This window comes from Ambystoma mexicanum, chromosome 1p (genome assembly GCF_040938575.1).
Source record: "Ambystoma mexicanum isolate Mex_15411 chromosome 1p, UKY_AmexF1_1, whole genome shotgun sequence".
Lineage (NCBI taxonomy): Eukaryota > Metazoa > Chordata > Amphibia > Caudata > Ambystomatidae > Ambystoma > Ambystoma mexicanum.
The window spans coordinates 827,482,512-828,635,944 of NC_090921.1; the positions used below are offsets into that span (position 1 = coordinate 827,482,512).

The following is a 1,153,433-nucleotide window of genomic DNA, read 5'->3' on the forward strand; positions in this document are numbered from 1 at the left end:
ACATGGGTACTAGAATTTCCTATCCTTTAGAAAACACGCAACACATTTCCTTCTGTGTACTGCTGAAATGTCTGACTTGGTCTTTGAAATTTGCTGCTTTGTTCATCACCCGCAAGGAGTGATGCTTCCACCCATACCCTTCTCCGGCTCCTGTGCTTGCATCCAATGCTAGTTGATAGAGCACTGTAAAAAGTGAGTGATTGTAGCATTAAGCACTCACTGGGATATTTGCAGACCCACAATACTCTGCAAGCAAGGCATATTTAAATGCCTCAACATATGATGTGCATTTTAAGAATGTCAAGACTCTGCATGTACAAAATTATTTTGCAGTGCATACAAGATTGTTTGCAACATACCCCACCCTTATATCATTGTGTAGGATTACACAAGTGCTCAGTGAAACTGCTTTTGTATAGAAGCGTGTTACCATATAATGTGTGAAGGTCTATGCCCAAAGGAACTCTGAACACTTGGAAATGATGCAGATTGTGTGAAAAGCATTCTCCTGTCTGAATATCCAGTGCCCTGATACAATGGATGAGTAATCCCAGGCATAGTCCATACCCATTATCCCTTGTAGGCTAAGTAAATTATATGGCAATGTTGCTCACTACTTATAGGGTAATGTTATTAATGTTAAAGTAGGAGACGCTGAACATCACGTTTGTCTTTTCAAAATCTTTAGAGGGCAAATTAATATTTGAGTTTCATAATGCGTTAACTTACAAGTGGGCCGCTTTAAAGCACTTGAGTGACATATGTACAAAGAAGAGGAAGTATGGGATTTGGTTACACATCCAAGTAGCCTGCTTACTTTCAGCTCAAATATCGGATACTGACAGTTAGATTATATAGTGTGGTTGACGCTTTTGGTAAGGCACAATGAGTAACAGAAATTCTGGCGCATAAATGTTATTCAAGTTACAACAAACATAAAATAAGTGGATGTAGGTACACGTCTGCTAACCTTTCACAGAGCCAAGAGAGGAAGAGTCGAGATTGTCCGGTAGTATCTTAATGTACTCTCAGGCAGAAGATAGAGTCATATGGTGAAAGTGTGGTAGACTCAGGTTTAGGAGTCATGGGTGGGGAAGGGAAATTGTTGGTTAATGTGTGCAGGCATATCATGGTTACATTGTTTTGTTCATGGAGCCAGTTTTTCATATTATTTTTTAACCTCTTGTGTTGTATTTTGCTCTTAGGGATTTTAGGTGCATAGTAGTGTAATGCAAATTAGCAGAATATCAAGACTAGGTGCTTATTTTAAGAGAAAGAACATTTCAGGTAATTGCTGTGGCTTGTGCCTTATTAAATCTTTTTTGAATAGGTGAGAATTGTCTGTGTGCGCTGCTAAAAATCTTATGAGCGGCTCCCAGAACGAAGCTGGGCAAGCGCACATGCGCACAGCTTAGAGGGAACATTGGTAGGCACACTATTATCTTAACTACAGACTTCATGAATAGCCCTTGTTTGTGAGCTCTTCGTCACGTGTTAAAACATCATGAATTTGTCCATATCGGTAGTGCATTTAACACGATTTCATTCAATTATGTAGGGTGCAGTTGCTACTCATGGCATTTAGATACTTGCTTACTCTATCCTATATAAACTTCATACCCTTTTAATTGTCCAATATTGGGCATCCGTAAATGTTCTTTATCCTCCTAATCTTTGTGAAATATGTCCTTGAACATGGTCTGCTCGTTAGACTCCCTTTGCATCCACACCCCCTCCTCCCCCATCTTTCAAAATAACTTCCTTGGTTCAGAGCCAATGTACTCCTCTATTGTGCAAGGGAAAACAACTTCCTCATCTTTCCACTTTAAGATCCTGGGCTTGTATTTTGAGGTAACTGGGTTGATTGACATAAGCCATAGTCTATCTTCTTCTAATGGTCGTCCTAAATGTTGAATATATACCTCTCATAAGCAAGCTTTATGTATACTTTCTACCTTGCATTTCAGCATATTTACAGTTATTGACCAATGAGTTACTTCATTCTTCTTTGTGAGCGTAAGTAATGCATCATGAAGTACATGTTTCTCTTAGTGCTTCAGTTACATCATCATTCTTAAGTATTTTCTTATCGTTTCAACATACGTTCTTATATCTTCTTTATGACATTCTTTTGTTGTTGTCGGACTTTGTTTTAAATGCACATCCATTCTGTTCATGGCTGCATTTTGACAGCTTGGCAAAGTACATCCTTCTTGGTAACTTTCCTCCACTATTTCAGCTTGCGGGTACACTCTGAAGGGTTGTCTGAGTGCATATCGTCTCATATACTTCACAAGATGCAGGATTATTGCAAGGATTCGGGCATGGGTTTCCCATCATGGCTCTTCGTCTGTCATCACAATATGATGGTGCAAACGGGTGGGGACTACAGAGAAGACAGGTACCTTCTCCTCAACATTCCCCCCCCCCCATGGTCGAGTTCTCGACTAAACTCTTCTCTTCTTCTTCTTCTTCTTCTTCTTCTTCTGCCACTCCTGCTATGTCGTCTTCTACCATTTTATCATATTTACTTTTCTTTGGAACCCATATTTTCTTCACCCCCCACCCCCTCAGGTTACCAGCATTTTTGATATGTTCATCCAGACTCCAGGTCATGAATCGGAAATCTCCTGTTGGTGAACAGAATATCCATCATCCCACATACTTCGTCCGATCCTTGGGACAATTGTACTTAGTTCCTGGAGGTGCAAGGGTACTTTTCTTTATGTGCTCTCGGGTGTTGTCTTCAGTTTGCTCAATTGTTCCAGCGTTAATATCAACATTTATCTTCATTCCAATAGCTTTCTTAGCTGTCTTCTTGCAAAGTCCCACAATGATCATTATTAGACAGAATCTTAGCAATACGAACACTAGTATTGCTCCAAGCATCTTGAAAGCGTTTGCTAGCCAGGTTGGAATCCATGAAAACAGATATAAACCAATCATCTTCTATTTCATCTAATTCCTTCACCATCTTCGTGTGCAGATGCATTAATATAATTATCATTTCACTTAAGGTTCCATTTTCTGCATCATGAGAAGGTGTGTACGTACAGCAAGAAGGTCTGACCTTGGTACACGCTCCTCCTCCCATTGCTGTAATCAAATCCAGGGCATACCCAATTCTGGAGAGTCAATAACTGAATGGCTCTCAATTCATCTCTAATTGCATTGAATACTTTTATTGTTGAGTTGATTGCCTGCAACAGCTCATATCTTGTAATTTGGAGCCATTTAGCATTACTGCAGTTTGAAGTCCTGGCAAGAAAATAGATGTCATTATCATTGTTGTCTTGCTGAACAATGTATGCTCAACTGGAATATTGTCATAAGACTCCATTGATTTTATTGAAAAGTAATTGCTTGTCCTCAAACAACAAAATTCAGGTGATCTCCATGAAGGGACAATATCGATCCATTAACACTGCCGTTCCTCCATCCATTCCTGGGACTTCAATTATATGTGTACATCCTTTATTTGTCCCAACCAGGATCAGACAATTCTTCCTGAAGCACGTTGTTGCATTTCTTAGCAGTATTATAGAAACTGGTGTTGCTTCATTTTCGACCCATGTGAGTAACTGAGTACTTAGCCCATGATTCCAGACATTTGTCACTCACAATCTTCATTATACTGGCTGATTCTTCCTTCAATAGATGTGCAGGGCACGTCAACAGCCCTTCTTCCCATCCAGTACTAGTGAGAACACGGCCATATACCACCAGCTCTGGTCTTTCTCCACAACTTGGCTCTCTGGGTTTTTCCAATGGTGTCTAAGCAATTCAACTCATCAATCTGGACAACTCTAATTCGTTCTATCTGGGATGGATACATGAGCTTCTTGGTTGTACATTATAATCCATTTTCCATCTTTCTTGTTTTCACATAGGTATCTTCATATGGGAATGCCGCTTTTGTTTGCCATCGTAACTTCGCCATTTTCCTCCAAATTGTCCTCTGGTTGTGCATGCTGCTAGATGAGGCATTTGGCATCATATGGTGAAATTTCTCTTTGCAATAAAAGATCTTGTCGCACTTATGGTGTACGGCAGGGTTGTCCAACATACAGCCCTCCAAGCCATTTTATGTGGCCCGCGAGGCAGATTTATTTATTTATGCATGACCCAGTCCGTGGCTTCCGGGAGGGCTGGGTCACTCCCTGCCTTCTCAACCTCACTTAGCAGGGCTTCCAGAACAGGCCCAACCCCTGCCATCTTGCTTGCAACTCATGCTTACCTGGCAGGGGAGAATCTGTGATCAGAAAGGCAGATCTTTGAGGGTGAGGCTCATCCATTGCACATCGGATTTGCTAACCCCTGCGATGTCCCCAAATGCAGGATACTCAACTGCATTATTTGTGGTAGTGGGGTACTGCATTCACACTTTCCCCTGATTTATTGGTGAAAGAAAGAAAAAGTTAAGTGTGCGAGTCAGGTTGTTTGCACACTGAGAGCCCCTGGTTTTGTAGCAGAGTTTCTTTTGATACAGTCAAGAGGGCCAGCCCTGAGCAGCTCAGGGGTCCACAACTCTGATGTATTGGTGAAAGAAAGAAAAAGTCATGTGTGTGAGTAGGTTGTTTGCACACAGAGCACCTGGTCTTGTAGCAGAATGTTGCTGCAGTCAAGAGGGCCAGCATTCACTAGAGGGGTGAAGTGCACAGGCGCCTAACCCGAGACTTATGCGCCCCATGGTTTCAGGTGCCACTGTTGTTCTTGAAGCCACCCTGCCCAGGCTCTGTTTTCGTGCCCAGGCCCTCCAACTTTAAGAAGGCCCAGCCAGCTCCTGAGGGTGGGGGGCTTGAGGGGGCCTGGGCTGGCTACCAGCTGCCGCCGCCTGCCCCGTCCGAGCACCGATCGGGCACGATCGTGCCTTGCCTTCACAGCGTTGCTGTGTCCTGCTGGGGGGCACCCCACCTGAGACGCTCTTGTTAAGCAGGGTGACCTGTCTGCTCAGGAGGACCATGGGCCCGTCTGGGGCCGATAGGCCAGTGGGCACACTGCACCAGGCCTGCTCACTATCCGACTGGGCCTGCTGGCTGGCGGCCAGGCCCGAATGATGCAAATCTCCGGCTGAGCAGGGCCTGATGGGAGAAAGGAACTGTGCTACAATGTGCCTCTTCTGCTGGGCTCTGCCTGTCGAAGCTTCCCCCTACACGTGGGACAGGCAGCTCTGAAGACACTCAGCGCTTCTGGGAGGGCTGGGGCTGGTTCAGGGCCTGCCTTCTCACCCACGCTTAGCAGGGCTTCCAGAAAAGGCCCAACCCCTGCCCTCATGCTTGCAACTCATACGTACCTAGCAGGGGAGAGTCTGATCAGAAAGGCAGATTTCCCAGGGTGAGGCTCATCCATTGCACATCGGATTTGCTTTCTCCTGCGATGTCCCCAAATGCGGGATACTCGACTGCATTATTTCTGGTAGTGGGGGACTGCGTTCGCGCTTTCCCCTGATTTATTGGTGAAAGAAAAAAAAAAAAGTTGTGTACGAGTCAGGTTATTTGCAAACAGAGCCCCTGGTCTTGTAGCAGAGTTTCTTTTGTTGCAGTCAAGAGGGCCAGCCCTCAGCAGCTCAGGAGTCCACAGCCCTGGACAGCCCTGGTGTATTGGTGAAAGAAAGAAAAAGTCATGTGTGTGAGTAGGTTGGTTGCACACAGAGCCCCTGGTCTTGTGGCAGAATGTATTTTGCTGCAGTCAAGAGGGCCAGCTCTGAGCAGCTCGGGCGCCCACAGGCAACATTTATTGGTGAAAGAAAAGGTAAAGTGTGCACTAGGCCTGCTAGGTTGGTTGCACACAGAGCCCTTAGTCTTGTGGCAGAATGTATTTTGCTGCAGCCTCCTGTTCCTCCCCTCCTTTGGCCTCCTCCTACTTCTGTTCCTAAACTGCTCTTTTCACCTCACATTTTGCCCCCGCTTTCTCCTCCTCTTCTCTTCCTATCTGCTCCACGTCACAGCCTCCATCCTCATCTCTTCTACCAGCCTCTCCTTTCTTCAACTATCACTCCTACTCGTTCTCGAAACTCCTGCACCCTCTGCTTTTCCTGTGTCAGGTTTTACACTCCAATGTCCCCTTCTCCTGGAAAGGTCATGCAGTGAGGGTCCACGAACCGATTAATATTTATTTATGCAATGATTGACGGATACCTGTATCCCATAAACATTGCATGGATAAATATATATACAGGTATCCGTCAAACAATGCATGAATAAATAAATACCTCTATTAACATCACACACATGCACCCACCCAACTGCTTCAGAGGTGAGCTGCAGGAGCTGTATTGGGTGTTGTTCACAAGAAAACATTGCTTATGGTGAACAGAAATCACCCGGTTTGAAGAGTACCCAAGGGGGAGCTTTTTTTTTTAGTAAAATGGAATGCAAATTGTGCATTTTAATGAATATTTACTCTGCAACACTGGTCAAAACTATTATCTGCATAGTGAAGTAACTCAATTAGGTTCACCTTTGGGTGATCGCTTTTCCACATTTTATCTGTTGAATTGGATTATGCTTCTTTCATTACCACAGAAGTAACGAATGTGTATTACAGAGATAAGCTGCCATATGTATTGGGCACAACACTGCACAGGCAGCATCAATCATTAACACAGAAGTAATTAATGTGTATTACAGAGATAAACTGGCATATTTATTGGGCACACTGCACATGCTCAGGTAGCATCAATCATGCTTTGTACAGGACAATGCTGGCCTAAATTGGGAACAGCCAGCATAGACCTGTTGCTACAGAGGCATATTTTGGGCACAACCAGCATGACAACGTGTTACATCAGTGACAGTGCTGTCTTACACTTTGGACACATTGTTCATTAACATGTGTTGTGTTGTAAAATGTTCTTGTCTGCTGTTGGTGACATGGAATGTTCATGTTCCCCTTTAGAACTGATTGTAAACCCTCACTAGATCCGTATAGCTCCCTTGGTACGCTCGGTCGCCCCCACTATTTCTGAAAAATATGAACACATACTTTAGAACTGATTGTAAACTTATGGCTTTTTGGTCACTTTTTCTGCTGTAAAATGCACCATTTCAAACCCATATTTGAAAGAAAATTCTTGGGGGGAACCCCCAAAACCCTCCCTAGATCCTTATAGCTCCCTTTCTATGCTTGATCGCCCCCACTATTTCAGAAAATTTGTAACACATACACTTTAGAACCAATTGTAAACCTATGGCTTTTTGGTCACTCTTTCTGCTGTAAAATGCACCATTTCAACCCCATATTTGAAAAATAATTCTTGGGGGTGGCTGAACACCCCCCAAACCTTCGCTGGATCCTTATAGCTTTTTCTGAAAAATATTAACACATATACACTGAAAGAAATCACGAGCAACTAACCTTTGATCACTGCCCCCGACACCAAAAGCTATTTTTGGGACTGCATGGCTACCACTGCCTGTGATGCTATTGTGTCAAAGGTCACACACTATCACTTTTTAGCATGCTGCTTTGGGTGAGGTTGTTGACCTTTGGCTCACCGGCCCACTGGGTGAAAAAAAGTTAATGCTACGGCCTCACATTCAAAAAGGTTGAACAAGCCTGGTGTACGGGACCAAGGAACATACATAGCAATTCTCGTTTGGCGTCCTCCTTCCCACTTCTTTCATGTGCTGGTACCATAGGTTATTCTTTAAGTGTACCCCATTATCTAAATAGAAGTTTATAGTTTCATAATCCTCCCCACTCTCTTATTTCCAAACAGGTGCATTTTTATATTCTTAAAACTGACCATTATCTTTGGCAGAGACAACAGTAGATGTTTCTGTATCATTCATTATGCCGTCATCTTTAATAACATTTCTACATGCCATTATAATAAGGACGAAAACACAGATCATGATACTGATGGAGATTACAATTGATATTACATGAAAGCCTATCGATTTCTTGGAGGGCAATGAATCTCTAATCTGCTGAAGCATCTCCGTTGTATGACTTTGCAAATGTATCATCTCTTTTTTAATCAGTTCTATATCAGAAATTGAGACATAGTTTTGATGATCAATCTCCCAACAAGCCAACTATTTTGCGGTTCTCCAAACATGCAACAATGTTTGTTTCTTCGGATCAAAGCTGGATATGTTTCAGAAATGTGAGCCAAAAGAATAACTAAGAATCTATATACCAATGAAATAACAGGTGGTATAGATGAAAATTAGATGTATGAGATCGAACTTTTCTCACATTGTTCCTCGACTCCCATTGTAGGGAAAATGTTCCACGGTTACTGAAAATGAATTAGTCCATTAATCAACTCTAATCCAAAAATGTTTTGCTTTCTTCATCCCGGTTTTTGGCCATCAATTGCGTTGTCATCCTTTGTTGCTCTTCTCTTGCTTCACTGTGGGCACTTGCTACAGGAGAGGTCAATGCTTTACCTTTATAGGGCTTGATATCATGCAGATGGATCCAAGCCCGTTGGCACTTCAGCTTCGCGGCAGTAGGGCTTACTTTTTACACTTCGAAATGTCTGTTGAATCGCAGGATATTCCAAGTGCGCACAAAATGACATACTAGCATCTGGTCCCCTGGGTATAATATCAGAGGTTTTAATGAGTCTTTCAAACTACTAAGCAAATTGTTCGTTTCATTCACTTTTGACCCCTCCTGTTGGTTTTTGACCTGTTGAGAAAAAAAAAATGCTTTGAGTCATCGTTTTCAAATCATTCATCTCATCGCCTAATACCCTCGCTACACTGTAGGAGTCTGTATTTGCCCTCATTAGGGGGGTGAGAGGAGTTGTAATTCGGCATCCAGTCACCAACTCATGGGGCGCTAAATGGCAATATGAACCAGGTTGATTGCGTAATGCATATAATGCAAGGGGTAGACAATGCAGCCACCCCTTCTTCAATTTTATTTTAAGCTTTGCGATTCTCTCTTTCAGAAGACCATTTAATTTCTCACACATCCCATTGACTTGCGGGTGATAGGTCTAAGCAAACTTATGCTTGATGCCTAAAGTGAGACTACATTTTCAAAATGTTCATTTACAAAAGGCTGTTCATTATTGGATTGCAAAACATTGCACACCCCTCATCTTGGAAAAACCTCACAGACAAAAAACTTTGCAGCGCATGCAGCATCAGGATGCGTGCACACACCTGCTTCAATCCATCTGGAAAAAGGACAACTACAACTATGTATCGATAACCATTACATGTTTGCAACATATCCACATACTCTATATACAGATGCTGGAAGGGGCCATTAGGTCTGAGATTACTCCTCACCAGTTGCAGGGTGTGCCCCACCGTACATTTTTGGCACACAATACAATTTACAATCAACGGTGCCACATGTTCACTGAGGTTTGGTACGAACCAGTCTTCTGCTATTGTAGCACCAAGACTCTATTGCGTCACATGCGCTGGGTAATGGAGCTGCTCCAATGCTACTCTCAAAAATACAAAATCAAATCTTTTAACCCATCTTCACACATGGTTGAATAACATGCGGCACGTTTGGTCTCCCAAGTCTGCAGCTTCGTTCCCGCGAGATGAAGTCTGATCTTTTTGAATGTGCTGCTCATTTCATGATGGTTATGGTTGATGGAAAACTTGAAGCTTCAATGAGGTTGTCAAATAGCCCTGCATGTTGCACTGGAGTGCCATCTGCGCGGAGGAAGCCCCTCCTCTTCCAACATGCTAGGCCTGCATGCACTGTTGATGTCACATAGGCGAAGTCAAAGTACACGTCACTTTCTCATCCTCAAAACTTTGTAGTGCATCAATATGCGCAGCTAATTCTGCAGCCTGTGCTAAATAGGTTGATGGCAATAGTCTGCATATCAATATTTCAAAGGTTCCCTCTCGAGTCACCCTAACAACTGCAGACCGTGATTGTCTGACACCAGTTTTTTGATCGATTTTAGAAGAACCATCAACAAAAACAACTTTCCCTCTTCCTAAAGCATTCTTTCGAACGTGGGGAATATCATAACACTCTGTATATGTAACAAAGTCATGCACATCATCTTCTCCCACTGGTTTAGCTATGAAGGTTGCTGGATTCACTATGCTACACCTTACAATTTTTGATCGCAGAGTTTGAGATTACTTCATACCCTGATGCTCTTTGAGTGGTCGAAAAACCTGTTGGGTTTTTCTATGGCAAATGCAGCAGGGTAGTGTCCTTTCATAATTGGGACTAGAATCCCACTGTAATAAGCTAATGGTTTGATGTCCTAATGTCGTTTTCTGTATAAAGACTGCTGTCATGCCTTGTCCATTTGAATGGGAAAATAAGTAACATTCTTCATTGTCATTTGGGATCCCTAATACAGGAGCTGTACTAATCACATTTTTAGTCATTAAAACCTTCAATTTAGTTTTAACCACCTGTGCCCATTTAAGCGCTGACAAGTGGTTGAATATATGTACTGTAGTAAAAGACCTAGGCCCTGCAATAATCGCATAGACCTAAAAATTGCTGCATTTCTCTCACTGTGTTTGGCTGTACGGTTCTCATAATGGCTTCTGCTCTTTCATGTGTCACTTTTCTTCCTTAATGCAAAATTAGCTGTCAGATGTATATTTCTTGACAATACTGTAATTTTTCTTCGTCTACTTTGTACCCTTTTTCTGCAGTTATCGTCAAAAGTGTGACAGTCTTCTCTACATTGCTCTTCTGTCTCACTGCACACTAAAATGTCACCCACATATTGAATTATGGTGCTTTCGAGCTCAACATTTTCCAAGTCCATTTGAAGGACTCTTTAAAAATAGAAGGGGACTCACACTACCCCTGAGGCAAACGAGTACATTTCAGGCGAATCTTTCTATATGAAAAGGAAGTCAAATTCTGCGAGTCTTCGTGTAAGGGAATTGAGAAAAATGCATTTTTCAAATCGACAACAGTAAAATACCTGGCTGTTGATGGGATATTGCACAATATTGTCACAGGGTTTGGAACTAAAGGAAACTCTGCTTCGACTATATGGTTTAGCGGGCAAAGGTCCTGGATAAATCTCCAAAACCCCCCTCTTGATTTTTTGACAGGGTACACAGCTGTGTTGCATGGAGAATCTGATGGTACTAGAATGCCTTGTTTCATTAGTGCGGATATAGTTTCGAATACCCCCGCAGCCACTCCTCTGGACATCAGGCACTGTTTTGCACGTGGCAAAATAGCTCCTCGTTTAAACTTAATTTTCACTGCTCCTACTCCTTTCAATAGGCCCACGTCATATGGATATGTAGCTTCATTTTTACCAACGCCATTCTCTGTGGTTCCTCTATGCTCTCAACTTTAATCCAACAAATGAGACTTTTAAAGAATACTAATTTGTCATCTGAATAGTCATCCCTAAATAATTCCTCATCTGTAGTCTATATCCTTCATTGAGGACTATCACCATTCTCCATCCCCTTCCCTCAGCATCTGTCCCATGAAACATCACCCTTTCTTCTCTTACCACTGTTGCTTCTAATGCCAAAGGAATAACTTGCCCTTCCTCATCATCCATGGGAATTTCTGGCTTGAACAAAAATGTATAAGGCATTCTTATTATTTTACCTGCCAATTTAGGTAACCATGATAATAAAATGGTCACTCCATACAAGAACACTTCCTCGTCCAGAGGGACTCCGCTTAAGACTTTCTTTCCTGCAAAGGCCAATATAAATTCCCCCACATTTATATAATGTATCCCCAGAGTTGAACACACTTTACATTCGTCAGTAAATGATAATGTCATGTTACGTTTTGGAGGCTGAGGGTGATGTCGATCGCGCCCTGTCTGCCGTGGGAAACGCTTCCGCTGTGACCCCAGTGGACCCGCAATTGCGGTACTTGGCCTTATTTTTGGTCCCCACAGATGAGGTGCCCTCACAGGACTTAGAAGCCCGCTCCTCAGAATGACCCGTCTGGGGTGAAGCATGCCCCTGCTCGGAGCAGAGGCCTTGGCGTTCAGCTACGCCGCGGTCTACTGTGCCTTTCCTTTGTCGTCTTCTTGGAGAATCCTCTGCATATCTCGCAATCCTCTTCCTTGTGGTCCATATTGCAGGTATTTTGTCCTCCACTAACACATTTTCGGAGCCCGCACTTGGTGCAGGACTTGAAGAGGGACCTTCCTTCCTTCTTTCTTCTCCTCCTCCGTCATGGTCGTAGGGTGCGAAGTAGGCCCGATGACCTTCTGGAAACTTCAAAGATCTTCGCCCTTGAGGAGCGCTGAACTTCACTGACAACGGACTCCGCTGTTGGCAGATGAGAGAAGCAAACACAGGCTCCTTTGGAACAAAAATAGAACCTTTTTCTACGAAGAAACATAGAAGTAGCTCGCAGGGAAAACTTGAGGACTACCATCACTGAAGCGTGCAGTAAAAATCTGAAGATGGCTGCCAGAGGAGAGTCATAGGGAGAGGACAGTCATTGGATGGGGGCAGTATGGCCCAGAGGACAGTGATTGGTTTAAAGGAGAAATACAGTTTGCAAATGAATGTGAAACTGTTTTTCTTTTACCAAGGATTCTCAGCCCGACGGGAAATATTCATGAGCATGTGAATCCATGCGAGACCCCATGCTGGAGAAATGTTGTGTTCCCCTATATAAATGGGTAATTCATCTGTAAATGGAACTAAACTTGTCACTCCAGAAAATCCACGAGCATTCATGGCAATGCCCGACATTGAATATTATCTCTCACAGACACAGGAACGAGTAGCTCCAGTGTCTACAAGAAATTAATGTCTTGCCTCCTTATCGTCAACTTGGTTCCTATTGGGGGTCTGGTGTTACAGATAGTACTGAACACATCAGGTCATCCTCTGGGCCATCCTATTTTGGGTATAAATTCATCCCTGTGCCTGTGAAAGTATTCCCTCCCACCACAGTCACACTCCCTAATTTGGGTTTTGCTATTTGTGTAGCTCCCGTGTCCATTTGTCAATGTGATACACCTGTTTGTTGTGTTGCGATATATTGTATTTGCTTAGTGGATGCCCGTTGCATTTGCATAAGTGTTTGCTATTGTTGCCCCTGTAATGACTGACTGCTTTGGTGCTTGTTAGAATCGCTGTGGTTGTGGCAATTGTGTCTGTATTGACACTTGCTGAAACTGCTGTGGTGCATATGCCTGATTCTGTGTGTGATCTTGGTCATAATATCCTTGTAAATCTGTATTATATTTTGGAACATATCCTGTCCCCGTTCTTGGAGATTGCCAATTCTGTTATTGCATGCCTCCTCTACTTCTACATATTCCAGCCACATGTCTTTTTTTTCCACAATTCCAACATGTCAAGGGCTGTCTGCCATTAAATCCTCCTCTTCCTTTAGGGTTTTGAAATCCTCCTCGTCATCCTCCTTGAGGCCGATTGCCTCTGCCTCTTGGCATATAATTATAACCATTCTGATCTTGGACACCAATTACATTATCTTGCTGTGGGAACTGCATCACTTGCGCCATGCTTCCCTCATTACTTGTCAACAGTGCTCCTTCTATGGCGAACTTTGATAATTTGTCTGCACCAACTTAGCCTCTTCTTGATTTCTACCCTCAACTTCCCTGTCTTTCTCTTTTAGCATTCTGCAATTATGCACGATTGCCAATTATATCTCTAGCCATGGTTTTGCTTCCATTCCCACCGGTTTCTTTAACTGCCTCTGTACTGGATTCTGACAGTCCCTGGCATAATATGTGATAAAATAACGCTACAGTTTTATCCCACCGTTCGTGCGTCTCCACACTCCATCTATCCTGAATAAAAGCAATGGGGTCTTCATCCTCCCTCATCTTCCTAGTTATTTCGCCCCAATATCCGATGCATCTGGATATTTTAGTATAAGCGCTCACCATAGGTCTCCTCTACAGTTATTAAATGGCACCCCATCGTGCACTGTGTTTTGGATACCCTGCTATCTTCCAAATGTTATAAGATCACTCCCCCAGGATAGCTGATAATAGGCCTTTTTTACCCCCTATAGCTAATGTCATTCCCGATGTCCTTTTTTCCAATTCCTTAATCCATTTTCCCACACCAGAAGTCAAACTTGACAGTAACCATTTAAAATTATCCTTATGCATCTGGGGCCATGGTATATATTGCGCTCAGCCCCCTCCTTTCTCTAATAGTGGGAACTGTAAAAACCCTGATCCTTTGCCATACCTACCCACACTCCTCGTCTTCCAGGCAGCATTACCATTGCCTGCTTGTTTTCTCAGCGGCAATGCCCTTAGTCTGCTTACATAGGGCTAGGATGCATCCCCTGTACTGTGTGATCATACTTGTGGTTGTTCAGTGTATGGTATTGGTTCTGGTGTTTTTCTCATAGGGTCCTCTAGACCTAACCATTTTAACCCTTTATCTACGCTGGATTATCTTGAAAATTCATATGCATCTTCTCACGTCTTATTTTGTTTCCTTTCCTCGTCTGACATTATTATGCCCCAACTCGTACGACTACTGTCCTCTTCCAAGTCCTAACCCACTTAAGGACAGGGTTCTATGATCGTCTACTCAGACGTCAACCAAGCTTCCTCCTGTTCCTCTGAAGGATGCTCCTTGTTTGCCCTCTTTCGATACTGTGCCTTACCCCTCATTTGTCTATATAATTTCCCCATTCTTGTTCCTATGGTCTCTGTATCTTTTTCTGCATGTTGGCATATCAAATGGTCCTCCCCACCCTCCATTGGATGGTTGTGACCCTCTTTTCTTTGGTGCACTCTTGCGTTTCTATGCATATCATGCTTCTACAGCATACATATTCAATCTCATTAAATCCTCTACTTCTATTCATTTCTTCCTCCATTATCCTCATTTCCCCTTAATTTCTCTTCCTCTCGTCTTCTTTGTAACCTCTGTGCTTTCAATATTTGGGTTTCTATTTCTTCTTGTTTCTCTTCTTCTAGCCTCTCCTCCCTTTTTGTTTTGTTTTCTTTGTTCTTCCCTTCGGTTACATTCCTAGTCTCTTTCTTGTTTGTATAGCTTCTCTTCTTCCTTCTCGTTTTATTTCTCATCTTGTTCTTCCCTTTCTTTCTCGAACTCCACCAATACCTTTGTTATCTAGTTTGAGCAATATTTGTCCTCCTCTCCATTAGTTTTGTATTATTGTTGTATCCTTAGTTATATCTGTTATTCTTCTTTATTTAACTGCCTCTTACTTTTCTCCATCCTTTTGTTCAGTCTATCTTTTTTCTCATGCTGCTTACTTTAGTTGCGTGTCTGTATATATTTACGTTCTCTACTTTTGCTCTCTTCTTCTCTCTCTTCACTAGTATAGGCAGGGGGGTTTGTATGGTGGGTTAACATTCCCCACTGCTGCGTTCAGTTCCTTTACAGGGTAAAATGCCTTCTCTTTATCTTCTACGTCTTGTTTCTTGGGAGGGGAAAGAAGAGCTGAAAGGTGTTACATCTTCCCCTTTATGCCGACTAAGCATCCACTCCCAATAGACCGTCTACTGGCAATCATTCCTCTAGCTTCTTTCCCTTATGCGTGGCATGTAAATATGTCGCCAAATAACGTAATACCGTATTTGACAACGAGGCTCCTGTAGGCCAGGGCATAACTGTCTTATTGGTCGTGCCCTTAAGCCATTCAGAATGGTGCTGTATATCTTGGCAGTGTTCTGCATAGGTGTGTGAGGTGTTTCTTCCATTACGACAAGCCAATATTCAGACTGTCAATGCTTACAGGTTTCTCTTAATTCCAAATTAAATATATTGTTTCAATAGATTTGATTAGGCACCATCAATCGCCACTCGTATTCCAGCAGATCAGAATATTTTCCCTACCTTCGTTTATTTTGATTTTTTAAAAAGAAAATGTGACACTTTCTAGCTCCCTTCGTTTACACTTTCCATAAATTATTTTTATATCTTTATTGTTTTTTTTTTAGTATCTTCAAACTGTCTTTACTTCTATTTTGATTTAGTCTAATTCTAGCTTTTTGATCGAGGTCGATCCTTTGTCAAAGAAGTGTAAGGAACAATCATTTTTATTTGCTCTAATATATATATTATATAGTGCCCTTTACGTATGTCTTTCTCCACTGCCTTAGTGGATGTATTCTTTCTTTTTATTACCCCCCGCCCCTGGGAGTTTGATACACACTCTTCAAATAGACTCTGCCTTTAGGAATCCTTAATTCTCCGATATGGAACTATAGCGTGTACCCTTTCAGTCTCTCTTGAGCCTGTGAATTCGAGGTATCCTTATCTCTTTTCCTTTTATAATCCCCAAAAATCCAGTTATTTTTTATTTCTCTTTTATGTACAACCTAACAATTACAATCCCCCCCCCCCCTTATGTTTTTACCAACTGCAATGGTCTACTTACATCTGGCACTCAGCTCAAGTCCCCCGGAATCAACTCTCCCACAATCGACCAGTTCACCTTTTGCCCGTGGAGCCCCTGGGGGGACCAGACAGGAATTTCTTCAAAGGAGGACCGGTCGACCATATATTGATCACGTGATACTCTTGCACACTGCAAGAAACTCAGCACTCCTCTGGCTTGTGGCGGGAGCCGTCGAGTATCCAGGAATCTTGGTCTGGGCTCTAGGTCGATAAGACCCGCACCATCCTCTGCTACCAAATGTGCTCTTGCACTTTGAAGCATCTGTGTGTTAGATGGTATTACCAATAAAATAACTCAGACCAAATAATCGGACACGCTCAAAGGAGATGGTAAAATACTGCTTTAATCTCAAAGTAAAGCAGGGAGAATAAACACTCAAGTCGATTCATGCAGGATCACACTGTCTTTTTGATTATACTCAGTTTATATAATCCTAGATGCGCCATCTATGACGTCATCCTACTTGGCAAACTGCAAAACCTATCGAGGGATGGGATTGGATTAGGGTTACATGTCTACATATAGAAAATATGCATGTTTGTCCCTCATTGGTGGTCTCTTATCTGTGAGACACACCCTGAGCTACTTCTATACATGTGGTGTAATATACTCTTCAAAGCAGAGAATATGGCAGCGGGATAATACTCTGCAACATTGTATGTGAACGTGCATGGCAGGCTTTTCTGATTGGTTGGCAACCCAAATCCAACCTTGGACATTCGGCTCGCTAGCATCATGTACATAGAAACGAAGCACAGGTGCTTGGAAATATGTCAGCTCTCCTCTTGTTTTCCCAATTAGTCTACCCTCTCTCATCGGCAGCCCTCATGCCAGTGTCTTGTTTGAAGGCTGACCTTACCGGTCTGCACTGTCTCGGGACATTCGAGGGAGTGCAGGCACACCATTATCTTAACTTCAGAATGAATGAATAGCCCTTGTTTGTGAACTTTGTCACCTATTATAAGACATGGCTTGGTCCATATCGGTAGTGCCTTTAACACCATTTGATTCAAATTATGCAGGGTGCAATTGCTACTCATGGCCTTTAAATACTTGCTCACTCTATCCCATATAAACGTCATGCTCTTAATTGTCCAATATTTGGCATCTGTAAATGTTCTTGTTCCTCCTAATCTTTGGGAAATATATCCTTGCACACATGGTCTGCCTGTTAGACTCTATTTGTGCTTTTCCTACATCTCTCGAAATAGCATCCTTGGTTCTAAGCCAATGTACTCCTCTATTTTACAAGGTAAAACAACTTCATCATCTTTCCACTTTAAGATCATGGGCTTGTATTTTGAGGTAGCTGGGTTGGTTGACATAAGCCGTCATCCATCTTCTATTGGTCATCCTAAACACTGAATATATACCTCTCATAAGCAAGCTTCTATGTATTCTTTCTACCTTGCATTTCAGTGCATTTACAGTTCTGGACCAGCGAGTCATTTCATTCTTCTTTGTGTTCGTAAGTACTGCATCTTGGAGTACATGTTTCTCTTAGTGCTTGTTACATAGTCATTCTTAAGTATTTTCATATTGTTTCAGTATAGGTTCTTATATCTTCTTTATGACATTTGTTTGCCATCAGACTTTGTTTTCACGGACATCCATTCTGTTCATGGCTGCATTTTGACAGCTTGGCCAAGGACATCCTTCTTGGTTACTTTCCTCCAATATGTCAGCTTGCGGGTACACTTCGAGGGTTGTCTGAGTACATATATTCTCTCATATACTCACTGAGGTGCAGGATTATTGCAAGGATTCAGGCATGGGGTCCCCATCATGGCTCTTCATCAGTCACCCCAATATGATGGTGGCAAGGGTGCAGGGACTAGGGAGAATACTGGTACATTCCCCTCTACATTTACCAATAGGGTATACTCACCTAGAATAGCTGTTGCCATTCTAAAAGTGTACTGTTGGGTTGTGCTTACTGTGAGACACCACAGGGCGTCTCACCCGCTAGTCCCCAGGGAGAGGTTTAGATAGATATATATATCTCAGCACAGCCATCGCCTTTGGATCCAGAGCCTGTGGGTGGACCAGTGCAGGAGGATCATCTGGGTGAGGGGCCTTTGGGGAGTGGGGGTAAGATAACCGATGGTGAGATGCAATATTCCTAACAAAACACAAGGTAACACTTGCACACCAATTTTCAATTAGGATTCCACGAAACATGGGTAATTGTTATTCAAAAAGTAGGTTAGTAATATTTAAGGTACAGGGGAGAATGGCTCAGCCTTGGTATCTAGGCTGGGATACAAATATAGAACAAAAGAAATCCAAATTATGGATAACTCCGTCCCCTGCACACTTTCAATCAGGCATATGGCCTAAATGGATTAAACGAAAAAAGAGATTTTTTTTAAGAATCAGTCAATAATACAATTTAATATCTCTTTAAGATTCAGAGTTCCAATATGTAGAGATTCCAAAAGAGGAAAAATTCCAGGAGTCGTTTTCTTTAGAGAAAGATGGTCTTCTCTGATTTATTGATTTTTTTCCAGTTGCCCAACACGTTTCGAGATAACATTCTCTCTTCATCAGGGGCTTAAGTTTCAAAATCACAAGCATCTACAAAAAACATATATAGAAAATGATTCAGTCTTGTCCAAAAGATTTCATACCTTAATAGTAAAAGAACTCATATTGCCCCAAGTCACTTCACTTGTCCAGGTAGAGCTTAATTTAAACAAAACAGTGTTTCATTTTTCTAAACCTAGTGTTAATCTCGGATGGATAACATGTCCTTTCTGTTGTAGGTTGTCTAAAGATACCATCTATTAATCAAACACATCATTTTTTTTGAAAAAAGGTGTATTAAACCAGAGCCCGTCTTGATAAACGAAAGGATAGCAGGTTAAAGTTTAAAATTAACAATCTCACTTAGGCTGTGTGAGCCTAAAGGTCTTTTTTTCGAAAGGAGTAAAAGAGGAGGACTCACCCTTCTTCCACAGTCTGGGAAAGAGAAGATAGGTGCCAGGGCTGGGAGCTGGTAATCTCCCAGGTGTAATCAGTACCGTGGAAACAGCCATGTCTCAAGTGATGAAAGGTCAGAATCTGACTCCTAAAGGAGTTGAGAAAGTGCATGTCAAAGATTAAGATAGTAGAGTGGAGTGTGTGATGAAAAAAAAGGGGGGCGCATCCATATTACCTAATTTCTGTAGGCGGCTGTAACGGAGAAGCAGTCAGGAAGCGGAGCTTTCCGACTGCCTCTGTTGCACCTCTGTTCATATATGAAGCGTGGGTCCTATGACGTCACCCGTGCATGCGCGAGCGGCATCAGAAGTGATGACGTCACCCACGCATGCGCGGGCAGCGTCAGAGATGATGTTATGTGGGTCCTATGACGTCACTCGCGCATGCGCGGGCGGCATCAGAGATGATGACGTCACTCGCGCATGCGCGGGCGGCGTCAGTGATATTCATTAGCTGATAGAAAGTAAACAGGATATGTCAAGAATTATAAAAAAATGCGTTCATGTACCAGTGGCCAAAGAGATATTGGCGCCACCCGTGAATCTGATACCCATCTGCTAGGGTATGAAGAATATACTTGAATGACGTCATTTTCAGATGTGTGTAGGTACTGCGGATTAGTAAGGGCTAGATAAATGAGAGCTAGGAGTATGTGGGAAAGAATAGGAGTTACTGGATATAATTCATCCTGTATGAGAAAGGTGAAAAGCCTGTGAAGACTGGGTGCTAAAGAAACAGAGAAGTTAATTTAAAAATCATGATAAATGAAGTCACATGGAAGTAGAATCACAAAGAATTGTTTTGCATTAAAAGAAGTAGAATGGAAATGGAATAAGTCATTTTCCAATGTAGTCTAACCCCAAGACTTATGGGTGTACAATCTTGTGTCCATCACAATCGGCATCTGAAACATTCAAAACTTAAAGTGCTCTAATCAGAACATACATTACAAAGTCAGTTTCTAATATTGTCTTACCCCAAGGCACATGGGTGTACAGTCTTGTGTTGATCACAATAGGCATCTGAATCATTCCAAACACGATGTTCTATATTTAGAACATACATATAAAAGTCATCGACATTAAGTGGTTGATTCAAGAGATTAAATAAAGTATAGACCTTGTACGTGCAATATGTTTGCATGCGCGAGTGACGTCATAGGACCCACATATCTCTGACGCCGCCCGCGCATGCGTGTGTGACACCATCACTTCTGACGCCGCTCGCGCATGCGCGGGTGACGTCATAGGACCCACACTTCATATATAAACAGAGGCGCAACAGAGGCAGTCGGAAAGCTCTGCTTCCCGACTGCTTCTCTGTTACAGGCGCCTACAGAAATTAGGTAATATGGATGCCCCCCCCTTTTTTTTCATCACACACTCCAATCTACTTTCTTAATCTTTGACATGCACTTTCTCATCTCCTTTAGGAGTCGGATTCTGACCTTTCATCACTTGAGACTTGGCTGTCTCCACTGTAATGATTACACCTAGGAGATTACCAGGTCCCAGCCCTGGCACCTATCTTCTCTTTCCCAGACTGTGGAAGAAGGGTGAGTCCTTCTCTTTTACTCCTTTCGAAAAAAAGACCTTTAGACTCTGTGAGGATACACCCCCGGAGTCACCTAATTTGAACAGTGGCGGGACATCTAGCCCACTCACCAACATAAAGTTAACAGAACACCCTGTACCTGCAGTCATGGACGGTGAAAACATGCCGCACATAATGAAAAAACCCACTCTGCCAGGAGATTCCAAAATAAAATCTACAGAGACTACATGTCAGAAAACTACTTCTCCCACAATGCACTATGCTGAATCACGAAGAAAAGCTGCCAAATCACTTAGTTCCAAAATGCATAGTGACCTTCACCTACCTTATTACCTCAGCAGAAGAAAGGCATTCAGAACGGACAGAATATCAGGAGGGCGGGTGGAATCCAATAATAACCAGGGAGGTCAGGTGGGAGAGCCCAGAGAGAAAAGCGAGGAAAGGGTGGGGTTGATTCATGAGAGCACGGAAAGATTGAACACACCTGGACTTGGGAGGGGAGGGGAGGACAGGACAGCATTTTTTACGCATGCGTGGATTCAGAGAGGCTGTCTGTTCTTTCTTTATCCAGGGAGAAGGCGAGTGCAAGGAGGAATGGAAGGAGGAGGCAGCAGGTTTTAACTGGGCATACTGATTGCCAGAGCCACAGGCATGCAAGAAGTCCGTATGCGCGAACTCTCGCCGCAGAAAAACGCAGAGTCCCTCTGACAGGGGCTTACTTGAAAAGCACCATTTGGCCGGGATAAATGCTGGCTGTTAGACGACACGGGCATTGATTTATGGACTGTTTACTTTAACCCACGGAACCAAGGAAAGAAAAGGTTACCGGAATGGACATCTCTTTTTTTTTTTATTGAACTTCAGATAGGAAGTCTGAAGCAACGCTTAGTGAGTGCCTTAGGAGGAAAAAGAAGCCCACAATAAAAGGCAAGGACATTTAAAAGACTTCTGTTTTTTTTTCTTTCTTCACATTAATTTGGCCTTAACCCGTGTCACAGCACCAACCCTGATTTAAGGCCTTGTTCAGGAAAGTGAAAGAAGTGCTTTCTTGAAAAAACGAAAATCGTGCTGGTGTTGAAAACTGCATTTAAAGTTTTTTTTTTTTGTTTGTTCTGAATAAAAGGATTTGGTGCATCCTCAAATACGCCTCCCGCCTGCTGATTAACAGACTCACACAGCCTAAGTGAGATTGTTCATTTTAAACTTTAACCCGCTATCCTTTTGTTTATCAAGATGGGCTCTGGTTTAATACACCTTTTTTAAAAAAAAATGATGTGTTTGATTAATAGATGGTTTAGATTAAGGTATCTTTAGACAACCTACAACAGAAAGGACATGTTATCCATCCGAGATTAACCCTAGGTTTAGAAAAATGAAACACTGTTTTGTTTAAATTAAGCTCTACCTGGACAAGTGAAGTGACTTGGGGCAATAGGAGTTCTTTTACTATTAAGGTATGAAATCTTTTGGACAAGACTGAATCATTTTCTATATATGTTTTTAGTAGATGCTTGTGATTTTGAAACTTAAGCCCCTGATGAAGAGAGAATGTTATCTCGAAACGCGTTGGGCAACTAGAAAAAAAAAAAAATCAATAAATCAGAGAAGACCATCTTTCTCTAAAGAAAACGACTCCTGGAATTTTTCCTCTTTTGGAATCTCTAGATATTGGAACTCTGAATCTTAGAGAGATATTAAATTGTATTTTTGACTGATTCTTAAAAAATCTCTTTTTTCGTTTAATCCATTTAGGCCATATGCCTGATTGAAAGTGTGCAGGGGACGCAGTTATCCATAATTTGGATTTCTTTTGTTGTAGAGATGCAATATTCCCCCCTTTTTTGTTCTTCTACCCCCATCCTATTTTTTTAGGATTTTCCAAAGTCCTAACTCCCACCCCCCGTTTTTACACAAACACTGGGCAGAGGAAGAGGGTGACTGAGAAACCAGACTAACTCTCTCACATCGCACTGGACATGTTCTGTTAATCGGGCCAGGCAAAGCAAGGCACTTTACCCTAAGTCCATACACCCGATACCAATTACCTCCCCTTACATGAATAAAAGGCAACACCTAAAGAGACACTGTGCCAGGTGAAACACGAGAACAAGCAGAACTTCTGGGACGAAGGCACACCTACTAGAGCAGAGCAAGGGACAAAGGGACGAGAGCAGCGGGCAGAAAACCCCAAGGCTTCCCTACTGGTGGTCATTGCTTCTGACAGACTGCGAAAGACACGTGGCTAATGCCAGATCCCACAAGTGAAGATTACATTGTGTTCCAAGGATGCCAGCGACCTTCCTGGGTGAAGGGCAGAGTTGGGGAGGCGAGGTCAAGCCTGTGGTACTAACTTTGACTAGAAAATCGGAAAACGCAAAAAAAGAAAGCAGCGCACACAGACAGTGAGTTGGCAAGGGACCTGAGAGAGCGGTGTTTGGTGAGACTCGAAGAAAGGCAGACCCTTGAATGAACTTTAAAGTAAAATACAGCTGCAAGATCAGTGATACCAAGTAACGGAGTGGTCCGGTGAATGGAAGTAGCCCATTCTAAAGTAAATAATGAAAGTTGAGTCGAAGTGGTCCAGCGGTGGTCTGTAACAAAAGCCACACATTCAAAATACCAGGTCCAACTGGGGTCCTTCCTATCCTCCTCCTCCTTTCTCTCTACCTGTGGGGTTCCCCAGGGGTCTAACCTCTCACTCTGGCTCTTCAACCAATACCCGGCAACTCTCACCCACAGCATTGACATTTTCGGCTCAAATTTCCAGTGCTACGCTGATTAAATCAACTCATTTTCCGGCTGCCCTTGGCCACCTCCTCTCCCTCTCTCATCTCGGACTGCCTAACTGCCATTCAAGAGTGGTGTGCCGCCAATGATCTTTGTCTGAATACCAGCAAGACTGAGATCCTCCTCATCGGCACACCATCTCCATCCTTTCCCCTCACTCTCTGGCCGGCCTCACTGGGCACGAAGAACCTCAGGGTCATCTTTGACTGCACACTTTCCTTGTCCGCCCATATCCTCTGAAGACTCTAAAAAAAGTCCAACTTCCTACTGCACCTCCTTAGAGGTACTCTCTGCCTTTCCTCTCCTTCTCTCAGAAGCTCACTGTCTCCCAAGCTCTGGTTCTCTCTAGGTTGGACTATTGTAACAGCCTCTTTCTAAATCTACCTGCCTCTACTCTCCCCCCTCTGCAACCTATCCAGAACAGGACTGTGAGACTTGCCCTTGGCCTCAAGCCCTGGGATCGTATCTCGCCAGCTCTGAATGAAATTCAAAACCCTCTGCATTGTCCACAAGGCTTTCTGGGGCCTGGGTCCAAAATACCTTCACCTATCCCTCCGCAAATACCTCCCCTCTCGAGTTCTTCGCTCCTCTACCTCCAACTCCCTCCCGGTCAATACTTTTTCAAAGAAACAAGCTGGGGGTAGATCTCCATCTTCGGTTGGTGCCTCCCTCTGGAACAGCCCCCCTGCCATTCTAAAACTTGCAGAACCATCTCTGGTTCCGGAAGCACCTCAAGACCTTCCTCTTTGCATCTGCCTTCGCTCCCCCTCTCCCCTGCTGATCTGCTCTCTCTTGGAACTGTGCACTGCCCCACCCTCTGTCCCCTGGGCCCAGGTACCTACTCACCCTGCCACCCTCCTGCACTGCCTCCTGGCCACCCCTTGCACTGGGGATTGTATCTGTACCCATACAGCCCCCCTTTTTTGTTCCTTCTTTTTCTGCACTTATCAGACTTACCCAGTCTGCTGCCTTAAACACAGCACTACCCAGCTGCACTACCACTGTTTATTTCCTCCATTTTCTATTTATTTTATTTGTGATTATGTATCTGCTCTCCTCTGCTCCTTACTTTCCACTCTCCCCCTTCCATGCACCTTTTCCCTTTTCCCTGCTAGAGTTCCTACTTAACCTAGAATTGAATTGTGTCCCACTCTTCTGAAAAGTATCATTGGTATAACTGCCTATTCCTGTAATAGAAATAGTGTTGGAGTTTGTGACCAATAGGGCTTTACTTACCTTGAACAGCTGCTCCCATTCCAACACTGGGACATTGGTTATGATTACCTTGAATTGCTTAATGCAATTCTAAAGCACGCTTACTGAGTTCTTACTTATCCACGATTAGGTGGCTGCCCCTTTGAAAAGTATGTACGTTATTTTACTTCCCTTTGAACTGTGTTTTAAAAAGTGAATAGTGGTGTAACTGTGTCCATTCCTAACAGAATAATAAGTTACGAATGTTGCAAGGTGTATGCTTGTAACAGTGTTGGTTTATCTAGGTGATTCGTGTAACTGAATAACACTGTAGGTTAGTATCATGGTCTGCCTCTTTTGAATTACTTTACTGTATTCTAAAAGTCTAACTAATATGCTTTAACTCCCCAAGAATAGCTTACTGCCATTCTAAATGTGTTGCATTAGGTTTGACTCCCCTTGAACCGCATATTGTTATTCTGAATAAGATTATACTTTGGTTTGCATAAAGTATTGTGTTGATTTTTAGAAGTGGGTTTATGAATTATGATATAGTACTTACCTTTCAAAAGATGTATCTTTGCCTACATGTATATAACTAAAGCATTATTTTGACAATACATAAGTGTATCAGTGTTTCTTTGGACCATGTGCATACTATAGGTTCTTTGTACCCATCTACAGCCCTCTCTTCCTCCTAAATAAACCTGACTACTCGGTCATCGCTACCAAATATCTCAGGTGGTACAGCCTTCTACCAAGAGTGGAGATTCTGTATTGCCTCAGGTATAGTTTGAGAAAGCCCTTCGGTGGACTTGAAAAACTATCCCAACACAACCCCTCTAACATGATTTTTGGGCATGGGACTAGCTTCAAGATTCTCCATCTTTTGCTGGCAAGCCCTCTTACAGGCCATGTAACAACAATGTGTCAGTTTAACAGGGGTTCAAATGCGCAACATGGGCACTACCCAGTAACACATCTCGAGAGATGGACCAGAACACAAGCAGAAAGTACACAGTAGTGGTAGACAGACTACACCAAGTGAGAAGCCCAGAGACCGAGAACCAGTGTACTGACACACATGCACCCTAGAAAGATGGATGTTGTAACCCGTTAACTGGATCACAGACATTGAACACAGCTTGCAACATGGCCCATAGTTAAACATCCAGCGCACGGACCAGAAAAGTTTTCCCCACTCCAGATCTTAATTTTAATGGAAAAGGCAATTAAAATAATTATGCAACTGACTACACACTATAAAACGGACACAATCAAAGCTAGAGCAATAACCTTCTACACACACAAACAATTTTACATAACAAAGTTGTTCATGCTCAGGGCAAAACATTTTCGTTTTGAATTATGTTCCTAGTAGCAGACATTTTAGGATCAGTCCGATGTCATTTTGTAACTCTAAATCAGGGGTGGCTTGTCTAATATGTGAGGATGGGTGCCTAACCATACCACCCATTACGGGGAAGCCAGCTGGCCAAACCAGAAACAGGTAGAGCAGTAAGAAGGATCACCCTCAACCATCAGGAACCCCGAGCTTCTGTGCATACCCGAGGTGTACAGCTCTCCCAGCCGGGTATGGCCAATTCAGAATGGTGGCTGGTTCATGCAAGGAGTAGGGGGCGCTCTCCTGAATCTCCCCTTTGCAGTGCGGCCATTGACAGCATTGGAGATGGTATGATTTTAGAGTACAACACATGCCCAATGTCTGCACGCACAGGACTTCAATCTTGAGGCTCCCAGCACTCCTAGTTTCCCTCTTGGCAGTATCGCACACAGAATCTAAGAGGAAGCAGGAGCTAAGGAACAGGGAAAAGGCAGGCAAGTAAAAAAAAAAGTACAACTCGAGAAAGAAACAAAAGGCTGCGTGTGTGTAGAGTGAGAAAGGAAGAGTGTCGGCGAATGTGCACACCCGTTTATATGCACAAATATATATATATTGTGGGCCAGGGCATAATGAAAATGTGCTATACAGGGCAATCTTAGTAATGTGGGCACAAGCATCATGAAAGTGTGCTGTAAAATGCGCCTGTGTACTGTACTGTTAGTGACCTGGAAAAGACTGGATTTTGTTTTTCATGTGTTACCATAAAGAACAGATTGTGCATTTTAGGGTTTTGACAATTCTTTAGAATTGTGCGCTGTAAAAGGCCCATTTTTAATTGAACAATGATCTTCGGGGGCATTAGAACACCACGTACTTGGGGCCAGGCCCACTCTTTACGAACAATTCAGGGAAAATATTTACACTCCACCACTTCTTGAAGTAGAGAAAGCTGAAAAATTGAGGACTACATATATAGGGCCTTATGAGCATTGTCTCAATAATGACCTTCAAACCAGTCTTAATATGGTACCCTTCTTCATTTCCCCTCACTCTACAACTCTTCTTGCTGCTCCAGTCCCAATTGGAATGCAGTACTCCTTTATGCCCCCCCTCAAAGCCCCCCATCTTGCTAACACCTACACATTTACAATTATAGGGAAGGCCAATGTATATACCGATACCTCTACCCCCTGCTACATAATGGACATGGGCTGGTCACAATTTTCGCACCGTCCACTGCTTCCCTGCAATTGAACACATCCTCCTACAACCCTCAGTAGCTTAGTCTCAACCCTGCAGTCCTCAATCTACCAAATGTTCTCTATCCTTCATTAAAAAGATCATCCTTATTCCAGTGAAAGCTTATGTTCGAAACTTAGAACACCTTATTTATATAATAAGTTTATTTAGAAATCTGTGCTATGTTCAATTCTCAAAGAATGTTGAAGAGTGAACACTATCGTTATTTTCCTGGGATCACAAAAGTTGGGCTGTTGCATCAGACTAAGGGGTCGATTCATTGAAATAATGTGCGCCGAAAATTCCTGCGCAGAGGTGCCAAAACGTGCGAATTGCAGGAAAAGTGCAAAAATCGCAGTGCAAGTGCGAAAATCGCATGGAAACCAGCGCACAGCGATTCATAGAAGTCCGTGCGCGAGAAAAACATTGGATGTGCACTAAAAATGTGCGCCGCGCACGCCGGCGCACAGGTCATCCAACAGCGTGCGCCACGGCCACTGCGAAATCGCACATAGCGCGGCGCACACATCACAAAAGTAGGCGGAACACGGGGCGTAACACTCGGAATGGGGAACAACGCGTGAAAATATGGGCGTCACGGGGGAAGTACAGGAGGCAAGTGCGCGGAACGCCCACACGCTCGCCTGCAACCCGTATTCATGGAATCAAATAGGGCAAACCAGCGCACGGTCAAAGACGCGCACAGGGCCAAACAAGTACGCCACAAGAAAGCAGGCGGTAGCGTCCCTGCGCGTGAAAAAAATGTGCGCCAAAATGTGCAATAACAAAAAGCACCCATATACAGCCATGATGAATGGTCCATGCAGTGGCCTTCTAGGGCAAATGAGGTGCAAAGGGGTACCGACAAACACGGACACACGCTGTGTGAAAAATAGCGTGTGCATGTGTACCTGTGTGCGCGGGAAGTCCCACACGCAATTGGCCTGGGTACGTGTACTTCGGGGTGCGCGGGAAGTTCCACACGCGATTGGCCTGGGTACGTGTACTTCTGGGTGCGCGGGAAGTTCCACACGCGATTGGCCTGGGTACGTGTACTTCGGGGTGCGCGGGAAGTTCCACACGCAATTGGCATGGGTACGTGTACTTTGGGATGTGCGGGAAGTTCCACACGCGATTGGCCTGGGTACATGTACTTCGGGGTGCGCAGGAAGTCCCACACGCGATTAGCCTGAGTATGTGTGTTTCGGGGTGCGTGGGAAGATTCACATGCGATTTCAGCAGGGTACGTGTATTTAGGTGGTGCCGGGGAATGCTACACGTGATTTGGCCGTGTGGGTCCTCCCAGGTGTTCCCTCTACACCCTCCACGGCCCCTGCAGGCAGCCCACACCACAGGGGACTACCCTGCACCCCTGCTCATGTCCCACAGGCAACCCATCCACCATGGCCATGCCCCCCAGCCAACCCACATGTCACCTTGCACTACTGATCACCAACACATGTTTCCCAGCACCCCCCAGCATCCAGGGGGAGCCTCCACCAGGCCACCACTAATGTCCCCCTGCACCCCCACCCCCCAGCAGTGCAGGGGCAGCCTCCACCAGGCCCCCACTCATGTCTCCCACCACCCCCACCCCCCAGCAGTGCAGGGGCAGCCTCCACCAGGTCCCCACTCATGTCTCCCTGCACCCCCCAGCCACCAGGGGCAGCCTCCACCAGGCCCCCACTCATGTCTACCACCACCACCCCACCCCCCAGCAGTGCAGGGGCAGCCTCCACCAGGCCCCCAATCATGTCCCCCTGCACCCCCACCCCCCAGCAGTGCAGGGGCAGCCTCCACCAGGCCCCCACTCATGTCTACCACCAACCCCAGCCCCCAGGGGCAGCCTCCACCAGGCCCCCACCCATGTCTCCCTGCACCCCCACCCCCAAGCCACCAGGGGCAGCCTCCACCAGGCCCCCACCCATGTCTCCCACCACCTCCGCCCCCCAGCAGTGCAGGGGCAGCCTCCACCAGGCCCCCACTCATGTCTCCCATCACCCCCACCCCCCAGACACCAGGGGCAGCCTCCACCAGGCCCCCACTCATGTCTCCCATCACCCCCACCCCCCAGGGGCAGCCTCCACCAGGCCCCCACTCATGTCTCCCTGCACCCCAACCCCCCAGCAGTGCAGGGGCAGCCTCCACCAGGCCCCCACTCATGTCTACCACCACCCCCCAGCCACCAGGGGCAGCCTCCACCAGGCCCCCACTCATGTCTCCCTGCACCACCACCCCCAGCAGTGCAGGGGCAGCCTCCACCACCCCCACCCCCAGCAGTGCAGGGGCAGCCTCCACCAGGCCCTCACTCATGTCTCCCTGCACCCCCACCCCCCAGGGGCAGCCTCCACCAGGCCCCCACCCATGTCTACCACCACCCCCACCCCCCAGCAGTGCAGGGGCAGCCTCCACCAGGCCCCCACTCATGTCTCCCACCACCAACACCCCCACCCCCACCCCCACAGCAGTGCAGGGGCAGCCTACACCAGGCCCCCACCCCCCAGCAGTGCAGGGGCAGCCTCCACCAGGCCCCCACTCAAGTCTCCCACCACCCCCACCCCCACCCCCACCCCCACCCCCACCCCTACCCCTACCACCCAGTAGTGCAGGGGCAGCTGTCATGATGCCTGCCCCCAGAGCACCGGGACAGGCCCAGCACCCCCGGAAGCAGGCATCATGCCCTCGGGAAAAAAAACCCAGCGGTCCCTAATAGGGGCTCTTTGGACTTTGTCCTGGCGCCAGGCTCATATTGGACATCAGTCCTGGCGCCAAAGGCGCCAGGCTCATAAAAGAAGGTGTTTGGTGCACTTACGTGACACAGACCATGCTGCATAAAGCCTCAAGGGACTACTTTATTAAAGGAACTATTTTACTTGGGTGGGGACCGTGGAAGAATACTTACCTGGGACTTCTTCCAAGGCTATTTAAACCATGCCCGGACTGCCACACGTGCTTCGCGTTGTTCTGCATCTAGCAGCTGGACGCTCACCGTGTCTGCTCCTGCATCCTGACTTCTGCCACGCCTGCCAGCATCCTGAATCACCTGCAAAGGAAGGGAACAAGAGAACAGAAGAAGGAAAAAGCCTTACCTGCTAAATCTGCATCCCAGAGACATTTCTCCGACGATCCTGAAAAGGAAGACATTTATTTTTAAAAGCACATCGCATCGATCGCTGCAGCACCTCATTTTACTCACCTTACAGGGCGCTTCCATGTTCTGCAGCGACCATCCGGATCCACAGTCGCGCCCCAGCGCCTAGGAGAAAAAGACAATAACGAAGGTGAGAGAAATAAGGGAAAAGGGAAGCTAAATCTCCATGTTAAGACTTACCTGCTGGGTCATTCCCTTTTCATTTCGGGTCCGCACCGCATCCAGGCATTTTCGGACCCCGGCCCCTAAGGGGAAAAAGACATCAGCGTTAATGAGCGAATGAAAAGACATTACCAAGACGCTCATTAAAGACTTACCTGATTTCCACAAGGATTTCACCTCTCATCTCGGGTCGGTGCCTGTTCCCCGGCATTCCGTACCCCGGCCCTTATGGGGAAAAAGACACTAGCATTAGAACATTAGTGCATGGACACAAGGGGAACCACTTATCAAAAACTTACCTGGAAGCCAAGCAAGTTTGGTTCTCACCAATCCGAAAATCCAGTGAAGTAACTGGATACCAACGCGCCCCTGCATCAGAAACCACCAATCCGAAAATCCAGTGAAGTAACTGGATACCAACGCGCCCCTGCATCAGAAGCAGGATGGAGAGCTCGTCCTTCCAGACCCTAAGATGAGACGCCACCGGGAAGCACAGAAGGGTTTTGAGGAGGGTGAGAGGGGTAAGTGGGAGGCCGACGCATTACCCCGCAGACAGCTAATCCCCTATTTCCACCTACAGAAGGATACTTCTGCGAGCCAGACAAGCAAGATTTAGGGGTCCGGTCCAGTCTGTCTTCCGAGTCCTGCACATCACTTTAGAAGAGGTCACAGCAGCTCAAACCAGGCCGGCGCCTCTGTGGGAGTCAGGTGAGCGTTACACAGCCTCCACCAGGCCCCCACTCATCTCTCCCTGCACCCCCACCCCCCAGCCACCAGGGGCAGCCTCCACCAGGCCCCCACCCATGTCTACCACCACCCCCACCCCCCAGCAGTGCAGGGGCAGCCTCCACCAGGCCCCCACTCATGTCTCCCTGCAACCCCACCCCCCAGGGGCAGCCTCCACCAGGCCCCCACCCATGTCTACCACCGCCCCCACCCATGTCTACCACCCCCCCCACCCCCAGCAGTGCAGGGGCAGCCTCCACCAGGCCCCCACCCATGTCTCCCACCACCCCCACCCCCCAGCAGTGCAGGGGCAGCATCCACCAGGCCCCCACTCATGTCTCCCACCACCCCCACTCCCCAGCCACCAGGGGCAGCCTCCACCAGGCCCCCACCCATGTCTCCCACCACCCCCACCCCCCAGCAGTGCAGGGGCAGCATCCACCAGGCCCCCACTCATGTCTCCCACCACCCCCACTCCCCAGCCACCAGGGGCAGCCTCCACCAGGCCCCCACCCATGTCTCCTATCACCCCCACCCACCAGCCACCAGGGGCAGCCTCCACCAGGGCCCCACTCATGTCCCCCCGCCAACATGTCACCACAGTGTAGATCCCTGGCCCTTATGGTCAGCCTCCAAATGCCAAACACCCACCCGAGTATTGCATCCACCCACTTAGAAATGGCAAAAACATGATAGAAGCCCAATTGCAAGTTTGAAATGAACACATGTCCCTCACATACACCCAATGGGTGTCAGTGAATGTCAAAACCCATATCATGATATGCATGAAACCAATGAGATGATACTACACATTGAACTTTGAAGAAAAAATATGTATTAAAAGCAACATAAATTGAATCAAAAATAAACAAACAATAGAAATTTTAAAAAAAAGAAACCAGCAGGTCCGTGAAATAATGCAAAACCACAAATCATAATGCAAAGGAAAGGTGTCCAAAGTCACAGTCCACAAAAGTAAATCCAATGGAAAATTAAAATCGAAAACCATTGCTCCATGGCGAAATCATAATAAAAATTGAAAATCCAAAAGTCAACTATGTACAGATAAACAATCCAGGGTCCATGATCCCAACCAAAGAAATGAAACCCATCTAATAACACTACCTAAAAAAAATAACTATATAGAAAAATGTGGCCCATTGTCCAAAAGGTCCAAAAAAAATGCTAAACCAAAAGGAAACCTAACACTAACTATAGAACTATTTACAAGGGCAGTGGGCTAGTCCGACTGCTCACTTCGGGATGTTCCGGGCCAGGGGATCATCGAACTCCTGCTCAATGTCCCGGAGGCGCTCCTCCTCCATGGCCCCGAGGGTCCACAGGGCCGTCCACATGTTCCCCCCAAACTCCCTGCGGATTGCCTCGAGGCACTCGGCACGCCTCAGCGCCCTCCGCATGGAGTTCTCCGCCCTGACCATCGTGAGCCGTGCCACTTCTGCCCGCTGCCGCTCCGCATCTATGGCGTGGCCCAACCGCTGCCACACGGAAGACACTTCCCGTCCTGGGTCCTCCGGCCGATGCCTGCCCCTCCGATGTGGAAGGCCCCGAGCCATCATGGCTCCCACCACGTTGCTGCTGCTGCTGCGCCTCTGCCCGTGCACTGCCTCCTGCTGCCTGCACATCCTCCGCTGGCTGGGGTGCAGTCGTTGATGTGGCCACCCCTGCTGGACATCCGACTCACGACTGTGGCAGGGATGCCTCCTCCACCAGCCTGGCCGCACCGTCAGCGGCAGCTCCACAGGGCACCCAGGTGACAGATGGGTGGGAAGATGGCACGGAGGACGACTGGCGCATAGGGGGTTCAGTTGAGGAGGGGGTCGTAGCAAGCCCCATCAAACGGAGGAATCCAGCATGGGTGACCTATCCCAGTAGGCCGACGCGGTCAACGAGCCAGAGATGACGTGCAGGCTCCTCATGAAAAGACTGCAGGTCACCTCGCATGGCCCGTTGATGCAACGCCACACCAGTCGGGACAGGCTCAACCCGGACCCAGATAGCCACGTCCGCAGGCAGAGGAAGGCCAGTTGTCGTGAGCTCATCCCCTGCCTGAAAACGGGTCTGGACGTAGGCATCCCTGCTGGTGCAAGATGATGCAGTGACAGGGACAGGATTGCACACAGGCACCTCCGCGGCGACCTGTGCTGCCTCCTGTCCCTGGTCCTGCACTGCACCACTAGCACCAGTGGAATCCCCACCTCCAGACCCCGTCTCTGTTGCTTGCACGGCCTCCTCCTCCACCAAACCCCTCACCAACCTGGATGACTCCGTGCCATCTTCCCCGTTGGGCCCTGTGGGGTCCCAGCTGCCCCTTCTGCTGCCGAGGAGTCCAACTCCGACCTCCGCCTCTTGGACCTCCCCCCGGCAGCTGCGGCCTGGGACGCGGCACCCGACTCCTCACTCCCCGACGAGATCACAACCTGGGAGGGGAGCCGGGCCTTGCGTCTCCGGCTGGCGGTGCGATCCCCGCCGCTGTGCTCCACAGCACCTTCTCCGCCCTCTTCATCAGTTGACGCTGCAGACAGGGAGAAATGAAACACAGGCATCAGGGCACTGTACAATGGACACACACATGACAGTTGCACATGAGTGGCATTGGCAAATCTCAGACATGGCATCACAATCGGCAACACACATGTCATTTCAACTTGCACATATGAGCCATACCACAGCCACATCGCAACTGCCAGCACCATCCATACACATACAACAGCATGAGCAGGCAAAGGTGAGCCAGACATATGCAACACAGGGAGTGCACTACACATGCACGCGCACACCACCACACTTGCATGCATGTGTACACCTCAGCCAACTGTCGCAGTGTTCCGATGGGCAGCCATGTCACATCTGCCAATCAGGCTTCCACATCCCGCTGTCACATGCATCCATGTTGCATCACTGTTGCACCCTTGTCAAATACACACACATGCACATGTACACAGTGCCGATACATGCAGCTGAAAACAACATACATGACGACACGACCATGCCTACTTACATACACATTCATCCAAACATGTGTGCCCATGCAACTGCATTTGGCATGCAAGCCTACACACACAAGCACCATCCATGTCTCACACGACAGCCCTCGCATGTGTTAGCCGCACGGCCCTGTACACCCCCACCCATACTCGGCCCCATACAAACATATGTGCAACCGGCACACTACTGGCACATCACCACACGCACAGCTCACAATCATGATGCATGTACACTTACCACTCGACTCCAGACGGGTCTGCCTCTCAAGGACCTGGACGTGGAGCGCTGGGGATATGCGTTCCAGGACCCTCATCTGATCTTCCGACAAGTGGCTTGTTCAGGGTCCTGTGTGCGGCTAACACATGCGAGGGCTGTCATGTGTGAGACATGGATGGTGCTTGTGTGTGTAGGCTTGCATGCCAAATGGTTGCGTGGGCACACATGTTTGGATGAATGTGTATGTAAGTAGACATGGTCGTGATGTCACGCATGTATGCTGTTTTCAGCTGCATGTATCAGCACTGTGTACATGTGCATGTGTGTATTTGACAAGGGTGCAACAGTGATGCAACATGGATGCATGTGACAGCGGGATGTGGAAGCCTGATTGGCAGATGTGACATAGATGCCCATCGGAACACTGCGACAGTTGGCTGAGGTGTACACATGCATGCAAGTGTGGTGGTGTGCGTGCATGTGTAGTGCACTCCCTGTGTTGCATGTGATGTCTGGCTCACCTTTGCCTGCTCATGCTGTTGTATGTGTATGGATGGTGCTGGCAGTTGCGATGTGGCTGTGGTATGGCTCATGTGTGCATGTAGAAATGACATGTGTGTTGCCGATTGTGATGCCATGTCTGAGGTTTGCCAATGCCACTCATGTGCAACTGTCATGTGTGTATGTGTCCATTGTACAGTGCCCTGATGCCTGTGTTTCATTTCTCCCTGTCTGCAGCGTCAACTGATGAAGAGGGCAGAGAAGGTGCTGTGGAGCACAGCGGCGGGGATCGCACCGCCAGCCGGAGACGCAAGGCCCGGCTCCCCTCCCAGGTTGTGATCTCGTCGGGGAGTGAGGAGTCCGGTGCCGCGTCCCAGGCCGCAGCTGCCAGGGGGGAGGTCCAAGATGCGGAGGTCGAGTTGGACTCCTCGGCAGCAGAAGGGGCAGCTGGGACCCCACAGGGCCCAAAGGGGGAAGATGGCACGGAGTCATCCAGGTTGGTGGGGGGTTTGGTGGAGGAGGAGGCCGTGCAAGCAACAGAGACGGGGTCTGGAGGTGGGGATTCCACTGGCGCTAGTGGTGCAGTGCAGGACCAGGGACAGGAGGCAGCACAGGTCGCCACGGAGGTGCCTGTGTGCAATCCTGTCCCTGATCCTGTCACTGCATCTTGCACCAGCAGGGATGCCTACGTCCAGACCCGTTTTCAGGCAGGGGATGAGCTCACGACAACTGGCCTTCCTCTGCCTGCGGACGTGGCTATCCGGGTCCGGGTTGAGCCTGTCCTGACTGGTGTGGCGTTGCGTCAACGGGCCATGCGAGGTGACCTGCAGTCTTTTCATGAGGAGCCTGCACGTCATCTCGAATGGCTCGTTGACCGCGTCGGCCTACTGGGACAGGTCACCCAGGCCGGATTCCTCCGTTTGATGGGGCTTGCTACGACCCCCTCCTCAACTGAACCCCCTATGCGCCAGTCGTCCTCCGTGTCATCTTCCCACCCATCAGTCACCTGGGTGCCCTGTGGAGCTGTCTCTGACGGTGCGGCCAGGCTGGTGGAGGAGGCATCCCTGCCACAGTCGGGAGTCGGACATCCAGCAGGGGTGGCCACATCAACGACTGCACCCCAGCCAGCAGAGGATGTGCAGGCAGCAGGAGGCAGTGCACGGGCAGAGGCGCAGCAGCAACGTGGTGGGAGCAATGATGGCTCGGGGCCTTTGACATCGGAGGGGCAGGCATCGGCAGGAGGACCCAGGACGGGAAGTGTCTTCCGTGTGGCAGCGGTTGGGCCACGCCATAGATGCGGAGCGGCAGCGGGCGGAAGAGGCACGGCTCACAATGGTCAGGGCAGAGAACTCCATGCGGAGGGCCCTGAGGCGTGCAGAGTGCCTCGAGGCAACCCGCAGGGAGTTTGGGGGGGTGAGGGGGGGACATGTGGCCAGCCCTGCGGACCCTCGGGGCCACGGAGGAGGAGCGCCTCCGGGACATTGAGCAGGAGTTCGATGATGCCCTGGCCCGGAACATCCCGAAGTGAGCAATCGGACTAGCCCGCTGCCCTTGTAAATAGATCTGTAGTTAGTGTTAGGTTTCCTTTGGTTTAGCATTTTTTTTGGACCTTTTGGACAATGGCCCACATTTTTGTATATAGTTTATTTTTTTAGGTAGTGTTATTAGATAGGTTTAATTTATTCGGTTGGGATCATGGACCCTGGATTGTTTATCTGTACATAGTTGACTTTTGGATTTTCAATTTTTATTACGATTTCGCCATGGAGCAATGGTTTTCGATTTTAATTTTCCATTGGATTTACTTTTGTGGACTGTGACTTTGGACACCTTTCCTTTGCATTATGATTTGTGGTTTTGCATTATTTCACGGACCTGCTGGTTTCTTTTTTTTTAAATTTCTATTATTGTTTGTTTATTTTTGATTCAATTTATGTTGCTTTTAATACATATTTTTTCTTCGAAGTTCAATGTGTAGTATCATCTCATTGGTTTCATGCATATCATGATATGGGTTTTGACATTCACTGACACCCATTGGGTGTATGTGAGGGACATGTGTTCATTTCCAAACTTGCAATTGGGGTTCTATCATGTTTTTGCCATTTCTAAGTGGGTGGATGCAATACTCGGGTGGGTGTTTGGCATTTGGAGGTTGACCATAAGGGCCAGGGATCTAGATTGTGGGGGCCTGGTGGAGGCTGCCCCAGCACTGCTGGGGGGTGGGGGTGGTGGGAGACATGAGTGGGGGCCTGGTGGAGGCTGCCCCTGCACTGCTGGGGGGGGGGTGGCGGTGGTGGTAGACATGGGTGGGGGCCTGGTGGAGGCTGTCCATGGTGGCTGGGGGTGGCAGGAGACATGAGTGGGGGCCTGATGGAGGCTGCCCCTGCACTGCTGGGGGGTGGGGGTGCAGGGAGACATGAGTTGGACATGAGTGGGGGCCTGGTGGAGGCTGCCCCTGCACTGCTGGGGGGTGGGGGTGGTGGTAGACATGGGTGGGGGCCTGGTGGAGGCTGCCCATGGGGGGTGGGAGACATGAGTGGGGGCCAGGTGGAGGCTGCCCCTGCACTGCTGGGGGGTGGGGGGTGATAAGGGACATGAGTGGGGGCCTGGTGGAGGCTGCCCCTGGTGGCTGGGGGGTGATAGGGGACATGAGTGGGGGCCTGGTGGAGGCTGCCCCTGCACTGCTGGGGGGTGGCGGGGTGGGAGACATGAGTGGGGGGCCTGGTGGAGGCTGCCCCTGCACTGGTGGGGGGTGGGGGTGCAGGGAGACATGAGTTGGACATGAGTGGGGGCCTGGTGGAGGCTGCCCCAGCACTGTTGGGGGGTGGGGGTAGTGGTAGACATGGGTGGGGGCCAGGTGGAGGCTGCCCATGGTGGCTGGGGGTGGGGGTGATAGGGGACATGAGTGGGGGCCTGGTGGAGGCTGTCCCTGCACTGCTGGGGGGTGGGGTGGTGGTAGACATGATTGGGGGCCTGGTGGAGGCTGCCCCTGGTGGCTGGGGGTGGTGGGAGACATGAGTGGGGGGCCTGGTGGAGGCTGCCCCTGCACTGCTGGGGGGGTGGGGTGGTGGTAGACATGAGTGGGGGCCTGGTGGAGGCTGCCCCTGGTGGCTGGGGGTGGTGGTAGACATGAGTGGGGGCCTGGTGGAGGCTGCCCCTGGTGGCTGGGGATGATGGGGGACATGGGTGGGGGCCTGGTGGAGGCTGCCCCTGCACTGCTGGGGGGTGGGGTGGTGGTAGACATGGGTGGGGGCCTGGTTGAGGCTGCCCATGGTGGCTGGGGGTGGTGGTAGACATAAGTGGGGGCCTGGTGGAGGCTGCCCCTGGTGGCTGGGGGGTGGGGATGATGGGGGACATGGGTGGGGGCCTGGTGGAGGCTGCCCCTGCACTGCTGCGGGGGTGGGGGTGGTGGTAGACATGAGTGGGGGCCTGGTGGAGGCTGCCCCTGGTGGCTGGGGGGTGGGGATGATGGGGGACATGAGTGGGGGCCTGGTGGAGGCTGCCCCTGGTGGCTGGGGGATGGGGTGATAGGGGACATGAGTGGGGGCCTGGTGGAGGCTGCCCCTGCACTGCTGGGGGGTGGGGGTGATAGGGGACATGAGTGGGGGCCTGGTGGAGGCTGCCCCTGGTGGCTGGGGGTGGTGGTAGACATGAGTGGGGGCCTGGTGGAGGCTGCCCCTGGTGGCTGGGGGTGATAGGGGACATGAGTGGGGGCCTGGTGGAGGCTGTGGCTGGGGGTGCAGGGGGGCATGAGTGGGGGCCTGGTGGAGGCTGCCCCTGGTGGCTGGGGGTGATAGGGGACATGAGTGGGGGCCTGGTGGAGGCTGCCCCTGGTGGCTGGGGGTGCAGGGGGACATGAGTGGGGGCCTGGTGGAGGCTGCCCCTGGTGGCTGGGGGTGATAGGGGACATGAGTGGGGGCCTGGTGGAGGCTGCCCCTGCACTGCTGTGGGGTGGGGGTGGTGGTAGACATGAGTGGGGGCCTGGTGGAGGCTGCCCCTGCACTGGTGGGGGGTGGGGGTGCAGGGAGACATGAGTTGGACATGAGTGGGGGCCTGGTGGAGGCTGCCCCAGCACTGTTGGGGGGTGGGGGTGGTGGTAGACATGGGTGGGGGCCAGGTGGAGGCTGCCCATGGTGGCTGGGGGTGGGGGTGATAGGGGACATGAGTGGGGGCCTGGTGGAGGCTGTCCCTGCACTGCTGGGGGGTGGGGTGGTGGTAGACATGATTGCGGGCCTGGTGGAGGCTGCCCCTGGTGGCTGGGGGTGGTGGTAGACATGAGTGGGGGCCTGGTGGAGGCTGCCCCTGGTGGCTGGGGGTGGTGGGAGACATGAGTGGGGGGCCTGGTGGAGGCTGCCCCTGCACTGCTGGGGGGGTGGGGTGGTGGTAGACATGAGTGGGGGCCTGGTGGAGGCTGCCCCTGGTGGCTGGGGGTGGTGGTAGACATGAGTGGGGGCCTGGTGGAGGCTGCCCCTGGTGGCTGGGGGGTGGGGATGATGGGGGACATGGGTGGGGGCCTGGTGGAGGCTGCCCCTGCACTGCTGGGGGGTGGGGTGGTGGTAGACATGGGTGGGGGCCTGGTTGAGGCTGCCCATGGTGGCTGGGGGTGGTGGTAGACATGAGTGGGGGCCTGGTGGAGGCTGCCCCTGGTGGCTGGGGGGTGGGGATGATGGGGGACATGGGTGGGGGCCTGGTGGAGGCTGCCCCTGCACTGCTGCAGGGGTGGGGGTGGTGGTAGACATGAGTGGGGGCCTGGTGGAGGCTGCCCCTGGTGGCTGGGGGGTGGGGATGATGGGGGACATGAGTGGGGGCCTGGTGGAGGCTGCCCCTGGTGGCTGGGGGATGGGGTGATAGGGGACATGAGTGGGGGCCTGGTGGAGGCTGCCCCTGCACTGCTGGGGGGTGGGGGTGATAGGGGACATGAGTGGGGGCCTGGTGGAGGCTGCCCCTGGTGGCTGGGGGTGATAGGGGACATGAGTGGGGGCCTGGTGGAGGCTGTGGCTGGGGGTGCAGGGGGGCATGAGTGGGGGCCTGGTGGAGGCTGCCCCTGGTGGCTGGGGGTGATAGGGGACATGAGTGGGGGCCTGGTGGAGGCTGCCCCTGGTGGCTGGGGGTGCAGGGGGACATGAGTGGGGGCCTGGTGGAGGCTGCCCCTGGTGGCTGGGGGTGATAGGGGACATGAGTGGGGGCCTGGTGGAGGCTGCCCCTGCACTGCTGTGGGGTGGGGGTGGTGGTAGACATGAGTGGGGGCCTGGTGGAGGCTGCCCCTGGTGGCTGGGGGTGATGGGAGACATGAGTGGGGGCCTGGTGGAGGCTGCCCCTGGTGGCAGGGGGGGTGGGGTGGTGGTAGACATGGGTGGGGGCCCGGTCGGGGCTGCCCCTGCACTGCTGGGGGGTGGGGGTGGTGGGAGACATGAGTGGGGGCCTGGTGGAGGCTGCCCCTGGTGGCTGGGGGTGGTGGTAGACATGAGTGGGGGCCTGGTGGAGGCTGCCCCTGGTGGCTGGGGGGTGGGGGTGCAGGGAGACATGAGTGGGGGCCTGGTGGAGGCTGCCCCTGGTGGCCGGGGGGTGGGGGTGGTGGGAGACATGAGTGGGGGCCTGGTGGAGGCTGCCCCCCTGCACTGCTGGGGGGTGGGGTTGGTGGGAGACATGAGTGGGGGCCTGGTGGAGGCTGCCCCTGCACTGCTGGGGTGTGGGGGTGCAGGGAGACATGAGTGGGGGCCTGGTGGAGGCTGCCCCTGCACTGCTGGGGGGGGGGTGATAGGGGACATGAGTGGGGGCCTGGTGGAGGCTGCCCCTGGTGGCTGAGGGGTGATAGGGGACATGAGTGGGGGCCTGGTGGAGGATGCCCCTGCACTGCTGGGGCGTGGGGGTGGTGGGCGACATGAGTGGGGGCCTGGTGGAGGCTGCCCCTGCACTGCTGGGGGTGGGGGTGCAGGGAGACATGAGTTGGACATGAGTGGGGGCCTGGTGGAGGCTGTCCATGGTGGCTGGGGTGGTGGGAGACATGAGTGGGGGCCTGGTGGAGGCTGCCCCTGCACTGCTGGGGGGTGGGGGTGGTGAGAGACATGAGTGGGGGCCTGGTGGAGGCTGTCCCTGGTGGCTGGGGGCGATAGGGGACATGAGTGGGGGCCTGGTGGAGGCTGCCCCTGCACTGATGGGGGTGGGGGTGGTGGGAGACGAGTGGGGGCCTGGTGGAGGCTGCCCCTGCACTGCTGGGGGGTGGGGAGGTGGTAGACATGGGTGGGGGCCTGGTGGAGGCTGCCCATGGGGGGTGGGAGACATGAGTGGGGGCCAGGTGGAGGCTGCCCCTGCACTGCTGGGGGGTGGGGGTGATAAGGGACATGAGTGGGGGCCTGGTGGAGGCTGCCCCTGGTGGCTGGGGGGTGATAGGGGACATGAGTGGGGGCCTGGTGGAGGCTGCCCCTGCACTGCTGGGGGGTGGCGGGGTGGGAGACATGAGTAGGGGGCCTGGTGGAGGCTGCCCCTGCACTGATGGGGGTGGGGGTGGTGGGAGACGAGTGGGGGCCTGGTGGAGGCTGCCCCTGCACTGCTGGGGGGTGGGGGTGATAAGGGACATGAGTGGGGGCCTGGTGGAGGCTGCCCCTGGTGGCTGGGGGGCGATAGGGGACATGAGTGGGGGCCTGGTGGAGGCTGCCCCTGCACTGCTGGGGGGTGGCGGGGTGGGAGACATGAGTGGGGGGCCTGGTGGAGGCTGCCCCTGCACTGCTGGGGGGTGGGGGTGCAGGGAGACATGAGTTGGACATGAGTGGGGGCCTGGTGGAGGCTGCCCCTGCACTGTTGGGGGGTGGGGGTGGTGGTAGACATGGGTGGGGGCCTGGTGGAGGCTGCCCATGGTGGCTGGGGGTGGGGGTGGTGGGAGACATGAGTGGGGGCCTGGTGGAGGCTGCCCCTGCACTCCTGGGGGGTGGGGGTGATAGGGGACATGAGTGGGGGCCTGGTGGAGGCTGCCCCTGCACTGCTGGGGGGTGGGGGTGATAGGGGACATGATTGGGGGCCTGGTAGAGGCTGCCCCTGGTAGCTGGGGGTGGTGGTAGACATGAGTGGGGGCCTGGTGGAGGCTGCCCCTAGTGGCTGGGGGTGGTGGTAGACATGAGTGGGGGCCTGGTGGAGGCTGCCCCTGGTGGGTGGGGGGTGGGGATGATGGGGGACATGGGTGGGGGCCTGGTGGAGGCTGCCCCTGCACTGCTGGGGGGTGGGGTGGTGGTAGACATGGGTGGGGGCCTGGTTGAGGCTGCCCCTGGTGGCTGGGGGTGGTGGTAGACATGAGTGGGGGCCTGGTGGAGGCTGCCCCTGGTGGGTGGGGGGTGGGGATGATGGGGGACATGGGTGGGGGCCTGGTGGAGGCTGCCCCTGCACTGCTGGGGGGTGGGGTGGTGGTAGACATGGGTGGGGGCCTGGTTGAGGCTGCCCATGGTGGCTGGGGGTGGTGGTAGACATGAGTGGGGGCCTGATGGAGGCTGCCCCTGGTGGCTGGGGGATGGGGTGATAGGGGACATGAGTGGGGGCCTGGTGGAGGCTGCCCCTGCACTGCTGGGGGGTGGGGGTGATAGGGGACATGAGTGGGGGCCTGGTGGAGGCTGCTCCTGGTGGCTGGGGGTGGTGGTAGACATGAGTGGGGGCCTGGTGGAGGCTGCCCCTGGTGGCTGGGGGTGATAGGGGACATGAGTGGGGGCCTGGTGGAGGCTGTGGCTGGGGGTGCAGGGGGACATGAGTGGGGGCCTGGTGGAGGCTGCCCCTGGTGGCTGGGGGTGATAGGGGACATGAGTGGGGGCCTGGTGGAGGCTGCCCCTGGTGGCTGGGGGTGCAGGGGGACATGAGTGGGGGCCTGGTGGAGGCTGCCCCTGGTGGCTGGGGGTGATAGGGGACATGAGTGGGGGCCTGGTGGAGGCTGCCCCTGCACTGCTGTGGGGTGGGGGTGGTGGGAGACCTGAGTGGGGGCCTGGTGGAGGCTGCCCCTGGTGGCTGGGGGTGATGGGAGACATGAGTGGGGGCCTGGTGGAGGCTGCCCCTGGTGGCGGGGGGGTGGTGGTAGACATGGGCGGGGGCCCGGTGGGGGCTGCCCCTGCACTGTTGGGGGGTGGGGGTGGTGGGAGACATGAGTGGGGGCCTGGTGGAGGCTGCCCCTGGTGGCTGGGGGGTGGGGGTGGTGGGAGACATGAGTGGGGGCCTGGTGGAGGCTGCTCCTGCACTGCTGGGGTGTGGGGGTGCAGGGAGACATGAGTGGGGGCCTGGTGGAGGCTGCCCCTGCACTGCTGGGGGGGGTGATAGGGGACATGAGTGGGGGCCTGGTGGAGGCTGCCCCTGGTGGCTGAGGGGTGATAGGGGACATGAGTGGGGGACATGAGTGGGGGCCTGGTGGAGGCTGTCCATGGTGGCTGGGGTGGTGGGAGACATGAGTGGGGGCCTGGTGGAGGCTGCCCCTGCACTGCTGGGGGGTGGGGGTGGTGAGAGACATGAGTGGGGGCCTGGTGGAGGCTGCCCCTGGTGGCTGGGGGCGATAGGGGACATGAGTGGGGGCCTGGTGGAGGCTGCCCCTGCACTGATGGGGGTGGGGGTGGTGGGAGACGAGTGGGGGCCTGGTGGAGGCTGCCCCTGGTGGCTGTGGGTGCAGGGGGACATGAGTGGGGGCCTGGTGGAGGCTACCCCTTCACTGTTGGAGGGGTGGGGGTGGTGGTAGACATGGGTGGGGGCCTGGTGGAGGCTGCCCCTGGTGGCTGGGGGTGATAGGGGACATGAGTGGGGGCCTGGTGGAGGCTGCCCCTGCACTGCTGGGGGGTGGGAGTGGTGGTAGACAGGGGTGGGGGCCTGGTGGAGGCTGCCCATGGTGGCTGGGGGGTGAGGGTGGTGGGAAACATGAGTGGGGGCCTGGTGGAGGCTGCCCCTGCACTGCTGGGGGGTGTGGGCGATAGGGGACATGAGTGGGGGCCTGGTGGAGGCTGCCCCTGGTGGCTGGGGGTGATAGGGGACATGAGTGGGGGCCTGGTGGAGGCTGCCCCTGGTGGCTGGGGTGCAGGGGGACATGCGTTGGTGGGCAGTAGTGCAAGGTGACATGTGGGTTGGCTGGGGGGCATGGCCATGGTGGATGGGGTGCCTGCAGGACATGTGCAGGGTAGGCCCCTGTGGTTTGGGCCACCTGCAGGGGCCGTGGAGGGTGTAGAGGGAACACCTGGGAGGACCCACACGTGCAATTCACGTGTGGTGCTCCCCGCGCACCCCTGTAATACACGTACCCTGATGGAATTGCGTGTGATACTTCCCACGCATACCCTGCTGATTTTGCATGTGATACTTCCCGCACACCCCTGAAATACACGTACCCTGCTGCTTTTGCGTGTGATACTTCCCATGCACCCCTGGAATACACGTACCCTGATGGAATTGCGTGTGATACTTCCCACACACCCCTGAGATACACGTACCCTGCTGCTTTTGCGTGTAATACTTCCCGCGCACCCCTGAAATACACATACCCTGCTGCTTTTGCGTGTGTTACTTCCCACGCACCCCTGATGCACACGTACACAGGACAATCGCGTGTGGAACGTCCTGCGAACCACTGAAATACACGTTCCCCGCTTGGCGTTTGCCGTTTGCCAGCCCTGTGAACTGGTCCAGGGTTAGCGCAGCCCTTTACGATTATTTGGGGATTTTGAAGGCTTTTCTTTGTGCAAGGGCGTTATTGGGGGCGTAACTGGCGCTGCTGCAGGGTCGCTGCGCCACGGCTGGTTTTGGATGCGGAAATCCATGAATACGCTGTGCGCGGAAATCGATTTCAGCGCACGCGGCTGGCGCAGACATTCGCACGGGCACGCTGTGCGCCAGCCGCGTGCGCCACTTTTGTGCGAATTTCTATGAATTACCCTGTAAATCAGGTGGGAAGGACTCAGATCTCTACCCTGTTTGGTGTACCTCCTCACTTTCTGGAGTGCTCCTTGAAGCCATTTCTGTGCCTTAAACGGCAGCACCTGAGGTGCCACATCCAAAACCACATAGCATTTTTCTGCAAAATCACAAACATTTGTTATCAGGGAGTAGATTGAACTTCATGTCATTTTCATGAAAGATCTTGTAGCAGCCCAAAATCGGTTTATGAAGGGTCTGGGTGATGTGCAAGACATTATTGTCTTTACACCAAAGGCCAATGTTAAAGCAGTGGCAAGAAAACAAATTTGACTCCAAATACAGCCCTTTTACACAGGGCACGAGAACTCCCTCTTAAAGAAGTAGTAACGATGTGTTAACTAACCATTCCATCTTACCAAAGAGTACAGAACAATTAAATGCCAGTAGTTGAACGTTGCCATTTTCCTAGACCCGATGTTTAGGGTTAGGAAAATCGATTCACACATAGGTTTCCGGATGTCTCTGTATATGCCCGACTCTCCTATGGGTAGACATGGCAGGACATTCAAGGCTATACTGCACTAAATTGACAAACAGCATTGCAACTTGCGGAATGGTGACCCAGTAGAAAATTGGAGGGTTGGAAATCACATTGAAGCCTGCCATAGGCTAAAGCCAAAGGAGGCAAAACCTAGCAGGTCGGTTACATTAACATTAGTCTGAAGCGTGCACAAGGTGAGGAGACATTCCTGCAGGTCACTAATGAAGGTTCCCATTGAGCAAGAATAAGGGGGTATTCATGAGTTCTTGCCACAGTAGGAGAGCACTGAATCTACAACACCAGAGCCCTGGAGGGTGGCTCATTATGGAGCTACTGCCAAAGCCAGAAAATAGCTGAATGCATGCTGGGGCACTTTAAATTCCCTGAGACGGAGTGACCTCAAAAACACTTCTAAAATGTGAGAAGCCTAAGATATTAAGAGTAGGGCATTGGACTAGGGTGTTGGGTCTCTCCACGGTTTGGACTACAACTCCCATGATTCCTTACCTTCTACTATGCTAGCTAGAGATGATGGGAATTGTAGTCCAAAACATCTGGAAAGCCAACGGTTTCAGACCCGAGTCTTAGAATATACTTGTGCACCTAGTTTAGTTACTTAGTTCCGACTCTGGCATTCTTTCGTTTTAATTGATAGACACCTAGGCCTCTGTACGAATTTCGCTCACCATGACCTGCAGGCTCCAGGTTGAAGTTAACCCCAGGGAACACATTTAGAATTCCAGCCAGAGAAAGCCACCAACCAAGGGGGTCGGAGAAGACCTTATTTTTGTTACCTTTCTCGAAATTACGATTTGCTGCCGAAGTGGCTATTTTCCAGCCAAAGCAAGAATGTCTGCCCTCGCAGTCAGTGTGCGCTTCTGACGCGGATGATCGTGACTTTTTTTGTAGTGTGGGGACTATCCTGAAATGTTACATTTCCTCAATTCTAAAATTTACATGCCTTAAAGTTGCAGGAGAGAGTCAGGTGTGTTTAAAGTGTTTCTTTTAACCTGAATATTTGATTTGTAAGTAACATAGCTTATAGAATGTTATAGGTGATAAATGGGAAGTAGGGTGATGGCGCAAGAATTACATTAGTATCACATGACAGGTGACAACATACATTATTACTATGACGTTTGCAAGAGAACAGCATCAAATGTACCTGCTAGGAGAGAAATTGAGAGCAGAAGATAATCCTAGCAAAAACATTGAATGAAGTGGTATAAGAGGATAAATAGTAGTTGAGAATTCAAAAGAAGATAGGTCACATTGCATTTGTTTGTTTTATTTGTATGCTGCACCAAAACCAAGGATACCAAGGGTATCTGGGCACAAGAGATACAAGTTTACGTTAGGCTTATGTTACAAAGTACAGGGTAATAAAATAGGTTTGAAGAAGACAAGGATGAAAGTGGCAAAGTGAATGATACATACAAAAATGGTGAGTACAGAACATTATGCATAGGATAACTGTACAGTGAAGGATATTCGCTAAAGATCGTATTGGATTCAGTTTCATTGTTCTTTATTCTACCATGTGGACTTTGCATTGCGGCAAAGTCACACACTTGACAAAGTCGGCTGTCAACTCTCAAATTGCTTTTGGACAGCCATGATTTTTGGACAGGTTTTTTGGACAGCAAGGCCTTTTGTCACCAACGCCTTTTGGTGTTGAGAAAAGGAAGCGCGTGCAGTTAAGTCATTGAACAATAGTTTTCAATGACAATTTGGCATCAGTGTTTAGGGTCATCTAGTTTTAGAAAGTGAAATAACAGGTGTCTGAGTGATACAATGGGGCAGTTGCATCTCCAACAGCGTTTATCTGTTTCTTGACCTGCTCCATTTTGGGTATGGTTTGTGGTACCTTTTTGGGGTCATTCAGTGTTTCAGCTAAGAAATTTGTTGTCTGCCTCCTGCAGATTAAGCATTAATGCATCTGTCACTGTAATGAGAGCAAATTTCGTCTGTCATTGGGTGAAGATTATGGTGGTTGCAGGTCATCTGGAGACTCCATTATGTAGTTATCCAAAATGCTTTCACTGTCATCATGAAAACTATCTTCCTCCGGGAAGTGCCCTCTTCCTCATGTGTAAGGTGTACAGTTTTAACATATACCTCAGGTATTTTTAAAAGGTGCTAAAGATTGGTCATCACCTACTCCTTTTTCTCCAAGCTAATCATTCCTTCTTTAACACGTATACACATCCTTTGATACTTCCAAGTACTTAAGCATGTCTTGTCCTGTGGTGCCTCTACTTTATTGTTGAAGTCAATAAAAAAACCTCAGTCCAAATCCATGCGAATTGGAGACCCGACAAATTCCTCTTTGGAGGCTTTCATTAGGAACTGCAACATGCAACTTTTCAGAGCCATGATACACTTCAGTGCATGTTAAATGAAGTCATACAGACTTTCCACTCTATTCATAGTTTCAGTGATTGTAGTTCACCTCCGTTTGGGAATTGCTCTGTTCTATGCCATGTTTGTGTGCGTTACACGAATACCTTTTCTCAGCCAGTGATGAGGTTACTGTTTTGGTGTTGAAGTCACCATTCCTGGCTTGCCTCCAGCTGTGTGTTTTGTTTAACGCAATGCTTATTATCACAGAATGTATGGATGTTATTATATGGTGAATCTTCACTGGAGCACAGTGGGAAACATCTTGTGTGGGGCCAGTGGACCCCACCAAAAGTGCACTAGGATTCCCACTACCTTCTTTGGAGGTCTTTGAAGACTCATCTCAGAGAGTCTCTACTGCAATTTCAGCCTCTAGCTCCTCCACTCTGAGAGTTGCTTGGACTCATTAAGATCTCTGATCCATCCCCTACGTAGCCTGGTTGCCCAGCATTTTTTCTTATATCTTTTTAGCGTCATGGCTTTAAACTTTCATCATGATGGGCACTTGCGCTTCTTCTGGTCTCATGGAAGACACTGAATATAGACCATGCGGTTACAGAACTTGGAGTCTGAGCCTCGGCACAATTTAAATGGAGACTTTTCCATAAATCAAGACAATGGAAATGGCGAGTCGAAAGTGTCAAAACAAATAACATTAATTATTTATACAATTTGCCTCAACAGTCTCCAAAAAAAACCGGCAAACGCAGTGCAGAAAGGTCCCGATGGTGGAAAGAAAAGGAAAATCTGTGAAGAGAGTGAACTAGAAAGAGCATTGCGAGTAGCATGTACATGCCATTACATGATTGCTATTTCTAAGTCACTGTCAACACCTAAAGTTCTAGCAAACAAAGTGCAGTACATTAGTCCAACTACTAGACAGCAAACTATGTAAAGCATGTGAATCTAAAAACAGACCCATAAACTGAAAATTGATTGGCTCGTCATTCCTGAAAGTTACACACACGACCTTGACATTTACTTTCCTTAGTACATTAGCAAAAAGTACCTGTTCTCCAAACGGGTTTTATGGACAGACATGACAGCACACTCATACATCCTTCAAAGTCAATGATCCTGTAGGTCGCTGTTCCGATTTGCTTATCTCTTAATGTGCTTTGCACCATGAAGTAAACTGCACTGAGAATGGGCATGTGCGGCTGCTGACATACCCCAGAGCAGACGTTGGGGTGAGGCGACAGTTGCTGTGCTGCTGCATACTGGGACCTACTGTGCTCCCTCGCCACTTGTTGCCTCACCCTGGCGTTGTGCATTTCATTGCGGTGCAAATGTCCCAGAAACTCTGCATTCTAGGGCCAAGGACCGGTTCTTCTACAATCACATTGATATTTTGCCGATTTCAGGCAACTGTGAAGGTGCTGAAATCCAGGGAAAGGGGTGCGGTGTCCAAATGTTATCAAGCCAGCAATGTCCGTAGGGTCCTAAAAGGTGAATATGCAAAATGTGGTGCAGAGTGGTGCAACGGTGTGGAATTGTAGAAGGAACAACACTTCACCATGACACAAACCACAAATGTTCACTTTTATAAATACAGATAGTTTAGCTTGGTGCAGCATGACATTTTTTATAAAACCGAAAAATCATTATTGATAGTGAGAAGTTAAATGTACTATTTAGGATGACTAGTTAAAAAAAGTTCTACTAAAGTTAATCAGTAGGTCGAATTGATGAGGTGGGCAACATGGCTGTCTTGCCTTGATACATCTCTTAATTTAAGAATGGACTATGACCACTATTATTGCAATAAATTTCACAAAATTCCAACTGAATGTCACTACAAATACAAAAGAAAGCTTCAAGAACTGGAGGTTAAATCAAATGCTCTGCAGCATCTGGTCGTTTGTGTCCCAAGGTCCCAGTCAATGACAGGTTGGAACTGCATGCAGATATACAACATCTATCCCCATCCACCTTTCTAGTCTGCTACTAAACTAAATTGCCATTTACCAAATATTTTTTTATAGTGTCCCCACTTATTTTCAAAGAGCAGACTGGCCATCTAGAAGGCTTTTTGTAATATGGAGATTTTTATGATTTGCAAAGAAGTTCACATTTTCTCTTTATACACAGATAACCCCCTCCATATTTCAAGTACGCACTTTAGGAGCAGGTTCTTCACCTCTGCTGGCACTTATTCGTGAATATATAAACTGTAGCTTGGGCTCCTCATCACATACACAGACATCAAAACCAATGTTTTAAACTTATTGGATGCAAAACTAGAATAGAAAAATCATGTTGGTTTGAAATTATTTTTATTGTGCATTTTTGTACATACCTAGAAAAAAAATATCTAGAAAAAATACAAAATCCTTGCATTTAATGAGATTAGAGATGGGTAAAAAAAAGGCATACTTATTAATCAATGTACTACAGAAAAGCTTAAGTTCACGTCATCAAAAAAATTCCCCCATTACATGTAAAACCTTAATTTCTACAAGTAAAACCAACTGCAATGCGAAAAAGGAAATCGCATTGGCAGAGTCTAATCTTGGAAAATGTTGGACCACGCGGGTGGTTTTGGGTTACTGGAGTGGGTCCTGCCCACAGAAATAGGTTATGGTTTCCTTTAGAAAAAGTAGTATTGCTGGCATTATCTAGGAAACAAACAACAGGTCATAGAGGAATGCTTCTTTGCAAGTTGCCTTTCAATTGGGTATAAACATTCTCATATAAGAGTTCATATTCAATAAGCCACAATAATGGTTCCTTTTCAAGAACATTCATTTGAAAAAGGTGTTACACATAGGACACAATAATAATTCACAAAAAGACCATAGATTGTATATGACAAGCCCTTACTAATTATTAAAAACTGGTATATATGAATATAACATTATTTTAAAAGCTAAAAATAATGACCTAGTTGTATTCAATGAAGATTACAGTTCTAAAGTGTCTCAGAATCAACACATACAACAGAAAGATAAGGGTTAGTAGGTTGTTTATGGTTGAACCATTGAAGAGGATTGCCTTAAGAGAAGAAAGGCAAGGGTGTATTTCACAGAGAAATAAACAGGCACTCTAGTATAGAAAAGGGAAACTGGTGTTTTCTGTTAGTAAGCATATGTCAGGGTTTCACCTAAAGATGTTAGGATGAGGTATTTTTCAATATCTAAACTTAATTGTCTGTCAAAGAAAGACAGTTTCTCTTCCCTACCTGGAAAAAAAGGACTTTGTTTTGTGGAATTACTTCGATTTCACCAATCCTATTTTTTGAAGTGAATGCCAGAAAGACCAATTTATGTAGACCGCTTGTGCTAGGCTTTCTCATGTAAAACATTGTAAGAACCAGTAAGGCCAATAAAAGGCGCTCTGCTCCACTTTGCAGATGTCAGATCAAGAAAACAGAACTGATTTTAAACTGACCTTTCCGACCAAAATGCCCATCTAAAAAGCCATAGAAACATGTCATTCGACATTAAAACAGATGAACTGGCAAAAATGTAGTGAAAACTTCATTAGCATTCCTTGATATCGATACATTAAACGCTCAGAAAACATGAAGATACATTTTATTGTAACGCTTTTGTCAAACATGCCATTCTGAATTCTGGCATTCATAATTTGTTCTCATCCTTCACTAATCGTCAAATAGGTGGCAGATCATAAAATAAGTAATTGAGAAGTGTAGCGCCACCATTTTTTAGAAAAGGATTATAAAAGTTTCCAAGAGAAAAAAACGAAAGTTGCCAAATTCATCAATACTAAATTCCAAAAAATAAAAGTGAAACCGATGTGCTTTTTAAAGGATGTAGATATATTTTTTATCGTTTTTAATACCACAAAACATTTCAATTTTTTAGTTCTACAAAGGGCTGTTGCACTCGCAATGTAAGGATAGTGGAGCTAGAAAAGTTCGGAGTGCTAATACATGAATCAATCTTCTGTGTTTAAAATGTTTTGGATACAGGCGACCGCTCTGCAAAGGCTGCATGAACCCAATGAAACATCTCATCAGAAAAGTAGCTTTTAGACGGTTGCAAATTTAAAAAGAAAAAAAGTTAACTGCTATAATCCAGGAGCTTAACAAATCGATAGATAGATTTGCATACATACCACAAAAGCAAAATAGCACTACATGGTAAAGTGGAGTATTCATTACTCTTGTAAAGCGATTAATTCCAGGCTTTCGTTGGATAAAGACACATTGAATGTTAAAAACACTAAAAATAAGGGGGTTTGTTTCTTGTTGAGCCTCAAAGTATATGAAGGCTACCATTTGTCATTTAACAGCAACTGTTTTGGTGGACTCTGATAAGCTAGCGCTATCCATATACAGGTATATAGGATATACTATGAAAGGTGCATGGGGAGTTGCTACTAAGTACTTTCTAAACAATAAAATACACTTCCACCAAATACTACAAATATTCTGCAGCCTTTGCTAAAAACGGTATGAAAATAAACCCTGTGGAAAACTATAGTGCAGAGGAAGCTTTTTAGCTGGACAAACAGCACAGGTAGTTTGAGAAGACATAACATCTTCACAGAGGGCTGCCTGTGCCTTATATAAAGGATTGGCTGGAGACATGATCTAACTTGAAAAGCAAGAAGTATGTAGTGTAGAGCCCTTGTTTCATCAAAAGTGGTGGAATTGGTTATGTTGCCCATTTTCCTAACCTCAATGTTTCCAAAGAGATTTGGCAAATATTTGCAGTTGTGGTATAAAACTGACCTGGGTCAAACTGATGGTCAGGAGCATGCACTCGTTGGTAATGGTCTCATCTGGGTATGACTAAATATTATCACTCCTGCAACGGTGCCAGACTACAGCATAAAAGAGGGAAGATAAGCAGAGAAGACTTCAATGGATTGCCTTTCTCCCACAGAGACCTCATCTGATAGATCTACCTTTCAGCTCCGTTGCTTCGGAATATTTCCGACAGGGGGCAAAGTGGACCTCAACCTGCAGTCGACCCAGTCTTAATCCACATCTGGTCGTCGGCTCCGGACGGGACGTCATGCGTCGCATAAATACCACGTCACTACGCCCCAATCTCAGTTCCTTTTTTCTGCATACTACCATGCTGCTTGGAAACAGTCGACTCACTCGATGTTTTCATCATAAAACTTTGTACATCTTTTCAATCATCGATGCAAGATGTCGGTCTGGTATTTGGTTTCAAGCAGTGTTCCGATTGTGGCACCAAGATGTCCATCACTGGCCCACACGAGTTGCGTCTCAGGTGCCTCAGCACGGGTCACAGGACTGACGGGTGTCTGTCGTGTGCCAAACTGCAACCCAAATCCCTACAAGTTTGAGCTGCAAAATTTGCACTGGGTCGACCACACTGAAAATCACTGGCGCGATACACGGTTTCGGTCTTCGGAGGCCGAAACTGAGGGGCACACCCCAGAGAAAGAACATGGGAGGAAGAAGAAATGGTCCTACTCGTGGAGCCACCTTTCCTCGTCCTGAAAGAAAAGGCCTCACCGCCATCATCGGGTCTCCAGGTCGACGGATAAAGGTAAGCCATCGGCTGGGCCTACCACCAGCCAAGAGTGGGAGGATTTCAAATCCTCCATGCTTGACATGTTCAGAAAGCATGCCGCAGTCAGCGTGGCTAACCCCCAGTCCCCCACGCAGCAGGCTTCGGAGCCAAGAGCAGCGCTCGGTATACATGAGCGCTCTAGTGCCCTGGTACTGATAATGTTGACGCCCATAAATCTTTCGAAAGAGATACAATGGAGGCAGTGCATCCAAGGATGTCAACCCTACAGTGTCTCTATCCCAATTGACACCGACATCCACCATATCAGCGCCGAGACACAAACCGTTGACGGGTGTTGAGAAAACATTCACCCCACAATCCCGGTCCACATTTTTAAATACCTTGTTGTCGGGTATCTTCCGCGTTAATGACCCCGATGATCAGGGGGATCTCAACCCTATTTACTTGGGTTCAGGAGGGGGGTCAATATTTTGACAACCATAATCCGCTTTTGCAACTGGCTCAAGGCCTCCAAGATGCCAGCGGTCTTGACACCTCTCCAGTCCTCAAATTTCGGCAATCCCAGCCCTATCTTCAGAATACATTGAAATTCAGGGCTTTGGTAAAAAGGGTTATTGACACCCTGGGATTGTATTCATCAGTGCGCCTGTACAGGGTTATGACCTTACTGACATTTTAGAGTAAGGCCTCACCACAGAACATACTATTCATTCAAACCTTGCCATTGCCGATCCTTTAACAATTACGTGGCAAAAGCCTTGTTCCATTTCTCCCGTCCGCTGCACCATTTCCAGGAAATACAGGCCAGCTAGAGGAGACCCTTCATACCTCTCCTCTCACCCTTACCCAGAGGGGCTCGTTATAGACCTGCCTCGCAACAAAGAAGCAAAAAAAGTAGATGCCTTGGCAAAGAAAACATTTACTTCAGGTAGCATGGCTCTAAAAGCTACACATGTGGCAAGCACGTTTGCCAAGTAATCCTTTGGTCTATGGACAACAGTTGAAAATGCTGCTCAGTATGTCCCAAAAGGAGAAATGCATGAGGGCTTCCTACAGCTAACGGAGTATGGGAAAGAGGTGGCCAGACAGTTGCTGTGAACGGGCCTGGACATCGCCGACTGTGTGGGCCGATCTACGGTGTCAGCCACAACACCAAGAAGACGGACGTTAGGTGAAAAACCAGAGGGTTTTCTTATATGCCCAAGTCAAGCTTCTGGACATGCCCTTCGAGAACGATCTTCTATTCAGCCAGATAGCCGACGATTCCTTAGAAAAATGTACGGAATCCAAAATCGCTGCCAAGTCCTTTGGCCTAGCTGCGCAGTCGGACAAACCTGCATTTAGCTTGGCCTCTAGGGCACAGGGCTACAGGAAATATGCTCCTTATGGCAGGCGAGCGTAGCTCTCATCGGCCACGCAAGGGCAGAAGCGTTTCTCGTGCTCTGGAAGGGGCAGAGGGGCTTCTAATGGTCCACAGGCAGCGGTGGAGATGACCCAGCCTCCAAAGCTGCTTTGATGTTGCCCTCTCACAGTGGACCGGTTTGAGGGCGGTTGACGGAGCATTTGCCACATGGCAGGGAATTACGTCCGATGCCTGGGCTCTTCAGCTCATTCAGTGGGGTTATTGTCTGCCATTCGTAAGCAAACAACTGGACAGACTGCCCTGACACACAATCCAACCGGGACAGGAGCTCCAGAAAGAACTGAGAGCCCTGTTGTTGAAGGGTGCTGTGGAAGAGGCAACTCCCGAGCAGAGAGGATTGGGTTGGTATTCCCGGTATTTCCTGGTACCCAAGAAGGGAGGAGGTCTCCGTCCCATTCTGGACCTCAGGGTCTTGAACAAGTTGTTGAGGAAAGAAATTCAGGATGTGACGTTGAGATTCTCCACACTCTCGAACTACAGGACTGGCTGGTGTTGAGACCGATAGGACACTTATTTCCTTGTGTCAATCCATCAAAAGCACTGGAAGTTTAAGGTTCACCATAGGAGATATGCACCATCAGTTCAAAGTGCTTCCCTTTGGTCTAACCTCTGCCCCAAGGGTCTTCACCAAGCTCATGGCGGCAGTTGCAGCTCACCTCAGGAGATCCGGGGTCCTCGTATTTCCATATCTGAACAACTGGCTGATCCAAGGGAAGTCTGCAGTGCAGGTCTTGTCCCATTTAGAGGACACCTACATGCTGCTGCACAACCTGGCTTCTCCCTAAATGTAAAGAAGTCCCACATGACACTACTCCAGAGGCTCCAGATTATCGGAGCAGTCCTAGACACCCAGGTGGGGGGAAGGCCTCCCTGCCCCCGCCACCCTCCCGAGGAGATAGTAGTCAGCTTCACACAAATGGTCGACTTGTTCCGGAACAATAGCGGCTTCCTTTCTCTACCTCCTAAGCTTCATAGCCTCCTGCATTTTTCTAGTGTCTAGAGGCCAGGTTGCACATAGGATCCCTACAATGGCTCCTGAGGGACTCAGTGGTCTCAGTACCTCGGATCTCCTCCGGGTGTCTGCATCAATGGTCAACGACCTGTCCTGGTTGGCGGACCACAACAGTCTCTTAGCGGGGGTACCATTCTGGCCTCCTACCAGAGTGGTAACGGATACGTCTCTGAAGGGTTGCAGTGCTCACTGCAGGGATTTGCAGGTGAGCGGCCTCTGGTCAACAACGGAAGCCAGGTGGCACATCAACAGGCTGGAGTTGCAAGCTATCAGGCTTGACCTGAAAGCAATCGCCCCATCTTTGCAGGGGAAGCATGTCCTCGTTCTGACAGACAACACAGTGGCAATGCACTATCTCAACAAGCAAGAGGGTGTGCACTCCCGCCCCCTCTGCACGGAGGCAATGCTGCTTTGGTTCTGGTTGCTGGAGAACAGGATCCCGGTCTTGTCAGTTCATCTGGCGGGCACAGAGAGCTTGGCAGATGATATGATATGATATGGTATTTGTAACGCGCCTATACACAAGTGTTTCAAGGCGCGACGAGGCAGGGAGGGGGGGGACAAGGGGAGACAGACAACGATCCTACTAGGCCAGGTGTCATTCAGATCGCGCAAGTGCAGGGGTAGGGGAGGGGGAAAAAGTGCAAGGGGAAGGGGAGGGGGAAAAGTGCAGTACAAGGTAAGTGGCGTACGTAATAAATAAATAAATAGGGCCAGCTGGTGGCAAGTGTGAGGTAAGTGCAGAACAAGTGCTGGGGGAGCATGGTCCTGCACGAACGAGTGGGAAGTGTGCCAGGAAGTCCTAGAGGAGGTCTTTGCTCTCTGGGGTACCCCGGCAGTGGATCTGTTCGCAACGGAGTCCAACAGGAAATGTGAACAGTTTTGCTCAAAGGAATTCCCAGCAAACGGTGCACTGGGGAACGAGTTTCTGGTGGACGGGACCGTCCCGCTCCTTCATGCGTTCCCTCTGATTAACATCGTTTCATGGGTTCTCACGGAGGTTGAAGAGGTTTCGAGCGACCATGATCTTGATTGCCCCAGACTGGGCGAGGAGAACGTGGTACTCCGACCTCTTGCATCTGTCCATCTCACCGGCCGGATCTCCTAACCCAGTTGGAAAGTTGGATACTCCATCCAAACCCAGAATCCCTCAACCTACATGCGTGGCTCTTGAGAGGATGAGATATGACTGGGACCTCTGAGGACGTACTTGGTGTTGCTGGCTGCACGCAGATCATCTACAAGATCTTTGCACGTGTGTAGATGGAGAAGATTTGCGGCGTGGTGCAGGGAACGCAAGATTGACCCCATTTCTTGCCCTACCACTACAGTGATTGAGTTCCTTCTGTCACTGGCCTCAGCAGGCCTTCAGGTCACCACAGTCAAAGGATATTTGGCGGCCTTGTCTGTGTTTAAAAGGTCCCCGGATCAAGGCTCATTTTTTACGATCCCAGTAATGGCACAATTCTTGAAAGGCCGTGTAAATAGGTTTCCGCCAACTCCCTGTGTTGTCCCGGATTGGGACCTTAATCTGGTTCTGACATTTCTGATGGTGGCTCCCTTTGAGCCTATGCACTCTTTTCCCTTATGGCTTTTCTCTTTTAAAACAGCCTTCTTAGTGGCTATTACATCCACTAGGCAGGTGAGTGAACTGCAGGCCTTCTGCTGTAAGCCATCCTTTCCTGCGTTTTTTCCGGGACAAAGTTTCACTCAGGGTAAGGCCTGACTTCTCCTCCCCAAGGTTGTCTCAGAATTTCACCTGTCTCAATCCATCGACCTTCCGTTCTTCTACCCTTCTCTGCACCCTCCTAAGCTGGAGGAACGGTACATCACCTAGACCCGAAGAGGGCATTCAGTTATTATATAGCGAGGACAGCTGATTTCAGGAGAGTCGACCAGTTCTTCGTGGCCTTTTCCGTAGCCTGTAAGGGTCTGCCCATAACCAAGCAGACTTTATCCCGCTGGATAATTTTCAGCATAGCTGAATGCTACCAGTCCGCTGGGAAGGAATTACCAGCAGGCATCAGGGCCCATTCGACAAGGGGATTCTCAGCATCAACAGCTTTGCAATGGGGAGTCTATGTCCGGGAGATTTGTTGCGCTGCAGCATGGTCATCCCTTCATACCTTTGCTAAGCACTATAATCTCGATGTGGCTCGTACACAGCTGATGCGCATTTTGGCAGGGAAGTACTGAAAAATGTCTTGGTATAAATGTTTGCCCGCCTTCTTCATTTACTGCTTTGGGATTCTATCAGATGAGGAATCTTCGGGAGAAAGGCAATCCATTGAAGGAGAAATTACTTACCGTAATGTTCTTTCTATGGATTCTTCGCCCGTAGATTCCTCATCTCCCCTCTAATCCATCCCCGCTCAGAAAATCTGTGGTTGGCGTGCATCTTCTCCATCACGTTGACTTGGTGATGGTCCTCGGTGTCTGTTTCCTGTCTTCCTGTCACAGGTTTAAAAAAATATATAAGATTTTTCTAATGCTACTAAGTGTTTATTCAATTGTTTCTCCTTCGGAGTTCAATGTTTACTCTTTTTTTTTAAGGTCTCATTAGTCCGTTTTGTTCTCTCTGCTTTCCTATGCAGTGTGTGGTGCTCGGGGAAAAAAACAGGGGGAACTTAGGTTGGGACGTAGTGACATGGTATTTATAAGACGCCTGAAGTCACGTCGGAGCCGACGACCAGACACCGAGCAAGACAGATCGACGGTCGGGGTCCACTTCGCCCCCCGTCGAAAAATGTCCAAAGCAGCGAAGCTGGAGAGTATCAGATGAGGAATCTGCGGGAGAAGAATCCATAGACAGAACATTACGGTAAGTAATTTCTCCTTTCGCGTTACTCCAGGTCAGCTAATTTGTTGTTCTACTTTTTTGTTGACTGTCAAGATCAATTTTGTAATTTTGTGTGATGTGGCTTCTCTTGCAAGTCCTTTGCTGAACGTTTGGTATGCCGTCCTTTTACTTGTGGCTGCCTTCATTTTCCTAGAGTGCAGGGCAAGAGTTAGAAGAAAGCTGGACATTTACCAAACAGGACCCTTGACTATCACTACAGACCGTACTCTCCTGGTTACCCCTTAGTGCCATGGGCTAAATGGGGCAGTCACTGCTTTTCATTCCTTGCTTCTACTATTTGGAATTCCTAACGTATCTCCTGAAAAGTAGATAATCAAAACTTGTGAAACTGCTTCCATTTCAAGTATCAAGAAGATCTAAAAATGCATGAAATGAAACACCCAGCACCAACTTGCGCTTCAGGGCCTAAGTTACTCTCTAAAAAGAACAAACTTAACAGAGTAAACGTCAATAGAGTCAAACCAAAGGACATTGGGGCAGAAGCCATGGAAGTTTCAGCTTGCTTATTTCTCGATGGAAAGTAATGTAGCTTGAATAACCAATCCTTCAGAAGAAGGGTTTCCCAAATTGCCACTGCATTTGGAAGCCGTGATGAATGAGTTAATTCAAATGTTATGGTACAGCAATTAGGACCCCCCAAAGGATGAAGAATAGTTTTCATTTCTTTTTCAGAGGAAGAATTTAGATGGGACAACTATCCTAACCCCCACACACATTGGCACCCAGAATTTTACAAGAACGCTTTAGGAGGTTTCATAACCAGCCAAAAGCCACAAAATTAATCAAACTCATCAGTACTTGCCATCAGCCTTATCCCCCCTTGGATTGCAAAGTATTGAAGTAAATTAAAACTATGAAAAGAAGCAGAAGCAAAAATAGCAGAGAGTCACAGTTAAGGAAGGCAACAGTCTCTAAGAAGACAATTATTCAGGATCTTGAGGAAAAAGGGCAACATGAAGAAAAATAACCAGGTTACTCACCGTAGTGACCACCTTATTCCTAGTTCATAGTCCCCTTGCCTCCATACTTATGGGACATTACTCCGTCCTGTGGGACAGGACCGGAGAACTTTGTAAAAGCATCAAACATTTTCAAAAATGTTGTCCTTCCTCTCTTTTACGCGGGGTACCACACGCAGCCGTAACCCCGCCCATCTTTGCTCCGCTCCGCGCATCGCCCATCAGTCCGTTTCTATCGCCAGGTCAGAGTCCTTTAAGCAATAATAGAGGAACCTTATTAGAGGGGACGGCGGGCGGGCGTATGGAGGAAAGGGGACTATGGACTAGGAGTAAGGTGGTTACTATGGTGAGTAACCTGGTTATACTCCTACGTCCTGTCCCCTTTCCTCCATACTTCTGGGAGATTCCCAAGCACTCCTCACAGGAACTACGGGTGGATGGAAAACCCCCTACTGAAAAAGGTTCTTCAGCACAGCCTGGCTGAACTGAGCATCGGATCTGGAGCTCAGGTCCAAACAGTAATGTTTGCACAACGCCGATGGGGAGGCCCAGGTAACTGCTTTTGCGATGGTCTCCCAGGGGACATTTCTGAAAGGCAACTGCCTTGCCCTGTACCAGGTGTGCCTGAATCCCCTTGGGAGGCTGTAGCCCCTGGACAGTGTAAGACAGGCAACGATCCATCTGGAGATAGTCGCCTTGGAGGCCTGCTTACCCTGTGGGTTACCAAAAGTCACCAATAGTTGAGAAGAACCCCTAAATTCAGATGTTCCATCTAGATAGAACTTAAGAGCCCTTCTAACATCCAAGCAATGCAAAACCCTCGCTTCTGAAGCTGGGTTTGGAAAGAAGACAGGCAGTGATTTTGACTGATTCAGATGGAAATCAGACAACCTTTGGCAGGAAAGAAGGATTTGTCCGAAGGACCACCTTATCCTTGTGGAAAACCAAGAAGGGATGCTCCACCGACAGAGCTTGGAGCTCACTCACACGCCTTGCTGAAGTAACAGCGACCAAAAAAGACACCTTCCACGAAAGGTGCTTAAGATCCACTGTGGCCATTGGTTCGAACGGCTTATGGCACAACACAGTAAGGACCACATTCAGATCCCACGTCGGGTGCGGCTTGCGAACTGGAGAGTAAAGACGCAGCAGACCCGCTAAGTGCCTCTTAATCATTGGATTCGACAGAATAAGAGCAATGGTCTGTGGATAGGTAGGCGGCCACAGCAGAAAGATAAGTTCTACATGAATGTCGAACTCTGCTAGGTGAGACACGAAAGACAACCGTGTCAATCGTAGCCACCCGGGCATCGAGCTGCTTGTCTAAGCACCAATGACAGAACCAAAGCCATTTGCTCCTATACTGAGACCTTGTCAAGGGCTTCCTGGATAATGCACATGTCAGCGGACAGATTGAGATGCTCTAAAGATCTGAACTCCGGCACCATGCCGCCAAGCTGAACGATTGTGGGGAGGGTTGCCACAGCTGTCGATCCCTCTGGTGAAGCAGATCGGGAACCGACGGGAGCCTGATCGGTGCGCCCACCGAAAGGTGTTGAAGCTCTGAAAACTAGAATCTGGCCACCACAGGGCTATGAGCAGAAGAGAACAGTTAACCGTGTTTCTCAGCTTGCAAATCGTCCCATGAATCAGAGGCAGTGGCGGGAAAGCATAGGCCTTCATGTTGTGCCACGGAATCCCGAGAGCATCCCCCAGAGAGGAGGCTCCCAGCCAGTTTCTGGAGGCATACAGAGGAAGTTTCTTGTTTGCCGATGTTGCGAAGAGGTCCACCTCCGGAGTGCCCCAACACAGGAATATCTGTGAAAGGATCTCCGCCTTCAGTTCCCACTTGTAGCCGACGATTGTCCGCCGACTGAGGGCATCTGCCATGACATTTAACTGACCCGGGATGTGTACCGCTACCAGCCAGATACCATGCCGGACTTCCCATTCCCAAATCTGAATGTCCAGCTCCACAATGGGAGGAGACTTGGTTCGCCCCCACTTGTTGATGTAAAACATTGACACCACATTGTCCGTGCAGACACAAACCACTTTGTTGGCAATAACCGGCCTGAATGCCTTGAACGCTAGGAAAATCGCCAGAAGCACCAGATTTATGTGAAGGAGCTTGTCTTGGGGCGACCAAAGGTCCGAGACCTGAAGAAGATCCAACGTCACACCCCACCCCAGAAGGGAGGAGTCCGTTGTGATCGTCACCATCGCAGCAGGGTCCTGAGAGCCCACGCCCACCGACAGGTTGCTGAGAGACGACCACCACGCCAGGTCCGCTCTCATGAAAGCCGGAATCCACACCATCTTGGAGTCGGGATTCACAGCTTGACGCCAAGCACTCTGAAGAGCCATTTGCGTCTGCCTCATCTTGAGCAGAGGAAGAGCCAGTACGCAAGAGGCCATGAGCCCCAGAAGCCTCTGGAACCACTAGGCCGACATACTCTCCGACTGCACAAACATCTGGTACGTGGCCAACAGATCCACCATTCTGTCCCCGGTCAGGTAAACTCTGCAGTCGAACATGTTCCAACGAAAACCCAGGAAACTCAAGTCCTGAGAGACCATCATGGACGATTTACGCCAGTTCACCGACAGCCCAAGGTGAAACGGGAGCTGGAGGAGAGACGGAAGATTGCGCGCGGCTTTCAGCGGGCAAGGGCTGCGTAACAATCGTCCAAATTTGGCTATACATGGATATCCTGAAGACGAAGATAAGCTGCGATCATCGACATCTTCGTAAAGACACGCGGTGCCGAGCTGAGGCCAAAACGGAGCACTCGGAACTGCAAATGCTCCTCCCCCCTAGAGAAACGCGGGTATATCTGGTGTGGATTCCAGATCAGGATATGCATATACACATCCTGAAGGTCCACCACACTGAGCCAATCGTCCTTCTGTAGCGAGGACTTTATCTGACCAGGCGTGATCATCTTGAATTTCACTTGGGGTAGGAAAAGATTGAACTGGGAAAGGTCTAGAATGGTGCGCAGGCCAGCCTGGTTGGATTTGGGCACCGTAAACAGCCGGGAGTAGAAGCCCTCCCCTCGTTCCCCTAGAGGAACGGGTTCCACCACCCTGAGATCCAGTAACTTCTGAATCTCGGCTCTGAGGGAGGCCGGCCCCGACTGCTGGAAGGGAGGCTTGATGGGTGGGGTAGGGGAAAGGGGTAAGCTGAAGCCCGCCTGAGCGAATGTCAAGACTCACCGGTCCTCGGTGATGGTCTGCCACGCCTCGCAATGAGACGCAATGAGTCCTCCCACCGGGGTCTTGTGCGAGCGCAGAAAACCCTCATTTAGCTGGTTTCTCGGTGGCGGCACCACCTAAACCTGAGGAGGAGGCTGAGGAGAGGGAGAAAAAGCAGACTCCATAGCTGTCTTCAGCGGGAATTTCCCAAAGGGGTGTCAACCCTGCGGGATCTCTGATCCAGTAAACCCCTGAAACCAGAGGAGGGCCAGGGTTGCGACAACAGTCTCTGTGTCCTAAAAGGTGGCTTTACCAGGACAGACCAGGACTTGGCGGTCTGAGTGCTGTCCTTCGTTTTGGTCAGCTTCACATCCGTTGAGGAATGAAAGAGCTCCTTGCCGTCAAAGGGCAGCTCCAAAACCTTATCCGAGAAGTATCCATGCAAAGCATAAGGCCCCAGGCCAAAGTTTTGACATGATGCGCCGCAGCCTCCAGCAGATCTTGAGCCAGGACCCTGGCATCAGACAATCCAGCCTTGGAATCCTCGTTCTTTTCAGCGGGGATAAACTCCTCAAACTCTGACAGACTTTTCCACATTTGCATATTCGCCCCCGCTAACACCAGTTCTGCATTGGCCTGACGCAATTGCAGGGCTGAGTTAGCAAAAATCTTCCTCCCTAGGGAGTCAAGAAGCTTATCCTCTTTGCCCAGGACCTGTGTAGCCGTCGTAAAAGAGGATGCCGCAGGCCTGGATTGCAAAGTGGCCACAGCCACTACCGTTGAGGAGGGGGGGCAGACATGATGCTAAGGCCACCTCTTCCGAAGAATGAAGCCTGTAGCGCACGTCAATTTTCTTGTTGACAAACAGCCCAGAGTGTGGTTTCTCCCAGACTCTACGGATCTCGGCGAAAACGTCCTGCAAGAACAAGCTGGTACGCTCCAAAGGAGACAAGGTGAACGCGCCCGAAAGCACGCCCTCCTGCGGAGCAGGTGCCTCGGGCACTGGAACATCCAACTGACATGTCCAGCACCCAGTCGTGAAATGCTCCGATAGCGCAGGCTGGTCTTCGCTGTCCTGATTGCCCTGCAAGTCGTCCGATAGGTCCGGATGAGGCTGAACCGTATCGGGCACCACAATGATCTTGTCCACCGGGGACAATGGAGGCAAAGGTGGAAGAGCAGGGGGAGGTCCTGCAGGCGAGGCGGCGTCGGCGGAACCACCAGAACCGCAGGTGGAACCGACGGTGCGAGCGGGCATATCTCCCTGAACAAGCCTCGAAAGTACTCCTTCATGGGGTTGAAACACATACGTTTTTGAAACTTGCCGAAGAAGGCGTCCTCCACTGACAATTTCGGAGCGACCGAGACATTGTGCGGAAGGGGCATCCGAGTGTTCCAGTCAAACTGGACGGAAAGGATGTGCACAAGGAAACGGATGTTCACCTACCAAACCAACCCCTACACCTAAGGCCGATGGCGTAGTTGTAAGGGATGTATCCAAAATAGCCGCTATGGTCTTGGTGGGAATGGCCGCCATTTTGTCAGCACCTGAGGAGAACTGTGACACGTGTGGAAGTGAGGCAGGGGTCCCCACAGGCAGGATGGGCTCTTCATTTTAGCCTTAACACAAGGAACCTCGGCCAAGCCGGTACTGTGTGGCCTAGGATGTTTTTGTGACATGCTAATAGCCAAACTAGCCTTCTCAGGAAGGACCTCGGCACTGCCGGTAAAGCAGAAATTACAGTTCGAAACCTCACTCCTTGCCCCCTCAACCGTTCTGGAGTCACTGCAAGAGCGGGAACTATGAGGAACACCTTTCACCAACAAGGCCTTAACAGGCCTCTCAGAACTGTTGGTCACCTTAGCCTCTGAACGAGGGACCTTGGACCCAAGTCCTGTAAAAGCCTCTTCACGCCGGGCCTCGAACTTTCGTTCGGTATCGACAACCTCAACCAAGCCCTCAGGGCGCACCCCCATGCTTTTATGGGAAGCTCCAATCAAGGAGGCATCGGGGCGAGCTCCGGTACCCCACGACTCAGTAGAACTGGGTCTACAAACAGCCCCCACAGGAGGAGCCTCGGAATGTAATCCGGTGTGAACAGGCCCCTTACGGAGACCCTCGGAGAAAAACTTTGGTACACTTTTTAGGCCCAGACGGCACCTCAGGGCAAGCCCCGGCAATAGAGCTCTTGACGCTCCTCCCAAACCGGGAAGACCCTGGAAAGAAGTCCCCCGGTCGGGATGCCCTAAAAAGTAAAGAACTCACCGGGCGTTTCTTCTTCTCGTCGATGAAGGATTGGAAATGCGTAGGGGGGAGTGTGCTGAAACACCTCCTCCCACCGCTCTAACCGACGATGAAGCGCCCAGACCGAAAGGGAATCGCAATAAAAACACGAGTCCCACCGGTGGTCAGGACCCAAACACTAAGCAAAGAGGATGGGGATCCGCCCTAGTGAAGAGTCGCTGAAAGGAAGAACAATTCGGGAAGTCTAGCTAGCTGAAACGGCATAGACAGACTATCACGTGATCGCCAGCGAGAGCCAGAGGAGGAAACCGGAGGAAAAAACCTTCCACAGATGCAAGTGCATCCAGTCTCGAACGAGCGGAGAAAAGGACTGATGGGCGATGCGCAGGGTGGAGCTAAGATGGGCGGGGTTACGGCCGCGTGCAGTACCCCGCGTAAAAGAGAGGAAGGACAATTTTTGAAAAATATTTGATGCTTTTACAAAGTGCTCCGGTCCCATCCCACAGGACAGAGGAATGTCCTATAAGTATGGAGGAAAGGTGACGGGACGTAGGAGTACACTGCAGAAAACAAACGTCTGAGAAAAACATAAAAAAAAATCTGAGGGGAAAGAGTAAGCCACAATTAATAAATGCCCCTTTGTTGCAGAAAACAAGTAAACTTGGAATCGTGGTGCTCTTCTGCAGAACTGCACCGATCACAAGGCCCAAACCAAATTGCTGGCGCTACAGAACTCAAAAGTTAGTTTACTGAGATCGTGTCACTCTCTGGAGGAGAATACTGCAAGCATGTCACTGCCCAGAAGAACCCTCTATATTGAATTTCGTCCCTTCCCACTGTAATGGTACAATGCTACAGGCATGCAAAAGCAAATTACTCACTCCTCTTGCTTATACCACGACTGACTACGATGTTACTTGCAAAACATTCACAAACCCACTCTTTCTAATAATACATTAACGTGTGCTGGCCTTTTTGGACACAATACAGAACATTCCATTCATGGATTAGAACATTACATTCATGGATTAGAATAAATCATCTTTTTGTGTACTGCTATTTTGTCATAACCTTCAAAAACATTTCAGTGGCAATCGGCACTTCCTAAAAAGAAAGCATTAATGTAGAAAGGCTTGGAAAGAGATCACTCGACATCACATACATATCCTAACACCTTGCTTGGTACTTGACCATAAGTATTATGTTGATAATACCAAAGTGTAGGGTTCAAAAGGTCATAAAGAATTGAAAAACAGAATATCTACTTAATAGGAAGCTAAATAGATCTACGTATTCAAATGTAGTGTGAAAATATAAAAAAATCTGTACAGAATATTTCTTTTAAAAAACTTACAAAATGTGCAAAAGGGTCACAAATCTGTAATGACAGCAAGTTACCCAGTCTAGTCATAAAACAACCGCTGCAGTCTACTAAGAGTAGAAAGTGTGTTAGTACAATTGGTTGGCGCAGTAAGTGGACAGGTTTGCACAGTCTAACAGTTGGCAGAATGCATGGTGCCCAGCTGGCCAGCTGCCAGCATCAAGATATCTTTTTTCTCTTTGTGGAAGCGTAGCTCTTTTCCAGCAAGTCTGGCATCATCCAATTCACGCTCCGTCGAGGACAGCTCACGTGTGAGGGTGCCTGGAATGTCCTGCTCCCGGTTCACCCAATCCATTGCCATCTGGTTTCTCATATCGTCATCCAGTGCCCGGTGGGAATAATGGGCTAGGACTTCCTGAAAATAAGGAACAGCAGTGGAGCTCATTAATGTGTACTCCAAACCAGAGCATTTACCTAAAGCACCAGAGCTAAAACATGGCGTTCGTTTTACCCAATTAGAACAAGATTGGAAAACCTCAGAAAACAGAAATGTAGAGTTGAACGGGATAACACTCACAAGCACGATGGGCGCTTGGAATTAATGCTCTGGGCAACTTTCACTATCAGTCTTTAATCTGCTGTGAAAGTACAGTACTGGAGAAACTATCTAGAAAACAGAACTGGTCCCATCACAAACTCTTAAGCCTCATACCTTCTGCAAAGGCCCTCAAGGAATTCCTGATGCTTTTTGGTCTTGTACTTCTGAATGATCAAAGCTTTTCCTCAATCAATTTTTGGTGTCGCCCCTTCCAACCATTCACGTATGATTGATTTGACTTTTTTTTTGTTGAAAATGTTATTTTAGATTATAGTATTTACAACTACAAACATCTAAAAGGAAAACAGTTCTCAAAATAACTAGCTCACAATGTGTATCCTGTACATATTTACAACCCCCCCCACCCTGCACCCACTCCCTGGATTCACAGCAACACAGAGTAATAATTGGTACATTTTGAGGAATTTCCCCCCATATTTTCTCAAATAGAGTAAGCTTTCTGTGTCTCCGAAAAAAAATTACTCTCTCCATCTCTGCCAAGCCATGCATTTCATCCATCCACATCTCAATAAAAACTTGGTTCACCATCTTCCAACTTCTCAATATAATCATTTTACCCACCATCGCACCCGGATAGATCCATTTTTTCTCACACTGAGAAATCCTCCAAAAGAACATTGCTACCAAGTATTAAGGTCTTAAAATCAAAGGATATTTTTTAATATAATACAACATCACAGATCATACCAAATTCAAACCAAAAGCCCTGCGCTCTGGTGCAAGTCCATAACATATGTTCAACTGTGCCAGTGTCATGAACACAAGCCCAACAATCAGAGCCGTCAGTCAAACCTCCATTAAATAGCCTTTCCGGAGTTCATAGAACCCATTGATGATTTTAATCTGATGGGACCTCTCCGTTAAACTCAAGGAGCAAAGCCTTATGTTTGCACACATACGTGACCAGTGATCTTCGTCAATAGTACTCCCAATCCTTCTACCCCACTCAACATTGCCTTTAAATTCTCCTACAATCAATCCATAAACACGATTTACCAGGCCACATCCACACACTTTTGGTTTTTGCCAAAGTATGTTAACATTTAGGCATCTCTTCAAATCAATATCACCAACAGCTTTCCGAATTTTTCGATAATCACCCACACTGAAATTTGAAATACTAAATTTAGATTGCAATCCTCTTGCACTCAACCAACTTCCATTGTCAAAAAGGTTGTTCAACCATTGCACGCCCGCCAGAAACCACTCTGACCAAAACAAGGTCTTCCCTTCACATTTAATACCCGGATTCAACCAGATAGAGGCGTTAGGATCCTTCAATGCATCATATCCCAAACAATTATTCAAACTCGTCCAGGAGTTGAATAGACATCTAGTCAAATGGTCATTAACACCCGTTGTTTCTGTACAGTCGTTAATAAAGCCCTAGGTAGTAAAGGACCAAAATGACTTATCTCTGCAAATACCCATTTATTAGGATTTGTCCCCACAAATTCCATTAAGTGTTGGGACATAAAAGCCAAATGGTATGCCCTATAATTAGGCATACCCAAACCACCTTTTTCCAGGGACACTGTAGTTTACCAATCTTCAGTCTTGGTGGCTTTTGATCCCACAAAAAACCTTGAGTAAGTCTATCCAATTCCAGCCAAAAATTATTTCCAATAGCCATCGGAATCATGCTAAGCACATCATTAATTCTAGGCATGGAAACCATTTTCAGTGCATTCACTTTCCCCATAAGGACAAATGTTATACACTCCATCTCTCTAAATCCAACTTGTAAACAGTACAGACCATAGTAATGTTCTCTTTTACAAAATCACTAATATTCGGTAAAATCCACACTCCCAAATACAACCGCTTTCTTGTACACCATTTAAAACCCCATCGTGTAATGAAATTCTTATCACAGAACGGTACCAAGGGTAGAACCTCTGACTTGGCCAAATTTACTTTATAGCCTGACAATCGAGTAAAGTTTGTTAAAATATCCATAAGAGTGGGAATCGAAAGCCTAAGAGTCTTTAGAACTAACAAATCATCGGCATATAACCACACCTTTTGTTGCATGCCCCAACAACTCTCACCCTGCAGACTCCTTTCTAACCTTAGTGCCACCACCAGAGGTTCTATACCAATGACAAAAAGCAATGGGGACAAGGGACATCCCTGACTTGTTCTTCTCTTCAATTCCAACATTTCAGATCTCAGACTATTGGTATTCACATCAGCCGTTGGTTTGGTATAGAGCAGGTTGATCCATGAAATGTATTTAGAACCAATTACCATTTTCTCCAGGACCCTGAACAAGAATTGCCAATTTACCCTGTAAAAGACCTTTTCAGCATCTAAAGAAAATACTGCCGAGTCCTCCATTGATTCAGTAGCCACAGAAATGGTACGCAATAGTTACTGGAGGTACTTCTCTCCTTTACAAAACTGATTGATCAGGGTGAACCAATTTTGGTAACAGATTTTCTAGTCTTAAAGCAAGTATTTTGGCCAGTATTTTGTTATGAACATTGAGTAGACTAATTGGTCTGTAACTTGAAGCTAAAGTCTCATCTTTTCCTTTTTTCAAGAACACCGATAACATAGCATGTCGTGTTGTAGTGGGGAGTACACTCTCCGAATGAGACGATTTAAACATGTTCAGCAAGAGAGTAATGCAGAGTTGGGTAAACATTTGTAAAAATCGACTGGAAGCCCATCTGGTCCAGGAGATCTTCCTGTATTTAGTTTTCCAATCGCTCTCCTCACCTCATCCATCGTTATATCTTTATCCAAAGTAACTGATTCCACCTCCGTAATTTTAGGAAGTGGCAAATCTTCCAGGAAACCACCATCATCTGTAGTAATATAAGTTTCATTTTTGTATAGATCTGAGTAGAAAGTCTGGAAAACCTTATTAATTTCTTTTGGTTTGAAAGTAATTAGATTATCCTGCCCTCGGATGGAAGTAATAGTTCTTTCTGACTCTTTTCCTCAGCCCAAAAGCCAGCCATCAATCGCATTTTTCCCCCCCATCTCAAGGTATGTACATCTCTGTTGAAAGAACATCTTATCCGCTCTATCCGAAAACAGATTTTTCAATTCCAGTCTCAATTGCTTAAGTTTTTGAATTAAAACGGAGTTTGCTGAACTAAACATCAGATCCCTACTGATAACTTTAATATTTGACTCCAATTCCTAATATCTACCGTCAGATCTTTTCTTCAAACCACTTGCCAAACTGATAAGCATACCACAAACCGTGCACTTGAATGCTTCCCAAACTATGCCAGGTCTGACTTCCCTCTGTGCAATTTCCTTTTACAAAATAGTCTATTTCTGTGGCAATTTCATCCATTTCTTTTTCATTGTCTAGTACCCTAGTATTAAGCCTCCATTTAGAATGTTTGTTCAAAGCAAAGTCCAATTTCACATCCATGATCACATGAGCATGATCAGTTAAAACTATATTTCCAATTTTGGTTGTCAAATAGTTTTCGGAAATTCTTCCTGACGTTAGTAACATGTCTAACCTCGAGTATGCCATGTGTGCCCCTGAATAGAAGGTATATTCTCTGGTCCCTGGATGCTCCATCCTCCATCCATCCATCCCTCAAATTGTGTTCCTCCAAAAGATCTTTCAAAGTTCTGGAGAGCATGTCAGCAAGTCTGCCACATCTACAACCAGACCCATCTATATCCTGGTCAAGAACCGTATTAAAATCCCCACCCAAAATAATGTTCTTTGACCCCAAATTCTGAACAATTTAAAGGGATACTCTAGTAAAAAATTTTATTTCAAAAATAGATAGGCCACATTAAAAAAAAAAAATACTAGCATCCTCCGTTTTAAAACTTCCTAAGTAAAATTTTGAGCTATTCAAGCTCAAAATTCGAAAAAGCAAGCACAGGGGGGCCGCCATTTTGTGAAGTGGAGGCCCTCCTGTGCTGGCTTTTGCGGCACTAATGAAGGAAAAGCCAGCCAGCTGTAGTAAACAAAGTCTACCGCTGGGTGGCTTTCCCTTCATTAGTGCCGGGACTCGGAGGACGCGGACCGGAGACCAGAGCAGGAAAGTTGCAGCTGAATCTCGGTAAGTGCTATTTATTTTTTTTACAAGCACTAGCTGCGGTTTTTTTTCTAAGTTTTCCGGGCTGGAGGAGCCCGGAAAACTTAGAAATAAAACCGCAGCTTTAAAAACGCTTTTGAAGCGACCGCAAACATAAATAGGCTCGGAGGAGCCTGAGAAACTTGGAAAACGCTGCGGTTTTTCGTTCCAACACAACCGCGTGTGTTTCTGCCTGCTGTGGCTATCACTTTGGGTCTCCGGTGCTCCCAGGAGCACCGGAGACCCAAAGTGAAAGCCACAGCAGGCAGAAACACACGCGGTTAGGTTTACATGCCGCGTAGTGTTTCTACCTGCAGCTGATTTCCCATTTGGGGCTCTCGGGCTCCCCGTGGGGAGCCAGAGAGCCCCAAATGGAAAAGCAGATTCAGACAGACAACGCGGTTGTTTTCTGCAATGCCGCGTTGTGTCTGCCTGAATCTGCTTTTCCATTTGGGGCTCCCCGTGGGGAGCCCGAGAGCCCCAAGTGGGAAATGCTGCGTTGTCTGCCTGAATCTTCTTTTCCATTTGGGGCTCTCGGGCTCCCCGAGAGCCCCAAATGGAAAAGCAGATTCAGGCAGACACAACGCGGTTGTTTTCTGCAATGCCGCGTTGTGTCTGCCTGAATCTGCTTTTCCATTTGGGGCTCTCGGGCTCCGGGAGCCCGAGAGCCCCAAATGGAAAAGCAGATTCAGGCAGACACAACACGGTTGTGTTGGAAAACGCTGCGGTTTTAAAACCGCAGCATTTTCCAACACAACGTTGTATTTATGTTTGCGGTCGCTTCAAAAGCGACCGCAAACATAAATACAACGTTTTTAAAGCTGCAGTTTTATTTCTAAGTTTTCCGGGCTCCTCCAGCCCGGAAAACTTAGAAAAAAAACCGCAGCTAGTGCTTTTTTTTGTAAAAAAAATAAATAGCAATTACCGAGATTCAGCTGCAGCTTTCCTGCTCTGGTCTCCGGTCCGCGTCCTCCGAGTCCCGGCACTAATGAAGGGAAAGCCACCCAGCGGTAGACTTTGTTTACTACAGCTGGCTGGCTTTTCCTTCATTAGTGCCAGCACAGGAGGGCCTCCATTTCACAAAATGGCAGCGCCCTTGTGCTTGCTTTTGAGCTTAAATATCTCAAAATTTTACATAGGAAGTTTTAAAACTGAGGATGCTAGTATTTTTTTTTTTTAATGTGGCCTATCTATTTTTGAAATACATTTTTTTACTAGAGTATCCCTTTAAGCAACCTTCCTGAAAAAAGAACCATCATCTACTGTAGGCGTATATAGATTACAGAAAATTACTTCCGTGCCTTGAATATTTGTCAGAATGGCAACAAATCTACCTTCAATATCATTAATTTATTTTATAATTTTGATAGGGGCATTTTTCTAATCAAGATCGCCACACCCCTAGATCTCGAGTTAAACTTTGACCCATACACTCTTCCAACCTATCCTTTCTTCAAAACATTATGTTCTTCTTTAATGAGGTGCGTCTCCTGAAGAAGATGTACATCACCCCTGCGATTATTTAAATAAAACATGACTTGACTTTTTACATTGCACGGCACTTTATTAAAGATCTGTGCAAATAAACAATCATCCGAACTGGCGACTCTTTGTAGTACATATTACTGAATTTCAAACAAACGTAATGACAAAACAAAGATTTTCTTTCATCCTCCTGGTGACATTCTTTAATGACGCATGCAGTGCATTCTTTACAACTGAAGTGGCAGAAGCCAATGCATTTCGGAATTCCCGTTAATCAGGGCTAACTATGGGCAATACAAAGATATGGGTTTACAGTTTTACTGTGTGAAAACCGTCACACTTTACAAGTTCTGTATAGCCAACTCTTTGTCCGTACCATTCTAATGAAGTGCATGTGTCACCAGCGGATGATACCCATCAACAATAAAGTGGAGTTTGACACAGATCGATACTCTGTTCAGTCATTTGGAACAGATTACACAGCTTTTGTAGGAATATTCTGTCTCACATAACAGTACATGTAGCAGCATTACGTAGCAGTCTACATTAGTGCTGGAATGGTTATGGTGCTGTAGATAGGACTGTTGCCATAATGGTATTATGTGATGTCACAAGCACGGCCATTTTACCCACAAACACACAAATAGTCATTACAATCTGTATTGTGCTCATCTTGCATGCTAGATGCTCTTTGTCTTCTTTTGGAGAAGGTGAGCCCAGGACAAATATTTTTACAATATGCTTCAATGGTCTAGCTCCTAAATGAGGATATACTTCCAATACTTCTTTAATAACTAGGTGCCTTATTTTTTTAGATTATCTTTGCACCGAGTACTCCAAACACGGTAGAGAAGAACAAGTTACTTCTTACCTGGTAACGTTCTTTCGATGGCATGTTCCTCCGACGTATTCCTTATCTTTGATAGATCATCTCCCAGCTTGCTGGCCAAGGAAAACGTTTCAGTAGAGGGCGCTGCGCGTCGATGTCCCTCAAGCCGATGTCCCTCGATAGCCTCCGTATTGGCGCCAACGTCATCACGCGTATAAATAGACTCGCGCAGCGTCCGTTGCTCAGTTCCGTTTTGACGTTAACAGTCGTTTTACATGAATTGGTTATTGACCTTGAAGGAGCGTAAGCTGCAACCACAAGGGAAGTATTACTGCAGGGATGGATGGGAGGGGCAATAAGGAATACGTCGGAGGGAACGTCCCATCGAAAGAATGTTACCAGGTAAGAAGTAACTTGTTCTTCGAAGGGATTGTGTCCTCCGATGTATTCCTTATCTTTGATAGACTCCCATAGCAGTGCTGTCTACTTGGAGGTGGGAGTAAAACACCATGTTTCCTTTTAGGAATGTAATACGGCTTTGCCAAACCTAGTCTCTTGACTAGAGGAGGAATCCAGGTTGTAAAATCTTGTGAACGTATGTGCGGACGACCATATGGCAGCTGCACATATGTCTCGAACCGGAACCCCTTTTTGGAGGGCAGAGGAGGCTGCGATACCCCTGGTTGAATGACCCCTAAGATTTTGAGGAGGCTCTTTCCCTGCTAGTTTGTAAAATTCCAGAATGGCCAAAATAATCCATCTGGAAATGGTTTGTTTTGTTATTGGCAGTCCCAATTTGTGCCCTGAGTAACCTACGAACAGTTGGTCTGCTTGCCTAATCCTAGCAAGTCTGCTGATGTAAAAGCTTAAAGCCCATCTTGGGTCCAGCCTATGTAGCCTTTCTTCCTCTTTTTCCGGATGGGGAGGCGAATAGAATGAAGGTAAGGTAATGCTCTGAGTGATGTGGAATTCAGAAACCACCTTTGGGAGGAAATTAGGCTTCACCTGTAGGACAACCTTGTCTTTATGAACAATTGTATGAGGGGGGTTTACAAGATAGAGCTTGTAATTCACTCGCCCTTCTAGCAGATGTTAAAGCCACTAATAAGACAAGACAGTTTTAAGGGTAAGAAATCTTAGCGAACAAGAGTGGAGTGGTTTGAAAGGAGTACCCATTTGGAAATTTAAGACTAAATTTAAAGTCCCATAAAGGAACCTGGAATGGTCTTGGAGGATAGACATTAGTTAATCCTTTTAGAAATTGTACTACTAAGGGTAATTTGAAATATGATGGTTCCTCTGCAGTGCGCTTGAAGATCGATAGCGCTGTCAGATAGCCCTTGATAGTGCCAACTTGAAGGCCTGAATTTGCCAAGTAGAGTAGAAAAGATAACACCGTTGGTGTACCACATGAAAAGGGGTCGATATTCTCTTCTCTACACCAGCTGCAAAATTTGTTCCAATGGCAGCGGTATAAAGACTTAGTTGCTGGCCTTCTGGCCGAAAGCAACACCTCCATGATGTCATCAGGGATGTCCCAATCCTTGTATCTCAACCTTTCATAAACCAAGCGTGAAGATTGAGGGTTCTGATGTCTGGATGGAGAACCTGACCTCCCTTCTGCGAGAGAAGATTCTCCTTGAGTGGAAGACGAATTGGAGGGCAGATGGACATGTCCAGAAGGTCTGGGTACCACGCTCTCCTGGCCCAGTCCGGGGCAATTAGGATCATGGCTTTCCGGAACCTTCTCAACCTCCTGATCATTTGAGGAATGACAGGGACTGGAGGAAACGCGTATAGAAGTGGAAACTCCCAGTCCACGACAAACGCGTCCCCTAGAGCTCCTCTCGGGAGAAATTCCCTTGAACAAAACAGATCCACTTGAGGGGTTCCCCAAAGGGTGAAGATCTGTTGAAGGACTTCCTGAGCTAGTTCCCACTCGTGGGAGACTGTACTCTGCCTGATCAGAGCGTCCGCTGTCAAGTTCTTCTCTCCGGCTAAGTGAACTGCCGACAGAGAGATTCCTTCTTGGATTGTCCAAAACCAGAGCTGCATCATCTCTCTGCACAGCGGCAATGATCCTACGCCTCCTTTTGTTGAGGTAGTGCATGGCCACTGTGTTGTCTGTCATTATCAGGACGTTTTTCCCCTGTACAGATGGCAGAAAAGCCTTCAGCGCTAGTCTGATGGCTCTCAGCTCCAACAGGTTGATGTGTAGTCTGAACTCTGATGGAGACCAACGACCGCTGATGGTCAAGTCGTTGGTATGGGCTCCCCACCCCGTGAGTGAGGCCTCTGTGACTACTGTTATCTCTGGCCACGGTTGCCAAAACAGTTCTCCCTTCAAGATGTTTTCCTGGCAGGCCCACCACTGAAGGTCTCAAGCCACCTTGTCCGGAACCTGAAGGAGGTCCGTCATTCTCCCTGAGAATTGCAGCCACCGAGTTCAGTGCCCACTGAAGAGATCTCATTCTCAGGCGAGCCTCTGGCACAAGGAATATGCAGGATGCCATGAGGCCTAGCAACCTCAAAAAGTCGAAGGCCGGGAGACGTTGGGCATTTTGAAACTTGGTGACCATCTGCACAATATTTTGAGCCCTCACCTCTGGTGGCGAGGCTTTTCCCAGGGCAGTGTCCAGGACCGCTCCAATGAACTAGAGTCTCTGTGATGGTATCATCTGTGACTTCAAGTTGAGGGAAAAGCCCAGTTTATGAAGGAAGTGGCATACCTAATCTAACTGGATCTGTGCTTGCTCCGGAGATACTGCTCTGATCAGCCAGTCGTCCAGGTAGGGGTAGACGTGAATCCCTTCCCTCCTTAGACTTGCAGCCACTACCAACATTAGCTTGGTGAAGACCCTCGGGGCGGAGGTCAGCCCAAATGGCAGAACTCGAAATTGATAATGAGAGTTGCCAATTGCAAACCTCAGGTATTTCCTGTGTTTGAGATGGATTGGCACATGGAAATAAGCATCCTGAAGGTCAAGAGATACCAGCCAGTCCTGGAGCTGGAGGGCCTGAAGGATCTGAGAAAGAGTTACCATCTTGAACTTGTCCTTCCTGAGGAACTTGTTCAATTCTCATAAGTCCAAGATAGGTCTCAGTCCCCTGTCCTTCTTCGGTATTAGGAAGTAGGGGGGGGGGGGGGGGGGGGGGAGTACCAGCCCTTGTTCCTCTCCGCTACAGGTACCGGTTCTATGGCACCTTTCTCCAGCAGGTCTACAATTTCCTGCAGGAGGAGCGGATCTGGAACTTTCCGAGAGCTGTTCCCCGGTGGATGACTGAGGAATGCGTAGAAAAGGCAGGCAGTAACCTTGGGCAACTGTCTCCAATGCTCAAGCATCTGACGTAATAGCCTGCCATTCCGTCACATGTTGAGTTAACCTGCCCCCTACTGGTGTCTTGTGAAGAGAGTCCTCAGAGAGATTTAGAGGCGGCTCATGCAGGTGCCGATGGTAAAGAGGTACCTGCTGCTGCTGCGGCTCTTGTATTCTTACCCCGTCCACCTCGGGTAAATCTTTTTTGACCTTTGAACCGACTGTCCTCTGCCTTTTCCTAATGGGGAATAAAAGCGAAAGGACTTACCTCTCAAAGAGGCTCCTGAGGGGCGAAATGGCGTTTGGCGGATTGCAGCTCCCAGGGATTTTGCTGCTGCCTTTGATGTTTGTAGCTTTTCTAAACTGTCATCCGCCTTCTTACCAAACAAAGAAGAGCCGTCAAAGGGCATATTCAAGAGTCTGCTTTGCACATCTGGAGCAAAACAAGACTTACACAACCAAGCAAATCTCCGGGTTGTCGTACTTGCCGCCATGGCCCTGCTGATGCGGTCAGCAGAATCAATGCCAGTTTTAAGGGATTCGCACATAGCGTCTTTACAATCCTTGATGTTGTTTAGGAACGCTTCCCTTTCTTCTCCCTCTGGGAGGCAGTCAGCCGCTGATGAAGCACACTCCCAAAGTGTGTGGCTGAACCTTGCGAGCGTACAAGTAGCATTGATGGATTTCAACGCCATGCTACATGCAGAAAATACTTTTTTAGCCATAGTGTCATATCTCTCATCATCCCTGTCCTGTGGAACGGTAGGATAAGCCGATTTACTACCCGATGAAGTAGCTGCCTGAACAACCAGATTCTCCGGAGTTGGGTGTTTGGATAAATATTCCGAGTCAGTAGAAGACACCCTATATTTTGCTGATAAATTTTTGTTAACCGCTGGGATTACCTCAGGTGTTTCCCAGTTTGCCAATATTCTCCTTTGTAATGCCGCATGAAATGGCACCACAGGATCCTCCTGTGGACCTTTGACCAAGATGTTTGTGAGGTCATCTTGCTGAAAAGCAGGTGAGGGTGTGGACCACCCCATAAAATCTATTATCCTTGCCATCAAGGTTCTATAAGGGGTTTCGGCATGTTCCCCTGGGCCTGGTTTGGCAAAATCCACTTCTGGGGAAGTGTCTAACCCCACTTGCTTCCTGTAAGGATGCTTGGAGGTCTTTCAACCTACCTTCCTCAGAGGTAAATTCCTCTGCTACAGGAGTTGCAGATTCCTGCAAATCAAAATGTCTTTCCTGATCCAAATGCTCCCTTTCTTCATAAATAGAAAGGACTCGAGTGATCAGGTCTTGAAAATGGTATAAATACCATTTCCAGGGCAGAAGGGGCCAAATTCGTTATGATTGGCTGAGAAGACGGCGACGTGGACGTTAAAGGCTTCGAAAACATCGAAAAAGGCGTTGAGAAAGGTGGAAGAGGCCTCGATGAACTCGAGAGTATCGGAATTCTACTCGAGGTTGTCGATTACATTGTCGTGATCGAGGCTCTGGGTATGGCCAATGGCTGTGAGGTGGCCGTGGGTTTGTTTTACCTCGGCGTCGAATCGACTGACCTGTGTGTCGAAGAACCCTTCGATAATGGCGTCGAAGACACATATCTATGCGTCGAAGGGATCTTTGACGACGGCGAAGACGTGCCTTTACTCGAGGGTTCGTGACGCTCGAGTAACCTTTTTCCCCGGGTGCTGCGACTCATAGCGTTTTGATTTTTCGGGTCTTTCACCCAGGGTATCACCCTCAGCAGTCTTCGAGGGGGTCGAGGCCGCTTTCTCGAAGACGCTAAGCATCTTTTTCCTGAATTCTTCCCACTCAGCCTGAGAACTATGTTTTGTGGGGCAGGTGACCCTTTTTGGGGAAACGGAAGACGACAAGGAAGGGGATCTTCAACGTCTCTTTTTTGAATGCTTAGATCTCGAAGAGTGATGGGAACTGCTTCGAGACCTAGAACGAGAATGACTTGTGACGGCGAGGAGACGAATGTCTCGACTCTGCCGAGGAAACTTTTGAAGTTTTAACTGCCTTACCTCCATCGAGCTTCCCCTTACGCTCCTTCAAGGCTTTTGCCGTCATGGACATGCAGTCCTTGCACTCCGAACAATGGTGCTCGACTCCCAGGCACCACAAACAGATCCTATGAGGATCCGTCAACGACATTTTCTTTCCACAGTATCGACATTTTTTGAAGCCGGACCCTGGAGTCGTCTGTTTGGATGAGGAAGCCATCGAGTACGAGTCGGTATTCACGAGGAATAATGAGGTATATTTTACTGAAGAACTGAGCAACGATATTCCGAGGCCCCACGAAGCGCGGAAAAATGGAACTAAGCAACGGACGCTGCGCGAGTCTATTTATACACGTGATGACGTCGGCGCCGATACGGAGGCTGTCGAGGGACTGAAAAAAGTTTTCCGAGGCCAGCAAGCTGGGAGATCTATCAAAGATAAGGAATACGTCGGAGGACACAATCCCTTCGAAGGCATTTTTCTATTTCTTCTGATTTTTTCTTGATGCTTTTTAATTGAGATTGTGTACACTATACTATTCATGGAACACAAATAGGCATCATTTCCACTTTTTTGTTCATGGGTATTATCCACTGGTGAGACACGTGCCTCGGCAGACCGGTAGGAACAAAGAGGTAGTTATACAGAACTTGTAAAAATATGACAGCTTTCACACAGTAAAACTGTAAACATTTTTGTATTGCCCATAGAGTTAGCCCTGATGGAGGGGAGTACAAAATGCATTGGCTTCTGATTCTGTTACTCCAGTTGTAAAGAAGGCACGACATGAGTCATTAAAGAATGTCACCAAGAAGATGAAAGAAAATCTCTTTATTTTGTTACTACTTTATTAAAAATGTAGTATATACAACAAAAGGAGTCACTAGTTCTGATGATGAGTTTATTTTCACAGTTCTAGTTCCTGGAACAGTGCATTTCTGGTAGACTCCATATACCGGCTAAGTTGTACACAACAGTTTTTTTTTTCATATACAGTGGTGCCCTCTCAACCAATTTAATTTATTAAAAGGTCACCTCAAAAGATCTTAGGAAGAAGTCTGTTACTTACCTGTAACAATAGTGCATCAGTTTCCTCCAGATCCACAGTCTTAGTATAGGCTACCACTACCAATTTGAACATCAAAATGGAGGGCAAAGACATATGGAGGACACAGAGACCTGTATTTTGAGAAGTACTTAAAATTAAATGGGTGCGTGAAAATAAGAGAACAATCGGACAGCAGGGTTTCACTTGTAGAGGAGAAGACGTGCACTTCACTGATAAATCCCATTGCCTCAGCTCTGATCTATTGGATGAATAACATGAAGTCACTGTGCATGACACCTGGTATAATTCCAATACCGCATCAAGTGTATGAGAGACGTTATGCACTCAGACAACCGTACCAAATGTACCCTCGAACTGAAGTGGTTGCAGGATATTTGCAACCACCAATGAATATCGAGGAACTGTAAAGAGAACCCGGACAGGTGCCAAGTGATGTCATAAGGAGAAGATACAATGATGCATCAAAACAATATGAGAATATTTAGAGAATGAAGATGTATGTATGCTTACTCTTGTTTCTTCAATTACAAGTGAGAAGAAACCATATATACACATAGAAAAGTAACCAGATGAGTAGTGAATGTATATACGCAGAAATGCAATGTAGATGAGTCGCAAAGAAGCTTGCTGCAGTAGAAAACAACATCGGTGAAGTGGCCACATTGAAAAGATGGATGGCTGCTTCTAATAGAAGTAAGCGAAAGACTCGAAGGGGAGAGACCAGGGCTGCAGAGTTGACCTACTGTAGCAAAACGAAAAGGTGATGGCTGGAAGGTTTTGAATAAATCATAAACACGGGCAAAGCTCTGGGCAACCCTCCAGACCATCGATTTTCAGTGTGCCAAGCGCGTTACTGTGTATAGACGCATTACAAATGCCATACCATATATTACAGAAGGGGAAAAACCATATGCAAATCAGGCTTGGTCCTACCCCAAAAGGGGCAGTCCAGCCCGAACTACCAGGTCACATCTCTTCTGCACGAGCCCACAAGCATCCCCAGACTTGTTTCAGCCTTGTTGGGCGTCAGTGAGGAGTAGCCTTTTGTAATGGCTTGGCAGGCGAAGAACGATGGTCTGGAGGGTTGCCCAGAGCAATGCCAGAGGTTAAGATTCATTCTAAACCTTCCAGCCATGACCTCTGTTTTTGCTTTGTCACCCCGAGTGGGACGGGTATGCCCAGACGTGGGTCCCGTGCCTGCTGGGCCTAGAGACCCAAGCTACTCCTCACTGATGAGGCCCAACAAGGCTGAAACATTTTTGGGGATGCTTGTGGTCTCGTGCAGAAGGGATGTGACCTAGCAGTTCAGACTGGACTGCCCCTTTTGGGGTGGGACCAAGCCTGATTTGCATATGGTCTTTCCTCTTCTGTAATGGCTTGGCAGGCGAAGAACCATGGTCTGGAGGGTTGCCCAGAGCAATGCCAGAGGTTAAGATTAATTCTAAACCTTCCAGCCATCACCTCTTTGTTTTTGAGTTGACATACTGGAAATACTAATTTGTGCATGAACAAAGAATAGCTGTTAGCAAGAGATCGAGGATGTCACAGCGAGAAGCTACTGAAGGGTGCAAGGGGAGTCCATGAGGATAAGCAATGTACGAAGGAGATTTCTCTTACACTAAGTAAATGAGCGAACATTTGTGAATGCTAATTATTGACTGTTAAAGATGCAGAAAAGGATATGTGAGATGGAACACCTCATCTCCAGAGGCCGAAGAGGGTAATGACACCCAGGATAATGGAATCAAATAGCACTAAATAAAAAGCGAAATGGACAAATCGTACTCTTCAAATGTGGTGCAAGACCAGAAAACAGGGCCTATTCATGAGCTTCAGGCGAAGATATCGATGTAACTTAACTCCCTTAAAGTATTAGGGACGAGAACATCCAGCAAGGTCAAATACAAAAGGAGAAGCAGTGGCTGACGGCTTGGCCCATCAGCGATGCTAGACTTATTGGGCAAGTGGGCAGTAGTCTGACGTTCTCTGCACCTGGGTTTCATTTTGCCTCCGTGCTGCTAATGATCCGACTGTCCAAGTTTGGGAGAGAATGCCAACCAAAGGGCCTATACAATGGTGAGCATACATTGTTGCAGAATCCAATCTGCTGCTGTTATGCACTCTATTGCACCGCTACAACTAAGAAAAAGTAAACCAAAAAAGCACCTCAACCACTGGTTCTCCACTCACCTTAAAGCCCTTAGATTGAAAAACGCAAAAAATGACAAATCTGGAGACAATCTCCCACAGACTATAACAAGTTGATGCTCAGCAAAATAACGTCCAACTACAAAAAAGAAATCATAGCTGCTAAACAAGAGTCCTACAACCAGAGAATAGCACAATCTAACGCCAGCACTAAAGAACTGTTTACGATCATTAAAGAGCTAGAAACACCTGTGCAAATTCCAGATACTTGTGTGAAAGACAAACAATGGTGCACCAGTGTCCAAAATGCACTAACCAGTCACAGGCCTACAAACTAAAATGAAAAACAAGAAAGAATCCATAACTAAAGTAACTCCTCCAACACTGCCCCGCTGCCCACACCCCAACACCTTCTAGCCCAACCCACTCACTCACTTGCTTGCTTCAACTTCTCCAAAGTCTCCACTCTTGAAGTGGAAAAAATCATTCTCATTCTCAGCCTCAAACCATCTAACTGTCAGGGTGATCTTTGTCCCTCACAAATTATTAAAGATGCGGCAAGAGATCTCTCACCATTCATTACCAGACTCATTAATGCCTCGTTTTCTTCAGGGACCATCCCCAGCAACCTTAAAGAGTCCTGGGTCCTCCCCCTTCTTAAAAAACCTTCTCTTGACCCCTCTATTCCCACCAACTACAGACCCATTGCCACCGTCCCATTCCTGCTCAAGATACTAGACAAGACAGCCTACCAACAAATACAAAAATAACTTGAAATAAACCATCTCCTGGGCATCCGGCAATCAGGCTTCAGACCCCAACATGGGACAGAAGAACGTTACCAGGTAAGAAAGTAACTTGTTCTTCGAAGGGGATTGGGTCCTCCGATGTATTCCATATCTCCGACATACTCCCAAAGCAGTACCAAGCAAGGAGGTGGGAAAGAATTTAGAATACAAATTTAGCAAGCCCAATTAAATTGCGGAATAGAGAACTGCCTTGCCAAAGGCCAGATCTTGCCCTCTGATGGAATCGAGGGAGTAGTGACGTACAAAAGTATGTACTGAAGCCCAGGTGGCTGCATCACAGATGTGACGAATATGAACTCCCCTCTGCAGGGCAATAGACGCAGCCACTCCCCTGGTAGAATGGGCCAGCAAGCCAGCCGGAGGATCCTTACCCGCCAAGCGGTAACACTCGGAGATAGCTGAAATAATCCGAGAGACAAAGTGTTTCGTCACAACTTGTCCCAAACGCTTTCCAGCATAACCAATGAAAAGTTGATCGTCCACTCCGACCCGGGACATGCGCGAAATATAAACGCTCAATGCTCTCCTAGGATCAAGCCCATGGAGCCTCTCCTCTTCCTTACCAGGATGTGGAGGAGGATAGAACGCCGGAAGAACAACCTTCTGGCTCAAATGAAATTTCGAAACCACCTTCGGAAGAAAAGGACAAACTCTAAGGACAACCCTGTCCTTACGAAACACACTGAAGGGTGGCTTAACTGAAAGTGCCTGTAACTCACTCACTCTGCGAGCGGAAGTAACTGCAACCAAAAACACAGTTTTCAGAGTTAACAGCCTCAAAGGGCAAGAATGTAAAGGCTCAAACGGAGCACCCATAAGAAACTTAAGAACAAGGTTCAAATCCCAACCTGGCACCAAAAAAGGTGACGGAGGGAACACATTAGTGAGCCCTTTCAAAAACTGCGAAATTAAAGGAATCTTAAAATAGGAACACTTCAGACGAGCGCTTAAATATGGACAGCGCCGCCAGGTAACCTTTAATGGTCCCCACTTGCAAGCCCCTGTGGGCCAAGGAAAGCAAAAAAAGACAGAACCATGGGAATGTCACATTCAAAAGGATCCACATTCTTAACTCTGCGTAGTCGCAGAACTTTCTCCAACGGCAACGGTACAGAGACTTTGTTGCCGGCCGCCTGGCCGAGAGCAACAATCATGTCTTCAGGGAGGTCCCAATCCTTATACCTCAACCTTTCAGAAGCCAAGCGTGAAGATTGAGGGATCTGACCTCTGGATGGAGAACCTGACCCCCCCCCCACCCCCCCTCCCATGAGAGCAGATCGTCTCGGTAGGGAAGACGACGTGGAGGGCAGATGGACAAGTCTAGAAGGTCCGGGTACCACGCCGGAGCAATGAGGATCATCCGGCAACCGAACCTCCGCAGCACTTGCGGGATGACGGGGACTGGAGGAAACGCGTACAGCAGTGGGAATGACCACTCCACCACGAACATGTCTCCTAAGGCTCCTTTTGGAGGAAATTCCTGCGAGCAAAACCTTTCGCACTTCCGGTTGACACTGGAGGCGAAGAGATCCACTTGAGGGGTCCCCCAAAGGGCGAAGATCTCCAGGAGAATCTCCTGAGCCAGCTCCCACTCGTGAGAGATTGTGCTCTGCCTGCTCAGAGCGTCCGCTGTCTCGTTGTCGTCTCCGGCCAGATGAACCACTGAGATCGAAACTTCCTGCTGGATGGCCCAGAACTCGAGCTGCATCGCCTCCCTGCACAGCAGAAGTGACCATGCCCCCCCACCCCCTTTTTGTTGAGGTAGTGCATGGCCACCGTGTTGTCCGTTAGAATCAGGACACTTTCCACGCACAGTCGGCAGAAAAGCCTTCAGGGCTAGCCTGACGGCCCTCAGCTCCAACAGATTGATATGGAGTCTGCACTCCGATGGAGACCAACGACCGCTGACTGTCAACCCGTTGGCAAGAGCTCCCTATCCCGTGAGGGATGCGTCCGTCACAATCGTCACCTCCGGCCAGGGCAGCCAAAATGGGCCCCCCCCCCCCTTCATCAGATTGCCCTCGACGGCCCACCACAGAAGGTCCTGGGCTACCGAGGGCGGCACCTGAAAAGGGTCCAACAGCCTGCCGGAGGACTGAGACCACTGGAGCTTGTGTGCCCACTGCAAAGATCTCATCCGCAGACGAGACGAGCCTCTGGCACCAGAAGAATGCAGGATGCCATAAGGCCGAGCAGTCTCAAGAAGATCCTGGGCAAATTGAAACTTGTTCACCATCTGCTGAATGTGAAGAGCCCTCACCTGAGGAGGACAACACTGCCCCAGGGACGTCTCGAGCACTGCTCCGATGTACTGGAGCCGCTGCGTTGGTGTCAAATGGGACTTCTTCAAATTGAGGGAGAAGCCCAGCCTGTGAAGGGAGTGGCAGGTGACGGACAGATGATCCAGGACTTGCTCGGGAGAGCTCCCCCTGATCAACCAATCGTCCAGGTAGGGGTAGACGTGAATCCCCCCTTCCTGAGATGCGCTGCCACCACCACCACCACCACCATGAGCTTGGTGAAAACCCTCGGGCGGAGGTCAATCCGAACGGCAGGACCCGAAACTGAAAGTGCGAGTCGCCAACCGCGAACCTCCGGTACTTCTTGTGCTTGAGATGGATCGGAACATGGAAGGAAGCATCCTTGAGGTCGAGAGACACCAACCAGTCCTGAAGCTGAAGGGCCTGGAGGACTTGAGAAAGTCACCATCTTGAACTCGTCCTTCCTAAGGAGTTGGTTCAAACCGCGCAAGTCCATGATGGGTCTCAATCCCCCCAGTCTTTCTTCGAAATCAAAAAATAAGGGGAATACCATCCCTTGTTCCTCTCCGCTACAGGCACCAGTTCTATGGCGCCTTTCTCCAGCAGGGCTTGAATTTCCTGCGCAGGGACCGGATCCAGACACTTCAAAGAGGTTCCCTGGTGGATTGTCGTGAGGTCTCTGCCGAAAAGGAAGACAGTAACCGTGGGTTATGATCTGCAGAACCCACACATCCGAAGTAATGGCTTGCCACTCTACAAGATGCTGCGCCAGCCTTCCCCCAACCGGCGAACCATGGGACCTGGCCTCATGACTGAGTGGTAGCGGCAGCGGCGTTGCCTGATGGCAAAGAGGCAACTGCCCGAGCGGCCTTGGCACCTCGAGTACCTTTGTTTCCACCTCTGGCACTCTTACGATGGCCTCTTTGACCGCTAGCTCCCGTCGCTTTACTGAAGGACGAGTAATAGCGAAAGGAACCTCCGCTCCATTGCTGTCCCCTAGGACGAAAAGGCGGAGGTTGGCGAACTGCAGCGCCCAACGACTTCGCTGCAGCTTTGGAGGTCTGCAACCTCTCAAGGCTCTCAAGGCTCTCGTCAGCCTTGCTGCCAAAAAGGTGTTCACCGTCAAAGGGCATGTTGAGGAGCCGGGACTGCACGTTAGGAGCGAACCCAGACTTCCGCAACCACGCAAACCTGCGCATTACGGTGCTCGCCGCCATGGACCGGCTGACACTATCTGCCAAGTCCAAACCCGACTGAACGGCCTCACACATGGCATCCTTGCCATCCTGAACCATAGCAAGGAAACCATCCCGTTCGTCCCCCTCGGGAATATGTTCAGCCGCTAATGCAACACAGTTCCACAGAGTGTGTGTGAAACGAGGCAAAAAACATATGGAGTTGGCCGTCTGAAGCGCCATACCCCCTGAAGAAAACACTTTCTTCGCCCAGCCGTCAAAACGTTTGTCGTCCCTATCCGGAGGGATGGTAGGATACGACGCCTGCTTTGCCGGGGCTGTAGCCGCCTGTACCACCAAACTCTCCAGAGTGGGGTGCCTGGACAAGTAGCAGGGGTCGCTACTGGCTGGACGGTATTTTCGCGACAAAGACTTGCCCACTGCCGGGAGACCCTCCGGAGCAGTCCAAGCCGCTGCCACCCTTTTCTGCACAGCCATATGAAATGGCAAAACCGGGTCAGTGGGGGACCGAGATCAAGGATGTCCGTGAGATCATCCTGAACGAACTCCCCTGGGGGAGCTGACCAACCCAAATACTCGGTGACCCGAGACATATGGCGCCGATACGAAGAATCGGCATGAGTGCCAGGCTCCGGCCTACAAAACTCCACCTCTGGAGAGGTGTCCAGTCCACTGGCATCATGCAGTGACTGCCTCAGGTCATCAAACTGGCTATGGCCCGAGTGAAACTCATCTGGAACCATAACCGGAACCAAGCCGTCAGAGCCTTCATCACCCTCTGAAATGTACTCCAGGCGGGTAGAGAAAGACCTCTGGGGATCAAAGCAGCGCCTGACCTTAGCCAGAGCCTTTCTAGGGGCAAACCCTGTGCCACGGGGCCCCTCTGACATCACCGCCTCGAAAGGCGTCGGGGGCGCCGAACGAGTCGGCGTCGACAGAAAAGGCGGCGAGCGAATCGGCATCGACGTCAGCTGCAGCGCCGCCAGCATCGACGGCGTCGACACAGGCCTCCAAGCGTGTCTCTAGGACCTAGCCGCCGACGACCCCCTCGGAGGCGGAGCCTCGAGAGAAATCTTCGACGACCTCGGCGCCACAGGCGTCAACGTCTTCTTCGAAGACGGCACAGGATCACACCGTCTCGAGCGTGTCGAGGACCGGGACCTGGAACGGGCATGGCGAGAACGGCTACCCTCTCCCGCGAGCCGTGCCGACCACCCGAGCCCGAAGGCGTACGAGCGGTGTATCTCGACCGGTGCCGACCGACCCCACTCGGAGGCGCGGACAGACCGGTGCCCTGCGATTCAAGAATCGCTAGCATCTGCTTCCGAAGGAAGCCCATTCCTCCGGTGTCGCTTGCATGGAGCGATAAGTGACCCGCCGACAGGCGGAGTCCTCGGTAGAGGACGGGGAAGGCGACCGATGCCGGCGCTTCCGGGAATGCCTCGAAGAGGCAGAGGAGTGGCAAGACCGACTCCTGGAAGGAGACCCACTGGACTTCTGACGATGACGCGGAGAGTCGCCCCTCGAGTCATCCGTCGAAAGCCCCGCAGACCTCGACTTCCGGGGCTTAAACACCCAGCCTACCGACAGCTTCTTCTTGCGTTCCCGCAAGGCCTTTGCCGTGAGCGACTGGCAGTCGACACAGTCGTCCGTATCGTGGGCCTCCCCGAGGCACCAGAGGCAGGTGTCGTGCGAGTCCGTGACCGACATCTTGGACCCATAGTCCCCGCATTTCTTGAAGCCCGGACGCGGGGTTGAAGACGAACTAGACATCGCCACGAACAGGTCTTCACAAAAAACCAAACAGGATCAACGAACCGAGACTTCAAAATCAGCAAACTCCAACGAGTCGAGGCGTACCGAGATTCACGAAGCAAACACATTCACGGAAAAAACAGAACTGAGGCTATGGGCGTCGTGCGTCCTACTGATCACATTGGGAGGCGTCGGCCGTGGGAGGAGGTCCTCGGGGACGGCGCATCGACGCAGGAGCCAAAGATTTTCCGAAGCAGCACAGCTGTGGACATTACCTGTCATAGATATGGAATACGTCGGGGGACCCAATCCCCTCGAAACAGCCCTTATCGATCTGAAAGCTCAAATTGACACCCTGAGAGACAACGGGAAAACTGCTTTATTGCTCCTCCTAGACCTCTCAGCAGCATTCGATCTAGTAGATCACAAAATCTTATGCAACCACCTGGATTCAGCTGCCCACTTCTCCCAAGAAGACATCAGCTGGATCGAGTCATTCCTCAGCAATAGATCCATGCGTGTCTTCTCCACCACAGCTGCCGCCGAGCCCATCACATGTGGAGTCCCCCCAAGGATCATGCGTCTCCCCTACACTGTACAACGTATTCACAAAGCCCTTGTTTGATGATCTTGATGGCCTGGGTATCCCCTACACTAATTATTCCGATGTTATCCAGATCCTCATCCCGTTGATGGGAGATTACAACCAGGATTTGGCCTTGGTGAACAGGGTGTACCTCATCATCCAGGCATGGATGGCTTCTCACAGTCTATGCCTGAATGATGACAAGACTGACCTCATCATCCTTGGTTCCACCTCTAACCTAACCAAATTAGGCCACAACTACACCAGCTTCATTATAGACGGGAACCTGATCAAGGTAGCCAATGAAGTGAAAACTCTAGGAATTTACATTGACTCCTCCCTCTCCTTTCACAAACACGGCCTACACATGTAAGCTTATAAGAGCAGCCAAACCCTTCCTATCCACCCAGAGTTGCATTACCCTAGCTAGAGCACTTGTACTATCAAAACTGGACTACTGTAATTCCCTCTACGTAGGAGCCAACAAACAAGTTACTAACAAAATACAGACGCTACAAAACAATGCTCTTAGAGAAGCGCTCAGCATCCCCAAGAGAACACATATCCAACATTAGGAGAACCCACAATTGGCTCAACACCACAGATAAAATCCTGCTCAAAGTAGCCTCACTAACGCACAAATGCCTCAACAACGCTGCCCCCGCTACTTAATCGAAAGAATAAGTAAATACACTTCGAATAGACCTATTCGAACTGCCAACGCAAATCTGCTCACAGTTCCCAGGTTTAAAAGGAACCAAAATGGGCGGCAACAGCTTCCAGGTGAAAGCAGCCCAACATTGGAATTCCTTACCACCCTCCTTAAGGACACCCTAAACTCACACACACTTTAGACGCAACTACATCCAATGGATAAAGAATAATGACCGTTAATTGACTATTCAACCCACCTTACCTATGTAAATATGTATACATGTAAATTTGCAAATTTCTGCCTTTATCGTGACTGTTTCAACTAATGTACCCACTGTAAATACTGTAAAGCATTGTAACTTGTAACCAAGCTGAGAATAACCCTGTTGCTCCTGCGCCCTCGTACCCTCGGGTCTGGTGCGCAATACAAATGAATAAACTAAACTAATGCTGCATAATCTGTATTATACGTAGTTAGAAATTCAAGGCATGCCTACCAGATAAGGGGCAGCCAATGATGTTACCAACACCTAAATAAGCTATAGGCATTTATATTCCCCTACCAATCCCCCCCATCCAATAGGTTTTATTTGCCACATAAAATGACATTATAGCTAACGCACAACGATGTATAAAGCCTTGGTGTACGTGAAATGTAACAGAGTGTGGACTACAATTCATTTCCCTACTTCAATGAACTGATAATAAAGTAGTACTTTGCCATATTCTTTGAGTCTGTCTGGTTATTTGTGTCTACGATTATTTGTTATAGTAGGAGCAAGTTACTTACTTGTAACTTTTTTTTTATTTTTTTTTTTTTAATTCAAACCGTTGTTTATAGTTTGATTACCAAACTTTTACAACATAATTATTCTCACATTCCACAATTTTCATGCCATCATCATATGCATTTTTAACTTGTACAATTTTTCCATTAAAAGGGTTCGAGTTATTCCCATTCGGCAACCAATCTTAAAAAGGAAACACTCTAGTTTTCCACAATATAAGGAAGTATCAATTCCCCACTCATAACCCTTAGTTTTAGACACTTAGACAATGCAACATAAAATCTGTACTACCAATCATATGGATCTATTAGCAGGTTATCTATTTTGCATAATCTTTATCATTAACAGTTTTTATTTTGGAACTGCACTGTTTGATTGAATTAGCTGTAATTTTTCTAGTTGGTCATTTACTAGAGTAACAAAACACGTAGTTCTCAATATAGCTTTCGTTGTAAATCCCCACATACATGCCATCCACAGCCATTCTCTGCTTTCGGTTTTATCATGCTCATATTTGGTTTCAAATATTTCATTTCGTTGTAGTTCAAAATAAGAACAGTGAATGGTCAAGTGTTTAAGTGTTTCATAAGAGTCTAACCTTTTACATAGTCTGCATGTGCCACCATATGCAGTTTCCTCTGAGTTTGTCCAATTTTTTGTTCTTTCTAATGTCGGCAGTTGATTTAATTTAAATCTTAAGTAGATGCCTCTAGCTATTGGACAAGGAAATTGTTGAAGATAAGTCTTGCGCAGACAGCGCGCCGTTATAAATTTACCGGCTTCTTTATATGACTGATATTTTTCCATAGCGTTAATGGTTTTACACCAATCGTGGGCATATAGTCGGTTTTTGATGTGTGCTTGGCGATATTCTAAATCAGCTGAAGTAAGTGCCATTTCATTCAAAAGAGCTTCCATTTTTTTGTGATATTTTACAATGGACGGTGGATTGCGATTTTTAATCATCATCCCCAAATCTTCATATAAAGAATTAATGGGGGGAAAAAGCATTTTTGCGTAGTTTGTGAGTTGTCGCCAGTTGTATCGGGCAGATAATGATATCATTCCTAGTTCTTGTCTTAGAACTGCATTGGGGAGTGAGTTAGCAAGACGCAACACATCTTTCCAAATGCGACCTTGTAACTGGTCTAGAAATGGATTTATTTTAGCCAAGCACATATCAAGGGCATATAGTAGGATTGCCTCGACTTTAAGAGTATAAAACTCAAATAATGGAGCCAGTGAAAACTTGCAGTATTTCGCTAGAATCATACGCATTTGAGTCGTTAATATTTTTGCTTTTTGATTCAAAGTGTTTTTTCACATTGCTAGCGCAGCTGAGTCAGAAATGGAATAGCCCAAGTATCGAATATTGGCCGTCCGTGGAATAGGAGTCAGTCCAATAGTCCAATTTCTGGGGCATATCTTTTTCTTTAGATTATTGAACAAAAAAATATTTGATTTGTCTGCATTAAATTGCAGATTATGAGATAAACAGTAATCAGCAAACAATGAAAGCTTCGTTTGGAGGCCCGACGGAGTTCGATCAAAGATTACTATATCATCCGCAAAGGCTAGCCAGTGGATTTTTAGTTCGCCCAGTCGTGCTGGATAGCTAATTTTTTGTGTCCATATTTCGTTGATGCTGCAGAGATAAAGATTAAACAGGGTGGCAGCCAAATTGCAGCCCTGTTTGACCCCTAAAGTGGTCGGAATAGGTCCCGTGGCAGCTCCAGCCATATTGACTCTAATAAAGTATACTGTGTTGGTATGCAGTTTGGCAATTAAGTAGACAAGATGATCAGGAATACCCATTGACCGCATTTTTTGCCATAGTAAACCACGTAATACGTTGTCAAAGGCTGCAGTTAAATCCACTGAAGCTATATATATTGGCCCTGTGTTCATAATCTTTGATTTCGCAAGTATGTGCGCCATCAATGTTGCGTTTAGGGAAGTTCCCATCTGTGCTCTGAAGCCGATCTGAAATCGGGATAAGATTTTATTAGTTTTCATGAATACTTGGAGTTCCCATAATAGTAAGATAGCAAATACTTTGGCAGACGCATCTATCAATGCAATTGGCCTATAATTCGCGGGATTACTCCTATCCCCCTTTTTGTGAATGGGAACAATAATAGAACCTAGCCATGAGGCCGGAATTACTAAGGACACTAATATTTTGTCAAATTGGTGTTTCAATATATGAGCCCAGAGTAGTGGTTGTCGCTTCAGAACACAGGGAGGGATCCCATCCGGGCCAGCTGCCTTAGAATAGTTCAGCGCGTTGATGGCACATTCAATATCTTGGAGTGACCAGGGAGTTAGTGGCAGTTTTGGGGTCGGAGGAGTAATAGCGTTTATAGTTGAAAAACATGTGGGTACTGCATATTTTTTCTCATAGTATTTCTCCCAAGTTGCAGCAGATATCATAGAGGCTTGGCTCTTGTCAAGTTTGCAAGCATCCGATCGCAAGATTGCCCACGTGGATCTCCGATCATTACGACATAGTGCACTAATTATCTGTTGATTAGCCAACTTATGTTTGTGACATTTGATATTTTTACATTTGTTACGATAAGTGGTACAGATTGAAGTTTTCATCTGGATGTATTCGTCTGCCGTGCAAATATGTATATTTTTTTTTAAGATACGTAATTCTGCATTTTTTTTCCGTTTTGCTACTATGATATCTGAACATCTGTTAAGTGGGATTGTACTATTCGTATTACTGTTTGCGCTATGTGTTCTAGCCAGTAGTTGCATTAACGTCTGCAAATAATTTACTGGATCTTTATAGTTTAATTGCAACATTCCATAACTGTCCAGCGAGCCCTCAAGCCATTTGTCCATATGAGCGTTAACCCTATCGCATAAGCGATTGTTCCATCTTAGTGAGAGTTGTGGTCTATCGCTTTCCAATAGTCCCTGATTAGGGTCCTGAGCCAATTCGGTCACTTTTGTAAATAGGGTGAATGAGATAAGCATATGATCTCCAAATCCAGGGTCTGTTATGAGAGTATCAGAACAATATTCTAGAAGATTTGCGGAAATAGCAAAATAGTCTATGCTGGATCTAAGTATGCCTCTCTTCCAGGTATAGTCAAGCCGTGTGTTTTGGAAGGGAAGAAATGTTATATCCCATGATTCTAAATGCAAATTCCACCTTTCTCCCCTTCCATCTGGTGTTTGAGATGGTTCGTAGGGTTTGCTATGAACCAATTTCTTCTGACATTGAGCATTAAAGTCGCCGCCAATAATTATCCTGCATGCCGTATATTTGGTAAGTACTTTGTCTAAGAGCGTGTCTAACTGGTCAAGAGCATTATTAATATGAACACTGTTTGGGTTATGATATAGGGAAACACATAAAAATAAATCCTCTGGGGATGATTGAAAAGATATAACAGCTATATACAATGGTGATTCATACACTTCCTGAATATGAAAGTGTAATTGAGTGTTAATACAAATTGCAGTACCACCATATGGACGACCACTAGGACCTCGTACAGCCTTTTTTTGCAATACTAAAAAACCAGACAGTGCGATATTATATGTTGCCATAGTTTCTTGACAGAGCAATATATCACAGTTTGTCATTGGATTTATTATTAAACCAAGAAAAGAGATTAGTAAAACCACATGGGTTCCATGAAATTATGGTAAGTCTGTAAGGCTTAGTGATTGGGAGTATTATCCATTGCAGGATTTAGTGAGTTAGCCAATGAGGTAAGCCATGACCAATCCTTGCTAGCACTTGATAAGGCAACCAGTTGGCTAATTACTTCTGGATGAATGCCGCCCTGATCTTTGTGGGCTATTTTGTTCCTAGGAGGTGGAGAGGGTTCTCTCAAGGGTGTTTCATTAAACACTATTGCCTCATCAAGGATTTCAAATGGTGTTAGTTGAAGTCCGATCGTGGTGAGTTCAATTCTGTGTTGCCATATCAGGTTCGAGATGATGGTGGATTGTACCTTACATACCATCCTAAAATTTTGAATTTGGGGCAGGGTGATCCATTCTATATCATCAGAATGCAGCGTCCTAAGTGCTGGAATTTATTTAAATATTTTCAGCAAGGCAGTACGATTTAGACGCTTATTTCCGTATATGTTTGGATCAGTTTCCCATCCGAGAATGGTGGGTACCAATGTGTTGGTATCAGTCCTATACTTTAGGGCATCTGTGCCATCAGAAGGTAACTCACCCGCGATTGGACCTTCCTTGTGCGAATCATTATATATGTTTAACTGCTCGTGCTCCTCAGAATTCAACTCCCTTCCCATGGGGTGAGTAGAGTGAGAATGATCATTTTTTTCGTCACACTCTATGATTTGTATTTCTGATACACCGTGAGTGGAGGTGAGCTGGTGTGATTTATTACCTACCAGTGGTGCTTTGGTCGGAATAGGCTTAAAAAAAGCTGATAGTTGCGTTTGAGCAGTATTTATTGGCTTAAGTTGGGGCACAGGAGGTCCACATAGAATACTCCCTTTTGGTTCTTTACGATTGCACACATCTTTTCTTCCTTTATTACTTATAGATGGCGTACCCGTCTCTCTGCTTTTGGAGGGGGACTGTGATACTTCGTTTAGTGTGTCTGTGAAGGCATATTCGAGAGTACCTAAATCGTTTACACAAGGTTGTTTGGCTTCCTGTGTGGGAGTAGCACTTTGTACTGTTCCCATATTTTTATTTTGATTATTATCATTTTTCTTTTGTTTATTTTTGGGATAAGGAGTTTTTCCTCGGCCAACAAAGACTGCCTTCCTTCCTTTCTCTTTAGAGCTCTAAGAAATAGGCGCTTTTCTTTACGTGAGGTGAAGAATTGTCCGGCGCTGGCTGAATCACCAATCTTAGCCTTGCTTTTTCCATTTGGGGCCATTAAATCGGTGACAGACTCCATAAAGAGGTTGGTCAAGGCCGAAGGGCTATCCGGATGAAAAATTGGATCTACCTCTAGTTCCTTTTGCGTCTCTTTTTCTCCCATTTCACTTTCAACTGGGTTGTTTTGAACAAAGAAAAGTAATTGTTCAATTTTTTCAGAATTCTTGCTGACCATTTGACATAACTGGGCAAGAGTGAAGATGGGGCAATGCATCGGAGCCGGAGAGGTGGCAACAGTTTGGGCAAAAGATTGCGAAAATGAGTATGTGGGCAATCGATTTGGGGGCATAGTGGCTACAACTTCCCCTTGTTCATTCATTTCGGTTTGCGTAGCTATGCTTTCAGTTTTTACCTTTGTTAAGGTGTCAGTTTTTACAGGTAATTGTGCAACATTACTAGGATATATGCCCTCATTTCGAAGAGATTCAGCAAAAATGTAGCCCTCTAATTTGTTAAGTTTAAATAGTATTTGGTTCAACGATGACTTGCAATCCCTTAGCTCGTAATGTGTAATCATGACCTTTATCCAGTAAGTTCAAAATGCGTGTTAATACTGGATAAGAGGCCTCTAGGGATTGCAAGTCATCTGAGGGCTCCAAGAGATCAAAACCAAGTGGAGGTATAGGAGGCTTCAAGGTAGGAGAAGAGGATGCTGCCGCAGCCGTTTGAGCCAAATCTGAAAACAACGGGGGTAACTCCGTGGGTGCTTCTATTTTGATTGCGGGATTACTGGACCTAGCACTGCAGGGGATGATATTAGGTGTATTTGCTTTACAATGCAAGTGAACATCAGCTCTCTTGTAAGTCTGTAAAGTGGCCGGCGAAGAAGGACCATCGGACAGGCGGACCCGTTTTTCGAGAGCCGCAAGAACTGCCGGGGCAAGAATGGAATTATCAGATGGTGAGATGATCCCTACGTCATTCGGTTCATCCCCCATACTTGATGGTTCGTCCATTCGCATAAAACTCTTCCTAGAAGAGTACAAATGACCCGGACCACCCTCCTCAATGTCATTTAACTATTTCGACATAACTGGCGCTTCTGCGTCCCCCGTGCACTGTGATCGTGCGTGAGCTAGTGCCACTTCGTGGAAAATTGTATCATTTGTCACTTCAAGTGACCGGCCAGATGGATTACTTGATGCGACCTGGTTTTGGTCCATAATAGCCGTCTCAACAATTGGAGCCAAGTCGCTTAAGACTATTATTTTTTTTTGTTTTTTTAAGTATTTTTTATTGTCCGCAGTTTTACAAGGGGGGCATCCACTGCGTAAAGAATAAAACATAGGGACTCTGCTGTGAATATGCCACTGCCCTTTAGATAAGGTTAAGCTTTAAAAAAACTTACGTTTGTATTGCAGAACCGCTGTGACTTAGGTGAAAGGGGATAATTTTGTCAACATCCAAGAAGCCCAGAAAACAACCTTGATTTTATATTATGACGATAAACTTGAGCAATTATCAGCACTCAGAACTTGTTGCGCATATAACGCCCCGCGCACCGCAACCCGTGAACAGTCAAAAGTACTTCCACGGTGCGCGCGCGGGTGCGCTGGATGCGCGTTCTTTATGCAGGCCAAGGGGTGTGCCCACTACAGGGGGCGGAGAACGCCACGAGGACACACCTTCAAGAAACAGAAAAGGGAAAAGAAATGAGTGTTTTCAGTTAGCTATCGTGACGTTGCATTATAACTCAATCACGTCTATCAGATGCAGAGGCGTGTCTTAACCAAGTGGCTGATCACCCTCAAACTGTCCCCCCTCCCACCAATACAACGTAATTACAACGTAATTCAAGCGCACAAAACGTTCAGGCGTAATTGCAACGCAATGCAAAGTCCGTGCTCGTCACGTAGAAAGTCACTGCGAGCCTCACGCCTCATTCAAATAAGCCAACTGAAAGTCACCTTTTTTTTTTCCCCTTTTCCTTCCTTTAGTCAGGCAGAGTGTGTGCAACCAGTAAAGACTTCCTGTCAGTTCCAGCCACCACGGGCTCACACGGCTTCCACACACCAATTCGGCAGCACCCTGCAACAGTCAACAGTACTTCCACGGTGTAACTTTTGTTCTCCAGCATGGGTCTGGCATGGATTCACATGCTCATGAATATTCCCCGTCAGGCTGGGAATCCTCGGTAAAGAAAAAATCAGTTTCGTTTCTGAATATCTTTCTACTAATAACCAATAACTGGTCTCTGGGTCATACTGCCCCCAGCCAATGACTGCCCTCTACCCAAGCCCCTCCTCTGGCAGCCATCTTCAGATTTGGTAGCACATAAAGTGGCAGTAGGACCAAGAGAAGAGCCGCAGAGGGGTTGGAGGGAGGTTTCGCATGTGAATCCATGCCAGACCCATGCTGGAGAATAACAGTTACAGGTAAGTAACTTGTTCCTTCTCCAACATGGGGTCTGGCATGGATTCACAGGCTCATGAATACAAGAATACATAGCAGTGCACACATGCACAACCACGGGAGATGGCAAGGCTCAACATTAAGCCTTTCAACAACTCAACATTAAGCATCTCTTACCTCCTCACCAGGCTCACCTTCAAGCGTACAGGTTGCGCAGCACTGCCTGGCCGACCCTTGACTCCTCCCTGGAATCCCGGTCGACGCAGTAGAATCTCGTGAAGGTGTGCGTCAACCTCCACATCGCAGCCCTGCAGATGTCCAGCAGGGGAACACCAGACAGGAATGTCGTAGTAGCAGCGATCGCTCTGGTTGAATGGGCTCTCGGACGGCCGGGCAACGGTCGGTTTGCCAACCGGTGCCAGTGCATGATGCAGCCGAAGAGCCATCTGGAAATGGAAGCCTTCGAGAGGGCCTTCCCTTGGTACACAGGACCAAAGTTCACAAACAACTGTGATGTCTAACGAAAACCCTTTTTGCGGTCCACGTAGAACCTCAGCGCTTCAGCCACATCCAGCGAGTGCAAAGTCCTCTCAGCCGGCGACGGGAAGAAAACAGGTAACACCAAGGGCTTGTTAAGATGGAAGTCCAACGGCACCTTGGGCATGAATGAGGGGGGTGTGTCCTCAGCACTAGGATCGTCTTGTGGAATGTCTAATATGGAGGTTTACAAGAGAGGGCCTGGATCTCTCCCACTCGTCGTGCGGAGGTGATGGCCACAAGAAACACTGTCTTCCACGACAGGAACTTGAACGGTGGCGAATGCAGAGGCTCGAATGGTGGGCCCATGAGCCTGGTCAACACACCACGTTGAGCTCCCACGCCGGGGCCGGAGCCTTCACCGGCGGGAACGATCGGAACAATCCTTTTATGAACTCCTTCACCAGGCGATGAGACCCCCAGAGATGACCGACCCAGAGTTCTGGTGTAGCGGGAGATAGCCGCCAGATGGATTTTGATGGAGGCATGTGCCAGTGCAGCAAGTACGGCAGCACTTGAGGGGCCGTAATCGGCAGAGGGTTAATCTTCTGTGCACGGCACCACACAGAGAACCTCTTCAATTTGTGTCCTTAGCACTAGAGTCGAGGATGCCCTGGCTTTTGCAAGCACCTCCTTGCAGTCCGCTGGGATATCGTACCTTCCGAACTCTAGTGCTGCAGGAGCCAGGCCTGCAGGTTCAGCGATCCTGGGTCGTGATGGAGGATGGCGCCTCCTTCCCTGGCGAGAAGATTCGCGTCCGTCGGCAGTTTGACTGGGGTGGGACGCTGACATGTCCAGAAAGTCCAGGAACCAGATCTGCCTCGGCCACGCCGAGGATCATCCTGCACTAGGACCATCTGTGTTGATGGATGAGTCGCAGCAACAGCGGGAACGCATACAGGAACAGGCCGTCCCAGGGCGATGAGAATGCGTCGCCCATGCACCCCGGCTGGAGGAACCTGCTGGCGAACCTCCGGCACTTGGTGTACGTCTCCGTCGCAAATAGACCGATCTGGGGATTGCCCCATTGTCGGAATAGGAGATCCACTTGATCCTGCTGAAGCTCCCACTCGTGGCAAGAGCGCCGCTCCCTGCTGATTGAGTCGGCGATGGTGTTCTTTATTCCAGCCAGATGGAAGGGTACCAGGAACTTACCCTGGGCAACGATCCAGTGCCACAGATCCTGCGCTTCCTTGGATGGGGCTGGGGATCTGCTGCCCCCTTGCTTGTGTGGAGATCGCCGGTGTGCGCTCCCCATCCTTCCAGGGAGGCGTCCGACATCACCATTTCCTGATGTGCCAGGGTCTGGAAGTCCATACCCCGCCGCTAGATGTGCGCGGTTGCCCCACCACCGGATCGCTTGGCGGAACATCTCGTCGAGGGAGATCTCGTCTTCGAAGCTGCCCGCTGCTTGCATCCAACGGGCGTCGAGGAAATCCTGCAGTGGCCGCATCCGCAACCTGCATAGGTGCACGAGGTAGACGCACAATGACATCATGCCGAGTAGGGACTTGATGGACCTCATCTTGGCTTTTTCCACGGTCAACAGCCGGTGTACCTTCTCCAGGATGGCCTTCGTCCTTTCCTCCGACGGAGAAGCCAATTGCGCCACAGTGTCGAGTCTGGCTCCCAGGAACAGGGCATCTTGTGACGGTACCAAATGGGATTTCGCAAAGTTGATCGAGAATCCCAGATCCGTGAGGAGTCGGACGGTCTTCGCTGTGTGATCGACAGAGTTCTCTTGACTCACTTAGGGGTATACATGGATCCCTTGCAGGCGCAGCCGCGCCGCCACCATGCACTTGAAGACCCTTGGCGCTGACTTCAAACCGAAGGGTAGGGCCTTGAACTGATGGTGTCTCCCTTGGACCACGAAGCGTAGGAACTTTCGATGTACTTTAGGAATGGGGATGTGGAAGTAGGCATCATCCAAGTACAGCGACGATAGAAAGTCACCCTCCTCCAGCTGTCCGAGCACTTGCTGAAGGGCGACCATCCGGAAGTTCTGGGGCTTGATTCATTTGTTGAGGCGGCGAAGGTCCAGGATGGCTCGCCAACCGCCAGTCTTCTTTCGGACAAGGAAGTACCGCGAGTATACGGAGCCACGGAGCCTCCTCGGGACGAGTTCTATCGCGTCCTTTTTTAGCATTGCTCGTACCTCTAGAAGTAGCTGCGGCACGTGGTTTTCCTTCCTGGCCATAGGTGGTAGACGGGGAAGACACCTTTGGAACTCCAGAGTGTGCTCGTGGGCCAGAGCATCCAGCAAACAACGGTCAGTGGAGATGGACTCCCACACGCTGACGAATCTCGCCAGTCGGCCTCCCACCGGGGTGCTTGGGTGGGGGCCAGACGTCACGGCCGGTTCAATCTTGCTTCACTGAGGCCTTGCCGACGACGCCGTCCTCCGGCCTTGCTGCGGCCTCTGTAGGCCTCCTGCGATGATTAGCGGGCAGCTTGGTGGTACGACGCAGAACTGCCGACGAATTCTTAGGAGGCACCTTGAGACTTGCCTCCGGGGGTCCGAAAGGACAGTCATCGTTGATGGAGAGAACCCAAGGCCCGGGCCATCTCGGTGTCCGCCTTGATGGGCTGCAGGGACTCGTCCACTGCCTTGCCGAACATGTTGTTCCTGTCGAAGGGCATGTCCAGTACCCTGGTCTGCACATCCTGACGGAAATCGGTGGCCTTGAGCCAACCGTGCCAAAGGAAAATGCCGTTGCCCATCTGGCGAAAGCCGGTGGGCATCGTGATGGCGTGGTCCGAAGCCACCTCGCCTTCCTGCAGGATTTCAAGGGCTTCCACCCTCTTGTCATCTGGGAGGAAGTCCAGGAGGGGAGCGATCTTGAACCACAGCTACCTGTCGTAGCGTGTCCCAATCGCGAGGGCGTTGGTCGCTTTGATGGTTGTCGCTGCCGACGAGATTACCCGTCCCATGGCGTCCAGCTTCTTCCCCTCGCCGTCCGGTGGGGAAGTGGAAGTTGATGCCGTTGCCCCTGCCGATTTCTTCTTGGCTGCCGCGGAGACCACCGAATCCAGGGACGGCTGTGCTCTGAGGCACACAGGGGCGGAGTCTGGGACCCGGTACTACTACTTGTACTAGTCCCTCTTCGCAGGAGCCGTGGACGGGTTCTTCAGCAGTGCCAGTCCTTCGTCCCAGATGTCGTCCAGTAACGGGACTGAGAGGACAGTCTTCCTCTTGGCCTCCCGTCGCTTGTAGAGGAAACCTTCCTTCTTCTGCTCTTCGGGGCACAGCTGGAAAAGCTCCGATGCCCTGGCGATCATGGCGTGAAAGGAGCCAATTTCGTCGTGGGGCCTGGGCAGGAGGTGATGGGAGATCCATCCCATCGTCACCGTCGTCATCCATCCCCGCCGTCTCCGTTCCAGTCTCATCCCTCGGAGGTGAAGGTCAAGTGGCACAGCGAGTAGAGCGCTCGCTTTGACATCAGTGCAGAGCCTGCCGACGCAGGTTCGAATCCCGGCAGGGCCAAACTCAGCCTTTCATCCTTCCGAGGTCGATAAATGAGCACCACACACCGTGGGTAATAAGCAGCGCTCAGATACCTGAGGGTTCGTAGCGCTATATAAAAATGCGAAATTATTATTATTATTATTAATGGAAGGGAATGGAAGGGAGGGAGGAGGGCTCCCCAACTGTCCAGACGCGGCTAGATCGTCCACTAGGGGTAAGGGAAACCTTTGTCCTCATCTCCGTACACAGGGTCTGCAAAGCCATCAAGATTGCACCTGAATTGTCCTGTTGTATAGATTGCGATGGGAGCGATGGTTGGGGCATGTGTTCCTCCACGGGCTGCGACTCCTAGTCGCTCCACCGTCGCTCTCCACGTCAGCCTCGTCGGGATCCCTCCCGTAGGACCAGACTTCCTCGAACTTCTTGTCCAGGATCTTTCTGACGTCAGCCAGCTCATCCTCAGAGGTGGTATCTGTGTCCGTTATGGCTACCGTGCCCCCCCCCTCTTTCTCCTTCCGGGGTTTCACGGGGGTCTTCTTGATAGGTTGGAAAGATCATTCCCTCCGGGGTGGCAGGGAAACTCTAGGCCCGGATGTCGTCTCCACTGGGGTAGCCTCTGCAGGCTTCGCCAGGGCCGCCACAACTCCTTTGATCGAGGCCTTCACCGGGTGAATCAGGGCCCTCACGACCTTGGGCGCGTTTGTGGCCTTCACCTTAGGGGAGGGTCACTGCCTCGCGCCCCCCCCTTGGCTTTCTCCGTCGGGAACGTCCGGGGCTTCTCCCGAAGCTTACCCGGGTTCTCCGATTTCCTTTGCTCCGTGCCAGAGCGTTGGCTCATGGATGATGGCGTCTGTGAAGTGGCACCCTGCTTGGCTGCCTAGGAGCCCGAACCAATGACGCTCCCGGTGCCCGCAGACTTGCGGTGCTTTGCCTTTTGTTGGGCCCCCGTCGCCAGAGCACCCTCAAAGGTCTTAGAAGGCCGCTCTGACTTTCTTCTCACCTGCTGCTGGGCTCTTCCCCTCCAGCCAGTTGGTGAGCCAGTGTCCGGCTGGACATGTTCTTACAGAACGCACAGTCCTCCTCCACGTGCTACTTGTCGGCGTGAAAGCAGTAGAGGCACCGGGAATGCTCATCTTCCTTGAAGACATTCTGTAGTCCACATCCTGGGCAGTTCCTGAAAAGTTTGGATCCAGTAGGTGTCGAATCTCCTTTGTCCTGGGCCATGTCCGAACGGGGTAGGCCCCAAAGGTCTTCCGGAATCCTCCAAGAAGTGTAATTTGTCGAAAATCCACCCTTGAGGTGCGTAGAAGAATTCCAAAATGGGTCCCCATTGATCGGAAGAAGAATCGGCGGAGCTTGAGGCTCGAATAACAAAATAAGGGTAAACTCTTTGAAAAAACGCAATATGCAGTAAAAGCTTGAGAGCTACAGCACGAGGACTCCCAACACTTGAACGTGCGGTAAAAATCTGAAGATTGCTGCCGGAGGAGGGGCTTAGGAAGAGGGCAGTCATTGGCTGTGGGCAGTGTGACCCAGAGACCAGTGATTGGTTATTAGTAGAAAGACAGTTCAGAAACAAAACTGATTTTTTCTTTACCGAGGCTTCCCAGCCCGACGGGGAATATTCATGAGCATGTGAATCCATGCCAGACCCCATGCTGGAGAAATTCCATTGTGCGCATAGACATGCCCGAAAAAACTGCACATTTGGTAGCAGAGGATGGTTCAGATCCAGATCCTCTACATCTTCTGCCATTAGCTGGAAGACCGCAAAGAGTTTCCTGCGGAGAGCATTGACCAGAGATAGTTGGCAGGCGCTCCTTTGAAGAAATTCCCGTCAGGTCCCTGCAGGCACCGTGGACTGAAGGCAGATTGGTCGATTGGCAAAGAGTCAATACCAAAGGTCTCAAGCTGAATAACAGATGTAAGTAGAAACATCGAAAGTGGCACATAAAAGGGTAGGGGTGTGGGTGCGTGGGGGTGGTGTGTGGTGTGTGGTATGTGGTGTGTGTGTGGTGTGTGACACATTACTCACCGTAATTGTTTTTCTGATGCTTCTATCCACTTCGATTTGCATGCCATGCATAGGCCAACATCTAGTCGTAGCTGCAGAGTATTACATTTTTTGTTTTCAAAACTCAAAAAAGTGAAGTCAAGTGTGCCAGAAATACTATCCCCAGTGTGACATCTACTGTACCCATGGCTTTCACGCGTCGAGGTCCCTCAGATGGTTTTGTTTCTAACATGAGGTAGCATGGAGTGAGCACGAGTACAGATGTAATAAAGCAGATAAGAGTAGATAAAGCTAGAGAACATCTATGCACCTTTTACTCTGCAGGAGTGGAAGGGTGGGCGCATGTGAATCTAAGCAGATACAAGCATCAGAAATACAATTACGGTGAGACATGCATCCCTTCTGAGGCTTGTGGATCATCACATACTATGCATAGATTACCAAGCAGTGCTTGGAGGAGGTGGTGGGCTTTGAGAAGGTACGGCAGCAAAAAAATGTTTCAGCATCACCTGTCCCACCTGTGAATCTGCTTTAGAATGTGTGTCAATGCAGTAATGCCGAGTAAAAGTATGTATGGAACTCCATGTAGCGGCTTTGCAAATGACGTCCGGCAGAACGTTTGCAATAAAAACCAAAGTAGCTCATGTACACCTGGTAGACTGAGCTCTTGGTGTGAAAGGCAGAGTTTTGTTTGATAGGGAGTAGCAGAGCTGTATGTATTTCACTATCCATCTGGAGATTGCGTTCTTTGAAACATGATCACCTTCCCTGCCATGTGCTATGGAGACAAACAGTTGGTCTGTTTTTCTTAGCGGTTTTGTCTTGTTTACATAGTAAAGAACCGATCCTTCCGAGGTCGATAAATGAGTACCAATTTCGGTTGGGTGATATTGTATGTAAATATGTGCTCTGTAAAGCGCTTTGGATTAAGGCGCTATATAAATAACACATTATCTACTGTATGAGGGTGGGGGGGGGGGGCAGGGAAGAAGCGTCAGCAAATTTCCCTGACCAGCTCATACACAGGGCGTTCCCCTTGGATCTGGGTTGGAGAAACCTGTATGCGAAGACTGGGCATTGTGCGTTTAGGCTTGTGGTGAACTAGTCTAAAGGGAGGATAGCTAGGCACTAGGAACATGTTCTGCTTGAGTGCCCACTTCCAAATGTTTTGGGCTAGCCTGGATAGGCTTGGAGTGTGTACCTCCCTGCTCGTTTATGTAAAACAGGACAGTGCTGCTGTCTGCTAGGACTTTTAGTGTTTGGCCCGTTAGATGCAATTGAAACGCCTGTAGGGCTTTGATCACTGCTAGCAGCTCCAAAAGGTTTATGTTATTCTGGGCTGTTAACTGTGTCCACAGGCCATGCGCTATCTAATGAAGGCAATGGGCTCCTCATCCAGAGTGTGGTATCCTGCTGTAACCATCGCTTGTACTGTAGGACTGTTAAAGGGTTTCCCCTCATTTTCCTTTGTGTCCACCAGCGTAGCGCTTGAACTAGGGTTAGCGAAACAACCACTAGATCGTTCCACTGACCGCTTGCCTGAGACCACTGTTTCGCTAACCACTCTTGCATTGGGCGCATGGACAACGTGCGCGCGGAACCAGCTAAATGCATGAAGCCATCATCCCAAGCAAGCGCATTGCTTTGCGTACCGTTACTTGGCGACCGGCTAGATACTGATGTATTTGCAGCAGTAGGTTTAGTACTCTTTCATTTGAGGGGAAGACTAGCCCCTCTTCCATCTTTATGATCGCTCCTACAAACTGTTTGGTTTGGCTCGGAGCGAGACTTGATTTTTTCTCGTTGATTAAGAATTCCATTTGAAACAGAAGATTGATTGTCCTTTGGGTATTTGCTTGCAAATTTAAGGTGATTCCCCTGTTATTAGCCAGTCGTTCAGATGAGGGTACACTGGGATTGATTCTCTGTGTAGGTGTGCCACCACTACCACTAATACCCTGGTGAATACCCTTGAAGGGTAGTGTTGATTTGCTATTTTGAAAAACAGGTATTTTCTGTGCGCTGGGAACATTGAAATATGAAAGTATGCATCTTTCATGTCCTAGGTTGCCATGTCACCCCCCTGTTTCAGCAGTGGGATTACTTCTTGTAGCGTTGTCATGTTGAATTTCTGAGGCTTGACATACCTGTTCACAGTGCGCAGGTCTAGGACAGGGCCTATTGGCAGGTCTTTCTTTGGCACAAGGAAGTACATTGAAGAGATAGCCTTGTTTACCTGGTTTGCCGGGATGATTTCTATGGTGTCCTTTACCAGCAGTGCTTTGGCCTCTTCCAGCAGGATGCGCGGTTCCTCCTGCGTAATTTTCCTTTGTCTTGGCGGGTGGTTCAGTGGCGTTTGTATGAGTTCTATGCAATAGCCTCCCGCCACAGTGCAAAGTACCCACTTGTCCGATGTGATCCCCCTCCCATGCGTGGGTAAAATGAGAAATGCAGCCTCCTACTGGAGAGGCATGGGAGGGGACCTGTAGCAGGTGGTCACTGCTTTGGTGGGGTGGAGCCTCCTCTGGAGGAGGAGGAGGAGGATCTGCCTCTACTTCTGGACCTTCTGTGGCCCCTTTGAAACTGATGCTGGGAGGACTGCCCTTGCGACGAACACCAGGGTGAATTCTGCCCTCCCTGGTTGTAGTTGGAGGACCGCTGGGAGTTTTGTCCTCTACAAGGGCGTGTATTAAAACCACCTCTCTGCAAATGTTTGTTTGGGAGTGGTCCCAGGGATTTGAGGATGTCATATTCCTCCTTAGCATTATTCTGTGCGTCCTGGACCGCTACCAAATAAGGAGTTGGGCTAAATTGGCATATTCAAAAGGGTGGCTTGGGTTTCCAGCTTGAGACCTGATTGACGTAGCCATGCATGGCGTTTGATGAGGGTACCCTCGCAAACAATCCGTCCTGCAGGGTCTGCTGCGTCCAGATTATTTTTTAGGAAGCACCTTGCCACCCGTTTACCTTCAGCTACTGTTTGTAAAAGCTATCTCTTTAGGGGCTCTGGGGCAGAGTGCATCTGTTTAGAGATCTCGTCCCACTTGTGGCAATTATAACTCGCCAATAGCATAGTGTCGTTGGCCATCCTCACTCGGTAAGCAGCCGAGTAAGCTACTTTCCTGCCTAGGGTGTAAATCTTTTTGCTCTCCTTGTCAGGAGGGGCTTCGGCAGAGGCTAAAGGTGTGTCTGCTTGCTTCCTTGTGGTGGTCACTACTAGAGAGTCAGGCTTTAGATGCCCCCTGATGTACAATGGGTCTGATGGGGCTAGTCTAAACATCTTCTCAATGCGAGGGTCGACTGCCTTTGTCAGATTGGGGGCAAGTAAAGAAGGCTGAATGCGCCTTTGGACAGATTGGAGCAGTGTAATGAACTGTGCTGCAGATCTCTTATCCCTGAGGATGTCCTCTATAAAGTCTTTATCGACTTGTGCATCCTGGGTATCCATTTTAAAGTGTTCTGCAGCTTTTAAAAGAAGATTGTTATACTGCAGCTGGTTATCCACAGGGGAAATCAGCCACTGGTTGGTCAATATGGTCTGGAGAGGTAAATTGATCTGGGAGTTGATCAAAAGAATGAACAAAACTAGACATTCTCTTCATAACCCTAACAAACTGCACCGGGGTCCATTGGGAGGAGCTTGGCAACACTGTGGGAGCAGGTGCAGGCAAAGGCTCTGGAGCACGGGACAGTTTGTGGTGCATTGCAACTGAGAGGGTGTCCTTAGGGGCAGTGTTCCTTATCCTTTGAAACCTGTGATTTTGAGGATGGAGGCGAAGATTTTATGTTTTTCAACATCTTTGCTTTGAGGAGAGTGTCTGAGACGTGTTTATTAATTAGCTCACATTTTTTTATTTTTAGAAGGCGCTGTCAATGCGTCTTTCAACGCATGTTTGCAGGAACCGGAGGACCTTCCTGATTTTGCTTGCGGTGTCGGAAACCGACATCTGTGTCTGTTTCGGGGGACCTGTCATTTGGCGAACGCAATGGCAAAGAGGACAGGGATTTTTCAGACCTTCCCTTCGACACCACCTATGGCTTATGGGTCTACGACACAGTCGACTTTCTGCCATGGGGGGCGTGTTAAGTGTGGTGTGCAGTGAGAGTGCCCGAGTCGCTGGTTGTCGTTTCCAAAACAGAACCGTTGGCCTGCCTGTTTGAGTTGGGGGCTCGCACGCGGGAATCCATCGGGTCCCGATCACCCTCGGCGTCACTTAGGACTCTGATGCTGCCATTGTTGGAGGCTCCGTCAACGTCCATGGCAGCCTCCGCCAGCATGGCATGGTAGGCCCAACGTTTAGTTTTCCGGTCCTCTAAAGTTTTTGGCCAAAATAGTCTGCAGGACTTGCACTGTTTTTCGGATTGATCCCTAGGAAGGAAGAGGTTACACACCTTGTGTAAATCATTCCAGGGAAAGGAACAAGTTATTTACCTGTTACTACTGTTCTCCAGCATGGGTCTGGCATGGATTCAAATGCTCATGAATATTCCCCGTCTTCAGGCTGGGAATCCTCAGTAAAAGAAAAAAAAAATCTGTTTCATTTCTGAATTGTCTTTCTCCTAACAACCAATCACTGAGCTCAGGGTCATCCTGCCCCCAGCCAATGACTGCCCCCACCTAAGCCCCTCCTCTGGCAGCCATCTTCATATCTGGTAGCACGTAAAGTGGCAGTAGGACCAAGATAAGAGTCGCAGAGGGGTAGACGGGAGGGTTTGCATGTGAATCCATGCCAGACCCGTGTTGAGAACAACAGTTACAGGTAAGTAACTTTTTCTTTCTCCAGCATGGGGTCTGGCATGGATTCACATGATCATGACTAATGAATACATAACAGTACACTCCTGCACAACCACAGGAAGTGGCAAGGCTCAACATAAGCATCTCTTACCTCTTCAGCAGGCTCACCTTCAAGCAAACAAGTTGTGCAGCACTGCTTGGCCGACTCTGGACTCCTTCCCTGGAATCCCTGTCGACGCAGTAGAATCTCATGCATGTATGCATAGACCTCCACATAGTAGCCCTGCAAATGTCCAGCAGGGGCACACCAGACAGGAACGCCGTAGTAGCAGCGATCGCTCTGCTACAGTGGGCTCTCGGATGGCCAGGCAATGGTCGGTTTGCCAAACGGTGACAGTTGGTGACACAGCCGGAGAGCCACCTGGAAAAGGAAGCCTTGGACAGAGCCTTCCCATGGTTCACAGCACCAAAGTTCACAAAAAGTTGAGAGGTTTTCCAGAAACGCTTTGTGCGGGCCACGTAAAACTTCAGCGCTAGAGCCACATCCAGCGAGTGCAAAGTTCTTTCAGCCGGCGACGTCGGAAAAACACCAAGGGTTTGTTGAGGTGGAACTCCGACGGAACTTTGTGCATGAAGGATGGGTGCGTCCGCAGCACCTCCCTCGTTTTGTGGAAAGTCAAGTACGGTGGTTTACAGGAGAGGGCCTGGATCTCCCCCACTCATCATGCAGAGGTGATGGCCACAAGAAACGCCATTTTCCATGACAAAAACTTGAGTGGCATAGAATCCATAGGCTCGAACGGAGGTCCCAAAAGCCTAGTAAGCACCACATTGAGCTCCCACGCCAGGATCAGAGCCTTCACCGGCAGGAACGAGCGGAATAGTCCCTTGACTAATTACTTGACCAAATCGGTTTAACCACAAGGATGGTCGTCCTGGTGTAGCGGGAGATAGCCGCCAGATGAACCTTAATGGAGGCGTGGGCCAATCCCGATTTGGCCAACGACAGCAAATCTGGAAGTACCCGAGGAGCTTTGACCCTCAGTGGGTCGATCTTCTGGGAATGATACCAAATAGAAAATCTCTTCCACTTAAGTCGGTAGCATTTCAATGCTCTAGCCTTGGCGAGAACTTCCGTGAAGTCAGCCGGGAGGTCGTAGCCACCGAATTCTAGCACTGCAGGAGCCAGGCCTTCAGGTTAACAGACCCTGGATGTAACGCTCACCTGATTCCCGCAGAGGCGCCGGTCTTGACTGGGTGAATGCCGTATCTTCAAAGGTGATGTGTAACACACGGTTGGCTCTTTGGGCTGGACCTCTGTGCACTGTATGTCTGACTCGAAGAGTAAGATGTCTGCAGATAGAAAATATGGGATTAATGAACTGGGGTTATTGGGTGCCTCTCTCCTCTTCCCTTTCTCTTCTCCTGTAGAACCCCAAAGGTTAACGCCCTCACCTTAGGTAAGTGAACGCCGAGCTCTCCATCTGCCTCGGGGCAGGGTGCCGTAACCAGTTTCTTCACTGAATAAGGGTGCAGGCCTCTTGACCTCAGAGGACTGCTGTCCGTCGTTAACTGCACGAACGGTAAGTTCTGGGCACTTCAAATGTCTTAAAAGTCTTTTGTAATGATATCTCTTGTTTTGCAGGGTTCCGGCGATGGCGGATGGCGGGCTGATGAGAGTTGAGGATCGAACCCGCGTGAGGAATAGAAGCGCCTGGAAGCACGTAAGTAAGCGCTTGTAGCCTGCTTCACGATGCGCACTAACTGTCCCTTTTATCTTGCAGGTACAAGTTCGGAGCTTTAGAGAAGCTGAAGGGTGCTGGAATACCCACTGGATTCGGCGTGGGAAGGAGTAATGGCACGTGAGTAATAAAGTTGCCCAATGTCTTTAAACGCACCTTCTTTTGTCTTTCAGATGCGGGATACAGCGCCAAAGGCCTCCGGAGCGTGCGAAGAGCTGGTAAGCTTTTGTCTTTCAGATGCCGGAATGCAGTGCGAAGACCTCCGGAGCATGCGAAGAGTAGGTAAGCCTTTGTCTTTCAGATGCCGGAATGCAGTGCGAAGACCTCCGGAGCATGCGAAGAGTAGGTAAGCCTTTGTCTTTCAGATTAAATGCAGCGCGAGGCGTTGGTGACAGCCGATGGACCAGGTAAGAGATGCGCTGCCACTGAAGACCGTAGTGCTAACCTGTTCTTTCTTTGTCTTTACAGGTGCTGCTGAAGACTGGATTCCAGGATGGTAAGCCTTTGTTCCCTTAGGCCCAGGATCAGAAGCAGAAGACACGATGAGCGTTCTGCTGCAGAGAATGCAGAATAACACAAAGCAAGATTCATCCATCGGGTGTGGTTTAAATAGCCTCCTGTAGTGCTTAGGTGTCTCCTTCCACAGCCATGCCTAGGTAAGAAAAGAGTTCCTGCTTTCCAGAAGAGTTCCAGTGTTCTGAACCTAGGGAGTGGCTCCTGCCCCACCCAACAGGAAAAGTAGTCCCAAACAGAAGAGGATCAGGGGTTCAACTGGCAGGTAAGTAAGCAGCATGGTCTGCTGCAGGTAAGTCCACCCAAGCATTATGAGCCCGGCGCTTCCAGCGCTGGGACTGGGCATCTTTATGAGCCTGGTGCCACTGGCGCCAGGACAGGGTCCAAAAGGTCCCAATTGGGACTGGCTGGCACTCGGAACCGGGGTTATGGGTCTGCTTCCAAGGGAGTCGGGCAAGTCCTGATCTTTTGGAAGCAGAGATCATGACACTGGATTGTGGTGAAGAATGGCACCTCCTTCCCGGGCGAAAAGAACTGTGACCACTGGCAGCTTGATTGGTGTGGTCGTCGACTTGCTGAGAAGGTCTGGGTACCAGATATGCCTCGGCTATGGCGGTGCGACGAGGATCATCCGGCAAAGACACTGAGTAGATTGATGACTCGAAGTAACAACAGTAACGGAGGAAACGCATACAGAAAGAGGCCTTCCCAAGGGAATGAATGCATCCCCAATGCTCCCCTGCTGCGGAAACCTGCTGGCAAACCTCCAGCACTTGGTGTTCATCGCCGCCACAAACAAGTCGATCTGGGGATTGCCCCATTTGCAGAACAGATTTTCCACTAGTTCCTGCCGAAGCTCCACTCATGGCACGAGCCAAGTTCCCTGCTCAAAGAGACGGCGATCGTGTTCTCGACTCTTGCCAGATGAAACGGGATGAGGAACATCCACTGAGCGACGGCCCAATGCCATAAATCCTGCACTTCTTTGGAGAGCGCTGCAGACCTGGTGCCCCCCTGCTTTTTGATGTAAAACATTGTGGTGGTATTGTCTGAAGACCTGCACCACCTTGCCCTTGAGGGACGGCAGGAACTATTTGAGGGCCGAAAACACTGCCTGTAGCTCCAGAACGTTGATGTGCAACGTCTTTTCCTCCGGCAGCCACAGACCTCTGGCGTGAAGATTTCCGGTGTGAGTGCCTCATCCCTCCAGGGAGGCGTCCATCGTTGTCTCCTGATGTGGTGGGGTCTGGAAATCCGCGCTTCCGGTCAGATGAGAGCGCACGCCCCACCATCTTATCTCCCGACGGAACCCATCGTCGAGAGCGAGCAGCCGGTGCACATTGCCCAGGATGACTGCGACACTCTCCCTCCGACGGTAATGCCAGGCATTACACTGTTGATCCGGGATCCCAGGAACAGTGCGTCCTGCGATGGAGTCAAGCAGGACTTTGCATAATTCACTTAACCCCAGATCCGTCAGTAGTCAGACGATCCTCGCCGTGTGGTTGATGGCGATGCTCCTTGAGCTGGCCCGGATGAGCCAGTCATCCACGTAAGGGTAGACGTGGATCCCTTGCAGTCGATGTGCTGCCACCAGCACCAGGCACTTTGGCAAGACCCTTGGCGCTGACTTCAATCTGAAGGAAAGGGCCTTGAATTGGTAATGCTTCCCTTGAACAACAAAGCGCAGAAACTTGCGGTGTCCCTTGTGGATTGGGATGTGGAAGTACGCATCCTCCAGGTCCAACGACGACAAAGTCTCCCTCTTCTAGCTGTCCGAGCACGTGTTGAGAGTGACCATTCGAAACTTCTGGGACTTAATGCATCTGTTCAGTCGAATTGTTTGTCAAAGGGAATGTCCAAAACCCTTGTCTGGACGTCCTGTCGAAAGTGGGTGGCCTTGAGCCAGCCACGATGGTGAAGGCAAACGCCATTGCCCCTCTGTGGCCACCGTGGTCCGACGCCACTTCGCCTTCTTGCACAATTTCCAATGTCTCCGGCGTCTTGTCGTCGGGGAGATAGTCGAGGATGGGAACGATCTTTAACCACAGCTCCCAGTCGTAGCTCGCTACGCTAGCGAGTGCATTGGCGGCCTTGATGGTCATCGCCACAGAGTTGATAACAAGTCGTCCCATGGCATCTAACTTCTTCCCCTCGTTGTCCGGAAGGGTGGACGCTGCCGAGGATGAAGAACCTGACTACTTCTTGACCGCTGCCGAGACCGAGTCCGGTGACGGTTTGGCCCGCAAGCACTTGGGCGCAGAGTCCAGCACCCTGTACTTCTCCTCAAGGCGATCCCTCTTCGCCTGAGCCATAGAAGGGTTCTTCATGAGACAGGCTTTTGTCCCAAATGCCATTCAAGAGTGGGACTGAAAGGATGGTCTTTCTCTTCGCCTCATAGCACTGGTACAAGAAGCCCTCCTCCTCTGGAGCGAGCTGGAAGAGCTCCAAAGCTCTGTAGATCATCGCATGAAAAGAGCCAATCTCGTCTGGCGGGGAGGATATGGGAGGCTGCGACGGGAGGTCCCCCATCCAAACGGCGTCCATGCCCGTCGTCGTCATTGCCGTGCCCGCCTCATCCCTCGGGGGAGGGTGGAAGAGGGGTGGGGGAGGGTGGAATAGGGGTGGGGGAGGGGGGCAGGGCGGCGAGGGCTGGCAAGGAGGCAGTGGGTGCCTCTTCTTGGCCGGGGTCAGCCCATCGCCAGAGTGTCGGCCGTCACTGGCACTGCAGGAGGGGCCACCGGCGCAATAGGCATCCTCATCTGTATCTCGGAGACCAGAGTATATAGCATAGAGAGAATGTCCACAGAGAGGTCTCTAGGCGGTGGCGGAGGTGGAATAGGAAGCTGGGGCACAGGCAGAAAGCCCAGGCCCTCGTCATCCTGCGGCTCTCCGTCGCCTTCGACGGTGTCATCGTCTGCGCCCTCGTCATAGGGCCTGATCCCGACGTTCTCCTCCTCCTGGATGGTCTGAAGGTAGACTAGCTCCTCCTCCGAGGAGATATCCGTGCCCTAGAGGACCTCCGCGCCCACCCTTCTTCACGTCCAGAGGGGACGGTCTCGGGGAGATGACCGGCATCTTCTCTATGGCTGGAATGAAGACGCCCTCCTGGCAGGGAGGGACACTCTTGCCTTCGGGCCCGCCTCCGTAGCCTTCGGGGGGATGGGGGGGGGGGCGCCACCACCACCACCTCGATGGAAGGCGGGGCCTTCGACGGGTGTACCTGGGCCTTCTCCGGCCGGTTGGTTTCTCCTTGGCCGTCTCCGGGGCCACCTTGAGATTGCCCGGATGGACCAACTTCCTCTTGGACGATGATCCTGAGCGCTGACTGGTGACTGTAGTCGATGGAGACGGATGCATCCTGCCCGCAGAGCAGCCCGGTGCAACAGCGCTCCCGGTGGCTGTGGACTCGCAGTGCTTAGCCTTTTGTTGGACCACCGCGAGAGGGGGCCCTCAAAGGACTTAGAAGCCCGCTCAGCATTCCCGGATCCGGGAGAGGCATGCTTCTGGGACCCACCCACTGCAGAGGCCTTGGCAAGTAGCCATTCCTTGAGTCGTCTACGCCGAACCTTCATCGGGCGAGGCCAGAGCTCACAACAAATCTTCCTCCCTGTGCGTCGGGTACAGGCAGTAAAGGCATTGGGAATGTTTATTGTCCATATAAACATTCCACAGACTGCAATCGGTACAAAACTTGAAAAGAGGGGGATTCCTTCTTCTCGGCCGCCATTAATCAAGGCGGTGTAGGCCTTGAAGAATCTTCTGTAAGCCTCCACAAAGAAACTCAACAAAATTTGCCCACAAGGGACGCTGAAAAATCTGAAAAACGGGTCCCTGTTAATCAGAAGGTTGATCGATGGAGCACAGGTGCTCAATTGACCGAAAAATAGAGTAAAACTCTTCCAAAAAGCAGAAAAAATCTCAAAAGCTAAACACAAGGATTCCCAACACTTGAACGTGAGGTACAAATATGAGGGTGGCTGCCAGAGTAGGGGCTTGGGTAGAGGGCAGTCATTGGCTGGGGGCAGTCTGACCCAGAGCTTAGTGATTGGTTGTTAGGAGAAAGACAGTTCAGAAATTAAACTGATTTTTTCTTTTACCGAGGATTCCCAGCCTGACGACAGGGAATATCCATGAGCATGTGAATACATGCCAGACCCCATGCTGGAGAACTTCCTGTTATAGTAAGGACAGAATTTAAATGGTGCGTTTTCCATAGTGTGAAAAGTTGGCAGCCTGGTGAGAAAAAAGGAAGCATTGTGGAATAGGCATTCTCTAAATGCGATAAATTATGACCTCCCCCACTATGCCTACTGTATAGGGACAAGGCCCGTTGGGGCCTATGTAGGCCGCAGAAAGTTTGTTGAGACTGGAGTCGTCGTCAACGAATGGTCTTGTCCTCGAAAGCCGTCGCTGGAGATCTTGCAGTGTACGGTCATCGAAAGGACAGAAAGAAAGCCAAAATCTTAAACTTTGTGAAAGTAATGGCTTTAGCCAGAAGAAGCAACTCTGCAACTTGTGTCCAACTATGATGGTGGAAAAAAAGCAATCTGAGGAACCCATGTGTCAGTGAAGTCTGACGTCTAAAATGAAAGCCCATAAAACATAAAATCACATTTAAACTGTTACCTTTTCACATTTTTGCAAAGTCCTGGGGCAAAGATAAAAGTCTTACAAGTGGTATTTATAAAATAGTCTTTGGGAACAAATGTTCAGTATTGTTTCCCATATACGGGCATAGCTTCCAAGTTACCCCTCAATCCAGGGTTGTCACAGATTTCCTTTGAAGCTTTCTGTAGAAGTCACAAGTAGGTGTGATTTTTCACTTCGCACATCCATGTCCTAGAAGTTCCATTGTAAGATAGCTCAGCCCCGACCCAAGTCTGATTAGTATGTGAAGTTTTTGTCTTGGTCAGTCAAAGTTTTCCAACCTACCAATTATCACTTTCGTGTCCTGGAAGTTTATGGTGGTTCCCTTTGGGGGGAAGCCTTAGCTCTGCCACCCGGAATAACCTGTTTTGGGAGCTTGCAAAATCCAGCCCTTGCAGTTTAACAGTTATTTTTCTTTTATTTTGTCCTGAATCAAAACAAGCCTGTTGAATAAAACAGCCCATATACGTTTCCCCAGAAACAAGCCCCTTTACATTTCTAGGCATTTTTTTCCTCTGGATTGTAAAAGCCCATTCTGACACATGTGGTTAAAGCTGGCATATTCCTTTCAAATTCGGTTTTGCTCTTCCATCTGGATTCCCACATGGTTTTGTAGCTGTAGTCCGCTTGTTTTACACAACAGTCTGTACAAGGCAAGAGTCTTCGGGAAATTGACAAGTGCACAGAAAGCTATGATTTTCTTTTCAAGCAGCGATTTTTGACATTTTGTAGCAACATTTAAGCGTTTCCCTTGTAGCTAAAGGAAAGCTTTTGTTGATTTTCTCAAGTTTGGCTGGCACAGCTTGTCTTTCAGGAATAAGGCTCTTTTCTGATGGAGCACAATATGAATATGGCTGGGCATGACAGGGTCTTTTTAAGAAAGGTAGTGTGATGAAGGACAGGGGATAATAGCATCAGAGTGGCCTTGCAGCAAAACAGCGATGCTTTTTCAATGCATTTCTTTAAGACAAACAAGAACACACCCTAATAGCCTTTCTCGGGGTGCTCTCTGTTCCATCTTGCCCAATGGTGCTTGGCAAAACAGTGCAGCCATCCTTTTGTCGCTGCAAAACGCAGTTTGGGTGCAATGGTGCTCACAGGAGCCAGCGCAGCCATTTTGCTGCTACTGCTGAAATGAAGGTTGGCGATATGGGGGGGGGGGGGGGGGTGAGTACTGCCGAGTGGGTAAATATATCCCACAGGACTATGGACTAAGTACGTTAGTCACTATGGTGAGTAACCTATAATTACTCTTACATCCCGTCCCCTTTCCTCCATACTGCATGGGCGATTACTACTGAGTGAAGCCCCAGGGTGGAGAGGAGACCCTCCCTAAACAAACAGGTTCTTAAGAACCACCTGTCGGAAAGCCGCGTCTGCTCTAGAGCCGGAATCCAAACAGTAGTGCTTGCAGAAAGCCGAATGGGTGGCCCGTGTGGCCTCCCTGCTTATGACTTGCCAGGGGACATGCCGCTGGAAAGTGATGGCCGTTGCCTTTGCTATGACTGCGAGGGCATGCATGTTGGCCTGAAGTGGCTTGTGCTGTCCCTCGTAGGCTTCTTTGATAGCCAAGACCATCGAACGGGCTATGGAGGCCCGCTACTCCGGTCTTGATCCTCCAAAGGCAACAAAAAGAGCGTCCGACCTGTGGAAGCCCATGGTCCTGTCCAGGTAGAATTTCAGGGTACGCCTGACGAAGGCAGTGCAGAACTCTGTGCCTCGTCTTTAGGCTCAGCAAAAACATGGGCAGCACAATTTCTTTGTTTAGATGGAATGCGGACGGCACCTTAGGTAAGAATGCCGGGTGCGTCCGTAGGACTACCTTGTCTTTGTGAAACATAGTGTATGGCTCTGAGGCGACCAGCGCCTGGATTTCACTGATTCTGCGATCCGAGGTGAGGCCGATTAACAAAGCCGTCTTAATGGTGACCAGCCGGATGTCCATGGACGCCATTGGTTCGATTGGTTTGTGCACCAGGGGACCCAAGACTATGTTGAGGTCCCACACGGGGTGTGGCTTCTTAATGGGCGGGTAGAACCTGGCGAGACCCCTCAAATGTCCCTTGAAAATTGCGCTAGAAGAGGAAAAATTCTCCTCCGAGTTTCTGTGTGCCCCAATGGCAGTCAGGTAGGTCCGGCAAGTGTCCACCTGCATGCCTGAATGTTCGAGATGCGGAGAGCACATCGTCCAGGGAACATGTCAGAGGGTCAGAGCCCTTAGAGTCTGCCCAGAAGCAGAACCTGGTCCACTTGCTTTCATACTGGGCCCTGGTAGATTTGCTCCTAGCGCCCTGTATGATCTACAAATTAGCCTGAGAGAGGCTGAGATGTCCTAGCGTGACCTAATCGGGAGCCACGCTGTGAGGGATAATTTCTCTGGTGCGGGGTGGATGACCCTGCCCCCTTGCTGTGCCAGAAGAGGTGCGGGGCCCGTTGGCAGGCGAGTGGGAGGCCTCTCCGTGAACAGCTCCGAAAACCATGGCCTAGCTAGCCACCATGGGGTTATTAGGATGATGCCGAGGAGGCGAGACTCCTTGATCTTGCATATCACCCTGTGAATCAGGGGAGTGGGCGGAAAGGCGTATGCGGTCATTCCATCCCATCTGATCTGAAAGGCATCGCCCCAGGGAGCCCGGGCCCTGACCCTGCCAGGAGGTGAACAGTTGGAACTTGTTGTTGCCCCGGGAGGCAAAGAGGTCCAACAGAGAGTGGCCCCATTCGCGAAAAATCTCCTGCAGCACTAGGTCGTTCAACTGCCACTCGTAGTTGTCCGCTTCCAGTGTGCTGAGCCGGTCTGCCTCCAAGTTGGATTCCCCCGGCAGGTGGACCGCCCTGAGGTAGATTATGTTCTCCAGGGCCCATTCCCACATGCTGACTGCCAACCTGCACAGTGAGGGGAAAGGGGGGAATCTGGTACCTCCCTGCTCGTTGACGTAGAACATGCTGGTCGAGTTGTACGTCTGAATGAGGACGACCTTGCCCTCGATAACCGGAAGGAAAGCCCTGAGCGCCAGCCAGATGGACTTCAATTCCAGCCAATTTATGTGGTACTCCTACTCCTGCTGGGTCCAGGTGCCATGGACGCAGTGGTTGTCCAGAATGGCCCCCAACCCTCGAGATAGGAATCTGTGGCGATGGTGACCAGTGGTGTAGTATACCAGAAAGGCCTGCCCGTCCACAGGTTGCAGTCCCTGGACCACCATGTGAGGTCTGGGTGAAGCGACAGAGGAACGTTCATCTCTGACTGATGTCCCCGTTCCTGGTTCCAGGATGCTGCAAAATGCAGCTGTATCCTCCTCATCCTGAGTCTTGTGTGGGGGACAGCCAAGAGGACCGTTGCCATGAGATCCAGTAGGTGTTGGTACCACCAAGCCGAGGTCACTTCCCTGCTGAGGAAGTACACCGTGGCCCTCTTGATGGCTGTGATCTTGTCCTCCGAGGGGAAAAACTTTCTCGGAGCATGTGTCCCAAATGAGGCCCAAGGTGGTCAGTCTGCGTGGGATGCAGCTGCGACTTCCTGAGGTTGAGTGAAAAGCCCAGCTTGTGGAGTGTGGGAAGTATGGTGCACTGCCTCCGGAGATGTAGCCCTGACGAGCCAGTCGTCGAGGTACGGGTAGATGTGGTGGCTCTGAACCCCGATGAGGGCCGCCACAGAATTCATCTGCCTGGTAGAGACCCTGGGGGTCGGGTTGAGGCCGAAAGGAAGCACCTTGTATTGGAAATGGAATCCCATGTTTCTGAATCATAGGAAGGAACGATGAGGCAGGCAGATCGGTACGCGTCCTTCAGATCCAGGGAGCACATCCAGTCTCCCCTGCACAATGTCTCCGCTATCAAAGCTGGCATAAACATCTTGAATTTTTGTAGAGGTAGGGAGAGGTTGAGGGTGGAGAGGTCCAGCAAGACTCTCAGGCCCCACCTGGCTCTTCTGAATGCCGAAAATCCTGGAGTAAAAGCCCAAGCCTCGCTGGGAGGCTGGGACTTCCTCCACTGCCTGGCTCTTGATGAGCGACCAAATCTCCACCAAAAGAGTTGCTGGAGGGGAGGAGGTACCCCGTGGAGACAAGAGGTTCCAGGGGTCCGCGAAATTCTGGCACCAGAAATGTATGTGAAGAGCAAGCCTGGCCCCCCACCCCCCACTGTGACATGTGGACCCGGAGGGGTGCGTCATGCCTTCTTTCCCTCCGAGGCTGTTGCAGAGGAGGGGGGACTGGAAAAAGCCCTTACTCTTCCCCCCCCCCCCCTCACTCCCTCCCTCCCCACTTGTTGTTTGCGCCGATGCTGGGACGGCGAACGGTCAGGCTGCCTGGACCTCTGCTCTTAGAAGCCGCAGAACCAGCCATACATACACCCCTTCTCAGAGCGCTACTGTGACTGGGTGTACGGTTGGGGCGTGGTCTTTGTAAGGATGGATAAAGACTTGGCCGTTTGAGAGCGGTTTCTCTTCTTATCCAGCTCCTTGTCCATTGTGGAGTGGAAGAGGTCACCCCCTTCGAATGGAAGATCTAGTATGTGTTCCTGGACATCCGGGTTGAATTTCGAAGCACAGAGCCAGGCCATTATTCTCATGTCTGTGGAAATACAGATGGCACGCCCAGAGGTGTCAATGTGGGCCACGGAGGACTCCATGATATCCTGCCCCACAATCTTGGCCTCCATTAATCCTGCCTTGAATCGTGATTGGCTCTGCGCTGGAAGCTCTGGGAGGAAATCTGCAATTTCCCGCCAAAGCCTCTGGTTAACGACTGCCAGCATGGCATTCACGTTGGCTTGATGCAGGTGCAAGGACGTGTTGGAATACAGCTTCTTCCTGCACGCCTCCAAGATATTCTCCTTGCCTAGCAGCGCCGCAGAGGAGGAGGCTGAGGACGACTGAGGCTTGGAGAACAGTGATCGGCAGCGATCACCGAGGGGTGTGACTGAGGATGGGCTGATCGCAAGAGTGTATCCCCCTCTTTCTGCCTGTACTTGGCATCCAGGCGTTTATTTACTGGCTGGGCTGAGTGAGGCTTCAGTCAGCCTTTCTTGGCCAGGGCAACTACGTCCTTCTGCATCGGGATCCCCATTCTGGCCACAGGACGTAGCGTGAGGACTTCTGTGAGGATCCCCTCTGCTGGTTGCTCAACCTCGGGCTGAGGGAGGCCCAAGTACTCTGCCAGACGTTTGTGGAAGGCATTGGCTGAGTTGGCGTGTTAGGGTCCTCCTCCTCCTCTGTGTCCACCTGCAGGTCAGGAGGGTCCGGCATCGGAAGGGGGGTGCTAGGAGCTGCCGGCTGAGGTGCTTGGACCAGTGGCTGCAGCGGGGGCTGGTATGGAACCGCCTGCCCAGTCGTTCGGGGGGCCAGAGCGGGCTGCTGAGGCTGAATAGGAACTGGAGCAGCCTGTACTGGGGCCTGCGGCACCTGAGCCATTTGGATGACCCATCTGTGAAGATTTCGTGAGCCCGAGGAACTTTTCAAAGAACCTGCCCTCGCAGGCTGGATTAGTGGTAGGGGGTACTGACTGGGTAGCGGGCGGCTCTTGGAGCAGTTGCGTGCCCTGCCCGTATGGACACAGCAGGAACCTGCCTTGCGCAAAGCAATGGTAAGCTGTAGGCCACATACCTGGTTGACACCAGTCTCACCTTGACACACGGTGTTCCACCTGTCTTCCTTGGAGGGGCGTTGGCCAGATGCCTGGATTTTCTGGCGTGGTGGCCATTTTGTCGAGCTGCCTTCCATGTACCTGTGTCGTGTTGCTCGGCTCACTGGGCCGGGCCCCATCCAGGACGCTTGAGTGTGGATCATGGGGCCTACCCAGTTCCTCAGGCCGAGGTCTGGTAGGTGTTTCGCCCTCGGCGAATCTGCCGGTAGAACTGTGTAAAGGCACCCCCTCGGACATGATGCCGGTACTAGGGCAAAGCCCCTCGGGTGAAGACCCGGTAAAAGAACCTTTCCGGTCCCTCAGCACCGTCACCAGGAGGATCCACTGATCCCTCGGCCTGTCGGCCAGTAGCTGATTCAGCCTCGGTACTTGTGCTGGTACAAGGACCTGAGCGGTCCCTCCCGTGCGGGCGAGTCCTTGGGAACGAGTCTCCCTTAGAGGTGCACTCAAAAAGAGCACCCCTATCTGGGGCCTGGATCGATGATAAATGAAGTCCTTTAGGTCCTTTGGAGGCGACCTCTGAAAGAGCTCCTTCCACCTGGCTAGTCTGTTCTTCAGCGACCTCGAGGAAAGCGCGTTGTACGCGGTACAAGCTTGCCAGCTGTGGTCTGGGCCAAGGCACCGTAGGCAGAAGGCGTGGGGGTATTTAGTCAGGAAGAGCCCGTCACAGGATGGACACCTGTAGAAGTCGGCATGCGCCTGGGGGGGGGCGGGGGGAGGCATGACGCCCGAGGACGAGTACCTGTATGATAAAAAGACAAAGAAGAGGTATCCGCGCGTGGAATTACATGGCCAAAGCCAACCCAGGAGCGCTGGTGAATTCAGCCCGCTCCTGTCGATGCGGAAAAAAGGGACTGAGGTGTGGCGCGGGAGTCAGGGCAGCACATGCTCCTAGGGCCGCACCCCCACGCGCCTAAAAGGTGAAGAAGGTTTTTGTTTCTGGTGAAAAAGGTTCCGTCTCCTGTCCCTCGCGAGGGACGCCCATGCAGTTTGGAGGAATGGGGACAGAGGAATGGGGACAGGACATAAGAGTAAAGGTCAATTTCATTACAAAACAATAAAACATCAGGGTCACATATGTGAAGTGTGGATGAAAACCCTACCTGCCTTGAGCACTGCCTATCCCTCATCGCTTTGAGGCTGCCGTTCCAATGCAAAAGCTGGAAAACAGTCATCAGTTCCTAGGATTAAAAAGTAACAGGTTAAAGTTGGATAGTAGTACACAGGGAAATAAGGGTCTGAAAGAAATTAGAAAAATATTTCGTTATCTGCAAGCAATGTTTTGTTATTGAAAACATACTCTGATACAGTTTGTGTATGGTTACATTTACCATAACAATGCATTTATTACCTGTGGACAACATGAACAGTTTACAACACTTTACAAAAGCTCTGCACAAAGGTGAAGCAAAAAATAAATCAATAGTTGAAGAAACCCAAACAAAAAGCATTGGTGTGAATTTGCTGCAAAAGGTGGTGGAGGAAAGTAGTGGTTTAACAAGCACCACAATCGGGCAGTTTATACAGAAGATTGAAACTTATTTTAGAGCTTAGGAGCAAGCAAGCGAGAAGACCTAAAGCAAGAAGGTGGCACAGAGGCGCCTAAACATGAAGAGTCCTAGCAAACTAAAGTGAGGATATGCAGAACAGCCATAGATGCATTCATAGTCAATACAATGGAAACTAAATTAATGAGCAAAAGGAAAAAGGCAGCAAACAATATGAGTGGGATAATTGGGAGAGTCTGGAGTGGGAACATTGTATATGCATTCAAGCAAGGGAATACCAATGTAGACCAAGAAGCAAATGCAATCAAAACAAGTGACTACCAGAGTAAACATTAGTGTTTCGAGTATTGAATGTGAAACAAGATTTTACATATATTCAATAACAGAAATCTGTAGGTAAGAGACAAAAAAAAATGTGTAGAGGAATGGGAGAGAGGTGTAGTAAGAAGGATAATAGAAAGAGGTGGTAGGCATAGGGTTAAGTAGCAGAAAGAAAGAAAACTTACCATTGGTACAGTCCCATCTTATAAATACTATCCTCCTCCCACAGATTTCACATCTTTTGAAATGGGTGTGCGTCTGTGTGTGTGCGCTATTGCTTTCCTTAACTGTACTTGTTCAGGAAGGAGGGAACTTCCCAAGCCATCATGGGAGTGAGGGTTCTCGGAACTTACTAGCTCAGAACTTTCAGGTACTTTGGGATGCTGCTTGCACTCTTCAAATGTCTCATTTTAATTTTCAAGTCAGCAAGTCCTCTTTCTCAGAGACTCCTAAAGGCTTCCTGAGGAAATTAACCAGACCTAGAAGAACCAATTTGCTAATTTTATATAGGAGAACAACACATATTGTGGGACCAGAATCAGTCACAGTGGGGGCACACTGTAATTGAGCAAGAATGTCGTTCAAAACAGAGACTAGATCTTAAGCGATTTGGACACAAACTCCTGCCTATCCACAGATCGCAATCAGGGCTTTGTCTCTGTAAATGTTTATTGTACTTTGTCTCAAACCAAGAGTCTGGTAGTGTTCACAGCATTGCAACGAGGCACACTGATCTACGGGCTGCTCCACAATTATTTCTAAAGACACTATCCCTGTGTGTGAGTATTCTCCCTCAGAGGAGCTTTTCTAATGCGTGCTGGCAAGCAACAGGGCCTCATCCAAGGACTTCCTCACTAGTGAGTAACGAAAATAAGTTACGAGATCAACAGTCCAAGTAGTCCCTGATAAATTATAAAGACACTGCACCAACTAAAGTGAGTTCCAACAAGGGAATAAAGAAGAGTTAACAGACAGAACCATTTGGCTTAGATGGCTAGATTAAAAAAGGTACACAGTTGGAAAAATGTATAGACTGAACACCAAGTCTTTTAAAGGAAGGAAGTGAACCATTTGTGCAGAGCCCCCCGTTTGGTGGGCAGAGGAAATAGCACTCAATAGTGTAGTAGACTTGGGTGTAGGGAACACTACGGACATTACTAAGTTTAAGGATAGAGTAGTAGTTTAGCAGCATTTAAATGTCACATACATTTCCAAATTAAGTCTGAACTCTGGGAGAAATCTTATAGTCTGGTTCTCCCTCAAGTCTAAGAAGAGTTCCAGGACCTAAGGAGAAATCATTTCAAAGCAGTCTGTATCTCAGGACATTTTGGCAATTTCCTTCCTCTGTACTTCGTTTTGGAGAAGGACTGCCAGGTTCCTCCTGGCTCTTTGAGGAGGATCACAGAACTTGGGGAGAGGGTTGGAAGATGATGTATTAGGGGAATTAGACTGGCAGTCAAGTTTCTTATCTTATCCAGTCTTCATCCCTCTTTAGATTCCAGGCTAGTCATTCAGGAGAAGCCTGTGTCTTTAGTTTATCCACTCTCCCCCCCCCCCAAAGGAAGTTTAGAATTTAGCTGGCAATTAAGCAGGCTGAAGACTGGGACTATACATGGGATCTGTGGGGGTTCAGCAACTACTGCGGATTCAGGTCAGTTGGAACCAGAGCATCATGGGCACCAGATACTAAGTAGCAAGATATTACACATATTTCCTACCAATAACAATCTTTTATAGAGTCACATACGGACATTGTGACAGATGGACCTAAGAATAAAACGCCCTGAGACAGTTCAAGTGTTTTTCTTAAAATTATTTGGAAGGGCTCCAGGGACCATCCCTCGCTCTCATCTAGACAAAGCAGTGCTCTATTGCACAGCTTAGTAACTAATGCTAGTTAACCCCTACTCGAGTTCTGTCCCACTGTTAGAGAGGGCCTAAAGGCAAATCGCCATCTATCTGGTCTCCCTCTGGGACTTAAGTTGGACCTACAATATCCACTGGTTAATTCTGAGGGGTTGTGGGGTTTGTGCCTTCCAGATACTCGAACCCAAATCTTTCTCCTTCCTTTCATATCGATGTTCCTGTTCCTATTTCTCACTGCTGTTCTACCCCCCTCCCGCTATTCTCTGCCTTCCAACTCCACCCACCTTCTTTCCTGGTTCTTACTCTTCTGTCCCTCACTCTCCCTCCAACCTCCGATGTTAGCATCTCCTCTACTATTCTCCCCACATCTACTCTTCTTCCCTCCTCACTACTGCTCCACCCCAAAGTCTACTCACCCACCTTACATGCACAATCGGAACAAAATGCCACTTGCTCTCACCAACCAATACCTCACCTTCTCTGTAAATTGCCTCCACACTCCAATCCACTGTACTTCCTCCTCTGGGCCCTTGGTCTACCACCTCTACCTCTGATCTCAACCGAGCAACCCACACTGCCCTGTTTTCGGTGCCCCTTTACCTCCTCATCTTTCTCCAATGGTTTGCCTTTCCCTGGCCACACTCGCCCCATCTTCCCCACCCAGGAGATGTTATAATTTCCTAAATACACAAAAAAGGGACTATACTCCACCCTCTTTTGACACACAGGTCCACCACGCCTGGACAATGGCGACCCGTGTTGGAAAGTGTTCCAAGGGGTCATGTCATAGCCAAGTCCATGTAAGAATTGCATCACCTGTGGAGACCCTATGCCATCTGACTGGTCCGACCACGCCGCCATCCCATTATCAGTCACCCACTCCGGCTCACAAAGGTCATGGTAAAACGCCCCCTCACTCAACGCTAGGGATGTAACGGTATAACAGTATACCGTTAAAGATACAGTGAACAGCTTAATTGAACAATAATAACCATCACATTGTTTATACCGGTATACCGTTAAGTGTGCTTTTCAATCTGATTTGGAAAAGCTGCAGTAAGCAAGTGCTGTGCACTCTTGGTCTTGTACTACTGGATGTGCCGTTTGGCAGACAAGAGCATAGGGAAAGTGGGGCCACATTACTAAATGCAGCTTTGATGCTGAGACCGCTCTTTCTCTGTGATCAGTAGTTGGCTCAACGATCAGCCGACTTTTGTGCAAATTGTGTTGAAAGCTGCCCAGTGCCTGAACCTTTGTGTTACCATGCAAAGCTGTTAACGATCAGCTGACTGGTTCTATACGCATATCAGACTCCAGTTCATAGACTCCTCCAGACCTGGATTTCATGGGCAAACTAGAACAAAGTTACTTTGTTTCAGGCATTATTTATTTTAAAGGCAGCATACAGATTTTAAACGTTTTCACACAGCCATGCTGCTCCACGCTACAGGTCAGATCTTCTATGGTGATTGTCCCGATTTTCAATTTGCAATTAGCAAGACCACAAGGACATCACAAGAGTGAGCTGAGGGCCTGAACTGAAAGTGATCATTTTATTTTTTCCTTTTGTTCGTATGTAAACAAATGTAATAAAATGTTCAGTGACTTGCAAAACAGTGGAGCCAGGAGCACTTTGCTTAGCAACCACTCAGACAGCAGGAACAGAAATGTATCGATTCAGCCTGGCCCAGCATCATGTGGTATTAGTTCATTAAGTTAAGGTCATTGGAACAGCTCTTACTCTGGCTGTGCAAATTGTAAAAAGAAAAGGACGGCCAGTGAAGTCATGCATATCGAATTACTCTCCCCAAGGTTTAGATTCAATGAACTTAAGTTTCTCATGGCCATGGATCGGATAGCCATACAGTACTCTTTTAGCTTGTTGTTGCAATTTGAAAGATGGGGAACTACACATCTCAGAATTCAAAGGGGGAATGATCTGGATGCTCTTCTGATGCATGTCCAAAGTGGGCCAGTTTGAGTGATTTCACTATGCGGCTAATAGTTTTGACCACTGTTGCTGAATAAATATTCTTTTAAATGTACAATTTGCATCATATTTTATCAAAAATCTCCCCCATGGGTACTATTCAAACAGTGTTCCAAAAGGAATGAATTCCCATTTGCAACTGTGGACCACTTTTATGCTGGTGCCCGAAACAATTTTATGCCCCAGTCGGACCCTGCTGTAGACAGTGTGAACACTGGGCCTATCAGTGCTTTCTGCTAGAAAATAAACTGCCCCCCCACTGTCCTCTGTGTAGATTTGCACTTTGGCACTATAGTTGTTGCTTCGCTTGATCCTTCACCTACATGCCTCTGCATATGGCGTTGGCCTCAAGTAGGCAGGATCAATTCTACATTCAATTTGAAGTATCCAGAGCAATGGGGTGAAATATTTCTTATGTCTATTCTCAATTTGTGACACCACCAATAAAAGCATTCCTCCCTCTGAACTCTCATCACAAGGGTCCTAATGCACTCAGACCTGGGGAAAACGGCAATGATGGGGCTCTGGTGAGGTGGTGGTGGTCTAGGCCATATTTGTGCCGATATTTATTTTAACTTTGTCATTTTCAAAGTTTTATTTTTTTGCCACCATCTTTAAGAAGTAAATGAACATGTATTGCAAGAAATCAACAGCGCCCACTGAACGCTGACCCTTTAGGATTACATGGTCCGTGGTGATTCCGACATCAGACCTTCATAATGCACCAGGCAGATGGTAAACAAGCTGTAGTGATTAGTTCACTATGCAACCTTTCGGTGTGTCTGTGTTGGCTATGACGTTTTGACAAAAAACACAATGACATGGGCTTTCAGACCGCACATGAGTGACTTTTCTCCCTTTAATGGGATATAGAGTTGTCAAAACAAACTTAGTCGCAGCGAGGGGTCATGATGCCCATGCCATGTGGTTCCAAAAGAATGCAAGTGTAGGCACATTTTCAAAGTGATGACCTGTGACTGAGCAGCATGCTCATTGCTCAAAATGTGCATTATAACACTTCCACTAGTCACTCTTTCATTCAAGGCGATCAACGAGTGAGCGCCATGAAAGACCAATTCTGCAGCCGCCTTAGATTTCTGGAGGATTAGCTAAATATGTGCAGAGGCAAGTTTCAAAATGCTACCTTGCTAAAGCTGGAAAATCCTGCCTGCGTATTCGTAAATTTACTAAAAAGCAGTGACTTAATGGTAAGTAAAAGAACTTCAAATGCAAAAAGGCAATGTAAAAAAAAAATTCTTGGTACAAGTAGTTTGTTGGAGCAGTTTTTAATGCCATTCAGTAAACTACACGTGCCTGACACAAAATCAATATATTAGCAATAGGAAGAATAAATGCAGCGCCAAGGAGGAGGAAAAGGATTTACTTTGGGTTGGCGGCTTTGGAGTTTATTTATAATGGATAATGTTTTCTAAACTTATGACAATGGGGGATTTCCATAGTTCACTCATTGGATTTACATATAATAAGTCACACCGTGAAAATCACTCATCTCTGCGGGTATTCCCTGCTGCCATACCAAAGGGTAACATGTCCATGATTACTGAACACCGTAAACTAAAGGCTGGTGAGTGTGTGAGTGAGTGAGTACACTACAATCAGCCTCCATTGATCTGTGGCATGCAGATTATCAAGATGGCAACATGTTCATCTTCACCAGTAGCCAGTGGGGCAGCTAAAAGCCTAAATGAAGCAAGGGGTGGCATTTCAGTGGAAAGTATGTTGAAAAGCCCAATTCTGGCCCTGGGTGCCTGGGTTTGTTTGTGATGATAAATCCGACAATGTATGACCTTTTTAAGAAAATATTTGTTAAGATTAGTTATCTCCACCTGCTATACCGCGATAACCATGATATACCGTTATATGGCAAGGTGGTTATCGTACCGCCATAAAACTAATACTGTGACACCCCTCTTCAACACCGCTCATTCAAAAATCTTCCCGGGCAATGAGCTGGAAGCAAACTTTGCAGACTTCCCCACCAGTGGGAATGCCTTGGGCCTCCTGAAATCATTCAGCGACTCCGTAATGAAACTGGTGGACACTCATGTCCCCTTAAAATCCAGCCGGCCAAAGACCAAACCATCCACCCCCATGGTACATCCCTGAGCTAGCCTCTAACAACTGCTCAATCAGAGCCCTAGAGAAATGGTGGTGCAAAAACCATAACTCAGGAGACCTCACCAACTTCAAATCTGTCCAAGCAAACTGTAGGATTCGGTTTACTGAGACCAAAGCTGCCCACTACTCCACCACCATTGCGGCAGCCTCCAACAGGAGCAAAGACCTCTTTGAAGTAGTAAAGCATTGTACCAAACCCTCAAGCGACCCTGAGGTACCAGCAACTCAGGAAAAATGCGATGGAATCAACACATTTTTTTATTGAAAAAAATAGACAAAATCCAAGAGACCGTTGAATCAACATCTTCCAGCATCCCTTGCAGCCGACACGCCCACTGCCCCTCTGCTCTTTCCCCCAGCAAAGGGTGAAAAAGGCTTCTCTCATAGTCCCGCAAAACATGCTGGGGGTCTCACTAGCAGAGGGGATGAAGCATATACATGATTTATCTCCCTAACGCACACAACCAAGGTGGTCAAAATAACATGGTTCATGAAACTCTACCCTTCGAAAAATCAAACCTTTCATCCCATGCAAGACTTCCGGAGCAGAGGCCAGGCCCTTGTGGTCTTGCACACTGATGGGGGAAATGTTCTAACAGGCTTCCAACAGCTCACTTGGCTCCCCTAAAAGCAGCCTCATATCACAATTTGATTTGAGTCAATTCTATTCAGGTATTGCTTTTTCTTATGGGGGATTTTACTCCACACTGTTGGATTCCTGTTTTTGCTTTATCCTTCAAGGTTTTGCACATAAAATGTTTCCCAAATAAAACTTTACAATTTTATTTCGTTTCTTTGGAATGCAACATTTATTAAAAGATTAAAGGTGTTGATTTAATATCTCTCGGCTGCAGAGGAGATTATATAAGTCGAGAGATAGACTTCATGAAACTGTTTCATAAGTCATTTGTTAAAAAACATCATTTGGAGTGTATGGACCAGGAATAGTCAAAGACGACTCCTATTCCTTTTGATTCAGAGATTTATTTCTTGATGTGGACTCCGAACCAAAACGTTTTCATAAAATTGACACTATCCCTTTTCGTGTTGGGATCAGAAGTGTGGCTTGATTTGGGGATATCTCTGATCCGTCATTATTCCAATCAGGTCACATGGAAGCTGACCGTTTTCAGTGGTATTGAAGCAGTTCTTTATTCCCTCTGGTCGGACAGATCGTACACTTGAAGTTTAAGAGGTATGTGAGTAGTCTCAGAGGTACTGTTCACATACATGCAGGCACACAGGGAGAAGACAGGATCTGGGGCCCTCAACTTCCACCCCCCCCCCCCCCCTCTGGAATAGGACTGGCATTGGCTTCCACCTTGGAAGGCCTTCCATACCAGGCTGAAAGTTGTGCCCATCCCCTCTTGACAATACCGACCTTGTCACACTATGCACAGTGCGCCATCAAGTCGTTGATTTGAGGCATTATAACTTTTTACTAGAAACTAAGCTAGCTGTCAACAGGGGCGTTCCTGTAATAGTACCCATGTATTATGCGTACAGACTACTCAGTTGGATCAACCACCCGAGGAGCTGTATTAATGTCAGACAGAATGGGGTTGTGAAACGCCAACAGGGAATCCAGGATTCCCTTCTCATGTCTGGTCTAAAGCAACAGTTATCAGGATGGAATGAACAAATAAATCAGGTTTTTTCCTATGGCAGGGATACTGGTCTCCAATTTCCACAAGTGTAGAGGATATATACCTCCCAGCTGCTGCATGGCCAGAGTAACCCCCCCAAGCAGAAGGATAGTGTCTTGCATACCGCTTCCCGATCCAGGGTTATAATGCCCCCAAGTTCTCTATGATGGTGAGGGTTAGGGGGTGTGAGGAACCAGAGGGTGTCCTCACTTCTTTTCCCCCTGTAAAGGCCATCGCTCTTGGATCGGGACCCTGGGGGTGGATATGCAAAGGAGGATGACCTGGGTGGAGGGAACTTGCAGAGTGAAGAGATGACGTCCTTAGGTGAGACATGGTATCCCCCATTTCCTTTTCATAATGAACCCTCCATCCCACAAGTCTTCATAGGCTATTGTCAGCCATTTCCCTGTCCTTCCTTTAAAACAGTCCAAGAAATAACATTACTCTACTGGGACGAGGAAGCGACCAACTAGAGGGACCCATAGCCATTCTAATAATGCACACACCTATATGCTGGGTACTGAGACGAGGAGGCGGGCAGCAACAGTAAGGCAGGGCTACCGCTTCAGCAATGAGCAGTGCAGTCCTTTTCGGGCCAATCCTAATGGCGGGATCATTAAAAGCCAGAATCATCACAGAAATGGAGGCAGCAGCTGGGAAAGCAAGGCTGCGGGCTGGTAAGCGGAGTGCTTGAGACCCGCTCATAGATGCATAACTGAAGGAATATGCACTGGCAAGAGCCAAGGGAATATAAGAAAATGCAACAAGTGCATGAAGTTACGAGAATTCCAAGAGGGGTATGATATGAGAAACCAAGCACAGAGATCAAGCATTGGCCAAAGCCAATAGAATTAAAGGGATTGCACTATATGAGAAAACAAGCACTGGCAACAGCCAAAAGGAACTGCATGTTATGAGGAAACCTGCATTTACAAGAGCCAAAGGAATACAAGAAAGGGTAACAAGTGAATGTTGGCTAATCAAGCCACGGTACAGCGTCAGGAGAGTGTGACACGTGAATAAAACAAGCATCACTGTCAGATTGGAGCAGTGGCATATTGTTGATGGAAAGCAGCCAAAAAAAGGGTATTGGTTGCGTGACCTGTACTGGGTGGACTGACAACTGTGCCTAGGCTGAGTGCCCCTGAATGTAAATGCCACTGAAAGTATCCTTAAAGAAGCTTGTGTTTTACACCACCCTCTTGCGCGATTCTAAAATTAAGAAACTAGGGAAAAAAATACCATCAACAATAGAGCTGGGAAGTGGCCCAAGGAACTGTTTTTGAAAAGCTGGAAGATTTGAATTCTTGGTGCCTTGTGAACTGCTTTGCACTCTTGGGGAAGGGGCAGCTGATTACAGGCAAAGAGGTGGAAGAAGCGCTGAACTTTATTCGGAACACTACTCATTTTGATGCCCACATCCCAACAAATTGTATATAGTTAGTTGTCAGGGCAAGTACAGGTGTTGGACACAGACATTTGAGTTGGATTTCCTGACAGACGATCCTTAGTTTTCTTTAGGTAGGAAAATCACACCTTAGCATAGGGCAAGTTAGGCCTTACTCCATCCAGACTGGAGTTAAATAAAACATTGATTAAACTTTAACCCGTTGTCTGCTTCTACTCCATGATGCCTTCACAGGGGGGGCCCTGTCCAATCACGCACTCTATCCATCTTCCTGACTTTATGAGGGGAAATAGTGCCCTTCCCACACAAAGTTAGTTATGTCCGCTTTCCCTGTATGCATGAGTGAATGAGGTCGAGTGAATGTTGAGTTTGTGGTTAGAATGTGTACTTGTGAAGCCGGTTCCACTACAGGCAGCTGGAGAATGTTAGCATGGGTGTTGAGTTCCAGTGGGTCCCCTTTGGGGTTCTGCCCTTGCAATAGTTACCCTACCACTATGTATAAAGCCATACAATACCCTTCGCACAATAAGGGTATGGTTCCATGCACACCAGTAGACAGGCCCAGAGATTTAATATGTCAAGAGGGGTCCTGTCTCAGATGAGGTTATGAGGCTAGCTTTCAAAAGAGTCTCAGGGTTTACAGCTCACTTTCCCAGTCTCAGTCGCATGCTATGCCCACGGTGAGAAACCCAAGGGTGTCTCACTTAGTAGTCCCGGGGATCTGTAGTCCAAGTGGCCAGGACATGGCCATCGCCATCGGATCCAGATCCTGGGGGTGGACCAGTGGCGGTGGATCACCTGGGCGAGGTGTCTCCGGGGAGTGGAAGTGGGACACTGAGGGTTGAGACGCGGTATCCCCTTCCTGGTAACACCTTTTCCCCATCCTACCCTGTAGGATATTTTGAAGCTCTATCCCTCCCTTTTCCCGCATGAACACTCTTACACAGTAACAGACAACGGACTAACATCATAGCCGTTTACCTGACATGTCCCAACACACGGATCAGGCAGAGACAGGCAATTGACAATCACGCACACCTGACGGCTCTTTACCTTCCCTACAGGGACAAAAAGCGGAGCACAAAAGCACACTTCGAGCAAGGCCAACTGCATGAGGAGACAGCTACACCAAAGCAGCAGTTCAAACTGAGAAGAAAGGCGGTAAGACCTGGAAGGACAACAAAGGAGCAGTTGCCTTTGCCCTTTTCACCTCAGAAACGCAAAGCTTCCGAAAGGGAAAGCATAAGACCGGGAGCTACAGCAGGCGTGCGAAGCAGCAGATGTCAATGGTACACGGGGCCTCCTGCTTTGATAACGCAAGCTGGCTACTGTGGTTATATCCTTGACTCCAGAGAACAAAGAAGCCAATGGGTTCAGCACAGCCGGTGAGTTGGAGGAAGCGGATAGTAAACCGAACTGTGTTGAACCCAAGGTTGCAAGTGGCAACATTTTTTAACGCAAGGAATCCGAAAGACAAAGCTTGTGTACATGTTTTGAACTTTAAAGAAAGTACAGTTAAAGTCCAAGCACAGAGGGTTCTGGCACCATGTGAGCGCTCATTCGAAAGACTCTGACCAGGACCGGTTTATAAACTACACAAACCAGAAAGCCTGAGGAAAGGGTGGCGCGAGGAGTCAGTGGTCCTATAAGGCTTAGGTCAAATACATTATACAATCGAAAGTCTGACCCATTGCCAAAAGGAAAGCTAGGGGAAGGGAACCCCGCTTTCCAATAAGATTGTGAACTGTAAATTGTGTAAAGTGTGAACCCGACACAGGGATGCCGCAGGAAAGCTAGGAGAAGGAAAACCTTGCTTTCTGATGAAAATGAGCAAGGCAGGAACTGTGTTAAAAATACAGGAACTGTGTTAAAGAAAGGCAGTAGAGAACCCAAAGGAGGGAGGCCCAAACTGCAAGGAGGGTCAGTGCCAGATAGAGGGAGATCCTCGGGGCGAGAGGCAATCGCCCAAGGTGCAAGACCACCGAGAGAACTTTTGTTGATTTTATTATTTTGCATCAAAATTAATACACCCCTGACCATTGTGGCGACAAGAGTAAACCCGGTCGAGGATTGTCCGCAGTGGGGAATTGTTTAAAAGGACATTTGACTCATACAAGCAATATTTGAAAGGCTGTAGTGAACACGACGGAGGGAGGCCCAAGTTGCAAGAAGGATCTGAGCCTGGCAGAGGGAGATCCAAGGGCCGAAGAACTCTCGTCCAAGGTACGAGAGTACGGAAGGAACTTTTTGTTTATCTGTTTCTTTCAATCAGCCAGCCTTCTAAGGCAAGAGACTTTTGTAAGAAGGAGACTTAGCCTCTGAAGGTTTTTGACATTCTTGAACTGTACTGTAAGCATTTTGAGACTCTGCATGGTAAAATTATGAATAGCTATATGGAAGGCCCTTAGAAACTAACTTTTGACGAAAGCGATATTGCAAAGCTCATGAAGACATCATCCTCATCCTCATCCAAGGCAGCCGGACCAAATGAGCGTACCTATCAAGTCTTGAAAAACAATGTTCATCTCTGGTCCAAATTATTTAATTGGCTGTTTAAAGATATTCTAAAAAAGAAGAGCTTTCCCGTTTCATGAAAACCGCTATAGGGGTTCCCTTCTACAAGGGTGGACCATCGGCTAAATCCAGCTAACTACCGTCCCATCGACCTCCTTGATGTGGAGAGCAAACTATTTATTAAGCTGTTGATAATCGAGTTGGAAAAATGGGTGGAAGAGGCACAACTTCTGTCTAGACTACAACCGGGGTTTAGGAAGGGTTTCTCAACTGCTTTGAACGGGTTAGCCCTTAACAGTGAGCAAACTAGCGGTAAGGACGACCTAGCGCTATATGGGGAATGGATCGATCTTTCTAAGGCGTTTGATCATGTGAATAGAGAACATTTATGGAACAAACTCAGAAGTTGGAAGATTCCAGACCATCATCTGGCAATGTTGAGGGTACTACATAAAGATACTTTAATGAGAATAAGACTTGACAAACAAGTTCATTTATCTGAGTCTATTAGGGTCGAAAGAGGGGTTAGACAAAGGGTGTATGGGGCCCCTTTTTTTTTATCTGTATTTGGCAGACATGGTCAGAGTGCTGGAACTGTCGGCGTTGGGAAGCCCCAAAATCTACGATTATAAAATCGGTTGGCTGGCCTACGACGACGATATTGTCCTATTGGATAAAACTGCCGTGGGACTGCAGCTCCTGTTAGATAAAATGGGGGAATATGCAAAACTTAACAGGCAAGGACAAGCATACTGGGAAATGGTCTCTAGGCGAACAAATGACCCCATGGGTGGAGGAAGTAGTCTATCTGGGGTTTTGTTTGAAGTTCCAGTGCTAGAAAAAACCAACAGAGAAATGGAGGACAAGATTTTGCAGATGATACCCCAAATGAAAAAAGTCCTTGCGAAATATTGTAAATTCTCAATGATCCCTTTAATTCGGTTCTATGTATCTAAAGTCATTCCTATTGTCCTCTATGGGCTTGAGGCAAAGCCCCTTCTGTGGAAAACAAACTGGTGCAAATGGGAGGGCATAATATGGAAAAGGGCTTTAGGCCTTCCGAGCAGTGCCTCAACTACATGCTTAAGATACGAATTATGGCTAAAATCCCTGGGTTCACTGGCATATTGGAAGCTGATCTCAGTTTCGATTAATCGAAACAGCCAATCCTCTAACTTTATATGCAGATATTAAAGATCATCAAGTGCTTCATAGGTCACCTATGCTGTTGAATTTGAAGGTTAAGGAAGTGCTAGTAAGATCCGACATAGATTTAGCAACTTTAATCGAAAACCCATTAAAAACTAAACAAGCAATAGAGCGAATGGTCTGGATCTCCACAATCGAAGAAATGAGAGGTACGAATCGATTCAGTTCATACGCTTTGAGAGAAAAGAAATTGGGCTGTGTTCCAAGATGCCTAGAAAAGTTCCCGGATGGAAAGACGAGACAAAACTTTCTAAGGCTGCGATTAAATCTGGTACAGGGGAAGTCCTCTTTAAACAGGGTAAGGGGGACAGCGCCGTAAAACTGCAATTTGTACTATACCTGAGAAGCAAAATATAAAACATCTTCTAATGGAATGTGAAGGTACCTGGCATTTAAGAACAGCTTTATTTCAAAAATGTGTGGATAATCTGGAGGGTATCCTAACAGACACATTTTGGGAAAGAATGATATCAGCAATAGAACCGAGCCAGACAATAAAAGTAATACAGGTGCTAGAAAGGGCAAAAATCTGTTTATAGAGTCAGGAGGGAAATTTCTCTTAACATCGCACTGATTTAGTAGGTCAGGGTTTCAATGAAGTGGTGTTGGATTCATGCCAGTGGTAAATGAGTAGAAATGTTATTTAATTGTGGGAAAACGCTTTTAGGTGTGAAGTTTTTTAAAATCTTTTTATTATCCTTTGTTTTTTCTTTACGTTTTACTTTTTTCCTTAGTTAAATGCTGATTCGGAAATCTTCTTTTTTCTTTTTAATTGAGGAATTCATTGGATTTTGAAATGTTTAAAACTAATGAGAAGGAAATGTGTTGAATTTAACTATGTGTTTCTTTGTAAGATGCTGGTTTTCTTTTTACTCTTTTTTTAAAGGTTATTGTAACCATGAACAAATTAAAAAAAAATATATTGTTGAACTGTACTATGAACCTCGTGCTGACGAGGCCAAGGAGTTTGCAGTGCTCGAGAGTCCTGCCTTGTCCCGTGCTTCAAGCGTAGGGAAGTAAGACCCAGACATACCATCCGGACTTCTTTTGTGAACACTTCTTTCCTTTCTTGTGAACACTATTCCACACTCTTTGTAATTTAGCAGTAAGGAATTGGCAATAGGTTTTTACTAGTATAGGCCCTTTTTATTTGACAAGACACCAAAAGGACTGACTTATTATTTTATGGTGGTAGCTTGTTACAATCTTAGGTTTAGATTCGGCATTTATCCACACCCATTATAAAGTTCAATAAACATCCTTGAACTGTGATCACTTTTGTCTGTCTTTACTGTTGCCACCACGAGTTCCTTACACCACCTAGTCTGCTACTGCTCCTGCTATGTTCCAGATTCCTCTCTGCTTATCTGCAGTTGCTCCCCATTGCCAGCGTTCTTTTCTTCTTAGAGCACTGATGCCATCTCTTGCCTCAACTTCTGCTCCCAATCCTGCCACAACTCTGGCTGGCACTCCTCTTTTGTAAGTTATGCATGGATTTTTACTATCCATCTTATGTTGTAATTGGTTTCTCACTCTAGCCATTTACGTGGGTGCTTTGTAGTGGTTAGGCTGGCTGTTTGCCATCTGTTGCAGCTTTGCAATGTACCAAGCAAAAGAAAATGAAGAAAAGCCTGCCGACCATCCTTAATTCAGTTGGAATGCCCACCTCCAACACATTCCAGAGTCCTCTGCTGTTGGCAGCGTCGACTCTGTGGCATCATGCTTCTGTGGGTGCCTGCAGGTAGCTCTGATGACAGTCACCTTTGCCTCCATGCTGAAGGTACATTCCTGTGGCGGAGGTAAATACCACCTGCTTGACAAGATTTAGAGTCAGTTCACACCCTCACCCGAAGCTGCTCTGCTTCCAGACAGCAGGATGTGCTTTCTATCAAACAATGCCTTGTGACCATCTTCAGAGCCTCAAAGTCTCTAATGTCATATGCACGCACATTAGGGATGCCAGTTCCACTGCCAGAGCGGACAGCCCTAGCTTGGGATGCTGTGCACTTCAAAACCTACACATAGGTGCTAGGGCAGCATCCTCACAATTGTGACCGGGTCAGCGACCTGACACTGTCAAGAGGGGATGGGGACCCCTCTTAACCTGGGGCAGTAGACCTACCAGACTACTTGCTAGGGCCAGCCATGCCCCACAGGGAGGGCGGGGGGGAGAAGAGGGTCAATGAGGGAGTTGGAAGGGCCCCAGTCTCTGTCCCTTCCACATGTGATTGCTTGCATCCAACAAGTACCATTTCTCCTTCCTCCATACCTACTGTGCAATATGCTGGCCAGTGCTCTCGTACCAGAAGCCCTTGCGGCGGAGACCCAACTCCACAGCAGAGATGCAGCAGAGCGCTGCGCCCGTCCAACATGCAATCCAGACATTCATTCCACTCAGACACAAACCTGGACATGGACTGTGATGGTAGCAGGCCCTCACTGCCTTGAGGTGGCGGACCAAAAAGTACAAAAAGGGGTAAGGGTTTAAGCCAGTTTTATGTTCGGATACCTGAAACCCAGACCATTTTGAAAACAAACAGCAGCAATTGGCCTAGGGAGGCAGATGGGACTGAGGATCAATCAAGGAGGAGAAAAATAGATGTCATAAAGGACAAGGCAGAGAGTGTTGCGAGGGTGAGGTCAAGGGAGGAGAAGGCAGATCAAGAGATCAGGCAGAGGGAGGACAGTGCCGAGGAGCATGGAGGAGAATTATAGAAGGCTTATGCAAGGTGAGGTATTTGTTAATGACAGAAAGTGGTACGTCGTTGTGAGTTTTCATTTAAGGAGAGTGAGTCAGACCAAGGAAGAGAAGGAGGTGTGAGTGGTTGGGAAAGGCGACAAGAGTGGAAGGAGGAGAGTGGAGTGTAGAGGGAGCAGATTGTTGTGTAGTGGTAGGCGAGAGTAGTGCATTGGGAGAGATTGAAGGATAGTGGGAAGAGAGGGGGAGTAGATAGTAGTGAAGCAGTAGGAGTGGTTAGTAGTGAAAGGAGTAGAGGAGACTGCGAAACCTCCAAGGGACAGAAGAGTAAGAAAGAGGGGGGAAGACAGTGGGAGGAAAGCAGAGAGGAGAGAGGTATAAATGGAAAAGGGGTAGAAGATCAGGGCAAGGTGTATAAAGGCGTGAGAGGAAAGTCCAAGTGAAAGCTCGCAAATCGGAAGGCACTTATCCCAGTGGTCGAGATCATTGTTAGTCTTGTGGACAGGATCCACCTAGAAGACCACAAAGTGGTGTCGGCTAGAAAATGTCAAAGATGGCACAAGATTTACTCCACGCTTTTGGAGCGTTTCAAGGGTTTTTATTGTTGGAATAACGGGCCCTATGGCCGTCCCCGCTCTTTTTAGTCTTGCAAAGCACCTCCTCCCTAACCCAAGTGTCTGTGGACCCAGGTAAGTATAGAGAGAATGTTAACCCCTACAGTCATATATGTGACTTGCACTGGACGTAAGGAACTAAAGGCAAGGCGACTTTGCTAACTAGACTCCTTTAAGGATTTCCAAAAACTATCCTTGCTCTATCCAGCGATTAGCTTTCTACAGTGGTAGGGATTGTGCCTTGCAGGCACCCTGCTTGATTCGGTCTACTGTCTACAATGTTCATGATCTCATCTCTCTCAGACTACTCTCCTACTTCAACGCCTACCAACTCTACTCTCACATCCTCTATCCCACTGTCGTCTCTCACTGCCACCCTTTAATGTTCACTCCTCCCTACTGCTCCGTGTCTCTCTCTCACACACACACCCTCGTTTCACTAAGATGAACAAGTTACTTCTTACCTTGTAACGTTCTTTCGACGGGATGTTCCTCCGACGTATTCCTCATCTTAGATATCTCCTTCCAGCTCTGCTGGCCTCGGAAACTTTTTCTCTCTAGAGGGCTCTGCGCGTCGACGTCCTCCGAGTCGATGTCCCTCGACAGCCGCCGTATCGACGTCGACGTCATCCTGCCTATAAAGGCCGCGCGCAGCGTCCGTTGCTCAGTTCCGTTTTGTAGCCCACAATAATACTTTCTGGACTAAACTAATCACCCTGAAGGAGCGTAAGCTGCAACAACAAGGGAAGTAGAACTGCGGGGCTGGATGGGAGGGTCGATGAGGAATACGTCGGAGGAACATCCCGTCGAAAGAACGTTACAAGGTAAGAAGTAACTTGTTCTTCGAAGGGATTGTGTCCTCCGACGTATTCCTCATCTTAGATAAGCTCCCATAGCAGTATTCTATTATCGGAGGAGGGAGTACTGACTTCACGCTATCTTCTATTGATGAATAGAATGCAGTACAGCCCTTCCAAACCTAGTCTCTTGACTGGAGAAGGAATCCAAATTGTAAAAACGTGTAAAGGTATGGCCAGACGACCATGTAGCGGCCGCACAGATGTCCTTAACCGGCACGCCTCTTTTGAGGGCCGATGAAGCTGCAATACCTCTGGTCGAATGAGCCCTAAGGTTTTGAGGGGGCTCTTTCCCTGCCAGTTTATAACATTCCGGAATGGCTAGAATGATCCATCTGGAAATGGTCTGCTTAGTTATTGGTAAACCCAGCTTGTGACCTGCGTAACCTACAAACAGCTGGTCTGCCTGTCTTATCCTGGCTAGTCTACTGATGTAAAAACTTAAAGCCCTCCTAGGGTCTAGCCTGTGTAACCTCTCTTCCTCTTTCCCCGGGTGAGGAGGAGGATAGAAAGATGGTAGGGTAATCTTCTGAATGATATGGAATTCAGAAACCACCTTTGGGAGGAAATTAGGCTTCACTTGCAGGACAACTTTGTCTTTGTGAAATATTGTGTGAGGGGGTTTACAAGAAAGAGCTTTTAATTCGCTCACCCTTCTAGCAGATGTAAGTGCTATTAATAAAACAGTTTTAAGGGTAAGGAATCTTAACGAACAAGAATGGAGCGGTTCGAAAGGTGTGCCCATCAGGAAAGTTAGTACTAAGTTTAAATCCCATAGGGGAACTTGGAATGGTCTTGGGGGATAAACATTGGTTAACCCCTTTAGAAACTGTATTACCAAGGGTAATTTGAAATAGGATGGTTCTTCCGCAGTACGCTTAAAGATGGATAGCGCTGCGAGATAGCTCTTAATGGTGCCAACTTGAAGGCCCGAATTTGCCAAATATAGTAGGAAGGACAAAACTATTGGTGTACCACATGAAAAAGGGTCGATATTCTGTTCTCTACACCAGCTGCAAAATTTGTTCCAACGGCAGCGGTATAAAGACTTTGTTGCTGGCCTCCTTGCCGAAAGCAACACCTCCATAACATCATCAGGGAGGTCCCAATCCTTGTACCTCAACCTTTCAGAAGCCAAGCGTGAAGGTTGAGGGTTTTGATGTCTGGATGGAGAACCTGACCTCCCTTCTGTGAGAGTAGGTTCTCTCTGAGTGGAAGTCGAATTGGAGGGCAGATGGACAAGTCTAGAAGGTCCGGGTACCACGTTCTCCTGGCCCAATCCGGGGCAATTAGGATCATGGTTCGCCGGAATCTTCTCAACCTCCTGATCATTTGAGGAATGACAGGGACCGGTGGGAACGCGTACAGAAGCGGAAACTCCCAGTCCACTATGAACGCGTCTCCCAGAGCTCCTCTCGGGGGAAATTCCCTTGAGCAGACCAGGTCGCATTTCCTGTTTAGGCTGGTGGCGAACAGATCTACCTGAGGGGTTCCCCAAAGGGCGAAGATCTCTTGAAGGACTTCCTGAGCTATCTCCCACTCGTGGGAGACTGTGTTCTGCCTGCTCAGAGCGTCCGCTGTCAAGTTCTTCTCTCCGGCTAGGTGAACTGCCGATAGAGAGATTCCTTCTTGGATTGCCCAAAACCAGAGCTGCATCGCCTCTCTGCACAGGGGTAGTGATCCTACGCCGCCTCTTTTGTTGAGGTAATGCATGGCCACCGTGTTGTCCGTCATTATCAGGACGTTCTTCCCTTGTACAGCTGGCAGGAACGCCTTCAGCGCAAGTCTAATGGCTCTCAGCTCTAACAGGTTGATATGTAGTCTGGACTCCGATGGAGACCAACGACTGCTGATGGTCAAGTCATTGGCGTGGGCTCCCCACCCCGTGAGTGAGGCATCCGTGACTACTGTTATCTCCGGCCAGGGTTGCCAAAACTGTTCTCCTTTCAGAATGTTCTCCTGACAGGCCCACCACTGAAGGTCTCGAGCCACCCTGCCGGGAACCTGAAGAAGATCTGTCATTCTCCCTGAGAATTGTGACCACTGAGTCCTCAGTGCCCACTGGAGGGATCTCATTCTCAGGCGAGCCTCTGGCACTAGGAAAATGCAGGATGCCATGAGGCCTAGCAACCTCAAAAAGTCGAAGGCTGGGAGACGTTGGGCATGTTGGAACTTGGTAACCATCTGTAGAATATCTTGAGCCCTCACCTCTGGTGGTGAGGCTTTTCCCAGGGAAGTGTCCAGGATCGCTCCTATGAACTGGAGTCTCTGCGATGGTATCATTTGTGACTTCTTTAAATTGAGGGAGAAGCCCAGTCTGTGAAGGAAGTGGCACACGTGATTTAGCTGGATCTGAGCTTGTTCCGAAGAAACAGCCCTGATCAACCAATCGTCCAGGTAGGGGTAGACGTGAATCCCTTCCCTCCTTAGACTTGCAGCCACTACCGACATTAACTTGGTGAAGACCCTCGGGGCGGAGGTCAGCCCAAATGGCAGCACTCGAAATTGATAGTGAGAGTTGCCAATTGCGAACCTCAGGTATTTCCTGTGTTTGAGATGGATAGGCACATGGAAATAAGCGTCCTGAAGGTCCAGAGATACCAACCAGTCCTGGAACTGAAGGGCCTGGAGGATCTGAGAAAGAGTGACCATCTTGAATTTGTCTTTTCTGAGGAATTTGTTCAATTCTCGCAAGTCCAAGATGGGTCTCAGTCCTCCGTCTTTCTTTGGAATGAGAAAGTAAGGGGAATACCAGCCCTTGTTCCTCTCCGCTACAGGTACCGGTTCTATGGCACCTTTCTCTAGCAGGTCCAAAATTTCCTGCAAGAGGAGCGGATCTGGAGCTTTCTGAGAGCTGATCCCCGGTGGATGACACTGAGGTATACGTAGGAAAGGCAGGCAGTAACCTTGGGCAACTGTTTCCAATGCCCAAGCATCTGACGTGATAGCCTGCCATACCGCCAGATGTTGAGTCAACCTGCCTCCTACAGGTGTCCTGTGAGGGGAGTCCACAGAGTGGTTTTGGGGCGGCTGATGCAGATGCCGATGGTAAAGAGGCACCTGCTGTTGCTGCGGCTTTTGAATATCTACCCCGTCCACCTCGGGTAGTTCTTCTTTGTCCCCTTTGAGCCGGTCGTCCTCTACCTCTTCCGAATGCGGAGTAGGAGCGAAAGGACTTGCCCCTCGCAGAGGTTCCTGTGGGACGAAAAGGAGTCTGACGGATTGCAGCTCCTAGGGATTTTGCTGCTGCTTTTGAAGTTTGCAGTTTCTCTAAACTGTCATCCGCCTTTTTCCCGAACAAAGAAGAGCCATCGAATGGCATGTTCAAGAGCCTGGCTTGCACATCTGGGGCAAAACCAGACTCTCAACCAAGCGAATCTCCTGGTTGATGTACTTGCCGGCCTTGCTCTGCTGATACTGTCAGCCGAATCAATGCCCGTCTGGAGGGATTCGCACATAGCGTCTTTACCGTCCTGTATAATATTCAGGAACGCATCCCTTTCTTCTCCCTCCGGGATGCAGTCAGCCGCTGTAGAAGCACACTCCCAAAGTGTATGGCTGAACCTAGCAAGGGTGCAAGTAGCATTAACAGATTTGAACACCATGCTACATGCTGAAAAGACTTTCTTTGCCATAGCATCATATTTTTTATCGTCCCTGTCCTGTGGGACGGTAGGATAAGCCGTCTTGACATCGGTAGAGGATGCTGCCTGTACCACCAGACTTTCTGGGGATGGGTGTTTAGACAAAAACTCTGGGTCTGTAGAAGATACCCTGTACTTTGTAGACAGTTTTTTATTTACTGCTGGTACTACATCTGGGGTTTCCCAGTTTGTCATGATCTTCCTCTGAAGAGCTTTATGAAAAGGCACCACAGGATCCTCCTGTGGGCCTTTGTCAAGAATATCCGTGAGGTCATCTTGTTGGAAAGATTCTGAAGGTGCAGACCACCCCATGAACTCTGTGATCCTGCCCATTAAGGCTCTATAGGGGGTTTCAGCATGCTCCCCCGGGTCTGGCCTAGCAAACTCCACCTCAGGGGAAGTGTCTAACCCACTTGCCTCATGTAAGGCATCATGAAGATCCTTTAACCTGCGTTCTTCAGAGGAAATTTCCTCTCTAATTGGGGTTACAGGTCCCTGCAACTCAAATGTGTCTTCCTGTTCAGACAATTCACCCTCTTCCAAAATTGAGGACATAGTTCTCAATTGTTCTGAACTCAAAGGGAGTAAATCCCATTTCCAAGGCAGAGGGAGCCGAACTTGTCATTATCGGCCTCGAAAACGTCGATGTCGTCGACTTCGAGCGTGGCGTCGAAAACAAAGGCGGAGGCCTCGAAGACCTTGACAGAATTGGAATTCTACTCGACAATCTCAAAGCCATCGACGTCGAGGACCTGGGGATAGTCACTGGGTGTGTCGTAACCGTGACTTTTCCTGGCGTCGACGCCGGTGTCGAAGCTGGCGTCGAGTCGACAGACCCGTGTGTCGAAGGTCCCTTCGACAACGGTGTCGAAGACATCGATCTCGACGGAACCTTCGAGGAAGGTTTGGAGGTCATAGTCCTACTCTAGGGTTCGAGACGCGCTCGAGAGGTTTCCTTCGCCGGGTACTGCGACTCGCGGCGTTTTTGACCTTCGGGTCTTTCGACCAGAGCATCGCTCTCGGCAGTCTTCGAGGGGGTCGAGGCCGCTTTCTCGAAGACGCTCATCATATTTTTGCGGAATTCCTCCCATTCAGCCCGGGAACTATGTTTCGTGGGGCAAGGGATTCTTTTTGGCGAAACAGAGGAAGAGGAAGACGGAGAAGGGGATCTTCGACGTCTCCTCTTCGAGTGCTTCGATCTCGAGGAGTGATGAGACCCACTCCGAGACCTGGAGCGCGAATGGTGACGAGGAGACGAGTGTCTCGACTTCGTCGACGAAGAAGAAGAAGCTTTAAAAGTCTTACCTTTCTCCAGCTTCCCCCTACGCTCCTTCAGGGCCTTAGCTGTCATGGACATTCAGTCCTCGCATTCCGAACAATGGTGTTCAGCTCCCAAACACCACAGACAAACTCTGTGAGGGTCAGTCAGCGACATCTTTTTCCCACAATCTCAGCATTTTTTGAAGCCGGATCGAGGAGTTGTCGGTTCCGACGAGGAAGCCATCGAGTACGGATCAAATGACTCGAGGTAAATAGGATTAATCTGACAAGAACTGAGCAAAGGTATTCCGAGGCACTGAGTAAGCGCGGAAAAACGGAACTCAGCAACGGAGGCTGCGCGTGGCCTTTATAGGCAGGATGACGTCGACACGGCGGCTGTCGAGGGACATCGACTCGGAGGACGTCGACGCGCAGCGCCCTCTAGAGAGAAAAAATTTTCCGAGGCCAGCAGAGCTGGAAGGAGATATCTAAGATGAGGAATACGTCGGAGGACACAATCCCTTCGAAAGATACATTTTACAACCACTCTGTACACTAGCTCATCTAAGCACACCCGCTTAATCAAAATGCAGTACCACTTTCACTCAATAACATATCTCACCTTCTCCAAAAATCGACCCCACATTCATCTGCTCCTTCCTCCCTCCTGCTGGTCTCTTGCCTCCACCTCCTCCTACCACAGGTTCCTGCTCCTTCCTATCCCTTCTATGTTTCATCTCTATTCCTGCCATTGAACCCATTGTCTTTTGCCAATCTTCCTGTGCTTTACACCTGTCGAGGGGGTGCCAACATCAGTGAAAACATTAAATAGGGGGATAAGCAACACCCCCTTTCTCCGAGCGGCTTGGCGTTTTGTAGCCATAGCATTCCGAGAAGCAAATTGTCCAGGTCTGTGCTAGGAGGCATTTCTCTATGCTTCCCTAATGCAAGTATAGTGTGAATGGCTGATTGCATTTCACGCCCCCCCCCGCCACCTGCTGGTCTAGGTGTGCTTGTCGACAGCTGCGTGTATTCGAGCCCTGTGCTAGGGATCACTGCGCGTTCAGTCTCTCTGTCGTGTAATTTGTTAAAGTGGATTTGCAGAATCTGGTCTGGTGGACAGATTCAGTAGGCCACCCCAATTATGAACGTGGAGCTCTGAGCGGTTAGCGAAAACCCAATCAAGGTAGGTGTATGAGCAGTCAAGGCTTAGTCTCGGGAGAGTGAGAGTGGGTTGAGGGGCCCTCAATGAGTCCACATAGTACATCACACAATTAAATTTAGGCAGTTCTAAAAATACAGTTCTTAATTTAAGGCTTTATGAACACACTGAAAGTGAAGCTAACGGGTAGTACCATCACACAACACAAAGGCCCGGCAACTAAGGCTCCTGTCTGAGCCAGGAGTCTCCATTCAGCACAGGAAGCATTGCAGCCGCTCCCCCCTACATCACCGTGCACTGCTGCAGCAACGTGCCCACATCCTGACTAGGTAAGCCTAACTGACTTTGTAGCATCTGTTGCATACCTAAATGCAAATATTTTCCAAATTGAGTGGAGCGCACAAACGCTCTATTGATTTACTGACAGTGGAAACCCACCCATCTGTGTAGCCCCATATGTACCTGCTGGTGTTACCCCCTTGAGGCAACGTGGTCTTGTAAAGCAGCATTTTGAATTAGCCGCTTTAAAAATGGCCGCCTTTTAGCTGAAGCTGCTGTGAATCGATTGGCTGCCTACACCTTTCTATAGCCAATCCAAATCGCCAGCAGGCTGAGGCCGCCCCACACAAAGACTCGGCATTTATGCGGTCTACCGAACTGCACACATCCACCGATAGGGTATCCAGCCCAGCTAGGAGAGTAGCGTACAGCACACAGCTGTCTGACACGTTATACTGCTTTTGCAGTGGCTGATTGCAGACATTAGCCGCCTGTCAGGATGCACGGTTCATGCCCGACATAAAAGAACATCATCCTGTATGTCAAACTGTGCATCTCCATCTCTCTCTCTGCAGACTATGTCCTGCCCCTCTCACCAACACCCACACCTACACAAAAAGAATAGTCTCCCTGCCCAAATTAAGGAAAGACTTCTCCACACTAATTAACTCGGGAAGCCCCACGATCTCATTCGCTACCATCTCAAGACAACTGTCCTGCACCTGCCCTAACCACCCCCACCCCCACACACACACACCACCCAAAAAGGACCCTAGCCGCCACCTCCTCCTGTCACCTCACTAGAACACAGCTGTACCTGACCGCCGTCCATGCTTGCCTCCCACACACAATTGCAACTGTGCACACCAAGCCAGATAAACACTCCCCACATTCGGCTGACCTCATGTCCACTACTACCCACAACCGGATTCCTGACCTGGTGAACCCAATAACTGTAGCTCCAGCTCTCATGAATGTTAGCTCCCTAAATCTTCCACACAGACTAAGGCTGACACCAACCCCTCACCTACAATTCTGCAGCCTAACATCAACACATCCACCCACGCAGGATCCAAGTTAAGTACAGTTCACTTAGCCAACCCCCCCCCCCTGCCGCCACCACCGCTGGTGTAATCAGCAACAGCACCATGCACACCACTAAACCACCTGCCCCTTTCATATGTGTACTCATCAATGACTGCTCTCTCCCAGCACACGCTTTGGAAATCTGACCTGCTCACCTCACACAATCTCGACCCCTTAGTCATCTCTGAAACCAGGCAACATGAAGCCTCTGACCACGCCTTATCCTTAGCCCTACCCCAAGGCTATAACATCTACCGCCAGGACTGCCCACACACCAAAGGCGGTGAAGTTGCCCTCATTGCCACGGACTCCCTTCTCCTAACCCAGGTCAACAACTCCTTTGAAGGTAACAGTGACATCCAGTCCCTTAAACTTTCCACCTCCCCCAAGTGCACCATCACAATAGCCATCATCAAATCGCCACCCCCCCGCCCTATAGCTGACTTCCATGAGTACCTCAAACACTTACTATCCGACAACCTAAAAATCTCCTCCAAGTCCCTTATACTATGAGACCTGTCCCTCGGATTCAATGACCCTGAGGACTCACAAGCCAAATCACTCACCAAAGCTCTAGACACCTTGGGCTTCAATCAGTTGATCATCAACTCCACACACTCTAAAGCCTGCATCTTAGTTTGGATAGCCAACCACAATTGCTCCTCATCGATCTGTTCCAACGCACCCTGCCCCTAGACTGACCACCATATCATCCACTTTTCCAGCCCCACGCCCACGAAACAAAAACCTCTCACCACTCAACTACCACTCACCCCAGCTTGCAGTTCAAAGAAACTAACCAAAGAGAGGCTATTGCCCTATCTAGAAATTCCCACTCTCAGACCTTTCTCCAACGACCCTACCATTCTAGCTGATTTGTACAACTTTACACTAAAGAATGAAGTCAATGCCATAGCGCCACTGAGTCAGGAAAGCCAAAACTGTAGACATGCAAACTCGTGGTTCACCCCAGAGCTCCTGGAACTCCGCTCCATGAAATGCACCACCCTCTTCACTTGGCAAACAAACTCACAAATTCAACAAAGTAGCCGCCCAAAACAAAAAGGCAATCATCACAGCCAAATCCGCCTCTTTCAACACTAGGATCACTAATGCGAAATCTGGAACCAAGGAGATCTTCTCCATCCAAACTGCCATGCTCAGCAAACTTGACCTTCAGAGTAGAATTCTAACCAACCAGAACCCACTGTCCTCACCATCAGCCACACCCACCACCAACCACCAACCCCTCGCACCAGACCTTCCCCTCTTCTTCTTCAATGATGTCACGGAACTCGAAGTTCTCACCCTCCTAAAACACAAACCATCGAACTGCAAAGGGGATGACTGTCCAGCCACCATCATTAAAGACTGTGCTACCACCCTGTCCCTGTTTCTCACAGCATTTATCAATGCCTCCTTTGCCTCTGGGCTGTTCCCTTCTATCCTCAAGGAAACATGGGTACGACCACTCCTAAAAAAGCCGTCCCTCAACCCGGCCTACCCCAACAATTACAGAGCCATAACTGCAGTCCTGTTCCTCTTAAAAATCCTTGACAAAGCAGCCTACACGCCGTTCCAACACTTCCTTGAAACCAACCAGATCCTAGGCTTACGGCAAACCGGCTTTCACCCTGGCCACAGCACAGAATCTGCTCTGCTTGACCTGAAAAACCAACTTGATGATATAAAGAATGAAGGCAAGCCTGCCCTCCTCCTCCTCCTGGACTTCGACCTAGTGAACACAACATTCTATGACAACAACTCACATCCTCAGCACACTTTGCACCCTATTCCACAGCCTGGAGCCATGAGAGTGTTCTCAGATCAGGCTGTGCAGATCAGGCTGTGCAGCCCACGCCACCATCCACTGCTGAGTCCCTCAGGGATCCTGTATCTCTCCCACTCTCTAAAACATCTTCACTAAGCCCCGATTTGACATCCTGGACTCCATTGGCAGAGCCTACTCCATTTATGCTGACAACACCCAAATCCTACTCCCACTCTCTGGCAACTACGAATCTGACGCCAAGGCCCTCAACACCACCTACTCGACTATCCAGGCTTGGTTGTCAGCCAACCTTCTTTGCCTCAACGGCAATAAGACTGAAATCCTCCTAGTAGGCTCCCAGGAAACCCTAAATAAACTTACCAACCAATACACCGCCTTTACAATCGATAACATACAGATCCCTGTCTCCCCGTCGGTCAAAACCCTAGGAATTTACCTTGATCCACCCTCTCCATGTCACGTCAAGTCAGAGCCTTAATAGGCTACAGACTGGACTACTGCAACATTTTCTTTGCTGGCACCACATCAAAAAACCCAATGAAACTCCAAATACAAAAACACACTTTGTGCTGCTCTCAACATTCCCAGGAGAGAACACATGCCGCCAGACGCGAAGCACGCTGGCTCCCAATCAGAGAACGCGTCCTATTCAAAACTCTCACCATCCCCCACAAGTGCATCTTACACACAGCATCTCCTAGCTCTTCTCTAAAGTAGTGAGGATGCACTCCTCCAGACCCACGAGAACACCAAACTCCCACCGACTCTTAATCCCCAGGGTCAAACGAGACAAAGCAGGTGGTGCCAGCTTCCCTTTCATTGCTGCCAGACAATGGAACTCCCTGTTACTCACCCTCATAAACGAATCCTAACACCCCACATTACGCAAAGCACTCAAAACCTGGCTGTTCAACTAACCTCTGGCTGCATCCCTGCTCTGTATCTCCTGCATACTTCCACCTTAACTGTGTACACCTCATATGCTATGTCATGTACTACTGTAACTGCTTCTTGTACCTCTAACCAACCCACCTTAGGTGGCTTAGATTTTCAATACTTCTGTATGTACCAGTATAACTAAGTAACCTATTTACCTCTGTAACAGTGCCACAATGTCTGCGGGCTGTTTGTGCACTATACAAATAAATAAAATATAGATTTAATACAAATATATACAATCACCAGTAGGTTCACTTAACAGACAGATAACGTAATCAAACAATGCAGGTAATAGGTTCCCATCATTTACTGCATTTAACTTATCACAAGAATATCCTAACTTGAGAAGACCAAACCCTAAGATTAAGGTATCTCACCAGTAAGTGTTCCCTTTAGAAAGGATGCAACGGGCTTGTGGTGGTAATTCTTTTCAAACCAATTAAATGTTTTAGAAAAATTTAGCAAAGGAAAGTTAAGTGTTCTCCTTTCTTCCAGATCCAAGGCAAACCCAGGGGCAGGATACCAGACGGACCCAGGTTCAACGACCAAAGGTGAGTGAAATGGAGACAGGCACACCGATTACGCCCAGACACATTTTCCCAGATGACTTTTTGGATTGTTTGGCAGCGGGGGAGGGAAGTGTGTTCACTGGGGGCATGATCTTCCACCCTCTGAGATAGTGAGAGGGGCCCATGAGTTGCAGATTAAAGGATTCTTCCGGTCAGCTGGTAATAACAAATGCAACCCCTGTCTGTGAATGAATGCAGAATCCAAGATACAGGTCTCATTTGGACACTTCATTGGTTGGAGGAAGACTACTTCCAGCGACGTTCACCGTTTGCATGCGACGACAGGCGTCCTTCCAGTCGCGGTCACAGCAGCGGCTCCAGGACAGGATCCCTTGTATGTGGGAAGCTTAAATTCGGGGGTAGGAGGAGGGTCACTTGTGGGACAACCGACGACCACCAAAGTTCTGAACTCAATCGCTGAACTGTGACGCTTCTGGTGAGGTAGCCTAGGAGACAGTTCAGTCCAGGGACACACAAAGGCTCTGAAGGGCTAGCTCCTTGAGAAGCCATCGAGACTAGTTGATCCCAATAGTCTAATGGCTGAAGCACCACTCATGGTCTTCGAAGATCAGGCAGAGGAGCAGGGCTTCACTAGGCTGGATGCAGAGGGCTGCTGGGCCACTTCAGGAGTAGTGTTCGGATTTTCAGTGGTCTACTCTTCTTCGGGGGATTCTCGGCTCCGTCGTAGATCCTCAAGAATAGCTGCAGAGGTCCTGCATTTATTCAAAATTCGAGCTTGAAGCAAGTTCAGGCCCACCAATTGTAAGGATCTGCACATCTAAGCAAAAGGCAAGCAAAGTGAAGCTGAACTTCAAAAAGTCAGGACAGGATCAAAAACAGCAAAAGGAAAGGGGTTCCATAGGGCACTATGGAGAGAAAGTTGCAAAAAGAAAATCTTTCCTAACCTTGTAGGTGTGGTGTGCTGCTGGTGGTCGGTCCCCCCCCACTCTTTCTCTGTGCAGTATCTCCAGCGGTGGAAGGTACCCCGCAAGGGATACTTGAGGGTCATGCGTACTGGGTGAGTCCAAATGTCTGCGGTTGTACTACAGGCAATGTGGGGATCTGGAAGGATGCTTTTTCTCCATTGCTTTTCTGGGCTCAGGCCAGGTTCATTGTCTCTAGTACAAACAGAAACAAACTGCCAAGCATTTTGCTTAAGAGGAATGGTGTGAGAAACATGGGTACTGCATAACAGCATGCTTGCAATAGGGGGTGGGGGATAGGAACTAGGACCCTCAACTGCCACTGTTCTCAGGGGCAGGACTGGCTCTAGGGTTTATTCCCTGGTAGACCTCCCAGCCAGGATGAGTGGGGTTCCTATCCCCCATTGACAAGACCAGACTACTGGCCTTGTCACACACCTCCAACCTTTCTTCTAGCAGACACCCTACTGCCCCTGTTCAGCAACTGGCTTAACCCACACCCCAGAAATAAGAAGTCCAGTCTCGACGACATAGCTTACTCTCGGGATCAGTCGAGATCCTGGGGCTTCTAATGGTTGGGTTTTCCGCCCTTCCTCGCCCAGATAGCTTTTGATTATTAGGCTTTGCTGGTACCCTGCTGGCTCCCCAGGCATACATGGCCCTTTGGCGGGGGTTAGCTGTGTGTATGGCCTCCACTAGAGTAGGTTCATACAGCTGCCAGATTACCTGGTCCTATAAATAAGGTAATCTATAACTGCTCCAATACAAATATCTGCTTCACCCGTTTATTAGTTTTAGCTGCTATCAATTTATTGAGTATAACCTTTAATCGATCGGACAGCTATTGGGGAGTATCAAAGTGTAGGTGACAAAGTTGATAATGCTCCCAGTCCTGTCCTAACCGCTCTGAGATGCCTCTTCAAATCTCCATATGGGGTCCTCCTGTCTGAATGTAAAGTTAATTCATTTTTTAATAGCGCTTTAATCTAAAGTGCTTTACATAGGAAATATTTACATACATTACTATGTAGGGCCTGAAACGCTCGTTAGTACACTGTGCCAGCCTCCGGTTTCTGCAGCCCTTTCCAAATTGATTTTAAAATTTAAAAAAAAAAGGAGGAGGGATCTTCTCCGGTAGTAGGCTTTTGTACGATAGTTGCAGATACTGCCGATTGTTCTCATCTCTCAGCAATCATCCCTAGTAAAGATGTAAACGTTTCTTGGAGGCGACGACTGATGGTCAGCTGGCCATCTACTAGTACCATTAGACGGTCCTCCATAGGTGTTGGATTGACTAGTGTCATGAAGAATAGGTCCCATTTCTACTACAAGGGAATCCGCTATCTCTTTTGTCCTGGTCAGAGGAGGAGTGCCCTCTCCACTGGTGGAATGCAGGGCTACTTCTCAGACTTGCCAATCCACTCTTATGGCTTATGCTTGCCTTAGATGACAGGTCTTCTCTTGGGCCTGACATTTGGTCCAATAGGTTTTTCTCTAGCTCTGTGGCCAAATTGAAATTTTCTTTGGGTGTCCTGACCTCTGTTGAATAACTATCTAAAAACTGGCCAACTCATAATTTTAGAATTTCTATCCAGTACCACATGAATCTGAAGCCCCCCTCTAATTCCACTCCTATGTCCCAGGCGTCTTTGTCCCAAGGCTTAGTACGACATGCATTACTTACCGTAAAAGCATTTCTGATTGTATCTGCTTAGATTCACATGCTGTGCATATGGTCCGATATCCAGTGGTAACCACGGAGTATTGCATCTTGTCTTTCCGGGGACTGAAGGGGGACGTCGGCATAGGCGTGTCTGAAACACTATCCCCATCGTGACGTGTGTAGTACCCAAAATCCCTCACGCGCCGAGGTCCCTCCGATTGTATTTTTTCAGCCATGAGGGAGCCCAAGGCTATAGTGAGTGAGTACATGAAGAGAGAAAGTAGTAAGAAGTCTATGTTCCTTCCAACCCGAGCGGGGAGGCAGGGAGGGCGCATGTGAATCTAAGCAGATACAATCATCAGAAATGCTTTTACGGTAAGTAATGCATGTCTTCTGATGCTTGTTAATCTGCTTAGAATCACATGCTGTGCATAGACTAGCGAGCAGTACCCGGAGTTGGCGGATGGTTGTGAGAAGGAACAGTAGAAAAAAGATGTCTTAGTACTGCTTGTCCCACCTGAGAATCAGACCTAGAATGAGTGTCTAGGCAATAGTGTTTTGTAAAGGTGTGTACAGAACTCCAGGTTGCCGCTTTGCAAATGGACTCTAGGGGAACATTTGCAATGAATGCTATGGATGCCCCAGTACCTAGAGTAGAATGTGCTCTAGGCTTGAAGGACAGTTCTCTCTTTGCAAGAGTGTAACATAGTGTGATGCATTTGACAATCCACCGTGATATTGCTGATTTAGAGACAGGGTTCCCTTCTCTACCAGCTGCCACTGAAACAAATAATTGTTTAGTTTTCCTCAGTGGTTTAGTTCTATCCATGTAGAACATGACTGCCCTGCGCACATCTAGTGTGTGAAGGCTTCTTTCGGCCATGTTAGTAGGTCTCTGGAAGAATGTGGGTAGTTCGATTGACTGGTTCACATGAAACTTTGAAATAAATTTCTGCGCAAATCTGGGATGAGTGCGCAGAACTACTTTATCTTTGTGGACTGTAACAAAGGGGTCCAAGACCGAGAGGGCCTGTAGTTCGCCAACTCTTCTGAAAGAAGTGATCGCTACTAGAAAGGCTGTCTTTTAAGTCAGGTCTTTCAGACTAGCTTTATGCATAAGCTCAAAAGGGGGTCCCATGAGCCTAGTTAAAACCACATTTAGATCCCACCCAGGGGCTGGGTGAGTGATGGGGGGATGAATTCTTTTAACCCCTTCCATAAAGGCTTTAATCACAGGTATTTTCCACCACGACACCTTCTGCTGTGACGTGGTGTAGGCTGACAACGCCGCTAGGTGAACCTTTAAGGAATTGAAGACTAACCCAGAGTCCAACAGATGGGTTAGCTAGAACACAATGTGTGAAGGCGAACAATAGGTGGGATTGACGCCTTTGGAACTGCACCAAATGACAAAACGTTTCCATTTGCTGGCATAGCAATAACGTGTGTTAGGCTTTCTTGCCTCCCTCAATATGTCCATGCATCTTTGAGGGAGTTGCAGATGTCCAAACTCTGACTTCAGGAGCCAGGCTGCCAAGTTCAGAGTTGTGGGCATGGGTGCAGAGTCTCCCCCCTGTCCGCACATGGGAGCCACCAGAATCATGGTGACTGGTTCCTGGTGCATCATGTGCACTCTCTTGTTTAGAAGGGGAGTCGGGGAAAAACGTAAACAAATCTCCCCGACCAAGTTATCCAGAGACCGTTCCCCTTGGATCGGTTCTAGGGGTACCTGGAGGCGTAAACTGGGCATTTGTCGTTCTCCTGAGTAGCGAACAAGTCGATCTCTGGAAACCCCCATTCTGCGAAGACGTTGGATACAATGTCTTCGTGCAGCCGCCATTCGTATTCTTCCGGCAGAGGAAAATCTCTGCTGAGTACGTCTGCCAGAAGATTAATCCCCTGGAACATGTTGGGATATCAGAAACATCTTGTGTTTGAGAGCCCATATCCAGATGTTTTGGGACAGCCTGGAGAGTGAGTGCCCCTCTGCTTGTTCAGATAATACATTGCTGTTGTGCTGTCGGTTAGGACCAGCACTGTCTTCCCTTACAGTTGCTCCTGAAAGGCTTTCAATGCTTTGAACACTGCTAGTAGCTCCAGTAGGTTTATATGGTCGGACGCTACCTGAGGGGACAACACTCCGTGCGCTGTCTGTTGAAGCAGGTGAGCCCCCCCACCCTATGAGAGATGCGTCTGTTGAGAGTGGCTTCCACTGCAGGGGTGGTGAAGGTTTTCCCCTTCAAGAGGTTCTCCCTCAACCACCACTGCAGAGAGAGAACGAGGGCTGGTGAGACAACTAACAGATCTTCCCATTGTCCCCTGGCCCGACACCACTGGCGGTTGAGCCACTGCTGCATGGGACGCATGCGCAGCCGCGTGTGGTGGACCAAGTATATGTATGACGCCATCATCCCTAGCAAACTCATAGCTTTGCGTACCGTCACCTTCCGACTGGCTACATACTGAGGAACTTGAGAGAGCATGTTCTGAACTCTCTAGCTGGAAGGGACGACTAGACCGTCTCCCGTGCGAATTAGAGCCCCCAGGAACTGTTTTACTTGGCTGGGGACTAAGCTGGATTTCTTTTCGTTGATGGAAAATCCTAGGCTGAACAGTAGGTCTACTGTCTTTTGGGTGTTCGAAAAACAAAACGTCAAACGAGTCCCCCGTGATGAGCCAATCGTCGAGGTAAGGGTAAACTGGAACTGAAAGTCTGCGCAGGTGTGCTGCTACTACTGCCAGGACCTTGGTAAACACCTGTGGCGCTGAGGCTATGCCGAAGAGGAGTGCCTTGAACTGGTAGTGTTTGTCCTGAATCACGAACCCTAGGAATTTTCTGAGCGCTGGCAGCATTGAAATATGAAAGTATGCATCTTTCATATCCAATGTTGTCATGAAGTCGCCTTGTTTTAGCAATGGGATCACCTCTTGAAGTGTTACCATGCGAAACTTCTGGGGCTTTATGAACTTGTTCGCTGGGCGCAGGTCTAGAACAGGATGCATGGTGAGGTCCTTTTTCCGGGTACAAGGAAGTATATTGAATAAATACCCTCGTTTACCTGAAGAATCGGGACGTCTTCTATGGCGTCCTTTCCCAGCAGCGCCTCCACCTCTTGGACCAGGATCAGCAGATGTTCCGGTGAAAGGTGTCGATGTTTCGGCGGTCTGAACTGTGGGGGTTGGGCGAATTCCACGCAATAACCGCAGGCGACCGTCTTTAATACCCACTGGTCTGAAGTTATCCCCTCCCATGCCTTGAGGAAAGATGTTAATCACCCCCCGACCGGGGAGACATGGGAGGGGACCTGAACTTGGTGGTCATTTCTGACCCGAGGTTAAAGCACCTCTGGAATTGGGGCCTCTGCCTCTATTCTTTCCGCGCTTCTGACCCTCTGGGGGTAGTAAGTGGGGCTTGCAGCTGGTCGACTTGCGTTGAAGTTGCGCGTGCTGAAATTATTTTGAGCGGCGCGGGCTTGTCCTCGAAAACACCGCAGAGAATTGCTGCCCCTCTGTGAAGAGGGTTTTTGGGAAATCTGGTGCAGCGACTTAATAGTCTCATGCTCCTTCTTGGCTGTCACCAACACATCGTCTACCGCCTTCCCGAAGAGGTTGGCCTCTTCTATGGGTTTATTGATGATGGGTGCCTGGGTCCCAGGCCTGAAACCCGACGTGCGCAGCTACGCGTGTCTCTTTAGGAGAGTACCCTGTGCGAGAGACCTGCCTGCTGTCTCTGCGGAGTCCAGGGTATTCTTTACAACATTTTGATTGGCAAGTTTACCCTCCGAGACAATGGCGAGAAGCTTGGCTCTGGTTGGTTCCGGAACCTCCTGGAGTAGGTTCAATTGGTCATCAACGTAGCTTGCCAGTAACGTTGTGTTATTGGCAATCCGGACGGTATAAGCAGCCGCCGACGTGACCCGTTTGCCTAAGACATACAACCTTTTGGACTCCTTGTCCGGAGGGGACGCTCCCGTGTCAAGGGGCACCCCTGCTCTCTTGCGAGTGTTGGTCACCACCAGCGAGTCTGGGATTGCGTGCCCTTTGATGTAAAGCGGGTCGGTGGGGGAGGGCCGGAAGAGTTTTTCGACCCTTGGGTTCACAGCCCTCGTCTGAGCGGGTGTGAGTAAAGAAGGGGCCAGCCGTCTCTTTAAAGATCTCAAGAGAGGGATAGACTGGCTAGCCAGAGGCTTGTCAATAATGTTTTCCGCGAAATCCTGTTCAGGCAAAGCCTCAATTGTGGCAATTTTAAAGAATTCCGCTGCCTTTTCAACGTGTTGTTGAAAGCCATTTGATCATCCACGGGGGGAGCCTGCCTAACCAGTGTGGATGTGGGAGAGTCGAGGCAAACAATATCCGAATTGTGATCGTCCTGCTGGGTGTCCTCCCAGTTGTCCGGTGCGCCTTGATCTTCCCCATAATTGTTCAGAAAAGAAGTCTCCTCTTCTTCTTCTGTATAGATGTCTCTATACGTGTCCTTCTGGATATCTTCTTGATAATCAACATAGTGTTGAACATCTAGGTGTTGGTCAACTTGTGTATGAGGGTTAGGGTCTACCCAAGCTTTTTTCGCCGGAGGTTGATCAGAAGCCCCGAAAACCTGCTGCAGCCGATCCATATACCCCTCAAATTGCTCCGTGGTCCACTTGGATGACCCAAATGGACCCAGCTGAGCGGGAACCGGGTCCTCCTCCCTAAGGCGTTCAGAGGATCTCCTCAGGGTGCTGGAGAGGGGTACCCGGCTCTCTTCGTAAGAGTCCTCAGGATCGTCTTCCAAAACCGTGGAAAACCTTTTGGCGGATTGGCCCATAACTGTGGCCGAAACCGGTACTAGGCCCACCGCCGTAGCAATCCTGTTGATGCTCTTACTGATCGTTACCGAATCTTCGGGGGACAATGCTTCCGATGATGGCTTCCCGGGTAGAGGCCTAGTTAGAGGCCTACTCGTAGTTTTCGGGCCTGCACGGGCCTTGGAAACCTTGAAAGTCGTCTAAGTTTCTTGTTCAGAAACTTCGGCGTGTGTAGTTTGGGGAGTAGCGCCTTTTAAGTTTATTAAGCCCAGTCGTCATGCGCTGCTGCGGATGCGGGGAAAGCTTCGGATCAGATCGATCCGATGGCGCCTTCTTCGACAAGGGCGCTTGGGTTGTGTGTTGTGTGGTGCGATTGTACACCCCTGTCACCGGGTGTGGTCCCTGTAGCAAGACCGGAGTCGAGCCTGGAAGGGTCAGGGACGGGCGTGGCGGCTCTAGAATCGTCCGCCTCAAGGTCTACAACGTCCGCGTTGGACGTTTGGTCATCCGATGTACCCCCGTCACTCTCGGCTGGTGTTGCGGCAGGGGAGGGAGGCTCCATGCGTGACATAATGTATGCGGCCCACCACTCCTTAAGGGATTAGGTTTAGGAGTTTATACGCCGAACACTGCTTTAGTGCTCTAGGGGGAGACAAGCGTACACGAAGTGTGCTCGTCTTTCCACGGATATCTGACCCTTCACAGAGGGCAGAATCTAAATGGAGTCCTTTCCATAGCAGAAGGGAAGGGTGACCAGACCAAAAAGGAAAGAAGTGGAAAAGAGGAAAGACATCATAGCAGTATGGCAAACCCCGAGCCCACTCTCCCTACTGTGTAGGCCGGCCAGAAGGCCCGACCACGTGGAGGTCCGAACGCCGGATCTTAGGTGCCGGAATCCACAGCCGTAGACGGTTCCCCCGTAGTCTTCGTCGAAGATTTTCTTGATCGACGAAGTGACTTAGCGGGAATTAAACCGACAATTCGGTAAGAAACAATGTCTCATGAAGAGCTCCGCTATAGGGCGACCAGTTATCTGAGCGGAAAAAAAACAATCTGAGGGACCTCGGCGCGTGAGGGATTTTGGGTACTACACACGTCACGATAGGGATAGTGTTTCAGACATGCCTATGCCGACGTTCCCTTTCGCCCCCCGAAAGACAAGATGCAATACTCTGCGGTTACCACTGGATGTCGGACCATATGCACAGCATGTGATTCTAAGCAGATTAACAAGCATCAGAATTTAAGTTACCAAGGAATCTCTGGATTCCGATTTTTCCTCCGTTTTCCCTTAGCCTGCAGCGACATCTGAATTAAGGTCTACAGGATACCTCTTCTGGCACCAAATGTCGCAGACAGAAGAATAATTAGTCCAAGCCTCAGACTGTTCAAGGATTTGTATTGATGTAATACAAGACATGACTTTCACAGACTCTCCTCTTGCAAAGAAACTCCTCCCCAAATCAGTCCTCCCTGGACCTAGGTTAGCATATAGTGAATGCTAACCTGTACGGTCTAATCTGACTTGACAGAGGGCCTAAAGGCAAGGTGCCCTCTGTTAATTAGACATACTCTGGGACTTGCTACAAATGTCTCCACTATCGAGCGGTTAGTGTTCTACAGGGGCAGGGACTGTTTGCCTTGATGACACCCTGCTTTATTCAGTCTACCACCCTCATTCTCCTCCCCTAGTAGTACTCTCCTCCTTTAACTGCCCCTGCTTCTCCCCTATCCCTCTGCTGTCTCACACCTTTTAGGCCTGGTCTCCAAACATTTGATGTTTACTCATCCCTTCTCCACTCTGCTATTCCCCTCCCCCCAATGTACATATGAACTCTACCCACCTACTCAGCCACCCTCCTTTCACCGTTACATAAACTTCACCATCACTCCTTACACCGTTACACTATAACCAATACCTCCCCTTTTCCAGAAATAGCCTACACACTGTAGCAACTGCCTTCCTCCTGCCTGCCTCTTGGTGAGCCATCTCCACTTCTAACCTCACTCCAACAACCCACACCTTCCTGTTCCTACTGCTTTTAGGCTACCCCTCCTCCTGCCATTGAACCACTTGTCCTAACCAATCTGCCTGTGCTTTCTCCTCCCGGGGGGTGTTGCAATTAGTGAAACATTTCTTCAGGGACTAATCACTGCCCACTTTTGGGAGTTCTCAATCTCTAGTAACCATTTTGGGATTTAGGGACACCTGGGCTAAGGAGCAAAAAGCCCACAGGAGAAAGAGGGCCGTCCCTTAGTGAACCCCTTCTGAATTATTTCTATAAAACCCTTGAACCGTGTTTGAGAGTTGGTGTGTTCTTGAGGCCACCCGTGATACAATATAGGCATAACTGGCTCTAAGATGTGAGATGGCTCAGGTCAGGGGATGAGTCCATGGTTGAAAAGGGTCTCTTCGGCTCCTCCTCTAGGTAGCTCATGGCTCTGGTTAGGCAGCCCTGGTAGACTGTCTTTACTGGGCTGCAAAGACTACCGAAGATCATGTGACAAAATGCAGAAGTGTTCCTAGGATGAAAAAATTCCTTTTGCATCAAGGTCATGATGGAGTACAATTGGAGGCGTAGGGACCACCTTTATCTGAACATTGGTACGCCTATTTTTTTTACATTGGCGTGAGGCATAGCGCTTTAGAAGTTGACAGGCCTGCAAGACAATATTATAATTATAATTGTTCTTTTATAAACCCGCTTAATACCAATGAGTGGTTTCTAAGCACGGGGATCGGGGTTAGAAACTGTTGCACTGCAGTTGCCCCCGAGCTATCCTTCCTCCCCATTTCAGGACTTTGATGGTACACTTGATTGTCAAGTAGTCTTATTCAATTATGGGGTACTTCCATTATCTAGATTGATGTACACAATTGGTTGTTCTGTCTCTTGGACTACCTGCAATAAGATAACCCCCACAATCAGTCAGTAGGATTAACAACTCCTCAATGTCCACATAAGCAATTGTGGACTACATAATGCATCAGTTAAAAAGGTAGAACATTCTTTATGCTGTTTTGATCCGTACCAGATTACTGGGACCTACAATATGTCAGTATTGAAACTGGCTTTTTGGAAGGGGTGGTATGAATGGGAGGTAAAACTGGATGTTATGAATGGATGGCCATGAAAAAAGGGCCACTAATTAGATTGTGACTGTTTTCCTCCAAGTCTGCCCTTTCCGCAGCCTAAATATTTAACAGATGACTGACGAACCTAACTTGCAATTATCAGAACATGTCCCAATACTGCCTTCTGCAGAGTCTGACGGACTAAACACAGATGATGTACATGCTCTCTTGCTATGGATAATTTGGTCATTGATACATGCCTCAGTGAATTCCTGCTGTGGTCTGCCAGAGCCTGAGGGAATCAAAGGAATTGAAAACCAAGTAGGTTTATAAATAAATGTTCAGTCCAAAACACAGGGGTTGGTGCAATGATGCAGACTGAAACAAAACTGGGTGGTGGTAGCTCTGTATTGTAGCATTGGGTTCAACTTAGGAGGAGAGGAATGTTCGTAAATACAAGTCCTTACTTCCAGGAATAAGTGCCCTATTCTATAATAGTGTGTATAATTCCAGGATGTGTCACCCTGGACACAAAGTCTCACACAGGTCTAAGGGTCCTCATAACCGGGAACCTTCTACAGTGCTTGACGACTTTGATCTCTTGGCCTATGTTTTTTTTTTCCCAGTTTGTCCCTGGTACATTTTCAGGCAGCAGTCATTGATCAAGCTCCCAGTACAGCATAAATGAGTTTTAAAAAATGGATAAGCAGAGTTTGCCAATTATAATTTTCTTAATTAGCAAACAAACTTATTTGATTAGCAATTTTAAAATGATATTTTTAATGTCACAGAAGTTATTTGCAGGGTGCACTAGGTGCACTCCCAACTATCCATAGGCTAGTGATATTTAATTATTGGCAAGTATGAACATGTGTTGTGTGTACTCATAGAATTGAGGTGGCGAGTGACTTAATAGGGCTGGCTAGTAGTTGGAACTTTATTTGTACCCAAGACATAAAGCTCTTTATAAATCAATCAATACAAATACAAAATGAGCAACAATACAGCATGTGTGTGTACCGGTGAAGTAAGACATTAGTGAGATGTATGTCTGTAAAATGTAAAGGTTAGCTGCATGAATGACACAATTAAATACAGTAGATCTGGACGAGAAGGGCCAAAAGCCATATCTCAATATTTTTCTAGGCTGAACAGCGATATACAATATGTATCCCAATATTGTTTATGTGGGATAAATGCTCAATTGAAAGCCAACTACATGTGAGATGCCAACAGTACTAATACTGAACACTAAATGCAAAACACAACTAACATGGTCAGTTATCTCATCCTAAAATTGCAATGGATTCAAAAGGACATCATCTGCACAATAATGGGAATACTAACAAATACATTCAAGTAGGATAAACATCCCTATATGCACTGAAGTAGGCATTAAGTGACATTTTGTCATATTGATCTGTCATCTTAATTTAATGGCCGATATACATATATGATACATTACTCACCGTAATCGTATTACTGATGCTTATATCTGCTTAGATTCACATGCTATGCACAGGCCGACATCTAGTGGAAACTGCAGAGTATTACAGTTGTTGTTTTCAAAACTCGAAAAAGGGACGTCGACAGGGTGCGCCAGTAATACTAGCCCTAGTGTGAAATCTAATGTGCCCATGGTCCTTCATGCGTTGAAGTCCCTCAGATTGTTTTGTTTCTGACATGAGGTAGCATGAAGTGCATCGCGAGTATAGGTGTATCAGAGCGATAAATATCAGAAAAGCTCATAAAACATCCATGTACCTTATCTCAGGGGGGGGAAGGGTGGGCGCATGTGAATCTAAGCAGATACAAGCATCAGAAGAACAAGTTACTTTCTTACCTGGTAACGTTCTTTCGATGGGATGGTCCGACGACGTATTCCATATCTATGACATGTAATCACCACAGCTGTGCTGCTTTGGAAACTTTTTTCGGCGTCTGCGTCCTGCGTCGATGACGTCGATGCGCCGTCGTCGAGGACCTCGTCCGACGTCATCCGATGTGATAAATAGGATGCACGACACCCGTAGCCTCAGTTGTAGTTTTTTCCCCCCAGAACGTGTGACATTAGTCAACTGCCAGTCAGACACCAAGCCTTGCGGAACGTAAGCTGCAATCGCAAAAGAAATTCTGCAGCGGGGAAGGCAGGGAGGGAGCGATATGGAACACGTCGTCGGACCATCCCATCGAAAGAACGTTACCAGGTAAGAAAGTAACTTGTTCTTCGAGGGGATTGGGTCCTCCGACGTATTCCATATCTATGACAGGCTCCCAAAGCAGTACCAGAGCAAGGAGGAGGGAAAGAATTTAGAATCAAAATTTAGAATTGCCAATCAAATAGCAGAGCAAAGGACCGCCTTGACAAAGGCCAGATCCTGTCCTCGGATGGAATCTAGGGAATAGTGACGTACAAATGTATGTACTGAAGCCCAGGTGGCTGCATCACAGATGTTGCGAAAACACCCCTCTGCAGGGCAGTAGATGCAGCCATACCCCTGGTAGAATGGGCCCGCAAGCCAGCCGGTGGGTCCTTACCCGCCAAGCGGTAACACTCCGAGATGGCCAAAATAATCCAGCGAGACAAAGTCTGTTTCGTCACAGCTTGTCCCAAACGCTTTCCAGCATAACCAATAAAGCGTTGATCGTCCACTCTGACCCGGGACATGCGTGAAACATAAAAGCTTAAAGCTCTCCTAGGATCAAGCCTATGGAGCCTCTCCTCTTCCTTACCAGGATGCAGAGGAGGATAGAATGCCGGAAGAACAACCTTCTGGGCCAAATGAAATTCCGTCACTACCTTCGGAAGAAAAGAAGGACGAACTCTAAGGACAACCCTGTCCTTGTGAAATACAGTGAAGGGTGGCTTAACTGAAAGTGCCTGTAACTCACTCACTCTGCGAGCGGAAGTAACCGCAACACAAAACACAGTTTTCAGAGTTAACAGCCTCAAAGGGCAAGAATGTAAAGGCTCAAAGGGAGCACCATTAAGAAACTTAAGAACAAGGTTTAAATCCCAACCGGGCACCAGGAAAGGTGACGGAGGGAACACATTAGTGAGCGCTTTCAGAAACTGTGAAATTAAAGGGATTTTAAAGTAGGAACACTCTTCAGATGAGCGCTTAAAGATGGACAGCGCCGCCAGGTAACCTTTAATGGTACCCACCTGCAAGCCCCTGTGGGCCAAAGAAAGTAAAAAGGACAGGACCATGGGGATGTCACATGCAAAAGGATCCACATTCTGAACTCTGCACCAGTCGCAGAACTTACGCCAACGGCACAGAGACTTTGTTGCTGGCCTTCGGGCCGAGAGCAACACCTCCATCACGTCTTCAGGGAGGTCCCAATCCTTATACCTCAACCTTTCAGAAGCCAAGCGTGAAGGTTGAGGGATCTGACCTCTGGATGGAGAACCCGACCCCCCCTCCCGTGAGAGCAGATCGTCTCGGTAGGGAAGCCGACGTGGAGGGCAGATGGACAAGTCGAGAAGGTCCGGGTACCACGTCCTCCGAGCCCACGCAGGAGCAATGAGGATCATCCGGGAACCGAACTTCCGTAACCTCCGCAGCACTTGCGGGATGACGGGGACTGGAGGAAACGCGTACAGCAGCACTCCACCCCGAATGCTTCTCCTAAGGCTCCTTTTGGAGGAAATTCCAGCGAGCAGAACCTCTCGCACTTCCGGTTGACACTGGACGCGAAGAGATCAACTTGAGGGGTCCCCCAAAGGGAGAAGATCTCCAGGAGAATCTCCTGAGCCAACTCCCACTCGTGAGAGATCGTGCTCTGCCTGCTCAGAGCGTCCGCCGTCACGTTTTCGTCTCCGGCCAGATGAACTGCCGAGATCGAAACTTCCTGCTGGATGGCCCAGAACTCGAGCTGCATCGCCTCCCTGCACATAGGAAGTGACCCTGCCCCCCCCCCCTTTTTGTTGAGGTAGTGCATGGCCACTGTGTTGTCCGTCAGGAACAGGACATACTTTCCTCGCACAGTCGGCAGAAAAGTCTTCAGGGCTAACCTGACGGCCCTCAGCTCCAACAGATTGATATGGAGTCTGGACTCCGACGGAGACCAACGACCGCTGACTGTCAGCCCGTTGGCATGAGCTCCCCATCCCGTGAGGGATGCATCCGTCACGATAGTCACCTCCAGCCAGGGAAGCCAAAATGGAGCCCTCTTCATCAAGTTGCCTTCAATGGCCCACCACCGAAGGTCCCGGGCGACCGAGGGCGGCACCTGAACCGGGTCCGACATCCTGCCGGAGGACTGCGACCATTGCATCTCGAGTGCCCACTGCAAAGATCTCATCCGCAGGCGAGCCTCTGGCACCAGAAGAATGCAGGATGCCATGAGGCCGAGCAACCTCAAGAACTCTAACGCTGGGAGCGTCTGGGCATGCTGAAACTTGTGCACCATCTGCTGAATGTGAAGAGCCCTCACCTGGGGAGGAAAACACTGCCCCAGGTAAGTGTCGAGCACTGCTCCGATGTACTGGAGCCGCTGTGTTGGCATCAAATGGGACTTCTTTAAATTGAGGGAGAAGCCCAGCCTGTGAAGGGAGTGGCAGGTGACGGACAGATGATCCAGGACTTGCTCGGGAGAGCTCCCCCTGATCAACCAATCGTCCAGGTAGGGGTAGACGTGAATCCCCCCTTGCCTGAGATGCGCTGCCACCACCACCATGAGCTTGGTGAAAACCCTTGTGGCGGAGGTCAATCCGAACGGCAGGACCCGAAACTGAAAGTGCGAGTCACCAACCGCGAACCTCAGGTACTTCTTGTGCTTGGGATGGATCGGCACATGGAAGGAAGCATCCTTGAGGTCTAGAGACGCTAACCAGTCCTGAAGCTGAAGGGCCTGGAGGACTTGAGAGAGAGTAACCATCTTGAACTTGTCCTTCCTTAGGAATTTGTTCAAACCGCGCAAGTCCATGATGGGTCTCAATCCCCCGTCTTTCTTCGAAATCAAAAAATAAGGGGAATACCATCCCTTGTACCTCTCCGCTACAGGCACCAGTTCTATGGCGCCTTTCACCAGCAGGGCTTGAATTTGCTGCGCAAGGAGCGGATCCGGACTCTGCAAAGAGGTTCCCCGGTGGATTGTCGCGAGGCCTGTGCCGAAAGGGAAGACAGTAGCCGTGAGTTATGATCTCCAGAAACCACACATCTGAAGTAATGGCACGCCACTCTACAAGATGCTGCGCCAGCCTTCCCCCAACGGGCGAACCATGGGACATGGCCTCATGACATGGCCTCATGACTGAGTGGTAGCGGCTGCGGCATTACCTGAGGGCAAAGAGGCAACTGCCCGAGCGGCCTTGGCACCACGGGTACCCTGTCGTCCACCTCTGGTACCCCTGCGCTGGCCTCTTTGACTGCCAGCTCCTCTCGCTTTACTGAAGGACGAGTAATAGCGAAAGGAACCACCCCTCGATTGCTGTCCCCTAGGACGAAAAGGCGGAAGTCGGCGAACTGCAGCGCCCAATGACTTCGCTGCAGCTTTTGAGGTCTGCAACCTCTCAAGGCTCTCGTCAGCCTTGCTGCCAAAAAGGTGTTCACCGTCAAAGGGCATGTTGAGGAGCCGGGACTGCACATCAGGAGCAAACCCTGACTTCCGCAACCACGCAAACCTGCGTATCACGGTGCTCGCCGCCATGGACCTGCTGACGCATTCAGCCAAGTCCAAACCCGACTGAACGGACTCACACATGGCATCCTTACCATCCTGGACCATAGCAAGGAAACCATCCCGTTCGTCCCCTTTGGGAATATATTCAGCCGCTAACGCAACACAGTTCCACAGAGTGTGTGTGAAACGAGACAAGGCACAAATGGAGTTGGCCGCCTGAAGCGCCATACCACCAGAAGAAAACACTTTCTTCGCCCAGCCATCAAAACGTTTGTCATCCCTATCAGGAGGGATGGTAGGGTACGACGCCTGCTTTGCCGGGGCCGTGGCCGCCTGCACCACCAAACTCTCCGGAGTGGGGTGCCTGGTCAAGTAGCAGGGGTCGCTACTGGCTGGACGGTATTTTCGCGACAAGGACCTGCCCACCGCCGGGAGACTCTCCGGAGCAGTCCAAGCCGCCGCCACCCTTCTCTGTAAAGCCATATGGAACGGCAGTACAGGGTCAGTTGGGGGACCAACATCAAGGATGTCCCTGAGATCATCCTGCACAAACTCCCCTGGGGGAGCAGACCATCCCAAGTACTTGGAAACCCTAGCCATAAGGCGTCGGTACGAGGAATCGGCATGAGAGCCAGGCTCAGGCCTACAAAACTCCACCTCCGGAGAGGTGTCCAGTCCACTGGAATCATGCAGTGACTGCCTCAAATCGTCAAACTGACTATGGCCTGAGACAATTTCATCTGGAACCTGACTAGGAACCAGGCCATCAGAGTCCTCATCCACCTCTGAAATATATTCCAGGTGGTGAAAAGAAGGCACCCGAGAGTGCTTGCTCTTAACCAGAGCCTTCCTAGGGGGTTCCCCCGTGCCACGGGGTACCTCCGACACCCCGGCGTCGGGTGAATCGGCGCCGGCGTCGACGGCGTCGACACAGTCCTCGAAGCCGGAGCTCCGAGCGTGTCCTTCGACGACCTGAGCGTCGACGGCTTCGACGACTTCCTCGGAGCCGGAGCCTCGAGAAAGCCTGTCGACGCCCTTGACGCCTCAGACGTCGATGTCTTCCTCGAAGACATCACAGGTGCACACGGTCTCGAACGCGTCGAGGACTGGGACTTGGAACGGGTATGTCGAGAACGAGTCCCCCTGTCTGAACGGGACCTCTCCGGTGACTCGTGCCGACCACTCTTACGAGCGGTGTCTCTCGACCTCTCACGACCGACCCCACTCTGGGGCGCGGACGCCTTAGTACCCTGCGACTCGAGAATCGCCAGCATTTTCTTCCCGAAGGAAGCCCATTTCTCCGGCGTCGCACGACTGGTGGGGTAAGCGACGTGCCGGGCAGAGTCCTCCGAAGAGGACCTGGAAGACGACTGCTGTCGGCGCTTCCGAGAATGCCTCGAAGAGGCAGAGGAGTGGCGAGACCGACTCCTAGAAGGAGACCCACGAGACTTCCGACGATGACGCGGAGAGTCTCCTCTCGAATCATCCGTCGAAAGCCCCGCAGACTTCGACTTCCGGGGCTTGGACACCCGACCTACCGACAACTTCTTACGTTCACGTAAGGCTTTGGACGTGAGCGACTGGCAGTCGATAGTCATCTGTGTCGGGGGCCTCCCGAGGCACCAGAGGCAGGCGTCGTGCGAGTCCGTCACCGACATCTTGGACCCACATTCCCCGCACTTCTTGAAGCCCGGAAGCGGGGTCGAAGACGAAGTAGAAGACATCTTCACACGAAGGATTTTCTCACAAAAATGAACAGGTTCGAAGAACCGAGAAGAACAGAACTCCAAAGAGTCGAGGCGTTAACCGAGATTCACGAAGCAACACGTTCGTGGAAAAAACGGAACTGAGGCTACGGGTGTCGTGCGTCCTACTTATCACATCGGATGACGTCGGAGGAGGTCCTCGACGACGGCGCATAGACGTCATCGACGCAGGACGCAGACGCCGAAAAAAGTTTCCGAAGCAGCACAGCTGTGGTGATTACATGTCATAGATATGGAATAAGTCGGAGGACCCAATCCCCTCGAAATACGATTACGGTGAGTAATGTATCCCTTCTGAGGCTTGTGGAATCTGCTTAGATCACATGTTATGCATAGATTAGCAAGCAGTGTTAGAAGGTGGTGGGTTGTGAGAAGGAGCTGCAGCAAACAGATGTTTTAGAATCGCTTGTCCCACCTGTGTATCTGCTTTGGAATGGGTGTCAATGCAGTAGTACCGAGTGAAGGTATGTACTGAGCTCCATGTAGCTGCTTTGCAAATGTTGTCTAAGGGGACATTTGTGATAAAGGCCAAGGTAGCTCCTGTGCTTCTAGTGGAGTGAGCTCTTGGTGTGAAAGGCAGTGTTTTGTTTGATAATGAATAGCACAGTTTTATGCATCAGACTATCCACATGGAGATGGCATTCTTGGAAATGCAATCTCCTTCTCTGCCCGGTGTTACGGAGACAAACACCTGGTCTGTTTTCCTTAGCGGTCAGGTCTTGTTTACGTAGTCTAGGACCGCCCTCCTTACATCTAATGTGTGGAGTTTTACCTCAGCTGAGCTAGTTAGATTCTGAAAGGCCAGTAGCTCAATGTGTTGGTTTACGTGGAATTTGAAAATTAATATAGGAGAGAAACTCGGATGAGTATGTAAAACCCATTTGTCCTTATGAATGATAAAGAAAGGATCCTGCACTGACAATGCTTGCAATTCACTAACTCTTCTTATGGAATTAAGAGCCACTAAGAAGGCAGTCTTGTATGTCAGGTGTTTAAGACTTAGACTTAAGTTGTGCATAGGCTCGAATTGGGGCCCCATGAGATTAGCGAGTAACACATTGAGATCCCAGCCTGGAGAGGAGTTAGAAATTCGAGGGTGGAGTCTTTTTACCCCTTCCATGAAAGCCTTAATGACTGGAATTTTCCACCATGAAACTTTACTCTGAGAGGTGATGTACGCTGCTAAAGCCGCCGGGTGGACCTTTATGGAGTGGAATACTAACCCTGAGTCTAACAAGTGGAGCATAGTTTAGAATGTGGGATGTAGTACATTCTACAGGGTTTATTTGTTTAGACTGGCACCAGATTACAAATGTGTCGAAATAACAGTGTCTAGTGTTTGGTTTACGAGCCTCCTTGAGGATATCCATACACCGTTGTGGCAGATGTCCAAACTCTGACCTCAGGAGCCAAACTGCCAGGTTCATTGAGGGTGGTTGAGGGTGTACTGTCATTCCCCCGTATTGGGTCAATAGTCTCGTCTAACACGGGAGTTCGATGGGATCGCACATCGCCAGTTTGCGCACATGTGGATACCATGGCTGTCTTGCCCACATGGGAGCAACTAGGATGAGCTTCATTTGTTCCGTGTGAATCTTGTTCACTACATTGCTCATTAAAGGGAGTTGGGGGGGTTCAGAAGGGGGGGGGGGTGTAAGCACATTTCCCTTACCAGTTCATCCACAGGGCGTTACCCTTGGAGCCTGGTTGAGGGAACCTGGACGCGAAGTCTGGGCACTGATTGTTTTCTCCTGTAGCGACCAAGTCTACATTGGGGTAAGCCCACTGGGAGAAGATGGTCTACTACACCAGAGTCTAGTTGCCACTCGTGTTCCTCTGGTAGGGGGATCTCTGCTCAGAGAGTCTGTTAGAGTGTTGAGTACCCGTGGAACGTGTTGAGAGGATAGGGATATCCCCCGTTTGAGTGCCCATTTCCATATTTTCTGTACCAACTTGGACAGACTTGGAGAGTGTGTGACCCCCTGTTTGTTGATATAGAACATTGCAGTGGTGCTGTCTGTTAGAATTTGAACCGACTGGTTCGACAATTGCACTTTGAATGCTTGAAGTGCTTTGAATACTGCTAGTAGTTCCAACAGGTTGATGTGGTTCTGTGCCGTGATGCAGGTCCACAGACCATGTGCTGTGTGGTGAAGGTAATGAGAACCCCACCCGGAGAGTGAAGAGTCTGTTGCAACAAAATTGCTTGCGCTTCTGGATCGTGGAAGGGTTTTCCCTTTAAAAGCTTTTCTCTTGACCACCAGCCTAGGTTCTGAACTAGTGTTGGCGAAATGACCACTAGATCGTCCCACTGGCCGCTTGCTTGAGACCACTGTTTCGCCAACCACTCTTGCATTGGTCGCATGCGCAGACGTGCGTGTGGGACTAGATATCTGCATCATGCCTAGAAAACGCATTGCTTTGTGTACGCTTACCTGGAGACCGGCTTGATACTTGGGTATTTGGCGAAGCATGTTTTGAACTCTTTCCAAGGATGGAAAGGCTAAGCCTGCACCTATGTCCAAGACGGCTCCTAGGAAATGTTTTGTTGTGTTTGGTACAAGTCTTTACTTTCTCGTTTATTGAGAAACCCAATTGGAAAAGAAGGTTTATGGCTCTTTGCATGTTTTGTTTGCAAAAATGGGTTGTTTTTCCGGTGATCAACCAGTCGCCAGGTAGGGGATCAATGGGATTGCCTCCCTGCGCAGGTCCGCCGCCACCACCGCCAGTACCTTGGTGAATACCCTTAGAGCTGAAGCTATTCTGAAGGGTAGCACCTTGAATTGGTAGTGCTGGTTTGCTACGTTGAACCAAAAGAGTTTTCTGTGCGCTGAGAACATTGAAATATGAAAATAGGTATCTTTCATATCAAGTGTTGCCATGTAATCCCCTCGCTTTAGAAGGGGGATTACTTCTTGTAGCATTGCCGGGCAGAATCTTTGTGGCTTTACATAAGTCTAATACTGGGCGCATAGTTGGAACTTTTTTTGGAACAAGGAAGTAGGTTGAATAAATACCCTTGTTTACCTCGTTGGACGGCACAATCTCGATGGCGTCTTTTAGAAGCAGCGCATTGACTTCTTCCATCAGGATAAGCTGTTCTTCCTTTGTTGTCTTCCTTTGGCGCGGGGGATGGTTCAATGCTTTGAGGAGCTCCACACAATAACCTCCTGCTACGGTTGATAGCACCCACTGGTCTGTGGTTATTCCCTCCCATGCGTGGGTGAAGAGTGAAATCTGTCCCCCTACCGGGGTGGTATGGGAGGGGACCTGAAGCGCGCTGTCATTGTTTGGGAGGTGTTCCTCCACGTCTAGATGTGGAGGCTCTCCCCCGGCCACGGTATCTGCAATGGCCTCTTGGATAACCCTGGGGCGGATTACCCTGGTTGTTCGATGATGTATTTTAGCTTTGTCCGTATCCAGAGCCTCTTCAGGAATTTGGCCAGGAAAATGGCAAAAATTGTTCCCGCCCTTCTCGCCAGGTTATTAGTCAGTTGCCCAAGGGATTTGAGGGCATCATATTAACCAGGTTACTCACCGTAGTGACCACCTTACTCCTAAGTCCATAGTCCCCTTTCCTCCATACTTATGGGACATCCCTCCGTCCTGTGGGACGTGACCGGAGCGCTTTGTAAAAGAATCCAAAAATTTCAAAACATTTAGTCCTTCCTAGCGGCCGTAACCCCGCCCCGCACATCGCCCATCAGTCCTTTTCTATCGCCAGGTCAGAGACCTTTTAGCAATAACAGAGGAACCTTATTAGAGGGTACAGCGGGCGCATGGAGGAAAGGGGACTAGGAGTAAGGTGGTCACTACGGTGAGTAACCTGGTTATACTCCTACGTCCCGTCCCCTTTCCTCCATACTTATGGGAGATTCCCAAGCACTCCTAACAGGAACTATGGTGGATGTTTTTTTTAACATGTGTGCAAATTAACTGCTCTAGAAAAGATCTCCAAAATGTGGTCCTTATACAGAAAGGTACAAAGGCTGTCACACCCAAAGTGATCCCAACCTACTAGCGTCCGGGTGTTCAGTATTGTTCCAGCTGATTAAGCCTGTTCACCCTATTATCCTAGTCAGAATGATGGGGAGAAAAGAGAAAAAAAAAAAAAGGAAGACGATACACAACAAAGTGTGAATAAACGTACAAAGTTATTATGCTGCAGCGTGCATCCCTGCAGAATGACATGCATTACTTACCGTAAAAGCATCCCTGATTATTGTATCTGCTTAGATTCACATGCTGTGCATATAGTCCGTCATCCAGTGGTAACCGCGGAGTATTGCAGCTCGTCATCCGAGAATCGAAAGGGGACGTCGACATGGGCGTGCCTGTAACACCAGCCCTAACGTGACGTGCAGTGTACCCAAAATCCCTCGCACGTCGAGGTCCCTCCTGTTAGGGAGAATTCTCTCTTTAGGCTGAATTTCCTAACCTAGTGAGTCCCCCAGCAGCTTTGCTGGATTTCTGGAGTTTGTTTTTTTCTCCTGCCAAGAGCGAGACTTTTTCTCCCACTCTTGGACATGATTTTTGGTGTTCCTTTGACTGTTAATGCGTTTTATGGGCTATGGGGTCCTTTACTTCATAGAGTCTCATGTGTTTTCACTATGTGTTACACAGCAACCTCCGTGCAGTAACACAGGGGTGTCATAGTGACACCCCACCATAGACTCCATACCCTGGGACTGACTACTGTCTCCCAGGGCATATAAAGTCACCATTGGCTTTACTAGTCCCAAATTATTAACAGAAACCAGTACAAACCATCATATTGTGGACGTACTGGTCGGGGCAATTCGATTGCCCCGGGGTCTGTTAGTCGAGGGGGCACGTCTCCGTCCCCCCCGGATCGAGTTTTGGCTGGTGGCAGTGGAAACTACTTTTTATATTCGACCGCGAAAATATCCCTATGGGATTTTCCCATTGTTCGAGGCTACCAACTTTAATTATTTAATTCTCATAGCCTCGAACATACCGCCGGTTTATTTATTTAATATTAATTCGCCGGTTGGTATTTTTTGCCAGGACTCTATTCTAAAATGGCGTTTGTGTTCTCTTCTGTGACTCCAACCCAAGTCGAGCCCTTTGTTCCACTTTTTTGCGGGCTTCTCCACAGAAGCCTCCAAAAGTGGTGCCACTCTGTCTGGGTACCACAGGGGGTGTGGGAGGGGGTTTAGGCACCCTGGACTGAGTTACCTTGGTAACTCAAGTCGCACTCTTGTGTGATTGGCCCAAGTGGTGAGCCGGCCGTGTTTGATTGACAGCTAGGCTGAGTGAATGGGGGTGTGCTGCATAAAAGCAGGGCTTTGGGGACTGGAACTTCAGAAGTCGCCACAGGACCTGAGAATCCGACGAGGGAGAAGCTGAGCCGACCTACCACCACAACGCCACCGGTGGAGCCCTGCGGAACCGACTCCTCACTTCCCGACGACAGAAGATCTCCCGGCTGGAGAGGCTTCTTCCCCTGACTGGTGGGCACAACCAGTTTACCTTCTCTTCGCATCCCAGGCCGTCTTGTGGTCAAATTGCCCGTGCCAAGCACCCCGGCAACCGGATAGCCACTTACCACTGGACCGCTCCTTTTACCTGAGAACTCTGCGGCTGGTTTCTTCCCTGGCAGTGCAACGGACTCCTGTCTTCCTCCCCGACGAGATCCTCTTCCCCCGGACGAAGCACCGACTTGCATCCGCTGCCAGGAACAACTGCCCCCGCTGGAGTATTCTCACTACTTTAAGGTACCGTGTCCGCCAGACCTCCCTTTCTAAAGATTGCTACAAGGTAATAATAACCCCTTAACCTTCTGGACTGGGCTGGCCTCCTTGACCCTCTAACTGGTCCCTTTCTTTTGGTCCAACTCTTTTTGAACCTTTGCAAGACTCTTGTGCACTTCAACCGTGTGACCTTGGACACATTTCGTTCTGATGCTCTTAAAGTGGATCCGGCCTACTAAACTCTAACTTAACGGTTTTACTTGCCTCCCTCTCGTGTTTTGTTCTTATGAAAGCGTTGGGATCTGTTTCATATTATTCTCTGCTTTTCTCTCCCTTTTTAAACAAATTATTAGAGTGCCATCTGCGTTAAGCGCTCACCGCTGTCTGAAAATAAGTGGGGCTTTACTTAAGACTTGTCGAATATTCTTTTAAGGGAGTGTATATCTTTTAGTGACCGTGTTTTTGAATTGCTTACTATTAGTGCCGTGTGTTTTTCTAGATGTGGTTTTAAATAAATAATTATCTCTTTTACACCAAGCTCTGGTCAGTGTTTACTTGTTCTACTGTGTTCTTTTGACCTATTGTGAATACTCTGTATACTGCCTAACTCTTCTTGAGGGAAGTCTGACTGCTCAGCCACAGCTACCAAGTGAATCTGTGTGGTACAGACTGCTACCAAGTGGGTTTACTGCCAAACACCTGTAGTCTTAAATCTTTTGCAGTGGTCCCAGAGGGAACTGCACAGGTTTCTGCCTAACACCTCCGATTGTATTTTCTCTGCCGTGAGGGAGCCTTATGACTATTGTGAGCGAGTACAGAAAAGAAAAAGCAGTAGACGTCTATGTTCCTTCCATCCGAGCAGGGGAGGCAGGGTGGGCGCATGTGAATCTAAGCAGATACAATCATCAGAAATGCTTTTACGGTAAGTAATGCATGTCTTCTGATGCTTGTTAATCTGCTTAAAATCACATGCTGTGCATAGACTAGCGAGCAGTACCCAGAGTTGGAGGTGGGTTGCGAGAAGGAACAGTAGTGAAAAGATGTCTTCGTACTGCTTGTCCGACCTGAGAATCAGACCTAGAGTGAGCGTCTAGGCAATACTGTTTTGTAAAGGTGTGTACATAACTCCATTTGCAAAGAATGCTATGGAAGCAGTAGTGTGTGCTCTAGGCTTGAAGGGCAGTTCTCTCTTAGCATGACTGTAGCAGAGTGTGATGCATTTGACAATCCACCTCGAGATAGATTTTGAGACAGGGCCCACTGCCACTGAAATTAAAAACCGATTTGTCTCTTAGAGGTCTAGTTCTTTCCAGGTAAAACATGACTGTCCTGCGTACATCTAGTGTGTGCAGGCTTCTTTCCGCCATGTTAAATGGGTTCTGGAAGAAGGTTGGTAGTTCTAAGGACTTGTTTACATTGAACTTTGAAATGAATTTAGGCGCAAACCTAGGGTGAGTGTGCAGAACCACCTTATCTCTGAATTGTGAAGGAGTCTAGAACTGAGAGGGCCTGTAGTTCAACGACTCTTCTTATGGAAGTGATAGCTAATAAGAAGGCAGTCTTATAGATGAGATCCTTAAGACTTGCTTTATGCATGGGATCGAAAAGAGACTCCATAAGTCTAGTCAAAACCACATTTAGTTCCCATCCGGGAGCTGGGTTAGAAATGGGGGGTGGGCGGATGAATTATTTTTACTCCATCCATGAAAGCCTTAACTGGTATCTTCCACAACGACACCTTCTGTTGTGACGTAGTGTAGGCTGAAAGAGCAGCTAAGTGAACCTTTAGTGAGTTAAAAACCAGGCCTGAGTCTAGTAAATGAGTCAGGTACAATACAATTTGGGTAGGAGAACAGTCAATGGGGTTGATGCTCTTGGAATTGCACCAGATGACAAAGCGCTTCAACTTACTGGAGTAGCAATATCGGGTGTTAGGTTTTCTTGCCTCTCTAAGTATGTCCATGCATTTATGAGGGAGTTGGAGGTGCTCGAACTCTATGACCTAAGGAGCCAGGCTGCTAAATTCAGAGTTTGCGGGCATGGGTGAAGTGTTTCTCCCTTGTCCTGAGATAACATGTTGTATGGGCAAGGTAGTTTCACTGGGGGAGAGAGAGAGACATCTCCATCGGATGAGCGAACCAGGGTTGGCGGTGCCACCAATATTATGCCGACTGGTTCCTGGTGCATATTGTGCACCATCTTGTTGAGTAGGGGAGTCGGGGGGGCGGGGGGGGAAACGGAGGCACGGTAGAAAGCCTAAACAAATTTTCCCGACCATGTGATCCAGAGTATGTTCCCCTTGGAACGGTTCTGGGGGTACTTGGAGGCGTAATGTTGGCATTGAGCTTTGAAGATCTCTGGGAAGTCCCATTCTGCGAAAATGTTGGAGACAATGTCTTTTTGTAATCACCATTGTTACTCCATGGGTAGCAGGAAATCTCTGCTGAGTTTGTCTGCCAGAAGATTGAGTTCCCCTGGAACATGTGTGTGAGAGCCCATTTCCAAATGTTCTGGGACAGTTTAGACACCCCTGGAGAACGAGTGCACGCTTGCTTGTTCAGATAGTACATGGCCGTGGTGCTGTCAGGATCAGGACAGTCTTTCCCTGCAGCTGTGTCCGAAAGGCTTTCAAATCTTTGAATATTGCCAACAGCTCCAACAGGTTTATGTGGTTGGATGCTACTTCAGGGGACCAAACGATGTGCGCCGTTGGCTGAAGCAGGTGAGCCCCCGACCCCGTGAGAGATGCGTCTGTCGTGAGAGTGGCTTCTACTGCGGGGGTGGTGAAGGACTTTCCCTTCAAGAGGTTTTTCCTCGCCTACCACTGCAGAGATGAGGGCTGGTGAGACAACCACTAGATCATCCCATTGTCCGCTGGCCTGACCCCACTGGCTGTTGAGCCACTCTTGCATTGGACGCATGCACAACCACGCATGAGGAACCAAATAAATGCAGGACGCCATCATTCCTAACAGTCGCATGGCCTTACGTACCATCACCTCCCAACTGGCTACATATTGAGGGATTTGAAACATGTTTTGGACCCTCTCGTTGGAGGGTAAGACAAGGCCGTCCCTTGTTTGAATTAGAGCCTCTAGGAACGGTTTGACTTGACTGGGGTTTAAGCTGGATTTTTTCTCGTTGGAGAATCCCAGCTTGAATAAGAGGTCTATCCTCTCAAGTGTTTGACAGGCATGTTTCGTAGGAATCCCCTGTTCTTAGCCAGTAGTCAAGGTAAGGATAAACTGGGATGGATAGCCTGCGCAGGTGCGCCGCTGCCACTGCCAGTACCTTTGTAAATACCCTTGGTTCTGAGGCAATGCGCTGGCAACATTGAAATATGAAAGTATGCATCTTTCATGTCCAATGTTGCCATGTAGTCTCCCTGTGTGAGCAGGGGAGTTCCTTCCTGCAGAGTGACCATACAAAATTTGAGGTTTGACAAATTTGTTTCCTGGGCGCAAATCTAGTACAGGGCGCATGGCGAGTTCCTTTTTGGGTACAAGGAAGTAAACTGAATAAATACCCTGGTTTACCCGTAGAAGAGGTACGACTTCTATGGCGCCCTTTTCCTGCAGGATCTCAACCTCTTGCAGCAGGATGCGCAGGGGTTCCCGCGTCATGCGTCTTGATTTGGGAGGTCTGGCAGAATTCTATACAGTATCCATGGGCGACGGTCTTGAGTACCCTCTGGTCTGTAGTTATCCCCTCCCATGCTTGAAGAAATGGCCGCCAAACGCAAAGGTGTGACGTGTGACGTCATTGCGTAACGTGACGCAGTGACATCATAGGTTACGCAATCGCAGCCTTTATAAAGGATAGAAAATAGCACAGAAAGGTAGCGCCGACTATGGCGGAAAGGCAATCGTACCAAGTAAAAAAAAAAATTAAAAAAATAACATTAAAAATAAATAAAAGGTAATTCAATTTAATCTAATTTCTTTCAGATAACTTTGGGTGTGAACAGCATTTTAGACTTTAGTATTCTGGAACTTTGGGGGAGAGCTTCACAGTAGCCCTACCTTTACAATAAATGTGACTGCTCCAAAGAGGGCATTTGAATGAAGTTTGAAAAATGATACAAAGTCAGGTTAAACTGATGTTACCCTCTCTCATTGTTTACAGAAATTTACTAATAAAAGAACTCATAAAATGAGAGAGACAAAACGAAAGAGGAATTATTAATCAGATATGTTTACTCAATAAGGAACTTAAGTGAGTACAACTAATAGGCTAATGTAATCAGAGTTGCTCACCCAACACACCACCACTACTTAATTATTAAAATAATTTCAACCATTACTCATTCATTCTTTTCTTACTTTCTTTCATATTCTTTCTTTATTTAGCATCTCTCCTGATGAACCACGAACATAAGACGTGGGGAAACACGTGTTGAGAGGCAAAAAAACTATCAGTTTGTGAATTAATGTTTGGTAAAAAGGATATTGCATGCTACTAATGCAAAAAATAAATATTACTTAAAAGTGAACTTGCTGGTGTGACGGATTATTTTGCCTGAAGCGCATTCCACATAAGTGTTTCCCAAAACGAAAATTTGAATAAATACCCTTGTTTACCCGTAGAAGATGTACGACTTCTATGGCGCCCTTTTCCTGCAGGATCTCAACCTCTTGCAGCAGGGTGCGCAGGGGTTCCCGCGTAATGCGTCTTGATTTGGGAGGTCTGATTTAGGGGTCTGGCAGAATTCTATGCAGTATCCATGGGGGACGGTCTTGAGTACCCACTGGTCTGTAGTTATCCCCTCCCATGCTTGAAGAAATGTTAGCCGGCCCCCGACCGGGGAGGCATGGGAGGGGACCCGGATCTACTGCTCATTTCTGACCGGAGGCTGGGGAGCCTCTATGGGTGGAATTCCGGCCCCTTCCTTTTCTAAGTCGTTGACCTCTCGGGGGATACAGGGTGGCGTAGCTGGTACCCTGAGGCGAGGACCAGTTATTTCCAGTGCAATATTGGTTGTGAGGGGAGCGAGATTGGCCACGAAAGGAATGTCGAGAACCGCCCCCTCTTCTTTGGGAAGGCCTCTGGGAGATTTGATCCAGGGTCTTGAGGATGTTGTGTTCCTTCTTAGCGGTCTCAAGCGCCTCATCAACAGCTTTCCCAAATAAGTTGGTCTCCTCCACCGGATTATTTATTAATGAAGCTTGGGTTTCTGGTTTGAAACCAGAGTTTCATAACCAGGCATGCCTCTTTAGGAGGGTACTCTGTGCTAAGGTCCTGCCAGCTGTCTCTGCAGCATCCAAAGAACTCTTGAGAACACTGATTAACCAGTTTGCCCTCAGCTACAATGGAAAGCAGGTGAGCCTGCAGCGTTTCAGGGACTTCTTGAAGGCCCTCTTGTAGCAGATTCCATTGCGTGTCTGAATAGCTAGCCAACAAAGTGCTGTTAGCTATGCAAGTGGAAAAAGCTGCAGCAGTTGTGACTATTTTCCCTAATGCATATAACCTTTTGCACCCCTTGTCATGGGGCGCTTCTCCTTTGGACAGGGGGACCCCCCCACCCTTTTCCTGTTTGTAGTTACCACCAGGGATTCTGGAGTACCATGTCCCCTGATGTAGAGGGGATCAGAAGGGGAAAAACAGTTTTCCGACTCTAGAATCGACAGCCATTGTTAGGGCAGGTGTCAACAATGAAGGAGCCAAGCGTCTTTTGATTGAATTTCCGACAGGTGGCTTTTCTTTTAAGATGTCGACAAAATCAGCCTCTGGTACAGCTTCCTGGGTAGCAATCTGGAAATGTTCTGCTGCCCTCCTTAAGGTAGCGCCATCTGGTCGTCAACTGGGGAGGCCTGTCGAGCAGGTGTGGTGGGGGTGGCGGGGGGAACATGCACAGGGAGTCAGGTTCCGGTCCGGTGCTGGGGTAGGTGATGCCCAGGGCAGAGGGTCGACTGGCTGGACGTGGTCGTCTTCCCAACACTCTGTGGGGTCAATCAGATCACCAACAGGGTCCCCAAAGGGGTATTCATCTTGATTGAATTGGTCTATAGGGACCGTATCAGTGAAGTCATAAGACTTCCTCCTGAAAGGAATGAAAGGTCTTTTGAAATTTTGGCACAGGAGTAAAAAGGCTCTCCTCTTGAGGCCTTTTGGGTGTGAATTTCTCTGAGAAATCCACAAATCTCTCTAAGCTATTCATACGCCCCTCAAACTTCTCCCTGGTCCAGAATGAGGAGCCAGAGGAGTCTAGAGGTGGAAAAGGCTCTAGTTCATCTTCTCTAGAAAGTCGAGATTTTTCCCTTAACGTACAAGACAGACACAGGGCTCTCTGAAAAGTCTTTGAGGTTGTGTCCTCAGACGTGTCATTAGGCCCATCTTTCTGTTTCGACGAGTCCTTAGGTTTATCCTTAGGCTTCGACGGGTCCTACGACCGTTCTCCTTGATTTGCCGCCGAAACGATCTTAGCAATGCTTTCGGTAATACTGGGTGTCACAGGAAAGTGTTTAGACTGGGCCGGTGTTTGCGCCGTTGTTTTTGGCATAACCGGGGCCTTGTGCGCCGGCTGCGCCTTCTTCTGATGCGTTTCGACGGTCGCTTGAATATTGGTGGCAGCGCCCTTTGATTTAGACTGCCCGTCGCATGCCGCACCTGCGGTTGCGGGGAGGGCTGCAAATCATGATAATCGGCGGGCACTGCTGAACTATCCGGTGTGCCCGTTGGCACGATGGAACACTTCGACTGCTACATAGAAGAAAGAAGGCCTGGCCACGTGGTCGGCAGCGTCGACCGGATCAACTGCTGTCGAAGATCCATAGAACAGGCTTCGGCTTAGGTCAGCAAACAGCCATTGAGGGAAGGGACGGTAAGAGAATATAAAACAAACTAAGGTCGATAAGTATAACAATATAGCAATGTCTCTGGAAGTGCTCAGCAAAAGGCGACCAGTACACTGGGCGGAAAAAAACAATCTACCTTGACGCGCAAGGGATTTTGGGTACACTACACGTCACGTTAGGGATAGTGTTACAGGCATGCCCATGTTGACGTCCCCTTTCGATTCTCGAAAGACAAGAGGCAATACTCTGCGGTTACCACTGGATGTCGACTATATGCACATCGTGTGATTCTAAGCAGATTAAAAGCATCAGAAAAGAGTGTTACGCAGAACTAGAAAGAAGCAAGACGTATATTCAAATGTACATTTAGTCTCTGGTGGAAAATGCAGCTGGCTAAAGCACAACAAATAAGAGAACCTCAACCTCATGAAACACTATTCAAGAAAATTAACTGACATGATTGCGAGCATCATTAATTTATCTACTTATTTTTATTGACACTATAGAAATATATACAACACTAAGGGTGGGAGCATTTCCTAGTTTGCTGTGTGACTCTTTGAGCATTCCGGGGGTGATGAGACACCAAAACACCAAGATGGGCTGAACCGTTAAAACTTAGCGTCGAGAAGAAAGTGCCAACATAAAAGCTACACAGTTTATAAATGCATAGAGGATTTGTCCATCCCATTAAAAATAAAAAAGGCATGGCCTGGGATATCAGCCCACCGTTGGGACAGTTTCTCTTCGTCATGTGTTTTGGGGATGAGAGGAAGGGACCCACGGATAGACACCAGGGTTTCCAACAAGCTTCCACTGGCTCTCCCAGGGGTAGCGATGTATCAGAAGTCAAGGACAACTCTTAGGAGGATAGCAATGTGGTTTGCGATACAGCAACATTTAAGAAGGGAACATCTACAAAAGAAAGTTCTTGTTCACCAGCCATAAAGTTAAATAGCATAACAGCAAGTTTTACTCCTTCAGCTTTTGTACATACACTGTATAAACATGTGTGCGGCATTACCATATCTCCACGCAGCCACAACATTTGTGAGGAATTGGCATCATATGACCAAGTACTGCCACGCACTACCATTAAATGTTGACATTAATGGAATGGATTGCTATCGGATGTCCAGGTATTCACAACATTGTTATGCACTGCCATTAAATGGCCAGGTGCTCATCAGCACCAGAGGACCACTGCTATGTTTTGCCATCAAAACCTCACAGGTGTGCACTTGCAAACCATTGGTCAGGTGTGCCTCCTACAAATGGCTCACTACTCTATTATGTGAATTTGCAGGGGACTTTCACCATAGGTGAAACGGATGAAGCAGATCGGGATTTCGTGAAAACGGATACTGCTTCAAGGCACATGAAAAATATTTGAGGAAAGAACATTAAAACTTTATAGCCTGGGGGGGGGGGGGGGCTACACAAAATATGGACACGACAGGACAGTGCTGTAGTGGCAAACATCCCTTTAGGGAATCATGTGGCTAGATAAAAAGAAGAGAAACCCCAATACTAGGATCAGCAAGATAATAGGGGTGGGTTTAGACGTATGGGAAGAAGCACTAGGGAGGGGAGCACTCTCGTCGAAACCCTCACCATTCACCCCCATGTTTGGAAACCTAGAATTCCCCCTGGGGATGGAAAATGAAGCATTCAAGAGGTGGGAAACGGCGGGACGCCAGAAAATAAGGGATGTGTATCAAGGGAAAACACTGAGACCATTCGAAGATTGCATCCAAGACATAGGCCTGGAGGAAACAGACAGATTCAAATACAACCAATTGAACCACTGGTCGAGCACCCCAATAATAAAAGAAGCAGCCGTAAGACAATTGACACCCTTTGAATAATATATCATATCGAACACAGGATCGAAAGACCTAGTCTCAAACTTGTACAAATACAGAAACAACCAAAAAGAACAGCTACAATGAAACTAAATGAGGAAATGGCAGGAAACACTAGGTGAACCAATTCCTAGAAAACATTGGGAACACCTGTGGTACATAATACCAAAACTAACCAGGTGCATCCAACTTCGGGAAATGTGGATCAAAGTAATGCTTCAATGGCACTATACTCCAGAAAGACTCCACAAGATGTTCCCCCCCCCCAAACGTCTGATCAATGCTGGAGGGGCTGCAAAGTGCTTGAGGATTGGCAACACATATGGGGCAAGTGCCCCAAGTATTCTGGGGGGGGGGGGGAGGTTAAGCAACAGATGGACATTTTCCAGGGCACGGATCAACTGGATGTGTGGGATACTGGAACCACTTGGTAATGTAAATGGTCTTTGTTTAATGTGTTGTACAATGGTATGTACATGTGCTGAGAAAGTCGACTAGAGAAAAGGTACACATCAAATAGCCCCAGATGGAAAGCAGAAGCAACATCAAGACAGACACCAGTGCTAAACAGACTCGGTGGGTTACACTGAATGGTTTGACAAGATTGTCTGCTTTCACCGAGGAGCTCTATGCAAAAGCTTTTATTTAGTTCACGAAGTAATACAAAATGCGGAGGTTCGTTTTTCTTTGTCGCAGTTTAAAATTATATATAAAAGTATCATCCTCTGGCCATTGCTTATTATTAATACCACAACGGCACAACACTCATATTTCACTAGGTTTAATACATCAGCGGTGATAATCTATATAATAGGATTAAACGTATTGTTACATCTATTTGTCATTTTGTTGAGATGCACAATGCATACCAATGTAGAATGCACTGTTTATTCCGATGTTTTCCTATATTATAATATCCAATTTCTTTAGCACACGGTGGTGTGACAAGTGTCTAGAGGAGGAAGCCATGTGCTTTTTTGCAACATATATATTTCTATACAATTGGGGACATTTAAAGATGGCGGCATGTATGGACACAATGGTCCCACTCCGCATGCTAGCAGTCCCTGCCAACAACATCAATGTAGGACCAAAAATATACTATTAATCACGAGTCGTTTTCCCTTTGCACTCAAACCCGACAAAGCCCGTCTAGGGTGAAACACGTTGTTTTCCTGTTTTTGCTGTTGCCTTTCTTGTCCACGAAAAACAAATCTCCCCCCCCTCTCTCTACCCCCTACCTGCCCCCAGCAGCCGACGAGTTGAAATCACTGGTCCGCATCAGAAAGAAACCACAACGTTATCCACCACAGAATTGTTTCTTTATTCTTAGTGCTGTGGAGGAAAAAATGCCAGCAACATATACATATATTAATGCTTTTCTATGAGTAGCTGGTGCCTGTCCCTCTTTCTGAGCCACTATTGCTCCTATGTCCCTTCCCCTTTCCTGCATGCTACGGGGACATTCCGTCCAAGGAGCACGGACTTCCTTGCAATGTCCATCATTTACTGTGCTTTAATGTCATTGCAAAGCCGGATGCATGGGACCTCGGTTCCCCACCTCTCCAGGCACCTTTGGTTTCACTAGTCCTCCCTTCTCTGCACCAACAACACTGGACCTTTCTACCATGCAGGCCTTTTTTGCCCTCCTATTTTTTGGTCCTGCGTCCTTTTATTTATTATTTTTCCGCTCATTGCTTTTAGCTTGGCATCCGGTGCCATATGGTTATGCTGGGTCGAACGTTTTTGTTTCCCTGCTTCTGGTGCTACAGTGATTTTGTGGTTTCCAACCCACATCCCCCTATTGAACTGCCTCAGGCTGGACCACGGGCCTTTATTGCAATACATGTTTAAATAGGGGAATATGATTTTCAGAGGCACTGAGATGATTTTAATACTCACATTCGATTTTGAAATTAGTGGTATGCTTTAATCAGGCTAACTTTCCAAATCCCCTAAAAAGGAGAAACAGGTTTCCAAAACGGTGTGCTGATAATTTCAAATGCGATCTGTGCCTTTTAATGGCACTTTACTGCTCGTCTTACTACTCTCTGAATTTAAGTACTTCACTGTAATCGTATACTTCCATGTAAAACTGTATATTAAGGGTACATTAAGTAAATATACTCGGTGCCGAATGGTGTGTTAAACAAGTACCAATACCACCCTTTTCCTCTTCATGTAAACATTGTGAGATATAAAGAATACTTTGATGAAAATCTTGCACAACGCCATTGGTAATTCTTCCTAATCTCTACCCAGAGAACTTGGAGCACATCCCCTAAACAAAACGTGTGCCTCCACTTGCCTTAGCAGCTTTGCTTCTGAAAACTGTCAATCTAATTGATTCATGCATTATCTTTACAGAATGTGCATAATATGCATATGAACACTAAGATATACGGCAGACTACATTCATCAGATTAGTGACTGCTGTTTTTCCTGAACATCCAAGATAGATTCATTCAAATCACTGAAAAAAAATGAAACCAAGTTATAATGAATAAAAACTAGGCAACAGAAAGAATCTGACAAAGGACCAACCACATCAACATGAGTTGCCTTTAAATAACCACCTAGTTTTCAGAGATCCTTCTATGATGGAAAAAAGAAAAGTGGAACTTTCCAAACCCAGAACTAACGAAATGGCCATCATTTAAACTTTCAAAATACGAACTTTTTTTCTGGTATTTAAAGAGCCTTGGTTTTACGGACATACAGTATTGGAGTATTGGATTTTGTCAAGCCCGAGAAGTTGCCATTCAGAGAAAACCTACACAAAGACACTTAACCGAATGAGAGACAGTACCTGGAACTCCAGCATAGACTTTCCTTTGTTTGATTCCAACATGAAGCGGAATGCACCTATTCCGGTGTTTGGATTGTCAGCTTCTTCCCGATTCCCCTGCAGGAAGGATATCAATGAGAAATCATGGATACAAAAAAGCATTTAGCAAGTTGCACCACACAAAATACAAACATGCTTGCTGGTTAACTGATAAGAAAACTGGTCAACACCAAAAGCATTATCCCCTAAAGGTTAATTTAAAAAGGTATAGGTAGAATGAACAAGTTACTTCTTTACCTTGTAACGTTCTTTCGATGGGATGTTCCTCTGACGTATTCCTTATCTATGATATTTGTATCTCCAGCTTGCTGGCCTCGGAATTTTTTTTTCCCCAGTAGAGGGCGCTGTGCGTCGATGTCCGTCGAGTAGGTGCTCCTCGACGGCCACCGTATCGACGCCGACGTCATCATGCCTATAAATGGCCACGCGCAGCGTCCGTTGCTCAGTTCCGTTTTGTAGAGTAAAGTAGTTATTGTATGAATGGTTACTACCCTTGAAGGAGCGTAAACTGCAACCACAAGGGAAATGTTACTGCGGGGATGGATGGGGGGTGGGGGGGGGGGGCGATAAGGAATACGTCGGAGGAACATCCCATCGAAAGAATGTTACAAGGTAAGAAGTAACTTGTTCTTCAAAGGGATTGTGTCCTCCGACATATTCCTCATCTATGATAGACTCCCATAGCAGTGGTATGTGATTGGAGGCGGGAGTAAGAGATGCCATATTACCCTTTAAGAATGAACAGAGTGTAACACAGCTTTGCCAAATCTAGTCTCTTGACTAGAGGAGGAATCCAGGCTATAAAATTTGGTAAAGGTATGTGCGGACGACCATGTGGCAGCCGCACATATGTCTCTAATTTGTACCCTTCTTTGAAGAGCTGAGGATGCTGCGATACCCCTGGTCGAATGAGCCCTTAGATTTTGAGGGGGCTCTTTCCCTGCCAGTTTGTAGTATTCCAGAATGGCTAAAATAATCCATCTGGAGATGGGTTGTTTGGTTATTGGTAATCCCAACTTATGTCCTGCGTAACCTACGAAGAGTTGGTCTGCTTGTGTAATTTTAGCAAGTCTACTGATATAAAAAAAGGCTCGCTTAGGGTCCAGCCTGTGTAGTCTCTCTTCCTCTTTCCCCAGATGGGGAGGAGGATAGAATGAAGGTAAAGTAATCTTCTGAGTAATGTGAAATTCCGAAACTACCGTTGGGAGGAAGTTAGGCTTCACCTGTAGAACTACTTTGTCCTTGTGAAAAGTTGTATGAGGAGGTTTACAAGATATGGCTTGCATCTCGCTAACCCTTCTAGCAGATGTTAATGCTACCAATAAAACAGTTTTGAGGGTGAGAAACTTCAATGAACAAGAGTGGAGTGGTTCAAAGGGAGCACCCTTTAGGAAGTTTAAAACTAGATTTAAGTCCCATAAGGGAACTTGGAATGGTCTTGGAGGGTAAACATTAGTTAGACCTTTCAGGTATTGTATTACCAATGGAATTTTAAAATACGATGGCTCCTCTGCAGTGCGCTTAAAGATCGATAGCGCTGCGAGATAGCCCTTAATAGTGCCAACTTGAAGGCCTGAATTTGCCAAATAAAGTAAGAAGGATAACACCGCAGGTGTACCACATGAAAAGGGTTCGATATTCTTTTCTCTGCACCAGCTGCAAAATGTATTCCAACGGCAGCGGTATAGAGTTTTAGTTGCTGGTCTTCTGGCCGAAAGCAACACCTCCATGACGTCATCTGGAAGGTCCCAATCCTTGTACCTCAACCTTTCAGATACCAACCGTGAAGGTTGAGGGTCTTGATGGCTGGATGGAGAACCTGACCTCCCTTCTGCGAGAGAAGATCCTCTGTACGGTAGACGAATTGGAGGACAGATGGACATGTCCAGAAGGTCCGGGTACCACGTTCTCCTGGCCCAATCCGGGGCAATTAGGATCATGGTCTTCTGAAACCTTCTCAACCTCCTGATCATTTGAGGAAAGACAGGGACTGGAGGAAACACGTACAGAATTGGGAACTCCCAGTCCACTACGAACGCGTCTTCTAGAGCTCCTCTCGGGGGGAATTCCCTTGAGAAAAATCTGTCGCACTTTCTGTTGATACTGGTGGCGAACAGATCCACTTGAGGGGTTCCCCAAGTTCTTCTCTCCGGCTAGGTGAATTGCCGATAGAGAGATTCCTTCCTGAATTGCCCAAAACCAGAGCTGCATCGCCTCTCTGCACAGTGGCAGTGACCCTACACCTCCTCTTTTGTTGAGGTAGTGCATGGCCACTGTATTGTCCATCATTATCAAGACGTTTCTCGCCCGTAGAGACGGCAGAAAAGCCTTCAGTGCCAGTCTGATGGCTCTCAGCTCCAACAGGTTGATGTGTAGTCTGGACTCCGATGGAGACCAACAACCGCTGATGGTCAAGTCGTTGGCATGGGCTCCCCACCCCGCGAGTGAGGCGTCTGTGACTACTGTTCTCTCCGGCCATGGTTGCCAAAACAGTTCTCCTTTCAAGATGTTCTCTGGAGAGGCCCACCATTGAAGGTCGTGAGCTACCTTGTCTGGAATCCAGAGGAGATCTGTCATCCTCCCTGAGAATTGTGACCACTGAGTCCTCAGTGCCCACTGAAGGGATCTCATTCTCAGGCGAGCCTCTGGCACAAGGGATATGCAGGATGCCATGAGGCCTAGCAACCTCAAAAAGTCGTAGGCTGGGAGACGTTGGGCATTTTGAAACCTGGTGACCATCTGCAGAATATCTTGAGCCCTCACCTCTGGTGGCGAGGCTTTTCCCAGGGACGTGTCCAGGACTGCGCCAATGAACTGGAGCCTCTGTGATGGTATCATCTGTGACTTCTTTAAATTGAGGGAGAAGCCCAGCCTGTGAAGGGAGCGGCAGACATAATCTAGTTGGATCCGAGCTTGTTCTGAAGAAACTGCTCTGATCAACCAATCGTCCAGGTAGGGGTAGACGTGAATCCCTTTCCTCCTTAGACTTGCAGCCACAACCGACATTAGCTTGAAGACCCTCGGGGCAGAGGTCAGCCCAAATGGCAGAACTCGAAATTGATAATGAGAGTTGCTAATTGCGAACCTCAGGTACTGTGTTTGGGATGGATTGGCACATGGAAATAAGCACCCTGAAGGTCTAGAGATACCAACCAGTCCTGAAGCTGGAGGGCCTGAAGGATCTGAGAGAGAGTTACCATCTTGAACTTGTCCTTCCTGAGGAACTTGTTCAATTCTCTTAAGTCCAGGATGGGTCTCAGTCCTCCGTCTTTCTTTGGTATGAGACAGTAGGGGGGCGTACCAGCCCTTGTTCCTGTCCGCTACAGGTACCGGTTCCATGGCACCTTTCTCTAGCAGGTCTACAATTTCCTGCAAGAGGAGCGGATCCGACACTTTCAGAGAGCTGTTCCCCGGTGGATGGCTCTGAGGGATGCGTAGAAAGGGCAGGCAGTAACCTTGGGCAACTGTCTCCAATGCCCAAGCATCTGACGTAATAGCCTGCCATTCCGTCAGATGGTGAGTTAACCTGCCCCCTACAGGTGTCTTGTTGTGATGGGAGACCTCAGAGTGGTTTGGGAGCGGCTGATGCAGTTGCCAAAGGTAAAGCGGCTCCTGCGGCTTTCTTTCCTTTACCCCCGTCCACCAGGGGTAAATTTTCCTTGGCCTCTTTGAGCCGGCCGTCCTCTGCCTCTTCCATATGAGGAATAATCGCGAAAGGACCTTCCTCTCCAAGAGGATCCTGAGGGACGAAAACTAGTTTGGCGGATTGCAGCTCCTAGTGACTTGGCTGCTGCTTTAGATGTTTGTAGTTTTTCCAAACTGTCATCCGCCTTTTTACCAAATAGGGAAGAGCCGTCAAAGGGCATATTTAAAAGTCTGGCCTGTACGTCAGAAGCAAAGCCGGACTTTCTCAACCACGCATGCCTGCGGATTGTGGTACTTGCCGCCATGGCCCTGCTGATCCTGTCAGCAGAATCAATGCCAGTTTGAAGGGACTCACACATTGCATCTTTACCATCTCTGATATTTAAAAATGCGTCCCTTTCTTCTCCTTCCTGGAGGCAGTCAGTCGCTGATGAAGCACACTCCCAAAGAGTGTGGCTGAACCTAGCGAGCGTACAAGTTGCATTAATAGATTTTAAAGCCATGCTACAGGCCGAGAAGACTTTCTTAGCCATGGCATCATATTTATCATCCCTATCCTGAGGAGCAGTGGGGTATGCAGATGTACTGCCTGATGAAGTTGCAGCCTGGACCACAAGACTCTGGAGTAGGGTGCTTAGATAGGTATTCAGGGTCAGCAGCAGATACCCTATATTTCGCTGACAACCTCTTGTTAACCGCAGGGACAACTTCAGGAGTTTCCCAGTTAGGTAAAATCTTTCTTTGTAAAGCAGAATGAAAGGGAACCACAGGATCCTTCTGTGGACCTTTATCCAGAATATCTGTGAGGTCATCCTGTTGAAAAACAGGTGAAGACGCAGACCAACCCATGAACTCCATAATTCTTGACATTAGGGTTCTATAAGGGGCATCAGCATGTTTCCCTGGGTCTGGTTTGACAAATTCCACTTCTGGGGAAGTGTCTAGGCCACTTGCTTCCTGTAATGCATCCTGAAGGTCTTTCAACCTTCTTTCCTCAGAGGCAAAAGTCTCTGGTTCAGGTAATGTGGTCCTCTGCAGCCCAAAAGGCCTTTCTTGATCAGAATCTTCCCTTTCTTCAAAAATGGAAGTTAAGGGAGGATGCTCTGGTCTTTGAAATGGTATAAAACCCATCTCCAAGGCAGAGGGAACCATCATCAGTGGCCTTGAAAAGGTCGATGTCGTCGACGCCGATGTAAAAATCCTCGAAGGCGCCGACAAAGGCGTCGAGAAAACTGGAAGAGGCCTCGAAGAAGGAGAGGATCGGAATCCTGCTCGAGGATGTCGACGACGTTCTCAACGTCGTGTCGGAGGCTCTCGGTGTAACCGTTGGCTGTGGAGTAGCCGTGGGTTTTTCTTTTATCGGCGTCGACTCGATCGACGGATGCGGCGAAGAACCCTTCGATAACGGCGTCGATGGCGCCGATCTATGCTTCGAAGGGGCTTTCGACGATGGTGTCGAAGATGCTTTACTTCCCGATAGCTCATGGCGCTTTTGGGCGACTCTTTCGCCGGGTGCTTCGACTCGCGGCGTTTAGATTTTTTGGGCTTTTCACCCGGGGTATCACCCTCAGCTGACTTCGAGGGGGTCGAGGCCGCTTTCTCGAAGACTCTTAGCATCTTTTTTCTGAATTCCTCCCACTCAGCTTGAGAGCTGTGTTTTGTGGGGCAATTTACTCTTTCAGGGGAACTAGAAGATGACGATAAAGGGGATCTTCTTCGTCTCTTTTTCGAGTGTCTAGACCTCGACGAGTGGTGGGAGCCACTTCGAGACCTAGACCGAGAATGCTTTCGACGGTGAGGAGACGAATGTCTCGACTCTACCGCGGAAACTTTCGAGGAAGTTAAAACTGACTTACCTCTCTCGAGCTTCCCCTTACGCTCCTTCAAGGCTTTCGCCGTCATGGATAGGCATTCCTCACACTCCGAACACTGGTGTTTGATTCCCAGACACCACAAACAGATCCTGTGAGGATCCGTCAACGTCATTTTCTTCCCACAGTCTCGGCATTTTTTGAAACCGGACCCAGGAGTCGTCGGGTCGGAGGAGGAAGCCATCGAGTACGAGTCGGTTTTCTCGAGGAAATATGAATATATATCGACTGACGAACTGAGCAACGGTATTCCGAGGAACACGAAGCGCGGAAAAACGGAACTGAGCAACGGACGCTGCGCGTGGCCATTTATAGGCATGATGACGTCGGCATCGATATGGTGGCCGTTGAGGAGCACCTACTCGACTGACGTCGACGCACAGCGCCCTCTACTGGGAAAAAAAATTTCCGAGGCCAGCAAGCTGGAGATACAAATATCATAGATAAGGAATACGTCGGAGGACACAATCTCTTTGAAATGAAAATATACTTTATGTTCCACTGTGGCAATGATAGGTTGTTGACAGACAGAATACATGAGATCACGACAGGTATGCTAAACATTTGGCTGACGCTATCCAGCTTCTAAAACGTTTCAGAAGCAGTTGCACGTTTCTAAATGTCTGTATGCCAGTTGAGTGTGTATTATGGATTAATACGGAAGTACAGTAGCTGACAGAACAGAAAATTGACCGAACTACAATTCTTTCCAACAAGCTCCACTTTGGCTGCAACGAGTGGAACTAGCCCCACCTGCTCCTTTTTGTGAATTAGGATGTGCCTACTGCCATCTTCAAAACTGATCCAAAAAGAATGTTTTTACAACCTTAAGGCCACCAAAAACAGAATTTGCTTTATGTATAGATCGAAAAGATTTTGCAAGGAAACAAAATATCTGCAATATCAATCCTCAAGAATCCCTCGTTCTACTGCAATCTGACTTGCCAGAAACCTTTGTATACAACTTTCCAGATGGAAAAGGAGTAATTCCCCAATACAATTTTAAACTGCCTAGTTTATTGGATAGAAACTTTCAAAACATGTCCAGCACTTACATTGAAGGTTGCCAGCGCTTCCAAAACACTCTTCTCTATGAACTCATCAGTAATCCTGCGGGACGGATGTTCATTGAAGACAGAGTTCATTAGCGCAATCTTTGCCGCACTGCGCCTGGCTTCTGCTTTTGTGGGACAGAACTGGAGAGAACATAAAAAATAAAGCAGATAAACAAAGGGTCTCATGCTACCCAAAAATATGTGGTTATTGTACAGTGCAGGCAACTATTACCTGAAGTCAAAACCCGATCATCACAACCAAAAAAAAAAAAACAATTGCATCAAAATCTGCATGTGGCGTTATTAAAAAGAAATGTTCAAGCACACAGAATTGAATGATCTCGGTGAACTGTTTTTATGGCAAAATGAACATTTTCCACAAAGTACTAGTACATCAACTGATGGATATGAAACTTTTCAAAAGATGAAACTAAAGAGCATAGGCGTGGTTCAGCAAAACCACCATCTCCATACTCATTTCTGTAACCTTGGATTAAACTTTTAGCAAATGGATCTGCAATCTTTAAGAAATCACCATCTTGGGAGTAGGGCCAGGTATTCAGTAGAGCACACATCATTAATGGGGTGTTAATGGCTAGTTTATTTTTGAACACTTGGTGGGCTATTCTAATGTAATGTTGTGCACAGCCAATGTTAGTAACTGTGGAGTATGAAAGGTGTGAGCAAAAAATACTATTCGTATAAATCAGATGTTAAAACAAGAGTTGCATCACAAAAAACAAAATCATGGATATCTTGTTTTGGTGACAAAGCAAATCATTCAGGTTAACTGACGATTTCACAAACCTATGGTGCTAAAAGAAAGACGGATCTCAAACGGCTCAATCCACAAATGGGGATCACAATCTTCTTACTATGTGGGTATAACATTCATCCTACAAAAAGGTGTAAATCGATGTGTCTGTAAAGGGTCACCAAGACTGCAAGTGCATTTCCTTCTCATATAAATATAATACAAGTTTTTAGTCAAAATAAAGTATTCCAAAAAAAAAAAAATCATAAAATTATCAGTTTACATAAACTGTAAAAAAACATCTAAAAAACAAACTAGATCAATAAATTAGGGTCTTGCTCAAATGGTACAAATAGACCCGCCGTGTGAAACTTCACACTGAGGTCTTATTTCCTTTTCAATTAAATGTGTTACATTTTTCCTCTTCAACTCTACGACAACCCTAAAAGAAGAACAAGTTACTTCTTACCTTGTAACGTTCTTTCGACGGGATGTTCCTCTGACGTATTCCTCATCTTAGATATCTCCTTCCAGCTCTGCTGGCCTCGGAAAATGTTTTCTCTCTAGAGGGCGCTGCGCGTCTACGTCCTCCGAGTCGATGTCCCTCGACAGCCGCCGTATCGACGTCATCCTGCCTATAAAGGTCGCGCGCAGCGTCCGTTGCTCAGTTCCGTTTTGTAGCCCACAATAATACTTTCTGGACTAAACTAATCACCCTGAAGGAGCGTAAGCTGCAACAACAAGGGAAGTAGAACTGCGGGGATGGATGGGAGGGTCGATGAGGAATACCTCGGAGGAACATCCCGTCGAAAGAACGTTACAAGGTAAGAAGTAACTTGTTCTTCGAAGGGATTGTGTCCTCCGACGTATTCCTCATCTTAGATAGGCTCCCATAGCAGTATTCTATTATCGGAGGAGGGAGTACTGACTTCACGCTGTCTTCTATTGATGAATAGAATGCAGTACAGCCCTTCCAAACCTAGTCTCTTGACTGGAGGAGGAATCCAAATTGTAAAAACGTATAAAGGTATAGACAGACGACCATGTAGCGGCCGCACAGATGTCTTTAACCGGCACGCCTCTTTTGAGGGCCGATGAAGCTGCAATACCTCTGGTCGAATGAGCCCTAAGGTTTTGAGGGGGCTCTTTCCCTGCCAGTTTATAACATTCCAGAATGGCTACAATAATCCATCTGGAAATGGTCTGCTTAGTTATTGGTAACCCCAGCTTGTGACCTGCGTAACCTACAAACAGCTGGTCTGCCTGTCTTATCCTGGCTAGTCTACTGATGTAAAAACTTAAAGCCCTCCTAGGGTCTAGCCTGTGTAACCTCTCTTCCTCTTTCCCCGGGTGAGGAGGAGGATAGAAAGATGGTAGGGTAATCTTTTGAGTGATATGGAATTCAGAAACCACCTTTGGGAGGAAATTAGGCTTCACTTGCAGGACAACTTTGTCTTTGTGAAATATTGTGTGAGGGGGTTTACAAGAAAGAGCTTGTAATTCGCTCACCCTTCTAGCAGATGTAAGTGCTATTAATAAAACAGTTTTAAGGGTAAGGAATCTTAACGAACAAGAATGGAGAGGTTCGAAAGGTGTGCCCATCAGGAAAGTTAGTACTAAGTTTAAATCCCATAGGGGAACTTGGAATGGTCTTGGGGGATAAACATTGGTTAACCCCTTTAGAAACTGTATTACCAAGGGTAATTTGAAATAGGATGGTTCTTCCGCAGAACGCTTAAAGATGGATAGCGCTGCGAGATAGCCCTTAATGGTGCCAACTTGAAGGCCTGAATTCGCCAAATATAGAAGGAAGGACAAAACCATTGGTGTACCACATGAAAAAGGGTCGATATTCTGTTCTCTACATCAGCTGCAAAATCTGTTCCAACGGCAGCGGTATAAAGACTTTGTTGCTGGCCTCCTTGCCGAAAGCAACACCTCCATAACATCATCAGGGAGGTCCCAATCCTTGTACCTCAACCTTTCAGAAGCCAAGCGTGAAGGTTGAGGGTTTTGATGTCTGGATGGAGAACCTGACCTCCCTTCTGTGAGAGTAGGTTCTCTCTGAGTGGAAGTCGAATTGGAGGGCAGATGGACAAGTCTAGAAGGTCCGGGTACCACGTTCTCCTGGCCCAATCCGGGGCAATTAGGATCATGGTTCGCCGGAATCTTCTCAACCTCCTGATCATTTGAGGAATGACAGGGACCGGTGGGAACGAGTACAGAAGCGGAAACTCCCAGTCCACTATGAACGCGTCTCCCAGAGCTCCTCTCGGGGGAAATTCCCTTGAGCAGAACAGGTCGCATTTCCTGTTTAGGCTGGTGGCGAACAGATCTACCTGAGGGGTTCCCCAAAGGGCGAAGATCTCTTGAGGGACTTCCTGAGCTAGCTCCCACTCGTGGGAGACTGTGTTCTGCCTGCTCAGAGCGTCCGCTGTCAAGTTCTTCTCTCCGGCTAGGTGAACTGCCGATAGAGAGATTCCTTCTTGGATTGCCCAAAACCAGAGCTGCATCGCCTCTTTGCACATGGTTGGTGATCCTACGCCTCCTCTTTTGTTGAGGTAATGCATGGCCACCGTGTTGTCCGTCATTATCAGGACGTTCTTCCCTTGTACAGCTGGCAGGAACGCCTTCAGCGCAAGTCTAATGGCTCTCAGCTCTAACAGGTTGATATGTAGTCTGGACTCCGATGGAGACCAACGACTGCTGATGGTCAAGTCATTGGCGTGGGCTCCCCACCCCGTGAGTGAGGCATCCGTGACTACTGTTATCTCCGGCCAGGGTTGCCAAAACTGTTCTCCTTTCAGAATGTTCTCCTGACAGGCCCACCACTGAAGGTCTCGAGCCACCCTGCCGGGAACCTGAAGAAGATCTGTCATTCTCCCTGAGAATTGTGACCACTGAGTCCTCAGTGCCCACTGGAGGGATCTCATTCTCAGGCGAGCCTCTGGCACTAGGAAAATGCAGGATGCCATGAGGCCTAGCAACCTCAAAAAGTCGAAGGCTGGGAGACGTTGGGCATGTTGGAACTTGGTAACCATCTGTAGAATATCTTGAGCCCTCACCTCTGGTGGCGAGGCTTTTCCCAGGGAAGTGTCCAGGATCGCTCCTATGAACTGGAGTCTCTGCGATGGTATCATTTGTGACTTCTTTAAATTGAGGGAGAAGCCCAGTCTGTGAAGGAAGTGGCACACGTGATTTAGCTGGATCTGAGCTTGTTCCGAAGAAACAGCCCTGATCAACCAATCGTCCAGGTAGGGGTAGACGTGAATCCCTTCCCTCCTTAGACTTGCAGCCACTACCGACATTAACTTGGTGAAGACCCTCGGGGCGGAGGTCAGCCCAAATGGCTGCACTCGAAATTGATAGTGAGAGTTGCCAATTGCGAACCTCAGGTATTTCCTGTGTTTGAGATGGATAGGCACATGGAAATAAGCGTCCTGAAGGTCCAGAGATACCAACCAGTCCTGGAACTGAAGGGCCTGGAGGATCTGAGAAAGAGTGACCATCTTGAATTTGTCTTTTCTGAGGAATTTGTTCAATTCTCGCAAGTCCAAGATGGGTCTCAGTCCTCAGTCTTTCTTTGGAATGAGAAAGTAAGGGGAGTACCAGCCCCTGTTCCTCTCCGCTACAGGTACCGGTTCTATGGCACCTTTCTCTAGCAGGTCCAAAATTTCCTGCAAGAGGAGCGGATCTGGAGCTTTCTGAGAGCTGATCCCCGGTGGATGACTCTGAGGTATACGTAGGAAAGGCAGGCAGTAACCTTGGGCAACTGTTTCCAATGCCCAAGCATCTGACGTGATAGCCTGCCATACCGCCAGATGTTGAGTCAACCTGCCTCCTACAGGTGTCCTGTGAGGGAAGTCCTCAGAGTGGTTTTGGGGCAGCTGATGCAGATACCGATGGTAAAGAGGCACCTGCTGTTGCTGCGGCTTTTGAATATCTACCCTGTCCACCTCGGGTAGTTGTTCTTTGTCCCCTTTGAGCCGGTCGTCCTCTACCTCTTCCGAATGCGGAGTAGAAGCGAAAGGACTTGCCCCTCGCAGAGGTTCCTGTGGGACGAAAGGGAGTCTGACGGATTGCAGCTCCTAGGGATTTTGCTGCTGCTTTTGAAGTTTGCAGTTTCTCTAAACTGTCATCCGCCTTTTTCCCGAACAAAGAAGAGCCATCGATTGGCATGTTCAAGAGCCTGGCTTGCACATCTGGGGCAAAACCATACTTTCTCAACCAAGCGAATCTCCTGGTTGATGTACTTGCCGCCATTGCTCTGCTGATACTGTCAGCCGAGTCAATGCCCGTCTGGAGGGATTCGCACATAGCGTCTTTACCGTCCTGTATAGTATTCGGAAACGCATCCCTTTCAACTCCCTCCGGGATGCAGTCAGCCGCTGTAGAAGCACACTCCCAAAGTGTATGGCTGAACCTAGCAAGGGTGCAAGTAGCATTAACAGATTTTAACGCCATGCTACATGCTGAAAAGACTTTCTTTGCCATAGCATCATATTTTTTATCGTCCCTGTCCTGTGGGACGGTAGGATAAGCCGTCTTGACATCGGTAGAGGATGCTGCCTGTACCACCAGACTTTCTGGGGATGGGTGTTTAGACAAAAACTCTGGGTCTGTAGAAGTTACCCTGTACTTTGTAGACAGTTTTTTATTTACTGCTAGTACGACATCTGGGGTTTCCCAGTTTGTCATGATCTTTCTCTGAAGAGCTTTATGAAAAGGCACCACAGGATCCTCCTGTGGGCCTTTGTCAAGAATATCCGTGAGGTCATCTTGTTGGAAAGATTCTGAAGGTGCAGACCACCCCATGAACTCTGTGATCCTGCCCATTAAGGCTCTATAGGGGGTTTCAGCATGCTCCCCCGGGTCTGGCCTAGCAAACTCCACCTCAGGGGAAGTGTCTAACCCACTTGCCTCATGTAAGGAATCATGAAGATCCTTTAACCTGCGTTCTTCAGAGGAAAATTCCTCTCTAATTGGGGTTACAGGTCCCTGCAACTCAAATGTGTCTTCCTGTTCAGACAATTCACCCTCTTCCAAAATTGAGGACATAGTTCTCAATTGTTCTGAACTCAAAGGGAGTAAATCCCATTTCCAAGGCAGAGGGTGCCGAACTTGTCATTATCGGCCTCGAAAACGTCGATGTCGTCGACGCCGACGCCGAAGGCTTCGAGCGTGGCGTTGAAAACAAACGCGGAGGCCTCGAAGACCTCGACAGAATTGGAATTCTACTCGACAATCTCGAAGCCATCGACGTCGAGGACCTGGGGATAGTCACTGGGTGTGTCGTAACCGTGACTTTTCTTGGCGTCGACGCCGGCGTCGAGTCGACAGACCAGTGTGTCGAAGGTCCCTTCGACAACGGTGTCGAAGACATGGACCTCGGCGGAACCCTCGTCGACGGAACCTTTGAGGAAGGTTTGGGGGTCATAGTCCTACTCGAGGGTTCGAGACGCGCTCGAGAGGTTTCCTTCGCCGGGTACTGCGACTCGCGGCGTTTTTGACCTTCGGGTCTTTCGACCAGAGCATCGCTCTCGGCAGTCTTCGAGGGGGTCGAGGCCGCTTTCTCGAAGACGCTCATCATATTTTTGCGGAATTCCTCCCATTCAGCCCGGGAACTATGTTTCGTGGGGCAAGGGATTCTTTTTGGTGAAACAGAGGAAGAGGAAGACGGAGAAGGGGATCTTCGACGTCTCCTCTTCGAGTGCTTCGATCTCGAGGAGTGATGAGACCCACTCCGAGACCTGGAGCGCGAATGGTGACGAGGAGACGAGTGTCTCGACTTCGTCGACGAAGAAGAAGCTTTAAAAGTCTTACCTTTCTCCAGCTTCCCCCTACGCTCCTTCAGGGCCTTAGCTGTCATGGACATACAGTCCTCGCATTCCGAACAATGGTGTTCAGCTCCCAAACACCACAGACAAACTCTGAGGGTCAGTCAGCGACATCTTTTTCCCACAATCTCGGCATTTTTTGAAGCCGGATCGAGGAGTTGTCGGTTCCGACGAGGAAGCCATCGAGTACGGATCGAATGACTTGAGGTAAATAGGATTAATCTGACAAGAACTGAGCAACGGTATTCCGAGGCACTGAGTAAGCGCGGAAAAACGGAACTGAGCAACGGAGGCTGCGCGCGGCCTTTATAGGCAGGATGACGTCGATACGGCGGCTGTCGAGGGACATCGACTCGGAGGACGTCGACGCGCAGCGCCCTCTAGAGAGAAAACATTTTCCGAGGCCAGCAGAGCTGGAAGGAGATATCCAAGATGAGGAATACGTCGGAGGACACAATCCCTTCGAAAGGGAGTCTATCACAGGGGCTTAATAGTCATAGACCAGGATTTAATTGAGAAGTGAAAAAAAAAATTAAAAGAAAATGTGCTTTCCTTCAGTAATATTCTCTCATGGATAGGGTAGAACTCACTTGCCTCCTCTCTTGAAACAGACTTCTAAAAGTAGAGCGGTTTGAAAAACATATAGCCACTAGGGATCACTGCATTGTCTCCAACCAGAAACAATGACTGTTGTATGGCCAACGTGTTGAGCTGTGTGCACCATTTTACTTTCGTTTTAACATCCATTGCCCAGTAGCAGTCACAAAGTAAATGCCACAAGAAAAAGTAAATCACAGTGAGAGGGTTGATGTGGAATCTGTGGGAGAAATATTGTATTCATCAGAAACATTACCACGGGTAAGCAATTTGTAACTCTACTGTAGTCTTTACTACTATAGATTCCTCAAGACTCCCATGGCCATGCAGAAAGAACATAGGACTGCAAGCATTCTGCCCTATCACAAGACGTTCAACAAGACAAGAAGCCCAACTTTTGTGTCCTCTCCAACAAGGGAATAATGGCAATCATTGGTGAAGGAATACATGTACAGATGTCCATGTAGCCACCAGACCATTTCCTAACAGGCAAGGCGCACACACGCTCCCCCCCCCATTCCCCCCAACCCTAGTTGGGTACGTTCTGTCCTGTGGCACCTTCTTCTGAGCCAGTTAACAGGTCTTGATCCAGGGGACTATACATCATGATAAAGTCTGCTTGCAGACAGCTTTCACAAGCATAAAAGCCTTCAAACAACTTGTCATCAAAACAAAACGCCTTTCCCAAAGCATGTGTGAGGCCACAGGGGGAGACGGATGTGGATAGTGTGTTTGAACCAGTGGTGGAACAGTGAGCAGACTGGAGGCCGACTAGAGTAGATTGGAAGGGTAATGGCCCAAAATGTCACCCTCAGTATTCAGACTCCCGAAATAATATTTTTTTTCCGGCCCCCTTACACCACACATATGTGGGGGGGGGTATGGGCTATAATAGTAGTATGAGGGGCTGTAGAGGTCTCCCCCCGCATATGTATGTGGTGTAAAGGGGGGGGTTGAAAAAATTTTTTTTTTTTAAGTCGGCCTTGTCGGACGTCAGAATTCTGGAGTCGTAGTGATCACATAGAGCCAATTGTAAGAGAACATCAAGAGGTGGAAGTTGTGGATAGAGAGGACACTAGGGGTAGAACATATTGAGAGAAGGATATCGAGAGGGGAAAGAAGGAGAAAGACCGCATTTGACCAGGGACATTGTGTACAGAGTGAAGGATGGCAGTAGGGAACATCCAGAGGTGAAGATTGGGGAAGGTAGTGAAAATGTTGGTGGCCAAGAACATCAGAAATAGCGAGGGAGTGATATGCAAGAACAGCAAAAGTGGAGGGTAGTGGAGTTGTGACCATGGTCAACCAGCCCCCTACGAAGACCAGAGTCAGTATAAAACTCTTCCAGGAAGTCAAAAGGTTCCTAGGTCACCTCATTCTGAAGAACATACTGCACACCATCCTCCTCATAAGCAAAGATTGAGTCAAGGCAGACCAGCCCCATCATCAGGGACACAATGAAGTGCAACAGGTTTAGTATGGAGAGACATATGGTATTGGAGATTGAATGGGCAGAAATTCAACGTGCACTTGACCAGATGCCACAATCTGGGCCGTCCAAGGATATGGCAAAGAAACAAGCTCTGAAGAATGGGCACCAATGCAGATGAACTATTGGTGCTCGGAATCGAACAAAGAGGCGTAATGTGGCATGCTTTGTCTTGGCCTATGCTGTCCAGAGAAGGATTGGCGGATAAAAATAATAAAGAGCTGTCAAGAACGGAAGAGTCTGTTGAAACATGGCAGCACAAATAGTTTCCCAGAATGACAAAGAATCTGCCAGCCTGTCTCTAACCTTTGCTGGAGGATCAGATTTCTCCAGGGGACTAGAAAGTAGTCGTACTAGACCAGTGGCGCAGATGGAAGATGATGGTGTGAAAATACCTCACCAAGTGATCCAGACTGCAACTTTTTCTCTCTCCCTGAAAGTCCCCCGGCACAGATTCTGCAGTGTCCCTTGCAGTTGAAAGCAGCTGGTCTGCAAAACTGCCCCCAACAGAGTTACCACCATCATAAAAATCTTGGACACAAGTTCGCTTGAAGCCTTCGGTAGCATGGACTGACAAACAAGAGTCCTCAATGTTGTGATCCTGTCCCAAGCAGCAGATAACTCGGCAGTGAGGGTCAGGTGCCGATATCACAAAGTCTCTGTAGGGCATCAGGCTCCACTTGGGAGACATATGACAGGCAACATTTAATTAGAAAATCATTATTCCTAAAAAAGAACAAGTTACTTACCCATGGTAACGTTCTTGCAAATGGATATTCCTCCCACGTATTCCTCATCTTATGATTTTTCCATATCCAGCTTCAGCTGCTTCGGAATTTCTTTTTTCCAGCAGAAGGCGCTGCGCGTTGATGTTTCGATGTCAACGTCATCGATGGTATAAAGCACGTGCAGCGACCGCTGGCTACTGTCTGTTTTTAAAGCATGCATAGGCTATCCTACACCCGACAGTAAGAGCGAAGACTGCAATCTCATAGAAAATTCCACTGTGCGGCATGTTGGGAGGGGCGATGAAGAATACATGGGAGGAACATCAAGTCGAAAGAAAATTACCATGGGTAAGTAACTTGTTCTTCTAATGGAGTGTGTCCTCCAACGTATTCCTCATATTATGATAAACTCCCAAAGCAGTGTATGTATTCCTGTTGGAGGAAGTCAGACTTTTCAGGCTCATAATAATGTAAGAGTTCCTTCATAGGTCTGTGTGCACAGAATGTAGCACTGCCTTTCCAAATAAACCTTCCCGGCTTGAGGAAGTCCAGATTATAATGTTTGGTAAAGGTGTGTACGGACGACCATGTGGCTGCCGCACAAATATCTCTAATTGGGACATCCCTCTAATGCAGAGGAGGTATCCATGCCCTTGGTTGAATGAACTCTAAGATCTTCCAGAGGATCCTTTCCTGCTAATCTGCAGCATTCATATATACCCGAAATAATCAATTTTGACAAGGGTTGTTTTGAAATCGCCATACTCAACTTGTGGCCCATGTAACCTACAAACAGTTGATCATCGGGTCTTATCTCCGACATCCTGGAGGTGTAAAAGGTCAGTGCACGCCTAGGATCAAGCCTGTGTAATCTTTCCTCTTCCTTTCCAGGATGAGGATAAAATGAAGGTAAAATTATTTGGAACTCAGTCACAATCTTAGGCAAGAAGGTTGGTTTCACCTTAAGGACCACCTTATAGAAGATTGTATAAAGAAGCTTGCAGGACAAGGCCTGAAGTTCACTCACCTTTCGGGCTGATGTAATGGCCACTAAAAGGATTGTCTTTAAGGTTAACAACAAGGCCAAGTATGGATAGGCTCAAAAGGGGCACACATTAGAAATCTCAATCCAAGGTTCAGGTCCCAAGTTGGGACTTGAAATGGGACTGGGGGGGAAATGCATTTGTGAGTCCTTTTAAGAATTGTCTCAAAAGGGGAATCTTGACGAAAGATAGCTCTTCAGAGGAGCGCTTAAAAATAGAGAGCTGCAAGATACCCCTTAGCTGGCAAGGTGTAATAAGAATGATAACACCATAGGTGTATTGCATGTAAAAGGATCCACATTCCTATCCCTGCACCAGCTGCAGAATTTGTTCCAATGGCAGCGGTACAAGTACTTTGTTGCTGGCCTTCTGGCCGAAAGCAATATTTCCATTACTCCTCTCGGGAGGTCATAATCCTTGTATCTCAACCTCTCAGCAACCATGCGTGAAGGTTGAGAGTCTTGACCTCTGGATGGAGAACCCGACCCTCGTCTCTCCCTAAAGAGAGAGACGGTCCTCTCTTTGTGGAAGACGTACTGGAGAGCAGATGGACATATCCAGAAGGTCTGGGTACCACGCCCTCCTGGCCCAATCCGGAGCAATTAGGATCATGGATTTCCTTAACATCCTCAACCTCCTGATAACTTGAGGAGTGACAGGGATTGGAGGAAACATGCACAGGAATGGAAACTCCCAGTCCACTAAGAACGCATCTCCTAGAACTCCTCTTGGGGAAATTCCCATGAGCAGTACTGTTCGCACTTCCGGTTGACACCGGCCGTAAACAGATCCACTTGTGGGTGACTGCTCTGCCTGTTCAGAGCATCCACCACTGTATTCTCCATTCCGGCTAGGTGAACTGCTGATATGGAGATTCCTTCTTGGATTGCCAAGTACCAGAGCTGCAATGCCTCTAGTAGTGACCCTACACCACCTCTTTTGTTGAGGTAGTACATGGCCACTGTGTTGTCAGTCATTATCAGGTTGTTCTTTCCCCGTAGTGGGCAGAAACGCCTTCAGCGCTAGACTGAATGTCCTCCGCTTCAAAAGGTTGATGTGTAGTTTCGACTCGGATGGAGACCAACGACCGCCGATTGTCAGATCTTTGGCATGGGCTTGCCACCCCGTGAGCGAGGCGTCCCTCACTACCATTATCTCTTGCCAAAAAGGTTCTCCTTTCAGAATGTTCTCCTGGCACGCCCACCACCGAAGGTCCTGTGAGACTCTGCTCGGAATCGGAAGGAGGTCCGACATCCTGCATGAGAATTAGGGCCACTGTGTTCTGAGAGCTCATTGAAGGGATCTAATTCACAGGTAAGCCTCTGGCACCAGAAAAATGCATGATGCCATGAGGCCGAGCAACCTCAAAGTCTAAGGCCGAGAAACGCTGGTCACTCTGGAATTTGGTGACCATCTGCAGAATGTCTTGAGCCCTCACCTCTTGTGGCGAGGCTTTTCCCAGGGATGCATCCAGGACTGCTCCAATGAATTGGAGCTTTTGAGATGGTATCATGTTAGACTTCTTGAAGTTGAGGGAAAAGCCCAGTCTGTGAAGGGAGTGACAGGTGGAGCAGAGATGTTCCAGGGCCTGTTCGAGGGAACGTGCCCTGATCAGCCAATCGTCCAGGTAGGGTTAGACGGGACCACCCCCCTCTCCTCTCCTGAGACTCGCTGCCACCACCACTATTAAATTGGTGAAAACCCTCAGGGCGGAGGTCAGTGGAAATGGCAGAACTCGAAACGGATAATGAGAACCGCCAACGGCGAACCTCAGGTACTGTCTGTGTTTGTGATGGATTGGCACATGAAAGTAAGCATCCTGAAGGTCCAATGATACCATCCAGTCCTGAAGCTGGAGGGTCTAAAGGATCTGAGAAAGGGTAACCATCTTGATCTTGAACTTGTCCTTCCTGAGGAACTTGTTCAAGTCTCAAGTGCAAGATGGGTCCTAATCCTCTGTCATTTTTGTTAATTAGAAAGTGCGGGGAGTACCAACCCTTGTTCCTCTCCGCTACAGGTACTGGTTCTATAGCATCTTTCTCTAGCAGGCTACATGCTTAAGGAGCGGATCTGGAACTTTGAAAGAGCTGTTCCCCAGTGGATGACTCGGAGGCTTTTTTAGAAAGGTATGGCAGTAACCCTGGTCAACTGTTTCCAATGCCCATCATCTGAAGTAATGCCTCGTCATTCTTTCAGATGCAGTGAGAGTCTGCCTGCCAATGGGGTCTTGTGAACTAAGACCACAGAGAGGTTTTGAGGCCGCTGTAGCAGTGGCGATGGCAAAGCAGCTGCTACCTGGGCGGTTCGAGTACCTCTTCCTCGTCCACCACAGGGAAATCTTTTCTACCTCTTTGATTGGACAGTCCTCTCCCCCTTCCAACTGAGTAAAAGCGAAAGGACCTAACCCCCCTCCCCCCAAGGTGTGTCAGTGTGGCAATTTTGTGTCCGTCTAATAGCAGCACCAAGGGACTTTGCTGCTGTAGAGGTCTGCAATTTCTCCAGGCTCTCATTAGCCTTGTTACCAAATAAATGTGTGTCAACAAAGGGCATTTTAAGCAATAATCTGGGCATAACTGTACTAGCCGCCATGGATCTGCTGATGTCAGCAGTGTTGAGACATGTCTGGAGGTCCTATCTTTCCCATCCTTGACTAGATTTAAAAATCTTTACTCCCCTTCGGGATATTATCCGCTGCCATTGCTACACATTCACAAATCGTATGGGTGAATCTGGCCAACGTGCACATAGCATTTGCTGACTTTAGGGCCATACTTGCCGCAGAGAAAACTTTCTTGCCCAAAGCATTGTCGCTTGTCTTATCTGTCTGGAGGAATAGTCAGGTAGGCGTTCCGTTTAGGAGGAACTCGACGACGAAGACAGCGACCTATGGTGCCTTTTCCTCGAACGTCGTGAAGATGACGAGTGATGAGAACCACTGAGTGATCTTCAGCTCTGTCTTTTTACGACAAGGAGAAATATTTCTCGACTCGTCTGAAGACACTTTAGCAAGGTCGACTAACAGGATTTTGACATACCTGCTGCTAACTTTCTCTTCACTTTTTCAGGGTTTTCGCTCTCATCGATAAGGCAGGCCCTACAGTCGAAGGTTAGCGTGAGAGCAACCAAGGCACCACAGACACACACAGTGGGCGTCCGTAATGGACATCTTCACCCCACAATCTTGGCACTTCTTAAACCCCGATCTCTGAGTCGAAGATGCTGATTATGATGCCATTTTCAAGCAATAAACGCAAAGATTCTCGATAGGGAACCGAAGTGTACCGTATCCAAAGCGATAACTTTCGCAGAGAGCAAACTGAAGCCAAATATTGCTGCATACGCTTTATACCATTGAGGACGTCGACATCGAGCCGGAGGCCTCCAAGGGACATCGAGTCGACTGACATCGACGCGCAATGCCCTCTGCTGGAAAATAAATTCTGTTCCGGAGGAGTTTAAGCTGGATATGGAAATATCATAGGATGAGGAATACGTGGGAGGTCACAATCCATTCGAAAATTAATCTGTAACCGCGAGAAAAACCATTGCTAAAATGGTGCTAATAGATTCTATGACAAGACCGGAGGCGAGCATTATGCTTAACTTATTTAATTACTGCTAACCACAGCTTTTTAAATTTTTCTTTTGCTTCAATGTTTTTTTTTACTGATTTTTTTATAACTCGTATAAACAGAAAAAAATGAAACATCATAGACTTAACGCGGCTAAACTACATCCCCCATGAGGCTCTTCTATATGGTAGTCCAATAGCCTCTATCTCACTGTCCAATCAGGCAATCCCTTCTACTATAAGTCATTGCCTCTCTGGGTCCCTTCCTCTTCTTTTTTGCTGCACCACAGATAAGTGACACCAATTCTAGCAGTACCTGGCTATGCTGTGTTTTTATGATATTAATTGTCAAAACGTTAGGTTTATATATTTGTAAAGCGCGCGCGTACCATTAGCGCAAACATTCGCATTTGAGTTCGAAACGCACGCGTTCATTTCGCGGACAAGTTGGACTTTCAGGACGGCTGACTGCCGAGCCCGCGAGTGATCTCACTCGCTCTAGGGCTCGGCCAGTCAGCCGCGAACGAACATCGACGGAGATGAAGAGTATCGCGGGCAACGCGTAGTATGCGGTAAGCCCCACTCCCTTTAGAAACAAGGGAAGCGCGCGCATGCGCATTACTGTATTCCTCTCACAGCGTTTTGTTCTCACACGGAGAAAGCCAACAGCAATTCTTCTCTCCCGAATGCGCGAAACTCGTTAATTTGTTAGCGGGTCGACCGCGCGCATCAGAGGCATTCAAGGCAAAGAACATTTAAAAAAAAAAAAAAACAAACAAAAACAAAAAAAACTAAAAAAAAAAAGAAAACGAAAATATATTTTTCTGTTGCCAGCAACAAAAGAGGAGCTACAGTTCTCAACCAGATAGCCATCCTCTGTGAGGCACACATAATACCATGGCGTACAGCATGGATAACGAGGCTTGAGTGAAGGGAGAGAGAGAACCAGAGCAAGAAGTGGAATACATAGGAGAAGATATAGACCTCTCCTATAGCTTCAAGAAAGTGCTAGGCGACTCATTGGTTCAAGCCGTAGCACTAGGAGTAAAGCCTCTACAAGACAGGTTATTGGTCCTGGAAGAAATACTGGGCAAGAAAGCTGGCACGCTCCTCGACTCCGGTGAGGGAACCTCCACACAAGAGCCTCTGAGACAAAGTGAGAAGGGGAAGAAAGTGGACCGGAAGAGGAAGCGCTCTTCTACTCCCCCCGGGCTCAGATACAGGGAAGGATAAGTCCCTAGAGGTGGCTGATGCTTTCAAAAGGCTGAAAAGCGCCTTTCTTACAATAACAGCCTTGCCCAACCTCGTACCCCCCTACCCCAGGGGCAACAAATATAGGGGATACCTCATCATCCTGAGAGCATTCGGATCAGGAAAGGGGAGAGGATGATGATCAGAGCATAAGCAAAGTGAGCGTAGTCTCGCAGAAGAGTACAAGCGAGCCTAAAGCCAGCGGTGTGGAGGCCCCTCTGGATGAAGAAGACATGTCAGACATGTTTCAACCTTACACAATAAGGCACCCCAGATCAACGGACTGGACCCCATCACAAAGAGTAGCCCTGTATATGTCCCCGAAAATGAGAAAGCCTCTGGAGAAAGATATTAGATTCAGACTTAAAGCTGAGTGTCCGAGACCAGAGCTGACAGGGAAAGTAGCAGATACTCCCAAGCTCGACACAAAAATGCTAACCTTCATAACGAAGGCAGGAAAGGACACCAGAAAAGGCATGGCTAGGGCATGGAAGACGTGCCAGGATAAACTGTTAGACCTAGCTGGACCCATAGCGAAGATGATTGATTTAGCCGAGAGAGCTAAAGACACTGGGGAGTCAGTCGACCCACTTAAAGTAGCAGGATGGGCGCAAAGAGCAGTCTGCATGCTGGGCAACGCAAAGTGTGCAATATCTTCAGAGCGACGCAAATCGACTTTACTGAAGATTGATCAACTAGGAGACCTGGCGTCTTACGAAGCCGGGGAAAGCGCCCAAGGGCTCCTGTTCGGAGACACATTTGTGAAAGATTAACAGATTCGTCGGGACATACACAGCGTTGGAGAAAGCGCAAGCCTCCATTAGGAAGGTATTCCCGGGGAGAATTTTTTCAGGGGCCAGTTGATAGAGGCCGCTCGACCGGCCGATTCAATAACAGAAGAGCACAAGGCCCCAGAGCCCAGTATTGGGAGACCCGACAACAAGACGCCTTTTTCCCGAAAAGAGGACGAGGTTCTCGGGGGACGCGGATATTACCGACACCAGAACAATAACAGATGAGAACGCGCAGCGACCTATCGTGTAGGGGGCAGGACAATGCTTTATTTGCACAACTGGCGCGATCTATCGTCAGATGCATGGGTCATTCAGACCGTACAAGGCTTCATTCTAGAGTTCCTAGGTCATCCGGTGCAAGATCGCCCCCCTCACAGAATTCAAATGACACAGGCCGAAGAAGATTTATTAGACGCAGAGATCCAGGATCTTGCGTGGAAAAACGCGATAGAGGGCTACAAGGAGCGGCCAATCCTTCATGAGCAATATGTTCCTAGTCCGTCGCAAGGACAAAGTTCGTCCAGTAATCAATCTGAAAGAACTCAACAGCTGGTTAGTGTACAAGCACTTCAAGATGGAGGGAATCCATCTACTAGGAGACTTACTCAGAAAGGGGGACTGGCTTGCGCGGCTAGATCTGAAAGACCCTTACCTCACAGTTCCGATAGCACCCCACTGCCGACCCTTTCTAAGATTCAGGTGGAGAGACGAACTCTGGAAATTCAGATGCCTACCGTTCGGTCTAGCGTCAGCACCATGGGCGTTCACCAAGCTTATAAGGCCCATCGCGACAGCACTTCGGGAACAAGGGTGTCGGATGATTGTCTACTGGACGACATCCTTTATGGCAGAAAACAAAGATCGCTTACAGAAGCAGATTCAATGGGCGATAGAGCTAATTTCCAGCCTAGGATTCCTAGTGAACAAAGACAAATCAGAGCTTACGCCGACCAAGCGGCTAGAGTTCTTGGGTTTCACTATAGATACAAAGAAAGCTACCTTGGAGTTACTAACTCAAAAAATGAGAGCCATCAAGAAAGATCTGAGAACAGCACTCAAGAAACTGCTGATCTCTCTTCGTTATCTAGCCAGGATAGTAGGTCTTTTAGCAGCATCCATACAAGCAATATTTCCCGGCCCGTTACATTATCGAGCTCTTCAGAGGCTGAAGATCAAGTACCTAAGGAAAGGCTGGAGATACCATTGACTAGTTCCCCTAGACGAAGAAAGCAAATCAGAACTCACCTGGTGGCTCCACAATATGGAAGCCTGGAACGTCCGCGCCATCTTCGGAGACGTAGCAGGGTTAGTTATAGAGTCAGACAAACATATCGGCTTCTACCGGTTTGTCCAACAATGATGCCTGGGTTTCTGCCTTAACACCAGACTGCCGTAACCACGCATGTCTCTTGATAACAGTGCCTTCTGCCATCAATCTGCCTGCGTTGTCCGCGGCGTCAAAGGTTGCTTTCAAAATGCAACCAGACACGGCTTTACCCTCTGCGGAAATCCGAGCTAACTGGCCCTTTATAGGTTCAGGAGCAGAGGCTAAGAGTGCCGCGACTTCTTCCCACTGATGGCAGTTTGTAGCTGGCCAACCGGGTGGTGGAGTTTGCAATCCTTGCTCGATAGGCGGACGTTGAGGCTACTTTCCTGCCGAAACCATATAGTTTTTTTGCTCTCCTTGCCGGGAGGAGCTTCGGACGATGACAAGGGTGTTCCAGCCCTCTTACGAGTGTTAGTGACAACTAGGCAGTCTGGCTTCAGATGTCCTCTTATATAGAGAGGGTCAGACTGGGCTGCCCTGAAAAGTTTTTCAACCCTCGGATTGACTGCTCTGGTGAGGTTCGGGTTCACCAGGGACGGGTCTATTCTTCGCTGAATGGAGTTAAGGATAGGGATGGTCTGGGCAACAGGCCTCCTTTCTCCCACCAACTCCTCTGCGAAGTCCCTCTCCTCCTGGACACTGTGGGTGTCAATATGGAAATGTTCTGCTGCACGTGCGAGAACCTCGTTTAGGAGGGGTTGGTTATCGACAGGGGAGTCGGTAACCGGGGCTTCGTTTTCTACCGGAGAATCTACTCTGTAGGTTTCAGGGTCTTCCTCTTCCTGGTCCTCATCATCCCCATAGTAGCCCGTCCCGGTTTGTTCTTCTACTAAACCAAATTCTTGGTCCTCACCAAAGGAAGCCTCTCCTTGATACAGTGAGTATGGTCTTGAGTATGGTTGTACCTCGAAGGGGTCTGTAGACCTCATCAGTGTTTCAAACCGGGGCTTCTTACTCGGGGGGGGGGGGGGGGGGGGATAGGATCATTAGAGCCGGAGGGTGTCGCCCCTTGTGGATCATACGAAAGGAAATGGTCTGGATTTTTATCGTAAATCAGCCAAAGAAGACATCCTTGACATGACCCTATCTATGTCTTCACTGGACCATTTCTTGGAACTGGGAATGACTCTCAGCAAGTCTAGGGGATTTATCTTGAGTAGATTTGCTGGTTTTAGACATATCAGCAGACCTGGTCTTATCTGTCTGTTTAGGGGGGAGTGGTGTGTTTCACAGGTGTGGAAGAGTGCAAAGGCTGCTTCTTCTGCTGTTTTCCCCCCTCCCTGTGAGTGGAAAAGTGTTTTCCCTGTCCTTTTGTGGTTCCGGAGTTTTTCGACGCCTGCCATCGAGGATCGGGGGTAGGGTCCCTGTCCTTCGATCGTGAGGCCTCGCTGATCTTGTCTGCGGGCTCCGACTCCTGGAGCGCGGCCTGGGGGTGGAAGTCGTCTTCGTCCTCCGACGATCGAACTTCTGTTAGCCTAGGGAGCGAGGCACTCTTGGCAAGAGTGGACGATTGCCTGGAGTCATGCGGCGATCTCGATCGAGAACGCCCAGAGAACACCGAATCGGACCGTTCTGTTTGTGCCTCTTTCCGAGAACTCGACGTTGTCGGGTCTCGGTTGGACTTCGTGTGTTTAGTGTGTGGTGTGTGAAGCGCTTGTGTCGCCGGGGGTCTTCCCCATAGCCGCCCTGCCGGACGACCTTCCGAGGTCGGGGACTTGCGCTCGGCTGTCTTTCGACACCGTAATGCCCTCGCCGTCCGAAAGTATGGCGTCGCTGCCGTCGCTGAAGGCGCCCTCCGCTGCCATGGCCGCCTGCCTGGCGTGGTGGGCCCAACGCTTCGTCGAACGGTCCTTAAGTGTCTTAGGTTTAAGCCTACTACACGCTCTGCAGTTCGCTTCGGGGTGGTCCCTCGGCAAGCAGAGATTGCACGTGGTGTGCCTGTCGACCCAAGGGTATTTGCGATTGCACTTGGGGCAGAATTGTAAAGGGGTACCCTCCATACGCACCTTGAGGCAGCGGGCTGTTAAGTGTAGGAAATGTATAAGGTGTACCTATATACCAAGAGTGTAGAGTATGTACAACCCCCCACTCTCCCTACTTGCAGGGCCGAGGCCAGAGGCCTTCCAAGGCCCAAATCCGTCGTGCAGCAGCCGACGGTCGATTTCTTCTCCAGCCGGCGTAGAGTGTCGAAGTTGGGATGGGGAAGGATGTAAATAAATTAATATTTTAGCAAAAGTATGGCTAAGGCCAGGGGACTCCGCAAAATGCTTCCGACCAGTATAGCGGAAAAAAACAATCTGAGGATCCTAGACGCGTGAGGGATCTTGGGTACAGTGGACGTCACACTAGGGATAGTATTACTGGCACGCCCTGTGTCGACGCCCATTTTCGAGTTTTGAAAAACAAACTAATACTCCGCAGCTTCCACTAGATGTCAGCCTATGCACAGCATGTGATCTAAGCAGATTCCACAAGCCTCAGAAATATATATGGGATACATTACTCACCGTAATCGTATTTCTGATGCTTGTATCTCTTTAGATTCACATGCTGTGCATAGGCCGACATCTAGTGGAAGCTGCGGAGTATTACAGTTTGTTTTTCGAAACTCGAAAATGGGCGTCGACACAGGCGTGCCAGTAATACTATCCCTAGTGTGACGTCCACTGTACCCAAGATCCCTCACGCGTCTAGGATCCTCAGATTGTATTTTTTCTGACATGAGGAAGCATGAGGAGTAGCGTGAGTACAGATAATCCAAGCAGATAGACAGAAAGGTAAGACTACAAGCAATCATGCGCCTTCTCTCGGAGGGGAGGAAGGGTGGGTCGCATGTGAATCTAGGGAGCGAGGCACTCTTGGCAAGAGTGGATGATTGCCTTGCGTCATGAGGCGATCTCGATCGAGAGCGCCCAGAGGACACCGAGTCGGACCGTTCTATCCGTGCCTCTTTCCGAAAAGTCGACATCGTCGAGGTTCGGTTGGATTTAGTGTGCTTAGTGTGTGTAGGGTGTGTAGCGCTTGCGTCGCCGGGGGTCTTCCCCATAGCCGCCCTGCCGGACAACCTTCCGAGGTCGGGGACCTGCGCTCGGCAGTCTTTCGACGCCGTAATGCCCTCGCCGTCCGAAAGTACGGCGTCGCTGCCATCGCTGAAGGCGCCCTCCCCTGCCATGGCTGCCTGCCTGGCGTGGTGGGCCCAACGCTTTGTCGAACGGTCCTTAAGTGTTTTAGGTTTAAACCTACTACACGCTCTGCAGTTCGCTTCGGGGTGGTCCCTCGGCAAGCAGAGGTTGCACGTGGCGTGCCTGTCGACCCAAGGGTATTTGCGGTTGCACTTGGGGCAGAATTGGAAAGGGGTACCCTCCATACGCACCTTGAGGCAGCGGGCTGGTAAGTGTAGGAAATATATAAGGTGTACCTATATACCAAGAGTGAAGAGTATGTACCACCCCCCACTCTCCCTACTTGCAGGGCCGAGGCCAGCGGCCTACTAGGCCCGGGCCGAGGCCAGCGGCCTTCCGAGGCCCAGATCCGTCGTGCAGCAGCCGACGGTCGATGTCTTCTCCAGCCGTCGTCGAGTGTCGACGTTGGGGTGGGGAAGGATGTCAATAAATAATTTTACTTCAATAATTAGCAAAAGTATGGCTAAGGCCAGGGAACTCCGCAAGATGCTTCCGACCAGTATGGCGGAAAAAAACAATCTGAGGATCCTAGACGCGTGAGGGATCTTGGGTACAGTGGACGTCACACTAGGGATAGTATTACTGGCACGCCTGTGTCGACGCCCATTTTCGAGTTTCGAAAAACAAACTGTAATACTCTGCAGCTTCCACTAGATGTCGGCCTATGCACAGCATGTGATCTAAGCAGATTCCACAAGCCTCAGAAATATATATATATATATATATAAACACACGTGTGTGTGAGAGAGAGATGGCTGGTCTAATGTTCTGTGCTGAGGGGTGGCTTGTGCTTCAGGAGAGGCTAACTAAATCTGGGATCCTCATGTAATGGGTTTAGTTAATGTTAACTGGTGGCAATCATCTATTTCTCACTGTAAACATTTCTTTAAATGATGTACACTGCAGCTGGTTTGGGTTAAAAATACATGTGTGCTTGCCTATAAAAAAGGTCCGTTATAGCCCAACTAAAATGCAGCTGCCAGGCCTGTGTATGTTAATAATGACTAGTGCTAATACAAGGACATGGCATGTCAATTAAACTATTTTGGTGCAACCTAAATAACTATTCAGATTCTAGGCTGTTGCACTATTTTCCAGTAGAACTATAAAACGCCTCAATACATTTAATGAAGGAAATATTTACTTGAAGCATGAACTCAATCCTAGTTCATAGATTTTTCTCCATACTAAATGGAGCGTCTTCCCTGGTAGTAGATGGATGGACTGTGGAACTTGCACAGCAAAAAAGTGAAAATAAGTAGCTGTATGGCTAAACATCCATGCAGATCATCTCTCGCTCACAAATCCTGCATACTTCATTCCACAATTAAGATTATTTTTTATAGAATAATTAACTTTGTTGTGATAAGTGCATTCTATGGAGGAAAGGGACTATAATCTCGGAGTACAAGACTACAACACAATGCATAACTTATATTTACTCCTACAACCTGTTCCATTTACTGCAGGCTAATGGGAGATTTGCAACTGAAAAACTCAGTTCAACAAAAAAGTTTTACGGACAGAATGGATTCCAGTTTGCTGTTGCAATGCAACAAAAGCAGTCTTTGCTCTGACTGACTTAGAGGGGGTGCTAAGCTCAGAGTAATATGGGATAACGGGACAAAGTCCAGTGTATAGTACGCCTTAGCCAGCTGCTTGCCAGGAACAGAAACAATGCAGGTTAGAGTCAATGGAATCTCAATTTTCTTTTTGGGTTCAGGACGAACTCTGACCTGTAAACATCCCATTTACAAAGAACTGTCCACATTCCAGTTCCATGGACCACATTTCTTCAACTCCACAACGTCACCAAGTGCAGTAGTTTGAGAAATGTCTTCTCCAGTCTTGTGCTGAAGACTGGGCCAGGAAGAGGGAGGAGTTGGTTGGATGACAACAGCAGTACATTTTGTTATCTTTCATAGGACGGAAGGACAAGAACCTTCCTCTAAAGGGGGAAGAGTGCACTTGAAACTCACCAAGTCAATTATTTGAGTTGGAAAGGCTGCTGCTGTGGTCTTCTGCCTTGGATGTTAGGCATTGTAAAGATGCAATCATGGGTGGTTGCGCATAGCCTTAAAAACTGCAATAAGTCTAAGAGTGCATCCTCTCAGATATTTGAAACCAGGGAGAGGTGGGGTCCCAGGAGTTGGCCTTCTAATAGCTACTAAACACATAGCTACCTATCCACTTTCAGCTCATTCAGTGCATCAGTGAACAACTGATAGCATTGAAATATCAAAAGCATATAGAAGATTGGTGGGCTACTGTTAGAGGGATTCTGGCATAGAAATGAAAAATCTCCGTGAGACCCCAGCACTTTTTGTCGGACTATTGGATTCTTTTCCTGGTCTCCTGAATGAGGGGAGCCTTTTACCCCTCATTCATTGTTTTTGCTCTGATTATGAACCCTTTTACATCCTGCTTTACTATATTTTTATGGCGTCTTGCATTCCTCTATACTTTTCAAAGGCATCTGTAATTTACTTTTGCAGCACAAAGCACCCTTTGTGCAGTATTGCAGAGAGGAATTTGGGCTTTCCTTTTTATATTTTTTTTATTTTCCTTGAGAACTACTGTTCAAGACTAGAACAAGTTACTTAGCCATGGTAACGTTCTTTCGACTGGATGTTCCTCGCACGTATTCCTCATCTTATGATATTTCCATATCCAGATTCAGCTGCTTTGGAAATTGTTTCCAGCCGAGTGCGCTCTGATGTAGGTCGACTCAATGTCCCTTGGAGGCCTCCGTCTCAATGTCGACGTCATTGATGGTATAAAGCGTGACCAGCGACGGTTGGCTTCAGTTCCATTTTTAAAAGCATGTATAAGATGATCCACACACGACAGTTAGTTCTCCTGAAAGAGCTAAGACTGCAATCACATGGAAAATGTACTGCGGGGCAGGTTGGGAGGGACGAAGGAATACGTGGGAGGAACATCAAGTTGAAAGAACGTTACCATGTGTAAGTAACTTGTTCTTCGAATGGATTGTGTCCTCCCACGTATTCCTCATCTTATGATAAACTCCCGAAGCAGTGTAAATATTCTTGGAGGAGGGAGTCAGGATTTTCAGGCTCATAATAATGTAAGAGTTCCTTCATAGGTCTGTGTGCACAGAATATGGCACTGCCTTTCCAAATAAACCTTCTCGGCTTGAGGAAGAGTCCAGATTATAATGTTTGGTAAATTGTAAAATACTCACCGTAGTGACTACTTAGTTCCCTTTCCTCCATACTGCATGGGCGTCCCTTCCAAGGGACGGGAGACGGAACCTTTTTCACCAGGAAAAAGAAAACCTTCCCCAGTAAATTTAGAGGCGCGCTGGGGTGTGACCCAGGGAGCATGCGCTGCCCTGACTGCCCTCCGGCGCCACACCTCAGTCCCCACTGACGCATCGACAATAGATCAACATTGCCCAATGACACCAGTTTTTTTTTATTTTTTTTAAGGGAGGAGGCTGCAGGGACGTATGGAGGAAAGGGGACTAAGGGCTAGCACTACGGTGAGTAACTTCTAATTACTCTTACGTCCCATCCCCTTTCCTCCATACTGCATGGGCGATTACAATTGAGTGTAGCCCCAGGGTGGAGAGTAGACCCTCCTTAAGCAAACAGGTTCCTAAGAACCGCCTGTCCGAAAGGCGCGTCTGACCTAGAACCAGCATCCAAACAGTAGTGTTTGCAGAAAGATGAAGGGGTGGCCCATGTGGCCGCCCTCCTTATGACTTGCCAGGGGCCATGCCGATGGAAAGCGATAGCCGTTGCCATGAGTCCGACCACGCGGGCATGCATGTTGGCCGGCAGCGACTTGTGCTGTCCTGCGTAAGCTTCTTTGATGGCGGAGACCATCCAACGGGCTATGGAGGCGTTAGAGGCCTGTTACCCCTGTCTTGATCAGCCGAAGGTAATAAAAAGTTCGTCCGACTTGCGGAAGCCCTTGGTCCTGTCCAAATAGAATTTCAGGGAAAGCCTGACATCCAGGCAGTGCAGAACTCTGTGCCTCGCCTTTGGGCTCAGCAAAAAACATAGGTAGCACGATTTCTTCGTTCAGATGGAATGTGGAAGGCACCTTGGGAAAGAATGCTGGGTGTGTCTTGTGAAATGTATATGGCTCTGAGGCGACCAGCGCCTGGATTTTGCCGATTCTGCAAGCCGAGATGAGGCAGACTAACATGGCTGTCTCAATGGTGACCAGCCTGATGTACGCGGAGGCCACTGGTTCAAATGGTTTGTGCGCCAGGGCAACGAGCAATATGTTGAGGTCCCACACGGGGTGTGTCCTCTTGATGGGTGGGTAGAGCCTGGCGAGGCCCGTCAAATGACAATCGGGTTGGAAGAGGAAAAATTCTCCTCTGAGTTTTTGTAAGCCCTGATGTCTGCCAAATAAGTGCAGCAAGGGTCCGCTTGCACGCCCGAGTGGGCGAGGTGCGCCGAGAAGGAGAGCACGTCGTCCAAGGTACATGCCAGGGGGTCGATTCCCTTAGAGTCTGACCAGTGGCAGAACCTGGTCCACTTGCTCCGATACTGGGCCCTAGTAGACTTGCTCCTGGTGCCCTGTATGATGGGAGAGGCTGAGGTGAGCTAGCGTGACCTGTTCAGGAACCACGCTGTGAGGGCTAGTTTCTATGGTGCGGGGTGGATGACCCTGCCCCCCTGCTGCGCTAGATGATGTGCTGGGCCCATCGGAAGGTGAATGAGTGGCTTCTCCAAGAGGATGAACAGCTCCGAGAAGCATGGCCTGGCCGGCCACCACAGTGCTATTCAAATGACGCCCAGGTGGCGAGATTCCTTGATCTTACACATCACCCTGTGTATCAGTGGTGTGGGCGGGAAGGCGTATGCTGTCATTCCGTCAGACAGAATCTGGAATGCGTCGCCTAGGGAATCCTGCCAGGAAGTGAACAGTTGGCACTTCCTGTTGTCTCGGGAGTTAAAGAGGTCCACCTGGGGGTGTCCCCATTTGTAGAAGATTTCCTGCAGTACTAGGTCGTTCAACTGCCACTGGTAGTTGTCCGCACCCAGTCTGCTGAGCTTGTCTGCCTCCTGGTTGGATTCCTCCAGCAGGTGGACAGCCTTGAGGTAGATGTTCTCCAGGGCCATTCCCACATGCTGACCGAGTCGGCACAGCGAGGGGGGACCTCCCTGCTTGTTGACATAGAACATGTTGGTCAAGTTGTCTGTCTGAATGAGGACGACCTTGCCTTCGATAACCGGGAGGAAGGCTCTGAAAGCCAGCCAGATGGCCTTTAATTCCAGCTAATTGATGTGGTACTCCTGCCGGCTCCAGGTGCCATGGATGCAGTGGTTGTCCATGGTGCCCCCTAACCATCGAGAGAGGAGTCCTTGGTGATGGGGACCTACAGGGTAGGTTGCCGGAAGGGCTTGCCCAGCCAAAGGTTGCAGTCCCTGGACCACCATGTGAGGTCCGGGTGAAGTGATGGGGGAACGTTGATCACCTCCGACTGAAAGCCCCGCTCCTGGTTCCAAGAGGCTGCAAAGTGCAGCTGTATCCTCCTCATCCTGAGTCTCGTGTGGGGGACGGCCAAGAGGACTGCTGCCATGAGCCCCAGTAGGTGTTGGTACCACCAGGTCGAGGTCACTTCTCTGATGAGGAAGTGTGCAGTGGCCCTCTTGAGGACCGTGATCTTGTCCTCTGGGGGAAAAAACTCTCTCGGAGCAGGTGTCCCAAATGAGACCCAAGGTCAGTCTCTGCATTGCTGCAGCAGAGACTTCTTAAGGTGGAGTGAAAAACCCAGCTCGTGCAGTGGGATCATCAGAGCGTGGAATTATGGTCCACTGCTTCCGGAGAGGTCGCCCTGGCGAGCCAGTCGTCGAGGTACAGATAGATGTGGTGGCCCCGGCCCTAAGGAGGGCCTCCACTGTGTTCATCAGCCTGGGGGCCGAGTTGAGGCCGAAAGGAAGCACCTTGTATCCCCATGGTAGCCCATGATCCTGAATCGTAGAAAAGAACGATGAGGCTGCCAGATCGGGACGTGTAGGTACGCGTCCTACAGATCCAGGGACCACATCCAGTCTCCCTTGCACAATGTCTCTGCTATCAAAGCTTGCATAATCATCTTGAATTTTTGTAGAGGAAGGGAGAGGTCGAGGGTTGAAAGGTCCAGCACGCCTCTCAGGCCTTTATGAATTGCGAAAAATCCTGGAGTAAAAGCCCAAGCCTCTCTGGGAGGCTGGGACTTCTTCCACTGCCTGGCTCTCTACGAGCGACCGGATCTCCGCCAAAAGAGTTGCTGTCCCAACCTGTGGGAGTGGAGGGCAGGGAGGAGAAGCTGGGATGGGGTGGTGGTACCCCATGGATACTACGGAGAGGATCCAGGGGTTCCGCAAAATTCTGGCGCCAAAAACGTGCATGGAGAGCAAGCCTGTCCCCCACTGGAGACACGTGGACCCGGAGGGGAGTGTCATGCCTTCTTTCGATAGCAGGGGGACTGGAAAAGGTCCTTACTCCCCCCCCTCCTTTTTATTGTTTGCGCCAATGTTGAGTTGGCGAACGGTCAGGCTGCCCTGACCTCATCTCTTGGAAGCCGCGGAACCCTCCGTATGTACGGCTCTTGTCGGAGCGCTGCTGTGACTGGGTGTACATTTTGGGCGTGGTCTTTGTCAAAATGGATAGACTTGGCCGTTTGTGAGCTGTTTCTTTTTGTCCAGCTCCTCGTCAGTTGTACAGTGAAAGAGGTCACCCACTTCGAACGGTTGAATTTCGTAGCACGTAGCCAGGCCGTTCTCATGTCCATGGCAATGCAGATGGCACGGCCACAGGGGTCAATGTGGGCCACAGTGGACTCCATGATGTCCTGCGCCACCATCTTGGCCTCTGCCAACCCCGCCTTGTATCGTGATTGGCTGTGTGCCGGAAGCTCTGGGAGAAAATCTGCAATCTCGCGCCAGAGCCTCTGGTTATAGCTGTTAGCATTGCATCCGCGTTGGCTTGACGAAGATGCAAGGACGCGTTGGAATACAGCTTCTTCCCGTACGCCTCCAGGATCTTCAACTCCTTGCCTAGCAGCACCAGAGGACGAGGACGACTGAGGCTTGGCGTATAGTGATGCTGCATCGATCACCGAAGAGTGAGGCTGAGGGTGGGCCGATAGCAAGAGTGTATCCCCCTCCATCTGCCTGTACTTGGCACCCAGGGGTTGATTGACCGGCTGGGCCTAGTGGGGTTTAAGCCAGACCTTTTTGGCCAAGGGGACTATGTCCTTCTGCATCGGGATCCCCGTTCTCGCCATGGGACGTAGCGCAAGGACTTCGGGGAGGACCCCCTCTGATGGTTACTCTAACTCGGGTTGAGGAAGGCCCACTCTGCCAGCCCGCTCATGGAAGGCCTTGCCTGATGACGGGATGCTCCTCATCTGTGTCCACCTGAGGGTCCGGTTGGTCCGGCACAGGTGGAGGGGTGCGGAGACCAGAGCCGGAGACTGGTACGGAACCGCCTGCCCCATCAATTGGTGGGCCGGAGCGGGCGGCGGAGGCTGAACAGGGGCCATGGACCCCTGTACTGGGGCCTGTGGCACAGGAGCCATTGGCAGGAGCACGTCCCTGATGGTGTCCCTAAGGATGAACCCCATCTGAAGAGATTTCATGAGCACGAGGAACCGTTCAAAGAACCTGTCCTCGCAGGCCGTATTGGTGGTAGGCGATATTGACGGAGTAGCGAGCGGCTGCTGGTGCCCTTGCGTGCCCTGCCCATATGAGCACAGCAGGAACCTGCCTTGCGCGAAGGAAGGGTAAGCTGTAGGCCACATACCTGGTTGACACCAGTCCCACCTTGACATACGTTCCTCCACCTGCTGCCTTCCTTGGAGCGGCGTCGGCCAGATGTCGATTTTCTGGCGTGGCGGCCATTTTGTCGAGCTGCCTTCCACATGCCTGAGTTGTATTGCTCAGCTCACGGCGCCCCGCCCAGAACTCTGGACTGTGGATCATGGGGCCTACCCTGTTCCTCAGGTCGAGGCCTGGTAGGTGTTTCGCCCTTGGCAGAGGGGGTAGCCATGCCCCTGGTTGAATGAGCTCCAGGACCCTCTGGATGATCTTTTCCTGCTAATCTGTAGCATTCAGTTATTCCCAACATAATCCATCTTGACAAGGTTCGTTTTGAAATTGCCATACCCAACTTGTGGCCAATGTAACCTACAAAAAGTTGGTCATCGTGCCTTATCCTGGAGATGTAAAATGTTAATAAATGCCTTGGATCAAGCTTGTGTAATCTCTCCTCTTCCTTTGCAGGGTGGAGGAGGAGGATAAAATGAAGACTGAATTATCTTAGTTAGATGGTTGTGACAGCTCGGAGAGTGTACACGATCAACAAAGGCCCAGGGAATGGGAAAAGGAGACCCCAGTGCCGGCGGAAACCAGGGGAGGGGAACTACCCAAAGCGCCCATAAAGGGAGAATGGTGGGGCCAGCCCGACAAGAACCCAGTTCCCTCTGTACCCAGAGAAAAAGAGCCGGCCGACCCCTTAATGAGAGAGTGGTGGGGACAGCCTGTGGAGAAGCCGGTTACCGCTGTACTCAGTGAAGCGGAAGAGCCACGGGATGACTATACTGAACACGAACAGCCGCCTCGCTATCAGATAGCGGTTCCACGGCCGTTCGGTCCAACATGCGGATATGCAGACCCCGGCCCTAATGACATAGCAGCGGGCAGCCTTCGACAGGGGCCCGCAGGGCAGACCCGGAACAACAAGTAAGGAGGAGGTATGAACCTCGATGCTGCTACGAAGCCACGATTCCGCGACCGGACTATGGGTGTTTACAACCCGGCCGCGGGAAGGCAGAAAGTGAACCGCTACGCGGAGACACGGCTCACGTGTCAACAAACTGCAACAAGCAACGATATCATAACCGGCCCCATTTCCCACACGAACCACAGAGACATAACCCGCCCCTCTTACAACACTACGCTTACCGGGGCATTTGGGATGAATCCAGGGGCACAGGGGGAGGAGGACCGTTGGAAGAACACCGGACACCATGTTTTCAGGGAAAAGGGGGCAGGCCTGGGAGGGTTCTTATAGACTGGGGGAGGAAGTAGAACCTGATTGGCCAGTTGAAAGCTGCCTATATAAACAACCAGTGGGGTTGAGAAGTGGTGTTCACTCTTGCTCTCATTGCAGAACAGACCAGACGATGAGACAGGCGCTACAGGGAGCACCTGGGCGTATGAAGACTAGGAGGAAAACACTTGCCATAGGTTCATACATCGTGCCCTACAAGGAAGCAGAAGAAAACATTACTCAACAAGGAGGAAGAAAGGGAAGACTTCTTGAAGAAAAGACTTTACAATCCTATCAACCTTATTAAGTCTGAATAAAGACCAGATTTTTATTTCAATTTACAACCGCCTGACCGTCTCATTGTCACAGTGGTCTTTAAGGTTAATAACATTAAAGGACAGGTATGGGCAGGCTCAAAAGGAGCACACATTAGAAATCTCAATACTACGTTGAGATCCCAAGTTGGGACTTGGAAAGGGACTGGAGGAAAATTTGTCAGTCCTTTTTAAGAATATTATCACAAGCGGAATCTTGAAGAAAAATACCTCTTCAGGAGGAGCACTTCAAAATAGAAAGCACTGCAAGATACCCCTTAATTGTACCAACCTGGAGCCCCAAGTTGGCCAGATGTAATAAGAATGATAACACCATAGGTGTACTGCATGTAAACGGATATTCATTCTTATCCCTACACCTGCTGCAAAATGTGTTCCAACAGCAGTGGTACAAGGACTTTGTTGCTGGCCTTCTGGCCGAAAGCAAAATCTCCATTTCGTCTTCCGAGAGATCCCAATCCTTGTATCGCAACCTCTCAGAAACCATGCGTGAAGGTTGAGAGTCTTGACCTCTGGATGGAGAACCCGACCCTCCTCTCTCTCTCTCGAGAGAGAAGGTCATCTCTTTGTGGCAGACGTATTGGAGGGCAGATGGACATGACTAGAAGGTCCGGGTACCACGTCCTCAAGGCCCAATCCGGATCAATTAGGATCATGGATTTCCCAAATGTTTGCAATCTCCTGATGACTTGAGGAATGACGGCGATTGGAGGAAGCTTGTACAGGAGTGGAAACTCCCAGTCCACTACAAACGCATCTCCTAGAGCTCCTCTTAGCAGTACTGTTTGGACTTCCGGTTGACACTGGTCGCGAACAGATCCACTTGAGGGGTTCCCCAAAGGGTGAAGATCTCTTGAAGGACTTCCTGAGCTAGCTCCCACTCGTGGGAGACACTGCTCTGCCTGCTAAGAGCGTCTGTCGCGTTCTCCTCTCCGGCTAGGTGAACTGCTGATAGGGAGATTCCTTCTTGAATCAACCAGAGCTGCATTGCCTCTCTGCACATTGGTAGTGATCCTACACCTCCATATTGAGGTAGTACATGGCCACTGTGTTGTCTGTCATTATAAGGACTTTCTTCCCCCGCACAGAGAGCAGAAAGGCCTTCAGAGCTAGTCTGATTGCCCTCTGCTCCAACAGGTTGATAAGTAGTTTGGACTTCGATTGTGTCTTGCTTTTTCTGGGCCACATATAGGGAACTCAGAATAACGTCCCCCCCCCTCTAGACCCTAACAAAGCAAGTTATTGGATTCGGGCAACAAATCACACAAACCACTGGTTATGTAAAAACATAATGGCTCATTATAGGCCCTTTATTCACTTGTTTATACACACACACACACACACACACACACAACATATAGCCAATTATACAAAAACATAGAAAAAGAGCATCACCATTAGGATGGTTGCAAAAGACAACTTCATCTCGGCTAACACAACACTGATGAGTCTCAGAGCAGGTAGGCAGAGATCACTCGTACTAACGGGGTCTGGAACGGAACGTCCTCCCTCTCAGCGAGACTGCATCACCGGGGGGTACAGGTCTATCCGCCTTCCCAAGAGGAATACCTCTTCTCTTTTATAGGGGGGAATCTCCGCCCCTCAATGGTTACCAGACTGCCCTCGGCCGAAGAGCAGATAATAAGCATGAGGCGCCAAGAGTGGGAAAACCCAGCTTCTCTTCCTTGCCTTCTTTCCCAGTACCCCTTATCACTCCACCTGCAGAATGCTCCGACTCCCTTTCTGGCTCGTCCTTCGGCAGACAAAACAACTATTGTGCACAGTTAGTTCAACTGACATCATTATGTGACCTTGCCTCTGCTGCAAAAATGCACGTTTACTTGCCCACGAAAATGTAGGCTATCATTGCAGTAATGGAAGTGAATGTCCAAAATGGCCACGCATCAGCGCCATGTTATAGCTCATTTTTTGCACACGCACTACAGAGAGACCATCGACCGCTGATTGTCAGGCCATTGGTATGCGCTCCCACCCTGCTAGTGAGGCGTCCGTTACTACCTTTATATTTGGCCATGGTTGCCAAAGGTTCTCCCTTCAAATTGTTGCCCTCGCAGGCCCACCACAGGAGATCCTGAGCGACTGTTTGGGATCGGAAGGAGATCTGACATCCTGCCTGTGAATTGAGACCATTAAGTCCTGAGAGCCCACTGGAGAGATCTTATTCTCTGGTGCGCCTCCGACACCAGAAAAGGGTAGAATGACATGAGGAATTTGGTGACCATCTTCAGAATGTCTTGAGCCCTCACCTATGGTGGCGAGGGTTTTCACAGGGATGCATCTAGGACAGCTGCAATGAATAGGAGCTTTTGAGATGGTATTGTGCGAGACCTCGAAGTTGAGGGATAAGCAGAGTCTGTGAAGGGAGTGACAGGTGGAGCTGAGATGTTTCAGGCCCTGATCAGCCAATCGTCAAGGTAGGGGTAGACGTGAATCCCCCCCCCCCCTCTCATTAACTTGGTGAAAACCCTCGGGCGAAGGTCAGCCCAAATGGCACAACTCAAAATTGATGATGAGAACCGCCAACAGCAAACCGCAGGTACATTCTGTGCTTGTGATGGATTGGCACATGAAAGTAAGCATCCTGAAGGTATAATGATAACATCCAGTCCCGAAGCTGGAGGGCCTGAAGGATCTGAGAAAGGGTAACCATCTTGAACTTGTCCTTCCTGAGGAACCTGTTCAAGTCTCTTAAATCCAAGATGGGTCTCAATCTTCTGTCCTTTTTTTAGAATTAGAAAGTATGGGGAGTAACAACCCATGATCCTCTCAGCTACAGGTATTGGTTCTATAGCACCTTTCACTAGCAGGGTTAATATTTCCTGCATAAGGAGTGGATCTAGAACTTTGAAAGAGCTGTTCCCCGGTGGATGACTGGCTTTTTTATAAAGGGAAGGCAGTAACCCTGGGCAATTGTTTCCAATGCCCATGCATCTGAAGTAATGCCCCGCCACTCTTTCAGATGCAGTGACAGTCTGCCACCCACTGGGGTCTTGTGAACTAAAACCTCAGAGGTTTTGAGGCGGCTAGAGCAGTGGCTGATGGTAAGGCAGCCACTGCCTGGGCGGTTCTAGTACCTCTTACCCATCCACCATGGGAAATGTTTTCAGACCTCTTTGATTGGACAGTCCTCTCCCCCTTCCAACTGAGTAAAAGCAAAAGGACCTACCCCTCCAGGGTGTGCCGGTGGGGCGGTACTGTGGCTGTCGAATAGCAGCACCAAGCGACTTTGCTGCCACTTTAGAGTCTGTAATTTCTCTAGTCTCTCGTCAGACTTGCTACCAAATAAATGTGTACAATCAAAGGGCATGTTAAGCAATCTGGACTGCACATCTGGAGCAAAATCAGACTTTAACCAGGCAAACCTGCGCCTAACTGTACTAGCCGCCATGGACCTGCTGATGCTGTCAGCAGTGTCGAGACCTGCCTGGAGGGATTTGCACATTGAATGTTTCCCATCCTTGACTAGACTTAAAAATCAGTCCCTTTCCTCCCCTTCGGAGATATGATCAGCCGCCATTGCTACACATTTCCAAATAGTGTGAGTGAATGTGGCCAAATGTGCACATAGTATTTGCTGACTTTAGGGCCATACTTCCCGCAGAGAAAACTTTCTTGGCCAAAGCATTGTAACGCTTGTCCTCTGTCTGAGGGAAATAGTCTGGTATGTGTTCCGTTTAGAGGTTGATGTGGCAGCTTGTACCACTAACCCTTCAGGAGTGGGATGCTTTGTCAAGTAACTGGGGCCACTACTGGACGCCCTGTATTTAGATGTCAATTTTTAATTCACTGCCGGGATCAATTCTGGCATTTCCCACTTTGAACTCACTCGCCTTTGCAATGCCACATGAGAAGGAAGAATAGGGTCCTGCTGGGGTCCCTTATCTAGGATGTTAGTCTTGTTTGTATATTGGTGTTGGTCTTTTCCACCCCATATACTCTACCACCACCCTGGACATTAACTGTCTATAAGACACTTCAGCATGGTCAGTAGGGTCTTGTCTCCCAAACTAATGCTGGTGACGTATCTAGTCCACTTCCATTCTGCAGGGACTCCTGTACATATTTTACTCTTGATTCCTCCGAGATCAAAGGCTGTGACCCCAGGTGTTCCATATTGGAGACCAAAAGGTTGTGAATCGTCTGATTAATGTTCTGCTTCCTCAAATTGAAGAAAGGGACTCAAGAAAGTCCTTTCTTGGTAAAGGTGTATACATCTTTTCTGTGATCCTCGATGGTGTCGCCGAAATCTTCGACACAATCGACGTCGAGGGCTTCGACCACTTGTCCAACGCCTTTGGCATCGAGGACCTGTCACAGTCCGATGAGTATTTCGAAGTCGATGACTTCTTTGAAGAAGATTTGTCTCGACTCAAGGGATCCTTCGACCGATCTCTAGGAGATTTTTCTTTGCCTTCCGGGTCCGAATGCGCACAGTTGACAACCTCATCTTTTTTTCTTGTAGCGTTTTCCGACCTGGGCATGGTTTTCATGAGTTGAGCTCGTCAAAGCCGCATTCTCAAAAACTTCAATTTTACCCTGAACTTCTCCACTCAGCCGTAGAGGCAGATTTAGTCTGGCATATAACCCGTTCTGGGGAGGAACTCGACGTCAAAGACGGCAACCTATGGTGCCTTTTCCTCAGTCGTTGTGAAAATGAAGAGTGGTGAGAACCACTAAGTGATCTCGACCTCTGTCTTTTTACGAGGAGAACGTTTTCGACTCGTCTGAAGACAATTTTTTTGACGGGGTCTAAGGGGATGGAACAAGTTACTTACTTGTAACTGTTGGTTCTCCAGAATGGGTCTGGCATGGATTCACATGTTCAGGAATATTCCCTGTCGTCAGGCCGGAAATCCTTAGTAAAGAAAAATAAATCAGTTTCAGTTTCATTTCTGAACTTTCTTTCTCCTAACAACCAATCGCTGAGTTCTGGGTCATACTGCCCCCAGCCAATGACTGCCCTTCACCTAAACCCCTCCTCTTGCAGCCCTCTTCAGATTTGGTAGCACAAAAAGTGGCAGTAGGACCAAGAGAAGAGCCACAGAGGGGTAGGCGGGAGGGTTCGCATGTGAATCCATGCCAGACCCATGCTGTAGAACAACAGTTACAGGTAAGTAACTTGTTCCTTCTACAGTATGGGGTCTGGCATGCATTCACATGCTCATGGAGAATACATAGCAGTACACACATGCACAACCATGGGAGGTGGCAGGGCTCAACCTAAGCAGCTCTCACCTCCTCACCAGGCTCACCTTCAAGCGCAGCACTGCTTGGCCGACTCTACACTCCTCCCTGGAATCCCCATCGACGCAGTATACTTTTGTGAAGGTGTGTGTCGACCTCCACGTAGCAGCCCTGCAGATGTCCAGCAGGGGCACCCCAGACAGGAACGCCATTGTAGCAGCGATTGCTCTGGTGGAATGGGCTATCCGACAGCCAGGCAGTGGTCAGTTTGCCAACCGGTGACAGTGGGTGATACAGCCGGAGCGCAACCTGGAAATGGAAGCCTTGGAGAGGGCCTTCCCATGGTTCACAGGGCCAAAGTTCAAACAGTTGAGAGGTTTTCCGGAAACTCTTCGTGCGGACCACATAAAACTTCAGCGCTCTAGCCACATCCAGCGAGTGCAAGGTCCTTTCAGCCCGCGACGAAGGCGTCAGAAAAAACACAGGCAACACCAAGGGCGTGTTTAGATGAAAGTCCAACGGCACCTGGGGCATGAAGGAGGGGTGCGTCGCAGCACCACCCTCGTCTCATGGAAAGGCAAGTAAGGTGGTTTACAGGAGAGGCCCTGGATCTCTCCCACTTGTCGCGCGGAGGTGATGGCCACAAGAAACGCATTTTTCCACAACAAAAACTGAGCGGTGCAGAATGCATAGGCTCGAACTGAGGTTTCATGAGCCTAGTAAGCACCACATTCAGCTCCCAGGCCGGGGCCGGAGCTTCACCAGCGGGAACGAGAGGAATAGTCCCTTGACGAATTCCTTGACCAATTGGTGCAACCACAAGGATGGTCGTCCTGGGGATCTGGTGTAGCGGGAGATAGCCGCCAGGTAAACCTTGATGGAGGCATGGGCCAGCCCCGCTTTGGCCAACGACCGCAAATACGGCAGCACCTGTGGCACCATGATCCGTAGAGGGTCGATCTTCTGTGCACGGCACCAAACGGCGAACCTCCATTTATGCACAGAGCATTTCTAAGTAGACGAAGCCCTTGCCTTGGCAAGCACCTCCTTGCAGTCCATTGGGATATCGTAACCCCCCAAACTCTGATGGTGCAGGAGCCAGGCCTTCAGGTTCAGCGATCCTGGGTCGTGGGGCAGAATTGCACCTCATTCCCTGGCAAGAAGATCTGCGACCACTGGACGCTTGACTGGAGGGGACGCTGACATGCCGAGAAGGTCGGGGTACCAGATCTGACTCGGCCACGCTGGTGCGAAGAGGATCATCCTGCACCGGGCCGTCTTTTATTGATGAGACAAAGAACGAACAGCAACGGAGGGACGGCATACAGAAACAGGCCGTCCCTGGGGAATGAGACTGTCCCCCATGCTCCCAGGCAGGGGAAACCTGCTGGCGAACCTCCAGCACTTGGTATTCATCGCCATCGCAAACAGATCAATTTGGGGATTGCCCCATCTGCGGAACAGGTGGTCACTTGGTCCCGCCGAAGCTCCCACTCGTGGCAAGAGTGTAGCTCCCTGCTGAGAGAGTCAGCAACAGTGTTCTTCACTCCTGCCAGATGAAACGGAATGAGGAACATCCCCTGTGAAATGGCCCAGTGCCATAAATCCTGTGCCTCTTTGGAGAGTGCTGGGGATCTTGTGCCCCCCTGCTTCCCGATTTAAAACAATGTGGTGGTATTGTTCATGAAGACCCGCACCACCGTGCTCTTGAGGGAAGGAAGGACTCGAGGGCCCAAAACACTGCCCAAAGCTCCAATACGTTGATGTGCAACGACTTCTACAGCAGCCACAGGCCTCTGGGGTGAAGACTTCTGGTGTGAGCTCCCCATCCTTCCAGGGAGGCGTCCGTCATGACCGTCTCCTGCTGTGGTGGGGTCTGGAAATCTGCGCCTCCGGACAGATGAGAGCGCACTCCCCACCACCTTATCACTCGACGGAACTCTTCTTCGAGTGTGATCTCGTCCTGGAAACTTCCTGACACTTGTATCCAAAGGGCACCGAGGAACTACTGTAAGGGACGCATCCGTAGCCTGCAGAGTCGGATGAGATAGATGCATGATGACATCATGCCGAGTAGAGACTTGATGGTCCTCACCGTGGCGATCTTCAGTGCTAACAGCCGTTGCACCATGGCCAAGATGGCCGCCATCCTCTCCTCCGACGGTGACGCCAGGCACAACACTGTCGAGTCAGGATTCCAGAAACAGCGCGTCCTGCGATGGAGTCAAGCAGGACTTTGCGTAGTTCACCGAGAACCCCAGATGCGTTAGTAGGCGGACAGTCCTCGCTGTGTAGTCGACGGTGATGGTCTTTGAACTGGCCCGGATGAGCCAGTCGTCCAAGTAAGGGTAGACGTGGATCCCTTGTAGTCGCAGATGGGCCTCCACCGGCGCCAGGCACTTGGTGAAAACCCTTGGCGCCGACTTCAGTCCGAAGGGAAGGGCCTTGGACTGTTAATGCTTGCCCTGAACGACGAACCGTAGAAACTTGCAGTATCCCTTGTGAATTGGGATGTGGAAGTACCAATCCTCCAAGTGCAGCAACGACAAAATGTCTCCTTCTTGGAGCTGTCCGAGCACGTGCTGAAGAGTGACCATCCGGAACTTTTGAGACTTGATGTATTTGTTTAGTCGTCAGAGGTCGAGGAAGGGCCTCCAGCCTCCAGTCTTTTTCACAAGCAAGTACCTTGAGTACACTCCGGAGCCACTTTGGGAAGAGCTCTATCGCGCCTTTCCTTAGCATGGCCCGCACCTCCAGCAGTAGCTGAGGGATGTGGTTTTCCTGCCAGGCCACCTGTGGTATTCGGGAACACTTTCATTGAAATTCCAGGGCGTGTCCGTGGGCGAGAGCGTTCAGCACCCAACTGTTGGTGGAGATGGACTTCCACACCCTGACTAAGTTCGCCAGCCGGCCTCCCACCGGGGTGCACGGCTGGGGGCCAGATGCCACGGCTGGTTCAATCCTGCTTGGACGTCAAAGGGCCGGCCTAGGGGTCCCAGGCAACGGCGACGTCCTCCTCTGAAAGCCTTTGAACAGCCCCTGTTGGTTTCCTGGGCCGAGGAATGGGAGGACTGGCGGTAGGAAGAGGAGCTCCCACCGAAACCTTTGGAAGATCCTTGGGACTTGCCTCCTGAGGGTCGAAAGGACGGGTGTCGCCGTTGAAGAGTGCCCAAAGTGCGTGCCGTCTCCTTGTCCGTGTCTGTTTTGATGGCCTGTAGAGACTCATCTACAGCCTTCCTGAAGAGGTTGTCTCCGTCAAAGCGCATGTCCAAAACCCTCGTCGGAACGTCCTGACGAAAGTTGGTGGCCTTGAGCCAGCCACGACAGCGAAGGCAAACGCAGTTGCCCATCTGGCGGAACCCTGCATCGACGCCACCTTGCCTTCCTGCAGAATTTCCAATGCTTCCGACCACTTGTCGTAGGGGAGGAAGTCCAGGATGGGAGCAATCTTGAACCACAGCTCTCGATCGCAGCGCGCTACGATGGCAAGGGGGTTGGCGGCCTTGATGGTAGTGGCCGCAGAGTAGATAACCAGTAGCCCCATGGCATCCAATTTCTTCCACTCGCTGTCCGGAAGGGTGGACACTGCTGAGGAAGAAGCGACCAATGACTTCTTGGCCGCTGCCGATACCACAGAGTCTGGTGTCGGTTGGGCATGCAAGCACTGGGGTGCAGAGTCTGGCACCCTGTACTTCTTTTCAAGGCGATAGCTCTTCGCCGGGGCCGTAGAAGGGTTCTTCATGAGGGACAAGTCTTCGTCCCAAATGTATTCCAGGAGTGGGACCGAGAGGATGGTCTTTCTCTTTGCCTCGCAGCACTGGCAGAAGAAGCCGCCCTCCTCCTTTGGAGCGAGCTCAAAGAGCTCAGAAGCTCTGGAGATCGAGTGAAATGAGCCTATCCCGTCTGGCGGGGAGGAGGCGACAGGAGGTGCCCCATCCCACCGTTGTCGTCCGTGCCAGGGTCTGTCTCATTCCTCGGGGGGTGGGAGGGCTGTTTCCTCCGTTGCCAGAGGGTCAGCTGTTGCCGGCTCCACGGGCAGGACCGGCAGCACGATAAGCATCCTTGTCTGTATCTTAGAGACCAGAGTATGCAGTGCAGAGAGAATGTCCACCAAGAGATCTCTAGGCGGTAGCTGAGGTGGGGGTGGCAGCTGAGGCGGAATAGGCAGCTGGGGAGCCAGCAGGGCGCGCCCAGGCCTTCGTCGGCTTGCTGCTCTTCCTCAACAGTATCCTCGCCTTAGTTTGTGCGCTTGTCATAGGGCCTGTTCCCGACGTTTTTCTTCTCCTGGATAGTTTGAAGGTAGATGAGTTCCTCCTCTGAGGAGATATCCGTGCCCTGGAAAACCTCTGCACTACCCCCCACCCCTGTTTTTGGCGTCCAGAGGGGACGTTCTCAGGGAGATGACCGGCATCTTCTTCTCCGGGGTCTTCTCTATGGGCCGGAACACAGCCTCCCTCCTGGGAGGAAGGGATACCCCCGCCGTCGGGGTTGCGCCCTGCAGATCCGCCTTGGCGGCCTTCGCAAGAGACGCCACTACCCCTTCGATGGAAGGCTGGGCCTTTGCCGGGTGCACCTGGGCCTTCACGGTCAGGATGGTCTTGCCCTGTATGGTCTTGGGCTTCCCGAACGCCTTGTCCTGCTTGGCTTTCTCCTTAGGGGGAGGGTCAGCACCCCAATACCCCTTGGCCTTCTCCGGAAAGTCAGACTTGGGCTTCTCCTCGAGTTTGCCCGGATGGTCTGACTTCCTCTTGGACGACTATCCTGAGCGCTGACTGGTGACTGAAGTTGCTGATGAACCCTGGCCGCCGGGGAGCCCGCCGCAACGGCGCTCCCGGGAGCAGTGGACTCACGTTGCTTAGCATTCTGTTGGACCCCCGTGGGAGGTGCACCCCACCCTCAAAGGTCTTAGAAGCCCGCTCTGCTTTTTTGGAAACGATAAGAGGCATGCACCTGGGACCCAGCCAGAGCAGGGTCCTTGGCCTGTAGCCACTCTTTCATCCGCCTATGCCAATCCTTCAGCGTGCGAGGGGCCATCTCCTGGCAAAAAACCCACCCTCTTCCTCCTTGTGCATCTGGTACAGGCAGTAAAGGCACTGGGAATGTCTGTCGTCCGAGAAGACATTCCGTAAGCCGCAATCTGAGCAAAGCTTGAAAAGCGGGGTTGAATCCTTCTCCTCCGACATGATCCATGTGGCGCAGGCCTGAAGAATCTTCTGGAAGTCTCCACAAACAAACTCAACCAAATCCGCACTGGAGGGGCGCTGAAGAATCAGAAAATGGGTCCCTGTTAATCAGAAGGTTGATCGATGGAGCACATGGCTCGATTGACCGAATAATTGAGTAAACTCTTCCAAAAAGCAAAAGCAAAAAAACGCAGTTAAAGCTCGAGAGCTAAACACGAGGACTCCAACACTTGACCGTGTCGTAAAAATCTGAAGATGGCTGCCAGAGGAGGGTTTTAGGTAGAGGGCAGTCATTGGCTGGGGGCAGTATGACTCAGAGCTCAGTATTTGGTTGTTAGAAGAAAGACAGTTCAGAAATTAAACTGATTTTTTCTTTACCGAGGATTCCCAGCCTGATGACAGGGAATATTCATGAGCATGTGAATCCAAGCCAGACCCCATGCTGGAGAATTTGACCCAACTGCCGCAAATTTTCCTCTCGCTCTTTCAGGGCTTTCGCCGTCATCGATAGGCAGGCTGTACAGTCGAAGGTAGCGTGAGAGGAACTGAGGCACCACAGACACACCCAGTGGGGATCTGTAAGGGACATCTTAGACCCACAATCTTGGCACTTGTTAAACCCCGATCTCGAAGTCGAAGACGCTGATGACGATGCCATTTTGAACAATATATTCGAAGATTCTCAATATGGAACCAAAGGGTACTGTATCCGAAGCGTTAACTTACGTGGAAAAACAGAACTGAAGGCAATGGTCGCTGCACGCGCTTATACCATCAACGACTTTTGATTAAGTTTAAACCTGTGGCATTCAGCTTTGGCATATACCTACAGCGAGTCCTTGCTCTGCCTCTGCGGATCTGTTGGGTTGACTTTGTAGGATTCTGAACATCCTTGCCAGGGGTTTAATATGGGAAAGCCGATTTGTTTTATTTTGGCACGCTGGTATGTGTCACTAGTTTATTTTAGGGTCCCTCACTGTTACATCTTTGTTTATAAAGAAGAGAGTGAGATGGTGCATGTAGTACAAGCGTGACTTGAGTGTGATGTCCAGAGTGATGTGATGTTTTGAGAGTGTTTCATTTTCGCTGGTGGTCGATTCTTTCCAGGTTGCAGTTCGGTGTGTGTTTGAGCAATATGGCCAGTTGTCAGAGTTGGTTCACCCTGACGTTCAAAGTTTGCACTAGAGTGTGGCAGGCTTGAGACCTGGGGTGGCAGGTCCATGTAGAAAAAAGCACAGTTTCTGATTGATGGTTTCATGATGGTAAGGTGTGGTTGCCCACAGTCGGGCGGGTAGGACTCGGGCATGGCAGGCCTGGGACTCACGGGTGTCAGCCTTGAGTAAAAGGTGCTTTGTTCTTCCCTGTTGGTTGCAAAAGTTGTTCAAGTGATTCGGGTGTTCTGTGGATGGTGAGATGAGTACATTTTATGTGTAGATCACACCTTGCGGCTTGCTGTTTGTGTGCTGCCTTTGGTGTGATTATTGAAGGAAGGGAGGTGTGTGGCGTCTTCCTGGATGTTTTGAGCGTGTGATGTCACTGGGAGACTGTTCAGTGAGTGCCAAGAATGTATGTGAAAGGAGCTCCACACACAGGCAGTTGGAGATGTGAACCTGGGTAGTGGGTGTCAGCTGGCTCCTGTCTTGTACCCTCTTCCTGTCCTTCCTCTGGACTCTTGTGACCTCTGCAACTCTCACTCTCTATTTTCACCTCTGGCCCGACTCACTCTGCAGGGCACACTCTGGATGTTCTGATCTCTACAGACATTCCCCTTTCTAGCCCTCTCACCACTCCTCTCTTGGAGTGATCACTTTCTCCTTGCCTCCCAGCTCACCCTCTCTTCCCCCCAGGCTAAGCCAATTCCAGCACTGCCACCCACCTTCTCGGTTATCCGACCCATGAAGCCTGTGTCAGTTGAGGCTTTCGCTGCCACTTTCTCACCACCCACCCCCTTTGGCTGACTCACCCTGACACAGCCTTGTCCATGCTCCACTCTGCTATATCTGATACTCTCGATGTTCTTGCCTCTGTCATGAGGATCTACTTGAAGCCCAAAGCCAAGTGCAATTCCTGGTACGACTCGGACCTCGTCACCCTGTAGCGCAAGTGCAGGGTGGCTGAGCGGAAAGGGCATGCTTCAGGTACATTCTCTGACAAACTGGCCTGCCGCCTGCTCCAAAGGCAATACCGGCTCTGTCCACACCAAAAAGAGAGCTCACATCCAAGCCAGCATCTCTGCGGCATCTAACAACTCGGCCAAACTCTTTCAAATCTGCAAGGAACTGGCCAATCCTGCTGCAGTCTCTACCTCTCCGGTCCCTTCCCAGGCCCTCTGCACGGCTCTGGCTTCTCATCTCATCTGTAAAACTCAGGAAATCCTGTCCTCGCTCTGTTCCTTTCCCCCTCCCTACTCTTTCTCTGGCCCTTCTTCGGCCACCTCTACTCCCTCCTTCTCTGCCTTTCCCCTGTTCTCCCCAGATGAGGTTTCTAGACCAGTCCGATCTATGAAAGTCTCGTCAAAACAGGTTCACCCCTGTTCCTCCAAAACCATCAGGGACCACATTGACACCCTGGCTCCTGCTCTGGACAACTTCTGCAACCATTCCGACACTGGAGTCTTCCCATCCCCCTGAAGCACTCCTTTGTGCACCCTCTTCTTAAGAAACCCCCCGCCGACCCATCCTGCCCGGCTAACTATCGCCCAATCTCCATCACTCCCTTCCTGGGCAAACTCCTGGGAAAGCTGCCCATCTCCCAGCTTAATCTTCACACTGAATCTGTTTGTTGTCTTAATGACCATCAGTCTGGCTTCAGAGCTTCCAGAAGCACGGAAACTGCTATCCTGAACATCCGTGAAGACCTGCTCTCCAAACATGATTCCAACACCTGCTGTGTCCTCATCTTACTTGATCTCTCTTCTGCCTTTGACACGGTCAACCATGCCATCCTGCTCAACCGTCTGTGATGATCGGTGATACCCATATTAGGCCCTGGCGTGGCTCACTTCTTTCCTCTCTGATCAACCCTTCTAGGTCCAACTTAGGTCCTTACTCGCCTCTAGCTCTGTCTCTGTCTCTATCTGTGGTGTCGCCCAGGGGTCGAACCTCTCTCCCTTGCTGTTCAACCAATACCTGGCAATTCTTGCCCACCGTATTGCCTCTCTCTGCCCCAACTTTCAGTGCCATGCGGATGACACTCTGCTCATTTTCAGGCTACTTTCGGCCACCTCTTCTTTGTCTCTCATCTGCGACTGTCTGCTATCCAGGAGTGGTGTACCGCCAATGATCTCTGCCTTAATGCCAGTAAGGCTGAGACTCTCCTCATCGGCACACCCGCTCCCGCCTTTCCTGACACTCTCTGGCCGACCGCTCTTGGCCCTCTTCCTGCTACCACCCGCGAGGCTAAAAACCTCAGGGTCATCTTCGACTCAACACTCTCCTTCTCTCCTCACATCTCTGAAGTCTCTGCACTGGCTCCCAGTGGCTGTGAGGATTAAGTTCAAAACCCTCTGCATTGTCCACAAGGCCTTCTGGGGTCTGGGGCCTCAATACCTTCAACTCTCTTCCTAAATATCTTCCTTCTCGAGCTCTTCGCTCATCCGCCTCCAACTCCTTCAGGGTCAGTCGCTTCTCCAAGCAGCGTGTTTGGTGGTAGATCTTTTTCTTCAGCTGGGGCCTCCCTCTGGAACAGCCTCCCAGCCTCCTAGAAACTTGAGGAGAACCATCTCCTGTTCTGAAAGCACCTCAAAACCTTCCTCTTTGCTTCTGCTTACTCTTCTCTCCCCTGCTGAATTCATGGCTGAAACTGTACTGGTTACCTGGCCACGCTCTGATCGCAGGGCCATGTCCCCTCCCCTGCCAGTTACACACCTGCACTGCCTCCCTGGCAACCCCTGCACCTGGGAACTGTTTTTCTGCATCCCTACAGTCCCCCCTCAGCACTTGACAACCGATATCTGCACTTACCCTTGCCCCTGTACTGCACTGTCCCCACCCCATCCCACTCTTCACTTTTCCTTTCCCCCTTCCCCTGCACTTGCGCGATCTGACGGACACTTGGTCTAGTAGGATCGTTGTCGATCTTCCCTTTGTTCCCCCTCCCTTGCCGCGTTGTGCCTTGAAACACTTGTGTATAGGCGCATTATAAATGCCATATCATATAATATATCATTACCCAGACATATACCAGTCTTGTGCCTGACCTCGTGTAACCTGCATTTTAACAAAGGAACCACTTGAGAACTTACATGATGCCTCTCTAACACTAGCGCTGTGACTATTTAACCTACTGAACAGTACCCAAGATTATCCTGTGCAGCGGTTCGCCATGGACTTGCACTGGCCCACAACTTTCCTTCCTTGGTCTTAAACCTAGAAATGGATCTCTTCGAGGGTCTCCTCTGGCATCCATTGCTGTTAGTTGCTTCTGTTTCCATATCTGCTGGGTAGAACACAGACTTACTTGACAGACTATAATTCAGGTTCTGTCTTTTGGATTTGGCCAGTGGTTTACTATGGAGAACGTCTAGCAATTCGAAACACCACTAAAGGGACTTTGGAAGGTGCTTATACTTGAACACTTCCCAGATCCCCCTTGGATCCTTGCACTTTTCTACGAAGAACTAGAATTTCAGTCTACACCACTGATTTATTATGCATTTATAAATCCGTTCATTACTCCTGTCTAGGGTAAAGTCTATTGTTACAATTGGAAACTGCTGGTTCTTTTGTGCTGCTATTTGCCGTAGTGTAATGAGACAATTCAGGACTGCTATTTTAAGCGTAAACCTGATCTGACGTTTGGTGATCCTTTTGGGCATTGTTGGAAAAGTTCCAAACCTCTTTTCCTCCCGCTAGGTGGGTACTGTATCTAGTAGATGGTCTGCAGGTTTAATAAAGTTATTGTGTGCTAGAGGTTGGAGAAACTATGATAATTCGGGTGTTGGTATTTTGGGTCCTGTTCATTACTATTTGAATGGAATTTTACTGTTTCTAGAGTTATTTTCTCTATCCTTCCTTAGTGTTACAGTTACTGTGCTTACCACAAAATAGTGGGTGTACATTTAGATTAGGATTCTGGTCCTCCATTATTTTTAAACAAATGGTCTTTTTACTCTGTTACATTTTACAGAGTATAGGTTGAAATAAGTACTTTATTTGTAATTTTAGTGTATATTTTTCAGTATACCAGTATGGCGTATTGTTTGGGGTAACTATTGGGACTTACTGTACCTCACTGCCACCCTACATCCACTATTGGGTGAAGGCTGACCGCTCTGCCACAGGTACCACAGTACAGATTTTGGTTTATATTTTGGGTGTAATTCCATCTAGCATTTTGTGGAGATGTAAAACCATCTAACCCGAGGACTGCAGAAAGTTCCCCTTCACAATTCCACCAAGGGAGATGGCATTCTTAGGCTTCTCTGTGGATATGGTCAAGGCTACTATAAAACCAGCACAGAGGATTTGCACCATAGCGAGGGATATCGGTCTCCTGCTAGGGAAATATCTGACCTCTCAAGAAGCTGGCAAGTGTGATTGGTCTTCCATTTGAGCCATGTTTCCACTCTACATAATCAGTCACTCAAGAGGCCCATGAACACACCTCCACAGATTAGTCTCATACTCAGATGGTGCATGTCCCTTATAGGGAGCACAAGTAGATTTTTATTGCTTTAACACAAGGAGACCTGTAACGAACTGCCATATTTCAAGGGCTTTTATTATCAATTTAAAAAAGGGTCAAGCTAAGGGTCGTCCGTCTCCCTCGTCTTCATGTGGGCTTCCTCCACCCTACCCAGTCTCCCCTAATCCTCAAGATGGTCACTAAAGATCAGTAAATCCTACTATATAAAGCTTGCTTGGCTAGAATTGAGGGTCTAAAGGCACCAGCCTCATCTTTTTGGCTCCATCCAGTCTTCTAGATAGATTCCCACCCGTAGTCCCACCAGAACAGATATGGTCTTTAAACCAGAAACTGGTGCCTTCTAATCAATCAGGTAGGAAGTTAGATGGGTCTCTCAATCTCCTGTCCCTCTGATGTTATTCTGTCTCACATCTGTTCCTCACTCTACCCTTCTACTGCTCCCCACTCCCACCACACGACTGCCCGCCTGTCTGCAACTCTCTCCTCCCACCACTGTCAATTACTCTCCACCCTCCAAGTCTCTCTCACCCCAAATGCACTCCAATGCCCAAGTACAACTTTCTCACACCAACCAATACCTCACCATCAACACTCACCGATAGTCACCCTGACGCTCTGCTCCATGGTCCAACTACAGCCTGGTCTCTTGGTCCACCTCCTCCTTACCCTTGACCACACCCAAACAACCCACTCGCCCTGTTCATCCCTTTTTATGCTCCTCCTACAGTTTCTCTGGCACACCTGGTTCCTCAGGCCAATCTCTTCCTTGCTCTGCACCAGGTGCTGGGTTAAACAGGTGTGAAGTCATAAATCACAGTCTAATGCCACCCACTTTCTGAACTTCGTTTTTTTGGAGTTTCACATTGGTAATGTCAGCCCGGTACAGTGAATGTCAGATCTTTTTGCCGTGAAGGAGCACCTAGATTGCCAGTCTACAGCAAGCAACATTCCGCTGGCTGTGTGCTTGATGCATCGCTCGACAACGGGATGCATGTTCTATCCTCAGTCGCAAGGGTTTTTGTGCATAAGAGTGCTGCAATAGAAGAGTGAAAAAAGGGGCCAGGGTGCTGTACGGCAGGTATAGGATGATCAAACGTGGTATTTCCCCCTTGCACGAGTGGGCGACAGACCAGGTCCTCCCAACTCCCCCACCCCACCACTGCGACAGGCCGGGCTCTGGCAAACACCCTGGTAGGCCTCCTGCCCCAGGTTCAGGTGAGCACAGTGCTTACAAGGACTGTCTTCAGACCGTTGCAACATCTGCTGACTTGTTTGATAGTTCTAGTTCTTAGTCATTGCCCCTTCAGAGTGGCAGCAAAGGAATGAGGTAGAGAATGACAGTTGTGGACTTTAAGGTATATGTAAAGGGACTATTGGTGGAGCAAGTCACATGATCTTTGTCTGCAACTACCTGTTTTTCTCTGTGTGTATGGGAAATGTAGTTATACATGTGTCTGAAGTTTTAAACCTGTGCTGCTTGAGTGGTGGAATGAAGAAATGAGAAGTATAATGCTCACCTCGGTCTCGAATAGAACCTAGACTTGCCGTCACTAGAGCCCAGAAAACCTTCATGCAGAAGGTCAAGCGTTCCACCTAGCAACCTTAGAATGGGATACCTCAGGAAGCAATAACTAGCTGTGGCTTTAATGATCAACTAATGCCCCACTCAACAATAAAACAGGCATAAGTGGCTTATACCGCAGCACTCCGACTTCCGAGACCGATAGCCCTTTACAGAAATAAAGTAAGGCATATTTAACCACTTGGCCTACACCTTCACCATATAAGATATATTTAGCTAAATAGAAATGTGCCTATATACCACCCCCAATAGATTAGCATTCTAGGATGCATTTAAAATGATCCCTCAAGCCATGGACGAGAAGCACCTCCGTGTGAGAAAAAGACTGCACAATAGATTGGTTCTGCCTTGTGCATGTAGAATCGTAGAGCCCTGCACCAAATGTGCAGGATTTTCTCATATTCAGAGGTCTGGTTCATAAATAATCTGCACACGGATCGCACAATCAATGTGACAACCGGATAACACCTTACAGATTAAGTAAGGGTGTAAAGCGTCTTTTTTGTACCGGACTGCAAAGACAGAACGTCCTTGCATCCAAATTCCTATAGGTTGTCATGGCTGCAAGGATTTGCACAAGTCTACCTGAATCCCACACGTAGCCAGATCGGTAATTAGGGAGAATACATCACTTAAGGAACTAGAAAGAGGGTGTACTTTTCTCTTCAATGGCAAAAACACAGCCATATGTTTCAATATTGTGAAGATTTCCCAAAAGGCTGGATTCGTTCTCAGCAGCAGGGTGGTCCAATTTTTTGCAAATAAACCGTTCTACGGGAAGATGGCTGCTCACTAGGATGAAAATTATTTCCAAGTTGTCTGGAGACAAGCCAGAGTGATCTACCGTAGTGTCATGTCCCTCAGGAACCACATTGCCAAGGGGAGTGATTGTGGGATGCCTGAGATCATCAGGAACCTTGCTAATGAGTTATGTCCTCTTTGGGAGAAGAAGGTGGCAGACAGATAGTTGGAGCAGTAAAGATGGGTCTTCTCAGTGAGAAAGCAGCCACCAGAACCACCCATCAAGATCTCAAATTCATGAACTTTACCAGTTAGGAGAGTTCAGGAATGGACAACATGCAGGGCTCCAAGTGGTCTCATGAGATCAGAAAAGCGATTCCCACGGAATGAGGTCCCAGTGCCTATCCATGATGCATAATACTAGCATTTGGTGTTCAGATGAACGACAAAAAAAAAAAAAAACCTTGGGAGTGCTCCTCAGAGAACATGCAGCGGTACAATCTCTTGAATCAAATACCACTCACAATTCAACTGAGTCAGCACAAGGAGTTTCCCTCTATGTTGATCACACCAGCAACAAGATGCTTACAATTACATCAGTGGCCGAAGTAATCCCCACAACTCAAGGACCATTCTACACAGGGGTACTTTATCTTTGCACCATTTAAAATATGGTTGTAGTGTTGCGCTTTAAGACCAACACCCTGTTTCCAGAAATATTCGCATGATCCGAAAAAACCTATTTTAGCCCACATTCCGTCCTTTGGGACAGGACCGGATCACTTTTTGAAGCATTACCATTTTTATTGTGCTTTTATTTTTATACAGGGCCATCACCCGTGGCTGTAGCCCCTGCCTTCCTGAGCCCTGCCCAGTGCATCGCCCTTCAGTCCTTTTCCATCGCCAAAGTCTAAGGACAATTTAGCAAAGAGAGAAAACGTTTTAGAGGGGTGGGCATATGAATGCAAGGGAGCTATGTACTAGGAGTAAGATCGTCACTACGGTAAGCAACTTTGTTATACTCCTACATCCAGTCACCCTTTCCTCCATACTTTTGGGAGATTCCCAAACACTGATCAAACAGGATGGAAAATTCCCTTTCAGGTTTTTTTTTTTAAGCACTGCCTTTCCAAACTGGGCATTAGCCCGGGAACTGCGATCAAGACAACAGTGCTTACAAAAAGCCAAAAGGCGAGGCCCACGTGGCTGCTTTCGTAATGGTCTCCCATATAACATATTTTTGGACAGCAACAGCTGCAGCTTTCCATTGCACCAAATGTGCATGGATGCCCTTTGGAGCTTGAAGGCCTTGTACCAAATAAGCATCCAAAATACACAAAGCAATCCAACGCAAAATAAAAGCTTTGGAGGCTGGGGTTCCTGTAGGATTCCCAATAGTAACGGAAAGTTGAGAAGAGCTTCTGAAGTAGTTTGTTCTTTGTAGATAAGACTTCAGTGCCCTCCCGACATCCAAATTATGGAGGATTCTTTCTGCCTTTAGACGGGTCTGGAAAGAAAACCGACTGGTTAATGTGAAAATCAAAAACAATCTTTGGAAGGAAAGAAGGATGTGTGCGAGGCACTACCTTATCCTTATGAAAAGTCAAAAATGAACGCTCAATAGGAAGGGCGTGTTATTTGTTTATTCTTCTGGCCGATGTAACAGCTATTTAGAAAGCCACTTTCCAGGTTAGGAACTTGAGCTCTGTATTCGCCAGTGGCTCAAAAGGTTTGTGAGAACAGTGAGGACAACGTTGAGATCCCATTTAGGGTGAGGTGGCTTGACCGGCTGGAAAATGTGAAGAAGCCAAGCAAAATGGCTCTTTATAACTGGACTTGTCAGAGTGAAAGAGCAATCAGCTGTGCTAAGGTAAGCCCAATGGCAGACAACTAGGCTCTGCACGACAAAATGTGGATGTCCGTGGCCTCTAGATCTGATATGAATGACAGGACAGTCAATAGAAGCTTGACGAGGATCAAGCTTTTTGGCAAGGCACCAGTGACAGAATCGAAGCCATTTAATTTTGGATGGAGCTTGTGTTGAAGGCTTGCATGCCGCCTGAATTATGTTTATTGAGTTTATATAGTGCTTTACACCAAAGCGCTTTACAGAATAGCAGGTACAGTAATGAATGAAGCATAATTTACAAACATGAAACAAATTATACAAATATCTTCTGAGAGACTAAACTGTGCTAGGGATTTGAATTCGGGAACCATGCCGCTAAACTGAAGGATTGTGGGCAGGGATGCCACACCGGTTGACTGTTCTGGTGCAGAAGATTGGGAGTCTGCGGCTACCTGATCGGACTGTCTATTGACAGATGCTGCAGTTCCGAGAACCAGTATCTGACTGGCCACCAAGGAGCTATTATGAATAGCAGAGTGCAATTGCTGGCACCACAAGTTTCAAGAGTGTCTGATGAATCCAGGGCAGCAGAGGGAAGGCGTACACCTGCATGTTGTCCCACGAAATCTCAAAAGCATCCCGTGCCCCCAAGGAAAGTGGACTGAGCCCCTCCCTGGAGGCATAGTGCAGAAGCTTCTTGTCGGCCGATATCACAAACAGGTCCACTGTCGTAGTGCCCCACTGAGAAAAAAGGCGGAGAAGAACCCTCACGTTCATCTCCCACTTGTGGTTTGCCACAGACTGACTGCTGAGAGAATCTGCCTCAATGTCGCACCCGAGAATGTGTACTGCCTGCAGTCGGACATGCACCGCCCATTCCCAAATTTGAATGGCTAGGTCCACAAGTGGGGGAGCCCTGTTACCTCCCTGTTTAATCACAGAGCATAGCCACCAAATTTGTCTGTGCGTATTTGCACAATCTTGCCGAAGATGGAAGGCCGAAAAGCTTTCAACGCCAGAAATATTTCCAAGAGCTCGAGGTAATTGATGTGAGACATCCTGTCCTGTGATGACCACAGATCAAAAGCCTCCAGGTGATCCAACGTAGGACCCCAGCCCAGAACGGAGGAGTCTCATTATTGCAACTTGTGTTGAGGGTTCCCAAAAGGAGGCTCCCACTTAGAGGTTAGTGCGATACGACCACCACTGGAGATATGTTGCCATAATTGAAGGCACTGGAATCATTCAGTAGTCTGGGTCTGAAGCATGAGACCAATTCCTCCTCAGCAGCAGTTGTGTGCGGCTCATCTTCAACCTCGCCAGAGGAAAGGCCAGAACTCATGAGGCCATCAGCTCCAAAAGCCTTTGAAACCACCAAGCTGACCTGTGGGATGAATTGAGTAATAGGCGGCACGTGACTGACACATCTGTAATCCTGTCCTTGGTCAGAAAAATCTTGGCTTTGATGGTATGCCAGCAAAAACCTAACAAAATCAGGTACTGAGAAACTGTCAGACGACTTGCCAATTCACCGACAGTCTAAGTCAAAACAGCAGTTGGAGAAGGAACTGAAGATTGTTGGTTGAGGTCTACGGACAGTGACTCCGAAAAAGCCAGTCCAAATATTGATAGATGTTGACTCCTTGCAGCCTGATGAATGCTGCAATAACCGCCATCTTTTTCGTAAAGACCTGTGGGGCCGAGATGAGACCAAAGGGGAGGACTCGATACAGAAAATGTTCTGTTCCTCCTACGAAATGAAGGAATTTGCAGTTCGAGGCTATATTGGAATATGCATGTAAGCATCTTGGAGATGTAACACGCCGAGCCAATAGTCCCTCAAGAGGGAGGATCTGGTCTGGTTGGGCATGATCATCTTGAATTTTTCCTGAGGAAGATAAAGTTTGAAATTGGATAGGTCTAGATTAGTGCGCAGGCCAGCCTGGTTGGGTTTGGACAGTGAACAGGCTTGAATAAAACCCCTCCTCCCCTTGTTCCCATAGTGGGACACGCTCCACTACCCTGAGATCCAGTGTTAAGGGTTCTATGTAATAATGTCCGCTCAAAAATATCGCCATGCAAAAATGTTGCCGAAAAATTGCCGTTTTTTGGTGGGGACATTATTGCATGGAACATGCGGGGGAACACCCCCGCTACCCGCAAACCCTTTTTTTTCCTTTTGCTGCCCCTACCCCCATATATATATGGTCACCCATATAATATCGCCACAACCTTTTCCCGGCGATATTATGTACGGCGACCATATATATGGGGATAATATTACCTGATACCGTGTTAAGGTGTACGTCCCTGGGACGCTGCGTACCTGAGCTTCCAGGAGATGCCCATTGAGGTGATGCCAGTTTGTCGGTGGATTGGGTCGATTGGTGGCACAAAAGAGAGGTAAAGCAAGGAGTCAACCCCACTTCCACCCTAATGGCACAGGGTTGAAGGGGAGCTAACTCCTAACGCCACAATGCATATAGTCCGACATCCAGTGGTCACCGCGGAGTATTGCATCTTGTCTTTCGAGATTCGAAAAGGGATGTCGACATGGGCGTGCCTGTAACACTATCCATAAAGTGACGTGTAGTGTACCCAAAATCCCTCACGCGTCGAGGTCCCTCCGATTGGTTCCATGTGTTAATATCCCCGCAAAAATATCACCATATTTTTGCTGCGATATTAAGGCATGGAACCTGCGGGGGACAAACGCGCAACCCCTGCTCCCAAAAAAACGAATATTATCTCCACTAAAAATATCACCTATGGCCGTTCTAGACTACCATATATACGGCGATATTTCTGGTGGGGATAATATTACCCGATACCCTCCGATTGTATTTTTTCTGCCGCGAGGGAGCCTATGACTATCGCGAGTACAGAAAAGAGCAATAAGACGTCTATGTTCCTTCCATCCGAGCGGGGAGGAAGGGTGGACGCATGTGAATCTAAGCAGATACAATCATCAGAAATGTTTTTACGGTAAGTAATGCATCGTCTTCTGATGTTTGTTAATCTGCTTAGAATCACATGCTGTGCATAGACTAGCGAGCAGTACCCGGAGTTGGAGGTGGGTTGTGAGAAGGAACAGTAGTGAAAAGAAGTCTTGGTACTGCTTGTCCCACCTGAGAATCAGAACTAGAATGAGTGTCTAGGCAATAGTGGTTTGTAAAGGTGTGTACAAAACTCCAGGTTGCCGCTTTGCAAATGGATTTATGGGGAACATTTGCAATGAATGTTACGGAAGCCCCAGTGCCTTGAGTAGAATGCGCTCTAGGTTTGAAGGGCAGTTCTCCGTTAGCAAGAATGTAACAGTGTGATGCATTTGACAATCCACCTAGAGATCGTAGATTTGGATACAGGGTCTCCTTCTCTACCTGCTGCCACTGAAACAAAAGATTTGACTTTCTTAGTTGTCGAGTTCTTTCCATGTAAAACATGGCTGCTCTGCATACATCCAGTGTGTGCAGGCTTCTTTCTCCTATGTTTGAGGGGTTCTGAAAGAATGTTGGTAGTTCTATGGTTTGGTTCACATGGAACTTTGAAATGAATTTAGGCGCAAACCTAGGGTGAGTGCGCAGAACCACCTTATCGCTGTGAACTGTAACAAAGGTGTTTAGAACTGAGTGCTTGTAGTTAATGATGTGTTATTTATATAGCGCCTTAATCCAAAGCGCTTTACAGAGCACATATTTACATACAATATCACCCAACCGAAATTGGTACTCATTTATCGACCACGGAAGGATGAAAGGCTGAGTTGGCCTTGCCGGGATTCGAACCTGTGAGCTGCAGATCACGCTCCGATCGCAGCAGCGAGCACTCAACCCGCTGAGCTATCTTACCAGCGTGTTCACTGATTCTCCTAATAGAAGTACTGGCTATTAAAAAGGCAGTTTTGTAGGTGAGATCTTTGAGACTTGCTTTATCCATGGGCTCGAAAGGAGATCCCATAAGTCCAGTCAATACTACGTTTAGGTCCCATCCGGGAGCTGGGTTAGAAATGGGAGGGTGAATTCTCTTTACTCCCTCCATGAAAGCCTTAATAACCGGTATCTTCCACTACAACACCTTTTGTTGTGATGTAGTGTAGGCTGAAAGAGCAGTTAAGTGAACTTTTAGAGAGTTAAAGACCAGGCCTGAGTCAAGTAAAGGAGTCAGATACAAAACGATGTGTAGGAGAGCAGTCAATGGGGTTGATGATCTTAGAGTTGCACCAGATGACAAAACGCTTCCACTTACTGGAATAGCAATATCGTGCATTAGGTTTCCTTACCTTTTTGAGTATGTCCATACATCTCTGAGGGAGTTGCAGGTGCCCGAACTCTATGACCTCAGGAGCCAAGCCGCCAAGTTCAATGTTTGCGGGCATGGATGAAGTCTCTTCCCTTTGTCTTGCGACAACATGTTGTACGGGCAAGGCAGTTTTATGGGAGGAGATCGGGACATCTCCATCAGATGAGCTAACCAGGGTTGGCAGGCCCACACGGGCCCCACCAATATCATTATGACTGGTTCCTGGTGCATCTTGTGCACTATCTTGTTGAGTAGGGGAGGTAAGGGGGTTAGAGCGTAAACCTTTCCCTGACCATGTTATCCAGAGTCCGTTCCCCTTGGAACTGTTCTGGGGGTACCTGGAGGCGTAATCTTGGCATGGAGCGTTCTCTAGAGTTGCAAACAAGTCGATATCTGGGAAGCCCCATTCTGCGAAAACGTTGGAGACTATGTCTTCGTGTAATCGCCATGCGTACTCCATGGGTAGTGGGAAACCTCTGCCGAGTAAGTCTGCCAGAAGATTGAGTTCCCCTGGAACATGTGACAACAGGAACATGTATTTGAGAGCCCACTTTCAAATGTTCTGGGACAGTTTGGACAGCCCTGGAGAGTGAGTGCCCCCTTGCTTGTTCAGATAGTACATGGCCGTGGTGTTGTCTGCGAGGATCAGGACCGTCTGTCCCTGCAGTTGTGTCTGAAAAACTTTCAGTGCTTTGAATACTGCTAACAGTTCCAACAGGTTTATGTGGTTGGATGCCATGTCTGACGACCAAACTCTGTGCGCCATCTGTTGAAGCAGGTGAGCTCCACACCCTGTGAGAGATGCGCCTGTAGTTAGAGTGGCCTCCACTGCGGGGGCAGGTGAAGGATTTCCCCTTCAAAAGGTTCTCCCTCGACCACCACCGTAGCGAGAGAACGAGGGCTGGTGAGACAACCACTAGATCGTCCCATTGTCCGTTGGCCTGACACCACTGGGTGTTGAGCCACTCCTGCATTGGACGCATGGGCAAGTGTGCGTGAGGAACCAAATAAATGAATGATGCCATTATTCCCAACAGTCGCATAGCCCTGCGTACAGTCACCTCCCGACTGGCTACATATTGAGGGATTTGAAACAGCATGTTTTGGACCCTCTGAGGGGAAGACGAGGCTGTCGTTTGTTCGAATTAGAGCCCCTAGGAACTGCTTGACCTGACTGGGGTCTAGCCTGGATTTCTTCTTGATGGAGAATCCCACACTGAAAAGTAGATCTTTAGTTCTTTGGGTATTTGACAGAGATGTTTCGTAGGAGTCCCCCGTTATGAACCAGTCGTCGAGGTAAGGATAAACTGGAATGGATTGCCTGCGCAGGTGTGCTGCTGCCACTGCCAGTACCTTTGTAAATACCCTTGGTGCAGAAGCTATGCTGAAGAGTAGTACTTTGAAATGATAGTGCTTGTATCATGAATCTGAGGTATTTTCTGTGCGCCGGCAACATTTAAATATGAAAGTATGCATCTTTCGTGTCCAATGTTGCCATGTAATCCGCCTGTGTGAGCAGGGGAATTACCTCTTGCAGAGTGACCATTCAAAACCTTTGGGGCTTCACAAATTTGATCGCTGGGCAAAAATCTAGTACAGGGCACAATATTGAGATCGTTTTTGGGTACAAGGAAGAACACTGAATAAATACCCTTGTTTACCTGTTGAAGAGGTACGACCTCTATGGCGCCCTTTTCCTGCAGGGTCTCGACTTCTTGAAGCAGGATGCGCAGATCTTCTGGCGTCCGGCGTCTTGCTCGTGGCCGTCTAAACTGGGGGTCTGGCAGAATTCTATACAGTACCCGTGGGCAACAGTCTTCAGCACCCAGTCTTCTGTAGTTATTCCCTCCCATGCTTGAAGAAATGAGGTTAGCTGGCCCCCGACCAGGGATGCATGGGAGGGGACCCGGAACTGCAGGTCATTTCTGGCCTGAGGCCGGGGAGCCTTGAGGGGTAGAATTCTAGCCCCTACCTTTACCACGTCATTCCCCCCTTGTGGGATATGGGGTGGTGTAGCTGCTGGTTCCTTGGGGAGAGGACCAGTTATTTCCCCGAGCCGTATTGATTTTGAGGGGAAACGTTGGCAACGAAAGGAACGTCTATTCCCACTCCCTCTTCTTTGTGAAGGTCTCTGGGTGATCTGAACCAGAATCTTAAGGGCGTCATGCTCCTTTTTTGCAGTTTCGAGGGCTTCATCCACTGCCTTTCCAAATAAATTAGTCTCTTCCACTGGTTTATTTATAAGTGAAGTCAGAGTTCCTTAGCCATGCGTGCATTTTCAGGAGGGTACCCTGAGCCAAAGACCGTCCGGCCGTCTCTGCTGCATCCAAAGTATTTTTAAGCATACTTTGGTTAACTTGCCTGCCCTCTGCCACTGTTGAGAGCAGACGGGCTCGCAGCGGTTCCGGGACTTCTTGAAGGGCCTCCTCTAGCTAGCAAAAAAACAAAGTTGTATTGTTTGCAATAAGAGTGGAGTAAGCCGCCGCAATCCTTTGCCCCAGAGTGTTAAGTCTTACATTCCTTGTTAGGGGGTGCCTCGCCAGTAGACAGGGGAATCCCTGCTCTTTTCCTGGTAGTTGTCACAACCAGTGAATCTGGAGTAGAAGGACCCCTGATGTAGAGAGGGTCAGAGGGGGGAGGGTCAAAAATGTTTTTCCACCCTCAGATTCACTGGAGAGGAATAGCTTGGCTGGCAGGTGGTTTTTGTCTGCAAACATCGAAGAAATCCCTTCAGGAGCTTCTGAAAAGTATTTTCAGGGTTCCGACGGTTAACGCGCGTCCTTTTGTTTGTCTGTAGGCCTTTCCTTTCCGAATCTGGAAGTTCTAAATTTTGGGCCTCTGGTTGCGTGACTACTTTCGGCAGAACTTACAATGCGTCTCGACGGATTCCTGAATATTGGGGGCAGCGCACTTCGATTTCGAGGGCCCAGTCACAAGGTGCTTCTGCGGTTGCGGGGAGGGCTGCCGATCCTGACGGTCGGCAGACAGGCCCAAAGTTATCGGTGTGCCCGTTGGCACTATGGATCGTTTTGACGGTTTTGTTGAAGGTGTCCGTGGGGTTGTTGTGATTAGTGTGTAACATGTGTGTGCGTCTTCGTCACCGGGGTATACATTCCCCATAGCAGGACCTGAGTCTTGCCTAGCGGGGATGGGGACAGACGGCGCGGAACGAGAGTGCTCTGCCGAGAGGTCAATCGCCTCCGAATCAGAGGCTTGTTCGTCACTCAGCCCCTCGTCACAATCGGCGGTTGTGGCAGCGGGAGAGCTAGACTCGGCCTGCGACATCCCGCAGGCCGCCCACCGCTTAACACGGAGCTCCTTCAAAGTTCCACACAAACAGTCTCATCGCGATTAAGGGGCAAACACTGATTACATTTAAATCATTTATCCTTCCAAGGGAATTTGGCCTTACAAAAAGGACAAAACCTAAATGTAGTCCTCTTCATGGGGAAATAGAAAGTGACGGAGACACCAAGGGAACAAAGAGGAAAGGGAAAGGTCCATCCCGATCCCACTCTCCCTACGGTGTAGGCCAGCCAGAAGGCCCGGCCACGTGGTCAGCAGTGCTGACCAGAACACTGTCCGTCAAAGATCCGTGGACCGTCTTTCGGCGGAGACCTGGAAAACAGCAGTCGATGGAAGTGACTGTAGGGTAATGACAATGCATTACTTACCGTAAAAGCATTTCTGATGGTTATCTGCTTAGATTCACATGCTGTGCATAGTCCGACATCCAGTGGTCACTGCAGAGTATTTCATTTTGTTTTTCGTAGTCGAAAAGGGGACGTCGACAAGTCGTGTCTAACACTATCCCTATAGTGACGTGCGGTGTACCCACAATCCCTCACGCGTCGAGGTCCCTCTGTTTGTATTTTTTCTGCCCTGAGGGAGCCTTCTAGACGTGAGTGAGTACAGGAAAGATATAAAAAGAGGTCTATGTTCCTTCCATCCGAGCGGGGAGGAAGGGTGGGCGCATGTGAATCTAAGCAGATGCACCCATCAGAAATGCTTTTACGGTAAGTAATGCATTGTCTTCTGATGTTTGTTAATCTGCTTAGAATCACATGCTGTGCATAGACTAGCTAGCAGTAACCGGAGTTGGAGGTGGGTTGTGAGCAGGAACAGTAAGAAGGAACAGTAGAGAAAAGATGTCTTAATACTGCTTGTCCCACCTGGGAATCAGATCTAGAGTGAGCATCTAGACAGTGTTTTGTAAAGGTGTGTACAGAACTCCAGGTTGCCGCTTTGCAAATGGACTCGAGGGGAACATTTGCAATGAATGCTATGGATGCCCCAGTGCCTCGAGTAGAGTGTGCTCTTGGCTTGAAGGGTAGTTCTCTCTTAGCAAGAGAGAAACAGAGTGATGCATTGAACAATCCATCTAGATATAGTGGACTTTGAGACTGCATCCCCTTCTCTTCCTGCTGCCACCGAAACAAAGAACTGATAAGTCTTTCTTAGTGGTCTAGTTCTTTCCATATAAAACATGACAGCTCTGCGCACATCAAGTGTATGCAGGCTTTTTTCTCCCAAATTTGAAGGGTTTTGAAAGAACGTTGGTAGTTCTATTGACTGGTTGACATGGAATTTCGAGATGAATTTCGGTTCAAACCTCGGGTGTGTGCATAGAACCACTTTATCTTTGTGAACTGTTACAAAGGGGTCTAGAACAGAAAGAGCCTGTAGTTCACTTAATCTCCTAATGGAGGTGATAGCTATTAGGAAAGCAGTCTTAAGAGTGAGGTCCTTAAGAGTTGCCTTGTGCATGGGTTCAAAGGGTGAGCCCATGAGCCTGGTAAGTACCACATTTAGCTCCCAGCCGGGAGCTGGGTTTGCTATCGGAGGGTGTATTCTCTTTACCCCCTCCATGAAGGCTTTGATAACTGGGACTTTCCACCATGACACTTAAGTTGGGAAGTGGTGTATGCAGAAAGTGTCGCTAGGACTTTAATAGAATTGAACACTAGACCGGAGTCCAGTAAATGGGTCAGGTACAGAACAATGTGCGTGGGGGAGCAGTCAACCGGGTTGATGCTTCTTCCTCTACACCAGATGACAAATCTCTTCCATTTGCTAGAATAACAGTGACGAGTGTTAGGTTTTCTAGCCTCCCTGAGGATGTCCATGCATCTCTGCAGGAGCTGTAAATGCCCCAATTCTATGATCTCAGGAGCCAGCCTGCTAAGTTCATAGTCTGAGGGCATGGATGCAGTGTCCTGCCCTTGTCCTGTGACAGCATGTTGTACGGGCAGGGAAGTTTCACTGGAGGAGATGGAGACATCTCCATCAAACGAGCGAACCATGGCTGCTGGGCCCACATAGGGGCCACTAGTATGGCAACTTGTTCCTGGTGCATCTTGTGCACAATCTTGTTGAGAAGGGGAGTCGGGGGAAAAGCGTAAACAAATTTCCCTGACCATGCAATCGATAGACCGTTCCCCTTGGATTGGTTCTGGGGGTACCTGGAGGCGTAATCTTGGCATTGTGAGTTCTCCAGAGTTGCGAACAGGTCTATTTCTGGGAATCCCCATTGTGTGAATACGTCGAAGACAATGTCTTCGTGTAACCGCCATTCGTACTCTGAGGGCAGAGGGAAGTCTCTGCTGAGTTCGTCTGCTAGCAGATTGAGTTCCCCAGGTACATGTTGTGACAGTAGGAACATGTGTTTGAGAGCCCACTTCCAGATGTTCTGGGACAGCTTTGACAGTCTTGGAGAGCGAGTGCCCCCTTGCTTGTTGAGGTAGTACATGGCTGTGGTGCTGTCCGTGAGGACCATCACCGTCTTCCCTTGTAGGTGTGCCTGTAAGGCTTTTAGTGCCTTGAACACAGCCAGTAGCTCCAGTAAGTTTATGTGCTTGGATGCTACGCTTTTTTCTGTATTTCCTGTGCGCTGGCAACATTAAAATATGAAAGTATGCATCTTTCATGTCCAGTGTTGTCATGTAATCTCCTTGTGATAGCAGGGGATCACTTCCTGTAAGGTCACCATACGAAACTTTTGAGGTTTGACAAATTTGTTCGCTGGGCGCAGATCTAGTACAGGGCGCGTGGTTAAGTCCTTTTTGGGTACAAGGAAGTACACTGAATAAATATCTTCTGTTACCCGAGATAGAGGCACGACCTCTATGGCCTCTTTTTCCAGTGGCTGGTCCACTTCTTGCAGAAGGATGGCGAGGTGTTCTGGTGTCATGCGTCGTTCCCTTGGGGGTCTGCACGTTGGGGAACTGTTGAATTCTATACAGTAGCCGCAGGCTATGGTTGATAGTACCCAACGGTCTGATGTTATTCCCTCCCATGCTGGAAGAAAGGATGCTAATCGGCCCCCGACCGGCGATGCATTGGAGGGGACCCGAATCTTCGAGTCATTTGGTGTTGGTGGCTTGGGAACCTCTAGGGGTGGAACCCCGACCTCTCCCTTTGCCACGGCGTTGTCCTCTCTGGTTGTATTGTCCACTAGTACCTTGGTTAGAGGACCAGTTGTTTGCAGAGTATTGCTGCTGTTGATTTTGCTGCTGGCGTTGGCCACGAAAAAAAACACCTATTGCCATAGCCACGTCTGTTAGGAGGCCTAGAAATCTGGTCTAGGGTTTTGATGGTGTCAAACTCTTTCTTTGCCGTTTCTAGTGCCTCATCAACCGCCTTCCCAAAGAGGTTGGCATCTTCTATAGGCTTGTTGATTAGAGATGCTTGTGTTTCAGGTTCAAACCCCGAATTACGCAGCCAGACATGGCGTTTGAGGAGTATTCCTTGGACTAGGGAACGACCAGCCGTTTCTGCAGCATCCAGAGTGTTTTTCACAATGCTTTGGTTGACTAGGGTCCCTTCAGTAATCGTGGCCAAAAGCCGTGTACGTAGGGGTTCTGGCACCTCCTCGATGTCCTTACGTAGCTTGCTCCATTGTGCATCTGTGTAACTTGCTAGCAAGGAGTTGTTTGCAATCCTTGCGGAAAAAGCAGCAGAGGCTGTGATCCTCTTCCCTAGGGCATACAATTTTTTACCCTCTTTATCTGGTGGTGCCTCGCTGGTTGACAGCGGGACCCCTGCTCTTTTCCTTGTATTTGTCACCACTAGGGAGTCTGGTACAGAGTGGCCCCTGACGTACAACGGGTCTGAAGGAGAGGGACTGAATAGTTTTTCTATCCTCGGGTTGATCCCTCTGACCAAGGCGGGTGTAGATAGTGAAGGGATAATTTGTCTCCTTACTGAGGCGAGGAGGGGAATGGTTTGGCTGACAGGGGGTTTCTCCTTGATTACCTTCTCCACAAAGTCAATGTCAGGAGAAATCTCCCCAGTGTTTATTTCGAAATGCGCTGCTGCCTTGCGTAGTAGTGCATTAAATGTAGGTTGATCGTCTAGGTGACGTGTTCCTATTAGGTGAGTCCTTGGGAGGGGACAGGTTTAGGGCATCAGGGTCCGAAAACGCTGATGGGGACTGCCAGGGCTATGAAGCACCTTCCTCTGGGTCTTTTCTCTAGCCTTCTGAGCGGTATTCGACGTATCTTTTGCCGTCCGCCTCTGGCTATCGGTTGAAACGATCCTCTCCAGGCTCTCGACGACTAATCTGTCTGTGGAGGGCTCTGGTCTCGACATTACGGGCGCCGCGTGTTCTACGGCAACGGGCGCTCTCTGACGGAGCGCTTCGTCTGGTGGTTTGGGGGTAGCGCCCTTATCTGGGGGAAGCCCAGTCGCTGGTCGCGTTTGCGGTTGCAAGGGGGGCTTAAGACTCTTACGGTCTGAGGAGGACGCCGGTGGAACCTGAGTCTCCATTGGCGGCGATGGTTTCTTCATCTTCGAAGAAGAGCCGTGGGTTATGTGTTTGAGGGAGTGTTTTGTGTGCGTCAGCATCGCCGGGGTGTTCATCCCCATAAGCAGGGCGTGAGCCGAGCTTGTCGGGGCCGGGGACAGACGAGGAGCGTGAGCACTCCTTAGAGAGGTCTACGACTTCTGAAACGGATGTCGGGTTATCACATTCCTCGTCACTTTCTTCAGCGGCGGGTGAGGAATCGGACCGCGACATGGCGTAGGCCGCCCACCTCTTGACCCTGCGGTCCTTTAAAGTCTTAGGCTTAAGAAGCTGACAAGCCACGCAGCTGTCTTCCTTGTGATCGAGGGGCAAGCAACGGTTACACCGTTTATGCTGGTCTTTCCAGGTGAACTTGCCCTTGCAACGCGGGCAAAACCTAAAGGGTGTCCTCTCCATAGCTGAGGAAATATTTAGCTGTGATAACATCCACGAGGGAAAGGGAGGGGAAAGGTAAAGGCATTCTCAGAGAGAAACAAGAAATGTCCCACAACCCCACTCTCCCTACTGTCTTTTGGCCAGCGAGGCCAGGCCACGTGTTCGGCAGCGCCGAAGGATCTCCTCCGCCTTGTCCCCGCCGTCGAAGTTCTTGCTCGGCAGAGAAACAGCTTCGCAGCTACGTCGAGGGAGGGATCTATGTAATGGATATTAATAAAGAACGACCAAAGGTCGAATAAATGAATTTGCAATGTCTCTCGAGGAGCTCCGCGTAAAGGCGACCAATATCTGGGTGGAAAAAAACAATCTGAGGGACCTCGACGCGTGAGGGATTGTGGGTACACCGCACGTCACTATAGGGATAGTGTTACAGACACGCCTTGTCGACGTCCCCTTTTCGACTACAAAAAACAAAATGCAATACTCCGCAGTGACCACTGGATGTCGGACTATGCACAGCATGTGATTCTAAGCAGATTAACAAACATCAGAAATGTATTTATTTAAGAGTATTGCACTGGTAACTCGCAAGTCTCGGGCGCAGAAACATGGACACGAGTTACAATAACAATTAAACACAAGACAAGACTCAAAGTACAATTACAGATGGTCTGTCGAGAGTATGGGATCAGTTGAAAATATGGGTCTTCACTAGTTTACGGAAGCGCAAGTAGTTGGCTTCCCTTCTTATAGTGGTGGGGAGGTTGTTCCATAGGTCGGCGGCTAAGATAGGGAAAGATTTCCCTAAGCCAAGTTTGCGCTGGCGAGTGGCTACTGTGATCTTTCCTTGATCTGAAGAACTGAGCGTGCGATTGGGTACATACAGGTGGGTTTTGGTTTTTAGGTACTGTGTTGCTTTCCAATGGATGCATCTGTCTTCTGATGTTTGTTAATCTGCTTAGAATCACATGCTGTGCATAGACTAGCTAGCAGTAACCGGAGTTGGAGGTGGGTTGTGAGCAGGAACAGTAAGAAGGAACAGTAGAGAAAAGATGTCTTAATACTGCTTGTCCCACCTGGGAATCAGATCTAGAGTGAGCATCTAGACAGTGTTTTGTAAAGGTGTGTACAGAACTCCAGGTTGCCGCTTTGCAAATGGACTCGAGGGGAACATTTGCAATGAATGCTATGGATGCCCCAGTGCCTCGAGTAGAGTGTGCTCTTGGCTTGAAGGGTAGTTCTCTCTTAGCAAGAGAGAAACAGAGTGATGCATTGAACAATCCATCTAGATATAGTGGACTTTGAGACTGCATCCCCTTCTCTTCCTGCTGCCACCGAAACAAAGAACTGATAAGTCTTTCTTAGTGGTCTAGTTCTTTCCATATAAAACATGACAGCTCTGCGCACATCAAGTGTATGCAGGCTTTTTTCTCCCAAATTTGAAGGGTTTTGAAAGAACGTTGGTAGTTCTATTGACTGGTTGACATGGAATTTCGAGATGAATTTCGGTTCAAACCTCGGGTGTGTGCATAGAACCACTTTATCTTTGTGAACTGTTACAAAGGGGTCTAGAACAGAAAGAGCCTGTAGTTCACTTAATCTCCTAATGGAGGTGATAGCTATTAGGAAAGCAGTCTTAAGAGTGAGGTCCTTAAGAGTTGCCTTGTGCATGGGTTCAAAGGGTGAGCCCATGAGCCTGGTAAGTACCACATTTAGCTCCCAGCCGGGAGCTGGGTTTGCTATCGGAGGGTGTATTCTCTTTACCCCCTCCATGAAGGCTTTGATAACTGGGACTTTCCACCATGACACTTAAGTTGGGAAGTGGTGTATGCAGAAAGTGTCGCTAGGACTTTAATAGAATTGAACACTAGACCGGAGTCCAGTAAATGGGTCAGGTACAGAACAATGTGCGTGGGGGAGCAGTCAACCGGGTTGATGCTTCTTCCTCTACACCAGATGACAAATCTCTTCCATTTGCTAGAATAACAGTGACGAGTGTTAGGTTTTCTAGCCTCCCTGAGGATGTCCATGCATCTCTGCAGGAGCTGTAAATGCCCCAATTCTATGATCTCAGGAGCCAGCCTGCTAAGTTCATAGTCTGAGGGCATGGATGCAGTGTCCTGCCCTTGTCCTGTGACAGCATGTTGTACGGGCAGGGAAGTTTCACTGGAGGAGATGGAGACATCTCCATCAAACGAGCGAACCATGGCTGCTGGGCCCACATAGGGGCCACTAGTATGGCAACTTGTTCCTGGTGCATCTTGTGCACAATCTTGTTGAGAAGGGGAGTCGGGGGAAAAGCGTAAACAAATTTCCCTGACCATGCAATCGATAGACCGTTCCCCTTGGATTGGTTCTGGGGGTACCTGGAGGCGTAATCTTGGCATTGTGAGTTCTCCAGAGTTGCGAACAGGTCTATTTCTGGGAATCCCCATTGTGTGAATACGTCGAAGACAATGTCTTCGTGTAACCGCCATTCGTACTCTGAGGGCAGAGGGAAGTCTCTGCTGAGTTCGTCTGCTAGCAGATTGAGTTCCCCAGGTACATGTTGTGACAGTAGGAACATGTGTTTGAGAGCCCACTTCCAGATGTTCTGGGACAGCTTTGACAGTCTTGGAGAGCGAGTGCCCCCTTGCTTGTTGAGGTAGTACATGGCTGTGGTGCTGTCCGTGAGGACCATCACCGTCTTCCCTTGTAGGTGTGCCTGTAAGGCTTTTAGTGCCTTGAACACAGCCAGTAGCTCCAGTAAGTTTATGTGCTTGGATGCTACGCTTTTTTCTGTATTTCCTGTGCGCTGGCAACATTAAAATATGAAAGTATGCATCTTTCATGTCCAGTGTTGTCATGTAATCTCCTTGTGATAGCAGGGGATCACTTCCTGTAAGGTCACCATACGAAACTTTTGAGGTTTGACAAATTTGTTCGCTGGGCGCAGATCTAGTACAGGGCGCGTGGTTAAGTCCTTTTTGGGTACAAGGAAGTACACTGAATAAATATCTTCTGTTACCCGAGATAGAGGCACGACCTCTATGGCCTCTTTTTCCAGTGGCTGGTCCACTTCTTGCAGAAGGATGGCGAGGTGTTCTGGTGTCATGCGTCGTTCCCTTGGGGGTCTGCACGTTGGGGAACTGTTGAATTCTATACAGTAGCCGCAGGCTATGGTTGATAGTACCCAACGGTCTGATGTTATTCCCTCCCATGCTGGAAGAAAGGATGCTAATCGGCCCCCGACCGGCGATGCATTGGAGGGGACCCGAATCTTCGAGTCATTTGGTGTTGGTGGCTTGGGAACCTCTAGGGGTGGAACCCCGACCTCTCCCTTTGCCACGGCGTTGTCCTCTCTGGTTGTATTGTCCACTAGTACCTTGGTTAGAGGACCAGTTGTTTGCAGAGTATTGCTGCTGTTGATTTTGCTGCTGGCGTTGGCCACGAAAAAAAACACCTATTGCCATAGCCACGTCTGTTAGGAGGCCTAGAAATCTGGTCTAGGGTTTTGATGGTGTCAAACTCTTTCTTTGCCGTTTCTAGTGCCTCATCAACCGCCTTCCCAAAGAGGTTGGCATCTTCTATAGGCTTGTTGATTAGAGATGCTTGTGTTTCAGGTTCAAACCCCGAATTACGCAGCCAGACATGGCGTTTGAGGAGTATTCCTTGGACTAGGGAACGACCAGCCGTTTCTGCAGCATCCAGAGTGTTTTTCACAATGCTTTGGTTGACTAGGGTCCCTTCAGTAATCGTGGCCAAAAGCCGTGTACGTAGGGGTTCTGGCACCTCCTCGATGTCCTTACGTAGCTTGCTCCATTGTGCATCTGTGTAACTTGCTAGCAAGGAGTTGTTTGCAATCCTTGCGGAAAAAGCAGCAGAGGCTGTGATCCTCTTCCCTAGGGCATACAATTTTTTACCCTCTTTATCTGGTGGTGCCTCGCTGGTTGACAGCGGGACCCCTGCTCTTTTCCTTGTATTTGTCACCACTAGGGAGTCTGGTACAGAGTGGCCCCTGACGTACAACGGGTCTGAAGGAGAGGGACTGAATAGTTTTTCTATCCTCGGGTTGATCCCTCTGACCAAGGCGGGTGTAGATAGTGAAGGGATAATTTGTCTCCTTACTGAGGCGAGGAGGGGAATGGTTTGGCTGACAGGGGGTTTCTCCTTGATTACCTTCTCCACAAAGTCAATGTCAGGAGAAATCTCCCCAGTGTTTATTTCGAAATGCGCTGCTGCCTTGCGTAGTAGTGCATTAAATGTAGGTTGATCGTCTAGGTGACGTGTTCCTATTAGGTGAGTCCTTGGGAGGGGACAGGTTTAGGGCATCAGGGTCCGAAAACGCTGATGGGGACTGCCAGGGCTATGAAGCACCTTCCTCTGGGTCTTTTCTCTAGCCTTCTGAGCGGTATTCGACGTATCTTTTGCCGTCCGCCTCTGGCTATCGGTTGAAACGATCCTCTCCAGGCTCTCGACGACTAATCTGTCTGTGGAGGGCTCTGGTCTCGACATTACGGGCGCCGCGTGTTCTACGGCAACGGGCGCTCTCTGACGGAGCGCTTCGTCTGGTGGTTTGGGGGTAGCGCCCTTATCTGGGGGAAGCCCAGTCGCTGGTCGCGTTTGCGGTTGCAAGGGGGGCTTAAGACTCTTACGGTCTGAGGAGGACGCCGGTGGAACCTGAGTCTCCATTGGCGGCGATGGTTTCTTCATCTTCGAAGAAGAGCCGTGGGTTATGTGTTTGAGGGAGTGTTTTGTGTGCGTCAGCATCGCCGGGGTGTTCATCCCCATAAGCAGGGCGTGAGCCGAGCTTGTCGGGGCCGGGGACAGACGAGGAGCGTGAGCACTCCTTAGAGAGGTCTACGACTTCTGAAACGGATGTCGGGTTATCACATTCCTCGTCACTTTCTTCAGCGGCGGGTGAGGAATCGGACCGCGACATGGCGTAGGCCGCCCACCTCTTGACCCTGCGGTCCTTTAAAGTCTTAGGCTTAAGAAGCTGACAAGCCACGCAGCTGTCTTCCTTGTGATCGAGGGGCAAGCAACGGTTACACCGTTTATGCTGGTCTTTCCAGGTGAACTTGCCCTTGCAACGCGGGCAAAACCTAAAGGGTGTCCTCTCCATAGCTGAGGAAATATTTAGCTGTGATAACATCCACGAGGGAAAGGGAGGGGAAAGGTAAAGGCATTCTCAGAGAGAAACAAGAAATGTCCCACAACCCCACTCTCCCTACTGTCTTTTGGCCAGCGAGGCCAGGCCACGTGTTCGGCAGCGCCGAAGGATCTCCTCCGCCTTGTCCCCGCCGTCGAAGTTCTTGCTCGGCAGAGAAACAGCTTCGCAGCTACGTCGAGGGAGGGATCTATGTAATGGATATTAATAAAGAACGACCAAAGGTCGAATAAATGAATTTGCAATGTCTCTCGAGGAGCTCCGCGTAAAGGCGACCAATATCTGGGTGGAAAAAAACAATCTGAGGGACCTCGACGCGTGAGGGATTGTGGGTACACCGCACGTCACTATAGGGATAGTGTTACAGACACGCCTTGTCGACGTCCCCTTTTCGACTACAAAAAACAAAATGCAATACTCCGCAGTGACCACTGGATGTCGGACTATGCACAGCATGTGATTCTAAGCAGATTAACAAACATCAGAAATGTATTTATTTAAGAGTATTGCACTGGTAACTCGCAAGTCTCGGGCGCAGAAACATGGACACGAGTTACAATAACAATTAAACACAAGACAAGACTCAAAGTACAATTACAGATGGTCTGTCGAGAGTATGGGATCAGTTGAAAATATGGGTCTTCACTAGTTTACGGAAGCGCAAGTAGTTGGCTTCCCTTCTTATAGTGGTGGGGAGGTTGTTCCATAGGTCGGCGGCTAAGATAGGGAAAGATTTCCCTAAGCCAAGTTTGCGCTGGCGAGTGGCTACTGTGATCTTTCCTTGATCTGAAGAACTGAGCGTGCGATTGGGTACATACAGGTGGGTTTTGGTTTTTAGGTACTGTGTTGCTTTCCAATGGATGCATCTGTGAACCAGGGTCAGGGCCTTAAATTGAACTCTATCTTCAGTTTTCAGCCAGTGTAGCTCTCTTCTGGAATCATCGATGTGGTCAGATTTGTTTTTTTGCTTTATGATCCTCACTCCGTTATTATGTATAACCTGATCGCTATGGAGGCATGTTTTGTTAGACCCTAGCATCAATGTGTTGCTGTAGTCCAGACGGGATAGATTGTCGCCCTAGCAATAGTGGCACAGTTACCCTCGGTCAGATAGGGCCTAATGGCTTTTAGTACTCTGAGGTAGTAGTCGCATGTTTTCTTTATGTACTGGGCTTGTGCTTCAGTCCCCAGGGAAGATTCAAGAATCAGTCCTAGGGTTTTGACTTTGCTGAGAACCTGTATTTGGGTGTTTTCTATCACAAATGAGCTGTATTCGGGAGATTGTGTGGCTCTGGCCTGGTGGGATCCGAATACCATCAACTCTGTTTTCTTGCCGTTCAGGCACTTCCAATTTGTGTCCATCCATAGTTCTATGATGGTATAGACCTTGAGAAGTTGTTCATTGTCTTTCTTGTGATCTCCACTAAGTTCAGTCACCAGCTGAGTATCATCAGCGTAGTTGATGAAGTGTCAATGTGATCTAGTACAAGGCAAAGGTATCTCGGATACAGGTTGAATAATAGTGGTGACATGGCCCCTTGTGGGACACCAGAGAGGATTTACTTTTCTGCAGAGAATTTATCTCCCCAGTGAACCTGCGAGATCCTGTTTTTAAGGAACAACATTATCTAACCTATTGCTTCTACGGAGCAGTTGACTTTTTTTAAAGCGGTTTTGAGGAGGTTGTGGTCCAGCAGATTGAATACTGCACTAAGGTCAAGTAGGATGAGGAGCCCTGCTTTCCGCGTCGATAATGCTTAGCATTTTAGTTTGGAGATCAAGCATGGCTGTCTCAGTGCTGTGTGCTGGTCTGAATCCCGATTGTTGGTGGTGAAGGGATTCTGAGGCTTCCACGTGTGCTTGGAGGTGAGGTGGCTACTTTATCCATGATCTTCAGGATAAAGTTACAGTTTGTGATGGACCTGAGGTTGTTGGGGTCTCTGGTGTCCAGATTCGGTTTCTTGACCAGAGGGGTTACCGTAACCCTTTTTATGTCTTGTGGTACTATCTGATCCCTAAAAGATGTGTTAATAATTTTGGTCAGTATCGGGGCAAAGATTTCTGGGTGCTCCAGTATCATTTTTGGGGGTAGGATATTTTCGGCGCAAGTGGTCGGTTTCATGGAGGCAAGTGTTTTTATCATGTCCTCAGGAGTGATGTCTGAGAACTTAAAAACTTCGATGTTGATAGCCTCTTCTGACAGAAGGACCGCATCTCTTTTTTTTTGCTTGAGATTTCATGATCAAGTCTAGCTTTGGAGATTTTCTGAAAAAAGGCATTTTGGGTGTTGTCACACTGCTCTTGGGATGGAGTGAAAGGGGGGGGTGATTGCTCTGGGTTTTTGAATGGATTATGAATATCTATAACTCTTAATATATATATATGACCAAAGGTCGAAGAAAGCAATAGCAATTTCTCTGGATGAGCTCCGCACAAGGCGACAAGTATGCTGGGTGGAAAAAAACAATCTGAGGGACCTCAACGCTTGAGGGATTTTGGGTACACTACACGTCACGTTAGGGATAGTGTTACAGGCACGCCCATGTCGACGTCCCCTTTCAATTCTCGAAAGACAAGATGCAATACTCTGCGGTGACCACTGAATGTCAGACTAAATGCACAGCATGTGATTCTAAGCAGATTAACAAGCATCAGAAAACAAAGTTACTCACCGTAGTGACTACCTTACTCCTAGTCCATAGTCCACTTTCATCCATACTTGTGGGACATTCCGTCCTTTGGGACAGGACCGGAGCACTTTTGATAAAAATCATCAAAATTGGAAAACGCGGACTGTCTTTTTACGCGTGGTACCGCACGCGGCCATATCCCCGCCCTCCTGAGCTCCACCCCGCGTATCACCCTTCAGTTCTTTTCTATCGCCAGGTCTGCGACCATTAAGCAGTAATAGAGGATACTTATTAGAGGCGACAGCGGGCGGGCATATGGAGGAAAGGGGACTATTGACTAGGAGCAAGGTAGTCACTATGGTGAGTAACTTTGTTATACTCCTACGTCCCGTCTCCTTTCCTCCATACTTGTGGGAGATTCCAAAGCACTCCTCACAGGTAAGGGTGGATGGAACTTCCGTACTGAAAAAGGTTTTTAAGAACAGCCTCGCCGAATTGAGCATCGGCCCTGGAGCTCCGGTTCAAGCAGTAATGCTTACAAAAAGCTGATGGGGAAGCCCATGTAGCTGCCTTGGCAATGGTTTCCCAGGGAACATATTTTTGGAAGGCAAAAGCAGCCACTTTGCCACGTACAAGATGGGCATGAATGCCCCTCGGAGGTTGAAGGCCCTGAATGGTATGCGCTTCTGAAATACAGGAGGCAATCCATCAGGAGATAGAAGCCTTTGAAGTAGGTTTCCCTTTCGGATCTCCGAATAGAGTTGAGAGGAGCTCCTGAGTTCAGCTGTTCTGTCGAGATAGAACTTCAGAGCTCGTCTGACATCTAAATTGTGTAATACTCTCGATGTCGAAAGCTGGGTTTGGGGAAAAAAGACAAGTAATGAGATCGATTGATCTAATATGAAAATCAGTCACTACTTTAGGAAGGAAAGAAGGATGAGCGCGGAGCACAACCTTCTCCTTATGGAAGGGAAGGAACGAGTGTTCCATGGACAAGGCTTGAAGCTTGCTTACTCGCCTCGTCGAAGTCACTGCAATCAAAAAGGCAAACTTCCAAGAAAGGTACTTTAGATCCGTCATAGCCATGGGCTCCATTAATCAGGTTACTCGCCGTAGTGACCACCTTACTCCTAGTCCATAGTCCCCTTTCCTCCATACTTATGGGATATCTCTTTCCTGTGGGACGGACCGGAGCACTTTGTAAAAAGCATCCACAAATTTTGCAAAAATGTGTCCTTCCTCTTTCTTGCGTGGGGCCCAGCACGTGGCTGTCACCCCGCCCACCTTGGCTCCGCCCCACGCATCGCCCATCAGTCCTTTTCTATCGCCATGTCTAAGACCTATTAGCAATAACAGAGGAAGCTTATTAGAGGGGACGGCGGGCGAGCGTATGGAGGAAAGGGGACCATGGACTAGGAGTAAGGTGGTCACTACGGTGAGTAACCTGATTATACTCCTACGTCCCGTCCCCTTTCCTCCATACTTATGGGAGATTCCCAAGCACTCCTTACAGGAACTACGGGTGGATGGAAATCCCCCTTACTGAAACAGGCTCTTCAGCACAGCCGGACCAAACTGAGCATCAGCTCTTGAGCTCATGTAAATACTATAATGCTTACAAAAAAGGAGATGGGGAGGCCCAAGTAGCTGCCCTAGCAATGGACTCCCAGGGGACATATTTCTGAAAAGCAACCACGGCTGCCTTGCCCCGCACCAGGTGAGCATGAATACCCTTAGGAGGCTTCAGTCCTTGGACGGTGAAAGACTCCGTAATGCAGGCGGTGATCCACCGAGTAATAGTCGCCTTAGATGCCCGCTTACCCTGAGGGTTACCGAAGGTCACAAAGAGTTGAGAACTCCTAAGCTCTGAGGTTCTGTCCAGATAGAACCTCAGAGCTCTTCTGACATCGAGTCAATGCAGAACCCTTTCTGCCTCTGAGGTAGGGTTCGGAAAAAAAAAACGGCAGGGAGATACTGATTCAGATGGAACTCAGATACCACCTTCGGCAGGAAAGCAGGATTTGTCCCTAGGACTACCTTATCCTGGCCCGGGATGTGCACTGCAAGCAGCCAAACACCATGAATTACAGCCCACTCCCAAATATGGATGTACAAGTCCACGAGAGGGGGGGACTTGGTTCCCCCTTGTTTGTTGATGTAATACATCGACACCACATTGTCCGTGCGTATGCGGACCACTTTGTTGGCAATGATCGGTCTGAAGAGCGCTAGGAAGATCACCAGAAGCTCCAGATTTATGTGGAGAAGCTTGTTGTGAGGCGACCAAAGATCCAAGACCTAAAGAAGATCCAACGTTGCACCCCACCCCAGAAGGGAGGAGTCCGTCGTGATCGTCACCATAGGGGCTGGGTCCTGGAACCCCACACCCACCAACAGGTTGCTGAGAGAGGACCACCATTCCAGGTCCACTCTCATGGAAGCCGGAATCATTATCAGCTTGGAATCCGGGTCCACAGCCTGACGCCAAGAACTCCGAAGAGCCATCTGAGTCTGCCTCATCTTGAGACAAGCAAGAGGAAGAGCCAACACGCACGAGGCCATGAGGCCCAGAAGCCCCTGGAACCACCAGGCCGACATGCTCTCCGACTGCGCAAACATCTGACACGTGGCCAACAGATCCGCCATTCTGTCCCCGGTCAGGTACACTCTGCAGTCGATCGTGTTCCAGCGAAAACCCAAGAAAATCAAGTCCTGCGAGACAGTCATGGAAGACTTCCGCCAGTTCACCGACATCCCAAGACGGAACAGGAACTGAAGGAGAGACTGAAGATTGCACGCTGCTTTCAACGGGCAAGGACTGCGTAAGAGCCAGTCGTCCAAGTACCGATACACATGGATACCCTGCAGACAAAGATAGGCCGTAATCACCAACATCATCTTCGTGAAGACACGCGGCGCAGAGCGGAGGCCAAAAGGAAGCACTCGAAACTGGAAGTGCTCCTCTCCCAAAGAGAAACAGATATCTCCTGTGCGGATTCCAAATCAGAATATGCATGTATGCATCCTGAAGATCCACCACACTGAGCCAATCGCCCATCTGCAAGGAAGCCTGTATCTGGCTGAGCATGCTCATCTTGAATTTCTCTTGGGTAGGAAAAGATTGAACTGGTAAAGGTCTAGGATGGTGCGCAGGCCTGCCTGGTTGGGTTTGGGCACCGTAAACAGCCGGGAGTAGAAGCCCTCCCCTCACTCCCCGAGTGGAACGGGTTCTACAGCTCTGAGGTCCAGAAGTTTCTGAACCTCGGCTTTCAGGGAGGGCGATCCCGACAGCTGAAAAGGAGGGTTGAAGGGTGGGGTAGGGTCGGACTGGGTAAGAAATAGGCCCGGACACCCAAAAAAAAGTGACCCACCCCTCGCCTCAAAAAAAGTGGCCCTCAAAACCATCATCTGTGAATCCCGTCAATTTACGACTTTACAGAAAATGCTACTTATGGAGGGTTCATGTGTCTGTTACATTACAACAAAACTCATAAAATAACATCACTTTGCATATAGTTCGGTGACAGGGTCCACAGCTCTGAGGCACAGGAGTGTCATGAACACGGCATTTCACCACTTGGCAAAACAAGAAGTGGCATCAAATAGCATTGTTCCTAAGTACACTATGAAAAATATGGTTATGATTTCACTAATGTGATATACATTTCATACAAAAATGAATCACCATATGTATCATTAATATCTGTGTGTATAGATCCATATTGTCAAATTACTGTGAATGCAAGCAGACGTCCAAGGCCAAACGATAACATGTTATTGTTTAGCACTTACGCTTAAGCTCTTTTTTGTAGAACAAAAATGCATGCAATATCACCCAACCTGTGTTGGTACTCATTTATCGATCTCAAAAGGATGAAAGGCTGAGATGGCCTTGCTGGGATTTGAACCTGCAGATCACACACATCGCAGCAGAGAGCGCTCAGCCCACTGAGCTACCATATCGGCTATAGTAAAATGAGCAATTATTATGTAGCCGATACCATTAATCTGGTAACTGAGATTTAACAGCAGACCAGTGAGTTAAGTTCATCGGCAGTTCTGGTGCAAATTTGGCTGCATTTCAAGCCTGCATGCATCTACTTTTCAGGCTTCAGCGGTTGGCAACATAGGGAAAGCAGCGCACTCACAGGACATCCCACACTCCGAGCACTCGTTACCTCATACATGCAAACAAACATCCTGAACAGCATGGCAGGGAGATGGGAAAGAGACATTACAACAAAGCATTCATTGTAGCACAATGAAGACTAGTCAATGGCCACTTGATGTGCCATGGTCAAATATTTCTACACTGTACACAAGCTTTTAGGCACAAGAATTTTGTCACGTGACCGCGGACACCAAGATGGAATGTCTTGTGATGATCATGATCGTAACAGAGACAACGGCAGAAAGAACATGCTATTACTGCAACTTGCGAAAAGCAAAATACATTGGGTCCGGATTCCCTGAATGCGGAAATACTGGGCCATTCCGACCTAGGGGGCCCGGTATTTCCCCATTCAAGGAACCCGGACCCAGTACATCCCCATTCCCATTTGAGCCCCCATAGTGCTCAATGGGAATTGGGAACATGCTAACAACGGGCCCGTTAATAGCATGCATGGCCGCTCGCAGGACCTGGTAAGGACGTCTGGTAAAACCAGGCGTCCTTACCGGGTCCAACAAGTAGAAATCGTAATGAGGCGGTAGGGGGTTAACGGGGCCGGCATCTCTACCGGCCCCGTTAACCCCCTACTTGCAGGGCCGTAATGAGGCCCATAGTCCGAAATGGATGCTTATTCTACTCTAAAATTGGAATGCCAGTGGTGGGCCGTTCCAATCCACATGTTTCCCAGCTCCTGCATGAAAACATTGCTTCTTGACATCTGTTCTGAATTTGTTCTCTTTAATTTTCATTTACGCTCCTTATCAGACCCAGCATCTGTGCTTGTCTGAAAACTAAGTCAAACTGGTGTGGTCTGTGCAGCAATAGAGCTTTCGCGCTCCTTAGATGAAAGCTGAAACAACGCTTTTAACAAGCTAGTGTGGTTTATTCTATGCAGACATGTAATTTCGAACCTATTTTCAGTTAAATATTAATGCGCCCAAGTCTCCTCTCTCTGATTAAAGCACGGCTCCATCGATGCACGTGCACCTCGATCTCACCCTAAAGCGCGAAGTGCACCAACATTGCAGCACGGAGGCCCGCAACCCACCCACGGCTCCATGGGTACAGGCCGGCCAGTCATGGGCTGCTGCAGGCAGCCTCCCACGCGTGTACTACCTGGCTGAGGCCCACATGCAGCTCTTCTCATGCGCTTCAACCTTTATCACGGTTGACACTGATGACATCCCACACTGTCCAATAAAACCGAACAACACAATCCAGATATGTGACCAGAACTGTCAGCACTGATTCATACAGAGCAAATGAAATTAGGAAGACAAATATGCCATGAAATTCAATTTCTAGATTGCACAAAGGAATGATATAGTGACCTTGTAAACTGCCTCTAAAAGCAGAAGATAAAAAAGAAGAAGAAACAGTTTGTTATTTTTTCAGGTCTAAAATAAAGAATATTTGTTGTTTCCGGGATGTTCACATTTATTGTTACGCATGTACACAATTTCAAGCAGTACAATGGGGGGGCTTTTTAGCGTGGACTATGACCTTGCACGAGCATGCAATTAACAGGCTGCATACGAAGCCGCTCTGTGCCCCAGCCATGCTCACCCTGGACAGCCTCCATAAAAGCGCTTGCATGCCATGATACTCCTGGTGATGATGCTACCAATATTAATTAAATACAGCAAAAGCACTCTTGCTATCCTGCCTGGGGGTACCAAGGCAGCGCTTCCCGCGGATGGTTTGCACTGCAGGCAGAGTAGTTTGTGTGGCGTGTGAAAAGTGAGCGCAAAGCGTTTAAGGAGAAGCGTGCAGGTGGGTAGGGGGCGTGCAGGGAAGGCGTAGAGGGCTTGCGAGGAGGGGGGGTAGCCTAGATGATGTGCGTCGAGAAGCGGTGAGCTGGGGCAGGGAGGTGTAGGACTGACGTGTGCAGGGACGGTTTAGGCAGTGTGCATGTGGAATAGAAAGGCTTGCGAGAAGGTTATAGCCTAGATGAGGGCTCTGCAACCTGTGGGTCTCCAGATGTGTTGGACTACAACTCCCATGACCCCTCATCATTGACTATGCTAGCTAGGTTGATGGGAGTTGTAGTCCTCCAAAACATCTGGAGAGCCAGAGGTTGCAGCCCTGTGGGATGATGTGCGAGGAGTTTTAAGAGGTGACACGGCACAGTGTAAGGTGCAGGGAGGTAGGCGATGTGCAGGGAGGTTGGCGATGTGCAGGGAGGTTGTGGGGTGTGCAGGGAGTAGATGGCTCGCGAGGGGGGTAGAACTTAGATGGTGTGCGAGGAGTGAAGTGAGGCGGACTGGTGTATGGTGCAGGGAGGGTGTAGGGGTGACAGCCTGCACAGTACAGGAGCGTAGAAGGTGTGCAAGGATGATATAGAGGAGGTGTCAGGCCCTTGTGCTGAGGGGAGCAGGCAGGGGGTGCAGGCAGGATGTATGGGATGCATAGTGAGGTTGTACGGGGTGTATATGGTGGGGTAAGGAGTGCATATGGATATATTGTTTAACTATTTGTGGCACGCTAAGTTTGAAGATAAATTGTGCTGCCCTTCGCCACCAAATAATGCTCATGTGTCCTCCCGGCGCAGGTGGTCTACTTGGCTCTATTGCTGGGGTCGGGGCAGCGGGGGGACTTTATAGACAATTTGGGGCATATCCTCAGAGAAAATAACAGCTGCTCAGTAGCACCTGCTGCTATTTTCTCTCAAATATTTCCAGCGAGCGTGGCAGGCAGTCATATTATCCGCAAGACAGTTCACATTTTTGTTGTCCAAAAAATGATGATGGGTGTCAGGAGTGAGCGTTGCGGTCCCGCACGCCGGCGTGTGCTCCCACTGCTGGGCTGTGGTGTGCAGCAGAAGCACATGCGCCCATGTAGGGCGCACCAAGGCATGTAGCCTTCTGTTCACAGGTGAGTAAGGGGCTAGTGCACAAAGTGTTACTGCCACGGGTTTAGACACATTTTTGAATGCGCTCTTACTTGCCACTCTTAATCTCATGATTATATAATGAGGAAAATACATGCAGATCGTATGTGCATATTGCCTCTGGACTGCAAGGACACCAGAGAGATGCTCCTTGCGGGAACTTCATAATATAGTATTGCATGCCGACAAGGCACATTTAATTCCATTTGAAAGATTGATGTGTCACATCAGATTCTTCACAATGCAGTCAATTGGTGATAAAGGGCTAACTTGTTTCCATAATTTCATTATTTACAATATTTAAAATTAACCAACGCCGCAGCGAAATAACGACTCTCCACATATACAACAATTCATATTGGGTAAAAATCAAGTTTTACGTTTTTCATTCCGTGCCATTAAATATCAAGTTCAATGCTTCTCATAAACGCACCACACGGACCCTTGTCCCTTGCCCTGCTAGTGCCTTCTGGCACATGCGCCACCATAGATTTGCCCATAGGCCATGCCTCCAGCAGGTTCTGTGTACCTAGTTTATCTCCCACAACAACCCCAGGCAGTCTCCTTCCTTCCCTCTGCACAGCCTCAGGAAGAACCCTTTTTCTGTGCCCTCTCCCTGTCCCTGACCCCCTCCAAAGCCCCTCAACTAGGTCATGTTCCCAACGCTTACTCCCTGGGCAAACTCACATCATTCCATGCCCCCGCCTTACACTAGCACCTGGCTGTACACTGCTGCTTGCGTGTCATCGTCACTCTTGGCATTGCTGCTGGCTGGCTGCCTCGTCGTGGGCAAAAAATAATGCCCAGGGTCAGGAGGAGGCCCACTAACATCCTCTCAGAGAATCAGAGTCACGTGTCCACCACTCCAGAATTGTGGCAGCACGCAGTCTGTGGCGGCCCCCAGCCCCAGGCACAAGTTGCTTTCAACTTTGCAAGGCAGCAAATTCGTGGTTACTTCCTGCAAAGTTGAAAGCAACTTGTTGTGAACTTGGGGGCAGCCCCGCCCCCAGCCCAGCCCTGCAGGCAGGAGGAACCGGAGCAAGCAGTCATCCAGCCTCCTGCTGCAGAGGTGTTTGTATTAGCATTTCACACATCATTCAGGATCACGGCCAGTCGGCCACGGCAGCCCTGAAGTGGATGCACGGCCGCCGGCCTGGCTGCGGCGGGCGGCCCTGAGGGCCGGCTCTCCACAAAAATATGCATGATGCATCATGCATGCATCACAATTATGATGCATGCAATTTGCAAATCATCAAAGCAAGGTTACGTGTGTTGTTGTTACCTTGCTTTGATGAATAGTTATGCTCCAGGAACAGCTCCGCAAGGCAGCCACTGGTCCCCTGCTGCCAGAGAGTGTGTCAGTTTCCTCCGGCGCCGCTGGCGAGAGGCGAGCTGCTCGAGCCGCGCCCAGTCCCACAGCACACACACTGACACTGTCGGCTCGGCAGCCTGACCATCTCGTGACAAAGTAAAAACATCAATACAAAAAAAAAAGTTCCCAGCTTGAGCCGCGCGGCACGCAGCAGAGTGGACCGAGTCTGCAATGCAAATGTTTTAATAAACATTAAAAAAAAATGAATAAACATTAAAAAACAGCCCAGGGGTGGCCTCATAAAAAACCGGCCCTCAGGTCCTCAAAGGTCATCGGCCAGTGGCCCGATGCTGCCAGTCCAACCCTGGGTAGGGGTAAGCGGAAGCCCGCCCGAGCGACTGACCAGACCCATCTGTCTTCGGTGATGGTCTGCCACGCCTCCCAATGAGACGCAATGTGTCCTCCCACCAGGGTCTCGTGCGAGAGCGGAGAACCCTCATTTTGTAGGTTTTTCAGTGGTGTTGCCACCTGAACCTGAGGAGGATGCTGAGGAGCGGGAGAAAAACTGAGTCTGTTGCCTCCGGCGGTTATTCCCCGAAGGGGTATCCACTCTGCGAGATTTCCGGTCAAGGAAGCCCCTAAACCCAGAGGAGGGCCGACTCTGCGACAATGGCCTCTGAGTTTTAAACAGAGTTTTAACAAGGACCGACAAGGACTTAGCTGTCTGAGTGCTATCCTTCGTCTTGGTCAGCTCTACATCTGTTGTAGAATGAAAGAGCTCTTTACCATCCAAGAGAAGGTCCAACACCTTGTCCTGTACTTCCTTTGAAAATTTGGTGGCATGCAGCCATGCCTGTCGTCAGTTATCAACCCCCAGCATAAGGCCCCGAGCCGAGGTGTCTACGTGATGAGCCGCATCCTCCAGGAGATCCTGGGCCAAGACCCTGGTGTCAGATAATCCCGCTTTAAAGTCTTCCAGCTTCTCGACCGGGATGAACTCAAACTCCGACAGACCTTTCCACATCCGCATATTAGCCCCCACTAACACCAGTTCGGCATTGGCCTGCCGGAGCTGCAAGGCAGAGTTGTTAAAAAGCTTCCTACCAAGGGAGTCAAGGAGCTTATCCTCATTTCCCAGAACCTGAGTAGCCGTCGTAGATGAGGATGCTGCAGGCCTGGACTGTAAAGTGGCCGCAGCCACCACCGTGGAGGAGGGAGGCGGGCAAGACGACAGGGCCACCTCTTCCGAAGAATGCAGCCTGTATCGCGTGTACATTTTTTTATTGACGAAAAGTCCAGTGTGTGGCTTTTCCCATACCCTGCGGAGCTCGGCCAGAACATCCTTCTGCAAGAACAGGCCAGTACGCTCCAAAGGAGACAGGGTGAACGCCCCCGAAAGCACACCCTCCTGCAGAGCAGGTGCCTCGGGCACCGGAACATCCAAAAAGCACATTATGTCCAGTACCCGGTTGTGAAAAGCTCTAATAGAGCGGGGCAGGTCCTAGTTGTCCTGATCGCCCTGCGCGTCATCCGACAGGTCATGATCCTGCTGAACCGTGTCGGGCGCTGCCTTGTCCACGGGGGACAATGGGGGCAAAGGCGGAAGAGTCGGGTAAGGCAGCGAAGGCAAGGGAGGCACCGGAGGAACGGGTGGAGTCGAAGGCGCGGGCAGACATATCTCCCTAAAAAGCCCTTTGTAATATTCCCTCATTGGTCGGTACGCATGAGCGTCTAAAATTTGCAGAAAAAGGCATCCTCCTGGGACCGTTTTGGAACCAGAGGAGGCCTCTCATGAGGAGCATAATTCCAGGGACGTAACGGGGAAGGGTGCCACACCGGCCCATCCACCGACATATCCACATAAATCAAAGGTGTCGACCCCGCAGGCAACAGAACATTGTGTGGAAGGGGCATCCGAGCGTTCCAGTCATAAACTGGCTGAAAGGGATGCGCACAAGGAACTCTATGATCACCCACGGAACCAAGCCCTACACCCGAGGCCAATGGCGTAGTTGTCGGGGTAGCGCCCCAAAATGGCTGCCGTTTTCGTGGCAGGAACGGCCGCCATTTTGTCATCACCTGAGGGGAACTGAGGTAGGGGTCCCCGTCGATGGATCAGCGGTCTTAACTTTAGCCTTAACATAAGAAACCTCAGCTGAGCCGGTACTATGTGGCCTGGAATGTTTCTGCGACATACCAAACACCAAATTAGCCTTCCCAGGAAGGACCTCGGTACTGCCGGTAAAAGGAGAACTTTCCTTCTTTCGCCCTCAACAGATATGGCGTCGCCACAAGAGCGGGAACGGTGAGAAACAACCTTCACCGATAAGGCCTTGCCAGGCCTCTCAGAAATAGAAATATTGGTAACTTTAGCCTCTGTACGGGGGACCTCGGACCCAGGTCCGGTAACAGCCTTACTAGCGCAGGCCTCGAACATCCGTTCGGTAACGCCAAGCTCTGCCGAGGCCTCGGGGTGAACCCCGGTCTTATTTTTGAGGGAAGCCGACAGAGGGGCCTCAGAGAAAGCTCCGGTACCACACAACTCAGTAGAACTGGGTCTACCAGCAGCCCCCACAGGAGGGGCCTCGGAGTGTACTCCGGTATCCACAGACCCCGGTATAATTATTAGGCCCAACAGGCACCTCAGGGCGAACCCCAGGTGACAGAGTGATCAACGCCCCTCCCGGCCCAGGAGCAACCCAGAAAGGTGTCCCCCGGCCGGGGTGCTCTGAAAAGTAAAGAATTTACCGGGCGTCTCTTCTTTTCGTCGATGAACTCTTGAAAATGCGAAGGAGGAGTTTGTCGGAACACCTCCTCCCACCGCTCCAACCGACGCTGAAGAGCCCGGACCGAAAGGGAATCACAGTAAAAACAGGAGTCCCTAAGGTGATCCAGACCCAAACACTCTAGACAAAGAGGATGGGGATCCGCCCTCCCGAAGCGTCGGTGACACGATGAACAATCTGGAAAGTCTAGTTTGAACGACAGACTAGTACACAATCGCTAGCGAGAGCCAGAGAGAAAAAAAGGGAAGAAAATCTTCCGCGGATTCAAGTGCGTCCAGTCCCGAACGAGTGGAGAAAAGGACTGATGGGCGATGCACGGGGTGGAGCCAAGGTGGGCAGGGTTACGGCCATGTGCTGGGCCCAGCGCAAGAAAGAGGAAGGACACATTTTTGCAAAATTTATGGTTGCTTTTTACAAAGTGCTCCGGTCCTGTCCCACAGGACGGAGAGATGTCCCATAAGTATGGAGGAAAGGGGACGGGACGTAGGAGTATGGTTTATGGCATAAGGCAGTCAGGACCACATTTAAATCCCACCTTGGATGAGGATTGCGTACAGGTGGAAAAAGATGAAATAAACCTGCAAAATGCCTTTTAATGACCGGGTTCGTCAAAGAAAAGGAACAGGCGTCAGTGGACAGGTAGGCGGCAATAGACGACAAGTAAGTCCTGCAAGACGAGACAAATGCCTTAAGCCACCAGATGAGAAATGTACGAAAGGACAGTGTCGATCGTAGCGTGTCTGGGGTCTAGTTGCTTAGCTAAACGCCAGTGACAAAAAACCGGAACCACTTGCTCCTATACTGGGTCCTCGTGGAAGGCTTGCAGGCCGCTTGGATAATGCGCATAATGTCCTGAGACAGGTTAAACTGCGCTAGGGATTTGAATTCAGGCACCAGGCCGCCAAGTTGAATGATTGTGGGAAGGGGTGCCACATCTGCTGATCGCACTGGTGAAGCAGGTTGGGAATCAACGGCAGTCTGATAGGAGGACAAATTGAGAGATGCTGAAGTTCCGAAAACCAGAATCTGGCTGGCCACCAAGGAGCTATGAACAGGAGAGTGCAATTCGATGCATTCCTGAGCTTGCAGAGTGACGTGTCAGGGCCACCACTGTAACCAAGGTGAATCAGCTGCATGGGAGGGAGCAACCTGGACTCGGGACTAAGGAGATGGGGTTCAGGCAACTATATTTCAGGACTCTGTTGTGTCCTTATTGCAGGAAAGGGGCTGGGGGTGGCAGAAAACGCCATCCGGCACCTAGACCGGTGAAAGACTACATTGCCCAGCATGCTCGCGGGACCGCAAGCCAAAGAACTACTTTCCGGACCACGCCCGCCCTCCTGCGCATGCGCGCGGTGCGCGCAAGGATCCCTGCTTGCGCTAATGGACACGGAGCTGAGAAGACGTCTAGGCAGAGGGCTCCTGCAGGCAGCGACGTGCGGGGCCATCCCCCGCCTGTGAGAACTGCAGGCCCCGCACACCCAGACAGATAAGTGCCTCTCATACTTTGTGCATGCTTGCACAAGCGAACTTGTGGATCGCTTGTCAGATGTTAAGGCCCTCGTGGGGAATACTCCCTTAGCAAATCAGGCGCACGTACGCGTCGGACAGCAGGGCCAACCTAGGGCATGCCACGTGGTGTGGCAAGACTTGGTGCAGACCCTTACGAGCAAACGAAACGCCGAGTGCAGTAACTCAGCGTCTGGTGGAGTTGAACGTTGGTGTTTGTGTGTACGCCGTGTGGAAGCAACACGGATGTGACCTGGCCTCACGTATGTTTTTGGTTTCTTGTAGCGGAGCTCCGCAGATCTGACAGCACGAACAATCAGCGCTGAGACCTATCGAAGAACAGGCAGTCGCCTTGCAGAAAACACTCAGAGCTAAGTGCAGTCTCGATTTCTACATGCTGGTTGAGTAGTGTGCTTGGGTGATACCAACCCAGGAAAAGTATGTTTTGGGGCGTGAGGGAAACGCTCATGTATTTGGCCTAATGTTTATGCTCAATGTGGTGTCAAAGCCAGAGGCATTGGGGAACGCTCATGCATATGGTAAATGTTAATGTTTAATACAGTGTCTAAGCCTGAGGTATTGGGGAGCACAAGTTAGAGAAGGTGTACCTCGAGCTCAGGAGCTTCAGCAGGGATTCATCAAGGTGAATCTTACCAGTCTCCCTTACCCCCTACCCGGTTACCCTAATTCCCCTTACCTATCCTCTCCAGCGGACCCTAACCCTCTTTCCCCGGCGGGTCGCGGTGGCCTGTGTTTCCTAACCAACCAGGCACCAAGACCTAACGGGGAGGCAGGTGTACGTGCTACCTCCGCGCAAGACGGCGAGCCTGACAGTAGCGCAAGCCCACGTATCTTCAAGCGCCCGGGTAGCACGTCACCATGGAAGCGGTTTTAGCAGCCTTGCAAGATTTGAAGGGGGAGTTACAGGCCACCCGCCAAGATTATGTGAATCTAGCTGGGCAAGTACACACATTGACCTTGCAGAGCACCGCCCAAGCTACTCCTTTACCCCGGGATCATGTTCCTCCCACCCCAGTCCAGGTGCATGTATCTACCGAACCACCTATACCATTGGCTGCCCCAGAAAGGTACCACGGGGACCCGCAACGATATAACCAATTTATCATGCAGTGTCAGCTACACTTCATTACCAAACCCAACATATTTCGTAGCGCCCAGTCTCGCACTGCATTTGTCATTTCATACCTGGGTGGGGATGCAGCTTCTTGGGCCACACCCTTGGTAACCAAAGATGATATAGTATTATACAACTGGGACACCTTCCTGGAGGAGTTTGGCAAGATATTTAACCGCAAAGCAGCCACCTTGATTAAGGATAAAGAGTTACTCACTCTGCGCCAGGGAGCCAAGGACATAGTTACCTACGTAACTACGTTTAATCGTTTAGCAGTAGAAACGGACTGGCCAGAGGAGAAGCGCTTAGCTTTGTTCTACCAAGGGTTGCGGGAAGATATGAAGGACCTCATTGTGCAAGTAGACCCCCAGCCAGAGACCTGCTCTTCAATGATAGATCTTGCTTTGCGATTGGATCAACGACAGGGCGAAAGAAGGCAGGACAGAAGGAAATGGGAACCCAGACCCGTAGCTCGATTTGACCAACACCAAAAGACTACTAAACCTGAGAAGCCGATCGATGAGCCTATGCAGATAGGAACCATTCGTGGGCCATTAACCAAGGAAGAAAAGGACAAGAGACGTAGGGAAAAACTCTGCCTATATTGTGGTAAGGGAGGACATTTTGTTAGGGAATGTCTCGCGAAACCTAAAGGGGAAAGGTCGGGAAACGAGAACGCTCGCCAGTGAGGGTGGTCCAGGCGAGCCAAGCAGAAAACACCCCGAAGCTTTTGGCAAATACCAGTCATGTGCAAGAAGTTCATGTAACGATCCAGGGGCAAATCAGCTGGGGCACCCGACAGGTGCCAGTCTTGCTGATGATAGACTCTGGGGCCACGGGCAACTTTATTGACCAGAACCTAGTAGACAAATTAGAAATCCCCCTCCTCGTGAAAGAACGTCAGGAGGAAGTTAAGTCGGTAGACGGTTCGCCGCTTACTTCCGGTCTTATAACAAAACAAACTAGGTGGGTACATCTGGAATGCACCCCAGAACATCACGAAGTCATCAGATTCGATGTAATCGCAGCGCCACAGTTTGGGATGATTTTGGGATTACCCTGGTTAAGGAAGCATAACCCAGATGTGAACTGGGCTCGAGGCTCGTTACGCTTCGCATCCAGCCATTGCTCGACGCATTGCCACCAAAACCCAGTCGTGGCCCCGGAAGAGCAACAGATGTCAAGTCAGGAGCACATGATCGGAAGTATAGAGAGTCTACCAGTCGTCTATCAAGCTTACCGGGATGTCTTTAGTAAAGTCGCAGCAGAAACCTTGCCACCTCATCGCACGTTTGACTGCAGGATCGATCTAGAACCTGGAGCAGCATTACCGTGTAGTCGCATTTACGCCCTGACGGAATCAGAAAACAAACACTTACGGAACTACATCGACACAAATTTAGCTAACGGTTTTATACGACACTCCATGTCACCAGTGTCGTCACCGTTATTCTTCGTCCCCAAAAAGACCGGGGAATTAAGGACATGTATCGATTACAGAGCGATTAACCGGATAACAATAAAAAACCGATATCCGCTGCCCTTAATCCCTACCTTACTGGATCAAGTACGGAACGCCAGGGTCTACACTAAGCTCGATCTACGAGGGGCCTACCATCTTGTGCGGGTGCGCGAGGGGGACGAGTGGAAGACCGCATTCAGAACCAAGTATGGGCTCTACGAATATCAGGTCATGCCATTCGGCCTCTGCAACGCACCCGCCGCCTTTCAGCACTTCCTGGATGAGGTTTTACGAGGTTATCTGGATCTCTTCGCCATTGTCTACATAGACGATATCCTCATCTATTCTCAAAGCCTGGACGAGCATCAGGACCACGTAAAGGCCGTCTTGCAGCGTTTAAGGGAGCACCAATTGTACGCCAAGATCGAGAAGTGTGTGTTTCATCAAACGACAGTGGAATTTTTGGGATTCATTCTCTCCCCGGAAGGCGTAACCATGGACAAAGGCAAAGTGCGAACCATTATGGAATGGCCATCCCCCACGACTGTCAAAGACGTGCAAACAGTGCTAGGATTTGCCAACTTCTATCGGCGATTCATCAATGGGTTCGCAAACATGGTGCAGCCGATTACTCGTTTATTGAGAAAAGGAGTAACCTTTCAATGGGATGCCGCCGCCGAAGCCAGTTTTCTGGCCTTAAAGAAGGCCTTTACCACAGCTCCGGTCTTATTGCATGCAGACCCGACTCGTCCTTACATTGTCGAAACGGACGCCTCGAGTTATGCTCTCGGGGCCATATTGTCCCAACGGGATAACACCGGTCGCTTACATCCAGTGGCATACTATTCTCGTACCTTGTTACCTGCAGAACGCAACTATGTAATTGCAGACAGAGAATTGTTGGCTATTAAGGCGGCATTCGGAGAGTGGCGTCACTACCTGATGGGAGCCCAACACACCATAACAATTTTGACCGACCACAGGAACTTGCAATTCCTGAAATCAGCCAAAGCACTAAGCCCCCGGCAGTTACGTTGGGCCATGTACTTTGCCGACTTCGATTTCATAGTCACATACCGTCCAGGGGCAGAAAACAGGAAAGCAGACATCCTATCTCGTTACCCGGAACTGGAATCCAATTGTGAGATGGAAGAACCAAAGCCTATAGTACCACCAACGCGCATCGTGGGTAGTGTGGTAGTGGATGACATGTTTGCAAATATCAGAAAGGCTTTGACAGCTAGCGACTTGGCCCAGTGGAACGATTCTGATAAGAAAAAAACGATAAAAGATGGACTACCTTTCTTCGGCACAGCTCTTTATCTCCCCACGTCAGCGACTCGTCTACAAGCCATGGAATGGTGTCACAATTCCCCATTTGTAGGACACCCCGGAGTAGCCAAGACATATGAGCTGTTAACACGTCATTTTTGGTGGCCTCGGATGAAGCAGGATGTTCAACAATACATACGTATGTGTGAATGTTGTATGAGAAACAAGGCGGATCACCAAAAACCAGCCGGGTTACTACGCCCCTTGCCCACGCCACCAAGGCCCTGGCACACAATATCTCTGGACTTCATAGTAGACTTACCAAGGTGCCATGGTTATACTGCAGTGATGGTAGTGGTAGATTCACTAACTAAGCTGGCGCACTTTGTACCTTGTAAAGGGGTCCCCACGGCTCAGGCTTTGGTTCACCTTTTCCTCCAGAATATTGTCCGTCTACACGGCATACCCTTACATATTGTTTCGGATCGTGGGGCACAATTTACATCACGCTTCTGGCAAGCATTTTGCACCAATGCAGGTATGCAGTTGAAATTGTCTACCAGTTACCATCCCGAGACAGATGGGCAAACCGAACGAGTGAACCAAACACTGGAGCAATACATACGGTGTATGACATACGAAAACGAAAACTTGTGGGCAGACGTCATCTGGCTGGCAGAGCTAGCATATAACAATGCCGTGCACGCATCTACCAAAGTATCTCCTTTCTACGGTACTTATGGTTTCCATCCGCGCTTTCAGCCAGTACCAGAGGTAACAAATACGGAGGTACCGGCTGTTGCCTCGCTCAAGGAACACTTAGGAACAGTCTGGCGGAGTATGATGACTAATTTGGACACAGCTAAAGCATCCTATAAAAGGTACGCCGATGCTGGCAGGAAACAAGCCCCGACATATCGAGTTGGGGATAGGGTGTGGTTGAACACGCACAATCTGCACTTGGTAGGGCCCCGTAAGTTCCAGCCCAGGTTTGTGGGTCCATTCCCTGTGGAAAAAATCCTCAATCCAGTTGCCGTTCGCCTTACCTTACCAACACAAATGAAGGTGCACCCGGTATTTCATGTGGCATTACTCAAACCGGCCCCAGCGTCTATCCGCCCAAAGAGACCTCCCTCAATAACTGTTGCCGGGGTTCCTGAGTTCGAGGTAAAAGCAATATTAGATTCACGTTTTCGCCTGGGACAATTATATTATTTGGTGGACTGGTTGGGTTACGGGCCTGAGGAACGCTCTTGGGAACCAGCGTCCAATGTACATGCTGCCCGACTGGTACGCAGGTTCCACAAAGATAATCCCTCCAAAGCAGGACCTGTTGGGAGGGGGAGTACTGTCAGGGCCACCACTGTAACCAAGGTGAATCAGCTGCATGGGAGGGAGCAACCTGGACTCGGGACTAAGGAGATGGGGTTCAGGCAACTATATTTCAGGACTCTGTTGTGTCCTTATTGCAGGAAAGGGGCTGGGGGTGGCAGAAAACGCCATCCGGCACCTAGACCGGTGAAAGACTACATTGCCCAGCATGCTCGCGGGACCGCAAGCCAAAGAACTACTTTCCGGACCACGCCCGCCCTCCTGCGCATGCGCGCGGTGCGCGCAAGGATCCCTGCTTGCGCTAATGGACACGGAGCTGAGAAGACGTCTAGGCAGAGGGCTCCTGCAGGCAGCGACGTGCGGGGCCATCCCCCGCCTGTGAGAACTGCAGGCCCCGCACACCCAGACAGATAAGTGCCTCTCATACTTTGTGCATGCTTGCACAAGCGAACTTGTGGATCGCTTGTCAGATGTTAAGGCCCTCGTGGGGAATACTCCCTTAGCAAATCAGGCGCACGTACGCGTCGGACAGCAGGGCCAACCTAGGGCATGCCACGTGGTGTGGCAAGACTTGGTGCAGACCCTTACGAGCAAACGAAACGCCGAGTGCAGTAACTCAGCGTCTGGTGGAGTTGAACGTTGGTGTTTGTGTGTACGCCGTGTGGAAGCAACACGGATGTGACCTGGCCTCACGTATGTTTTTGGTTTCTTGTAGCGGAGCTCCGCAGATCTGACAGCACGAACAATCAGCGCTGAGACCTATCGAAGAACAGGCAGTCGCCTTGCAGAAAACACTCAGAGCTAAGTGCAGTCTCGATTTCTACATGCTGGTTGAGTAGTGTGCTTGGGTGATACCAACCCAGGAAAAGTATGTTTTGGGGCGTGAGGGAAACGCTCATGTATTTGGCCTAATGTTTATGCTCAATGTGGTGTCAAAGCCAGAGGCATTGGGGAACGCTCATGCATATGGTAAATGTTAATGTTTAATACAGTGTCTAAGCCTGAGGTATTGGGGAGCACAAGTTAGAGAAGGTGTACCTCGAGCTCAGGAGCTTCAGCAGGGATTCATCAAGGTGAATCTTACCAGTCTCCCTTACCCCCTACCCGGTTACCCTAATTCCCCTTACCTATCCTCTCCAGCGGACCCTAACCCTCTTTCCCCGGCGGGTCGCGGTGGCCTGTGTTTCCTAACCAACCAGGCACCAAGACCTAACGGGGAGGCAGGTGTACGTGCTACCTCCGCGCAAGACGGCGAGCCTGACATGACGCATGATTTGGAGGAAGAGGCGGAAAGTAATTTGCCTTCATGTTGTGCCACAAAATCACAAGAGCATCCCCCACAGAGGAGGCCCCAAGACTGTTCCTGGATGCATAAAGAGGAAGTTTCCTGTTTGTGGCAGTTGCAAAAAGGTCCACTTCTGGAGTGCCCCATTGGCGAAAGACCTTGGAGGACTTCAATGTTCAGTTGCCATTCGTATCTGGCCACTGTCTGCCGGCTGAGTGAGTCTGCAGTCACACTGAGTTGACCAGGGATGTGTACCGCCAGCAGCCAAATTCTGTGCTGGATGGCCCATTCCCAAACCTGAATGGCAAGATCCATAAGAGGTGGTAACTTGGTACCACCCTGCTTGTTGATAAACATCGACACTGAGTTGTCCGTGTGGACACGGACCACCCAGTTCATGATAGATGATTGAAAGCTTTCAGCGCCAGGAGTTCCAAATAATCTACATGAAACTGCCTGTCCTGCGGTGTCCATAGATCGAAGACCTGGAGATGATCCAGGGTTGCTCTCCACCCCAGAAGGGAGGAGCCCGTGGTAATTGTCACTTGTGGGCAGGGCTCCTGAAAGGAGGCCCCCACTGTAAGATTGTTGGTCGAGGACCACCAAATAAGGTCCGCCATCAGGTAGCATGAACTGGACTCATCTTGGAATCTGATTCCGAAGCCCTACACCAAGAGTTCAGAAGAACTAGCTGCGTATGCCTCATTTTGAGAGGCGCAAGAGGAAGAGCAAGCACGCACCATGCCATGAGGCCCAGAAGTCTCTGCAACCACCAAGCCATCATGTGCTCCGACTGGATGAAGAGTTGACACGTGGCGAATAGATCCGTAATCCCGTCCCACGTCAAATACACCCTGGAGATGATTGTATTCCAACAGAAACCTAGGAAGATCAGGTCTTGGGAGACCGTCATGGAAGATTTCCACCAATTCACCGACAGCCCAAGATGGAACAGGAGCTGGAGGAGATACTGGAGATTGCTCAAAGCAGTCGGAGGACAAGGGCCGCGCAGGAGCCAATCGTCCAAGTACGGATATACATGACCAACCTGTAGCCGAAGGAAAGCTGCAATGACCGACATCTTCGTAAAGACACGAAGCGCCGAGCTGAGACCAAACGGGAGCACACAGAACTGGAAGTGCTCCCCTCCCAGGGAGAACCGCAGACACTTTCGATGCAGTCTCCATTTCAGGATGTGCATATACACGCCCTGAAGGTCTACTACCCTGAGCCAGTCGCCCTTCCGAAGAGAGGACTTTATTTGGCAGGGTGTGATCATCTTGAATTTCTCTTGGGGAAGAGAAAGGTTCAACTGGGAAAGGTCGAGGATGGTGCGCAGGCCAGCCTGGTTGGTTTTGGGCACCATGAACAGTCGAGAGAAGAAGCCCTCCCCTTGCTCGCAGAGGGGGGAACAGGTTCCACCACCCTGAGGTCTAGAAGCTTCTGAACCTCGGCTCTGAGGGAGGGTGTCCCGATCTGTTGGAAAGGAGGGTTGAAGGGCAGGGTAATGGGGAGGGGCAAGCAAAAGCCCGCACGATCTCAATTCCCACCATCAGGCCTTGCACCGAGGTATCCACATGGTGCGCCGCAGCTTCCAGGAGATCTTGTGCCAACACCCCAGTGTCTGACAAACCGGCCCTGAAGTCATCTAGCCTAGCCGTAGGAATTCACTCCTGGAAATCAGCCAACTCCTTCCACAGCTTAATATTAGCTGCCGCCAGGATCAGCTCGGTATTTGCTTGGTGAAGTTGCAACGCTGAGTTGGCAAAGATTTTCTTGCCCAAGGAGTCCAGAATTTTGTCTTCCTTGGAGAGAATCTGAGCCACAGCCGTAGCGGTCGCAGAGGCCTACTTGGCTTGAAGCGTGGCCGCAGCTACCACCATCGAGGAAGGGAACGGCAAGACGCCAAGGCCATCTCCTCGGAGGTGTGAAGCCTGTAACTGATGTCGATTCTTATTGATATGCAGCCCAATGTGGGGCTTATCCCAGACTTATGGGCCTCAGCCAAAACATCCTTCTGGAGGAACAGGCCGGTATGCTCTTGTGGTGACAAGGTAAACGCTCCCGAAAGCACCCCTTCCTGCGGAGCGGGGGCCTCAGGTACTGGAATGTCGAGGAGGGCCATCATATGCAGAACCCGGTCATGGAATGCTCTGACAGAGCGGGGCTGCTCATCGCTATCCAGTTCTGCTTGAGGGTCATCCAGCGAATCAAGAGCAGACGGCTCGGCCGCCAAAGGTTTTAAAGTGCTATCCTCGCTCTACCGGTGTCTTCTCTATGGGAAATAGCAGGGGTAGGGGAGGAAGCGCTGGAGAGGGTCCAATAGGAAGAGGCGGTACCACCGCAGGAGCCGCCGGGGTGGAAGGTGGAGCTGGAGGGTCAGGGTATATTTCCTTGAAAAGACCCTTAAAGTACTCTTTCATAGGGTCAGAATGCATGAGCTCTGAAATTTCCCAAAAAAGACCCGATGAAGGTGTAGGTGCTGGGGTAGGCAGAGGCCTCTCATATGGGGCATACCCCCACGAACGCAATGAGGATGGTTGCCAGGAAGGCCCACCACCAATCGGGTCCGCATAGACCAGCAGGGCAGAAGTAGGTGGAAATCAAGACAGTATGTGGCAGCGGCATCCGAGCACGCCAGTCATAAGGGGGTAACAGAGTTTTACATTCCACCTGAGGTGAAAAAGGCTGCTCAGCCCCAAAGATTCCCAGCACCCGCCGTCAAGAACGTAGGTGTAAGGGAAGAATCCAAAATGGCCGCTGTGGACCATGAGGGTTGGGCCGCCATTTTGTCGATGCCTGAAGCGAACTGCGTCACATGCGTAGATAAGGCAATTGACTCCTCAGGCTGGTCAAGGGACTTAAGTAACATCTTAGCCTTAACACAAGGATCCTCGGCAGAGCCGGTACTGGGGGGTCTCGGATGTTTGACCCCTTGGATGTGGCCCCAACAAAAGGCTTCAGGGGAGGAACCTCGGCAGAGCCAGTAACAGAGGAGTTCCGGTGCATAACCGCCCTCTTTGCCTCCGACAGAACCAGTATCACCGCGATGAGCGTGGGAAAGCTGAGGAATCACCCTTACAGACAAGGGCTTAGAAACAGGGCTCTCGGGCCTCAAAAAGAGGAACCTCGGGTTTCGACCCGGTATGTGTAGCTCCCTATTGAGGAGCCTCAAGCCGTGGCTTGGTATAGAATGTTTCAGAAAAGGAGGCCTCAGGGCGTGCCCCGGTGTCTGAATGAAAAGCTCCAGAACATACCGGCGTCTCTTCTTTTCGTCGATGAAAAGCCGACTAGGAGGAACACGCTGAAGGACGTCCTCCCACTGAAGAAGACTGCGTTGGAGTGCTCGGACGGAAAGGGAATCGCAGTAGAAGCACGAATCCCAACGGTGGTCCGGCCCTAGACACTCCAAGCAGAGAGAATGGGGATCCGTCCTAGCGAAGCGACGTTCGCATGAACAACAGGACACAGATCCCAGATGCTCCGGCATAGACGGAGGACTAAGCGACCGCAAAACCAGAGCAGGAGAAGAGGACAACAGGAACACGAAAAAATTCTTCCTGGTGATGCAAGTGCGTCCAACCCTGACCGCGCGGAGAAAAGGACTGAAGGGCGATGCGTGGGGCAGAGCTCAGGAGGGCGGGGTTACGGCCGCATGCGGTACCCCGCGTAAAAAGAGAAGGACAACATTTTCAATTTTGATGCTTTATCAAAAGTGCTTTGGTCCCTTCCCGAAGGACGGAATGTCACACAAGTATGGAGGAAAGGGGACGGGTAGTAGGAGTATGACTGTTCGAGTATACATCTATATTTAAACTTGGTGGTCAAGCATAGGATTCAAATGATGTTCAACATTTACATCATGTAATGTTGTGGGATTACCATTGAAGATTGCTGACCGGAACTGGCAGGACTTCGTAGAAACAAAACAAAGTTGGTTTTCAAGAGACTTGGGCTTCAGCCGTGTTTCTTACTATGAAGTGTTGACAAGAAAACATGCAAGGCAAAGCGATGCCCAACAGATTGAAGTAGATTTGGGCATATCTTTTGAACCACTGCATTTGGGTAAGTCTTAAACATCACAGGGAAGAATCATTTGGCGATAGTTCTATAACATTTACTTCAAACCCAACTCTACATCACTAAACCCCAATTTAATTATTTTAATTGATAACATGCTTGTTCTATCTCGACTCAGCACTGTCCCTTAAAAGACAAGTCAACTCCATAGCAGCCTCCACAGCCTACACCAATAAATTAATCTATAGCTGCAAATCTTACTTATCTACCAGTAGCTGCCTACCGCTAGCCAGAGCTTTAGCATTGTCAAAAATGGACTATTGTAACGCTCTTGCTGGGCTCCTCTGAACACAATCTAAACAGGCTTCAGGTCCTTCAAAATAACTCCTTGAGAGCAGCACTTAACCTACCAAAAACCAGCCATATCTCTACTCTCAGACGAAATGCAATTGGCTTCCATTCTGTGATAGAATCACGCTCCGCTCCCTGGTAATCAGGCACAAGTGCATCACGAACAGAGCCCCTAAATACCTGTGACAAAATCTGTAAGTACAATTCTTCTCGCACCACCAGATCTGCCCTTTCCCACTGCCTGGTAGTACCTATGTTCAACCTAAAAACCGCAGGAGGAGCCAGATTCCCAGTCCAAGCTGCCAAACGTTGGAACTCCATACCCCTTACCTACAGACACCCTCCCTCCGGTTGTTTAAAATGGGAATCAAAAACTGGTTCATCAGCAAGCCTCTCCAATGAGGCACCCCTTTCTCAACTGTTTCTGACTACCGCCTTCCATTTAATCTCTCCGATTGCCTTTATGCGTTATTGCAATTCCTTTTGAGCCTGACCTACCTGTAACCATTTGTCACGCTTACTGCTACCGTCTCATATTCGTCTCCATGTATGTAACTTAAGTTTGTCCAGCGCCCAGTTACCTCAGGGTTCGGTGCGCGATATAAATAATAAACAAATACAAGAAATACTATCAACGAGGTGTGGCAACGGTAATAGTAGTGGCCACATTTAGCATTCTGTTCAAACCCATGTCCGCGATAACAAGGACAGGGTTTGGAATATACTGGAACTGAAAGCCATCATGACAGAAGCTAAATCTTCTGGGCTGAAAATAACCCAAAGAGCTAGAAATAGATGTTTAATAGGTGACTGTCCTTCCAACCGAACATTAAGATCCAGTCAAGATGATTGCTGCCTATTTGATCTAAATCAATCTAGCATCTTTGAGATTTGCACATAGGATGGAGGTTCATTTGAAAAGTGATCATAATCTGGACACCCTATTAATTGAATCTTTGCATTTGAATACAATGCATCAGATTATTTCTGCAAATATTATGGATATTAGATTGTCCAACAAGAGAACAATAAAATGAGCAGAGGTGGTTCAATCAGATGCAGTACTTTATTTAACAATCAATAGTTCCTCTTCTGTCAAATTATTTGGGCAACTATAAATTAAAGCCACTCTATTTGTAGAAACATATGCTCTACAAGTAGATAATATAGCTACATTTGTAACAAAGCCAATTACTAGTATTAGGAAGAGAGACCATGAGCAGGATACCCGGTTCAATGCAGAAGGTGAGCAGGCGTATTACAGATCGGACATCTGCCTCGTGAACCAGCTTAACCTATTGACATTAACCAGGCTTTATAGTCTGAGGAATGAGAATGTGCCTGCACCCAACAAGTTACCATTAGACTTCTTCAAAGCTGAACCGACCATCTGGATACCTTTTCTAACAATAATGGTCAGCCTTATTGGTGCTGAAGATAGTGTCCCCTTGTCGTGGAAATGAGCGGCCAGCTTCGCAATTTTCTTTTGTATTAAAAATACAAAACAGTTAGTAGGCTATTACAGGCCAATTGCCCAGTTAGATGCGTATGCTTTTGGGAAGAGTATGATAAAGTCCTATTGGATTGTCTTGAACTTTAGGCCATTAAAGATTTTGACTAGTTCCAAGCTGATTTTTGTGCAGGAACAACTATTGTTGATCTGGGCTTCAGATTTTCAAGATGCTTGCAAAAATATAGAACAGTGTAAAATGAAGCATTTTATGCGACTAAAAACACTGAATAGCATAAACGTTCATAATTCTGGATCACTTTGTTTGCTCTTAAAAGCTACCTCCACCCCACACCCCAAAAGACTTCTTGTCACGCTTTATTCAGACAAATTTGTCAAAGTAAGATTGGGAGAAGGAGCAAAGAGACAAGACCTTCGCTGATCTCGCTCTCCTCTTGCTCTCCCTATATATTAATTATTTGGCAACTGATACTTTAGCATTACACTCAGATGCCCCGAAAGATAGAAAATAGTGGGAATGTTACTCTTTGTGGATAACAAGCTAATTTTTAAAACTATGATGTATCGAAATGACGCCATTTCATACAAACTACAAAAAAAGGATGGCTTATAAATGTGACGAAAAATAATGCTGTGGTTTTCCACCACATGGAGTAAAAATTCAAACTTTATCTTAAAAGGAGAAAGTATCCATTTTGGCTATTTTGGGGCTGTGCTTTGCGTGTAATCGTACCAGGAATTAACGTCTGCAAAAGAGCATAGCAGAAGCGTTATGGTGGCATTTAGGTTTGAGAAATATTTGTTGATTTCCAACGCCTGAACCGTAGCCCTCCAGACACAATCCTCAGTTTTATATAGAGGGTGAAGCCATTTACCTGTTCAATAGAGGTCAGCTGAAAGTACCTGTCTGAAGAAAATAAATTTACCCAAACAGTGCTCAAAATGGTACATTGAGAGTGGAGCAAGGTTTGCTAAGGACTGATCAGGAGATATGGCAGAAGTTGGTCAACTTGTTTTTATTCCCTCTAATTTGTGGTCTTACAGAAATGCTACCATCAAGGTGGTTTGCTCTCCTGACAACGCCTTCTGGTTATGGTTTTTACAAGTGTGAGGGTTTTAAATTCTTTAAATTTACTTTCACATTTAAGCAACTTGTCACAGATTAATAAAATGGCATCTAATATGGTTAAGGCCAAATATCAGGTATATGCCTTAGATGACTTTTGAGCAGTATCTGCAGTGTAAAGATATCTGGAGATTTGAAAAATAGTTATGTGAAATTGTAGCTTTTTTACGATTTCCTAAAATCATAGGAAAGGTCACCAGAACATTGTATCCAATGCTCGTGCAACTCCTTAAATTATCACCCGATGGACTTGATCATTGCCCACATTCTAAAATGGCGAATTGTTGAAAAAATGAATTCCTTTGTACTTAAATTTAGCCTGTATTGTGTCACGGTGGCGTTAGGGGCTGTAGAGAAGCATTTGTGCACTGTTGGAAGTGTATTTTAGTGTCAGCATCTACTTTACAGTTTAATTCAATTACGCCTCCGACTCCTCCAGTCCGTTTTTGTTTGTTTTTAATTGTTAAGTGATTTCTTGTGGTCTCGTGCTCATACGCAAGCTCCGGGGCCCTTTCGAAGCTAGAGACACGTAGCAACTACAAATCCCAGTAGATTTGTAGTCCTAGGCTCTATTTATTATCACATCCGGCGCGTAGGAGCCGGTTTGTTGCGGTTCGTTGCGGACGGCAGCAGGCAGCCCAGCGTATTTATACCTATAGGTAAGCACGTAACATGGGCATACTAGAGGTTATGCAGGCCATTCAAATGGCCATAGAAAGGCTTGATGCCCTAACTCAGCACCTCATCCGTTTGAAGATGAGGGTTCCTGCTCCCGTTCCATCAGATAATACATTGGATCTGATTCTGGCCACTGACCCAGTCTCTATAAGGGAAGCTCCCCCTAATTCACTTAATGCCTCATTGCCGCACAGCAGAACACCTGTGTTGGAGGGTCTAACTGACTTAGGGATAAGTGCCCCTGAGGTACCCCTGGTTACCAATGTCAAAGCTTCAAAGGAATCTAGCGCTTCTATAGCTACCCTATCTACTTAGTTAGAGAAATTCACAGTACATACTACTGTATCCTCTCTTCTTGCTTGGCCAAATATTGCTATAGCTACACAGCCGGTGTGTACTCTAAAATGCATGTTGCTGAACACTAGATCATTGCTTAAACACGCAATCAAGGTCGCATCTATTATTCAGGAGCAAGACCTGGACATATGTGCTATCACTGAGACCTGGGCCCATGAGGCAGCAGATCCAGTGTTGGAGCTAGCTGTTTCAGAGGGCTATTACATCTTAAGACAGGATAGAACCATTAATAGAGGGGGAGGTGTTGCCCTCATCATACATTTTAAAACCTGAGACTAAGATCGACACCATTCAAGGTACTGAATAACTTCTCATTAAACTAGCGCTTAGTGCACCCTCAACTTTCTTGTATTATACAGAGCCCCTACAGCGGACACCACCTTTCCTACTACTCTGAACGGCCTTCTCTTATCTATCTTAAAACCTAATACCAAAATTATTATTTTGGACGATCTTAATCTGTGGTTGGGATGTGCCACGGATGCCTCAGCTAAAATTTTGGAGAATACATTAGAGTCTTTAGGTTTTCTGCACTATGTCAGAGTCCCAACTCACATCAAGGGACACACTCTGGATTGGGTTGCCTCTTTAAATATGACTCTTGTGAATTTAGAGGTTAATGCTCGTCCTTGGTCGGATCATTTCTTTATAAATTTTCTTACACAGACTATTTTCCAAAAAAAGTAGCGCCACCTAGGCTCACAATAAAAGTGAGAAATCGCAAAAAGCCTACCTCTCCACATCTTGCTGAGTGGGCTTTTTCTCTTGACAGTAAAATCTGTAATAGTGATAATGTGGAAGAAATTTCTAATGTGCTTATGAAATCGCTGGATTCTGCCACAGAGAAATTTGCTCCTATCAAAAATAAATCTCTACCCTCAGCTATACGCAATCCTTGGTTTAATGATGATCTGAAGGCTCTCAAATCGGAAAAAATAAATGTTTTTTTACGCATGGCGCCTTTCCAAAGACCCTCTTTGCTTTGCCAGCTATATCGGATTATAAATTAGCCATATATTCAGCCAAAAAAGATTCCTTTAATATGAGAATATTGAATGCTCGGTCAAATACCAAAGAACTTCTTAAAATTTTGAAGGATCAATCGCAGCCCCCGAGTCCCACACAAGATAGTATCTCTAAAGATGCAGCATGGTGCACAGAAATTCAGTGTGCCATTTCCAACAAGCTCACCAAAATCAAAGCAGGAATAGAGGTAAAAAAAAACTTGCTATGACAGAACAAGCTCTATCAGCTAATCTACCTATTGCTAATGATAAAGCTGTCAACAACTAAAGTTTCGGAACAAGAACTGTCCAAGGTAATTTCGCAATTAAAAAGCACTAGTTGTAAAGGAGATCCATGCTCCTCAGTTATAATTCAAGAATGCTCTCCAACCCTAATCCCGGCCTTGACAAAATTGGTCAATGCTTCTTTTGCCACGAACAAGGTGCCAGATAACAAAGAAAGCATAGATTTGGGGGCGTGGCTAGCCGGCCATGTAGGAGGCTGAGGGACTTCGGAGCGCCTGATGATCCGGCATACATCCTGCGGAAACCTGCCTTCCCTGCTGCAAAATCCTTGCCCAAAAGATAGGATTGTGCAGGGGAAGGCAAGCGGCGCGCAATGCGTGCAACAAGAACGAAAACCGCACACTATTGAAGAGGACAACCCGAAACTAAACTTTTTGCGGACCCAAGGAGCACCATCTAAAATGGTCGCCGTGCCTCTTAAAGCTTTGGGAGCAGGGCGCAGCGGTCACGGAGGAGCCCTGCAGTGAAAAACCACGGACCCGACAGCGAGAAACTCCTGCATTGGGAATGCAGCGCACGGAAGAAGAAGCCCGCACGGCAGGCAGTGAGCTGGCTCCCGGGACACTTTTATGCCCAGAACGACCTTGGTGGAGGAGGGGTGCTTGCGGCAGGCAGCGACTTCGTAGAGGCGACTGATGCCGTCACCCCCTGCAGTCAGACCCTCCAGGCATCAGCTAACCGGGAACGTGCAGACCGGTAAAATTGTGAGGAACAAACTGCTCGTTGCACATGTTCCCTGAATCAGGGCACAGGACAATCTATAGGCTTTCTGCCGTTTCCGGTTGGTGTAAGCGACTTGATACGGAGCCGATCCGTACGAAGATAACGAAGGCTGTGAGGAGGAGGAGGAGGAGGGGCATAAGGCAGTGCTGGCGGCGCACTCAGGCAAGGGTGACCCGCGGACTGCCTGAACAACATGGGACACTGGGCTCCGGTCTGAGACATTGCGCGGACCCCAGGGGTAGCCCCGCCAGGGAGCGCCTGTGGCGTGCCCCCCACGAGGGGTGTGGGGGATCTGAGGTGCCGGGCAGGCGCGTAGTGAAGTGCGTATCACCCGGCTTCTGAAGCGGCCCACAGCATCACCACAGAACGGGCAGAAACAAAGGTGGCGGAAGAGGGGATGGCCCTCTCAGCAGTCGTGGCACAGATGCCCCCACAACATCACCAACAGTGTCAAACAGGGAGCAGACACGGGTAGGGACCTCCAATCATGCCACAAGTAGACATCCAACCCCTACGATGGTCTGCCACGACAAGCAGATGCAAGCGGGACAAGGGGCACAATAGCACTGGCTGCGGGTACGCAGGGGCTGGCACAAGGAGGCCCATCCGGGCCAGGCAGCCTGGAGGCCATATCAGTCCATTGGGGCCACAAAAGCAGCAGGAATCTGGGCGCTGAAGGACGCCCAGTGGTGACATGATCTAGGCCACCTGGGCAAGGATCATCAGACGGACAGAACTAGAGCCCATATGTGTCAGAGCCCACCCCCGCAGACAATGAAGGGGGAGGCCCTGACAAGTCACACGCAGCTCACACGGAGCACTGCACAGGGTTGCCCCACATTGAAACATCGCCAGGGAGGACACCAGCTAAAGCGCAAAGAGGTGGCGCAGGGGATGCAAAATAGCCTGAGACCACCCACGTCGGATGCTGCAAAGCAGTGGGACTGAACTAGATGGTACTAGGTTGAACGAGCACAAAAGAGACCACTGCCCTGGGAGCGAACTACTGGGCTACCCACACACGCAACGCTGGGTACCGGACAGTGGCAATACACCGCAACGTCCGGAATAGGGGGCTCGCTCACCCGGCACAGTACTAGACATGGCAACCAAGCTCAACAAAACTAAAGGGAAACAACCTACGATGGATGACTACGCCAAGACCCCGCAACCAACAGAGGGCGCCAGGAGCAAGGACAGAAGCGCCCAACAGGACGCACCACCAGGATGATCGGCAGACCTGAAGGCGGCATGGGAAACTGGAAGCCGCCATGACCACACTGAAGGTGGCGCTGGAATCCAAAATAGATGTTGTGCAAATAGACCTGAACCTCCTCAGACAAGATGTAAGGGCAATGGCGGTCTGCACAGGAGAACTGGAAAAAGAAGTAGGGGCCAACACAGAGGCTTGCGCCTCACACGCCTCGGAGATCCACGCGTTGCGACAGCAGGTGGGCAACCTGTAGAGCAGAGCTGAAGAAGCAGAGGGAAGAGCGTGAAGGAACAATATACGCATTGTGGGGCTTCCCGAAGAGAGGGGGCGAACCCCACGGAGTACGTTGAATCCATGCTGCTGCAAGAGATAGGAGGCACACTTACCCAGGGATTCGCTGTGGAAAGGGCGAATAGAGCCCTGGCAAGGAGGCCCCCTCAGGGAGCCCCTACTCCACCCCCCCCCCTCGAGACCCATCATTGATAAAATATTAAACTACCGCGACAGGGAAAGGATACTGGAACACTTCCGCAAGGGAGCCACAATCCAGAGGGCGTCTGCCTCAATAACAGCATACCCTGACTATACTCTCCAGGTACAACGAAGATGACTCAATTTTGGTGCAGTTAAGAGGAGGCTACGGGAATTGGGCCATAGGTACATGTTTATGTACCCGGCGAGACTGAAGGTATTTCACAAGAACAGGACACTTTTCTTTTTTTGACACCCCAGAGGAGGTGTCGGATTGGATGGATGCACAAAATTGCCCGGAAGGAAAGGAAGATCAGAAAGGAAGCAGTGCGGAGAAATGACGCAGCGATCCGGCGAGCGAGGTGCTGTATAAAGATGTAACTATGGGACTTGATTATAGTTGTGCTAGATAATGGGAAGGCAGTGTACTGTGATGCATAACAGGGAGAAGAGCACCCGACCTCACACCCCCTTAGATAGGTTATTTCTGCGGTAACCTCCTGCTGGGTGCCTGGTACCGGTGTAGCTGGACGGGACCAAATGCGGGATCGCCTGAGATCCAGGGATGCAGCAGGGCAACAGTTGGGGTTGGTAAGGGAGTGGGGCAGGGAGATGGGGAGTTTGAAGTGGTAGCGGTTAGGGAACGAGCATGCACCCACGCGCAATCCAAGATGAGCATTCTCAGGCTGGAAATAACGGAGGGAGGGACGGGTGGAGAGAACGAAAGGGGGATGGGTGACCTTAGAATGATAACCTTGAAAGTCAGGGAGCTTAACACCTATCTGAAGAGAAATAAAGTGATGATGTACTTGGAGACAAAGAATAGACCTCACCCTGCTGCAAGAGTCCCACCTCACGGAGGAGAAACAGGAGGTAATAAAAAAATTTAAAAATGGAAGGGCACTACCGTCGATGCCACATACTCGGCATATGCCAGAGGGGTGATCATATGGGTCGCACCACAGGTGCCTCTTCAGATACTACAGACTGGTGGAGCCTGATGGGAGGATGGTGGCGCTCTGGGGGCTCTTGAAGAACAGGGAAATAAGCATCATAAATACATATGCCCCCAATCAAGATACTGTGACTTACTAGCTATATAGAAAGATCAGCCCCCTCGCGAGCGAGATGATCATATGGGGGGAGACTAATTGCACGCTAGACCTCAATTGGATAGTTCCGACACGAAGTTCGATAAACCTACACCCGCAGCGAGAGCACTACGGGCTCTACTGAGGGACTTCGGGCTTGAAGACATATGGAGGCAGCACCCGACAGCAAGACACTATTCCCACTATGCGGCCCCACATAATTTGTATAAGAGGTTGGATTATATGTTCACCACCCCCGGAATAGCTACGGAGGTGGCGGGCTCAGAATACAAAGCCAGGATACTGTCCGACCATTCCCCTATGGTTCTGGAGTGGAGGCTTCAGCCCCCAAGAGCCAGAATTCCAACATGGAGACTCAGAGCCGAGGCTCTGAGAGACGCCACATTCCGAGAGGACCTACGGGAAGAGATAATAAGCTACTTTGAACATAACATGGGGAGCGTGGAATCGGAAGGGACCTGTGGGAGGCCTTGAAGGTGGTAATTATGGGGGTGGCCATTTCCAAATCTAAAGGGCTTCAGAGGGATATAGAGCGAGAGCTGCAGGATATTGAAAAGAGGTTGGAAATAATAATGGAAAAAGAGGGGACCTTGCAGGAACAGGCGGAAGAGGCGAGCCAGCTGCAATTGGCGGGCAGGGAGCTATGAGAAAGGCTCAGCAACCTGAATTACAAGAAATATGTTGAACGGCAACCTGCTGGAGGGGACAAACCAGGGAAGCTGCTAGCATGGCTATATAAAAACAAGGAACCAAGGCCTACAATTAGAGAGATAGTGGGAGAGGCGGGACAGGTTTGGAATACCCAAGAAATGGTGAACAAGAGATTTCTCGTATTTTATAAACACCTCTACGCAGATGTGGGGGAGAACATGGAGAGGGAAACGCAAGAGGTCCTGGAAGACATAGGATTGCCAAGGGGGCGTGGCTAACCAGCCATGGACTAGGTCGCATCTCTGTGCAGAGCTCCTGTTGATCCGTCTCTCATCTGAGAATGTACGCTGTTAATATGTCCTTTGTATGTCTGAAATTGAAGAATATGACGTTGGAAAGTACAGGGAACTGAAATCCTGAAAGGCGAGGCAACCGTGTCTGTGGATCGGCAGATAATGGTCTTTTTGTGCGGCGGCAGTGTTGCAACGTTGTTGCCAAAATGGCGGACAACAAAGGAAGCGGCATCGTAGCCCTGCGGATGTTCGATTGCTGAGGAACGGTTCGGATAACGAGTGAGGCGGCCGCCTGCATTATTGGAAGACTTGCATCGCTTTGTTTATGCTTTCACGACCTGGACCTGGATGATTGTAGCAGCTTCAGTGCTACATCGTGTGCAAGGAGGGGCCGTGGCAGCTCTCCGCTGCCTGACGAGACTGCTGGGATCCGCCGAACCAGTGCCGGGCGTGAGAACAGGGTTCGGCGCTGCTAAACGGGCTGTGCATGCACTGATTTAAATGAAGCAGCACCCGCGGGCTGCCGCATGGCATCGCGGCCCCCACCCGCTCATGGAATGATGCTTCAGTGACGATCGTGGAGTGCCGTGATAACACGAGCGGAGGGTGAGAACAGGCGGCTGGAGACACACTGGTCGCGTGCGGTGTGATCCTGGGTGCCATGAGCAGCATTGAGGCGCCCACGCACGGGACGCACGGATGCGCGCACCACAGCTGCACTAAACTGGGAGAGAAAGGAACGTACTATTAGCTTCCCGGTGGGGTCCGGGCACAGGAAACATAGGTGTGTGCACAGCCTATATGGACATTATGCTACATTAGGGCCGCCTAGCAGGGCGCCTAGAATGGCGCCGGCAGGCGGATGGACGAGCTCTGATGTGTGCCCAAGTGCTGACCCCGTTTGGGTCCGTGATGTCAACTGAACGGCCGAATGATAAGGACATGAAGACACTGAATTCTGGGCAAACCGTGTGGGATATAACTCTCAACAGGCTACAAAGGTGAACCACCATTACCTAGATGCACAAGGACACTGGCACGGAAGGTATGTTTGAATGGATGGTTGGTGATACCTGCAGGATATTAACCAGCTACGTGCGGAGCCCTTCCTGTCACCTGGTGGTACCAACGAATACTGGGTGCTCCTAATATTACGAGGGAGGCTACAATCCACTTGGTGGCACCGTCAGGGGCCTTACTAAATACGAGTCAGCAAATACACCCCAAAGAGCAAGAGAACTATCGGAGCCACGGCTTCAGCACGGAATAGGAGCAGATACGGCTGAGGGGTGGAACTATGTCGGTAAAAGGTCTAAGAGCCAAGACCAAACAGCCCACAATGGAGGTCTTTGCCAAAACGCAGAGGACCCCTACGGCTTCGGCGCAGAGCATGGCAGCGACTCCTGCGGAGAAAGCCCCAGACGGTGACAAGCACAGATCCTAGAGGCCATTGCAGAACTGAGCACTAAATGGGGGTCGGCAATGGCGGAGCTACGAACAGCCCTAGAGAATAAAATTGACACGGTAGGAACTGAACTCACTTTGTTACAAGACGTCAGGGCGCTGGCGGACAGGACAAGTGGGCTGGAAGGTGCAGCTAAGACCAACACTGAAGTTAGTGCGAATAATGCGAAGGAAGTTCACTTGTTGAAGCAGCAGGTGGCCAATCTTGAAAATCGGGTGGAAGAAGCGGAGGGAAGGGCGAGAAGAAATAACATACGGGTGGTCGGCCTGCCGGAGGGGGAAGAGGGCCAGGACCCCACAAACTACATCGAGAACATGATTCTCCAGGAGATAGGAGTGGACAGGCTCTCGCAGGCATTCAAGGTGGAGCATGCGCATCGCGCCTTAATGAGGAAGCCACGACCTGGGGCTCCGCCGAGACCAATCATTGCAAGGATCTTGAACTAAAGGGATAGGGAGAAGATCCCTCGCAAAGGCGGAACAATAGAAAGAGCATCCACCAAGGTTACGGCATACCCGGACTACACAATGCTGGTGCAGAGGCAGAGATACAGCTACATGATCAAGAGGAGGTTGCGTGCAGCGGGCATTAGGTACATGCTTCTGTATCCGGCGAGGATGAAGGTGCTACATAAGAGCAAAGTGTTTTTTTTATACCCCTGAGGAGGCGGTGACATGGCTGGACCTGCAGGGTTGTCCGGAACAGGATACGGACCGTGACCGGAATGGACAAGATAATTAACGTCTTTGGGCCTTGAGCGTTGAGGGGGTAAGTGGGAAGGAGCTCCTGGTATGCTGGGGAAGTGAATTTGGCTGAGCAATGATTGACACTCGAGCCTTGTGCTCGGTATAGACTGGAATATAGCGGATAAGATGCAAATTGGAGGATGTATAGTACTAATAATTAGCGTAACAAATCTTGAAAAAAGGAGCGACAGGATGGAGGTGACCTGCCCCGAAACATTAGTAGTTGAGTGGCCATTAGGGTGACTTTACCCTACTGAGCCCTGAGCACGGGTTGGTGCGGATAGGACTAGATGTTGGGATGCCTGAGATCCAGGAATGGAGCTGGGCAATTGTTGGGGAGGGTGTTGTTGGGGACGGGATGGGTAAGGGGAGGGGGGGGAGGGGAGGGGAGGGAAGCAGGGAGTTCGGGATGTACATAGTTATGGGGAGTTCAAGTTTAAACATGAGCCTTTGCGGAAGAACTAGAGTCAGGAATCTGTTTTGTGTGGGTGGGAGGGCTGAGTGGAAGGGAGAGCGGGAACTATTGACTAGCCATGGGGGATCTTAAGATAATAACGCGGAAGGTTAGAGGACTTAACAGTTATTTAAAACAGAATAAGGTCATGCTGTATTTGAGGAGGCAGAAGATAGATGTCGCACTGCTACAGGAAACGCATCCGACGTGAGAAAAAGTGGAGTTGATCGAGAGGGATTGTGGTGGGTTTGTCATATTCTGCCTATGCTAGGGGAGTGCTTGTCTGGGTGGTGCCGCATGTTCCATTTAAGATAATTGAGGAAGTGGTGGAGGCGGACGGGGGGATGGTCATATTGAGAGGGCTGATCGAGAACAAAGAAGTATGCTTTGTGAATACGTACGCCCCCAACCAAAACACAACGGCATACTTCAGAACGTTGTGCACCAAACTTAGTGCGTGTGTGGGTAGAGCGGTGATCTGGGGCGGGGATTTTAATTGTGTAATGAATCCTAGGGTAGACCGGTCGGATGATGGGATTGATAGGCCCACCCGAGCGGCTAAAGCATTGCAGACGCTACTAGCGGATTTTGGCTTGGTAGACGTGTGGAGAGCAAAACACCCTGATGAGACAATACTCGCACTACTCGGCTCCGCAACAGCTGCATACAAGGCTTGATTATGTCTTTGCCACTCCGGACGTAGTCGCAGAGAGGATCCATATAGAATATAAAGCGAGAGTACTCTCGGATCACTCGCCCCTGGTCCTCGGATGGCAATATTGCCCCCCCGAGGGCGCAGATACTGACATGGCGCCGCCGGGCAGAAGCACTCAAAGATCCAGTCTTTAGAGAGGACATAAGAGATGAGATTACTAATTATTTTGAGGTGAATACTGGTAGTGTGCAGTCTGCGGGTACTTTATGGGAAGCCTTTAAGGTGGTGATGCATGGGGTTGCCATAGCTAAATCAAAGGGATTACAGGGTGGAGTTCTAGCTGATCTGCAAAAAGCAGATATCGAGCTGGAAAGAGTATTGGAAGGTGGCGGGGCTGATACAGAGTTAGTACTCAAATTACAGCAGCAGTGCGCGGAATACTGGGATAGGCTTTGTAACCTCAATTATAAAAAGTACATAGAGAGGCAGCATGCAGGAGGAGATAAAACGGGCCGGCTTCTAGCGTGGTTGTACAAGAGCGAAACCCCTAGACCCCCCCATTCGGATTGTAACCAAAGAAGATGGCGAGACAGTAGATACCCAAGAAGGTGTAAATAGGGAATTTGCGGAATATTACAAGGTGCTATATGAGGATGGAGAGGGAGGCAGCCAAGAGGAGATAAATGAAACACTAGAAGATATAGGTCTGCCCAAGATAAGTGAAGAAGAGGGAAGAGCTGGATGCACCAATTACTTTGGAGGAACTGAAAGAGGTTGTGAGGCAGTTACCCACTAGCAAAACTCCAGGGGCAGACGGGTTCCCTAGTGAATTTTATAAAGTATATGGGGTGGAAGTGCTCCCCCCCCCATGCTAGAAATGCTTAATGAGGCATTTGAGGTGTGACGGTTGCCGGAGTCGCTCAGGGAAGCGATCAGAATCCTGCTTCCCAAGCCCAATAAACCAGAACACAGTTGTGGCTCCTACAGGCCCTTGTCGATGCTGAACCAGGACAGTAAGATACTGACAGCTGTCCTGGCAAACAGAATGCGGAGAGTAATTGGCAAATTAATTCACCCAGATCAAAACAGGCTATGTCCCGAGCAGGAACATAAAACTCACAACCATGGGCGACTCCATCGAGTGGTCGAATGGGGGTGCAGTAGTGAAGGCGAAATGGCGTTTGTGTCATTAGACGCAGTTAAAGCGTTCGACTCGGTTAAGTGGCCATGGTTGTTGGCGGCCCTAGGAGGATATGGAGTCGGGCCATGTTATATTAAATGGGCTAAGATGTTATACAGTGAGCCGTTGGCCAGAGTTCGAACAGGTTCAGTGATATCTGAGAGATGGCAGCTTAGCAGAGGTACTAGGCAGGGGTGCCCCTGGTCCCCAATGCTTTACATTTTAGCCCTGGAGCCCTTAGCAATATACCTCAGGCAACAATATGACCCGATAGGTATTGAGGTAGGAGGGGAACGACACTTAATATCCTTGTATGCAGACGATTTGTTACTATATCTGAAATACCCGGAAGAAAATCTCCAATACATTTTGGAAGTGTTGGAGATGTATGCCAGGCTGTCCGGCATAGCGGTGAACCCCCAGAAATCTAGCATGTTTCCGTTGGGTGGCTAAGTGGGAATCCCTGTAGAAAGATTGCCGGTGCTACAGATACCGTGGGCAGTGAGTTCCTTCCGCTACCTTGTGATAGAGGTGTATCACACGGCAGAGGAAGAACATAAGCGTAACACCGAAATAGCCATTGGGAAAATTGGGAACTGCATGAGGTTTTGGGAGAAGTTGCCCCTAGCAATGATGGGACGAAGTGCAATGCTTAAAATGGTGGTTCTACCTAGGCTCTTACATTATTTTAGCAATATTCCATATATGATACCTAAGAAGTTCTTTGTTAAGCTGAACAGTAGGTGCAGGGACTTCTTGTGGCATGGCACCCGGAATAGAGTGGCATTATGGAAGTTACAGAACTTCTACGAAAAAAAGGCGGTGTTAAACTGCCAAATTTTGAGGCTTACTATGTAGCGGCTCAACTGCAATATGTGGCTAAGTGGCTCTGATGAAGAGACCCCTGAACATAGGTTGTTTGGACGGAACTGTACTCCTTTTATTTGCGGGAAATGATCTGGTTGGTTGGCTCAGAAATGAGGTAGCGCCCTGGGATGATGTTGATGGGGTGGAAAATGTGGCGTCGAGCTTGCCGGATGATGGGGGACCCTTTTCCATGTGCCCCGCAGATACCGTTGGTTACACTGGCAAAAGGAGATAAGCAGCTGAGGGTAATTATTAGGACCTACTGGGAATCAGTGGGACTGGTTACATTGGGGGACATTTGGCAAAATGGGACTATTACGGATTTTGAAGGACTTGGGGAAGTAGCAGGATTACATATAGGCCAATATGTTACATATCACGGAATAGTGCAGAAGATTCGAAGTATGTGGCCTGAAACTATTTTGACAGAGGAACCAGGTGCTACCGTTGGGGCAATATATGATATATCGGAGGGTGGGCATGAGATCTCTAGATTGTATGAGATGTTGATGACTAAGGTCGGGAAGGAGTTAGTACATTTGAGATTGGAATGGGAAACGGAGATGGGAGTCCCGATGGAAGATGGGATATCGGAACGTGCTTTGGGATATCACAAGACCGTGTCAAGGAATGCCAGGTTCAAACAAATACAGCTATATATAACGCACAGGGCATACATGACCCCTCTAAGAATATCAAAGTTCCGAAATGTTGGGCGCTAGGCGTGTTCTAAGTGTGATGAGGAGAACGCTGACATGATACACATGTTTTGGTCGTGCCCGGTAATTGCATGCTTCTGGGGCAAAGTGGCACAAAAGCTAGCGGGGAAGGGGGTCACGCTCGCAATACACACGGCCTGGGCCTGCTTGCTGGGAGGGTATCCCAGATCACGAAAACTAAACATGATGGGGAAATTGAAAGATTTGGCATATGTGCTTGCGAAAACGATTGCTATGGGGTGGAAGAAATGCCATAAGCCACGAGTGGAGGTATGGTGGAAAGACCTACAGAAATGGGCGGAGGCCGAAACAATGGTGTGGCAAGATACTAGTAACGCGAGTGGGGAAGAAGAAATGGGCTCCTCATGGCATGGAAATTATTGATAGCTGAAATGTTTGGAGTAGTATTGGATCCAACAGAATCCGAGGGCAGCAAAACCCTGCCACACGGAGCAGATATTGAATGCAAAGAACATACAGGCCCGGGAGAGCAGTGTCTAAAGTTGAAATGCACTTGATTGAATTGTCATTAATTGCACTGCATGTTTGGTTTGTATTGTTGTTTGGTTTGAATAAAATAATAAACACTTTATATAAAAAATAAAAAAAAATAAAAGACATAGGATTGCCCAAACTAAGCGCAGAAGATGGAGAGAACCTAGAAGCCCCAGTTACGCTGGAGGAACTAGAGGCAGTGGTGATGCATCTACCCACGTGCAAAGCCCCAGGCACGGACAGGCTCCCCAGCAAGTTTTATAAAACATACAGAGAAGAGATCCTTCCTCCGTTACAGGCTATGCTGAACGAGGCATATGAGAACGGGAGACTGCCGGAATCCCTGAGAGAGGCGGTAATCATTCCCGCCTTAAGCCAGGCAAGTCCAGCATGGACTGTGGGTCGTACAGGCCATTGTCCACGCTGAACCAAGACAGTAAAATCCTAACGGCAGTACTCGCGAATAGACTTAAGCCGATGATAAATAACGAATACACCCAGACCAAACGGAGTATGTTCCCGGTAGGAGCATATCCGATAATCATAGGAGGCTCCACCACATCATAGAGCAGCCAGAGGGTGACCCAGACGAAATAATAGTAGTTTCACTGGATGCAGTCAAGGCATTTGACTCGGTTCGATGGCCATGGCTGATGGCGGCTTTAAAGGAATTCGGGATGGGACCTGGGTACTTGCGGTGAGTGAAAATGTTGTACAGTTCCCCCACAGCCAGAGTAAAAACGGGAAAGATCATATCGGAGAGTTGGCAACTAAGCAGAGGCACAAGGCAGGGCTGTCCATTGTCGCCGATGCTGTATATACTTGCACTCGAGCCACTAGAAATCTACCTCAGACAACAGTATAGCGAGGTAGGGGTGCGCACCAAAGGTGGACCGCACCTAATATCACTATATGCAGACGATATGCTCATATACCTGCGTTACCCGGAGGAGAACCTGCAATACATCTTAGAAGTGTGTAGGGGAGGACAGGCCTTAAGGCCCCCCTCTCCTGCATTATTCTCCCCAGGTGAGGACCATGGCTCGCCGGGCGTCCCCTCATGCCACCCGGGCCCAGGTGGAGGAGGGCTTGCCCGCCGATGACATTGCCCCCACGTATCCATCATACACACACACTAACGTTTAGACAGGCCTAGAAGCCTTCTTGCCCAGCAAAGATGGCGTGAGTTCAGCGCGCTGTAGCGCGGCCCCCACCTTTGGAGGGCTTTCCAAGTATCCCTGCCGCCGTAGCCCTGGTAGATCCGCTGCGAGCGCGTTCCCATGAGAAAGTCGGGTATGGGCTAACCCGAGATGCTAACACTAACATTTTATCGTTCACAATGTAATACTGCACCCCGCATGACCTGGTCCGCGAGGCCGGGGCGACGGGGAAAAAACTGAAGCATCACTATCTGAAGAAAGTAGAAAATAATTCAAGTATTGGTATTAATGAACTACCTCTGTTTAAACAGATTCTGTAAACTGTGAATCAACCATAAAGATGTAACGTTTATATGATGTCACCCCAGGTCTGGACTAATGCTGCTATAACCACAGAGAAAGATGTCGACGAAACGTATAACCTTTATCTGTATAAGTGTTCTTTCAATTTTACGTAGAAACCTGAACTCGTATATGTTTTCTTAATCACCCATAGCGGCGAGTATCAATCTCTGTAGGCCATAACCTAGAACTACCTCATGTAATGTCTAATGTACATAAAATAATCAAACACTGTAGTGAATATAATGTTAGGTAACGAAAAGGTACTCAGACTGAATATATCAACGAAATGTTTAATGAACTCGAAGTATATATGTATGGTATAGTAGTTTAAAGAAGACAAATGATATAAAAGTTTTGTATTCAAAATTAGGCAACACACGAGGAAAATACCTTTTGTGAATATATGCAAGGCCATTCTCCCTCCCACCCTACGAAGCCTGCCAAGTAGAAAAAAGCTAAGGCCTGTGCCGTGCTCCCCCACCTCCCCCGATCAAGCTGGAACCGCTTCAAAGAGTCAGAGGCCCCAACACAGCATCCAAGGCCACCGGCCGCCACCTGCGTTATTTACAGCACGGTAATAAACTCACGTTTGAATCCACTGATCTACCAGCACCCTCTCGTAAATCCCACAATCCCCCAGACCACCCCAAGAAGCCTGACCCCGCACAAAGACTACCCCTGACAATGGGACAAGACACAGAGCCCCCCTTCATAGTAGCCTCTAACGTAGTAATAAAACATGTACCACCCGGCACAAGCCCCCAGAGCCCAGCCCCTCGACCTGAAATACCAGACGTCAGAACACCGGTAAATCCAATAGATGACCACCAGACCCCTCACAAGGTGCATTCCTCCTGTGTTGTATTGATTGAAAGATTTACTGTAGAAGTTAGATATCGGGTTTTAAGTAACTGCAATGTGCATGATTTAGAGCACCCAAGTCAGGGAAGGTATTCATCTTTGTCACAGGCTGCCCCAGCGTACCAACACCGCCCGGATGACCTCAAGCCGGCCTGCCAGGCCCAACCCAACCCACGAGGCTGACCAGTGACGTCCTCCCACCCGGACCAACCACGCTGCAGCAACACCTATAGTTAGTCGACGCCACCCAATCCCAATTAACTTGTGCCCCCTATAGTGTGTAGGTTCTGATGACGTTTTTTGTATTAGAAATACGCCTGCCTTTGCGATTGTCAGGCAGAGCGCTCTCGGAGGTTGCAGAGTTCTTTGCATGCCATATTCTTTTGATAAACTCCCACTTACGCTCACCCGCACTCTGTCTTGGCCTTATTCCCATTGCGGGAGTGTCCATTATTGTCTCCCATTGCGGGGAGGATCGTGCTAACTTGGGGGCGCTTCCACTCAGTGGTGACCCCGATAGCGTGATATTTCCAAATTTATTTTTCCTGAACTCCTTTTAACGACCCCCTTTTGGCACGAGAATCTCCGGTCAGAAAGGGAAACGCACGGTGGGCCGGCTCCGGGAAGCTACCCGCCAACGGCGACCGGTACGCTTAGAAGTGCGCACTCAAACTAGAAGGGGTACGGGATCCCGGTTGCAAAATCCCCTTTGAGTACCGCTCGCCGGAGCCGGGGCTGACTGTTGAGCAGAAAGGCAACACCGCCTGGACGGACCCAGTTTCGGAGACTATCGGTTCAAGACGGGCACGTGAGTACCGAGTGCGAGCGATCATAAAGGGAGAGGGAGGGGAACTTGTGAACAGGAGAACGTGGGCAGATAGAGGAGAGAATAACGGGTGTCTACTAAAGACAGGTCTTAAAACTTTCTTTATCTTTTCTTTGCATATGGCCATTAGGAGTAAGAAGTAAGTGAAGAGGTAGAAGTGACGGAAACCTAGCTCCGAAAGGGCGTGGAAGGCGGCGCCGCATAGTGCTATCTAAACTAGTACTGGGAATATATGAAGAAGTAAAAAATACGTTATTGGTGTCTGGCAAAGGGAGGCACAGAGAATATTTTTAGTGATTGCTACTCTTTCTATTTCTTTTTTCCATTCCACGGGGCAAGGGGTGAAAGCGAAAAGGGTATAAGGTAAATATACTTGTAGAAGAACTATAAAATAGGGAGCACTTTTGTAGGAGTGGGGATTAAGTAGTGGCACGTACAGACGTGAACACAGTAACCTTAGCAGAAAAACAGGGACAGCTGGCCAGGGAGGAAAGGGAGGAAAAAAGACGAGGTGCGAGTGGGAAAGTATTGAGGGGTGCGCGCACCGTGTGAGTATTGGAGACGAACGGTTGACCGCGAGGGGGTGCTAGAGAGTGTTGGCCATAACTAGTAATTGATTGGTTGTAAGTGAAATCACATGAGAGTGTATGGGAATGGGAAGGGGACGAGTTGTGGTGAGTGAGAAAGGATTTGCGCAGTGAATAACTTTGGGTGATATCGTTGAGACGTCCGCTCTTGTCTGTGCCATAAAGATATAGATACATATATCTACACCTAACTAAAAGTAAAGGAGGTGGACACGGTCGTTGCTAAGTGATTTAGAATATGGGGGCAGAAACTCCCTTGTCACATATTTGTAAGAGCCTACCGGGGTACGCTGAACGAATAAACAAATATCACGATCAATGGGTAACAGAATTGAAAGGGGAGGGATTGCCCCAGATTTGGCCCGAGGGAGGGTCTTTTGACAAAAGCGTTCTTGATATGGTACGAGCATGCATTAGCCTCAAGTATAAGGGAAAACAATGGCAAAACAGGAAGGAGATATTAGACCTCTGGAGACTGTTTGAGGAAGTACCCCCACCCAAAGATCCGGCACCAAATGTCGATCTGCCGTCCACAACAGACAACCCACTCATGATTCCAAGAGGGGAAAAAGACCAGTTAAATACAGAACAACCTACGGAGGTGATTAGCTTGTACCCAATATTGAACAAACCAGCCCCCGCAGCAGGATATAGCGACCCTACTTATGTGCCTCCCCCCACAACTGTTACACCACAAAGACCAACAGCCCCCCCGCCATACGAAAGCACTAGAGAGCGCGCCCAGGGAAGCACACAGAGAGTGGATATAGAAAAGCTAACGAGTGACTTAGAGTCGAGGCTTTCTGTGGCAAGGGATGAACTCTCAAGAATAAAAGACATATGTGAGCGCACAGCGTGCGCCCCTACACAATCAGGACGCACGTCTAGAGCGTCAAGCGAAAGTAGACAAATTGAGGAAGGATGGAAAAAGGGGGAATACTGTTCAGAATTGAGGAAGAGCCGACACGAATAATAGAGGTAGGAGCAGTAGAAGGGAGCATTGGTGATGTATCACGAGAGAGAGGGATCAGAGAGGACTTGTTATGTGATGTCAGAGGAGGGATGGATGAGAGTGATAGGTTGAGTATGGCAGTAGGAGGGGAAAGCGAGGAGGTGGACGGTGCATGCTCGCTAGGGACTATAGATGATGAATGGATGGGACGACTAAGAAATAGAGTGGGGAAGATGGCGTCATTGGAGTCAGCAGCGACTAAGGTAGGGGAGGGTGCAACTGCAAAAGGGAAGTTACAACTTCCGTTGATACACAGAGGGGGGGGGGGGGAGACCAAACTATATACCGTGGGCCCAGATGGACAAGGCTAATCTAATGAAATTATTGCCCCCGTTGTCAGGAGGGGCGAGCAAGTGGATATATGCATTTGAGAAACATACCGCCGGCATACCGTTGGCAGTAGGCGATGTGAAAAGCCTACTAGTATCCGCAGTAGGAGATCAAGCGGACAGAGTATGGGCTAAGGCTGGTTTCCCGGGCGTGGCGTTGAATTGTGATCGCCATGACGGGGCTTCCTTTAATACAGTGCGAGCAAGGGTGTGGGACGCACTGCGGGAGACGTTCCCAGATACCCCTGATTTACAGTCAGTAATGCAATGTACAATGAATGACGGGGAGGATGCTATGGATTACATTCTCCGGGTGCAGGAGATGTGGAGAGCGGAAACGGGCACGCCCTGGCATCAGTCAACGTCTCTGTTTTACTTTATCATCAAGAGAGGGCTCCCAAAAGAGGTGCAGAAGGCACTCGACAAAATAGCAGGTGTTGAGGCGAAGGGGTGGCCAGAGATCCAAAGCATAATAGTGCACCATTGCAAAAGAATAAAAGAAAGAGAGAGGGAAGTAGCACAGAAAAGGTTGGCAGACGAAGCGAAGTTGGTACAATCAAAGCTAGTGAAGGTTGCAGCAGCGGTAGCCGGACTCCCACTCATGAGGGAGGGAGACGAAGGGGAGGAGGGGCAGATAGCAATACAAGGGAGAATAGCAGCTAATTGGGCCGGACAAGGCCAGCGACAGTGGAACGAACAAGAGCAGAACGGAGGTCTCGCGTGGCAAGAGTGGGCCCCAAGAGGAGGAAGAGGTGGGTACAGGGGCCGAAGAGGAGGACAAGGGTATGGAGGAATGGGAGGAAATGGGTGGCAGGGTCCCAGAGGTCCACAGGGGAGCTGCTGGAATTGTGGGAGATGGGGGCATTACTCAAGGGAGTGCAGGAGCAGACAAAACAACGGGTTCCAGGAGACAGAGCAGTACGGTCACCCCCACCCAGGAAGCCCATACGGCCTCCCCATGGGACAATACCAACAACCAGAAAATGCAGGACAAAGAAGTAACGCACAACTACACGGACATCAGTACAGAACACAAAACCACCCACAGAATAATGACAATATGCAATACACGCCAGGTAACACTTTCGCCACAGTAGCTAATGGAGCGCCTGCCCCCGCACCTTATAGCGGGGTGTCAGTAGTTTCGGGGAACATTTTTGATCAAGGGGGGGCAATGAGACACCCCGCATAGGACAGCCCACAGAGAGCACTTGCGTGTCCAGTACTATCTACGACCCACAATGCATCAGAGGAACCATTGATAGGAGCGCAGATAGGAGACAAGCAATTCATATTCATGGTGGATTCGGGAGCGGAAAAATCATGTATTAAAGAGGGCCGGTTCCCGTTATCTAATAAAACGTTAGAGACGCAGGGGTTCTCTGGGGCTGTAATTGAAGTTCCTTACACAGAGGCATTGGATGTGACAGTGGGGGGTAAGACAGTGAAAGCACCCTTACTGTACTATGAACGCTCTCCCATTAATTTGCTGGGGAGGGATCTCTTAAGCAAACTAAATATGACAATATCATTTACAGAAAGCGGTATCGTATGTTCAACACCAGGCATATGTCCCCTCCGCATACTAGCAGTAATACACGGCCACACAATCATGCAAGAGATCAGAGGGTTACCAAGAAACGAGGAGATGTTTGTTGAGGGCATGAGAACATTGGCTCTCATAGTACCAGAGCTAAAAAGGATGGATTGGAGGATCCCAGCCGAATTCCTTTTCCGCCCCATAGTGAGCCCCGACACTGCTCCCGGGTCAGTGCTATCATTGGATTTACACGCAGTACACGTGTCAGCGAACAGAATATGTGTGATTGGCGTTGACATGGAAGGATGTGAGTGGCGGACAGTACTGTGTACAAATGCACATATCCCACTGCGGGAGCTATCGGACGAGGAGCTATTTTCTGACACTGAGACAGATGGCGAAATAGTGATGGAACTAGCCATGCCGTGCGACATTGTAGTTACAGCCAGAAAAACTAAAGTTGAATTAATGGCAGTAGTAGGAGCACCACATACATTTTTTGATGACGACATGAGGTTAGTACCCACTAACATATGGACAAATGGCCCCCACGATGTGGGGTTACTACATGGGGTTCAGCCTGTGGTAATAAAACTTAAACAGGGAGCAATTCTACCCCGGGTAAAACAGTATCCATTGTCACGCGAAGCAGAAGAAGGGATCAGAGAGACAATAGATGCACTGCTAGCGCAAGGAATAATAGTGCCCTCAAACTCCCCATGTAACACATGCATTTACCCGATTAAAAAGGCGAAGGGAGGTTCCTGGAGGATGATACAAGATTTACGCCCACTCAATGATGTGATTCAGAAGGAGTTCCCTCTAGTGCCGAACCCGGCGACAATACTATGCAATATTCCAAGAACGGCGTCCCACTTCACGGTCATTGACTTGAAAAATGCATTTTTCTCGATTCCCTTAGCAGAAGAGAGCAGGTACTTAACAGCATTTACACTAGGGGGGAGGAGGTTCGAACATTGCAGACTACCGCAAGGATATTGCGAGAGCCCAAGCATATTCAACAGGATACTACATGAAGATCTGGGGAATTTTTCTGTAGAAAGCACGGTGATTCAGTACGTTGATGATTTATTGGTTTGTGCACAGACTGAGGAGGAGTGTAGAAAGGATTCAATAACACTCCTGATATTATTGGCCAATAAAGGGTACAAAGTGGATAAGGGTAAGTTACAATACTGCCTGACAGAGGTCCTATATTTGGGACAGCTGATATCAAAGGATGGCAAGCGGATCATACCAGACAGGGCACAGGCGATTAGAGCAGTTGGGGAGCCAATAAACAGTAAAAGAGATGCAGAAATTCCTGGGTATGTGCAACTACTGTCGAGCATGGATATTGGATTATGCAGCATACACAAGGCCCTTATTACAGGCACTACAAGAAGCCCAGCAGGAAAACAAACACATAGAATGGACAGAAGAAATGAACACATCATTTAACTCACTGTAAGAGCTGATATCAAGCGCTCCAGTACTGGCAAATCCAGATTATGGGCGCGAATTCTTCTTATTTTCACACTGCAAAGGAACACTGATGACAGCAGTGCTGACACAAAAGACATCGTTAGGGCACAAGCCACTGGCTTACTATAGTGGCACCCTAGACGCAGTAATGCAAGGTCATTTCGCGTGCGAGCAATCGCTAGCTGCAGCTGCGTTCGCTATTGAAAAAAGTGCCACGATAGTAATGGGCTGTCCTGTGACACTATTTGTGGAACACTCACTCTTTGCAATATTAGAGCGATCAAAGAGCACATTGACAACACAACGCGCCACAGCATATGAAATAATATTGTCCAGCGCAAACATCCATATAGTAAGATGCAAAACAGTGAACCCAGCCACATTCATCACAGAGGCGTGCACCATAGAAGACATGCAGAACCACAACTGCGCAACGTACACAGGTGACGAAGGTCAGGACCAGGTGGTTTTTGAGAATGCCCTGAACGAGGGAGAGGTGTATTTCGTGGACGGGTCAGCATCAATAGACATGGAGACAGGAGAGAAACATGTGGGTATGGCAGTTGTACGATTAGAGGAAGATGAATACGAGACACTAGTGCAACACCGCCTCCCATCACACTATTCAGCCCAAGCAGCAGAACTAATAGCGCTAATAGAAGCATTGCATGCCGCCAAGGGGTGCGCAGTGACAATCTATACAGACTCAGCATACATGACAACAACAGTACACGGCGGGCTGGCACGGTGGGGGCGGAGAGGGTTTCGACGAGCAGATGGAACACCGGTTCAGCATGCAGAATTATTGAAAGAACTGATTGAGGCCCTGCAAGACCCCACGGCAGTGGCCATCGTAAAATGCCAAGCCCACACTACAAATACAGATCTTATATCTTTGGGGAACGCGGCAGCAGACGCCGCTGCCAAAGAAGCTTCATATTTTCAGAAAGGTGAGGTAGGAGAGTACATGTTGCACCACACAACAAGCCAAGAGGTCCCCACAGGATACAACATGATGCCCACACAGGAAATAATAGAGCTGCAAGAGGGAGCTAGTGCAGAAGAAAAATTGCTGTGGACTAAGAGGGGATGCAGCAAATCGCCGACAGATTTATTGTGGCGACAAGAAAGCTCAGGAAAAGCCGTGATGCCAGTTACATTGTTAGAAATAGCATTTCAACAACTACACTTTCCCGCACACAATGCAAAACAACACATAATGGCGGAGATACAAGAAGATTGGTTTGCACCTTGCCTCCAGGAACACATCACAAGGCTGGCTTTGGAATGCACAACATGTCAAATTTATAACTCAGGTATGACATTGCGCACACTAAGAGGTACGATACCAAAACCAAATGGCCCATTCAGAGAGCTCCACATTGATTATGTAGACATGGGAGAAAGATGTAATGGGGCTCGCTACATGATTGTGGTTGTATGTCCATTTTCGAGGTGGGTGGAGGCAGGTCCCTGTGCGCGCCCTGATGCGAAGGGCGCCGCAAAGTTCCTAGTGCGGGAAGTATTCCCGCGCTGGGGAATTTGCGAAGTCATTCGCTCAGACAACGGCACACATTTTGTTAATGAACTATTCAAAGAAGTGACTACGTTATTGGGAATAAAGCACAAATTATGCTCGATTTATCATCCCCAAAGTAATGGCGTAGTGGAAAAGATGAACGGCCTGTTAAAAAGCAGATTGTCAAAATTATGTTTTTCCCTCAAAAAGACCTGGATGTACTGCCTACCTCTGGCCCTGTTCGAATTGCGCAATCAGCCAAGTAAAGACCACCATTTGTCCCCGCATGAGATCGTCACGGGAAGGAGAATGAACACAACACATTCACCTCTCCGTGAACGTTCTGATGCACACAGAAGCGCAGCGGTATTAGGAGAGGAGTTCACAGAGTACTTGAAAAAACTGACACGGGCAGCGCGCATAATAGCGAAGCAACTAGCCCCCCCCTCTACAAGAGAGGAGGGGAATACAACAGAATTAGTAACACTGCCTGACAAACCATTACAGCTAATGCCCGGTGACTTTATATATGTCAGAAGTTTTGTGCGAAGGTGGAATGCGCCACGTTTCCATGGCCCTTATGAGGTAGTGTTTTGCACGCCCACGGCAGTAAAGGTGAAGGGCCTAAGATACTGGGTGCATTTGACAGACGTACGCAGAGCCTATAGCGCCGTGGAAGGTGAGGTGCAGGACGAGGCACAGGCAACAGCGGACAGTGGAGTTGTGCAGAATGAGTGAAGGTGATTTTGTGTATGTGCAGCGATTGACAATGAATGCAACTGATGACATGGCATTCGTACGAAAAAAAAAATATATATATTTTTGCTTTTTTAATTGAATGTTTTTTTTCTCTCACTTTTTGAAATTTTTCTTTCTTTTGAAGAAGTTTTTTCTATATAATATACAATGATCTAAAAGTATTGATTGTAAATACCCGTGTCTGTGGAAACAAACCCTTCCCCCACCCACGTCCATGCTTTATGAAAAAAAAAAAAAAAAAAAAGTTAACAACTTTGGAAATGTTTACATGCCTGTACTTAATGCACTTTTGTATCTCAAACAGGAATTACCATGGCATCTAATGGGCAGCCTGCAACTAATAGATTTGTTAGAATTAAAGAAATGTTAATAGATAGACTTACATATTCATACGAATGCGGATTGTCAACATGTGTTATTGTGTTCTTCCTATCAATATTTTGCCTGGTGACATATTGGTTTATAGCGTTCATCTCTATCGAGATGACCGAGGGGGGAGGGGGGAGTAACATCACCCGAGCTCCTGGGAGCAATGCAACCACAAGTGTAAATATTAAAGAAGGTGATTTTCTGGTATGGGATGGATCACACTTTGTATGGGGTTACTACACTGAACCACCCACTGTCGCCCTGTCAGATCCAAGAGGTATACAAACAGAAATGGAAAACAACACAATGTCCATACCTGAACTATATAGTAGCCCCAACACCCTCCCCACCCCATCAGAAGAAAGTGACTTGTTGTTTATTGAGGAAGATGGGAATATTATAACTATGAAAGAACATAAGGAAATACCAGAAATTTGACAAGGGGGGTGGGAAGGAGGAAGGGGGGCCCATTTTTTCATCTATCAAAAACAGCAGACGTAGGAGAAGCAAGGATAGTAGGCGGAGAAGAGAGACAAGTAGGAGGGGGTATGATGAGTACTATGGGTTAGGCTTAGACAAAATGGAAGACCCTCGGCACCCCCACCAAGCAAATAAATGGTATGCTGATATGAGTGCCACAGCCAAACAAACGACAAATGAGAGCTGTTATGTCTGCTCGCTCATTCCCCATGCATCAGGCACACCTAAAGTGTTGTTGCCCAGAGAATTGCCCATTGTAGATGCCCAGTGTCTCCTTCATCTCACGCTATGCCGAATAAAAAACACCTTCCAGGCACACGACGTCACTTTCAAGATTATACAGACTGAAAAAACGTGCTACCCAAAAGCAGCTGGAGTGGTGTGTCTCAAAGAACCATTTTTTGCGATACAAGGGACGCTGTTTTCTGAAAACAAATGGAAAGATGAAGAAGTACTGTGCAAAGCGGAAGCACCGAGAGGTGTCCAACCAGCCAGAATGCGATGGATGGAAGAAACATGTACACCAGTATGGAAGGAGCACATTTCCAAACTGACATGGGTAACAGCAATGGAAAAACCCTTCAAGCTACAAAGTGAGATCAAGAACGAACTATGTTTTAAGGGAGAAGGAAAAGTGGCAATAGGGACGAATAAAAACTGCAACAAAACTCTCACCATCCCAGACATGAGAAAAGGAACAGCCGCATTGATGGACACATACTGGGTATGTGGGAACCAGGCCTACTTGCACCTTCCCCAGGCATGGAGCGGCAGCTGCTCGATGGCCACTCTGCACTCGGCCCTAATGGTGATTCCAGAAAGCCACGTTGACGAAAATAAAAGGATGCCAGGGAACATGCACCAGGGTGTGGTTCCTCCCACTGCAAAATCACACCTCTATGTCCTGTCCCCCGGAGAGAAGGGAGAAGAGCTATCACGGAACAGACGGGCATCAAATTACATATCTCAAGCTTCGTCCGATTTATTGGCACAGATCCCAGACAGGTACCGACTGTTCAGCTCTGTAGAAACATTCTTTGCCTCGCTAATATCAAGTGTCCAAGCAAGGGCAAATGCAAAATGGCTCCAGATAACACGGTGGGAACTGATTCAGTTAGCCAATGACACTGAAGAAGGGTTCAACATAATAAAAGTAGAACTGCGAGCTCTACGCCTGATGACCATGCAGAACAGGTATGTTCTGGACCTACTGACAGCGATGGACGGAGGTGTTTGCCGAAAAATAGGAAGTGCCTGCTGCACTTTCGTACCTTCTGAAGACGCGGAAAATGGTTCCTTATCCCACGTGATCGAAGCAGTACACAATCTGGGAGAGAAGATGAAGATGGAAGGTGGAGCAGAAGCCAGCACGTGGTTCGACAATATCTTCTCCTGGGTTCCCTCTTGGCTTGGAATGACGATGAAATTTCTGGTACCAGCTGTGGTGTTCCTCCTCGTGGCGTTCTGCCTGTGCCAGTTGGGCCTCCGATGTTGTGCAAATGCGGTCCCTAACGGCGCAATGATGATGGTGACAATGGGCAACTCTGGTGGTACAATGAGGGCAACACAAGAAGTACATGTGCAGACAGGAATAGACAACACCCCCCAGTACCGGTTAGTGCCTATGTACCGTGACAAGTACATAGTAGACAAGCTATGGCATACCACTATCAAGGAGCCCCGAGATGTGGAATTAGAATGGTACACAGAGGTCTGGGTAGATTTGGAGGAAAGTGGTGACTGTATATATTTAACGTGCACACCAGACGAATATGCTAGAAGAGGAGAGAGCTTAAGGGGGGTGTGTAGGGCATGGATGCCCATCAAGGGAACACCTGCATGGGATGACGCGATAGTAGAGGAACAAGAGTGCAGAAGGTTGGAAGACCTGAAGAATTTGTTACTTTAGTAACGAAAGGGGGGAAATGTAGGGGAGGACAGGCCTTAAGGCCCCCCTCTCCTGCATTATTCTCCCCAGGTGAGGACCATGGCTCGCCGGGCGTCCCCTCATGCCACCCGGGCCCAGGTGGAGGAGGGCTTGCCCGCCGATGACATTGCCCCCACGTATCCATCATACACACACACTAACGTTTAGACAGGCCTAGAAGCCTTCTTGCCCAGCAAAGATGGCGTGAGTTCAGCGCGCTGTAGCGCGGCCCCCACCTTTGGAGGGCTTTCCAAGTATCCCTGCCGCCGTAGCCCTGGTAGATCCGCTGCGAGCGCGTTCCCATGAGAAAGTCGGGTATGGGCTAACCCGAGATGCTAACACTAACATTTTATCGTTCACAATGTAATACTGCACCCCGCATGACCTGGTCCGCGAGGCCGGGGCGACGGGGAAAAAACTGAAGCATCACTATCTGAAGAAAGTAGAAAATAATTCAAGTATTGGTATTAATGAACTACCTCTGTTTAAACAGATTCTGTAAACTGTGAATCAACCATAAAGATGTAACGTTTATATGATGTCACCCCAGGTCTGGACTAATGCTGCTATAACCACAGAGAAAGATGTCGACGAAACGTATAACCTTTATCTGTATAAGTGTTCTTTCAATTTTACGTAGAAACCTGAACTCGTATATGTTTTCTTAATCACCCATAGCGGCGAGTATCAATCTCTGTAGGCCATAACCTAGAACTACCTCATGTAATGTCTAATGTACATAAAATAATCAAACACTGTAGTGAATATAATGTTAGGTAACGAAAAGGTACTCAGACTGAATATATCAACGAAATGTTTAATGAACTCGAAGTATATATGTATGGTATAGTAGTTTAAAGAAGACAAATGATATAAAAGTTTTGTATTCAAAATTAGGCAACACACGAGGAAAATACCTTTTGTGAATATATGCAAGGCCATTCTCCCTCCCACCCTACGAAGCCTGCCAAGTAGAAAAAAGCTAAGGCCTGTGCCGTGCTCCCCCACCTCCCCCGATCAAGCTGGAACCGCTTCAGAGAGTCAGAGGCCCCAACACAGCATCCAAGGCCACCGGCCGCCACCTGCGTTATTTACAGCACGGTAATAAACTCACGTTTGAATCCACTGATCTACCAGCACCCTCTCGTAAATCCCACAATCCCCCAGACCACCCCAAGAAGCCTGACCCCGCACAAAGACTACCCCTGACAATGGGACAAGACACAGAGCCCCCCTTCATAGTAGCCTCTAACGTAGTAATAAAACATGTACCACCCGGCACAAGCCCCCAGAGCCCAGCCCCTCGACCTGAAATACCAGACGTCAGAACACCGGTAAATCCAATAGATGACCACCAGACCCCTCACAAGGTGCATTCCTCCTGTGTTGTATTGATTGAAAGATTTACTGTAGAAGTTAGATATCGGGTTTTAAGTAACTGCAATGTGCATGATTTAGAGCACCCAAGTCAGGGAAGGTATTCATCTTTGTCACAGGCTGCCCCAGCGTACCAACACCGCCCGGATGACCTCAAGCCGGCCTGCCAGGCCCAACCCAACCCACGAGGCTGACCAGTGACGTCCTCCCACCCGGACCAACCACGCTGCAGCAACACCTATAGTTAGTCGACGCCACCCAATCCCAATTAACTTGTGCCCCCTATAGTGTGTAGGTTCTGATGACGTTTTTTGTATTAGAAATACGCCTGCCTTTGCGATTGTCAGGCAGAGCGCTCTCGGAGGTTGCAGAGTTCTTTTCATGCCATATTCTTTTGATAAACTCCCACTTACGCTCACCCGCACTCTGTCTTGGCCTTATTCCCATTGCGGGAGTGTCCATTATCGTCTCCCATTGCGGGGAGGATCGTGCTAACTTGGGGGCGCTTCCACTCAAGTGATGGAACGCTATGCGGCCTTCTCCGGGATAACGGTCCATCCCAAAAAATCGAGTAGGTTTCCCCTGGGCAGATGCAAAGGCACTCAACAGACAAACCTGCCCACTCTGCAGATGGCTCGCCAGACCGAAACGTTCGGATACCTGGGGATAAATATTTATCATACGGCAGCGCGGAGCACAAATACAACACAGAGAAGGCAGTAGAGGGCATAACAAAATAGCATGGAATTTTGGACTAAACTCCCGCTGGCTATGGTAGTGAGGGCAGCCCTGCTGAAAATGGTGGTCCTGCCCAGGCTACTGCATTTTTTTCACAAACATCCCATACATGGTGCCGAGGCGCTTCTTTACTAAGCTGCACAGCCTGTGCAGGGGTTTCTTGTGGCATAACATAACAGTGTCCCTGTGGAAACTACAGAATGCATATGACAAAGGGGGGATAAATCTACCGAATTTCGAGAAATACCACCTGGCGGTGCAACTACAATATGTAGCCAGGTGGCTGGCGGAGGACGAGACGGCAGAATCCAGGCTGCTGAAGGAGGAGAGTGCCCCATACTTCTTACGAGAACTAATATGGCTACCCAAACCAGAGACGCGGGGGAGACCAAGATGGTTGACACTTTGATAGGAGGCCCGGCCCAGTGCTCCCCGCGGAGCTGACGACCAACTAAGAAAAACGATCTGGAAATACTGGGAGCCAGTGGACCTAGCCACCCTGGGGGATATCTGGCAGGAGGCGGAGGCCATGGATTTCCAAACAATAGTGGACGGAACTGAGGTACAGGTAGGACAGCATATCACATATAACAGAATAGTCAAAAGAGTGAAAGAAACATGGTCCGAAATAGTGCTAGCAGAGCAACCGGATACGGCTATCGAAACAATGTATGACATCTCGGAGGGAGGGCATGAGATATCAAGGATATACGAATTAGCTATGTCAAGAGTGGGAAAAGATCTACTTGAACTAAGGCGGGACTGGGAGTAGGAGGCGGGAGAAGCCATGCAAGACGGACAATGGGAGAGGGCTCAAAGATACCACAAGAAGGTGTCCAGAAATGCCAGGTTACAACAAATTCAACTGTACGTCACCCACAGAGCATATATGACCCCCCCAAATGATAGAGAAATTTGGAAATGCAGAGGCACAAAAATGCCCTAAGTGTGTAGAGGAGAGAGCCGGGATGATCCACATGTTCGAGGCGTGCCCGGAGGTAGGGAAGTTTTGGAGGGAAATTAAACTCAAGCTGTCTGAAAAGGGGATCAAATTAGACGTAGAATCCATATGGGCATGCATGCATGCTGGCGGGATTCACCAGGCCACGCAACTTGAGACATGTATGTAAACTTAAAGACCTAGCATACATCCTGGGCAAGAGGAGAATCGCCATGAGCTGGAAAGCCGCTCACAGACCTACAGTGGAGAGGTGGTGGGAGGACCTCCTTAAATGGGCAGACACGGAGACCATGGCATGAGGCGGCTAGCAGAAGGGAGAGAGAAGAAGTGGGACCACTGATGGAATGGAGACAAATGATTGCCTCGCTACACGGGTGAACTCAAAGTGACCCCAGTGACGAGGACCTGCCCGAGAACCAGGAGGAGAACCGATTCTGGGTAACGGAAGCCGGAGGTACAAGGGGGAGTGCTCAAGTTTAAGGGGAAGGGTCGGGGGAAGACATTACAGAGAGAAACATGTAATGTATACTGTGATACACACGCAACTGTAAATGTCGGGAGTGTAAGTTATGTGTTTGCTGTCAAATCAATAAAACCATTTAAAAAAAAAATGCATGGATTACCCCTCTATTGTAGAAAACGAATCTCTGCCCGCAAATTATAGACCTATCACCAACACCACCTTCCTGTTAAAGATCTTGGATAGAGTGGCATATAATCAGATCTCCTCTTTTGTAGAGCAAAACCAGATCTATCATGATTATCAGTCTGGCTTCCGTACCAATCATGGAACTGAGACTGCTCTATAGGCTCTCAAGTCCCATCTTCATCGTAGGATGGACAATGGGCATATCTCTCTACTTATGATCCTCGATTTATCAGCGGCTTTTGACCTCGTGGATCATTCCATTCTATCCACCAGGTTAAAATACAATGCCAATTTTTCTCAAGCGGCTGTGGACTGGACCATCTCCTTCTTGAAGGGTAGGCAGGTCAGAGTGGCCAGCGATGGTACAGAAGCAAAACCGTTTCCACTTATGTACAGATGACACACAGTATAATAGAAGTTATGAGCAAAGTAAAAACTATGGGGATTTATTTGGATAAAAATCTTAATATGAAGGCTGAGGTCAATAGTCTGGTCTCCTCGGCCTCCTATTACATTAAACTCTTCCGTTGCCTCAGACCATGTGTGTCAGAAAAGAACTCGGAAACCCTGGCAAGGGCCATCATTGGTGCCAAGATCGATTACTGTTGTAGTCTCCTGGTTGGGTTACCCCCATCAGATTTTCATCGACTTCAGGTGATCCAAAAATGAGTTGTCAAATGCCTTGCTAAAAGAGACCACGTGTCAGAAGCACGTAGAAGCCTACATTGGCTGCCTTTTAAAGCCAGGGTATCATTTAGACTGCTTCGCATCACACATAAATGTGTGCATGGCTCTATGCCGGCTTGTTTGAAAGACCTCATTATCCCCAAGAAAAACATCAGAAATCTCAGATCTGATGATTCGCATACCCTTCTGGTCCCTCGTCTTAAGTCTATGAAATCAAGAGAGGCTGCCTTTGTATTTGCAGCACCTCAATCCTGGAACTCTTAATCCCATGCTAAGAGCCGTAACATTGACGGAAGTCTTTAAGAAAGGACTTAAAACGGCCTGGTTTTCCGAAACTTTGACATGGCTTTTTGTTCCTCATGCCTGCTGCTGATATCTCCCGTTCTGTTCCACTCTTTCTCTGCTCTTGGTGTTTATTGTGTACGTCTTTTTTTGCCTCAGCCCCTTTACCCCCAGGGTACCTAGTGCGCTTTACAAATTTTTACGCAGCTATGCAATATTTAGAATTGCAGATTATTTGACTACTGCCCACCATTGGAGAGCAAAGCAATCCTAAAGGAATGTGAATAGTTGATATTATCGGAAGGATTCAGAGTGCCACTTAGGAATCATAGAACTAGCTGAATTCAAAAGGAACTTTTACATTCTGAATGATTAAGTTTGAGTGGATATTTTCTATAACTATCATTGATGTGCGAATTTTAACCATGGCTCTAGGTAGGTTTTATTGTGGGCAAGTAACAATGTAATGACTACAATATTTGACCATTTGTATGTTTTAATTGGATATGTGACATAGTATTCTATTCAATGTATAGTTGCTTTTTTTTTTTATTTTTTAAAAAAGGTGTTCATCATAGTGTTAATGGGCATATTTGCCCGAAATAAATGTACTTTTTCATTCATCAAAAGAAAAATTGTCTGGCCAACACATGCCATTCTTAGCTTTATTAAAAACCCAACCAGCAATGCTAGTTAGGTGTCAAATGTATTTATAAATATTTGTCATTGCTACTTATTTAGGAATACTAGTCATTGATAGGGCGCATTGTCTTCCATCTGATGGTATGTCAGCATGTACAAATTAGGGCATGTAGAAACGTGCAACTTCACACAACAGTATGCGTGCAGAAACATTTGAAATGTTTTGTAGATGTACAAAATAGACAGAAAGGAATGCCTGTATTGCCACTGTAAGAACACACTGATGGCTTTTCCCAAATATTGCCAGAATTTACTTCAAAGGACACACCCAAGATGGCTTTACCAACACATATTACCAGCATTTGCCCCTCTAAGGACACACATGCAATGGATTTGCCTCAAAACAGCAACATTTGCCCCTGCAAGTACACACCTGTGATGGCTTTGCACCAACATGCCAGAAAGTAACCACAAATATGCAATGTGTTTATTTAAGCATACGCCTAGTAGACTCCATTGATGTGAATGAAGTCTTTTTATTATGTGTATGCTGATATAATCTTGTGCAAAGCCCAACTGCCACATGTTTTACCAAGTAAATGTGTTTGTTTTACACTTCATCACCACCAAGAACCTGGACCTCCTAGCCATTAGTGAAACCTGGCTCCACAAAACCTCTGGCCCAGCACTGCTGCTTGCCATCCCTCCTGGCTACACCATCTTTAGACAGATTCACCCGCTTTGCAAAGGCGGTGGAGTCGCTCTTATTGCAAAAGATTTTATTCCCATTAGGAAGCTGGAGAAAACACCTGAAAATAACAGTGACCAATTACACCTCAAGATTAACCCTACACCTAACTGCACCATATCCCTTCACATAGTTTACCGCCCCCCCCAAAACCATCAACAGACTTTCAAGCCTCCCTGACCCACTTCCTCGCAGACAACCTCATAAATCTACCCAGACCATCCTGCTAGGCGGCCTCAACCTCGACTTGAGCAACCAGAAAGATCTAGCAGCAAAAACCCTTAACAAAGCACTTAAAACACTTGGGTTTCAACAAGCTACCTCAGACCCCACCCATATCAAGGGTCGAACCCTCCACTGGATAGCTCAGCACAACTGCCAAATCACCACAAAGGCCAATCTACCACTGCCCTGGACTGACCATCATGCCATCCTCTTTGAGATCACCACAAACAAGCCAACACACCAACCCACAACACCTATTCCACCAGCTCTCACTCTGCGCCAACTAACCAAAGAGACTCCTCCCTCACCTCTCAGTCCCTGCCCTAAGACCGCCCTCCTCTAAAGACACAGAAGTATTAATCCAAACCTTCAACACCATTATCACCTAAGCCATAGACACTATTGCTCCATTCACTGACAGAAAAGCTAAACGCACCAAGTACGCCAATGCTTGGTTCAATCCCAACCTCCTCGAACTGCGCTCCAAAAAAAGGGAAGCACTCTCAACATGGAAAGCTAACCCCTGCGAGTCCACTAAAAGCGAATTCAACAAATTAGCTGAAATATACAAAACAGCCATCGTCAAAGCAAAAGCCATCTCATTTAACAAGGATAGATTTAGCAAGCTCCAACACCAAAGAGATTTTCTTCATATTTAGGGAGCTAGAATCACACACCCCTCCAGACCCCCTAACCCCCCCCAACTCATCGACAAAGACCAAGCCTGGTGCAACAGCATCCAAGATGCTATGCTCAACAAACTTGACTTGCTACACAGCAAAATCCAAACTAGTCAGCAGACTCTTAATCATCAAACACCCCACACCCACGCCGCTGATATCTCCAACACAGACACCTCCTTCCCCCCTATTCTCCTTTAGAGAAAAGTCACTGAAACTGAAGTCCTAGCACTCATGAAATCCATCAAACCATCTAATTGCAAAGGGGACATTTGCCCAGCCCCACTCATCAAAGAATGCACCTTCACCCTGGCACCATTCCTCCCTGCCTTCATCAACGCCTCTTTCACAACCGGCATAGTCCCAGCTTGCCTCAAGGAAGCAAGGGTCCGCCCCTTTTAAAGAAACCATTGCTCGACCCATCTGCACCAGGTAACTACAGGCCCATCACCACGGTCCCCTTTCTCCTCAAGATAATAGACAAAAGCAGCATACCTGAAAGTACAGCAGTTCCTTGAAGCCAATAACCTCCTTGGTCTCCAACAGGCTTCCGCCCCGGTAACGGAATTCCTACTTGACCTAAAAAACTAAATAGACGACATCAGAGACTCTGGCAAACTAGCCCTGCTACTGCTCCTTGACCTCTCGGCGGGGTCTGACCTAGTCAACCACGAAACCCTCTGCCAACAACTTTCAACCTCCGCACAATTCTCACCCAATTCCACAACATGGATCACCTAATTTCTCAAAGGAAGAATTATGGGAGTCTTCTCTGACTTTGCCTGTGCTCTTCCCCAGCACCATCCACTGTGGAGTCCCTCAGGGCTTATGCATATCGCCCACCCTCTACAACATTCTCACCAGGTCCAGGTTCTGTATCCTTGATTCCCTAGGCATCACGTATACCAATTACGCTGATGATACAAAGGTCCTCCTTACGCTTACAGGCAACTATGAAGCTTATTCTAAAACACATATTGGTCTACACCGCCATCCTTGATGGCCCAAACTGGCCATGTCTCAATGGAGACAAAAGTGAACTACTTCTAGTTGGATCTCCCGAAACACTATTAAAAAAAAAAAAAAAAAAAAAAAAACCGACAACCATTACACTTCTTACCATTGACAACATACTAATCCTAGTCTCCCAGTCTGTAAAAACACTGGGCTTCTCTTTGGATTCCAATCTCTCCATGACGAAACGGGTCCATTCCGTTGCATCGTCTTGTGCCTACTACTACAAACACATTACCACCGCTAGGCCCTACCTGAAGGAGGAGAACTGCCCGACGATAGCCTGAGCTATAATAGGATCCTGTTTAAATTACTGCAATGCCCTCCTGGCTGGCACATCTACAAAGAATATTTCCAAATTACAAACTGTACAAAATAATGCAATCCGTGCAGCCTTAAATATCCCTAGAAGAGACCACAACTCAGCCACCAGGAATTAAGCCCACTGGCTACCTGTAAAGGAACGCACCCTCTTCTAACAGTATCCCTCACTCACACGTGTTACCAACACGCAGCACCCCAAAACCTTTCTATGAGAATAACAAAACCCAACTATTGAAAGACCGACGAAAACCCCTTACACCAACCTCCTCGTAGTTGCCAAGGTCAACAGAGTATGAGCAGGGGGCTCAAGTTTCCCCAATGGAATGCCCTTCCTCCCAGGCTTAGAAATATCTCCTCCCACCTAGCCTTCCGCAAAGAAATCAAAAACACACCTGTTCACCTGAAACCTGAATACCCACACCTCCACTCCATGACCCTAGGGCTGAGCTACCTGTATGAATGTAATTTACCATTTATGAATAAATGTCAAATTTTCCTGTAATTCTGCCATGTACTTTCTATTCTACATACTCCTGTAACCTCCTCCAGACCATGTACAACTTTAGCTCCATGCAACTCATTACAACATTGCTACGCCTAATGTAACCAGTAAGCAATGCCGTGTTCATGTAACCAAGCTACCATGATGTATCAACACCTCGATACCTAAGGGCTGCAAGTGCGCTATATAATACAAATATACATTTTTCAAAAAGTGTACAAAAGACTTCCGTTTGCCACAGTGAACTGACATTTTTTACAATGCCTGCTTAAATTAACTGTGCACAAACACAAACTATTATGCACAATCGCCACTCTTCCCGCCACGTACGCCTGCATGCATTTCCGGGGCACACAGCAGCTCCTTCAGCCATCTCTCGACATAGAATTCAATGGAAGCTGCGACTATCCCATTCAATGTTTTCCACATCTCCATATAAGGCTCGACAGCTTCATATTTGCGCATAGACATTGATACTGTGACAGGGACCGAAATTGAGATTGGATAAGCAGGAGCTAAAACCAGGTCCTGGGTATCGGGCATTAACAAGTGACAACGAGCTACCACTGCAGAACCAGGAGTTATTGCATAGCACGCCGCAAATCTAACCTCCACATAAAAAGCAAACGTATCATTTTGTCCCTCATTTATGTCCCATTAAAGGTTGCATAAATGTGTCCTAATGCTTATTTATAGTGTGTCCCAAATACTCCATTCATTTAGGTGTGATTATTTGCCATCAGCTTGCCTGGGGAGCCAAAAGCGACTACTGGTAGCTAATGGTGTCAAGCTAACCAGAATTTTCTAGGCTACAAGAAGGAGCTCAATAGCTCCCAGCGCCCCTTAATTTTCAACCCTGTGTGATGTGCCATAATTACTCAGCAGTAGGCAAACACATAACTGTGGGCACTTCTTAATTTTCAGCTTTTTGTGTCGCAAATTATTTAAACTTACAAGAAATGATGTACTAATTCTCCCTATTCAGCGCTTGGAGAACTTGGAGAGTAAGAGCCAATCCTTTGCGATGGAGGTATATATGGTAGCCATCTGCTAACAAGTCAAGCACCACTGTTTTACTCAGTTGTCCAAGAACAAACATGATGTCCCATGGCTAGATGGTGGAACTGAGACTCCAGGTTCGCTGTCAAGGGCGATATAGGTGTAGCAAAACATCCTACTTGTGTCACTTAATAAAATGGGAAATGCGAGAGGCTTGTTGCGACATTCTGGAGCACAGCTGTGTGCCGGATTGGTGAAGGAGTCCTTTCTCTTAGCCATACGGCAAAATTTTGCATCGATCTATTGTGGAATAGAGAAAGGAATGGCAGTAGCACAGAATGGCAGCCATTCAAAAATCAATTCCTGGCTCGCCGAACAAATCTGATGCATGTGTAAGGTGTTTCTCCCTTTGATTCTGTAGGCAAGAGTGAGCAGCAACATGTAGGAGACCCGAATTTGGGATACTTGCACCATACTGCACACATGTGCAAATGAATGCCCAGGTGGATGATTGCTGAACACTCATAGAAGGGCCTATGGCATCACCGTTGCCTGTGCGGGCTGCCCTGAGGGAGAATTGGTCTTCCCCTATGGCCCGGTCAGCCCAGATGACTGACCGAGGTACTCGTGCCCCTGGTTAAATAAACAGACACAGCCTTCTTTCAGTTGACAAGCTTGATCAGCTCTTTATATAATGTTCATATAATAAACCGGTTGTACCTACAACATTTTGCATCTGTATAACATTGCTCTCTTAGTGTGGGGCCCTATCAATTCATGTTCATGACATGAACCAACGATTAATTGACTTTATAAGGAATGGATAAATGCCATTAATGGGGTCACCTTGGCAGAGGGGTGTTTGGATGGCAGTGTTTCACACATAAATAATCAACAGCATCAATTTGGTAATCTGGTTAGCTGGGTGTTGGGCGCAAGTTCATTCACTTTTGACAAATAATTAAATAGCATCACCTTAGTTCACTGGGTGGATGGTTGTTGGGTGCAAGCTTATTCACATTTGACAAATAATTAAATACCACCACCTTGGTACACTGGGTAGGGATACTGGTCTCCCATTGCCTTTGTTATTCACTTAAGCCCTTTCAATATTCCTAACTCCCCTAGTAGCTACAGACTACCAGACACACGACACATATGACACAGACCAACAGGTAACAAATCCGACTAAGCAGGCAAATCTCCCCCCTTTCCCCTTAACTGGACGGTAGGGACATTGGACAAAAAGAACCGTACCATGAACACCCTGAATGCCCCCTCCATTATGATGGAAGAGGCAGGTAAATGAATGGTGCCCCGGCCTGCCTTGCCCCCATGCAACACCAGGGATAGGTATAAGCTCGCCACCAGACACGTCACTTATGACAGCGCAGGCAACGCTCATCCTCACTGAGAGGGTGCGCACAATTATAGGCAAGGTGCTTTAGAAGAAATGGGCCACGCCCAATCGCGCCTTCCCCTGATCGGGGGAAGTGGGAGAAAAGTACAACGAATGGGAGGGTCCCCACAGAACAAACCCTGGGCCAACCTGTCCTCTGGTGAAAGGACACGATTGCCAAGAGGGTCAGTGACACCCTCTACCTATCCTAGAGCTTTCTTCGGGTCTCCTGGAGGAGCACCCAACGCTAGCCTGAGGTAAAGTCCCCTCAGCAGCCTCTCCGTGAGACAAGACAAACTGTCGGTTTACTGTGCTCCGCTCTGACCAGACTCCCCCGACACGGTCAAGCCCAAGTGTGGAACAAACACTGCAAAATATAAGGAGGCTCACAGTATAACTTCTCCGCTCCCCACCCTTTATGCTTTCCCTCTCCTACCTCAGCGTTCAGATCTGACCAGCGCAAAACTGGCACAGGAACTCTGTCCCACACAGCAACGCTGGCGCGTGCGCCCACACACCTGCCAAATCTCCCTCTCAGTTGCTGGCCCAGCTCGCAGTCTCAGCCCTAGAGCGGGGAGACCTAAGCACCAGCCCGACGACAGACGGCCTGTGAGAACATCGTCCCCCGTGTCTCTCCCCGTTCCTCTTCTCTCCTCGGTCTCTTGCCCCTTCTGCTTTTATGCCCTCCGGGGACCTCCAACAGGATTTGAATGGCAGGAGAGCCCCAGCCTGACTTGAGGTGAAAGGTACCTCACACATAGGGCTGCTCCCCCTCTAGGTGGAGCATACCATTTGTCCTACGCAAACAAATCGCGTGGGGAATACGCTCCGTGCAACGTACTTCTCAATACAAACATGACAACTTTACTACATGTGTACAAATACAAAAGGACAGTGTCCTGAATGCTGGAAAAACATAGGGGGCTGGGGGTTCGGGGGGTGATCCACACAAACAAAGGGAACCCATACATGACAATGCCCAAATTAGGGGACATAGCCCCCAGTATAATTCAGCACTGAGCTAATGCTGGCAGCTTTTTCTCTCACAGACCTCAGGGTAAATACTGGTTTACACATGCAAAATGAGATATACGACTAGTAAAGAGTTTGTTTGGGGATGGCAGGTTTCCATAATGATGAAGAATGGGCCATACGGGACAACTTATAGGAATGGGTTACGTTGACTCAAGATGTCGATTTTATTTGTAAGAAGCATAACAGACGGACCTGTAATGGGAAAAGGGAGTGTAAAAGGTGGACTGTGTTGTGACCTACATCGGGGTATGGGAGTTTCCACGTTATGAAGGATGGCAGTATGTCGTGCACGCTGCTGTAGAATATTCAATGAATAATGCATACATACATACATACATACATACATACATACATACATACATACATACATACATACATACATACATACATACATACATACCTGAGTGTTCTAGGATTGACCGTTAATGAGCGACCCCTGAGGATGGAATGGATTTAGGCATATGCATAGCACGATAAGGTGCTGGTGAATATAAATGCTTATATAATCTTTGTGCAGCCCAGGTATTTTCCTTCATACAAGATTGCCATTGGAGAATTCTGAAACCAATCTATACTAACTTGGCTCAATCTAAGTTTACATACCTGAAAACTGCCAAAGCAGCTTCCACCTGGCAAGGTGACATAGCAAACGTAAGGGGGGCTGTTAGAAGGTACCATTTCATAAACCACTAAGGCTCCATTTTTCAGATCGGCACCACGGGTCTGCTTCATCTGCCAAAATTCCTGAAGTGCTTCGACTACATTAACTGTGAAAAGAAGAGAAAGAGGTTTTATAGCACTTGACAGAAGGCCCAATAGTAACAGTTCTATTCTGTAACAGATGTCATTGCTCAATACACTTGAACGTTGTGGACACTACCCATGAGGAGGGTCTGTTCTTTTAAGTCGACTATGCAGGGTATAATAGAAAAATAGCACTGAAGTGAATTTGGACTGCCAAACACTCATGACTCGGTTCTCAGATGCTTTGTACTTTCCTTGATGTAATTCACATGGCTCGCGGGATCCTCATGCACTTGGCAGGGGTTCCTATTTCAAGTCCACACAGACTCTCCACAGTGGCTCTTAATACATGCCAGATACATACGAGATGCTAAACCAGACCAGTCTTGCATTCTACGGCTTGTAGTCCTGGATTCAGAATCAAGAAATACAGGAACAACCCCCCAAAAGAATGTAAAGACAAAAACAATGCTGGGCAAACATCCTCAGGATGGGATGAGCATGCTGTATAGGACTCTTGCAAGAAACGATGTAAAGCAATCCACCCAGGAAACCTTTAAAACACATTTCCCTGTGAAATGTACGAAAGATGTCCAGGTAAAAAGTGTTTCGATTTCAATAAAACCAGTTTGCTTTGACGCGCATCATATAGCAACAACCAATATTCTGAGGGATCGTAAGAAAGTCTTATTAGGCCTACAAAGGACTGTCATTATTTGATCAGTAGGCAATTTAAGAATAAGGTTGCGGCCACTTCTCTATTCCAAACAATTCCAGATGGGGACATTTTTGGAAAAACAGCAGACTTTTCCATGGAGCAAAGCCCACCAGTGTCTACTTGGTAGCACATATGAGTCACATACTAGCATTAGGAGTAACAGATACCACATGGTGGAAAGTAGACGATGATTTCAACAGCATGCGCACATATGCCCTACATGCTTATAACGGAATGCATATTTTCACTGTTGGGGGAAAAAATGGCATCTTGAGCAATCGGGTCCATTAAGAAGAGGCAAAAGTGAACATATTCGCTTCAGTGCAAGGTTGTAGTCATACCGAGATGGCTTATGTGTATGCTCTTTACAATCCCCTGGCTCCAAATCGTTAGTCAGATTTTCTTCTCAATTCAATGGACTTCAATTCTATCGCCATCCAGCTACAATGTCCAACATAGTAGTCCTCATTTCTCACATGTACTCTTTGCAATTCACAAAGGAAACATCTCACTCACTGGCCTCTTGATTCACAAACCAAACTGATGCAGATTGCTGACAGCATAGGGTATAATCCTTTATTTGTACATAAAGTCCAATTGGCCTCATTATGGGTCTGTCAGTAACCCTGCCAGTGCCACCGGTGGGTTGCCGTTGGACCCGTAATAATTTACTGTTGCCTGACTTTGCGTTGCCTGCGGGAGATTCCAAGTCCGGCGGCCCGGTAAGTCAGGCGCTGGCTAATTGTTAGTCCCCATTCCAATAGAGTCCTATGGGACTCTATGGGAGTGGGGATATGAAAGCACCGGCACCGTTAGCAACAGTGCCGGTGCTTCCGTGAACAGTCTGCCTACCGTGGCCCCAGCGCCCAGCAGGGTCAGACCCGTCAGGCACAGCAGCCACAGCAAGATCCAGAAGGTGCCGGTGAGCTTAGCGGCACCTTTGTTTCCGGACCGACAAACTCCTAATGAGGCAATGTTTTGCCGCCATCTATGGCAACCTAATCTTTACAGCTAATTCAATACTCCCCTCAAACTATTACCCATTATGCTTGGCCATTACTGCTGGTTAAATAATTACTCCTTTATTGCCATTCAAACTTTATCAGGAAGAGAACCAAGAACATATAGCACAATGGAGGGCATCATGTGGCTTTATTCAAATACCTCTGGCCACAGCATATCTACTTTTTTATGCTTGGGTTTAAGTACCGTCGTGCTGCCCATGGGTCTCCTAGACTCTCCGCTCTTCCCCCGCCCCCATTTCTGAGTGTTTCATTTATTTGTAGTGCTTCATTACCAGTGCATGCCGGGCTCCTGCTTTGGTGCAGTCTACTTGTCCGCCTTACAGGTACATCCTCTGGGAATTATTCCCTCTGACCTTGCTAGATCTCCTCAAAACCTTTGCCATCCGTCTCAGTACCCCAGGATAATTGGGGTGCCAGTAGGCGGCCTGCTGGAAGTGCTCTCACTTCAGCCCACTGGGCTCTAACAGCAATCCCTCTGGGTTTAGGTTTCACCATCCCCATTGACCCCTGGTATTTTAGAAAGACGTACATTTTGGGGCAACAAAAAAAAGCAATACAAAGAAAAGCAATACAAAGAACAGGTATGACATTGTGCACTTAGGTCTCTAATGGATAAGCTGTCCCAAATGTTTCCCATGGACTGCCAGGATGGAGACCAGAGACCCTCCTTGGAGGAGTCAGTCCAGGCCTCTGTGAAAAAAGGCAAAATCAATGGCCTAAGAAACTTTGGCACTCAACTGGACAGCTCCACTGTTACTCTCCTGTCTACCATCCCTTTGGTCAACTAGACACTTCAGTCTGGTGATGTCTGCCCCCTCTTCCAGACGGGAGGTCTTTTTTAGCAGGGAGTAAGCGGTCACAGAAACAAGCATGTGGCCAGCTCTCGCAAGCATGTAGTAGATAGGATGTTGCCAATTGTACCGCTTTTGAACCACAGAATGCAGAAGTGGGGGGGGGGGGGAGCTTCCACACCCCCTCCACACTCTCCCCGCTTCTATATACACCTTACCATTGCAGTTGGTAAGCAGGTGCAAGAGGACCTAGGTCACATAACCCAAGACCCACCCACCTTCTAAGCCCTACCACTTCCTTCCCTAACTTTTAGATCAAGGGTGTCTCACGCCCAGGCACCCAAAGTGAAGGGCAGTCGAAGAAAAGGGCAAATTCTTTTTGGACCCGTAGGACCCAAGAGCAGAACCCCTGCTCTTCTAACATCAGATAAGCTCCTTTCAATATGTGTGTTCATGACTCTCTCCCACAGCCCATCCCTATCGGTTCCACGTGATAATGTCCCACAAAAAGGACGTGTGGCAAAAAAGTAGCTACAAAAAGGCCATGGTTTGTGGCAACATTATCTCTGTGAACCTGCAGGAGACACCCCCGCTTTTATCATCTTTTATTTACCCCCCAAAAGGAGAGCGGGGTACAGACCCGCTCCCCTTACAAATGTCAGCCATACATATGGTCGCCACTGCCTTTTCCTGGCAACTATATGTATGGCGACCATTTGTGGGAGGGTAATATTACCAGGTACCGCGTCCCCATCACCAACCACGCCGCTCACAAGCAACATCATGGACACCGCATCGCAGCAACCTCAGCACTCTATCATTCAACATTACACGAAAACTGCTGCTCATCAATGTCCGCTGAGCAATCAACCATGCAGCAGACCGCCAACCTGAACACCACACATGGCTTTGCTGCAGTCTTCCTTACTGAGACCTGGATGGCAACCTCCACCCACATCCTAGATATCCTCATTCCCAACAATGACAGAATCCTATAACAAGATCTTCTAAACAAGATTGATGGAGCCCTCACCATCATTCACAAGGCATCATGGCCATATACCAACTGGACGTCGCCACCATTGGCTCTTTTGAAAACCTTTCCTGCCACTTTGCACTCTCACCAACACACAGTATTTTCTCACTTCATCTACAGAACACCCAAGTCCAACACCTTCTTCATCGAATACTTGGTCACCACCATGTCGCTCACGCATGCCAACATCTTCCTCAGAGACTTCAACAACACTGGAAACCCAGCAAACAAGTAAATGCAGGAATATGTCTGCTGCCTACTGAACCTCACACAGTACGCAAAAGACCCAATTTACAGGAAAGGGAATATCCTCGATCTCATCATCACTGTCCATCCATCCATCCATCCCAGCCCGGTTGACTGGTCAGACCATCTGGTAATCCTTTTTGAGATTAGTCACACCACACCCCTCAAGAAAACAAGTATTCAGTTAATTTAGAAACTGCCCAGTGGAGGCTCTCACAGAAGATCTCTCCAAACTCCACCTCAAATGGGTTGATCCAACTCTGATGAACCAGGACTGCGACTCGCTTCTCCAATTCATCACCCTTACACATCAACCTCTATGCCCCGATGAAATAACGCACTCTCAAGCCCAACCTTCCGTACCGTGGTACACGAACTGAACTAAAAAAAAACGAACCATCAGAAAATAAATAGTTAAAACCCTGCAGCACATCCAACCTCATCCTGCACAAGAAACTGTGCTACACGCAGACGATGGATCACTACTTCCAAGGTCACCTACTACACAAACACTATAGCCAAGGCCAACAATGAAAGCAGAGCCCTCTCCAAAGCCATCAAGCAATGCATCAACCATCTGTCTGACCCACCCCACCGAAAAATCCATAGGCATCAACTCTTTCTTCGTCAATAAAATCAACATGATCTGCCAACACAGACACCAACGTCACAACTAACACACAACACATTCAATCTCACAAAATCACAAGTACATGTACAACTTTCAAGACACTAACTCGGGAGGTTAGCTCAGGGGCAACACGCTCGTCTGGAAGCAAGACGATGCAGAGCAACACAAGTTCGATCCCCGGGTACACGCTTAAAAACCTCTGGGTATTAAGCACATTATAAATAACCAATTACTATATTTTTTTAACTATGGAATCCCTCATTGCCACCCGCTAGCAATGTTCCAAGGCCACATCGTAAGCAGGCCACATCCTCCCTGCCTCCGTAAACGAGACAATTCTGACGACTGAAGCACTACTGCCTTACCTGATAATCAACAGCTACCCAAGTCAAGACACCTTGCGCTTGAAACTCAAGACTGGACAAATCCTTGCACTTCAAGAAACCAACACTCGACCCAGACGACCTCAGCAACCACTGCCCAATCATCCATCTTCCCTTTCTAGTTAAGATCCTCGAGTAAGCAGCCGCCACGTAACTCCAACACAAATCCAATAAACTCTTTCCCAATGGCTACCAATCTGCCTTTAGACCCAGATACAGCACAGAAACAGCTACCATCAAGGGGGCTGCCAATGCCCTTAAAATCCTAGATGGCCATCCTCGCCCCCTGGTTCTCCTCGACCTCTCTGCAGCATTTGACATAGTAGACCAGACACTCAGCAACAATCTACATTGTCACATCGGGATCAGTGCGATTGTCCTCAGCTGGTTCAAATCCTACCTTGCTAATCACCTGCAGTTTGTACAAATTGATTCCTCCAGATCACCACATCTACCCATCACATGTGGAGTCCTGCAAAAATCCATCCTGTCCCCGCAATCTTCAATCTTTACATGGAACTCTCCTCGAACACACCATCCACATCTTCCAATATGCAGGTGAAAAGCAGATCTACCACAAGATATCCTCCAGCGAAGACACCCACAGGCTCAAGGCCTGCCTCGCATTGATACAGTCCAGGACTTACCTGAAGCTCAACTCCTCCAGATTGAATTCCTACTGCTGACCAACACTGAATAACTGACATCCAGACCTGGCCCTCTACTATGAACCCTCAAGAGCTTCACACTCCAGCTTGCACCCTGCTTCAAATCATTTGGATTGGACATGCACCCCACCTCCAAACAGCACATAGCAAGGAAGACACAAACGGCTTGAAACCAACTCTCTATCCTCCGCAGAATTAAGCCCTTCATTCTTTCAGATCCGCTGTCCAAGCCTTGGTCCTGCCTCCCACCTGGATGGCAGCAATGCCTTCCGGCGACTACCCTGGCAACCCAGAGATGTGTCCTGCATGCTGCAGCATGACTCAACAGACTCTGAAATTTGACCACATCAACCCAACCATCAAACTGCACTCGCCCCGCTGCAAACATGTATCATCTTCAAATCCTGTTGCATCATCTATAAGGCTGTCAGCCTGAAGTCCCCAAGCTACCTCACTGAGAAAATCTGCATCTACGGAGGCCTGCAATCCACCATAACCAAGGACATGTGCACACTTGAACTCAGCTGGTGCAGTAAGGAAAGAACCAGAAGTCAGGCCTTCTTCGTGTCAACATCAGTCTCACCCCATCGCTTTGACAGTTCAGGAAAGAAGCTGAAGACCTCCCTCAAGGAATGGTGTCTCCCAAACACCTAGGCCTACACACCCTCCACTCCCCACCCGACCAGAAACTGAGTGATCTGCTACTCACCGTTTCCACCCCGATTTGCTGGTGGATGCCTTGTTGCCAATTGCCACCCTCCCCAGTTAGCTCCCTACTTCCTCAGTGTGTTCTTCCTCCTATAATTGTTAAGCATGCAGTTGCTTCCCGAAGCTAGGTCCCTGTTCAATACCATAATAAGACTAGTAATCTATATTTTTGGGGCAAAAAAAATGGGTAAAAAAAATAAATTAATAACACCGACATTTGGCAAAAGTGGGTAATACCCAGCAGATGTGGGAGAACATGCTCTTGCACTGATTCAGTGTTCCCCAACCCAGTCAGTCCTGTAGGCCAAAAGAGGGACTGTATTGCCCCAAGCCCTAATGGGTGTATTCTCGCCTCCGCCCTAGCCGGTCAGTGATCCAGAGTCCTGATTCAGCAATGAAATGTTGACCCCCAGCAAAATATTAACATAAATAGGAAGAGGTGATGACTGGAAGGTTTGTAACCATTGTTACAAAAAGGGGAAATACCATACGTAAATCAGGCTCGGTCCCACCCCACTTTAGACTGGTCGCCACTTCCAAATGATACTTTCTGTCCCAATACTCTGAACAAATTATTTTTTTCTGGAACCTGCCAAATGCCACAAATCGTAGCGTAGGTTAGTTTCCATACTATATGTCCATTACATACATTACCATTACTACTTCATATTCACTTGCATGTCCAAGAACTAAACTGTCCCATGCCTTCAATCACCACTTTACACTACAGCCCCTCTACTGACCAAACCGCCCCCCTTCCACCAACTCTTCATGTTCAAGAGGTCTCAGAACCTCACACAGAACATTTCTTGTCACTACACATTGTGGCACCATTCTACTCTATCTGGACAGCAAATCAAATTAAAATACAGCAAATCCAGATGCTTTCTGTAAAACTGCAACTTCCCAGGCAGCCGACTATTGATCAACATTCCCTTATCTTCTTATCTTAATGAAACTTGTAGAGCCCAACATAAGCCCAAAGGCATCTTGGCGCTAACCGCCCCATCACAGGAAATCCCCAAAAAAGGGTCTTCAGTGCACGGCGAAATATCAAATGGCATTCAGTGCTGCGCAGAAGGAAGGGAAGCTAATTCCACGCTTTTGCCGCAGCCACCGAGAAGGCTCACACCCCTGCCCCCAATACGAGCAAGCCTAACCCACGGGGGCTGTATGATCTTCAGATCCTAAAAGCGGAGAGGCCTGGACTGAATTTACAAACCAAATTTATTCTGGAGAAATTCAGCACCAGTCCATAGACGCCTTGTGTACAATGCACAATGCTTTGAACCTAATCCGTTGCTCAACAGGGAGCCAATGGAGATATCCTAACAGTGGAGTCATGTGAGCACCCCAGGGAAGGTGAAGAACAGACCTTGCTGCCGCATTTTGTAGCGGCTGAAGACGCCGCGAAAGAGGTTTAGGAAGGGCTAGACAGAGGGCATTAAAATGGTTGATGTTGCTGACTAAAGAGGAAACAGGAGCATGAAACTTAACCAGAATAAAAAAGGTATTACAGAGAGTCCGTAATTTAAAGTTGCTTTTTGACATGCAAGAGACACCTCGTCGGCCATAGAAAGCGAGGCTGAGATTTTAACATCAAGGTCTTTCACCGACGAGACCAGCTGAGGAAAAAGGCCAAGACTCGCAGGCCAAACCTCCAGTGTCCAAAACAGGGACGGGATAGTGGAGACCAGCACCTCTGTTTTTTCACCGTTGAGCTTGAGCCAATTTCTCACCATCCAGTCACCAATGGCTAGCAAGTAGTTTTGCAATTGTCCTGCCGATTCAGATTTAGTAAGATCCAGCTGCACACTAATTTGGGTATCATCAGCGTAGGAATAACATAGCAGGCCGAATGCATTAATTATAGTCAAGAGGGGACGAATATATAGATTAAATAAAGTAGGTGACAGAGAAGAACCCCGAGGAACACCACACAGAAGAGATCGCCCAAGAGCAGAATGGTGGAAGAGAAACAGACTGGGTGCGACCTGACAGAAGGGAAGAAAACCAGGCTAGTACTTGGCCAGAGCGACCAGCAGTGGAAAGCCGGGAGATCAGGGTAGGGTGGTCGAGGGTATCAAATGCTGCTGATAGATCAATCAGAATCAGAGCACCCGCCCGGGCCCTGATCAACCAGGCGAGTAAGGTCGTCCACAACGGAGACCAAGACGGACTCCGTACCCCTGCCAGGACGGAACCCAGATTGAAATGAGTCAAAGAAATTGGAAGATTCCAGAAAAGTGCTACAAAGCGGAGACACCAAAGATTCCAAAAGCTTCAAACCCTTACATACTCGTTTCATATATTCATCATATGCAATCACAGCCAACCATTAACTTAAGTCATTACATTGGACGTTTTACCACTCAGACAAAATGCTCTACTCAGGTGAAGTTCAAGGGCATAAACCCCAGAATGTTGCCTCCTTTGCAGTCTTCTGAAGAATACAAACTACTCTATTTCAGCTCACATACAGTTCTGTGGAGCTGGGGACAATGTGATTGCAGGTTTTGCTTTCAAGACAATCACCAGGGTTATGCAGGGACTGCAGGAATTGCATTATGGATTAGCAATGTTCAGTTGGAGGCCTGGTGATCCTTGGGAGCAAGTCTGTTTCACGGAGAAACATCCACAGATGAAGATCTTGTAGATAGGGATCCTGTTCCAAGCCAGAGGTGTCCTCCAGCTCCCAGTGGCGGTTGGGCTGTTGCCGGGAAATGCAGTACCCGAACAGGGCATACAATCTGCAGGTTGCTAGAGTATGGATAGGGGCAGCAGTCTAAAAATGGGGAAGTCGGCACAAGAGGTACTGCATAGTCCCACTACTGCTGGAAGGGAGTGTTTGCAAGCATCTTGAGAAGCAGCTGAGGGCTTCTACCCAATGAACCTCAATCACAAGAAATAGCTTTAATGTTCCATCTGCATAAGCAGGGTGAGCCCTTGATGCTCCAGCTGCAAATTGGTTGGTAGGGGAAACAAAAGGCTTCCAGCTTCCCAAGTAAGCAGGACATTCATCTGAGCTTAGCAAGAGGGCCGTAATTGGAACTGGAGCCAAGCAGTCCACCGTGCCTCAGGAATATGAGCTATGATCTGGGCTAGATATTAAGCGTCAGAAAAAGCTTGGTTTTAGGATATCAAAAGAGTCTTAGTGTACACAAAAGCTTGGAGTTTTTTATTTTGTATTTATTTCAAACTAATGACAGTTTTGTGTTGAATCTCTGTTCCTAAGCAAATATGGGCATTTGAGGGTGTAGCCCGGCAGCCATGCATTAGAGAGGCAACTCCGCCAGCTCCTGCCTAATCTGATAGTAATCCGCAAGTTAAAGCAACATAACCACATGGATTGTCACAATAAACTAAAATCTAAGCAGATAAATATGCCCGCAACCATAACAAGAACTAAAAGGAGGAAACCAGTAATTTGCTCCCAGTTTCGGAGGCTCGGAGAAGAGATGAGAATCCAAAATGGCGACCGGTGCGCCGGAGCGATAATTGACAGACTTTGACTTGTAGGAAGCAAGAGCCCTGCGAGGAGAAGATCAGTTTGCCTGGGGCGCACTGCCGCATTAACCTGTCAGAACACAGCACCTCCCGAGAGCGAGCCGGAGACCAGCAACATAGGTGCAAACTTGCACTAAAGAAAGGAGAGGCAGTAAAGTAGAACACTGCACCAGCTGGCAGATGTACAGAGCCCCGCTGACACAGGCAACAAGTAGCTGGGAAGCTGCACGGACAACCCCTCCGGTGAAGCGCCTCACCTGGGAGCACTCGGCCAATGGGAGATTTTGAAGGTTGTGTGAACATTGTAAATTTGACTAGAGAAAACAGGCCTCGTATGTAGGGGGGCCTGTTTATTTTGTTTGTGATAGTTTAGCATGTCCCTGGTTGCCCAAGGATTGGCAGGGAACCTGTTATTTAGGAATCCTGTTACCGGGGGTATTTGTAGCTAGTACATTGGAGGTTTCTAAGGCTCGCCCACGGCGGGACGAGAACGGAGATACCCCTGGGCAAGTATTGGGAGATATAGCAAAATCAGTTGTGCCCTTTTGGGGACAGATAAACTCTGAGAACATTAGGGGATTAGCAAGGGTACTGGAGAGAACGATCAACCGGACCACGGACATGCTTTACAATATGACACTAGAACAAAAAGCAATAAGATTGGTAGCACTCCAAAATCGGATGGTATTAGATGTCATTCTGGCAGAACGAGGTGGAGTATGCAAATTGGTGGGGTCCGCTTGCTGTGTTTTCGTACCAGATTCCTCGCCGACAAAAGCAATACAGAACTTGCATATCCTTAGTTCTGAAGTGCATATCCTTGTAGGAGATTGGAATCTTAGCACCTGGTTTTGGGATTCTTTACAATCTTGGGGCTGGAAGGTGCTTTTTGTCATTCTGGTTATTTTGGGGATCCTGCTATTCCTTTGTTGCTGTTTTCAATGTCTTCCGAGTATATGTGGAATGCTAGGGGGATGTTGTGCCCAAGCAGTGAGCACAATAGGGCATAGAATATATGCCCCAGATATAGCATCTAAAGAGTTCGTGTTACAAGAGGTTCTGACGAACGACCTAATGGCTATAGACATTACAGACAATGATTCGGGATGTATGGATGACAATGAATGGAGTTATTTGCAAAAGTATTAGAAATGATATTAGCACTTGGCATAGGCCAAAAGGAGGGTCTGTTGGAATTGAAATATTATGCCTCCTGTCGCAGTAATTGAATGTGTATTGGTCTAGGCCAAGTTGTCTAAAATATCATGTAAATAGACTCCGCGGCAAGGTCTTGACCTCAACGAAAAGTAATGTAAGTCGCCATCTTGGATTTAGCTGCCATTTTAGGTCCTCTTGTAAATGTGGAGGTCACCCTGAACATCAAAATGGAGGCTGAATGACATTCTGAGTGAGATTCTGGCCGTTGTGACCTCCGCACACACGAATAATTAATATGCCTGCAGGCCACTTGTCGGGGTCGCGAACTGAGACCTTGTCCTATTGCTGACCTATGTGTAAATGAACAACTATATCAGCGAAACTGATCAAAATGCATACATTATAGGATTGACCTGGCAAGGAACCCTAGGCCTGATCCCAAGAATGGTTAACCCACAAGAGGGTTGGCCAAGGGCTGGACAAAATCATATAAAAGACCCAAATATTCCAATGTACGGTCTCTCTACTAATGCATCGAACCTTCGTTGAAGTTCGTTACGTTACTCTGAGAGCCGAATAGCTATCTGTTTGTCAATTGACTTTGGTAACTGTTGTAGCTTTTAAATAAAGCACTTGTATGTCCTTTGTAACCTGTGTTGGTGTGTTTCTTTTGGGCTTCCCAGCCTCATATCAATTTTTATGTTTTCACAGTTGGCGCCCGAATAGGGACCCTCAAGATTGATGCCGGATCATTGAAGGTTGACGCAGACTATCGAACCGGGATCGGACGGTGTGATACTGCGGGCCCGACCGAACGAGACGCGATACCTCGGCAGCGCTGCACGATCCGATCCTTGGACGATAGTCGTGTGGTCTGACACGGCATCTGGACGAGGGTCCATTTTTTTGAGGCGGGCAGATTTGTCGAAACCACCAAACACAAGGTAAAATTTGTTAGGGAAGTTCTTTGGAAACCGTAGGGTCCTCCTTAGTTTTGGTCAGTTGCAGTCGTGACCCAGCTCTTAATTTAACCCTGACAATTTGAAGTATTGTATCTGCAGACACAATTATTGACCAGGTAACACCAATTTTTTGTGAAATGCCTGGGAAATTGTCTAGCTGCTTTAGGGCTCTGTTCCGCAGCGATCGACAATCTTTGGAATTTAGCCATCCGGCACCACAGGAGGGGTCGCCGGCATGTACTATGTACTGTAAGTATGGCATTGGTAGTATAGTATTTAATGATATTTGGCACAGACAGACCAGACATGCCTCCGAATTTCAGTGGCCAATCAATGGCAGTTTTGAGATCCCCCATATTGAATACCTAGAATCGGTCTTGCTAAAAAAGAAGGCTAGACCTGCAGCCTTTGATGTTTTACAGAATTGGAAAAAAGAAGCATTGCAGCAGCTTAAAAGTAGGGATAAATATGCACGCCGTCATAAAACAAATGCAGAAAAAGCGTTGTTATATGATAAAGAAAAACATTCAGAATCAGTTAAAAATATGGATAGGGCTTTTTCACTCGGAATCCAGAAAATTTACCCCTCTAAAGATTTCCATGTTTCTGAAGAATTTATTGAAAAATTGTTAAACGAACGCAGGCCTGGTGCCTCTGCGCCATCTCCGTATGATAATTTTTTGGGCGCTCTGCCCATTCCTGCTGTTGTCCCTGCTGTTAATCCTGCTCCCCCTGCACAACCTATTGTTCCTATTCCTCTAGTTGTTGTTCCTCCACCTATCGCACCGCCCCTTCCTCCTGCGCCGATAGTTACACCCTTATTAAATTTACCTGCACCTCCGCTCCCGAGTGGTCCTGTATTGACTGAAGTTGATCAAGGTGCAGGGTCAAAGATTTTCACTCGTAATACTGTTTCTGTAGACAAGAAACAGGAATTGTTTGCATGGGCTAAGCACTGTATGGAGAAAGGTGATCAAGTTGATGTTTTTTCCACATTATCCAATTTGAACAGTTTTCCCGAGAAAAATGTTTTTAGCAAGGGTTTGGGGACTCATTTATGTGTGATGTGGGGTAGATTACACAATTCGGATCTTCCACAAGGGGTAAGAGATCTAAATGCTTTGGCACTTTCGAGGGACAGAGCAGAAAGTACTTGGTCATGTTGAAAGATTGTTTGAGTGTAAGGACTTTGAAAAGTCACGAGATGAGGATGATGAAGACAATAGTATGTATGTACAGAAACGGTTCCTTCCGGGTCGTAGATCGGCACCTGAGGAAGTACGAATTTGTACCAAAGATGCGATTCGATGGATCTCGGATTCATCGATCCCGCCAGATGAAGTATGATACGTATAGTCATTATACAGTAGAAATGCAGAGGAAGGTGATTCAGGTAATGGTACAGTACCTGCAAGAGGAATGTGTAAGAAAGAAGGTTAGTTGCCCCATAGAGTTGTTGGGGATTTGTAAAAGGGCTTTTTCGCCCGACACTTTTTCGGCTGCCTTAGCGCTCGACCTGGCTCCGTTGCTTAGTAAGCGGCCAGAGGTACCTATATCTCAGTTGCCTATGAGAGAGGTTCCTCAGACCTTTGTCCCAAAGGTTGAGATTCCCGCTAACGCTGGGACTGGTGCACCCGCTGTGGATATCCCTGCGCATTATGTATCACAATTTTTTCACGTCCCGTTCTCACGACAGGAAGTGAACACTATTAGACAATCAGTTCCCGATATTAGGAAAAACCCAACAGGGTTTTACAAAGAGATAGAGTCCGTCTTGCAGTCCTCTGTGTTCACCTTAAGTGACATTGACTTGCTATTCCCTGTACTCCTACTTGTAGATGTATGGAAGCAGGTTCGGACAATAGACGATGTGCCAGGATTGGGAGATACGTGGGCTAATATGATTAGGATTGATGGGGAAAGACCAGCAGGTGAGAAACCACCTCAGGTAATACTTACTTTACCTGATAGAATTGTCGCAAAATTAAAAACTATAATTCCAGAGAAAAGAATTATTTGGGACAAGCTTACGACCTGTGTTCAAGGGAAAACTGAAGGCGCCACCAAATTCTTTAACAGATTCGAGCAGGTATTTTCTGACTTCAGTGGTTAGGACTTGGGTACAGAGTATGGGAAAAGGTTGTTTGTGGACAAATTTGTACGTGGATTGTTGCCCGACAACCAATCACAGATTATGTCCTCTGAGAGCGCTTGGCAGGCAAAATCTCAATCTGAAGTTTTGCACATGGCTCAGTATTATGAGAACCGTGTTAATAATGAGAAGGAGAAAATAGAAAAGAGGAAAGGAGATTTGAAAACCAAAGTATTATTACAACAAATTGTTAGAAACCCCAGAGGAGGCACGACACAGACCAGAGGTCAGTATCTCCCAAAAGGAAATGCTCCTTTGGGTTCTGTGAATATTAATCAATGTGCTTATTGCCGCCAGGAAGGTCATTGGCGAGCACAGTGCCCAGTCCTTCGACAAAGGTCAAACAGTGCATTTGGGAGTATGGGTAAATGACCTAGGGGCCACCCTGGAGCAGGGGGCCCTGATAGAGGACAGTTTTTGCAAGATCCTCAGCAACCTTTTTCACGGGAAAATCAGACCTCGAGTGTGGACTCGAGGAACATATTTGATCACCCTTCTGCTGCCTACCTTTCTGAAGAGCTTCCTTCCGACGATACTCTATTTCATTAGGACTGCCCGAAGCAGGGTTTGGAACCTTCACCTATTCTGGTTAATCAGAGAGGCCCCTACGTTGAATTATTAGTGGGGAATAGGAAACACCAGTTTTTGATAGACACTGGAGCACAGAAGTGCTCCATTGATCATTCTCGGGTTCCAAACATTCCACTGTCGGGGCAAACAAATGTTTCCGTAGGGTTTTCTGGTATTCCAATTGTCTGTCCGGTTTCTTCACCGGTGTCTGTTTCTTTGGGTCCCTTTACGGACCATTGCCCTTTTCTTTTGACTTCGAACTGTGGAGAGAATTTGCTGGGGTTAAATTTGTTAAAGAAATTGAATGCAGTAATTCATTGTTCCTCTGATGGAGTACGGCTGACGGTTTCACCACAGCAACTTCCTGGTTCTCAGTTTCTGATTCGACCTTTGCCTCCCGAGTTTAGCATTGTCCCGGAATGTTTATGGGCGGTTGACGACAATGATGTCGGGGTACTACAGATTGAGCCCGTTAAAATAGTTTTGAAACATGGAGTGAAACTGCCACGCATTCTGCAGTATAAAATATCAGTTGAGGGCGAGCGTGCTTTGAAATGCATTGTCTCCGATTTTGTGCATCGTGGGGTGATCGAGGAGATTACAGATAGTTTGTGTAACAGTCCGATTTTGCCTGTATATAAGAAAGGCGACAATGCAATCCCATACCGGTTCATAATTGATCTTCGTGCTATTAACAGAGTGGTTGCCCCACAATTTCCAATCGTGCCTGATGTAACAACGATATTGAAAATGATCCCTGCTACGGCTACGCACTTCAGCGTTGTGGATTTAAAAAACGCTTTCTTTAGCATTCCTATACATAAGGAAAGTAGATATTTGTTTGCGTTCACCTTGGGGGGACGTTCATTTACATTTACTAGGGCACCACAAGGGTATACTGAAAGTCCAAGCATTTATAGTAGAGCTTTGAAAGAGCAGCTCGACACCCTTGAATTGCCACCTACTTGTACACTGCTTCAATATGTCAATGATTTGCTTTTGGCTGCAGACTCTGAAAGTGCTTGTAAAAAAGGCACTGTACTGTTGCTTGTTCATCTAGCTAAAAATGGTCAAAGCTTCACTCAAAAAATGTCAATATTGTTGTCAGGAGGTCGCCTATTTAGGCTACCTCCTGTCAAAGGAGGGGAGAAGATTGACACCTGAAAGACTAAAACACATTTCTGGCATGTCTGTTCCAAATACACAGAAGGAAGTCAGAGCCTTAATAGGTATGGCTTCTTACTGTAGGTTGTGGATCCCGAACTTTTCACTAGTGATAAAACCGATGTTGGCTTTGACGAAGAAGGGCATTTCTCTGCCACTGCCATGGAAATCGGAACATCAACGATCATTTGAGCTTCTCAAAACCGCGTTATGCTCTGCACCGGTTCTGGGTACTCCAAATTATGACAAGGCCTTTCTGTTGTTTGTGCATGAATGTGATGGATGTGCTTTGGCTGTGTTAACACAGGAACACGGAGGGAAGAATAGGCAGTGCGGCTACTACTCCTCCACCCTTGATCCTGTCGCATGCGCTTTGCCAAGATGTTTGCGAGCTGTCGCTGCTGCTGCGTCTGTAAAACAGAGTGAGGGAATGGTCCTAGGCCATGATTTGATTTTGATGGTACCTCACTCTATAGCTATCCTATTGAGCAAAACCTAGACGCAACACCTCACCTCTGCACGGCTAACAAGGTATGAATTAATTCTGTTTGCCCCTCACATTCAAATTAAAAGGTGTTGTGTTCTTAATCCGGCTGAACTCTTACCTTTCCCGCAAAACACTGTTTGCGGTGACGAAGAATTACATGATTGCCTGTATACCACTGAACAAGAAACGAAGGGCAGGATAGATCTTATAGATACTCCTTTGGACAATGCAGAAGGGGAGCTGTTTTGTGATGGCTCCTGCTTCAAACTTTCAGATGGTATATCTACAGCTGCTTATGCAGTTACTACGTTGAGTAAAGTTGTTGAAATTAAGAGAATTTCGTATAACTCCCCGCAGGCCGCAAAGATTATAGCATTGACCCGAGCTTGTGAACTCTCCGAAGGGCGTATAGTAAATATATATACTGATAGCCAGTACGCCTTTGGGGTGGCTCACAACTTTGGGAGGCTCTGGTCAGAAAGAGGGTTCCTGACCTCACATGGGACCAAGATTCAGCATGGCCCCTTGATAGTGCAATTGCTCTCGGCACTCTCGCTCCCTAGGCAGTTAGCGATCATGAAATGTGCAGCACATCGTAAAGTCATAGATGATGTGGGAAAAGAGAACGCTTTTGCAGACCTGATAGCCAGGCAAACGGCCACAGACCTTAGCACAGACATGTATGCGCTAAGAGAAACAAAAGATGCCTATGTAATGGATGAAGGTATTGGGTCTGTGCGAGATATTCAAACTGATGCCACAGTAGAAGAATCTAAAAGGTGGGCCGAAGGAATGGGGAAACTAGATGATGGGTGGATACATCTGAAGGAAAATGGTTGCTCCCTGATTCATATGTACTGGCAATGGTTACGATGGCACACAGTCCTACACATGTGTGTGCTCAGCAGATCACGAAAATGTTAGAACAAGTTTGGGTGAATAACAAGATTCTGGAGACTGCAAGACGTCATGTCCGGAACTGTATGATCTGCTTACAGCACAATGTGGGCAAGGGGACAGTAACTCCAAGGGGAAGCTTCGGGCCCCCTTCTGTTCCCTTCGCGGTCATTCACTTTGATTTTATTGAGATGGAACGGTGTAACAATCTAAAATATGTTCTTGTAATTATTTGTGCTTTTAGTAAATGGGTCGAGGCTTTCCCCGTTAAAGATGCTACTGCCATGACCACTGCAAAGATTATGGTAAAAGAATTCTTTCCTCGATTCGGGCTCCCAAGGGTAATTTGGTCGGACAATGGTCCTCATTTTGTTGCAGCAGTAATTTTGCAGATATGCACAGCGTTACATATTGAGAAACGATTTCACTCAGCCCGACAGCCTCAAAGTGCTGGGTTGGTGGAAAGACATAATGGTATCTTAAAGAATAAGCTTGCAAAAACATGTGCCGATACCAAACTGAAATGGCCAGATGCCTTACCTATTGTATTATTAGCTATGCGTACCACACCTCAAACTAAGACTGGGCTTTCTCCATTTGAGGTAGTGATGGGGAGGCCTGCTAACATTTGGGGTCTCCCAAAGCCTAAAGCCCTGAGAGAGGTGGAAAACGTATTGCTTGTAGACTACTGTAACCAGTTAACTAAAAACCTGTATTTCATTTATCACCAGGTTTATTCAGCTTTACCTGTACGGTTCACGGGCCCAGGACACGATATACAGCCTGGACGTTGGGTCCTAGTGAAGGCCTACGAAAGGTCTTCCTGTCTCGCTCCACGTTGGAAGGGATCCTACCAGGTGCTGTTGGTCACCCGGACAGCAGTGCGGGTGGCTGGGAAGAAACACTGGATCCACGCGACGCATGTCAAGAAACTTCCTCACCCGACGCCACACGTTACAGAAGAAGCAGATCCCCTCGATGATGCTACAGTCTCTGATCTTGGAGTAGCAAACAGCGCTGTGAGTGCGTCTGAGAATTTCTCTGAGCCTGTGGAGCTTGGGGAACAGTCCATTTCGTCTCCGCACTCGTTCGCAAAATCACTTCCGGAAAACACTGTTTCAAGTTCTGCGACTTCCGTCACCTCCGATACGTCGCTTCCCTCAGGAAGTGACGACACCTTATTTTCGGATGAGACAGTCTTGGGTACCACCAGGTACAACCTTCGACGAAGAAAATAGAACTACGGCACGGGTCTTTCCGGGCATTTGGAAAAGAGAAGTGGTTGAAAGTTTTTCTTTTGTATAAGAAAGTTTCTGTTGAACAAAAGGGGATTCTGCTGGCTAGGGTTGGGAAGGACTAAGAAATCGTGCGACCGTAGCGTCGCCAGCAACGAACATTGGGGTCGTCGATTGAGGAACTACAATGCCCGCCACCTCCACTGCTGCTCCCCGCACTGGACTTGTGAATAGGGGGGGTGACCAACTTGGACAATGAACAATGTGCCTGGGCCCCGAAAACGTATTGCTGTGTTTTGATAATGATAATTGGTATTTTTGCAATTACTGCTGTAGGACTTTGGTACTTTGAAGCAATCTATCCTCTAAAACCTCTACTACCGATCGAGATTGTACCAACTGCTTTGACTCCCTCTGTACACCTTCACGCTCTGTCCCCTAGAGACTCCCAACATAGACGAAAGTATCATAATAACACTTTAATGATATTAAAAATGGCATGCGTTGCATTCATTACTAAGAGTAATTGTTGGATTTGCACTCATTTATCGCAACATGGGAATAAGGGGCTAGGATGGTACATTCACCCTTTACCTTTAACGACTGCTTGCTATGCCTCTCTTAGAGCACTATTCTTTGGCCGATGGAATGATAGCATCTCAGGGAACTTTGATGGAACTAATTTGAATGATTTTGAGAAACGTGAATTGACTCCCCTGGGATGCTCGCTTTTTGCAAATAGAATTAAACCTAACGTCGCTTCTATTAGGCCGTCTGATAAACTCTCTCTTCCCTTTCAAACTCTAATTTCCTTTAAAATGGCTCTGATAGGCAATAAGGACGCCGTGCCTCCTCCTTACTCCATAAATCATAGCCCTAATTCGGTCCCCTTTTGTGTACAAAGAAATGGCACTCGGCCAATGGGAGATTTTGAAGGTTGTGTGAACATTGTAAATTTGACTGGAGAAAACAGGCCTCTATATGTAGGGGGGCCTGTTTATTTTGTTTGTGGTAGTTTAGCATTTCCCTGGTTGCCCAAGGATTGGCAGGGAACCTTTTATTTAGGAATCCCGTTACCTGGGGTATTTGTAGCTAGTACATTGGAGGTTTCTAAGGCTCGCCCACCGCGGGACGAGAACGGAGATACCCCTGGGCAAGTATTGGGAGATATAGCAAAATCAGTTGTGCCCTTTTGGGGACAGATAAACTCCGAGAACATTAGGGGATTAGCAAGGGTACTGGAGAGAACGATCAACCGGACCACGGACATGCTTTACAATATGACACTAGAACAAAAAGCAATAAGATTGGTAGCACTCCAAAATCGGATGGCATTAGATGTCATTCTGGCAGAACGAGGTGGAGTATGCAAATTGGTGGGGTCCGCTTGCTGTGTTTTCGTACCAGATTCCTCGCCGACAATTTTTAAAGCAATACAGAACTTGCATATCCTTAGTTCTGAAGTGCATATCCCTGTAGGAGATTGGAATCTTAGCACCTGGTTTTGGGATTCTTTACGATCTTGGGGCTGGAAGGTGCTTTCTGTCATTCTGGTTATTTTGGGGATCCTGCTATTCCTTTGTTGCTGTTATCAATGTCTTCCGAGTATATGTGGAATGCTAGGGGGATGTTGTGCCCAAGCAGTGAGCACAATAGGGCATAGAATATATGCCCCAGATATAGCATCTAAAGAGTTCGTGTTACAAGAGGTTCTGACGAACGACCTAATGGCTATAGACATTACAGACAATGATTCGGGATGTATGGATGACAATGCATGGAGTTATTTGCAAAAGTATTAGAAATGATATTAGCACTTGGCATAGGCCAAAAGGAGGGTCTGATGGAATTGAAATAATATTATGCCTCCTGTCGCAGTAATTGAATGTGTATTGGCCTACGCCAAGTTGTCTAAAATATCATGTAAATGGACTCCGCGGCAAGGTCTTGACCTTAATGAAAAGTAATGTAAGTCGCCATCTTGGATTTAGCCGCCATTTTAGGTCCTCTTGTAAATGTGGAGGTCACCCTGAACATCAAAATGGAGGCTGAATGACATTCTGAGTGAGATTCTGGCCGTTGTGACCTCCGCACACACGAATAATTAATATGCCTGCAGGCCACTTGTCGGGGTCGCGAACTGAGACCTTGTCCTATTGCTGACCTATGGGTAAATGAACAACTATATCAGCGAAACTGATTAAAATGCATACATTATAGGATTGACCTGGCAAGGAACCCTAGGCCCGATCCCAAGAATGGTTAACCCGCGAGAGGGTTGGCCAAGGGCTGGACAAATCATATAAAAGACCCAAATATTCCAATGTACGGTCTCTCTACTAATGCATCGAACCTTCGTTGAAGTTCGTTACGTTACTCTGAGAGCCGAATAGCTATCCGTTTGTCAATTGACTTTGGTAACTGTTGTAGCTTTTAAATAAAGCACTTGTATGTCCTTTATAACCTGTGTTGGTGTGTTTCCTTTGGGCTTCCCAGCCTCATTTCAATTTTTATGTTTTCACAACGGAAGCAGAGGACTGTGGGAAGTGTGGAGACGCCAACAGCTTCCCCACCAGGCACTCGGTAAGAACCCCTCCCCCTGGCCCGGGAACCGAAAGAGTGCTGAAAACAGGGACACGGATTCGGCAAGAAGCTGCGGGGGTGGGGGTGTGGGGCTTGCGGTCACAAGGGCTGGGAAACAAACGCATCACAGCCACACCAGATCAGGCCCACGGGCCGTTTAAAAATGCACGAGAAGCGGGATACACTGAGACCCAAGTGAGACCACAACGACCAAGAAGAGGGGTTTTAACTGCCCCCCAGGGACAAGGTAATCACTGGGAGACCAATTGAGGGCAAAGGAAGGGCATACTGGGTCGCAGATGAGACACTGAGAAGCCCCCAACACAGCACCCAATAGCAAGAAACAGAAAGCGCCTCACAAATAGAAAAAACTGGCACGGGTGCTCCGGGATACACTTTGGGCTGGAGAGGATCAAGGTGCCAAGGACAGCAGAACCACAGACTCAGAAACGGAGAAACATGAATTCCCCCCCCCCCCCCTCCCGGGGACACAGCAGTATGACAATGCATGAGAATAAGATTGGTATTCAAGGACCGACCCAATATGCCCCAAGAAAATCCAGGAGGCGACACTTGCTCGCGAGCGCTGGACATCAGGTGGCACACTGCAAAATAGAAGCACACGCACTCTGAAGGCCCTGGTTGGGAGACAAAAAAGATTCCCGTAGATGTCCAATGAGCACAGCAAAGGAAAGGGCAAACAGACCACCATGGAAACATACACCAAAGGTCCCGCTCATACGCAGGAAGATGCTGACAACACTCACACCTGGCTCACACCAGGAGCAAAGCAGAGAACAGACGATACTCACAGCCATAGCTACCCTGCAATCAGCTTTGGAACAAAAAAATAGACGCAGTAGTAATAGACGTGGGCCTCCTAAGACAGGTCTTTGTGCCCTGGCGGACGGAACGGGTAAAATAGAAGCACAGACGACAGAAAATACCACAGACATGAAACACATCGAAGGTGAAGATGGTAGAAGAAAGCGCCGAGGACGCCGAAGGTAGACCCCACAGAAACAACATCAGAATTCTGGGGCTCCCAGAGGAAATGGAAGGCACGGACCCCACAACCTACATTGAAAACGTGCTCCTACAGGAGGTTGGCCCAGGAAACCTCACACAGGGCTTTACGGTTGAACGATCACGCAGATAACTACCCAAAAGACCCCCGCCAGGTACGTCACCCAGAACAATAATTGCTAAAATAATTAACGACAAAGACAGAGCAAATATTGGCATTTTCTAGAACGGGAGGCACAATACAAAGAGCATCAGATCAACTGGCAGTGTATCCGGATTACATCCTCCAAGTACAAAAGCACAGAGTCCAATTTGGCCCCACAAAGGATAGATTATGCAAAGTAGGGCTCAAATACATGCTAACTTACCCTGCTAGGCTAAAAGTCCGACACAATGGTAGATCGTTTTTTTGACAACCCGGAAGAAGCTCAGACTGGATGGATAATGCAAAGATAGCAACATTAGTAGACAATAAGACATAGAAGAAGAAGAAATAACGGTCACAACGCACCCTGAAAGAATGAGGAAAGCAGAAGCAGATAGGTTCAGCCAGAAAGTAGCCTTCTATTATGGACCACATGGACACAGGGATAGACTATTAGGAGAAGGTAACACGGCGCAGTGCCTTGACAGCTGTTTATGAAGAAGTGATGCAACATAAGGCAGGAGAGACGCAGCGAAAAGCCACAGCACACAGGTAGCACCTGCAACCCCCACTGCTGCTATCCCTCCGAAGTTGTTTTTCTGGGTGCTATCTGCAAAGCACCCACCCACTATGTGCCAGTCGCCGGGTAGCAGTACCTAGAGAGAAGGGCGTGTAAGTGAGCACGCCTGAGCATGCTAGGAATTGCTGGCTAAGAGTTGGGGAAATATGGGAGAAGGGATGGAAGGGTAGGGAAACATGTTGGTTTGCAAAGACTTTATTGATGTCCAGTAACGCCTGAATACACAAATGACGGCACAGGATCAGGCTCCAAAAAGGTATCCACACACAAACAGGAGGGGGGACACGCAAGAAATAGAACCATGGCGGGAAACATTAAAATAGTGACCTGGAACATTTGAGGCCTCAATAGTTACATCAAAAGAAATGGAGTACTGACATTTGCGCAGACAAAGTGTGTATTGCACTATTGCAAGAGGCACATCTCACAGCGAACAGACAAGACATTAGCTAAGAAATGGAGAGGACACATGGTGGGATCAACATACTAGGCATACTCTAGGGGGGTGGTTCTCATTTGGGTCTCGCCAGTTGTTCCCCTGAGAATTATCCAGACAAAGATAGACGAGGAAGGAAGGATGGCACGCATGCATCAAACACATACGCCCCGAATCATGATGCCACGTTTTTTAGGTCTTTATATGCTAGACTCGGCCCATGCAGAAACGGCACTGAAATGGGGATGCAACCGAAATTGCACGATGAATCCTGCCATGGACAGGTCGGATGGTAAAGTCACAAAGCCTGCTCCGCCAGCTAAATCACCAAGCACACTAATGAACCTTTGGCTTGCACTACACCCAACCACCAGAGACTATTCACATAACTCAGTCCCGCCTGCAGGGCACACCAGGCTGGATTATTTGATATGGTCACTGAGTCTATTGGGAAATTCACAGAAGCAGAATGTAAGACTCGAGCGGTCAGATCATGCCCCATTAATTCACACGTGGCAAATTACTCCCCCATAGCCCAACATACCGACTTGGAAATTGAGAGGCGAGGCCATACAAGATGTAATATTTAGAAACCACATAAAAGAAAACATTTGAGAATACCTCAAACAGAATACAGGTAGTGTGGAGTCGGCAGGTACATTGTGGGAAGCGCTTAAAGTGGTAGTCGGGGGACAAGCAATTACCAAGTCAGGAGGCCTACAAGCAGAAATTACTAGCGATCACTAAAGCAGAATCAGCATTAGAAGATATAGAGAAAAACAATACAAAAATCGAATCCGGACCTCCAAAGAGACATAGAACTGAGACAGAAGTGGGTGATGTGTTTGGAAAGACTGGGCAGATTCAGTTACATGAAATTTACCAGGTAACTCACCGTAGTGACCACCTTACTCCTAGTCCATAGTCCCCTTTCCTCCATACTTATGGGACATCTCTCCGTCCTGTGGGACGGGACCGGAGCACTTTGTAAAAAGCATCCACATTTTTTTCTAACATTTGTCCCTCCTCTCTTTCCTGTGCGGGGCCTGCACGCGGCCGTAGCCCCGCGCACCGCCCATCAGTCCTTTTCTATCGCAGGGTCAAAGACCCATTAGCAATAACAGAGGAACCTTATTAGAGGGGACGGCGGGCGGGCGTATGGAGGAAAGGGGACTAAGGACTAGGAGTAAGGTGGTCACTATGGTGAGTAACCTGGTAATACTCATACGTCCCGTCCCCTTTCCTCCATACTTATGGGAGATTCCCAAGCACTCTTTACAGGAACTATGGGTGGATGGAAATACCCCTTACTGAAACAGGTTCTTCAGCACAGCCTGGCCGAACTGAGCGTCAGCTCTAGAGCTCTTACCGAGGCAGTAATGCTTACAGAAAGCAGATGGGGAGGCCCAAGTAGCCGCTTTAGCGATGGACTCCCAGGGAACATACTTCTGAAAAGCAGCCGCGGCTGCCTTGCCTCGCACCTGGTGTGCATGGATACCTTTAGGAGGTTTCAGCTTTTGGACGGTGAAAAATTCTGTGAGACAGGCGGTAATCCATCTGGAAATAGATGCCATAGACGCCGGCCTGCCCTGAGGCTTACCGAAGGTCACAAACAGTTGGGACGAGCTCCGAAGCTCGGAAGTCCTGTCCAGGCAGAACCTAAGAGCTCTTCGGACATCCAGGCAGTGTAGAACCCTTTCCACCTCCGAGGCAGGGTTCGGAAAAAAGACTGGAAGGGAAATCAACTGATTCAGATGGAATTCGGTCACTACCTTTGGTAGGAAAGCTGGGTTCGTCCGAAGGACTACCTTGTCCCTGTGAAAGACCAAGAAAGGGTGCTCCACCGACAATGCCTGGAGCTCACTCACTCGCCTCGCTGACGTAACGGCTACCAGAAAGGACACTTTCCAGGACATGTACTTGAGGTCAACCGTAGCCATTGACTCAAAGGGTTTATGGCACAGTGCCATCAGGACTACATTTAGGTCCCAGGCGGGTGCGGACTACGAACCGGAGGGTAGAGGCGTGTCAACCCTGCAAAATGCCTCTTAACCACTGGGTTACTCAGAGAATAAGAGCATTGGTCTATAGCAAGGCAAGCAGAAACCGCTGAAAGGTAAGTTCTGCATGACAGAACGTAAACACCCGACTCTGCTAGGGAGGACACTAAGGACAGCACTGTGTCAATCGTAGCCACCCTTGGATCCAACTGCTTTTCCAAACACCAACGAGAGAACCTGAGCCATTTACTCCTGTATTGGGATCTGGTCGAGGGTTCCCTGGCTGCCTGGATAATACGCATGTTATCCGTAGACAAGTTAAAATGCTCTAAGACTTGAACTCGGGCACCATGCCGCCAAGCTGAGCGATTGTGGGGAGGAGTACCACATCTGCTGTTCCCCCTGATGAAGAAGATCTGGGGTTACTGGTAACCTGATCAGTGGAAACACCAACAGGTGTTGAAGTTCTGAGAACCAAAAACTGGCCGACCACCACGGGGCCATGAGCAGAAGGGAACAGTTCACAGAGTTCTTTCACTTCCCAATTGCTCGATGAACTAGAGGCAGAGGCAGGAAGGCGTAAGCTCTCATGTTGTGCCATGGAACCTCGAGAGCATCCCCCAGAGAGGAGGCTCTCAGCCCCCCTATGGAGGCATACCGAGGAAGCTTCTTGTTTACCACCGTAGCGAAGAGGTCCACCTCGGTGTGCCCCAACGCAAGGAAGTCCATGAGAGGACCTCCGCCGTCAACTCCCACTCGTAGCTGACCACTGTCCGCCAGCTGAGGGCATCCGCTGTGACATTCAGCTGGCCCGGGATGTGCACCGCAAGCAGCCAGACGCCATGAAGCATGGCCCACTCCTATACATGGATGGACAGATCAACCAAAGGTGCCCACCCCGCAGGCAACAAAACATTGTGCGGAAGGGGTCTCCGAGCATTCCGGTCATAAACTGACCGATAAGGATGCGCACAAGGCCGAGAAACCAGCCCTATACCTGAGGCCGATGGCGCAGCTGTAGGGGTAGCGTTCAAAATGGCTGCCGCGGTCGTGGCCAAGGTGTCTACGTGATGAGCCGCAGCCTCCAGGAGATCCTGGGCCAAGACCCTGGCATCGGAAAGGCCTCCTCTGAAATCCTCCAGCTTCTCGACCGGCCCCTCCGCCGACGTATCCACATAAATCAAGGGAGCCGCCCCCGCGGGCAACAAAACATTGTGCGGAAGAGGCATCCGGGCATTTCAATCAAAAACTGGTCGGTAAGGATGCGCACAAGGGACCTTAGGTTCACCCGAAGGACCGAACCCTACACCAGGGGCCGATGGCGTAGTTGTAGGGGGTAGTACCTAAAATGGCTGCCGTGGTCGTGGCGGGAACGGGTGCCATTTTGTCCTCATCTGAGGGGAACTGCGGCACGTGAGGAAGTGAGGCAGGGGTCCCCGTCGATGGATATGGGGTCTTAATTTTAGCCTTAACGTAAGGAACCTCGGCAGAGCCGGTACTATGAGGCCTGGAATGTTTCTGCGACATACCAACCGCCAACTGAGCCTTCGAAGGAAGAGCCTCGGCACTGCCAGTAAAAGAAGAAACCTTCTTTGCCCCCTCAACATATCTGGTGTCACCACAAGAGCGGGAACGGTACGCTGTCATCGACAGAGCCTTGCCCGGCCCCTCAGAACTGTTGGTAGCCTTAGCCTCTGTACGAGGAACCTCGGACCTAGGCCCGGTAGAAGCCTTATCGGCACGGGCCTCGAACATGCGTTCGGTAACCTCAAGCCCAGCCAAGACCTCGGAGCGTACTCCGGTTTTGTTTTTGAGGGAAGCCGAAAGAACGGCCTCAGAGCAAGCTCCGGTACCCCACGACTCAGTAGAACTGGGTCTACACAGCCCCCACAGGAGGGGCCTCGGAGTGTACTCCGGTGAACACAGGCCCCTTACGGAGACCCTCGGAGAAAACTCCGGTAGAATTATTAGGCCCGACAGGCACCTCAGGGCGAACCCCGGTAACAGAGCGATCGACGCCCCTCCCGGCTCGAGAGGAACCCGGGAAGGTATCCTCTGGCCGGGGTGCTCTGAAAATCCGGGCGTTTTTTCTTCTCGTCGATGAACGCCTGAAAATGCAAAGGAGTCCGACCGAACACCACCTCCCACCCCTCCAACCGACGTTGAAGAGCCCGGGCCGAAAGGGAGTCACAGTAAAAACAGGAGTCCCAACGGTGTTCCGGACCCAAACACTCTAAACAAAGGATGGGGATCCACCCTCGCGAAGCGACGGTGACACAATGAACAGTCTGGAAAAAGACAGACTAGTAAACTAACGCTAGCGAGAGCCAGAGAGGGAAAAACAGAAGAAAAACTTCCGAGGATGCAAGTGCGTCCGGCCCGATTGTGCGGAGAAAAGGACTGATGGGCGATGCGCGGGGCGGAGCCAAGGTTGGCGGGGTTATGGCCGCGTGCTGGGCACCGCGCAGGAAAGAGAGGGACGGACACATTTTTGAAAAAAATTTTGATGCTTTTTACAAAGTGCTCCGGTCCCGTCCCACAGGACGGAGAGATGTCCCATAAGTATGGAGGAAAGGGGACGGGACGTAGGAGTAATATAGAGAAGAACAAGTTACTCTTACCTGGTAACGTTCTTTCGATGGGATGGTCCGAAGACGTATTCCATATCTATGACAGTAATCACCACAGCTGTGCTGCTTTGGAAAATTTTCAGCGTCTGCGTCGATGACGTCGATGCGGCGTCCTCGAGGACCTCCTCCGACGGCCGACGTCACCCGATGTGATAAGTAGGACGCACGACGCCCATAGCCTCAGTTGTAGTTTTTTCCCCATGCCACCAGTCTTCTGCCAGTCTGACATACAAAGCCTTGCGAAAGCGTAAGCTGCAATCGCACAAGAAATTCTGTAGCGGGGAAGGTAGGGAGGGAGCGATATGGAATACGTCGTCGGACCATCCCATCGAAAGAACGTTACCAGGTAAGAGAGTAACTTGTTCTTCGAGGGGATTGGGTCCTCCGACGTATTCCATATCTATGACAGACTCCCAAAGCAGTACCAATGCAAGGAGGTGGGAAAAGAATTTAGAAAACAGAAATTTTGAATGCCCAATCAAATTGCGGAGTAAAAGACCACCAATAAGTGGTCAGACTCTTGATCATAAAAATCCCAATAAAGACAAAACGGACATAGTGGTAATTGATTTAGACTCCATGCATACTAGTTACTCAGCACAAACCATTTCAGAAAAATTATCATTCTCCCCAAAAATGTTTTCTAATGTTAGTATCGAAGAGTCTAACTCTTCTTCATCATTTCTTGACCCCACCCCAAGGCACACATTAAACAGAGAACCTCAAATCAGGGAAATTATTCCTAGAGACTCGCAGTCCCCTCAGATGGGTAACAGAATTGTGGGTCTAGCACTAGAAGCTATGAACACAACTATGAACACACTAGTGAAATTGTTCGAATCACTTAATGAAAAGCTAAATACACAAAGTGCCCAGATTGCATCTATTATGGCATGGCAAGCCGCTGTTCAATTGCCCAATCCAAAAGACATTCATTCGGTTGAATCTAAATCCACTTCTCCCATTAGAATCAAGCACTATGACAAGGCATCATCTCCTTTTAATGCTGGTCACAATCGAGAAGAGTCTCTCTCCAACGTGGAGATTCATGATGTTTCTTATGCAGTGCCCTTTTTCCAAAAAATTATTTTTGACCCAATGGCTTCTGTGACTGGAGAATTGAATGCTCCGCCACCTAGTATAGAGCTAAGCAATAAACCAATTTACACAATTTTTGCTAAACCTGCTAAGAGCGGAACGCCCGCTACAAAACCTATAAATCAAGACCTAGGTAAACTAAACCAAAAAACAATTGTAGCTCCGGAAAAAAAGAAATCCAAAAACATAAAAACTAGAAAAGGGGACGTTTCAAACTCTGCAAAACAGTTTATTAATGCACTTACCACCCCAAGTCAAAAAATCAACAAGATGTCTACTGCCATTACAAAAAAATATGTACTTTTGAATCAAAAGCGGAGAGCGAGAGGAGGAAATGTAAATTCTCTGTCTAACCCTTTACCTCACTCGCCTTTAGATGGTCTAGTGGAAGCCATTGAGAGTCAGCACTCTTCGATACCCATTGAACCGGTGATTCCTCCTACGATCGATATTGTCCCTTCCAGTGAGTCTACTAGCTCAACTGCCCCTAAGGAGCAAGCCTCTAGACAAGCAGAAATTAAAAGGGCGGTTGAAGCCTACATGGCCAATTTTGTGCAAATTCCCATATTGGGAGCCAAGCAAATAGCCCCTGTACCACATGTGACCTCTGAAACCATTCCTAATAACCGCGACCAACCCCCACTGAATGATTGCTATAAGGCTTGCTCTAATGTCCTCAAAGCAACTCACTCTGGTGAGGAAGTTAGAAGAGGTGGCAATTCAATTCAAAAAAACAAATTTGAGGATGCTTCATCGGAGAGTTATGGGCTAGAAATAGCCGAAATGGTGCGAGCACTATTACCAAAAACTCAACCGAAGATTACAGCGCAACCAATAGTCAAATTTCAACAAGTACCTGTCCCAGAGAAAAAGCAATCTAAACCTCTGGCAAGGGATAACAACTTGAATTCACTGATTATTGGATGTCGCCCAGCTCCTCATCCACAATTCCTCTTAAACAGAAAAAGTATTCTCGAGATCTTTTCTGATATAGATGAGCTTGAGGATGTGAGTTCAGCCGACATTGAACAAGTAGAATTTATTGAAAAAAACATTCTAACAATCAGTTGCATTAAATTGCGATCTCGTTTAGTTCGCAATATTATATGGTCTGCTAAAAACCAACTTTTTGATATGGGTTTTTTGATTACCCCTGGCTCGTCATTGACGAATGAACCCCACAGGGACCCTTCACAGGAGGCTGCTGCAGTGGTTAACTCGGGAAATGGAGAGTGTGTATCTCAATGCAATTGTAAATGCAACTGTGTATCAAATAGTTAACTAAGCCAACAATCACCTGCCAAGTTAATACTCCTTGCCTCCTGGAATTCTTGTGGTCACTCACATTTGTTTAACAACTATAGTACAGACCTTAATCAGTTTGACATAATTATGTTGCAGGAAACCATGCTTACCAACTCTCCAATTTGGCAAGGACATACTATACACTTTACTCCTGCCGTACGCGGCGAAAAAGGTCGGCCGATGTCTGGTCTTCTAACTGCCATCAAAATTAGTCCTACCACTGAACTTATGTCAACCTATTCTTCAAACGCATTCATGCAACTAACCATCATTTCTGTTTGCTCAATGTCATGCTTTAATTAATATCTATTGGAACCATGTTAACATTACTGATTAACTCTTTTTTAAGGAAATGATTTGTATGTTGGACTTGTGATGTCTCCAGAAATTGTACATACTATAATTGCTGGAGACCTTAATGTGCATCTTTTCGCTGCACGAGTCCCGTCGGAAAATTCTAGACTAATCCAATGGGAAGACTTGATGTCTTCACGGGGTTTTTGTATGTTAAATGGAGCTTGTGAAGGAGATGTTCCACCAAGTCACACGTGGCAAAGGGGTGTACGAAGAGCTACTATTGATTACATATATGTCGACTCAAAGTTGTTCATGAGTGGAGTAACTTTTAAGGTCTTGCCTCGAAGTGACAGTGATCATTTGCTTCTAACTAGTCACTGGAAAACTCCCTTGGCAACACCACTAAAGCATGCAGCTACTTACTCTGAAGTGCTTAGTGCAAACTCCCAGCTAAATCGAATTAAATGGCATGACACAACAATACAACGTTACACTAATTCACTAGTGGCAGCATTTACCCACTCATGACTAAGTAGCTCCCATCCAAACGTTTGCTATTATGACCTTATGCAGGACTTTGTCCCAAGGAGTCAAGACCCCAAACGACAAACAGCTTTGAGAAATCATGTATTTGATATATTGGTAAAAAAGAAAAAAACTGAGTTTCGTACACAAAAGCGGAAAGCTAACCTTCTTCCTCTCAAATATAGAATCCCAGTTTTGACTCGTATTAAAACAAAATATCGAAACTGGATGCGCCATTACCGAGCAAACCTCTATCAAAAAGATGGAGAGAACATGTTATCCATGACTCGGAATCAAAATACAGCTCAGATGTGGTCCACACTAAATTTAGTTTCATCTCACCCTCAAACACTGATACAGTCGCATAATGTATCTGAAAAAAGTTGGATTGCACATTTTACCAGAATATATGCGCGACCTATAACATCCCCTGCGGGGCCTCACTTTGGTAAGATTATGCCATTTCACCTCAATTTCACTAAAGGTGATATATTGCATATTATTTCAACACTGAGTGAATCCAAGGCTCCAGGATTAGATGGGCTTTCGAATAAAACATTCAAGAGTAATCCGAATTTATGGGCAGAGGCCTTATTTCAGATCTTTCAAAATATTATTGTTACACAAACTATTCCTGCTACCTGGAGACATTCTATAATTATACCACTGTTTAAGAAAGGCGATTGTCAGCAGCCTCAAAGTTACCGTCCGATTGCTATACTAGATGCTCCAGGCAAATTGTTTTGTCGGATTATTTTGCGAGAGTTCAATGACTGGACGCAGCAGGAATTCAAAAGGGACCCTTTCCAGTCTGGGTTCATTAAAGGAATTGGCACTGCTACAAACATGCTCGTACTTAATCTGATCAAACAAAAATATGTTAATGAAAATCGCAATCTTTATGTTGCCTTTGTTGACTTCAGTATTGCATTCGATTCAATTGATCGGCATCTACTATTTCAAAAACTTCATCAACACGGGTGTCCCTCCTCAATTCTCACATTAATAAAACTCTTGCATTCCAACACCTCCTTGCAGGTGAGATTATCTTTAGAGGGGCTCCTTACAGCTATTATTCCAACTGAGCGAGGCTTAAAGCAAGGGTGTATCCTTGCGGCTACATTATTCAATTTTTTCCTGTTAGACATTGGTATGAAACTTGAGAATACAATCTCTGACTCACCTAAGCTAGGCATTCAGAAAGTTACATGGCTGCTTTACGCCGATGACCTGGTATTACTGTCATGTTCACCCTATGGCCTTCAAAACCTTCTAAATAAATTGCAGGAGTATGTTCTTGAGAACAATTTAACTATTAACCTTGAAAAAACTCAAATTGTTGTGTGTCACAAATCATCAATCAAAAAAACGTGTAGATTTACCTGGTCTTTGCATAATCAAGAGTTACTCGTAGTGCCTTACTACAAGTACCTAGGTCTTCCATTTTCAGAAGTATTGAACGATGATATATATCGTGTCACACTTGATGCAAAAAATCGCTCGCTAATATCGCAAGCCAAAATTTTACTGTTTAAATACGGAAAAAATTCACGCTAACTCACGTAATTGCCTTTTTCCAGCAAAAAGTAACTCCCATTCTAATCTATGGAGCAGAGACTGTAGCTCCAAAGCCAAGAACTTTTTGGGACCGTCTTGAATCTCAATTTTGGAAAGGTTTGTTGAGATTGCCGCAATCGACCCCAATCCCAATGATTCGTTATGAACTGGGACTAATCTCCATATTTTGTCAAGTTTTATGGAAATTTTGCTCATTTTATCGGAAATGTTTAATTGGTGTATCGTCTCACAATATTCTGGTGTGTTGGCTAACCATTTGATAAACCTCCAAATTGAAATTCCCGGAGAAATGGTCTGAATGTGTATTAGACATACTAGTTAAGGCTGACATCTCAATACAATTATTGTTGATGAATCCAACTAAGGCAAAATTAAAACTGCACCACCATGACTGGATAAACACGCGCCAACAATGCTTAGAATATGTAGATTGCGACTTGGTAAAGTATTCGCACAAAAAAATGCGTAGTCCAGAGTCATATCTAATTAAATGTCCTTCAAGCTATATGAGAACCCAGTTGATGCGCATTCGGCTAAATTTGTGTTTACCAAGACAGATCTTGGGAAGGAGACATCTGGTGCCCCAAGATCAAACCTTTTGTAGATATTGCCTTAACTACCAAACAATTGAGACTTTATGTCACTTAGTGGTTGAGTGCCCGGCTCTGAAATATGTGAGGTACAAATTTTTTCATGCAAAATGTAATTTCTACATAGAATATTCTATTGAAAAAATTTGGAATTACTTACTGACTAGCACGAATTCTTCTGTTCAAATTGCGTTAGTTCAATTTGTTAATCATGTGATCCCTGATCAATCAAGCTAAGAATGCAAGACTTTGTAAAACTATATATTTGTACATTTTAATTTTATCTTTTTGTATCGAATTAACTTTATTCAGATTTACATTGTATGAAATTATTGTTGATGTAAACTTCTCTGTTTGAAAGGTTGAATTATTCAGCCAAATCAAAAAAAAAAAAAAAAAAAAAAAAACCACCTTGCCAAAGGCCAGATCCTGCCCCCGGACGGAATCGAGGGAGTAGTGACGTACAAAAGTATGTACCGAAGCCCAGGTGGCTCCATCACAGATGTTACGAATAGGAACACCCCTCTGCAGGGCAGTAGAAGCAGCCATACCCCTGGTAGAATGGGCCCGTAAGCCGACCGGTGGGTCCTTACCCGCCAAGCGGTAACACTCAGATAGCCAAAATAATCCAGCGAGACAGTCTGTTTCGTCACAGCTTGTGCTTTCCAGCGTAACCAATGAAGAGCTGATAGTCCACTATGACCCGGGACATGCGTGAAATATAAAAGCTTAACGCTCTCCTAGGATCAAGCCTATGGAGCCTCTCCTCTTCCTTACCAGGATGTGGAGGAGGATAGAATGCCGGAAGAACAACCTTCTGGCCTAAAGGAAATTCCGACACTACCTTCTGAAGAAAGGAAGGACGAACTTTAAGGACAACCCTGTCCTTATGAAACACAGTGAAGGGTGGCTTAACTGAAAGTGCCTGTAACTCACTCACTCTGCGAGCGGAAGTGACAGCAACTAAAAACACAGTTTTAAGAGTTAACAGTCTCAAAGGGCATGAATGCAAAGGCTCAAACGGAGCACCCATCAAAAACTTGAGAACAAGGTTCAAATCCCAACCGGGCACCTGGAAAGGTGACGGAGGGAACACATTAGTGAGCCCTTTTAGAAACTGAGAAATTAAGGGATTTTAAAATAGGAACACTTCAGACGAGCGCTTAAATATGGACAGCGCCGCCAGGTAACCTTTAATGGTACCCACTTGCAAGCCGCTGTGGGCCAAAGAAAGCAAAAAAGCCAGAACCATGGGAATGTCAAATGCAAAAGGATCCACATTCTTAACTCTGCACCAGTTGCAGAACTTACGCCAACGGCAACGGTACAGAGACTTTGTTGCTGGCCGTCTGGCCGAGAGCAACACCTCCATCACGTCTTCAGGGAGGTCCCAATCCTTATATATGATATGATAATTTATATAGCGCCTATACACAGAAGTGTTTCAAAGCGCTTCAAGGAGGGAGGGAACATAGGAAATACAGTACATTCAGTAAAGTCCTTGAGCAATATAGAATGTGGAAAATAACTACCATAATAGGCCTGACGACATTTCTGATAGTGCAAGTGCCAAAAAAAAAACAAGTAGGGTAGGAGGGAATGGAGAAGGAGAACAAAGCAAGCAGTAACATTACTATGTCTGTCGGCAATTTACGCAGTGCAGGAGGAATACAAGAGGAGGAGGGTTGGGAGGGGGGCAGGGATAGAGAGGGGGGAGGAGGAACAAGACAACTGCTGAGCCAAATTCATCAGATAAATTTAGAAGCAGGGGAGGGGGAATGGAGAACAAAGGGTAAGAGGGGGGACAGACAAGCTACTATCATCGGTCAAGGAACAGATGATAGGAGTAAGTGCAAGGAGGGAAGACCTCGCGGAAGAGTTTAGAAACCAAGTGTGAAGGTTGAGGGATCTGACCTCTGGCTGGAGAACCTGACCCCCCCCTCCCGTTAGAGTAGATCGTCTCGGTAGGGAAGACGACGTGAGGGCAGATGACAAGGCGAGAAGGGCGAGAAGGTCCGGGTACCACGTCCTCCGGGCCCACGCCGGAGCAATGAGGATCATCCGGGAACCGAACTTCTGTAACCTCTGCAGTACATGCCGGATGACGGGGACTGGAGGAATCGCGTACAGTAGCGGGAATGACCACTCCACCACGAATGCGTCTCCTAAGGCTCCTCTTGGAGGAAATTCCCACGAGCAGAACCTTTCATACTTCCGGTTGACACTGGAGGTTAAGAGATCCACTTGAGGGGTCCCCCAAAGGGCGAAGATCTCCAGGAGAATCTCCTGAGCCAGCTCCCACTCGTGAGAGATCGTGCTCTGCCTGCTCAGAGCGTCCGTCACATTTTCGTCTCCCGCCAGAGGAACTGCTGAGATTGAAACTTCCTGCTGGATGGCCCAGAACTCGAGCTGCATCGCCTCCCTGCACAGAGGAAGTGATCCTGCCCCCCCCCCCTTTTGTTGAGGTAGTGCATGGCCACTGTGTTGTCCGTCAGGATCAGGACATTCTTTCCTCGCACAGTCGGCAGAAAAGCCTTCAGGGCTAGCCTGACGGCCCTCAGCTCCAACAGATTGATATGGAGTCTGGACTCTGACGGAGACCAACAACCGCTGACTGTCAACTCGTTGGCATGAGCTCCCCATCCCGTGAGGGATGCGTCCGTCACGATCGTCACCTCCGGCCTGGGCAGCCAAAATGGAGCCCCCCTCATCAGATTGCGTTTGTCGGCCCACCACAGAAGGTTCTGGGCGACAAAAGACGGCACCTGAACAGGGTCCGACATCCTGCCGGAGGACTGAGACCACTGGAGCTTGAGTGCACATTGCAAAGATCTCATCCGCAACCTGGCCTCTGGCACCAGAAGAATGCAGGATGCCACGAGGCCGAGCAGTCTCAAGAACTCGAACGCTGGGAGAGTCTGGGCAAGTTGAAACTTGTGCACCATCTGCTGAATGTGATGAGCCCTCACCTGGGGAGGAAAACACTGCCCCTGGGACGTGTCGAGCACTGCTCCGATGTACTGGAGCCTCTGAGTTGGTGTCAAATGGGACTTCTTTAAGTTGAGGGAGAAGCCCAGCTTGTGGAGGGAGCGGCAGGTGACCGACAGATGATCCAGGACTTGCTCGGGAGAGCGTGCCCTGATCAACCAATCGTCCAGGTAGGGGTAGACGTGAATCCCCCTTTCCTGAGATGCGCTGCCACCACCACCATGAGCTTGGTGAAAACCCTTGGGGCGGAGGTCAATCCGAACGGCAGGACCCGAAACTGAAAGTGCGAGTCGCCAAACGCGAACCTCAGGTAATTCTTGTGCTTGGGATGGATCGGCACATGGAAGTAAGCGTCCTTGAGGTCGAGAGACACCAACCAGTCCTGAAGTTGAAGGGCCTGGAAGACCCGAGAGAGTAACCATCTTGAACTTGTCCTTCCTGAGGAGTTTGTTCAAACCGCGCAAGTCCATGATGGGTCTCAATCCCACGTCTTTCTTCGAAATCAAAAAATAAGGGAATACCATCCCTTGTTCTTCTACGCTACAGGCACCAGTTCTATGGCGCCTTTCTCCAGCAGGGCTTGAATTTCCTGCGCAAGGAGCGGATCCGGACTCTTCAAAGAGAGGTTCCCTGGAGGATTGTCGTGAGGCCTCTGCCGAAAGGGAAGACAGTAGCCGTGGGTTATAATCTCCAGAACCCACACATCTGAAGTAATGTCACGCCACTCTACAAGATGCTGCGCCAGCCTTCCCCCAACTGGCGAACCATGGGACGTGGCCTCATGACTGAGTGGTAGCGGCTGCGGCGTTGCCTGAGGGCAAAGGGGCAATTGCCCGAGCGGCCTTGGCACCTCGAGTACCTTGTTTTCCACCTCTGGCACTCCTACGGTGGCCTCTTTGACTGACAGCTCCTCTCGCTTTACCAAAGGATGAGTAATAACGAAAGGAACCTCCCCTCCATTGCGGTCCCCTAGGACGGAAAGGCGGAGGTTGTCGAACTGGAGCGCCCAACGACTTCGCTGCAGCTTTGGAGGTCTGCAACCTCTCAAGGCTCTCGTCAGCCTTGCCGCCAAAAAGATGTTCACTGTCAAAGGGCATGTTGAGGAGCCGGGACTGCACATCAGGAGCAAACCCCGACTTCCGCAACCACGCAAACCTGCGTATCGCGGTGCTCGCCGCCATGGACCGGCAGACGCAATCTGCCATGTCCAAATCCGACTGAGCGGACTCACATGGCATCCTTGCCATCCTGGACTATAGCAAGGAAACCATCCCGTTCGTCCCCTTCGGGAATATGTTCAGCCGCTAATGCAACACACTTCCACAGAGTGTGGGTGAAACGAGACAAGGCACATACGGAGTTGGCCGTCTGAAGCGCCATACCCCCCTGAAGAAAACACTTTCTTCGCCCAGCCATCAAAACGTTTGTCTTCCCCATCAGGAGGGATGGTAGGATACGACGCCTGCTTTGCCGGGGCCGTATCCGCCTGCACCACCAAACTCTCTGAAGTGGGATGCCTGGAGTAGCAGGGGTCGCTACTGGCTGGACGATATTTACGTGACAAAGACTTGCCCACTGCCGGGAGACTCTCCGGAGCAGTCCAAGCCGCCGCCACCCTTCTCTGTAGAGCCATATTAAACGGCAGTACTGGGATGTCCGTAAGATCATCCTGAACAAACTCCCCTGGGGGAGCAGACCATCCCAAGTACTCAGTGACCCTAGACATAAGGCGCCGGTACGAAGAATCGGCATGAGTGCCAGGCTCAGGCCTACAAAACTCCACCTCCGGAGAGGTGTCCAGTCCACTGGCATCATGCAGTGACTGCCTTAGGTCCTCAAATTGGCTATGGCCCGAGAGAATCTCATCTGGCACCATATTAGGAACCATGCCATCATCAGAACCCTCATCCACCTCTGAAATGTACTCCAGATGGTGATAAGAAGGCACTTGGGAAACCAAGCCATGCTTGAGCTAGCCAGAGCCTTTCTAGGGAGTTCCCCCGTGCCACGGGGTACCTCCGACTACACAGCCTCGAAAGGCGTCGAGTGAATCGGCGCCGAGAGAACCGGCGTCGAGGGAATCGGCGCCGAGAGAACCGGCGTCGAGGGAATCGGCATCGACGTCAAACACAGCGCCGCCAGCATCGACGGCGTCGACACAGGCCTCGAAGCCGGAGCCCCGAGCGGTTCCTACGACAACCTGGCCACCTATGACTTCCTCGGAGGCGGAGCCTCGAGAGAGTCCGTCGACGACCTCAGCGCCACAGGCGTCGATGTCTTCCCCGAAGACTTCACAGGATCACACGGTCTCGAGCGCGTCGAGGACCGGGACCTGGAACGGGCATGACAAGAACGATTCCCCTTGTCCGAGCGGGACCTCTCCCGCGAATCTTGCCGACCACCCGAGCCCGAAGGCGTGCGAGCGGCGTCTCTCGACCGATCATGACCGACCCCACTCGGAGGCGCAGACGGACCGGTGCCCTGCGATTCGAGAATCGCTAACATTTTCTTCCCGAAGGAAGCCCATTCCTCCGGTGTCGCATGCTTGGCGGGATAAGCGACCCGCCGACGGGCAGAGTCCTCGGAAGAGGACGGGGAAGGCGACCGATGCCGGCGCTTCCGGGAATGCCTCAGAGGCAGAGGAGAGGCGAGACCGACTCCTGGAACGAGACCCACTGGACTTCCGACGATGACGCGGAGAGTCGCCTCTCGAATCATCCGTCGAAAGCCCCGCAGACCTCGACTTCCAGGGCTTGGACACCTTACCTACCGACAACTTCTTCTTGCGCTCCCGGAAGGCTTTGGACGTGAGCGACTGGCAGTCGACACAGTCATCCGTGTTATGGGCCTCCAGGAGGCACCAGAGGCAGGCATCGTGTGAGTCAGTCACCGACATCTTGGACCCACAGTCCCCGCATTTCTTAAAGCCCGGACGCGGGTTCAAAGACGAGGTAGACATCATCACAAAGAATAACTTCACAAACTAACAGGTTCGAAGAACCGAGTTGAACAACAGAAACGCCAAAGAGTCGAGGCGTACCGAGATTCACAAAGCGAACACGTGCGCGGAAAAAACGGAACTGAGGCTATGAGCGTCGTGCATCCTACTTATCACATCGGGTGACGTCGGCCGTCGCAGGAGGTCCTCGAGGACGGCGCATCAACGTCATCGACGCTGAACATTTTCCAAAGCAGCACAGCTGTGGTGATTACCGTCATAGATATGGACAACATCGGAGGACCCAATCCCCTCGAAACAGTATGCAAAGGGAGGCAAACCGGGTTGGCTCCTGGCATAGCTGTATAAAAGTGACAATCCAAGAGAAGAACAAGTTAATTACCAACTAACGTTCTTTCGACTGGATGTTCCTCCCACGTATTCCTCATCTTAGATATATCCTTACCTTCAGCTTGCTGCTTTTTCCTATCTCCACCAGAGGGCGCTCCTCTCGAGGCCGCAGCGTCTATGTCCCTCGGAGGCATCCGTCGAGCACCGACGTCATCCACTGTATAAGAGCCTCGAGTGCGCCCGTTGGCTTCAGTTCTGTTTTTTCGTATATTGTAGCCCATGGATTGTAATTAATGGCGTGCCTTTCTTGACCCAAGCCTTAAAATAATTTAGAGTGTAATTCACGTAAACTGTACTGTGGGGCTGGTTGGAGGGTTGATGAGGAATATGTGGGAGGAGCATCCAATCAAAAGAACGTTACAGTTGGTAAGTAACTTGTTCTTTGAATGGATTGTGTCCTCCCACGCATTCCTCATATTAGATAGTCTCCCAAAGCAGTTTTGTCTCGGAGGTGGGAGTACAGAATGTTTCTAATTGTGTTCAGAATGGAGTACAGATTTAGCAAACAGGCTTCCTTGAGAAGAAGTCGAGTCCAGGGCATAATGTTTTATAAAAGGTATGCATGGATAACCATGTGGCTGCTGCACAAATATCTTGTACAGGAACACCCCCTTTTTAGTGCTGTTGAAGTTGCCATGCCCCTGGCTGAATGAGCTCTGAGTCCATTTGGTGGTTCTTTCTCAGCCAATCTATAGCATTCTGTTATAGCCAAAATAATCCATCTAGATAATGTTTGTTTAGTTAGAGCAAGTCCCAATTTGCGGCGAGTGTAACCCACAAAAACTTGATCACACCGACGTATTTTTGCCAATCTTGAAATATAGAAACTAAGATCTGTTCTGGGATCTAGTCTATGTAGTCTCTCCTCTTCCTTGCTTGTATGAGGAGGAGGGTAAAGGTAGGCAAGGTTATTTTCTGTGACGGATGAAAATCCGAAACAATTTTTGGCAAAAAAGATGGTTTAACTCTAACTACTTTGTCCTTTTGTACTTGTAAAAGATGGTGTGAGGAGGACCGCTAGAAAGCGCCTGCAACTCACTTACCCTGCGGGCTGATGTCAATGCCACGAGAAGTATTGTTTTTAAAGTAAGGAGCCTTAGCGGACAAGAGTGTAAAGGCTCAAATGGAATGCATGTGAGGAATTTCAAAAGTAAGTTCAAATCTCACATTGGAACTTGAAAAGGTATTGGTGGAAATACATTTAAACCTTTTAAGAATTGAATTATTAAAAAAGGTATCTTGAAATAAGATTCTTCTGAAGAGCGCTTGAAAATGGATAGGGCTGCCAAGTATCCCTTTATCGTACCAACCTGGAGCCCCAGATTAGCTAAATGTAATCAAAAAGATCAAATTGTGGGGATATTACATTGAACTGGGTCCACATTCATTTCTCTGCACCAGTTACTGAACTTGTTCCAACGACACTGATAGAGATTTGGTTGCTGGCCTTTCTGGCCGAAAGCAAAATCTCCATCACGTCATCCGGAAGATCCCAATCCTTATATCGCAACCTCTCAGAAGCCATGCGTGAAGGTTGAGTTTGCCTCCGGATGGAGAACATGACCTTCCTCTCGCGAGAGAAGATCCTCTCTTCTTGGAAGACGTATTGGAGGGCAGATGGACATGTCCAGAAGGTCCGGGTACCACGTTCTTCTGGCCCAATCTGGGGCAAATGGGATCATGGTTTTCCTGAACTGTCTCAACCTCCTGATTACTTGAGGGATCACAGGGACTGCGTACAGTAGTGGAAACTCCCAGTCTACCACAAACGCGTCCCCTAGAGCTCCTCTCAGGGGAAATTCCCTTGAGCAATACAGTTCGCATTTCCAGTTGGTACCGGTCGCAAACAGATCCACTTGAGGGGTTCCCCAAAGGGCGAAGATCTCTTGGAAGACTTCCTGAGCTATCTCCCACTCGTGGGAGACTGTGCTCTGCGTGCTCAGAGTGTCCGCTGCTGTGTTTTGTCCTCCGGCTAGATGAATTGCAGACAGAGATCCCTTCTTGTATTGCCCAGAACCAGAGTTGCTTCGCCTCTCTGCACAGTTTCAGTGACCCCACTCCTCCTCTCTTGTTGAGCTAGTACATGGCCACTGTGTTGTCCGTCATTATCAGGACATTCTTTCCTCGTACAGAGGGTGGGAAGGCCTTCAGCGCTAGTCTGATTGCCCTCAACTCCAAAAGGTTGATGTGTAGTTTGGACTCCGATGGAGACCAGCGACCGCTGATTGTCAGATCGTTGGTATGGGCTCCCCACCCCGTGAGTGAGGCGTCCGTTACTACGGTTATCTGCGGCCATGGTTGCCGGAAAGATTCTCCTCTGAGGATATGAGGTCTGCAAGCCCACCATTGTAGATCCCGTGCTACTTTGGCCGGAACCTGCAACATATTTGACATTTCCCCTGAGAATTGGGACCACTGAGTTCTGAGAGCCCATTGAAGGGATCTCATTCTCAAACTGGCTTCTGGCACAAGAAAAATGCAGGATGTCATCAGGCCGAGCAACCTGAGAAAATTGAAGGCTGGAAGATACTGGGCATTTTGGAATTTTGTTACCATCTGCAGAATGTGGTAAACTCTCTTCGGGAGGCAAGGCTTTGCCCGAGCAAGTATCCAGGACTGCTCCAATAAACTGGAGTTTTTGTGATGGTATCATGTTTGACTTTTTTAAATTCAGAGAAAACCCTAGTTTGTGAAGGAAGTGACACGTCTTGGACAGATGATCCTGGGCTTGTACTGGAGAACGTGCCCTGATCATCCAATCGTCCAGATAGGGGTAGACATGATTCCCCCCTCTCCCGAGACTCGCTGCCACCATCGCCATCAACTTGGTGAAAAACTCTTGGGGCGGAGGTCAGCCCGAATGGCAGAACTCGAAACTGATAGTGAGAATCGCGAACCACAGGTACTTTCTGTGCTTGAGATGGATTGGCACATGAAAGCAAGCATCCTGAAGGTCCAATGATACCAACCAATCCTGGAGTTGGAGAGCCTGAAGGATCTGAGAAAGTGTAACCATCTTGAACTTGTCCTTCCTTAGGAACTTGTAGTTTCTCAAGTCTAAGATGGGTCTCAGTCTTTCTTTGGGATGAGGAAATATGGGGAATACCAACCCTTGTTCCTCTCCGCTACAGGTACACGTTCTATTGCACCTTTCTGTAGCAGGGTTAAGACTTCCTGCAACAGAAGCAGATCTGGACGTTTGACTGAGTTGTATCCCGGAGGGTGATTCTGCGGTTTCTATAGAAAAGGATGGCAGTAACCTTGGGATACTGTTTTCAGTGCCCAAGCATCTGAAGTAATGCCCTGCCATTCTTCCAAATGCTGCGAGATCCTGCCTCCCACCGGGGTCTTGTGGGTCAAAACCTCAGAGTGGTTTTGCGGCAGCTGCAGCAGCGGCTGAAGGGACAGATGCTGCTGCTGGGGCAGATCTAGCACCTTTTCCTCAGAAATTTTCTTTGATCTCTCCGACTGGCCTGTCCTCTTCCTTTTCCAATTGAGGAATAATAATGAAAGGGACGACCCCTCCAGGAAGATGAACCTGTGTAGGGGCTTTGTTGAAGTTGTCTTATGGCGGCACTTAGTGATTTTGCCGCCGCTTTGGAGGTCTGCAGCGTCTCCAAACTTTCATCCGCCTTGCTGCCTAACAACCTCGAGCCGTCAAAGGGTATATTAAGAAGCCTGGATTGCACATCCGGTGCAAAACCAGACTTTCCTTAGCCACACAAATCTATGTAGCACTGTGCTAGTTACCATGGACCTACTGATACGGTCAGCTGTGTCCAAACCTGATTGAAGGCATTCTCCCGAAGCCTTTTTTCCATCCCTTATTATGGCTAGAAAGCCATCACGTTCTTCTCCTTCGGGGATGTGTTCAGCTGCCGCTGACATGCAGTCCCACAGGGTATATATGAACCTTGCCAAGGTACAGGTTACATTTGTAGACTTCAAAGCCATACTCCCTGATGTGAAAATCTTCCTAGACCATGCACCCACCTTTTTATGTCCCTAAATGAAAGGATTGTAGGATATGCAGCATTTCTTGTGGAAGTGGCTGCTTGTACAACCAGACTTTCTGGAGATGGGCGTTTGCTCAGGTATTCTGGATCAGAATTGTAGGGCCTATATTTGGACACTAACTTTTTATTTACTGCCGGGATGGCTTCAGGGTGTTCCCTTGCCGAATTAACCCTTCTTTGCAAGGCAATGTGGAATGGAAGAATGGGGTCTTGTTGAGGTGTTCCTGATAGAATATCAGTCATATCATCATCTTTATAGACTGGTGAATTTCTACCCCATCCCATAAATTCTGTAACTCTATTCATAAGAGTTCTGTAGCCTGCATCAGCGTGCTCCGATGGGTCTGGCTTATCAAACTCATACTCTGGAGAGGTGTCCAGGCCACTTGCTGTTTGCAGGCATTCTTGCAAATCCTGAATTTTTGACTGAGGATCGATTAATTCCTCTGGAACAGGTCTTATGCCAAATTTAACACCAGCAGAGGTGATGTCTTCATCTGCTGATGAATCTCCCTCATAGATAGATGACATGGTCCTAAAAAAAAAAAATCAATTCGCAGGTTGAAAAACCTTTTCTGGTAATGTGGGTTTTTCCCTTATTACAGGCTTAGGCGTCGACGAAAGCGTAGATGCCGTTACCACAACCTTCGATGTTTTCGAAGGAACCTTCAATGACCTTGAGGTAATCGTCGAGGGAATAGTGGAAACCTTCGACACTGTCGAAGGAGTCTTCGTAGTTGTCGATCGTGTACTGGACATAACTCGTCAACGTCTTCGATGGCGTTGATGTCGACTTCGATGGCGTATGATGTTTTGACGCCATTTTGTTTCCCTCCAACTCCGATTTATGCACCGGAAAGTCTTTTTCATGAGATGATCGGGAAGAGTCCTTACATGACACCCTCGACAACTTTGTCGGATTTTCTTGTTTTGGACCTTCCTCCGTCACGTTTTTCGTGAGTAGGGGCATCGTCTTCCTTAGACTTTGAGGGGGTCTGGGCCACATTCTCAAAAATCTTAAGCATGGAAACACGAAAGGCTTCCCATTTACTCGGGGAGTCATGCCTCGAAGGGCATGCCATCGCTTCATCCGAAGACGTCAAGGAGGAAGAGGGAGATCGATGTTGTCTTTTTGGATGACGAAGATCTACTCCTCGACCTATATATTTTTTATGATGTTTTTTCGAAGACTCGGCCGAGTCTTTCCCCTTCAAAGTAGACTTCGATGAACCCTCCCCCATCACCAGTTTACCTCTGCGTTCTTTTAAGGCCTTATGGGTCATCGACTGGCACGAACCACAGTCTTCAATTCGGTGGTCGGAACCGAGGCACCAGAGACAATTCTTGTGTGGATCAGTCAAAGACATTTTTTTTCCACATTTTAGACATTTTTTAAATCCCGTCTTCAGTGTGTAAGGGTTCGAAGAAGACAACATTGTTTTTCTTTACGAAAGACTGAAGCGCTGTTTGAAATGATCCGAAGCGAACGGAAAAACACGGAACTGATGCCCACGGGGGTGCACTCGAGCCTCTTATACAGTGGATGGCGTCGGTGCTCGACGGATGCCGAGGGACATAGACGCCACGGCCTCGAGTGGAGCGCCCACTGGTGGAGAGAGGAAAAAATCTTTCTGAAGCAGCAAGCTGAAGGTAAGGATATATCTAAGATGAGGAATACGTGGGAGGACACAATCCATTCAAAATTATTTGCTTCATCCAGAACAGCCAAGGACTCCTTTGCCACACACAAACAGAGATAAACGATAGCTTTAAGGAATACTAAAGTACTCTATAGAAAGACAAGATTACAACACAGCACAGACCTCCAAGCAGCCCTAGACCTGATACATCTTCCATGTTTAGTTGTACCCTAGATGAAATCCTAGCCGCGATCAAGGCTCTGCCCACGGGGAAACCCCTGGCATGGACGGCCTGCCAAGTGAATTCTAAAAGGAATTTGCGGGAGATCTGGCAGCAGCAATGTTGGACATGTTTAAAGAAGCCTACGAAAGAGACTCACTCCCGAAAGCCTAAATTAAGCTGTGATTATACCACTGCCCAAGCCCAACAAACCCATGCCGGAATGTGGCTCATACAGGCCCTTATAAAATACTCACGGCACCGTTGGCAAATAGGCTTAAGAGGTTAATAACAGGTTATGCATCAGGCAGGAACACGTCATGGTATCTGAGGCGGTTTCATCATGTAATAGATAGCACAAAAATTGAAGCACAGAATTGTGTGGTGGCTTCCCTAGACGCAGTGAAAGCATTCATCTGAGATGGGAATGGTTATTTGTGGTCAAAGAAACTGAGGTTTGGACAGGGTTACATCAAACGGGTTCAACTGCTTAACAAAAAAGCCTACCGCGAGGGTAAGAACGGTCAACTCTATTGGAACAAATGGGAATAGACGGGGTGCAGCATCTTATATCTATGGACGTAGATGACCTACTGCTTTATATACAACAGCCCGAGACAAACCTGCAACACCTACTAGATGTCTTAGACAGATTAACCCAACTATCGGGCATCACAGTTAGCCGAGATAAATCTTGCCTGTTCCCAGTAACGGGCCCGACTCAGTATAAGGCAGGTAAGCTCCCCACGCAAGCGCTCAAAGGGAACACGTAAACCATAAATATATAACACAATCCTCTGATGGAGCACAAATACAACAAAAAGAAATCGTGGGAAGGAGTCACAGGATCCATGCACTTCTGGGGGACATTCATTAATGGGCAGGGCTGCATTGCTGAAAATGGTAGCACTGCCCACAGTACTACATTGCTTTGCAAAACATTCCATACAACATATGCAAATGCTTAGTAGGACAGTACCGATTATATCAGACCACGACACACACACTAAAGCAAAGGTGGCCAGTACTCTATGGACAAATAGTTACGCACGAAGCAATAGAAACAGTGTTTATTTCCGAGGGTGGACACACAGTGTACAGGCTATATGATTTATTCCAGTCTAATCACTGCTCTGGGGTGCTGGGAGTGAAACTGAAATGGGAGTCGGACCTCGGGAAACCCTTTACAGAAGCAGCATGGCAGAATGCACTCCAATACCATAAGTCTCCAGAAATGCCAAATTACAACTCATTCAACTGTACGTAACAAACCAAGCTTATTTAACGCCTCAAAGTCAGCTGTAAAGAGTCAAGACAAACAACATTGCTCCAAATTTAATGAGGACAATGCAGGGATGTTGCATATGTTCTGGGTGTGCCCCAAAATACTGTATTGGTGCGAAATTGCAGACAGAATGAATAAGGGTGATTTGAGCCCGAGTGTCCAGACCCCTGCAGCCTGCCTGTTGGGCATGTGCTCACACTCAAAAAATAGGCGACACATGAACAAGATTAAAGAGCTAGCCTACATATTGGCTAAACGCAGAATAGCAATGTCCTGGAAATCCCCAGCAAACCAATCTGTTGATCTATGGTGTCAAGCCCTACAAAAATGGACCACAGCAGAAACAACGGTTTGGCAAAAGGCGGCCAGCCGGGACCCTTCTGTAGTTAGTGACAACGTTGGGGCTTGGAATGTGGTAATGCAGACCTTGTTTGTACTCCGGTCACTAGAAAATTTGAACCAGGAACCTGTGGAACAAATCAGAACAACTGTGGGCAGGGGGTGAAGGCATGAAGCTGGCAAAGTGGACAGACATGCAATTCGAAACAAGATTGCAGGAAAGTTGGGGGAGGATTGGGAAGGGGTATATTAAGCAACCACAGTACTTCTGTTCAATATTTAAGACGTTTCAAATGGGTGCTTCATGGAGACATGTAACAAATTGTGCATTACACAGTTGTTTTGATTTATTTTATGTTGAAAACAAATAAAAAGAAATTACATTTTTTTTTTTAAAGCTTATGTCCATTCACATGTCTAGGTGCCATGCAATAGGAGCAGTGACTAGGTGAAGTTGGTTCTACGTTGTTACATCAAAAGTGAATTACTTCATGCAATTTGTCTTTTCTGTTCCTTATTTTATATACTGGGCGCCCCCCACCGCAATAACCTCCTTGGCCACAATGACCACCCACCCCCCTACCGTTACCCCCCCCCCCCCCCGTTACATATCTTCGCCCCAAATATATATATTTAAATTATACCAAGTAACTATGAATTTCCACGATGTACTTTGATGTAAAAATGATATACAGTGGGGTAAGGAAGCAATAGGACAGTAAGAGGCAACAGCGCTGAGGAGGTTAAACTATAACCAGGTTACTCACCGTATTGACCACCTTACTCCTAGTCCATAGTCCCCTTTCCTCCATACTTAAGGGGCATTCCTCCGTCCTGTGGGACGGGATCGGAGCACTTTGTAAAAAAGCATCACATTTTTCAAAAATGTGTCCTTCCTCTTTTTACGCGGGGTAACGCACGCTGCCGTAACCCCGCCCTTCTTAGCTCTGCCCAGCGCATCGCCCACCCGTCCGTTTCTATCGCCAGGCCAGAGACCTTTAAGCAATAATATAGGAACCTTATTAGAGGGGACGGCGGGCAAGTGTATGAAGGAAAGGGGACTATGGACTAGGAGTAAGGTGGTCACTACGGTGAGTAACCTGGTTATACTCCTACGTCCCGTCCCCTTTCCTCCATACTTATGGGAGATTCCCAAGCACTCCTCACAGGAACTACGGGTGGATGGAAACCCCTTACTGAAAAAGGATTTTCAGCACAGCCTTCCCAAACTAAGCATCAGATCTGGAGTTCAAGTCCAAGCAGTAATGTTTACAAAAAGCCGATGGGGAGGCCCAAGTAGCCGCTTTTGCAATGGTCTCCCAGGGGACATACTTTTGAAAGGCAACAGCAGCTGCCTTGCCCCGTACCAGATGTGCATGAATCCCTTTAGGAGGCTGTAGACCCTGAATAGCACAAGACTCCGTAATACAGGCAGCAATCCATCTGGAGATAGTCGCTTTGGAGGCCCACTTGCCCTGCGAGTTACCAAAGGTCACCAAAAGCTGAGAAGAACTCCTAAATTTGGAATTTATGTCCAGACAGAACTTAAGAGCTCTTCTAACATCCAGGCAATGCAAAACCCTCTAGGCTTCTGAAGCCGGGTTTGGAAAGAAGACAGGCAGCGAGATTGACTGATTTAGATGGAAATCGGAAACCACCTTTGGTAAGAAAGAAGGGTTTGTCCCAAGGACAACCTTATCTTTGTGGAAAATCAAGAAGGGATGCTCCACCGACAAAGCTTGGAGCTCACTCACACGCCTTGCTGAGGTAACGGCGACCAAGAAAGCCACCTTCCACGAAAGGTGCTTAAGATCTATCATAGCCATTGGTTCGAAAGGCTTATGGCACAAGGCCGTAAGAACCACGTTAAGATCCCACGTCGGATGTGGTTTGCGGACCGAAGGATGAAGATGCATAAGACCCGCAAAGTGCTGTTTAATCACTGGATTTGACAGTGAGAACGAGCACTGGTCCGTGGATAGGTAGGCGGCCACAACCGAAAGATAAGTCCTGCATGACAGGATATGAATGCCCAAGATGAGAGACGCAGGCCAGCACAGTGTCAATCGTAGCCACCCTGGTGTCCAACTGTTTGGCTAAGCACCAGTGACAGAACCGAAGCCACTTACTCTTATACTGCGACGTCGTCGAGGGCTTCCTGGCTGCCTGAATTATGTGCATGTTTTCAGCAGACAGGTTGAGATGTTCTAAAGATCTGAACTCGGGCACCATGCCGCCAAGCTGAACGATTGTGGGGAGGGGTGCCACAGCTGCCGATCTCTCTGATGAAGCAAATCGGGAACTAGCGGAAGCCTGATCTGTGCACACACCGACAGATGTCGAAGGTCTTAAAACCAGAACTTGGCTGGCCACCACGGAGCTAGGAGCAGAAGAGAACAATTCACTGTGCTCTTCAACTTGCAAATCGTCCGATGAATCAGAGGAAGAGGCGGGAAAGCATATGCCCTCATGTTGTGCCATGGTATCTCGAGAGCATCCCCAGAGAGGAAGCTCCCAGCCTGTTTATGGAGGCATACAGAGGAAGTTTCCCGTTTGCTGATGTCGCTAAGAGGTCCACTTCCGGAGTTCCCCAACACTGGAATATCTGCAAGAGGACCTCCGCTTTCAATTCCCACTCGTAGCTGACCATTGTTTGTCGGCTGAGGGCATCTGCCGTGACGTTCAGCTGGCCCGGAATGTGTACTGCCACCAGCCAGACACCATGCTGAACCGCCCATTCCCAAATCTGAATGGCCAGATCCACAAGAGGAGGAGACTTGGTTCCCCCCTGCTTGTTGATGTAAAACATGGACACCACATTGTCCGTGCGGACATGAACCACTTTGTTGGCAATGACTGGCCTGAACGCCTTGAGCGCCAGGAAAATCAGCAGAAGCTTCAGATGATTTATATGAAGGAACTTGTCTTGTGGCGACCAGAGGTCGGAGACCTGAAGAAGATCCAATGACGCACCCCACCCCAGGAGGGAGGAGTCCGTCGTGATCGTCACCATCGGAGCGGGGTCTTGGAAACCCGTACCCACCGACAGGTTGCTGAGAGACTACCACCAGACCAGGTCTATTCTCATGAAAGTCGGAATCGATATTATCTCGGAGTCCAGATCCACAGCCTGATACTAAGAACTCCGAAGAGCCATTTGCGTCCGCCTCATCTTGAGTCAAGCAAGGGGAAGAGCCAACACACACAAGGCCACGAGGCCCAGAAGCCTCGAACCACCAGGCCGACATGCTCTCCAACTGCGCAAACATCTGACACGTGGCCAACAGATCCGCCATTCTGTCCCTGGTCAGGTAAACTCTCCAGTCGATCGTGTTCCAACGAAAAACCAGGAAAGTCAGGTCCCGAGAGACCATCATGGAAGTTTTCACCCAGTTCACCGACAACCCAAGGTGAAACAGGAGCTGGAGGAGAGACTGAAGATTGCTCATGGCTTTCAGCAGACAAGGACTGCCCAGCGGCCAATCGTTCAAATACGGATACACATGGATACCCTGAAGCCGAAGATAAGCTGCGATAACCGACATCAACTTCGTAAAGACACGGTGCCGAGCTGAGGCCAAAAGGGAGCACTCTGAATTGGAAGCGCTCCTCCCCCACAGAAAAACGTAGGTATCTCCAATGCAGATTAGAGATCAGGATATGCATATACGCATCCTGGAGGTCCACCACGCTGAGCCAATCGCCCTTCTGTAAAGAGAACTTTATCTGACAGGGCGTGAACATCTTGAATTTCTCTTGGAGTAGAGAGAGATTATTGAACTGGGAAAGGTCTAGGATGGTGCGCAGGCCAGCCTGTTTGGGTTTGAGCACCGTAAACAGCCGGGAATAGAAGGCCTCCCCTCGCTCCCCTAGAGGATTCCACTGCCCTGAGATCCAGTAACTTCTGAATCTCGGCTCTGATGGAAGGCGACCCCGACTGCTGGAAGGGAGGATTGATGGGTGGGGTAGGGGGGAGAGGGAGGGGGAGCGGAAGCCCGCCCAAGCGACTGACAAGACCCACCGGTCCTGGGTGATGGTCTGCAACACCTCCCAATGAGACGCAATGCGTCCTCCCAGATCCTGTGCCAAGACCCTGGCATCCGACAAACCCGCTTTGAAATCTTCCAACTTTTCAGCGAGAATAAACTCCTCAAACTCCGACAGACCTTTCCACATTTTCATATTCGCCCCCGTTAACACCAGTTCTGCAATGGCTTGACGCAGCTATAGAGCTGAGTTAGCGAAAATCTTCCTCCCAAGGGAGTCAAGAAGTTTATCCTCTTTGGCCAGAACCTGTGTAGCCGTCGTAGAAGAGGATGACGCAGGTCTGGATTGCAAAGTGGCTGCCGCCAGTACCGTGGAGGAAGGGGGCGGACACAACACTAAAGCCACCTCTTCTGAAGAATGGAGTCTGTAACGCGCGTTAATCTTCTTGTTGACAGAGTGTGGCTTCTCCCAAACTTGACGGACCTCGGCCAAAACGTCCTTCTGCAAGAACAAGCCAGTGAGCTCCGATTGAGATAAGGTGAACGCCCCCAAAAACACGCCCTCCTGCGGAGCGGGTGCCTCAGGTACTGGAACATCTAACAGACACATGTCCAGCACCCGGTCATGAAACGCTCTGACAGAGCAGGGCTGGTCTTCGCTGTCCTGATCGCCCTGCACATCATCCGACAGATCCGGATCGGGTTGAGTCACATCCGGCACCACAATAGCCTTGTCCACTGGGGACAATGGAGGCAGGGGTGGAAGAGTTGGGGAGGCCCAGCCGGTAAAGGTGGCGCCGACGGAGGCACAGGCACTGCACCCGGGATCGTCGGCGCAGGTGGGCGTATCTCCCTGAACAAGCCTCGAAAGTACTCCTTCATGGGGTTGGAACGCATTCGTTTTTGAAACTTGCCGAAAAAGGCATCCTCCGCCGATGATTTTGGTGTAACAGGAGGAGGCCTCTCATGAGCGGAGTAATTCCAGGGGCGTAAGTGAGATGGTTGCCAAGAGGGCCCTTCCCCACTGTTGTCTACATAAATCAATGGCGCAGATGCCGCAGGAAACGAGACATTGTGCGGTAGAGGCATCCGAGCGTTCCAGTCTTAAACTGGACGAAACTGATGTGCACAAGGAAACCGAAGTTCACCTGAAAAAGCATCCCCTACACCTAGGGCCGATGGTGTAGTTGTAAGGGTCGTATCCAAAATGGCCGACGTGGTATTGGCGGGAACGGCCGCCATTTTGTCGGCACAGGAGGAGAACTGTGGCACGTGTGGAAGTGAAGCAGGGGTCCCCACAGATGGATCAGGGGTCTTAATTTTAGCCTTAACACAAGGAACCTCGGCCGAGCCTGTACTGTGTGGCCTAGAATGTTTGTGACATTGTGACATCGTAACAGCCAAACTAGCCTTCAAAGGAAGGACCTCAGCACTGCCGGTAACGGAGGGATTATGGTCCAAAACCTCACTTCGTGCCCCCCTCAATAGAACGGGGGTCTCCGCAAGAGCGGGAACAATGAGGAACACACCTCACCGACAAGACCTTAACAGGCCTCTCAGAACTGTTGTCGCAGTCTCTAAATGACGGGCCTCAGATCAGAGTCCGGTAACCGCCTCCTCACGAGGGGCCTCAAACTTTCGCTCAGTGTGAACAACCTCCACCGAGGTCTCAGGGCGTACCCCAGTGATTTTACGGGAAGCTCCAACCAAGGAGACCTCAAAGCAAGCTCTGGTACCCTATGCCTCAGTAGAACTGGGCCCACAAACAGCCCCCACAGGAGGGGCCTCGGAATATAATCCAGTGTCAATAGGCCCCTTACTGATGCCCTTGGACAAAATTCTGGTAGAATTTTTAGTCCTGGAAGGCAACTCAGGGCTAGCCCCGGTAATAGAGCTTTAGATGCTGCTCCCGGACCGGGAAGACCCTGGGAAGGAGTCCCCTAGCCGGGATGCCCTAAAAAATAAAGAACTCACCGGGCATTTTTTTTTTTCAATCAATGAAAGTTTGAAAATGCGCCGGGGGGAGGGTGGCAGGGGGGGGGGGGTGAGTACATTGAAACACCTCCTCCCACCGCTCCAAACGACGTTGAAGCGCCCAGACCGAAAGGGAGTCGCAATAAAAGCACAAGTCCCACCAGTGGTCCGGTCCCAAACACTAAGCACAGAGGAGGAGGATCCGCCCTAGCGAAGTGACGCTGACAAGAACAATTTGGAAAGTCTAGCTGACACAGCATAGACTGACTACCATGCGACCGCTAAGCCAGAGCAAGAGAGGAGGAACTGGAAGGAAAAAAATTAAAAAAAAAATCATCCGAAGATGCAAGTGCGTCCAGTCCCGAGCAAGCGGAGAAAAGGACTGATGGGCGATGTGCTGGGCGGAGCTAAGAAGGGCGGGGTTATGGCCACGTGCCATACCCTGCATAAAAAGAGAGGAAGGACATTTTTGAAAAATGTGATGCTTTTTTACAAGTGCTCCGGTCAGAGGGGACGGGATGTAGGAGTATCCAGAGAACAATATTTGCAGCCATGTACAGGACCAAGGAGAGGACAGGCAGACCCCTCTTTCTGTCCCACAAAGTTCAAACTAATCTACCTCTCTGCGGGTCTCTGGAGGATGGGGGATTCCAGGGGTTCCTGTACCCAGAGTGGACACAGTGCATGAAGCAAGGTTACAAAGTCGGTCCATCTAAGACCTGCCGGTGTCCCTCGGCCAACTTAAGGGGGTGAGGAAGGGTAGCGAAGAAGAGAGGGAAGGGCGGTCTTCCAGACCTCTGTCCCTTCCTCCCTTGGTCTCCTACTCTGCCACCGGGCCAGAGATATCCACCCGGTCTGGTACTTGTTCCTCTGCTGTACTCCATCGTCCATCTAGGACCAGCCAGGACCACCAGAACCTGCCTAATCGGACCACCTACCTCTGCCTTCTGTTCTCCGCTTTCTAGCATGCTTCTTACTACTGCCTCCATCACTCCATCTTGTCTCCAACCTACTCTCCTGTTCCAACCTTCAAGCGTCTTTCGCCAACTGCCTTGTATTTTTCAACCTGCTATCGCCATCAGCCTCCAGTGCCACGTTTTGGAATCTGGAGAGCTTGAGAAGGTTGTTTGTAGAGGCTATTGGGGAGTAGACCGCTTTCTTATTAACCTCCTTTGTATGCTAGCAAAGCTCCTCCGTACGTTCAACCTCCCCGTTGCTCTATTAAAAGATCTTTCCCAACCCCCTCCTCACTGTCACCAGCTTCAAAATCACCATCGACCTATAGAAGAATACTGAAGCCCTAGGGATCAATTTATCACCACGAACCTCAATTTTGCTGTCAACACCCACAGTCTTTCAAAACTGCCCCAAATCTCCTGGTAGTTTCCATCCTCCTCTCTGTTGTCAACAAGCCTCTAGATCTTGTTCCTCGCTTCTTGGGTCTCCATCTAGAACGGCCTCCCTTGGAATGGCCTCTTTCCACCCCATGTCTCTCTTGCCTGGCCTCATCCAATCTCCTGGACCTCTGCTCAAACCTTGTCAGTGCACTATCCAGGTAGGGGTGTCACAGTATTAGTTTTATGGCGATACGATAACCTTCTTGCCAAAACACGGTAAGATCATGGTTATCGCTGTGTAGCAGGTGGAGTTAACTAATATTTTCTTAAAACATTATCAGATTTATCATCACAACAAAACCAGGCAACCAGGGCCAGAATTGGGCTTTTCAACATTCTTTCCACTGAAATGCCACCCCTTACTTTCACCAAACACCACAAACACACGTGTGAAGAGGAGTGGGGGGGGGGCATAGCAAACTTAATAGCTTTTCTCAAGTGGTCATTTAGGCTTTTAGCTCCCCCACTGGCTACTGGTGAAGATGAACATGTTGCCATCTTGATAATCTGCATGCCACAGATCAATGGAGGCTGATGGTAGTATGCGCTTGTGCGCATACTCGCACACGCTCTCTTTACGTTACAGCCTTTAGTATACTTGCGGGCCAAAAGGTTTTCAGTAATCATGGACATGTTACACTTTGGTATGGCAGCAGGGAATACTTATTGACTTATTATATGTAAATTCAACGATAGAACCAGGGAAATCCCCCATTGCCATAGGTTTAGAAAACATTATCATAAATATATAAACCCCAAAGCCGCCAACCCAAAGTAAATCCTTTTCCTTCTTGGCACTGCATTTATTCTTCCTATTGCTAACATATTGATTTTGTGTCAGGCATGTGTGGTTTACAAAATGGCATTAAAAAACTGCTCCAGCTGAAACTACTTGTACCAACAACAAAAAAACAAAAGAAACCACACTTTTTTTACATTGCTTTTTGAATTTGAAGTTCTTTAACTTACCATTAAGTCAATGCTTTTTACTTAACTTTCGAATACGCAGGCAGGATTTTCCAGCTGTATCAAGGTTGCATTTTGAAACTTGTCTCTGCACACATTTAGCTGATCCTCCAGGAATCTAAGGTGGCTGCAGAATTGGTCGTTCATGGCGCTCACTTGTTGATCGCCTTGAATGAAAGAGTGACTATTGGAGGCGTTATAATGCACATTTTGAGCAATAATTAATAATTTGGAATTTATATAGCGCTACGAACCCTCAGATATCTGAGCACTGCTTATTATTACCCACGGTGTGTGGTGCTCATTTATCGACCTCGGAAGGATGAAAGGCTGAGTTGGGCCCCGCCCGGATTCGAACCTGCGTTGGCAAGCTCTGCAAAGATGTCAAAGCGAGCGCTCTACTCGCTGTGCCACTTGTCCGGCCACTAGCTGAGCTTGCTGCTCAGTCACAAGTCATCACTTTGAAAATTGGCCTCGACTTGCATTTTTTGGAACTACATGGCATGGACATCATGACCCCTCACTGCGACAAAAAGTTTGTTTTGACAACTCTATCCCATTAAAGGGAGAAAAGTCACTTGTGCCGTCTGAAAGCCCAGGTCATTGTGTTTATTTTGTTTTTGTCAAAATGTCATAGCCAACACAGACACACTGAAAGGTTGCATAGTGATCTAATCACTATAGCTTGTTCACCATCTGCCTGGTGTATTATGAACGTCCGATGTCCGAGTCGCCACTGATCATGTAATCCTAAAGGGACAACGGTCAGTGGGCGCTGTTGATTTCTTTCTAGATTCTTGAACATGTTCATTTACCTTCTTAAAGATAGTGGCAAAAAAAAAGAAAAGAACTTTGAAAATGACAAAGTTAAAATATATATCGGCACAAATATGGCCTAGACCACCACCTCGCCAGAGCCCCATCAGTACCGTTTTCTCCAGGTCTGAGTGCATTAGGACCCTTGTGATGCGAGTTCAGAGGGAGTTATGCCTTCATGGGTGGTGTCACAAATTGAGAATAGACCTAACAAATATTTCACCCCCATTGCTCTGGATACTTCAAATTGAATGTAGAATCTGTCCTGCCTGCTCGAGTCCAGTGCCATATGCAGAAGGCAGGTGAAGGATCAAGCGAAGCAACAACTCTAGTGCCAATGTGCAAATCTACACAGAGGACAGTGGGGGGGCAGTTTATTTACTAGCAGAAAGCACTGATAGGCCCAGCGTTCACACAGACTACAGCAGGGTCGGACTGGGGGCATAAAATTGTCCCCGGCACCAACATAAAAGTGGCCTATAGATGCAAATGGGAATTCATTCCTTTTGGAACACTGTTTGAATAGTACCCAAGGGGGAGATTTTTGATAAAATGTAAAGCAAATTGTACATTTCAAAGAATATTTATTCAGTAACAGTGGTCAAAACTATTAGCCGCATAGTGAAGTCACTCACCAAACTGGCCCACTTTGGCCAAAAAAGTGCCCTACTTTGACCCAAAAAACTGGCCCACACAAGCATTTTGCGTTTCTTGGTTCGGCCATGGGCCTATTGTCCTAAAGGGCAGTCCATGCTTGGTCTACAGAGCTAAAATTGTTTGTGGACAGGCATCAGAGGGCATCCAGTTCATTCCCCCCTTTGAATTCTGGGATGTGTAGTTCCCCATCTTTCAAATTGCTGCGAAAACTACAATCCCAGATTTTTAAGCTAAAACAGAACTGTATGGCTATCTGATCCATGACCATGAGATACTTAAGTTCCTTGAATCTAAACCTTGGGGAGAGTAATTTGATATGCATGACTTCACTGGCCGTTCTTTGTTTTACTATTTGCACAGGCAGAGCAAGGGCTGCTCCATTATGTGTTTGCTCAGTAGGTCCTTAACTTACTGAACTAATGACACATGATGCCGGGCCATGCTGAATCGATACATTTCTGCTCCTGCTGGCTGAGTGGTTGCTAAACAAAGTGCTCCTGGCTCTACTGTTTTGCAAGTCACTGAACGTTTTATTACATTTGTTTCCATACGAACAAAAAGGAAAAATAAAATGCTCACTTCATTTCAGGCCCTCAGCTCACCCTTGTGATGTCCCCGTGGTCTTGTTAATTGCAAATTGAAAATCGGGACAATCACCATAGAAGAGCTGACCTGTAGCGCGGACCAGCAGGACTGTGTGAAAATGTTTAAAATCTGTATGCTGACTTTCAAATAAATAATGCCTGAAACAAAATAGCTTCGTTCTAGTTTGCCCATGAAATCCAGGTCTGGCTTAGTCTATGAACTGGAGTCTCCGGTATGCTTATAGAGCTAGTCAGTCAGCTCATCGTTACCACCTTTGCATCGGAAGCACAAAGGTTCAGGCACTGGGCAGCTTTCAACACAATTTGCGCAAAGTCGGCTGATCTTTGATCCGACTCTACTGATCACAGAGAAAGAGCGGTCACAGCAGCAAAGCTGCATTTACTAATGTGGCCTCACTTTCCCTATGCTCTTGTCTGCCAAACAAGGCCCCCTTGGCAGACAGCACATCCAACAGTGCAAGACCAGGACTGCGCAGCACTTGCTTATTGCAGCCTTTCCAAATCAGATTGAAAAGCACACTTAACGGTATATTGGTATAAACAAAGTGACGGTTATTATTGTTAAATTAAGTTGTTCATGGTATCTTTAACGGTATACTGTTACAGCCCTATATCCAGGTTCACCTCCAAACTCCTCTCTAGCTCCTCTTCACAACTCCAAAGTCTGCTTACAAAAGCCCAACCTCCTTCGCAAACCCACTATGGTCTCTAAATGCAATTGTCCTCTCCCTCCTTCCCCTGGGCTTGTCTTTGGGAGAAGTGTCTGCACATGATCTAGAATTGGATGGGGAGGATTGTTGGTTTCATCTGTGTGCACCTGGCTCCACTTTGGGCCTAGCAGGCCGGACCAAACCTTCATCTGCCATCTTGGATTTTCACTCTTCCCTTGGGAACACACTCTGGTCTGGTGCTACCTATGCAGGAACCAGGCCTTCTATTTCTCCAGCGTGCAACAGGTATGCTGGAAAAAAACGTGGTAAACTTCATTTCCTCAGAATGTGTAGAAAATGGCATCTTGCAAAGGAACTTTATCCAAGGAGGAAACATTCTGCTGGGAGACAATGGATTAGTAACATTAGTGCCTGTGACTAAACCTATACATTTGCAACTCTGATATTAAAGGGTCTGGGAGAAACTGAGGGTTTGAAATCCTTTCCTTGCCACAGTAGGAGGGCTTGCAACAGTAGGGGATAGTATCTGTGACCAGTACTATTAGTGCCACAAAAAGATCCCAAAGGGAAAAAGGGAGTTCACATGGAGGAGTACTATAATAATTTAAGTACTCAATTATGGAAATAGAGGCGAGGAAAAAAAGGGAGAGCCCAGTCATAAATATTCACATTCTCGTTTTTAATTTATCACCATTATAGAATTGCATAATATATAAACATCAAATCAACAATAAAATAGATGAATTAATTTTAATATAAAATACTCATCAAATCTAATGCCTCAAACCATTCAATAGCAGTTTAATTGCCACAATTCGTAACCTCGTATTACTCAAGGTAAAGCATCACTATCTCATTTTGAATTTCATTCAAATAGTGGAAATGCTATGGAGAGAGCGAATAGTTAATTGGATAAAGTGCTAAATGCAACCAAGTGCTAAGTGCCAAATTGTTAACAATGAAATAAAGAAAATAAATGCTAGATGCAAAAAAGTGCTAAGTGCACCTTTGCGCAGTGCCAATACTGCGACTCACATTACACAGATTAAGGGTGGCGGGGGTGTCCCCTGCTCAGATTAGATGGTAGCAGGGGACAAAAAAAAAAAAGACCCTGCGGTGCCACTTCTGACGCACGTTGGTGGGAGAGGGAGAGAACTGATGCAGCAGGGATAGAGAGACAGTGGCACACACAGAATGTGCCGCAGTCACGGTAAGTGGGCGGGGGGAGGCGGGTAGGGGGATGCCAGAGACAGCGATATATGTGATAACTGCGCCGCAATGGTGTCAGCTTTTTGAAAGTCGACATTGTGGGCGGCGCAGTGATCACATAAATCAGTTTAAAGGGAAGCATTTGTTTTTCTTCTTTGGGTATGCCTGGAGTATTCAAGGCTCGCTCAATTGGGGAGGGTGGGCATGGACAATTCCCATGTGACTCTCTCACCTTAGGACGGGGCCAAAGGATAGTCCCCATAAGCCTTCCGGGCCCATCATCCTCAAGCTTGGGGAGGTACCTGCCCCCTCCCCAGCCCCACCCTGGTCACTTAACTTGGAACCCTCAGAAACAGGAAGTAGAATTTTTCAAATCCCCCACCGGCCAGAGTTAGGTGCCGGGATTTAGTAAAAACGACCCTTGTTGAAAAGAACTGTGCAACATCAATTGAAGAAGTTATTTTCCATTCCATACTCCTACAACCCGACAAAAAGGCAGGATGACCCAAAGAGCAACATGGATACCTGCACATTGTAACAAGGTCAGTCCTCTAGTCAAAAGGGGATGTGAACCCCTCTCAGCCCGGGCGGGAGGAATCCAGAGCCAGTCCTACTACAGAGGTGGCTGGTGCCGATGGGTGGGCCCAAATTCCTGTCCCCTCCCCATGTGCCCGTTTATGTGCAGTAACAATTTGTAACAACCCATGCCTTGAAATATAAATGCTGGCCAAGTGTTCCCTTTTCCTTCTAGAGAAACATATCCAGGAGAATACCCAAAGAGAACTACAACAGCAGCGCCACAAAAAAAGCCTTTTGACAACTGTGATCTAATGGGAAGACTATGCAAGTAGCGTACAGCCAGCGCCACATGAAGCGAAACACCAGGAGGGGCGCTGTTCGACAGAATGCCCAACTTAGAAACTGGTGCGGCTCCCCTAGACCACCAAGGAATAATAGAACAAATCTGACCTAACAGACTGGACACATCAGGAGTGGCCAGAACAGACGCCCCCCGGCACCAAATCAGAACTGCACGGCCGTTGTGTGCCAATCCCAGGCAGAGAAAGGGCAGTGGACTTCATGCACTACATCAAAACTTCTATATGGAAGACCTCCTGGGCGGGGAAGACCGGGCCAGCATACCAACCAGAAGACAAGGAAGGGTTTGAAAGGGACCGCAGGAAATAGGAAGTAGACTTGTTTGGGTGAGGTCAGAGAAGGAGGTTGCAGACCAAGAGACCAGCAGGAGTAAGGGTGGCGGAGTAGAGTGTGGAGGCAATTCTGCAGCAGTTGAGGCACTGGTTAGTCAGTGCAAGTGGCTCCTTTGTTGCGAGGGTGTGTGAGAGGGTGGAAAGTGTATTTAGAATATGAAGTGTTTGAGAATGAAAGGAGGTTGGTCAGAGTAGAAGGTGGGGTGTAGTAGTGTGGAGGAGGGATTAGTAACACCCAAGGTTTAGGAAAAGTTTAGGAGTGAAAGACATTGGAGGGACAAAGGAAGGCGCAGGAAGTAGAAAAGGAGGTGAGTGGAGTTTAAGGGAGTAGAGTAGTAAGAGAAGTAGAGTAGTAAGAGAAGAACATCAGGATGTGAGAGGGAGAGTAAGTGGGTGCCACAGCAGTGGCGGTTGATACATATTTTAATTGGAGTATAAATATTTGCCACAAATACGTGAGCCACCAAGCATAGCAAGGGGGCCCAATCAAACCAAGGGCTGATATGGGGAAGAGAGCTTATACATGCCCCCCCCCCATACCAAAAAAAAAAAACAAACACCTGTACTCCCATACCTATGCTGCTCTGCGTCACCTTGCTTTCAAGACAAACAGGGTTTTCCCATCAAGCTATCCTCCCGGACCCACTGATATCATTTTATAAAAAAAATATATCTAGAAGTTGGCTCGGCCGATACATATTCAGCACCTGCACATAAAAACATACTTATGTTGGTGTGGCCATTAAAACTGCAATGCCACAATAAGAAACCATTCCCCGACACCTAGTAACACTCATGTTCATTTTATCGTATCATGGTATTTGATTCAAAACAGATTCACAAACCCCTAGAGGTTAAAAAAAAAAAAAGTATATAGGAATTAAACTTCGGTTGCAGCATTTTTAAGGTACCCGTTTAATGCAGCAAAATTCATGCAATTCAGCAGGTGTTGGAAGCTAGACCACCAACTCCCTGCCACCCCTTGTGCAGCCCATTAGCAAACTAATGACATCACATAGGATATCAACGAGGACTTCAAGTTAGTTTACATGTTTTTTTAAAAACACTGCAAACTAAATTTAAATATAGGAACACATGCGCTGTGTGTTAAATTCACAGCTACCCCTTTCCTAGTTAACCATCAGATTCGAACAGTCCTGGTCAGATAGTGTGCCTCCTAATCAAAGAAATTCCAGTGCAGTCATTTACTTTGAATCAACATTTTGCATGAAAGTCATTTGTTTTAACAAAAGAATGACAAAAGGCACTCTGTAAGGTAAGTCAAGTCCTTACTATACTCTTAAAGAGCATGGTGATGAAATGAGAAGATGGTTAGTTTAGCATATGACTTGCAGTAATCCAGAGGACAGTAATGTTAAAACCCTTTGTTTTTGTTATATCATTAACGGTTTGTCCCTCAAAGGGGAATGTACGCCTCTAACATGCAAATTTTTAATGCTTCAGTAACAATTAGTAAATGTCAATCTTGAGGAATCATATAGTTACATGTTTGGGAATTAAATAGGTTGTTGGATCAGGACACAATGGTGCAATTATGTACCAAAACTTCGATTTGTTCATTAAACCGGAGATTTTCGGGACCTTACTATAAAGTTTCACAAATGTTTCGGACTACAGTCCCCCTTCACCACTTGTCAACATAATCAATGGTGAAGGATCATGGAAATTTTGTCCAAAACCTCTGGAAAGCTGCAGGTTGCAAACTTCTGACTTAATCAATGGCATTAGTGATATTCGTGTGCTGCTACAGGGAAATGCAATAGGGCAGCTCAGAGTTAAGGTGGTGCAGCTTTCAACACATGCTGAATTTCAGGGGTTTTATTACGATGAAGTAATTCACCTTAACTGTCTCTTTTCACTAAATTTCAAGGGTTATTATGCTATATTTGACACTATCCTTAATACTGAAGTTTTTCTTTTGAAATTATAAAACTGATGTACTCTGCAATGGTTTTAGTGTGTTTCTAAACTACGCCCCATACGGTTCTCTCCATTGCAGTGTTTAGGGCATGTGTTACGTCCTATGTCCATGGTCAAACGCCATGCCCAACTTTGTCACCGAATGAGGAAGGAGGACTGTGACAGATACGTGTTCAAGGAACCAAAACAGGGATGCGGGAAACAGGGTGGTGGGGGGGGGGGGGCAGATGAAGAGGGAGGCAGGGTATCAGGGGACAGGGACAAGGAAGCATGAGACTAGGTAATGGGGAGAGAGTATGGGGCAGGGATGGAAGGTGGCTGGGGCGACCAAGTGTGAGGCAGAGTAATGGGGGACTGGGACGAGCAAGAATGAGAGCCCCTCACTCACTGAGGTGTCCAAGTACCCACGTTTTGGATATGCGGTCTACAGTGATCCAAAAATACTTGAACACTACAGCTTAATCAACTCTGTCACACCATCTAGCTCTGGCATTGTGAACCACCGCTGAGGCCCCCCACTCCCTTAGATTAAAGGCTTCTTGTGAGATCCACAAATGAAACCATTTAAAACGGTTTGCGATTGCAAGGTTGCAAAGTGTAAAAGCCAGTGAGTGAATCTTGTACCAAACAAGGCTGAGGTAATGCTTGTGTTGCGAGTAACAAAGAACTCCATAAAATATTCCAGTAACCATGCCTTGTTTTCTGTCCTCACATGGCAGTCTTCTAGTGCCATAGGAGAACTGTAAGGACATGTTCAGCTTTTATGTTCAAGCTAGTGGTGGCACACAGATGGCGGAGGTGGATAAGGAACAAGTTAGTTACTTACCTGTAACTGTTCTCCAGCATGGGTCTGGCATGGATTCACATGCTCATGAATATTCCCCGTCGTCAGGCTGGGAATCCTCGGTAAAGAAAAAGAGTTTGTTTTGTTTCTGAACTGTCTTTATCCTAATAACCAATCACTGGTCTCTGGGTCATACTGCCCCCAGCCAATGACTGCCCTCTACCTAAGCCCCTCCCTCTGGCAGCCATCTTCAGATTTGGTAGCACGTAAAGTGGCAGTAGGACCAAGAGAAGAGCCGCAGAGGGGTAGGAGGGAGGGTTCGCATGTGAATCCGTGCCAGACCCATGCTTGAGAACAACAGTTACAGGCAAGTAACTTGTTCCTTCTCCAGCATGGTGTCTGGCATGGATTCACATGCTCATGAATACAAGAATACATAGCAGTACACACATGCACAACCACAGGAGGTGGCAAGGCTCAACATTAAGCATCTCTTACCCATTCACCAGCCCCACCTTCAGGCGAACAGGTTGCGCAGCACTGCCTGGCCGACTCTAGACTCCTCCCTGGAATCCCGGTCGACGCAGTAGAATCTCGTGAAGGTGTGCATCGACCTCCACGTAGCAGCCCTGCAGATGTCCAGCAGGGGCACACCAGATTGTCGAATGGGCTCTCGGACGGCCGGGCAACGGTCGGTCTGCCAACCGGTGACAGTGCATGATGCAGCCGAAGAGCGATCTGGAAATGGAAGCCTTTGGAAGGGCCTTCCCTTGGTTCACAGGTCCAAACTTCAAACAGCTGTGATGTCTTCCGAAAACTCTTCGTGCGGTCCACGTAGAACCTCAGCACTCTAGCTACATCCAGCGAGTGCAAAGTCCTCTCGGCCGGCGACGGGAAGAAAACAGGCAACACCAAGGGCTCGTTGAGATGGAAGTCCGACGGCACCTTGGGCATAAAGGAGAGGTGCGCCCTCAGCACCACTCTCGTCTCATGGAAAGTCAGGTATGGAGGCTTGCATGAGGGGGCCTGGATCTCTCCTACTCATCGTGCGGAGGTGATGGCCACAAGAAACGCTGTTTCCACGACAGGAACTTCAACGGTGCCGAATGCAGAGGCTCGAATGGCGGCCCCATGAGCCTGGTCAGCACCACGTGGAGCTCCCACGCTGGGGCCGGAGCCACGCCGGGGCCGGAGCCTTCACCGGCGGGAACGATCAGAACAGTCCCTTCATGAACTCCTTCACCAGGCGATGGGACCAAAGGGATGAGCACCCCGGAGTTCTGGTGTAGCGGGCGATAGCCGCCAGATGGATCTTGATGGAGGCATGGGCCAGCCCCGCCTTGGCCAGCGATAGCAAGTATGGCAGCACTTGAGGAGCTGTAATCCGCAGAGGGTTCATCTTCTGTGCCCAGCACCAGACAGAAAACTTCTTCCATTGGTCGTTGGCCGTTTTAATCGTCGCCTGCCTCACACTTGCTCGTCCCATGGTGTCCAGTTTCTTCCCCTCGCCATTCGGCGGGGAGGTTGAAGTTGAAGCCACCGCCCCCACCGCTTTGTTCTTGGCCGCCGCAGAGATGACCAAATCCGGGGTCGGCTGCGCCCTAAAGGCACATGGGGCGGAATCCGGGACCCGGTACCTTCTCGTACCGGTCTCTCTTGGCAGGAGTCATGGACGGGTTCTTCAGGAGCAACAGCCCCTCGTCCCAGATGTCGCCAAGTAATGGCACCGAGAGGACAGTCTTCCTCTTGGCCTCACGCCGTTGGTAGAGGAAACCTTCCTTCCTTCCTTCCTTCCTTCCTTCCTTCCTTCCTTCCTTCCTTCCTTCTGCTCCTCGGGGCAGAGCTGGAAGAGCTCAGATGCCCTGGCGATCATGGCGCGGAAGGAGCCAATTATCGTCGGGCGAGGAGGCGCAAGGAGGTGGTGATGGAAGCCCCATCCCATCGTCACCACCGTCATCTGTCCCCGTCGTGGCCGTCTCTGTTCCCGTGTCATCCCTCGGATCAGGGGAAGGAGACGAGGGCTGCGAAGGCCGTGAAGGCTGGAAGGGCGGGGGGGATGCATTCTCCTCTGCTTGCATGGGGGGCTTCCCGACGGTCCAGGCTCCGCTGGATCGTCCGTTGGGGGTAAGGGCAACCTTGTCCTTATATCCGTACACCAGGCCTGGATCGCCATCAAGATTACCCCGGAGCCGTCTTGTGGCCCAGGTACCAGCTGCGATGGGCGCGACGGTTGGGGAGTGGATCCCTCCCGTGGGACCGGACCTCCTCGAACTTCTTGTTCAGGATCTTAGCGACTGCGGCCAGCTCCTCCTCAGAAGCTGTATCTGTGTCCGTGATCGCCACCGGCCACCCCCCTCTTTTTCCACCGAGGTTTCCAGGGGGGCTTATCGATGGGTTGAAAAGAGGATTCCCTCCGCGGTGGCAGGGAAACTCTGGGCCTCCGTGGTCGCCTCCACTGGGGTAGCCTCCACAGGCTTCGCCAGGGCAGCCATGACTCCCTCGATAAAGGCCTTAGCCGGGTCAATTAGAGCCTTCACGACTTTGGACGCGCTTGAGGCCTTCACCTTGGGGGGAGGGTCACCGCCTCGCTCCCCCTCTGCTTTCTCCGTCGGGATCGACCGGGACTTCTCCCTAAGCTTACCCGGGTTCTCCGATTTCCTCTTCCCCGAGCCAGAGCGTTGGCTTGTGGTTGATGGCATTGGTGAAAGTGCGCCCTGCCTGGCAACCGAGGAGCCCGACCGATCGGCGCTCCCGGTGCCTGCGGACTTGCGGTGCTTTGCCTGTTGGGCCCCCAATCGCCGGAGCGCTCTCAAAGGTCTTAGAAGACTGCTCGGACTTCTTCTTCTCACCTACCGCTGGGCTCTTCCCTTCCAGCAAGTCGGTGAGGCGGATACGCCAATCCTTCATAGTCCATTCCGACAAGTTCTTGCAAAACTCACAGTCCTTCTCCACGTGCGTTTTGTCTTTGTGAAGGCAGTAGAGGCATCTGGAATGCTCATCCTCCTTGAAGATTTTCTGCAATCTGCATCCAGGGCAGCTCCTGAAAAGCTTGGATCCGGGCGTCGTGTTTCCTTTGTCCTGGGCCATGTCCACGCGGGGTAGTCCTCAAAGATCTTCCGGAATCCTCCGAGAAGTGAAACTCGACATAAACTTTGCCCTTGAGGGGCGCAGAAAATTCTGAAACGGGTCCCCGTTGATCGGAAGTAGAAATGGTGGAGCTTGAGGCTCGATTGAAAATGATTATACTCTGAGAAAAAAAAAAAAGAAATTAAAAAAACAAAATCGCTAAACGCAGTAAAAGCTCCGCACGAGGACTCCCAACACTTGAATGTGCGGTCAAAATCTGAAGATGGCTGCCAGAGGAGGGGTTTAGGTAGAGGGCAGTCCTTGGCTGGGGGCAGTGTGACCCAGAGACCAGTGATTGGTTATTAAGAGAAAGACAGTTCAGAAACGAAACTGAAACTGATTCTTTCTTTACCCAGCCTGAGGATGGGGAATATTCATGAGCATGTGAATCCATGCCAGACCCCATGCTGGAGAATGAAATGACCCGTCGGGGCACAGAGGGCTGACTCAAGGTGCAAAAATTGCATTAGCCATTGGCTAGTGATAGTTGACTCTTGGCAAGTACGAAATGATGCTCTGTTCTGTCTGCATTCATAGAATTGAAGTGGCGAGTGACTTTAATGGCTGGCTAGTAACTTGATGTTTTGCACCCTTGGCAAACTCCTATTTAAGCTTTACTGAACCCATAATTAATACTTACTGTGGGCCAGATGCTGCAGGAACTGTGCCCTCTGCACTTAATTTCATTTCATCATTTGTATAGGGCCTTTCACCATTGCATGGTCAGTTGAACGCCCTTGGAGCGGCCGAAGTCCAAGTATGGGAAATAGGAGGAATTATGCGTGTGTGCATTAAGTTGTGAGGAGGTGGATTCCAAGCTGGCAGCCGAGACACAAACACTGTGAGGAGAGGGCTCCCACCTGCCGTCTCCGGGTTGAATAAAAATAGATTGGTTATCCAACTAAGGGTACTTGGAAGGGATCACCAGGACCCCCGGGAGGCTGTGTGAGCAGTGGGCAACTTTGGTGCTGGCGGATGCTTGTTGAATTTGTCCGCCATCAGATCAAGTCGTGTGCTGGGGTGTGGGTCACTGAAACAGGCTACCGCGACGGTATCAAGGCGGTTGCAGGGATACAGCATTTCCTGCAGGGGGACCCGGAGCTAGAGTGGGGTTGAGTCGGGCACAGTGGAATCGGATGGGTAGTAGCCGGAAACCCCAAGAAGAAAGAAGAGGCAAGGCCTGCCCCATTTGGGAAGGACAGTGGGGGTGCACCAGAAATATAAAGACAGGATAAGCAGTGAGCCAGATTGGACTGCCAGTTACAGTTCAGAGTACTCAGCGGTACCCAAGAAGGAGGACCCTTCGAGTTCATTACTTAAAACCCTAACCCGGGGAGAACAACTACGGCCGCCCACGATAGAGGTGCAGTACGAGGTGGACTGAGAAAGAAACACACATCATTCAAAGTTAGGGGCATAAATGCATTGAGACAACCATATCCACAATGTGGAAGGGGGAACTTTGCAAGTCTATAATTGAACTCCCTTTGTGTCGCAGCACATATGTCCAGGAATAAGCCGAAAGATCTTACGGAGGGGGTGTCCACTCCCAAAATGTCAACAACAGCACTCCCGAAGCTATGTCGCAAAGGAGAGGATGAGATGGCAACCAGTGAACGGCCAACACCACATCAAGACCCCAGGGCAGCCTCACCGCCAAGGATGTCAGATCAGGAGTCTACCAAAGAAGTGATACAACAATGCTTCAAGGATCAAATGACCTAAACGCTTTAGGCACAATTAGCACTCATAAAAGCAGAACTTGCACAATTCCTACAGGAGGTGAAAGGTGACATCAAAGAACTGTCAGAGAGAGTGGGTACCAACGAAACTGCGATACAAGATCTTGCAGAGGACACCCGCAAAATTCACATTTTAACTAACCAGTTGGCAGTGGCGACCCATAATATGGAAATTCAAATGGAGGATCTTGAAAAATCGATCAAGGAGATCCAACATTAGGGTCAAAGCCCTCCCAGAAGCGATTGAAAATCGGGATCTACGAGGAACTATGCAGCAAGTGTTTGCCGACCTCCTAGACTTGGACACAGGGGGAAGAAGTTCCGATTGATCACATTCACAGGGTTGGCACGAAACGCAAGGATCCAGCCAGGAGCTAGACCTCGAAAGGTGGTTGCGGCTACACAAAGATACGGATAAAACAAAGAGGCAATCCTGCAGGCAGCAAGAAAAGCAACCCCTGTCAAGGTTAATGGAGCACAAATTAAATTGTTTTAAGATCTGATGCAGATTGCTGGAACGAAGACTGATGGGACCAGTGTTAAGAGTTCGGATTAAAGCACAAGTCTGATACAGGACATTTCTGTTTGGATTACTTCTTTCCTGGGAAGGACAATACTGAATTCACATGTGAAGAAGGACTGCACATTTTAAAGATCGAGGAGGAAGAAGAGGGACTTCAAAACAGATGTTGCCAACTCTCGAGAGACTGGGAAATACAGAAGATGGGAATGGGCCAAAACAACACGAGGAAAGTCAACGAAGGAATGACTCCTGGGAGGTATTGATGGGCGTATGGACAACTACAAACACAGGAGGGTAAAAGGTTCTTTATCTTTAAGTTTAGGGATTATGGGACTCTAGTGACTGAAATGGTTAATGGTTATTTTCTTGTGAGGGGGCAGGAATTGGGAGTGAATGAGGCAGCAGGGGAAGTGGGTGATGTTCTCTGTGCTTGGAATCGGGGGCAAGTTGGGTCCAGGTAGACCTGCTTACATAATCCCTGGGAGTGTAGTAGAGCTTTACCTCCATGGCTTAACGCATGGGAAGAGAGGGGGGGGAAATAGGTTGAGCTTGACTGAGAGGGGGGGGGGGGGGGTGTAGGTGGGTTAAATCTCAGGGTGGGGTGGCTCAGCTGCCAAAGGAACGACCAGTGTACATATATCTAGATGGGAGGTAGGAAAAGCATTCATTTTCTAACCCTTAACGAAAGGGGGTATAAACTCCCCTGTCAAAAGGCGTAAGGTGGGGTCATTCTTAAGTCGAGAGAAGCCTGATGTAGTGACACGACAAGAGACTCATGTTTGTAGGAAAGGCAGTAACAAATTGAAGCTACCAGGATATCCATACATTTTACAATCGAATAATAAGGGTAAGACGGGAGGAGTCCTTATAGCTCTGACAGGCCAGGTGGGACAGAACATAATAGCTAAAGAATTAGACAAGGACGGAAGATACATTATTTGCCGAAAACAAATAGGGGTAATATGCTACACCATCGCTACAGTGAATGCTCCAAATTTGGGGCAGGAAGGGTTCCTCCAGGGGGTCCTGGGTAAGCAAGAGACAAATAATCCTGACAGATTTTAATATGGCCTAGGATACACAAGTGGGTAGGAGCGGGGCGGGACAGACATTGCAACGAGCCCCCACCAAAAAGAACAAGTTACTTATCTTACCTGGTAACGTTCTTTCGATGGGATGTTCCTCTGACGTATTCCACATCTTTGACAGTAATGGCCACAAGCTGTGCTGCTTTGGAAAACTTTTTCGGCGTAGGCTTCCTGCGTTGGTGAGGTCAATACGCTGTCCCTCGAGGGCCTCAGTCGATGGTCGACATCAACGGATGTTATATCGAGGACGCACAAAGCCCGTAGCCTCAGTTGTCGTTTTTTCCCCCCAGAACGTGTGGCACCAATCTCCTGCCAGTAGCCTTGCGGAACCGTAAGCTGAAATCGCATAAGAAATTCTGTAGAGGGGCAGTTCGGGAGGGTACGATGTGGAATACGTCGGAGGAACATCCTATCGAAAGAACATTACCAGGTAAAATAAGTAACTTGTTCTTCGAAGGGATTGTGTCCTCCGATGTATTCCACATCTTTGACAAACTCCCAAAGCAGTACCAACGTATGGAGGTGGGAAAAGAATGTACAATTGCATCAATTTAGAATGCCCAATCAAATTGCAGAGTAGAGGACTGCCTTACCAAAGGCCAAATCCTGCCCATGGATAGAGTCCATGGAATAATGTTTCACAAAAGTATGGACAGAGGCCCATGTGGCTGCTTTGCAAATATTGCGAATCGGAACACCCCCCTGTAGGGCAGTGGAGGCAGCCATACCCCTAGTAGAATGAACCGTAAGCCTACTGGAAGGTCCTTTCCCGCCAAACGTTAATACTCAGAGATCGTCAAAATGATCCATCTAGATAATGTCTGTTTTGAAACAGCCTGACCTAAACGCCTTCCAGCATAACCAATAAAGAGCTGATCGTCCACTCTGACCCGGGATATCCGTGAGAGCTAGAAACTCAAAGCTCTCCTAGGGACCAACCTATGGAGCCTCTCCTCTTCCTTACCAGGATGCGGAGGAGGATAGAACGCCAGAAGAATTACCTTCTGGCTCAGATGGAATTCCGACACAACCTTCGGAAGAAAAGAAGGCCGCACCCTAAGGGCAACCCTGTCCTTATGGAACACAGTGAAGGGTGGTTTGGTGAAAATTGCCTGCAACTCACTCACTATGCGTGCGGAAGTAACCGCAACTAAAAATACAGTTTTCAAAGTCAACAGTCGCAACGGACAAGAATGTAAGGGCTCAAACGGAGCTCCCATTAGGAACTTTAAAACCAAATCCCATCCCGGCACCTTGAAAGGCAACGGTGGAAACACATTAGTAAGCACTTTTAGAAACAGAGTTTAAAGGAATCTTAAAATAAGAACATTCCTCAGATGAGCGCTTAAATATAGACAGCGCCGCCAGGTAACCCTTAATGGTACCCACTTGCAGGCCCCTGTGGGCTAAGGAAAGTAAAAAAGACAAAACCAAAAGGAATGGAACATTGGAAAGGATCCACATTCTGTACCCTGCACCAGTCGCAGAACTTTCTCCAACGGCAACGGTACAGAGTTTTCGTTGCTGGCCTCCTGGCCGAAAGCAACACCTCCATCACGTCTTCGGGGAGGACCCAATCCTTATACCTCAATCTTTCAGATACCAAGCGTTGAGGCTAAGGGACTTGACCTCTGGATGGAGAACCCGACCCCCCTCCCATGAGAGCAGATTGTCTCGGTAGGGAAGACGGCGTGGAGGGCAGATGGACATGTTGAGAAGGTCCGGGTACCACACTCTACTGGCCCATGCCGGAGCAATGAGGATCATCCGGGAACCGAACCTCTAACCTCCGCAACACCTGCGGAATGACGGGGACTGGAGGAAACGCATACAGCAGTGGGAAGGACCACTCTACTGTCACCTAAGGCTCCTTTTGGAGGAAATTCCCGCGAGCAGAATCTTTTGCACTTCCGGTTTACACTGGTGGCGAAGAGATCCACTTGCGGTGTTCCCTAAAGGCCGAAAATCTCCAACAGAACTTCCTGAGTCAGCTCCCACTCGTGAGAAACCGCGCTCTGCCTGCTCAGACCGTCCGCCGCTGCGTTTTCATCCCTGGCCAGATGAACTGCCAAGAACAAAATTTCCTGCTGGATCAGAGCTGCATCGCCTCCCTGCACAGCGGGTAATCAACACTAGTGCCAAGAGGCATTAGTGTTGATCAAGTAGGGAATTTGTAATACCAAGAATCTTGGAGGGTTCAGAGTGGAAAAGGAGTATCATCACGGTGGATGCAAGTGCAAGAGGACTGGGTGCTGTGCTATTGCAGGAGAGGGGCAATGATGAAAGGACAATTTGTCATGCATCCAGAGCAGTGACTGAGGATGCTCACCCATACTTTTTTTTTTTTTTTTTTTTTTTAAACCTCTTGGCCCTCTTCCTGCTCCCACATGCAAGGCTAAAAACCTCAGGGTCATCGTCGACTCCACGCTCTCCTTCTCCCCTCACATCTCCGACGTCTCTAAGAAGTCACACTACCAGCTGCACCCCCTCAAAAAGGTATTCTTCCTTTCCTCTCCTTCCCCCAGAAGCTCACTGTCTCCAGAGCCCTGGTTCCCTCTAAGCTGGACAATTGTAACAGCCTCTATCTAAATCTGTCTGCCTCTACCCTCCGCAACTTATCCAGAGCAGAACTGCGAGACTTGTCCTTGGCTTTAAGCCCAAGGATCGTATCTCTCCAGGACTGAAATCTCTGCACTGGGTACAATTCTCAACAAGCAGGGGGAAGGACTCACTTCCCCTGGTATAGGTTGATACAGTTCCTCCTTACTGCTTCCAGCATTATAATCACTTGGTCGCTAACTTGTTTTCACCAGTGTGCCAAAACTGGTTAGGATCCCAGATCAAGCAATATCTGGCACCTCTCGCCCACCGCATTGCTGCTTTGTGCTCCAACTTCCAGTTCTATGTGGATGACACCGAGCTCGCTTTTAGGCTCCCCACAGCCGCCTCCTTCTCTTATCCCCGACTGTCTCTGCAATCCAAGAGTGGTGCGCTGCCAATGATCTCTGCCTGAATGCCAGCAAGGCAGAGATCCTGCTCATTGGCACACCTACACCCCTCTTTCTCCTAACTCTCTACCCAGTCTCCTTCTCCCACCTGCGAGGCTAAGAACCTTGGGTTATTTTCGACTGTACCCTGTCCTCTCCTCACATCTTCGACATCGCCAAGAAGTCAAACTACCAACTGCACCTCCTCAGAGGTACTCTCCCTTTCCTCTCCTTCCCCCAGAAGCTCACTGTCTCTAGAGCTCTGGTTCTCTCTAGGCTTGATTACCTTAACAGCCTTTCTTAAATCTGCCTCACTCTACGCTCCGTCCTTTGCAACTCACCCAGAACAGGACTGCAAGACTGGCCCTTGGCCTGAAGCCCAGGAATAGTATCTCTCCAGCAAATCCCTCTACTGGCTCCCAGTAGCTGCAAGGATAAAATGCAAGACCGTTTGCATTGTCCACAAGGCCTTCTGGGGTCTGGGACCAAACTATCTCCAGCTTTCTCTCCTGAAGTATCTTCCTACTTGAGCCCTTCGCTCCTCCAACTCCTTAAGAGTCAGGCGCTTCTCCAAGCAATGAGCTGGGGGCAAATCCCTCTCCTCAGCGGGCACCTCCCTCTGGAACAGCCTCCCTGCCTCTCTGAAACTCGAGCAGAACCAGCTACGGTTCCGGAAGCAGCTCAAGGCTTTCCTCTTTGCTTCTCTCTTCCCTGCTGATCTTGCGTCTGATTCTGCAGTGGTTACCTGGCCACCCTCTGAACCATGGGTCCAGGTCCCTGCCCTCCCAGTTGCACACTTGCACTGCCTCCTGGCAACCCTGCACTGGGGGCTGTATCTTTAACACTACAGCCTCCCTACCTGCACTATCTAGCACTTGCTGTTCTGCAATTAATCTTGCACTGCCACCTGCTGGCTGCACTACTTGCTTTTTGATGTTGTTCCTATGCCCTGAGCTTGCTCCTCCCCTTGGCACTTTTCCCCCTTTCCTTTCCCCTGCACTTTCGCAATCTCAATGGCACTGGGCTTAGTAAGATCGGTGTTCCCCACCGTTTCACCTCCCCTGCCTTGTTGCACTTTGAGACACTTGTGTATGGGCGTGCTATAAATAAAATCCATCATATCCTTCCTTTGAAACTAGTGGACGTCCCTCCATCACTATAATGAGGAAGACTTCCTCTATTCTTTAGTTTACTACTGTTGGGGTCCCAAACACTATTTGCCCAGTTGTCTCCACTGTTATGGTGGACAGGGTCCCAGACCCTTCAATGGTGGCCAGTGGGCTTCCCTTTCCCACCGGGTGGGACTCCCCCAGGCATTTGCTTGGTGCTGGTTCAGGTCCCAGACCCTTACCTTGCTTCGGTTCCAAACCCTGGTCTCTCTCCCTCTTGTGCTAGACCCACTTGGTTCACCACTCTCCTGCCAAGTACTGCCACTAAGGAGAGACCTCCTTGTTATTTTTGGTTAACTTGCATTTATTCACCAATATTATACCCCTACCGGTTCCAGAATTGCACCCGTCACCTTCTCTGGCTCCGAGTAGCTCCGCCAGTTCTTTCTGGGGTTGTGCTTAGTTTGGGAACGTGGCACGGGCATTCTGCGTCTCTGCTGCTCTTGCTCTGCAGGTCTCGTTCCAGTTCTCTGGGCTGGTGGTGCAAGCACGGTTGCAGTACTGCACAGTCCACCTTTCAGAGGTAGCACCACCGCTTCTCGACCAAAAGACTCCACACCACCGGGTCACGGATTTGTGCCACCTGCTTCCCGTTTCCAGCAGATAATGGCCCTTAGCTTCTGCAGAGCATTCTCAGCACCACCTTTGCTTTTCCTGGGCTGGGCTAACTCCAGTGCTGCTCTCCTCGCTCTTGTCCAGTCCTCCTGTGTTTATGTTAGTCAAGGCAACACTCCCGTGCGGAGCACTAGAATGATTCTTCCAGTTCCCTGGGCCACTCTTCATGGCCCCTCTTCCCAGTACTTGCATTGGGAGTAATCTTCATGTCTCGGATGATCTTCTTCAACTCAGTTGGTGAAACTGACGTGATGTAACAAAAGCACAAACATCGGAGAGGGGGGTGGGATAAAACGTTTTGGGTAGGTTTGGGTTTTGTGCTGCCGATCACCAAGGTGGTCGTCCTCATCCCCAGTAGGGGAGTCCCTCCCCATGAGGTCCTCCTGCATTAAACCACCCCTAGGAGGAATATTGGTAGGAGTCACACCACCCTACGCTTACAGGGACGAGCTCCCTCCTGGGGAGAAGGGACGTCATTCAAAGATTTGTCACAGCTGGTACAGGAATATGATTTTGTTGTGGAGTAGGAGTCTGGAGTGCAGAATAGGGTAGCTGACTGATCGCCGTTGGAAGGAGCGAATGTTGGCTGGATGCTGCAAGATGAAATGATTGCATTTCTGGGAGGGATTTGTAGAGGAGTATGTAGTAATTGGTAAGCAGTAGTGGAAGAGAGGCCAGGTATCAGATGGGACTCTTAGCTAGGTTGTTGAGTGGACTAGCAGTGGATGGCAGAGGAAACAAAAACAAAAAAAATAAAGTGACAACTGATGAGTGCAAGGGATTCTGGGAGGTGAAAGGCAATGACGGTACAGGACAGCTTGCTTTGGAGCAGAGGGGCTTAAGTGGTCCCGGAATGTTTTGGAGATAAGTTAGTAGGTAAAGCCCATGAAGGGAACCCAAGAATTGCAAGCACGAAGAGGAAATGGAGGGCGAGGTATTGGTGGCCAGCGATGGATGTCATGGCTGAGAGAGGTGTAAGGAAATGTGATAACACTTGAAGGTTCACAAGCAGAAGTTGTTGCCAGTGGCAACACCTGAGAACGCCTGGGTGTGGGTTGCGATAGACATCCTCAGGCTGTCCAAAATGCTTGGGAAGGAATGCAGATATATAATGCAAATAGAAAAATAGTCTTACCAAACACAATTATATAAGGGGCCGGAAGTGGAACTGGTTAAGCAGACATCCAGTGATGAAGTTAATTTTATGGACCAAGTTTTTAGAAGAGAAGGATGTGTTGAGTGACAATGGGTCACAACGTAAGTAAGCAGAGATGGCACAGTATGCAGAGAAGTGAGGAATAAAATGGAAATTCACTTCATTCCATCAGCCTCAGTCCAATGGATTTGTTGAACGGTGCTTGTGGTGGAACAAGAGACAAGGAATGGTGTGAATGTGAAGTATGCTTTGAGGAAGTTGTGGAATGTCAGGGTGACACCCAACTGTGTCACGGGTATGTTGCCTTTCAAGTTGATAAGGGCATGCGAGGCAAACACAGGTCTCGACATTACTTGGGTTAATAATGTGGGAGGAAACTGGTGTGAGGCAAGACGGATTGGTGAGAGAGTGTGGGGAACCAGCTGGAGGCACGAGCAAGATATGAGCAGAATTATGATGCGAGGTTAAGGAAATGGTCACAGCCCAAGATTAGGGTGTTAGAAGGGTTGTGTGTGAAGATTAAGAAAGGCATGCATCTATCTAAAGGTCCAATGCTAGGAGGGTGGCTCCATTTGGAATTCACACAGTAGTTGAAGGGATGAGAGATGTGGTTTGTGTGTTCCTGCATTTGATGGTTGTGGTTTGGTGGATGTTTATGGTGAAGTAGGGGTTGCAGCATGTGGTCTGGATGAAGGAGGTTCATCAGTAATTGTGGGTAAGATTGGAGTCAGTAGTGGAACACGAGAGGATGAAGGGATGAGTGGTAATAAATCGGGGAGAGTAAGAAGAGAACAAGTGTGACTAAAGAAGGTCAGATAAAATGGATTTTATGTCTAACCTTATCAACATAACCGTTTATTTTTATTGTTGTTAGTATTTTGTTAGTATTGTTCTCATTTTTTAGTTGGTATCGTTACATCAATTTTTAATGAATATCTTCACGTTCTATTCATGTTTCTGTTTACAATGTTTGGGTGGGGAGGAGACGAGGAGTAGAAACTTGAGGGTGTTCCAGCTTCCAAGGTAGAACCTGGAACGGGTGCCGGTTAGGAGAGATGAACAAGTGGAGTTGTTTGTGGGTGCTGCTCTGTGCCTTGGGGCCTTCTTGTATAAAGAACTCACCTGCATTCACCATTCCGTCTCCTGTGCCTCATCACTTCACAAAACAGCAGAAAGACTTCTAAGAATAAACAGGGGGGAACACACGATAGCCAGGCATTGAGAAACCTACACTGGTAACCAGTGAAGAATACAATCCACTGATAAACTCAAAGAGTACTCCACAGACAGGGACTGATATCACCCATGAAAGACATTACGATGAAGCAATAACACACTGAGCATCAAGGTACCATGGGTATGGAGATGTGGACTTCTCTAGCCTCATAGCAAAATTGTGGAACTCAATCCCAAGAGTAATCTGGACAAAAGAAGAGCACTCTGCATTTCGAACACCATTAAAAACCTGGCTAATAAACACACCAGGATAGAGACCTATCCAAAAAAGCAGACTACAAAAGAACGCCACAACGCTGCCACTGTTGCATGACCCGACACCTTCTAAACAAATGACACAAACTGGGTATAATCAAGACACATCCAGCAAAGTTTAAATGCATGTTTTGTAATGTTTTGAATAAGTATTGTAGAGTGTTCAAATGTTTGTGATGTCTTTACCTAAATCGGCAACACACGAGGGAGATACCTTTGTGAAATACGTGCAAGGCCATTCCCCCTCCCACCCTACGAAGGCTGCCAAGGCATGAGAGCAGAGACCGCGCCGCGCTGCGTTACCTCCCCCAACCAGACTGGAGTCGCTTCAAAGATTTGTAACCCCCTCTGTAGCACCCAAGGCCACCACCTGCCACATGCATTATTTACAGCACAGCAGTAAACCTCTGCCTGAACACACGCGCCCCCTCGTAAACCTCACAACCCACCGGACCATCTCAGACTTATGGCCCTGTGCAATCAAGACACCCAACACTTTGACAACACACAGCGGAACATCCATAACAACTTCTAACAAGGCAGAAAGACATGTACCGCCCGTCCCAGGCCCTGAAGCTTAGCCCCTCGACCTATGGCCCCGGTCAACAGGACACTGGTAACCATGCCCTGACGTATTACCTCCAGTCCCCTCACAAGGTGCATTCCTCCTGTGTAACCTGTTGTATAACCTATTGTAAGATTTACTAAAGAAGATAATACCAAAAATGCCTGAATGACTGCGGTGTGCATGGCCTAGGGCTAATAAGTCAGGAGAAGACATTCATCTCTGCCACTGGCCGCGATGGCCCCACAACACCGCCTGGATGAACTCCGCCACCCTGCCAGGCCCAGCCCAACCCACGAGGCTGCCCAGTGACGTCTTCCAGCCAAAGCCAACCACATCACAGCAGCACCTATAGTTAGTCGTCGCCACCCAATCCCCATGAACTTGTGCCCCCTATAGTGTGTAGGGTCTCATGACGTTTTTTGTAAATATATACGCCTGTCTTTGCTATTGTCAGACAGAGCGCTCTCGGAGTTTGCAGAGTTCTTTGCATGCCCTATTCTGATTGATAAACTCCCATTTAAGCTCACCCACACTCTGTCTTGGCCTTATTCCCATAAAGGGAGAGTCCTTCATTGTCTCTCATTGCGGGGAGGATTGTGCTGTTTGGGGACGCTTGCCTTCAGTGGTGACCCCGATAGCGTGATATTATTTCTTCCTAAACTCGTTATAACCGTCCCCTTTTGGCACGAGAATCTCCGGTCGAAAAGGGATACGCACGGTGAGCCGGCTCCGGGAGGCTGCCCGCCAACGGCGACCGGTACACTAAGAAGTGCGCACTCAATAGAGAAAGGGTACGGGATCCCGGTTGAAAAATCCCCTTTGAGTACCGCTCGCCGGAGTCAGGGCTGACTGTTGAGCTGACGGCGACACTGCCTGGACGGACACAGTTTCGGAGACTATCGGTTCAAGACGGGCACGTGAGTACTGAGTGTGAGCGATTGTAAAGGGAGCGGGGAGAGAAGTGTAGGACAGGGAACGAAAAGGGGGTACGAAGGGATACTAAATATTATTCTAAAAATTTCCTTTTCTTTTTCTTTGCATATGGCCATTAGGATCACGAGGTGAATAAGAGATAGAAGTGACGGGAACCTAGCTCCGAAAGGGGGTGGAAGGCGGCGCCGCATAGTGCTATATTGACTAGTACTGGGAATATATGACGAAGTGAAATACAAGATAAAAGTGTTCAGCAAAAGGGGACACTGAGAATATATTAGTGCTCGCTATTATTTCTTTCTTTTCTTTTTCTTTAAGGGTAGGGGGAGAATAAATAAAAAAAAATAAAAAAAACAAGTTCAGCACGAACCCGGGAAGAAAGTAAAAGAGAAACAGGTCCTACGAGAAGGGGGGAGAGCAGGTTAAATATATAAATATATGCATATGCGCATCCATCTATCTAAGTGAGACGGACAGGGACAGCCGGCTAGGGAGGAAAGGGAGGGAAGCTCGAATGGTGAATTGAATGCTACCAAGAGGTGTGTGCACCTCGTATGTGTCAGAGGACGACTTTGATGTTGCGAATGTGTAAAACGGCTATAAATGTATAATTGTTAAATGGTCATGGTAAGTGTGACCGGATAAAACTTTTTTGAAGGCAACGTTGATACAGTGACGTGAGTGGGTGCTTTTTCATTTCCGGGTTGATATTGTCAAAATAAATGATGGGTTGCTCTTGTATGTGTCCCCCAAAGAGAACAAAGTAGAAATTGTGTACAGTCAGTTTTGTATTGTGCAGCCAAGGGAGGGAAAGCCCAACCGAGCATAACATTGAATGCGAAGTAGAATACGAAAAATAATATTGATACTACATTCACATTGGAGTTGCAGACACACAGAGACACATAAGCACTAGGAGGGCACACAGAAATGGGGGCTGAAACACCCTTATCACATATTTGTAAAAGTCTTCCAGGGTACGCGGAGCGGATTCAGAAATATCACGACCAATGGGTAACTGAGTTGAAGGGAGAGGGGCTACCCCAGATATGGCCAGAGGGAGGGTCATTTGACAAAAGCGTTCTGGATATGGTGATGACATGCATTTTCTTGAAGTACCGAGGGAAGCAGCTGCAGAATAGGAGGGAAATATTAGATCTTTGGCGGTTATTTGAAGAGGTACCACCGCCTAAAGCGCCAGCATCAAATCCTGATCTCCCATCCACTACAGACAATCCACTGATGATACATAAAGATATCAAAGAAGTGCCAGGTGTAGCGCCACCAGTAGAGGTAATAAGTTTATATCCGATATTAAAAAAACCTGTACCCGCAGAAGGATACAGTGATCCAACGTATGTACCTCCCCCGACAACTACTACACCCCACCGGCCCACTGCACCCCCACCATATGAAAGTACAAGGGAGCGAGGCCAGGCGAGTACACAAAGGGTGGACATAGAGAAACTCACAGATGATTTACAGTCAAGACTCTCAATAGCAAAAGATGAGCTCTCAAGAATAAAAGACATGTGCGGACAAACAGCACTTAATGCGACTAGATCAGGGCGCACGTCTAGAGCGCCAGGCGAGACAAGAAGAGCTGAAGAGGGGTGGAAGAAAGGTGAGATACTGTTCAGAATTGAGGAAGAACCAACCCGAATAATTGAAATAGAGACACGTGAGGGAGATCCTGACAATGATGAAAGGCCTATGGGGATAGAGAGGAATTACTATGCGATATAAGGGACGAGTTAGAAGAAAGTGACAGGTTGAGCATGGCTATGGGAGAGGGAAGCGAAGGGGGGGATGGCACATGTTCAGTGAGAACACTGGACGATGAGTGGTCGGGACGGCTAAGGAACAGAGTGGGGAAAATGGCATCACTAGAAGCATCAGCACCCACATCGGGTCCGGGTGACATAAAGAAAGGGAAGCTACAGCTCCCGTTGATACACAGAGGAGGAGGGAGACCTAACTATATCCCATGGGCACAAATGGACAAAGCCAACTTATTAAAGCTATTGCCCCCGTTATCAGGAGGGGCAAGTAAGTGGATATACGCCTTTGAAAAACATACTGCTGGAGTACCCCTAGCTGTAGGAGATGTGAAAAGTCTGCTCGTATCAGCGGTGGGCGACCAGGCTGAAAGAGTATGGGTTAAAGCCGGTTTCCCGGGAGTAACGTTAGACTGCGACCGCCATGATGGGGCCTCCTTTAACACAGTACGGGCTAGGGTGTGGGACGCCTTACGTGAAACATTTCCAGATACACCTGACTTACAGTCCGTGATGCAGTGTACAATGAACGACGGGGAGGAGGCTATGGATTACATTTTTCGGGTCCAAGAGATGTGGAGAGCGGAAACGGGCACGCCTTGGTATCAATCGACTTCTTTATTTTACTTCATTATAAAAAGAGGGCTCCCAAAGGAAGTGCAGAAAGCGCTCGACAAGATAGCAGGTATTGAAGCAAAGGGATGGCCAGAAATTCAGAGCATAATAGTACACCATTGTAAACGAATAAAGGAAAGGGAGAGGGAGGTAGCTCAGAAAAGATTGGCAGACGAAGCAAAGTTAGTACAGACAAAATTGGTGAAGGTCGCAGCGGCAGTAGCCGGACTCCCACACAGCAGGGAGGGAGACGATGAGGAGGAGGGGCTGATAGCAATACAAGGAAGGATGGCAGCTAATTGGGCGGGAGCAGGACAGCGGCAGTGGAATGAGCAAGAGCAAGGTGGAGGTCCGCAGTGGCAAGAGTGGACCCCTCGAGGGGGACGAGGTGGGTACAGGGGCCGAAGAGGAGGCGGAACGGGGTATGGGGGAATGGGAGGAAATGGATGGCAGGGCCCTAGAGGTGCACAAGGAAGTTGCTGGAACTGCGGGCGATGGGGGCACTATTCTAGAGAGTGCAGAAGCAGACCCAATAACGGGTTCCAAGAGGTAGAACAATATGGCCATCCCCACCCGGGAAGCCCATATGGCCTCCCAATGGGACAACAACAACTAAGAAACCCAAGCCAAGGTAATGCCGGCCAGCAACAGGGACCCCAATATAGAACACAGAACCACCCACAAAACATGCAAAACAACGACAGTATGCAATATACACCAGGCAACCCTTTCGCGACAGCAGCAAACGGGGCCCCCGCACCAGCACCTTACAACGGCATGTCAGTGGTCTCAGGTAATGTATTCAATGAAGGGGGGGCGATGAGACACCCCGCATAGGACAGCCCACAGAGAACACTTGCGTGTCCAGTTCTATCTACCACCCACAGTGCAGCAGAGGAACCATTGGTAGGGGCGCAGATAGGAGACAGGCAATTTGTATTCATGGTTGATTCGGGAGCGGAGAAATCATGTGTCAGGGAGGGCCGGTTCCCGTTATCTAACAGGAAGTTAGAGACGCAGGGGTTCTCTGGGGCTGTTATTGAAGTTCCTTACACAGAAGTTTTAGATGTAACCGTAGGGGGCAAGACTGTAAAGGCACCCTTACTGTATTATGAACAGTCCCCGATAAATTTGCTGGGAAGGGACCTTATGAGTAAACTTAACATGACCATATCATTTACCGAAGGAGGAATAGTGTGTTCTACACCCGGGATATGCCCCTTGCGTGCAATGTTGGTAGTGCAAGCCTACACAACCACACAGGAAATACGAGGGCTGCCACAGAATGAAGAGATGTTTGTTGAAGGGCTAAAGACTTTGGCCCTTATAGTTCCCGAGCTAAAAAGCATGAATTGGAGGATTCCAGCAGAGTTCCTCTTCCGCCCCATAGTGTGTCCAAACGCAGCACCAGGATCAGTGGTGTCGTTGGATTTGCACGCTGTGCAGGTATCAACGAAACGGATCGCTGTGATTGGAATGGACAGAGAAGGATGTGAGTGGCGCACAGTGCTGTGTACAAACGCCAACCTCACCCTACGCGAGGTAACAGATGAGGATCTCTTTTCAGACACAGAAGCAGATGGTGAGATAGTAATGGAAATAGCGATGCCCTGTGACATTTTGATCCAAGCCAGAGAGATCCCCGTCCAATTGATGGCAGTGGTAGGAACACCACCGTCATTTTTTGATGACGACATGAGGCTAGTACCAAACAATTTATGGACAACAGGCCCCCATGATGTAGGGCTGTTGCACGGAGTACAACCTGTGATAATAAAACTAAAACAAGGAGCTATCTTACCCCGAGTCAAACAGTACCCATTGTCCCGTGAGGCTGAAGAAGGGATAAAAGAAACGATAAAGGCACTACTAATACAAGGGATAATAGTGCCCTCAAACTCCCCATGTAACACATGTATTTATCCAATCAAAAAAGCGAAAGGGGGATCTTGGAGGATGATACAGGACTTACGCCCCCTCAATGATGTAATCCAGAAAGAGTTCCCTCTAGTCCCGAACCCGGCATCAATACTATGCAGTATACCAAAAGCAGCATCACATTTTACAGTAGTGGACTTGAAAAACGCATTCTTCTCAATACCCCTGGCTGAAGAGAGTAGATACCTTACAGCGTTCACACTGGGGGGAAAAAGATATGAACACTGCAGACTGCCACAGGGATACTGTGAGAGCCCGAGCATATTCAACCGCATATTGCATGAAGACTTGGGAAACCTATCAGTAGAGAGTACGATTATCCAGTACGTGGATGATTTATTGGTGTGTGCACAAGACGAAGCAACATGTAGAAAAGATTCAACAACGCTCCTGACTTTACTAGCCAACAAAGGATACAAGGTAGACAGGGAGAAGCTACAGTATTGCCTGACTGAGGTCCTATACCTGGGACAGCTCATATCAAAAGACGGAAAGAGAATAATCCCTGACAGGGTGGAGGCAATAAGGTCAGTAGGAGAGCCCGCGACAGTGAAAGATATGCAGAAATTTTTGGGGATGTGCAATTATTGCCGAGCATGGATACTAGATTATGCAGCATACACCAGGCCCCTCCTACAAGCACTCAGAGAAGCACAACAGGAGAATGTAAAAATAAAATGGTCAAAAGAAATGAGCGCATCGTTCCAATCACTGAAAGAGCTAATTTCAAGCGCTCCAGTACTAGCAAACCCTGATTATGGATGCGAATTTTACCTATTTTCACATTGCAAAGGAACACTTATGACAGCAGTACTGACACAAAAGACATCCTTAGGACACAAGCCCCTGGCTTACTATAGTGGTACTTTGAATGCTGTGATGCAGGGTCATTTCGCATGCGAACAATCACTCGCAGCAGCCGCATTCGCGATTGAGAAAAGTGCCACAATAGTAATGGGGTGCCCTGTGACATTGTTTGTGGAACACTCATTATTTGCAATACTTGAAAGATCAAAAAGCACACTGACCACACAGCGGGCAACAGCATACGAGATTATATTGTCCAGCGCCAACATCCATATAGTGAGATGTAAAACAGTAAACCCCGCCACATTCATTACAGAAGCGTGCACATTAGAGGATATGCAAAATCACGACTGCGCAACCCACACAGGAGAAGGAGGGGAGGACACAGTGGTGTGTGAAAACCCTCTCAGCGAGGGGGAAGTGTACTTTGTGGATGGATCCGCATCAATTGATATGGACACGGGAGAAAAACACGTTGGCATGGCGGTAGTGAGATTGGAAGAAGGTGAGTTTGAAACACTAGTACAGTACCGCCTCCCGTCGCATTACTCCGCACAGGCAGCAGAACTGATTGCGCTCATAGAAGCACTACACGCAGCACAGGGCTGTGCAGTAACAATATACACAGACTCAGCTTACATGACGACGACAGTACATGGAGGTCTAGCAAGATGGGGCCGTAGGGGATTCAGACGGGCAGACGGAACACCAGTGCAGCATGCAGAATTGTTAAAAGAATTAATTGAGGCCCTACAACACCCTACTGCTGTAGCAATAGTGAAGTGCCAGGCCCATACATCCAACTCAGACGTTGTGTCTTTAGGGAACGCGGCAGCGGACGCTGCCGCCAAGGAGGCTTCCTATTTTCAGAAATACGACACAGGTGAGTTTATGATCAAGACCACAACAACCGAAGAACTGTCAGAAGGGTACAACATGATGTCCTTATCACAAATACTAGAATTACAGCAAGGAGCGAGTGCAGAAGAAAAATTGACGTGGACAAAACGGGGATGCAGCCAATCAGGAACAGACCTACTATGGCAACAAAATAACTCAGGGAAAGTGGTAATGCCACTGCAGTTACTAGAAGTTGCATTTCAACAGCTGCACTTCCCAGCACATAACACTAAACAGCACATTGCAACAGAAATACAGGAAGAATGGTTTGTGCCCTGTCTCCAGGAGCATGTGTCTCGATTGGCAATGGAATGTACAACATGCCAAATATACAACTCAGGAATGACATTACGCACACTCCGGGGAACAATTCCAAAACCCATTGGCCCCTTCAGAGAACTGCATATAGATTATGCAGACATGGGGGAAAGGTGTAATGGCGCGCGGTACATGATCGTGGTTGTGTGCCCATTTTCAAGGTGGGTGGAAGCGGGACCATGTGCGCGACCTGATGCCAAAAGCGCTGCCAAGTTCCTAGTAAGGGAAGTGTTCCCGCGCTGGGGAATTTGTGACGTGATTCGCTCAGACAACGGCTCTCACTTTGTGAATGAACTTTTCAAGGAAGTTACCACGTTATTGGGTATAAAACATAAATTGTGTTCGATTTATCATCCCCAAAGTAATGGCGTAGTGGAAAAGATGAACGGACTGTTGAAGGGCAGGTTATCAAAACTATGCTTCTCATTGAAGAAAAGTTGGATTTACTGTCTACCCCTAGCGCTATTCGAATTGAGAAATCAGCCAAGCAAAGACCACCATTTGTCCCCGCACGAGATCGTGACTGGGAGACGAATGAACACAGCACACTCTCCACTGCGCGAACACTCAGATGCTCACAGAAGCGCCGCAAGATTGGGAGATGAGTTCACAGACTAAGAAAATTAACAAGGGCAGCGCGCGCAATATCAAAGCAACTCTCCCCACCCTTCACTAGAGAAGAGGGAAACGTAACAGGATCTGTCACGGAGCCAGAGCAACAGCTACAGCTGATGCCAGGTGACTCAATTTATGTTAGAAGCTTTGTGCGTCGGTGGAATGCACCACGATTCCATGGCCCATACGAAGTAATATTCTGCACGCCCACAGCAGTGAAGGTAAAGGGCTTGCGGTACTGGGTGCACTTGACCGACGTACGAAAAGCATACAGCAATGTACACAAGGAGATAGATGAGGAGGCACAGACAACAGCAAACGATGCAAATGAATAGGATGTCTAAATATCGACTTGCGTGAGTGTGTGTGTCAGCACTGGACTTGAATGGAATAATGTCAGCACTGGAATTGAATGAAATAATGACTGACAAGGATATTCCAAAAAAAAAAAAAAAAAAAAAAAAAAGTGTGTGTGGGATTTCTTTTTTTATCTTGTTGAGTGGTATGTAATTAATGAAATAATAATATTATAGCTTGTATATACCCTTGTCTGTGAATACCCCTCCCCCGCATCCCCACCCGCTTCCATTCCCCGTCAAATGTATTGGCACAGATGGTGCCAGCAAAACGTTTACATGCATGCACTTAATGCACTTTTATATCTCAAACAGGAGCTTCCATGGCATCTAACGGGCAGCCTGCAACGGATAGAATTAGTAGAATGAGAGAATTAGTATATGAGAGATGTAGATATTCGTATGAGTGTGGATTATCAGTATGCATCACATTGTTTTTTATGATGATGTTTGGCTTGGTTACATATTGGTTTATAGCGTTCATCTCTATCGAGATGTACGAGGGGGGAGGGAGTAACAACACTACTGGACCAATTAACAGTACCACCGGGCCCAATACAACTGCAGGTGTCAATACCAGGGAAGGTGATTTTTTGATATGGGACGGAACTAAACTTGTGTGGGGGTATCATACCACACCATCCAGTGTTGTGACCTCACAAAGAGAAAAGCCACAAGGTGGAATACAGAGCAACACAGTGTCTCCACCAGGGGTATCCACTTACAATGCCCACAGTCTCAATGACCGAAACCCGTCTGCCATATCATGGTTGTATAACACCCCCACCAGCCAGCTTGTGAAGGCAAGCGTCCCCAAACAGCACAATCCTCCCCGCAATGAGAGACAATGAAGGACTCTCCCTTTATGGGAATAAGGCCAAGACAGAGTGCGGGTGAGCGTAAATGGGAGTTTATCAATCAGAATAGGGCATGCAAAGAACTCTGCAAACTCCGAGAGCGCTCTGTCTGACAATAGCAAAGACAGGCGTATATATTTACAAAAAACGTCATGAGACCCTACACACTATAGGGGGCACAAGTTCATGGGGATTGGGTGGCGACGACTAACTATAGGTGCTGCTGTGATGTGGTTGGCTTTGGCTGGAAGACGTCACTGGGCAGCCTCGTGGGTTGGGCTGGGCCTGGCAGGGTGGCGGAGTTCATCCAGGCGGTGTTGTGGGGCCATCGCGGCCAGTGGCAGAGATGAATGTCTTCTCCTGACTTATTAGCCCTAGGCCATGCACACCGCAGTCATTCAGGCATTTTTGGTATTATCTTCTTTAGTAAATCTTACAATAGGTTATACAACAGGTTAATGCAACACAGGAGGAATGCACCTTGTGAGGGGACTGGAGGTAATACGTCAGGGCATGGTTACCAGTGTCCTGTTGACCGGGGCCATAGGTCGAGGGGCTAAGCTTCAGGGCCTGGGACGGGCGGTACATGTCTTTCTGCCTTGTTAGAAGTTGTTATGGATGTTCCGCTGTGTGTTGTCAAAGTGTTGGGTGTCTTGATTGCACAGGGCCATAAGTCTGAGATGGTCCGGTGGGTTGTGAGGTTTACGAGGGGGCGCGTGTGTTCAGGCAGAGGTTTACTGCTGTGCTGTAAATAATGCATGTGGCAGGTGGTGGCCTTGGGTGCTACAGAGGGGGTTACAAATCTTTGAAGCGACTCCAGTCTGGTTGGGGGAGGTAACGCAGCGCGGCGAGGTCTCTGCTCTCATGCCTTGGCAGTCTTCGTAGGGTGGGAGGGGGAATGGCCTTGCACGTATTTCACAAAGGTATCTCCCTCGTGTGTTGCCGATTTAGGTAAAGACATCAAACATTTGAACACTCTACAATACTTATTCAAAACATTACAAAACATGCATTTAAACTTTGCTGGATGTGTCTTGATTATACCCAGTCTGAGTACCTTATTCATATATTATGTTTTAACAAGTACAGTATTTAGTTATATGCATATATATTTGCAGTAAGTGAGGTAGAGTTTAGGATTGGTGGAGAACATAGAAAGTAACCCGCCACTTGTTCGTGACGGTGGTGGCGCATGTGGGGCCTAGACATGCACACATGACATGTGCCTTCTCGTGCATTCTTCACATGGGCCCTTTGTATGGTTACATTCGTTTTCTTGTGTCCTCTAGCAGCATTAGTTCAGTTATGGCGCGAGCCCATGGGGTGTAAGTTTTCCAGTCATACACGTAACAAACAGATTCCTGGTGCGTTCCGTTATTATTAGTACCCAACTGCAATGGTATAGGCTCACCATCGCTTATATCATGGGAGCATGATCTCTTGTAATTATACATCTTACAGGCTTTTGTAATATAAGGGATTTTATGGAAGAAAAGCATCCTTTGCAAGTAGTCTCAACATTAACATGCAAAGATTGTCTGTCATCCAACGACCATTTTACTGTTCTTTTCATTTGCCTAGGTCTGTTGGCCGGGTCATGCTGGGAGCGATGATACATTGCGGGAGGTGAACTGTTACAATGTTAGTGTATTACACTAGCTCATGTCCGTCTTGTTCGTAGGAACGTGCTCGCAGCGGATCTGCCAGGGTGCTGCGGCAACAAGGATGACTGAAGCCCTCCAAGGGTGGGGGCCGCGCTACAGTGCGCGGAGCTCACACCATCTTTATCACACAAAATGGTTTCTAGGCCTAGCTAAATTTTAATACATGTGGGCAATTAATACGTGCGGGCAGTGTCTCCAGTGGGTGAACCCTCCACCACCTGGGCCCGGGTGGCATGAGGGGACGCCCAAGAGAGCCATAGTCCTCACCTGGGGAGAAAGCGTAGGCGAGGGGGGGGGGGTCTTCTTGGACCAGTCCTCCCCTACAGGTAGAACCTGGAACGGGTGCCGGTTAGGAGAGATGAACAAGTGGAGTTGTTTGTGGGTGCTGCTCTGTGCCTTGGGGCCTTCTTGTATAAAGAACTCACCTGCATTCACCATTCCGTCTCCTGTGCCTCATCACTTCACAAAACAGCAGAAAGACTTCTAAGAATAAACAGGGGGGAAACACACGATAGCCAGGCATTGAGAAACCTACACTGGTAACCAGTGAAGAATACAATCCACTGATAAACTCAAAGAGTACTCCACAGACAGGGACTGATATCACCCATGAAAGACATTACGATGAAGCAATAACACACTGAGCATCAAGGTACCATGGGTATGGAGATGTGGACTTCTCTAGCCTCATAGCAAAATTGTGGAACTCAATCCCAAGAGTAATCTGGACAAAAGAAGAGCACTTTGCATTTCGAACACCATTAAAAACCTGGCTAATAAACACACCAGGATAGAGACCTATCCAAAAAAAGCAGACTACAAAAGAACGCCACAACGCTGCCACTGTTGCATGACCCGACACCTTCTAAACAAATGACACAAACATGAACACTGGGTTTGAAATTGAGCAGAACTGGGAGCTATTTAGCTCCTGGCTGTAGTTCCAAGTGCCTGGTTACATTGATACCAACGACTTCCAGAAGCTACTTTTGGCTAACCAGGCCAACTGATGCTGAACAAACACACCTATGTTATTCAATTCCGTTTGTTTGGAACAATTTATAAAATACACATTTAAAGCACAAGGGGTGATATATAATGGACAAAATATTATGTTTGCATCATATGTGGAAGTTAGATTTGCAGAACGCTATGCACTAGCTCCTCGTTCCCCATTGGTAGCTCCTGGTCAGTGTTAATGCTGGATACCCAGGAGCTGCTTTTATCTCCTGCGTATCCAATCTTAGCTTCGGCCCCTATGAACACAAGGACCAAAACATCCTACAGGGAACACCACAGGACACCTTCATAAACAAAGTATATCAAACAGTTTTAGCTTGCCCAAGCTAGCTTGCCTGGTCTTCCACCCAAACCACCTGCAAAAGCCAGAGAATGCAGGATTCAAACGCAGAGCAAAGATACGACAAGAAGCAAATTAAAAAGAAAACCTAAAACACATCAACAATGCATAGTCCGGCATATCTGTCAAATGAATACAACAGACTAAAACGCACTTCTCAAACACCTCTCTACAATCACCAACTCGTCGACACAAAATGAAGCTAAGACAAATACCTCAGCCCATCTCAACAGTCATAACTCTACACCTCGCCAATCAACTCCTAAAGCACACACAAGCCACAGACACTCTCCCCTTTCAGGTCTCCCATCTGTAAACTTGCCAGAAAACTCACCCACAAAAACGCCAGTTGCTACCGACTACCAGTGCCAACAGTTGAGCACATCACCTTGCCGTTTCCCCCTCTATCTAAACTTCCCTCCCCCTTTCAGATTCACAAGAGTGCCTGGAAACAATGAAAAAGGCGGGTGAGCGTGGTACAAATCCCAATAACTTATATACTAGATGTTGGACAGAGTGCGCACCCCATCAATTAAAATGCATTGAATATTATGACAAGCAATGTGCAAAGCAAAAAAAAAAAAAAAAAAAAAAAAATAAAAAAAATAGATGTGAAGGTGGGAGACTTGGTGTGTTAGTGATCCCTGCCGACAGCAAAACGGCTACCTTTGTACTTAACTCCAATGAAGGTCATCCGATCAGCTCCAGGATGTATTAAGTTGGAGAATGGTAAAACAAGGAGTAAGGGTAGCCTATGTGATAGACGGTGCTGTCTGTAGCAAGATCAAGAGGATGATGGTGTAGTCCCTGATGAAGAGATGTTGAAGGAGAGTGTGTGGTATGGAGCTGACTAGAGGTCATATACCATTGAAAACTGAAGTTTGAGATTCATGTGCGTGTATGCTTGTGGCGCTGGCAGTCCGCCAGATAAGATTTTGAGGTGGGAATATTTTACTCCCTTGTTTTAAACTGAGAGTAAATGTGATTTTAAGAGTAAAAAAATGACATTTCTCCTTTGCAAGAGAGTAAAATGTATGTGACATTCAGCCGACGTGTGCATAAACTGTATAGAAATCATTACTATGCGGCAGCTTCCTGCATTTTGACAGAATACACCTTTCATTATTTCTCCAAGGTCTGGCCATTTGAGCTCTCCTGTATATATTTAAATGTTGATAATGCAAAAACCTAGCCAATTACATAGTAAAGCAAACATGAATCGCATTGTGTGTTTTGAGGTTCGATAGCAGAATTGTCTTTTGATGTTTAAAGAAAGTCCTTATTTCCTGGAGCTATTACTACACAATGGTATGCCAATATGATACAACAGTGCAGGGAGGCAGGATCTCCATGCTAAATTCTATATCTAATCTCATGGTCAAATGGTTATTTATATAGCACTTTGGCAAAGCACTGTACATAGAACATATGTATCACAATTATCACCAACCCGAAGCTGTTCTTTATCGACCTCGAAAGGATGAAAGGCCAAGTTGGCCTGGTCGGGATTCAAACCTGCAACCTACAGATCAGGTACAGATTGCAGCAACAAGTGCTCAACCGGCTGAGCTATCTTATTGGCTAACATCCTTCAGAGGTCAGTTAACCGAGTATCAACTGAGGTATAATAACTGCCTAGATTTTGGCCGAGCCATGTATGAAGCGCTACATAAAGTTAAATACCTATCTGAATGATCACAGGGACAGGTTTAGCGTTTCAATTACAAATGTAACTCATTTGTTTGTTTTTGAACACCACTTGCACTTCCTGAAGAGTCAGGTTTGGGATGTTTTAATTGTAGTCTTGAAGATTTGAGAGGCTATTGTGATTGGGGTAATGACACTCACTCACCCTGGAACAAAGACTCTGCTGCCACTGACTATTTATAGTAATGTACCCCTTTGACTGCAAAGTTGAATGGATTTAAACTAGACCATGCAGAGTCATCATTTTACAAATTTGTATAATTGGAGTGTAAATTAAAGTGTAAAAATGATCTGCCTCCGCATGTATGCGCACAGCACAGGAACTCTGAAAAATACAATTGTGAAATACTGGTTTGCTTTCACTGGAAAAGAAGCATAATTTGTTGCAAAATGTTAATTCTCAACTGCAACTTAAAAATGCTAGGAAAATAAAATATGCACAGTGCGGTCATGAGCAGTAACACAGCAGAAGATTAATGGAAATAAACCATTCCTTTAAATTACTGCGTGCAGTTTCTTTTTTTGAAAGGCTTCAGAGAAATACATTATGTTACAGAGGCTTTTATCCATGGCGTGCATGGCTTGCGATTACATCCATGTAGATAAAAATCAAAAGCAGCGTTCTGGGTTGTGTCAAGTAACCTGACCTTTGCACTGCCCTCTGCTCTAAACTTGTGTGTAAATGAACACAGGAAAATAATAAAGCTGTCATATTTCCAAGATTTTTAATGCGTAAAAAGGCCTTGTACGCACCGTATCTGGAGGGCTTGGCGCTGGTGATAGAGTGACATGTGCATGTATGTGCTGGAGTAGAGATGACAGTAAAATCCAATTCCAAACAAGCACTACATTTGCGCAATGGGTTGGCAAAAAAGCCCAGGAAGCTCCTTCTAGAGCGGTCTTGTTTTGATCAGAACGGTTTGGCTGGTGGCTTAGTATGCCTTGCTGCAAAGCGTCGCTTACTCCATACGTTGTATATGCATTTGTGTCATTGCACCTTTGAGGAGGCTTACTATCCCTCGAGGTTACCACCTAAAGTATTTCTACCCAATGTAAACTTTTTTTATAATTGGGGTACAAAGTATTGTGCATTGGTACTTCTAGAGGCCATCCTGAGCACCTGCATGGTCAAGCAGAATGTCGTAAGGGCCTGCAAACAGGTGGGGATTCAATTTCAGGGGACCATATTGAAAAAGCCGTTTTGAGGGAGGAGGGGAAGGGGGGCAAATCAGTGTAGGCTGTCTTAATTCACTAAAAGCTACAACGTATACCTGGCTCCTGGTCTCCTTACCTTAGGCACTCAAAATGCAAATCGCCTAGAGAAACCTCAAAATTGGAGTCACAGTTTTCACCTTTGTACAGAGAGAGGTAGTGCTGAAGCGCATACCTTATGAGACGATCTTGCACACGTCAGAAGTTTAATGGCGAGAGAGAAAGTCTGTTGTTCCATTCTGTACCAGTCCCAGCTCCGACATGGAAATACATTGTTTTCTTAAGGAACGCGGGTGAATCCCTTCACCCATGCCACAAGATCCCACTGGATCGAGATTTCTGATGCACGAACACAGAGGCATAAGGGTCCGCTGCCAAGAACTAGTTTCTCCACAGGATACCCTGCTTAAAGCAGTACCATGCAACACAGAGGCCTACGCTGTAAAATAAGTAAACAGATATGAATACTTGGTTTAAAAAAAAAGTAGTAATGAAGAAAGGGACAGTTGTGCCTCCCTGAATACGAGAAAAAAAGGAATCCTGAAAAAGGCAACACAGATGGTCAGCTCAACCAGACCAATCTCAGGGCGTGGCTAGCGAGCGTGAGAGGAGGACGTGATCCCTCAGAGCTCCCGAAGCCACCAGCCAAATCCTGTGAATATCCTACAATTCGGGCACCACAGAACCTGAAATAACACCCAGACGCAGCGGAACCGCAGATGCTTAAGCCGCTGTATTTTTTAACCGAACCGCAGCAGCATTCCGGAGAAATTGGTCCGGGAGCCCGCGACGGCGACGACTTGCAAGATGGCCACCGGAGCTGCGGACTAAACGAGGCCGCATAATACGGCACCAAGCTGAGGCAGACAGACGCCCTGCACTGCCGGTGCCTGGGGCGGCCGTCCGTGAACGCTGTGGAGAGCAGGAGACGTGACCGAGGACTCCTTCCAAGGGCGACGATCTGCACAGGAGGGGGCCACCCGCGAGGGTGAAGGTAGGCGAGTCCCGCTGCTAACGGACACATCCTGATGCGAGCTGCCGGGCTCCCGTGGGCAACAGCACGCGTACATCCGGATTCCGCAGACGTGCTATCTCGCCGGTGGCGTGCCCCGGTGAGTGCAGCGCTGCAATCACATAAAAGATCCCGGAGACGGGTCAAACCATACCCCGCCCCGCGTGACACTGATAGAAGCCAGCTGCATTAAGGAGGGGGAGAAACCTCTCGCAGTCCGGCGGGTGCCGTCTGAACCCAGGAGCAGGCTGGGGCAGATGTAACGTGGCGCCTGTGCGAAACAGTCTAACTCACAGCATTAATCATACAATACTGGGAACGTGAGGTGCCCACCAGCGCACACTATGAGTGCAGCGACTAGAGTGCCTGCAAACCTGGGGATAGCTGAAGATAGGGGACCAAATCACACGGCAGACCAACTGGTCAGCAGCGCTGAAACTCTAGACCAAAAGAGACAGACAAGTAGACATTACTACAACATATGTACAGAGTGCTCGTGACAACTAAGCAAAGCGGAAAAAACATAAATAACAGGAACAAAAGGGGGCGATCTTCAAACACGCGACCCAACCCACCCATCAATTGTTAGACACCAACACATCCCAGCAGTTCCAGGAAAAGGTACTGCACCTACCTGCCCTTCACATCGTCCCTGTGAGTACTGGCGCACACTGTGCAAATTGCCCGTCCCCCCAATTGAGCATGCAACCACTACACGCACTACAGGGTTTAAAATCTTACAAGAAACGACTGAGTGGGGGTGCCCCGTCACAGACCACTATCCACTGTCCAACATGGTGAAAGATAAGGCAAGAGCTATGACAACGCAGAGCAAAATAGAATATACGACCCCCACCCAAGCCCCCCCCCCACCAGAACAAGCCAAAACGAGCGAAACACTAGATGAAGAGGAGAACATCTCGCTGAAAGATGTCATGAATGCCATAGCAAACTCGAGAACTTCCATGGAAAAGAAAATGGACGGCATCAGCGCAGAGGTGTCATTATTACGCCATGACCTCCAAAAGCTCACAGCCCGTACTGGTGAAGCCGAAGGTCGGATATCCGAAACAGAAGACAATTTAAGGACTGTGAACCAGCAAATGTCAGGAGCACTAGCTCGCCTCAAAGCACTGGAAGAAAGGGTGGAAGAGGGAGAGGGCAGGGCAAGACGAAATAACATTCGGATCCTCGGTCTGCCGGAAAAAATGGAAGGAGCAAGCATGGAACTGTTCCTAGAACAATGGCTCGCAGATCTCTTTGCTCCCAAGACCTTGTCAAACTTTTTCTCAATTGAACGGGCCCACCGAATGCCAACTGGCAGGCTAATTCCGGGCGCCCCACCCCGCACAGTGATTGTGAAACTCCTGAACTAGAGAGACCGGGATGCAATACTCCAAATGGCCAGAACCAAGGGCACTATAACATTCAACGGCTAGAAGATAGGTTCTTTCCCATACTTTACCAGGGAGGTCCAAAGAGCTAGACAATCCTTTGGCCCTCTGAAAAAACGTCTCCAAACCCTCAACGTAAAATACGGACTCCTATTCCCAGCAAAGCTGAAAATATACTTTAACGGAACAACTGTGCACTTCACAGACCCAGCTGAAGCATGGAATTGGGTGGAAAATCACCTGGAGGGCGACTGGAGGCCGGACGGGAGACAAGGTAATGGCAGGAATCGCCCGAGACGAGACAGAGCACCTCCTGAGCACCCACAACAACCGCAAGCACAGCCAAACAGGGACAATGACTGAAAAGAAGAATAAGGTACCCACTCACAAATTACGCATTAAGAGCCGGCACCACGCTGTGATATCATGTTAACAACAAGCTAACTGTGAACCCGATGCCTGTATAACTGGCGGCCCAGACCGCTTAACCCCCACTGTTGGAACAAGACAACCTAAGACTAAGTACAGCTGTACTACTTGGGGAATAGTTACTAGTTAATGAGTTGACTGTCCTTTGATAGTGTTTTCTATTTGTATGTTCAGGCGACAGGTACTTCAAGTTGGGGTGGAGTATAGGGAGGGGGAAGAAGGGGAAAGTTTTTATGTTGTTTTGTTAGCTCGGATCTATAGCATGTCCAAACACCGATCCAAACATGACCCTTTGTACATTACACCCTGCTGCACCATGTATCAGGAACCTATTCCCGACAGATGCATCAAGGGGAGGTAACTCTCCCGACCAAAGTATCCTGTATGCCCTCCAGCAGGAAGTTTTAGATGACACATCCACAAACACACCCACCACTGCCTGACCGCCCCAGGCCCCTTAAGCTGCTCACCTGGAACGTAAACGGAATGGGCTCTGGGATTAAGAGACGTCTGATTAAGCAATTGTTGAATAGACACTCTCCCGATCTGGCCCCCTTATCAGAGATTCACTTAGCGGGAACACAATGCACCCTTTTCCAGCGAACAAACTACCGGGCCGCATTCCATGCGGGGTACACAATGGGATCCAGGGGCACCCTTATCCTTATACACAAGAGGCTCCCGTTCTCCCCACAAGTTGTGGAATTGGACCCACAAGGTCGCTATGTACTCATCCTGGGTTCGCTCTGGGGAGAAACAATGGCCATTGTATCAATATATTCCCTGCCCGGACTGGGCCAGGGCTTATTGGAGGATATCACCACTCTCCTGGGGCAACACAACCCAGACCGATGGATCCTGTCCAATGACGTTATGTGCAATACCATGGATCGTACCCACCTTAGGGGGCGTAACCCGGATGCTCCCACGAAACTCTAACTTTGTGTCCGCCCTAGGCCTCCGAAATGTGTGGCGGGAGTTACATCCCCAAGGCAGAGGTTATTCGTTCCATTCCAAGGCCCATGGCTCCCTCTCCAGACTCGACTACCTCCTTGTACCGAATACAGACCTACATAGAGTGATATCCACAGAATTCCTCCCTCGTGGAATCTCGGACCACTCCCCCCCCCTAATAATAGAAATACGAACACAGGCCACGACCCGCCCCCCTAGAGCATGGAGACTAAACAACTACCACCTTGGGTTCCCAGAATTGGTGGACCACCTCACGGAGGTGTCCGATGAATATCGACATAAACGAACTAGCAGTGGATGACCCAGTAGTGGTGTGGGAGGCTTATAAAACGGTGCTGCGTGGGGAAATAATCTCCTGGGTAGCGAACAAAAAGAGGGAGAGACTCCAAAAAATAGAGGCGGAGGCTGAAATGATCTAGGCCGAAAACACGCATGCTCTTGACCCTACCCCGCAGACTCAAAAGTCCCTCAAATTAACCACGGAGTCCCTGAGAAATATTATGCTGGATAATGCCAAGCAAGCCCATTGGGACACCAGAGCAAGGATATACGAACTGAGGGACAAGGCAGGGAAAATGCTGGCCTGGCTGGTGAGGAGGGAGGAGGGAAGGCGTCATGTCCGGGAAATTGTTGCCCCGAATGGTGTCGGGTACCAGACGGATGCTGAAATGGCAGAGATCTTTGCCCAGTTCTATGCGGAACTCTACCAAGTCCCGACAACACCATTCGACCCGACCCTACTAGACGAAGTAACACTCCCGGCACTGACAGAACAACAGCGCGAGGAGCTGGACTCGGATCTCTCTGAATCTGAAATAGCCGAAGCCCTAGCGCAACTTCAAACAGGGAAAACACCAGGTCCTAATGGATTCCCGGCTGAGACCTGGCAAAACCTTGGAGGGCATAAAATAGCAACCCCCCTCTACAGGATGTTCCTCGGCGCCCGCGACCAAGGCACCCTCCCACCTGACCTATGTAAAGCCACCATTGTGGTCATTCCCAAACCCGATAAACCCACGGAACTGTGCACCTCTTAGCGGCCTCTCTCTTTAATTAACAGTGAAGCCAAAGTTCTTGCCAACCGACTGCAGACAGTAGCTCACACCTTGATCAACCCGGACCAATGTGGCTTTATGCCACACAAATCAACTCGTATGAATCTGCGTCGGCTCCACTTGGCGCTAGAGCGGGCCCCGATCATTGATACCCCTCTTGCTCTGTTGGCAATAGATTTCGAAAAGGGCTTCAACTCGGTCAGGTGGGACTGCCTCTGGGAGGTCATGAGACGTATGGGGTTGGGAGACAGCTTCTTGGGATGGGTGAAATTACTCTACACTAACATTCAAGCGGAGGTCAGGGTGAATGGTTGGCCGTCCCGGTCCTTTCCATTGGGAAGGGGCACGAGACAGGGTTGTCCCCTTTCTCCCCTTCTCTTTGCCCTGGCAATTGAACCTCTTGCCCTTTGGCTTCGCCAAAATGCTGCATGGACAGGGTTCAGATGGCCTGAAGGACATGAGGACCGCATCTCCTTGTACGCTGATGACCTCCTGATTTACTTGGGGGACCCAGCTCGATCCTGCCCCAGGGTGACACAGATGCTTACCCGTTTCGGAGAACTTAGTGGGCTTAAAATTAATTGGGGAAAGTCAGTTCTCTTCCCGCTGAAGGGCAATGTGCAGGTTGACCCCCAGGAATGCCCGTACTGAATGGAACCGCAAGGTTTCCGATACTTGGGGATCTGGGTGACTGCAAACCTGAATGAATACACAATCTCCAACCGGTCCTTGACCGCTTTGTCAACGACGTCCAACACTGGCGGCTTCTCCCTCTCACGCCCATGGGAAGAGCCGCACTCTTTAAGATGATGACTCTCCCAAGGTTTCTCTATGTCTTACAGAATGCTCCGTTAAAGATCCCAGACTCAGACTTTAAACGGGTTGAATCCCTCTTTCGGGAACTAATATGGGGGGGGGGTGCCAGCCGAGGATAGCGCTAACCACACTCCAAAGATCGATCTGGGAGGGTGGGATAGGGGCTCCCCGCCTCCAAACCTATTACTGGGCTGCACAGTTGGCAGTGGTCAACGACCTGCTTCATGGAGATAGGGAACTCCCCCACATCAAGGCCGAGGTTGCGGCCATGCATGATATCGACCCATGGAAACTGCTATACCAAACTCTTCCGAGACCCCCCCCCACCCACCAACGACCATGACTCATATTATTGCCGTTTGGAAGCAGGCGCACAAATTCGTAGGGTGGGAACATAGCGTGTCTACGGCACAACCCCTGTGGAGAAACTGCAATCTGCCCGAGATAAGGAACCTTCAACCATGGCCCGATGGGCAAGGGCCGGGATTCTGAGGGTCGGGGATATTCTTGAGGAGGGGTATATAGCCTCATTTGAAGTCATGCAGCAAAAATTCCAACTCCCGGGCACTGAACAATATCACTATGTACAGCTGGCCCACGCCCTAAGCAACCACATACCTGTAGGCACCAATGTCCCAGACTATACACCAATAGAGCGCAATATACTGCCAGCTTTCATCCCCACCAAATGCACCTCCATCCTATATAATGCTATTACATCCTTTGCTACGCCCGAACTCATGACCCTGAAAGCCAAATGGGAGGTGGATGTAGGGGTAATAGATCCAGAAGACTGGATCCAAGTACTAATGCATCCAAGGGAGGTGGCCATCTCTTCTAGGATTCGGCTGGTCCAATTAAAGATCCTGCACAGGGTCGATTATCCCAGGACGATACTATATAGGTGGGAGAGAGCCTCGAACCCGAACTGTCTCCGATGCGGAGAGGAAGAAGGGACCTTCTTTCACATCCTTTGGGCATGCCCCCGAATCCGTACCTTCTGGAATGAATGCTGTACTGTACTTAGCAATGTCTTGGCGTGCCGTATACCACTGGACCCAAAGACTCATTTTGGGTGTTCCGGATGAGATTGCACTTAATAAATGGGGTAAACTGCTCTTGAATACGGCAGCGGGAATGATGAAGCGCAACAATGGGGAGCCCCAGAGCCCCCAATGATGGAGCAATGGGCAACGGACATGAACATTTGTGCAAGTATAGAACATAGAGTATATACTGCCAGAGGCTGCCCTGCCAAAGCGGATAAGATATGGGGGAGGTGGGGAGGTGGGAAGAGGACAGACCTTAGATCCTGCTGGATCCTGTTGTATGCAGTTAGGGGGATACGGTTTAATCGCACTAAAGACCCGGGGTAATGTCATGGGTGATAATTGATCTGTTCACGTTTGAATTTTGAAAGGACATGCTAGTCCACACATGTTGTGTTGATGATGTAAAACAATAAAAAATGTTTTATCAAAAAAAAAAAAAAAAAAAAAAAAAAAAAAAAAAAAAAACACGACCAATCTCTTTAGCAGAACAAAATAGAAATGGTTGAGGAGACATGGGCCGTGCAGGGATACAACACCACAGGATCCATGTCAGTGATCATCCTCTACATTAACTAATTTGCGTAGAGAGAAAAAGTGACACTTTAAAGAATAGATCCTACAAGGGCCAGCAAAACAGGCGAGGACACTTCTCTAAATCGATAAAAACGTTGACCAAAAATGTCCTAAATGACTGAGCCCCCCCACCAACCTCTTACCCTTTCAGCGACCTCACCGCATACACACCCTGCCACCCAGCTTTCAGATTTTGAAATGTGGCTTCTGGGTTTAGCTGTGAAGGACTCAATCCCACAACTCGTTTACCTCTGTGGTCATCTATGTCCTGCCCCCAGTGAAGTTCTCAATGCAGGCCAAGAATTTGCTTGTACCATAACCACATGCTTTGAAGCAATTTGTGAATTAAATATATAAGATAAAAAGGAATGCATTGGCTTTTGATAAACACAGTAATCTACTCTAAGATCATGCATAGGCTTCAACGTGGGGGTTCAAAAAGACGCAAAGAAGCTTTCAACAATGGATGTCAATGTAATGGGACTTGCAAATAACTACCCATTAGAAGATGGAGGACATCTCTTGCAACAAAAATTAATAACAAGGAACAGGAAGCAAAAAATGTGAGTTATGGAAATGTGCCATCTGGGATTCCCACATAAGTCACACTGGCCATTCTAGAACCACATGCAATAGGACTACAGCGAGGGGTTACAAAACAGCAAAAACAAGAAGGTTGAAAATCAGAGGAGGGGTACAAGATAGAAGCAATCTTACATTACCTGTTGAAAAATGGAATACTTGGGCCATTCCAGATATCCAAAAAAAAGAAAAGTTTAAAATTCTGCAAATGGCACACAAGACGACATTGATCCCAATTCTGGCTGAAATACCCTCGGCCTCAGGTTTCTGAACAACCAAGAATTTAAGGGATTATCACTCTGCATTACGAAGGAATCAACTCTACAGGTTCTGACAACATGACTTAGATATAGAATTCTATCTAGTTCATACATTCCAGAGCCTGCTCAGGTGGCCAATGCAGAGCAGTAAAAGAGTTATGAAGTCATAGAGGAAAACGCATCAGCAAACAAGGAGGGACTTCACAGGCCAACAATGAAGGCTCACAGCCATATAGTATTTGGGATTCATTTTACTAACTCACCACTATAGGTAAGAGGCTGCTTTTAGTTTATTGTATTCGTCATTTATATAGCGCCCTTTCCCCATTTGTATGATTTCAATGTGCTTTGTGGTTGAAACGCCCTCGCTGACCGCAGTCCATGTGTAGGAGGTTCTAAGAGTTTAAGTTAAAGATGCTTGTGTGCATTTTTGCCGGGTTAGGACTTAGGTGGGTTGGCTAGCCTCCAGTAAGCAGCCCGGAGGTCAGGTACGGGGGTGGGTGCTGTTGATGGTTTCAGATAGATTTCTAGTGCTGGAGATTCAAATGCGTGCCCAGCTAGACCAAATTGTTTTTCGTTGGTCGTAGCTGTACACTAGTGGCAATAGTGTTGAGGTACGTCAGGGCTTCAGTGTGGACGGCTATGTGTGCTGCCAGACCGGAATAGCATAGCCAAAGCTGCATTGTAGGGGTGCATGGATGGGTCGCCTCTTTGAGGCAATCTGACTGTATGATTATTGTACGTATAGATGCTAACTGCTCATATTCTGGCTCAATGACAGTGAAGACATCTTTATTTAAGGATTTAGGTAGTCTGACTTAGCATTTTATACCAAGGCCATAATTGATAGACATACTAAATTGCCAAAAACCGAAATCCATATTACACCACCCTTACAGTATGATGCGTAGTTTTGTAGGCTGTTATTTTGACCAATCTCATTTGGACTATTTAAACTGGACCAAAGGTCATGCCTTGTACTCAGAGAACCTTCTGCATGAGCCTCCCAGGGTTCTAGAACCATTCTAGAATGTGAACCTGTGGTCGAGCTGTTGGGAATAACTCCCAGGTATACCAGAGGGACACTGGGAGTCTTCGGACTCTTGGAAGGCACGACACCCTCCCCAGCGTAAACGGAGGACTCAGTCAACAGCAAGTTCAAACCGCGGTTTATTACAGACAGAACCAACAGGGATCAGGACAGGAACAGGAGAAATCCATGCACGTCTCATTCATTCTCGGCCCGCAGGCCGGTTTTACAGTAGTGTGACGTCAACGCCATCTCACACCTTGGGCCCTTCTCCAGAAAACATATCGGCCCTTCTAATTGAGTACTGAACACCTTACTACCTATAGTGGACACAATACAGGTTATTCTACTGGCCCTCGTATGTCAGGTGGTTGGCCTGGTCCATCCCCAAGTCACTATCAAAAACGATTTTGCAGTGTGGGGGTCTTACCATTGGTTCTCGTCTGTTGCTACCCACCCTTAGGATACAGAACTGTGGTTGACTAGAGTTGACATCCCAGGCCTGGGATCTGCAAAGGTTCTCAGCTCTCGGTGTACCTCTTCAAGGTAATAAGAATGACTATGTGTCTGCATTGTAACTTGCGTGTGCCACCTTAGTCTATGGGAGTGCTCTTTTCCCCGGTGCAACACTCGTCTCATATTGTAGCATATTTGTTGCAGTCTTCTGTCTGGTAGCCTGAGATAGGGCTGGTCGCTGCACATTGTCTGCTTTGGCCGGGTCATGTGTTCAGAGACCCCGAATTTGAGTTGTGCAGCTCTAATTACGAGGAATTATTCGTATTTACTGCAGCTGGTGCTTTGTTCGTCTAGGAAATGGAATGTCATCTTTATCTTGTGGCCTCGGCTACTGGTCATGTCTCACACGTCTCGCATCTGTCCAGCCTGAATTCAGCTCAGCTCGGCTCTTGCTGAGAGGCCTATGGCCTGCTGTACTTTTCCTAAACCATTATACTGCAGTTTCTACAATATCCATGCTAAACTACATGCTCCATAGGTTAGTCACACATGGTTCTGTCAGGTTCCAAAGGTGCTCCTGCAGTTCCATAGGGTTATTTGCATGCAAACATCTGCAAGCTTTGCTCAGGATCTCTTGCTTCTTGCAGTTTCTACGTAGTTGCATTTGGCTAGTGACCAAAATAATAAAAGCAATGACTGTGTATATGTGGCTGTCTAACTATAGAACTGTACGCTCATGTTCTTCATGTATTCAAGTGCATGGTTGTGTCCCGAAGTGTGGATGGCACGTGTGCTTCCTGTCTAGCGCTGCTATGTCGTGGTGCTTGAACGACGTAAGCAACATGGCTTTTTGGTGCTTTTAATCGAGACTGTCAATTGAGGTGTCTTTGGTTATGGCCTGGTGCTGCTCATCCACGCCGGGGTAAAGTAAATCTGTACTGCCCTTCTTCTGTAGGGCTAGTTGAGGGCGTATGGCTGGCTGAGGGGGTACCACTCGACATACTTGTCAATCATTGGACCACTGGTAATTGCATTATAGAGGGAGGACCTTTGTCTTGGATACAGACCAAATACCAAGATGTATAAAAAAAATATATATTTTTTATTTTATTCAGCTTTGATTTTTTCCATATGAAAAGCCACTAACAACCCTTTTCTCCCCCATCGTTTCCCCTTCTCCTCTCCCTTCACAATTACATGAAACACCAGAAAAACAAAAACACAACTATTACCCCCTTCAGTCCATTGGCTTTACGACTCAATTATGTTCATAATTTTAAGCTGATGTGCGCAAAGTGGGCAGGAGAAGTCTCTCTGTAGAAATGTCAATAATGTCAGTAGCTATTCCCAACCTGAGCAGAAGGCTGCATGATCATGTTGTAGTGCATAAGTTACCCATTCGGAACATTTTGTGAAAAGAGGAGAAGTGGTGCTAGTATCTGCATCATCATTGCATCGGATTTGTGCTTGCTCTGGTGAACAGTCCCTGGAACCCGCTACCCCAGGAGAAACACTTGAGGAGGGTAGTCCCTGGGTACCAACCATCACCTGAACGGGTGTCAGTATTGATTCCCAAAACTTTAATATTTTAGGTGCAGGCCCACCACATGTGCAACCAATCACAGCAGGTTAAGCAGCATCTCCAATAAGACCGGGGAAACATTATTTTCGGAGTGCAGTGCCATTGTGTCATGACCTTATACAATATTTCCCTCACATGTATGGAACGGGTCAATTTGGGCATTTTCCTCCATAGTAGCTCCAGCTTTCCCAGGGGTGGGGTCACCCAACACACCCTCCAATTATTTAATGTGTGGCCAGCCTTCTATCCGCCCGCAGTCCGTTATCAGTTTTTTTTATAGGGAAGAGAGCAGGTACTTATTACCGGTCTGCGTCACAGGAAATTTCTCAAAGGGGTTAAGTGCCTAGGAAGCAAGGGCTTTATGGTTTGGGTTCAAGGCCCAATTTCCCAGGTGACAGCAGCGATGTCGTTTTTTAAATTAATTTTTACTGCACCACGCTTCCCACCATCATTGAAAAGCATTAACCTCCAACCAAAGAGAGAATTGCGGGTTTCTAAATATAGGAATTAATGGCACGGATGTGACGTCAATCCTTATTTTCTTACTAGTGTGTCCCAAAGGTCCCCCACAAATCCCGCAATTTTGCTCAGGTACATATGAATGGGCCTATCCTCTTTGTGAGGCCACAGTACTCCATCCAGTGGTTGGCCCACAACAGCTCTGTCCAAGACGTCCAACATCTTTTGATGCAGCATTAAGCCATATGGACACTAAAGCAAGAGCGTTAGTAACTTCTGGACTAAGTTTTGGTTATTTGAAAAACCATGGCCAAGCTAGGTCTGCTGTACATCATCCTCATAAATATGTTACTGCAAACGTCTAAAGCAGTCAGGCCAGCTGTTGGAAACAATGTGTTTGAGCGAACGAGAGAAACACAGATAGAAGGGGTCTGTCAACGTGAAAGAGGTTTAACATTAATTCCTTTGCATGTTAGCCTGCTGGCTACCAAACGGGACCCAGAGGCCTCTGACGCAGGTTTCCTTTAAATAGCAAAGGCATGCGGACTATTGATCCAAACGTGTGGTGTCCCATCCTCTTGTTGTAAAACCTTATGCTAGACATTCAGTGTGCACTACTGAATCAAATACCAGCTGCGGAGTCTAGGTTAGTTCCAGGCAAGGCTTTATTTTACATATGTACAATCTGTACATTACTCCAGTTACTCTTGTTATAGTTACAGCACGCATAGACATTGACAGGGACATGGGAAGGTATAAACATCACTATCAAAAGAGCAGACCCACTGGCCATCGAGCCATCCTCAGCTCAGGCCCCAACTGACACTCGCAGAACATTCACACACAGATCCACCCAACATTCTCCTTAGCTGCATTCATGCACCAACATTCTTACAGCAATCACCCAGGCCAGTGGCAAGACAAAACTACACTACAACACCTCCCTGAATCTTTTCTCAAGACCAGCCCGTACATAAACTCTAAAAAATACGATCTGTAAATCTGCTAAAATGCATACTCCAGTTCAACATTATTCCTTCCATCACAGTCCGTACCCAGGATGATGCATTAATATATTCCCACTCCCTCATTGAATAGTACTCATACCACCACAATCGGAAGGGTTTTCTCCTCTGAAATCATTCTTCTATAGTCGGTCTCCTGCATAACCTCACGGCACTAAACCCAAGCTGCAGCAGCACGCTGTGTAAGCGTGAGTTTACAGTCTGCATGAAATTAAAACTCTTGTGACCACGTACTTGGCCCCACTTTGAAAGGTTAAATTGTATGTGAAGGAGACAGGGAAGGGATATAGATGCCATTTCCCTAGCGCCAAACGCTAATTGAATGGCTTAAATAACAGCAATTTAAGGAAGAGGTCTTACGAGAAAATGTGTCTCGTCTCTGGCCAGTCCATCCGACTCACCGACATTCCTGGAATGAAAATCCAATGCATGTTTCTGAAGCAATGTCTAATTCGTGGATTATCTTCCATACTTTTTTTTTTTTTAATCATTTTTATTTTTTTAAGGCCATGGTAACTGAGGAATGAAAATATGTCTTTGCATGTGAACCACAGTGCTTGTGGAATGAAGGACTTTCTCAAAAATATAGATCTGCATGAATGGCACTTTGCTGGTACCAATGCCTCCTATAAAGTTGGACTTTTATGTTCCGGTCTGTGATACTCCTCATATGCCCCTTATCACCCGAGCTTGGGAAAGTAGACCTGTTCTCGTTTTTTCGCTTGCATTAACTTCATTGCCTGTAAGGTTATTTTGACCTGTGGACCGCGAATCTGATTTAATACAAAAGTTTAGTGAGGGATAGTTTAAACAGAATATCGAGAACATGGCGTGTTGCTGAGCAGACTGTGTGAAAGCTGTTAAAAGATAAAACACAACAGCACACAAAAAACATGAACTAACCTGATGAACGTTTCTGAAAACAGTTTTCTGTGAAAGGCTCTATGCCTTTTGGTTCAGTCTGTGTTGTACATGGCAGCAGATCTGCATGCCGAATGCCTGCCCTGTGGAAGGGGAAGTTTCACAAACCACCAAGTTCACAAATTAATGTCAAAGTCAGAGCTGGAGCTAAATAGGGAGAGGTGTTACTACAGAGAAGGCAGACCAATTGGCACGTTCTGATGGACCAGATGTCACTGCCATCGACAACAATTGGTCTGAATAGATTATAATGTAAGAGCAAAGAGTTCGGGGGACAACGTAGCATTTCATTAGGTCAGTGGCAGAATATGCGTATACCTATACTCGGCTATGTTCGTATTATATTGGTTATGTTAGAGCAAAGATACAGCTGGAGACTAAACAGAGCAGGCCATTGGAGCAGTCATGGAAATGGGAAGACAGTAGTAGTAGTTTGTAACCATCAGCCACTTCTCAGGTAAAATGGATAAAAAGGCACATGGTGAGCGATGAAAGAAAACGTCTAGGTGTTTGAGGTTAGAGAATGGAGTGTGCGAATTGAAAAAATATATACTACAAAGAAATAGGATGTGGCATGCCATGGACATGCCATCGTCAATATGATGACCGATCCCCCACTTCTCCTAGACCATTATATGTATAGTGCACATCATGAGAATTTTAGAACTTAACTGAAATGGATTGAAAAAAATGGATGACAGTGTTTTACAGTATCCATACTGTTCTTCTGCACAATCATTTTTAGGGATGGAATTGCAGAATTCAAAAAAAACATTAGTACTTGTTCCTTGCAAAACAAAATTGTTTTTTGCTGGTTTGTAAAGGAAACAGAAACCGAAGTTTGCTTGGTGAGGACAGTAGGAGCTGAAGTTGCTTCAAATAAGCAGTATTGTAGGAATTTGGGAGGTAATACCATCGATTTACTAATTATTTTGAAACTGGTTTAGAACTTTTGGCGATTGCAGTTCTTGCAAAATTTGCACAGAGCTTTCAGTCAAGGTTGGTGAGCAGCTCTTCCTTTTTAGAGGGAGAGGAAGCCATTTTCACAGCAAGCAGCAGATCCAATGTATGTCCAACACTGTGAGAAGATAGGGGGTTACCCAGATTGTCCAGTTTTTCAGACTTGCAGATTGCACTTATGTGAGGATCAAGCCCTTCTGATTCATGACCCCTCCCCCTTACACCCCCCAGTACCGATTTGTGAATGTCTCTCTGTGTATCAGGCTATCAATCCAAATATAAAGAACCTCCTTGACAACCTTGAATAGATTGTCCATCCTATGCTGGAATATGATGGTGGCAGAGGCTAGGTAGAACATCAACATGCATTATCCTGGTAGACACCAAATTATGTATGAATTCCGCGAGATCACTGGAGGATTCCTGCCAGCTCAATTTGATAGTATGTGTTATAATCTGGGGTTGGCCCGATTATGTGCCATATGGTTGTGCCAGTGGTAAGGAGGGAGATGTGTCATAATCTGTGCTTGGGGCCGGATTATGCTTATGGCTTGTTGTGGGGGTGTGATGTCTCTGTGGAACCTGGGAGGTGTCTGGTGATTATAAGATGGCAGTTAGTGCTGCTGCTCTGGATGGGAAAGGATGTCTCAGTATTCTCTCTGCTATCCTATCTACTTATGATCTTGGATGTGACAAACTCACATACATATGACTTACCTGGCTGAGGTATCTTCAGTTATATCGGCATGCCAATACCTGGCACAGCAAAGAGAATAGTGTGGTGTCCCTGATATGGCTCATCATTTCTCCTATGTTTGACAAAGGAAACGTGTGAACTTTACTATTGTAGTTGAAGCTGTGCAGGGGAGTACATCCCAAGGCCTCCCATACACCCACCCACCCCTTGTGTGCCAATACAATGTATGCCCATCATTCTGTAGCCTCAAATTTTGAACGTCTTCAAGTCATTCTGTAACAACTCAGATTTGACATGTAGGCAGAACGGGACTATCGGAATGCCATCTGCGAGGGATTGAAAGCCATCACTTATTTTTAGCAATAAAATGAAGGTGGTAATTCAGTTTCGGAAATAGGAAGTGTTCTAATCAGACCCTTTCATAATGTTCCATGCCAAAAAGCATTGTGCATTTCCATGTGCCTTTGCTGTGACCAGTCGCGCAACATCTCCAGTAACTGTCCTCCAGTGGCAGCAGGGCAGGGTCAAAGACCACAGATGCATTCCTGACAGCTGTTGGGACACAAGGTTCCAACAATTAGAGGTGGCCATTGAATCAACTGCACCTCTAGTTCAAACATAATTGCGTACCCAAGTCAAACCGGTGGCACATTAAGCTGTAAATATAAGCAGTGTCATGGCAGGGTTGGTGTGCATTACCCAGTCTGGCCTTTGTGTCTTCACAACATGTGGGGATAGGCCCAGTAAGCTGCTCTTTTAAATCCCACCCGCACTCCAAGGAAGGAGACAACATCCTCCCAGGGCACAGGTACCCTCCCCAGGATTTCCCGTGAACCCATGCTTCAAAGACAGTCCTGACATAAGTAACTCACACCAACTGGATGATGTAACTGGAATCCTTTTGAAGTAGGTAGACATGGGAAGGGATGGCGTTAAGAGGAACCAGAGAACAGGTTCAGGTCAAGAGAAGGATTTCACCCTTTTCGATTCCGTTCGGGATCCCTAAAATTCCTGCCCCTGCTCACTATAGGCAAAGCACCCTGGGCATGATATCAGAAGGCAAAGGGCACTTGTTACTGCAGCTGGGATTTAAGACCATACAGGCTTTCTTTGGACCAATCCGCTGTAGCATTTTGCATTTATAAGGGAAGGAACATTGCCTTTAGTGGGTTCATCTTTGGAGTTTGAAAGAAAAATCACTCCTCTGAAACTCTGTTAGGGATAACGCTATTCCAAAGTCCTCTGCCACAGAGGTAAAGATCAAAGCGTGCAAGGCACCTGCAAGCTCTGCTCCCCAACCATACATTTGGGGAGGCCCTGCTGTGGGCCAAGGCCTCTTTGCTGCCTGTGCACTGAAATCAGCATACATAGGCTGCCTGGAGATAAGAGTAATTTAATACTAGTATACCTACTCTACGAATAACTAGTGCTATCCCGCAATCGGAAGCACACAACTGTCCCTGAAAAGGGTTTCTGCCCTCAGGCCAACAGTGGTGCGCTACCTATCTAAAAGAATTGGAGAAAGAAACCTATCCCTCCACTAAGCTACAGCCAAACAATACTTCAATGTCCATACCAATGAACACCTCCTCAAGCACAAACTAAGAACAACCAATGTGCTGTTAAAAAAAGCACCCTCTATTCTCACAAATTGGATCAGACCGGTCCAAATAAATAAAAATAATCGCAGTAGCATTTCAATGGGGATTTCGTTTATTTATTCACCCACACTGTAGTGTGCTCGAAAGAGATGAGCTTGGTGAGTTTTCAAAAACCACATATAAAAACGCAGTGTCAAATACATACATAGATAGATGAACAAAAGTAAGTAATTCTATTATATATTAAATAGTCTTGATATTCCGGTCTCAATTACCCTACTATGCAGGCATGGCCAAATACAAGTTCAGAAGGAGTATTTACAAGTGGCTCCGTGAACAGAAGATCGAATTCAGATTTGCCTGCACACATTAACCAAATAACCTTCCCTCCCCACCCACGACTCTTATATGCCATTTTGTGGGCAGATGTGAGAAAGAAACCAGAAAAAAGGAGCAGGAAGTCAGAAGGTAAGTTTTAGGGTTTATTAGTAGCTCGCTCCAACATGGGAGCTGCACCCTCATTTGAAGAAGCAACCGTCTCTCTTGCAGTCCCCCGCATCACACAGAGGCATTCAAAGGATGTCTTTGCGTGACCCCCTGCACGAGAAATGCAGTAGGCAGCCACGAGCCTTCACAGGACAGGCTTGTGGCTGGAAGATCCCTGTACACACCTTCCCCCTTCAACACGTCTTTGAACGTGACAAGTGGTCGCCGAACCTGTGAACCACCATCCTCTTGGCCGATTTTAGGCTCAGTTTTTCAGCAAGCCAGCCTCAACCTGCCTCTCAGATTAATCTTCCTCAGAACTCGCTCATACCATCTCTTTCTGCACCATTTATACCAGGGTTGTTCTCCAGACCCGGATCCATGCTGGGTTTTCAGGATACCCCTCAATTTTCTTGAAATAAAGTTGCATACAAAGATTCTAAATGTATGCAAATATTTCTTCATGAATATTAACTAGGCATATCCTGAAACCCCATTGGGACTCTCTGACCTACATAATCCCTCTCAAACGAGGGGTCACCACTACTCCTCTTACCTTCTTCCCGAGACCCCACAGCAACATCTCCACTCGTATAACTTCCACCCATTCACAAGGCAACTCTTGGAGGACTTCTTGGTGCACTACACTTCTACACACGCACACACACACACACACACATCAGGCTCCATTTCATGAGATCTCACCAATTGACTTGTGTTATCCTCCAACACCACAACTGTACCCAGAACCCTGCAAATCCTTCTAGGAGCAGACAAATATGGGGGGTTTGCACCCCTCACCCTCACGTTCCTCACCCTGAAGAAATCCCCAGCCACAAACTGTGTATTATTCACTTTCTTCTTACTATCGTACAATCGCGTATAACTCTCCTGGACGTTTCCGCCCTGTTTGTAAGCTCCACTCCGTTTACTTTAACTGGACCAGAAGTCCATAGCCATTACAGGGTCAACTGATCAGTTTCATGCCCCTCAATGCCACGAAAGGCGTAACACCCATTGTGGAATGGGGCATGGTCCTGTAAGCCCAAAGCATATCACAAATTCAATTTGGATGTGGCGAGTTTGGCATTTTGGCCAGTTGAAGCTTCCCCTTCACAACCCTGTTGAAACGCTCCACCGTGCCATTCTGGCGCGGACAGTACAAGGCTGTAGTTTCATGACAAACAGCCGCCCCTTTCAAATAGTCAGCCACTGTTTTGGACTTGAACTGCACACTATTGTCCGTTAACAAGACTGAAGGAAACCCTTCCACTCTGAAAATAACATTCAGGAACTCCGCCACAGACTTGACTGTGATGTCAGACTACCCCACACAAGGCAACTTGGATGGTAGTCCATAAGTCCAAACATGAATCTCTTCCCTTAATAACATTTAGGCAAAGGACCAATTCTATCCAGCACTACCCTCTCCCAAGGCCCCGCTGGAAATTTCATGGGACACAATGGTAGTTCTGTCATCACATGCAACTTATCACTTGATGTGCAAGGCATATCATTTTTTAACCAGACCCTCCATTTCAACATCCATGTTAGGCCACCAATATGTTTCTCTCACTCTCCTTTTAATCCCATTTCCTCCTAGGTGACCTTTGTGAGCAATCTCCAGAATGACACTTATGCCCTTGGAGGTACAACTTTCTCGCCTCTGCACAAAATGTCACCATCCATCCACAACTCTCCCTTAACTTGCTCAAACTGTGCACATACTCCAACAACCCGCTCTGGCCAACCGTCCTTTAATAAACAACAGATCTTAGTCAACTCATCTGCTTCACTCTCCACACACCACCTGGGCAGGTCCAACACCTCATTCTGTCCAACAGATGCAATCATGGACCATCCTTCCTCACTAATCTGCTCCCCCCACCCCCTGAAGGTGAAGATGAGAAAGAATCTGCCACAACATTCTTGGAGCCAGGAAAACGGACAACTGAAAAATTGTACTCTTGGAGGGCAAGAGCCCAACGATTAATCCCCACAGAGTGTGGAGAATCCTGCAAAGACCCCAGTAAAGACCCTGCCTAAAGTCTCCTCCCATGGGGCCAGGAGATGGCAGATGCTCCCTGATCCCAATCCTGGGAGTGGTGTACTGTGGTAGGATCACCTGGGTGGAGATCAGGCCCAGGAAGGAGGGGAGATTGTGCAGGGTGAGACGCTGTATTTTTCCTTGAAGAGGAATACTCTTGAGCCAGACTTGGAGGAGGAATTGGCTTATTGCCATTTTGATACATCCAGATCTCCTATTAAGGGTGAAAGAGTGACTCCACTTTGGGTTGAGCCCAAAAAAATGTATCTTTTATACACCTAGATCCTCCACAATATCAAAGGTATTGTAACAGGAACGATGAACATGCAACCTTTTCTGTCCTCCCTCTATAAAAAGGGCTAAACCTTATAATTCTTCCAGCAATAAAACCTGGGGAAGAAAATCCATTTTAAAGTCTTTTGAAGAATTAGAGAAATCACATGTTCTCAAATTAAACTACAAATCCCAGAATCCCTTAGGGGCTGTGAAGAAGAGGGCTGAAGAGCCATGTAGGTCAAGCAGGCAATCCTAATGATGCTAGACAAGGTCAGGCAATTCAGGGCCTGTACCTGAACCCAATTAGCCCACTTGAGGGGCATAAAAGGCTGCAGCAGGGAGGAAAAGTAAAATGGCAGGAGCAGAAGAAGCAGAGTATGTAGCTAGAAGTTCACAAGGAAGTGGGACCACAACAGGGACGCCGGAGTAGAGGGGAGGCAGATTTCACCTGCAGACTGAGTTGGTCCTGTGCTCACAAACCCTGAATAGCTATGGCAGCACTAGAAGGAGCTGGAAGCAACAGGCAGTCTTTGCAGGTGCGCCTCATTGCTGTGAACGCAGTGGTTTCCAAGGCCCGTGTGCAGAAACAAGCCGATGGAAACTGGAGAGTAGGAGACTCCCTTAAGAGGCTGGATCAGAGACACTTGTGCAGAAGAGGGGTGTGGATCCCAAGAGTGCCCGCAGTAGTAGCAGGAGAAGAAACAAAGTCGGAAGCAGCAGCCCACAGACATCGTAATTGGGAGTCAGAAAAGGAGGCTCCTATTCCTGAGCAGCAGAAGTTCCTTGCCGGTAACTGTAGCCAGCTTTAATTGCACTTGCGCTCACATCTAAGTGAGTAGAAGTTAACCGCAGAAGTAGGACGTCTTCATTAATGGTAAAGCAACACACGCTTTTTGTGAAACGCTCACGCGTGATCCAAGCCCTTCTTGTCCCCAACATCAGCATTACATTGCTGCAGAGCGGTTATGTGTCTCCTGTTAACACGAAGAACGCTGCTGATAGCTTAACTTGGAAGTTAAACTGGCTTACCAAAAAGTTGCAAGTATATAGGAGCAGCACGTGAGACTGTTACCCAATACCTTGGAGGCAGAGTGCTGACCAAAAAGGTGCAACTGTGTCTCTCTTTGAAGTGGCAGTTCAAAAGTGAAATGAAAAATCGAATGCTAATTTTGTTTTCAGTAGAAGACACCTATCTTGCAACACCTTAAACGCTAAAGTAGAAGTCGTAGCAGTAGTTCAAGCTGAAACCAGAACAAGCATTACCCAAGCCCACAGAGTGACCATTATAAAAGTAAATCATGTGCATGTAAAAACTGTACACCAGTGTTCCGAAATTGAATTCATTGTTACCCAAGAATCTTCATCCAAAGCTGGAAGAGTGGCACAACAGCTTTGGGGTGACCATTGAAGGTGGTGTATAGAAAGCTGGGCAAGGGAGCTGGGTGGTTTTTCACTGAAGTTGTTTTCATATCTGCATGGCCGAGACTATTTGGAAGAAGAGGTGGTCTAGAAGCAGATTCTATGGTAGCTGCTAGACAGGCAAAGAGGCAGCTCTTTCTTTTAGCATAGAAATAAGAGTGCCTCGTCAACCTGTGAAGTAGAAGATGTGTTGTAGAAATTGCCTATCTTAAGGTTGCTGTTGTAGCAGGAAAATACCTAATCACAGAAGTTGCAGTAGCAGGACTGTGGCTGTCAATATTCTGTCAGAACTATATAAGCTAGAAGATGTAGCAGCTGAAATTAGCTGTGGGGCAAGGGAGCCTGCTCTCACAGTTCTATCACAGAAGGGAGAAGCTGAGAGAGGAGCAAACCTTAAGCGAGAACATCTTGAGAAACAGTGCATGTAAGACGCTGCAGAAGTTCAAAGCAGAGAAGTTGTTGTCAAAGAGGAAGGGGTACTTTCGTCGTCAACTTAATCTATTCTTTCCCGGAAAGACGTCATCCAGGAAACTCCATTGGAGAGACTTTTGCAAGTGGATTTTATTTGTGAGAACGTTTGTTTCTTTGGAACCTTTCAAGACTTTGGTCAAGACTGCCCAGAACCTCGAAGTCATCCAAAACACTGAGTGTTTGGTAAACCTTTTATTTATGTTGTATTTATGTTGCTTTGAAAGTTTATTTTTAGTATTAGGGTTAGTTTTGTGAATACTTGGAGGTCCCCCCCCAAAGGATCATAGAATAGGTAGGGAAGGTTTAGTTAGGATTATTATAATTTTGTGTAAAATCCTGAGAGAACTCAATACAGACATGAGTCTCACATTGCTAACCCCTCACAAGAGCCACCCACATTCCTTCCATTCAACGCATAGACCAAGGGTTTGTGATCAGTTTTCAAAACAAATGCTACCCCCCACTGAAAATAACCTAAAGTGAATGGCTGCCCAGAAACATGCCAAGACTTCCCTCTCCACAGTACAATAGTTTCTTTCTGGACCTTGCAAGGCCCTGGAAGCAAACGCCATCACGCATTCCCTCCCCACCTGAATCTGAATGAGAGTAGCCCCAAGACCCACTGCACTGGCATCAGTCATGAGAATGCTCTTATAACACGGATTAAACATGCAGACAGTGGGGGCACTCTCAATGCTGCTTTTGATGCAGGAAAATGCCGACAGTCCGTGTTTCATACAAACATGGAATTTTTTTTCAAACATTCCCTCAAAGGGGCACAAATGGTTGCAAGCCTTTCTATAAACTTTGACTAGTACTCCGCTAATACTAAAACCTTTTTCACGGCGTCGTTATTCTGAGGAGCTGGAGCTTTCAACACTGCCTCCACCAAATCAACTTTGGGCCCATGCCCCAGGTACGGCACTTCCGTCATGCTGAACTTACACTTTTCTTTCTTGACCGAAAAACCAGCCTGGTATGGAATTCTCAATACCTCACACACATACTCTTCACGTCATTTAGAACCAGGAGAAAATGCCAAAAGGTCATCCTGGAAGCATTTTACAAAGGACAGCCCTCTAAACAATCTCCCCATAACTCTTTGGAAGACTACTGCAGTGAATGCTGGCCCAAATGGCATCCTTTTAAACCTGTAGGCACCAAACGGTGTAACAAAGTCAAGGATCTAGAATCTGGATGCAAAACCAATCGGATGATAGGCACTTGATAAATCAATTGTGGAAAAATACTTGGTGCCGTGCAGGAGGGTAATCATTTCCTGCACCTTGGCCAATGGATGTCGATCTATCCAGATGTTATTGTGGAGGGCTAAGGTACACACACACATTCTAGTATTCCCGCTCCCCTTTTTGGCAATTACCACAGGGAACAACCACTCAGCAGCTTCAATTGGTTCAATGACATCATTCAGACACAACTCATCAAGTTCAGCCTCAAGTTTTTTCCTCAGTAACTGGGGAACAGAATGAACCTTGTGTACAACAGGTTTTGCGCCCTTTTCAAAATGATCATGTGGCTGTACCCCTTCAAGCAACCGAGACGGTCGACAAACATGTGAAATCGATCACCCCATTCATTCCCCACAAACATAACTGGTTGCGGAGCATTGGGATTAAGAACCATACTTTTTGATGCTTCCAATCAGTAGTGGCACACCCTTGTCTGCCTAATACAGAATAGCTCCATCTTTGAAGGCAATTGTGACAGATACTGACCCCAGAATATGAATTGGTGAGCCCCCATATCCTTTAGGACATATGTCAGGAAGGTCCAATTCACCTACCATAATACCTAGTGTGTGCAAAATATCCACCCCCACAACTGTGTATGTGGCACTTGAGTTTGCCATCATTCTCAAATCATGCCCATCAACCTTTACATCGCACCAAGGAGCATCCACATAATCCCCACCCACACTGGCTATGAGCACATTATTTGCACCCTCATGAAACAGGTATCTTCCGTCTCAATGCATCGCACATCTCCTCTAGTCCTGCACACTTTTGCCATGTGCCCCTTCTTGTTGCCCTTGGCACATTTTGCTTTCCTGGCAGGACAACGGAAACTGGTGGAGATGTGGTCTCCCACACCACAAGCTAAACACACAATGTTCACTCTGGGATCCTGTGGCCGGGGATCTTAAAGAACCAGAACTGACCAGGTTGCGTGGGGAAGGACTAGGCTTCAAATGTTTAGCAGGCTTATTTCCCCCACTTCCTCACTGGGGGCATTCAAAGTCATGGAATACATTGAAAACTGCCGAGCCAGATTGCCCATAGCAATTGCCTGATCCAGGTCTCTCACCACCAGGAGCCTCTCCTGCAGTTTCTTGTCCACAGTACATCCCACTAATAATCTTTACCTGCTGCAGTTTCACTGGCAGCCAGTAGATGATGTCAAAATTATGGATCTGAAACGAACCACGGGTCAGCAGCAGGGGACACAGGTCCAGTCCACTCATCAGTATGTAGTGGGCACATGTAAGCAGGAAGCCAGGAGGAAAAAAGGAGCCGGAAGTCAGAAGGTTAAGTTTTAGGGTTTATTAGTAGCCTGCTCCCAACATGGGAGCTGCACCCTCATCTGAGGAAGCAACCGTCTCTCTGGCAGTCCCCCACGCAGCACGTCACACAGGTATTCCAAGGGAAACAGCAGGCAGCCACAAGCATTCACAGGACAGGCTCGTGGCTGGAAGATCCCCTTACACGCTACTCTCCCACACCGATATGACTAACTTTCTCCCCAGGCCACATTTAGGTATTGCTGGAAAACCTTGCCTTTGCCAGACAACCTTGCCTCTGCGAAAGGTTGTGTACCTACATTCACTTTTAATTCAAGGTAATACTGGTTGAGACATACTTTTTCAATGGTGAGTCGGCATAGAGTCAGGTAGAGGCACGGTGGATCTAGTCTGTGTTCAAGATGGTCAAGTCGATAGTCTTTCAGTGGATTGAGTTGGTGGTTGAGCCAGTTGTTTACACAGAGTTGGCTATCTGGTGAAGTCTGGGCGACTGCAATGGGTCTAATCTGCTTCTACTGGCTGGAAGAGCAGGTAAGCATTTTAGTTACATTTATATTTTTTAAAGCGCAGACCTAGCTCGAGCATAGTGCTGTACAGAGTGTGGGTAGCCAGCATTTCGGATGCTATCTTTTAGCAGCGCAGCACTGTGGAGGTCTGTGCGTCCATTGGAATTAGTCCTTGGAGAGGTGTTGAAAGAGCCATTTGAGAGATTAGCGAAATTGGAGAATTGTAGGGGCATTTCGCCCGACAGCGTGATAAGAGTTCCAGAGGGTGGGTGCATGACAAGAGAAGGGTTGTTTGTGGGTCCTCTCTTTGGGAACGAGTTGCGATTCAAGGCGGTTGGCCGATTTGCTGTGTGAGAAGCGTGTGCCACCAAATTATGTGGAGCTTAGCCACCAGGTACGCCTGTGTGCTTCTCATGAGTGCTTTGTAGATGATACATGCAGTCTCAAACAGTATCATGGCTTGGAGTGGAAGCCAATGTAATTTTGATTATATTTTTATTTTATTATAATTTTCTTCAGTAACAGCTGCGACTTAATCCTTATTCATTCTTGAGAAGGTGTAAACAGTCTTTGTGCGCTGCTAAAACTCTTCTGAGCAGCACCCGGAAGGAAGCCGAGCAAGCGCAATGTCCACAGCTTAGAGGGTACATTGGTGTTAACACTGGCTCAACTGCACGATAGACCACAGAAGCATGGCTCAATTCTGTTGAGCCCCAGAGACAAACAGCAAAAAGGTATTTGAAGGGGCCCTTTGCCCATGGTGCACCTTCATGACTTAAGCCCTCCTGGCCCCTTCTCCGCCTTTTAAAAGGCATCTCTTGGAACATTCTTGTTCTTTGCTTCCTATACAAGGGGAGGTGGGGGGGGCGGGTCTGTGAAGAGAGGTCCCGCAATCAATTCTTCTCTTGTCATGCACCCACCCTCCGGAACTCTAGCTCCGTGTTGGCTCAGAATTCCCACACAAAACTCCAATTTCGCAAATCTCTCAAACTGTGGCTCTTTCAACAACACTCAAGGTGTTGGACATAAAACGGATGTGCTACTTGCAGTGAAAACAGCTTCCTCTCCCACTACAAAGGAAGTGCTGCTCACCAACCTTGGACTGTGCAAGCTCTACGCACATTTTTCTAGATCCTTGGTCGGGCATTCTTGGATACCACTGCACTAGGCTTGTTTTAGTTCTAACTAGATCAGCTCACATGCCTTGCAAAAGGAGTATAGCCTCCCTGCCCTCTGCCTACACTACCAAAAGAGGTGAACAAGGTTGTGACATATCGAATGGAAAGTGTCCCTACTCCATAAAGGGGAGCCACCCCTGTGGGGCTAAGGATGTGAGCCTGCTACGCAACACCCTCCCCCTTGGGGGGTAGAGTCAAGCAGGACCTCACCGGGAGAGACTCCCCCTGTGGGGACAAGGACTCCCATTCATATGAGGAACTCCCTTAAGAGCCCTCCAATATCGCCCTTTCAGACATATTCTACCAAGTCTGTATGAGGAAAGAACAAGGATGTGTTATTGCAGTGCAGAAACTCCCAACTATCCCTTTAAACAGCAAATTACATTCTACAGGGGTCAGGTTGAAGGGTGGTTGGCGAGGGGGTAAAAGAGGTCCCACGGCTACATCAGAGCCAAGAAGGGGAGGAGCGGGGGGGGGGGGGGGGGGGGAGGGAGGGAGACTGAACTCCAGAAGACCTGCAAAGTTTGAATCAGCTGGAGAGCTGAAAATGAAGATCAGGGCGCAGCATGTCTAGCAAGCAAGGGAGAGAGGGAGTACCCAGAAGTGGTGGCGTGACCAGAGGAACCCTGGTGGACCAGAAGTCCTTATAACAACGCTGATATCACAACCTGGAAAAAGCAGCGCAACGTACTGCCATATTGAATACCGGAAAGCTGCCCGAACCAAAGAGAAGGAAGGGGCAAAACCGAACGAAGGAACAAAGTCGGAACAGGAAAGACAGGAGCCAGACCCGAACTAAGAGAGATCCCCAGTGACGCATATGAGGTTGTCAGGTAATGGGGAAAGCAGGAGACCAGGCAGGGAGACCGTGAAGCATAATAAGTGTGCATACTCTTCTCAGCGACGTTAAAGAAACAATAAGAGAATCATTACAAGTCTCTGTGGTGATAAGAGAATCATAACAATATTTATATCTACCTCAAATCGAGAGAGAGAAATACACAATCCCAAAAGAAGAAGTGAATAAGAATTGCTACAAATACATTCTTACTCAGCCCAGTTCAGATTTAAAAAACTATCAGTAAAAAGGAGATTACCAAAGAGACAGATAACCTGAAATATATATTCAAAGAGAATTATGAATACAAAGGAAAAAAAGAGTGTACTGTATAAAAAGGAAGAGAGTGCCTCTGAAGGGTTGTATACCCTTACACTGGCAAAAGGAGAGAATAAGGCGTAATAAGGAAAACAAGGTCAAGGGAGAAAATATTTAAAGAGACAAAGGAGATCGATTTTGGAAAGAAGCCAAGCCTTAAATCTCGAGAACCGTAGGGACTGATCAGGAAAGTCACAACAGACTCTTTGAAGATCAGCAACTGAACAAAAGATTGGAGGAGACAAAGCGCAGGAGAAGGGAGTCATTCTCTTTCATTTAGTTGTTAAGATAGTGGTAATACCAGTTAGGGTTAGTTTGAACAGTGGACGCATTCTTTTAAGACCTTTACACTGACAACAGAAGACCACCTTAGTTCTGCTAGGTAGGGAACTCCCATAGAAGTAGGGAAAGGTAAGCATTTTCCTTTTCTTTAACGCAAGAACACATTACAAATGTCTTAAAGAGTCCCTGTGCTTTTTCTGACCCCGCCATAAGTTATACCCATCGGGCTGTGCCCATTTCACTTTTATGATGGATCACTGCTGGTTTACAAGAAGTGTGGGGTTGCAAAGGTGTGTTAGCCACTTCTGCATTGCAGTAGTCATTTTGTCACAGTGATTTTCCGCACTTAACATGCTTGACTGGTGCTGCTGACAACCGCACAACCATGCGATGCATGAACCCTTTTAGTTTCCCATTAGCTCTTCTGAAAAACCTTGGGAACCATTTAACCAGGGAGTAGTAGTTTCCTATGTACCTGCTACATTGCCCAGCGCTGCACAGTGATGTGAAATTTAGCCTGGTAGTTCCAGCTGTGGACAGAGGGTGGTCCATTGGTGGCCACATAAACATTGTCCATGGTACCGCACTGTTTGTACTAAAGTGAAGCTTTAAGATTCCCCGATTATCTTCACTGAATAACCAGAGTATGCCGTGATGCAAATGGCAGCAGGTGCCAGGTTTCAATTTCTGCCCGCATGTTCTCCTTGTATAGTTATGCCGAGACTGTATTGTGTTCCAGAGTTTCCCCATTAGAGATGCTTTGAAATTAACCAATACTTGAATCATTAGTCTTAATAGTCCTTCCTCTTCTTGAGGGATACCCAAAGCCAGAATCGTGTCTCCCAACTTCCCTTTCTGTGCTTCTAAATGGCTTGCCATACTTAGGGTCTAAAGGGCTGAATTGGGACTTCTTGTATTCACCTCCCTTGTTGGCAAGCCTGGAAATAATTAACATGCCAGGCTAGGTTAGGCTTTATTTGCATCACACGATATGCTCCTTCTGGCCATTAGGTAATCGTGACCGGTTTTGCTTCATTCCATGCCGTCCATCGTCCACCTTGGGCTTGCTTGCGCTCAAGGAACACAGGTTCTGGACTGCATGACGACATCCCTGCTCAGGAGCTGTAGCGCTGCATAACGCTTGTTCAAGTAGTGTTTGTGTGATGAAACCATCATAAGCAATGCAGAGGGCGGGCGTGCACAAGGTAGAGCCCTCTTTGTGGTGCACGCTGTTCCAAGTCAGTGGCTTCTTGCAGGTGAAGAATTCTGCCTTCCACCTCTTCCAGGGAATGAGTGGAACACCTGCGCAATGGGGAAACTTGCCAGGAGATTTTAATCTAGTGAAAGGTGTGGGCACTTGTATAATCTGGTGTGAAGCCCAGTGACATGCTCCGATCTGGGTTGGGTAGTGCCCTGCTGGGTCTGCCTCCTGAGGCTAGAGTTGACAAGCTGCTGAGAGGAGATGAGATGGTAAGGCCAGGGGAGAGGCTGGTGGTGCCTGCTGGTTGTGTCTGAGCTTGCAGGTGCACTGAAGGATCCACTTGGAGGAGCAGCATGACCGACATGGTGGCGGGAGGTACTGCATGCGAGAACAGCTATGGTCATCCTAGGAGATACAGGCAACACTTTGGTTGAAGGAAGTAGCAGTTCTCACCAAAGTTGCCCAACTCGATGTGTATGGGATTAAGAGATGGCACCTACTTTGTGCACTAGGCTACAAGTGTTCCCGAACACCATACCCCTGTGATTTGCTAGTAGCATGAATGCAGTGAATCCAGCCAGGTGGGCTGGAACAGTGCACTGTGGTTGTGCAGACAGGGTGCCAGTGGAAGGAGGAGCCTAGTGGTGCAACAAACGTATGTGTAGGTCAAATTGTACTGGTGTGAAGACTGGCGTGGTAGAGTCCTGCTCGCAGCAGACTGTCCAGTTCATGCACAGCGGATTACAGCAAGGTGCACTGGCTTGCAAAGACAAACCTGCTTTGGCCCAATCATGGTGATGCCACTGAAAAATCAGTCACCAGGAAGAGAATAGAGGTGCAATGAGATCAACAGTCATGTGTCAAGGCAGGTAGCAGGGCGACAATAGAGGAAAGGTATTTAAGAGATGCTGGCTTCATGGCATGCTGGGATGCAGTAAATCCTTTTGAGGAGACTAGTGGAGGGAAGAGAACTGACAAGCCACCGCAGAGTAATGCATGTACTGCTGCATCCACACCACACAGTTCTCGGCCCAGGGGATAGTTCATTACCAGTGCAATAATGGAACAGGCACAAGGGTTCGGGAAAATATATATATATATATATATATATATATATTTATATTTTGAAGTTACCAAGGTGCTGCCACTGAAAGTAACGTCCGCACAAAGACCTATACTTTCTAATTTCTGTCAACATTCAAAAACGGAGGCTTTGGAAGAAGGAGTAGAATATAAGCCAACAGCACACAAGACAGAGTGGGTTTACAAAAATACAACATGAGCAGCAGGCAAAGGTTTTGCAAGTTGGTCTCTTGTTACAGGACAGACATCATATATATCACCCAACCCTGTTACATAAACAAAAGAAAAATAATCCAAGTAGTTGCAATACAAGGAGCCAAAAACGTTCCTTGCTGCATACAAAAGAAGAATCTAAAAAGATAATAGAACACCATCGTGATCAGTATAAAAATGTGTACAGTAAAAAAGCTAATTACAAAATAAGTAGCAATACCTGTACGTCCAGTGGTATTGTTCACAAAAACCAAATGCTAAATATCAGACTGAAAAAAAGTAGCAAATAATGGTAAAAACAAATATCTGGCAATTAAATCCTGACAATCAAATTAAAAATACAAGTTACAAAGCTGTGAAAAGGCTTACAAAATTAAGGAAGGTATCACCTTCCTCAATCCTGTTAAAAAACAATGTGAAGCAATCTACTGTTCAATATGGTCTTTCTGCCGAACCTCACAGATGGCTTGCAGGCAAAAAAACATGAAGTCAACATGCCTCTAAGCAAGGTACGAGGTGGCATCACCGCATATAAAAAAAAGTAAACAATCTGTAACAAAGCCAAAGTAAATATTCTGAAGTACTGCAAAATAGAATTTGATAAAAGGATATAGTGTCAACAAAAAAGTATAAAGAATTTTCTAAAGACATATTTGATAATGAAGGCTCTCACAAGTAAGGTTGCTTGGTAACACATTCTAACATCTGCTTGATGGATGCAATTAGGTATATATATATATATATATATTGTCAATTCTACCTTAGGGTAGCCAAGTCGAGCTGCACTCTCCATAAAGCCATGCTTGCCCAATTTCCACCAAACAGCAAACAAAGGAGGGGGGGGGGGAAGTAAAACTCCACACCAACCGCTTTCCGTTTTGTTAATTTTCTTCTTTTATTGATCCACACGGGAAAAAATATTTAAAAATCATGGAAATCCATTTCAAAAAGTAGAAAGTATGACCCCAATGTGGGTCCTCCCAAGTGCAGCACTCGAGGCGTGACGCGTTTCGCGGCCAACTCGCCGCTTTTTCACAACAAACCATATATATATATATATATATATTTTTTTTTTTTATTTTTTTTTTATTTTATTTTTTTTAAACGTACCACTTAAGGGAAATATGAATATTATGAAGTACAAAAAAATAATCATCAACTGTCAAAACTTGCAACCCTGGTTCCCCTTTCCAACTCCTCATCACCTGAATCTCCGTCTAATTCTTCTCAGAGTTCCGTCTTCTCTTTCTTTCGTGTCTTTCTGATCTCTTTACTCCTTCTTTGATGCAAGTACGGGCGGGACTCCCCGGAGGCCACCGTGACCGGATAGGAACCAAATCCCAGGAGCCAACCCGCTGTTCCAGGGAAAAAGCCATAAGCTGAAAAAACCCTGTGTGAATGGTCTTCAGGTTGGATAGGAGTGTAGAAGCGAGTCAAGTTTCTTCTTCGGTGTAGTATGATCTAGTAACCGGTGGTGCCGAAGGTACTGCGGCACAATAGAAGCACAGGAAACTGGCTTGAAGGTAGTAGAACGCCAAAGCAGCGATACCACGAACTGAAGATTTGTAGCCTTGAAGGTTAGGCTCAACAAGAGAGAAGAAACTCCAGATGGAAGAAACGGAATAAGTAGAAAAGATACGGTCGTCAGAAAGAAAGTTAAACAAGGTAATAGTAGAAAGAAAAATACAGGAACTGAGGAGTTAAAGAACAAACCTCGAAGTGCGATTAACAGGGATCAAACCGTATAAAGAAAAAGCTACCCAAAATAGTACGTTTTACCTCTGTGTAAGATAGTGGAAGAAAAAGGAGGTTAAGCAACAGGAAGCAATAATAGGTAGCGAGATAAACAGCAAACAGCGCTGGTAAGGTAAGAAAGTACTTAGATACAACGCATCGGAACACTGGTGCGTTTTGCGTAAATACGTGCTGGCGGCCATCTTGGATGATGCATAGACCGCAATTCGAAGTTGCCAGCATCCATTTTAGGTGTACTTCCATCGGTTCCAAACCTTCCAAGGTCGATGCATTACATCAACCTTGCTTCACGAGTACATAGCCGATGCATTCTGTCCACCTAAAAATAATCAATATCAATATCTTGCATAAAGTATTTACATCCTTGATATGCGGCAAATCCATACAAGTGTTTTGGTGCTATAATATGATAAATTATGAAATTACAATGTTGCAAAAACTAGTTTACACAATTTAGAGAAGCATAAAAGGAATAGAATCAATTAAAAAGTAGATCAATCTCAAGGGTAGTTAAAACAAGTATCTGGTATACAGATATACACCTTACGTTGATTTGGTTTGTTTCTGCAACTCTGGAAACGGTAAAACAGTATCAATAGTTTCTTAGATCTGTACTCATTTGTGATGTGGTGTAGAGCGAAGATTTAAAAACATTTTTTTATTTGTGTTTGATTTGTCAAAACCTTTACAAACAAAATAACTTCAACATACATAAAATAAAGTTATGTAATGGTGAAAAAATGACATGTTACTCATTTACGTCGTCATAAACAGGTTAAACACAGACTAAACAACTCAAATCAGACATATTTCTTAACATTTCACTAAAAATGTAATGTTTAAAATATTTCTGAATTGGCATTTCCCATGATTTAACAAACGCGGCAAATAAGTTGGGTTCAACTTTTTTTCCACATTTCCGTTAAGTCCCATTTATTAATTGCTCCGACTATTTTGTTAAAACGAGGGATCATTTCAAAATGTAAAGCAGGACGATCCATGAACAGATGTTTAATGTTCTCCATCACTTCGTTGTCATTACAATCGAAAGTCTGAATCGGAGGAATCGATGAGGCCCCTCCTTATTAAAATCTTCGGTGGAATAAATTCCATCGGAGATATAGTATCAAGGAGCAGTAGTGTCTATTCAGGAAAATCATGAGGTATGGGGGTACCAACCCTCTGGGCTTATATTCGTGGGACAGATGAGATAATGAAACAGATAATGAAACAGAGCTGTGTAATGCATCAATCGTCCCTACCCAGTCTTGCTCATAGAGGGCGATTGTTACCTTAGCCGTCGTAGATTTCAAAAACTCGACATCCAGGCATAGATCGGATAGGATTAGTTCACAGTGGGATTTCAGTTTACCTAAACATCCCACGGAGCATGGCCCAGTCTGTTGCTCGCAAGCATCTCTAGATGCAGAGTAGAACGTGCCGTGATCGGATGGGAGTGTTTTATGATGTAGGAGGAGAATCTGCCGTTGGAATCAAACTTAATTGAGACAAGCCCTAATTCATATCTTACGGCTACTACGGGGACTGCATTAGGGACCCATAGAATGCGTCTCCAAATTTTTCCCTCAATAGTATAGTCAAGATTGCGCTTTTTTTGGCCAGAGCTCCAAACTGCAAATCAGTTTTGGAATTCCCTTCCCCTCATAAAATTGCAAGGTTGGCTTGATGGAATAACCTTCATATTTCAGATCAATCACACTCAATTGATTGGTTAGGTTTTTCGCCTTCCAAAATACCGAGGTTTGCATACTTGCAAAAATTGCGTCGCGAGGAAAAGCGGAAGCCTAAATATATCAGACCGGTAATGGTTTCCAGTTCTTTTGCACACAACCACCATTTGCCAGAGGGTTGCTTACGGGCCCTAGAAAGAACCAACATTTTGGTATTTTGTGGGTTTATCTGTAATGCTTTAACTTTTGCATAGTTGGTAAATGCTGTCAGCAATCTTCGCATCCCGATCTTTGCTTGGTCGAATAGCAAAGAAATCGTCTGCAAAGGCCATCCATGATGTTCTTAACGAACCAAACCTGTGGGGGGGATTAACACAACTGGGTCTAGTTTCTCACCTATGTCAGAGACGTATAGGTTAAACAGGCCGCTAACACACAGCCCTGTCAAATGCCTTGACCTGTTGCAACTCTACATGACAAGTTTCCGGCTTGATTTAGTCGGATACAGATGCCTGTGTTGTAATATAAACAAATAATCAAGCATAGGAGTCCTCCAAGGACCCCCCCCATTTGGCTAATTTAAGCCACAGTCTTCTGTTATCCACATTGTCAAAGGCTGCAGATAGATCTATTGACGCGATACATGTTCTTGTATTCAGGCTGCACCAAACTGATTCTTGTAGTTCGCGTAAGACAACTCATATTAGTGGAATGACCACATCGAAAACCTGTTTGGAACCATTCTAAATCAACCCGTATTCTTCGCCCATGTTTCCAAGTGACCCAGCAGGACCCCTGCAAAATTTTTGCTTTCAACATCTAAAAGAGCGATCTGTCTTTAATTCAGGGGGTCTGACCTCTCGCCTCCCTTATAGATGGGCACAACATGCAACAAACTCCATGACTCAGGAACCATTTCTAGAATACTATCAAATAGAATAGATAGAATTATTGACCAAACATTTGGGTCGCTCTTCAAAAGATTTATAGAGAGGCCATTTGGGCCAGGAGCCCCTGATGGTTTGGCCTTCTTAATTAAAAGAAGGATGTCTTCCGAATGTGGTTTTATAATAGACGGGCCATCCGCACGGGCACTTTGCTGCTCATACTTATCCGTCATCACAGGATTATTACATGTATGCATATTTTTTAAGTGAGACACCTAGGACGAATCCGATACAGCATTAACCTGGGAACAAGCTTGCAAGTTTGTCTCTGCGTGTACCGTTTCCCAAAAGCGGCAAGCAGTTTTCCTTGCTAGAATTATTTTTACACGATTTCGGCATCTTGCTGCAGTAGCATAGCTTTTTTCTTTATTTTTGCCGAAATGTCTACATTCTCGTTTTGAGGGTTTTAAATTTTGAATCTTGACGTCCTGTTCACATGAAGACTTCTTTACTAGCCTAGATGCTCTCCCAAGTGATCATTTTTTTTGTAACTAGAGGTTAATTATGAAAATGTGTGGGTGCTCCCTGCATATCACTGTTCTTCTTATGGTCATTTAATGGAATCTTAGTTAAAAATAAGGATAGAGTCTCAGCATAGTCGTCTACACGAAAACAAACCATTTTCTTTCATATGTGGACTTTTGCAACAGGTCCATAAGATCTTTTAGTTTTGTGGACGCCTTATGGTTCCATCTCACTCTGTTCTCTCTATTATTCAATATCAAGTTACATGGACCATATTCATCAACCTTAGCATACATCACATCAAATGGCGTCATTGCCATGTTATGGTCACTCCAGGTGTTTTCCAGGACAGTTAAGTCTAAACAAGGATCAATTAACAAACGATCTACAAATATGTAATCCATGTCTGTCATGTGGGTAATCTTTTGCCTGTCAGACAATCAGCCCTATTAACCATATGACCCCAACTCTCTCATAGCGATTGCCCAATTTAGCCCAGCCGTTTTGACCCCTCAAACAAAAGAGAAGACCTTTTGCCTCTGAATAATGACAAACGCCTGGTTTAGAAGAGACTCGGCCCCTCCTCCCCCGTCTCAAGGCATGGATGCTCCATTGCAAACGGCCATCCTTAATGAGCCGACTCAATACACAAGTGGTGACCTTGATTCTGCTACTCAGTCTATGGATGCTCTCCCAGCCCCGGAAAATAACTTAGTACATGAAGTGGCTGAGATGCACCCGACTATTCTATTGAATGCTCTCAATCTATCTCGGCACTCTTGTGACCATTTCGCTCCCAGTAAAAGTATCATACACCCCTCTCTGAACAAATCACTTTGTGCTTACCCTAACTCGTTTTCTTATGCCACAAGGGAGAGAATTAGTCTACAGAGCACGAGCAGCCGGACTCGGCATCAATGCTCGACGCCCTTGAGCACCTGCTGGCCACCTTACTAGGCAGATTTGACGAATCTCTATCCCTACTGAAGAATCAGGCGCAGCGACAAGTGCATGCTACTAAACTACTTGCGGCTACCCAGGAAAGCCATCTTGCCAAGTTAGTAGAAGTAGAAACAAGCCTACTTACACCAATTGCTGCATCTAAACTATCTATCTCGGCAGCCGTTTCTAACCACGCACTGGACAATGAGGCAACCATGGCGAACGGTCTGGTGAATCAGTCATCAAATGCTGCAACAGCAATTAACCATGGACGACTCACGTCGAACGCGAACCTTGGTGGGGAAAAAACCCTACCTACGGTTTGCCCAACCAGGAAGAAAAGAAAAATCATATGCCAAGCTAAGAAATATGGGTCTAATAATCAGACGAGAGGCAGAGACCATCTATTTCCTATTGAAAAGAATAACGAAAGCATCATTAACAGCGAAGTATATCCAGTGTTCACTGGACAAGGTCTCCCTGCTAACCTGCCCAACTCGCATAGCGAGCATTGCATGAATGAAGATGGAACCCAGAATCAAACTGGCAATGCCCCTTCGACGATCCCGCAAAGGAATTGGAGTAATGCACAAATTGATCCATATAAGACCAATCTACCTCAAAATGACAACGCTTGTAATAACTACCATCCAGACGTCGTCCTTCATAATGGAGCATAACGATACATCACCAAATCAAACACCTGTAAGCATGCAAAAGAATACAGCACTACCAGTTAGAGATTTTCCCACAAACCAGAAATCAGCTGGGCGAAAGAAGATGGGTACTAAATAACAATTATGTGGTGCCTCTGCAAATAGAGGGCCCATTTCTAATCATGTCCCAGTCTATAATCTGGAGAAACTGTTTAACATCCCTGAAAGCTTACAAGTAGCCCAAGCACCTGCGGCCAAGACAAACTCCAATGAGACAAGTAAAGTGTCTGCTGAAAACGAGAACATAGCAGTATCTGGAGATCTTGATGATAATTCCTGCCTTACCGTTATACCCATGCAAGGAGCTAGTTCTCTAGGAACACGAGAGAACATCCATCCTCTAGCGGGACGCCGTTCTATCTCTACAACCTTCCGAGTACTACAAATTAGAAGCCTTTTTAGGCAGGATGCTGACTATCTCAATCGAGGTCAGGTGGTTGATCATCCCCTTCCGTACAATAAGAGCTGAGGACATCAGAATTGTAAACCAAATGGAAGATGCAACCCATGTTACATCACTGATATACTTTATAGATGGAATGGCTTAGTATGTTGCGGAACAGGCTCAGCATTTTTTTTCCGAGTGGGTTACAAATGTTCTGTAATATCTGGGCTGAATGAGAAGCCCCTGGTTTATTTCTAAAACCTACCCCGCAACAGCAAGCTTGGTTGATATTCAACTGCAGACGAGAGATACCATTGAGGTAAATAAAGATGCCCACTAGACCTGGCTAACGGGCCTGGTGCAACGACGGCACATCAATAATCCATAATGGTGCCTGCATGATGCTTAACTGGAACACAAGAGGTTCTGCTCATCTTTATGACCAAGATAGATTGTTTGACCACATTCACTGCTTTGCTATCCTTGCTTTGCAAGAAACCTGGTTGGTAACAACTAGAACTGTCGATGGATGGACTATTATTGAGAGGCTTGCCATCAGGGGAAACAAAGGCCGACCGAAAGAGAGCCTTTTGTTGGGGGTAAAAAAGCCCTCTCTCCTAAGTGAGGTCCCCCTCCAATTCCCAGATCATCCTGGCAGGCATGCTGACACTAATCGGTGGAGTGGAGTCAAACATTCTGATGGCCGCGATATATGATCTACAATTTGCAACATCTCACATTGCAGTGACAAGAGAATTTGAAGAATGATTATTTAGGACAATCTAGCCAAACTAATCAAACTATCATTTTGTGTGGAGACTTTAATTCCCGAACTCCGAAGGGACCAATAACCGATGTCTCCCTCAAATCAATGAAGTCAAAGTGTGACAATGAACCACTGACTGGAGCAAACATGCCCACGAGGACTGGAGTGGGCGACACACTCTATAGCAGGGGAGTCACAATGCTCAAGGGTGCACGACCATCCGATTGTCCCGCACAGTACACCAGGTCTACTGCAGCGAGTTCGTGCATTATTGACTATGTTTTCACTACTCAAGAGTCTGACTTGTTTGGAGATCTTGTGATGATACATCGTGAAGAGAGCGATCACCTGCCCATCTTAATAAACCTCAACCTCAAGTTAAGTAAATATACTGACAAAGCGAGAGGAGAAGCGGCCGTCAATAGCAGCAAGACCCGTGTGACATGGACTTCAAACAAACTCGATTTGGCAATTGCGAATGCCCCACGAATATTGGAGAACTTCTGTCCAGTAGGTGTTACCGACAGACATTGTGGCTTTACTACTCTGGCCCAGTATGAGGATTGTGTGCTGGCCATCAACAGGTCAATTTTCCCTAAAACGGTCGGAAACAAGGTCTACCAGAATAGACACCATCGACATAGTTACGATTCTCTGATCAAAGATAAAAAGAAGGAAATGTATTAAGCATTGCGTAATCTGTCACAGACCACCCCAATATGCTGCCACACGGCAATTGATAAGGGCCAACAATGCTCGCTGGCTACGCTCACATCGGCAATTCCGCGAACATCATAAATGGAAGAAGCTGCCATTCTTTTGATCACAACAATGCCAAGACGTTTTGGCAAATTGTAAATTCCAACAACAAATGCTGTCCATTTATTAATGGTGTTGCAGAACTCCTGTGGATAAAGTACACCAACAAAACACTCGGTCCGATCGCTAAGGAAATCATGGCCCTGGTACGACACGCCGATTTGTGGTCATATCGGAAAAATAGGGATGATGTGGCCCGCCTGATCAACTCTAGTAAGTCCTCCCGGGCTCCTGGACCCGATGGGCTTTGCAATGCATTAAGGCCGACGTCGAGCTGTGGTCAAATGTTCTGCACCAACTATTCTGTTATATCGCCACTACACAAACCTTGCCCACCACTTGGCACGACAGTATATTATTACCAGTCTTGAAAAAAGGTTCCCATGAAGACCCACCCAACTATCGTCTATTAGCAATGTTGGATGCACCAGCAAAATATAAAGGCAAGAATACTGCTTGAAGACTTAACTGCATGGGCAGACAGTGAAAACATTACACCTTGGAACCAAACTGGTTTTCGTAAAGGCTGCTCCACTTCTGTGAATGTGTGCTGGCGCTGGTCACCATCATCCAACAAGCATGGCTAATTAGACAGACTCCGGTCTATGTGGCATTTGTAGACTATAGCCCTGTCTTTGATACCATCGATCACGGCTATGGAGGAAGCTACAACATTGGGGCGTACCTTCTGGACTCCTCAAAATGATCATGCTGCTACATGAAGAGACTAGAGTTAAAGTCAGTCTAGTGAACAACAGAGAAATCTCTACCTGGATTAAGACCAATATCGGCCTTAAACACACTTGAAAGGACCAATGGTGGGTCTCGTACCAAACTATATACCCAAACTGTGACAGGTGAGTGGTTTATTTTCTCTTTTTTGAGTTACCTTATGTGTAACTTAAAGCTGCTTGCCCTCCAACCTCTCTTATCAAATCCCTCATGTGGTGCCTAGCCCTAGAAAGCGCTGATGGGCCGCTTATCTAGGCTGGGGGGATAAGGAGAGGCTGCCCTATAAATGTTTTAACAAAGCTGCTTCTGTCACATAAAAAAACCCACAACTATACATGGATCTTACAATGTTGAACCACAATGTGTGCTTAAAGCCGTGCAGTTGAAATATATTTTTTTATTCTTTTTCCCTGGGCTGGCAGCTAAAAAATATATTTAAAAATTGAACTCTTTGGAGTTTAGAAACCATATTTCCGAGTTTCCCAAGTGTGAAACTACATGCAAAGGAAATACCGAAGTGTTTTTTCTCTTTAGCAAGTGTTATTTCCACTTGTGAAGACCTCTGGACCATAAAGATGGTTCCTCGTTTCCAGGAGGTATGTACCGGCCTACCAGTTTCAGTGGTTAGGTTGTTATACCACTTTCTTCTTCAGGGCCACAGCACTCCAGAGAGTGCCGGCACAAACTTAAAGAAGAGAAATGCTCTGCGCTGGCTGTTCACTGCACCCTGGTTGCAGGTTTCAGCCAGGCCATTTGCAATTGAAAGGCTGCCTTTCTAAAACGTGTGGGTTTCCTAGTTGTCCCACATGAACCTATCGTGTGTCTTCTGTGAATGAGACGGCTTTACCTCTTCGCCGGGTAATCTCCACTGCCTATATAGGGCAATCCACTCCTGATCTATCCCCTCACTTTTGATAAGCGGCCCATCAGCACCATCTAGGTCTAGGCACCACACGAGCAATACCGGCCTTAAACAGGGTTGCACATTGGCCACCCTGTTTAATCTGTATTTGGCCGATATGGGGAACAACCTGAATTATCGACGGTGTAATCCACCAAAATTGCGTACTCAACCAAGTCAATGGTTTGGGTACGGGGATGACATTGTCACTCTTGACCTAACACCATCAGGGCTCCAGATTGCATTAAATAAAATATGGGCCTTAGGGTCGCATGAAACTCGGCCAACCATTGAAAAAAAGATTTAAAAAAAAATAAAATAAATAAATTCTATGAAAAGATTTCTAAGACTGCCTAACCGTGCATCTGCTGAAATGAAATATCTGCCATTCGGCCCATCTCCAATCACAAGACGAATAATGCAGACTTGCTTATTGCTATACTCGAAGCTTGCTAATGCGAAGAGTAATTCTATGATGAGGATCATCTATAAATTGCTAACTACACCCACCAATTTCAGGGAAATCTTCTACTCTGGGCCTGAATCAAAAGGAATATACTGTCTGGCATCAAAGATCACCACACGTCACAACTGCAATTTCTCTTCACCATTATAAGCGAGCAGTTAATTGTAACATTGGCCACAAAATATACTGCTTCTGGCTTTATCCCCCCATATATCTCAGAGTACGACTCCCATCGTACATCCGGAAATTCATTGGTAACCATCTGGTTTGGTACCATTTACTCAATGTGGTCAAGTCTTTTAAAATAGCCGGTCGATGGCAGGAACCTGCAAATGTGAACAGATTTTGTTGATTCTGTGGTGAATCGGTATCATCTCCTTTTTGTTTGTGAAGCAATGACTGGCCTAAGAACTAAAGCGCTCCATGCAGCAGGTCTGGACCCTGCTACTAGTATATTTTGTATTTTATTAAATTTCTATAGCACTTTAATCCAAAGTGCTTTACAAGAGGAACAAGAAAATTACAACAAGTATTAAACAATTGAATCACAACCAGAGAACAGCGCAAATAACAATTTACAATATTGCTGAGGTGAGGCGATAGTAGAGAGGGACCAAGGTGTGAGAGGGAGTAGGAGGTAAGAGTGGAGGTAGAAGCAGAGGTAAGAGAGAAGAATGGAAGAGATAAGATTAGAGAAGTGTAGGAGGGAGTTGAAAGAAAGGAGAGGGCGAGGAGGTACAGAAGTGAGAGAGGGAGGAGGAAGTGAGGGAAGAGGTAGTAGCAGAATTAAAAGAAGAAGCTAGAGGTGTTAGGGAGGTGAGTGGAAGAGAAGATTTTAGAGAAGTGCGCAAGGTAGGGTAAAAGGGAGAAGAACTGATGGGGAGGGGGGAGCTATGGGTCACATTTTTAAGTGGTGATCATGAGGGATGCATGATCTTTTTTACCATTTTATGGAGAGAAACGTATGCCATTATACAAATCAGAGATGTTTGATGTGCAATAGGTTGATGTACATACGGAAAGACTAATGACAGATGTTTGTCTGAAGGTATCTAAAAGTCATTAAATTTGACTATATAAATAAAAAAAAAATTAAAAAACGTAGATCTGTAATCTTAACTGTCAACCCATGCCCAGTTCGAATGGCCATCAATAACGCTCCCGATGGTCTACCCAGCTCAACTGAAGTAGCAGCTTGTAATACAAGCTCAAAACCATCCAATTGTGGCCAGACATTTAACCATGTCGCTTGAAAGAACATTAATGTATTTGTTTTCTAGTAAGACCAGGCGTCAGTAGTCGCATTCTGGTGAGCAGACCTGCAGGTATTTCAGGTGAAAAATGTAATACTTAATGATTTGTTAAGATCTGCATCAGGCAATTCGTCATCCGCTATTTCTATCCCAGAACTCTGATGTTAGGTCAGAGTGGTTACGTCTACAGCGTCCACTGTGGGCTCTGCCTTACTTGGGCGGTAATCCAACTTTGGAAAAATTTAATTGAGACACTGAGTGGCCAGTATCATAGTAGACCCTTTTTAGGTCATTGCTTTTTTTCGATATTGAAGCCCAAGCCTTCAAGTATCGCTCTTGCAGACAAAACCATATCCATTACTAGAGTGGACAAAAATGAATAACGCTTTTGTTTCCAAGCGATTTGGGAAATTCATTTGTTGAATATCCAAAGAAGAAATAGAGCGCAGAGAGGGAATTTCTTGCAAAATGTTTAATACATAGGGCCTCATTACAACTCCGGCGGTAGCTGTGCTAGTAAAAACGGCAGGCTGCCGCCAGAGTTGTGGGTTTTTTCCGGCGTGTGGCTTTAGGGAATCTCCGGGTCATTACAGCCCCGGCGACACGTGAAGCCAGGCACCGGAAAATGCAATTCCCCATTCCCATCGAGTCCCATAGGACTCAATAGGAATGGTGATGACGGAAGCACCAGCACCACTTGCAACAGTGCCTGTGCTTCCGTCAAAGTCTGAGTGGCTGCCGTCCCCCCCGCCAGGTCTAACCTGGCAGGTGGGGCGGCAGCCGCTCACAGAACGAGTGTGCCGGTCCAGTAACAAGTAACAACGGTGCTGGTATGCTTACCGGCCCCGTTGTTACTGGACCGGCACACTCCTAATGAGGCCCATTGTATCTGTTCAAGCAAACATTGACTTCCCCAAAGGGCTAGATAGTCATGTAGAGCTTAAGAGTCCTTTTTGTCGTGTCGAGGTGGTTACTGAGCAGATTGATGTAGAGGCAGCTTTTTGGGCATAAGCGCCTTTAGTTCTTCCCCATCATAGGAAGGTTTGTCATGTCAGGAATGAAAAGGATTTTCGGTGGTAGTTTCATTTGCGTTTTCATTCTCAGAAAGATCAGAACCTATGGCATCACGTGGGACGCTTAGGGTAGAAAATATGCGCCGACCAGGCTCTCTTGAAGCGGAGCTATAATCATATCAATGATTCACCACCTGAATCTTTAAACCCACCAATTTACTATTTTCCACACTGCCTGAAGGACTTGGGTCCTCCGAAGCAGATAAGTGCTTGCGGACCGAATTAACTCGAGGCCAGTATAATTTACCAAAAAGAGACTGCATATCAACGTTGGTCTTGACAGTTGATGGGGAGTTGTAACACTCTAGGACTGAAGGCTGTCCAAAATCTCTGCTTTCACGTCCGCACAGATTCACTGTGAGGATATGGAGTACAGGGTCCTGCATTCTCAGAGATAGTATAAATTAACCTCTGAGATTATACGGTGTGGTCCGCATCACTGATGTTGTGCAAAAGTTGGGAAGTTTGTGTTCTCCGATGGTTTTTTCCTGCTTGCAGTTGGTGATGGTCGTCCGTGGCATTAAGGCAAGGATCAACTTGCATCTCAGTCTGAACACCAGCTGAAGTAGAGACGACTGGTAAATATGAGCTGTGACCGTGATATCATTTACTCACAAGTCGCACATTTAGGGCAGCTCATTTGGTCTTCCTGAAATGGCGTAGCCTTTGGGAAAATAATTCCTTCAGCTTCTGTTACTACTTTTTTTTTTATTGGTTTATTCACACAAACAATACAAACCAAACTTGCAGGGCATATGGTAACATTTCAATTATGCATCACATTATATTCACTGCACCCCTTATCCCTCCCCCCTTTTCGAGCCTACTCCTTCTCACATTCTGTTCCTGCATCTTGTGACAGGGTGTCCTCTGCCATGGGTTCCGTCGGGTCTCGCATTGGCCCAAATAACTCTGCTATTAATAATTTCCAGGCCATCAGGGTCTCTGCCACCTCCTCCCCCCAGCACTACTTGATTCTTGCCATACCATGGTTTCTGCCTCAGCCCATTTCTGCAAATCTTTCCACCATACCTCTAGTTGTGGTCTATGGCATGTCACCCCATAGCAATTCTCCTCTTTGCTAGCAAATATGCCAGGTCCTTTAGTTTGCTCACATGCTTGATTTTTTGTGGTCTAGTGAACCCCCCCCTAATAAGCAGGCCCACGCTGTATCAATTACAATCTTAATACCTCTTTCTGCTAGTCTGTGTGCCACTTCGCTCAATAACCGGGCATGACCAAAACATATGCACCATAACAGCATTCTCTTCATCACATTTGGAGCATGCTTGCCGTCCCACGTTTTTAAACCTAGCTATCTTCTGGGGCGTCATAGACGCCCTATGCGTAATATACAGTTGTATCTGCTTTAGTCTTGCATTCCTCGACACCTTCTTATGGTACCCTTGGGCTCGTTCCCACATCCCATCCTCCATCGGGGCTCCCACTTCGGCCTCCCAGTCTTGTCTCAGTTGTACTACCTCCTTTCCTACTTTGGACATCATCATCTCGTATATTCTGGATCTCTCATGTCCCCCTTCTGCTATGTCATTTATTATATCTATGGTAGCGTCTGGTTCCTCTCCTAGTACCACTTCAGGCCATGTCCTCTTGATTCTCTGCACCATTCTATGATACGCGAGTTACTGGCCGATATGTAACCCCGTTTCCTCCCTCAACGCCTCGAAATCTATTATAGTCCCTTCTTGTCAGACATCACCCTTTGTTGCTATCCCAACCGGTTCCCAGTGGTTTCTGATGGTCATCCTTAGTTGCTTCTCTTCCCCCACTAGTGCTACCAATGGTACCTGTGGGGGAACACAGGGATGAGCTCTCCATCATCCGACAAGCCCTACGCCACATCTTCCACCCAAGTGTCATCATCTTGGGGTGCCCTTCCATTACTGGACATTAAGCCACATGATCTCCCTTAAATAGAATGGGGCACAATCTTGTCCAAACAGCCTGGACTCAGAGGTCGCCTCCTCTGAGAGCCATTTAGCCACATATTGTAGCTGGCTTGCTATATAATAACCTTCATAGTTAGGCAGTTTTATACCCCCTTTCTCATAGAAATTCTGTAGCTTCCAGAGGGCCACTCTATTCCTTGTACCATGCCAAAGGAAATCCCTACACATACTAACCAATCTCACAAAGAACTTTTTGGGTATCAAGTGCGGTATATTCCCAAAGTAGTGCAGAAGCCATCTTCATCATTGCCCCCCGTCCCATCATTGCTAAAGGCAGCTTCACCCAAAACCTCATGCAATTTTCAATCTTCTTAATGGCTACCTCTGTATTGCACTTATGCTCCTCTTCCACCGTGTGGCGTATATCTATCCCTAAATAGCGAAATGTGCTAACCTCCCATGGTATCTGTAACACCGGTAGCCGTTTCAATGGGATCCCTTTGCATCCACCCAATGGGAACATGCTAGATTTCTGAGGGTTCACCGCTATACCAGACAACCCAGCATATCTTTCCATCACTTCCAAGATGTATAGAAGGTTCTCCTGCGGATGCCGCAAGTACAGTAGCATGTCGTCCGCATATAGGGAGATTAGGTGTCGTTCCCCACCCACAGCAATACCTATCGCATCATATTGTTGCCTCAAATATATCGCTAGGGGTTCCAAGGCCAGTATATAGAGCATAGGGGACCATGGACATCCTCGTCTGGTACCCCTACGGAGCTGCCATCTTTCAGATATCACTGCTCCCGGTTTAACTCTGCCCAACGGTTCACTATATAACATTTTCGCCCATTGTAAATATCCCGGCCCCATTCCATAGCCCGCCAGCAACCATGGCCATTTGACCGAGTCGAAGGCCTGTATTGCGTCTAATGATACAATTGCCAATTCACCGTCATTCTCGTTCCCATGCTCAATAACTCGATGGAGTCGTCTGAGGTTATTAAATATGTTCCTGTTTGGGACATAGCCCGTCTGGTCAGGATGTATTAATTTGCCAATAACTCCTCAATCTACCTACCAAGACGGCCGTCAGTATTTTGCTATCTTGATTTAACATTGATAGGGGCCTATACGAACCACAGCTATGCCCAGGTTTGTTAGGTTTAGGAAGCGGTATTATAATCGCTTCTCTAAGGGACTCTGGCAATCTGCCCAGCTCATATGCCTCATTCAACATGTCTAAAAGCGGAGGTAGCCCCTCTCCTTTAAATATTTTATAGAATTAACTTGGGAGTCCATCCGCCCCCAGAGTCTTGCTAGTGTGCAACTGTCTTACCACCTCTTCTAAAGTAATCAGTGCATCTAGCTCCTCCCTCTCCTCTGCACTGATCTGCGGCAATCCTATATCCTCCAATGTTTCCGCTATCATCGCGTAGTTACTCTCCCAGTCACCTCCATATAGTAGCCTGTACTAGTCTGAAAACTCCTGGTTAACTCCGTGGGTATCGACTACACTGCCATCTTCCCTCGTTATTGTTCTGATCGTGGGTCTGGGGGTTTCACTCTTATACAGCCATGCCAAGATCCTTCCAGGTTTATCCCCTCCCTGCATGCTGTCTCTATGTATTTTTTATAGTTAAGGTTACACAGTCTTTCCCAGTGCCCAGCACATTTCTGCTGAAGCCCGAGAATCAATTCGGTGTCGTCCTTATTTTCCCCCTTCAGTGCCCTTTCCAATTCTCCCTCCGTTTCCCGCAGGTCAGCCAGGATCCCTCCCTGCAATCCTTTGGATTTTGCTATGGCTACCCCTCTCATCACAACTTTAAAGGCTTCCCACAACGTGCCTGCCGAGTCCACGCTGCCCGTATTTGTCTCAAAGTAGTTCACAATCTCTTCCCTCATATCCTCCCTAAAGAAGGGGTCCCTTAGCGCCTATGCTCTGAGGCGCCATGTCGGAATCCTCGCTCTCGGGGGTCGATATTGCCACCCGATGATGAGGGGCGAGTGGTCTGAAAGGACCCTCGCTTTATATTCCGCTTGCGTGATTTCAATCATTATCTCTTGTGTGACGAAGACATAGTCCAACCTTGTATGTAATTGCTGCGGGGCAGAATAATGCGAATATTGCCTCTCTTGGGGGTGTCGCAACCTCCACACATCTCCAAACCCAAAGTCTTCCAACAATGTCTGCAGCGCTCTAGCGGGTCTATCCATTTCACCATCTGCTCTATCAACCTTAGGGTTTAGTACACAATTGAAGGCTCCCCCCCCCCCCCAGATCACCGCGCTCCCCACACACACATGCTAAGGTTGTTACATAGGGTTCTAAAATATGCTGCAGTGTTAGGATTCGGGGCATACGTATTTATAATGCTTATCTCCCTATTTTCCACCAATCCCCTCATAATGACCATCCTCCCATCCGACTCAACTGTCGTCTAACAGCTGAAACGGGACATGCAGCGCCACCCAGATAATCACTCCCCTGGCATAAGCTGAATAAGACGAGCCCACCACCGTCCCCTTCCATTTCTTCCCAATCATCTCCATCTTATCTTGCGTCAGCTGCGCAGATATAGCATAACCTTATTCCTTTTCAAGGAGCTATTGAGCCCCCTGACATTCCAAGTAATTATTTTAAGGTCTCCCATGACTTGTCTGAGTCCCACTCCTCCCCACCCCTAATGCAGTCCAAATTAGATTGTATTCCCAGTCTATATAGGCTTGTTTCCCCAACTCGAACTCCCCTTAACTAAAAACACAACAAACACCCCAACCCCCTGCCCTCCCACCTCCCTACCCCATCCCAACAACACCCTCCCCAACTGTTGCCCAGCTCCATCCCTGGATCTCAGGCACCCACACATCTAGCCTTTTCTGGCAACAACCCGTAATTGCGGCTCAGCAAGGTCAAGCCGCCCTAGTGGCTGTCTCACTACTAACTCCTGGGGGTTAGGTTGCCTTCGTTCTGCTGCTCCGGTTTACTACAAGTACACTGTGCCTAATGCTTTCCAGTCAACTTATGCATTTTATTCTCTCTATTCCAGTCCAACAGGATCAATAGGTTCCGAAAGTGACATAATAAAATTCAAATGTTCCACAGTCTCTTGATGGGGCTCCCCCCCTCACTTATCACCCCAGTATTCATAATGCACCCCCCCCCTCACTTATTGTGCTTCTCGTGATCCTGCTCCTCATCTTGCTCCGGGCAGCCCTGCAGGTCCAGACATGCCGCCGCTTCCTCTAGGGTATCGAAAAAGAACACTTTACTTTTATGCAAAACTTCAGCCTTGCAGGGTACAAAAGCATATACTTGATCCCAGCCGTGCGCAGTCTCCTCTTGACCGCCACATACCTGTATCGCTGTCTCTGCACCAACATTGTGTAATCGGGATATGTTGTGATGTTGGTAGATGCCCTTTCTATCGTTCCACCTTTAATAAAGTACTCCAAGATCTTTTCTCGGTCTTTATAGTTTAAAATCTTCGCAATTATCGCCCGAGGAGGGGCCCCGGGCCGTGGTTTCCTCATCAGGGCCCGATGTGCTTGTTCAACAGTAAACCCTTGTGAGAGCTTGTCTGCCCCTATCTCTTGCAAGATCATATTCTCCACATAGTCCGTGGGGTCCTGGCCTTCTCCCTCTGGCAAGCCGACCACATGGATGTTGTTCCGTCTTGCCCTCCCTTCCGCTTCTTCTGCTCGGTTCTCAAGATTAGCCACCTGCTGCTTTAATATGTGGACCTCCTTCGCATTATTTGTGCTGGTTTCTGTGTTGGTTTACACCGCACTCTCCAGACCACTCATTCTTTCTGCCAGCGCTCTGACATCTTGCCGCAGCAGGGTGACTTCTATTCTGTTCTCCAGAGCCGTTCCGCCATTGCTGTCCCCCATGTGGTTCTCAGCTCCGTTATAGCTGCTAGGACCTGGTGGTTTTCTCCCACTGGAGTGCCGTCCGCAGAAGCTGTTGCTGAGCTTTGTACCGGGGCAGTGGGAGTCTGCGCCGTCTTGGCAAAGGCCTCCATTGTAGGTCGTTTACTCTTGATCCTGAGTTTTTTCACCGACATCATGCAACCCTGTCTGCGTGTCCAGTTCTGGTCCCTTCGTATCGTACAAGTCCTATCTCCCGGTGTTTCTGTGGCGTCACCAGATCAGTTCGGGCCCAGGAGCGTCCCCCTCAGAGAGCTGCAGTATATGGCAGCATGCGCTGTGCTACGATTTCAAGTGGGTTGTATCCTCCTACGTACCTTCTCTAACTGTTGCAGACAATACCCTCTTCACTTGTTCCCATGGGTCTCTAGGTGCACCTTCTTCTCCACCACCACCATACCTCAGGCTTGTGTGGCGCTTGGTGTTATGAGTCTACCTCAGCGCCTGCGGCCCTACTTCTGATCGTGCCATCATCCAGCAACCAGCAGCGTATTAGTGTGGGTCTCTCTTTATGACGTGGGTCTCAACTGCTCCTAGGGGTGGTAATATCAAGTTAGTTCAGTTCCCCAGGTGTATGTTCCCTACAAGGTAGTAGAGCCGGCTCTCATTGCCCTTTGAGCACCAGTGTGAGTGTGACCCTCACGGGCAGGCGCGCATAGGCCCTGTACAGTCACCAGGCGCCAGTCCATCTCTGCAGCCTCCGGCGCACTGGTCTATGCGATTTCAACGATCGCAAACTCAATTCCTTCGTTATCCGCCATTTTGTTTTTGATTGTTGCTGAGCGGCTGCCTTCTGAAGAGCCTTTTTCCTGTTCCTCCTTCCTTCCAATTCGTCTACCTTTTTGATTAATGCAGGGCTCCTATTCCCACGTCCTTGCCTTCATTTTCAAGGAGCGTGGATAGTTTTTTTCCACGTGTTTATGCGGATCAATGTCGGATCCTCAGGAGCAGCTCTACCAGGCACGTCCTATTCCATGGCTTGTTAGCCACGCCCCCTCAGCTTCTGTTACTATTATTCGAGGGATGGTTTCATCAGTAATTTGCATCGGAATCCTTTGCTGCATCTCAAAAAAAGGAGGTAAATGAAGGCAGAACATTTGTTGATTTACACAAGGTTTTCTTCCTGGTTAGGTTCTTTATGCTCAATTGAGACTTTTTTGTTAGTCGCGCTCGTCGCCTCTTGCGCGATATGACTCACTTATCTAATTTGCCAATTTATGGTGAAGGTTCAACCTTTTTCAACATTGCTGAACAAAGCAAAGTTGGGATACACCGTTTTTTTTTTATTTGACTAATACAACTGAGTCGTGGAGGATTATTAAATCAGGATCCTTCCTGCTTTTCAAAATACCCGACCGGTGACAGTAACAGAAGGGGGCACAGCATGTCACCCATCCAACTTCTGTGCAATCGCATCAAGTTAATTTGTGGTTCCCTAACTTCTTCATGGATGTTATCACATAACGCAACAAAGGAATCAAAGAATCATATTTGAACGCCGAAATCGTGGGTGAAGTCAGCTAGTTCTGTCATCCAGCTCTACTAACAGAAGGTCGGCTTTTCCCCAGACGAGGACTGATGTGCTTGCCCTCAGTGGCAAATAGTTTCAGACTGTTTTCTTAAATAGAGTTGTCAAAGGATTTGGAGAACCGGGAGCCAACCTATCGTTCGGATGTTGCAGTGAGAGGCTCGCTATAACAGGGAAAGGCACCAATGCTGAAGGGAGTGCCAGGTGGTTCGAAAACCATGGATTCTGACAGATTTATCATGCCAAGATCATTTGCGTGCGAATGGTCCACCTCTTCAGGATTTCTCAATCGATCTAGAGGTTTGATTTCCGTACTAGAAACTGATTTTTTGAAGAAATTAGTGATTAGATTCTGTCCAGGAGGAGAGTTTTTCGTGTGTTCAGTGGTGTGGATTATAGGAGCCAAAGGATTTTCTCAGGATCGGCTCATGAGTCAGTGAGGGTGCATCATGCCCTAGATTTGTTAAAAGTTCTGCGACAATGGCATCTTCCTGAAAAGATACACAATTTGATTTCACTTTATAGAGCTCGAAGATTAAGGGCAGCCTTTTTTTGCGTGTTAACGTTCATATTTGTTGCGTTTACAAGTGCTGGTTCTAACTTTCTCGTGATCAGCTTGAAACCCCTTATCGCGTGATTTTAAAGACAGGCGACAGAGGGAGTGGAGTCACTGGTAGAGTCAGGTAGCAGGGAGCAAACAGGAGAAAGTCAGCATCCACAGGAAACACAGCCTTCCAGACCGCTTCACTTAACGGTCACTTTGACAGAGGATTATTAGTTCTGACATTTGATCTTTGTTCATTCCATAGTATTTGCCACATGGGCATCAGATACAATGAATGACATTCAACTTATCGCAAGTTGCACACTGTTTCAGATAACAAAAATGCTAGTACTAGAGTGGAACATAACATTTACTTAAATGATGCAATTGCAACATTCCAAGTATGAGAATGTACCAGTACTAGTTGAAGTACCCCGCTTCCTACGTGTAGTTTTATCTGTGCATACCAAGAGGTTTCCAAGGCTTCCATTATATATATTCCTGACCTTTCACCACCTCCAGCATCCTAGTTTTAGCTATCTCTACATCCTAATGTTGATAGCCAGTCTGTATTTCCTATTCATTCTGTCCAATTCTTTTGAACAACAGTCTTCATCGCTAAACAACGACTTTAACCCACTATACTTCACTCTAGGGTAGACTTTAATGTTTCATGTGGACAGAAAGCAAGCAGATGGGGATGCCTTTCGGCAAAGTGAAAGATGCCCCCCCAGGGGGCTGACCGCTAGGTCAAGATGCCCCGCCGCTTTTAATTTCCTTTTGGATATTGTTAAATTGCATTTTTATATTAATTTAATGTCTTTTTATATTAAAATCATGGTCATAGTATTGCCCTAATACACAGGACATTGGGCTGTGGGTGAAAGGTGGGTGGGCTGTACACAACGATATGCACAGCTGCCGTGCAGACAGGCATGTCCGGAAACCAGTCCGCTTCCTGAGCCAGGGACATGCATGTAGTTCATAGGGGGAGGTGATGGGAATCAGAGCTTTATATAAAAAGGGAACACGTTGGCTTATCTTTTCAACGGACGCATTTTTCTCTAAATCGATACAAGATGTCTGTTGACCAACTTGTAAGAGAAAGAAGAAACCCCAAAAGAAAATGGTGGAAATGTTTGCTATAAACCACCAAGCCCATTAGCAATGGATGAGGACGTTTGCGTCGGGCGCTAGATGTAGTTAAACAATACCAACCTTTGACAGCTCTTAATTTCCAGTGACATTTGCTATTGGGACAGGACATCTTTGACAGAGAAACTGAGGTGGCCAGGAAACCGAGGTGGCCATCGATGCTGTGGAGCAAGAAAGGGCCCGCGGGAGACCCCTGATCTACCATTGTACATCAGCGTTATGAAAGAGGACGACAACGATAGCGGCTACTACTAGAATATGGAGGATAGGAAGAAATCTGCATGCAGATGGGCATACTCCACCCCCTACAGTCCCAGCAAGGCTGGCTGAAGCAGCCCAGCCCAGCTTGGGCCCAGGAAAACTCCACCCCCTCCAGACCCGTGAAGCCCTAGAAACCTGCCAATTACCTTCACCCCATAAACACTACTTCTCACACTAGAGCAAAGTGATCCTTCAAATAAGCAGCTGCTAATCACAATTCACAAATGGCTTGCAAGAAGCAGACTCACGCTGACAGGGCCAAGGCCCTCATAGTTCACACCGCAAGCACATTACATGCCCAGCCCAACCTGAGCCTGGGCAAACTCCACCTCCTCCAGTCCCAGCCCGGCTGCTACTCACTATAAGCCAGTCCAGCCCTATTTGCAATTTCCAATTGGATTAATTGAAGTGCACTGCACACACAGTACACGTGCAAAACAAAAACATCATTTTAATCGGTTTACCGTCGCACACAAAGTAACGGTTATTTAAGCAAACCGAAATGGACTACGATGTTTATACCGGTAAACCGTTACAACCCTAGGTGACACACGGTTTTCTCCTCCAATCAAGGGAGAGAAGCAGACTTTAGCCAATAGACTACCTAGGGGGTGCACCTAGGATAATTCAACATACCCACCCCTTTATCAAACACATAAATAGAGACAGCTGAGGACCTAGAAAAACACACTGATCCACCTACCATCTTGATATTGGCAAAGCACTTTGAAGGAGATCGATCCATTTGTCCCAGATTCCAAAAACTGTACAAGCAGAATGGCTAAGAGCATAGCTGAACCTCAGCTGGGCCCAACTTCCAGAACCCATCCCTCAACTTAAAGGGGAAACCAAAGAAGCAGCCAGGCTGTACTATAACTGCTTGCCTGCCAAAGAATTATCTTCATAACCAGAAGGGCAGATTAAAACCCAATCTGGTGCCGTGCTGTGCAGACCAGAGAGCCATTGCAGATACAGTCCAGTCATGCTGTGCAGTGTAGACCAGAGCACCTTCCTGTCCAGTCCTGCCGTGTGGTGCCCAGAGCGCCTTGCTGACCGCCGAACCAGACCAGTCCGGTGTGCCCAGCAGACTGTCCCAGAAATATTTGACCAGAACCAGATCCCTGACGATTCCATTCAAAACATTGGTAGTGAGTATCCATAGTATAGGATTGTCACTAGCCTAAGTACTGTCTATAGTCATCCCTATCCAAAACAGTATTGTTAAAAATCCTTTGTCTTGCCTGAACTCTCTCTCTTATCCTATAGTCCTTCTGTAATTATATTGTTAAAATCATCTCTGCGCTGATATATTCATCTGAAGAAGGCAAGCGTCTCGGCAGGCAAAAACCATTCAGAGACGTCCTGGTATGGTGGCTGTGCTGTCGTGTAGTTTGTTTCTTCATAGTCCATCCCTAGTGTAAAGAAACCAACCTTTTTTAAAAGCGCATCCTTTACAATTTGCCTCTCTGAAAAAAACAACCTCCACAAAAATGTCCATAACTTCTTCATATTTTATGCTAGAAACGAAATGTAAGTGTCTACTTGAAGCTAACATCCTAAGCTTTCCAATGAACCCAAAACCGCATCCCATTATAGTTTTCCTGCGATCGCGTTTACCACGCGCGGAAAAGTTTGCCGCAAATTTTTCGTTTGGCTAAAATCTATCACGTGTAAAATAGCTTTTCATTGCACCCGACCTCAAAATTAAGTTTTCACATTGCTTCTTCCTCTCAAATAATTGCTAGTGTTTGTCTGAACCCATACAAAGCGGCTCCCCTTAGTATTTCAACAATTTCTGTGATTTAAACCATTTTCAGTGTTTTACCTATTCATTCAAAGCCAACTTTGAAACCATTTTTGACAGTTTGCCAATCATTTTTGTTTCCCCTCTTGTGTTTGCTGGGGGTGGGGGGGGGGGGAATTTGGATTGATACATTTGCTTGAATTCTACATTCCTGAACCTGTTCTCTCCTTCTCTTTCTTCATATTGCATATGGGGGGGGGGGGTAATTGAAGAGCGTGCAGGGAAAAATATTAATCACATTGCATTTGATTGAACACACACAAAAAGTATTATTTCTGTGCTGTATTATTTTTCCCATCATTGCTCCTTGTGATTAAGAGATTGTTTAGTGTGACATCTCCCCATTGGTGATCATTATATACCCATAGGATGATATATATTGTGAAATCCATAAATAAATATTTTAACTTTGCAAACCAGCCTGCTTCCTCGTTCAGTGTGACCGGGGGGATTCAAAGAGAGGGGCGTGATATAAGTGGTACATCGTTCAGAATAAAAGAACTTATAGACACAAATAAATAATTAAGGGTTTCAGTTGTGCATCCCACGCTAGGCAGTGATTTAGGTGAAGTGCCGGATTGAAATCACTTACAGGGTTGTACTTGTTTGGTTTACTTCCCTACCAAGCATACAACTTTCCCTTGTTTTTTTCTTTCTTAAATTAGGGTCCTATTCTTGGTTTCCCATATGTGTGCGGGTTCCAGACTTGCACTTGGTTGTCGCATTTCTTTGGTTCACGCTCTTGCCAAACCTCCTGTCTCTTGGTTATTCTCAAGGTCCCAGACTCTCTTACTCTTTGACTTTCACATGGGTGCCGGTCCCAGACACTCTTGCTCCACCTTCTCGCTTCCCCCACTTATGTCCATGGATCTCCAACGCCTCTCGGATAACCTGCATACCTGTTCGTTGTAGGTACCAGCGTTTACCGAGCAATTGCGTTGTTCCTCAAGGCTCCTGTAGCGTTCAGGCGATCGGTGGGGTCTGCAATGGCTCTGCAGACTTCTGACTGCCTGGCTTTGCGTGCCTCCTCGCAAGTGCTTTGTCTGGGCCTAGGGTGCCCAAATGTTCGTTTCGGCAGCAGCACGACTGACCCTTGCAGCATGGTCCAGGTTTGTGTTCTCCTTTTCCTCCCCGTTCACAGCTTCCCGTACTGCTCCAGTCCAGTGCAAGGCATCTGCAGTTCCTCCTTGAAGGATTGTTCTCCTTCAGCATCCCAGCTGAGCTAATCTTGAACTCCTGCACTGGTTTGTTACTTTCGTTTGGGCCAATGACTTGTTAGAAGCTAGACGGCTCACGTTGATCTTCTAAAAGTGATCCACGGTCATCTTCACAGTACTTCTTTTAAAACATGATGTAAAGTACTTTGTTGGTATTTCAGTCCTATCAAGTATATTAGTCTGACTTCTTTGACAATAGAACATATTGGCTCTGGCTAGGGGAGGACTTACTACTGCAGAAGGGGTTAGAGGTACTGAAGCGGGGCACACCTCGTTTCCTAATAGCCGTCCCCAATCCAATTGGGGGCTTCCTTCCCCATATGATCCTCCCTCGGTGCACCATTCCCCAGGGGGGGACAAGCTACACAGTCCTATTTCTGTATAAAAATGGCATACGTTGTACCTGTACAATCTGTTCAATGCGCTACATTAACTGGCTGGAAGGCATTTTAAAAGAAGGGCAGAAACCCTACAGACCGATGCTCGTAAAGCGTTTTTGAATAAGTAATTTAGAGTCTGGCTAAAGAAACTAGACATACACCACATAGATGCGCACACAGATATCAAGGCATCAATAGTTGAACGCTTTAATAAAACATTAAAAAGCATATTATGCCGTTATTTTAGAGTAAGCAATACCTACATCTTACAGAGGTTTAGAAGGACGAATAATGCTAAATACCACATCAAAAGGGCCCCTCAGAAAGCAACCCCCGGCAACGCATTGACAGTGTGGCAGAGCCTTTACCCCGCGAGATGCAGCTTGAAAAACCCTGAAATGTTTAAAAAGTGGTACAACATGGAGCATCACAAAGCTTCAGGGTGCATTTACCAAGGGATACCAGCAAACGTATACAAGAGTAGATGTCACAGAGGCTGTAGCTATCTATTGTCTGAAGGACCAGATCATAAATGTTTAAGTATTTTTGTGTAAGGAGTTGCAAAAATTCAACAATAATCCAGAGAGTGGAAAAGATTATTGCAACGAGGGACACATGATCTAACAAGGATGAGCTGGTTAAACGGGAGGGTTGGAATGCAGACTTCGATAGTTGGATTTTTGCTAGTTCCTTAAAACAAGACATAAGCAATCGACCTGACAGGAATAAAAATACAAAATGAAAAATAAACCTTTTTATATCACCTTACTATCAAGTAACTACATGGAGAGTTTTCCAAACAATTGCATCTCCAATAACAATGTAAAACTGTCCAAACCCCATAGACTTAAAAAAAAAAAAAAGGACCATGGAAAGTTGCGCCACCCAAACGTCTGGTATCGGAATACCTGGAACACCTTTTTTCCAGAAGTGCAACAGAATTCATAATAAGCTGTGTAAATCCTGACGGGTATTATTAGATACGATCTCATATGAAAGAATCACCAAGACACGTACAAACCATTTCTTATAGGGCCCAATAACAAATTCAACTGCACAGTAAAACTCTTTAGGGTTTTGGGAACGGTGCAGAATATAGATGAATGAGATACTCGCAACAAAACCCAGGCAAATACTAACAGGGATGAGGGGTTTATACACTAGCTTTCTGTACTGTGACATTGTTGAATCTCAGAGGGAGGGTGACAGTTACACGCCCCTCCTCAGAACCATGCTGATCAAAGTTTCCAACAATGGGATTGTGAATATTCAGTTTATCAAAAAGGGAGTATGTGTCGGTGTATAAAGAACATTGTGATAATACCATCAATTGTGATTAAGGCACTGATCTAGTTAACCACTATTCTTCCACAAAACAAATTACACTACTGAAAACATTCCACAAGAAAAAAAATGTGTATGTGGTTAAAAAACATAAGGTTGTAACAAAACTAAGCAAAGCGTCAGCCCCATCGACACACAACCAAGTAACATCAAATAAAAGCACCATACTTAACATGGAGCGGCCACTGATTTAAAGAAGGGTATTCGAGTCTACAACACAACACCCAAATAGCCTCCGTTGATGATTTGTGAGGCTATTTGGGTGTGCGATGCCCAATGCAACCGGACAACACAAGGGGCAATGTAAACAAAGAAATTAGGTACATTCATACGCATGCCGTTCTTGCTCTCTGGCGTGCGTCAACTACGCAAATCACTCACTATCGCAAAAAAAAACTGAAAGACACATGCACACACATTCCAACGCATACACCTGGATCATGCCAACAAGACACTGCACTTACTGAACCAGTTTCCAATATGAAGATAAATAATGCACACTATGTGGCAGATCCACCAACAAAGTATTTTTTTTACGATTGAGTGACGCCCGAAGTTATGAAATACCTATTCCGTATGTCTCAAACAGCTTAGATCCGCCCCTCACCCTCTGTTCAATTGTTTACTCTCGGGGATTGTTGTCAGCAATATACTGGCACCCCACCCTGGTGGCTGCTGTTTAGCCCTTCAGTTGGTAATAATACGATGCTTCCCTCTGCCACACACTCACCGCGTCCGTAACCCTGTGTGTGTTTGGCGAAGCTCCTCACCACGGCCTCCACCGCCTCCCTCAGCACCGCCGGATTGCCTGGACTCCCGGGGCCGCAGACCCCCAGCAGGCCGGGAGGGGGCGGTGGGGCGGACGCGTGTCCCAAGGTACCCCCGGTGACTCCCGGCCGGAGCAAGGTGGACGAGGGAGAGCGCAGGGGTAACCCCACGCCGGGCTGCAACCGCTGGGCCCTTACGGACTCCATTAAGACCCACAATCTGCCTCGGGTCAAGATAACGGGCTCCGGCGAGCAAGCTGCCACTCAGCGCAAGAAGGAGGCGGGTTTACGCTGCGCAGTCAATCACAGCAAAGCAATGGGTAGGTGGGAATAACTGGGGCCAATGAGAAGGGGTGTACGAATTCCAAGTCGCGACTTCTCAGTCTGAGCGAGTAGTGGGCGGGGAAATAAAGTCCTCTGTAAGCAAAGGGGCTGGGTGGTACACTCTTGCTGCTGTCATTCTGCTCGCGCTGTGGGGGCCGTTTAGGGAACTCTTCAAGCAGTTATTCCGTCGAAAAGCAAGAGTTTGCGTCTAGCCTATGCCAGACCCCGTTCGTGACATTTTGAGAAGTATTTTTGAAGGGAAGCCTCTTCTTTCAGCGTAAGCCAGGTAGGGCACTAGGTAGAAGACCGCTGCGCTGATCAATAAAAGATCAAGAAGGTCCCTCCTGCGTGTGATGGGGTTCAAGAGTGATGGTGCCCTTCCGTCCCAAATTGTGTTTGATGGTGCCCTTCCGTCCCAAATTGTGTTTCCTTGTCACAAAGGCAGAGGGTGAGCAATCAATTTTACATGTGAAGATAAGTAGTCTCCAGCTGTTCATCCAACACTGGTTGTGTTTCAGAATAAAGTTATTTAATTCTATTCGAAAGATCCACACATGCCGTTAGGCTTCGCTTAGCATGCCTGACATGGGCCCTTCAGGAGATTATGGGTGGGCGCTATCATATTATATCACTATGCTTACTCTCTACACCATCACACAATTAGAGTGCAGTTACACGCCTGGATCAATTAGGCCTAGCTGCTCTCATACGAAAACTATCCCATGAACACCTCATCATTCTAATAAAACGCAGCTATGCCCCACGACAAACCGGCCTAGCTGCACACATAAGCGTCCAACTGGCCTAACGCAGCCAGAACCCAGTCTTGGTGTCCACCCTCCAGACTGTACATATTGAACCATTTTCAATACCACCTCACCTAATGTTAGGATGCGGCTACCATCAGGCAATTGCATCAGCTGCACACTTAACTGGTGCTCCCAAGCACCCTTCAACACCCTACTCTCTCAACTGAGGTGAACTACGGTCCCCAAGGGTGTTCAACCTACCAGCGCTTTGAGGTCATACCAATGATATATAGAGCGCTATATAAATGCCAAATAACATAATATTATATTATATTGATTTATACCGCACACCGATACCACCCAAAGGTAGTGTCCAGGCGGATCACTCTTCCATTTTTGGAGTTACTACTTCTTGAATAACCATTCCAGGATAACATTATCCCTCACCCCCCTGGGGGCTTCAGGAATTTACCGGGCCTATAGCAAAGATTATGGACCTGGCCGAACACGCCAGAAATATAGGAGAGGAGGTCGACCGAGATACCCTAGCGAACTGGGCACAGCAAGCAGTAGGTTTCCTGGGAAATGCCCACTGCGCAATCTCCTCAGAGAGAGAGAGGCAGGGCTTTAAGTGGGCTGGGGCTGAACCCCGACAGTCTCCAGAAAAGGCCCACCCCGACTAGCACCAGCCATGCCGACACATTCAGGCAGCAGTGCAGCCAAAGCGCTGCACAGTTACACTGACTGCCTGCAGGTATCCGCACGGAAGTACTGACATCTGCAGACAGCCAGTGAAACCGTGGCTTTGGCTACATGGCTGCCAGATGACTCTGAACTCCAGAACAGGAAGAGGGCCCAATCTCTCCTTTTGTTTCTGAGTAAAGAGTCACCATGCAGCATGAACCCTTTAAAACAAGGCTTCATGATGCGCAATGTCTCTTTGTGCGGAATCAAAAGGAGAGACTGGGCCCTCCAGCCCACCTCCTGTTTTGGAGTACACAGTTATCACGCAGCAGGCAGCCCTTTCATTCTAGGATCCCATGGTTTTTAACCACGCTGCGACTTGAATGAAAGGGCTGTGTGTGAGAGCTGGGGCACACTGGTGTCACACCTTCGGTGCGGGCGGGGCACATCAAAGGTAATAATGCCAGTGTGCCCCAGCTCCCCTACTTTCACCTGTCACCCATTGGCAAGGGGGGTCTCTTGTTAGGGTGAGTGGCCTAGACCTCGCCCCTAATGAGACCCCCACCCTGAGATTTAGCATTCCACTTAATCCACTTGACTGAGGGGTCTGCTCCTTAAGATCAACGCCAAGTTGAGCGATCTTGCCTTCTATGAGGCAGGCGAAGCAGCACAAGTGCTACTGTTTGCTGAGGCGTTCAGCAAAGAGATGGGGAGATTTGTGGGCACCTATACCGCCTAAGAGAAGGCTCAAACCTCCATAAAGAAGATCTTCTGAGGCAGAGTTTTTCAAGGACTAGCCGTTACAGGGGTCGCTAGGCTGGTCATTTTTCATCTTCCCGAAGACCCTATGGCCCCAGAGCCCAGTACTGGTAAACAAGACAAGGTTCCTTCTTCCCATCAAGAGGGAAAGCCTTCAGGGGCCACAGAGGAAGATGAGCCTTGCAGTTCACAAGGTTCACCCACAGGTGAGAAAAATACCTGTAAAGTATGCCCCAGTAGGGCGGGAGAACAATGCCAATGTTGTCAAATTGGCGCAAGCTCTCCTGCGATGCATGGGTTTTGCAGACAGCCCAAAGGTTCACCTAGAGTTTATAGAGCGCCTGCATTAGGGAGGATGGCCAGGCCTCATTCACATGTCGCAAGTGAAACAAGAGCTGCTGCAGAATGAGCTAGTGCAGCTCGAGGCAAAGGAGGCCATATAACGGTGCCTGGACCTTATTCCCAAATTTGTGAGCAACATGTCTCTAGTGCACATAAAGGGGAAGGTAAAGAAGTTGATAAACTTGAAGGAACTTAACAGTTGGGTGACCTACCGGCACTTCATAAACGGGGTACACCTTCTAAGAGACATTCTCAGGAAGAACGACTAGCTGGCCAGAATAGACTTGAACGATGCTCACCTGACCATCCCAGTAGTGCAGGTATATCAGCCTTTTTAGCGTTCAGATGGGAAGAGCTTGTCATTAATTTCAACAAAACAGTGCAAACATTTAAAACTTATAATTCTCCCAAAGAACTCCTTGTGGCCAGGGTTTGATTCCCTTCCCCTGGATCAATTCAGGGAGTCCTTTGCAAAGAGTTTTATTCTATTCAGTTCAACACAAAATGTATTTTCCATTCCACATGTCCTTCCGCTTGGCAAAGTAAATGTCTCTTTCACAAAACGCTTCCTCAAAATCAAAGCAACTGTTTCCTCCACAAAGTGTTCTTCCCAATATGTAAAGCAGATATAAAGATACCAAAATATTCTTCCAATGGAAAACCTTTGTCAGGACAGCACAGCAAATGTCTTTTGTTATGCAACCGTTTGTCAAAGTGATAAAGTTAACAGTTTCTTTCCACAAAACCTTTTGGCCACAAATGCACCTCTTCAAAAGAACTGTCTCTTTCCTGGTATACTCGCCTGCCACGTCTAACTGCAACTGATCCCTTTTCTGGTTTAGTCGCCTGCCAGTAAGAAAATCTCCTACAACTACAATTGGTCCTTTCTGTTACTGGCAATGTTTGTTACAGGGTTCTCCACACCAGTATCCCACATGAGGAGAGTTGGACAGTGGCTGCCTGTCTTTATAGTCTCTTGATTCTTGGCAATGTGGGTAACAGGTTTCCCCAAACTGGCATCTCAAGAAAGGTGATTGGCTCCCATGTTGCCTCTACTGCTTCTTGATAGCCTCTTGCTGTTGGCAATGTGAGTTACAGGTTTACCCATGTTGATATCTAATAAAAGAAGAATTGCGCCCTTGCTGCCTCTTTACTCCTTCTCGATAGCCTCTTGGTTGTTGGCAATGTGGGTTACAGGTTTCCCCAAGTTGATGTCTCATAAAAGGAAAATTATGCCCAAGTTGCCTTTGACTGTCGGCATTGTGGGTTACAGGCTTCCCCAAGTAGAGATCTCATAAAAGGAGAATTGCGCACAAGTTGTCTCTTTACTCTCATTGTTTTTTTTATAAAAAAAACATTCTTTATTGATTGATTCACGTCTCAAGAAACAACAAACCATTGATCATACATTACAGAATCGAGGTACAACTTCAAATAAAAAGCATGTGCAACTAATAGGCGAAATTCTATTCATGCATAGTATTCAAAAAGTAAACCCTATGGCCAGAAGGGAGCTCTCATGACCAGGAAAGGGGGAGGAGTGCGGGGACAGCGGGGGCAAAGGGCCCACTGGCCACCAAAACCTCGACTGGGTGAGCCAGTCCACATTCAAACCTGAAGAAACACCCAGCCACCTTCTCCCCACAGTGTTGTCCCCTTAATTGTCCTAATCAGCAGATATAGAAACCAAATAGGCTGTAAACGGGCCCCAGATGTTCTTGGGCCTATTCTGCATCCCACAGAGATTACCATATTCTCTGTCAGTATCGCTAAACCAAGTCAGATCTTTTTGCCACGTGCTCAGCCCTGGGGGGAACGCACTTGTCCATTTCATCAATATGCAGTGCCTCGCTACAATCATACAAGTCGTGAGCAGTCTCCGATAGTGTCTCAGCAGCCCCGGGAGCCATCCAAACATGCACAGCAATTCACACGGGACAGGCTACCCCACCATAACGGAAATGACTTCCACCACCCACTCCCAGAATGCCCTCAGTTCCATATCATGTGCAGAAAGTCTGCCGATTCGCATTTGCATCTGGGGCAGCTTGCCATTCTAGTACCATCAAACTGATGTATGCAAGCCGGGGACAGATACACTCTGTGTAATGTCTTAAGCTGTATCAGCTGTAAGCGGGTGTTGAATGCCCCACTATACACATAGTATACTGCTGTAGAGTACCTCCCACTGTTTGTCTATGAAGGGGGTCTCAGAATCCTCCTCCTATTTCTGTTTGCACTTTAGAGCAACCTGAGGGGAATCTTGCTGAACTACCCTATAGAGTGCCGAGACCACCCCCTGCTCCCAGGCGAACACCTAATGAACTTCAAGAGCAGAGTGATCGTTGGAATCTCCGGGAACAAGGGGTACCATTCCCTAAAAGCAGCTCTCACCCTGAAGTACTGTAGCCTACTCTGAAATCCCCCTCCCATCTTCTCTGCAAATAGCTCTTGTGTAACAAAAATCCTGTTAGGGCACATGTCTTCTATACGGCTGATCCCTGCCCCCTGCCACTCCCGAATAATAGCCTATGTTCCAGATCGAGATACCTGGGTTGAAGGGGAAATCTACCCTCAGCCTCTTCAGGACTCTTTTCCATGCATGTATTGTGCACGCCACAGGGTCGAATTTACATTTGTCCGACACCTTCCCGGATATCAGGACCCCCTGCAATGAGGACGGACGGACCGAGCATTGTTCAATGCTCTCATGAGGAGACGCCGGGCCCCTGGAATCCACAGGGATGCAAAGTACAGCTGAGATGCTAGGAAGTATAGTTCTACATCTGGTGCTCCAACACCACCATTGTCCTTAACCAGCTGTGCCTTTACCTCCGCAAAGTATCCGAACCCCGGCCACACTGGGATATTCTGGAATATATATAGGAGTTTGGGGATCACAATCATCTTGGCGATAGCGATCCTGCCCAGCAGCGAAATAAGCAGCCTACACCACCTCTCCTCCTTTGCCTTCAGAGCATTCAGGTATTTCCCATGGTTGTCTGCTAGTAGCGTTTGGGCATCTCTACAGACCCGCACTCCCAAATATGTAACCGCTGTCTGCTCCCACCTATATCCTGCAGTATTGAATAGTTTAATCGTGGTCTTGTTTAGTGGTAATAGTATGGATTTTACTCTATTTATCCTGAGACCTGACTCCACCACAAACTATGCAATTTCTTGCGACTGTGGGCCCAAGTTGCTCACGGGCTCACGGGGTCCTTGAAATAAAGAATAGTGTTATCCGCATAAAGTGATATGTACTCCCTTGTCCTGCACAAGGCTAGGCCCCTAGTCCCATGTAATTTACGCAGCTGAGCCGCCAGTACCTCTATCGCCGCTGCAAAAAGCAAGGGCGAGAGCGGGCAACCCTGTCTGGTCCCCATCCCCAATTCAAAGGCTCGAGGTCTTGTGCCACCAGCCCGTATGCGGGCGCTCCGATCCAGCATACAGCAGCCGTACCGCCGAAAGATAGTACTCTGGAGCCCCCAACTGGTGCAGTACCTCGAATAGATAATTCCACTCCACGGAATCAAAGGCCTTTTCCATGTCAAGTAAGGCCGCCGCAGCCTGCACTTTAGAGTCGATCTGGGCAAGAATTGCAAACAGTGTGCGCAAGTTCGACGAGGTCAACCTGCCGGGTATAAAACCTGACTGGTCCACGTGTATAATGTGTGCAATGTTAATATTATGTTATGTTACTTGCCATTTATATAGCGCATTATGTATCATTGGTATGACCTCAAAGCGCTGGTAGGTTGAACGCCCTCGGGAACCATAGTTCAGGTCAGTAGAGGGAGAGAGTGTGTCGTATGGTGCGTGGGTGCACCGGATATGTGTGCAACTAGTGTAGTTGTTGGATGACAGCAGCTTCTTAGCGATAGGTGTGGTGCTGAGGAAGTCAGTTTTATGTGTTCAGTCTGGTGGGTGGACGCCCAGACTGGATTCTGGCTCCGTTAGGCCTGAGGAACGCCTGTGCTAGCCAGAATGTGCTTCAGCTAGCTGTGTTTTATTAGGGTGATGAGGTGTTCGTGGGTCGTGTTCGTATGTGAACAACTAGGCTGAATTATCAGGGGTATAGCTGTGTTCTAGTTGAATGATGGTGTATAGAAGAGGGTAAGCGTGGTGGTGAGATATGGTGGTCATCAGTATAAGTGTCCCAGACCATGCACGTGAGTAGGACAGTGGGGACGTACAAAGCGACATACAAATATATAGCGACAGGGTGGATAGAGCTCTAAAAGGGATACAGATATATGTGGGGATACAGGTGCATAGGATATATCCGTGATCCCATTGATCCATAGCTGCAAAATCCAATCCTGGAGCTCCACCACAGACCGTCACATCCGCACCATCCGTATGATCCGTAAAACATCTGCACCATCCATCGCATCCGTATCATCTGTAACATCCGCACCATCCCTCACATCGGCACCATCCCTAGCATCCTGCACCATCCGCATCATCCTGTGACATCCGTAGCATCCGTGACATCCGCACCATCATAACATCCACACCATCCATAACATCCGCACTATCGTTACATCTGCAACATCAGATTCATCCGCACCCTCCCTAGCATCCGCACCATCCGTAGCATGCGCACCATCCATATTATGCGCACCCTCACTAGCATCCACACCCTCCCTAGCATCCGCACCATCCATAGCATGCGCACCATCCATAGCATGCGCACCATCCAAAGTATCCGCACCAACCATAGCATCCGCACCATCCATAGCATTCGCAACATCTATAGGATCTGCACCATCCGCACCCTATGTGGCTTCTGCACCCTCCTTGGTATCTGCATTATCCGTAGCTTCCGTACCATCTGTAGCTTCTGCGACATTCGCACCATCCGCGACGTCCGCTCCTTCTGTTCCGTCCACTCGATCCGTTCGTCCTCGCCATGCGTTCCGTCCTCGCCATGCATTTGGCATCTAAAGAGGCCACAGACTGGGTGTCATCCTTCTTACAAGACAGGCAATCTATGATTGTATGGGGGAAACACTCCTCTAAACCAAAACCAATTAACTGCGGAGTCCCTCAGGGCGCAAGCTTTTCCCCCCTACTGTTCAATTTATACATGCGCTGCCTATGCTCACTGCTAACCCAACTCGGAATATTTTTCACCAACTTCGCTGACGACACCCAACTGGTGTTCGAACTTAGTGGTAACTATGAACAGGACAGCGAAAAACTCTCGAGAATTTATAACATCATCGAAAGTTGGATGAAGGACAATTGGATGTGCTTAAATGCCACCAAAACAGAGCTCATGATTTTCGGATCATCCTATGCCAGGAAAAAATTAAGTCCGCAATACACCGCATTTAAGATCAAAGAGACACAAATCTTTATAGCAGACAAAGTGAAAACACTAGGCATTTACCGACAGGCATCCTTGGGAGCAGAAGCCCACACGGCCTACCTCTAAAGAAACTGCCAATATCATCAAAAACTACTGAAAAAAATCAGACCCTTGCTAAGCCTACAAAACAGCACAACAATAGCAAGAGCCACAATTCTCTCTCCGTTGGATTACGGAAACTCTTTATTAATGGGTGCAAGTAGCAAATGTCTAAAACAATGCCAAGTGGTCCAAAATAATGTTATCAGAACAATCACCGGTAAACCTAAGAGAGAACATATCACAAAGGACAGACAGGATTTACACTGGCTAGCGATCGAGGAACGCATCATATTCAAAGCCATTACCCTAGTACACCGATGTTTATATGGAAAAGCGCCTAAAAAACAATTCACGTGGTATGAATCATACTGCAACCTGAGATCTAATAAGACTGGTCTTCTCCAAGTTATTCCAGCAAAAAAAGCAAAGGGATTAGGCAGGGCTTTCACGACCAAAGCAGTCCTTAAATTGAAAAAACTCCCTCCTGCACTGAGATTGGAAACCAACCATTTACTATTCAGAAAACAACTAAAGACACTTCTCTTCAAATAGGAGCCTCCTTAGCTACTCCGCTAGCCCACATCTTCTATATGTCTTGTTTTATGTGGCCCTCGCCGTGTCCTGTTTTCTATATGCTAGTCTGTCTTAATGTAATGCGCTCTGATGCCTGCGGGCTGCAGAACTATATAAACATATAAATAAATAAATGTGGTCCTCGCCATGCGTTCCGTCCCGTCCATGCGTTCCGTTCACTCCATCCTTTCCGTCAACTCTATCCATTCTGTCCATTGCATGCGATCCTTCCACTCCATGCGATCCATCCACTCCATCCGTTCTATCCACTCCATCCATTCCATCCGCTCCTTCCGCTCAATCTGTACCTTCGGCTCCATCCGCTTCATCCATTCCATACGTTCCATTCAGTTTTAGTCACTCAATCCATTTTATTCACTCAATCCATTTCATCCACTCATTTTTTTAAAATGTATTCTTTTTTTTTTCCCTTGTTCAATCTACTCTGATTTTCTGTTTATTGTGACTATTCACTCCCTTTACTGCTTCCTTCGACTCTATTCGAAGGATGGATGCATATCTTTGGAAGTCATTGGTGTTATGGGAAGAGCCACGTTTTCAGTAGTTTACGGAATGATAAGTAGTCTTCGGTGAGTCAGATGTGGGGTGGAAGCGAGTTCCATAGAGTGGGGGCCAGGGCTGAGAACGAGGATCCTCCTATCCTGACTGAGTTGGTGTTTGGTATCACTTAAGGCTTGATCTTAAGGTGTGCAGTGGGTGGTATGGTTTAAGCTATATCGGGCCGGTTTTGTGCAATATTCGGTGTGTGATGCAAAGGGTTTTGAAAGTTGCCCTTCGTCCGACTGGGAGCCAGTGGAGAGTTGTGAAAGCTGGAGAGGTCTGGTCTCTTGGGCCCAGTTCTAGAAGCATTTTGGCCACAGCGTTTCGTGCTCTTTGTAATTTAACAAGGTGGTATGCCGGGACTCTGAGATAGAGGGAGTTAGCGTAGTCCAGTCTCGACATTACAATAGATTGAACAGCGGCAAGTCTGTTAGGAAAGGAGAGGTAGGGAAAAATGCCTCTAAGAATTTTGAGGTGGTAATGACAAGACTTAGATACGTTGTTGATTTGGCAAGAGAGGGTTAGGTCAGAGTCGAGCGTCCATCCAAGGTTCTTTACTATGGCCAAGGTGGTGGGTGAATTGCCCATGGATGTGGGCCAAGGTAAAGGGTGGGGAAGAAGCGTGGTGTTGCTGCATACAATGATTTCGGTTTTAGTGGCATTTAGGAGGAGGTAGTTTGTAGTCATCCAACGATCAATGTCAAGGAGGCAGGCTGCCAGGTTGGGATGAGAATTGGATTTAGAGTTGAGGAGTTTTATAATTATTTGGGTGTCATCAGCGTAGTTATAGCACAGGATGTTGTGCGGGCGAATTATTCCAGGGAGGGTGGACATCTAGAGGTTGAAAATGAGGGCTGATAGGCATGCTCCTTATGGTACTCCTGGTTTGACTGGTCGGGCAGTGGAAGTGAAGGTGGAGAGGAGGGTTATTTGTTTCCTGTTGTTGAGGAAGAAGGCTATCCATTTGAGTGTTTCCATGGATTCCTAGGGAGTGGAGGCGGTCAAGTAGGATTGAGTGTTTAATTGTGTCGAAGGCGGCAGAGAGGTCTAGGAGGATTAGAGCAGCGCATCCTGCAGAGTCCGCAGTGATCCTTAGATCGTCCCAGATTGAAGCCAGAGTGGTTTAGTTTCTGTGTCGTGGTCTGAAACCTGATTGTTGGATTCGACAAAGGCGTTTAGTTGGGAGTATGCGGTTCGATCGATGAGTTTGTCAAGGAATCTGGTGTTTGAGATGGGACGGTTTTTGGGGGTCGAGGAAAGGTTTTTTAGAAGAGGCTTGACTTGCAGTTTTGAGGGCGTTGGGGAAGATTCCCGAGCTGAGGGAGTCATTTAGTATGGTTCTTGCGTACTCTCCTGCGCAGGTGGATGAAAATATTTCTTTGAGGACTGAGGCGGGGCAGGGGTCAAGGGGGAAACCAGATGGTTTCCGAGCAGATGGAAGGTCAAGAAATGTGTCTCTCGAGATTGGTGTGAACGAGTCGAAAGTGGGTGGAGTTGTTGTTGCTGTGGCAGGCGGGGGGGTGATTGATAGGGCGGACGGGGTATGTGGCGGTGAGAGGAGGGCCAGTTTGTTGTCAAGTGAGGTTGTTCTGTTGAGAGCAGTGGTGTAGAAGTGGAGAGAGAGCGAGTCGCAAAGTGATTGAGATGGGGTGGATTGGGCTGAGGTGCAGGTCGGTTTGATGAATTCAGAAATGATTTTGTGGAGTTCCTTGCTGCGGTTTGCACAGTTGAGAATTCGAGATTGTAGTGTTTTTTTTTGGTTTTCGGATTCCAGCTTTGTACTGGCGGTGGTGCAGGGCGAGGTTGGATCCACGTAGGTTGGTTTACGTTTCCGCCATTTGTGTTCAAGGGTTTCACGATCTTCAGTAATGGTGTAAACAATCTGGGATTAGGACCACGGCAAGCGGAGGATTGGCAAGTGGGGGTGAGCGGGGTTAGTGAGATATTGAGCCAGGAGTCAAAGGAGTCAATGGTTAAGGGTTCATTACTTGGGACGGTTGAGGGACGGAGGTCTTTGAAGCAGAGCTTCGTCTAGGTGAGGGAGGATCTTTAGTTTCTCCTAGCATTTGCGGCGGAGGGGGGCAGCTGGCGCAAGGATGGTTATGGAGGCAGGTGAGAGGATGGTGAAAGGGACAATGAAGTGGTCAGACCAGATGACAGGTACTGGGGGGTTAGATGTATCTGGTTGTGGGAGCTAAAGATGGCATCAAGGGTGTGTCCTTTAGTGTGAGTTGAGTCGTTCATGTGGAGGCAGAGGTTAAGTGCATCAAGGCAGTCAACCAGTGAGTGGGTCATGGGGTTGGTGGGAGTGTCTAGTCAGATATTGAAGTCACCTAGAAGAGTGAGAGAGGGGTAGTTTACTTGTATGCTGGCTATAGAGTCACAGAGGTTGGTTGTGAAATGTCTGTCATAGCCGGGGGGTCTGTAGATGATTAGGAAGCTGTGGGAGAACGTTGGGGGGAGTGATAGTTTGACGAGAAGCGATTTGCAAGAAGGAGTGATTGTCTGGCAGTCGACGAGTGAGATGGAGAAGTGTGATTTGAAAACGACTGCTACTCCACCTCATCTAGAGGGTCTGTTGAATGGGATGAGGGAGTAGTTGGGGGGAGGCTTCATGAGCAACAGGGGCAAAGTCGTCGGAGAACCAGGCTTCCGTGATAAAGACAAGGTCTGGATTGTCGGAGGCGAGGAGGTCAAAGATGCTGTGTCTGTTTTTTGCTACATAGCGGGCATTAAAAAGGATGCATCTTACTTCGGAATGGGGGGTTGTCCTGGAGGTTGTAACGGTGGTGGTGGGGGAAATTGGGTGAGTGGGTGCAGACGGTGGCAGGGGTGGGTCGGGGGTAGGAGGGAGAGGGAGTGGTGGCAGAGGGATCTGGGAGGTGAATGATGCGGACCGGTCGATGGAGGTTAGGAAGAGTAGGCGGGCGGAGGATGGGGTGGCCGTGGGGAGGATGGAGTTGGCCGGGTGTATGGGGGAGGGCAGTTGGGCAGGGGGATTTGGAACTGGGGATTCAAGGGTGAGTCGCATGGGGTTAGGAATGGTGGGTGTATTGGGCGAGAAGTCCAGGGAGAGGGGTTGGAAGTGGGGTGAGGGAGGGGGGAGGGAGGTGATGGTGGGGAGTGAGAGATTGAGGGGATGGGTCGAGGAAGGAGGGGTGAGGAGTAGTGGGAGATTGAAGGGGACCAGGCTCGTTTTCTTTTTTTCAGGGGTTTGAGTGCAGTTGGTATGTGTGAGAGGATAGGGGGGTCGGAGGGCGATGGAGATGCGGCCACTGTTCTTGCCAGGGCGAGACGTGCAGTTTTTAGGGAGGGGAAGGGATATGGTGGGTGGTGGATGTTAGTGGGAGTTGACGGGAGGAAAGGGTGGGGGGGTGGAGGTGGGTCTGAGTGGGCGGGTGGCTGGTTCAGTGGTGGGAAGGGGGGAGAGGGAGGGGGGAGGGAGGTGATGGTGGGGAGTGAGAGATTGAGGGGATGGGTCGAGGAAGGAGGGGTGAGGAGTAGTGGGAGATTGAAGGGGACCAGGCTCGTTTTCTTTTTTTCAGGGGTTTGAGTGCAGTTGGTATGTGTGAGAGGATAGGGGGGTCGGAGGGCGATGGAGATGCGGCCACTGTTCTTGCCAGGGCGAGACGTGCAGTTTTTAGGGAGGGGAAGGGATATGGTGGGTGGTGGATGTTAGTGGGAGTTGACGGGAGGAAAGGGTGGGGGGGTGGAGGTGGGTTTGAGTGGGCGGGTGACTGGTTCAGTGGTGGGAAGGGGGGTGGACTCACAAGTAGAAGGGGGTGAGGGGAGGGAGTATGCCCAGAGGCGGGTGGGTGGAAGGGGCGGGAGAAACAGAGGTCTTCGGATGGTTGGCGCGCCATCAGGCTCCTCTGGCTTAGTAGTTGGATAGGAGGTAGGGTGAGATCATGTTGGGGGGTGAGATGGTTTGAGATGAAAGGGGGGAGAAGTTAAGGGGTGGGGGGTGGTAGGCGCGCCAGAGTGAGGCTCTCACCCTAGACCTGGCTGGGAGGGATGGAGTTATGGCGAGGCGCAGCGGAGTTAAGGCTTGGTTGTAATATCAGGAAGAGTATTTCAGCACAGTGGATTCACTGCACAGTGAAATTAAAGGGTACACTCAGTATCGCTTGGCCTCAGTATGTAATTGCACGATTCAATACAGTAAAGCCCTAGTGAATGCTCAGTGTTGTTTGGGCAGACTTTCTAGCTGCAAGATTCAACTCAGTGAGGTTTTGGGACGACACAGTGAAATTCTTAGGGCACACTTAATGTTGTTGGGCACACTTTCTAATTTTTAAGCTTCAACAGAGTGGCGCTACCAGGGTACACTTGATGTTGGGCACGCTTTAAAAATCAATTTGTAACACAGTGACGCTATTAGGCACACTCAATGTTGTGGGGCACACTTTCTAAATTCAAACTTTAGCACAAAGATGCTATTAGGGCACACTCAGTGTTGTTGGGCACACTTTCTAAATTCAAACTTTAGCACAAAGACGCCATTTAGGGCACACTCAATGTTGTTGGGCACACTTTCTAAATTCAGACTTTAGCACAAAGACACTATTAGGGCACACTTTCTAAAATCAAACTTTAACACAGTGACATTATTAGGGCACACTCAATGTTGTGGAGCACACTTTCTAAAAATCTAATTTTAACACAGCGACGCTATTATGGCACACTCAATGTTGTTGGGCACACTTTCTAAATTCAAACTTTAGCACAAAGACGCTATTTAGGGCACACTCAATGTTGTTGGGCACACTTTCTAGATTCAAACTTTAGCACAAAGACGCTATTAGGGCACACTCAGTGTTGTTGGGCACACTCTCTTAATTCAAATGTCAACACAGTGACTATTAGGGAACACAATCTAGATGCAAGATTCAGCACAGAGACGCTATTAGGGCACACTCAATGATGTTGGGCACACAATCTAGATGCAAGATTCAGCACAGAGACGCTATTAGGGTACACTCAATGTTGTTGGGCACACTTTCTAAATTCAAACTTTAACACAGTGACGCTATTAGGGCACTCAATCTAGATGTAAGAATCAGCACAAAGACGCTATTGGGGCACACTCAATGTTGTTGAGCACACTTTCTAAATTCAAATGTTAACACAGCAACGCTATTACGGCACACTCAATGTTGTTGGGCACACTTTCTAAATTCAAACTTTAGCACAGTGACTCTATTAGGGCACACAATCTAGAGGCAAGATTCAGCACAGTGACGCTATTAGGGCACACTCAATGTTGTTGGGCACACTGTCTAGATGCAAGATTCAGCACAAAGACTCTATTAGGGCACACAATCTAAATGCAAGATTCAGCACAGTGACGCTATTAAGGCACTTTTTAAATTCAGACTTTAGCACAGAGACGCTATTAGGGCACACTCAATGATGTTGGGCACACAGTCTAGATGCAAGATTCAGCACAGTGACGCTATAAGGGCACACTCAATGATGTTGGGCACACAGTCTAGATGCAAGTTTCAGCGCAGTGACGCTATTAGGGCACACTCAATGATGTTGGGCACACAGCCTAAATGTAAGATAGAGTACTTTGACGCTATTAGGGCATTTTCTAAATTCAAACTTTAGCACAGAGACGCTATTTGAGTACCAATAATCGTTTGACCTTAATATTGGAGCTGCACGATGTAACACAGTAAAGCTTTAAGTAAGAGTGGAAGGGCTTTCTGGAGTGAAGTAATTGCTTCAGTCCCCACCCTTGCCACATGTACCTTCCTTGGTTGGTACTGGTTGACGGCAGGCTATTGGCTTCTTGCTTCTCCTGCGAATATCTGCAGATACGATCTGTAGCTGCCTCTGTAGAAGCCGCCCTTTGCCTTAGAGTCCATAGACGAAGGGGCTGCCGGTCAGAGGCCTGCCCTGGGAGGGTCAGTTAAGACCAGCGGGATCAGCCAATCAAGAAGGGGGGGGCGGGCTGGGAGGCGGGAGGGATCGGAATCAGGAAGTGGGAGCGGGGTGGGGAAGCAGGGGTAGACGTACTCGTGCCAATCACGTTGCTGGGGCGGGTTGGGAGGCGGGAGTAGGGTGGAACAAGGAAGTAGAAGCAGGCGGTCCGCCAGCACCTTTGCAAAGATTTTTGTGTCGAGATTCAGCAAAGATAGTGGGCGGTACGAGGAGCATTCAAGGGGGTCCTTGTCAGGTTTCAATATTAGCGTTATTGCCACCTTGCGCATCGTTGGTGGAGCTGTCCCACCTTTAAGCCCTCCTGTGCTACATCGGGGCCCCACTCCTTGTAGAATTCAGCTGTTATCCCATCCGTGCCCGGCGCTTTGGAGGAAGGCAGGGCCTTCACCGCCAGGAGGATCTCGTCTATTGTAATGGGTACAGCCAGTGCTCCTACCACCGAATCACTCAACCTCGGGAGGGTTGCCTCCCTGATATATTCCTTCAGCTCCCCCATTGGCAGTGTCCCTCGTGATGCGTACAGGTTCTCATATTAGTTCCAAAAGGTGTCTACTATTGCCTCCGGTCGCACCACCACCTCCCCTTCCGCCATCCTCACCGCAGCTATATCCATATTCCCCTTTTCTTGTCTAACCATTGCTGCCAGTAGTTTGCCCAGCCTACCCTCTTCTCCATACCTACGGGCCATTACTGGGCGCGCCATATATTTAACCTCTTGCTGTGCAAGGTCATTAAAGTGGTCTAGCGTGTCCCTCAGTTTAGCCATGTACCCAGTAGCCCCCCCCTCACTCACCTCCGTCTCACACCTCTTGGCCTCCAAGTCAGTTTCATTCAGCTACCTGCAAATCAGTTTTAACACGCCCAGTTCCAAACACAGGCAGCCGCCCCTTAGCACCACCTTAAATGCCTCCCACACTGTGCCCATCCCGGATACTGATCCCAGATTCTCCCGAAAGTAAGTCTTGATCAAATCATGCATTTCGCTCCTAAACACTATATCCAACAGAACCGCAGGCTTAAACCTCCAGGAAGGACAAGAGAGAACCTCCCATTCCGGGCATAGTGACCCAAGGACAGGCGAGTGGTCAGAAAGTGTTCTGGGGAGAAGTACGCAGTCAGCAGTTTGGTGCACCGGGGGGGGGCTAGCCAAGATGTAATCCAACTGTGAGGAGGTACCGTGCACCGTCGAATGAAACGAGTAATCCCTCCCTTCTGGTCGGAGGAGCCTCCACACGTCACCCAACTCAAGCTCCTGCATGCCACTCACCACCGCCTCTGACACTCTGGAGCGATGGCACACTCCCCCCCCCCCCGCTGATCTATCCATCCTGGGATCGAGTATTACATTGAGGTCCCCTGCCCACACAAAACTAGTATGTAGAAATGTATGGCACTTGCTCACTAAGGATTCAAAGGACCCAGGGTCGTCCCCATTGGGACCGTATATATTTACAAATGTGACCATTGTACTACCCCAGCACCCCGATATAATCACATATCTCCCTTCGGTTCTACAACGGTGTCTGTTGTGCGGAAACGAATAGATCTGTGTACCAGTGTCATCACCCCTGCCGAGTATGACGAGTAAAAGGTGTAATATGTCCCTAGCTTCTAGCAAAGCCCTCATTCCCCCTGCCCACCAAATGAGTTTCCTGCAACATAATTACCTTGGCGCAATGCCTTTCGCAGTACTGGACCACTTTGCAAGCCTTGCGTGGGTTGTATAGTCCCCTAATCACTCTACTTGCCATTAATAAGCCAGAGATTATTTAAGGGTGCTTTGCTCTGCCCACTCACCCGCCAGAGTCATACGCGTGTTATCGGAAAGGGCAATACTAATTGTGTTTAAATCAGTTTTGAAATAATATGGATATACATCAAGTAAAAAAATTGACACTTTAAGCAAACTTTGTGTGGCGCAGTAGTTTTTTGTGTGGGGATGTTTACCCTGTTGCTTTAATTCAAGAGGTAGGGGCTTGACCTCTTTTTTTCACTTCATCCTCACGCATCTGCGACACCTGAGAAATCGGAATTTTATAGCAGAGCTCATTCTAGCTGTCACACCCAACAACCCCCTCTTTTAAGTTAACATTTCCAAAATAGTGCCAATTGCTCTGATGACCAAAAAAACATCCAAATACACCTAAATTTAAAAATTGAAAATATTGGAAACCAAAATCGAATAACTCAATCCACGTAAAACAAAAAAGAAAATGGCTGAATATCTGTTAATGTCACGATCCTCACCCAAAACCCCCTCTGGCAAACCCATTGGCCAGTTGGAGTCAGGACTCGGGCCTCTAGAGCCTGGCATCCTCCTCAAAAGCCCTCATGGGGCCAGTCCTGGCGTCTATGGCGCCAGGCTCATACACCATGAAAAACAATGTGCTTGGGAACTACTTTATTGTATTGTCAGCCAACATGGAGGCATCCGCATAGCTTGGTTCCTAAGAACCAAGCTATGCGGTCTAGTGTTTTGGGTGTGGTAGCCTAGGAACTACTTTACCTGGACTATTTTGTTGGGGCTATTTAAACCACACCCAAGCAAGACAACACACTTCGCGTTACTTTGCAGCTTGCAACGTGACGCTCACCGTGTCCAGCTATTCCCTCGGAGAAGCAGAACCTGCAAGGAGACAAAAGGAACATCATTAGCAGCAGCATCTTACCTGCAGTCTTCATCTTTAAACACTCGCAGCTACTGAGAACAGGTTCCTCAAATCTGCACGCCTCCCGGACAGAAAGACCTGAAAGAAGAAGATAGAGGCAACATTAAAGAAAGCAGTAGAGACATTTACAAATTACGAACTGCTCAAAAGGCTTACCTGGCTGGTTGCCTCTCGGCTGGCACCACTCTGGACATTCCACTAGCGCTGAAGAACATAGCGACCTACAAGGAAGGAAAACACAGGTTAGCAAAGGCAAGACTTCACAGCGCTGCGCATAGCGCTTACTTACCACATCATAGCGCTCTTAATGCGCCATCATTTACCAGCGGGGCTCAACCAAGCCAGTTCGCAGCACTGAAACTGTGCATACCTAAGGGAGAAAAAAGAGACATTTTAAACAAAGAAAGGCATGCAGGATAGCAACAAAACTAAAGAACAGCAATAAGACCTACCTGAACAATATCAAACGGGCCGGCGTCAGTGAAGTAACTGGACCGCACTCGCCCATGAAAGACAACGCGCCGCTGCAAAGAAGGCAGGACAGAGAGCACGCCTAATTCTACCACAAGGTGAGGAGGGGGCGCCAGAGGGACTTCAAATTATACGGGGGTGGAGGGAGGATACTTACCCCAGTCGGTCAGTCTTGAACACAGTCCTCCTGTATTTTCAGGCAGAACCTTCCCCGCAGACCACATCAGGGCAAAGCTGAGAAGCATACCAGCGAGTAACCCGGCTGGGTGGCGTCCCTGTGGATACCAGGTGAGCGTAACAGTTAACTAGAGAGAATGATGCCTCAAGTCTGTTCTCCCAAAGAGTTGAAACAGCACATGGTTTCTCATCATCCATTCCGAAAAGAGAAGACCTAAGATATACATTTATTAAATTGGAGCGAGTATCCAGGAAGGAAAATGACAAATTATGGGAAGTCATTTAATTAAAAAACTACCTATCAAACGGATTCATACCACAAGGTGTCAGAATATTAATTTTCCCAGACTTTTCAAGAGATGAAGATAAAGACCTAGCTGAAGACTGGGAGAAAAACCTTAACTCAGGTTCCACAAACATTTTGAAAATGCTGATAGAGCACGCCATCAGAGAACAAAAGCGAGCTACTGAACAAATTGACCTAATTAAGAAAGAGATTTCAGAAACACAAGCATTAGAAGGACTAAAGAGAAAAATTATAAAAAGATGCATGAAATTTTAAAAGATTACCAGGACGAGATCAAAATTCGGAAGGTACGCAAATTCTATCGGGATGAACAGGATTATAGCGAGGATAGGGTATATACCTTTCAAGAAAAATATAACCAATTGTCTAAACCACTATCGAAGGAAAGTACTCCAAACACCTCCCCTGGAAGTTCAGACGTTGAGTCAGATGCAGACAAAGAAGATGTAGGTGAACGAGACAAAAATACTGAAGGGTCTGGATTTTTAAACCAAATTCGAAGATTCAATAAAGGATCAAAAATTGTAAACACTAAGAAGGTCAATTTTCAATTGAACACCAAAACAAACCTTCAACCTGCTTCACCAGGAGGAGAGGAAGGAGGGGGGACAATCGACTGTGGAAACCCAGAGGCTTTGGAAGATTACAGGAGACTGACTCGGGCAAGCGATCGAATAGCCACAGGAACTTAGCAATAAATGATCTAGTCTGGAACCTCTCATCCAAAACCTTGACCAAAATAGAAACCAGAGTGCTGAACAAAGGCCTATTGTTTGCACCATCGTGCAAATACAATCATATAGAAGCCCAAATCGATCTATTCTAGTTTGTGCGCAAGCTCAAATTGAAATAATTCTTCGCGACTCAAACAATGCAATTTCCACCAGCAGATAAACAACCAACCCTGAGTGAATTAACAATACAAGATATTGAAAACATCCATCTTCTCAGATCTTTAGAATCCGAAGACATTGAAATTTAGAAACTCTTGATGACCTAAGAATTCAACCAATAGGAATCATGACGAAAACAATGAAGCCCAGATCTAAATTCACGCCATAATTGGCCCAAGAAAATCTGATTGACGTCTTTGATAAAGTGGTACAAACTGATATTGATTCAATATTTGAAAACCGCCAAAAACAAAAGAGGAAGAATAGCTTCAACAAACTAAATGGAAATCTAACGCAGGAAGAACGAAAAGCCTTGGATAATCTTAAAACAAACACTATAGTTATAAAAGAAGCGGCCAAAGGGGGAAAGATCATAATTATGGACAGGGCAGACTAGACAATAATGGCCCAGAATCATCTCAGAACACCTTTATGCTACCAAGAACTACCATCAAATCCCACATTAGAATTCAAAAACAGACTTTTAGAACAAATCAACACATGGGAACGAAAAGGATTAATTTCATTGGAGGAAAAACCTTTCTAACTGAACAACATCCTGTAATAACTACCATCTACTTTTTGTGAAACTACAAAATGAGTTTATGTGATAAAATGACTATTCCATAGTTACTAAGTGGCTAAAACGAATTTATCTTGTTACAGAAGGGATTAATCCCATTAACTACTACCTCTCACTGACTTTGAACCAGATGCAACCCTCTATTAGGTAAGACACTCACATGCAATATTAGGCTCTCCTTAACCCTTCCCCTGTGTCATATGAATACTATCACCGGACATATGTCCTGTTTGGTTACATAACACGCAATAACTAGAGAAAACTGAAGTGCAACAAATGGATAAATACGTCACCAGTGCATGATCGGGGTGAATAATATCAATAATGGTAAATGGATTACGATATTTCTAACACCAATGCTGAACTGTAAAATATGAATGTTACTATAAAATTGAACTTTGAAAGTATGACTCAAATGGAGTATGAGGAATATGGTTTGTTTGTCTTTTTTGGCAACAGTATTTTAAACTGCCATTATGTTTGCTTATCTCTCCATGTGTTTCTACAATCCATTGCCTCCTCCTTACCCTGCCCCCTCCCGTATATTCTGGCATTTTATTTTTATCTTCACTGCTTTCTGGTATTCACTCTATAACATTCTGAATGGAACAAATATTTTTATTTTTGTTTGGCAATTACATATATGATTCCTAATTCACAATGAATATAACTAAATATGTGGTATGTTTTGCTTTTGGGGAAATTGTATAGTGTGGAATTGGCCCTGATTTGAAAAAGACACGTGTAGTGTCGAAAAACACGTGTTATCGGAAAGGGCAATACGCAATACTCATTGTGTTTAAATCAGTCTTGAAGTAATGTGGATATACATCAAGTAAAATAATTGACAGTTTAAGCAACCTTTGTGTGTCGCAGTAGTTGTTTGTGTGGGGATGTTTACCCTGTTACAATCAACCATTGCGGAAACAATGGCGCTAGCCCTACAGGCCATCATGATGCGCTTGCCGCCACATAACCTCACAATTCCCTCCACCAGCACCACAACAACCAGCTCACAGGCAGGCAGCCCCAGGAGGAGGTCGACGCGGCTGTCTGGGGCATCTCAGAGGGACATTCATGAGCCCAAGTGTGGAAAGAAGTAGTGCAGCAGTTCCACTGACAATTGTTGCACATGTTCGCATATTGGGTCTGGGGCCTGGGAGGTGGAGGGGGGTCCATAGTTGGGATAGGTAGTTGGGGCATGGGAGGTGGGTGGCTACGTTTGGGAGGTGGGGGGTGTCCATAGTTGGGATAGGTAGTTGGGGCGGTACGTTTGGGCATGTATTGTTGTAGCACATGGTTAATATTTCTTTCATAATACAATGGGTTGTAAATCAGAATAACGAGTGGACATTCTTCTTCTGTGTGTGACTTAATGATTTAATGCAAGTGTTCAGAATTACGCGTTGGTTAATGTGCTCAATGGGCTTGTGATGAATGTTCAAAAGAAATTGTGAATCCGTGCTTCCCGTGCATGTTGTCCATCCATGGCACCCCACCCTGTTTGCACACCCATCCCATCATCATCATCCTCTTTCTCCTCATCTGCCGGGTCCATGTCCGGGGGCAGTGCAATGTTCCCGCGTATACACATATTGTGCAGCATAGCACGCACAATTTTGCCGACCTTCACTGGGCTATACATCAATGCCCCGCTGATTCTGCTGAAGCAGCGGAACCTGGCCTTCAGCAGTCCAAAAGTCTGCTCTATGATGCCCTGTGTACATATGTGTGCCCGGTTGTAGGCCTCCTCATACCTGTTCCGTGGTCGTCTGATGGGTGTCATGAGCCATGGCGTGAGGGGGTATCCGCATCACCTGCATGGGAATGAGAGAAAGCTGATCTGATGTTTATGGTGGGAATTTTGTTTTGTCGATGATAGCATGTACACACTCTCAAGTATTTTGTTATCACAGAACATGGTACATGACACAGATTTCAGAATGCAACCTGATTAATTGTCTTAGATGTACTCTTCATTATTACACATTTGGCACACTCTTTCCTACTGAGACTGTTTGGCGTGCTCAATGTCTGCATTCATGATACCTTCTAGGCAACTACATGTCTTATTCCTTAAAATGTGCACAATGCAGTTTGTGTACGTACTAGGTGCCTCATGTCTTGTAAGGTGCTGTCAAAATCAGCCGCATGCACCTGCAGCACACAGGAGTGAAGACACTGCTGCACGGAGTCGCCGAAATAGACATTGTGCACATGGGAGAAACTACTACTTTCTTGCCGGTGCCGATACTCGCATTCACATGTCACCATTGCATGGTCTGCCACTCCATGGTTCGGGGGTGTTACCATTAGCCAGTATATGGATTCCCATGACATGGCAAACTGTCATTTGCCTATTGCAGCCTTAAGCTGGGTGTACTCTGGTGATTGTCTATTTGCCCCCCCCGCTACACAGAGGTCCTGCATTGGTCATTCTACTCACCCAACAGCCATGAACACTCTGGTGAGTATCTATTTGCCCCCTGCCCCCACTACACAGAGGTCCTGCATTGGTCATTCTACTCACCCACCAGCCATGAGCACTCTGGTGAGTGTCTATTCCCCCCACTCCCTTCCACTACACAGAGGACCTGCATTGGTTATTCTACTCACCCAACAGCCATGAGCACTCTGGTGAGTGTCTATTTGCCCCCCACTACACAGAGGTCCTGCATTGGCAATCCTACTCTCCCAACAACCAGGTGCTCTCTCCGTGGTAACGTGCCATGTACCCTAGCAACGTGCAGCTCTGCAAAACCAATAAGCCATGCGTCGATTCCGGGAAACGTGCACAGCAATGGGTAATGAGTTGTTCTGCATCACAGACCATCTGCACGTTCAGGGAGTGGAATAGTTTTCGATTTCTATACACCGCCTCAATGGCATGTCTGGCAGTCAACTCCACATCGGTGCAATCTAGCGCACCTATGCAATTGGGCATGCCAGCAAGGGCATGGAAGGCCACTTTGGTGGCATTAACCTGTGCAGTGGTTCGGGGTAGGGCAATGTGGTCTGACACATGGCGCAGCAGCGCATCCAGTACCTGGAACACTATCCTTGAAAAACAGGGTTGTGACAGCCCGTGCAGTTCACTGACAGTGTGCTGGTATGTGCCGCTTGCTAGGAAGTGCAATACGGACACTACCTTCAGCAAGGGTGGGATTGCAGTCCTGATGTTTATGATACTGCTGATGTAGTCATTGATGAGGGTGACGATTGACATGATGGTGTCCCTGTCAAGCTGGTATAAGGTGTGGATTTGGCTTGGGCTCAGGTTCCAGGGCGAGGCCCTGGTGCAGGGTATTGGTGGCTCTCTGCGGGGAGGTACCTGCTGCAGATTGATGTTTTGGATGGCCACCTGGTTCCTCATTTACCTCCTGCGCCTACGCCTCCTCCTATGCCTCAGTGCTGCGTCTAACTCCATGGCTGCTTGCAGGTTGCCCAGCCCAATTTCTGTTAGACCGACTGCCAGCACGGTTGTGTTGGGAGGTGGGTTGGGTGTGGGTGTGGTGTGGTCCATTTGTAGCTTTCCAGTGGCCAATGGTGTGCAGCTGCGCTATCTTTGGCCACCTGGGGCCTGTTTACCAGCATGGTTGTGTTGAGAGGTGGGTTAGGTGTGGGTGTGGTCCATTTGTAGCTTGCTAGTGGCCTATGGTGTGCAGCTGGGCTAATTTTGACCACCTGGGGCCTGTTGGTGCTCACCTGGCACTGTTTAACGCCTGGTCAGCAGTGGCGGTAATACAGGCATGCTGGTCACAGTGCTATCGCCATTTTTATGCCATTGTTTCCATGTATGTAGTACTCGTAATGTACACAGTAAACCGGCATGCTGGTAATTCAGGGATGTCCAGCGATTCATCCTGCTGTTTGCGGTCACGGTGCCACCGGGTGCGGTAGCACCGTGGCGGTCACTTTGCGGTGACCGTGTTTCCGCCATTGCGGCTCGGAATGTACCGGTCTGGTAAACGGTGCCCGTATGGTGCTAACGGCAAAGTCAATTCCGGACCAGCAAACTTGTAATGAGGACCATTGTCTTTATCCGTCAACACGTATCCTTGCGTGTAACACTGTAGCTTTCCACAATCGCGTGTATCACAAACCGGGCTCTTCTTTTCTTTGAACTCACTGACTGTGATTGCTTTTGGGTACCCTTTGGTTATCAGCTCGTCAAGGTCAGGGTCTTGCCCACCTGCCCCTCAGACACTCCCGGCCGGTCTCGCAGCCCCGGGGAGGAAACAAGCAGTTTGCTGGTGCATGGAGGAAAGGGATTAGCTGGCCGCTCCGCTCCCATCTCCAAACTCTCCCGTCTTCTTGGAGACACGGCTCCCTCGCCACGCTTTCTCCTGCCTCAACTTGCAGTCTGTCAGCGACTCAGCGTCCCATTCTTCCTGGCCTGGTTCTGGGCAGGTCTCTCTCGGCTGCTCTTCCGTCTTGCCATCAGCTTGCGTTCCTTCTTGGCCCCTGTCTCGCTCTCCATGTCTTTCTGTGATCCACCTTTTATAGTTTGGAAAACGATCCATAAGTTTCATGTGTGTGATTGGGACTGAGTGCCTGACTCTGCTGGCCTTATTAGTGGGACAAGGCCAGTGCTTGTTACTAGTGGTAATCTTCGTAGTCTCAGTCTTCCTTTACCTTGTCTCAGTAGTTGGGCTGATAAGGAAAGGAGGGGAGTTATGGGAGTTGTGGTATCCCATAAATTAAGAGGTAATATGGGGTAAATAACTTTCAGGAAATGTGGATACCACCTTACGACGTCTCCTCCCCACTCCCTGAGGACCACCTACCCAGGTGATCTTCCCTCGCTTGTCCACCACAGGGGTGGGATTCAATAGCGATGGCCCTTCCCTAGCCACCCGAATAAGGGATCCCCGGGGACTGAGTCGGGAAACACCTTCAGGTTTTTCACAGTAACAAAGACTAGAGTTTATTTTTCAGAAGAAGACTTGGCAGTATTGGGCTGGGATGACCAGGTGAAAATAAACATTAAACTGGATCCCAGCAAAGAGGACTAAGTGCTGTCTGTGAATACTAGAAGAGTACTGATGTCAAGAGAAGAATTCTCCACATTGTTCTCCGACGAACCTGGTAGAACCTAAGAACTATGTGCACAAGATCATGCGAGACCGGTACCAGCAACGGTGCAAGGAGTGTTGCAAGTGCAACTGGAGAAGATGGTTTAGGAGGGCATAATTGAGACAGAGCAGTCATCTGTGGGGCTGAGCCCGGTAGTGCTGATAAAAAACACGACTTAAATGACTTTAGGGTGTGCATAGATTTGCACAGTTTGAACTTAGAAGTAATTACTGATAGTTACCCTCTACCCGGTATCAACAAGTTGATCCTTATGATGAAGGGGGCAAAGGTGATCTCGAAATTTGACGTGAGAGACGAATACCACCAGATCTATTTACACAAAGACTCAAGACCACTGACAGTGTTCATCAACCCTTTTGGTACCTATCAGTTTATAAGAATGTGTTCAAACCCTGAGGGTATCCTCATTCCTACTCCCCCTGGATCCTCTGCTCAGGTGACCAGGGAAAGGCCATCGCTTTTGGATCCCGACCCTGGGTGTGGAGAAGCGAGGGAGGATCACCTGGGTAGAGGGACTTTGGGGATTGGGAAAAGGGTGTCCACAGGTGAGACATGGTATCCCCCTTTCCCCTATGAGAACCAACCTAACCCTCCCCAGCGTTTATGGGCTATTGTAGAGCAGTCCGCCTCAATTTTCCCCATGTAACCTATTACAATACTGGGCCGAGGAAGAGGTGACTAGGAGTAGTGAATACAAGTGGACCATTTCAGCACTCTTCTGCTGAGACACGAAAGATTCCTGAGGAGTGCTGTAAAGATCAGGCATGTCCCTCTCATTGCAGCCAGGCAATACGAATTGTGAGCTCACACCTGCAACCTGTCACATGGTTGCAGGTGTAAGAAGGAAATAAACAAGCAACACACAGACCATTCGGGAAGCCTGTGTGGGAGTACAGTTTGTGGGTTGCCAGTCAAAGGATCGACAGTGAAAGGGTCGACAGGTCAAAGGATCGACACCAAAGGGTCGGCAGGTCAAAGGATCAAATATTTTTGTTTATTTTTTTCACATATTTTTTTTTTGTGGGGGGGGTTTGTGGGGGTCCCCCCCAACCCCTTTTTTTTGCTAAAAACCACTTTTTTTCCCTAAACGAAAACCTAAAAAAATATATATAATTAAAAGAAAAAATTCAATCCTTTGACCTGTCGATCCTTTGACCTGTCGACCCTTTAGATTCGATCCTTTGACTAGACACCCAGTTTGTGAGAAGGCAGCATTGGTGGGACCTGCAAATAAGCCAGGATGCCGGCAGAATAACTACAGAACCTGTGAAGCCCAGAAGCAGGCGGGCTGTAAGGAAGTCACATGTGTGGGAGCCTCCGTGGTTGGCGAATCGCAACCGAAACTGCGGGAAAAGGAAAGGAAACTGAGTTGCCGCCAGAGACCGTGACAGGGAAGCGGAGCTGCCGGCGAGCCCAGAAGATCCTCAGGTGTGCGAGCAGGGCTCGCGATCAGAGGAATGCCAGATGGAGAAGCCAAAACCAAACAGCGCAGCTGCCCGGAAGGAATGCCAGGGACTGGTGAGTGAAGGGAGAGAGTCACCCGAACCGGGGCGTTCCTGGGGGCTGTGGGAAAGCAAGGCAAATGCAGAATGAACAAAACGGCATGGGAATAATTAAATGATTCCAGAGCCGCAGGTTGGGTGCAAATTAAGCAGTAAAGCAAAGTGCTTACAAATTTTGAATGCCGACCTGAATGACACTTTTAAGAGCCAAACACATACATGCACATGTTGAATACCGAACTGTATGAAACCATTATGGGAAAAGCTGCATTTAGATGCTAAATGAATGTGAGAGGCAAGAAGACAGTGCCTGTTGAAAAGCAAAGTAAGCGGCAAGTTAGTAAGAGTGGGAGATTGCGAGAGAGCATGGCTGCAAAGTGCTAAAGGAGTAAACTCACCACAAAGTGAACTTTATGGATGAATACAGTGTGGCACATCACAAGACTGGCAAGAATATATTACACAGTGTGGAGAAGCCCATTGAAGGTAAAACGTTTGCATAGCGCCAAAAGGCTGACAAGGAGAAAGTAAATGGGACTGTGTAAACATTCACACAGGGGCAGATCCAGAAGAACATGTGTGGGTCAAAGAGCGTAGTGTTCCTAGTTGTGCAAGCTGTAATGGTTGGACCATGTGGTCTGAATATGCCTAGACCAGGGTACCCTCAATTGTGAAAGCTAAAGACTGTGCTAAAGAATACCCAGATGGAGTAAGCTGATTGAGTTGCTAAGCTTATCCAGAAGGAGTGTTAAGTTGATTTGCAAGTTGTTTTGAACATTAAAAGACTGAGATCAAGTTGAAGTTGGTGAGTTAAAGTCTTGGGGAAGGGAACACTGAGACTTGGTGAACTTTTATATTGTTTTGAGAATAGAGCCCTCAAGCCCCTTTTCTTTGGAGCTCTGTTGCCTTGAACTTGGGGTAGGGAACCCCAAGGATTTGTGGAACTGTTGGCATTTGAGAACTGTAATTGACACTTTCTTGAACTTGAGGAAGGGAAGCTGAAAAGAACGCTAGGAGCTGGAAGAAGCTCCGAACTTTGCTTTGATCACCATTTATTTTATTGTTGCCATCCCTACACATTGTTTAGCTTTAGTTGGGAGGGCAAGGATAGGTTTTGGACACCAACTTTTAAGTTGAACTTACTGACTCAGACTTTCCTTAGTTTTGTTCAGGTAGGGAAACCCTACTGTAAATTAGGGCACGTTGGGTCTTCAACCATCCTGACATTTGAGTTAATAAACCATTTTATTTTGAACTTTGAATCTATATCTATGATTTTGTATTGGTCGGGTTGAAATTTCAACCTTTCATCAAATAAATCACACAATTAGTTCAGTTTAAAACAGAAAATCACAGGAATCGTCCATGATAATAATGATAATATAAATGCAAATTTATGACACATTGAGGTTAACATAGTAATGAAATAACTTACAAGAATAAAATCTATACAAAGCGAATAATAAACTGGGCAATATAAGCAACTGTTATTGTAGTACTAGCATAAAACATATCGATCATTCGAGCATAAATTAAACACAAGGAGATAGTCAGCCAATTTCAAATGCAACAGATAATGTTTGACAGCTAGATTTAATGAAATATGTTGGCCATTAAAAATCATATTCCACATTTGATGAGAAGTTAGTGTTCCAAAAATCATACAAATATTTAAAAAACCTTGCTTTCCTCTGGTCTATCAAGTTGGAACAATGGACTATGAGATGTTCTAGCATTTCTATTTGGTTAGGTTGATGTCAAAATCTTCACCATTTCGGGATCATTAGGGGGTTTGTATCGAATAGATATGAATTCATTAGTTGGCCATTAATTTAATCGAAATCTCATAAAAATGACTACAATAGTTTTGATCAGGGAATTTCTGTAGATAGGGGATGTGATGAAGCAGTTTCATTTTGAAGTCACCTTTTTTAAACAATTTATATTGCATACACTCATCCCAGGTAGCTCCCCAATCATAATACCAGAGTTTTCATTTAGCTCGATCAGGGCTACAGAGCAGCAAGTTAACATCAATATTGACTCTTGTTATTAAAGTAGTGCAAAATGATTTCCATGAAATGAGAGAATTATCACTTGACTCATCTAAACTGTGCGTGAGGGCGGGCAGAAGGCTGTAGGTATGTGAAAGGTTTGTTATACATTTTCTATAAAGGGCAAGAGTTTGCCAGGCCACAATCATTCTTAAAGATATTAACCCTAGCATGTATGGAATTATTTGAACAGGGACGCTCTTTGGGAAGGACAAGACTTTCTTCCAATGGAGCCCCTCCAAAAAGTCCGAATTTGGCTGATATTCAGGAAATATAGCATGAGCTCCGTACGTGACAATGGAATATCATACTTATTGGAGTTAATATTCTTAATATTCTGACCCAGATATCTATATTCATTTACAACATCTAGTTTCTGACTGCTTATTGACCATTTAAACAGGTTTCCCTTTATGGACTTAAATGGAGAAAACATAAGAATGTTGGATTTGTCTATATTAATAGTCAATGACTTGGGTAAAGCATATTGTTCTAGAGCACGTAGTTTCCTGTGGAGTCCAATTGGGGTCTTGTCTAGCAAGACTAAGTCGTCTGCATAAAGCAGCCAAGATATGCAGGTTTTTCCTTTTACTAGGAGGAAACAGTTGGGTGGCAATCATGTAAGTCTCCAAATGTTTGATAGCAAAATTAAAAAGAACAACGCTGAAATGCAACCTTGTTTGAGGCCTAAATATGTGGAGATCGGCTGGGATAAGAGGCCCTCCTGGTTTTATTTCACACAAATATAGGTGCCTGAATAGAACTGCATTAATATATTAAGAAACCGGGATCAGCCAGCTTTAAAAAGTTTGAGCCATAACAGGTTTCTCGGAACCAAGTCAAATGCATGTTTGAAGTCTATGAAGGCTAGGTATACTGGCTGTCCTGTCCTGTTTGAAATACAAGTTTCTTTATGACTGAAAGGATTTGTAAGTTAACTGATGTTCCTAGACCTGGAACTAATCCAGACTGATGAATGTCGAATTGAGCTGAAATAGTAAGCCATTTGAGAAACTCTTTTAAAATTAACTGAGCAAAGATCTTTCCATGAATATCAAGAAGGGCTATCTGGCGGTAGTTAGTTGGTATAGATCGATGGCCCTTTTTGTATATTGGGATGATTATTGAGAGCTTCCAAGAGGGGGGAACAAAGCCTGTATCAATTACTTGACGAAAGATCAAAAGAAGAATAGATGCCCATAAGTCCGGCATTAGGTTACTGAGGCCATCAGACACTGGTGCTCTTGAACTACTCAACTTCCTAATTTCGAAAAGCACATCATCGTGGTCAAAGCTTAAATAATAAAGATCACCCTTAGAACATTGGGGGGAAAATGTTGGGGGATTAACTAAGCAAAGAGGGTGCTAAAATGTTGGATCCATGTTTGTTCATTGCTTGCATTGATCATGAAGGAGGAAGTAGTATCACTGATTCCAGGCTTTAGGAGCGACCAGATCCGGGCACTCAACTTGGGAGGCCAAGGCCTCTAGCATTGCTTCACCATCCTGCTGGATCTTTTTCTGTTTTTGCTGTTTAGACCAATTTCTGTACTTTGCTTTAATTAATTATATCATGTGGGCTTTAATTGTAACATTTCCAATAGTAATTTGTCTCTGTTCTCTCCTAGATGCAGTCTTCATATTTTGCACTTCTTGATCATAGGTGTATTTGTGGAGGAAACAAGATTGCAAGCCCACTTGAGCTTTTTATACAAAGAGATTCAAGATTGAGGTGTAGGATAGGTCATCCTGCGAAATAGATGGCCATGAAGCTGCAGTTAAGCGTTGCTTGAAAGAATAGAGCTTGGCCTCTGACCATTTTAGCCTATTTCTACCTCCTTCAAGAGCGTTATTATTTTTGTAGTAATCACAGTTAGATGGAACCTTTTGTGTCCAAGTTAAGGTTAGAATATTATGGCCACTCGTAAGGGTTGGAACGATCCCAAGACATTCCATGATATTCATAGAATGCTTGGTGATATATAATCGACTATAGCAACTAGGGCGCCATTGAGCATAATAAAGCCCCTATTGTCCATGAGGTCCATCTAGTGTTTAGCTCGAGGGAAAAGGTGTGCGTAAGTAGTATCAAGGCATTTTATATTAAGATCGCCAGCTATCAAGATGGTTTCAATATTATCATCACCCATGCTTAGATCTAACATATTTCCAAGAAGAGATATAAAATGATCATCAGAAATCACACAGGGATTCTAGTAAAGATTTAGGATGGCTGTATTTTTAGAGTGAATACGATTTATTTTAGCAAAACAGAGCTTAATTAGCTGGATAAATGGATGAGGAGAGGCCCAAGGTACCAGCGTACATCGAAGATTGGTTTTAGCTGCTGTTAAAAGGCCTGCAGATGGTGGACCTTTTGAGTGTTTTATTTCCGGAATCCAACAAATCTTTCTAACTGGCCATGTGGATTGATCGATTAGCCATGTTTCTTGTAAGAGGAGTAAGTCATAAAATGATAGGAGTACGTGTCAGCAGGAGTCAGGTGGTGTTTGAAGCCCCTTGTGTTCCAGACTGCCACTGAGAATGTGGTAGTCTTTTTGTTCTCATGGCACTAATGATTATAATGTGTCTTTGTAGAAATCAGGACAGTAGCCGATGTGGAGTTTTGTAGACCTTTATTACACACTGGTTAAATGTAATGTCTTAACCACGGTAGTTGGACTCCAGGTTGACCCCACAGTTACTTCACTGTGAGTAAAAGGCACCAGGAGTTCCTCTTCTCTTGTAGTGTCTCCTACTTTCCCGGACCCGGATAGGCCCACCAGTTGCTCTCACTCTCCTCTCCTTCTCCCTGCAAAAAGCAACCAAAATGCCATTAGGCCAGTCCCTTTTATACCTGGTGCTTGGAGGGAAAAAGGGCCAATCAGGGACAACTGCCCTCCCCCCCTTTCCGATTGGTGGGGACTTTAGGCACCCACCCTCTATGAATAGAGCTGCCTCCTCCTCTCCTCCTCCTCCCTTACTCTGGCTGCCTGGTTCTGGCTCCCCCTCCCCTTTGTCAGCCACGCCCTCTCCTTCGGCCCGCCCCTCCCACATGACGTCTCCCCTGAGGCATGCCTCCCGGAGGCCCGTCCTGCTCGAGGCCCCAGGTTGCTGTTAGGGGTCTGCCCTGCTTGAGGTAAGGAGGGGGCTCTGCTCTGTTCCCCCTGTCGTGCTCCTGCCCAGCTGTCTGGCGCACCTCCGACGCCGAGCGGTCGGCACGAGCCGGGCTCTCCAATTCCCGAGCCTCGCCGCCGCTCGCCGCCGGAGGCCGCCGAGGCATGCCGTGTTCGCAGGTCTCCCAGCCGCAGCGCCAGTGGACCAGGTCCTCGTGGGCACACGCGGCGCTGCGGCTGTGGGCACCCGCGGCGCCGCGGCCGCCACGCCGGCACTGTCGTGGGCCGCCGACAAGGCTCTCCCTTCAACAGGGACGCCTCCCCGGCGGCCGTCCCCAGCGTCGCACACGCCCGCGGCATAGCGGGCTCCTCTGGCCGTGCGTCCCGCTCTCCGTCCACCCTCACATCCTCACAGTCTTGCTACCATTAATGGTACTTTGTTTGTTTATTTATTTGGTAATGCGCGCCACACCCTTAGGTAGCCGGGCGCAATAGTATACACAAGAAATCTTAAGCTTCATTACAGTATTAGCCATGAGTATATGAAACACACATGCAAGCCATGTCCAATTTGTCTCTTTAGGGATTTGATCACCCTGGATCCCCGGCTTCAGGTGCAGACCCCTCTCTGCTTTCAGCCTCCCTCCACCGGGTTCACTATGACTTTCTTTCTACTTTAGCGGGATTCGCTTCCCTCTGCCTCTCAATGTGTTTTCAAACAGTTCATAGTGGACATCCCTCTACCGGGTTCACGTTTGTCAACACACTGTTTAGACTTCACCCCTCTTTATCGGCATCCCTCATCGGGTTCACACTTCGTTAGCATCCCTCTTTGCTTTTAATGATTGCGGGATTCACTTCCCTTGCTTTCTCAACAGTTTCAGGTCAAACCCTTTCGACTGTATGGGGATTTTGCTTGACCTCCTGTAAGACCACTTTGAACTATCTTGGCGTCTCTCCTACAGCCTTCTGGTATCTGTAGTTTCACTCCGACGGGTATCGACCAGAGTTTCTCGAATTACCACCCACGTGGTGCCGGTTCCCTCTGCAGCAGGTCTCCCCTTAACACTTTTACCGTTCTTTGAACTTGGTTCAACTTGCCACTTTGCGACTTTCATTCACCACAGCCCGGCTCTTATCAGTTCTCCCCTCCACTCACTGGCTGTGATGAACCGCTTGGCTTTTCTCTCAATTGGAGTCAAGGTCGGTACCACAGGAGCAGGATTTTCCCTCGCTCCCACTCATCGGCGTCAACACGCTCTGTGCAAGGTTGTGTCCCTCCTTATCAGTCTCTCAATATTTACCGCCTTTCTCCTCCTCTTGAACTGCCAGACCTGGATAGCTGTCTCGGGAGTGCGGTCTGCCTTGCTTGTACTGTGCTCTCTTGCTCCACCTTTATACCTGTGGGGAAGGGAAAGGGCCGTCAGGTTTGTGTGATTCCGATCAATTGCCTGGCTTTGCCTGACTCTTGTATTGGGAAATATCAGGTAAACGGCTCTGGTGTTAGTCCGTTCTCTTGCGTGTTGTGCAAAAGTGTTCATGTTGGAAAATGGTGGTCAGTGTTTCTGAATGTCCTACGTGAGAGGATGGGGAAAAGGTGTTGAAGGAAGGGGGAAACCGCATCTCACCCATCAGTGTCCCACTCCTACTCCTGAGGACCCCCCATCCAGGTGATCCTCCCTCACTAGTCCACCCCCAGGAACTGCATTCAATAGCGATGGCCGTGTCCTGGCCACCTGGATGACAGATCCCTGGGTTTTAGCCGGGGAGATGCCTTCAGGTTTCTCACAGCCCCCCGGTGTGGAGAGTTGTTGATCAATTCTGTGACCTCTGTCTCTTACATAAGTAACTTTTGAGCTGCTTGCTTTAGGTGGGGGACTCCACAGTGTGGAGATCTGTTGCTCAAATCTGTCACCAGAAGGTGGTATAATGGCAATTGTATTTGTAATCAGCGAGAGCCACCTTTTTTGCCCGCAAGTGAGATATTCGGTGTCTCCACTAGGAACTCTGCCACCCTCGAATGCTTCTTGGCCCTTGGATCCAAATGCCAAGGTGCCATGGAATGATAAAAGAGGATCTGAGGGGGCTTAGGGTAATGGAGAGGCCACCTGTGATGAAATGGAATATGTGGATAAATTAATCAGTTCTGCATCATCCGAGGGGATGTCCAGAGTATTATCCAGATCAGATGGGTCAATAGGAGCCGGTAAAAGGGGATGTGGCAGGGGTGATTCCACAGGTGGATGTTGGGCTTTATTGTTTGTTTTCCCTTTACATTTTGTTACTTGGTTAGAAGGTTTTTCCTGGCAGCCAGTTTGAGTTTGTATTTATTGTATTTATTAGGTTTATATAGCGCTTTAATCCAAAGCGCTTTACAATATAACAACAGGATTACAAGGAATAATGAAATAGAAGCATATTTACAAACATGAAACAATATGTAGAACAATTTACCTAGGTAGAAGAAAGGTGAAGGGAGGGGTGAGATGAGTAAGGGAAAAGAGGAGGGAGTCAAGGTGGGGAATAAAGATGAACTTTCAAGGGGGATGGGAGGAGGCATAAAGGGAAAGGAGAGGGTAGGAAAGGTGGGTAGGAGGGAGAATAGGGAAGTAAGAGAGGAGTGAAGGTAGTGAAGGACGTCCGGGCGGGAATGGAGAAGAAGAGATTTCAGGGAGGTGTGGAAGGGGTTAGGCGGGCAGTAGTTAAAGCATTAGGTTTCCTCCGAGGAGTAGTAAGGGAGTCTATGAGTTTTCTAGAATTACTTGTTGCAGATCTAGGTGGTTCAGATTGATTCTTCGATTTGTTTATTTTTCTGTATCATTATTATTGGTGGTGCCATTTCATCTGCTATTCTTACGCCATTTTTTGGTCTGGAACAGATCAAATAACGGCTCCTCTAATTGTTGTATAGGGTTTGCAGATTCAACATATGTAAGAATCATTGATTTGTGAGTAAAGGTCGAGTATACTTCCTCAATAATTAAATTGTCTTCTTTGCACTGTGAGCCAACCTCGATCCTTGCCTTGGGCTGGGTGGTAAATGGGGATACATTGCTTGGTTGCAAAGCGAATGAAATAGTGTTTTGTTCAATGGTTGAGGGATGAATTCGAGTATCCAATGGAGGTTATAACAACTCGACTTTCTGTAACAATTTGTTTATAAGTAACGTTTGGTCAGCAGTTTTTTTTTCTAAAATTGCAAACAAATTATTTAGGCTCAAAACCCATTGTTCATTGCTGTCAATGTAATTTCATATAGTGGATTAACCGCTGGAATCAGCCCCAAAAAAGGTCTCAGGGTTGGTTTCGCAAACGACATTGGTGTACTCAATGAAGAGTTAAAAGATGAGTTCAACGACTCAGGGTATAAAATCGGGGAATGTGATAAGTTTAGAGGCTGCAGGCAGGGAGCCTATCCTAGTTGCGTTTCTTGAATCACCTGTGAAGTGTTAATCACTATGGTTGCCGCTCGAGAGGCAGTTTTGCACATTGGAATAGTAGGAAGTTGGTCTTCTGACGGGGGAACTTGAATTTGAGACTGGCTCAGATCTTTAGCTGGTAATTGCGCAATTTGAGAGTAAAGAATACTGTTTAGAGGTAGATCTTTTGTATGGATTAATACCTCCATTATTACGGAATAATTTGTATCATCCACTACTGTCTGTTTGATGGTTTTCCTTATAAAGTTAATGACCAGAGATTCATTAGTATTAGCATTGGTGAGTGAATTCGTCACAGGATCGCTCCTCTGGTTTTGGTTGATTTGAGTTAGTTCTGCTAGTAAATCGCTATCTGGTATATGGTGCAGGTCGATCAAGCACGCGTCATGGTGTTCCTGTGGGGGCCGAGGTGTAAATTGTTGGTCCACAGAGGCAGCAGTGCCACTCATTTGGGGGTGATTTGGAATTGCAGCTGGATGCCCGCCATGTTGCCACTAATGCCTAATATCTGTCGTTGGGGATTTAGAGCGATAGTTTTTCTCTTTAAGGGATGGGCTTCCATGAGAAGGCACCACCGCAGTTCACCATCTGTTGATGCTTGAATGAGCTTTTCAGCTGTTGCTGGCATAATTGATTTTAACATGTACATGAGGGATCAGGGGGTTGTCGAGCTAAAGAGACTGCAGAGCAGTTGGCAAGAGCGCAAATGACTAGACAAAATTGGATTTGCTGAAGTACACAAAACTGAAGGTTATATTACTTTTAAAATACCTATAGAAACATAGGCTCTTTGCTTCTGCTACCTGCTGAACAGCTTAACAGCTGGACAGTACTCCACGAGCACTCCCTTGATTCGCGCGCTCGCCAAATTTAAGGAGACAGGCAGAAGTGGGGGGAGCAGTATATGTGTTTCACCAAAATGTACAGAAAACAAATCGCAGAGGGTTTCGAAAGTAGCAGTCACTGTAAGTAAAATGAAGAAATGAGTGTCCACGGAGAAATCCAAAATGCAGCCAGTAATGTTGAATGATTTGTTGTTCGCCATACCTGGATCACTAGATGAGTAGCACTCCACACGCACTCCCTTGATGCGTGCGTGCTAATGCGCCCACTCGACAAATTTAAGGAAGCAGGTGGAAGTGGGTGGAGCCACAGTTAACAGTATATGTTTTTCACCAAAAAAGTTCAGAAACCAAATGGCAGAAGGTTTCTGAAGTAGCATTCAGTATAAGTAAAATGAAGAAATGAGTGCCAAATTTAAGGAGGCAGGCGGAAGTGTGCATAGCCACACTTAACAGTATATGTTTTCACCAAAATGTTCAGAAAACAAATCGCAGAGGGTTTCTGAAGTGGCAGTAACTGGATCACTAGACAAGCATAGTATGCCAGCTGAACAGCACTCCACAAGCACTCCCTCGATGCAAACTTTGAATCATTTGTCTGTGTTTTGCTTCAAGATGCCTTCACAAATGCCATTTGGGTTGTCGTCTGCTGCATCCGCATTTCAGCAATTGATGGTCTCACTATTGCGCAGCATTGGAAATGTCTCATACGTTCAAGATAACATTCTCATTTACACTGAAGATGTTAAAACCCATGACGTGGTACTGAGGAAGGTTCTCACCAAGCTACAGGGGGGGCACTAAATTCCGATTAGTGACCCATCACAAACCATTAAGTCATCTGTTGAGCCCCGGATGAACAGAAACATATACACCTTGACTGGCACACATGGCAGCAAAATTACAGGAGTACACGTATAAAACTGCACATATTGCAGCATGGTGGAAAAATGCACAAGAACACTGCATGTCATGATTACCTGAGAATAGGGCCAATTAAACCACCTTCCTCAAGGATGAATGCGTGGTTGCGTCAATTGAAGATCTGAGGAGCAAGGAGTTCTTGTAAATTAGCGAGAGTCATTGGAAAGACAAGTTTGCTAATGACTCCACAATGGTGAAACTCATAGAATGGGTCAGGAAAGGGTGGACTTATGAAAGGTCCATTTGAGGCCATATTGGAAAGTGGCTGATGACATTTTAGAAACCCAGGGACTACCGACTACAGATCAAGGGCGAGTAAGTTCTGCCCCTGGGCACGAGGAAGATAATATTGTGCAGGGCTCATTCTGGGCACCTGGGGCGTACCATGACGAGGAGTCGGGCGAGGGAGTCTTACTGGTGGCCTGGCAAGGATCAAGAGATACCAGTCATGATGGAGAGTTGTCATGAGTGTTTGCACAGTGACAGGAGATTAAAGACCAGACAGACACCGCTGATACCCACCAAGATACCGGATGGAGTGTGGCACAAACTGGGTCTGGATTTCATCGGCCCCCTGGAAGCAATGCCGCCAGATCATCGTTACAGTAATGATCGACTACCTTTCCAAATGGGTAGAAGCTGAATTTGTACCGGACATTACCACAGCTGCAGTCATTGATGTTCTCATGGGGTAGTCCAAAGAGAGGGTCTACCCAAAGAAAGTGTTGCGGACAATGGTGTTCAATTGGCCTCCCGTGAAATGGAGAAATTCATGAAGGACAACAACATGAGACAAATTAAAGCATCCCTTTATCACCCCAGGACAATTGGCTTGTCAAGAGAACCAATAGGTTCAACAAGGAAGCAATGCAACTAGCCAAAGCCTCAGGTATGAACCTGTTCAAAACTGTCAAGGAGGCCAGAGCCTCCCAATGCTTGACCCACAATGCGACCAGGTAAATGAAGGTGATGTAGTCAAAATCAAGTTGCCACACAAAGACCAAATAGCAGGGTTCAAGTACAGTAGACTTGTACAAACGGGCACAAACTACATATGCACGCAAGTCGGTCGGAGGTGGAACATGGAAAGTGGCTATGTTTGAGAGAAGGCCCAGTGAAGACAGAGAGTCCACCAGACATGAACAGTCATTTAGAGCAAGAGAGGAAGCTGAGGAACAGGAAGACCAAGCGGAAGCTAGTAGATGTGAAGCAGCTTGAGAAATGCATCAAGCATCCGACAATGTGAGAGGTCATGAGGACTTGCAGAATGAAAAGGAGACCATGCAGTCCGAGCGTGGTAACGCATAGGAAAGCATAGTACAGGATGGTGAGAACAGAGAGAGCCAGCCCCAGAGAGATCAGAGAACGCCTACGCGGCATGTTGACTTTGTGATGGACTAGTACCAATCTGCTCATTGAAAGGAGGCATGTAGAGACTCAGCCTCGCGAGATGCGGATTGCCTGTACTCTTGCGAGACTCCTGCCTGAAAGTAAGGAGGTGGAGCACGCCACTATGGCAGTTCAAGCATGGACAGAGCTTTGAGCGGATGCTTCCCGGTGCTCCTCTTTACTTGAAGGCCTGAAGAATGTTTATTCCTACATTGAGTGATAGTACAAATCACAGATTTGAATGAGCATAGCAGCAGTGAAGAAACTGTTGATAGTTGAGTTTGCAAGGAGCAATTAACAGCTAGTACTCTCCATACCCAGCAGTGTGGTGCTTTTATTTACATGATATCATAACTGGTCTAGCCGGGGCCTTCTGTTGGTAAGTAGCTAAAAGCGAACTGTCCTTAAAATCTTAACTTGTTCAAAAATTGCATAAGTGGTAAAGAATTACTTTGTGTATAATTACAAAATTAAAATCAAACACACAACACAAAGTTTATACATATGAAAATCAAAGACACTTTCTTATAACACAATGATCATACGCAGCCCAAGAAAGTCAATTGGCATTCAAATATTCTTGGACCAAGAACTACAGTTTAGTAATAATACACAAATCTGTATTCAAAATGTGTTACGCTCACCTGGTATCCACAGGGACGCCACCCAGCCGGGTTACTCGCTGGCATAATTCTCAGCCTTGCCCTAGATGTGGTCTGCGGGGAGGGTTCTGCCTGAAAATACAGGAGGACTGTGTTCAAGACTGACCGACCGGGGTAAGTATTCTCCCTCCACCCCATATGGTTTCAGCCCCTCTGGGGCCCTCTCCTCACCTTGTGGTAGAGTTAGGCGTGCTCTCCGTCTTGCCTTCTTTGCAGGGGCGAGTTGTCTTTCGTGGGCGGATGCGGCCCAGTTACTTCACTGACGCCGGCCCGTTTGATATTGTTCAGGTAGGTCTTATTGCTGTTCTTTAGTATTGTTGCTATCCTGTTAGCCTTTCTTTGTTTAAAATGTCTCTTTTTCGTCCTTAGGTATGCAGAGCTTCAGCGTGGCGAACTGGCTTGGTTGAGCCCCGCTGGTAAATGATGGTGCATTAAGAGCGCTATGATGCGGTAAGTAAGCCCTATGCGGAGCGCTGCAAAGTCTTGCCTTTGCTAGCCTGTGTTTTCCTTCCTTGTAGGTCGCAGTGTTCTTCAGCGCAAGTGGAATGTCCGGAGTGGTGCCAGCCGAGAGGCGACCAGCCAGGTAAGCCTTTTGAGCAGTTTGTAATTTGTAAATGTCTCTACTGCTTTCTTTAATGTTGCCTCTATCTTCCTCTTTCAGGTCGTTCTGTCTGGGAGGCGTGCAGATTCGAGGAAGCTTTTCTGTTCTCAGGAGCTGCGAGTGCTAAAGATGAAGACTGCAGGTAAGATGCTGCTGCTAATGATGTTCCTTTTGTCTCCTTGCAAGTTCTGCTTCTCCGAGGTTCAGGGGGAATAGCTGGACAGGTGAGCGTCACGTTGCAAGCGGCAAAGTAACGCGAAGCATGTTGTCTTGCTCGGGTGTGGTTTAAATAGCCCCAACAAAATAGTCCAGGTAAAGTAGTCCCTAGGCTACCACACCCAAAACACTAGACCGCATAGCTTAGTTCTTAGGAACCAAGCTATGTGGATGCCTCCATGTTGGCTGACAATACAAAAAGGAGTTCCCAAGTACCTTGTTTTTCATGGTGTATGAGCCCGGCGCCATAGGCGCCAGGACTGGCCAAATGAGGGCTTTTGAAGAGGATGCCAGGCTCTAGAGGGCCGAGTCCTGACTCCACCTGGCCAATGGGTTTGCCAGAGGGGGTTTTGGGCGAGGGTCGTGACACCACTCCCCCCCAAGGCCCCTCTCACGGTGTTCCTTCTGTCTGGCCCAGGTATAGTTGGGAAGTTCCGATGGAATTTCCTGATTAGACGCAGTGCGTGGATGTTCTCACTGGGCTCCCAGGATCTATCTTGTGGTCCAAATCCTTTCCAATCGACGAGATAATATAGCTTGGACCTAGAGTATTTAGAGTCCAAGATATCTTTGACTTCGAAATTCTGGTTCTCCGTCAACAAGTATGGGCTTAGGTGGTGTCCCAATCCGTGTGCCGGGTTGCATTGGTTTCAAGAGGGACACATGAAATACCGGGTGGATTTGTAGATTAGGTGGTAAATCCAGTTTCACGGCTACTGGGTTGATAATTGCCTTAATGGTATAGGGTCCTAAGTATCTGGGATGAAGGGTCCAGGTTCCCTTGATGGGTACGAATTTAGCGGCTAACCAAACTTTGTCTCCTACTTGATAATCAGGGGCCTTTTTCCGGTGTTGGTCAGCGAATCTCTTTTGTTTTTCTTTGGCATGAATAAGATGTTCCTTCGCCTTCTTGTAAGCCTGAGTAATGGTTGTGTGTAGAGTCTTTACCGCTGGCATTTCCAAGCTGGCTGGAAGGTATAGTTCAGAGGTACGTGGATGTCTGCCATAAAGGGTATAGAAGGGCGTTTGTCCCGTGCTTGAATGCAAGGAATTGTTGTATGCATATTCGGCTATCCATAGTAAGTCTTTCCAAGTCTTTCCAATTCCTTTGTTTGTGGTGCAGCATGCACCGTAAATATTGCTCGAGCGTATGATTGGTTCTCTCGGTTTGGCCGTCTGTTTGGGGATGGTGACTGGTAGATAGCCGAACGTCAGAAGTTAGAAACAAACTGGCTGCCTCGATCAGAGACCAGAACCAAAGGGAAGCCATGTAGCTTAACAACGCCCTCTAGGAATACTTTTGCAAAAGTGGCTAACGTGGCTGTGTCTGGGAGGCCTTGGAGAGAAATAAAATGTGCCATTTTTGAGAATAAGTCCACAGCTACAAGGATGGTGTTGAACCTTTGGCTGGGAGGTAGATCAGTGATGAAGTCAAGGGAAAGAGTGTGCCATGGAACTGGAGGAATGTCCATTGCTTGTAGGAGACCAGATGGTTTTTGTTTCTTTCTGTGATTTATTTTGTGCGCAGACACCACAGGACTGAATATACTGAATGATGTCCTTACGCCAGGTAGGCCACCAAAAGTTCTCTTTCACCTTAGCTACAATTTTGGCACTTCCCAGATGCCCTTCAATCAGCGACTCGTGATCATTTGAAATAATATGCTGTTGTAATTCCTTCTTGGGTACACATAGGCGATCCCTAAAAAAGGGTAAATGGTCCTTGATGGTATATTGTTCTCCTTGAGTTTGCCATGCGAGGAAAACATCAGGATTCATTGTCCATTGAATTTCTTTTCGTAGTTCTGCTTGTGTGAAGGCTGTCGTGATACCCAAGAGTTGTCTTCAGGTATAATAGGTACTGGTTCTGGAGTTCTATATACCATTTCATCTATGCCCATGCAAGGTAAGGCATCCGTCTTTCCGTTTCTGACCCCTGGTCGAAACGTGATTACGTAATCATATTCGGCGAAGAAAAAGACCCACCGTAATTGGCCGAGGACGGGGCTTTGGCTGTTTTGAGATTTGCAGGTTTCGGTGGTCTGTGGTGACTGTAATGGGGTGTCTGGCCCCCAGAAGGTAGTGCCTCCAAGCTTTAAAGGCAGATTTAATAGCCAGGAGTTCGTTGTCCGTGATGGCATAATTAATCTCTGGAGGTGAGAACTTTTTTGACCAGAAGGCCACAGGATGTAGTTGGCCGGTTTCCGGGTCTCTCTGTGAAAGGAAAGCCCCATTGCGAGACTGGACGCATCAGTTTCAACGACATAAGGGAGGTCTGGACGAGGGTGTCTCAGGATTGGAGCGGAGGTAAACCTTTGTTTAAGTTCCTGAAAGGCTTCTTCTGCTTCTTCGGTCCAAGCAAACTTTTTATTGTTTCTTCGTAACAGTACTGTGATTGGGTGCACAACCTGAGAGAAATCTTGGATGAACCGGCGGTAGAAGTTCGCAAAGCCCAGCATGCTTTGTACCCCTTTCAGAGACGTCGGTGAACCCCATTTCAGAATGGCATTTACCTTGTGCACGTCCATTCTGATGCCTCCTGGAGTACGGATAAAACCAAGAAACTCTACTTCGGTAGTGTGAAAAAAGCATTTTTCAAGCTCTGCAAACAAGCGATGTTGACGGAGCTTGGTGAGGACTGAACGAACGTGCCTGACATGATCTTGTTTCGAGGCTGAGTATACTAAAATGTCGTCTATGTACACTAAGGCACACACATCAATTAACTCACTCAAGACATCATTCATGAAATATTGCAATGCCGCAGGACCGTTGCATAACTCGAAGGGCAGGACTTCATATTCAAACAAGCCGTACTTAGTACGGAAGGCGGTTTTCCATTCCTCTCCATTTCTGACTCGGACCAGGTGGTATTCTCCTCGAAGGTCCAACTTAGTATAAATCTGGGCATCTTTAACTTGGTCTAGCATCTCAGGGATAAGTGGCAAGGGGTAGTGGTTCTTCACAGTGATCTGGTTCAATGTGCGATAGTCAATACAGGTTCTCAAGTCCCCTTCCTTTTTCGGTACGAAGAACAAAGGACTGGCTGCGGGGGACTTCGAAGGACGGATAATTCCTGGTCTAAATAGGATTTCAAATGAAGGTTTTCTGGTTCTGTGAGAGCGTAGATCCTGCCACAAGGGATTTGTGCACCAGGAACAAGGTCGTTCTGACAATCATAGGGCCTGTGCGGCGGCAATGTATTGGCTTGGTCCTTTCGGAATACATCCTGGAAATCATGGTATTCACTTGGCAAGGTATTAGTTACTCTCAGGGTTGATACTGTTGCTCCGGGAGTCATGGGGATACAGACTTACAATTAACAAACCTACCTGCCTACCAGCAGATTCAGGGTCACAGCAGGCCTGGGCCCAAGGAAGGCATACTGCACCAGTGAAGCAACTCGGGCAGCTCGCCAACAAACGTCAAGCCCCCCTGCACAAGAAACGCAGGACGGATAGCTCACCCTACAAATAACTAAGGTGAGAAAAGAACCCAGTGGGAAGGGAATCGGTCAGAGGGAGTTGGGAGATTCACCCATTAGAGACAGTTATCACAAATCCTCATTATTCATCATGATTCATTATTCAGCACTGGGCAACTACGCATCCAGGGTTCCAGATCTCAGATCCTTCCAGACGTTCCTGGGGATATCAGGTGAGCGTAACAATACGGGACATTCCTCAGGGTCTGAGATGTTAGAAGGCGTTAGTTCCTCAACATTCAATTGAAGTGCCACACAGTTCTTTCACTGGTAAATAATCCATGATAATTAAAGGGCGATCATAATTCGCTCAAAATCTTCACTTCAAATGTGCATTCATTCACCAACTGACATTCACTTGGCTATTCTAATGTTTTCTTATGTAATCACCAAGAACTAAGTGGCCACCAATCCTTCTGCCCGATTCTCAATGAGGCTCAGTGAGTGTTAAGATGGATTTCTGAACTCTGACCTGGTGTGCACAGGTTCAGAAGGCAAGCCTAGTTTCTTGGAACAGGGTAACCTTCTGGACAAGCCAGACCAATCAAGGTAGCATTGGCGGCGGTCAAGACTAGGTCTCAGGAGGGTTGAGGGTGACTGAAAGACCTCCATGAGCACACAGAGTAAAGGACACTTACAAATCATCCCCAGTCAGGTGTATATATATCAAAAATACAAATACAAGTATTCAAGGCCTTTGCGTTTCAACACAATAGTTATTAACAGTAACACTTTTAAACCAACACAATCCTACTAACATACATATATACAAGACCAAGTGGCCTAAAGGGTTAATGCACGAAATGGGTCCACAACCTAGAAAGGGAAGGAAGCAGGTAGTGCAAAGAGTCTTTGGGCAGTTCTGCAGTAATCCCAACCCTAACTGAAAGGCAGTCCAGTCCCTAAGAAGAGGGGAGCCTATTGCTCAAATGTACTTGCAATGCTGGCACACGCGATAGGGCAGATAGGCGAAAACGGGGTCTCTTGTAGGGTCTGTAGCAGCTCAGGAAAGTGGGTGAGGTGATGCAGAATAGGTTCCCACTATTCGTGGAGGGTCTCCCCAACAGGGCAGAACAGGTTCCAGGAGTTGGGAATAGTTTGATAGCTCAGGCTATCTATGGAAAGGAGAGGGGCCCTCAGGGGCCACTCATGCATACAAACAGTTGGATGCGCTAGGGGCCACCGGTAAGGGTTGCAAGTACTCACCGACCCTGTTGCCCTCCGGACAAAACTTCAACAGCCAAGTCCACTTCGGTTGCAGGCGATTTCTCCGCTCCTGGTGGATGGATCAGGCCAGTTTCACTGTAGCAGGCTTCAGGGCACAGAGGGGCACAGCAGCAAGGGACCTGCAAAGTTTGTCACCATGGCTGGGTGACACGGTAACCGCATGCACTCTGGTTCGGACCCTCTCTCTTTACTTCAGACCTGGGAACGCCAAGTGTACAAAATTCGGGGTGAGAGTGCCGTGAACACAGAGCTAGCGATGTACCAACTTTCAAGGGTCTCCTTGAAATGGCAGCGGTGTCAGAGCAAAGGTCCTGCGCAAGTGTTAGGACACCACCTTCACTTACCGGTCGGCGGTCCTTAAGTGGCTGCCTTGGTGCCAGGCGCCGCTGGGGATTGTATCCCCGCTACCGTTGGTGGGGGCCGCAGGGATATGGGCCATCTTCTCCTCGCCGGCCCCCGACTGGTGCGCATGCACGGTCGAGCAACGGCGCGAGGCTTGCGTTGCGGGCCTCGCTTCCGGCTTCCGCGCATGTGCAGTTGGGTGACGGCGCGAGGCTTGCGTTGCAAGCCTTGCTTTCGCACCGGGGGCACGCTCCAGGAGGCGTTGCCTGTCTGGCCTCGCTTTCGCGAGGACTTCCTCATTAGCGGTCGGGTCGGGAGCCAGTCGCGTCTCACCGCGGCTTGGTTCCCGACCCACCGCTTCGCTCCTGAAGTTTCTGCTCTGTCAGAACCTTGTCTTCCCCTGTCAGCCTGTTTGTGCCCTTCCCCATAGCCCACTGGGAAGGTCCTGTTCTGCCTCTGTACCTCCCTGCCTTGATCTGCCTTGTTCCTCCTGTCCCTGCCTCCTCTCTGCCCTGCTCCTTTTGCTTAGTTTCTCCCTTTTGTTTTCCTGCCTGGATCCTGTTTCCTCCCTGTTGACCACCCAAGGGGCCCTCCGTTTTCACTGCCTGATCCCGTCTGCTTCCTCCTCGCCAGTACCTTCCCTGGTTGGATCCCTCGTCCTTCCTGTTGCCAGCATCAGTTTTCCTCCTGCTACTGCATCTGAAGCTGGACCCACTCCTACCAGCTCAAGTGGACATTTGGACGGCCTTCCCTGTCAGTGCTTGCACTGTTCTGGTGCCACATTAATCTCCAGGGAAGTGCCTTGACTGTGGCGTCAGAAGTTAGTTCCCTTTCAACCCTGTGCCAGTAGGGCGAGAGTGGAGCTGGCTTCTGGCGTTATCATTCTTCGGACCATCGTCAACTGACAGCCTGGCATCTCCACAACGCGCATCCTCTGGAAGATCAGGTACGCCACGTCCCAGGGACGCACATCTTGACAGATTGAGACGCCTTACTACCAGCCCAGAACTGGAGATGGACGACGTCCAGGAACTCCGAGAAGAAATGAGGACCCTGAGACTAGAGATGACTGCACTACGTCAAGAGAACGTGGCTTTGCGGCAGATGGTCGCTCAGGGAACCGGCAGTCCATCCCAAGCAGAGGCTGCCATGGCCCATACAGTGCCACAGAAATTTGACGGTGATCCGAGGCGTGTGGCAGAATTCTGTAATCACTGTAAGATACATTTCCTGTTTCGCTCCTCCCAATTCAGCCAAGATAAGGCTAAGATCGGCTACATCCTTGGAAACCTGACCGGGAACGCCTTGGCCTGGGTAACACCCTTGGTCGCTGCTAACAGCCCTATCCTAAGTGATTTCGGTGCCTTCGAGAAGGCGTTCTTGGAGGTTTTCCAGTCACCTAATCTGGCGGCCACAGCACAGAACCAATTGGTGGATCTGAAACAGGGATCAAGCGACATTATTACGTACATTAGTCGTTTTCGCCAGATTGCTGCTGATTCACTATGGCCAGAAATAACCCAGAAGACATTATTTCGACGAGGATTAAGAGAAGAGTATAAAGATGAATTACTGCACATACCGGAACCCGATACCTTACAAGCTCTTCTGGACCAAGTCCTCCAGATTGATCATCGACTGACGGAACGTAAGGGTGAGAGGCGGCGATACGAAAGAACCATCCCAAGACCACTGTCAATGCCGATTGGGATACCAGGTACCACTGAGACCGGTCCGGAACCGATGCAGCTGGTTGCCATGAGAGGGCCACTGACTGAAGCTGAGAAGAAGCGCAGAAGAGATCAACGTCTGTGTTTGTATTGTGGGGGTGATGGACACTTCCTGGGTACCTGTCCTCGGCGACCCTTGAGAAAGTCGGAAAACTAAAGGGCCTGTCGTGTATTGGGAAGGTTACGACGGGCCTTACATCCGCAACAGTCCTTCCTGATTCTGAGGTCATCCTGCAACCCATGCAGCCCGCGGTCTTGATGGTATTAAAACTCAAGGTGGCCTGGCAGAGTAAGTCTGTGGACACATTCGGTCTCGTGGATTGTGGGGCCTCTGGAAACTATCTGGATGGGAATTTCGCGATGAGGAACAGCATACCCCCTCACACCAAAGAACATGCCTCATTAGTAGAAGTAATCGACGGAACTCCACTGGCTTCGGGACCTATTCGGGACTGGTCCTTTACAACTCTGGATCAACGGACACCAGGAAATCATATCGTTGGATGTAATAAGATCCCCAACATATCCCTTTGTTCTTGGATTACCTTGGTTGCTGCAGCATAATCCTAAAATCGACTGGGAAACACGGACTCTGACGTTTGACTCCGCTCTCTGTGCCAGAGATTGCGCTACTACAAGGGACATCCCAAGATCCCTGACAGCCACGGTAAACATGGAAGGTAACGGAATACCTAGGGTTTGCTTATTGGAATCCATCCCATCTGAATACGTGGCATTCCGCGACGTGTTCTCGGAACCTGGGGATATACCACTACCTCCCCATAGGTCTTGTGACTGTTCCATCAAACTTTTACCTGATTCAGTCATCCCACATGGGAAGGTGTATTCTTTAACCCCCAAGGAGAGAGAAGCATTACAGGAATATCTGGAAAAATGTTTACGTAAGGGATATATTGTTCCCTCCAAGGCCCCAGCTGGATTCTCGTTGTTTTTCGTTAAGAAGAAAGAAGGATCGCTACGCCCCTCTGTGGATTACAGACAACTGAACAACATCACACGGAAGGACAGGTACCCCCTTCCTTTGATCCGAGACATCATTGAATCCCTTCGCTCCGCTCGTATTTTCTCCAAACTGGATCTCCGAGGAGCGTACCATTTGGTTCGGATAAAACCCGGGGATGAATGGAAGACGGCCTTTAAGACACCATCAGGGCATTACGAATACCGGGTTATGCCATTCGGCCTGTGTAATGCTCCAGCCGTCTTCCAGCGATTCATGGATGAGATCTTTGCGGACCTGATCGGAGTCACTGTATGGGTTTACCTGGATGACATATTGATTTTCTCCTCGTGCCAAGAGGACCACGTCTCTCATGTGAAGGAAGTACTCAGTCGACTGTCCTCAAACCATCTTTATGCCAAAGCAGAGAAATGCCTATTCCATCAATACAGTATCGAATTTCTCGGTTATGTAATCAATGACTCCGGAATTCAGATGGATCCCGCTAAGGTACGAGCTATACTGGAATGGAGGCAACCCCATGACGTGAAGTCCTTACAACGTTTCTTGGGTTTCGTCAACTTTTATCGGCGGTTCATCCCTCATTTTTCCCAGTTGTCGGTTCCTCTAACACATTTAACAAGCAGCAAGGTGCCATTTGTTTGGGAAACCGAGGCCACGACCGCATTCAGAAGCCTTAAGGAAGCTTTTAGCACTTCTCCTATCCTACACCATCCAGATGAACTGAAACCATTCATTGTTGAGGCTGATGCGTCCAATTTCACCATAGGGTCCGTTCTACTACAAAAGGATCAAGGATCGGGAACGGAATTCCCAGTGGCGTACTACTCCCACAAGTTAAGTGCCAGCGAACGCAACTATACAGTTGTCGAGAAGGAGCTCCTGGCTATTAAGGCGGTATTCGAAGAATGGCGACATCATTTACTGGGCGGAAGGTATCCAGTAGAGGTCAGCACTGATCACCGCAACTTGCAATATCTCCGTTCCTTACAGTGTCGGACTTCCCGGTAGGCTAGGTGGGCCTTCTTTTTCTCACACTACGATTTCGCCATTACTTATATACCCAGTTCCCAGAATCAGAAAGCAGATGCACTTTCCCGCTCGCTTGAGGATAACGTCGAACATGACTATTCGGATCAATCTTTAATTGCCTCAAAGCATTTCTTGTCTTACATCTCACCTTTTCTGGATTCCATAGCTCAAGGGACCTTGGCTAGCCCTGAACGGAGAACCCTGCTAAAACAACCGCAAATTAGGGAAAAGGACGGTATGCTTTACTATGAAAACCGGTTGTTCATTCCCACCGCTTCATTACGGACTGCTATCCTACAAGGATTCCATGATTCCAAGCTCGGAGGACATCAGTGAATCCGGTCCACCCAGGAACTGATAGCAAGGCAATTCTGGTGGCCAGGGTGGGCCAACCAGATCAGACAGTATGTGGAAAGCTGCCCAATCTGTGCCCAGACTAAGATACCACGAAGAAAACCCCTGGGACTATTGAAACCCCTTGAAACCCCACCCTATCCTTGACATACCATCGCCACAGACTTCATCGTCGATCTCCCTCCATCTGAAGGCAATACTTGCATCATGGTCGTCATAGACTGTTTTACCAAGATGGCACACTTCATTCCGTTTTCAGGAATCCCTACTGCGGTCCAAATGGCCCAGGCTTTCCTTCACAATATCTATCGTTTGCATGGACTTCCTGAAAAGATCATCTCCGACCGTGGATCACAGTATATATCATCCTTTTGGAGTCAACTATGCCACCATCTCGACGTCCAACGAACCCTTAGTTCTGGCTACCACCCACAGACCAATGGCCAGACTGAGCGAACCAACCAAACGCTAGAACAGTACTTACGCTGCTATGCTAATGCCACTCAAACCAATTGGTCAGCCCATCTGGACCAAGCCGAGGTGGCATATAACAACGCTGTACATTTGGCTACCGGAATGAGTCCTTACCAATGTTCTTACGGATTTCACCCCAAACTTTTCCCGTTTGGACCAGTCCAGTCCAGTACTGTGCCTTCCGCTGATGAACTCGTATCCAGGATCCAGGAAACACATGCCCAGGCTACTAGGGTTCTTGCCGAGGCTCGTGAGCGCATGAGGGGTCAGGCAGACAGACGACAGAGTCCCGAACCCGCTCTTTTGGTGGGGAATCGGGTTTGGCTCTCTTCTAAGAATCTACCAGTCCGTAACTTGCCCACTAAACTTGCTCCCCGTTACTTTGGGCCTTTTCTGATCACGAAACGGATCTCATCAGTGACATTTCGGTTACAGTTGCCGTCGTCTTGGCAGATACATCCTGTTTTTCATGTTTCTTTATTGAAACCTTACCTCCCAGATCCCTGTGGTCGTTCAGGGTCTCGTCCCTCCGCTATTGATGTGGATGGCGTGCCAGAATTCGAGGTTCAGGAGATTTGTGATTCGCGGATCCGGCAGGGTGTGCTTCAATTTTTGGTGGACTGGAAGGGCTATCCTGCTTCTGATCGTACCTGGGAGCCTCGGGGGAATGTGCACGCTCCCCGTCTAGTCCGCAAATTCTTTCTTCACCATCCCTGGAAACCTGGGGCTCCTGGCCTTTCTGGGAGGGGGCATAGTGTTAGGACACCACCTTCAATTACCGGTGGGCGGTCCTTAAAGGGCTGCCTTGGTGCCAGGCGCCGCTGGGGATTGTATCCCCGCTAACGTTGGTGGGGGCCGCAGGGATATGGGGCATCTTCTCCTCGCCGGCCCCCGACTGGCGCGCATGCGCGGTCGAGCAACGGCGCGAGGCTTGCGTTGCGGGCCTCGCTTCCGCGCATGCGCAGTCGGGTTTCGCACCGGGGGCACGCTCCAGGAGGCGTTGCCTGTCTGGCCTCGCTTTTGCGAGGACTTCCTCATTAGCGGTCGGGCCGGGAGCCAGTCACGTCTCAACGCGGCTTGGGTCCCGACCCACCGCTTCGCTCCTGAAGTTTCTGCTCTGTCAGAACCTTGTCTTCCCCTGTCAGCCTGTTTGTGCCCTTCCCCGTAGCCCACTGGGAAGGCCCTATTCTGCCTCTGTACCTCCCTGCCTTGATCTGCCTTGTTCCTCCTGTCCCTGCCTCCTCTCTGCCCTGCTCCTTTTGCTTAGTTTCTCCCTTTTGTTTTCCTGCCTGGATCCTGTTTCCTCCCCTGTTGACCACCCAACGGGCCCTCCGTTTTCACTGCCTGATCCCGTCTGCTTCCTCCTGGCCAGTACCTTCCCTGGTTGGATCCTTCGTCCTTCCTGTTGCAAGCATCAGTTTTCCTCCTGCTACTGCATCTGAAGCTGGACCCACTCCTACCTGCTCAAGTGGACATTTGGACGGCCTTCCCTGTCAGTGCTTACACTGTTCTGGCGCCACATTAATCTCCAGGGAAGTGCCTTGACTGTGGCATCAGGAGTTAGTTCCCCTTCAACCCTGTGCTAGTAGGGCGGGAGTGGAGCTGGCTTCTGGCGTTACCATTCTTCGGACCATCGTCAACTGACAGCCTGGCATCTCCACAACGCGCATCCTCTGGAAGATCAGGTACGCTACGTCCCAGGGACGCACATCTTGACAGCAAGCTGGTCATCCCACTGGTTGGCCAGGGACACTTCCGAGAAGGCTTACTTGCAGGGATTGATGAATGTGCCAAGAATAGTTAGTCCCACTATTCCAATGGGTTAAAGCATCTTTGCAGACCTTCTAGTTCAATCAGATGCAGAGGGGTCCAGCGGGACAACAGTGGGCTCACGGTGCCAAACCTTCCAGCGGGTCACCAGCAGTTCCTCGACTCGGCTTCTTAGTTTCCGGATACTTGGATCCTTTCCTTCGTTCAGTGAGAACTCCAGAGATTGACATGGTGTGTGTGTTTGGAGCCTTCTCTTATCTGGAATCTCCTTCGCTCCAAAACAAAGAGGACCCAATTGGAGATCTGCTTACATTCAGGCACACCATACATGGACCAATCACGGACCACAGTGGTCCCAGGCATTCACAGCACACCAGACTCTATGGCACACGGGATGTGTATTGGAACCAGACAGTCCAACCCACATCCTGGAAGCACACACACAAGGCATGGAGAAGCCCGCGAAAGCTTGATGTTTCGCAGGAGAATGCATGCCCAAATAAGGACAGACCCGGGTCCGCTCGACCTAGGGAAGATGACGGGGCAAGATGGCCAAAGGACAGGACAAAGAACCTTGTGGCATGGCCATTTTGGAGCCATGCTACCTATTTGTGCCAAACGCTGTAAACGCGGTTCACATGCCTTAAAAGGGTTAAAATTACATAAAAAGATAAGCTGCCACCAGCCCTGTCCAAGGCATATCTGCACTTCTAAAAAATCCTTCGAGGGTGTCTAGGGCCTTTAGAAATGACAGGAAGACCCACGTGCACTGTACTGTGAGGTACATTGTGCACTTGCAAAATGTTGCAGAAAAGTTGCAACATTAGACAAGACTAAGGGGAACAAAGTCTCCCAGTACTGACCGTGTTTAAGGGCATGTCAGTTTCCCCATAACAAAGCCAGCAAAAAGCCCAGGGGAATGCAGCAGAAGGCTGTGCTCCACTGGCAAAGTCAGACTATGGTGTAAAACAGCAGCAGAAAGTTGGGGGGTACATAAACTGGAGGGAAAACTTCACCTAAATGGGAATCTTTCCTAACAGTGAGCATGCTAAACAGCATGCTTCATTGCACCTTTTCCTGACGCCCAGGTACCACACTTATTCTCAAGTGGGCCTGGCCGTCAACGCAGTGCACTGCAGTGCACTGCCTGGAATTCCCCTGTTTTTGGAGAAAACGGGCGGATTGCAGTCTCTGCAGACATTTTCGTTAAATTGCATGGAAATTGCAATTTAACAAAAGTGCTCCTGAGAACGGCGGCAACCGTAGTTTCTCCATAGTTTAATATGTTCACACGTTTTTTTAAATCAAACGACAGCATTTATATTTATGATGGAGACACCAACTACAAACAACAACAAAAACAACTCTGCCACCTGGAAGGTTATGAGTGTATGGGTTTGTAGTACAAAGACGTATGCAGAAAACTATTCATAAAATATGTTGTTACAGATATAAAAATCTCTTTTCATCTTGGATAGCTGCAGACAAAAAGAAAATAACTATGAGCCAACGTACTAGCAATTTTTGTTACAGTTTATCTCTACCCCGCTTCTCCCGGATAATGTGACATTCATGTGGCACTCCTCCACAACGACAACGACATAGCTCTCAAGCATTTGTGTCGCAAAGGCGGGTGTAATCACCCGATTTTGTTTTTGGCGGTTGAGAGGCCCATTGGAATGAATGGGCTTGCAGGAGGCTTGACGGGTGAGTCAGCCCTTCAGAAGGCGGGTGACACCCGCCAAAAGCGTGTGAGTTGAGAGCTATGTGACACCAAAGTGGTGCCGTGCATGTGCGCCACTTTTGGCCATGTCTTAAAGTGGAGGAGTACCACAAGAATCGGCATGTAAAAGGCCAAATACCGAAAGAGCCTGTTGCTAAATTGCATACATGCCAACATTCTGCATCCCTTTGGAGGGAGATTGTCTCACAGAAATCGGGAGGACCAAATTCTCCCATTGGATTACATTGGGGAGGCCATTATTTTAGGAGGGAGAAATGAAAAAGTAGCAATATTTTCAAATGAAATATCGGGACCCTCCCGCCTAAATCGGGAGGGGTATGAGGTTGGTTTATCTATGGACCATCCTAGCAACTGTGATGTCGTCACATTCCTCCCTTGTCACGTGTGAGGGAACACGAGGCAACAGGAAGGGGAGGGACGGGATATGACGAAGTAAGGGGACTTCGGAAGATCGTGTGAATGAATAAAGACGTGTTAAGAGAAACTCCGCGTTCGCGTATTATTTGTATTGTGGAACATCCTACACAACTCGACACTGGCGACGAGGGAACCCAAGCAGCACATCACATGAGAGCATACGGCGGGTGTGAGTAGATACGCTCCCCGCCAGCTAAACTTCCTGGAAGTCCGAGCGAGGTCTCGTACGCACTTGCAATAGACGACAGTTGGTCAGCGGGTGGAGCGGGTCGGCTCCCCGCGATTGTCGCACGCAGTGCGCGAGTAGAGCACGTCGGCTCCTCGCGTTGACCCTTTTCCAAAAGAAAAGGATTTAACGTGCGCGTGGAGCGTGGTTCGGCTCCTCGCAGTGAAGCGTGTGAGTGGAGAGCGTCGGCTCCTCACAGCGCTTCCCGCCGAAAAGGAAGGCGGCAACATCAGCGGGCGAAGCGCGTCGGCTTCCCGCGACGGCCCTCAGGCGAGGGATTTAGTTCTGCGAGTAGAGCGCAGATGGGCTCCTCGCAGTGAAGCGTGTGAGTGGAGAGCGTCGGCTCCTCACAGCGCTTCCCGCCGAAAAGGAAGGCGGCAACATCAGCGGGTGAAGCGCGTCGGCTTCCCGCGATCGCAAGGGTGAAGCGTGTGAGTGGAGCACGTCGGCTCCTCACAGCGAAGCGTGTGAGTGGAGAGCGTCGGCTCCTCACAGCATTTTCGCGCCAAAACGAAGGCGGCAACATCAGCGGGTGAAGCGCGTCGGCTTCCCGCGACACAGAAGGTACATTGATTTCTTATCTCTTCACATAGCAAAGAGACTTCCCATCGCCACCAAGACAAGACACGTGTCTAGTGTCATCCAAGCTTCCACTCCAAATCAAGGCACAGTTATACGTCCCCTGTCATGCTTGATGATTCTTCTGAGGAATCACTTACAGTACAAATAACCCCTGTCAGATCAACTCGCACAAGCATGACGGACGGCCTAATATCTCAGTTACCCCCCAATTTTGACCTGAGCGACTCCAGCACACTGGGACCAAGGTGGAAAAAGTGGGTGAGGGATTTTGAAGTCTGTCTCAAAGCGGTAGGACCTTTGGAGGATGAAAGGAAACACAGCTTGCTCACCCATGCTATAGGATCAAATGTGAGAGATATTTTGGATGAAATTCCTGAAGATGACATAGATACCTACACCAAATTGAAAACAACCCTAACCAACTACTTCACGCCGCACACAAATGTGGACTACGAGCGTCACATCTTCCACACCACGAAACAGCTAAAAGGTGAAACAATGGATGCATTTGTAATGAGGCTAAGAATAAAGATGAAACATTGCGATTTTAACAACTACTCGAATGAAGAAGCCCTTCGCTCACAAATTATTGTAGGATGTGAAAGCAGTGAGTTCAGAAAAAAGCTTCTACAAAAGGCTCGAAATCTGGAAGAGATTCTACGCCTAGCTCGTTCCGAGGCGGCACTAACAGCACAGGTAGAAGGTCTTGATGACATCACCATCATCCACGGGAAGCATGAAAATTTACACAAACTTGAGAGTAACGCTAAAGGACACACAGACCCATTCTGTTATCGGTGTGGACATGAATATCCTCATGAAGGCATCTGCCCTGCCATGGGTCAAATCTGTTCTGCCTGTGGAGGAGAAAATCATTACAAAGCTGTATGTTTCATTTATCGCAGCAAAACCAGAGGGAGTGGCAGGAACAGACGCCCCTCACCAGAGAAAGAATTTAGGCGTATGAGTCCCAATCGTGAGGCACACTACCAGAATGACACATCACGCCGCCGACAACGAGAAGAACTGTCAGAGAGAAGACAATCAAAACCCACACATGAGTGGCGCGACAACAAACCTTCATCTTCCGGGCGGAGAAGACGCCCCCGACGATACGTCAGGTGTCTGGTGGAACAATCACATTCTGACAGCATCTCCAGCACCTCCTCAGAGGACAAACCCAAGAAGGAATCAAATCTACGTAAAGGAGAACCAAGAATAAAAGGCTACCTATATGCACTGGGAAACCCTACAGCAAAAGAGAATAGCCCCACTCTCATCATCAATGTCAACCAAGTGGCGGCTGAGTTCCTAGTCGACACAGGAGCCACTGTGAATGTAGTGAGTGAGGAAGTGTACAACAACATGCCAAATGCACCACGACTACAACCAGCGAGAGCACTCATCTTCCCATATGGTTCCAAGACGCCACTACCCTGTAAAGGCTTCTTCACGGCATCATGTCGATACAAAGATCACGTAAAAGAAATACCCATGCATGTTTTAGAAGCAGCCACGGATAGTGGATGCATTCTAAGCTACAAGTCCGCAGTCGACATGGGTCTAATTCATGTCTTATACAGACTCATGATGCACAAGCACCTAGATCCCACTGCCAACATTGACAAGATTTTCCCTGCATTATTCAAAGGACTGGGAAAATTGAAGGACCGACAAATTGAATTGCACATAGACAACAATATCCCTCCGGTGGCACAACACTACCGTGGTATTCCCATCAATATACAGAAGCAAGTAGAAAACGAATTAGTGAAACTTTTGGAAGCAGACATAATCGAACCTGCTGAAGGCCCCACTCCTTGGGTATCCCCCATTGTACCAGTCCCAAAGAAAGACTCTGCTGACATTCGTATTTGCGTGGACATGAGAAGACCAAATGAAGCAATCCTGAGAGAACGTCACCAATCTCCCAGAATAACAGACATGGTGCATTTGCTTAACGGAGCCACCATATTTTCAAAGTTGGACCTCAATAAAGGGTACCATCAATTGGAACTCCACAAAAGATCCCGGTACATTACTACTTTTGCTACTCACCTGGGCCTCTACAGATACAAGCGGCTCAGTTTTGGAGTCTCTTCAGCAGCCGAGATATTTCAGTCAGAAATTCATAATGTAATAAAGCACGTACCGAATTGTCTAAATTACAGTGATGACATCCTTGTGTTTGGACAAACCCAAGAACAGCACGACGACACCCTCATGCGCGTATGCATGGCACTGGAAGAAGCACACCTCACCCTGAATAAGGACAAATGTGAATTTAGAAAACCAACCCTGCGGTTTTTCGGCCACATCTTCTCCAAAAATGGAATGACTCCAGATCCCGAAAAAGTCAACGCACTCACAAACACAACACCACCGACCTCTGTCACCGACTTGAGATCATTTCTGGGTCTGGCAAGCTATTGCACGAGGTACATTAAGGATTTTGCATCCGTCAGTGCACCTTTGAGAGCCCTCACTAAACTGAACGTTGACTTCCGATGGACGGACGAATGCCAACAAGCGTTCCAAAACATCAAGGATCGCATCGCTGATGCCAAAAACATGGCATATTTTGACCCACAGAAACACACAGAGCTGATAGTGGATGCCAGTCCAGTCGGCCTAGGAGCCATCTTAACTCAACTAGATCACAATGATAACCAGGCCATACACATAGTGTCATATGCCAGTCGCAGCCTATCAAAAACTGAACAAGCATATTCACAAGCGGAGAAAGAAGGCTTGGCGGTTGTGTGGGCATGCGAACATTTTCACCTGTTCCTATATGGAAAACCTTTCACCATAGTCACTGACCACCAGGCACTACTATTCATCTATGGAAATGCTCAAGCCAAGATGCCTCCCAGAATAGCTCGATGGGCCTTAAGGCTACAGGACTATCAATTCAACATTATTCATCGACCCGGAAAGGAACAGAATCCTGCAGACTTTCTTTCACGTCATCCCATTCAAGACTGCCACTCCGATCCATCCATTGCAGACCAATACATTAGGTATGTGGTCCAAGAATGCACACCACAAGGACTGGACATGGAACTCATAGCCAGAGAAACCAACCTGGACCCGGCAATACAGGTCATTTTGAGATGTCTTGAGACAGGACATTGGAAACAAGCAAAACAACTCAAGGAAAGTGCGGAAGAAGTAACCAAACAAGACATCACCTGTCTGCTTACGGTGAAGGAAGAACTTGCAGAAACAGAGGGACTCCTACTGAAAGGGACAAAACTAGTTATTCCTCGCTCATTAAGGAAAAGGGTCCTTGATCTCGCACATGAAGGACACCGGGGAATAATGTCCACAAAAAGGATGTTAAGACAAAGGGTATGGTTTCCTCAGCTAGATACTCAAGTGGAAGAACTACTGAAAACATGTCCCACGTGCGTAGTTCTTAACCCTCAAACCAGACCAGAACCCCTCAAAATGACTGACTTACCCAACGGAACCTGGGAAGAAATTGCTGTAGATCATTTTGGTCCTCTGGAAGGGGGTGAATATGTTTTAGTAGTCATCGATGAGTACTCAAGATTCCCTGATGCGCAAGTTGTGTCATCAACAGCAGCACATCACACCATCCCCGCATTGGACAGGATGTTTGCCACATACGGGATCCCAAAGGTAGTAAAATCGGACAATGGACCACCATTCACAGGCCAAGACTTCAAAACCTTTGCCGAGTACATGGGTTTCCACCACAGGAAAGTAACACCGTTGTGGCCTCAAGCGAACGGCACAGTTGAACGGTTCATGGGAAGCATCAAACGAACCACGCAACTAGCTCGCTTGACAGGAGAGCCACTGGAAAAATTACTATGCAAATTAATGAGAGACTATCGAAATACCCCACACAGTACCACTGGCAAGTCACCATCAGAAGTCATGTTTGGCAGGAATGTGCGAACTAGGCTACCACACATAGAACTCGAGGAAGAACGGTACAAAGGCGACACTGAAATGAGACTGCATGATGCGGCCCAGAAAACGAATATGAAAACCATGGCAGACCGGAGAAGGAGAGCCGAGGAGAATAATCTAGAGCCAGGGGACATCGTCGTAGTGCGACAGCCACAACACCGCAAAAACATGGCGTCGTTCAATGCAGAGCCCCTCACCATCACACAGAGGAAAGGCTCTCTCATCACAGCTGAAGGAGCAGCCCACACAATAACAAGAAACAGCTCTCATTTCAAGAAGATGCCTGGAATCATACCACTAGTCGAACCATGCGTACCAATGGACACTCAGATGCGAGATGCACCCTATGAAGGAGACCAAGAGGACTCTGACGCTGATGAACTCCGCTGGACACCTCTGGAGTCGCGTGAGAGAAATAACTGGAGACCCCAGAGATCCCGACGTCGACCACCGCGCCTCATTGAGGAGATGCCCTGATAGTGAACTTAATGTTTAGTATCGGGGGGGTGTGATGTCGTCACATTCCTCCCTTGTCACGTGTGAGGGAACACGAGGCAACAGGAAGGGGAGGGACGGGATATGACGAAGTAAGGGGACTTCGGAAGATCGTGTGAATGAATAAAGACGTGTTAAGAGAAACTCCGCGTTCGCGTATTATTTGTATTGTGGAACATCCTACACAACTCGACAGCAACCAGGACATATATTCCGAAAGTGGCACATTCACTCCCTTTCTGTGTCCTTTTCCATACTTAACACCAACTAGAGAATCGGCGCTCAATCTGTTACCAGTAGATCTACAAACAAAACAATCCTGCTAGCTCAATTGTGGCACCAAGAACCAGAAACTACGTGTGTTTCTAAACTGAAAAATCCCCAAATTAACGCGTGTTTACAACATGCGTTTTAAAGTTATTTTTTCTAAATTTCACACAACTGTTATTTTGTCATGTAGCCTAATCATTTGGCGAAGCGGGTTTACTATACAGTATAGTAGAATGTATTTGGGTTTTCAGTCCGTGAATTTGTATGTGTGCTTCATCCATTTGTGGGAGAGGCATGTTTCAGGTTCTTTTTCTGATTCATTCGTGCTTGTTTCCCCATTAGGATTTGACTTCCCGGAAGTATTTGACGGCCTGAAGTGTGTGACAGCTCCAGACGGACTCTGAGCCCTGGGAAAACATGGAGTCGTGGGTCCGATACAGCGCACAGAGCCAGGCCAAGGAGCGGCTCTTCAGGTACCTGCAGCCTGCACAGATGTGGTGTTATGCAGGGCCCGTGCAGAAAAGATCTCATTCATTATATCCAATAATGTGCTGCTTTAGAACCATTCATTAACGTTCCAGATTATGATTTATGTGCGACTGATTTAGGACTCTGAAATCCTTTTCAGTACTCTAAACGTTTATAACCCCTATACTACCCCATTGCAGCCTTAAAATAAAGCGAAATCCCTATTCTGTGTGTATTTGAATGGTCATCGTTTATTTGCCTTTTGCAATCATTGCAAAGGGCAGTCTGTACTGCCGCACAGTTCCTCTAGTTTATGCCTCCAAATTGTATTTTTTTATTTATTCGTATTTTTAAAGCGCATGCTCATCCTTTCTTACTCTAGCAAAAAACTGAAACAATTCCTTGGATTTAATTGAAACCTAGCGTAGGTTGGAGATTCCTGTTTAAAATGTTAGACTGCTTTTCACCATTCTTAGTGTGACAAATTAAAATCGTGCCTACCTTGGGTAGTCTACTTCTAAATTAAATATGGTTGAAGACTCTGGGCCCGATTCATGGAATATTTACCCGGTACAAAGTGAATTTGCACTGCTAAAAAGTGACTTTGCACTGCCGACAAGTGTATTTTTTATTTGCCGTGCAAAGTCCTGGCATAGTCATTTTTGCAGTACAAAATGACTTTGCCCGAACTTTAGACGTCAAAAATACACTTTGCACGGTTCCATGAATTAGGGTTCGGGTCGGCAGTGCAAAGTCTCCTTTCAGCAGTCCAAATTCACTTTGAACCGGGCAAATATTCCATGAATCGGGCCCTCCATTATAAACTCACATTCCCCAATGTATATCCTCCAATGCCTCCCCATTTGTACCCTCAAATTCATGCTGTACCTTAAAGCCCTTGTGTTTTTTCTAGAAGTACAAACGCCACGCTGCAAGGTTGGAGGAACACCCCTGGTTTATTGATTACAAATGCTCTCTGGAACACTTTCCACAGTTTATAAACAATGCAAATTCACTTTGATCATATGCAAATGTAGTACCGGGCGCAACTAGACAGACATGTCTGGTTGTTAGGGGATAAGCCTTCAAATCTTGGGAGAGGGGCTAACTTCAGAGACTTTTGCTTAAGGGGCAAACTTACTTGTGTGGGCCATTCTCCTCAAAGGGATGTTTGTGGAGACTAGTGTTGAATTAGCTGAAAATTCTTCAGTTTAAAGCACATCGGACCACTAACACTGGCTCTAAACATGATGCGATTGAAAGACCAAATGTATTTTTTTTTTTTTAAAAACAACACAAAATCTACACAGGTTGCATTACAGACGGCAACACAATCCCCCTTCCCCAACAATAGAAAGATGGTGCCCACAGCCAAGGAGAAAGAAGCTTGCCGGTACCGTTGTTTCCGCACCGGCAAACTAGGAGTTCTGCGAGCGGGTGCCTTTCAGCCTGCCAGGTCTGACATGGCGGGTGGAACGGCACCCACTCGCCGACTTTGATGGATGCACCGGCACTATTCATGAATGGTGCCGGTGCATCCGTCCTCCCCATTCCCATTGAGTCCAATGGGACTTAAATGGGAATGGGGAGTAATATTTTCTGGTGCCTGGGAATGGGCAATGGGACTGGGTCCGCCTGGGCTGTAATGCCGCGGTAATTGCCCATTCCTAGGCGCCGGAAAATTCATGACTCCGGCAACAGCTGTGCCGGTATTTACCGGAATGGCTACCGCCAACCTCGTAATGAACCCCAATTACATCCAAATGTATGTGGTAGATCAACGTTCCGATCCCTCGACTACGTCACTACTGATTGATAATGAATATGCAACATACGGACCCCAAATGTCCTTTTGGCTTCGAGGCCGGGTATATGATGGCTCTGTACTCTGTTTCCATTTCATAGCATCCATTGTTTGTATACAGGAGGGCAGCCCCTCCCCACACCATGGCCACTCTCCTCTTGGCCAACAGTAAAAGCAAACACAGAAGCTTTCGGAAGTGTTTAGGCAGCTCTTATGTGTATCCCAACAACGCTACAATTGGAGATTGGGTTACCCCTACACCTGCTATTCCCTCGACCACCTCAAACACTTGTGCCCAAAATAAATGGATACAGGGGAAGGACCATGCTAGGTGTAAAAAGGTAGCAGGGGAGACGCCACACCTCTGGTATAAATCCGTAGTCTCTGTGAAAAACTTATGTATATCCACTGAAGTCAAGTAAAACTGGTGTAGGAATTTGAACTGTATCAGTTTTAGCCGCAATTGATAGCTACCTTCTGTGTCTGCATGCAAAAATACCTCCAGGTATCATCCGAAAGGAGGGCACCCAGAGCGTCCTCCTACTTGACCCGGGAGTCCCTAGCGCACTCCCTTGCCCTGTCAGTCATAGAGGCATATATCTTGGAGACTAATTTATTCTGAACCCCAGTGCTGAGAACCCCGTGTAGGACCAGAGCAGTTGGGGGATCTCAGGGGCTCTTGGTGAAGGTCTGTGAACCTATCCCTAAGACTGGTATACAGTCTAAATTATATAAAAATGTCCAGTGCCAACACCTCCCCACTTGCCATAAATTATTCCATTGTCAAGAATTGCCCATTCGTAAAAATATCCCGCCAACATAAAAAGCCCAACCCGTCCATACATAGCGTGAAAACCTTCTCTCCAGTCAGTGGAATCCCTGGCACATGCTTAATAGGATGGAGAGGAGAGTACAGAAGCTTGCATCTCGTTTTTCCTTCTATCCGATTCCAAGCGCTACAGGTGAGCTCGACCATATTGCGTGCCCCAGTTATTTGTTGCGGTGAAGTAAGATCAACTGCGCCCAAGAGCGATGGAGCAGCTATAGCACTTTCAATCTGGATGTGCGCCCTGTCTGTGGTCAAATTATACCAGTGAGGCAGAAAGGGTGCTTTTTGCTGCCATCCAGTAGGCTACAAAATCAGGAAGAGTGAGGTCCCCTCTTTCCAGAGGAGCCACTAACTTACTCCAGCACACATGACCCTGCTTTCTGTGCCATATATATTTCACTATCATTTCGTTATAACTGCCTTCAGTGACTGGTGGGGACCACTATGGGTACATTAAGGAATGTATACAGAAACCTAGGCAAAATTACCATTTTAATCCATGATATCCGACCGTAAAGGGACAAAGGCAGGGTCAACCAATTCCCAAGGGTTGCCTCAGCGTTTGCTAACTTTACCCCATAGTTTCCCTGAAGTGCTTTACAGAGAGGTCTTGCTACCACCACCTGAGATATTGAGTGTGATCAGAATGCCACTGGAAGTTTATCTCCTCCTGAAACCTCTCTGTCCCATCGGTCATGGAAAACGGAACTGATTTGGATGGGTTGATATTGAGCCCAGAGAAGCTACCAAAATCCAAAATGTCCCTCATAACCGGGGTTTAAGTTTGTTGTGGGGTCTTTAACAGAATCGAGTTGTCTGCATAAAGCTACATCACTAGCTTGTGCACGAACAGTTGTACTCCTTGGCCTAGTTGTCTAGAGGGAACTAGTTCCACCAGAGGTTCCAATGTGAGTGCAAATAGCAGGGGGGACAAAGGGCACCATCTCAATGGCGGCTGACAGTCTAGAGTTCACCCGTAGTCGTGCCACAGGGCCTTTGGTATAGCAGGGAGACCATTCTTACAAAGCCCACTCCCATCCCCATACATCTCAAAACCGAGAAGTGAAAAGGCCACTGAATTGAGTCAAACGCCTTCTCTGCGTCGAAAAGGGCTGCCACTACTGTGGACTGCTGCACCCAGGATCGAGAGGAGACCAAATATTCTGCAGAGCCCATAGGATGTGGATCTCTCGGGAATAAACCCAGCTTGATCAGTCAGTACACATCTAGGCATTATCAGGGCAAGCCTATTAGCCAATGCTGTGGTCAAAATGATGTTGTCCAGATTTATTCAGGAGATCAGGCGGTAGGACGAGCAGCTCTTTGTGCTCTTCCCAAACTTTAGAAGTAGGATAACCACTGCTTCGCGCATTGATTCCGGCTGAGAGCCATTGTGCAGTGTCTGTTGATGCATGCGCAGTATGTGAGGGGACAAGTATATTCGCATAGGCCTTATAAAAATCAGCCGATAAGCCATCCAGGCCGGCAGCTTTCCCGGCAGCGAGTGCTTTAATGGTCTCAAGGATTTCTTGTCATGTTAACGGTCTGCCCAGCCAATCTCTCTCCTCATGTGCTACTCAGTACAGGCCAACCTGATTCAAGTGCTCATCCAGCATTGCCTGTCTGACTTTGGTTCTAGAGGAATACAAAGCCCTGAATTAATCCTCACGTGCCCCCATTATCTCTTTGTCAGTCTGCATAAGCTCCCCCCGCCCCCGCAGAGGCTTCAATTGCTGTGATGTGTGACCTGGCGTTTTCAGTCCTAATCCGCAGGCTAGTAAACTCCCTGTCGTTGGTCCCTCCCCTTACCGTCGTACAGCCGCATTACTATTAAGGAACCTCACCTCCCTTTCTGCCTTGTCCCGAAACACCCTAATTTCCTCACCGAATCTGGCCTTCTTCCTGTTATCCATCAGAAACCCTGCTTCAGTTTCTAAATCCCTCAATCAAGATTCACAGACTGCCAGCTCTGCCCTTGTACCCCTTAGAGCTCTTGCTTCTTTGGCGATACACAGTTCCTGAATTGTACATTTGAAGGCTTCCAAAAGGGTGGAGTAAGATGCCCCTGAGTCATCGTTCTCTTGAAACAAGCGAAGAACGACCCGGAGCCCTCCCCCACCCCCGACTGAATCCCGCGAACTCTCGTTCTTAAAGTAACCACTCCTGCCACTTCCCGGGGATAGTTAGAGTTGCAACCACCGGAACGTGGTCAGAAAGCATATGCGACAAAATCTTGCAGTCAGTGAACCAACCAGACCCTTTTGTAGAGGCCAGAATATAATCCAGCCTAGATGCAGGGCCGTGTACCTAGGATCTAATTGTGTACCCCCATTCTGACCTGCGTTGATCCTTCCATACTTCCACTAGCCCTTCATTTGCACAGATCTGCCGTAATTTGCAGGTGCCCCTGGCTGTCACCCTATTAGGACCCACCGACCTGTCCAGCGTGCTATTCATGACCGCATTAAAGTCTCTGGTCCAACACACTATACTCTCCCCGTGTCTTCTAAGTTGCTCTTCAATAAAATCCAACGATTTAAGCAATTCCATTTTAGGGCCGTAGTAGTGCATAAAAGTGAATCCCCTCCCCTGTATCAGTCCTTAAGAATCAGAGCCCTCCCTTTGGTATCCCTCACCCACCTCCAGGCAGCGCAATAAAGATTTTCCATAATAACTAGAAAGTCTTAATTCTATTAAAGACTCAGAGGCGAGCATTATGCTTCTCTTTCTTTTATTCGACAATAAAGAAAAGAGCTCCGCAGCAAGATATTTGTGCACCAAAAGTGAGTGTGCTATGAGTAATGTGCAGAAAACATGTGCACCAAATATATATAATAAACATAGCAATATATCAGTAATATAACAGTAATATCTTAACATAAAAGGTAAGAGTCTCTGAAGAAAGCTACATTTCCCAGGGAGCTTGGCTCCAGTTCATTTTGAGGCCATCAACATGTGACCTAGTTCACCAATAGTAGTTCAGATCCCCTGCATAAACAGTCCTAAACATGATGACACTTCCTCTTTCTGGGCTGCGAACTTGGCTGTCCATAGTAGGAGATAAATGTAGCTAACTTGAAGAAGAAGAACTTGTGTCGGGCCGTGATCAGGCGGACTTGTCTGCAGGCACTGTCAAGAAAAAGGAAAATTTTAGTCTCTTGTATATGACAACACTAGATCCCTTATCAGGGTGGGAGAAAATCTTGGAGTTATTGCGATAGGGTACATGTAAATTTCAGAACATTAATCTTTTCATTACATCTTACTTAACATCAGGTAACATGTTGTTATTTTCTCGCCGGGTGGGATAATGCTCGCCTCCGAGTCTTTAATAGAATTAAGACTTTCTAGTAAGTTATTATGGAAAATCTTTATTCTATGTCAAGACCGGAGGCTCCCATTATGCTTGTTTAAAGTTTACTTACCACAATAGATGCCGGCTGATCTACTGGCTTTAGGTGGAATTGTTTGAAAACTGACTAGCCCAATCTGCCATCCTCATATCTTCTGGGCAAACTCCTGCCTGAAATGCTTTAGAGGCCATGGCTCCTCTAACTGAGTGGGCTCCGAAATGCTTGGTGTCTATCCCTGCTTGAGCTAGCGTCCACCGGACCCAACGTGCTAAGGTCAGTGCTGATACTGCTTTGTGCGGTTTACGCAGGGTGATCAGTAGCTGCCCGTTAGGGGAAGTTCTGAGTGGAGCCGTCTCTTCTTCATAGACTTTCAAGCATTTTACCAAGCCGAGCTTCGGTTGATCTCTAAAGGCGGGATAGGAAATCACCCTGGAATTGCACTTTGTTCTTCTATGAATATGGAAGACAATGCCATCAGGAGAAAAAGTTCTGCCTGCTAGATCTAAAGCTCGGATGTCGGAGACTCTCCTGCAGTAGACCAAGCAGAGTAGAGTAGTGAGTTTGCCAGATAGGGCTGTACGCGATAGTTCTTTGTTATTAGGCCATGCCAGAAAAAGGTTCAGTACTTTTATTAACGTCCCAAAGCTTGTCATAGCAAGCTGGAGGTGGGACGGTAAGCCTTACACCCTTGAGCAACCTGCAGACGAGGTGGTGTTCTCTTGCTGGTACTCCTTGGATAAGGTCATGACCTGCGGAAATTGCTGAACGGTAGGCGTTCACAGACCTGTAGGCGAGCCCTTTTTCCTCTAGGGATGCTAGAAAATTCAAAATCTTTTCTATAGGTGCTGAAATTGGATGTAATCCTTTCTCACGACACCAGGAGCTCCAGATGCTCCAAGAGTTGGGAGTATCTCTTCCGGGTACTAGGAGCCCAGCTCTTTTCGATAAGGTTGATCGCTTTGTGAGACATGCCTGGGACTCTCCATCTTGACCTGAAATCCTCCAGGCTGCTAAGGTCAGAGATCTGTTGAGGAGGAGAGGATGACGTTGACCTGATGGATCTAATAGGAGATCCGGAAACTGGGGTAGTAGGATTGGAGAATCAGTAGAAAGTTCCAGAAGAACTGGATACCAAGTCTGAGATGTCCAGACCGGCGCTATAAGGATCAGATTTGCGTGCTCCTGACGGGCCTTCGCCAGGGTCCTCGCTATCATAGTGAAAGGGGGTAAGGCATACAGTATTCCCTGGGACCATGACTGTAGGAATGCGTCTGTTGCAACTGCTGCTGGGTCCGGCCTCCAGCTGTAGAAAGCTGGTAGTTGGGAGTTGAGTCTGGAAACAAAGAGGTCTATGGACATCGGACCCCAAATCTCCTGAAGGCAGAGGAAAATCTCTGTTGATTCTCCAATCGCTGTAATCTGTCGAGTGGCGTGAGTACCAGTCCGCTACCGCATTTGAGAGGCCGTGAAGGTACTCCGCTGTAACTGAAATCTGGTGATCCAGACAGAAATGCCAGAAGTCTTTGGCTAATTCTGCTAGGGGTCTCGAGTTGGTGCCGCCCAGATGGTTGATGTATCTTACTGCAGAGATGGTGTCCATCTTTAGCAAAATACAGCAACTCGCTTTGTCTTTGGCAAAAGAGCGCACTGCAAAGGAACCTGCAAGAAGCTCTAGACAATTGATATGAAGGTCCAGCTCCTGTGGGGACCAAGTCCCTCCCGTGGCTATGGGACAGCATCTCGCTCCCCAACCGGAGCGACTGGCATCCGACTCGATAATAATATCTGGAGCGGAGCCGAAGATGGCTCTGCCGTTCCAGGCTTCCATGTGAGAGCCACCAGTTGAGCTCTGTCCTCGCTTGAGGAGACAGTGTCAGTAGTTGAGAATAAGAAAGGTTTCTCTTTAAGTGTTGGCCTTTTAATCTTTGCAGCTCCCGATAGTGAAGAGGGCCGGGAAATATTGCTTGGATGGAAGATGAAAGTAGCCCTATAACTCTTGCTAGTTCCCGAAGGGAGAACATATTCTTCTGTAAGAGTCTGCGTATTTCTCTTTTGGTAGAGTGAATCTTGGCTGATGGGAGTCGAAGCTGCGAATTCTGTCTATCCACTATGAATCCTAGAAATCCCATATTTCTGGATGGAAGTAGAACTGACTTCTCCCAGTTTATAAGAAAACCTAGGCTGTGCAGCAAGTTTATTGCCAGTTCGGTTTGTTTCTGAACTAACTCCTGTGATTGGGCCATGAAAATAATGTCGTCTAGATAAATTATGAGACAAACACCTTGCTCTCTTAATCGAGCTACTACAGGTCTTAAGTGTTTGGTAAATACCCAAGGCGCCGAAGAGAGTCCGAATGGGAGACTTGTGAATTCCCAATCTCGGTTTCTCCAGGAGAATCTGAGGTAACTGATGTGTGTTTGATGAATCGGTACTGCGAGTTAAGCGTCTTAAGTCTAGGCGCATAAGACAGTCGTTCGGTCTGAGAAGATCTCTGAGCATGTGTATACCTTCCATTTTGAAATGGCGGTAATGGATGAACTCGTTGAGCGCTCTGAGGTTTATGAGCGCACTTTTTGCTTCCTGCGTACCAGAAAAATGGGACTGAAGAAGCCTCCCTGACTTGAGCAGGGGCGAATCGCGTGCTTCTGATGGAGACTGAGTATTTCGCTGTCTAAGGCGGTTTGGTCTGATAGAGACATTACTATGGGAGCGGGGCGACATGTCTGAACGGGCTGTGTAAAAAAAAATCTAGGTGTAGACCCCGAGCTGTGTCCCTGACCCGGGCATCTCCCGATAAGGTATCCCAAGCATTTGAAAACATCCTTAACCTCCCTCCTATATGTGTTAGTGGCGCTGGCGCAGTTATCAGTACACTGACCTGTGGGTTGTTGCTGGGCTGGGTATCTGGCCGCTCTCCTCCAGGGACGCCCTATACCACGACCTCTCGAGGGGAAGAAAGTGTTGGGGCGTTCTTGCAAGGAATTATGCTGACCTCGAGATTGTTGAGGTCTCTTGTCGAAGAAGTAACGGCCGGAAGAGCGACCTCTTCCTCGTCCGGCCCTGGAGAAAACCTTGGTTGCAAATACTATTTTTATTGAAGCCTGTGCTTTGTCTAACGCCGTGAATGTCCCGACGAATTTTGTCATCTCCTTCATGAAAGGGTCTCCGAAAAGCTGGCCTTGGGCCGTTGGGCCGGATTCTGTGTCTGCCAGTTCGATTAATTTTGCATCTTTCTTGTATAGGATGCCTTTCCATCGCTCTGTTGAAATGGCGCAACTGGCGTTGCCCAAGAGGCAAATAGCCCTCTGGACCCAACCAGACAGTATCACTGGGTCGATGGGGTCCGATGACAAGATGGCTGCATTCGCAAGATCGGAGATATTTGCTAGAGGACCTGCTATGTCCAATACTTTGTCCTGACAGGCTTTCCAGGAGGCGCGATCAATACCCTTCCTGGGGTCTTTAACGTTTTTACCCAAAAAGGTAATCCTTTTAGAATCGAGCTCTGGAGTCAGAGCTACTTTATCCGCAATGTCTGGTCGTGGACATTCAGCACGTAGTCTGGCGCGAACTTCTTTATCAAGCGGCTTGTGCAGCTTAAGGTGGATGTAATTCGACGTCTTGGAAGATGGTTACCAGCGGTGGACCTGGGGTGTATTCAGTCTTCCGGCGTAAATGTACCTTCAGTAGAAGGTTTGGTCCCGGTTGTGTCATTAGGGATGGGGTCTGCCGCAATCCCTGACGCAGAGGGTCTTGAATCCTCGAAATGAAATTCCTCATCTGAAGGGGAGTGAGAAAGATCAGCGTCGTAGACGTTTTTGTTAAGATCTTCTTCTTCCGAGCCCTGTCCGTGTCCCTCCGGGCTTGAGGGTCTAGTTCCCCTGGTTTCCTCCTCGGGGAAAGAGGGTAGATGGGAAGGGGTTACCTTCCTATTCATGAAGGCTTGTTTCAGCCTTGAGAAGGCGTCCGTTACGGCAGCTGTGGCATTAGATGGCTGACTCAGGGGGGGTCGTAGAGCTTTTACTCTTGCGAGCCGGTATACATCCCCCTTCTGTAAGGTGCTTCCTTTTCTGTGTTCTCTTCCTCACAGGAAGGGAAGGTCCCTCTGAAAGGCTCCTCCATAGTATCTAGGCGAATTTGTATGGGAATGAGCATATCCGTTACAGCTTTCTTAACACTGGTCTCCACAGAGGATCCCAGAACCTTCTGAAAACGATTAGCCATTGCCACTTCATCTATGTAACAGTGATCTCCCTCAGCCTCAGACCAAGCCTGATCTGATTGAGGCGAGTACTGTTCTGCCATTATAAAATAAATGCACCTTACTCACTTTTTTTTTTTTTCTGGGCTTCCGAATGCCTTCTCTCACTGCCCAGTAATGTTATTTCAGTTCAGCTTTGTAATTGTTCTTAAATGCTGAATAGAGAATTTCTTTGCTATATGCGCAGTGAAAAATCAGCGAGAAGAAATGGTTGCTCTTGTCTTAGGAAAGATTCCCGCGCTCGAGCTGCAAGAACCGTTATATTATAACGGGCATGCACGCTCGAGCGCCAGAATGTAGAGGAAAGGACCCGGAGAGCAGGAGCTCCCCTGGCGGCCTGCATGCGGTGCAGCCTGGTCCGACTAGGCCGCGCCGGATCCCTAGTACCTCAGGAGCGCAACGAAGTTGCAGCAAGGCCGGCGCGAGCCGTCGGCGAATCCGCTGGACGAGCGGAATCGTGTGAAGCGGTCTCCGAGGTCAGAGGACTGACATCGGAGCCCAACATAAAATTACAAATTATTATTTTTTTTTTTTTAAAGAATATTGAAAGTATAAGTCTATAACAATGCAGTAAACATATTATGACATTTTGTAATGGTTTCTTTTAAATTATAAAATCATGACGTAAGCAGTGCTAAACATGAAGTACTTATCTCTTGCTGTGAGCAGCAAAGAAAGAGGAAGTGTCATGTTTAGGACTGTTTATGCAGGGGATCTGATCTACTATTGGTGGACTAGGTCACATGTTGATGGCCTCAAAATGAACTGGAGCCAAGCTCCCTGGGAAATGTAGTTTTCTTCAGAGACTCTTACCTTTTATGTTAAGATATTACTGTTATATTGCTATGTTTATTATATATATATTTGGTGCACTTGTTTTCTGCACATTACTCATGGCACACTCACCTTTGGTGCACAAATATCTTGCTGCTGTGCTCTTTTCTTTATTGTCGAATAAAAGAAAGAGAAGCATAATGGGAGCCTCCGGTCTTGACATAGAATCCCAGCGTGCCCCTAATGGCTATGCAGACCTTGCTGGAATATCTAGAGTACGAGGAAAAGTACCTGTGGCATCCCCATAATTTGACGAAAGCATCCTCCCCAGAGGGCGAGAGGTGCATCTCCTGAAGGAATGCAATGCCCACCTGATGTCTCTGCATATACAGTAGGACCTTTCTAGTTTTAGAGGGTCAATTCAGGCCTCTGATGTTCCATGTCATGAAGGTGACTCCCCCTGTTAGCCAACCCGTTTCAGGTGAGACAGCCAGAGTTTCTCGGGGACCTGGCCGTCCCTGACTGCCACCCCTTGTGAAGTTGACTAGATCCCCATTCCTAGGCTGTGGAATCCCCATCCCACCATCACCGCTCCCAGCCATACCTCCCCCATGGCTGTTCCCACTTAAGTAAGAGGAGGTCGGGAACCTGTGTGACGTCAAAACCAAACCAACCCCAACCAAACCGAGAACTGGAACTATCCAACTCCCTTCCACAGACAACCCCAATATGCCAGGTTAGTCCCCCCCCGCCAACCACCAAGTAGCAACCAAAAAGCCAGCGCATGGGAGCCTCTCGAGGCTTAGCCACCCCCACCCGCCATAGACGCTATAGAAGGCCTTCGCTGACTTAAAGAGAAAACTCCACACACTGGATTGCATTGCACGTCCAGAGATCCAGTCTGGATCTCTTGGGGAAGATCTGCCCTGGCCATTTCTGCTCCTTGCTGGCCCCACTCCTTATCCGAGGTGTCAAAAAACTCACTTGCCTCCTCCGGTGATTGAAAGAACAGGGTTTTTCCATTATGCTTGACCTGTAGGTGCACCGGTAACTGCATATCGTACTTGAACCCCTTTGCTTTGAGCCGTTTCTTCACCGATATAAAGTTCTTTCATGATGCCTGTACCTTGTTTGAGAAAGCTGGATCTGATCGCTGTGGTAACTAAGGGAGCCCAGTTCCCCTGACCGCCGCAGAGTATAGTTCCTGTCGCAGTAATTGAGGAGCCTAGCGATAATGGGTCAGAGGGGGCCCACCCAGCACCGGCAGGCGCCCCCCGGGATACGATGGGCTCTTTCAACCCCAAACGCTGATGAGAAGCCAGACTAGCCAAGGACCTCCCGCAGCAGTGCTGCCACTAGCTGTTCCATGGGTATTCTGTCTGCAGCCTCCGGCCCGCCAATTATTCAGAGGTTATTTTGGCAGGACTTGGACTCTAAATTGTCCTGCTTTTCCTGTAGTTCCCTGACCTCCTTCTTCAACTGGGCCACTTCTCTCGATGTTGCGATGGACTCATTCTCCACCGAGGAAAGGCGTTGCTCCGCTTCATCCAGCCTGTCGCCATGCCTGTTGAGCTGGACCTGCATGTGGTGAACCTTGCAGGTAAGGGTGTGCATTTTGTTATCTAAAGAATTGATGCCTGTCTGCAACTGGGTCAGGATCCATGTTCTGTCCCTTCGGGTGTCTGGACCGGGCTCTGCTCTTGGTTCAGCTGACTCCTCCAGTTCCTGAGCTCCCTGCGCTGCGCCCCTCGCCTGTGATGGGGTGCCATACAGAAACTTGGAATGTGTCTTTTTCATGTTTCCCCATCTTGTCCCAGCCTGGTGCGCCCCCTAGGGCACTTGCAGGAGTGTCGAATTCAGAACTGCACTATTTTGCCCCAACGCAGAACCGATAAACCCTAGAAGGGGCCACCTGAGGAGGACCGATTTCACCAGCGCGTCGCTGTCTGTGCGCCAATGTCTTCTGGCTCAGAAGGCCCATGTGCACTTTTGCAGGCTTCCCAGCCACTGGGCCGGCTACCTGTGTTTGGGATTGTCTGATAAGGTGGCACCCTGCTCGGCCCTTCTTAAAAGAGATGCCAGGCCCTCCTCCTGCTTCAGGGATAGTCTTTCAGTGTCTTACAGCTGCAACCAGTGCATGTCTGCCGGCTCAGGATGATTTCAGACAGCCCTGGCCACTGGGTTCCAGTAAATGCATCACCATGGCGAACTAGCAGCTGTTTTTCATCAGCCTGACCGGCCTTGCTCCTTGCTGCCTTCTGCTCTCCAGCCTCATGATCGCACCGTGGGGCAGATCGGCATCTTCAGAGCTCCTCTTAATGCTAAGGCCCGCCCCGCCAATGCGGGAGGCCTCATGCCAGTTACCGGGGCCCACACTGTGAACCCTCTAGCACTCGAGTGCCTACACTCAACAGTTAATACCTACCTGCAATTCTCCTGATGAGGATGCCCCCCGGGACCAGGAAACAGATACGTGTAGCTCAGCACGCAGGATGCCGCTGTCTCTTCTTAGCCCCCACGCTGCACCAGCCTGCAGGCAGCAGCTCCCCGACTGGCTTGAGTTATGATGTTCTGATTGGGGAAACCACTCACAGATGCAGTGCCTGGCCACAGGAGCCCAGATGGGAACCAATCAGTCGCTTGAGGTCGGTTGCCAGGCCCCAGCCCCATTCCGCTCCACCGCACGCAGGGCCTTTATATATGCCGGCAGTCGTTCGCATAAGTCGTCCCCATTCATCTCCTCGAGCACCGCACTGCAGCGCCCAACCGGCAGGCACGTTTTGAAGACCGGGCCAATCAGGAGTTTTAGTTTCATGTTAAATTAGTAGACCTTATGGATGTAAACTCAGCTTTAAAAAACAGCGTTTTTGTGTGCAACTACTTTCTTTCTGTGGGCATTCTTGACAAAATGTGGTTCTTGGGGCATCTAACTTCTTGACGCATTCTAGTGAGACTCTTCTGGTGAAGCTTCAATGTTAAAAGCAGTTCCCTCTTGCATCTGAAATCAGACTCTTAAGGACTCCTGTCCCCTCTAGCCATTTGAAGCACTCTCAATACAATTGGAGTTGCATGGGTATCTGGATTCTGTCTCCCCCCAATACATTATAACACATCACAAGCAGAATCATTTTCATTAAAATAGTTTACACCTATAGCTTTAGTCCTTAGCTCTAGCTTAATGCCCCAAAGTAAGAAAGGAATCTGTCCTGGTTTCACCCAGGAGACAGCCAAGGGGGCACTCGCCCTATCCTGGCTCACTACTTTGCTACAGTTTCTAAAAAGAGGTGCACGCCCTTGGGAGTGAACCAATTTCTTTAATTATGTTGCTAGCCCTTAGTGTGACTTATATGTAAAAAAACACAGCGCTCGTTGGTCCAAAAAACACTGGGTCCAATTCCTTCTGTGTGTTAAAAACACAATGGATAATGTTTGCCAAGCTCATATATTCCTTCCTTATGAGACAGGTGGGTCAGGCCATCACCCTGAGCCTATAATCGTCAACCGGTTTCAGCGGGGACAATTGATTTGCCGCTTTCTTCAGGACTATAGAGATACTTTTCACACTCTATACTCTTCACAAATGGGCAGTATTAACAATTCTCTGTCTTTCAATTTCTTTGACTGGATCCGGCGTGTTCCATTTTTAGATGGGACATCTCATCTGCATATCAGCTCCCTGTAAGGGAAATGCACACATCAGGGGCTTTGAAGTCTATGACTATTATATTTTCTGTGATGATCTAAGCAGTATGATTTCTTACCGCTGTCTGTGTTCTATTGTGGTGGGCCATCAGTTCGAATTTCTCTGGTCCTCTCAGGAGTTGTGGTCTCTATTAAATAAGTAAAAAACTCCTGGTCAGAAATATTTTGGCCCACCTATCCTACATGAGTCCAGTATCTTATAGGTTACTCAATTGTTAGCTCACTTACCGTCACTTGGTTTGTATCAGTGCACAATATTCACATCAATTCTTGTATGTTCATTCACATATCTTGTGTGTGGCGGGGCTGTTATTCCTGCAAAGCGTTAAGTAAATAATGTTGTTGATGGGAAGTATCCTAAGTGCTCCCCCAGCAACAATCTCAGTCATAATGGACAGCCATATCTGTGTTGAATCTCAATATGGTAAGTGCTCCACTTCCCCAGCTGATGTTAAAGAAACTAGAGGTTGTGGGCAGGAATTACCTAAATTGTTATGGCATCCCTCAAATTCTCTGCCTTGTATGGCCATAGCATTAGTGCCTGTCTATGTCTTGGCACAGGTTTTAATGGGAGTCAGGATCTACATAATGAATCATTTTCCAAATAATATGAAAATCCGCGGATGTTATGGTATGCCTGAAAGAATTAGTGGAGAGTTGGTGCTCTGCCTTGTGTGACCGTAACATAATTGACTGTCTGTCTCTTGATACAGATATTCATGGGAGACAGGGTCTACATAGTGCAGCATCTTCCAATTCAGGTGAAATGCCGCGTGCGTGCCCCATTGTTTTTCTATTATTGTAAAATGCTAGATCTCGGTGCAAGGAGCGACGAGCGGTTGTAATCTCGCTCTTCCTGCGCTTGTAGCTGGACTGGGCTACGTGCGGATAATGTGTATCCCGCAGCGTTTCCCCGAACTGGGAGAAGCACTGCGTGTGTTTCGCATTTGCTGTTGCGTGCGCTTATTAACACCAATATGCATACGCCACGTGTGTAAAGCCAGTGAAATGCATAATCTACACGGCTTATACGGCTTCTCTTTGGTAAGCGTACCGCAATTGCTCTCGTACCTAGTGTTTCTTGTTTTTGCTCTCGGCCGGTTGATTCCCTTGTTTGAACAGCAGCCGCCATCTTGGGAGGGATTATTTATCCCCTGGCCTTGGCTACTAGTCCTTTTTTTGTTTTCAGTGTTAATAGCATTTACAATTACAGCAGTCCTTAGCATCGTGTTCCCTGGTTTTTGTTCAGAGTGTATGATTCAGATGTATGTTCCTGGTTAGCGTAAAGGTGCCAGATGGGTGTCTATTCTTACTATGAATTACACTAGGTGTTCGCAGTGTTCAATTATATAGTTCTGCCATATTTGCTAAAATAGAGTGTGTGCCGTAGAGTTCCCTGTGGAGAGCTGTATGGATATTTTATAGAATTGTCTCAGTTTCCAGAGTGTCTAATCAAACAAGCAAGGGCCATATGTGGTTCTTTCACTCGTTCTTGCGGACATATTTCTTAAAGAACTCCTTTCTGTACTGCAAGTGTTTGCCAACATATACCTTCATTAAGGCCAGTGATATGGCTTTTTAATATGAAAATCCAAAGCTGTTCTCGTTTTAATAGCATGCCCGCTAAATCTCCACCCCCTCCGTGGGGTTTTAACTTTATCAAGGATAGTCCAATATATGTCATTCTCAGAATGCTTATGCAGCAGATGGTGTTCTACTAGTGGTGCGTTAGTTCTTTTTGTCCTGATTGTTTGATCGATGTTCCCCTATTCTTGTTTTTATTTTGCGGCTTGTCATCCCGATGTAGATCTTGTTGCAGGGACATTTAATAAGGTACACCACATTAAAGGTATTGCAGTTCGTCAGCATCCTTTGTTGCCATGGTGTATTCCAGCCGATATCTACTGTTGTAGATCGATCTGTAAATGGTCAAGCTGCACAGGTTCTGCATGGTGTATGTCCTGTTGGCTTCATTGTATTCCATACCGTTGGTTGATTTTCATTTTCTTCCTTGTATGTGTGTAATAGGATGTCCCTTGTGTTCCGCCTTCTCTTGATTGCAGAGATCGGAGGGTCCAAAGTTCTTTCCCCCACATTCAGGATGGGCCAGAGTCTTTTGACTTCTTTCTTTATTTGATTAATGATGGGAGAGTGGCTGAAGACGGCCGTGATCTGGTTGTCATCTCTTTCTTTCCAAGGATGATGGTCCAATGTTGTTTCTCTTGGAATATTACGTGCCCTTTTCCTGGCATGTCTTATGATCTTGCAGGGATAATTTCTTTCTTTTTTGAAGCATTCACCTGACATGCAAGTGCTAACATCCCATCACGATTTCATTTGGCTGAAAATGTATGTTTACTGTCACAGATGGCTCTGCAATCGCTCCAAGACTCTGAGATGGTGGGCGTTGTTGCTTTTTCATTGTGCCCAATGGCTGTTCCTTTCTCTCTCGTATTGAGAAGCACCCCCCAACTCAGTCCCAGGTTAGTAGGTCGCAAACGTTACCCCTATTGTCTAATCTCTGCTTTGTGCTGGATATTTGGACCTAAAGGCAAGATGCCTTTTCTAACTAGACTCCCTCAGGGAGTAATTAAGGCTCTTCCTACTCTATCCAGTGAGTAGTATCCTACAGAATCATGCGGAGCTGTTGGAAGCGGCCAGTGTTTGGATGGTTGTGGTGTGGCTTGACGGCTGACACTGAAATGTCGAGAGGTGCTTTCTTCTAGCCTCCTCGAATCGAGTGTCGGTGCTGAGGTGTGCGCTCAGATTTGTTCTTGCGCTTCCCCTTACTGACTCTCTCTATGGCCTCCTGTACTTGTCCTTGCCTGGTTCTTCAAGTGCTGTCCAGTGTCTGCTCTGCTTTACCCCGTGCACTGCAGCGTGTCACCAGCCTGCTGTGGTTCCCCAGCGGTGGGGGGGGGAGGGAACTGTCTGCACTGTGGTTGATGGACGGCAGCCGGGCAGCTGTTTAGCTGGGGATGATAAGGTGAGCCTTGTGAGTAGTGTGACTCCCAGAGCCCTGTGGAGGTGGTGGAGGCTTGGGCTTCTGCCTGTTAGAAAGTTTTGCGAGTTGAAAAGCACAAGAAAGTGCAGACAGTCAAACGTGCTGAGGACTGTGGTGGTGACGGTATTCTGGATAGTTGGGGGGTGGGGGCTTTCAGTTTTTGAATATGCTGTCAAGAGCTAAAGGTTACAAGCATCATAGTAACAGCGGCCTTAAACAGCCCATTAAAGATCAAGCTAATCCACATAAATAAAGGTGAAATCCGCTATAACAAAGGATGTGATTGTTTTGACATCGCCAATTAAAACATACGGCCCTTTTCTGTTGGAAGCAGTGCTCCAGATGGATTTCGGAGTGAGAGTTTTTTATTCCCAATTTTTAGAATTGGAGAGTAAATCCAAGAGAGTAAAAATGATTTTCCTCCTTCACAAGCGAGTAAAAAGTGTCTGACAACCATCCAATTTGTCTGTAAAATGAAAACTTGGTTTGAAAACATAAGTGACAAAACCGCTGTCTTTCAAAGTGGGTCTAAATAGTTTATTGCAACCGTGGAAAACATCTTCTCCACACAAGAACCTTGTAGATGCATACTACCCAGCTTCATCTTCATGATACTTGGGCACAAACTCTGTTAAGAGTTATTACAGATGCCAGCTAGTTACATCGGGTGATTCATAAATCAAGTCCCTCACTCTACCAGCATCACTTCTCTGCCTCTCGGGCCTACTGTTGCTGCCTGGCACTACCTACTTGGCAGCCACTCCATGTTTTTGCTCCATCTCTCCTTCCCTTTGCTACTTTGTTTCCCCTGGCTCTCACTTTCTGATGCTCTTCCTCTCACCCTTAAGTATTGGGATGCCACATGTTGTGGTCTGTTTTTTTTGTCACTCTGCGTCTCCCATCTCTGCGTTCTATTGTCCTTTTTACCTCCTATATCTTGCTGTATCGGTTGATATAACTCCTCTTCCTCTCTCATGTCATTACTCTGGCTATATCTGTTTTTTCATTTTCTCGGTTGTGGTTGCTACTCCTTTTGATTATCTTTCTTGCACTGTCTCTTATGCTATTGACCTGCCCTTCTCTAGTCTTGCTTTTCTATTTCCATCTCTCCCCACCTGCTGTTGATCTGTGTTTTATTTTATGGTCTCCAAATGTCTCTTTTGCTCTGCTTCCATCCCTCACACATATTGGGGGTCATTGACGCCGGAATCCGCCATGGTGAATGGCGGAATTACCGCCCCCATCACAAGGTTGGCGGGGCGGTAATTCCCCATTCACCATTGGCCCTTCCCCATTCCCATTTTTGCCCCATAGGGCTCAATGAGAATGGGGAAGGCGGTAATTACGGAACCGCAAATTGCGGTACCGTAATTGTCTCCAAGGTCCCTTTGCGGGCCCCTTCCTTAACGGCTGGTAAAACCAGCCGTTAAGGTAGGGACCTGCAAAGGGACCTCGTAATTAGGCGGTAAGGGGTTATTGGTGCCACCTTTTACGGCGCCATTAACCCCTTACCGCCTGGGTCGTAATGAGGCCCATTGTGTGTTTGTCCTATTAACTCTGTTTCCCTTCTCACTGTCTTTGTTGCCCTATCATGTAGCTCATTGCTCTCTCTTCCTGTTGCTCGAATTCCTGTTTTGGATTGTCTAGTATGTTCTCTGTCCCTTCTCCCTCCCTTCCTGTCACACCTTTTTGTTCTTCTGTATAGCTTTGGTTCAGAGTTGTTTTTCCTCTTCTGTTTTTCTGTTTGTCTTTTAACATAGCACCAATAAATATCAAAAAAGCTGAAAATGCCTTTTGTATTTAAAAATCGAGTGCCGCTTTACCATTGGATGCTCCTTTTTAGATGTGTGCAAACCTTCTTTTGGGAATTATAGAGTTAGTGGTTTGTTTGACCAGATGCAGCACTTGTGTGAATTCAGATGCTTTACCAACAATGTATGCCATTAGAAGTACAAGAGCCCATAACAGATGTGTGTTCTGAGCCATTACAGGTCTATAGCAGCCCTGATGAGATGTGTCTGTTCTGAGCTGTTGCAAGTATAGCAGTACTCATGGGAGGTGCTTCTTCTGAGCCATCACAGGTATAGCAGCCCAAATGAGATGTCTGTTCTGAGCCATCACAGGTATGGCAACCCCAATGAGGCGTGTGTTCTGAGCCATTACAAGCACAGGGGCCCTGAAGAGCTTTGTGTTCTGAGCCATCGCAGGTATAGCAGCCCTGATGAGGTGTGTGTTATGAGCCATTACAAGTAGAGCATCCTGGATTAAATATGTGTGTTTTGAATCACTGAACATTTAGTAGTCCTTTTGATAAGCCAAAAGTTAAGTCAACTGTGTTACAGTTGCATGTTACCTGCATCTTAAATGCATATCTCTGATGCAGACTCATCAACTTACCTATTAACAGGATTTGAACTAACAAGCTACACGACAATCTCTGCATCACGGTTATTGACCCACTGAACTGCCTTTCCCAACAGCCTGTTGACACTGAAAGGCACATAGGGTTAGGGCACTGGCAGTTCCATGTGAGGCTTGCCTGACATAAATGGCTTGTCAAAAGCTCTAAGCCTGTTTGGCCTATCCTACATTAGTTAGGAGATTCATAATCAGGCTTTGAAATGTGCTAGAATTTTGGTCGCTGGGAATCAGTAATCGGACATGGGAGAGGTAGAGGTTTTGAAAAGCGCAAGACCGAGTAGAAGGGATTTAAGTATATGCTAGCAATGCCATCTTCTCACACTGTCGGAGGTTGGTGGGAAGAACTTGAACACTGTTTTTGCCCTGTACTTTAGTTTGTTGCCGAAAATGACAACACATGTTCGTGCTTTCTTAACAGCAGCTCTGTTAAAAAATGGTCATGATTCCTGCCCCTCATGTCCCCAACCCTCCAAGATGTCAGGCTGGAGTCAGGCCACGATCACCTACATGGCCCTCAAGGGCCTCTCCATCGCTCCAAAGACCCACTTGTGGCCCCAGACTCACTCACTCCCATAGGATAACATTGGGGATTGGACTTGTAGTGCATTGATGGGGACAAGATGGATGCCCCCACATATTTCGGTTCCCAGAACTGCATGTGCAGTGTAGTCTTTTGGGTGTGGTTCAGCCCAGAGACACCTGGGATACCCAGAGACTATTTAAGCCACACCCAGGCTGAGAAACACGCTTTGTGTTTTCTGCACCTGCAGCGTGACACTCACCGTGTTCGGATCGGCCTCCAGTAGGCCTGCATCTATCTTCTGCGCTCAGCTCCTGCAAGAACAAGAACACTGTTAGGAACACCCTTACCTTGCGGCGCTTCTGCCCATCATTCATCGCTTCTTCTGTTCTGCGGGCATCTTCGGCGGTGTCATTCCCATCTCGGCACGCCGCTTCCTAAGGAAAAGGGAAAAGAACAGAAAAAAGGCATTAGTAAGCATTCAGCAAATCTTCGCTTATTTTTAAAGACTTTACAAGCTTCAAACGCTTACCTGAATCCCAGCCGCTCTGGGGGAACTCTGTCTCCGGAACTTCTCATCCATCTGCAAGAGGGAAAAGACACTCCAGGTTAGCGTGGAAAAATCTAGAGGCACCGCATACCGCGCTTACTCACCGCATTTCTTCTTCATAACCGGCATCCACGCTGAAAACGTTGCGGCACCTAAAAGACACAGAAGAACTCGGTTCAATAGACACAGAAGAACTCGGTTCAATACAAATACGAAAGGGTCGCATCGTGCTCTCGCTCACCTTCAGCGCTACTCATCTCGGCAGCACGTGGCCATCATCTAAGGAAGGAAAGGAACGAAGTTAGAGAACTGTTCAAAAGACTCATTATACTTACCTGTCGGACTCTTGCCAGTGAAGTAACTAGGCAGCAACGAGCCCGCATAAATCAACGCGCTCCTGCGCTGAAAGCAAGATGGAGAGCACACTTTCCAAGAAAACAAGGCCCAGTCTCCAGTCGAGTAGACTCCAGGGAAGGGTTCGAGGTCGTAAGAGGTCTGAACAGGCCGAGTGACGTCCCCGTGGATACCAGGTGAGCGTTACAGAAATCCAGGTACTGTCCCAAAACATAGCAGTCCTGCTAAGAAATGTGGGAATGATGCAATCAGCCGTGCTGTGAATATTGGGCATTGTGTCATGACAATAGTGCGGTATAGCAGCTGCGTTGATAAATTAGGCTACTTTGCCTGAATATATAGCAGTCCTGTTTATAGGTACAGGTACAGTCTGTGCCACTGAAAATATATACAGCACTGCTTCTACCTGTATCCATTATACCTGCTTGTGGTGGGTGGTCAGAAAGGAAGTTAAAGTTCCGACTACATGCCTAACTATGCAATTGGTGTGCTTCTGTGATGAAAAGAAAACAGTATGAAAGGCCCATGCTACTGCAACTGCGCTGCCTCTATTAAAGCCAATTAAGCAGAAATGCAGCCCTTGCTTAAGATAATTTTCATTTTACACAATACTACCTGTGTCCTAAAGCAAAGTGAAAATCATGTTCATGATTCAAGATGCTTTAATAACACTGTAACCTACAAAATGCAGGCTGTTGGACAAAGTGAAGAAAACACAAATTCCCTTTTACATTACTTGGAAAGTATTATCTTGATAGAACCATTAACAGAGGAGCGCATTAAAAAAATGTAACAGACCAGGACTCCTCCCAGTTGCTTTTTTCAAGTAACTGTGTTGGTTACTAAAGTAAAGAGCGAATTTGCAAGCTGCTGCTAGCCAGGCTGTCACCAGCGAGCTCCATGATTTATAGGGATAGTGCCATAAATAGCCTGTGTAGGTGGTATGCAAGAAATAAATTAATGGGCTGTATTGACAAGATTTCTGTGTGTAAAAAGGCCCCATACGCACCTTATCTGTAGGGCTGGTTGAACGTAGCAGATAGGCTCAAAATTGCTGATTATTTTCTCACGAACGGGAACGGTTCAGTGAAAATGACTAACAGAGAGGAAGCAGCATGTATTGATGATGTTGAGGAAACTGGTATACGGGACAGATACATTTTATCTATTGACAAGTCACTGATGTATCCTATCGACAATAATCATTTGCTACCAAACCTCTGTTATAGTTTATTTATTTTAATGAGTATAATGCGCTACACGCCCATATGCCTCAGAGCACAAGACAAACAAACAGTACAGAAACTCTGAATAAAGACAAAAGTAACAGGGAGTCCTTATTCCATAGATTCCACAGTACTATGGTGCAACAAAGTCAACTATTAACTTCAAGTCAGATGAGACTCTCGGAATATCATTGCAGATGAGCAAGAAGGACAGACGATTGCTTTTACCGCACCCCACCAATATAAATCCCTACCATTCTGGGTACTCCAGTTATCAATCTAAATCCTTTAAATTATCTTAAGATCTGAAACTCTTACAAACCAGGCAGTGTCTTCTGATGTAACCATACCAGCATCTTATTCTTCAAGGCTTCCCTTGGTTCATACCCTACTGGTGCCATCCACGTCTGTGATGAGAAAATGTTCATGGTCCATCACAATCTTTCTCACAGAATCTTCAGTAATTGGAGGAATACATGATTTGCTGATACGCTTTATAGCTGGAGTCAGTGGGACCCCCATTACTTTGCTCCAGCAAATCACGCTCTTTTTATGAGTGATACCATTGGATATGATATATCTGGACCGGCTAGTCCTTGCATAACACGTTCTTCACCACATCAAGTGTCTGTTGTGGGTAATACAATAGTCTACGATTTATCCCGAATGCTGGATCTCGTCACCATAGTTCAAGATATTGAGACTCCACTAGAGGACTGTAATTCTACTATCAGCTTTGAGTCTGAATGTGAGGATGAGCAGAGGGAAGCGTTAACGATAATGAAAGCACTCTTTACACTATGTTTTTAAATATGTCAAACAAGCAAAAGCAGTTATGTCATGCTGTGGAACAAATTGTGGAAATTATCTTGGCCAACAGTACCCTGGAAGAGTTGCCTCATAAGGAGGTTCATTTAGAGCTACCTACCCCTGTGCTGAATGGTGATGCAATAGCAAATGCCTTGGTACCGCATGTCCCTGTACAACCACATGATATTGTTGGGGGCCTAGAAGGATCATGTAATCCAGTTTTTGAAGAGGTGGCAGAATTGCCAAATGAGCAAAATAATAACAGCTTGTGCTCTCTCCCAACTAGTGGGAGGCTAAGTAGAAGGAACAAAAATAAGAGGGGGGAATAAGAAAGTTTGTTAACATCAAAGTTGACTAATGTAAAAAGGTCAACAAGGAAACGTGTCAGGATTGACAGTGCTTGCGACTGGAGATATTGAGTGCCTCTCTAGTGGTAATAAGTAGGAATTGGGGTCTAAAAGGAAGGAAAAAAAAGATGAAAAATATTGAGCGGCCAATGACAACTGGTCACCTGCATAACTGATTAAAAAGCTCTGAATTGAATGAGATACTTGAAGCATCCATGTCTCTAGAAAGCATTTGTTTTGATGGAGAAATTGATGTTGACCCCATCTATGGTAGAGCATTGAAATCGGCACCGACTACATTGTGTGACTCAGTACTTGTCTTGACTGACTTTCGAAGTGATAAGACAAGTCAAGGAAAGAACATGGAAAACAGTGTAGCACGTAGAGTTAGGTTTTCGATGCCTGGCAAAATGCCTTCACATAAAGATAATGATGTGTTATTTATATAGAGCCTTAATCCAAAGCGCACATCCCATTGTGCCTTGAAGGGATAATGTAACTGAAATAAATTCTGCTTGTAAAAGAAATGTTGATGTCCCAATTTTGAATAGCAAGAATAATACATTGAAAAGCAGCAATGGTCATGTTAAGAAAAAAAAAATAAGTAAGAGTTCTATACTCCCTATTATGGACCTGGTTGCAACCAATGATAATGCATATTTAAATAGGCAGAATGTGATAAAACTCTTGCATTGTATTTCGGAATTAAGGATAATTACCAAAAAAGCTATTGAACTGGTTGAAATACCTTGTTTTGCTGAATTCTGCAAACTGTGCAAAGGTTTATTTTATTTCACCAGTAATGGCTGAATATGTATTAACTTATTCTCAGTCTATGTTGAAATAGTTTTTTGCAATTGAGGCATATATGGCTTTAGACGAGCTCTGTAAGGTGGAAAAATGTGTCACTCCTAAAAGCAAGGAGGGTGGGACTAAAGAATTGGAAGAACAATTTAATTCACGATTGAAGTCGGTTTTTGGGAAATTTAGCCAACCGCTGCATGGCTAAGAGAGACACCTGACTCTCTCTGCTATGGATCTCCGTTATCTGCTGTTTTTCCATATGGATTGCAGTTGTGGGTGCAAACCTAGGTGCCCAGTTACAGCAGGGTGCGTGCGGGTTAGAGTGTTTTTTTTTTGCCTATGATCCTGGGAGATGGCACAGTGAGTGGTGGAATCTGCTTGGCTTGGAGCTACTGGTGGGGAACAACATTATGATTGAATGTTGATCAGTCAGACTTCCCAGTGTATTGTGCCGTCTTGCGAACGTTACCTTGAACTGGCTTGGGGATCCTAGGCCACCTGTTAGACTACACGCTTGAAAATAGTCTTTTTTGCTACTGAAGATAATAGCTCACTCTGGTATCCTCAGTCACTCTGCAAGCATCTGAGCGGTGGGTGTGCTGGTTTGGGTCTCTCTTTGACCGCCTGCAGTGTCTCTTGCTCATACACATCTCAAATGGTGGCAATGCAGCACAATCGATGAAGCAGACATTCTGCCATAATTCACTGTAGTCCTGAATACCTTATTGGTGTGTTGTAGTGGTCATAAAAAACTAAGGATCACAGACTGCAATAATCTACTCCAGCACAAGTTGGCCGGTCCATTGGCCTGAGGCGGCCCACTGCATCAGCCCTGCCTGGCATTTCTTCTGAGGAGTGATCAAGGGCCAGATTGGTCACCTATATAACTTGGCAAAGGATCAAGACCTTTGTGATGTCTTGCACTTGATTCGTCTGTGCCTGCCTTGCTGCTACGTCACCTGGTGAGTTCATCGTGCACTGTGCAGTTTCTCAGTCTTTCTCTCTCCACCCCCCCTTTCCATCTCTCTGCCCTCTCCCTCCATGGTGCTCTCCATCTCCTCTATTTACTCTAACTGTTGCTTTATCTCCTATCCCACCTCTCTTTAGAAGATGTTGAAGGAACATTTTAAGAGGCCTGTCAATTGCTGACACCTTCATCAACACTTCTTCCAGGCAGACTGTCAGTGACATCCTCTTAGTCGCTCCTTCTTTGGACCTATGGACTCCCCATATGGTCCCAGTCTTCTCCCCTTTCTCCCCTTTGCCCATTAATGGAGGAACCAGATGTGAAGTACTCTTGGCACATTTCCCATCCTCTAAGTACAACATTTATGTCTACCAGAACGGCACTGTCATGGCCCAGGGGTCTAATCTCAACCTCCCCCTTCTTGATGGGTGTTTTCCATCTCCCATCAACTTCCTCCCTTCTCCTGCCACCCCTCCTTCTGCCACACCCCTGGCCCTTTCGTTACCACCGTGAAGTGTACCCCTCCTCGGAAGATCTTCACTAAACTACCCTCAACTCTCGCTCTACCTTTAAACACTCATCTGACATCTGTCACCTCCTTGTAGACTTTGACCTTGACATCCTCGTGCTCACTGAGACGTGGTTTACTGCCAGCTCTGTCACTGTTTTTGACACATTCCTCCCTAAGGGTTACAAGAACCTCTCTAAGCCCAGACCTAACTGGTCTGGAGGCGGAGTGGCCCCGATTTTCCCTGAATGATCCCCTGCTACTATCATACCCACTCAGTCCTGCTCTTTCTTCGAATGCTTCGCCTGCAGGCATGGTGTTTCTCCTATCCTCTCGCTGACTCTTGTCACCATCTACAGGACCCCTGGTCCGGTCTCCCACTTCCTTTTGGAGTGGTCTGTCCTCACCTCTTCTCTCCTGGCCTCTACCTCCAAGCTCCTCTTCCTCAGAGATTTCAATATTCACCCTGATGGGGCCACTGAACACTTCCACAGCCTCAGTGACTCTTTCCCTCACCATTCCACCCTCCGGTCCGTCCCTCCCAGCCGGACACACGTTGGATGCTCTCATTTGAGCAGACATCCCCATCTCCAACCCAACCTTACACCTCTCCTGGTCTGACCATGCTTTTCTCTCATTTGGATCTTTTCAGCCAGCCAGCTAAGCCTCTGCCCACACTGCCAGTCTCCTTCTTCATCATTCGACCGATGAAGCGAGTGTCAGTTGCTGCTTTTCTGGGGTGATTCTTGTCTGGGGTGATTTATTTTTGCTCCTAGTAAGGAGAGGTGGTGCCATGACTTTATCTGAGGCTATTTGTTGGTTTAGTGCTAGGGAGAAATCTATTAGATGGTGGTCAGTCAACAGTTGCGGGGTTACTTTAATGATGGAAGTTACACAATTCATGTCGGCCACCCAATCTAAGGTCCTTCCTTTGATGTGGGTGGGTAGATAGACTTTTTGGGTCAGTCCATGGTCTGACCTGCTAACCTTATACAGCGTTTGCAGGTCCTGCCAAATTCAGCTGCGAGAGTCGCCACAGGGACACATTGGCTTCCTCATATCATGCCTTTTTTGCATCATCTACACTGGCTCCCGGTGGCCAAGCATGTTTAATTTAAATCATTGTGTCTAGTACAACTTCTTTGGCAGAGTATCTTCAGGCAAAATTCTATCCATACGTTCCGATTAGTTCTCTCCGTTCTGCCAGTGGCTGCTTTATTGTTGTTCCCTGGGCTAAATACTCTAGTATTGATGGCAGGGACATACGCTAGATTGAGTTGCCTCCCTTAATGTTCAGCTCAGTGAGACAGATGTGCAGCCGTGCCCATGGTCAGATCATTTTAGTATTTGTTTTCACTCTCAATTAGGATCCTTCAATAAAAAAACATTTCACCCTAAACAATACGTAAGCAGTAGAAATCGTAAACACCTGAATGAAGATACTTTGGGTCCTTGGGTGCAAGAACTGGCATTAGAGATAGAATCCCTCACTAATGCTACAGACATGTCTGTCAGAATGATAAAGGCTATGCAGAATGTTACAGAAAGGTTGGCTCCATCTAAAATTAAATTGAAAACTATTGAACACAAAAATAACTGGTTTTCTAATGAATTGGCAGACATGAAATCCAAGAAAAACAAACTTTACCATCTATGGCGATTGGAAAAATCACCCACTCACCTAGAAGCATATAAAACCTCTGCTGCCGCGTTCAAACAAGCAGTGATAATAGCAAAAAAAGAGGCACTTAATGTAAGAATTACGAATGCAAAATCTAGCTGTAAGGCGCTCTTTAAAGTGTTGAAAGAACAAGCACATACGTCAGGTCCTACTCAAGTCCTGATTGATAAAACCAAAGAATGGTGCACCGAAATTCAATCAGCTATGTCCCTTAAATTAGAAAAAATTAAAGAATCCATTGAGACTAAAAAATTGGCTTTGAATCTATTAGGTCAGACAGAAAAAACTCATGGTCTGGCAGTAAAAGATAAAGATATAGCAATATTTAATTTTAGTTCTATTTCTGAGGAGGAACTGGCAAAGACCATCAGACAACTTAAAACCCCAACCTGCAAAAGGTGACCCTTGTTCCGCAATTATAATTAAGGAATGTCTACCTACGCTTATCCCGGCACTCAATAAATTTGTGAATACCTCTTTTCAGACCAATTTGCTGCCCGACAATCTAAAAAAAGCGTGGATTACGCCGCTCTTGAAAAAGCCGAATCTGTGCCCTTTAACATCCTCCAATTACAGACCAATCACGAATACCACTTTCCTCTTGAAGATTTTGGATCGTGTTGCTTACAATCAAATCTCTGTATTCTTGGAACAAGATGAAATCCTGCATAAATACCAATCCGGTATCCGGGCTAACGACGGCACTGAGACGACCCTTCTTGCCCTTAAGTCCCATCTTACTCAAGAGATGGATAAGGGCAAGATCTCCTTTTGGATGATTTTAGATCTCTCCGCTGCTTTTGACCTGGTAGACCATTCCATCTTGTCGACCAGGTTAAGAATAAATGCTTCATTTTCGGAGGCGGCCATCCAATGGATTTCATCTTTTTTGAAGGGCAGACAGATCAGAGTGGCTAGTGAATCAGCAGAAGCTGATCCCATGCTTGTACTGTATGGAGTTCCCCAAGGAGCTTGTGTGTCACCATGTTTTTATAACATCTTCATGATCCCCTTTTTCCAGATGCTGGAAGAAGAGGGTATCATATTTGCGAATTATGCAGATGACACACAATGCGCCTTACCTATTTCGGGATCCTATCAAGAAGATGAAGCCCTTATCAACAATATATTCCTGGAAATTCAAGGTTGGATGGTATCCAATGGGCTTGCGCTGAATAGCACTAAAATGGAGCTTATGCTGGTAGGCTTCCCCGGTAAATTAGAAAAATTGGATGCCAATTTTAAGTGCTTCACAATGGATAACTGTGTTATCCAGGTTCTACCCAAGGTTAAGACCTTGGGCGTTTATCTAGATAAACAAATGAATATGAAGGCCCAAGTGAACAATCTCATATCATCTTCGTCCTATTTTATCAACCTCTTTGATCTCGGAGAAAAATGCAGAAACTCTGGCTAGAGCCATTATTGGCTCAAAATTGGATTATGGCTGCAGTCTCCTAGTAGGTATTCTGAAAGTAGAGATTCAACGTCTCCAAGTGATTCAGAATGGTGCGGTAAGAGTGGTAAAGGGCCTAGGTAAAAGGGACCATGTCTCAGAGGCTTGTAGGAGCCTTCATTGGCTGCCGATTGCAGCAAGAATCCTGTTTAGGCTCCTTGTTATCACACACAAATGCATTATGGGTCAAATGCCTTTGTATCTGAAGGAGGTAATTGTTCTAAAAGACAATGTGAGGACTTTAAGATCTGATCACACCAATATTCTTAGAGTCTCTCGGAGTAACTCTAATAAAGCAAGAATGGGTTCGTTTCAAGTAGCGGCTCCCATTGCATGGAATGCTTTGTCGCCCACCCTCTGAACAATGGCATCAACAGAACACTTCAAGAAACTGTTGAAGACATTGCTTTTCGCTTAAAGTCTTGGGTTAATTTGCTATCTCATCTTATCTGTGATTGTTTTTTGTCATGTCTCTGTTTGTGAGTCTGCGCCCATCAGCCTACGGGTACCAGGTGCGCGTTACAAATGGTTTAACATAACATAACATAACAGCAGGTGTACTATGGAATACCCTCGCTGTGCCTCTTCGTTCTATGGTTAATTACTTGTCCTTTAGGCGTTCCCTTAAAACGTATTTGTTTTAATGCCTGTTTAATATGTTTTTTTGATTTTCTGGATAATTGGGTGCGATCATGATTTCTGTTTTGTCTGGGTTCAGTTCAAGGATGTTCATTCATTCGTTTATTTGTGTGAGGCAGTTGTGGCAAGCCAGAAGAAGTACTTGGACCAGAGGTCATAAGTTATATGTAACTTTATTTAAATAAAAAGAAAACGCCTCACTGATCCTATTCTCTTCTGTTCTATGCCTCACTGACTCTATTCTATTTCCCCAAAGTTCCAACAAAAAGTCCCTGAAAATACAAAATGTCAAAATTTCTTTAGGTGGATGGATATTTTCCTGATCCCTATCCACCACTTTGGGTGATCCCTCCCCACTTTAGTCAACTGTTGGGTGTCTCTGTGCACCCCTTGTATCTGTTCTTGACTTTGCTTATTGGGCCCCATGCGCTCCTTTGGGTTCCTCTGTCCCAATATCTTTACTTACCTCTTTGGGTTTTTGTGACCTCACTTTTTGTCTGGTTCTCTTAGTCTTCCTGGGTCCCTATGACCTTTCTGGAGGTACCTCTGCCCCTTTTCTCCTTCTGATTTCCTTGGTTCTTGTGGGTCCCTGTAACTCTTCTGGCGATATCTGGGACCCCCACTCTGGTTCTCGTAGCTCCTGTGCGTCTATGTAACCCTTCTGGTGATTTGTGTTGCTCTGAATTCTCGGGCTTTTCGAAAACCTTCTCCTTATCTCTTGCTCTCTCTTCTCAGGTCCCTTGGATGGGTTAGGGTAGTACTTGACTCTCCCCTCCTCGTTTGTTCCTCTCCTCCCTCATTCCTCTCCTCCCTCCAATCTGGGCAACCCATGTACCTGCTGTGTTGCATGGTTTGCTACAGTGAGGATCTGTTTCCCCAGCGGCTGTAGCATTTTCTATGGCTTGCTGCCTGTCGGTACTGGAGACTAGCGGTTTCAGCATTCTCTCGCTGATTGGCTCTTGGGTTGAGACCAGAGAACCCTGTCCTTACCTCTGCCTCGATTCGCCAGCTGTTTGCGGGCTCTGGCCCACCACGTCCTGTACGTGGTCATGCCTCCAGGTACAGTCTTCTTTGCATGCCCTTTGCCTCTCTGGCCCTGCGTTCTGCTGGGTGGAAAGCGTCTCCCTCGGGCGATGACTTTTCTCGTGCTACAGCTGGCTGTGCTGTTCTGCCCCTCGCTGACAGTCTCTCCTCAGCGTAGTGTTTTTCTCCATTCAAGGGTTGTTGGGCCTTTATTCTCGCTCCGAGGTGGAAAAAGGGCAGACTGTTCACCACCGGCTGTCAAGCCTGTAGGAAGTTCAGCACTACCTTAAGCCAAACGCATAGAGGTACTGTCCGTGTTACCTGTTACGTGTCCGTGAGTCCAACACATAGATGTGATGTCAGTCTCTCTTACTCCCATGTAGGCAGAAGATACTTTAGGTATAGGGAGTTCCCCAGGGGAGTCCATGTACCCTGAAGGGAAGTCACTTTCAGTGAGGCCCTGCTTTCCCAAACCCCTAGGGTTTTGCTGAGCGTGCTCACCTTCCAAGCCTCAAAAGGTGTGGCTCCCTCAACAGAAGAATGGACGAATTCCTGAGATTTGTCACGCAGTTGATGAGTGTTTGATCTTGTTATCCATAAGTATTGATTTTATAGATGATCTGTGTGTCGTCTGCATAGTTGTAGCAGGTTAGTCCATGTCTTTTGATGAGTGATGTGTGATGAATCTGGAGATATCCTCACTGTTTACCCTGAGGTGACCTCCCTGACGGGACCTCCCCCTACCTGGCCAGGGGACGGCAGCTGCTACCTGATCCTGACCCAGGTGGCGGATATATGAGGGAGGACCATCTGGGGGAAGGTACATCTCAGGGAAAGAATAGGACATTGTTGGAGGAAACCACATACCCCCCCTTTTTCTTTCAGCGACGTTCCCTCTGTCCTGCATGCATTAATGGCATACTGTCACACTCCTCCCCAAGCTCTATGTAGCTCTACTGTTGTTACAGCCCAAACTCCCATGAGGCATAGTATATGGACAAATGGGACGAGGAAGAAGCAGGGAGTAGTGAGGAACACTTATAACAGAGTTCGATATCCACTTCCTCAGTCATTGAGGAAACAGTCCTAGGATCACTGACACGAGAAAGAATCACAGAGCAATGAAGATTACGATACCTGGAAGACCAACGCAGTGGTCTAGTTGTTGGAAGATGAATAAGGAAGCTGAGAATTTTAAATACGGCCCAGCTACACCTGGCAGAGAGGAGAACTGCAGACGCTGAACCACAGCACAATCCGCGTTTTACAGAGTACCACGCTGGGAGAGAACACGCTGCGGCAGGTGATGTGATGGTGAATCCGAATGAGGAAAGGAGAAGCATGGGTGCAGGCGGCTCGCCACTCGGAGAGAGAGCGAGAACAGTGCACTACTGAGAAGGAAAGTGAGACGAGAAAGGTACAGCGCTTAATGGGACGCACACAAAGCCAGTACACTTAAAGCAGACTGGAGCGATGGAGGCATCTGGTAAGCCCAGGGAGAATAAGAGGGTTACCGGGTTGCCAGCGCATGTGTGCCGCTCCAAGAAGATTACAAACTTAATTGGAAGCGAGGGGAGGCCAGAAGCTACCGGTGAAACCGCAGAACGCAAGGGGGTTAGCTGATGGCCTAATAAAGCTAATTGTTTCTTGAAAATGCAACAGAGGCAAAAAGTAAGATCTCTAAAGAAATAAAAGGATTTGCGAAACAAGTCACAAGTTGGTTATTGAACCCCAGCTTTAAAGAGAAAGTGAAATATTTGATAAAGTCCTTGCAAGAAAGGATACTAGGTGAAGCTAAGTACTTACATAATAAAGTCCTGGTGGGAAGGTATACCAGGTGAAGAGCAATGGAGAAATAAGTTATAGAGAATCTCAAGGCCGGTCATACCCTCCGAATTGTGAACTGTTATAAAGGAATGGAAAGTCCATAGAGACATACCCTCAGTATTTGTAATGTGTTAAAAGGTGAAGAGAAAGCTTGGGGAAGAGAACTGTTCCCCAAGAAAAGCAAAGATACCAAGGGGAGAGAGTAATCCTCTTTGAGTCTGATTTATTCTTTAGAATTTGTGTTATTCTGGGGAAGAAGCTATTGACTGGAACTTAGAACATAGTTCATTGGAACCTTTTTTGTTGGATTTGAACATTTGGGCACTTCTGAAAAGCAAGAGACAATATCCTTTGCACTTTAGAGTTTTAGAGTGTGATGGCCAGAATAGGATTACGGTCATAGGACATACTTTATATTGGACATCTTGACACTGGACTGACCCATTCGTTTTGGTTGAGGTAACCTCCTAGATTAGGGATAGTGAGGTATTTTCCAACCCCCATTTCCTCATTCCTGGCTCCGTTTCCATTTCTTCTCCATTCCATTTCTTCTCATTCATGGCTCCTCAGAGGGGTCATGTAGATGTTGAAGAGTAGCGGCGAGAGGGATCAGCCTTGTGGGACCCCCACAGGTTGGTCTGCTTGGTGCGGACTTGAAGGGGGTTAGCCAGGTTCTTTCTGTTAGAAAGGAATTTACCCATAGTAAGGCTGTGTTGCTGATCCTGATCCCTATTTCTTGGAGTCTTTTGATGACAGTTGCGTGGTGGACTGTCGAAGGCGGCTTAAAAGTCTAATAGTACTGAGGTGATCTTGGAGTCCGCGTTAGTTAGATCACCAAGAAGGATAGTAGCGCTGTTTCTGTTCTTCTCATGGGTCTGAAAGCGACTTGTCCTTGGTCAAGTATCTGATTGAGTGAGACAGTTGTGGACTTCGTAGAAAGGTACTGGCCCTTGTCAGAATATGAAAAGCACAGTTGCTAACAATGAAATGCTTTACAGAATTGCCAGGCCTTTGTTACCAATGCAGCCATAGACACAGTTTAACAGTTGTACTCTGTCCTTCCTGCCGACAGCTCTGTAGGAGAGCGAGGTCCACTCAACATAACCCAAAATATCACGGGTGGGGCAGGGGCGGAGGGGCTAAAGCTCGATTTGCCCGGTGGTCTTTGTGCGTCTGATAGGTAAAAGACGAACGGGAGAGAGGAGCGCCTTTGTCCATGTTTTCATTTCCCCTCGTGTGCCAACTCTTCTGCACTACACAACGCTCATTGAATCCCTCCTTCTGTCATTGCTGTCTGTTATGTGTGGGTGCACACAAACTAGACACCTCAAAGTAAACTACTTGCGAGGCAGTCTTTTCTTAATCATACTGGTCCTGAAACATGTCTTTGCACCCTTCTACCGAGTGCTTCTCTGGTTCGGGGTATGTAGTCTTCTTTTCAAAGTCCTAAGGTTCTCTTTGGCAACATTGGGATCCTCATTTCTTTTATCGTATTAACAGTCTTTTGATTGCCTATTGTTTACAGCAACAAGTCTCTGTGGAGCATAAAAGGTGAATTATTTGTCATATACATTCTCTCAATGTCTGTGACAAATCAAAACCTTCCTGTGATGAATCAGAGGTGACTGTCCTAGACACCCTGGCTTGGGACCTTCTCGTGTGGTCATGGAAAGGCGGATGCCTCCTGATCCTGAACCTGGGAGTGGTACTCTGCGGTAGGATCCTATGACGTGAATCCGGTCAGGAAAACTCAGATAACACCTTTTCTAATTTCCCTAGAGACCTTACAATCTTAATGGCCTGTTGCAGAATTGTACCATGTGAAGAAAGAAGTAATCATAACATTGGGGACTTTAACTCCCACAATGCCCTAAGTACTGGAACGACAAAGAGGCACTCGGAGGCACTAAATTGAAGTGTGCAGCCTAGTGGTTCTAATGACCCTCACCTGAGTGGGACTTTTCAATATATGAGGCCCCCTCAGGTGCAGGCCATTAAAACAAAAGGGTGGAGTTGCGGAAACCACACGTTGCAGTTGTTGCGGAAGAAGGGGGATGCCGGAGACGCAGTTCTGTGTAAAGCGGTCGAAGGTCTGGAGAGGGTCTCCCAGGTTAATTACCTGAATTGCAGAGGTCGCACAGCGGGAAGCGGCATTGAGGTAAGCTTTCTCCCTGGAGAGAGAGGCTCTCTTGTTTGCGTGTGGTGTCCCTGTGGCCGGCGAGCACCGGCTTACACAAAGAGCAAGGGAACCTCCTTTCCTGTTCGGCCTGGGCTGTGGGAATCCAGAAGCAGACTGCCATGCAGACGGAAGCAGAAGCAGCAGAACGACCCGTGTCAGCGGATTGCACGGAACTATATGCATAAGCCGGTGAGTTTACCATTAGCAGGTAATCCTGTTGCGCTGAACACTGACAGTTATTTTGAATACCAAACTAATATAATGCTTTTTGGTGAAATAAGAACCTTGTAAAGAGGCAAAAAAAGAAGGAGCATGATTACTGTTAGAAGAGCCATCCCCATTGCCAAAGTAAAGAAGGGGCAAAATGTAAGCAAGCTAACCATAACCATTGTTGCCAAAGTAAAGAGGGGGCAATACTTCACAGAGCATATAATCAATGTTAGCTAAATAACAAAAGAACATTATTGCAGGAAGATTGTTACTATTGTTTCCAGGATAAGGAAAAGGCAATAGTTAAGCAAAACGCCAACAAGCATTGCCTAAGTCAAAGAGAAGTAAGTGGAAGAAAACATATTGCCAGGAATTAATTGATGTAAAAGTGGGAAAACCGAAGTTGCAGTGAGAGGCCCTCCTGATATATAGTGTTCAGGAGGAGAGGAGGATAACATGCATTGCCTGTGGCAAAACCAAGAGGGGAACAAACAGCACCAATGTGTAATCTGTTTTCCCAACCAAAGTTGTGAATGTTGATGTTGAATGTTAAAAAGACTTTTCTAAAAGTTTGAAATAGACCTCACCACAGAGTACTTGTAGAAGTGGTAGGAGCTTTTTGTCCTGGCAGGGGAGTATACCAGGATAGGGATTTTCTAGTGGTAGTCCTAAATCATTGAAATACTGTATCGTGGCTGAAGGTTATATGAACAAGAAGTGGCCACGCCACTAATGTGTTTCATGAACTGTTGTAGGATTATCCTGACAACCTGGCTTTTTGATACAGAAGAATTATGAAAGTGTTTTGTTTATGAAGAAGTTGTGTTGAACTCTTTGCTATAAGTGGAGAAACAAAGATCTGTCGTCCAATTGAACTGTTGGTTAAAATCCAAATGAAAGACTTTTGAAACAAGAAGTACTTTTTATAATCTGAGCCTGGCTAAAAAAAGGAACTTGTTTATTTGAACTTCTGATTGAAATTCCAGTTTTGAATCTGGAGAAGGGGATCCGATCCAGGTTACAAGGATATACAGTTATTAGGTCTTTGTTCAATATAACTGTTAGTTACATTTGAATTGCCTTTTATTACCTTTGGGTTTTATGTATATGCAGGTGTGTGGGACAGATTCCTTTTTGTTAGTGTTTCCTTTAGTTTTACTTTGGTAGGCAGGGATAATCCTCTTTAGGTTAGGGATTGTGAGGCGTTGACTTGATTGCTTGCGGTAAAACTTGATTGCTGCTCCCCCCCTCAACCCCAGGTGAAGCTGTGGAAAGTGGACATGAATCGGAAGTCTTTTTCTATAACTCAGGAGTTGACCTAGTGCTTAGAACAACCTTCTTGAGTGTTGCGCCTTCTAGCATAACTTAACATAACACAGCCAGGACATTTCACAAATATGCAATTGACACTGAGGATAGCAGGTTAATATATTTTTAAAATTACAGCTATCTCCTACAAGCTCTAATTTGCATCGCGCAAGCTATAACAAAAGCAACTATGACATAGCACATTACCATACATATGAAAACGACTGTTGTGTAAGCTAAGAGCATGGTTTACACTAATGGAGAAAAATAACAAGTAACCATTTTAGTTTAGCAGCTTGGGTGACATGGTATTTATGTAATGTTGATATGCTATGCTATGGTATGGAGTGGTGTCACACACCAATTGCCTTTTAATCCCAAAATGCACACAGCAAGACTTCCACATTTCTCTTGCACTTTAGGACAAGATGTGCAGCACACGAACTGACTACGGCTCCCTATGCACTGGGACCTGCAATGGCTATCTCCCTCGCCTCTGCTCTGGGCCCTGCGATGGATATCTCTTCGCCTCTGCTCTGGGACCTGCAATGGTCCCCCCCCTCAGTGCTCGAGTTCTGCTGATTGCTGGGTGCACCTCTCGCCCTGCCCCGTCAGCTTGTGCTTTTTATCTTAAGACGGGACTTGGTCTGTCTAGCATGTGTGCGTCATTTCCCCCACCTAGAAGGTTAAACGCTAGGGCTTAAGATTATTCCTTTGCTTTGCACCTACGACATACCTATGTGCAAACTCGAGACAGGCATTGTCTGTCCTCACCTAGTTTTCTCTACCATAGTAATTGGGCTTCTGTTTATTGACCAGACCAAGCATGTCAATTGTTTCCACACAGCTTCAACTCCATTATTCTACATGGGCTTCTAAAGAGGTAAATCACATCACTCGCCTCCACACATGTTCAAACTGTGCGCGTATATTTTGGTGTCATGCTACCTGTCCTTGGCTGCTTATCAGATCTGAATGGTGCAAAAAAGCATCCCTTGAATTTGCTACACGTTGTTTAAGACAGGAAGTTGACACTTGTGGTTAGGTTTCTCTGCTGGAAAGGGGAAGCTACAATACAATTTCCTGCTCCTCGCCTTTCGTTGAAGCCAGCAGACAAGCGTATGTGTTTCTAGTTTACAAGCACGTGCGTAATTTAGTCATGTAACTTCTATTATCAGAGGCAAGTGTCTATTTTTGTCGCTTGTAAAAAATGGTACATTGTTTGACAAGATGTGCATTTTTATCAAGGAGCATGTCTAGCCCCCTGACTGTTTCCTCTGCACCATGCAATGATGTGAGCCAAATTGTCTTCTCAGACTCATTATTGTTAACAGCGTTCATCAAACCCTTATTGGTTAATACAATGGCTTCTTGTGAAAAGCCTTTACCAAATTGTCTGTCTCACATTGCTGACCCCTCCCATATGGTGTCAGAGGAGGATCAGAGTCAATTGATACAAATTGGGGAACCTTTACATTTGAGAAGCTTAGTAAAAGGGCCTGCGCTCCTACTATTGCTACTGAACAGTCTATAGAATTTGATGTCTATAGTAGCAGAGGGGAATTTATTCAACCAGGAGACAGCATTGATTTCCACCGATTTCATCCTGATTTCTCCCAATGGTACCTATCAGACTTGCCTCTAAGTCAGGCCTTGCCTGGCGCTATGGCTTAGACTTATTGGCAGGAGTGATTTATCCCGACTATAGGGGTGATGGCAAATTATTGATACAAAATAATGGGAAGAAAGCATATCACGTTAAAGCTGTAGAAAGAATAGCTTGAGGAATATTGGGAAAGGCTCTGTTTCCAAAACCAAGAGAAGTTAAGAATAGTGATCAAACTGAGAGAGGAACTCGGGGCTTTGGTGAAGCAGATATAAAGCCTTCTGTAGAACCTATAATGAAACCAATGTTGATGAAGAGGAAAATCTTATCCCTGACTTAGCTTTTGTGCAAAGAAATGATCCTTTGTTTGCAGAACCCTTTATTCAGGTGATATCCAAGGATGAAAGATGGGGGCCATTTTGTTTTTTTCTAAAATCCGGACTGTATTATATAGAGGAGATGTAGGACCAGCGGGTACACCTAGGTCACACATTGTAATAACCAAAAGTCATAAAAATATTGTTTTGGGAATGGCTCATTCCCATTTAAAAGGAGGTCGTATAATAAATGCAAAAACTCAGGCCCAAATTGTGAATAGATTCTACTGACCAGGAATGTATGTGGATATAAAGAATGTTGTGACTACATGTGCCCTATGCCAGAAAACCAGTACTCAAATTCCTCCTCCAGTCCCATTACAACCTTTACCTATTATAGACGCTCCCTTTTCAAGGCTAGGAATGGATATAGCCGGCCCCTTAGAATCTTCAAAGTTGGGAAACAAATATATATTAGTTATTTTGGATCATTTAATGCGTTACCCTGTAGCATTTCCATTAAGAAATAATTGATCCCAACAGATTTTGAAACATGTACTACTCCCGTTCTTCTATAGAATAGGATTTCCAAAAGAAATGTTGATGGATCAGGGGTCTACCTTTATGTGTAATCTTATGGCTGAGCTTCAGATTAAAACTTTGAGCACGTCCATTGATCATCCCCAAACTGATGGATTAGTGGAAAGATGTAATCAAACTTTACGACCGATCTTAAAGAAGCAAGTTGAAGCAGATGGAAAGAATTGGGACATTATGATACATTGGTCCTTGTTTGCCATTAGAAAAACTCCTCAGTCATCCACAGGAGTTTCTCCTTTTGAATTTTTATATGGGGGAGAACCTAGAGATGTGTTGGATATGTTACACGAAAACTGGGAGGAATCGGAGGGAGCTACTATACCCTTACCCCAAACTGTGCAAAGACTGAAAGAACATATGACAGCAATTCAAAATATAGTCTAAACTAATATGGCATGGACACAAGAACATCAAAAGCAGTACTATAACGAGAAAGCAGTGATGTGATATTTTTCTGTAGGTCAAAAAGTAATGGTTCTACTTCCATCCTCTGAAAACAAAATGCTTTTGTGGCATGACCCTTATGAAATCCTGGAACAGATGGGACATTACAACTATAAAGTTTCTCAACCAGACAGAAAAATAAAGTCATATTAACTATATTAATTTACTTAAAGAATGGAAAGAAGACCCAATTAAAAAAACTTCAGTCATATTAACAAGATTGTTATCTGAAGAAAATTATAACAATAAACAGTTTTTACCCGATTTACCAGAAAATCAAAAACAAGATTTGTTAGACCTTCTACAACAGTTCCCTGATGCATTTAGAACTGAACCAGGGAGAGTGAAATGTATATAGCATCATATTTGTACTCATCCAGGGAAGGTTGTTCATCAGAAACCTTATAGGATCCCAGAGAGTAGGAAACTAATTATTCAAGACGAGATAGAGGCCATGATAAAAGCAGATATTATTGAACCCTCACAAAGTCCTTGGTCCTCTCCCATTGTACTGGTTGCCTAGCACAATAATTCATGGAGGTTCTGTATTGACTTAAGGAAAGCCCATGAGTTATCGCAGTTCGATAACTAACTACCTGATGGCCAGAATAGATGACCTTATTGATTGGGCGATGAAGTATATCTTTCTACCATTGACCTAACAAAAGGTTATTGGCAGGAGCCAGTCAACCCCATAGACAAACCTGAGACAGCCCTTTCCACTCCAATGGGCTTGTTTCAATTTAAGGTTTTGCCTGTTGGCTTGCATGGGGGCCCCAGGTCCCTTTCAAAGACTAATGGACCATGTTGTTAGACCATATGCTTTATTCTGTGGCGCCTATGTTGATGAGATTATTATACATATTAGAACATGGCCAGAATATATGTCACACTTTTATATCAGGTTACACAGGCCTTAAGGAAAGTTGGACTGAATGCTAATCCAAATCTTGCTGGATCTGCAGTAAAATATCTAGGTTTCTTTGTGGGAAATGGATTAGTTCAACCACAAACTGAAAACCTTAGAGTCGTTAAAGAGACTGAAGCTACCAAGACTAAGAAAGAACTACAAGGCTTTCTTGGCCTATTTGGTTACCAGGGATGTCATTTCACCAAAATGGCTGGGGTAACGGAAGTGACATCACACGGCCCTTGACCCCTGACGATGTTACACAAAGTGATGTCATTTGACCCTGCCCCAAGTGACATCGAGGCAAGTGATGGCACACAACCTTTCACCCCTTGACAAAACAGAACGTGGCATCACATAGCATTGTTCCTCGGTACGCTAAGAAAAATATGGGTATAATCTTTCTGTAATATGGTATACATTTCATACAAGAATTGATCACCGTATGTAGCGTTAATATCAATGTGTACAGGCTCAGGTGACCAAACTACTATGAATGTAAGCAGACATCCAACACAACAACCTGGACTATAGTACATCACTTGTGCTAAACTGTAAACAGACGGAGCATCCCGCAGAGGCCTAAACACCAAAGCGCAGAAATTCAGTGCCTGCAAAGTGTCTGGCCACAGACTGGAAACAGCAACTGGCCATGTGGGACCCAGCGCCTTTAAAGCGACTGTTCCCACAGGACACCATAGCAGAGCAGCTACCAGTAAAGCTAATCTAACCAGCAACCGACATTGAGCTCTTATTTTATCAAACACATGCCCTTTCGTTACATAAGGGACACGCAAATATGTACATAAATGTGACACAGTTAACATGAGATGATCCCAATTTGGAAAAACCCCAAAAGACCCAGCGCTGTACTACAGACACACAGGTCAGTGAGAAATTGAGCACAGATCAACTATATAACAATAGAACATTGCTGATGAAAAGTTATTAAGATTTGATAATAAATTAGATTTATGTATCATTTACTTTTAGAAAGAACCAATTAAAGTCCAGATATCTTCACCTGAAGAAGGGCTCATTGAAGCCCAAAACGCGTAGTGAGAATTAGGAGGTGTCCACACAAGATTTTCCAACTGGATTGGAACACCTAGACAAGAATTAATTTGATATCTGAACGAAGATGGCACAAGAATTGTTTGTGTATAATGACATACATGCCACTGATGAACTAATGAATTGTATAAGTGATGACAGATACCTGTAATGAAGTTGAATTACAATGTTGAATCACTATCTTTGTATTGAAAAATCATTGGGAAAAACTATTTACTTAACCTGTGATAACTTTAAGTGATGAACATGAAATTATGTTTTTGATATTTGACAAACTCGTATGAATATATATTTTTTTGAAAAACTGAGAAGTGATTATTTGAATATTTACTCATTTTTGAGTTGAAGTGTGCCCTTGTTTGCCGCCCGTTAATTACGGGGGACCTCTTCTTGTATGAATGATTTGAAACCTTCTAGTCCTCCCCTTTCTGTTTTTCAAATTTGGTAAGTAACCCAGTTTTTTTGGTAGATGGGAGATAGAGGGGAAGGAGGTGTTGCAGGTCGCAGTAATTGCAGGTTTTTTAATTTGTACAATGTAAGCAGCAGCAGCTCCATGACATCACCTCTTGGTCCTTTTATATCTTGCTTAAAGCCAGCTTCTAAGCACTGGAACAGGAACTGAACCCATGCTGCACTGCGTCCTCTTGTTCCCAAAGCAAGTGCGTTGTCCCTGAACGATCATTCCAAATATAGATATATATTTTTGCTTGAGGAAGCAACCAATGGTTTACTTCAAATGCAGAGGGCAATTCATGTACATTATCTCACCTTGAGTCTATCTACAGTGTGCCTGTGATGCAGGTCTGGTGATTTTGGGTCAGGTCACACAGTGCCCAGGCACACCACTCCCATCACAGTCCCAGTGGTTCACTGGATGTGCAAAGCAGATGAGAAACCGTGATGAGATTTGCGTTCATGCTGTGCAGTCACTGAGTACTGCAGACTGCTCTTACCCATTCCCAGCTAGCTAGACCTAGCCCCCATACCCTTCCTTTTGCTACAGTACTGGGTATGAGCTGCACAGACAACCCTGCATCTGAACCCAACCATTCAGGCATTCTTCACTAATGGACTGCCAGCCTGTTAGTGATGGCGGCTTCATGTTTTTTCCTACATCCCTGTTATTTCTTCAGGTAACGAGGTCTAGATTCAGGTAAAAAAGCTGTATGTACAGGTGCTTGCCTCTTTGTCCAGTGGCCCAGAGGTCACAAGAAGAGGTCTAGGGGTAGCAGAGGGGGAGGCGGGGTAGCAGCTGCGACCCCTGGAAACCCCCAAATGACGTCCCTGCCTACTTGCCCAAAACACATCCTCATAGGAACTCTTTGAGCTTACTCTAATCAAACCTTACCATCAAACTTTGCATGCAAAGTGCCTGCCAGTGCTTTTCAAAGCGGTCTTCCGAGCGTTAATGACTTAATTGGCACTGTATACTTGCTACTGGTGCAATAAAAATGTCTTAACCAAGTCTACCTTCAGCCACTCGATTTATAAGCACTATGCATGTCCTTTACTGAAACATGCATTGGCAAGGCTAACAGTTTTTGTTTGTGTATAAGTATTAGGCATTAGCCATGCACCTGTTACCATCAATGGCCAGTTAATACCTCTACGACATTGCCTGGCAAGTGTCTTTCCCATGCATGCTCAAAATTCCAATTGCCAGTGCTTGATAACTAGTTGCAGTGGTTTACTTTCCGGGTGGAGCATATTGATTAGATTACTAGTGCCTCCTGGAGTCAACGTTAGTACTTACAGTAATGTGGGTGGTACTATTTTATTTTTTGTAAAACTAGCAATAAGTTTAACTGGGCAGCATACTTCTCCCCACCCCACTTTAGCTTGGAATGCTACATAATGTGAAGTTAAGCTCTGCTTTAAAGTCGTCCTTTCCTTCTCCTTGGGTATCTGCCATGCATAGCCCCATTCGATTTTTGCACCTGCTACTTCGATCAAAGTTAACTTTGCCATATGCTTGCACAATTACAGTCAAGCTTGCCAAACAGCAGTAACGTCAGTTTTTCTTTGACGTGTCATATTCTAAGGCATCTATGTCTGGTAAATGTCAAGTGGCGGACTGTTTTTAAGACTGATGTCAAGCTTACCAGTGGAACTCCGCTGTCACTCTGCCATGCAAAGCACCTCATTGTTATAAGAAGTTCAGTGAAGCTAATGCTGAAACTGAGTTCAATTCCAGCCATGCATGATTTTTGATTCTGTGTCTTCTTACAGGATTGTCAGACCTTTCGAGGTCCCTTATTTGAAGTGTGTAAAGCATCATGTCATCTCCACTGCTGGCAATTACAATAGGACAGGATATAGGAACAATGATCCCCTGATTGGCTCTTTGAGCTAGGGGACAATCCTGACAAATTGCTTATTTTGTGTCATATCAGTTGCTCTCTACAAATACAATGTTTAAAATGCGCATTAAAAGTAAAGTTTTCTAAAAAAAAAATACAGTATTTCCCTGCACCTGGTTCTGACGTAGCACTTACAAAAATACACAAAACACGTACCCCAAATTACTTTTAAATGTAATTAACATGTTAAAAAGTAATGCTGGGCATTCAAATGTGTCTTAAGACATAGTTAAGAAATTAATACATCAATGTTTTTGATGCATGTTCAAACCCGCGCTATTTTGCACTTTAAATTCATCAATTGAACACGAGAATATTGATTACACCCCCTTTTTGTCCAGTGGCCTAGGATTTGCAAGGACAGGTTTAGGGATAGCAGAGGGGGAGCCAGACGTAGCATCTGCTACCACTGGCAACCCCCAAATGATTTCCCTGTTGGTTACTATAGAAGGTTGGTCCCAAATTTCTATTCCATCACTTCCATTCTTACAGACAAACTTAGAAACGCAGAACCACAAAAACTTGTGAAGACTGAGTATGTTTTGACAAATTAAAACCGATCATATGTAGTGAGGCTGTCACTACAGATAGATTCATCACATACTAGTCTTGGGGCTGTATTATCACAAATACATGATGGTATAGAACATCCTATTCTAGTAGAAAATTATTTCTGTGTAAAGCGGTTTAAGGTCCTGAGAGGGTCTCCCAGGTTAATTACCTGAATTGCAGAGGTCGCGCAGCAGAATGCGGCATTGAGGCAAACTTTCCCCCTGGAGAGAGAGGCTCTTCTGTTTGCTTGCGGTGTCCCGGTGGCTGGCGAGCACTGGCGTACGCTAAGAGCGAGGGAAGCTCCTTTGCTGTTCAGCTTGGGCCACAGGAATCCGGAAGCAGTCTGCTGCGCACAAGCAGCAGAACGACCTGTGTCAGCGGATCGCATGGACACGTATGCAGTCGCCGGTGGGTTTACCATTAGCATGTAATCCCGGTATGCTCCGTATGCGACTGCTGCAAACTGACAGTTATTTTGCATGCCGAAGAAAAAGAAACAAGGCATTTTGGTGAAATAAGAACTTTGTAAACAGGTAAGAAGAGAAAGAGTATAACCATTGTTGCCCTAATAAGGAAAAGGCAATAGGTAAGCAAAATGCCAACAAGCATTGCCTAAGCCAAAGAGAAGCAAGTATAAGGAAGACCTATTGTCAGAGGTTAATTGATGTAAAAGTGGGAAAACCGAAGTGGCAGAAGAGAGGCCCTCCTGATATAGGGAGTTCAGGAGGAGAGGAGAGGAGTATAACCTGCGTTGCTTGTGGCAAAACCAAGAGTGGAACAAACCGCACCAATGTGGAATCTTTTTTTTTTTCCAACTGAAGTTGGGAATGTCGATGTTGATGAAATTTAAAAGACTTTTCTAAAAGGTTGAAGTAGATCTCACCACAGAGTACTTGTAGTAGTGGTAGGAGATTTGTGTCCTGGCAGGCGAGTAAACCAGGATAGGGACTTTCTAGTGGTAGTCCTGGTAGATTGGTGGACCAGAAAGAAATCATTAAAGTACTGTTTTGTGGCTGAAGGTTTTAAGAAGTGCCCGCGCCACAAAAGTGTTTCATGAACTGTTGTAGGATTATCCTGACAAACCTTTTTGATACAGAAGAATTGTGAACTTGTTTTGTTTATAAAGATGAAGAAGTTGTGTTGAACTCTTTGCTATAAGTGGAGAGACAAAGATCTGCTGTGTAATTGAACTGTTGGTTAAAGTCCAAGTGAAATATTTTTGAAACAAGAAAAAAGTTAAAATCAGAGCTTGGCCAAAAAAGGAACTTTAACCTCTGATTGAAATTCCTGTTTCACATCTGGGAAAGGGGATCTGATCCAGGTTACAAGGATGTACAGTTATTAGGGCTTTGTTCAATATTATTGTTATTTATTTTACACTTGAATTGCCATTTATTACCCATTGAGTTTGATGTATGCATGAGTGTGAGGGACAGATTGCTTTTGTTAGTGTTTCCTTTAGTTTACTTTGGTCGGTGGGAAAATCCTCTTTAGGTTAGGGATAGTGAGGCGTTTATAAAACCCTTATTGTTTAATAAAATGGCTTCTTGTGAAAAACCTTTACTAAGTTGTCCGCCTCACATTTTCTCTCGATTTTAACTCTGTGTTCTATGTTCCAAATGTGTCTGCCTTCAGTGGCAAGATTATTCACCCAAACTTGATGTATTTGCAGTTTGTTTCCTTGTCCTTGTGAGCCAGTGCCACCACCTTCTCACCATCTCCCACTTTTACAATGGGGACTTTCACACGCTTAGATTTGTTGTAGATCGATTTCCTCTTCTCTTGAACACTCTTCACCCTGCAGTGTATGTCTGTCTGATCAACTGACGATGCCAGGGTGAACTCGACAAAGTATGAGCTGTGCGATTTCTCTGTAACTGAAACACGCTCCTGCCTGTGACTGAATTGGGTGTGAGATGGTGAGTTGAGACTGCTGTGAGAACCACTTTCTGGCCATTTTCTCTTGATGCAGCTGCAATTTGAAGTACCTCTTTGTTAAATCGTGTAGGACACTCTACCTGTCTTGACTTGTGGGTGATAAAGGGTTGCCTTGATGTGTTTGATGTTGGATGATAAAGTTAGATTTTTATTTCACTTCAGGGATTGCTTCCCTTATGAAGATTATTTGGAGAATATCAATAGTGTTATCTGTAGAAATATCTCACACAGAATCATACTCACTTTGAAAAATAATCAACTAGGGGGAGGCCTTCTGAGGACTGCCCAGAAGATATTTTAGCCCCGATACAAGCTCTGCATTGCAACACCACAATGAGAGTCCGTCTTAGTCGGGAAGGCGAACTGTCAGCGGATGTCAACTGCACGCGCGGAGTGAAGCAGGGGTGCCCGCTGGCGTCAGCTCTTTTTTTACCTATATCAGTGATATTCAAGAAATTGCGAAAACAGTAAGAGCCTTTCCGCCGAAAATCGGAACAACGGAAATTGGCCACCTTCTTTATGCTGATGATCTTACCATATTCGATCAGACGCAACTAGGGCTGCAACACAAACTAAACGCCCTACAACAGTATGCCATGATCAATCACCTAGAAATCAACATAAGCAAAACAAAAATCATGATCTTTCAAAATCACGACAAAAAGCCTAGCGATTTCAACTGGCAGCTGGGTCAAAGACAAATCGAGACCATTAACTTATTTAAATATCTCGTAGTGTTCCTGGATAGTTCATGCCAATAAACCACAATGCAAACTGAACTGTATGCAAAGATGAACAAACTAGTGGCTCAAGCTAAGGCCATTGATAGAAAATTTGGGAAATTTTCCCTCGTGCCGATACTAAACTTCTACAAAATGAAGGTGGTGCCGGCGGTTACATATGGTATGGAGGCAATGCCCATGATGCCAAAGAAAATATGGCCAAAACTGGAGGCCTTGTTCTGGCGCAAAGTGCTGAAATTACCCAACTCTACATCAGGGGCAGCCATTCGTCGGGAACTAAGTCTCCAGTCACTAGCATGCTCAGTGACCTGCCACACTATCATGCTTTTTAGGAAGAGCAGAATGGTTAACAGTAACAAGATATTTAACATGATCAAACGCGAAATGGACTCCAAAAATTGTGTCCTGCTAACAGCGTGGCAAGAAGAAAATCTAGCCGTGTTAGGTGAAATTGCAACAGATGAAGAAGAACTCATTGGTAACCCATGTAAAGTTATACGAAAAATCAAAGATGCAGACTGGGCAAAGACAATTGATACCACCGCTAAATTACAGCTCACTTCACATTTACCACCCAATACGCTGAAAAGAAATGAGTTGCAGAGTTTCATCAAGCAATTTCCGAACAGACAGGCCCGAGACCTAATTTTGCTAGCTCCACTCAATCTATTAAAAACAAATGAGATACTACACATCAGAGGACAAGCCCAAACAAATGGCTGTTGATTCTGTGACAACATTATACAAGCCATAAAAGAGACAATAAGACATCTACTTATGGTATGCCCAGCCACCGCATCCATTAGACAGCAGTACTTGTCTCAAATGGCCGGTTTTGACATCTTACATGAGGAAAATACATGGTATAGGATCATTGGAGGCGACAAAACTACTTGGTAAATTGGAACGGCGAAAATGTTAGAATACATTGATCAGAATCTACTCAATGGCAAGGTCTGTCAACAAGAAGCAAGTCATGTATAACAATCTGCAAATGAAACTGCAATTCACAATCAACCATTGATTGACTTCTGTTTTACGAATCTGCAAGAAAGTTTGTATTGTAGAAATCGTATTTGATTAAACAATAAAAAAATGTTTTTTTTAAAAAAGAAGTACCTCTTTGTTAAATTGTGTAGGACACTCTACCTGTCTTGACTTGTGGGTGATAAAGGGTTGCCTTGATGTGTTTGGTGTTGGATGATAAAGTTAGATTTTTATTTCTCTTCAGGGATTGCTTCCCATATGAAGATTCTTTGGAGAATATCAATAGTGGTATCTGTAGAAATATCTCAAACAGAAAATCACACTCATTTTGAAAAATAATCAACTAGGGTGAGGCCTTCTTTGTCTCCGATGGCCATATTATTTAAAGGGCCAGTAAAGTTCAGAACACACTTTTTCAAGGCTGCTTTAGTGCATTCCATCTAGTGCAGTGAGGCTTGGTTGGTATATAATGTTTTGTCATTTAATCATTCAACAACCCTGTGGGCTGAATGCTCGATGTTTGCATCCATACTGGGCCACCGGTACACATGCTCTCCTTTTGGTAAGTGTGGCACAGAGATGGCCTTTTTGAGTTGTTGAGATTATTGTATGTCTCAACACTGCGAGGTCTGACCCTACCATCACGGAATAGTTCACTGTAATGGACAAAGAGGTCTTCTCCAATTTTGCAGTATGGTGGTGGCTGAGGCCACCCTTGCATAGTGTATTCAGATATTACCATGACTTTGTCTTTTCACATGCGCTTGGCCCACTATTTTTGGAACAAGTCAGGGTGCTCTTGGGGATGACATTACAGGTCTTGGCCACTACACACACTGAACTTGTGGGAACTTGTCTGGCTTCTAGTGTCTGGATGGCAATATGGAAAGGCAGTCGTCCCAACGTTTGTTTTTCTAGAATGTAGCCAATAAGTAATGTAAATTCTTGAAGCTTTGCTACTAACCTGGCTAGAAGGTGTGTAAATGCTTTGATTCCGCCATGGTTTAGCATGTGGACCAGAGGCTTATGATTGGTGAATAACATGCAGCATTGGCCCCAATTCTAGTTGTAGCCCAAGCGCGGGCTAACATTTCCTTTTCCATAGAGTAGTAGTTGATCTGAGAATCTGTAAACAATTTTGATGCTAGGGTACCACTCACTTCCTACCCTTTCTGTAATGCAGCAATGTGGCGTCTATCCCATAAGCGCTGGCATCAACTGCTATGGATGCTGTTAAAGCGGGATTGAAAGGTTTTAAGTAGTGAGCCATTGCTAAGTCAGCTTTTACTGTCTAATATGCGCTTATGATTCGTCAATACAAATACATTTTCTAATCTACTCATGGGTTTTGTCTTGTTTGGAAAAGTTCTGCTCAAACTTTACATACTACTCGGTCAAAATCATAAAATAATTTGGTTGCTCTTTATTCTCGGGTGGTGAGCATTGGTGATTGTTTGACATGTTTATTTTGGGACTTGTGATATGTCAGAGATGGGGCATGGACAACTGGACATGGTTCAACTTTTTCAGCTTTATAAAAGAAAATTCCTCACCTAGCCCTATTGCCTTGGTGGCAGTTCTATTCTAAATAAATAACAAAAAGTACTCATCAAAATATCATAAATAACTTAACCTGTCCTCGGTCCAAACCAATGCTATCTCTAACAGACCCTACCATTAATAAAGCAAAACAAATCTAATCCCAGAGAAGTGCTGTTACTGCCCCTGCTTTGCTTATGCTCACTGGTGCATGCAACCCTCCCAACAATGTCTCTGGTAATGTTCGTCTTGAATTCCCAGTCTTTTCATATAGTTCAAAACAATGTTCCTTGGGTTTCAACAACCACACAAGGGCAAACCCCGGGGCATCTCCACCAAGTTTTGGGTAACGGTAAAAGTTCATCCCTTAAATGTACAAACTGGATTTGTAAGTCTTTATTTTATTTTTATTTTTTTAAATGTTTTTTGCTCTTCAACTATTGGATCTCGCTAACCCTCCACAGTGATTCAGTTTCAGACGAACAACAAATACTTGTTGCCCAACTTGGGCCAGCGGCTTCTCTGATTCTCCACTCTCTGTGAGTGGTTTTTGTTCGTAGACCGGACTGGGCTCTTGCCTCTCGGCCATGACTTCCCCCTCTTTAGCAATCATTCCTTCAACTACACCCCTACCGGGTGCTGTGGTTCCTTTCTCGCTTCTGATAACCCCTCCTAGGGTATGAGCTTTCAGCTTAACCCCCTTTGTGTGGCTCACTTATTTTCTGTTTCTAGCAGCACCTTATTTAGGTATCTTTATGAGTCTGATTTTCTATAGGCCCACCGGGCCCCTGGGTTGCATGGTCTGCTTTTTTAGTATTCAGCCTCTGTGTTGGAGCAACGCAGAGCTTAACTGCTGTCCTCCCTCTCCTCGCTGGGAACCACGTACCTGCGTTTCCGTGTTGGCTTTTGTTGGGGGGAGGGGGTTTCTCCTTCAGCGGCGGAACCAGGCTACACATTCGTAGGTTCTCTTCTCTTAACTCTGGGTGCTGCAGTTCGGGCACACCAGACATCCTCGTCTGTTGCGGGTCAGTCTCTGTCGTGCATAGACCTGGGAGCTTCGGGCTTCCAATGCTCCTGGACTCTGCAGAATTCCACGGGCTCTCCACCCACCATGTATGCGTTGTGGTCCTGCTTCCAGGGTGCGCCGGCTGCACACTGCAGCAGCAGCTTTCACTCTGTATGGCCTCTCTCTGGCTGGCCCGTTGCCAGCGTTCAACTCATTCTGCATTGGGTCCTCAACACCAGGTATGGGTCTTGTCCCTCAGCCAAGCATTTTTAAAGGGTCCTTTTCAGTCAAAATGTCTTCTCCCATCTATGCAACAACCACTTGGGACATGGATCCTAAGGGAGATGGTTTAGGTTTACTTACTTGGGAGTTCTTGTCCCCTAAGGGGGAAAGGGGGTCTCTCCCAGTGATATCCTGCTTGCCCAAACCCCTAAGGAGTGTTTTGCATAGTAGGCTTATCTCCTTAGTCTCAAAGGGGGGGGAGTCCACGTTGGGGAGAAGTACCTGGATTCGTCACAGCCTTTTGCCTCCCGCAGACACGTTTTACCCCAGATAACAAACATCCTGCTGCAGAAATGTGCAGTTGTCTCTGCGCAGTCGAAGACCAGAGCGCTGTAATTGTTTTAGTTCTTTGTCCGTGTGGTGCTGTGCTTCTTAGGCGTCTCACCATAAGGGAGTATGTCATCTCGAAAATATGCGACGTAAGGTCTTTGTAATGACACACTTGTCCTTGCGTCTGATGGCTGTATCTTCTGCTGCTTTGGCAACTCCCATCGCTTTATCTAAGCTATGATCTTTTTGCTTTTAGAAGCTTTTATTTTATTGTGAAGTTAACAGACATGATATTTCGATTGACTATTATCATAAAGTAGATTGTTTCTTTGAACTTCCATGCAATTGATGGCTCTTTTAGGGCTGTCATGCAGTGGGTTTCTGACTGGTTTCCATCCTGGTGTAAGAAGCTTATTGTCGTATGCCAATGTTGACATAGCAATCAGATAGTTTTTCTAACCTTTTTCGCTTCTGTAACTGCATCATTTTGATCGATCAGGAATTCATAAAAAGGAAGGCTCTCAAAGATCCTCTAGCCTAATTTGTTACAAAATAGCCTTTAAAAAAATGTTTTTATCCCTGGTGTGGAATCTGCAGTGTGTGCAGTTGGGGGGGAGAGTATTCACCCTCCTTGGAAATAGTCTTCGCTCAATGTCTGTGAACTCTATGCAGCCATTACCCCTTAAAAGGCTTCAGTGAAATCTTCAAGTTTGTCCTAAAATAATTCTTCAAGATGGTTCATCCAGATGATGCTCCAAGTCACAAAGATAATTCAGTTAAGGGCAGAGAGGTCTTGCCCCCTTATGTAGTCATTTTGCCACATAAGAGGCCAATCCTTAATAATGTTAGAAGGTTATTCCTTATGCTGTCAGCTTCCAGAGTGCCTTGTTTGCAAGACGTTGGAAGGGGGAGATGCGGTGCAGGGGTGGGCTCAGAAAGGAAGTGTTATCTGGGCATATTCAAGATGGCTGGATACGGCTCCAGTATATGTGCCCTCTCTTGAGTTGCACTACCCCCTCTCCGATCCATCGGTCTCAGCTCAAAAGGGCTCCAGTAATGATCTCCCTCATGTGACTTCCTTGTTACCTTTCAAATGCGCCTTTTGACGCTCCCAACTCTACACACCTGTAAAAAAAAGATCTGTCCTGCTCTCGCAGGAAGGTCTCAAGTCTTCACAGCAGAGAACAAACGACCATGCCGTCTGTCATGCGTGGAACTCCCAGAGCCAGACACAACACACAAATGGCTCTGCAGTTGGTAAATTCACAGGAAACCAGTAGATGATAAAATTACATCAGATTGGGATTTAGCTATTTAAACTGTATTATCTCCCACTATATCAATTACTAGCAAAAGGTACCCGTACTCTGCGGGGGTTCCAAAGACAGGCACTTAATAATCTCACGTCTTTGATTTTGGATTCATTTGTCCAATAGATTTTTCGCTTTTTGGGAGGCATCTGGAAAGAGAAAAGCATAGAATTTTCACAAAATTAAAATCTATCTGGTGCAGTGCAGTGCAGTGCGTTGCATTGCAAACATCTCAGAAATGGTGCATTCTAGGTCCTTGAAATGTGATTTTCGAGGAAGACCTTTGAGGTTTGTTCCTCGCATCGACACACTTAAAATGAGATGTATCCGGTCTTACTATAACCACATTGATATTTAGACGATTTCATGTGAAGGAGCTGAAATCCAGGGAAAGTGATGAGGTGTCCAATTGTCATGTAGCCAGCAATGTCCGGAGGGTCCTAACCGGTAACTATGCTTAATACACAAAATTAAAATGGATCTAGTGCAGTGCGTTGCGGTGCAAATATCTCAAACTGTGCATTCTAGGGCCTTTAAACGGGCCCTAACAGGTAACTATGCCAAATGTGGTGCTGATTGCAAAAACGGTGTGGAATTGTATAAGGAACAAACTGATGTTCTACTATGCATGTATAGAGAAGATATTTAACCAAAGCTCTGCCACCAGACAAATGACGATATTCAGTTAAAGGTATTTTGAACATGGGTGCTAGTACTTAAGGCGTTGCTGGGGGAATTATTTTGCTTGCAGCAGGCTGTTTCGGGAAGGCACGCGTTAGTCTGGCACAGCCATGTTGCTAAACCAAATTGCAGCTGCAGGTGAGCCAGTAGATCAGCAAGCCCCACCTATTCCTCTTTCCGCTCCTCACTGAAAGAACTTCTTCTTCACTCCCCTCCCTGATACCTTCCCCCTCTCTCTATCCCCTCCCTCCTTCTATTATCCTCTCTTTTCTCCTTATCTTTATCTGCCCTGTCTCTCCTATGATCTCCTCGTTTTAGTTGCTCACTTCACTCATTATTCTCTCCCTCTCCCTCTCTCTCTCCTTCTCCCCCCTCCTCTCCCTTCTTACTTGCAAATTGTTCTAAATGCCGATTTTTATGGTTTGATTCATGTTTACTGTTTTGCTTCTACTGTTCCATGTTTTATGTGTTACTTGTTAACTGTAAAGCGCCTTGGATTAAGGCGCTATATAAAACAATAAAAATACAAAGTACACATGTTCAAACTGTATTTATTAGCATAGAGTATTTTGAAAGTGAGGCCTGTTTAGCAGAGGCCACTTTCTGAGGGGCAAAACGTCTATTATTACGCATAGCAAAAATAAAAGACATAAATCTTGCACACCCTTGCAGATGGGATTCTTGTGCTAACTTGGAGATGCGCCTGGCCCCCTTGTTCATTCTCTAATCATGACCTCAGAACACATATTAAACATATTTGATCTTTTTGATACTGGTTAAGTAGAAAAGGCATGGTGTATGCAGTTTCCTGTCTTATCAAATTTCCAACTTTTCCAAGTGAACATATCCGTGGAGCTGTGTGGGTGGAAATGTGGGGCAGTCTTCTATGTGTCGTTTAAAATGTATAGATATTTTTGAGCATGTATTTTACTCTGTTTTGTTGCTGGGAGTATTTGTGTGTTTTTTGGGAGTTCCAGTGGCTGTCAACCTCGTAGGGTTGGTGTCGCGGTATCAGATTCCATGCTCCTTAGCGTGAGGTAGCAGACGCCTAATAATGTTTTCTTGAATAATGCCACATCTGCAGAAGCCTATAACTTCCTCTAGGCATTTGTGCTCATGCTATTGTATGTTTATTAACATGACTTCTTCCAAGTATGACTTTGCCTTGCTTCCTTTTGATGCAATTATCCAGCATACAAGCCTAGCCAATCAACTCTACTGATTTTGGCTTATGCCACTCAGTGTTTCAGCTCGAAATTTTGATATTCAACAGCATTTCTCTCACCTAGCATTACTTGCTTCTAAGATAATTGTCCACTTTCCTCTTTCTGTTGCAAAGTCTCCATCTTACGTATTGCCAAATGTTAGATGGTGTGGCGGATCATTAAAAAAACCTGAACAGATAGTCATTTTTATTAGTGTTGTCAGGTTGGGATGAATGTGTATGAGTACTGAGCGCTACAAGTTTATCTACAGCAGCAAATGGTGTTCTTATCTTGGAATGAGCTAAACACAAGATACCAGGATGGGTTGTCTGAATTATTTTTCTTATAGAGATTTGCGTCTTCCTTAGTATCCAAATTCTCAACACAGTCAAAGGGATAGAGTGCCCAGCTTGCTTTCTAGCCCAAATGATAGTCAGAGGGATCTAGTGCCTGGCTTTCTATTTATAATCCATTCGAGAGGAGAATGCATGGCTCATGTTTTACTGGATGTTGTTCTCCATTCTTCCTTCAGGGTTGTAGTACCCACTTCGCTCTGCTGGTTGTAATGCCCAGCACAGTCTTCAGGGATTTAGTGGGCAGGTCACTGTTCAGCAGACTCTGGTCTGGCAGGGGTAATGGCCTCCAAGGATCCGCAGATCTCTACGTTCAAAAGCTTGATTAGGCCTGTAAGTTTCTCCATGGACTTTAGTGATTTTGGCTTTCTCAGGTTCCCAAGCTCTTTCAGGCATCCTCCAGCCCATCAGCTACCCTGCTTATGGTCCTTGCCGTCTGACTGCTTTCTTGCTTGTAGCCGACTCCCCTCCTCTCTACAAGATGCGCCTGCTTTATGCAGCCCATCCATTGTGTGGCCTGATCTAATACAGCCCGATAGGATGTGGTCAAGCTCAACTACATGGTCCATGGGGGATAGAGGGGGACAAATCCCCCCCCCAATTATAAGTGGGGGGTACAATGGCATTTATCCCCCCAGTTTCCCCCAGTTTGTGTCTAGTTTGTGTCTTGTCTGCAGCCTGCCTGTGCAGTGATGCGTGCAAAGTTGAAACTTCAGACAGCAGCAGTGGCACGGGTGATTGCAAACAAGATTCTTGTTACAAGAACTCGGCTGCTTGCCCCCCCCTACACCCCCCCCGCGCGCCTGCGGAGCGTGCCCAGGCCGGGGAACATACTGCAGCACGTGACCCTGCAAGTGCACTGTGCACTTCTGCGCAGCCTTTCAGAACCAAGGAGAAACCAGCAGGCCTGAGGCAGCGACGCACGCTTCTCAGAGACAACAGTGTGACTAATGATCTTGCCATCCGTTAGGGCAGGTCAGCCCAGGTAAACTTGGAAGGATGATAGATTTAAGCTTCAGACCCATGCCAGTCGCCTCTGTGGCAGAGCAGGACTCGGAATACTGCCGTGCATATGCTGGCAGTGGGCTGGTCCCTGAGAGCTGCTAGCGTCTTGGTGGCTATTGGATTAAGGTTGAGTACTGGAACAGCGTTACCAATCAGCAGTGGATGCATTACAAGGTTTCACTGCAAGACATGGCCGTCTCTTCCGCTGCTTCTACCCAACGGCGTGGGCAAAGAGGGCCTAGCACAGGTTTTTGCTCCCTGATTTACGGAACCAACCGAAGACGAGCGTTTGTAGACATTCAGATCAGGTACTGTCTCATTTCGCAGTATTATAAATGAACAGACTGTGAATATACTTTCTCTTGTAAGTGCATGGCAAGCATCATAAAAGACACAGCAGATGTAGTGATTATGTCGGGGTAAAGGAGACGGTGAGTCGCTCGATTTTTAAGTACACAGTTGAACCTGGTACACCTACAAAAAAGATAACATGTTGATAGACGCAATTTTTGTTGTTCTGGTTTGTTCGATGGAACCCTGCCCCCTTCACAACAACAAACATTATCTGTCTTTAGGTGCCTCTGTTAATGCCATCACTTTCAAGTCAAAGTTCACCTGTGTAGGTAGGTAGGGAGGGAGAGAGGGAGGGAGGGGGAGAGAGGAAGACAGACAGACAGGGACTGGTCCCTTATTCCTATTAAGGCATTTTGGGCACACAGATACGTTTTTGATCACCCCTTTGCACCCAAGTCAAATGAATTGATGTTTTAGAAATTTACATTGTGATAATATCTAATTCTTTCACTTTAATTTCGTATTTGAATAAATGGGCCATAATAAAAAATATACATAAAAAATATTTTAAAAAAAAGTTCAATGAAAACTTTCAGGCAAATGAGCCTTAAAGTGTGTACTATGGGGGCATCCATTTTGTGAAATGAATGAGCCTCCCTGTGTTCTTGCGGCAATAATCGAGCAAAAGCCGCTTACTTGGAGCATTTGCTTATTACTGCCAGAGAGCAGAGACTGCTGGCAGGCTACAGCCTGCCAGTATTGTATTGATGATCCCCGGGGGAGCCCTGGAAACTTAAAAAGAAAATAACTGCAATTATTAATACAAAAGCAATTAGTAATATTCTGCTGCGGCAGGGCGGAACATTAGTAATTGCCAGTACTTTTTTTAAGTTTCCAGGGCTCCCCTGTAACAGGGACCTTGGGGAGTCCTCGAAACTTAAAAAGAAAGTAACTGCAATTATGAACATTACGCCGCCTACCAATTGCAGCAGAATATTAATAATTGCCAGTACTTTCTTTTTAACTTTCTGGTGCTCCCCTAGTCCGGGGGAGCCCTGGAAACTTAAAAAAAAGAGAGTAACTGCAATTATTATGCTCTCCGGTAGGAATAAGCAATAAGCATTTGCTTGATTATTGCCGCAAGAGCAGAGTTAACATAAGCACAGGAGGCTCATTCATTTCACCAAAGGGATGCGTCCTAGTGCTTTAAATGTATGACTTTGAGGCTCATTTGCCAAAAAATGGTACATAGGAACTTTAAAAAAAATATATATCTGTTATGTTCATTTTTTATTCTGGTACATCTTTTAAAAGAATACGATTTTTGAGTGAACTACCCCTTTAAGTTGTGTTGGTAGGATGAAATGCAGTTGTTACGTTCATTGACATTTCCGGAAGCTGTTCATTCCTGTAGGCATGACCAGTTTGCTGCTTTACTAACAAACTAGTCTTGTGCCCAAGATTACTCCTTATTATCTGAGCTCACTGAGACTGTCAAAGAAAATGCAAGTAAACAAAGGACACTGTGATGAATCTTCGGGTGCCGTTCCTTCTCCCCTAGAGGAGACCATTTTCATGGGGCCAGGGCGGTGCATCCACAGCACAATAGTCCCCCTGGGTGCGGGGGTGCAGGATCACATGGGAGAGGGAGCTCCTTATAGGATGAGGGATGACTATCCCCGGAGAACGCTGTATACCACATGTGGGCCCACCTCTCCTGCTCCCACAGAAGCAGACCCCTTAGATACACTACCAATCATGACCCACATATACTTTTGTGAAGTCAATCCAGCTAACGCAATGTTTAACGGAAAGCCTCAGGAAAATAAGACTCTCCAGATCTATACCTTTAACTCAGGTACTGGGAAGAAGATGATGATCAGGAGTAAAAAGATCATTCCGCTAGACTGTGGTCAGCGGTATAGTCCTCCGTGGTATCTCATTGGAGCAACAAGATATAAAATAGCCAAGGGAAAGCAAAGCAGGGCGAGAGATCCTCCGGACGAGTGCTGGCGGGGAAGCCAACCCGGCAACTGTGAAGCAGAGAGCGGAGGTGCCGTCTACCGAGCAGGGAGAGAGAGCGCGAGTGTAGCCCAAGACCTGGGCACTACGAGACTCACTTCCCAAATTGATCCCGGGAAGTCCCACAGTAATGTGGAGCCAAGAGGATACAGTGAGAAGGATGCAGAATGCCATTGGCAGGAGACCAAAATGAAAACAAAGCTGAACGCTACTAGAACTTCAAGAAGGAGTCCCGTGGCCCAGAAAACGCGAACCAAAAGCAAAGGTATGTGGGCTGGGGGGGGAGGGACAGGAGGTCCGAGGAAGCCGTCAAAGGCACAGAGCGAACCAAGTGAGAGGGTTGGGAAGCCTGGAAGTCAGAGAGTACCACAGGCACAAAAAGGGTCACATACCCTAGTTAACAGGTGAACAACGGCAAGACAAAGCTTAGCTTGGCAGAAGAGTAAACCAAGCTATAGCAAAGGAGAATTGCAAGTCTGGTACTTGCAGCCAAATACAAAATGGAGAATAAGAGGGCTGCAGACCCTGAAAGGAAGAGATAAAAATACAGACGAAACACAGCCTTGGCAGGAGAGTGAACCAGGCTGTTAAATCACAGTATTGCGAGTCTGGTACTCAAACCCACATTTAAATCTGAGAATAAGTGGGGCAGGGACCCCCAAAAGGAAGAGAGGGAGACACAAAGGAAATGCAAGATTGGCAGGAGAGCGACCCAAGTTATCAAAGTAGTCAACTTCAGGTCTGGGGTCCATATTCAAAACAGAGGATAGAAGGGTCAAGGACCCTGAAATTGTAATTGTAATAGATTATTTATAACACGCTTAATACCCAGAGGTTTCTAAGCGCGGACCCGATGATCAAGCCTGTGTTGCTCAGCGTTTGTCTTGCTTCCAAGACTAACTCGTTGCCCCTGAGCTATCCTCTTGAGACTATAGAAAGAAAGAAAGACTAAGGGACTTCGGCTTGGCAGGAGAATAAACCGATCGGTCAAAGGAGCCAATTGCAAGGAGAGGGCTTGTCCCTCTTTCTTGACCAAGAGAAGAGGCGGGGCAGGACCCCGAGGGAGGGAAAATGGGATACTGAAGAGCCCTGGGTGAGCGAATAAACACACCTGGTTGTAAACACAGCAAGTCTGGTATCCTAAAGGAAGTGACACTTAGAGACTGTGATATTCCCTTGGACAATATCTATCCGAGAAAGAGAGCGAGAGAGAAGGAAATACTAAGAAGGACCATATTTGGCAGGAGAGTAAACCAAATTGGTTGTGACCAATACTTTGAGTCTTGGACCCGCACCCATATTAGAAACGAGGAGTAAAGTGAACTTTCTTTGTGGTAAGTCAACTTCTGGGCTTGTGAAGTGGAACAAGCCATGAACCAGTGCAAAGAAGTAATTCCCAGTGATTGCAACAACTCATCCTTGAAAGGGGACATTTCTTTTGATTAATACCTTAGTGACATGAAGAACTTTTCCTTTGAAGGAGTTTCATCCGCACCTTTTTGAGAACAAAGCATATTTGTACTTTAGATTTATGTTATTAGTGTTGGTGTCAGAAGTACGGTTTTGGGACACGATGGTGACTGACGTTTTATGTTGACATCTTGACAGTTTCACTAGTTCCCAACCCTGCTTAGTATTTAGGGACAGGGAGTCATTTTTCCAAACCCTAATTTTTACTTTAATAGATGTCTATAACAACAAATGGATTACCTGTGTCCGAACCTTCCATCTGACCCTTGCAATACCGAAGGGCTACAGGTGCAAAAGGATGGAAAGCTGAACAGCATGGGTGAGACCAGGAAAGCTGCACTGCACTGCACTGCACATGCAGATTGTGGTCCCTGAGTGCCAAGCACACTTTTTGTCTTGGCCTCTTCTATTGCCGTTCAGGTGCTGGGGAATAAGACCTTGTAATAAGTTGGGGCAAATGTTTTTTGTAAACTGCAACGGAGGGAGGGGGGGTCAGTGGGGAATCGTAATTAGCTAAATGTTTGAGTCCATTTGAACTCGTCAAGAGTATCCCATCATTTACCACCAGGCTACAACCATATCACCTCAGCCCCCATTACCACGATCAACCATCAATACTCACAGCACCTTTGTACATAGCTAAACACCACAACACACCAGTACAATAATCCCATAACCATCACCTAATATAAAGCATCACCACATCATCCAACACTATCAACCCTGACCAACTACACCAATACCACTCAGTGCATTCTGCACTGCAAATATCCCCACAGAGCAGTGTCATCGCACATCTTGGACCACTAGTTACCAACACAATCCGTCCACTCCACACAAATCTACCTCTCCTCTCAGAACTAGGGTGCAGAAATACCTCTTGTCACTGGATCATCACATGCCCAGTCCTGCTTACATTCACACAATTAATTGGGTATTGGTATTGGGTGTTGAAGCACAGTTTTCAGTTTAAATTAATGAATACTACGCCCCCCGTAACACATTATTTTGTTTTTAATAAAAGTCCAGCCACAAAAAGTGGCATCTAAGCGACTTGAAGTCATCTTGTCACTTTACTTGCCACAGACCCCACCATCATCCTCATCATAGGAGAAAGAGAGTGAACATAGGCCAGTCTGCTGAGGCGAGGCTCTAAAGTGTATTTTAAAGTTGGAGACCTGGGGTATTTCTTTATTGACAGTTTTGTCCTTGCTGTGACCTCCAACGTCTGCTATTAAATACGTCATTCCTGCTGGTGTTGTGAGGGGTTCCTTGTTGCAGTGCTGCTCATCCTTTGTGTTTGCTGCATTGCAATCAGATGCTGTTCAAGGGACAAAAGGGTTCCCTTAATTCTACCTGTTGCATGTCCTCATAACAGTGATGCCAAACCCTCACCACAAAGTAGTAGCAATCTGTTTCCATTGACACATGATCAAAGGCCTAGCCACAGTCTTTCTCAGTGAAGAGCATGCCAATGGGGATGAAGGGATTGAAAACGAGGAGACTATGAGTGTGACGGAAATACATTCAGCCTGGTAAGGTTAGACACCATCAAACTCATTGACAGACCCACCAATTCACCCTGTCCTAAGAAGAGACAAAGCGATTTTTTGAATATAAAACGGAGACCAACCATTTCAATTTGTAAAAGTGATGGCAAGCCAAACGTTCACATGTCATAAGGCAAAATCTGAAAGTGAAAAGGACTGAAATGAGAGAAGAGACGGAGATGAACACAAATAATTGTGACAGGGAAAAAAGAGACATGTCACCAAAGGAAAAGTTCAAAATTCAGTCTGTGTATTTTTCTGAACACAAAGTGGACTGGAAACCTACTTTTCAGACTTTTTTCTGGACTTGCATTGATTGCAGTTTTGTGCTTTCATCACAAGAAAAAAATCAATCAATCTAGATCAGACGCAGACCTGATCTGTAGTTGTGTGTGCATTGTTTTTGGAAAAAAAGCAAAGATAGCTGTCCATGCAGAGCAGGACCTTTGGCCTCCCCTAGGCATATGAAATTAAGAACGTGCCTTTTTGATGCTTCGCACAGATACCTTCTCCAAATGCTTGCCAATTCATGCTCCACCCAAAGCCCACCCCAGCAGCTGGCTCCTTGTAAGAGGCAAAAAGGATCAGTGTGTACAAGCACCAGCTTCAACTGCTGTAGCACAGCACAGGCCCCTGGTGTTCATACTTCAGTGGCTGTGTAAAGTGAACAGTGAGCCATCCTCCGGACTCTGCAAGGCTGCAACTGTATTAGCGATGCCTGCTGGAAGTACCAGTGCTCAGCCCCACCTTCAGACAAGTGCTAGGACTGGACACTGGAAAACACTGGTACGAATTAAACACTGGTTACGCCCCATGCATATCGTCTATGGTGACGGAGTCAACGGATGCAAGATGGCATGCAGATGGAGATTCAATGAGTTCAGAAACTTGGGATGTGGTGGGAACGTGTGTCAACTGAACTAATAAAACATATTTATCATTCAACAATTCAATAACGGCAAAAGCGTACAAGAGAGCACCGGAGGAAGGAAGATACAAAGATGATTAGTCTACAGAATGGTGTGCCCTTCTTTCAAGGGAACCTGTCAGACCGTATGGTAGTACATTGAGAAACAAGTTAACACAGTCATGAAAATCTTCATCAGGCAGCGCAGGTACTGGCAACAATGAAGCAATGTTAAGACGGGCCACACATAATGTGATAGAAGGGTCGTTAAAAAGTGTTTCTTCATAGCGAATAAATGCTGCTGTATTAAGGTACTGTGTCCTGCTCTGTAGCAATAAAGAATGCATAGCGTGTGGGTGTTACGCTCACCTGGTTCCCACAGGGGCGTCGATCGGACCCGGACAGCTGCGGTCTCCACCAACGTGATGTGTAGTGAAGAGATGACAGTCTGGACTGGCCCGCCTAATCTTGTCTGCTGGACTCATAGAAGTATTCTCCTGCAAGTGGAGAAAGGGATTTAGCCACCCGTGGACTTTAGTGATAGCCCCCCAACAGTTCTCGTTCTCCCCACTAATCACCTCCGATATCCCCTTTTGGTAATCTCACCTTATGTTTTTAAATGATGAGCTCTCCATTCTGCATGGCATGCAGGGGCGCGTAGATACCAGTTACTTCACTGGGTTCAAGGTACTGAAGGAGTTCCGGAGGAATATTAACTCCAGTATCTATAAAGTTCAAAGAGTTCAATATGTCCGATGTTCACTCTTGTTCCATTCCCTCGATAGGTTACAACTGGGTCCAAAAGAATATTGCCTGGAGGCAGCTGATGGCATTCAGGTAAGAGTCTGTATTACCAAACACTGTCCGGTAAAAGTTGCATGAGTTTAACTTGCTGTTTTGTCTCCCTTTATAGGTGCGGCATAGGAAGATGCTGCGAATTAAAGAACAATACCTCCGGTGGCAAAGCAGGTAAGCCTATGGTGGCAAAGAGATTCTTTGTCGGTTTTCTCAGCTCACCTTGGTATTCCTTTTGTTTTCCCCCCAGGTGCTGGATTTCGACGAAGACAATTATGGAGGCAGCGCCGAGTCGAAAGATGCGGTGGACTGGGGAGTATAACGCGGCGCTGCTGCTGGCGAAGCGACGCGTGCTGAAATAATGTCCTTTCCAGGCTCGGAGATGTGCTGGGTCCGGAATCAGGTAAGGAATCAAATAATGTCCGTGATCTAACCTCTTCTCCTTTCTTTTCCTTTTGTCTAGGAGCTCCGGATTTGAGGCGGGCGTGGCAGAAGACTGGATGCTGACTTGCAGACACGGTGAACGTCACGCTGCTGGATGCAGAATAACACGAAGCATGGGCTGCTGTTCAGGCGTGGTTTAAATAGCCTGCAAAGTAGTCCCAGGTAAGAAGTTCCCCAGAACCACACCCGAGTGAAAAATAGTCCCTGTAATAAAATAGTCCCATCCAGACCTCACGTTGGCTTGGACTCATCTGTAGCATGGTCTGCATAAGGTAAGTAAAGTCTATGAGCCTGGCGCCTATGGCGCCAGGACTGTTTTCTATGATGAGTCTGGCGCCTAAGGCGCCAGGACTGAATCCAAACAGCCCCCAGCCGGGGCTGTTGGGGTTTTAATGAGTATCTGGATGCCTGCTCCCGGTCTGATGGACACGATCCGGATGCCCGGGGGTAGGTATCATGACAGTGGGACTCCTAACGGTTAAGGGTGACCCTAAAACAATTGGAGCCATCTTTTTTTGATGAGCAGTACAGATGCAGACACTGCTCTCAAACAAGCTGGAAAACCCTGAGCCACAGTATTAAGAGGTGTTGAAAAATAAGCAATGGGGCGTGGCTTACTCCCATTATCTTGTGTGAGTACTCTAGATGCTATGCCTGAGTGCTCATGTCATAGTCCCAACATTGAAACCCGACAATACCTTACGACACCCAAGAACAATCTCAATTCAGATTTGGTGTGTGGTGGAGACATGGTCATTATGACGTCTACTCTGGGTGGTGCTAAGGCCCGTGGACCAGGCGTTAAGATGTGTCCCATGTATTTTACTTCAGACTGACATAACTGCATCCGAGATGGGGACATCTCATGGCCTCAATTTGGCAATTTAGTTAACAAATAATGAACATCCTTCTGTGCTGCTTCTTGATCAGGGGAGCAAAGTAAGAAATCTTCAACATACGGAATGAGTGTGGCGTCTCCCGGAAGGCAAAGAGATGCTGTGTTTGCATGCAAAATCTTTGAAAAGATGGTAGGGGGTTGGAGGAGCTTAGTCCAAGTAAATTGACAGTTTGGTATTTCCTACACTCCCCTTTACCCACCGTCCTGGAAGGTGAAGGCAAATAGGAATTGGGACTGGGATACAACAGGTACTGGTACTGAGAAAAATGCTGAGCATAAGTCAATCCCACTATAAACAATGGTGCCTGACGGAATTGCTAAGAGGACTGCATGCGTTTCAGGGATGGAGCTATCGGGTCTATACTCTAATTAATCGCCTTTAGATCCTGTACTACCCTCCATCTTGCCTCTGTACTTTCTCCACCCTTCTGCACAGGGAATGTCGAGGTATTTCAGGGAGAGACAGTGTAGACAAGTATACCTTGTGTCAGTAGTCATGGATTAGATTCAACTCCTTGTATGGCTTTCTAAGTAAGGGGTTATTGCTTCACTTTAAGGAACATGATATTTTCTTTTAACGGTATCCCTACTGGTTAACAGGAATTGATGAGACCTGCATCATTTGAGCCGGTGGCCCATATGTGTTGTGGAACATCCTGAAATCAATCTGGCAATAGTGTCTGTAATGCTGCAAGTACTTCAGTGTGTGTGGCTAGGGCATATGCTTCTACTGCTGTGGGCAGATCTACCACTAATGCAGGGTTTTGAGGTAGATGAATGTATGAGTCATGTGGTCTGCAGTAGATTGTCGCGCCCATGGCATTGTGACAGTCCATACCCGAAAGATCTCGCAGGGGTGATTATAAAAGAATACGCAAAGAGCGTTTTGAGGGATAAAGCCAGGGATTCCTAACTCAATACGTTTTAGAAGAACCCGTCTCGCACCCCATTGGGGGTAAAAATAGCTGGCGCATAAACAAGTTTATATTAGGAGACGAGTTAAACTCCAGTCAGAGTATTTTTAGGGGCAAGACAGAGAAAAAGAGTAGCATGGTTTAAATGTTAGAGTCGACTAAGTTTGTCTGTTTATGTGTTTGTTTAAAAAAAGGTCAAAGAACGACAAGAATAAGCTGTGTGAAGTTGAAGTAGAGATTATTTTAGGTAATTGTCGGCGCCGACCAAGTAGTAGGTGGAGGTTATTGGAAAACTGAGGTTTTGAGCGGCGAGTTTTGGAGCGCACTAATATTTGTTGTTTTTATAAACGTATCTGTGTGAATGAAGGTAAGTATTGACAGTCATTTGAGACTCGTCACAATGGGAGATATTACTCCACTGATGCACCTGTTGAAAACACTGCCAAAACACACGCCTAAGCTCAAACAGTATATAGCGGAGTGGGTAAAGGGCACAGCAGATAAAATGTTCATGCCATGGCCACAAGGGGGATCGATGTCTAAGGCAGTATTGCAAAACATGACCAAATACTTGCACGCTGCGTACACTGGGCAAAAATTGGAAAAGAGGTTAGCTATTTTAGAGCTCTGGAAAATGTGTGAAGAGGAGAGAGAAGATCCACCTCCTGAGGAGTGGATGCTTACTCAGTGTAGGGTGGAAGGTGTTGAGCCTTCTGCTCCCCTTACCTCGCCTGAAGTGAATAGTGATAGTATCTGTTAAAGGAACTAAAGGCGGCAACAGGATATAGTAATCTGATATATTAACGATATATTAACCACCTGTTTATAGCAGTGGAAATAGTCCAGAAGGAAAGAGGAGATCTTTAAGATCATACACAATAAAGAAGAGGAAAGTGAGTGACCAAATATGACATCAGATATAGAACAAGAGCTTAAGAGATGGAAAGAAGGATAAAGCTGACAAGGTAACGCTCGTACAGAATGGATGAATGGATGGGAGGACAAATATTGCTCAAGCTTGATGGGAAAAGTATAGAGGAGGTTGGGCAAAGGGAAAGATCAAGATGAGCAGGACAGAAAAGACAGGGAACGAGAAAAAAGACTGAAAGAGGATGAACATAAGAGAAAGAGCAGCCCGAGGCGAGAACAGATGTATCAAGAGGAACTGCAAAAGAAAGAAGAAAGGGCAGACGAGCAAAGGAAGTACGACAACAGGCAGAGAGCAATCGAAGAATGAGATAGGCATGAAAAGAGAAGAGGAAGAAGTGCAGGAATTAAGGGATAAAAGGATACAGAGACAAAGGGAAGAAGAAGAGCGAAAAAAGAGAAGAGGAAAGAGTTGGATGGGAAGCAAGAAAGCAAAGAGAATTAGATGCAGAATTGGAACAAAAAAGGAGGCAGAGGGAGCGCAACATTAATTGCATTCAAAAGGAGTTGATGGAATCAAGTCCAGTAATGTCATGGGGGTACATGGAGGAGTTTCTTCTGTTAAAGCAGGCAAGCCAGGACCATAGAAGAGAATGTTGACATAGGGAGCATCAGAGATAGAATCGATAAAGCCTATCAAGACTTGAGAGAAGGTAGCAAATCGGGAAGCCAAGGGAAGGGAGATCAGTTTCTGGTCTTCCAATCACGAGGCAAAGAAAGAGACCTGTTTAGTCTCGAGCATAGAGCCTTGGCCTTAATCAGGCTGACTTTAGATAAGGGTGTAGGGGATGAGAGGCATACTAGCTGGGGGCTAGATATGTCGAATGAAGAGGGAGACACCTTCCGTGGGCAGAGGGTGGGAGGTGCATGCAGTCCCTAGGGATGTCTGCAGACAGACAAGGAAGTGAGATGGTCTGATTTAGAACAACCGAAGGATAGGACGCCAGATCTTGTAGCATATCCAAAGCATCCTAGAAGCTGATCGTACAGCTAGAAAGGAGAGTCACCGCCAATTGTTAACAGGCTGAGGTCATTGCCAGGTAGAAGGTGATCAGGAACCAATGTCCCCACTATGCCATTTGGACGAGAGCAGGCTATTCAAGTGTCACAGCCCAGAACACAGTGCACGATGGAGCGCCATTTAATAATTGTAGAGCAGATGTCTGGAGAGCTCTCAGGGTGCAGTATCCTCACACATCAGATATGGGTGCAATTGTGACCCGTAGGATGAAAGAAAATGAAGAACTGCTTGCTTACATTCAGGACATTCAGGAACGGTGGACTCTTGAAACTCGAGAGCCGTGGTGGAAAACGGTGGCAGTATTTTACCACATTTTATATCGGGGGTTGCCCGATCCAGTACAAAGGCAACTTAAGAAATTTGTGGGAATGGAAGCGAAGCCATGGACCAAGATACAGTTGACCATAGTGCATCACTGTCGACTGTTACAGGAGATAAATAGAAAGAAGGAAGATGCTAGAAAACTTTACCAAGCCAAATTAGTTCCGAAGAAATTGTCAAAGTATGCCATAGAAGGGGCGGTATTGACAAGCGGAGAAGGACTGGGAATACAGCAAACTGTGGGCACGTCACAGGGAATAATCAGCGCCAAATGGACCAAGGAGGGAATGGGTTTGTGCCACGAGGCAGAGGAATGGGCTACAGAGGAAGGGGTGGTTTTCAGAATAACCAAGATGGTTTCCGGAATATGCAGAATGATCATCAGAATGTGCAGGGAGGATTTAACCAAGGGGCACTTGTCAGAAGAGCTCCTCTTGTATTTTGGACTTGTGGGATGATGAGGGCACATTGCTTGTGTATGCGGGAGCAAAGGGTGTGTACAGAATGGGCAATTCTCAAGAGGGGGACATCTTATCCTCCAGCATATAGCTCACAAGCGAGGGATGGGTCTGCCCAAGATCAGACAGTGTATCACGCACAAGCACCGCAAATGCAACAGGCATTGCAGTCACAGCAAGCACCATTGAATCTACTGCAAGGGCAGTCACAGCATGCAGATATAGCAGAACCCAAGCATGGGACAACTATTGACACCTAAAATAGGGGGTGTCACTGTGGTAGGGGTGTGGGGGGAGTACTTTCACAGGTCCATGGGTATGTATGTATCCACAATAGAAAAAGAAGAGATTGGACCAACCAGACCAAAGATAACATCTGATTACTATTTCAATTGTAATCATTGACTGTTTATTTTACCAAAAACACACACTAAATCGCACAATGGAAATTCTTATTCATGTAAAATATGGCTCCATAAACCAAAACAACACATCCCTCCATACATACTTCATTCACAACTTCTTCATGCATTCATCATGTTCACAAACGATAGAAAATTATATCTTATTCATATCACAATGACAGTTTAGGCATTTGTTACTTCAACACTTGATAAATTTACAATGTGCCCCTCTGACAACATTCAGGGGGTAGAAAAACTGTTTGTCGACATGTTTCGGTTGAGTTTTCAGTGTGGGCAAATGATTCCCTCGTATATTTTATTCAACCTTCTTCAGGACAATAGAAACAATCGCCAATTCTGCGTTGTCTCAAAAGGAAATGGGGGTGTGAGGCAAGGAAGCCTTGGATCTATAAAATAGTGAGAAAAATACATAAAGATGTCATCTCTGTTTCATAAAAAACCCTTTTACTGAGTCGACAGCTTGACTAATAAAGCTGTGAGGCACCGGCTCACCTCTGAATCTTTTCAGTGGCTGGCGGACCAATGGAGTGGAATAAATCCCGTCGTGAAAATTCTCAATTAATAAGCTTCACGTCGTGTGTCCTACAAAATGAGAGGACATATATACTTATGAGATTAATATGGGAGTATAACAGACTATTGTAATAAACATTAGTGGCTCGGTACTCACTTACTAGGAAAGGTCACTAGCTCCGTAAGGATGGTAAGCTGTGAATTCGAGCAGGAACGTGATAACTGAACCTGATTAGGACGCCTGCAGAGGGGAAACAAATCACAAGGACCCCCGAGTTTATGTAATCCCATTTGAAAACCGTACAATTTGCTAATATTAAACTGGACACTCAATAGAGAGAAGGTTGCTTACTTCTAAGGTTCCCTGGTGTACTGGCTCAATAGGATAAGAGCTGTCAATTCAAGCAGGAGCGTGGTCTGAACGCCTGCAGGAAAGATACAAATAAGTCTAAATAGTCCTGTTTACATCGCCATGTATCTCGCTATTATTCAGCTGAGAACTCGAAAAAGAACGAAAATTGCTTACTCATAGAGTTCCCTGGTGTACTCCGGTTAAAGTGGAGTGTCCATTGTGGGCGACGGCGCTGCGAGGCTGTGAATACAAGCGGAATACATGGAATTACAATTAAGCAAAGTGAACGTTGGCTCGTGGTAGCATCCCCGGCCCTCGTGTACTCACCTAGTGCTTTCGTGAGCCGTCTCGTAAGCAGGTGAGTCCTTGCGAGCTCCTCCGTAAAGATCTCAATAGTACCCGCGGCGTCAATGCGTGTACTAAGACTAACACACGGCCGCTCGGCATGCTGGTACAATTGACACACAGCCGCTCGGCATTCTGGGATGCGAAGTCCGGCTGTGCAGAGAATGGGCGCATGGCCACTCGGCAATTTCGGAATATGCCGAATTGCGTGAGTATTCTCCAGGTGACGTTTACTTACCTGGTCTTCTTTAGAGACGGTCTCTATAACCATTTATCAAGTGTTGAAGTAACAAATGCCTAAACTGTCATTGTGATATGAATAATATATCATTTTCTATCGTTTGTGAACATGATGAATGCATGAAGAAGTTGTGAATGAAGTATGTATGGAGGGATGTGTTGTCTTGGTTTATGGAGCCATATTTTACATGAATAAGAATTTCCATTGTGCGATTTAGTGTGTGTTTTTGGTAAAATAAACAGTGAATGATTACAATTGAAATAGTAATCAGATGTTATCTTTGGTCTGGTTGGTCCAATCTCTTCTTTTTCCATTATAAATTGCCTGAAGGACCACAGACAAAAAGCAGGCACCCTTTATATAATTTTTGTATCCACAATAGGACAGCTCACAGGGTGACTTGATGTGTTCAATACCATCAGTGACACCTGACCCCCAAGAGGAACCAAGGGTTGATGTGACGATAGGAGGCAAATCTTTCTAGTAGACACTACTCGTTCATGTATTCGAGAGGGAAAATACACAATGTCAGGGATTGCCATGAATGCTCAAGGATTCTCGGGAGCTACGAGTCGAGTTCCTTTTACTAACGAATTGCCAGTCTCCATAGGAGAGTGTGACATGTCTGTTCCATTATTGTATTCAAGACAGACCCCAGTTAATATTCTAGCACAAGATTTAATGACGAAGCTTAACATGACGATTTATTTTACTGATGAAGGCATAGTGTGCTCTACTACACGGATACATTATATGAATGTGGGCTAATTTATATTGGCATTTACAGGGCAGATGGCTCTGCGAGGAATGCTCCTGGAACCAGAAGTCTTTCTTTATGGGGTACACATTTTGTTGATGTGGCTACCCGGCTTAGTAGGAAAGATTATGTGTATACCTGATTCATTCTTTTTCAGGCCACAGATACCCATGGACGAAGAGGGGGGACAGACTATTCCCCTAGAGTTAAATGCAGCCATAGTGCGAGGGGAAATGGCAATGCTCGAAGGAACAGATGACGAGGGCAGGCCATGGAGAACAATGATTGCTATTGGGGAAGTGTGTAGACTGACTGTCACTGACAATGACCTGTTTAAGGGTGATCCAATGGATGATGAAGTAATATTCAAGATGAGTATTTGCATTTTGGATTAGAATAGAAAAAAGAGAGGTCCCACAACGAATGATGATAGTGCAATAGTGTCCAGCATTTTTTGATGAGGACTTGGAAAAGGTGCCAAGCACTTTATGGACTACAGGCCCCTATGACGTAGGCCTATTGAAAGGGGTAGGGGAGGTCAAGATAAAGTTGAAGCCAGGAGCAATTTTACCTCGAGCAAGACCGTACCCAATCTCTCGAGAGGCGGATGAAGGGATTTTTAAGACTGTTTCAGCACCGATGGAACAAGGGATTCTGGTACCGTCAGAATCATCGTGCAATACCGCGGTGTATCCTATCAAGAAATCAAAGGGGGAGGTCGTGGAGATTCATACAAGACATGAGACCGATTAACCAGATTGTAGAGGCAGAGTTTCCTTTAGTTCCTAATCCAGCGACTATACTATGCAGTATCCCAGTAGAGGCGCGATATTTCAGTGATTGACATGAAAAATGTGTTTTTCTCAATCCCGTTGCATAAGGACTCGCAAGACTTGACTTCCTTTTCGTTATGCCAAACTCGTCTGACACATGCAAGGCTGCCCAAAGGATACCATGAGTCCCCATCGATCTTTAATAGGGTCCTTCAGATGGACCTAGGCAATCTTGATTTGAAGAGCATTATGATACAGTACGTAGATGACATTCTGATTTGTAGCACTACAGAAGATGAATGCAGACAAGATTCAAATCAGTTAATGACTGTCCTAGCAGACAAGGGATATAAGGTAGACAAGGAGAAGTTACAGTATTGTCAAGAAGAGGTGTTGTACATAGGCCAGTTGATTTTACATGAGGGAAAAATGGTCAGACCTGAGAGAGCTGAGGCGATCATGAAAACAGCAAAACCGCACTCAGTGAAGCAAATGCAGCAGTTTTTGGGGCTATGTAATTATGCCAGAGCATGGGTGTTTGATTATAGTTCATACACAAAGCCTCTTTTACAGGCTCTAAAGGAAGCGGAGGTAAACAATGAAAAAATAAAATGGTCTGAAGAAATGGAGGGATGGTTTGAAGAATTGAAGAAAGATTGTGTACTGCTTCCGTTTTAGGAATTCCTATTTTATTCTCACACACGAATGGGGCAGTGTTTACACAGAGCACTACACTAGTGTATAAGCCGCTGGCATATTATCGTGGGATTCTAAATCCAGGTATGAAAGGGCACTTTCCTTTGCGAGCAGTCTTTGGCAGCAGCAGCCGCGTTCGCAATTGAGAAGTCTCTCAGTATTGTGATGGGGTATTCTATGACACTCTTTGTGGAGCATGCTTTGTTTGCTATTTTGGAGAAGCCCAAGGGTACGTTGTCATCTCGGAGAGCTTCTGCGTATGAGGTGATTGTATCGAATCCAGAAATGAAAATAGTCGGATGTAAAATAGTGAACCCTGCCACGTTTGTAGCTGAGCCTGTAGCAGCGGCTGAGCATGTGCATGATTGCGCAAACTACGAAGAATTTTATGATGACATCCCGTGCGTAAAGGAAAATGCTTTATCAGGGGGGAGATTCTCTTCATGGATGGTTATTTGAAAATCGATCAAACTAGTAGGGAAAGGCATTCTGGCGCAGCTGTGATGAGACATAGAGCAAAAGGTGAATTTGAGGTTTTAGTGAGTACAAGACTACCGCCTCACTTTTCGGCACAAGCGGCAGAATTGTTAGCACTTATTGTCACACTCGAAAAACATGCAGGGCAGGAAGTGACGTTGTACAGTGACTCCGCCTATGTGACATCAAACGTGCATGCAGGGTTAGCACATTTGAAAAGGAGGGGCTACGTCCGAGTGGATGGCACTCCAGTGCAGCATTATTGGACAGGCTTATTAAGGCACTACAACTCCCAGTAGCCATAGCGATAATTAAATCCGCAGCACATACTAAATGTACTGACTTTATTCTCTCACGGGAACGGAGCCGTAGGCGTAAAGGCCAAAAGGGTTGCATATTCGCCAGATATTTAAAGTTTTGATACTCCAGATTTAAAGGAAATCTTAGTCACGATTATAGTAGTAAATGAAGGGTTTAATCATTTACCGAAAACACAATTGGTGGAAATTCAGGGCAGCGCACTGCAGGAAAAGCAAGAGTTATGGAAATGAAGGGGATATGATGGCAAAACAGCACTGGAAAGCCGGTGATGCCAGTAGCATTGTTAAAGGTTGTGCTTGAACAACTGCACGACCCTGCGCATGTAACTAGGGAAAGCCTTGCATCTACTATTGGGGAGGACTGGTTCATAACGAACATGTTAGAACACGTTGCATTTTATGTAGTAAATTGCATCGTATGTCAAAAGTTTACCGCTGGGCATACACTGCGAATGATTAGAGGAGTGATTCCTCGACCGAATGGTCCTTTTCAGCACTTACATATTGACTATGTTGATATGCTGCAAGTATGTAGTGGATACAGGTATATGATCGGGATAGTGTGTCTCTTCACTAGGTGGATCGAAGCAGGTCCTTGTACACACCCTGATGCCACTTGCGCAGCAAAGTTTTTAGTATGAGAAGTCTTTCCAAGGTGGGGAGTGTATGAGGTGCTGATATCCGATAATGGGCCCCATTTTGTTAATGAAGTATTTGAATAGATTGGCCTATTGTTAAGCAGAAGAAAACTTGTGTTTTATACTTATCACCTGCAAGCGAACAGGATATGTGAGAGTCTCAACAGTCTCCTTAAAGAGACAGTCGCTTAACAAAAATTGTCACTGAAGTAGGGATGGCTATATTGCCTACCCCTAGCCTTATACGCATTAAGGAATCAGCCTGGGTCGGACCACCACCTCAAACGCCACGAGTTAGTAACAGGGAGGCGAATGACAATGCCTTTGTCTCCCCCATCGAGGAGCAGAAGTGATGCCCAGAAGACTGCAGAAATGTTAGGAAATGAGTTACGTGTTTATTTACCATGTATGACCGCTAGTACCTCTGTCATTTCAGATCAAATCAAACGCCAGGGGGGTCAGTCTCAGGACACAGATGAAGACCATTCAGCAACCAGAGTTCCTAAACTATTACCTGTACCTAGACTTTTTATTGGACATCCAATCTTCATACAGAAGTTCACCAGAAAGTGGCACGAGGCACGCTTTAGGGGTCCCTACTTGGTGGAAAACATTACTCCCTCAGCAGTAAAAGTGCAAGGGAGACATGCTTGGATCCATTTGAACGATGTAAAGCCATACGCTGGTGAGGCCGACACACCCCCAACGATTGATTTGGAAGCAAGACAAGCAGAAGAAGTTCAGCATGTGCAGACCTGATGAATGACTAGGAAGAAGGACGCTAAGGTTGCTGATTAAATAAATGCAAGTGTGCATTTGGGCTGTGGCTCACCTCAGACACTCTTTACAGATATTATAGCAAGTATGCAAACTCAGTTCTTGAGCCACAGGAATCTTGAAAATTGAACTTTAGAAAGTTGATTGACCTGTTGTGCATATGTTTGAGCGACAACATCTAATCGGCGGTTGGAAGTGTGAGCAATACGCCGATTCCTTTCACACAACGTAATTGTTTAGTTGAACTTATGGTTTTAACAAATGACGATGCCCATAGGATCCTTATCGCTGTTTTCATGTTTGTTCTTAGAGCTTATCCTTCTCTTGTTGGGTGTAGTGTCAACATACCTACTTTTCTGCATGATCCTAAAAATGGCCCTGCAATTAGGAGGTTACTTTTGGCGATTTTGGATTGACCAGAATTGCCTGATAAGTAGTACACAGGCATAATGAGGAACGTTGAACATGGTACAGTGTTGGAAAGTGAGCAAGTCCATCGATGTGTGGAGAATCGTAAATGGTGGGTGTTAATGTATTGGTGTATAATATATGCATGCTCAGCATTCATTCTAGTTTTCTTGATTCTTTTAATCCATACTGTTTGCTTCATTGGTCCAAGCAAGGTAGAAATCCCTTTGATTCTTCCCACTCCAGTGACTCACGCAGAATTGTCCATTACTGAAAGACCAAGACCATTTGTGATTTTCCCCACACCAGTAGCTCATATAAGGTTGCCTATTGCTAATGCGAATGTACCGCTGATCTCCCCTGTATGGAGGACCATTACTGCTTTGCTTCTGGAGTATTATGCAAGCACTCATTTTGCGAGAGGGAGACGCAAGAAAAGCACAAGCTAAGATGATTATGAATTAAATAATTATCTAGGCAGCACAGCACACTTGGGTAATAACGTGGTATCGGCACATGAAAAAGGTAGGAGAGAACACGTCAAGGGGAGTTGCTATGTTTGTGCTCTCATACCTTATGCTATGGGGACTTCTAAGATGTTCATAGCTGTAGAAGTAGCAGTACAAAAAGCTCATTGCCTGACGCATCTTGCATTCTGCCAGATGAGAGGTCAGTTCCAGGGTCGAACAGCATCCTTGGTATGGGTGACTGAGAAGACGGCTCCAAGAGAAGATGACTATGTGCAAGATTTAAAGACAAGAGGGAAATCCGAGACCAGAAATCAAGTGATAAGATATGAACAGCCTCGAATAAATGGAGCAGAATTGGAAGAAAAGAAAACAAAATGCTGAATTGTCAAGGAAAGAACCACGAACAAATACGAAGATGCAAGGCGAGAGGTCAGCTGCAAATCAAGGGAAAGGATGGGCAGAAGGCCTGATTGTATCTAACGCATTAGCACTAACAGGATACTATTAATGCAAACATCATTGGTTGTATATTGGCAAATTGCTGACGTGGGTCGATGATAAAGGAGGACCTTTGCAGATAGTACCTCTAGCTAGTGCATCCTTGTGTTTCATAAACAATGGCATGGGAAAGGTTGGAATGAATCGGCATTGTGGACGCATTTTCGATGTACCAGGAATAAAGGAGGGGACAGTGGTGTTAATGGACCACTACTGGGCATGTGAATCCAGGGTTTATATGAAGTTGCCTCAAAAATTGGGGAGGGCTTCAACCTCTGGAAAAACGACCGAAAAGATATAAAAAAAGCATTGGAACTGGAGAAAATGTTAAGGCATCACCAGATCATTATCCATAACTCTGAACCCACGCACATCAAGTGTCATACCCTTGACTGGGTCGGTAGTGGAAACATCCTCAACTACTACCCCTTGTATTTGGTCAGACCACTCTGTCGTGTCTTGCTTGGTGAAACTTCCCAGCAAACAGCATAGAACCGATGAACGTGTGCGTAAAATAATGGCCAGGCATTTTAAAGCCATTACGCCTCCCGCGCTGCAGAATGCATGAGAAATTTGATGAGGAAAACTAATAATTACGATGGTTCCTGAAATCCTTATTCATAGCTATAACCAAGAAATTCTAGGTATGTTAGATCAGCTTGCTCCATTAAAATCTAAAACGCTTAGAGACTCGCCTACCCATCAGAAGTGGTTTTTCTCCCGTCCTAGCTGAACTTAAAGCCAGTAAAAGGCAGGCAGAACAAGTATGGAGGCAAAAAAATCCTTCTATAATGACCAAATTAATCTCGCTGGGGATCATACCAAGGAACTTTTCTGACTTTTTAGGTCCTGGGGAAAAACCTATTGTCACAGGTCCCTCTGTTAAACCCACAAGTGACGACTGCAACAGAGTGCAGAAAGCATTTGCTGATAAACTGTTAAAGGCTCAAAAATAATTAATGGAAGAGTCTGTCAACATCCGCCCTCCCTTTGCCTTCTACACTTAATCCGATTATGGGACAGACAGTTTCTGACAGCCCCCAGAAGAGTCTATCCTGTACGGAATCCGATTCCCCTATTCAGACAGTTTTAGAGGCTGGGTTCAGGTTTAAAGGTGTGTCCATGGTAGAGATATGTGACCCTCTCAAAACCATGCATCCCACAAACTGCCCTGGAGAATTGCTCCCATCATATTCTGGAGCATAGGGACTTGTTTGTCCCTTTCCTCTGCAGGTATGTCAACTCTTCTTTTCAATCCTGTCATATTCCACAGGCCATTAAAAATGTTGCGGTTTCCCCTCTGCTAGAAAAGGTCGGGCTAGACCCTAGTAATGCAGCCAATCTCAGGCCTTTCACCTATACCTTAATCTTTCTCAAAGTTATTGATAAGGTTGCTACAGTTCAGCTCCAATCCTATGTTCTGGATGCTGGCATTCTGCACAGGAAACAGTCTGGCTTCCGCAGTTACCATGGTACTGAGTGCACACTGCTTGGCCTCCTGACCCACATGTTATCCAAGTTAGAACATAGCAAGTCAGGGATGCTGATGCTATTGGATTTATCAGCAGCCTTTGACTTGCTGGATCACCAAATTTTACTGGACCGGTTGGCACAATGGGGGGCCTTTCTTCTAAGGCAATCAGCTGGCTTCGGTCATTCCTTGAGGGTCATCTTTCCCGGGTCCACTGGGGCGATAGTGCGTCCAATATGGAAATGATCACTTGTGGAGAACCACAGGGGGCCTGTCTCTTCCCCCCTGTTGTTCAATATATATATTCTCCCCCTGTGTAATGATTTGGAGTCCCTGGATCTATTCTTTTGTAACTACGCTGATAACTTCCAACTTGTCTTGGAGATCAGCGGGGATTACGAGAAACACCAAGCGGTTCTAGACTCAGTGTACCAGACTATTAAGTGCTTGATGTCAGCCAACTGGCTCTGTCTAAATGCGTCCAAAACCGAGCTCATGTTGTTCGATCCTCGGCACAATAGAGACAACCTACATCAAGTGTATGCCAGCTTTGAGATCGATGGAAGCAAGATTTTGGTTGTTCATAAAGTTAAGACCTTGGGCACTTACTTGGAGGACAGTCTGGATAGTGTGGCCCATGTAGCTGCCATCACTAAAAGCACTAACTACCATCTAAGAGTACTACAGCAAGTGGCTCCACTGGTCTCCGTTGAGAACCGCACTAAACTTGTCAGAGCAGTTATCCTCCCCTGGGTAGACTACTGTAACGCGCTGATGGGAGGTGCCAGTAGAGCCAATATACAAGGACTAAAAGATACAGAATGCTGCTATTTGTGTTATCTTTCAGATGAAACGCTTTGAGCCTACTTCCACGGCACTGGTTGCCAGTTGCAGCGCGAATTCAGTTCAAACTGTTGTCTATTTGCCACAAATGTGTTTTCGGCAGTGCTCCAGACTATCTTAAGGAATAGGGTAAGTACCTACCAATCCACTAGAAATTTGCGATCATCTAGCGACTGTCTCTTAAAAGTTTATTGCGTCAGGTGTGGCCTTGGCCGTGCCTTTCAAGTCCAGGGCGCTCGCGCCTGGAATGCTCTACCTGTGCATCTGCGCAAAACGGAGAACTATACGACTTTTAGAAAGCAGCTCAAAACCGCCCTCTTTCATCTTAATGAATAATTAGTCTTGGCTTCTTCATCGGGTTCTCTCCCATCTGCTTTGCGCCTGGATGCCTTCGGGCTTTGGCGCGGTACAAATGCAATAACATAACATAACAGGGCTGTGTTCCATAGCACTCATTCACGTTCCAGCATTGGTGATTTCGATTAGTGCCCTGAACATTGGAGAGTTTCCAAAAGTAGATGCTCACATGAGGAAGAGGAGATCAGTTGGATTTCTCAATCGAACAAAAAGGGAGGATTACCTTTCAGCTAAATCCATAGAAGTCATTGATTCTATTTGGTATGAACACAGATTATTCAAACTGCTGCAGTATTTATGACCACGGTTATGCCAGGGATCCAGACGATGGCGAATGCGAACTGGTTGCAAATCACTCGCAGGGAGCTCCTGCAGACGATCAACACTACCATAAAGGGATTCAACGCTATCAAGGAAGAATTGAGAGCCATAAGACTGATGACCCTGCAGAACAGATATGTCCTGGACATGATTACAGCAATGGATGGAGGTTTTTGTGCCAATATCGGGGAATCATGTTGCACATTCATACCTTCTAACAATGACGAGAATGGGACCTTGACAGAGGCCATAACGTTGCTAACGAACTTGAACATCAAGATGGAAGATGAGACAGAAGATATTTCCAATGACAACTGGTTTTCATCAATCTTCTCGAGTTACACAATGGATGGCAAATATTTTCAAGTTTCTTGGAGCACTACTGGTGATGATCATGTTTGGATTCTTTGTGATCAGAATAATAATCGCACAGTGTAAGAAGACGGCAAAGAAAGCAGTAGGAATGAAGGTCATGATCGACATTGAGTCTGGGTTTGGACCCAGGGAGCTGACAGACGAAGAAATCAGAAAATATATAGGAGCAAACATTCTAGCACCTGAAGGAACAAAGTTTCTGTGGCCGAGAAACCACAAGAAGTATGTGGGACGATGGACAATGTAGCCATATGACCTGGAGTGTTGATGACCATGTAAAATCAGCAGGATCTCTGAAGGGAATAATGAAGATATGGACTCCAAAGAAGCACTTTTTCAGACGAGGATGTCTAGATGTGAAGACTGATGGGAGAGTGGTCGATGAATCAACCCGAGGGGGTGAGGGGGAGTGTAGAGGAGGAGCCCCTATTTTGCCTATATGTTGGAACCCGAAAATTGCGACCTGCATAACGCCAGTAATGGTACTATCCCAAGAAGGATTCTCGAAACAAGTTATGCATTGAGAAAACCCTACATGATGTACCTGCGGAGAGATGACAGTCTCTTAAGGGAGGTCCTTGAAGAAGTGTGAAGCGATGAATGCAAGAGGTTGGTAAAGTCACAAGAAATGAGCGTGATGCACTAAGGATGATCATGGAAGAGAATGCACAAACCTTATGAAAACTGATGACCAGATAAAGAATCGAGTAACATTTCATGTGCGAAATGAAGATTGCATGTGCTCTTTGGAGCAATACATTGCATAATCAAGTATGTAGTTCATCACACATCTCCAGATAACCCCCTGACACTTTTTTGCCAACATTACATTCACAACCCCTTATAGGGACTTCCTATGAAAATTAAATGCACATGTGATGTCATCAGTGATGTCATCAATCATATTTGTGATGTCATCTTTGATGTCATGGATGTTATTTTTAGCAGTGCACAGTGGTGGTGCGAGTTATGGTTGCTTAACTTAACAGAACTGGCGAATTTCAGGGGTTTTTCGGTTTTACTTGTAACCATAACATCCCTTTAAGAAAGTTTTTTCATTGAATTTCATAGGTTTTTATTAGTGCAACTTAACCATAACGTCTACGAACATCTGACTTCATTGCGGACCTTCCGGACAGTGCCACATGACCATATGCTGGCGCGCGGCATGATGACGTGTCCGAGAACCCGTCTGCACTTCACGATTAGATCCGTGCTTCGCGGACAGTTCGGAACTGGATTTTCTACTGATCTAGGAACTTTCCACTTCAAAATTTCCCTTGCACAGCTCCAACACCTATTCCTACTCATCCATTAACAATCTAGTACACAATACATACCTTTAGCAAAACTGCTATTTATCTTAAAATGGAATCCGCTAATGCCATCCCTCCTCCCCAAGAGACACCACCACTGCTGTAATCAAGGAGCATGAGAAACACTGCCCCCACCTTAGAAATAACACACGCACAACATTTTCCCCTTTCCACCTGCCCCTCCATATTAGTGTTTGGTGCCTCTTCCCTCATTTCCCTCCCCACCGTTCGTTCTAAGCTCTCCTGCCAAATAAAAATGCATCCAAAAACAATAAAAGAAATGTTCCTTTAGGAACCACCTTTCACAGTTAAAAAAATAGAACTAAAAAAAACGTATAGACTCCATCTACTTTATAATTCTCGGTAAAGTACATAGACTCAATAAGATTTTCCAACATTTCCATTTGCATTTTGTGTTATGCTAATAGCGATATTGTGGCGTTTATCCCCTGTTCCAGGGATGGAACAGTGGATACCGGCCTGGCAGCCCAAGTTATCAGCCCAAGCGAAGCGAGGGTGGATAACGAGGTCTCTGGACAATTATCCCCCCATTCCAGCCCCTTTAATGGGGGATGAAGGCCATTAGCACCCTATATTCCCAAAGTGGGAACCCGGGGTGCTAAAAAAAAGGATTTTTCTTCCTACACTGGGACACCTGCGGCGTCCCGGTGTAGGAAGGAAAATCCTTTTCCAAGATGGCCACCATGGAAGGGGAAGGCGGGGTTCCGTACAGGGCTCCTCTTGACTTTACATGGCAGCCTGCAGAAGGCGAAAAGAGAACCCTATGACCATATTACCACAAGCACATTTTTCTTCCCTTTCAAACCTATCCCAATTTCGAATAACTTTACCACAAAGCCAGTCCCATTTGGACATGGCCACTTTAACCCCATGTGTTGTCCCTCGAGCTCATGGCCAGTAGTCTGATTGTCCAGATCATGATCTTATTCAATGACCCGGACAATCTGGCCACTGCCCATGGCCACAGGCTACACCTCAGTCACCAAAGGTAAATCACTATTTTTTGTACCTACATTAGGACACTTGTCAAAAAAACTAAATCCATTCAGACTTTACAAAAACATTTATATCTAGATCTATAATCTTTTTGCAAACCTTTGTGTAGATTTGTCAAATGGCACCACATTTATAAACCTTTACATTATTTTGAGACCCCCCCTCTCTAATTTTGCCCCCCTCTTAACAGAATCCCAGACTTTGCAAACACATTTGGAATCGTGACGGGAATATAAAGTTATATGCCCCCAAACATCTGAAGTGTCCCCAAACTTCTCAGGACTGTTCCTGAACATCTGAAGTGTTTGCAGACTTTCGCAGCAAAAACCACCCTTTTTTTTTGCTTCTTGCAGCCATATTCCATCCCATCCTCATTACCCCTCACCTCCCCAGAGATGATTTGATAAGTTTGACAAGTGCAATGTTGTGTTTTTTAATATGTTTTTACCGCGATGTCCGCGGACAACGGCTGATGTCCGCGAATCCAAGATGGCGGGCATTTCCAAAAATCTGACGCTCCTCATGCTTCATGCCAACCAATCAGCAAACACGTTGTGTGTCCGCGGACATGACTCAAGTCTATTAGCCAATCGGTGCCCTGTCCGTGGAGCGAACAGGGAAGTTTGTCCGCAGAGCGGACATAGATATCACTAATTTTTTGCCTTACGTTTTGGTCATTTAAAAAAACAACTGGACGGATTTACACCAAATTAACAATTTCGGGACCAAGCCGCCGCTCCTGCCGCAAATTTGGTGAAAATATGTCCAGCAGTTTGGGCTGTAGGCGTGAGCAAAGTTTTTTTTCCCCATTATGTCTATGGGAAAAAAAGACATTTTGGGACCCCCCCTATAATTTTGCCCCCCCTTGACCAAACCTCACCAAACTCTGCAGAAATAATTCAGAGTGGGCCATATACTTTTCTTGCAAAGATTGGTGAGGATTCGTCCAGGGGGAGCGAAGTTATAAGCCGGCCAAAAAGTGCTCTTCCTATGGGTTTAGCAACTTAACCATAACTACATGGCCGCTACCGCAGACCATGAGATATATATATATATATATATATATATATATATATATATACACATACACATATGAGTCTGGATGTTCGTCGCAACTTTAGTAAGCCAGGACTCGTGAAAAGAAGGGATGAAAGTGTGGTACAGCAGAAAAGCAGCTGGAAATGAAGGATCGAGAAGGCTGTCAGGCCTAGTGTCAAGGGTTGGGGCAGCCAAGAACTGGTTATCTATTTAAGGAGATACAATGAACGTGAGAAGCAAGGCGAGCTCGTGTTGAGGTGCGATGGAAACACTATGAATTCCAAGTTTTATTCATTTAACTTCACTAAATGCGAGGAAAGAAGCTCAAATACGGTCTCCTGTCACGTGGGACGGATGGAAATAGAAAATGGGCAAGCTACATCGAGACTGAAGATAAGAATGTGCTCACACTCCCTTCTATTCTCAGGCGCAGTGATACTCTGCAAGGCCAAGTTCAAAGACAATTTGAATGGCAGACAGCATGAGTGATGATGGATGGTGGGCTAATTGGATGGGGAGGCACGGTCAAGTCCATCCACAAGCACCTGGGCTACCAGCTTGTGTGCTGCTAGCGAGTCGAATGTTCCAGAAGGGTACACATGTGCCAACACATTATAGAGGGCCATGTATTGAAGAGCCCTATAGTTTAAGAGCCAATGATGTGTTTGTTATTGAACAAATATTGAGGAGGACTTGCACAAGGGGTGGGTATAAGTTGTCTACCTGACCCAATCACAATCCTATCCCATATAGAAAGTATACTTAGATGGCCCCCATAGACCTATCACAATCCCAAGTCAGTTTCCTTAGTTTGCCACGCAGTGTGACGTCACTTATGATGAGTTTTTGCTATAAAAAGATGTTTTTTCATATGATACGTCGAGATTATGCTGCGAGACATCCACTGATGTCTGTTGTACTCCCTGTTTTAGACAATTGGAAATAAAACAGTTATAGTTTGCCAACTTCCTGAGTCGGTATCGTTATTGGTGTGAGAGCTATTTTGCACCCCCATCCATATAATGACGCGACCTAACGGTACACCTGTAACAACCGTGTGTCAAACCTCATTGTACTAACTCGCAAGTGCTGGCTAAGCTTTGTTTATTTCAATGGATTGCTTGCGCATGAAACCCATTCGCAAGCAGTCGGACAGCAATCTGGGAATTGCTGTAGGTGCAGGGGTGTTTGTGGAGACACATGTGTTTGCAGGTAATGGGAGCGGTGTGTCAGTGGCTATAGACCTGGGCATGTCCCTTAAGATGTGCGATTGGTTAGTGATTGCAAGGGGAGGCTGCATCAAGCTACACAAAGCTACACGCTGAGGGGAACAATGACACACTAATGGTGGTCATTAAATGCATATTCTTGCACCGTGTTTTCTTTAGTCTTGTGAGAACTGTTGCAAAACAGAGCATTGTGGGTTGGAGGGAAGTAAAGGAAGAACTCAGGAAAGGGTTTGAATTCGAGGGGTTGGGGTGGGGGGTGAGTGTAGGGAGCAGAAAAGGGGGTGGGGCAGACGGACCATAGGCCCACTACTTTTATTTTGTACACTTCAACCACTCCTTGAAAGGTGGGTCCAGATAAAGGGAGTGAGGGATAGGAATGGTGTTTGGGATAGTTAGCATGCCTTTGGAGGTCTGTGTAGATTGATCAAAGCACAGTGCTGATCAGAAAAGGGAAAATGCTTAAGGCCCCTATCCCTGTGGACAGTTTCTAGTATTTCTCCTGATGTACAGAAATGAGTCAGTGAGTGGTTGCGTGATGGTCTCGAGAGGTGCTCCATTGTACCCTTGAAGCGTGGAAGCTTGTTTGTCCATTGGGTGTTAACATGACTTGACAGGCCCCAGAGAAATAAATCTAGGATTGCCCTGCCTCTGTCAGAACCTAAACAGCACACAGCAGACTGTGTTCATGCCCATTGAATTGGATACTGCAGGAAAGGGGAGTCAGGTGTGTGGGGTCTCTTTGAGTGTCATACTTGCATGGCAAGAATACTGAGGTATGGGCGCAGTGGGAGAGAATAGTGTAATATTCTGATAATTTACTGTGATATATTTTCTGAGGGTTCGGTTGGCGAAAGCTCAGGGTTTCTGTAATGGTTTGCTGTGTGTCCTGCATGACCGTCACGACATAAGGCTATTGCAAGCGTGTGCCTTGCATAGTTCTTAATGCTTAGGTTAGATTGCCTCACAGCACTGATGATTGGGAGAGAGTCTTTAAGGCTGTAAACTAAAAATGGAAGCACTAGTGCGCACAAAGGTCTGTACTGGAGGGCTGCTCACCCCCGAAGGCCCACAAATGGACTGTTCTACTGTAGGAATAAGGGTGTGAGCTGGAGGGCACATCTGTGTTAAGGTGGCCTTCCGTATGCAGGTTCTCTGCTGAGAATACAATCCTGAGGCTACTGCCTAAGCAGTCATTGGACACAGCCAGAAAGCCTAGGAGTATTCTTGGGCATTGTGACCGCTGGATCGCTTTTTGGAGGATACTAGACTCCCATGGGAATAACTTCCATATACATATACACCACCCTTTTCCACTTCCCTGAGCTGAAGTTGCCTAGTTTAGTGAACAGATGGCAGTAGCGAGAGCCCAGATTGCTTTGGGAAACCGCCCAGTTTACTGGACAACCTGCTCTCTCTACAGCAATGAACTAGGCTCAAAAATATATAGGCGAGTCAAAACAAACACGAGTATTCTCCAAAATGGATTCACAAGCAAGAGAACTGGTGATCTGGTCATCTAATATATTTAGACACCCTTTAAAAATAACAGGAAGCTGGGATTGCAGTAACACCAATGGATGTACTTCAAGTTAGACTTGTAGGCAAGAAAAATGGTGATCTCGACAGATTGTATAGTTGGTAATCCTTTAAAAACAGGCAGGTGGGGTTGCATTAAAACATTTTCTGGGTATCAAAACACAATATGTAAACAACCAGTGCTGTCCCTGTACCATACACTATAGCAGGGTGTAAATACAACAAGTAATGTATATGCGTATTAATATGGTACATACTGTGAGCTGATTCACCTCTAGATACTTGGGGCCTCATCACGAGTTGGGCGGTATCCCCGGCGGTATTACTGCCGGGGCCATTAGCGTTACCTCCAAACCCCCCGCCGCTATTGGCACCGGATCACGGGTTTGGCGGAACAGTAAGTCTCCATTCCCCATTGGGCCCATTCGGGAATTCCCCATTCCCCATTGGGCCCAATGGTGAATTTTCGGTGCTATTACCGTCAGTGGTATTAGCGTGGTGGTAATAGCGCCGAAAATCGGCAAAATCGTGGCAGATTTGGCGGACCCTTAAATGTGGTGGTAATAGCATTACTGCCGCATTTAAGGGTTACCGCCAAAGACGTGATGAGTCAGGTAGTTTTTATTCCCACAAGAGACGAGCAGTTGAGGGTGCTGGATAATAAATTCTTCTGTGGCAGTGCATGAACTTTGCACCTTGTCCATGTGACCCAAACCTGAGTTAAGAAAGGGGAGCTTTGTGATGGCATTGGCAGTAAACATTTATTGGAAGCTATTCCCGTCTTCCATGAGACCAGATAGAATGTCAAAGCCATCCTACTCTCTAACCAACTCTGAGTATAGCAGGGTTCAAAATTGAGGGGATATATTTAGCTCCTGCTTCTAGCATAGTAGAGCCTAGTTTGCTTGAAACCAACAGCTACCAGGCGCTTCTTTCAGCTCCTAGGGCACAACTGGTGCCTTCCAAACATGTAAATGTGATATTTACTTTGAGTATTTGAGTATGTTGATAAAGAAAGCTGGCAGCGGGCAGAGCAGCCGCATGTTCAGAACTTGGCTAGAGCACTGAATAAATTACAATTAAGTTCTTTGGCAGAGTGTCCCAGAGATCTGAGCTGAGCAGCTGGGAAGATCCTAATGCTTGCAGATGGCGGTTTAAAAAGTTGCAGTAGGGCCATGTAATAAGGCAGCTACCGAAGACTACGCCAACAAATTAAGTGACACTAAGTGACATTAAGTGACATGGAGCGGTGTGGAGCAGAGTGGAGCAGTCCCTGCAGCATTGGAAGCGGTCTGTCTTCAGTAGCGATATTTAAAATTTTTTTATTTTTTTTATTTTTTTTTACGAGGCAGTTAATTTTAAAAAAAACGTCCCCATGTCCGCATAGCGCAAAGGGGTAGAGTGGGGCAGTCCCTGCGGTCAGAGTAGGTGAACAGCACACAAAGCTCTAGTGAGCCTTTCTCTGCGATTTTGATTCAGCTGACCCTGAAAGGCGAGTCCAACCGACCAACTTCTTCCCTTTCTCCCTTTCACACAGAAATACTAGCATTACGCATACAAGACTCCATTGTTCCTTCCTTGCAGTCTGTTTACACTGGCAAATGAAACATCGCCTATCTTTGACTCACACGCCAAGTGCAATCAAACCAGCAATCCGAGATCAGACTCACACTTTGATTTATACATCAAGTGTAATTAAACTAGTAATCGGAGATTTTGAGGAGTCTGCAGGGCTAATCCCTTTGATCCTCGAATCAATTGCCACAAGTAAGCGAGGGAAATCTAAGCGGTATCCGCTCCGGAGTGCTGACTCCCAGCTTGCTGGCCGCCACACAGAATGCAACGAGGTACACCACACGGAGTCTCCTGGCACAAAGAAACGGGGAAAGATTTCTACATTCTTTCCCCATCAGCCAATCAAACTGTTTTGCCAAGTGATTAAGGAAGGGGGCATGTGTCCGGTACAACCTTAATAGAAACAAATGAAACTCAATCCAATAAAGAAAGCATGGATGATCCTGTGATCGGAATCTCAGGTCATGTTCTTACACAAGTGGAACATCAGGTGAATGCTACGATTTTTGAGACCTGTGTGAGCTTGGAGAATGAGATACAGGGGATTGAAAGTCTGCCGCTACAACACCGTAGTGTAAGAAGTACGAATGAACACAGTCTTTGAGTGATATAAAATCATTGTTGACCAAAGAACCTCACCTAGGTTCACCCGGAACAAGCGGGAAACCTGTTAATGTTCACCTGAATAAATTCCCATCAAACGATCAGGATTCATCAAACTCACGGCAATGAAAATGGTCTCAAGGCTCACAAAGGCGGGAGCCTAAATTACATTACTTCATTAATCAAACCCTCCATTAAACGGAAGCAACCCAGAATTCGATCAGAGGAGGAAGTCAACAAAAACAGAATATGGAAAAAAACTAAAAATATGAGAGGGCGTCGTAATACCTCCAATGAAGGGTCTTGCAAGTTCCTGCGAAGTATTCTGCAGACAATAATGTTTAACAACCAACAGAGGAAGAGGCAGTGATTACTCTGGTGACATTTGTATCAATGACGATGCGTAAAATATATGGTGTTCAAGCAGGTTTGCAAATGCCAATTAACAAACTTAAAAATAAATAAATCAATGACGAGGGTCAAAGAACGGGGGCACAAATTGCCAAAAACGGGTCTAAAACAAAACGAGGATCAACAGGGTCCAAGCAACCAACATCACACACCCCAGTTTTAACCTTCAATACAAAATCGCTGTGAAGAGCCAAATGGGCAGAATTCCCACACAAGAAGAGACTTCACAAACGCTCTTAACTGGGTCACCATACGAAGGACGAAGACCAAACAGTTCACAGTGCGAGTCCTTTGAAGAAAAAATTACAATATGATGAAAGGCCTGTAAGTCTTTTTCGAAAGGAAACAGAGTATCTTCTAATCTTCGAATCCATATGTGACATTGATCATAATATCCCAATCAACAGAAGCCGACTCTTAGCACTTCTTACTTCTATTCAAGAACTGAGTTCAATTTCATCGGTAGACATTAAGTACATACATCTGTTTGATTCTGTACATTTAGGGAAGTGCGCAGTACATTTCCACTCAAAATTCTGGAAAGGTTGATTATAGATCAACAGGAAGCTATTCTACTTGAAGGCTTTGAATGTTGCTACGCACGTCAAGTACGGGAAATAGGCTCTCTTCCAGTTAAACCTACGATCAAAGTAACATGTAATTTTGATCAGGATAATAAACTTGATGCTGCCCGTAACCACGAGGCGTCGAACTCTGGTTGGGTTCCCTCAGTACTGCCTGCCACAGGGCAAAGCAGGCCAGGCTTTGCATAATATATGGAATATTTTGCCTTGGAACTCTTGGGGCATAATTCCTTCCTGAATGGGGAAACGAATGCGGTGTGGGGTAAATCTAACCTCGTTCTCTTGCAGGAAACATGGTTGACGTCATAGCCTGTATGGGATGAGGTCAACCATGTGGTATCCAGGTCTGCCAATAAAGGTATTCGAGGTAGACCAAGGGGAGGTCTCATTACTGGCATACAGGTATCACATGGGTTAGGGGTTACCGAAATTGTAAGTAATTGTGATGCTACCCTGATCACAAAGATCATTGACACTAGGAAACTTCCAGGAGTTCCTTTTGGTTTCTTGTGATCAATTTATACTTCAACCCATTGACCGCATCTCTTGAGGATGCAGTAAATGAAATTGAGGATATTTTGGTTAGTTGGTAAACTGCAAATCCAAAGGCAGGTGTAGTAATAGCTGAAGACTTCAACTGTCAGTGCTTGGTCAATGATATTGAATGGGAAGATTTGGAACAGGGGAAGGGAGTAAAGCGTGCTGCTTACAAAGCAGTAAAAGTAAATAATGGAAGTCTGGTCACAATTTCTTTCAAGATGGGCTTTTGTACAAACCAACTTATTGAATGGGAGTCCCTTAAAGATGTAGCCACATGGTCCAACATCTTTGCATTGTCGGTCATTTGACTATATTTTTGTTAAAAACTTCAAACAAAAGCAGAATGGACCACTTGAAATCATTAAAACAAAGACAAGTGATCATGCATACATAGCCCTGACAATTGATGGCTTTGACGTTACCAGAGTATTAATGTCTGAAAAAACACTGGTAGTCTCAAATTCTGGCAACAGGGTTGCCCAATAATCTGTAAACTCAAGTGATGGTAACAGCGAGTTACATTTACACACACTTCCTGAAAATGACCCAACATTACTAGACCGACTAAAGAAGCCAAAGAACAGGAAGATGTACAACCAAACACGCAGTCTCTTCCACCAAAAAAGACAGAATTATGATGGTGAGATTCAAACCAGTAAACGATTATTATGACAAGATTTAAGAAAAATAGCTAAAAGCTGTGATATGAAGTGGGAGGACAAAGACAAACATAAAAAGATCATAATACAACGCCATAAGAACTTGTGTAAAATGCACAAAAGACACATATATTAAGACCAGCCAGGAATTGTTGAATAAAATAGTGAAAAAAGATAAACAAGCCATTTGTTGGGAATTAAATAACAAAAACCAGTTTACAGGCAGCTGTTGAATCAAGTGGAGTAAGCGAGGACGATTGGGTCGAGTATTCTTTCATCAAATACAATGTGGACACAAATGTATTACCAGGAGTGTATGACAAAAGGTCCCAATATTTATCCCTTGCTTTTGATCATTTAGACCTAGAAATTATAATTAGGAAATTAAAAAACTCGAGAGCAAGTAGTCCTGATGGTGTAACAAATGGAATATTTAAGGACAATCCTGTCCTGTGGGCATATATTTTGTTTCATTTTGTTTAAGCATGTACCATTAAACTATACTTGTCCAATGTCCTGGTCACAATCGATACTTGTTCCAATTCTTTTAAAAAAAGGCAATTGTGCAGATCCATCGTGTTTATAGACCAATTTCCCTTCTTGACAACTCATCAAAAGTCTTCGCTAATTTGGTGCTTAAGGACATAATGTCTTGCGGGGAGGGGATATTTACTTACTCAGTCCCTTGCAGACTGGGTATAGAAAGGGTGTTGGCACAATAATTAGTGGCCTCACCTTAAAAGATTGTCTGTCAGACGGAGGGTCTAATTCATGACGTACCTTATGTGTAGCAGCTATCGATCTTTCATCTGCGTTTCATAATGTTGATATTTTCAGGTTGTGGTCTAAACTGCTGAAATGGGACATAGACCCAATCTTGTTAGCAATGCTCCAACTACTATACTCCAACAACTCCATGAGTAAGATTGAACACCTTAGGTGAACTATCTAGTGAAATCTCGTTGGAAAAAGGTGTACATCAGGGCTGTGTGCTGGCCCCCACTCTTTTTAATTTCTATCTGGCTGACTTGGAGGCCAGAAAAGAGTAGGGAGGATACATGCCCACATGGTCGCAACTACAACTGTGGTGCATTGCATTTGCTGACGATATTCTTTTAAGGGATTATATCCCCGCAGGTCTTCCATGAAAATTGGATGGATTAGAAAAACATTTTGAAAGAAAATGTGTTTCAAATAAATACTGTAAAATCCTATGTGATGGTGAGCACAACTAAAAATGCAGGGAGTATACTTGGGAATTGAATAACTCCATAATCAAGCAGGTTGATTCAATCTGGTATTTAGGTTACGATATCGCAGTAAAAAAAGAAGGCGAAATAGAAACGCTCTGAATTGAAGAAAAGATTGCCTCATGTCTGTCACTTTTGAAAATGGTAAAGAGTAAACTATGTGCCTATTCATTGGTCCTGCTAATCGAGTTTTATAAAGCGAAACGTTTCACCCATTGTGCTCTATGGGTGTGAGCTGATGAACATATCAAACAGGAAGTTCTTTGACGTTGTTAGAAGGCAACATTTTAAAACAAGTGTTATCGGTTCCAGTCTCAGTTCCTATAAGCATAATCAGACTCAAACTGGGCTTCACATTCTGGTGGGCCCAGTATATTAGTACAGGTTTATCAGTTATTCACAGTCTGGAAAAGGCAGACCTAAATTCTTTGGAGTTCCACCTATACACCATACTAAAGTAAAACACCAACCCATTTCTGAAAGAATTGAGAAAAAGATGCAATAATTTTACCATCATGATTGATTTGGACGGTTCAGAGTCAGAAACAGTTTTGGGACAAGTCGACAGATCTTTCGGATCTAACCTGCCTAAATCTCTATATGGGCAAGGAACTTATGTATATACCTTCACTCCACTTAAGATCTTATTTGGTAATGTTCCCAAGTTCCTATTATTGAGATTGGTATCCAAAATTTCAGCTGAACTGTTTGCCAACGCTGGCGGTTATGGGTCCCAGGTTGGGTGTAATTCGGGAACTGCAAATATGCAGAATGTGTGTATCTTGCTCTACCCAGTCCTTATTTCATTTAGTAATGTTGTGCCCAGCATTCTTAAACCACAGGATACGTTACTTTGAACGGTACATTCATTCAAGGTCTACAGTTCTGACTAATGATTTATGGAATCGATTTAGGACATGTTCCGAATTGTCACTGTTGATCGCTTTAGTAATGATGTAATTTGACATCTTTGCAGAAATTAACAAGGTGACGGGACAAGGAATTCTTGACCTAGCTAGAGTATGTAAATCTATCAAGCAGTAACTTAAAATGTTCCCAGTATTATCATTTGTGTCAGATTTCTGTTTGCTTCTGTGATTGTCTTCACTTGTTCTGTTTACTTAAATTTGCGGATATCTGTGTTTATCTTATTATCTCAGAGTGACTAAAGTGCAGATACCCTATTTATACCTAGCCAGAGTATTTAAATCTATTAAACAGCAACTTAAACTGGGGAGACTACAATTTCACCATGTGAGTTTGTTGTTTTGCGATGGACAGCCCTGCAGCTTTGTGCATCGAGATTATGTAATGGCTCTCTTCTTTGATGAAGTCAGGTGGCACTTCCCTCCTGACCACTCGACTCCCTGACCCAACTTTGGGGTCTGCTGCTTCCCAATTCCTCCTCTGGTGTGGTCTCTTGTGCCCTACACCCCACCCAAATAACTGATTGCTAATGCGGCTTGTCTCTGGCTAGGTTTGTGGCACATTTTTTGAGCTGCGCTCCAAGATCTGTTTTTTTCTGCAAGTTGGAACTAGCCAATGAAAACCTGTGGTTTGCGGAGACCCACAATCCTGGGCCAGCCAGCGGAGCCCTCTGAATTCCTCAGGTTTATCTTTTCTGAACACTAGTTATACTGCCTGGGCCACTATGGGGGTCTTGGGGCATTGGGGAGCTACTGGGTATACCAGACTGGGAATGGGATGGGGAATAAGGGAGATCCCTTGTATTACTCTACGAAGGCCAACCTAGTGAGCACATGGTGTCCATGGCCATGGCACCCAGGGTCTTCCAGTACTCATTGACTAGCTCCTCTCATGTGACCTTGTGACTGTAGAGAGGGTGTAGCTATCAGAATAGGTATGGGTGGGGTAGAGCGGTGTCTGATGTAGGGGGTGAGGTAGTGTGTGTGCGTGTACAGCAGTAGTATGGGCACAGTGGGTAGGGATAGAAGGAGAAGGTCTAGGTCAGGTGGGTGGATGGATGGGGTAGAAATGGATCAAGTTGGGTAGGGGCGGTAGAGTGGGGGTCAGGCACAATAAGTTGCTGAGTGTAGAAAGGGTGAGGGGGTTGCGGGTTGCAGGTAGAGCGCAGTGAGGTAGGACATTTAAATGGGGTAGAGACTGGTGAGGTAGGGTAGATAGTTGGGGCAGTATCGCCAAGTTCCCCTGGCTTTTGACATACTTGCCCAAGACTTTGAAAGGCACTGACATGTGTCTTGCTCATTTCTCCCCAATGCCTCTTATCAACACCAATGTACATAGGTTGTTTTCCTCTCTCTCCCCCTATGCCCCTCACTTTACCTTTCTTAGCCCGACTCCCCTCTTTGGCTACCCCCACCTTCCCAGGATACAGGCAGCAGCAGCAGCAGCATCATCATCATCATCATCACTCCAATTGCTCAAAAAAGAGCAGTTTCATTGAGGTCCCCAGGACGAAACCGGTGGATGTCATGTGTGGACATGGTGGGGAGGTAGCTCAGGCAGTCCTTAGCATAGCTGCTGATGGCTGGGCAAGAGCCGTTTTTGTAGACCAATGAGATCTGTATGATCTGCGCTCCTCCATGCACTGCTGTCTCACAGGAGCCTGAGTGCAATGTATACTTCCACCACCTCCACAGCCTGATAGGTTTAATACCAAATAAGACAGACAGGGTGCCAGTAATATTGTTGCACCACTGATGCCTCTTGATTCTTCACCTCCTTATGTTAACTATGCTGTTAGAGGGAAGAGTGTCTCTTTTCTTGCTGATACCAGAGTGTCATGCTCAACTATGAGAGCCTCCTAATTTCCACATGTCCCCTGTTCAGATGAAACGGTTAATGCAGTAGGTATAAGGGGTTGGGGGTTGGTATGGTGGTAGGGGGAGGGTTTCGACCAATACCCCATCCTGTTACATGCCCCAGATCTGTCATTTGGGTCTCATCTCTGAGGATCATGAATTTCTATTGAGCCTTTCAAAGTGTGTGAATTTCTTAGGATTTGATTTATTCTGTAAAATAGATTGCACACTCTATTGTTCCCCTGATGGTATTTATTTGGATGTACTGATACAAGGAGAATTGGAATGTTTGGATGTGTTGCAAAAGCCTCTACATTTGTAAAAGGAGCTGTTGAAGGCGTGATAAATCCCCAGGTGCTGTCACTTCTCCCCTATGGAAAGCCCCTTCCCATGAGGCCAGGGAGGTGAGGCCACTACCCGACAATCCCCTTGGGTGTGGTACTCAGTGTGTGGATCTCATGGGGATGGAAGCCCCCTATGAGATCAGTGACGACCTGGGGAGAACGTGATATCTCTGTAACTCAGCTAACCCACTTTCCTTACCCCCACCAACACTTTCCCTAGTGTTCCTATATGTTATTGTAATACTGGCAGTATAGGAATTACTGGGACGAGGAAGCGTGTGGACTGCTCAAGGGAAGTGCATCCCTTAAGTACTGGGTTGAGGGAAAAAAGAGAGAGAGAGAGAGAGAGAGAGAGAGAGAGAGAGAGAATCATCCACTGTGTTGTTAATAAAGGTCTAACAAACTAATCTCACTGAGATTCAAAAGAGTTTGATTTCCTCTACACATGGGTGCTTTTTACAAAAGGAAAATTAAGCCTTGTATCAGTCCGTGAGGGCAGAGTTAGGGGCATCTAAAAAGGTTATTAGCGGTACCTGCTGAACAAGATCTATAATTTCAGGGGGAAAAGTAGTGCCACATGTTTGGTGACTGATGTAAGCTTGGGAAATAGTTGAATAGAGCCGATAAAACTTGTGAAATGTTGGGGATTAAAGATCAATAAGGAGATTTAGCAAGTGGTCAAAACGGTAGAGATTGAGGGGAGGATAAATGAGCACAAACAAAAAGGTGTAGAGGGTGGCTTGAAGAGCGGGCAGGTCAGTCGACTGGCTGGAATAACTGAGCACAGAGACGCCATCCAAGAAAGATGATGGAAAAGGGTTGGTGGGAGTAAGGAAATTCCATCTGTGTGCGAACAAGGTTTTTTTTTTTCTTTTCTTTTTTACTATATAAAATGAGGCTGGACTTTGCTAATCAGACTACGCTTTTTAAATGCTCCATGCTTAAAAAGGATAGTACACATGTGTTCTCTTTTCTGGATCCTTTCTTCCGAGATCCTGGCAAGTGCCATTTAGTTTGGCAACATGGCAGCCACAGAGTAACATGCACATGCATATTCCTGAAAGAGCCTGCTAGATGTGAAACTATTCCAACAGCCAAAGGCTGCATTTTAATAGTGGGCATCTATATAAGTGTGTTTCCCCCAAGGCCTGTTGGCAGTTGGTTAAAAATAGATATATCTGATTTGATATAGTGGCCTATGAGGAAATACAGTTCTACATTGTCAAAACCATTTAATTATCAACTGGTTCCATTTGACGCCTGTAAATGTCAAAGCTTTTGTACAATTCAATTTAGGGCTGAGGATCACACAAAAACGGTTGCTGGGCCCAGGCCAGAAGGCTAACTTTACTCTCTGATTGGAAGGGTCCACCCCTTCTCCCAGAGGATCAGGACATACTCACAGGTGGTAGGGGCAGAGAGTGAGTGCTTCATAGCAAGTTGTGCCAGCATAATGGGGACATTAAACCAGGGAGAACATTACTGGAGTCCCTTTGCTCTTAGGCCATCAGAGGGGAGAAGAGTATAGGGTATCCCAGTAGAGGATTTGTACATGAGAGGGGTTTCAGCATCTTGGAAATAGGTCGAATACCTTTCCTTCATGACCCACCTCCCTGCAGACATGCATCTCTGGGAGCTGACCTCAGAAGGCAGAAACTCTAGTTACAACATGTGATGAATCCTGCAGAGTCCTCACAGTGACCCTACCCTAATGTCTCCTCCCAGGTGGCCAGGGAAAGGCATACGCTTCCTGATCATAACCCTGGGGGTGGTATTAGCCGGGAGGATCATGTGGGAGGAGAAAGGCCCTAGGAGAACGGGAGGACTCTTTTGGATGAAATGCAGTATTTGTCTTCCTCTAGGAAGGAAATATCCGTGATACCAAAATATGGAATGGCTTGCTGTCGGAGAGAGTTGTTAATTTCCTTAATGTGTGTGAAAACATCCATAACCACTTATGTATTAGGTGGGTTGAAACCCCATTTAAAATCATAGACTTCCATATAGGTGAAGGCTCTCATGACTTCCAGAGGAATAGTAAAGATGAGTCTTTAAATGGCTCCCAGTTAAATCTAGGAAATCCCCATTGCTCTGTAAAGCCAAGTTCCTCATTGAATCCTTACGATATCCCTCTGGGAAATATAATTAAGGAAAGAAATGAAAGTGAGATTAATACCCCTGTTGGAGAAACTCATTTTGATGCTGTGGACTAAAAGTCCCTCAATTCCCAAGTACTGGGACGTAGAAGAGGGCTCCTGAGGCCGAAGACTGCAATGGGCAGCCTATTAGTGGTAGTGACCCACACCTGAGGGAGACTAAGAGGCATAAAAGGCCCCCTCTGGTGCAGGCCATGGAGAAGAGCAGTAGTAAAAGGTGGAGGAGTCGTAATATCTCCCACGTGGCAGCAAAAGCAGAGCGGAGACGCTGGGTCCATCGTAGTGCATCGAGTGAATGTTGGTCCTGGGAAGGTCTCTGCTGTTCCAGACCGTGAATGCATAGGTAGCTCAGCAGGAAACATTGGAATTGGCAGCAATTAGAATCTTACCCCAATGTCAGTCAGGCTCCGGTGGCAGGTGAGCATTGGTGAGCCATGGGAGCAAGGAGAGCTCCTCTGTTGACTTGCGCAGGTCGCAGGAAGCCAGGAAGCATAGGATTCCGGGCCGTGAAGGAAAGCTGCAGCAGAAGACCTGGAGGCAGCGAGGCGAACGGACACGCACGCCAGACTCTGTGAGTTCACTAAGAGATTGTGACCCCACAGCACTCTGTAACCGCTCACTTACTTAAGACCGGGTGCCTAAAACTTAGAAGTAATACAAGCAGCATGAAATTCATTGGGAAATGTACTTTTTAATACCGAACTGACCTTAACCAAATTAACCATTATTTTGTAAACTGAGCTGACTTTAATAAGAGCATAATCGCCAGACCAGAAGGGTGTGATTGTATGTTTGTGGGTTGGATTAGAGGCCCACAACAAGCAGGGGCAACAAGGCAAGAAACCAATAACTATTGCAAAGCCAAAAGAGAACGTTAACGAGGCAAGTTAAAGAGAACAGCCATTGCCAAAGTCAAGACGGGGCAAATGATAATCTCAATGTTTGTAAAAACCTATTGCCCATATATAAAAAAGCTCAGAAGAGTAATTGGCTGAAACCCACATTACCAAAGCCAAGGATGTGTAAGAGAGAGAGAGAATCCTTGTCAGCATTTTGTCAAAGCAGAAGTGGGGAAAGGAGTGGCAAGAAATGCAATTTCAGGCTTTCGTAGAAACACATGGCATCCTCCACGACAGACAATTGGCTTTTCGACCCCGCTATAGTACTGAGGCAGCGCTATTCGATCTACAATCTCAAATGCTGAGTATCGTCGAAAAGGGCAAAGTGGGAATGGTGGTACTTCTGGACCTGTCAGCGTCTTTCGACTTGGTCGATCACCAACTCCTCCTGCAGTCCTTACACCATCTGGGACTTTGCTCCGAGAGTGTGGTTGATTGGTTTCATTTGTTTCTATCAGGACGAAAATCCAAAATTCTGTGGGGATCGGTCCTCTCTCCATCAGCTCCCGTTTGGTGCGAAGTTCCTCAAGGGGCAAGTTTGTCCCCTGTCTTGTTCAACATATACACAAGAACTCTCTGTTCACTATTGGATGATGAAGGGGTATTTTTTACGAATTACGCCGATGACACCCAGCTGGTCCTAAAATCCACTGGGGACCATTTCAAGGATAACCGATTTATCTCCCACATTGTCTGCCAGATAGAAGTCTGGATGGCAGACGTCTGAACTGGCTTTGTCCGAACACCAACAAGACAGCGATTCTGGTTTTTGGCTCCAGGCAGGCCCGGGTGAAACTCAATCCAGCTTTCACAAGTTTTACAATCCGAGACAACACCATCCAGGTTAAAATGAAGGTGGAGAAAACGCTTGGTGTTCAGCTGGAGGCCACTCTGAGTTCCGAGGCACATGTCAGTCAGCTGATCCGAAATTGTAATTACCAGCTGCACCTTAAACATTTGTCTGTACATTTCATAAGAGAACACTGCCACCATAGATCGAGCAACAATCAACTTGAGGTTAGATTATTGTAACTCCCTATTGATTGCAGTCTCAAACTCATGCCTAAAAAGAATTTCAGGTTCTGCAAAACGATGCTGTACTTAGCGTCAAAAATGTTGCTAGGCATGTTAACCTCTCCAATCACTGACATAACCTTCACTGGCATCCTGTCAAGGAACGAATCCTGTTTAAGACAGGAACTATGGTTTTTAAATGTATCTCTGAACAAGCCCCTGCTTATTTAAACTCCTCCATTCCACAATATTGTCCACCAAGAAATCTCTGCTCTAGTGGAAAGAAGCAGATTGTCTGCCCTGGTCATAGATGTACTAATGGACTTGGCAGATCTTTTCCAGTTAAGGCAGCAATCTTTTGGAACGCTCTCCCCATTACCTTGAGGTCAGAAGAGGCACTAGGAACTTTCAGAAAGGTTTTGAAAATGTATCTTTTCAAGTGATTTCATCCCCCTTATTGTACGTTCCCCTTTTGTCCTGTTCCTTGATGGTTGTCCTGCTGTGTGAGTGTCATGGGCCCCCAGATGCCAACAGGCTTTCGGCACCTTCCAAATAAATAAATAAATAGGAAGGCTGCCCTTCCAATAGAAGGCATTCAGAAGTAGTGGAACATAACCTGCATTTCGTGTGGCAATCTCACAAGTTTAACAAACAGCACCGGTGTGGTTCATGTTTTCCCTGAAGACCTTCTTGAACTTGATGTTGTTAAGCAAGAAGCATTGCTAATTTGTTTAACATTTACCACTTGCAGTTGTTTGTTTTGGCCTGGCAGGAGAATACACCAGGTCAGAAGACTTTGTAGTCATTTTCTCTGTTCTGGCAGGAGAGTACACCAGAGAAGAAGACTTTGTGGTACTAGGCCTGGCAGGTGAGTGGACTAGCTGGAAGTCACTGAAGTACTGTGGTGTGGTTGGAAATCTAGAAGAAGTAGCAGAACTACAATTGTGATTTGTGAATTATTGCAGAATCATCCTGACGTTACTGAAGCAAGTGTTGTCTGAATTGCTGCAGAACCGTATACAATTACTGAAACAAGTGTTGTAAGAATTGTTGCAGAAATATCCTCAAAAAGACAATTTTGTTTTGATCCTAATGGGCTATGGGAGTATTCTGGTTGAAGAGAAAAAGTTATTCTAAGCTCTTTATCACAAGTGGAGGGAGGACAAACACCGTTGAACTATTGGTTAAAGTCAAGTTGAACCAAACAGAACTGTGTTGGAACTTTTGTTGGCTAGTTGTAACAAACATACAGGATTCCCTTATCTTTTTGGAACTGTTGAACAAACTCCTGCTTGAATCTGGGGGAAGGGGTATTCACCCAGATTATAAAAAGAGATTGAGACGAATATCTGCTTGTGAATCTAACTGTTCTATTTTTATATGCCATGTGGTACCTTCTTGAGTTGTTGTTTGTACAAGTGTGAGGGACAGAGGCCTTTTGTTAGCGTTGCATTTAGTTTATTTTAGCCAGGGAAATACTAGTTGGGATCGGGAAAGTGCGGCGTTTATCCAACCTTTTTGAGTTCATAAAATGGCATCTTTTTTGAAAAATCTTCACAAAGTTGTCTGCCTCAAATTTCTGAACCCAAGCCGCTCAGATAGGCCCCTTAAAGAAGGCTTGAAATGGAACAATCCGCTGCGGCAGATGACTTCATAAGGGGGTCCTACCTTTAGTTGGATCATCTTCAGACTCAAAATAAAGGTTTTCACTGTAATGTTATTGGGATATAACCTGCCTAAGGTCCCTGCCGTTGGAGTGAAGCTAAGGATTTCCATGGAAGGAGCAAGATCTTTCATCCAGCCACTGCAGGGAGCAATTTGGAGTGGCTTGCTGCTTGAAAAGCCTGTCTGCTTCTGAGATACTGATGCTCAGGACTATACTCGCTGGAAGTGGCACACCTGCAAATGTTCCCTGGTAACTTTCCTGTCTGAGAAAGATAAGAGAACACATCTCCTTTCCTCTGAGACACTGGACCAGGTGCCACAGCAATCCAGAATCAAGAGGAGCAGCCCCAGGCTCTGTTTCCTGCTTCAAACTGCATTTGAGCAAACTCAACTGTCCTTGAGTTGTTTTCGAGCCACAGCAAAGCTCAATGGAGCTGCCTTTGCCATTATACGCTCTCCATCTCCAAGTTTTTTTTCTGCCACCAACTTGACGATCATCTACCTCTTCTCTAGCTTTTTCAAGCTGATTGTCGCTGCAAAACCTTGCCAAATTGTTAAACCCTCTCAAAACAGCTCACCACTGCAGTTGAATCAACGCGTCAAGACACCTTCAAGCCTTCCAACCACGAGGATCTATACATCACCTTTTTCCAAGCTTCCTTCTGGTCTCAAACCAATTGGCAATCATTGAAGTGCACAGCATTTACCTACCATCGAACCGATTCGGCCGTCTCAACCCCATGGAAAGTGTCCAGAAGCCCAGGGCTAGGTGGATAAGCCCCCAAAGGAAGATTTAAATGTATACCATATGGGTTATGTCACCCTTAATTGGTTTTAAGGATCATAGTGACAATTAGGACCCCATGCTCTACCTCTTTTAAAAGACATCTACTTACACTTGAACCATGCTAAAAAGAAAATGACTTGCATACCTTTGCCTTCATATACAGAGTGCCCCTTTCAACTCAGTCTGTGCATCTCATTGCAGGGGCAGGTTGCTATTGTTTTTATTAGTTTGTTCTTTAGGTTGACTTAAACTCTGTTATTTTTATAGAACTTTGATTGGACATTTCTGTTTGGTACCAGAGTACTGTTGTCTGCCTTTCTGGACTTCATCCCTCTTTAAGATTATAGCCTCACCTCGACCCATTCTACTTTAAAGAGGCAACAGTGTACCATTCATGATGTGCCTTATTTACCTTTATGATTGAGATCACTGCTGGTTTTGTATTTGTGTGGGTCTGAGTAGGAGTTTAGAAACCAGTACTACTCATCCTTTTATTCCTGCAGAGAAATTATCATGTCATCACAGTGGGAACATCCCATATGTTAAGTGTTCATTGTAAATTATTTACTTGGTGTCATTCAAAGGTATGTACACTTTTCAATTGTGGGTTATATCTGGTGGATAATAAATCTTGTTTTCTTTAATTTGTTATTTCTGATTTCTCCATTAACAACAACATTTTTATACAAACAAAATAAAAACATTAAACTAAAAGCCCAGTGCACCAACCTCCAAATATCCAAAATAAGTATTCTTTTATCTTAAAATTGTTCATTATTATACATTAGATTAGCTACTTTTTGCTAGCTAAGTCTTGTCAGTGGAGGAAAATTAGAAAATAGAAATTGCTTCTCAATAGTTTGTCAGTGCAAGAAAACCCTCTAAGCGTTCCACGACATTGTAAGAATGATTAATTGTCAAAATCAAGAAGGGTGCTGACATTCAAAATAAACATTGTGAGCATCAGTGCATGAAAGTGTCTGTGCTATGTTTCTGTAGCATGTGGCAGATTGGTATAAATTAAACACAATTACTTGTGACACTCCTCTTGTGTTTAGTTATCTTGGTTACTTTACCTTCTCTGTTTACATATGTAAAAGAGTTGGTAAACATAGAGTAGGCTTGGTTATGAGGTGGCTGCCATAACTGAAACTCATTGTTTTGGTACTTCTTTTCTGTTTATTTACCACCAAGGTGCATGTGTGGTTTATGGCTAGTGTAAGGGTGTCGAAGGAGGAAGCTGACACAAGGGTGGCATGATGGTTGCTATAAACGTTTATTTATAGTAAAAAGAAACTTTAACTATTTTTATATACTAAGAGGGGTTTCCCTGCCTCAAACTAATACTAAAGCATCTGTCGGAATGTCAGTCAAAATCGAACTCCACCTGTGTCACAACCTACTTCTATTCCTTCCACTACAACTAAAGACTAATATAGTCCAACAGAAAGTTCCTTCTCAAGGAGATTGACTCCCTTCTCCTGGTATTCGGATGGTGTTACCAAAAATGTTCATTGGTTGCCAGGAGAAATGACTCCCTTCCCCTGGCTTGTGGTTGTAGCAAAATCTTTGTACTACTCAACTTTGTGGACCATGAGAATGACTCCCTTCTTCTGGTATTGGTCTGCACACTCCAGTAAAGTTCACAAGGCCAGGGGGAATGACTACCTTTCCCCTGGCGGCTCTTTAGTATTTTCAAAAGGCTTAAGTTTTTTCTCCAGGATAATGACTCCCTTCTCCTGGTGTTTGAGAGTTATTTGTATCTGTATCTTTCTAACTTGGTGTTTATTTTGCCACTCCCTCCCAATATTGGCAAAATCCCAAATCTGTCTCTGGGTTTCAGTGGAATTATCTCTGCTACTGCGACGAGGAAGATTTCCTCAGACGTCTGTTTCACTGACGTTGCGGCTCCCAGACCCTTCTCTGGTGGTCAGTGGACTTCTCTGCTAGTGCTGTGAGGAAGATTTCCCCAGTTACTCAGTTTGCTTATGTTGGGGTACCAGACCCTTCTCTGGTGGTCAGTGGGCTTATCTCTGCCATTGCTATGTGGAAGATTAGTTCAGGCGTTTTGGACGTATGGCTGACCCTTCTTTGGCCCAAAAGCCATATCACGGCACATGAGCCAAGGGAGAATCATCTGAGCCTTCCTTGCGTGCACCTGCATGTCCCCTCTGAGTCTCCCGTACCACACATTACCTTCACTAGGGCTGCGGTACGTCAATGGGGCTTCCTGGGACTGAAGTTCATCTCTCCGGCTTTTCAGGCTGTTCTCCTCTGCTGTCGCCGCACTGTAATGTCTTGACGTGCAGTTCTGCTCGGCTCTGCTTCTCCTCGGTCTCGTGCTTGGGTCCATTCCAGCGAGACCCCAGGAAGACACTCCCAGATGCTCGCCAGCGTCCTGCGTTCTTCTGTTCCTTGGGTTTGCTGTCCAGGTTTGAAACTCCTGCGCGGGTCTGCCTCTGCTGCATCTCCTGTGTGGGCTTGACAAGTTGTTTAGTCTATTGACTCTTATCCATTTTTGCCAGTCATGCCCTGGCGGTTTGTCAAAGTCCTTTGTTTCTTTTGTCACCTTGATCTCTATGCCTCCTCAGGGCCATCTTGTACCAGTGCTAGCACAGTCCTCCGTAACATTCATGTCTTCTGTGCTCTTCTTCGTCCTGGTATTTTCTATGTTGGTTGTGTCCCAGGTACTAAAGTAATGCATTGGTCCACTCTCAAGGAAATTGCTTGAAATGCATCCTAGGTGATCGTCCTTGTCACAAGAGGTGAATCCCTCCCCATGAGTCATCCTGCATTAAACCACCCCTAGGGGGCTAGTGGATAACGGCCACACCTCCCTAGCCTCATGGGAAAGGGCTCCCTTTTGGGGAGAAGTGACGATACCTGGTGACACTAGCCCCAAATAATGTTCATAGAATATTACCATTGTAATCCTTTAAAGAAGTGGTACCCTTTCTTTTCGTCAATAATACAATCCGGGGGCACAAATTCAAGTTTCAAGATGCTTGCTAGCCATATGTCACTCGCAACCTCAATTCTGTACATACGCACAGCACACCATTTCTCATTCGCCAAGTGTCAAATATCACTAGCCAACGGCTAGTAGCAAGTGCACATTTTGCACCCTTCTACAAACCCTACGACATTGTGCATTGTAGAATTTGGGGCGGGGAGGTGGTTAATAACTGTCACCAGTGCATGTGTGTAATGCAATGTCATAACCACAAATTGCATGCATGATTTGAAGGGCATGTCGTGTGGTCTGGCTGAACTGCATTGCAGCGATTCTTGGAACAGGGCTTACTGTGGATCGGAGAACCAACAGCACCATTGTAACTTCATGGACATGTAAACTTGTTTAATTCCTTGTACAATATTTTTATATTTGACATGTGAACTGGGCATGAACTCTAGCATATGAATTATTAGCTTGGAGAGAGGCTGGACAATGTTTCAGAAATGGTATAAATATGTTTGTGTTTAGATGTCCAGCACTCTCACCCCTCACTGTGTCTGCTGGTACACACTGTGAGGTGTTGGGAACCAGATAGCTATCTGTTTTGCTTTGACTGTACAGAAATAAAAGATACTTGCATCTTTTCAACCCACGATTCGTGTATTTCCTTTGTGGTACTAAGCTTCGATATTTCTTTGGTCTTTCATCCCGACTCCGGCCTCCGCAGCCCCGACCCCTTCTACTGACTCCAGATGCAGCACACTGCTGCACCTCTCCTCCCAGGGCATCAGGCGTATTGGTGAGGAGCTCCTGCAACCTGGGCCGCTGGGCAGATAGGAGGTCCATACTTTCAGGTGGAGGTCATCCCAGCGCTTGTGGCAGTCTCGCACTCTGTGTGGTGTTCCCACTGCCGACACCTTCTGTGCCATCTCCTCTTAAATGCTCTTCTTGCGCAGCTGTGTTTGCCGACACTGGTCATTGCTGAATTGTCCGCAAGCATGTTGAGCTCTGGTTCAGAGAAGCATGGCTTTCGCTTGTGGAAGCATGGCTTTCGCTCGCGGGTCTCACAAACATGAGATGACATGCTCCTAGTGATAGTTATTTGGTCGGGATGGGTGGAGGTCGCCTGCGAGTTGCAGATTGCAATGGATTGTGTTTTTGTGATGGCCGCCGGACAGTTTCCTGTTCCGGCCGTCACTGTTTCGATCACAGTAATAGCGGCACAGAAGTTTCTGGTGCCGCTGGGTACGGCTTTGCAATGCCGGATTCGGGGGCACTGGCACCAAGCACAACAGTGTTGTTTTTTTTTGTTTTTCAAGTTTTCACTGTTTCTGTGATGCCGGTGTTGCCGTTTCCGGCATGCTGGAATGCACGTGCCCGACAACCCGTAATCATCTGTTGACTCCGGAACCACAGGTTGTCGGAAACGGTGGCACCGGCATGACGGATACTATGAAACCTTACCGACAATCTCGTAATGAGGCCCATGGCATGTCTTATTCGGCTGATAATAATCACAGGGTATGAGGGGCAGCACTCAAGACGGGAGGTGTGTTGGGGATTGGTTGTTATTTGGGGAATGTATGTTTCTGTTAAGGCTCTGAAATGGAGGGTGGTGGTGGGATTGAGAGTCAAATAGGTAAGTGATAAACATTTTTTGTAGATCGACATAGTATCCTATATACAGAAGGATGTTTCATGGGGAATGAGTTAGTTTGCAAAGGGTTTTGAGACAGGTTTTATGGCAAGGGTGATGGTTCAGATGCCTTCCAGGAGTCAGCAAGGCGCAAGTGACCCTGCGATCATTATTAACAACCTTTCCCAAGATGGCCGACTTGTAGTACCCGGTTGGACCCAATCAAAAATGGCCTTCGGTTTGCTGCACGTTATTCCATTGAATTGCATGATCCACATGTACTCTGAACAACATTTTCCCTCATGCAGCTCCTGACCACATTACCAGGATTGTATTGGGGGAGGCGCAGCTTTAAGTCACCTCTGCCCTGAAAAGGGACGCTACCTGCACTGTGTTTCATAAACCGTGACGTCTTGCTTTTTGGGGAATTGGCAGACACGATCTGTGTTGGCTCCCTGGAGTATCTGGCAGCTCATTCCAAATTCTCAGGATCTGACAGATTGCAAGACCCTTGCTTCAGCGCTACAGAAGTTGCTAACCGAAATAGCACTTTCTACATACAAGACAAGGTTCATTCCTTATCCAGCAAAGTCCCTGGAATGGGGCATCCTTGGGGTTAGGTTGGGGGGGGGGGGGCAGTAGCAGGACCATCCAATCCAACAGCTACTCGCTCTGAGATTAGACCCTTATGAACCCTGGCTACTCTCCAAGTCCTGCTACATGGTCCCAACATCCTATCTACACCTATGCCTATCAAGTACAACGGAGACCCTCAGGAATTTAGAGCTTTTTTCAGACAAAGCAAAATTCATTTCATGAATCGTCCCACCTTATACGCTACTGACCAATCTAAAATACAGTGCTCGAAATTGACATTTGATAAGCAGGAGCTAAAACGAGCTTCTGGGTATCCAGAATTAACAAGTAACCTGAAGCTACCACTGGGGAATGAGGAGCTAGTATGTAGTTCTCCTCAAATCTCCTCAAAAACTACGATACTGCCATCACGGCAGCAATCAATACCATCGCCCCACTTAAACCTCGCAAAATCAAACCCACTAGACACGCTAATGCGTGGTTCACCCAAGACCTTCTAAAAGTATGCATCGACAAACGAGCAGCATTAGCTCTTTGGCAAACATCCCGGGATGATAAAGACAAACTCAACTTCAAATCCCTTGCAAATAATTACAAGAAAGCCATCATTAAAGCCAAAGCTAAATCTTTTGAAGATAGAATCACGGAGGCCAAATCGAACACCAAGGAAATTTTCGCCATATTCAGGGAACTTGAGACCCCCAGACCCACCCCCCAAAACTTCACCAAGGATAAAGAATGGTGTGACAACATCCAAACAGCCATGCGCAATAAGATCAGCACCCTCCAAGCCAAAATCGTGGACAACAAACTAACAATTTCCACCCACATTACACCCTCCCCGCCACCACCGCCCCCCTCACCCACAGAGGCAAAGAGGCCCCACCCACCTTCTCGTTTAAAACCATCCAAGAAAAAGACATGATCAACATCATGAAAAACATAAAACCCTCCAATTGCAAAGGCGACCCCTGTCCTGCCTCCATCATCAAAGACTGCGCAGACACCCTGGCGCCTTTCCTAACAGCCTTCGTCAACGCCTCCTTCACCACAGGGAGAGTCCCCGGATGCCTCAAGGAAGCATGGGTCCGACCCCTCATAAAGAAACCCACACTTGACCCCACCTCCCCTAATAACTACCGCCCCATCACCACTGTCCCTTTCCTCCTCAAGATTCTAGACAAAGCAGCCTACCTGCAGGTCCAGCACTTCCTTGAAGAACAGAACCTCCTTGGACTGAGACAATCCGGCTTTCGCCCCAGGCACGGGACAGAGACTGCCCTACTCGACCTCAAAAACCAAATGGACGACGCAAGGGACCAAGGCAAACCTGTCCTGCTCCTTCTCCTGGATCTGTCGGCAGCCTTTGATCTTGTAGACCACGACATCCTCTGCCACCACCTCTCCTCCACAGCCAACTTCTCTCAAGAAGCCACCACATGGATCACCTCCTTCCTCCAAGGCAGGACCATGCAGGTCTTCTCTGACCTAGCCACGGCATCACCCTCCATCATGCTATGTGGGGTGCCCCAAGCCTCCTGCCTCTCCCCTACCCTCTATAACATCTTCACCCGCCCCCTCTTCCTCATCCTTGACGCCATGGGCGTCTCTTACACCAACTACGCCGACGATACACAGATCCTTCTCACTCTGACAGGCGACTATGACACGGACTCTGCTACCCTCAACAACATTTACAACACAATCCAAATGTGGATAGCTATCAACGGCCTCTGCCTTAACTCCGACAAAACTGAGATCCTACTCGTAGGCTCCCCTGACACCATCAAGAAACTTGACGCACAGTTTAGTCACTTCACTATTGACTCAATCAGGATCTCAGTACTAGACACAGTAAAAACACTAGGCGTCTACTTAGACTCCAACCTATCCATGACCAGACAAGTAAACGCCATCGCCTCCTCTGCTGCTTACCATCCAAAACTCCTTAACGCAATCAGACCTTATCTGTCAAAAGAAACATGCACTAACATAGCCAGGGCCAAAACTGGCTTGCGGCTTGATTACTGCAATATTCTCTTCCTAGGGACCTCCAACAAAAACCTTGAGAAGCTCCAAGTAATACAGAACAGTGCCCTGCGTGCTGCACAAGGCATTGCCAAGAGAGAGCACATCACTGCTGCTAGAAAAGCATCCCACTGGCTCCCCATAAAGGAAAGGATCTTATTCAAATCGCTAAGCATCACCCACAAATGTCCATCTTGCCGCCCCAATGTACCTTTCCCAGAGGATCCACCCGGTCTCCTCCGCAAGACCCACTAGGTCACCCTATGCCAGCATGCTCTCAGTACCCAGGGTAAAAAGAGCCAGAGCAGGGGGCTCCAGCTTCCCGTACCTCGCTGCCGTACACTGGAACACCCTCCCTAGCTCCCTGCGCTCTGAACCCTCACTGGCCGCCTTTCGGAAAGCCTTGAAAACGACCCTGTTCATCTAACAAACATATGGCCTAGCCCTCATGAATGTCATGTATGATGCATTACGTGGTATGACACCACCTATATCTGATCACAGGTCACTGCCTCACTGTAACCCAAGGCACAACCTGTACCCATTGTAACTAAGTTTTCCTTACAAGTAACAGTGCCACAATGCCCCTGGGCTGTCTGCACGCTATATAAATGTAATAAATAAATAAATAAAATAAATAAATCAAACATCAACATAAGATGCAAAAATAGCTTTTTGTCCATTATTTATGACCCTTTATACTTTAAATGTCACATAAATGTGTCCTAATGTTTATTTATAGATTCTCTCAAGCACACAGAGTTAAATTCACATAGGTGTGTTTGTTCAGCATCCGTTGGCCTGGGTAGCTAACCAGGCTCTTCCAAGCTACAAGGAGGAGCTAAATAGCTCCAAGCTCCCCTCAATTTCAAACCCTGAAAAATAGCTTTTATGTTGTTTAACCTGGACAGAACAGCCCTTGCATGGCCATCTCCTTATGTGAATGATTCTAACCTCCAAAACTATGACGCCTTCTTAACAGCCTTCCGAGACAGACCTGTTTGACTGTCCCTATGCTACGCAGACCCTCCCTAACGACCTAGTAGATATTAAACCAGGAAACCGTGATCTAATTAAATATATGGCTATGTTTTGGTATTTGGTGGCCCTGACATCCGGGCCAGTGCAGCTTACCTTCTTTTCCAGGGAGCTCAAGATCTTAAAGACGATATGAGTCAGATGGTAGCCCCTCCCAAAAGACTATCAGACTATATATCTTTAATCATTCGTGTAGACCAGAGAACGCGGGAAAGAAGGGGTGAACCTAGATCTCAAGAGTACAGGAGGTACACTCCTAAACCTGACACTGAACACCCATACACTCATTCAGCTGAGGTCGATCCAATGCAACTAGGAAGTATCATGGGCTCCGTTACTCCGGAAGAATGAGAACACAGGTGTAGGATGAATTTGTTTTTTTTATTGTGGTGAGTCGGGTCCAATGCTCCAGACAAGATCTGGAGGTTGGAGTATGTTACTCCGTACTTTTTAAAGTTGGCCCTCCTCACCTGCAGCCTTCTCCCCAGGTGAGGACCATGACTCGGTGGGCGTCCCCTCATGCCACCCGGGCCCAGGTGGAGGAGGATTCACCCGCCGACGACATTGCCCACACGTATCCTTTCCTTGCATTTACCAAAATTCAGTTAGGCCTAGAAGCCATCTTGTCTAGCAAACATGGCGTGAGTTCAGCACACTGTAACGAGGCCCCCACCTTTGGAGGGCCTTTCATGCATCTCTGCCGCCGCAGCAGCCCTGGTAGATCCGCTGCGAGCGCGTTCCCATGAGAAAGTCGGACATGAGCTAAACCCAAGATGCCAACACTGTAACATTTTTTCACAATGTAATATTGCACCCCGCATGACCCGGTCCGCGAGGCCGGGGTGACGGGGAAAAAGCTGAAGCATCACTATCTGAAGAAAGTAGAAAACAATTCAAGTATTAGTATTAATGAACTACCTCTGTTTAAACAGATCATGTAAACTGTGAATAAACCATAAAAATATAACGTTATGTGATATCACCCCAGGTCTGGACTAGTGCTGCTATAACCACAGAGAAAGATGTTGACCAAACGTGTAACCTCTATCTGTATAAGTGTCCTTTCAATATTATGTAGAAACCTGAACTCATATATGTTTTCTTAATCGCCCAAAGCGGCGAGCATTAATCTCTGTAGGCCATAACCTAGAGCCACCTCGTATAACGTCTAATGTACATTTAATACGCACACAATGTAGTGAATATAATGTTAGGTAATGAAAAGGTACTGGAACCGACTGTATTAAAGAAATGTGTAACGAAATTGATATATATATATGTGTGTCTAAATAACATCAAAATAAGGCAGAACATTATAAAAATTCTGCATTCAAAAGTCAGCAACGCACGAGGAAAAGACCTTTGTGAATATATGCAAGGCCATTCTCCCTCCCACCCTACCAAGCCTGCCAGATAAAAAAGCTAAGACTTGTGCCGCGCTCCCTCACCTCCCCCAAACCACGCTGGAATTACTTCAGAGAGTCAGAGGCCCCGGTACGACAACCAAGGCCACAGCCCGCCACCTGTGTTATTTACAGCACGGTAATAAACCCACGTTTGAATCCACTGATCTACCAGCACCCTCTCATAAATCCCACAAACCTCCCTAGACCCCCCAAGAATCATGACCCCGTGCAAGGACGACCCCCATCATTGAGACAAGACACAGAGACCCATTTATATAATAACTTCTAACGCGGCAGACAGACATGTATCATTCGGCCCAGGCCCCAGAGCCCAGTCCCGCGACCTAAAATACCGGTCAATAGGACACAGGTAAATCTCACCCCAACCGACAACCACCAGACCTCTCACGAGGTGCATTCCTCATGTGTTGCGTTTATTTTATAAGATAAGCTGCTGAGCGATTTATTGATGAACTTAAATGTCGTTTTCTGAATAACTGCAGTGTGCATGGCCTAGGGCAAATGAGACAGGAAAGGTATTCGTCATTGTCACAGGCTGCCCCAGCATACCAACACCGCGCGGATGACCTCAAGCCGGCCTGCCAGGCCCAACCCAACCCACGAGGCTGACCAGTGACGTTTTCACGCCAAGACCAACCACGCTGCAGCAACACCTATAGTTAGTCGACGCCACCCAATCCCAATTAACTTGTGCCCCCTATAGGGTGTAGGTGCTGATGACGTTTTTTGTATTAGAAATACGCCTGTCTTTGCTATTGTCAGACAGAGCGCTCTCGGAGGTTGCAGAGTTCTTTGCATGCCCTATTCTTGGATAAACTCCCATTTACGCTCACCCGCACTCTGTCTTGGCCTTATTCCCACTACGGGAGAGTCCTTTATTGTCTCTCATTGCGGGGAGGATCGTGCTGAAATTGGGGGCGCTTCCTTTCAGTGGTGACCCCGATAGCGTGATATCTCCAAACCATTTTTCCTAACTCCTTTTTAACGACCCCCTTGTGGCACGAGAATCTCCGGTCGAGAAGGGATACGCACGGTGAGCCGGCTCCGGGAGGCCGCCCGCCAACGGCGACCGGCACAATAAGAAGTGCGCACTCAATGAGAAAGGGTACGGGATCCCGATTGGAAAAAAATCCCCTTTGAGTGCCGCTCGCCGGAGCCAGGGGCTGACCGTTGAGTTACCGGTGACACTGCCTGGACGGACCCAGTTTCGGAGACTATCGGTTCAAGACGGGCACGTGAGTACTGAGTGCGAGCGATCGTAAAGGGGAAAGGAGGGGAAAGTGTGAATAGAAAAACGGGGACAGGTAGAGGAGAAGAATAACGGGGGTCTACTAAAAACGGGTCTTGAAACTTTCTTTATTTTTTCTTTGCATATGGCCATTAGGAGTAAGAAATAAGTGAAGTGGTAGAAGTGACGGAAACCTAGCTCCGAAAGGGGGTGGAAGGCGGCGCCGCATAGTGCTATCCAAACTAGTACTGGGAATATATGAAGAAGTAAGAAATAAATTATTGGTGCCTAGCAAAAGGAGACACCGGGAATATTTTTAGTGATTGCTACTCTCTCTATTTCTTTTTTCCATTTCCACGGGGTAGGGGGTGAAAGAGAAAAGGGTATAAGGTTGATATACTTGTAGAAGAACTATAAAATAGGGAGCACATCTTGAGGAGTGGGGACTAAGTGGTGGCACGTACAGACGTGAACACAGTAATCTTAGCAGAAAAACAGGGACAGCTGGCCAGGGAGGAAAGGGAGGAAAGAAGACAAGGTGTGAGTGGAAAAGCATTGTGAAGGGTGCGCGCACCGTGTGAGTGTTGGAGACGAATGGTTGACCGCGAGGTGGTGCCAGAGAGTGTTGGCCATAACTAGTAATTGATCAGTTGCAAGTGAAATCACATGAGAGTGCCTGGGAATGGGAAGGAGATGAGCTATGGTGAGTGAGAAAGGATTTGCGCAGTGAATAAAAGTGGGTGATAATTTTTGAGAGGTCCGCTCTTGTCTGTGCCATAAAGGTATACATACGCATATCTACACCTAATTAAAAGTAAAGAAGGTGAACACGGTAGCGTCAGTGATTTAGAGAATGGGGGCAGAAACTCCCTTGTCACACATTTGTAGGAGCTTACCGGGATATGCTGAACGAATAAATAAATATCATGATCAATGGGTAACAGAATTGAAAGGGGAGGGTCTGCCCCAGATTTGGCCCGAGGGAGGGTCCTTTGACAAAAGCGTTCTTGATATGGTACGAGCATGTATTAGCCTCAAGTATAAGGGGAAGCAATGGCAAAATAGGAAGGAGATATTAGATCTCTGGAGATTGTTTGAGGAAGTACCCCCACCCAAAGCTCCGGCACCAAATATTGATTTACCTTCCACCACGGATAATCCACTGATGATTCCGCGAGAAGAAAAGGAACAGCTAAGTACAGAACAACCTGCGGAGGTGATTAGTTTGTACCCAATATTACATAAACCCGCCCCCGCAGCAGGATATAGCGACCCTACTTATGTGCCTCCCCCCTCAACTAGTACACCACAAAGACCAACCGCACCCCCGCCATACGAAAGCACCAGAGAGCGCGCCCAGGGAAGCACACAGAGGGTGGACATAGAGAAGCTAACGAGCGACTTAGAGTCGAGGCTTACAGTGGCAAGGGATGAACTCTCAAGAATAAAAGACATATGTGAGCGCACAGCGTGCGCCCCTACACCATCAGGACGCACGTCTAGAGCGTCGAGCGAAAATAGACAAATTGAGGAGGGATGGAAAAAGGGGGAAATACTGTTCAGAATTGAGGAAGAACCGACAAGAATAATAGAGGTGGGAGCAGTAGAAGGGAGCATTGGTGATGTGTCACGAGAAAGAGGGATCAGAGAGGATTTGTTATGTGATGTCAGAGGAGGGGTGGATGAGAGTGATAGGTTGAGCATGGCAGTAGGAGGGGAAAGCGAGGAGGTAGACGGTGCATGTTCACTGGGAACTATAGACGATGAATGGATGGGACGACTAAGAAATAGGGTGGGGAAGATGGCGTCATTGGAGTCAGCAGCAACTAAGGAAAAGGAGGGTGCAACTGGAAAAGGGAAGTTACTACTTCCATTGCTCCACAGAGGGGGTGGAAGACCAAACTACATACCATGGGCTCAGATGGATAAGGCTAATTTAATGAAATTATTGCCCCAGCTGTCAGGAGGGGCGAGCAAGTGGATATATGCATTTGAGAAACATACCGCCGGCATACCGTTGGCAGTAGGTGATGTGAAGAGCCTACTAGTATCCGCAGTAGGAGACCAGGCGGACAGAGTATGGGCTAAGGCTGGTTTCCCGGCTGTGACGTTAGAGTGTGATCGCCATGATGGGGCTTCTTTTAACACTGTACGAGCAAGGGTGTGGGACGCACTGCGGGAGACATTCCCAGATACCCCTGATTTGCAGTCAGTAATGCAATGTACAATGAATGACGGGGAGGACGCTATGGATTACATTCTCCGGGTGCAGGAGATGTGGAGAGCGGAAACGGGCACGCCCTGGCACCAATCCACCTCTCTATTTTATTTTATCATTAAGAGAGGGCTCCCAAAGGAGGTGCAGAAGGCACTCGATAAAATAGCGGGCGTTGAGGCAAAGGGGTGGCCAGAGATCCAAAGCATAATAGTACACCATTGCAAACGGATCAAAGAGAGAGAGAGGGAAGTAGCACAGAAAAGGTTGGCAGACGAGGCAAAGTTGGTGCAATCAAAACTGGTGAAGGTCGCAGCAGCGGTAGCAGGGCTCCCACTCATGAGGGAGGGAGAAGAAGGAGAGGAGGGGCAAATAGCAATACAAGGAAGAATAGCAGCGAATTGGGCAGGACAAGGACAACGACAGTGGACCGAGCAGGAGCAGAACGGAGGTCCAACGTGGCAAGAGTGGGCCCCACGAGGGGGAAGAGGTGGGTACAGGGGTCGAAGAGGAGGACAAGGGTATGGAGGAATGGGAGGAAATGGGTGGCAGGGTCCCAGAGGTCCACAGGGGAGCTGCTGGAATTGTGGGAGATGGGGGCACTACTCAAGAGAGTGCAGGAGCAGACAAAACAACGGGTTCCAAGGGACAGAACAGTACGGACACCCCCACCCAGGAAGCCCCTACGGCCTCCCCATGGGACAGTACCAGCAACCAGACAATGTAGGACAAAGAAGTAACGCACAACTACACGGACATCAGTACAGAACACAAAACCACCCACAGAATAATGACAATGTGCAATACACGCCAGGCAACACTTTCGCCACAGTAGCTAATGGAGCGCCTGCCCCCGCACCTTACAGCGGAGTGTCAGTAGTTTCGGGGAACATTTTCGATCAAGGGGGGGCAATGAGACACCCCGCATAGGACAGCCCACAGAGAACACTTGCGTGTCCAGTACTATCTACGACCCAAAATGCATCAGAGGAACCATTGATAGGAGCGCAGATAGGAGACAAGCAGTTCATATTCATGGTGGATTCGGGAGCGGAGAAATCATGCATTAGAGAGGGCCGGTTCCCGTTATCTAATAGAACTTTAGAGACGCAGGGGTTCTCTGGGGCTGTAATTGAAGTTCCTTACACAGAAGTATTGGATGTAACAGTAGGGGGTAAAACAGTGAAAGCACCCTTACTGTACTATGAGAACTCTCCCATTAATTTGCTGGGGAGAGATCTCCTAAGCAAACTAAATATGACAATATCATTCACAGGGAGCGGTATCGTATGTTCAACGCCAGGCATATGCCCCCTCCGCATATTAGCAGTAATACACGGCCACACAATCATGCAAGAGATCGGAGGGTTACCAAGAAACGAGGAGATGTTTGTTGAGGGCATGAGAACATTGGCTCTCATAGTACCAGAACTAAAAAGGATGGATTGGAGGATTCCAGCCGAATTCCTTTTTCGTCCCATAGCAAGCCCCGACACTGCTCTTGGGTCAGTGCTATCGTTGGATTTGCACGCAGTACACGTGTCAGCAAACAGAATATGTGTGATTGGCGTTGACATGGAAGGATGTGAGTGGCGGACAGTACTGTGTACAAATGCAAATGTCCCATTGAGAGAGCTCTCGGACGAGGAGCTATTTTCTGACACTGAGACAGATGGCGAAATAGTGATGGAGCTAGCAATGCCATGCGACATTGTAGTTACAGCCAGAAAAACTAAAGTTGAATTAATGGCGGTAGTAGGAGCACCACATACATTTTTTGATGATGACATGAGGTCAGTACCTACTAACCTATGGACAAATGGCCCCCACGATGTGGGGTTACTACATGGGGTTCAGCCTGTGGTAATAAAACTAAAACAGGGAGCAATCCTACCCCGGGTGAAACAATATCCACTGTCACGCGAAGCAGAAGAAGGGATCAGAGAGACAATAGATGCACTACTAGCACAAGGAATAATAGTGCCCTCAAACTCCCCATGCAACACATGCATTTACCCAATCAAAAAGGCGAAGGGAGGTTCATGGAGGATGATACAAGATTTACGCCCACTCAATGATGTGATACAGAAGGAGTTCCCTTTAGTTCCGAACCCGGCGACAATACTGTGCAACATTCCGAAAACGGCATCCCACTTCACAGTCATTGACTTGAAAAATGCATTTTTCTCGATTCCCTTAGCAGAAGAGAGCAGGTACTTAACAGCATTTACACTAGGGGGGAGGAGGTTCGAACACTGCAGACTACCACAAGGATATTGCGAGAGCCCAAGCATATTCAACAGGGTACTACATGAAGATCTGGGGAATTTGTCTGTAGAAAGCACAGTGATTCAATACGTTGATGATTTATTGGTTTGTGCACAAACTGAGGAGGAGTGTAGAAAGGACTCAATAACACTCCTGACATTATTGGCCAATAAAGGGTACAAGGTGGACAAGGGGAAGTTACAATACTGTCTGACAGAGGTCCTATACTTGGGTCAGCTGATATCAAAGGATGGCAAGCGGATCATACCAGACAGGGCACAGGCAATTAGAACAGTTGGGGAGCCCAAAACAGTAAAAGAGATGCAGAAATTTCTGGGCATGTGCAACTATTGCCGAGCTTGGATATTGGATTATGCAGCGTACACAAGGCCCTTGTTACAGGCACTAAAAGAAGCACAACAAGAAAACAAACACATAGAATGGACAGAGGAAATGAACACAGCATTCAACTCACTAAAAGAGCTGATATCAAGCGCTCCAGTACTGGCAAATCCAGATTATGGGCGCGAATTCTTTTTATTTTCACACTGCAAAGGAACACTGATGACAGCAGTACTGACACAAAAAACATCGTTAGGGCACAAACCCCTGGCTTACTATAGCGGCACCCTAGATGCGGTAATGCAAGGTCATTTTGCGTGCGAGCAATCCCTAGCTGCAGCCGCGTTCGCGATTGAAAAAAGTGCCACGATAGTGATGGGCTGTCCGGTGACACTGTTTGTGGAACACTCACTCTTTGCAATATTAGAGCGATCAAAGAGCACATTGACAACACAACGCGCCACAGCGTATGAAATAATACTGTCCAGCGCTAACATCCATATAGTAAGATGTAAAACAGTGAACCCGGCCACATTCATCACAGAGGTCTGCACCGTAGAGGACATGCAGAACCACAACTGCGCCACGTACACAGGTGACGAAGGTCAGGATCAAGTGATTTTTGAGAATGCCCTGAACGAGGGAGAGGTGTATTTCGTGGACGGGTCAGCATCAATAGACATGGAGACAGGAGAAAAACATGTGGGTATGGCAGTGGTACGATTAGAGGAAGATGAATACGAAACACTAGTGCAACACCGCCTCCCATCACACTATTCAGCGCAAGCAGCAGAACTAATAGCGCTAATAGAAGCATTGCATGCCGCCAAGGGGTGCGCAGTGACAATATATACAGACTCAGCATACATGACAACAACAGTCCACGGCGGGTTGGCACGGTGGGGGCGGAGAGGGTTTCGACGAGCAGATGGAACACCGGTTCAGCATGCAGAATTATTGAAAGAACTGATTGAGGCCCTGCAAGACCCCACGGCAGTGGCCATCGTAAAATGCCAAGCCCACACCACAAATACAGATTTTATATCTTTGGGGAACGCGGCAGCAGACGCCGCTGCCAAAGCAGCTTCGTATTTACAGAAAGGCGAAATAGGAGAGTACATGTTGCACCACACAGCAAGCCAGGAGGTCCCGACAGGATACAACATGATGCCCACACAGGAAATAATAGAGCTGCAAGAGGGAGCTAGTGCAGAAGAAAAATTGCTGTGGACTAAGAGGGGATGCAGCAAATCGCCGACTGATTTATTGTGGCGACAAGAAAGTTCAGGAAAAGCGGTAATGCCAGTAACGTTGTTAGAAATAGCGTTTCAACAACTACACTTTCCCGCACACAACGCAAAGCAACACATAATGGCGGAGATACAAGAAGATTGGTTTGCACCTTGCCTCCAGGAACACATCACAAGGCTGGCTTTAGAATGCACGACATGTCAGATTTACAACTCAGGTATGACATTGCGCACACTAAGAGGAACGATACCAAAACCAAATGGCCCATTCAGAGAGCTCCACATTGATTATGTAGACATGGGAGAAAGGTGTAACGGGGCTCGCTACATGATTGTGGTTGTATGTCCATTCTCGAGGTGGGTGGAGGCAGGCCCTTGTGCGCGCCCTGATGCGAAGGGCGCCGCGAAGTTCCTAGTGCGGGAAGTGTTTCCGCGCTGGGGAATTTGCGCCGTTATTCGCTCAGATAACGGCACGCATTTTGTCAATGAACTTTTCAAGGAAGTGACCACGCTATTGGGAATAAAGCACAAACTATGTTGGATTTATCATCCTCAAAGTAATGGCGTTGTGGAGAAGATGAACGGTTTGTTAAAAAGCAGATTGTCAAAACTGTGTTTTTCCCTTGAAAAGACCTGGATGTACTGCCTGCCTTTGGCCTTGTTTGAGTTACGAAATCAGCCAAGTAAAGACCATCACTTGTCCCCGCATGAGATCGTCACGGGAAGGAGAATGCACACAGCGCATTCGCCTCTCCGTGAGCGTTCTGATGCACACAGAAGCGCAGCGATATTGGGAGAGGAGTTCACAGAGTACTTGAGAAAACTGACACGGGCAGCGCGCGTAATTGCGAAGCAACTAGCCCCCCCCTCTACAAGAGAGGAGGGGAACACAACCGAATCAGAAACGCTGCCTGAAAAACCGTTGCAACTAATGCCTGGTGACCTTATATATGTCAGAAGTTTTGTGCGGAGGTGGAATGCACCACGTTTCCATGGCCCCTATGAGGTAGTGTTTTGCACGCCCACAGCAGTAAAGGTGAAGGGCCTACGATACTGGGTGCATTTGACGGACGTACGTAAAGCTTACAGCGCCGCGGAAAGTGAGGCGCAGGACGAGGCACAGGCAACAGCGGACAGTGAAGTTGTGCAGAATGAATGATGGGAATTTTGTGTGCATTAAGTGATGAACAGTGAACGCGACTGGCGCACAACAAACATACTGGAATAAATATGTATATGTATATATAATTTTTTGACTGCAACCTTTGAAGGTTTTTGTGAGATTTTTTTGTTTTTGAAGAAGTTTTTTGTCTCTCAACTTTCATTTTTTATATATAAAATAATGTACGGATAATGATGATTGTAAAGTTACCTTGTCTGTCAACACACCCCCTCCCTCACCCATTCCTATATTTTGTCGAAGCAACGTCACAACGTTAGAAATGTTTACATGCTTGTACTTAATGCACTTTTGTGTTTCAAACAGGATTTACCATGGCATCAAATGGGCAGCCTGCAACTAATAGATGTGTTAGATTTAGAGAAATGTTAGTAGATAGATTGACATATTCATACGAATGTGGTTTATCAATGTGTGTTATTGTGTTCTTCATCTCAATATTTTGCCTGATAACACATTGGGTCATAGCGTTCATCTCTACCGAGATGAACGAGGGGGGAGGGGGGAATAACACCACCCTTGCCCCTGGAACGAACTCAATTACAACTATGAATATTAAAGAGGGTGATTTTTTGGTTTGGGATGGATCACACTTTGTATGGGGTTACTATACTACACCACCCACTGCTGCCCTGTCACAATCAAGGAATAAAAAAATGGAAAATGACACAATGTCCCTACCTGAAATATATAACAACCCCTTGACCCTTCCCGCCCCGATCCAAAACAGCGATTTGCTGTTTATTGAGGAAAATGGAAAAGTAATTACAATGACAGAACGCAAGTTCCTACATGAAGAATTGGAAAAGGGGGGTGGGAAGGAGGAAGGGGGGCCTATTCTTACACCTATCGAAACCAAAAGGTACAGAAGGAGGGAGAAAAGTAGGCGGAAAAGAGAGACAAGTAGAAGGGGGTATGATGAGTATTATGGGTTAGGGTTAGACAAGATGGAAGACCCACGACACCCCCACCAAGCAAATAAATGGTATGCAGATATGAGTACAACAGCCAAACAGACAACCAATGAAAGCTGTTATGTCTGTTCGCTCATCCCCCATGCATCAGGCACACCTAAAGTGTTGTTGCCAAGGGAATTGCCCATTGTGGATGCCCAATGTCTCCTTCATCTCACGCTGTGTAGAATAAAGAACACCTTCCAAGCACACGATGTCTCTTTCAGAATGCTACAGAACAACAAAACGTGCTATTCACAAGCGTCTGGAGTGGTCTGTCTTAAAGAACCTTTCTTTGCAATACAAGGGACACTGTTTTCCGAAAACAAATGGAAAGACGAAGAAGTACTATGCAAAGCGGAAGCACTGAGAGGTGTCCAACCAGACAAGCTGCGGTGGATGGAAAAAACGTGCTTGCCAACATGGAAAGAACACATCCCTAAACTAACATGGGTAACAGCGATGGAGAAACCCTTCAAGCTACAAAGTGAAATACAAAACGAACTATGTTTCAAGGGAGAAGGAAAAGTGGCAATGGGAACGAATAAGAACTGTAACAAAACTCTCACCATCCCAGACATGAAAAAAGGAACAGCAGCACTAATGGACACATACTGGGTATGCGGAAATCAGGCTTACTTGCACCTTCCCCAAGCTTGGAGTGGCAGCTGCTCAATGGCCACTTTGCATTCAGCCCTAATGGTGATTCCAGAAAGCCACATCGACGGAAATAAAAGGGTGCAAGGAAACGTGAACCAGGATGTGACTTCTCCCACTGCACAAGCGCACCTCTATGTCCTGTCCTCCGGAGGGAAAGGAGAGGAGCTCTCACGGAACAAGCGAGCATCGAACTACATATCACAAGCATCATCCGATTTATTGGCACAGATCCCAGACAGGTATCGCCTGTTCAGCTCCGTGGAAACATTTTTTGCCTCACTAGTTTCAAGTGTCCAAGCAAGAGCAAATGCAAAATGGCTCCAGATCACACGGTGGGAACTGATTCAGTTGGCCAATGACACTGAAGAGGGGTTCAACATAATAAAGGTGGAACTACGAGCTCTGCGACTAATGACCATGCAGAACAGGTATGTTCTGGACCTGTTAACAGCAATCGATGGAGGTGTTTGCCGAAAAATAGGAAGTGCGTGCTGCACGTTCGTACCTTCCGAAGACGCAGAAAATGGGTCCCTGTCCCACGTCATTGAAGCAGTACATAACCTGGGCGAGAAGATGAAGATGGAAGGTGGAGCTGAAGATAGCTCATGGTTCGACAATATCTTCTCCTGGGTTCCCTCATGGCTTGGAATGACAATGAAGTTCTTGATACCAATTGTGGTGATCCTCCTCGTGGTGTTCTGCCTGTGCCAGGTGGGCCTCCGATGTTGTGCTAACGCAGTCCCTAATGGTGCAATGATGATGGTGACAATGGGCAACTCTGGTGGTACAATTAAGGCGACACAAGAAGTACATGTACAGACAGGAACAGATAACACTCCCAAGTACCAGTTAGTGCCTATGTACCATGATAAGTTCATAGTAGATAAACTATGGCACACCACTATCAAAGAACCACGAGACGTGGAACTGGAATGGTATGAGGAGGTCTGGGTAGATTTGGAAGAAACTGGCGACTGTATATATTTAACCTGTACACCAGACGAGTATGCTAGAAGAGGTGAGAGCTTAAGGGGGGTGTGCAGAGCATGGATGCCTAGAAAAGGAACCCCTGCATGGGATGACGCAGTGATAGAGGAACAAGAATGTAGAAGATTGGAAGAGCTAAAGAATTCGTTACTTTAGTAACGAAAGGGGGGAAATGTAGGGGAGGACTGGCCGCGAGGCCCTCCTCACCTGCAGCCTTCTCCCCAGGTGAGGACCATGACTCGGTGGGCGTCCCCTCATGCCACCCGGGCCCAGGTGGAGGAGGATTCACCCGCCGACGACATTGCCCACACGTATCCTTTCCTTGCATTTACCAAAATTCAGTTAGGCCTAGAAGCCATCTTGTCTAGCAAACATGGCGTGAGTTCAGCACACTGTAACGAGGCCCCCACCTTTGGAGGGCCTTTCATGCATCTCTGCCGCCGCAGCAGCCCTGGTAGATCCGCTGCGAGCGCGTTCCCATGAGAAAGTCGGACATGAGCTAAACCCAAGATGCCAACACTGTAACATTTTTTCACAATGTAATATTGCACCCCGCATGACCCGGTCCGCGAGGCCGGGGTGACGGGGAAAAAGCTGAAGCATCACTATCTGAAGAAAGTAGAAAACAATTCAAGTATTAGTATTAATGAACTACCTCTGTTTAAACAGATCATGTAAACTGTGAATAAACCATAAAAATATAACGTTATGTGATATCACCCCAGGTCTGGACTAGTGCTGCTATAACCACAGAGAAAGATGTTGACCAAACGTGTAACCTCTATCTGTATAAGTGTCCTTTCAATATTATGTAGAAACCTGAACTCATATATGTTTTCTTAATCGCCCAAAGCGGCGAGCATTAATCTCTGTAGGCCATAACCTAGAGCCACCTCGTATAACGTCTAATGTACATTTAATACGCACACAATGTAGTGAATATAATGTTAGGTAATGAAAAGGTACTGGAACCGACTGTATTAAAGAAATGTGTAACGAAATTGATATATATATATGTGTGTCTAAATAACATCAAAATAAGGCAGAACATTATAAAAATTCTGCATTCAAAAGTCAGCAACGCACGAGGAAAAGACCTTTGTGAATATATGCAAGGCCATTCTCCCTCCCACCCTACCAAGCCTGCCAGATAAAAAAGCTAAGACTTGTGCCGCGCTCCCTCACCTCCCCCAACCACGCTGGAATTACTTCAGAGAGTCAGAGGCCCCGGTACGACAACCAAGGCCACAGCCCGCCACCTGTGTTATTTACAGCACGGTAATAAACCCACGTTTGAATCCACTGATCTACCAGCACCCTCTCATAAATCCCACAAACCTCCCTAGACCCCCCAAGAATCATGACCCCGTGCAAGGACGACCCCCATCATTGAGACAAGACACAGAGACCCATTTATATAATAACTTCTAACGCGGCAGACAGACATGTATCATTCGGCCCAGGCCCCAGAGCCCAGTCCCGCGACCTAAAATACCGGTCAATAGGACACAGGTAAATCTCACCCCAACCGACAACCACCAGACCTCTCACGAGGTGCATTCCTCATGTGTTGCGTTTATTTTATAAGATAAGCTGCTGAGCGATTTATTGATGAACTTAAATGTCGTTTTCTGAATAACTGCAGTGTGCATGGCCTAGGGCAAATGAGACAGGAAAGGTATTCGTCATTGTCACAGGCTGCCCCAGCATACCAACACCGCGCGGATGACCTCAAGCCGGCCTGCCAGGCCCAACCCAACCCACGAGGCTGACCAGTGACGTTTTCACGCCAAGACCAACCACGCTGCAGCAACACCTATAGTTAGTCGACGCCACCCAATCCCAATTAACTTGTGCCCCCTATAGGGTGTAGGTGCTGATGACGTTTTTTGTATTAGAAATACGCCTGTCTTTGCTATTGTCAGACAGAGCGCTCTCGGAGGTTGCAGAGTTCTTTGCATGCCCTATTCTTGGATAAACTCCCATTTACGCTCACCCGCACTCTGTCTTGGCCTTATTCCCACTACGGGAGAGTCCTTTATTGTCTCTCATTGCGGGGAGGATCGTGCTGAAATTGGGGGCGCTTCCTTTCAGTATGTTACTCCGTACTTTTTAAAGTTGGGACTAAAATGATTTTTTGGTGAGTAGAAGTGTAAGTCTAGTTCCCAAATCGGAGTATTTTGTAAGCAGCTAAAAATAGGATTTAACTGGAAAACGGAAATGTTTTTGTAATAATTATTTTTTTTACACCTAGTTATTCATTTACAGTGAAAGATACAGGTTTACTTATTTGGATCAGGAAGTAATGACAGTAGTTTCTTCCTCCAGTCGTACTACATGCACTACTGGTCCAAACATATACATGGAGCTGTATGGGTGAAATCAGGGGGACAAGGATTTATGTGTCGCTTTCCTATTTTTTGTTGGGAGCATTTTGACTTTCTGTTTTTATTTTTAAGGGTGTATTTGCCTATTGTTGGGGAGTAAAGTGGCCGATACACCCCTGATCTCTAGGGCTGGTTAGGCCACATCGTATATCAATGTAAGCGAAAAAATCCCAGTAAGACTGGAAGCTACATTGCTGGTTCACAAGAGGGGAATGCCTTAACAAGTGCTACCCTCCCCATTCCCGACACCATTTGTTCTGTCTTACCTTCCCATGCTCCCCATTTCTACATCACTGTTGAGGTAGGTGCACTTGATAAACGTTGGACGGATATAGGATAGTGGGGCTACTGGCAACTTCATCGCCCTAGCTTTTACACAATGGTGCAATATTGAATTGATTCACAAAGCTTTGCTGGAACCCATCATCTTAGTAGATGGTTCTAAACTTAGCTCTGGTCCTATCACTCATGGGACAGGCATGATCAGCATGCAGTATGACAAAACCCACCAAGAAAGTATTTGATTTGACGCCATTGATGCTCCCAAGTTCCTACTAATACAAGGCATCCTGTGGTTGGAATAACATAATCCTACCATCCATTGGAAGACGAGAGTGGTCCAGATTGATTCCCCCTTTTGTCAAGAGAAATGTAAGCATTTAATTTTTTTTAAAACATTTTATTTAAATTTATAAAGCTCAGAGCGGCCCTGAGGCATCATGGCGCTGTTACAGGATATTCACTTTAATACAGATTGCATAAATACAGACCCGTCAGAAAGTGTTAGAGGTTCACAACAATGATGCAGTAAGAAAGTACCAAGATTACAGGGGAACATTCAAGTACAGTCAAGACCTTGAAGCATTCATTGCACCCCTACCTACGTTATCTTGTCCTACTTTTTGGTGTCCCATGGTCAGAGCTACCCAGACAGATGAGCCTCCAGAAATACCAGGAGTTTCATTTAGTCTTTGACCCCTCGGAAGCTGATCAACTCCCTCACCACAGACCTTATGACTGTAGGAATTAACTCCTCCCTTAGGATACAATACCCAATGGAAGGACATACCTCCTTACCAAAAAAGAAAACTAAATACTCAAGATCTACATAGGGGAAAACCTAAAGAAGGGGCTCATTTGTCATTCCACCTCTGCAGAGGCGCCGATCTTCTATATTCTGAAAAAAGATTAATCAGAGCTTAGGCCATGTGTGGACTACCGACAACTGAATGCCATCATGGTAAAAAATGTGTATCCTCTCCCGCTAATCTAAGTCCTTCTGGACTAAGTCAAGAGCTGTAGCATATATACATACCTACACAATCTTAGGGGTAATTATAACATAGTAAGCATACACCCAGGAAATGAGTGGAAAACAGCCCCCCATACTCGAATACCTTGTGATGCCCTTTGCGCTGTGCAACGCCTCAGCCGCGTTCCAACATTTCCTTACCAATGTGTTCAAAGACATTCTCGATGTCTATGTAGTTATCTACTGTGACAGATCCCAGATGTCACTTCTCCCCTAGCGGGAGCCCCTTACCATGAGGCCAGGGAGGTGAGGCCACTACCTGATAGTCCCCCTGGGGGTGGTACTCAGCGGGTGTGTCATGATCTCTGCTTCCAAAAGGTCAGGACTTACCCAACTCCCTTGGAAGCAGACCCATAACCCAGGTTCCGAGTGCCAACCAGTCCCAATTGGGACCTTTTGGACCCTGTCCTGGCGCCAGTGGCACCAGGCTCATAAATATGCCCAGTCCCAGCGCTGGAAGCGCCGGGCTCATAATGCTTGGGTGGACTTACCTGCAGCAGACCATGCTGCTTACTTACCTGCCAGTTGAGCCTCTAATCCTCTTCTGTTTGGGACTACTTTTCCTGTTGGGTGGGGCAGGAGCCACTCCCTAGGTTCAGAACACTGGAACTCTTCTGGAAAGCAGGAACTCTTTTCTTACCTAGGCGAGGCTGTGGAAGGAGACACCTAAGCACTACAGGAGGCTATTTAAACCACACCCGATGGATGAATCTTGCTTTGCGTTATTCTGCATCCTCTGCAGCAGAACGCTCATCGTGTCTTCTGCATCTGATCCTGGGCCTAAGGGAAAAAGGCTTACCATCCTGAATCCAGTCTTCAGCAACACCTATAAAGACAAGAAAGAACAGGTTAGCATTATGGTCTTCAGTGACAGCGCTTCTCTTACCTGGTCCATCAGCTGTCACCGCCTCGCGCTGCATTCCGGCATCTGAAAGACAAAGGCTTACCTACTCTTCGCGTGCTCCGGAGGTCTTCGCACTGTATTCCGGCATCTGAAAGACAAAGGCTTACCTATTCTTCGCGTGCTCCGGAGGTCTTCGCACTGTATTCCGGCATCTGAAAGACAAAAGCTTACCAACTCTTCGCACGCTCCGGAGGCCTTCGGCGCTGCATCCCGCATCTGAAAGACAAAAGAAGGTGCGTTTAAAGACATTGGGTAACTTTATTACTCACGTGCCATTACTCCTTCCCACGCCGAACCCAGTGGGTATTCCGGCACCCTTCAGCAGCTCCGAACTTGTACCTGCAAGATAAAAGGACAGTTAGTGCGCATCGTGAAGCAGGCAACAAGCGCTTACTTACGTGCTTCCAGGCGCTTCTATTCCTCACACGGGTTCCATCCTCAACTCACTTCAGCCCGTCATCCGCCATCGCCGGAACCCTGCAAAACAAGAGACATCATTACAAAAGACTTTTAAAGACATTTGAAATACTCGGAACTTATCGTTCGTGCAGTAAACGACGGACAGCAGTCCTCTGAGGTCAAGAGGCCTGCACCCTTATCCAGTGAAGAAACTGGTTACGGCACCCTGCCCCGAGGCAGATGGAGAGCTCGGCGTTCACTTACCTAAGGTGAGAGCGTTAACCTTTGGGGTTCTACAGGAGAAGAGAAGGGGAAGAAGAGAGAGACACCCAATAACCCCAGTTCAGTAATCCCATATTTTCTATCTGCAGACATCTTACTCTTCGAGTCAGACATACAGTGCACAGAGGTCCAGCCCAAAGAGCCAACCGTGTGTTACACATCACCTTTGAAGATACGGTATTCGCCCAGTCAAGACCGGCGCCTCTGCGGGAATCAGGTGAGCGTTACAGGGTGGCTATCATGTGGAGGGAAACCACCTGTGGAATTAGTGACAACCTGGGGAGAGCATGGTGTCCCCATAACCCACCTAACCCAAACACACCTTCCTACCCCCATCCCACCAACACTTTCCCTAGTGTTCCTGTATGTTTATGTCAGACTATTGGTATAGGAAATACTGGGGCGAGGAAGAGTGTGGACTCTTCAAGGGACGTGTATCCCTCAAGTAATGGGGTGAAGAAGAGGTGCAGAGCCATAATAAAGGACCTGCAGAAACAGAAAGAGCGGTCTAGTTGCCTCAAACAAGGTATTTGGCTACTGGCAATAAAATGGAAATACGGACAATTCAAACGGTCAAACCCTCCCTGGAGGAACCAGGAAATTCGAAAGGAGCTGGAGGTATGGAGACGCCGGGAGTGCAGAGGCCAGGACGCTTGCCCATTGGCAGAGGCATCCCCAACAGCTCCTCTGTGGTTGGACCAAGGAAGGAGGCAGAGGCCAGGGCAGCCAGTCGACTTTGAGAGCTGGTGCACATGGTGAACTGGAAACGTGCACCCCGGGAGTATGGGAATGCTGCAGAGATGCTGCAGCCACTGGAGAGACCATGAGAAGCCCGAGCAGCGAGGAGAAGCCCACAGACAACCGGAGGTCACTGGTTAGCACCCTGAAGAGGTCCGGGTAGCCGGGGTGGTTGGTGGGTACCCCAAAGGGCAGAAAAGACACGAAGCATGGGTCGGAGACCTGCACCCAATAACAAACTGCCTCCGAAGTCATCTGGATAGTGAACAAGATCTGCAGTAGCAAGAGTAGAGAATCCCACGGGTCTGGGACCCGCACCTTTTTATGAAGAGTAACCTATGCCATAGTCACAGAACCTGGCAGGATAGTAAACCAGGTCTACAGCAAAAAGGCAAGAGAAGTATACAGGTCTGGGACCCGCGCCCATAAAACAAAGTCATTGTTGTTTGAGGACTTTTGAATTGCAAACCAAGCCAGGAGAAGGAAGGCATACCCCCTGGTAACATTGAATTGTGAATAGTAAAACCAAAAAGGCAAGACCGACCAAGGGAAGGGAGGCATTCACCCTAATGGAGTAGGGCTGTGTAGCCAAATCTAAGAAACCAGGTAAGAGAGCAACCCCCCACACCACCCCACCCAGGCCCCCAGCCCCCACCTGGTATTGTGGAACTGTGTTATAAGATATAGGCAAGAGAGTGATTTGCCGTGGTCACATTCAAGTTTGGAACAAAGATACCAGGAGAAGGGAGGCATTCTCCTGGTATACCAAAATTAGGGGAAGGAAGTCATTCCCCCTGGCATTGCAAGTTGCCTGAGAAAGGCCAGGGGAAGGGAGGCACCCCCCCCCCCCTCTGGCTTTATGAACTGTGAAACAAAGTCGTAGAAAGACTGGGGGAAGGGAGACATTCCCCCTGGCGCTGTGAAACCTAAAGAAGGTTAGGGGCCAGGGAGTCATCCCCTTGACATTGTGAACTTCGGGAACCAGTGTGTGGATGACCAAGGGAAGGGAGTAATTCCCACTGGGACTGTGTACTTGAAAGCTAATTTTAGAGATTTTCTTTTCTATTTTTGAACCAACCCAAGGAAGTAATTGGAACTTTTGTTTTTTAGTGTTTTCATAAAGAAATCTTTATATACTGAGAGATGTGGAGCAAGTATGTAGTCTGGCAGTGGCCCAAGCTGTTTTCTCTGTGTTCCACTAAGCATGCCTGGTGACTCAGCGACAAATTGACTTGCCCATGGGCTTGAAAAGCTTCACTGCAATGCAGAGCACACGCAGAGAAGTGTGGTGGAAGTGTGCAGTCTGGCAGTCCGGCAGCTTGGCTGATGCACAGGAATAAGTGACTTTTGTGTTTAGATCAAATATTAGAGCGCCGACTATTTACTCTGAGCCAAGTCATGCAGAAAGACGGAAGTACACCTTCAACAAGTTGTGAAGTATTTTCCTCCTGTACGGCTTTGGCAAGACTTCTTAAACCCCTCTCGGGCACTTTGAGTTTGTTTCAGGCAGTAATGACAGGGGCAAAGGTTAGCCCTCTAATAGTGCCCAACCTAAGTTGGTGGACACGTCGACTCCGTCAGCAGTATGCTTAGATGCTGATACAGAGTACTTCAAGGTCAAGATGGAGCAATTGGAGAGTGACATTACAAATTGTAATTTGTCTGTGATCTCTTCTTCCCTGGACCATATTGACTTGGAAGACTTAGTTAATTGTCAAAACGTGGACTTGATATCAGGTGTTTCAATCTTGGCTCATATTATCTTGCAGGAACTTGCGAAGAGAGTGCGATTATCATTGGATTTGCATCCTACGTTTACAAGTGTCCTGGATGACGGGGAGGAGGTACAACTCCATAGGTTTTTTCTTTTTTCCTCCAGAGTCCAGAAAATGTGATATCAATGTTCAGAATCAGCAATTTTGTGAGCCACAGGGGTGAAAATTGGAGCTGTTGGAACTAATGGGCTTGCTCCCCTTCCACCTAAATTGGCAGAGTTTTCCCTATTAACCCAAATATCAATAATATGCTGACCTCCTGTTCCATGAAACTAACGGCCGCCACCATCTCTAATGAGGGATTGGCATCTAGAATAGTTTCACAGACTCTTTGTGTCCAAGGTGAGTCACTGCCTAAAGATTTCCGCACCACCTTTGTCAGCGTCTGATATATATTTTAAGAAAACTGGCAAAGCCATATCTCCAGTCACCACTGGCACAGACTCATCCACTGTCAACACTTGTACTTCATTGCTCATAAATGAAGACCTCGTCACACAAGTACATGCCCGACCTACAGTACCCACAGGGTCAACTGGCTTAATACTGTATACATTGAAGCACAGCTTATCACACGCAGTAATAAATCCCTCCCAAAAACTTATTTTAGCACATAACTCTTTAAGAGTTGTCCTTACTTCCCATATCCCAAAATCTTACGATGTTAACGTTCTTGTCCTCAGTTTCAAAGTGTGGTTGCGACACTACTGATGGAAAAATAGTAGAGCAGGCTGTATCTGCAACTACGCTATATGACACCAAGCCTGATCCAACTTTGCTCTGCGTAGGTTTCTCAAACAGTAACAGAGATGAATCCATTGACTGTACTGTTGTGGACCTATGGAGTTTTACCTCCTCCCTGTCATCCAGGGCTGGTGTAAACGGTGCTCAATCAAAAATAAACAGGCCCTGAAAAGTCATGCTCTCCTCTACTAAATGACACAAGCGGTACAGCCTTTTAGGATCCCGAAATCTACAGATATTCTTAGACATGTTTCTGTAGGAAACCTGAACTCAAAATTGCTGTTAGCAGAGGAAATTGATATGTATTTTTTATATTTGGAACAGCGTTTTAAAGTAAAAGGTGTATATCCTCTAAAGAGACAATATATTTTGTCTCTGTTAGAAATACCACATTTAAGGCGTATCTCAACAATTGACTTGGCACAGGTTTAGTTCATTGATCATTTTCGTGTGGACTTTGTTAAATTGGGTGTTTATTCAAAAATTGTTAGAAATGCAATTTTGTCTGAAGCTCCGATCTTGACGCTCTTGGGATATGATAGATGTGACTCACTTGGGTCCCGTAAACAGGATTTTTCTTCAAATGTGATGTCAAGTGAGATGTTGATACCACACAATCCTGTAGTGATTAGAGTAAGAATGGGTGCGGGGGTGGAAATGGCTGCTGTGTAGAAAATACTATGTCAACTGGCAATACTAGAACAGTCGCTTATGACTGGTCCCATATTCTAAATACTCTTCATGAGAACGCATCCGCGGGGCAGGAAACTAACTGAAGCAACATTCTATAGTTGGCTTCTTGGAATACACTGGGATATAAACATCATCTCACTAACCATGATTTGTTTTTTAATTATGCCATAATTTGTTTGCAAGAGACTTGGCTTACCGACATGCCAATTATTTATGGCTTTAGTATCTACTAATTTGGGCATTTCGATGCAGAAACTTAACACACACAGAAAGGATATTTTAATGGTGAAGTTGAAATGGTGGGATGAGACTAGGGCTAATTAGATCGGTCTCCTGATTAACGTATACTTTAACCCTAGTTCCACCAATTTCTTAAAAGACTTATCTGATGTACTATTGTCAGGAATACCCGAAGAGGGTGCGTTTTATTATTTTGGTTGGAGATTTTAATAACGAATGCCTAGATCCTGGATATTACATTTTGGGAGACTATCGTCATGCCTCAAAATGCTCTAGACAACGAGGTCAAAAAATCATGGCTGAGCTGCATGAGTGGGATATGGTATTGCTGAATGCTAGTTGTTCCTCATCGTTACACATGGTATAAGTTAATTTTAGTAAGTCCACTCTGCATTATATTTTTGTTTCAAATTACTTGATTCATTTTTGTTCGAAACTGGAGGTAAATGATCAGCCTGGAAGTGATCATAGATTAATAAATTAATAGTTTTAACAGTGTTTTGGCACACTAATTAAAATATGAATGATGCAGCTCCCTTATATATAGAGATTCGACAGAGCGTTCATGCCATTATGTGGATACCCTTGATTGGCTATACATTTGAATTACTTATAGAAGAATGTTACCAGTCTGGCTGGTTCACCTTTATATGATATATGTCGTGTCATTTATAACGTGCCTGTACACAAGTGTTTCCAGTAAAACCGGTGGGCTTTTACTTCAGAAAAGAAACTGAATTTGATATCTTCTGCAAAATTAGTGAAGAAAAAGGTCTCCCAATGAGTTTTTTGATAAGTCTTATGGATGCAGAAAACATATTGGCCTGTATAGAACGTAGAGATGCAGCTTTTGTTTGGCATTTCAAGTCTCATGAGTTACACAATTCCCTGCAGGCGCAACCAATACCAGGTGAGGTTTGGGAGATTTATTTTGCTACTCTCTTTTCTTGCCCAATCGTGACTGACCGCATCGACCGCCGCCATCTTGTGGTGTGCATTGTCTTTCCTTTTGATGCTGATGCTATTCAGTTGGCTATTAAGAGGTGCACGATTTCTAATGCTACTGATCCGGACGGGCTGTCCAGCACCGCATTGAAATCTTATCTGGAACTAAGGGCAAAAGTCTTATTGGGTTTATTTAAGAATATTTTACAAATGCTGGTAATTCCTCCATCCTGGAGAGATGCCCTGATTATAGTAATTTTTAAGAATGGTAATGGGTCTAATCCATCAAATTACAGACCCATATCCTTGGTGAACGCTTCCTATTAATATTTGCCACGTTTCTTCTGGAGGAACATCAATTGTGGGCTACCACTGCAGATTGTTTAGAATGGGCATCAATCTGGTTTCAAGAAGGACATAGGAATTTTATTAAATTGCCTGTTGATTCAGCTATTATCAAGGCAGGCTAAAATATTAAAAATACCTTTTTGTATTTGACTTTCCTCGTTATTTCAAAGGCGCTTGTCTGCGTCATCGTAGCTAAGTTATGGCAAAAGATGCGAGCTCAGGGATGTCACCTTCATTTTTGAGTATTTTGGAATCTTTGCACACAGGCACCAGACTTAAAGTAAGAATAGATCAGCGTGGCACATTTGCAAATTGTGTGGAGACTCAGCAGGGCCTTCTGCAGGGCTGTGCTTTGGCCCATATATTTGACTTGGGTGCTTCTCTTCAGAGAGTTATGGCTAATCCCCCGAAATTGCGAAGTGCCCCTATTCAGTTACTATATGCAGATGTCATTGTTTTATTTGACTACACTGTAATAGGCTTGTAGCGTTCACTAAGTGCTGTAAATGAATATTTTAAGGATTTAGATTTAGATATAAATACTAATAAATATAAGATTCGGATTATGAACGCTCAGAAGAAATCCTTGCTAAAGAATTCTGTTTAATTGGTTCGTTAAGGGTCAGAAATTGAAGATGATTAGTGAATTTAAATATTTGGGAGTGTCTGGGTACTCCACCAAAGTGAAACACATTTTTAATCTGTCTGCTAAAGCTGCGATTTTGGCTGCTGTCGCTCAATTGCACGAGCTGGATAAAAAGCTTGGACGTTTCACTATTACTTCTGTCCTGAGGTATTACTACCAAAAAATTGTACCTAAATTACTTTATGGCGCAGAGACAGTTGATGACCATTTGAAATGGTCAAAATTAGAGGCAAAACTATGGAAGAGGTTCTTGTCCCTACCTCAAGGGGCCCCATTGACTGCTAATAGACATGAATTAGGGCTTGTCTCTTAACAGGTGCCTATTGAGGCTTCCTTGTGGCCCTGGTAAGCAGTTTGTTTGTGAATGTGACACTGGGTAGAGTCTTGTCTCTCTGACTGGCTTTTAGCTCGTCAGATGGCCTTGTCTCTGTCCTTCTACAACTAAGAAAAAGCTTTTTGAAAGCGATTGGATTGAAAATGGGGAGCTGTTGACTAATTAGCTGTTGTTTGACCATTTTAAATATGATATTAAACCTTTTAACACAATTCCGTTCTATGTGTCAAAACTTGTAACCTTAGTTCCCCTCCTTTCCAACTCCTCCTCTCCCGAGTCTCCGGCAGAGTCTTCTTGGAGTTCCGCCTTCTTCTTCCTTCTAGCTTTTCTGGACTCTTCTCTTTTGATGTAAATACGGGCGTGACTCCCCGGAGGCCACCGTGACTGGACGGGAACCAAATCCCAGGAGTCAGCCCCCAATTCCAGGGAAAAAGCCATAAGCAGAAAAAACCCTGTGTGGATGGTATTCTTCTTGTAGTATTGAAGAGTAGAAACGAATCCGGCCTTCTATTCCGTGTAGCATGCACTCTGATAACGAATGTCCATACAGTAAGTTCTTTCACAGATGCATGAGCAAGAAAGTAAGGACCGCAGGAACTGATAGAGAGAACAGAGAGAACTTGTCCAAAAGGCTGTTCCAAACAGCAGGGGGCGCCGAAGGAAGCGAAGGTGCACAAACAGCAGTTATGAAGGATGGAGCAGGTAAGGCACACCAGGAGCACTGGATGATGACCGGATGGTCGAGGAACGCCAAGGAGACGGCGATCCGACAACCCAGACGGTAAGAAGGCTCGTCTAGATAGAAATGCTACTAGTAAAAAAAAAGAAAGGGGGAAGGAATCAGAGCAGGTTGAAAAATAAAAGTAGTAAGAAATGAAACGAAAGCAGGGTAAAGTAAACAGGAGACAAAAATGGGAAAAGGATAGAAACAGAGACTAAGGAGTTAAAGGGCATACCTCAAGGTGCGATTAACAGGGATACAACCACAATAAAGAAAGTTACCCAAAAAAATTATGCAAACCGCGGTGATAAAGTCGAAGATGAGAGATGGAATAATAAACTGGAGATGCAATAGAACGTAGCAAAGGCTCAGGAACAGCCCTGGGGAAAATACGAAAGTACTTTGATACAACGCATCGGAGCACTGGTGCGTCATACGTAAATACGTGCTGGTGGCCATCTTGGATGAGGCATAGCCCGCCAAAAGAGGCTTTCCAGCCTCCATGTTAGGGCTGGTGCATTACAATATGTCAAAGTACCCTTCCTGCCAGCCTAGGAATGGTATGTTAAGAATTAAATTGAACGTGCGGCCTACAAAAGATGTTTTGGGAGCTAGAAATAATATACCTTTGTAAGGTGGGAGTTGAATCGATTCAACACTTAATAATAGACTGCAACATATTGTTAGATTACTGCGCACAATAGTTTGGGAAATTTGTGTTGAATTTGGATGCTCTATCAACAGAAGTTTTGGAATCGAGTTGTGTGTTTTAGAGACATTATGTGTATTTCTGCTATGGTATTTTTAAAGATAGTTTTTAATGACGATTTCTTTTAACTGAATTTACTTTGTCTGATGAATTAAGAGTGTTGTACTGTGGTTTGCTCTGCTTGTGTAAAAAGTTTAATTGTAACTATGTCACATAATAAAGAAACAAATAAAAAAACTGTTTTCATCACCAGGAGGTGAACCTCGATCCCCAGTCCAGAAGAAGGGAGTCATTCTTCTGGACCAAGAAGGCCGACTTTATCTTTAGTTTAGTTTTAACTGTACGGATGGAAGTAGGTTTTGACACAGGACGGTGGACTATTACTTTACGGACATTCTGACTTGACCCTTAATATTTTAGTTGAGGCAGCGAAAGCCCTCTTAGGGATAGGGATAGATGGGTTATTTTCTTGGTGAAGTAAGTCTTTAACAACAACCATATCACCTGTGTGCCAGTCTCCTCCTTCTACACCCTTACACTACATGTGTGGAATTCTGGTCTATTTCACATCATTCCGGGACCATGTTTTACATGTCAAGGAAGTATTACAGACACTCCTGAAACATTGTTTGTACGCCAAGTTGTCTAAATGCCAGTTGCATCAAAAAATAATTTCTTATTTAGGGTACATTCTTTTCTCAGTGGAATAGAAATGGACTCTTCCAAGATGGATGCCATTTTTACTTGGCCCTGTGAGGAATCTGATGTCATCACCACTTCCCCATGGGTAGCCTCCTCCAATGTGGCCCGAGGACAGCAGCCGCTACCGAATCCTGTCCCTGGGGGTGGCTATTTAAGAGATGAACACATGGGGGGAGGCAACACTCTGCTGGGGGGTGGGGAGAATGAAACGGCATCATCAGGTGATACATGGTATTCCCTCTTTCCTTTTGAGGAGACCCCCCCTGAGTTCCTCATGCCTTTATGAATAACGTGACAGTTCCTTGAAAAAATCTGTAAAAGCTCATGATAGTACTTTTTCATTATATAAAATATTGAATATTGAGATGAAGAAGAGGACTGCCATGGGAGAGATTGATCCAGTGAACCATAATGCGTAGTCTAGCGTTGAGCAAAATATGATTGGTCCAGCCTGGACCGGGAGTTTAAATCTTCTGCAGCTGAGGGCCGAAAGAGACAACCTCTTCTAAGTGCTGACTTGGAAGCCTGTGGATACCGAAGAAGTCAGTGTAAAGAAGACGGCACCCCAATCCGGAAGGGAACCGCTAAGGCAGATGAGTGGAGGTGGCGAGAGAGGGAGGTGACCCAAGTGCTCTGTGCCAGTTGGACAACCCAGGAAGCAGAGGGGACTGGAAGCCATAGCCAGAGAGTACTACGGGCACAAAAGGAAGCTGAGAAACAAACTCTGTACCGGTTGCTGAGGAGAGCGTCGCCTATAGACACCGGAGCTACCAGGAAAAGAGAGGGAAAGACGCGGCCGGAACAGGAAGCCAAGGCAGTCTTAGTTCCAGTGTTGGGAGTGAGGACGCTCCGTGCCACTGTTGGGGAGATGCCATCCGAGCTCCGCAGAAGCAGAGGGGAGGACACAAACTAGAGCATCTGGGACCAAAAGAAGAATGTAAAATACTGGTGACCCCACAGTGGAGGAATGGGACACTGGGACCGATGTACAGAAGTACTTGAAGAGAGTTGAAAACAAGTAGAACAGTGGATCCTTAAAGAGAAAGGAACATGGAGAAGATCTATGCCCCCTTTCCCTTTACATTGGTAAACAGTGAAACAGGAAGTCCTGGCAGGAGAGTATACCAGGCAAGATAAAGTGTGGTGACAAGATAAAATGATATGATATGAGATGGCATTTGTAACGCGCCTATACACAAGTGTTTCAAGGCGCGACGAGGCAGGGGGGGGAACAAGGGGAGACAGACAACGATCCTACTAGGCTAGGTGTCATTCAGATCGCGCAAGTGCAGAGGAAGGGGAGAGGGGAAAGTGCAGTACATGGTTAGTAGAATACAAGATAATTAATAGGGCCAACTGGTGGCAAGTGCAAGCTAAGTGTCGGGAGAAGGGGCTTTAGGATACAGAGACAGTCCCGTAGCGCAGGTAGGTAGTTCAGGGAAGAGTGGCTGGGCCAAGGACCAAGATCGGTGCTTGGCCCAGTTGCAGATTCAGTGCAGGTTCAGTGAGTTTAGCAGGGGAGAGAAAGCGGAGGCAAAGAGGAAGGTTTTGAGGTGCTTCCGGAACCGGAGATGGTTCTCCTCAAGTTTCAGGGAGGCAGGAAGGCTGTTCCAGAGGGAGGCCCCTGCTGCGGAGAGAGATCTACCCCCAGCACGTTGCTTGGAGAAGCGGCTGATCCTGAGGTAGTTGGAGGTGGATGAGCGAAGAGCTTGAGAAGGAAGATATTTAGGAAGAGAGAGTTGAAGGTATTTTGGGCCAAGGCCCCAGAAGGCCTGTGGACAATGCAGAGGGTTTTGAACTTAATCCTCGCAGCCACTGGGAGCCAGTGTAGCGATTTCAGTCCTGGAGAGATACGGTCCCTGGGCTTGAGGCCAAGGACAAGTCTCGCAGTCCTGTTCTGGATGAGTTGCAGAGGGCGGAGAGTAGAGGCAGGAAGATTTAGATAGAGGCTGTTACAGTAGTTGAACTTCGAGAGAACCAGGGCTCTGGAGACAGTGAGCTTCTGGGGGAAGGAGAGGAAAGGAAGGATACCTCTGAGGAGGTGTAGCTGGTAGTGTGACTTCTTAGAGACATCAGATATGCGAGGAGAGAAAGAAAGTGTGGAGTCGAAGATGACCCCAAGGTTTTTTGCCTTGCAGGTAGGAGCAGGAAGAGGGCCAAGGGAGGCCGGCCAGAGAGCTGCAGGGAAGGAGGGAGTCGGTGTGCCGATAAGTAGAATCTCAGTCTTGCTGGCGTTAAGGCAGAGCTCGTTGGCGGCACACCATTTCTGGATAGCAGAAAGACAGTCAGAGATGAGGGAAGGGGAAGAGGAGGCCGAGGGTAGCCTGAAAATGAGCTGGGTATCATCCGCATAGCACTGAAAGTTGAGACAGAGAGCGGCGATGCGGTGAGCAAGAAGTGCCAGGTAATGGTTGAACAGCCAGGGGGAGAGGTTAGATCCCTGGGGAACACCACAGGTAGAGAAAAAGATGTCGGAGAGGAAGGGAGTGATAGAGTGGGGCGATAGTTAGCTGGGCAGGAGGGGTCGGAAGAGGGTTTCTTAAGAAGGGGGTGCACAAGGGAGTGCTTGAGGGGGGATGGGAAGACTCCAGAGGCGAAGGAGTGATTGCCGAAGTCAGCCAGGGCAGGCGCCAGGGAGTCGATGTGGTCCTTGATAGTTTTGGAGGAACAGGGGTGGACCTGTTTTGACAAGACTTTCATAGATCGGACTTGTCTCGAAACCTCGTCAGCAGAAAAAAGGGGAAAGGCAGAGAAGGAGGGAGGAGGGGAGGCTGCAGAAGGGCCAGAGGGAGAGCAGGGAATAGAGGAGAGGAGGTGATAGGAGGAGAGTGAGGACAGGATATCCTGAGTTTTTGAAATGAAGTGAGAGGCCAGTGCCGTGCAGAGGGCCTGGGAGGGGACAGGAGAGGTGGAGACTGCAGCAGAGTTGGCCAGCTCCTTGCAGATTTTAAAGAAATCGGCCGAATTGTTAGATGCCGCAGAGATGCGGGCTTGGATAAGGGCTCTCTTCTTAGTGAGAACGGAGAGCCGGTATTGCCTTTGGAGCAGGCGGCAGGCCAGTTTGTCAGGATGAACATGAAGCACGCCATTTCCTCTCTGCCACCCTGCACTTGCGTTTAAGGGTGACGAGATCCGAGTCATACCAGGAGTTACATTTGGCTTTGGGCTTCAGGCGGATTCTCATAACAGGGGCAAGGATATCAAGGGTATCGGATATAGCAGAGTGGAGAGTGGAGAGGGCTGTGTCAGGGTGGGAGTCGGGGGCCGGGGGGGCGAGAAGGTGGTAGCGAAAGCCTCAACTGACACGCGCTTCATGGGTCGGATGACCACGAAGGTGGGTGGCAGTGATGAGGGTGGCTTTGCCTGTGGGGTAGGGAAGGTGAGGTGGGATGATAGGAGAAAGTGATCACTCCAGGAGAGAGGAGTGGAGAGAGGGACAGAGAGGGGAAGGTCAGAAGAGATCAGAGCATCAAGAGTGTGCCCTGCAGAATGGGTCGGCCCAGACGGGAGAACAGAGAGTGAGAGAGAGTCGCAGAGTTCGCGAAAGAGTCCAGAGGGAGAACAGGAGGCATCAAGGTGGATATTGAAGTCTCCAAGAAAGAGGAGCCGAGTGGTTGAGGACAGGAGTGAGGAGGAGAGGTCAGCCCACTCAGAGAGGAAGGAGGAAATTTGACCAGGTGGCCGATAGATAGTAGCCACGGTAAGGGAATAGCTAGAAGAGAGAGAGAGTCGGCAGATAAGGCATTCAAAGGAGGAGTAGGTCTGTGTAGGAGTGACAGTGGCAGGAATCCACTCAGGGAAGATAAGGGCCACACCCCACCCAGCACGGTTGGGCTTGGGCAAGGAGAGGATCTTGTAACCGTCAGGTAGGAGTGTGTAAAAGCTGGTGACAGCGCTGGCCGTGAACCATGTCTCAGTGAGACCGAGGATGTCAAGGTCCAGTTCCTCAAGAAGGCGACAGATATCAGAGGAATGTTTGACGGCAGAGCGAGAGTTGAGAGTGGCAATGTGGAGAAGGTTGCCATCCTTGAAGGACTTCCGGGGAGGGGTACAGAACAGAGGTACGCCCTGTGGAGGTGAAGGAGGAGCAAGAGAGAGGGCAGGGTGAGAGGGTGGAGGCAAGGTAGCCGAGGTCAGAGAAGAAGGGGACAGCAGGAGAGGAAAGGAAGTTGATGAGGCGTGGGAAGCATCTATCAAAGAGGTGGAGGTTGGCCTGAGGGCCTTGGACCAAGACGGTCCCATTAGCATAGACAATAATGAAGGGGAGCGGAAGGGGGCCAAGAGGACATCCCAACGGGTGCCACCATTAATGGGAGAAGAGGAGACGGGAGAGAGCACAAAGACCATATGAAGGGTCCATTGGTCAGGGGAAGGCACGAAAAAGAGGATGTCAGTAAGAGTTTCCTTGGAGGAGGCACTAGTGTAGGTGTCAGCGATAGGGAGGCCTGGGTTGGAGACCAGGATATCCTTTTTAAACTTTTTCCTACCAGATTTAGTGAGGAGAGCAGGATAGTCAATGGAGAAGCAGTTAGAGAAGATAGGAGAGATAGAGAGCACCATGGAATAAGGAGGGAGTGGGGGGGGGAGACAGGCGAGAGCAAGTGGACAGGAGTGAAGCGGCAAGCTCTAGTTTACCACAATTACAGAGCAACAGTAACACAGTAAATACGAATTAGGTACCCAGTGTAGAGGCCACCTAAGTTTGAGAGTCCTGCAAGGGGACTCTCAAAAGGGAAGCACTATGCTCCTTCTAATGAGAACTGTGTAAAAACCAGGATGATACACCATGAGCTTTTTTTCGAGTCTGTGACTTGCACCCAAATTATGTTGTTTTGAGCAGATAGCCCAAGGGAAGACCACTACCCTTTGGGAAGTGAACTGTGTTGGTGTTGGCAAAGAACAGGGGAAGGGAGTAGTTTCCTTGGAGTGGAATGCACCGCCAAGTGGAGGTTGTCATCCTCTTGGCCCATTGAGAACTTGCTTATATATTGGGGGGATTTTATATTTGAAACGAGACCTGGGGTATTCCGGTATTCTGGGCTTCATCACGAGTTGGCCGGTATCTGGGCTTTATTTGCATTAGCATTGCATTTGCAACTTTCTTTGCATTAGCGCCTATCCGTCCGGCCGATATTAACGCCAGATAATGGGTTGGGCACTAACCGTTACTCCCTATTCCTCATTGGGTCCATTGGACCCAATTGGGAATTTTCTGCACAACTACTGTGCTGTAATACCGCCGGCGGTAATTGTCCTGAAAATTGGCATTTTTCTACAGTGTCTACCGCCAGCTATCAGCTGGGGGTAAACACGCCAGACTTGAGATTGGGCAGACCGATAAATGCGGCAGTAACACTGTTACTGCCGCATTTAAGTATTCAGAATAGTTCTGTCTCAGTTTATTTTCTGCAGTTGTATGAATCTCAACCTCTCTTAAGGCTTCCTTTATTTCACATTTTCTTTGAGTATAATTAACTAGACTGGTGGATTTAAAATATTGTGGCATCATTGTGTTTTGTTAGTGTGCAAAGATGTCTCTGCCCATGGCTACAAGTTTGTGTTACCTCTAGTCAGTGTAGGCAACCACTAGATTGGTCCCTACCTGGTGTGGGTTAAGGATCTGCACAGGGATGGTTTGGCTGCTGCCTGGCCCTCTGTTCCGAGTCACTTATTGCTCTTGGTCACCCAATGCTAACTCGCTCTGACCTAGATCTGAAAGGATGCACTACTGGCTCAGAGCACCGAAACATGAAGATTTACTACAAGATACAAGGACAGAAGTGTCTGATCATGGGGCACCTTCGTGTTGATCTCCCAACCCCATCTCCAGCCTCTGTACACACTAGTTATATCAGGCACCCATCTAAACATACTCTACCTCTATCCTGGCTCAGATTTTGTCTTTTTGACCTTGTGATAATAACTGCCAAATTTTGACATGCCTATGTGCTATATGCCCATTGAGTGTATGGCTCGGGAGTCCATCAATCATGTAACACAGCCCACCCATTTTGGAGGGGCAGGAACAGATCAACCCAATAGCAAGGTCTTCTCTCGAGGCAATGGGTGGAGTATGATGATCAGTGACATGGCAGTGTTGCTGAGTGTGTCTTATCATTTCTGTAGGGCGTCTGCTCCTGATCCCATTCCCTCGAATACTGGAAGGCTAAATCTTAGTTCAATGATTTGTTTATGCTGAAGCAAGAATAATTTAACTAATTCCATAATTTCTTATTTCCTATTTTAAATGCAGTATCAGAAAGAGTATGTTACAATAGTGATACCACAATAAAAGCTTATTCGAATGGATTGTGTACTCCCGCGTATTCCTTATCTTTGATATTTCCAACATTCAGATTTGCTGCCTCGGAATTTTATTTTCAGCAGGGGGTGCTGTGCGTTGATGCCTGTCGACTCGATGTCCCTCGGAGGCCTCTGTCTCGATGTCGACATCACCAAAGGTATATGTAGCATGCACAGCACCCGTGGGCTTCAGTTCTGTTTTTTCGCACTTACACTTCGGATACGGTACACTTCGTTCCTTGTGAGGAAAATCTTCGAGTAAATCTTTAATCTTCGAATTAATATCTATCGAAATGGCTTAGTCATCAGCGTCTTCCACTCCCAAGTCGGGTTTCAAGAAATGCTGTGACTGCGGTGCAAAGATGTCCATTACTGACCCCCATATGATATGCCTATGGTGTCTGGGATCCACTCATCCATCATCGGAGTGTGGGGACTGCCTTTCCATGACGTCAAAGGCCCTGAGAGAGTGCAGCTGGGAAGCTTGCGGCAGGTAGGACCCAAAGATCCCTCCAACTCTGTTGAAAAAACAAAAAACTTCAAACGAGTCAAACTGTTTCTCCTCACCGTAAGAAGAACAAACGATCCCGATCATGTAGTGCTTCACACCACTTGTCATCGTCTAGACATGGAAAGAAACAGCGCCATCTTACCTGTCTTCCAGTTCCTCACCGGAACTGTTGTTTGCCCCACTAAATATGCCTCAACGGCCCAATGGGAAGAGTTTAGATTGAAAATGTTAAAGGTGTTGGAGAACGCGGCCTTGTCCCCCTCAACTACACCCAAAAGCCATGCTCCGGTCGAAAGACCTCCTAAGCATAAAAGCTGTGCGTCTTTGGACACTGCGGGTAAAACACCTAGAGAGCGATCAAAGGATCCCTCGAGTTGAGGAAGTCCCTTTGAGGGCGGAGTCTTCGACATAATCGACACCTAGTCTCTCTAATCTATTTATGAGGATGCAGAGGAATCCTCTGATGAATCTAGACCTTTTGGTCTACAGTATGGTACACCATCAGTGCCTGAGACCTTAATTTCAGAGGATTCTAGAATTAAGAACTTACAAGAATGCCTGCATGATGCCAGTGGGTTAGACACCTCACCAGAGGTCGAGTTCGGCAGGGCAGACTCCGGTGACCATGCAGAAGTTACATATAGACAATTGATGTCAAGAGTTATGGAGTATATAGGATGGTCGAGACCGACTCCAGTCTTTGAGGAAGACGACTTAACTGACATTTTGGACAGGGGACCCCAAGAGGACCCAATTGTGCCATTCCATCAAGTCTTTTAGGGCGTATGGCTACCAACTGAGAGGCACCTGAGGTTATTCCGGCTGTTAACAAGAAGTTGACTTCAAAATATAGATTTTCAAGCTCTGATCCATTTTACTTGTCGAAACATCCAACACCACAGAGTCTGGTGGTTCAAGCTGCCACCTCAACCAGTAGACAGAATGCCTACCCTACAATCACTCCGTATAGGGATGATTAAGTGTTACGACGCCATAGCCCAAAAAGTTTTTTCGGCTGAGTGTGGCCTTGAAATCGACTAATGCCACATGCACCTTGGCAAGGTTTACTCGCACCCTTTGGGAGTGCATTTCCATGGCGGCTGACAATATCCCCGAAGGGGAAGAGCGAGACAGATTTTTTAAACATAGTGAAGGATGGGAAAGATGCAATGTGCAAATCCCTCCAAACTGATCTCGACTCTGCTGACCGTATCAGCAGAGCTATGGCGGCAAGTACAGTTATGCTCAGGTTTGCCTGGTTGAGAAAGTCAGGATTTGCCCCAGACGTACAATACAGACTTCTCAACATGCTCTTTGACGGCACTTATTTATTCGAAAGTAAGGCTGAGGAGAATTTGGAGAAGCTGCAAACTTCTAAGGCAGCAGCCAAATACCTTGTGCTGCAATCAGACAACCTCCAAACCGCCCCACGGGTACACCCTGGAGGGGTAGGTCCTTTCGTCACTTCTCCACATTTGGAAGGGGCAGAGGACAGCCAGCTCAAAGAGGACAAAGAAGATTCCCCCTTGGTGGACGGGGAAGAAGTACCAAGACCGCAACAGCAGCGGCTGCTTTGCATTCAGCCACTGAGTCAACCGCCCCAAAACCTCTCTGAGGACTCTCACAAGACTGCAGTGGGAGGCAGACTGTCACGGCATTTGACAGAATGGCAGGCTATTACTTCAGATGCATGGGCATTGGAAACAGTTGTCCGAGGGTTACTGCATACCCTTTGTGCAAAAGCCTCAGAGTCATCCATCGGGGAACAGCTCTTTGAACATCCCAGATCCGCTTCTTATGTAGGAGATACTAACCCTGCTAGAGAAAGGTGCTATAGAGCCAGTACCTGTAGCGGAGAGGAACAAGGGTTGGTACTCCCTGTACTTTCTAATCCCCAAGAAGGACGCAGGATTGAGACCCATCTTGGACTTAAGAGACTTGAACAAGTTCCACAGGAAGGACAAGTTCAAGATGGTAACCATTTCTCAGATCCTTCAGGCCCTCCAGCTTCAGGATTGGATGGTATCATTGGATCTTCAGGATGCTTACTTTCATGTGCCGATCCATCACAAGTACAGACAGTACCTGAGGTTTGTTGTTGGCGGTTCTCATTATCAGTTTCGAGTTCTGCCATTTGGGCTGACCTCCGCCCCGAGGGTGTTCACCAAATTGATGGCAGTTGTCGTAGCAAGTCTCAGGAGAGGGAGAATTCACGTTTACCCCTACCTAGACGATTGGCTAATTGGGGCCAGTTCCCCAGAACAGGCCTTGGAACATCTCAACTATATCTGTCACTCCCTTCACAGACTGGGCTTCTCCGTCAAATTCAAGAAGTCCCACATGATACCATCTCAGAGGCTCCAATTCATCGGAGCAGTCCTGGATGCATCCCTGGGAAAAGCCTTGTGACCAGATGTGTGGGTTCAAGACATTCTGCAGATGGTGACCAAATTCCAAAATGCCCAACATCTACCGCCCTTCGATTTACTGAGGTTTTTCGACCTCATGGCATCCTGCATTTTTCTGATGCCAGAGACTCGCCTGAGAATGAGATCGCTCCAATGGGCTCTCAAGACTCGGTGGTCCCAATTCTCAGGAAAGATGTCAGACCTCCTAAAAATCCCGAGCAGAGTCTCAAAGGACCTTCGGTGGTGGGCCTGTCGGGAGAACATTTTGAAAGGAGAACCGTTTCGGCAACCTTGGCCGGAGATAACAGTAGTGATGGATGCCTCGGACGCCTCACTCACGGGGTGGGGAGCCCACACCAACGACCTGACAATCAGCGGTCGCTGGTCTCCATCAGAGTCCAAACTACATATCAACTTGTTGGAGTTGAGGGCAATCAGACTAGCGCTGAAGGCCTTTCTCCCCTCTGTACGGGGAAAGAATGTCCTGATAATGACGGACAACACAGTGGCCATGTACTGCCTCAACAAAAGAGGAGATGTAGGGTCACTACCACTGTGCAGAGAGCCAATGCAGCTATGGTTCTGGGCAATACAAGAAGGAATCTCTCTGTCGACAGTTCACCTAGCCGGAGAGCGAAACACGACGGCGGACGATCTGAGCAGGCAGAGCACAGTCTCCCACGAGTGGGAACTAGCTCAGGAAGTCCTTCAAGAGATCTTCACCCTTTGCGGAACCCCTAAAGTGGATCTGTTTGCAACCGGTGCCCACCAGAAGTGCGAGCTGTACTGCTCCAGGGAATTTTCCCCCAAGAGGAGCTCTCTCTAGGAGACACGTTCGTGGTGGACTGGGAATTTCCACTCCTGTACGCGTTTCCTCCCATTCCCTGTCATTCCTCAAGTCATCAGGAGGTTGAGAAAGTTTAGGAAATCCATGATCCTAGTGCTTCCGGATTGGCCCAGGTGGACATGGTACCTGGACCTCCTGGACATGTCCATCTGCCCTCCGATACGTCTTCCACAAAGAGAGGTCCTTCCCTCGAGAGAGGAGGGTCAGGTCCTCCATCCGGATATGAGGACGCTCAGCCTTCACGCATGGTTTCTGAGAGACTGAGATAAGTATTGGGACCTCCCGGATGACGTAATGGAGATTTTGCTTTCGCCCAGAAGGCCAGCAACTAAATCTTTGTACTCCTGCTGTTGGAATAAATTCTGCAGCTGGTGTAGAGATAAGAATGTTGACCCATTTACACGTAATACACCAATGGTGTTATGCTTTTTATTACATCTGGCTAATCTGGGGCTCCAGATTGGTACCATCAAGGGATATTTGGCGGTGCTTTCTATTTTTAAGCGCACTTCTTAGATTCTTACTCTGATAACTCTAATAGTACAATTTTTAAAGGGACTGACAAATGTGTTCCTTCCAATCCCTTTTCAAGTCCCATTCTGGGATCTAAACTTAGTGTTGAAGTTTATGATGGGGCCTCCTTTCGAGCCATTACACTGCTGTCCATTTAGGCTACTAACCCTAAAAACCATATTTTCAGTAGCGAATACTTCTGCCTGAGGTGTGAATGAGCTTTGGGCTTTATCTTGCAAGCCTCCTTATACTGTCGTTTACAAAGATAAAGTGGTGCTGAAGATAAAACACAATTTTCTCCCCAAAATTGGCTCTGAGTTTCATCTCGCACAAGATAATTTTACCATCATTTTACCCTCCTCCACATCCTGGGAAGGAAGAGGAGCGGCTTCACAGGCTTGACCCTAAACGTGCACTGAGCTTTTATATATCTAGAATGACAAAGTTAAGACAGGATGACCAATTATTCGTGGGTTATTCAGGTCACAAATTGGGTATGGCTATTACCAAACAAACACTATCCAGATGGATTATATTGGCAATATCAGAATGCTACAGACTGGCGGGAAAAGATTCTCCAGTAAGCCTTCGGGCTCATTCAACCAGAGGCATGGCAACTTCCTCTGCTTTACAGAGGGGAGTACCAATAAAGGAAATCTGTGCGACTTCCACATGGTCGTCTGTACACACATTCACTAAACTTGTCTTGGATGGACTGAATAATAGAGTGTCTGGGTAGATTAACCATATGGTGCCACATGTGCAAAATGAATAGAAATAAAGGAGGAACAAGAATATTGTGTGAACGAGTGGGAACTAGCTCAGGAAGTCCTTCAAGAGATCTTCGCCCTTTGGGGAACCCCTCAGGTGGATCTGTTCGCCACCAGCGTCAACAGGAAATGCGATCTGTTCTGCTCAAGGGAATTTCCCCCGAGAGGAGCTCTGGGAGACGCGTTCATAGTGGACTGGGAGTTTCCGCTTCTGTACGCGTTCCCACCGGTCCCTGTCATTCCTCAAATGATCAGGAGGTTGAGAAGATTCCAGAGAACCATGATCCTAATTGCCCCGGATTGGGCCAGGAGAACGTGGTACCCGGACCTTCTAGACTTGTCCATCTGCCCTCCAATTCGACTTCCACTCAGAGAGAACCTACTCTCACAGAAGGGAGGTCAGGTTCTCCATCCAGACATCAAAACCCTCAACCTTCACGCTTGGCTTCTGAAAGGTTGAGGTACAAGGATTGGGACCTCCCCGATGATGTTATGGAGGTGTTGCTTTCGGCAAGGAGGCCCGCAACAAAGTCTTTATACCGCTGCCGTTGGAACAGATTTTGCAGCTGGTGTAGAGAACAGAATATCGACCCTTTTTCATGTGGTACACCAATGGTTTTGTCCTTCCCTCTATATTTGGCGAATTCAGGCCTTCAAGTTGGCACCATTTAAGGGCTATCTCGCAGCGCTATCCATCTTTAAGCGCACTGCGGAAGAACCATCCTATTTCAAATTACCCTTGGTAATACAGTTTCTAAAGGGGTTAACCAATGTTTATCCCCCAAGACCATTCCAAGTTCCCCTATGGGATTTAAACTTAGTACTAACTTTCCTGATGGGCACACCTTTCGAACCACTCCATTCTTGTTCGTTAAGATTCCTTACCCTTAAAACTGTTTTATTAATAGCACTTATATCTGCTAGAAGGATGAGCGAATTACAAGCTCTTTCTTGTAAACCCCCTCACACAATATTTCACAAAGACAAAGTTGTCCTGCAAGTGAAGCCTAATTTCCTCCCAAAGGTGGTTTCTGAATTCCATATCACTCAGAAGATTACCCTACCATCTTTCTATCCTCCTCACCCGGGGAAAGAGGAAGAGAGGTTACACAGGCTAGACCCTAGAAGGGCTTTAAGTTTTTACATCAGTAGACTAGCCAGGATAAGACAGGCAGACCAGCTGTTTGTAGGTTACGCAGGTCACAAGCTGGGGTTACCAATAACTAAGCAGACCATTTCCAGATGGATCATTCTAGCCATTCTGGAATGTTATAAACTGGCAGGGAAAGAGCCCCCTCAAAACCTTAGGGCTCATTCGACCAGAGGTATTGCAGCTTCATCGGCCCTCAAAAGAGGCGTGCCGGTTAAAGACATCTGTGCGGCCGCTACATGGTCGTCTGTCCATACCTTTACACGTTTTTACAATTTGGATTCCTCCTCCAGTCAAGAGACTAGGTTTGGAAGGGCTGTACTGCATTCTATTCATCAATAGAAGACAGCGTGAAGTCAGTACTCCCTCCTCCAATAATAGAATACTGCTATGGGAGCCTATCTAAGATGAGGAATACGTCGGAGGACACAATCCCTTCGAAGAACAAGTTACTTCTTACCTTGTAACGTTCTTTCGACGGGATGTTCCTCCGACGTATTCCTCATCGGCCCTCCCATCCATCCCCGCAGTTCTACTTCCCGTGTTGTTGCAGTTTACGCTCCTTCAGGGTGATTAGTCTAGTCCAGAAAGTATTATTGTGGGCTACAAAACGGAACTGAGCAACGGACGCTGCGCGCGGCCTTTATAGGCAGGATGACGTCGATACGGCGGTTGTCGAGGGACATCGACTCGGAGGACGTCGACGTGCAGCGCCCTCTAGAGAAAATTTTTTCCGAGGCCAGCAGAGCTGGAAGGAGATATCTAAGATGAGGAATACGTCGGAGGAACATCCCGTCAAAAGAACGTTACAAGGTAAGAAGTAACTTGTTCATCTGCAGGTGCCATGAGGGTCGAGGGACGGATGCATTTGGTGGGTGCGAGTACCTCTTCAGAGGCTGAATATGTCTGCAGATTCTGCAGACCGTAGTGGGATGATCACAGACAGATGTGTCAGGTCAGCTCACTTATGAATCCGTTGTATGACTGCATATGTGTAAATCTCTACATTAAGCTATGTGGCAAATGCATTCCTAACGGGAAAACAGTGCTTATGCCTGTTGGCACATTTCAACTCCTAAAATCTGTGCCGTCCTTATTGGCCAGAAATAAAGGATCCAGCAGGTCTTGTTCCTTTGCAAAAAGGAGCCAATCCCCCAGTAATTCAGAACACTGATTTGCTTCTGAGCACAAACAAAATATTCTGCTTGCTATTCTTTCCTTTTTTTTTTTTTTTTTGTCTTCATGATGGTGCACACAGAAACATGTATTTGTTGTTCAACTGTTTGCCTCCATGTGTTATACTTTAAATATACTTCAAAGTGACAATTGATTCCATGACCAGCACAGTGACATGCAGAGTGTTTACGGCAAGCTGTTGAGGCCATCACTTTGCTAAATGGCCCACTGAGGTTTTCTTATTCCTTTGTTTTGTCTCTTGCAGAGCTGCGCAGTATGCTTGCACTGTGCTCGGCTACACCCTTCAGAAGAATGGAATGAGTTCCGAATTTGTTGCAAAAGTCAAAAAGCTGGAGGCCCACATGAGCCTTGGGCGAAAGTGTAAGTGGCTTTATCCTCAACCACGAGACCACTAGTATTTTAAGTGTTTTCTTTTTGTTTTACATACTTTTGGGTTTATCCTCCCATAATTCCAGTCTAATATATCACTTACTCTGGCCTTCCAAACATTTAGGAGTTCTGATAGCTTTGCTGGGGTATCGGAATTTTGGGGGTTTGCTTCTGGATGGGGTGGGCAAACAACCCCAAAAGCACATATTCCTGGTTTGCCCTCTGCCCACCCCCCTCTGGAAATTCTGGTGACCCACCTCTGGCAGGACTTGGGAGCCTATCCCCTCCTGATGTCTTTAGAACTAGTGCTTTAGATGTTTGGCAGGCAGGCGGAGCAGGGTTAAAAGGCTGCTCTACCTCCTGCTCTGCAGACGCTTGACAACGCCTCACAGGTCAGCGGTGCATGCTTCCTTCTTGTAAAAAAACGATTGGTCCACTTGTGTTGTAAAACCATATTTATGTCAAGAAGTAAATGCAACAGAACAAAACCCACCCCAAAGGAGTAGTTCAACACTTTATATTTGTTCCCTGCAAGGAGGGTTTGGCGGTATATCTATAGCAAGTGGGGCACCAACACAAACTGGGCAATTCCAAGGTTACAGTGCCAGGATGGAAGGCTATTTCAAATTAAGTGAACAGGGTTTAAGCTTAGGAGACGTTATGCCCCTGCTTCAATCCACATTCTAATCCAAATTGCTCTAGGGTGTCTGCACCCAGAAAACACATCCTTCAATGCATTCTCAGTCATGGCGCAGCACAATGTAGTGCCCAGCACACTTCTTTACCTGGCCTTGGCTGGTTATCCAGACGGTTCTTTATAATTGTTATTTTATAACATGCTTAACACCGGAGACCAGAGACCGGGATTCAAACCTGTGTTGCTATGTGTTGTCTTGCTTCCAAGATGAACTTGTTGCCCCTGAGCTATCCTGCCAGACAGTGAGCAGTGCTCCAGGAGTCTGTAACCTTGTGAGGCACTCTTGCCGGGGCAAAACCATTCCGATTACCTCTCTTGCCATAGGGGTCACCTTAGATAGGATGTCCGTCCCCCTGCAGCTTCTCACCACCGTCCTTTTCAGGCTGCAGTAATTTAAGCACCCAGCCAAGGGTTGCTCTCCTGGGTTTGAGACCACTGTATATGTGTATTTCGAGTGGATTGGGTCCTCTGACGTATTCCATATCTATGACAGTAATCACCACAGCTGTGCTGCTTACTGTCATAGATATGGAATACGTCGTCGGACCCTCCCATCGAAAGAACGTTACCAGGTAAGAGAGTAACTTGTTGATCTCTACATTAATCCATGTGGCAAATGCTTTCCTAATATCCGACAGTGTCCTAATTTTATTTATTTATTTTTGTTTGCATTTTATATGGCGCTAAAAACCCTTAAGCATCTGAGCACTGCTTACTCACGGTGTGTGGTGTTCATTTATCGACCTCGGAAGGATGAAAGGCTGAGTTTGGCCCTGCAGGGATTCTAACCTGCGTCGGCAGGCTCTGCACGGATGTCAAAGCGAGCGCTCTACCCGCTCTTGATCCTTTGCAAAAAGGGAGCCAATCCTCCTGTAATGCAGAACACTGCTTTGCTTGTGAGCACAAACAAAATATTCTGCTTGCGATTCATTTTATATTAGTCATCATGATGGTGCACACAAAAACATCTTTTTGTTGTCCAACTATTTACTTCCTTGCATTATTTTTTAAATATACTTCAAAATGACAGTTGATTCCACGATCAGCGGTTGAGGCCATCACTTTGCTAAATGGCCCACTGAGGTGTTCTTATTCCTTTGTTTTTGTATTCCTTTGTTTTGTCTCTGAGTGGCTCTTCTCAGACTCTCAAGCTTGCTAACCTATTTTAGATCAGGTGAATTTGCAGATCACATTGGGATTTGGGCAATAGCCCAACAGGCCAGCATCTGGCTCAGCCTAGCTCCTTGCTCTCTCCTCTCCAGCAAATATGAACTCTCTCACAGTGTGGCCTATTGGACTTGGCCACATCCTTCCCTCACCCTTTTCCTTTCACTGATACAAAACCAACTCTCTAGAATACCGTCCCAATTCCCACACAGCCCAGTGCTTTTATGAAACTTTTTATGTTGTGGCTTGGACACTAAGTGTTCTAATTGGTGGATCAATTTCCCTATCAGCCTGAGGTGTGGGGGCGGGGTTGAGATGGGTGATCATTTATGAACACTTTTTGCCACTATCCGGTTGAAGACATTTCCTTTCTCACTTTGTTTTGTTTATAGTGTGAAGGTCAGGATAGGATATTTTGGACAAAAGGATTACTTTTAATTTTGGCATCCTGACACAGACAGATCCTTCATTTTTGGTTTTTAGGTAGGGACACTCCTCTTTAGAATAGTGTCAGGGAGGCATGACTACTTTGTGTCTGGCTTTCATTTCTGGCCCCACACACTGCCTAACACTTCAGTCCAGTTTCTTAGCAAGGCTTAGCCAGTTTAATCAATGCATTATGACTCTCCACCGCTCCTGCCAATTTGGGATGGTGTGGGCAATGCAAATTGTGCTGTATGTTCAAAGTGGACCATAATGTTTCACCACACCGATCACCAAGTGCGAAGGCTGGCTGCTATTGATGCTAGCCGGCACCCCAAATCTATGCACAAAGCATCTCAAAAGTATCTTTACAACGGTCACAGTGCGCTCTCCTGCAGTGATAAGCCTCCACCCATCCAGAGAACACACCTAGAATATTGAGAAAGTACTGCCAGTTTTTAGAGCGGGGGAGCTGGAGAAAATCTATCTGCAGGCCTACAACTGGACCGTATGGGGGAGAATATCCTCCCTGTGCTGGCACAGCCATCCCACATTATTCTGGAAGCAGATGGTTCTGTGTTTACAGTATTCATTAGCCATTTTTGAAAATTTGGTAGTGAATCATCCCCTCTCTCAGCACATGAGACTGGCCATGCTACATCCTAACATGTGACAGCCATATTTGGGTGCTTCTAAATCGACCTTGGTCATCTCGCCACAGAGTAGTCATGTAAGTTACAGACCTTTCATAATCAATTACCCTTCTCCTTGAAAGGGGCATTTTATTGCATCAAGAGTAAAAGCCCCAGAGTCTGGTATGGGGAGAGGACAATAATGGTCTTTACCGGGAGGACATATTCATCTTCTATGACGTTCACCACTGCTAGCTTAGTGGTTCGGTCTGCAAAATCCTTGCCACAACAAATTCCGTCATCTAGGGGCGGGTGTGCAGCACACTTGATGGCCATCTCTTCGTGCAACATAGTGCCTTCTAGAAGGGCTATTTTTATTATGCGATCCTGTTGAGGTTAAGAATCCTCACTGCTTCCAGAGCTGACTAAATTTGTGGGCTACCCCAAATGCATATTGATGGTCTGTATAGATGTTTATAGATTGTTGAGCGGCCAGACTGCATGCTCTTGTTGGTGCCATCAGCTGTGCCACCTGGGCAGAGGTAACCTGGGGCAGTCTTCCACTTTCCACCCCATTCCCAGGCTCGAACACCATGTACTCTGCAACCAGTTTCCTATTCTGGTCCCTGAAACAAGATCCATCAACTAAGTAAATTATATCTGCCTCAGCCAAGAGTACATCACTTAGATCTGTTTGAGGTGCCAAGAAACAGTCGGTGATCACTACACAATCATGAGGGTCTGTGTTGTGACTCCACACCCCCTGGAGTGGGGAGCAGAGATGCAGAGTTCAGTACTGAGCATCTAGGCAGGGTGTCATTGGAAGAGTTCCAAGAGAAGGATGTCATGTTTACTTGCATGGGATACAGACATGTGTTGTATTAGTTTTCAGTAATGCAGACACCACTGAATATGAAACTGTGGCCTCTAGCGGTGAGCCTAGTGCAATGTTTTGCATTGTTGTGCTGTTAATCCGGCGGCTGCCACAGATCTTGGACAAGGCAGCATTCCTGCAGCAACCAGGTCCAATTCTTTTCTGTAGTAAGCAATGGGTGCAAGCAATGGGTGGTATACCATATTTCTGTGTCAGGCCAGCTAGGGCAGAGCCATTCCCTTCAGGGCAATATAGGGTGAACCCCTTCCAGTAATCTGGAAGTCCCAGTGCTGGTGTGTTAACCAAACTGTTCTTTATCTTAACTAAGGCCTCTTAGCCTTGAGTCCACTGTAAGGGCTCTATGGTGTTCACATGGGTTTACTCCTTAGGGTCTCAAGGGTTTCAGATTACCTTAAAATTCACTATCAGCACTACACGACCACACCAAAAAATGCTCTAATTTGCATATTAGTCTGAGTTTTTGGAATCTTACGCTTATCTTGTCTAGAGGGGGTCTTCGGGTTATGTCGGCTTCTAAGTAGTGCACTATATGTTTGCTTTGCTGTAATTTGGTTTTGGGTGCCTTCTGCCCCCTTCGCAGCAAGGTCAATCAGTAGGACCTTTGTATCTTGCTTACAAACGTCATATGAAGGTGACTAAATTAGCAAATCGTCCACGTAGTGGACAATGACTGATCGACCAGGTAACTTTGACATCTAGATCTTTCTTCAGTTGTTGGGAAAAACAGGGTAGGGGATTTGGCATTCCCATGGGGCAAACGGGTCCAGGTGTACTGCAATCCTTCATGTGAAAATACAAACAAATATTCTTTCGAGAAGACTGTTGTACATATTTCTACCACTGTGAAGTGTCTGACATCTGGTTGAATGCATGGCAGTATTGTTGCCGGGTTTGGCGCATGAGGAATGAAGGTATGCCCACTGCATTGACGGCTCTCAAATCTTGGACGAAACCATATGTAGCTTTTCCTGGCTTCGTACCCCACAGTTTCGGAGTATTACAGGGACTAATAGTATGGATTAAAATACCTTGGTTTAAGAGTGGCTCAATAACGGGAATGATTACCTGCTCTGCCTCCGGCTTCAGGGGGTACTGGGGAATTTGGGGGCGCTTCCTAAAGGGAACAACATTTATCCTAACCGTCTCTGCTGTGTGGATGTATCCTACTTCATTATTGTGGGACTACCTCAAAGTGGCAGGTACTGCATATATCAAGCCCTTTAAATCATCTAAACACTGTCTCTCACGTGGTATTACCTCCTCCGTGTCGATCTGGAGTGATGCTAGGACCCATTTGTTATTTACATGGGGAATACTTAAAAATACCGATCTGGGGTACAGTAGATGGTGCACCTGGTTTTTGCATTGCAAAGACCTGCCTAACAGATTGACTGGAGCTGAAAGGTTTAATTGAAAATGTATGTGTGCAAGTGATGGGTCCCAGCGTAATGGTGAGGTACTCCGTAACAAGGTGTACAACAGGAGTATTGGCTATGCCTACTTCGTCTACATTTTCAGTGGATATGGGTCAATTCGGGAAATGGTCCATGTGCAGGGTTCGCCCTGATGTTTACTATTCAAGGGACTCATATTTCCTTCCACACTGCACTGTGTGAGGGATCCATAATGCGAGCCAGACAGCTTTTTGATGATTGTTCAAAACATGGCATTTCTTAAAATTGTAAATAATATTAAATACCTCACTGTCCCTAGTATGATGAGTATTTCCCTGCCTAACAGAACCAAGGGGAAACACTCTAACCCAGGATGTCTGGCCCTCACACTTAAACATCAAATATACAAAGAAAATACATGGCAATTAATTTAACATCAACAGTAATATTCAAAGTTTCTTGATAACCTCCTTAATAGCGTAGGTGTATTTCCTTCCCCAGGATTCATGGTAAATTCAGCTCCAATGTTCAACAAAAAGAAACAAGGAAATCAATATAGATAGTACAGTCTCAGATCAGTTCTTGATGTTTCATTGTCAAGGTAAGGTTTTGTTAACCAAAGTTCCAAAAATAACAAAGCTTTTCTTGGTGAAAAAGGACTTTCCACTTCTTCAAGATAGCATCAATGTTATTCCCAGACACAATGCGTTGCCACCACTTCCAGTCACCCAAGAAGACTTACAGTTAAATAGAAATTGCACCTCTAGAAATGTTAGTGAAAGGCAAATCTTGGTCAACAGTTATTATATCTCTATCCACAAGGTTAGGATTCACAATAGAGATCTTTGTCAGGATGACTTCACAGTGCCGCTGCTTCTACTACAGTTTACCATGAGGACATACTCCTGTTCTTTTATTTATTATTTGTAAAGTGGCTATACATCAAAAGGTGTTTCAAGGCGCCACAAGACAAAAAAAAGGGGGCAGAGGAGGACAGGAAAGAAACCCAAAATTACCGTCCTACTAGACCTTGTGTCATTTGGATAGTGCAAGTGCATTAACAAGAAGTGCGGGGGGGGGGGGCGCAAGGGGAGTACCGGTCAGAGCGGAAGGGAGGATGCTATGGTGGGAGGGAAGTGAGGAGCAGAGTGGCGGCATACAAGTGCAGGGGAGTGGAGGCGAAGAGGAGGGCCCCTGGGCTTAGGCAAGTGTTAAAGGGAGGCCAGGTGAGCAAGTGCCAGGGGATGCAGGGAGTGAGGACCACACGCTAAGTGCAAGGACGCTGGTGGATCAGGCTTGGTAGGGAAGCATACCCCGCCAGGCTAGTCAGGGGAGGATGCCCGGAAGGGCAAGTGCAAGTTAGGGTGACTGGGGTAGACTGGGCGAGTAGGGCCTGGTGCCCTGGACGACTCAGAAGGGGCCAGGCAATCAGTCTTGGTTACAGAGGGGGCATTACCAGGGGAAGGGGGGAGAGGGAAGGAGGAAGAAAAAAGGAAGGTCTTAAGAAGCTTCCGGAACTTAAGGAAATCCGGCACAAGCCTGAGAGGGACAGGGAGGCCATTCCAGAGAGAGGTTCCAGCTGAAGAGAGTTATCTGGCCCCCACTCTCTGCCTGGAAAAGCATCTGATGTGTAGAGAGTTGGAGCTAGAAGACTGGAGGGTTCAAGCAGCGAGGTATTTAGGTAGAGGGAGTTGGTTGTAGCGGGATCCCAGGCCCCAGAAAGCCTTGTGGATGATGAATAGGGCCTGGAACTTGATCCTTGCAGCCACCGGGAGCCAGTGGAGAGATTTTAGGGCTGGAGAGATGCGGTCCCTGAGCTTGAGGCCAAGAATAAGTCTTGCAGTACTATTCTGGATTATTTGAAGGGGGTTAAGGGAGTATAAACGTAGATTGAGGAAGAGGCTGTAGTCCAGCTCAGAGAGGACCAGAGCTCTGCAGACATTCAGTGATATATATCTAGTCCAGTGCCAGGTCCGTATTGCCAAGGGTGTCATTTAGCCGATTTATCATGGTGAACTGATTGGCCGTGTCATAGACCGAGGAAAGATCGAGAAGGATGAGAACGGCAGGAGAGTTGGAATCGAATCACGGTGTTCAGTGGAGCACTTTCCGTGCCTCTGGCTGCTCTGAAGCCAGACTGGTGGTCATGGAGACAACCAACAGATTCAATGTGGTGGATCAGTTGTGAGATGACCAACTTCTCCAAGAGTTGGCCCAGGAAGGAGGTAATGGAGATAGGGCTGTAGTTTGCCAGGCAGGAAGGGTCAGCAGATGGCTTTTTAAGGAGAGAGTGCACAAGGGAGTGCTTGGGGGGGGGGTAGTTGGAAGGAGCCAGTGAAAGGAATGATTTCCTTCCTTGCTTCAGCCTTGGCTGATTTCTGCAATGTTGTCCTTGATGGTTCTGGAGGAGCCGGGGAGCACCTGTTTCGAGGAGACTTTCATAGAAAGGACTTGTTTAGAGACCTCATCTGGTGCTATGAGCGAGAAGGAGGATAGTAGGAGGGGAGGCCAAGGGAGGCCGGAGAGCAGAGGAGGGAGGAGAGAAGAGGGAGGAGGTAGGCGGGGAGAGGATATATTGAGTTTTGGATGTGAAGTGGGAAGCCAGTGCAGTGCAGGAGGTCTGGGATGGCAGAAGAGAAGTGGAGACTGCAGTAGGATTGGCGAGTTCCTTGCAGGTTTTGAACAGTGTTGCTGTGTTGTTGGTGGCCCCAGAGATGCAGGCTTGGATATAGGCCCATTTCTTCGAGCAGATGCAAGTGTGTATTGCCTTTGGAGCAGGCGGCAGGCCAGTTTGTCAGAGGATGTGCTCGAAGCCTGCCATTTCCACTCAGCAACTCTGCACTTGCATTTCAGAGAAGCTAGGTCGTAAACATACCAGGTGTTGTGCTTGGAGGCAGTCTTCAAGCGGATGTTCATTACAGGGGCAAGGATGTTCAGAGTGTTGGAGATGGAGAGATGAAGGGACGTGTCAGTGTGAGAGTCAGTGGCTGGAGTGGGGATGAAAGTGGTGGCAAAAGCTGCAACTGACAGTCGGTTCTTTGGTCGAATGACAGAGAAGGAGACTGGCAGTGCGGGCAGAGGCTTAGCCGGGGGACCCAGGAGATCAAGATGAGAGGACAGGAGAGCATGGTTAGACCGGGAGAGAGGTGCAATGAGAGGGTTGGAGATGGGGGATGTCTGCTGATCTGAGAGTAATCAAGGTATGTCTTGCTGAGTGGGTTGGACCAGAACGGTAGAATGGTGAGAGAAAGAGTCCCAGAGGCTGCGGAAGTGTCCAGTGGCCGCATCAGGAGAGTCACAGTGAATATTGAAGTCTCCTAGGAGGAGAAGCTTGGAGGTAGAGAACAGGATAGAAGAGCTGAGGTCAGACCACTCCGAAAGGAAGTGGGAGACCAGACGAGGGGTCCTGTAGATGGTGGCGAGAGTCAGCGAGAAGATAGGAGAGCCACCAAGCCTGCAGACAAGGCATTCCTCGGAAGAGTAGGACTGAGTGGGAATGATGGGTGCAGGGACCCATTAAGGGAAGATCAGGGCCACTCCACCTCCAGACTGATTTGACCTGGGCTTACAGAGGATCTTGTAGCCCTCAGGGAGGAGTGTGTCAAAAGCAGTGACAGAACTGGCATTGAACCACGTCTCAGTGAGAGCGATGATCGCAAGGTCATAGTCTTCAAGGAGGTGACAGATGTCAGATGAGTGTTTAACGACTGGGCGAGAGTTGAGGGGTAGCTAAGTGAAACTGGTTTCCACCTTTGAAGGTCTTCTGAGGAGGGGTACAGGGATGCGGTACACTCGTCTGTGGCGGTGAAGGGACCAAGGGGTTGGCAGAAGGAGTGGCAGGAGAAGGGAGGAAGTCGATGAGTGACAGAAGACGCCTATTAAGAAGGAGGAGGTTGGGCTGAGAGCCCTGGGCCTCAACAGTGCCATTCCGATAGACATTAATGATGCACCTAGAGGATGGGCAGTGTGCCAAGAGTACTTCTCATCTGGTTCCACCATTAATGGGAGAAGAAGAGAAAGGGGAGAGGACTGAGGACATATGGGGAGTTCATAGGTTCCTGAGAAGGAGTGATAAAGTCAACGCTTCTTTCAGGCAGACTGTCACTGACATCAGTGACAGTCTGCCTGAAAGAAGCATTGACGTAGGTGTCCGCTTATGGGCTTGGGTTGGTGACCAGGAGATCTTTATTTAACTTTTTCCTTCCAGGCTTTGCAAGAGGTAGGATAGGTGATAGAGTAGCAGTCACAGTAAATGGGGGAGATGGAGAGCACCATGGGGATAGACAGCAGAAAGATGAAGAGAGGGAGAGCCGGGGAAAATGTACAATGCACGTTGAACTCACTGGGTGGCCTAGCAGCAAGACAGGCACAGACGAATCAGGGGCACAACATCACACAGTTTACCAAACAGGGTGTTTCGCTGCTCCAGCAACAGAGTGAAGGCGACACCGTTGGGATAAATGCTTCTCCAGACCCCACAAGGTACTGTGCTTCCAGCAGAGTGACACCATTAAATGTGGATGCATTTGCTGTTCAGGCGGGATAGCAGCAAGACAGGCCCAGACAAATCAGACAGTGTTGCGCTCCTTCAGCCTCTGGGGACCACCGCAGTGCATTATTAAGCAAAGTACCACCATGATATATAAATGCTAAGTTATGGCCGGGCTCAAAGTACTGCCAGCCAGCCCTTCTGCAAGACCCTTCACAATCTCCAATTTCAACTGCGAGACTCAGAGGTTCTGGGAGATTCACTGCATTGTTCACTGGGGCTGCTCTCTGCCTCCAACTCCCCTGATTGTCAGTTGTTATGGGCTGTGCCGCCTGTGTTGTTGCTTGCTGTCCCAATACACGACCCGTGGTGTCATCCTGCAGCCTTCAAGTGCCTTGGTGCTCAATCCGCTCTCATCAGCATCTATAGCCCAAAGGCCCTTCAATAAGACGACACTGCTACCACAAGAACATCAATGGGCTGCAGGGTGGTAGTTGAAGCGCCACAGGGTTAGCAGAATCCGCTGGGGCCTGGGAGCACTGTTACATGCACACAAGAGTTTCTGAACTGGGTCCCCCCAGCCACCACTGCTGCCAGAAGGAATGAGGACTGATATCAGCCTACAGGCCCCCAGACTTGGCCAGATCATCACCTGCAAGGGGCATAGAAATGTATTTGAAGGCCTCCAGAGTGATCCACACTGTGGGAAGGAGAAAACCACTCAGCCCCGTAGCATATATCCCAGCCCAGAATCTCATGGGCCGACAATAACACAGCATTACTTATTAGTTTACTTGTTGAACATGGAGCATAGCCACACATTCAATCAGCTGTAGAAAGCAGCATCCGTAGCATTCTTCTGCCGACCCCCAGCACATGATCACTCGTCCTCTGTGTATGCTTCCTGCACAGGCAGAAACCATGCAATGAAGGCAGCACAGTACAGCCGACGTGACGTTCCTTCGGGACAGCTCGCCCACCTACCATTGCATAGTTCTGCAAGCTCGTTACAACCACCAGTCCCTAGCGCTCAGGGGTTCTCAGGTGCCCCGTCTGCCACCCAGCAGAGCTGTGCCGATGAGCGCCTCTCCGGGTCAGTCTAAACAGAACTCCGCTCTATGTTGCAGCCCTGGCGTGAAATGTATCCACGGCACCCAAGCCCTTTTGCCGCGCACTCCTGTGCCTCACAGACAACAGAACCACACCATTGCCAGTTGAAACCTGCACAGGGTATTCTTACAGCGATTTACCAGCCGATGATGGTTAGAACAGGACTATAACGGCAAGAATTTGGCACTGAAACTCCATTTCTGCAGAGCTTCACTCCATGATGGCCATCTTGATGCAAACAACAACAGGAATTCGGCGCTGAGGCTCCGTTACTCTGCCTCATAGTATTCTGCTTCATTTTTGCTACTGAAGTCCTGCATCTACTGACAATCCGATTATATCACCACAGCTTCAGTACTGCTTCTGGATCTTTCTGGCGCAGGGTTTCAGGCCAGAATCAACAGCTCAGCCCGGCTGTGAATAGTCTGCAAATGATGTTTATGGGTTTAACAATGGCTGTTCATAAAGGTTACACGGTTTAAGTGTTGAACAATGGCTTTCTGCAGCGTTTGCTCTTCACGCGAGTGAAAAAGAAATTACCCGATCACACGCAAGTGCTACTTTTCCATTGTCTGATTGTTAAGAACTTAACGAACAACTTCATCCCGCTTTTGCTTATGCGTAAGTGAATATTAAGCTGGATAATGTTGCCGGTAGTGCTCACACAAGGATTCGGAACTCCAGGTTTGACTCACCAGCTACTGTGATCCTGCAAGTTGCACAACTTCTACTGCTTCTGGCTTCACTTGGGACCCACACCCTTCCTCATGAAGGTGTCTATGGTCAGGCCACTTGATTATGGTGCCCCTTTCGCTCCTGAGACACGCAACTTTACAACCGCTCCTTGCCTCGGTCTCCGACACATCTGGCACGACAATCTCCTCAATTGGGTTCACATGGGGAAAGGCAGCCTTCCTGCATGACTTCCGATGCTCAGCCTCTGCACCTCACGGTTTGGGTGAACAGGACTCTCACAGAACAAGCAGGTGAAATCTGCTGCATCAGATTTACGACGTCCCTTTGGTTCTTCCACTTCTGCCTGGATTGCCAACACTGTGTCTTCTTCTTTCTGCCTCTGCTTCTACTGCATGCACTCCAGTCACAGTTCCAGCAATTGACTGCACCTGAGGGGGCCTTTTATGCCTCTCCGGTTCCTTCAGGTGTGGGCTATTAGGCTTAATTGCCTGACCACTGCCACCGCATGCCTCTTCAGCCCTTCTACTTGTCTCACTACCTATGGGATTATGGTACTTTTAGTCCCCGGCAACTAAGTTAGTTCTTTTCAATAACTTCTGGGTTTTAAGGGTAGATTTATTTCCCTTAAAGTTATTTAAGGATGAATCATTAGAATTCACTGTTACAGAGGAAGACAGTCTATTTAAGGCAATATTTCTAGTTCCCTTACATTATACTTTTGGGAACAAAGAGGATTTTATCCTGAAATATCTTTAAGGGTCATTTTGTTGGTAAGGCTTGCACGGGTTTTATAGTATTTGTGCCAGAGCCACAGATATTGTATGTGGTTCAGATATATTATAATGACAGTAAGCCATTACGTGTTTTGGCAACTTTGAGGTGCTCCCTTTTTAAAGGACAAATACAGTGTTTCATCCCACAAGATCTCCTTATCAGCTTGGTCCTTGTCTCCTCCCAGGTGATCCTCCTGCGGTACACCACCCCCAAGGTCAGGATCGGGAAGTGTTTGCCTTTCCCTGGCCACCTTGGAGGAGGAGACTTTAGGCAGGGGTGCAGTGAGGGATCCGTAGGATTCATCACAACTGTATGTATGGGCCATCTTGGTGAATCGTGGGTAACTGGGCCATTGGGTCCTGTGAAAAACCTGAAGGTGTCTCACCCGCTAGTCCCCGGGGATCTGTCATCCAAGTGGCCAGGACACGGCCTTCGCTTTTCGGTCCAGTTCCTGGGGTCGGCCAGTGCGGGAAGATCACCTGGATGAGGGGATCTTAGGGGAGTGGAAGTGGGACACCGGACGGTGAGACACGATATCCCCTTCCCTGTAACACCCTTTTCCCCATCGTACCCTTTAGGATACTTAGGAACTCAACCCTGCGCCCCTCTTTCCCAATACAAACACTTTCTCGCAGACAGCTCACTGTGAGAGAAAACAGACTAACACCCGAGCCGTATACTTGACATTTCCCAACACAATGGTCAGGTAGAGTCCGGCAATTACTGATCGTTACACACACCTGACTTCCATCACACTTCCCCAAATGGATAAAAGGCGGAGCACAAAAGCACACCCTGAGCAAGGCAAAGCACACGTGGAAGCAGCTTTTCCAAGATGGCAGTTTAATACGAGGAGAATGACGGCAAGACCGCAGAGGGTTGCAAGGAGGGAAGGACCCTTGACCTTTCCAGAGAAAGACGTTTACTTTCCTGAGCCTTCGATAACCAGAAACATAAGACCTGCAACTAAAGCTTAAGAAACCTGCACTGTGTGTCAGAGGTACCCAAGGCTCTCCCGTGACGATAACCAAGACGGGGAGGAGTGTTTGCCGCGGTGGTACTTTCCTTGGCTCTTACAACAAAGCAGCGCCAGTAAAGTCAGCACAGCCGATGAGTCGCGGAGACTGATACCAGACCGGTCTGTGCTAGAGCCAAGGTTGCAAGCGGCAACATTGGATAGAGAAGTCTCAAGAGAATTAGTGTGTGAAGTGTATGTGACGAGCGATGCGAATAATTAAACAGCAGATGAGTGACTGAACCTTTGATGCCAAGACCGATACTTTAAACAGAGTGGTCCAGTGCCACATGGGTGCTCATTCAAAGGTGACTGTTGGGTATCCAACTCTGAGGTGGCAAAGGTAAAAAGGAATTGTGAAATCGAAGTGGTCGTGCAATGGCTCAAGCTAAACTCTGTGTACATTTGAAAGTCTTTGATAGTTGATGCTAACTGAAATTGGTCCGAACCCAGCAGAAGGAGACTAATTGCGTAAGAGGAAGGATCTGAGCCCGGCTGAAGGGGATCCGGAGTGAACCGTGAGTCACCCGAGAAAGAATAGTCGAACATTGTAAAAGGGATCTGAGCCCGGCGGAGGGGGATCCAGGGTGAAGAGTGAATCACCCGAATTGAACACTTGGAAAAGGAAAATAACTTTTTGTTTGTTTTGGCACATCAGGCCTACTGAATCAAGAGACTTGGATAAGTAAAGAGACTTGGGCACAGAATGCCCTGATACTAGTGATTGAACTGTAGCCTCATGTTGAAGAAGCCAGAGATTGTGCTATGCTCGAGTGAACTGCCTTGTCCTGTGCTGAAAATGTGGGGAAGGGTGGGCCAACGGCCTGAACATCCTGACATATCATTTTTACAAACACTAGCCCCACACTATTTGTATTTAGAAGTAAGGATGAGTTATTTTTTAGTATAGGCCCTTTTATTTTGACAAGACACCACTAGGACTGTTATAATTATTTGATGGTCGTAGCTTGCTCCCATCGGTAGATTTAGGATTAGATAGGCATTTATCATACCCTTGTTGAAGTTCAATAGACACCCTTGAACTGTGGTCACTTGTGTCTGTCTTACTGTTGATACCATGCCTACCTTACAGTCCTCACTATACAGATGTAGTCAGAATGTGCCTTGACCATTTCGAGGAATGAGAGCTGGTCAGCGGGCAAATGCTGGTCCGGGTTGTCCCTGCTGGTTCCATTGTCCGTGGCTCTGTCTGTCCCGTGTAACCTCCCCCTGGTCCTTCCAGTCTTGTTTGTTCTGGGGGTGGATCCTTCTCTTCCTCTTTTGTTTGCGCTATGCCCCCATTTTAGCAGCGTTCTGTACATTCTGCACCTGTCCCTGTAAGCTTTGCATCTCGAGGGTCGTTAGTTTACCCTTGAAAATCTCCTTTTTTTGTTCTTGACACGCTACACAGTGATTTGCAACATTTGCTAGCTCCAGGAAGGGTTTAGTGTGCCACCCTATCCACATTCTTGAGCAGTCTTTTTACTGTTGGCAACTGACCAGCTACGAGTTGGCTATAGCTTCCTGTGCAGTCTTGTCAGGCTTTGCAATGCCCAAGTGTTGAACTAACACTACCTACAGTTGATCTAAAAAGTCTGCAGGAGATTAACCTTTGTTCTATTTGCAGCTCCCTATTTGAGCTCATTCAGTCTTTCGGGGGCATATCTTTGGGATTGCAGTAGTCCTTCTCTGTCTAGCCTGAATTAAAGTGTCCCCATTACCGGGATCAGCATCCTTCTAGGTAGTTCGCTCAACCAATTGCTATCTCTCCTCAGGCAACATTACTACTCTCATGAGCCGATTCATGTCAAGCCAAGAGGGATTGAACCGCTGTGTTATAGTGCTTAATTCCTCTATAAAAGGATGCAGTTCTTGTTTAATGTTTGAGGTTGCCCATAGTCCATGGAATATGTATGGTGAAGAGGTGGGGTGGTTGCTGCCCTCCCTCATCCACTTCATTCTCTGCAGGCATTTGTCTCAGGGGTTCTGCAAGCACTCGCAAGTCTCTCCTGTGTACTGTGCCCCCGATCTCCCTCATTCCAGGTGGCGTATAAGAGGAAGGTGCATCAGGGGCAATGGGGCCTCCTTTGGGCTCCCAAATTATTTGGTCCAGGCAGTGTCATTGCAGAAGGCGCCTTCGCGTAGGAGCTGCATTGCCACAATTGGCTGATCCACTCCTACTGCTTGTGCCAATTGGCCCGACACTTGACCCGCCTGTCGCAGGGCCTCATCTCACTGCAGCTTGCACATTAGTGAAAACGTCATTTATGTCTTAACCTTCACTCCTATCCCAATCATCCTGTTCAGGTCCTGTTTCCCCTTCAACTATATGGTGGTGGTACAGGTGTGTGAATTTCTCCAAGACCTGCTTGCCATTGTCTGTCCTCGCAGCCTGTACTAAGTCTCTTAGTACCTTAACTTTACTGTTATTGTGTCTGGAAGTCTCTTCCTCTAACCAAGTCGCAAATGTCCCCCACTGTTTCTGACTTATTGTTCCCTTCTATTTTTCTAAGGCTTATCTTAGTGCACCCAAATTATCCAACTTGAATGTTCCAACTATGGGGAATTAGTGCTGTTAAGGTTTGTGAGTATATAATGCACAGGGAAACCTAGAAACCTATAGGAAGGATTTCCACCTTTTTGACTTGACCATTGACTGTCCCTAGTTAAGTTGGCAATTGCCCTGTGTTAATTTTCCCCTGTACCATTCACTCTTTGACTCCACTCCTTTCCAGTACTGACCGGTGAAGGGGACTCGACCACGGACTCCATGGTCCTGAAAAGGGCTGAGGGACACTCACCCTGCAAACATCCATCTTTCCCTATTTTTGCATTGAGCTTTACTGTTCCACCAACCAAATCTCGTTTTCTTGTTCCCGATTTCCCTATTTAAACCAGATAGAGGGACCTCTTTTAAGCACTGCTGCCTACCGGAATCTGTTGAATTTGGACTGTACCTTGGTACATATGCTCGAGACCTGCAGGACTTATTCACAAAATTACCATTCCCAGTATTTTGCCAGATCTGTTTCAGGGTTGAAAAAGTAGACCATCGCCAAAACCATTGAATTAAAATGGGCAAAAGCAATAATTAAAACCACATAACCTGCCTAGAATTTCCAACCCATATTTGCCTATTCACTGATAAATCCCTTTTCAGCTCACACATCGTTAATGCTCTCTGTGCTCCTGACCGGCCTAGCATGCATGGCACCCACTAATTTGCTTTACCTCCTCCAGATCAACCCAGTGGAGTTTTTAATAAGGATTCCTTGCCTTATCTGAGTGTGCCTGGCGGTGCCTTCGGGTGGATGGACCTTCCAGTCCGGTGCAGTGCCACGTTGGGTGACGGGTCCGAGTCGTGGCGCCAATCTTTGAACGCCATAAAGAATGTCTCCATTTGTACTCAATAAGATGAGCAAAAGGGTTTATTAACGTCAGTCTTGCAAGACAGTGCGACAGCTTCCTAGCATTAATACCCACTAACTAGCTCCACCCTCAAGATGCACTCTTTAAATTTGTCCCAGTCAAATGACGCCACGACATTGAAAGGCACTTACCAGGCCTTCCAGTACACTATTTCTACCTAATCTAAAACACTGTATTACTTTTTCTCCCGGGATTGTATCTTAGGCTATGGACCTGAACATAAACAATCACATGACTAACCAGTTACGGGTGAAATATGACGGTGCTTGCTATTTCCAAATACAACCTCTTTAGGTGAAGGGGGTAGGTTTCCACCGGCTCATTGTAAGGACCAGTTTAGACTGGTGAAATTCATTGGCATTGAGCTGATTGCCTTGCCCCAGTAACCGGAGACTGACAATGTCCAAAGTGAGCACTTTAAGTGAATCTGCGCAATCCAATATGGAGGCAATCCGCATTACCTGATGCCAATATGAACAGTTTTGTCACAAAGAAGGACAAGCACACCTGATAGCAGTGTAATGCAACATACTGCACATTCATACAGAGTTGTACAGGAGGTGACCTAAATTCCTACTGATATTACCCATGCCCTATTGGCGAGAGCAATGCTAGAGCAAAGGATAGGGTGATTGTCTAACTAATCCTACCTATCGGTGAACTAATCCTAGGCTACGTTGGTATGCCGCCTATCTAAAAGTGGATAGAATAAGAAACAGTAGGAGTACATTTTCACATCTCTTTTTTGTATCATTTCTAGCAGGCCAAACGTGGGTTGCCAATGTGAACAGGGCTTCCTTAAGCAAAGTCTGCCAGGATTCAAAGAAAAATTATAAACATGAGGGGCTTGAAGGTGATGCAATGGCAAAGTGTTGAAATTTTGTTCCCCTCTTCTGTGACGATTCATGGGATCCCGCTACTTCTCCCCAGTGAGAAGCCCTTCCCTGTGAGGTTAGGGAGGGGAGTCTGCCATGCATCATTCGTCTCTGGGTGGCAAAAGACTGGACTTCACAGGGAGGGACTCCCTCATTACTCCCATTCTGTGACAGAACTCCCTAACCCTTTCGCCCTTGACTACCTTTGCCTAAAAACCATCTGAAAGCACTACGTATGTTATGGCAATACTTCTTCCTGTAAATATTGATAACACCAAGATCAGGAAGGCTAAAATTGACAGTCTGCTCTCCAGTCATCTTCAAGGAGTGCTGTGAAAAAGAGGATTGGTGGAGTTATACAACCTACTCCTTTGGCAAGCGCACAAGGTACTGGGAAGAGGTGTCCTCTAAGAGGCATGAAGAACACCCAATGGACACAAACCAAGGACTGTAATACTCCGCTTGGGAGGAACCAACTGAATGGAATACAAATGGAGAAGGGACCCAATGAGAGGCAAAGCAGGTGCTAAGCCAAGCAGACCTGAGAACTTCAAAACTGTGAGAAAGAAGCCACGTCGGGGATGCGAACCTCAAGTGGTTCGGACACCGACAGCAGATTGCAGGAGTCGCTAGCTAGCCGGACTGGAAGCTGGAAAATGACCGATGGTTGCGTGACCTCGAGGAGGTGGAACGAGTGGTCCATGAACTGCGCTGATGCCGCCTGGCCGGAGAACCCGCAGAGCCAAACCACAGCAGCGTGGAGCACAAGCAAAAGCAGAGAGAATGTTACATGGGAAGGCATTGTCTGAACACCCCAGGAAGAAATGGCGAAGTGGCTCCAACCACAAAGATGTAACAGGAGTCACATGGGACCCAGTAGGGGTTTGGGGAAGGGTGCTGAAGCTAAAGAAGACATCAGGAGTAATATCCCTCGTCCCAGTCACTGTATTAGATGAGGGAGATTACTTCTGATGTCTTTTTCCCATTTAGTTCTTCTCAGTTATTGTATCAAGAGTATTGAAAGAAACGAAATCCTTGGTAGAAATCATACTTGTCTCAGTACTTGCACTAGAAGTACAGAATGGGAAGAAGACCTCAGGAGTAATCTCCCTCGTCTTAACAATTGTATCGAGTATTGGAAAAAAAAAGCCTCAGGAGAAATCTCCCTCTTCTCCAGAGTTGGGACATAAATATCAAGTGTGTAGATTACATCACTAGTGATATTCCTCGCCTCAGTTGTGTTAAAGAGATTGAAAGAGAAAAACATATCAGAAGTTCTCTCTCTCAACACTCCATCACCAAAAGAGATCTTCAGGCTAGATAGTGCAATGAGAATAATCTCCTTTGTCAGAGTGTCAGAAGAAGTCAAGCACACTACGGAAACAGTTCCCTTTTGTTTTCACCGACAAGAGGAGGGAAAGGATTATTGTGTGTTGGAAACAGCAGAAGTGTTTGACTTTTAAACAAGCCCTAAGAGAGACCTGGAAAGAAGTGCAAAGCTGGAAAAAAACTGTTGCAGAAAACTGTCCTAAATTGGACAACGGCTGACCCAACTGAACCAGGAGAAGGGAGTCATTTTCCCTGGCTCTTTCATCTAAATGATTAAATCAGATAACTAAGGCAAAAAACAGCAGTTTGGAGGTTGATCAAGTTGACCAGGAGGAGATAGCAGTTGTTGAACTGTGGGACCAGGAGAAGGGAGTCATTCTCCTGGTATTCTCTACAAGTGCGGAACTTGAACTATTATAAGAGACTAATAGAAATATGCCCTAGGGCTGGACCCATTGCACCAGGAGAAGGGAGTCATTCTCTTGGAGACATTTATGGTACTTTTGTTAGTGGTAGGGCTAGAGTTAGGTTGTTATGACAGAGGATGGACAGTTTCAGTTTGACAACCACCCTGACAACGAGCACCCAAGTTCTTATTTAGTTAGGTAGGGAAAACCCTTTAGAGATAGGGGAAGATAGGCCTTTTTCAGTATTATTTAAATAAAGACTTTTGTAAACATGCCACCCCTTTATCCGACTCCTTACTCCAGCACCCCACACTTCCTTGTTTTCTTTTGTCACGGGAGCCTGCACCCTCCTGAATTATGTACCCTTTCATTTCTATTTTTAGAGTATCGTTATATTTGTTATACTGCTTTTATCCAATATGCATGTCGGTGCTTGTTCACACTGTCCGTTCTGTGACAAATCAAGGCAATTTGTCCCTTCTCCGCAATGAAACACTTGTGTATAGGTGGGTTACAAATGCCATATAATATCATAATGGGGAGCCCACCCCCCATGAGGCTAAAGAGGTGAGCCTACTCCGCAATATCCTCCATAGGGGAAGAGGCAAGTGGGACTTCACTGGGAGAGACTCCACCTCTGAGGACAAGAGCTCCAATTCCTGTGCGGAACTCCCTCAAATAATACATACTAAGGCCTACATGGGATGTTTAAACATGCCAGAAACTATAAAGTATCAGAACTGGGGCAAAGAAACTTTTAATGGATATCATTCCAATGCCAAAGGATCATGTCCCTTTAATTCAGAACGCCCCATTCACTGGGACCAGGACATTAAAAAGTGTGAATCCAGAGGAAGGAGAACTAGCAGAGAACGAAGAGAGATGATCGCATATGCAAGCTGGGGGGAGGCCCCATCCGGCGTAACACCTGGAGAAAACGGGAACCAGGGAGCATGCGAGTTTCAGACTCGCTGGAACTGCAGAATGCAAAGGCGGACTTGCGGCGGACCCGCAGCACATGAATCCGACAAAGCAGAAGCCCAAGTGGAGGCGGTGGCAAGACCACAGAGAGAAGTACGTGGTGAACAGCAGGTCTGCATAACATGGCCAATACCACCGGCAAGAGAAAGTCACGTGCAGGCGAGCCGCCGAACCTTTCGACACCATAACGAAACAGAAAGAGGAAAGGAGATGGACGCCAGAGAAGGCAAGGTGCCATCGATTGAAGAACAGAAAGCAAGCTTCCAAGGAAGACTGCTTCTGAGTACATTTCCTTGCAAGAACAAAGGTAACTGGGAGAATGGGAAACCTGGGAGGATGGAAGGGAATCTTTATAGAATGCTGTTAACTAGTCACAATAGAAGCTATGAAACAAAGTTAACTTTGAAACAAAGTACCAACAAAAATTGTGACTCGATGGAAAGGACTGTTGAAAAGCTGAACAGTGTGAGAAAAAAACAATGGGCCTCATTAGGAGTGAGGCGGTAAGGGGTTAATGGCGCCGGTAAAGGTGCCGGGCGCCGTTAACCCCGTACCGCCTCATTACAAGGTCCCCTCACGGGACCCGCTCTGGACATCTGGTCAGACCAAACGTCCTTTGCGGGTCCCGCGAGGGGACCAGCATGCTAACAACAGGCCCATCATTAACGGGCCTGTTGTTGGCATGCTCCCCATTCCCATTGAGCCCTATGGGGGGCTCAAATGGGGATGGTCCGAGTCCAGGTCCAGGTTCCCTGAATGGGGAAATACCGCGCCCTCCAAAGTCGGAATGCCCTGGTATTGTCCCATTCAGGGACCACGGACCCGAGTTTGGAGGTACCCATGCCCTTATTAAGGGCATGGCTACCTCCAAACTCGTAATGAGGCCCAATATATAAAAATACCATGGGGAAAAGGGGGAGATAGCTCGTCATTTAGTACAAGACAAAGATAATAATAGAAAAAAAGGAAGAGATGAACCAGAGTTCAGAGGAACAAGGCCATTGAGCCAGACACAAAGGGAAATTGTGTCTGGCACTGTTATTGTACAAAACAGAAAGGAAATCAAAGTAAGACTACTTGCCAAGAATACTTTGAGGGCCAAGAACAAAAAGCTAGTAAAGAAACCCCAAAAGGGAGCTCCAGAGAATAGGTAAAGCTCAATAGCGCAATAGAGGAACTTTAAAGACTGATCAGAGAAGTCGCGAGCGACTATATGCGGCTTGGATGTTCAAGATTGGTACCAGAGGTACCCTCAAGAGAAGAGGGTAATTCTCCTGACCCAAGTTCGTTTTCATAAGTGGTAGGGTCAGTTAGGATTGTTTTGGACAGTGTAAATATTTATTTGAGACACTCACGACTGACAAACGGACACCTTAGTAACATAGCTAGGGACCACCCATAGCGATAGGAAAAGATAGGCCTAAAAGTGTTACTTTTTATAAAATATCATACATCATGCTATTTCACAGTCTGTGTCCTTCTTCTGACTCGCAACTGTTCTTTTTCACTGGATTGGACTACTGTGTCTGGTCCATTTATATCCCACTTTTAAAACCATTTGTGAAGAATCTGAAAAGAAATTACACAAGACAGAACATAGTTTGAATATTTGTATTTAGCACAAATGTGGGATGTGTTTTCAGGTTCATTCTGACTCCAGTTGCCTTTCAGAAGGTCATACGTGTTCCCAAAGTTTTTTTTGGACCTTACACTTCAGGTACCAGAGTTCAGTTGATAGACTGGGAGTTACTTTTATAATGACTGGTCGCTTCCAGTTCCAGCATTCACCGTTTCTCTGGTAACTCACTATCTCTATATAATTCAAACATACAATAATCTTCTAAGGGAATACTAGGAACTCTGACTTCAGGTTCCCACCAATGGTCATTCTGAGTGCTTTCTCAAGTTAGTTTCACATGACTTTGAGCTGCAGCATTCGCCAGTTCTGTTTTGAGTCTCTCAGCCTGCTGTGGGCACTCTGACCTCAAACTCGAGAATACAGGGTTTTTTTTTTTTTTTAAATATTTCGTCTGCCAGCATGCTCTAAGAACTCCGTCTGACTCAAAGTTCCAACGTGCAACTTTACCCCATATATTTTCAGTCACAAGGTCCTCTAGTAATGTGTTCCAGCTGGGAGCTTTAGTTCTTGATTTCTTCTTCTCAATATTCTGCTCTTAGGTGTTAAGGACCAGATCTTTCTTTCCTGTGCAGTTTAATTATTTGGTTTTGGCATTGGTCTATTAATCTTTGCTGTGGTCTCGGCACAATCCATTACCCTCAGGACACCTTGCAGTGGCTCCGCTGGGTTCCCACTTCAGATGTCGCTTGTTCGCCTCTGTTTGCTCTTCCCTGTGTTGTGCCAGTTTCAGGGTGTCTGTTGAATTCATGCACTCATCTCTGCTGATGCTCACCAGCTCAGTGCAGCTATCCGCTGACACTCTAGTTGGCTGGTATTCCTGGAATCTCCACTGTGTCACTGCTCATGTGTAGACACCGGCTCCTGTCTTATTCCAGCATGACTTATTATTTATTAATATTTGAGAGAGGCATTTAGAAAATATCATGATTTCCCCTTCCAGGTGCTCTGCCTCACCAATACAGCATTCTTTCTTTTTTTTTTTTTTGTTAAATTCTTTTTATTGCCATTTTAACAATACAACTACTCAACATGGTCCAGACAATCAACGTCATACATACACATTGCTATTCAGTTCCATACACCAGTTTGTTGCAAGTCCTCATTGTCTGTCTCAGTGCCTTTCCGGGTCGATCCTCTGTCTCCGGACCGCCATGCTCTCTGCAGTACCGTGTCCCCTCCCACCCAACCCCCAAACGAGAAAAAAATGGCTAACTGTGCACACTCCCCCCTGCCCTGGCCCACCCGCTCACACATTGCCCTTCTGCTCCCTCCCGTTGGTCGGCTGTGCTTCAGCCTTAGCCCTCTTTATGCTTGCCCAACCTGCTGCTGCTTATGCTTCACGGGGGTAGGTCGTCAGAGCGCACAAACATCCTTTATGCTAGCGCATTTTACGCGGTTATGTTGTTACTGTCCTCCGGCTGCCGCCTACTTGCTGCTCTGTACCATACAACTGTCTCTGCCTCCGCCCACTTTTTCAGATCCTCCAACCAGGCCTCCACCTCTGCTGTTTTCCATGCCATGGCGATCCTACGCTTGGCCAGGATGCAAATGAGGTCTTTCATCTTATCTATGTGGGTGTCCGTGCACCTGTGCTTGAACAGTCCCAGCAGGTCTGCCTCTGGTGGCCATTCATGCATGCCTACCCCTGCTGGCCGGACCCTGTCTGCTATGTTGTGCCAGAAATGATTGACCAGTGGGCATTGCCAAAACATGTGCAGTATGTCTGCTTTATATTCCTACCGGCATCTGTTGAATTTGGACTGTACCTTGGTACATATGCTCGAGACCTTCGGGACTTATTCACAAAATTACCATTCCCAGTATTTTGCCAGATCTGTTTCAGGGTTGAAAAAGTAGACCATCGCCAAAACCATTGAATTAAAATGGGCAAAAGCAATAATTAAAATCACATAACCTACCTAGAATTTCCAACCCATATTTGCCTATTCACTGATAAATCCCTTTTCAGCTCACACATCGTTAATGCTCTCTGTGCTCCTGACCGGCCTAGCATGCATGGCACCCACTAATTTGCTTTACCTCCTCCAGATCAACCCAGTGGAGTTTTTTAATAAAGATTCCTTGCCTTATCTGAGTGTGCCTGGCGGTGTCTTCGGGTGGATGGACCTTCCAGTCCGGTGCAGTGCCACGTTGGGTGACAGGTCCGAGTCGTGGCGCCAATCTTTGAACGCCAAAAATAATGTCTCCATTTGTACTCAATAAGATGAGCAAAAGGGTTTATTAACGTCAGTCTTGCAAGACAGTGCGACAGCTTCCTAGCATTAACACCCACTAACTAGCTCCACCCTCAAGATGCACTCTTTAAATTTGTCCCAGTCAAATGACGCCACAACATTGAAAGGCACTTACCAGGCCTTCCAGTACACTATTTCTACCTAATCTAAAACACTGTATTACTTTTTCTCCCGGGATTGTATCTTAGGCTATGGACCTGAACATAAACAATCACATGACTAACCAGTTACGGGTGAAATATGACGGTGCTTGCTATTTCCAAATACATCCTCTTTAGGTGAAGGGGGTAGGTTTCCACCGGCTCATTGTAAGGACCAGTTTAGACTGGTGAAATTCATTGGCATTGAGCTGATTGCCTTGCCCCAGTAACCGGAGACTGACAATGTCCAAAGTGAGCACTTTAAGTGAATCTGCGCAATCCAATATGGAGGAAATCCGCATTACCTGATGCCAATATGAACAGTTTTGTCACAAAGAAGGACAAGCACACCTGATAGCAGTGTAATGCAACATACTGCACATTCATACAGAGTTGTACAGGAGGTGACCTAAATTCCTACTGATGTTACCCATGCCCTATTGGCGAGAGCAATGCTAGAGCAAAGGATAGGGTGATTGTCTAACTAATCCTACCTATCGGTGAACTAATCCTAGGCTATGTTGGTATGCCGCCTATCTAAAAGTGGATAGAATAAGAAACAGTAGGAGTACATTTTCACATCTCTTTTTTGTATCATTTCTAGCAGGCCAAACGTGGGTTGCCAATGTGAACAGGGCTTCCTTAAGCAAAGTCTGCCAGGATTCAAAGAAAAATTATAAACATGAGGGGCTTGAAGGTGATGCAATGGCAAAGTGTTGAAATTTTTTTCCCCTCTTCTGTGACGATTCATGGGATTGTGCCACTTCTCCCCAGTGAGGAGCCCTTCCCTGTGAGCTTAGGGAGGGGAGTCTGCCATGCATCATTCCTCTCTGGGTGGCAAAAGACTGGACCTCACAGGGAGGGACTTCCTCATTACTCCCATTCTGTGACAGAACTCCCTAACCCTTTCGCCCTTGACTACCTTTGCCTAAAAACCATCTGAAAGCACTACGTATGTTATGGCAATACTTCTTCCTGTAAATATTGATAACACCAAGATCAGGAAGGCTAAAATTGACAGTCTGCTCTCCAGTCATCTTCAAGGAGTGCTGTGAAAAAGAGGATTGGTGGAGTTATACAACCTACTCCTTTGGCAAGCACACAAGGTACTGGGAAGAGGTGTCCTCTAAGAGGCATGAAGAACACCCAATGGACACAAACCAAGGACTGTAATACTCCGCTTGGGAGGAACCAACTGAATGGAATACAAATGGAGAAGGGACCCAATGAGAGGCAAAGCAGGTGTTAAGCCAAGCAGACCCGAGAACTTCAAAACTGTGAGAAAGAAGCCATGTCGGGGATGCGAACCTCAAGTGGTTCGGACACCGACAGCAGATTGCAGGAGTCGCTAGCTAGCCGGACTGGAAGCTGGAAAATGACCGATGGTTGCGTGACCTCGAGGAGGTGGAACGAGTGGTCCATGAACTGCGCTGATGCCGCCTGGCTGGAGAACCCGCAGAGCCAAACCACAGCAGCGTGGAGCAAAAGCAGAGAGAATGTTACATGGGAAGGCATTGTCTGAACACCCCAGGAAGAAATGGCGAAGTGGCTCCAACCACAAAGATCTAACAGGAGTCACATGGGACCCAGTAGGGGTTTGGGGAAGGGTGCTGAAGCTAAAGAAGACATCAGGAGTAATATCCCTCGTCCCAGTCACTGTATTAGATGAGGGAGATTACTTCTGATGTCTTTTTCCCCATTTAGTTCTTCTCAGTTATTGTATCAAGAGTATTGAAAGAAACGAAAGCCTTGGGAGAAATCATACTTGTCTCAGTACTTGCACTAGAAGTACAGAATGGGAAGAAGACCTCAGGAGTAATCTCCCTCGTCTTAACAATTGTATCGAGTATTGGAAAAAAAAAGCCTCAGGAGAAATCTCCCTCTTCTCCAGAGTTGGGACATAAATATCAAGTGTGTAGATTACATCACTAGTGATATTCCTCGCCTCAGTTGTGTTAAAGAGATTGAAAGAGAAAAACATATCAGAAGTTCTCTCTCTCAACACTCCATCACCAAAAGAGATCTTCAGGCTAGATAGTGCAATGAGAATAATCTCCTTTGTCAGAGTGTCAGAAGAAGTCGAGCACACTACGGAAACAGTTCCCTTTTGTTTTCACCGACAAGAGGAGGGGAAAGGATAATTGTGTGTTGGAAACAGCAGAAGTGTTTGACTTTTAAACACGCCCTAAGAGAGACCTGGAAAGAAGTGCAAAGCTGGAAAAAAACTGTTGCAGAAAACTGTCCTAAATTGGACAGCGGGTGACCCAACTGAACCAGGTGAAGGGAGTCATTTTCCGTGGCTCTTTCATCTAAATGATTAAATCAGATAACTAAGGCAAAAAACAGCAGTTTGGAGGTTGATCAAGTTGACCAGGAGGAGATGGCAGTTGTTGAACTGTGGGACTAGGAGAAGGGAGTCATTCTCCTGGTATTCTCTACAAGTGCGGAACTTGAACTATTATAAGAGACTAATAGAAATATGCCCTAGGGCTGGACCCATTGCACCAGGAGAAGGGAGTCATTCTCTTGGAGACATTTATGGTACTTTTGTTAGTGGTAGGGCTAGAGTTAGGTTGTTATCACAGAGGATGGACAGTTTCAGTTTGACAACGAGCACCCTCCTGAATTATGTTCCCTTTCATTTCTATTTTTAGAGTATCGTTATATTTGTTATACTGCTTTTAGCCAATATGCATGTCGGTGCTCGTTCACACTGTCCGTTCTGTGACAAATCAAGGCAATTTGTCCCTTCTCCGCAATGAAACACTTGTGTATAGGTGGGTTACAAATGCCATATAATATAATGGGTATCCCACCCCCCATGAGGCTAAAGAGGTGAGCCTACTCCGCAATATCCTCCATAGGGGAAGAGGCAAGTGGAACTTCACTGGGAGAGACTCCACCTCTGAGGACAAGAGCTCCCATTCCTGTGCGGAACTCCCTCAAATAATACATACTAAGGCCTACATGGGATGTTTAAACATGCCAGAAACTATAAAGTATCAGAACTGGGGCGAAGAAACTTTTAATGGATATCATTCCAATGCCAAAGGATCATGTCCCTTTAATTCAGAACGCCCCATTCACTGGGACCAGGACATTAAAAAGTGTGAATCCAGAGGAAGGAGAACTAGCAGAGAACGAAGAGAGATGATCGCATATGCAAGCTGGGGGAGGCCCCATCCGGCTTAACACCTGGAGAAAACGGGGACCAGGGAGCATGCGAGTTTCAGACTCGCTGGGAACTGCAGAATGCAAAGGCGGACTTGCGGCGGACCCGCAGCACATGAATCCGACAAAGTAGAAGCCCAAGTGGAGGCGGTGGCAAGACCACAGAGAGAAGTACGTGGTGAACAGCAGGTCTGCATAACATGGCCAATACTACCGGCAAGAGAAAGTCACGTGCAGGCGAGCCGCCGAACCTTTCGACACCATAACGAAACAGAAAGAGGAAAGGAGATGGAGCTTCCAAGGAAGACTGCTTCTGAGTACATTTCCTTGCAAGAACAAAGGTAACTGGGAGAATGGGAAACCTGGGAGGATGGAAGGGAATCTTTATAGCATGCTGTTAACTAGTCACAATAGAAGCTATGAAACAAAGTTAACTTTGAAACAAAGTACCAACAAAAATTGTGACTCGATGGAAAGGACTGTTGAAAAGCTGAACAGTGTGAGAAAAAAACAATGGGCCTCATTAGGAGTGAGGCGGTAAGGGGTTAATGGCGCCGGTAAAGGTGCCGGGCGCCGTTAACCCCGTACCGCCTCATTACAAGGTCCCCTCACGGGACCCGCTCTGGACATCTGGTCAGACCAAACGTCCTTTGCGGGTCCCGCGAGGGGACCAGCATGCTAACAACAGGCCCATCATTAACGGGCCTGTTGTTAGCATGCTCCCCATTCCCATTGAGCCCTATGGGGGGCTCAAATTGGAATGGGGATGGTCCGAGTCCAGGTTCCCTGAATGGGGAAATACCGCGCCCTCCAAAGTCGGAATGCCCTGGTATTGTCCCATTCAGGGACCACGGACCCGAGTTTGGAGGTACTCATGCCCTTATTAAGGGCATGGCTACCTCCAAACTCGTAATGAGGCCCAATATATAAAAATACCATGGGGAAAAGGGGGAGATAGCTCGTCATTTAGTACAAGACAAAGATAATAATAGAAAAAAAGGAAGAGATGAACCAGAGTTCAGAGGAACAAGGCCATTGAGCCAGACACAAAGGGAAATTGTGTCTGGCACTGTTATTGTACAAAACAGAAAGGAAATCAAAGTAAGACTACTTGCCAAGAATACTTTGAGGGCCAAGAACAAAAAGCTAGTAAAGAAACCCCAAAAGGGAGCTCCAGAGAATAGGTAAAGCTCAATAGCGCAATAGAGGAACTTTAAAGACTGATCAGAGAAGTCGCGAGCGACTATATGCGGCTTGGATGTTCAAGATTGGTACCAGAGGTACCCTCAAGAGAAGAGGGTAATTCTCCTGACCCAAGTTCGTTTTCATAAGTGGTAGGGTCAGTTAGGATTGTTTTGGACAGTGTAAATATTTATTTGAGACACTCACGACTGACAAACGGACACCTTAGTAACATAGCTAGGGACCACCCATAGCGATAGGAAAAGATAGGCCTAAAAGTGTTACTTTTATAAAATATCATACATCATGCTATTTGAGTCTGTGTCCTTCTTCTGACTCGCAACTGTTCTTTTTCACTGGATTGGACTACTGTGTCTGGTCCATTTATATCCCACTTTTAAAACCATTTGTGAAGAATCTGAAAAGAAATTACACAAGACAGAACATAGTTTGAATATTTGTATTTAGCACAAATGTGGGATGTGTTTTCAGGTTCATTCTGACTCCAGTTGCCTTTCAGAAGGTCATACGTGTTCCCAAAGTTTATTTTGGACCTTACACTTCAGGTACCAGAGTTCAGTTGATAGACTGGGAGTTACTTTTATAATGACTGGTCGCTTCCAGTTCCAGCATTCACCGTTTCTCTGGTAACTCACTATCTCTATATAATTCAAACATACAATAATCTTCTAAGGGAATACTAGGAACTCTGACTTCAGGTTCCCACCAATGGTCATTCTGAGTGCTTTCTGAAGTTAGTTTCACATGACGTTGAGCTGCAGCATTCGCCAGTTCTGTTTTGAGTCTCTCAGCCTGCTGTGGGCACTCTGACCTCAAACTCGAGAATACAGTGTTTTTTTTTTTTTTAAATATTTCGTCTGCCAGCATGCTCTAAGAACTCCGTCTGACTCCAAGTTCCAACGTGCAACTTTACCCCATATATTTCCAGTCACAAGGTCCTCTAGTAATGTGTTCCAGCTGGGAGCTTTAGTTCTTGATTTCTTCTTCTCAATATTCTGCTCTTAGGTGTTAAGGACCAGATCTTGCTTTCCTGTGCAGTTTAATTATTTGGTTTTGGCATTGTTCTATTAATCTTTGCTGTGGTCTCGGCACAATCCATTACCCTCAGGACACCTTGCAGTGGCTCCGCTGGGTTCCCGCTTCAGATGTCGCTTGTTCGCCTCTGTTTGCTCTTCCCTGTGTTGTGCCAGTTTCAGGGTGTCTGTTGAATTCATGCACTCATCTCTGCTGATGCTCACCGGCTCAGTGCAGCTATCCGCTGACACTCTAGTTGGCTGGTATTCCTGGAATCTCCACTGTGTCACTGCTCATGTGTAGACACCGGCTCCTGTCTTATTCCAGCATGAATTCTTATTTATTAATATTTGAGAGAGGCATTTAGAAAATATCATGATTTCCCCTTCCAGGTGCTCTCCCTCACCAATACAGCATTCTTTCTTTTTTTTTTTTGTTAAATTCTTTTTATTGCCATTTTAACAATACAACTACTCAACATGGTCCAGACAATCAACGTCATACATACACATTGCTATTCAGTTCCATACACCAGTTTGTTGCAAGTCCTCATTGTCTGTCTCAGTGCCTTTCCGGGTCGATCCTCTGTCTCCGGACCGCCATGCTCTCTGCAGTACCGTGTCCCCTCCCACCCAACCCCCAACGAGAGAAAAATGGCTAACTGTGCACACTCCCCCCTGCCCTGGCCCACCCGCTCACACATTGCCCTTCTGCTCCCTCCCGTTGGTCGGCTGTGCTTCAGCCTTAGCCCTCTTTATGCTTGCCCAACCTGCTGCTGCTTATGCTTCACGGGGGTAGGTCGTCAGAGCGCACAAACATCCTTTATACTAGCGCATTTTACGCGGTTATGTTGTCACTGTCCTCCGGCTGCCGCCTACTTGCTGCTCTGTACCATACAACTGTCTCTGCCTCTGCCCACTTTTTCAGATCCTCCAACCAGGCTTCCACCTCTGCTGTTTTCCATGCCATGGCGATCCTACGCTTGGCCAGGATGCAAATGAGGTCTTTCATCTTATCTATTGGGTGTCCGTGCACCTGTGCTTGAACTGTCCCAGCAGGTCTGCCTCTGGTGGCCATTCATGCATGCCTACCCCTGCTGGCCGGACCCTGTCTGCTATGTTGTGCCAGAAATGATTGACCAATGGGCATTGCCAAAACATGTGCAGTATGTCTGCTTTATCTGACTTGCACCTCTGGCTTGTCTGTGGCTCTGCTTCTGGGAATTGTGAGATGGCGTGCAGAGTCATATATGCTCTGTGGGTAACCTATAGTTGCGTTAGCTTAAATCTGGCGTTTCTCAACACTTTCCTTGTATATAGGTTTACTCTAGCCCACCACCTGCAAAGGTGTGCCCGACATCCCTTTCCCACTTGGACCTTGCTCAGAGCTCTAGTTTGCTCAGTGCGTCCTGTATTAATTCGTAGAGCCTGGAGATGGCGTGTTCATCCTCCGCCAGGTCATACATCGTATTCAACGTAACGTCTCCCGCTATTCCCGTCTTCACTAGCCTAGTCACCCTGTGATATGTCGGGAACTGCCTCCCTGAGATGCCGTACTGTTCTATCAAATCGGACAGGCTCTGCAGTACCCCGTCCTGGATCAGGTCCCCCAGTGTGATTATCACGCATTGGCTCCCAGTGTTGCCTAATGACTTAGGCCTCCACTCCCGTCCGACTACCGACTGCAACTAGGGGTATATTCCTGTTGCCCCACTAATTACCACATTCTATGCTACAGTGTACGTCCCAGTGCGACCAGCCCCGACCCTTTTCCAGGCCCACCCGCTTCAACCCATAGTACCTCGTTTAAATAGTATGGCCGGAACCCCTCCACGAGTAGCCTTGTGTCGAGCGACTCCTCATCTGCCAGCCAATCCAAGACAAACTGCAGCTGTCCAGCTAAGTAGTACACCTCAACGTGGGGTGCCCTGACCCCCCCCCCCCTTCTCCTTGTAGTCCCTGTGCAACACATCTAGTAAAATTTGGCACCTTTTCCCTCCCCAGATAAACCCTTGCACTGTTGAGTCTAGCTTGCAGAAGAACCCTCTAGAAATCTCGTAGGGTACATTTACAAAGTGATACAATAGGCGTGGTAGCACCACCATCTTAAGGAGCTCCACCTGGCCCATCACGGACAGTGGTCATTTCTGCCAGAATGCGTTTGATCTCTCGACCCCATGTAATGCTTTCAACGCATTTGCTTCATGTTCTTCCTTTGGTGTGTGGTATATGTTTACCACCAGGTATCGGAAAGTGTCTACCTCCCACTTTAGCCCCAAGTGCGGGAGGCGCCCAGGTTCTAGCACAGCCAGGCCAGCCAGCAGGAACTGGCTTGATTTCTCCCTGCTGATGGTAATACCCGACAGCATGGCAAAGTTAACCAGCACCGCCAGAATATGAGGCGGGTTGTCCTCTGGGTTCTGCACATACAGCAGAATGTCGTCAACGTACAGCAACACTACATGGGTATCGCCTCCCACCGGTATACCAGCTACCCTAAAATCCTTCCTGAGGAAGGCTGCAAGTGGCTCAAATGCTAGTATGAACAGCATGGGAGATAGCAGGCACCCCTGTCTGGTGCCTTTACCCAACTCCCACCCTTCCAAGATATGCCTCCCTGTCTTTACCTTGGCTAAGAGCTGGGTGTACAGCAGCCGCACCCACTGCACGAAACGGGGGCCCACTCCAAAGTTGCAGTGCGCATGGAGCCACTCCCATCTCCCAGATTCAAAGGCTTTCATTGCATCCAGAGAAGTCGCCACATATTCTGCATCCTTCCCTGCTGTCTGTTCGATAACGTGGTGCAGCCTGTGCAAATTCCAGGACGTGCTCCTGCCGGGTACGTAACCCGCCTGGTCCAGGTGGACCAATGCACCGATCACCCTCCTCGGCCTGGCAGCCTGTGCAGCAGCCAGTTTCCAACAGTCCTGCTTTATCATTGAGAGTGGTCTGTACGACCCGCATTCCAGCGGGGGCTTCCCAGACTTCAGCACGGGCACTATTACTGATTCCTGTAGGTGTAACGCTCACCTGATTCCCGTAGAGGCGCCGGTCTTGACTGGGCGTATACCGTATCTTCAAAGGTGATGTGTAACACACGGCTGGCTCTTTGGACTGGACCTCTGTGCACTGTATGTCTGACTCGAAGGGTAAGATGTCTGCAGATAGAAAATATGGGATTAAGGAACTGGGTTATTGAATGTCTCTCTCTTCTTCCCTTTCTCTTCTCCTGTAGAACCCCAAAGGTTAACGCTCTCACCTTAGGTAAGTGAACGCCGTGCTCTCCATCTGCCTCGGGGCAGGGTGCTGTAACCAGTTTCTTCACTGGATAAGGGGAGCAGGCCTCTTGACTTCAGAGGACTGCTGTCCGTCGTTTACTGCACGAACGGTAAGTTTCGAGTAATCCTAATGTCTTTAAAGTCTTTAGTAATGATGTCTCTTGTTTTGCAGGGTTCCGGCGATGGCGGATGACGGGCTGAAGTGAGTTGAAGATGGAGCCCGTGTGATGAATAGAAGCGCCTGGAAGCACGTAAGTAAGCGCTTGTTGCCTGCTTCACGATGCGCTCTAACTGTCTTTTTATTTTGCAGGTACAAGTTCGGAGCGGCTGCAGGGTGCCGGAATACCCACTGGGTTAGATGTGGAAAGGAGTAATGGCACGTGAGTATTAAAGTTCCCCAATGTCTTTAAACGCACCTTGTTTTGTCTTTCAGATGCGGGATGCAGCGCCGAAGGCCTCCGGAGCGTGCGAAGAGTTGGTAAGCTTTTGTCTTTCAGATGCCGGAATGCAGTGTGAAGACCTCCAGAGCGCACAAAGAGTAGGTAAGCCTTTGTCTTTCAGATGCCGGAATGCAGCGCGAGGCGTTGGTGACAGCCGATGGACCAGGTAAGTGAAGAGCTGTCACTGAAGACCGTAATGCTAACCTGTTCTTTCTTGTCTTTATAGGTGTTGCTGAAGAATGGATTCAGGATGGTAAGCCTTTTTCCTTAGGCCCAGGATCAGATGCAGAAGACACAATGAGCGTTCTGCTGCAGAGGATGCAGAATAACGCAAAGCAAGATTCATCCATCGGGTGTGGTTTAAATAGCCTCCTGTAGTGCTTAGGTGTCTCCTTCCACAGCCACGCCTAGGTAAGAAAAGAGTTCCTGCTTTCCAGAAGAGTTCCAGTGTTCTGAATCTAGAGAGTGGCTCCTGCCCCACCCAACAGGAAAAGTAGTTCCAAACAGAAGAGGATCAGAGGCTCAACTGGCAGGCAAGTAGGCAGCATGGTCTGCTGCAGGTAAGTCCACCCAAGCATTATGAGCCCGGCGCTTCCAGCGCTGGGACTGGGCATATTTATGAGCCTGGTGCCACTGGCGCCAGGACTGGGTCCAAAAGGTCCCAATTGGGACTGGTTGGCACTCGGAACCTGGGTTATGGATCTGCTTCCAAGGGAGTTGGGAAAACCCTGACCTTTTGGAAGCAGAGATCATGACAGTAGGCTGGTTGGCAGCAATCCCCCCTCGAAGGCTTCCTTCATCATGTGCAGGAGGTGTGGTGCAAGTGCTGCTGCATATTTGCTGTAGAACTCAGCCGGGAACCCGTCTGCCCCCGGTGTTTTACCCATGGGTAGCGTATTTATGGTCTCCTGTAGCTCTTATACCGTAAGTGGTGCATCTAACATTTCCACCTGCTCTAGTTCCAGACTGGGTAGCTCTGTCTCTTCCCACACTGCTTCGATTTCCTCCGCCCTGTCCTGTCAATCTGCATTATATATAGGGTCTGTTAGAACCTCCTGAAGACTGAATTGATCTAGCCCTGGGCCCACCATTCCTCGCCACATTCATCTCCGATGGCGCTGATCATGTCCCTACTTTCATCCGCTCTACACAACCAGGCTAGCAGCTTCCCAGGCTTGTCCCCAACCTCATGGAGTCTCTCTACATACTTGCCGTAGTCATGTTTGCCCAACCTGTCCCAGGTGGCTATACACTCTTGCCGTAGTTCCATGCATTTTGCCTCACTGTCCCTCTGTTGCCCGCCTTGTTCTGCCAATGCTTCAATGTGCTCCTCCACTCTGCTTATGGTACCCAGTAGGTCTTTCCTTATCCCGCCCGCTTTCCCAATTGCCTCCCCTCTGATCACCCCTTTTGAAGGATTCCCACAAGGTGCGCGCGCTCCATACACTCCCCACATTGATATCGAACAATTCCTCTATCTTCCCTCGCAAATGTTCCCTAAACTGCTCTTCCAGCAATGCTTCTGCTCTTAATCGCCATTTTTCAATCGGGCTCTATTCGCTGTTCTTTGCCACGTCACTAGTAGCAGTGCATGGTCCGAGAGGACCCTGGCCTTGTACTCAGCCATCACAAATTCGCCTAGCGTCTCGGTGCCAGTAAGCATGTAGTCAATGCGTGTGTGCACTCCGTGTGGGCTCAAGTAATAAGAGTACCCTCTCCGGCACCCATGCAGCTGTCTCCACACATCTTGTAGCTTAAACTCCCGTATAAGGCCCACTAACGCTCTGGCAGGCAGTATCTTTCTCCCGCTCCTCCCATCTGACATGTCCAGTGCAGGGTCGAGGGTACAATTGAAGTCCCCTCCCCACAGCCACAGAGCTCCCATGTACGTTGCCAGCAGGGGGCCCAGTGACCATCATGATTGGTCATGTATGTGTTGATTATGCAAACTTCGTGCTGTTCCAGCAGCCCATACACTACCGTCAGCCGGCCCTCTGTATTGCATTTGCATTCTAATCACTTGAATGGCACTGTGGGGGTCACCCAAATGAGGGTCCCTCTAGCGTATGCCGAGAATGTCCTCCTGCACAGTCCCTCCACAGTTCTTTCCAATCGTGGCCTGCCTGGCCGCTGTTAAATGCATCTCCTGCAGGAGTGCAATCGGCACCCCTTTGTTTCCTAGATATGACCGTACCCTGTTTCTTTTGATGCAACTGTTAAGCCCCCTCACGTTCCAGGTCACAATCTTTTTGCTGCTCATTTTCCCCGTCCTGGTTTCTCACCACTGGGACGTCCCTCTCGTCCATCAACCGAGCTCTCCCCGACTTCCCAACAATCTAGTCTGGTGCCCTGCAGCCCAACCTGTCTTTCTCTACGCTGTGTGCAAGCTTCCTGGCAGGGTCCGTCTTCTATCTCCCTTCTGCCCAGCTAGTCGGGCTTGTACCTCCCTCCCCTATCTTCTCCATGGTAGGGCAGCCAGGCGTGCAGTTCCCCATAACCTAAAACTCCCCTTAATTTCCCAACATGTAAAACTAGTGCCCAACACTTCCTGGACCGTTCAGGCTCAGTCGCTTCTAGTGCTGACCGGTGTCCCACTCCCTTCTCATAAGTGCAGCGCACAGCGGCAGAATGCTTTTCGGTCGCCCTCTAACCAGGACCTCCAAGTGTCAGCAGGAAGTGCGAAGCCCCCAATGTCTCCGGTGTGCTTTGCCACCCTGCCGTCCACCAGGTATTGTTCCTTAGTTACCAACAGTTCACAGCAGTCTCTCCTCGCCATTTGTCTGTGTCTCTTGTGCTCGCCTCAGTGGATCCTGGAGCTGGATCCATCCTAGTCTCCAGCTGGTTTCAAGGATCTGCTTTTTGTCTCCCCCGTAATGGTGCACCCCTATCCAGTCCATCCACACCTGCGCTTCACCAGTGTTGTCAACCATGTGCGAGGTGCCATTGTGGAGTATTTTCAGCTTGGCTGGGAATATCAGCATATATTTCATGCCTGCCTGTCGTAGCCGTTCTTTGGTGCGGCCAAATACTGCCCTTTGCTTCTGTGCCATTATGGTGTAGTCAGGATACACAGCGATCTTGGCACAGCCCCTCTCTATTAGCCCCCTTTGTCTTGAGAACGCCAAGAGCGCCTCTCTGTCTCTGTAGTTAAAAAGGTTTGCGATCAAGGGTCTTGGTGGTGTACCAGGTAGGGGTCTTCTAGCCAGGGAGCGGTGGGCGCGCTCTACTGTGAAACCCTGCAACAGATTTCCCGCCCTGACTTTCTGTAACATGTTCTCCTCATATGTTGTGGGGACTCTACCTTCCGTCCCGTTAGGCAGGCCCAGTATACGGATGTTGTTGCGCTGGGCTCTCTCTTCTGCGTCCTCGGCCCTGCTCTCCGGTACCGCAACTTTCCTCTTTTATTCTTGGACCTCCGACTGTGTTGTTTCCAGTCTCTGCTTGTTTTCCTCCATTTATGCTTCCACCGATTGCAATCTCTCAGCCAATCCTCTCACGTCCTGTCTCAGAAGGCCAACGTCAATCCTGTCAATCCCCCTCTCTAGCGTTGTTTGTAGTGTAGCTGTGGCCTTCAGGATCTGGTTTTCATCTGTTTTCCTTTCTGGGTGTGCCAGCCCGCCGTTATGTAGAGGCTCGCCACTTCCTTCCACTCTGCGTGCAAACGCCTCCTTCTTGCTCTGCTTGGACTTGCCTTTGCACTCCTTGTCCGGCATGAGCGTGGCTCTTTTTCTTTGTGCGGCCACCATGGTGCACCCGCCACCTCTGCAGCGGATGCCAGCTATTTATGTGGGGGGTGATGTCCCAGGCTCACTATCTGCCTGCATGCGAAGGTGTCGAGCGGGGGTCCGCTGCTGGTGCTATGCCGTCTCGTAGTCGCTTCCCCTGCATTCCAGCTGCCCCCGGGGCAATGTCAGGGCTGTTGGTATCTGCACTCTGCGGGCCAAAGTGTCAAGCCGATGTCTCATGGTTTTTTCCACTCCGGCCCTCCCCTCAGCGCTCAGTGGTATGCAGTTCTCACTCTTTTCGCTGTCTGTCTCCCGCTGCCTTGCCCCTCAGGTCGTCCCTATCCGTCAGGTTGCCTCTTGGTGGTCTTGCACGAGTTGGGCACTGGCTCTCCTCCCCGCACAGCCCCTCTGCAGTATTTCAATAATGTATCTGCTTTGCACTAGGCCCACCACTGCGGTTAGGGTTTGCCTCCTCCTGAGCTGCGCCTCTCCTGCTGGATGCCGTGGCGTTATCTACTTGTGTGCCCCTCAGGGTCTAGCTGCGCAGGCAGTGTGATATCTTATCCACTCTGGGGCCGTACTGGGTCCTCTGTTCTTCCTTCACTCCAGGCTACAACCTCACTGAGCACTGCTGCTGTGTCCCTTGCGCCAGGCCCAATGTGCCGCCCTGGCTCCTGCAGGACGCGCTCAATATGTATGTATGCAGGCAGGGGTCACTCACTGCAGCAGCCTGGGTGTTCCCGTGCCCCAATGCGATCCGTTCATTCCACTCTCCTCTGCTAGTCCAGATCGCCAGGTTGCGCGCCTAGGCTTGTTCTTCTGGCCAGGTGCCGCAATGTTCTCCCCACCTGGCGGACAAGGATCACCTCTGCTTGCCTCTGGAGCCGCACAGGGCCCTCTGTGCTGTTTCCCCTAGTTAGCTATTCCAAAGGGGGCACGCTGGGTGCGGGCAGTCAGAGGCCCTTCACCACTGCGGTCTGGACCCCCTCTGTGCTGCGGTGCTTCTTTTTTGTTGTTTCTTTTCCCTTTTGGGGTCCGGCTCCCGAGGTGGAGGAGGGGCCCAAGGGCTCTCTGCCGTGGGGCTGGGTGTCTCTGTGCCCTGTGGCCACATTACGCGGTGCTCCAAAATCTCAGCTCCTTCCAGGCACTGCCACCCCTGTCCTCCACGCCCCGTGGAGGAGGGCCACGCTCTTCGTCTCCGCTTGCCGTGACACTGCGGCAGCCGGCGTGCAGTGTTCACTCCCACAAATGTTTCCCTGGGTCTCTGCCACCCCGTCAGCAGGTAGGCAGACTTACTTGTGCCTCTCTGCTTCTGCTGCTCTCGTGGATCTGGCAGGGTCTGACAGGCAGCTGCCGCCATCTTGCCAATCTGCTGCCGAGGGGACCAAGGCGGCTGTGTCGGCGCACTCGCACGCGCTACTGGGCTGCAATCTTCTCAATCAGTCCCAGACACCTTCCAACATGCATGCGTGGCGTTTCTCAGCTGTGGCATATGTTTATTCTTCCTTTCTGAGGCTTATCATTGTCTGATCAGACGAGAGCTGCAGAGCCGTGCTGTTCGCTCCATGGCTCGTTGGCCACGCCCCAACAGCATTCATGAAGTAATTGTGCATTTCATTTAGCCCCTAATGGAATATGACAAGTTCAGGAGAGATGTGAGAAAACTCTCTTTGGGTGCACTGAAAAAGTCAAAACATTGAGTACTTATAAATAGCGCAATTTTGACCACTATTTTACAGTGCTTAATCATGGGAGGAATCCCACATGAAGCCCTGTATACAAAAAAACCCCTGATGTTCTTATTACTATTTGAGAATCGAAATAAGAATTTGTTGACCCGGAGTAAAATGCAGCTCTTGGGTATTGGTCAACACTTTTTAAACAGGAGGTACCTCTGGGGAGCCAGCAAATCTAACTTGGCCACAATATTTCTTTTTAATTTTTTTTTACTTTTCATATTTTGAATATGTACGTTAAAAACAGTTAAAGTACAAGTCATCAAAACAATTTATCATATACTTTAGAATCAGTTTGAATATAATTCATCAAATATATTTCATCGAAGCGATTTGTCACAATTTTTAACTTATTAAATCTAGTACCTATTTAGTAAAACAAGATACATATGAAAAGATGTTATTGCAACATGAATCATGAGTAGGGTTTGGACTACGATATTCAGAACACACAATCGGAATTTACTTAAAAGACACAGTTTAGCACTTAATAGTTCAAGAACAATTTTAAACGTTACACAGTCATCGATTATTCAATAAAAACATCCAAGTGTGAAGAGAACAGTTGGGACGATTAACAAAGTCGATCATTTCAGAAATGCTGTAATAATTCACAATACATTTAAATCTAACCTAGTGTTTGTGTCAGCTCAGTTCCGAACACAAAAAATTAGTCTTAATCACTTTTCAGTATTAGTAAGGCAGCTCCTTAACTCTGCCAAGGTTATTATCTTATTGAGCAACTATACAAACTTCATACAGAAGATTTTGCTATCAAATTTTCTAAACACAAGTCCCAGAAAAGGTAGATTGCTCTAAAAACGATTTAGAACAATCCGAGTTAAGATATTTAACTTAGAAGGTTGAGTGTAAGGACTAAAATAGGTCACATTCATTTTTTAGAAATCTCACAACCGCTCTGTGCATAGATGTTTTGTTGCCATACAGCATACACTTCCATAGATGATCGAAATCCACTCCATTTAGATCCGGTACAAAACGACCAAAATAATGTGCTCGGATTGAAGTTCGGAATGGACAATAGATCAAAAGATGCCTCAGTGTTTCTATGACCCCGGCCTCTTTACAGTGTCTACACACAATAGTGGTTGTCACGAGATTTCCTTGGACTGCAGTCATTGCTTCCGTCAACAGCACATTAAAATGGAATCTCATAAATTAGTTTCTCCAGCTTCTGTTCGGGGAACGCAATAGGTATGGCTCCGGAGAACCTAGACATTTATAGTGAGAGATCATACAAGAATATAGTTTGGACTTGGTCATTTCTTGAATTGTAATTGTTTAATTTTTTGGGGAATATTTAATAATGTACATAGGGTTGCTCCCACAGTTGTCAGTAGGTGCTTACATATATCAGTTAACTTAAGTAGGAAGATTGACTTGACTTTGTTGTATCTTGTTTGAGATGGCAACCCAACTCAGAGTATAAAGGTTTAGGGTCTTCTCTTATAAGGTTTCAGTATAACGAAAGAGATTTCCATTCAATAATGTTTTGTAACGATTGGAGACCTAGTTCATACCGAAGTGTACCTAGAGGAAGACATTTTGGCAGACAGGATATAATTACTCTTAATATACAGGCTTCCAATTCGTTCAAATCCAAATTACTCGATATGAAGGAAATTTCCAATCCATAAGAGATTTTGGGAATACGTTTTTGCTTATAATACCTCAGAAACGGTAGATAGGAAAAGGCACCATACTTACGATCAACTATTCGCATTTGTCTAGTGCTTAATTTGGCTTTCATGAGGTAATGATTTTGAATATGTGAATTATCGATTACTAGGAAGCCAAGACACATCATTGAGTGCTCGACTGCCAACTTTGTCTTGTTTAAAAAAAAAATTTCTGCGGTTTGTTTCTTCCTTCGCCTAAAACGTTTTATATGAGATTTTTGCACATTTACTAACCGCCCATTTAATTTTGACCTACATGCAGCATGTGACATCTCCATATTGTCCTAATCAATGCTCAGTGTGATCTTTCAGAAGCAAATGGTTTATGGTTGACGAATACTAGGTCCAGAGGTGCCAAGAAAGTGGGCCAACCTGCATATTGTGCTCAAAGCAATCTTTTCTTCACTTGTGTGTGTGTGTGTGTGTGTGTGTGTGTGTGTGTGTTTCGTTTTTCTGAGGCTTGTGGAATCTGCTTAGATCACATGCTATGCATAGGCCACCATCTAGTGGAAGCTGCAGGGTATTTACAGTTGTTTTCGAAACTTGAAAAGGGACGTCGACAGGGCATGCCAGTAATACTATCCCTTGTGTGACGTCCACTGTACCCATGGTGCTTCACGCATCGAGGTCCCTCAGATTGTTTTTTTCCACCATTGTTGTCGGTTGCTGAAAGCGGAGTTGCTTCTGGCTATCACAATTTTACTAATCATTAAATCTAGTTACTCTTACTGTCCTTTCTTAGCCATTCCATAATAAGACCTTTGGCGGCGGCTTCGAGGACTACCTTCGTCGACTGCAGAACTCGCCTCAGCAAACTTTTCAGACGGCCTTGGAAGGCTGCTCCGGGCCTCGGCCCTCTCAGTAGGGAGAGTGGGGGGTGGTTAATTTCTTAGTTACCATAAGCGAATGCATATTTCCCTGTCTACCCTCTTTATTCGCCAAGCTGCCTTCCCCACAAAAAATGAAGAGTACACCATTTAAAATGTGTCCATCTTGCAATAAAAAATGTCCCTGGGAAGACTTGCACCAGGTGTGCAACCTTTGTCTTCCAAGGGACCATAACAAAGGCCACTGCAAATCCTGCAAACTCTTCAAGCCCCAGACTTTAAAGGACTGTAAGACAAAGCGCCGGGCCCACCATGCCATGCAGGCCGAGGCCACCATCGATGTTCAGGGTGCCTCCAGTGACGGCAGCATCAGCATCTTTAGTGACAACGGTGGCGAACAGGATCTGTCAGATGCTCGTGTGCAATCCCCCAACCCCATCAGGCAGGCTGGCTCTGCTACAGGGACGACACCTGGCGGCACTGGCATGGACAAACATACCCACACTAAACACACAACCCACGGCCGCAAGTCGACCTCAACACCCACCGGGATGCCACACACGGCGTCAAGGGGGACGTCCGACAGTTCCCTGTCCTCTGGGCAATTGCGCTCTTGTTCGCTTCATGACAAGTCCCCGAAATCGACAGGAAAGTCAGTTTCTGATGCTGTGTGCAAACCGTCCAAGTCCTCAAACGCTGACCGTCGAAAGATGCTGTGACGGCCAACACGCATGCCCATATACGACAGTCGAAAGACGCGTCAAAGGCCACTGCAAAGTCCCCTTGAAGCTCAAATGTCTGAGCTCATGAAAAAACCCATCCCAGACACATTACTAAAGGGTGGGACATCAATAAATCACAAGTCCTCGAAGCAGAAGGAAGGCTCTAGTTCAAGGACTATGACCCGGGGGTGGGAGGGACAATTTCAGGGGCTACGAGACACAAGAAACACACTGCACCTGAGCCAACACCCACCCTTCCTACCCCATCTGTTGTCCCATCCTCTGTTATCCCAAGCTCATGCCAATGGTTTTAGAAGAAATAGATAGGGTCATTAGACGTATGTTTTCATTCGCAAACTTCTTTCACAGCCACTCTGAAGTTTTAGAAAATCTTCAGGGCACTCCTCCAGCTAGTGGGGCCGCAAGTACACAAACATTTGCAAAGAGAGCCTATACAGACACTGTATAGGCAGCCACCCTTCAGCAGGACCCAGGGCAGCTTTCCTACTATGACCCCACTCAAAGCTTCCAGGATACTTCAAAAGACACTGAGGATCAAGGGGACATGGGGAATGTAGACCAGTTTTATGACGACGCCGATGAAGACGTCTACGTCATACAGTCGCCGGATCATTCAGACCCGCCAGTGGCAGACTCATTGGTCAACAACCAAATCCAATATAATGATAGTCTCCTAAAAGCAGCTGAACATTTCAAAATAGATACACAGGAGACACAGGTAGACAAGGATTTTGTTGACATCTTGGGAGATAAGAAATCCGCTACCCAGTTTATTCCTATCCTCCAATCTGTACAGAGGCAAATTCAACCCTCTTTGGTAACCCCAAACTTAACACGGGCTGTAAACCCGCATATTGAAAAAGTCTTCCGACCGGCTTCCTCAGACCCCCTTTGCATCAGGGGTTAATTAAAGCCAGATTCATTGGTTGTTACAACCCCGAGAAAGACAGCAGGAACACCTCTAGCCTCATCAGAGGTACCCCCAGACAAAGAAAGTAAAAAGATCTATACTTTCGATAGGAAAGTCGCCACCTCTGCAGCCTACCAGGCGAGGATTGCCAATAACACCACCTTACTGGCCAGCTACAACTGCCATAAGTGGGTCAGAGTAGCCAAACTAATTGAGTCAGCCCCAGAGCCCCTTAAATCACAACTCTCTCTGGCCATAGCAGAAGGGAAAGCTGTTGCAAACTGCATTCTCAAAAATAATCTATATGCAGCTGATAATGTGGGGAGGTTAATAGGTGAAGGAACAATTATCAAACGCCACGCATGGCTACGCCATTCTGGCTTTAAACTCGAGACACAGGCTACTCCTCTTAACATGCCGATGGAACCAAATGTCAGTGCCAAAAGGCAGTGGACGACGCCCTCAAAAGTGCCAATGGACCAACTTACCAATAAACCCTCCAGGCAAAGAGGGGGGGGGGTTATAATTTTCGGCGCTTTAGGGGACAAAATTCACAAAGGGGATCAGGGTACAACCGGGGTCGGAGCTTGTCCTGGGGTTAGCCACAGGGGCAGTCCTCGCAAGGTTTTCAGAGAGGCCAGAGAAGATCTCACTGCAGTGGTAGATTCTCCTCTTCAGAGGCGATTCAACACCCCCAAAACAATGACCACCCGCTACAGGTTCCCTCCCATGCCACTACAATAGGAGGACGCATAACACACTACCCACGTATGGGAGGGAATCACCTCAGACAAGTGGGTACTTTCAACCTTGGTGGGTGGTTATTGTATAGAACTGCTTCAACAACCTTCCTACCATCCCCCAAGACAAAGTGCCACCTCAAAAGAAGATCAGGGCATCCTGCTGAAAGAGGTGGCAGCGCTGCCATTAAAGGACGCTGTAGAAATCGTCCTGGCGAACCAGGTAAACAAGGGTATCTATTCAATGTACTTCCTTGTGCACAAAAAAGATCTCACGATGCGCCCTGCAAACACCTATGTCAAGCCACAAAAATTCTGCATGACAACGCTACAGGAAGTAAGCCCACTGCTAAAGCGGGGGGTGGGGTTGCATGGCAACCCTGGATATGAAAGCTGCATACTTACATATTTCAATGTTCCCAGCGCATAGAAGATTGTTGCATTTCAAGATAATAAACCAGCACTACCAATTCAAGGTGCTACCTTTTGTCATAGCATCCGCTCCAAGGGTATTCACCAAGGTACTGGCGGTGGTGGTGGCGCAGCTATGCAGGCAGTCAATCCCAGTGTACCATTACCTGGAGGACGCGCTGATCACAGGGGAAACCCCCAAAATTTGCAAGCAAAATACCCAAAGAACGATCAACCTACTTTTCCATTTGGGTTTCTCTATCAGCGAGAAAAAGTCAAGCCTCGTACCAAACAAGACCAAACAGCTCTTAGGAGCTGTCATGAAAACAGAAGAAGGCCTAGTCTTTCCATCAAAGGAACGAGTTCAAAACATACTGCTGCAAATACCTCAGTATCTAGCTGGTCGCCAGATAACTGTACGCAAAGCAATGCATTTACTCAGAATGATGGTGTCATGCATCTACCTGGTCCCACATGCACAATTGCACATGTGCCCGATGCAAGAGTGCTTGGTGAAGTGGTCTCAGGCAAGCGGTCACTGGTACGATCTAGTGGTCGTTTTGCCAACCCTGGTACAAGCTCATCTGTATGCTGGTGGACAAAGGAGAATCTGTTGAAGGGGAAAACACTTCCACGACCTGGCGGTGCAAGCGGTTGTTACAACTGACTCATCTCTCACCGGGTTGGGGTGGGGGGGCATTACCTTCATCTCACGGTCTGTGGACTCAAGTCACTGCACAGAACCACATCAACCTGCTGGTACCTCTAGCAGCTCTCAAAGCACTCCAAGCCTTCGAAGCACATCGGACAAATCAGTCAGTACAGATCCATACACCCCTGCAATGTTTTATATAAACAAGCAGGGGGGGGGGGGCACACATTCTCCAGATCTGTCCAGGCTAGCGCAGAAAACATGTGGGCACTCAAACGGGACATGTTCCTAACATCGCAACATGTTCCATGGGAACTCAACACTCTCGCGGACTCGCTAAGCAGAGATCCTCTTCCAGAAGAGCACGAGTGGCAGCTCAACAGAAATGTCGTAGATCACATTTAACCGTGGGGCTACCCCTCACTAGACTTGTTTGCGACAAGAGAAAACAAACAATGCCCAGGCTTTGCGTCCAGGTTTCCCCAGCACGACTCCAAGGGGAACGTCTGTGGATGAGTTGGTCAGGGAAATTTGCATATGCTTTTCCCCCATCTCCACTAATGAGCAAAGTGGTGAACAACATTCACACGGAACAGATGACAATTCTAGTTGCTCCTATGTGGGTCAGACAATCTTGGTATCCACATCTGGGCAACTGGCGATGTGCGACCCGATCAAGCTCCCCTGCCCGTTCAGCTTACTCACCCAGCACGGGGAGACAAAACTTCACCCTCAAACTCACTCTTTGAACTTAGCAGCTTGGCACCTGAAGTCATAGAGTTTGGACACCTAAATCTAGGTGTATAGAAATCCTCAAGGAGGCACGTAAACCAAACACCAGACACTGTTATTTTGACAAGTGGAGAAGATTTGTAATTTGGTGCCAGTCAAAACAAATGAAGCCAATAGAATCTATTCCATTTCACATTCATTACATGCTTCACTTACTAGACTCGGGGCTAGTATTTAAATCAATAAAGGTTCACCTAGCGGCTCTTTCTGCGTAAACCACCTCTCAGAGTAAGGTGTAATGGTGGAAAATCCCTGTCATTAAGGCATTCATGGAGGGAGTAAAAAGAATCCACCCACCCATTTCCAACCCGCCACCAGGCTGGGACCTCAATGTAGTACGTGCAAAGCTCATGGGGACCCCCAATTTGAGTATATGCATAAATCAAGCCTTAAACACCTAACATATAAAACTGCTTTCTTGGTGGCTATCACCTTCATAAGAAGAGTCAGTGAACTGAAAGCTTTGTCAGTGCAAAACCCTTTCTTTGTGATCCACAAAGACAAATTGGTATTAAGAACGCATCCTAGGTTTTCACCTAAGTTCATTTCAAAGTTCCATGTCCATCAGTCCATCGAATTAACAGCTTTCTTTCAGAACCCAGTAAGCTCAGCTGAGACAAAACTCCATACACTGGATGTAAGGAGGGCGGTCCTTTACTATGTAAACAAAACCCAACCGATAAGGAAAACAGATCAGCTTTTTGTCTCCGTAGCTCCAGGCAGGGAAGGAGACTGCATTTCCAAAAGTGCCATCTCCAGATGGATAGTCCGATGTATACAGCTCTGCTACTCTCTATCAATCAAGACACTGCCTTTTACACCAAGAGCTCACTCCACTAGGGGTACAGGAGTTACCTTGGCTTTTATCGCAAACGTCCTGCTGGACGCCATTTGCAAAGCAGCTACATGGAGCTCGGTACATACCTTTACACAGCACTACTTCATTGACACACATGCTAAAGCAAATTCTCAGGTGAGCAAGCAGTGCTAAAACATCTTTTTGCTGCTGTACCTTCTCACAACCCACCACCTTCTCCAAACACTGCTCGCTAATCTATACATAGCATGTGATCTAAGCAGATTCCACAAGCCTCAGAAGGGATATATTACTCGCCATAATTCTATTTCTGATGCTTGTTTCTGCTTAGATTCACATGCGCCCTCCCTTCCTCCCCTTGGAGTAGAAAGTGCATATATGTTTTTCTGGGCTTATCTGATACAAATCTGCTTTACTACACCTGTACTCGCGCTACACTTCATGCAACCTAATTTCAGAAACAAAACAATCTGAGGGACTGTCATGATGCCTACCCCCGGGGACCCAGACCAAGTCCAGCAACCCCGGAAGCAGGCATCAAATTACCCCAAGCAAGCCCAACAACCCCCGCTAGGGGCTATTTGGGTGCAGTCCTATGGCGCCAGGCTAATATGGATTCAGCCCTGGCGCCATAGGCGCCAGGCTCATAGATTAAAACTTACCTGATGTAGACCATGCTGCAAGAGCTTCAAGCCAAACGATGCTTGGAAGGGACTATTTTACCTAGGGAGTTTTTTTACTCGGGTGGGGCTGGGGAGGAATACTTACCTGGGACTACTTTGGAGGCTATTTAAACCATGCCCGAAGAGCAACACACGCTTTGCGTTATTCTGCATCCAGCAGCGTAACGCTCACCGTGCCTGCAAGTCTGCATCCAGTCTTCTGCCACGTCCGCCTCGAGTTTGGAGCTCCTAGAAAAAGGGAGAAAGAAGGAGAAAAGGTTAGAATAAGAGCAATACCTTTGATCCTTAGCTGAATTCCCGATCCATCGCGCCTTCGAGCTGGAAGAAAGAAGTTACTGTATGCGCGTCGCCTCGTCTGCTGCAGCGCCGCGCTGAACTCACCGGCCTTCGCAGCATCTTCACATTTCACCGCATCCTCCTGCATGTTCCTGCCACACTCCGGCATCTAAGGAGAAGACAAGAATAGCAAGGTGAGCCAAGGGAATACACAGAGGAATACCCCCCATAGACTTACCTGATTTTACCACCGGGGGTACTATTCTTCTTCACAGGTCGGCGCAGCTTCCACTGCATCCTAGCCGAACCCCGGCCCCTAAGGGGAAACAAAAGGACAGCAAGGTGAAACAAGGCACTAACAAGGGGAACCCTCCTCACCACAAAAGACTTACCTGATTTTACCGCCGGAAGCATTATTCCCCGAGACTTCATACTTTCTCTCAGTTCCTGAATACGGAGAAACGCAACAGGTTACATATGGACATTATTTTATCGAACTGTGTTGGATAATACAAATCCTTACCAGAACATTACCGGTTGCCACGAGGAACTCTTCAGTAGGGTCCAGCTGCAACCTGCAAGGAATCGGACAAGAGTTAAAGTCAGGCATTTGAACTCTTACGAACTACATACTTACGGCGTCTTGCCGGGAATATCGGAGTCAATATTGTCCTGGAACTCACCAATTCCTTCGAGCCAGTGAAGCAACTGGTTATCTACGCGCCCCTGCGCTCAATGCAGGATGGAGAGCTCATCTTTTCAAATCATCAGGTGAGACTATAAGAGGGGACATCCAAGGTGATCAGTGGGGAGAACATCGGGGTGGGGGGGATTTACGCTCAACTCCATGGGTGGTTAATTTCCTTTCTCCATTTGCAGAAGAATATTCCTACGGGCCAAGCAAACAAAGCTAGGTGGGCCAGTCCAGTCCGTCATCTCGGCCCTACGCGTCACATTGGTGGAGACGGCAGCAGTTCAGTCCAGATCGACGCCTCTGTGGGAGCCAGGCTTCGCGTAACAGAACGCGAAGCCTACCTACAAATTCCCACCCGGGCGTTATGGATACCTCAGAGACTGACCAATTGGCCCAATTACTAGGGGAACTGAGGGCCGAAGTGCATTCCGCCCGTCAAGAAACCAATGCCCTTAGGAGGGAACTGATTTTGTCAAAGGAGCGAACTGATGACCTTGCTAGGTAACTATTGCAAAGCCAGGCTGGACAAGCACCCCTACCTGGTTCCGGGGGAAATCCAGCTCCTGTGTTATCGAGTAACCCTGTGCAAATAAACCTACCTGGAAATATTCCATTAGCTCCACCCGAACGCTTTGCTGGAGATCCCAAAAGGTTTGCCGTGTTTATGAACCAATGCTGCTTGCACTTTTTATGCAGACCTGGAGCCTTCCCAAACGATCAAGCCAAGGTAGCCTTTGTATTGTCATATTTCAGCGGCAGTGCAGCTGATTGGTCAATTCCACTAGTTACTCAGGATGACCCAATTCTTCGGGATTTTCAGGGCTTTCAAACGAGCATGGAAAGACTATTTGCCCGGCACTCCCAAGGACAGGCCCTGGATAACGAACTTTTGTCCCTACGACAGGGTAACCAGGACCTTCTATCTTACATCGCAACCTTTAATAGGTTGATAGTGGAAACTGGATGGCCTGAGGTAAAACGAATCACGTTATTTCATCGAGGGCTTCGCGGAGAACTCAAGGATGTCTTGGCCCAAGTCGTGAACCCACCTCAAGACTGTGCTGAATATATAGACTTAGTGGTCCAGTTAGATCACAGACTTCAGAACAGAAAGGCTGATCGAGCCAAGTTTGAGAACAGGGTGTTGGTCAAAACCCACGCTAACCCCAAAGGAGCAGAGGCTTCAGAACCCATGCAAATCGGAGGGGTTAAAGGACCCTTAACCCAGAAGGAAAGAGAAAGGAGACAGCAAATGCAATTGTGTCTATATTGTGGAACTTCTGGGCATTTTCTACGGGATTGCCCTGTAAAACCACCCAAGAAGGTGGTAGGAGCTGCTGATAAAAGCCATATGGAGTCAGACTCGGGAAACGACCACGCCCGACAAGCGTAGAGGTCCGCTTGCCGAGCTTGAAGAAGGATACTCGGACCTCGCATTTCATCATACCAATGGTCCTCGTAGATCCAGGGCAGCCATCGCGTATGCACGCAGTAAGGGCATACATTGATAGCGGGGCCATAGGAAACTATGTGGACTACGAATTGGCTTCCAGGATGAATCTGCCTCTGCCGAAAAACCACCTCAGATGTCATCACCACAGTTGATGGAACTGAAATTGCCTCTGGGCCTGTAACTCATTCCACCGCAGAGATGACATTATTGGGTCCGGATGGGCATTGAGAGGCTATTGTGTTTGATCTAATCAAGGCCCCACAGTTCCAAATAATACTGGGGATACCTTGGTTGGAAACACATAATCCTTGTCTTGATTGGCGAGAGAAGAGCATAACCTTCCCGGATTGTGCGCAAAGAAAAATCTGAGCGCAGGCCTGGCCACAGTAACCACAGCAGTCATGCAACTACCTCCTGAATACCAAGAATTCCAGAATGTCTTCCAAAAAGAACAGGCAAACACCTTACCTCCTCACAGATCGTACGATTGCCAAATCGATCTCATACCCGGTGCACAACCCCCTTGTATCAGGATCTATGCCCTTACGGAACCTGAGAACCTTCACCTATGACAATACTTAGACCAGTACCTTGCCAATGGCTTTATTCGGCCATCTAAGTCCCCTGCATCTTCAGCTTTGTTCTTCATGCCCAAAAAGGAAGGTGACCTCAGAACATGCATAGACTACCGCGCATTGAACCAGATAACTGTTAAGAACCGATACCCATTGCCTTTGAACTACTAGACCAAGTGAAGGACGCTTGCATATACACTAAATTAGATCTCCGGGGGGCATACCATCTGGTATGTGTAAAAGAGGGCGACGAATGGAAGACTGCTTTCCGCACTAAGTATGGTTTATTCGAATACCAGGTGCTGCCTTTCGGGTTGTGCAATGCACCTGCAGCCTTCCAATACTTCATGAACGATGTCCTTCGTGAACTCTTGCAAAAAATAAACGCTTTATGTGGACTGAAGAAGCTGAAAATGCCTTCCAGAGCTGAAAGCGAAATTCACTTCTGCACCTGTATTAAAGCACCCGCGCCCTGAACTTCCATACATAGTGGAAACTGATGCATCCAGTCTAGCCATGGGAGCTGTCCTGTCTCAAAAGGACCCTGAAACTGGCCAGCTTCATCCAATAGCGTTTTGGTCCAGAAAGTTCTCGGCACCTGAGTTAATAAGGAGTTATTAGCCATTAAATCCGCCTTCAAGGCTTGGCGGCACTATCTTCTCGTGCCAGGCATACCATTACTGTGATCACTGATCACCGGAACTTACAGTATTTAAAGACAGCCAAGGCCCAATCGTCATGCCAACTCTGATGGGCATTGTTCTTTGCCGAGTTCGATTTTGTGATAACCTATCGACCAGGTTGTAAGAATGGTAAAGCAGACGCCTTATCCCGAATAGGGATGGGAGAGGCAGAAGTGAACCCTGAACCAGTACCTATAATTCCCGAACAAAGGATTCTCGGCATGACTAGTCTACAGACTCTAGAGGACATTCAGGTAAAGATCCAGCAACTCTTTGATTCTACAGCCTTGCAGGACTGGGTAAAGAAAGGCCCGGACTACTCTGTCACCAATGATCTCCTTTATTACCAAGGACGGCTATTTTGAAGAGATTGTGTCCTCCGAAGTATTCCTTATCTTTGATAATACGTTTCCAGCTTGCTGGCCTCGGAAATTTTTTCTGTAGAGGGCGCTGCGCGTCGACGTCCGCCGAGTCGATGTCCCTCGACGGGCAGCGTATCGGCGCCGACGTCACCATGCCCATAAATAGCCACGCGCTGCGTCCGTTGCTCAGTTCCGTTTTTCCGCGCTTCGTGGGGCCTCGGAACGTCGTTGCTCAGTTCAGTCAGGATAACCCTCTATATCTACTCGAATAAATACCAACTCGTTCTCAATGGCATCTTCATCGGAACCGATGACGCCGCGATCCGGCTTCAAGAAATGTCGAGACTGCGGTAAAAAAATCAGAGCACCATTGTTCAGAGTGTAAGGACTGCATGTCCATGACGGCGAAAGCCTTGAAGGAGCGCAAGGGGAAGCTCGAGAGAGGTAAATCAGTCAAAACCTCCTCAAAGGTTTCTTCGGCTGAGTCGAGGCATTCGTCTCCTCGCCGTCAAACATTCCCATTCTAGAACTCGAAGTAGCTCCCACCATTCGTCGAGATCAAGACACTCAAAAAAGAGACGTTGAAGATCCCCTTCCTCGTCGTCTGCTGTTTCCCCAGAAAGGGTCTCCTGTCCCACAAAACACAGCTCTCAGGCTGGGTGGGAGGAATTCAGAAAGAAAATGTTAAGCGTCTTCGAGAAAGCGGCCTCGACCCCCTCGAAGACAGCTGAGGGTGATACCCCGGGTGAAAAACCCAAAAAATCAAAACGCTGTGAGTCGCTGCACCCGGCGAAACATTCCACCTGAGAGCGCCACGAGCCATCGGGTAAGAAGGCACCATCTTCAATGGCGTCGTCGAAGATTACTTCGACGCATGGATCGGCACCATCAACGCCGTTGTCGAAGGATTCTTCGACGCATCGGTCGATCGACGCCGACATCGATGCCGATGAAAGAGAAGACCAAGGCTACTCCACAGCCAACGGTGGTTCCAAGGGCCTCCAGCACGACGCCGAGACCGTCGTCGACATCCTTGAGTAGAACCCGATCCTCTCGAGTTCTTCGAGACCTCTTCCAGTCTTCTCGGTGCCTTCGAAGCCGGTCACATCGGTGTCGACGACATCGACGTTTTCTCGCCCAATAATGACGAGTTTGGCTCCTTCTGCCTTAGAGATGGGTTTTACACCATTTCAGAGGTCAGAGTACCCTGGACTATCTTCAATTTATGAAGAGGGGGAAGATTCTGACCAGGAAACATTTAGGTTGCAGAGGACCACACCTATTTCAGAGGATTTCACCTCTGAGGAAAGAAGGTTGAAGGACCTACAGGAGTCCCTACATGAGGCAAGTGGGCTGGACACTTCCCCAGAAGTGGAATTTGTTAAGCCCGACCCAGGGGAACATGCCGAAACACCCTATAGAACCCTTATGGCAAGAATTATTGAATTTATGGGTTGGTCTACGCCTTCGCCTGTTTTTCAACAGGATGACCTGACAGACATTTTAGACAAAGGTCCACAGGAGGACCCTATGGTCCCCTTCCATGCAGCCTTACAAAGGAAAATTTCATCTAATTGGGAAACTCCTGAAGTTATCCCTGCGGTCAATAAAAGATTGTCAGCCAAGTATAGGGTAGCGGCTGCTGACCCTGAATACTTAAAACACCCGACTCCAGAGAGCCTGGTGGTCCAAGCGGCAACTTCATCTAGCAGTAGGACCGTTTGCCCTATTGTCCCACTGGATAGAGATGACAAGAGGTACGATTCTATGGCGAAGAAAGTCTTCTCTGCTTGTAGTATGGCGTTGAAGTCCATCAACGCCACCTGTACGCTCGCCAGGTTCAGTCGCACACTGTGGGAGTGTGCTTCATCAGCGGCTGACTGCATACCCGAAGGAGAGGAAAAGGAAGCCTTCCTTAACATTATTAAAGATGGCAAAGATGCCATGTGCGAATCACTTCAAACTAGCATCGATTCCGCTGACAGTATCAGCAGGGCCATGGCGGCAAGTACAACAATCCGCAGGCATGCGTGATTGCAAAAGTCTGGCTTTGCTCCAGATGTACAGGCCAGACTTTTGAATATGCCCTTTGACGGCTCTTCGTTATTTGGAAAGAAGGCTGATGACAGTCTGGAAAAGTTGCAGACATCTAAAGCAGTGGCAAAATAGTTAGGAGACCCTCAGGAACCTCTGGAAGAGGAAAGTCCTTTCGCTATTATTCCGCATTCGGGAAAGGCAGAGGACAGCCGACTCAAAAAGGCCAAAGAAGACCTACCCGAGGTGAACGGTCAAAAGTACTAAAGCCGCAGCAGCAGCAGGTGCCTCTTTACTCTCGGCATCTGTATCAGCGGCCCCAAACCACTCTGAGGCCTCTCGACACAAAACACCTGTAGGGGACAGGTTAACTCACCATCTGACGGAATGGCAGGCTATAACGTCAGATGCTTGGGCATTGGAGACAGTTGCCCAGGGTTACTGCCTACCCTTTCTACACATCCCTCAAAGTCATCCACCGGGGCACAGCTCTCTAAAAGTTCCAGATCCGCTCCTCTTGCAGGAGATCATAGACCTGCTAGAGAAAGGTGCCATAGAACCGGTACCTGTAGTGGACAGGAACAAAGGCTGGTACTCCCCCTACTTTCTCATACCAAAGAAAGACGGAGGACTGAGACCCATCCTGGACTTACGAGAATTGAACAAGTTCCTCAGGAAGGACATGTTCAAGATGGTAACTCTCTCTGATCCTTCAGGCCCTCCAGCTCCAGGAATGGCTGGTATCTCTGGACCTTCAGGATGCTTATTTCCATGTGCCAATCCATCTCAAACACAGGAAATACCTGAGGTTCGCAATTGGCGACTCTCATTATCAATTTCAAGTTCTGCCATTTGGGCTGACCTCCGCCCCGAGGGTCTTCACCAAGCTAATGTCGGTAGTGGCTGCAAGTCTAAGGAGGGAAGGGATCCACGTCTACCCCTTCCTGGACAATTGGCTGATCAGAGCTGTATCTTCGGAACAAGCTCAGATCCAGCTAGATTATGTCTGCCACTTCCTTCACAAACTGGGCTCCTCCCTCAATTTAAAGAAGTCACAGATGATACCATCACAGAGACTCCAGTTCATCGGAGCGGTCCTGGACACTTCCCTGGGAAAAGTCTCGCCACCAGCGGGGAGGGCTCAAGATATTCTGCAGATGGTCAACAAATTTCAAAATGCCCAACATCTCCCAGCCTTCGACTTTTTGAGATTGCTAAGCCTCATGGCATCCTGCATCTTCTTGTGCCAGAGGCTCGCCTGAGAATGAGATCTCTCCAGTGGGCACTAAGAACCCAGTGGTCACAATACTCAGGAAGAATGACAGATCTCCTCCGGATTCCGGACAAGGTAGCCCACGACCTTCAATGGTGGGTCTGTCCAGAGAACATCTTGAAAGGAGAACTGTTTTGGCAACTATGGCCGGAGATAACAGTAGTCACAGACGCCTCACTCACGGGGTGGGGAGCCCATGCCAACGACTTGACCATCAGCGGTCGTTGGTCTCCATCGGAGTCCAGACTACACATCAACCTATTAGAGCTGGGAGCGACCAGACTAGCGCTGAAAGCTTTCCTGCGATCTCTAAAGGGGAAAAATGTCCTGATAATGACGGACAACACGGTGGCCATGCACTACCTCAACAAAAGAGGAGGCGTAGGATCACTGCCACTGTGCAGAGAGGCAATGCAGCTCTGGTTTTGGGCAATTCAGGAAGGAATCTCTCTATTGGCAGTCCACCTAGCCGGAAAGAAGAACTTGACAGTGGTTGCTCTGAGCAGGCAAAGCACAGTCTCCCACGAGTGGGAGCTAGCTCAGGAAGTCCTTCAAGAGATCTTCGCCCTTTGGGGAACCCCTCAGGTGGATCTGTTTGCCACAAGCACCAACAGGAAGTGCGATCTGTTCTGTTCAAGGGAATTTCCCCCGAGAGGAGCTCTAGGGGACGCGTTCGTAGTGGATTGGGAGTTTCCACTCCTTTACGCGTTCCCACCAGTCCCTGTTATTCCTCAAATGATCAGGAGGTTGAGAAGATTCCAGAAAACCATGATCCTAAGTGCCCCGGACTGGGCCAGGAGAACATGGTACCCGGACCTTCTAGATATCTCCGATCCGTCTTCCACTCAAAGAGAATCTTCTCTCGCAGAAGGGAGGTCAGTTTCTCCATCCAGACACCAGAACCCTCAACCTTCACGCTTGGCTTCTGAAAGCGTGAGGTACAAGGATTGGGACCTCCCTGATGACCTCATGGAGGTGTTGCTTTCGGCCAGAAGGCCAGCAACAAAATCTTTATACCGCTGCCGTTGGAACCAAATTTGCAGCTGGTGTAGGGAAGAGAATATCAACCCTTTTTCATGTGGTACACCAACAGTGTTATCGTTTCTACTCTACTTGGCAAACTTAGGCCTTCAAGTTGGCACTGTCAAAGGCTATCTTGCAGCGATTTCTATCTTCAAGCGCACTGCGGAGGAACCATTGTATTTCAAACTACCTCTAGTGATACAATTTCTCAAGGGATTAACTAATGTTTATCCTCCAAAACCATTCCAGGTTCCCTTATGGGACGTAAATTTACTCTTGTTCGCTGAGATTTCTCACGCTTAAAACTGTCCTTTTGGTAGCACTAACATCTGCTAGGAGGGTGAGCGAGCTACACGCTCTCTCCTGTAAACCCCCACATACAATTTTCCACAAGGACAAAGTTGTCCTTCAGGTGAAGCCTAATTTCCACCCAAAGGTGGTTTCTGAATTTCATATTACTCAGAAAATTACCTTACCTTCGTTCTACCCTCCTCCCCATCCGGGGAAAGAGGAAGAAAGGCTACATAGGCTTGGACCCAAGGTGAGCTCTCAGCTTTTACATCAGCAGAATGGCTAGGATCAGGCAAGCAGACCAACTGTTTGTAGGATACTCAGGTCACAAGTTGGGACTACCCATAACAAAACAAACCATTTCCAGGTGTATTATTTTGGCCATTCTGGAATGTTATAAACTGGCAGGGAAAGAGCCACCCCAAAATCTTAGGGCTCATTCAACCAGGGGTATCGCAGCCTCTTCGGCTCTCCAAAGAGGGGTACCGGTCCGAGACATATGTGCGGCTGCCACATGGTCGTCCGCACATACATTCACAAAAGTTTACAACCTGGATTCCTCCACTAGTCAAGAGACCAGATTTGGCAAGGCCGTATTGCATTCGGTCCATCCCTAAAGGGATACATAACATTCTTACTCCCACCTCCAATTACATGCCACTGCTATGGGAGTCTTATCGAAGATAAGGAATACATCGGAGGACACAATCCCTTCGAAGAACAAGTTACTTCTTACCTTGTAACGTTCTTTCGACGGGATCTTCCTCCGACGTATTCCTTATCGCCCCACCCATCCATCCCCGCAGTAATACTTCCCTTGTGGTTGCAGCTTACGCTCCTTCAAGGTCAATAACCAATTCAGGCATGACTTTTCTTATGCTACAAAACGGAACTGAGCAACGGACGCAGCGTGTGGCTATTTATGGGCATGGTGACGTCGGTGCCGATACGGTGGCCGTCGAGGGACATCGACTCGGCGGACGTCGACGCGCAGCCCCCTCTACAGAAAACATTTCCGAGGCCAGCAAGCTGGAAACGTATTATCAAAGATAAGGAATACGTCGGAGGAACATCCCGTCGAAAGAACGTTACAAGGTAAGAAGTAACTTGTTCTTCTGCCACACAAGGAACTACAAGAGCTAGTCATTTCCCATTATCATGATACCCTTATGGAGGGGCACCCAGGTATTGCAAAAACTGAAGCTAAAATTAAAAGACAATTCTGGTGGCCCACCTGGCGAAAGGATATTAAATCATTTGTGATGTCTTGTGGCATTTGCGCCCAAAACAAAAGTCCAAAGAAAAAACCAGCTGGACTCTTACAACCTTTAGACATTCCGCCTACACCATGGCACACCTTATCGTTGGACTTTATTACTGATCTACCCCCATGCAATGGATTTAACACCATTCTAGTTATTGTGGATCTTTTTTCCAAGATGGCCCACTTTATTCCTTTAAAGGGATTACCTTCTGCTTCAATCCTGGCCAAGGAGTTCCTCGAAAACATTATTTGCATACACGGATTTCCGTCCGTATTGGTCTCTGACCGGGGCAGTCAATTCATTTCACATTTTTGGAAAAATACTGTCAATTGGCGCAAATCGATGTGAGGTTATCGACCAGTCTCCACCACCAGACCGATGGTCAAACGGAGAGGACCAACCAGACTCTCGAACAATACCTGCATTGTATGTTACATCAGACCAAGAGTACTTGGAAAGACATTCTTTGGATCGCCGAATATGCATACAATAATTCAGTACACTCTGGAACTGGAGAAAGCCCTTTTTATACCTTATATGGGCACCATCCTTGAACCTCAGACCTTGACTCACCCCAACACTTAGAAATGCCCGCAGTGGACCATCAGCACGCTACGATTACACAAGCCTTTAAGGAAGCAACTACACATTTAAAACAGGCGAAAGAAAAATACAAGAAAGATGCTGATCGGCATAGAAGTGATTCTCCACAATACCAAATTGGGGACCAATTATGGTTAGCCACAAAACATATAGCTCTAAAGGGAACACGGACCTTTAACCCCAGATATTTGGGACCTTACTCTATTAAGGCCATTATCAACCCGGTGGCTGTCAAATTGGACTTACCTGCTAATATGAAAATTCATCCCGTCTTTCATGTGTCACTTTTGAAGCCAGTACAACCAGGGACAAGACTAACCAAGCCACCAGACCCCATCCTTGTAGACGGAGAACCCGAATTTGAAGTTAAAAACATCCTGGACTCCAAGTTGATAAAGTCAAAACTTTTTTATTTAATCGACTGGAAAGGTTACGGACCACAGGACAGGTCATGGGAACCTAGTGACCATGTTCATGCACCCCGATTGGTGAAAGAATTCCACTGAAATTTCCCAGACAAACCGAAACCACAGGGAAGAATGACTTAAGGAGGGGCCTTGGGGGGGTGGTGGTGCTGTCATGATGCCTACCCCCGGGGACCCAGACCAAGTCCAGCAACCCCAGAAGCAGGCATCAAATTACCCCAAGCCACTCGTGTCGGCGGATAGCGCAGTGAGGAAAAAATCTGGTGGTCGAATGAGCGGCTGGAAAAAGGGAGGGGGGTTGATGCAAGATGATGTGGAGCTGTGTTTATAGGTGAAAAAAGTGGCGCGGACATCGCTGTGAACGAATAGCTTGGAAAACACATTTGGGGTTATTTGATGGCTGAAAGAGGGCTTAGAAAGGGTAAGGAAGTGAAATAAAGATGATATGGAGTTGTTTTTATAGGTGAAAAAATGGGTTTGTAGATGTCGCAGAGTCTGCGCTCACTACTTGGTGTGGGCGAGTTGTTATTTGAAGGTGTATTGTATGTACTTGTTATATGGTTAAATTCTATTGTGCCGGTTGTGGCCACTGGCAACACATAATATAGTAATGTGTATAGTAATTATAGGTAATGTAGTGGGAGTATACAGTATTTGTAATATGGTAGAATAATATAATTAAAGTGTATGTGGTAATTATGATTGTAGTTAGTGGTTGAAGGGGACAAAAATAAGCAGTGGAACTGTTTCCTGCTGGTGTGCATCCACTCCTTGCAAACCCCATCACCATGCACTTCCCACACACAGTACAAACTCCCAAAAAGATGTACCTGCTGTTTAAGGGAATGTTTAGTGTATGCACTGAAAGTGTACGTTTCAACTTCTACTTACACTTTTATTTTAAAACGGAACCATTCTAGAACGGTTTCTTTTTAAAATAAAAGTATAGGAACAGTAAAACTTAATGAAAAAAAAGTAGAGGAGCACCGCTCCGAAACACTCCTGCTCCCTTTGACCACTAATTGTAGTACAATTGAGGACAGTCCTTTGTGAGGTCTCCTCCACCTTTTAGATGGATAAGAATTGTATCCTTATTAAAAGGTTATGTGATACATTAGCATCATGGAGCAGGTGTTGGACTGGCTGATTTGTTTTCCTCACTGACTGTCCTTACCAGCTGCAACGGGGCTGTTTCTACTGTAGCAACTCACTGTTTACCTGTAGAGAACCCTAGGGCTTTATCTTGTAATTGTGACTTTTGTAGATCTATTTTGTCCCTCAGGCTCACCTGATGTTCTTGTTTTTTTACATTTCCAGTGTTATGTTAATGTCACACAGGTTTTGTTTTAAACGTCCCTGAACTAATTTATTTGTTCTCATTTTTTATCTTTAATTGTCTGACTGCCATCGAGACATTGTGTGCAGCTAACAATCTCTGTGACAATGCTAGTAAAATGGAGATATTTTTTACTGTGATACCTGTGCCTTGTTTTCTCTTACGCTCTGGCTGCTGTCTTTGGGCCAGCTACTCTCACCAGCCTGTGAGACCAAAAACCTTGGGGTTATCTTTAAGTCCTGTCTGTCCTTTACTCCTTACATTTTGGAGCTTGTAAAGAAAGCCCCTGCTTCGAGCTTGACCTCCTTACAGGGATTGTACCATTCCTCACCTTCACCCAGAAACTCATACTTTGTAGAGCCATGGTTCTGTGTAGGCTGGATTACTGTAACTTGATGTGTTTGCCTCCTTTGTCTGATCTAGAATAGAGCTGCAAGACTTATCCTGGGTCTTAAGCCCAGGGACCATATTGCTGCATATCTAAAATATGTACATTGCCTCCTGCTACTTGTAAGGACTCCAATATGTCTAGCTGTGTTTCCCTACATAGTGCTGTGCTAGAACCCTCTACGATAAGTTGTAGTAATAAAAAACAATTTGATTCAATGAAAAAGCGTTGCTAAAGGGACGTTATGGTTATAAGTAAAACAAACAAAAAAAAGAAATTCACCAGTTATGGTAAGCTAAGCAAATATAACTCGCGCCGCTACCGTGCACTGCTAAGACTAACACCCAGGGCATGAAAGATGACGTCACCAATGTCATTGATGATATCACATATTAAGTGCACGTGGTGGTGTGACTTATGGATGCTTAGCTTACCATAACTGGCAGATTTCGGCTGTTTTTTGGTTTTACTTGTAACCATAATATCCCTTTAACAACGTTTTTTCATTGAATTTCATAGGTTTTTATTAGTCGAACTTAACCATAACGTCCCTTTTTAACAACGTTTTTTCAGAGATACATGAATCCAATTGGCCATCTTGCTCACATTGGTCATAGACTCCTCTATGTTTCGAGTGGCGTAAACCTGCACTTTGCATCCTTAATGGAGATCAGCCTCTAAGCAGAGCGGTGACCACTGCATGCTGAAGGACCCAAAGTGAGGGTTATCATTCCCACCCAGCCTACCAGTTAACGTGCGTATCTTGCCCTTTTACGCATGTAAATATGGCAAATACGGACCATTTAATTTTGTACTGCGTACCGTGTACGCTTTGATTTATTCATTAAAAAAACATACTTTCCACCACTAGATGGCAATGTAGCATTTCTTTTGTCAGCAGCATAGCTTTCTTATGCATGATGGTGAATTTCCAACTGAAAGACCAAATCTGTGACAGCTAAGCGAGCAACACAATAAAGCCCGCACCCTTTTAAAATGTGTTCATACCCATAACGTATGTGTTGGATAAGTTTTACTCTCTTGCAGAGGAGAAAACTTATTTTTACTCTCTTGAAATTGCATTTACTCTGTAAATTGAAAAATCATGCGTAAAATACTCCCACCTCAAAATCTTATCTGGAGCACTGTTCCCACCTGTGCACAGGCTACTTGGCTAGATTATTTTGTGTCAAAAGCTGTACATAGGTCCCCCGGAGAAGTGAGGGCTGAATCAATTGAGTTTATTGCTAATCTACCTTTTTGAAAGTTTCCCTGTATTTGAGAATCTGTAAACTCATGTGACCAATATGTTACCTTTCCTCAATGTGATTAATTCTATTTTGTTTTGTACTTATTATGGACATTTTTCAAAGAAAAAACGTGTGGTCAGGTATTTATACAAACGTGGAGGAAGACAATGGTGCACTCCTATGTTTGAGAAAAAGATTCACAAATGTATTAGATTATTTATAGGAAGAATTAAAGGTGCGGGGGAGGAACTGTGATGTTGGCACAAGATCACCACATAAGACAAACAAGGAAAAGAAGATTCAACATAGGAATCCTCCCGTCCCCTGCACACTATCTGATGCTGGTAAAACCAATAGATATTGTTTTGAAAAATACTAAGTATAGATTACAGTGATCATGTTAATGAAACAAAAATGTTCATGACAAGTCCGTTTTTATGCAAAAATATATATTCTTTGTTTTATAAACATAGAGTTAATGTACAAAGAAAAGCAAAGATAATAGTCCGTTCATTGTGGCGATGCGTTTCGAAGAGTCTTTCCTCATCTTCAAAGGCCTTAACGGACTGTTAAAAGAAAATTACAAACAAGAACTAAGTCAGAAACTAAATCATAACCACTAAGTAAGCATGTCATCATGAACATTATACACATAAGCATTCATTGTCCATATACATCAGTAACCCAAAAAATGTTTGGACATTGAATTAAGTGCATTTCTCCAGCATGGGGTCTGGCATGGATTCACATGCTCATGAATATTCCCTGTCGTCAGGCTGGGAATCCTCGGTAAAGAAAAAAATCAGTATCAGTTTGGTTTCTGATCTGTCTTTCTTAGTAGTAACCAATCACTGGTCTCTGGGTCATACTGCCCCCAGCCAATGACTGACCTCTCCCTAAGCCCCACCCCTGGCAGTCATCCTCAGATTTTTACCGCACGTTCAAGTGTTGGGAGTCCTCGTGCTATAGCTCTCGAGATTTTACTGCGTTTCCACGCTTTTTTCAAAGAGATTTTCTCATTTTTCGGTTAAATCGAGCCTCAAGCTCCACCGTTCTACTTCGGATCAATGGGGACCCGTTTCGGAATTTTCTACGCCCCTCAAGGGTGAAGTTTTCGTCGAGTTACGCTTCTTGGAGGATTCCAGAAGATATGAGGCCTACCATGGTCATGGCCCAGGACAAGGGAAGCTCTACGCCCGGATCCAAGCTGTTCAGGAACTGCCCTGGATGCGGGTTACAGAATGTTTTTAAGGAGGACGAGCATTCGAGATGTCTCTACTACCTTCATGAGGACACGTTGCACGTGGAGGAGGACTGTGCGTTCTGCAAGAACCTATCGGAACGGACCATGCGGGATCGTCGTTCCCTCCTCGCCAGCTGGCTGGAGAAGGGCCCAGCAGGTGAGAAGAAGAAAAGGTCCGAGCAGTCTTCTAAGTCCTGTGAGGGCGCCCCGGCGATGGGGGCCCAACAGAAGGCTAAGCACCGTGAGTCCGCGGGCACCGGGAGCGCCGAACGGTCGGGCTCTTCGGCTGCCAGGCAGGGCGTGCCTTCCCCTGCACCATCGACCACGAGCCAACGCTCTGGTTCGGGGAAGAGGAAATCTGAGAACAAGTAAGCTTCTGAAGAAGCCCGGGTCGATCTCAAAGGATTCGGCCGAGGGGGAGCGAGGCGGTGACCCTCCCCCCAAGGTGAAGGCCTCAAGCGCGCCAAAGGCGGCGAAGGCCTCGATTCACCCGGCTAAGGCCTCTATCGAGGGAGTCGCGGCGGCCCTGGCGAAGCCGGGGGAAGCTACACCAGTGGAGGCGATCTCGGGGCCCAGAGTTTCCCTGCCACCGCGGCGGGAATCCTCTTTCCAGCCCATCGACAAGACCCCCGTGAAGATCCTGGTGGAAAAAGAGGGGGGGCGGTGACCATCACGGACACGGATTAAGCCTCTGAGGAGGAGCTGGTTGAAACCGTGAAGAACCTCAACGAGAGGTTCGAGAAGGTACAATCCCACGGGAGGGATCCCGAAGAGGTGGTCGAAGAAAGTGACTTTGGCGCCGACGAGGCCCCAGTGGAGGAGCAGCAATCCCTCCCGTCGCAGCCATTGCTCGAGCCTCAGGACAACTCGGTGGCCATTCTGGTGGCAATCGAAACCTTATGCACGGAAATAAGGACGAGATTACCATGAACCCCGGCGGACGATCCAGAACCGGGCCCGTCGGGAAGCCCTCCAAACTAGCGGAGGAGAGTTCATCCCTCCCCTTCCTTCATGCCCCCATGACCCGTGAAGCCCTCATCCCCCTCACCGGACCCCATGGATGACGCGGCGACGGATACGACGACTGGGACGGATGACGACGGTGGTGACGACGGGAGGGACGTTCCATCACCACTCCATCGGGCTTCCCCACCCGATGAAATTGGCTCCTTTCACGCCATGATCGCGTGGGCATCCAAGCTCTTCCAGCTCTGCCCCGAGGAACAGAAGGAGGGTTTCCTCTATCAACGGCGAGAGGCCAAGAGAAAGACGGTCCTCGCGGTACCGTTACTTAACGATATCTGGGACGAGGGACTTGCGATCCTGCAGAACCAGTCCACGACGCCTGCCAAGAGGGACAGGTACGAGAAGATGTACCGGGTCACCGACACCGCCCCTTTGTGCCTCAGGGCTCAACCTACCCCGGATTCGGTCGTCTCAGCGGCGGCCAAGAAGAAGGCGGCGGGGGCGACAGCCTCAACCTCCATGGGGCGACGGGTCAACTGGACTTCCTACCAGAGGACAAGAGGGCGGAGGCCCTGGAGATTCTGCAGGAAGGTGAGGTGGCATCGGACCACACCATAACGGTGGCAACGGACATTGCCGACACCGGGTTTTGCCAGTTAGGCAACAGTGTTTGCCTTCGACGACGAGGCTGGCTCAAGGCGACAAACTTCCATCAGGATGTGCAGACCAGGGTTTTGGACATGCCGTTCGACGCCAACAACCTGTTTGGGAAAACAGTGGATGAGTCGCTGCAGGCCATCAAGGCCGACACAGAGACGGCCCGAGCCCTGGGAGTCCTTCAGCAACGACGGCCCTTGCGGAGCGCCGGAGGCAGACATGGGGCCTCCAAAGGATCAGGCGGTGGCTCCTCTACGTATCGCCAGACGGCCCGCTCCTCGTCCCAGGAGGCTTACAGAGGTCGCGGCAAGCAAGGAGGATCTCGGCGTCGTCGCCAAGGAGGACAAGGCAGCAAGGCCGCCTCCAAGCAAGATTGAACCGGCCGTAGCATCGGACCTCCACCGAAGCACCCCGGTGGGAGGCCGGCTGGCGAAGTTCGTCAGCGTGTGGGAGTCCATCTCCACCGACCGTTGGATGCTGGATGCCCTGGCCCACGGGTGCACTCTCGAATTCCAAAAGAAGTGTCCCTGCATTTCTCCTGTGGCCAGGAAGCAAAATCACGTCCCTCAACTGCTGTTGGAGGTAAAGGCAATGCTCAAGAAAGGTGCCATCGAGCTCGTCCCCAAGAGGCTCCGGGGCTCGGGAGTATACTCAAGATACTTCCTCGTCAGAAAGAAGACAGGCGGTTGGCGCCCCATCCTGGACCTACGTCGGTTGAACAAATGCATCAAGGCACAGAGGTTCAGGATGGTCACTCTCCAGCACGTGCTGGGACAGCTGGAGGAGGGCGACTTCCTATCGTTGTTGGACTTGGAGGATGCTTACTTACACATCCCCATCCTAAAAGGACACCGAAAGTTCCTCAGATTCGTAGTCCAAGGACGCCACTAGCAATTCAGAGCTCTGCCATTCGGACTGAAGTCGGCACCCAGGGTGTTCACCAAGTGCCTAGCACCAGTGGAGGCGCGGCTGCGCCTGCAGGGGATTCAAGTTGATACGCAAGACTAGGGTAACCACTTCCCTGACTCTTTTGTGTACCATGTTTTCCAGGTTTATCCAGAATGGCTACATGTCAGAACTCTGGTAGTGTACCGAAACACAAATACTTTTCAACATTGAATTCGAAAAACTGTAGATGGGTGACCGTTATTTTTGTAGCATGTTTATAGCCAGTATTGACTATGGATCATTAGATGATGCATGTACCCTAGATGATGTAGTCCCTAGCACAAGGAAAAGGGCACTATTTACAGAACAACCATTAGATGTATGCACTATTGTGAATCACGATCAATAGAAAAGCACTTCAATGTCAACATTCTTTGGGGGTTATTGATGTATATGGACAATGAATTCTTATTTGTATACTGTTCATGATGACATGCTTACTTAGTGGTTATGATTTAGTTTCTGACTTGGTTCTTGTTTGTAATTTTCTTTTAACAGTCCGTTAAGGCCTTTGAAGGAGAGCAAAGACTCCTCGAAACGCGTCGCCAAAATGAACGGACTATTATCTTTGCTTTGCTTTGTACATTAATTCTGTTTGTAAAACAAAGAATATATATTTTTGCATAAAAACTGGCTTGTCATAAACATTTTTGTTTGATTAACATGATCACTGTAATCTATACTTTATTTTCAAAACAATATCTATTGGTTTTACCAGCATCAGATAGTGTTCAGGGGACGGGAGGATTCCTATGTTGAATCTTCTTTTCCTTATTTAAACAAACATGCTCATGGTAGAATCTTGGATTGCATATGAAAGAGTTTCAAGGGATTTAAAATATTGTGAATCAAGTGCAGGAATTCTTACTGGCCGGTTGGCTTAAAGAGGTGTTCCATTTCTTTCATTGGAAAATGACCCTTTGCATCGTTGATTGTGGTTGTTCAATGCCTGTTAACTGTATATAGGCTAATACATAGACATTTGTTCACACTCCTTTGCCATTTACGCTATCACAATTCTCTCTTCCTTTTTAGTGTTCAGATTGGGAAACTCAGTGGATGCCTTGGAGTCGGCTAAGCGTGCCATTCACCTCTCTGACATCGTTTTGAGGTTCTGCATTACTGTCAGTAACCTGAATCGTGCCATGTATTTCGCCTGCGATAACGTCCTCTGGCTTGGCAAGTCTGGTTTGGCTCCCACAATGGACCAGGAAAAATGGAGCCAGCGGTCATTCAGGTGAGGGCAGTGTCAACTCTAGACTCCAAGGAGACAGATGGGAAGACGAGGGTGATGGGAAGAGGTGGAAGTCCCTTGCCAGTGGACTGCTGGGAGAGTGCCACTGCAAGCCAGTAAATACCAAACACAGGATCAGAATGGGGAGCATCCCTTAGACCACATTCCTGTGGTGTTGATCGCTTGGCTGGGACAATTCACTCTGCCTCAGCTCAGAACCTTCCTGGGAGTCTGGATACTTCCCAATACATCTTCCCACTAGGGCAGTTTAATTAAAAAAAACCTACATCTGCTCAAACCCCTGGGAAATAAGGCACACCCTCCCCACTTAGTGGTGGGGTACGTAACACCCACAATACTGCACCTAGAATAGCACAAATGAAGGGGGTTCAGGAACCCTGTGAACCTGCAACGCCAGAGTCAAAGAAGTGAGTCTCCCTGCCAAGGTCCCTAAGAATTCTGATATTCGTCACAAATTTCTCAAAGACCTGATCACCCACGCTGGGCGGGAGAAACGATTTTCTGTAGGGTAGCCCACCCTCACCCTTTTCATTTGTATTCCTTTCGGGAAATACCTATTCTGATGATTTAGTTGGCCGTATTAGTGCAGTCTGTACATGAAACCTTGAATCAAAGGTATGTAGGATTGACGTCCATCTACTAGTGCCTGTTTGCATATGCATTCTTAATGTGGCATGGCATTTTTTACCTGGCATCAAGGATAAAGCAAACATAAGTGTTATTACCTGTCTAGACTGGCATATATTGAATCTAGGCCAGTGGCACTTGTCATGTTTGCTTTGCCCTTGATCCACAGCAACTGTGCATCAAGGGTAAAGCTAAGTGTTATTATGTGGGTAGTCCCGCCTACATTCATGTAGCAATGAAATACAAAAAAAGAGAATAAAAGGTTCATCATAAAAGCATAGTGGAAATAACACTGTGACTATCTCCAGTCAAACACAAAGGAGAGAATTATCATCAGATGTGCTACCACGACCAACGTATCCTGAATGTATACAAAAGAAATGAACAAAAGACAAAAAAGCTAAAAATCTATACAAATACACCTTGAGCCACAATTGTATGTTGGCTCAGCGCCAGTTATTTGTAAATGTGCTAGATTAACTCAAAAGTATGGGCTTGTCTTGGACTACTTTGGCATATCTTCATGTTGCAGTTCTTTTGAGATAGTAGTATAGTTTGTGATAGCTTCTGTAAGGATGTGGAAGGAGGAGACTGACACACAGAGGTGGCATGCTTGTTGACATACATTTTTATTAGTAATGAAATTAAAAGGAAAAACCTAACTTTCCCCAACTCTGAGGGGTTTCCCTACCTCAACTAAAATACTGAGGGTTTGGTCAGAATGTCCATGTAAATCAATAGCACGCCGTCCTGTGTCAAAAAGTCTACTTCTATCCCTTACACTTGCAACTAAACTAAAGAGGTAATGGATCTCCTTGGTCCAGAAGAACGACTCCCTTTTTCTGGACAGCGGATCACTGTTCCAATTGTTAGGTGGGCTCTTTATCTGAGGGAAGGTCCCTTCCCCAGGTCCCAACCCCTTTCCAAGGTACAAAACAAAGTTCCTGGTTGAAATGTCAACAATTGGAAAGTTCTCAGTTAAACTCAAAGGGGTTTGTTCCAGTGCAAACATCAACATTCCTTATTGCCCCAGGTTGCTTCTTCACTATTCGGATTCTGGAGAATGCCTCTCTTCCCTAGTTATCTTGAAGGGTCAAATACTTGAAAAATCGCTGTTTTCCTCCACACGGCCACTGCCAGAGAGAATGACTCCCTGCCCCTGGATTATCTCTTGACTTGGTTTTACACAATGCGTGTCGGGGGTTGGTGGGGAGGACTCCCGTTCCCTGGCCTTTCACAGGCTTCTTATTGCACTTCACAACAGTTGGGGGAATCTCACCCTTCCCCTGGCCTTTCTCAGGCTTTAGTTTTGGCAGACCTTTTTTTTTATTTGTTTATATCGTGCTGGTCGCCTGCGGGCATCAGGGCGCAACAGATAGACGCTAAAACAATAGGGACACATAGTGACAAGATTGCTGGCAAGCCAGGATGAACAGAACAGTTATGAAGCGTAATGTCTATCCCTCATTTACTTAAAAAGATGAGTTTTCTGTTTTTTTCCAAAACTCGTGAGGTTGGGATCTAATCTCAACTTTAATGGTAGGCTGTTCCATTTGCCAGAGGCAACTGTTGGAAAAGCTCTACCTAATCCATTCATTCTGTTGAATGTGGGTACCACAAATTGGCCGGTTGTTTCCTTCCTGAGATTTCGGCTGGCACATATCGGGAGATTTTGGATTTGAGATATGCCGGAGCTTGCCCTTGGAGACACTGATGGACCAGTGTCATTCGTTTAAACTGGACCCTATCTTCCACCTTAAGGCAGTGCAATTGTTTCCTTGCATTGCTAATGTGTTCAGTTTTCGTTTTATGCTTAATAATTCTAACCACATCGTTCTGAATGTGTTGGAGTTTGGCAATACGTTGTTTGCTTGACCCAAGCATTAAAGTATTCCCATAGTCGAGACGTGAGAGGATGATTGCTCTAGCTAGGGTGGCGCAGTTCTCCTCGCTTAGGAGTGGTTTAATTGCCCAGTCTTAGGTAATTCTTGCTCAGATACGATAGCTGAGCATCAATGCTCTTAAAGGCCTCAGGATATACACCCCAAGGTCTTGACCTTGCTCATAACTGATATTGGGACATCTTTAATGAGGAAGGACTCATATTGGGCTGTTAATTTGGGTGGATCCAAAAACCAACACCTTGCTTTTTTTGCCATTAAAGTAGAGCCAATTATGGTCCATCCAAGATTCAATGTTGTTGCAGAGTGTCGTAATGGAGTCGCTGTCTTTCCCATAGTCTCCACTCAGCTTCACTACCAGCTGAGTGTCGTCGGCGTAATTGGCAAAATAAACATTGATGTTGTCAAGGATTTCGCAGAGAAGACGTAAGCATAGATTGAAAAGAAGAGTGGCTATGCTGGCTCCTTGAGGCACTCCGTGCAGTATGTCCATTACGTGAGAGAAATAGTCTCCCCAGTGTACCTTGGATTTCCTTTTGGTTAGAAATGACATAAACCAGGCTGTTGCTTCCTCCGAGCAATTAGCAACTCTCCAAGGCGCGTTGGATCAGGCTGTGAGCGACGAGATCAAAGGCTGCGCTTAAGTTAACGAGGATGAGGAGGCCTGTCTTCCCTTTATCTACTGGTATCTGGACTTTCCATTGAAAATTAATTCATCAAATTAATTTCCATCGAATTTTATTCAATGAAAATACTTTCCATCGAAATGCATTTTCATTGAATAAAATTCAATGGATTTTAGGGTTGAGGTTAGGGCAAGGGTTAGATTTAGGGTTAGGGTTTGGGTTAGGGTTTGGGGGAAGTGCCCTTGGGGGCTGGAGGGGTCATGGGGGAACCCGCCCATTAAATAATAAACACTAAAACGCAACATGAAGCTGGCCAGTGTCGAAATACTTAGACGTTTCAGCACTGGACAGCTCCATGTAATGTTTTAACGTGTAAAATAAATGCATGGAAATGCTATCTTTTGCATTTAAAAGTGCATATCAATCGAAACTTGTCCATTCCTATATTCGATGGACAAGTTTCGATGTATATGTAAGAGAGAGCAATTTGATGCATTTACATTCGATGCATTTCCTTCAATGGATTTCCTTTTCAATTAAATGTTTTCGTTGAAAAGACCATAAACCTTATCTACTATGTTCAGCATATACATCTGGAGATCTAACAAAGCAGTTTCCGTACTATGGGCTACTCGAAAGCCAGATAGCTGGTGATGAAGAATCTGATTTTCCTCTACATAGGCCTGTAGTTAGCCAGTGGCCACCTTGTCCATCACATTGAAGACAAAATTGCAGTTAGCTATAGGTCTTAAATTGCTCGGATCTCTGTGATCTAGATTCGATTTCTTCACCAGAGGGGTGAGAGTAACAGTCTTAATACTAGGAGGGACTTCATTGTCCCGAAATGATGCGTTTATTATCTGCGTAAACACTGGAGCAAAGATGTCTGCATTGTACAAGATCATTTTTGCTGGTAGGATATTCTCAGCACAGGCTGATGGTTTCATTGTGGCAAGGGTTTTCATGGTATCTTCCACAGTGATCTCTTGGAAATTAAATGTTTTAAAATGATTAGAAGTGGTCATAGTAGGAGGCTGGGCGAATACTGGCTCGGATATTTGGGCACTTGTAATCTGCTCGCAAACTTTGTTGATCTTATTGAAAAATGCCGACTAGGCTTTGTTACAGACTTCCTGCAGACGGGGTAAAAGTAGTGTTAATGGCAGTAGGCTTTTCAATTGATTTTAGTATATCGAAGAGTTTACTCGTCACATTAGTTGCTGATTGAATTTGGTCATTAAAGTTTTTCTTTGCCAGGAGAATGCCTTTCCTGTAAGCTTTTTCTGATTCTTTCCAACTATCTTTCTTTGATGCGGATGGATCTTTCAGTCAACTCCTTTCTTTTTCTTTTTTCCTTTTTTAGTATCTCTAGCTCAGAGTTGAACCATTTTTGGTGTGTGTTATTGGTTCTGATGATTTTAGCTGTTAGTGGTGCTTTTGTGTCCACTAACATCTTCTGCCAGGTAATGCCACGAAGAAGATGGTGCAGGTCCTAGACCTGTATTTCTCTGTTCTGGTAACAAGGCAGGCTTGGTTCCCTCTCCTGCCAAGTACTGCCACGAGGAAGATGATGTTGGACTTCTGGTTTCCCACTATTTCGGCTTTGGCACTCGACCCTGGTTTCCTGTCTCTTTCTTTGTGGGATTAACTTGGTTCCCACTCTCGCCAAGTACTGTGACGAAAAGGAGGTTATTTTAAATCCTTATACCTGTACATGGTTTCTGCCTCCTGTGTTCCTCTGCCCCTTCCGATACCAGCACGCTGCTCGTTATGTGCTAGACTTGTAGGACGCCTGGCTTGTTCTTTCTGGGGTCTGGGTTCTCTTTGGTTCGATGCACGGCATTCTCTGCGTCTCGGTGCCCGTCTTCCCTCGGTCTCAGGCCTACAACGTCCGGAAGATAGCTTATCTTCCGGACGTTGCAGGCACCACCCTTGCTTGGTGTACCTCCGTCCTGTCGTTCAGCCTCCCTTCTCCTAGACTCCGTCTGTGCCACCGGGTACAGGAGCTCCGGTATCCCTGTGATGTCGGGAGCGGAGTGTCAAGCTGGCGTCTCCTTTGCGGTTTCCAGGCTTTACGGCTGCACGTCCTGGTTGACTGCTGCTCTGTCTTGTGATTCTTATTTAGTTTTTATGATGGTTGGGAAGTCATGTCGTGGGATGTATTGACCCACTCTGCTATACTATGCGGCCTCACTCTGCTATCTATGGTGCGAGAAACAGTAAAATGGCGGCAAATCCCTGTGCGTGCCAAAACCTCCAAAACCGTGTTTTTTCAACACACAAAAAGATGGCTGCACAACCTGCCACCCATGGTGCATGTGTGGTGGAACAGAGCACACGCTGCAGAAAAAGTGCCAATGGGCTCCATGACAAGTAAACATAGAGTGTAGAGGTAGAAGCAGCGCTTTGCAAGTGAAACTCCAAAATGTGCCTGTAAATGACATTTACTTTGCTGCTGAAACGTCAAAATGCCTGTACATAACACTTTCCAACACTCAAAATCTTGCTTGGCGCTAAAATTCATTTAATCTAATGAAGCACTGTGAATTTATAAGATCCTGAAATGTTAAGAGCAAAACACTTTCTCAGCAAAACTTGATTGCCTGCGAGTGACAGCCCCTGTCAAATGGGCTCTCCTGATAAAATGCTTAAGTTGTCTAAACTAAAGGTCTGCCGGATTAGCAAATATCAAGAATGTTGCTGAAAGGAACACGGATCTCAGTTGTTTTGACCCCACAGGTTTAAGGCTAGAATGTAAATTATATGTTATCTGATGCAACAAGTTTGTTTTATGCTGGATTTCAGGTCAAGAAATTAAGAATTAACCTAGGCTGGTTGGGCCTGCAAGGGGTTGACAAACCGGTTTCCATCCAAGGGGAGGGCATTGCTCTCAGCAGATGCTCACTGATGCATGATATTTGTGGGGTATGCCAGACTTGTGTCTGCTGCCAGGGACTGAACAATGGCAGATTCTCCAGGCCAGGAAATGGACGTGTGAAGAGGTCATAAACTAGGCTTGCAGAAGGAAATCGCAAAGGTGGGGGCTGCTCCTTGCCTCCAGAGACAGACAAAAGGTTGACCATTTGCTGCTAAAGAATATGTAATGAACATTTTTAGAGGTTCATAACTTGCTATCAGAAGTGGTGAAAAATATAAAATGGGCAGATTTGTTAATCTAATTTTTGGCCCTATATTTGAAAAGTTGGTGCAACTGTGTAGCATATTTTGAACAGGAATGGCAATATATGTGGTTTTATGGAAACTGTATTCATGCTAGAATTGTTAAACTTTGCGCACACATTCCTATGATCACGCGCATATTTGTGGAAATGCAGAGACATTTTGGAAAATGTTTTCATGGTGAAATGAACAAAATGCTGCAGAAAGGCGAAACAAGGTCTGCCAGCTGTGGGATTGTGATGAACAGATACTCCATAAAATATGTAATCCTTATATGCGATTTTCATAGAGGTTACTGTTGTATATAGGTTGTATGCTTAAATGTTCTCTTTGTTGATGTTGTATCTATTGCAGCTCCTGTCAGTGCTGCACAAGTTAAGAATGTTACTGTGTTATTCCATAATAGATTCCTTATGTGTCATATGTTCTGGAGTGCTATTGATCAGAGTGTTGTTACTTGATTTATGTCAGTTGGACCCTGGATGTTGCCTGGGTTGGGGGTCTCTTAATACGCTATCTGAAATAAAGACAATAAAGCTCTCTTATCATACCTGGTCACATCCCCTTCTTTACAATGGCGACGAGGATGGGATAACCACACCATCTCTGTGTGAAGGCGACCTTTGAGCTGAGACCCCCGACCACCACTGTGTGTGGAGAGGCCGCGTTTCGCTGTGCCACTGAAACGAGGGAGGAAACGAACATCCAGGAGGCGGCCCTGCTGACAGTTACCCGGCTTTAGTTCTGCGGCGCTGCCGTCGTGTTTTGTTTTGGCGGCCTTGGAGTGGACCGAGTTCTGAGCGGGCATAGACGCTACCGATACTGTGCATCGCAAGCCCGGAGGTGGGACCGTTTTGTGAGCGACGTTGGAGGCCGTGGGGGAATCTGCGGAGCAACGGACCGTGACACAGGCAGTACCGCGGAGCGTCGTTCAGCGAAAGCTCTTGGGAGGCGGTGCCCTGTTGGAACGGCGCTGGCGGCTGCGAAGGTGAGCCCATAGCCGTCCGAGCTAACAGGCGGGCTGGGTGAGTGGCCGCCACGCCCCCCATCACATGGAAGCGGTGTTGCCTGCCACAAAGTTAAGTTTCCTGGTATCGAGGCTGCCAATTGGGCCGTGCGCGTGACGCGCCACGCCCCTTCCCATCACGTGGCAAATCACGTGAAATTTAGTCATCGAGCAGCGTGAGAGTCGTCTGCTCCATCCTGAATGTGGCTGTGGCGCCACATCTTATCCGGCTTGTTTGCAGCACTTCGGTAGCCTAGAAGTAAGACTAAGGGGTCTACGATCTGCCCACGGCCCCTTGTGGGAAGGCAGGTTCGTTTAGGACCTCCATGGGGCACCACAGGTGAGGAAAAGTACGTTGACTGTCCCATCCGCGTTTCCCACGGTTTGTGATGTTGGAATAAACATTATTTTTGGTGAAAGGAAAAGAAACTGCATAATAAAACAGGAGCACGTTACATTGAGCTCACGTTTGTCCTCCATACCAAAAACTTTTTTGTTGCACTTTGGGAGTAACTTACCTGGTCATTTGTAGTACTGCACACTCATTTCGAGAGAAGGTTACTATTGTGGCACTACATCAGGAACAGAGACATGGCATTGTCTGGAGTTCCCGGTCCACAAGAGTTCATGCCCTCACCGGGTTCCCCGAGGATTAAATGGGCACCCTGGAAAAAGGGTTTTCTACATTATGTTAAAGCTACATGTGGAAACGGCATGTCTGTTGAGCGCAAAGTGTCTATGTTAATGCATTTTTTGGGCTATGAAGGTCAGAGGATATATGACACACTACCTGATGTTTCTGAATTAGATATTGAAGAGGGCGCAAATGATTTTGACCTTGCTCTAGTCAAACTCGATAAGCATTTTGAAGCTAAGACCAGTACGGTGTTGGAAAGATATCATTTTGGCATGAGATGCCAACATGAAGGATAATCTGTTGAAGATTATATAACTGCTTTGAGACATTTGTCCTTACATTGTAAATTTGGTGGTGGTTTGGAAGAACATTTAAGGGATCAATTTATGATACATTGTTCGAATGATAAAATACGTGAGGAGATTTGGTTAAAAGATGACCCCAATTTAGAGGAGGTTATTAGCATTGCAAAAATAATTGAACATGCATTGCAGTGTGTAGCAAAACTATCTGTTAAGGAAAGTAAGTCAGTGGCAGGAACTGAGGTGTTAAAGGTGGGGGATAAAAAGGGACCTTACTCCAAAGAAAAGAAGAAGCAGAAAATCGGGACTAATAGGCGTTATGAAAATACACAAACAAAAGGTGGGGGATCTGAACAAGCTAATAAACGCACCCAGAAGGATAATTCCCAGTTCAATGCAAAAAGGGAAGATAGGTTATGTTTTCGTTGTGGGAGTGCACACCATCTGTCTACGTCTCCCATATGTCCAGGGATGCGTGCCAATTGCAATATATGTAAGAAATGGGGTCATTTTGAAAATTGCTGTAAAATTATCGGATAGGAGCAGGAGGTAAAGCAACACTACTGATTGAGGAATATGATGGTCCTTCCTCTGAAGAGGCTGATACTTCAGAAAACAAAATTGTTACGGTGCATATGGTAAAATGTGTTGGATCAGATGAGTGTGAGCATCTTTCGGCATGAATAGAAGTGAATGGTCATCTTGTTAAAATGCTTGCAGATTCATGTTCGAAAATCACGTTAATGTCCAAAATGGTTTTTGAAAATGTGGTTGGAGGTGTTATTGAACATTTATTTCCGCCTGGTAAAACTCCAGGAGGGTACAATGGAGACAAAATAGAGATTTTGGGATGTTGTGATGCAGAGTTCAAATTTAAAGGGAGGGTAACGCATGGAAAAATGTATGTTACTAAGAGAGGAGAAACATTATTGGGTTGGAGGGAACAGAGAGGCTTAAAAATTAAGTTGGATCCCAATGGTGAAGAACAAGTTTTCAATGTTGTCCAATCTCCAGATTCCAGTGGTAAGCGAGCCAAATGCAAAATGGTAACGAGATACCCGGAAGTATTTTGTGAAAAAGTAGGATGTCTTAAGGGAATGGTTCACAAGATTGTGATAAAAGAAGGAAGTAAACCACAAGCGTCAAAGCTTAGACCGCTACCGCTGTCTATGCGGAAAGCTGTACGCGATGAATTGGTAAAATTGGAAAAGGAAGGGATTATTGAGCCGGCCAAGGCTGTAGAATGGATATCTCCTGTGGTTGTGGTGAAGAAGGGAAATGGAGATTTGAGGGTGTGCATTGATTTCAGAGAACTCAATCGTTGTGTTGTGGCGGATCGCCATCCCTTACCAAATATGGGTGAGCTACTAAGTAGGATTGGGAGTGCCAAATATTTCACAAAGCTTGATATGGCGAGTGCCTATCATCAGATAGTTTTGGATACAGAGTCTCGCAAATTGACTGCTTTTATTACCTATGAAGGCATATATCAATTAAAACGCATGCCATTTGGATTGGTATCTGCTTCCTCAGTGTTCCAGAAGGTGATGGCCAAATTACTAAGGGAAGTCAGTGGAGTCTGGTGTTTTCAGGACGATGTTCTGATTTGTGGCAAAGATGAGGAAGAATTGAGAAGTAGGCTTGATGTGGTCTTAAAGATATTTAAGTCAAGAGGAATAACTCTAAGGGGTGAGAAGTGTGTTTTTATGACGCAGGTAGTAGAATATTTGGGTCACGAGATATCTGAACAAGGTCTCAGACCAAAAAGGAATTTGGTGGAGTCTATTATGAAAACGCAGTCACCAAAGAATAAAGCTGAATTAAGATCATTTTTAGGTACTATTGAGTTTTATCATCGATTTGTTGAGAATTATACAGATTGCATAACAAGTTTGAGGGCACTATTAAGAAAAGGCGTTGAATTTGTGTGGAGCAATGAATGCGAGAAAGAATTTGAAGAAATGAAGAGAAAAATTGACATGGCAAGACCCTTGTCGATGTTCGATAGGAGGAAGAAAACAATTTTATCTGTGGATGCCAGTGACACTGGCATAGGAGTGGTGATGCTACAGCCAGATGTTGATGGAAATGAAATGGTGGTGATGCATGCGTCCCACATGTTGAGGGGTGCAGAATTAAATTATTCTGTTTTGGAAAAAGAAGCTTTGGCGTGCCATTGGGGTATAGAAAAGAAGAATTTTGTCTGGGGTCAGGAATTTGTTCTAAGGACCGATCATGGGCCGCTTAAGTCAATTTTTGAAAACAAAGGACTTGACAAAGTATCGAGGAGAGTAGCTGGATGGGTAACGAGACTGCAGTGTCACAAATTTGTGATTGAGGTAGTTGCTGGCAAAGAGAATATCGAGGCTGATCATGCCTCAAGAGTAAAGCTTGAGGATAGTGTGAGTGATAGAGACAAAAGTGTGTGTGGTGAGAATGATATGGTATTTGCAACTGTGGAAGGCATTATACAGAAACAGGAGTGGATTCAGGCTTTAAAAATCAAGTGAAATGTGGAGACGGATCATAGCTTTTGTAGAAGGTGAATGGCCAGAGAAAAGAATATTATCTGGTGAAGAAAGGTCAATGTGTGAGGTGAGGGATGAGTTGCCATTAAAAGGAGAGTTGTTGTACCGGTGGGACAAGCTGGTCGTTCCGGGGTGTTTGAGAGGAAAACTAATAAGTCGTGCCCACCAAGGACATATAGGTGTGTGTAAGAAGTGATTAAGGTTGATTACTGGTGGCCAGGAATGGATCGTGAAATTGGTTGTGGGTGCATGTACTGACTGTATCAAGTCAGGGAAAAATCTAGTTGGAGCGGGAGTGTGGCAAGATTTATCTATGGATGTTTTGGGCCCACTGGATATGGGTACAGGTAAAGGAAGGTTCATTCTCGTACTGGTTGATTTGTTTTCAAGATGGACTGAATTTAGGATCTTGAGGGAAGTTACTTGTCTGTGCATAATAGAATTTCTGGAAGATGTTTTTGAGAGGGAAGGTTTACCCAGAAGTATCCTCACCGATAATGGCCCACAATTCGTGGGGAAAACGTTTGTGGAGTATCTTGATAGGTGTGGAGTCAAACACAAAAGGACACCTTTATATTACCCGCAAGCAAATGGTATGGTTGAAAGGGTGAACAGATGCATTATGGAGGCTGTTCGAGGAGCGAATGCGAGTGGTCTTGACAGAAGGGTGGCTGTGAGAGATAGATTGTGTGCATTAAGGATGGCTCCACGGATTGAGACAGGGATTAGTGCATTTGAATTAATGAGAGGACGCAAAGCGAACACTTGTGTGGCACCAGCATGGTTGGGCAGGGCGAGAGCAACAGATGTGGTTGTGGATGCCGTGAGGAAAAAGATGGATGCCCGCAACAGTAAGAGGGTGGAAAGTGTCAACGAGAAACATCCTAAAAGAAAAACCGAGGTTGAGGTTGGAGAGGATAAGGAGAGCGTTTTTTTCCAGGAAAGGAGAGCCACTCTATACGAATCCTGTTAAGATTGTACGAATTTTCAAGAATGCGGTGTGTGTGGAGAGTGGCCAAATCTGGAGTTTATCTAGAGTTGCAAAGGTAAAAAGATAAACTCATCCATGTTAATGTGTTATTTTGATAATAAAGAAATTGTATTTATTTAGAGGGGGGAGGTGTGTTGTATATAGGTTGTATGCTTAAATGTTCTCTTTGTTGATGTTGTATCTATTGCAGCTCCTGTCAGTGCTGCACAAGTTAAGAATGTTACTGTGTTATTCCATAGTAGATTCCTTATGTGTCATATGTTCTGGAGTGCTATTGATCAGAGTGTTGTTACTTGATTTATGTCAGTTGGACCCTGGATGATGCCTGGGTTGGGTGTATCTTAATACGCTATCTGAAATAAAGACAATAAAGCTGTCTTATCATGCCTGGTCACATCGCCTTCTTTACAGTTACAAATGTATAATTATGCATTTAGGACAAAATTTGGTTTTGATACTAGGGGAGGTTTCTAACTATTGTAAAAATCGAACCATAAACCTTACATCATCTGTCTTTGATCCAATCACCCGGATGCAAGGCGGAGATGAGACTCTGATCCAATCCCATGTCACAGGAGCAAGTTTAGTTGCGCCGGCCCATACACCCATTTGGTGATGTCATTTGACAGGATAAATCGGGAAATCTGACAACACATAGGAGGCTGTCTTCTGATTCCAGCGAAGCTCTTTGTTCCAGCATTCAACATCCTTCTAGATCCAGATGCCAACCACCATGCCAAGCAGTAGCTGAACCGTTTTCAGCTAGGCCTCAATCCTCAACTAAACCTCACAACCCAGTGAAGCGCTGTGGTGGGGGGAAGCATCCTGAAACTATCTGGCTTGCTACCATAAATGCTTGCCTGATTAACTCGCCATCCCGCTGATCTGAAATATCCAGAAACTAGAAGGGCAGATCCTGTGCATCCTGTCCCGCCTGATGTGCTGTCCTTCCCCGATAGACCTGATCCAATTGACCAGACCTGTGCCAGTCCATAAATCTTAAATCCCATTGGATTGTGAGTATTAACAGGACGCTAGAGAACTATTGTACACCTTACCTTATCTTGTTCCTCCCTAATCTCTGAACTATCCTTATATCCTTACTTTCATAACCAGTAACAGTGTCAAAATCTTTAGTGCTATCCTATCCTGTCTATTTGCTAAAGCGTTGTTTTCATAGTCAGCCTTTTTGTGTAACTCTAATCCATAAATCCCACTTCGAGTGTTTGGACTGGTTCCGCCGGGGAAGGTGCTGGGGATCTGTTACCGAAGTCATGAATCAGTCTCAGGGTTTACTGCGTCCTAACCTGGTTGTCTAGTCTGAATGCTCTAGTCTTGAGTAAAAGCATAATCCATATTTCTTGGTTTTAAACTGAAGTTCTTGTCCAAATTCGCAACTTTATTCGAAAAACACCTCTCACTAAAACCTCTATAACACCCTCAGTTTTAAAGAAAGAAACGAAATTTCAACTCTCACGGATACCTAACATCACAACTAAAAACCGCATCGGTACAGTGTATGTGACCCGTTTTTCTTCAATATCGCATAGTAAAAGTTTGCAGAAAATTTGCAATTTCAGCCAAAGTACATGTGTCTTTTGCCCATTTCAAAGTGCTTTTTCCATCCCATCATGAGCTGAAGTGTATATGGTGGTTCATATTATAGCCCATGCATGTTAGGACCCGATTAGTGTTGCTTTCTTTAGAATTTGTCTCCATTTTAGTAGTTTGACAATTCTTTGCAGTATTTCACCAAGCCATTTTCACCGGTCATTTCAAAGTGTCAATTGCCAAAATAAGGTTTTCTCTCTTATGTGGGAGGGAGGATTCCCTATAACTCTAGACATTGTATTTCATTCCCGAAAACCTGCTGATTACTCACATTGGTGTAGGATTGCTCGTTTGTATGCAAACAAAACTTTGCAGGGGGAACATTAACCTAAACGCTATCTGTGTGCAAAACAAACTGTTCTTTTTCCCGGTGTTTCTATTTTTCCTCCTTATAAGTGAATTCAATTGCTTTGCTTATTTCTGATTTGTATTGTCACCCTTTGGGTGATTGCTGCCCCATATATATCTATATTAAACTTGTGTGCTTTGAATATTAAATAAATATTTACTTTTGCAAACTAGCCTGATTTCTAGTTCAGTGTGACCTGGGGGGGTATTTTGAGAAGGGTGTGATATGAGTGGTATATCATTCAGAATGTTGAACTTATAGACAAAAATAAATAAGGCTTTCATTTGCGCATTACACGCTGGGCGAGACCTCAGTCTTTGCCTGATTGAAATCCCTTACAGCTTGGGGGCTCGTGCCGCGATTCTGAATTGATACCACCTGTGACAGTCTAGCACAGCATACTAGCCTTCAAGGTCCAGACACCTTGTTGGGTTGGCACACTGTATTACACTGTACAAGCACCCCTCAAAAGAAATACTCAAAAGAATTGGGCCTGTTTGCAAAAGTAAATTAACCCTGAAATAAGCCATAAGGAAATTGATATTTCTCAGATGGCGACCCCAGTGGAAATTAATATTGCTAGGGAACACCTCCTGCACAAACTGTTCGTCAGGGGTGAGTGGCCAGAACAGGATGAACAGGTATGGCTGCAGGAAATAAAACAAGAAGTCACTGCAATCGACCTTGATACCTGGCAGGACAAGGGTCCATTACATCAAGTGCTTAGCGAACTGTAAATAGCTCCAAAAATAAGAGGAGCAGTGTAAAATTGCCAAAATAGCGGCCTACCTGTACCTCCACATAGGAATCCTACAGGAAAAGCATGCAGACAATATAGATTTGGCAATGAGGCAAGGGGAAGCACTGCAGAAAATCCAGACTAATCTGGACTCTGCAGAGCAAAGGCTCCAGGAATGCAAAGAATCAGAAACAGAGGTTAGGCAGTATATCACCAAACTGAAGGAAGATCTGGCTCTCTTGCAACAAAAGAATGTAGAACAAGATCTCAAATTACAGATACTGCAAGATGAGTACCAGGAAAGAGTTAACTCTCCAACAGAGTCAACAGAAACTGGCGCAACAATTAACTTTTAACAGAGCATGCGCAGAACAGATAGTCACTTTAGAGAACCACAAGGAATCCTTGAAAGAGGAAAATAATTAACTAATTATTAAAGACATCCACTCTCAAGAGGAATTTGATGAGGAGCGCCAGAAATCTAGTGCATTTAAAAAACAGCGGGATGACGTGGCTGCACAGAGGGGCATTCTAACTCAGGAGAGGGACGCCTTAGGCCAGGAAGTCAGCCAATTAAAAACTAAGTTAGAGGAAAAAAAGCTGGCCCTGCAGGAGTTTAGTGAAGTTAAAACTGAATATGAAAAGCTACTAGAGCACACCAGGCTGGTGGAGGATGCTCTGGCAAAGAACACTCAGACCAAACTAAGGAGGTGAGTCTCCTGCAGCAAAAATTGGCTCAGTATTCCCAATCCAGGCAGGAAGCACAGAGAGACAATGAGGCTCTCTGTGAAAAGAATGACAGGCTCCACAAACAGATAGCTGTGCAGGAGCAAATCATTGAGACCAGTAAGGCCTTAATAGAGGAGCAAAAGGGTCAGATTTTGGCATGTCACCAGGGAATAGGTGCTGAAAGAGATGAGGTAAGAAGGGACAGAGAAACCCCTGAGCATAACCTCAGGACCCCTGTCATCAGGGACTTTAACCCCTTCAGTTCCAGGGACTCTGCCACCCTCATGCCCACTGGCTCTCATGAGCCAAGGGCCACGGGATGGTAGACTTCAACAGAATGGGAAATATGGGACTGACAGATCAGCGCAGTATCTTGGCTGACATTCAGAAAATTGGAGAACAGTTTTTCATCCCCATTCATTTAAATGGGGGGAAGGACTCTGTTCTCTCCCAAGTGTGCGTGAACAACGGGAAGAGCTTCATCAGCGAGGCCATGTTCCGAAAACTCCCAAAAGATCCAGCCATTCCCACATTTAAATCGATAGACAAATTGGAAATGGACCTGGAAACACCCAGTTCCAAACATCTCCTGCCTAGGTGTATGCTCAAAATGAGGCTCTCTGTGAAAAGAATGACAGGCTCCACAAACAGATAGCTGTGCAGGAGCAAATCATTGAGACCAGTAAGGCCTTAATAGAGGAGCAAAAGGGTCAGATTTTGGCATGTCACCAGGGAATAGGTGCTGAAAGAGATGAGGTAAGAAGGGACAGAGAAACCCCTGAGCATAACCTCAGGACCCCTGTCATCAGGGACTTTAACCCCTTCAGTTCCAGGGACTCTGCCACCCTCATGCCCACTGGCTCTCATGAGCCAAGGGCCACGGGATGGTAGACTTCAACAGAATGGGAAATATGGGACTGACAGATCAGCGCAGTATCTTGGCTGACATTCAGAAAATTGGAGAACAGTTTTTCATCCCCATTCATTTAAATGGGGGGAAGGACTCTGTTCTCGCCCAAGTGTGCGTGAACAACGGGAAGAGCTTCATCAGCGAGGCCATGTTCCGAAAACTCCCAAAAGATCCAGCCATTCCCACATTTAAATCGATAGACAAATTGGAAATGGACCTGGAAACACCCAGTTCCAAACATCTCCTGCCTAGGTGTATGCTCAAAATGTCCATAGGCAACAGGAGCATAGTCCATAATTGTGGGGTCCTGCAGCATTTTATTTAGGCAGTGACATTCTCAATCGCTTTGCCATTAGTTTGGACCTAATAAACTTCAAAGCCTGGTCCTTATTAGCGGGTAATCCCATGGTCTTTGATGACCCAGATAAAGCATTTCGGTCAGCTCAATTGCTGCCATATGCAGTTGAAATTCAGATTGGAGAGGAAGTCACCATCCCAGAACGGACCAGACAATTCACACTTAAAGTAAAAATTAAGAGGACAGAAACTGAAAAATCCTGACGCATATGTTCACCTCAATGCCCATTTCCAACAGCAAGGGTTGGGGTTAAACCCAACACCAATAGTCAATACAGAACACAACACCATTCCAATAGTGGTGGAAAACAGCGACTTTAGGAGTATCACTCTGGGCGCAGGCATCATTATTGGAATGGCGGTTGATGACCGACATTTTTCCATATATTTGGGTAATGAACTGGTAGGACCAATCCCCAATGACTGTTTTGACAGTGATAGCGACAATGACACAACACCAGACGGGATCTTCACCCGGCATGAGGGGAATTTCCTGGTGTACTCTTCCTGCCCTTCTGGTAAGGAAGAGGTTACCTGTGACTTCAGGATGGATGAGGTGATCTTTCAAGTCCACCAGGACTGCCTTCCCCATCTGAAGCCATCAGTCCAAGTTAGTACTTTAACCAGGGACTTCTCCACCCAGCTGGAGGAGGCCGCTGAGATAGCCATACCAGGCAATGTGGTTGCCTAGTAACAGGCCTTCTTATTGCCCAATCAGGATCGCCGTACGGCGGTAGCTGCCCGGCGGGGAAGCCAAGGAAAAGGCCCTGACTGCATCCAGTCCACCACACTATCACCAGCGCCCAGCTGAGGAGAGGGCAGGAGCCCTTCTTCCTTCCAGTGGATCTTCCCTGCCAGAACCGAAGGACCCTGCAACATCGAGCCCACGAGGTCGCTTTGCCTCAGACACATACCGTATTGTGTCACCACCAACCTCCAACAATTTCGGTGGGAACCACCTATGCCCACTAGCACTGCTGCTGTGCTCCGATCCGCATGATTTCCCTGAATTTCACCCATTTTGCCTGCCGCCTCGTTGCTGCCGAGCCATTGCCTGATTTCAAAATGGCCGGCGCAACGCGGCATGAAAGCGAGGCTAGCTTCTAGCTTTGTGTGGTTTCCTAGTAATAGGCCTCCTTATTGCCCAATCAGGATCGCCGTATGGCGGTAGTCACCCAGCGGGGAAGGCCAAGGAAAAGGCCCTGACTGCATCCTGACCGCATACGTGGCCCATCGAAACTAAATGCTGTACCCAAATCGGCCATACATTGCTCATTATTGACGACGTCTGCGAGCCCAGGCACTGCATCAATTGAGCAGCCATTGCTCTCCGCATTGCGGGAACATAAACAATCCCCAACATATCTGAGTACCTCTTACACTACCACCTCCGAGGTGTCTGTTTGTTTCCTCGTAAATGATCCTACTCACTAGCTTACTGTCCCATGCTCCACATGCCCACCTTGAACTAGCCTATCCAGCCACTCGGCTAACAATTCAACCGCCTCATTCTGCCTGCTAATTTGTGCCTGTACTAGCCCTATGCCTACTTTGTGCCTGAACTAGTCGGTACTAGCCCTTTGCCTATTCTTGTGCCTGTACTAGCCCTATGCTTACTTTGTGCCTGCACTAGCCCTATGCCTATACTGTGCCTGAACTAGCCCTATGCCTATACTGTGCCTGAACTAGCCCTATGCCTATTTTGTGCCTGTACTAGCCCTATGCCTACGTTGTGCCTGTACTAGCCCTATGCCTGTTTTGTGCCTGTGCCTGTACTAGCCTATGCCTATTTTGTGCCTGTACTAGCCCTATGCCTACTTTGTGCCTTCACTAGCCCCATGCCTACTTTGTGCCTGTGCCTGAGCTAGTCAGTACTAGCCCTTTGCCTATTTTTGTGCCTGTACTAGCCCTATGCCTACTTTGTGCATGTACTAGCCCTAGACCTACTCTATGCCTGTACTAGCCCTATGCCTATACTGTGCCTGAACTAGCCCTCTGCCTATTTTGTATTTGAATCTGCCCACTGCCATCCCATCTGCCCAATTGTGACTGAACAAGCCAACTTAGACCCTCCACGCCATACAATACCGGATACAGTTATGCTAGGCATATTTCTCATCATGATCCCGTTCTGCCTTGTCCAAGTTGACACACCTTGCACAAGCAATAATTTCCTTACTCTCAGAAACGGTCTCGCAAGATTGGCTTGCCCGAGCCATTACCCCATCCCCTGTCCAACGCCATTCCTCCCACTCATTCCACCATTCCCACCCACCACTAGCCATACTCTTAGTCTCAATGCCTGTAACACAATATGTGAGGAAGAGCCTCCTCCATCAATTCACACAGACGACCTTCCACCACTCCCTAAACACACAGCCAACACCAAAACGTATCCCATCATAGGGAACGATAGGACGCCCCGCCTAAGAGCATGTACTAAAGCACTCTGCCATAGTACTACACCCACTCCCTTGCCCGCTAGACCACCCAAACCTTTGGATTACTGGAACAATAAAAAGTTAGCCCCACCTGCAGTTACAAACACCAAAAGAACGCCTAACGCTCCCTCCGCTCAAAAAACCCAGCATGCTCCCATAAAGGACCCCAAACCTCCCATCAGCCTTAAAAATTCCCTCATCAACGCCCGATGCCTAGGAGCCCACGCTATTGAAATACACGACCTAATCATCGAACAAAACTTGGACCTACTAGTAATCGCAGAAACCTGGCTACACTAAGCTTCAGGACCACTGCTATCACTGGCTATCCCACCAGACTACTCCGTCCTCAGAACCGATAGAACCATCTCCACAGGAGGGGGTGTAACCATCATAGCGAAAAATAGCTCCAAATTAGATCAAGCTCTATCGAAATAATTGCAGGATACAAACTACTGCTTGCCTAACTCGCCATGAATGAAAATACCACAATCAGTATCATGGTAATCTACAGAACCCCTAGCACTAATAGCCACCCAGAAATAGATATCCCGTTACTACTTGCGCCCATCTTAAAACCTAACACTAAATGCATCATCCTGGGAGACCTGAACCCTAGGATTCAACGATGACCAAGATCTGAAAGCAGCAGCCCTACACCTATCACTCAAAGACATGAATTTCAGCCAACTCGTTAATGCTCCCACTCACATCAAGGGAAGAACCCTTGATTGGATCCTCACCCTTAACACCAAACTCACCATAGGCCCAATTACTCCATTGAACTGGACAGACCACTTCTGCGTAGAATTCACTCTCATGAGTGATGATCCTTGCCCTCCTAAGGCCAAAGTAATGGACACCATTGAAAGCAGAAACCCCACAAAGCTCACTGTAGAGAATTTTGACCCCACTCTGAACAAAACACTAGAAACTCACTCAATCGTTAGTAACGATCCCATTGCCATTGCCGAGTACTACCACAAATGCCTCTCCATTACTATCGATGCAGTAGCTCCCATCACAATTAAAACGTGACGTGCCAACAAAAAAACAGCTACTGGTTTAACGAAGAACTAGTCGCCCTAAGAAGGACGAACATTCTCTTGAACACGTCCATAGTAAACACCCCACCCCCGAATCGGCCAAAGCCTTCAAGGATGTCAACAAAACCTACAGAACAGCCATCTCCCACAAAGCTAATTCCTACAACACCCGCATCAGTAATGCAGCATCAGACTCTAAAGAACTCTTCTCTATCCTTAGAGAACTAGAAAACCCCTTACCAACCGAAACGTCTACCAATTCCAGTAAAGAATGGTGTACCACCATACAAGATGCATTTGCTGTCAAAATTGCTGTGCTCCAGAATAAAATAATGACCAAAAGATTATCGTCCCATAACCACGGTCCCATTCCTACTCAAAATCATCGACAAACTAGCTTATAATCAAATCCAAATACACCTGGAATCGCACCAGCTCCTCAGCACCAGACAATCGTGCTTTAGGCCGAACCATAGTACAGAAACAGCACTTTGGGACCTCAAAATCCAGATGGATGCCATCAGAGATTCATGGATACTCTGCATCCTGCTACTGTTGGATCTCTCCGCAGCATTTTATCTCGTAGACCACAACAAACTATGCACCTCACTTGCCCGGGATTTCAACTTCTCCAGTGACGCCACTGCATGGGTGAAATCCTTCTTAGCCGATCGCACATCCAGAGTGTCCATAGGCAAAGAAGCGGCTAACCCCATCCCAGTTCCCATCGGAGTCCCCCAAGGATCATGCCTCTCCCCCACATGGGTGTCATCTATACCAATTTTGCGGATGACACCCAGATCCTCATACCACTCACAGGTAATTATGACCAGGATACCATCAACAAAATATATGTCATCATCCAAAACTGGATGGCACTAAATAGTCTGTCTCAACGATGAGAAGACAGAAGTTCTCATCGTAGGATCCCCAGCTAAAATAGCGCCTCTCCACCCAGACTACTCGTCCATCAATATCGATGGTACCTTTATTCCAGCGCTGAAGCAAGTGAAAACGTTAGGAGTCTACCTTGATGCCAGCCTCACTATGACTAAACATGTGAACGCACTCTCCTCTTCCGCGGCCCACACCTCTAAACGTATTGCCCTCTGTCCACAATTTCTGACCCCAGCAAATTGCCTCACCTTGGCCAGGGCCCTAGTATTATCGAAGTTGGATTACTGCAATGTATTGCTACTAGGCACATCCAACATCAATCTTTCCAAAATGCAACTACTGCAAAATAAAGTCCTACGGGCAGCATTAGGAATAAAAAAATCAGACCACATTTCTAAGACAAGGAAGGACGCCCACTTGCTTCCCATCAAAGCTAGAATTATCTTTAAAACACTTATGCATTGCGCACAAATGTCTTACCAAAAAAGCCCCAACATACCTTAACAACACCTTACAGTTAAATGAATCCACTAGATTACTAAGATCCAATGACATCCTCCTACTGGCACCCCCTCGTTACAAAAGCACTAGAGCGGGGGTAGCAGTTTTCCTGCCTTAGCTCCTAAACACTGGAACACCCTCCCCATTAATATAAAAAAAGAATAGTCTTTCCCTGGTTACAAGAAATTGCTAAAAACTTGGTTATTCAACCAATATTAGTACAGTGTGACATGCCCCCGCTCAAGTGTAACACTCCAATTTTGTACTTTGTAACAATGTATGACCAATGCCTAAATTGTCCTGTAATCACGCCATGATACCTGAGGGTCTGGGCGTGTAACAAATAAATAAATAAATAAGAAGTCTTTCCTGGCTTCAGGCAAATGGTTGAAGAGAGAGTCAACCTAGCTAATGCCTGTGAGACTCGGGAGCAAAAGTTGAAACAAGTTTTCTTAGATTTTCAAGATCTTTGCGGTGGACTCATATGACTGTGGTCGCACTGAAATCCATACAACAACAATTCCCACGGACCCTGGCATGACTCCAGTGTTTGTGAAGCAATATCGCTTGCCTCTCGCATCCATGGAGTCCCTTACAGAAATAATTAAGAACCTTGAGTCCCATGGGATAATTCGTCCAGTCCACAGCACCTTCAATAATCTGGTGCTAGGGATTTTGAAACCAAATGGCCAGTGGAGACTCTGTGCTGACCTAAGGGAGCTAAACAAACGGGTTCATACTTCCCGATGGCCTCTTCCCTACATTGACCAAGGGCTGGCCCAGATCCAGGGGTCAAAGGTATTCACTGCAGTTGACCTGACCAATGGGTACTGGACTGTACCTGTCAGTAGGGAGGACCAATACAAGCTGGCCTTTACCTTCGCGGGGCATCAGTACACTTGGACCCGGACTCCCTTGGGATACATCAACTCCGGCAATTAATTTAATATCTTTTTGCATAAGGCCATGCCTGACTTGGGTGAAAGGGTTAACTTGGCCTATGTAGATGATGTTCTAATCAAAAGCTCAACTGTGGAGGAACACATAGCAGAGATCCGTTATGTTCTGACACAGTTGAGGGCTGCCGGAGCAAAACTACCTTTCCAAAAGGCACAGTGGTGCAGGACCCATGTCAATTTCTTGGGGCATGAGAACTCCTGAGGGTCTCTGTCCCCAGGAAAAGAAAGTTGATGCACTCCAGAAACTAAAAGACCCCACAACTCTGCGGGAGCTAAGGAGCCTCCTTGGACTGACTAATTACAGTCGAAAGTTCATTGAGGATTACGCCGAGATCACAAGACCTCTGATCCATCTGTTGAAGGGGGTTGTCAAGTGGGAGTGTGGTCCAGAACAAGCCGAGGCAGTAAGACAACTCAAAAGAAGCCTCTCACTAGCGCCTTGCCTAGCTTACCCTGTCAAAAACAAGGAGTTCTTCTTGGAGATAGGGTTCTCAATACATGCTTGACTGCAGTATTATATCAAAAGCATGACAAGGTCAATAAAGTCATCGCCTATGCAAGCAAGACTTTATCCTCTGTGGAGGAACAATTCAACGATTGTGAGAAGGCACTCCTGGCAACGGTGTGGGCATTGAAGAATTACCGCCCGTTTATCCAGGGGGAACACATCATAGTGGAGACACACCAGCCTCTGCAATATCTTCAAAGTGACTAAATCCGGGCCGGAAATGTGAGTAATTCCTGAATTACTTCCTGGATTCTGTCAATACAAGGCTTTCCGGTGGAGGTCAGATATGGCCAAAACAAAGAGTCCCCTCGCGCAAGGTCTGGCTGACTTGCATGAATGGGCCAGAGAAAACTGTCTCGGGGACGAAAGTCTTAAAATCAAGGACAACATGGAGTCATACCTTAATTCCCCACACAAAATCTATGAAGAAGACAAGTGTGAGGGAATGCCCACTGTCTATGTGGATGTGTGCTCCTACCATGTTGACAACAACGGGGAAAAGGAACTTGTGGCTGGCGTGGGGAATGCATGGGTGAATGATGCCCCAGAACCCTCAGCTGGGTACAAAATCGGTCCCTGCAGTAGTCAAGTGGAAGAGCTGATGGCTGTGCATCAAGCCATCCTCACTGCTGTCCAACACCAGCTCCACGAACTGGTCATAATCACTGATTCAGATTATGTCCGGAACGGGTTCGTGGAGCACCTTGTTAACTGGAAAACCAGAGGCATGCTATGTGCTAATAATAAACCACTAAAACATGGAAAACGAATACAAAATATTGATTATCTGGTCACCTCGAATGGGATGACCATCTACTGGAAAAAGATTAAGGGTCATTCTAAAGTAGAGGGACTAGACAAAACTGGGAATGACCTAGCTGATCAGCTGGCCAAAATCGGAGCCATCCAATGGGATCTACTTGAGATCGAGTCCCTGTTGGGGGAAATCCAGATCCCTGCTATCACTAGGTCCCAGACAAATGCTCACAATGAACTCTCAACTGCCCAATGGAGTAAGGAGACCCCAGATGCTGATTTGATTACGGCTCAAAAAGGAATCCAGTAATTGGTAAGTTTTATCAACACAGAGAACTTTCCCCTGACTGATACCGATTGCATTGGGAAAGAGGACCTCAGAGTGTTGATGAAATGTCCAAAAAGGTTCTGAATCCAAGACGGTTTGTTGGTGAGGAGATCCAAATCTGGCCATGGCCAGTGGGTGGTCCCTACCTCATTCCGAAGCCTGATGCTAAGTCACGCCCATGATGCGGCCACAGCCGGTCATCAGGGGTTTCATACGACATGAGAAATCTTACGAGTGGTTGCATACTGGCCACACATGGGGGAGGACCTCGACCAATACTTGAAGGGGTGTCTCCGTGCTCCCCTCCAAAAGAGGGGGATGACACTGCCTTAGTCACATTTGCAAGTCAATTTTATCGGGCCCGTGATTCGCTCCTCTAGGGGGAACAAGTACATGTTGACCGTAACACGCTTGTTTGCTAAATGGGTGGTATGTCTTCTGGCCCCAAATTGCAAGGCAGAAACAGCAGCTGCCCTGATGATCAATCACATCTTCTTGCATTTTGGACTACTCCAAAGGATTGAGTCAGACCGAGGTAGCCACTTAACTAGCAAAGTGATGACAAAGATGTAGGAGATACTTGGGGTAAAAAGGAAACTACACATTGCCTACCAGCGGCCGTCTAGTGTTGGAGGTGAGAGGTACAATAAAACTATTGTGAGCATATTAAAAAAGTTTGGGGCAGATTCTGGGCCAAGTTGGGACATTCGATTACCCCTTGTCCTGATGGCCATCAGATCTACCCCTTCTTCTGCAACAAAGATTTCTCCATTTGAGCCGATGACTGGACGAAGGATGGTGCTACCCCCAGCACCTGCTCTACAGAACCCAAGAGCAGACCTTGATAAATGCCTCCACAACTCATGGGTATGTTGAGAATCTGAGAAAACACCTTCAACATATGCTCAGCAGAATCTAGAAAGATCTGCAGACAGTATGAAGACCCAATATGACCTTAAGACAACTAAAAGGGAATATCAAGTAGGAGACTGGGCCTACTTGTACAATTTCCAAGGGAACCAAGCCAAAGAGTGCAAATTCCTCCCAAGTTGCGGGGTCCTTTTGAAATTGTGGACAGAATCTCACCAGTCGCCTACAGAATCCGCATCCCCAAGGGCAGTTTGACAGAGGGGGAAGACAAGTGGGTCCTCATAAACCAGCTAAAGAGTTGCCACCCCAGGCATACTTTGCGGCAGATAGAAGAGCTTACTGGAAACCCATAGGGGGAAAATCCGGACATCTAGAAAAATTAATAAATATTCTTTGATTACGCCTGAGAAAATGGGTAAATCGTCACTGAATATAGGCGGGGAATATTGCCAATCGTTAGGGAATGCAAGTGTCGATCCCACTACTGAGATCCCCCTAAGATGTGTGGGTACACTAGTGGGAACATTTTCATAACCGTGCTATGTTCTGTTTTCTGGTATTGCCACTAAATCCCAAGAATCGCCAAGGAGGACCACTCGGGGACCGGGAGGAAAAACCCAAGGAATCCAGAGTATCGTCACATCCCAACCCGAACCGGCGAGGAGAGCTTGTCGCCTCAATTGCCGACGGGAGAAGCAACTGAATTTCTCCACATGGACAGTAAAGAACATCCCACTCGCCTGACTACCCCTGGACTAGAAGTCAAAACGAAGTCGCGAGGGGGAATTTGTGGGATGTATTGACCCACTCTGCTATACTATGCAGCCTCACTCTGCTATCTATGTGTGAGAAACAGTAAAATGGCGGCAAACCACTTGTGCATGCCAAAACCTCCAAAACTGTGTTTTTTCAACACACAAAAATATGGTTGCACAGCCTGCCGCCCATGGTGCATGTGTGGAGGAACACGCTGCAGAAAAAGTGCCAATGGGCTCCATGACAAGTAAACCTAGAGTGCAGAGGGAGAAGCAGCGCTTTGCAAGTTAAACTCCAAAATTTGCCTGTAAATGACATTTACTTTGCTGCTGAAACTTAAAAATGCCTGTACATAACACTTTCCAACACACAAAATCTTGCTTGGCACTAAAGTTCATTTAATCTAATGAAGCACTGTGAATTTATAAGGTCCTGAAATGTTAAGAGCAAAACACCTTCTGAGCAAAATTGGATTGCCTGTGAATGACGATTCCTGTTAATCTTTGTGCAGCCGCACTGGGCTACCTGTGAGTGACAGCCCCTGTCAAATGGGCTCTCCTGATTAACATTTATAGTTGTCTAAACTAAAGGTCTGCTGGATTAGCAAATATAAAAAGACTGTTGCTGAAATATACACGGATCTCCGTTGTTTTGACCCCACAGGTTTAAGGCTAGAAAGTAAATGATATATGTTATCTGATGCAACAAGTTTGTTTTATGCTGGATTTGAGGTCAAGAAATTAAGAATTAACCTAGCTGGTTGGGCCTGCAAGGGGTTGACAAACTGGTTTCCACCCAAGGGGAGGGCATTGCTCTCAGCAGATGTTCACTGACACATGATAATTGTGGGGTATGCCAGACTTGTTTCTGCTGCCAGGGACTGAACAATGGCAGATTCTCCAGGCCAGGAAATGGACGTGTGAAGAGGTCATAAACTAGGCTTGCAGAAGGAAATCCCAAAGGTGGGGGCTGCTCCTTGCCTCCAGAGACAGACAAAAGGTTGACCATTTGCTGCTAAAGAATATGTAATGAACATTTTTAGAGGTTTATAACTCGCTATCAGAAGTGGTGAAAAATATAAAACGGGCAGATTTGTTAATCTAATTTGTGGCCCTACATGTGAAAAGTTGGTATAACTGTGTAGCATATTCTGAACAGGAATGGCAATATATGTGGTTTTATGGGAACTGTATTTATGCTAGAATTGTTAAACTTTGCACGCACATTCCTATGGTAAATGCGCATATTTGTGGAAATTCAGTGAAATTTTGGAAAATGTTTTCATGGCGAAATGAACAAAATGCTGCAGAAAGGCAAAACAAGGTCTCACAACTGTGGGATTTTGATGAACAGATACTCCATAAAATATGTAATCCTTGTATGTGATTTTCGTAGAGGTTACAAATGTATAAATATGTATTTAGGACAAATTTCGATATATATATATTTTTTTTTTTGGGATAAAATATTTTATTGTATTTTAAACAGACAAATACAACGACATAACACATAGAGGGTCATCTATTGAGTACTGTCAAAATCATACCATTAGTCGAAAAGGGTTATTCACAATACTGTAAGTTTCATTCCCCTTACAATATATAATATGTATCAGTTTACCAAATTGCATCCTGGCAGTCCACTATGATTATGCACATTTTATGAGCGTCCTCCCATTTTTGCCATATCTTCTGCGCCTTCACAGGGCATCCTCTAGCAGCATACAACCTGCGCTCCATTGCGACACAAATGTCTACATCTGTCAACCATTGTTCGTATTTTGGCAACACATCAGAGCCCCATAGTTGCGCTATGTTCCTTTTTATCAGCGAGGTGGAGGTAAACAAAAATAGCTTTTCATATGTGGACAGTTCACTCCCATCTTCCAGCCCCAGCAGTAGCAGTTTCGGGTCTACCCATAACGCCCGATAATTCGTTGCAGCACGCCTGCCACAATTGTTGAATGTGCGTGCACCCCCACAGAATATGGAAGAAGGAAGGTGCCTTCCTCAGTTTTACAGCACAAACAGGCTGGGTCATCTATCCTTCCCCAGCTAAAGAGCGCTACCGTAGGATAGTATATCCGGTGTAGTATCTTTAATTGGATTAGCCTGAGCCTAGACCATATGGCTACTTCTCTGGGAAACATTAGTGAGGAGACCCATTCTTCCAGAAGTATAGCACCCAGATCATTTTCCCACTTGGCCTGCAGGCCTGATAGTTCAGCTGTGGCAAAGGAGGTTATTGCACTGTAGAGGACTGAGGTTGTTCTGTGTTTTGATTTGCTGCGGGAATAGGTTACATTCCATTGGGGTATATTCTGGCAAGCGGTCTAGGTCAGGGAGGTGGGCTTGTAATGCGTGCCCCAGCTGAGTGTAGTGGTACTGTTTAGTTTGCGGAAGGTCAAAGCGGATGACTAGTTCCGCGAACGTGATTATGTTACCATCTTCCACGACATCCCCTATCCATAGTATCCCTTGCCTTGGCTAAGTAGGCCATTTTGGGAGCCCATTCACTTCCGGGAGATTTTCATTGTTCGATAGTGGCTGCGCCTGGGTCAGTTTCTTTTCCTGATCCAACATGCTTGTTTGTGTCTGCCCATATGTTTGTTATGTGTGATTGCATAGTCGGATTGGTTGTCTGGGTTTTCCCACGGTAAAGGTATTTCATGATGGGTTTCTCTAGGATGTCTGGTACCAACTGCCTATTGTGTGGTGGTGAGGTGTCTCCATGTAGTTTATCATTCACGACTGCCATCTGACTGGCCCAATAATATGTCTGCAACCGGTGGAACCCGATCCCGCCCTCCCATACGGATCTCTGAAGGGTGGCAAGTGCCAAGCGTGGGGGGCCTCCACACCACAACAGCTTCCTGAGTGTTTGATCTATTTTGTGGAATTCGTTTTGTGGGATATGTAGTGGAGCGTTTTGAAATACGTATAGGAAACGGGGCAGGGCCATCATTTTGAAGAGCGCTGCTCTGCCTAGCAGTGTCAGTGGTAGGGCTGACCAGTGTCAGACGTCATCCGCAAATTTCCTTGTCACCGGGTGTAGGTTTTTCAGTATGTAATTGTACGTTTATTCGTAATTTGTATACCTAAGTACCTAAACTGTTTACTTTCTACTCGGTAGGGGCATTGGGCTGGCACTGCGTCCTCCTCATGTCTTATTGGGAATAGAGTGGACTTGGTCCCGTTGACACGTAGTCCACTGAAACAACCGTATCTTTCCAACAGACATGTCACTATGGGGCAGGATCTTATTGGGTCTTTTAGGTATATCAGCAGGTCGTCCGCATATAAGAACACTTTGTGCTCCCAGTCGACCGACCAGCGGAATCCACTACAAGTCTCTGTCGATCTCAGTAGTTCAGCAAGGGGTTTGATCGCTAACGCAAAAATCATAGCTGCTCGGGGGCAGCCCTGTCTATTCCTCTTCCCTAATTCAAAGTGGTTGGACACATATCCGTTCACTTTTGTTGCTGCCACTGGAGATTTGTAGAGCAGTTTAACCCAGCTCATGAATTGCGGGCCGAAGCCCATTCTGTGCATTATTTCCCAGATTGTCTCCCAGTAGACAGAGTCCAAGTCCTTTTCGAAGTCTATTGCAAGCAGGGCTAGTGGGCCTTGGATGGTGGCTGCTCTCTCTAAGCTGAGTGTAGCCTGTATATATTCATTCGGGTGGATCTTTGCGGCATGAAGCCGCATTGGTCTGGGTGAATTAGTGAAGATATGACCTGTTGCAGTAGGTTGGCCAGTGTTTTTGCTAGTATTTCGGTCTCGGTATTCATGAGGGAGATGGGTCTGTATGAGCTGCACTTATCTGGTGGTTTGTCTGGTTTGGGTATTGCTATAATAATAATAATAATAATAATAATGGCTTTTCTAAGGTCATGTGGTAGGCATCCCTCTGTACGTGAGGTTTCGAACATTTTCAACAGGTGTGGTGTTATCTCATTCGGGATAATTTTCTTCCACACCGAAGTGTGTCGAAATTGGGAAGCCGTTTGGTCCCTGGGTCTTACCGGATTGGAGGTCCGATATGGCTGTGTTTAGTTCATCCTCTGTGATGTCTTTTTCTAGCAGGGTTATCTGGTTAGTTTTAAGTGTGGGAAGGGTGATCTCTTGATAGGATTGATGTGTCCATAGGGGAGTTCGGTGTTCTATACAACTCGGCGTAGTAGTTTTTTTTTTTTAAAGTTTTTTATTAAATCCAACAAAACAATACAACAAAACAGGCAGAGCATTTGTCATCAGAACCAGTGTACATTTTACATCAATGCACTGCTTCCCCCACCCCTCCCCCCAGTCAGAGCCTAACCATCTTCACATTCCATATCTGCGTCCTGTGGCAGATGCCCCTTCTCCGTGGATTCGTCCGGGTCTGAAATTGACCCAAACAGTTCCGCAATTAGTGATTTCCAGGCCATCTGGGACTCTGTTCCCTCCAATCCCCCGACACTGCTCGCTTCTTGCCATACCATAGTTTCTGCCTCTGCCCATTTCTGCAAGTCCTTCCACCACACCTCCACCCGCGGTCTATGAAAAGTCTTCCATCCCATGGCTATTCTTCTCTTTGCCAGCACATATGCTAAGTCCTTCAGTTTGCTCACATGTTTTAGCTTCTTAGATCTTGAGAACACCCCCAACAAACAGGCCCACACCGTGTCTACACCGATCTTGACATCCTTCTCGGCCAGTTTACGTTCCACCTCACTCCAAAAGCGTGCAATGACCGGGAACGACCAGAACATGTGTACCATGCCCGCATTCTCCTCGTCACACTTAGGGCATGCCTGCCTACCCACATTCGCAAACCTCGATATCCTCTGGGGTGTCATATACGCCCTGTGCGTGATATATAGTTGTATCTGTTGCAACCTAGCATTTCTAGACACCTTCTTATGATACCCTTGCACCCGCTCCCACATCCCGTCTTCCATCGGGGTCCCCACTTCCGTTTCCCAATTCAATCTCAGTTGGGTGACCTCTTTCCCCACTCTGAGCATCAGCATCTCATATAATCTAGATATCTCGTGCCCCCCTTCCGCTATGTCGTATATCATATCCAATATGACATCTGGCTCTCCCTCCAGCACAGTTTCAGGCCACATTTCCTTAACTCTTTTCACCATCCTATAATATGCAATATACTGACCCGAATGCAACCCAGATACATCCCGCAACTCCTCAAAGGCAACTATTGAGCCCTCCTGCCAAATATCTCCCATGGTTGCAAGCCCCACCGGCTCCCAGTGGTTCCTGATTATCTTCTTTAGCTGTGCATCCGCCCCCTTCAGTGCAACCAATGGTATCTGCGGAGAGCATGGAGTTGCATTTTCCAACATCTTGCACGCTCTGCGCCACATCTTCCACCCCAGCAACATCATCATGGGACGCCCTTTCAGTTCTGCTCTGGGTACCCACATCACCTCTTTCAAGTAAAAGGGCGCCCAATCCTGCCCAAACAACCTGGATTCAGAGGTTTCCTCGTCAGAGAGCCATTTAGCGACATACTGTAGTTGGCTCGCCACATAATACACCTCGTAATTGGGCAATTTTATCCCCCCTTTTTTGTGGAAGTTCTGTAGCTTCCATAATGCCACTCTATTCCGCGTGCCATGCCACAAGAAATCCCTACACATGCTGTTCAGTCTGACGAAGAACTTCTTAGGTATCAGATATGGGATGTTCGCGAAATAATTCAGGAGCCTAGGCAGAACCACCATCTTGAGCATCGCTGCCCTCCCTCCCCATCATGGCTAAGGGCAGCTTCACCCAAAACCGCATGCAATTTTCAATTTCTTCCAAGGCTACCTCAGTGTTGTGCCTATGCTCTTCTTCCACAGTGTGGTAAATGTCTATCCCTAAGTATCGGAACGTACCCACCGCCCATGGCACCGGCAATACAGGCAACCTCTCCACCGGAATTCCCGTATACCTACACAACGGGAACATGCTTGACTTCCGGGGGTTCACCGCTATACCAGAAAGACCCGCATATCTATCCATTACCTCCAGGATATATTGGAGATTTTCTTCCGGGTACCTCAAGTACAGCAACATATCATCTGCATAAAGAGAAATCAAATGTCTTTCCCCTTTCACCTCAATGCCTATCGTGTCATACTGTTGTCTGAGGTATATCGCTAGAGGTTCCAGGGCCAGTATATAGAGCATTGGGAACCACGGACAACCCTGTCTGGTACCCCGGCCCAGCTGCCACCTATCCGATATCACCGACCCTGTCTTAACCCTGGCCAGCGGCTCCCTATATAATATCTGCGCCCACCGTACGTATCCTGGCCCCATCCCATACCCTTCTAGGGTCGCCATCAGCCACGGCCACTTAACCGAATCAAAGGCCTTTATTGCGTCTAAGGACACTATCGCCATTTCCCCGGTATGTCCGTTACCACCTTCAATAATTTGCTGGAGTCGCCTGTGATTATTTGAGATGTTCCTGCTTGGGACATATCCCGTCTGATCAGGGTGTATTAATCTACCAATTACCTTTCTCAATCTATTTGCCAACACAGCCGTCAGTATTTTGCTGTCTTGGTTAAGCATCGACAAGGGGCGGTACGAACTACAGCTGTGTCCAGGCTTATTGGGTTTGGGTAGCGGTATTATGGTCGCTTCTCTCAATGACTCTGGCAGACTTCCTGTCTCAAACGTTTCATTCAACATGTCCAGTAGCGGGGGGAGAATCTCTTCCGCATATGCCTTATAAAATTCACTCGGGAGTCCATCTGTCCCTGGCGTCTTGCTAGTGGGTAACTGTCTCATTACCTCCCCGAGTTCCTCCAGGGTAATTGGTGCGTCTAGGTCTTCCTTCTCCTCCTCGCTTATCTTAGGCAACCCGATATCCTCCAATGTTTCCATTATCACATCTCGGCAGTTTTCCCCTTGGTCTGCATATAATTCCTTATAATAGTCTACAAACTCTTGATTGACTTCCTCCTGAGTATCCGCTACGCTACCGTCCTTCCTAGTAATGGTCCTAATCGTAACTCTGGGATTCTCACTCTTATATAACCATGCTAAGAGTCGACCTGGTTTATCCCCTCCTGCGTGTTGCCTCTCTACGTATTTCCTATAATTCAGGTTACACAATCTATCCCAGTGCTCCGCACATTTCTGCTGCAGCCTAAGTACCAACTCTGATTTCTCTCTAGTGTCGTCTTCACCCCTCAAAGCCTCCTCTAGTCTCCCTTCTGTCTCCCGTAAATCCGCCAGTATGCCTCCTTGTAGCCCTTTGGATTTCGCAATAGCTGCCCCTCTCTTCACAACTTTGAAGGCTTTGAAGGCTTCCCACAGTGTTCCCGCTGAATCTACACTACCCGTATTCTCCTCAAAAAAATTCACAATCTCCTCCCTCATGTCTTCCCTGAAGAGGGGGTCTTTCAATGCCTCCACTCGCAGGCGCCATGTCGGAATCCTCGCTCTCAGAGGGCAATATCGCCAAGTGAGAATCAGGGGCGAGTGGTCCGAAAGAACCCTTGCCTTATATTCTAGAGCATAACCTTATTTCTTTTCAAGTAACTGTTTAGCCCCCTCACATTCCATGTTATTATTCTAAGGTCCCCCATGGCATCTCCAAGTGCCTTTCCACCTCCCACAGGCGCTGTCCGACTCTGAGGTCTCTACTCCTCTATTCCATATCTGTCTATATAGGCTCGATCCCCAGTTTAAACTACCCTTAACCACAAACACCCCAAACTCCCCTCCCCCTCCCGCCACCCTTCCCTTCCCCAACATTGCCCCACCCAACAGTTGCCCAGCTCCATCCCTGGATCTCAGCCCCCCCCCCGCATCTAGCCCTTTCCAGCAATAGCCTGTACTGGAAGCTCAGCAGGGTGAGGTAGCCCTAATGACTATCCCGCAACTACTTCTACTACTTGGGAGGTAAGGTGCCTGCGTTCTGCTGCTCCTATTTACCACACTACTACAACATGCTAGTATCCAATTTACTTATATATTCAAGACTCTATATTCCAGTCCAATGCGCTTCAATAGAATCAGGGATATCATAACCTAGCTTCCACACCTCTCATCCCTGCTCATCTGTTAATGTTCCTGTCAAGTCTTGACTGGGATACCTCACAATATGATATACCAGTATGCATACATTGTCTTAGTCACTTATCTTGTTCTCCTTGGGCTCGTGCGGCATCCTGTTCTGGGCAGCCCTGTAAGTCCAGCCATGCAGCAGCCTCCTCTGGGGTATCAAAGAAAAACATTCGACTCTTGTGCATCACTTTCAATCTCGCAGGGTACAGAAGCATATATTTGATGCCAGCCGCGCGCAGCCGTCTCTTCACCGCTACGTATCTGTACCTTTGTCTCTGGACCAGCATTGTATAATCAGGATAAGCTGTGATGGTAGCCGAAGCTCTGTCTATAGTTCCCCCTTTCCTGAAATACTCCAATATTTTCTCACAATGTTTGTAATTCAAAATCTTGGCAATTATTGCACAGGGAGGGGCTCCGGGCTTCGGTTTCCTCATGAGGGCTCTATGCGCACGCTCCACTGTGAATCCTTGTTAGAGTTTGTCAGCCCCTATTTCCTGCAGGATCATATTCTCAACATAGTCTGTAGGATCCTGGCCTTCCTCTCCTTCCGGCAAACCAACCACTCGAATGTTGTTCCTTCTCGCCCTCCCTTCCGCCTCCTCCGCACGATTCTCCAGGTTAGCCACTTGTTGCTTTAGTATGTGGACTTCCTTCGCATTGTCTGTGCTGGTGGTCGTGTTAGTTTTAACCGCGCTTTCCAGGCTGCTTGTTCTATCTGCCAGCGCTCTGACATCTTGTCGCAGCAAGTTGACATCGATCCCCACCGCGTCGATCTTAGCCTCCAAGGAAATCCTTGGGTCCGTCATTGCTATCCCCCAAGAATCCTTTAATTCCGTTATGGCCACCAATATGTGGTGGTTTTCTGTCCCAGGGGAACTTCCTGTGGGTCCACTCGCGCTCGCCAGCGCCGGTGCAACCTGAGACTGCTGTGTCTTGGTGAACGCCTCCAATGTGGGCTGCTTGTTCTTGCCTTTAATCACTCTCCCTGCCATATTGTGATCCGGGACCAGTATCTCACACTGATCCGTCCGGGGTACCGCAGTGTTGTTCAATTTCGCAGCAGGTCACCAATGGTTCTGATTATCGTTCCGAGGTGTCCGCAAGAATTCCCGCTCACTGAGCAGTGCGCTCGAGTGGGTTATGTCCTCCCACGTATCAGTTGGCTCATATGCCACATAGCACAATCAATGTCTCTATGTATTTGGGCTTCCCTTCCCATGGGCCACTTCCGCACTCCAACAACCTCCGATGCGCGAGCCTCCCCCTCACAGACAGTATCAGCAGTGAGCAGCAAGGGGCTCTTTATTGCAATGCCCTCACCTTTATATTTCAATTAGTGTGGCCGCGGTTCCACCTCACATGAACCGTCCCCTCATCTCACCAGCATTCAGTGCGAGAGCCCTCGTCTTCTGGGCAGTGCAGTCCAGTATCGGCCATAAACAGCAAGGGGCTCTTTGTTACAATGCCCTTGTTTCCGTACTCCCATCCATAGTGCCGGGACTCTTATTATCAGTTAGTGCAGCGTAGAGCCTGCCTATTGTGCAAATACAATGTTCAGTGAGCCTCACCTATCTTCTTTACAGTTCAATTCAGTTTCTAGTGTGTTTTAACCATATCTGGCCCGTCAGCCCTACTTGCAGGATGCCTTTGCGTGTCTCAAAAATGCCCAGCCTGTACACATGGGCTTGTCTGCATGTGCCTATTGTTAGGAGTTATCTTGGGACACCATCCCACGGGGAGGGGGACCTACCAATCCGCTTTCTCCCGTGTGACCTGCTCCTTGTGCCAGTTCATATTCAGCCTGCTGGCACACATTCAAATGCCACTGCAGAGTCTCCTGTCGCACTCTTTGCAGCTCGGAGCAGCCCGCTCCCCGTTGCGCGGTCCCTCCAATGGTGCGCGTTGCACAAACATTTCTGTCCACTGCAGGTCCCTCCAACAGTTATTCTTAAGCTTAAAGCCCGTTCCGTGGGGCGAGCCGCAGGCCCGCTTCCAGCACCGCTCTATACTGCGGCGGCTAAGGGCTCCCGGCCGCTCACAGCATTCGCGTTACCCGCTCCTCGAAGATGCAATGTGGCGGCTCGCGTTCAAACCTCGAGGCCTCCGCCAGGCACGGCCACTGCCGCAAATTTATATTCCTCTGCGCTGAGAGCGCAACAAATGTATCCATGGCTATGCGTGCCCGGGGACATCAAGGCTTCATTCCCAATCGTGCAGCCTTTTCACGGACCGATGCTCGTCCTGCACAGTTGCTGCTGGCTTTCGGAGGGGCTGGCTGTCCTTTGTCTTCAGGCCGCCATCTTGGAAATTCGTTCCTCTGCCGGGCACGGGATACAAAGTGTCCAAAGTGCCACGTTCTCACCGCAAGCAGGGCTCCGTCTCGCTCTCCATCTGCCGAGTGTGTTAACACGCAGTTCGTGTTATTTCCAGACCGCAATGGGCTGTTTGATGCATGCGTCATGAAGGATCAATATGCCGGATCACTGAGCTTGCGGACAACACAGCCTATTCCATGGCTGCTTGGCCCCAGCGTAGTAGGTTGCGAAGCCTTCTGCTATGTCTCGGTCTGCAGTTATCGGCTCCGAGTCTTCTGCGCTAATCATCCTGACCTGGCCGAGGCCCTCATCCCTTCGCTCTAGCCAAGCGAGCATCTTCCCCACCTTGTCTTCCGTCTCGTATACCCTGGTGCACATTGCTGTATGTGCCTGTTTGGCATTATCTAGGGCTAAGTTTTGCAGTTGTTTATGTGCTAGTTGTAACGCGTGGTGTGTCACTGGCTGATCCTGGGCTAGATGGGCTGCTTCTGCACTTTGTACTCTTGCTTCGGCTTCTTGGAGCGTGCATAGATGATTCTTTCTGTGGGCCGTGGTCCAGGAAATGATTTCTCCCCTGAGCACCGTCTTGTATGCCTCCCACAGCACTGACGGGTTCTCCACGGAGCCTGTGTTTGGCCCAAATTAAGTTTTTATGGCCTTCTGGATTTGCTCCACAAGGTCCGGAAATCCCAAGTAATAGTTGGGATGGGCGGGGGAGCTGACCTGTTAGTAGTGAGCTTCTAGTATAAGAGGGGAGTTATCTGAAATACCTCCGGGTAATACTTGTGTCTCGCGTGCCTGGTGGAGGTTCACCACTGGGAGAAAGACGTAATCCAGCCTTTATAATGAGGCGTGTGCTCCAGCGTGATGTAAGTATTCTCTTATGTCAGGGTGTAGATGTCTCCATACATCTTTCAAACCTAGAGCGTCGGGGAACGTAGCACGTTTAGTGCATGTGGAGGGATTCCTCATGCGGATATGTGTTCGGTCAAGCGCAGTGTTCAGGACCTCGTGGAAGTCTCCTCCTATTATCAGATCTTAGGAGTCACTGGTGATTAAGGGTGTGATATAATTAATTAAGGAAGACAGTAGGGTCGGTGGGGTGTAAACAGCTAACATGGACATTGTGCGTTCCCAGAGAGTCCCAGTTATGTGTACGAATCTGCCCCCTGTATCTTGTGTGACTGATAAGAGGGTAAGGGGCAGTCTCTTGTGTATCAAAATAATTACCCCACGGAACCCCATGGTAAAACCAGAATGAACTGCTATGCAATAGTTTGTTTGAATAAGGTGCAGTTTGTGCCTGCCAAGTGTCTCGGTTAGGAGTACGGCATCCGGTGTAGGCCGATTTAATTGCTGCAGTACTAGGTGCCTTTTTGGACTACTGCCGAGCGCATTTTAGTTCCATGTCATGATCCTGATGGACCTGGTGTTGTGTCTACTGGGTGCCTCTGTCATTCAGGTTGAGGGATAGTCGTGCCATAGAGCATCGGCTGTGCAGTGTTGTGGTGTATTGTAACCGTGAGATGGGAGTCCTGCTGAATTTATTTGTTGTGAGACCTGTGGGGGCATTCTGTTCTCTTTGCATCGTGATATTTCTCGCTACCAGGGAGGTTTGCTTGACAGAGATCTTAGATCCAATATTAACCCATGCATACCAACTCCTTTCCCCGCACCCCATACTCCACCCAACTTGAAGTATCTGTCGCCCGAACAATAAAGGACTACTGTCAAGACCGGACAGTTGTCTAACTGAACATTAACTCATACTGATTAACCCAGTTGCTTCTGCTTACTTTCTTAACAAGGAAGCTCTCGTGTGGGGGGTGGTTCACCAAGGGCCGCCAACTATGTGTAGTTTAGGAGGTGGCCATTGCGCTTTGCGAAGTAAGTATAGGTGACGTAGCAGGCCTCTCCTTCGGGAGCGGCTGTGGCGCAGCTACAACAGCACTGTCTGCACTATTCATCAGCCATCTGTGGCTCTTCCTCCGGTCGTGGTTGAGGTCCTGCATGTGGTGATCTGTCCGGGCGCGGTCTGTTTCGCCCATTATCCCTTCTGCTTGCTGGTCTCCAGTCTCCTTCCAGGTGGCTCTCTGCCCAGTCCCACGCTTGTTTGGGATCCGTAAAGTTTACGGTCGTACCATTGTGATAGATTTTCAATTGCGCAGGGAACAACAGTCCATATTTAACGTTCAGTGTCTGCAAGCGTCTTTTGAGCGGGTCGAAGGATTGTCTTGCCTTCTGTACCTCTCTGGTGAAGTCCGGAAAGAAGGCGGTTCTCGAGCCATTGTAGATTATGGAGCCTTTGGTACTGGCCAGCTGGAGCACCGCAGTACGATCCCTGTAATTTAGGATTTTAGCAATTACTGTGCGTGGTGGTGCTCCGGGAGGTGGTCTGCCCGTTGGTACACGATGGGCTCTCTCGATGGAGAAGAATTTCGAGAAGGCTTTTGGTGCGAATAGGTCTGATAGCCACTGCTCAAGGAAGAGTTCCATGGAAGGGCATTCAGTTTTCTCGGGCAGGCCAAGAATGCGAATGTTGTTTCGCCTTGAGCGACGCTCTCCTTCCTCTACCCGTTCTTCCAACGTCTTCATGCGAGCTAGCATTCCAGTCACTTGTTGACCTATTGTTCGCAGGCCATCTTCTGTCTCTGATATATGGGCCTCAGCTTCTCCCATGCGCAAGGTAAGTTTCTGCAGGTCGTGTCGCAACAGGGATACTTCCACGCTGATATTGTAAATTTTCTTTTCCATAGATGACCGGGAGCCGGCTATGGCGTTCATTACGTCTTTAAGGGAGAGGTTGCCATCCGTGTCCGGTGTTTCAGTGGACTTGATTTGTTCCGGCGGGTTAGTTGGAGCAGGTGTCGTGTATTGTTTCATCTTGCTTTGAGTCGTAATTTTTCTGCTCTTGCCCATGCCCGGGTCTCCAGCGGGTACCTCTTGGTAAAGAACAACACTTCCTTCCTGCAGTCAGCAGGTTTATATGCAGGACAGGGTCAAGAGCTCCAGCCACAATGGAGGCACCTCTGCGACACGTCAGGCTTGGGTTTAGCAGTAGCGTGCTGGTATATATGCCGGTACTGTTATTGCTTATGGTGGTTGTTGTGGGGACAATGCCACAGCCTCATACGGTATTGCTTGTTATCAAGCCTCCATGCAGGTATTGACCTCAGGTCGAACCCTGGTTTGGCAGGTGTTCGCGGCCGTGCTGCTTGTTTCCCCCTTCTGTGGCCGCACTGCTTGCTACTGGGACTGCCGACCGCACGACCCCCTGGTGTCTAGGCTAGCTGTGGCCGTTGGGGCCTGCCGTGCCTTGGTGGGTCGGGCACATGTACAGCCTATGGTGCGTGGGTATGTCCTTCCCGCACTTATGCTGGTGCGGAGCGGCGTCTGCTATGTCCTGTATGCTCTTTTTTGTATTCCGGCTGTCGTGGCTCTTATGTGTGCGTGGGTGTCCACATGTGGGCACACAGCATAGCCTGTTGCTGTGTGCGTGCAGTGCACCACGCGTTTGGTATTTGGTAGCTTGGTGCCGGTGTGTTCTGCTACACGGCTAATTCTCTTCACCTCAAGCGCCATCGTTGTTTGGCAAGTAGGCACTTTTCCCCCCGCCAGTATACCGCTGCTGTATTGGAATTGAATCCCACTCTTGCCGGGCGTATGTCTTGTCCGCGCCCCCCTCTCCCTCCAGCACGGGCTGCTTAGCCTCACTTCCACCTACCATGGGAGGGAGTGTGGTGTTCACAAGTTCTATATGGCAGGGACACACTCTCTGCTCACCTTCAGTTTGCAGCCGCTGTATTCCACATATCCTGCAGACCGCGTAGCATGCACTCCTGGCCGGGACGTATTGCAGATTTTTAGTCTGTGGAGGCCGCGTCATTACAGTTTATTTGTGAGCGGTTCCGCTTTCCGTTTTATGTTGACTGGACAGGCTGGTTTGAGCTCCGGTACCCGAACACTCGTTATCACGCGGGCTGCAGATTGGGCTGATTCTCTGCTGCCCGGCTCTCGCACATGCAGTGCTCCGCAAGCCTTAAGCTACTGCCCGTCGTTTGTCTCCGACGGCTCCCAGGGGTACACCGAAGTGCACTGCGATGTGCGCAGCTGATCGGCCTTCGGTCCACAAGCACCCCAGGCCGACTGGTCTCTGTGTCTCGTCCGTTGGGGGCACTTCGCCCCTTCACCTTGGCGGCAGGTCCGCACCGGCGTCTACAGACTTGGTCTCCTCCAGTCTCTGCGGCATCATGCAAGCCGCTGTTCCGCTACTGCCACAGGTTTGGGTCATTGACAACCAGCGTTCTCATGTTCACTGTGGCTTCTGTAGGGTGTTTGTTTCAGAGGCGCCACCGACGTGCTGTACGCCTCTCGTTCAGCTCTCAGCCCCGGCGGCCATCTTGTGTTCGGTGTTCGGCGCCGGCTGTTCCAAGTTTCAGGAGCATATAACTCTCAATCAACTCTCCGATCCAGGTTGGTATTGCAGCGATCCGCTGTAGGGGGGACCCCCTACGCCACCCGTAGCTGCTGTTTTCCCCGCAGTACAATACAGATTTTCAGGATAGAAGACATGATTTAGCTGGCGGCCCGGGAGCGACGAGGGATCACGTCTGCATCGCACTCCTGCAGGCCACGCCCCCCCCCCCCACAAAATTCGATTTTGATACTAGGGGAGGTTTCTAGGTATTGTAAAAATCAAACCATAAACCTGACATCATCTGTCTTTGATCCAATCACCCGGATGCAAAGTGGACATGAGACTCTGATCCAATCCCATGTCACAGGGGCAAGTTTAGTTAAGCCGGCCCATACACCCATTTGGTGATGTCATTTGACAGGATAAATAGGGACATCTGACAACACATAGGAGGTTCTCTACTGATTCCAGCGAAGCTCTTTGTTCCAGCATTCAACATCCAGCCTTCAACAGCCTTCTAGATCCAGATGCCAACCACCAGGCCAAGCAGTAGCTGAACCGTTTTCAGCTAGGCCTTAATCCTCAACTAATCCTCGCAACCCAGTGAAGCGGTGTGGTGGGGGGAAGCATCCTGAAACTATCTGGCTTGCTACCATAAATGCTTGCCTGATGAACTCGCCATCCCGTTGATCTGAAATATCCAGAAACAAGAAGGGCAGATCCTGTTCAGTTCCGGCAACCGGCCTAGCTGATCCTGTCCCGCTTGATGTGCTGTCCTTCCCTGGTAGACCCGATCCAATTGACCAGACCTGTGACGGTCCAAAAACCTTAAATCCCATTGGATTGTGAGTATTAACAGGATGCTAGAGAACTATTGTATACCTTACCTTATCTTGTTCCACCCTAATCTCTGAACTATCCTTACTTTCATAACCAGTAACAGTGTCAAAATCTTTAGTGCTATCCTATCCTGTCTATTTGCTAAAGCGTTGTTTTCATAGTCAGTCTATTTGTGTAACTCTTATCCATAAATCCCACTTCGAGTGTTTGGACTGGTTCTGCCGGGGAAGGTGCTGGGGATCTGTTACTGAAGTCATGAATCAGTCTCAGGGCTTACTTCGTCCCAACCTGGTTGTCTATTCTGAATGCTCTAGTCTTGAGTAAAAGCATAATCCATATTTCTTGGTTTTAAACTGAAGTTCGTGTCCAAATTTGCATCTTTATTTCGAACACCTCTCACTAAAACCTCTATAACTCCCTCAGCTTTAAAGATAGAAACAAAATTTCAACTCTCACTGATACCTAACATTATTAGCTATCTCCACGATACGTGAATGTGTATGTGACCTGTTTTTCTTCAGTATTGCATAGTAAATGTTTGCAGAGAATTTGCAATTTCAGCCAAGGTACACGTGTCTTTTGCCCATTTCAAAGTGCTTTTTCCATCCCATCATGATCTGAAGTGTATATGGTGGTTCATAGTATAGCCCATGCATGTTAGGACCCGATTAGTGTTGCTTTCTTTAGAATTTGTCTCCATTTTAGTAGTTTGACAATTTTTTGCAGTATTTCACCAAGCCATTTTCACCTGTCATTTCAAAGTGTAATTTGCCAAAATAAGGTGTGGGAGGGAGGATTGCCTATAACTCTAGACATTGTATTTCATTCCTGAAAACATGCTGATTACTCATATTGGTGTAGGATTGCTCATTTGTATGCAAACAAAACTTTGCAGGGGGAACAGTAACCTAAACGCTATCTGTGTGCAAAACAAACTGTTCTTTTTCCCAGTGTTTCTATTTTTCCTCCTCCTAAGTGAATTCAATTGCTTTGCTTATTTCTGATTTGTATTGTCACCCTTTGGGTGATTGCTGCTCCATATATATCTATATTAAACTTGTGTGATTTGAATATTAAATAAATATTTACCTTTGCAAACTAGCCTGATTCCTGGTTCAGTGTGCCCCGGGGCGATATTTTGAGAAGGGTGTGATATGAGTGGTATATCATTCAGAATATTGAACTTGTAGACAAAAATAAATAAGGGTTTCATTTGCGCACTACACGCTGGGCGAGACTTGGGTGTGTGCCTGATTGAAATCCCTTACAATGTATGCCCAGAAGTCTATACCACTGGTTTTCTTGGGGCTTCATTCGTTATGCTTCCAATGGTCTCTCTCGTCTCAGTACTGGTGCTACTTGGGATGTTTTCACTCTTCTGCGTCCCAGTAGTTATAAGAGTAGCATCCTCTGCCTTACAACAGCACATGGCTTTAGTCAAGAATATATCAGATGGAAAAGAGGATAGTATATGCGAGGGTGTGAGGGCCATACCCTAGATGGTGGCCCTTGTCCCCAGAGGGGGAGTCTGTCCCCATGCGATCCTGTCACGCTCACCTGGTATCCACAGGGACGCCACCCAGCCGGGTTACTCGCTGGTATGCTTCTCAGCTTTGCCATGATGTGGTCTGCGGGGAAGGTTCTGCCTTGTGGTAGAATTAGGTGTGCTCTCCGTCCTGCCTACTTTGCAGGGGCTCGTTGTCTTTCATGGGCGAGTGTGGTCCAGTTACTTCACTGACGCCGGCCCGTTTGATATTGTTCAGGTAGGTCTTATTGCTGTTCTTTAGTTTTGTTGCTATCCTGCGTGCCTTTCTTTGTTTAAAATGTCTTTTTTCTCCCTTTGGTATGCAGATCTTCAGCGCAACGAACTGGCTTGGTTGAGCCCTGCTGGTAAATGATGGCGCATAAAGAGTGCTGTGATGCGGTAAGTAAGCGCTATGCGCAGCGCTGCGAAGTCTTGCCTTTGCTAACCTGTGTTTTCCTTCCTTGTAGGTCGCGCTGTTCTTCAGCGCGAGTGGAATGTCCGGAGTGGTGCCAGCCGAGAGGCGACCAGCCAGGTAAGCCTTTTCAGCAGTTTGTTATTTGTAAATGTCTCTACTGCTTTCTTTAATGTTGCCTCTATCTTCCTCTTTCAGGTCGTTCTGTCCGGGAGGCGTGCAGATTCGAGGAAGCTGTTCTCAGTAGCTGCAAGTATTTAAAGACGAAGACTGCAGGTAAGATGCTGCTGCTAATGATGTTCCTTTTGTCTCCTTGCAGGTTCTGCTTCTCCGAGGTTCGAGGGAATAGCTGGACACAGTGAGCATCACGTTGCAAGCTGCAAAGTAACGCGAAGCGTGTTGTCTTGCTCGGGTGTGGTTTAAATAGCCCCAACAAAATAGTCCAGGTAAAGTAGTCCCTAGGCTACCACACCCAAAACACTAGACTGCATAGCTTGGTTCTTAAGAACCAAGCTATGTGGATGCCTCCATGTTGGCTGACAACACAATAAAGTAGTTCCCACGCACATTGTTTTTCATGGTGTATGAGCCTGGCGCCATAGGCGCCAGGACTGGCCCCATGAGGGCTTTTGAAGAGGATGCCAGGCTCTGAAGGCCCGAGTCCTGACTCCACCTGGCCATTGGGTTTGCCAGAGGGGGTTTTGGGCGAGGGTCGTGACAGATCCTCCTTCTGAGTACCACCCCCAGGGGCACTATAGGTCAGCGGCCACACCTCACTGGCCTCATGGAAAAGACTCCACTGCGGTAGTTCATCACACTACCATAAACTTGGTGAACAATAGTAGAGAGCAAGCAAGTTTGGAAATGATATAGCATCTGCAAAAAATGGGCATGAAATGATTCGACTGAGTGACCCTGGATACATTTATGATTGTGCCTCAGTTTATTAGATACATTTTTTCTGTGATCTAATTTTTGTTGGTGTGTTATTTGTTTGTTGTTTCAACATGCTTTTTTAAGTGAAAATAGTCAGAATCCGTAAAGGACCACCACTGCTTGTTGTAAGAAACCTTTCTCTTCAAAAGTGGCACTCTTGTATAACATGTTAGACATAAGAGGGTGTTTAATGCTCTCCACAAAAGACAATGCTCTTGATCTTAAATTTTAAAAACTCAGTGTAATGATGTACTTGCTGGAGAGCACAGGTATACTAAAATTGTGGTTTTCCTATTAAGGTTGATAGAAAAAGAGTACAAAGCCTCCTGGGCGGCACACCGTGGAGGGAAACCAAGGTTCTCCTCAGCACATCAGGTTGCCTGGAATGTGGAGTATAGCAATCCGTGCATCCCCTCCTATTGCAAGCAACCCGAGGGGCTTTTGCACGTCTCTTCTTTGGTACTGGGTGTTTCACTCTTTGCCACCCCACCCTGCATGGTTCCTGGGTTAGTGTAATTCTAGGCATCTTCATTGCTGTTTTACCCCTCCATTGTTTCTCCATGAAATGCTCAGTCTCTAATATCTGTGCACTCGGGAGAGTCCATGTATACTCTTTTCTGAAGTGTCCAAGGTTGGTCATTGAAAGAGGATACTTTACTTCCATCTGATTCTCTGTATTTTTGCATTGGCCATATTTAAGCGTCATTATGACTGTGTTCAGTTCCGGGAAACATGTTTGTGCTCTGTTTGCATTGTAATTAGGGTCATGCAACTTTTGTAAATTTTCTCTCAATCAGAATGCGTTTAGTTGGCATCAAGGTCTTACAATCCAAATCTGTGATTTTATTAACTGCAAGTCCAAATATATAGTGTACGCTATTCAGTGTGTATGCCATAAGGTATATGTTGGTTCTACTATCAGAGAACTACGAGTACGCATCCGGGAGCACTTTGCTCACTTGAAAAGTCAAGATCCCAAATTACCACTCGCCATGCACTGGCAGCAACATCATCAATTGGACTTAGTCAAGGAACTTAAGTTCATTGGACTAATATAAGCGCATGCTCACCCAAGAGGCGGTGACCATCAACTATTACTAAGACAGCTTGAGGCACGGACCATAGCCAAACTTTGATGTACCAGTCTGGGATTGAACACAGACACAAAATTGAATGTATTCCTCTAATGCTTTATAGTAGCGTTGGTACATTTCTCCTCCACTTGCATTTGGTTTTATTTCTCTGTCCTTACATAGAGTATCAGTTGCTCTTTATCTACTTCTCATTTTTCTTTAATTTCTTTTTCTCACTTGTTTCAAGTCTAGTTTTTCTTTCAATATATGTTTTGCTCTCTCCTAAACACTCCATCCTCATGCAGCATTTTTTCTCAGTACTTGTGCCACTTTTTGGACCTGTCCATCCCGTTGAACTCTCATACTGCACCAGTATTTAGTTCCCCAAACGAACCACTACAGATTTCAGACCATTCTAATTGCATCAGGTTGCATATTTTATCGAACGGTACCTTCATGTATTCCAATCCTCACGCGATTATAGTGATAGGATCTCACTCGCACACGCAAGTCCATCAGCTTCGCTTCCAATAGACATCTTGCATTTTCTTATTAATTATCCATACTTATGCAGTTTCTCTTCTTTGCCCTAGTGTAAGTGCCATTTATTGTATCTGATCATACCGATGTACATTCATGCTGCGTGTTTATTTAGTTCCACAAACGTACTATTACGGTTATCAGTCTATTGTATCATGTTACATATCATATTAAATGGTAACTTCATTCATTCCAATGCATACGCGCTTATACTTTATCGCAGCATCATAGGATCTCACGCGCTCACGTGACTCGGCCACGTGTCGTGTTTGAAGATCCATTCCTCTAATAACGCGGAAGAAGACGAGCCGCGTTTCACAACACAGCGCACGTCGGGATACACCGTTTCACAGGGGATCGAACCCTGGAACTTTCAGGTACGAGTAATTACCAACTAGAGATTCTGTAATCCGACCAGGTTTGTATATTATTCGTTTGAATAATTAATAGCGCCATTGCATCATCATATCCTTGCAAATCCGTAGGTTTCACCTGGATACTACACCTGGGAATGACACAACAGACTCTATTTTTACTTCACCTAAGTGTTCAGGTAAACATTTCAGGGACATCACCCTTTCTTATTCCATATCAGCCAGTGTGCACATATATGTGTCATACTATTTTTGGTTCCTTTTCTTACAGACTTGGATTCGTCGCAACAATACCGTGTTGTGCTTGCTACAACACTGCCGATCAGGCAATCTAATTACTTGCGCTTAACTGCACCACCTCACAGGCTGCTCGGCACCTTTTTCCTTCAACCTGTTTCGCATTATTATTACGGTAATTATTTACCCGATTTACTCCACTTATCTCACCTTGGGAGGAACGGTACCCCCCCAACTCGAGACCACTGCATGGGGTGAATAGGGGATAGACAGACAGAATTTGGTCACTGCACTCTTTTCTTTCTATCTTGTTAATTACTTTCCTCCACCAAATTTGCATGCCATGCAGCTGGCATATTGCACTTGGGCAATAAGATTATCAAATGTGTGCCACTAGTGTTTACTCAACAAATGCCATGTAATAATGTTGCTCTGAGTTTCATCAGGATACATAGCTTATTGTCTGTTTTGTATTTTTTTGTTCCTTCTCCATGAATGAAACTTTGGGTGGCACAACTGTGGACCTTGGCTGTTGAATGTCCTATTTCCAATGGTAACATTTAATTTTGACAATGTGGAATCGCATCATGTGTGTTTAATATGGGTTAACCCCACTTGTATCTCCATTTCAACTATTTTGTTTTTCCTGATGGGTTTCTGGCCCTACTCACTTTTAACTGTCTTGGGAAAACCACCCCTTCTTTTGATTTTTACCTTTGATTTTGAATTTATCATATGTTTGCCACATTATGTGATTATTGTTTCAAACTACTTTACAGTTTTGCCTTGAAAAGGACCCGTTGTTCAGGGTCGAAACACGTGTCGGCAGTTCTGTTTCACATTTTACTATAAACCTTTTGTACAAAGTACTTGGGCTGATGACTCTAATGTATAGTTTGAAACTATAGCTACATCAGATATCAAAAGGCTCTTGGCAAATAGCAATTGGGAGCATATTCAATCCCATTTAGGGCTAGGCGCTTTGAATCTTGGATACAAGTGACAAAGCTCATCAAAATATTGTTTCACCACCAGATTTAAGATGGAAAATGAGCTTTTGAATACAAGTATGCTCGCAAAGATGCCTGGTATGACCAAAAGGACTCCACCTGAATCCCTGAAACTGCTGAATGTGATGTGAAATATAAGACATGGTCTAGAGACAGCAGTAGCAGATTTGTCTGTTTAGCAAGGGAACACTGGTAGAACCTCAACAGCTTACTTCTCTAATGGTTCTGTGTAGAAGACTTGCTGCTTTAATAATCTTCATGTTGTCCCTGGATAGTCCAAAGTAGCCTAATTTTAAGCCTTACTTCAAGTAACACACTGCCAAGCTAAACGACAGAGGGGTACATAATCCGGCCTCCTTGCTGAGATAGCAGATCTCGATCACTGGGAGACGCAGTGGAGGATGACTGATTCATGAGGTCTGAGAGCTAGAACCTTTCTGGCAAACAGGGAGCTATGGGAACCAGGAAACGCAGTTTTGGAACTTCAACAGGGCTCAGTGATTTAGGGGAAGGGTGGAAAAAGGGTTGGGGAGCCAGGGACGACAAAGCCCCCATCCCGTTCCAGGACATGTCCAGCGCATCTCCCAAGGAGCTCTCTCCCTCGCTGTCTCTCAATGTATAAAGTGGAGCTTGTGGCAAAGAGACCCATCTGTGGAGAGACCCCTGCCCCCAATTGGCAAACAAGTTTAGAGTAACCTTCTCTTTTAGTTCCCATTAGTGATTGGCAGAAGCTAGTGTGTCTGCGTTTTCAATACCGGGAAGGGGAATTTCATGGAGCCAAATGCCCTTGCATATGGCCCACTCCCATATCTCTACTGCCAACATGATTAGATGTTTGAATTTCATTCCACCTTGGTTGTTCAAGTAGAAAACTGACACACAATTGCCTGTCCAAATCTGAACAGACTTGTTTAGGTTATTGGGCCGAAACACCATCAAGGCATTGAAAACGGTCGTCAACTCCAAAACCTTGATGTGCTGCTGTCTTTCTTTGCTGGACAAAAGTTCGAAGACCTGTAGGTGACCCATGGTGCCTCCCCACCCTACTATAAAGGCATCCTTTGCTATAGTAACCCGAGAGCGAGGAGCCACAAAGGTCACTTCTGCTGTTAGGTTTGATGGTATGACTTGAACAGGCATTCTAGTATACAACTGTCACTATAATGCTGCAGAGGAGACTGTTGAAATAAACCTCAGGCTGCAAGCAGAGTGCTTTATTCCAGCACAGAACTCCAAGGTCACGTTTTTCATCTTTGCAGTTTACTTGATTTAGGTACATTATTTTATATGAGAAAATGGTCATACGTATTCTCTCCAGCAGTCGAGATCTCATTAAGCTAAGAAAATGTTGCTGTTCTTAGAAACCCTGGTATTCTGGAGGAACTTCGGGTGGGCACTCTTATAACAAATGTATGAGCGCTGCCTCTATTCCCAGATGGGATTCACTATGCAAAACAAGAGAGATAGAGGCAAGTTTGTCTGGGGGCGGAACTGAAAGTTTGGTTGCTTTCAGTGCTAAAAAAAGTTTTAATTTTAAACAATTTCAAAAGAGTAAAAAATGTACAAAACATCATAAAACAATTTGTTTAAAAGGCCACGATATAAAATGAAAAATTGATGGTCATATACACTTGCAAATACAAATTGCCACTGTTGTGGCTAGGCTGTTGTCGCAAACATTAGTTATGAAACATTGTTAACATCTGGTTTGTTGTCTCTTCTCATAAACCAGCGGTTCTGCATAACACTTTGTCATTAGGTGAAACATTTTGATAACTGTATTGACATTAAACAGTAGAAAATCTCAACATGTTTCAGTTCTTAATGGTATTGAATCCAGAACATTCATCAGGAGTAAGACCCTGTTATTTGTACAAGCGTCTAGCCTGTGCTAGTGTTTTGGGAGAGGGGTTTCTATGGAGTGGAGTCCTTCCCCTAACCAACAAAGGCAAAACATAGAAAAACTGGGTTGAGTTAGTAATACTCAATGTTTCAGTGTAACTCGTAAAATGAGTTTAGCTCCTAATAAAGGTATGTATCCTGTATTGGAGTTCTTAGAGGGATACCTTTTACGATGTGACAAGCAGGGAGATGCTCATGGCGTTCTTCCTATGGCTTAATAAATAGAAAAGCATATATGACTAATGCTTTAACTGTCGCAAAACCATCCCCTTCGGGATATGTTCCCAGTAAATTTACACAGCATTAGAGGTTCATTCGTATATAGAATGGACCCTCGGTAGAGACTCGAGATCGTGGGGTATCTCACCTATCACGGTGTTGTGACTATAAGGGTCAAAGCGGTGTAGGCAGCAGTGTTTCCAAAGATGTAGGCTCATCTATCAGTTAGTAGGTTTCAGATTCCCAAACGGTGGTGGAGGGCATGCAGTGCGCAATCTATGAGAGACCATAGCTATACGTTAGGGGCCAGGCGTGGTACAGACATGCTTCACGTATTGGGGATCACAGTAAGAAAAGGGTACCTTGGCGCTCACGGGCTGTGGTTATAGCTATAGGGGAGTAGCAAGATAGCCTACCTCTTATTCTCTGGTAGTCAGGTGGCCTCGTATGTCTCTTCAGATCGCGTTGCAACAGGACGCCCTGTGGGAATTGAGTGATTGATAGTGTTTGTATGTCGTAATCACTAGTGGTAAATACGGGAAATGCGGGCGTGATGCGTGTGGGTGATGGACAGAGTCATCATAATGCTCAGAGTATTGTTATACTCTTTCTGTGCTTACCTTCATTGGTATTGCGTGTCTGTGCCGCACTATCTCTGCTGCCAGCAATCGGCTATCGCTGCCTATGTGTGGAGTCACCCCGTTGGTTACTGTCGTCATAGCGATGTGTATACCAACTACTAATATGGACTTTGTCTATGTTGTTACTCGGTTAATATGCAGTGCGCCATCTTGGGGAGGTCATCACACCCCCCTGTTGCTAAACGTATATACTTAGTGATGAGTACCTGGTGAAATACCCACATTGTGTCGGCGGGGTTATGGAGATCCCAGTGATAGTGCACAAAGTCTGTTCAGGGATAGCCATGCCACTTGTACAAACTTAACAGGGCTACATTGTTTTACAAGTCTCAATGTATTGCATGTCATGGCAAGATCAGTTCCTGATAAAGGTCGGCCTACAATAGCTTCCATGCCTGAGTGTTAAGCACATTTTTCTCTTATTATTGGCAAGCTTTAAATTGGCAAAATCAGATCATGATGATGGTAAGCCTACAATACGTTCCGTGCCTGGGTTTAAACAAATTATTCATATTTTTTACGTATTGTTGGCAAGTCTTCAATTAGCTCAATAAAATATCAAGAACAACTTTTTTTGGGATATCAATTAGCCCCTACTTGGGTTCTGGTAGTAGGGCTCTCTTGGGGATGTGGCGTGCTTGCTCATAAATGGCTTATTTTTGGGTTTGTCCTCAGTTGGCTCAATACAATATCTAAGGAACCTTTATTTGGGATATCAACTAGCCCTAACTCGGGTTTTGGTAGTTAGGCGCTTTGGGGAGTATGCCATGCTCACTCATAAGTAGCTTGTTTTTCGGTTTTAGATGCATTCCCGTGAATAATAACCACATTCCAGGGATTTGTGTGTAGCATCTCCATTTCTGCTCCCTTGCCTTGGTTTCATTGTCTAATTCTAGGCCTCGTGAAGTCCTCCTACATCACTCCATGTGTGGTATATCATCTCCTGTTCTTTTTTAAACATTAAGTTCTCGACCTGGGCACTGTTGTCTCCTTTGAACACTTGCAATACTGTCCATGTAAAATGATCAAAATCATGTATTTTTTTTTTCTTGGAAATATTTGAACATCATGGCCTTTGCTGTTTTGTTTTTCAAGCAGCTTTGGTGTTCAATTATTCGTGTTTTAATTTTTCGATTGGGTTTACCCACATATGGCAGGCCACAAGGGCACCTTATCAAGTGAATAACATGAGTGGTATTGCAGTTTGAAAAACTCTGTTGTGTCCATTTCTTATTTCTCCCAATGTCTACTTCTAGACTTTTCTTTGTCATCTTGCACACTCCACAGGAGCCAAATGGGTGGTGTCCACCGTGGTCTCCCGGTGTTCCAGAGGGTCGAGTTCTCGATCTGAGGTTTAGTTTTCAGTTTACTAGTACTAATCTTGTTTCCAATGGAGGTGCTTTTCCTAAAAGCAAAGATCGGGCATTCAGGTTTGGTTTTTGAGGTGTTGAATACTTTCCAGTATTTCTGGATCAAACTTTTGATTTTCAGGTTTAGATCTGTAAAGGTGCTTACACAAACCAGTCTTTCGTCTGTAGCTTTTTGTTGTTTGGTGTCCAACAGTGCCTCCCTGTTGTTGCCTGCTCTGCGGACCATTTTCTTCGGATATCCCCGTTTCCGTTGTTTCTAGCTTAGGGTTTTACATTCCTCATCGTATGAAGTGCTATTAGAACTATTCCTTTTCAGTCTCAGGAATTGTCCAAAGGGTAGGTTATCTCAAAGTTGTTTCACATGATGACTTGAGTAGTCCAACAGGGAATTTTTATCCGTGGGTTTATGAAAAGGTTTCACCAGTAGTTGACCGCTTTGATGAAATATAGTTAGATCCAGAAAGAAACCAGGAGCGGGAACTGCTCCTAATAAACATATCCAGCTACACACCTACCATACTGGAAGAAAAAGTTATCAACAAAGGGTTAGGTTTTGTACTCACAAAGGAACATGACTCATTTGAGTTCAGAATTGAATTTAACAAACTAATGAGAACAATACACCTTAAAGATTTTTTTGCGGAAACGGAAGAAAGTACAGACACCCACAGTAGCCACAACTGCACAGGATTACGGAACCCATCGACCTTTTGTGCTCCTACCAGCAGCTACTCTCCTGAGTCTATGGTATTTCAGAATAAAGTACTGACTGAAATCAAAAAAATAGAACAAGATAAACCCACACCTTTTCAGAATCTATCCAGACTTAAAAAAGAAGTGGTTGAATCCCTGGTGAAAAACCCGCTAATCATAATTTAAAAAGCTGACAAAGGCGGAGGCATTGTGATGATGAACCGAGAGGACTACATGAAGGAATGTACGAACCAACTAAATAATACCACCTATTACAAGAAACCTCAAGAGGATCCAACGAAGAAGCTACAGAAAATGATTGCAGAAAAAACAACCGAGACACAAGAGAGGGACTGGATCTCAAAACAAGAAGCAGATTTCCTGGCTAATAAGAAACTTAAAACACCTACATTCTATTGCCTGCCTAAAATCCACAGAACACTGGACAAACCACCGGGCAGGCCTATCGTATCAGGTATTGATTTGGTCCTGGAACCCTTATCAAAATACACTGGCCACTACCTGAAGGGATATGTCATCCAAATGCAGTCATATCTAAAAGACACCACGGCCGTCATTAAACACTTTGAAAATCTTGACTTCAGCAACGAGACTCACCTGTTGGTGGGAATGGACATTGTATCATTTTATACTAATATCCCCCAACAAGCTACTATTGCTGTGGTGGAGGAAATCCTACTCACCAGATCGGATAGTGACCCAGTACCATCCTCATTCATCTTATGGTGTATAGAAACTGCACTCACAAATTGTTTGGGGGAATTCGTTGGAATCTTCTATCAACAAATAGAAGGGACAGCAATGGGGGCATGTATGGCCCCTAGTCTTGCAAACCCTATTTGTGGATTTTTTTAAAAAGAAATCTATATACCCAGATACCAATCCCTTCAAGAAACAGATTCTAAGGTGGACCAGGTATTTGATGACATCTTGATCATTTGGGAAGGAACACGAGAAGCTGGCAGGCATTTCCACGAATGGGTGAATACCTTGAACCCTCACCTACAATTTACTATGACGGTGAGTAACACCACCACTAACTTTCTGTATCCAACTATATTTCATCAAAGCAGTCAACGACTAGTAAATTGAAAACTAAACCTCAGAGCGAGAACTCGACCCTCTGGAACACTGGGAGAGCACGGGGACACCACCCATGTGGCTCCCGTGGAGTGTGCAAGATGACAAAGAAAAGTCTAGAAGTAGACATTGGGAGAAATAAGACATGGACACAACAGAGTTTTTCAAACTGCAATACCACTTTTGTTATTTACTTGATAAGGTGCCCATGTGGCCTGCCATATGTGGGTAAAACCAATCGAAAAATAAAAACACAAATAATTGAACACTGAAGCAGCTTGAAAAACAAAACGGAAAAGGCCCCACAATGGTCAAACATGTCCAAGAGAAAAACCATGATTCTGTTAATTTTACATGGACAGTATAGCAAGTGTTCAAAGGAGACAACACACCCAGGTCGAGAACCTACTGTTTAAAAAAGAACAGGAGATGATATACCGCACACGTAGTGATGTAGGCTGCAGAAGCATCTGGACCTCCAGTGGCTTCTGCTGGATTGAGTTGGGAGTACAGGATTTTGCTGACTACAATGATGAAGCAGGACATACCATGTTAGGCCCACATTCTTAATCTAGTCAATGGCTTGCCATTCCAAGAGGTGTCCTACCAAGTGGCATGGGTATCAAGACACGTCACTTTCAGGTTTGGGTGCCCACCTTGATCAGCTTTAAGTCCAAGGTCTATTGCCACTGTGGGAAGCTTAACTTCACATCAATATGCTGGCGTTGAAAGCAATTTTAGTGGCTTGCAGCGTGTATTTACTCTGGTGTCGGGAAAGGCCATCAGTATTCCGATGAACAAGACAATCCACAGGCAAGAGGAAACTAGACCCCTCCAGTTTTCAAGGAAGCACACTCTCTGTGGCTTTGGTCTTGCATGCATTAAGTGAAGATTTAGTGTTTCATCTGGATTGAAGGGAGAACATTTCTGCAGATATCTCAAACCAAGACGCAGATATCTCAAACCAAGACGTAAAAGAATGACACAAGTGGGAGCTTGATTCATGAAAGCTGTGTTTAGGTATGCCAGAGAGGGCCGGGGTTCACACTACGGGGTCACTGTTCAGAGCACCCATGGCCCAATGACCCTTCCTCCGGCATATGGACAGAGGACTCAGCCAAGGGCAAATTAGTACTGTCCTTTATTTTCCATAACAGACAGGGATCATACAGGAAAAACCGAACTCTCCAGCAATCGCAGCTCCTGCGCCTGTGTTCGAGGCTTTTGTTGAGGTCTGACATCACAAATCGGGGCTCGTCCCCAAAAACCTAAGAGCCCACCTGATTGGGTAGCTGGGGTGATATTACCTATGGGCGGCACATATAGAGGTTATTTTACTGTTCCTTGCATGTCAGGTGGGTTTGCTTGAACTTCCCCAGAAACTTGCATTGTTGCAGGGTTGCAGGATTACCATTGGCCCTTGCCCTTTGCCATCCACCCCTGGATTTGTGTTCCCCGATTGGCTGGAGCTGATCTCCCCATGCCTGGGACCCAGCTCTGTTCTCAGCGCGCTGTGCACCATCTCAAGGTGATGGGAGAGACTGTGTCCCCATTGTTGCCATCAGTAGTACCACTTTTGCCTTAGAGAGTGCCTGCAGGGTTGCAACGTTGTAAAAGAACACATGTCTGCTTCGCGGTGAACTGCTCCTCTTCCCACCGCGGGTTATTGGCCATTGTTCGGCTTGTTCGGCTTGGCTGCACCACGTGGGTGAAGACCGCAAAATTGAGTCTGCAATTAGTGAGGATTAATTCTGTTATTTTGCAGGTGGCTCCTTGTCACTAAGGCTTAGGAATGTTCCGCTCGTCTCTGACCTTGGCTGCGAGCCCTGGCCTGGTTCTTCATGCAGCCTAATTCTGCTTTTCTTCGTCTCTCGTTCTGAGGCCCGTGGCTTCATGTAATCCTACTATAGTTGTGCTATCATTTCTGTACGTTTATATTGCGCGTTCTTATAGGTTAGTAGTATCTTGGCTCTTTCCAGGTACCTTATACGATTCTGTAGCTCCATATGGTTAGTTGCAATAAGCGTCTGCAAGCTTGCTCTGCATCTCTTGTGTCCTTGCGTTTCTGCATTTGGCTAATGAGAGAAGATAAAGGCTTTCAGCAGTATGTTTATGTATCTGTCCTCTGTCTACAGATCTGTGTAGGCATGTTCTTCGTGTGTGCACGTGTGTATCCATGTAACTTCGTGCAGGGATGCAAGTTTGCTTCATGGCTAACTTTACTATGTCGTGGTGTCTCTAATGATGTCAGCATAGTTAGATATTTGTCATTAGTCGATCAGGTCCAGTGAGGCACATCCATCCATGATCAATGAGACACCTGTATCCATGAAGACGTCCGCTGGATAAAGTTTGAATGGTTGTCTGCGAGAATATCTGTTTGCATATGTGGATGTCACTGGCCCTCCTGGGGGCTGGCCAAACAGTGACTTGCATTTCTGGCTCTTCGGGCTGTTATGCTTACGGGGGTTAAGAGGGGCATTCCAAGAACCATCTCTTCAGTTGGAACACGTCTCTTTCACTGGGAGTGTCCAGACGTGAAGCTGTACACCATCACAGAAAAAAGAAAATTAATTAGATCGTTCAGAATCGCAAGAGCGTTTATTTTTTAATTAGCTTGTCCGAGACATTTTCGTATGCTTTTCTCCAATCGCACTGATCAAGACAGTGGTCAACAAGCTACAGGGTGCTCCTTTCAAAATTATCCTGCTTGACCTAATGTGGGCAAATGTAGTACACAGAGCTGTTGCAACTTTCTCATGAGTCCCACTTCAAAACCTGCTGTCCAGGCAGCAGGACAGGGTGTTTCAACAAAACCCAGCAACGCTCAGTGTGGCAGTGTGGCTCCTGAGGTTCTAGAGTTTGTCCATCTGGCATGGAGTTCCTGGCTGTGGCAAGGACATTGTCTACCAGGGACACTTCTGTGAAAAAGTGAGAGTTTCTGTTGCTGGTGTGCTCAGGCAGACCTGCATCTGATTATTTGCCAGTCTTATGAGATGCTACCCTATTTACTGAGCCTAGCTCTTTGGATTACACAACTTGTCAAACAAGATTCCCTCGTCGGCTATCACAGGGTACAGGGAGCGGCTGGGCATGGCTCTTTATTCATAGTTGCTGTGGTGAAGGTGCTCTTGAGAGGCTTCTTCACAAGTTTCCTTCGGTGCTTAAAATGGCTCAGGTGTAGGAGATCATTGTGGTTCTGTCGAAGCGATGCGGGGGCTTTATTAGAGCCACTGCGCTCTTTTGGTATGAATTTCCTTGTGTGGAAAGAAGCATTTATTCTGGTCATCATGTCAGCATGGATGGGGTCCGAATTGCCATCTCTGCCATCTCACAAGAACCGTTTTTGGAATTCTTCAGACAAGGCGGGTTTTGAGGATTAACCCCTAATTTGTACCCAAGATCATGTCCAGCTTCTACATAAATCAAAGCAGTTTCCTTGCAGTGTCCTTCCAGAGCCTAGCCAGTACAGCAAATAGGACGCTCTACTTTGAACACCATGAGTGTTGAAAATTAGCTTTGACAGAAAGCCTTTGTTAATATCCTTATCTAACCAAAACAAAAGGTATGTGAATTACAAATGGGGCATTGCCATTTTGATCATTGATTGCATGTTTCTATGAGAAAGCCTGGAGGACTTGTTAGAAAAGGTGATGGCACACTTAACAGGAGGCAAGGGTGCACCTTCTTTACCAATACACCCCTACAGAAGATCTACAAGGCAGCATCTCGGAGGAATGTTCACACTTCCAACCGCATTACTACTTGGACTCAATGGCACATGAGGATGCGCAGGTCAGCCAGGCAGTGCTAAGGAATCTATTTAGGTGATAGGTGATAAGCTTCCATTCCTCCATCCTAGGTTTGAAAGCAATCTTAAGTTTAAAAGACTCTTTATTGGCATTTTAATATAACAATTCCCAACATCCCCACCCTGTTTTCCCAACCCCAAAAGAATCCCCTCGTCTTCCCCCCAATATCCTAACTCAACCAACATCACCTATGTCTTCCTCCAACCTCCCCTCCCACCCAAATCCCGTATGAATCCTCCTTTGTCCATAAGGCACAGCAGACGAGTATCAAAAGTTCATAGTCCAATGTAGTTAGACACTTCCTCTGATACACCCATCTTCAAACCTCCCCCCTCACAGCCTACCCCCAGCATCCCTCACTTCACGGTGGACGCAAATCATTATCTTTTGCAAGGTCATTCAGCAATTGGGACCAGTGGACCGTTACCTCCTGTCACGATGCCTGCTCCCGGAAAGCCAGACCAGGCCCAGCAACCCTGGAAGCAGGCATCATGCCACTTGAAGCATGCCCAAAAACCCCAGTTAGGGGCTGTTTGGCTACAGTCCTGGCGCCTATGGCGCCAGGCTCATAAGAATAAAGTCAGTCCTGGCGCCATGGGCGCCAGGCTCATTACAGAAAACTTACCTGATGCAGACCATGCTGCATACCTACCTGATGCAGACCTTGCTGCACGAAGCCACAAGCCAAATGAGGCTTAGAGGGACTATTTGACCTCAGGGACTCCTTTCCTCTCGGGTGGGGCTGTGGAAGAATACTTACCTGGGACTTCTTCCAAGGCTATTTAAGCCACACCCGGACAGCCACACGTGCTTCGCGTTATTCTGCTTGCTGCAGCGTAACGCTCACCGTGCCTTCAGCAGCTCCAGTCTTCAGCCTCGCCCGCTTCAGCCCTGGAACACCTGGAACAAGAAAAGAAGAGGCCAGAACAAAACCCTTACCTGAATCCTTGATCCAGCACATCGTCGATCTGGAAGAGAGAAGCCTTCACAGGTGCATTGCCACGCACCTCGCAGCGCCGCGCTGAACTCGCCATCCGGGGCTGCATTCCTTTACTCCATCGCGAACCCAGCATCTCCAGGCCATTCTTCAACACCTGGGGGAGACCAGAACAAATAGGTGAGCAAGGGCAATACAAACCACCCCCAAAGACTTACCTGATTACCACAGGGGGGTACTCGCCTCATCTCAGGTCGGCGCAGTCAATTCTGCATCACCGCTGCACCCCGGCCCCTAAGGGGAAAAACAAGGACAATACAAACCACCCCCAAAGACTTACCTGATTACCACAGGGGGGTACTCACCTCATCTCGGGTCGGCGCAGTCAATTCTGCATCACTGCCGCACCCCGGCCCCTAAGGGGAAAACAAGGACAATACAACCTAACCCCAAAGACTTACCTGATTTACCACAGGGGGGTACTCACCTCATCTCGGGTCGGCGCAGTTAATTCTGCATCATCGCTGTACCCTGGCCCCAAAGGGGAGAACCACAATAGACTTACCAGGATCTTACCAATTGCCACTTGGAACTCTTCTGGTGGTTTAAATCTGCAACCTGCAAGGAATCTGGCAGAGTGAAGATCAGACTTTTGAACTCTTACGAACAATTGGACTTTAGAGTCAATACTGGAACTCACCAATTCCTCCACGCCAGTGAAGTAACTGGTCATCTACGCGCCCCTGCGCTTGACGCAGGATGGAGAGCTCATCTTTCCAAATCTTCAGCTGAGATTAAGAGGGGACTTCAGGAGTGTTCTGTGGGCAGACAAGGGGAGTGGGAAGGCGGGTTAACGCTCAGATTACGGGAGGTTAATTCCCTTTCTCCATTGCAGAAAGATATTCGTACGAGCCCAACAAACGAAGCTAAGTGGGTCTGTCCAGTCTGTCATCTCGGCTCTACGTGTTACTCTGGTGGAAGCAACAGCGGGCCAGTCCAGATCGACGCCCCCGTGGGAATCAGGTCAGCGTAACACCTCCCCTATATCCTCCTTCCCCTTCAACGCCTGCAACACCGTCCACTCCGCTAGACCCCATCTCCTTACATCTTTCCTCCATAACTGGATTGTCGGACCCAGTGGGGACTTCCACTCAATTGCCATTCGCCGTTTAGCCAGTATTAGTAGAAACCGACCCATTCTGTTCCGTAACTTATTCCGTTTCTCCCCTGGCAGGATCCCCCACAGGCAAATCTCTGGGCAACGTTCCAGATTGACTTCCAGTAGCCCATTTATACCCTTGAGTACCTCCTCCCAGTACTCCACTATTGCCCCACATTCCCACACCATGTGCCAAAACCCTGCCTCCTCCAACCCACATCTAGGGCACTTCCCCGAATGCTCCTCGTTCATTGCTTTGAGTGCCCGCGGGGTGACATATACCCTATGTAGGATATTGAATTGAACCAGCTGGAAGCGGGCATTCCTCGAGGATTTCTGAACCTGCTCCCAGGCCTTCTCCCATTCCTCACTCGGGATCGTGCGTCCCATATCCGCTTCCCATTTTTCTTTCACTTTTAACTCCCTTTCCATCTCCTTCTCCCTGAGGGCCCTATATAGTCGTGTGATACGTCTCCTCCCCTCTACTCGATCGAGTAAGACTCAGAGAACCGGGCATGACACCTGTTCTTCAGGGATCCCACCCCATAACTCCGCCATCCTCCGAACCACCGCCCCATACGCCAGAAAGACCCCCTGCGGTAGATCAAACTTTTCACACCACTCCCTGCAGGTCAGAAGCCGTCCCTCCTCAAAAAGGTCCCCCACCTTTTCACATCCCTTCTCCCGTAGCCTCCGTATCCCTACCCTCCCGATTGCCTGTCAGAGTTTCTGGTCAGCTCCCCACGGGAGGTTAGCTTCATAGCGGCCCTTAATCCCTGCACCGCCCACGTACTTCCTCCATGTCTCTCGCACCGCTCCAAACACCACTGATGTCCCCACATTACCCCGTGGGTACCACAGAAGCTCCACCGGATGCCCACCACGCTGCACCGATCCCACCAGCGTGCCCAGGAGATCCGCCTCCGGTTGGTCCCACACCAGCACCGATTGTAATTGCGCTGCTACAAAATATTTCCCATAGTCCGGAAGGCCCAACCCCCCCATCCGCTCTCGATCTCCGCAGAGTCTGCAGGGACACCCGCCTCCTCCCCGAGTTCCAAAGCAACTCCCTGACCTTAACATCTAACATTTTGAAAAACACCCTTTTTGCCACATACGGTATATTCACGAAAAAATAGAGCAGCCGCGGGAGAATGACCATTTTACATAACGCCACCCTGCCCATCAATGAGAGTGGTAAATCCTTCCAAAACTGGATGGAGTCCCCTATTTTGGACAACGCCCCCCCCGTATTGTGTACAAATGTGTCCACCATGTCATGGAACACCCGAATCCCCAGATACCGAAAGGATTCCGGCTCCCATCTTATTCCCAACTCTAGTAGTTCCTCCACTGAGCGACTCCGCAACCCCCCCCCCAGCGGAAAGAGGACCGATGATTTCTCCGTATTTATATGGAACCCCGACATGGCTCTAAAATTACAAAGGATTTCCAAAAGGTCCGGAAGAGATAATCTGGGATCTCCTATATATAACCGTCCGCGTATAGGGATACAATGTGCCTCTGCCCATCCACCTCGATTCCAACCTCACCCATCTCTTGCCGTAGATACGCCGCTAGTGGCTCCAAGGCCAGGGCAAACAAGATTGGGGAAGCCGAGCACCCCTGTCTAGTCCCCCTCTCTAACTCCCATGTCTCTGAAACCCAGCTATTAGTTTTCACCATCGCCCGTGGTTTCGTATATAACAGGGACAGCCATCTAATCATATTCTCCCCAAACCCAAACTCCCGTAACACCCGAAATAACCACTTCCATTCCATAGAATCAAACGCCTTCATAGCGTTGAACGACGCTATGGCCATATCCCGCTTTTGCAATTTCACACGGTCCATCACATGATGGAGTTGGGAAATGTTACCTGATGTACTCCTGCCCCCTACAAACCCGCTCTGGTCCGGATGTACTAGAGTCGCCGCCACCGTCGCCAATCTGGCCGCCAGAATTTTCCCAAGGATCTTCCCGTCTACATTTAGGAGTGATATGGGCCTGTACACCGTGCAATCCCTCGGAACCTTCCCCTCCTTCAGGAGTACTGTGATTACCGCTTCCCTCATCGACTCTGGGAGACACCCCTCCCGGAATACCTCCTCATATACCTTCTGCAGCTGCGGGACCAGTAAATCAGCGAATTCCACATAAAACTCCACCGGGAGCCCGTCACTGCCTGGCGCTGTACCCCTCCGCCTGGCGCTTATAGCCCATCGTATATCCTCTTCCCCCTATGGGGGCATCCAGTTCCTCCCGCTTATCCTCCCCCAGTTTCGGCAGCTGAATCATCTCCATAAGGTCTTCCACTTCCACAAATCCCTTCTCACTCGTATAAAGTCCCTTATAGTATGACACAAATGCTGCATTGATCTCCCTTTGCGTCCCAACAATCCCTCCCTCATCAGACCGAACCTGAGTTATAACCCGACTCGGGGCCTCCCTACTAATGAGCCACGCTAAAAGCTTGCCCGCCTTGTCTCCCTCACCGTGGAGTCACATGTCCCGTCTACTATCATCAAAAGGGGCCAGTTCTGCCAGGGTCCTCCGATGGAGCTTCAGCGCCTGCGCCAGGGCTTCCCCCACTTCCGTCCCATCCGCCACCTCCCTATCCAAACCCGCTATTCGTGATTCCGTCCGTTTCAGTATTTCCGAGAGGCGCTTCCTCATCCCGACTACCATGGCTAGACATTTCCCCCTAATGGTCGCCTTAAAAGCGTCCCAGAGTATCCGCCTAGTGCCCACCGTACCCTCATTCAGTTCAAAATACCACCCGATCTCCTCTCTAAGCTCCGCCACAAACGCTCCATCCCGCAACGTCTCCATCTGCAGCCGCCATAACCGCCTTGGTGGGGCCTTCCTGGGTTCGCATAACATTGTCACCAGAGGGGAGTGATCCGAAAGAACACATCCCAAGTACGTGGTCTCCCCAAAGTAGTGACAATATTCCCTTCCCACTACCATATAGTCTAGGCGCGAGTAAGAGCCATGCACCTCTGAGTAATAAGAAAAACCCCTCTCCTCCCCATGTTTCTCCCTCCAAAGCTCCACCAAGTCCAGTTCTCGCATGACCTCCCGTAATGACATCGCCATATTCTTCTTTGTCCCTCCCCTAGCCCCTTGCCCGTCCAACCGCTCATCTAAATGGCAATTAAAATCCCCCCCCATATTATCATTTCCCCCCTGTAGGCCCCCATCATACGTCGCACCGAGGAGAAATATTCTTTGTCATCCACATTAGGCACATACGAGTTGACCAAACATAGTGATCTGTTCCCCCATGTACCTTGCGCCAAAACCGTTCTACCCCCCCATCCACAACCGCGCGCTCCAGCTTCAACGGTACCCCCCGTGCCACCCAGATGAGGACCCCCCTCGCTTGAGTAGAGTATTTTGTGCCCCGCACCTGACCCCCCCTCTACCCCCCACTGCCTCTCCAGCTTCCCCAGGAGTTCCTCATTCACGTGCATCTCCTGTAGCAGGGCCACCTGTATTCCCTGTCTCTTCAGGTATTCCCCCACCTTCCTCCGTTTTTGATAATTCCCCAACCCGTGGACGTTCCATGACCCAACCTTCAGACCCCCATCCTACTCCTTTCAATTCCTCCAAATTTTGCTCCCCAGCCAACCTCCCTCCCCTCGACCCGATCCAGTCTCCCAAAGCCTCCCCCGCCTCAACTGCTGTGCCATTCTTCCCCTCCCATACTCGTGGCTCCCCCACCCTTGGACACCACACCCCAACCTGGTGCCCCCTAACCCTCCCTCCCCACCCCCACCCCTCCTTACCCCCTACAACCCACATATCCCCCCAAACTTCCCCCCTACTCCTTCCCCCTCCTAAACTGTAGACCCACTGGACAACATTGCCCGTCTTCCTCCATCCTTTTGGGACCAGTGGTCAGTAGTGCCACGCCAAATAGGGGCGCCACCACCCGCCCCGTGCAGCTCACCAGTTCATTCCCCTCCTTGCCATCCAGGGCCCCCACCCATTTAGAGGGCCCATATCCGCTGGGGCCTCTACTAATAACAATACTTTAGGCGTCACCCACTCCCTTTCAGCTCCGGATCCATCCCCCTCTTAGGACTCCCCTTCCGCAACTCCTCCCGACATTGCCCCGCATCCAACCAAGCCCAGGCCTCTTTCGGAGAAGTAAAGAGCCATGACCTTCCCCCTGACAGCACTTACAACTTAGCCGGAAAAAACATCATATACTTCACATTTAGCTCCCTCAAGCTGCTGCGCACTGCATCAAAGGACCTCTTCTGTCGCTGTACCTCAAGCGTAAAGTCTGGGAAAATCCTCAACTTCGTACCTCCGATCTCGTAAAAGCCGCGCCTGCGGGCGTCCTGCAGAATAGCATCTCGATCTCCGAAGTTCATAATTTTAGCGACAAGCACTCTTGGTGGAGCACCCGGCGGCGGGGATCTTCCCGGAACCCTCTGTGCCCTCTCCACAGTGAAGAAGTTCGACAAACATTTAATCCCCAGGACCTTCAGTATCAAATTCTCCACAAAAAGTTTGGCGCTAGGTCCTTCCTCCTTCTCCGGGATGCCAACCAGGCGGATATTACCCCACCTGGAGCGTCCCTCTGCGGCTTCTGCCCTGACTTCCAGCAGCCGGGTCGCCCCATCAGACCCGCTACCTGATTTTTCAACTTCTGGACCTCATCCTCCACCCACCGTGCTGACCCTTTGCTCCACCCCCGTTACTCTCTCAGAAACTTTACGTAGGTCCGCCCTCACCAGGGAGACATCGACTCCCACATCTTTGATGCTCTCCTTGAGACTTTTATCGCCTCCATCAGCGCATCCAGGGTCACCTTGCTTCTGTCATCCCCCGCCGGAGTCTCCTGTCGATCTGGGCCCTCCTGCCGCCGCACAGCGTCCATAGGCTCAGCATATCTATCCATTTGCTGCTGGCTCTTGGCCATTATGGTAGAACTACTCCTCTCCCTCCTCCAGGCGCAGTGTCCACACTTACCTGCCGCCCACTTTGTCAGGCTTATTATTCCTCAGCTCTTCTGTAGTTCTCCTCCAGCCGGCCTCCCAGAACCACACACCTCCACCTCCAGGGGGCACTTCCCTCCACTGCGCAGGCAGTGGACAGACCAAAGTCTCACTCGCGATCCCCGCCTGCCTAAAGACCTAGGAGGGGGGCAGCAGCTTTCCAAGGCTAGCCAATCTGGGCGGGCCCAAACGAGGACCCCTCTCCAGAGCACCCACGGAGGGTGTTCTCACTGCACCTCCCCTCCCCCTCCCAGGCCAGGCACCCCTCCACTACTTCCTCTCCCTCCAAGGCCACCAAGTGCAGGCCGGAGCTCTCCGCCCCTCCACTCGAGGCACCGTTGCCCCAGAGCTGTCGTTGCTATTTGCAGTTCCAGTCCGCCTCCCAGCGGAGACTCACGTCTCGGTGCGGTATTGAAGAAATCCCCTCATGGGGCTGGTCCCGAATCCACCAAAGGAGCCATTACTGCCTTCCCGCCAGTCCCTGCACCAAAGGCACTGGCAGGCCACCCGATCGTCACCCGCAGGGCGGCGATCTGGCACTGTTGCCCTCTGCTCCTCCGTTGCAGCCGGCGGGTCGCCGCAGCCTCCTATTGCCAGGACCCCGCGGGCTCAGGGGCGTCCCAGGCACACCTTCCTGCCGAGTCGCCGGCCTCCAGCAGGCACCCGGGGGGAGCCGTTCCACTTTCCGCCCCCTCTCCAGGACACCACAAAGTCCCGTTCTCCCTCACCGACCGTCCTCACAGCAGCCACCGTTCTCGCTTCCCCCAGGGCAGTAGCACTCGATTGACCGCGCTCCTCCTCCCCCGTCACTGCCTCGCGGGAGCCATTGTGCGCGCCTCTTCCCGCCGTAGCCTCAGGATTGTCCGTGGGTTGTAGGGGGACAACTACTCCTTTCCACCGCCGTCCGAGCACTTTGACCACTGCTCCTACCGTTTAGTTACCGTTCCCCACCAATAGTATGCTCTCCATGGGGATTTGCAAGCAGGATTTATGCCGGATTTCACCCGCTGCACGGGAGCTATGGAACTTCACCTGCTCATCGGTTGGCAGTTAGCGACGTCCCCCATGAAAGCAATCTTGACTATGACTTGTGTTTTTGAGTGAATACCATATGCTTATTGCTTCCAATATTGGGTGGAAATCTATGTTTTAAAGTATGTAAATCTATAAAAGATCCAGTACTGGAGATGAATAATTTAAAGTGTAGATCTGGGGGGGGGCGCTCACAAGTCCTGACAAGATGGCAGCGCCGATGCAGATCTCCTTACCGCCGCGATGTTAGGCCTGAAGGAAAGTGCAGCAGAGGTCTTGGTGTGGAAAAGACTGCGTAGCGCATTTTCCTGCTAGTCGAGAGGCTGTGGCTACAACAGTGAACCGGTGGGCTGCCTCAGAGCCGAGATAGCTGCTGAGGTACACCCGACTGTGGCGGACTAAGGGCGAAGGGGCTGGAGCAGGGCGAGTGCATCTTGGATGCGTGCCTCATGAGTTGGGAGGTTCGCAGTGGTATTTCCGATGTGGCCCCGACGTGTGTCAACTTCCCGATCTCCGGGCGAGGATTGGGATCCTCGCAAGTAGGCATAATCTGTTCCGTTCTAGCGAGCCTCGCAGACCAACCGAGCTGAACAGTGCGTTCTTGCCATCGCAGCTCCAAGCAGCAATGGTAACGTTTGAATCTATGTGCGTGAGCTGCGCCGGAATGCTAAGGCTGGAAGAAACGGAGGAGATGAGCTTGAATGGTGGCCTTCGGTGCTGGCAGCTTGCGACATTCCAACTGTGCCCCAGGGGGAGTGCACTCGCATTAAGGGGAGACCTGTGCATATGACTAGGTTATGCAGTCTGCCTTGGACTGTCCTAAAATGCGTACTGACTGTGAATCCCTGTCCTTCTGTTTACTAGATAGTTGATGTGCATGGTGTCAGGTGGGAGAGGACTGGCCACCCTAAAGGGCATAATTGAGTACCCATAACCGCGAGGCAGTGATACAGGACATGGACATGGATACAACTATCAAGGACCACAACGACTCCCTGGCTCCTGCCCTGATTTCTGCAATCACTTCTTCACCACTGGAGTCTTCCCATCCACCCTGAAGCACTCCCTTGTGCACCCTCTTCTTAAACCCTCTGCCGACCCCTCCTGCCCAGCTAACTATCACCCGATCTCCATCACTCCCTTCCTGGGCAAGCTCCTGGAGAAGCTGGCCATCTCCCAGCTTAATCTCCACACTGAATCTGTTGGTTGTCTTCATGACCATCACTCTGGCTTTAGAGCTGCCAGAAGCATGGAAACTGCTCTTCTGAACATCCGTGAAGACCTGCTCTCCAACTGTGACTCTAACACCCCATGCATCCTCATCTTGCTTGATCTCTCTTCTGCCTTTGACACTGTCAGCCATGCCATCCTGCTCAACCGGCTCCGTGATAACTTGGGTATCACTGGTCAGGCTCTGGCTTGGCTGATTTCTTTCCTCTCTGACCGACCTCCCATGTCCAACTTGGGTCCTTTGTCTCCGCTATCTTTTTCTACTCCCCCAGGAGTCTAACCTCTCTCCCTGGCTGTTCAACCAATTCCTTGCCCACTGCATCGACGATCTCTGTCCAACTTTCAGTGCTTTGCGGATGACACCCAGCTCATTTTCAGGCTACCCTCGGCCTCCTCCTCTCCCTCCCTTATCTCTGACTGTCTGTCTGCTATCTAGGAGTGGTGTGCCACCAATGACCTCTGCCTTAATGTCAGTAAGACTGAGATTCTCTTCATCGGCACACCCGCTCCCTCCTTCTCTGTAACTCTCTGGCCGGCCTCTCTTGGCCCTCTTCCTGCTTCCACCTGCAAGGCTAAAAACCTCGGGGTAATCTTCGACTCTACTCTCTCCTTCTCCCCTCACATCTCTGACGTCTCTAAGAAGTCACACTACCAGCTGCACCTCCTGAGAGGTATTCTTCCTTTCCTCTCCTTCCCCCAGAAGCTCACTGTCTCCAGAGTTCTGGTTCTCTCTAGGCTGGACTATTGCAACAGCCTCTTTCTAAATCTGCCTGCTTCTACTCTCCGCCCTCTGCAACTTATCCAGAAAAGGACTGCGAGACTTGTCCTTGGCCTCAAGCCCAGGGATCGTATCTCTCCAGGACTGAAATCTCTGCACTGGCTCCCAGTGTCTGCGAGGATTAAGTTCAAAACCCTCTGCATCGTCCACAAGGCCTTCTGAGGCTTGGGACCTCAATACCTTCAGCTCTCTCTTCTTAAATACCTTCCTTCTCGAGTTCTTCGCTCATCTGCCTCCAACTCCCTCAGGGTCAGTCACTTCTCCATGCAACAAGTTGGTAGTAGATCTTTCCTCGGCTGGTGCCTCCCTCTGGAACAGCCTCCCTGCCTCCCTTAAACTTGAGGAGAACCATGTCCGGTTCCGGAAGCACCTCAAAACCTTTCTCTTTGCTTCTGCTTTTTCTCCTCCTCTCCTCTGCTGACCCCCCTAACTGGAACTAGAACTGCACTTGCTACCTTGACACCCTCTGATCTCGACACCACCTGCACTGCCCACCTGGCAACCCCCGCACTTAGAGACTGTTTCTGTATCCCTACAGTCCCCCTCCCAGCCCTTGACACCTATTGTCTGCATGTATCCATGCACTTGCCACATGCTGGCTGCTACTTACTTATTGTTATTATCTTTGCCATGTACTGCACTGTCCCTGCCCCCTTCCCACGCACTTGCGCGATCTGAATGACACCTGGCTTAGTAGGATCGCTGCCCGTCCTCCCTTTGTTCCCCTCCCTTGCCTCGTCACGCCTTGAAACACTTGTGTATAGGCACGTTATAAATGACATATATGATGGCATCTGGGAAGACCAAGAAAAAACCCAGCTTGGACGACACTGATTTATTTGGGGGGCAGCGTGGTTCAGAAAAGCCCCCTCCCCAGGACCCTGTCATGGCGGCATTGGGTCGTATAGAACAGTCCATGTCCAGACTGGAGGGCAAATATGGCAAGCTGACAGAGAGGGTGGCCCAACTAGAGACAAAGACATCCACTCTCGAACAGAGGACCAGTGAGCTGGCGCAACAGTGCGGGCAAGATATACATCAGACGGAGAAAAACAGGCGTGAGGTGGAGTCAATAGTGAGAGGTAACAAAATGGTGGAAAACAGATTGGTGTTTCTGGAAAATGCAAAGCGTGCTTCTCAACTGCGGATCATAAGTCTTCCTATGGGAGTGGAGGGTGAGGATCCCACAGACTTTGTTTCCACTTGATTCCCATAACTGCTCAATCTTGAGGTGGTGGAGGATCTGATCTACATAGACAGGTGCTATAGGCTGAAAATGAACTCATCCGCAGCGGCACAGACGCCAGTGATTAGTCCCACTCTTTTGGTATGACTCAGTAATTCCTGGTATTAAACTGTGTGGATTGGTTTCTATTCACTGTCCTTCAAGATGCAGTGCAGCCCTGTTGATATACTGTTGAAAAGTGTGGGTGGTCTGCTCCTCTACCCCGGGCCTCCTAGGTTCCCCAGTTGCCAGTTTTGAGCGGTATTCTCAAATGAATGGTGTTATCCAGGTTGACTTTTGTGAGCATGCCTTAGGGGAGATTGAGAGCCGTACCCGGCCTCAGTCGCTACCCCATGACATGCCCGCCCCTCCAGTTGGCGTAGAATTTCATGGTTCTTACCAGACATGGTCGAGCCATTTCGTGCAAATGTGCAGCTCTATTGTTGGTAATGCATACTTATGTTCTCTTTTATTGTTTTCTACAACGTTGAAAAGTGTTGGTGTCTTTTTTTTTTTATATATATGGATTCACATACATTCGCCCTCCTCCCCACAGAAGCTACTTTTCAATTTACTTGCAACGTGTGTCAAGAATATGAAATTGAGACTGTTAGTTATAGTATGTGGGTTCACAGCATGAGATGCATCCTAATGGCCTTGTCGTGCATGTGATCTTAAAGGTGCAGGAATTTGCTTAAACGAAAAGCAATGAGGAAAAAAGTCATTTAATTCTTTTCCTATTTTACTACCAGCAGTATTCCAGAAATACTACTTGCTATAATTTCTTTATTTTGTTTTTTTCTATTTCCATCCATGTATTGTTCGAATGTGTGTATTAACGATTCATACCACTACTGTAATTGTTTTTCAATGCACAAAAGGGTAATTATTTTACTCTTGTGCATTACATGTGAAAGGTGGTGGGAGGGTGGGCATCTGAGATGCCTACTTAAACTCCCCCATTCATTGTCTACAAGGCAACATTCCCTTTAATGTATTGTAGGGAAGTGCTTGCACTTCTCATCTTTACAGTAAGAACAGTTTAAAAGAATTTTCAGAACATGTTAAAATGATGGCATATAGTATAGGTGCAGCTGCAGCATCATGAACATTTTACAGTGGCATACACTTCAGTCACTCCTTACACAATCTACCCTAAACTCACTTGGCACACTTACTACACGTGCAGTCACACTGCAGTATCACTTGCGCTCACTAGCCAATACCTCATCTTTTACAGAATTTGCCTCCACAATGCAGCTCCTGCCTTCCTCCTTTTGGTCTCTTGGTCCACCACCTCCGCTGACCTCACCCAAACAACGTACACTTCCTGCACACCCTTTTCATATCCCTCCCCCTTTTGGGTTGGTTCTCTGCCCTCTGGCCAATATGGCCCAGTCATCCCCACCCAGGCTGTTTTGTAGATTACAAATAGGGGGCTAAGCCTTTCCCACTTACTTTTGCCATGCGGATCTGCCGTGGAACAACAATGGGGGGGTTCGACAGGCTGAATGTCAGTTTGTTAGGGGGGCTTTGTTCTTTCTGCCCCAAAGGTAAGCGCCCTGGTGGAAGGAATTGTTTTCATTCTTTTCGTCTCTGTTGGACTAGGGGGTAGACCGCTGGTGGCGATGTGTTTCTATCAGCGCCTGGAAGCAGTGTGAAGCTCTGCTGGTTGACTCGTTCTGCTTGTTCTTCCTGCGCTCCTTACTTTTACCGGCTCAGGCGCTGGTTACTTGTGCATTTGGAAGGTTGTTGCTTTCAATGCAGGTTTCTGTCTCCTTAAGTTCCTGTAGTGCGGATGGCACTGACAGGGATCTCACTCTCTTCAGCTATGGCTCTTTGTTCATGATGGCATTATTAATTCTGAAACAAATAGAAAGAGACTGAGTATTTGTTGAAGGAGGTATGGTGTGAGACAATGACTAATCCCCCTCACTAGCGTGAGAAGGTGGTTTAGATTCTATTAAAGACAAGGAGGCGAGTATTATGCATTACAATCTTTACTCTGAAACCACAGCAGTAAAGAAAAACTTTTACAAACAAAAAAGTTTCAATAACAGAACTAAATAGAGTTCAATGTCAATGTTAGGGGAATCTCCCCAATCTATCATGGAGGACAGGTCATGCCCTGCAGGAGACCAATGAGCATGGACCCCCTTCTATAGAAGTCCTTTACTCCAATCCCAACTCCTCTTTCTGTAGCTGTCTTAAACCAGACGTCCACTGCACAAACTAGATGATAAAGTATGATGACAAAATCCAGCAAAGCTCCCGGATGACGCACTCTCCACTACTTGTAGCCGTGGTCCACGTTCCTGAACAGAACCTCTCAGCTGGAAGCTGTAAGAATAACAAACCAAGAGAGGGTGGGTGGTTGGGAAGAACAACAAACCAAGAATGTTTTCTTGAAACACCTGTGTATAGGCGCGCTATAAATTCTATATCATATCCCACCATAATACTCGTCTCCTTGTCTTTAATAGAATATAAACCCCCTTCTCACGGTAGTGAGGGGGGGATTAGTCATTCCATGGCAAGACAGGAGGCCTCATATTAATTACCACCTGATCATACAAAAGTGACAATACAATAAAACGAGAGGAAATGTTTTAAGTGTTTCTATTTTTACTAATGAACTGATTGCACAATTTTTTCCTATAGGCTAAGACAACCCAAGGAACTGCCCTGGAAGGCATAGCAGTCTTAACTGCAAAGAACAAGTAAGATGTGCCAACTTCAATTTACACAAAAGGTGTTTCTATAGGAATAGCAGGAAAAGGGCGATAGGAGTGCTAACCTTCTCTGTGTTCAACACAAAATCAATTAAAACACTGAATGTCAAACCATCTTCTGGTAAACCTAGACATACCACATTGCCACCCTGGGGAATAGTGTTGGAAGACAGATCTTCATTAGAAGGTCACAGCAGGAGAGAAAAAGGGGGGGACACTTTAATAACCTGTTAAGGGACGAAAAACCAGCATATGTGGAATTTAAATGCAAATAGACTTGAGGGGCCTGAGCACCCGTAAGTGTGTACCTCGAGGTCTGCCCTTAAAGACACAATTGCCCTTAGTCAAACGTAACACCTGTATACCAGTAAACCTTCCCAAACCAATATACCAGAAATGTATTACGTCTTCTGGATGCAGAAGCGGGATGGGAGAGATGGGCCACACGCCTGAAACCCAGTTAGCTGCTAATAGTACCCTTGCTAAGACTAGACCAACCAGGGAACAAAGATGACAAAGATATTCCCGTGAAATCCTTGAAAAACACCAAGGAGAGCTTAATGCGCCAAGCCATAAAGACGGAGACACTGAAGTACCAGTTGGAGGGACCTGACGAGATAGAGAAACCTCGGGAGGAGAGAGAGAAAATCACCCAAAGCAATCCCAACTCCAGAAGTTGAGAGAAAAAAACACACACACCTGAAAAAAGGTTAAAAGAAAGGGAAAACAGACAATTCACTGTCACCATCCTGCGCCCCTGAACAAGTACTCGGCTAAGACTATAGGGAGCTATTTACTCAAACCTGACCCATAAGAGACAGAAATTGCAAAGAGAAACTTGAGCTTGGACCTTAAACCCTCCCCCATGGTTGATATATCCCTTAGAGGAAACCATAGACCCACCAAGGAGGATACTAAATTCCATAGTCTTGAGAAAAATCTCTAAACTGTGAAAATAAACTGAGCACTAAGCGGTTAAAACAAAGTTGCTTACTGGAGGAGGACTAACCCCCGACTGCGAACATCTGAACTTATCCTGGCACCCCCAGCACACTGTGCTGGCTTCTTATTCCAGACAATCCCCAGAGATAATCAAAAAAGACTATCTGCTATGCAGGCAGCTAAGCAACTCAATCACTAACGAAGTGTCTCCCTGCCATCAAGCAATCTGTTAGGGAGAATTCTCTGTTTAGGCTGAATTTCCTAACCTAGTGAGTCCCCCAGCAGCTTTGCTGGATTTTTTGGGGTTTATTTTTTTCTCCTGCCAAGGGTGAGACTCTTTTACCCTCACTCTTGGACATGATTTAAGTGTGTTTCTTTGACTCTAGATGTGTTTAATGGGCTATGGGGTCTTTTACTCCATAGGGCTTCATGTGTTTTTGTGATGTGTGTTACACAGCACCCTCAGTGCAGTAACATAGGGGTGTCATAGTGACTCCCCAGTATAGACTCCATACCCTGGGACTGACTACTGTCTCCCAGGGTCTGTAAAGTCACCATTGACTTTACTAATCTTAAATTCTGAACAGAACCAGTACAAACCATCATATTGTGGACATACTGGCTGGGGCAATTCGATTGCCCCGGGGTCCGTTAGTCGAGGGGGCACGTCCCCGTCCCCCCTGATCGAGTTTTGGCTGGTGGCAGTGGATACTACTTTTTATATTCAACCGCGAATATTTCTCTATGGGATTTTCCCACTGTTCGAGGCTACTATCTTTATTTATTTAATTACGATAGCCTCGAACATACCGCCGTTTTATTTCATTAATATTAATTCTCCGGTTGGTATTTTTGCCAAAACTTGGTTCTAAAATGGCGTTTGTGTTCTCTTCTGTGACTCCAACCCAAGTCGAGCCCTTTGTTCCACTTTTTGGCGGGCTTCTCCACAGAAGCCCTCCAAAGTGGTGTCACTCTGTCTGGGGTACTTAGGAGGGGTGGAGGGGGATTTAGGCATCCTGGACTGAGTTGCCTAGGCAATTCAAGTCGCACTCCGTCCTGATTGGCCCAAGGGGTGAGCCGGCCGGCTCACCACTTAGCATGTTTGAGTGACAGCTAGGCTGAGTGAATGGGGGTTTTCTGCATAAAAGCAGGGCTTTGGGGACTGGAACTTCAGAAGTCGCCACAGGACCTAAGAATCCGACGAGGGAGAAGCTGAGCCGACCTGCCACGACGACACCAGTTTCACCGTCTTTTCGCCTTCCCGACGTATCTCGTGGCCGCCTTGCCTGTGCCAAGCACCCCGGCAACCGGGATACCACGTTTTACCACGACCGCGAATTAAAGGGTAATACCTTTAACCGGAAAACTCTGCGCGGCTGGGTTCTTCCCTGGCAGTGCAACGACCTTCATCTTTCCTCCAAGTCGAGATCTTCTCTTCCCCTGGACGACTACGAGACTTGCACCCGCTGCCAGGAACAACTGCCACCGCTGGAGGATTCTTCCTACTTAAGGTACCGTGTCCCTCCCGGCTTCCCTTGCCACCGACTGTACGGGGTGGATTTAGCCCCCGGCTTTCGAACCTGGGTTAGCCTGGGACACCCTGGCTAAACTTTTCTGAGCCTCTCTAAACTCTTTTCGAACTCTCTGGAAGACTTTCTAAGCCTAGTATAACTGTGTGATCTTGGGCGCATTTGTGCTCTGCTCTCTCTAAGAGTGGGCCCAGCCTATGGACTTTGGCTCACAAGTGGCTTTTGCTCTTGTGCCTTGCTAATAGTGTTCCTAAAGCTTAGAGTGGTGTACCTTATCATATTCTGTCTTTTCCCCTCCCTTCTTCATGAACTTATTGGAGTGCCATCTATAGTTAAGCGCTCACCTCTGTATGAAAATAAGTGGTGTTAACTAAGACTTATCTGATAAGGAATAAGGGTTGTATATATTATAATAGTAACTGTGTTTAGAGTGTTTTACGATAAGAGTGCTGGAGTGTTTCAAACAGTGTGTTTTTAAATAAATAATTATATACTTTGATACCAAAGCTCTGGTCAGTGTTTGCTTGTATTGTTGTATCTGAGTGCCTAGTGTGTATACTTTGCATACTGCCTAACTCTTCTTGAGAGAAGTCTGACTGCTCAGCCACAGCTACCAGGTAAATCTGGGTGGTACAGACTGCTACCAAGTGGGTTTACTGCTAACACCTGTAGTCCTAAATCTTTTGCAGTGTTCCCAAAGGGAACTGCACAGGTTTCTGCCTAACACAATCACACAGACAAAGTCTTGCGGGGATGATAATGCTGAGGCGTTGTAACACCCTGTGATAGAGAGGGCCAGAATAACTTGGATGGGAAAAAAAATGAACACCACTCCCAGACCCTTCTATCTTTCTAAGGGAGATCCTCCCTTCCTAGAGGAGGAGAAAAAAGTTCTCTACTTATCTAAGAAAAAAACCTGTAAACCAGAAGGAGAGGGGATGCAAAGCCTGGAGTCTGCCTTGAAGTGCAGAAATTGAGCACCATACATCGTTCTAATAAGAACTCGTGTGCACTTATAATCAAACCCCTATCACTGTAGAAGGGGCCCCACTAACTCCACAGGAGGTTGGAAACTGAAAAACTTGACCAAACAAGCATATCAGCGGGACCTCTAAGGAGCTGAGGTGAGCCAGCATCGGCTCTGCTAACCTGGTGAAATACCAGGAATTTTCAAAGAGAAAAAGCAAACAGACAGGAAGCAAAATATCCAGTGTGAGCTCTGCACTGGCCATGAACAAGAAACCCCCTACTAACAGGAGAAACAGAAACCACCAGGTGTTCCTCTCAGCACAGCAACTGAAAAGCTGTGTAGGAATACTGGGAACAACATACCTTCAAAGTTGAGGTGTGGACCTCTGCATGCATGAAAGTGCAAGCCTGACTGGCTTTCCCCAGGAAAAGGGTCAAGGAAAGAGAACTGTCAAGGGAAATAAAATGAAAAATAAACAACCTCCTACAAACAGCAACGAGAATCAAACTCCCCTGAGGGCAAAAGGTTTGGGTTTGAACTCCTCGAGCAGAGGAGAGATTGCATACACCACTAGATGTATTAGCGGGACAGGCAAAGCCTTGGGAGCCAAGGCTATAGGGCCGGTCTCTAATGTTACCTTTTTGGTGATCCTTCGCCCTGTTGTCCGCAATGTTTTAAAACAATGTATGGGGGCTTGAACCTGGGTTGCTCAACGTTGTCTTATTTACAAGACTAAAGAGTTGTCTTGCCCCTGCAAAGATCTTAATATTGGCTTTGTTGAATGCCATCTTGGGACATAGATTGAGGGAAAGCACGCTGCTCATAAGGATTGAGGAATTGGAGTTGCCGAGCCAACAAACCCCGTCTGTACATGAAGCCCCGCAGTCCTTGTATGTCAATAGGGAAATTATTGGTTATTTACCCATTTTCTCTCAGCGGGCTGAAGAAGGAATCAACTCAACCCGCCATTACCACCCTTCCAGTCCACATCTACCCCTTTCTTAGGGTCTTTCCCTTTCCTAAGCAAAAGAAGGATATCAGGACTGTTTTATTCAAAGAGAAAAAAGGGGTGGGGGGGGCAGGTCTAAGATTTTTTTAAACTCCTTATAAAGGCGAATAGAGTAGAAAACCCCCTGACGTCTTCTTGTGGAGGAGAAGTGCCTAAGGAAGCGACGGACTGAGTTGTCCTGTAAACAACTAACCTATGGGAACAAACACTCTTTTCTTTGAAGTACTAAATAAATAATAATAAATAGGTAATCTATATATATAAAATTAAATAAACAATATAAAGTAATCCTTTCCTAGGAAAGTGGGGTTATGCCCGACAGGGATCTGAACCCTGAGCCCTTATATAAAAGCTGATGCTTACTGAGCCATCCGGGCTACTGCCAGGAGGAAAATCATTAACTTGCCTTACCCATAGCTTAAAATATTGTTTAGGAGAGGAATACACTGAGCAAGTGCATCTCAGTTACTCACCCTAACAAGGTGTGGGAACTAGCAGTACACGAGGGGGGAACCTCGCACCAGAACACAGGCACAGCCTGCCACCGAGCAGGTTACGGCACACTTACAGTGAAGGTAATGACCCATGCCATATGCAGCACCTAAACTAAGCTGCCAACTTTAAGCGAGGAATACACTGAGCAAGTGCACCTCAACTGCTCACCCTAGCAGGGTGTGGCAACCAGCAGTACACGAGGGGGGCAACCTCGCACTAGAACACAGGCAAAGCCTGCCACTGAGCAGGTTAAGGCACACCTACAAAGAAGGTAATCACCTATGCCAAATACAGCACTAAAACAATGCTGCCGACTGGCAGCGCATCAGGCTCTTGCGCGGGCGGGTCAAACATGTGACCTAACAAACATACAGTCTATCAGTATAACTATTTTCCTGGCAAGAAGAGGTTTGAACCAAAAACCTCCCCATTAGTTATTTAACTAACACCTTTTACAAATGTACTTTCTACACCCTGTTCCACTGTAACCCTTGGAACTCTTTCTCTACACTGTCACTGAACAGATACCAACTTCCTCACTACCCATGTATTACCTGTCCTACTGTATTAAGTAACTTGCTGTAACAGCGCCACAATGCCTCCGGGCCGCTGGGCGCTTTATAAATTCAAATTAAAAAAAAAAAGGATTAGGAAATCCATGCTCTAAACTCTGAGCCAAATGGTGACACTCAATCAGAATACATACATAGTAAAATATTCCTAATATAATGCCAAATTTTGGAATGAACGACTCATGTGTTTAAGCTGTGTAGGGAATGGGCCAGAACAGAGATGCACAGACATCTACCAACCAGCTCTGAAGCTATAGTATCACACAAATAACCAGCTCGACTCAGCACTGGGCGCTTCATACAGAAACCGCCAAAATCTCATACTCATTATTTAAATATCTAATTCAAAATATATATTCTAAAAAATAAATAAATATACATGCACTGGATTGGAAGACATGCAGCTCTATCATTGAGCTATGCTGCCTCTGAACTGAAGCAGAGGCTTTTGCTACACTTAAATATGCAACAAGCATGGTCCCATAGAGGGCAGGCCAAGCCCAATATCCTGCAGCACCTGGAATCCCGAGGCACCTCTCAAACCATAAGGGGCCCGTGTGCGCTGGGTTTGAAGCAGCAGCTTCATTTAGACCGGCACGTCACGGATCATAAAGGGCACCAGTTCAATAAAGAGACCCGTGCGCGCCGGTTCTGAAGCAACAGCTTCTTTCCGACCGGCTTGCAACGGGACTCTAAAAGGTGGCATGGCCATTAAATCCTTAGCACCTGGAATTCCCATGCTTAATGAAAGAGGCCCGTGCACGCCGTGTCTGAGTCAGAAGCTTCTTCACAACCGGCGCAAAAGGGGCCACAAAGTTTATTCAATTATGCTTGCGCGCATCGGGAGTGAAGCAGGCGCTTCCTCTTGATCGGCGCGCACGGATCTAAATAGCTTTCACATATATTTAAAACGCGCTTAACACCCATAAGTTTAGAAGCGCGAGCGACCATTTTTTGTGGCCATTCTATCTTCATTTCCCAATGCCCATGAAACATGTGTTACCAATGTAACAAATATCACTTGCTAACATTATAACAAAAGACACATTCATAAAAGCAACGGCCGCAAGCGGCTTCCCAGATACAATGTATCAAGCAGAAAACGCCCTTTATAATAAAGGTAACTGAACATATATTAACAATATACATTATTTAAACCCTTAAGGCCTACTACTGACTAACATGCAAGACACAACTGAAAGGAGTGACTTAGCTGTGGTGTCAGCAGCAAAGAAAGAGGAGTTGGGATTGGAGTAAAGGACTTATATAGAACGGGGTCCATGCTCATTGGTCTGCTGCAGGGCATGACGTGTTCTCCATGATAGATTGGGGAGATTCCCCTAACATTGACATTGAAATCTATTTAGTTCTGTTATTGAAACTTTTTTGTTTGTAAAAGTTTTTCTTTGTTGCTGTGGTTTCAGAGTAAAGATTGTAATGCATAATAGGAGCCTCCTGTCTTGCCATGGAATTGTGGACTGCAGAGTGGACTGCAGAAAAACAGACTGACACAAGGGGGAGAGGGCACAGGAATTTGGGCCCATTGTTCCAAAACACACACATATTCCCCAGGCCTCCCATCTGGAAATAAACCACCCTAGGGGTAAAAATCAAAACCCCCCTAGAAAACACACCCACAGAGACACCAGTTGCGCCTGGTTTTACACGCACAAACAGTTAAGCACCCGTTTTCTTCCCTCTATTTCCACCCCTCTCTCCCCCCGCCCAGACTACCTCCTCTCGTCTTTTTTCATTTTAGATTCACGTGAGTGCCTGGAGACCATGAAAATGGTAGTAATGCATGGTACAAATCCCAATAACATAACATATCAATCCTGCGGATTCATCTGTCCATACATCCTCACACTTTCAAATGCCCCCAAACTTCCATTTATTCATCTTCAAATCTTTCATTCATCCCACCAGCACCATACCTTTACCCCTTCATCTACCCTCCTAATCATTCATTCACACATTCTTCCTCACTCTTATTCATTTATCAAGCCTCCCATTCTATTCATTCATCCACCCTCACCCCTCCACCCCCCCTCTCCGCTCTGTCTGCTTTCCCGTAGACAAAGGCCCATCTGTCCAAGTGTAGCTGGTTGACAGGTTTGGCCGTGCGCCTTGCTATGTTTTGTTCATTTTACTTTTGTTTCATTCTGATTGATATTATTTTGTTTGATTGATTTCCTTTTAGGTTTTGGTTTTCCCGAAACCACGGCGGCTGACTGGACTCCGTTTTTATTAAGCCACTGATCGCCTTCACTTTTACTATTTTTATTTTCCTTTAGTTATTTATTTTAATTATTTTGGGTTCCTTGCATGCGATAGGAGGGGGCCTGCATCTGACAGCTTCACCGGGGTCTCGTTCCCAGTGGATGCTAATTTGTTTTCTGACTGACCCGCACGCTCAGTGCCCAGTCGTTCCTTCCTATCCATTGGGCAGAGAACTACTCATTGGCTTCGCTGATACCATGTGTATTACTAATTATGTGGTCATCAGGAAGCACAGCGGAGTCGTGCCTCCTGCACCGAAGATCCCCCTAAGTTCAGCTCATCTGTGCCCATTCGGGCCTTGACAGGAACCATGGACTAAACACTGCCCGTCTTTGTCCTCCTGGTCGGCTTCTTCTTCCACATTGTCTCGCAAGAGCATTTTATCTTTGGCTCCTCCTGATACCTGGTTCCCACAGGACTGCTCATTGACCTCTTCGGTTGATTCTGTGGAGGACTTTCGGTTGGGCCATCTGCTATGCTGCTCGCATTCTGCCTTTTTTTTTGATCTTCTGGATGATTTTGCGGCCGATTGTGCATAACCGAAACCTGGCTTTCTGCTGCTTCAGGTCCGTTAGTCGTGCAGTCTCTCCCAGATGATTATGCCACACTCAGGATCTTATGTATGACAATCCTGGAGGAGTTGTTGCTCTAATTTTTAAAACCACTTCTAGTACCTCTATTGTCCAGTTGTTGTTTTCAGTTAAAGCTGAACTACTTCTAGCTCGGGTTCTGCTTTCACCTTCATTCCCAATTTCTATTGTTGTCCATCATCCTCCTGGCTATGATCCCACCTTTGTCGAATTATTTGTTGATTTAGTAGCTAGTCTTCAACTTCAGCACAACATTCTTATAGTTGTAGGTGATTTTAATTGTAAGCCTAATGGTACGGCAGACTGTACTATCGGCCCCCTCCCTGCCCCTGTTCCCTTGGTCAAGCACCTGGGTGTGAAACTGTCTTCTGCATCTCAAGTTATTGCAATTTGCCAGTCCGGTCATTTTCAGCTGGAGATCCTGCGGAAGGTGATTTGCTTTCTTCCTTTGCATCTACGTGCTCCATTGGTGGCGGCGGTGGTGCTCGGCATTGTGGATTATTGTAATGATTTGTACCTAGCTCAGCCAGGCTTATTGATCGATCACCTCCAAACTCTGCAGAACTCAGCAGCTCGACTTTCTACAGGCACCCCCTTTAGGGCTCACATTTCTCCTGTCCTTCAGTCTTTACGTTGGCTCCCAGTCGCAAAGCATGTTGAGTTTAAATCTCTCTGCATCATGCATCAAGCCTTCTATGGCATGGGCGCAGAATATTTACAGCATATATTTCACCCCTATGTTCCAGCACGCACCCTGCTTTTGCAAAAAGTCACTCTCATTCAGGCTCCATCGTGGGTGAGAGGATGTGCCTTCTCTGTGGCTGCAGTGAAATAGTGGAATTCTCTCCCTACGAGTCACTTCAAAATAATTTGTCATTTCGTCGGTTACTAAAAACGTTTCTTTTTTAGACCCTTGGTTAGGGCCTCTGTCCTTCCATGTTGCTGCTAGCGCCAAGATGCCTTCAGGCGAATGCTGCACTTTATAAAATTGTTAACATAACGTAGCATAATATAACAGGAACTCTTGGGGCATCCTGTGGGGTGTACACAAAACAAAGGTAGGCTTGGAATGCAGCCTTTTACATGCAGTTACAGCCGCATGCATGTGATTTCACCAAATCCATTTCTTCTAATGGTGACATTTTCTAATTTTCTTTTCTTAGCATTCTTTATATATTGCGGGTGGAGACCCCCGCTCCCCACTTTCCACTACCTTATCCTATACCCTTACCCCACCCCATCTATGTTTTTAAAATGTAACCACTTACCAAACCAAATTCAAAGAAAACAAACTTCAAAGATTTCTCTTTCAGTGAAATGGTATTTGGTGAAATGTAGGTATTCAGTTACAGCCTCCATTCCAAGCTTGCTAATTGGTGGAAGGGCTGAAAGCCACGAGAAGAACTAAGAAGCACGGATTGCAGGCATGTATTGGTGGTTAGAGCCTACAATTTCACTTTCTGATATTTAAAAAGAAGAGAAAATGCTCGAATATACAAGTATGCTTTTTTGTCTAATTGATATATTTTTTATTAACACTAGGTAAGGGTGCAAAATGTCAAGTTGTAAGCTACTAGACAAGCATATCACTCATCATAGGTGTTGCACAAACATTTCTAGTTCATTACTCAAATGATAGCGTATATAGAGCTTCGTAATTAAAGTGTGGAATCATTATTTAGGCATGATTTCCAGGCTTTGATATAATGATCTTAGTCTATATTTTGGAAGAAAATATTTGTCGCAGACAAAAATAGGATAATGAAAACCAATACCCTTCACTGGATTCACTAACAATCAACCACACCACCACCAACTTGTATTACTCATGTTTAAAACAAATGTGACACTTTGTGAGGTGAGGCAAAAGATGGTCCCGATTTTTAATGTACAGAACACAGTGTTTGCATGTGGCCTTTTTTGTTGTTGCCATTCCACCATTCATTCTGATAAGCTAAAGCCCATCTCATTTCGTGATGGACGGCCGGGGTATCGAGGTTCACAGAAAAGCTGCTTTCATAGAAACTGGTATTTGAACGGATTGTTTCCTCCACCGCATTCCACATCTTTGACATGTAATGTCCACAGCTGTGCACTTCGGAAACTTTTATGCAGAGGGCGTCCTGCGTCGATGGCATCGGGTCCATGTCCCTCGAAGGCGGAGTCTTCTTATAGGAGACTCATGGCACGAGTCTTGGAGTATCTGGGCTGGTCTAGTCCTCCTGAAGACTTTGTGCAGGACGATCTGACGGACATCTTGGATCAACGTCTGTTCTCTGACCCTGTTTTGCCAGTTCATACCTTGCAGAAAAGGTTGGCAGCTGCTTGGCAGTTCCTGGAATCTCTTCCGGCTGTTAATAAGTCTTTAACCAAGAAATACCGCCCTTCTGTTAGCGACCCCAGCTATCTATCTACTCACCCTACTCCCGAGAGTTTGGTGGTTCAGGCGGTTACGGCCCCCTCGAGGCAGGCTGCGTACCCAACCATCCCTCCAGATAGGGACGACCAGCGCTTCAACGGTTGGGCCCGGAAGCTATTTTCTGCTGGGAGCATGGCCCTGAAATCGGCCAACTCCACGTGTGCCTTAGCAAGGTTTTCACACACTCTGTGGAATTGTTTCTTTGGCGGCGGAGCATATTCCCGAGGGGGAAGAAAGGGATGAGTTCCTTGCTCTCGTGCAGGACGGCAAGGATGCCATGTGTGAATCCCTTCAGTCGGGTTTGGATATAGCCAACAGTGTTAGCCGATCCATGGCTGCGAGCACCGTTATCCACAGATTTGCGTGGTTACGGAAGTCTGGGTTTGCTCCGGATGTGCAGGCCCGTCTTCTCAACATGCCCTTTGCTGGCGCACATTTGTTTGGCAGCAAGGCTGACGAGAGCCTTGAGAGGTTGCAGACCTCAAAAGCTGCAGCAAAATCTTTAAGCGCTTCGGTGCGTCAACCTCTGCCTTTTCGTCCTAGGGGACAGCAGTGGAGGGGAGGTTCCTCCTTTGGTAGAACGAGAGGGGCCAGCGAAAAAGTACCTGTGGTGGTTGGGGAAATCGCGGTGCCAAGGCCCCTCAGGCAGCTGCCTCTTTGCCTTCAGGCACTGCCGCAGCCGCTTCCAAACAGTCGTGAGGCTATGTTCCATGGTTCGCCGGTTGGGGGCGGACTGTCTTAGCATCTCGAAGAATGGCGTGCCATTACTTCAGATGCGTGGGTTCTGGATACCATTGCCCACGGCTACTGCCTTCCCTTCCTTCAGCGGCCTCACGACAATCCACCGGGGAAACTCTCTTTGAAGCTTTCGGATCCGCTCCTTGCGCAGGAAATCTTGAGCCTGCTTGAGAAAGGCGCTATAGAACTGGTGCCTGTAGCGGAGAGGAACAAGGGATGGTATTCCCTTTATTTTTTGATCCCAAAGAAAGACTGGGGATTGAGACCCATCATGGACTTGCGTTGGTTGAACAAACTTCTCAGGAAGGACAAGTTCAAGATGGTCACTCTTTCTACAGTCCTCCAGGCCCTTCAACCTCAGGATTGGTTGGTGTCTCTGGACCTCAAGGATGCTTACTTTCATGTGCTGATTCATCTCGCGCACAGGAAGTACATGAGGTTTGCGGCTGGTGACTCGCACTTTCAGTTTCGGGTGCTGCCGTTCGGATTGACCTCCGCCCGAGGTTCTTCACCAAGCTTATGGTGGTGGTGGTGGCAGTGTACTTCAGGCGAGGGGGGATTCACATCTACCCCTACCTGGACGACTGGCTGATCTGGGCGCGCTCTCCCGAGCTGTCCTTGGATCATCTTGGTATCACCTGCCGCACCCTCCACAGGCTGGGCTTCTCCCTAAATTTCAAGAAGTCACATCTGACACCTTCCCAACAGCTCCAGTACATCAGGGCTGTTCTAGACACGTCATTGGAAGTGTTCGCCTCCCAAGGTACGAACTCATCACATTGTGCAGATGGTGGACAAGTTTCAACATGCCCAGAGTCTCCCGGCTTTCGAATTCTTACGGTTGCTCGGTCTCATGACCTCCTGCATTTTTCTGGTGCCATAGGCCCGGCTGCAGATGAGATCCTTACAGTGGGCTCTCAAGATGCAGTGGTCTCAGTTCTCCGGCAAGATGTCGGATCCCGTTCAGATTCCACCCTTGATCTCCCAGGATCTTCTGTGGTGGGCCGTCGAAGGGAACCTGATGAAGGGGGAACAGTTTTGGCAACTGCGGCCAGAGGTGACGGTAGTGACGGATGCTTCCCTCACAGGATGGGGTGCTCATGCCAACGACTTGACCACTAGTGGTCGTTGGTCTCTGTCGGAGTCCAGACTCCACATCAATCTGTTAGAGCTGAGGGCCATCAGGCTCGCCTTAAAGGTTTTTCTGCCCTCTGTATGGGGGAGAGTGTCCTCATCATGACGGACAACACAGTGGCCATGCATTACCTCAACAAAAAGGGGGCGGGGGCTAGGGTCACTGCTGTTGTGCAGAGAGGTAATGCAGCTCTAGTTCTGGGCCATCCAGCAGGAAATTTCGATCTCGGCATTTCATCTGACCGGAGATGAAAATGTGGCAGCGGACGCTCTGAGCAGGCAGAGCACGGTCTCCCACCAGTGGGAGTTGGCTCAGGAAGTCCTTCAGGAGATCTTCGCCCTTTGGGGTACCCCGCAAGTGGATCTCTTCGCCACCAGTGTCAACCGGAAGTGCGAGAGATTCTGCTCAAGGGAATTTCCTCCAAGAGGAACCTTAGGAGACGCGTTTGTGGTGGATTGGTCATTCCCACTGCTGTACGCGTTTCCTCCAGTCCCCGTCATTCCTCAAGTGTTGCTGAGGTTCCGGAGGTTCGGTTCCCACATGATCCTCATTGCTCCGGATTGGCCCAGGATAGCATGGTACCCAGACCTTCTAGAAATGTCCGTCTGCCCTCCTCGCCGTCTTCCCTGCCGAGAGGATCTGCTCTCGCGCGAGGCGGGGGTGTGAGTGCTGGGGGAGGGGGACAGGGACGGGGGGGGGGGCGTCATCAGGTTCTCCATCCAGAGGTCAAGACTCTCAACCTTCACGCTTGGTATCTGAAAGGTTGAGGTATAAGGATTGGGACCTCATGGATGACGTGATGGAGGTGTTGCTTTCGGCCAGGCGTCCTGCAACAAAATCCCTGTACCGTTGGTGTAAATTCTGCAGATGGTGCAGAGATCACAATGTTGATCCTTTTCAATGCTCCATTCCTATGGTTTTATCTTTCTTGCTTTCTTTGGCCCTCAGGGGCTTTCAAGTGGGTACCATTAAAGGTTACCTGGCGGCGCTGTCTATCTTTAAGCACTCGTCTGAAGAATGTTCTTACTTTAAGATTCCTTTTAATCTCTCCGTTTCTTAAAGGACTGACTAATTTATTCTCGCCGTCCCCTTTCCAGGTGCCGGTTTTGAATTTGGTTTTGAAAGGTAGTTTCTGAATACCATTTGAGTCAAAACGTGGTTCTTCCATCTTTCTACCTTCCTCCTCATCCTGGTAAGGAAGAGGAGCGACTCCATCGGTTGGATGCTAGGAGAGCTCTGAGCTTTTACGTTTCTAGGATGTCCAGGGTCAGAGTGGACGATCAACTCTTTGTAGGATATGCTGGACACCGATTGGGCCAGGATGTTACAAAACAGACCTTGTCCAGGTGGATTATCCTCACCATTACAAAATGTTATCGATTGGCGGGTAAGGACCCTCCTGAAGGGTTGAGAGCTCATTCCACTAGGGGCGTGGCTACTTGCACCGCCCTCCAGAGGGTGTTCCTATTAGGAATATTTGTGATGCCGCTACTTGGGCTTCCATTTACACCTTTGTAAAACATTATTCCCTGGATACTATCCATGGTCAGGATATGGCCTTTGGGAAGGCGGTTCTTTATCCCGCAATCTGATTGGGTACTCTAAATTCTTTTCCCTCCTCCATTTACTGGTACTGCTTTGGGAGTCTGTCAAAGATGTGGAATGCGTTGGAGGACACAATCAATTCGAAGAACAACTGGTAACGTTATTTGGACTGGATGTTCCTCCAACGCATTCCACATCGCCCTCCCAGCCTGCCCCTCAGGAGAATTTCCTATGCAATTGCAGCTTGCGTTTTCCGCAAGGCTAAGTGCAGTCCAGCAGGCCAGCAGGAAGCAAACTGGTGCCACACGTTCTGGGGGAAAAAACTTAAACTAAGGCTACGGGCGCCGTGCGTCCTATTTATAACATCCTATGACGTCCTCTCGATGGAGGCCTTAGAGGGACATGGACCAGACGCCATCGACGCAGGACGTCCTCTGCCGAAAAGTTTCCGAAGTGCACAGCTGTGGACATTACATTTCAAAGATGTAGAATGCGTTGGAGGAACATCCAGTCGAAAGAACGTTACCAGTTGGTAAGTAACTTGTTCTTTCATGTGTGTGACTGCGCCAATGATTGAAATGTGTGCCAGCTATGAAGTGGACTGACTTACTGTCCCATTTGGGTTGCATGCCATAGCAGTGGGAGCAGGAGGGAATTGCATCGCAGTACATACAGCCTTCTCATTGTGTGCCCGATTCAGGGAAGTGTGTTATAATGGCGCAATCCGATAGGAAAACGTTCTGTGAATCGGGCCGTAGGTGTGCTGGGCTCTTGTGTTCTACGTGGAAGCATTTATTGCAAACAGTTGTTTGTTCTGTCACTTCAATGCTCGTGTGTCCGTTTTAGCATATTTTTCAAAATCGATTTGTCCAGGGGCCGCCATTAATTGTATGTATCTCAATAATGCTGTATCTCATTTCTGTGTTGGAAATGAGGAGGCATATGGATACCTGCAGCTGGGAGCAGGGAGAGCAGAGAACTGTTTGTTCAACCTTTTTGAATATGAAATGTCCATCTTACGAGGACTATTGAGTATTAATTGGACATTTTGTGAACTGGCAACCACAGGTTCTGCCCCTTGGCTATCTCTCTCAAATAACAATGTTATCTTATCCATGATGTACAGAATAATTGTGAGTCATATTTATAAAATAGCCAAAGGCCTACAGCGGCATGGGCATGCCTCTTTTGATGGTAATGCTGTTGCTAGCAGGTTGTTACATAGTGATCTATGCCGTAGTCCTTCCGGTTGAAAGCACTGTAATAGTCGCCACTGTTATTGCCCAATTTAATGGTACTCAGTGTATGGACCCGGGAAAGACAATGGGGTGAGTCAGCTCTGAGAGGGTTCGAGTTTACGCTACGTCAGTGGCGAGGCTTAACCCATGACCTGTCCACTTGGACCTGTCTGTAGGTTGTTACTTGTGTTCAGCATATTTGTAAGTCCACTCATTTTTGTCAGATAAGGCAACCCTGACACACGGAGGGAAAGTAGATTGGTCTGGATGACTCAATGTTCTTAAGATGGGAAAACGGGATGCCAATTTCTTGCAACCGAAAGTAGGATCTTTCTAGGGTGAAATCCATTAACTCTAACTGGGGCTGCGTGGTGGGTAAATGATTATGCGGTGAAGATTGTTTGGTATTTTCTTGCTCAAAAACGTTTTGATGTCACTCTAACAAGGCTATTTTTGTGCCACAGTAAATGATGGTAAATCGGATTTTGCTAACGTCTCCTTTCTTTTACTCCTTTGCTGATGGTGTCTTTTCTTGCAGGTACTACCTCTTTGCGCTGATCATGAACCTAAGCCGTGACGCCTATGAAATCAAAGTCCTAATGGAGCGTGAGGGAAGTGGCCATCGAAACAAGAGCTGCCTTGTGATAGACAATGGTGACTTGGAAGGAACCGATGCCCGTTCCGAGCCATTCGAGCGGAGAGTGCGAATCCAGCTGCTTCTCCTCTGCCACGTGCTGAAGAGCAACCCCCCACTCCTTGTAGACGTGCTCAAGAATGCCTGCGACATCTTTATACCTCTTGATAAACTGGGGCTCTACCGGACGAACCCGGGCTTTGTGGGACTCTGTGGCCTGACATCATCTGTGTTGTCTATCCTCTCGATCGTTCACCCTTGGCTCAAACTTAAACCATGAGGTCTTTGTGACACAATGAATTCTAACCAAGCCAACGGAGCAGCCACTTGCAACACTCTTTGAAGCAATGGAAAGTATTGATTCACAGGGAGGCTGCCTGGACCCCTGCACAAGTTGTAATCAGATCTTTGCATAGACAGAATACTCTTCTGGGTTTGTTTCAAAGCCACATAAAAAACTTTTAACAATAACATTCTTACACTTTGAAAGAACAGTTAATGGTGCAAATTTAGTGGTGATTCCCGTGCTGAGCTGCTGTCTTAGTTTTCGGCACCCATCCAACATGGAAATTACATACTTGTATCTCTATCAGTTCGGCCCTAAATTCTCATTAAAAGGATAGTAAGTGGGTGCCATTATTTTGAATGGTGTACTCGGTGTAAACAACTTATATTACAGGGATTTTGACAGTGGGCCAGCAATATTTTCATTAACCCTGTTCACGTGTAAAACAACCTAATTTTGGACATATTCTCTGCACTGTTTGCAGTCTGGCTGCTCAACTGTCTGGTTGTGAATTGGCAACCTTTGTGTGCACTCATGGCGTTAAATGCAGTTTAGATGTCACCTGGCCCCTGTTTATTCAGTGCTAGATGGAATAAGTACCCTTTGTAGATTTTAAAATGAAAGCGGCATGCATTAGTTCCGCTAAAGCTAAAAATGGCACTTTAGTTATCAATCTTCCAAAGAAGGCTGGTCATTTTTACTTCACTGGATGAGAACCCAAGGTTGCTGTGTGCTCATGTGTCGCTAAATCTTAGCTGCAATTTTCTGTGTTTTATACCTTAATTTTACCAAATTCAATTGATAATTGAGTTCTTACATATAGTTTGCAAATTTCAAAATGGACTTCGTAAAACCCAATTTATTGTGAAGAAGCAGACCTTTATATACACAAATTCATGAGGGTCAATACAGCCAATGCATTTCAGACAGAAGCGCCCATCTTCAGGGTTGAAACCCCTTTTCGCAGTCTGCTCTGGACCTTTTGCTGAACACGACGAGACTCCAATAAATTACGCAGGTCTGCAGTACATTATGCCATTATTACTGCTTCATCCTTTCGAGGGGATTGGGTCCTCCGACGTATTCCATATCTATGACATGTAATCACCACAGCTGTGCTGCTTCGGAAACTTTTTTCGGCTCCTGCGTCGATGACGTCGATGCGCCGTCGTCGAGGGCCTCCTCCGACGTCCGACGTCATTCGATGTGATAAGTAGGACGCACGACGCCCGTAGCCTCAGTTCCGTTTTTTTCGCGAACGTGTTGCTTCGTGATTCTCGGTTACCGCCTCGACTCTTTGGAGTTCTGTTCTTCTCGGTTCTTCGAACCTGTTCGTTTTGTGAAAATCCTTCGTGTGAAGATGTCTTCTACTTCGTCTTCGACCCCGCGTCCGGGTTTCAAGAAGTGCGGGGAGTGTGGGTCCAAGATGTCGGTGACGGACTCGCACGATGCCTGCCTCTGGTGCCTCGGGGAGGCCCACGACACGGATGACTGTATCGACTGCCAGTCGCTCACGTCCAAAGCCTTACGCGAACGTAAGAAGAAGTTGTCGGTAGGTTGGGTGTCCAAGCCCAGGAAGTCGAAGTCTGCGGGGCTTTTCGACGGATGATTCGAGGGGTGACTCTCCGCGTCATCGTCGGAAGTCTCGTGGGTCTCCTTCTAGGAGTCGGTCTCGCCACTCCTCAGCCTCTTCGAAGCGTTCTCGGAAGCGCCGACACCGGTCGTCTTCCAGGTCCTCTTCAGAGGACTCTGCCCGGCACGTCGCTTACCCCACCAGCCGTGCAACGCCGGAGGAATGGGCTTCCTTCGGGAAGGCGATTCTTGAGTCGCAGGGTACTAAGCCGTCCGTGCCCCGCTCGCAAGAGTGGTCGGCACGAGTCACGGGAGAGGTCCCGTTCGGACAAGGAGACTCGTTCTCGCCGTACCCGTTCCAGGTCCCGGTCCTCGAGGCGTTCGAGACCGTGTGCACCTGTGAGGTCTTCGAGGAAGACATTGACGTCTGAGGCGTCGAGGGCGTCGACAGGCTTTCTCGGGGCTCCGGCTCCGAGGAAGTCGTCGAAGCCGTCGACGCTCGGGTCGTCGAGGGACACGCTCGGGGCTCCGGCCTCGAGGGCTGTGTCGACGCCGCCGATGCTGGAGGCGCTGCGTCTGACGTCGACGCCGATTTCCTCGACGCCGATCCTCTCGGCGCCGATGCCGGTTCTCTCGACGCCGGCGCCGATTCGCTCGACGCCATCGACACCTTTCGTGTCGGAGGTACCCCGTGGCACGGGAGAACCCCCTAGGAAGGCTCTGGTGAAGAGCAAGCACTCTCGGGTGCCTTCTTTTCGCCACCTGGACTATATTTCAGAGGCGGATGAGGATTCTGATGGCCTGGTTCCTAGTCAGGTTCCAGATGAAATTGTCTCGGGCCATAGTCAGTTTGACGATTTGAGACAGTCACTGCATGATGCCAGTGGTCTGGACACCTCTCCGGAGGTGGAGTTTTGTAGGCCTGAGCCTGGCTCTCATGCCGATTCCTCGTACCGGCGCCTTATGGCTAGGGTTTCTGAGTACTTGGGATGGTCTGCTCCCCCAGGGGAGTTTGTGCAGGATGATCTGACGGACATCCTTGATGTTGGTCCCCCAACTGACCCGGTACTGCCGTTCCATATGGCTTTACAGAGAAGGGTGGCGGCGGCTTGGACTGCTCCGGAGAGTCTCCCGGCAGTGGGCAGATCCTTGTCGCGAAAATACCGTCCAGCCTGTAGCGACCCCTGCTACTTGACCAGGCACCCCACTCCGGAGAGTTTGGTGGTGCAGGCGGCCACGGCCCCGGCGAAGCAGGCGTCGTACCCTACCATCCCTCCTGATAGGGACGACAAACGTTTTGATGGCTGGGCGAAGAAAGTGTTTTCTTCTGGTGGTATGGCGCTTCAGGCGGCCAACTCCATTTGTGCCTTGTCTCGTTTCACACACACTCTGTGGAACTGTGTTGCGTTAGCGGCTGAACATGTTCCCGAAGGGGACGAACGGGATGGTTTCCTTGCTATGGTCCAGGATGGTAAGGATGCCATGTGTGAGTCCGTTCAGTCGGGTTTGGATTTAGCTGAATGCGTCAGTAGGTCCATGGCGGCGAGCACCGTGATACGCAGGTTTGCGTGGTTGCGGAAGTCGGGGTTTGCTCCTCATGTGCAGTCCCGGCTCCTCAACATGCCCTTTGACGGTGAACATCTTTTTGGCAGCAAGGCTGACGAGAGCCTTTAGAGGTTGCAGACCTCGAAAGCTGCAGCGAAGTCGTTGGGCGCTGCAGTTCGCCAACCTCTGCCTTTTCGTCCTAGGGGACAGCAGTGGAGGGGTGGTTCCTTTCGCTATTACTCATCCTTCAGTAAAGCGAGAGGAGCTGGCAGTCAAAGAGGCCAACGCAGGGTTACCAGAGGTGGACGACAGGGTACCCGTGGGGCCAAGGCCGCTCGGGCAGTTGCCTCTTTGCCCTCAGGTAACGCCGCAGCCGCTCCCACTCAGTCGTGAGGCCATGTCCCTTGGTTCGCCGGTTGGGGGAAGGCTGGCGCAGCATCTTGTAGAGTGGCAAGCCATTACTTCAGATGTGTGGGTTCTGGAGATCATAACCCACGGCTACTGTCTTCCCTTTCGGCACAAGCCTCGCGACAATCCACCGGGGAACCTCTCTTTGCAGTGTCCGGATCCGCTCCTTGCGCAGGAAATGCAAGCCCTGCTGGAGAAAGGCGCCACAGAACTGGTGCCTGTAGCGGAGAGGAACAAGGGATGGTATTCCCCTTATTTTTTGATTTCGAAGAAAGACGGGGGATTGAGACCCATCATTGACTTGCGCGGTTTGAACAAACTCCTCAGGAAGGACAAGTTCAAGATGGTTGCTCTCTCTCAAGTCCTCCAGGCCCTTCAGCTTCAGGACTGGTTGGTGTCACTCGACCTCAAGGATGCTTACTTCCATGTGCCGATCCATCCCAAGCACAAGAAGTACCTGAGGTTCGCGGTTGGCGACTCGCACTTTCAGTTTCGGGTCCTGCCGTTCGGATTGACCTCCGCCCGAAGGTTTTCACCAAGCTCATGGTGGTGGTGGCAGCGCATCTCAGGCAAGGGGGGATTCACGTCTACCCCTACCTGGACGATTGGTTGATCAGGGGGAGCTCTCCCGAGCAAGTCCTGGATCATCTGTCCGTCACCTGCCGCTCCCTTCACAGGCTGGGCTTCTCCCTCAATTTAAAGAAGTCCCATTTGACGCCAACACAGCGACTCCAGTACATCGGAGCAGTGCTCGACACTTCCCTGGGGCAGTGTTTTCCTCCCCAGGTGAGGGCTCTTCACATTCAGCAGATGGTGCACAAGTTTCAGCATGCCCAGACGCTTCCAGCGTTCGAGTTCTTGAGGTTGCTCTGCCTCATGGCATCCTGCATTCTTCTGGTGCCAGAGGCTCGCCTGCGGATGAGATCTTTGCAGTGGGCACTCAAGACGCAATGGTCGCAGTCCTCCGGCAGGATGTCGGACCCGGTTCAGGTGCCGTCCTCGGTCGCCCGGGATCTTCTGTGGTGGGCCGTCGAAGGCAACTTGATGAAGGGGGCTCTGTTTTGGGTTCCCTGGCCGGAGGTGACGATCGTGTCGGGATGCATCCCTCACGGGATGGGGAGCTCATGCCAACGGGCTGACAGTCAGCGGTCGTTGGTCTCCGTCGGAGTCCAGACTCCATATCAATCTTTTGGAGCTGAGGGCCATCAGGCTAGCCCTGAAGGCTTTTCTGCCGACTGTGCGAGGAAAGAGTGTCCTGATCCTGACGGACAATACGCTGGCCATGCACTACCTCAACAAAAAGGGGGGGGCAGGGTCACTTCCTCTGTGCAGGGAGGCGATGCAGCTCGAGTTCTGGGCCATCCAGCAGGAAGTTTCGATCTCGGCAGTTCATCTGGCCGGAGACGAAAACGTGACGGCGGACGCTCTGAGCAGGCAGAGCGCAGTCTCTCACGAGTGGGAGTTGGCTCAGGAGATTCTCCTGGAGATCTTCGCCCTTTGGGGGACCCCTCAAGTGGATCTCTTCGCCTCCAGTGTCAACCGGAAGTGCGAAAGGTTTTGCTCGCGGGAATTTCCTCCAAAAGGAGCCTTGGGAGACGCGTTCGTGGTGGAGTGGTCATTCCCGCTGCTGTACGCGTTTCCTCCAGTCCCCGTCATCCCGCAAGTGCTGCGGAGGTTACGGAAGTTCCGTTCCCGGATGATCCTCATTGCCCCGGCGTGGGCTCGGAGGACGTGGTACCCGGACCTTCTCGACTTATCCATCTTCCTTCCACGTCGTCTTCCCTACCGAGACGATCTGCTCTCACGGGAGGAGGGTCAGGTTCTCCATCCGGAGGTCAGATCCCTCAACCTTCACGCTTGGCTTCTGAAAGGTTGAGGTATAAGGATTGGGACCTCCCTGAGGACGTGATGGAGGTGTTGCTTTCGGCCCGAAGGCCAGCAACTAAGTCTCTGTACCGTTGCCGTAAGTTCTGCGACTGGTGCAGAGTTCAGAATGTGGATCCTTTTGCATGTGACATCCCCATGGTTCTGTCCTTTTTACTTTCTTTGGCCCACAGGGGCTTGCAAGTGGGTACCGTTAAAGGTTACCTGGCGGCGCTGTCCATCTTTAAGCGCTCGTCTGAAGATATGATATGATATGGTATTTGTAACGCGCCTATACACAAGTGTTTCAAGGCGCGACGAGGCAGGGAGGGAGGGAAACAAGGGGAAGACGGACAAGCGATCCTACTAGGCCAGGTGTCATTCAGATCGCGCAAGTGCAGAGGTAAGGGGAAAAGGAGAAAGTGCAGGGGGAGGAGGTGGGGGGAAAAGTGCAGTACAAGGTAAGTGGCGTAATAAAATAATAAATGATAAATAATAAATAAAAAGGGCCAGCTGGTGGCAAGTGCGAGGTAAGTGCAGAGCAAGTGCTGGGTAGGGGGCTGTAGGGATACAGTGACAGTCCCACAGTGCAGGGGGAGCCAGGGGGGCAGTGCAAGTGGAGAGTGGCTGGGCCCTGGACCGAGGTCGCTGAGAGTGGCCCAGATGCAGGTTAAGTGCAGAATTCAGTGGGGAGTTAAGCAGGTTTAGCAGGGGAGAGGGAGAGAGAAGGCAGAAGCGAAGAGGAAGGTTTTGAGGTGCTTCCGGAACCGGAGATGGTTCTCCTCAAGTTTCAGGGAGGCAGGCAGGCTGTTCCAGAGGGAGGCCCCTGCTGCGGAGAGAGATCTACCCCCAGAGTGTTCTTACTTTAAAATCCCTTTGATTTCACAGTTTCTGAAAGGGCTCACTAATGTGTTCCCTCCGTCTCCTTTCCTGGTGCCCGGTTGGGATTTGAACCTTGTTCTTAAGTTTCTTATGGGTGCTCCGTTTGAGCCTTTACATTCTTGCCCTTTGAGGCTGTTAACTCTGAAAACTGTGTTTTTAGTTGCGGTTACTTCCGCTCGCAGAGTGAGTGAGTTACAGGCACTTTCAGTTAAGCCACCCTTCACTGTATTTCACAAGGACAGGGTTGTCCTTAGAGTTCGTCCTTCTTTTCTTCCGAAGGTAGTGACGGAATTTCATTTGGCCCAGAAGGTTGTTCTTCCGGCATTCTATCCTCCTCCGCATCCTGGTAAGGAAGAGGAGAGGCTCCATAGGCTTGATCCTAGGAGAGCTTTAAGCTTTTATGTTTCATGCATGTCCCGGGTCAGGGTGGACGATCAACTCTTTATTGGTTACGCTGGAAAGCGTTTGGGGCAAGCTGTGACGAAACAGACTTTGTCTCGCTGGATTATTTTGGCCATCTCGGAGTGCTACCGCTTGGCGGGTAAGGACCCACCGGCTGGCTTGCGGGCCCATTCTACCAGGGGTATGGCTGCGTCTACTGCCCTGCAGAGGGGTGTTCCTATTCGCAACATCTGTGATGCAGCCACCTGGGCTTCAGTACATACATTTATACGTCACTATTCCCTCGATTCCATCCGAGCACAGGATCTGGCCTTTGGCAAGGCGGTCCTTTGCTCTGCTATTTGATTGGCTATTCTAAATTTTGATTCTAAATTCTTTCCCTCCTCCTTGCTCTGGTACTGCTTTGGGAGTCTGTCATAGATATGGAATACGTCGGAGGACCCAATCCCCTCGAAGAACAAGTTACTTTCTTACCTGGTAACGTTCTTTCGATGGGATGGTCCGACGAAGTATTCCATATCGCTCCTGCCATGCCTTCCCCGCTGCAGAATTTCTTTTGCGATTGCAGCTTACGTTCCGCAAGGCTTTGTGTCTGACTGGCAGTTGACTAGTGTCACACGTTCTGGGGGAAAAAACTACAACTGAGGCTACGGGCGTCGTGCGTCCTACTTATCACATCGGATGACGTCGGACGTCGGAGGAGGCCCTCGACGACGGCGCATCGACGTCATCGACGCAGGACGCAGACGCCGAAAAAAGTTTCCGAAGCAGCACAGCTGTGGTGATTACATGTCATAGATATGGAATACGTCGTCGGACCATCCCATCCAAAGAACGTTACCAGGTAAGAAAGTAACTTGTTCTTCTGAGGCGTACGTCACTCCCACAATGTGCAATTTATTAGCATGTTTCATTCCTGCTACTAAAATATGAGCCAAAATGTTGCTATGTTTGTTCCGGCGGGCTCCGTGAAGGGTTCTTCCGTGCACACCAGGCATGTCTTGTCTGATCCTCTGCTATTCCGAATATACAACTTTTTCGTGAAGGCTATGATGAGCACCAGCTGTTTTGGAGAATCTGCCATCTGTTGTCATTCTATAGCTGATTTTTTAGGTTTTACTGTGACGCCTCCAGAAAACTCAACTAATCTACTTTTCTTGTAAAGCTGCTGGTGGAGCTGCTCAAAGACAGCTTGTTTGATACTTTTGGAGGTCATCCAGCTCCAAAATATATTCTGCATTTCAATCAATTGTACTAATACTCAAAGTTGATCACACCCCACTTAATGGGGTAACCTATAATAGAGCGAGGAATAAATATGTGAAAAACGCAAACATCATAACAAAACCCATTTAACGGTAGGTTGAACAGAAAGTGAGTTTTGCTTTTGATATGGACCTGCACTCAAGAATGCCTGATCGCCAAAAGAAGACTGCAGGATCTTTTGGTGGTGGTAGGCAGATGGAGTATGGATGACAATTGTTTGCCAATATCGTGTCCCAAAGCCCAACAGAGTTTTTGTGCCCTAATATCTATCTTAAAAGCTCCAGAAAGTCTGTGTCCCGATAGTGCATTGCAGACATGACAGCCTCAAAGTGACATACTTATCTGAACCTTCCAGAATCCATGTTCTAAATATAGCACCTTTCTACAGGCAAAGTGCATTTGGAGACCAGTGTGACTCAGTGATTCTATGTCCTGAGCCAAAAAAAGGGGTTGTTTTAGACTAGAGCAAGCACATATCAAGATTCTCCTATTCGGGAAATAGTCCAAGAGAACCTATGGATCAATCTATCAAAATCCCTCTAGTCCAAGAATGACCTTGGAATCTAATATCATTGACTCTGTCTTCTCTGTCCAATCTGCCACTTGGGTGAGGGTGATGCAGATGGGTAATGCGCTGAATGTAGCTCACGATTGTGAAGGAATCGGGTAGAAATCTGTGAAAGAGCATATTGGTGTTATAATGCTACACCATAAGGCTTTAAACTGCTTATGGTTGAATGCATCTTTTCTAGTGGGGGTGGGGTGGCTCTCATCTAATAGGAAATGCTCAATATGCACACGGGTAACGCTGCTGTATTAGACAGTTGTGAATATGTATTGGTCAAAGTAAGTGTGGACTATAATACTTCAATCAGCAATCCTCGATAAGCCACCACAAAAAATTCCTCAATTTGAGGAACAACTTCTTGCATTTCTTAGTGATACACTGAGAACCACACTCGCACATGATTATTTTGGGTGACTTCAATTTGTGGGCATTTAATGATCATGATCCTGTGGCCGACTCACTAAATCTCTCTATAGGGGCAATGGGTTTCACTCAACATGTTAATGCACAGACACATAAAGAGAGCAATATCCTGGATTGGGTTATTACATATAACATCAGTGTATCGCCAGTCTTGATCACTCTTTGTCCACGGTCTGATCATTTTCTGATATCTTTTGATCTACAGCTACCTTCCAAGTCACAACATGCTGACATCAATCCCAGAATTAACAAAAGGATGAGGAACTTTAAAAAAGTCACCCCAGCCATTACTAAACCTCTGCTTGTCAATCTTTTACCAACTTCTGATACAAATGAATTAGTGGATCAATTCTAGCATATTAGCCCTGTGGCCATTAATACCTTGGAACCAGAACGACTGAAGGTAATAAAAGCTGGGGTGAAGAAAAAAACTTGGTTTTGTGATGAGATCATCAGGTGTAGGAAGATCAAGAGGGCCTCAAACAGACCTGGCCTAGCAACCATTGTACTGACAATGAATCCTCATATAAGGTGGCAGCTGCACGGTACAAACAAGCTATTCTCCTAGCAAAAGTCAGAATATAATTCGAGAATAGCTAATGCCAAATCTAGCTCAAGTGAACTTTTTTCAATCCTGAAGGAAAAAGAAGGGAAAGAGGCGCTTAAATTGGAGACTGTTAAGTGATTTATGGCATCAAAATATACAAGATGAATTAATGATGAAAATTGAAAATCATTAACAGGCCATTAAAAAACGACAACAATGTCTGGTGCCTTCAACTTCTCCCATTGATTCAGGCATCATTACTATTCACAGCGCTGCCAATAGGTCTCTGAAATTGAGGTGTTCAATATTGTGAAGAACATGAATCCAACTTCATGTAAATGTAACATTTGTCCTGCAAACATCATTAAGGACTCACTTGATACACTAATTCCTTTGATCGCAAAAATGGTGAACTCTTCTTTTGCAGTTTCCAGTGTACTGAGGGGCTTGAAAGAGGCATGGATTACGTCTTTATCAAAGAAGGTCTCTGTGGACCCTGATGTAGCCAGCAACTATCGTCCTATCGCAAATGTTGCTTTTTTTTAAATAAGAAATGCTGGATAGAATAGCCTACGTTCAGTTTCAGGAATTCTTTTAGTCAAATAATTTACTCGGCTGGCGCCAGTCAGGTTTCCGGGCCAAACATGGCACCGAGACAGCTCTTCTTGGCGTGAAAGCTAATATTGGGGTAATTATTGAGAATGGCCATATTGCTCTTTTAATGTTCTTGGATCTCTCTGCAGCTGTTGATCTGGTTTATCACATTCTGCTAGTCAGTAGGCTCAATGAGACTGCTAATGTTTATAGTAGTGCTGCAACATTGAGTCCTTTCTTAGTCAATGCACTGCCAGGGTTTTTGTGGGTGATTTTAAAGCTTGCCCTGTTCGGTTGCTGTGTGGGGTTCTCTCACCAACATTATACAACATCTACACCCATCTTTTGTTCGATGCTTTCGATGATGTTGGTGTCAGCTATAGTAATTAGGCTGACGATGCCCAGATAATCCTTGAATTTACGGGTGATTATATCTGGGATTAAGAGGCCATCAATCAGATAAACATGATAATACAATCATGGATGGCCCCTAATTCACTTGCCCTGAAGGACAAGACAAAACTCTTCATTTTGGGGTCTGGCCCCCAGTTACACAAGTTGGAACCTCGCTATATTCAGTTTGTGATTGCCGGCTGTAGTATCTCAGTGGCATCCTCCATTAAACCTTTAGGGGTGTATCTAGATTCCCATCTTTCTATGCAGAAGAATACATTTCATCCGAGGTCTACCTGTGCATATGTCCTTAAATTGTTGGGGCAGATTAGACCTTACGTAACAGAGAAAAATAGATCACTTTTGGCCTATGCCCTAGTAAATTACAAGCTGGATTACTGTCATACTCTATTTGCAGGCACCTGTCTTGCCAATCTTCAAAAACTTCAGAGTATTCAGAACAGGGCAGTGAGGGCCATCGGCGGCCTTGGGAGGAAGGATCATGTCACCGCGGCCAGATTAGCACTTCACTGGCTGCCAGTCAAGCAGAGAATTGCTCATAAAATTCTCTCTGTGACTCATAAATGCCGGACTGGCAATGCACCTCTGTATCGCTGCGATTGGCTGAAGGCTTTTCCAAGTAAGAGATTACTCTGCTTTTATGGAGATAACAGACTCTTTTAGCCACGATTCAAAATGCAGATATTCGGGAGCGCGAGGTTTGATGCTTGGGCTCCATGTGCTTAGAATGGTCTGCCGGCCTCAACACGTGCCATTTCTTGTCTGCCTGATTTAAAGAGAGCTGTTAAAACGTACTGTTTAATAAGGTGGATTAATTGGTTACTCTCTTGATTCTGTGCAGCTTTGTTTCTATACGCCTGTGTAATTGTCCATCTGTGTATTTTGTTTTATGTGCTCCGTGAGGTCCATTGACCTTTGTGGCGCGATACAAGAAATTAATAATAAACATCTCCTAGTAGCCTCAGAAGCATATGGAGGATGGGAGGTACGTTGGCGGGGATATCACCCTCTGAGCTCCCTGTTTTAGCAACAACGAAAGCCATTGTATTGCATTTCTCAACCCATGTTGACCCACAATCTCTGTAAGGCTCCTCAGACGTTTTAACATTAGTCAATAGTAAATTCGGTTGCAGTGTGCTGAAATGTCAGTTGTGGCAAGAACCAGTAGGCAGTCTTTGTCTGCAGTTTGTAGGTTGTGTCGCAGACCAGGTCGGTCGGTCCGGGACCACTTGAGTATTGGAGCCTGCAGCTTAAATGTCTATCGGAGTATCCATGAGGGCATGGATACACAACACAGATAAGGCTTCTTCACCCCAGTAGTGAGAAGCAGCTATTGGCGATATACGGACACCAAGCTGCCCAGAACAAGGGAGCCAATAGCAGAGATGACCATGAATTTCATACAATGAAACCTCTTCATAAAATGACTGCGATACTTTCATAAGCCTTACTCTGGTGCTCTCTGAACACTGACCTAGGTTGAGAAGCCTACTGTGTGAAGATTAGGGAAGATAAGACCTATGTCGGTGTAAAAAACAGATTATCAGCCAAGCTAAAAATTGGTCTTCCTCTAGACTACAGCATAGTACACATAGAGCATGAAGGCTTACAATCATTGTCGACCTTTACACTACACACTAGTAATTTGAATAATACATTATAATGTACTGTAACCCTCCCCTCTAAGAACATTAATGACCCACCCAGAAAGCCATTTCAGCCCCTCCCCCAACCTTTGTTTTCCTAAAATCCCCAAGCTGACTTTTGGGCAATTGGGCCCTAACCTGGCCTCTTGGCCCCCTTTTTGTTTTCCTGCAAACTTCTGGTCGGTTTTCCAATTTGTCTTTCACTCCACCTTCCAGAACTTAGTCCACTCTGCCACCTCACCTGCTCATGACAAGCCTGGCCTTTCCCCCACCTATCTTGTATCATTCAATCTTTGAACTCTGAACTTTAAGCTTCAAAGTAACCGCCCCCTGAAAAACATACTTACAATTTTCCCCTTCTGGTGATCTTTGCAGCTCCCAGAAAAACCCCCTCCAGATGGTGTTATTTGAGGTTCCTTGCTCATCACCACTGTTAGTATTTTTCTCTCACAAAATATTAATCTTACGGATGAAGATTAGCCTGTAGATTTCTGGGCAATGACCTTGAATGTCCTAATGCTCCAGGCATCAAAAGTCCAACCTCTTGCACCAGTGTCTTATTTCCCTGCTTATCTCCCTTCTTGCTGTATTTATTGACGATGGCTTCCTCGCTCCCCTTCATACTCCCTTAGGCAACAGCACTAACCAAACTAATAATGTCCTGACCACCTCTCACAAAAACACTTTAAATCCTTCTTTACTTGATTAATTAACTTTCCCACATGTATTAACATGTCGGGCCTGGTTTCTTTACTCACAAGCTCTACAATTCGCGGGCATCGGCTGGTCGCAGTGCACCCCCTCACTCAACTATGTTATCTCCCATCGTTCATAGCTATGGCGCCTGCTTCTTCCCATAAGACTTTTTAAATGTTGTTTTATTTTATTGCACATGGTAACAGTACATTTTAGCATCTTAATACAACAATATTTGTGTATATGGTTGGGTGTTAAATATTGACCGTCAGACCTTACAAAAATCACAGTGTCATCCTCTGTATGTTGACGTGGGAGGTGCGATCGGAATCAGCCCAAATGTCCCTGGGATGACAAGAGGGTGTTTGCATGTTTATATAGATCTCCTCCATATTCTTGGCCCATATCATAATATGAATCCAGTCTTTAAATTAAGGTGCTTCTTTGCATGTCCATCGGATGAGGGTAGCCCTTTTGGCCAATACAAGGCCCAAATTGACCAGCTTTTGTTGATTCACATTCGTTTTTTTAGTATATCCCAATATACAGACTAATGGGGACCAAGTTAACGATTGTCCAATTAGATCAATTGTAAAACATATTTCTTCCCAAAATTACACCAGTGCAGAACAATTCCACAACATGTGCAGTATAACTGCATCCGGGCTGTTACATCTGGGGCATCTGACATCTGAGGTGGAAAACTGTTTTTTTTAACCTTTCAGGTGTGTAGTGCATTCTGTTGAGAATTTTAAAGTGTATAAACCTAAATCTGGAGTTCAGACACTGGTTTCCTCAGTTTGCAAATTTGCATCCAGCACGAATCTGTGATAGGAGTGCCCAGGTCTCTCTACCATTTGTCCCTAATGTGAACTGACTGAAGCGTTCCTTTTGCCTGTGCCATTTTGTATAGGAGGGACATAGTCTTCTTCCCCGTGTTTTGTGATATTATGTAGGTAAGGCAGGGATGTGGTTTAGGTTCTGATTGAAATGATTGCCACGTCATTGATATCGCCGAGCGAACCCGGTAATAGTGAAGTCTGTTGAAGTGGTGTGTCACCAATGTATTTCTTATTTCCCATGTGATAAAACTGCCCACCACAATCAGATCTCCCAGCGTCTGCACACCAGAATCACTCTAGTGTGCTGCTATTTACTTATCACGAAGGGGATTCAGGGCTGAGAGGCCCCAGATGGGTGCAGCTCTATCCTACAGTACTGTGTTCTTAGTCCGATCCGTTAGTTTAGTCCATGCTTCCCGTGTAGCTTCCACCGGATCTAGTTGGTGTGTTCTTTGATATCTATTACCCATAATCAAATGTACCATCGGGCCCCGTGGGGGTTGGGGAGAGGGGCACTATGTCTTTCTAACTTTGCATGTTGAGGTCCTGAGTTCTGCTCTATCCAGTACGACGCAAAGTATGCCTGCGCCGTGAGGTAATATGATTCGATATCAGGAGCAGAAAGCCCACCGTCTTCATATGGTTGTGTGAGACGTTGCCATTTTACTCTTTCATGCCCCTGCAATACAAATGAAGAGCACAACCTAGCTATTTCATTAAAAAAGGATCTTCCCGGGCCACATTGTTATATTACTGAAAAGGTACAGGAGTTTGGGTAAAATATTCATTTTTATTAATGCGATCCTTCCCGCTATTGATATGGGGAGATGCTTCCATTTTAGCAGCTATTTTAATCATCTGGGTGTCATAATTGAGGGATGTGTGCTATTTCTATACCTAGGTATTTGATGCTCAATGGTGACCAACGTAGACCGCCGGTATCTCTAGGTTCTCGGGTGCTTTCAGTTAAGGGAAATATTTCAGACTTACTGCTATTCAATTGCAAACCTGAATATTTTCCAAACTCCCACACCGCAGTTAAAATTCTATGTAAATGGCAATCAGGTTCACCCACATATAACATATCATCTGCATACAATGTGTTGTGTTCAGGTCGGCCACTTATATGAACTCCAACTTTGCCAAAGCAAGCATGTATCAAATCAAGCTAGTGGCTCGATAATAAGGGCCAACAACAGAGGCAATAGTGGGCACCCCTATCTTGGGCCCCACCTTAGTTCTAACGTGGGTGAGAGTACACCGGTAGTGTACATTCTGGCAAATGGATGGGAATACAAAACTTCCACCCATTTTATAAAGTTAGGACCAAACGCATAACAAAACATATAGGGCCATGACACTGTGTCATAAGCCTTCTGCATATCAAATGCGACCGCTACACTCTTGCTATATTGCGGGATTAGTGAGATAACGTTACACATCCGGTGTCTATTTAATGCTGTTGACCTCCCTGGAATAAAACCTGCCTGATCCTTGTGCACCATGTGTGGCATCAGTGGGGTAAAGCGTGAGGCCAGGATTTTTGCAAATATGTTAGTTTCCGTATTTACAAGTGACAGTGGTCTATATGAACCACATTCGTTTACAGCTTTGGTCGGCTTTAATAATAAGATAATTATAGCTTCACGCATCGATTCAGGCAGAATCCCATTCTGGAGGGTTTCAGTCCAAACCGCCATTAAACGGGGGGCAATCTCGTCCACAAACTCTTTGTAGCCCATCGGACCCTGGAGTTTCCCTTGCGGGTGGCCTTTAATAGCTTTTTTAATCTCTTCTATATCCAGGACTTTTCTAGTGCCCATGCGTCTCTGCTGATAATATAGTCATAGGAATCCCTTCCAGGTACTCCTCAACTTCCATAACCATAGCCTCACCCTTGGGGGAGTATAGTGCGGCATAGAAATCGTAAAACACTGCGTTCACATCCTTGTCAAGATTCGCTACCGAGCCATCTGGGCAAGTAATGCAGGGGATATTAGGGCTCCCCTTATCGTAGCGGACTGAGTGTGCTAACAGCTTCCCGGGTCTGCCCACCTCTATGTAGCGATGTGCCGCTGCCGGCATGTCAAAGTAACACAGTTCCCGTAGTTGTATCTCAGTGCTTATCTAGCAAAGTCTTGATATCCAGCCTAATTGCTGGCAATTTGTCAAGTGCATATTTTTGTTGCAATTATGTTAATGTGGCCTCGCACCATTTTAATTTTTTTCTAATGCTGCGCCGTACTCTGTATTCTGTGAAGATAGCTATACCTCTAATGTACGCCTTGATTGCTTCCCACGGTATGGCTCAAGTAGTGACTGAATTTTCATTCGTGTCGAAGTAGCTGGCAATATGTTCCTTTAAATTAAGCTTGAATACCATGTCTTCAAGCGCCACAGGTTTAAAGCGCCATTATGATCTCAACTCAGTGTGACCGGGAATGTGTAAGGTTAGCAGGATCGGGGAATGATCCAATAGTGTCCTAGGAAGTATTTTACTATCAAGCCCCCAATTAAACAGCAGACCAACCATAGATCTATGTGCGAGTGCATATCATGCACAGATTAATAAAATGTGTAGCCGCACTGATCAGTATTCAAAGCTCGCCATAGATTTATGCGGCCCATATCCTCAGCCATCGTCTGAATAGTACGAGCTGCGTTGGTCGGTGACTTGGTTGCCGAAGAGGTGCAGTCTAAGCGCGGTTCATATATAGTGTTAAAATCTGAGGTCCTGAGTTCTGCCTTGATCTAGATTCTAGGTCCTCACACTTGGCCTTCACAAGGCTTAGATCTTTGGACAATGCCGTCATGTTGCCCTGCAGAGCCGTAATCGTGTCCTCAGAGCTACTGATGCGGTTATTGGCTTCTGTTATTCGTAGGGTGGCCTTTTCCAGTTGGGTATGGATAGTCGTGACGTTGGAGGTTATCCCATATAGCTTATCATTTATTGAAGCAAAGCCATGTTGCATTGAGTCCATCACACCCTGCAGGTCGATGGGGGTGGGGAGGGCAGATGTTCTGTCATTGATGTCTGGGCGCTAGGGCCTTCCCCCGCTGTTTCTGTGGACTTACGGGTGGGTTTTGTAAACTTGTCAATCGTGCTGCTTTTCTTGTGTCCTGACCCTTTTGTCATAGTGCCTGCAGGTCTGGTCCCTGGCGGCTGTTGATACGGATGTAAAGGAAGTAGTATCTTTTCAGCTTCTGTCTGGAAATGGGAGAAATAACCCTTCACAGGTCATGCGCAGGCACTCACTTGACCATATAGTATGACCAGATCGCAGACTATGCTAATGTAATTATTGGTCCAAGATTCTATGTTGCTGTGTTTCACTAGCAGTTTACAGACTCCTCTCTAGCCCAATCCTTAGCTTTGCCGTTGTGATGCCTGCTATGCTTATTTCTTCCCATAATATTATGTTTCTACATGCAGCCCAGGCTACTTCACAATAGAATGGCTGCAGATCCAGATCATCCTCTTAATTCCCATCCCATGATATTGAGATTCTGTGAAAGAGAAAAAAACATTAAACATCATTATCACATGGTCTTCCTTTCTTCTTTCCCTTTCTCACTTATGGTGCAATAGAACTCCTGAAACGGTTTGATCTCCACCACCTGATGTACATAATTTCAGCATCTTACATTCTTAGGCAAGATCATTCTGTTGATTCCCAGATTCTATATGAGTGTGTGCCAAATTATTTTCCAGAAATACCAATCAACTCCACGCTTATCTTGAAAATGGTCAAAATACACTTGATAAAGGCCAGGCTCTATGCACTCCTGCACTCATCTCCAAGAACACACCATTCCTTCCTTCACTTCCCCCAATTTTACCAACCTATGCCTCGCTTTCTAGTCTTCCCACGTTTTAGCACTATAGTCAGACCTCCTATCTCAACCACCAGATCTTAAACTAACAAACCTACACTCTCTCGTTGTGCTACCAATTGCGAGACTCAAAATGCCCCCAAAAACAACAATCAAACAAAAAAAACACAGCTAATAGATTATCTTCAAACTGTAATAAAATTGTCAATAAATGGAAAGTGATTGCCTTCCTGCCATCTTTTGTGGAGGATCTACAATGTTTTTTTCTAAAATAAATGACTGAATCACATTTTGGCACATTTTTTACCTATGCATTGTTTTACTGCTAAATGCTGGGGGAGACCCGCCTCACCCTCCTTTAAATATACCCAACCCCATCCGCAATCAATATGTTTTTGCAGTAAAAAAAAAAGTCACAAATAATGCTCTCATTCTTGTCCAACCTTCCCAGCTACTCCCCTGATGGTTCATAACCCCAGACCCACTTTCTGTAAAATGTAACACCCGCTAACTTGGCATGAATAGTTGCTGTGGCTAAATTGTTGTCAGTTAGGTCCAGTAGATTGTTTGTTACATTGTCCTCCTTTCTGCTAGAATTCTCTGCCCCTCCTTTCAGAAATTCCTTCAAAGCCTGCCAATATGCCCTCCTTACAGATAGATTCCGCCAATGACTTTTCAACAAAATGCAGAGTCCCCAAACACCTAGCCTTCACAACTCGTCAGCCATTTCTATAGTCACCTGATCCATTTTTCAGAGACAACCCATGGAATCTCGACCACTCACCGAGAGAGGGTGTCAGCCACACAATTCTCCAGTCTTGGTAAATGGTTTACCTTTAACAGTATGTTCCATTCTAGAAATTCTTAGAGCAGACGACCTCTGCAATTTCAACACCCAATCATTTTTTGTTGGTTGATTGTTCATAATTGCCACTACACTCTATTTGTCCACATTTAAATCACTCTTGATTTTTATTTTTTTAAATCCTCCCTCACAAGACCACTGCCAACAAAATGAAAAATTCCAAAATGCATTGGTGTGGTTCTTTTCTGTCAATTTCTCAGTCTATTTTTCACACAAATTTCTCTTGCCAGAACACACAGAAGTCAGGTGCCGCAGCAGCAACGAAAAACTCTGTAAATACCATAATTCTTGCTCCTCCGCAACCAAATGCATACGCAATTGTACTTGCTTAGAAAAGTCTCCCACAATCTCAGATCTTCTCTTTTGCCGTAATCCAGACTGGTTGATGTGGCCTCTCTGCGCCTCTCTTTGCAAAAGCTATGTTTCTTTAAAATTACCTGCAGCCACCACTTATTAAGCAAAATTGAACTGTCCAAGTAAACAATGCATTGCTTGCAACTGTAATGTCTTAGCTCCCTTTGCCTCTTGTATCATTGCCCTCAGGTTTACCAGCTTGTCTCCTGGGATCCCAGACACCATAGCCTCACAATCTAATTAAATTCCCAGAAAAGTCAGGCATGTTGTTGGGCCTTCTGTTTTCTTCCTGGGCCAAATGTACTCCAAGTTTTTCGACTAAGTGTTTAAAATTGCTGTAGCAGCTGCTGACATTGCTGTTGCACACCAGGCCTCCCCACTATTGGAAAATCGTCCCGATAGTGCATGCCCAGCACATAGAAATCCTCAGGATGCGCTGGCAAAAGGTGAAAAGCAGAATCACATTTGGCCAATTCAAATCCTTTTCCTACCTTTTTTTGTTGTTATGCCTAATGCCTTGTCTATATTTTAATAGAGCCCACTGTACTCATGTTGGTCAATAACATAATTCACTGATTGTCCTTCAGGCCGTGATAGATGATGTATTAATCTGTATTGCCATTTTTTTGGGCACTATGCCTAAAGGTGAAATCAGCAATTCATTGAATGGGGGCTGTGCAAATGGGCCAGTAACCCTTCCACCCAATTTCTCTATTTTGGCCCTCAACGCCTCTGGCCTTGCTCTAACTGAAGCCACGTTTTCTGACCCTCTTCCCTCGTTTGTCCCTCTTTATGGGACCATAATACCAAACATACAATCTTCGATAATGACCCTTGCTGCTTTTCTATCTGGGTATTGCTTAATCCAAGGCTCCATTTTGTGTGTGTGTGTGTGTGTTTTGTTTAACAACTAAACCGGTTAGCAGCCTTTTACCATAGGTCCATTTGCCCAACTCCCCCGTTTTTTGCTTGACCTCCGCTAGCTGGCATAGTCCTTTGTCCATAGCACTGGAGCAATTGATTTTTACCCCAAAATTGGAGCATTCATGTGAACACTTACAAAAAATGTCTAATACATGCATCCCTATTGTAGGACCAGCATTCTCCCAAACCTGCTGTTGTCGTTCTGATGTATGCTCTTGCCACCTCCCAGGTAGGACGTGCTTGAGATGGGTAGGAGGCAGTGGAAACCCGCTAGCCTTGCGCACCACTGTGATGGACTGCAGTGGAGACATCCATTGTAGCCATAAATCCATATCTAGCTCCCCCCAAGCCATTGAATGGTCCCCTCCTAAGCGGGACTTGCATTCCTCATAAAGTAACCTCACCACCACCCCAAAACTACTATGTGCCCTCCTTATCACATCCAGATACTTGAAAAGTGCTGCACTTTCTCTGGGGGTTCATGCTCACCATAAGCTGTGCCACCTCAGGCTTTGTAATTCCCACCCTACTTTCAGATCCTCTTTTACTGCCAGTTTCTCTTCCACTTTTGTCTCCATATTCTCTTTTTCACTGTTCCTGTCCTTCTGAGATACTGTTGATGCCACCTCGTGTGAGGCATTCCCTGATATTGCCAACTTTCTTTATTTCTAAGGCCCCCACGTCCTGCTTGACTGATGTGTTCATCACTCTATGTCCCCACACAGTGTCCCATTTCCCTTTCCCTCCTCTTTTCTTCCGCTCCAATCATTTTTGCTGCTGTGTATCTCTTCCAAGCCTCCCTAATGGCCTTATCATACTCACTAGCGTTCCCGTATCTCCCATCACCTGCTTCCTTCAACGCTTCCTGTTTTTGCTGGGCCACTCTCTTTCCCTGTCTGTTTTTCTAATGCAGTTTGTCTCCTGTCTCTACCTCTTCCTTTTACCTACCTGTTCTCTTCCCTGTAACTCCCTGCTTCAGACCTCCTCCCCCCAGGAGCTTCCCACTATTTTCTTGCACCTCCTCCCACTGCTGTATTACTCACTCAAGACCATGCCATCCCCACTCATGCTGCTTCCCAATCCCTACACTCTGACCTGTGATTTCTCATTCTTTCTCTACTTATTCTCCGATATCCATCCCATCCTTTCTTCCTTTAAGCTATCACTAGCTAAGCCTATATCTATTCTTCCTCTTTCATTCTGAGTACCCCTTTCTGTTGTCAATGGGGCCTCAACAGGCTCCCCACTAGTCACATTTCTTCCTTCAACTGGCAAACTGTCTCATGTCTTCTGGTCCGGAGCTGCATGCAGGACCCCACTCTGTCTTCTTCTGTCTCTTCATCCAGTGTGAGCGCACTAGCCATACGTGTGTCCAACTGTGTAGGATGGCTGCAACCTGCCCTGTCCCAGCAACCAAGGCTGTGCCACTTCCTACCTATGTAACTACTTCCTCTATCCTCTTTTCTTTAGTTTCCAATTGGTCTGCATTTCCCATTTCACCTGTAGTTTTGCTTTTTCCGTTCTTACACCTCTTCCTTTTTTTGGTGTACAGGCTAAGTGTCTGCTACTCCCAAGGAGGCAGTGCTTTGTTCGTCTTTCCATCCCTCCCACTGCACCCATCTCCTCATTAGCCCTTCCTTTGTACGTCTTCTGAGTTTTTTAAAATATCTGTTGCCTGTAGACTTCCATGCCCACCATCTTAGCCCCTACTCCCTCACATTGCTGGACTCAGAAGCTAATGTGCTGCTTCCGGCAGCTGCCCTTCTAAACACTATGGCTGCCTTCACTGCACTAGGGAACTCCTCTATCAGATGCACTGTGTGGGCCTACCTTCTATCCTTGCACTCTGATTGCATTACCTAGAAAGAGATCGTCCCCTGCCTTTCACACTTCAAAATGTGAGTCTTCACGGCTAGGAAACCCACGTCACCCACCAACCAAATCCCTTATATTTATTATTGTTCTTTTATAAAGTGCTTAATATGAGAAATTGCTTCTAAGCGCGGGATTGGGATTTGAACCTTGCTTTCAAGACAAACGCGGTGCCCCTGAGCTGTCCCCGCTTCACCTCACCTTCTTGCATTTTATATGATCTGTGTATCCCCACCCGCCCAATGTACCCATGGGAGAAGGCGTCATACCGCCCAAATCACGGTTTAGGCTGGTGTCACCCGCCTTGTAAGCAGCTCTCATCCGCCAAGCTTCCTACCCGCCCATAAAAGTCGATGAGCTTTCATCCGCCAAAAATAAAATCTGGTCTTTTCACCCGCCCTGGAGTCAGTGTTGAGAGCTCTGTGTCATTCTCCCTCCTGCAGAGCTCCTGTTTTCAAGCAATTACTTCCTCCATGCACGGCAGCACAGCTAAGTTTGGCCCTGCACGGACTACTTTTGCACTTGCATATTATTTGTGATTGATTACCATAAATGTGATGATTGTGATTGGTTGAATTAATAAAGCACTTAATTTTAATACATTGGATGTGGCATATTTATTGTCACATAAGTGTGTATTTTTTTTATAAATTAGAGAGCCACGTTTTTACCTTATTAGAAAGGATAACTGGCAATGCACTATGGCCCTGCACCGTAGCTGTGCTCTGTTCATTAAAAGAACAGAATGTTCCCCGATATAATGTTCTTTTCATAAAGTATTGACTTCAGCGCTTGCAGGCGTCAGCACAAGACGTGACTCGCAAGAATCAAATCAAAGGGTTTCGGAGGAGGCAGGGGTGCTCATTCAATTTAGTTGTTTAGATAACTGTTCTCATTCCCTTAGTCCATGTGCATTTTGCCGAATAACTAATTCCATTGACATAAGGCAATTACCTTGAGCAAATGAGGAAATGAAGTTGAATGTCCTGAGCCGGAACTGCATTACCGGGTTCTTCCCGTAAAGGAAGGCTTCCCTTAGTTCAGTGTGGAAGAGAGCATGCATGGGGCAATGAGAAGGCATTCAATCAAAACAAACTATGTTGCCTGACGGGAACTGTTTTCTCTACCGTAGAAAGATGCTAACTCTGGTGCTTTGCTGGCTCCTAGGTTTGGTTTATGTTCAGTCGTGCCTGTTCTGTTACCTATAATGCCCTTTTTTGCTACATGCTGCAATATGTCATTTGTACTCTGCCTCCACCCTGCCCATACTAATGGCCCATGTGGTCCTCTGCAGGGGCGCTGAGTATTTGCTTGCTCCAGGGCCCGGGCACCACCCAGGAAAAGCAATCTGCCTAAATGTTCCTATCCTTTCAATGGAACGTCCCTAAAATCTGGCCGCCGGGACGCCCCAGTAAATTCAAAAGCTCTCTCCTCTGTTCCTCTCCACTGGCTCGGCGTCCCTCGTTTGCTCACTTCCACCACCAAGCAGTTTTATTTCTTTAGGAGACCTAAAGGAAGGACATAGACTCCATGGGTGAAGGCGCACAAGAGGGAAGGGAAGTAGCATAACTCGCCCCTAGATTGCATTGTAAACTTTGCACTCGGTGGGGAAGGGGGAGGAATTTGGATGTTTTGACATGTTTGTAAAATTGCATTTATGCGGTCAATATTATCTCAAGTTAATGATGTTCTAACCACTACAATCCCTGCACGACTCTATGCGTGCAACTGTGGTTTTTATTTGAGAAGTTAGTCCAACAGCAAGTGTTGAAATGTTTCTGATTGGTTTTTAATAAAAGGAAACAAGCCGTGAGAGGCCCGCTGTCGAGATGAATGGTTATGATATGGCATTTATAATGCGCCTATACACAAGTGTTTCAAGGTGGGACAAGGCAAGGGAGGGGGAACAGAGGGACGACTGAGCCACCGATCTTACTAGGCCAGGTTTCATTGAGATCGCACAGGGGAAGGGGTAAGGGGAAAAGTGTGGGGGGAAGGAAGAGGGGACAGTGCAGTACATGGGATTGACAGTAAAAAATAAATAGAATAAATAAAAGCAATAAGTAAAAAGTGCGGCCAGCTGTTGGCAAGGGTAAGTGCAGACATGAAGTGTCAAATGCTGGTAGTGGACTGTAGGGATACAGAAAATAGTCCCCAAGTGTGGGGGTTGCCTGGGAGGCAGTGCAGGTGTGCAACTGGCGGGGGAGGTGCCCTGGGCTGAGATCAGAGGGTGGCCAGGTGACCAGTGCAGTTTCAGTTTCAGACAGGAGTTCAGCAGGGGAGAGGAGGAGAGAAAGCAGAAGCAAAGAGGAAGGTTTTGAGGTGCTTCCGGAAAACTGAGATGATTCTCCTCAAGTTTCAGAGAGACAGGGAGTCTGTTCCAGAGGGAGGCCTCAGCCGAAGAAAGAGATCTACCACCATCTCGTTGCTTGGAGAAGCGACTGGCCCTCAGGGAGTTGGAGGCGGATGAGTGAAGAGCTTGAGAAGGAAGATATTTAGGAAGAGAGAATTGAAGGTATTGAGGCCCCAGGCCCCAGAAGGCCTTGTGAACAATGCAGAGTGTTTTGAACTTAATCCTCGCAGCCACTGTGAGCCAGTGCAGAGATTTCAGTTCTGGAGAGATGCGATGCCTGCGCTTGATACCAAGGACAAATCTCGCAGTCCTGTTCTGGATGAGTTGCAGAGGGTGGAGAGTAGAAGCAGGCAGATTTAGAAAGAGGCTGTTGCAGTAGTCCAGCCTAGAGAGAACAATTGCTCTGGAGACAGTTTTATTCCAATGGCCGCCTTTGTAGAATCTGCTAGAGGTGGTCTGATGGTTAACTGGAATCAAACCACTTTATAACACATTTTTACAAATCTTTTCCCTATTGGTTGAGACAGACTGTACTAGCATTGGTACATTCTCAGCAGAACAGTTCAGTGGAACCCTTAACAAATGTTTGGCACTGATGGCTAAAAGGGGAACGTGTCAGGTGTTACAGAAGCACTGACAGCAATACAATGGGAGCATAGTACAGGCAAAGAAGAACAAAAGGCATGATAGAACACTAAGGACCCTAGCCCTGCCAACACTTCAACACTCCAGGGAAAAAAGGAAGATTCTCCATCGATATAAGGGATTCCTTAGATCCATCAGAGTAGAGGCACATATTGAGCGGAACCAGGAGACCCTTTGGGCCCTGGTGAAGAACAACCATGCTAGTTTCTGGACCATAATCAAGGACCAAATGTCTGCGCCTGACCAGGAACGGGTCTCATCCATACCAGAGCAGACGTGGATGGACTATTATGGGGAGAATTGTGCGTTACCTGCGAAGGAGGTAGATGGCCAACTTCCATCTTCCCATGACCCAGGTATATTTCCTTGGCAGGAAGACGACATATTGTGGGCCATATGATGTGCAAAGGCCTCTAGAGCACCGGGCCAGATGGCATCCCGCCCTTCCTTTATAAAGAAGGATCACCTGCTCTGGGTAGGCCCCTTGATGACTCTTTACCAGAACATTTACTCAACGCAGAGAGTTCCCCCCCTTGTGGCACCAGTCCATCATAATTTTCGATACATAAACATGGAGTCATGGCAGACCCAGGAACTATAGGCCAATTGCCCTTTTAGATTCTTCCAGCAAACTCTTCTCCTCACTGTTAAGAGACTTAAACCATCAGCTTGAGCCATTAAATCTACCTTCAATCTGCCAGGTGGGGTTTTGTTCCGGCATGGTTACTACACTATCACACTTATTGACCACTGTCAAAAAAAAGGGTGGTGGGGCCAGTCTATATGGCATCCATAAACTTAGACGCAAGGCCCAGTCATCCTCCCAGGCACTGTCATCTTCTGGGAGCGAGGTTACTGGTGCCGCGTCTGAGTCAACGGCCGCAGCTGCTGAGGATAGGCCCAAGAGGGAGAAGTTGGTCGTGGGTCTGGGGAGTGGGAGGGACAGGTGAGGCCACACACGGGCAATTTGATGCAGAAGACAGTGGGGAGTCATCCAGGTTGGTGGTGGTGGTGGTGGTGTAGGAGGAGGAGACATCAGCCAAGCCCATGGGGCATAGCAGGGGTGATGACGGAGGTGTGACTGCTGCAGTCCAGGGTCAGGGGCCGGAGGCAGTGCAGGTTGCCGTGGAGGGGCCTGTGCCTAATCCTGTCCCTGGTACTGCGACTGCAGCAGTATGCACCTGCGGGCGTGCCCCATGCTGTACCCGTCCGCAGATGGCAGTGTGTATCCGCAGAAATGGATCTTCCACTACTTGCGGGTGAAGCAATCCATGACGGGGTGGAATTGTTGCTAGCCGGTATTGTGAGGCGTACAGCCGTCATTCGTGATGATGTGCAGACTTCCAATCGGGGGCTTGCACATCATCACAATGAGGTCTGTTACCTCATTAACTGGATAGCTCCGTTCCTGGTCACAAATTTCTTACGTGTGCTGGCCATTGCTGCTTCCCCCCTCTTCATTCTCTGTGCGCCAGTCGTCCTCCCTGCCGGGCTTCTGACCCAGATACCACCAGGACCCCCTTTGTACCTGCCCCAACCCCGGCAGCCAGTCTGGTGGAGACCACATCGCTGCCGCATTTGGGAGTCGAAGGAGGATCAGCAGAGGTGGTCACCGCAGCAACAGGACAAATGGCAAGGGAGGAAGTGCAAGCACCAAGCAGCAGGACACGTGCACGACAGCCCCGTGGGTTGGTGATGGTGGGGGTCCCATGTGGTGTGGGCTGCCTGTGGGATATGTTCACGGGTGATGGTGGGGTCCCATTTCTTGTGGGCTGCCTGTGGGGTATGGTCACAGGTGATGATGGGGGTCCCATGTGGTGTGGGCTGCCTGCGGGGTATGGTCACGGGTGATGGTCGGGGTCCCATGTGGTGTGGGCTGCCTGTGGGGTATGGTCACGGGTGATGGTGGGGGTCCCATGTGGTGTGGGCTGCCTGCAGGGTATGTTCACGGGTGATGGTAGGGGTCCCATGTCGTGTGGGCTGCCTGCTGGGTATGATCATGGGTGATGGTGGGGGTCCCATGTCGTCTGGGCTGCCTGCGGGTTATGGTCATGGGTGATGATGGGGGTCCCATATGTGTGGGCTGCCTGCGGGGTACGGTCACGGGTGATGGGGTGGCCAGGTGGTGTGGGCTGCCTGCAGGGTATGGCCACGGGTGATGGTGGAGGTCCCATGTGGTGTGGGCTGCCTGCGGGGTATGGTCACGGGTGATGGGGTGGCCATGTGGTGTGGGCTGCCTGCGGGGTATGTTCACGGGTGATGGTGGGGGTCCCATGTGGTGTGGGCTGCCTGCGGGGTATGGTCACTGGTGATGGTGGGGATCCCATGTGTATGGGCTGGATGCGGGGTACGGTCATGGGTGATGGGGTGGCCAGGTGGTGTGGGCTGCCTGCTGGGTATGGTCATGGGTAATGGTGGGGGGTCCCATGTGGTGTGGGCTGCCTGCGGGGTATGGTCACGGGTGATGGTGGGGGGTCCCATGTGGTGTGGGCTGCCTGCGGGGTATGGTCCACCGCTGGGGTGTGGTTGTCCTGTGAGGAGGCGTCTACTTCCAGGGGGAGTTGTACATGTATCGCGGGGTACGTGCAGGCCTTCCCACGCGATTTGTCTGGTGCGAGCGGGGTACGCTATTTCCTTGGGTGCGGTCGGGGTATGCGCGGTCCTTGCCACACGATTTAACTGGTGCGAGCGGGATATGCGATTTCGCTGGGCTGCGGACAGGGTTTGCGCAGGCATTTCCACGAGATTTCACTGGTGCACGCGGGGTATGCTCCGGCTATTTTCACGTAATTATAATCGGGGGGGGGGCTGTGTGCTGGGCCACGGATGACGCGGGGCCTTGAGCCGTAATAACCATTTCAAAGACTTTTTCCTGCGCACGGGGGGCATTACTGATGCTGCTTTATGTGCATTGCGCCACAGCTACTGATGCCTTGGAAAATCCATGAATACCCGTGCTGTGCAATTGCTGGTTTGCGCCACGGCTGGTGTACGCATGGAGCATGCTCCTTCTCGGCTTGTGGCACTTGCGCTACTTCTGTGCTGGATTATACGAATTACCCCCATTGTGTCATCTTGCCTGTTAACAATAGGTAGATGCATAAAGGTAATCTCGACAGGCTACAGGCAAAAACAAAAAGAAACACTGCCAGAATATGAAGATGCTGGTTAGAACTTGGTGAGCAGAATGGAGTTTCCCCTATACAAAATGCCAAGAGCCTTATTTTTTATGCTTGTTAATCTGCTTAGAATCACATGCTGTGCATATAGTCTGACATCTAGTGGTAACCGCAGAGTATTGCATCTTGTCTTTCGAGGATCAAAAGGGGACGTGGTATTGGCGTGTCTGTAACACTATCCCTAACGTGTCGTGTAGTGTACCCAGGCATCCTCACGCGTCGAAGTCCGCCAGATTGTTTTTTTCCGCCCAGCTAGCTGGTTGCCTTATGCGGTGCTCTACCTAATATTGCACATTTGTAAAAATCTGTTACGCTCACCTGGCTCCCAAAGAGGCGTCGATCGGAACTGCACAGCTGCGGTCTCCACCAATGTGACGCGTAGGGCCAAGATGACGGACTGGACTGGACTGGCCCACCTAGCTTCGTTTGCTTGGCCCGTAGGAATATTCTTCTGCAAACAGAGAAAGGGAATTAACCACCCGTGGAGTTGAGTGAAATCCCCCCAACCCCAGCTGTTCTCCCCACAGAGCACCTTTGATGTCCCCTCTTATAGTCTCACCTGATGGTTTGAAAAGATGAGCTCTCCATCCTGCATTGAGCGCAGGGGCGCGTTGATAACCAGTTGCTTCACTGGCTCGAAGGAATTGGTGAGTTCCAGAACAATATTGACTCCGAGATTCCCGGCAAGACGCCGTAAGTATAAAGTTCGTAAGAGTTCAAATGCCTGACTTTCACTCTTGTCCGATTCCTTGCAGGTTGCAGCTTGACCCTAATGAAGAGTTCCTTGTGGAAACCGATAGTATTCTGGTAAGGATTTGTATTTTCCAACACAGTTCGATAAAATAATGTCAATATGTAACCTGTTGCTTTCTCCCTTATTCAGGCGCTGAGAGAAAGTATGAAGTCTCGGGGAATAATACCTCCGGCGGTATAATCAGGTAAGTCTATTGTGGTGAGGAGGGTTCCCCTTGTTAGTCCCTTTGTTTCACCTTGCTGTCCTTTCGTTTCCCCTTAGGGGCCGGGGTTCGGCGAAGATGCAGTGGAAGCTGCGCCGACCCGTGAAGAGGAATAGTACCCCTGGTGGTAAAATCAGGTAAGTCTATGGGGGGGTAACTAATATTCCTCTGTGTATTCCCTTGGCTCACCTTGCTGTTCTTGTCTTCTGTTTAGGTGCCGGAGTGCGGCGGGAACATGCAGGAGGATGTGGTGGAATGTGAAGATGCTGCGAAGGCCTGTGAGTTCAGCGCGGCGCTGCAGCAGGCGAGGCGAAGCGCATAAATAGCTTCTTTCTTCCAGCTCGAAGGCGCGATGGATCGGGAATTCGGGTAAGGATCAAAGGTATTGCTCTTGTTCTAACCTTTTCTCCTTCTTTCTCCCTTTTTCTAGGAGCTCCAAACTCGAGGCAGGCATGGCAGAAGGCTGGATGCAGACTTGCAGGCACGGTGAGCGTTACGCTGCTGGATGCAGAATAACGCGAAGCGTGTGCTGCTCTTCGGGCGTGGTTTAAATAGCTTCCAAAGTAGTCCCAGGCAAGTATTCCTCCCCAGCCCCGCCCGAGTAAAAAATAGTCCCTAAGTAAAGTAGTCCCTTCCAAGCCTCTTTTGGCTTGGAGCTCTTGCAGCATGGTCTGCATCAGGTAAGTTTCCAGCATGGTCTGCATCAGGTAAGTTTTAATCTATGAGCCTGGCGCCATCATGACAAAATCCCAACCTTTGGTAATTTATACAATATTCGTCCCCTCTTCCATTACTGAACCGCCGCGAAAGACAGAACGGCGGACTTGGACGGCTGTCGTTTCAGTCGACGCTGTCGACTGCATGGCCGGGCCTTCTACACAGTAGGGAGAGTGGAGTCTGGGGGTTCCTTTCTTTTGAGAATGTCTTTCCTTCTCCCCTCTCGTATTGTCGTTGCTTCTGTTTCCCAGTGCTATGGACAGGACTCCCTTTAAATATTGTCCTTCCTGTAAGGGAATATTTCCCTGGAAAGACAAGCACCCTCGGTGCAATAAGTGTCTTCCCCTCAATCACGCTGAGGCGTCCTGTCGGCACTGTAAGTTCCTACGGCCTAAAACCATAAAGGAGCATTGTGTAAAACAGTGGGCATCCTATGCAATGTCACAGGCCGAGGGTCGCTCCCCCGCCGCCACATCCGACGAAAGCGATGAGGCCCATGGCGACAACCATGGGTCCGACAAGGACGCCATCGACCTGACAACGGAGCAGACTCTAACCAAGACGTCCATCCCCAGCCCCAATGGGCACAACGCAAGTCCTGCTATGGGGAGGTTACACCCCAGAGATGAGGACGCACCCACATCACATGGACTAAACACACAACCCCCGGTACCGTTGTGGCCTTTCAGTCGAAACGGTCCAAGTCGCCAACGGGTGCGTCGGGTTCCTCGATGACCCACGCCGATTCGCATGATCGGCAGCCCTCCCGGGAACCGTGTCAGCAGCATGCATCCGTGTACTCTGTAACTAAGGGCGCGAGCACCAAATCACTGAAGACAATTAACGCGCTGACGCTTAAGAAAGCTCTGGTCGCGCCGAACGTTTCAACGCAACTGTCTTCCCTCTCTAAACACCTTCCCGTAATGCAGAGCCACAGAGAAAGCCTCACAAAGATTGCCTCGGCGGCTGGTAAACAAAGATAAGTCGAAAGACATATCAGCATGCCTGGAAGGGTGGGATAGGCCCAAAAGTACGTCGAAGGACACTCCAGAACGCCCAAAAGAGCAACAGGACTTTACAGAGAGTCCCCGTCCTTTGCCTAAGACTCTCAGTAAAAAGTCTTAATGTTCTAGGCTACAGGATCCTCTTGAGGAGTCCTTTCCCCCTTTAGAAACCTCTGGATCATCTAAATGGACTAGGGAGAAATTTGAGGGGTGTATGAACAGGCTAGAAAAATGTGCACATTTTTCTGAGAGGTTCACTCCAAAAAGGCCTCGTGAGGTGATCCCTTATGATGTACCCACAATAACTAAATATCAGAGGACCTCAGACCCTCTCCATGAGGAGGTCTTTGACCTTTCAGACCCTAAAGAAATTCCTCCTGACCCTTATGCATATGACTCTTATGCACACGGGGATGATCTTTTCGATGATCCTCATGATCACACCCCGGAATGGGGTGATGATCAACCTGTTGGTGCGAACCCACCATGGCTATCCCCTACCACCATCGTGGAGCCGGATACCATTTGCCTTGACTCTTCATCGTCTCCCCCTCTGCGTCGGGGCTCTCCTGTGGATGACCAAATGGAGTTTAATGCCATTCTTAGGAAGGCATCCAAGCACTTCCAAATAGCCATACAGGAGACTTTGGTAAACTCAGATTTTGTGGAGGATATTTTAAAAGAGAAGCCTCGGCTAGCCAAGCTTTTACCTTTCTCAATTCCATCAAGAGGCGCATCGCCCCCTTTTTATTGACAATCGCTCTAACAAGAGCTGTTAATCCCAGAGGGGAAAAACCATTTCGGCCCTCCCCAACCGATCCCCTATATATTAGAGGTCATGCCACACCAGATTCTCTGGTGGTCATGACGACGAGGAAAAAGGCGAGGGTCCCCTTGTCTGCAGGCGAGTCACCACCAGACAAAGAGTGTGAAAAGTTATATGCTTTGGGAAAAAGAATCACCACTGCTGCAGCTTACTCCAAGCGCATAGCCAATAATACCATGCTATTGGCTAGTTATTCAGATGTCTGCAGGAAGTCACAGAACCAGTGTGCACCGCCTACTAGCAATTGCGTTGTAAGGCAAACGTCAATCAAAGAAACCTCAAGAATACCTTGAATGCTGCTGAAACAGCTGGTCGTTTCCTGGCACAAGGTACCCTTCTAAAGCACCATGCCTGGTTGAGGAACTCTGGGTTTAAACCCGAGACTCAAGCATCATTGATAAACAAACCTGTGGAAGATTTCAATCTGTTTGGAAAGGCGGTAGACGAGGCACTGGAGACCGCCAAGAAGGAACATGAGACCCTCAAATCTTTGAACCAATTTACTCAAAGACCTTTTCAACAAAGAGGGGGAAGTTCTCGCCGCTCCTTTCGTGGGCAATCCTACCAACGTTCCCCCCCTTAATCATTATGGCTCAGGGAACAACTGGTCTTCAGGACAAGGTTCTAACACCCCCAGTACTTGCCCTCCCATAGGACAACGTCGAGAAAAGGGAAGGGGTCGTAATGCCACTCCTAGAGGCTGCCCAGCCTCTGGTCAAAAATGATTCTTGAGTCTGGGTCCCCTCCCATACCTCCCTGGTCGGGGGCGCTTAACATAATTTCTGCATGCATGGGAGATCACATCGGACCAGTGGGTGCTCAAGACCATCACCCACTGATACTGTAAAGAGTTCAGCCGGCCACCTCAGTACAGACCCCCATGATCCAGGTGCCTGACACCGGAACGCCTCAGGATCCTACTACAAGAGGTCAGGATTCTGCAGGAAAAGAGCGCTATTGAAGTTGCCCCTGTTCTACAGGTAAACAAGGGTATTTATTCAGTGTAGTTCCTTGTACCCAAAAAGGATCTAACCAGGCGCCCTGTACTAGACTTGTGCCCAGCGAACAACTTTGTCAAACCCCAAAAGTTTTGTATGGTGACACTGCAGGAAGTAATTCCTCTTCTCATGAAGGGGGGAATTAGATAACAACATTGGACATGAAAGATGCATACTTTCATACTTCAATGTTGCCGGCACGCAGAAAGTCCCTAAGGTTCATGATAGAGGGCAAGCACTATCAGTTCAAAGTCCTTCCCTTCGGCATTGCCTCAGCCCCAAGGGTATTTTTACGAAGGTACTGGTACTGGCAGTGGCAGCGGCTCACCTGCGCAGGCAATCCATCCCAGTTTACCTTTACCTCCACGACTGGCTCATAACAGGGGACTCCTATGAAACATGCCTAGCAAGCTGGGAATATCAGAAAACACAAAGCAAATATTACAGACAAGACAGACCACTGCCAACTCTGTGAAAACAAGGGTTGAGGAAGGTAGCTGTACTAAAGAGCAGTCAACGCAATTTCTATTTCTATATATGCTTCTACAGCGCCGTAAGCCCGCAGGCATCAGGGCGCTGAGACACACAATAGTACATGGTGATTTAGACATCCAGATCTCTGGTTCCGGTGGATATCGGAGGATTATTTAAATAAGTGGGTTTTCAGGAGTTTTCGAAATTGGAGGTGATTTTCTTGGCTTCTCAGAATTATCGGAAGGGCATTCCAAATCTGAGCCGCCTTTACTGAGAACGATCTGCCCATACCGGATTTGAGCCTGTATTTCTGTTTGTCTAATAGGTTCTTACCAACTGAGCGAAGATGTCTCTTGGGTGGGTAAAATTCAATATTTTTCTTCAAATATTGGGGCGCTTTGCCAAAAAGGCATTTATGTACCAAGGTGAGGGCTTTAAATTCAATCCTGTCTTTGACTCTAAGCCAGTGGAGAGATTCTCTCGCTGTGTTCACATGGTCTCTTCTAGCCAATTGTTTTACAATCCTGACAGCGTCATTTTGTATGACTTGACAAGTATATATGTCTTTGGCGCTTCCCCCTATCAATAGGGCATTGCCATAGTCCAGCCTGGATGGCACTACTGCCCTGGCAATGGTAGCCATGTTGTTGTCATTCAAGAACGGTCTGATGGCACTCATTAATTGCAGATAATAGGCAGTGTTCTTACGTAAGAGATTCGCCTGAGCCTCTGAATTAACTGAGGAATCCATCATCATACCCAGCGCCTTTACTTGACTGGAGACTGTAATGATGGCTTTTTTAATCTGGAAAGTTTTATATTCCCCACCCAATTTTTCCAATTGACGGCTGGAGCCAAAAAGCATCAGCTCTGTTTTTGAGTCATTTAGGCACATCCAGTTGGATTGCATCCATTCATCAATTTTGCTATATATTGCGCCTAGTTTCTCGCTGTCTTTCTGATGTTATCCCTCTATCTCTATTATAAATTGTGTATCATCTGCATAATTGCAGAAGAACACATCCAGTTCTGTCAGTAGGTTACACAGTGCTTGCATGTATAGGTTGAAAAGCATGGGTGAAAGGCTCGCGCCCTGTGGCACCCCAAACAAAATTTGGGTGGGGACTGAGAAGTTGTCACCCCAGTGAACTCTGGCTTGACGGTTGGTAAGAAAGGAAACCAACCACTTCAAGGCCAGGTCCGAACAGCCTACGTTGTCTCTGAGTGCTCTGACCAGCAGGTTGTGGTCCACCAGGTCAAAAGCCGCACTTAAGTCTAATAACATCAGAATCCCCATTTTCCCTTTGTCCATGAGGCCCAGCATATGATTTTGAAGGTCCAACATGGCTGATTCCGTGCTATGAGCAGCTCTGAAGCCAGATTGCCGATGGTGTAGGGATTCTTGTGTTTCCACGTGGGCCTGTAATTGCTGGGTAGCCAATTTGTCCAGTATTTTGAGGATGAAATTGGTGTTTGTTATGGGACATAGATTACCTGGGTCCTTTGGATCTAGCCCCACCTTCTTTACTAAGGGTGTGATTGTCACCTTTTTAATTTCTTCCGGAACGGTGCCTTCTTTGAATGATGCATTGATGATCTTAAGTAGTATAGGGGCAAAATGCTCCTTGTGTTGCAAAATAATGTCAGGGGGTAGGACATTTTCAGCGCACGATGTAGGTTTCATAAGACCAAGCAGTTTTAGTAATTCTGGTTCCGTTATAGGTGTAAACATAAACGTTTCCTGACTCTGTTTCTTATTACACTCATAGTGCTGTCATCCCTTTTTTGTCTGGCTAAAATGATGTTTTGCCGGCTATGGCTATTTTTGCTGTAGATGCATTTTGAACAGTGTTAGTCTTCTTTAGATGGAGCTAATGATGGTGTGAGAGTTGTCGGTTTTTCCACGCTCTTTAAAATTTTAAAGAGTTTGCTTGTTTTGTTGTCTGCTGACTCAATTTCCTTATTAAAGTGGTCAGCTTTAGCTAGTTTTTTCTTTGTATTTCTTATTGGCTACTTTCCACCTTTCTTTATTTTCAGTGGTTTTGTCTGCGAGCTATTTCCTCTCAAGGGCTCGCTTCTCTATTTTAATTGCCTCTATGTCTGAGTTAAATCATTTCTTATGGTTACTATTTTTTCTAATAAGCTTAGTTTTGAGGGGTGTGATCTCATCTACTAGTAGTTGTATTTGTGCATTATATACCTTAAGCATTTCCTCACAGCTGTCTTTCTCCTGAAAAGAGGTAAGTATTTTATCTATGCATGGACGAATGTGGTCATTGGTGATTTTTTAAAAATTTGTACTGGTGACCTTCGAGTGGGGGTTGTCATTGGTGCCTGATGCCTGAAGTTCAATATTTTGGGTGACCAAGTAATGATCACTTCATATGCAAGGCTCTGTCTTGCAACTAGAGAATTTGAGGTTGTTAGCTATAATCCAATTCAGCTGATTACCTTGTGGTGTTGTTGGGCCCTCATTTATAATACTAAAATCCATATTTGTTAATTGTTTCTCTAAAAAGATGGCTTCCTTGTCCTTTTTGTTTCCCCGCCAAAGATGAATGTCCCCCAACACCAAGTTGGATACATTGGTAGATTTAAGCATGGCTAATTGGGAGCATAGTTCATTGGGAGAAGTCAGAACTCAGTGAGGGGGGTCTATATATGACTATAATATTGAGGCAGTTATTAGGGGTGAAAGTAAGTTTCATGTGGATTGTTTCACATCCTTCACAGCTAAAGGAGGCCTTAAATAATTTAAGCGTCTCTTTTGTTATGATGGCGACTCCCCCACCTGCTGCTCCTTCTCTATTGGCGTTATATATGATGTATCCGGTTGGACCCGCTGCCTCACATGTGGGGCCAATGGGGTCTTTTAACCAAGTTTCAGTCACGCAACATATGTCTAGGTTGTGTTCCAGAATTAAATCATTTATGTGGTGTGCATGTTTTACCAATGATCGTGTGTTTAGCAAGCCTATCTTTAATGTGGACTGAGCTTTACCGGGTGTTTGGGTGCTCTGATGTATCTCATATGTCTCAAGAGCACTACTGACCCTGTCCTGCGTGTGCATGATGCTTGTAGCTTTAGCGATCATGATGACGTGTAAACACGTGAAAAAATCCAGTAACAAGAAAATATTTACCTTTACTGTAAATCGAAAAGGGAGTAGCGAAGCGGAGCTCTCCCTGAGCTAAACCGGAGTAAACCGGCTATGACGCGCCAGCGCTGGACGCGCCTGACTTCGTAACAAGTAAGTATCAATAAAGAAACAAACAGGAAAGCGTAATGCTGCAGGTTTCTGCAAACTCAGCATATTCATGGAATTGGATAATAGGAGAGTAAAGGCAGTAAACCAAGAGGCTTAGGTTTGCACAGAGAAAGGGAGAAGAAAGCATTGCCAGAAACAGGAGTACTCTGTGAAGAGGAAATCTTCACAAAAAGAGTGTGGTCAGAAAGGCATCAAAGATCTATAAGTGGGTGACTTTTAACAGGAAACAGGACAGGAAAACAAAACAGCCACAGCATGCTGGATTCAGTTGCCAAATGCAGGATATCCAGGAAAGGCAGACCGAGATGATTACTACTCGAATCTAATACCGTGCCCATTTTTTCACAGTTACACTTCGAAGAGATAAGCAGTGGAATACAGTTCCCAATAGCATCTTTGGCCCTAGTTAAGGCCAAAACTAATGACGACACATTAAAAGTACTCGTGAGTATTTGTAGAAGTAAATGAAATATATAAATCTGCAACATTATGGATCACATACTTGCGTAGATTTGCCACACCCGCAGGGAGACCTGCTTAAGAAAAATGTAAGGACCCAATATCTACTTTCTTGCAAAAAGAGGCTAACCAAAACTCGCAATCTGAATTGATATTGTTCCACTGTGTGCTGCAACAACACGCCTGAAGGAAAACTTAATTCCTGTGACATCTTGAGGCTTATCAGCTATAAGTCAATTATAATGCAACTACTTAGGACTTCTAATTCTTTACAGGTGACTTGTCCTGTTATCCTCGACAATTTTTTAATTTAAAAAGAAGCAAACCGACTGTTCACACCGTTATGAAAAAATAGGTGAAGTATGAAGATGTAGAAATCGTACACTCCCCTAAATTGTAGTCCTAATATCGATTCAAGGACTCAATTTCTGACAGTTTGTAGAAACTATGTTGAAAACTGAGGATGAATTGTTTTTTTGCTCCTCAAGAAGAAATGGAATTCTCGAAACGCGTAGAGCTCTTTGTTTAGGACATTTTATGATATGTGTATCATTGTAATTTGATACTGTTCGAGTCATGGATATACTGGAGGATGCTGAAGGCAAAGAACCGACAACCTACATAGAGAACCTATTCCTTCAGGAAGTTGGCTCGGGCAAATGGTCACAAGGATTTGTTGCTCGAGAGAGCTCACCAGTCACTGTAAAAGAGGCCACCACCCGGATCACACCAACACACCATAATAGCCAAAAAACTGAATTTTAGGGACCAAGAGGTGCTTCTGAAATTCTCCAGAGTTGGCGGGGTAATACAGCATGGTGGCTCAAACGTAACCATATACCTGGAATATACACCCTTAGTGCAGCAGCAACGTAATAAATGTATGTCAGTCAAGGCAAGGCTGCATCAAAAGAATAACAAATATATGCTTACGTACCCTGCAAGACTAAAAGTGATGCATGAAGCAAGGTCCCGCTTCGTCGACAGTCCAGAGGCCATGACAATGTGGCTGAAACACAACCTGGACACAGATGACGACTCTGAGCAATGGCCAGATAGATCCCTAGACCCTGAGAGGACAGCAAATTATGGGCAGCGTCGACCCACGCAGTGATATAATTCCTGAACCGATTGGACTGAGTGTCCCTCGGTTAAAATGGGCTGCCAGTGTGTACGTATGATTAATTCAAGATGGGAGAATTACCACAGAGAGGTATACTAACTACCATGAACATTGTTGCTATATTGCCAGAGCTGGTGACTGAGCCCACTGAGCTCTGATGGACATTACCCCAATCCTACTGGACAGTCGACATGTGAAGTTTTTCTAACTTTCAGGCCGGAGCTTGCAGGAAGGCGCAGGCACCGGCAAGCCCGAACGGATCACATCTGTTGGGCACAGTTGGTACCCCATGTTCTGGAGGTGGTTGTTCATGTTTAGTTTGTTGTACCCAATCATTGCATATTGTTACACCCATTGCCTGATGTATTACACAAACTTAAGTGTCATACGGTATTGGATAACGCGTAACGGTACCAATGAAGACACGCGCATGACATATGGGACGGGTGCAGAGCGAATCATATTGCCGAGATCAGACTGGACACGAGAAATTACACTCTGAGATCCTATTGTAGAAGGGAACTGTGTAGATCATGGCACAGATTAAGATTGTGACGTGGAATGTGAGAGGCTTAGGTACATACATATGCAGGAACAGGATCAAATCATACTGACAGTGTTAAAAGGTTTTGATAGCCTTCTTGCCGGAGACCCATTTGACAGCTGGAGAACAGGTAAAGGAAGAGGAATGTTGGGGAGGCACCGGACATGGGTCCCCGTACTCTAAATATGCCAGTGGAGTCCTCACATGGGTGAACGATAGGCTCCCATTTCAGCTACTGAGTTCTGAAAGGGATGTGGAAGGTAGATACCTGATCCTCAAAGGTTACTTGAGCACTACAGAACTGGTCATAGTCAACTCTTATTTTCCGAACCATGCTATACCGGCACATATTCAAACACTGTGCGCACGTATGGCCCCTTACAGAGATGCCTTCTATATCTGGGGTGGGGACTTCAATTGTGTTTGTAATCCAGCACTTGACCGGTCTACACCACTATAGTGTGGGCCTCCCCTGGCCACAGTGCCACTGAATCATGCTCTAACTGACCTCGCTTTGGTCGATGTTTGGAGAGAGATTCACCCAGACTCAAGAGTATATTCCTTCTACTCCTCCCCACACGGCCTACGTACTAGGTTAGACTACATCTTTGTGTGCACTGACCAGCTGCAAAAATGTGTGAGTGCCGAATACATGGGCCGTGTCATATTGGATCACTCCCTGCTTATAATCGCCTGGAATAGGGGGATGCCACATACTTCTGTCCCGATGTGGCGCATGCCCATAGACACACTCCTAGACCTAGCCTTTTGAGAACAGCTCTGAAATAAATTAGACCTCTCCCTTAAAGAAAACATTGGCAGTGTTTAAAGGTGGAGGACGATTTGGGAAACCCTTAAAGTGGTCATTAGGGGTGAGATTCTTGTCGGGACAGGGGACATTCGCAGACAACTAATTGAGGAGCTGGAGAAATTAGAGACCAGAGTTAAAGAATTAGAGTCATTACAACCACACACAGCATCTCCTGGGCTAACACTGGAGGTGGCTTGATCCAACTAACGAGCCACTTCAGAAAGACTGTCATGGTTTGATCACATGTCTGGCTCACTCTTTTTTCCTTTACTGATATATCTAGGCCAGTAACAGTCAGGAATTCAAAAAGTACTATATTTGTAGACCTATACTTCAAATATGTTCTTACAGTAATTCACTTAGGGTCCACTCACAGCATATGAAACATATACAAAGGGGAAACACAGAGTTGGAAGACAACAATGCTTTCTATGCATGAAGATGATTAGTAAAGTTATCAACACTGTATTATAGTTCTGTTGTTTTTTTATTACTGTACTTTCCCTGGATATGCTCATATTTGTACACATTGCACTTATACTACTTTCCTTAGGGCCTAGTCAACATATGTGATAGTTATATATAGGGAAGCAGTAGCTTTGAAGCAGAGCAATCATTTCTGTGCATGAAGATAATCAGTTAGGTTACGTCACTTTCCCTGTATATGCTCATATTTGTATGTGTTGTTGTCTGTTTGTGTTTTGTGTGCAGTAATACAATAATGTAGTAAGTGGGTTTTATTAGGTACCCACATTAAATGTTTCACAGTATGTAAAACACTAATAAGAAAGCATTTATAATTTTAGCATTTAACATGGCAAGATTATTAATATTGCATCTCCATCATGCCTGCTGCACACTATGCCTATGTTACTACATGTGTATCTTATTATATTGGAAAAAAAATCATAATACAATGCTATTTGGATTAATGCATTGCTTAATGCACTACGTACCTCATGATATTTATTCCAATGATCCTTGACACTTTTTTTATTAACATTACAATAAGAATCCCTTGTACAGGCTTTTCATGAAAGGTAAATGCACATGTGATGTCATCAGTGATGTCATCAATGACATTTATGATATCATCTTTGATGTCCTGGGTGTTAGTCTTAGCAGTGCACGGTGGTGGCGCGAGTTATGGTTGCTTAGCTTACCATAACTGGCGAATTTCAGGGGTTTTTCGGTTTTACTTGGAACCATAACGTCCCTTTGCCAAAGTTTTTTCACTGAATTTCATAGGTTTTTAGTAGCGCAACTTAATCATAACGTCCCTTTAACAACGTTTTTTCATTGAATTTCATAAGTTTTTATTAGTGCAACTTAACCATAACGTACCCTTAACAAAAGTTTTTTATTGAATTTCATAGGTTTTTATGAGTCCAACGTAACCATGACGTCCCCTTATCAATGTTTTTTCATTGAATATATTCACTACAAAAAAAACTTTAAGGGGACGTTATGGTTAAGCTGCCGTACCAAAAACCTGTGCACTTCACTAAAAAAACGTTTCCAGCCTGCCATTACGGTTCACATTACAACCTAAAAACCCCTGAAATTCGCCAGTTATGGTATGCCTAGCACCCACTCCTGCCATTAGCACTGTGCACTGCTACCACTACCACCCAGAACATGAAAGATGCCATCACAAATGTCATTGATGACATCACTGACGACATCATGTGTTTCGCCCCTTTGTTTTTCTTCACTGCCATATATATACATATATATATTCAGTGATAAAACGTTGTTACTGCGACGTTATAGTTCACAGTAAAACCGAAAAACACTTGACAATCCCTAAATATGGGACGCTAAACAACCATAACTCGCGCCACCTACGTGCATTGCTAAGACTAACACCCAGAACATCAAAGATGACATCAGAAATGTCATTAATGACATCACAGCTGCCTCTATTGTTGTTCACTGACATATCTAAGGCAGGTGCATTTCTTCACAGTCAGTAAGTGAAAAAGTAAAAATGGCTATACTTTACGGGGGATGAATGCCATTAGCAATCGAGATTTTACAGCAGTAACCCGTGGTACCAAAAAAGAGGATTTTTTTGTCTTCAACCGGAACGCCTCTGGCGTTCCCGACTGAAGAAAACAAATCCTTTTCCAAGATGGCCACTATAGAAAGGGAAGGTGGGTGTTGGATAGAAACCCTTCTTCGCTTTCCATTACAGCCTGCAGAAAGCAAAAATGAAAGCGTGTCACCGTAATGGCAGGACCACATTCTTCTTCCTTGTGAAATGTGTCGTTATGAGCAAAACCTTTACCAGAAAGCCAGTCCCTGGTGGACATGGCGACTTCAATGCAATGTTTTGTCCCTTCCAGTAATGGCCAGTTGCCACATCCCGACATTGTGGCCATTAATCATACCTAGAGCCTACCCCTCAGACACGGAAGCTGTACCGTTCATTTGTTATGTACATGACGACACTTGTCAAATATCAAAACACTACCACTTGCACAACACAAAGCTTTTCGGTCAATGGCAATGACCTTTACATACATGTGTTGTACATGTAGACATTTTTTTTTAAAAAGCAAAGGAGTAGTCTTCTTACGTCTGAACAAAATCCCAACAAACTCTGATGTCATGCCCAATCGCGTCAGAAATACTGCAAGCAACACTATTTCCACTCACCTTACAACACATAATTTCGTAAGTGGCACAGGTCGAAAGGTGTGAAGATGTGTATTGGGAGGGTCTAACCATATATTATTGTACAAACATTTCTGTACAGCAAACACTTTCAGAGCACCTTACCTCATTTTGCATCTTTTAGAAAGATACTAATCATTCTGAACTAATGTTGGTTAATGGGGCATCTGGGTGACAGAAATTAGCCTGACGGCACTAAAGCATATGAGGTGGGCCTGACCCTCCTGTAGCCAAAGCAAGTGGTATGCAATACCTTTCTCCATAACGTTCCTTGGCAGTGATGCATCACCTACAAAAGAACACATTACCACCTGCAGCGTAGCACGCCACATTTTGAAATAGGACAGTAAATTTGTAAAAAAAACACTAACATTTAAGAATTAGTAAAGTAGGTTCGAGGGGATTGGGTCCTCCGACGTATTCCATATCTATGACATGTAATCACCACAGCTGTGCTGCTTCGGAAACTTTTTTCGGCGTCTGCGTCCTGCATCGATGACGTTGATGCGCCGTCGTCGAGGACCTCCTCCGACGTCCGACGTCATCCGATGTGATAAGTAGGACGCACGACGCCCGTAGCCTCAGTTCCGTTTTTTCCGCGAACGTGTTGCTTCGTGATTCTCGGTTCACGCCTCGACTCTTTGGAGTTCTGTTCTTCGAACCTGTTCGTTTTGAGACAATCCTTCGTGTGAAGATGTCTTCTACTTCGGGTTTCAAGAAGTGCGGGGAGCTTGGGTCCAAGATGTCGGTGACGGACTCGCACGACGCCTGCCTCTGGTGCCTCAGGGAGGCCCACGACACGGATGACTGTATCGACTGCCAGTCGCTCACGTCCAAAGCCTTACGCGAACGTAAGAAGAAGTTGTCGGTAGGTCGGGTGTCCAAGCACCCGGAAGTCGAAATCTGCGGGGCTTTCGACGGATGATTCGAGGGGTGACTCTCCGCGTCATCGTCGGAAGTCTCGTGGGTCTCCTTCTAGGAGTCAGTCTCGCCACTCCTCAGCCTCTTCGAGGCATTCTCGGAAGCGCCGACACCAGTCGTCTTCCAGGTCCTCTTCGGAGGACTCTGCCCGGCACGTCGCTTACCCCACCAGCCGTGCCACGCCGGAGGAATGGGCTTCCTTCAGGAAGAAAATGCTGGCGATTCTTGAGTCGCAGGGTACTAAGCCGTCCGCGCCCCCGAGTGGGGTCGGTCGTGAGAGGTCGAGAGACACCGCTCGCAAGAGTGGTCGGCACGAGTCACGGGAGAGGTCCCGTTTGGACAAGGAGACTCGTTCTCGACGTACCCGTTCCAGGTCCCGGTCTTCGACGCGTTCGAGACCGTGTGCACCTGTGCGGTCTTTGAGGAAGACATCGATGTCTGAGGCGTCGAGGGCGTCGACAGGCTTTCTCGAGGCTCCGGCTCCGAGGAAGTCGTCGAAGCCGTCGACGCTCACGTCGTCGAGGGACATGCTCGGGGCTCTGGCCTCGAGGGCTGTGTCGACGCCGCCGATGCTGGAGGCGCTGCATCTGACGTCAACGCCGATTTCCTCGACGTCGACGCCGATTTCCTCGACGTCGACGCCGATCCTCTCGACGCTGGTGCCGATTCGCTCGACGCCATCGACGCCTTTCGTGTCGGAGGTACCCCGTGGCATGGGTGAACCCCCTAGGAAGGCTCTGGTTAAGAGCAAGCACTCCCGGGTGCCTTCTTTTCGCCACCTGGACTATATTTCAGAGGCGGATGAGGATTCTGATGGCCTGGTTCCTAGTCAGGTTCCAGATGAAATTGTCTCGGGCCATAGTCAGTTTGACGATTTGAGACAGTCACTGCATGATGCCAGTGGACTGGACACCTCTCCGGAGGTGGAGTTTTGTAGGCCTGAGCCTGGCTCTCATGCCGATTCATCGTATCGGCGCCTTATGGCTAGGGTTTCTGAGTACCTGGGATGGTCTGCTCCCCCAGAGGAGTTTGTGCAGGATGATCTGACGGACATCCTTGATGTTGGTCCCCCAACTGATCCGGTACTGCCGTTCCATATGGCTTTTCAGAGAAGGGTGGCGGCGGCTTGGACTGCTCCGGAGAGTCTCCCGGCGGTGGGCAGATCCTTGTCGCGAAAATACCGTCCAGTCAGTAGCGACCCCTGCTACTTGACCAGGCACCCCACTCCGGAGAGTTTGGTGGTGCAGGCGGCCACGGCCCCGGCAAAGCAGGCGTCGTACCCTACCATCCCTCCTGATAGGGATGACAAACGTTTTGATGGCTGGGCGAAGAAAGTGTTTTCTTCTGGTGGTATGGCGCTTGAGACGGCCAACTCCATTTGTGCCTTGTCTCGTTTCACACACACTCTGTGGAACTGTGTTGCGTTAGCGGCTGAACATATTCCCGAAGGGGACGAACGGGATGGTTTCCTTGCTATGGTCCAGGATGGTAAGGATGCCATGTGTGAGTCTGTTCAGTCGGGTTTGGACTTAGCTGAATGCGTCAGTAGGTCCATGGCGGCGAGCACCGTGATACGCAGGTTTGCGTGGTTGCGGAAGTCAGGGTTTGCTCCTGATGTGCAGTCCCGGCTCCTCAACATGCCCTTTGACGGTGAACACCTTTTTGGCAGCAAGGCTGACGAGAGTCTTGAGAGGTTGCAGACCTCGAAAGCTGCAGCGAAGTCGTTGGGCACTGCAGTTCGCCAACCTCTGCCTTTTCGTCCTAGGGGACAGCAGTGGAGGGGTGGTTCCTTTCGCTATTACTCGTCCTTCAGTAAAGCGAGAGGAGCTGGCAGTCAAAGAGGCCAACGCAGGGGTACCAGAGGTGGACGACAGGGTACCCATGGTGCCAAGGCCGCTCGGGCAGTTGCCTCTTTGCCCTCAGGTAACGCCGCGGCCGCTCCCACTCAGTCATGAGGCCATGTCCCATGGTTCGCCGGTTGGGGGAAGGCTGGCGCAGCATCTTGTAGAGTGGCAAGCCATTACTTCAGATGTGTGGGTTCTGGAGATCATAACCCACGGCTACTGTCTTCCCTTTCGGCACAGGCCTCGCGACAATCCACCGGGGAACCTCTCTTTGCAGAGTCCGGATCCGCTCCTTGCGCAGGAAATTCAAGCCCTGCTGGAGAAAGGCGCCATAGAACTGGTGCCTGTAGCGGAGAGGAACAAGGGATGGTATTCCCCTTATTTTTTGATTTCGAAGAAAGTCTGGGGATTGAGACCCATCATGGACTTGCGTGGTTTGAACAAACTCCTCAGGAAGGACAAGTTCAAGATGGTTACTCTCTCTCAAGTCCTCCAGGCCCTTCAGCTTCAGGACTGGTTGGTGTCACTCGACCTCAAGGATGCTTACTTCCATGTGCCGATCCATCCCAAGCACAAGAAGTACCTGAGGTTTGCGGTTGGCGACTCGCACTTTCAGTTTCGGGTCCTGCCGTTCGGATTGACCTCCGCCCCGAGGGTTTTCACCAAGCTCATGGGGGTGGTGGCAGCGCATCTCAGGCAAGGGGGGATTCACGTCTACCCCTACCTGGACGATTGGTTGATCGGGGGGAGCTCTTCCGAGCAAGTCCTGGATCATCTGTCCGTCACCTGCCACTCCCTTCACAGGCTGGGCTTCTCCCTCAATTTAAAGAAGTCCCATTTGATGCCAACACAGCGGCTCCAGTACATCGGAGCAGTGCTCGACACTTCCCTGGGGCAGTGTTTTCCTCCCCAGGTGAGGGCTCTTCACATTCAGCAGATGGTGCACAAGTTTCAGTTTGCCCAGAATCTCCCAGCGTCCGTGTTCTTGAGACTGCTCGGCCTCATGGCATCCTGCATTCTTCTGGTGCCAGAGGCTCGTCTGCGGATGAGATCTTTGCAGTGGGCACTCAAGCTCCAGTGGTCTCAGTCCTCCGGCAGGCTGTCGGACCCTGTTCAGATGCCGCCCTCGGTAGCCCGGGACCTTCTGTGGTGGGCTGTCGAGGGCAATCTGATGAAGGGGGCCCCATTTTGGCTGCCCTGGCCGGAGGTGACGATCGTGACGGACGCATCCCTCACGGGATGAGGAGCTCATGCCAACGAGCTGACAGTCAGCGGTCGTTGGTCTCCGTCGGAGTCCAGACTCTATATCAATCTGTTGGAGCTGAGGGCCGTCAGGCTAGCCCTGAAGGCTTTTCTGCCGACTGCGCGGGAAGAGTGTCCTGATTCTGATGGACAACACGGTGGCCATGCACTACCTCAACAAAAGGGGGGGGGGGCAGGGTCACTTCCGCTGTGCAGGGAGGCAATGCAGCTCGAGTTCTGGGCCATCCAGTAGGAAGTTTCGATCTCAGCGGTTCATCTGGCCGGAGACGACAACGAGACGGCGGACGCTCTGAGCAGGCAGAGCACGATCTCTCACGAGTGGGAGCTGGCTCAGGAGATTCTCCTGGAGGTCTTCGCCCTTTGGGGGACCCCTCAAGTGGATCTCTTTGCCTCCAGTGTCAACCGGAAGTGCGAAAGGTTTTCCTCGTGGGAATTTCCTCCAAAAGGAGCCTTAGGAGACGCGTTTGTGGTGGAGTGGTCATTCCCACTGCTGTACGCGTTTCCTCCAGTCCCCGTCATCCCGCAAGTGTTGCGGATGTTATGGAGGTTCGGTTCCCAGATGATCCTCATTGCTCCTGCGTGAGCCCGGAGGACGTGGTACTCGGACCTTCTAGACTTGTCCATCTGCCCTCCACGTCGTCTTCCCTACTGAGACGATCTGCTCTCACGGGAGGGGGGTCAGGTTCTCCATCCAGAGGTCAGATCCCTCAATCTTCACGCTTGGCTTCTGAAAGGGTGAGGTATAAGGATTGGGACCTCCCTGAAGACGTGATGGAGGTGTTGCTCTCGGCCAGGCAGCCGGCAACAAAGTCTCTGTACAGTTGCCATTGGAGAAAGTTCTGCGACTGGTGCAGAGTTCAGAATGTGGATCCTTTTGAATGCGACATTCCCATGGTTTTGTCTTTTTTGCTTTCTTTGGCCCACAGGGGCTTGCAAGTGGGTACCGTTAAAGGTTACCTGGCGGCGCTGTCCATATTTAAGCGCTCGTCTGAAGAGTGTTCCTATTTTAAGATTCCTTTAATTTCGCAGTTTTTGAAAGGGCTCACTAATGTGTACCCTCCGTCAACTTTTTTGGTGCCAGGTTGGGATTTGAACCTTGTTCTTAAGTTTCTAATGGGTGCTCCATTTGAGCCTTTACATTCTTGCCCTTTGAGGCTGTTGACTCTGAAAACTGTGTTTTTGGTTGCGGTTACTTCCGCTCGCAGAGTGAGTGAGTTACAGGCACTTTCAGTTAAGCCACCCTTCACTGTGTTTCACAAGGACAGGGTTGTCCTTAGAGTTCGTCCTTCTTTTCTTCCGAAGGTGGTTTCGGATTTTCATTTGAGCCAGAAGGTTGTTCTTCGGCCATTCTATCCTCCTCCACATCCTGGTAAGGAAGAGTAGAGGCTCCATAGGCTTGATCCTCGGAGAGCGTTGAGCTTTTATATTTCGTGCATGTCCCAGGTCAGAGTGGACGATCAACTTTTCATTGGTTACGCTGGGAAGCGTTTGGGACAAGCTGTGAAGAAACAGACTTTGTCTCGTTGGATTATTTTAGCTATCCCTGAGTGTTACCGCTTGGCGGGTAAGGACCCTCTGGCTGTCGTGCGGGCCCATTCTACCAGAGGAGTGGCTGCATCTACTGCCCTGCAGAGAGGAGTTCCTATTCATCACATCTGTGATGCAGCCACCTGGGCTTCAGTACATACTTTTCTACGTCACTATTCCCTTTATTCCATCAGAGGGCAAGATCTGGCCTTTGGCAAGGCAGTTCTCTATTCCGCAATTTGATTGGGCATGCTAAATTTGTTTTCTAAATTCTTTCCCACCTCCTTGCTTGGTACTGCTTTGGGAGTCTGTCATAGATATGGAATACGTCGGGGGACCCAATCCCCTCGAAGAACAAGTTACTTTCCTACCTGGTAACGTTCTTTCGATGGGATGGTCCGACAACATATTCCATATCGCTCCCTCCCTGCCTTCCCCACAGCAGAATTTCTTTTGCGATTGCAGCTTGCGTTCCGCAAGGCCTTGTGTGTCTGACTGGCAGAAAACTGGTGGCACACGTTCTGGGAAAAAACTATAAGTGAGGCTATGGGTGTCGTGCATCCTACTTATCACATCGGGTGACGTCGGCCGTCGGAGGAGGTCCTCGGGGACGGCGCATCGACGTCATCGACGCAGGACGCAGACGCCAAAGATTTTCCGAAGCAGCACAGCTGTGGACATTACCTGTCATAGATATGGAATACCTTGACGGACCATCCCTTCGAAAGAACGTTACCAGGTAAGAAAGTAAATTGTTCTTTTGAAGCATAACCTTATCAAACAATACGTTTTTCAAACTGTTACTCCCTGCATTCATTCTTCTTTTTCCCTGTAGCTCAAGGTCAAAAAACAAGTGACCCTTATGGGTGCCGACAAATATGTGGCCGTACTGAGCTCGTATTGAAAAGAGAAAATCAAGTGACCTTCACTCCGATTGCAAATCCATTGTCATTTTGCAACAACATAGCAGCAGCTATTCATGAGAACCGCTACTCCCGTACACGTGGAGAAGTGCTGTGTGCACGAAATGGTGCAGGTGGCTGGCTCAGATTCCAAACTGTAGGACGCCAGGCTAACCGCAGTAATGTTGTTTATGTATTGTAACATGGACGCATTAAGTTCATGTCGTGCAATGAGTAGCAAGTCCCACTATACCGTATGACAGTGGTAACAAAAATACACCAATGTTTGACTTTGTACTGCAACATCTCATTAACGCTCACCTTTCGAAACAGTGTTCCATAAGTGTAACAAGTGCATTGGTGTCCGATGTCCGCGTACAACAGAAAACAAAGTAAACGTGGCGGGCGTATCGAAAGATTATGACGCACTTCACGCTGTGTCACAACCAATCAGTGAAAGCGCAACATGGTCGCGGGCAGCACGCCATGGAATAGCCAATTGAAATCTTCTCCACGGAGCGAACAGGGAAGTATGACCGCGGAGCGGACATAGACATCACTAATCTTTGGAGACATACTTTTTGATCGTTTTTAAGGAAACTACTAGACGGATTGTCATAAAATGTATAAAAGCACGCTTTCGCGACCAAGCCCCTGCCGCAAATTTGGTGCAAATCCGTCGAGCGGTTTGGCCTGTAGTCGTGCGCAAAGTTTTCCCCCATTCAGTCTATGGGAAAAAAAACGTTTTGGGACCCCCTCTACAACTTTGCCCCCCCTGGACCAAACATCACCAAACTTTGCAAAAAAAATTCAGAGTGCCCATATACTTTTTTTTGCAAAGTTTGGTGAGGATTCATCCAGGGGGTCGGAGTTATAGGCTGCCCAAAAAGTGCTCTTCCTATGGAAACAGCAACTTAACCATAACTACACGGCCAATACTGTGGCCGTGTAATACACACACACATACATACACATATACACATACACATATACATACATATAGCAGTATCCTGACACTGTATCCCGGTGTGGGTGGGATTGGGAGGAGATTCAGAGGCAGACGAGAATCCCTTTTAGAAAAAAAACCTGCCCCATTTGTTTTACCACTCTGACACTATTTCTTGGTTAGTTCCAAGAGAGGAACACCCTTTTTGGTTATAAATAAACCCCCGAACCCTACAGGCATTTCCCCACATCCCCATCATAATCTGAATAAAAGTGTTTAGAAGCCTGCTAGCTATTACACCTCATGCACAGGTGGTACCCCTTAAATCTAGCGAGGGACCCATAATGTTAGTTGACCAAGTATCCTGATAGTTTAACCCATCTAGGCACCTGTGGCTCAGTTAGTGCCAAGGCATGGACACCCGTTGTAGCTGGAGATGTCCCGGAAGTTCCCATAAGCTTTTATCCAAAACTTATCCTGACTAGGGTTGTAAAAACTGGGCCGCAGATTCCAGCATGCCAACATTTTATCACCACAGTGAAGAGCAGAACATTTTAGCTGGCAGAAGTAGTAAGAAAGCCAACATGGAGAGAGCGTTACCAAAGCGTTGAGGCTCTTGCTCCTCTTTGCCACAAGATGACACTGTGATCCTGTACATATCAGAGTATCTCACTGTATAATATTGTGCTGTCTTTGGTGAAAAGTGTTCACTTCTCACATTCTGGTGGCATTCATTACCCAATGTCCTGCTAATTATTTTCATGTAGACCATTTGAATGGAAAGGACAGTAAAAAGAAGAGAGACTGCCAAATGTCAAAGGCCTTTGTCTGGCTTAGTCTAAAATAAAAGGTGACAGGAAACCCCAACACTTATTTGATATGCACTGTGTCAACTTGAAGACAGCTCCCGCCTCTCAGTATCAAGGACAGTGACCTGTCATGTCTGGGACTATGTGTTTACAGTAGGCAACCCCCGCAGGGGGACCCCATTCAGAAGGTATGAGTATGTGGATTGATGGAGACAGAAAGTCTGCTTTAATCAGGAACCACAGCGAGCTCAATTAACCAGAAAGAACCTTTGATCCACCTTTGATCCACAACAGACAGGAAGGGGTGTATATTGTTATTTGGTTTTATTAAAATTTTCAAAAGACATTGTACACATCATAGAGGCATTACCTGGAGTACATCCTGAAAAACAACTTGTACCCCTCCCACTCCACCCTCCAGCAACACTCAGATCAACAATATATAAACAATCTCCCAACCCGCCACCCCACTCACCCCTAGGAACAGTGCCTCCTCCTTTATACATCATTACGTGTTGTGCACATGAACGTGGTATATGCAGATTGACTGTATGGTTTTCTCAGACCACCGCTCTGGTCGGTTGAATGGGGCGAGTCTGTGACAACTTAGGAGTCCTCTCGGGTGGGGAACTACCCACAGTTTGACATATTTCGCTTGGTGTGAGCATGCGGCCACTCTAAGCTCAGCATTCTGTTCCCATACAATACATTTCATTAGATGCTAGGCATATGTTCTCTCACATAATCGCCCCATAAAAGTTCGTACTGAGCGGATCTTCCATGCAGAGCTGCAATGATTCGTTCCATTATACAAATATTTGTTACAACATTTATTCATTCTCTCTTCCCCAGTACCATCGCTGCTTTCCACCGCATCATGAGGCGGGCCCGTGCAGCAAGCAGGAGTGGTGTCACCACCCCGGTCAGTCTCCTGATTTCACCCTCACATTCCTCCAAACCAAATATTATGAGGACGGGTTCAGCTTCCCATCAACCTCTTTGATCCATGCCAGGACCTTATCCCAAAACCTCTTAACATGCAGGAATCCCCACCACATATGCCAGTAGTCTGCTCTCTCCCTGCACCTTCTCCAACATAATGGACTCGTGGATTGGACCATTTTAGACAACTTTTGGGGATTGTATTGCCATCTGTGTAAGAGCTTAATGGCATGCAATTTGTACTGGCTCGTTATAGATGTTTGTGAAGCCCCCTTAAATATTTTGGCTCAGAGTTCAGGATTTATCTCTGTACCCAGGTCACTTTCCCACCTATGCTTTAACATAAGAGTGGACCCTTTTGCTGCATTGATCAGTGCTCTGTAAATGGCTGAAATCAGGCCTTTCAGTTCCGTCCTGCTATTAAGGACTGCTTCAAAGGGTGTGAGATCTTTCTGTACTTTCCCCTTCCATTTGTTTCTCGTAAGGACTCCTTTGTGTTGTAGAAAGGAGAAGACCGGTAAAGGGCCTATCCCCAATGCTTCCTCTAATTCTATGATCGTGAGAAAGTTGCCTTGCCTCTAGAGTTATTAGCTTTCCCCTAGGTACCCACAGCCATTCCGCGACAGTGGCCGGGGCTAGATTGTAATTTTCGAGGGGATTGGATCCTCCGACGTATTCGATATCTATGACAGTAATCACCACAGCTGTGCTGCTTCGGAAAATCTGTCTGCGTCCTGCGTCGATAACGTTGATACGCCATCCTCGAGGGCCTCTGTTGAGTCGACGTCACCGGATGTTATAAGTAGGACGCACGACACCCGTAGCCTCAGTTCCGTTTTTTTCTTGCTTCGGAGATCTCGGCGCGCCTCGATTCTACTGAATCCTGTTCTGTCGGTTCTTTTAACCTGTTTCTTCATTGCGTTCGACTATGTCGTCTTTGGCTTCTTCCACCCCGCGGCCCGGATTTAAGAAGTGTCGGGTGTGCGGGTCCAAGATGTCCCTGACGGATACGCACGCCGCTTGCCTCTGGTGCCTCGGGGAGGACCATGATACGGATGACTGTGTCGACTGCCAATCGCTCACTTCGAAGGCCTTGCGGGAGCGTAAGAAGAAGCTGTCGGTCGTTAAGGTGGCCAAGCCCCGCAAGTCAAGTTGCACTGGTCTTTCGACAGACGATTCGAGGGGCGACTCTCCGCATCGTCGTCGTGAGTCTGGGGGTTCTCGGTCTTGGAGTCAGTCCCGCCATTCCTCTGCCTCTTTGAGGCACTCCAGGAAACGCCGTCACAGGTCGCCTTCCCCGTCCTCTTCTGAGGACTCCGCCCGTCGGCGGGTAGCTTGTCCCAACAAGCATTCCACTCCAGAGGAATGGGATTTGTTCCGAATGGAGATGTTGGCGATTTTTCAATCACAGGGCTCCGGTCCGGCCGCACCGTCTGAGGACGCCTGTCAATGCCTCGCTAGAGACACCACTCATCAGTCTTCGGGCTCGAGCAGTCGTCGCGACCACTGGGCACCTTCGAGGTCCCGGTCGGACAAGGATGGTCGCTCTAGGTATGCCCGTTCCAGGACCCGGTCCTCAACGCCATCGAGACCACGAGACTCTGTGAAGTCTTCGAAGAAGACATCGATGCTGGCGGCGCCGAGGTCGTCGATGGACTCTCTCGAGGCCCCGCCTCTGAGGAAGTCGTAGATGCCATCGACGCCTAGGCTGTCGAGAGACACGCTCGGGGGTCCGCCCTCGAGGTCTGTGTCGACGCCGTCGAAGCTGTCGCACCACGCTCGATGTCGACGCCCATACCCTCGCCGCCTTTCGAGGAAGCCTTGTCGGAGGTACCCCGTGGCACAGTGGCACCCTGTCAGGAATATGGGATGGTGGAGGTGAAAGAGATGTTTAAAGCTGAAAAGAGCTTAGTATTGGTACCTGGACTAGAAAAACTACATTTCCCAGCAGTCCTTTGTCATATCGTAGTCCTTGCCGTGTGGGTTGACCAGCTGTCTGTAATTAACAACAGCTTATCAAGGGCCAACGGCGCACGGCAGGTGTGGCTTATTGTTTCCACGAGGCGAAGCCATGCCGGAGGTTCGTGCGGTCCAGCGCACGCTTACAGCAGGATTCAGGAATCTTGGCAGCACATGGAGAACTATGCGGTCCTAGAAAGTATGCGCGGCTAAGCACTTGAAGCAAGAAGACTCGCGCTACTTCATTAAAGCTCTGCTCTTCTCCCGGCGCGGACATTGCGAGCAGGGTCGCTCTCATTTCCATCAAGGCGTCATCGTTTCTTGTCTGGGACGGCTTGCGAGTCTCCCAGATGCTCAGATAAGTGCTCAATGCTTTGTTGCTTATCGTGAATTAACGTAGGGCACTGTTTGCAGGACTTCTTTGAGCATATCATATGGGTTGAGCTCTTGATTAGACCAGGTCTGGGAATTACTGAATGTTTGACACTAAGGAGGCAATCAGCGGTCACGCTGTACAACATACAGTTTATTATTAGGGGCCTGCTACCTCATTATATATATGTGTTGGAGTTCATTCTATGTGGGTGTTGAAAATCACACCTTTTGTCCTACATGTTTTATGAGTGTTTATGTTGCTTTTACTTGCCCAAAAGGGGCCATGTGTCATGTTCTTCATGTTGGGCAGTCATAGCCCCTGAGTTTCTTTCATTCATGCTTGCTTATATGTATTCCATGTCCTAGTAATAACTACATGTGCCTGTATCAAGAGGCTATTAGAGAGAACAATTACACTATCTAAGGTCCTTATTCAGCCTGTATTAAGGGGGCATATTGGTGATCGATGTGTGTGTTATGTTTCATGGTTTATTATATTCAACAGTGTAGGGTTTTTCCCTGTTACTTCCCCCATCCTATCCACTGTAGGTTTTTTCCTAACCCTCTATCCGGTTTTCCTAATCTCCCTATCCCCATCCACAACCTCTTCCTAACCCTCTTCCCCCCCATTGGCTGCCACGTGGTATCCTGTGTTTTGAATATCAGGTATCTGTGCCAACCACGGGTGGAGGGTCGACTTCATTTGGCTTCTGGAGTTCGGGGGAGAGTGTTGATACTTTCCTCCCCTATGGTGTTTTTGACATAATAAGCCACCCCCAAATTGGGATACTTACAACCTCCCGAGCCAAATGGAGACGACCACTCCGGCCTTGGCAGATGTGCTCAAGGCACTTCAGGATATTCAGGTACAGTTAGTACAAGCAAAACAAGATTCAGATACGTTAAGGGCCCAGGTACAGGGTCTGGTAACTCAGTGGACACCGTTGGAAGGAGACAATGTGGCTAGGGGGTCCCAGGGTCAGAATCCCACGGTTATTGTCCAACCCTCCAGTAGTGTCCTGTTAGCAGAACCAGAACGTTTTGCTAGTGATCCTAGAAAGTATATGACATTCCTGACCCAATGCCGTCTTCATTATTTGTGTAAACCTACTGCGTTCGAATCTATTCAGGCTAGGACGGCATTTGTAATTTCATATCTGACAGGAGATGCGGCTGCATGGGCAATGCCGTTGGTACAGAAGCATGATTCCTTATTATACAATTGGGATAGTTTTTTAGGAGAATTTGGCAGGCTATTTGATTACAGAGAGGTGTCATTATCTCAAGACAAGGAACTGTTGGGATTAAGACCGGGAGGTCGGGATTTAGTCACATATGTTACCCAGTTTAACAGGTTGGTCATTGAGACCGAGTGAGCGGTGGCAAAACAGACGTTGTTATTCTATCAGGGATTACGTGAGGAACTGAAGGATGCCATTGCTCAAGTGGACCCACAACCCACCACTTGCACGGCTATGATTGATTTAGCTCTTAGATTGGATCATCGCATGAATGAAAGGAAAGGTGATAAAAAGAAACCGGAAATGGGCCCTTTTGTGCGATTAGACAGAAGTAGAGGAGGAAGGACAAGTGAAGTGGAACCAATGCAGATTGGTAGTGTAAGAGGACCCTTGTCAGCAGCAGAGAAAGAACAACGAAAGGTGAATAAACTGTGTCTTTATTGTGGGCAAGCAGGACATTTCATACGTACATGTCCCAATACTCCACAGAAAAGTGGGAACAGTGTGAAAACTACCAACGAAGCGGGAAAAGAGATGGGCCGGCCTTAAGGGGAACACAGTTGACAGGCCCCATGTTGATCAAGTTCCCCAGATGGGTTGCAAACACAGTGGGGGTAAGACTTCCCACTTATATATATTGGTGACATTATGTTTTGCTCTGACAAAACAGGAGGTTCTGGCTATGGTGGATTCAGGGGCTACTGGTAATTTCGTGGATATTACTTTGGCAGAACAGTTAGGATTGCCTCTGTGTGACAAAAGCAAGGCGGAAGGAGTACAGTCAGTGGATGGGTCTCCTTTGGTATCAGGCCTTATAAGGAAGCAGACAGCAACATTGGAAATGATTTGTGGAGAGGGGCAAAGGGAGGAAATTTTGTTTGATTTGATAGCAGCCCCTCAATTTGGATTAATTTTGGGAATACCCTGGTTGGTGCGTCATAACCCCAGAATAGATTGGGTAAGACGGACATTGAGGTTTGAGGAGGAGCAATGTCAAGAGCATATCTTTTCGGACACAGAACCAGTGACATGGTTAGTTGAAAAGAGATCCGAAGATCAAATTGTAGGAGCAGCGTTGGAGGAAATTCCTGCACCATACAGAGAGTTTAGTGAGGTGTTTGACAAGAGACTGGCTGAGCAATTACCTCCGCATAGACCGTATGATTGTGTAATAGAGTTGGAGGAAGGAGCGAAATTACCTTGCAGCAGAATTTATGCCCTTACAGAAAAGGAAAATCAGTATTTGAGAGAATATTTAGATGAAATGTTGTCCAAGGGATTCATTAGGCATTCCACCTCTCCGGTTTCCTCACCTTTATTTTTTGTTCCCAAAAAAGAAGGAACTTTACATACTTGTATTGACTACCGAGCTTTAAGAAAGGTAACTATCAAGAATAGATTTCCCTTGCCATTGATTTCAGTTTTATTGGACCAGGTGAGGTCCGCTAAGATTTACACTAAGTTGGATTTGAGAGGAGCTTATCATTTGATACGGTTTAAGGAAGGGGATGAGTGGAAGACTGCTTTTAGAACTAAGTTTGGTTTGTTTGAATACCTTGGAATGCCTTTTGGTTTATGTAATGCCCCTGCTGCCTTTCAGTTCTTTATGCAAGAGGTTTTACAGGAATTCATTGATGTTTTTGTTATTGTTTATATAGACAATATCTTGATTTATTCTGAATCCCCAGAGCAGCATGTGCGACATGTAAAAACAGTTTTGCAATGCTTACAGGATTGTCAATTATGTGTCAAAGTGGAGAAATGTGCCTTTGATGTAACACAAGTGGAATTTTTAGGATTTATTTTGACAAATACACGTATTGTGATGGACCCTAAGAAAGTGCAGGCAGTGAGAGACTGGCCTTCGCCACAATGCATCAAAGATATGCAATCCTTTCTAGGCTTTGCCAACTTTTACAGGCGATTTATCAGCAATTTCTCTAATATAGTCACTCCCATCACGCATTTGTTAAAAAAGGCAGTGAAACTTACTTGGAGTGAGGAACCGGAAAACGCCTTTCAGAAGTTGAACGTAGCCTTCACTACTGCTCCTGTGTTACAACATCCGAACACGGAGAGAGTATTTCAAGTTGAAACAGATGCTAGCAATGTGGCAATAGGAGCTATTTTGTCACAGAAAGACGAAAAAGAAACTTGGCACCCAGTTGCATTTTATTCCAGAAAGCTGTCAGGGTGTGAACAAAATTATTCTATAACTGATAAGGAGTTGCTGGCGAATCGAGCAGCATTCCTTGAGTGGCGACACTACTTGTTGGGTGCTAGACATCAGGTGGTGGTGGTAACCGACCACAAAAATTTGCAATATTTCAAGACAGCACACACACTTAGTCCAAGAGAATTGCGATGGTCTCAATTCTTTAATGAATTTGATTTTGTGGTTACTTTTAGACCAGGTAACAAAAATGGGAAGGCAGATGCACTTTCTAGACAACACAATTTGGAACATCCAGTAGGGGAAGTCAAAACTGTTATATCACCAGATAAAATTGTTGGGGCCATTACCACACAAGTCACAGACTTAGTCAAGAAAGCGTTAACATCAAGACAGATGGTACAGTGGCGGAACAGTCATCCGGTACACATTATACGAGAGGGGTTGCCGTATCATCAGAAGAAATTGTATTTACCAACAAAGAGTTACAAGACAAGGCGCTATTCTGGTGTCATCAGTCTCCTTTAGCAGGACACGCAGCGTTGAGAAAGATGCAGACCATGTTGGAAAAATATTTTTGGTGGCCTTCTCTGAAACAAGATATAGAGAAATATTTGGAATTATGTGAGAATTGTGCAAGGAATAAAGCAGAGCATGTTAAAAAGAAAGGGTTGCTACAGCCTTTACCTACACCTGAGCAACCATGGACACACATTTCTATGGATTTTATTACTGATCTGCCACCGGATAAGCAATATGACACCATATGGGTAGTGGTAGATTTTCTGTCAAAACAAGCTCACTTCATTCCTTGTGAAGGAATACCTGGGGCAGGCAAATTGGCTGAGTTATTTCTACAACATGTGGTACGGCTGCATGGATTGCCAAAAAATATTGTCTCCGATAGGGGTTCGCAATTTACCTCCAGATTTTGGCTGGCTTTTTGTCAAATCTTGGGAATCAACTGTGCTCTTTCCACCAGTTATCACCCACAGACTGATGGGCAAACAGAGAGAGTGAACCAAACACTTGAACAATATTTACCGGGCTATTTGAGTGATGGTTGGAACTCTTGGGTGCACGCTTTATGGTTAGCGTAATTTACTTTCAACAATACGTATCATACTTCCTTGGGCATGTCACCTAACGAATGCCTATATGGTCATGAACAAAATATGATACCAGAAGAATTTCCGGAAATAGGAAATATGCCAGTGTTACAGGAGCGCAAACAGTTGATTCTTGAGGCCAGACGGAAGGCACGAGAAAATCTGGAAAGAGCCAAGAGACAATACAAAAAAACAGGCTGATAAGCATTGACAGGAAGGTCCTCAATATAAAGTGGGAGACAGAGTTTGGTTATCTACTCGCAACTTGTCTTTAATAGGGTCACGAAATTTTTTGCCTCGATTCATTGGGCCGTCTGAGATTTGCAAATGTATATCTGCAACTGCCATGAAATTGAGTTTGCCTGCAACTTTACATATCCACCCAGTGTTCCATGTCTCTTTACTTAAACCTGCAGCTACAGGCATGACTACGAAACGACCCCAGCAATCATGAAAGATGGTCAAGAAGAATACGAAGTGCAGAGGATTCTGGATGTAAGAAAAAGGAATCAACAATTTTGGTACCTCATTCAGTGGAAAGGGTATGGACCAGAAGATTGTTCTTGGGAACCCGCAGCTCAGGTACATGCTCCAAAATTGGTCAGACATTTTAATCGGCAACCTCCTGATAGACCGAGCCCTTGGAAGGGCCCTGAGAGAGGAGGTAATGTCAGGAATATGGGATGGTGGAGGCGAAAGAGGTGTTTAAAGCTGAAATGAGCTTAGTATTGGAACCTGGACTGGAAAAACTCCATTTCCCAGCAGTCCTTTGTCATATCGTAGTCCGTGCCGTGTGCGTTGACCAGCTGTCTGTAATTAACAACAGCTTATCAAGGGCCAACGGCGCACGGCAGGTGTGGCTTATTGTTTCCACAAGGCAAAGCCATGCCAGAGGTTCGTGCGGTCCAGCGCACGCTTACAGCAGGATTCAGGAATCTTGGCAGCACATGGAGAACTATGCGGTCCTAGAAAGTATGCGCGGCTAAGCACTTGAAGCAAGGAGACTCGCGCTACTTCAGTAAAGCTCTGATCTTCTCCCGGCACGGACATTGCGAGCGGGGTCGCTCTCATTTCCATCAAGGCGTCATCGTTTCTCGTATGGGACGGCTTGCGAGACTCCCAGATGCTCAGATAAGTGCTCAATGCTTTGTTGCTTATCGTGAATTAACGTAGGGCAATGTTTGCAGGACTTCATTGAGCATATCATATGGGTCGAGCTCTTGATTAGACCAGGTCTGGGAATTACTGAATGTTTGACACTAAGGAGGCAATCAGCGGTCACGTTGGAGTTCATTCTATGTGGGTGTTGAAAATCACACTTTTTGTCCTACATGTTTTATGAGTGTTTATGTTGTTTTTGCTTGCCCAAAAGGGGCCATGTGTCATGTTCTTCATGTTGGGCAGTCATAGCCCCTGAGTTTGTTTCATTCATGCTTGCTTATATTTATTCCATGTCCTAGTAGTAACTACATGTGCCTGTATCAAGAGGCTATTAGAGAGAACAATTACACTATCTAAGGTCCTTATTCAGCCTGTATTAAGGGGGCATATTGGTGATCGATGTGTGTTATGTTTCATGGTTTATCATATTAGACAGTGTAGGGTTTTTCCCTGTTACTTCCCCCATCCTATCCACTGTACGTTTTTTCCTAACCCTCTATCTGGTTTTCCTAATCTCCCCATCCCCGTCCACAACCTCTCCCTAACCCTCTTCCCCCCATTCGCTGCCAAGTGGTATCCTGTGTTTTGAATATCAGGTATCTGTTCCAACCACGGGTGGAGGGTCGACTTCATTTGGCTTCTGGGGTTCGGGGGAGAGTGTTGATACTTTCCTCCCCTATGGTGTTTTTGTCACACCCCCAAGAAAGGCGATGGGTAAGGCTAAACATGTCTTTGTGCCTTTTTCTGTACCCCCTTTCCAGCCTCTAGATTATATTTCTGAGGTGGATGAGGGCCTGAGGAAGGTGAGGTTCCTGCATTGGTTCCTGATGACATTGTTTCTGGTCACAGTTAACTTGAGGACCTGCGTCGGTCAGTGCACGACGCCAGTGGTCTAGACACCTCTGCGGAGGTGGAGGTGGTAGGCCAGAGCCTGGCACGCATGCTGAATCTTCATATCGGCGCCTCATGTCGAGGGTCACTGAATACCTGGGTTGGTCTGCCCCCCCTGGGGATTTTCAGCAGGATGACCTGACTGATATTTGGGCCCAAGGTCCTCCAACTGACCCGGTGCTGCCATTCCATATGGCCTTGCAGAGAAGGGTGGCTGCAGCTTGGACTTCTCCGGAGAGTCTCCCGGCAGTGAGCTAGTCCTTGCCGAAGAAATATCGCCAGCCAGTGGCGACCCCTGCTACCTGACAACGCACCCTACTCCGGAGAGTTTGGTGGTGCAGGTTGCTACGGCCCCCGCAAAGCAGGCATCGTACCCTACCATCCCTCCTGATAGGGACGACAAATGTTTTGACGGCTGGGCGAAGAAAGTATTTTCTTCTGGGGGTATGGCGCTTCAGGCTGCCAACTCTGTTTGTGCCTTGACTCGTGTCACGCACACTCTGTGGAACTGTATTTCCCTAGCGGCTGATCATATTCCAAAGGGGAGTAACGGGATGGTTTCCTTGCTATCGTGCAGGATGGCAAGGACGCCATGTGTGTATCCATTCAGTCGGGTCTGGACATGGTTGATTGCGTCAGCCGGTCCATGGCGGCGAGCACTGTGATGCGCAGGTTTGCATGGTTGCGGAAGTCGGGTTTTGCTTTCGGATGTGCAAGCCCGGCTCCTCAACATGCCCTTTGATGGTGAACATCTTTTTGGCAGCAAGGCTGACGAGAGTCTTGAGAGGTTGCAGACCTCGAAAGCTGCAGCAAAGTCATTGGGTGCTGCAGTCCGCAAACCTCCGCCTTTCGTCCTAGGGGACAGCAATGGAGGGGAGGGTCCTTTCATTATTACTCATCCTTTAGTAAATCGAGAGGAGCTGCAAATCAAAAGGGCAACCGTAGGAGTGCCAGAGGTGGAAAACAAGGTACTCGAGGTGCCAATGCAGCGCGTGCAGTTGCCTCTTTGCCCTCAGGCACTGCAGCAGCCGCTTCAGCTCAGTGATAAGGCCCATGCTTCTCCGGTTGGGGGAAGGCTGGCGCAGCATCTGGTAGAATGGTGTGCTATTACTTCAGATGTGTGGGTTCTGGAGATCATAGACCGAGCCCTTGGAAGGGCCCTGAGAGAGGAGGTAATGTCAGGAATGGGATGGTGGAGGCGTAAGAGCTGTTTAAAGCTGAAAAGAGCTTAGTATTGGTACCTGGACTGGAAAAACTACATTTCCCAGAAGTCCTTTGTCATATCGTAGTCCTTGCCGTGTGTGTTGACCAGCTGTCTGTAATTAACAACAGCTTATGAAGGGCCAACGGCGCACGGCAGGTGTGGCTTATTGTTTCCACAAGGCGAAGCCAGGCCGGAGGTTCGTGCGGTCCAGCACACGCTTACAGCAGGATTCAGGAATCTTGGCAGCACATGGAGAACTATGCGGTCCTAGAAAGTACGCGCGGCTAAGCACTTGAAGCAAGAAGACTCGTACTACTTCATTAAAGCTCTGCTCTTTTCCCGGCACGGACATTGCGAGCGGGGTCGCTCTCATTTCCATCAAGGCTTCATCGTTTCTCGTCTGGGATGGCTTGCGAGATTCCCAGATGCTCAGATAAGTGCTCAATGCTTTGTTGCGTATCGTGAATTAACGTAGGGCAATGTTTGCAGGACTTCTTTGAGCATATCAAATGGGTCGAGCTCTTGATTAGACCAGGTCTGGGAATTACTGAATGTTTGACACTAAGGAGGCAATCAGCGGTCACGCTGTACAATATACAGTTTATTATTAGGGGGCTGCTACCTCATTATATATATGTGTTAGAGTTCATTCTATGTGGGTGTTGAAAATCACACCTTTTGTCCTACATGTTTTATGAGTGTTTATGTTGCTTTTGCTTGCCCAAAAGGGGCCATTGGTCATGTTCTTCATGTTGGGCAGTCATAGCTCCTGAGTTTGTTTCATTCATGCTTGCTTATATGTATTCCATGTCCTAGTAATAACTACATGTGCCTATATCAAGAGGCTATTAGAGAGAACAATTACACCATCTAAGGTCCTTATTCAGCCTGTATTAAGGGGGCATATTGGTGATCGATGTGTGTGTTCTGTTTCATGGTTTATCATATTAGACAGTGTAGGGTTTTTCCCTGTTACTTCCCACATCCTATCCACTGTAGGTTTTTTCCTAACCCTCTATCCGGTTTTCCTAATCTCCCTATCCCCGTCCACAACCTCTCCCTAACCCTCTTCCCCCATTGGCTGCCACGTGGTATCCTGTGTTTTGAATATCCGGTATCTGTGCCAACCACGGGTGGAGGGTCGACTTCATTTGGCTTCTGGGGTTCGGGGAGAGTGTCAATACTTTCCTCCCCTATGGTGTTTTTGACACACCCCCAAGAAAGGCGATGGCTAAGGCTAAACATGTCTTTGTGCCTTTTTCTGTACCCCCTTTCCAGCCTCTAGATTATATTTCTGAGGTGGATGAGGGGTCTGAGGAAGGTGAGGTTCCTGCATTGGTTCCTGATGACATTGTTTCCGGTCACAGTCAACTTGAGGACCTGCGTCAGTCAGTGCATGACACCAGTGGTCTAGACACCTCTGCGGAGGTGGAGCTTGGTAGGCCGGAGCCTGGCACGCATGCTGAATCTTCATATCGACGCCTCATGTCGAGGGCCACGGAATACCTGGGTTAGTCTGCCCCCTGGGGATTTTCAGCAGGATGACCTGACTGATATTTTGGCCTAAGGTCCTCCAACTGACCCGGTGCTGCCATTCCATATGGCCTTGCAGAGAAGGGTGGCTGCAACTTGGACTTCTCCGGAGAGTCTCCCTGCAGTGAGCAAGTCCTTGCCGAAGAAATATCGCCAGCCAGTGGCGACCCCTGCTACTTGACAACGCACCCTACTCCGGAGATTTTGGTGGTGCAGGCGGCTACGGACCCCGCAAAGCAGGCATCGTACCCTACCATCCCTCCTGATAGGGACGACAAACGTTTTGATGGCTGGGCGAACAAGGTATTTTCTTCTGGGGGTATGGCGCTTCAGGCTGCCAACTCCATTTGTTCCTTGTCTCTTTTCACGCACACTCTGTGGAACTGTATTTCCCTAGCGGATGATCATATTCCAGAAGGGGAGGAACGGGATGGTATCCTTGCTATCGTGCAGGATGGCAAGGACGCCATGTGTGAATCCGTTCAGTCGGGTCTGGACATAGTTGATTGCGTCAGCCGGTCCATGGCGGCGAGCACTGTGATGCGCAGGTTTGCGTGCTTGCGGAAGTCGGGTTTTGCTCCGGATGTGGAAGCCCGGCCCCTCAACATGCCCTTTAATGGTGAACATCTTTTTGGCAGCAAGGCTGACGAGAGTCTTGAGAGGTTGCAGACCTCGAAAGCTGCAGCAAAGTCATTGGGCGCTGCAGTCCGCCAACCTCCGCCTTTCGTCCTAGGGGACAGCAATGGAGGGGAGGTTCCTTTCATTATTACTCATCCTTTAGTAAATCGAGAGGAGCTGCAAATCAAAAGGGCAACCGTAGGAGTGCCAGAGGTGGAAAACAAGGTACTCGAGGTGCCAATGCAGCGCACGCAGTTGCCTCTTTGCCCTCAGGCACTGCAGCAGCCGCTTCAGCTCAGTGATAACGCCCATGCTTCTCCGGTTGGGGGAAGGCTGGTGCAGCATCTGGTAGAATGGTGTGCCATTACTTCAGATGTGTGGGTTCTGGAGATCATAGCCCACGGCTATTGTCTTCCTTTCCGGCAGAGGCCTCACGACAATCCACCAGGGAACCTCTCTTTGAAGAGTCCGGATCCGCTCTTTCCGCAGGAAATTCAATCCCTGCTGGAGAAAGGCGCCATAGAACTGGTGCCTGTAGCGGAGAGGAACAAGGGATGGTATTCCCCTTATTTTTTTATTTCGAAGAAAGACGGAGGATTGAGACCCATCATGGACTTGCGCGGTTTGAACAAACTCCTCAGGAAGGACAAGTTCAAGATGGTGACTTTCTCAAGTCCTCCAGGCCCTTCAACTTCAGAACTGGTTGGTGTCTCTCGACCTCAAGGATGCTTATTTTCAAGTGCCGATCCATCCAAAGCACAAGAAGTACCTGAGGTTCGCGGTTGGTGACTCGCACTTTCAGTTTCGGGTCCTGCCGTTTGGATTGACCTCCACCCCGAGGGTTTTCACCAAGCTCATGGTGGTTGTGGCAGCGCATCTCAGGAAAGGGGGGATTCACGTCTACCCCTACCTGGATGATTGGTTGACCAGGGCGCGCTCTCCCGAGCAAGTCCTAGATCATCTGTCCATCACCTGCCACTCCCTTCACAAGCTGGGATTCTCCCTCAACTTAAAGAAGTCTCACTTGACGCCAACTCAGCGGCTCCAGTACATCGGAGCAGTGCTCGACGCGTCCTTGGAGCAGCGTTTTCATCCCCAGGTGAGGGCTCTTCACATTCAGCATATGGTACACAAGTTTCGACGTGCCCAGAGTCTCCCGGCATTCGAGTTCTTGAGGCTGCTCGGCCTCATGGCATCCTGCATTCTTCTGGTGCCAGAGGTCCGACTGTGGATGAGATCTTTGCAGTGGGCTCTCAAGATGCAGTGCACACAGTTCTCTGGCAGGATGTCGGACCCCGTTCAGGTGCCGCCCTCGGTCGCTCAGGACCTTCTGTGGTGGGCCGACGAAGGCAATCTGATGAGGGGGGCTCCATTTTGGCTGCCCTTGCCGGAGGTGACGATTGTAATGGACGCATCCCTTATGGGATGGGGGAGCTCATGCCAACGAGCTGACAGTCAGCGGTCGTTGGTCTCTGTCGGAGTCCAGACTCCATATCAATCTGTTGGAGCTGAGGGCCGTCAGGCTTGCCCTGAAGGCTTTACTGCCGACTGTGCGTGGAACGAATGTCCTGATCCTGACAGACAACACAGTGGCCATGCACTACCTCAACAAAACGGGGGGGGGGCAGGGTCACTTCCTCTGTGCAGGGAGGTGATGCAGCTCTGGTTCTGGGCCCTCCAGCAGGAAATTTCGATCTCGGCAGTTCATCTGGCCAGAGACGAAAACGAGACGGCGGACACTCTGAGCAGGCAGAGCGCGATCTCTCACGAGTGGGAGTTGGCTCAGGAGATTCTCCTGGAGATCTTTGCCTTTTGGGGGACCCCTCAAGTGGATCTCTTTGCCTCCAGTGTCAACCGGAAGTGCGAAAGGTTCTGCTCGTGGGAAATTCCTCCAAGAGGAGCCTTAGGAGATGCGTTCGTGGCGGAGTGGTCCTTCCCACTGCTGTACGTGTTTCCTCCGGTCCCCGTCATCCCGCAGGTGCTGCGGAGGTTACGAAGGTTTGGTTCCCAGTTGATCCTCATTGCTGCGGCTTGGGCCAGGAGGGCGTGGTACCCGGACCTTCTCGACTTGTCCATCTGCCCTCCACGTCATCTTCCCTAGCGAGACGATCTGCTCTCACGGGAGGGGGGTCAGGTTCTCCATCCAGAGGTCAGATCCCTCAACCTTCACGCTTGGCTTCTGAAAGGTTGAGGTATAAGGATTGGGACCTCCCTGAAGACATGATGGAGGTGTTGCTTTCAGCCAGACGGCCGGCAACAAAGTCCCTGTACCGTTGCCGTTGGAGAAAGTTCTGCGACTGGTGGAGGGTTAAGAATGTGGATCCATTTTCATGTGACATTCCTGTAGTTCTGTCTTTTTTTGCTTTCTTTAGCCCACAGGGGCTTGCAAGTGGGTACTGTTAAAGGTTACCTGGCGGCGCTGTCCATATTTAAACGCTCGTCTGAGGAGTGCTCTTATTTTAAAATTCCTTTAATTTCTCAGATTCTGAAAGGGCTCACCAATGTGTTCCCTCCGTCACCTTTCCAGGTGCCCGGTTGGGATTTCAACCTTTTTCTCAAGTTTCTAATGGGTGCTCCGTTTGAGCCTTTGCATTCCTTTTCTTTGAGACTGTTAACCCTTAAAACTGTATTTTTAGTTGCGGGCACTTCCGCTCGCAGAGTGAGTGAGTTACAGGCACTTTCAGTTAAGCCACCCTTCACTGTGTTTCATAAGGACAGGGTTGTCCTTCGAGTTTGTCCTTCCTTTCTTCCGAAGGTGGTGTCGGAATTTCATTTGAGCCAGAAGGTTGTTCTTCCGGCATTTTAACCTCCTCCGCATCCTGGTAAGGACGAGGAGAGGCTCCATAGGTTAGATCCTAGGAGAGCTTTAAGTTTCTACATTTCACGCATGTCCCGGGTTAGAGTGGACGATCAGCTCTTTATTGGTTACGCTGGAAGGCGTTTGGGACAAGCTGTGACTAAGCAGACTTTGTCTAGATGGATTATCTTGGCAATTTCTGAATGTTACGGCCTGGCGGGTAAGGATCCTCCTTACGGACTACAAACCCATTCGACTAGGGGTATGGCTGCCTCTACTGCCCTGCATAGGGGTGTTCCTATTTGTATATTCTAAATTCTTATCCCACCTCCTTACATTGGTACTGCTTTGGGAGTCTGTCATAGATATGTAATACGTCGGAGGACCCAATCCCCTTGAAGAACAAGTTACTCTCTTACCTGGTAACGTTCTTTCGATGGGCTGGTCCGATGACGTATTCCATATCGCTCCCTCCCTGCCTTGCCCCCTACAGAATTTCTTATGCTATTGCAGCTTACATTTCCGCAAGGCTTTCTGTGGTCATATTGGCAGTAGATTGGTGCCACACGTTCTGGGAAAACTACAACTGAGGCTACGGGCTCATGCATCCTACTTATAACATCCGGTGATGTCGGCTCAATGGAGACCCTTGAGGACGGCGTATCGATGTCATCGACACTGGACGCACACGCCGAAACATTTTCCGAAGCAGCACAGGTGTGGTGATTACTGTCATAGATATGGAATACGTCGTCCGACCATCCCATGGAAAGAACGTTACCAGGTAAGAGAGTAACTTGTTCATCTAAGTCTATCCATTGTAGCCCTTTCTGCGCTCTCATATGGGGGACTAGAACTCTTAACTGCACCGCTTCATAATACTTCTTGAGTTCTGGCAGACCCATTCCACCCGTTTCTTTGGGTAATGTTAGGAACTTGTATGCGATTCTGGCCTTCTTCCCTTGCCACAGGAAATTTCAACATCACTCTTTTTACCTCTGTGAAAAAGAGTTTCGGGAGTCGGATTGGAAGCATTTGAAACGGATATAGGAATTGGGGCAGATACACCATTTTGATCGCATTTAATCTCCCAAGCAAAGATATCGTACGCTTTTGCCATCTTTCAAAGTTGGCACAGAAGCTGGACAGGATTGAGGGAAAGTTGCCATCATATAACAAGTCTAGGTTTCGTGTGAGACTTATCCCCAAATAACGTAGGGTGGACTCCCCAGTTGTTAGGTCCAGGAGGACAATTTGGTATTTTCATCCTGTGTGGATTCCCACAATGGAAATAGGATGGAGTTGGACCTGTTGTTTTTAAAGCCGGACAATTCCCCATACAGCTTAATCAGATGTTTTGCTCTCGGTATATATATCATGGGATTGCTTAGGTGTATTAATAAATCGTCCGCGTACAGAGCGACCTTATATTCCTTCCCGCCTACTGTAAATCCTTCGACTTGAGTATCTGCTCTGAGAATCTGGGCCAAAGGTTCAAGGGAGAGAGTGAACAGTAGCGCAGATATTGGGCATCCCTGCCTCGTTTCTCTACCCAGATAAAATCATCGAGAATAGCCGGAGTTGACCATTACAGACGCCGTGGGGGACGTGTATATCGCTTTCACTCCTCTCCTAAATCTCTCTCTGAGTCGTACTTTGCCCAGCACCGCCTCCAAAAAGTTCCATTCTACCCTATCGAATGCTTTCTCAGCGTCGAAGGACACGAGAAACGGGTACCCTGTCATATTCTTCAATTGATGGATGAGGTACAATGTCTTGCGTATACTGTCTGCGCCCTGTCTCCCCAAGATAAATCCGACCTGGTCCGGGTGTATCAGTCAAGGCATGTGTATTTCTAGTCTGGCTGCCAACACTCTTGTGTAGATTTCGACATCTATATTTAGTAGCGATATTGGGTGGTACGAACCACACTGCTTAGAGTCCCTACCCTCCTTGGGGATCACAGTAATGAGTGTCTGAGAGAAGGAGTTCGGGGCCACACCCGTCTCCAGAATATAGTTGAACAATTCTACCATAAAGGGAAGAAGGGAGGAGAGGAAGGTCTTATAGAATCTTGCTGTGTAGCAATTGTCTCCCGGGGCCTTCCCTTTCGGTAGCCTCTTCACAGCTCTCTCAATTTCCTCTGCAGTGTCTGGGGCGTCCATTGCGTCCATTTGCTCGCGGGAGAGCACTGGCATGTTTACATCTACCATATATCTATCTCTGCTCCACCATGTGCCATCTCCGATCTATAGAGGTTTTCGTAAAACCTTGCAAATGCTTCTAGGATTCCAACTGCGTCCGTGTTCTGTGTATCTCCACCCCCTCGTCTGGTGGCGACTGTCCTCTCAGCTTGTTGTCCCCTTAATCTGGCAGCCAGCAGCGCATCCGCCTTGTCACCTCTTTCATAGTGCTTCTGCTTGAGACACTGTAGTTTGCGTACCACTTGCCCCTATTCTAGAAGCCGAAGCTCATCTCTCTTCTGTTTGGCTTCTAAGAACTTATCGGCCCTCCCCTCAATAGCGCTCCACGCGGCTCTATCTAGCTGGGCAATTTCCTTCCTTAATCTGCTCTCCGTTATAGCCCTTTCTCTCCTTTGGTTGGCCCCCTCCCTGATCATGACCCCTCACCATGTTGCCTCCCCCGCTTCCCAAACCATGCTCGCCGATACCTCACCTGTGTTATTCGTCTTAAAGTATTCCTTTATCTCGCAGTCCATTTCTGCCTGAAAGACAGGATCATTCCATAGGGTCTCATTGCATCACCACTTAGATCCTCTGTGTGGGAGGCCTGCCAGATCTACCTCAACCGTGACCATGTCGTGATCAGACCAAGAGGTTGGAGAGATCTCTGAGCCGATCGTCACCTCCCCTAACCCATCCGTGAAATACATGTAATCAATTCTGGTCAATGTGCCGTGCGGTGCAGAGCAGAAAGTGTATCCTGTCTCACTTGGGTGGAAACTACGCCACATGTCCCGTAGGCCGTAAAGTTCTAACATCTCAATCACCTCATTTCGGCCGGCTTCCATTGGTTCACGTGCATTAGGGTTACCTGCCTGGCTGTCTGTCTAATATAGGGTCTGCCCAGATGTTGAATTCCCCCCCAGAATTACATGTCCGGAGGCCTCCAACATTATCGTCGGGAGTGTTTTCTGCAAAAACCGGGACTGACCCACATTAGGGGAGTAGAGGGTTGCAAATGTGAAGATTCTTTTATGCACCATGCCCACCATCACAAGAGCCCCACCACTCTCATCTGACCACAGCTTGGTGATCTCAAAATGTAATCCCCTTTTGAGTAGTATCCCAACTCCAGCCTTCTGCAGGGGGCTGGAGCCCCAGTTTTCCAACCCTGTTTTTGAGGGGAGGACCCTACGTTCTTCGCCACATGCATATTTCGGTCTCTTGAAGGAAGAACACGTCAAGCCAGGCTCTTCTAAACTCCCTGCCCACTAGTGACCTTTTAGTAGGCAAGTTCAGTCCCTTCGCATTAAGTGTCCCCACCTGTAGGAGTCTGCCTTTCTTAGTACCTTGTTCTACCGCCATTTCTTTCTTTGTATGTCAATGAACCACAGGGTGGGCCCCATCAACCATATCCTCAGTGCTTTGCCCATGTTACCACTCAATTTGTACCCGAGGAGAATCCCATTCCTGCCCTTTACGCCCACCCCTCCTGAATAATCCCCCTCACCCCAACGTCACATCACAATCAACTAAGCATTGAGCCCCACTGTTTCCTCCTCTCCCCAACTTCACTTAACCTAAAAGTCCCTTAATTCCAATTGCCCCTCCATTCCCCCCGTGAACATAACCCAAAAAAGTAGATACATCACCCAGCTCCCTGGTGTCCAATATGTAGACGAGCCTGTGCATCATGTAGTTCGAGTGCTCCAAATGGAGCATCGGTGTGGATCACAAAGTTACCTATGGTTTGGGCGTTGAGCAATGGTGGAGTCGTTAATTGGCCGTCTTTTTGTAAATCGTTTGGGCAAGTACCTCCAGTACGAGCAACCTCTTAAACGTGTCGTACACAGAACCTTGTGATCTCAAAATACGTCACGAAGGAGTAGCATCGATCGATGCGTCAGTCAGGCGTCTGCTCCAGGCGAGACATTCACTCTTCTGTACTTTCTAGACCCTGGTATGCGTCTCCTTGGTCCTTGGACACGCCACTGTCTGTCATCGTTTCTTCTCTCCTCCTGCTCCATTTCATTGTCCTGGTTACCCAGCAGGTCGCTGATACAATTTTTAATGTCCTCAGTTTTATCCTATTACCTTCTAGTTGAAAAGATAGAGAGAATGGATATCCCCATCTATACTGGGTTCCTTTTTCCTTTAACCACTTGGTGAAGGGCATACACATTCATCTCAGGGTGAGAGTTAGTGATGACAGGTCTTGGAAGATCGTCACTCGTGCTGTGTAAAGAGTGAGATGCCCACCACGTTTAGCTTTCTCGAGGACCCTGGCTTTATCAGAGTAATTGTGAAATCGTGCAAGCACAGTCTTCAGTCCTCCTGCAGCACCTCCAGCTCTATGTATATGATCAATCTTCGGTTTGTCGATGGAGTCAACCTCAAATAAGAGTTTCATGATGTCGTGCAGGGACCTTTTCAGGTCTTGTTCAGTTTCCCCTTCTCTCTCCGGGATCCCAAAGAGTTGTATGTTGTTCCGCCGTTCACAATTCTCCAAATTGTCCATTTTAAGACAAAATTCCTCTTCCCGCGCTTCAATCTCAGTAATTCTGTGGTCCATTTGTGTTTCCAGAGTGCCCAGTGAGGATTGATTGTTTTTGACCCCTTCAAGTCTTTCTTCCATTCTGTGGATCCTTTGTGTGATCTTATCTACCTTTCCTCCAATGTCCGCTCTCATGCTTTTCATTTCATCGAGTAGGGCTGCTATGTCAGCCTTTGTTGCTGCTGCGTCCGTCCCTTAGGTCACCCTATCGAGTTCTTGTGGAGGTCTTCAGCCGTTGCAGAGTGGGATATATTTATATGCTGCTAGTCTCTGCCTTATTTCCATGTACTTCTCCCACGCACTTTGTAGGGGGGACCCTGTTCCTCTTTACTGGGTCTCTAACTTCGTTGAGCGCTTACACCTATGATGTTCTTCTGATGACGGCACCTATTACAGTCTGGTACGTTGTGTAGCTCAGTCGAAAATGAACTCTTTCTTCTTCTCTTGGACCCTTGACCTGACCTTGGAAGAGGGCACACGCCCTGAGACTGGGGGCCCAATCTTCCGTAAGTCAGATTCAGCGTGCAATCAGATATAGTTAGCACCCCACATTATGGTGTACTCCGCAGACACCTTGTGCTTGCAGGGGGGAGCTTTCAGTTTTGCATGCGTGGGATCAGTTGGATCATGAAATGAATAATCAGTTTCTGTAAATTCTCCACCTGATTCTCGAGTCGCAGTCGAGGCCGCCTCAAAATCTGAAGGAGGGCACACGCCCTGGTCCCGGGGGCCCAACCCTTCACTGTGTCCCCTCAATGTGCTGAGATTCCTGCATGCCTTTGCCTTTAGCGTTTGTTCGGGTACTGTACGTCCGCAGTTGAGAGAGCGTGTATTGGGTGACAGCAGACCTTATCTATATGGAGAGCATCTGGTCCAGAAACAATCCCCCTGTGTGGTCTTTGGAGTCCTGTCCTCTTTCAGGAGTTCTTCATCCACACTCCACCCATTGTCCTTCACCACGTGTGCAATTCAGCTATGCTGCGCACCTCCTGCACAGTTGTCTCTGACAGAGTGGGGTGATTTGTGCTGTGTAGGCTGAGCGTAATTGGTCATTGCCCAAGTCAGGAGATTTGGTGCCTCCTTTTGTGTCCAGGGATATAGCGCTTATGTATTGGGCCACGCTTCACTAGCTCCCCTTTGTGGTCCGCAGGGCCCTTCTCTGGAATTGCCTGGCTTTGTGGGAGCGGGGCTGAGACCCAGTTAAACCCTTTGCAGGAGATCCTTACCTCTCCTCTCGGGTGGGGGCCCTGGTTCCACTCTCAGAGATGCAGTGCTTGTTGTGGGAGTTCAGTGAGGGGGACACAGTGGGGTTGCCGTGTTAAGTTGCCGCTCTGTGTGGTGTATTCAGTTATGGGCCCTGTGTAAATGGTGTGTCTGGATCACGGAGCTTTTATTCCAGAGGTGGCATTTCTGATGTGAGGCCTGACGACTCTAAGTGCGCTCCTTAATGGAGCCCCGGGCAGTTGTGGGGCGGGGAGTCTGATGGTCCCGCACCGCCGGTTGCCCCTGGGTGAGTCAGGAAGAGGCACAGGCTGCGCCCGTGACAGACTGGGGCTTTCCCCTCTCACCTCATTGCACGCTGTATGCCGGGTTGTCCTCCGGTGATCCTTTTAGGTGGCACTCAGTCCTCTGGGCTCATTTGAGGGCGTGCCCCGCGCAGCGTGTTGGGACAGGCTCCAAGGGTGAGCCGGATAGCTTTGCACTCCGGGGCCTCACTTTGTCTGAGCGGAGGGGGGGGGGCAACTGGCTGGTATCTCGGAGCGTCAGCCACCGGGGCTCCCACACATCAGAGTTTGGGGCAGAACCGTACCCCTCTGTGCCACCGAGGCCTCTGTGCTGGTGCCTCACAGCCTGGTATATTACAGTGCGTGCACCGTTCCTCACCCGGAGTGCGCAGCTCAGTCAGTCCGTTGCAGCGCACGGTCCACCCAGTCCTCGGTGGCGCCCTGGCTGTGAATGTGGAGGGGCAGGTGGGGATGACTGCTCACACACAGCCACGGTTCTTCCTCGTTGGGACCATGTGTTTTCGTCGCAGGCAATGGATACTCTCTCGGTTCGCCGGCCCATAGGGGTGCTTAGGAAGACCCAATTCAGTTTCACTTTCGGCATGGGTCACAAACCGTGTTTCTCCCATCTCTGTTGACGGAATGTCTCCGCTATTTCTACCGCACTGTGGTGGGGTGGGGGTTCCCAAACCCTGTAAAACGGGATTCACCTTGATGGGGGGGTCCAAAGCGAGGGCTCAGTCCCTTTGAAAGGACCCTGGATCCGGGAGCTCACATGGAGGTGAACTTTATCCACGCGTCCCATGGTGGCCGGTGGGGGTTGGGACTTATAATGACATGTTTTCACCCCTCTACGTTTTTTGTTGCAAAGCACTCTGGTTATGGCCTCATGCATACAAGAGATTGTTGGTGGTGACAAGGGATTTGTTCATTAAGGTAGGCTTAGCCTACACCAATCACTGTGGCCCATTTGGCTTTAAAAGAGGGCTGAGCCTCTTTTTTGGATAGATCATCTGAAGGATTCGCAAGGAGTAACAAGAAGAACTCATTTGGATCATGGCTGAAGGTACAGTCTGCCTTACAGCCTCTGCTAGTGAAGGAAGGCCAGGATTTCCAAAGAGGGAAACAAGATCCCTCCCCTAAACATCTTCCAGGAAACAGAGGGAAATACTGAATCGAGAGGACCCTCCAGCAGCTCCAGCACCGCTACCCATCCAGCACACAGCGTGCCCTGCTAGGCTCTGCAGCAGGCTTCTTAGGTGGGAAGCGCCAGAGAGTTTCTGAACCAACCCAAGGACAAGGCAGTTGCCTGTAAAACAATCCTCCGCTTTGGGCCGTCCAGCTTAAAGGACAACACAAGCCCAGTGAAGAAGCTAGGAGGAGGTCATATACAAGCATCTACTAGCCTCTGCATTAAAGGACGTTTTTGAGCCTGTCGAGCCCCTCGAGCTGCAACTGACTCCACCACTGACTGTTGTTACGTTGTAGTAGCTAACGCCGTCTGTGGCGCCTTGACCAGTGCTTCAGGCCTGCCGACTAGCAGTGAGACGATTCCTGACCCCGAGTCACTGTGTAGGCCATCTGCAGCCATCTGTCCAGCCTTGCTCACCAAACTACCTGATGCCCGATACCTGCCACCTTGTTGTAGAAGCTGCAAAGCGCCCTGACACTGATTTGACACTATCGAGAACCAAGAACTTCTATAAGCACAAGGTACATTGTGATTGTGTCCCCCTGGTCCTTCTCCGAAGACCCCTAGTGACAGTGTACGACCCATTGCTCCCTTTATGCTGAAACCAAGTATCCTTGAACTATTGCAATTAATTACATTACCGACTACCCTCCTGTCAGTATCCAGAATGCATCCCCTTTCCTTCTTGAAACTGTCAGTCCTCTCCATTCCTTCACTGGGTTGGTTGTATTTTGTAGTGTGGTAGAACTGCCTGTTGTGATAATAATAAAGTAGATATTTGTATACAACCTTGACTGGAGAGTCCCTTTTATCATTGGGTAATAATTGTAATTTCGCTGTCTTGCAACTAACCAGTGATCCACGACCTTGCAGAGATAAGCCCGCCTTTCTGCCCACGTTACCAAAATTGGACAAGACGGTTTATAATTTGCTTGTTTTTCGAATCTGTTCCAATTCCTTCTGTTGTACTAGAGGTGAGGGGCTGATTGATGGCTTAAAAACCGAAATTCATCCCTGGACCACTGGTGCCCCGAAAGTTGATTCGTCACAATATGTGCATGAAGGTGCGGGTCTATGTTGGTATTTATGTTGGTGTCAGTGCTGTGTTTGGTTTTATGTATGCATGCATGCAAGGAGTTGTGACTGGTGAATAAATGCATGGGTGAAAGTGTTGTATGTGAGTGTGTTTGCTAGCCCCCACCCCTACATTTGGCAGCCCTGCAATCTTTTTAGTTTGGACCATTAGGTGGCACTAAGTGCCACCAATAAACCAAACATATTGCATTAGGGTACAGTCAGATTGGGAGAAATGGCATATGAGGAGGAACACAAAGCTTGTAGGTGTTGTTTGGTTATTTGGCCACTCATTGACTGCCCAAGGCTATGCTAATCCCTATGGGAATTCCCACCCAGTCACTGATCCCCCTGCCTCCCGAAAAAACACATCCTCATGGGAACACTTTGAGCTGGCTTTAATCAAGCCTTACCATTAAACTTTGCACTCAAAGTGCCTGCTAGTGTTTTCTCAAAGGAGTCTTCTTAGAGCGAATGACATAATGGGCACTGTAAACACACCACTGGTGTAATAAAAATGTCTTGACCAGACCTGCCTTCAGCCACTTTATTTAACAGTACCATGCATGCCCTTTACTGAAGACCTGTTAAAAAAAGCATTGCCAAAGCCAACAGTTTTGTCATGTGCATAAGTATTAGGCATTTGCCAGGCACTGCTATTACATGCTCAGGTTCTCAAAACATTTTGCACCTGCTGCCATCAACGGCCAGTTAATTCCCATACAGCAGTGCATTTCCCATGCCCACACGAAAGCCCAAACTGTTGCCATTGACAATGCTTGTTTTGCTTTTCCCTTGATGCACAGGACCATGCATCAATGGTAGAGCACACAAAAGTGTTACTAGATGGCTAATCGCGACCGCATTGAATGCAGGCCAGTCTAGCCAGTTATAACACTGATGGTGCGCAGCCAGCCTGGATATACTTTCTGTTGCATGACATTTTTATTGGCTAGGAGTTCTTACATGGTAATGCTGGCATATATAGATGCAGCCTGCCTGGACATACATGGGAACAGCCAGCAGGAACATATTTGTATACTGGCATATTTTGTGGGCAAAGATGCCATGAAATGCATTTGAAAATGTTCCTGTGCATGGTTGGTGACTTGGAACTATTGGCTTTTTCCACGTGCTACCATACCAAACCAATTGCAAACTCTATGGCTTTCTACACAATTTGGTAAAGAAAGTGATGTAAAATGCACCATTTTAACCCAATGTTTCAAACATTTTCTTGGGAGTGAGAACCGCTCTCACGCACCCCATGTTTGGTTTGGGCTCCCTCACCAGCCTCAACTGTACATGTCACTGTGTATGATGTGTGTTTTAACCCGCATACAGGGGCAGGGTGCTCCTTAATGCTGGCACCTTGCACCAAACGCCAGCATGCCATCCTATATATATTTATGCATATGATACAAAAGTTAGTCTGGCATAAACCTTTCTTCAGTAGAGCAACCTAACTTTGCTGGAGTTGATTCACAGTTGTAGCAATACACCATATTTCGGTTCCTCCACACAAAAACTCAAGGGGATATTTATTTTGTCTCCTGTTTGCGGCTGTGCTGCCGTTTACCCTTGCAAATAATTATTAGGTGGCCTAACCACATTTTTTGCCCCGGGCCTCACCACACCGTGTGACAGCCCTGCATGTCACTGTGGCTAGTCATGCACAGTCAACAGAGAAATTAGTGGGGCAGAGGGCACAGGCACGAGACAGCAGCACCACCACAGGGGCAAGGTTTGTGCTGAGCGCCGACCTATAGAAGATGATCTTGCAGCAGTGTGTGACAGGCCAGTTTGTCAGTGCGGTGATGACTGTGTCTGCATTTGCCAGTCAGCTGACGACAGGACAAAAACATGTTTTCTCTATTTTTTGTGGCTAGACGTTCAAAATGTTCCACTTGTCACCTTTAGAATCAGAGTAAAATGATAATGAGAAAGATGTGCTTAATGAAGCAGTTAAACATTAGTGTCTCAGTTCAAGACATGCTAATTTCATGATATTTCATGTTGCATGAATTGGTTATTGTGAACTGCACCTCTGCCTTGAGTGGTGACTGATCACCGCCAATTTGGTGGTGGGAGACAAAGCTGCAACCCCAGCTACTTACTGACACTGTGGGGAGCCGCTGTAGCGGGTAGGCACTGCTGTCATGTGTTTGGCCTACAGTACATTTACCTTGCATGTGGCTCCCGTTCTGTGCCCTGTATCCACACTAGGGCACATGTACCTTCTTTGTGGCTGCCAAACCCGGAACATATGCTCCGATGTATGCAACTTCCTTCTGATTTGTAATCTGAGCTCTCTATATGTACCTTTTACATATTTCTACTGTTCTATGCCATTCATCTAGATTACAGCCAGTATAACCCCTTGCCCCCTCCTGCCAGTGGTGACACTCACAGCAGAAAGTGGTACCCACGCTAGGGCTGTACCGATTAGCATATTTAGTATTCGGCCGAATACCGAATAGTTTGTCAACTATTCGGCTGAAGCCGAATAGGAAGCCGAATAGTTGCTTTATTTAATAAATCATGTTCCAAACTTCAAAAAACACACTTATAAAAAAAAGCACTATTGTAAATGCATTCTATACTTTTATTTCTCTTCATTGTAATTGATGTAGCATCTTTATTTAAAGTATAAAAGCCAGAATTTAACCAAAATGAAGGGACCAATTGTACAGACGATTGTTACATATTCAGTGCCAGTTAAAGTAGGAGGCTTCAGAAATGCAAAAGGACTAACTTTGTGAATCATATACATTGCATGCTCTATCCAGTTGCAAAGTCGAATTTCGAAACTTCTTTGCAGCTCACATAGAAATGTATAAAATCGTTCATGTCAGCTCATGCAGGGCACAAGTCGAGAGGTAATCTGAAATGCGTGAACTGCATCTCACAACTATCCACCCCCCCCCAAACAAGTGCTGCTCACTTTTCACTTATCCTAGCCACTCTTTCTCGCCAATACACAAACATATGCAACTTAAAATGTCCTGATAAAATATCAGATAATGTTAAACTCAGGACTCAAGTCCTTAAAAAAAGAAAAGGGGGGACCATGACGTACGCAATGGGAAGTGACATGACAGGAACTGAAAGTATCTATGCACATTTCTTTCAATTTGTTTTTTTCAACTGAAAAAAGTGCAGATTGCATATAAACATTTGCCGAAAGAAAAGATGTTCTTGTATTGTTGCAGGGTAAGTATAAAAGATGAGCACCTTTTTTGTCTAAGAATCTGTAACAAAACATGCCCTAAAGAGCAGATTACAATATAAGATATTTTTCAGCTGTGTGATAGGAATTTGTGTGGTCTAATTCTATTCAGTTTTGCAAACTGACGTATATATTTGCCTTTCTGAGTTCATGTTGCATTGTATTCAAATGAGAATGTCAAAGTCTTCGCCAAGAGCCGAATAGCAAGAAACCGGAATTCGGCCGAATACTTACTCGAAGCCGAAGTTCGGTACACCCCTAACCCACGCTCGCCCTGATTTTGTTTAAACACTGCCTTTGTTTCCGACATTCATTTTAAACACCCCTTACTTTTTTAAATCAAGGAGTCAGTAAAACAATTACACAACCCTTACTCTTGAAAATGCAGATTACCAGCATCTTTTCTCTCTCTTCTTCCTTATGAATGTTTGACATTAGGAACTGGCATAGAAAGTTCATTCTGTGCTGCCTCAATTGTAAAATGACATTATTAGTGCAGGAACACGAGTTCTCTAATGCAATATGACCTGAGTCAGAAAGCCGGGACTGCCTGATAATCCCTTACATTGCACGAGACAACGAAGCATCGCTGTATACCGCTCTGTTGCTTTCACACCACAGAAGCCATGGTTTCACACAAACATCTTGTGACTAAAATGTGCACACACACATTCATTATTTAGATACTGTTTCCATGTCAAGAAATGTCCAGTCCAGGAACCAGCAGCGACCCTCCCGTCCAAACTTGGAGTGCATGAAGGAGATACGAAGGAAAGGTTTGTAGAATGTATGGTTAACAAATTCTCTTGGTTTATAGGGTTTTTCTGGACATGTTTCTAACAATGTTTTTCTGTCACAGGCAGAGTTACAAGGGCGGTCCTTGGTTTCACACAAACATCTTGTGACTTAAATGTGCAAGCACGCGTGCATTATTTGGATACTGTTTTCATGACTTGACAGAGAAAAGGGCCATTAGCACTCTCCATTTCACACTTGTGTCTGCCCCAGCCCAGTAATAAAAGATAAAACTTGACTTGAAAGAAACTGACTTGTGGAATGACCTGGGGCGCCCTCCAAAGGCCTGCTAGGATTTTACCATAACACTATTTCAAAGCCCATGATAAGTGCAAGCCTGCAGTAAACTAAAGAAGCATTGGCAATGCCAACAGTTTTGGACACGGGAAAGGCCTTTGCCAAGCACTGCCATAATGCTACTAATTGGGTATTAATGTTATAAGCTTCAAAATGGTGCATGTACCAGTGACTATAATAGCAGTGCCTGGGAAGTGCTTAACTAATACTTATACACAAGCAAAAACGTTTGGCTTTGCCAGTGCTTGTTTGTGACGGCACTTCAGTGAAGGATGCACATGCTGCTTATAACTTAAGTGACTGAAGGCAGATCTGGGGAGGAATTTTTTATTACACTAATGGTGCGTTTACGGCTCCAATTAAACCATTAAGTCACAAAAGTGCTTTGAAGAAACACTGGCAGGCACTTTGATCCCAAACGTTGATGTTAAAGCTTGCTTAGGCTAACTCAAAGAGATCCCAGGTGGGTGTGTATTGTTCAGGGAAGGACGGGAAGTGGGTGGAATGAGCAGAGGGTTTAGCATGGTCATGGGCAGTCAATGGATGGGTAAATAACCAAAAAGCACCACAAGCATTGTATCCCTCCTCATATGCCATCTCCCCCTAGATGTACTCCAATGCAATAGTTTTGGCTTAAAGTGCCACCTTATCGCCAAAATTAAAAAGAAACTTTATTAGGATTTCACGGGGGCAGACTCCCATGAATTGCACTTCAAAACAGCACCCTTTCCCACGTGTTCAAGGACGTGGATGCGTGCCACACAATATACCTAAGAGCCCCCACCAGGCCTTCTGCACAGGTGCTGTTATTAAAGTATCCTGTACTAATGGTAGAACACAAGCACCCTCACCATGGACTGCTAATGCCACCCTTGAAAGGCCACTTATTAATCATGATTCCAGCACAGATGAAGGGGGGTCGGGTGAGTCAGGGGTCGGCTGGCATGGATTCCCATGCTTATTTTTATTACTGCCAGAGCAGCATATAAATCTGTGGATTATGACTGAAACATGGGTGGGGTTGTGTGCTTGAACACACATTATTGCATCCCTTTATTTTGTTTCGGCTGCAAACTAGTGGCCCAGACCGCAAAGGCCCTTAAGATGCCCCTCTATATTACAGAACATAAACGAGGAGCCAGAGGCTCCCTAAGCAGGTAATAAACACCTTTCATGCAAAAATGTTCTATGATCTTTTTTAAATTGATTTTTATTCAACCAACCCAGGGGCGGAGGGGGCAAGGGGGGTCTTGGCGATTTCATTTTTTGATTACAATAAACACGTTACACGATACACGATATTAAGGCTCTGGAAACAGGTCGTTAGAATGTGACACCCAACGAGAGAACCTGCCTCAGCAGAGCTTGCTGTCAGCTCTGTGAAACACAACCCAAGCGCCCCCGTGTGGGCAGGGAGGGGTGGTGCAGCGCCTTCACACAGGGCCTGCACATGGCAGTGTGCGTGGTGCGGCCTCGTGTCGGCCCTGCGGCCCTCTGAAGATTACAGGCCATCAGTGCCGACTTCGATAAATGAAGGGAGCCCTGTGGCTCAACACAAATCTCCTACAATAAATAAACGTCTGAGCCGCCGATTTAAAATGCCTGCCGTCTTGGCTCGAGCCCAGATTGAGGTATGGTGAAAGGCACCAGAGGCTGGCTTCCTGCCCAGCAGCGTGTCAGCCTCTGCTGAGAAACAGCCTCCAATCTCCTTCTGTGGCGCAGCTGCACCGTAGTCGCCAAGCACAGAGCTGCGCAAATGGGGTCCAACTCGGATTCGTTTTGCGTCTTCTGTTCTTTTAAAGTCCAGCAAATAATTGCCTTTCCTGGCTGGAGGTCTGGTGCCAAAGCAGAACGTTTTGACGCTGCTCCTTTGGCGCAGCGTATTTCAGTGTGGCTACTTTGCTGCGGTTCCCCTGTCGGCGCACAGGGATCTATCCACGCTGCTATGTTTTGGTGCATAATCATCATCGGTACTTACTGGTACCTGGGCTTGTACAGAACCCGGTCTCCGGCAAGTCCAACATGTGCCAGCCTTAGTGGCGGCAGCCTCCCGGGCAGAAAAAGAACAAAAAAAACAAAAGGTGGGGGGGAGGGGGTGGAGACGCCAAATGTTTCTTTTCTGGTGTGGGAGAAGGAGTCCTTTTAAAATTAAATGCGCTCGCGGGCGCATCTAACAGCAATAGGGTGCTGTGGCACCCTATTAAGATGATTATCTCCCCACTCCCGCACCGGAGCAGGGAAGTCATTATATCAATAGGGTGCCAGCAGCCTATTGTTGTTAAATGCGCCCGCTCCTGTGAGCGCATTTAATTTCAAAAGGACACTTCTCCCACAAAGCCAGCTCAGGGTAGCCCTTGAAAGGCTCCCCCGAGCTGCCGCCCTGGACGGGCGCCCGCCCTGCCTTGCCCTAAGGCCAGCCCTGGTTGCAGGGTAAAGTATTAAATGTGTGCCTGTAACCGTTCTTACGCTGACCACCAACAAGAGCACAGGAGTGCCATCCGTGGTAGGACTGTATGCTCCCCATAACATACAGGGGCATGCACTAACCAAACCACCACACAGAGTTATATAAGTGGTTCGCTAAATGAAGGAATCACGCTAATTACCACCCAGCCCCCCCCCATTCCCCGGCAGTACAACACTGCCAACTCTTGTCACCACGAGGTTACAGGGGCACACCATTCTTCTGAAATCTTGGATTTTGCATTGACTCTACCCGCAACCAATCCCCAGGCACCCCAAAAGACAGTGGGCCATCCCAATTACGACCCTGGAGTGCCAAAATCAGTATCTTTTTTGATGGTACAATGCACTGACCTGAATCTATGGTTATATACAGATTCTTCAAACTAGTATACCAATTCTCCCACCACCGTGGGCCTCCCAGGTACAATTTAGGTAAGGCTTCTTCCATCTCAAGGCTGCCAGCCTCCTTTCCTACGACAAGCGGAATATGCACTAATATTTACAAGATACTAACAGGCTGTTTTCTCTCTCTCCCCCTCTTATCCCTCTCTCTCGTGTTTTGTTACCAAATGACATCCAAATTGGTATCTTATGTGGGTTTGCCTCAATTGCAATGTTTTTTGAAAAAGCGCACCTTTCATGTTTGTTGTTTTCTTATTATACCATCACTCTTATGTTTTGGACACCTTTTAAATTATGCTTTGGATTATGACCTAAAAATCCCAAAATCTTTTTTTCTTTTTAACGAAATGCACAAAACAATTCTTTTTTTAATGTACTTTGCCAAAACTTGTGTTGACTCAGCCTTGAGAAAGACCTGCATGGGTCGAAAAACGTGTCGGCTGACCTACCTTAAACACCAATTAAAATCTTCTTTATGAACATTTGCAAAACTATGCTTACTTTATTGTACTTACCAGCGCAAGATATACGGGGTCCATCTTGTATGCCTAGACAGTGATGTGGGCAACGCCTCCCCTCCTGTGATCTTGCTGCCATTCCAATTCACCCCAACATTGATATAACGCTGATCATACACCCGATAACCACTGCTCTGCGAGTGGATTCAGCCTCTAGTGCCCACCTCTTATCATCTTATAAGTCCCGTTTGGAATTGTGGCTAAGTAAGTACTAGTGCTTCAAGTTCAGCAATCCGGGTTCAGAAGCCACTGGCTGTGATCGTCAAGTGTGACTGCGACATTCAATTAGGGGAGCTTAAGGTAAATGTGTATGTTGTGATGCCTGCCTTTAGGCAAGAAATGAATTCAAACATGACGGGCAAAAGAGGGACCATACACATAAGCAACAGGGTTCGAAACTGAGGGGAGCTAGGAGATATGTAGCTCCTGCTTGTACTTGTAGCCTAAAAGAGCCTAGTTAGCTTAGCACAACAGCTACTAGGAGCTATGTTTGGCTCCCCAGGCCAACTGATGCCAAACAAACACACCTACGTCAATTTAACTCTGTGATTTTGGGACAATCTATAAATAAGCATTAGTACACATCTACATGACATTTAAAGCATAAGGGGGTCATAAACAATAAGTATGCGTCTTATGTTGAAGTAAGATTTGCAGTACGCTATGCACTAGCTCCTGGTTCCCCAGTGGTAGCTACTACTCACTGGTGAATGCCAGATACCCAGAAGCTGCTTTTAGCTCCTGCTTATCTAATGTTAATGTCGACCACTGAGGCTGCCTGTACTAACTGCCTTTATTGGCACCTCATTTACCACGTCACCTTTGGTCACATGACCCTCTGTGTCCCTCATACCTTCCCGTGCTGCATGTCTTACGGCACTACAACCTCCCCCCAAAATGAAATGATGTCTCACCCCATCTCTCCCATCCACCTCTTGGGACTCTGTACCGTTCTCCTTAGTCTCTCCTCTGCTGCTGGTGTTACCTCATTATCTTGTCATTGCCACACTCCGGCACATCATCAGTTGACTCGTCTTCATCACCTGAGTAGCCAGAACCACCGCTCTCCCTAGGAAGCCAAACGTCATCTCTGCCCGCGTTAGGCCAGGGCTTTCTGAAGAATGAGGCGTTTCTCGTTATGGCCTTAATCAAGCAGACTGTTGTGATCATGTACCCCTTTTTCTGTGTCACCATCAGGGGCTGCGGGTCAAAAGGTGCCACTCCTTTATGGGTGCTGGGTTGTCATACTAGGACACTTTCTCCTTCAAAGAGGTCAGAAGGGCGAGCCTTGCGACGTCGGTCCACGTAATCTTTCATTTTCTCTTTGGCCTTCATGTCTTTTGCCCTCACTTCCCCGTCACTGTCGTCTTGCCATTTCAGACATGGGGTGTGTGTCAGCTTGCACAGTGTGGGCAAACATTAGTTCTGCTATGCACGCTTTGGTGGAGCTGCATGGCGTGTTCCTGTAGTCAAGTAGACGCTGATAGGGAATTTTTTCCAGCGGTTTGGCTGTTATGTTTGATATGCTTATGACCTGCTTCAGGTTGGCCATGAAACGCTCTCCCACATCATTAGCCTGAGGCCATAGTGACGTGACCCTCCGATGAGTGAACCCCATGTAATAAGCAAACTCCTTGAAGTCTCTTCCTGTAAACAGGGCAAAATTATCAATCTTTACGATCTTCTAGATGCCGTACATAGAGAAGATGCTGTACAACGCCGGTATAACGGCTGTGGCGGCTGTACATTAAAGCAATTGCACATCCAGGTATTGTGAATGTTCATCCAGTACTACACGTATGTATGTGCCCGAGTGGAGTGGGCCGAAGAAGTCGATTGGTACTTCCTCCCACACATGTTTTGCTAGCAGTGTCATTTGCAGTGGTTCTGGGAAGGTGTGTGGCTGCAGGCTGAGACAGATGTGGCATGATTTGAGGGTGTTCTTTAGCAGGCCATCCATGCCAGGGAACAACACTTTTTGTCTGAGTAGCCCACGATTCCCCTGTGCCTTTCGTGTGCCATGTCTATGGCCTGCTGATGTAACGGAGACAGTATTATGATCTGACTACCTTTCAGTATGACGTCGGATGGAGCAACAGAGAGTCCATCTCTCACTTTAAATTATGTTCTCCACATTTGTGTGTCTATAGACGGGTTCAATGACACTGCGTTTTCTGCCAAGCGACACCGCCTATTTTTGATGCACGTTGACACCAGGGACAGGGTCGGGCCGCCCTCGTCCATATGGTAAATTCTTCTACCGTGATGGTGGGTGGGCGGGTGGGCATGATGCACAACATAGTTGATATACCCCTCATCGTGGTCCTCAAGCGCTACTGGCTCTGCCGTGGATGGCGGGAGATGAAATACACAGGTTGGCTTTTATTCCGGGCTTGTGAACTATGTTAAAATTGTCTTCTTGCAACCTTAGGCCCCACCAGGTGATGCGAGGAGGCATTTGCGCATGCGGTTTGCCATATATGGTGATCAGGGCTTGGTGGTCTGTAATAATGGTAAAAGGTTTGCCATAGAAGAATAACGCCCACACAACGGCAAAGCTCTCTTTCTCCGCCGTGTTCGGTGTTATGATGTGTGTTTTCTTACCTGGCTGGAATCCTACTACGGTAGAGGTGATGGTGGAGTCCTGCTGGGCTCAGGTTGGCTGTAATAAAGCTGCTTCATAACCCTCCAGTGTGCTGTCTTCCTTATCACACTGGCAACAAGGGCAGCCAACCTGACCAACCTACGTGCCATACCCAAGGCCCAGCAGGTGAAGGAGAAAGAAAGTGTCCTGCTTCCAGCCTGTGCCGCGGCCTGTATCCATATGCCGACGAGCGAACCGTGCTGCATCAGCTGTGAGGTCCCGTGAGGCCCTGTGAAGCCTGCACTCCCTGCCCAGGGTTGAGCGCGGCGCCGCCTCCTGCTGCCTGGGAGTACCTCCGGCACCCGTGTCGCGCATCCAGGTGAGGGGCCACCTTCAGCATACCTCCCCATCACTGTCCCCCCATTTGTCCCCCAACCAGCAGGACACCGCAGCGCGAGCTGGGCACAGAGGCAGGGTGACTGCATCGTGGTTTCCCAGCTCGGAGGTACGGCGCGGCCAGAAGCCACACCTAGCCTCAATAAGGAAGCAGGCGAAGGCGCATATGAGGACACGCCCCTCCCTGTCCGCCCAATGACAAGGAAGGAGGAGGAGCGTCCCTCCCCTCAGCACCAAGACTTACCCAGGGAGAAGTTTTGAAGCGAGCAAGGGGGAGGAGCATCCCCTCTCCCGCAGCGACATCACAAAAGTGCTAGAAGGGCTCACAGTGACGTCACAAAAGTGCTAGAAGGGCGGAGGGAGGCGGAGTAGAAGACTCCCCATAACCCAGGGGAGAAGTGTAAGCAGCAGAGTAGGAGTCTCCCCATAACCCAAGGGAGAAGTGTAAACAGAAGCTCACCTATGTTACTTAATAGACTGCCCTTTACACGAATAAGCACCCGGATGGGTGAGAACTAGTGAGTCAGCTGTAGACGGAGTGGAAGTTTCTGCTTAAGCAGAAGCTCATCAATAACACATACAAGACTGTCCTTGCACAAATAAGCACCCGGAAGGGTGAGGACTTGTGTGTCAGCTACACATTTTCCTTGGCCTCGTGAAGGTGTTGACCTGTATAGCTGTCAGGTCAATCAAGGCCCGGGCCACTGATAGGCATCAACCGTGCAACACAGTAATGCGCGCCCACCTCCCGCCTTCCTTCCCAATCCGGGTGAACCCTCCATACCCTGGGACTTATGGGCAGACGCCTTCAAGGTGTATTTTAGGGCTGCCGGTGGGGCCAGACTGTCAGATGACGACAAAGAAGGCACCCTGTTGAATTGCTTGGGCACGGAAGGACTCAGGATTTTCAGACACCTTCCAGGTCCCAATGTGTGTGCCTCTCTTACTGAAGGTGGAGATGGAGGAGAAGGAAGTGAGGGAGCAGTACTGGCATATGAGACAGCATTAGGGAAGTTAGAAGCGCGCTTTGGAAAAAGAGCCAATGTGGTATTGGAGAGGTACCACTTCTTTTCTAGAGCGCAAGTAGCCGGCGAAAGCATAGAAACATACATAACAGCCCTATGTACTTTGATCGCCATGTGCAAATTCACAGGTTTGATTGATGAATACATCCGTGATCAGGTCATGATGCGCACAAGCGACTTGAGAGTGAGGGAGAGACTATGGATAGAAAAGGACCCACCATTGGAAAAGGTCATAGAGATAGCGAGAGCTATTGAAGAATCCAAGAAGAGTGTTAGAGAAATGACTGATAAAAGTGAAAGTGTGCATGCTGTAATGCCCAGGAGAAACGACGACCACAAAGGGAGGTTCAAAGACAACAAATGGATGTCCACTCCGAGGGATGCATGCAGGAGATGTGGATGGTGAGGACATTCGACTGGATCGAAGCAATGTCCCACTCCTACTGTTGACTGCAGAAAGTGCAAAGGAAAGGGGCACTACGCTCGTATGTGCAGAAGCATTGTACAAAACAGAGAAATTGTTAGGATGGTAGATCCTGATCAAGATGAAGGAAATGTGACGATGGTGGGGTATGTGGGTAACGCGATTAACGCGGACACCATGTGTGAAAGAGTGCGAGAAGGCCTGTTGTTGAGTGTGGGTAATAACCATGGGAGGAAGGGTGCATGGGCCACTCTGATGGTGAATGAGGTACCTATGGAGATGATGGTCGACAGAGGGTCTCCTTATACCATGATATCCCCAGAACTCTAAGTAGCAAGTTTTCACAAGCAGGTAACCAAATTATCTCCCCCAGACATCAATCCATGTGCGTATGGCCGGGTCCCAATAAAAGTTCTGGGGTTTGAGTGGGCCACTATTGAGATTGAAGGGCGCAGAACCCAGGGGAAGCTGTATATAGCTCACAAAGGGGATTCTGTAGTGGGGTGGGACGAACAGGCTGCCTTAGAGATTGAAATACAACCCATGAAAGCTGTCCCTGTTTTGAGTGTAATTGAAGACAAGACTGGTACGGTGAAAGCCCTTGGGCTGACTGCGGAGGATCTCGAGACAGGGTTTCCCACTCTGTTTACTTCGTCCTCAGGGAATCTAAAGGGGTTCTCCCACAAAATAATACTAAAGAAGGGGGCCTCTCCTAGCGTTCATAAGGTTAGAAGGGTTCCCATGTTATCCCGGGAGGCGCTAAGAGGTGAACTGGCTAAGCTCCAGGAGGCCGGTGTGATAGAGGAAGTGGAGCGTTCCAAGTGGTTGGCGCCCATAGTGTTGGCACGAAAGGCTGATGGGAACAAGAGGATGTGCGCGGACCTTAGAGATTTGAACACCAGCATTTGTGTAGATAGGCATCCTCTACCCAATATAAACAAAATGCTTCCTTTGGTAGGTGCTGCTTCTTGTTTTTCCATCTTCGATCTTTCATCAGTTTACCACCAGATCGATCTTCATGTAGAATCCCGCCCGTTAACATTGTTCATGACCCTTTTTGGAGCCTTTCGGTTCTGTAGGATGCCTTTCGGATTAGCATCTGAATCTGCATCTGCAGTCTTCTTAAGGATCATGCTGCAAAAGCTATTTGGAACCATTCAGGGAGTTAAATGTTTTCAGGATGACATTTTGGTCTGGGGGAGGAGTCGCACCGAACATGGGGGAGAGTGCTGGAAGTGATGAATGTGTTGAGGAGTAGTGGTCTCACTGTGAAATTGAGTAAGTGCAAGGTAGGAGTACCCAGTGTGACTTACCTTGGGCACACTTTGGATGCAAGCAGGATCCATCCCAAGTAGGACCTTGTAAAGGTGTTAAAAGATGCCCCGGCTCCCATGAGCAAGGAACAGCTCAGATCGTTCTTGGGGCTTGCAGAATATTACAGTCATTTTGTGGCATCATATGCCGACAAAACCATCAACATGAGGGCTTTATTAAAAAAGGGCGTTCGCTTTGAGTGGTCTGTGGAATTCGATGAGTTAAAAAGGGAAGTCAATCAAGCTCCTCCCCGAGTTCATTTTATCCCTGCAAGAAGACTGTCCTGACAGTCGATGCCAGTGAGATCGGTATTGGTGCTGTGTTAGAACAGTGGAATGAAGGGGAGTATCGCCCAATAGCATTTGCCTTCAGACTTTTGAGAGAGGCAGAACAGAGGTACGCGGTCATCAAAAGGGAGGCCCTGGCAGCTGTTTGGGCTTCAAGACACTTTAGGACCTTCTTGTGGGGAGTTGAATATACCCTTCGTACTGATCATAAACAATTAGTGCATGTTTTGACCACGAAGGGTTTATCGCATGCTTCATCCAGAATTATGAGGTGGATGGCAGACATGAGTGAGTTCAATTTTAGGACACAGCACACCCCTGGGGCAAGGTAAGCCGTTGCGGACTGTCTGTCACGTTTTCCCCGGATTGGCAGTGTTGATGAGGTGCACAAAATGGATGGTGACGAGTGCACCTTGGTAGCTAATGTCGTTCCAGCTTTTGATGAGCAAGCGTGGAGCAGGGAATGCACTGATGATCCCACTCTTATTAAGATCAAGTCGGCTCTCAAAAGTGGCATTTTGGATGAAGGTTTGAGTAAACATTATGGCCATGTCTGTCAGAGGGCCCGTGGGGAATTGCTAGAGGGCAAAGACTGGTGCCTCTGCAGTCCCTCAAGAGTAAGCTAGTAGCATTGGCTCACGAGGGCCACCTAGGAAGATCGATGACAAAGAGGAGGTTAAGAAAGTTGTATTGGTGGCCCAAGATGGATAGTGAGGTAGAAGAAGAGGTAAGGGAATGTGCGGCGTGTGCAACAAGCGACAAAAGTAAGGTCCCGTCTCCCCAAACTGTATATTCAGTTGAGGTGCCGAAGGAAGTCTGGTCAAAGGTGGCCGTCAATATAATGGGTCCCATGGATGTCCTGGGTGGGGGTCTCAGGTTTATAGTGTTGTTGGTCGACTACACTTCCAGGTGGGTGGAGGCAACTGCTTTGGCTACCGTGACAGCTGAGAAAGTTGTTGGTTTCCTAAGCAATGTTTTCAATACAGAAGGGGTACCAGCTGGTATTGTTACCGATAATGGGGTGCAGTTCGTGTCCAATCACATGCAAGAGTTTTTGAGGAACTTGGGTATACGTCATCACAAGGTTTCATTATACAACCCAGCTGCCAACGGCCTTGTAGAAAGAATGAACCGGTTTGTGAAGGGAGCGATCCAGCTCGCCCTTGCCAATGGTCTACCGTGGAAGAGTGTGGTTTCTGAAGCACTCAAGGCGTACAGGTACACCCCCTCTGCGCTTACTGGTCATTCCCCATTTGAACTAATGCACGGAAGGAAGCCAGGCACCAAACTGAGGGTACCGGCGTTGAGTGGTGGGTCTCACTCAGAGGTCAACATGGAGGAGGTGTTAGATCGAGTGCGTTGTAAGCAAGAGATATTCATCCGACAACGGTTTGCGTGTAGGAGGCCCCTGGTTGTGGAGGTAGGTGATCGAGTCCAGGTTAAGAATCTAAGGTTTGTGTCCAAGGGTTGTAGCATGTACATGCAGCCCCGTGTGGTGGTGAAGACAGGACGGGGATATATCAAACTCGATGATGGCTCCAGGTGGAGCACAAGGCGCCTGGTGGTAGTGGGGAGGATGAAAATGGGTTGTAAACCCCATAAGGAAGGTTGTATACCCGATAAGGGAGGTAGGGGTGCGTGCCCCACTGGGACCTCTTCTGAGGGTGGGGGTGCATGCGCCACTGGGATCACTTCTAAAGATGTTTCCTGGGATTCTAGTTCGGAGGCGGCTGTTGGTCTGAATTTTTATCCGCGGTCTGCGGATCCCAGCGTCCAGTCTGAGCGCCCAGACGTTGGTATTGGTTGCACACCCGTTGTTGATGTTTGTGGTGAAGGGGGCTTTGAAGTAGGAACCAGGGTGGCAACTGGGGTGGCCACCGTGGTGGCCACCTCAAATCCCACTTCTCCTGTTAGAATTAATGGTCACCCTGTGCGGGAGAGGAAGATGCCTTCCAAATTTAATGATTGCGTCGTAGGTGTCATTGTGGGGTAGGCCTTTGGGTCTGTTGTGTTGTATCTTAGTTTCCAGTCCTGTTTTCATTCCCTTATCCTTGTTGGGTGCATGATTGAATGAGGGTGCGTAGTGTATGAATGGCTTGCGTGTGGGAGGTGTGTTTGGTTTGTGTTTGGTAGGATTATGCGGGGGGGAAGTGTTATGATGTGTGTTTGCTTACCTGGCTGGAATCCTACTACGGTAGGATTCCATCCCTGCAGTACAGTTCTTGTTTACTTCTGGAGGGTTCCAGGTTCCACAAATGAGCGGTTGGTGGAGGAGATAGTGGAGTCCTGCTGGGCTCAGGTTGGCTGTAATAAAGAAGAAAAACGCCCACACAATGGCAAAGTTCTCTTTCTCTGCCGTGTTCGGCTTCCGTCAAGCTCATGCTGGCATTGGATACTATCCTCCTCGGTGTGTGATCAGTTCCAGAATGTTGAGCAAGAATGCCACCAAGCCCCACAGGGCTGGCACCAACCATTAGCTCAGTCGCTATGTGTGGGTCGAAGTATGATGCGCATACAGACTTCACGATGTCCCGTCTGATGCTGTCAAAAGCTATTTGGCATGAGTGTCATGCAAACTGTCGATCCATCGGGAGCGCACAGAGGGGGATGCTGATGGATATGAACTCAGGGAGGTAGCAAGCCCCAAGAGCGAATGCATTTCAGCCCCATTCGTCGGATGTGGAGCCTCTCCATGAGTGCTTTCATTTTGTCAGGATCCATTTGATGCTGGAAATGCCTAATTGGGGTTTGGGGGCAGGGCCTCCTGTCCTTGTCCTACCACTTCTCTGTGTGTGATTTCTCTATGTTTACTGTCACTGAGGTCCAGCCTAGAGCTCTGGCAGTGCAGCTCTTGATTCTTATCTTTTGGTGAAAATCACCCATGGGATACCTTTAAGGCACCCATGGGTGGGGGTACACCCTTGTACCCTTTATGTGTGTTTTTGAGCACCTGTGTGTTGCCCACAGAGCAGGGGTATGGGCTTGTAGTAGCTACATGCTAATTTGACAGTGGCTCTGAGTGCCTTCTATTTTTGCGACACCCAGGCCCTGCCATAAGAATCAATGGATTCCTTTTAGGAGGCAAGATGTCCCCTGTGGCATTTTACCTTGTTTTCCAGAGTCCTGGGAAGCCTTGACTCTGTTCCTTCCTCCTGAATGGCTGTTGAGTGGAAACACCATATATGTCTCTGTTGTTCCCTTTCCCTCTGGCTGGCTGTTGGGTGGAAATACCATGTATGGCTCTGGGGCTGCCTCCTCTCAGATTGACTGGAGCCTTCCCAGGTGCTGTGTGTTGTGGGTACACCCTAGGGGTGGGACCTGTGTGAATTGAGTCTGAAGTGAACTCACATTCTCTGCTGTGGGTGTCTGGTTTCTGTGTGTTTGACACAATGAATGAGACAGCCCTGACCGAAACTGACATGAATGCAGTGTAGTGTGCTGAAGGGCTGGGTACTTGCCCCAATCCACATTCCTTTGTTATGGGTGTCTGGGTGGAGTGAATGGCCTGAATGACTTTGAGCCTGATTGGCTGCCTGCCTGCATGAATGCCCTACTGTGTGATTGGCTGACTGAGCATTGCTGAGGCAGAGTGAATGAGGGACAGATGTATATAGCTGGGGACCTCTCACTTATCAATTTGTTCAGTAGCTGAAGTCGAAAGCTTAGCAAGCCCAGTGAAGAAGCTAGGAGGAGTGCATATACAAGCATCTACTAGCGTCCGCCTTAAAGGACATTTTCTGTCTGCAACTGACTGCACCTCTGACTGTTGTAACGCTGCAGTTGCTAACGCCATCTGAGACACCTCGGCCAGTGCTTCAGGCCTGCCATCCAGCACTGAGATGACGATTCCTGACCCCGGGCCACTGTGTAGGCCAGCCTGCAGCCGTCTCTCCAGCCTTGCTTGCCAAACTGCCTGACACCCGATACCTGCCATCTGGAACTCTGTCGTAGAAGCTGCAAAGCGCCCTGAAACTGACTTGACGCTATTGAGTACCAAGAAATTCTATGAGCACAAGGTACATTGTGGTTCTGTCCCCCTGGTCCTTCTCCGAAGACCCCTAGTGACACTTTACGACCCATTGCTCCCTTTGTGTTGAATCCAAGTATCGATGAACTATTGCGTTTAATTACTTTACCGACTACCCTCCTGCCAGTATCCAGAATGCATCCCCTTTCCTTCTTGAAACAGTCAGTCCTCTGCATTCCTTTAGAGGGTGGGTTGTATTTTGTTGTGATAATAATAAAGTAGATATGTGTATACAACCTTGACTGGAGAGTCCCTTTTATCATTGGGTAATAATTGTAATTTGGCTTTCTTGCAACTAACCAGAGATCCACGACCTTGCAGCGATAAGCCTGCCGTTCTGTCCACGTTACTACCACGTTGCCAAAATTGGACAAGGAGGTTTATAATTTGTTTGTGTTTCTAATCTGTTCCGATTCCTTCTGGTGTACTAGATGTGTGGGGCTGATTGATGGCTTAGAAACCGAAATTCATCCCTGGACCACTGGTGCCTCGAAAATTGATTTGTCACAATATGTGTATGAATGTGCGCGTGTATGTGCACGTGTATGTTGGTATTTATGTTGGTGTCAGTGCTGTGTTTGGTTTTATGTATGTATGCATGCATGCAAGGAGGTGTGTGACTGGTGAATAAATGCATGGGTGTAAGTGTTGTATTTGAGTGTGTGTGCCAGCCCCCACCCATACATTAAGCAGCCCTGCAATCTTTTTAGTTTGGGCCATTAGGTGGCACTAAGTGCCACCAATAAGCCAAAACTATTGCATTAGAGTACAGTCAGATAGGGAGAAATGGCATATGAGGAGGGACACAAAGCTTGTAGGTGTTGTTTGGTTATTTGGCCACTCATTGACTGCTCATGGCCGTGCTAATCCCTCTGGCAATTCCCACCCAGTCACTGACCCCCCCACCCCCCGCCTCTGCCCCCAAAAAAAACATATCCTCATGGGAACACTTTGAGCTAGCTTTAACAAGCCTTACCATCAAACTTTGCACTAAAAAATGCCTGCTAGTGTTTTCTCAAAGGAGTCTTCTTAGAGTGAATGGCTTAATGGGCACTGTAAACACACCACTGGTGTAATAAAAATGTCTTAACCAGGCCTGCCTTCAGCCACTTTATTTAACAGTACCATGCATGTCCTTTACTGAAGTCCTGTTACAAACAAGCATGGCAAAGCCAACAGTTTTGGCGTGTGCCTAGGAATTAGGCATTTGCCAGGCACTGCTATTAGATGCTCAGGTTCTCAAACCATGTTGCACCTGCTGCCATCAACGGCCAGTTAATTCCCATGCAGCAGTGCCTTTCCCATGCTTACACAAAAGCCCAAACTGTTGCCATTGACAATGCTTGTTTTGCTTTTCCCTTGATGCACAGAACCATGCATCAAGGGTAGAGCAAACATAAGGGTTACTAGATGGCTAATCTGACCCACATTGAATGCAGTCCAGTCTAGCCAGTAATAACACTGATTGTGTGCAGCCAGCCTGGATATACTTTCTGTTGCATGGCATTTGTATTGGCTAGGAGTCCTTATATGGTAATGCTGGCATATATTGGTGCAGTCTGCTTGGACATACATGGGAACAGCCAGCATGAACATATTTGTATACTGGCATATGTTGTGAGCAACAACGCCATGAAATGCATTTGAAAATGTTCCTGTGCATGGTTGGTGACTTGGAACTATTGACTTTTTCCATGTGCTACCATACCAAACCAATTGCAAACTGTATGGCTTTCTACCCAATTTGGTAAAGAAAGTGATGTAAAATGCACCATTTTAACCCAATGTTTCAAACATTTTCTTGGGAGTGAGAACCCTTCTCACGCACCCTTTGTTTGGTTTGGGATCCCTCACCAGCCTCCACTGTACATGTCACGGTGTATGATGTGTGTTTTAACCCGCATACAGGGGCAGGGCGCTCCTTAATGCTGGCCCCTTGAACCAAACGCCAGCATGCCATCCTATATATATGTATGCATATGATACAAAAGTTAGTCTGGCACAAACCTTTCTTCAGTAGAGCAACCTAACTCTGCTGGAGTTGATTCGCAGATGTAGGAATCAACCATATTTCGGTTCCTCCACACAAAAACTCAAGGGGATATTTCTTGTGTCTCCTGTTTGCGACGGTGCTGCCGCTGGCCATGCAAATAATTATAAGGGGGCCTCACCACATTTTTTGCCCCGGGCCTTCCTTCTGATTTTAATCTGAGTTCTCTATCTGTACCTTTTACATATTTCTACTATTCTATGCCAATCTCTATGCCATTCATCTAGATTACAGCCAGTATAACCCCTTCCCCCCTCCTGCCAGTGGTGGCACTCACCGCAAAAAGTGGTACCCACGCTCGTCCTGATTTTGTTTAAACACTGCCTTTGTTTCTGACATTCATTTTAAACACCCCTTATTTTCGAAATCAAGGAGTCAGTTAAACAATTAAACAACCCTTACTCTTGAAAATGCAGATTACCAGCACCTTTTCTCTGAGAGTCTTTCTTCTTCCTTATGAATGTTTGACATTAGGAACAGGCTTAGAAAGTCCATTCAGTGCTGCCTCAATTGTGAAATGACATTATTAGTGCAGGAACACGAGTTCTCTAATGCAGTGTGACCTGAGTCAGAAAGCCGGGACTGCCTGATAATCCCTTACATTGCACGAGACAACGAAGCATCGCTGTATACCGCTCTGTTGCTTTCACACCACAGAAGCCATGGTTTCACACAAACATTGTGTGACTAAAATGTGCACACATGCATTCATTATTTAGATACTGTTTTCATGTCAAGAAATTAGACATCACAGATGAGTCAGCTGATGCCCCAGCCCACACAGGGGGTGCTAGAGGGGCAGCTGGCATAGCAGGCCGCCCCTCTGTCCCCCTTGGGTCAGGCTCGCCTCCCCTCGCATGAGGGGACAGAAAGGGCATGCCCCCCCAGGGATGTCACAAGATGTGGTGAGGCCCGGGGCAAAACATTTGGTGAGGCCCCCTTTTGATGTTATGCACTGGGCCAGTGGCAGCACCTTCGCAAACAGGGGACTCGAGAAATCTCCCCTTGAGTTTGTGTGGAGGAACCCAAATATGGTTCATTACTACAACTGCAAATCAACTACAGCAAAGTTAGAGTTCTCTACTGGAGAAAGGTTTTATGCCAAACTAACCTTTGTATCATAGGCATAAACATGTATAGGATGGCATGACGGCATGTGGTGCCTGATGCCAGCATTAGGGAGCACCCTGCCCCTGTGTGCACATTAAAACACACATCATATGCAGTGACAGATGGATGATGTACAGTGGAGGCTGGTGAATTTCTGAACTGAAGAGGCTTAAATGTTTGTGCCAATTATGCAGGATCGGCAGAGCACAGTGAGGGTGACCAAACCAGACAAGGGTTATTTGAGGGGGTTTCTCACTCCTAAGAAAATGTTTGAAACACTGGGTTACACTTATGCATTTTACAGCACTTTCTTTGTAAAATTGGGTAGAAATCCATACAGTTTGCAATTGGTTTTGTATGGAAGCACATCGAAAAACCCAATAGTTGCAAGTCACCAACCGTGCACAGGCAAATGTTCCAATACATTTCATGGCGCCGTTGCACACAACATATGCTAGTATAAACATATATTCATGCTGGTTGCTCCCATGTGGTCCATGCAGGCTGCAACAATATATGCCTTTATTACCATGTACGCCCTGCCAGCCAGTAAACATGCCATGCCATAAAAATTATGTCCAGGCTGACTGTGCACCATAAGTGTTATTACTGGCTCGATTGGCCTAAATTCAATGTGGGCCAATTTAGCCATGTAGTATGTTTGCTTTAACCTTGATGCACAGTCCTGTGCAACATGAGTAAAGCAAAACAGGCATTGGCAATCCTAACAGTTTGGGCTTTCATGTAGGCATGGTAAAGGCACTGCTGTATTGGTATTAACTGCCCGTTGATGGTAGCAGGTGCAAACTGGTTTGAGTACCTGAGCATCTAATAGCAGTGCCTGGCAAATGCGTAATACTTATGCACGAGCCAAAATTGTTGTCTTTGCCAATGTTTGTTGTTAACAGGACTTCAGTGAAAGACATGTAGGATGCAAAACCATTGAGCAAACCGGGCTCTAATCCCCTCCCGAAATGTTGGGTTTTGTTGACTCGACTTGGCTACTTAGGCAGAGCCAGCCCTCCCACTTTGAGGCAGAAGGCCTCTCCCGAAGTGTTGCCAGCCGTAGCTCTCGTTATGGAGTGACAGCAGCATCAAACATGCAGAGTACAAGTGCATATCCATACAATATAAACAGACTAACTTTGATAAAGCCAAAGTCTTAACTTCTGGTCTCAGCTTTTAGATGGCCAACCTCTCCAGAGATTAGCATTAGGAAAGAAAACAGCCTCTGAATTGGGGTGAAGGGTACGACTAGTGGCCAAAGGGAAGGTGGAATAGCTATTCAGCTTCCTAGCTGTGCTCATGGTATTGGGAGGGAAGTGGGAGCAGGGCTGGTTGAAGATGTGTCAGGGCTGGTGAAGGTCCATTTCTTTGCGATGTTTGTGGGGCACCCCAAGCCTTACAGATTGGGAAAATAGGCCAAGGCACAGGTGCTTAAATCAATAATTAAGTCAAAATAATAGAGTGAGATGGTTAAAAGCTGCAGATTATCAGTAAGTGTCTGTGTCATAAGACTGCCAACATGGGGGCAGCTTTCAACTGCAAAAGCTGAAAGACCCAGATGCCATCCCTCAGTGGGGAGACCAACAGCGCAATGGGTTTATTGGCCCCACATTGGCCCTACGCACTATCCGCTTTCAACACTGTCATAACAAGACACAGACATTAAACGGGGCCTGGGCTTCGCTGTTAAAAGTCCCTGAAATTACTAACGTAAAACATTTCACTGTTAGCATCTGCATTCATAAACATACATTTTAGGTAATTGAAATTGTGATGTGGGGTTACCACTTGCATACCAGGGGAGTGATTGGAAGGGAAGTGGTATCATGCGACATCTCATTTTCACAGCAGTCCTTAAGTGTGACGTCTCAGAAATGAGGGCGAGAGTTAGCTGCTTGTAACATTGAAGCTTCATCAGAATAGTCTCATTTGAATGTGGAAAGATATTAAATGTACCCACACAAGTAAGTTTGCCCCTCTCCCACAGGCTCTGAAGTTAGCGTCTCTCCCAACATTTGAAGTGTTACTCCCACTCCGTCGCCCCCGAAATTTTAGCCTAGGTGAACCTCTGATGCCATGACCCCACGCCTTAATTAAGTGGCCCGCAGGTATGCAAAATTTAGGGGTGGGGCATGGCGCACAAACTCACATACAACACTTTCACACATGCATTCATCCACCAGTCACACAACTCCTTGCATGCAAGCATACATAAAACCAAACACAGCATTGACACCAACATAAACACCAACATACAATCACACATTCATGCACATATACATACTCATTTAATTTAAATACACATATATATATATATATATATACTACACATATATACACATTTAAATTAAAATAAAAAGCACTTACCTTACCTCCATGCCCCCTTGAAAAGCCCCTGAGCAGCCACGGGGGACCGGATGGCACTCACTCCGACACGTATACATGCGGTCTGACAGGAGAGAACTCAGTCAGCGTGGTCACACTGAGCAACGTCAGCAACGTGACCACACTGAGTGACAGGAGAGGAGTCCTCTCTTGTCATTCAGCATGTCCACGTTGTCAGCTGAATAACAGAAGGCAGCAGAGCTCACTTCTGAGCCCTGCTGTCTCCCATTATTTTGCTGTTTGTTGCGGAGCCAAACGGTTTCGCAACAAACAGCAAAATCATTTCAGGGGCAGAGAGGAGACAGTACAGTCCTGCGTGTGAATAATGGACACGGGTGGACTGTGCTGCCTTCTACTTAGGAGAGGGGGCTGAGAGGCCCCCTGCAAGCGTGAGGCCTGGGGCACTTTGCCCTTCCTGCCCCCCCCCCCCCTCATGATGGCCCTGTGCTCCCCAGGGCCCAGGCGGAAACAGCCTGGACTGGGGAGGCACATAAAGGGCCTGGACTGAGAGAGCTATTCCTCTTTCCAGTCCAGTCACTAGCAGCGACCCTCCTGTCCAAACTTGGAGTGCATGAAGGGGATAGGAAGGAAAGGTTTGTAGCATGTATGTTAACTAATTCTCTTGGTTTATAGGGTTTTTCTGGACATGTTTCTAACAATGTTTTTCTGTCACAGGCAGAGTTACAAGGGCGGTCCTTGGTTTCACACAAACATCTTGTGACTTAAATGTGCAAGCACGCGTGCATTATTTGGATATTGTTTTCATGACTTGACAGAGAAAAGGGCCATTAGCACTCTCCATTTCACACTTGTGTCTGCCCCAGCCCAGTAATAAAAGATAAAACTTGACTTGAAAGAAACTGACTTGTGGAATGACCTGGGGCGCCCTCCAAAGGCCTGCTAGGATTTTACCATAACACTATTTCAAAGCCCATGATAAGTGCAAGCCTGCAGTAAACTAAAGAAGCATTGGCAATGCCAACAGTTTTGGACACGGGAAAGGCCTTTGCCAAGCACTGCCATAATGCTACTAACTGGGTATTAATGGTATAAACTTCAAGATGGTGCATGTACCAGTGACTATAATAGCAGTGCCTGGGAAATGCTTATCTAATACTTATACACAAGCAAAAACGTTTGGCTTTGCCAGTGCTTGTTTGTGACGGCACTTCAGTGAAGGATGCACATGCTGCTTATAACTTAAGTGACTGAAGGCAGATCTGGGGAGGACATTTTTATTACACTAATAGTGCGTTTACGGCTCCAATTAAACCATTAAGTCACAAAAGACTGCTTTGAAGAAACACTGGCAGGCACTTTGATCCCAAACGTTGATGCTAAAGCTTGCTTAAGCTAACTCAAACAGATCCCAGGTGGGTGTGTATTGTTCAGGGAAGGGCAGGAAGTGGGTGGGAATGAGCAGAGGGTTTAGCATGGTCATGTGCTGTCAATGGATAGGTAAATAACCAAACAGCACCACAAGCATTGTATCCCTCCTCATATGCCATCTCCCCCTAGCTATACCCAATGCAATAGTTTTGGCTTAAAGTGCCACCTTATAGCCAAATTAAAAAGAAACTTTATTAGGATTTCACGGGGGCAGACTCCCATGAATTGCACTTCAAAACAGCACTCTTTCCCACGTGTTCAAGGACGTGGATGCGTGCCACACAATATACCTAAGAGCCCCCACCAGGCCTTCTGCACAGGTGCTGTTATTAAAGCATCCTGTACTAATGGTAGAACACAAGCAACCTCACCATGGACTGCTAATGCCACCCTTGAAGGGCCACTTATTAATCATGATTCCAGCACAGATGAAGGGGGTCGGGTGAGTCAGGGGTCGGCTGCCATGGATTGCCATGCTTATTTTTATTGCTGCCAGAGCAGCATATAAATCTGTGGATTATGACTGAAACATGGGTGGGGTTGTGTGCTTGAACACACATTATTGGATCCCTTTATTTTGTTTCGGCTGCAAACTAGTGCCCCAGACCCCAAAGGCCCTTAAGATGCCCCTGTATATTACAGAACATAAACGAGGAGCCAGAAGCTCCCTAAGCAGATAATAAACACCTTTCATGCAAAAATGTTGTATGATCTTTTTTTAATAGATTTTTGTTCAACAAACCGGGGGCAGAGGGAAGGGGGGGGCGTTGGCGATTTAATTTTTTAATTACAATAAACACATTACACGATATTAAGGCTCTGGAAACAGGTCGTTAGAATGTGACACCCAACGAGAGAACCTGCCTCAGCAGAGCTTGCTGTCAGCTCTGTGAAACACAACCCAAGCGCCCCCGTGTGGGCTGGGAGGGGTGGCGCAGCGCCTTCACACAGGGCCTGCACATGGCAGTGTGCGTGGTGCGGCCTCGTGTCGGCCCTGCGGCCCTCTGAAGATTACAGGCCATCAGTGCCGACTTCGATAAATGAAGGGAACCCTGTGGCTCAACACAAATCTCCTACAATAAATAAACGTCTGAGCCGCCGATTTAAAATGCCTGCCGTCTTGGCTCGAGCCCAGATTGAGGTATGGTGAAAGACACCAGAGGCTGGCTTCCTGCCCAGCAGCGTGTCAGCCTCTGCTGAGAAACAGCCTCCAATCTCCTTCTGTGACGCAGCTGCACCGTAGTCGCCAAGCACAGAGCTGCGCAAATGGGGTCCAACTCGGATTCGTTTTGCGTCTTCTGTTCTTTTAAAGTCCAGCAAATAATTGCCCTTCCTGGCTGGAGGTCTGGTGCCAAAGCAGAACGTTTTGACTCTGCTCCTTTGGCGCAGCGTATTTCAGTGTGGCTACTTTGCTGCTGTCCCCTGTCGGCGCACAGGGATCTATCCACGCTGCTATGTTTTGGTGCATAATCATCATCGGTACTTACTGGTACCCGGGATTGTGCAGAACCCGGTCTCCTGCAAGTCCAACATGTGCCAGCCTTAGTGGCGGCAGCCTCCCGGGCAGAAAATGAACAAAAAAAACAACAAAAGGTGGGGGGGGGGGGGGGGGCAGGGTGGAGACGCCAAATATTTCTTTTCTGGTGTGGGAGAAGGCGTCCTTTTAAAATTAAATGCGCTCGCGGGCGCATCTAACAGCAATAGGGTGCTGTGGCACCCTGTTAAGATGATTATCTCCCCACTCCCGCACCGGAGCAGGGAAGTCATTATATCAATAGGGTGCCAGCAGCCTATTGTTGTTAAATGCGCCCGCCCCTGTGAGCGCATTTAATTTCAAAAGGACACTTCTCCCACCACGCCAGTTCGGGTTAGCCCTTGAAAGGTTCCCCCGAGCTGCCGCCATGGGGGCTATTGCGCCCTGGACGGGCGCCCGCCCTGCCTTGCCCGAAGGCCGGCCCTGGTTGCAGGGTAAAGTATTAAATGTGTGCCTGTAACCGTTGTTACGCTGACCACCAACAAGAGCACAGGAGTGCCATCCATGGTAGGACTGTATGCTCCCCAAAACATACAGGGGCATACACTAACCAAACCACCACACAGAGTTATATAAGAGGTTCGCTAAATGAAGGAATCACGCTAATTACCACCCAGCCCCCCCCCATTCCCCGGCAGTACAACACTGCCAACTCTTGTCACCACGAGGTTACAGGGGCACACCATTCTTCTGAAATCTTGGATTTTGCATTGACTCTACCCGCAACCAATCCCCAGGCCCCCCAAAAGACAGTGGGCCATCCCAATTACGACCCTGGAGTGCCAAAATCAGTATCTTTTTTGATGGTACAATGCACTGACCTGAATCTATGGTTATATACAGATTCTTCAAACTAGTATACCAATTCTCCCACCACCGTGGGCCTCCCAGGTACAATTTAGGTAAGGCTTCTTCCATCTCAAGGCTGCCAGCCTCCTTTCCTACGACAAGCGGAATATGCACTAATATTTACAAGATACTAACAGGCTGTTTTCTCTCTCTCCCCCTCTTATCCCTCTCTCTCGTGTTTTGTTACCAAATGACATCCAAATTGGTATCTTATGTGGGTTTGCCTCAATTGCAATGTTTTTTGAAAAAGCGCACCTTTCATGTGTGTTGTTTTCTTATTATACCATCACTCTTATGTTTTGGACACCTTTTAAATTATGCTTTGGATTATGACCTAAAAATCCCAAAATCTTTTTTTCTTTTTAACGAAATGCACAAAACAATTCTTTTTTTAATGTACTTTGCCAAAACTTGTGTTGACTCAGCCTTGAGAAAGACCTGCATGGGTCGAAAAACGTGTCGGCTGACCTACCTTAAACACCAATTAAATCTTCTTTATGAACATTTGCAAAACTATGGTTACTTTATTGTACTTACCAGCGCAAGATATACGGGGTCCATCTTGTATGCCTAGACAGTGATGTGGGCAACGCCTCCCCTCCTGTGATCTTGCTGCCATTCCAATTCACCCCAACATTGATATAACGCTGATCATACACCCGATAACCAGTGCTCTGCGAGTGGATTCAGCCTCTAGTGCCCACCTCTTATCATCTTATAAGTCCCGTTTGGAATTGTGGCTAAGTAAGTACTAGTGCTTCAAGTTCAGCAAGTCGGGTTCAGAAGCCACTGGCTGTGATTGTCAAGTGTGACTGCGACATTCAATTAGGGGAGCTTAAGGTAAATGTGTATGTTGTGATGCCTGCCTTTAGGCAAGAAATGAATTCAAACATGACAGGCAAAAGAGGGACCATACACATAAGCTACAGGGTTCGAAACTGAGGGGAGCTAGGAGATATGTAGCTCCTGCTTGTACTTGTAGCCTAAAAGAGCCTAGTTAGCTTAGCACAACAGCTACTAGGAGCTATGTTTGGCTCCCCAGGCCAACTGATGCCAAACAAACACACCTACGTCAATTTAACTCTGTGATTTTGGGACAATCTATAAATAAGCATTAGTACACATCTACATGACATTTAAAGCATAAGGGGGTCATAAACAATAAGTATGCGTCTTATGTTGAAGTAAGATTTGCAGTACGCTATGCACTAGCTCCTGCTTCCCCAGTGGTAGCTACTACTCACTGGTGAATGCCAGATACCCAGAAGCTGCTTTTAGCTCCTGCTTATCTAATGTTAATGTCGACCACTGAGGCTGCCTGTACTAACTGCCTTTATTGGCACCTCATTTACCACGTCACCTTTGGTCACACGACCCTCTGTGTCCCTCATACCTTCCCGTGCTGCATGTCTTACGGCACTACAACCTCCCCCCAAAATGAAATGATGTCTCACCCCATCTCTCCGATCCACCTCTTGGGACTCTGTACCGTTCTCCCTAGTCTCTCCTCTGCTGCTGGTGTTACCTCATTATCTTGTCATTGCCACACTCTGGCACATCATCAGTTGACTCGTCTTCATCACCTGAGTAGCCAGAACCTTCGCTCTGCCTAGGAAGCCAAACGTCATCTCTGCCCGCGTTAGGCCAGGGCTTTCTGAAGAATGAGGAGTTTCTCGTTATGGCCTTAATCAAGCAGACTGTTGTGATCATGTACCCCTTTTTCTGTGTCACCATCAGGGGCTGCGGGTCAAAAGGTGCCACTCCTTTATGGGTGCTGGGTTGTCATACTAGGACACTTTCTCCTTCAAAGAGGTCAGAAGGGCGAGCCTTGCGACGTCGGTCCACGTAATCTTTCATTTTCTCTTTGGCCTTCATGTCTTTTGCCCTCACTTCCCCGTCACTGTCGTCTTGCCATTTCAGACATGGGGTGTGTGTCAGCTTGCACAGTGTGGGCAAACATTAGTTCTGCTGGGCACGCTTCGGTGGAGCTGCATGGCGTGTTCCTGTAGTCAAGTAGACGCTGATAGGGAGTTTTTTCCAGCGGTTTGGCTGTTATGTTTGATATGCTTATGGCCTGCTTCAGGTTGGCCATGAAACGCTCTCCCACATCATTAGCCTGAGGCCATAGTGACGTGACCCTCCGATGAGTGAACCCCATGTAATAAGCAAACTCCTTGAAGTCTCTTCCTGTAAACAGGGCAAAATTATCAATCTTTACGATCTTCTAGATGCCGTACATAGAGAAGATGCCGTACAACGCCGGTATAACGGCTGTGGCGGCTGTACATTAAAGCAATTGCACGTCCAGGTATTGTGAATGTTCATCCAGTACTACACGTATGTATGTGCCCGAGTGGAGTGGGCCGAAGAAGTCGATTGGTACTTCCTCCCACACATGTTTTGCTAGCAGTGTCATTTGCAGTGGTTCTGGGAAGGTGTGTGGCTGCAGGCTGAGACAGATGTGGCATGATTTGAGGGTGTTCTTTAGCAGGCCATCCATGCCAGGGAACAACACTTTTTGTCTGAGTAGCCCACGATTCCCCTGTGCCGTTCGTGTGCCATGTCTATGGCCTGCTGATGTAACAGAGACAGCATTATGATCTGACTACCTTTCAGTATGACGTCGGATGGAGCAACGGAGAGTCCATCTCTCACTTTAAATTATGTTCTCCACATTTGTGTGTCTATGGACGGGTTCAATGACACTGCGTTTTCTGCCAAGCGACACCGCCTATTTTTGATGCACGTTGACACCAGGGACAGGGTCGGCCCGCCCTCGTCCATATGGTAAATTCTTCTACCGTGATGGTGGGTGGGCGGGTGGGCATGATGCACAACATAGTTGATATACCCCTCATCGTGGTCCTCAAGCGCTACTGGCTCTGCCGTGGATGGCGGGAGATGAAATACACAGGTTGGCTTTTATTCCGGGCTTGTGAACTATGTTAAAATTGTCTTCTTGCAACCTTAGGCCCCACCAGGTGATGCAAGGAGGCATTTGCGCAGACGGTTTTCCATATATGGTGATCTGGGCTTGGTGGTCTGCAATAATGGTAAAAGGTTTGCCATAGAAGAATAACGCCCACACAACGGCAAAGCTCTCTTTCTCCGCCGTGTTCGGTGTTATAATGTGTGTTTGCTTACCTGGCTGGAATCCTACTATGGTAGAGGTGATGGTGGAGTCCTGCTGGGCTCAGGTTGGCTGTAATAAAGCTGCTTCATAACCCTCCAGTGTGCTGTCTTCCTTATCACACTGGCAACAAGGGCAGCCAACCTGACCAACCTACGTGCCATACCCAAGGCCCAGCAGGTGAAGGAGAAATAAAGTGTCCTGCTTCCAGCCTGTGCCGCGGCCTGTACCCATATGCCGACGAGCGAACCGTGCTGCATCAGCTGTGAGGTCCCGTGAGGCCCTGTGAAGCCTGCACTCCCTGCCCAGGGTTGAGCGTGGCGCCGCCTCCTGCTGCCTGGGAGTACCTCCGGCACCCGTGTCGCGCATCCAGGTGAGGGGCCACCTTCAGCATACCTCCCCATCACTGTCCCCCCATTTGTCCCCCAACCAGCCGGACACCGCAGCGCGAGCTGGGCACAGAGGTAGGGTGACTGCATCGTGGTTTCCCAGCTCGGAGGTACGGCGCGGCCAGAAGCCACACGTAGCCTCAATAAGGAAGCAGGCGAAGGCGCATATGAGGACACGCCCCTCCCTGTCCGCCCAATGACAAGGAAGGAGGAGGAGCGTCCCTCCCCTCAGCACCAAGACTTACCCAGGGAGAAGTTTAGAAGCGAGCAAGGGGGAGGAGCATCCCCTCTCCCGCAGCGACATCACAAAAGTGCTAGAAGGGCTCACAGTGACGTCACAAAAGTGCTAGAAGGGCGGAGGGAGGCGGAGTAGAAGACTCCCCATAACCCAGGGGAGAAGTGTAAGCAGCAGAGTAGGAGTCTCCCCATAACCCAAGGGAGAAGTGTAAACAGAAGCTCACCTATGTTACTTAATAGACTGCCCTTTACACGAATAAGCACCCGGATGGGTGAGAACTAGTGAGTCAGCTGTAGATGGAGTGGAAGTTTCTGCTTAAGCAGAAGCTCATCAATAACACATACAAGACTGTCCTTGCACAAATAAGCACCCGGAAGGGTGAGGACTTGTGTGTCAGCTACACATTTTCCTTGGCCTCGTGAAGGTGTTGACCTGTATAGCTGTCAGGTCAATCAAGGCCTGGGCCACTGATAGGCATCAACCGTGCAACACAGTAATGCGCGCCCACCTCCCCCCTTCCTTCCCAATCCAGGTGAACCCTCCATACCCTGGGACTTATGGGCAGACGCCTTCAAGGTGTATTTTAGGGCTGCCGGTGGGGCCAGACTGTCAGATGACGACAAAGAAGGCACCCTGTTGAATTGCTTGGGCACGGAAGGACTCAGGATTTTCAGACACCTTCCAGGTCCCAATGTGTGTGCCTCTCTTACTGAAGGTGGAGATGGAGGAGAAGGAAGTGAGGGAGCAGTACTGGCATATGAGACAGCTTTAGGGAAGTTAGAAGCGCGCTTTGGAAAAAGAGCCAATGTGGTATTGGAGAGGTACCACTTCTTTTCTAGAGTGCAAGTAGCCGGCGAAAGCATAGACACATACATAACAGCCTATGTACTTTGATCGCCATGTGCAAATTCACAGGTTTGATTGATGAATACATCCGTGATCAGGTCATGATGCGCACAAGCGACTTGAGAGTGAGGGAGAGACTATGGATAGAAAAGGACCCACCATTGGAAAAGGTCATAGAGATAGCGAGAGCTATTGAAGAATCCAAGAAGAGTGTTAGAGAAATGACTGATAAAAGTGAAAGTGTGCATGCTGTAATGCCCAGGAGAAACGACAACCACAAAGGGAGGTTCAAAGACAACAAAGGGATGTCCACTCCGAGGGATGCATGCAGGAGATGTGGATGGTGAGGACATTCGACTGGATCGAAGCAATGTCCCACTCCTACTGTTGACTGCAGAAAGTGCAAAGTAAAGGGGCACTACGCTCGTATGTGCAGAAGCATTGTACAAAACAGAGAAATTGTTAGGATGGTAGATCCTGATCAAGATGAAGGAAATGTGACGATGGTGGGGTATGTGGGTAACGCGATTAACGCGGACACCATGTGTGAAAGAGTGCGAGAAGGCCTGTTGTTGAGTGTGGGTAATAACCATGGGAGGAAGGGTGCATGGGCCACTCTGATGGTGAATGAGGTACCTATGGAGATGATGGTCGACAGAGGGTCTCCTTATACCATGATATCCCCAGAACTCTAAGTAGCAAGTTTTCACAAGCAGGTAATCAAATTATCTCCCCCAGACATCAATCCATGTGCGTATGGCCGGGTCCCAATAAAAGTTCTGGGGTTTGAGTTTGCCACTATTGAGATTGAAGGGCGCAGAACCCAGGGGAAGCTGTATATAGCTCACAAAGGGGATTCTGTAGTGGGGTGGGACGAACAGGCTGCCTTAGAGATTGAAATACAACCTATGAAAGCTGTCCCTGTTTTGAGTGTAATTGAAGACAAGACTGGTACGGTGAAAGCCCTGGGGCTGACTGCGGAGGATCTCGAGACAGGGTTTCCCACTGTGTTTACTTTGTCCTCAGGGAATCTAAAGGGGTTCTCCCACAAAATAATACTAAAGAAGGGGGCCACTCCTAGCGTTCATAAGGTTAGAAGGGTTCCCATGTTATCCCGGGAGGCGCTAAGAGGTGAACTGACTAAGCTCCAGGAGGCCGGTGTGATAGAGGAAGTGGAGAGTTCCAAGTGGTTGGCGCCCATAGTGTTGGCACGAAAGGCTGATGGGAACAAGAGGATGTGCGCGGACCTTAGAGATTTGAATACCAGCATTTGTGTAGATAGGCATCCTCTACCCAATATAAACAAAATGCTTCCTTTGGTAGGTGCTGCTTCTTGTTTTTCCATCTTCGATCTTTCATCAGTTTACCACCAGATCGATCTTCATGTAGAATCCCGCCCGTTAACATTGTTCATGATCCTTTTTGGAGCCTTTCGGTTCTGTAGGATGCCTTTCGGATTAGCATCTGAATCTGCATCTGCAGTCTTCCTAAGGATCATGCTGCAAAAGCTATTTGGAACCATTCAGGGAGTTAAATGTTTTCAGGATGACATTTTGGTCTGGGGGAGGAGTCGCACCGAACATGGGGGAGAGTGCTGGAAGTGATGAATGTGTTGAGGAGTAGTGGTCTCACTGTGAAATTGAGTAAGTGCAAGGTAGGAGTACCCAGTGTGACTTACCTTGGGCACACTTTGGATGCAAGCGGGATCCATCCCAAGTAGGACCTTGTAAAGGTGTTAAAAGATGCCCCGGCTCCCATGAGCAAGGAACAGCTCAGATCGTTCTTGGGGCTTGCAGAATATTACAGTCATTTTGTGGCATCATATGCCGACAAAACCGTCAACATGAGGGCTTTATTAAAAAAGGGCGTTCGCTTTGAGTGGTCTGTGGAATTCGATGAGTTAAAAAGGGAAGTCAATCAAGCTCCTCCCCGAGTTCATTTTATCCCTGCAAGAAGACTGTCCTGACAGTCGATGCCAGTGAGATCGGTATTGGTGCTGTTTTAGAACAGTGGAATGAAGGGGAGTATCGCCCAATAGCATTTGCCTTCAGACTTTTGAGAGAGGCAGAACAGAGGTACGCGGTCATCAAAAGGGAGGCCCTGGCAGCTGTTTGGGCTTCAAGACACTTTAGGACCTTCTTGTGGGGAGTTGAATATACCCTTCGTACTGATCATAAACAATTAGTGCATGTTTTGACCACGAAGGGTTTATCGCATGCTTCATCCGGAATTATGAGGTGGATGGCAGACATGAGTGAGTTCAATTTTAGGACAGAGCACACCCCTGGGGCAAGGTAAGCCGTTGCGGACTGTCTGTCACGTTTTCCCCGGATTGGCAGTGTTGATGAGGTGCACAAAATGGATAGTGACGAGTGCACCTTGGTAGCTAATGTCGTTCCAGCTTTTGATGAGCAAGTGTGGAGCAGGGAATGCACTGATGATCCCACTCTTATTAAGATCAAGTCGGCTCTCAAAAGTGGCATTTTGGATGAAGGTTTGAGTAAACATTATGGCCATGTCTGTCAGAGGGCCCGTGGGGAATTGCTAGAGGGCAAAGACTGGTGCCTCTGCAGTCCCTCAAGAGTAAGCTAGTAGCATTGGCTCACGAGGGCCACCTAGGAAGATCGATGACAAAGAGGAGGTTAAGAAAGTTGTATTGGTGGCCCAAGATGGATAGTGAGGTAGAAGAAGAGGTAAGGGAATGTGCGGCGTGTGCAACAAGCAACAAAAGTAAGGTCCCGTCTCCCCAACCTGTATATTCAGTTGAGGTGCCGAAGGAAGTCTGGTCAAAGGTGGCCGTCAATATAATGGGTCCCATGGATGTCCTGGGTGGGGGTCTCAGGTTTATAGTGTTGTTGGTCGACTACACTTCCAGGTGGGTGGAGGCAACTGCTTTGGCTACCGTGACAGCTGAGAAAGTTGTTGGTTTCCTAAGCAATGTTTTCAATACAGAAGGGGTACCAGCTGGTATTGTTACCGATAATGGGGTGCAGTTCGTGTCCAATCACATGCAAGAGTTTTTGAGGAACTTGGGTATACGTCATCACAAGGTTTCATTATACAACCCAGCTGCCAACGGCCTTGTAGAAAGAATGAACCGGTTTGTGAAGGGAGCGATCCAGCTCGCCCTTGCGAGGATTGGTCTACCGTGGAAGAGTGTAGTTTCTGAAGCACTCAAGGCGTACAGGTACACCCCCTCTGCGCTTACTGGTCATTCCCCATTTGAACTAATGCACGGAAGGAAGCCAGGCACCAAACTGAGGGTACCGGCGTTGAGTGGTGGGTCTCACTCAGAGGTCAACATGGAGGAGGTGTTAGATCGAGTGCGTTGTAAGCAAGAGATATTCATCCGACAACGGTTTGCGTGTAGGAGGCCCCTGGTTGTGAAGGTAGGTGATCGAGTCCAGGTTAAGAATCTAAGGTTTGTGTCCAAGGGTTGTAGCATGTACATGCAGCCCCGTGTGGTGCTGAAGACAGGACGGGGATATATCAAACTCGATGATGGCTCCAGGTGGAGCACAAGGCGCCTGGTGGTAGTGGGGAGGATGAAAATGGGTTGTAAACCCCATAAGGAAGGTTGTATACCCGATAAGGGAGGTAGGGGTGCGTGCCCCACTGGGACCTCTTCTGAGGGTGGGGGTGCATGCGCCACTGGGATCACTTCTAAAGATGTTTCCTGGGATTCTAGTTCTGAGACGGCTGTTGGCCTGAATTTTTATCCGCGGTCTGCGGATCCCAGCGTCCAGTCTGAGCGCCCAGACGTTGGTATTGGTTGCACACCCGTTGTTGATGTTTGTGGTGAAGGGGGCTTTGAAGTAGGAACAAGGGTGGCAACTGGGGTGGCCACCTTGGTGGCCACCTCAAATCCCACTTCTCCTGTTAGAATTAATGGTCACCCTGTGCGGGAGAGGAAGATGCCTTCCAAATTTAATGATTGCGTCGTAGGTGTCATTGTGGGGTAGGCCTTTGGGTCTGTTGTGTTGTATCTTAGTTTCCAGTCCTGTTTTCATTCCCTTATCCTTGTTGGGTGCATGATTGAATGAGGGTGCGTAGTGTATGAATGGCTTGCGTGTGGGAGGTGTGTTTGGTTTGTGTTTGGTAGGATTATGCCGGGGGGAAGTGTTATGATGTGTGTTTGCTTACCTGGCTGGAATCCTACTACGGTAGGATTCCATCCCTGCAGTACAGTTCTTGTTTACTTCTGGAGGGTTCCAGGTTCCACAAATGAGCGGTTGATGGAGGTGATAGTGGAGTCCTGCTGGGCTCAGGTTGGCTGTAATAAAGAAGAAAAACGCCCACACAATGGCAAAGTTCTCTTTCTCTGCCGTGTTCGGCTTCCGTCAAGCTCATGCTGGCATTGGATACTATCCTCCTCGGTGTGTGATCAGTTCCAGAATGTTGAGCAAGAATGCCACCAAGCCCCACAGGGCTGGCACCAACCATTAGCTCAGTCGCTATGTGTGGGTCGAAGTATGATGCGCATACAGACTTCACGATGTCCCGTCTGATGCTGTCAAAAGCTATTTGGCATGAGTGTCATGCAAACTGTCGATCCATCGGGAGCGCACAGAGGGGGATGCTGATGGATATGAACTCAGGGAGGTAGCAAGCCCCAAGAGCGAATGCATTTCAGCCCCATTCGTCGGACGTGGAGCCTCTCCATGAGTGCTTTCATTTTGTCAGGATCCATTTGATGCTGGAAATGCCTAATTGGGGTTTGGGGGCAGGGCCTCCTGTCCTTGTCCTACCATTTCTCTGTGTGTGATTTCTCTATGTTTACTGTCACTGAGGTCCAGCCTAGAGCTCTGGCAGTGCAGCTCTTGATTCTTATCTTTTGGTGAAAATCACCCATGGGATACCTTTAAGGCACCCATGGGTGGGGGTACACCCTTGTACCCTTTATGTGTGTTGCCCACAGAGCAGGGTATGGGCTTGTAGTAGCTACATGCTAATTTGACAGTGGCTCTGAGTGCCTTCTATTTTTGCGACACCCAGGCCCTGCCATAAGAATCAATGGATTCCTTTTAGGAGGCAAGATGGCCCCTGTGGCCTCTTGGTTTCTACTGCATTTTACCTTGTTTTCCAGAGTCCTGGGAAGCCTTGACTCTGTTCCTTCCTCCTGAATGGCTGTTGAGTGGAAACACCATATATGTCTCTGTTGTTCCCTTTCCCTCTGGCTGGCTGTTGGGTGGAAATACCTTGTATGGCTCTGGGGCTGCCTCCTCTCAGATTGACTGGAGCCTTCCCAGGTGCTGTGTGTTGTGGGTACACCCTAGGGGTGGGACCTGTGTGAATGGAGTCTGAAGTGAACTCACATTCTCTGCTGTGGGTGTCTGGTTTCTGTGTGTTTGACACAATGAATGAGACAGCCCTGACCGAAACTGACATGAATGCAGTATAGTGTGCTGAAGGGCTGGGTACTTGCCCCAATCCACATTCCTTTGTTATGGGTGTCTGGGTGGAGTGAATGGCCTGAATGACTTTGAGCCCGATTGGCTGCCTGCCTGCATGAATGCCCTACTGTGTGATTGGCTGACTGAGCATTGTTGAGGCAGAGTGAATGAGGGACAGATGTATATAGCTGGGGACCTCTCACTTATCAATTTGTTCAGTAGCTGAAGTCGAAAGCTTAGCAAGCCCAGTGAAGAAGCTAGGAGGAGTGCATATACAAGCATCTACTAGCGTCCGCCTTAAAGGACATTTTCTGTCTGCAACTGACTGCACCTCTGACTGTTGTTACGCTGCAGTTGCTAACGCCACCTGAGACACCTCGGCCAGTGCTTCAGGCCTGCCATCCAGCACTGAGATGACGATTCCTGACCCCGGGCCACTGTGTAGGCCAGCCTGCAGCCGTCTCTCCAGCCTTGCTTGCCAAACTGCCTGACACCCGATACCTGCCATCTGGAACTCTGTCGTAGAAGCTGCAAAGCGCCCTGAAACTGACTTGACGCTATTGAGTACCAAGAAATTCTATGAGCACAAGGTACATTGTGGTTCTGTCCCCCTAGTCCTTCTCCGAAGACCCCTAGTGACACTTTACGACCCATTGCTCCCTTTGTGCTGAATCCAAGTATCAATGAACTATTGCGTTAATTACTTTACCGACTACCCTCCTGCCAGTATCCAGAATGCATCCCCTTTCCTTCTTGAAACTGTCAGTCCTCTGCATTCCTTTAGAGGGTGGGTTGTATTTTGTTGTGTGGTAGAACTGTCTGTTGTGATAATAATAAAGTAGATATGTGTATGCAACCTTGACTGGAGAGTCCCTTTTATCATTGGGTAATAATTGTAATTTGGCTTTCTTGCAACTAACCAGAGATCCACGACCTTGCAGCGATAAGCCTGCCGTTCTGTCCACGTTACCACCACGTTGCCAAAATTGGACAAGGTGGTTTGTAATTTTCTTGTGTTTCTAATCTGTTCCGATTCCTTCTGGTGTACTAGATGTGTGGGGCTGATTGATGGCTTAGAAACCGAAATTCATCCCTGGACCACTGGTGCCCCGAAAATTGATTTGTCACAATGTGTATGAATGTGCGCGTATATGTGCACGTGTATGTTGGTATTTATGTTGGTGTCAGTGCTGTGTTTGGTTTTATGTATGTATGCATGCATGCAAGGAGGTGTGTGACTGGTGAATAAATGCATGGGTGTAAGTGTTGTATGTGAGTGTGTGTGCCAGCCCCCACCCATACATTAAGCAGCCCTGCAATCTTTTTAGTTTGGGCCATTAGGTGGCACTAAGTGCCACCAATAAGCCAAAACTATTGCATTAGAGTACAGTCAGATAGGGAGAAATGGCATATGAGGAGGGACACAAAGCTTGTAGGTGTTGTTTGGTTATTTGGCCACTCATTGACTGCTCATGGCCGTGCTAATCCCTCTGGCAATTCCCACCCAGTCACTGACCCCCTCCCCCCGCCTCTGTCCCCAAAAAAAACATATCCTCATGGGAACACTTTGAGCTAGCTTTAACAAGCCTTACCATCAAACTTTGCACTCAAAAATGCCTGCTAGTGTTTTCTCAAAGGAGTCTTCTTAGAGTGAATGACTTAATGGGCACTGTAAACACACCACTGGTATAATAAAAATGTCTTAACCAGGCCTGCCTTCAGCCACTTTATTTAACAGTACCATGCATGTCCTTTACTGAAGTCCTGTTAAAAACAAGCATGGCAAAGCCAACAGTTTTGGCGTGTGCCTAGGAATTAGGCATTTGCCAGGCACTGCTATTAGATGCTCAGGTTCTCAAAGCATGTTGCACCTGCTGCCATCAACGGCCAGTTAATTCCCATGCAGCGGTGCCTTTCCCATGCTTACACAAAAGCCCAAACTGTTGCCATTGCCAATGCTTGTTTTGCTTTTCCCTTGATGCACAGAACCATGCATCAAAGGTAGAGCAAACATAAGGGTTACTAGATGGCTAATCTGACCCACATTGAATGCAGTCCAGTCTAGCCAGTAATAACACTGATTGTGCGCAGCCAGCCTGGATATACTTACTGTTGCATGGCATTTGTATTGGCTATATGTGCCAGACTAACTTTTGTATCATATGCATACATATATATAGGATGGCATGCTGGCGTTTGGTTCAAGGGGCCAGCATTAAGGAGCGCCATGCCCCTGTATGCGGGTTAAAACACATATCATACACAGTGACATGTACAGTGGAGGCTGGTGAGGGATCCCAAACCAAACAAACGGTGCGTGAGAAGGGTTCTCACTCCCAAGAAAATGTTTGAAACATTGGGTTCAAATGGTGCATTTTACATCACTTTCTTTGTAAAATTGGGTAGAAATCCATACATTTTTCAATTGGTTTTGTATGGAAGCACATGGAAAAACCCAATAGATGCAAGTCACCAACCGTGCACAGGAAAATGTTCCAATACATTTCATGGCGCCGTTGCACACAACATATGCTAGTATAAACATATATTCATGCTGGTTGCTCCCATGTGGTCCATGCAGGCTGCAACAATATATGCCTTTATTACCATGTACGCCCTGCCAGCCAGTAAACATGCCATGCCACAAAAATTATGTCCAGGCTGACTGTGCACCATAAGTGTTATTACTGGCTCGATTGGCCTAAATTCAATGTGGGCCAATTTAGCCATGTAGTATGTTTGCTTTAACCTTGATGCACAGTCCTGTGCAACATGAGTAAAGCAAAACAGGCATTGGCAATCCTAACAGTTTGGGCTTTCATGTAGGCATGGTAAAGGCACTGCTGTATTGGTATTAACTGGCCGTTGATGGTAGCAGGTGCAAACTGGTTTGAGTACCTGAGCATCTAATAGCAGTGCCTGGCAAATGCGTAATACTTATGCACGAGCCAAAATTGTTGTCTTTGCCAATGTTTGTTGTTAACAGGACTTCAGTGAAAGACATGTAGGATGCAAAACCATTGAGCAAACCGGGCTCTAATCCCCTCCCGAAATGTTGGGTTTTGTTGACTCGACTTGGCTACTTAGGCAGAGCCAGCCCTCCCACTTTGAGGCAGAAGGCCTCTCCCGAAGTGTTGCCAGCCGTAGCTCTCGTTATGGAGTGACAGCAGCATCAAACATGCAGAGTACAAATGCCTATCCATACAATATAAACAGACTAACTTTGATAAAGCCAAAGTCTTAACTTCTGGTCTCAGCTTTTAGATGGCCAACCTCTCCAGAGATTAGCATTAGGAAAGAAAACAGCCTCTGAATTGGGGTGAAGGGTACGCCTAGTGGCCAAAGGGAAGGTGGAATAGCTATTCAGCTTCCTAGCTGTGCTCATGGTATTGGGAGGGAAGTGGGAGCAGGGCCGGTTGAAGATGTGTCAGGGCTGGTGAAGGTCCATTTCTTTGCGATGTTTGTGGGGCACCCCAAGCCTTACAGATTGGGAAAATAGGACAAGGCACAGGTGCTTAAATCAATAATTAAGTCAAAATAATAGAGTGAGATGGTTAAAAGCTGCAGATTATCAGTAAGTGTCTGTGTCATAAGACTGCCAACATGGGGGCAGCTTTCAACTGCAAAAGCTGAAAGACCCAGATGCCATCCCTCAGTGGGGAGACCAACAGCGCAATGGGTTTATTGGCCCCACATTGGCCCTACGCACTATCCCCTTTCAACACTGTCATAACAAGACACAGACATTAAACGGGGCCTGGGCTTCGCTGTTAAAAGTCCCTGAAATTACTAACGTAAAACATTTCACTGTTAGCATCTGCATTCATAAACATACATTTTAGGTAATTGAAATTGTGATGTGGGGTTACCACTTGCATACCAGGGGAGTGATTGGAAGGGAAGTGGTATCATGCGACATCTCATTTTCACAGCAGTCCTTAAGTGTGACGTCTCAGAAATGAGGGCGAGAGTTAGCTGCTTGTAACATTGAAGCTTCATCAGAATAGTCTCATTTGAATGTGGAAAGATATTAAATGTACCCACACAAGTAAGTTTGCCCCTCCCCCACAGGCTCTGAAGTTAGCGTCCCTCCCAACATTTGAAGTGGTACTCCCACTCCGTCGCCCCCCGAAATTTTAGCCTAGGTGAACCTCTGATGCCATGACCCCACGCCTTAATTAAGTGGCCCGCAGGTATGCAAAATTTAGGGGTGGGGCATGGCGCACAAACTCACATACAACACTTTCACACATGCATTCATCCACCAGTCACACAACTCCTTGCATGCAAGCATACATAAAACCAAACACAGCATTGACACCAACATAAACACCAACATACAATCACACATTCATGCACATATACATACTCATTTAATTTAAATACACATATATATATATATATATACTACACATATATACACATTTAAATTAAAATAAAAAGCACTTACCTTACCTCCATGCCCCCTTGAAAAGCCCCTGAGCAGCCACGGGGGACCGGATGGCACTCACTCCGACACGTATACATGCGGTCTGACAGGAGAGAACTCCTCTCCTATCAGTCAGCGTGGTCACACTGAGCAACGTCAGCAACGTGAACACACTGAGTGACAGGAGAGGAGTCCTCTCTTGTCATTCAGCATGTCCATGTTGTCAGCTGAATAACAGAAGGCAGCAGAGCTCACTTCTGAGCCCTGCTGTCTCCCATTATTTTGCTGTTTGTTGCGCAGCCAAACGGTTTCGCAACAAACAGCAAAATCATTTCAGGGGCAGAGAGGAGACAGTACAGTCCTGCGTATGAATAATGGACACGGGTGGACTGTGCTGCCTTCTACTTAGGAGAGGGGGCTGAGAGGCCCCCTGCAAGCGCGAGGCCCGGGGCACTTTGCCCTTCCTGCCCCCCCCCCCCCATGATGGCCCTGTGCTCCCCAGGGCCCAGGCGGAAACAGCCTGGACTGGGGAGGCACATAAAGGGCCTGGACTGAGAGAGCTATTCCTCTTTCCAGTCCAGTCACTAGCAGCGACCCTCCTGTCCAAACTTGGAGTGCATGAAGGGGATAGGAAGGAAAGGTTTGTAGCATGTATGTTAACTAATTCTCTTGGTTTATAGGGTTTTTCTGGACATGTTTCTAACAATGTTTTTCTGTCACAGGCAGAGTTACAAGGGCGGTCCTAGAGAAGGAGGCACGGTGCAGTCTTGCCGAGAGCTATAACCACTGGCTGCATCCGCCAGGATGGGGTGAGGCGGGCACTGATACCACTAGGGACGGTTGGAACTCCTCAACAACTGATGCAGTGGCCTTGTTCACTCCATTGAAACAATATGGGAGCGACTGAACTCGTAGTCGTATACCAGAGCGGGGCGTTCTCGCAAGAGCGGAATCCGAAGTGAGGAGGCTCACCGGTTTCTGAGGTGCAGCTCTGAAGTTTACACAGAATGAGGGGTTTTGAAATGCTAAAGGCCCCTTCCGAGTAAGCTCTGACTTACAGAGAAATGGGCCATTAGCACTCTCCATTTCACACTTGTGTCTGCCCCAGCCCAGTAATAAAAGATCAAACTTGACTTGAAAGAAACTGACTTGTGGAATGACCTGGGGCGCCCTCCAAAGGCCTGCTAGGATTTTACCATACCACTATTTGAAAGCCCTTGATAAGTGCAAGCCTGCAGTAAACAAAAGAAGCATTGGCAATGCCAACAGTTTTAGACACGCTAAAGGCCTTTGCCAAGCACTGGCATAATGGTACTAACTGGGTATTAATGGTATAAACTTCAAAATGGTGCATGTACCAGTGACTATAATAGCAGTGCCTGGGAAATGCTTATCTAATACTTATACCCTAGCAAAAACGTTTGGCTTTGCCAGTGCTTGTTTGTGACGGCACTTCAGTGAAGGATGTACATGCTGCTTATAAATTAAGTGACTGAAGGCAGATCTGGGGAGGACATTTTTATTACACTAATAGTGCGTTTACGGCTCCAATTAAACCATTAAGTCACAAAAGACTGCTTTGAAGAAACACTGGCAGGCACTTTGATCCCAAACGTTGATGTTAAAGCTTGCTTAAGCTAACTCAAAGAGATCCCAGGTGGGTGTGTATTGTTCAGGGAAGGGCAGGAAATGGGTGGGAATGAGCAGAGGGTTTAGCATGGTCATGTGCTGTCAATGGATAGGTAAATAACCAAACAGCACCACAAGCATTGTATCCTTCCTCATATGCCATCTCCCCCTAGCTATACCCAATGCAATAGTTTTGGCTTAAAGCGCCACCTTATAGCCAAATTAAAAAGAAACTTTATTAGGATTTCACGGGGGCAGACTCCCATGAATTGCACTTCAAAACACCACCCTTTTCCACATGTTCATGTTCGTGGATGCGTGCCACACAATATACCTAAGAGCCCCCACCAGGCCTTCTGCACAGGTGCTGTTATTAAAGCATCCTGTACTAATGGTGGAACACAAGCACCCTCACCATGGACTGCTAATGCCACCCTTGAAAGGCCACTTATTAATCATGATTCCAGCACAGATGAAGGGGGTCGGGTGAGTCAGGGGTCGGCTGCCATGGATTCCCATGCTTATATTTATTACTGCCAGAGCAGCATATAAATCTGTGGATTATGACTGAAACATGGGCGGGATTGTGTGCTTGAACACACATTATTGGATCCCTTTATTTTGTTTCGGCTGCAAACTAGTGCCCCAGACCCCAAAGGCCCTTAAGATGCCCCTCTATTTTACAGAACATAAACGAGAAGCCAGAAGCTCCCTAAGCAGATAATAAACACCTTTCATGCAAAAATGTTGTATGATCTTTTTTTAATAGATTTTTATTCAACAAACCGGGGGCAGAGGGGAGGGGGGGCGTTGGCGATTTAATTTTTTAATTACAATAAACACATTACACGATATTAAGGCTCTGGAAACAGGTCGTTAGAATGTGACACCCAACGAGGGAACCTGCCTCAGCAGAGCTTGCTGTCAGCTCTGTGAAACACAACTCAAGCGCCCCCATGTGGGCTGGGAGGGGTGGCGCAGGGCCTTCCCACTGGGCCTGCACATGGCAGTGTGTGTGGTTCGGCCTCGTGTCAGCCCCGCGGCCCGCTGAAGATTACAGGCCATCAGTGCCGACTTCGATAAATGAAGGGAACCCTGTGGCTCAACACAAATCGCTTACAATAAATAAACGTCTGAGCCGCCGATTAAAATGCCTGCCGTCTTGGCCCAAGCCCAAATTGAGGTATGGTGAAAGACACCAGAGGCTGGCTTCCTGCCCAGCAGCGTGTCAGCCTCTGCTGAGAAACAGCCTCCAATCTCCTTCTGTGACGCAGCTGCACCGTAGTCGCCAAGCACAGAGCTGCGCAAATGGGGTCCAACTCGGATTCGTTTTGCGTCTTCTGTTCTTTTAAAGTCCAGCAAATAATTGCCCTTCCTGGCTGGAGGTCTGGTGCCGAAGCAGGAAGTTTTGACTCTGCTCCTTTGGCGGAGCGTATTTAGGTGTGGCTACTTTGCTGCTGTCCCCTTTCGAAACTGAGGGGAGCTAAGAGCTATGTAGCTCCTGCTTGTACTTGTAGCCTAAAAGAGCCTGGTTAGCTTAGCACAACAGCTACTAGGATCTACGTTTGGCTCCCCATGCCAACGGATGCCAACGGATGCCAAACAAACACACCTATGTGTTATATATAGTCCTGTACATTGTCACTGGCCTGGAGTGATTGCAAATAGAATGTGATGTATGATGCAGCCAGGAGAATGTTGAGTGCATCACTGTATGAATGTTCTGAGTGAGTCAGTTGGGGGCCTGAGCTGGAGTGAGTGGATGGCCGGTGGGTCCTCTCCTTCATGTATACTGTATCTACCCATCCCTGTCCATGTCCTGTCATCCATACTACTGTATATACCTAAGAGTAACTGGAACTGTAAATACTGTACCAATAAAGCATACCTGGATCAACATCAGTCTCCACAGCTGGTCTGTGTGTCCCGTGTGACTAATAAGAGACTTTATTACATTGGCGACGAGGAAAACTAGAAATATAAAAGGACATGGAGAAAGGGACTGGTCAGCGTGCACTGAGGAGCTGCAGCAACATAAGACTGTACAGTAAGGAGTGCTGTGGGGGGGAAGCAGCAGTTGAAATGAGTGACCCACCGTTCCCCCAAGGCTTTAGTATAACCATCCTGCTCAGAAAAACAGAATTAGAAATGACATTGGACTGGACTCTGGGAGGGAGGTCCCCAAAAATTATAATGCCCCAGAGATCCCTGCAAGGTTGTAAAGGACCTGCTTGTAGTGTGACATCATCACATGACAGCAGAAATCCACCTGCTCTGCTGGAAATACAAATAAACTTTTAATGCCTTTGAACTTAGATCCCACAAAAGTCCAGCAGATGGCGTCTGCGCTCCATTCAACTACCTAGGAATATGAGAAGCCAAGCGAATATTGCCGTGACAGAAAAGTGCCGTGTGTTTGAGCCTTTTTGCACAATGCTGTGTGGGAGTGACAGTTGCAGTGAGGAGGCCCAGCGAGCTCTTGATCCTTCAATTGTGAAGAGCAAATGATGACGTTGTGGAACGTACATCTCGCATTGTTTGTATGGGAATTCAGTGACCTCTATGTGTCCCAAGCAGGAAGGATCTTTCTCCTGATGTGGAGACCGAACATTTGAAGAAAAGTTTTAGATCGTTTCATTTCTAGATGCTAGGCTGTACCTCCTCATGGAAATGTGCTTATTTCATTGGCTTGGCTACCACTGTGGAATTTTAAGGATTTGTTCAGCACTGTGACTAAAGCTATTTTCGTCCGTTAAAGGAAGCTGCATTTTTGTGTCAGTGTGCAGCGTTTGAAATGGCAGCAATATGCCACAGCAGTGTATGGAGCGTAAGGAAAGATAACACAGCAATGGATTACTGGACAACATGGTGACCTTTATACTAAACTAAACGGAACTATGCATCTTGCAGATAATATACATACGATCATATGATGCAACGTTGATCAAGGTTGTGACAATTTTTGAGCATTCCAGCGGGAGCATCGGAAAATAACTATACACAGTGGAATATAATTTTATTTTTTTTGCAATACTACTATGCTGACAATAACAAAACATTTTTTTTTAAAAAGACATGGTTTCAAAAATGCACAACTATTGACTGATGAATATTAATTGTGTGATATTACATTTTAATGCTGCTCAAGGGTTTTGAATACATACTTAAGCTACACACTTTAAGGGAAATGTAGAAACGTGTGGCTTGGCCAGCCAGCATGTTTTCTCTTAGTTTAAAGTTTCAAATTATTTTTCACAATCTTGCAAATGTATCTGGAAAAGCCACCACCGCATCTTGAGCTCACAATGGTGGACATAATGCAAAACATGAGTATTTTAAATGGAAATAACAATTTAAATTCCTAAAGTGCAAATTAATTAAGTACAAAGTCAATAATGAATGTTAAAAAATTATTTTTTTTTCAATGACAATTTATCACCATCACTAAGAAATGTTTACGTGATTGAAAAACCTATGCTATGGTTATGGGGTTTAGGGTCATGTTTACCCTTTGAAGAGATGTTGAACTACACATTAGATACCCTGCAATTGACGTTGGGCCATTGTCTTGCTCAGTTAGTGTAATGTTGTGGCCCACTGTTATGTGTCTCATCCCGACCATGACGCACGTGTTGCAGTCCATGGTCGCGGTGCAGGGTATTCCTGTTAATGTGCATTGATTAACTAGTCTTGGAGACTAGAGCCATAAAGGAAAAATGTGGCGGTATGTATACTCTTGTTTGGGGTACATATGTGTACGCTCTGATGTGAGGTACTGTGTTTGGGAAACTGACTGAATAAGGATTGCGCCAAAAAAGGAGATTGGGCAACTGACTGAATAAGGGTTGCGCCAGAAAAGAGTTTGGGCAACTGACTGAATAAGGGTTGTGCCAAAAAAAAAAAGTTTGAAATTGCCGGCGGATGTACATAACCTGTATATAGTGCGCACTTTAGCAATAGTTAATGTTAAGCATTTTAACCTCTGTTTCTTATAGTAATAGTTTTAAGTTTAAGACTTCCGGTGCTGCCAGGAGCACCCCATCTGTTACATGTAGTTTATCTGTGTGAGATTCTGGTTGTGGTTAGATTTATGAGCGGGCGAGTGATATGTGTTTGGCTGGCTTCCTCTGCATCCTGTATGTAAGGGTGATGTTGTGTGTATGAACCTGATATGAAAGGGAGATGTCACACGTGGCTACTTCCGGTATGAAAGGGAGATGTTATGTTGTGGTTGAATCTGGTAAGAAAGGGAGATGTTATATATAGTCCTGTACATTGTCACTGGCCTGGAGTGATTGCCAATAGAATGTGATGTATGATGCAGCCAGGAGAATGTTGAGTGCATCAGTGTATGAATGTTCTGAGTGAGTCAGTTGGGGGCCTGAGCTGGAGTGAGTGGATGGCCGGTGGGTCCTCTCCTTCATGTATACTGTATCTACCCATCCCTGTCCATGTCCTGTCATCCATACTACTGTATAAACCTAAGAGTAACTGGAACTGTATATACTGTACCAATAAAGCATACCTGGATCAACATCAGTCTCCACAGCTGGTCTGTGTGTCCCGTGTGACTAATAAGAGACTTTATTATACTCCTGCTTGTACTTGTACCCTAAAAGAGCCTGGTTAGCTTAGCACAACAGCTACTAGGATCTACGTTTGGCTCCCCATGCCAACGGATGCCAAACAAACACACCTATGTGAGTTTAACTCTGTGGTTTTGGGACAATCTATAAATAAGCATTAGTACACATCTACATGACATTTAAAGCATATGGGGTCATAAACAGTAAGCAAACTCTTAAGTATGCGTCTTATGTTGAAGTTAGATTTGCAGTACGCTATGCACTAGCTCCTGGTTCCCCAGTGGTAGCTCCTACTCACTGGTGAATGCCAGATACCCAGAAGCTGCTTTTAGCTCCTGCTTATCTAATGTTAATGTCGACCCCTGTGGCTGTATGCACTAAATGCCTTTATTGGCGCCTCACTTACCACGCCACCTTTGGTCACATGACCCTCTGTGTCCCACGTACCTTCACGTGCTGCGTGTCTTACGGCACTACAACCTCCCCCAAAATGAAATGATGTCTCACTCCATCTCTCCGATCCACCTCTTGGGACTCTGTACCGTTCTCCCTAGTCTCTCCTCTGCTGCTGGTGTTACCTCATTATCTTGTCATTGCCACACTGTGGCCCATCATCAGTTGACTCGTCTTCATCACTTGAGTAGCCAGAACCTTTGCTCTCCCTAGGAAGCCAAAAGTCACCTCAGCCTGCATTAGGCTTGGACTTTCTGAAGAATGAGGAGTTTCTCGTTATGGTCTTAATTAGGCAGACGGTCATGATCATGTACCCCTTTTTCTCTGTCACTATCAGGGGCTGTGGGTCAAAAGGTGCCACTCCTTTATGAGTGCTGGGTTGTCATACCAGGACACTTTCTCCTTCAAAGGGGTCAGAAGGGCAAGCCTTGCGACGTCGGTCCATGTAATCTTTCATTTTCTCCTTGACCTTCTTGTCTTTTGCCCTCACTTCCTTTCACTGTCGTCTTGCCATTTCAGACATGGGGTGGATGGAAGCTCGCACGTTGTGGCCAAACATTAGTTCTGCGATGCACGATTCGTGGAGCTGTATGGCGTGTTCCTGTAGTCGCACAGAAGCTGATAGAAAGTTTGTTCTAGCAGTTTGACTGTGATGTTTGATATGCGCACGGCTCGCTTTAGGTTGGCCATGAAACGCTCTGCCACATCATTGGCCTGCGGCCATAGTGACGTGACCCTCCAATGAGTGAATCCTATGTAGTAGGCAAACTCCTTGAAGTCTCTTCCTGTAAACAGGGGAACAGTATCCATCTTCACGATCTTCTAGATGTTGTACATGGAGAAGATGCGGTCCAACGCCGATATAACCGCTGTGGCGGCTGTAGATCAAAGCAATTGCCCATCCAGGTATTGTAAATGTCCATCCAGTACAACAAGGATGTATGTGCACGAGTGGAGTGGGCCGAAGAAGTCGATTGCTACTTCCTCCCACACGTTTTGCTAGCAGTGTCATTTGCAGTGGAGCCACAAAGCGCCACCTTATAGCCAAAATTAAAAAGGACCTTTATTAGGATTTCACGGGGGCAGACTCCCATGAATTGCACTTCAAAACAGCACCCTTTCCCACGTGTTCATGGACGTGGATGCGTGCCACACAATATACCTAAGAGCCCCCACCAGGCCTTCTGCACAGGTGTTAGGAAAGATTTTGTAATTGTAGGTAATTTTCCTTCCATGTGGCAACCCCTAAACTTTTTGCTGTTGTTTTTCACCTTCTTCTCGACTTTGCCAGAGAAGTGCAGCCTTCTGCCGCACTCCTCTGGGCTTTCGCTCCATTCTTACGGTGAAACTGACATGCCCTTAAAACAGTCAGTACCGGGAAATGCTGTTTTCCGTAGTTTCTTTTGTCATGTTGCGGCTTTCGTACAACATGACACAAGAGGGCACTGTAAACTAAGTTACTGCTCTCTTGGGTCTCTAGCCTTCTACAGGCCCTAGATACTCTTTTAGGATTGTAACTGATCGGTGCAAGTGATTCACGGACGGGAATGGTGGCAGCGATCGTTTCTTGTGTTTTGAGCTCCTTTTGGCGTTTTAAGCGCGTTTCTCGCGCGTAACCCAAAATGGTGGCCTGGCTCCCAAAATGGCCAGACCACGAGGCTCCTTTGTCCTGTCCGCTGACCGTCTTGCTCCCTTCACCTTCCCCAGGTCGAGCCGACCCGGTGCCTTCCTTATTTGGGCATGTACTTTCCCGCGAAACACTGATGCTTTCGCGGGCTTCTACATGCCTGGTGTGTGCCTCCAGGATGTGGGCGGGATGTCTGGTCCCAATACACATCCTGGGTGCCAGAGAGTCTAGGGTGATGTGAATGCCTGGGACCACCGTGGTCCGTGATAGGTCCACGAATGGTGTGAGTGTTGATGAGCGGATCTCCCATTGGGTCCCCTCCGTTTTGGCGCGAAGGGAACCGTGGATAAGAGGGGGCTGGAAACACCACTACCATGTCGATCTCCTGAGTTCTCATGAACGAAGGAATACAGGAGCCAAGTATCCTGCAACCAAGAGGCTGAACCGAGGAATCGCTGGTGACCCGCTGAAGGACTGCTCCTCTGCACTGCTGTCGCCTTGTGAAACCCTTTTCACCTTCGATCGAACCAGAAGGCCTGTACTGGTACTTCGACCCTTGGAATAGCGGGGACAGCTATTCTCGGCATCTTCACCATCTCCTGCTAGTAAGCCTTCGGAAGTGTCTATGGGCCATCCAGCAGACTGACCAGCCTACACAGGAGTCTTGCTCTGTAACCGCCGCCAGGTTGTGTAGTATTTCGAGTCCTTGTCACTCTCACACGATTCGTACACTTGGCGTTCCCAGGTCTGAAGTGAGTAGTGTACATTTGGCTCAGATACACACGGCCGCTCCGTTGCCCTGCTGTGGTAACAAACTGTGCGGGTTCCTTCGTTTGGGACGTCTTTTACTCAACTCTGCTGCTGCAGACTCAACACGACGACAAGACGTCCCCTGCTCTTCTGAACCTGCCAGCGACTGAAACTGACGCGGAGAAGCCTGGGTCTGCTTGCATCGGGGACCGGTGAGTAGCATAGCTAGGAACTGGTCACCCTCCTGCAGGTGCCCATAGCTTTTCTCCGCTGTGTCAAAACAGCACGCCTTTCCGTACTCGTGCTCTGCTTCTGCCCACAGTGGAGGCTGCGCTTGAGTCGCGGAACACTGTTCTTCTTCATTTGTGCACTAAACTGAACTGCCTGATTTCCCTTGAAGAGACTCCCCTTTTGCCCGTTGGCACCAGCGTGTGCAGGTACTTTTGAGCACAAGCCTCCACTCTTCGTAGGGCTCGGACTTCCTTTTAGTTAGGTGCCTCTGAAGGCGGACTGGGTCTAAGCATTATTTTGCACTGCCTGTTTTCCTTCCCTTTTAGGTGGACTACACATTTCGTGCATCTAACGCTTGAGACTTGTTTGTATTTGTATATGTATTGTATTGGTATGGTATGTGTTGGTTTACTAGAGTTGTATTGTGATTTCTCGCTACGGTCATTGTTTTAAAGGCCTTGGAATAAATGTGTATATATTTTTAATATAACACCTGTTTGGAGTAATTTGTAAGTGTACTTGCTTTGTGTGCTCATTGCGGGCTTTCAGTCACCCTCACCCCTCTTGAGACCTAGTCTTGACCGCCGCGATCGCTACCCTGATTGGTCTGGCTTGTCCAGAGGTTACCCTGTTCCAAGTAATTAGGTTGGCCTTCTGAACTTCTGCGCCGCCAGGACAGAGTTCAGAAATCCGTCTTAACAAATTGGTGTACAGCGGTGGGATACGACTGAAGGTATCCAGTGTTGCACACGAACTAAGGCATTTCAAGTTATTCCTACCAGGACACGTAGTGAATTGTTATAGTTTAACTTTAAAAAGGCAATAGTCCTATCTAACAGTATGGAAACAAATACCTTGTTAACTTTAAATGCTTCCAAATCAGAAACATTGAAAAAGATGTGTGCGGAGAGAGTTGTTTCCTCTCAAGGCACGAAATTGTATATGATCCAAAGAATCATGGCGTGGCAAGAAGTGCAGCTTGACGCTATAACTTCTGAGGACAGTGCGGAAGGAGGTGGGGCTGCTCTCACTGGTAGAACCGACGGTTCTGCCGCTGCACTGATCCACCGTGACCACGAGGACAGGGAGGATGAGATGTCTAATGTTTCCTCTGCCAGTGCTGATGGGGAGGCTATGCTTGAATTCAAGAAGCAAGAGCTGCGGTTTAGGCAGAAGGAGCTTGAATTCACCATAGCCAAACTAAAAATCGAACAGGCAGAAAAACAGAGAGACAGGGATCACCAGTTGGAACTGGCCAAGCTTCAGGTTGCAAATGGGTCCAAGGGTCCTGGACATGGGTCTGGGGCCTCCTCTCATCCACGGTTTCCGAAAGATCTGCTCAGTGTGTATGAGGAAAGGAATGACATTATGGACTGGCTGAATGCGTTTGAGTATGCATGCGAAGTTCAACAAGTTGACAATGCTGATAAGATTGCCTGGTTACTCAGCAGACTGCCCCATTCTGGCTGTAGTGCCATTATGGAAATGTCGAAGGCTGAGCGAGCTGATTTCGCAATGTTAAAGCAAACTCTCATTTTAAAGTTTGGGAAGACTCCGGCTCAGTATTTGAAACGATTCAGAGAGTATAAGAAAAAGGAAGGTGGTACTTGGGTATCTTATGTCACCGAATCCTTGAAAAACTTAACTGGCTGGGTCGAAGGTTATAAGGTTTCTACCTTCGAAGGCATGATAAATCTTGTCATGCTGGAACACATTTTTGCATCTTCTTCCCCGGAGCTTAAGCAGCATTTGGCTGATTCGAAGGAGATAGATCCTAAGAAGCTGGCCATTGCAGCAGACTTATGGGTGTCACATCGAGTGTCCCATAAGGACAAAACTCATCCTGGTAAGCAGGAGGAAGGGAAAAAGTCCAAAGATAAGGAGGGTGGAGAATCTGATAAATCTTCTTCTCAAAAGGGCCACAAAAAGAAAAATAAGGGTAAGACACAAGAGAACTCACAGGGTAGTGGAGGTCAGCCTCTGAAACAGAACCCTGGTTACAATAAGCCTCCCTATGTAAACAGACCCAATGGATCTTGTTTTGCTTGTGGAGCAACTGACCACGTGAAGGGGGATCCCCGGTGTAAGGTTAGACCTTTGGGGGTCCACTCTGCTAATCTGGCCTTCTCCTCCTACGAGGAAGAAGAGATTACAGGAGCATCCTTCTCCTCGGACTCATTTCCCAGCGGGATAGAGGCTGAGGTAGTTTTAGTTTCCCTGGGTTCCTGGCAGCCTAAAGTCGCAGAGGCTTATGCTAGGATTCCAGATAATACCAAGCACTACTTTAAAGACAGTGTGCTGATCAATGGAGTAGATACTCCAGCTCTTAGGGATAGTGGGTGCAGTCGAACTGTAGTGGATTCTACCTTAGTAGACTCAGAGGAAGTTGCCAGAGCTACTCTGATGCCCACTAAGTTGGCTGACGGCCCACTCCGTATGTTCCCAGTAATACCTGTAAATCTTACTTTAAATGGTACAGCAGTCAGGATTCCAGTGAGCATTCAGAGAAACGTCCCGGGAAAGGTCTTGTTAGGTAATGATCTCAGAGCTGTAGGGCTCGTAGGAGACACTGCCGAAAGACCCTACACACGGTCTCAAGCACGGGCAGCATTGGCCAAGACCAATACGCCGCCCAAGCCGAAGGGGAAACCCAATGCGAAAGGAGTAAACAAGTCAAGACGAGGGAAAGAGAATATTCCCCCGAGCTCGCCTACCAGTGCGGTGGAGGAAGTTGGTCAATCGCCCGGGCCTGACGAGGAGGTGGTGATGCCGGAAGTATTTGACCCCAACGGCCATCCTGAACTAAAAGACTTGTTAGTTGAAGGAGGTCCTGATAGGGACGAATTCAGTAAAGGCCAACGTGAGTGCCCATCTCTGGAAGGCCTAAGGAGACAGGCCTGCTCCCAGCTTGAGGGTGAACCTCCTGGGACGCATAGTATTTATTGGGATGGTGGACTCCTGTATAGTGAGCCCACAGAGTCTACAGAAGTAGACCATAGGAGGTTGGTGGTTCCCCTTGCTGTAAGACCCTTCCTCCTGCAGCTGGCGCATGAAGTGCCCCTTGCTGGTCACCTTGGTATTAAGAGGACCAAGCAAAGGTAATCCATGCACTTCTACTGGCCCAAGATGGGGATGCAAGTAGAAAGTCACTGCAGGAGTTGTGCCTCCTGCCAGTTATCTGGTAAGGTTGGCTCGACAATCCAAGCTCCATTGGTACCACTCCCAGTTGTGGGGGTACCATTTGAAAGGGTAGGGATCAACATCGTTGGTCCCCTTGACCCGCAAACATCCTCGGGCAATAGGTTTATCCTGGTGCTGGTCGACCATGCAACCAGATATCCTGAGGCCATCCCATTGAAAACTGTAACTGCCAAGTCAGTTGCAAAAGCTTTGCTTGGCATATTTACTAGGGTTGGCTTCCCTAAAGAAGTTGTGTCGGATCGTGGCAGCAACTTTATGTCAAAGTATATGCAGGCTATGTGGAAAGAATGTGGGGTCACCTACAAGTTCTCTTCTGCATACCACCATAGACCAATGGTCTGGTGGAACGTTTCAACAGAACGTTAAAAAGCATGATTGGGGCTCTGGAAGAACCTCAGAGAAGAAAATGGGATCTTCTTTTACCATGCTTACTGTTTGCCTACCGAGAGGTACCACAGGAGGGTGTTGGCTTCAGCCCCTTCGAACTTCTGTTTGGTCATCCTGTAAGGGGACCCTTAGCCATAGTCAAAGAGGGATGGGAGATGCCCACTCCCCCTGTTACTACCAACGTAGTTGATTATGTGCTAGGGCTCAGAAAAAGGATGGTACTTCTGATGGGCTTGGCTCGTGATAAATTGAAGGCAGGACAAGCACTGGTGAAACATTGGTACGACCAGAAAGCTTCCCTCATCAACTTTACACCTGGTCAGCAAGTCCTGATCATGAATCCCATAAGGCCTCAAGCATTACAGGACAAATGGTCAGGCCCTTACACTGTGCTGGAGCTCCTGGGTGAGGTTAACTATTTAGTGGACCTTGGAAGGCCTGGACAGGCTCCAAAAGTGTTTCACGTAAATAGGCTGAAGGCTTTCGTCCCAAGAGTCGAAATCGCAGCACTGCTACTGGCTTCAGATGTTGAGGAAGAGGAGTCTGAACCTCTCCCCGACCTGTTCCAAAGCGGTCCTTCAGATAGCTCCTTTGAGGTTGTCCGAGTGGCCCCTCACCTGACTTCTGATCAGCAGGCTGAGGTGAAAAGTTTGCTTAGGCAGTTTTCCCCCGTTTTCACAGTCGCCTGGTTTGACACCTTGGTGCAAACATAACATAGACACAGGAGACAGTGTACCTACCAAAAGTAGGGGATACAGGATGTCAGACAAAGTACGGTCTTATATTAAGACCGAGGTCAACAAGATGTTAGACCTTGGGGTGATTGAACCCTCTAGTAGTCCTTGGTCCAGCCCTGTGGTTTTGGTTCCAAAGGCAGGCACTTCTGAATTGAGGTTCTGCGTGGACTACAGGGCTCTGAATGCTGTCACCAAGACAGATGCACACCCCTTGCCTCGAACAGATGAGCTGGTGGATAATTTGGGTGCCTCCAAGTACCTCAGCACGTTTGACCTCACTGCTGGCTATTGGCAAATAGCTTTAGCAGAACATGCCAAGGAGAAGACAGCGTTTTCTACTCCAGACGGCCTTTACCAATTCCGGGTAATGCCGTTCGGGTTGAACAATGTACCTACCACTTTCCAGAGGCTTGTGAATCATGTTTTGAATGAGTTGGACGAATTCTGACTTGCATATCTGGACGATATAGCAGTTTTCAGTGCCACCTGGGAAGACCATGTGAAACACCTCGGGATTGTGCTCCAGGCTCTTCAGAAAGCACACTTGACCATAAAGGCTAGTAAATGCCAGATTGGACAAGGCTCAGTGGTTTACCTTGGACATGAAGTAGGTGGAGGGAGGATACAGCCTCTTCCCAGTAAAGTACAAGCAGTACAAGACTGGCCTACCCCCGCTACACAAACCCAAGTGAGAGCCTTCTTAGGACTCACGGGGTATTACTGCAATTTCGTGGCAGACTATGGCACCATAGCTGCCCCTCCGACTGCCCTCACAACTCAGAAGAAACCCAAGAAGGTAACTTGGACCGACGAGTGTGAGAAGGCCTTCAATGGCTTAAAAGACTCCTTGTGCCAGGCCCCTGTCCTCAGGGCCCCTGATTATCAAAGACCTTTTATCGTGCAGACGGATGCCTCTGACACTGGGATAGGTGCTGTACTATCACAAGTAGATGAGAAGGGTAAGGAACACCCTATTGGTTTTATTAGTCACCAGCTTAAGGACAGAGAGCTCAGATGGTCCACGGTAGAGAAAGAATGTTTCTCTGTTGTGTGGGCCCTAAGGAAGCTGAGGCCCTACCTCAATGGGACCCACTTCACTGTGCAAACTGACCATAAGCCCTTAAAACGGCTAATGAACATGAAGGGGGAGAATCCAAAGTTGCTTAGGTGGTCCATAAGTCTACAAGGCTTCGACTTCACTATTGAGCATAGGCCAGGTGTCCAACATAGCAATGCTGATGGGTTGTCCAGAATGTTTAACCGACCTGAACAAGAGACTCATCCAGGGGTGGATTAGTTCCCCCTATCCATAGTCTGGGAGGGGCGAGTGTTAGGAAAGATTTCGTAACTGTAGGTAATTTTCCTTCCATGTGGCAACCCCTAAACTTTTTGCTGTTGTTTTTCACCTTGTTCTCGACTTTGCCAGAGAAGTGCAGCCTTCTGCCGCACTCCTCTGGGCTTTCGCTACATTCTTACGGGGAAACTGACATGCCCTTAAGACAGTCAGTACCGGGAAACGCTGTTTTCCGTAGTTTCTTTTATCATGTTGCGGCTTTCGTGCAACATGACACAAGAGGGCACTGTAAGATAAGTTACTGCTCTCTTGGGTCTCTAGCCTTCTACAGGCCCTAGATACTCTTTTAGGATTGTAACTGATCGGTGCAAGTTATTCACGGACGGGAATGGTGGCAGCGATCGTTTCTTGTGTTTTGAGCTCCTTTTGGCGTTTTAAGCGCGTTTCTCGTGCATAACCCAAAATGGTGGCCTGGCTCCCAAAATGGCCAGACCACGAGGCTCTTTTGTCCTGTCCGCTGACCGTCTTGCTCCCTTCACCTTCCCCAGGTCGAGTCGACCCGGGGCCTTCCTTATTTGGGCATGTACTTTCCCGCGAAACACGGATGCTTTCGCGGGCTTCTACATGCCTGGTGTGTGCCTCCAGGATGTGGGCTGGGATGTCTGGTCCCAATACACATCCTGGGTGCCAGAGAGTCTAGGGTGATGTGAATGCCTGGGACCACCGTGGTCCGTGATAGGTCCATGAATGGTGTGAGTGTTGATGAGCGGATCTCCCATTGGGTCCCCTCCGTTTTGGCGCGAAGGGAACCGTGGATAAGAGGGGGCTGGAAACACCACTACCATGTCGATCTCCTGAGTTCTCACGAACGAAGGAATACAGGAGCCAAGTATCCTGCAACCAAGAGGCTGAACCGAGGAATCGCTGGTGACCTGCTGAAGGACTGCTCCTCTGCACTGCTGTCGCCTTGTGAAACCCTTTTCACCTTTGATCGAACCAGAAGGCCTGTACTGGTACTTCGACCCTTGGAATAGCGGGGACAGCTATTCTCGGCATCTTCACCATCTCCTGCTAGTAAGCCTTCGGAAGAGTCTCTGGGCCATCCAGCAGACTGACCAGCCTACACAGGAGTCTTGCTCTGTAACCGCCGCCAGGTTGTGTAGTATTTCGAGTCCTTGTCACTCTCACACGATTCGTGCACTTGGCGTTCCCAGGTCTGAAGTGAGTAGTGTACATTTGGCTCAGATACACACGGCCGCTCCGTTGCCCTGCTGTGGTAACAAACTGTGCGGGTTCCTTCGTTTGGGACGTCTTTTACTCAACTCTGCTGCTGCAGACTCAACACGACGACGAGATGTCCCCTGCTCTTCTGAACCTGCCAGCGACTGAAACTGACGCGGAGAAGCCTGGGTCTGCTTGCATCGGGGACCGGTGAGTAGCATAGCTAGGAACTGGTCACCCTCCTGCAGGAGCCCATAGCTTTTCCCCGCTGTGTCAAAACAGCACGCCTTTCCGTACTCCCGCTCTGCTTCTGCCCACAGTGGAGGCTGCGCTTGAGTCGCGGAACACTGTTCTTCTTCATTTGTGCACTAAACTGAACTGCCTGATTTCCCTCGAAGAGACTCCCCTTTTGCCCGTTGGCACCAGCGTGTGCAGGTACTTTTGAGCACAAGGCTCCACTCTTCGTAGGGCTCGGACTTCCTTTTAGTTAGGTGCCTCTGGTGGCGGACTGGGTCTAAGCATTATTTTGCACTGCCTGTTTTCCTTCCCTTTTAGGTGGACTACACATTTCATGCATCTAACACTTGAGACTTGTTTGTATTTGTATATATATTGTATTGGTATGGTATGTGTTGGTTTACTAGAGTTGTATTGTGATTTCTCGCTACGGTCATTGTTTTAAAGGCCTTGGAATAAATGTGTATATATTTTTAATATAACACCTGTTTGGAGTAATTTGTAAGTGTCCTTGCTTTGTGTGCTCATTGCGGGCTTTCAGTCACCCTCACCCATCTTGAGACCTAGTCTTGACCGCCGCGATCGCTACCCTGATTGGTCTGGCTTGTCCAGAGGTTACCCTGTTCCAAGTAATTAGGTTGGCCTTCTGAACTTCTGCGCCGCCAGGACAGAGTTCAGAAATCCGTCTTAACAACAGGTGCTGTTGTTAAAGCATCCTGTACTAATGGTAGAACACAAGCACCCTCACCATGGACTGCTAATGCCACCCTTGAAAGGCCACTTATTAATCATGATTCCAGCACAGATGAAGGGGGTCGGTGAGTGGGGGTCGGCTGCCATGGATTCCCATGCTTATTTTTATTACTGCCAGAGCAGCATATAATTCTGTGGATTATGACTGAAACATGGGTGGGGTTGTGTGCTTGAACACACATTATTGCATCCCTTTATTTTGTTTCGGCTGCAAACTAGTGGCCCAGACCGCAAAGGCCCTTAAGATGCCCCTCTATATTACAGAACATAAACGAGGAGCCAGAGGAGGAGCCAGAGGAGCCAGAGGCCATCAGTGCTGACTGCGAGAAATGAAGTTAAATGTTAAATGTTAAAGGTATTTGTACCGCGCACCGTCACCAACGGAATTTATCCCCAGGCGCTCTGGCGGATCTGTAAATGATAAGATGGGCTGGGTTAGTAAGGTGAAGAGGGAGTAGGACATTGAGAGGAGTGGTGTTCTGTTGGCAGCTTCAGCTCGGTATACACCAGACACTGAGCTTTGGTGCGGTATTGGATCGGTGTCAGTCCGCGTGTGCTGTTTCTCTGGCTTATGTTTTGTTGCAGTGTTGTGAAGTGCGTGCGGCTTGTTGTACGAGAGATGTTGTATGAGTTTTTGAGTGAGATAAGTATGCAGAGTTTGAATTTAAATTGGTTAGTGGGTCACCTGACCTTTAGCATGCTAACATTCAAAGTATTGTCCATGTGTGGCACCTGTTGACACGCACAATTCTATCAGAATGTAGCACATGACAATGTTTAGGATTCCATCTAGGTGTGAGCATGCCAACATTCACAGTCCCATCCGGATGTGGCGCAGGCCAATATCCACAATTCTAAGTGTGGCATATGCCAACATTCAGGTTTCACCCAGGTGCGGGCATGGCAACATTCAAAGTTCCATCCAGATGCAACGCAGGCCAATATTCACAACTCCATCTACGTGTGGGCATGCTAACATTCACGATTCTATCTAAGTGTGGACATGCCAATATCCACAATTCTATCCAAGCGCGGACATGCCAGCATTCAAAGTCCCATCTAGATACGACGCAAGCTAACATTCACAGTTCCATCCAAGTGTGGCCATGCCAACACTTACAACTCTATCCAAGTGCGGGCCTGCTACCATTCATAGTCCCATCCAGGTGCAACGCAGGCCAGCACCCACAATTCCATCCGAGTGTGGACACGCCAACATTCAGAGTCCCATCCAGGTGCGACGCAGGCCAGCACCCACAATTCCATCCGAGTGTGGACATGCTAATATTCATGATTATAACCAGGTGTGGACATGCTAACATTCACAATTCTAACCGGTGTGGACATTCTAACATTCACAATTCTGACCAGGTGTGGACATGTTAACGTTCACAATTCTATCTGAGTATGTACATGCTAATGTTCACAATTCCGTCTGAGTGCGGGCATGCTAATATTCCCAATTCTGTCTGAATGTGGACATGCTAATATTCACAACTCCGTCTGAGTGCGGGCATGCTAATATTCACAGTGCTATCCAAGTGTGGCCATGCCGATATTCACAATTCTAACCAAGTGCGGGTATGCTAATATTCACAATTCCATCTGAGTGTGGACATGCTAATATTCATGATTCTAACCAGGTGTGGACATGCTAACATTCACAATTCTAACCGGTGTGGACATGCTAACATTCACAATTCTGACCGGTGTGGACATGCTAACATTCACAATTCTGACCAGGTGTGGACATGCTACATTCACAATTCTAACCGTGTGGACATGCTAACATTCACAATTCTGACCAGGTGTGGACATGCTAACATTCACAATTCTAACCGGTGTGGACATGCTAACATTCACAATTCTGACTAGGCGTGGACATGCTAACATTCACAATTCTATCTGAGTGTGTACATGCTAATGTTCACAATTCTGTCTGAGTGCGGGCATGCCAATATTCACAATGCTATCCAAGTGTAGCCATGCTGATATTCACAATTCTGTCTGAGTGTAGACATGCTAATATTCACAATTCTGACCAGGTGTGTACATGCTAATATTCACAATGCTATCCAAGTGTGGCCATGCCGATATTCACAATTCTAACCAAGTGCGGGCATGCTAATATTCACAATTCCATCTGAGTGTGGACATGCTAATATTCATGATTCTAACCAGGTGTGGACATGTGTCACGCACTCCACTCGTCCCTCTGGGGGTCCCATTCCTCATCCCCGTGCCCCGAACACCCCTCACCCTCTTGCCCGGTTCCGGGACTCACAGGTTCTCTCTTCGCCCCAGTTGCCACGGCGCCGATTGCCACAAAGCTTGGGTCGGCATGCTGTTTGCCCGCGGAGGCGTCTACCCCTTTGGCATCTTCCGTGGCGGCTGCTAGACCGGCTTCTTCCGCGTCACATGACCGCCGCCTTCCGCTCACGTGTTTCTGGAGCTTGTGATGCGCTCGCGGGTCATGTGACCGGGAGGAAATAGCAGCGCCAGTATTTAAACGGCTGTGTTGCGGTGCTTCGGTGCTTCACAGCTGTTTCTTCGGATTCCTGTACGCCGCAACTTACCTTTTTGTCTCACCTTTTTGGATCTTGACCTCGGATTTGTTTCACGGACTGGCAACGGATAACCCTTGGCTTTGGTACTGGCTTTTGGATCATTGTTACGACCACGGACTGCTTCACGGACTCCTATTACGTTCCGCCCTTCTTGTGCGGATTCTGGCATCAGGTGGGCCTGGCACGTTGCTGGGATCGCTACATACTGAAAGAACAGCCTTGCTGGGTCTCGGAACCTTCCCCATAGGTACAACCGCTATTCCACAGACGCCTTTTGGTAAGACCGTTCCACTTACTTGTTGATTGGTTGTTGATTCTGTTTTGGCTTGACACTTAACCAGTGTTTCCTTTACAGTGGTTCGGGGTTCCACGAGTACCGCAGTTCCGGAAGAACATCTCCCACCTGTGGCCTCAAAGGCTGTACAGAGAGTGACTTTGATTCTCTCTGTGTGGCACTTGTCGACAGAGGACTCTTCGGCTACACGACAGTCAAGACACAACAACATGCTAACATTCACAATTCTAACCGGTGTGGACATGCTAACATTCACAATTCTGACCAGGTGTGGACATGCTAACATTCACAATTCTAACCGGTGTGGACATGCTAACAAGCACAATTCTGACCAGGTGTGGACATGCTAACATTCACAATTCTATCTGAGTGCGGGCATGCTAATATTCACAATTCTATCCAAGTGTGGCCATGCTGATATTCACAATTCCGAACAGGTGTGGACATGCTAACATTCACAATTCTATCTGAGTGTGTACATGCTAATGTTCACAATTTTGTCTGAGTGTGGACATGCTAATATTCACAACTCCATCTGAGTGCGGGCATGCTGATATTCACAATTCTGTCCAAGTGTGGACATGCTAATATTCACAATTCTAACCAGGTATGGACATGCTAATATTCACAATTCTGTCTGAGTGTGGACATGCTAATATTCACAACTCCATCTGAGTGCGGGCATGCTGATATTCACAATTCTGTCCAAGTGTGGACATGCTAATATTCACAATTCTAACCAGGTATGGACATGCTAATATTCACAATTCTGTCTGAGTGTGGACATGCTAATATTCACAACTCCGTCCGAGTGCGGGCATGCTGATATTCAAAATTGTAACCAGGTGTGGACATGCTAATATTCACAATTCTAACCAGGGGTGGACATGCTAATATTCACAATTCTAACCAGGTGTGGACATGCTAATATTCATGATTCTAACCAGGTGTGGACATGCTAATATTCACAATTCTGTCTGAGTGTGGACATGCTAATAGTCACCATTCTAACCAGGTGTGGACATGCTAATGTTCATGATTCTAACCAGGTGTGGATATGCTAATATTGTGGCAGTCTATGTTATTGGGAGGTAAGATAGAGTGGCAGGGGTTTTCTGGAGTAGAGTGATTGCTCTACTCCCCACCCATGCCACGCTCACAGTTTTTGTTGGTGTCTGTTGACTGCTGGCTTCACTGGCTTCCCCTGCTGACACGGCAGACACATCATGGAGATGCCAATGTCGGAGCCGCCCTTGGCCTTGGGGCCCTTAGCCACAGGGGCTGCCGGGCAGAGGTCTGCCCTGGAAGGGTCAGTTATGGCCTTCTGGTAGACCAATTAGGGTGGGGGCGGTTTGGGAGGCGGAGGGGCTCTCGCCGGGAAGGGGGAGCGGGTTGGGGGAGGCAGGTAGGGTAGGCTATGGCCTCAGGTGGCCTGGGGCCATGGGTGTTTAAGACCCCAAGGCCTAAAGATGACGGAGAGAGCTCTAGGCTCTCGGGGGTACACTCACCTGACTCCGGATGGAAGTGGAGCAGGCGAGGTCCCCGCTGGTCGCTAGACCAGGAAGCAAGATGCGGCTCCTCCAATCAGGGCAGAGTGTGGGGGAGGGGTGGTGCAGCACCTTCGCACAGGGCCTGCACATGGCAGTGTCCGTGGTGCGGCCTTGTGTCAGCCCCGCGGCCCGCTGAAGATTACAGGCCATCACTGACGACTTCCAGAAATGAAGGGAGCCCCTAAAATAAAAAAAACGTCTGAAGTGCCGATTAAAATGTCTGCCGTCCTGGCCCGAACCCAGATTCAGGTATGGTGAAAGATACCAGAGGCTGGCTTCCTGCCCAGCAGCGTGCCAGCCTCTGCTGAGAAACAGCCTCCAATCTCCTTCTGTGACGCAGCTGCGCCGTAGTCGCCAAGCACAGCACTGCGCAAAGGGGGTTCAACTCAGATTTGTTTTGCGTCTTCTGTTCTTTTAAAGTCCAGCAAATAATTGCCCTTCCTGGCTGGAGGTCTGGTGCCGAAGCAGAAAGTTTTGACTCTGCTCCTTTGGCGGAGCGTATTTAGGTGTGGCTACTTTGCTGCGGTTCCCCTGTTGGCGCACAGGGATCTATCCGCGCCACCATGTTTTGGTGCATAATCGTAATATGTATGAAAAAACAGTCATCTCTACTTACTGGTACCTGGGCTTGTACAGAACCCGGTCTCCGGCAAGCCCAAGCGCTTAGCCACAAGACCACGCATAGTTTATTGTTTAAAGGTGCACGAATTTCATACTTTCCCTGCAACATGTGTTTGCAGGCAGTACCGGCCTTAGTGGCGGCAGCCTCCCGGGCAGAAAAATAACAATTGCCCCACCCCCGCACACCTGGTCAATGGTGGAGTGTGGGGGGTAGAGACGCCAAATGTTTCTTTTCTGTGGTGGGAGAAGGCGTCCTTTTAAAATTAAATGCACTTGCGGGCGCATCTAACAACAATAGGGTGCTGTGGCACCCTATTAAGATGATTATCTCCCCACTCCCGCGCCGGAGCAGCAAGGTAATTATCTCAATAGGGTGCCAGCAGCCTATTGTTGTTAAATACGCCCGCTCCTGCGAGCGCATTTAATTTCAAAAGGACACTTCTCCCACCACGCCAGCTCGGGGTAGCCCTTGAAACTCCCTGCCCTAAGGCCTGCCCTGATTGCAGGGTAAAGTATTAAATGTGTGCTTGTAACCCTTCTTACGCTGACCACCAACAAGAGCACAGGAGTGCCATCCATGGTAGGACTGTTTATGCTCCCCAAAACGTACAGGGGCACGCACTAACCAAACAACCACACCGGGTTATATAAGAGGTTTGCTAAATGAAGGAATCACGCTAATGACCACCCAGCTCCCCCGCCAACCCCCCGGCAGTACAACACTGCTAACTCTTGTCACCACGGGGTTACAGCGGCCCGCCATTCTTCTAAAATCTTGGACTAACCATGGATTTTTCATTGACTCGACCGGCAACCAATCCCCAGGCACCCCAAAAGACAGTGGGCCATCCCAATTACGACCCTGGAGCACCAAAATCAGTATCTTTATTGATGGTACAATGCACTGACCTAAATCTACGATGATATACAGATTCTTCAAACCAGTATATCAATTCTCCCACCACCGTGGGCCTCCCAGGAACAATTTAAGTAAGGCTTTTTCCATCTCAAGGCTGCCAGCCTCCTTTCTTACGACAAGCGGAATATGCACTAATATTTACAAGCTACTAACAGGCTGTTTTCTCTCTCTCCCCCTCTTATCCCTCCCTCTCGTGTTTTGTTACCAAATGACATCCAAACTGATATCTTATGTGGATTTGCCTCGGATTGCAATGTTTTTTGAAAAAGTGCACCTTTCATGTTTGTTGTTTTCTTATTATACCATCACTCTTATATTTTGGACACCTTTTAAATCATGCTTTGGATTGTAACCTAACAATCCGAAATGTTTTTTTCTTTTTAACGAAATGCACAAAACAATAATTTTTTTATGTACTTTGCCAAAACTTGTGTTGACTCAGCCTTGAGAAAGACCTGCATGGGTCGAAAAAGGTGTCGGCTGACCTACCTTAAACACCAATTAAATGTTCTTTATGAACATTTGCAAAACTATGCTTACTTTATTGTACTTACCAGCGCAAGAAATACGGAGTCCATCTTTTATGCCTAGACAGTGATGTGGGCAACGCCTCCCCTCCTGTGATCTTGCTGCCATTCCAATTCACCCCAACATTGATATAACACTGATCATACACCCAATTACCAGTGCTGTGCGCGTGGATTCAGCCTCTAGTGCCCACCTCTTATCATCTTATAAGTCCCGGTTGGACTTGTGGCTAAGTAAGTACTAGTGCTTCAAGTTCAGCAAGTCGGGTTCAGAAGCCACTGACTGTGATCGTCAAGTGTGACTGCGAGATTCAATAAGGGGAGCTTAAGGTAAATGTGTATATTGTGATGCCTGCCTTTAGGCAAGAAATGAATTCAGACACGGCAGGCAAAAGAGGGACCATACACATAAGCTACAGGGTTCGAAATTGAGGGGAGCTAGGAGCTATGTAGCTCCTGCTTGTACTTGTAGCCTTGAAGAGCCTGGTTAGCTTAGCACAACAGCTACTAGGAGCTACGTTTAGCTCCCCAGGCCAACTGATGCCAAACAAACACACCTATGTGAATTTAACTCTGTGATTTTGGGACAATGTATAAATAAGCATTAGTACACATCTACATGACATTTAAAGGATAAGGGGGTCATAAACAATAAGCAAACTGTTAAGTATGCGTCTTATGTTAGAGTTAGATTTGCGGTACGCTATGCACTAGCTCCTGGTTCCCCAGATACCCAGAAGCTGCTTTTAGCTCCTGCTTATCTATCTCGACCCCTGTGGCTGCATGTACTAACTGCCTTTATTGGTGCCTCATTTACCACGTCACCTTTGGTCACATGACCCTCTGTGTCCCACGTACCTTCACGTGCTGCGTGTTTTACGGCACTACAACCTCCCTACAAAATGAAAGGATGTCTCACCCCATCTCTTTTATCCACCTCTTGGGACGCCGTATGATGCTACTTAGTCTTTCCTCTGCTGCTGGTGTTACCTCATTTTCTTGTTCATTGCCACGCTCTGGCCCATCATCAGTTGACTCGTCTTCATCACCTGAGTAGCCAGAACCACCGCTCTCCCTAGGAAGCCAAAAGTCACCTCAGCCTGCCTTAGGCTGGGACTTTCTGAAGAATGAGGCGTTTCTCGTTATGGTCTTAATCAGGCAGACTGTCGTGATCATATACCCCTTTTTCTGTGTCACCATCAGGGGCTGCGGGTCAGAAGGAGCCACTCCTTTATGAGTGCTGGGTTGTCATACCAGGACACTTTCTCCTTCAAAGAGGCCAGAAGGGCGAGCCTTGCGACGTCGGTCTACGTAATCTTTCATTTCTCCTTGACCTTCTTGTCTTTTGCCCTCACTTCCCTTTCACTGTCGTCTTGCCATTTCAGACATGGGGTGGGTGGCAGCTCGCACGTTGTGGCCAAACATTAGTTCTGCTATGCACGCTTCGTGGAGCTGTATGGCGTGTTCCTGTAGTCGCGCAGAAGCTGATAGAGAGTTTGTTCCAGCAGTTTGACTGTGATGTTTAATATGCGCACAACTCGCTTCAGGTTGGCCATGAAACGCTCTGCCACATCATTGGCCTGCGGCCATAGCGACGTGACCCTCCGATGAGTGAATCCAATGAAGTAGTCAAACTCCTTGAAGTCTCTTCCTGTAAACAGGGGAACATTATCCATCTTCACGATCTTCTAGATGCTGTATATGGAGAAAATGCGGTCCAACGACGGTATAACCGATGTCGCGGCTGTAGATCAAAGCAATTGCACATCCAGGTATTGTGAATGTCCTTCCAGTAGTACAAGGATATATGTGCCCGAGTGGAGTGGGCCGAAGAAGTCGATTGCTACTTCCTCCCACACATGTTTTGCTAGCAGTGTCATTTGCAGTGGTTCTGGGAACGTGTTCGGCTGGAGGCTGAGACAGATATGGCATGATTTGAGGGTGTTCTTTAGCAGGCCATCAATGCCAGTGAACAACACTTTCTGTCTGAGTAGCCTTTTGGTAGACACGAGTCCCCTGTGCTCTACGTGTGCCATGTCTAATGCCTGCTGATGTAATGGAGACAGTATTATGATCCGACTACCTTTCGGTATGACATCGGATTGAGTGACAGAGAGTCCGTCTCTCACTTGAATTAATGTTTTCCACAATTGTGTGTCTATGGACGGGCTCAATGACACTGCGTGTTCTGCAGTGCACCGCCGCCCAGTCTTGATGCACGTTGACACCAGGGACAGGGTTGGGTCCTCCTTCGTCCGCATGGTAAGTTCTTCTAGCATAATGGTGTGTGGGCGGGCATGATGCACGACATAGTTTATGTACACATCAGCACGGTCACTCAATGCCGGGCTAATGAACTATGTTAAAATTGTTTTGTTGCAACCGTAGGCCCCACCAGGTGAAGCGAGGAAGCATTTGCGCAGACGGTTTGCCATATATGGTGATCAGGGTTTAATGATCTGTAATAATGGTAAAAGGTTTTCCATAAAAGAATAACGCCCACACAACGGCGAAGCTCTCTTTCTCCGCCTTGTTCAGCTTCCGTCAGGCTCTTACTGTCATAGGATACTATCCTCCTCGGTGCGTGATAACTTCCAGAATGCTGAGCAAGAATGCCACCGAGCCCCACGGGGCTCCAACCAACCGTTAGCTCAGTCGCTATGTGTAGGTCGAAGTATGATGCGCATATAGACTTGACGATAAAACGTTGGATGCTATCGAAAGGTATTTGGCACGAGTCTCATGCAAACTGTCGGGCCTTCATTAGCGCACAGAGGGGGATTCTGATGGACGTGAACTCTAGGCGGTAGCATGTACAATAGCTTGCGAGCCCCAAGAGCGAACGCACTTGAGCCACATTCATCGGATGTGGAACCTCCATGAGTGCTTTAATTTTGTCAGGATTCGTGTGATGCTGGAAAGGCCTTATGGAGGGACAGGGCCTCCTGTCCTTCTCCTACCACTTCTCTGTGTGTGTTTTCTCTATGTTCTCTGTCACTGAGGTCCAGCCTGGACCTCTAGCAGTGCAGCTCTTGATTCTTATCTTTTGGTGAACATCATCCATGGGATTTCTGTCAAAAACAAACTAAACAAATTTGTGCTGAGCGGCAAACCGTTACTCCAAAATGGCCGCCGCACGTAATAGAACATGTGATGTCATCACGGCACGCTTACGCGATGACATCATTACACGTCAAAACGGACTATAAAAGCAGAAACAGAAGGCATAGGGATCGATCGCGGATCCTGGCGAAAAAAACAACAAGGCAATCGGACCTTGCTGTTGCTGTAAACCACAAATTATTATCTTAAACAAGTGAAATGCAATCCTTGGTTTTGACTGCCAAGCTCTCTATGGCTAAACTACTTTAAAATTCCCAACTCACTGGTGAACACTCTATGGCTCACATGTTTACCTGTCTTCAAAGCTCTCCATGGTTAAACTACTAACTTTAAATTCCCCATCTCACTTGGCTTACATGTTTACCTCTTTTGAAAGAAAAAAGAAAACAATTTCTAAAATTTGTCAGGGTATCTGTCAAAACTTGATTGCCGCGAAGATTATAGGAACCTCTGCCCCCAAGTACCGAACAGAGAATAAGAAACAACTTGTTGTTCAGTCTTTGAGGCCACAGGTGGTGGTTAGGTACAGGGACGCTGGAGACCCCAGGTAGCACTGCAAACGAAACAGACAATTACATACACAATAATGCAAAGCACAAGTGGCAGGTTCTACAAGGAGTAGCAGAATGTCTTACCAGGATGTGGAATGAAGAATTCTAGAATGACTGGAGTGTACGTGAGTCCTGTACCCTCAGTGAATAGAGGCAGTACAAATGGAAGAACTGCTGCCCACAGGTACTGGATGCCCCAGATGGTGTTTAATGCAGCACTAAAATGGAGGGGCAGTGTGCTGTAAATTCAGTTCCAAAGTAACCAAGTCCCAAAACAGAATCCAATAGAAGCAATCCGGTAACAGTTCTGAGGTCGAGGTTCCGTGATTCACACCGTTGACAAATCCAAAGGACAAGAGAAGAGGCAGTCCGTGTAGCAAAGTCCGTGGTCCATGATTCATAAAGGTCCAGAAACAGAATACATGCCAAACAACCAAGTGGAACAGCTGTGAAGCACAGTGTAACGCTAATCGTGACCTTTTAAAGTCACTGAGTCACATGATCGTTGTTCCGTGTCACGTGACCTTGTCTCCACGTTATGTGACCGGCAGCGCTGTTGGAACACGAAAACCCAATCGAGTCGTGGTCCTGCGCCACGGCAGCTGCCAATGAAGAAAGGGGCGCAGACCACAGGATAAGCGGCGGTTGCGTTGTGTCCATGCGGATGATGAATGAATGCTCGTCCTTGCACGGGCTGATGAGAGCTGAGCCTGCGGCTGTGAGTTGCATGATTGGGAAAGTGTGGATGGAGATGAACACAGCCGCAGGGCATTGTGGGAATCTGAGTGCAGGGAATAGGGAGGCATGACAGTATCTGAGAATTAATTACTACTTCTGAACTTTTGCAGATTCATCAGTTTTGACAACAAGAGTCTATCCTTACATAAAGGGATTGAAATAAATTTAACAAACTATCTCAAAGAAAGCAATTGAAACAAAGGGTGAGTGAATTCAACCGTCTTTATAAAAGGCCCTCTTTCTTCAATTATTTCTTATATCCTTTTCTTTTCTGATTTACATATTTTGATTTTTTTGCTAAACAAATCAGAATTTCTTTTTCTTTACTTTTGGTTTCGAATCTCTCCTGAAGAACCACGGCCAATGCTGTGGGGAAACACGTGTTGGGAGATCATAACACTTTAATAAGCATAGGATAAATGTGCATAATGGACATTTAAAATGTGCATAAATGTATGGAATCAATACATGAAAGACGGATGAGGAACTATCACGAATTGTACAATAAGTATACGACAAATGTGTATAATGGAAATGTATGGAATTAATACATGAACAAATATAATAATAAACAAACTGTTTATACTGCATTGGATCATTGACTGGCATTGATCTCTGGGATCACACATATTACAAGTACCAACATAAGGAAACTGTAGGTTCATTATTGTTTCAGCCACAATAAAGGCACTTGGAGTGCAGATCCCAGTATCAAATCAAAATACCAGCACCAAAGATTCACCTCAAGAGACGACTAAGACGACTTGATTTTTCAGCCGACAGGGGCTGAAAAATCAAGCAAAACAGTATTTTCAAGGTTTCCCCTCGGGCAGAATCCATGTAACTTCTAGAAATGACAGATATATTTGATAAAAGAGATGCAGAACTGGAGGAGCTTTTCCTAAGACACAGACAGACAATAGGGGATGCAGCATCATCCCAGACATCTACTTCTTTAAGAAATCTATTTGAGAAATTGGAAGCAGCTTCAAAAAAAGAACTGTCAAAATGGTGGGAGATTAAAACAATGAAAATGTACATGGAAGTAGGAAGGGTACCCGCGGACTCCGGATATGTATTTTCCCATCTTTTGAAGAAGAGGACACAGAGGAATTACAAAACTGGGAGATGTTACTAACACAAACTTCCAAAGAAATGATGATCAGGATCATCAATCAGGCGGCATTGGTGCATGAAAAAACATTAATGGAAATCAAAGATTTAAAAGAAATAATTGAAAAGCTGAACCTTCCTGAGTTAACCTTTAAAAACTATCAAATTCTAGATGAATATCTAACTAAATTCACAGAAGAAATAAAGACCAAGAAACAGAAAACTTTCATCAGGGATGAACTAGACTATAAAATTGGAAGAGTGTACACTTATCAATGTAAATATGACATTAAGGGCCATTCAAAATTTAAACCAAAAGCATCTGCAGCAACCAATGTGGGCACCCTGACGCAATCGTCTGACACAGAAACAAAAAGCGAATCAGACAAAGAAACTAGTGTTATACCTAGTATCTCCACAAACTCCAAAGATCTTTCTTTTTTAGAAGAATTTCGCAGACACAAACTATCAACCAGACTATATACTCAACAAGCCAATGCTCCCAAAACAACGTCAAACTCCAATTCCAGCGGAAATACTTCAACCAATTTTACAAAAATAAGAGGGGTAAGAGAGGAGGATCAAACAAACAAAGGTTGAGGACAAAGAGGCATGCAAACAAGATCCAAAAACAGGGAAAACAGAGCGAACCAGTGAACCTAGTCCTTAATCTATCAAAACACCATATAGATGAAACATTGAAAAAAGCACTAAATAGAGGACTAAACTATAGTCCGACAAACAAAGCAGACTACTTCCACATGCAAATAGATCTGTTTAAATGTTGCAGGAAACTAAAATTAAAGAAATATTTTGCTGAAAGTGCAATGAAAACCAAAGAACATAACATCAAAGACATCTCGCCCCTCGCTGTGGAACTAGCCGAAGGATTGGTTAACATTATGAACTTGACTGAAGCAAATTTCTCTCTAGAAAACTTTATGGGAGAACAAAACATAGACTCATTTCAAACAGAAGAAACACATCTGAAACCTAAATCTAAATTTATACCAACACTGATGGAAATAACACCATACATATTTTTCACAAAGCAGTGAGCAACATACTAAGAAAAAATTATCTTGAGAATAAAACTTTCAAAATCAAACAAAATCTCACAAAAGCAGAGAAAGAGGCCATTGACCAACTATCTAAGAATCAACAAATCATCACTAAATCAGCAGACAAAGGAGGAAATATAGTACTCATGCAAAGATCAGACTAATTGCGGAAGGTAATTAACAACTCAGTGACACCAAATGTTACGCTGTATTGAAAACCAATCCGACCAAGCATCTACAAGCACAATGGCACCAAATGGTGAAGAATTGGGAGGAAATAAGCCTGCTGACAGAAGAAGGGTCAGGCTATATGGACATAGCAAAACCAGTGATGTCCATCATATATTTCCTACCAAAAATACACAAACACTACAAGAGTTTTCCACCATGCAGGCCCATTATCAATGGGATAGGATCACTCATGGAGAGGATTTCACAGTACATCGACTTACATCTGCAACCTCTTACGACAGGATTAGCCTCATATTTGAGAGACACCAAACATGTCATCCAACAGATGGAACTCATTCCGTGGGAAACAGACTTTCTATTTGTGACCCTAGATGTGGTGTCATTGTCCACCAGCATTCAGCATATTAATGGACTGGAAACTGCTGAATTGTTTTCTAAAAACAAGATCGTTTTCATTTCTACAACAGAACAACATGATCTTAGATATGCTTAACTTTTTTCTAACCAACAATATCTTTATGTTTAACAAAACGATCTATAAACAAGAGCAAGGAATAGCCATTGGTGCCAAATTTGCACCCGCATATGCAAATCTATTTATGGGGCATTTTGAGCTAAACCACGAGTGGCAACACAAAGCATTCATTGACAAAAATGTCATATACTGGTGGCGGTACATCGATGATGTACTTACGATATGGAAAGGCAACAAGACTGTACTTGAAGAATACGTTATCCATCTCAACAATAACAACTATAATATTAAATTCACAGAAAAAGTTAGCTCAGAGACAATTGAATTCCTGGACCTACAACTCTACACAGATGGGGAAAGAATACTAACGGATCTTTACATCAAACCAGCTGCAGTTAACAACAAATTACACACACAAAGTAATCAAGTTAAACACACCATCAAACATATCCCGTATGGAAAAATACTTAGAGTAAAACGAAATTGTAGTACGGAAAAGAAATATCAAGCACACATAATGGATTTGAAAGAAACATTTATTCAGAGAGGATACCATGAGGATTCCTTGGATCAAGCTATAAGGAAAGCTGAAAAAATCTTGAGATCTAGTTTACTAATAAACAAGCAGAAAATTCCAAATAAATGTGCAAAAAGACATTTCATCACCACATATAGTAGTGAAGTATTCATTTTGAACAAAGCGTTAAATAAACATTGGAATATTTTACAAACAGATGAGACACTAAACAAATACTTAATTGAGAAGCCAACGATGATATTTCGAAAAGCTCCTACACTGAAACAGAGATTGAGCCCAAGCCACCTCAAGAATTTAAGCACGAATAACCTCAGTGAATTTCTGAAAATGCCGGCACCAACAGGCTCCTACAAATGGGGTAATTGCACAATCCAGTTGTTACATGGTACCAAACACATAAGGCTGCCAACTGAGAAATTGCAAGAAATCAGACAATTTATTAATTGCAAAAGCAAATATGTGATCTATGCAATCCTATGTGTTTGTGGCAAGAAATATATTAGAAGTACAATAAGAGAATTGAAAAATCATATTATGGAACATTTAAGAGCAATAAAGAATGGAGACACAAGATATCTTTATGGCCACCCACTTCCTCCAAGAACACAGCCAATCAAACATCAAGGACATCAAATTCTTGGGCCTAGAGAGAATTGATCAACCGGAAAGAGGTGGCGACAGAGAACTCCTACTACGCAGAAGAGAAGTAAAGTGGATCTGTATTCTGGACACATGTCATACTGGTTTGAACACAGAACACGAAATGGCCTATTGGCTCTAAACATGTTATTGGAGTAACTAATGTATTCAGACACATGAACAACTGACATGGACAATCTAAGTTTAATGGGTTCAATTTCTAAGAAGTTATTATGTTTTGATCATCCTCATATGATTTCTATATGATTTCATATTATTATTATTATTATTATTATCTTTATCTTTATCTTTCATTCTTTTCTCTTTCGTCCTTCCATTTATTCATTTCCTCTAATCATGATAAATACATCAGGTTTTATTGCTTCGAGACAAATTAGCTTTTGGAATGACCTAGTAAAAAGTAGAAATCAACTTTATATCATGTCTAGCTTCTGTCAAAAACAAACTAAACAAATTTTTGCTGAGCGGCGAATCCGTTACTCCAAAATGGCCGCCGCACGTAATAGAACACGTGACGTCATTACGCATCAAAACAGACTATAAAAGCGGAAACAGAAAGCATAAGGATCCATCACGGATCCTGGTGAAAAACCAGCAAGGCAATCGGACCTTGCTGTTTCTGTAAACCACTGAAAAAAAGATACATTTATTTTTTCAAATTATTAAACAAGTGTCCGGGCAAGAAATGCAATCCTTGTTTTGACTGCCCAGCTCTCTATGGCTAAACTACTTTAAAATTCCCAACTCACTTGGTGAACACTGTATGACTTACATGTTTACCTGTCTTCAAAGCTCTCCATGGTTAAACTACTAACTTTCAATTCCCCATCTCACTTGGAGAACATTTTATGGCTTACATGTTTACCTCTTTTGAAAGAAAAAAGAAAACAATTTCTAAAACTTGTCAGGGTATCTGAGAATTAATTAGTACTTCTGAACTTTTGCAGATTCATCAGTTTTGACAACAAGAGTCTATCCTTACAAAAAAGGGATTGAAATAAATGTATCAAACTATCTCAAAGAAAGCAATTGAAACAAAGGGTGAGTGAATTCAAACGTCTTTATAAAAGGTCCTCTTTCTTCAATTATCTCTTATATCCTTTTCTTTTCTGATTTACATATTTTTATTTTTTTGCTAAACAAATCACAAATCAGAATTTCTTTTTCTTTACTTTTGGTTTAGAATCTCTCCTGAAGAACCACGGTCAATGCTGTGAGGAAACACGGGTTGGGAGATCATAACACTTTAATAAGCATAGGATAAATGTGCATAATGGAAATGTAAAATGTGCACAAATGTATGGAATCAATACATGAAAGACGGATGAGAAACTATCACGAATTGTACGATAAGCATATGACAAATGTGTATAATGGAAATGTATGGAATTAATACATGAAATAATATTACAATAAACAAACAGTTTATACTGCGTTGGATCATTGACTGGCATTAATCTCTGGGATCCCACATATTACAAGTATCAACATAAGACAAATCACCCAGGGGGTACCCTTATGGCACCCATGGGTGGGGGTATACCCTTGTGCCCCTTATGTATGTTTTTTGGGCCGCTGTGTGTTGCCCACAGAGCAGGGTATGTGCTGGTAGTAGTTACATGCTAACTTCACAGTGACTCTGAGTGTACTCTATTTTTGCGACACCCACCCCTTGCCATAGGAATCAATGGATTCCTGTTTGGAATCAAGATGGCCCCTGTGGCTTCTTGGTTTCTATTGCCTTTTACCTTGTTTCCCAGAGTCCTGGGAAGCCCTGACTCTGTCCCTTTTTCCTGAATGGCTGTTGAGTTGAACAAACATGTATGTCTCTGTTGTTCCCTTTCCCCCTGAGTGGCTGTTGGGTAGAAATACCATATATGGCTCGGGGGCTGCCTCCTGTCACACTGACTGGAGCCTTACCAGGTGTTGTGTGTTGTGGGTACACCCTAGGGTTGGGACCTGTGTGAATGGAGTCTGAAGTGACATTTGCAATCATTTGCTTGCCGACGCGTGCAACCATCGTTGTAAAAGGAATAGATTGTTACTGGGGATCTTACCCCGTTAATACTATATGGACATCAGTCTTATGAACTGGTTACATCTAATTTCGGCCCGAATTTGAAAAAGGCTCAGCAGAGCCGAAACATGTTATCACATATGGGCTCAACGCTTTAATGGTTAACAAAGGAACAAGACATAAAATTACCTATATATCTTGATGGCGCAGAGTCCTGTATTCTTATTGATTCTCTACTGTGTCTGGGACGGTTAGGCTTTCGTTACTGTCTTTATACAGCTGACCCGCGACATCCTGGATCGGATTCTTGATGGTTATAAAAGAAGTTTCATCTACGTTTCATCCAAGTCTCATCAGTAGTGTGCAATTAATCTATGGGATTGTAAGGTGTCACCCTTAAGAGCAACGTTTTCTAAAGCCATAAACTTTGAAGGAGTCTGACGTGAACTCACATTCTCTGTTGTGGGTGTCTGGTTTCTGTGTGTTTGACACAATGAATGAGACAGCCCTGATCGAATGACAGTGTAGTGTGCTGAAAGGCTGGGTACTTGCCCCAATCCACATTCCTTTGTTAAGGGTGACTGGGTGGAGTGAATGGCTTGAATGCCTTTGAGCCTGATTGGCTGCCTGCCTGCACGAATGCCCTACTGTGTGATTGGCTGACTGAGCCTTGCTCAGGCAGAGTGAATGAGGGACAGATGTATATATCTGGGACCTCTCACTTACCAATTTGTTCAGTAGCTGAAGTCGAAGCTTACCAAGAAGAAGCTGCTCCTTGTAGCCCAGCTGGAAGAGAAGTCTGCTGCTGCATTTCTTCAACAATCCGAAAGCTGTCGTGTCTCCCAAGGACTGATCCAGAGAGGACCTGCAAAGGAGACCTCTCCCTGAGCTACGAGGGACCATCGTGCAAAACTGCTACTCTTCGTCAAAGTATCCTGGAAGCCAGTCCTGTGTGCCTGCCATCCGGAGAAGGGGTCTTCGAAGTTCAGAGGAGGAGTGCCGGACATCTCAAGCCAGAGAAGTCCATTGGTGTCGGCCAGGGTCCAGAGGTGCGTTTCGTGACCGCTGGATGCTGTTGCTGTCTACCGCTCAGAAGAGGGGGTACTGTGGCATAGTACTGCTGGACACCCGTAGCTGCGAAAGATCCAAACTACCTAAGAACATTTGAAAGGATATCCTTGCAGTAACCACTGACCACTTTTTCCTGCCGGAGAGAGCCCAGAGTCGTCGGGTGCTCTGGAAGGTCTGCCGGTGGAGTACCCGTGACCAAAGGAGAGCACCCTGAAGAGCCCAACTGCTGCCATTTCGAAAGACTTTGGTTCCTTTTTTATTCTTGGACTCAGCATCCAAGTTGCTCCTTCTTCCAAAGGGGGTCCATCCTCGGAGGGAACCGTCAAGTAAAGCTGAGAAACTCTGCCACTTTGCCTGCTAAGGCACCAAAGGTACTGTGACAAGGAAGAGCATCTTCTAGCCTCAAGAGTCATCCAGGGGTCCCCGATAAGTCTTGGATCCTGTTCTCCTGTGGCCTCTCAGGTACTTTGGGGTGGTAAAACCTTTTAAAAGAAAGCACAAAGTTAGTGAACAATATTGGACTGGACTGTAAAAGACAACATACGTTGCTCCCTAAATTTTCTTTTACAGGTTGCACAGGTGGGGGGATCCTTACTCAGAATTACTTGTCTATTCTAAAGAAAGCATTCTGCCACTGTTCTTCCTATTCCGTGCTGGTTACACCTTATTTAAGAATTCACCTGCCATTTAAAACTGAACAGTTCTTACTGAATTTAAGTAGTGTATGGTACCACCTAGAATGTATATATTTCACATTCTCTGAATATGTATTCCATGTACAAAGTGTCATTATTTTTATGTATATTTGGTAAAGGTAGCAAACCTTATTTTATGTAAAGAAGCTGTATTATCACCTAACATAGTGTGTGGACTTTCCTTTGTGGGTGCTTTGGGGAAAAACTGTACTTAAGAACCTACCTGCATCACCTCCTGAAAGCTTAAGCCTGGCTGCTTGCCACGTATACCGAATTGAGAGCTTTGCTGGGGTTGTTCTGTGCCTTTACCCGACAATATATGCGGCAGAAGTACAGATACCCCCCTCCAGTCTTTACAATCTGGTTCTATCCCTTTGGCCTAAAAGATGTGTCCGAATAACCTCAGTGTTGACTTGTTGAACGCACATTTGTCCTTGTTAGGGGTCAGGTTGGCAACCTCCAGGGCTCTACATACCCTCAGTACTGTGGCGTCATGAGATTCCTGTGACTTGCTGAATATCAGTATATCGTCCCTGCAGTTTATTCAGTCTGGCATGTGGCATATCACTCTTCTTATTGCCTCCTGGAAGCTTTCTGCGGCTGAGGATATCCCAAAACGTAACCTTTTATAAAGTAACAGTCCTAAGTGAGTGGTGAGCATCGTTGTGTAATGGGATTCCTTACCTATCTCTATTTGGTGATATCCCATCTTTAGATCCAGCCGGGAGAAAACGATTGCTCCGTTCAGTAGGTGCATCATGTCCATGATGCGCACTGTGTGGTGTCACTCTCATAGGATTGCTTGGTTAAGCATCTGCATGTCGATTGTAAGGAAGGCATGTGATAAAATAGTGAAGACAGACACAAGTGATCACACTTCAAGGGTGTTTATTGAACTTCAATAGGTTGGTTGAACGCCTATCTAACTCTAAATCTAAGGATGGGAGCAAGCTACGACCATCAAATAATAATATCCTAGTGGAGTCTCTGTCAAAGTAAAAGGGCCTATACTAATAAACCAATTGCCAATCTTTACATCTAAATACAAATGGTGTGGGAAAACGATGAATGCAAAAGAAAAGTGTTAAAGAAACAATATGTCAAGATAGTTGAGCAGTTGGCGTCCCTTCCCCACATTTTCAGCCCAAGACAAGGTGGCACACTTGAGCCTCACACACACTCTGGCTTCGCTGCCACGACGATGCAGTTCTCAACATAGGTATCTGGGCCTTCTGTGTCAAAGTCTATTTCCCAATAAAAAACTCGTATTGCAGAGTTCCTGACGTAAAAAAACAAGTACCAAAGTTACTTTCTCATCAGGATTTTCACATTCACAAGTTCTCAGGTTTATTGTTCACCATGGGTCTTCCTCAGTCGGCCTCAGACCCCCTTAAACACAAGTTCACAATTGGTCTCCCTCGATCGGGCTTGGACCATGGGTCTCCCTCGATCGGGCTCGTACCTTACAATCTCAGTTTCTTTGCTTTATTTTTGTTATCAAAATTCAAAGACTTTCGACTGTGCGATGGATTTTTCTTAAACCATCGCAGGACCACTCCGATTCACTTCATCCATAAGTCTCACTTTATTGCTTTTGTTTCTGCCACTTCTTGGCTGGGTACATCACACAGAGACCTTGGATTGAGCACACCCGCGGTGCCGGACTGTTACTTTGTCTCGTACCTTCTCTGATTCATATTAAAGTACATCAGCAATTGAGCTTTACTCGCATCTCTCATCGCACACGTTAATATTCTTTGCTCTTGCGGTCTTCATACAATGTTGACACTTGCAACCTTGATTTCATCACAGACCGGTCTTGCATCGGTCTCCCCAACTCACCGGCTGCATTGATTTCTCTGGTGCTGCTTTGATCCTGGAGCCAAGGACAGTACCACGGCGGATGCTGCTCCTCCCCGACTCGGCCAGTCATGCAGGAGGGTCCCGGGTATCTCCAACACACAATTCAGGAGTCTTCAGTCTGGTTTCTTGGCCTTATGCCTTTTAATCTGAAGATTTCTGGAAAGTAACATTTTCTCGCTGGAAAGGTCATGGGTATCTCCTTCCTTGCTCTCCCTTCTCGGTTTGCCGCCTTTCTCCTCAGGTTCAGCTGCCATCTGGAAAACGCTGTTCCTTTGTGTGCTTTGCCTTGCTCAGAGTGTGCTCTCGTGCTCCACTTTGCCTGACCATAGCAGTGGGACATGTCAGGTACAATGCTCGGCAATGAGTCTGTCTTTTATCAGAGTGGGCTGTCGGTGTGAAAGTGTTCATCTAGGGAAGGGTAGGGAGTTACAGTTCCCAGGTATCCTACCTGGTAGGATGGATTAAAGGTGTTATGGGGGGGGGGGTGGCGAACCCGCATCTCGCCATCAGGTGTCCCACTCCCCGAGGACCCCTCACTCAGGTGATCCTCCCGCACTGGCCCACCCCCAGGGACTGATTGCAAAGGCGATGGCTGCGCCCTGGCCCCCTGAGTGACAAGTCCCTGAGGACTAGCTAGTGAGGCAACCTTTGGTTTCTCACTCAATGCACAACCAGATCAGTTCTTCCAGTACTTTCTTAGGCACTGGGACCACTGGCGATATTCACAGAGTGGGTCCAGAGGTGTGTTCAATGATGTCCTCTCTCATGAGTGTTTGCAGCTCTTTTTCCACCTGGGGCTGGATGTTGAGGGATATGCCCACGTAATGCTGTGATACCAGTTTGACAGAGGGATCGATGTGCAATTTTATCTGTCACCCTTTGAGCTTTCCTATTCCCTTGAACAAAGACAGAAAGGTTGCCTCTATCTTTACTGCTGGAGTGACGTACTTGTGGCCATTATGCAGTATTAGATATGAATTAACCCCATCTGGATGGCCAACCTGAAACTCAGTATACAGCTGCTCATGGCCTCTGCATCAATAACATGGATCATGATCCGACCCAAGTCATCTTTGTAGTGACAAGTCGTGATGAATGTCCCTTTACATGGCAATGGCTCTTTTGCACCATAGGTATATATTTCTATCCATGCTTTCTTCAAGCATGGTGGTCGATTTAGTTTCATTAACTCCTCTTCCGGCATCACGTTCACTGTCACTCCTGAGTCTATGAGGAAGTTGTGTCCCTTTCCATGTATCCTCAATCAATGGGGGTGTGTCTGACTATGAGCCATTTCTGTCGGGTTGCCCAAAGCATACAAGTATCCCTTTTGTCTTTTTGAACTCGACTGCGTGTCGGACACACTTGTTGATGGGGTGGTCGTGCGCAGGCGATGTATCCTCCTCCTTCCTGTCCTGAGTACTTTGACCAATCATGATTACCTTGCCTTGAAACTATTGTGATGCATTTCTCTTGTCTGAGTGCTTATGTTTCTCATCTCTCGAATATCGGGCAGGTGACTTGTGCCGATATGATCTGTGTTCTTTATGGTGTGTCACCGGTACCTTATTTGACCGGCACATGGATCTAAAATGGTTGTGGACCCCAAACTCTGAGCATTCTTGTCCCATTGTCGGACATGAGCCTTCATGTGGGAAATCATACCTGCATCTGAAGCATTGCTTTTTGTCTCTCTTTTCCTCTTTTACTGGTGTGGGGTGGGATGTACGTTTATGCACCGTTTCTTCTTTTGTTGTGGGTGTAATTTGCAGATTGATCAACGTTGATACTTGGTGTTCCAGTGCAGTGGTCGTTCTTGCCAACAGCAGTATCTCCGCCAAAGTGTGTGTCTTCTGCAGCAGTTTTTCCTTGAAAGGCATGGAGAAGCAACCTGCAATGCTATGTGACCTGATTGGCTCCTCATTGGAGTAGGGGTGACAATTGCAGTTCCTGACTTTAGATCTCAGCTTTGTTATGAATTTGTCCATGGTTTCACCCTCCTGGTCTCACCCTTCACCTGCATGGTAGTGTGGAAGGTTGTTAGGGAGAGTTATCATTTTTATGCCTCATCCCATCTCCTAGTGAGACCCCTGGCACTTTTTGCTGGACCTCTGGTACTTTTCCTGATTGGGCCACTCCAACTACTCAATCTCAAGTAAGATCCTTTTTATGACTTACTGGTTATTACAGGAACTTCATTGAGAACTATGGGACCATAGCTTTCTCTGAATACTGTATCCTCACCCAAGTACCCTAAAAAGGGTCAAGTGGAATGAGGACTGTGAAAAAGCCTTCCTGGGGCTGAAAGATGCCCTCTGTAAAGCTTCAGTGCTGAGAGCTCTAGATTATACTCAGGCCTTCTTAGTCCAGACTGATGCTTCCAACACAGGTATAGGAGCCGTCTTGAGTCAATTTGATAGCAAAGGCAGGGAGCACCCCATGTGCTTTATTTGTAGGAAACTAAAAGATAGGGAAATAAGGTGGGCCACAATTGAACGTCAATGTTTTTCTATTGTGTGGGCCCTGAAGAAATTCAGACCATACCTCTATGGAACTACTTTCAGGATTCAAACTGACCACCAGCCCTTAAGGTGGTTGATGCAGATAAAAGGAGAAAACCCAAATCTGCTCAGGTAGTCCATAAGCCTTTGACTTCACTATTGAGCACAGGTCAGTTACCCAACATAAGAACGCTGATGCTCTCTCCAGAAAGTATGACCAACTGGATTAAGAGAGCAATCCAGGAGTGGATTAGATGCTCCTGTCCATAGTCTGGGGGGACAAGTGTTAGAGAGATTTATCATTGTTAAGCTTCATCTCCTTTCCTAGTGAGACCCCCAGCACATTTTGTTGGACTTCTGAACCTTTTTCTGAACTCTTAAATGAGTGGAGCCTTTTTACACTCATTCATTCTTCTGGGCTTTGTCTTTTGGAACTCTATTCTTTGCATGTTTTACCTGTACTATGGAGTCTTCTCCATAACTCTTAAAGGCATCTTTATTTTACTATTGCAGCACACAGCTCCTTAAAGGAATAGTGCGCTCAAAAATGTTGTTGTCTTAAAAGATGGGCAATAATCAAAAACATATATTAAATATATTTTTTAAGAAAGTTCCTATGCCAAATTCTGAGTAAATAATGTTTAAACCCAATAATTTCAAGCACTAGGAGGCATCCATTTTGTGAAATGGACGAGCCTCCTGTGCTTTAGGTAATACCTGCCTTTGCGGCAATAATGAAGCAAAAGCCACTTGCTGGTAGCTTTCATTACAGCGGCTTTTGCTTCATTATTGCCAGAGATGCGAGAGCAGAGAATGCAGGTAGGAAAGCTGCTGCCAGTAAGTGCTTTTATAAATACAAAGTTGTTGTATTTATGATTGCCGTAGTAAAACCACGGAAATCATAAATACAACGTTGTTGTGTTTATAATCGCAGTGGCTTTCGCTTGGAGTCTCCCGGCCTCCTTTGAGATTCTTTTCTTTATCCAAGAGTAAGTACAGTTCTTAAGTTCCTAACACATTATAGTCTAAGACATTGGCACACACCACCTTATGTGGAGTCCCAAAGGGATACCGAGTATCCCCCTTCTCTCTGTTCCTATGACCTTTTCATCACATAGAAAATCTCCTAGTTGTGGCTGGTGGCAGTGGACGTGTTCTACCATCTATTGTGTGATTTTTGTTCGGCAGGCTATGTCCATAGCCTCGGTAGTGCACAATAAGGGCACCTAAGTACCAACTTGAGGCCTCCCTTACTTTCTTTCCATTACTAGCATGGTTGTTCTTTGTTAGCCCCTCTTTTACCATTCTGGGAGGGGGAGGCTTTTGTGTGTGTTTTGCCTTTGGCAAAAACCGTTGGGTGCCCCTGCCTAGGCTCCAGAGTGTCTGGGCAGGCGGGAAGTGAGGGAGGAGTTTTCCACCCCCTGTCCATTGTCTGCCAAAGTGTCTGATTAGAACCAGCTCACCCTGGGGGGCTGGCTGTCCTGATTAAACAGCGAAACACCCCTTTCTGTAAATTGCTGAAATAGATTGCAGAGGAGTGTGCTGGAACTGTATAAAAGGTAAGGCTCCTGGAGTGAAAAGCAAGTCGACCACTGGAAGCTGAAGCAGCCGAAGAAGAAGATGACCAGAGAGCAATACCGTGTGCGACCACTGCTGTCCTGACCCTGTTTTCTGTGCAACAGAGGAACCCTGAAGAGGATGACTCCTTCCCTTTGACTGGCAGGAATAACCAGTCCCAAGACAGACTTTGATTTGAGCCATCTCCCGAGGTCCTGTGAGTTTCCAGAGCTGTGGAACCCAATACCAGGAGACCTGCTGCCCATTTCGAGTGCATCACTTTGGAAAGGCTGAATCCGTCCAAATCCTTGCTGAGCCCTCAATGACACTCCAGAGATCTGATCTAACTCATCCTGACCCCCTGATCAGAGTGCAGGACTGCAGGAAGCAAAGAAGATTGAGTAGCGAATCGCGTCCTTGGTTGTTGCTGCAGAAAAGGCACCCAAACCTCAGCGTGACCAGAGAATTTGTTGAAACCCGTGCCAGAGATCCTCCATCGAGACCGCTGCTGATAGATCCCATCCATTGTCCTGCCTTTAGTCATCAGGCCAACGAATCCATAGGTCGGTCCAGAGCTGCAACATAGTGGAGCAACCACCACAAAAATGTTCTTCTAACCTAAGGTACTGTGGGGATAATTGTAGTGCTTACCTTATTCCAGAAAGTTGCATCAGAGCATTGGAGTGCATGAAGAGGTGTCCAGGCAACCCCCTCTTACCTCCGACTCAGGCCACTGCTTGTGTCCCTTTAGAGAGTCCTTTAAAAGGGTCTCCAAAGTTGGTTAAATATTCTTCCATCTTCTTTCCTTGAGACTAGAAAGTATCCACAGGAACCTTTGACTTCTGCTGCTTTTCAAGACTTTAAGCCTCTCGAACTGCCTTTTAGCTATGGTTGCTTTTTGGACTTCAAAGGACTTGGTATGCAGTGAAACTGCCTCTAGAACCTGAAGCTCTGCAAGGATAACACTAACCAACTGTTTTCATTCCCAACATCACTATCTTATGTGTGAATGCAGACTAAATACAATTACCATATTGCTTTGTGGGTGCATGTTATTAATGATAGAACTGTCAAACTCCTGTACCAACTCTATGCGTTCAGCAACTACTAACTAAGAAGTGACCCTTTGAAAGTATTGAAAAGCATACCTATATGTGTTGGTTTATTGTGCTAAGTATCTAACAGGGACACCTGTGCACATATAATAAATCTATATTTTAATATACATGTATGTGTAAGTGTTTCTTTGATGTGCATTACTGACTGTGTTCAGTGTAGTTACCTCTAGCTCACATCTTCCTCTTGAGATAAGCCTGACTGCTCTGCCACTCTACCAAGGTCCTTGAGAAGTACAGACTGATACTAAGAGCTGGGGATCTACAAACCACTGGGATAGCTTACTAAAGTCTTACCTCCAAGTGGGACTTTAGGAAAACTCCCCTAAGGAAGATCTGTCGACATTTTTGTGGATTGCAAAATCTTCATTCAGGATGCGCTTGAGCGCTGGACAGGTGTAGTCAACGTCTTCTGGCAATTCGAAAAGTATATCTTTCACTCCAGGGCCTGCTGTGAATGTGAGGAGCCCTTTTATTTGCTTGTCATCTTGCAGACCTAGGGTGTCTAGGTATACACCAAATTCTCTGCACCATCTCTGCCCAAGATTCTTCGTATCTGTCATATGAAAAGGAACCAGAGTGGGTATGGGAATGTGTTCCCCACCTGTTGGGTTAGCTGCTGTGCCAGCCCTCCTGGCTCTGGGACTGGGGTAGCCTTTGCTTGATCCTGATCTTCCATCCTGCTGCTCTACAATGGTGCACTTATGCAAGTTCCCTTTCCCTTGAACTGTCAATGACACATGCTTCTCTGTTTCCCTTTTGTTTGTCTTTTTTTCACTTCACCCCCTTATGTGTGGATGTGCTGAGAGTTTCAGGGGCCAATGTGTTACCCACGGTGAGGAAATGCACTAGACTAGCGCGTGTTATGGTCCTGTTTTCACGTTGAGGCTCACCTCCTTTCTTTCTTTACAGGGCAACCGCTCCATTACTTGAGCCTGCCCTCGGCTTCCAGGCATTCAGATACTGCGAGTGGTCGGGTGCGCTCGATGAGCTCTGGGCGTCTGGACTGTATAGTTCGGTGCAGCTTGTTAAAGATTTCAATCAGGCGACACACACCTTGGCCTCAGTCCAGTATGTAGCGCACAACTGAGACGCCTTTCTCTTTATTTTATGCAGATTCGATTTGAGATGGTACAAAACTCGTATCACACACCCTTTTTTGAAATACCTTGGGTCACAATGGACCATGAACCAGGCCGGTTGGTGAAAATTACAATATTTATTTATTTTTAAATTCAAAGTAAATCAAACATTTTTTAATGTGGGGCAGCTATCACCAATGGGGTGATAATTACAATAAAAATGGAAACAATACTCTTGATTAACCTTCTAGTAAAACATATACAAAGCACAAGGAGCATTTTTTTGAAATAGGATAGATAGCACCCAAGTTAAGGTTTCCCCCTGCAATGTTCCTACAATACAATTCTGGATAGAAAGAAGCAGCAGGTAGTCAGGAATAAGAGTCAGAAAACAGAATCAAAATCTGACCTTCCCTCACAAAATAAGAGGCGATTTTAAACCCTTTGCAATGGTATGAAATAACACTCGGAAATGGCAAATAAATAATTAATATGCGGTTAATTGTGTGAGGCAAATATGATTTCTCACTAAGGCAACAATGCACAAACACTAGCAATCACAAGGCAATGGATCAGCAAGAAACATACAATTCGAAAATGAGTGAAAGTTGAAAAAAAAAGCTGCAGCTGAACGACACGTTGTTAAGTTGCAATTTTCTCAATTCCCGTTTAAAATGTAAAAAACGGTTTCTTTGAAAAATGGGTGAAATGCTCTGATTTGGAGTGCGGTTTTTGGGCTAGGGGATATATGTATATCACAGGGATATTACTGAAGTGAAAGGATGGTAGTAGCTTAAGATTTGGATGAGATTTGTGGGTTGGAATGGAGTTCAGTTTTAGGGAAATAGAGCAGTTAAAATGAAAACTTTGGTTTGAAAAGAAAGGCAAAGGTTACTTAAAACGAAATTATCTAGACTATATTGTTAAAGAGGAACACAGTAAGCTCCAAGGTTGATTCGCGAGGTCAACCTTGTCCCCCTAGTGCTCAACCCCAACAATAAAATGTATGGAAATGAGTTTGATTACTCCAAATATAACTAAGGGCTTATAATTTACACCAGACAAAATTGAAAAGAGATGGCGCTAGCAATTAAACATTAAGGACAGGATACGAGGATAATTCTAAAAGTTTCAACAAGTTACCATGGTATAAATATGACTACTTAGAGAGTGGAAAAAGGACAAAGGCAAGTCAAGGTAGGCTATGTGTTTCTATGGGGTGGGGATTATACTCACAGTCCACTTTTTGGTTTTGGGATTTTTGGATAGTCAACAGGGTCTGGTCACCCTAAGGCGCTCCTGGCAAAAGTCAGCTGGGCAAGGTCTGGTCACTGGGTTGAGAACAGCTGGCCAATTCAGGTCACTGGAGGGAACAGGTAGCACTCGATGCAGTCAGTGGGCAAGCAGTTAGTGGGACGCAAGCCGGTCTGATTTCAGGATGCAAAAGGTACCACCGCTTTCCCCTTTTTGTTAATGGGATATTAGTGTTTTTTTTTCTGGATCAATGGCATTGCTGGAGTTGGAATCAGCTATGCTTAGGCCTTGTAGTTGGAATCAGCAAGATGAATGGAGCAGATCAGGAACGCAGCACAAGAACTTCAGGAAGAGTGTCCCTAGAGTCTTGTCATGGACTCCTATTTATAATGCATAGTGACATCATAGAAGTAAAGGGCTGGGCAGGCTTAGCTAAACACACCTCTAACCCACTGGATTGGTCAGGGGTGCTAGACCCCACCTCACTTTCAGCTGATAGGATCTAAAGGGCAGGATGGCAGATTTATGATGTGAGTTTTACAATGTTCAAAAACCTCCCACAGTTACTTTAGCTCAAATCCGATTTTGCCACAAATGGTACATTTATACAGTTGAAGTCTCTTAGCAAATTACATAAACAGGTTACATATTTTATGCAGACCATTGCAGTCCAACTCTGCAATCTGTGAGACATTGTTTTGTACGTTTAATAACCTTTGGTCATTTTCAGTGTGAAATGTTTGGCTTAAATTTCTGTAACTTTACACGTGCGTACGTACTATCATACTATTTCTGTTAATTTTTAACGTTCCATCATATGTCCTTTCCCGATGATTCACATTCTTCTGGCGTTCGTGTCCCATACATGCTATTGACAGCCAAGACCTCTTATTTGAACGCCACATAAATCACATTAAAACCGCAAAATGTTCATATTTTTGCAAAGTCCTGCTGCAAAGATAAAAGTCTTTAAAGTTTATTTATAACATAGTCTCTGGAAACAGATGGGCGGTCCTTTGTCCTGCACTGGACCATTTTTTTTCCTCTTCAGCTATCACCAACTGTCATCCCCCTACCCCCGCAGCCACTGAAGTTTGATTTAATTGTATTTATTTTTGTTCTGAATTGGAAGAAACCCTGCTGAATAGAACCATTTCATAATTGTATTTTCACAGTACAATCCTCTTTCACATTGCTAGGCAAGAAGAAGTTTTTGTTCAACATAGTACTCTCAAACAAGCATTTTTCTTCTTTAGTTTGCAAGGCCCCATTTTTACACATGTGGTGCAAGCTGCTAGCACTTTGCTTTCAAATTCGTTTTTTTTTTACTTTCCATCTGGATTTCCACACTGTTTGGCAGCCATAGTTATTTTCTTGAGGGCAGCAGTTTATTTGAACCACCTATGCACTGAAATTGACATAGCCCAGAGCTGGAGTTTCTTTGAAGTACTGATCATTGACACTTTGTAACTTAAAAAGTGAAGCTTTTCCCGTGCGGCGGAAAATGAAGTTTCTTTGTTGATTTTTCTCAGATTTGGTTTGACAGAGCCTGTCATTCAGGGGTCATAATTGGTTTAACTGAAGCACAATGGGGATATGAATGGGCATGGCAGGGCCTTATTAATAACAGTAGTTTGAGGAAGAACGGATACAAATAGCATCAGAGCAGCATCATTTTAAGGTAAAATACCTGCTTTTCAATGGGACTTTGGGGCTGGCAGCAAAGCAGCGCTGCTTTTTCACTCTATTTATTTTGTATATTCAAGAACACACTGGCAACCTCCCTCAGTGTGCACCCTTGTTCCATCCTGCCCAATATGTGCTTGCCAAGATGGTGCAGCCATCTTTTTGTCACTGCAAAATCGCAGTTTTGAGGCCATTGTGCTCACGGGAGCCAGCACAGCCATTTTGCTGGTGACTGCAGATGCACAGCTTGGTGATGTGGGGAAGTACTGCTGAGTGAGTAAATATATCCAACAGGCTGCCGTGCCACTGTATGTTTAATTGTATTTTATGTTGTCCATGCGGCAGCGTAGCACCACCGTACTTAGTCTCCCAAGTTTCACTGTTTACCGCTCCACCCCGGCATCTCCTGCTCTGGCCCCTTCGTGGTCTCGCTGGTATGTGCTCCCGCCCTGCCGAGCGAGACATGTCGCCTCTGTCACTTGAAGCTGGGACTCAGACGTACGTCTACAGGCGCAGTTGCCCGCCTGTGAACCTCTGTGTCCGCCTGGCACAGGTGCGACATGCTCAGCTTGCTGCCTGTCTGTGGCAGGGCTTTTCACCTTGTCGTCAACACTGTGATATCAGCAGATGCACCAGCCCACGCAGGGGGTGCTAGAGTGTAGCCGGCATAGTGGGCTACCCCTCTGGCCCCTCCTTGGTGTTAGGCTCGCCTCCCCTCACCAAAGGGGGGCACAAGGGGCATGTGGCTATGGGTCCTTGGTATTTCCTCCACGGTACAGTGGGGTGGCATTATCATACACTTTGCTGGGAGCAGCTGCAGGAGGCCGGTGAGGGTGGGCAGTCATTTTAACGAGTTACTGCTGCAATTTCTCAGAAGCCTGGGGAAGGCGGGACGGGAAGATTTTAAATGGCGGTTTTACCAAGTGGCTGCGCCTCTTTACTATTTGCTTGTGCTATGTTGGTGTTTGAAATGTGCAGTCGCTGTGCCGTTTTATTGTTTGAATTTGCTAGGCGAATTTGAAATGAAATGTGCGGCCGCCGTGCTGCTTTATTGTTTAGATTTGCATGGCGATTTTGAAATGAAATGTGCGGTCGCTGTGCCGCTTCAATGTCTGCCTTTGATCCATAGTTAGGTCATGTGGAGACGAGGCGACATGGCAAGGAAGCTTCATGTATTTGAAAAATTGCATTTTTATCGCACCGTAGCTGCGTGCTTTGGTTTACACGAGGAGTGGCAACTGCGGGTTTGGTGTGCGGTCGCTGTGCCGCGAGAGCCATTGCAGATGCTGTCAAGTTTATAATGGGGATACGTCATTTGGCTGGATTGCCGTACAAGGGGCCGCCGTGCCACCTTTTTCAGGTTAAGAGACGACCGGCCCGCGCAGGGGGCGCTAGAGGAACTTAATGTTAATGTTAAATGCACTTTAGGAAATATTTCTTTGTAAATTAGGAAAGGTGGTTTCATGCCACAAGCAAGTCTACTAACGAACAGGTTGGCCTTTCCTGTGATGTTGAAAGTGCGGTTTCGCGCGTAAACCTTTTACTTCGGCCTGGATGTCATTGTCTGATTTCGGGAAGGGCTGAGAAGCATTGGTCGTTTGATATGGTGATTTTCACGCCATACGTGCGCATGGAGAGAGCTTTTCTAAGTAGTTTTATATGGCGTTTGGCACCAAAATTGCGCTTTTGTGGAGCATTCTATGTAGGTGGGTAAAGGCGGTTTTCGCGCATAGGCAGACGGGACACCATGATGGGGGCTGTTCATTAGGGATATGGCTACTCTTCAAAGGTACGCACACCACCAGGCTACGGTGCCTTCGCTGGGAGCTAAATTGGCTATCTTTGACAACGACCTGGCTATCTGAACATGGATTTATGGATTGTTTTTGGGACCGCTCGCCAGAACACGTCTATGCATTGGGAAGTGAATAATCAGACGTTTACCCATGTACTATCGCAGGTTCGCAGTTCACAGCAGGGGAGGATCGTTCGCAGCAGGTTTGTCCAAGGATCAAAGAGTGCGATAAAAAAAGCAGTAAGGAGGGCGCAACCAGTGGATGGGCGAGCAGGGCTCATGCATGTAACAGGTTTGCAGCTTTCAAGGGAATGTGCAGCATTAACGGAAGTATGGGGAGCGTGAGGCTAAGTTAACAGGGAGGGGCAGAAGGTTGCTGGCTTGGGTAAAGTTGGAAAATAATCGGCTGTGGTTCCATTGCTAGTGGACGGTCAGTTGGGCGTTTGTTATTTTAAGACCTTTTTTCTATATTATATGATAGGTTAGAATGTCCAGCCGGGGGTCGTTGAGCTTGTTTGACAGCGGAGAGGGCACCTCAGGCAGCAGAAGGTCCCAGGAGAGCCCAAGGACGCCAGAACTGATGGCAGTGTTCCAGGAGTGGGTGCTCAGCATGGGGACAGGCTGGACGAAGAGATTGCTGGGGCAGACGGAGGAAGGAGAGGCCCAGGATACACCTTCAACCACAGCTGTAACCCCCAATACTGGAGCTGGCTGTGGCCACTCCTGCAAAAAGCAAATGGCCATCAAGGCAAACGAAGGCTAAGGTGGTCGTGGTTGAGGTAAACACACAGCCCGAGGTCACTGTGCCTTTGTCGCTTATCGGGCCTGGTCTGCATGGGCAGCCCGAGGACATGGCGCAAGAATTACCTGCAGCACCATTGAGTAATGCGCCACCAGTAGCGCCGCCGGGGGCCATTGTACCTTTGTCACCACCAGGCCATTTTGGGATGCCGGTAGGGCAGGTGGTTATGGCACACAACAATAGCGCAGAATGGCCAAAAATTGAGACGGCCAGGTTCATGGAGCAAATGCTGCAACAATCGAGGGGGGTCAGGATGAACAGCGGGTAGCAATTGCAGCAGGACCAAGGGAGATTTGGAAAAGACCAGGGGGGCCGGGTGCTTTCACAGGGAGGCTATTTTGGGGTGGGACCTCAGGAGAGAATGATACCAATGAGTGGGAAGTTCCATCTCTTGGGTCTTCTCTTTCTGGCCCAGCAGTGGGCTTGGCAGTGGGTGAGTTAGGGCCAACACTGGCATCTTCAGGAGGGGAGAGCCACTGGTCACAATTGCCCCACTATTTTCGGGGAGGTCATCACTGGCATGGCACATCCCTAGACCGGTGAAGGAGCGTATTTGGGAGAGGGAATATTTCAATTTGTTTTCACTACTGTCACTAGTGACAGCAGGCCCAGATGTGACTATAACTAAGGAGGAGGAGAAGAAGAGACAGAAAAGGTATAGGGCAGAGGTGACAATTGAAAACTGGACCAAGGCGTTCTCCTTGTTGGCAGCAGTTACGATGGAAAGGTTCCCTGAGTAAGAGCCCGCTTTATGGAAGTACATGGACTCAATTGTGGAGGAGCAAACGTGCTATGGGTGTACAGGTTGGATATATTATGACAGGGATTTCGGGTAAAAAATTGCGCAGTTACCCAGCATCTCCTGGGATCAAAAATATATGGAGGGCTGGGCAGCATATATGGATGGAAAGAAAGAGCCAGCCGGCCGAGCGGTGAGGAGGGCAAAACTCCCTGTCGTGCATGGCAGGGTAAGTATGGAGAAGGAAGGAAAGAGAACTGGCAGCCCTTTTGACAGAGCAGGCAGAATCCCAGACGTAGGGAATGGTTTCACAAAAATGGGGCACAGGGTGCATGGAGGGGTTCCATGGGAGGGGGCATGGGCAGAGGCACCTGCTGGCGGTTTAATGTGGGCCACTGCCGCTTTGGACTGGACTGCATATTCACCCATGTATGCGAGTAATGTAAAGGGTTACACCCAGCCACAACTTACAAAGGGGATCTGGGATGCAATGAGGTAGGGGGCAGAACAGAGAGGCACGATAGAGGGTGCTGAGTTAAAGGGCCCTCACCAATAAACAGGACGGAATTGCACAGTTGGTTAAATGTTTACCCCAGGGTTAAGGAAAGGGAATTGCTGTATAGGGGGTTTAGGGATGGGTTCCAAATTCCTTATGAGGGGCCACTCACAACACAACTAGCACAAAACCTTCTCTCAGCTGACAAGTTACCTGAGGTCGTGACTGGGAAATTAGAGAAGGAAAGAGCACTGGGGAGAATTATGGGACCATTCGCATCACCACCCCTGCCCAACTTAATAGTGTCCCCACTGAGGGTGGTCCCTAAAAAGGAGAAAGGTATATACAGGCTTATCCATGGTCTGCCCTATCCAAAGGGGGAGTCAGTCAACGATTGGTTGGACCCTGACTACTGTTCAGTCACCTATTCTTCCTTCAACCAGGCGATGGAGCTGGTCACAAAGGCTGGGAAGGGGGTGCTTTTGGCGTAGGTGGACATTGAGTCTGCCTTTAGGTTCCTGCCGGTCCACCCTGACAGTTTTCACTTACTGGGATTTCAGTGGCTCAGGAAGTTTTACTTTTACAGGTGTATGCCAATGCGGTGCGCAGTTTCATGTGCCTACTTTGTTACCGAGAGACAAGGGCTCATTGAGGAGATTAAAATCAACTTAGCTAAGGACAGGACAACACTGGGCCAAGTGCAGCAACTCTTGGGGAAACCTAACTTTGCAGCCAGGGTAGTGCCGGCGGGCAGGGTGTTTGCTAGAAGGTTGTAAGCAGCACCAAATCTGGTTCAGTGCACTTATAAAGGAGGATTTACACATGTGGCGTAGGTTCCTGCAGGGTTTCAATGGGATCGGCCTGTGACGAACACCATGGGTTACCAGCAGAGAATTGCAGTTGTACTCGGACGCTTCTGGGAAGGAAGGTTTTGGGGGTTATCCTGGGGGCACAGTGGTGTGCCCAGAAATTGCCTACACAGTTGTCGGAAAAAGGGGAGGTTGGGGCACATAATGGTACTGGAACTATTCCCCATTGTGAAAGCCCTCCTGCTGTGGTCAGGTGAGTTGTGCAACAGGAGGGTCCGCTTTTGGTCCGATAACAAATTGGTGGTCCAGACCATTAACCTACAATCTGCCTCATGCCCGGTGGTCCTTGGATTGCTAAGAAAGCTGGTCGAAGTGTGTTTTTTTCAGAATATTGAATTTAGGGCACGCCATGTACCAGGAACTGTTCTCGTTTTCAGTGGGAGAGGTTCCGGAAGGCTCATCCAGGGGCATGGCAGCTGGGCGAGTTCAGGACAGAATGGTGGCACCTGGTTTTGTGGACCCGACGCTCTGAGAGCTTGGGGAGCGCTTGCTCACACCAGGAGTGTGGTCCAGATACCAGAGAGGCTACAGTAAGATTGTGAGCGTTGCACAAGTATTGGGTGTGCTGATAGGGCTTTGGAGGAGCAGGTGGAACAGTTTCTTGTGTGGGCTCACAGAGAGGGGAGGACCAGGAGCTGAGTTTCAGGGCACTTGGCAGCTACAGCATTCTATATCAAATTGAAGGGCTGCAACACCCCACTAAGGGCTTCTCAGTGCAGGCCGCAATGAAAGGTTGGGGGAAATTGGAAGGACCCAAGAGGTATGGCCGCAAGCCAATTGACTTTGAGGTACTGGTGAGGCTACTGGGTGCATTAAAAGGGGTCTGCTCAAATGGGTTTGAGGTCAGACCCTTCAGGGACACATTTGCAGTGGCATTTTCTGGGGTACTTCGTGTAAGCGAGCTGGTTGCACCTGGGAAAGAAGATAAGTCTGGTAGGGCACTGGCAACGGGGGATTTCATTTTTACAGGGAAGGGTGTAAATATAAGGCCGAGGAGGTCTAAGATGGATCAGGTGGGAAAAGGTTGCTCTGTAACTCTATACCGGGCAATCTTGCCCCACCTGGTTACTCTCTCAATACATATTGTCCAGGTCAGCGAGGGGAAAGTACCTGTTGGTGCATGAGGATGGGTCCCCTTGAACCATGTTATGTTTCATTTTCGCAGAGTGTTGGCAGCGGCATCGAGGAAAGCGGGATGTCATGGGAACGGTTGGTCTTCTCACGGGTTCAGGATAGGGGCAGCAACGACAGCATTCCAGGCTAGAATGCCGTTGTCAGCCATTAAAAGGGTTGGTAGATGGGAATTATACTGTTTTAGGTTATATATCAGGGAGAAAGGGCAGAACATCAAGGGGTCACCGCAGAAGTGAGAGGCACATGGTGCAAAGCTGGGGGGCTGGGAGGGGGTTCGGAGGTAAATGGAAGTATATTTTCATTGCAGCGGGTTGCACGGTGTGGGTCATTGGCCATTCCTTCATCACACGGGCAGAAAAGAGGGCACGGACAGGACCTAGGCGAGGGGTCCACTTAGGATTTCAAAACATTGTGCTGGTTTGGCTGGGCACACCGGGTATGCGATGGCACGCTTTGCTGCCCGAGGTGCACAGACAACTTGCCCGGTTGGGAGCACACAGGATGCTCGTAGTGCACCTGGGTGGGAACGATCTTGCGGACTTAGGTAGCGGTCAGTTGTTGAAAGAAATGCAGGAGGGCATCAGAATATTAGGGCGTATGCTTCCCAGAACAAAAATAGTGTGGTCCGAAATGCTCCCACGAAATGTGTGGCGGGGAGCAGAGTCAAAAGCAGCCACGGAAAAATCCAGGAGGCGCGTCTATAAAAATATGGAAAGATTTATGAAACAAGAGGGTCTGGATTTCACCGGGCACTTATTCGAAAGAGACCCGGTGCCCTTCCGGATAGACGGAGTTCACCTGTCTGATGCTGGTACTGATACTTTTAACTTAGGGCTATGGGGAGTGCTGATGAAGGCAGGATGTACATAGATTTCGATGGTGAGTATGGTGAAAGAAAGTATGAAGGTACTTGTGGGGGCATTGTGGGTCGCAGGGGAGCCACCCCCAAAGTGTCGCGGAGTTGCAAGGGCAGTCCTAGAGACAGAGTCATGCTGCGGTCTTGCCGAGAGCTATAACCACTGGCTGCATCCACCAGGATGGGGGAGGTGGGCACTCATACCACTAAGGACGGTTGGGAATCCTCAACAACTGATGCAGAGGCCTTGTTCGCAACATTGACAAAATGGCAGTGACTTAACTGGCAGTTGGATACCAGGGCGGGCCGTTCTCGCAAGAGCAGAAAACGGAAGTGAGAAGGGCTCAACGGTTTTAAATGGGACTATGTAACACGGGATTGGCACAGCCACCCCGGGAAATTATTTTTGAGCCAGGCATACTTGTGGCCTAAGTAGGGCTGGTACTGCCGTTAGGATAACTCCAAGAAAGTGACCATGTTTTTTTCCCAATAAAATGTAAATGTTTTCTAATCAAGAAAAGGGGTCTCTGTCTTATCTCATTATTTGTGGAACAGTGTGTAAAATGTACTTCTATGTTTGGGGGGCCACGGTAGGGGTAATCCCCGCTATGCCTTTAGGCCAAACATGAATTCAGACACGGCACGCAAAAGGACCATACGCATGGGCTGCATGCACTCTAACTGCCTTTATTGGCGCCTCTTCATTTTCCACGTCACCTTTGGCCACATAACCCTAAGTGTCCTTCGTGCCTTCACATGCTCCGTGTCTTACAACACTACATATATCACAATTAAAAATACATTTTGTAAGTTTCGTCAGCCTTGGACCTGAAGGGGTTTCTTTTTAACTTCTGCCTGATTTGTCTGCATGTCTTATCATTGGATACGATTAGTTTGCCCTGCAGGTTGCCAATAATGTGTTCATGAGATCTGATTGGTCTCAGTCAAATTTGTATTATATGCATACTGCAATTTTGTCAGTCATCAGCCGATCCGTGTTTCGCACTCATCTGGCTCTTTCTCAAGGCTTCATTTTTACATGAATTCACAGCTGTACTGAAGCCAATATATTTATTCCTGCCTGATAACTGGACAGTGTTCCATGGGCTTGTGAATGTGTACGCAAATCTGGATTGACACACGCATTAACAAGACCATTTCTAGTTATTAGGCTGGGATAAATATGTACATTTGTTACACTACTACTGAGACCTTTATAATTGTCCTTCTCCCACTCTACCTCAGCAAAAGCAAGGTTTCTACCAGGGTAACACTAATTCACGCTGCTTGGCTCCGGTATTGTGATTGAGATGCTCAGCAGTATGACTTCATTGGTGAAGAATGTACTGTCTGCGACTGCCATTCCTCGTGCTGGCAGTCAGCATAACCCCTAACAAAACAAAAAAAGCTAGTATGCTCCCCTCATCACTTGCAGGAGCATATTACCTTATTTTACTGGAGGGGTATTTCGCCGGTGAACGTTTCTTGTATGTGAAAAACACACAAGTCATTATGCACAAATGATTTCACTATTTTATGCATGGATATTGCCAAGCTTCCCATCTTCATCTTACTTCCCAACGGCCCTATTTTAACACAATACAAGAGCTCTTCTGCCATCGCCTAAGCACACCTCCACAGATTTCTTTCCTAAGCACACCTCCACAGATTCCTATCCTAAGCACACCTCCACAGATTCCTTTCCTAAGCACACCTCCACAGATTCCTTTCCTAAGCACACCTCCATAGATTCTTTTCATCGCCTGGGACCCTGCTGTACGAGTGCAGTGCCAGCAGGGACATGTGCCAGCAGGGACATGTGCCAGGCACTGCTAAGTTTTAATTCCCTATTTCCAACGATGCAAGAAAATGATCACATTAAAACAGGCTTCCTCTTGCAGCGTGCAAGCTAAAAAACATGGTACGGCCAAGGTGCTCACTGCGCCAACTCCTTATAAATTGGCTCCTGAATAGTTTACTACCTGCTTGTGGAGAGGCTAAGGTGACGCCCTGTATCAAACAATTGTTGCTTTCCACAACTCCTTAAAACAGTACAATTTGCGGAAATAAAAGCAAATTATATTGGCCCTCATTACGACCCTGGCGGAAAGTAACTGACCGGACCGCCATAGCGTAAATAGCGTTTCCGCCATTGCACGACGGAGTAAAGTGCGGCTAATTCTTACCCATCGGGCACGAGCACTACACCATGGCGGAAGTGCAAAGTCCGCGATGGCGGAAATGTCCCCAAAACGCCCCTCACCGCCGTCGTACGGCGCCCTAGGTGCAATTCCGCCACCCATCATAGCGGTCACCGTAATGAGCGGTAATCGCAAAATACGGTGACCGTAAATCTACGGAAACGGAAGTAAAAACATGGTCCCGGAACGGGAAACAGCACGCCGTACACCTATAAAATCAGAATCCCAACACAACCAGCAAAAATCCTACCCTGAGACACATCCCAACCCGTTAGCCACCCTAGTGAAAACAAGAAAAATGGGAAAAGTTGCGAAAAAAGCGTGCGACCGCAAGCGGCAGGTCCACTTCTCCCATGAGGAACTCACCGTGCTCACAGAGACCCTCCAGGAGAATGCTGCCGTCGTCTTCTCGACGCAAATGACCAGGACGGCACTTGCGAACAAGAAGGCCATATGGGCCCTGGTGGCACAGCGGGTAAGTGCGGTGGGGACCGCACCCCGCAACCCACAGCAATGCAGAAAGCGATGGGACGACTTGCGGATACGCGTACGGAGCATACTATCTGCCAACCGTAACATTGCCACAGCTACCGGGGGAGGATCGGAATCACCCATCAAGTTGACCCCCTGGGAAGAAATATGTGCCTCCACCATTGGAATGGAGAGTATAGAGGGAGTCGGAGGGATGGAGAAAGGAGTGCAGACATCCGAAGAATCAGGTAGGTGGGCCAAATAAAACAATGCTAAATCCACAATGTCCAATCATGTGAAGTACCATGTGTCCACATAGTGCAACAGAAACACATGTACAGGAGAACGGCCATATACATTGGCCTGATAGCGCACTTTAAAACTCACATTAAATACATAAATAATTAAAAATCCTAAAAACACCCTCTACCCGTGCAGCATGCACACCCTAACTGCAGGCTGCAAAACAACTGCATCCTCAATCCACACAAAAATGAAACCACCTCCAAGGCCCTGACCCAAATCACCCTCAGGTACCACCCCAATGCATGTGATACATTGCCATTCCAATTTCCACAGACCCATAAATAACGCTCGCCCTCCTTTACTCCACCACAGGGTCCGATTCAAACGACGAGCTCCAGGACACCCCTACCAGCACACCTGCAAAGAGGGCCAAGACCAACGGCCAAAGACCCTCCACCTCAGCTGCACGGATCAAGACACGGCAGCAGCACAAATCAAGTGGCAGCACACAGGAGGGGACTTCAACAGGCACCCCAGCAGCCAGCATGCCCACAACAGCAGCACCACAGGTCCCCCCAATGGATGCCACAGAAGGCACTGCTTCTGGTGGCAGCAGCACCATAGGTGACACTGCATTAATGGCAGCATGCTCCGACACAGAAAACGGTGCTGTCGATGTAGGATCCATCCATGACCTGTCTCAATCCCCCTGTTTGTTTCATCCCGTACACCATGAGGATACCACGCAGGGGCACCCACAAGACGACGACTGGCCATCCCCCACAAGCCCTGTGGCAAGGCAACATGAGGTGATCAGACCCTCTGTGACACCACCGCAAATGGCCATGGCCCAGCAGAGGCAACAGTCCCTCGACCAGGTGATCGTGCAACAGCAGCAACTGGCCACGCTCCTCAAGGAGCATGCTGATGAATGTGGGGGTACTAAGGCAGCCATAGAAACATCAACTGAGACACTTAGGTCAGAAATGGAGAGAAGCACAGAGACACTAAGGGCAAAAATGGAGAGAAGCACCGAGAGCCTGAGGGAACAAATGGAGAGAAGCACCGAGAGCCTGAGGGGGGAACTGCATGCGACGTCCAAAGACGTATGTGCTGAACTTGCCGCTGTGCGCTGTGTGCTCACTGAGCTCTCACAAACCCTTAGGGACATGCATGGACGTGAGCAGGCAGAGACATCATCCGTTGCAAGTTCCGTCCAGGGCAGCCCCCAACGTAGATCGGGGAGGAACCTGCGCTCCACAGGCAGGGGTGCCCCTGATACCCGGAGAGGGGGCTTGCAATAGCGTCTGCCCACTGACAATGAGCATCTTTGGACACTGGTGTTCGGGGGGGAGGTAGGAGGGTGGAGGGGGTGTGTTGGGCATTCTTGGGTGGCGGGTCGATGGGGTGTGTAACATAATTTCACATATGCTATAAACAATTCACAATCATCCAATGAGATGTGTGGACATTGATCTTTGTGTACGAGGCCTTTATAGGCGTACAGTCCATATTGTGCATGTTCCAGACACACACAGTGCCACAAATCCCGTGTCCATGTATCAGCCACCAGGCGTGAGTGCTAGAAGCATGAATCTATGAGAATCTGACGAATTTCACGGCCCTCATGTGCCTCGCGGACTCCTTGAGGTGCTGCCACATCCCCACCCTCATCATGACCATCTTCAGGTGCTTGCAGTCCTGCGTCAGGGGGCATGGGCACATTTCTACGTACGCACATGTTGTGTAGCATGACACATGCCATGACCATCTTTGCAACCTCATGGCGGTACAGGAGTGCCCCGCCAGACCTGCTGAGGCAGCGGAAACGAGTCTTCAGTAGGCCGAATGCCTGTTCTATGACTACACGGGTACGTGAGTGGGCATGGTTGTAGTCCTCCTCATGCTGGTTCTGTGGGTTCCGGAGTGGTGTAAGGAGCCATCTCTTCAGTGGATACCCGGCATCACCTGTATGTGGACAATAAAGGATGTTTGTGGAATGACATAGCTACGTACGCATCCCCCCCCCTTCCTGCCAGGTCATTGCCGCATCACATACCCCACATTATCATGCATGAAATGAGACTCACCGAGTAGCCAGGATCTGTTCCCTGCGTGTCGCTCCATGTAGCGTGGTATTGTAGAGTTCCTCAAGACCATGGAATCATGGGTTGATCCAGGAAATCGGGCACAACAATGTGTAATGATCCTGTTGGAGTCACACACCATTTGTACATTAAGAGAATGATATTGTTTTCGGTTGCGGTACTGGGCCTCCATGGCATGTGGCACAACCAATTCCACATGGGTGCAGTCGATGGCACCAATGCAACCCGGTATGCCGGCAAGTGCATGGAATCCCACTTTCGTGTTCGTAATTTCCTGCTCCGAGCGTGGTAGAGAGATGTAGTCGTCTGCGTGCTTCAGGAGGGCATCGAGCACTTGCAATAGTGTCCGTGACAACAGTGGCTGTGAAATGCCATGCAACTGTCCGACTGTGTGCTGGTAGGTGCCTGTGGCCAGGAAGTGTAGTACAGACACCACCTTCAGTAGGGGTGGGATGGCGGTTGGGCTATCTATCATGCTGGCAAGGTCAGCGTGTGTCATGTCCACAATGGCGGTTATGGTGTCCCGGTCCAAATGGTAGAGGGTGTGGATCTGCTCATCGGTGAGGTTGAACGGATGAGCTCGGAGGCGTGGGATAGCGGGCTGCCTGCGTGGTGGTAGTGGCTGTGCTGGTGGGCCTTGCTGGCCCTGCCTTGCCCTCCTCCTCCGTCTCCTCTGTGCGGCCGGTTGTTGTAGTAGTTGGTGTTCGTCTTCTTCTTGAAGTTGGAGTACTTGCAGTGCTATCAGGTCCCCCAGGGCCAACACCGCTAGTCCTGCCGGTAGCATTTTGGAGTAGGTGTGGTTGTGGGAGGGGGTTGGGTGTGCAATTTATGTGTTTTCAGGCTGTATGGCCTCCACCTGTGGTGATTCATTCCACCTGTGCAAGCTGCAATCCCCTTTGGGCGAGCACGTCCCGCACACAACGCTGCAATTCGACGCATGGCATCTTGCTATTACAATCATGTATTTAATCCCGATGGCAGTGGAATATTTGTTCATATGTTCATTCTGCAATGGTCCCATTGTTTCACATACTATCTTTACAGTCGCGAACAAACTTGTGAAGGGTCAGTGGAATGTAGTACTCGATTAACGGTGGACCCTCATGCAGCACTGTACCGAGGTTCACCGACGGGCGGGGCGTCCCATTTGTGAGTGAAGCCAGTTGCCATTTTCACACACTGCCGCACTACAGGGATGATTTTGTGATTTCAAGCGGTCACAGATGCCTTTTCGACGTGATGTTGCAAATGTGGAATTCGAGGACAGCGCTTTCGGTTTTCAGCTAGCGGCGAGGAGACGCCCACATGTCTGACTGCAGATATTAAGTTCTATTGTTTAATGTCCTTGGGACAGGGGCCATGGCGAGAATGCAATGATTGATATGAATAGTATGGGATGCGCAATAGCGTAGTGGACGATAAGGCAGGACGTTCCCAAATACATGTTACTTCACAACACTAGAATTCCGGCCTGGAGCACAGTGGATTTTGCAGACTGCATTATGCACAGACTCAATGGAAATTTCACATGTTATGTGAGTAAATAATCAGGCTTTTTCATACGGGGATGAGGGTATGATGTATGGATGCATGGACAGATGATTTAATTGAGAGTTTACCATGTACATGGCTTTTTGGAATCCATCCACTTCCCCTGCGCTATGTGATGCAGAGCTGCCATAGTGGGACCATCGTCTATCTGCCCTTGTTGAACCCTCCCTGTCTCGACGCGCCTTCAAACACTTGTGTCTATGCACGTTACTGATCCCATCTAATGGATTCTGTCTTAACAGACGCATGCACACAAACACTCGTTTGTAATAGTGTATTCACCTCGATTTATATAGTTATGATTCGCAATTGATTTTTGGGTGTGAATAATCGTTTTGAGTGGGCTAACATGCATATGGCTGTAGATTTGGTGTGATCATTGAAGTGAGTAATTCAAATTAAGTTCTGATGCCCATACCATTCTTTTTCATTTCATTTGGGTGACAGGTATCTCCTCCCCTTTTGCCGCTGCCATCTGTATGCCACTCCTGCAGATGGCTTTTACTCCCGACACCTGCTGCTTCGTGTTAATCAGTGGAGCACCATTACGATCTTATGGGACGATCGCCAATGGGCCACATGCCCTTACGCAATACTAGTGGCTAGGAGCAACATATCGACCTTTCAGCTGGACTAGTGCCTACCTAATGGGACGGCCCTGCGGTTCTAGGCGCTTCCATGTTGCCTTTTTGAACGTGTATGTAGCCCCTGTGTACCATGAAGGAACAGGGCGTCACACAAGCAGAGGCTGGTCATTTATTGCGGATGCAGCCCACAATACTGAAATGTATTTTGGAGTTCATGACCTAATGGCTGTATGGGCTTGGTGATTTTGTAGTGCATTAAATTTCTATTCTGATATTAACCGTGTAGCGTTATTCTTTGCAAGTAATGTAGCATATTCCTATTTGTGGAGCGATGGATTGTGAGTAGATCTGCATTGGGTTCCGGCTTCTGGTTATAGTTGCGTGGTACTGTACTGGGCGCGTTTGCCTACGAAGCCCAGTGAGGTCAGGGATAGGGGCTGCCATTATGACTGTTTTAATGATGTCATGCTCAGGGGCGGGGGATTAGCTTTTGTGTGACAGATGCCGGTCAGCCAGGTGGATTGGTGGAATGATGTGATTATCAGAAAATGGCTGGTCACAGGTGCCTGTGTTTGCGTGCGTTTCTTGGCGGGAGACTGAGGTCATGTCCATTGGAATAGCTTCTGTATTCGTGCCATCTGTGCCCTGCAGCTCCCATTGGCCCCTCTTGAGATGGGCCTGGCTGCTCAGTCACTCTGCCAACTTGTGTGGTACATGCTTATGCTGATGGTTGGTTTGTTTACTGGCAAGAGTACAGGGCTGGTGCAGTCTCCCTCAGGATACTGCTTTGAATGTTGCCTTACACTGGTGTCAAGCGATGGGGGCCTGTTGTTGTTTTGTCTCATATTTCAGTTCATATTGCTGTACTTGACCCTTCACGTGCCTGTGCTGCATCAGTACGGCAATGGTGACATGGCAAATATGGATGGCCACTCACAAGGCACTTGGAGCCCCTACATTCATTTGTTCGTTGGCATGCATGGGTGACGTGTACATTTCACTGGTTGCATTGTGTGACTTAATTGCACCTACGAGGAGTTGTGCAATGTGGCCAGGGAGTGGTGTACAGGCACTCAGTAGGGCCATTTACGGTTGGTTCGCGTTGCCGTTCTTCTCACCATGGCGGAATGGTACTTTCCGCCATGCTTGATGGCGTTAGGTACATGTCCGCTAGGGTCAGAATTCGCGTACCGTTGCGCCATGGTGGTAATTACGGTTTCGCATGGCGCGCGTGCGCGTACTTGGTGCAGTTAGCGTTGGCGTTCACTACGGTGTCGCTAATGGCATTGTACTTTACGGTGACGGGTCATAATCGCACCGAGCGCTATTCGATGGCGGTATTGCATTTCCGCCATCGTTTTTCGATTTCCGCCAGGGTCGTAATGAGGGCCATTGTGTTTTATCTTCACTGAAGAACCTGCCATTCAAACAGCGGATGTCTTGCTACATGCTGAGAGGCTGCTTTATGTTGGCTAGTGACGCAGTTCTGCTGAAAATATATATTTTAAATGCCATCTGTTCTTTTGGATGAAATTATAGCCTAAGAGTTGGTTTGAAATCTCTTCTATAAGAAAGTATTTTCGCATAGTATTTTCCTTGTGATGGACCTGCTTGGCATGGACATTTATATCCAATAATCTCTTATCCTCGCCCAACAATTGTAATGAAAAAATCAGCTATCATACAGTATTTTGATAGAAAGTTTAATAACTGACTCAAATGTGACTTATCTCTCGTCTAGGTTTTAAGGGTACCTGTAATCCCGAGGGTCCTCCAGGTGAGTAATATCATAATATTCAAAAAATAGACCTTGGTAATGAGTTTGGACAGATACAATTAACAATTAATTTTAATACAGAAAATGAATTTATTTCACACAGTAACACAATATTATTAAAAACCATACAGTTTATAAAGTCAAATCACAATTATCTTCCATACATGCCAACATTCTGAGGCACCTGGGAGGGAGATTTCATGAGAGAATTTGGGAGAAATTAATTTCCCTATAGGCATGCATTGGGGCTAGAATTATTTTTGGCGGGAAAACGTGAAAAATAGCAATATTATGCAATATTTTTCAGTTTAAAATAGGGAGACTCTCTTCTGCAAATCAAAAGGTGGGAGGGCCCTTTAGAAATGGGCTGCAAAGTCAGCTGGTAAATGCTGACACTTAGCAGCCATGCCTAAATGACCCTTGAGCCCAATGACCAGCGCCGAGTTGGCTGTCGCGCTACTGTGTTCGTGTCACACCAAAACGGTCTCTGTGGCCACAGTGGTGCGGGAAAATGGCGCCGAAATGCGGCGCACCGACGATTGAACCCTCCTCACAGCAGAACTTGCTGTCTGCCCAGTGAAACAGCCCGCATGTTCCTGTGTGGGCTGGGGAGGTGGCTCAGCGCCTTCACACAAGGCCTGCACATGGCAGTGAGCGTGGCCTCCCTCGTAGCCCCGCGGCCCGCTGAAGATTACAGGCCATCAGTGCCGACTGCGAGAAATGAAGTGAGCCCTGTGGCTAACATCACAATGGTCTAACATGAATACACGTCTGAGCTGCCGGTTAAAACCTCTGCCGTCCTGGCACGGAGCCCAGATGCGGGTGTGGCGCAGACACGTGAAGCGAACCCAGAGGCTGTTTTCCCTCCCACCAGCACCATTGCAGCCTCTGCAGAGAAACAGCCTCCAATCTCCCTCCGTGCCGAAGCCATAAACTGCGATTCGTTTTGCATCTTCTATTCTTTCAAACTCCAGCGAATAATTGCCTTTACCGGCCAGTGGTCTGGTTCCAGGCCATGTTTATCAAGTTTTCCTAGTGGTGAATATATTTTTCTTCTGTGGGCCTAGGTTCTTTAACAATCGTCCACAGTTTTTTTGTGGCTCTGCACGTGTGCTATGCTGAAGTTGACTTTAGGCTTTTTATGTACAAATAATGGTGAGTGGTGAATTTCTGAATGGGAGGGGCATACAAGTATGCACCTAATATGTGGGATCAACCCAGCATAGCAACGGAGCCCAAACCATTCAATGGGGCTTCTCCCCCGAGAATATTTTTTAAATGATGGGTTAAATAAAAAGTGTATTTTTACAGCACTTTCTGTGAAAAATTTAGAAAAGTCACCGTTTACAATCAGTTTTATATGGTAGCACATGAAAAACCCAATATATGCAAGTCACCACAGTGCACAAGACCATTTTGCAATGCATTTTCATGATGCCTTTTTCCGCAACTTATGGCAGTATATGAAACATATTCATGCTGGCTGTTCCCATACACATACATGCATTCTGCACCAATATATGCCAGTATTGCCATATAAGGCCTCTCAGCCATTAAGAAAGTATCTGCAGACTGACACTAGTAGTGCCAGTCTGCAGATACTTTCTTTATGTGGCATGGCAATATTTTACTTGCCATCAAGGATAAATAAGTGTTATTAACTGGCTAGACAGGCCTATGTTGTATGTTGGCAGTCTAGCGAGGTAATAACACGTATCTTTACTTTATCAAGGGTAAAGTAAACCTAACACTGTTGTTTGCTTTAATCTTTGTAATTGTAATTGTTTATTTGTAAAGCACTTATACACAAGTGAAGTGCTTCAAAGCGCTTCAAGGCGGGATTGGGATAAGGGATTACAGTCGTCATTCTTAGGCCTTGAAGATTCTGAATGATCTAACAACAATAACTAGCATACTAGGTCAGAGGCATATCTACTAGTGTAAGTGCGTGACAAAGAGTGAGGGGAGAAGGGGGGAGCAGGGGAGCGGGAAAGGAGCGTACAGTACAATAAACTACAGTATCAGGCCTGGCTAGGGAAGGGAGACAGAGGGTGGACCGGGCAGACAGACTTGCTAGGCCTTGTACATTCAAGGTCGTGCAAGTGCACAGAGGCAGGAAGTGCGAGGATGGGGGTCTGGGGGACAAGTGCGCCCATTCCAGCAGTGGCCAGGGTTAAGTGCTGAGTGGTTGCCCCTCACATGGAGCATAATGCAGTAGAGCCAAGCAAGGTGCAGAGGCCAGGAGGCAAGTGCAGGACTGGTGGGGGAGCCAGGGACCTGTAGGGTTCTGCAGGTGCGCCAGGCGACCAGTCAGCGAGCTGAGCAGGTTGGGGAAGAGAAAGAAGCGAGGAGAGAGGAGGTTAGCAGGGGAGAGGGAGAGAGAAAGAGGAAGAGAAAAGGAAGGCCTTGAAGAGTTTCTAGAATTTAAGGAGGTTTGGTTCAAGATGTAGAGAGGCAGAGAAGCTGTTCCAGAGGGAGGTGCCTACAAAGGATAAGGATTTACCCCCATACCTCTGTTTGGAAAAACGGCTCCTCTGCAGAGAGTTGGAGGAGGCTGAGCGGAGGGCTCTAGAAGGAGAGTATTTGGGAAGAGAGTATTGTAGATAGTAGGGGCCACAGCCCCAGAAAGCCTTGTGGACTATGCAGAAGGACTTGAACTGCATCAGTGCAGCCACACAGAGCCAATGGAGTGATTTCAATGCAAGAGAGATGCAGTCCCTGGGCTTGAGGCCAAGGATAAGTCTTGCGGTTCTGTTCTGGAGGGAAGAAGGTCGGAGGGAAGAAGTAGGAAGACTGAGAAAGAGATTGTTGCAGTAGTCCAGTCTGGAGAGGATCAGGGCTCTGGAGACAGGGAAGGTGAGAAAAGGTAGAATACCTCTGAGGAGGTGCAGCTGGTAGTGAGATTTTTTGGACATGTCTGAGATGTGAGAAGAGAAGGAGAGAGTAGAGTTGAAGATGACCCCCAGATGTTTTGCCTCACCTTGGGTGGGGGCGCAGGACCAAGGGAGGCCGGCCAGATTGAGATTGGGAAAGTGGTAGTGGGTGTCCCAATGAGCATGATCTCTGTCTTGCTGGCATTAAGGCCGAGATCATTAGCAACACCCCAGGAATGAATTGCGGACAGACAGTCTGGAATGAGCAAGGAGGAAGAAGAGGCAGAGGGTAACCTGAAAGAAAGCTGTGTGTCATGCGCATAAACCTGAAAGTTGGAGGTGAAGGCAGAGATCATGTGGGCCAAAGGGGCAATGTAGACATTGACAAACCAAGGAGATAGATTATATCCCTGGGAGATACCACAAGTAGAGAGAGTGATAGCGGAGAGAAAGGACCCAAGTTCCACAAGGGACGGACAGTCAGAAAGGACGCAATCCACGCTAGGGCCTGATCAGTGATGCACAGGGAATCACAGAGATGGGAGATCAGGATGTTGTGGTTTACAGTATCAAAAGCAGAGGAGAGGTCAAGGAGAATGATGACAGAGGGAGAATTAGAGTCAAGGTTTGCGAGCAGGTCTTCACAGGTGTTGAGAAGAGCAGTTTCCGTGCCTCTGGATGCTCGGTAAAGCAAAGATAAGTGCACAGTAAGTGCGTCCGGAAAGCATAGTGTACCGGTAAAGGATCTAGCAACCGATGTCTGCACAGGGCATGCGACCTCAACTGAGCAGTGGATGCTGTTTCATTTCAGTAAGAACCTCTCAATCATTTACCCATCCACCCTCAGTTGTGGGCCTATTTGTGTTGAAAAAAACAAACCTGTTTGAACCCCATTTCTTGACTCCTGAGTTTTCAGTTGGTCTCCCCTGCCGTGTCCTTTTAAAATTCTGCACCAAACATAAATATGTTCAAGTCTTTTCACAAATCAAGTCTTGGTTCCATCTTGGTATTCGTCAACATTTTTTTGTCAATATGTTTTGCACCATGCATGCATAACGCATACTTTGCTATAGACAATAGGCAACAAATAAAAGTGGATTGCAAGCCTGAACTGCGGGCTCTTTAATCACCATGGGGAGCAGTCAAAAGAGCGCACTGTGCCACAAGCGAGTCAGCGGAAGAAATTTACATGAGTTGTTCTCTTCAGGGAGGAATTGGCTCACAAGTGGAGAGACAAGTGCGTGGCCTGTGGTGCTTGGATACAAACGGCACATCTGCAAGCATGGGGAGGCCATGGCAGAGTCAGGCGGCTGATATGATGGAGCCACTTGATTTCAAAATGGTGACTTCACTATTTCTCTTTGCCAGTCCTTCAAGCCGCAGTTCTGCAAAGAATTACATTGAAGTTGTCCCTACGTGACCATTACCAAGTAACCCGCATGGCTGCATTAAACAGAGGTACAAAGAACAAAGTGGAGTCTCGCTCAAACTTTTGTAAGTGAATGTCCTGTGGTTTGCATTTTCAGGCCGGGCATTCACCTCCTCCCTGACATCTTCTACCTCAGGCACTGCTAGGTGTGGAGAGCCAAATGGGCCTATTAGTAAATAATTGCAGCTATGTTGCCTGCCCCATGTGTAATTTAAGCCTCTTTTGTTCCAGGACTTTATTTGGTCTAGCTGGGGAGAGTTACCCCTATTCATAGTCGAAGTAAAAAGGTTGGAGAGAGGAGGAGGGCGAGAACGCTGCTTTCAGTGCTGTGCCAGACCCTTTAATTCTCACAGAAACGTTTGCATTTTTACGGAGTCGAAATGTACATACATGTTGGGTAATGACTGCTATGTTGTTCGCAAACACAGTGACATCCTGGACAGCAAGGGCTATGCCTGTGAATTTTTATTGCAAACCAAAGACTTCCCCCGATCGAGTGGCCAAAAGCAGGCGAGTGAAGTTTGCCTGTTTCTGCAGCCTCATAGTAGGGACATCCCCTATTTTGGCCCCCCATACCTCAGAGACAGAGACAGTAATTACTTTCCCAATCATAATAACCACAGAGATAATGTCTATTTTCTGGAATCAAAAGATCACATTTATTGGAGTCAAGCAAAGAAATGGGGGCGGTCCCAGCCTCCTTTAGCAAAGCAATGTCCTACACCACCTTTTAAGGTAGCCCTTTTGATTTCTCGGGCTTGCAACAATATATATTTCCCTAGGGTGACACTTGTCACCTCCGGTTTGCAAAGTAGCAGACGTCCGCCTCTGGTTAGCAACTGCCAGGGAGTAAAAGACCTGGAACCACTGCATTCAGTTGACAAGGAGTCTCAACTGTCCATAAGGGAGTCAGTGCCCGTCGAAGACCCCTGAACCTGGCTCGAGTGCGGCCATCGGGTACCACTCGTGGCTGAAATCGCAGCACCAATCTCCTCCCCGGCTAGGACCGCCCCGTAACTCCACCTATGACAGAAAAAAGAAAAGTTAGCAACAAAAACTGCACAACCTATGAACTGATGCAATCGTGAGCACATCACAATAGAGAACCTTACTTCCTCATCTTCACTTCTATCTAGTCATCAAGATGCCCCTTGTCCCTACAGCAGCCATTGTGACACAGGCTTGGTATTAAGAGATGATACAAACAACAGAAGTTGAATTCAACAAAATGACTTTTATTAATTATCAGGATGGATGTAATGCCTAACTTGCCCTATAGCTATGGTGGGAATTTCCCTACCTAAAGAAACTAAGGAAAGTCTATATCCCTAAGTCCAAATCAAAAGCATGTCTGTGTCAAAACCTATGCTTGCCCTCACATCTAATTAAAAAAAGTAGTCTAGGGTGATTCTAACTCAAATAGTGTTAAACATATAGGGCCTCATTATAACAATTGCGGAATGGATTAACGGGTGCCGCTAATGGCGGCGGACTCGTTAAACCCATTCCGCAACATCACGAGGTTCCCTCGCGGGACCCGATGTGGACGTCTGGTTTTACCAGACGTCCTTACCGGGTCCCGCGAGGTGACCATGGAGCTAACAACGGGCCGGTCGTAATCGGCCCGTTGTTAGCTCCCGCGCCCACTCCCATTGAGCCCTATGGGGGCTCAAATGGGGAATGGGGAAGGTCCGGGCCCGGGTTCCCTGAGGGAGAAATTACAGGCCCCTCCAAACTCGGAATGGCCCAGTAATTGCCCATTCAGGGAACCCAGACCTGGACACAGTTTTGGAGGCAGCCATGCCCTTATTAAGGGCATGGCTGCCTCCAAAGTCGTAATGAGGCCCATAGTCTGCCGCAGTCTCTAGCTCCTTTCCCCAAGTTCAGGATATAGTTCCAACAATTATAGGCTCCAACTTTTCTTTCAGCACTTGAGTGTATCTTTCCCCAAAGCACACTTGGTTTCAACCTACAAAGTTCAGAAGGAGCTTGGGGTTCCCTTCTGTAAGCTTCAAGTACTGGTTCACCAAAACCTTTGTTGCAAACGAGGTCAGGGTTCTCTTCCCCAAGCTTTAAGCACAGATTTAGCAAATGTTCAACAAACACTTGTTTGTACGTTTTCTTCAGCAACCTCCATACACTTGTTTAGGGCTCTCTGGTCTGGGCGCATTTGCCGGACCACACGGTCCACCCATTAAAAGGTTGCGCAACCAGGGGCCCTTGGTGTTATGTTTTGACTTGAGACCTTGTCCAAGCGTCCTCCTTGGCATTCATTTGTTAACTTTATATTCAGTCTCCAACTTCTGCTGTTCGCACAACCGTTCTAACCACTTTCTCTTCACTTGTAGTGCTTTAAATACCCTTTATTCATCTTCAGATATCCAGAGACTTTCAAAACGGTGCCTATTGCCTGCACCTGACCACTGCGATATCCTGCTTCAAGATATTCTCTTGCCAACGTGTCAGTCTTTCTCCGTTACTCGAATGGCTTTCAAAATCTAGCAAATCTTCTGTACGCGATCACTCTGATACACAGTATCCTCGTACTTCCTCTTTAGCATAGCATTCGATTGTTCATACAGTTCAGAAGCACTCACAAGTTTATTGGCGACATGTGCCCGCTCTGCCACACTGTATCTTCTTTTCCTCTCGCTCGTGCACCGGGCTTCTTCACACACAGAAGCTCACTGGTCATTTTATTTGATGCTGTATCTCCTCCGCTCTCATGGCTTCTCGCGAACTAAGGTCAGGGTCACACCACCTGCCCTTCAGGCACTCCTGGGCCAGCTCCTCTACCTAGGGGACCAAGCACTTTCAGAACCATATGGAAAGGGGTGACAAAGCATACAGCTTCCTTCCTCCGACCTCACCGGCTCCTTGGATACATGGCTCCCATGCCATGTTTCCGCAGAGCGCCCTGCTCTGCAAATTTCCAGCGTTCTCACGTGCTGCTCTCCTCCGGTTCCCAACGGTCCATCTCGGCTTCTCTGCTGCTCTCTTCTTCCCTTCTGCAGCTCTCTTCTTCCCCTCTGCTGTTGCCACACTATCCTTTTATACACCTGCATCCCATCAAGGGTGTTCAGGTGTGCTTCTCTTGCCGGTTTTGCCTGATTCAAATTAAACCAATTTCTAGGACATGCCTGACCTTCAGCTCTGTAGTGTTCAGACTCCCTCTTTTTCATCCCAGTTCTATAGTGGCGTTTCCAATAGGAAGTGTGCATTACTCTTAGTTGCCTCTTCCTCGTCTCAGTACTTGATGCAAGATTACAGGGAAAAGTTGGAAAGGACTGACAATATCCCATAAAGACTGAGGGAGTGTCTGATAGGTCAGTGTTAGTGAAGGGGGGATACCATGTCTCGTCTTCAGGTACCCTCTCTCCAATCCCCAAGGACACTCCACCTGTGATCCTCCCTCGCTAGTTCACTTCCAGGGTCGGGATCCAAAAGCGATGGCCACCTGAACAGAAATGCATGGGGAGTATATGTGAGAGTACCGCTAGGTTTCTCACACCATCCAGACCCAACTTATTCTACTCAAATCCAGCCTATTGCAGGCTGCATGAACATGGGAGTGGGTGGAAGGAACTTCGTTTGGGGGCTGCAAAAAATGTGAAGTTGGCCTTTCAGCCCCTGGACCTATAAGCGCTTCCCTCGGCCCAGAGCCGGTTTCGAATGGCCCAAGGGAACACCCCTTCCGCCTCCCTCGAGATAGGCGAGGGGCTGAGTACCCCAGAGTGGGGGAGGAGTTGGCCAGAGGGGCGGCCCACTATGCAAGCTGTCCCTCTATCGCCCCCTCCAGGGACTAGCCATCCTCTTAGCGAGTTTTCCCCTACTTTGGCCCCCCATGACCCAGACACAGAGACAATTATTCCTTTCCCAACTATAATAACCACAGAGATAATGTCTATTTTTTGGCAACAAAAGATCACATTTATTGGAGTCAAGCAAAGAAATTGGGGGCCGTCCCAGCCTCCTTTAGCAAAGCAATGTCCTACAGCACCTTTTAAGCCCTTTTGCTTTCCCGGGCTTGCAACAATATTTATTGTCCTCGGTTGACACTTGTCACTTTCGGTTTGCAAAGTAGCAGACTTCCACCTCTGTTTAGCAACTGCTAGTCAGTAATAGACCCAGCACCACTACATTCAGTTGACAAGGAGTCTCAACTGTCTGTGAGTCAGTTCTCATCAAATCCCGAACCTGACTCGACACCGGCCAAAGGGTACCACTTGTGGCCGAAACCGCAGTGCCAAACTCCTTCCGGGCTAGGACCACCCTGTAACTCCACCACACTTTGGGGCTTGCTCCCCAGCTGCCCCCAATTCCCCCAAAACAGTAAGTCATACTCACTAAGGGCCTTAATCACACCCAGCCTTTCTTAATGACAGCAGTATTTGTATGAGAAAAACCCTTTGCCGGATGGATGCACACCATCCTGCTCAAGATGGTCCAGTAACTGACCCAGTAACCTGTGCCTAATAAATCCCATGCCCTCGGATTTTGCTAATTTTTCCATGCTTTGGTCTAATCTCCTTCTAGATTTTTCCATTGCAGCAATGGAGAAAGATCCACGCCACTGCTGCCGGGGTGTAATTTCAAACCAAAAATGTCTGTGCCTGGCAACTCCTGTGCCAAGATCCTTAGTGCCACCTGCATCTGTGCCCAAATGCAAGACCATAATTCAGGAGGCTGGTCTCCTGTGCACCGCGGGCAACAATGAATGCCACCTCATGCCCGATGTGCCCAGCCAAAGCACGTCTGTCTTGCTCAATCCCATGTTGGGACCGCAATTCCATTGTTGTGCTTTTTTCTCTGCTCGAACCACAAAAAAATGCCCCAAACACCATACTGCGTCATATGTCAATACAAGAAAATGTGTCACAAATAATTAAAAGCACCTACGATAATGAATAGTAAATCAATTCCTCCTGGGCTGAAGCGCAGGTCGTCAGTGCATCCTCTGAATTATTTACAAATTCAGCTGACCCTCCTTCTGTTCCTATTTACAAGAGTGGGTAGAGCAGCCCTCTTGCCTCACATGTAGTTGGTAGCGGTCAGAATCCCATCTGCCTCTCCTCTTTATTTCAGGTGTTGGCATCCCTTCTAAGAAGACTGTGGTGGCGGCCAATATCCGAAAGCTGTAGGAGGACCAGCCCTTGCCGTGTATTCCCACTTTCCCAGGGTAGCTGACAAAATCATTTGGAACTGGTAAATGGTCTGGGGGGCTCCACTGTCGTGCACTAGTAAGGTCCCCCTATGGAGGCTGATTGTCAGAAAAAAGCTTCATTAACAGGGCAGGGCAGCTGCCCTCGCAAGGGGACCCGTACAAATTGACCCACTTTCTCATTCCCCTCTTGATCAATCTTAGATTTTCTCAACCTGATTCTTACATCCCTCCCGTGCCGTTGGTGATAAAGGCAACATCACCCGCTAAGAGGGCTTTCCCTGACTGATCCTCTTTGTTGGCTTAGACCAATTCGCTGAATCGGAAAGCCCCCAAAAACGCCAGAGTGAAAGCAACCTTGAATAATGACACCTCATAGGTATTGAAACATACTTCGGACAGGGCTTTAAGTAGTTGCTGCAGTAACTCAAAATCAATTGGCTTGCGTGCATCCTTCCTGGTTCCTTCTACCCGGCCCCATCCTTTTAATGCTGCCCATACTATAAAACATTTTGTAGGGTCCCCTTTACCCAGTAACTTGCTGTAGAAGGCTATTGCTGCCAGGTGTCCTGCAGCCCAGCTCCTGGTCTTTCGCTCACTGTGGGCCCACACTACAAACGAGTGCACCTGTTCTTCCATTGTTCTTTCTGAACTGCCCAGTGCATGTGACACATTCAGAAACTTACCATAGCCCTGCTGGTACTTGGGCAGAACACCCCGAGCGTCCGGTCCATGACACCAGCTACCACTGCTCGCTCTTGAACTGTGCCCACTTCACTCTGGCTGCTGGATGGGCCTTCCAGAACTTGTTCCACTGAAAACGAGAAAGAGCATCAGCTGCAATGTTAACAACACCCTGTACATGGCGAGCCCTGAGCTCAATATTCAGGTATAAACAGACCTTTACCATCTTTCTCAAGAGGCTCAGCACAGCAGGACAAGATGCTGATTGTAAGTTTATGGCTTGTACCACCGCCCTATTGTCTGACCAAAAGTGAACCCTTCTGTTACACAACCCCTTTGTCTATAACATGAGTGCCACCACAATAGGGAAGAGCTCTAGTGCTTTGATATTCTTGGTCCTACACTTCTTGCACCATTGGGTCAGCCATTTTTGCGCACACTATTCCTGCCGCAGGATGACCCCGAAACCTTACTATCCTGATGCACCCGAGTACATTTGTAGCTCCCCACTTGTTTTCCAGGGGGTCCTCCATAAATGCAGCCTGTTAAACCCTAGCAGGAATGACGGCCACATTTGAACGTCTTCTTTTGGGGCAGAACCGAGCCGGACATGATGGTGTTTCTGTGTAACCACTGCCGTTGCTCTTGCCAACCTTCATGCAAACACCATGCCCTGGATAACTCTGGAGGCAAAATTCAACTTGCCAAGCAGCTGCTGGACCAGACAACGCGTGAGCGCAGTCCGCCGACCCTTTCCTTCCTATTATTATTATTATTATTATTTATTATGAAAGGAAATCATCACTGCTCCTCCCTGTACGCAGCCCATTCAAATAGTGCCCAAGACACCGAGCAGCTCATGCGTATACACTTGTCAATGTAAAATTTGCCCTCCCACTGGAATCCCAACAGGTGGAAACTGTTGGGGTGCACTGGCAGTAGCCAGAATGCAGATTCCATGTCTACGTTGGCTAGTAGTGCCCCCCCTGCCTACAATGGCCACTAAGGCCATGGCTTAGATAAAAGAGGTATACTACCCTGAGCAGTGCTCCTGGTCAAGCCAGTCATTGACAGAGTCACTTTTTGGGTATGATAAGTGATGGATTAATCTGAACTTCCCCTGCCCCTTCTCAGGCACAATGCCCAATGGGTACACAATTAAATTGGGCATGGGCAGGAGGCAAAGGGGCCTGCCACCCTGCCCAGTTCAAATCCCTTCTTTATTTTCCCGCTGACTACTTTCGGCTGTTTAAGTGCAGATGATACGTTGTGTGCAACACTCACCGTCAGCAGACCCTTGTAAGGAATCTGGAAACCATCACTAAAACTGTTGCAAAGTAAATTGCGCTCTCTGTTTTTGGATAGTCATTTAAAAATTCCTGCAGCACTAGTCTGTCAACCGGGGATGGGCCTTTTTCCCCACTTGAGTCTACCGAGCACCTCTGTGCCTCTGTGTTGCCCTCTACCCCCGCCCCCCTCTTGAACTTCTAACATTTGGTAGCTGGGTGTCCACCATCATATTTTGAACATTCATCGGAACTTTGTACCCCAACTGCACAACCACCCGTTAAACATCCTGCAGGTGCATTCAAAAGTTCTTGCGCCATCTGTGGCTCTCGTCCCCTAACCTTGACCATTGTTCTTGTGTGCCTGTACTTTCCTCCTCGGCATCGAGGGCCCTTGACGAAAGGGTCACCAGCTCGCTTTCTGGTTGGGCTCGTACTTATCATACAGCGCTTTCCATGTGCCCCTACTACTTCACCGGTCACCTGATTGACCCTGTCCTTACCACCCATGTAGGACACCCAACCCTCCATATCCTTCTGTTCTCTTATCAGGAACGAGCACCATCTTGGATCTAAAATTCCAGTCATAATCTATCCATCCAGTTGAACAATACCTCTTTTGCTCATTGACAATTGTGTCCATGTACTTCCACAATGCAGCCCGCTGCCCTGGAAATATTTCCATCATTACTGTTGCTAGCAAACACAATACTTTGTTCCAGTTAATTATGTTCTCTTCAGCCCTACTTCTCTCCTGCCTCTTCTAATATTCCTCCTTGCTCACAGTAATATCTGGCCCAGCCGTCTCTACCGACAGCAATGAAAAAACATTGAAGTATTCCTTCATCCATATTTGCTCCTTAACCTGCCTTGGAATGTGCCATGCTAGGGAGGACCTGCCAGTCCAGTCCACCCTCAAGATTTAAAGTGGGTCCTTGCACCCCTGCCATTGCATCTGACTGCTGTAGTGTGGGCATCCTTGGGACCAATATCATGACTGTTGCCCCTTTATCCCCTTGGTCCCTGCCCACCTAAAACACCCAATCCTGTGGACCCCTCTTGCTGCAATAGTGCTGATGTGACCTCCATTGTGCCCAACAGCCATCCTGTAGCAAGAGAGGTCGGTTTCCCTGTGACCCCACGATCGAGGCAGGCATTGAGGGGCCCTTCCCAACTCTCTGGGTGGTCTCAATGGTGGCCCCATAGGGCCACCATTGAGAGGCTAGGTGGCTGCACTGCTGCCCACAACAACCTCAGCATTTCTTCCAATACCTTACCAATTTGCCAATATTCGAACTCATTACCTGTTGGCAGCTCCAGTGCCCCATGTAATGCCCCATTGCCCAAATGATTACCTGTTGATGACATCAATTCCCCACCTATTGCCCCTGTAGGGAAATGTATTCTGAATGTCAATTAGTGCTCCACATTTCAACATCCACATTTTAGGAAAGGTCTGAATTTCAACCAGGGCTCCACATTTCAACAAGGGTAAAAGATTGGTCCTAGTGGTGAGCAAGCGTGTGAAACTAAGGTGTGAGACTCAGGCTGAATCAAGTAGATGTCAATATTGGGAATGCACAGAACACATGCTAGAAAAAAAAATGAAGGTTTTGAATTGGGCATTGCATAATAGGGTGTTATCAGTTTGCACCACTAAACCACAGTTGTGGGCTGAGTTGCACTAAAATAAAAACATGAGACTAACATATAGTAATTTACCATATCCATCTAACATACAACATATACCCCTACTAATAATCATTGTATGTCAGTTCATGCCTTTTATATGAACTTGGTGCAGAATGATAAATCCAGTGTGCAAGGCATTTGGGCTGTGCAGGGTTAGCTTGCAAATGCAATGAATAAAATGTGCAAAATCAAATCCATTCTGCTAAAGACTAGTTATTGTTTAAAAGATTTTCAGAGCAGGAAAAAGGGCAAATGTAACCTTTCCATCCGATTCGGTTCCGCTCTAAGGCGGCAGATTGGTCATGTGCTTCAGAACTATCTAGAGGGCTGCCTGGATGACAACGGGCGATTAGAAAAAATACTAGTGAGTCCAGGCTACCCCACCCTTTGCCACAGTAAGGTACGGATAGAGATCAACAGAAGACCGGGAATACAGATCGCTCCATCGTTACTGGTCAGGTAGTAGTAAAAAAACAGATAAAACAAAATGTATTCACAATTCAACAATACACCAATATTAAAACAACACATGAAATTGTGTATAACAGCATTGCTGGTGAGTTCAGTCACAAGTTTCGAAAAATGAAGCAGACAAAGACAGTGATATGGTGGGGTTAGTAGTCCAAAGTGACTTGTTGTGCTGTACTAATTATCAGCACACTTCAAAAGTCGACAAGTTTTGTGTTTCCAGCACGGGGATGTCTGAGCATGGTTTCAGTCTGAACGTGATGTAATGTTATTCTGAACTCGTTGGGAAGTGGAGAACAGTAACGACGGAGCGAACTGCATTCCCGACCCGCTGTTGATCCCTATCCCTACCTTACTGTGCCAAAGGGTGGGGCAGCCTGGACTCACCAGTATTTTTTCTAATTGACCAGTCCCTCATGAGATTGGCCCCCCAGTAACAAAAAAGAGGGTCTCTACCCATATTATGTACATTACATGACAATGGCAGATGACATCTCAGAGAAAGGCAGGAAAATTCTATATTTTGTGTAAGTAGGACCTACATGGTGGGCAGTTTTAGTTCAGAGAGTTTAAAAAGGCTGGCAGGAGGGAGGACTCACTCCCATTCACTCTCTCACACTCTCTCGGGTTCCTGGGCTGGCAGTTGTCTCAGAAGAGTTTGCAGTCTCTCTTATCCTTTGGATGACTCTGGGAGAAGTGTGTGGCAGAAAGGCTGGCAGAGGACTCTGTGGGCTCGTTCCAAGTCTAAAGGGAGTGGACCAAATAAAGAGTTCTTCTGTCCGACAACTAGACTGTGGTCGCGAGCAGTTCAGGACATACACACGATTAAAGATTATTTTTGGTACGTTCTGTTAATTTGAGGAGTGTGCTGTTAGCATTGGATAGTGTGGGTGGAAAATATCATGCATTTGTCAGATGTGGCTAATTCATGTTTAGGTGCTGTACAGTGAAATCTTAAACGTGCATATTTTTTTATTGATGCGACAAAATTCAAATGTAATAGAAGTTTAGTGTCTGCCAAGATTTGTTAGAAGCTCAAGGCCAGTTTCTACAGGGCCCTGGCTAATTACCAAGACATACTGTTTTGAAGCCCATGGTGAGCAAGGCTCACTTTATCGCACGAAGAACACTTTGAAATCTAGCATAGCAAGGCCCTTTCATTGGAGAGGAAAATAACCACAAGTGAATTGCACTTACAAATTTTTAATTTTGATTCCTGAACAGCTAATTTAAGGGCTATGTGAATATTTTGCATTGTATATTAAGAGTGTATTTTTCATATTTCTAACTTCTGATAAAGAATAACAATTCAAAAGTTGAATCATCTCAGAATTTGTATTACATATTTTGATCTCTGATGGTAACACATGTCACTGGGATTAACCAATAGTTAGCCTGTGGTAATTCACGTAGCCATGTGTGATAAGACAACAACCAAACTGGTTATTGTACACTGGGTTTCAGAAGGGCTATGTGTGTGTGTGTGTGAATGTTCATATTTCATTTACATGGTAAATGTATTCTGAAATGCAAGCCTAAAGGGCATAATTTGGTATTGTAAATAAAATACTGCAAGGGCGTTAAGTCATCACTGAGAGTGTACTAAGTCCAGTATTTACTTACCGTTAGTGATCCAGGTATAAGAACAATTATCAGGCGCTACTCTAAAGTGAGGCTCACCACTATACCACAAAATACCAAAAATAACACCAACCAGAAATACCACCAGAAATACCACTAACACCCCGTGAACTGTTGGCAGCTCCACCAGCTGGCCTGCACCAGAGGTTTGTGCAGGATCTGCGTAACCTGCTGAATGAAATTTTCCTGTAACCTTGCTTGCTGCTGCAGTGCATCTACCCTTAGGTTGATGCACTGCCCTCTTTTTGGTTGCTCTTTGACGGGCATCTCGGTCAGTGGTGGGGTGTCTATCAAGATAGGTGGGCAGATCTGGGTCAGTACTACCTGCTCATGTGTATGCACCTGATGCTCCTCCCCAGCACCTTTGTTGCCCAACTTTTACCCTTCCTGCGCGTTCCCTCTTGAAAGAGTGCCCATGGCTCTGCCTCATCCTCAAACTTGTGACCACTGGTGCCGTTGGAGCGACCCTCACCACTGGCGGACAATTTCTGGTGACCCTTCTCCTAACATTCCAAATGGATTTATGATGATGGGACAAAAATTCAGCTGTTATAGCGTGTGTATCGTGCACTTCTCCTGCAAGGTTCCCTGAACAGCACTGAAAATGTTCCCGTACCCTATGGTATTATATTACTAATTAGTTACTTGGAGGGCACCTCCTCTATATCAGTGATTCAGCCACCTTTTTCTGCTTGAGTTGTACACATAAAACCTTACCAAGATCTTTCAGCTCTTTTCTTGTGTTGTGTATTACTGTGACCGACCTTCCAAAGGCCCTCTGCCCTTGCAATATATCCTTCAACCTGTGATAGCACATAAAATATTCATGTTATTCCAAGAAACACAGATGTTATAACATTTGCCCTCCTCCACCTGTGACTCCTCCTAATTCTGATCTTGCAACATTGTGCATGGGTGCATTATAAATACCCAATAAATAAGCAAATCAGGGGCGTTGCTAGGGGGGGGCTAAGGGGGCTATAGCCCCTGATCTTTTGGTTGTAGCCCCGGATAGAATCTCAGGAGCTACAGCCAAAAGACTAGCTAGCCCCCAGTCCCAACAGTTCCAACATCAGCTTAGCCCCGGGTCTTTTCCAGACCTAGCAACTCCCCTGGAGCAAATAAATAGCTGTCTGGGTCCTGCCCTTTTCTTGCTAGTAAACTACACCATTACACTCCTTTAAGGAACAGCCCTTGTAATGGAACCCCTCCCCATTTCTGTGTACCGCCATTCCTATTGCAGGTAGGTAGCCCTGGTACCTAATGCCCCAAATGCATATTTGTACAAACCAATGCCCCTTACTCTGGGCAAGCGCGGATGAACGTTTCCTGAAATACACCCACGTGCAAACTCTAATATTTGAAATGCGGCCAAGCGCTACCATACATAAAAGTTGCAGTGTAGTAATTGCTATTTGCACCTAAGTTTTGCTGCCAAATTTCCAATGATGTCTCTATGCCTGCAACGGCCATTGTTAAATTGTAATCAAATTAGACAAATGCGGCATGGGAAGTCGACCGCCAAAAGCAAATAATATCATAGTAAATACCGGGAAAGCGTGGGCTATTTGCCAACCGGAAATTCCCCAAAGCGCTGAACACGTATCTCTTGGGCCGCACCAGTAGTGCATCTTGGGAACTATCTGATGGGCCTTGCTGGCAGGTGGGGGTTAATGGCTGCCTTGCAGATTCGGAGCATTCTCTGAACTTACCACACGCCATTTACAAGGCAATGTTATGTTCCCCTGTTTGCTCGGCATAGAAATACAGAAGCCATCATGTAAACAGAACAAATGTTACACAGGCAGTGCCTGGGCCGTCCCAGCAGTCCACCCTGCACTCTGCACTCTGCCCTTCAATGCCGCAACCAGCACATGCAGGCCGCGAGAAAACTTTCCCCCCAGCAACAGAAAATGAGAGATGTAACCGAATGCATATATAACATGGCCCGAAAAAGTTTACCACACATTTGGTACGAAAGTCGCCATGTTTATATACTGCGGAAAGTCCCTGTACCCATCGCATTCAACCCAGCCCACAGCCAAGAGACCGGGAAAAATAGCCAACAATAGCAAATAGCACACAGCAGTAAAAAAAAACTGTAAAAAAACATTCCGAAATGCATACACAATATTAACACACCCTTGGCGTGAAAGTCGCCATGTTTCTATACTGCTGGATTCTTCACGCAGCCCCTCCCTGCATCGAAGGATGCCCAGGTGCCGTGAAGCAGGCCATGAACCAATCTGGCCCAAAGAAAATCACCAACCATTTGAGGCTAAAACTGCCATGTCCATAATGCCAGACATTGCACACAGCACCTCCCCGCATCTAAGGAAGGCGCACGTCAGCGCTGTGAAGCGATCCATGAACCATTCTGAAGTGCATACTGAATCCCTGCACCCGAAAAACAATCGGTCTTGTATTTCAGGGCAGCAGGATTACTCTCTGGTAATCGCCCCATTCTGAGCCTCCTCATTGGCTGGGAGGCTGCCACCAGGATACTAATAACACTTGATGCCTCCCTGGCCTTGAACCCATCATTCATTCTATTCACTTTCTATCCCTTCTTCTATCATACAGTTGTGTTCCATTCTGTTTCATTCAATCTAGTCCCCACTATGCCTTATCTTGTATTTATGTATTTCTCTTTTTTTTGAGGCCCCTGACATCCCGGGAGCAATAAGAGGGTGCTTATCTGAGCAAGTTCTCTCCTTCATGCATAGGTCAGACTAGAGTGTTGTCTGATAATGATCAAGCCTTAAAGACTTTCCTTAAAGCTGGGACTTTTGGGTGTTTTGTCTAGCTTTGATGGAACAGGGGGACATGTAAAAAAACGGAACTGCACCCTCAAAACTGGGCAATCTGGTTACCCGGCCCCCTACACGGGTCACATTTGTCCCATGACCTCAGTACTGCAGATGGGTAGCCATTGATTTGCAGTAAGTCACTGATTGGTCCATTCTCGGAAACTGCCCTGTTGATAAATGAAATTGTTTATAAATGCTTGTTTATAAGTACATGGAATTAATAACGGGTTCCCCAATGTGTCTGTTGCATGCCATCAAAACAACTTGTAATGCATTACAAACACGTGAGACGTCGGAAGCGGCTTCTAGACGGGTGTAGGTGGTGCGGCTTGACAATCTCCATGTGCCAAGGTCCTTCATTCACTCATTGTGAGCGTTGTGCAGAAACACGAGCAAGAGCCAGTGGTCCCATGATGTGCTCCGGCTGTGTCATCGTGGCTGAAGCGGCTGTTGTGTTCGCGTTCCCCGGAGGCCCAGCAAGAAGGGGCTGGCTCCGGTCCAGGAGGCCGCGTGGCCTGGGGCGCGGCCTAGGCAGGAGCGCTGAAAGCAGACACACACACGCTGGTTTCACTTTGCCCGGAACTGGCTCCCACTCGAGGGGGCGGAGCTTTTATTAAGCTGCCCTACGTCACCGCGCTGCGGGACGTAGGGCGGATATAACATTCCTCCTTTATTTCAAAATAACCTAACAAAACAAACATAAGCAACATGCTCAACTATAAACTCCTGCCACTGCTGTTGGCTTAGCACACATAGTCATTCAGCCTCGTAGGCGGTCTCGTGGTCTTTCTCAGACTGTACCGCCTAGCTTGGGGGCTGTCCCCGCTCGGTTCGTAAGTCTGCTCACCTTCGCTGCATGTGTCCTCACTGCTGGGCAGTCTAGGTGATTGCCAGCTGCGACCCCCTGTGGATTCCTCCTCGGGGTCTTGCGCCGGCACGTCGCTGCTTTGTTGCTCGTTGTCGTCGTGAGGCCCCTCGCAGTCCGTCCAGAGGTGCTGGGGCACGGGCTTGAACCAGGAGGCGTTCCTTGTTACTTCCCGACCTCCCCGTGTGACAGTTATCATGGTCCCACGCCGGTTGCTGATAGTCCATGGCAGTTTCTCATACCTGGTGTCTAACTTGGATTTCGTGGGATTTCGCAACATGATGACTTGGTCGCCCACTCTGTGGTTTGAGGGCCTTGCTCTTCTCTTGGCGCTCATGTGAGCATTGGCGCGTGTTCTCCTCGTTTCCACGCGTGCATGGTCGACGTCGTCCGGGGTTCTGCTTGGATGATGGGGAATCGACGAGTTGATGATAGTTCCGAACATAAGGTCAGCAGGTGGTATGCCCGTGGTACTGTGGGGGGTGACCCGATAGTTCCTTAGGAACCGGAATAGGTCGATCCTCCACGGGCTGGCGTTTGCCTTTGATACTCGGAGTACCTTGTTGATGGTCCTCATGAATCGCTCGACGTCCCCATTAGCTTGTGGCCACCTTGGCATGATGTGGTGATATTTAATGCCCAGTTCCTGTAGGTATGACCTGAATTCCTCCCCTGTGAATGGGGGTCCATTGTCACTCTTAATGGTCGTGGGCAGACCATGGGTGGCAAACATCTTTTCTATTACCGGGATGACCACTTCCGCGGCGGTGGACTCCAGTATCTCGACCTCTGGATAGCGTGAGTGATCATCGATTGCCACCAGTAGATGTAGACCCTCTCTGATTTTGCAAAAGTCAATGCTGATCGCTTCCCATCGTGCCCGGCCACGCTCGGCCGATAGGATCGGTTCTGGGTCTGGTGGTCCACTCGTTATTTGGCAAGGTAGACATGTGTTCACTAGGTCCTCAACACGATCGTCGATGTGAGGGAACCATACCCTGTGTCTGACCCGTGCCTTTGTTCTTGCAAGCCCTTGGTGTCCTTCATGCGCCAGAGCAACTATCCTGTCTTGCAGCCTTGGGGGTATGATGATGCGGTCACCCCTTAGCAGGAGCCCTCCCTCAGTGATTGAGAGGTCTTGTCGAACCGTGAACATGCCTGCTAGGAACTCCTTGGCCCCCTCGGTTCTGTTGCGTGTGTGCGACATGAAGTCTTTCCAGTTGCCTGACATGATGGCATCTTTTACCAGATCGCAACAGGGGTCATTCTGGGTTTCTGTTGCAATGTCTTCAATGTTTATCGCTTTGGGCATCATGGTGTGGACTACTTGACAAATGTGCTCCTCCGTTTCTTCGGCGACTAGCACTTCCTGCTGGGTGGCTGGTCGTGGGTGTCTCGACAGGAAGTCCGCGGGGTTGCCACTGCCCGGTTGGTAGACAAGTTCGAAATCATATTGCTGGAGGTGTAGTAACCACTTGGTGATTCTGGCTGGTGGGTGTGCCGATGACCCAATGAAGATTGGTAGTAGGGGCTTGTGGTCGGTGATCGCCGTGAACTTACGCCCATATAGGTACATGTGGAAGTGTCAACACCCCCATAGAACGGCGATTGCCTCCTTTTCTATATGGGAGTACCTTTGTTCCGTTGCTGTGAGCGCCCTGGATGCATATGCAATCGACCTTTTGGTGCCCTCTTTCGTGACCTGCATCAGGATTGCTCCAAGTCCGACTGGGCTGGCATCCACAAATAGTTCGGTCGGGAGGTCCGTGTCGTAGTAGGCCATCTTGGTATCAGTTGACAGGGAGTCTTTTATGCTCTCAAATGCTTCCTGGCATTCGGGCCCCCAGTCCCACTTGGTGCTGGCCTTTGTTAGTTCCCGCAGCGGTTCGGATAGGGTTGCTAAATTCCGAATGAATCTGCCACAGTAGGTGGCCATTCCCAGGAAACTGCGCACCTCGGTGGGAGTCGTGGGGGGGCCGCCACTTTCTGGGGATCAGGTGATATGCTGGTGCGGTCGAACCTGTATCCAAAAAAAGTTATTTCTGGTTTTAGGAATTCGCACTTCTCTCGATGGATTGTGAGTCCGGCGCTTTCCAGCCTGCCCAGTAGTGTCTTGAGTCTCATGATGTGTTCCTTGGTGTCCGGTGCATGTATTAGGATGTCATCGCTCACGTTCAATACCCCTGGTATGCCTCTGATGACCTCCTGGATGGTCTGTTGAAAAACCTCCGCGGCCGACGATATGCCGAAACTCAGGCGCTTGTACCTCCTCAGACCTAGGTGGGTTGAGAACGTGGTGATATAGCGCGACTCTCTGTGTAGCTTCAGCTGGTGGTACCCCGCCTTTAGGTCTACCTTCGAGAACACACACGATCCAGTGAGGTCAGTGATGATTTCATCAATTGTAGGCGTTATGTGTCGCTCTCTTTTGATGGCTGCATTAGGCAGGCGCATGTCAATGCAGATCCGAACTTTTCCTGGCTGTTTGGGCTTCCGGGTGACCACCATCGGGGAAACCCACGGTGTTGGTCCCGTGACTTCTTCAATAATACCAGCGGCTTCGAGTGACCTTAACTCCTTCTCAACTTGTTCCCTCATGTGGAAGGGTGTCCTTCGGTGTCTTACCGCGCGTGGTTGCACTGATTGATCAATATGTAGTTTGATGGTCTTTCCTTTGAGACAGCCTATCCCCCTCTGTAGCTTGGGGTGTTGCCTGAGGAAGTTCTCGACCTCGGATGTGTCGTCAACGTGGCATATGAATTTGACCACGCCCAGGTCTTCAGCCGCATCCCCGCTCAGCAGGCTTTCAATTCCCGCCTTGACAACATAGATCTTCGACCACAACTTCTGTTCGCCATGCTCAAGAGTGGTGCGGAACCTCCCGATGACTGGTAGAGGTTTCCGACTGCCGTAGGCAAATAGCCGAGTGTCTGTGGATTTTAGCTCGGGTCGTGGTGCGAGGGTTTGGAAAGCGGTGGTTGGCATGACGTTTACCAAGGCCCCCGTGTCAATGGTCATTTGTATGTCCTGGCCTTGTATGGTGATCATGCATTTTCGTCGCCTGGCGGTTCTTTTCGACGGTGCTGGCCCTTGGTTTAGTGTCGATACTAAGTACACCTTTCGGCCCTTTCCTTCGTTCTCCGTGCCTGCTGTTTGTCGTAGGGCTGAGAGGTCATCCCCTTCTTCTTCCATCGAGGAGTTGACTACCGCTACCCTCCTCGCGCTGGCTTGTTTCTTTTTTTTCGATGACCTTTTTTCCTGGGATCCTTGTGGAGGCTGTAGTGGCGTGTTCACTGATCTGCACACTTTCGCGTAGTGATCCTTCCTGCCGCATGCTCCGCACGTGGTGCCTTGCGCCGGGCAGTTTCGCCTTCCGTGCCTTTGACCGCCACACCATTCACATTCGGTTGGTCCTGGTGCTCGAGGCTGCCACCTGTTCTGGGTGTAACCGCTGCCACTTTCGCTCCTCGTTGATTGTCTGTCCGAGATTTGAGCAACCATCGCTGTGGAAAATGACGGCTGGAGATTTTGTAGGGTCACTTCCATGTTGGCGGCCCTGGAGTGGGCAAGCTCCCTCTGTCGACCCAGTTCCAGGATGCGTTGTAGAGGGATGCCCTTTTCACTGAGCACAAGACGCCTCAGCTTCTCCGAGTGAATTCCATTTATGATTTGCCTCCTGATCTCCCTTTCAGTGTTCGTAAACTCACACGACATGGCCAGCTTCCTCAGCCTCGTGTGGTAGGCGTCGAGAGTCTCATCGGTGGCCTGGATGGTTGTGCAACAGATAAAGGTTTCATAGTCTGGATTTAGTTGCGGGAGAAAATGTGCTGCTAGAGCGTGCTTCGCACTCCGGTATGCATCTTGGCCGTCATCCACATCCAGGGAGTTAAAGATGCGCAGCACCTCGTCGCCCACACTGAGGAGTAGATGAGCTTTCATTTTTCTGGATGACGTGACGTCCTTACATTCCATGGCCATCTCAAACTTCTGTAGCCATAGCTGCCATCTGGGCCCACTGGACGATGGGTCTGTGAATGGGTCGAATGGTTGGATCAACGTCGACGTACTCCCCTGCGTGCGAGGCGGTGGTGACGCCATAGACAGGTTTGCCGCCATCCTGGACGGTGTGGAGGGTCCAGGGGTCGATGACCCAGTCGCCATGGTGTTGCGTGCGCTTGATCACCGATTCTCTGCCTTCTGGGTTCGTGCGCGCCCTGTGTTGGGGCAGTGTCCTACCGGCACTTGTACTCCGATGGATTTGCGCTTCGTGGCCTGTGTGCCATGCAGGAGACGTTGTGCAGTTGATGACCGGGATGACACGAGAAGAGCAGAATTTTTTTTTTTTCACCCCCTGAGGATGAGGTGTGGGAGGGGAATGAAAAGGAAAAAAAATAAAAAATTTTTTTTTCTTTTGGGGGTGGGGGTCACGTGATCGTGGGGCCCCCACCGGGTGTCCAAAAATTCACACGGTGCGTCCGTGTGGCCTCCGCGTGCGAGGTCGTGGTGGAGCGCGTGGGTGCTCGCTCACCTCCTCGTCGCCATTGTTGTGTTCGCGTTCCCCGGAGGCCCAGCACGAAGGGGCTGGCTCCGGTCCAGGAGGCCGCGTGGCCTGGGGCGCGGCCTAGGCAGGAGCGCTGAAAGCAGACACACACACGCTGGTTTCACTTTGCCCGGAACTGCCTCCCACTCGAGGGGGCGGGGCTTTTATTAAGCTGCCCTACGTCACCGCGCTGCGGGACGTAGGGCGGATATAACAGCGGCCCAGCAGAGTGAAGATGACGTCGGAGCAGGACAGCTGAATTTAGTAGTTGGAATGTGTAACCATGAGTGGAGCTTTAAGTAGTGCCGGTGTTGCCGCTATTGTCTCATTGCGAGGGAGGGCTTTGTCCCGCCCTGTACAGCCTCTGCATAGTCTAGATCGAACACTTGTATCCTTGCTTTGCTCACTTGTGCTTGCTCTGCTTTGATGTAGATTGGCGAGGGGCTCATGTTCCTGATAACTGCCTGAATAGTGACTTGACACTTGCAGCTTGCTGCTGCCTAAATTGATCCCATTCTCTGGAGTTGAGCCATTGAGCTTTTTATTTTTTTAAGTAATTGTGTCATTGAGATGTTAAAGTAATTCTCCTGCACGCAGTACGCCGTTACTGCAGGAGCCCCTCCATTTGCCCTTGATTGGAAAACTCAAAGGAGGTGGAATAGTGCTCAGTGTACACAGAGTGCAAAGGGGAGTGCTGTCGGCAGTTTGCAGCATAGCGGTTTGGTAGAGAGGGCTGCTTTATCGTTGGAAGTGTGCAAAGTGTTGTGGCAGCAGTGGACAGTCCGTGGGTGTCGGAAGGTGGAAGATGGATTGGTGTCACGCAGAAGGGGCTATGGGCCTCATTACGACCCTGGCGTTAAGGTTTTAACGGCGCCGTAAAAGGTGTCGGCGCGGTAAACCCTTAACGCCTGATTACGAGGTCCCTTTGCGGGACCCGACCATAACGGCTGGTTTTTCCCACCGTTAAAGTAGGGACCCGCAAAGGGACTTTGGTGCTAATAACAGTACCGCAATTTGCGGTACCGTTATTAGCGCCTTCCCCATTCCCATTGAGCCCTATGGGTCAAAAATGAGAATGGGGAAGGGCCATGGCGGCATGGGGAATTACCGTCCTGCCAACCTCGGAATGGGGTGGTAATCCCCCATTCCGCCATGGCGGACACCGGCATGGACCATGGTGCTAAGAGCACCATGGTCCTCCGCCTGGGTCGTAATTAGAGGCCCTATGTCTTACAATCTGTGCATCAAAAGACATTCGGATAGCGTAACTGCGGCAGAATTTCTACCCGGCAACAACGGTCCCAAAAACAAGGATACAATTACTGACTACTTCCCACACTGTGTACCCACCAATCTGAGCAACACTGAGGCGGTTATGGGTGACTCTATTCTTAATTCTTCCTTGTTACACTAAATTGATAATAACTACCTGCTCAATTTGTGTTACAGTCTACAAAATTGCGCAAATCCTGGTGTCAGTAGAGCGGTTCTGCGAAATCTGAATGTGGCTGTGGAAGAAGCGAGCCCGGAAGATATGAACATCACTGGCTCGCCCAATATATTTAACACAGATCTCGAGGTAAATGTTCGATACTAAAGATGAGTGCCTTTTGAACAGATCTAATGCTTTAGCACTATTATATTGAATTTCTACATTAAGAGTGATTACTTCGGAGGATATTGAATGGTTAGAACATTTGGACAGAAGCTCAGCGAAAGGTTGGATTCTACACCTCACTTCCACGTATATTGCTTTGTTTATTATGAAGTATGCTTCGGCTTTTCTTAAAATAGGCTAGGATATAATTTGGTATGAAGTTATGGCAATGAATGCAGCTTGCAGAGAACAGTTTAAGGTGACCATTGTTCAGACAGGTCACCGGTTCAAAGGTGAAACAGTCAAAGAAATGGCTGGTAATCGACAAAGGTTAATAATGTCCGGGATTGGCTACCCAGGTGTCTCCAACCTAGCCTAATATAGAGACCCTAATAAAAAACCTGGAAAGGTGAAAATCAGTTCCTGGAACACACATGCTTTTAAGAAGCTGATGAATAATGCTGAAGGTGGACGTTGCCTTCTCGCTAATGATGTGTGCCTGGTGCAGGAGAGTTGGCTTCTCACTGAGGTGTTGATTGCTGGGTACAAAATGTTTCATCGGAAGCTAGGAAGGGCCTTCAAGGGAGACCCATGGGCGTGGGGGGTCTTTTCACTGGTATCACGAGTTACCTGAAGGTTAGAGAGGTCGATGTGGCTACGAGATCCCCATGCATACTACGGGTAGAAGTAAGATTGAAGAGTGATCTCAAATTATTCATATCTATGATCCCCTGGGTGGTGTGCAGACAAAGGGTATTTTGAAAGCCTTGTAGGATATTAAGGAAGGATATAACTACAACCAAAAGAAAGCTCTTATATTGATTGTTGGGGACATCAACACACGCTGCTGTGAGTCCCTGAAATTAGGTCCACCAGAAACCTGGATTCAAGATGCTGATAGTCATGTCAAATCGAATAAAAAGGGAGACATTTGGATGGAATGGCTTACTAAATATGGCCTATGTATGCTAAATGGTCCTTCTCCCGGGGACATACCGATACATGAGACAAGAGATTCGAAAGATACGGACCACTTTTGGGTTGCCTATGGAATTGAAACTGGTGCTAATTAGAGCAAGGAAGAATCATTATGGTAACTGGGTGCGTAGATATAAATTATCTGAACGCATCACTCAGTGGCAAGTAATGTTCTGGACGTTGGCTAGTGGGGATTGTGAGAAATTCGGGAATCTGGTTAATACATCGGCTAAACCGGCCATTGACCCCTTAACCACGGCTGTGAATGAAGAGACGTGCAATAGGTGTATTAGCACCACTTTACATGGGGGAGCTGAGCTCCTGGCTAGCATCCATTATTCAGATATAATTTTAGATTTAAGTTTGTACACAGTAGATGGTATTGCAGGGTATATCAAAAGCTCTCGGGCACCAGGTCCGGATGGATTGGCGAACATAGCTCTAAAAAATAACCATCATACTTGGGCTAACATTCTCTTTACGTTTGTTAAATAAAATTGTTAATATCTATCAGAATCCTTGCATCTTGGAAGGAATCGTGCATTGTACCTGTCTTTAAAAAGAATGTCCATGCAGATCTAAAAATCTAAAAACCACAGGGTGGAACTAACAAAGCAGACCCCCTGCCTAACACCTGGTACCACCCACTGATGCATAAGGCCAAAGGATGACCTCAGTGGGTGGCTCTACCTACATAACAGTTGGTGGGCTAAAACTTTGGCCCACGGTCGGCATACCAGTCAGGGTGTGCTGGCGATAGTGAAATTTGACCAACCCCACATATTCGCCCTTGCACAGGGCGGGGTCTGGCCCCGTGCAATCAGTATGGGCGATTTGGGCGATTTTGCAACTTATTAAAAAATAGGGAGTTAGGACACAAGGTCGGCATACCAGTCTGGGGTGTACTGGCGATGGTGAAATTTGACCAACCCCACCCATGCGTCCTGCACAGGGGTGGAGCGGGATCCAGCCCAGTGCAATCAGTGTAGGCGATTTCAGGAGATTGCCGATTTAGCAATTTTTCAAAAATGGGAAGTTAGGGCACAATATAACATACACAAGGCTATAGCAGACTCCCACATGCATGTGAGCGACAAAACCGGGCAACACCGGGTGGTACCACTATCCTTATAATTATACATATATATACACTACCCTACTTGACTGTACTGTACTCTAAACAGTATTATAACTAGTAACATACATTTATATATAAGCATAAACATACTAGCAAACAAGACATAGATAACATATATTGCATGACATTTTATACTGGGGTGATTGCTGCAGTCAACCACCCCTTTTCAGTACCTTCATTGGGTCTGTGCTTGTTGATTGAAAAGGGTGGTCTGCCTCCTAATGACAAAAGTGTCCTCTCCCCCAAAGTTCTTTTCTTTTGGAAAACCACTCCTTCATGTGGGTCCACATTATCTCACTGCGCATGGCCCATACCTCTAGGTTGATTCTTGGCGGCCCCCTGCCCAGGTCGGTGCCTGCCCATCATCACCAGCACGACCCTGTGGCAAAGTTCCATCTTTGGGGTGGCCCTGTGGGTCATTTAACAAGGTTACTCATGGAAAAGACAGCAATGATTGCATGATAGGAAATCCCACAAAGCCTGACATAAATTGTGATGTTTTGGGCCAATTACAATGTACTGGCCAAAGTTCATTGACACTTTGGAGTTGGAAATTCTCTAGACACAAAATGATGTACAACATGATGAGTTGGTTACACAGGAGGACTATTCAGTTAACAGTCTTGTAAAATGCAAATTTTTTATAAAACCTTTCTTGGACATGCCTTGTATTTTGTCAGTTACTGTACTAGTTCTGTTTGGATGCTTCCTCCGCCGACTCACATCTCAGAGGATAGAAGGCCCTCATGCTTCCAACATACGGGTGAAAGACGTATGCAATTCACTGTCTGAGTTGTGGTACACGTCTGGCATAGTGCTCTCTGTTATTTGCTCTCTGTTATGACCATGGGGGCTGGGGCTGCCATGCAGGACCCCAGGGTAAGTATGGGTAGGATGCCATGGTCCACCCCACCACACCCTATCCAGAAGGCAGAGGCTTATCACTGGGGCAAAACGTATGGTCCACTATGCAAACCTTATCCCGCAAGAGATCGCTAATTTACCATGGTCTAGCGGACCCCAAAAGAAGCATATTGCAAAGTACAAACTAGAGAACAGATACTAGTACCAAAGGATCAGTACAGAGGCAACACAGCACCGAGTACGCTTAGGGCAGTGAACGGGAGAGAGGACAGACATGTGCAATCCTCCACGTGTGTGATCATTTCAACTTTCTGAACACTGGTAGAGAGTAAGGAGATGGAGAAGTCACACAGCATCTGAGGCTCGCTAAGCTACTCGCTTCTGCACACTTGCACTCTGCAGATCCAAGAAGGCTGCCAGCCTTCATGATGGCTCAGTCCCTGGATCCAACACAGGTAGGGGTGGAATTCCGAGGGAAGCCACGTAAAAGCTGAATCCAGTGATAATGTTACAGTGAAAATGGCCCCCAGGTGGCGACATCTCCCTAAAAAGGCACCCTCCAGACAATCAAACACTGTCCCCAAATATTTTAGGATATATAATTATACCCCCTAATACAATATTTGTGCAAAGAATTTTAGGGTTAAGGAAAGAAAGTCACCTAACAGTCAACATTTTCATGGCAACATTGTCACATGGAACCATAACAGCTATGAATGATCAATACAGTGCTGAAGGTAGAAATTACATGCACCTGAAAGTAGTTGAGAGCGAGTGGTCCCTGGGGGCTGGGCCTAGAAACCTAGAAAGGTGAACCATGACCATACTGGTGTGGCCATCTGGAGAGAGTAGATGGAGTGGTTTGCAGGCAGATGACGTTAGAGAGAAGAGGCAACATCTGGTGGAATAGAAAATGATGAATACTGGAGAAAGGGACTGTGAGTGACTGAGAATGATCAAGGATTGCCTGGGAGGAAGCCCGGACAATAGACTATTTACTGACATCAAAGACTTTTATGCTTTTATTTATTTGTTTTATTTATTTCACATTTGTAAAGTGCACAAAAACCTTGAGGCATCAAGGCGATGTTGCATGAATAAGTTACATTTTTGTTGTGAATAGATATTCACTGATGGAGTAACATGTACAACATATAGACATATTTACAAAGTCCTTTAATTGGATCCCTCCTCCTAACATCTATAATAACCTGAGGGCTGGGCACGGTGTTCATTCTAGAGGAGGTAGGTCGGGGGACTGTCTCGGGTGGGTGTAGGAGACTTATTTGAATAGCCATGGTTTTAGGGTTTTGTGGAAATCCAGTAGGACTCTTAGGAAGTGTGGAAGGGCATTCCATTGTTTGGCTGCAATGGATGGGAAGCTGGTGTCTTGAACATGATTCTCTCTTGGGCAGGGAGCCAGTGAGCAGTCCTGCGGGCGGCGGAGATGTGTTCTGTTTTAGGGATGTTTAGTGCTGCTCTGAGAGCATTGTTTTGGATTGGTTGTAGTTTCTGAAAATTGTGCAGTGAGGTTCCTGCAAAAAGGACGTTGCAATAGTCTAGTCTGGTCCTACCACCACTCTTGCGAACGTTAAACAGCTGTTGATAGAGAGGAAGGGTCTGACTCTATTTATAAGTTTGATGGTGTACGCTGCTGATGAGGCAATGGCATTCACCTAGTGGGTCAGTGAGAGTGAGGTGTCGAGGTATACCCCCAATGTCTGGACTGCGGGGGAGACCATAATTTGGGTGCTGTCAATAGTGAAGGCTGAGTAGTTGGGATCAAGTTTTTTTAGTACAGTGGAGGGACCGACCAGAGGATCTCCGTTTTCTCATCGTTAAGACAGAGTCCATGGGTTGCCATTCAGGCTTGGATGGTTGAGTATACAGTGCTTAGTTTTTGCGGCGTCATTTGCCTAGATTCCCATAAGGGGAAGGAGAATGTGCGTATCGTCTGCATAATTAGTGTATGCTATGCCATGGGAGTGTAGAGGAGCAGGTATATACATCCGCAGGAGATCCCGCCCCCAACCTCCTCTGTATTGGAGTCATGAGATGTGCCTTACCTGACACTAGCTATTGTACCAATACTGCAGCGAGTATTTGGAAGGAGATATCCATAGAGAAAACCCTATTGAATGTACCCTCGAGTTGATGACAGCCTATAGGAGGAACTCCCTGAAGGAATATGAGTGAAAGTTAAGAAAATAAATGTCATAAGAAAGTGTGCACAACCTCCTGAGATACTGAATGAAGACAAGGTATGGATCCTAGAGGACAAATGACGAAGTAAAGAATCGAGTGAGTGCACTATCAAAGTGGAAATGAAGAAGATTGCACGTTAACAAAGTGCTGCAGAAAACAGAAGTTCAATGAATGTACAGATGCTGAAACACAAGATGGATCAAGTCAGCGTATAGGCTAGCTATGAGTAGTGAATATAATGCAGACAAAGCCATCATTGTATCAAAACTGGACTTTGGTATCATGAAATAAATAAGCCAGAAACCATGAAAGGGGAACGAAAAGCTGTGTCGCAGTAGAATAACAGGTTGCTGAAGCTGCATGGCGAAGCTATCTGGCCTGAAGTTAAGATCCTAGAAATCGAAGACACTTATCTACTTTGAAGAGAATGAGTGTGCAGAGGATGAATCCTCACGTTAAGGTGCAAGAAAGAACACAAGGGATGCCAAGTTTTAATTACTTTAAAACATTTAAAACCTGCAGAATGGACCAAATCGTGGTCTCTTGTCACGTGAGCCAAGGATGGAAATAGAGTTCCAACTGGGATTTCCAGACACGATAGTGAGTGCCCTCACTCCCGTGCATTCCCAGGATGAGAATACTCTGCAAGGCCAAGTACAAAGACAATTTCATGACAGAAGGCATGGGTGATGAGAGATTCTGGGCTGAGTATGAGGTAGCTTCATGTTCTATCTCCCTGCACCTGGGTTTTGGCTTACGTGCTGCTAAATGAACCGAATGTTCCAGACATGGCACAAGCGTGCCAAACCAATTGTGTTAGTCTGTATAAGAAAGGACCTTATCGCTTAGAAGACCAATGAAACACGGTGTAACTATTTTTTCTTAAATTACATGTTTGAAGAGGTAGGCATAAGTTGTCCACCTGATAAAGGGCAGCCAATAACAATCCTAGCCCCTATATGATTGTATATCTAGATGTTTACCTTAACCAATCCCGACCCTTGATAGGTTTTTCACTATTGCCACGTAGTATGACGTCACACTGACGCATAATGGAGTATAAAGTGTATTTTCTGTGGAAATCATTGAGAGACTGAGCGTATGTCTGTTGAGGTTCATTGTGACTTGCCATCTTCTTGAGTTTGTCCAGTTATTTGGACTCAGAATTATTCTGGTGTAATCACTCCCAGTAACAGATGCATGTTCGAAGGGCCATAAACTGATCATGGCAGGCTATGGCATTTGTAATATCAACATTTCTAGATTTGCTTTGGTTCACAGCATCGTGAAAGACACGGCAGGCTATGGCATTTATATTGGTAGCGATTCTACTCTCACATTGGCTCATGGCAGGGTTAGGGTTTGGCCAGATTATGGAATTAGAGATATCAGCCTTTCTTGTCGCTTGTTCATGGGCATAGGTGTTAGGGAGACAGCTGGCAGAGGTGTTAATAGAAATGTGTTTCGGGGTGTTGCTTTGAGTAAGCTTAATGGTAAGTTTATTGCGTCCAATGGCAGGTTGATGGGCAACAGATGTTAGCTCTGTGCCTGCTATGAGGGTTGATGTGTAGGCGTTCAGCGTGGTCAGGTCTGGGGTGACTGATTCCAAGCCAGTTCGGCATGCAGTGAGGCAGAAGGAAGAGAGGCAGGGGCGGGTAGTGCCAGGTTTTCGCATGGATCTGGTGCTGGGTGGGATCTTTGTAGGAGGCTTGGTTAGGGTTTTTGCATCACACAGGCCGGTGTGGGTATGAGAAGGCGTCATAGGGTGCTTCTGGCGGCTAGAGTGATGGGTGCACGCCATGCAGGGTTTGTTGCGGTTCACCAAAAGCAGGGCCGCAGAGCAGTGAGGAGTGGGGTCATCTTGCTTCATCGCGCGAGTGGTAAGAGGGCAGAGGGTGGGACATTTCGGTGGGTGGCTGGTTCTGGGCCATAGGCAGTAGTTTCTCTGTGTAGTTGAGCGGGCACTGGAGTGCAGAGGAAGGGACGGTTGTGGGGGAGGAGGTGCGATCTTGTTTACCTGGGTCGTGTCACAGAGGTGGTCCGGGAAGGGTTTCACTGGTTGTATATGCAGGGTGCCTGGACACTTATTGGGGCCATTGAGCGGTGCGAGGAAGGGGGTTGGCCTGCTGAGGAGGTCTAGGGGAGATGGCGCGGGCTGAAGGGGGTGGGAGGTTGTGTAACTGCGTACGAGGGCATGAGGTTTTGAAACCCAAAGAGAAGTCCTCCTGCTGTTTAGAGTTAATGCCCCTGTGTTAATACAAATAAACACAATTTTTGAACCCCATTCCCCTGGTGTGTGTCTGCCATTGATGGGCACTCTGCTTTGTGGCATCTCACTTGTACGTCTTCTGGACAGCATTGGATCACAGCTCTTTCTTGAGATTGCTACCCTTGTGGGTGGGATATGAACTTGTGACCTGTAGGGCGCAGTCCCTCAGCTGCTTTATAAACCCACAGCATATCTAATCTCCCCCATGAATGGGACACACCAGAATCAAAGCAACTGATGATATGTGTGACTGCAAAACTCTTGAAATGGAAAGGCGCTGGTTGGCTCCTGGGATAATGGCTTTAATATCCATATGGAACACACTGAACAAAGAAAAGGTATTATTGTTAGGGAGCACACCTGTTTGATTAGCCACATTTGTGCTTCCTTTGCAGTGGCCTATGCCAACAGCCTTGCACTGAGAGTGGTTTAAGAGTCAGAGGACAGGATCCCAGTCTTGGGAGGATAGCTCAGGGGCAACGCTCTTGTCTTGGAAGCAATAAGACACAGAGCAACAGGGTCCGCGCTTAGAAACCTCTGGGTATTAAGTGCATTATAAATAACCAATTACAGTGCTGGATCAACCAGTGGAAGAGGTAAGTGCCCCCCGATGGTTGTTTATTTATTTCAGGTGACAGTTACCATTTGTCAACCAACTTCCTAAATACAAAGCCACGTTCTGATACATAAGTCACTTTCACATGAAGCCATATTGGAACACTGCAGGCTTACAGCATTCTTTTTGTGGATAGGGCTTTCCTTAATTGGAAGGATTGTGGAGAGCACTGCGAGTCTGTCCTATGGGATGTCTTAACCCACTAGTCCAAGCCCTGCAACATCACTGTGCATTGCTGGTAGCAGAAACCTCAGAAATGGCCACTGGAAAGCATGCGGCTCGCTAGAAATCACCAGAAAGTGTGCAGTAAAAAGCTGAAAAATAGGCCGCATCCACTTTTGCCTATGTCAGTGGTAACACAGGAGACCACTGCCAAAACCCATCATTTGGCTGCCCACAGAGCAAAATCATTGCAAAAGAAACAGAGTTGGTTCAAAATTCCGTTTTTATTTGGTGTCAAATTTGCAAAAATCATGGCTCACAAACTACCCAAAAATATCCAACCTCCTTGTTGGGTGGTCAACATCATTCTACTACAAGAATCTACATAAAGATAAGGTCCACAGAAGTATGTGTTATCTGAACAAAGTCCACTTTTGAGGATTGCTTGCTGGAAGAAATCTGTCAAAAATTGGTGTAATACCGTTACTCACCTCTATCAGAAGCCGGCGATATAAAACCATTTTGTGTAACGTTGTACATTGAACTCAAACTACGCCAAATAAAGACTTGCTATCAGAAGCCTAGGAGGTGGAGACAATTCAAAACTATATTCTGAAAAGGCTTGAAGTAAGAAATTGTTTGATGTATGTGTTCAAAATGTGAGTTATATTATAAGATAAGACCATTTTTAGACATTGGGTTTAAGAGTTAAAGTTTCCCACACTGAGCTTCAAACAAATTCCACACCTCTCCCTGAACAAAGGAAACTTCCCCCTGCCCTTGGCTAAGAGATTGACAGGCTGGTGTGAAAAGGAACTAGGAGGGGCAACCTGGCCTGTTGCTCTGAGTAAAGACAAAGGAGTCCTTGGGCTGAATAGGAATGCTAATTTGGGTGTGACTGACAACAAACTGCTGGCAGGACGAAGGATATGTGACCCTTTGAGTCAGTCCAGCTCTGGAGGCGGACCAGACAAAGTCCACTTTTGAGGATTGCTTGCTGGAAGAAATCTGTCAAAAATTGGTGTAATACCGTTACTCACCTCTATCAGAAGCCGGCGATTTAAAACCATTTTGTGTAACGTTGTACACTGAACTCAAACTACGCCAAATAAAGACTTGCTATCAGAAGCCTAAGAGGTGGAGACAATTCAAAACTATATTCTGAAAAGGCTTGAAGTAAGAAATTGTTTGATGTATGTGTTCAAAATGTGAGTTATATTATAAGATAAGACCATTTTTAGACTTTGGGTTTAAGAGTTAAAGTTTCCCACACTGAGCTTCAAACAAATTCCACACCTCTCCCTGAACAAAGGAAACTTCCCCCTGCCCTTGGCTAAGAGATTGACAGGCTGGTGTGAAAAGGAACTAGGAGGGGCAACCTGGCCTGTTGCTCTGAGTAAAGACAAAGGAGTCCTTGGGCTGAATAGGAATGCTAATTTGGGTGTGACTGACAACAAACTGCTGGCAGGACGAAGGATATGTGACCCTTTGAGTCAGCCCAGCTCTGGAGGCGGACCAGACTGAAATGTGGATTTAACATTGGATTAAATATATTTTTTAGAATTTTTTTTATAACAAATTGTACTGAACTGACAAAAATGTGAAACTTTGAGATTGTTAAAATGAAAAATTCGCTCACAGTTTAAGATTAAGCTGGAATCCTTGCGATGTTCTGAGACTAAACCCCAGAATTCATTCATATTGTAGCTACTGTGTTTATGCTAGGAACATGAAAAATTACAGAAATGTGCCCAGATGGGGTGTGCATGCATGGATAAAAATATTGAGAAACCCACCAAAAGTGCGAAAAAGTTGTCATTTCTGAACCAAAGCTCTTAGGAAGATGAGAGTTGAACAGAAATGTACCTTAGGCAATCTGTCATGTAATTTATGTAGTATTAACAAGTTGTGCATATTGTAAATATGTTTTTTTAATGAAAAATTAGATATACTGTACAGACACAAAGGGGAGGGTTTTTCCCCTAAACCATAAACATGGCACATGATGACACAGGATGACACACTGCTCCTTTCTCTAATCAGGGGACAGGAAATTCCGTGACCTATCAGATTCTTAGAGGGTTGGGCATAGAGAATCAGCCTCCCCACCCACTTTGGAAATAAATAAATAGGGACTGCTGAGGATAGGCAGGACACACACACTTTTCCACTCATCAACCGATTTCTTGGCGAAGCACCCTGCAGGAAGACCCAGACTCCAGGAAGATCCAGACATAGATCCAGAAACCAGACTCCAGAACCAAGCTCTAGAACCAAACTCTAGAACCTTGAAGCAGAGAGGCCTAGCCCAAAAGCTGGACCTTTTTCAGAGGCCTTCAGAATCTAGCAACCTGATTTAACCCCTAAACTTCCACGGGGCCTAACCAAACCATTCAACAGCCTGGCTGAGCTGTTTTGCTATTTTAGCTAAGAACCCTGTGCTAGAACCCAGATCCAGACCCAGAGAGCACAGCTGTATCCAGAACCCATCAGATCCAGTCCAAGAGGCCGCGCAGACCGCAGTGCCGTGTTGAGAGCAGAACCCAGTGCCTGAGACCTGTCCGGTGGCGAGAGACTCCCAGCCAAACACTTGACCAGATCTTTGACAGGGCCCATTCCACTTCATTCCAAAGCCATAGGAGTGAGTATCCAGTCTAGAACTGTACATAACCAATCTCTTAGTTTAATGTAATCCTATTCCATCCATTTCAACCTATCCAGAACTGCATTATAGAATCTTGTGTCCATCCTGAATCCTTTTCATTGTATAGTCTGTGATAATTGTAGTGATAATCATCTATGCGCTGATATTTTTTCAAGTGTCTTGACGCACAACAATCAGAGCGGAAGGCGCCCTGTTTCTGGTGGTTTTCCTGTTGGGTATCCTGTAGTTTCATAGCCCTTAGTATAAGTCCATATTGATTCCTAATGTTTAAAGCGCAATCTTTCATTTTGAAATCTTGACTTTATTTCTGCAAAAATCTTTCTCTGTAAATTTTGAAATAGTTCTTCCGTAATCACGTTTCACGCATGCGGAAAAGTTGCAGCAAATTGCAATTTAGCTCAATTTCATCACATGTCAGAATAGCTGTTTCTTGTTTTCAACTGCTGAATTTCGTTTTCAATCTGATAATCATTCGTAAATCATTGCTAGTGTTGACCTGAACCAATCCAAAGTAACTCTCACTAATTTTGAATCCCATTGAGAACATTAAAATCATTTTTAGCATTTTCCCATTCATTGCCAACCACATTTAAAAGTGATTGACCTGTTTTAAAAGCATACCTGTTCTCTCTAAGCTTGTTGGGGGAACTGGGATTGAACTGCATTGTTGATTAATATTCATGAAACCTGTGTTTCCATCTCATCAAATTGCATAGTGGGGGGACTGAGTAGTAACAGGGGGAAAGAGTGATCATATTGTCTTTTGTGAAGTCATATCAAGTTTTATTTCTGTGTTGCATTTTTTCCTATCTTGCATTTCCTTGAACCCATACAAAGTATTCTCTGCTACCCTATCCTTCCTATTCCTACTCCTAAGTGATTAAAGAGATTGTTGATATTGTAATATTACCCATTGCTGATCACCGTTCATATTCATAAGTGTGCTATTCAGATATTATTCTATTCATAAAAGTGTGATATATATATTGTTCAATTCTTCAAATAAACCTTTTAATTTGCAAAACAAACCTACTTCATGGCACAGTGAGGTTGGGGAGATCCAAAGAGAGGGGCGTTATATAAGTGTTCATCATCCAGATTTAAAGAACTTTTGACATAAAAATATATAAATAAGGGTTTCCATTGGGCATCCCAGACTAGGCATTGACTTAGTTGGAATGCTGGATTGAAGTCACTTACAGATTGGGGGCTCGTAGCGGGACTTCTGGTTTAGATCTACCACTTGTGGAACTTAATACTAACTAATAGGATACATAAATGCTGTTGGGCTACCACGCTGTGTTACGCTGTAAAAGCACCCCTCAAAAGGGAACGCTCTAAGGAAACAGTCTGTTTTGCAAAATAAAATAATAAACTTCTGTAAATCAGGAAGGAAATCAATTTCCAGAATGGCGACATTGGTAGACATTAAGATAGCTAGAGAGCACCTTTTACATAAGCTATTTGTGTCATGATCTCTGCTTCCAAAAGATCAGGACTTGCCCGACTCCCTTGGAAGCAGAACCATAACCCCGGTTCCGAGTGCCAGCCAGTCCCAATTGGGACCTTTTGGACCCTGTCCTGGTGCCAGTGGCACCAGGCTCATAAAGATGCCCAGTCCCAGCGTTGGAAGCGCCGGGCTCATAATGCTTGGGTGGACTTACCTGCAGCAGACCATGCTGCTTACTTACCTGCCAGTTGAACCCCTGATCCTCTTCTGTTTGGGACTACTTTTCCTGTTGGGTGGGGCAGGAGCCACTCCCTAGGTTCAGAACACTGGAACTCTTCTGGAAAGCAGGAACTCTTTTCTTACCTAGGCGTGGCTGTGGAAGGAGACACCTAAGCACTACAGGAGGCTATTTAAACCACACCCGATGGATGAATCTTGCTTTGCGTTATTCTGCATTCTCTGCAGCAGAACGCTCATCGTGTCTTCTGCTTCTGATCCTGGGCCTAAGGGAACAAAGGCTTACCATCCTGGAATCCAGTCTTCAGCAGCACCTGTAAAGACAAAGAAAGAACAGGTTAGCACTACGGTCTTCAGTGGCAGCGCATCTCTTACCTGGTCCATCGGCTGTCACCAACGCCTCGCGCTGCATTCCGGCATCTGAAAGACAAAGGCTTACCTACTCTTCGCATGCTCCGGAGGTCTTCGCACTGCATTCCGGCATCTGAAAGACAAAAGCTTACCAGCTCTTTGCACGCTCCGGAGGCCTTCGGCGCTGCATCCCGCATCTGAAAGACAAAAGAAGGTGCGTTTAAAGACATTGGGCAACTTTATTACTCACGTGCCATTACTCCTTCCCACGCCGAATCCAGTGGGTATTCCTTCAGCTTCTCTAAAGCTCCGAACTTGTACCTGCAAGATAAAAGGGACAGTTAGTGCGCATCGTGAAGCAGGCTACAAGCGCTTACTTACGTGCTTCCAGGCGCTTCTATTCCTCACGCGGGTTCGATCCTCAACTCTCATCAGCCCGCCATCCGCCATCGCCGGAACCCTGCAAAACAAGAGATATCATTACAAAAGACTTTTAAGACATTTGAAGTGCCCAGAACTTACCGTTCGTGCAGTTAACGACGGACAGCAGTCCTCTGAGATCAAGAGGCCTGCACCCTTATCCAGTGAAGAAACTGGTTACGGCACCCTGCCCTGAGGCAGATGGAGAGCTCGGCGTTCACTTACCTAAGGTGAGGGCGTTAACCTTTGGGATTCTACAGGAGAAGAGAAAGGGAAGAGGAGAGAGGCACCCAATAACCCCAGTTCATTAATCCCATATTTTCTATCTGCAGACATCTTACTCTTCGAGTCAGACATACAGTGCACAGAGGTCCAGCCCAAAGAGCCAACCGTGTGTTACACATCACCTTTGAAGATACAGCATTCACCCAGTCAAGACCGGCGCCTCTGCGGGAATCAGGTGAGCGTTACAATTTGTGAGAGGTGAGTGGACTGAGCAGGACCAGAATGTGTGGTTGCAGGCAATCACACAACAGATCACTGCAACTGGGTTAGATGTCTGGAGAGATCAGGGTCCCTTACATGTGGCCCTGAGTGAACTATATACGGCCCCTAAGGCCAAGGATGAGCACAACAAAATTGCCAAGATAGCGGCATATTTATATTTATCTATGGGAGCCGTACAGGACAAATGTCCTGAAGGCCAAGATCAGGCAAGTAGGCAACTGATGGCATTAGAGAAGGCCCAATCTGATCTGGACTCTTCTGAGCAGAGGCTGCAGAGGAGTCAGGAGTCAGAAAACGAAAGTAGGCAGTATCTAGTTAAAATCAAAGAGGATATGGGTATCCTGCAACAGGAAAGGGCAGACCAGGATACCAGAATTCTGGCCTTGCAGAAGGAGTACCAAGAAGGTTTGGACTCTCTACTGCAGAGCCAGAAAAAGCTGGAGCAACAACTGGATTTCAATAGGGCATGCGCAGAGCAGGTAGTCACCCTGCAAAGCCACCTAGATAGAGAAAAGGCAGAGGGAAATACATTATTTCTGAAAGACCTGGACACCCAGGCAGAATTTGAGGAAGAGCGCCAGAAAGCTGGTGCCTTTCAAAGGCAGAGGGACGACCTGGCGGCACAGTTGCAGGCTCTTGCTCAAGAAAGGGATACCTTAGGCCAAGAAGTCTGTCACTTAAAAGGGAAGCTGGAAGAAAATCACCTGGCCCTCCAGGGACTGGGTGACCTCCAAAAAGAGCATCAAAACTTGTTAGAGCACACCAGGAGGGTGGAAGATGCTCTGGCAAGAAAGGAGCAGGCCATTATGGACAGGACTCAGGAGGTAACCCTCCTGCAGCAAAGACTGGCCCAGTACTCCAAGACAAACCAGGAAGCATAGAGAGAAAATTAGGCTCTCTGTCAGCACAATGATAGGCTCCAGTGACAGTTAGCCATGCAAGAGAGACTGATAGAAACCAGTAAGGCCTTAATTGAGGAACAGAAAGCTCAGGCTCTTGCATGGCAACAGGGAGCAGGGGCTGATAGAGATGAGGTTCGCTGGGAAAGGGAAACACCTGAGCATAACCTCAGGAGCCCTAGTACCAGAGGCCTTCCTCACTCCCAGTCCCTGGACTCAGCCACCCCCATGTCCCCTGACGCACATGAGCCCAGGGCCACGGGGATGGCAGATTACTATCCAGTCAGAAGTGTGGGCTCATAGAACAGTACCTCCCAGGAATGGATGGCAGGCATCTGGGTATGGGCACCCAAGTACTGTGAAGTTTAGTGGGGAACCCCAGGAGAGTAGGCCCACTAAGGGCATCCTGAAACCTCTGCCCAGTTAGGTCAGTGGGGGGGCACCCATCAAATCCTGGGAGCAAGGAGGAATCAGAAGACTCCTCTGAGCGCCCCAGGACACAGGAGACTAGGTCCCCACATTCTGCCTGCCATTCCCAGGCTCGCAGAATCCGGGAGAACCTAGAAGATCAGGCGGTCACCTCTGGGAGCAGTGCCTCTGAGTCAGAGGATGAATGGACCAGGGTTACCCGAACCAAGAAGGCCAATAAGGTAAAAAAGGGCCTTGCTTAAGGACCCCTTAAAACAGATTAAGGCAATAAGGAATGTCATCACGCCTTATTACAAGAACGCCAAGTATTCTGTGTCGGAACACTTGAAAGACAGCAGTTGCTGCATTCAGTACGTAAAATGAACATTCTCTCCAGAATACTCCAGTTTCTTTGCTGGGCTGGAGGACCAAAATCATTCAAGATGGTCCACATATAGGGCGGCCATCTTAAAGCACTTTTCTGTTCACAGAAATCCCCAAGAGGCTCGCAAGGCAGCCTACAATTTACAATGTGGAGAGGATCAGGCCCCACAAGAATTTGTGCAGGAGTTGAAGCGTGCCTTTGCGCAGACTACCAAAAGGGTGCACACGGACAGCAAAGAATTTGTTAATACGTTTTTCCATGCCTTACCCAAATACATCATGACCCAGCTAGTGGGAGATTTTCATGAGAAAAGATCACTAGACTGGGTCATTGAACAGGCCACCCGAATCTATGAGGTGCAGAAGCCCATAGAAAATAAAAATAATGCTCAGAAAAGCCCCAAACCGACCATCACCCCTGCCGCTGCTAAGGTGGCAGAGGTAAAGGTTGCCCCCATTTTAGATTTGGAGATGGGGGGGCCTAAAAACCTGCCTGCACCGAATAATTCCAAGCCCAGAAGGCCCTCGGGCCAGTCACAGACAGGGAGCCAAGGAGGTAGCCCCACAAATGGGATCCCTCACTCCCCTGACTATGTAAGTCCCCGCTACAAGGGAAACCGACTCATCCTGGGTTATGTGTGGACTCCTCCAGCCCAAGGGGGGATCCAACCAAGCACCTAACCCAGGGAACTTCCCTCCTAACTTCCCCCAGGAGGGCAGAAATTCCCCAAATCCTGGGTAGAACTTTTTCCCCAGGTAACCACAGAACTTTCAACCCCAAAATCATCCATCCTTCTTTCCCCACTTTCCTGAGCCCAGACAACCTAATCCGGGAGAGGGGAGGACAACGGTGGATGGGTACTCAAATCTTCCCAACACAGGGTATTACAAGAGAAGGGATAGCTACCCTTCCCAGGATCAGCCCAGGGGAGAAAACAGAAACCTGTATCAGCCTGAGCGGGTTTCACAGCTTGAGGGCCAGGTCCAAAACATGGCACAGGATCTGGGTCACATGCTGAGGGCTCAGCAGAACCCTCAGGTGAGCATGCTGACACAGAATGCCCCAAACTCTGGACCTAGTGCTCCAGAACAATGACGGGGGCAGCACCCTGACAAACCACCGGTTCCCAGGGAGGAGGCACAAGGGGAACGCCTTGGAGGAAGCTTCCTTCCCCACTTGTAAATAGCCCCTGGAAACCCAGGAACCAGAAACAAAATCTCCTACCCCTGAAGGTCTGCCACCCAAGGAGCAGAGGGGGCGGTAGGAGAAACAAAGGACCCAAACAGACCCATTTTGTGGAGGAGGTACAGATCTTCCAATTTGAAGGAGAGGGATCCTCAGAGGATCCTGGGAAAAGGATCTTCTCCTTCAGAGATGGGGGAACTCCTCCCAAAGAAAAATGGGTCCCAAGGGATTCACATCCAGACTGGGTAGATGTGGGGACTGAGCTAGCGCCGCCCATCATCCCATCCCAGAACCAACAACATGAAAATCTCCCGGTTCAAACCCATACTGGTGACTGCCTCCAAAAAGGGGCGGGGGCGGCCCAGAACCAGAATCAGGGGAACTCAAAACTTCTCCTATCTCTATACAGGGGCAGGGTACAACTTTGGCACTGGTGGACACTGGACCCCAAGCTACCATTCTGTCCAAAAAGGCGTTTGATGAACTGAATTCAGGAAGGGGGGAGAATTATCAAATTCCTCTCACCTCTCTTCCTGGACAACTTCAGAACTTTGACGGGAAGGAAATTCCCGTCGAGGGGACTGCGTCTTTGGACATTAAAATTGGGCAACACAAGGTGAAACACCCGGTCATAGTTGTGACTCCAGAGGGCACCCCTTGTTTACTAGGGAATGACCTCCTGTGAAGGTTTTCACCCCTAATAGACTGTGTAAACAAGGTCCTCTGGACCCAGACTAGCCGACCAATAAAATTAAAATAGAGTGGCAACCATGTTAGTTTAAACAGCACATGCCACATGGTTGAACAAAAATCTGACTAAGTAGAATTTCACTTCCAGGACAACCAAATTCCAGACGTGACAGTAATAGCAGTAGGACAGCAAACTGTGTCAGTCTAGAAAAATGGATACCTCTACTTTGTGACCGCAAATGCATTTTGGTGGCCGTGGGCCAACCGTCTCATGCACGATATGACAGAATATAGGTTTTCGAGTTTGCCAATGAACTGCCATTTTGATGTAACAAGAATCGCCATTTTGTTTTCTAACCATTGCTCATTGCTTTCTGTTCCTATTGCTTCGCAGTATATTTTCCGCTTACACTGCTCGACTGTAGAACATTGTTGTCTGTATGTGAAAAGGACAAGGCCACAGAGCCGAGATGATAACAAGAGTTTGTTGAAACACAAACATAGGCAGCACCAGGAAGAATGCCCGGCTCCCTCCCGAATGTAGCCTTGAAGCAGAGCTGCAGGGCATTTAATCATTTCGCAGCTGCCAGCCAGTCTCGTTATATGGTAGAATATGTTAGAATAATACCGCTAAAGGCTTGAATTATGCTTTTCATACAGCCCCCCTTTGCTGAGCCCGCTAGAGCGTGTCGGCTCCCAGGACGCGAATAGCACCTAATAGATAGCAAGGTCCGGAATGCAACTCTTCCCCACCGTATGTAGCTCGCTTCCAAGAACAGAAGCGTTGTGTTCTATTCAACAACTGAAAGATGCCTTCGCACTCACAAATTGCAAATTTCTACTAGAATAGATGTTTGAAGGTGTCATAGTAGTCGGAGATGTCATCATCACACCAAGTTCAAAGAAACCCAATAAAGGGGGGTGTTAAACATGTCATAGCTGATTGTTTGATATGCATTTTGTATATATGTAACTGATGTACGTAATTCACTCTCTTGCGTCCCTCGAGGTCTAGAGATACACGTCGCGGGGCGTGAGACCAAGTTGGCCAACTGAGACTTTTGCTTTGCAATAAACCCTAGCTTTGGGAATGCAACCTTGTGTCTGGCGTATCTATCGTGTGTGGTGACTCGCCTTGTTTCCATAGATGTCAGGGTTCCCTAGGGACCCTTTCAACTGGTGAGGGGGGCCCTTTCTATTTCTGAAAATCAACCTTCCTTCCAGTTTAAGGGGGCATTCCACACTGGAAGGAAATACTCTGAAATTCTTTACCAATCCACAATCAGACATTCCCATTCCTATAGTCCGGAAAGATGTGAAATCAGCTCAGAGCCTGGCTGATATTCAGCAAATTGGAGAGCAGTTGTTCATTCCTGTGAAGAGAAGGACTCTGTTCTCGGCCGAGTGTGTGTGAACAACGGTAAGAGCTTCATCAGCGAAGCCATGTTCCGCCAACTCCCAAAAGACCCAGCCATTCCCACATTCAAACTGATAGACAAATGGGAAATGGATCTGGAAGCACCCAATTCCAAACATCTCCTGCCAAGCAGGTGTATGCTCAAAATCTCCATAGGCAACAAGAGCATAGTTCATAATTGTCGGGTCGTGCGAGACGTCACTGTCGCCTTTTACTTAGACAGTGACATTCTCAATCACTTTGCCATTAGTTTGGACCTAATAAACTTCAAAGCTTGGTCCCGATTAGCGGCTAATACCATGGGCTTTGATGATCCAGAGAAAGCATTTAGGTCAGCTCAATTGCTGCCTTATGCAGTTGAAATTCAGATTGGAGAGGGACTCACCATCCGAGAAAGGACCCAACAATTCTCCCTGGAAGTGAAAGTTAAGAGGACAGAAATTGAAAAACCCTGATGCCTATGTTCATCTGAATGCTTCTCTCCAACAGCAAGGGTTGGGGGTAAACCTGACACCACTAGTCAACATAGAACATGACACCATTCCAATAGAGGTGGATAACAGCAACCTAAAGAGTATCACTCTAGCCGCAGGCAACATTATTGGAATGGCGGTTGATGACCGAAATTTTTCCATTGATTTAGGAAATTAACTGTTAGGACCCATCCCCAAGGACTGTTTTGACAGTGATGACAACACAACACCAGACAGGATCTTTACCAGGCATGGGGGGAACTTCCTGGTGTACACTTCCTGCCCTTATGGCAAGAAAGATGTGACTTGTGACTTCAGAAGGGATGAGGGGATTTTCCAGGTCCATGAGGGCTGCCTTTCCCACCTGAATCCACCAGTCCAAATCAACACTCTGACCAGGGACTTCTCCACCCAGCTGGAGGAGGCTGCTGAGATAGCAAAACCAGAAGTCTTTCCAGGCTTCAGGCAAATGGTTGAAGAGAGAATCAACCTAGCTGATGCCTGTGAGACTCTGAAGCAGAAGCAAAAGTTGAAACAAGTTTTCTTGGATTTTCAAGATCTCTATCCGGTGCCCTCATATGACTGTGGTCACACAGACATCCACACAACAACAATTCCCACGGACCCTGGCATGACTCCAGTGTTTGTGAAGCAATATCGCTTGCCTCTCGCATCAATGGAGTCCCTTACTGAAATAATTAAGAACCTTGAGTCCCGTGGGATAATCCGTCCAGTCCACAGCACCTTCAATAATCCGGTGCTGGAGATATTGAAGCCGAATGGCCAGTGGAGACTCTGCACCGACCTTAGGGAGCTCAACAAACTGGTCCATACTTCACTATGGCCTCTACCCTACATTGACCAAGGGCTAGCCCAGATCCAGGGGTCACAGGTATTCACTGCAATAGACCTGACCAATGGATACTGGACTGTGCCTGTCAGTAGGGAGGACCAATACAAGCTGGCTTTTACCTTTGGGGGCCAGCAGTACACATGGACCTGGACTCCTTTTGGATACCTCAACTCCGGCAATGAGTTCAACATTTTTCTACATAAGGCCATGCCCGACCTGGGTGAAAGGGGTAACGTGGCTTATGTAGATGATGTCCTCATTAAAAGCTCAACTGTCGAGGAACACATAGCGGAGATCTGTTATGTTCTGACACAGTTGAGGGCTGCCAGAGCAAAACTTTCCTTTCAAAAAGCACAGTGGTGTAGGACCCGTGTTAATTTCTTGGGGCATGAGATTACTCCTCAGGGTCTCTGTCCCCAGGAAAAGAAAGTGGAAGCCCTCCAGAAACTAAAAGACCCTACAACTCTGCGGGACCTAAGGAGCCTCCTTGGACTGACTAATTACAGCAGAAAGTTCATTGAGGGCTACGCAGAGATCACCAGACCCCTGATTCATCTTTTGACGGGGGGGGTCAAATGGGAATGAGGTCCAGAACAAGCCGAGGCAGTAAAACAACTCAAAAGAAGCCTCTCACAAGCGCCTTGCCTCGATTACTCTGTCAGAAACAAGGTGTTCTTCTTGGAGACAGGGCTCCTCTCTAATACATGCTTGACTGCAGTATTATACCAAAAGCATGACAAGGTCAATAAAGTAATCTCCTATGCGAGTAAAACTTTATCCTCTGTGGAGGAAAAATTCAACGACTGTGAGAAGGCACTCCTGGCAACGGTGTGGGCATTGAAGAATAACCGCCCGTTCATCCAGGGGGAACACATCATAGTGGAGACTCCACACCAGCCTCTGCAATATCTCCAAAGTGACAGAATCCGGCCGGAAATGTGAGTAATTCCCGAATTACTTCCTGGATTCTGTCAATGCAAGGCTTTCCTGTGGAGGTCAGATATGGCCAAAACAAGAAGAGTCCTCTCGCGCAAGGTCTGGCTGACTTGCATGATTGTGCCAGAGAAAACTGTCTCGAGGACGAAAGTCTAAAAATCAAGGACAACATGGAGGCATACCTCAATTCCCCCCACAAAGTCGTTGAAGAAGACAAGTGTGAGGGAATGCCCACTGTCTATGTGGATGGATGCTCTTACCATGTTGACAACAACGGGGAAAAAGAACTTGTGGCCGATGTAGGGAATGAATGGGTGAATGAGTCCCCAGAACCCTCTGCTGGGTACAAGATTGGTCCCCGAAGTAGTCAAGTGGCAGAGTTGATGGCTGTGCACCAAGCCATCCTCACTGCTGTCCAACATCAACTCCACAAACTGGTCCTAATCACAGATTCGGATTATGTACGGAATGGGTTCGTGGAGCACCTGGCTAACTGGAAAACCAGAGGCATGCAATGTGCTAATAACAAACCCTTGAAACATGGGAAGTTAATCCAAAATATTGATGATCTGGTCACCTTGAATGGGATGACCATCTACTGGAAAAAGATCAAGGGCCATTCCAAAGTAGAGGGACCAGACAAAACTGGAAATGGCTTAGCTGATCAGCTGGCCAAAACCGGGGCCATCCAAGGGGATCTAATAGAGATCGAGTCCCTGTTGGGGGAAATCCAGGTCACTGCTATCACTAGGTCCCAGACAAATGCTCACAATGATCTCTCAACTGCACAATGGAGTAAGGAGACCGCAGATGCTGATTTGATAACGGCTCAAAAAGAGGATCCAGTAATTGGTAAGTTTTATCAACAGATTGAGGACCCTGAGAACTTTCCCCTGACAGATGCCGATTACATATTGAAAGAGGACCTCAGAGTGTTGATGAAATGTCCAAAAATGTTTTGAATCCAAGACGGTTATTGGTAAGGAAATCACTAGCTGGCCATGATCAGTGGGTGGTTCCTACCTCATTCCGAAGCCTGATGTTAAGTCACGCCCATGATGCGGCCACAGCCGGTCATAGGGGGTTTCATACAACACTTGAAATTTTAAGAGGCGTTGCATACTGGCCACACATGGGGCAGGACCTCGACCAATATTTGAAGGGGTGTCTGGTGTCTGCACAATTTCAGCCAACATCCCTCACACACCATGCGCCTTTCCAAAAGAGGGGGATGACACTGCCATGGTCAGATTTGCAAGTAGATTTCATCAGGCCCGTGATTCACTCCTCTAGGGGAAATAAGTACATGTTGACCGTGACATGCTTATTTACTAAATGGGTGGAATGTCTCCCGGCCCCAAACTGCAAGGTAGAAACAGCAGCTGCCCTGATGATCAACCACATCTTTTTGCGTTTTGGACTACCCCAAAGGATCAAGTCAGATAGAGGTAGCCATTTCACCAGCGAAGTAATGACAAAGATGTGGGAGATACTTGGGATTAAAAGGAAGCTACATATTGCTTACCAGCTAGCCTCTAGTGGTGTAGTAGAATGATACAACAAAACCATTGTGAGCATATAAAAATGTTTTTGGCAGATTCTGGGTCAAGTTGGGATATTCGATTACCTCTTGTCCTAATGGCCATCAGATCTACCCCTTCATCTGCAACTAAAATGTCACCGTTTGAGCTGATGACTGGATGCAGGATGGTGCTTCCCCAGCATCTGCTCCACAGGACCCAAGAGCGGACATTGATCAATGCCTCCACAACTCATGAATATGTTGAAAATGTAAGAAAACACCTTCAACATGTTTTTGCCTATGCTCAGCGAAATCTAGAAAGATCAGCCGATAGCATGAAGACCCACTATGACTTAAAGACTACCAGGAAAGAATACAATGTAGGAGACCGGGTCTACTTATACAATTTCCAAAGGAACCAGGCCAAACAGCGAAAATGTCTGCCTACCTGGAAGGGACCTTTTGAAATTGTAGACAAAATCTCACCAGTCGCCTACAAGATCCGCATCCCCAAAGGCAGCTTGGCAGAGGGGGAAGATAAGTGGGTCCATATTAATCAACTAAAATGTTGCCATCCTAGGCACACTCTGCAGCAACTGGAGGAGTCTTCTGGAACCCCTGAGGGGGTTGCTACAGATCCATAAAATTCCAATCCTAAAATATTCCACATATAGTCTATAAAATACAATAATGCAAATGTCTCCTGATTTATAAAATGTACATGTCCGCCCCACTACATTAATAGTGGTGGGGAAATGTCTACAAATATGTTTTTGCTTTGTCATCCTAGGAAGAGAGAGAGAGAGAGAGATAAACCATGGAGACTAACCAAGGAGGATAACCTGGGCACCGGGAGCAAAGATCCGAAGGGCCACGAGTATCGCTCAATACTCCCATCAGGACTGGCGAGGAGAACCGATCAATCCACCCCTGAATGAGGAAAAGATGCAGAACATTGCCATTTGCGGAATCCGGAGAGATGAGGCTGACATCCCAGTCTTGCGAATTTCCATTGATGGAAGATCAACGCCCATCGCAAGAGGGGGGGCTGTGGGATGTCTTAACCCACTAGTCCAAGCCCTGCAACATCACTGTGCATTGCTGGCAGCAGAAACCTCAGGAATGGCCACTGGAAAGCATGCTGCTTGCTAGAAATCACCAGAAAGTGTGCAGTAAAAAGCTGAAAAATAGGCTGCCATCCACTTTTGCCTATGTCAGTGGTAACACAGGAGACCACTGCAAAACCCCATCATTTGGCTGCCCACAGAGCAAAATCATTGCAAAAGAAACAGAGTTGTTTCAAAAATCAGTTTTTATTTGGTGTCAAATCATGGCTCACAAACCACCCACAGAGATCCAACCTCCTTGTTGGGTGGTCAACATCATTCTACTGCAAGAATCTACATAAAGATAAGCTCCACAGAAGTATGTGTTATCTGAACAAAGTCCACTTTTGAGGATTGCTTGCTGGAAGAAATCTGTCAAAAATTGGTGGAATACTGTTACTCACCTCTATCAGAAGCCGGCGATTTAAAACCATTTTGTGTAAAGTTGTACATTGAACTCAAACTATGCCAAAGAAAGACTTGCTATCAGAAGCCTAAGAGGTGGAGAAAATTCAAAACTATATTCTGAAAAGGCTTGAAGTAAGACATTGTTTGATGTATGTGTTCAAAATGTGAGTTATATTATAAGATAAAACAATTTTTAGACATTGGGTTTAAGAGTTAAAGTTTCCCACACTGTGCTTCAAACAAATTCCACACCTCTCCCTGAACAAAGGAAACGTCCCCCTGCCCTTGGCTAAGAGATTGACAGGCTGGTGTGAAAAGGAACTAGGAGGGGCACCCTGGCCTGTTGCTCTGAGTAAAGACAAAGGAGTCCTTGGGCTGAATAGGAATGCTAATTCGCGTGTGACTGACAACAAACTGCTGGCAGGAAGAAGGACATGTGACCCTCTGACTCAGCCCAGCTCTGGAGGCTGACCAGACTGAAATGTGTATTTAACATTGGATTAAATATATGTTTTAGAAAAATGCTTATAACAAATTGCACTGAACTGACAAAAATGTGAAATTTTGAGATTGTTAAAATGAAAAATTCGCTCATAGTTTAAGACGAAGCTGGAATCCGTGCGATGTTCTGAGACTAAACCCCGGAATGTATTCATATTGAAGTTACTGTGTTTATGCTAGGAACATGAAACATTACAGAAATGTGCCCAGATGGGGTGTGCATGCATGGATAAAAATTGGTGCAGAACTAATATTGAGAAACCCACCAAAAGCGCGAAAAAGTGGTCATTTCTGAACCAAAGCTCTTAGGAAGATCTGAGTTGAACAGAAATGTACCTTAGGCAATCTGTCATGTAATTTATGTAGTATTAACAAGTTGTGCATATTGTAAATATGTTTTTTTATGAAAAATAAGATATACTGTACAAAGATAAAGGGGAGGGTTTTTCCCCTAAGCCATAAACATGACACATGATGACGCAGGATGACACACTGCTCCTTTCTCCAATCAGGGGACAGGAAATTCCCTGACGTATCAGATTCTTAGAGGGTTGGGCATAGAGAATCAGCTTCCCCACCCACTTTGGAAATACATAAATAGGGACTGCTGAGAACAGGCAGGACACACACACTTTTCCATTCATCAACCGATTTCTTGGTGAAGCACCCTGCTGGAAGATCCGGACTCCAGGAAGATCCAGACATAGATCCAGAAACCAGACTCCAGAACCAAGCTCTAGAACCAAACTCTAGAATAATGAAGCAGAGGGGCCTACCCCAAAAGCTGGACCTTTTTCAGAGGCCTTCATAATCTAGCAACCCGATTTAACCCCTAAACTTCCACGGGGCCTAACCAAACCGTTCAACAGCCTGGCTGAGCTGTTTTGCTATTCTAGAACCAAATGCCTGAGACCTGAACGGTGGGGAGAGACTTCCTGCCAAACCCTTGACCAGATCGTTGATGGGGTCCATTCCACTCCATTCCAAAGCCATAGGAGTGAGTATCCAGTCTAGAACTGTACATAACCAATCTCTTAGTTTAAAGTAATCCTATTGCATCAATTTCAACCTATCCAGAACTGCATTATAGAATCTTGTGTCCATCCTGATCCTTTTCATTGTATAGTCTGTGATAATTGTAGCGATAATTATCTATGCGCTGATATTTTGCAAGTGTCTTGACACACAACAATCAGAGCGGAAGGCGCCCTGTTTCTGGTGGTTGTCCTGTTGGGTATCTTGTAGTTTCATAGCCCTTAGTATAAGTCCATATAGATTCCTAATCTTTAAAGCGCAATCTTTCATTTTGAAATCGTGACTTTATTTCTGAAAAATCTACCTTCAAAAAATCTCTGTAACTTTTGAACCGCATGTCCTAGAACCGAAATGTAACTGTCATTTCGAAGTTAATATCCTACGCTTTCTAACAAACCTAAATATAAATATAAATCCCTTATAGTTCTGCCATAATCACGTTTCACGCACGCAGAAAAGTTGCCACGAATTGCAATTTAGCTCAATTTCACCACATGTCAGAATAGCTGTTTGTTTTCAACTGCTGAATTTCGTTTTCAATCTGATAATCATTCGTAAATCATTGCTAGTGTTGACCTGAACCAATCCAAAGTAACTCTCACTAATACTGAATCCCATTTAGCGAATTAAAATCATTTTTAGCATTTTCCCATTCATTGCCAACCACATTTAAAAGTGATTGACCTGTTTTAAAAGCATACCTGTTCTCTCTAAGCTTGCTGGGGGAACTGGGATTGAACTGCATTGTTGATTAATATTCCTGAAACCTGTGTGCCCTCATTTCCATCTCATCATATTGCATAGTGGGGGGGGTGAGTAGTAACAGGGGGAAAGAGTGATCATATTGTCTTTTGTGAAGTCATATCAAGTTTTATTTCTGTGTTGCATGTTTTCCTATCTTGCATTTCCTTAAACCCATACAAAGTATTCTCTGCTACCTACTCCTTCCTATTCCTACTCCTAAGTGATTAAAGAGATTGTTGATATTGTAATATTACCCATTGCTGATCACCGTTCATATTCATAAGTGTGCTATTCAGATATTATTCTATTCATAAAAGTGTGACATATATATTGTTCAATTCTTCAAATAAACCTTTTAATTTGCAAAACAAACCTACTTCTTGGCTCAGTGAGGTCGGGGAGATCCAAAGAGAGGGGCGTTATATAAGGGTTCATCATCCAGATTTAAAGAACATTTGACATAAAAATATATAAATAAGGGTTTCCATTGGGCATCCCAGACTAGGCATTGACTTAGTTGGAATGCTGGATTGAAGTCACTTACAGTCCACAAATCTCCTACTTGGGAAAACACCTCCAAAGATCTGTAATAGCATTTGCTGAGCATTAGACAAGATGTTTTAAAAGTTGAATTGGCACAAATGTATGACTCGTGAGCTGCAACAGCAAAGCTTCCATCATCATTTCAGGAGGAAAAGTTGGGGAGGTTCATCGGCAAGTTACACAGAATATTTAAGAGTCCTTATATTTACAATGCAGCAGAAGACAGGCATGTTCATTTTTATTTTATAGCATCTATAACATTACCTTGATAAATGTTGCCTTACTCCTGAAATGAGCCACTCGTACACACTTGCAGCAAGCAGATTCTGTTCCACACCCGCCATCACTCCTGGATGCTGCCACCATCACTCAGCCAAAAGCTTTGTCATTAGCCCATACTCACTTTCATCGATCCAAAACTATCAACATACGTTTCAGCATAACTGCTCTGAGAGTCCTGTCACGTACCCACTCTCACATCACTCAGTTTAAGCACACTTTTCCATATACTCACAAACACTCAGTCTAGAGCCCCTTCGCGCATGAAACGTCACCGTCCTTCAGCCCCTTTACTAAGCCACTAACATCATCACACATCCAGTCTCTTCCCATTACTCAGGCTTCAGGCATATACTGTACGCATGCTCCACGTCACCATCCAACTTCCCAACTCCACTCAGCTAGGAGTACCACTCGGTACAACGTCCTTTCATCTCCTGCAATTTCATCCCCTGGCATTTTAACGTGTATATTACAACAAATATGCTCATCGAAACTTTTTATGGGTGGGTGGGAAAGGGCAGATAAGGGTTGGGGGTAGGGAATAGCTAAAAATAAGTGGGGGGCTGAGGGGGAACCCCCCCAAAAAGCGATGAGCATTTTTGTTAGAATGTACACGTTAAAATGCCAGGGGATGAAATAGCAGGCGATGAAATGACATAGAACCTCCCACTCATCACATTCATATCTCTCCATACTCACCATTATGCATCCATACTCTTAGACTTACTTCGCCAAGAGATGTGCCACTTACACACTGTCACTTCTGCTTATCTACACTTGTGACATCACTCATGTCCTTCACAGACCCACACTCTTCTTTATTTGTCTACACTTCCAATCATTCAGTTAAGATCCCATGCCACTTATGTACAGACACATTGATTATCGCACTCCCCCAAGGGAACACTTTCTCATGGCCAATTACCATGACTCCGCGCCTTCACTGCTCCAGCAATGGCACTCACCATCATCCATTCTTTCATCACTGTCCTCCCAGGAATCCTTTCACTTATCCACACTTACCATAATCACATTGTCTCTCCTTTGCGCTCCCATAATCCCAGGAACCTCCTACATCCACAGCCACTATGAGTCCCAGTGCTAGGGCCTTTCAGTCTTTTCAACTGAAATTAGTCAAACCACCTTCAACCCTGGAACGGGATGGGGGCAGTAACCCTGACAATTAAATGTTGATCGTTTTTTTTATAGTGGCTATTTAGGGGTTCAGCTCCCCGATGGCTGCATTTCTTTGTTCTGCTGTGCCGAAGCCAACAACCTTTTGTTATAATGTGCAACTACTTCCTCACTCGCCCCACTGCTTTATCTAGGATTTTGCCACAGAATGAAGCTGCAAGGTGTGGCTGGTATGCACATACTACTTAAGAAAGCATTCGTAATCACACACTATAGAGACTGGCTAACTTTTAATGTGTACCTGGTGGCAAAAGGCCGCTTTCTTTGAAAGGTGTTAACTTATCACATGTTTTGCCCGGCCTTCCGCTCTCTGGTACGGGGCAGGCAATGTGGTTGGGGAATCATGCAGTTCAAGGTGGGGCTCATGTTATGCCCCCTCACTGATAAAACCAGGAAACTCACCCATTGGAGTTTGCATTACGAAACATCTTTATCGTTTAAATGCACCACACAGCTTCCCCAAAGAACTTTCCCAGCTTTCGGCAAGGGGGCCCACAAACATTTTGAAATGGGCCCTCACGAGCCCCCACACATTATCATGAGACCCCGGTCGCTATCATTTCTGTGTTCAGTCATCCACTCTTACCATCACCTGTGTGCTTCACTATTTGTCACCCACTGCTCATATCCCACTGGCCATCACTCACCGAAGAGTCAGCGCAGCAAACTAATCTCCACCCACTAGTACTCATTCACGCTTGCATCATTACCCTCTCCTCCCATCACTCATGTACAGGCCCCTGCACGGAGCACCACCATTACTCACCTCAGCCTTCGCTCTTCCACACTCGCCAGAGTCACTAACTAGCCCAGTAGTAAGCACTCACTGTCTCACATCCGCACATACGCCACCTCCATCACTCCTGACTTCGCTCTAACGTTCTCGATTACTCGTCTGCATCCCCCATACACTTGCCCACCATCGCTTGCTCCTCTCATTATCCAATGACACTCACAATTACCCAGCGCCCCCTGCTAATCCACACTCACTTCCAATCAGCCGCTCTTTCACTTTAATCATCAACACGGTCCCTTGCTGACTACACATTTTCATCACCACAATCATTCATTTCTATCGCCCGCTTGTTCTGCATGTTGGAGCCACTAGATGTCGCCATTACACCGAATGTAACCTTATTCGGGCCCATGCTTTTAAATTAAAAAGCAGGCACGAATACTGATCTAGGCATTTTAAATATTCTTAGTTGGCGCCCAAACCTTCTCTGATCCTGCAAGGCGCGCAACTGTTTGCCATCGTGGTAAATATTTATTAGCCGCGTTTACGTATGTTTGGTGAGTTATGATATATTAGCCTGACTGCCATATCTCATTTCTTGAAACATCTTAATGTTCGTATATTTATATTTATATTTTATATTATATTTTATATTATATTAATTTTCTATGCATCGTATTGCTTCACCTTTAGCTTGCATGTGAACACATGTTTATTGGCAAAAATTTGAACACATAGGCGAGCAAAAATTGTGACGCCATTTTTATTCCCCTCCAACCAATCAGTGCAATTGGGAGCAAAAACAGGCGAGAGAGCAAAAACATTCACTGTGGCGCAGTGCAAAAAAAAATCCAATATTATTCACAAGGCAGACCCTTTCAGTGCTTAATCAAGAATTTGCAGTTCGAAATTGGGGTTACACCTACTCAGTGGCATCACTTGAAATCAATACTAGGGGGGCACACTTGTGGGGCGGTGGGCTGTACGGGCATGAGGTGACACAAATACAACAAGGTGGGGTGGCGGCACATCAAATAAGAGTTAACAGGCTAAACTGCTTTAAGTATACCTATATATATACATATATATATATATATTACACGGCCACGGTAGTGGCTGTGTAGTTATGGTTAAGTTGCTGTTTCCATAGGAAGAGCACTTTTTGGGCGGCTTATAATTCCGGTCTCTCTGGACGAATCCTCACCAAACTTTGCAGAAAAAGTATATGGGCCACTCTCCGCGGACAAGAAATCAATTGGCTAATCTGTAGCGTCATGTCAGCGGACATGTGACGCGGTCACTGATTGGTTGTGGAACAGCATGAAGTGCGTCAGATTCTTTCGCTGCGCCCGCCATTTTTTGTTCGTGTTTTGGTGTACGCCGACATCAGCGGTAACACATATAAAAGAAGACATCATTGCACTTCTTTCACTTATGAAATACTGTTTCAGAAGGTGAGCGCTAATGAGGCTGGATGGGATGCGGAAGCTGGAATGTAAAAAAGTGGTGTTTTATTGTCACCAAAGCCATACGGTAAATTGGAAGTTGATACTCAATATACAGCGAAGAATTACTGCGTCTCTGTTAAAATGTATTTAGAATACTATTGGAGTGATACTGGTGTCGGGGGGAAATTCTGCCGGGGTCGGCCGGGCCGTCCGCACACCTCCGGGCAGGGAGGCCCCAACTCCTCCCGTATATCCCAGATGAGATAGTATGAGACACACGCAAGAAGCAAGGTGACTCTGCTGTTTATTAAACAAAAACGGCAGGGATGGGTCAAGGATCGTACGCGTCCGTCCTGACACACACACAATCGTAGGGCTCGCAGGCCCTTTTTACCTTAGTATGACGCGCTACTTGCGTCACCTTGGAAAGTTAGCAAAAAACCTATCGCCACTCTTAATTGGTTGCTCGAGTGGTAGGGTTAGTATAGCATACGTATAGAGAACAATATTAGTGGACAAGGGTTAGTCAGGTGATATATCTGGGTTGTCCCTACAATTAGATACATGAGAATTGTTACATGAAGACCCCTGATGATTGGTTAATGTTAATGGCGTCAGTGATAGGAGCCCCATGTTCTGATTGGTGCGCCCGCGAGCTTCCCAGCCTGGGACCATCGCTGTTCCCAGCTCTCGGTGTACCTGTCATTTGCAACAATGTTTCACTATGAGTACGTGCAGACAATGTGAGGACTTATTCATAAGCTGAAAGGCCGACTACTCCCACTGTCGCAGATGTCCATTGAGCCTTTTAATTGTATCTGCCTATGTCTTGTAACGAGGGATCCAGACGCCTTCTTTCTCCTGGGCTTGGCATCCTGTCAGGTTCGGCTTGGTCACGTGAGGTGGGACCGTGTTTGAGGCAGAATTCTGCACAATTAATATTGTTTTTCCGCTGTGTGCTTGGTTTAATTTGCAGGTGTGACTTTAACGTTGGTGTGCGGCGTGCGAGGTTGCAACATTGTGCCCTTGATGGTCTGCTTTCGGAATGTGGGTTTGCAACATTGCGACCTTGGCTGTTTGCTTTCGCCGGGCTCATTCTGCAGGATCAGCAACCTGACTCTTGTTCTTTTAACGTCCATGGAAGCTCTTGCTTGCGGCCTACTTAGGCCTGGTGTATAGGTGGAACCGTTTGGTGCACAGGCGCTTTAGGTTACAGTACCATATTGTCTTATGACCAGTATCGTGTCTTCATTATATTTCTCATTGTGGCACCTGGGTTTAGGAGAAGCGTAAGCAAGCTCTTTAGATGAGTTCATGATGCGTCTTGCGTTTCTGCATTTGAGAACCTATGTGGAAAATAATAAAGATGCACGTCAGTGAGTATGTCTGTCGCCTACGTCATAGCACTGAGTATATTCTTCGTGTAGATTGGTGCGGGAGTGTCCAGTGTGTATATTTGTACAGGTGTGCTGACCGTTGGCTAGGTCGTCATGGCATCTCTAACGACGTGTAGGTTTTAGTCTAGTTGATCCGCGCCGCAGGTGTCGGCATGGCCAGGGCGGGCTGCTGGGCAGGCAGATGGACACATCCGTATGTTCCTGTACCAGGGTATTTGGTCATCTGGTAGATGGGCAAACTCTTCTCGTGGCGGGTGCCTGGGCCGTGACCCTTTAGGCCAAGCGCGAGAGGTGAAGGACGGGAGCCTGGTCTTCCATTCTCCCACTTCAGTCCCCCCTCTGGTCGACTTGTCGACCACAAACATATCCTTTTCATTATCTCCTCTTACTCTCCATATCTTAGTTATTCCTCCTAAATGTCCATAGTGGTTCACATGATCTTCAAATGACCAATACATATATTCACAGGTTCCTCCAGGAGTACAGTATACCCATTTCCCTATGTAGCTCCTGGGGTTTCTTGGGTTTTCGATCTTCACCGATGGTGGGTCCAGATGGTTGGTGATGATCTGGTTGCGCAGCTTCTCTCTCTCTTGTATGATTATGCCTGTGTGTTGGCCGTCATCTGCTGGCATCAAGGGGTGCATACCGACCATTTCAAGCAACTCGTCAGTGGTGCGTGCCTTCCGGGCCTTCCAAAATCTTATTATGATCAGTGTAGCTCCAGCCAAAATAGTACAACCAACTATAATTTTCAGTCCATCTGACAGCCAAGATGGCATCCATGACCATAATAGTGAAAACCAACTCTCATCCTTTGTCACCCCTTTACTCTCATCCATCATTTTGGAGTGCATCTGGGCCAATTGTGAAACTGCTTCTGTCAGTGTACCATTGTCAGCATCGTTGGCAGGAATGAACGTGCAGCATGATTGTCCTATCTTTGCGCAAACTCCTCCTTCCATGGCTGTGAGGAGGTCCAATACATATCTGTTCTGGAGTGCTACCATCCTTATAGCTCGCAGCTCCTCTTTTATTGTGTTAAATCCATTTACTGTAGAATTGATGGTCATCATTAGTTCCCATCTAGTTATCTGGAGCCATTTTGCGTTTGCGTAAGCCTGCAGTCCCGGATGTATTATTGAGGAGAAGAACATTGCTGCTCTGCTGAATAGTCTGTGTTCTGGCGGAATTGAAGTGAGTGCCGTTTCCGACCTTCCCCATAGGTAATTTCCTGTCAGAGGTTCTCCTTGTCTTTTCCTTCTATTTAGGACAGTATCATTGCCGTTGGTCCTGTTCCCTTGCTCCTCCTGAGGTGGTGCAGATCTCTTCTTTCTCTTGTCCCCTTCATCCATTTTGGGAAAGTTCGCCACATTCACATGCTTCTAGGGTACCACTAGTGATGGTACATTGACGTGCACCATTGTGCACACACCATTCCACAGGGGAGGCAGTGTATGGTATGCCTTTTCTCCACATGCCCAATAATGGTCCATTATTACTGCTGTTCCTGCTCCCCCCTCAGGTAACTCCATCACGCTTGCACAGTTGGTGTTGTATCCTACGTCCACCTCTCCTTTATGTTGGTAGCATACCTTAGGCGCAGTCAGCGGCAGTATTGTTATTGGGTCTTCATCCGTCTCTATCCACGTGAGCATGGGTACGTACTTGATCCAAGTCGTCCAACATCTGTGGTTGTGTGCCTCGATAGTTGAGATAGTTTCTTTTGTTACCATGTTGCTGCCAATCACTCCTATCTCTCAATGGTTGTCCAGGTACACCTTCCCTGTTATCGTCACCAATGGCCTCTCCCAACATCCGGGTTTACCAGGAACTTCAGTGGCGTACCAATCACATGGTAAATACTGCAGTGTTACTTTCTTTGTTTCCCCTTTTGCAGGACCACTTGTTATGTATTTGAGTGCTTCAGCATGTAGACTGCTCTTGTGGTAACTCAAATAGGTCTTGAGGAAGTTGTTTTCATATGGGTATGAGTCTCGTGTTTTCCACACCATATGCACCACTGTCCCTTGGAATCTTCCTTTCGTTTGGAACAGTGCCAAGTATATTATGCATCGTGCTGTCTTTTCATCTATTTCTGTGGCAACGAATGTTCGAGAAGCGCTCATGGCGTATGGTATTAATGAGCAAACGTAGCAGCTGTCCTCTGTTGTCTGCTTACCAATGCGGGTCATGTGTTGGTACCATATGTTGTTTGAGACGTGTGCTGAATCTTGTATATAATTATCAATACCTTTATTATCTGAGTATGTGCTGCGTTGAACTCTATTTTGCTTGTGTGCAATTTTACGAGTATCACCTGACGTAACACCTGTTGCAGCTGGGGATGGGGGTGTATTAGGTTTGGGTACAGCAATAATATTGAAAGCATAGCTGTACTGCCATACAGAGGCAGCCAAGAACCCGGTGATCATCAAAATCCCTATTATTTTTATTACATATGCTAATTTCACCGGCATTTTGCTCTTACCTTGCTGCAGTCCTGGCAGCGTATTCTTGCAACGTTAAAGTTGCCCGCCTGAAAATTCTCAATATGCTGGTTATTAAATGTTAGTTGTTGTTTTTTAAGCTCTCCCTATCAAATAGTCATTCAGTGCCCAGTCGAAGAGCTGTTCCCACGCTAATCTAAGCGATCTATCTCTTAGGACAGGCAAGTATGGGTGGAGGTGGGGCATTGAGTATTCTATGGCCAAGAGGAATGCTGTGTAGTAGACACGTACCCTTCTCCTTTTCAGGTACGTTGGCCTTTTTATTTCATATACAAATTGGTGTGACAATTCTTCTGGGTAGTTATCGTCTGAGGGTACCATCTACTCCTGGGCAGTGAATTTGTTAGTTATCTATTTTCTTAGCAGTACAATAATACGCAGTTCCTGCATGTGCGAGAGAAAAGAAAAGAGAGCATTCACGTGTTTACATGTGTACGTGTGCAAGGCAATGTCCTTCAGTTCAGTTATTACTGCTGTGGGGGTAGGGGTCAATGGGCAGGGGGTTTGGGCTCAACTGGCGGAAGTATCTTTACTCTTTGAGCGTGTGACCATGGGGTGGGCAGTATGGGGATCACCCCTTTCTTCTTCAGTTATTGTCTCTGGGGAATCTGGGGAGTGACAGGGTATGGGAACACTTGGGTCGTTGGCTGTGGTAGAACTCTCTTCCTCCGTTGGTGATGTTGTTGTTGTTCTCCCAATGGACCTGTCGGTGGCGCTGGGGAGGGTCTGGAGTTTTGTAGATCTTTACATCATGTAGGTGGTTCCAGGCACGCTTGTCCTGTAGCTTTACTGCTCTCGTTGATACCTCCTCTACCAGATGGGGGCCAGTAAATCGTGGACTATTCCATTTCCTGTTGAAATTGCGAAGTAGTACGTGGTCACCTTTAGCAATTTTACACAGTCTTTCCTTTTCGAATTCTTTATCCGCGTCTTCTTGTTGATTGCTGTTAGACCCGCCCCGTGTGCGCTCGAGCTGTTGAGACACAAACACTACACTAGTAATCAAAGAAGACACATATTGGTACATTTCATCACCAAGAACACTCGCTGTGCTTTCGTGGTCGGTAAATGCTCTTGATGTTGGCGTTAGGGGAAGGCGCATTTGACGTCCGGTAACCACCTCGTGTGGGGTGAGGTGGTGGTCGGACCCTGGTCTATTCCTTAGCTCAAATAGGGCTAATGGAAGGCAATATAACCAACTCTTCTTTGTTGTTTGCTGTATCTTTGCAATTGCCTCCTTTAATAGGCCATTCAGGCGTTCACATACACCGTTGGCCTGTGGGTGGTATGCACATGCAAATTTATGCTTTATGTTCAGCAAGGATGTGATGTGCTGGAACATTTCGTTTGCGAAATGTGGGCCATTGTCTGACCTTAACACCTCGCACACTCCCCACCTGGGGAAGACCTCCCTCACTAGGAATTTAGCTGCTCTAAATGCATCTGGGTGTGAACAGGGCCCTGCTTCAATCCACCTAGAGAATGGGCATACTACTACAATCATATACCTATTTCCTTGACATATGTTGATCATATCAACATAGTCAATATGGAGATGCCGGAAAGGTCCCTCTGGCCGGGGTATAGTACCTCTTATCACCTTTAGGGTATGGCCGGCCGTAAACTGTTGACATGTGAGACAATTGCTGATAAAATTTGACACATGAGAATTTAACTCGGGGCAGAACCAATCTTCTCTAATTCGTGCTGCAATTACTTCCTTGCCTGTGTGGGCTGGATGATGTAGTTGGCTCAGGGCGGTGTTCAAAAGTGCCAATGGTATTACAACTTTTCCAGTGCCACCCTGGCGCCATAGTGCGTCGGTTGGTGACATTGTGCATCCTCTTTTTACCCATATTTCTTTTTCGGCCATTGGTGCAGCCGCTTGTAGCTCCATAATCTGCGTGGCTGGGAGATGGGTGTACCCTTCTCTTATCATCTCCTTAGCCATTCCCCTCCCTCTCCCTCTCTGTGACTCTGGGGGGTTCCATATCTCACCAAAGTATGCAGAATACTTCGCATGTGCGTCTGCTGCTGCATTCCCCTTCGAGACGTGGTATTCACCATTGGTGTGTGCGGTGCATTTTACTAGGGCTAATTCTTGGGGGTCATTTATTACTTCAATTAGTTCAGCCAATAAGAGGGCATGTTGCACTGGAGTGCCATCAGCTCTCCTAAACCCTCTTCTTCTCCATTTCGACAGCCCTGAGTGGACAGTGGATGTAACATATGCGCTGTCGGAGTATATGGTCACTCGTTTGTGAAAGCTTTCCTTCAACGCCAAGATCAGTGCAACTAATTCCGCTGCTTGAGCGGAGTAATGCTGTGGTAATTGTACACATTTCATTGCCACACACACCGGTACCTCCATCATTTTTACCACTGCTGCCCCAGTTCTCCTTATCCCATCCCTTTGATCGATAGTTGATGACCCATCAATAAACAAGAGCTCACCTCCCTCTAGTGCGTTTTCTTCAACCTTTCTAGTACATGAGTACATTTCAGTTATTTGCGTACAGTCATGGGCATAATCTCCCTCCTCAATTACTTCTGCTAGGAACCTTGCAGGGTTGACCGTGCTACATCTAACAATTGATAGTTCAGCTCTGGATAAAATGATCTCATAACCTGATGCTCTTTGCGTGGTTAGGGTGGACTTAGGTTTATTCAATATTGCAAATAGTGCATGTTTCACAAACAGTGTAGTTGGCCACCCCATGGTGATTGCTGATGCTTTTTCCACCGCAAAAGCAGCTGCAGCGAGACCTTGTTCGCAAGGGAAGTGACCTAACATCACAGGATCTAAGTGGCCGCTGTAAAATGCTACTGGTTTGTAGCCCATGCTTGTTTTGTGAGCCAACACTGCTTTCATTACTGCTGAGTCGCAATGTGAAAATATAAAAAATTGTCGCTCATAGTCTGGGGATGCCAGTACTGGAGCAGTTGATATCGCATCTTTCAATTCATCAAAAGCCTCTTTCATTTCCATCGTCCACCCCAGCTTTTTCTCCCCTTTATTAGCTTCCCTTAACGCCTCAAGCAGGGGTCCTATGTACGAACTGTAATCAAATACCCATGCTCTACAGTAGTTGCACAGCCCCAGGAATTGCTGCAGTTCCCTCACAGTTTGTGGCATTGGAGTGCTTGAAATGGCCTGTGCTCTTTGTGGTGCAATCTTTCTTCCATGTTGGGATATAAGTTGACCAATGTAAAGTACCTGTTCTTGACAGTACTGTATCTTTTCCATGTCTACCTTGTAACCTTTTTCAGCCAATATTGTCAACATCTTTAAGGAGTCCTCTTTGCATTTTCTTTCGTTTGTACTGCAAATTATTATGTCATCCACATACTGCAACACTGTGCTTTCCACTTCAATGTTACCCAAATCCATCTGTATTACTCTATTGAAAATTGAGGGTGATTCGCAATACCCTTGTGGCAATCTGGTATGCTTCCACTTTGTGTTTCTGTAAGTGAAGCTTGTCAGATATTGTGAGTCTGGGTGCAATGGTATTGAGAAAAAAGCATTTTTAAGGTCGATCACTGTAAATCGTGATGCTTCTGCTGGAATGCCACACAATATTGTGGCCGGGTTTGCTGCTACGGGATATTCTGATTCTACTATGTTGTTCAAGGGCCTGAGATCCTGTATGAAGCGCCAAGACCCCCCTTTAGCCTTGCGCACTGGGTACACAGCCGTGTTACATGGTGATTCTGAGGGGACCAATATGCCATTATTTATAAGGGCCGTTATGGTTTCATATATGCCCTCATCTGCCTCTTTTGACAGTGGGTACTGTTTCACTCTGGGGAGTATTGCACCTTTTTTCAATTTTATCCTTACTCCCCCTATGCTTTTTATGCACCCCACGTCATAGGGGCTAGTAGTCAACAATGATTTGGGTACCTTTGACATATCCTCCTTAAAGAAGGGGACTGGGGTGCATGCGGGTGCTTCAAGTGCCATTGCAATTTTCTTTGCTACTTGTTTGTAAGCCACTCTTAGCCATATTTCTACACTCATCATAAACACCATTTCACCTTCCTCCTTTTCTTCTGAGAACAGCTCCTCATCTGACACCTGGGTCAGCCTACAACCTTCTGCTAGTGCTATCACTGCCCTCCATGCTCTTCCTTCTCTGTCTTGGGCATGTACAGCAATGTAATCAGCTGTTGCAATAATGCTCTCAATGTCCATTAGAACCACCTTTCCTTCTGGTTCATTAACAGGTGTTTCTGGTCTGAACAGATAGGCTGCTGGCCTCCTCCATATTTTCCCTTCTATCCCTGGCATCCATGCAAATGCCATATCTGTTCCATACTGGAATAGTTCGCCATCTACTGGCTCCGCCCTAATCGCTGTCTGTCCGCAGTATGCTTGCATAATCTGTCGTGCTGTGAGCATGTTAATCCCTGGAGTAGAGCAAATTATGCCGTCCTCAGTAAAGGAGATAGTCATATTCAACCTGTTCATTATGTCTCTCCCCAGTATATTTACTGGTGAGGCACTATAAAATAGAAGTGGAACTGACAGATCATAATCTCCAATAGATAAGGGAATGTTATCAGTAAAGGGAACCAACCCTCTAGCCCCAGAGAATCCTTGGGTGTTCATGGCTTCGCCTGACATCTTAAATTTACCTTCCCTTATGCAAGACCGGGTCGCCCCGGTGTCAACAAGGAATGATAATTTTTTGTCACCTATCGTTACCTCTATGCGTGGCTCCTCCGCACTATTAGGTGTTACTGACAGGATGGGACACACCAAGGCCGTCTGTGGGCTGTCCTATTGAGGGTACAACGATTGGCCATTTCCTGTGTAAGGGTTGTGTCCCAAGACCGTCACCCTGCCCAGTTGTGTTTGTTGTGCTTGGGGTTGTTGTGTCACCGCTACCTGTTGTTGTGGCAGTGAATATGTCTGTGGCTGTTGTTGTGTTATTTGTTGTTGTTGTTCATTTCCCTGTTGCAACGTCTGCTGTTGCTGTAGGCCCTGCTGTTCCTGTGAGGGCCTTGGTTGTCCCTGTTCACTCCATGATGGTGTTCCTGGTCTAACTCTACACGTGCGTGACATGTGCCCTAATAGTCCACAACTCCAACACACCGGTGGTTCCCTACTCTGCCATGGGAAGCTCCCTGTGTTGTCCTGGTATACTGGTTGCCCTGTGGGGTAGGAATTTCTAAGTCCTCCCACCTGCTGTTGGGTGTTATATCCGTATCCTCTCCCTCTCATAAATCCTCCTCTCCCCCTGTTATAATTATAATACCCAGCTCCTTGCATTGGGTGTCCTCCTCCCATGTTGGTTGTGTATGGTTGCAGTGGCGGCGCCTGTTGTGTTACAGTCTGTGAAGGTGGTATTTGGGCGGAATCTTGTGCAGCCACTACTTGTGTGGGGCTTTGGGTCATTGTTGTGGGCGTAGTTATTAGTGCCCCTTCCATTGTGTATTTAGTAAGTTTTTTCTGTACTAGTTTAGCCTCTTCCGTTTTCCTGTCCTCTTCCTTTTGTTTCATTTTTCCTTGCCATGTCCTGCAATGATGCACTATAGTCAGTTGTATTTCTGGCCATGGTTTTGCTTCCATTCCCACTACTTTCTTTAGTTGTTTCTGAACTCCTTCTGGGAGCCCTTGTACTAGTATATGATAGAATATTGCTGGTGTTTTATCCCATTGCTCTCTAGTTTCCATGCGCCACTTCTCTTGGATCTCCTGGATATAATCAACAGGATCTTCATTCTCACGCATCTTGCGGGAGGTAATTGCTCCTATGTCTGATGTGTCTGGGTACTGTACCCTCAGGGCCTGCCATAGTGCATGTCTGCAGTTTGCGAATGGTGCCCCATCATGCGATGTGTTTGTTATTGTTACCCCATGGAATCCCGCTCTCTTCCAAATGTCATCCGCTCTATCCCCTAATATTGATATTAAAAGGCCCTTTACATCTCCTACTGCCAGTTTCTGTCCTGCGGTGTGTTTTTCCATTTCATATATCCACTTACCCGCACCTCCACTTAATGATGGGAGCCTGCATTTTATATTTTCTTTATCTGTATGCTTCCAAGGGACATACTGTGGTCTAACCCCTCCTCTCTCCAAAAGTGGTATTAAGTTATGTCTCGTTTCACCCTTTGTGTTCCATAATATCGAGTCCTCACACCCTTCCTCCTCTTCCCTTTCTTCTACATCTTCAATTTCGTCCTTATTTCCCCTGCTCGTAACTCTTTCTTCTCCATCTTTTCCCCTTCTTCCATCATTTCCTGTATTTAATGTGGGCATGTGTATTCGTCTGTCCTGCCTGCGACTAGGGAGGTCTCTAAGCCGACATGCATAGGGTGTCAGTTCGTCTGTGAAGGGCGCGAGTTTTATTTTGCGTAACGAGCGTGAGGTGGTTGAGCATGTAGGGTGCGATAGGGGAGGGCGTGATGGGGATGGGGATGGTGCGGCCTCATGTGTCTGTCTTTCCGCTATTCCTTGCTCTCCCTCCTCACTTCTCTCCAGCTCATCCTTTCTCCTACTGATCCATGGTGAGTCTGTGTTGGTCCGGGTGATGTATAGTTTATCTAAGCTTTCCCTTTCACTGTTTCTTCCTTCCTTCTCCACTCCTTCTTCTTCCTCACTACAAAAGTCAGTCATAAACGGCACCCCCCACTCTGTCTTTTTCCCCTTGATCGTTACTGTTTGTAAGTCTATTAGGTCCAGTTCTCCTTTTTCTCCTTTATCAACCGCTCCCCTCTTTGCTGATGTTGGTGCTACTTCTGTGTTTCTATATACATCCCCCCATGCTCCACTCTCCCTTCTCCTATCTTCTCTTTCTCCTTCATTTCTCTCCTCCATCTCCCTACTATTTTCCTCCCTTTTCCTTTTTAATTCCTCCATCACTTCACTGCTCATCTGTTCCAATATTCTTTCATCCTCTTTCTTCCTTTCCCATTTCACCCTTTCTCTTTCTACTATACTCTCTATCACCCTCCCTTCTTCGTATTTCTTAGTTGTTTCTGATAGTAACCTTCTCTTCCACATTGCCATTTCTTTTTCTTTTTCTTCTTCTTCCCTTTTCTTTTCTCGTAGCACTACTCTTGATACCCTTTCTGCTGCTGCTTTTACCCTTTCAGCTTCTTTCCTTTGCTCCTCATTTTGTTCCCTTATTTTTTCCAATTCGTTCTTACCTTCTTTCCTTTTCCTCGCTCTCTCTCTCTCCTCCCTCTCGAGCTGTTTGATCAATTCATTCTGCTCATCCCTTAGCTTTGCTAGTCGTTCCTCCAAAATCTCTTCCTTTTGTCGTAATAGCTCTTCCCCCCTCATTTCACTCTCCCTGGCATTATCCTCGTCTGTTTTCTTTACTACCTCCTTCACTTCTCCTGTTAATGAACCTCGTAATTTTAATAATATCTGTGCAGCTACCCACTCATCATTTCCTATTTCCACAGTCTGGTCTTCTCCAGTCCTCCCCTCCCCTGCTGGCATCTTCCTATGAGCCACATATGGTGGAGGGCTGTATGCCGGGTTCGAGTATCCCTCAGCCGCCCTTAACTGTCCTCTTTCTATTTCTCCTAATTCTCTTAAAGGGTACAACCCCCCTCCCTCTGTTTTCACTCCCTTTGCTATGGGTATCTCGTTGCTCGGTTCCTTTTTTATGTCATCTGATGTATTATTCTTTTCTCCTCCCTCTCGTTCGTTCCCCGTGTTCTTTGGGCCTTCACTCCCCTTTTTCCCATCCTCTCCTTCCTCCTTAATCTCTTTTTCTTCCGGTATTTCCCCCATAGTGAACATTCCATTTGGTCCTGGTCGGGACCCTTGGAACATCCTCCATAAGTTAAACACCTCCACATGGTTTGCCAACTTCTTCCCCTTGTATGTATTGTGCAGATGGTTTAGCAGTGAATGTTGGGCATATGGATCGAAGCTGCCATTAGGCGGCCACGGTGTTAGCATTTTGTTATCCGTCCCCTGGGTCCATTCTATGCTGTACTTAATCAGTTTCTCCCTATGGGGTGGCAGTGTTGTGCATATGTGTTGTAGTGGGGTAGTGAGGGTGTTCCCCCACCCTCCCGATCCTGTCCCGTATGACATAGTAGCGCTCCACTTGTTACCCTTCCCCTATCTGGTAGCAGTTTATCTCACTAGCAGTTTACAATATACAACCTTATATCGTTACCTGGCCCCGTAAGTTTGGGGACTTACGATAATCCGCTAAGGAAAATTATAAAAAATATGGTGTTTTACATTTGTATATTTCCTTCAGTCTTTCTTTCTTTATAGAACACCCTTACGGCCCCCTGCGGCCGAGGCGCACGTATCCCCCTGCGGCTGCGTACCCCTTATGACGTTCTTATACAGTCGTCCTATTTTCACGTGCTCCTCCCCCTTCTACACTTGCCGTGGCCGGCGTTCTCCGTGCGCAGCCACGTCCCCCGTTTCGCCTTTCCCCGATCAACTCATTTACCGTTTATCTCCGTTTCCACTCCCTTACTACACTTCTCTTCCCCACCACTCTCAAAACGAAGATGCCTTGTGCTCGCGATATCCTATGAAAGCCCTACTGGTGACGTCACCGATCTCTTCGAGCTACTGGTAAGTTCTTCATATATTCTTTAAGTTCAAAATACACTTGCAATCTACCCCCGTTAACCCTACAGCTGTCTTCCTGTCACTCCTGGAACAAGGTAATCAAATCAATAATATAATCGGACTGCGCACGCTGCGTCGCCTCGCGTGTGATACGCCCCTCAACAGGAGGGCTTAACCAGCCAATTATCTTCCGTATTGGGCAACTAACTAGCTACCGCCTACAGGGAAACGTCATCTACCTATCGAGTTTCTTGCTCGAACAATAGGGATCCTCATCTACTCATTGATCAATAAATGCCAAATCGTAGGAAACCACACACACCCACCCTTACACGTAGTCGCTACCTAGGCCAATCAGTTTCTACGAGCGGCCGCACGTGATGTTTTCGTGCTCCGCCCCCCTCTTTCGCGTGACGTAGCCGACTGCTCTCGCACTCGTTCGACTACCATTCATTCCATTGCCAACACTAAATTGTCAAACCTTCGCCACGCACCTGTGCAACACCTCCCACCTCCCGTATTTAATTCCTCCCCCCTCCCTCACAATTTCACATTGCTTGTTGTGCGTGGCATGCTCACCAAGTTCTCTTGATGCGGGGCCGCTCGACTGCGTGCACCCCTCGAAGCGGCTCGTCACCTCCCCTCGTCTGGACCACGTCTGGACACTCGCCAACCGCGGGCGGGATACTTCTCAACCGGCTCCCGAGGGCCAATATCCGGATTGCGCTGTCCGGTCTTCTCGCAGCTCCACGATGGTCCTGTAGTCCTCAGAAGGGGGCAACGGCAGAGGGGGCCGCGCCGCCGGGCCTCCTCGCAACGGGAGTGCCTGGAAAAAGTAAAAATAAAAAGGCGGATCTTAAACAGATCTCAGCGGTGCCTCCAACTTGTCGGGGGCAAATTCTGCCGGGGTCGGCCGGGCCGTCCGCAGACCTCCGGGCAGGGAGGCCCCAACTCCTCCCGTATATCCCAGATGAGATAGAGTATGAGACACACGCAAGAAGCAAGGTGACTCTGCTGTTTATTAAACAAAAACGGCAGGGATGGGTCAAGGATCGTACGCGTCCGTCCTGACACACACACAATCGTAGGGCTTGCAGGCCCTTTTTACCTTAGTATGACGCGCTACTTGCGTCACCTTGGAAAGTTAGCAAAAAACCTATCGCCACTCTTAATTGGTTGCTCGAGTGGTAGGGTTAGTATAGCATACGTATAGAGAACAATATTAGTGGACAAGGGTTAGTCAGGTGATATATCTGGGTTGTCCCTACAATTAGATACATGAGAATTGTTACATGAAGACCCCTGATGATTGGTTAATGTTAATGGCGTCAGTGATAGGAGCCCCATGCTCTGATTGGTGCGCCCGCGAGCTTCCCAGCCTGGGACCATCGCTGTTCCCAGCTCTCGGTGTACCTGTCATTTGCAACAATGTTTCACTATGAGTACGTGCAGACAATGTGAGGACTTATTCATAAGCTGAAAGGCCGACTACTCCCACTGTCGCAGATGTCCATTGAGCCTTTTAATTGTATCTGCCTATGTCTTGTAACGAGGGATCCAGACGCCTTCTTTCTCCTGGGCTTGGCATCCTGTCAGGTTCGGCTTGGTCACGTGAGGTGGGACCGTGTTTGAGGCAGAATTCTGCACAATTAATATTGTTTTTCCACTGTGTGCTTGGTTTAATTTGCAGGTGTGACTTTAACGTTGGTGTGCGGCGTGCGAGGTTGCAACATCGTGCCCTTGATGGTCTGCTTTCGGAATGTGGGTTTGCAACATTGCGACCTTGGCTGTTTGCTTTCGCCGGGCTCATTCTGCAGGATCAGCAACCTGACTCTTGTTCTTTTAACGTCCATGGAAGCTCTTGCTTGCGGCCTACTTAGGCCTGGTGTATAGGTGGAACCGTTTGGTGCACAGGCGCTTTAGGTTACAGTACCATATTGTCTTATGACCAGTATCGTGTCTTCATTATATTTCTCATTGTGGCACCTGGGTTTAGGAGAAGCGTAAGCAAGCTCTTTAGATGAGTTCATGATGCGTCTTGCGTTTCTGCATTTGAGAACCTATGTGGAAAATAATAAAGATGCACGTCAGTGAGTATGTCTGTCGCCTATGTCATAGCACTGAGTATATTCTTTGTGTAGATTGGTGCGGGAGTGTCCAGTGTGTATATTTGTACAGGTGTGCTGACCGTTGGCTAGGTCGTCATGGCATCTCTAACGACGTGTAGGTTTTAGTCTAGTTGATCCGCGCCGCAGGTGTCGGCATGGCCAGGGCGGGCTGCTGGGCAGGCAGATGGACACATCCGTATGTTCCTGTACCAGGGTATTTGGTCGTCTGGTAGATGGGCAAACTCTTCTCGTGGCGGGTGCCTGGGCCGTGACCCTTTAGGCCAAGCGCGAGAGGTGAAGGACGGGAGCCTGGTCTTCCATTCTCCCACTTCACTGGCGTTCTACAGTTTGAAATCTGAGGCAGCCACCTGCACTGTTTGATGGAAGCAGGGGTTCTGCACGTGTATGGGAGTAGCGGTTCTCATGAATGGATTCTCATATGTTGTTGCAAAGTGAGAATGTATTTGCATTCTGAGTGAAGGTTACTTGATGTGCTTTTTTGGTTGCAAGCTCAGTAGGCCCACGCATTCCACTAAACCCATAAGGGTCAATTGTTTTTTTACCTTGAGCAAAAGGGAAAAATAAGCCATAATGCAAGGAGTGAAAGTTTGCAAAAAAATCCCATTTGATAAGGTTATGTTTTAAAAACGTTTGTAAGGCACATGAAATATCAGTTCACGCAAAATCTTTGGTCCAAGTACTTTGCTGTCTGACTTTATCTAAAACCAATGGAGGCGGTGAATATCATGTACGTTTATTTTTGAAGACTACACCACACCGAGTTTAAATTTGTTATTACCAGATCAATAATGTTGACAATATAACTGAAGTATTATCTCTCTGTGCAGTTGTCATTTTTTTTAATTTTCGAAGAGTGCAGATTCTCCGCGTTTGCAGGCTATGACTACTCTTACTCTTGTTCAACGCTACTATTTCTTCTTTAAAATGTCATGGTTGACCACATTGCTTTGTGTATCACTTTGCACATTATTTTGGTCTTTTTTGAAATGAGATGTAATTTTTTGTTACTTGAACATTATTTTTGACTTTGTAACTGAAGTAACATCTTTCTGTGTAGGTGTCATATTTTAAAAATTTATGGAGAGTGAAGATTCTTGGCGTTTGTAGCCTGTCACTAGATTTACCCATGTTGAATGCTAATATTTCCTTAAAATGTCATGTATGACCACTTCGATTTCTGTATTAGTTTCCACATTCTTTTTTTCTGTTTTGAAATTGTTTGCTGATGGCTGGGTATTGATATGTACTTTCTTTTACGTTTTCCGACCAGCTACATCCTGCCTCACTGTGCGTGTCAGATTCCAGCTGCCGAGTGATGGCTTCTTTGTACGCCAGATGCAACTGATCGTGACCGGCTTGCCTGTTGGTCACAATGTTGTGGGATGATGGAGCCGGCCCCTTTTGTCCGTACGTTGAAGTGGCCATTAGGAGTAACATAACATGTTTCATGGTGGTGTAGGCCAGAGGTCATGGCGATGTCTTGGAAATCACTGTGCGAACAAAGCAGTTGCTTTATTGAAAACGCATACTTTGTGTATGGGAAAGGAACAACATATGAGTCACCAGTAACATTTTTGATGACGCACATAGAAACAATGTTACAATTTCATTGAAAATGGCCATAGTCCGATGGTCTTGGCCAGTTTCTTGTGAAATAAAACTACTTTAAAAATTCTAAAATGTTAATGTTTTCTTTTAAAAACCAGTGTATTATTTCAAAATGCAACATGCTATGTTGTATGTCACTGCATGTTCATTTTCAGGTTCGACGTCACGGCACGTAGTTTTGCTTTTTGCAGGCTGCCATGGAAAGCGAACATAGCCCATGTATGGAACAACCGCCTTCCCTTTCTATGGTGGCCATCTTGGAAAAGATTTTAGTTTTTTAATCCGACACGTCGCAGGCCGGCCAGATTATAACCAGAAATCCTATTTTTTAGTAGCACACGTTACTGCTTTGCAAATCTAGATTGTTAATGGCAAATGTTATTACGTCTATGTCCGTTACTGAGAAATATAAAGTAGATGGAGTGGATGCCATTTTTAAAAAAAATATGTTTACAGATGGTGTTTTTTTTTGGTAGTACAGCTAATAAGGAAATTTGCTAACGGAAATGAGGAAAGAGACACCACACAATTATATGGGGGGTGTAGATGGACTGCTAAAAATGGTGTGCGTTTGTTATTTGTAAGGTAGGGGCAGTGTTTCTCATGCTCCGTCATTACAGCAGTGGTGCTGTTTCTTTGGAAAGGAGGAATGGCCTTAGCTGATGTTGTTTTCAAATAACTAGACCTTTTCATAAAAGTATGTAATTTGTAGTACACTGGTACTGGCTGTCTACCAATACCTGTAGGAGCTCTGCAAGGGAAATGTTGAAGGTGGACGTTCCTACATCAATATAAAATGTATTTCCACACTGTCCACAAGGCATACATCTTATTGTTAAGTGTGTACGGATTCTCTGACTCGTCACTGTGCTGTACGCCAGCATATGGTCATGTGCCATTCTCCGCAAGGTATCAAATTAAGTCAGAAGTTACTTTACATTATGGTTACGTGCCACTACTAAAAGCCAATGACCTTTAGCAAAAAAACTTTCTGACAGGGACGGTATGGTTAAGTTGCCCTACTAAAAACCTGTGAAATTCAGTAAAAAAACTTTGTTAAAGGGACATTATGGTTAAGTTGCACTAATAAAAACCTATGAAATTCAGTCACAAACTATTATTAAAAGGACGTTATGGTTACAAGTAAAATGTAAAGACCCCTGAAATTCGCCAGTTATGGTAAGCTAAGGAACCATAACTCATGCCCCCACCGTGCCCTGCTAAGACTAACACCCAGGACATCAATGATGACATCACAAATATCATTGATGACATCACTGATGACATCACATGTGCATTTACTTTTCATACAAGGGGCTGTGAATGTAATCTTCACAAAAAAGTATCAGGGATTATCAGGAGATGTGTAATAAATTACATTCTTCAACACGCAATGTAGTGTCCTAAAGAACATTCCATTGCAGTGTTCTTTCTAGTACAGGAACCTACTCATACAGAAATGTAGGTATTGGCTGCAGCATACACCACAGAGGTGCTATATTTGTCATTTTCCAAACTTATATAATAAAATGGTGAATGTTTCTGTATTACACTTTTCTGTACTTTGCAACATTTACTAAGTAGCTAATAATGCATCACTTACTACATATTTCTACTAACACACGCAAAACATAAATAGACTACAATGCATACACATATGGGGCTTATAGGCAGTGTCATTAGCAACTGTGTATAATGTACATAATTGTATGCATGCACAAAAATGATTGCAGTGTTTCAGGCCAGCTTCTTCCTCTATATATGTACATCATAAGATGCGATTAACTTGTAAGGAAGCTAGTTTAAGAACATGTGAGCACAGCAATATCTATAAATGTAACACCTTTTGAAAGTTAAGTTTCTGATTGTCAGTAAAAAAAACACCTGGCCTAGATATGCAAGTGAACAAAAAGAAGGGGCTAGACATGTGATGTCATCAGTGATGTCATCAATGATATTTGTTATGTCATCATTGATGTCCTGGGTGTTAGTCTTAGCGGGGCACGGTAGTGGCGCGAGTTATGGTTGCTTAGCTTACCATAACTGGCGAATTTCAGGTTTTTTTTGATTTTACTTGTAACCACAACGTCCTTTTAATAACAGTTTTTGACCGAATTTCATAGGTTTTTATTAGTGCAACTTAACCATAACGTCCCTTTAACAAAGTTTATTTGACTGAATATATATATATATATATATCATGTTTGCTTTGTTCACAATGCCAGTAATGAGACTATAAAAAAACATTTCCATGCAGTATTCCCACTTAAGAACATACTCCAATTGGCTTTACCATTAAAAATGCCATGCCACAGTATGAAAACATGGCCAAACTTTGTTGCATCAAAATGCCAGTCTAGCCACGTAATATAACTTTTCATGATTGCCTTATCAAAGATGCCAATACAAAATGGCATGCCACAGTAAGACATGGCTAGACTGTCTGTACCAAAATGCCAGTCTAGCTACATAATAGCACTTATCATGCTTGCTTGATCAAAGATGCCCAATACAAAATGGCATACCACAATAAGAAATGGCTAGACTGGCTGCATCAAAATGCCATTCTAGCCACATAATACCACATATGCTTACTTTATCAAAGCAAAGATGCCCAATACAAAATATCATGCCACAGTAAGAAATGGCTAGACGGGGTGCATTTAAATGCTAGTTTAGCTACTTAGTAACACGTATCATGCTTGCTTTATCATAGATGCCCAGTAAAAAAAGTCATGCCTGCACTCTGAGCCCCCCAGCAACTCGCACACACAGTGTGATTATGTGTGCATGCAAGATGCTGGGGGGCCCAAGGAGCAGGCATGGTATTTTGTACTAGGCATATATCATAGATACCCAGCAAAAAAAGTACCCAGCTCTTCGCACAGGGAGTCAAAATAAAAAGTACTAAATGAACAATTAGGGCCATTGCAAACCCTGATCTGCAGGGCTGCGTGACTGAACATATAACCGCAAGGCCATAGAGATCCTATTGAGTTTACGTAAGTAATTGATCATGACCTCCACCCCACCATCGGACCCCAGGACCCCTAGAAGCATGGAGAAGACTATCTCCATTTAGCCGCAACAGTCCCTACAAAGATGGTCGCCACAACCACGGGTATGAAGCCCTGTGTTTCCATGGATGCCAGCAAACATGCCGATTGGCATAGAGGAGCAAAAGAACTCCCCGTCTCCCCGAGCCGGAAGGCGAAGCCAGCCAACACCGAAGGCCGAGACAAAAGGCCTGCCCTGCTGTCTGCAGCTCCATTGTGCCAACACCCCACCATGGGACCCCCAACCCCCCGAAGCATGGAGAAGGCTATGTCCATTTGGCCGCAACAGGCCCTGCAAGGATGGCCACCGCAAGCACAGGTATGAAGCCCTGTGTTCCATGGATGCCAGCAAACATGCTGATTGGCTAAGAGGAGCAGAAGAACTCTCTGCCACCCCGAGCTGGAAGGCCAAGCCAGCCAACACTGAAGGCCGAGACAAAAGGCCTGCCCTGCTGTCTGCAGCTCCATTGCGCCAACACCCCACCATGGGACCCCCAAACCCCCGAAGCATGGAGAAGGCTATGTCCATTTGGCCGCAACAGGCCCTGCAAGGATGGCCACCGCAAGCACAGGTATGAAGCCCTGTGTTCCATGGATGCCAGCAAACATGCTGATTGGCTAAGAGGAGCAGAAGAACTCTCTGCCACCCCGAGCTGGAAGGCCAAGCCAGTCCACACCAAAGGCCGAGACAAAAGGCCTGCACTATTTTCTGCAGCTCTCTGCTGCTTGCCGCAATGGCCGATGCAAACCTCCCGAAACAACACTGACTACTTCAAAGGTAAGCTAGATGTATTCTCATATACAACCGGCTTGTGTGTACCTCTACCACTAAAGTAGGTTAAATTGTTCTGCCCATCAAGCCTATCAATGCCCCACCTAACCCCCTTCCTTCCAGCAGGAGTTAGGTTTGCATCGCAAACATGACTATGCGCCACTGATACCGACAGCGCCATCGGGGCACCAACCCACACGCCCGAAAAAGGAAGGGAAGCGACTTCTGCTTACTCCCGACCCTCCGAAACCAGCTGCAAAACCTATGGTAACCTCGTGACCCGCCTGCCGAAAAAGTACCCTCCTCAAACCCACCCCTGTGCAGAGCGGCGCACATCTGCATAAGCCCAAAACCAAAACCACACCAACACCAAGTGGTTCAAGATCCACCCAGCTGGGGCACAGAAATCTGACCTGCAAACAGCCATCACCTCGCACCACTGCCCCCATGCAGTAATCTCAAGTCACACTCTGCAAGCCTTGCCCCTACACCCTCAGGCCCCATTCTGACCCACAGGGTTGCTAAGCACCTCAAATGTGTACAATCACACCAAGCTTTAATTTACTAGCCGCCTCCTACCCCAAACTGCAAGCGAAAACATCCGCCAGCCATAAACAAGCACACACCCTTAACATGCTAACTGCCCCATGTACTGGCACTAATAGGCACCTCTGCCTTTCTTCACGGACATACCGCACTCTGTGGTGGCCCAAACACAACAACTTACCCTCCCCATGCACCGACCCAGTCATCGCTCACAATTCCACCCCGCAAGACACACAATCTCACAAGTGCTGTTGCCTGCCTGTTCCCACCTGCGTTCTCTCATATCAAGCGCCTACCAAAGAAACCCCATACAAAGCAACACACTTATACCACTACACGGCACCTCGGCCACAACCTGCCCAAGCCCATCAGCACTTCTGGCTCTAGCTCACCTCTGACCAAACCCGGCATTACAGTTAATTTATTTTCAAATTTGTTTATTGCCATTTATTATTTGCAGCTGTACATGACAATTAAATGCACCATTTACTTGCAGTATTCATTTCAAAACAGTAACATTCCGAAGAAAACATTAACTGTCTCCTTGTTTTTGTCCTTGTGTACCAGTACTTTATTTCCCATAGGGTGCGGGGGTAGCAAGGCACCGGTGGGGGGGCACTAGGGGGTCCGTTCCTTTTTGCACTGGTCTCGTCTTGGTTATTTTTGCTTAGGTTGTAGGCTAGCATTGTTTGGGACATTTAGTTCATGGGGGTTTATCATCTGATGGATGGAACATGTTTCTTGTGATTTCTTTCCATGCCTCTAGTATCATACTTGAGACGTCAGTAGATCTGGCGACACTGTCCTCCCATGCCTTTGTTTCGGGGCTAACCCATCCCTCCCTCCAGTTCTCTGTACCATATGTTGTATTATGGCCCTGCAGGTTTTTTCCAAGACATTGCTTTAGTTCTTTTGGCCAGTATGCACGTTATATCCATAAGTCTTACCACATGTTTGAGTTTGGCTAGTCTGGGGTAAGTTCCCAGTAAGCATTCTTCTGGGGTCCACTTATACCTGGTCATGCCCGCTTTTTTGCATGTCTGTCTTATTTTATCCCATAGGTACTGTGTCTTGGTGCATTCCCACAGCATGTGAATCAAGTCTGCCTTCTCCGCTCTGCACCAGACGCAATTGGGTTGTATTTGCTTGTTGAATTGTGCCATTCTGCATGGGGTTAGATATGTGCGGTGCAATACGTTCAGCTGTATCAGTCGGAATCTATGATATCTGGACACCTCTTTAGGAGACGTAAGCGCTCTGCTCCATTCCCCACCCGTCATTTCCCGTCCAATGGGTGCCTCCCACCTTTCTTTCATTTCCACGCTTCGGGGGTTGGGAATGTCACTCAGGTGGCTGTATATTTGAGATACAGGTTTCCATCCCTCTCCCATGTTGTACAGCAGTGTCGTGAAGGGGTCCGTGTCTGGTTCCCCTGCCCAGGTGTCCCATTTGTTTCGAGCTGTTTTGCGGACCCTTTGGTACCATAAAAATTGACCGGTGTGGATGTCTTCTTTTTCCTGTAATGATGCGAACTCCCTGAAAGTGCCTTCCTCATATAGGTCCTCCAGGTATAGATCCCTTTCTTTTCCTATAGCCTGATATGTTTCAGATCAGTGTCTGTCGTGTATGAATCTGCAATCAATGGTATTTCTGGTGAGTATGGGTGCTTTAGGTGGATAAGCGCCTTTGCTCTGTGCCATATTTTCCTTCCCAGATCAGCTAGAAAGGGTGCATTCCCCAGCAGGCGCTGGGGTGCCCAGATTAGTTCCTCTAGTTGTATTGGGGAGATCATGGTTTGCAGCGGGGGGTCTCAGATGTAGGTTCATCCGCTAACCACTTGGTCACAAAGCTGAGTTGGGCTGCCAAGTAGTACTTTTCTACATTTGGGAGTTGGATTCCGACCCTGTTTGTATGGTAAGACTAATGTGGAGAGTGCTACCTTTTGTCTGCCCTTCCCCCATATAAACTCTCGAGTTATTGTCTCGAGTAGGCGAAAGAAGGGGCTGTTGATATAGTCCGGCATTACAGATAATATGGTACATCCCACCATCCAGCTACCCACACCAGCGCTACGCTCATCTGAAGCAATTAACTCTTCCAGACCAACCACTGCATCACAGATACACAACAACATTAGACCTACACCTCACCTCACCATCTGCCTCAAAGATAATTCCATCCTACCCAACCCACAAGGAACCCGCACTCCACCTGAGTCTCCTATACCTACCCCCAGGTCTGACACTCCCTGCAAGGCTATACCCACCCTCTCACAAACACAGACCAACAACATCACTCCTCAACGTGCAAACCAAATGTCCAATTTACATAGCATAAGAGGAGCATTAATCAATTCCAGATCTTTGGCTGCCCATGCTCTTGACATTGCTGATCTGCTCGCTGCCAATAACCTAGATGTCCTGGCCATATCCGAAACTTGGCTGCAATCAGCCTCAGGTCTAGCTCTCTCGCTAGCATTGGCCTAACACTACTCCGTATTCATAAAAGATAGACCCGATGGACGGGGAAGGGGGGCTGCCAACATAGCCAAAGATTCCCTTATTATTAGAGAAGCTAACACCCACACCATCCTCTCAGGAGAAATAGTAACTCTCAAACTCACCTTATCACATACAGCCACAGTGTCTTTCCACATAATCTACTGCCGCTAGGCCCTTCTCACTCATTCGAGAATTACATTGCACCTTTCCTTTCTGCTAACGCTAAGCCCACCTCCAAAGTTATAATTCAGAGTTTAACGATCACACCGATGCCAAGGTCTCCACCTTAGCCAATGCAGTTGCTATCACAGGTTTCACACAACGCATTACAACTCCCACCCATAATAAAGGCTGGATCCTAGACTGGCTAGCTGACCTGTACTGTGGCATCACAATCCTATCCAACACACCCTGTCCTTGGTAAGACCACAATATTGTCACCTTCCAGTTACCCAGACCACAAGCACAGCACATCAAGCCCCCTGGGCAGACTGTTGCACCGACAAGAAGTTCTAGAAAAATAGAAAAATATATAGAAAAATAACCCCAGCAAAAATCCTGCCCTTTCTTAAACCGCTCATTGAGCAAACTAATCCTACCAGTGATCCAACTACCTTGGTCAACAACTATAACCAAACCCTGACATTAGCCATGGACACAGTAGCCCCTCTGACCATTCATAAAAACCAAATGCATTGTACATTTCAACAGCTGGTATACCCCAGACTTGACGAAGCTCAGAATCTTTAAATACCCAGCAGAAACTTCATGGAATAATAACCCTAATGAGCTGAACACAATCCAATTCCTCACCACAACAAAAGCATAGCAACAGGCTATTCTCTAAGCTAAAAGCACCACCTAAAATGATAGAATCTCCAAAGCCATTTAAAGCACACAGGAGCTCTTCTCCATACTACGAGAACTGGAATCCCTACGCCCACCCAACTCCAACTGCACCAAAGACGTCACCTGGTGCACTCTAAGATACAACACGCACTAGTGAGCAAAATCTCCATGCTACACGGAAAGATCCTGCAAAAGAAAAATAAATTACCTATTCATAATAACGTTACTGAGCCCATATCCCAAATCATAAGGTCCAATGTCCCCCTCTTAGAATTCAAACCAGCAGCGATCTCATCACAACACTAAAGGGTCTCAAGCCAGCAAGATGTCAAGGGGACATCTGCCCCGCCCCAATCATCAAAGACTGTGCACCATTCATATCCTCTCTCATTAATGCTTCCTTTGCGTCAGGCATTGTGCCAGCTAACCTCAAAGATGCCTGGGTACTTCCACTTCTAAAAAAGCCCACACCAGACATTCCCACCAATTACCGGCCCATTACAACAGTACCTTTCCTGCTAAAAATACTGGACAGAGCAGCATATCTACAAATCCAACAGCATCTCGAATCCCACAACCTTCGAGGCCTGCACCAGTCTAGCTTCAGACCAGGCCATGGCACTGAATCAGCCCTCCTTGATCTAAAAAACCAACTCGATGAATCCAAAGACTCTGGCAAACTAGCACTCCTCCTACTATCGGATCTCTCAGGTGCCTTTGGTTTGGTGGATCACCAAATACTTTGCTGCCACCTCCACTCACCAGCCCATTTCTCCCCCAAGGCTACTGCCTGGATATTCTCCTTCCATTCCAACAGAACCATAAGAGTCTTTTCCCCCTCCGCCTCTGTTTCACCCACCCCTGTTACGTGCAGTGTCCCCCAAGGTTCATGCGTGTCTTCCACATTATATAAAATTATTACAAAACCGCTCTTTGATCTGCTTGACACGCAGGGGATCTTATACATAAAATATGCTGATGTTACTCAGCTTCTTCCCATAACAGGCCTTACCGATGCCCATGCACTAACTTCGGTGTACCAAACTATCCAAGCCTGGATGGCGACTCACATGCTCTGCCTCAACAATGAGAAACCCAAGCTGCTCCTGATTGGCTCTCAAGCCCTTCTAAACAAACTGCATACGAATCCTTCAACATTGACGGTATCCCCATCCAAGTCGCCAGCAACGTCAAAACCCTTGGGGTGTTTCTTGACTCCACCCTCTCACTCTCCAGACAAGTCAAGGCCATTGCCTCATGAGCAGCCTACACCACTAAACGTATCTACGCCTGCAGACCATTTCTCTCTAAGTTGTCTCACTATTGCAAGAGCCCTGATAGGCTCTAGGTTGGACTATTGCAATGCCCTCTTTGCAGGCACATTTACTGGGAATATCAACAAACTTCAAATCATACAAAACAATGCTCTATGGCATGAATATAGCAAAAGAAGAGCATATCTCACAAGCCAGAAGAGATGCACATTGGCTGCCATTCCGAGAGCGTATCCGCTTCAAAACACTAGTCATAACCCATACATGCATCTCAAACTCCGCTTCAAGATATCTGGTGGCCAGATTCACCAAAGCCCCCACCACCAGACTCACACGATCATCCCTCAGATTTCGACTGAAAAAAGCAGGCGGGCCAGTTTCCCAGCAATCGCCGGCAAGAATTGTAATGCTTTACCACCAGCCTTGAGGCTGGAACATTCCTATTGGGCCTTTTGCAAGCAGCTCAAAACATTACTCTTCTTTGAAGAAACCCAAAGAGCCAGAACTTCCCACCTGCCTAACATTACCTATGCCATGCCATAATGCTATTAAGAAATATGTCAAGCTATAAAATGTCTGTAACCAGCACCTTGATTCCTGATGGCTTAGTGCGTTTTACAAATGTAAAAAAAAAAATAAGTAACCGGTGCATTAAAAAAATTATAAGATCTCGATAGTCTAGTGGTTAGCTCTTTCATCTCGCAGCCCTGCAGGCCAGGGTTAGAGACAGCATCACTGCTTAAAAAAAAATGTATTGAAAGAAATGCACTGCCGTGCCGAAACATACTGATGTCAAAAGATCCCTGTGCCGGTCTGGGCGCGCCAACCCAGCCCACGCCGAACTGGCCGTGCTGAAATTGGGTGTACTGGACCTGTGCTTGCGGAAGGTTACAGTCTGAGTGGCATAGGTGTGACTTAAATGCCAAGCCAGCATCATGCCAGGGGTACGGAAGCAGTGCTGGCAAATGACCTCATGTACTGAGACTCTTTCTGCCTTTCTGGATATTAGGTGTTGACAGAATAGCACATTTAGTATTCGGACAAATGCCGAATAGCTCGTTAAGTATTTGGAAGCCAAATCAGAAGCTGAATAGTTGTTTTATTTGATAAATCATGAGCAAGACTTAAAAATACTTTCATAAAACAAAGAAAAGCACTTGTTTATCATCCTTATTTAAAGCATTTAAGTCAGAAAAAAGTTATATTAACAAAAAACAGATACCAAATGTACGGCAGGATGTTGACTATGCAGAGCATGTGGTACTCAAAGTAGCAAGCTTCACAAATGCAAACATTCCAAGGTGCAATTAACAAAATGAATATTGCTATTGCAGATAGCACAAACTGGAATCTCTTGTGAGCTGCAAGGTAGTTTAGGCAGAAAGTGAGTTTCAAAACGTCTTTACAGCTCACGTGGAAATGTATAAATGGTTTCTGTCCCCTCTACAAGTTGGTATATGTAAGATGAGTGGACTCCATCTTCTGAACCTTCTCTCCGCAAAGGCCACACATGGAGGGTGCTCTCTCAGAGCCGCCGGTATGGTGGGAGGCGGGGAAATCACACACCGGAAAGCCTGACATGTGACTGAATCTGCCCAACCCTACAAGCTCTAAGAAGACACTTGCTTCTTGAGCAGTCACTCAACTACACCAGATTTTAACCCACATCTACCCACACGCCCACATTCCCACCACTCAAGTGGGTGCACCGCTCTATGGATTTTTCTTTGTCACTCGTCTAGCCTCCACTCCAAAATACCCATAGATACAGTGTTCTCTAGCTCATGGTGTCCACGCAGGAGAATGCTCTAAACTCACACAACATTCATGTTTGGGAAGAGAGGCCTGTAATGTACTGGAAATATTTACCAATGAGCAATTTCTTCCAAGATGCCAAAGGGGATTTGGAAATATCGGCCATGTCTTGCACTGTTTGACATGGAACTGACTCGGCCCCAGCCCTATTGCCCTAGAAGAGGCAGCCCATCGGCACACCTTCACCATCCTTTCCCCTCACTCTCTGGCCGGCCTCCCTTGTCCCTCCTCCTACCCCTACCTGCGAGGCTAAGAACCTCAGGGTCATCTTTGACTCCACTCTTTCCTTCTCTGCTCACATCTCTGAGGTCTCTAAAAAGTCAAATTTTCGACTGCACCTCCTCAGAGGTACTCTGCCTTTCCTCTGCTGCCCCCAGAAGCTCATGGTATCTCAAGCTCTGGTTCTCTCTAGCTTGGACTATTGTAACAGCCTCTTTCTAAATCTACCTGCCTCTATTCTCCGCCCTCTGCAACTAATCCAGAACAGGACTGCGAGACTTGTCCTTGGCCTCAAGCCCTGGGATCGTATCTCTCCAGCTCTGAAATCTCTCCACTGGCTCCCAGTGGATGCAAGGATTAAATTCAAAACCCTCTGCATTGTTCACAAGGCTTTCTGGGGCCTGGGTCCACAATACCTTCAGCTATCCCTCCGCAAATAGCTCCCCTCTCGAGCTCTTCGCTCCTCTACCTCCAACTCACTCAGGGTCAGTCGTTTTTCTAAGAAACGAGCTGGGGGTAGATCTCTGTCTTCGGCTGGGGCCTCCCTCTGGAACAGCCTCCCTGCCCCTCTAAAACTTGAGGAGAACCATCTCCGGTTCCGGAAGCACCTTAAGACCTTCCTCTTTTCTTCTGCCTTTGCTCCCCCTCTCCCCTGCTGATCTGTTCTCTCTTGGCACCATGCACCTGGCCACCCTCTGTCTTTTGGGCCCAGGTACCTGCTCATCCTGCCACCCTCCCGCACTGCCTCCAGGCCACCCCTTGCACTGGGGTCTGTATCTGTACCCATACAGCCCCCCCTGTTTCTTCCTGCACTTATCAGACCTACCCTGTCTGCTGCCTTAAACCTAGCACTTGCAAATTGCTGGCTGCATTACCACTATTTGTTGCCTTTATTATTTATTTATTGTTATTTATCTGTTTCTCCTCTGCTTCGCACTTTCCACCTCTCCCCCCTTCCATGCACTTTTCCCCTCCCCCTCTCCCATGCACTTGCGCGTTCTCAATGTCACTGGGCCTAGTAAGATCGCTGTTTTTGTTCTCCCCTGTTCCCCTCCCTTGCCTTGTCGCGCTCTGAAACACTTGTGTACGAGCGCGATAGGAATAAAATATCAATCAATCAATCAATCCATGTCCCATTCAAAAAGAGCAATCACACAAATCTCTTTTGATTCCCTTAAGCTGACTGTCCTGCAGAGAAACTGGAGAGTTTTCCTCTGATAGGTCCCTTAGGATGTGGCATGTAGCTGTACCTGACACATCACTGACTAGCTGGGCCATACCGGTCTCCACTACCTGTTGTGAACTCTTACAGTTTCTCCCAAGAAATTTCTCATTGGACCGAACCATACTCAGCTCTTCTTCTTTGCAAGATACAAACACATGTATCTTAGTCTGGTATTTTATCAGGAATGCTGTCAGAAAGTAGTTAATTCCTTTCTCTTTTGCAATCTGCACTCCATATTTGAGGTGCTAGATTGCATTCATATGAGAAGGCTATGGGCCCCATTACGAGTCCAACAGTAACCCTGCCGGTGGTTCTCGCGGGTTGCTGCCGGACTCGTAACATTTTACCGGCATCTAGCTTCCCGGTGCCGCCGGGTCATTACAAGTTCCGGCGGACCGGGTATCTAGGTGCCGTAAAATGTTAGTCCCCATTCCTGTAGAGTCCCATTGGACTCCACGGAAATGGGTTCACGGAAGCGCTGGCACCGTTACTATAGTATAATTCTATGTCAAGACCGGAGGCGAGCATTATGCTTCAACATCTTTACTTTTCACTCTTCAGCAGTTTCAATAAATAACAGAAAATGTCATACAACTTCATTTTCTTTTTTTTATTTTCAAAACTACATTTCCTATTTTCCCCATGGACTCTGTAGTTCTCTTTATGTGCTGTGTCTCTCTGGCATCCGGACCCAGATTCTATGTCCTTCCTCTTCATTTCCTGTTCTTCAGCAAGATAAGTACCCATTCTTACTGCTGAGCGTACTAACATTAAAAAAATAAGTGTATGCAGAGTTTAACATCATAGTAAAGGAAGCACGAAGGGTGTGCAATCTGTGGGAGTTAGTAGAAACAATGTCAGATGTTTTATATTGATTTACATAGACTCAACGCAGCGTAGGACTGAATTTTCCCACATCAGCAAGACGTGCGCTGCAGCCACCTGCACACTTTACACCAGCGCACTACCCAGAGCGCCACCGGGCAAGGAGGAGTGTTTACCCGGAAAGCCAACGGGGCCCATCCTTAAATCTAAACACGCCCGGGGCTCTGTTCCATTTTCCAAGGCCTCAAAGAGGAGTGTGATAGCCCCCACCCTTGGGGGGAGGAGCTTAGCGCTCTCTTGGCCCCTGCTTCATCAGCTGGGCCCAGAGAGGAGCGCGGTGGCCCCCACCCTTGGGGGGAGGCGATTAGCGTTCTCTCAGGTTCCCTCTCCACCGGCAGGCCCGAGAGAGGGGCGCGGCATCCCCACCCTTATGGGGAGGAGCTAAGCGTTCCTTGCATCGCACAAGCGACGCAGAACATTCAAACAGACAAATTATACCAGAGCGATTTGGAGCACTGTTAGCTCCTCTAGGCTCACAGCTAAGTTATTATATAAGCAAAAGTAGCTGGCAGACGGGCCCGGCCTGAAGAAAACGATTTGAAGTACAGAGCAAACAAAGGAGGACCACTAAAACTCAAACACAAAGGGGCAGCCACACTTTTTAAGGGCACACCAGAGGGGCAGTGGTCATGCAATTACACCTGCTTGCAGGTTCTTTGGCACATAACCAGGACTAACAAGAAGGAATGAATGTCTAAGCAAGAATGGAGTGAGGAGGAGGAAAGAGAAGCACCTTGAAGGTGAAGAAGTAGAACTGTCAGACATGTTTAACGCCGATGACATCAGAAACCCAAAGTCGTCGGATTGGCAACCATCACCCAGTGTAGCAAAATACATGCCGCAGAGAATAAGAAAAGCGCTAGATAAAGAGACAAGACTCTGCATGAGAGAAGAATGTCCTCATCTGGAACTAGTGGGGAAAATAGAAGAAACCCCCAAGCTCAACCCCAAAATGTAGGTCTTTGTCACTAAGTCCACCAAGGACCTTTGGAAAGGGATGGATAGATCCTGGAAAAGTTGCCAGGAGAAGCTTCTGGACCTTACAGTCCCACTGGCAAAAATTATGGATCTTGCACAAACAGCTAGAGATACTGGTGAAGAAATCAACACAGAAACCCTATCCAACTTGGCACATTGTGTCTATTGGGTAACACCAACTGCGTAGTCTTCTCTGAGAGGAGGATAGGACTACTCCTGAAAATAGATTCGAAGCCTACTCTTCAGAGAAGCCTTCGGGAAAGAAATGGGCAGATTTGTAGGTACCTATACCTCCATGGAAAAGGCACAAGCATCTATAAAAAAAGATTTTTCAAAGCTCGATCGACCAGTCGATTTCAATCCTCAAGAAGACCTCAAGGAAACCGAGCCCACTATTGGGAAGGGAGGTAGCAAGATTCCTTCTTCCCAACCAGAGGGAGATTCCCCAGAGGACGCAGGAGCAGGGGAACAGGAAGAGCACACAGCTCTAATACAGGTGAGACACATCAGATATCGGCCAGTAGGTGGGAGGACTCAACAGTTCTGGTCGAACTCGCGCACACTTGGGTGCTAGAGACAACGCTAGGGCTGCAAATAGAATTTATACAAGAGCCCCTGGAGCAAGCATACCCGCGCCCCATTCACATGACGCATTCAGAGAGGGACATCCTACACAGTGAGCTCAAGCAGCTATGGAAAAAAAGTGAGCCCTGCGTTCACACCCCCCCCAAATTTGTGAGCAATATGTTCCTGGTCCACAGGAAAGGTGAGACCAGTCATAAACGTGAAAGAGTTAAACAGCTGAGTGAAGTACAGACACTTCAAGATGGAAGGGATCCATCAGCTGAGAGACACTCTAAGAGAAGGGGACTGGTTAACAAGAATAGACCTGAAAGATGCATATCTCACAATACCTGAAGAGAGCGCGTACCGACCTTTCCTAGCGTTCAGCTAGGAAGGGCGGTTATGGCAATTCAGAACAATGCCTTTCAGACTTGCGTCAGCACCGTGGGCTTTTACGAAGCTCATGAGACCCGTAGCAGTAGCCATCAGAGAGAAAGGGATCCAGATAATCATATATCTAGCCGATATCCTGCAGTTAGCAAATGGTAGGGAAAAGCTAATACTGCAAACATCCTGGGGACAAAATCTCCTGACGTCACTGGGGTCCTGATAAATCAAGAGAAGTCAGACACAACCCCAACCAAGCGTCTTGGTTTCCTAGGATTCGTGGTAGAAACGAAGAAGGCAACACTAGAGCTGCCAGTCAGGAAGATCCGGATATCAAGAAAGAGATACAAGCATGTCTCAACAGGCAAGTGGTCTCGCTGCGAGCACTAGCGATAATTGTAGGATTGCTAGCATCCTCTATTCAAGCCATCTTTCTAGGCCCTCTGCATTACAAGGCACTGCAAAGGCTAAAGATAAGGCACCTCCAGCAAGGACTGAGGTGCCATCAGTCAGTACCACTAGATCAAGAGTCAAACACAGAATTACAAGGGTGGTTACAAAATCTGGAAGCGTGGAACCGGCGAGCCATCTTTGGAGACCACCCGGACCTAGTAGTGGTGTCAGACACCAGCAGAGCAGGCTGGGGAGCATGCTGCGGAATCTTAGAGGCAGGAGGGAAATGGAGTGCAGACGAGCTACGGCTGCATATAAACTGTCTCAGACTGTTAGATGGATCATTCGCGATTAAAGCATTCTCAAAAAGGAGAGCAAACTGCTACATTCTGCTGAAGATGGACAACATCTCAGCTGTCAAATATATAAATCACTTGGGAGGGTCAAAGTCCAAACTCCTAACAGAACTAGCAAAGGATTTCTGGCATTACTGCCTTCAGTCAGGGATTTCAGTGACGGCCGAGTATCTGCCAGGTACGCACAACGTGAGAGTGGACTGGAACCCCTGACACCTCAGAGACAGCAGCGACTGGAAGCTCGACATGTACACCTTCAAACAAGTGGAACAGCTATGGGATCCCATAGACACAGATCTGTTTGCCTCCTGACTGAACGCCCAGAAAGAGAGATACTTCAGTTGGAGACCAGATCTGTCAGCTCTAGGGACAGACGCCTTCCTGCACAATTGGCATGGGAATCTACACTATGCCTTTCCCCCATTTATGATGCTGAGCAGAGTGCTAACGAGAATTTGCAGGGAGAAGGTGATGGTAATAATTACAGCGCCCATATGGAAATCACAAGTATGGTTCACAACTCTGATCGAGTTCTCTGAAGACTTCCCGCAGATCCTCCCGGCAGGAGAACGCCTGCTCCGGACCCAGCTGGGTCATTTCATCCTCTGAGAGTGAAGGGGATGCTTCCCCTCATGGCATGCAAGGTATCAGGCAAAGATGGTCACCACCAGGAATTTTGGAACAAGCTGCAGGGCTCATTGCAGACTCATGGGCTCCATCCACAAGAAGGAGCTATGATGCAGCATGGAGTAGCTGGGCAGCCTGGTGTAATGGGGGGGGGTTTCACCCTGTTTCTGCCACTGTACCGGGGATCCATAATTTACTTGCATCTCTCTGGGGGAAGGCAAAGCCTTCTGGACCTTACTGGTTTTAGTCAGCAATATCGGCAAGGCATGAGCAAGTGGATGGAGCAGCAGTAGGGGATCATCCAGAAGTTGCGAGGCTCATGAAGGGCACCCGTTTCCGAATGTCGCCAGAAGCCAGATACTCACAGATGTGGGATGTAAACATAGTGCTATTGTTTCTAACAAGATGGCTGTCGAATAGATACTTAACCCAGACACAACTATCAGGGAAACTAGCTATGCTTTTATGCCTAGTATCATGTAGGAGACTGTCAGACATCAAAGCATTGGACGCAGACAAGAAGGTATAAAAGCCCAGTGAGTTGACGTTCACAATTACCACTAGGACCCAGACAAACTCTTTGTCAGTACCATACCCTTACTTGAAACACCAGCCGCAGTTATGCGTAGCAGCATGCATACAGAATATGAGAGTAAGACAGCGGAACTGCGACCGGCGCACGTTTTGCAACTGCTAATAGCGCGTAGGAAACCTCATAAAGCGGTAGCCACAGCCACCATAGAAAGATGGGTCAGCGAGATCATGCAGCTAGCAGGTATTGATCTGACAATGTTCAGTAAGAGGGGCAATGGAATCCAAAGCATTTAAGACAGGAGTAGCTTTGAGCAAAATACTGCGCACAGCAGACTGGTCTAGCGATAGCGTCTTTAAGACATTTTATATTAAACCAGTACCGTCAATGACGGAGGGAGTAATGAGGAGCTTTGAACAAGCATCATGCTCGCCTCAGGTCTTGACATAGAATGAAAATTACCCCTGTACACTGTGGGGGGAGTCTTGACTCTATTAAAGACAAGGAGGCGAGCATTACTATCCCACCCAGCGCAGGCATAGCGTATGTCGGACAAGGGGAATAACATGTTTAAGTTCGTCCTGCGCATAGGCGATACCTGCCGCACCCTTAATAATGTCCCTTATCTGTCGACCAGAAGATCCCTTGAGCGAGTGGCAGAGAATGGCTGATCGCAGCAGCAACAGTCACAAGACAAGGGGCTCAAGGAAGGGAGCCCGAAGTTTAAGACCGTGAGGTCGAAGTTTTGTTCAATAGACTTAACAGTTCCAGTTAAGACTCGTTTCACTGTCAGTTCAGAGCATCCAAATAAGAGGAAGGGCATAGAGTCTGGGTCCGGAAGCCAGAGAGACACAGGAAATAAAGAGAACTACAGAGTCCATGGGGAAAATGGGAAATGTAGTTTCGAAGAAAAATAAGCAAATGAAAGTTGTATGACATTTTCTGTTATTTGTTGAAACTGCTGAAGAGTGGAAAGTAAAGAAGTTGAAGCATAATGCTCGCCTCCTTGTCTTTAAAAGAATCAATACTCCCTGTGCAGTATTCAGGAGTATTCTTCATTCTACTACATATTATGAGTAGGGCTCCCAGTTTCTCATTTTTACTGATTTTTACACATACATACAGATGGACGTCACTCTGTTTCCTTTCAGTATTTATTTGTAAAAAAGCAGAAATTCATGTGTCTAAATTAGCTATTCCGGGTGTCAGTTATGTCTTTCTGGCCAATGCCTGTGCAAAGTCACACAATGGAGAGGCTAAAAAAGGGATGCATTTCTCTTTGCAGTGATTTATAGAGCTACTTTAATGTTTAACACGCCAGCAGAAGAAGAAACCATTTCTTTTTAAGGTAAGTATGGATCTTAGATTGAGGTGCAAGAACCCAAACCCTTGAGCTTTCAATTATAGGCATCACAGCGCTACATTTGTAATTGGAATTAAAGCATAAAAGCACCAGTTGCTTCTTGTATTTACAGAGCAAGTATAAATGTGGGTAAATACAGATGAATTACTAAAAAATAAATATGGATAAATGCATATGGAAATGTTTAAATACCAAAGAACTGGGAGCCTTAATTATGAGCATGGCCCTGGAATTGCCAACATGCTTGTGTAAGACTCGCTTAAGGGTGCAACCATAATACAGAGGGCACATGGCAGCTATGGACAAGCAATACCCCTCTATGGAGGAGAAGGGGTGTGCTCGGTCGAATTCACAGTGGTAATGGTCCGGGTATGCACGGCACAAGTCCTAGAAAAAAGTTGGAGGACTCATTAACATATGCCATGTCTCAGAAGTGACCATATTTTGAAGTGAATTATGCAAAGTTTCCTTATCAAAAACGTGCACAGGACGAGGAAGCATTTACTTTTCGGAAAATAAATCCTGAACGCCCGAAAAATGTTCTGGGGGTGGGGGAGGGAGGCAGGGTTTCTATAAAATCGTATAACATAGTTTGCACCTTGTAAGCTCACACATCTGCGCTGAAAAAGTCCCTGCAGAGCAACACCCAAACGTGAGACATTTCACACTCGCTTTGAGCACACTTTCATGTTGTCTAGCGGGAAGGTTTGTGGGTTACGCCCCTGACAAGCTGTGTTTGACTCTGTTCTTTGGTCAAATACAGGGAGCACAGCACACCATATTTTTTAGACTCCTGTCCACCGTCCACCCACGTGTACCCTTGACTCAAGGCCTGAGGGTATGTATTTGTCACCCACCAACATCAATGCAACCAAACCAAAGTGGCACCACTCCATACTCTAAAGACACACATGACCCATCTCACCACATGCTAAACAGCAAACTCACACTATGCACCCACATTATTCTTAACACACCATTAAGTTTGCACATCATTTCCTGCCCTCAACCCCCCTGGCCGAAGCCTGTGGAACTATGGCCTGGAATGCTCAGGCAGTAATGGCATACGAATGCATTTTGATCAGCCCATCTAGCCACACAGCGAATGCCCTACAGGTGGACCCCCTGTACCTCTGCCCAGGATGTTAACACGCCCCTGGTTAAAAGTCCTTGGACGCCAGCATCTGCTCGGTTGCTTCGTAGGCCTATGTGATGGTCCATTGAAACCGTCTGCTGATTGAAGGTGCTGATGCCTTCCTACCCAGACCAGACCCAACCCCCTGAAGATGATGTACAGGTTGTCGGAAAGCCTGAATCTATCGGTTCTATCCAAATAAGTCAATGCATCCAACAAATGCCATTTTTATTCATTCTGGGAAGAAGGATTCCAAAAGAAGGTCTGAAAGGCCACTTCCTGAGACTGATGAAATTTTGACAGCACCTGGGGCAAATAACTCACAGTGCAGAATGAGCGCACCAGCTAGAATCTGAGAAATGGGGGTTCATATAAGAGACCATCAATCTCACCCAGTCGCATAGCTGATGTTACGCCCCCTCTGAAAGACGACTTTCATTGTTAGAGACTAGTAGCATCCAAGGGATCATAGGGTGGGCTCTGATGAACCTGCAAAACCAGAGTTAAATCCCATGTAGGCACCCTGCTGGACAAGGTGGATGTGACTGTGAGAAGCTACTCACAACCCCTCCCCTTCTGACCTTAGCCCCCAAAGGTCCCGGGAAGATTAGATATCACCCCCTGTGGCCCATAGGATCAAGACTGTCAACCCTGTTTCAAATGCTTCTTGTAAGAATTGGGAAATTAGATGGACTGGACAAAAGACCGGACGAGTATTGTGATTTTCACGCCAACTGGGAATAGTCTTCCAATGTCTGACATATGTTTTTTGGGTCAAGGGAATCCTGGCATTTTGAACAATGGCTGCTAGCTGAGGGGACAGACCTTGCTTCTGCCACCCTTGCCTCCCAGTCTCTGGGCCTCCCCTAGTGATACACAAAGCTGTTTTTGCTTCCTGTGGTGTTTATGATCGGTTTTGGACAACCTAGTAGGTGAACCATTGGAGCTGTTCCCAGATGTGCCAGAAGCAGGAGCCAGGTACACCTGACCACACCTAGGTCCACACACCCTGCACTCCCCAACGTACCTGAGATTCTGTGATCTGCTCCCCACTGTATCCCCCGTGCCCCCGGTTGCTTGTCAGAATTCCTGAATCTATCCGTTCTATCCAAATAAGTCAATGCATCCAACAAATGCCATTGCTGCCAATTGCTCACCCTCACCCTCCCCTGTTAGCTCACTGCTCCTTTTTTTCTGCTTCCCTCACTGTGTTCTTCCCCTTATGATTGTAAAGCACTCTGTTGCTTCCCGAAGCTAGGTCCACGCTTAATAAATACCCTAATCGGGATGGGAACACGGAAAAGAACCTGGGCTCCTTAGCATTCAGAGGAGTCAAACAAATCCACTACGGGCACCCGAACCTCTTGTTTGAACATCATTGTATTGAATTCCCAGTTAGAGGAAGAAAAGACCCAGCTCAGATGATTGGCCCTGATATTGTCCCCCCCCCACATCCCCTGATGGCACTGACTTTGTTAGACAAAAGACTGTATTCTGCCAAATCCTGTATCTCCTCTGCTACTAGGATCCAGTGTCTGACACGAGAACCCTCTTGCCAGTTGACATATGCCACGCCTGTGTTATTGTCCATTCTTACTATCACTTCCTTTCCTTGCAAGGTTACAGTAATGGCTGACAGTTGCCTCCAATTAGAAGCTCTGGCTGATTTCTGTTTCGACCAATCTGTGCTGTACGTGCAGTTCCCCCGAGGAAGCTCATCACTCCAGGCTGCTGGCATCTGTTGTAATCCTGGTTTTGGAGGGCCAGCCAAGCAGAAACCATTTTGTCAGTTTTCCCTTGCACATCCACCACTGAAGCTTGTTCATGATGTACAGAAGGTCCCAACACCTTCTCTAGGTATTGGCACCCCGGGATCAGGAAAGGGGGGCTGAAGCACATCAAGAAACTCAGACTGGATTCTCAAAGGCATCTGTTTATTATTTGCAGCAGAGCAGTACACAGCATAAAGCATACTGAAGAACACTCTGAAACTTCCAACTTTCCCTGGGCTCTCACCCCCTTTTATACAATCTAGAAAGGTTAGGTAATGCAATGATCAATGTACAACCCCTTTTTCTGCCTGTGATTAGTTGGCCTACCTGCCACTCAGACCCAGTCTGAACAGGTTTCATCTAATGTATTCTACACCAGCGGCCTCTTCATGAACTTCTATGAAAAAAGTTATCCAATGACCTCATCATGACTAGCAGAAATCGACCATTCTGTATGCTCAAGCATCCATTTTAGAGTTGCCTGACTTGTCTTATCAAAAATGGCCGACCAAATGACAAAATGCCAGACCAACTTATTTTTACTCAAAACTTGGTCACTGCTCAATTTCGAATCAGTATTGTTTGATAATTTATGATAAACATGTACTACTTAACATATTCTCTACTATGCATGAATTTTTGACCCCACAAAATAGATTGCCTTTAAAGTGCTTTTCTTTTCATCTTCTTAGGTCTTCCTGATATTACTTCGGGGATTTCCTCCTGCAGGCTGTCATCAACTCAAGGGTACATTTAATATGGTAGTCTTAATGGATACCTTCTTCCATATGCTCGCTGTATTATTGGTACAGTAGCTGAGGTTAGACAGGGCACGGTCTCATGGCTCCAATACAGGGATGCTAGAGGGTAGGATCTCGTGTGGATGTATAAGTCTGCTCCTCTACAAAAGTAAGTGGTGCTAACACACATCCTTTTTTAATGCCACGCTGTCATGATGCATGCCCCCATGTAACGCTCACCTGACTCCCACGGAGGCGCTGGTCTGGTTCGCGCTGCTGTGACCTCTTCTAAGGTGATGCGCAGGGTTCGGAAGAAGGACTGGACCGGGCCCCCAAATCTGGCTTGTCTGGCTCGCAGAAGTATCCTTCTGTAGGTGAAAATAGGGGATTAACTGTCTGTGGGGTAATGCAATCAGCCTCCCTCTTTCCCCTCTCACCCTCCTCGAAACCCTTCTGTGATTCCTCGCAGCGTCTCACCTTAGGGTCTGGAAGGACGAGCTCTCCATCCTGCTTCTGATGCAGGGGCGCATTGGTATCCAGTTACTTCACTGGATTTTCGGATTGGTGAGAACCAAACTTGCTTGGCTTCCAGGTAAGTTTTTTGATAAGAGGTTCCCCTTGTGTCCATGCATTAATGTACTAATGCTAGTGTCTTTTTCCCCATAGGGGCCGGGGTACGGAATGCCGGGGAACAGGCACCGACCCGAGATGAGAGGTGAAAACCTTGTAGAAATCAGGCAAGTCTTTAATGAGCGTTTTTTGGTAATGTCTTTTCATTCGCTCATTAACGCTGATGTCTCTTTTTCCCCTTAGGGGCCGGGTTCCGGAAATGCCAGGATGCGGCGCGGACCCGAAATGAAGAGGGAATGAATCAACAGGTAAGTCTTAACATGGAGATTTAGCTTTCCTTATTCCCTTCTCTCTCTGACCTTTTGTTCTGGTCTTTTTCTCCCTAGGCGCTGGGGCGTGACTGTGAATCCGGATGATCGCTGCTGAACATGGAGGCGCCCAGTAAAGGTGAGTGGAATGCGGCGCTGCAGCGATCGACACGATGAGCTTTTAAATAAAAGTCTTCCTTTTCAGGATTGTCGGCGAGATGTCTCCGGGATGCGGATTTAGCAGGTAAGGACTTTTCCTTCTTCTGTTCTCTTCTTCTCTTCCTTTGCAGGTGATCCAGGATGCTGGCAGGCGTGGCAGAAGTCAGGATGCAGGAGCAGACACGGTGAGCGTCCAGCTGCTAGATGCAGAACAACGCGAAGCACGTGTGGCTGTTCGGGTGGGGTTTAAATAGCCTTGGAAGAAGTTCTAGGTATGTATCCTTCCTCCAATCAGGTATGTATCCTTCCCCGACCACGCCCAGATGGTAAATTAGTCCCACAGGTAAAGTAGTTCCTTTCAGGCCTCAAGGAGGCCGGGATCTTGCAGCATGGTCTGCATCAGGTAAGTGCACCCAAGCACATCCATAATGAACCTGGCGCCTATGGCGCCAGGACTGATGTCTTTTATGAGCCTGGCGCCATGACACTGTCCAAAGGGCCCCTATATGGGGTTGCTGGGTCCTTCCTTGGGGACTGGATGTCTGCTTTCGGGGACGCAGGGCTTGAACCGGCTCCCCGGGAGCGGGCATCATGACAGCACTCCCCCCCAAGGCCCCTCCCAAGGTTGTTCCCTCTGGGGGTTTTGGTTTGTCTGGGAAGAGTCGGTGGAATTTCCTGACTAATCGAGGTGCATGCACATGGTCGCTGGGTTCCCACAACCTCTCCTGAGGTCCTTACCCCTTCCAATCAATTAGGTAGAACAGTTTTGACCTAAACATTTTTGAGTCTAAAATGTTCTTCACTTCGAATTCGGGTTCCCCATCTATTAGAATAGGTTCTGGAGGTTTGAGTAGTCGGGTTCCGGGTACCACTGGTTTCAGAAGTGACACATGAAAAACAGGGTGAATTCGCATACTAGCTGGTAAATCAAGTTTAACAGCCACTGGGTTAATTATTGCTGTAATAGAATAAGGTCCCAGATATTTTGGGTTAAAAGTTCGGGGCCCTTGTAGTGGTAAATGTCTGGTAGCTAACCACACTTGATCCCCAATCTGATACGGAGGTGCTTCACTCCGATGTAGATCAGCATTCTCCTTGTATTTTCTCTTGGCTTGTTGTAAATGCGTAGTTGCCTCTTTGAAGGCTTGAGTAATTGTAGAATGCAGATGTTCTACTGCAGGCATTCCGAGGTTCTGAGGAGAGTCAAGGTTTGAGGTTCGAGGGTGATGCCCAAACAAAGTATAAAAAGGACTGTGGCCAGTTCCAGAGTGTACCAAATTATTATATGCGTATTCGGCTATCCAAAGAATGTCTTTCCAGTTGCTTTCAGATTGCTGTAACATGCACCGTAAGTATTGCTCAAGGGTCTGATTTGTCCTCTCGGTCTGACCATCGGTCTGAGGGTGGTGACTGGTCGATAATCTTACGTTGATCCGCGCCATTTGACAACATTTGCGCCAGAAGTGGGAAATGAATTGTCTTCCCCGGTCAGAGATAGCCGAACAATATTTTCGAGGAATTCTTTGGCTAGGACAGAAGCTGAAGGTAAACCTTTCAAAGGAATAAAGTGGACCATTTTGGAAAACAAATCCACAATTACCAGAATAGTATTGTACCCCGAACAAGGAGGCAGGTCCGTAATAAAATCCATTGATAGGGTGTGCCAGGGTGCTGGCGGTATGTCTAGAGGTTGAAGGAGACCGGCTGGTCTTTTCTTTTGACTTTTATTTTGGGCGCAAACACCACAGGACATCACAAAAGATTTAACATCTTTTCGCCAAGAGGGCCACCAAAGTTGTCGTTTCACCTTTTCCTCTGTTTTGGCAATACCGGGGTGTCCCTCTATTAATGCATCATGATAACCGGAAATAACTAGTTTGTGTAATTCCTTATGTGGCAGGAATAAGCGTCCTTGGAAATAAGGTAAACCATTGTCTATGGTAAAGTCTGATCCCTTTTGTATCCAATCCTGTAAGGTTGTAGGGTCCAGGAGTTGTTTCACTCTGGCTTGAATGTCTTCAAGCGTCTGTAACGAAGTCATGCCTAGAATCCTCTGTTTGGGAATTATTGGTACTGGTTCTGAGTTTGTATCAGATTCTCCCATTCCAATTCGGGATAAGGCGTCTGCTTTGCCATTCTTGCAGCCAGGTCGATAGGTAATCACGAAATCAAATTCAGCGAAAAACAAAGCTCATCGGAGCTGCCGTGATGACTGAGCCTTGGCGGTTTTCAAATACTGTAAATTCCGGTGATCAGTGATCACTGTGATGGTATGTCGAGCGCCAAGCAGAAAATGCCGCCAGGCTTTAAAAGCGGACTTAATGGCTAACAGTTTTTTGTCCGTGATTGCATAATTAACCTCGGGTGCCGAGAATTTTCTGGACCAAAATGCTACGGGATGCAGTTGGTTGGTTTCGTGATCTCTTTGGGACAGGACAGCTCCCATGGCTAGGCTGGATGCGTCAGTCTCGACGACATAAGGGAGATCTGGACGCAGGTGTTTCAATATAGGTGCGGAGGTAAACTTAGCTTTTAAATCCTGAAAGGCCTGCTCAGCTTCTTCAGACCATTCAAAACGTTTATTTTTCCTCAAGAGTGCAGTAATGGGTTGTACCACTCGTGAAAATTCCGGGATAAACCTGCGATAGAAATTGGCAAAGCCGAGCATGCTTTGAACCCCTTTTACAGAGCTAGGTGATGGCCTTTTGAGGATGGCATCCACTTTTCTTGAGTCCATTCGGACTCCTTTGGGTGTCAGGATGAAACCTAGAAACTCGACTTCTGTGGTATGGAAAACACATTTTTCCAATTTAGCAAATAGTTTGTGTTGGCGCAGTTTTTCAAGTACCTCCCTGACGTGTTTTCTGTGATCAGATTCCAAAGAGGAGTACACCAGAATGTCATCGATATATACGACAACACAAACATCGATGAGTTCCCGAAGGACATCATTCATGAAGTATTGGAAGGCAGCCGGCGCGTTACACAATCCGAAAGGCATCACCTGGTACTCGAATAATCCGTATTTAGTACGGAAGGCAGTTTTCCATTCGTTGCCTTCTTTAACTCGTACCAGATGATAAGCCCCCCGGAGATCTAACTTGGTGTATATGCAAGCATCCTGGTCAAGGAGTTCAGGGATCAGAGGCAGAGGATAACGGTTTTTAACAGTTATCTGGTTCAATGCGCGGTAATCGATACAAGTTCTAAGGTCGCCTTCTTTTTTGGGCACGAAGAACAAAGCCGAGGATGCCGGGGATTTTGACGGGCGAATAAAACCATTAGCTAGGTATTGATCCAAATATTGTTTCAAATGCAGATTCTCAGGTTCGGTAAGGGCATAAATCCTGCTACAAGGGGGTTGTGCACCGGGCACCAGATCGATTTGGCACGATCTGTGAGGAGGTAACGTGTTGGCCTGTTCCTTTTGGAAGACGTCCTGAAAGTCTTGGTATTCCGGAGGTAGTTGCATGGAGACAGAGGTTACAGATGCTAGATTAATCTTCAGGTTTTCTGGGTAGCAGGTTTGTGTACAATCCGGGAAGGTTATTCTCTTAGCTCGCCAATCAATTTGAGGATTATGTGTCTCTAACCAAGGGATTCCAAGAATAACCTGAAACTGTGGAGCCTTGATTACATCAAACACAACACCCTCCCGATGGCCGTCGGGACCAATAAGAGTCACCTCAGTAGTGGAATGTGTCACCGGTCCAGAGGCAATTTCAGTTCCATCGACTGTGGTGATGACATCTTTGCTGGTTTTAGGACGGAGAGGGAGGTTAATCCTAGAGACCAATTCACGATCCACATAGTTTCCAATATCCCCACTATCGATGTATGCCTTTATTGCATGCAACCGCTTAGGCTGTTCTGGATCTACGAGAACCATTGGCACAATGAAATGCGAGGTCTGAGAGTTAGTTTTCAAGCTCGGCAAGCGGACCCCTACACTTGTCGGGTGGAGTCGTTTCCCGAAACAGAGTCTTCATGGTTTTTATCAGCGGCTCCTACCGCCTTTCGGGGCGTTTTTGCCGGGCAATCTCGTAGAAAGTGTCCAGAATTCCCACAATAAAGACATAATTTTAACTGCCGCCTCCTTTCACGTTCCTTTTGAGTTAAAGGTCCTTTAACCCCTCCAATTTGCATAGGCTCAGAGACATCAACTCCCTTGGGATTAGCATGGGTCTTGACCAACACCCGGTCTCAAACCTGGACCGATCTGCTTTTCTGTTTTGAAGTCTGTGATCCAATTGGACCACTAAGTCTATATACTCTGTGCATTCTTGGGGCGGATTTACAACTTGGGCCAAGACATCTTTAAGTTCTCCGCGTAGGCCTCGATAAAACAACGTGACTCTTTTATCCTCTGGCCATCCCGTTTCCACAATTAGTCTATTAAAGCTTGCAATATAGGATAGGAGGTCCTGATTGCCCTGTCGCAGGGATAGAAGTTCGTCATCCAGAGCCTGCCCCTGAGAGTGCCGAGCAAATAACCTTTCCATGCTTGCTTGAAACCTTTGAAAATCACGGAGAATCGGGTCATCTTGAGTAACCAGTGGAACTGACCAATCGGCAGCGCAGCTGCTGAGATATGACAATACAAAGGCTACCTTGGTCTGATCATTAGGGAAGGCCCCAGGTCTTCATAGGAAGTGCAAACGACACTGATTCATGAATACGGCGAATCGTTTGGGGTCCCCAGCAAAGCATTCGGGTGGGGCCAGCGGCATGTTTCCAGCTAGATTAATCTGCACAGGGTTACTGGGAACCACAGGAGCGGGGTTCCCTCCGGAACCGGGTAGAGGAGTTTGCCCAGCTTGACCTTGCAAAAGCTGTCTGGCCAGGTCATCAGTTCTTTCCTTTGATATTATTAATTCCCTCCTGAGGGCATTAGTCTCTTGACGAGCGGCATGTACTTCGGCCTGTAATTCCCCCAGTAATTGGGCCAACTGATCAGTCTCAGAACTTTCCATAGCGCCTGGGTGGGAATTTGTAGGAAGGCTTTGCATTCTGTAACGCTCACCTGACTCCCACGGAGGCGCTGGTCTGGTTCGCGCTGCTGTGACCTCTTCTAAGGTGATGCGCAGGGTTCGGAAGACGGACTGGACCGGGCCCCCAAATCTGGCTTGTCTGGCTTGCAGAAGTATCCTTCTGTAGGCGGAAATAGGGGATTAACTGTCTGCGGGGTAATGCAATCAGCCTCCCACTTTCCCCTCTCACCCTCCTCGAAACCCTTCTGTGATTCCTCGTATCGTCTCACCTTAGGGTCTGGAAGGACAAGCTCTCCATCCTGCTTCTGATGCAGGGGCGCGTTGGTATCCAGTTACTTCACTGGATTTTCGGATTGGTGAGAACCAAACTTGCTTGGCTTCCAGGTAAGTTTTTTGATAAGAGGTTTCCCTTGTGTCCATGCATTAATGTACTAATGCTAGTGTCTTTTTCCCCATAGGGGCCGGGGTACGGAATGCCGGGGAACAGGCACCGACCCGAGATGAGAGGTGAAATCCTTGTAGAAATCAGGTAAGTCTTTAATGAGCGTTTTTTGGTAATGTCTTTTCATTCGCTCATTAACGCTGATGTCTCTTTTTCCCCTTAGGGGCCGGGGTCCGGAAATGCCAGGATGCGGCGCGGACCCGAAATGAAGAGGGAATGAATCAACAGGTAAGTCTTAACATGGAGATTTAGCTTTCCTTATTCCCTTCTCTCTCTCACCTTTTGTTCTGGTCTTTTTCTCCCTAGGCGCTTGGGCGTGACTGCGAATCCGGATGATCGCTGCTGAACATGGAGGCGCCCAGTAAAGGTGAGTGGAATGCGGCGCTGCAGCGATCGACGCGATGAGCTTTTAAATAAAAGTCTTCCTTTTCAGGATTGTCGGCGAGATGTCTCCAGGATGCAGATTTAGCAGGTAAGGACTTTTCCTTCTTCTGTTCTCTTCTTCTCTTCCTTTGCAGGTGATCCAGGATGCTGGCAGGCGTGGCAGAAGTCAGGATGCAGGAGCAGACACGGTGAGCGTCCAGCTGCTAGATGCAGAACAACGCGAAGCACGTGTGGCTGTTCGGGTGGGGTTTAAATAGCCTTGGAAGAAGTTCCAGGTATGTATCCTTCCTCCAATCGGGTATGTATCCTTCCCTGACCACGCCCGGATGGTAAATTAGTCCCACAGGTAAAGTAGTTCCTTTCAGGCCTCAAGGAGGCCGGGACCCTGCAGCATGGTCTGCATCAGGTAAGTGCACCCAAGCACATCCATAATGAGCCTGGCGCCTATGGCGCCAGGACTGATGTCTTTTATGAGCCTGGCGCCATAGGCGCCAGGACACTGTCCAAAGGGCCCCTATATGGGGTTGCTGGGTCCTTCCTTGGGGACTAGATGTCCGCTTTCGGGGACGCAGGGCTTGAACCGGCTCCCCGGGAGCAGGCATCATGACACCCCAGTCTTCAGGGCCAAACCAGCCTTCCCAAGTTGCAGGCTTCCATTGGGGCTTTAAAGGCCACAAAACGTTTTCAGAGGCTTTCCTGGAGCCATTCCTGGCACCTTTGGCACCAGGCTCATACTATTTGACCACATCGAATGAGGTTCCAGTGAACACGGAGGCACACATATCCCAGTCCTGAAGAACTGAGTTGTGCAGTCTAGCTTCCAGGGCGTGGCTGGGCTTGGAACTACTTTACCTGGGACTACTTTACATGGGCTATATAAACCACACCCAAGGAACAGAACACGCTTTGCGTTATTCTGCACTCCTGCAGCGTAACGCTCACTGTGCCAGCTGTTTACCTGGGCCTCAACCACATCCTGTTGTCTTCATCGGGAACAACGGATCATCAGCACCTGAAGAAAAGAAAAAGACAAGAAGAAGGACATTAATAGAGTTCTTACCTGAGAGGAGCAGTCTTCCAATTCCATCCGTCCTGCTTCCCATCCCACTGCTCCTGAGAGCCACCGCGCCTGCAGAAAGGAGGGAGAACGAAAACTTACCCAGAGGCATCAGTCATCTCGGGATTCCATCGAAGCCGTCCATTCGGCTGCTGCTCCGGAGCATCATCGTATCTGCAGAAAGGAGACAAGAAAGGAGAAATAAAACCTACCCGGAGGCATTAGTCATCTCAGGACTCCATCGAAACGGTCCACACGGTAGCTGCTCCGGAACATCACTGCACCTGCAGACGAAGGGAAAAGAGACACCAGGTTAGCCGCGCAATTGAAAAATACCTATTAAAAAATATATTTAAACGCTGCGCTCTCGCACTAACACCTACCTGCATGAATGTTGCCCAGCGCCGCATTTAGGAGTGCTTAACCAGGCAACACCAAGACCGCGCCTGCAAAAAAAAGGACAATAGTAAAAACTTTGCCAACAAGAAGAAACACTTTAAGCAAAAACAGTTACCAAGAACCAACTGGTACCAAGACATACTTAAGGAGTCACTGCTGGTCTGGATTCCACTTACAGGCCGTAGGATCAGTGAAGGAACTAGATCCAGTGAAAGTGCCTAAGAGCATTAAAGCGCCCCTGCATTCAGACGCAGTATGGAAAGCCCAACATTAAGATACTTAAGGTGAGACATAAGCATAGAGGGAAGCGGTTGGAGGTTTGAGGGAGGTGGGAGTCTTGCCCATTCTATGCAGCAAGCTAACTTCCACATTCATCATTTTTAGGATAGCGCCCAAGCGTGAGTGAAGCAGTGGGACAGAAAGAGACACGTGCAGATCTTTGCCGCACAGCTCCGTGCAACGCCCCCGTGGGGACCAGGTGAGCGTAACACACGCAACTCTGGATTATGCTTGAAAGAGTACCCAAAGTGTTTAATCTCTAACTTGAACTGATGTGTTAGAGTAAAAGACAATAATCATACTTGAAAGAGGTATGGGGCAACCCCAGTTAAAAATCTTCCACAACAAAAGATCCCTGTCCACGCCAGTGATCGAAGTGAGTGGGAACGGTTGGCAGCGGTGTTCCACTGCTTTTATTCTTTTTTGTTTACCATTCCTCTACTTTTTATGACCAAATTCACAATTCTATATAGTGGATTTGTCCATTCATGTCCCTGTGCAAGTGTAAAGTTGTAATAGAAGCCTTAGTTAGTAATCACTTGGACTATTGGAATTACTCGGCCGCAACAGTTGTCACATGTTTCACTATGCTTTCACCTACCCTCTCCCCTGCCGAGACCACAGTTCCACTACTTTTTTAGGTACACTTCTACAACTGATCCACGCGGTTGAGTGCCATTGAAAAATCTATCAAAATAATATAAACAGGCTTTGACTTTATCTTGGCTTCCTGTTTTAACAAATTAAAAACGAGTCCATTAGCGCTGGTTCCAGTGCCCTTCCTAAAACCTGTTTGATGCAGGTCGAGCTTCCCCACCCAAAGAGCCCATTCCAGCAGGTCCTTTAGCAAAAAGTGATGCAAAGACTTTTGAGGGCACGTCCAACAGGGCTATGGGGCGGTAATTAGTTGGATTATTTTGTGGGCCCTTTTTATGGTTGGGCACCAAACGTGTTGTTACCCAGAAATAATTGGGCTATAGTGGCACTGGCTGTGCAACAGTTATATGTCACTTCATTTAGCCGAGTGTTAGCAAATCCTGGCAGCATACCCGGGCAGTGTTTTGGGAGGCGCAGTGGCAGGCTATAGAGAGAGCTTGGGGGAATGGGGGATATTCGGGCGCCGATCGGCGTGATGACACCACTATTGGGTTCTGCTGCTCGGCACCGGAAGTGCTGGGACAGTCGCTCTTGGGTGGGGAAAACGGGGCATATTAGAAGTGTAGCAAGACGGTGCTCTTCCTCTTTGTTCTGGCCTGAGACCTCATGCACAGGATAGAGCAGTACTGCTGACGGAATCATTTTCCTGCCCTGCCATCTTGAAGATTAGTGGTAAAGTGGATTGTTTGTTTTCCCAGGGCAGAGCGGTATGTTTGGATACAATGCTTTGAATTGAATAATCGACTCAACAATTGGGTCACTGTTAAAGAGATTTCTCTTCTAGTTGTGGGCGGAGGTTCGGTGCAGAACAGTGAAATGTCATGCAGCACTCCTTAAGCGGTGCTGACCGGTAGGTGCATGGAAGCAAGGGGAATTGGATTGGGTGGATTGGGGTCCTGTCAATTCATGGGGGCCACCTTATTTACCCCCGGACCATTCCTTGGGTGCAGAGGAAGATAGCCACAACTACTCCCCCAATCCCGAACTGGCATTCTAAGCGGAGAGGCCACAGGTTGTATGTGTATGTGATCTGTACTATTCTGGCTTTTCACATCTGGTTGGAGGGGGGATCACACTGATACGGCGGCACGCACACTTGCAACTGCACTGCCGCCCGAGCTCTTTGGAGACAAATTTGAACTAGTTAAAAACCGACAGAGCAAATTAATTGTGAAACCGGTTTTGGCACTTGCTTAATGCAAAATGGCACAAAATGGTTTTGCTCCAATCCATATCAATCAGGTTTGCTTAAGAATACTGTTCTTGTCAATTTAATGAATAGCCTTACAGTAAGGACAACACAATAGTTCATATTTTACTTTAGTTTGTGGAACAATACCTTCAGGACGAATGAAAATCACTCTCTCTCTTCACCAACAGTACAAGCTCAATGCTGGCACCCGTCTGTGGTGAAGCGCTCTGATGCCCTTGAGCTTGGTTCACACTATAAGCAATATAATAAAATAAAATACATTATAACTTCAAATCTCACGTACTATAAGTATGTCAAATGGCATCAAGAGAATATCCCAAAAGCATATCGAATATCATCAATCATAAAACCATATCCAATGTATATCAGGGAACGTTTCTTATATGGCAAAATTTCACCAACCTTATATTGTGCTGGCCTTTGCTCAATTTAACACGAAAATAAATAGTCATATTTTACTTCATATTTAATCCAATCTTCCACTGCTGAACGATGGGACAATCTAAATTCGAAGTGAATCAGGCAAAGTGGGTCTATTTAGAAGGCTACTTCTGGACAAAAACTACTTACATTACCCAATCCCTATCATAAGATCCAAACTAAGGCTTATCGCTCTGAAGGCAATCGTAGAAGGGAAATCATTAGCTCTTTATAGAAAGTGTCTAATTAAAGAAGAACACCGTTATTGCTCGCTTGACACAAGATCTAGAAGACTACCACAACAACAAGCTGAACATGTGGAAAAACGCATGTATGAAAAGCATGGAAAAAGCAAGCATAGATAATCAGACTTTGATATCGAATCCACAAAGGGCAAAGCTGGAAATCTGACTCAATGATTGGTCAGAAACTGAAGACTTATGCAGGAAATATAAAGTATACAATTATGGAAACTTCATTCCGAAGCGATTCAATCCGATACCTAAATATCAACAAAAATTCCCCAACGCGGGGTATAGATCTCAGATTATGAGGCTGCGTTTCAACCTACGGCCGACAAGAACTGTAACTGCAATAAGAAACCACCAAAGTAACAAAACATCAGTGTGCAGATTCAACGATAAAACAACTTAGGAAGAAACTTTAGAGCATCCAATCACACAATGTACAGCGCTAACAGAACTAAGGCAAGAACTGTTTTACAAGCACTTCTTGCCACACAAAACTGTAACCAATGTGGTCTTTGATTTTAAGTGCTCACTATGTGTCTCTAAGCATAGCGACAATTCATTTTCTTTTAAAATTGCGAGTTGACTACGAATTAGGACCTTTTGCAACACTGCAACCCGATAACGGAACAATTAGTGTTTTGTATCTTTCACCACCAAGCATGAACATGTCAGAGAATTAGCACATAGGACAAGCGCACATGTAAATGGACGCTAAATTCATCTTATCCACAATTTTAAATCAAATTGATCAAACTTAATTAAAACTGTGATGATATTTGTATGCATTTTTCAAATGACTCACAAGTATAGCGAAAAAAAGTTGTGTGTTGTATATTTATAAAAGTTGAAATTCCAAGTATAAATAAACAAAAAAACAAAAACTTGATCTCAGCCCCGAATAAAATGTGAGACAAACCGTTTGCTCCATTTCGAATTGTTCAAGCAAAGAAAACAGAAGACCCCTTTTTGTAATTTCTCCATCATTATTCAATATGCATAGGAGTCCTGTTTGCTCCCTCCCAATCAGATAATGGTCAGAACCAGTGCCAGTGCGGATTTGCTTCTTCCTTACCAATGGGGCAGACTTTGTGCAGTGTGATGAATCTGGGGACTTCATCTTTTCTTCCCTAGGTGGAGCCACCCATTTAAAGGCTATATAGGTGAGCCCACAAAGAAAAACCCTGGCATGGGGTTTGGGCAAGCGGGACCTCAATGGGAGTGACTCCCCTTAAGGGACAAGGACTCCCATTCCCATGGGGAACCCCTCACATACAATGTACTTTCTGCATATATTTGAGTAAAAACAAGAGGACAATATAGTTATGTCTTTGGCTCAAGGCATTGCGGAATGTTGCAGTCGTTTGACAATTTGTTGTGAACAGCATGCCCCTCTCTTTTGAGGGATGAGAATAAAGGGCCAATGACCCTTAAGTGGAGAAGGAGAGTCCCAATGCCAAGGCGAGGTCGAGACGTGATAGCATCAGTAAGGGGAGTAGCTGCACAGTCCAGCGGAGCAGGTTGGAGTGCAGAGTGAAGAGGAAGTGAGATCGTGAAACGAGTCGACCGAAGAAGAACCACGCAAGGCCAGAGAAGTGGAGGATGTGCAGGCCGAAACAATCCTCGAGGCGTAACGACATACAGGATGTGGTAAACCCATACCCCAGAAATGGATGCTAAATGTGAGAATGAAAGGAGGACTGCATCCTCCCCTCTCCAGCTGAGAGCCAAAGAGGAGCAAGAGCGACCAGAGCAGAGAGGGACGCAGAGACTGCTAGTGTCTGGAGGCGAAAGGTGACAAGCAGCAGAGAACCCTGCTGCTGCATGCAAGTCTGACCCTCTTTGGGGTAAGCACTGCCACATGTCAGGTACGCAGGTTACCCAGGTCAGATGGAGGAGGAAAGAAATACCAGAATGCAAGCAGGGGAGAGGAGAGAAGTACCCTAACCCCATATAAGGGTCACAGGGACCCGCAAACGCAGAGATAGATAGATGTCTCAAGGGGCGTGAGAAGCCAAGAGATCCAAACAGCGCAGAACTCCAAAAGGGTCACAGGAACCTAGGAACAATACAAGAAGCAGAACGAAAAAGAGATCACAGGGACCCTTGCGAGCCAGGAGACATATTGGGGTGGCAGTCCCCAAACGAGCCACAGGGGCAAAGTAACAGAAAGACCAGAAAGCATGAGGGGAGAACGAAAGCACCCAGAAGTTGGTCGAAGTGTGAAGAAATCGAACAAGGCGGTGGAAAGGGATTAGGGAAATATCTCTCGACCTAAAGAAGATCGGATATTTTCTTCTTTCAGGAGCTTGGGACTATTTCAAGAATTATTTCGGAATCTTTGAGGAATGTTTGATAGACTGACAAAAACCATTTTCTTTGAGAGGAACATTGCTGCAATTAGAGAATTCCACTAATACCCAGGATGGATTCTTGGAAAAGACTAAGAAACCTTTTTTCTCTTTTTTTGAAGATCCAAGAGTGCGAGGCATTTTGTATATTTCTTTTACATTTTGTCAAGTGGTTGGGCCAGTTTAGGAGATGGGTTTAGACAAAGGACTAATTTTATTTTGACTCCCTTTTAGAAGTAGGTTTAGATAGGCATTTTCCATTTTTAAAAATGTGTACAAACATGTCCTTTTGTCCGAGTCCTTCTTCTGGCTTGCCACATATGGCTTCAGAAGTGGGATCGGTTCGACCTGATACAAGCATGGGGCCCATGCTCGTTCGACGCCTTCGTCCGAAAGCCAAACTTCCTAACCAGGTCAACCCACAATTAATTGCACTTACATCAGACTAACAACAAAATCGGGGCTGGCATGGCAACACTCCCTTGCACAAGGGATATTGGAACATGCTTTAAATCCTGTTCCCCAAGAAGTGGAAGAACTATCCAATACCTGAAGAGGTTCCTAGGGTTTGGGGAGGTGGACACTTCCATTATTACCCCATAGGGAATAGACCTCGATGATCATCCCCCCTTAACTATCCTAGCCTTTGCTCAAAGAAATGACCCTGTCCTCACAGAAGTCTTTGGGCGAGTCATCTCAGAGGAGCAGGGTCATAATAGGCCAGACCTTTCTTACATAAAAAAGGTCTATTATACTGAGGAGACACTGAGAAAGATGACTTTCCCAGAAGTCAGCTAGTAGTTCCACGAAGTCATAGGCAAATAGTAGTGGAGTTATCTCATTCTCATCTCACATCAGCTCACCAAGGGACAGGGAAGACCCAGAGTCCGATAGTGCCATGATTCTATTGGCCAGGGGTGTACTTGCATGTAAACAAATATGTAGCACCATGGGAAATATCCCAAACAATTACAACCACTCCAGTACCCATTGTTGCCTTACAACCCATATTTGAGATTACATTCTCCCGTAAAGCTATGGACATTGTGGGACCACTAGAAATGTCCATGTTAGGGGATACTATTATTTTAGTAATAGTTGGCCACTCTACCCGATACCGTAAAGCATTTCCATTAAGAAATAACACCAGTCAACAAATACTGAAGCACTTACTCCCATTCTCTTCCTGAGTAGGGTTCCCTAAAGCGATCCTTATGGATCAAGGTTCCAGCTTCATGTCTAAGTTCATGCAGGATGTGAAGAAGATTCTACAGATATAACGCTCACCTGGTATCCACGGGGACATCACTCAGCCTGTTCTGGCCTCTTACGACCTCAAACCCTTCCCTGGAGTCTACTCGATTGGAGACTGGGCCTTGTTTTCTTGGAAAGTGTGCTCTCCATCCTGCTTTCAGCGCAGGGGCGCGTTGATTGATGCAGGCTCGTTGCTGCCTAGTTACTTCACTGGCAAAAGTCTGACAGGTAAGTATAATGAGTCTTTAGAACAGTTCTCTAACTTCGTTCTTTCCTTCCTTAGATGATGGCCGGCGTCTGGGGATGGCGACATGCTGCTGAGATGAGTAGCGCTGAAGGTGAGTGAGAGCGCGATGCGTGATGCGACCCTTTCGTATTTGTATTGATCTGAATTATTTTTCTGTGTCTTTTAGGGGCCGCAACGTTTTCAGCGTGGATGCCGGTTATGAAGAAGAAATGCGGTGAGTAAGCACGGTATGCAGCGCCTCTAGATGTTTCCATGCTAACCTGGAGTGTCTTTTCCCTCTTGCAGATGGATGAGAAGTTCCAGAGACAGAGTTCCCCCAGAGCGGCTGGGATTCAGGTAAGCGTTTGAAGCTCGTACAGTCTTTAAAAATAAGCGAAGATTTGCTGAATGCTTACTAATGCCTTTTTTCTGTTCTTTTCCCTAGGAAGCGGCGTGTCAGGATGGGAATGACACCGCCGAAGATGCACGCAGAACAGAAGAAGCGATGAATCATGGGCAGAAGTGCCGCAAGGTAAGGCTGTTCCTAACGGTGTTCTTGTTCTTGCAGGAGCTGAGCGCAGAAGAAAGATGCAGGCCTCCTGGAGACCGATCCGAAAAAACAGTGAGTGTCACGCTGCAGGTGCAGAAAACACAAAGCATGTTTCTCAGCCTGGGCATGGATTAAATAGTCTCTGGGTATCCCAGGTGTCTCTGGGCTGAACCACACCCAAAAGAGTAGACTGCACATGCAGTTCTGTGAACCGAAATATGTGAGGGCATCCATCTTGTCCCCATCAATGCACTACAAGTCCAATCCCCAATGTTATGCTATGGGAGTGAGTGAGTCTGGTGCCACAAGTGCCAAGTCTTACTCCAAGTGGGTCTTTGGAGGTATGGAGAGGCCCTTGAGGTCCATGTGGGTGATCGTGGCCTAGCTCCAGCCTGACATCTTGGAGGGCTGGGGACATGAGGAGCAGGAATCATGACAACAGATTATGACTCTACGTACCTCGATACACCACCCTCAAACTGATGGACTTGTGGAGCAATTTAATCAGACTCTCAAGAGGATCCTCCATAAGTTGGTAGATCCTCATGGATGTAATTGGGACGTAATGATTCCCTCGGCTGTATTTTGCGAGTAGGAAAATACCCCAGGCATCCTACTGTTATTCCCCCTTCAAACTATTATGTGAGGGAACCACAGGATATTTTAGACATGCTCAAGGAAACATGGGAAGAAAGGGAAGAGGCTATGTTATCCATATCCTAGACCACCCAAAAGCTTGCAAGACCCAAATGGCTGCAGTCCCAGAACTTGTGAAACACCACGTATCCAGGGCACAAGATCACCAAAAAGCTCTACACGATAAACAGGCTGTAGCCCAATCCTTCTCCATAGGAGAGTCTGTTTTAGTCTTACTAACCACCTCTGAAAATAAAATCGTCTCCAAATCGTATGGGCATTATAAGATCATAGAAAGGGAAGGCCTCCTCTACTATATGGTAGCTTAGTCAGGCCGACGTCAAAAATCATAAATCTACCATATCAATCTAATAAAAGAATGGGAGGTTGATCCCTTAGACAAAACTACCATTACTATGGCCACTCTCTTGGTTGACCAAACAAAAGAGATACAACTAGTCCCTAAACATCCGAGTCTTTCCCAATAGGAAGACTTCCATGACCTTTAAAACCAGTTTCCGGAAGTCTTCTCAGAAGGACTTGCTAGGATACGAAATTTCTTTCATTATATTCGTACTACAGCAGGTCAAAATCTCAATTTTAAACCTTACAGGATCTCAGAAGTCTGGAGAAAGATCATTGAAAAGCTTTCTGCCATGCTTAAGGCAGATAAATTGAACCCTCAGAAAGCCCACAGTTCTGCCCTATAGTCTTGGTGGCAAAACCCGATGGGAACTGGAGATTCTGCATTGATTTCAGAAAAGTCAACTCTATCTCTACTGTTGACAAATGTCCTATGCCCCGGATAGATGAGCTCATCGAGAGATTGGGACATGCCATGTATATATCCACACTCGATTAAACAAAAGGATATTGGCAAGTTTCCTTGAATGCATCCAACAGAGAAAGAAAAATTCTGCCCACCAGGGGCTCTTCCCATTTAAAGTTCTACCTTTTGGATTACACAGGTCCCTGCCACCTTTCAAAGACTAATGGACGAAGAACTTCGTCCTTACTCAGACTTTGTAGGTGCCTACCTGGATGATATAGTCATACATAGCAACACCTGGTTAGTGCATATACTTTATCTCTACGAGATTACTTGCATCTTCCAAAAAACAGGTTTCAGTGTAACCCTAAGACATGACATCTAGCTCAGTCGGCTGTGAAATGTCTAGAATACTTTCTGGGGAATGGAGGAGTCCCACCTCAAGCTGAAAAGGTCAAAGCAATCCAGTTAACATCAATCCCCAAAACCAAGTGCGACCTCTGAGCCTTCCTGGGGCTGACAATGTATAACAGGAGGTTTATACATAACTACTCTATGCTGTCTGCCACACTACACTCACAGATATGTCGGAAAACTCCCAACCACAAACAGTTCTCTGGGAAGAGAGGAGCAAATAAGCTTCGAAGGACTGAAACAAGTACTTTGCCAGCAACCTGTGCTGAAGATGCCGGACTTCAACTGGGAATTTATATTACAAACTGATGCCTCCAAAGTGACCTTGGGGCAGTACTTTCCCAAGAGCATAATGGACTTGAACATCCCATCTTGTATACCAGCAGGAAACTATTTCCTAGAAAACAGGCATATGCCACTGTCGAACCGGAAGCCTTAGCCATCAAATGAGCGTAGAGGAGCAGGTAGACACATGTACCCTAACTCTGCTCCCCTCACCGCCCTCATACTGGAACAGCAGGAGAAGAGCTGCATGTGGGACCCCCTGTGTTGTCCCTATACCGCATTGAGTGTATGAGAGATGTTATGCACTCAGACAACCATTCCGAATGCACCCTCACATCGAGAGAGTGGATGGATATCTCTACGCACCATTAGACATCATGGAGCGCTGAGTGAAATCTGATGAGGGCAGAGTGATGTCATGAAGATCTACTAGAACATGCTGAAACGATATGAAAATACTTAAGAATGACGATGTAACTGAAGCAACAAGAGAAACATGTACAAAATGATAAAGTAATCCTGTATGCAGAAAGAAGATAAAGTAACTTGTGGATCAACAAGTGTAAATACGCAGTAATGCAAGGTAGATGAGAAATTTGGAAAATGGATGCCAGCTCATGCAAAGATTCATTCTAACTACCTCAGAAACAGATCAGAGCTGAAGAGTCAGGAGATGCTGGAAAAACTCTTTGTGTGCAAACAAAGAGGAGTCTATGCTGGCCTGTGATCAAGGATGCTATTTCAAGAAATAATTGCAAAGCACAAAGGGAGGCAGGCGGATTGAGCCATGAGCATGAGACACATTGCTCTCAGATTAACGAACATGGAAACATGTGCAAGAGCCAACAGTGAATAAGGCTTATAAAGATGGAGTGAGCAAGTTTCTAGAGGCCAAAGAAGCAGTAACACCCAGCATAATTTAATCAAATAGCAGTAAGTAGGAGGTCGAAATGGACACATTTGCTGTCTCTCCTCAAACGTGATGCAGAAGTTGAAAACAAGGACTATACATTAAGCTGCGATTGAAGATAAGTGATGTGCTCATACTCCCTTGAAAGTCCTAGAACAGAGAGCAACGGCAAGGCCAACTACAGATGGGAAACTTTGGCTTATGGTCAAGCTGATGAGAGATGACGGACTAATTGGGAAAGTGGGGAGTAATCTTAGGTGACTCAAGCACCTGGGTTTCGGTTTCTTTACATACTAGCCCAGCTGAAGGTCCAAGGTAGGGTGGGATGCAAACCAATCGGCGGGTCTAAGAGGCAACTTGCTATACAATGTTGCATAGACCAATCTGCTGCCATTTTGTCCACTATTATCAGTATTATACCTATTTAGAGATAGTTAGAGGTGTTTCTTACAGATAAGAGACCGCCAATGAAGTACTAATGCGTATACTTTTCTATAAGTAGATATGTTCCCCTAACCAATCCCTCCCGTTAGTAGGTTTTGCAGTTTGCCACGTAGGATGATAGGATGATGTCATTGATAAGGTATATTGGGGCATAAAACCTCTGTGTAATCAAGTTTGTGTGTGTGTGTGCAAACATCAGCCGATGTCTGCCGGTGTACCCTGCTTTATTAAATTGAGAATAAAGTAGTACTTTGTCATATTCTTTGAGTCTGTCTGATTATTTGGTCTGAAACCCTTATTGGTAATTCCATCTAGCACACGAGACGCTACAAGATACTAGAGCACGTGAGCAGTTGTCAAACTTTGCTATTAATTGACAGGGAGGAAATTCCAAGTGGCAACTGATCATTTACCCCTAAACTGGATGAGTGTCTGAAATAAATTATAATGCCTGGGTTATGAGGTGGTGTTTGGTCTTACAACCTTTTTGTTTTTCTGTGGGACATCGGAAAGGAAAAGAACAAGGGAATGTAGATTGCCTAGCTGTTTTCTCCTTTCTCGTGAAGGGGGAGCCTCTCGCTTAACAGGAGCGGGGTATGTGATGAATCCGGAGACTTTGTCCCTTCTTCACAAGGGAAAAACCACCCCCTTTGAGGATAGGGAGGTGAGCCATCAACGAAAAACCCTCCCTAGGGGTTTTGGTAAGTGGGACCTCACTGGAAGTCACTCCTCCTTAGGATGGGACAAATCTCCCATTCCCATGGGAAACTCCCTACATCCAATGTACTTTCTGCATATATGGGAGTAAAACAAGAGGGAAAATTTACAATTTGTCATGAACAACATGTCCCCTCTCTTTCGAGGCACAAGAAAAAAGGGGCCAATGACCCTTGAGTAGAGAAGGAGAGTCCCAATGCTGAGGCGAGGTCGAGACGTGAGAATGTCAGTAAGGGGAGGAGCCTCGCAATCCAGCTGAGCCGACTGGAGCACAAAGAGAAGTGTAAGCAAGACCCAGACACGAGTCAACCGAAGAAGAACCATGCAAAGCCAGAGAAGCGTAGGCTACGTGGAGAGAAGAAATCCTGGAGACCTGTCCATTTACAGGACATACTGGGCCTGGAGCCTGCAAACAGATGCTGAATTCCGGAACAAAAGGATGACTTCCTTCTCTGCTCTCCATCCGACAGCTGATGAAGAGTGAGAGCTACCCGAGACGAGCGGGACGTGAAGAGTGCCAGTGTCCAGAGGCGAAAAGTGACAAGCAGCCAAACGCAGCTGCCGAATGCGAGACTGACACTCCCAGGGGTAAGCACCGCCACACATCAGGTACGCAGGCTACCCAGGTCGGAAGGATGAGGAAAGAAATATCAGAATGCAAGCAGGAATAGGAGAGAAATACATTAACCCCAAATAAGGATCACAGGGACCCGGGGTGGCAGAGAAAGATAGATGCCTCAAGGGGGTTCTGAGAACACAATACATCGGAAGAGCACAAAGCTCCAGAAGGGTCACAGGGACCCGGGAGCAATGCAAGAAACAGAACTAAAAAGAGGTCACATGGACCCTAGCAAACCAAGAGACTATTGGGACGGTGGACCCCAAATGAACCACAGGGGCAAAGTAAAAATAAATGACAGAAAGAATGTGGGGAACACGAAAGCACCCAGAGTTGGGTGGAAGTGTGGAGAATTCACCCAAGGTGGTGGGAAGGGATTAGTGAAAATATCCTTCCACCTAAAGAAGATTGGATATTTAGTTTTTTTCAATAACTTGACACTATTTCAAAAATTCTTTGGGAATATTTGATGAACATTTAATAGACTGACAAGAATTATTTTCATTGTGAGGAACTTTGGTGAAATTCTAACATTGAACCAAGACCCAGGAGGAATTCTTGGAAAAGACTAAGAAAACGTTTTTCTCTGTTGTGAAGATCAAGAGTGCAGTGCACTTCGTATAGTTCTTTTGCATTTTGTCAAGTGGTAGGGTCAGTTTAGGAGTTAGGTTTGGACCTAGGACTATTTTTATTTTGACTTTAGACGAGCACCTTGGTTTAGTTTTCTCCCTTTTTGTAGCAGGGTTAGATAGCCATTTGCCCCTTTCAGTCACATAAGATCTTGCAAACATGTCCTCTGGTCCGAGTCCTTCTTCTGCCTTAGCACAGGAGCCTGTATGCCAGATTCTCAAAAACATTTTGGCCTCAAGCGAGGAGATCACATCTCCTCACTTGCGCCAAAAAAAAGAGCAGCCCAATTCAGAAAGGGCATCTGAATTAATGCATCACTGATGTACTCATTCAAATGCCCTTTTCTCCTTCATTCATCAGTTGTGCAAATAAGGCGGCGTTCATGTGCATTTAAGAGCTGCATCTCAAACTCACAAACAGGATGCACTTTTAAATGCGCAGAAATGAGGGCCATCCCCCTGCGCCTGTTGGGAACAGGCGCTGACGGAGGGGCAAGTCATGGCAGCGACATTTCTTACCCTGTCATGATTTTATTTTTTGAGTGTGACAGCAACAGGTGGAATCAGGGTCGGACTGGGACAAGAAATAGGCCCGGTCACCCAAAAAAAGTGGCCCACCCCTCAAAAAAGTGGCCCACCCCTAGCCTCACGACCCTTGACCTCTGATGACAACACCAGAAGTGGTGTCATTTGACCCCACCCAAATTGACATCCCGGGAAGCAATAAAACACGATCTTTCACCCCTTGACAAAACAGGAAGTGGCATCAAATAGCATTTTTCCTAAGTGCACTAAATTACTGTGAATCCAAGCAGACGTCTAGGGCCAAATGATATGTTATTGTATAGTACTTACGTTTAAGCTCTTTTTTATTGAACAAATATGCATACAATATCACCCAACCTGTGTTGGTGCTCATTTACCTACCTAAGAAGGATGAAAGGCTTTTTGAAAGAAAAAAAAACATTTGAAAAAAATATATATAATAATATAGAATCCAGCCCCCAATCCCAGGGACGATTTCAGCACGGCCATGGGCCGAAAGGCCAAGGGGCCAATCCGACCCTGGGTGGAATGCTTTTTTCCCAATCATTTAATAAATGTGATATGTTATGATAAGTCAGTTATAACGCGCCTGTACACAAATGTTTCTTGGCGTGACAAGACAAGGAAGGGCAGATAGAGAGAGGACAAAACAACGATCTTACTAGACCATGTGTCATTCAGATCGCGCAAGTGCCGGGGGGGAGGAGGAAGGGAAAATGCAGGTAGCTCATAAGTGCTGCCGGTAAGTGGCTCATAAGTGCAGAGAGGCAGGGGACTGTAGTGTTGCAGATACAGACCATTAAGTGCTTGGAAGGCCCGGAGGCAGTGCAAGGGCAACTGGGCATGCAGGAGCCTGGACCTGAATTTCAATGGGTGGCCAGGTAACCAGTGTGCGGAGCAGTCAGGGACATCAGCAAGGAAGAGGGAGAGAGAAAGCAGAAGCGAAAAGGAAGGTCTTGCGTTGCTTCCGGAACTGGAGGTGGTTCTGCTCCAGTTTGAGAGAGGCAGGGAGGCTCTTCCAGAGGGAGGTTCCAGCAGAGGAAAGAGATCTACCCCCCACTAGTTTTAGAGCGACAGGGAGCCTGTTCCAGAGGGAGGCCCCAGCAGAGGATAGAGATCTACCCCAAATTTCACAGAGATTTGTGTTGGGAGTGCAATAATGTCTGCAAGGGGGCTGGACACACCTTTGTTCCATTGTCCAGCCCCTCCTGAAATGTGCAGGTGTCCTTTGAGAATACACATCTGTAATGAGAGTCGAGTGTCTGCAGTCCTCTCCCGGCTGGCACATAAAATCAACAAGGCTGAAAAAGTAGCCTAGCCTCATGACAATGTGAACGTCTTCCTCTGGTGAGTGGCCGCGTGACTCATCATTATCCCGGTCTTTTTTTTACATCTCATTAATGAACTGTGAGAATCGCTCAAATGGGGTTTCTCGGTCCCAGGGCGGCCTTGGTTCGCCTGCTTGCTACCAGATGTCCCCCTCACGAGCGGTGATAATATCGAGCACGGCCTTTCGTGTGCATCCTTTCGGCTGGCGATTCGCAGGGTCGCGGGCAGGGGTCACTGCCGAGGGGAGCTGCTTTGAACGCTGTCGCTTGTCGTTCCCCTCGTGGGCTTTCATGAGTCCCAGCAGAGGCAGCGCTCTTTCATCCGTCATGCCAGGCTGATCGAGTTAGAGTTCCCAGCATAGGCGCGTCAGCCACACTGGAGGTCCACGTGCAGGCTCTGTGCCTCTGATCACGTAGCTCCTCGCTCAAGAAGTCTCTGGAACATGGTGACTTCTTTGCCACCCCTTACGTTGATTGGCACAGCTGGTGCAACACAGCGCTAGGGCAATTCTAGGTGCCCGCATTTGGTGCCATCATCACGGGGCACCAGACTGGCCCTGGAGACACTGGCCTCGTTGTATGGGGAGCGAGGACGCAAAACGGGCACTTGGGGCTGCATACAGCCTAGCACTAGCTGTTGGGGTACTTTACAGAGCTATTTCCGTGCCAGCAGTGCATCTAGTGTTTCTTGGCAAAGGCCTACGGCTGGGGTCTTTGCAAACTATAGGAGGCACCTCTATTTTGTCTGATCTTGTTTTATCATGCTTGTGTGGACCAGGCCAACGTTTGAGATATTACAGTCCATTGCAAACTTTTATCTAATAAGTTAAAAGGCACAAGTAAACAACAATGCTCTTTCCATGGTCCAAGACCACAAAGGGATGTGAGACCCAAAAAATCAACTCTGAGGGCTGAAGAAACACCACAAAATGAAATGCAATAGCAGCACTTGCTTGCAGCCATTGTTGGTCATAGGCGTGCAGACGCAGTGTGTGATGTTAACAGAAAATGGAGGTGCTGCCAATAAAGTGAAGAGTTTTTGAATGTATAACACACAGACAATGGGGAATACACTAAGCTGTTTAAAAAGAAAGGGTGTTTACTTTGTGATTCAATTCATTTTCTTGGGAGAGAATATAGCTAACTGGGGCTGTGTGGGTCAATAAGCCCAGATGCAACTATTGCAGGGTGAATGACTTGTCGCACGATGTTGTCACTCCAATGGTCCATCCACCACTTGTTGTGTATTCTCAGGAAGCCAACGCTACACACGTGCTGGCTGTGCCCGGGGAGTACCTAGAATGGCGGGAGTGAGAGTGCCAAGGTGTCCTATTTCTAATGGGAATCTGGGTGTCTCACTGTCTCACTGGCTATCCACATGGGCTCCCAAGTTCTTTTCTGGCAAAACCACTAAGGCTTACTGGTACAAGCAGAACATTTCACTGGATCACAATGAGTACTGGTTGCTTCACAACAATGTAAATAATATATGTTATTACCCAACTGAAAATGACAGTAATTTTATTGTCTGTTTTAAAATGAAAGAAAGATACTGGGCCTCATTATAAGTATGGCGGTAAGGCAACAACAATGCCGGTATCGCTACCGGCACCGTTGCTATCGTACCGCCATACTACGAGTTGCGCTCGCGGGTCTCGCTCTGCCCGCCAGGTCCGACTTGGCGGGCAGTGTGGCACCCACAAGCATAACTCGTGGATGCACCGGCACTGTTAGGAACCGTGCCGGTGGATCCGAGCTCCCGATTCCCATTCAGCCCTATGGGACCGAATGGGGATGGGGAGTCCCTTATTGCCGACACCCGCGAATGGGCAATTACCGGGTCCGCCGAACTCAGCATGTCCGGGTAATTGCCCATTCGCGGGTGCCGGTAAAATCACGGGTTCGCTGGAAGCCGTGCCTTTGTTACAGTCACACTACCGCCAAACCCGTAATGAGGCCCACTGCCCTGTCAAACTAGAAAAATGGATGGTATGGTAATGTTTATTTGTAAACGTGCCTATACACAAGGCAAGTGTTTCAAAGCGCTCAAGGAGGGAGGGAGCAAGGGGAAAAAACAAGAGTCATTCAGAGCCCTTGAAATTCTGAAACGATAATAGTCTGCAAAGGCTGAGTAAGTGCATATAGTGCAATTAACAGATAACAGCAAATAGGTCCAACCAGTGAGGTTAGCAGGGTAGAGGGAGAGGGAAGAGGAGAAGAGGAAAGTCTCGAGGAGTTTCCGTAACTTATGGAGATCAGGCTCATGACGGAGGGTGGCAGGGAGGCTATTTGAGAGGGAGGCACCTGCTGAGGATAACAATCTCCCTCCAAATCTCTGCTTGGAGAACCGGCTCACTCGCAGAAGGTTGGAGGTAGATGAGCAGAGGGATCAGGAGAGACAGTATTTAGGTAGGCATTGTTGCAGATAGGTAGGTCCCAGGCCCCAGAAAGCCTTGTGGACAATGCAAAGGGTCTTGAACTTCATCCTTGCAGCCACGGGGAGCTAGTGAAGGGATTTCAGCACCTGAGAGATGCGGCCCCTGGGCTTGAGGCCAAGGATAAGTCTTGCAGTTCTGTTCTGGATGAGTTGCAAAGGGCGCAGGGCAGAAGAAGGGAGGTTGAGGAGGAGGCTGTTGCAGTAGTCCAGCCTAGACAGAACCAGGGCTCTGGAGACAGTGAGACGCTGTGGGGAAAGTGAGAAACGGTAGAGTACCTCTGAGGAGGTGTAGCTGATAGACTTTCTAGAGATGTCTGAAATGTGAGAGGAGAAGGAGAGTGTGGCGTCGAAGATGAGATGACCGAAAGGTTTTTAGCCTCACAGGTGGGTGCAGGCGCAATGCCAAGGGAGCTCTACATATGTGTGAACTCACATAGTTATTATATGTACACGTGTTCTCTTCTATGGCATAACAGTAATCTGTATGAAAAGTAATTGCCGGATATAAACATTTGAAAACCTACTTAAATTAGTAATGCAGAATTAAATATTACCCACATTTTCCACCTAACATGCACACTCTTGTTTCTAAAAAACATTCTGAAACTGATCTTTCAAATCGTGTTCTCCAAGTCCTGGCATTAGAGCACTGGGTGTGATGGGTATTTATGTGTCATTTCCCCACTGTACTGTCTGCGGGTCCTTGGGAGGCTGTTTGTGTTCTTTTTCAATGGGCCTCATTCCGAGGTTCGCGTCAAATTACTGACTTTACCGGCATGGCGGAAATACCGTATCCGCGTTGGTAGCAGGGCGTAATTAGCACCATATTCCGACCTCGCGGGCACGAGCTTTCCGCCATGCCGGTAAACCCCCTAGCGCCATACCGGTAAAGGGCGCGTCAAACCCCTTACCGAAAACAACCGAGACGTAACTAACACCATCGCCCTCCACGTAGTGCGTAAATAGCGGTGCCCATAATTAACAATGACCGTAAATTACGGGCACAGGTAAAAACCGTAGACGGAAATTACGTCATCGAACAGGAACGGAAAGCATCATGGCGGCCATCTTTAAAATCACAATCCATTGCAATCCTCTCCATACAGGACTCGTGGGCATATTGTGATAGGCAAAATAGACTCCAGAGACCAGCATCATGCCAAAAGCATTAAAAAAGGGTGCTGCGCGCATCAGGAAGGAGAAATTGTCCCAGGATGAGCTCCAGGTACTCGTTGATACTCTGCATGAACATGCTGAGATTGTTTTCAGCAGCGACATGCGCAGGCCCACCATCCTCAGGAATAAGGAGATATGGGAGCTGGTCTCGCAGAGGGTGAGCGCTGTCGGAAACACCCCCCGCAGCACGACGCATTGCCGCAAACGCTGGGATGACCTCCGTCTGAGGGTGCGGGCCATCCTCTCAGCAAACCGCAATCTGGCCCTAGAGACAGGAGGAGGCCCAGCCTCACCCATAAAAATGATGCCCTGGGAGGAAACATGTGCAGAGATGATGGGCACAGAAGCCATCGAAGGTGTCGACGATATGGATTGCGGTGATCCTTCATCAGCTGACGCAGGTGAGTGCCATGAGTGTAAACAGTACATGCATCCCTAATGCAAGTCATCGCCAAGGGCTGGTCAAGCAGTCACACCATGTTTGGGTAAACCCCCCCCCCCCTCCAATGATGCCGTAACAACTGGGACCCAGGATGATGTCAGGTGCAAGGCTGACACCCATATTGGGCATGCCACACAAAAAGCTGGTCAATGTCAGTCACCACAGTACTCCGCCAACATGAGTGACCCTGCCGACAGTATGCTTTTCCCATCCAAGCAAAGATCGCAGTCCCACTCAGCACCCAAATGTCACCAAAACGCTGCTATCCCATCGTAATACCATTGTCTGGAAGTAATTCTGACCCCCAGATCATTGCTCATGCCGTCTCTCTCTTGCCCCCCACAGGCACCGGTCATGAAAGTGAGGAGCAGGAAGGCCCCCGGACAGGTACCTCCCGGGGCACAGGCAGGGGACAGCGCACATCTGCAAGCAGGAAGAAGGCACATGCCACACCACCTGCCCCAGCAACCCCCATGGAGGGTACACAACCCCCATCCGCGGCCCTGGACATGCCTGCAGTTCTGAGGGACACATGCCCCACGCTGCACCATGAGGAATCGAGTGTGTCAGGGGAGAATGCTGCCATGTGCATCCTCGATGTGCCAGGCAGCACATCACCAAACACCATTGACAACGTGGAGGAGCCCAATGACTATGTACAGAGCCCAGACACTCCCTCGTACAGCCAGGTTGCCCATAGCGACCCTGGGTCGAGTGACGGCCCAGGGCTCACAGGCGAAGGGGATACACCTGTCTGTCATGAGCCCACTCCCCCTGCAGGAAGTCCTGAAAGTCCTGCAGGCACAACAACACGAAGCCTGCCGACCATATCGCCCACATCGGCTGCAGAAACAGTGCGCTGCCAGCACCTCACGGGCATGATAGAGGAGTTTCTCCGGGACAACCGGGAATCAGGGTCGGTGCTTCATAATGACCTTCAGGCTCTGGGCGAGATCATCAGTACCAGCACAAACCGCATCTGTGAGATGCTTGGCAGGATTGCTGATGCCCTGGAGGCAGCACCCCCCAGACCACAGCCCCAGCAGGAGGTGCCACCCTCCCAGAGCTCCTCCACGCAGACCAGCCCGGTCCGTAGGTCACTGCGCATGATGCGCCGGAATGGAAGGGATGCCCCAGGCTCTGGCAGTGCCCATTGACCGTGCAGCCACACACATGTGGCCGATGCTGCACTGATGGGAACATTGTGGGGTTGTTGTGGGGGGAGGGTGAGGGGGTTGAGGGTGTGTGTGGGAGTTGGGGGGGAGGGTGAGAGGGGTGAGGGTGTGTGTGGGAGTTGGGGGAGAGGGTGAGGGGGGTGAGGGTGTGTGTGGGAGTTGGGGGGGAGGGTGAGGGGGTTGAGGGTGTGTGTGAGAGTTGGGGGGGAGGGGGAGGGGGTTGAGGGTGTGTGTGGGAGTTGGGGGGAGGGGGAGGGGGGTGAGGGTGAAGGATCTGTTGTACACGTTTGGACATCATCATACAATACACAGTTTGGTCTATCCTACAATACAGAGTGGACATTCATTATTGTGCATGTGTCTTTTAATGTCTCACAGTGCATGTAGTACATGTATCCCCACACCCAGTGCCCAATGCCCTGTCATCCTCACCCCCTCAGCTGACTTGTGATTCAGAAATATTGCTCGATCAATGCTTGTCGCACGGAACGTCCCTCCCGTGCATCGGCACCGTGTTGCTGTTCTGCCATTCCTTCCTCCACCTCCTCCTCCTCCTCATCTGGTGGTAGCAGTCCCACGTCAGGGGGCAGTGGCACGTTCCGACGGATGCACATGTTGTGCAGCATTACACATGCCATGGTGATCTTGGACACCTTCTCGTGGCTGTAGATGAGGGCCCCACCTGACCGGCTGAGGCAACGGAATCGTGCCTTCAGAAGGCCGAAGGCCTGCTCTATGACCACCCGTGTACGGGTATGAGATCTATTATAGTCCTCCTCGTGCCTGTTTTGGGGGTTGCGGACCGGGGTCATGAGCCACGGTTTCAAAGGGTAGCCAGCATCACCTGCATGAGAGTGGAATGAAGGTAAGTGTTAGTACATTCCTGGTGGAGAACTGTGCTAGTCTTACATTGCAGCGGGTGATGACTGGCCATGCACACATGTCCCTGGATACAGTCAACCCATTACTGGTCCGGCCATGTGTGCAGGCCAATGGAATGATGGAGGGGGTAGCTTCTCCCTGATGGGTCATGGTGCGCACTCATGTCTTGTTGCATGTGCATCGTTTATGCATGCAGCAGTGTTGGACTGCATTAATTGATGACTTGCATAAGACCTGCTGTAAGGGTGTGTTGGTAGTAGTTGGTAGCATACCCTTCATTCAGCACTGATCCCTATCATGGTGATTGGCAGCTATCCTATGGAGGTGCCGAACCAGTCACACGCAGTAGGATCCCTGTTAGACTAACCTCTATGCACTCCCATGGATGACTGTCCTTTGTGTTGAGATGCAGGAGTCAGCGACATGGTGCTATTGCACTGCATGGTGCACGATGACCTTACGGTGTGTAAGGTCCACCGATGTGTGGTGCATGTGTCGTGGTCTTTGGCCAGGGTAACTGTTTGTCAGGTACCATTAGGTGTTGGCTCGTATTCACAGCTGTGTGGTTAGGTGGTAATGTGGCGTGCCACTTGTCATGGGGCACAGTGTTCTGTGAGGTGCACAACGTACAATAGCGTTGACATTCCCTCCTGGGTGGAGTATGCATCCCCCCCCCACTTTCCTTCCCGGGTGGAGTATGCATCCCCCCCACTTTCCCTCCCGGGTGGAGTATGCACCCCCCCCCCCCACTTTCCCTCCCGGGTGGAGTATGCATCCCCCCCCACTTTCCCTCCCGGGTGGAGTATGCATCTCCCCCCCCACTTTCCCTCCCGGGTGGAGTATGCATCCCCACCCCACTTTCCCTCCCGCGTGGAGTATGCATCTCCCCCACCCCCTTTCACAGTGGGGTATGCTGACAACCTACTCAGAGCCCCAATTCACTGCCATGGCCCATTACGGTTACTCACCAAGCAGCCAGGTACATTGTCCGGCATGTCGGCCTATGTAGCCTGGTAGTGTTGAGTTCCGCAGGACCAAGGAGTCATGAGTTGATCCGGGGTACCGAGCATTGCATTGTGTGATGGCTTTACTGGCATTACACACCATCTGGACGTTGATGGAGTGGTATTGCTTGCGGTTGCGATACGGCACCTCCATGGCATGAGGAACCACCAATTCTACGTGGGTGCAGTCGAGGGCACCTATGCAATTTGGCATGTGAAGGCAGCTTTGGTATCATATATCTCCTGTGGAGTCCGGGGGAGGCATATGTAGTCCCTTCTGTGCTTGAGGAGGGCATCCAGCACTTGGTTGAGTATCTGGGAAAATATTGGCTGTGAAATGCCATGCATGTGCCCCACTGTGTGCTGGTAGGTGCCTGTGGCAAGGAAGTGGAACACGGACACTACCTTTAGTACAGGGGGGATGGTAGTCCTGATTTATATGAGGCTCACTATGTCGGTATGTATCAGGGCGACTATGGTGGTTATGGTGTCCCAGTCAAGCCGGTACAGGGTGTGGATCTGCTCTGGTGTGAGGTTGAAGGGGGTGGCTCTGATGCGGGGAATTGGGGGCTGCCGGCGTGGTAATGGTGGCTGCACCGGTAGGGCATGCTGGTCCTGTCTCACCCTCCTTCTCCTCCTGTGTACCCTCTGTGGTGGGGGCTGTGCTTGCTGTGGTTGCTGTTGTTGCTGTTGTCGTAGTTGCTGCCTTGCAAGCAGGGCCTCCAGCTCCAGGAATGCTGCTACAATTGGTATCATCTTGGTGTGGGAGGGGGTGTGGTGTGTGGGTGTGCTCCTTTTGTGCTGTGCCAGACTCTATTGCCTCCACCTGTGCTGATTGGGTGCACCTGTTCCTCTTCCAAACACTGATCAGGGTTTTTAACACCTTCCCCGCGATGCCGGTATTAACGCCATGGCGGTAAGGTACTTTGCGCCCTTGTGGAGGTCGTTATTTCCGTGTTCGCTTTGCTTGGAATCGGAGATGGTTTACGCCTTCCCGTTATTTCCGCGATGGTGTGTCGGGCGCGCGACACTGGTCCGCTATTTACGCCATCGTAGTTTACGGTGGCGTAAATAACGGTGTGGCGGGTCAGAATGGCCCGTAACAGTAAAGGAAGTCGTTATTCCTTTACCGGCCTCGTTTTTCCCTTAACGCCGGACTCGGAATGACCCCCAATGTGTTCATTTACCTGCACTCTGTAAGCAGTAAAAACTCACAAATATCAGCAGCTCCCCCCTCATGCACTGCCCTGCATGTAAGGGTGCAGGTTGAGCCTTGGGGAAAAGAGGGTGGGCGAGCCCCTGCACCGCTGGGCCAGGCGTATGTTTGCGCTCTGTGCTCCGTGACCAGTGGTGGAACATTGACCCTCAAGCCATTCACTAAGACAGCAATGGCTTGCTCTGCTGCCGGGCCATGCTGGAAACCACTTCTGTGTCACTGCTCGAAAGAACAGTTCATGTCTTACTTCGGCCCTAACTCCATGCTTCAGAGGTCTACAACCTTAGGCTCTCCAGATTTTTTAGCTCACAACCCCCTTTGCCTTAGCCAGCATAGTAAATGGACAGGAATCATGGGAGTTGAAGTCCACAACATCTGAAGAGCCACAGGTTGCAGACCCCTTGTAATCCATGGTGCTATGTGTGAACCTGCACATGTTTGTCCCAAAACAGCACGCTCCTTAACCTCACGGCAAGGAACATGCACTGGCTTTGGCGGTGTGACATCGTGGAGGGGTCTACGAAGGACCCAACGCTGTTCTTGATTGGGAGACCGAAGTAAGAGTGCATGCCTCTACCTCACCCGTGGGCCTCTGTCCCGTGCCTCCATTATAAATCTAATGCATTTTATCCTATTCTGTTCAATATATATATCTGGGCTCTGATTTGTCTCATCCGCTCTTATGGGCTTAACTGTTACTCATGTGCGGATGATACAAAAATCCTGATTCGCCTAGATCAGGATCAATCTGAGGTTTCAGCCTGTCTCCATGACTGTCTAAGGGCAGTCGGGACATGGATGGACCAGAACTCGCTAAAACTGAATGGGGATAAGACGGAGGTACTATTGGTAGGGTCTCCTCCGAACCCTCTATTATGGACCCCTGCTTTTTGGCCTCTTTCATTGGGCCCTCTACCTAGCCCAGTCAGTAAAGTAAAGAACCTAGGGGTCATCCTCTCGGCTTCTCTGTCTATGGCGAATCAGGTTACAGCCGTCTGTCAGTCCACTCATCACCAGATCCGGGTCCTCAAGAGGGTCATGCCTATGATTCCTGAAGCCCTCCGCCCCCCCGTGGTGGCTGCGCTGGTGATCTCACGGTTGGATTATTGTAATTCACTGTACCTGGCACAACCAGTTGGTTTATCCATCGCCTCCAACGCATGCAGAACCTTGCAGCCAGGTTAGCCACTGGCTCCCCCTTTGGGGCTCACATTACACCAGTGCTGCGCAAACTTCACTGGCTCCCGGTGAAGAAACGAATTCACTTCAAATCCCTGTGTATCGTCCATCGGGCTATTCATGCCCTGGGCGCCGAATTCTTACAGTCCAAATTTAGCAGATATATTCCAGGTCGGGACCTTCGCTCCATGACCTCCAATCGTCTGACCATTCCTAGAGCCAATCGGGAGAGGCTTGGCGGCAGAGCATTTTCTATTGCCGCCCCCAAACTGTGGAACAGCCTTCCTCCGTCACTGCAAGCCATTGATGACCATCTTGGCTTTAGAAGAGCTCTCAAAACCTACCTGTTTTAATTTTTAGCCTTTCATCGGTTTCCTCGCCTGTGCAGCCTTTCTTTCCAGCGCCATGATGCCCCAGGGCGACCGCGCGCTTTATAAGTTACAATAACATAACATAACAATATAGGTCACTGCTGCTCCTCACGGGGTGGTGCACACAATGCTATAGTGTCTATGATGCGTTCTCCCGCTGATGGTAGGAGATATTCCCTCCACAGTTGTAGGGGGTTCCATAAAGGGCAAGGAAGCCCACTTGCAAGCTAGAAGATTGACCTCCAGTTCTGAGGGGGTATTCTGTTCTAATGGTGCAGATTTCTTTCAGATGACCGCTTTAAACAAGGTTTTTAATTCTTTAGGGGAAATGTGGCCAATGTTCCATTCCCGCCTGAAACAGTCCCTAATATGGAGTTTCACAAAACTGCTACAGAAAAAGATTTGGCCTTGTTTGCATTGGACAAGAATATTTAGCACAGATAGGAGAGTGGCACCTGAGAATCAGCAACAAAAAAAACACACATACACACACACACACGCATTTCACCTTGCTTATGTGCTCACTGTGCCTCCACTTTGCTGTTTGATGGGCGAGTGGGGGATGCATGCAGATTTAATGAAGGCCCCATGTATCCCCTTTCATAGCAATGGCACTCACTCAAGCCTGCATCCGCCAGGTATAGACTTGTATTTAAATGTAAGGAAAATGGCTGCATACATCATGCATACTCTTTATGTGGGATACCTGCCAATCGTATCTTGGGCTTTGCTAGCATTGTTTAAGTTTGCACAAATCCAAGAGCATGCAGACAGAAAAGGCCACCACCTACGCATACAACCAAGGAACCAACAACACCTGCTCCAACATCTGCTCCATCATTCCACCTCCTCTCTATACAGGACCTATTCTATTGATACATGCAAACAAGCGGGATCCCCAAAAGATCCACGTGCTCCCAACTACCAATCACAAAGCATTCCGAGCTGACACCTGACTTCTTATCCTTCCTCAGTGGCTCAACCGCCACTACAAGTGCCCACTGGCTTTCAAGTCAACTATTGTCAAGTGACTTCTCAAAAATCCACAGCTGACCCAAAATACCTGGTAGGCTACCATCCCATCTCAAACACTCCTTTTATTTAAGTACTGGATAAATTAAAATACCGTCAGGTCCAGGATTTACGTAGCGATGATCAATCTACTTCAAAAGGCCCAACATGTTAATAGGCTGTGGGGCGGTGCAGAGCTGTCCCTCTGCCCAATCTGGTTTTTGCTAAAGAACAAACAACATGGACAACAACTCAGAGAGTGCAGTCACCCTACGGGATATCTCTGAAGCCTTTGGCACCATCAGCCGAAGGATACTTTTAAGTAGACTAGAAGACATTAGAATTAAAGGGGCTGCACCAGGCTGGGTCTCCTCCTTCCTCACCGGGAGAACCAAAACCATGGCTTAATACAGATACCAGCCACACCCACTAACCTGTGTAGCACCCCATGGATCCACCTTTTCACTTCTCCTAGTCAACATGCACATGACTCCTCTCCTGCACCTCATCAGTCTGGCTGGTCTCACCTGTTACAATTACGCAGATCACACACACACAATATACAACCCCCAAAACAACTTCTCAACAGTCACCAGACCTAAAAACATGCCTGGCACATGTGGACACGTGGATGACAACAAACAGAGTAAAGCTCCACCCCACCAAAATAGAACTCCTGATCGGCATGCAGTGTGACTGCATCAAACACCACCTCAAACCCTAGGCCGGGTGAGATACACCACAATGCCCAGTTCCATCATCCTCATTATCTCAGAAACACAATAGACAATGGGCTTATGCTCGATCCACAGGTGAGAGACACTGCTAGAAGCTGCTTTTTCCAACTACTCACCCTTAGATGCATCATGTCTTATCCATCTATTACCCACAGGACTGTGGCTGTGATGTCACTAGTTCTATCAAGACGGTGCAAATAGCTTGTAGCTTGGTCTCCTGGAATACCTCATTGTAAAACTTCATAGAGTCCAAAATTCATCAGCCAGACTACTCCTTTCAATTAAAAGGTTTGAACACATCACCCCATAGCTGTGCACCCTCCATTGGTTTCCATTGTGGGAAAGAATACACTTAAAATCCCTCTGCATTTGTCATACCTTACCACCCTTGGTCGTTATGGTCCTCCTGGAGACTGAAGCCCTGATTGATGGGCACCATGTTTACTTCCAACATGGTGCTCCGCTTGTCCACACAGGACCAGATTGAGCGCTCTAGTCATTCAGCCAGCTCCATATCAGTCGCTTGAGTCTGCGTTACTTATCCGATGGCTGACAGGAATCTCATTGTGTCTCAACGCTCGGTATACTGCTAGTCACCTTGCTCAGCACGCTGGTGTTCTACACTGTTGCTCGTTCCCGTTCCTAGTTCTTCTTTGTCCCTTCCTTCTGTTTCTCCCTTCTCGCTCCCTGTGTTTTTGTCCTCCTGGTTCTTCCTGTTTAAGGATACCTTCCTTGCTTTCTCTGCTTCCTGCTATATTCGGCTCAACTGTATCCTCTCTCCTGGTGCGACTCGCAGGCTTTTTCCTCCCTCCTGGGAGGGATTTTCCCTGCTTTTGGCAGTTGCTCGAGCAGAACCTACCAGGCAGAGTGTCGCCTGGGGAGGCTCGTCCATACCTACATGAGTCTCGCACCCAACAGAATAAATGTCAGGTAAAGGAGCGTGGCAAGTCTTCTTGTAAAAAGCCACAGGTGAGCCATATCAGTGATTGTGCCAAGTCTGACAGCATTATCCACCGCACTATGGAATAATGAAATCCACATCGAAAATCGAATCAACAGAAAAGAACCCCTGATACTGAATAGAACAAACACTCTCCGTCTTCTTGGAGCGTTACCACAACTAAAACACATATCATCAACTGAGATCGACTTGATCACCTTCAATGATCATAACCATCTCGACAAAATTGTCGCCGAAATTTCAAACAAAGAAGATCAAGAACTGATTGCGGCAAATAGTGGTAAACTCCACAACTTTGGGTTCAATTGCTGGGCTACAACAACAACAAGGAAACGTACGAAATGGCCTTCGATGACAATCTCTAACCCCGACCGTACATACCATCACCATGCGAAAAATCAATCGACGATTAGAGACAGAAGAGACGAACAATGGGCTGACCAAGAATGCCCATTTAAAAGGATATACGATATAGACGTGTCAACCATAGACCAAATGTCATCAAATTCTTCACTCTCCTCCTACTCATAACAATCAAATAAACCAAACTTCGCATGGTCACTCTGTTCATGGAACACAAGAGGGAATCTACACCTATACACCCAACCATCATCTGATCTGGGAAAATTCCAAATTATATGCCTACAAGAGACCTGGATCACGGACACTCCAGCATGCGACGGCTATCTTGTCTTACTAAACCCTGCAATAAAAAAAAATACCCAAGGAAGGCCATCATCTGGCCTCCTCACCTTAATCAAAATAAATCCACTCTGGAGAGTATTGACCACTATAAACATAAACCCGTGGATCCAGATAACGACAATAACTATAAAGACCCATCCCGACCAACAAGAAAAAGATGAACTACAAATTGCTATCTTTAATTTATACTGGAACTCTGCAGCCATCAAAACTAATGAATTCATTGACGCTGTCTTCATCACAGCCGACACTTTACTTGACACTCACCGAACTCTGGAAATAATAATTTGCGGGGACCTAAATATTAACCTACGCACACAAACCGGCATTCTGCGACCACTCGATCAGCTATCCTCCAAAGCATCGAAATGGATGAAAGAAATCTACACTCGCGAGCTCAAGCTACTAGACCACGCAAAAAACAACTCTGAAACTTTTATGCCAACATGGAGTAGAGGCTCCTCTGTAGCGATCATCGACTACATCTTTCTTTCCCAACTTTTACATGACACGGTAGACACTGCCCAAACTGTAGTTGGCAACAACAGCGACCATAATAAACTAACAGTGCAATCATACTCTACCGGACAACAAGAGGTACTACGAGCCCAACCTACACTGGAATTAGACGGTACATCATCAAGACTCCGTATACCAGAAACGAAACTTCCATTGCTGCCGAACAAATTACTAACCTCCCAAAAACCAGACTTGGAAAAACTGAATTATGGATGGATTCTACTTCCGTTCCAGCAAACCGTCAAAAACCGCCCACAAATAACCCATTCACACAGTTACAACGCGGAGCTAGCAGCAAAAAAAAAGGAGCTAGCGAAACAGATAAGGCAGCTCAAAAAACAAAGACATCCAGAAAACATCGCTAAGATAAATAAGTTAAAACAAACATACAACAACTGGAAAAAATCTCATAAGACTATATTACTACAAACAGATGCTGAAATAATAATGAAAACATATCGGACAAATAACACCAGAGAACTTTGGAACCTTCTGAATGAAAATTCTCAGAAGCAACAAAAGCTTACAGCTAATGTACCTACGACGACATGGACCACACATTTTTCAAATATGTATGCACCTCGATCTGAACCAGATGAACAAGAAGCAAACAAAATCATTACAAAATGGTCAGTAGCTGTCTCACACGAAGACCTTTCTTCAATGATTAAGCGACTAAACACCTCCAGAGCTCCGGGACCTGACGGCCTGTCAAATGCCATGCTCAAACAAAACCCTTCGACATGGGCAAGCTTCTTATTCAACATAATTGAACTTATAAACTCTCATAACCAAATCCCGGCTACCTGGAAAACGGCAACAATAGTCCCTATCCATAAGCAAGGCCCGCGCGACCTACCACAAAACTTTCGCCCCATTGCCTTGCTAGACCCCCTGGGGAAACTATTTGCATCAGTTTTGCTAAAACAACTTAGTGCGTGGGCAAACTTGAACGATAGACTTTCAATACGTCAGACGGGTTTCACCCCAAAAGTTGGAACCAATATCAATCTGATACTGCTGCACCTTATCAAGTATGAAGCAATAAACAGCACCACCAAGATATATGCTGCGTTCATTGACTTAAAGATGGCTTTCGATGCCATATCCCGAAAAAGACTATGGGCAAAACTTAAGACATGGCACTGCCCTGCGAACATCCTTGAGCCTATCAAACAACTTTATTCAGATACTTCAATAAAAGTTAGGCTCACAAAGCAAGGAATAACCACCGAAGCCATACCAACACACAACGGTCTAAAGCAAGGTTGCCCTCTAGCAGCGACTCTGTACAATCTCTACACATCAGATATTGACCAATATCTAGAAAATAACCAAATAAACCCGCCAAAAATCAACTCAACCCGTGTTCCGATTATGACATATGCAGACGATATTGTCCTAATGGACAAAACTCCATATGGTCTGCAACATTCCCTCACAGCGTTGAGTGACTACATGTCCCAAAATGACTTAACAATCAATATCCTCAAAACAAAAGTCATGCAACTGACAAAATCTCGTCCCAAGGCAAAACAACCCACGTTTAACATCAAAGGAATCAAGCTGCAAAATGTGACCAAATTCAAATATCTTGGCATAACGATTAATCAATCAACCACAGAAATAGAATGGCTAAATCAAATTGAACAAAAAGCGCAACTACTAGCGCGTCAAGGTTGTATCCTACACAGAAAGTTTGGAAAATTTTCATTCAAACCAATAATTGCATACTACAAGCAAAAATACATCCCGGTAATAACCTATGGCTCTGAGGCAATGTTGAATGCACACCAAGTAAACTGGATGAAATTTGAGTCCATATTCTGGCGTAAGATCCTAGCTTTGCCAAAGGCATATCCGATGCCAAGAATCAGGTACGAACTTGCAACCCAATCAATCAGTTCCATGGTACGATGGAAACGCCTGGACATATATCGTAAAATCCTGTCCGATGATAATATACCAGCAATTCAAATATTCAAACTAAAGAGCGACGCTACAAACACCACAGTTCTATCAAAGTGGAAAAAATCTATCGTAATCGAAATGGAAAAAGAAGAAATATCTCATGATTTATTAATCAACCGACCTCAATACGCCAAAGTGAAACTTTTACAAAACGATTGGATCCAAACTATGAAACAGACAAACTCGTATAAAAGGACATTATATTGCAATAAGGACAACAGAAAACTAAATGAACCACAACCGTACCTGCAACTATTCCCTGACCCAGTGATCAGATCAACATTCCTGAAAATTAGATTGAACATACTGCCGACAAACTGTTATCTTGCCATCACAAATCAAATCTCTAAAACAAACAATCACTGCCGATTCTGTGAAATAGAAACAATCCCAGAGACTATCTTCCACCTAGTCATGGAATGCACGGCGCTGGCAGCTCAACGGAAAAACTTTGGTTCTTACTTTGACTTAGACACGAAACAAATGACCACATCCGAAAGATGGAATGCCATACTTAGTGGAAATAATAACAAATACACATTTACAATTGTTCTCTTTCTAACGTCTATCCTCGACCTCAATCGAAGAAAAATTTAAACATGACGACACTTTTTATTCCTGCCTCTTTATAAAAATCGCAATGATGTAAAAGTTTATTATTAAACTAAAACATCTAAATAAAAAAAAAAAAAAAAAAAAATTATCCACCGCACTTACCACTTACGTGGTGAGATTTGCGCTTTGAAACACATTGTGTATAGGCTCTATATGAATAAACTTTCATATCATAACTATCATATCATACCACTGAAAAAGGCCCAGTCACTTCCATGCGGAAATTCCATTACTACACACCACCCAGGGCTCCAAGGTCCCATGATGCCGCTCTAGTACTAGTTCCTAGTTTCCGCAATAATAGGCAGGGAGGATCTTCATTCTGGCTACTGCTCACCAAACTCTGGAACTCATGGCCCAAGCCAACCTCACATGGACGAGAACCACCAGACCTTCAGGCAACAGTTAAAGATTCAACTGGCTACTGTAACCACCCAAGCAAGCTGAGCAAGGATCCGGTCTGCTGCACATACCATCTAGAGACCACCAGCTTGTGTGAATTGTCTAAATGCTTTCCTCTTTCCCATAATCCTCAGACCTGATTACAACCTCTGCAGCCCAGGAGGGACTCCACCGCTGTGTCTGAAGAAGCTTTCCTGAGCCCTTGCTCCCTGGCTTCATTTGCACTATGTTTTTCCTCTCTCACTCACATTCCTCACTGCCTATTCCTCTCTTTTACACCACACTCCTTCCCCACTAGGCGCCCAAAAGGTCTGACAAATGTCTCTCAGACTCCAACCCTCTCTTGTGGATATGAATCCCACACTGCATCAATCGTAGCTTCCCCAACCCCGGGGCCTCTTTATGGATGGCCCAGTGAGCGTCCTTTCTCCCTCTAACTACAGCGAATCACTACCGCCGCACAGGTGATAGGTACATCCGACCTGCACTGATGAACACAATCTGTCTCGCCCTCTATCACTCTTTTTTTTACAAGGGCAGGTGCAGTGAGGCCAACATTACTGGCAGAAGAGCTCTTTACAAGACCACTTACATTGTCAATCAACCTGGTGGCATTGGCACATAAACAGAATCCACAGTAACTCACACCGGGTCCAATTGACCAATATATTTTGTACATTTTTCCACATGCATGACACGAAAAGGGAACCAATATTTTGCTTAAATGTAATACCATGTTTCACAATCGAAACGGTGGCCAACATCATTATGTTCAGTTCCTTATTACACAGCAAAAGTGAATTGCTCATTTTCCTGCTGAATGAAAAACCTGAAGTTGCATGGCCTGACTAATTTAAGTGAAAGCCGCTTTGCTTTCTAGCGTCCTACGCAAGATACATTCCATTTTTACTGCTAAGCAAGCCCAAGAAATCAAAACGAAAAATCCCGTTTTTCCTGCACGTACCGAAAAGGACACGTGTCTAAAACGGATGTGTGTCTATTCATAACACCTGCCATCCTTAGCCGAAGGCCCTGCAATGTGGGCAGCAGGATCGATCCACTCCTGGGGTACATGGTACATACGTGA

General features: G+C 47.3%; 2 protein-coding genes and 2 non-coding genes across 5 annotated transcripts; 3 read left to right on the forward strand and 1 right to left on the reverse strand.

The window, feature by feature from the left end:
• Nucleotides 1-4,229: 4,229 nt before the first annotated feature.
• On the forward strand, nucleotides 4,230-4,393 carry LOC138462461 (U1 spliceosomal RNA). The gene has a single exon (XR_011265061.1). It is a non-coding gene; the product is annotated as a U1 spliceosomal RNA (small nuclear RNA).
• An 892-nt stretch (nucleotides 4,394-5,285) lies between these two features.
• Nucleotides 5,286-5,447, forward strand: LOC138462142 (U1 spliceosomal RNA). The gene has a single exon (XR_011264750.1). It is a non-coding gene; the product is annotated as a U1 spliceosomal RNA (small nuclear RNA).
• A 61,076-nt stretch (nucleotides 5,448-66,523) lies between these two features.
• LIX1L (limb and CNS expressed 1 like) lies at nucleotides 66,524-478,349 on the reverse strand. Of its 2 annotated transcripts, none has more exons than XM_069652670.1 (6): nucleotides 478,032-478,349; nucleotides 327,727-327,890; nucleotides 191,763-191,903; nucleotides 185,153-185,248; nucleotides 121,730-121,807; nucleotides 66,524-66,898 (listed from the first exon to the last, which is right to left on the reverse strand). In XM_069652670.1, exons 1-6 carry the CDS (start codon nucleotides 478,273-478,275, stop codon nucleotides 66,656-66,658), a joined length of 966 nt encoding a protein of 321 aa, XP_069508771.1. In that variant the 5' UTR covers nucleotides 478,276-478,349; the 3' UTR covers nucleotides 66,524-66,655. The 2 variants fall into 2 exon arrangements, with proteins under 2 accessions (XP_069508771.1, XP_069508778.1); XM_069652677.1 differs by lacking the exon at nucleotides 478,032-478,349 and adding an exon at nucleotides 428,606-428,828.
• Nucleotides 478,350-478,634: 285 nt separating this feature from the next.
• PEX11B (peroxisomal biogenesis factor 11 beta) lies at nucleotides 478,635-840,921 on the forward strand. The gene is made up of 5 exons (XM_069652688.1): nucleotides 478,635-478,678; nucleotides 537,788-537,918; nucleotides 686,724-686,839; nucleotides 752,817-753,018; nucleotides 840,190-840,921. The coding sequence occupies exons 2-5, from the start codon at nucleotides 537,863-537,865 to the stop codon at nucleotides 840,563-840,565; spliced, it is 750 nt and encodes a 249-aa protein (XP_069508789.1). The 5' UTR covers nucleotides 478,635-478,678; nucleotides 537,788-537,862; the 3' UTR covers nucleotides 840,566-840,921.
• The last annotated feature ends 312,512 nt before the right edge of the window (nucleotides 840,922-1,153,433 follow it).

Coding starts and splice junctions, on each gene's coding strand:
- LIX1L (XM_069652670.1), bottom strand. CDS start 478,275: ATGGAGTCCGTAAGGGCCCAGCGGTTGCAGCCCGGCGTGGGGTTACCC. Junction 327,891..478,031: donor CACACAGGGTTACGGACGCG/GTGAGTGTGTGG, acceptor TTCTTTTCACAG/TTAATGTAGTCGAAGCACTT. Junction 66,899..121,729: donor ATAGGCAGTGCTCAAGGCAG/GTAGGGTTTTCA, acceptor CCTTATTTTCAG/GAAGTCCTAGCCCATTATTC.
- PEX11B (XM_069652688.1), top strand. CDS start 537,863: ATGGAGTCGTGGGTCCGATACAGCGCACAGAGCCAGGCCAAGGAGCGG. Junction 686,840..752,816: donor CATGAGCCTTGGGCGAAAGT/GTAAGTGGCTTT, acceptor CTTCCTTTTTAG/TGTTCAGATTGGGAAACTCA. Junction 753,019..840,189: donor TGGAGCCAGCGGTCATTCAG/GTGAGGGCAGTG, acceptor CTTTTCTTGCAG/GTACTACCTCTTTGCGCTGA.